This window comes from Ornithorhynchus anatinus, chromosome 15 (genome assembly GCF_004115215.2).
Source record: "Ornithorhynchus anatinus isolate Pmale09 chromosome 15, mOrnAna1.pri.v4, whole genome shotgun sequence".
Taxonomy (NCBI): Eukaryota; Metazoa; Chordata; class Mammalia; order Monotremata; family Ornithorhynchidae; genus Ornithorhynchus; species Ornithorhynchus anatinus.
In genome coordinates, this window is record NC_041742.1 from 4,011,902 (window position 1) to 5,097,972 (window position 1,086,071).

General features: G+C 43.9%; 7 protein-coding genes, 1 long non-coding RNA gene and 2 other non-coding genes across 25 annotated transcripts; 6 read left to right on the forward strand and 4 right to left on the reverse strand.

Moving 5' to 3' along the window:
* Positions 1–556: 556 nt before the first annotated feature.
* Positions 557–694, forward strand: LOC114817102. Its single transcript, XR_003764952.1, has one exon. It is a non-coding gene; the product is annotated as a small nucleolar RNA SNORA7 (small nucleolar RNA).
* A 5,601-nt stretch (positions 695–6,295) lies between these two features.
* HELZ (helicase with zinc finger) lies at positions 6,296–121,887 on the forward strand. Of its 3 annotated transcripts, none has more exons than XM_029079693.2 (33): positions 6,296–6,376; positions 7,847–7,906; positions 14,484–14,540; positions 36,316–36,543; positions 41,080–41,116; positions 45,196–45,320; positions 47,962–48,018; positions 49,682–49,733; positions 51,087–51,162; positions 54,736–54,934; positions 55,384–55,491; positions 58,136–58,433; positions 61,785–62,052; positions 64,520–64,853; positions 67,672–67,802; positions 74,690–74,869; positions 75,417–75,521; positions 84,126–84,304; positions 84,693–84,811; positions 86,446–86,591; positions 87,077–87,224; positions 87,480–87,663; positions 88,804–89,032; positions 96,934–97,138; positions 99,799–99,850; positions 100,891–101,138; positions 103,578–103,782; positions 106,214–106,290; positions 108,143–108,710; positions 109,121–109,355; positions 111,514–112,030; positions 118,335–118,587; positions 120,415–121,887. In XM_029079693.2, exons 4-33 carry the CDS (start codon positions 36,334–36,336, stop codon positions 120,747–120,749), a joined length of 5,880 nt encoding a protein of 1,959 aa, XP_028935526.1. In that variant the 5' UTR covers positions 6,296–6,376; positions 7,847–7,906; positions 14,484–14,540; positions 36,316–36,333; the 3' UTR covers positions 120,750–121,887. The 3 variants fall into 3 exon arrangements, with proteins under 3 accessions (XP_028935526.1, XP_028935527.1, XP_039770177.1); XM_029079694.2 differs by having other exon boundaries at positions 75,420–75,521; XM_039914243.1 differs by lacking the exon at positions 6,296–6,376 and adding an exon at positions 7,246–7,272.
* A 17,510-nt stretch (positions 121,888–139,397) lies between these two features.
* On the reverse strand, positions 139,398–149,842 carry CACNG1 (calcium voltage-gated channel auxiliary subunit gamma 1). The gene is made up of 4 exons (XM_007668073.1): positions 149,608–149,842; positions 141,807–141,881; positions 141,075–141,212; positions 139,398–139,624 (listed from the first exon to the last, which is right to left on the reverse strand). The coding sequence occupies exons 1-4, from the start codon at positions 149,840–149,842 to the stop codon at positions 139,398–139,400; spliced, it is 675 nt and encodes a 224-aa protein (XP_007666263.1).
* A 5,494-nt stretch (positions 149,843–155,336) lies between these two features.
* Positions 155,337–190,186, reverse strand: CACNG4 (calcium voltage-gated channel auxiliary subunit gamma 4). The gene is made up of 4 exons (XM_029079651.2): positions 189,834–190,186; positions 159,526–159,609; positions 157,666–157,806; positions 155,337–156,071 (listed from the first exon to the last, which is right to left on the reverse strand). Exons 1-4 carry the CDS (start codon positions 190,108–190,110, stop codon positions 155,533–155,535), a joined length of 1,041 nt encoding a protein of 346 aa, XP_028935484.1. The 5' UTR covers positions 190,111–190,186; the 3' UTR covers positions 155,337–155,532.
* Positions 190,187–250,587: 60,401 nt separating this feature from the next.
* PRKCA (protein kinase C alpha) lies at positions 250,588–550,169 on the reverse strand. 2 transcript variants are annotated; one of them, XM_029079757.2, is made up of 18 exons: positions 549,966–550,169; positions 544,654–544,685; positions 423,074–423,156; positions 345,535–345,646; positions 340,900–341,028; positions 311,828–311,984; positions 310,366–310,500; positions 309,639–309,735; positions 303,740–303,763; positions 287,072–287,215; positions 285,496–285,669; positions 282,861–282,952; positions 281,607–281,669; positions 279,513–279,651; positions 268,345–268,425; positions 264,695–264,802; positions 262,656–262,796; positions 250,588–252,150 (listed from the first exon to the last, which is right to left on the reverse strand). In XM_029079757.2, exons 1-18 carry the CDS (start codon positions 550,139–550,141, stop codon positions 251,986–251,988), a joined length of 2,052 nt encoding a protein of 683 aa, XP_028935590.1. In that variant the 5' UTR covers positions 550,142–550,169; the 3' UTR covers positions 250,588–251,985. The 2 variants fall into 2 exon arrangements, with proteins under 2 accessions (XP_028935590.1, XP_028935591.1); XM_029079758.2 differs by lacking the exon at positions 303,740–303,763.
* A 6,045-nt stretch (positions 550,170–556,214) lies between these two features.
* On the reverse strand, positions 556,215–591,115 carry LOC120638848. Of its 3 annotated transcripts, XR_005660848.1 has the most exons (6): positions 591,073–591,115; positions 589,456–589,549; positions 571,192–571,370; positions 565,755–566,020; positions 559,306–559,556; positions 556,215–556,462 (listed from the first exon to the last, which is right to left on the reverse strand). It is a non-coding gene; the product is annotated as an uncharacterized LOC120638848 (long non-coding RNA). The 3 variants fall into 3 exon arrangements; XR_005660849.1 differs by lacking the exons at positions 589,456–589,549; positions 591,073–591,115 and adding an exon at positions 580,667–580,749; XR_005660850.1 differs by lacking the exons at positions 589,456–589,549; positions 591,073–591,115 and adding an exon at positions 573,118–573,192.
* Positions 575,681–585,187, forward strand: APOH (apolipoprotein H). The gene is made up of 8 exons (XM_007668071.3): positions 575,681–575,790; positions 576,056–576,232; positions 578,149–578,245; positions 579,158–579,234; positions 581,407–581,595; positions 582,711–582,890; positions 583,215–583,412; positions 584,792–585,187. Exons 1-8 carry the CDS (start codon positions 575,703–575,705, stop codon positions 584,848–584,850), a joined length of 1,065 nt encoding a protein of 354 aa, XP_007666261.1. The 5' UTR covers positions 575,681–575,702; the 3' UTR covers positions 584,851–585,187.
* A 4,056-nt stretch (positions 591,116–595,171) lies between the features above and the next one.
* On the forward strand, positions 595,172–881,859 carry CEP112 (centrosomal protein 112). 9 transcript variants are annotated; one of them, XM_029080112.1, is made up of 30 exons: positions 595,172–595,228; positions 603,751–603,845; positions 604,831–604,929; positions 607,544–607,657; positions 608,755–608,945; positions 611,494–611,666; positions 623,517–623,610; positions 625,868–625,945; positions 636,927–636,974; positions 637,518–637,595; positions 656,493–656,579; positions 662,508–662,607; positions 663,530–663,648; positions 665,446–665,589; positions 665,863–665,958; positions 677,246–677,400; positions 677,962–678,091; positions 679,343–679,435; positions 680,855–680,914; positions 684,267–684,346; positions 721,103–721,238; positions 734,898–735,005; positions 747,654–747,836; positions 777,761–777,991; positions 804,320–804,382; positions 812,835–812,984; positions 851,719–851,808; positions 876,797–876,898; positions 880,570–880,634; positions 881,583–881,859. In XM_029080112.1, exons 4-30 carry the CDS (start codon positions 607,558–607,560, stop codon positions 881,584–881,586), a joined length of 2,958 nt encoding a protein of 985 aa, XP_028935945.1. In that variant the 5' UTR covers positions 595,172–595,228; positions 603,751–603,845; positions 604,831–604,929; positions 607,544–607,557; the 3' UTR covers positions 881,587–881,859. The 9 variants fall into 9 exon arrangements, with proteins under 9 accessions (XP_028935945.1, XP_028935949.1, XP_028935953.1 ...); XM_029080116.1 differs by having other exon boundaries at positions 607,548–607,657; XM_029080113.2 differs by lacking the exon at positions 595,172–595,228 and adding an exon at positions 596,784–596,840.
* A 1,787-nt stretch (positions 881,860–883,646) lies between these two features.
* On the forward strand, positions 883,647–883,783 carry LOC114817084. The gene has a single exon (XR_003764935.1). It is a non-coding gene; the product is annotated as a small nucleolar RNA SNORA7 (small nucleolar RNA).
* A 49,298-nt stretch (positions 883,784–933,081) lies between these two features.
* On the forward strand, positions 933,082–968,163 carry AXIN2 (axin 2). 3 transcript variants are annotated; one of them, XM_029080122.2, is made up of 11 exons: positions 933,082–933,396; positions 936,239–937,199; positions 945,685–945,825; positions 956,016–956,118; positions 958,312–958,452; positions 958,708–959,207; positions 959,481–959,678; positions 960,013–960,249; positions 960,977–961,072; positions 962,473–962,640; positions 966,381–968,163. In XM_029080122.2, the coding sequence occupies exons 2-11, from the start codon at positions 936,376–936,378 to the stop codon at positions 966,505–966,507; spliced, it is 2,535 nt and encodes an 844-aa protein (XP_028935955.1). In that variant the 5' UTR covers positions 933,082–933,396; positions 936,239–936,375; the 3' UTR covers positions 966,508–968,163. The 3 variants fall into 3 exon arrangements, with proteins under 3 accessions (XP_028935955.1, XP_039770132.1, XP_028935954.1); XM_039914198.1 differs by lacking the exon at positions 933,082–933,396 and adding an exon at positions 933,887–933,932; XM_029080121.2 differs by lacking the exon at positions 933,082–933,396 and adding an exon at positions 934,472–934,929.
* The last annotated feature ends 117,908 nt before the right edge of the window (positions 968,164–1,086,071 follow it).

The window sequence follows — 1,086,071 nt, forward strand, 5'->3', positions numbered from 1 at the left end:
TGTCTGCCCTGTGTGACCTTGGGCAAGTCACTTAACTTTTCTGTGCCTCGTTAACCTCATCTGTAAAATGGGGATCACGACTGTGAGTTCCATGTGCGACAGGGACTGTGTATAACCCGATTTGCTTAACAAATACCAGTCCAAAAAAAAAAAAATCCATCCCAGGGTTTAGGACAGTGGCTGGTACAGAGTCAGTGCTATACAAATACCGTAACTATTATTATTATTTTGCTGTACTACCCCAGACCCTTAATACAATATCTGCCAGAGTAGGCACTCAAAAAATCCACTGAGTGATTGAGGCCAGGGTCCTAGCACCTCTCCTGAGCATTTCTTTGCCATAAAAGCCCTGTAGCCTTGGAGCACTTATTTCCATATCTTTTATACTCATGACTTCTCTGTACCTGGAATGTAGTTTAGTGTCAGTCTCCCCTCTTAGAATCTCTGCTTCTTAAGAGCAGGGATCAAGTTTAGTGACTCTACTGCACTCTTCTAAGCACTTAGGGATAGTAATAATAATTATGGTACTTGCTAAGCTCCCCCAAGGGCCCATGTGCCCCTCTCAGGGTCACACCTGGAGAGTTTCCAGTACTCTACCAGTCTTGACTGTGGGAGGGAGAGTAAAGCAGAAGCATATCCTTTCCATTCCTAGGTTGGGCAGTGGCTAACGAGTGGAAGGCGATCTGCTACAAGTCAAAACTTTCCTGTCCTGGGCAGCAGAGGCACGGGAGAGATTCGAGGGCGGAGACACGCGTTTACTGTGCGGAAGGAGGCGATGGTAAACCGCTTCTGTATTTTTACCAAGAAAACGCTATGGATCCACTACCAGAACGATTGCCGACAGAGATGGGGCATTCTGGGAGAGATGGAGTCCGTGGCGTCGCTACGGGTCGGAGACGACTCAAAGGCCTAAGACAAGACTGGTTAAGTGCTTACTATGTGTCAAGCACCTTTCTAAGTGCTGGGGTGGATACAGGACAATCAGGTTGGTCATAGTCCCTCTCCCACATAGGAGGTGGAGGTAGGATTTAATCCCCCTTTTACAGATAAGGAAACTAAGGCACAGAGAAGTGAAGTGACTTGCCCAAGCTAACATGACAGGGTCGGGAGGAGAACCCAGGTCCTCTGACTCCCAGGTTCATGCCCCTTCCACTAGGTCACGTTGTTTCTCAAAGGACTTTTTCATCCAACCCCCTGCCTCTGAGGATGGTGCTCCTCTAGCAGCCTACAAGGAAGGGTAGCTCTCTTGTTCCTAGAGCTCTGTCCTTTGTGGCTCTGACACCTCCCCAGGTTCTCCTCTCTGGATATATTCAAACGGCAGTGATTTTAAGTGCCTAAACTTTGGGGGTTTTGCAAGTTAGTCAAAAGATTTGCGGCATCTGCACCCCTTTCAGCAGCTCAGAGGAGGTCAATCATGGTGGAGGCCTTGCATCCATTTCCAGAAAGTGACTCTCCTGGGTTCCTGGACCATCCTTCCTGTCAGTCAATATAGGGCACTTACTGAACGCTTCTTGTGTGCAGAGCACTGTTCTAAGCACTTGGGAGAGTCCAAGAGTTAGCAGATGTTTTCCGTGCCCAGAAGGAGCATACAGTCCAGAGGCGGAGGATCCAACTGATGGGAAAGCACCATTGGAACCACAGCAGTGGCGTAACCTCGACAGGGTCCTCATGACTCTGGATTCTATCTGTGGGATCAAACAAATTACTTGGACTATTAAAAGCACACTGCAGGCAACACATTTTGTTTTGCAACACGCAGAGAGTAAGGGCTTTGTGCCAAAGACTTGGTTATAAATCTGGAATCCATTTAGAACCAAACAAACACGGCACTTTGTTAATCTTTGGACTACATTAGCCCCCTTGCCTCCAACCGGCAACAAGAGAGTTATTTTGCTCGAAATATTGAAACTGGAAACTCTGCCCCTGAATGAGAACTTTGCGTAAGACTTGTAGGCTGGGTTTTGCACTGTGCAGTATTCCCAAGTTGAATGGGTCACTTCTGCAGAAAGCAAAAAAGTCTGATTTGCAACTTTGGAGAGTTTTTTCACTTAATTAAGCAACCTAGTAGAATTCTTGGTGTCTTACACAATTAAAGTTGACATTAAACAACTCTTACATTTCAGTTCTGCACAGGAGAAACCTAAGGATAATTTTTTCCTCATTGATAATGAAGCACGATTTGTGATTAAACCATCCTTTGTTTTCTAAGAAGGCCTCAGGGGTGTGCTATTTCCAGGGAATTCTTCTTCAGGCAAAAAACCTAATCACTTTCCATGAGGTTGTTTCTTGGAGAACTGAGTCTTCACCAACAGGCCTAACTGTACACAATGATCTCGATTCCTCTCATACATCTCGCTGGCCCAATCGAGAGAAAAAAAAATCTCAATATCATGAACTATCCACTGGCCAGGAAAACTGATAGCTAAGAGTGAAACGTTTGGTCTTGGAGGCTGTGGGACATGGACACTGTATCATGGGCCCAGTTCTACAAATCATCCAGAAAACTGAGACCTAAAAATGCATTTTGGTTTGACTCCTGGGTTTTTCGCCCCCTAATCACCTAGTAGTATGTACCAAGCACCTACTATGTGCCGAGCATTATATTGAGCGCTTGGGTGAGTACAATAGAAGTAAAACCCTAGGCTAAGTCCTCTAGACTGAAAGCTCGTTGTGGGCTGGGAACCACCAACTCTGTTGTATTGTCCTATACCAAGCGCTTACTACAGTGCTCTGACCAAAGTAAGCACTCAATAAATACAACTGATTGATTAAAACACCCAGTCCCTTACCCCTGAGGCCTTACAGTTTAATGTGGAAATGAGGCAGACTTAAACGATCTACAAATAGTAGGAGCAGGAGGAAGCACAATGATATACACGGATACTGCTGATGACCATGCTGATGGGGAAAATAGACAGATGAGCCTTGGGTCTTTGAGTTCAGGGCTGAGATCCCGGTGAAGGAATTGTGAGCCTGTGCTAGTGGTTTGCACAGTGCCACTCACCCTCTCTGTTCCCCGCCAGTCACCTTCCCTCCAGGGCCCAGGGTGCGACGAGCGAGGAGACGAGCCAAGGTGCAGCACATTGCAAACTGCCTGCGGAGTCTTCTCAGTGTTAGGAGCCATTTACAGCCCAAGTGAGGTGCAGCATAGTGCCGATACTCTGCTGGGGTGACATAATCTGGGGCGGTAGCCTGACTATGTCAGTATGAAGTAGCTGAAAAATTGCCTGATTGTATATTTAAATATATCTATAACGGTAAATAGATTTATTACAGTATACCCAATACATTACACGTGTAATTATAAAATATACAAATTACACACATATACATATGTATATGCATACATCTGTGTGTGGGGGGTGTGTGTATACAGACATACGGTATATAATAATGTTGGTATTTGTTAAGCGCTTACTATTGCCAAGCATCGTTCTAAGCGCTGGGGTAGATACAGGGTAATCAGGTTGTCCCACGTGAGGCTCACAGTTAATCCCCATTTTACAGATGAGGTAACTGAGGCACAGAGAAGAATATATTGTGGATATAGATATACAAAATACAGCTATATATTTGTTATATAAATAGGTATCTATCTACATGTATATTCTGTATATTCCCTCTCTATATTCTGTACTAAGCCCTGGGGTAGATACAAGCCAATCAAATTGGACACAGTCCCTGGCCTCTTAGGGTTCAGGGTATAGGAAGAAGGGAAAACGACAATGAGACAATGAGAAGTTACATGACTTACCCAAGGTCACACAACCGGCTGTGGTGGGATTAGAACCCAGCTCCTGATTGCCAGGCTCACGCTCCTTCCAGTAGGCCACAGGTTGGTGGGTGAGGTTGACAGTCATCACTCCGTCACTCTATTTTCTGCCTCCCCCATCCTTCTACTTTCCCATCTCCCCCTCGCTTAGAACAGTGCTTCGCACATAGTAAGCACTTAACAAATGCCATCATTATTCCTTGCCTTTCCCCTCTCCCTCATAATTTCTGCCCCCCCTTTTCCCTTCCTACCTCAACTCCATCTCCCTCCAATTATCTGCTCCCCCATTCCTTCCCTTGTTCTACCTTTTGGGCTCCCCAGGCCTTTCGGGCCCTAGACTTGCATCGGCAGACCCTAAGGGAGTCGCCTAGGGCTATTTACTGAGCGGCTACAGGGAGGAGAACAAAGTACTAAGTGCCCGAAAGCCTACATTGGAAAGCAGGCTGGCGTAGTGACTAGAGCACGGGCCTGGAGTCAGAAGGTCCTGGGTTCTGATCCCACACTGCCACTTGTCTGCTGTGTGACCTTACCAAGTCATTTCACTTCTCTGGGCCTCAGTGACCTTATCTGGAAAATATGGGGAACGAGGCTGTGAGCCCCACGTGGGACAGGGACTGTATCCAACCTGATTTGCTTGTATCCACCCCCAGCGCTTAGTACAGTCCCTGGCATATAGTAAGCGCTTAACAAATACGGTCATTATAATGACAATGGCGATGTCCTTCCCAGGCCCAGAGCGGCTGGCGGACCTCCCGACCCTTTCTCTGGCCCCTGGCCAAATACCATAATAATAATTATTATTATTATCGTCTCGGAAGGGGGTTGGCAAAGCCCTGCCAACGCAGCCACGAGCGCAGCACCATGTGCAACACGCAGAAAGTTGGCACACCAAGAAGCTGACCCCCGGGCGCTGGCCTCCCAGGCCGCCCGTCTGCTTAACGTTCATCCTTACTGTGTGCACAGCATTAATAATAATAATATTGGTATTTAAGCGCTTACTATGTGCCGAGCACTGTTCTAAGCGCTGGGGTAGACACAGGGGAATCAGGTTGTCCCACGTGGGGCTCACAGTCTTCATCCCCACTTTACAGATGAGGGAACTGAGGGACAGAGAAGTTAAGTGACTTGCCCACAGTCACACAGCTGACAAGTGGCAGAGTGGCAGAGCACTGTGCGCAGTGCTTCGACTACTCGCCCGCCCGGGGCGGCAAGGACCGGTCTGCTGCTGCGTGTGGTGGTATGTGTGACTAATATTATTATTATGATTATTGTACTTGTTAAGCGCTTACTAATATGATGATTATTATGGCATTTGTTAGGCGCTCTTCTAAGCACTGGGTAGACAATAATAATAATGGGATGTGTAAGCATCAAGCACTGTTCTAAGCACTGGGGTAGATAATAATACTGGGATTTGTTGAGCGCCAAACACTGTTCTAAGCCCTGGGGTAGATAGTAATGATGGGATTTGTTGAGCGCCAAACACTGTTCTAAGCCCTGAGGTAGATAATAATGATGGGATTTGTTAAGCGCTTACTATGTGCCAAGCACTGTTCTAAGCACCGGGGTGGATTCAGGGTGATCAGGTTGTCCTACGTGGGGCTCACGGTTTGAATCTGCATTTTCCAGAGGAGGGAACTGAGGCCCAGAGAAGTGAAATGACTTGTCCAAGGTCACAGAGCTGGCAAGCGGCAGAACCGGGATTAGAACCCACGTCCTCTGTCTCGCAAGCCCGGGCTCTTTCCACGCGGGCTTTTAGAGAGTCTTTTGGACCGTGAGCCCGTTGTTGGGCAGGGATGGTCTCTCTCAGTTGCCTCATCTGTAAAATGGGGATTAACGGTGAGCCTCACGATGGACAACCTGATTATCCTGAATCTCCCCCAGCGCTTAGAACAGTGCTCTGCACCTAGTAAGCGCTTAACAAATACCAACATTTTTATCTGTTGCCGAATTGTACATTCCAAGCGCTTGGCACAGTGCTCCGCGCACAGTAAGCGCTCAATAAATACGATTGTATGAAGGAATGACCGAAGCCACAATGCATCTCTAATCAGGTTGTCCCACGCGAGGGCTCACACTCTCCATCCCCATTTCCCAGACGAGGGAACCGAGGCCCAGAGAGCTGAAATGACCTGCCTAAGGTCACGCAGCAGACAAGCGGCAGGGTCGGGATTGGAACCCACGTCCTCCGACTCGCCAGCCCGGGCTCTTGCCACTAATCCACCTGGCCTCTGTGGTGTCTGTGTGTGGGGGGGGGTCGAGGGAGGTGAGGAGGGAGGTGTAGGTGCCTTCAAAAATGCAAAAGAAATGGAAGCGCGGAGATTTCCACCGACTAGAGGGAGGGAGCGGGCTGGAAAAAACAACAACCGGGGCGGGCCTGGGCATGGCTCGCTGGCAAGTTTGATGTCGGGGGAGGAGAAGGAGGAGAAGGAGGAGGAGGAGGAGGAAGAAGGAGGAGGAGGAAGAGAAGAAGAAGGAGGAGGAGAAGAAGGAGGAGGAGCGGAGGCGGGAGGGAGTGACTTTAAAGGCTCTTTCTCTGTTTCCCAGCATGCTTTGTGGGGACGTTGACAAGTGGATCCAAGATGGCGTAGAAAGTAATGACAGGTAAGTCCTGACTTCCCCCTCAGGAACCCCCGGCCCCGCTCGGGGAGCCGCCCGCCCGGTCCGGGGGAACCCCCCTTCGCCGGCCCGTCGGGGTCCCGGCCCCCCGGAGCCGCGGGAGGAGCCGGTCCCGGGGCCCCCGGCGGCGCGGCCTGGCCGGCGGGGCCCCGAGAGGCCAGGCCCGGCCCGGCCAACGGGGCCGTTGACGGCGTCGCCCCTCACCGTCGGCCGCACGCCTTCCTCCTCCTCCTCTTCCCGTCGGCCGGCTTGGGCCGAAGGAGCGGGAGCCGTCGGCCTCGGCCCGGGGATGCGAGGCCTAGCGGTCCCCGCCGCCTCCATTGGGGAGGGGGCGGCCGAGTAGGTCAACTTGGTCGGTCCTGTCGCTCTCCCCCACCCCCCTCCCGGCCGGCCTCGGGGACCCGCGCCCCTTAGCCCTTCTCGTCCCACAAAAGACCCATTTCTCGGACGCCTCCCACCCCCCGAGGGAGAGGCCTCGGCGCCCGCCTCCGTGGGCTCCCCCTCCAACCCCGCCCAGGCGGCCAACCCCACCCCCGGGACACCGGGCGCCAACACGGCCGGGGACCTGCGCTTCGGGCGGAGATTTCAACCTCGGCAGAGAAGCGGAGGGGCCTCCTTTGAAGAGCACGGGCTTGCGAGGCAGAGGACGTGGGTTCTAATTCCGACCCCCCTCCCCCCAGCCTTCCTCCTTCCCCGTTCGTCCCCGGCCAAACTCTCGTGGCCAAAGAAAAGGCGGAATCCAAAAGAGCTCGGCGCCAGAAAGGCAACGGGGAGTGGAGGAGAGGAACTTGCTCTCCTATTTAATGAGCTCCTGATTCCAAACGGAGTTAGTTTCAGCCTCTCCAAAACCGAGGGCAGCCGTGTAAGAGGTGACCCTCGAGGTGAGCCTTGTGTTTTATGGAAGATGACTGTGGGAGCTGACTCAGTTGAACCATTCCTTGGGTGGGGTGGTTTTGAAAATAAATGGCTCTCATCAGTTGGTGAAACTCCAGAATGGTTCCGTTTCATTCTTGTAAAAAATTTTGTAACTTCAAGGACGACATATGTGTCCCTGCAGGTAGACCGTAAGATGTCTTTGGAATTTGCCCGGGATAATGGTAATAATAATGATAACAGTGGTATTTAAGCAAATACTCTATCAAGCACCATATTAAATGCCGGAGTAGATATAGAAAAACCAGGTCAGACACAGCCACACTATCCCTCAGTGGGGCTCCCAAGTCTGAAGGAGAGAACGAACGGGAATTTATTCCCCATTTTACCGCTGAGGAAACTAATTCATAGAGAAGTGACTCGCTCAAGGTCACACAGCAAGCAAATGGTGGAACTGGGTTTAGAACCCAGGTCTCCTGACTCCGAGTCCTCTGTTCTTGCCAAGAGGCCGTGCTGCCTCACTTATTATGGCTTATTTGTGCAAATTGTTAATAAAGATTCGCTTTTTAAAATTCTTTTTAGGAATCGGATGAACGCTCTAACGGCTTACTGATGAACTGCACTCTTGGTGAGATGTGTAAGGTGAGACTTCAATTTAAAAGTGGATATTTACACCTTTGCCCCATTAATATGCCTCATGGTATTAATGCCACTGTAAACAAGAAATGGAGTCTATTATCATCTCTGTCATAGCATTCTTGCATGGGAAAAAAGAATGATGTAGGAAACGGCCTGAGAGTAGGCTTGGTTTAATTGGTTATCTTATTTTTGTATATTTCCCCAGGCTAGCATATGTTGAGTTTGTGGCGAATGAGTGGTGTGGTTCTTGTGGGTGTGTTTTTCAGGTATCTTGCGAAGTGCAATGCGTCTAATGGAAAAAGCACGGGCAAGGGAAAGGGGAGATCTGGATTCTAGTTCGAAGTTGATGATTCACTGACTGAGTGATTTTAAATTAATCTTTTTGGATCTTTTTCCCCCTGTGGAAATGAGAATTTCACCGCTATTGGTGGAGCAAGTATTACCTCCCCGAGGCGGATATTGGGCAGGTAAAATGGAAGAACTTTGGGGTATTCTTTTAGGCGGGGTTGAGGAGGTGATCAGTTCCAAGATGAAGTGTTATTACAATAATTGTGACCCTTTGAGATGAAGGGTACAAGTTTATTTCCCTTCATGCATCATAATAATGAATAATTATGGCATTTTAAGCCCTTTTGTGTTCCAAGCACGGAACTAAGGGCTGGGGTAGTTAGAAGATAATGAGGCTATACACAGTCCCTGTCCCATATGAAGCTTTCAGTCTTGAGGATTTAATCCCCATTTTACAGATGAGGAAACTGAGGCTCAGAGAGATTAAGTAACTTGTCCAAACTCACACAAAGCGAGTGGTGGAACCAGGATTAGAAGCCAGGTAGTAATAATAATAATAATAATAATAATCGTGGTGTTTGATAAGCCTTTACTATGTGCCAGGCGCTGTACTAGGCACTGGGGTGGATATAAACAAATTGGGTTGGACACAGTCCCTGTCCCACAGGAGGCTCCCAATTTTAATTCTCGTTATACAGATGAGGTAATTGAGGCCCAGAGAAGTGAAGTGGCTTGCCCAAGGTCGCACAGCAGACCAGCGGCAGAAGAACCCAAGTTCTTCTGACTCCCAGGCCTGTGCTCTATCCACTAGGCCAGGCTGCTCTCACTCTCAGAAGGCTCATACTCTTCTCATTGGTCCAGGTTCTTGAGAATTTTTTTTGTAAATGTGTGTGAGCACTTACCTCTATATCTCTTGGTACATAAATGGAAGCTGAATTGTTTTTGTTCTGCTTTTTTTTGCTTTTCTCCTAACATGTCCATCCAACCATTTGTCTGGATCGAGCCCCTTGCTTTTAGGCAGCATAAATATGACATGATGTTTTTCTGGAGTTAAACACAGGAAGGATACTGTCCTTTTTATATGTGGAAGAGAAAACAGAGTAAGATCATGGGATTCTAATGTAAAAGTGCCCATGTGACTTAATTAAGAATGAAAATCACTTGTGCTGGTGGTGTGTATTAGATGAATTTTATTTTCCAGCTAAGAAAGGTGAGGCTTTTGAACAAGTTGCTGTGAATATGTGTGCCATGTTAACATAACTCTCAATTTCAACCCCTAGATTTTTTTGGTGAAATCACAAGGGCGGGGGTGGCTGTTTCATTTTCTGGGCTTCATTTGTGTTGGAACAACTCATCTATAGGTGTACAAAGTATTTTTCATCTTGAAAAATAACTTTTCTGGCTCTCTGTGGAAATAAGTAAACTCTGTTTGGGGATCGTATTCTCCACTGTTGCAGCAGAGCTGCCCTTAAAGTGAGGTCCAGTAGTTGGAACTTGAAACCCAAGGCATTCTCCAGTATTGGAATAAAGTTCATGGTTAGAGTGAAAGAGTCTGCCTTCGAGTTTCATGAAGGCATGTAGTTTGCGTAATATGGAGGCGACAGGCTATTTGTAGGTAAAGTTGTACAACTCTGGAGATGGTCACTGTTCAGTCTAAATCTTCTGTTCTTTCTGACAGATCACACCTGGCAATTAATAGCAAGAAACCCTTTTTTGCACCTTCTGGAATAACATTAGCAGAGTTAGTTTTTCCTTTTATTTTTGAAGATGATTGAAAAATTAGTGTGGAGGCACTAATACTCTCCAGGGGCTCACTGTATTCCTCACGATGAAATCATAACTGAGAACTTCACAATAAACTGAGAACTTCGCAAAGCCACAATAAAGCATGAGATCCCACATCTCTCTGTCAGGTTGGACTTGGCATGTGTTTATGAGAAGGACGGCCAAGAAGTATCAGTTTCAGCAGGAACCTCCATTCATTGTGATTTCACTACTGTGAAGCAGCCTGGCCTAGTGGAAAGAGCATAGGCTTAGGATTCAGAGGACTTGGGTTCTAATTCCGCCTCTGCTGTTTGACTGCTGTGTGTCCTTGGGCAGGTCACTTAAGGTGTCTAAGTTTCCTCATCTGTAAAATGGGGATTCAGTATGTTCTCCCATTTTCTTAGACTCTGAGTCTCATATGGGACAGAGACTTGGACTGACCTGATTATCTTTTCTCTCCCCCAGCACCTAGCCCAGTGTTTAGCATATAGTCAGTGCTAAACAAATTATTAGTATTATTGCAAACAAGGTTCCCAAAGGACTTAAAACTCTTTTTTGTTTTGTTTTTTGTTTTCGAGTGAGGCAAAACCACATTGAAGGTTTTGCAGTGACACCTATAGACTCGACCTGGGCTTTCTGGAAAAATCCCCATTTGCTATTTTACCTTTCTTGCCAAAATCTTCAAGCTCTGATAAAACCAAACTGACATCCGTGCCAGTTCTAGTGAAGTACGGAAGGGTAGCAGGGAGGATTTGGGGCCCAAGTATAGACTTTTTAATCAGAAGAGGAAGTTAGGGTGTCTTATTGAGTGCAGTGAGTACAGAAAAACATGGGGCGTGACCTGTCTGCTCCTGGGAGAGCAGTGGCCCAAGGTCAAGGCAGTGTTGGGGGGCAGGGGAGGGTTTTGGAAGGAATCACTTGCAGCATCTGGGGGAAAGGAAGGCAGATTGGAATGGCTCATCGAGCGGGGAAGCCGACAGTTGTGGGAATGGGCAGGGAAAAAAAAAGGAAAGCCAAAATTTGCGAGTACTTCTACCCTAATGCTAAAAGCTTAAATGATAAAATGGGTGAATTGGAATGCTTGGCAGCTAGCAAGGCCCTTGACATAATTGGCTTCCCTGTGACTCTCAATGGTGGGAAGAAAAATCAATGGGAAACAAGGCTGCCAGGCTGTAAGTGAATAGGAAAGTTTATCAGTCCTTAGGTGGCGATGTGGTTCTCACCGAGGGACAACATAAACAGTTTTGTAATCATTAGCATATCGTGGCGACCGTCATCTGGGTGCAGACTGGACCGTTTGGTTTTCTATTGGTCTGTTCCCTGTCAATCATATTGCACACTAACTGTGTGCAGAGCATTGTACTGTCCAGTACTGATGGGGTACTGGATGCCTTTGGTATGTTTATTTTAAACTTGTAGCCACCCACCGGTTTGGCTCATGTCATTACGTCCCACAGATTGGAATAATAATAATAAGGATGGTAGTATCTGTTAAGCAAAGCACCTACTCTGTGTAAAGCACTGTTCTAAGTGCCGGGGTAGATATAGGCTCATCAGTTTGGACACAGTCCCTGTCCCACGTGAGGCTCACAGTCTTCATCCCCACTTAATAGATGAGGTAGCTGAGGCCCAGAGGAGTGAAGTGACTTGCCCGAGGTCACAGGAGAGGCAAGTGGTAGCACTGCGATTGGAACCCGGGTCCTTGGGACTCCAAGGTCCGTGCTCTTTCTACTAGGCAATGCTGCTTCTCTTAAGTTCCACGTGGAAGTGGCATCCATATCTACAGGGACCTGGGAGGGAAAGGCAAGAGTTCTGGAATAAATCAGAGAGGAAGAGTCAGGGATCCTTCCTTCTTCCTGAAAAATGCTCTTGGTTTGGGTGAGCTCCAAGTACTTCTGCAAAATGGCACATTTGACCTCACATTACTCTGCAGCCTGCATCTCAGCTTCCTCCATTCTTGATTGCAGCCAGTGGCCACCCTAATAATGACATAGAAGATCTTGTCAACAGGAGACATACTATGAAATGCTTTTGGGTAGACATCACCAATTTAAACACAGATATAGTAAGTACTATAGACCACCCTACTAGGGTGAGGACAATCACCAGGAAATACTCCATTTGATAGAGGGAGGCTTCAGGTATCCCCACCTAGCGCGATTGAACAACTCATCAGAAAAAGAAGCAGAGACAAAGTTTTTGGCTAAGAAAAATGACTTTTTTTGGAACAACAAGTCATAGAACCAGTGAGGAAAAATCCTTTTAGAGGGTCAATTCCTTGAGGGCAGGGAACACATCTTGCGCTGCTTTGGTACTTCTCAAGTGCTTAACACAAAGCATTGCACTTTGGTGCTCAATAACTTAAATAACACTAACACTACCAATGCAGAATGATTTTATTCTGATTCGAGGACAGGATCCGGTGCAGGGGAACCACTCTACAACTTTGACCGCAGTTTGATAAAAATTGAACATTCTTTGTGGGGAGAGGAGATAAGATTCCCATAATACCCATATAAGGATAATCCATTTTAGAAAGGAAAGAAAAAAATTAGAAACCTTAGGTAGGAGCTCAAAGGAGAGACACAAATAAATCTGGGGATTTAATGAAAGTGTGGAGGCCGTTTCGAAAACCACCAAAAAGAAACAAGAGTTTGAGACCTAGGTAAAATTTGTTGCACAGTCTAAAAAGCTAGGAGACCTTAAAGAAAACAAACCTGCATTCCTAGCCAGACGGGTGAAAGAGTTCATCAGAGGGGAAAAGTCAGACCTCAAAAAATGGAAAACCAACTCAAGTGAGAACAGGGAAGTTTGTAAAGAGTGGCATGCCTGGAAATTTTATTTAAAGAGTCCCTTGCAAGGGATGCCAAAGGTAATAACAAAGAGTCTTCTAGAGGATCACAAACAGGAAATTGGCTAGGGAATCAGGGGAACACTTGATGAGTGTAGGATGAAAAGCAGATAGCTGAGATGCGTAGTGAATTCTTTACTTTGGATATTAGTGAGATGCCCATTCCCTTTTCTCTACCCATTTTTGTATCGGACGAGTCAAAGGAAATTAATTAATTTTACTGACCACACAGTAACTTTAGACTAGATTGAACTATACGTAGACAAGTTTCCAGGACTGGGTACCTTTGACTCAAGAGGGTCGAAGGAATTTGGAGAGTGTCAGGGAACTGACAAGAGCGTGTAACCTGTCATTGCAAATTGCCAGTGTACTGGAGGACTAACAGATCACTAATATAATGTCCTTCTCTAAAAAGGGTTCCAAGGATGATACAGAGAGTTAGAGATTGATAAAACTCACTTCTTAATCAGGCAAAGTGGTAGAAGCGGTAATTAAGTTTAGGATCATTGACCACATAGGAAACACAACGTGTGTGTATGCACGCGTGCTTGCTTGGATATTTAACGGAGTATGACATCTGTACATGTATACGCATTTATATGGATGTTTTACTTTATTAATATTTTGGAATACTTTGAGGCGATCTTAGCATGTAGATAGAGGAGAGCAAATGGACATAATGTATCTTGAGTTTTCAAATTATCTTTGACAAGATCACTCTTTTTTTAAATAAAAGCATTTCATGTGCAGTCATGGGATTACAGGAAACATTCTGTCACGGAGATAATGCTATAAGAGAGGAACCCGAAGAGTAAGGGTACATGACAACTCAGAATGGAGACATGTAAATAATAGGCTCTCCTTAGGAATCAGTGATAGAACTGATTTTGTTTAACAACTTCGCAACTAATCTGAGGACGTTGTTTGCGGTGGAATCTTCAATTTTACGAATGATATGAAGCTTTTCCAGGTAATGAGATGCCAGACAGCTAGGGATAAAACTAAAGAAAGACCGCACAAAGCTAAGTGAGTGGGCCAAGACCAATGCAAATAGGTGCAGGATAATGTATCTAGGGGAAAATAATGCAAATTAGTTACGAGATGGTGAACTATGCCACCAGGCAGAGCTCGGGTAAGAGTTACTGGCGTCACTGGAAACCTGCTCCTTTAGGTCATCATTCCAATGAGTAGCGACCAGTAAGCAAGTGAACGGTGTTCTTGGGATCATCAGGAAGGGGTTATAATGTCCCTTTTGCCACGAACCAAGACAGAATCCTGGCCTCAGTGGGCCATTGGTCTGACCCAGTAGTGGCATTTCTTCAGTTCTTTTGTTATGACTGGCTCAACAAAATTGTTTCCCTTTGTCCTTTCTGAGGCCCCTCTCAGTGGTGGGATTTTAGCAACTTTAAGATAATAGGGTAGGACCCAGGTAGGATGTTGGGAGGCCTGTACTCGGTGTCTGACTTTTTTTCTCATTTTCTAAGTATGACAACTCTATGCTTCACTCTAAGGTAATGATTATGAACAGTGATGTTAGCATCAGGGTTGTAAATTCTTTTGGTAGTCTTTCAACTCAGGGATTATTCAGAGTGAAGAAAGTACTGGGAAATTTTAGTGTGTGAGAATCAAGTACTTCATAGTACATATACATGTAAAGCCTTTGCTTTTCTCTTTCAGGAATTATAAAGAGCTCTCATGGGCTGTTTGGGTGCTACCAAGTGCTGTGAACTGCAGGTGAGTAAATTTTTGAAGGTTCCATTTAGAAAAGAAGCTCTGTATATCATCTGATAATGAAGGGAAACCTGCTACCCAAAACAGTATTTTGATGTTGCAGTCCAAAGGATGAAACAGCAGTTGCCTGGAGAAAGTGAGAGTTGTGGCAGAACTAACTATTTCTTATGGCTAGTCTGCAAAGGGCTCATCTAATGGCAGGTTGTGAAAGTGTCATGGATTAGCCTGTCTTGGCAGAGTTACTGAGAACAAGTTGATTAGCTAACAAAAGGATTTGACTCTGATATATTTTTTATTATTATTATTTCAGATCAGCACAGGTTGCTGAAAAATGCTGTTGGAAGTTCTGTAGATCGGTGTATTATTTCAAAAAGACTTTGTCCTCCTATGTCCCTCCTTAGCATGGCCTAGCGGATAGACCTAGGGCCTGGGAGTCAGAAGGACCTGGGTTCTGAATCTCAGCTCTGCCACTTGTCTTGTGTGTGACCTTGGGCAAGTCACTTAACTTCTCTGTGCATCAGCTAGCTTATCTGTAAAATGGGAATTGGGACTGTGAGCCCCAAGTGGGACAGGGTCTGTGTCCAACCTGACTACTTTGTATGTACCCCAGCGCTTAGAACAGTGCTTGACAAATAGTAAGCGCTTAACAAGTGCCGTCATCATTATGTGGCTAATGGTCGCTGCACGGGAATGCTGGAAGCTTTGCATGCTCTTAGCGTTGGCTTCCTGCTGAGGGTCCAGGTACTGGGTGAAGACCCTCAGGGTGGAAGGACGGGCCTGAGGGGATTCGAAAGCCCCTGGCTGCATTCAGAATATCAGACAGCCTGGTATCAGGGTTCCTAGGTCAGGCCCTGGGGTATGAACAGTAATCTGCAGCTCCAACTTTAGGTGTAGCCTATACAAATTCGGGCCCAATAATCAACCTTTGACAGGAAAGGGATGTTTAAAATATGTCTACTTCACACAGACATAGCCAGTTTGTAGCCAGAGGAGAGCTAGAACTGGGAGAAGCTGATCGTGACTTTGAGAAACCTGTGTGTCTGACTTGACTAGCAATCTGTAATAATGTATTTGTTTAGCGCTTACTATGTGCAAAGCACTTTTCTAAGCTCTGGGAAGGATACAGGGTGATCAGGTTGTCCCACGTGGGGCTCCCAGTCTTAATTGCTATTTTACAGATGAGGTAATTGAGGCCCAGAGAATGTTGGTATTTGTTAAGCCCTTACTATGTGCAGAGCACTGTTCTAAGCGCTGGGGTATACAGGGTAATCAGGTTGTGCCACATGAGGCTTACAGTCTTAATCCCCATTTTACAGATGAGGTAACTGAGGCACAGAGAAGTTAAGTGACTTACCCACAGTCACACAACTGACAGGTGGCAGAGCTGGGATTGGAACCCATGACCTCTGACTCCCAAGCCCGGGCTCTTTCTACTGAGCCACGCTGCTTCTTGCCCAAAGTCACACAGCTGACAAGCGGCGGAGCTGGGATTTGAACCCATGATCTCTGACTCCGCAACCCATGCTCTTTCCACTGAGCCACATGGGCTTGAAGCTGAAATTTCAAGGTAGCATTATTTGGCATGTGATCTGCTTGGTTCCTTGTTAAGGCTGAGTGGCATTGCTCCCTACCCAGTGACACCTTGCCACATCAAGTAATGAGAGAGCTGAATGATACAGAACTTCTTATTCTGAATAAAAATATGAACTGTATTTTCAATCTCCCCTTGAAACAAATGGCTACCGAATGTGCTCTCAAGTCACGGTATTCTCTTCATTAGTCCAGTTATGGTTGTGGATTTCTTGGTTCATGGGACTTCTTGACTTTTAAAATGACATATTTATGGTTGTGCTCTGTACACGAAGGTGACTATTCTGTGACGGTTAATGGTGAACTGTATCCACACGTGTGGGTGGCTGAAAGGAATGATGGGCAAGTTATTTCCACAGGGTGCACAGAAAAAGGTTTTCTTGGCTGTTTGCAGTATACCATGGTATTTTCTGTTTTTCCTCTGAAAAGGAGGGTTCTGGTTTTAAATAACACTGCCTGTAATTTTTACCTCTGCATGGGCCGAGCCCAGTCGATCAAGCATTGGTATTTATTGAGCTTTGACTGTGTGCCAGAGCACTGAACTGAGCACTTGAGAGAGTACAGTACAATAGATTTGGTAGACACGTTTCTTGCCCTCAATGAGCTTACAGCCCAGGCAGCAGGTCATAAGCCTGGAGTGCCACGGAATAGAAACTGGACAGGTTTGACCTGTGTTTGGGTGACCCTTGGTTCCTCATTCCTATATCGGAGTCCAGGTGACAGTATGGTGTTGCCATCCCTTAACAAGAATGATGACGGAGTCCCGGTCTTGAGACTGAGAACACGGATGAAATAGCACTAGTAATATTCAGTGCTTACTGTGTGCGTAGCGGTGTACTAAATGCCGGGAAAGAGCACGCAGGTGGGATTTAGACATGATCACTGTGCCCTGGTGGAGCTCACAATCTAAGAATAGAAAGTGGGGAGAAGGTCGTGATGGGCGTATCAGGAGAGGTGAAAGGATAAAGTACTCCAAAAACTAAAATCCCAGATCAGCAGGGTGCTGTGGCTAGAGGAGAAAAATTTCTATTTCCTGCTCTCTGTGGCCTGGAGCCCAAGACTCACCCACAGAGAGCCACAGTGACCGTTCCAGCAGCCACAGGCCTTCCGGAGGTTTTGTGGAGGCCTTGTGCCGTGGCTGCTTTTTCTCTTTCTTGTTGGGGTGATGGAAGGCAGGACGGGCTGGCATCTCCTTAATGGCACCAAGGAGGGCCTGTTCTCGGGGAGAAAGGAGTCCACTCTAGTGCTGGGAATGTGCACAGAACCACTTGCCCTCTTTTTCTTGCCAGTGATGTTCCCTCTGGGATACAGAATGCTGTGAGCGAGTAGGCAAGCAGGGATTCAACACATTGCAAACTTTGTTTTGTTGGTTTTCTGGTGTTTGCTAAGCGCTTACTATAAGTCAAACACTTTTCTAAGTGCTGGAGTAGGTAGAAGTTGATCAGGTGCGACACAGTCCCTGTCCCACATGGGGTTCACATTCTAGGTAGGATGGAGTAGGACTTAATCCCCATTTTACGGTTGAGGAAACTGAGGCACAGAGAAGTGAAGTGGCCTGCCCAAGGTCAGACAGCAGATAAGTGGCAGAGCCTGGATTAGAACCCAGGTCCTCTGACTCCCAGGTCCACGGTGTTTCCAGTAGGCAATGCTACTGGCACACGATGAATTTGTTTTTCTGTGTAGGATCCATTTATGGCTTAAGCGACCACAGCACATTGCTTTCTGCCATGTCGTGGCACCGTGATCTAGCGGGTGGTTGCTTCGCAGATGCTTCAGGTGTCGCCATCCATGGTAGCCAGCTATTTTTCAGGATTCCTGTTAGGCCTGTCTACTTTGTGGAATATCTTATCTGGTTCTTCAGTTAAAGCCCCTTGCCACTGATGGTCTGGATCCAGCAGTCACTCCAGAGTCAGAGTTATTCACTCACTCATTCGTTCCTTCAGTCGTATTTATCGAGCGCTTACTGTGTGCAGAGCACTGTACTAAGCACTTGGGAGAGTACACTATAAGAATAAACAGACCCAGTCCCTACCCACAATGAGCCTGCAGTGTAGTGGAGACAGACATTAATTTAAACAAATAAATACATTACCGATATGTATATAAGCGAGGGACATAAGTACTGTGGGATAGAACCAGACTCCCAGAGCCACACTTCTTCTCGTCGGACCGTCATCAGGCCTGGAATTCAGTGTCGTAGCTGAAGAGGTACCAAACCAAACCGAGCGTAGTGCTTAACCTCTACTATCCAGGCCCTCACTTTTGGGGTGTGCCGTAGGGCTTTTTTAAATCAATCAGTGGTCTTCACTGAGTGCTCATTGTGTGCAGAGCACCAAACTAAGGGTTTGGGAGGGTACCCTATAATGGAGTTGGTTGACATGTTCCCCGTCCTCAGGGAGCTTATAGCCTATAACCTTTTGGGCCGCTGTCCCCATCAAAGTGAGGCCAGACCCACTTCCAGGCCAGCCTAGATTCATTTCCAGTCTGCCTGGGAGCTCATGGGATTCTGGAGTTGGGGTTAGGCTAGCTACAGGTTGGGACCTTGGTTTTTGGCAGAGGCTTTTAAACAGGATTTGAACTCCTCCCTGGAAGAGTGGCTAAGGTCGTGAGATAACGGCAGCTGCTGAATATGTGTTCCTTGTCGGACTGCCTTTTGTCAGACTCCTCGGAACTCCAGAAAGCCCAGCAGAAAGTGAAGCAGGAAAAGCATCAGAGAATAAAAACTACTTAGGCAGAGTGGCAAGAACAGGTCCAACTGATCTGGCTTCTCCTGTTCTGCTCTTTCAGCTTGGGGTCCCGATGAGTATTCATGAGTGTGTGTGTTCGCGCTTGATGGTGTCAGGAGGAAGTTGTATTGTGAGTGTGGAGGGAATTTCAGGTGAAACCTTGAAAGCGAAGGTACAATTCTTAAAATAAACAGGGAAACCATCCTCCACTCCCATCTTCTGGATGTTGGTTTTAATCTACCTTCCGAGAACTTTAACCCACAGTATTTCCATCATTTTCATTATTCCTTCAGTTCCCATACTGTTTGCCTGAGACAGGCCATTGCTATCATGATAAAAATAATATATATTACATATAATATATGTATATATATAGTTCATGTAGATAAGCTGAATATATTTAAGTCCTTATACCTTCAATTTAATGGTTTATAATAAATGATGGTACACTTGGCTAAGCAGTTTTTCAGCAATGGAAAATCATACGTTTTCAAGTCATTAATTTTATTTTTATGAAGGAATGTTATTTCTACTGCTGAAGGACAAGGACTCTTCTTCATTCTGCATTAGAACCAGTTTGGACTATCCCCGCTAGAAATATGATAGACAGGGATGAGAGAGTGCGAATGATAATGCCCAAACCATGAGCATTATACTCAGTTCCTCTGCACAGGTTCTCACTCTCGAAATCTCAAGACCGAGCCTCCATCCCACGTTCTCGGCGGGAGACTCCATCGTCATCCCAGTGTTTAGCATTTAATTGGCACTTCACATTTTTATCCTTCTTAAGCAAATGTATTTAATTGGGAAGGCAGCTGTCTGCTTCAGTTTCGATTTTGCCACACAACAACTGTTTCATAAAGGTTTATTCTTATCAAGAAATAAATGAGATAACTCTTGAGAAGCACATATAGTCTAATACCTAGTCATTTTAGTATCAAGAGCTGTAGATGCCCAATCCCTCAAAAGACACTCTGGGTTTTACAGATAAGGGGGCACCATCAAAATAGCTCAGTGGACAAGTCTCTGAACAAGGAATTTCCATGGCTGCCTATACCATATGCTGGATGCTTTAAGCAATTCATGTCATTGTGGCCTAAGAAGAAAAAGTGAGTAGGGTGAAGGCTGTCACTAGCTCAGATCATCAAGTCTTGAAAGGATCCATCTTTAGCTCATGTTATTACTGCTCTCGGGAAAGACCCGTTTTGAGCAGTGGTCTAGTTTTGATATTTTGCCTTCCCCTGTAATGAGCTTCCCTGTTCCATTATTGAGTTTAGAATGTGAAAATGCTAAAGGAAAATAAAAGGATTTGGACAATATTTGCCCTTAGGGGCACTTGATCCAAAATTATTTTTTGGAGTACAATAAATACTTATCCTTTACCACATGCTGAGTCAGGTAGAAACAGTATCTATTTTTACCAGAAAGTTCTTAATACTTTGCCTTTTGATTTAAGGATTCTGAGCACTGGTTAATATTTGTATGAAATATGAATGTTTAGCTTTGTCTGACTGGGGCCCATTCTTATTACTCATCCATTCCTCTCTCATTGGATGTCATCTTGGTGAATTTTACTTTATCCAGAGAAATGCTTCTTTGTATGTTGTTAATGATTGGGGGCTGAGGAGAGGGAGGGGTATATTTCTGATGAGTCCGGGATAAAGACTATTCTCTAAAAGTGGGAAGTCACCAGATCATGCCATAGGATGAGCTCTATTTTGGTTCTTTTGTGTGGTAGTCTCTCCTTTGGTAGGGGGGCATTTTCCCTGTGACTCATTTCACCTTCACAAGAGCTGTAGTGAAATCATTTTTAGTTGTGAAATGATACTCAGTATAATACTTAGAATGTGAGCCCCCCAAGGGACAGGGACCATGTCTAATTCCTACTCGTGTTTTCTCTCCCAGGGCTTAGTACAGTGCTCTGCACACAGTAAGCGCTAAATAAATACAATTACTACTACTAAAGTGTTTTGTAGAGCTTCTCCCCACCTCCCCATAGGTAGGCAGGGGACAAATGGCAGCCTCATTTTATAAATGAAGAAACCGACTCCCAGAGGCTAAGTGACTGGCCCCCGTTCGGACGGGGACGAGTTTGCGTGGCTCTATGTATCAGATCACGCTGAATTTGTCCATGGAGATTTTTTGGTCAGACTCCATGCTGAAACTATGTATCCTTTGCACTGAAGTTCAGTCTAAGTAGTCTGTCCTGGAGAGTTTGTTTTCAGTCTGACTGCCAAACTGATCATTGCAAAAATGGCTAAAAGGAAATGTTAATATCTTTCAATACCTGTCCTCCTTCCTACTTCGACTGTGAGCCCAGTGTGGGACAGGAACAGTGTCCAACCTGATTGTCTTGCATCCACTCCAGGGCTTAGTATAGTGCTTGGCCCAAGTGAGCACTTTCCAGATATCATCATCATCATCGTCGTCATCATCATCATCGCTCAGTTCCTTGCAGCCCATTTCAAGGCTGAGGTCTCTGAAAGAAGAAAATGATGAAGGGCAGAGTTGGCCCATTCCAAGGCATGGGACAAAGGAAAGGCAGCAACTAAAAGTGAATGGCCTTGACTGAAGCTGAAACTCGGGTCTCTGAATGGAAAGAATGTGGAAGGGCAAACACATTTATAGGCTCCCTTCATACAGCTGGCTGTATGTTTCTTCAAAATATGATTGTGTTGTGGGGGTATGTCTTCCCACAGACTTACATGTTCAAAATTAGGCTCTCTTGAAAAATAATTTGAAATTTCTTTACATGCTATAAACTATAATGGTAAACATCACTAAACTATTGTTTGATATTTAGTAGCGTAATTCAAAGCAGAACACTACAGTTTTAAGTAAATGAGGAGTTGTAATATGATTATGAATCTCTGCAGGAGGTTACAAAATTAGAAGCCGGGTCTGCTGACTGGGATTGGTTTTTGTACTTCAGTGAAAAATGTATCTAACTAAGATTGACTAGCAGCTGTCTTGTTTCCTTTCTGAAGCACCTATTAGCAGACATACCACCACTCCACCCCTTCTGACTCCTCTCTGGCTCTTCAGTCACTGTTAAAATATCATCCTCTTTCTTGAAAACTAATGTAAAATTTCTTAATCCCCATATATTAAATGGTACTGGAGAGATCAGAGTTTCCTCATCCGTTTCAGCTTCTTGCATAGCTGCATTGAATTGTTATAGTTTGAGGTCCACATCGAACTACTAGTCTTCCTGATGAAAGGCCATTAAGTCGTCCTCTACCTGTAATTTATTTTAATGTCTGTCTCCCCCTGGAGACTTGTAAGCTCCCTGTGGGCAGGGATCACATCTACCAACTTTGTTGTAATTGCCCAAGCACCTAATACATCGCTCTGCCCACATCATAATAAATGCCATTGACTGTTCCATATTTAAAATGAGTTCCCTCCCAAGTTCAACAACTTCTGATTACCTACTTAGAAGTCCCATCGGTGCCTTGAAAATTGGAAGTAGACTGTGGGCAGAGCTTCCTCCAAGATCCATTCCTCGGTTGCTTAATCTCCTCCCAGGTCCCAAGGGAGTGGGAAGGGAAGACATTTACTAAGTTGTAGTGGTTGGCCATTCTGTCTGGACCAGTAAGGGTAATGCATGGGGTAAGGCATCAAACAGTTCAGAAACATATCCTGAGAGTAAGAAGGACCTGGTTTCTAATCTCAGTTCTACCACTTATCTGTTATGTAGCCCTGGGCAAGTCACTTCACTTCTCTGAGCCCCAGTTACTTCATCTGTAAAATGGGGATTTAAGCTCTGAGCCCCATGTGGGTCGTGAACTGTGCCCAACCTTATTTGCTTGTGTCTACCCCAGCGCTTAGTAAGCGACTGGCACATAATAATTGCTTAATACCATTTAAAAAAAAATCAGCCTTTATCCCCCAAGTGGTGGTAACCTGGGTCTGGCCTGAGTTTTGATCAGTACACATGTCGTGATAGGGATTCTCATGGGTAAAACCTTCTGGGAATGGGGTGCTTTTGAAGACACATGACTAGAAGTATTTTTTTTTCTCATACTAGTGGGTAGCCATCTGACAGTGGGATAAGTGGCATCTTTGGCTGGGGCTCCATTGTCTTTCCGGATTGGCTTCTGTCTGGGGCCAACCTCACTTTCTCACGGTCAGCCTGAGAGGGATAAGGAAGGGACCTAACGTCCTAAATAGGTGGGAAGCGAGGACAAGGGAAAGATGAAATACGCATGTCCTATCAATTGGTGCAGTTTACCAAGCGCTTTTACATGTGCAGAGCATTTACAAAGGGTTTGGGAGAGGACAGTACAACAGAATTGGAAGATGCAATCCCTGCCCACAAGGAGCTTAGGTCTATAGGGAGGGGAACCGACATGAAAATAAAGTATGATGGGGAATCCAGATGGGCATAATACTTCTTGGGGCATATTTGCATTCTCCTCAATAGATTTTCAAATAACCGTTCAGGGTTGACAGTACCTGCTTTGAAAAATCCACCTACAACAATGTAATACATTTCACATGACCCTATCATATACTCACTGATCTGTGTAATTCATTCATTAACCTCAAGGTGAAACATCCCAGGAAGTTTCCACCTAAACTGTATTTAAATGTAACACAATAAAGATTAGATTATTTACACACTAAGTGCATGACACTTAGGGAAATAATTCGGTCATTGAAAGAGTGTGAAATATCATGGTTCATCTGTTCAACGTGCAAAAAGTTCAGTACTGTTCAGTAAACAAATTTGCGTATTGGTTCAGGGACCCAACTCTTGTTGCACATGGCTTCTGGTTTATTAACATTGAGGATAAATATTTCCTAGTCTGTGTGCTTATTACACTCTGATCCTTATACAACGGCGTAATCAAATCATCTCAACCTTTCTGTGGGTGCAAACGGTGTCAGCACCATACATTTCATTTGCACATCTTTCTTGTTCAGAGGCAGTATCCGTATTATGTGTGCTGAATTCTGTCAAATAAACACGATTTACATTTTTTTCTATTTGAATCATATACATTAATATAATTGCATTGGTATTTTAATAAATGTAGCCTAAATTGACACCACATGTGTCATTTGCACATCTCCTCAGTGTGGGCAAAATCCTGAAACCTATGTGTCTCAGTTCTTAAGGGTACACATCCAACATTTCTATAGCAAAGTGGCCTAGCAGAAAGTGCCTGGGCCTGGGAGTCAGAGGACTGATGAACTCGGGCAAGTCATTTAAATTATTTATGCCTTAGTTTCCTCACCTGTAAAATGGGGATTCAATACCTGTTCTCCTTCCTATTTAGACAGTGGCCCCATCGACAGGGACTGTGTCCAACCTAATTAACTTGTGTTTATTTCAGCATGTAGTGCGGTGTTTGGCACATAGTAAGTGCTTAAATACTATTATTATTTTTTCTTTCCAAAGCCTCTTAGCACAGCAACTTCTCAGCTGCCCTGTGGGATTACACCACTGCTTACCCAGAACTCTTCTTCTTGAGATGACAGTAGTCTCAAGGTGCCCATGAAGTACCTCTGGCTCCATGGTTTACTGTCAGTTGGTACAGGTTAACTTTCATGGTGGGAAGGCTAGACGTACTTGACCAGGACCAGACTAAATGTAGAGCGCACTCAATCAACCCTCTTCAGTGGGGCTCGTGACCGTGTGTACAAAAACACATACAAACACACACACTCCCCTACCCCATCCATGCTCCTCCACCACCCCCCCGCAGCCTCAGTCAGCTCACATTGATGGCCAGGGCTTACAGCACCTTCTGGGACTAATTGGTGAGGTCAGGAGAATAATCCCTAACCCATCTGCCTTGTCAGGAGACAATACGTTCAGCCCAGGCACTACCCAGGGAGTGCGTGTGTGCATGCCTCAAGGAGACCACCCACCCAGCGTAAAACTTTGTGCCTAGAGAGAGGCTTTTGAAAAAGTTACTCTCCCACCCACAGGATGGAGGACCACACATGGGAACGCTTAGAGATTAAGACCTCTAGCTCATTGAGACCTCTAGCTTTCATCCCCTAGCAAGTCGGATTGCAGCAGCTTTCTAAAGAGGATGTTGCTGCAGTGATTTTTTTCCACCCCCCCCCCCCCATCAGCCCTTCTAAAGGACACACACTTTGTCAGGGCTTAAGCAGGAAGGGAACACCCATACCAGTTGCCCACCTTAGTCTTTGGTAGCTGCAGATTTTTGTTGGGCATAGTCACAGAGGAGCCCATCCCATGGGTCTGTGTCATAGGGCCACTCAGACTGATATAATTTGCTCCCCAGATAGCCAATCTACCTCCCTTCTCTCTCCGGAACTACTACGAGAAGAGAGGCACATGACATGGTCCAGAGCTGGCCCGGTTTTGGTAATGGACTATGAGGTCTCCCCGAGTAAACAGACTCCCTGCAATGGAGAGGACCACGTTGGCTGATAAACCGGACACTCGAGATCCAGCGCGTATATGCTCCTTCACATCCTGAGGTCCTTCTTACCAAGGCAGCCAGGCCTCCAGCTGACTTCCATTTTGACACACCTGGCCACACCTCAAGCTTACTAAATTGAAGATATAGCTGGGGGCGGGGGGGCTACATTAGGTCATGTAGGTTCAGTGGTTGGAGGTTTAAAACCTGCATACTACCCTCAGCATGCACATAAAAGCCTCCCTTCGAAGACTGAGCAGTACTGTGAGGTTATGGGCCCAGTCGGAATCTGTGGCAATCGAGGGAATTTATAGAAGCTGTACTGAGTGCATTGCCCTGTACTCAGTGCTTGAGAAAATACAGTATACCAGAATTGGTAGACACCATCCCTGCCCATAAGAAACTTACTTTCTACAAGACTTCATGTTCCTTCTTAAAATGGTGTGGAGTTCATTGAAACCGGAACATTCATTCATTCATTCTTTCAGTTGTATTTATTGAGCACTTACTGTGTGCAGAGCACTTTCCAAGTGCATGGGACACTATGGTATAACAGTGAAAAGACATATGCCCTGCCCGCCGTGAGCTTACAGCCTAGAGGGGGAGATAGACATTAATATAAATAAATTACAGATATGTACATAAGTGCCGTGGGTCTGGGAGAAAGGATGAACAGTTTACTACCCCCTGTGTTTTCTCCCCTAACCACAGTTGGAACCGTGCATTCACACCACGTCCCTGGGATTTTAGAACAGGACTCCTTAATTGGAGAGGTCCGTGTTCTGAGCCATCCAGACCGACCTGGCTTCCTCACTGGCCTGGAGCTCCCCGGTCTGCCTATTCCTGAGGGATTCATTTCTAACTGGCTCTTGGGTTGTAGCTAATGTAACTACTGCCGGACAGGCCTATCTATCCCCAGGCAACAGCTTGGCGCACCCTGTCAGGGCCCACACCTCTGCTGCTATAACATGAAGGGATGGTGGCCCATTGCTAAACACTACAGGGAAGCAGCAGGGACTACTGGAAAGAGCAAGGACTTGGGTGTCAGAGGACTTGGGTTCTAATCCTGGCTCTTCCAGGTGCTTGCTGTGTGACCTTGAGCATATACCTTCACTTCTCTGCACCTCAGAATCCTCCGCTGTAAAATGGGGATAGTATACCTGTTCTCCCTTCCACTTAGCCGTTGAGCCTCCTGCGGGACGGGATCTGTGCCCAACCTGTTGAACTTGTATCTACTCCAGCATTTACCACAGTGACACATAGTAAGCGCTAAACAAATGCCATTAAAAAACAAACTACCGAGCTCAAAGCAGGAGTGGAGCACCATCTCGGGCGGGAGGACCGCAGTACGCCGACTGTCTCCTGGGTCCTGTATCAACCAGTGGTATCTATCGACAGCTTACTGTGGACGGAGCACTGTAATAAGCGTTTGGGAAAGTACAACTGAGTTGGTTGCAAGTTGCTTACAGCCTACTCGGGGGTAACCCTTGCTTCTCGTGGCTCGGTGGAAAGAGCACGGATTTAGGAGCCAGAGGTCATGGATTCTAATCCCAACTCCACCACCTGTCAGCTGTATGACTTTGGGCAAGTCACTTAACTTCTCTGTGCCTCAGTTCCCTCATCTGGAAAATGGGGATTAAGACTGCGAGCCTCACATGAGACAACCTGATGACCTCGTATCTACCCCCAGCGCTTAGAACAGTGCTCGGCACAGAGTAAGCGCTTAGCAAATACCAACATTGTTATGATTAGATTATTGAATTCCTCGCAGTCCGATCTCATGGCTCCCCACTTTTGGAAAAACACAGGTACTGGTAGTTCTGCCAAAACATCTAGCACAGCAGTCTTGGATTCCCACCCATCATCCTCTTTGCTAATAGGACACTGCCAATTCCACAGTACCACTCTGAGCTTAATGGTCTCAGAGCAACTGACTGCAGGAATCACAAAGTGGGGTCTGTTGCCAAAGCTCAGTTTAAACCTCTGGTAGGTGGGGGCGAATCTACCTCCCTGGATGGGCTATTTGATTCAGCCACCATAGGGCAACCGGCTTCATCAGAAACACCACCGGCTGTTATGGTCACTGCATCTTTCCTAATAAGAAGAACTAATGCTATACTGCAGTAAGATTCAGAGAAGGGCAATCTGAACCATCAAGAGGCGGGAGAGGTTTTCATACGAGGTTAGGTTGTGGACTATACATTGTCAGCTCCTCATGGGCAAGGATAGTGTCTGCCAACTCTGTTGTATTGTACTTTCCCAAACGCTCAGTACAATGCTCTGCATGCACATAGTAAAAATTGGATAAATACCATTGATAGATGAAAACCTTTGGATTCTTCAGCCTGGGGAGTTGACTGAAGCGAACAGTGTTGAGGGTGTGTAAACAGGGAAGCAAAGTTGTGCACCAAATACCAGAACACTTGGACTCAGGGACACTGTGTATTTTTTGAGGAATTTTTTTTTTCCTCTTGGCAGGCAGCTGGTTTTCTAACTGATCTCTTCAATTAAAACAAAGCCTTTCAGTTAACTCAGTTAGTTAACTTTACTCTTCAATTTATGTGATTGTGTATCATTCATAGGCTTTCAAAGTAAATATTTAGCAAGTAGGCTAATAATTTTATTTAACTTAGAGCTATCCAAGTAGTCAATTGGAGTTACTGAAGCTAACCTCCAGAGTAGTGAATAATCCTAAAAATTGTGTCAGTAAAGTGGGGCATATTCTATGGTTCTGACAAAGAGAAAAATCTTCCGTTGCTAATCATGGTTGGTATAGAAATGATCTACTTTTAATACAGTGTTATTTGCATTGAAAATTAATACTTGTTAGCTAATTTTGTAATGATTTGTTTTATAGTCATTCGGTCTTATTCACTGGATGTTTACTGTTTGCAGAATATTCTACTAAGTGCTTGGGAGAGTACAATACAGCTGGGTTAGTATATACATTCCCTGCCCACAGTGAGCGCACACTCTATATAAATGATTATTCATTGTTCAGCATAACTTTTAGAGGTTTCTTGGATCTTTTAGCCCTAGCTAAAGAGGGCTGCTTTACAGTTCATTTTTCTTGGTATTAATGTCAATTGTTTTTGAAGAGTATTGGTGTTTCAGGAATTCTTGTGTCTCAGGCTAAAATCTGTCATGTTCACAGTGTTGCATTTCCCATGTGACTTTTTTTCAACTTTATCTGATTTCGCATCAAGCATTAGGTATCAGAAGATCTTCTTACCCTGTTCCTCTCATATTTTCAGAAAATGAGCTTGGAAAATGAAAAAAAAAAAGCTTGGAGAAAAATATGAATTTGAAAAGTAAATGTAAAGTTTCAGACATTTCTGGAAAACCATTAACTGTTTAAATCAGCACCCAATGTACTTTTCTGTTTAGCAGTTTGTTCTGTAATGACATTTTCCGTACTCTGGTTACTAATAGATAGGCTTTTATAAGGTTCAAAAATGGCAATCGGCATCAGAGGAATTTAGTATGTACTTTGTAAAGGGCATTCTTCTAAGTATTGAAGTAAAAACGACTTGTTTAGTCTTCATTGTCAGGAAATAATTCCCTAAGAATAGTCTGTCAGTTTATATTTTAAACTCTCTAAATAGATTTCTTGCATTACCACATGTCTTACTCCATGTCTCCTGTTTAACTGTTGGCTCTGTTTCAAATGTCTACCCAACTCTGTACCCCCTATACCTCCAATGCAAGGCCAACCCAGGCTCTTGGAGCACAGGCACTTCTGTACTTAGCAGTTTATACACCCTAACTCCTCCACCTGGCCATCTTTCATTCTCTCTCCTGTCTGTAATTTATTTTGTGTCTCACCTCTGCTCGATTGTCAACTACTTGAAGACAGGGAATTAGTTTTCTAATTACTATACTCTCCAAAGTGCTTGGAACAGTGCTCCTCATACTTACATCTACGTATAAGCTAGTGTTTCCACTGTCTATAATTTATTTTACTGTCTGCCTCCCCTCCGTAGACTGTAAGCTCCTTGTGGGCAGGGATCCTGACTACCAACTCTGTTGTATCGTTCTTTTCTAAGCACTTAGTAGAGTACTTTGCACACAGTCAGTGCTGCGCTCAGTACAGTGCCAGACACATAGTACATGCCTAATAAGCACCATTATTATCATTATTACTATTGGAAAGGCAGAAATATTTAAAGACAAACGATCATTCACCCTTAATCGTCATTAAGGACGAGAAGCCTGGTTTTGTGCCAGGTATCACTCTGAGACTTTGACTCCTGAGTTGGGAAGTAAAAAAAGTAGTTTTCCTGGTGGGCTCTCAGAGGGGTCGTTTGGGAGAGTTGCGGTGTAATTTGTGATTAGGGAATCCCTATGAACCTGGCTGCTAAAGGCCGAGGGTCCTCCAATCTGAGACTGTTCTTCCTGGGATTATCGTCACCCTTATTGTTGCTGAGTGTCCACAGGGTGTCTGGCATTGTACTCTACAGAGAGTAAAAGGCAAATTTCCTGCTTTGAATTTGTTCCTTTACTCTCAGCTACTCCTTTAACTAGCTGGTTTAATTGGAGAGAGAGAGAGAGAGAGAGAGAGAGTGTGTGTGTGTGTGTGTGTGTGTGTGTGTGTAGAGGTAAGAGGCAAATAAAGTTCTGTGTTTGATGTGTTTTTCTTTTTATTTAATTACTTATAGTAATTAGAGATAGCTGACGATCTAAACGAGAACCATTTCAGCCTTTTGGGGTTTTCTGGCAAAGGAGAAATATAGTAATAATGTTTACTGTTATGTATATGAGAGTCTTCCAAGAGCTTTTTACATATGGACCACTTCTTCTCATAACGTAACCGTGAGTTTGTTAAGCCCTGGTGGTTGTGGAATGGGAGTGATGGGGGAGAGTTATTTTTACATATTTTTTTTGTGTGTAGAGGCAGGCAAAAAATCCATACAATCAACGGTATCCTGGATTTAAACCCGAAGGGATGTTAGTCCCTTATTTTTTCCCAAGTTACCTGATCCTATTTGTGATTGTTGTGTTATACTCTCCCAAGCACTTACTACAGTGTTCTACACACAGTAGGTGCTCAATAAATACCATTGATTGATTGATTTTTGCTCTGAAAAGAGTTTGGCTTTATAATGAACAAGCTCTTGAGAGTCTGCAAAGACACCTATTTTCACGAATTTATTGATTGGAGAGGTTGTATTCCGGTTATAGAAAATAGTTGCTCATGAAACTCCTTTCCTGTTATACACATATGAAAGATTCAAATCAGTGTAGTTGTCTTATTTTGGAGGGATCATGAGCTTCTTGTAAAGAAGTTAACCAAATTCAAAAGTAAACCTGCTTGCTCATTTGGCTAATTGCCGCTTTTCTGCCAGTGTTTCTTTATAAGGTAATCTTTTGGCTTCCTACAAAGGAAATGCATCTCCCGGATGGATTATTTCTTCCAAGGTAACATAAGCAAGAATTTTAAGTGGTAATATTCAAAATATGTTGAGGAAGGCCAGGAACAGATCTGAATTTGTAGCTGTGCAGTCACTGCATACCCTGGCCCTTAGACTTCAATGCAGAAGGCCAGCAAACCTTGCTTTGGGTGAGACTGACTTCAGGCATTCCTCCTTAGGGGAAAAAATTCAACCACCACTCAACTGCATATGAGTCAGGATATCACGTTTTATCGTATAGTATTTATTATGGGCTTACTGTGTGCAGAGCATTCAGCTAAGCACTGGGAAAGAATATATACCACATCTGATCGATGCCATATAGAAATTTATTGGACTGCCCATTCTCCCCAAACCTAAAGAGTTTATGTGGGGGCCACTGTGGGACTCTAGGGCCATTAATAATAATAATAATAATAATAATAATGATATTAGTTAAGCACTGACAGTGTGCCAGGCACTGTACTAAGTAAGTGCTGAGGTTGGTACAAGCAAATGGGGTTGGACGCAGTCCCTTATCCCACTTGGGGCTCACAGTCTACAACCCCATTTTATAGATGAGGTAATTGAGGCCCAGAGAAGTGAAGTGACTTGCCCAGGGTCACACAGCAGGCAAGAGGCAGAGCTGGGATTAGAACCCGTGACCTTCTGACTCCCAGGCCCAGGCTGCTTCTCCCCTCCCGGGTCCCTGTTGGGTCCCAGCCGGGTCCCAGGCTGGGCTGTCCATGCCGTCACCACATCACACTTTGTCTTCTGTCGCAGTCGCCTCACTCATGTGCCATCGGAAGTCGGCCCCGTCCTCAGCGGCGGGACCGTGGCAAAGTCAGAAAGGCAGGGTGCACAATCGTTCACCTCTCCCTTCTTCCCTCTTTTCCCCAGAAGAACATCATCGTATTCAAAATATCTACTGCTTTTGCTCACCCCCTCTCTAGGGTGCTACTGATTTCATCTCTCTCCTCCCGCACTTCTTTTTGGTGCTGGACCAACTAGCCGGCTACGAAGTAATTCTTCAAAAGCATCCTGAGAAACATGCCAAGAAGTGGTTGTTTATATCAGAGTAAATGAACTCAATGATTGTGTTGTTTGTGGCCTTTTGACTCCCTTCCCTCCCCCTGCATATCCAGGAAGGGGAACTGATTGCATCGCTTTCTACACGAAAACAGACAAACCTGTAGTCCCTCACCCACCTTTCTTCTAGTCAGGCATCAAGGCTGTCTCGTTTTTCAAAAAGTCTCCATGCATCAACAGTGGTATTTAAAGCGGCTGGACCTGTTGTAACGGAGTGGAGGGAGTGCGGCCTTTGGAAGATTTAACCCGGTTTGTTCCCTAGGAAAGAAACTGTTAATTAAGTGTTGCAGAAAGGAAAAACCATCTAACGTGCCATTTAGCCGGGGTGGATCGACGCCCAAGGTGGCAGCCTTGGGCCCCAGGAGTTGAGGGCCCCTGACGAGCACGTTAAGTAACATTTAAAAACTGCACAAATGCAACCTCCCCTTAAAACCTGATGTCATATAAAGGAGTTTCTCTTGGAGCTTAACTTGAGAGAGGACCCTCAACTGTCTTTCTCTTGCTCACCAAGGAATTGAAGCAGCACTTGGGTTTATGAAGTGGTTTCGCCATGGCAGTGAAGGAGCTCCAGTTTAGGGACGTTACCCTGGGTCCCCCTAATGGGCTCCGAGTTGGGTGGAGTCTCCAAATTATGTTAATCTCCCCCCCTTCCCCAAATTTACTGTCTACTCTTTACACTTAATATCTGACTCACATGCAGCGTTTGCCTAATTTAAGAAGTTGAAGTATTGGCTGGAGGCTGGGTTGTTGGAAGATTTTGTTACAGTTGCTCTTAATCTAGGAATAGTTTCTAAATACAGTTGTACTTTGAAAAACTAGAGCTGTGTCAGAATCAAGTCTTTAAACCACTCTAAAATTAAAATGTTTTGTGCCATTTCAAGTGATTTTTTTTTTGTATTTGATTCACTTTTGTGTGGATCTGAGCTTAAAATTTTCACTTATTCTTCAGTCAACTAATTTTGACAGCCTCCTGTGAAGCTTTTCCTTTCTTAAAGAACATTTGAAAAATTGTTTTGAATGTTCCTAAAGGGAGACAAGTGCTTTAGGTTAACAATTGCCAATCTAAGGTCCACTGAGGTTTGTTAAAATAAGAGTTTACTTTATAGGGACACACCAGTGAATTCACTTTCTCGCAGTTGGTTCCACTCTTCAATTTAGAGAGCCTGTACCAATGTTTTTAGAAGGGACACAAATGTCAGTCTTAATTTAAAAAATGTTATCATTTGAATGATTAGAACCCAGGTGGGTTAAAATATTGCCTCCCCTCTGGCTGGATCTGGCCCACCAATCGATTCACTCCAGCCTGAATCTGAGCCACAACCTGGCACACCAAGACCCCGGATTGTTTCCGCGACCCGCTGGAAGCCAGGAAGGAGCCACCAGGAGCGAAAGTGGCTGCACTTGGCCATTACCCCCTCTTTGCTGGGAGGGTGGGGCAGTCTCACCACCTCCGAAGTTCGAACTGGCCCTCTGCCGGAAACAGTTGTCCATTCCAGGATTAGAATGGGCCCCTTCAAGTCGGCAGAGTATATTTTCAGTGGCAGTGCCGGGGTGAAGCAACAGGCTATTCATTTCCTAGTCTAAGTCTCTTTTGCAGGTAAAGAATTTTATGTTGTATCTATTAAGTCACTGGCCATGTTCAGAGTCATTTGATCAAAGATCAGCCACATAAAATGAAGTTAATTCCAAGCACTCTAGACTGTATGCTCTACGTGGACAGGGAACATGTCTACCAACTGTTTTACTGTACTCTCCCAAGCTCTCAGTAGAGAGCTCTGCCCCCAGAAAGCACTCAGTAAATACCATTGATTAATTACCTAATATAGTTTCAGATTTTTCAACAAGACTGTCTTAAAAATCAGAGATACTCTCATTGAGAAATATTGGAATTTTTCCACTCTTTTCATTGATAAAAATTGAAATTTACCATTTCCTTTGTGTGATCAATAATATTAATTGCATTGATGGCCATTTTAAAAGGCACTGAAAATTCCATTGGATTCACAGTAGGTGAAGAGAAAAAGCAAGGAACTTAGATGATACACTGATTATAAAATCAACTTCTGAATAATGAAGAATATCCATAGATCACTTAAATGTACAGCAGAGTCTTGGAATATATTGTATTTAGAACTGGCCATTTTAGAACTTGCTACAACAAAGATAGAAACATTCTTTTAGTGAAATGGTATAAGTGTATTAATTGAATTTAAGACAATCTTATTCAAGTCAGGTTGGTGAAAGTAGCAAGATTAGAAGTAAAGGGAGTTTCTTAGGGTGGAACATTTAATATATTTTTAGAACACCGTAGGAATTATGAGTTTAACTTGGATTTTTGAAAAGGTAATATCACCTTGTGAGAGAAAATAAGGAATTGTTCAAGAACCAGGCTACTTTCAAGAAATGACTCATAGGAGGCAAGTCAGAGATGGCAGAGATGTTAATTTAAGATGAAATTCTCTCCTGTATTTGTAATGCTGTAATTAAAAACCCAGTGTAATAGTGGGCTGTATCAATTACAGGAGTGTGACGGACAGCAATCGGCCAGTATTTCTGCTGTATTTTGCATTGGCCAGACCCTTGTTGGAGTCTTGAGTTGGCTTTTGGTCACTGCCCCTTAAAAGGCTGTGGAGAAACTTGAGTGAGTCCAGAAAAGAGTGATTCAAAACAGTTAAATACCTGGAAAATACATCTTTGGAATGCAGTTTTTCAGGAAAACTTTGGACTATCAAGGGAGATGGTCAGGTCTCCAGCTATATAGATCTTTAAGGAAAGAAAAGAATATCTTACCATTTCTCAGGAGGTTGGGTAAGGTGACCACTTGAGACTCCTTCAGACTCTAGGATTCTTTGAAATTCTCTGTGCTATCAGGAGCTTTTGTGATGTTGTAAACATAAAGAAAAGGTCACAGTAAGGATTTCCTCTTTTGGGCATTTAGAATGAAGCCCAACTAAAACAGTGTTCCTGGCCTAAATGTGTCAAGGTAATTCCATCTTTGCAGAATGGAGAAAGAAGCTCAATTTTTGGTTTGCTTCCTTTTTTTTCTTTTTTTTAAGATTGCTTATGTGTTTGTGTGTGTGTGTGTGTGTGCATGCGTGCGCACACATGCTGGCAGTTAAATGTTTGGATAAAATTCTTATTAAGACCAGCATTTTTAATGTTAAGTCATTTTGCCAAAATTGGTTTTACTAATTTTTTCAATCTTTTTTTGTTAGTCCCAAATCCTCCTACAAATGTAATAATTAGGACACACTCGACATCATTTGTGGAGGCGGAGGTGAGAAGGATCTGTAAATGTGAAACCCCATTGAGGTTGTTTGAAGTAAAATGAATTTCAGTGCATCTTAAGTTGGCTAAAAGGGGATATGTAATTTTGTGGAGATGCCCTTTTGTCTTAAAGTAAAGAATGTCGGTGAAGTCATGGTTGTAGTTGATAGAGACACAAAGAACCAGCTTTTCATTTTGAGTGTGAACTGAACGGTGTGGAACTCTAGGGAATTCGAGGTTCCGGGGGGATTTTAGAGGGTTGTGGCTGGGTTTTGGGGAGGAGCACCTCCTTTTTCCTGAGTGGGTGGATCAAGAAGGCTCAGGTGTCTCTTCCAACCAGACCAACCACCTGCTCGACCTCGGAGCCCTGTATTGCCGTCTGAGCCCCATAGCAGCCTCGAGCTGGTCTCCAGAGTCCATACCTAGTTGGGCTGCCAGACAAGGGAAGTGCCAGAGAAATGAGAAGTTAAGTCTTGGCATTTACCCCTCAAGCTAGTTCCTATCTCATTCCCAGGCGGACTAATCGTGGCTGCCCATCTCGCAGTTCCTAGAAAGAATGGAGGGGTTGGCCCCAGTGGCTTCACGCCCATAGGGCCAAACACTGAGGACGCGGTCTCTCGTCTTAGTGGAGGTAGTACTGTGTAGCGATGGAAGAAATCTATCCCTAGTCTATCCCTAGTCCAATCTGTCCGTAGTCTATCCTTAGTCCAGTCTATCCCTAGTCCAGTCTATCCCTAGTCCAGTCTCTACCGCTGCATTCTGAATGCATACTGCATTCTGTTAGTGATTATTTATTTCTTCTGTGAGCAGTATAAGCCAAATGCCAGCACCATAGCAGTGGTTCTTTTAGAAATGCAAGCCACCAAATTAACAACCTAAATTTTCTACAGGTATTTTTCCACATTTTTCCTTTGATCTTGAAAGTCTGAAGCGAGGTGAGCAACAAAGGCCTTCCTAGGAATGTTGGGTTCAGAACAGTGTTATCTAACTTCTTGTAGAGAAGAGTTTTGACATACTGATATAGAGGAGCAAAGTGTGCAGGCTGGGTCATAGAAGGAAACCAGGGAGGTAAGGTAGGAGGGGACAAGGTGATTGAGTGCTTTAAAGCTGATGTGAAGGAGTTTCTTTTTGATGTAGAGATAGATGGACAATCACTGGAGGCTTTTCAAGAGTGGGAAAACATGGACTGAATGATTTTGCAGAAAAATTATATATATCTTTATCTGAATATAAATGGATATAGGTAAAGACACACACATTTTTTTCTCATCCTTCTCTTGTCTTTTCCTACTCCCCTTCCCCCACTTCTTTTTAGGATTTCTGTCCCTGAGTCATGGCAGACAGAAGACCTGAGAAGTCATGTGAACAAGCATGTGAATCACTTCAAAGGCAGGACTATGAAGTGGCAATAAGGCACTGCACAGAGGCGCTCCTTTCCCTTGGCCAGTACTCCTTGTCAAACTTCGCCGAGACGTGCCCGTTGGAGATCGAGCGCATCAAGATTGAGAGTCTTCTCTACAGGATTGCCTCATTTTTGCAACTTGTAAGTGAAAGCGGGTTAGTGATCAGTGTCATTTATGGTGGCTAGCACCATGCCTCAGGAAAGCAGGGCTTGAATTACTTGTTCGATGTCATTTTTGCCAGTATGTGGGTAGTCAAAAAGCAGAGCTGGTACTGCCATCTGCTGGCTTGGATTTGAGATTTCTAGGTTTCCTGCATTGTTGACTACTTTGTAGATGATTGCAGTTTCTAGGGCTTCCATTCACAGTCCTGGAATATAGGTATTTTGTGGAGAAATGAGCTCTTCGAGAACAGTGACTTGGTCTTTCGCAAGCCCTTTGAGAGCTAAGAGAAGCACTTGACACCGTGTTTCAAACAAGGGCAAACTGAAGTTTCTAGTACTGTATTTCTCCAACAATCACACATATTTATTGAGTGCCTACTGAGTGCCGACCACTGTACTAAGCACATCAATCAGTCGTATTTATTGAGGGCCGACTGTGTGCAGAGCGCTGTGCTAATCATTTGGGGGAGAGATTTAATTTAACTGTGGTATTTTGCTAAGCGCTTATTAGGTGCCAGGCACTGTTCTAAGCGCTGGGGTAGATACAAGCAATTTGGGTTGGACTCAGTCCCTGTCCCACGTGGGACTCCCAGTCTCAATCCCTCAGTCCCTGTACCATGTGGGGCTCACAGTCTCAATCCCCATTTTACAGATAGGTAATTGAGGCACAGAGAAATGAAGTGACTTGCCCAAGGTCACATAGCAGACAAGTGATGGATCCGAGATTAGAACCCATGACCTTCTGACTGCCAGGCCCGTGCTCCATCCACTACGCCATGCTGCTTCCTAGTACAGTACAGTACAGCTTACAGAGTACAGAACAGCTTACAGTTTAGAGAGGGAAGGAGACATTGATATAAATAAGTAAATTACAGACATGTACATAAATGTTGTGGGGCTGAAGGGGGGTAAATAAAGACTTTAAATCCAAGTGCAAGGGTGATGCAGAAGGGAGTGGGACAAGAGGAATCGAGGGCTTAGTCGGGTAAGGCCTTTTGCAGGAGATGTCCCTTTAATAAAGCTCTGAAGATGGGGAGAGTGAGGGTGTGTTGGATTTGAAAAGGAAGGGTGTTCCAGGCCAGAGGCAGGGATGTGTGTGAGAGAACGACGGCGAGATAGACGAGGTCGAGGTACAGTGAGTAGGTTGGCTTTAGAGGAGTGAAGTGTGCGGTTGTAGTAGGAAATCAGGGAAGTAAGTTTGGAGGGGACAAGGTGATTGAGTGCTTTAAAGCTGATGGGAAGGAGTTTCCGTTTGATGTGGTGGCTCGGTGGAAAAGAGCCTGGGCTTCGGAGTCAGAGGTCATGAGTTCGACTCCCGGCTCTGCCACTTGTCAGCTGTGTGACTGTGGGCAAGTCACTTCATTTCTCTGGGCCTCAGTTCCCTCATCTGTAAAATGGGGATTAACTATGAGCCTCACGTGGGACAACCTGGTTACCCTGTATCTCCCCCAGCGCTTAGAACAGTCCTCTGCACATTGTAAGCGCTTAACAAATACCAACATTATTATTATGTGGAAATGGATGGGCAACTACTGGAGGTTTTTCAGGACTGGGGAGACGTGGACTGAACAGTTTTGTAGAAAACTGATCCGGGCAGCAGAGTGAAGTATGGACTGGAGTGGGGAGAGACAGGAGGCAGGGTGGTCAGGAAGGAGGCTGAGGCTGATCAAACCAAGAGGAGGACCTCCTCCTTCTCTTGAAATTAGATGTTTGCTTTAAAATGGTAGTGTGAGCGTAAAGTACACTTTCAGTTATCTGCATTAACACAATCAGTCAATGGTATTTATTGAGCACTTACCATGTGCAGAGAACTGTACTAATTAATCACTTGGGAGAATACAGTAGAACAGACTTAGCAGACCCATTCCCTGCCCATCACGAGCTTACAGTCTAGAAATGGAGGCAGATATTAATATGAATACATAAGTAATTTATAATATATAATTTAAAGATATGTACATAAATGCTGTGGAGTTGGGGCAAATAGAAGAGTCCTATTGTGTGGGAAATGGAAACCCAGAGCCACTCACCTGTCTTTAAAAGGTAAACTGTTCTTCAAGGCCAGGACTGTGTCTTGTAGACTTTTAGAATGACTAGGCAAGTGCAAAAAGTAGCACGGATTATCCTCAGGAGCTGCACTGAATCCAATCACAAATGGATCCAGTTTAGCGTAAGGTAAGTGTCTGGGAGCTTAATTCATGAAAGGTAAGTTTGGGTGTGTGAATGTGTTTGGGCATCTTGTGTAGTTGTCTGATGATCTGGGTCGCTGTCCCTTCTCTGGCTCGCTCTCCCTTGTGCATCGTCTATGCACTTCAACCTGTGACCTTTGGACTCTTGATACCACTCCCACCCCCAACCCCACAGCACTTATGTACAGATCTTTGTATTATACATTGTTCGTATTAATATCTGTCTCCCCCTCTGGACTGTAAGCTCATTCTGGGCAGGAAGGGTGTCTGCTAATACAGTGCACTGCACATAGCAAACACTCAACAAATGGGATTGTTTGATTGACTGATTGACTGGTTGTGTGTCTGTGTAGGGGGGAAATTGTTTGTGGGAGTGCAAAGCACAATGATGGAGATGATGAAAGCTTTGTGTAGAGTACTGTAGATTTCAGTATTAATGATGAAACTACCTGAAAATGATGGATGAGGCAAAATGAGATAACACATTTAAATTTGTGTTAGCATCAGTAAAAATGATAATGCAGACAGAATGTCCTTTAATGATTACCATAGTGGTTAGCACATAATCATCACTAAATAGATACTACCACTATAAGCAGCACGAAGAGTATGAATGTATTTTTCCTATGTAAGGTGGATTTTTTTCCCTGGTGCTCCAAGATCAGATTTGGTGGGTGGAAGTTAAAATACAGGGTTGCCATTGTTTCAGAGCAATATGGTAAATATTAAAATCTTTATTCACGTTAACAGACACCATTTTAGAACTGAAACATTTCTGGCTTCCTTCCCTTTTGGAAAATACACCGCTCTGTTCTTTTTAGCATTAAAACAGTGTCTATTCACACCATAGGCTGGGAAGCTATATGGGGTCAGCTACCTTCCAGTGCCCTCCAGCAGCATAGCTAGGTGCTTTGGGATTCCCGTCCCCCAGGTCCTGGGGAAATGGGGGAGACTGTATGCTCCATGTAGGGGCAGGGGTGTTTGTAGACAGGTGGGAGAAAAGAAGTTGGTGTTGAGCAGAGGGGTGGCTAGAGAGGCTGAAAAATCACCATTTCCCCCTGGAGGTAACTCAGAAGTTGAAGGTCAGTGCTAGACTCCTCTCCTGGCTGAGGAATAGCCTCCTGAACTCCCCAGGTTGGGCCACCCCGACCTAAAGCACGGGTCCAGAAGTGTAGACTTTAAGACCCATGATAGTCTCCTGCTGTTGTGGAAAGAACCACCCCCATGCCCAAATCAAGAAGAAAAGTTCCATGGCCCAAATGGGAGCAGCAGCATTAAGAGAAGACAAAAAGGAAAACTCCAGTTAATGCTGCCACCGCAATGAACGGATTCCTGCAGTTCTTGGCACGGTCCCTGGTGGGAGCGAGAACTCTGGGAAACCAGCGGTGGCAGTTGTGGTGGCAAGAGCAGCTGTAGCTCCTCTTTTTATGGCCTGCTGCCGCGCACCTTCTGCTCGGTGGCGGGCCTTCCCTTCTCCACCCCTGCAGCCTGCAAGGTGGATGTAGGGCCAAAGCCTTGACGATGGCCTGGTGAGCTGAGGAACGCCTGTCCCCGGTTTACACATGTAGGGTGGGCGCCCTCGGTAGCTGGGCGTCTTCCACAAGGAAAGATCTCTCTCCCATTGTCAAGTCCGTTTTGATATATGTGCTTTGAGCACGGGGGTGGATCTAGCGGGATGGAACCTCATTCAAGATCTTAAGAACTCTAAGACTCTTTGTAATCAGAGTTAATAATTAGAGTGTGTATTAAGCGCTTACGAGGTGCCAGGCACTGTACTAAGCACTGGGGTGGATACAGGCAAATTGGGTTGGACACAGTCCCTGTCCCACATGGGACTCCCAGTCTCAATCCCTATTTTACACGTGGTGTAATTGAGGCACAGAGAAGTTAAGCGACTTACCCATGGTCACACAGCACACAGATGGCGGAGCCGGGATTAGAACTCATGACCTTGCGACTCTTAGACCCGTGCTCTATCCACTACGCCCTGTTGCTTCTTTATGTGGAGAGGAGGCTGTTTGCAATGAAACCTCACATGCCATTTCATTGAGCGAAGGCTCTAAATCGCTTTGAGGGCGGAGGGAGGCTGGTGAAAAATTGTGAGCAGTAAAAATGCTTCTGAGAAATGTTTTTGAAACACAGTTCCACATTGTATTAATGTGTATCATTTTAGATAATTAGTCGCATATTTTTACCATTCAGCAAGTGCAGTGTGAGTTAACCTTTTCCACATAAATCTTAGTTACTGAAATGTACCAGTGGATAAACTAACTGTTTATATTACATTAATTTAGTGTATTTCTAAAATTCTTCTTTCAATTTTCAGAAAAATTATGGGCAAGCTGATGAAGACTGTAGGCACGGTACGTTGACAAATTAACATTCTTTCTAGAATTGGAAAGCATCGGTTTGCTATAAACCTTGAATGTTTAGAGTGAGTTGATAGGTTTTGCTTTTATTTTTCTAATTTTAAAACTGACTTTCACCCATCTCAAATTACCTTGCTGTTCCGCGTACCTGTTTTGGAGAGAATAATTTCATTGCCATGCCAAGTATTAAATCAGTGGATGGTTAAAGACAGATATATGTCATCTTTTGGGGAAGTGGCAGGATTTTGATCAGCCTTTTCTAGAGAGTTTCAGACAACAAGGAGGCTTTGAATAAGCTAGAGAACTAACCCATGTCGAACCAAAGGTGAATGTTTCCCACCTAAAAGCGACCCTATTCTGTTTTAAAGATCGCCTGAAAAAGACTGATGGAACGGGCCACCGTCCCATCAGATTTATCCTGTGTTCCCTTGACCTGGCAGGAGGTGTGATTCTTAAAGAGCAGGAATTGTGTCAGTCTCAGGACAGGAATCCTTCCCTGCCAACTCCCAAGACTGGAGTAGGGAGTGAGAGTTGGTGGTGTAGGGCTGCACGAATGTGCATTCCTACCGCCTTGCTCGGTTTACCCAATGAGGGGCCTGAACAGTTAGAATAATTTTGTAGACCCTGAATATACTACAGCCACATTCATTTAGAGAGGACCTTTTTTCCAATTAATGTCCCCTCCTACCCCCCAGTTTCCTTTAGAAAGGAAAGAAACGTTTTTTTCATTTTTCTTAAGCCGAATAGAAAATGAACAAAATAAGGTAAGCCAAAAAATGGGAGAAGAGAACTTGCCATTTGTACTAAATTATTTGTGTACCGGCTGCTGTCAACGTACAAAGGTCGAAGGGTCGATGAGCTAGCTTGGATAATGAAGAGATCCCTTCTTTTTGCCTTTTCTCTCTCTCCCACAGCCGTTAGTGGAACATTTCAGGGCTCATTAGCCCCTCCACGCAGAAGGTTACCAGGGAAAAGGCAAGAAGGTCAAACTCAAATCAGATTTTTCTACTTCTCTGCAACTCCTATAAAACTTAGGGAGAGGGGTTAAATTAACACCTGCCCTTGATAATGGCATGGATTTCTTGAACCTAGGTTTTTGTGATCCCATAGTCCCACTGATAATAACATTTGACTGTAATGTACTAAGTCACATGTGGCACTGACATTCCAGATTGCATGTGCAATACATTTATGGTTAACTGGCATTTGAATAGTGGAGACAGTTCAGCCAGAACCATCTGGTTTCTATCTCTCATCCATTAGGACATCTTTTTCAATGAGAAATGTCTGTATTTCTCAACTTGAATGTAACTGCTCTGTGCAAGGAGCAAAAAATACTTCTTCCGATGATAAATTAGTGTCCCGAGTCTTTTCAAAACAAAGGTTTTTAGGTGGTTCCTAACTGTATAGGCTTACTATTTATAATGGTTTTAAGTTATTTTTTCATTCATTCATTTAATTGTATTTATTGAGCACTTACTGTGTGCAGAGCACTGTACTAAGCGCTTGGAATGTGCAATCCGGCAACAGATAGAGACAATCCCTGCCCAGCAACGGGCTCACAGTCTAAAAGGTCTGTATCTCACAGTCTACATCACTGCCAGGCAATTGCTTTTTATTTTCTTCCTATAATATTGAATAGAATTCTGTTGATCAGTTGAAGTGGAGGCGGAATGTATGTGAAGAGTTGATTTTTTTGTTAGAAGGGTGATGTCCAAACCCTTTTCCCCCATATCTAATACTTTTTGAGAACACTTTGGATAACAGTCTTCACCCTGATGGACATAGTGAAAACAACAATACCCCCTCCCCCCCAAAACCCAGCCCCCTAACAAATCGTAAGATGACCCACCCATAGTCCTTTTGATTTTTAACAACAGTGAATAAGTACTAATAGGACTTTTCTCTATAGTTTTTTCTTAAGAACAGTTACATTAACTCATGTTTAAAAAGAAGGGCCCGTGGTAACTGTGGGCCCTTAAAATTCTTTCTGATCGCAGGTTTAGATATTTATAGTAAAAATTAAAAGTTAAGATAAAGCATATTGGGAAATGGGGACTGGCGGTTTTCAGCAGACTAACACTACTTGACCCCGTGCAGTTAAAGATGAAAAAAATACATTATTCAAGATTCTACAGTTTGACAAACATTATGCAAACTGTAATGCATTTTTCTTAGTATGTTTAAGCAATTATCCTTTTCTCCATCTCTGGAAACGTTTCTAGGAGTTTCATTATGATTATATGAGTAAGCGTTCGCTTTAGGCATTTTGTGATCTGTGTTGGGCTTCAGCTGCAGATATGAGCAGCAGCAGCTTTGATGTTTTTCATGTGGTAATTCATGAGTAATGCATGGGAATAAAGTGTCTTTGTATTCACATAACTCGTGGAAGAGAGCAGCCCTGATGGATGATGTCTTAGATTTTATTGAGCCCTTAATAAATTGAATTGGATGCTGATGTTGTTAGAGTGTCAGTGAGAGGCAGTGGATACATACTCATGCAAATATTTAAACTAGAAGGTGGAGAATTATTTCTACAGTATTTAAAAAACAATTTTAATTTAATTCTCCAAATGATCAGCTCTTTTCCTCACTGGCAGAACACAGCCATCCCCATTTTCACAGTTATCTGCCTCCTGTACTGGTTATCGGAGCTTGCCGCCTCCACTATCCTCTCTTTTTGTTCCCTCGGGTTTCATTCGGGTAAAAATAATTAGAGTTGTGTACCGTATTTTGTAGGGTAATATCTTGTGATGGCACCTTTAAAATCAGATGTATTTTGGTTATACTTAAATTTCCATGCTGAACCTTTACATAAGTCAAATTAGTAAGTCCTTAAATCATCTTTGGTTCTTCCGTTCTCCTTAATTAACCTTGCTGAATTTTAAGAAGGGTAGCGTTGAGGATTGCACTTTCCATGATGAGACAGTCACGAAGGCCAGCACAACCTATAAGAAACTGTCAGAGTTTGTAGGTAGCTAGGTGTCAGGTTCCAGTCCCAACTGGAGATCTATAGAGATGTTCAACCATGAGACCTGGGCCTCACACGTACACCCTCCCCACTTCCTTCCCCCAATCCACTCCATTGAACATCTTCACCACTCATTTATGGGCTATACTCACCTCAAACAGCAAAATAGTGTCACAGACAGTGAAGTCAATCCCCTGGCACTGAAACTATGCTCATCTCAACACAGTTACTCATAGTGGGATGTAGGATGAGGATTCATTCATTCATTCAATCATATTTATTGAGCGCTTGCTGTGAGCAGAGCACTGTACTAAGTGCTTGGAATGTACAGTTCGGCAACAGATAGAGGCAATCCTTGCCCAACGACGGGCTCACGGTCTAAAAGGGGGAGACATATAGCAAAACCAAACAAGTAGTCAGGCAGGGTACACTTCACTGCAGCATATTATAAATATAATAATATGATAATAAATACAAATATACTGCAGTGAAGTGTATCCCTGAATGTGGGTGGAACTGAAAGAGCCAAAACAAGGCCATGTAAACATAAATATAAATAGTACATCATATATGTAGTACAGCATGTAGTATATAAACATCTATATGTATAGAGATGTATACGTGCACATTTAATAGTGCAATAGTGAAAGCTGGAAGTCTGAATATAGACACTTTTCCATGGGCTATATATGCAGGGGAAAATGGGGAGGGTTTATTCATACTTCCAGCTTGCACTTTTGCCACCTGTGGGAGGTAACGAAATCTCTTCCCGAGGCTCCGAAAAGTAGGATTGGTTCCTCTTGGTGACAGTAGTCTGGGATGAACCTTGCAAGTGATTCAAGTAACCTCTCAAGATTGTCTGAAGCATAAGATCCCTTTGGCCCGGGAGAATGAAGAGAAGTTTGCCACTTTCTTCCCAGTACAGGCCACTGCCCAAAAACACAAAATATATGATTTCCTCTTGAAAAGTAAGGATTCCAATATTGCTTAACTCTGGGGCTAGAATCAAGGTAACTTCAGGGTCAAGGGAAAGCATATTGAATTTGGTTAAGAATAACATGGTCATGTAGATGGCTAATGACTGGAATTGTTTTCATTGCAGTGTTGGGAGAAGGACTGGCCAAGGGAGATGGTTCTTTCCATGCAGTGCTTTGCTGCATGCACCTTAAAGGAAAGCTGCAAATTGTTTCTAATGTTCTCACCAAATCACTAATGGGGGAGTCTCTGGTAAGTTGCTGAGATCCAGTCCATGCGCTTGTAACAGAATACAGAATCAAGATCAGACCTAATGAACACAGGGGAAGAGTTGTTGGGGTTTTTTTTATCCCCCGTCAGCTGATTGATTATTTGCCTGTTGCAAAAAATGTTTTTTGATCAATCAACAATAATTCATTTGAATATTAAGTCTTAAGTTGTTGTTATCTATAAGCATGTGAGTTCTTTTTCAGAGAGCCTTATTATAACTAGTTGAGAATTGAAATCCAATCATTAAATTTGAAAATCCAGAGAGTAAACTATGAATATTTCTTTACAGAAGTTTAACAGAGCCCAGAGTGTACATTTACAGCTCTTTTAAAACCAATCACAGGCCTTTTTAGTGAATTGCCAGATAAGATACTATTTGTGGCTTATCTAAGAGCTATTTCATTTTAGAAAAATTACTCTTATTCTTAATGTACAGGTATTTATTTTCTGGAGTTTGGGGAGTGAGACCTTTCTGGTGAACACCAGATGTTGGAGGAAAAGGATTGTTGCTTTCCTTGCCAGTGCCTAACTTGAGTGAAATTTGCTATTATTTTTCAAAGAAAAGTTGGTCAAAAAAAATGGGAATATGAAAATGATATACCCAGCATGTGTTTCCCTTGCCTTGTGTATTTCACATCACTTTATTGAGATTTAATAGAAAAGTCTCATGTAAAATTTGTCATCATTGAACAACAATTGTTCAAGACCAAAAGGCAGATTGGCTGGGAAGATGTATGTACTAATGATGAATGGGAAGAGAACCTATCAGTGTAAAAAAAAAAATTGTAAAATGGGACCAGTAGATGTTGGAAACCTAACACTTTTTTCTGAGGGCTGAGAAATCTGAGTGCTTTTCATGTAGATTATTTAAGTTGACCAACATGTTTATGTTGCTGCCATGTGACTGATGGAATTAATTTTGAAAATAACTTAATTTTCAGTTATATCTCCCAAGAGCTTGCACTGCACTCTGTAAGTGCTCAATAAATACTATTATTTATTTTGTTAGGAGGAATGCACCTGACTCATAGCTTAAAATAGTTCCTCTAAGGTAGTTTCCAAAGTGGACTTGATTGTGTGAGCTTATGAAGTGCTAGGGTGCGGTGTGGCTGGCCTCTATCGCTGAAAATCGTAGCGGGAAACTTAGAGAAGAGTGCAACAATCACTTGCCATTATGGGCACCCTAATGGTTATAGATGTGTAATCTCAGATCTCTAACTTTCTGTCTCATAACCAATTTGTGACTCCCCCTCAGATAGTTTTCAGAATCCTTCTTGAACCTACTGATATTCAGCCTGTACAACATTTGGCAATGGATTCCACATGTTTATTCCCCACTGTTTGAAAAAATGTTTCCTTTTGTTTGCTCTGAGTCTCTATTAGGCCTTGCTGTGATCCAGATCAGTTCACGGGTCACCCAAGTCAATTGATTTTCCCTGAATAGGCAAATACATTTAATAGGCTTTGGGGAAGTTTTCCAAGGGAAAAGGACAATTCACGTTCAGTGGTTGTGTTTGGTAAATGATTAAATCCTCATCATCATCAAAGGTATTTATTGAGCGCATACTGTGGATGGAGCACTGTATTTAGTACTTGGGAGAGTGTAATACAACAGAGTTGACAGACACTTTTCCTGCAATCAGTGTCTAGTTTCTTTTGGTTGTGAAATCTAAAAGTTGCTGGGTATTATCTAACAGTACTTTTGTGAGGGGAGCCTAGCTCTGCATCCTTTTGTTGACAGTAGAAAATTCATTTAGCTTTTTCTTCTTCAGCACCATACTTGAAACCCATCTCTGGCATTGAGCCTCCTTCTAATAATAATAATAATAATAATGTTGGTATTTGTTAAGCGCTTACTATGTGCAGAGCACTGTTCTAAGCACTGGGGTAGACACAGGGGAATCAGGTTGTCCCACGTGGGGCTCACAGTCTTAATCCCCATTTTACAGATGAGGTAACTGAGGCCCAGAGAAGTTAAATGACTTGCCCACAGTCACACAGCTGACAAGTGGCAGAGCGGGGATTCGAACCCATGATCTCTGACTCCAAAGCCCGTGCTCTTTCCACTGAGCCACGCTGCTTCTTCTGACTTAACACGCTATATTATAGTTATTCTGTAAGTTACCTATAACTCAATAAATTTAATACCTAACGTAATATGCTTTCTAGGTTTGTGACTATCTCTTTCATATTTTATATCACTGCACATCTTCATTATTTTGTGGTGTTTGTTCTTTCTAGCCCATTAGATGGTGAACTTCTCAAGGACAGAGATCATACCTTATTCTTCTAATTGTAGTTCTGAAAAGTGCACCGTAGTATGATTTGCCCAGGGTATATGCTCAATAAGTACTATAGTTGATAAGTAATGAAACTTATTACAGGCTCCAGTGCTGGTTTGGGTTTGTAAGAGATGAAAGTATGCCAGTGTATTCCGTGCCCTTTCTGTTTGCTGAGTTGCATATATCTTTATGAGATGAATAACCTAATCATTTTAACTTCAAAGATTTCTCACATGAGATAAACCTGAGAACCAAGTGAATTGTTGAAGTCAAATGTTTTCTAAGAACTAATATAGTGATTTCCTTTTTGCAATTCCATTTCCTTTATCTTCCATTTCCAGAACGGGATGGTAACGAAGGATTTGACCAGACTAAAAACACTTCTTGCTGAAACAGAGGTAGACAAAACATTTTCAATAAGTCTTTTATTGGGACGATTGTGTTAGTCCTACTGGTAGGAATTTGGTGGCAAATCTTCGAAAAACAGCTCTTTCTGTGTGTCATTTGGGAAGCTGTAGACGTGTGCCCCTTGTTATGTCTCTTGACCATTCATCTGGCCCTCATCTAGTGGCCATTTTCCAGTAGTTGTTTTTTCCTGCATCCTTAGTCTCTCATGTGATCCCTTGTTTCTCATCAAGGTTCCCCCTAGAAAATTGGGCTGTAAATCAGGTGGATAAGGCGTAAAATAAAGCCAACACTGAGGCCACAAAATCAGGGAATGAGTAACTCTTGGTGAGAGGTGGGTATGGGAGTCCGAATGAGCAATACGATGAAGTGCTGTCATATTTTCTTTTCTGACTCAGTCTTCCGTGAGACATTCCGCACTGGGTCAGGACCGTGGTTCATTCAGCCTAATATTCTGCTTCTCGGCAGTTTCTCCAGAGAACTCACGGAGGAACAGTGGGATGGTTGCCTTTTTTGACATTCATCCTCATGATTAGGAATTTATCTTTTAATATTTGTAACTCTTCTGTCTAATAATGCCCTACAGAACTTTCTGCCATGAATTTATCCAAACCCTTGTTGCAGTTTCCTGGAATGAAGAATTCCCTATACATATGAGATAGTTTCCTTTGTCCAGCACATACCACCTTCAGGGCATACCCTGTAGTTCTGGTGAGGTGGGATTTGGTAAACAGCAATTCTGAGTAGCCCACAGTGATTTTATTCACTTGAGTCATGTCATTTTTCTATCACCTTTCCAGGCTGAAGAGTTCTAATATTTTTTATCTGATTTCATATAGAACCTGCCTCAAGTCACTTGTTTTAGTTGGCCTTTTTTGTATCTTTCTTATTTTTGTAATATCTTTACTAAAGAGCAGTAGCACACTATTTTAGGTGTTATATTTGGGTGTTTTTTTAATACCTTTCTTGATGACACCTGACATTTTGTTGGCCTTGTGAGTAAGATATGTGGCCTGAGAAATAAGGCAGAAGTTGACAGTGACTCTAAGATCTGTCTGAGTGCTGCCTGACAGTCCAGAGTCCATCATTATATAGTTGTAAGAATTGATCTTTTTCTTTAACTGTGTTTCTCTACATTTGCTCATGTTGAAATGTGTCTGTCATAATTTGGACTCTGGGCCTCTCGAAAGATGTCTCCTCAGGTAGAGTCTTTAGCAGCCTTAGATTCTGATTGCTCGTAGCAGGTTTTCTATAATAGAGATGTAACATGTTCAAGATTAAAATTATATTAGAGAAAAATTTCAGATAAAGCAATGTGGGGCAAGAGGAATGGGTGAAGAAATTATGTTTTTCTGCAGATTTTGTGGATTGTCAAATCCTGGGTCGTTTTGGATCAATAAAACATATTGTGAAGTGGGTTTACAATTGGGCATTTTACTAATGTACTAATGGCTGTCAAACCCTGGTGACAATTGGGCATTTTACCTCTTCTCTGTTGAGTGTAAGAACCTTAGGCAAGTGATTGTTTTGAGGTTCTGTTAAAATGAATTATGTTGAAATGACTATGGAGTCAAAAGATAATTTTGGTGACCAGACTTATCATTTTTGAATAAAAAATGTTCTCCCTTTTAAAACTATGTATTTTTAAAATTGCAGAGAGCAGCCAGTAAAATCACATCAGGATACCATTTAGAAGACTTGGAAGAGGGTAAGTGCACACTCTGTCAATGATCTCAAACTCAGGGAAGTAATTAAGCCGTTGTTATATGTTGCAACACTCCTTTTTCCCGCGCTGCACACATTCCTGATAACCATGGGGAAATTTGAGAAATTACTTTTTAGTGAATATTAATGAAAACTGTACCTGTGTAGCTAAAAGAACTAGTCAGTTTCTTAGAATAATAAACATGAAACTTTTATAGAGAGGCCATGTAAATGCTTCTCTACAGGGTTTTACCCACCCAAAGCATGTGTCTATCATTTTCTTAAGGACACTGAAGAAAAGGACATGACAAAACCTTCCTCTAATCAGTCCAATTCCTAGAATGACTAATTGTCAGAAACTCTTAAATAGCTAAACCAAGTAACTTTTGCTTCATTTGAAATCCATTTACTCTTGTTGAGTCTCAGTTCTCCTATCCGGAACTTCTGAGCATACAACATTCCCACAATGGAAGTGGAAGAAAAGGCAATCTCCTCCCCCCTTGAACCCACATCTAGTGCTTTAAACAGCAGAGATATTGCTGTTTCTCGAGATAAAGTTGCTTGTATTGTTGCCCGCCTCTTTCTCAAACAGCTCTGGGCTGTCCCGTAGGATACCTGGCATAGTTATGTTGAAGGACGATCTTGAAGGGTGAATGGGGGATGTATTTTCCTTCCATACTCCTTCTCTACCTAAGCCTGTGTAGACATCCCTAAGAGGATTTAAGGCAGCCTCATCTCTTACTCCACACAGGGGACAGAATTGGATGCAGTTTTTTTCAGGAAGGTATTATCCTTCATGTGCTTAACAAATAAGTACCCCTCATTGCTGTCCTCTTTCCTCATCGACTCTATTGTTAATGTTACGATTCTGCAGTCTCGTAAGGACTGGCAGCACCTTCTGATAGTTGGGTATTTCTGCTTCTGTGGCCACCTTTAACTGTCCGTAGTCTTGTGAAGGGAATTTTTCCATTCAGAGAAGGATTATTCTATAAAATGTTTTGGGTTAAATCCCAAATAATATTGATTTTTTTGAAGCCTGAAATTGCATTTTTTTCCTTTCCCAGGGTGTTTCAAGCATAGAAGCATTCAGTACTTTCCAGTAATTCAGTTGCTTTCCAACAATTCTGCCTTCTGTTCCCCAATTCCAGAGAAAGCGTACAGTGTTGGGAAGAAATAAGCCAGTTGAAAAGACAGAGCTAGTGTCACTAAAATGAATTAGCTGTTGTGTAGCATGTCCCCATATGACTCGGTAGATTCTGCAGGAGGGTTACTCCATGCCTGTGTTTTGTATGTTAACATTAGTTCAGAATCACTGGTAAGCTGAAAAACGAATGACAAATCTCTCTTTGCCCTTCAGGATCTCAGGAGGGTTGGCAATTCCGCCCACCTCCCCGGGGCGTCACGAGCAGTGAGGAATATACTTTATGTAAAAGGTAAGCCACTTTACCAGCGACACACCGCAATAGAAAGGTTATATAATTTCCCCTCATTTTTTTACAAGATAGTAATTCGGTTTTCAAGAGGATAATAGGGGAGGGAAGAGCTACACCAGTTGGGCCTAACAGGGCCACGGGATTGTTGCCAAAGGAAACAGAAGGCCCAATCGTCATTAATTAAGTATAAGATCCATTCCAAATGAATAATCTCTATTTTAATTACAAACACCCAGGGCCTAAAAGGGAACCATTGAGGCCATATGGCAGGGGTGGCCAGAACTCATGAACTGAAGAGCTGCGAACCAAAGACAGTATGGCCGAGAGCCGCAGATCATAAAAAGTCCTTTAGCTGAATGGCCAGCAGGCATCCCCAGGGGCAGTGGCAGGTGATGGGGCAAACGTTCCTCAAATGGGGAGACAGAGGGCGGCAGGGAACAAGAGCATCCCTTCCCAGGTTGGACCCCGGGGGACCCCAGTAGGGCTGAGGTTGGAGCCGGGGTTACTGCAGCCTATCCCTGCCGTGGGAAAATAATAAACTACATCTTACCTAGAGTCAAAATTGTGGTATTAAAGCGCTTATGTGGCAATTGCTGTGCTAAGCTCTGGGGCAGATCTGGAACAATCAAGTGGGATGTAGTCCCTGTCCCACATGGAGCCCAGTCGACTTGGCTTTCGTGGTAAGCCCACTGTGAGCCATACAGCAAATGAACATAGGATTTATGTGGCTCGCTATGGGCAGTCTGGCCTTTTTTTTTTTTTCAAATGGTATTTGTTAAGTTCCTACTCTGTGCCAGACACTGTTTTGAGCACTGGGGTAGATACAAAGTAATCGGGATGGACACAGTACGTGGCCCACATGGGGCTCACAGTCTATATCCATCCCCATTGTCCAGATGATGTAATTGAGGCACAGAGAAGTGAAGTGACTTCCTCACAGTCAAACAGCAAGCCACTGATGGAGGTAGGATTAGAAGCCAGGTCCCTCTGACTCCCAGACCCCTGCGCTCTCCTCTAGGCCAAGGTGCTTCTCTATGCCATATGGCATGTTTTTCAAGAAGTTTCATACCAATCATTTAGATGGCTCAAACACTCAGGACCGTTTAACCACCAGACTTCTTTATGAACGTTATGAATTTCACAAATTAAGCTAATTTCAACTCACTGACACTTCTGTCAATTCTCAGAGGAATAAACTGAAACAAATTCAAGCAGTGCAGGGAAGCAGTGTGGCCTAGGGGCAAGAGCACGGGCTTGGAAGTCAGCGGACCTGAGCTCTAAGCCCAGCTCTGCCAGTTGCCTGCTCTGTGACCTTGGGTCATTCAATAGTATTTCATTCATTCAGTAGTATTTATTGAGTGCTTACTATGTGCAGAGCACTGTACTAAGTACTTGGAATGTACAATCCGGCAACAGATAGAGACAATCCCTGCCCATTGATGGGCTTACAGTCTAATCGACTGTAAGATAAATGGGTCAGTTACTTAACTTGTCTAGGCCATAGTTTCCTCATCTGTAAGATGGGGATTAATTGCCTGCCCTCCCTCCTGCTTAGACAGTGAGCCCTGTCTGGCCCAGAGACTCCAGTGTGATTATCCCATATTTACCACCGCTCAGTACAGTAGTTGGCACGTAATCACTGTGGTATTTCTTAAGCATTTAGTAATATTATTAATAATAGTAACTGCTGCTTAAATATAAATCAGGGGTGTGCAGAGCACTGCACCCCTGGGCCAGTACACTCTAATAGAGGTGTAGACATGTTTCTTGCCCACGAAGAGTTTATAGTCTAGCGGGGGAGATAGACATTAAGATAAATAAATAAAGAAGTTACAGATATGTACATAGTGCTGTGAGGTTGAGAGTGGGATGAGTAGCTTTAATATACTATTTATAGCTGATCTATATTTGACTCTGCCTTTTTTCAGGTATGGGAAAGTGGGGTGACGTAGTGTAAATAACATGAAACTGGGAATGAAGAGTCCCACCTTTTATTAGTGGCTGGCCTTGTGACCTCGGGCAAGTCACTTAGCCTATTTCTGGCCTAGCCTCAATAAATCAATCCAGGTATTTGTGGAGTGCTTACTATATCGAGAGCACTGTACTTAGCTAATGGAAGAAGTCCTGTGGCCTAGCGGAAAGGAGTCGAAGGGCTGGATTCTAATCTCGGCTTTACCACTTGGCAATTGTGTGACGTTGGGCGAGTCACTTATCTGTGCCTCAGTCTCCTCTTCTGTAAAAATGGGAATTGAAAGCCTGTTCATCCTCTACTCTGACTGTGATCCCCACGTGGGATGGGGACTGTATCTGACCAGGGACTGTCTCGGATCCAATTGTCTTGTGCCGACTCCAGCACTTGACACAAAAGAGCACATATTAGGGATAGTAATAATAATAATAGTAATAGTAGAGAGAAGCAGCATGGCCTAGTGAGAAGCAGCTTGGCCTAGTGGAAAGAGTACGGGCCTGGGAGTCAGTAGGACCTGGGTTCTAATCTTGCCTCCATCACTTGTTTGCTCTGTGACCTTGGGCAAGTCACTTCACTTCTCTGTAACTGAGGCACCTCAGTTACCTCAGTTTTGACCGTGAGCCCCCTGTGGCACATGGACTCTACCCGACCCAGCAATTAATATTCAGTGCCTGGAACCTAGTAAGCATTTAACAAATACCAGAAAAAAATGAGTATTTTGTTATGCTATGAATCCCGCATTAAGGAAAACTTAGGTTGTAGAATATGTGCCGTGTCCGATTCTGCATACCATGACACATCCGTTTCCTCTAACGTCAATCAGTCAATGGCATTTATTGAGCGCTCACTCTATGCAAAACACTGTACGACAAATGGGAGTACAGTACAACAGGGTTGGTTAAACACATTCCCGTGGTTTTCTACCAGGCTTGTTGACAGAAAAGCACTGTCTAATTCCCTAACATCATTTTATCCAAAATGTGTAGGGAATACATACATTACTGAAGAACTGAGTATTATTTACTCTAATGTTTGACTAAAAAAATGTGAAAAATCAGATCTTGAGACCCCAAACCTATTTTCCATTCCCTCAAAAGGCATTTGTGTTTATATAAGTCTTTTGTTAAGAAAGCAACATCAGTATTTATTTTGGGGTTTCTTGAACAGGCCAATAATAATGTAGGCATAGCTCCTCCCTAAAGATTAGACATCGTTGAAGGTAGTTCAGAACACGATTTTTATGTCTTCAAAGGTATTTTCTTTAATGCTTGAGAAATCAAGTCTTCACGTGTGTTTGTAAATGAACCACTTGGTGTCAGTATTTCTGCAGAAAACGTCTATGGCCTGAGTATTTATCTTAGAGAGTCGTCGTATACCAATTTATCACCCATAAAGAAGGTTGTTTGCTTGTGATCTTTTTGGATAATTGATAAATCTGAATTAACATCTTTTTCCATTTGTATTTGATCAAGTATCCTCCACCTCCCAACCTGCTCCCTCCCATTATAGTTGGAGAGAGGTCTATGGAAATGGAATGTAATTTTTTTTTGTTGGTTTTTCTTTTTTTTACAAGTTTGACCATGTCTCTTTCCTATTCGATTTAGATATCTAGAGCAAGGAATCTGTCGGTATGGAGCCCAGTGTACTTCAGCACATTCCCAGGAAGAACTAGCAGAATGGCAGAAGAGATATGCTTCACGGTTGATAAAACTAAAACAACAGAAAGAAAACAAACAATTTTCAGGCAGTTATATGGAAACTTTGATAGAGAAATGGATGAATTCTTTGTCTCCTGAAAGAGTGGTAAGCACAATAGACCGCTTTCATAGTCTATCATTGACAGGGACCTGCTTGGGATCAGAATTTTTCATGTACACTGTTTTGGCCCATTTCCTTTGGGGACAACTAAGGTAATTTTCTAGAAATGGAGATATTGAATATTGGAAAACTGTTAGATCTAAAGTCATTTACCTCTGTTGATATAATTGACTTAATCAAACCATTCATTTGGGAGTGGGTTGGCATTTATTAAAAGTGGACCTGCCAGGTTTCTTCCCAAAAAGAGGTAAATTCAGTTACCATATGAGACTTAAGGTTTCTTATATTCATTTTACTGTTTTGTAAGTAATATCTTCAGAAGGAAGGTGAGGTAGTAGTAATAACATTTGTTGAGCACCCACTGAGTTTAGCAGTCTTTGTATTTACAGAGAATAATATGTACTCACTCTGTCAATCATTACTCTTAATTCCAGCTTAGTGAATGTATAGAAGGCGTGAGAGTAGAGCATAATCCGGACCTATCAGTTACCGTCACCACCAAAAAGTCTCATCAGACATGGACATTTGCTCTCACCTGTAAGGTATGGTTCTCAGTGTCTTTTTAATTGAAAAAAAAGCCACTTTGAAAGAAAGCATCTTATTTTTAAAAAGGTATTTGTTATTTTAAAAGACATCAAACTATTTAAAGAGTATTAGTGACTAATATAGAAAGATGAATTCCATTTAGATGTCAAAAAATCCAGCTAATGGCAGTATCTCTAGGGTTCTTTTTATTTGGCAAGTGAGGGGAAAGGGGCATTTATTTGTTGTTCTCTTGCCACTGAAATATGGCACAAGTGCTTGGTACATAGTAAGTGCTTAACAAATACCATCATTATTATTACCTAGGAAGCATTTGTGACCAACAGCAGTGGAAAAGACCAACCATTCCATCCAATGAACTGTTGAACGTGGCCCTGCTAAGGCAAGAGCGGAGAGATCCGTATATGAGCCACAGATCTGGGTCTTTTCTGGCCTTTGCCAACACTGGCCCAGCCTAGTTCCAGCTGATCTGGAACCAGCCAAAAACCCAGTCAGCGGTTGATGAGTAAAACTACAGCCCTCCTCCTCTAGGTTATCAATAATTCAGCCACTCCCTCAGTAGCCAGAAAACAAAGAGGTGGTTTAGCTGAGGCACCGATATTCAGAGAGAGGTGACCAAAGAGGATGAGGGTTGAAGGTGGAGAGTAGTAAAGGGACAGCAGGGTTGTTTGGAGGGCTGATGAGCATGTCGACCAGTCAGTCAATCAGCAGTATTTATCGAGTGCTTACTCTTTGCAGAGCACTCTTCCGAGTGCTTGGGGAACTAGAATACAATAGAATCGGTGGACACGATCCCTGCCATCCAGGAGCTGGCAGTCTATTGGGGGAGAAGTTTAAAGTAAACTACAGCTAGGGAAAATAGCAGAGTATAAGGATATCAATCAGTCAGTTGCTCAGTGGTATTTATTGAGCATCTACTGCATTCAGAGTACTGTACTAAGCTCTTGGGAGAGTATAATGCAGTAGAGTCAGATTATGTAGGATTGGGGTGATTTTCAAAGTGCATAGGGGATGCAGACCCAAACGCATATGCGGTGCAGAAGGGAAGGAGATTAGGGTGGAGAGAAGAGAAGTCAATCAAGTAAGCCTTCTAATTATCAGTATATTTACGTGCTTACTATATGTCAGGCACTGTTTTGAGACAGATAGATGTTAATAAGGTCAGACACGATCGCTGTCCCACATGGGACTCATAGTCCAAGTAGGAGGGAAAACAGGCAGTTGAATCCCTATTTTACAGATAAGGAAACTGAGGTACAGAGAAGCTGTGACTTAGCCCAAGTCATGCAGGATGCAAGTGGCGGAGCTGGGATTATACCCCAGGTCCTCTGACTCTCAGGCCCATGCTCATTTCACTAGGTCATCCTGCTTCTTTTTGAGGAGATATGAATCTAGAAGGACTCTAAAGATGGGTAGAGCGGGGATATAATGGACACAAAGGAGGAGGGAGTTCCAGACAGGAGCGATCGATGTGAGCACGTGGTCAACAGTGAAAGAGATGAGTTACTAGTAAGGAGTGGAGGCTAATGTTATGACAGTTCTTGAAGGAATGGCAGTTATAGCTATAATATTTTCTTCTCAGAGGTCTGTATTTAACATAGTTTCCAAACATTTAATTGAAACATAAAAGCCCTGCAAAAAAAAAAGTTTCATATAGATTCTCCATTAAATTACAGCTTTCCCTATCCAGCTATAGCTTTTTTTTAAAATCACAGTTCTGATTAAGTAAAATGAAGTGTGGCTGTGCAGTTTGGCTACCACAGTGTACAGTTTGGAGTAGCCACGGTGTCCCATGGCCATGCGACTATACCTGACACCTCAAACCGGCTGGCCTTTCATTTTGCTGCCTCCTGCACTCTGATTGAATTGTGTTTCTCTGGCATTGAACCAGTAGAACTGTTTACAATTCTCTGATACCTTCCATTTACTAGTAATAGTGAACTTTAACAGTTAAAATTAAGTTCCCTGTGTACTGCTAATGAACTAAAAGAGTAATAAAGCACGGTGCAATCAGAGCACCAGCAGTAGCAAGTGAGAATGTGGCCAACATGAAACAGAATTCAAGTGCTTTTTTTTTCCCTCCTCACAGATCTTTTTGAGTTTCACTCAGTGTGACTAGGACTCTTTTATCCTTAAGCTTTTGGTTTAACCAATTCCTGCACTTTTCAAGAACCTCACCTGCAGTTTTCAAGAGAAAAATAGTAATATTTGTTAAGCATTTATTATTTATTATTTTTTAATATTATTAAGCACTGCCCTAAGCACTGGGGTAGATACAAGATAATCAGGTTAGACACAGTTCCTGGCCCACATGAGGCTCACAGCCAAAGTAGGAGGGAGAGATGAAGAAACTGAGACACAGAGAAATCAAGTGACTTCCCCGAGGATCCCACGGCAGTCAAGTGACAGAGTTGAGATTAGATCCCAGCTCTCCTGACTCCCAGGCCTATACTCTTTCCACTTGGCCATGCTGCTTCCCATAAATTTATATAATCCACCTTCAGTGTGAGCATTGTGGAAAATGTCCACTCAGTGATGCTTTTCTGAAATCTTAAGGTAGAATCTAATTGTTTAATGGGATGAATATTAAACTCTATGCACATCCTCTTCTTTATACTCATAATTCTTTAAACTTTCTTGTAGCCTGCCAGAATGCTGTATCGAGTAGCACTGCTTTATGATGCTCATCGTCCTCACTTTAGCATTATGGCCATTTCTGCTGGAGATAGCACTACCCAGTTGTCACAAGAAGTCCCGGAAAACTGTCAAGAATGGATAGGAGGAAAGTTGGTCCAGAATGGATTAGATCATTATATATATAAAATCAGGATAGCCTTTAACACAGAGATTTTTGGAACCTTTCGTCAAACCATAGTCTTCGACTTTGGAGTGGAGCCAGTACTCATGCAAAGAGTAATGATTGATGCTGCTTCTACAGAAGGTAATTTGTAGGTGTTTTTTTTTCTTCTAGGAAAATGTAGTTTAAGCGTCATATTTTGATGCCAGATTGTAGATAGCGGTTAGGAAATGGTAAGGAAGGGAGATTTCAGATCATTCTGTGCTGACTAGGGGTCCCCAGTTTAATGCCCAGTGGTTTTTGTGTGTGTTTTCACCAATCAGAGCATGCCTTGAAGTCTGACTCAAAGTGTTAAAAGTGGAGGTGCACCTTACTGTATGCAAGAGAAAGTATTTGATGATGAGGCTGAGGGACAGCGTCGCAGGAAAAGTGAAGCATTGCACATGGACACATACAGACATGTGCAAGTCAATGTAGACATCTTCATTTCGAAGACTTTTATCTGTGGAGTTAGACAGGCCATAGTATTGGTTGATATCAATCGATCTGTGGTATTTATCGAATGTTCACTGTGTGTACAGCTCTGTTCCAAGCGCTTGGGAGAGTACAATGCAGAGTTGATAGACGCAATTCCTGCCCACAAGAGCTTACAGTCTATGGGGGGAGATGACCATTTAAATAGATGAGGGATGGGGTTTACATATCCAGAGAGTGCAGTTGGGTTGCCTGGGCAGGGTCGAGTGAAGAGCTAGTTCAGTGAGATGCATTTTCGAAGTGGTGACCCAATGAAATATTGGTGCCTGGAACCTTTCTGAGCAGGCAGATCTTGTTCTTCTGCCTCTGAGGTCACAGGAACAGGGGAAACAGTGTAGGATATGTGCAGCATCTTGAGACATAAGTATTACAAACCCGGGGACCAGCCCGATCATGGGCGTCTAAACGTTTAAATTAAGTGGGAGTACTGGGGAGTTTGGTGCAAGGAAGGCTGATTTGTTTCGCTGTAATTATCTCAATTCTGGGTCACTTGGATGTTTTATTAAAATTGTCTAGGACAGCCTACCAAGTGGGGGATTGCTACATCGGAAATAGAATTTTTAGTTGGTAAGGAAATTTGTTCATTCCTATGTCATCAATATTTGAAGCCTCTAAAATGTTGTGTTCCTGTTTTATTAAAGTGAACATTAGGGCCTTGGCTTCACTGTGGCTTTAGTTCAGTGGTTCTCAACTTTTGTTCCCCTGAAGAGTTATTGTCCTATAATTATGCTTGGGATTATCAAGTTTAAACTGCATTTCGTTGGTAAGTACAAAAAACCCCCACCTGAGCCATGGAACCTGGTAGGGTGGCTAAAGCCTCAGCTGACCTTGGAAATGGGCCAGGTCAGGCGAGGCCATGGCTTCAGGCAAGAGAGCCCAGCCTCCCAGGAAGCAGGAAGACTTCCCTATCCTCTCACGACAAACTCCAAGCCACTGCAGAGAGCAGGAGAGACCCTGGGTATTGGAAGAAGGGCAGCTATCATCTGCTCCCCAAGCCGATGCCTACTCGGATGCAAAGGCTAAGGGCCAGTTATTTTGTCCCCACCATCCCAGTTCTTTGGAGATGGGGGGGGGGGGGAGATTGCTTCACCAGCCCCTGCAGCTGAGTTTGGTCATTTACCCAGCAGCTCCAGAGGTGCGAGTCGTTGAATTGCAACCTCATAAAAAGGCAGGTTTCTCTTTTTCAAATAGAAGAAAGCCAGTAGACTAAGTGACTTCCACTCCTGTTGGTTTAAATGACATCATATTCAAAGAGAGCAAGTTTTTACTAGCTTTATCTCACCATGTCTTTGTAAGCTAAAAATCTGTGTCAGAGTTCCTATATGCCCCATTGAGAAAATAGAAACAGAAAGAGCATTAGCTCTGCAACCTCCTAACAATAACAAGGAGCGTGACCGCAACTGGAATACCGTGCTTAAGTCTATTGGTTGCCTCTTGTTGCCAGACCCATTGAATACCTCTGTCAGCCAGTGCAAGAAATATTTTATCCGAGGATGCTTTCCTAAAGGAATAATTTAAGTGTACTGGAAATATTGATTGAACTAGAAATGTCACAAGCATTTCATCTGAAGCAATATGCGTTTCCTCTGAAAAATTTGTGGTGTTTCTATTTTGATGGTACTAATTGTAGAAAGATCCCCTGTTTATTGACAGGCCAAGAAATCCAAATGATCTTTCCCCAGTCTGTTAGTCATTCTAAGATTGTAATTGGGGTTGACAGGACACCTTTGCTCTCTATACTCAGGTAGGTTTAAATTATTAACTAAATAGGCAGGCTAAATCTCAAAAGTATAAGATGGATTCCATTTTTACAAGCATTCAAGTTTCACTTGACAGGAAAATCTAGTTTCTTTTGAATAAATATTGAGCTGTAAATTCTAGTGAGTTCTCTGACAGTAGATTTAGCAAAGGTAGTGCTTGGAAGCGGAATTATATTTCTTCCAGAGATGTCAGAACTGGACCTTGATTTGTCATTCATTCTGAAACTGTCTCCTGTCCACATGTCACTTTCCCAAGGCCATACTGAATGGAAAGGATCTGCTTGAAATTGCATTTGAATGTTCTAGAGCTGTCTAATTTTTGAGGACCGAAGTTAAATATTATATAACTCAGCTCCTAAAACAGGGGTGGACGAAACCTGGCCCACAAAGTGATTCCCACTAACTGATCAATAGAAATGGTGCCCATAGAGACTCGGAACAGACTTTACTCAGCTGTGGATAGGGTCAGCAACACCCTCTTCTGCTGCTCTTGGGCATACCTGGCCTCAGGGTTGTGGTATGCCGGGAACGCAGGCTTGGGTCCAAGTAGAATCTGCCCTTGGTGACAGTGCTGCCATGGCCGTCTTTAAAGCGCGCCTCCTCCAGCCCCACTTTGAGGCCTGCAAGAAGGTGTTTACCAGGTGATGTGGCCAGCCAGCCAAAATAATTGCCCACCTCATTCTAAAAAGGGTCTTTTCCTAGCACCTTAGAGGGATTTTTGCAATATGCGTATCTTCGGTTTGCTGATATATGTTTCCTATCTCCGTTGCAAATCTGCTCAGCATGTCTTATTCACCATGTTGCTATCCCCTAAAATGGGTAGGTCCGAAAGGACTGTGGTGCTGGGCATTGGTTAGTACTTGGCCTCTTCAGTTAGCCACCAGTTCTTTACACTCTGATTTGTTGGTTCTGAGCAATTAATGTCTTTGTTTCATTCCTCGTTTCTCCATTTTTTAATTTTTGTCCCAGCCGTGATGAAATCCACGTGGGTTTTGCTTTTTCTTGGACTGTCATTGATACTGTGCTCCTTTTGATTTGTTTTTTTTCTGCTAAATATACCTATAAAGCCCTGTGAGTTACACTCAATTGAGTGAGTTGATAACAAGCAGAAAAACGCTTTGCATTATCCAAGTGTGAAAAATGTTTATCTCATCCAGGGGTGTGATGGTATTTTATAAGCTTGTTTTCTCATTTCATTTAGATCTTGAATACCTGATGCACGCAAGGCAACAGCTGCTAACTACAGCTAAGCGTTGGGATTCTACTTCTAAGACTATTGTAGATTTTGAGCCTAATGAAACTACTGACTTAGAGAAGAGCCTTCTTATCCGATACCAAATTCCTCTCTCCGCTGACCAGCTGTTTACCCAGTCTGTCCTGGACAAATCATTGACCAAGACCAACTATCAGTCACGGTTACATGACCTCCTTTATATCGAGGAAATAGCACAGTATAAAGAAGTCAGCAAGTAAGTTAGCCCTATTTAAAACATTTGTCAATATTGGATCGTTGACCTCTAAAGATGGTGGCCTTTTTTTCGGTAGTGTGATCTACTTGTATACCTTTTTTATTCAGTAGTTGTATTCCTCTTTAAATCAGGCTGGAACGTGAATCTTTAGAGCTAAAGGTTGAAATTGCTGACTTTTTGTTCAGAATGGCACTTCAAAATTTATCCCAATTAGGGCATTCCAGACCTTCTCCTCAACTGAGGAGCACCTTTCTTGAGGACTTCCTGGGATTCCAGTAAGGATCATTACCAGCAATAAACTAACACTTATTGAGAGCATAATGGGTATTAAGCGTGGTAGGAGCAAATGTTTCATTTGGGGCAGAATTCACCAGGGTTTTGTTCATTTTAATTTTTGCCATACCATATTGAAATGTATAACCCCATAAGTTGAGTCAACATAGTAGAGGTCATGGCGTACACCCAGGAAATGACACTTATTAGCTGTGGCCCATCCTGATTATGCAGTATGAAATGGATTGTCCATTTTGAATTACAACAAATAAATAGGTTCCCAGTTAGCTGTGGATTTGAATCATTTGAAGCAATATATTTTCTAAATGAGGAGATGCATGTGGAAGAGGATTGTGTCCCATATGATTATTTTATGTCTACCTCAGACTTTAGCACAATGCTTGCCACATGGTAAGCACTTAATAAAAACCACTGTTATAAAACTCATATCCAGCCTGAGGAAATAATGAAGTACACTCTTTGAGTTTAATTCTTGAGTGACAAAACAAATATAAAATTTTTGAGTTTTAGTGAATATATATTTTAGAGACAAAGCTGAGATTGCACTTTTTGGGTTTGATCATTTATTGTTTGAATTACACAAAAATGACATCCCACCTCGTCTAGTCTATAATCTGTGGTATGTATTAAGGGAAAGAAAGATTTATAAGTACAGTGTTTTTTTTTTCCTGGTACATATTGGTATTGGCAAAGAACTGCCATACTCAGGTGATGGACGTCTTAGACAACTTAACAGTTTTATGTGCTTTATTTGCTTTTTGTAGTTTTGTACTCATTTTTTTAAGTCTTCGACCATTTCATTAGTAAAGGATTTCAATTCATTTCTAATTCAAAAGATTAAAACAATATTTATGATCACATCTGGACATGAGTTTTTATTTAAATTTCATAATTATGGCTATGTATTTTAAAAGTTAACTGTATAATTGAGCAGGTTTCTTCTTAGTGTTCTGATTATTGTTGGATGAGTTTTTTCAAGAACAAGTTTCTAAAATGGCAAAGCAATACAATCATTTCCATTATAGAAGTTCATGATGTCTAAAAAATTTTTTCTTCTTTTTTCCCTAAGGCTTCATAAGACACTCTCTGCATCATGTATTCCAAAGAAGATCTGAAAGAAAATTTTCAGTTGCACTATAAAAAGAATGTTGTTTTTTTTTATGTAAGGGAACTACAATAACAATTGTATTTTTATCCCATTCAAATTTCAAAAATAATCCCAGAGGAAAAAAAATATTTTCACTCATTTCTCACCTGCAAATAGCTTGTTCTTAACTTTGAATTCTTTTCAGCAGTGATTTTTATCTCTCACTGCTCTTTTCTGAGAAGTAATTTAAGACTAATTATGCAGAATACTTGAGGCCAATATTAAGTGCCTGTTTTGCCCAATTCCCTTGATTTTGTAAAGATTCCCTCCTTCTCTTTTCGGCCTATATACACACTTATGACACTCTCTAACAGTGGTGGATTTTTGACTGAAATTTGAGGTGTTCCCTTTACTATTCTGGCCACAATTCCTCCATCATGTAAGTGTCAGTTCAGTTAAATCAGTTACAGCTAGTTGGTAAGTGAGGAATTTATTTGCTCACGGAATTTCATGGAGTTTTGGTTCCGTTGGCTTTTGAATGTTGTTCATAGGGTAAAATTTCCTAACAGCAGAATGTTACACTCACCCAGAGCACTTCTTGCTCTGGTGCATATTATTTTCTTTTTGCAAGCTATTCTTGCCTTGGTGGTATGTAAATGATAATGGGAAAGAGTTACTCTAAAATAAAGAAGTTGCCTTACCTTACTTTATTTTTCTGAATACATGGCGTAATAGTTCCTTTAAAATGCTCAAGAAATTTTAGAGTGCTTGTACACTTCACTAAAATAGAGTATGCATTGACGTTAACACTTATTTGGGAATTGCTCTCTTAAAAATGTGCACACACATATGTGTGTGTACACACACACACACACACACACACATATTTGATGGCGCCAGCCTGGAATGAAGGCAAAGAGATATTGAATAGTTTGTAGCTCACCGGAATGGAATTGATATAAAGTTTAATATTTGGTATGTTTATATTTGATTCACTTTGCATTCCTTGTTTCCTCTCCAGCTTTTCTTAAATTTTTAGGATATCTAATATTTGAACTAATCTTTTTTTATTATTTTCTGATTTAGGTTCAACATTAAAGTGCAATTGCAGATTGTAGCAAGCTTCATGCTCACTGGGGTTTCTGGAGGTGCAAAGTATGCTCAAAACGGACAACTCTTTGGTCGCTTTAAGCTCACTGAGACCCTTTCAGAGGACACTTTGGCTGGACGACTGGTGATGACCAAAGTCAATGCTGTTTATCTATTGCCAGTCACTAAAGAGAAGTCAGTTCAGACCCAGGGAACCAAAGAGAAGGTTTATGAAGCAGCTATTGAAGAAAAAACAAAAGAATATATCTTTTTAAGGGTATCCAGGGAATGCTGTGAAGAGCTTAATCTTCGAGCCGATTGTGAAATGCAGGTATGTGCTGAAGGGTTTCTACAATTTAGTCTTTCTTCCCTGTTATCCAGGGAGTGTCAAGAGGGAAGTATAGTTAGACATTCAGCTGGGTAGGAACCAAGGGAACCATTTTGGAAATAGCTACTGAAGAAAGCAGATAAGTAAAGTGGGTTGAGTTGGAGAAGAGTCATAAAGCCGGTCGGGAGGAAGTTTTGCTGCATGTGGGGAGACATGGGAATTTTTAGAACAATCGCCACAGAGAACTTAGTCTTCTATCATAGGCAAAGGACATAAAGGTGAACATATATCTCTAAGGAACACAACGAACCTTGGCTTAGTTCACTAGTGACCACAAAAATGCCTTGTCAGATGTTTTGGGCCTTTGTGCGCATCCGTGTGGGTGTGTTGGTGTTTGTGAGAGAGAGAACTGTCTTCGACTTATATAGTTGTATAATGTATTATTCCAGTACCCTCTGCCTCCCCTGCTATTATTATTATGGTCTTTGTTAAGTGCTTACTGTGTGCCAAGATAGAAAGTAATCAGATTGTCCCACACGGGGCTCACAGTCTTAATCCCCATTTTACAGATGAGGTAACTGAGGACAGAGAAATGAGGTGACTTACCCAAAGTCACACAGCAGACAAGTGGCAGAGCCGGGATTAGAACCAACGACCTCTGACTCCCAAGCCCGTGTTCTTTCCACTAAGCCACGCTGCCTCTCTGTCGTTTGCTAATTACAAATGGGATTACTTCTTCAGTAAGCTCGATTATTTTTTTCCCACTTTCACCATTGAGTAGAAGTGTCTGTTGAGCCCTGAACATCCCCCAAATTATATGGTTCACTATTTTTCTAAAATTACGCTGCAAAGTAGTTTCATCCTTATATCCTTTCTGAATGTAGGTTTAAACGGTCTTCAATAAACTATTTTCCCCAGGACAAAATTTCTAAATCATTTCATTAAATTATATCTAAAGAAGTGGTATCCTTAGCCACAGTTTTGAAAATGCAAATCAAGTGATGCCTGTGAAAGAAACAGAGGCCTGATTTACCTCTCTTTAATAATAATAATAATAATAATAACAACAACAACAAATACCAGGTGTATTTAAGTGCTTACAGTAAGCACTTAACAAATACCAGATTATTATTATTAATATTTTAATAATACTTTGAGATTTTGTAGTGGAGGCCAGCATTGTAGTGAATGATCTGTATAGTAGTTTTATAAAATGAGGTTCCAGCCATTTTAGACCATGCACTCTGATAATCTTTTATCTCCTAATTTTTAGCAAGGCATTCTGTACCTAGGAAGTGCCGAGTACATGCAGTTATTACAGCTAATAAGCTTTTTGAGTATAAGTTTTGCATTTGACTGAAAGATTACATTATTATTAATGGTAATTTTTTGAAATGAAGATCTCTTATTAAAATAGCTTTGAATTTTCTCCCGAATCTCCACCTAAAAATGCAAAGCTTTCTGTGAAACCAAAATTGAAGGCTGTGGTTATTGAAATGATGTGTGCTGGGAGTATTTAGTGTAAATGTTGCCTGATGAGTAAAAAAAAATGCCTTTTCTGAATTCTATACATGTTTTGATGTGGTCTGATTTTGATGAAATACAATTTTATCCTCCGAGAGGACTCGTGATAGACTTTAAATACTCAGGAAAATGAAAATGGTAATAAATTTGGGTTGAGATGAGAATTTTAAGTTGACCTTCAGAAAATGTAATCACCAATGATTTGAACAAAATAAGTATGTGTGTATGTCTGCATAGTTAGAGCGTGAGAGACAGAGGGGTTATGTCCTCCAAAAGAAAATATTGAGGCCCATTTAGCTTTTATCAATCCACATGTGGGCAGGGATCGTATCTCCCAAGTCTGTTGCATATTTTGCTCCTTAGCACTTAGTACAGTGCTTTGCCCCCCAGTGAGCGCTCAGTAAATGCCCCTGATTTATTAATCCCATCTTCAGTACTTGCTTGGTGATTTGTTTAATCACTATTTAGTAAAATGCTAATGAGAAGCAGTGTTGCCTAATAGAAAGAGCACGGGCCTGGGAGTCAGAGACCCTGGGTTCTAATCCCAACTCTGCCATTTACTACTTGTGTGCTTATTTTAGTAGAGGTTACTAAATGCAAAAGTAAACATCATAAATTACAATTTGGGTGAATCAGTGGAAGCTGCAGTTTTCAAAAATTGTGTTTATTTTTGTTACGTCAGCAGAGTATTTGTGTTAGCTAACTTGCCATTCAGTTTTTAATTCTGAGTTTAATCAAGGACCCTTTATGAAATTCCTGTTGCTTTTTTAAGGCTTAGTAGCATAATTTTATTCTCATTAATGCAAAAGCACAACATAATGGAGAAACACTTCATTTTAAGAGTAAGTCTCAGAAATGAATTTGATGAATTATTGCTAGGATCTCTTAGATATACTACAGAAAAAATTGTCAAGTCAAGCTTATATTGAATCAAAATTAAAAAAAAATTTTTTAGAATGCTTAGAGTTTTGACCTTTTTTTTTTAGCTTTCTATAATTTCATATTGTGATCTTACCCAGGATTGTAGTTCTGTAATTTGACTCTAGAACCAGGCATTTGATGGCCTTCTAAATGCCTTTCTGAAAAGATTCAGTTATTTGCCATTTGAATACCTATATCCTAATAACAAAATGTTAAATCCCCTGCACAGAGAGTCTCCAGAATAGTCTGTAGCTGAGGCAATTTTGTTGTTCAATTTTGCCCGTTTTTCCTAGACTTGTTACACTTGCTTCTCGAAAACCAATGAAATTTTCATTTTATTTATCTGTTGGATGTCTTTATTCATTTTGCATTACAGGTTGAACTTCAGTTTCAGTTAAATCGTTTACCCCTCTGTGAAATGCATTATGCTCTGGATAGGATCAAGGACAATGGTATTCTTTTTCCCGACATCAGCATGACTCCCACTATTCCATGGAGTCCCAACAGGTACAAAGTGCTCTCATTTAATACCTGAAAAGTGGTAGATAAATGTTGTATTGACTTACCATCTCAAAATGGACATGACCAGAAGTACGTTTGTGTCTTTAGTGATGACGAAGTCGTGCGGAGGAAATGCTGTCAATATGAAAACTAAACTGACTCATTTAAGAGTCATGATTCCATTTTCTCCAGATTTTCTTTTAAACAGTACATTTGGGCACATCTGTGTCAACAGACAATAGGATAAAACTGAAGCAAACGTGGCACTTTAGAATATCTCATTCGATCAGTAGAATTTATTGAGGACCTACTTTGTGGAGAGTCTGGAACTAAGCCTCGAGGAGAGTACAGTAGACTAAGAGACAGTAAATCTCTATCTTCAAAAGGTTTACAGTCTAGAGGACCACATGGGTGGTTCAGTATTAACCTTCACCTCTAGTGCAAACACCACTGAAGCACAGGTCCTGCTGGCAGTAGAAAAGGAGCATCCCTCACATAACCATTCATGATTGGGCACTGCCTACCTTGAATGGAAGAGGGCCTTAAAAGAGGCACTTCTGCATTTTCATGGCAGTGTGCCAGAGTTTCAAGACACTCATGTCTATAGAATCAGTCTCTGTTGGCAGTGCTGTCTTCAAACTAAAAGATATTAGTTAATAGTAGTGTTTATTGGGCACCTCCTTGGTGTGGGGCACTGTACTAAGTATTTGCGAAGTTCAAAAAAAAAAGTGACATTCCCTGTCCCTAAGGGACATGCTAATGAGAGAGACAAATAAAAAAATATTTACAGGAAGAGTCAATAATTACTGTAGAATTGAATAGACCTGTATACACCAGACCTGAGGGATGGTAGAAATGAGCTCATAAGCACTGTTGTTGGCTGATGGTTTCATATCAAATGGGGTGCTGAAAAATTAATTGAAGTAGCTGCTTTGGTGGGGGTTAGATTTTAGGTGAGCCTCGAATGTGCAGCAGCTTAATGGGGACTACTGATGGATAAAAGCCATTCCCAAAATTGACAGAGGAAGAGGAAAACATAAGGCTGCTCTGTTGAAAGAAGTATGGAGAGGTAATAGACAAATAGATATAATTGGATATACAATGAGACTCTGCATAAGTGCTAAGGAACCATGTAAATGCTAAGGGCATCGGCAGGATCAAAATAACGTAAAAAGGTAGAGATTAATTGGGAAAGACCTCCTGGAGAAGGTGGATTTTCAGGAGGGCTCTGCAGAATGGGAGAGCTGTGGGCTGGTGGGTCGAGGGAGAGAATTCCAGGCAAGAGGAAGGGCATAAGCAAGGCTATGGAAGCAAGAGCAGAACACAAAGCAAAGGTGAATTTTGAAGAAAGGAAGAGTGTTACCTGGGGTATAGTTCATTCATTCATTCAATTGTATTTATTGAGCGCTTGCTGTATGCAGAGCACTGTACTAAGCACTTGGAATGTACAAGTCAGCAACAGATAGTGGTAGGAGAAAGCTATCTAAAATCTCGGTCTTGAAGTTTCAGGTCCAAGGCTCGCATTCATTCTTTTGTGACCTTTGGGCTTTTGATATTTGCCCCTCCCTCAACCCCACAGCACTTACGAACATATCTTTAAAATGTACAGTATAAAGTATTTATATATACTCCTGTCTGTTATTCATTCATTCATTCATTCAGTTGTATTTATTGAGCATCTATTTTGTGCAAAGCACCATACTAAGCACTAGGGAGACTACAGATTAACAACAAATGGACACATTCCTGCCCACAACGAGCTCACAGTCTAGAGGGAGCTCACCCTCCCCCCCACCCCAGACTTTAAGCTCGTTGTGGGAGGGGAATGTGTCTGCCAACTCTGTCGTCTTGTTGTATTGTGCTCTCCTAAGCGCTTAGTGCAGTGCTGTGGACATAGTAAGCTATCAATAAATACCAGTGATTGATTGATTCCTAGCAGGTGACTCCAGGCCTTCCAGGGGAAAACTATCGCAGAGTGTGTTAGCATCTTAGTTTAAGATGTTCGGAGAGCAAATTTATGCATGCGTTTAGTGTTTGCAAGATACTTTCGAGGTTTAGTTAAATAAGCAAATGTAGTAATATTATTAGGAAGTTATATGAGACAACACTTAGCAACTTTCAAAGAGGCCCATTCACATTGGGTTTTATTTTGGTACTGAACTATGTTTGGCATAAGTTCACAGATGATTCATTTAGAAGGTGTGCTTCTTGAGTTTGGTTATAAAAATAGGCAGCAGTAATAGTAGTCTAATTAGCTGGCAAGAATTCCCAAGCCATAAGAACAATTCAGTGCTTGGAATTGATTCCCTTTCAATTAGTAAGGTTTAAGATGTTCATTTGATATGCCACTTCATGAGAAATTATGTTTTCTAACTTTTGAAGCTCCGTAAGTGTGGATGTAATTCCATGTGGAGAAATAGTTTCAATCTGTCAAGCAAGAAGGAGTTTGTGAAGCTTTAAGGGGAATGTTAAGAGAGTAACTGTAACCAGTGCTTTGCTGAGTTTCCATTTACAAAAAAAAAACTCCTGAAATTCAATACAGCAATACCTCAGATTTGCAACATGAGGTACTGGAAAGTACGAGAGGTTTAGATAAACTAGGTTGAGGTTATCCAGTCTTTTAAAAATTAAAACAAAACAAGGCATCAAGCTTGCTGGTGAATAGAAGCAGTTGCTATGAATTGTGTGATTTTTTAATTGACTACTATTTTAAATAAGCAAGTCTGATTTGATGAGGTTTTACTGAATATATGAAAACCAAAAAAAAAAAGCAAACAAAAAAAACCCCCATCCCATCACAAATCCCTGAGAATCATGGAACTTTAAGCATTATAAATCAGAATGAGAAGTTTCTTAGCATCAATTACAGAAATGGGTTCTGTAGGAGAATATGGACTAATAGCCTGAAATTCTGGAAACAGATTCTGTTAATGTCAGTGCAAGGCAAAATAATAAATCCTCCTGATTTTGAATTAAGGGGGTAAATTATGATATTATTATTATTATTATTATTATTGTTATTATATGTGGCTTGCCTCATTTTATAATTATGGTCTTTTTTTCATGCTATTTGTCAATACTGAGCACCAGAAATTAAGATTTAGACCTGGATTACTTGTATACTTTCCCGTTGTTCGCTTTAAAATTAAATGTACACAGAGTTTCGTTAGTATAGACTTAACGTCGGGATTCAGCCATGTTATGGTCTTCAAAAGTGTGGCTGTATTGTGAGGCTTTTTATTGTAGGGTAGGTTTTTCCATGGATTTACATGCAATTAGGCTGGGTCCGTTCTAGAGCAAACCCTTTGTGACAGTTGAGTCCCAATGGTAAGCAAAAATTCCTTAGTGTAAATGCTTCCTTCTTTCCTTCCCCTCATTCCTTTCTCCCTTCGCCTACCCTACTCCAAGGGACATTTCTACCCCCCCACCCCAAAATTGTCTCCCTTCTCTAGTCCACCACTCCCCTCCCTCTCCATTATTTTTTATTTATTTCTGTGACCTTCAATTCTGGGAACACCTGTTGGTGCCAGTGCAGTTCCTGCTAGTAGCACTTTTCCATCACTCCTCCCCTTAGAGCTCCACCTCCCTGCCTCAGCTGTTGGTAACAAACTACAGCACTGGCTGCTGTGCATGCACTGGCAGCTGTTGCCCACTTCCTGCCAGGAAAATTAAAAACAAAAACTACAATTTTAATGCCTTGATTAGAAAGCGCCAGTTGTATTACAGACAGTGTTGGGAATGAAGTCTGATAATGTCTGTTTATGGGCAGACCGGTACATCAATAAATCTTTCTGCTTTTAAAGTAATATGGGTGCATAGGGCATGACTTTTTAACACGATAGATTTTTTTCATGATATCAGGAAACGGGCTTAAAGTGGGAAGTGAAAGTGGTAGTAGTAATTAATGGTATTTATTAATGCTTACTGTGTGCAGAGCTAGTACTATACTGTAAATGATGTTGAGTAGTTGAAAATCCTTTTTTCCCCAAAAAGGATGCATTAGAATTCTCTTGTACAATTTGGGTTCTCCAGATGATTTTCCTGGGAACTATTTCATTAGCTGTTGATTTTCTTCATTAAGTTCAATAATTGAATTACAGATAGGTATGTATCTATAAATTATATATTAAAATGATTAATTTATGCTAGTGTATGTCTCCCCCTCTATTCTGTAAGTTTGTTGTGGGCAGGGACTGTATCTGCCAACTCTGTTATATTGTACTCTCCCAAGCACTTGTTACAGTGTTCTGGACACAGTAAGCTTTCAGTAAATATTATTGATGGTGAGGGGGTTTATGGTATTTGTTAAGCAATTATTATGTGTCAAACACTGTTTTAAACGCTGGGGTAGATACAAGTTAATTAAGTTGGACAAAGTCCCTATCTTGACTTCATAGTCTAATTAGGAAGGAGAGCAGGAGAATTGAATCACAGAGAAGTTAAGTGACTTGCCTCAGGTCACACAACAAGCAGTTGACAGAGCCAGGATTAGAATGCAGGTCCTCTGACACCCAGGCCCTTACTATTTCCACTTGGCTATGCCCCTTCTCATGATTAAGCTTGTTGTGGGCAGGGAACGTGTTTTCAAACTCTGTTATATTGTACTCTCCAAAGCACTTAGGACAGTGCTCTGCACGCAGTAAGCACTCAGTGAATATGATGGATTGATGATTGATGTTGCGCCTCTCCTCAAATTGACCAAACGACTTCCCCGCCTCATTTCTGGAGGCATTCCTTAATAGAGTTCCAGCTTCCCAATTGTGTCATCCCATTAGCTTCTATTAACATTCATGGATGTGTCGTTTATTCAGTTGTTACCAGTTGTATCAATGTTTTCTCCTTATGTTTCCATTGCATGGATTCTCTCTGTTTGCCCAACTCCCCCCTTATCTGGTAAGCTCCTAGAGGACAGTGACTATATCGTCTACTTTTATTGTATGCTCCCAAGCACTTAGTACAGTGCTGTGCACATAGTAGGTGCTCAATAATTTTTTATGGTATTTGTTAAGCACTTACTAGGTACCAGGCACTGTACTAAGTACTGGGTTAGATACAAGGAAATCAGGTTGGACACAGTCCATGGCCCAGATGGGGCTCATAGTTTTAATCCTCATTTTACAGTTGAGGAAACTGAGGCACAGAGAAAGAAAATAACTTGCACAAGGTCACCCAGCAGACAAGTGGCAGAGCCAGAATTGACCCAGGTCCTTCTGACCCCCAGGCCCGTGCTCTGTCCACCAGGTCATGCTGCTCCTCTCTGGATGATCATGGTAATATTGATCTGGTCAGAACTGATCTGAAACAGTGGAATTTTTTTCAACTACTCTCTGCTCTAAGTGCCTGTAAAATAAAACAATGAAAGCAATGTTTAATATTGATTTTCCATATATTGTCATTTGCACATGTATAAAGATTGATGTAGTGGAGGTTTTTTCCCTAGTTTAAAACAATATAAATAACTAGTGGTTTTTGTTGTATCTGGAAGTAGGTAGTGTAAAAGTCACACGGTTAGACATATTTCCATTACTATATGGAACAACCTGTCTGAAATTTCCATTAATGGGTACAGTAAAATTTCAGATATCTTTCAGTAGTCCTGCAGCTTTTAAACCCTGAAAACTTCCCAAATTGTACAAGTAAGGAAGGGAGGAATGCTATAAAGGGAGTCTTTTCTTTTTCTCTCTTATTTTGTTATTTATGTGGCAGGAGGGAAAACACATTATTTCAATCGCAGATGCAGTCCCAATTACAATGTATAGACTGTTGTTCTGAAGCATTTTTTTAAACCTTCTCTTACAGGGTTTGGAACCTTTTACCTTTTTTGTTGAATAATTTCCCCTAGTACATTTTCTGCCAATATCTGCTCGTATGATATGAGAACCGTAAATCTTCACACACAATATTATGTCATCAAAATTCTGAGCCCTCATATTTCAAGATTATTTTGATGGACAGTTGGACTGCATCTTTTCTAGGTTTCCCTCCTCCTACACGCCCTTCCTATTTTGGTTCATTCGCCTATCATCTTTCCCTTGGTTCTAATATTACTCGCCCATTTAGTGGTTCTTTATAGTAGAGGAATGTCATTAATTCTCCACTGGGTTTTACCCCTTATGGATCTTTGCTACTCAATACAAGCCTTCCAACTCCAGCCAAACCTAATACTAATAGCTAGGTGGATCATGTTCCAAATTGATGGCCATTTGTGCTCCTCGAACAGGTGTTTTCTGCTCTAAATACTTCCTTGCTTGCCCGTCAGTGAAAATATTAGAAAGCACATAACCTTCTCTAGTTTTTCAAAGCTTTATCCTTTACCCCATTCTCCAAAACAGCTTCTTGTATTAAAGTTTTGGGCTTTTCCTTTTCCATTTCCAGATAAGTCCTATGAGTTTGCACCTACAAGTTCTGCCTTTTTTCCCCCCTTCTTTCTAGTTCATTTGGCTTTCTAAAGAACTGAACCTGGACTCTGAGCTGTTATAAATATTCCCAGAATAGAATTACTGTTAAGAAAAATTCATAGAAGAGGGTTAAATAAGCATTTTGAAACTCTTCCTGTATTAATATGTAAATACAAGGAACTAATGACTGGATAGCCTACTTTTTTACCTTTTAAAAAGCCAGAATATGTACATTGTAATTACTAATATAAACTTGTCTCTCTATGAAATGGACCAAGATAAATTTTTAAGTGTACTTTAGGTTGATTAAAAGGTAACCACATCAAAGCACTCCTTTGTAAGATTGAAGTGCTGGTAGTAATTTTTATGTGTACACCTCAAACAGGGAATTTGAATGGTCAGTCAATAAATTTGCAGGGCACCTGAATGTGTCACAGAACTGTTGATAAATTGTTGTACATTGTGTTTAAAAGAGTGTTCATTTTTTTCGTGCAGACAATGGGATGAGCAGTTGGACCCTCGGCTAAATGCAAAGCAGAAGGAGGCTGTTCTGGCTATTACCACTCCACTTTCAATACAGCTGCCTCCTGTTCTTATCATCGGTCCCTATGGGACAGGCAAAACATTCACTCTAGCTCAGGCAGTCAAGCACATACTCCAACAACAGGATACTAGGTGAGATGGTGGTATACAGAGCCAGATATTTAACTAGCAGTGAGTTGCTTTTTTTTTCCTTCTTCTTCTTTAAATGCAAGTTGAAAGCTAGAGAGCAGAATGTCCATCGAACCTAAATAAACCATCTGATACTGTTTTGGGGTGCTAGAAATTAAATCATTTACAGTTATACTCTCCATTTAAAAAGACCCTTAACGTCGGCGACATGGAGAATGAGAGATATTTCAAATAGTAAGAAAGCCACCTTGTGTGTTGTATTTGAAAAATTGTGATGCATGCTAATCTTAGAAGGGTGACTTTTACCATTTTAATAATAATTGCAAATGACAGATTGTTATAAATTAATGTGGGAAAAGCCATATTCTTTTGAAAGAGCAAAAGTAACATAACTTCATGAAGGCATCATTGAATCATATCATGTAGATTAGTAAACAGCTGGGTTGAGAAAAATGTACAGGAAGATGGCCACTGTTTGCTTTTTTTTGTATTCTACTGCTTTAATTGTTTTGTGTTTTATCATTCTTTTTATTTGCACCATTTATTCCAGCAGGATTCTCATTTGCACCCATTCTAATAGTGCTGCTGATCTCTACATAAAGGATTATTTACATCCATATGTAGAAGCAGGCAATCCCCAGGCGAGACCTCTCAGGTATTTTTCAAGGCTTATTATGTATCTATAACATTATTATTCTTAAGAAAAGGTGTCTATAAGAAAGCTTAAATAACTTTGGAAATATTTAAATTGAATTGTGCATTGGTATTTTGAAGATGTTTGTCGCAGAAACAAATTAAAATGGGATTCGAATTGTGGCAAGTAAAACAGGTTGATTTGTTACCCGTGTTTAAGATAAAGACATCCTTTTTTAAGCTTTACCTACTCTTATTAAAATGTCTTTCCTCGCTGAGCAAAATTCGATGTGCTCCTCTAAAAGCTGCTATGATAAAATACAGAAAAGGTACTCATTTGTTCTTGACTAAGGAAATTTTGTTCCCCATTGAGCATGGCAATGCCATTCATGCAGTCACCTAGTTTTTATGGAAATGAGTCGGGGCTTGTGTGAAAACTTGCAGCAGATTGTCATAGAAGCAATACTTCAGAGAACCATGTGAAATTAGAATTCTCTTTTGAAAATTAGTGTGAAATGCCTCTTACTAAATATGCTGGACTTGGGTATTTGGAAAATGTGGTCAAGAGTATTGGACCGTATAAGGTAGAATTAATGGCCACATACCTAAATGCAGGAATCCTTGGGTAACATTTCCAGGTATCTAGTAGGAGTGGCGTAAATCAGTTTCTTTAGAAAACAGTATGGAATCATCAAGCTGTTGTTTACACCATTAGCTTTCATTGTACTCTGAATTAATGTTTCGTTCTGTCATTTCTATCAAATTATATGCAATGCCCTGTCCTATAAACTGACTTCTTAACCTACTTCTAAATATCAGGATTCAGGAGCTTTTTATATTGGGTTGGACATTGTGTTCAGAATTTGAGATGGTTAACATTAAAAAGCCAAGCTAGTATACCTTGGCAAGGTTGAGCGTAAAATTAGAGAGAAGAGAAATGGGCCAATTGTACTTATCTTGTTCTAAGATATGACTCGAATTCTGAAAGATTAACTGAATTGATAATAATTAACTTTAATTTAGCTCTAACAAGATTTCTTATTTCAAAATAAAACTAGCAAAGAGTTGAATCATTATTACTGATAGGGTATTTTTGCTTCTAGAAACTTGCATTTATAAATGTTGTAATGATTTATTTTAGATTTTAATTTATTCAACTCACAAGTGAGTATCTGGATAACCCTCACCTTCAGAATATCTGTATTAGTGCACTTAGTTTTTGAGAACCAATTTTCAGATGAAGTTCACGTGGTTTTGTTGTTGTTTTTTTAATGGATGTAGTTCAACATCTGTCATTATTTGGAGCTATTTGGATACTGACCGTGGTGTAAAATCCTTTCCAGGATTGAATTCAGTAATTAATTCCAGGTTAATTAGGAGTTCAGTTTTTAAAGCTCTTGAATTTTATTTTTAGTATTAACATTAGGCAGAAAATTGTTTTAAGACCTCATTAGTTAATAGCAGAAAAGAAGATGCTGTTCCTATAGCTTGCTGCTGCTGGGATTGTCTTTAAACAGGTCTTTTTTCATAAGTCTAAATTTAAAGTCTAAATATTTTCAGTTCAAACATCACTTAGGTCCTTGGTAGGCTTAGCCTCTAGACAGGAGACAGGCAAAAAATAGCTCCCCTCCCACCAGAGACCAGAGTCACAGAGCAAGGAATGTTTGCATTTAGTTTCCAACATGCACAGTTGGAAACAGCACCCGATCATCTCGTGGCCCAATCTAGCTTTAGTCATTGAGTCGGATGTAGAATAAATACATTTCCACTTTTTTCACATAGAGGCTAGAGCTATAGGAAAGGAGGGTAGGTTTCACAAGGGACCCCAGAGTTGAAAATGGGTCTCCCGGAACCTCCCCTGGACCCTTGACGCTTTGGTCTCCTGCCAGGAGGTAGGCTAAAAATACCACAGCTTCTGCCCGGAGAGAACCGGACCGTAGGCTATCCAGGGAACTCTTGGGCCCTGTTTCCTACCCGGGTTTGGAAGAGGAGGAGGGGGAACTGGGAAAGGGGCTGAGACAGCGGCCTGGTATTGGAGTGTAAAGGAACAGTCAGGTAAGCTCGTTGTCTGCAGGGACTGTGTCTACCAACTCTGTTGTATTGTACTTTCCCAGGCACTTAGTTCAGTGCTCTGCACACAGTAAGTGCTCAGTAAGTTCGATTGATTGATTGAGGACGATGGTAGGTTCAGAAAGTGGGGGATGTGTCAAAGTAATGGGCAAAATGAGAAGAGAGAAAGATCCGTTGGGAGAAAAAAAAAATAAAGGGATGGGGCTGTAGACTTCGATTGGAAGCCCTACCTGGGACAGGGACTGTGTCTGACCTGACAAACCTTTATCTATCCCAGGACTTAGAACAGTGTTTGACACATAGTAAGCATTTAACAGACATATAATAATAATAATAATAATAGCAACAAGGAGAGTGGAGGTGAAGTGTGTTGGAGAGAAAGAGAGATAAAGAGAGACAGAGGCGGAAGGGGATGTTTGGGAGAATAGAAAGGACCAGAAGGTAGAGAAAATGGGGAGAGGACAGGAAAAATTGAGATCTGTGGAAAATTAGGAGAGGGAAAGAAGAGCATGGAATGGCAAGGAGGAAACATGAAAAGAGAGGCAGTCAGAAATGGAGCAATGACAAGCAGCCTGGCCTAGTGGAAAGAGCAGGGACCTGCGATTGCTAATCCCAGCTCTGCCAGTGGTTACTGTATGACCTTGGGCAAGTCACTTATTTTCTCTGTGCATCAGTTTGCTCAACTGTAAAATGGGGATTAATAAGACTGTGAGCCCTATTTGGGACAGGGATTGTAGCCTGCCCAATTATCTTGTGTCTTCCCCAGTGCTAAGTACAGTGACTGGCACATAGTAAGGCGCTTAACAGATAGCATTAAAAAAAGTTAACATTTCATGAATCAAGGACATCGAGGGTATTGCCAGTCAGTAGAGCCTCTTCAGATACTGAAAGGCTAAATAAAAAGTTGTCGAATGCCCCGAAACTTGAGACTTTCTGTATTTTTGATTCATTTCAGTGCTATCTTTATTTTTAAAGGAACAGAGAGAAAAAATAGGAAGAGTTATTTTCCAAGTAAGTTGGACTCTGTTGGTCAGCGTTTTGTTGGGGCAGGTTTAGCCAAGTCTTGTCTTTTACAAAATATCCTGCTTTTGGCCCAGTGGGAAAGACAGTGACTCTGGAAATCAGGAAACTTGCCGGTTAGTCCTAGGCAAGGGGGGAATGCCCGGTGGGGCTATGCTAGCCATGGGGACGGAGGACAGGCTCATTAGGACTCCTGAAAAACAAGAGACTCCCGCAAGGCATCTAACTTCTTTGCTATTAGGTCTGAAGTTGGTCAATGCGTTTTAATCAGTGTTTCAGATCACATCTCATAGATTCTCTTGAATCTTTGGCCTGTTGTTGTATGAAACGATTTCTATTATTTTGAGTGGCAGCATCCTAAATAAGAGAGTTGCATATTGCTCATTTTTGCAAATGATGCTAAGTTACATCCTGAGCAGAAACGTTTCCAGTAACAAATGTACGTCATAGATCTTATGTTAGAAATTAATTGGAAATTTTTGTGGGTTGTATAGATTTTTCTTACAAAAATAAGAAAATCACTTCCAGTGTAGGTTATTGTTCTATGGTGAGAGTGCCCTAGGAGAATGTGAAGCACAATGGCTTTTAAATTAAAAACAGACTGAAAATGGTCATTTAAAAAAAAATAGAAATTTAGATGGTGATTATTGGCTTTTTTATGAGTAAAATTCAGGATTGAATTTTGTAGACAACTTCCAATTTTATTTTATTTTTAGATTCACATGCAAGAATATTTGTGTGGCAAGTACTCATTAGTAGTTCTCCCTTGTGGCCTTGTTAAATAACATAGAGTGGTTAGTTAGAGCTTGTCCCATATAGTGTTGTTAATTGACTTTATGTCTATAAATTAACAATACTCAAATCTTGGTTTTAAGATCAGGGTCTTGTATGGGGTGGAAGAATGGTGAAATTTGAGAAATGTGTGTTACTCAGGAAAACACTTTACACTTTACATGTTGGGGAGAAAGAAAGTTCCCCAGGAAAAGAAATAAATATTTGCTGCATTTCAAAATGCCTATCCCTTCCTGACCTCATGTGTCTGCAGATATACATATTCCGTTGTGGCAACAGATGCATCAGAAATTCATAGCACAAGTGCACTACATGACTTAATCATTTGGGTGTATTGAGCACTTACTGTGTGCAGAGCACTGTACTAAGTGTTTGGGAGAGTACAACACACAACAGTATACCAGATACATCCTCTGCCCATAATGAGCTTACAGGCAAGAGGACTATTTAGACTGTGTGACCTAATTTCTTACACAGTTGGGATTGATTCACTGCAATGGTGGCAGTGCAGACTCTTAAGAAAATAACAAAATTTTGAAATGCTTCAGTTCGTTGCCATTTTGTGGGTGTAAATTTTGGGTTAAGTCACGTATAGCTGTAAAAATCCATTCCCTACTTCTAAGCTTTAGCCTTGCAGCAGTTTGCTGGGTCTCATGCTATTAGTGGTTGGCCTTGAATCAGCAGAGGCATGGCCTCATTGTTGTAACTAGCAGCTTCTTCCCGGCCTTCCTTTCCACTGCTCCACCATGGCTTCGTGAGGCTTATCTCTCTCCTTGCTGCTGAAGCTGTTGGACCTATGCTGTTACTACCACCCATTTCAGGCTGGTGGGAGTCATAATAATCATCATCGTTATTATAACGTTCTGGTTTTTAAGTGCCAAAGTGTCGACTAAGTGCTGGAGTGATTCAAGACAATCAGGTCAGACGCAGTGTCTCTTATTAAGGGGGCTCACAGTCTAAGGGGGGGGAGGTTTTCGCTCCCCATTTTACAGATGAGAAAACTGAGGCACAGAGAAGAGAAGGAACTCGCCCAAGATCACAAAGCAGGCTTGTGGCCGAAGCCTGGATAAGAGTTCATGCTCTTTCCTTTAGGCTGTGCTGCTTCTAAAAGGGCTTTCTAAGAGTGAGTCTTGCCTGACAGAGAGAGGCTGTAGGAAAAAGAGCCAGGGGCCCCACCACTTAAGCACCCAAATGGGTGGGAAACTTTGCAGGCCAGGGGGAAACAATGGAGGGGAGGAAGAGGGGAAAGTGGTAGAGCAGAGGCGATGAGGAATCACATGGTGGTGGTAGTAGTAGACCAGTGTATTGTGGGCAGATGGCCACTGCTCATTGCTTCCTGGATGGTGGGACTCGACCCCTGGGCCAGTGAGGGACCGTAATGCAGGGCTCAGGGCTGTTGTCCCGCTTGGCCTTTCTTCCACCCTTTGAGTCTGCTCGTGACAGTAAAAACAGTGTTGTCGTTGGCTAAAGTCAAGAGTAAATCAAAGTCTGTAAAACAAAGTTTTTGAAGACATTGCTAAGTCACTTCTCATCCGTCAGTTGACACAGTGTGAAAGACACACAGTGAATTTACAGGTGAAGAATTGTTTAAACTTTAAAATCACTCTTCACTCGATTAACCACCTAAGGAATATAGTACCCCACTCCAAAAAATAGGTTGCATGCTCCAACTCTGCATGCTTATTATCCTTCACTGGGAACACTTGGTGAAGCTCCAAAGTAAATGTGAGAAATCATGTAGGTTCACTGAATTTATAATTAATTCTTGTTGAGAAACATTCCCTCTGTTGTAAGATGTTTAGAGTTTGACATTTATAAAAGTTTATCTTGCATATTTTAAGGCAATATTTTACATTTTCAAGAGAAGAGGGGCTGAGCTTGCCAGTTTTAGGTTGGTGGGGTTGCTCATTTCACTACTCCTCAGATCTGCTTTCCTAGTTCAGAATAGTCCAACCACAGACCTGATGGACACGGGAAGCCCCCCGTGCCACTTTTCCTAGCCTCTTTCCCTGAGGATGCATTTTGTCTGTCTTCCCCTCTGCCCTTTTGGCCATTTAGTTTGGGAGGGAAGGGGGCAGGTGTTGGGAGAAGCGAACATCACAGGGTAAGAAGCCCCTCCAGTCTTTGGGCCTTTCATTCACCATCTGCTTTCTAAGTTCTGTGCACCTGCCCTCAACATACGCTCAGTCTTTCTGTGATTTGTGCTTTTGCCACCTGATTTGGATAGAAGGCTCTTAGGGAATTCGGGGGCATTCATCCGATAGGCGGCCGTCGAGCCGGAAAGAATGCGATACAATATTGGAAAAAAGGGGGTTGTGGTCAGGGTGAGTCTATTGTAATACAGGTTTTCTTCAGCATGGGGCTCATCAAGAGCTTCGTCTCTGGGGTATAGGGGAGCTGAGTGTGCCTCCAGAGGTATTTGTATAATGGGGCTAATGCTGCATGCTCCCAAGACTTAAAGCAATGTTGAAATTAATGGGATTTATTGAGCACTTACTGTGTGCAGAGCACTGTACTAAGCACTTGGGAGAGTACAGTACAACCGAGTGGGTAGACACGGACCCTGCCCACAAGGAGCTTACAATCTAGAGAGGGAGCTAGACATTAAAACTCATTTCGAATATGGGCTTAAGTGCTTTGTGGCTGAGAGTGGGGTGAATATCAGGTCCTTAAAAGGTAGAGATCCAAGTGCAGAGGGAATGCAGAATGGAGAGCGGGGATAGGGGAAATGAGGACTTAGAGAAGGCCCGTAAACTTCAGCCATAACTGTGCTGTGACTGCCTGGAAAAAGTTCAGCACCCTTGAAAAAGGAGTCAGCTCTAAGTGTGGTGGCAGTCGGGGGGTGGGTATTTTCCCTGGAAGAGGCTGGGAACCTACAACCGCTTCTCCGCTGTCTGCTCCCCAATCCCCAGTCCTTGCATGGATTCGCCCATCCTGCTCTAGTTGGTAAAGCAGTGACTGTAGGCAAGTTGGGCTGGGATTCAGAGGACGTGGGTTCTAATCCCCGCTCCGCAACTTGTCTGCTGTGTCACCTTGGGCAAGCAACTTCATTTCCTTGTGCTTCAGTTACCTCATCCGTAAAATGGGGCTTTAAAGCTGTGAGCCCCACGTGGGACATCCTGGTTACCTTGCATCTACCCCAGTGCTTAAAACAGTGCTTGGCACATAGCGCTTAACAACTAGTGTTAGTATCATTATTATTAAAAAGGAAAACCAGCAACATATCCAATAAGGCCAACTCATGGACTCATTTCTAGACTGTAAACTCCTGGTGGACAGGGAGCACATCTACTGTGGACTCGCCCAAGCACTTGATTGAGCTTGCCCTTGCCACAGCAGGCCCTTTGTTTCTTAGGACTGTTTTAAGTTTTTTTTCTTTTCTGCTATGTTTCTTCCTTTGTTTTGAAAGTCTCTGCATTGTGTCTACCTGGCCCGGTGCTCAGTGTTTCAGAGAAATCAGCACTGCTTCAATGCTAGTTGTTAGTTAGTTAGTTGTTAGTTAGTTAGTTGTTGCTACTCCCAGAGTAATTGAGTACAATAAATCAGTGGGAGATCCTTTGCCTGCCCCTCTGGGCTCCAACCCCTTATCTCCTCATGTGTTCAGTGTTGGCACTTGGCCTTTAAGCCAAGGACTGACCAGCAATTTAACATTCCGTTCACCAGGAAACTTGCCCTTAATCATTGGACTTTGGGGCTGTATCTTAGCTCACAGAAAATTAAAGTCGGACAGCAAAGGGAGGAGAAAGATTCCAGATAAAATGATGGCTGCTAAGTAGTTTCATACTCGAGTTGGTAGTGCTCTTCATTAAAGGACTCAGGGTCAGTTTGCCTCTTGCTTAGGTAAACTGTCACTTAAATTTTGATAGTGTCCCCAAATTCATGGTTGCCGATCTTTCTAAATGAAAGTTCTGAAATATGTTTGAGAGTTGATGGCAAGATGTTAGCGTCACTAAAAATTCTGCAGAAAACTCCCTTTTTTTACCAAATGTGTAGTCTGTGTCCTTGTTATATACTTAAGTCTGCCCCGCACCTTTCCTGTGATTGCAGGGCAGTTATTTCTGATCTTTTCCATTCCACCTTTTGATTCTGTCTTGTGGCTTTAAAAATTCTCGATATTCATATCTTGATTTTCAAAATAAATACATCAGACTCATTAAACAAATTGATTTATTGAAAGAGTTCAACACCAGAAGACACTGAGTCTAATTGCAATTTTAACAAGCTAATAGATGGTTTGGGGTGAGCAAGTGATTAGTTGGAACCAGATGTAGTCCATGCTGCCCATGACTTTCCAAGATTTACCCAAAATTTCATATTTTGCTGGTTAAAGTTGGAGATTTTATTAGCTGTTTTTTTTAAGCAAGAGCTTTCATGTAGTAGGACAGCACAGGAAGCGTTGAAGAGGAGGTGAGGTTTTGTTTTAGTGGAAATTTAGTTATAGGTCTCATCAAAACAGCCCTTGCCTTAATTAGGAAATACTTTCATGGTGCTAGCAAGTTGAACTTTAAAAGGAAGAATTATTAAAATTTATTTTAATGCAACATGATCTTTCACTTGTTAGGTGAGTGAGAATGGGATTGGTTCAGTTGGAGTAGGCCAAAAGCAGAACTGTATTAATTGCCACTTTCCAGAAAAGTTTATCTTCAAAAGAAGTGGACTGTTTCATGGAAAATTAGACACATTGAAATAGAGACTCTTTTCACAGAAGGTGAATGGAAAATAAGTCCCTCTCTTGTTTTTCCAGGGTATATTTTAGAAATCGCTGGGTGAAGACCGTCCACCCAGTTGTCCATCAGTACTGTTTGATTTCAAGCACACATTCCACCTTTCAGATGCCTCAGAAAGAAGACATTCTTAAGCAACGAGTAGTAGTTGTTACTCTGAATACTTCACAGTACCTTTGTCAACTGGATCTTGAACCTGGTAAGACTGACCATCAAACAGCAACAGTATATAAACGGGTCATCTTCTGGCGCACATGGAATTGGCATCACCCAGTATTTTAACTGTCGCTTACATGTGCTTTCCATGTAAAGACTTGCATATGTACAGTTGACAATTTGATATTCTGTAGCAGTGTTTTATGAAGACCAAGTCAGTAGTAATGACCAGAGCTTTAGTATTATGACTTTAGTATGTCAGGTCAAAGAATAAATTTTAAAAATGAAATGATGCTGGTTAGTTTTATTTTAATTTTACCAAAATAAACTTGATACTACTCACCAGCAAAACCAAAAGACCAGTACACATTATTATCTCTGAGGTCTTCGTCTTCTTAATGAACTTCTCTTTACTCTTTTCTATTTTCTAGGCTTTTTTACACACATCCTATTAGATGAAGCTGCACAGGCCATGGAGTGTGAAACTATCATGCCTCTAGCATTAGCTAATAAAAACACAAGAATTGTCCTGGCTGGAGACCATATGCAAGTAAGTTTCTTCAGACTCAAAGCAGTGAATTAAATTTTTATTTCAATTCCTCATAAAATTTTCATCGAAGAAAGCTAAGAACAAAGTCCTTCTAAAATTTTTTTTCCTCTTTGCCATTTCGGGATCTATTTTGAGAAATAAAGGAAAATTGTAACTAATACTAAAACAATGAGGCTTAGATGATAAGTGCCCAAATGGAACACTGGACGAGAACTGAGTGCCAAATCCCCCACTTCATTCGTAGTGTCGTGCTGCTTCTCGTGATTTTCAGGATTTGTGGAACGTAAAGTATTCTTAGAGTGTTGCAGATATATTTGCACTCAATCAGTCAATCAGTGGCATTTATTGAGCAGAGTATCGCACTAAGCATTTGGCACTGTAACTCTTGGTTGCAACCTGCAGCACTGAGATTGCATTGAAGTTCTCTGTCATTAATGTCTAACTGTTCTTTAAACCGAATGATAGGTAAAGTTTTATGTCCAGCAATGGAAAACTGTGCTTACCGAAATGGTGAAGAGAAAATTGGGATCGAACCCTCTCGACCCTGCTTGGGGAAAAAACCCCAACAATTTCAATTGGTTTCTGCCTCATTCATTAGCGACAGTTATTAAAATTTTACTCTGAAGAGAATTCTAATTCCCAGAATATGTAGAAAGGGTGAAAATTGAAATATTCATGGGGGAAAATGCAATGTATTATGCTGAAAATCTAGAGATAATGAATTACCATAAGGAAAATAGAAGAAAATTTAACTTAAGTAATAGGTAAAAATGCTGTTGAGTTCAGTAGATAGCAAATAATGACTCTTTAAGGAAATTGGAGTGATGAGCCTAGGGAAGAGAGCCTAAGGCATGGTTTGACATCTTTAAATATGTGTAAAATTTTTAGAGGAAGATTGCTGGCCACTGCTTGCCCAGGCCCACAGACAAAAGGAAATAAATTTAAAATGATTTGGGTTGACTGTAAGGAAGAACTTTACGACTTTCGAGGCATGATTAAACAGTGACTAGACTAGGAAAGGACACTGTTGCACTTCTGTATCCAGAGATCTTTAAGAATAAATTAAACACTATCTGCTTCTTACCTGGACCATTCGACCAGTTGCCGGACCAGTAGCCGGTCCAGACCGGTTCTGTGATTCTTCAAGAGAACTTGCTTTTCATATTCATTAAAACTCTGCCAATTCAAAAGAGCTATTTTAACTAGTAGCAGCAGTGGCGATGATGATTGCGGGATAAAGCACTCACCGCATGCCAAACAGTACACTAAGCCTAGGAGTGGATGCAGTGTAAGCTGTTCAGACGCAGTTCAAGCCATGTTTCTTGAGTGGGCATCTCACGCTCCATTGGTGCTCGGTGCTCACTGTCCCAGATGCTTGGGAAGTACAGAATCAAGGAACGACACATCCCCCTACCCACAAGGGGTGTATTTACACTGTGATGGGGGAGACTAACATTCAAGTATGTTACTATCTACAAATAGAGTTTTTAAAAGTCTGTGAAAACATCCCAGACTCCACAGGCCTCATGTTCAGCACTTCCGGGCATTTGGAATTAAAGGATTTTGTGTAAGTAGTTTCAAAATCACTGGCCTATTTGTTGTTAAATTTTTCCTTCTGTGTGTGTCTGTTACAGCTCAGTCCTTTTGTCTACAGTGAATTTGCCAGGGAGAGAAACCTTCACGTTTCATTGCTTGATCGGCTATATGAGCACTACCCTTCAGAGTTTCCATGCAGAATTTTGCTGTGTGAGAACTATCGCTCCCATGAAGCTATCATCAAGTAGGTGTGAACTTTTTCCACTGTATCACACTTTTGTTTAATTGGTGTGAGTGAACCTGGCAAACCGAAATGGTGTAATTTCAGTGCGAATTCAATTCAAATTCCTCTTGAGGTTATAGGAAAGCTAAATCAAGAGCCCCAGTAAAATGATGGGGAAGGTGATGGCAGGGAGGGGAGGAGGAAGAGGCAAGGAGGTGATAAGGTAGTAGGAGAAGTACAGAAGGAATTGTGGTAGATCTGGTAACATATACGGTGGGTCCAGAAGGAGCAGAAACTGGAGAGGGCTGGCCCGGGAATCTTGGGAGAAGAGAGACAGGAGATTTGGACTACGGAGAACCGCCCTGCATGTTAACCTGTGGCAATAAAATTGCTCAAGGAACTAGAACAGTGGATTAGTGCTTTTCTGTTAATAGAATATTTTTCTTTGGCCTGAATGCTTTTTAGTAGTAGATTGCAATTTTATTATTTGTCTTGGCTTATTACAGTTACACATCTGAACTTTTCTATGAGGGCAAGCTAATGGCAAGTGGAAAACAGCCAGCACACAAAGATTTCTATCCTTTGACCTTCTTTACAGCACGAGGAGAAGATGTTCAGGAAAAAAACAGTACCGCTTTCTATAATAACGCAGAGGTATTTTTGCAGATTTCTTCGTTTTTGATCTTGTAGATTTCTGAAGTTATCCTCAATTTGATATCTTTTCAGTATTAAGCTTCCTAAATACATTTGGCCTTGATGATTACCGCCATAATCTATAAAACATCCTGCAGCCACTTCATCAAATTTTTCTTCTCTTTCTGTATATAATGGGACATGCTGGTTAGAGGTCCAATAAGCAGGAGAAAGGAATAAAATTGTTTGATCACGATCTCTGATTTGCTTTTCCAGGTATTTGAGGTGGTGGAGCGTGTGGAAGAGTTGAGGCGAAAATGGCCTGTAGCTTGGGGAAAGTTAGATGATGGGAGTATTGGTGTAGTTACACCATATGCTGATCAAGTATTCAGGATTCGGGCTGAGCTTCGAAAAAAGAGATTATCAGACGTCAGTGTGGAAAGAGTACTGAATGTTCAGGGTAAGGAACATTTATGTCTGTTTCTAAACATCGTTTCAGAAAGCTAAAGTTTTGAAATGGTTTTCATGGTCCTTTTTATCTTGCTGTAGTTGAGGATACATTTCTTAACAATGATTTTAATTCTGATACCTGGAACATATTTTTCAGTGAAAAGGTTAAACATATTTAAGCTTTGCCTCTTTTAAAGTCTATCTAAAATGATTGGTGTAGAGGAACTAGTAGCAATCATTTCAACAAAGGAAAGAAAATACAGTCTTTTTATGAACATGGTAGTAGAAATACTTAATATGACTAAAAATGACTCATTCTCATTTCTGTTATTCCAATGAAGATAATTTAGCCTTTCAAAAACATTCTGTCTTTTCATTCTCAGTACTATTTAATCCCTTCCGGCAACTAATGCAGCCCGATTATGGGCCCCAGAATGGAGGAAGTTGTATGGATTTCATGAGATTTGAATTTTGCAATTATGGACTTGAAAGTCTAAGATAATGTTTTCGTCCATCATTAACCTATGCATTTACTCCCAAAGGTCACAAAAGTTTGTAGGGAAAGGATTGTTCATTATCATTCTTGACTAACTGTAAAGAAGACCAAAAATCCTTTGGGGAAAAAATGCTACTAAATTGAGAAGCTACGTGATCTAGTGGAAAGAGCACTGGCCTGGGAGTCAGAGGACCTGCGTTCTAATCCCAGCTCTGCCCCTTGTCTGCTGTGTGACTTTGGCCAGTCATTTAACTTCTCTGTGCCTCCATTACCTCAAGTGAATAATGGGACTTAAGTCCCACTTCCTCCTACGTAGACTGAGCTCCATGAGGGACACGGGCTGTGTCCAGCCTGATTATCTGCTGTCTACCCCAGCATTATCTGCTCTCTATCTCAGCACTACCTACAATTCCTGGCACATAGTAAGCTCTTAACAAGTACCATTTTACTAATAGTGGTTTTGAAGTGCACCTTTACGTGGTGAACTTGTGTTTTGAAACTCCCAAGTGAACAGCAACTAGTTGCTTTTTAAAATCGCCTTCAGGCAGTATGACAAGCTGAGAAATCGGACTTTAGAAAATGTGATGCTCTCTCTTCAGTGCATGGTGAAAATGAAGAGAGTAACCTAAACTCTTCTTACCCTGATTTTTTTAGGAAAGCAGTTTAGGGTTTTATTTCTGAGCACAGTGCGAACCCGACACACTTGCAAACACAAACAAACTCCAATTAAAAGGAAGGAGCAGCTACTTGAAGACTCAACAGAGGATTTGGATTATGGTTTTCTGTCCAACTACAAACTCCTCAACACTGCCATCACAAGAGCCCAGTCCTTGGTGGCTGTGGTGGGTGATCCCATCGCTCTCTGCTCAATTGGAAGATGCAGGTATTTGGGGTGTGAGAAGGGTGAGGGAAGCAAGACCGAAGGGTGGGGGGGAAGGGGACAGTCATTGTCGTGTGTCCATATGTTAACGAATCGCTGAGAATGTAATTTGTGAGAAATGAAACAGTCGTGCTTAAGTTCAGCCTTTTGGTCAGTGGAAATGGGGTTATTCTTTCAATTGATCAATATTTCTGGGAAATATAATTTCCACTCAAAATTTATGAGACTTCCTGATTTGCTTGCTCTACTCAGTATATTCAGGACTATGTAAATTGTCACATATTGGTGGTAGAGAATAACCATTTCCTCAAATTTTTGTTCTAAGGGATATGTTCATCCTTTCAGCTGTTTTTGTTGAGCCACCACTGGGTGCCCTTGGGTGTTTCAAAGGAGAAAACACACAGATCCCACTTTTAAGGCATTTTAAGGGTGAAGGGAAATTCCAGATAAACAGACATTGCTTCCATAAAAATAGATCCAAGTCCCAAACAACATAAAAGATACATAAAAACAAGCATGGAAGCACATGGGCTACTTTGTAGCATCAAGCACATATTTGGGTGGAAGGTGGAATGGTTGGAATACTTAGTCTCGTGAGTTCATCGGGGAAGTCTTTAAATGAGCTGCTTTTTAGTAGAATTTTCAGTGAAGAAAGAGGGTAAATTTGATGGAGAGGTGGTGGATGAATATTCCAGGACCATCACTCTGGTGGAAAAGTGGGGTGTGTGAGGTGGTGAGCAAGGTATTCTGACTGGGATAGAAGCCACAGACATATGGAAATGGAGAGGGATGAGATTATATAGATGAGGGGGCAGTTGCGGATTCTTGGCACTTGTGATTAAGAGTTTGATGTGACCTCAGTGGGAACAGAGACCATTGTAACCTTATGAGCGGTTGACTCTTATGAGATGATTCTGGTAAGGTGGTCTGGAATATGGAGTAGGGAGAGGCTAGAGGCTACCAATTCAGCAAGGAAGCTAGAGCAGCAATCCAGATGAAGCTGAAGTCTGCTCTGGGTAAGTGACTGCCAGAATAGAGAGAAAAGGATTGCAGTGATTTATTTCCGAGAGAGAAAATTGTCAGCACCTCACAGAAGATCGATGTGGACATGAAAGAAAGATATGTCAGAAGTGACCCAAGGTTTTGGGTGTAAGCAACAGGGTAGATGGATGCTGTTAGCCGTGGTGTGGGGATTAAGAGGAGGATTTGGTAGGCTAGAAGACACAGACCTCGATTTCCAACATGTCGGGTTCCTGGTGGTGGGTGAACATCCAGAGGGTGATGCATCAGAAATAGGGAAAGATATGACATTGAAGAAGAGGTAAGAGGATAGGGCTGGAAGTGTACATCTGAGAGTCTTCCATGTAGAGGTGGTTCCTACAATCAGGCATGTGGATGTGCTCTCAAAGAGTCAGTATAAGGAGAGAAAAGCAGGAGGCCAGTATTCAACCCTGGCAACTGATCACTATTAAAGAGTCTGGTGAAGGTTGGCCTGGCCAAAGAAAGAGAAGGAGCGACCAGAGAGGTTTAAGGAGAATTGGGGATTTTGGAGTCCTTGAGACCAAGGAATGCTGCCGTGATAGATACCGAGCATAACAGATTTCCTTCCCAAGACTCCATTCTCTGCTTGAGTTCGTTGGAGCCTCCTTTTCTTTTCCCGGGAGTCTCTAATCATTCGAGATAAAAATCGTTAATATGATCATCTTCGGATTTCCATTAAAATAAACTCTCGCTTCATTTTTAAGACTTCAGTTAGGCTTAACTACTGTCCCCGATCCTGGTGGAATGTTTACATGCTCTTTGCCGGTGTTCCCAGCAGGCTGAGAGAAATAACACTTCATCAAATAAACTATTTTTGAACACCTATGTCGAGGTGATATGGGACCAGGCGCATTGCTTTCTTAGACCAAGATGGTATGGGTGTACAACAGTTCTATTTTTAACTTCAAACCCAAGACCAAAAGATGGCATGTTCAGAGCAAAACTCGAGTGCCCTCCTCCCTCAGGAAAGGCAGCCTGATTCTTCCATCTCCTCTTTACCGCAAGACCGCTGAGAACCTTGTCAGCAAGCTGATGCCAGACATCTCTGTGTGCTTTCCCCATCCTGGCAGGCTCAGTAGAAATTCTGACCACAATTATGCAATAGTAGCTTTTCATGTTGGGAGGATCCAAATTAGATGCTCTGCTGAGGCCAACAGTGATATATACCTAGATGATTTTTAAAGCTAGAAAGAAGATTCTCTTGCCGAGAGGGTATGTATTATCTTCCTCTCTAGAGAGCAGAGAGCACACAGTTTGTCTTCAGGAAGGCTCTATGTTGGTACTTTATCAACGTTTTCAGTGGCCATTTTTTCCCCAAATACGTCATTGCCTTGAGTCCCAAAGTTCCTGAACCTTTACCTTTGGAAAAGAGTACAAGAAATGTGGGACTCGTGCCTATTGAAAAAAATATATTGTTTACACATTCAACAACAGAGCTCTTGGATAAATGGAATAAATTTGAAAGATCACATTTTGATCTTATTTGTTAAGCACTTACTATGTGTTAGCCACTGTAATAATAATAATGTTGGTATTTGTTAAGCGCTTACTATGTGTAGAGCACTGTTCTAAGCGCTGGGGTAAGCACAGGGGAATCAGGATGTCCCACGTGGGGCTCACAGTCTTAATCCCCATTTTACAGATGAGGGAACTGAGGCACAGAGAAGTTAAGTGACTTGCCCACAGTCACACAGCTGACAAGTGGCAGAGCTGGGATTTGAACTCATGAGCCCTGACTCCAAAGCCCGTGCTCTTTCCACTGCGCCACGCTGCTTCTCTAGTAGTAAGTAGTACTCTAGTACTCTTCTGTAGTAAGTGCTGGGGTAGATACAGGCTAATCAGGTTGGAAGCAAGTCCATGTCCCAAACAAGGGGCTCACAGTCTTAATACTCATTTTGCAAATGAGGTAACTGAGGCTCAGAGAAGTTAAGTGACTTGCCCAAGGTCACACAGCAGACAGGTGGCAGAGCTGAAATTACAACCCAGGTCCTTCTGATGACCATTAAAATCACTTGGATTTTATAGCTATTCTAACCTCTTTCAAAGTGAGCAAACCAGAATCCCTAGGAATTTGGTAGAGATTTGCTTCCCCCCTACCCCCAAACCTTTTGCGTGTACCTGACTTGATGTCCTGATAGAACTGCTCAAGAAGACAGATGTATGGGACAAATCTGTGGAGGGTCCATGTATAATAGAAAGCTTGGACCCCTGTTAAATCTCTGTCACTACCTAGATGGAGCTGAAGATGGATGTCCTATTGCTACCCCACACTTAACGGCACACCTGCTGACGCCCACAGACAGAGATGATACTCTGCGTGAACATCTGAATAGACTTTTCCTCAACATGTGGGATTGCCGCAGGATTTAAAGAGTGCCATGGTTCAGGCCATCTTTAGAGGAAGGGTGAGAAAGTTGACTGGAAAGTAATATGGCCTTTCGTTGCTCTCTATCACAAGCAGCATAAGAGCCAAAGTCCTGTCTTGGTTACTGAAAAATAGCAATTTTGAATTTTCAGAGTCACAATGAGACATTAGATCCCACCACTGCAGTCAGGGTATTTGTTGAACATCAGATACAGGAGAAGTACAGGAAACATCCAGCTCACTTTACTAATTTGAGGACCTCTTCAGAAGTATTTGATGCTCTTAGTAGGTCCAGGCTTTGGCAGCTACTAAACAAACTTGGATTCTCTGAGAAGTTAATCAGTGTAACTCCAGAATGTCAGAGTTGAAGATGTGGTCCTTTCCATTATCATTTTTGGTGGGCAAACTAAGGTTTTATCCAGTCTTATTCATCCAGTCATATGTAGCCATTCGGAGAATGCCACCAGGAACCTGGAAGCTGAGGAGGAAATACATCCAGTTAGCCAGGAAATATTTCCATTTCCCTTGGCTCCAAGCATCATAGAAATCCTTGTAACATTCATTCAGGAGCTGTTATGTGTTCTGGAAAATCAGGCACAAATTATTCAACTGATTTTCGTACATTTACTTTCCTAAAGAACGAGAACTGACCCCTCTATTCAAGGACACTCCTTCTGTTGGTAATGTCCAATCTGTGTGTTCAGGTGTGGCTGAAAAGAATGTTGCACATCCAATTGTCCATTCCACATGGGTGCATATAAAGACTGTCCTTTGTGAATATCTTTTGTCAGTGTCTGTCATTGAATTTGTGCCTGTCTTTTGGTATTGCATGCATGTTAGGCTAGTCTTTTATGTTTGCACTTGTCTCCTGGAGGTTCATTTCTATATGGCATTGCTTAAGGCTACACTTACTATATCATTAAAACATTTGCTTCCCCCCCTTTATTTTGTATACCCGACTTGACGTCCTGCCTGTTAGGTGATGCTGATAGAACTGCTCAAGAAGACAAATGTATGGCACAAATCCTTGGGAGGACCATGTCTATTAGAAAGCTTGGACCCCCTATTAGATCTCTGTCGACCCCTAGTTTGAGCTGGAGATTGATGTCCTGTTGCTGCCCCACACTTCACGATTTCATTTTCAGCTTCCTTGCACTTCCTTGGACAGTAGTCTTCCTAAGTTGTATAATTCGATGACAGTGTTCAACACCATATGGCCAATAGAAATCTTTGGGTCTAAAATATCTTTGAGGCACATAACTTCAGTTTTAGGATTATTTAGTCCCAGGTGATGACTGAATACCACAGTGCAGTTCATAATAATCTTCGTATTGTCTCGTGTATGTATTTTTCTGAAGTGAGTCATGAGCAAATTGCAGCTCTTGTATGACTCCAGCAAAGAGATGCTCCACGGCCTGTCAAGTTGGAAGTTTCCTGGGAGACCAGAAACGTATTCTGATCCTAGCTTCCTGCTTTTTTGTCTCCTCAAATCTGGTGTCTTAGAACAGGTTGAACAGAGCTGAAACTCTCAAACGTGGGCTAGCTTCACTCTGAAGGGGAGGGGAAATGTGCCGGTCAGGATATCTTCAACTGATTTTAAGGACTGAACCCTTCCAGGGTAACTTTAACATCAAGGCAGATTTCTCAGAGTAGCCATTTGGCTTAATAGTTCAGGTATGCTGGTACATCAGTTTATTTTTTGTAGGATGTACAGTTTAGGTATCTTGGTGTTGCTCCATAAGCTTCCCCCATTTCTGTTGAGCTGCAGAGGTCATCGGTGCTGAGGTGAGTACTGGTCGCATTGCAGATGAGACACCGTGATGACGTTTCTCGGTAGCCAGTCTGGTTGGGTCTTGCTGGCAGTGTAGAGAAGTGAGGTAGCCTGGCGTGTCCCGCTGTTCTCTCGCTTATCTTTTTCATGAGAAATGTCATTTTGGAAGTGCTTTTGAAGCTCTGCTTTTCCTGAGCATTCCGTGTGTTCAGAAAAACCCATGCAGATGTGTAAGCCATCAGACCCCTCCTTGTTTTTGTCCATTTTGAGGAAAGGTGACTAGGGGACTTATTAGTCTTTGGACTCTTCACGGGATAGTTTTAGTTGAGCTGAAAGCCTTGTTTTCTCATTTTGACACATTCCTTCTGCTCCCTGGAGCCTCATTCTTATCCATAAAAGATAAATTCAGAAGACCTTAAAGTCTTGTTTCTATCCAAGCAGGATTCCCTTCTGTCCATTATGCTGATGGTCATTTGTACTTTAGGGAAACCATACTTGTGGTATTTATTGAACACTTACTTTGTGCCAAGGTACCGTGCCAAGCCCTGGGATATGTAGGATATAGTGTGGATACAGGTCTTGGTCTGCTTGGGACCACATGTTTTTTTCAGTTGAGAAAATGTCATTGGATTTTGAATCGATCAGCAAAGCCTTACTTTCAGCCTTGGAAATCAGCAAAGGACCAGATATTTACATTGATACTCGAGTGTGCTAGCACTGTAGTGTAGCTATTACTCCTGATTCCTTTTTTCTCTCAATGTGTGAAAATGACTTATGTTTTGTGTCCTGCAGTGGTATTCACTCATTGGTGTGACTACTGTTTTAGACTTTTTCTGCTGCCTCTCTGTAAAGTTTTAGTAGAAAATAAAGGGTTAAGGAACAAACAGGGGTATGGGCTAGTAGGTTAACTGAAGACTGGGTGTATGAACAGGGTTATCCCTAGAAATGTATAAGGTAGTTTCTTTTCTTGAAAGAAAAAGTAGAGTACCTGCTAATACCCTATAATACTTTGAATGTACTCAAAGTTGAGCAAGTCTCATTCCCCTCTTTTCTACCTCCACTTTTCCCTGTGCCCCATAGAACAAGGAGTGTTATTCAGTGAAACTGAAGCCTGGTAAATTTAGAACAAATGAAAGGAAATACTTCTGCATATAGCTTGTAGTGGAATTTATGGCCAGAAGAAGCCAGAGAGCCAAGTAGAGTGTCTATATTTAAATTGAATGGGCCCAATTATGTATTGATAGGATTTACATGCTAAACTTTAAAAAATTAAGAAGCCCCAAATGAATTAGAACCATCTAGTTTAGAGAGGGGTCGAATTAGTATTCTTATTAAAATGTAATTTTAGGGATTATAATTCAAATTTCTATGTTCTTCCCAAATCTTTTTTATTTGCCAGATTTTTTTTTAGTTCACCTGAACATTACTTTTTGTCATAGCCATTTCTGAAAGTAATGGAATTTGTACATCATTGACATAACCTTTATGGAGAATTTTCTGGACAATCACAATAAAATTTCCCCTCCCGAAAAAACCTTTTCCTAGTGGTCACTTGTCATTTACATTACTTGTTGCATTCAAACATATCAACTGTGGAAACAATCATTTAACCTTCCTTTGTTAGCTTTATAAAACATAATCTTTTGATTATGTCCTTTACAAAGATTTGCATACCTGTAGCAGTCAGATAAAGTCACTTTATATATGCTTCATTTATACACGTAAGTGTGGACATGTGCATAGAGATATAATTTTTTTTAATGGTGTTTTTAAGTGCTTACTGTGTGCCAGGTACTGCACAGCTAAGCCACTTCCCCAAGGTCACACAGCAGACAAGTGGCGAAGCCAGGATTAGAACCCAGGTCCTTCTGACACCCAGGCCCCTGCGCTATGCACTAAGTGTATCTGTGCTCATGCACACAAACACACATATGCACGTATTCTAAAGCATTAGTGCAGTTTTGAATCCTGTTTGACAATAAATGCTTGTTGACTGATGTGGTAAACAACATCTTTTATTGTTGAAAGTTTCAGCTCTTCAGTCAATCTACAGCATTTGTCTTTGGCACTGTGAATAGATAAGGTGGAAGAATAAATAATCTCGTCCTTGAAAAACTCTCCACATAATGAGAATACTGTATGATCAAAAATATATACATTTAAAAGGAAAGCCCTAACACAGGTGCAAAGTGAAGTTCACATAGATCATAAACACAAGCACATAAATGACAAATTACTACCACCACTAGGCCTTATTTCTTGTTGCAGTTTTCCTTTTCAGTACCCAAAGGATTTTTGCAGTTTCAGCCTGGAAGGATGTGTCATCGTCAAGAGCCGTTGTCTAAAATGGGACCTTCTGAACTACAGGCTAGTTTCTGGCTCCTGCCACATCTTGTGTATGACATAACTCATACGTGTGTACTACTTAGCTTTCCCAGTACCGAGCTAAGGCAGTTATTTGGCTGGTGTTTGAAGAAGCTGTTGTTAGTGGGAAATTTTTCAAGTAACAGAAAAACAAAACTAACTTCTTCTTGGCCTCCTAATTGTAGTTGCAGGAGTGAATTTGAGGAGTTCAGGTAGGACTGCTACCAAACCACATCAGACAGCTGGTGGTCATCTGTGTTTTTGAGAGTTTCCTGGGATTGAGAGTCCTTAACTTCATATTCATGTATATGATCCATTCGCTCTTATTGTGTTCTAATCTGATCTTTTAAATCTTTCCCATAGGAAATTTTGGGAGCGATTTATTGCCCTCTGTCATGACAATGAGAGCCTACATGGCATCACTTTTGAACAGATCAAGGCTCAGTTAGAGGCTTTAGAGCTAAAGAAAACCTATGTGTTAAATCCACTCGCTCCTGAATTTATACCCCGTGCTCTAAGACAGCAGCATTCAGGAAATGCCAACAAACAGCAGCAATCACCACCCAAGGTAAAGCGTATAATTTGTTCATAAAATGAAGAAATTGAAGCCATTACAGTATCTTAAAAAGCCGTGAAGGTTTTTTGTGCCGAGGGTCATTTTAAATAACTGATCTCAGGCAGCCGTCTTGTTTGCCACTACTGCGGACCTGTATTAATGAATCTCCAAGAAGTGAGAAGTTTCCTTTTTCCTCACTAGCATTGCCAGTCCCATGATGACTAAGAACTACCATAACTAGCCAAGGCCCATGTTAAATTCAAGTACTTTTTGTGTTTTTTCTCCCTTATCGTCTCTCTTATTTTTGCCTCTCTGTCCTTTGCTCCTCCTTCATTATGTGCTGTTTCCTCCCCTCATTTGCCTCCTTGTTGTTCCTTTCCCGTTCTCTTATTTCTCAACTGTGAGCACAGCTCTGTCCTGAGCACTTGGAAACCTAGAGTAGAAAAAGCTGTGGTCCCTGTCTTGAAGGAGCAACAGGCAATTCAGTAGGGAAAACAAAGGGTACATAATTTGCAAACCCACTCTAGGTGAAAGAGGATGCACTCAAATGATAAAACCCAAAGCAGGAAATTAAGCAAGAAGATATATATCTAGATATAGATATATATGTCTTCTTGTGTAATTTACATAAGGGGGACTCTTGAAGGGAGAGTTATGGTTCTCTGTCTTTGTCTCCATCCTGTTCCTTCCCTTCGTCTTGTCTTCAAGACTGTTCTGTCTTCACTTAAGTTGGTCCGACTTCCCATTTTCATCATCATCTTCATCATTATTAATCAACTGCGTTCAGTGTGCCAAGAAGTGTTTTAGGCATAGGGGAACGTACAGTAAAAGTAAATGCTGTGCTCCCAGCCCTCAAGAAGCTTACAATTCAGTGGTTGGCATACACTTTGGTAGACCTACTTCCATGCCCCCGGGGATACGTAATCCCTTTTCACAGACTCCAAGGTGGTACTGATAGACCCACCAGCTTCAGCAGCAATATGCCGGTAAAGATGGAAGGAAGGTAGAATGAAGCAGAAAAGGCAGTCAGAGCAGTTTTGCTCCTCAGCTCCCAATCCTGCAGTGGCGGCTACCTTTTCGATTCCAGCTGTCCTGAGTATCTACAGTAGAATGAAGAGTGGAGGGGCTGAAGTAGCAGGTCCTGATAGTACTTGGCTTCAGGAGCGGGAACTAACCTCCACCATCACTTCTAATGTAGCATTACCTCTCACTGGAGGTCAGTGAACCTCATTTCCTCCAACAGCTTAGAGCTCTCTGGACTCTCCCACTTTTTGTTGGATCATTTCAGCTCCTGTCCATTTAGAAGTGGCTGTTCAGAACAGCTGCACTTACAGCTTGTTATGGAGATGGTGGCAGCAGTGGCAGCTTTGTTGGGTTCCTCTTTCTGGCTTCCAGCAATTAGCTCAGAGGCCGTTAGGTTCACCGTCTCTCATTTCCCCGGATTCTAGGCCTACGTGCCTGTAACATATAACCTAGGAACTCTTTGGATAATTATGTGATGAAAGCATGTTAGTAGACATATATTCAGCAGTGTATTTGATCAGAAGGTTAACAGCCATTGCGTAGAACTTTGGGGCCACTTAGCTCAGCTGTTTAGTACTTAACCAATATCTCTGATTTGCACTGGGGGTGTGGGTGTGCCCTCGTGTGTTTGTGTGTGTGTGTGGTGGGGGGATTATGTTCAGTTATTTCTTCATTCACTTTTTTTTCTGAGTGATAATGGGAAAGAATTTCTTACTCTTTCACTCTTTTTAGGTTCCAAGAATCACTGTTGTAAGGCAAAAAAAACCCCACTTCAGTGTCACGCTTTCTAAAGTTTGCATCCTTCCTGAAGTCAAGACCTGAACTTTTCCGTAAAAAAAATTCTGCATTTGAAATTCCAGAGCAGAATTCACAAGAATTTTATGAGGAAACAAGCCTTTTTATTTTTGCGAACTGTCAACCGTAGCTATCACTATTGTAACTTTGCCAATGAAATATGGGAATGCGAGCATATCTCCCACCACACAATCGTGTGTCCCTGCAAAGCCTTTTATTCAGAAAATTATGTCACTTCTGCCATTGTTTCAGTGGAAAGATGATTAGAAAGCAACCTAGGCTTTTGTCACACCAGTGAAATGTAAGAAGGTTGTGGAAAACAAAGAACTTGCTTCAAGCAGTTTGCATCGTTTGATACTTTCTTAGAGACTTAACCAATTTGCTATTGCTCAGAGTTCCACTGTTACCAGTAAACAAGGTAGTGGACTTCGAACGGTTGTAGATTACTTCCCTGTCCTGTGCTAATAGACTAGGCACACAGTGTCGCTATGCTATCCAAATAGTCTGATTGAAGCAAGCTTTAATGAGCACTGCTGCACTGAGTCACATCATGTTACAGGTGTTTCACGATAGCAGTGTGCAGTTCCCCAATTATTCTGTTACATTCTGTCCTAATTGAGCTCTAAAACCCTACATATTGGCAGAAATGTTTATATGGAGGAAAGAAAGTAATCCCTTTTAAGCAGTCTGAAAAGAAGGTGTTTAATTGCAAGCTTGCACACATGACTATTGTGTCAGTAGTTAACCCCCACTCTATGCTTTTCATTTGTATGGTATTTGAAAAGTCTCCGCCCTCCTACCCCTACCCCCCCATTGTTAAATCTGATGTAAGACTTGTTTATTTTTCCATAAAGGGGAAAGTTCATCTTCACAACCAGAACGATCATTTCCATAGTGAAGGAATTGGTAAGTAACTCTTGTTTTACAGAAAAATTCTCCTCCCTTTGCTTACACAAATACCCATGAGGTAAATTTAACTTAAGACTGGGGACATTCATAAAGGATAGTAAGTGTTGTAGTAAGCCATAATATTGATGAGACTTAGATCTGTAGTACTTTTTGTAAAAAAAAGTTTATACTTTATGTAATATCCAAAAAATTAGGCTGAAATAAAAACATTTTCGACTATTCTTTATTTAGCATCCAAGATAGATGACATTTGGTATGAAATTTGGGGGTGAAACTGCTATCCATAGACCATGTGGTGCAGGCTCTAGGATGAGTTTCAAAGAAAACCCCGCCTACTTGCATTTGATCCCTGATTGTATTTATTTTATTTAGTTGTATTTACAGGATAAATCTCTCCTGGAAATTTTGAACCAGATTCTGTCCTTCTCTTCCCTCTCCCCTCTGTCCTCATTTATTCAGCATTCCACCCTGAAGAGATGTTGCAAAGGGCCTTCAAGGGGTGGGACTGTGAACAGTATTTATTTCATGTGATTCAGCCATCAGCATAGACCACTTCCACTAGGGAGCAAGTTTCTACTTGAAGCAGCATTAACCAGTCTCAAGGAGAGAACCAGGTAGAGAGTGTAGGGAGATACTTCCTCAGGGCGACCACTTCTCCTCTTGGGAGTCCTTGTAGCACCTCATTATCCCTGGACAAGAGAATAGAACTCACTTTTTTTTCCTTTGAAAGAATGTCTCTTGATAAAGCATCACTTTTCCAATTCTCAGAGTACTTTGTAACTTCTGTTGAGAAATACAGATATAAATTTATGTCTGTCTCAGGAACAGTTAAAGAACAGTTAATAAATGTGGGTGTAAAAAGCATTTTGAAGTTTCAAATACTGCATGCATGTACTTAACCCTTTGATTATGGACTTCAACAGGATTACCTGGAAAATGTTGCTTTAGAATAATTCTCTTTGGAAAAATTTCAGTTTTCTTACTGAGTTATAATGGCTGTTCAGTCTTTTATTTATTTCCTTCATTTTCTTTTCCAGTTCAACCCAATCCTTCAGTACTCATTGGCAACCCGATCAGAGCATATACTCCTCCTCCTCCTCCACCACCACCTCCACCTCCACCTCCACCACCGCCTCCTCCTCCTCCTCCTCCTCCTCTTGGGCCTCACCCCAATTTGGGAAAATCTCCAAGCCCTGTTCAAAGGATAGATCCTCACACTGGTACAAGCATTCTTTATGTACCTGCCGTTTACGGAGGAAATATGGTCATGTCAGTGCCTTTACCTGTAAGTATTGATTTTTAAATGTTGTATATGAAGGCTGTTTTATTCAGTCATCTGAACTTTGGGTTATCCTGGGCAGGTAGTTGCCCAGTTTAATTTTTAGGATAACTCGTTCTTGTTTTTGGTAAATTATTGAAGCTGACCTCATTTAATTAACCAGTACCTCTGGATAGCAGAGGTTTTCAATATAGCCTACCCAAAACCTACAAAATCAGTACCCACATCAGAAGTATAACTATAAAGACTTAGAATGAAGTACAGTCCTGTGCTGGTTAATATCAAAAAAGTGATTATCCTAAACAGCGTATAAAGTAGCCATACTGCAGGTACTAGTTTTTGCATTTGGAAATCTTTTTCATGCAATGGGAGGTATTAATACTATTTACAGCTTATCTTCTGGATAATGGAAACCTGGGAGAAAAATGATAATTTAAATTTGCTTATAAGAAAAAGACTTTATTTTTGACCAAGTCGGCAGAGCTAACTGATCTTTTGGAGGTTTAGTTCAATTCTGTAGCTTTACAGATGTAGTTGTACCTGCCTGTCCAACTAAAAGCTTTTGAAGGAATAAGAGGTCTGTGATGACATTGTGCCCAAAACAGAATTTTCAGTCCAGTGAATTCACAAACTTGCTTGATGGCAACATTGCTCTTAAACTGATTTTGTGGAAGTAGTGTTACACAGAGCGTTGAAGTATAGTTTCCCACTGGAGATAATGTAACATGGATTAATGCGTTTCCTAAGCCCCCCAAATTGGCCAAAACAATATAAATATTAGAGGGTGGTGATAAAAGGCAATAAATATTGTCGTATGCTTAAATAGCAATGCAAATATGTACCAATATTACAGTATTTAAATGAGATTTTGTGTACATATGCAGATACTTAATTTTCAAAGTGTTCTGTGAATATCTGTGTATTAGTAATAATGGTATTCATTACTAAGCTCAAGAATAATTTGAACTTGGCCAGAGTACCTCCCTCTCTGGAGCTCCCAACTGAAAGGGAGATAAACAGGCCCATAAAGCAGTAACTGGGGAAAACAAAAACAATAAATAACAAAACCAACAATCCAAGGCAACTATAAAATAGCTAGTTCTTGGAGGGAGTCCTTACACTACCCAGGATTCCAGGTTCAAACCTATGCTAGATGGGTCTGGCATTACCCATGCTAAATGAAAATGAGCTGTAATCAGTCTACAGAATTCAAGACAGTCAGAATGATCCAAAGGTTGAGGATGAGAGGAGAGGAAATGTCAGAGCTCAAGTAAACTTTGCAGCATTATCTTGAAGAGGCTGTGAGTAGTCAGCCATTCAGTCCATCAGCACCACCCAGAAGGAAATCTAAGAGAATGAATGGCCTTATTTAGAGGCGGAATGCAGGCCTTATCAAGCTTTACCCACCAGGGTTTTGACCTTCCAATAAAACAATATTAGGATAATGATGCAACAGGCCATTTTTGACACATTTAGAGTCATTTTTTATTTTTGTATTTTACTTTCCCAAGCACTTAATACAGTGCTTTGCACACAGTAAGATTCATTAAAATACGATCAAATGAATTTTTACTCACACGCTGCATCTGTGTTTCCAACTGAGTTGAGACCGGCACCAGGATTCCTATTATTGCAGCAGACACCCGTACTTTGGGATTCTTGGGATAGCTGGAGTTATTTGTTGCCGTACCTTGGACGAACTAGAACTCTTCCCAGCCCTGGGCGTGCCCAGCCTCTAGGCAGGTAGAGTTTCAGCCCAAGAAGCTCCTGAGAGTTACGGCTAAGAAGAAACAAGCCATGAGCCTTGCCCAAAGGCTTTATATTGTGGCTGGACTGTTTCTTCCTAGACAGCCTGGCAAGACCTCCCATCATCTGCCTTCGATAAGAAGTTCCTAAGAACTAATTGTTTCATCTCATTAGGTCAAAGAAGCCTGCTTGGTGCAAGGGCTCCAGGAATCTGCATTTACACGAACACTTGAACAAGGACAGCAGTCTACATTTTGTCATAATTATTCATTCTATATCAATAATCTATATCACATACAAGACAGATTGCTCTTTTTGTTTTTCGGGATAAGGTGTCTTGCAGTGTTTGTGTCCATGAGAAATGGACTCTAGCTCATTTGGCATAAAGATTAAAATACGCACGAGACTCTTGTCTTTTAGAAGAAGCTCCAAAAAGAGGATCTGAATTTTGCATTTTAAACTCTGGAAAATATAAACCTTCATCCAAAAATTAGTATTATATCTTTCAGGGTGAATGTTTGTAAAATTGAAAAGACTAGTTTCTGCTACAGTTTCAATTTTTGTACTTTCTTTGAGCTGAAGTGACACTTCTGTTTATTTCCTCCCATCTCAACAGCGTAGGAAACAGAGGTTGTGCTAGTCAGTTCTGTATTTCTTTCATAGAGTGATTTCCTAATTGGAATTCTTCTCGTTATCTAGGTTCCATGGACAGGCTACCAGGGTAGGTTTGCAGTTGATCCCCGGATCATTACTCATCAGGCAGCAATGGCCTATAACATGAACCTGCTGCAGGCCCATGGCCGGGGATCTCCTATTCCATATGGCCTTGGACACCATTCCCCAGTTAGTATAGGACAGCAAATCCCGCACCAGGACAAGGATCTGCATGAACAAAACCGAAACGGTGAGTTGCTTATGATTTTCTCGAGCTCCTGAACATATGGAATTTTATGCAAAACAATATGGGGCTGATATTCCCGATAGCGAGGAAAACATTCACCTACTAGACCATGAGGAGTCCAGACTCCAGAATCCAATTACTTAGGCTAGAGGGCAGTCATTCCATAGCAGAGTGTACACATTGTAAGGGCTTTAGTAGTCAGTTAAAATTGACATAGCAGAGCAGAAATCTTTTGTATGCCCCAGAATGCATCAGAATATTTCTGTAATGTATTTAATAATTTATACTCCTATGCATTAATGAGTCCAAGGTAGTTATTTTATTTTTACATCTAGAAGAACTCTAAGAAGGAGGAAGGATCCAGTCTTTTCTTTTTTTTAATGTAATTTTTCATATTCTTTCCTGGGCAAGCCTCTACTAGTTTCCAGATTCTTGGGAATCAAGACGATTTATATGAAGCTTTCACTTTTTTCCCTTCTCAGCAACTCTTGTCAGAATGGCCTTTGAAGATTAGGTCATGTAGTGTTACCACCCACTAGGGGCTGCTTTGCCTGGTTCTGTTGTTTCCATGGAGCCTTCCAAATTTCCCCGAATACTCAAGAAAACCAAGATTTTCCAAATGATAGTAATTGTGGTATTTGTTAAGCACTTACTGTGTGCCAGGCACTAAAAGCTGGAGTGGATACAAGCAAATCAGGTTGAACGCAGTCCCTGCCCCACATGGGGCTCACAGTCTCAATCCCCATTTTGCAGATAAGGGAACTAAGGCATAGAGAAATGAAGTGGCCTGCCCAAGGTCACACATCAGACAGTTGGTGGAGCCAGATTAAAACTCTGTTCCTTCTGTCTCCGAGGCCCAGCCTCTATCCACTATACCATGCTGTTTCTCTGAGTGGATTATCTCTCCATATCAAAAATGGATTGATTGCTTAATGCTCCAAGAGTTTCCTTGGTTTTTGAGAAAATAATTAGCCAGGGTTGTTCACAGTTCGTGTTTCATGACTAGCATATTTTCATAGTCTTGCTGTTAGCTGGTTTCAAAGCATATTATAGTACCTGAGTGAACTTTTTAGCAGAGGTTCCTGAAATTGTTAAGGTGGACTTTAAAGGAGGGCAGAAGGAATTTTTTTAAAACGCTGACATTAAGTGCCTGCAGCAAAATTAAGCATGGTCCCTGGAAGGTGTGTTTAAGCATTATCCATCCGAATTTCAGTTCAACTAAAATAAAAGCCCCCAGCCCAAGAATGCTACCAACTTCTTTTGGGGGGTTTTCTAATCATATCATTTTGGAAAAATTAATTCAGTCATCAGTCAGTGGTTTTTATTGAGCCTTAATTGTGTGCAGAGCGTAGTACTCAGCGCTTCGGAGAGTACAGTACAGTAGGGTTGGAAGACACGATTGCCATCCTCAAGGACCTTACAGATGGATGGTAAGTCAGAAGTAAAATAAATTACCAATAGGGGAAATGGCATAATATAAGGATAGATTGCCTAAGTGCTGTGGAGCTGGGATTGGGATGAATATCAAAGTGTTTAAGGGGTAGAGACTTAAATGCAGAAGAAGGGCAAGTAGGGAAAGTGAGGGCTTAATCAAAGAAAGCCTTTTGGAGGAGTTGTGGTTTTAATAGAGCTTGGAAGATAGAGAAGCAGTGTGGCTTTGTGGAACGAGCCCGGGCTTGGGAGTCAGAGGATGTGGGTTCTAATCCCGGCTCTGCCACTTGTGGCTGTGTGACCTTGGGCAAGCCATTTAACTTCTCTGGGCCTCAGTTACCTCATCTGTAAAATGGGGTTTAAAACCGTGAGCCCCATGTGGGACAGCCCGATTACCTTGTATACTAAGCACTTGGGAGTATACAAAACAATGGAGTTGGTAGACATGTAGGAACAGCAGAAAACCTTTTAGCACATCTCTGCACACACTATGCATAAACAGCCACAGAACCCAACAGCCTATAGCAGACTCAGAGAGTTAAAGTATCTTCCCAAGTTCCTAATCCATTCCCAAGGAGTAAACTTGGGCACGGAGAAAATTAGATTCCACGTCTGTAAGTTATCCAGGTACCCAGGCTTTATTCATTCAGAATGGCAACAGATTGTTTTGTACCATCAGGAAGTGTAAATGAGCGATAAGGGGTATGGCTGGGGAATTGTGCCTATCTCAATTTTGAAGGTTGTGTGTCTTAAGGATATTCTTCCTTAAATTATTTTCTTTGGTAATGGAAATTTACTTATTCCAGCTTTTACCAATTCTCAACAGTTCAGAAGAATTAGAAGCTCCCTAAGGAATAAAATCTAAAAGAACTGTAAAATGGCAATCAGGGGTGAAAATTCTTTCAAGCTTTCTTTCCTAATTTAAGGGTTGTTAATTTCTCTGGGCTCCACATACCTTGAAATATATTCAAGGAAATGGACAATGTTTTGACTTAATTTTTAGGTAAATGCGATGCCATTCCTGGACCTGAAATGAATAAAATTCGAACTCCAGAAAAAAAGCCTCCAGACTCCAAGCAGGTGCGTTACTTCCATGCAGTAAACGGGTTTTCCTTCTGGATACTGAGTAATACGTTTTCCATTAAAGATCTAAACATGGTTAACCTTTCTTCATCCTCCTCTTCATGAAGTGTTTCTAAAATGGACAGGTTTCCAGGCACCAACCGATTAGCGCTCATAACTGCTATTTAGTTGAGTGTGCTAGAGTGTCATTACCAAGAAACACATCCCTTTCTCTTCCCTCTGTTTTCAAGGGATTTGACGCTCAAGTTTAATAGGAGACCTTAAAGAAAGTTCCTGTCTCCCACAATCTGTGGAGATGCTAAATTTCCTTAGTCGAACAGTAATATATGAACATGGCCGATATTATGAAGTTAGGTGAATTTACTAAAAGATATACTTATCAACCCAATTTATTCACCCTTTGAAAGTGAGCGCTAGTGAACTGTTCTTTCCTCCCTCCTTACCACCCCTCTCTCCCCTTTCCCCCCCGGCCAGTGCTCTTTCATGTCTCAGAGAGTGTAATCGATGCTTCCAAAATACAAGCTGCTAAAAACTTATTTCCTTGAAGTTCTGGAACTCGCCCTTATTGTCTTTTAGTACCTAAGGCCGGGAATTGATATTATTCCATAAAGTCATACAAAATTTTGGTCCTGGCTACATGGGAGATTTATTGCTCCCTCTCCATCACATTATTAACGTCGGCTAAGATTTCATCCAGTTCCCAGGTACCCGTGCTTGTAGAGGACAGAAATGGCATGGTTGCTGAAATTCACATATAAACCAAAACCTCCTCTGGTCTTTCAGTTAGAGGGTTGCCCTGGCTGCTAACTTCTTTTGAAATAAGATAGTTCAGTCAATCACACTATCACTGATTAAGATGCTGCGTGTTAGGGAAATATTCCTGAACAGGTAAGACTTGTGTCTATTGCCCTGTCCATGTGACTCTGGGAAGCTGTATGCAGGGCTTTTCCTTGCAGGACGTTCATATTTGAACCTTCTCTCTCTGATAGGCATTAACGTATGATCCATAAGAAAAGTGTGCAAAGCCAATCATTTAGCAAGCTATTTCAACCGGAAAGGCAGACAGTCTCCTGCATTGTCTGCTAAATAGTCCTAACCTTTACAAATGAAGGCTACCTATGAATTAAAATGAAAGTAGAAAAATGTAAATTTGAAGAAGTATCCTTGCTGACCCTCCCTAAATCGCTGATGTCATTCCCATTTCTGAACGAATAAACATTAGTTTATTCCTCACTCTGTTGCATTTCTTGCTCTCCTTCTACATTTAGCTGCTATGGATTTAAAACTGTGGTGAAATCAGTTTTTATTCCTAAACACTGTGTTTTTGTATCTACTGATGACTAATAGCAGATTTTTAAATGATTTAAATTCCATGATGATGAGGGAAACCTTGACTTCAGATGATAGCCTCTCATTCTTAGAAGTAGAATGAAAGCCACAAAGTGGGTTATTCTGAAGTATAGTAAAAGAAGTGTACTACAAATCTGGTATAAGAAGGTAGTTTTATGCTTTTTGTATCCCTTTCCAGGCATAGCCCACAGTAGGTATTCAATAAATATTATGTACAATCAGAGCAATTAGAAATTAGGTGCAGACACAAGAAACAAGCAAATAAACCCTATTTGCCTTATTGGCTATTTGAGGGCTTTCTAATGAAACGGGACTGAAGAGCTTTAAAATATACAAAACCAGTAATAACATTATGACTGACTAATGTGTGGAAAGGAAGGTAAATAGAAAATTCTTTGTTACCTCTTGCAAATCCATGACTGAAGTTCATGTACCATGGTAGCTTCGAGGTGTCTTTTTATCAATCTTAATGAAAACCAAATCATCCCATTTCTTCCAGGTTGACTTGGAATCAAATCCACTGAACAGAAGTCCTGAAACCCGTCCTGGTGTGGTTTATCCTAATCCTAAATTTCACCGTAAAGATAATCTCAATCCAAGGCATCTGAACCTTCATCTGACTCCTCCTCATCACCAGTATGCAATCCCCAGTCGCCACTATCAGCATCTTCCCCAGATACCAAGACAGCCCTATCCGGCACAGCAGCAAAACTTGTTAAGTCAGCAGCAGAATCACCTGCCTGAACAAACCAACCAGATGCCACCTCAACCGAATCAAGTCGTCCAGCAGCATAATCACTTGAATCAGCCACCTCAGCCACCCCCCACTCAACTTCCTGCCGCATATCAGCCTGGCCCCAATCACTCTTTCTTCAATAACCCTGTTGCCCATCGACCACATTCTCCTGCCATTGATGCCGTGATTTCTGAACGGCACCCCTCTCCCATGCTTCAAGAAGTTAATAACCCTCTGAGATCTATTGCACAGCACAATCCCATGCTACCTTCCCACTTGAATAATTTCCTTGAAGAGAACCCTACAGGATTTTCCATAGGGGAGGCTATAGGTAAGTTAAGCTTTGGTTTTTCACAAACACCTGTGCTGATGCCCTTTGCTGGAGTTGAAAATTAAGAAATTATTTGCTCCAGGAAAACATATGGCTTTATGCTAGTTGGACCAGACTGAGATGCCGGGTTGATGTTCGGACTTGTAGTCTGAAAAAATGAAAGATAATATCCAGCAAGTGCAGGAGATAACAAATCTTTGGCAGGCAAACCTTCGAGTGTTATAAAGCAAGGGTTTTGCCTGCTGGCAGGTTTGGAAATTCCTTGCAGTTTCTCCTCTTGCTAAGTTTGGTTTTTTTTCCATTTATCTGCTTTCTGTGGGGAAAATCTAGCTAACTGGGGGTTTCTTTACAAAAGCCACCATTATCTAGAGACTAGGTAAAATCTTTTTTTTTTTATAAATGTCTTACAGATCGAATGCATGGAAATGTAGCTTTGGAAACACTAAGGCAACAGCAGGCGAGATTACAGCAGTGGAATGAACATAATGCCTATCTCAGTCAGGGCAGTATTCCATATCCACACCATCACCATCCTCATCTACAACATATTCCCCAGCAACCAATTGGATTACATCAACCGCCAATTAGGGCAAATTGGAAACTGGCGAATAGCGCAGAAGATGAAACAGAGGCAACATATTCCAGGTATTTAACTGTTTTCTCAAATTACATGCATCAGTAGGCACTGAATAAATGCTGTCTGTGACGGTGGAGATGAAAGCACAGCCTTCTACATTTAGACCACTACCAGTCTTTTGGAGGGTTATGCCTCCAAAAAGTTATAAAGTCTAAATAAGATAACCATTTGAGGTTATCAACATGGCTGAGTGGAAAGAGCTCAGGCCTGGGAATCAGAGAAACTGGGTTTCAACCCTTCCTCTGCCGCTTGTCTGCCGTGTTACCTTGGGCAACAGAACTTCTCTGTGCCTCAGGTAACTCATCTGTGAAGTGGGAATCAAATCCTCCTCCCTCCAACTTAGACTGTGAGTCCCAAGTGGCACAGGGACTGAGTTATATATGATGATCCTGGATCTACCCGAGCTCTTAGTACAGTACCTGGTACAAAGAAGCCGTGAGGTAGTACCATTTGAAAAAACAAAACTGTATTATTTTTGAAGATGACTTGGTGACCGCAAGAATGGGTGGAAAGGAGCTGGGCAGCATTTGGGTGTAAAGTAGTAGTATTGATGTCATTTAAATGGGGTTAAATGCCTCTAGTCCCAGAATGCTGTGGACCTAAACTGGAGGGTGATTATTATGTTTTTTGTTAAGTGCTTACTATGTGCCAAGCACTGCCCGAAGCGCCAGGGTAGATACAAGATGATCGAGTCAGAGACTCCCTGTCCCACATGGAGCTCACTGTCTAAATAGGAAGGAGAACAGTGTTTGAATCGCCATTTGCCAGTTGGGGCACGGAAAGGTTAAGTTACAGTTGCCAGACTATGAGCTTGTTATGGACAGGGAACCTGTCCACAAATTCTGTTGTATTATACTCTCTCAAATCTTTAGGACAGTGCTCTGCACATCGTAAGTGATCAGTAAATGCTCTTGATTGATTGATTGATTAAGCGACTTGCCCTAGGTCATATGGCAGGCAAATGGAGGAGCCAGGATTAGAACCAAGATCCTTTGACTCCCAGGCCCATGCTTTTTCCAGTAGGCCATGCTGAGGATGAAGTGATCATTCTCCAGCCTGAAAGTGGAAGTCCAAGCGTGGACCTAATCATATTAGCCAGAAAAGAAATTCATTTTTTTCATTAACTGTCCACGTCATCCAAACCAGAACTGTTTCGGGTAAATGAGAATGAACAATCAATACCAATCTAAGGAAGGATCCGCAGGGTTCACTTGATATGAAAGACCTATGAATTTCACTGCTTATTCAAACTACTGAGTCTCCATCACCGAGGCATAGATTATCCATGTTACACTTCCACTGTATCCTACCTACTTTGTCTTCAATAGTATTCTCTTCCTAAAAAAAGAGAAAAGAAATAATATGAATGGTACTCGTTAAGGGTTAACTACATACCAAGCACTGTTCCAAACGCTGGGGTAGATATAAGTCAATTAGGTCTTGTCAGTGGGAATAGAATTGACTCTCCATTTCACAGAAAGGTCACGGAGGCACAGAGAAGTTGTGACTTGCTCAGGGTCATTCAGCAGACAAGTGGTGGAGCCGGGTATTAGAACCTGGGTCCTTCTGACTCCCAGGCCCGTGCTCTACCCGCTAGGCCAGGCTGCTTCTCTGAAAAGAGACCAAGAGGAACTTAATCTTCAGTGATTTCACTACAGATGAGTCTTTGTCTTTGATGAGTCTTTGAAAGGTGAGAGCCAAAATTAAGTCTAATTTATTGAAGAAAAGAAGATCCCCTCCTCCTCACTTTCAATAGCAAGTGGTCAGCAATCTGACTCTGAATCCTACAAACTAGATTTCACAACAGAGTGTTTGGCACCCTTGTTCAATTCTTTCCAGTCCCGTCTAGAACCTCCTGATTCCCTGCCATTTGGCCAATGTGAAATATATCCAGGAAACAGTAGAAGTGCTTCTAGTTTGTACCCTTTCACAGATCTTTTCATCTGAGCTTGGGTGAAAGGTTCAGGTTCACTTTGAAAGTATCCATTCTAAAAATGTAAACCTTGTGATTGAGAATAAAATGTACCGGTTGGATTTAAAAATGAGAGGTGTATTGTGTGGAAATGTTAGATGCGGTGTATAAAACATCAGTTACAGGATTTAAGTTGATGCAGGGGGTAAGGTGCCGGTTTTCAGCTCTCACCTATTTTATCCATTGTGATGCAGGTTCCAGGATTTACTCCGAGAACTGTCTCATCGTGATCAGAGCGAAACTCGGGAGGTAGCTGAAATGCCTCCACCTCAGTCAAGGCTTCTGCAATATAGACAGGTCCAGCCCAGAAGTCCACCAGCAATCCCGTCCCCCTCATCCAACTCAAACCACAGTGGACACTTCCCCAGTTTCAGTGAAAACAGCAGAGACATTGAACTGGCCAACAACCCAGCATTTCAGCAGCACCTGCCACCCCAGTTATATAACCCATCTTTCTCAGTGCCCTCTGAACACCTGACCCCACCTCCCTTGAAGTACCTGCAGCCCGATGGCTCATGGACTTATGCTAACCTACAACAGAATCACCTGATGGGGCAGGGCTTTCACTATGGCATACCCCCGTTGCCTCACAGACCACAGCAGAACCCTTTTATACAAATACAGAACCATCAACATCCGGTTGGTCAAGAGCCATTTCACCCACTGTCATCTCGAGCAGTATCTGCTTCTTCGCTCCACAGCCTCGAAGAGGTATATTCGCATTCTCTAAATTTTCATTTCTCCAACAGCTCAATCTTCCTCTGGAGAGACACTCTAACAGGCAGGTCATAGTGCACTGATAGTGTCGGTTAATGTCAGTTTCGTTGTAAGCTTGGTTTTCAAGGAAAATTTCATTGGTATCATAAGGCCTCTTTGAAATCCTATGATCCTTTGGGTTTTTTTTAAGTTTGGCACCTCATCTTTAAAGCTGAATCTTGGAGCCGCAAGTCGGTGCTCTAGAAATAAGCAAAACACTTGTTTCTGGATAACATCAGGGAGTCGTCTTCCTTAGCATGCACTTTTACCATCTGATATGCAGTTGCATGAAGCAGGATTGCGGGGCTGGGTTGAGATCAACGATAGAGTCGATGAACTAACGAGGTAATTAACTTTTGGTGATTACTAAAAAGGATGGATTTAAAAAATCCATTGCCTCATTAAAGTGGAAAATTTTGTAGAATAAAACTTGACTTTCAGGCGATGAAAAGTTCCTCCTTCCCACTCAGTAGTGTATCAGGATGTATTTGTGAGTGTACAGCAATGCAGTCCACCTACGCCTTAGCCCTGTCTAATAGGTTCTGGTTACAAAGTCAGTTTTCACGAGAAAAACTCAAGGCTTCATTACCATAATGTTTTGCACATCTTTCATTCTGTATTGTATCAGTATTCATGTGACTGTTCCCCAAAGTAAAATAATTTCAAATATGCCATTATAGATTTTTAAAGGAAATTTAAAACCCAGCAAGGATTTGGTAGATTTTAAAAGAAAGATAGGTGGGAAAACTTGGAAGCTAAGTCACCAAGATTCGTGTCTCATTTGATAAATATTTATATCAGTTCACCAATTCCTATAGAATTGGAACAAGCTAGGAACAAGTTGGATTTAGCGTTCATCTTGAGCTTAAAATAATTGCCAGACCCCAGACTCTTTGGTCTTTTTTTGATCACGTCCCGCTGAAGTAGCCAACGTTGTTAATGACACCTTTCCGGAACAGACTGATCCTTGGGGCAGCTGCTCTGGAGCTGTGGACACTAGAGGAACCCGACAGCAGGGGCCTCACTCTCGGGTGTGCATGCATTTCCACCCTACTCGAACGGCCCCAAAGAAGATGGAAGGGAAGTAATCGGTTGTGGTGGTAGTTGTGGGCAATCGATGCCAGACAGCGGGAAGCTACAGCCACAACAGGATTAAGGCATAGCAGGGCACCATGCCATGGCAAGGCAGAACACTTTTCTCCTTCTCCTCCCTCCTCCTCCACTGACAACCTGTGGGATTTTAAACTTTCAAATTATGGTTTGCAAAAAGGTCAAGATCTTCCACGCTTCCCAATTTGCTTCTCATCTCATTAACAAAGCCCTGGGTATTGACTGTATAAGAATAACCATTTTTTATCTGCTATTCCATAGTACTGTTGATAATAATGATATTGTCTTTTGGAGACGGCGTGGGTAACCGTTGTTGTAACATGTGCCGAGTTGCACACACATAGCTTGCAAACCAAATGGATACTTTGAGGATGCGAAACTTTACCCATAGAACAAGTTTTAAGTTGCTAATGGAATGAGAGTTTTCAGTGACATACTACCACACAGTTTTTTGAACAGTCACACTGTAATGTAGGGTGTGGGTGTGTTAAATTAAGCCTAGCTGTAATTCCCTTCACCTTTTAAAATGAATTGCTTTGCATTAAAAAATACACAATAACATATCCTTCAAGTAAAAGTAAGTTCGTGATATTGCAGAAAGCCTTTGCAAGTTCACTTCTGTTTCCTTGGTTACTCCTTTGTGTTGGAAACTTGTATCTTGCTAGCAAGCATAGTATATATCTTGGAGAGGCTATTTTTTTAACTCTGTGGTTACTTTTGAATGTCACATGCCTTTGAATGAATTCACCTTTTTATGAATGAATGTCAAAATCTAGGGTCTGGATGCAAAATACTGGACATTTTTCTTTGTCTACAGATGGAAAATATGGTGACCTTTCCTTCGAATCCTCCAACTCTCCTTCAGCTTTGTTAATGAGTGTTTATGAGTACCTTGGTTGCCTTTTTCAGCAGTGTACAGCCCATAAAGCATTTTTCGTTACTGATGATCTGACTCCAGAACAAAGGCAGCCGGGTGTCAGTCTCTTGTCCACTCTGCAAATGTGTCTTTGGACCTCTTCGTTTTCCCGCTGGCATGAGGGCTTTGACTTCCAATCAGCAGCAGAGTTGTTTGGTGTTGTAGTCTTTAATTTTTTTCCTCTGGAGGAAATTATTATGACACCGAGGAAAACTGGGTCCAGGAGCATTTCTGCCTGTGACTTCAACAGATTCTATGTCTGTTGCAGCCAGTTGGGTAATATAGGTCTAGAAGCCGGTCATTCTGATAATTGCCCATAGAAGCAGCCTTTTCATTAGTTTCAGAATATCATAATGTGTGGTTGGTATCCAGAGTCACCGCTTGTAAAACCTTACAACATCTTTCAAGTGTAAGGCATAAATTTGATGATAAAGATGGGACATTTTGAAGACTTAAACCTATATTACCTTGGATGCGTCTTCCTCATCCATCGGAAAAATTTGCAGATACAGTTGATGCAGAAGTTAGGATGATTTGTGGCACTTTGAAAGTCCCAGAAGTTTATGCAAAGACAACAGTGGCTGAGTTTGATAACATATATTTTTGGAAAGAAATGAACAGTGGAAAATTTCCATTTTTGACCCAAATCTGCACAGGAGAAACCTAGCCTTTGTTACCAATCTATGGCAGGACCACAGCGACGTTTCTGTAGCTCTGTGCAAACAGTTCCATTTGGCTGCCTGATTGGGGAGTCCCTGAAGGCCGCCTGTCCACCAGACAGTTTGGAAGAAGGGAGAATTTGATCACAGGGCTGTTAGATAAATTGCAGGTCTCTGTTTGACCTGTATAAAAATAACCCAACACGAGCAACAAATAGGGAGTCCTTGCAGCATAACTGCTGTTCCGAGACATCTGGTGCCTGATCGAAGTGGTGTAATGATGGTAATTCCCGCTGCATGCCTTCCCAGTGTTAAATTGGGGGGATATCTGGGAGGAACATTGGTTGTCGTCAAGTGATATTTGCCACCGGATAACCGAGATTAACTGTTTCCTTTTCCCTACTCCAGTCTTTCATTGCATATGTTGTTTTTCTCCTTAAGTAAACAGAGTTTTCCCAAACTGAAAGATTAATTTCACTTTTGCAGGTGTTGGGAAGAGAAGGCGAAAGACTAGGGGAGCTGTTTTGTATTCAGGTAGCTTAATCATTAGAACTGGTGCTTTTGATTTTATAATTTCATTTTCAGAAATTTTGGGGTGGGTGGATAATGTAAATAATTGACCTTTTCAGATGTAGTTTGTTCACAGTGTGAGCTAAAAGGTCAGTGGATGAATTACTCTGAACAAAACACAAATGACCTCACTTCTTCAACATATAGATGCTGCACACTGGTTTTTCCAAACCATTCAGCTATATGAGCCTTCATATTTAAAAGCGCAGAGAGAGAGTGTGTGTGTGTGTGTGTGTGAGAGAGAGAGAGAGAGAGAGAAAGAAACAGCTTGGGAACAGGGAAAGAAAAGGGAAGGTGAAAGAACCATTACTGAGGAACAAACTAAACTAAATCAGAAATTTTATTAAGGGAAAAATCAACTTTATTTAAAACAGTGTCTTTTCTGGATGCATTTTCTTGCTAACCCAATTGAATTAGTAAATAGTTTGGCTTTTGCAGAAAGAAAAGAATCTCATCTTTTTGATGTCAGAGTTAAGCTTGTAAATATACAGTGTTTGTGCTTTGGCTTTATATAGAATGATTTAAAGACAAGATTAGTCCACCGCAAAGTGAAAGTAGTACAGTTTAAAAGTGCAGTACTTTCAATTGAGAAATCCCAACTTTTGCAATTTACTTGACTGTGAATGTATGGGTGTGTATACTTCTTATGTTCTTCAAAATGAAAAATTGGTAGGGAAAGCCCTGGCCTTAGTGCTTGGGAGGATACTCTCAAAGTCGAAGGCAGTCCCTTTCCATCCAAATTTTTCAGTCAAGCAGTGTGGCCTCGTAGAATGACATTGGGCCCAGGAGTCAGAAGACCTGTGTTCTAATATGGTCTCCGCTACTTGTCTGCCTTGTGATTTTTGGGCAAGTCACTAAACTTCTCTGTGCCTCAGTTTCCTCATCTGTAAAATGGGGATTAAATACTCCTCCCTCCGACTCAAACTGTAAGCTTTTTGTGGGACAGGGACTGTGTCCAAACTGATTATCTTATATCTATCCCGGCACCTAGCTCAGTGCCTGACACAATGGTAAGTACTTAGCAAATGCTATCTAAAATAAAATCAGTCAGTGGTATTTATTGAGCACTTATTGTGTGATGAGTACTATAGTAAATGCCTAAAGCGTCAGCTTATAGTCCATTGAGGGGAGCAGGTCGATAAAGATCATATGTATTGAATGGGAGCAGGAGGAAAAACAGAGATTGGTCTGGCAATATTAAAAAGAAACTGAAATCCACATAAGTGCTAAGGGAGACTGATAGGATATCACTAGGGAGTTGGAGAGTAGTTAAGGAATGCCTCCTGGAGAGGTGTGAATTTTCCCCCAAATTTGCGTTTGCTAAAAGACACATTAAAAAAAAAACCTCATAACTAGAAAGGGTGAATTGGTGGGAAAAGGTTGGAATCTTTGGGAAAGAATACAGACTTAAAAGTTAGAAGATGTGGATCCTGATACACCAATTATTCAGTCAATCAATCAATTAACCAATCAATTTAGGGCCCTGAAATGGCATTTGCCAGTTTTAGAAATACATTTTTCTCTCAACAAAATAGGGATAATACTTTCTAATCCCTCCCTACACCACAGGGTGTTGTGAGAATAAATGTGAAATGAATACCCTAAACTAATTAGAAGAAAGGTTCTTTGAAAATGCTTTTGAAATCTAAAAGATTGTTGCTGATCTGTCACTGGAATACTCAGATTACCTATTTTAAAATTGGCTTCAACGCAGTAAATCTCTTCTTCATTCTCACTCTTCAGCTTCTCAGTTTTACAGTGCTTTTCACTTGTTCTTTTTCCCTAAACCCCTACATGCCTTGCCAGCGGGGGAGGCTGCTTCCCTCTAAGGTTCCCACTCTTTCCATCCTGTTATTTTTCTTTTTTTACAGTTGTTCTTCCTTTTCTTCCAGTTGTTCTTCCTTTTCTTCCACCCCGTCCTTTCCAGTACTCTTTCATTTGTGAATTTTGACTTTCCTCTAGTCAGCCATCGACTTTTTTCCATTTCACTTGAAATTAGAATTTGAAACAGTGTGTAACATGGTTCGCAATAAAATGTATGCCTCTCCCCCTTAAGCACGCCCAATATGTTTACGTGTTTATCTCTGTCTGGAGAGATGTCTGAAATGAAATCTGTGTGCAGAGACTGTCACAGGGTCACACTCTCCCAAGCCTGGATTTCAAATCACTTGTTTATATTTTTGCTGTCTAAGTCAGAAGGCAGATGTTTCAGGTATTTTCAGTAGAGTGTTGTTGAGTAGTGTTAGCTGTTGCTTGGGTACAACCTTCCTTTTTGCTTTCCTTTTGAAGCTCTTAAGTGTTTTGACAGGTGGACTAAACTGGACATATGATCGTCCACTATTAAAAGTAGGATTTGCCAGTCAGCCCTTGTGACTAGATGTCATTACTTGACAAAGAAAGGAGTACTGTGATTCCAATGCTTAGAAATTTTTTGCATTGCATTTTGGCTTCAGGTTACCAGAAAATGTGTTGTCTTATAACTTTCTTTGAACATCATTTAGTCATTTGTTAGTAATAGAAGCAGTCATTGATCTCAGTGGTGAGATCTGGCAGTTTCTTCCATAAGTCCTATACTAGGCTGTGCACCTACAGGGCACTCAGTAAATAGTAGGAATGAAAGGCACTCAGTAAATAGTAGGAATGAAAGTAGAGATTCCGTGTTGATTTGTGGACCAAATAGTTTTATCTCAGAATTGTACATAATAAAGTAGATATGTTGTCCAAGTCTGTTTGCCTTTGGGATGGGATGGGCAGAGAAGAAGGTTGTTTGGGAGCATTGTTGAGTACCTTTAGAACCTTCTGTGTTTTCACTCTCATCTCTTAATTTTTGCTGTTTCTCGTTGGGTTTTGCAGAATTAATGTGGAAGGAAATGGCTTGATGCATGTTGGTTACCAAAGACCCAACCAGCAGTAGAAGAGGAGGAAGGGAAAAGAGAGATGGAAGAATAGATGTTTACAAATTTTTAACCTACTAAATAAAGAATCTTTTTTTTTTCCTATGCAGTATGAACCACGAGGACCAGGCAGGCCGTTGTACCAAAGAAGAATTTCATCTAGTTCAGCCCAGCCTTGTTCTGAAGATTTAAGCACTCCTCAAGACAGTCTTGCTCAGTGTAAAGAGCTTCAGGACCATAATAACCAATCTTCTTTCAGCTATTCATCACCTGAGTTGTGGGTCAATGCCTCCCCAGCTGCCCCCTATCAGAACATTCCATGCAATGGATCCAACAGAGTAGTTCCGCCCAGAGAATTGTTAGGTAAGACCAGCCATTTAATGTCGTATTTCTCCAAGATTCCCCATCCCTAGACTCGTTTGTTTGTTTGTTTTGTTACCCAAATCTGCTGCTATGGGCAGTTTAGATAGTCTCTCCTCCTTGGAATGGATAGCTCCCTAGACTAGAGACCTGTTCTGTAGAGCTACACATCGTACTCTTGGCATGTGAAGGGAAAATTGAACCGTTCATAGGATGGAAGTGGTGAGTGTTTTTTCTTCCTGCTTAAGGTATTTCTGACCGGCCTTTGCAGTAAACTGTGAAGTGCTATAAACAATTTCTAAGAAAGCAAGGCGCTTTTGAATCTAAGTTAAATACGCTGCACTGACACTGATCTAGCAGTTGGGACCCCGGAAATTTCTGGGCACTATGAGTAACAGTAGTAGAGTGTATTGAACCCCAACTTCGTGCAGTGCATTGTACTAAGCACTTGGGAAATATAGAATAAATAAATGGCATGTTCCCTATCCAAAAGGAGCTGACTCTGAGGGAGACTAAGGTAAAATTAGTTACAACTAGAATATCAGTCACTCAATCAGTGGTACTCATTGAGCATTTATTGTGTGCAGAACACTGTACTGAGCATTTGGGAAAGTTCAGTACAACAGATGTGGTAGATGTGATCCTTGCCCACAAGGAATTTAGTCTAAAGAACCAAGAAGAGAAACTACTTTTCTCCAGAACTATTTCCCAAGTTTTACAGGAAATCTGGGCTTTTTGGTTTGTTGTTTTTTTCAGTCAGGAAACACTAAATGCCATTTGCTCAGTTCTCCTCCTCAAACCTGGACCGTGGAGGGGAAATCAACCTCTCTGTACCCCCTTCTGTAGTTCCATTGGGAAACTAGTGCCTGGCCATGGCGACATCCTCAGTGCAGTCTCCAAGGGGAGATTAGAGGGAGGACAATGCTGTGCTTCCTAAACTCCCAGCACAGTTGCCAGGAATGCCCCAAATGGTCCCATATTCCTCCAAATGGGTGTGTGCACCTTAGGCGTGGTCACTGTCTGCGTGGATTGAATTCTTCTGATCCGATTCTGTCTCCTGTTTCCAGAGGTCGGGGCAGCCTCTGGGGATGAACATAGTCCTCGACTCCTGGAGAAAATGGAAATGAGCTCTAGGGAATTAAGAGAGGAAGGGAAAAAAAACCCCTGATTTTTTGGTTTAGATTTATTTTACTTAGCTATGTTTGAAAATAAAAGAAGGACAGTTTACATTCACTCAGAGGACCACAGTTGCAGCACATTCTGTATTCCAAATGTCAGTAGGCATTTGTTGTTGGTAAATAAACAAGTTTTATTATTTTTGATGATAGAAGAACAATTTCTTTATAATCTGGAAGCAGTTAATACAAAAATTGTATAATTTAGAGAAAAAGGGACTGTTTGTCAGGTATAAGAAATGAATAATCCATATTCCCTGGGGTTCTCGGCTACCTTGACATTTTCCTTGGTTTTTTCTTCCCCCTTTTTTTTTGAATGGCATGTTTTTCCAGTTCATATTTAGTTTCTTGGTTGTTGTGTGGTGCAAATACAGAACACTAGGTTTTCAGATTTCTTGCCTGAATAAAAAGGAAAGATTAGGTAACCAATAGAAAAGGCTTAAGGAAACAAAAACCTGAAGTTATGTGACGGGACATCTATATTAAATGCAAGGCCATGCTCAGAGTACTGTCACTTATCTGCATCCTTTTGTTTGTATGGTAACTGAGGTCCCGGGTTATGTGAAAACCAGTTACCGCCTCTTGGAGAAGAACCGATGGATTTGACCCGCAGAGCATGCTGCTTAAACGAGTTGTGTTTGTTCCCCGTTTTTAGCTCCACCGAAGGCCGTAAAACCCCCCGAGGATCACCTGAAACCCGAAAGCCTCCAGCTGCCCAATTCCTTCAACTATAATGTGCTGCAGCACCTCGGTCAGTTCCCACCCCTCATGCCCAACAAGCAGATGGTGGAACCCAACAACAACAGCAGCCAGCAGAGCGTCAGCGGGAACAAGCCTGCTATGTCCTACGCGAGTGCTCTGCGAGCCCCTCCAAAGCCCAAGCCCCCCCCTGAGCAGGCCAAAAAGAATAGCGACCCTTTGTCTTTGTTCCAGGAACTCAGTTTAGGTAGTTCATCAGGTAGCAATGGCTTTTACTCCTATTTTAAATAATCTGATTATATATATATATGTATATATACATATATATATATATTTTTTTTAAAAAAGAAAGTACTTGTTTTCCTTTCCATTTGTGTCAGTAGGTTTAAGAAATTCGGGCTTCACCTGTAGTCGCAACTCTTCCCTTTGTTTATATTAGTAAATATATCACTTAATTGCTTTGCTGCTAGTCTTGCAACTAAATTTCTAATTCCATTCTTTTGCTTTTTTGATGTGGGTCAGAGATTTGACCGCTTTTATGTAGAACAAAAAGATTTATAATTTGTGTAATGTTCCACATCTGTTGCATTAAGCTAGCAGCTGAGAGATTAATTGTGCAACTATAAAAAGGAGAAAAAAAAGTTTGTCTAAATTGTATTTAAAAAGAAAAAAATTGTAAGTAGCATTTACATTTATTCAGTAACATTAGCATACAATGCTGGGTTTCTGTACCAGAAATGGCCAGTTCATGTACAAATGTATGTTATTTTTGCTTAAATTCATTTAATTTTTTTTTAATAAAGGGGCAGCATCTTTAAATACTTTGAGTTTTATCAGCTTTTTTTTGGTGAAAGGATGCTGCAATCTAAGACTTTTAGAGTTTTAGACTCCGTTGATGTGGTATTGTTATCTCCATCCACTGTAGGATAGAGTTGAAGGCATTCTCTACAGACCCATTTAGTATGCCACTGTTTTTGCAAGATGCCAAAAAAACATTGGGATACTTAAATGCTCTACATTTTATTTTTAGACAAGCTACTAATTCAGGCTTGTTGGTAATGTTAATTTGATAGGTTTTTTTAAAGAATCATGAAGCTGAAAATTAAATTTTTAGGTATGTTGGTGCTTAGTAGATTTAATAACTATTTTAAAAAAAATGCGTGAATTTAGTAAGTACTTGGGGTTTTTTTTTCCACTATGCATGTGTAAATGTTTGTAATCTGGCTTTTTTCTCCCACCCTCCAACCCTTTTCCCCATCCCTCCAGTGGTATAAAGAATTGTGCCGCTTATTTTTTTTTTCTTCAGTAAAACTTTGGTACATTATTTGATGTTTACATTAAAATGTGAGATTATACAAGGAAATTCAAATATTTTGCTAACTGTTTGTTTGAGGAACATTATTAAAGAAGAGATATAATGTTTGTCAAAGCTGTATCCAAATTCGTCTAAATCTTCACTGGAGTAGAAATGACCCTTGTTTTTCCATGTGCATTATTTCTTTCAAAAACCCGCCACCGAACTGGTCCTTAAAAATGTTCAAACTGAAATAGATGTCTTGAGCATTCTGCGGCCGAAGAAATTTTCCCAATAATCTTTGGACAAAATCCGAAGGTGACAATTTTACCCTTAAAAACTGCGGTCTTGTACACTGTTAATTCTTTTGAAGTGAGGCATGTATTTATTTTAGTTTCTCCAGATGTAATAGTACTACTTTTTTACTCCAGAGAACTCTTTAAATCGTGAAATGTAATTATTTTCTAACAAGATGAGACTGGGCATTATAACAGAATCAACCCAGCCATAATGATTGTATAAAGGCGACCCATCAAAATGCAGTCTTGGTTGTTTTGGGACTGCTTTTTGGGCGGGTCAGCTTCTATTAAAAGTGTGTTTTTGAAGAAGAGTTGGGAAGGTACAGAGCTGAAATTTATCTCTTTAGACCATTGGGCTCATTGGTTTGGACTAAAGTTGGTTTGTTTATTTGAGCCAATCTCCCTCCAATCCTGAAAAATTTAAGTGAGGGAGAGTGCCTTTGGTTAAACTTCAGTCAAATACAGGATGAATGGGCATTGCCTGCTCTATGCAAACTGAGTACAATCAGTTGCATTTAGTTTCTCACTGCAAGCTGTGATTTTTTTTTTCCTGTCAGATGACTGATTTAGATGCTGTGCACTGCAGAGGCTTAAATGGTTAGAATAAATCACAGTTGGAAAACCTAACCAGTGGGGAACAACACATTTTCTTGACATAATCTAAATAAAACAGTGAGCTGTATAATTTATTTCTGAACCTAGGTAATCAAAAGCAATGGAAAGAAGAACCTTCTATCAAACATGTTGGGCATTTCAGCATCTAACAATAGTTTTAAAAATAGCTCCTTTGAGTCTAGGAGTCCACATTTGCATAGGTGAGTTTTCTAGACTGTAATAGGCTCCTGAGAAAGTGTGCACGATTACAACAGATGCATTTTGATAAATGTAAAAAAAGCACTCTAACATCAGGGGGTTCCAGACATCTATTTCTCTAGCACAGTTTTTTGATTGTGTTTACCCTACTGGAATAGGAAAAATTAAAAAAGCGGTTGTTAACCCCAGCTCCTTGTGGCTTAGGTATGGAGAGGGAGATGCATCGTACTATGATGACGATGGAAGTTAATGATACAGGAAATAACTATGTTGAATTGCTATATCCATTTTAAGTAGTATGTCTAAAAATTGGTTAATTGTAGCTGCTGAGTAATCCCATGAGATTGAAGTGTCGTTGTTTTCATGGGGCAGGTGTTTATTTGATTTTTTGATCATCTCTGGTCACCATCCAAATTTGAAAGTTACCATCTCTTTCAGGCTCTGAGTGGCATTCACATAGGTTGATTTAATTTCTGACCAGCTTGGGCCTTTTAACCCCACCAGCATTGCTACTCACCCTCCGTTCTCCACAGTAACTCTCCTCAAAACCTCCTTGTGTTGTTTGCACGAGTAGCTGGTGACAGGGAGGAAAACCTCGGAGTGGATTGTTTGAAGCCGACAGTACAGCATTTACTGAAAGAAGCAGTTGCAAGTTTAGCAGCAGTAATGTATTGGAAAGGGGTGGGATGGGCAATGCAGGTTTATGCCTGCCTGGACTCTTTGACCAGTACTTGCATGCACCAATTAGTAAAATAAAATGAAGACAATATCATAATTATTTATTATAGTAGTTTTAATCTTTTAGCCAGTCAGGCTTCAAAAATGTACTTTACCATCAGCATTCGGGTGTATCATTTAATTTCCTTTCTAGGGTGGAGTCCTGCCGAATGGTGTTCATTGCCCCAGTGATTTTGGTATTCTTCTCTACGCTCTTTACCAGACATGCCCTTTTCGTGGGGGCAGAGGATGGAGGGGGTGGCCGGTGGAGATAATGTTTGTTCATGAATTTTTTTCACTTTTATTTGCACTTCGGATTACATTTTTGGTCTAAGTCTTTTTTAGTTAAAATTGATTAAAAAAATAAAACTTGGGTGCTGAAATACTCTAAAGGTGAATTTTTGTAAAATTTGAGGGAAATCCACCTAGCCATTTTGGCAGGTGATATGATAATGCCTTTTACCTCTGTCTTTTGAGATTTTACATCTCATTTTCTTCTTGGAATATTGTTAATTGCTTAAATGGCATATCAGTAACCATTTGACTTGCCTCCTTACATTACTCTAGGCCATTTTGTAGGAAACAGTACACACTGCTTTATAAACCCCTTGCATATAGACGCCTAGGAAAAAGTTTTTTCTGAGATCTACGGGACTCTAATAAAGGTAAAATATATTTTCATAGAATCTTAATAAGAGAATCGAGTATCTCATCGTCATAAATAGTGTTTTAAATTTAATATACCCTTGCTTCCTCCCTTGGGAATGTATTGAAGTTGTTGAGAAGATTCATTCTTTATTTCCTGACTCTTGGGCTAATGGTTAATTAGTTACTCAGTAATCAATCAGTTGTGTTTTTTGATCACTTACTGTATGCAGAGCACTGTACTGAGCATTTGGGAGAGTACAACATCAGAGAGTAGGTAGATGTGTTTCCTACCCACAAGGAACTTTCATTGTAGAAGGGGAGACAGATGTTAAAAAAAAATTACAGATATGTATATAAGTGATGTGGGGCTAAAGGTGGGTCCCAGTGCAAGGGCAATGCAGAAGGAAGAGGGAGTAGGGGAAATGAGAGCATAACTGGGGAAAGCCTCTTGAAGGAAATGAGATTTTAGTAAGACTTTGAAGATGGGGAGAGTGGTGGTCTGTCAAATATGAAGGATTTCCAGACAAGAGGTACAGTGAGAAAAATTATGGTCTTCAGTGAATTTCACATTGGTTTAACTGGTGATGGCATGTGAGGGAGTAGAATGATAAATTTAGACTAAATCCTTGAGTTTATGTTAAGAAATCCACATTTACTGAAATGGCATTTAACTTCTAGACAAATGCTTTCCTTAGCAGCACTCTTTCAGTTTTTTTTCCCAAGTCTTCTTAGAAAAAAATCAGGTTAAAAAGGTCAGTGTACTTGGAATATCAGAAGAGGATATTTGTGAGATCATATTTCCGAGGTTTTTAAACCTCTTCCCCATTTTATGGTATGTACATTTGGTGCCCAGCATGTTTTCTTATTTTTATAATTTCTCCCTTCCAACCTCTGTCACTCTCATTTAGTACTTTAAAACAGACCCTCTTTCCTGCCATTCCTCGATAAGCATTGCCCAAAATGTATTTGTTTCCACTGCTTCCCTATATCTGGACATGTATTTTCTTTCTAACCCAAGCCCCAAGCATTTGGAAATCTTGATATTGCCCCTAATTGATTCGTAGAAAAAAAATGCCCTCAGACATCTGCTTGAAACTGAACTCAAAGTGCAGAACCTGGGAATGGCCCAGAGGCAAGTGTTCGCTTACTAGTTTAGTGCCTGGTGACGTTGATGCAACTGAAGTCATGATCCCTTTCCGAGGGGCATGGGTGACCGGGGGACTTGGAGCATATGTCGTCCTTGCCACTTGCCTTCATTTGCAGTTTGAGTGTGTCTTGGCATTTTTACTCATGTCCTCATTTGTGACTTAGGTATTCTGGTGTCTGAGAAATGTATGCTGTTGCTATTTACAGGTATTATAATTTTCTATTTAAGTGCATATTTAGGCTTGTTACTAGGCTACTATGCATTCTATTATGTATTATTATATGTTTCCTTTGCATTTGAATGTAGGCCTTTTAAATTTCAAATTGTTCCCCTTTGTATCTTATAGTAGTCATTTGGTGTTTGGAGTGGTTTTAGGTAGCTTTGAAATTATTTTGTTTTTCTAAACTGGCCTAAAACTGTTTTCATTTTTAAAAACCCATATTATAAAGTGAGAATCAGTATTTGGGAATGAAAGGTGACAAGTACATTAAATTTTTAAATATACATTCCACTGTATCACAGAAAGATCCTCACAAAAGAATATAGAATAGCATAACACAAAACACAGTGATGAATAGAAGAACCTTTGGAAAACACGATAACATGTGCAGATCAAAGTTGTATTTATTGAGTGCTTACTGTGTGCAGAGCACTGTTCTAAGTGTTTGGGCAAGTGCAGTATATCAGAGTGGCTAGATATATTGTCTGCCCACACAAGGAGATTAGAGTCTAGAGGGAGAGATAATAATGTTAATAAATAAATTAATGGATTATGTATATGAGTGCTGTGGGGCTGAGGATGGTGTTCAGATCTAAATGCAATGGTGAACTATAGCTATAAACTATAGCTCCCATTTCCAAGTGGTGCAACTTGCAAATCCCTCCAAAAGTCGAAATAAATGAACTCAGTTCTGCTATAATGGGTGTTGGCCCTACACATTTTGGCTTGGACACGCTTCGGAAATTAGGGAACATTTGTCCAACACAAACCAAGGTAGATATAGAGCAACCCGCTCTTCGAAGAAGTGGTTGAGCATTTGCATGGCATAGGGCAAGAGTGATATCATTTAAGTTTTCCCTATCACAGGATTTGGCATTTGAGGATAAATAAAATATACAAATTTTTAAAAGGGGCAAAATGCAAATGAAATGGGATTGGCAGGTTAACCTGTTGCCAGATATTCCGCCTTTAGGTGCATCAAGTTTTCCAAGAACAAAATTGTTAGGCTGAGGCCACCTTTTGGCTATTTATGGATCTACGTTTAAAGTTCTTGACAGACTTACTCCTGATCCACTGATTTCACCCAGAAACCTGCAGTCAGCTGGGAGCAGGGCAACGTTTGTTTGTATTCTCTTGATTTCAAAAAAATTACCTGAAGAAATACTGAAAAGAGCATTACAAATTGCCTTTTCAACTAGAGAATGGGTCCCATCTTTAAAAGTGCATTTATTTCATAGAATCCGTGCACTTTGTCATTTAACCGGGACTAAGTACACATTTGTTAAGTTCTCATTTCCTGTAGTAAACTTCCAAATATTGCCTTAATTTCTACTTAATTTGCAATTAAAAGACAATACTATAAAACAAACAAAGCAAACCGATATTAACATTCTTCCTTTGAGAAAACGGCACTAAATGAGAAGCCAGCATTAAATGGATTTTCCTTTTTAAAATTTTAAATATCCATCAATCAATCAATCAATCATATTTATCGAGCGCTTAACTTTGTGCGGAGCATGGACTAGGCATATGGAAACTACAGTCTAACAGAGTCTGTAAATGTGTTCCCTGCTATTTGTGCACAGAACTGATTCGGAGAAAAAAAAATCTAAATTTCAGATACATACCACTAGGGGTGGAATTTTCTAAGTAGTAAAATCCTTGGAACAGAAACTTAGTTTAACCCTATGGAAACAAATGCAGCTGGAGAAATTAGGTAGATGTATATTTGAGTGGTTATATTTGAGTGGTGATTCATGATTTTTTCAGATTGCTAGACAGACCTTTTAAAATATTTCCGTTTTTTCAACAGTGAGCCTTTGCATGCTTCCAAAATTAAAATTTAAATTCTGTGAGCCATCTTTAAATCTCAGAATATAAATTCGTAAGGCTTCACTGTGAAATTTTCATTAAAGAGCCAGACTTTTGTAATTGATTTTTTTCTAAGGTATTTGTTAAGCGTTTACTATATGCCAGACATTATTCTAAGCCCAGGGGTGGAAAGTCCCAAATGGGACTTAATCCCCATTTTACAGATGAGGCGCAGAGAAGTTAACTGACTTGCCCAACGTCACACAGCAGACAAGTGGCAGAGCTGGACTGGTCAACCCAGTGCTTAGTACAGTGCTTGGCACATAATAAGCTCTTAAATAGCATAATTATTATTATTATTATTATTATTCTGATTCCTCAGCCTGTGCTCTATCCACTAGGCCATGCTGTTTTCCACTAGGCCACATTACTTGCCATTGATTCTGCCCTTCCTCCCCAAGAGATCCAGTATTAGAGAGACAAAGTGGAGTAAAGCATTTGTAAAGACTCCAAAGGGTATTGTGCTTTCTTGCCTGGCTGGGTAGATGTTGAGAAGAATGCTAACTTTTTTCAACCAAGAACTCACCCTTTGTGTGTGGGAGATCCTGGTTAGTGGGGTGTGCCTCAGGGATTATTTTCACTTACATATTTTATAAATGCATTGTTTTGTATGAGAGAGAGACAGAGTGAGTGAGAGCGAGAGAGGGAGATCGATCTTAGACCAGGAACTAGATTTGGCATCCTTAGATGTGAGTGCAGTCTCTAAATTCTACATTCCAGGACCAAAGTGAAGCCATGGACAGCCTCGTTTGCCCACTTTCCAGTGAATAGTTTGTCGATTTGATGTATCAAAGTGAACGTGAACACTGCTTGACTTTCTTTTGAACTTTAAAACAAATATATTTCATTTGTTTTAAATCTCCAGCCATGTCTGCATGAGAAGCCTGGGCTGCTACTTGGGACCCTAATTTATGGGCAGAGCAGTTCTGCCTGGTTTCACCAGATGGTTGACCATATCGCTTTTCTCTGTGCAGACGTTCTCTTGGTTTTTTTCCACCTTTGATGACAAATGAGTTCTGATTTAGCATGCTTTTGCATTTCGAAGACACAGGTGATAGGTTTAAATTTAAATGCGGGGTTGAAAAACCTGCTGACTTTTTGGTAGGGTTCCCTTTGGCTTATAGGCATGAAGGAATAAGTTCCCCAAATGAAGACATTTTAGGTAAAATGGTTTGGGCATCTTTTTGGCATTGCTTTCGGGAAGAATATGGAGAATTCATAGCTTCTCTAAACTCCCTTGCTCCTTTATGATTGAGTTGTTTAAGGCTCTATCAAGTAGCAGGAGATGGGGAAGAAACTGTGGGGTGCGAGAACCAACTCAGGAGAGTTTGGGGAAGATGGGGTAGCAAGACCTGTGAGAGACCCAACCATGGTTTATATTTATCCCACAGCCAGCTTTCCAAGGTCTGGCTCTCCCTGGCCTCCAGGTACTTCTCAGAGCTTATCCTTCTACTGTACTCTAAGGAGGGAGAGATCTGATGGATGTTGACTGGTCAGAAACTCCTGATGCCTGCCTAGGGCTTGGTGATAATCAACTAACAATTCTTGTTGCTGTCTTATAGCACGTGGTTTGTATTTTTGCTGACTACAAAGCCCAGAATGGGAAATCCAGCTAAGATTAAGTGAGGGTAGAATTTTTTTCCTGGCCAAAGTGGGGAAGTTAAAAAGAAAAGTGTGAAGTGTAAAGGGAATGTTGAAGTTATGTTCAACGCCGCATCAACATAATCGATGCTCCCATAACTGACACTTGGGCACAACCTTCAGACAAAGTGACCTCTAAAATCCTCTGCCCTTTGAGCCAGTGCCCTTCACTGATAGACTCCATAGAGCTTCTCTTGGTACCTGCTTAAGTTTTTGGGTGGCTTGTTTTTTACAATTTGTTCATCCTTTTGGGATTAGAAGCATGTGAATCCGGTTTCTAAATTTACAAATACTCTAACCCTTTGCTACCTTCACCGCCAAGGGAGCCTGCTGTGCATGTATAAATGGATTCAATCAATGTCAATCCATCGATGCTTTTGTTCCCAAACCTAGAAGCAAATTACATAAGCAAGTAAAAGCGTGACTGTCCATCCCTGGCCTCTGCCATAATCAGCCTGTGGTTCCTTCTTTTTTAGGTTGTTTTGGCGTATATATCTACTTATATCACGAGGGTTGCATTCTTGCAAAACCTCACATTAAGGAAAACTTGCCCTGAAGTACTTACCTGTTCCAGCCCTGGAGATGCATGCACACAGGTAGCTTTTCACAACATTGTGGCACACTGCATCCAAACAGGCTTGCCTTGTTGGAAGAACATTCCCTAATTTCCAAGTGTTCTAACCAAAATGCAGAGTGGAAGCCTACATTATTGGGGAACCAATTTTATTACCTCTGCTCTAAGGTTTTGGTGCAGCAAGCACTAGTGCAGTTCAGCTCATTGGGTTTTTAGTTTCCATGGGTTTTGTTTTACTAAAGTTTTAAAGAGTGAAAGGGATTTGCTTTCAAGCAAGGTTGGAATTCACAGAAAGTCTGTGTGAGGGAGAGGGGAAAAGTAGTGAGCCTCCCAGACCATTCATGAGTGTGCTGCATTTACATTATATTTTAGTAAGACTTCATTTCATTAGACTGACTCCACAATCCTCACTGACAGATGCTTGCAGATATTAGCTTCCAGTTCCAAATCTCCAACTTCTGCTTTTTCTGAAGGTATTGTTCCCCAGTGGGTTTTGGTAGCATCAGAAGAAGGTAGGATGATTTGAAACACCTCCTTACTATGAACCTGTTTAAAGAGGGTGAGTGTTGCCTGAGTTTCACATGCTGCTTGATTTCTTCGATCCCAAAGCCAGGCTTTGTATGGGGTCTGTTATCCAATGACAGGTTAAAACAACAATATGGCAGACATCCAATTCTTATCCAAAGGCATACTTTGTTCACAGGATTGGAGGGATAATTGCTGCTTGGGAGTGATTAAAAAAAAAAACTGCAATGACTTTTAGGGAAAAAATCCTAGCTTTTCAGTCCTGTAATACAAAAGTTTGGGTAACATTTAAGATTTGGATTTTTTTATTTTGTGAGGTGTTTTTGGTTTTTTTTTTTTTGCAATTAATAACATCCCACCTAAGATGCTGCAATATTGATGGCCAAGAAGCTTTGTCTTTTAAAATAAAAGTGACTATGGTGTATCATAATGGTGATCATCAAGGCATTCGGTAGGATTAAATCAAATTGACCTGTCAACTATTTTGATTTTTCGTTACATGCTTTGAGATTTGGGGTCTACGGTACCTACAGTGTAATTCTCGTCTTGGTGCAGTCTCTTTGTTTTTAAAGATTAATGGTAACATAAAATGTATTTTACTGCTACATTTAAAATGTATTTATAATAAAAATGCCTTTTTAATAAATAATGTTGACATTTACCAGCGTATTATGTGGAGACTGCAAGTCACTCCCTCCTCCTAGGCAGCTCACCACCAAGCACTGGTCTGTCTAGGATCAGGCCGGGGGTTTTCTCTATAGTGGTAATGTTTGCGGGAGGGAGGCCTTTATCATGTAACTGAGAAAACAAAGATTTCACTTGTGAGATTCAGACTGGTAAATTTCCCCAAATGTGTGATTTTTCTTAAACCCTGTAAATACAGCAGCCATTCAGGAGTTGTGGTCCTGAAAGTTTGAGAATGGCCGCAGTGACAGATGACTTGGTAAGCCTATGTTTTGTTTTAGATATTTGGCATGTCTATTACCAAAAAAATCCCCAGATAAACTCTTTCTAATTGCCTTTGATCTTTAAAATAGATATGATGGATGGAAGAATGTCCCACACATGTAAAATTTGGAATTTTTGCATTTACGAAGCCTCGTTGTACTCCGGAATTCATGACTTTCAGTAGTTTGCCTGCAGAAAGTCATAAAATCTGAGGAGAAAATGGCCTGAGTCACAGTCTCCCTGATTTTTGTTTATGAAATTTTCTCAGGACCTGTTCTGATGGCAGTATGCAGAGCAATATAGCTATGTTTGAAATGCTTTTTGGGCTCTGGCTATTTTGTTTCTCACATCCTCTAGTATTGTAAATCAAGTTGAATACACTCAGCCCTTATCTCTAATTTATTTTCCTTATCAGTAATTTTAATGTCAGCGGCTCTCCCTGTAGACTGTAGGCTCCATGTGGACTGGGATCGCATCTACCAATTCTATTATATTGTACCCTCCCAAGTGCTTAATACAGTACTGTGCACACCGTGCTTGGTAAATGCCATTGATGGATCGTCTGGTACTGAGTTCTCGGGAGAGTACAGTACAGTAGAGTTGGTGGACAGGATACCTGCCCACCAGGAGCTTGCAGTCTAGATGGGGAGACACACTAAAATAAATTACAGGTAGAAGCAAAGGCAGAGTATAAGGTGACCTACATAAACGCTGTGGGACTGAAGGTGCGGTGAATGTCAGATACTTAAGGAGAACAGATCTAAGGGTGTAAGTGACACAGAGGGACTGGGAGGTAGGACTTAGGGAAAACCTCTTGGAAAGGGTGTGATTTTTTTTGATGGCTACAAGAAAGATCAATATAAATTATTCTTAAACTGGATTTCTTCCTCTCATCTTCTGGTCAAACTGACTTAAAATATCACAGATTTGTGATAATTTTTTATGGTATTTGTTAAGTGCTTTACTCTGTATCTTCTAAGAGTGCCTGTTGCCTTTATCTTGCCTATAATTTAGGTCTCTTTGCTAAGTATCTGTGGGACAAGGAACAGGTTTAAACTTTATTATTTTGCTTTCCTCCTAGCACTTGGTAGAGTGCTTGGCATAAAAATGACATTCAGTAAATACCGTAACTATTATTACTACTTGACTATTATGTAGCATTGGTGCCCAAAGAGGAATCTTTGTGAAGCAGGCGTTAGTGGAAATAGAAAGCCAAATGGCAAACATTCCCCTAATAATCAGAAACTGTGAGACACAGCTGTTCCAGTTTTGAATGATGAATGAGCATAAGGCTATCGAGTCCATGAGATTTATTGGAAAGAACATTGGTTTGAGGAGCAGACTGCACTAATATGGTAAAACAGCAATATTTTGGTAGTACAGTTTACCATACATGTGGGTTAGAGCTTGGCCCCAAATTGACCCAAGTGGTCAAATCTCCTCTAACATTGTTTAACTGGAAAAAACAAATAGCTTCACTCATTCATTCATTCAGTAGTATTTATTGAGCACTTACTATGTGCAGAGCACTGTACTAAGCACTTGGAATGTACAATTCAGCAACAGATAGAGACAATCCCAATCCCAATACCAGCTTCTGAATGGAGGGTGGAGAGAAAGCACCCATTTTGTAGGGTTTCAAGAAGCTTATGTTTTTATATATCTGACAACCATAACATTGGTAACATAACAATAACATAACATAACCCCCTGGTATGCTCCAGGAATGCCCTCTGCCCTAGCCAGAGCTGGCCAGAGAAAAAACAAACTGCCCTGATACTCTGCTCTTTTTTTGTAGGCCCTTTCAGTTGGTAAGGTGGAAATGAATGGACAGCTAATGGATGGTCAAAACTGAAGGTAATAATATTGGTATTTGTTAAGCACTTACTATGTGCAGAGCACTGTTCTAAGCGCTGGGGTAGATACAGGGTAATCAGGCTGTCCCATGTGAGGCTCACAATTAATCCCCATTTTACAGATGAGGTAACTGAGGCACAGAGAAGTTAAGTGACTTGCCCACAGTAATAGCAGTCCTGCAGTCTCTCTCGCTGTCAAGCTAGTTCCTTCCCCTGTGGGGACCAATAGGGAACGGAAAATTTAAATGCTCCTGTGAAATGAGCCGAGAATGTGCATTCCTGAGCATTTCATGTTGTATTGGCGATGTCAGTCTGACTCTTCGTTTGACAGCTTCACTTGGGTGAGGTCACAGAAGCTGCCACCTTTAGCACATCTCCGTTCTGTCACCCAACCCATCTTTCAGAGCACCAGGAAAGCGATTAAAAGAATTTTCCTTCATATGAAGCTGCACTTGATTTTCAAACCACAGAAGGAGGTAATTAAATTGAATAGAAGCTGCAGCATCCAAATTATCTGTGGTATTATCCTCCGCTTAGCAAGCTCATTAAAATTGATGCCCTGGAAATTGATTTAAACCATTGTTTCAGGAAGTGGTGTTACCAATCGCTGAGACGGAACGAGCAAAGCATGGCTAGACAGTAGCTTTCTCTTCCGAGACTGCCAGGTGGTTGTTAGCTCTCATGGGGGAAAGTAATAGCAAGTGGATAAGGAGGTCTCACAGAGTAAAAATGCCCAGCCAGCTGGCCTTGGCACCTCACTGGCATCCTCTCATTGGTGGAAGACACCACTTATTTTACCTTATTGGGAAATAAGGTTGTCGGTAGGACTCCCTGCTCCAGATTGGGCGAAATCTATTATACCTTCTAAATTTAGAGGACCACTGAGATCGCTATTGGCTGGGCGAGGTATTATATAGTAATATAGTAAGAATAACAAGTATTTGTTAAGCGCGTACTGTGATAATGGTGGTGACTGTTAAGCCCTTATTAAGCACTGGGAAAGATACAGTATCCAATTCAGTATCTATCCCACATGGGGCTCTCAGTCTAAGGAGGAGGAAACACAGGTATCTTATCCCCATTTTAACAGATGAGGAAACCGAGGCACAGAGCTGTTTAGTGACTTGCCCAGGGTACCCAGTAGTCATGTGGCAGAGGCAGGTTTAGAACCCAGTTCTCCCGACTCCCAGGCTTGTGTTCTTTCCACCCCCTTCCTAGAAGCTTAAATGGCGCTTACAGTCCCCCTCCTTTTTGACCAGGAGGCATCGATTCGGGTCTAAATTGAAATCTAAAATGAAGAGCCCAGTAACGATCCTGCTGTTGGATGTGGTGAAATTAATTTTGTCAAAGAACTTGACCAACTCTGATTTGGAACTAGAGCAGACAAAAGGTTTGGTTTGGGTTTATTTGAGTAAAGCTAGGCATCTCATCTGGCGTCCATGATAAGAAAGTGAACCATGCTAATTAATTGAGGCCTTTAAATCGATAGACGGGTTTATTTCTTCACAGTCATTTTGGAGCATTAAGAAGAATAACCCCACTAGGGACAGTGTGGAGGGTTTCGTCCGTATTGAATCCATAACGGTGGTGGAGAGCTAGCCTGTCGCAGAAGCAAAAATAGGTGTTCTCATTTCAAGGGAGAAGAGGCTCTGGGGGTTTGGGGGAAGATTGGACAGCAACTGTGTGAGTTGCCTAATTCTAAAAACCTGTAGACCCAGAGCTTTGCCTCAGGCCCTATCTGAACCCCCAACTCACTTACCGGTCAAAATATTCCCCTCCTCTCACCCTAACCCACCCCGGCTTGCTCGAAGCTCAAAGGACATCAACCATGCCCTCTCTGGGCCTTGGATTCCATCTGTAAAGTGAAGGTGTTTTCACTTCAAACCTTTGAGGGTGACCTGCAATACAAATTAGTCATTAATAACCATTAGATGCAACACCTCCTAATCCACAGCAGAAAGGCCCTGATGAAGGCTCCTTTTCTTGGATGAGGATCTCCCCTAAGTGTTGGGGCCAGTTTGGGTGCAGTCCAGGGCCTGCTGAACAATGGACTATTCTAGGGTAAAAATGGCAGAGGAGTTGAGATTCTGTGTATTGGCAGAGATGGACAGTCTCCCCAAGCTAGCAGGGAGGGCCGGCAGGCCACCAGGGAGCTGGTTATCATGGCATTTTCAAAAGTTTCCACCGATAGGGGCATGAACTCAGAGCAGAGAAGATACAGGCTACACCTGACAGTCCCTGTTTAAATGAACGGGAACTAACCCAAAGCCCCTTTTTGTCATCCTACCTATGGCCCCCAAATCTCCCAGAATCCCAGAAACCTCCCAGTCTCCCAGCCTCCTCCCATACTTTGCTGATGTGTCTCAGAGACTTGAACCTTTGGGCTCTGTTGAGCTTAATCTTGTGCCGTCTCCTTGTTTCAGAAATATTCATCACCTCTTCTTAATAAAACTGCAGACAATTCATCTTTTCTTTTCATCTCTGATTCATCCCTCAATAAGTCTGGCTATGACAGTGAATAGACCATATTTCTGCTCTGCTTCCTTTCATTTTTCTCATTTCTTCAGTATTAGAGGATTTTATTCTAATCTTTCAGCCAACTGTCTCACTGACCTTTCGAGATAAACTGGGACCCCTTTTCCTATAAAGGATATGGAAGTCGGGAGTTTTTCCTTGATCTCTGGATGGGAGCAGCCACTCCCCCAGGACCCTCTGGGTGTAGCTGTTGCTCGGTTTGCTTTGAGATTGGCAGTGATCTAGGTTTAGGAAAGGACTGTATGTGTAACCATGTTTCTTGAGAAGTGTAAGGTCTCCCCAGGCAAAACAAAGCATTGGAGCAAAATCTGGAGTTAAACTATGGTGATGTAGCCGGGAATGCTCCAGTTTATGCCCAGGGTCAGCTGGAAAGCAGTGTGGCCTAGTGGAAAGAGCATGGACCTGGGAGTCAAAGGACTTGGGTGCTGATCCCAGCTCCACCACTTGACACCTTGGGCAAATCACTTCACTGCTCTGTGCTGCAGTTACATCACCTGTAAAATGGAGATGAAGACTGAGCCCGTGTGGGACACAAACGATGTCTATCCTGATTAGCTTGTTTCTACCCCTGTGCTTAGTACAGTGCTTGGCACATAATAGGAGCTTAACAAGTACCATTAAAAAAGGGGGGTCAGAGCAGGCTCACTCCAAAATAATTCACAGCACAAAAGGGCCGGTTCTGGTCCGAGCTCTGTTGAATGCTCAGTTGGGAGAGTGGAAAGGATATTTTTGAAAGCGTTTTAATTTTTTTCCTCCGCACGCCAAGGCTCTTCCTGAAAATTATCTCAATTAGCTTTTCTCTAGAATGAATTAGCAATTCCCAGTGACAGGACAATTTTATGGTCTTTGTGTCTGGAACTACTGCTTAGGAATGAAGTCTTGCAATAGCAATAGGTGAGTTGAACACCGACACCTGTTAAGAGACAAGTTTCTCTGTCCTGGTACCTATTCTTATTTTGACAAGGGAAAACAAGTGACACGGGGGTGGATGAACATGATGAGAAAAATATTCCAACAGAAAATGATTCAAAAACATTGATGTAAAGCGGCTGCTGGGGAAAAAAGCCAGCACACAGAAAATCTACAGTGAGGTTGTAGGCTTTCAGGAAGGACTCTGTTACAGATTTTTCTGGTATTAAGTGCCACAAGCTTTTGTTTGCCAGGAGGGGCAAACCAGTTCACCGAGTGTGGGACCCGTGACTCCACAACTCAAGGCCACCTCCCTGATTCTTTCTCTGATTAAACTCACCAGTTCTAAAAATCTACTGGTTCAATCAATGAACTAATCCTCTCCCTGCCCCACCCCACCCCCAGTAATTACTACATCTGCTTTTTCACATGTAGGCTCTTTAGATGTGTGCACTTAATGAGCCATATTGAGTCTCCAACATTGTCATCTGCTTCTTGGTACCATGCAGGGCACCCATGTGGATCTCAGTAAGTACTCCTTGCCTGACAAACCTTTGCCCTCGTCACAGCTGTGGGTGCCTCAGTGGCAACTGCGAGAGGGCTGCCTGGGGGTCGGGGGGCGGTGGAGGTGTCGACTTAGAAGGGAGCATCAGAGAGTTGGGAATTAGAACTCAGATGTCAGGAGGTGCAGTTTCTTGTATTAATCATAGCCTTAAGATGAAGCCTGTCTATACCTGTATTTGCATATTCAGAGCATAAGAGGAAAACCTTTCAACTTTTTTGAGGGGAAGGCAGGTTGAGTTGTTGATTTCTGTGGCTGGGTCAGTCCCAGCCCCCTGGCTCCTAAGGGTCACTCAGAACAAGACTGATATTTCCAGTATTAGAAACTGAGGACCTGCTGGATCCCAAGAGTTTGGGGGAAAAGGGAACCAAATCCTGAGCCCCACCCCCTATCCCCCACCCCCACCCCAACTGCCTTTGGACTTTTTGGTCTCAATGTGCTCTTTAATTTAAATGGGAGTCTACTGTGCTATGTTCTGCATGACTGCACCTTGTGTGATGGTTATGTTGCATCAGAAAATATTGGTTTGAATTCTTGTTTTCAAAGTCTTCTGAGGGCAGTACCCCCAAGGATTAGACTCTACTTCATTTTAAGCCCACTCCCCTCTGATCCCTCAACTTGGCATTTCCCTGTGCTTGTAATTTGTTTTTCCAGGAATGCTGGCGTGTTACCATTGCAGCTTGTGCTGAAACCACAGCTAATGCTTAATCCTTTTTTTAGGGACAAAAACAAAAACCAAAAGCTCAACTCAACGATATTTAATTTTAGAAAAGCGTACCTTGAAAAAATGAGGACCTAAGGGAAGAGGTGACAGGAGAAGCTAAAAGAAAATAAGTGACCTAATAGGAGCCTGAAGGTGGTTATTTACTTATTTTTTTTTAATCTTAGAGGCCTAGGTTAAAAGTATACCACAAATCAAAAAAAATCCAGGCAGGTAGACTGAAATCCTATGTGGTTAACCGGCAGGAGCAGGGGGATTATGCTTTAATAAATGAAAAGTTCACCTGAAAAGGGTACCGACCGCACAGAATGATGAACTAGATGTCAATAAATCACCAGGACCCGATGACAACCAAGAAAGAGTTCTGAAGGAACTAAGTAATGGGACTCGTGGCCAGAGGATATGCTCTCTTGCTGCAAATCACATTTACCCCTGAGGACTAGAGGAAGGGTTCTAGAGGTGATCCTGGGAAGTAGTTACTCAATGCCTTGAAGATCAGTGAACACCTGGAAAAACAGCACCTTTAAGGGAAAGACAATATGGGAAATTGATTTCCTTCCAGAGTCCTGGAGTTCTTTGAATTCCATATTGGCATGTGGCCAGAGGAGGACCAGTGGCTGGAATACAAATTTTTCCACGTGCTGCACAAATACTGTTTGATGCACTTGGTTTTCATCTAACATGGGCATTGCATTCTTGTGGAACCAAATGTTAAGGGAAACAACAGTACCCCCACCTTGACCAACAGTGCAGGCATGTGCACAACCCAGAAGGCCGCCACTTTTCAGATCCAACCCACCCAGCTCATTTTTAACCCTCCTCCCTCCCCAGTTGCAGGTCCCCGCCTCTGAGTGGGCTCCAGAAATTGAAAGTGGTTTTAGGCGAGACTCATGGAAAAGATGACTTCTCCTCAGAGCTTTTATTTCACGCCACACTTGGTTTCACCCAGTGAGAAATGCTCCTTAGGAACTGTAGTGCACTGGGCCAGAGAGGGACTCTTTGCTTAGAAACAAATCACAAAGGCAGCGCGGCTTGTTTTGCTCAGCACCGGGGAGAAAGGGGCAAGGGTGAGGGCCTTTTACACAGTCCCATCTGTAATCATCTCCAGTCTGCTGTCCAACCACCCACTCACACCCCGAGGCACTGGTGTGGCATGGTCATGGGGTGGAAGCAAAACAGGGACAGGGACTTGTTCACAAATGACAACCTAAAGCAAATATGCCTGAAATCATTTCTGGGAAGGACGGTCTGAAACCCCAGGGGTGGCGTGAGACAGGCTGGTGGCATCTTAAACCCCAGTCCGAAAACTGTATCCTTGAGGGACGGAAAAACCATCCCTTGAGGATACTCGCCTTTGACCTTACTGGCTGATGCTGGATCACATCTCAGCAGTGCGCCATCCTTCCCTTCACCAAAGGAAGAAAGCCTCAGATAAAGGGTCATCTTAGAGAAGAAGGGAAGGCTGGGGCCGGGAAAGGAGGGAGAGGAGGTGGCGGCGGCACTGCCGGAGGCCCCACGGACAGGGATGGACGGCACCCGGCCACCACACAAATCTCCCACCCGGGCGGGCGTCTCTGGCCGGGTGGACGTCGCTGGTCGGTTTCCATGATAAAAGTCTGAGGGGCCCCAGAAGAGGCAGGCACAGAGCGGAGACCCCGTCAGTGCTCCGGGTCTGCATCCATACAGGTTTCCCAGGGGTTCCGGGGCAGGCGAGGCAGGGAGATGAGGAGGAGGGCGACGCCAAAGACGAAGAGCAGGACGAAGGCAGCGCAGGCGCAGGCGAAGGACCAGGAGTAATAGTACTCCATCCAGACCGTGTCCTCACTGTCGATCATCCGCTTGACAGACTGGCGCATCACCTCCACTGAAATGATGATGCAGAGGCCTGCAAGGAGAAAGCCATCAACCCCCATCCCAGGTGGGCCTCTCCCCCCACCCGCCATCAGACAGCAAGCAGAGGCAGCACGGCTTAGTGGAAAGAGCTCGGATCATGGGGTCAGGGGACTTGGGTTCTAATCTTGGCTCTGCTGACTGCTTGCTGTGTGACCTTGGGCAAGTCACTTCACTTCCCTGTGCCTCAGTTCCCTCCACCGTAAAACGGGGATGAAATACCTGCTCTCCTTCCTACTTAAAATGTGAGCCCCATGCGGGACAAGAACTGTGTCCAATCCACTTGTATCCTCTCCAGCGTTTAGAACGGTGCTTGACACAACGGTTACCACAATAATAATAATAGTAACAACAATAATTGGGTGTTTCCCCAGGAGCCCTAAGGCTTGACTTTGAATCCAAAGGATGGTAGGAACCTGGTGATCCTAACTGATTGAGACTGGACTTGTTTACGTGGTGCTGGGAGGAGAGGTTATCTGAAATGTGATACTGTTGTTGTGAGCCAACCAGAATTCATCAAGCCTGTCCATTCGGCTAAATCAGCATTGCTACAACAGGCTCCACGGGACACTGGTCCAAGTGGACCGGCACCTGACTGGGAAGGTTTTGGAAGGTGTGACCACAGAAACATGACCCAGGGAACCTTGGGGGAGGAGGTTCGGTGTGTAACATGGCCTGGTTGGGCTGACCGACTCCACCCGCAACAAGTAGTAATAATAGCATTTACTAAGCGCACACTGTGTGCCCAGGCAGGCACAGGAGTTTCTGCACCAGCCAACACCCTCGCTGGGTTAATACCGGGACTAGAAAAAGTGCAATCTCTGCCCTCGAGGAACTTCCCTTGGCTAAAGGTTGGTGTCCTGAGTCCACAGTGAAGTACTAGTAATAGTATTTATTAAGCACTTACTGGGTGCAGAGCCCTGTATAAAGTCCTGGGAAAGAGTACACAGGTGGGAATTAGACATGGACACTGTCCTTCAAGGGACTCACTATCCATGAAGCTGGAAAACCCTCCAGTGCTCCTCAGCTTGGTCCCTGATAGGAAACGACTCTCTTCCAGCCTTGGCCAGAAGTGCCTTTTGTTCTCAGGCGACAGAGTGCTTCTGTGGGCAACCTCAAGAGCACTGACCAATCAGATTACTCTTGCCAGCGTGAGTCCCCCCCAAAGTCGCTGACAGAATTATGATATTTGGTAAACGCTTACTACATGCCAGGCACTGTACTAAACGCTTCAAGGCACCCAGAGAAACCCAGGAAATGGAGTGGAAACTCTCCAACCTCAGGTGCCTTCCTAAAGTCTACGGAAGATGGTGTCGGGTGGAATCGCCAGAATCCATTCATCTAAACTCGCCGTATTCCAGCTCTTCCAACTGAGTCAGGGCCCTGCTAACTAATACAGTAAGCTGCCCTCCCTCTCCTCTGAGGACACAGAAGCTCCATCCTACCTGCAAAGGTATAGAACATGGCAGCTGGCTTCAGGAGGTAATCCTTCTTCTTCCAGAAGGACAGGAGTGTGATGACGGTTCCCATGATCATGAAGAAAATGCTGAAGATGGCAATGGCGGCTGCTGAGATGCTGTATTCTACCAAGGCAAGAGGGCGAGAGGAGTCAGCACACGCCTCACCCCAGCAGACACCCAATTCAGTCCTGCACAGCTCCACAGGACCTGGGAAGGTAGCATACGCACTTCCAACAGGCATTCCTTCTAGCCTGCAGGCCTAGGCTCCGGGCAGGGTGGAGAGGAGGAGGTGGAAGAGAAGGAAGAGGAAAAAGCCAAGACCAGGCAGAACCCAGTTGGTTCCCCAACTTGCAAGCAGACAACATCCAACCAGTCAAGTCAGGAAAAGAAGTGAGGTTTAGTTCCGCTAAATGCCTTGGGGATTTTTTTTCCACTTTGTTTTGGGGGCGTGGGGTGGTGGTGGTATGTGTGCATGTGTGTGTGTGTGTGTGTGTATCCGTGCACGCACATGTCTAGGGCTTATTGGCAACAGATAGCAGTGGATTTAACCCATCCGATTTCCCACGCCACGACGGGCAGCTTTGGTGTGATGAGAAGGGGCTGGCGAGAGAGATCCTGACATCACGGATTGGCCTGCTGATGGCCGGCAGCAGAGGTCAGGTAGGTGATGGTCGGCTCCCCCCTGCGTGGGTCCTGCTTCCAAGAGAACCCGCTCACCTTTCTGGGTGGTCACCTCGAAGATTTCCGAGCTCTCTCCCGGGTTGAAATGTCTAAAGTACGAACAGTTGTGCTCTGCAAGGAAGGAAAGAAAACATCAAGCGGGCAGGTCGACGGAAGGGAATTGGTGGCCCTGTGATGGGAAATGGGATTGGTATATCAGCTGTAAGTTAGGTCACTGGAGAGTTTTGTTATCATTATTATTACTATTGTTATTGTTATCCCGGTATTTGTTAAGCATTTGCTATATGCTAAGCACCGTACGAAGCACTGGGGTTGACATAAGTTGGACAGAGTCCCTGTCTCACATGGGGTTCACAGCCTAAGTATGAGAGGGGTATCGAATCCCCATTTTACAGAGAAGGAAACCAAAGCAACACGAAATTAAATGACTTGTCCAAGGTCACACAGCAGAGCCAAGATTACTTATGATGGCATTGATGAGGACACTGAGGGAGGGGCAGTTCCCCCCAACCCCCGCCCAGACATCTCCATTAGACTCTTTCCTCCATCCACAGTTTGAGGCCCTTAATGAAGGGCTTGGAACCTTTAGAAAGCCAGTGCCAGATGTTGTATTCCCTCCCTGCAGGCATGAAAAGTGATATTTTAGACCCATTTTGTACATGGAGCAATTGAGGTTCAAAGCAATCAAACACCTTGCCCCACAGGTGGTCAGTTCAGGAAACAGTAAAGCTGAGAATCCTTTCGGTCGGTCCAAATGGCAGCCGCCCATTAGTGATGAGAAGTGGCTGGTCTGGCAAGACCACTCCTGAGTCACAGTGTCAAATCCAGGAGCAGAGGCCTTTGGCTAGAAAATAAGGTCACTAGCCTCACCTAGTCTAGCCCCCTGCTTTCACACCATACTGCGGTTAAAATTAGCTAGCTGAATAACCTTTCCTTAAAAATGCACAATGAAGATACTGGATCCAAATGGTGCATAACCCTTACGGTCAGGACTTTTTTCCTAATATTCATCCTAATAATAATTATTATGATTATGGTATTAGTTAAGCACTTACTTACTACATGCCAAACTGTTTTAAACTCTGGGGTAGGTACACAGTCCCTGGGCCACATGGGGTTCTCAATCTTAATCCCCACTTTACAGATGAGGTAACTGAGGCACAGAGAACTTCAGTGACTTGCCTAAGGTCACACAGTGGACTAGCAGGGGAGCTGGGATTAGAAACCACGATCTCTTGATTCACAAGCCCATGCTCTTGCCACCAGGTCACGCTGCTTCGAGAAGTTAAGTGACTTGTCCAGGGTCACACCACAGTCAAGTGGCAGAGCCGGTATTAAAACCAAGGTCCTTTGGACTCCCAGGCCCGGGCCCTATACACTATCCCCCTCTCCCTTCCCATCCCCTCAGCACTGTACTTGTCTGCTCAACTGTATATATTTACATTACCCTATTTATTTTGTTAATGAAATGTACATCGCCTTGATTCTATTTAGTTGCCATTGTTTTTACGAGATGTTCTTCCCCTTGACTCTATTTATTGCCATTGTTCTCGTCTGTCTGTTTCCCCCGATTAGACCATAAACCCGTCAAACGGCAGGGACTGTCTCTATCTGTTGCCGACTTGTTCATTCCAAGCACTTAGTACAGTGCTCTGCACATAGTAAGCGCTCAATAAATACTATTGAATGAATGAATGAATGAATGAATGAATGAATGAATAGAAGACACTGCTTCTCTGGAGCTGAAGGGCCTCTGGGGTGCTCTGCCCCACCTCCAGGTGTTAGGAGGCAAAGCCGCAGAGTGAAAGATGAGAAGATCTTTCAAGAAACAGCGTGGCGTAGTGGAGTCAGAGGACCTGGGTTCTAATCCTGACTCCATCCCTCATTTGTGGTGTGACCTTGGGCAGGTCACTTAACTTCTCTGTGCCTCAGTTCCCTCCTCTGTAAAATGGGGATTAAGACTTTGAGCCCCATGAGGGGTATGGATTGTGTCCAATCTGATGATTCATTCATTCATTCATTCAATCATATTTATTGAGTGCTTCCTGTGTACACAGCACTGTACTAATCGCTTGGGAGAGTACAGTATCACAACAAACACATTCCTGCCCACAATGAGCTCACAGTCTAGATTAGCTTGTAACTACCCCAGCACTTACTATAGTAAGTATATAGTAAGTAGTATATAGTAATAGTAAGTATATAGTAAGTAAGTAAGCACTATTGTAAGTAGTAAGCTTACTATAGTAAGCATTGAACAGAACACCATTAAAAAAATAAAAGATGCATCATAGCAGCCAGGCAACCTGACCATGCTCACTCATGGTGTAAGATGGAAAAACATCCCTAGTTAAATTGGGATAATAAGTCACCAAATCAATGGTATTTATTGAGCAATTAGGGTGTGCAGACTACTGTTTTAAGTGTTTAGGGGGGTGATGAAACTGAGGCCCTACACGCATGTTGAAACTGCAAGAGTGGATGAAATGTCACCGCTCTCTCCTTTGCCATCATTCGCATGCCAGCCCCAAATGGGAACGTCTCCTATTTGCTGGTTCGTTAGGCACCATTTCCCTGGAGCCGCACATATGAAGTGACACTCAATTTGGTCATGCATTGCTCTCTATTACTGGATAAAGGAGCCAGCTTCTGCCCCTTTCGGTTGTCACCGAAGATCGCCTGAAAATAAATGGCAAAATCCGAATAGATTTCACGGTCAACCGGTTTCCTAACGGCCTAAGAGAGAACCTCTTTCTTAAAGCCCTCGGGGGCGCCTCTCCGCTGCATCACCCTCTGCCAGGCCGGCTTCATCTCCCATAATCTTCAGCTCCACGGTGCAGCCCAGTCAGGAGAAGATCTGTCAGTGGGGTAGTGGGTTTCTGATCGATCAGTCTCCCCATGAGCCCAGAGCCAGGGGAGGAACCAAATGACCCCTCCAGTTCCCTATTTGAATTCCCGCTCTATTTGGCCACGAACAAAGTGGAAGAGTGAAATCGAGCCTCCTGGGTCGGGTTGAAATTCCCTCTCTGGGAATCTGGAAAGGGAAGGCTCAGCCTGACAGGCCATGGCGATTGCTAGGAGTAGGTGCTTGATTTGCCGAGGGGGTAGGGTGGGCTGGCCAGGGCTTGTGAGGCGGAGAAAGCAGGGGAGGGACCTGTGTAAAGTGGAGAGGTGGGGCCAGCCCCACTTTCCAGTTAATCACTACCTCGACAGCTCACTCTGCAGCTGAGTCCAGTTAGGGCAGGTGTGGCCATGCTACCACCAGGCCTCCCCGCTCTAAAGGACCCACAGGCCGGCCCGTTGAGGTTGCAGTGGGGGAGCAGTGGCGTGAAGCTGAGTGCGAAGGGCAGAGCTGGGCTTTTGGGGCTCGTCCCTAGCACTGAACCTGGCCCCATGCTCTCTGGTTAGAGAAGGGAAGTACCACATCTTCTCATTCACTGGTCCCTCACTGAGTGTCTGCTCCATGAGCAGAGCGCTGTTCTGGGGGTTGGTGCTGTTCCAGAGTCCTTAAGCACACATCCATTCACGTATTCTTCTAAATAAGCACTTACTTATTTGCTTTTTCATCCTTCTCATCTATCCCTCGAGGGCAAGGGCCATGTCTTCTACCTCTATTCTACTCTTCCAAGCTTTAGTCCAGTGCTCTGTTACCGCCAATTAGTGGTATTTAATGAGAGCTTATTCTATGCTGAGCACTCCACTAAGTGCTCCGTCGATTAATATGCAGTTGAAGTTCCATAAAAGTAAGACGTAAGTAAGTAAGTAAGTAAGTAAGTAAGTAAGAAGTAAGTTCCAGAGAAGCAGCGTGACTCAAGAGAAGCAGCGTGGCTCAGTGGAAAGAGCAGGGGCTTTGGAGTCAGAGGTCATGAGTTCGAATCCCGGCTCTGCCACTTGTCAGCTGTGTGACTGCGGGCAAGTCACTTAACTTCTCTGGGCCTCAGTTCCCTCATCTGTAAAATGGGGATTAAGACTGTGAGCCCCATGTGGGACAACCTGATTCCCCTATGTCTACCCCAGCGCTTAGAACAGTGTTCTGCACATAGTAAGCGCTTAACAAATACCAACATTATTATTATTATTAAGAGCTGACATGAAAGCCAAAATACTCACAAGGGTGCAGAGAAGTTACCGATATTAAAGACATGACAGCTTCCCCCATCTTAATCTCCCCCAATTTATGCCTTCATTTGGAGCAGTGCCAAAGCTGAAGGCACAACAGTCATCTTGGAATAGGGTAATCAGATCTGGTCAGCCTCCAAGAAGGAGGTTTCACAGCCTCTTTTTCCCATCTGAGAAGGTACGGAGTGGCCCGTTAATCAGAAGAGTGATCCAGTGGTCTAGAGTCAGAGGGCCTGAGTTCCAGTCCCAGCTCTGGGAGTTTAGGCATGTCACTGCACCTCCCTGAGTCTGTCTCCTCATCTCTAAACTCGTTATGGGCAGGGAACCCACCCGCTATTTCTGTTGTCTCGTCCTCTCCCAAGCGCTTTGTACAGTGCTCTGCACATAGTAAGAGCTCAGAAATATCATTCACTGATTGATCTGTAAAATGGAAATAGTAACACCAGCCTCTCTCTACCATTCTGGACCAATCCGGGGAGTGGTGAAAGACTACTTCAGAAAAGTCAGCGCTTTATGGAACCTTACTTTAGGGAAAAGTGACCTGGTGTCTGACACTGCACTCATGCGCACAGCTGATTCTTCTGGCACTGCATTCTGCTGAATCCAGACAGACTCACTTTCTCTAATAATCTTCCCTTAAAGGCATTGAACTTCCAACCGATTTGAGCGTTTTCTCCCGTAGGAATGGTTCCTCCCTCGCTGCCCGACTCACTGAATGGGCAAGCGTGGAACTGGAGGGCGGAGGGGAGGGACGGTCTGGAGACCTCCCACCTACCGGTCTGCTGCATGACCTTGGATAATAATAATTGTGGTATTTGTTAAGCGCGGACTGTATGCCAAGCACTGTGCTTAGTGCTGACGTAGATCCAAGCAAAGGGGGTTGGATACAGTCGTTGCCCCACATGGGGCTCGCAGTCTCAATCCCCATTTTCCAGACGAGGTAACTGAGGCTCAGGGAAGTGAAGTGACTTGCCCAAGGCCAAGCACTCAAGTGCCAGAGCCGGAATTAGAACCCATGACCTTCTGACTCCCAGGCCCGTGCTCTTATCCACTAGCCAGGCTGCTTCCTCTAAGCCTTAACTTCTTTGGCTGTCTTAACTTCCCTGTGCCTCAGTTTCCTCAACTACCAAATGGAAACAAGATACCCATCTAGCTTCCTCTTAGACTCTAAGCCCCCTCGTGATAGAAGAACTGATTATTCTGTATTTACTCTAGTGCTCTGGCACCTAATTATTAACCCACATCAGGCTCCAGGCTTTTGGAGAGATCAGGAATGAAAACGCAGCAGAAAAGGGAAGGGTCCAGAGGGGCCGTGTTGCCTAAATAGAGCCTGTTTGGCACTTCCCCCTTCCTTCGGGCCGGAGGGCGTGGACTGCAGGGGAGGTGATTTGTCGACGGGGCACATTTTGTGGGCCGCCCGGAGGACGGGCATCTTCACTATGTGACACCCGCCCAGACGGGCACATGTTGACGTCCGTCAAGATCTCTAACATGGCCGGGCCTCTCTGGAACAGCTGCGTGTTTACGAGGGAAAACAGTTTCTTGAAGCAGTTGGGGAGGGCAGGGGGGCCGGGACAGAGGGGCCGGGGCAGGCTCCCACTCTCCCTTCTACAAATCAGGGGGAAAATGCAAACGTTGGGACAGGGAGTTGGGTTAATCCCGGCTCTGCCGCTTGTCTGACGTGTGACCTTGGTTAAGTCACTTCACCTCTCTGGACCTCAGGGACTTCATCTGTAAAATGGGGATTGAGACTGTGAGCCCCACGTGGGACAGGGACTGGGTCCAACCCGATTACCTTGCACCCTCCCCCTCCCCCCCCCCCCCGCGCTTAATACAGTTCCTGGCACAAGGTAAGCGTTTAACAGATACCATAACAATAATATTACTCATTAGCTCCAAAGGACCCCGGTATGTGGTCCTGAGCTCCGGGAGCTGGAGGGGTTTGGGAAGCTTGCACAGCGCCGGGAAAGCGAGAGGTGGGTTCGAAAATACAGATCTTCACCTCTGCCGGGGAGGCTCCATTTGGGGGACCGTGCACGGGGGATAAAGTAATAATAATGTTGGTATTTGTTAAGCGCTTACTATGTGCCGAGCACTGCTCTAAGCGCTAGGGTGGACACAAGGGAATCAGGTTGTCCCACGTGGGGCTCACAGTCTTAATCCCCATTTTACAGATGAGGTAACTGAGGCACCGAGAAGTTAAGTGACTTGCCCAAAGTCACACAGCTGACAAATGGCCGAGCCGGGATTTGAACTCATGACCTCTGACTCCAAAGCCCCTGCTCTTTCCACTGAGCCACGCTGCTTCTCACTGAGCCACGCTGGGGTCTGCAGGAAACGAGGAATCTCCGGTCCTACCACCTCAGTAAAGTTCCTCCCAGGTCCAACCCAAACTTGCCGCCGGCCCCGGCCCCAGCTGCATCAGGGAGACTTCGGGGCTGGAGAACGGCCGGCAGGTCCAGGTCCCGGCCTGGGGACAGTTTGGGAGGCTCCTTCCCCCCTTCCCCAAGCCCTAGGTGTGCGTTCTGCAGAGGGGCTGGCTGTCAGGGATCTGAACTTGAAGTGTGTTCTAAGTGCTGGAGTAGATAAAAGGGAGTCAGGTTGTCCCACGTGGGGACCCCCGGTCTACATCCCCATTTTCCAGATGAGGTCACTGAGCCCCAGAGAAGTGAATAATAATAACGGTGTTTGTTAAGCGCTCACTATGTGCCAAGCACTGGGGTAGATACAAGGTCAGCAGGTGGTCCCACGTGGGAGTCACATTTCTAATCCCCATTTTACAGATGAGGCCCAGAGAAGCGGAGAGACTTGCCCCAAGTCACAAAGCTGACAAGTGGCAGAGCCGGGATGAGACCCCACGACCTCTGACTCCCAAAACGGCGCTCTTTCCACTGAGTCAAGCTGCTTTTCAGGGTGAAGCGACTCGCCCAAGGTGACCCGGCAGAGCAGGGCTGGAGGGGACATTAGAACTGCCCAGGGCCCGTGCCCTCTCCACTTAGGCCACGCTGCACCTGCCCCAGCGCTTAGAACGGTGGCCGGCACACCCTAAGCACTTAACAAATACCCTTATTGTTAGGACGACAGTGCTCTGCACCCAATACATAAAAAGCCTTGGTGGATTGGGAAGCTGCGTGGTTTAGCGGGAAGGGCAAGGGCTTGGGAAGCAGAGGACGGCGGTTCTTAACCCGGCCCCACCACCCGTCTGCTCTGTGCCCTTGGGCGAGCCGCTTCCCTTCCCCGGGCCTCAGTTGCCTCCTCTGTAAAATAATAAGAAATGATGTTGGTGTTTGCTAAGCGCTTACTATGTGCCGGGCACTGTTCTAAGCGCTGGGGTAGATCCAGGGCAATGAGTTTGTCCCACGCGAGGCTCACAGTCTTCATCCCCATTTGACAGACGAGGGAACCGAGGCCCGGAGAAGTGAAGTGACTTGCCCGCTTCTGTCACAGAGTTGACGGGTGGCGGAGCGGGGGATTTCGAACCCACGACCCCCGACTCCCCAGCCCGGGCTCTTTGCACTGAGCCACGCCGCTTAAGGGGGGGTAAGCCCTTGGGCCCCACGTGGGACCACCCGCTCAGCCCCTATCCGCCCCAGCGCTCGGAACAGTGCTTGGCACCCAGGGAGCGCTCAATAGCCCTATTGGAGGGATTCCGCTGGCCACCCCCGCCCCCGCAGGGGTGCCCGGAGGAGGGGAGGGGGGTCCCCGCTCGGTACTTCACCCCCGGGCAGGTCGATGGGTCCGCAGCCCCGGTGGTCCGTGTCCACGACGAAGATCCGCTTGGTGCAGAGGCGCCAGAGGCCGAAGTGGGCGGCCTCGCAGGTGGCGTTGTACCGCTCCACCTTGGGGCTGAGCACGGCCCAGTGGTCGGTGACCACCGCGGCCAGCATCAGGGACACCCCCACCAGGATGGCGCAGAAGGTCAGACGGACTTTGAGGGCCTTGGCGTCGTCCATGGTGCGGGCCCGGCGGCGGGCGCGCCCTAAGCGCAGGGTCCAGGGCTCGGCAGGTCCCCAGCCCGGGGGGGCGGCTATAAATACCCCTCGCCCGCTCGCCCGGCCTAGCCTAGCCGTCGTCCGGAGGGGCTCCGAGGCGCGGCTTCTATTCCTGGGCACGGCCAGTCGGGCCAGGGCGGCGGCCGCCGCTCCTCCAGTTACAGCTTCGTGTCCACTTGGAAGGAGCTAGGGGTAAAGGGGGGCGGGTCCGGGCCCGGCGGACCCGAGGGCCTGGACGAGCAGCGGGACCCGGCGCCCTCTAGGAGAGGGGAGGGGGCTCCGAGGGGGGGTCTGACACCCCCCTGCCTCAGGAGACTGAGGGCCCGACAGTCCCGCCACCCTCTAAGGTCGAGGAGTTGGCTCCGACGGCCTGACACCCCTCTGACTGAGGAGGCTGAGGGGCGGACATTTCCGTCACCCTCTAAGGGCAGGGAGTGGGCTCCGACGGCCTGACACCCCTGTGACTGAGGAGGCTGAGGGGTGGCCATTCCCGTCACCCCCTAAGGGCAGGGAGTGGGCTCCGACAGCCTGACACCCCAGTGACTGAGGTGGGTGAGGGGCGGCCATTCCCATCACCCTCTAAGGGCAGGGAATGGGCTCCAACGGCCTGACACCCCTGTGACTGAGGAGACTGAGGGCCGGACATTCCCAGTGCCCTCTAAGAGCGAGGAGTTGGCTCTGATGGCCTGACACCCCCGTGACTGAGGAGGCTGAGGGTCAGCCATTCCCGTCGCCCTCTAAGGGCAGGGAGTTGGCCCCAACGGGGCCCCGTCACCCCCATGACTGAGAAGGCTGAGGGGCGGCCATTCCTGTCGCCCTCTAAGGGTGAGGAGTTGGCCCCGACGGGGCCCCCGACATCCCCGTGATTGAGGAGGCTGAGGGGTGGACATTCCCGTCACCCCCTAAGAGCGAGGAGTTGGCTCTGATGGCCTGACACCCCTGTGACTGAGGAGGCTGAGGGGCGGCAATTCCCATCACCTTCTAAGGGCAGGAAGTTGGCTCCGATGAGGCCCCCGCCACCCGGGTAACCCAGGAGCCCGAGGGACGGCCATTCCCGACGCCCTCGAGGGTCCCCCGCACGAGCCACTGAGGAACCGGAGGTACAGTCCGCCATTCCTGGCGTCCTCTCGGGGAGGGGAAGGAGCGGCCGGGAATTTCACATGTCCGGGGACAGCTGGGGACGACGCCGGAGCTCAGCTCGCCACTGCCACCGCTTTGGAGATGGGGCGGGAGGAGGCGAGGCCGGGCTGCCGTGGGTCAGGCCTGGGCCCGACAGAGGGTCAGCCCAAGGCCCCTGCCCCTGGCCGGTCTGTTTCCCTGGGTGTCGCCCCTTTAGCCTCGCCGGCGGGTCCCCGAGGCATCCTGGAGGCCTCCACGGAGTAGAGGGCGGCTAGGGGGGCCGGCCACGTGGCCGAGAGCCAGATCGCGGGCCTGCCTGGCCTGGGACCAGAATTGAGCAGAGAAAAACCATTTTGAGAAAGACCATTCCAGTTCAGGGTGAAAATCTAGCCAGCCACCACAGATGACTGTGGGGATGGGCCGGGGTCATCTCCAAGGGAAACGCCACTGTGACCCGCCACATAGGGCAACCTGAGGTCGACCCTCGGCCTCTGCCTGGAGTAGCTCGAGGTCCCAGGGAGCCGTGGACTGCAGGCCCGCCCTCTGCCTTGAGCCCACTCCTCCTCCTCCTCCCTGGGCTCCCCCAGAACCCAATCATGCTGAGACCTCCCCACCGCCACCCGGCCCGCTTCCCTCCCTGCTGCTTGCAGGACTGCTTTCAGCTCTGGAACAATAACAGAAGTAGGGGGCAGTTAGGAAGATTTCCCTGGGGACAACGTGTCCCTAGGTTGCTGTCGAGTACCTTAATGGGTGACTCTGCCCTGTAGCAACCTGACTTGTGAGGGAATACAAAGGGAGGACAGGGGATCGTCAACCAACTTGGGTGGCCCCTTCCTTGTCTAAGGAAGGCTCTGGGGCATCTGTCGGAGCAGGCGCCTGCCCTTCAGGAGCTTATGGCCCCTCTATGTCCCGGGCTGTCCCGCGCTGATTCCTACCACCTCCGAGGCAGGGTCCGGACCCCGACCAATGAGGTGGGAAGGGCAGGGGCAGCCTCCATCGTCTTTCCTCTCTTGCAGTGGGAAGTGTGTGGCCTGATGGCCGGCAGGGAGTACGGTCTGGCCCAGGATTGGGAAGCACAGAAAGCAGAGCCATCTTTGGAGCTGTCCTCTCATTAACTGGCAGCCTGTTGAGCCCAGGGGTGGCAAGATTGCACATGAGGTGAGTCTCTTTTTTAATTTTAACTTCTGGGCACTGAACCTTCACCGGCAGGGGCTCCTGCCTGCCTGTGTGGGCAGCTGCTTTCGTGGCCTGCAATGTCATTTATTGAGCGGTCCCCAGGGGGCAAAGCCCCGGCTGTGGGGGTTTTCAGAGGTAGAAGAAGGCACAGTCCCTCTATCCAGGAATCGGCTTTCACTCTCTCTCACGGTAAATGCAGTAACCCCCAGGGAGACTATATCCGTGTGTGCAAGAGTGGCCATTATGCCCGATGCAGCACTTATGGCCCCTTCCACGTCGAATGCACACAAACTCATCTTCCCCCGCTACTGCTACCCAAAGGGCCTGGTACCATTTTTCTTTCTCTCCCTCAGTGTCCTGATCTTCCTGGAGTCCCTGCTCTCTGACAGTCGCCCATTTTCTGAATGCTGCACCCCAAAAACTATTAGTAGTAGTCGTAGAAATGGTATTTATGGAGTGCTTATTGAATGCCAGCCCCTGTCCTAAACACATAGGAAGGCTCAGCAGGTTAATCAGGCTGTGAAAGGAGGTTTACCATCCATGTGGGTGATAGACCCTGGGAACACCACCGGGCAGTTGGCCTGACTTTGCTGTACTCAGGGTAATTCCCCTAGTGTAGACTCAGCACCCAGAACCACTTCATATGCCCACCTCTGCTCCACCCTCCCGCCACTCGCTTGGACAGTTGAGTAACTCTGCCTAACAACAAAAATTTCCACTGTACCATGCCAAGAAGAAAACATTTAAAAAATGGTTTTATTTAAAAAACAAACCAAAAAGCAATAGTAAGTACAGGCTTCACACGAGGGAGAGGCGGACGGAATGGGCAGAGCTCGCTCATTACAGTAGGGAACCATGAGGAGGAGCTGGCTTCCAAGGGGCTGGGGGACCCCCTCCCCGCCCCCGCCCTGATTCCTCCTCATACCTCAGGGCAGAGGGGTCTCTGAGACCATCGTGGACTTAGGAGTCTATACTGCCCCTTGCTGCTGGCTCCTTGCTGAGCTTGGACTAGATGCAACAGGAGAGGGGTTAATGGACTGCCAATCTCCCCTCCGAGGCAGCAGCAGAGAGGAGGAGGAGGAGGCATAGGGTGGGGAGAGGAACCATAGTTGCCAAAGGCCAGGTGGTTGAGGGCTTTTTACCTTATTTCTGAGCCCTTGACCAGAGACCTGCCAGTCAGCCTCAGTTGGGGGGTGATTTCTCTGCCACCCAAGAGGTTTTTCCCATCCCCCAAATACACTTGAACTCATCAGAACTCAGCAACTTGGCTTCCTCTGAAGAACTGCTTGCCGGGTGGTTCTGGGTCCCATTGACTCCATCACCAGGCAGCCCAGACAGCTGTGGAAGAGGCAAGATTGGAGGTCCGGGGTCTCAGAGAGACGCGGGGCTTGGACCTGGACATGGACCACATGAAGGTGGCTTGAGCCCCGTCGAAGGCTGACAGTGCCTGCCAACCCTCCTCCTCCAGAGCACATACACACACACATACACACGCACACTCACAAACACACAGAAAGGGGGAGAGAGAGAGAGAGGGACCATCAGAAAACACCACCTTCCGCTAGGAAGGTAAAAGTCACAAGCAAGCACAAACGAGGACTACTTTCTAACTCAGCTCACTAACACACAGGAAACATTCAGTTGGAGACTTGCGCCAAGGTTGACTTTTGCTCGACCAGGTCAGGTCAGGTCAGGTCAGGGATGATTGAATGGCTAAGACATCGCTCTCAGAAAAAGTGGACCGGACTCTGGGCTCAGTCTGCCCATCTAGAAAACTGGCAGTTGGGCGGTGAAGTCGCCCAGGGAGAATGAGGCAAAGACCTGCTGGTAAGAACATCACCTACTTCTATCACAGAGTGGCTGCTCCATTGGCATTAAGAACTTTCAAAAATTAGGAAACAGTTTCCCTTTAGAAAGCAGATAGCACTTTGTCTATAAAAGAGGAAAAAGAGGTCATTGTTCAATCATTTTATAAACCTATGCCCACCGCTCTGTCTTTCCATTCCCTCAAAGGGAACAGATCTTAGAAGGGCATTGCTTCTGCGGCTGGACTTTCAAAAGGAAGGAAAACGCTAAAACGTTGCCCCCGACCAGAAGCAGTACTCCCTCCAGTCCCAGGACTCTTGCCGCTCGGTTTGGTCGGCCGTAACGGGATAAATTACGTTAGCGTGAATTGGGGATGAAACTCTGTTTGTCCTCGTGAAACGATCGCCGGTCCGCATCTCCCCCAGCCCTCGTGCGCCGCACGACACGCGTTTAATAAATACCAAACTGATTCTGTTCTCTCATCTCCATATAGTCATTATTAATACACAAACTCTATGTCCACAATCTGCATCAGCTCTCACCATGCCAAGTGCTGGATCAGTAGAGTAGCACTCTCCTTGCCTCCATGTACAACGGGGTCACTTGTCCTGTGAATCGGGCTACACCTGGGGTGGAGGGCGAATGGAAGAAACGAAGGCAAGGCCATGAAGCAGGTCCCGTCGAACCGATCTCCCATTCCTCGGTGGCGTGGAGGCTTCTGGATAGTGTTTCCTTCTCTTTCCGTGGCCAACAGGGGTCTGAACCCGAGGAGGGTTATTCTCTCTGCCGTCCTGCTCGAAGGGCCCCAGCATCCTCGTGACCTCAAGACTCCCCCCGGGCCTGCGCCTGTCTCGTCACTCCCTCCTCCCCCCCGCCGTCCCATGAGCTTCCGACTCAGGTCTTCTGTACCTATAGCGTGCAGATTGGTGGAGCCAGGATTTCCACTTCTGGACTCGCTGTGCTGTGTCCACACCTAACAATTTGTCTGTGGATGACCCCCGGGGGTCCGATGGGGACAGCAGCACCGATTTCCTGAAGTTCTTGGACCCTTGGCCGGGCTTGGTCAGTGAAGAACCACTGCCCGAGAGAGCACCGGTGACCCATCCTCACCCTTCTCCAACGCAGAGGAGGCTGAATCACAGTTTTGAAGCGTAGTAACAAACTCCCCAGCAATCCTCCGCTGGGTAGGGTGGACGGGACTTCTCCTGGCCCCCAGAGCCACCCAAATCACATTCTTTTGGAACTTTGTGTTCAAGAAAGAATGGATCGTTTTCCCCCAGGTTGGGAAGCCTGAGGTCACACGGGGATTTTTGAGACCGCCCCGCCATTTCACCCCCCCCATCCCCACCCGCCACCTGAGCCACAGACTCCCTCTTCCCTGAAAATCAGTCACTGATTCATAAATCCGTTTGCTCTTCCAGTATCAGGTTTCTTTAAGGGGAGAATCCACGAGTGAGGGGCTTGCGTTTTCCTTAAAAACCAGTCACCTTTCCTTTGAGCAAAGTTCCATTCTGGGAGGAGGCGAACAGGTAACAAAAGGGGCTGTCCCCTCAAACTGGCGTCGTCCGCCGGTTGAGCATGCTGACGTGAAGCCCTTCTTTGAGTTCCTTCTGGAAGAAATTGTGGACCTGTAAGAAGCTGGCTTCCTGGTCCGGGCTGTAACTGGCCGCCGTGGTGACTTTCAAGGGTTCTCTGGACAGGGTGTACATGGAAAACTCTCCCATGGGCATGGAGCCTGCCATCGTCATGCCAACCGGAGACACGTCCCGGGAGGGAGAAGGCTCCGTGGACCGAGAACTTGATCTTGACCTCCTCCTCCTGTACCTGTAACTCGGCATTCTGGCATAAGGGGAAGAGGAAGAAGTTTTAAGGAACTCCCGTTTGGTCTTAAATCTCAACTCTTTATTTTTTTCTATGTATATGTTTACAGCCAAGACGCCTATGGTTTCGGCCACAATAAAAGACAATGCTCCAAAGTAGAAAGACCAGCCGTAGTGGTAATGGTTTTTCTTGTCTTCGTCCCTCTTGTCACTGGGATCGCCTGCGTTGCTGGAAATGTAGACGATGATTCCTATGATGTTGCTCAGGCCTAAGAAAGAGAGCAAGAAGACACAGCGGACTTCGGTTATCACAGTGGCCCCATAGTCCCAGTTGGGTTTGGAAATGGGTGACTGGTTGGGCAATCATTTTTGGGGGAGGTGGGCGGGGGTGGGGGTGGTCTGAGGGGTGTGTGTGTGTGTGTGTGTGTGTGAGCGTGCATGCATGCGTGTCTGTGGGTCCCACTCTCTTGTACAAAGGAGTCCTGTTTAAGCCTCTAGAGCATCAATTTCTGCTACAGTGACAGGAACCAGTGCCATGCTGAGAATGTGGCAATTACCGCAGGCATCCTTTACACACTGCTTATCCCAGGCTCCAGTAGAGTATAAGATCCTTGAGGGCAGGCTTGGGTCTCTGGCTTCTGGTAGTGTAGTGTTGTAGTTCTGTGGTAGTCGTGTCAGTATATTATAGCATTCTGCACACGGGTAGGCACCCAGTAAATACGAGTGATGGACAGACTGATAGGGTTGTATGTGTGGAGAGGGAGGAAGGGCGTGCAGATGAGTCCCACTGTCATCAGCACCCCTAACCTCCTTTTCCACAGCTACCTCTCTGAATATGGGTGGAGATGGAGAGAAGCTGTGTGTGCCCTAGTGGATGGAGCCCAGGCCTGGGAGTTAGAAGGTCCTGAGTTCTAATCCTGGCTCTGCCACCTGTCTGTGTGACCTCGGGCAAGTCACTTCACTTCTCTGTGTCTCTTTCACCTCATCTGTGAGCCCAAGTGGGACACGGACTTTGCCCAACCTGCTTATCATGTTCCTACCTCAGTGCTTAATACAGTGCCTGGCATATAGTAAGTGCTTCACAAAATACCATTAAAAGAATGGGGTTGCATGCCCTCCCCTGCTACTCTTCCAGTACCTGGGCAGCAGCAGTGAGAAGCAGCAACTGGGGCCACAGAGGGAGAGAGTGACACTTCAGGTCTGTCTATCGGATATACCTGGCCCTGGTGCAAATTAGTCCGTGCCTTCCCCTGAAATGGATTTAGCCCGGGGCTGATTTGCATTCTGGGAGAATGTGACACATGGTAGAATCCTTTTGGTGGAAGCCAGTAAGTGTTCTGGCAAGTGACTATTTTCCCTTATTATCTATTGCAGACTAGTCCACTCGAAGGTCTTCGGTGCTTGTTGGCCTAAGAGAGCTAGGGAACGAGGATCAGAACAGGTAGTTGTTCTCTTGGGCCTCGGTCTGCTAAAACAGCCACACTAATTGACCCAGGCCCGCAGATCTGAGACCTATAAGCAATTTAAAAGGCTCTGCTCCTACTTTCTGCTCATTTTCCCTGGGAATATGCTTCAGGAGTAGGGAGAGACTCTGAGCCTGTGTACCCAGCATGAAACAGAAGGGAAGTGAGTTGTAAATTGGATCCGTAGAGACAGCTCGACCGGATTAATCCTGATCCAAAATGGAATCTCTAGCTCTGGTCCCAGACTGACTCTGAGTCCACCGACCAAAGGAACCAGACCACTGCCAAATCTCCCTTTCTGGGGTAAGGGCCACGGGTTGCTGCCGGCGGTCTCTTAGCCAAGGGAGCTGGGACATGATGGGAAGGGAAGAAGAGGGGCCACCGAGTAATTTGCCTTTACCTGCGGCCACGAAGAGGATCCCGGCACTGAGAATGATGTTGTTCCTGCGGCTGTAGACCCTCCCTGCCCCGATGCACAGTCCCCCTAGCAGCAGCAGGATGGTGCTGAGAATGGGGAACACGCTCGAGGCGCGGACGATGCCTAGGGAGGGGGCAAGAGAGAAGCAAGAAGGGGAAGAGAAAATGGCAGCCACATCAGTCCCGCTCCCTCCCGGACCCAAGGAAGGAGACAGAATGGCACACCAGACTCGGGGCAGATCCTGGGGCAGATGACAGAGACCCAAGTGGGAGATTGGGAATTGAGAGGCCAGTGAATGGGACATGCCCTAGGCTTGCTGGACGCCACCCCCCACACATACACAAGAAGGGTCCACCTGGCTAGCCACCCAGCAGGCATTCCTGGAGCATTGGGCACCTCCCTGGAGAAGAGGACCTTGAGGGCTGCCAAGGAGAAAGCGACCCAGCTAGGAAGCATTGGGTGCAGATTTTCAGAGACGGAATTTCCTGGCCCTTCTTCCAGCCCAGCTGGGAGCAGCGTCTGACCGGCTTCAGCACTTTGGCGTGCCGATTGGATCCTTTCTCTCCCAGAGTCTCCGATGAGTAACTCAACCCAGTTTTTCTCAGCAGCCATGCTTAGGAGGAACATCTTCCTCTAAGCTGGCTTAGATCACTGCTACCCGGCCCCAGTTTTGGGACTGAAGAAGATCGCCGCCCCTGCCCGGTCCCACACTCCAGCACCCCAATCACCCCCTGTCAGAAAACCGCAGGAGATGGGGTCAGGGCAGCCGCTTCAGCTCCGCTTGGCTAGGCTATCGGCTCCCATTAGCCTTAAAGTTGATATGAGCTGACGTGAGCCAAGGCAGCAAGCCTGCAGCCATGGAAACGGAGAGGGAGCAAGAGACACTTTCCTTTCTCTCTCAAAAGCTTATAAAACAGGCCATCCCTCTGCTCTTGGGGACAGGTCTGACCTCTGACCCTCTTTGGGTCAATAAGCCAGGCTAACAGTCCTCTATCTTTCTGGGTGTATCATATGAAAAGGTGGGTCCCCAGAATTGAAGAGTAGAAGCTCCTTGAGGGCAGAAAACATGTCTTTAACTTGGATAGAACCCTCCCGAGGACTTGGCATTGTATTCTGTCCGCAGTAGGTGTTCAGTAATTTCGATTGACTGTTTGACCTAATGATTGGAGGGTTGGATGAGATCTAGAAGGCCTGCATCCTGGAGACCATTGTCATTCTGAGAACACTGCAGATCCTTGGTACATTTACAGTCTTCTCGAAACCTACTCTTTCTCCCTTTCTCCCCTCCCCATCTTCTCCCTTATCAGGTATCCAAGATTCACCAAATGGGGTACCTTTCCCTCAAGAGGCCTTCCCTGACTAAACCCTCACTTTCTCTTCTCCCACTCCCTTCCACGTCACCCTTGCACTTGGATTTGCCCCCTTTAATCACCCCTCCCTCAGCCCCACAGCACTTGTGCCCATATCCGTAATTTATTTATTTGTATTAACGTCTGTCTCACGCTCTAGACAGTAAGCTCACTGTGGGCAGGGAACATGTCTGCCAACTCTGTTATATTGTACTCTCCCAAGTGCTTAGTACACTGGTCTGCACACAGTACACGCTCAATAAATACGATCGATGGATTGATGGATTGGAGCAGGTATCAGGGTGCCAGGAGGCCCTTGGTCCTGCATCCTCATAGCAAGGAAATGTACTTGACCCACGTGGCCCCGTGACTGACTGTGTGGAGCAGTCCACGGGATCCTCCACAAACATCTCCCTCCCAACTCTGGTCACATCCCATGCCCTGGGGACCCAGATCCATTCACCCTCGAGGGCAATGTGTTTTCAATACTTACGCAGGAGGTACTCGGAGCTGTCGTGGTCGTAATCGTTGTCTTCTGGGAAGTGGTTGATCCGGAAGCAGTGCCCTTTATAGACCCCTAAGGGAAACAAAGGAAACAGAGGTGGTTATGCTCCCAGAAAGGAGGCTTTGTGAATGGACAGAGCGGTCATTTGTGCTTCTCTCTGACTAATAATGCAAAGACCCCTGCTCTCGCCCCTCCCCACCAACCGGCACACCTCCCCCCCGCCCCGCTCCCAATACTCCCGCATGGTCAGGACACCAATGACTGCATCAGTTGCTTCTTAAGCATATTCTTTAATTTTGCAGTCAGGTCTTTCATTAAGTCAACAGCCAGAAACAGTGTGGTCTAGTGAAAAGAACACCGGCCCAGGAGTCAGAGGACCTGGGTTGTAATGTCGACTCTGCCACTTGTAACTTCACTTTTCTGAGCCTCAGTTACCTCATTTGCAAAATGGGGATTAAGACTGGAGCCTCCTGTGGGACACACTGACAGTGTCCACCCTGATTATCTTGTATCTCCCCCAGCATTTAGTACAGTGCCGGTATATATTAGACACTTTACAAATACTATTTTAAAAAACCCCCAAAACAAAAAACAGGACAGCATCATTTCATCAAGTCAAATCTAACAAATGTGTCCCTGGCTTTTGCCTCCGTGACTTCCTTTCTTTCTTTACCTTCTCTTCTGTTGCCAAAGGAAAACAGACTTCTCGTCTAAAGTAAGAAGCTTTCGATCTACCCCGTGGTGAACCAAGCCTGTGTTACCAGTTGAGATCTAATGCAGAAGCAGCGGGGACTCAGCTGGGAAGAGACACAGAGAGAGCTTTCTGCCAACCCAGCTGACCTATGGACAGGTTAATGACAACAGTGAGAAGAAGAGGCAGACCAGCAGAAGCTCCAGGAAGGTAAGGCTAAACTCAACATTCACACTCAGACATACATCCAGGTGCACAAGGAAGCACATGTGCAAGGAATGAAATTCGCTTCCATTGAAAAGATGATACTCACTCAATGCACGTTATTGTTAATTCAGACTAGACTCCCCCCATCTGAATTTCTGAGGTTTAATTGTATTTATTGAGACATCACTTTCTGCAGAATCTTTTACCCAGCACCAGAGTCCTGTGCACTTGAATCTGTCCCCCTGAAGCACTTGCTATTCACCCCACCTTCCGACCTACGGCACTTATGTACGGATCCTTATTCTCTGCCATTTCCCTTCTCTCTGTTCTTTTAATGTCAGTCTCCCCTTCCAGACTGGAAGTTCCTTATGGGCAGTGATTGTATCTTCCAACTAATAATAATAATAACTGTGGTACTTGTTAAGCCCTTACTAGGTGCCAGGAACTGTACTAAGCTCTGGGGTGATACAAGTAAATCAGGTTGGACACAGTCCCGGTCCCATATGGGGCTCAGAGTATCAATCCCCATTTTGCAGACGAGAAAACCAAGGCATTGTGAAGTGAAATGAGTCGCACACAGCGGACAAGTGGCAGAGCCTGGATTAAAACCCAGTCTTTCTGACTCCCAAGGCCGTGATCTTTCCACTAAGCCACACTGCTTCCTGGCTTCCCTACCACTCTGTTGTATTGTACTCTCCCAGGTGCTTAGGTCAGTGCTCTGCATACAGTAAGCATGCCAAAAATGCCACTGATTGATTCAGTGGAGAAATTGGGGCCCAACTGCCTTCCTCAGGGTGATTAAATTTGAGCCAATACAGGCTAACCCCCTGAAGACACCCACCATTTTCATGGTCCACTCCCTATCCAGAGGCCTGAAGGAAGGACATTCCACTTGCCTGCAGACATTTGCTGTCTCTTGTCCTGAGCTATCTACAAGCCTGGGTCAAGGCACTTAAATTGCCTCTGCAGGGCAACAAATACTAACCTAAACAACTTAGCATTTATCCAGTCACTGCATTGACCTCATTGTGGGGAATGGTGAGATTCTGAACGCAACTCATGCAAAAGAAGTGAGGCTCTAACAGCCTGGTTCATCGGGGTCCCCTGAGCCTCATATATTGGGAGCTGCAGCTAATGAGAGTGTCTCTCCTCCTACACCGATGTACCACCGCGAAGGCTCGGATGGCTTTACAAGCTCTTTCCCCCTTCACTTTGGTTCCCTTTGAATGTGTTATGAAGGGGAGTCACTGTGGCCAGGGACTGGGTTGATTGTTACATGCTACTCTTCCAAGTGCTTAGTATAGTGTTTGGCACACAGCAAACACTCTATAAATACTACTGAATGATTGAGTCAAAGGGGAATGTGGTGTTCTGGGCACTAGGTCTGAAGAGGGCAGGGATGTCTGGAGTGAGAGTGGTCCACACCAAAACAGGGCCACTGGGCTAGTAAGTGTGTGCCTGTCTGGTGAGGTTGAGATAGGCGACTCGGCTTCCCAGGTAGCCCCACGTCTCAACCCTACCTCCTGGGTGGTCATTCGGGGCCTCATTCATCATTTAGCCTCTGCACAGGAGTGGAATGTGCGGGCCAATCTGCCTCAACCTTCGTCTCACAGGTCCCACGGGACTGGCAGTGAGATCAGTTTTATGAGTAGAGTGCTGCTCGTGTTGGGGGTGGGGGGGTGTTTTTGGGGGGTATCTTCCCTTATTCACTGTGTGCTCAGGAGTCACTTTAATAACCTATTTGAGGTATCACCAGTGAGTTCTAGAGAGAGAGAAAATATATGGCCTAGGAGCTAGCACGTGCTCTTTTCAAAACGAGATTTTCTAGAGAGAAAATATTGCCAGAGAAGTGTCCGGAGGACTCATCCCCAATTCATCACTGTAACCCAGCAATGTGGAGAAATACCAAAGTTTACCAGCCCACAAAACTTCTTTTCGCATCCCTCCCTATCTTTAAGGGGGACCCTGGAAATCAAGCAGATGAATTCAGCATTCTCTCCTTCTCACCCCACAAAAGCTATTACTTATGCTGGGTTGAAATCCACTCCGTAATAGCTGTCTCTCAGCTAATAGATGTTATCCATTGTGCAATCATTGGCGTTTCCTGGAAGTGAGTGATTTGACCATTGGCATCGGCGGTAAGTGGCCTGTTGTTTGCCGAGACACGCTTGTCTCTCAGTCCTCTGAGAGTTCAGTAAATCATGGGTGCTAATGCTCCTGTGACTGTGAGATGAGCCATTTAGTAAGCCCGGTAATGGGTCTGGAATTCTACCTTTTGGAAAAGCCAAGGCCAACCCAGTGAGGCAATGGCGAGAGATGATTTTTAAGCATGTTGAACTCTGATGTTGAAAAAGCTGACAAGAGTCATTTGGGCTTCTAATATGCCAGTCGGTAATTGGATTAACCCGCACTTATATAAGGAATGCCAGTTAACAAAACGATCCTAGCTTTATACAGTAGCTGTAGAGCAATTCATTCAATCGTATTTATTGAGCGCTTACTGTGTGCAGAGCACTGTACTAAGAGCAATGTGGTAAGGAGCTTACAACATCTTACTGAAAGAGATACATAATTTATTATGCCGCAGATGCCAACTCCTTGGGGGTGATGGGGTAACTGCTGTCTTTCCCCCACCAGTCTGGAGAAGTGGTTGTCTTGCGTGTTAGACCTACAGACCATCTCCATTTCCCCTAACCCCTGGCAGAGAGAGCCCTGGGAGAGCGTGTGTCCAAGGCAAATTGAAGGGTTTTAGACATGTCCCAGAGCTCCCTTCTCTGCTGGCTGACCACTTCCCTGTTACTCCTTGCAGCCCGCTCTCTGCATCGCTTTTCAGTAACTGCGTGGTAGCTGTCTCCCTGCCCCTCCCAGCCTTGATTCCACAATGATGGGGATATTCCAGGCTACCTGCTGTGCTCTGTAATTGAAAGAAGCCAGAGAGAATCCCCAGCCACTGGTTTTTCATTTTTCCTTCCTGCCATGGAATAGCTGCTTGCTCTGGTTGTTTTCTATCCTCTCTGCTTTCCGATTCTCTGTGGAATCATCTGATTTACTGCCTGAAACATCAAGGCATTTCGCCTCTACACTGCTAGATTCACTTTGCCCGTGTGCACAACACACACACTCACACATACACACACAGACTCTGATTATCTTGTATCTATCCTACCTCTTATTACATTGATTGGTACATAGTAAATGCTTAACAAATACCACAGTTAATAATATTGTCATTATTACTGTTAGATTAATCCACATACTCAAAAACACATACTCAGAGCACCCAGGAAGACACACAAACACATACACACACACACAAACACTCAGAGACCACCAGACATATCCACAATTGACTTGGATTGACTAAAATGACTTGTTTCATTATGAGGATCAAATACCCAAAGGCCTTGTAATGGTCACCTTTCTTGTGATTCTAGTTCTGGTCAGCGTTAGACTGTAAACCCCCTTAAGGGCAGGACCTAAAGCTTGCTCTTTTCCATCACTCCACACCACACTGTGTACATGGCTCTGCCCTGTGTAGGAGTTCAACACAGATTGTTGAAGATGATATTAGTAGGTGATGATGGTGTTAGAAATTCTAATGATTTTGGTGGGGATCTTGGGGGAGAGCCCAAAGGAGATATCCAGCAGGATTCAATCGGAGTGGATTTTTGTACCCTTAAGTTACAAGCCACGCAATGGGAAGGCTTCATGGGCTAAGATAGCAGGACCAGATTAAAGCCTTGAGTAGGTAAAGAGTAGCAGAATCCCAGTGAGAACCCCACGAAACATCTCCCTCAAACCTCTAGGTGCCCACACTACCAACTGAACATGGGTGGGGAGGGAGGGGTGCTGATCTGCTGATGGCTGGGGAGGGGGAGTCGGGGAGGCTTCTCCATTCCCCTTTCAATCGGCCCCTGAAGGGAGGACTGCAGAAGTGAAAATTATACGATTGGTTCAGGGATCACGGCAACATGAGGTAGACAGAGGGGATGGACCCACTAAAGGGGCCTTGGGTGTGCCATGTGGACAGTGTTTCCACACTCACCTCCAGGGCAGCCTTAGAGAGAGCCAGACCAGTGGGTGGCTGCTGGGGAACAACCAGAGAACTGTTTTTGGCAGGCCTAGGTCTTCCACGAGTTCAGACACCTGCCTTGCCAGGTTGGTGGTCTGGCCGGTTCTCTTTGATTCCACTGGGTTTAGCTTTTCAACTATCTAGAGTGGCCCTGTAAGTCAGACTTCTCACTCGAGAGCCAGAGGACTTGTTCTCACAGATTTTTCCCTCCAAAGTCTACAGACTGGATGGGTTGAGTGACTAGCATCCCCCTCCACTCCTTTACCCTTACCCCTATGTGGAATCTCCAAAATGCAGGGTTCCCTCTGCTTTCAAAATATCTAGGCTGAACAAGTTTCATCAGAAAGGTGGCCACTTGAAAACAAAATGGCCATAGGTGCTCTAACGCTCAGTTTCTATGGGAAGTGCTTTCTCTAGACAGTGAAGATGTGGTTTCTCAGAAGGCTTGGGATGGCGAGAGCTGGAGTTGGAAACAGCACCCATCAGCACAACCCAGGCCCTTAATTACACACACACAGTGAGGAATGGATGGGGTATCCAGGGACTCAAAAACCAAAACCCTGATACTCCCCAACAGTATTTGCGACCTGCCAGGAGGCAATGAAACCCTGGATGCCACAAATCCACCTTACCCTAGAATGTCGCTCCGGTGTTCCCTGACACAGAACTTGGCATTAGGGCCAAGGTGGCGGGAGGCCTGATCTTAACCGATATCAAGCCAGACAACTGGGAGCCTTAGGAGTGGACTCCTTATTATTGGCAGCCCTCTGGTCTTTCAGCCACCCTCGTGTTCAGGAACATTCTCTCCTCCTGAGTGGTGTCATCTTTGAACCCAAGGAGCAGCTATCTATAGGGACAGCTATCTATAGGCAGACGTGGCCTACCGTGGAAATGCATCCTTTGACTTGTCCCCAGACAGCCTGTTACTCTGCTTCTCATCCAGACTTAGCTCTGACTAAATGAGAGAGGAAAGTAGATCTCTCCTGCTGATGATCCTAGCGAAGCTAAGCTCTTTCAGCTGGCCAGATCTGGAGCCTGCAGCCATACCTTCCTTGCAGAAAGCCCTGTTTATTCATCGTCCGACAACAGTCGAGGCGAGCAGCTTTTCTCGACAGTGGGAAATGAAATTGTTGCAAAGCATGGTGTTGCCTTGACACTTTCAACTGAAATTGTTCTAAATTACCCTTTATCCTTTGGCTCATCTTCTTCTTTGTTCCAAAATATCCCTCTGCTTTCAATCTGCTCAATTCCCAGTGAGCAGATGATTTATGAGCTGAATTTTCTCCATGAAATCCAGAATCACAAAGGCAGACGCTTGCCTGCATTATTAAAAGCCAAGATTCCAGTCTGCTTTCACCAAGGCCTTTGCCGGTAGAAGGCTCTAAACCGGTGTGCTGATGCCTATTGCACTTAGAAGATGCACTAGACACTCTCTGGGGAACATAGCAGGAGCAGTCATTGTGAATTAAGCATGCCATTTATGGGAAGGATAAAAGTTAATGGGGGAGTCATATTATAACTCACAGCTCTTAAGCTACAGAAACGCTAGAGCAAGAAGGAAATTTTGCTTGAAAAGAAAGCCAGGTGTACAGATGGGTGTTTCTAAGCTGAAAATGTGTGGAACAGAAGCCCACTCGTCACTCGATCAGTTAGGATGTCTTCGATGTTTTGACATTGCTAATCTCATCCAGTTTCAGCCTCAGTCATTCAGTAGTATTCACTGAGTGATTACTCAGTGAACAGCACTATCCCAAGCACCTGGGAGAGTATAATCAAGGTACTACATCTGATCTCTGCCCTGAAGGAGCTTACACTCTAGAGGGGAGACAGACATTAAAGTAAATTACAGATAAGAGGAAGCAAGAGAGTATTAAGATATGCACAGAAGTAACATGGGGGATTATCACTATGTGTCAAGCACCGTTCTAAGCACCAGGGTAGATACAGATGAATCAGGTTGGACATATGAGTCCCCAAGCGCCTTGTGGTTTTTTTAAGATGTGTTATGGTTGATTGAGCACCCACTGGATGCAACGGACTGTACTAAGTGCTTAGGAAGTATAAAAAAGAGATGTGACATGCTCCCTGTACTTCCCATTATACTCCACTACTTCCCCTAGATGTAATTTATTTCCATGTCCGCCTCCCCTTGTTGACTGTAAGCTCCTGGTCTGGAGGTATAGGTCTACCAACTCCATTTTTTTAAAGGTATTTGTTAAGCGTTTACAATGTGTCCAGCACTGTTCTAAGCAGTGGGGTAATTAAAAATCAATCGGTTGAGACACAGTCCCTCTTCCCTCACAGCCCAAGTATTGTATTATACTTTCTCAAGTGCTTAGTACAGTGCTCTGCACACAGTAAGCGATCAATAAATACCATTGATTAACCTGCCCATGAGAAGCTTACCCTCCATCATCAAATGCTGTCTTGTTCATACGCCCAGTTAACATCTAAGTTAAAGGGAGTTTTAAGCCCAAGGCTATTCAGCTCAATCAAAGTGAACACAAAGACTTTCCCTGCCACAGAGTGCCAGCGTCTGGCCTTTTTGTACCCACATATTTCAAGGATGAACTGTTTCCTCGATTTTATGCCGAACTGCCAAGACGGACTCACGGGCCTGCCTCTGGAGATTGATGACAGGACACCTGAGATCCGAGAGCAAAGAGGCCTTTCAAGAGTTCGGCCGAAGGGCACCGGCCTGAAACTTGCAGAACACTGCCACGGGCCCAGGAGAGACCCTGCTGGAGAGCCGGCGGAGCAGAGCAGACATTCACGGAGAACAGCCTCCCTGCTGTCCTTTTGCTGCCGAACACACAGCAACCTATGGAACCGTGAAAATGCATAATGAAGGAATCCATTAAGGAGGCCGAATCCGGCGTGCAAGGGAGTACACCTCTCTAGCAAATCAGATTCCCCCTGGGACCACAAGAAAACCCAGAAAGGCAGCTGGCAAGAGCCAGTTGAGTCTTGAGCCCATAGGGTCACTGTGGTGGGGAGTACCGAAAATAACGCTAGGCCCTTTAATGTGAGACCGGATGCCGGTAGGAAGGGTTCTCTTACAGAGGGGCGGTAAAGACGATTGCGTCCCCCTAAAGAGAGGCTGGTGAGGCTAGCAGAGAGCGTGCTGGACTAGAACTTAGCTGAACTGTATTTGAAATCTTGCTCTCTGCCTTCCTGTGTAATTTTGGCTAAGTCATTTAAAGCTCCATGCCTCAGTGTCTCCAACCGTAAACTGGGGACAGGAGAGTCCTGCCAGGAGAGTTTTGTGAGAAAAATGTGAGGTAGCTCTGATCTCATTGATGAGAGTTATTTCGGAAACCCAAGGAACTGTCTGTATTAGTTTTTTTCAAGCCAAAGTTGGATTTACTTTTGCTTTTTCCAGGTAAATTGTCAATAAGAGTCCATAATATTAGAATTGGGTTTTGACTCATTTACATTAGTTACTTAAATTAGCCTGCACCTATCAACCTGGGGGTTGAAATATATAAACCAGGGAGGTCCCAAAGAGAAGTAGGCAGCTGGCTTCCCTGAGATCTTTAATAAGCATTATCCACCCCAAATTGACCAGCTGGCGAAAGCCTTCGCAGAAGGAAATTTTTTGGAACCAATCTGCTAGGTTTAATTTTACATTGTTTCATTGAAAACCAGCCCTTAAAAACTCATATGAATGGGTAACCAAGTGTGATCTGTTGGGGAGGATATGAGTGGGAGCCAGAGAGCGGAAGAGGAGACAGAAAAGGAGGGAGGGAGAATCGGAGAGGTGGAGAGAGAAAGAGAGAGAGAGGGAGGGAAATTTCTTTAAGGTTCTCATGAGGTTTTACAGAGCACTGAGCACATATGTTGAACTCGAACCAATATATTGAAACTCAGTGGTTAAAGTAGACAGATAACCCTGTCCCCTCCACAAAATTGGAATTTCTGGTGTCTGGCATTCCAGTAAGATGGCAGAAGTAAAGGACAATCACCTGGAATCGGGCTCTGAATACCCCAAATGAACTGAGAGGAGGAGACTAATCTTCAAATCAATATTCCATCTGGATTTTTCCACTTCCTAGTGCAAGTTCCTCTGAAAGCCAGAAATGAAAAAGACCCAGTGGAAAGCCAGTGGGTGCTCTTAAAGCTTTAATTATTCATTATAGGCATTTTCTTCTTGGTTGAAATTCAGATCAACAAACTTAAACAGAACATCCTTCAGATCACAGGGGGAACCTTTCAGGTCCACAGAATCTAATGAGCCAATTTTCCAAAGTTAAAGTAACACTGGGAAAATGAAATGGTTCATGATAACTTCATCTCCAATCATGATAATGTGAGTGAATCACCCAGAATTCAGAGTACTCCCACCCCAGCCCATGGATAATTCATGCTTAAGGCCCTGAATTACGATCCCTACACTTAGACCAGAATCTCTCCTAAAATTGGCTCTGAGGGAAATTGGACAAAGACAAATAAAGATGTTCCCGGATTCTGAGGCAAATTGACCTTGAACTATCAATCTCTGAGGCCTGGCTACAAAGCCACATTTCTTGGGATAATACAGTCCAGGAATCTGGCAACCGACCCACGGTGAGCCCCAAAGCATCAACCGTTCCTTGGCTTGCGTTTTCCTGGTTCCAGCCCTGCCACTGATCCAACTCTTTCCTGGACTCAGGGGGTGAGTGAGATCACAAATGAGAAGGTGTAAGAATAGGAGGTAGGGAGACAGTGTGGCAGGGAGACCCAGTGGATAAATCAGTATCTGTTCTTCCTTCCACTTGGGACTGAGAGCTCCATATAGGGCAGAGTCTGTGTCCATTCTGATTATCTTGTATCTACCTCAGCATGTAGTACAGTGCTTGGCACATAGTACGTGCCTAACAGTTATCATTATTATCAGGAGATGCAAGTTCTAGTCCCAGTTCTGTGCTTTGCTCTCAGAGACAGGGCCACGGAGTACCAGACAACCATATACAGTTATTTTGGAGCGGAGAGCCGTTCTTGGCTCTCCACTCCCTCTTTGCTTCCCTCCCTGCCATGAGGGGAAAGATAAGACCCCTCTATCTCTCTGGATTTTAAGAATCAGGAAGGAGTGGCCTCTGGAGTGATTTGAAAAAATCACCATTAATCAATCAGTGGTATTTATTGTGCACATATTGCGAACAGAGCACTATACTGAGCGTTTGGAGAGTATACGATCCCCGCCCTCAAGGACCTCACAGACCAGTGGAGCGAGGCTGTCATCTGGGGAGAAGGCCCTGGGCTGGGAGACAGGATCCCTGGGTCCACTCCCAGCTCCTTCACTTCACACAAACCAAAGGACAACACACCCACGTACACGCACACACGGGGCTCCGGAGGAAAGCTTTCAGCCGTCCTAGGTGATCACTGCTTTTTCCCCCTCAAACACCTCATTGTTCACTGAAAAGGAAAACTCTAAAAGCCACTGTACGCAGGCCCAACCCTAGTCTCCCCTCCCCCCGGCCACACCTCAGCAGAGGAAGCCACGGGCTCTGAATGACCCATCCATGGATAGGCAGACCCAAGGCCCACGGCTTGGCAGGGACTGGTGAGCTGCGAGGAGTAGCCATTGGCGACTCCTGTGGGAAAACTATCTGAGATGTGGTGACTCTGGGAGGGGTCCAGTGAGACAGCCACACAAGAGAGTGTGGGGGCCTCTAACCTTCTCCTGAGAGAGTGGATGAATAGGCCCCAACTCCCACTGCCATCTGCACCATCTTCCCTCTCCTTTTCCCACTGCTGTCGTGGCCGGGTTGGGGAAGGCAGCACCAACATGTGGAAAAATATCTCATTCCAGCCCAGCCACAAGCCTGACATCATGGTGAACTTGGGAGGTGTGTGAGGGGGCCACTCCCTATTTATGTAATAATAATCACTATGGTATTTGCTAAGCGCTGAACACTCTACTAAAAGCTGGGGTAGATATTAGAGAATCAGGTTCCACACAGGGCTCATGGTACAAGTAGGAGGGAGATCGGGGATTGAATCCCCATTTTGCAGATGAGGGAACTGAAGCAGAGGGAAGTTAATTTATTTGCCCAAGGTCTCACAGCAGGCAAGTGGTGGAGCTGGAAAAAGAACCCAGGTCCTCTGGCTCCCAGGCCCGTACTCTTTCCCTTAGGCCACGCTGCTCCTCTTAGCTGCAGGGAGGCGGCATAGCCTAGTAGACAGTGTGTAGAACAAAGTCCAGAAACCTCCAGTCCCACCTCCACAACCTCTCTGGATTCCAGTTTCCTTATCTGTAAAACAGGGATTAGCTAGATCGTGAGCCCCAGGTGTATGCCATGAATGCAGGAAGCCCGGCAGAGAAAGTCTCTTCACCTAAGCAGCCGCAGCGGAAAAACTAAGACGATGCACCACCTTTACTATGTGCCTTCTTCTATCTTACCTCGGTTTTGAATACCCCAGTCAGAGGTTCAGTAAATATAAGCCCAGTGTTCTGTCTTAAAGAAAAAAAGCTGTTTTAAAATACCCTTTCCCACAACTGCACTTCACTGTGTCCCAGGATACACAACAGCTAGGAAGAAAGTGGAGAAAAATAATCCACTCTACCCCCAGATCAAATATACAAAATCCTCTCTTCAAATAAAGCTGCTGGGCTGTCCCCCATCAGTACTCTTGGGGTTTTAAGATATCAAATATTTTTGATATTGAACGAAGCCTGGGAGTCAGAAGAGCCTGGGTTCTAATCCTGTCTCCCCCACTTGTATGCTCTGTGACCTTGGGCAAGTCCCTTAACTTCTCTGTGCCTCCATACCTGCATCAGAAAATGAGGATTAAGACTGTGAGCCCCTTGTGGGACAGGGACCGTGTCCAACCTGATTAGCTCGTATCTACCCCAGCACTTAGAACAGTGCCTGGCACATTTTAAGCACTTAACAAATATCATAAATTAAAAAAAAAACAAGACGTGAGCTTTCACCCTTTCCAGACCCTGCCTCTCTGTGACCCCCCCTTAGTGGTCTTAGCCAATTGTCTCGGGTGCTTGAAGCATGTGATAACTGTTTTGTCTCCTTCATTAGAGTGGAAGCTCCTTGTGGGCTTGGAATGTGAGTGTGCTTCTGTTGTAATTTTCCAAGTGCTTAGTACAGTGCCCGCCACTCAGTAGGTGCTCAGTAAATACCATTACTTCTACTACAGCACCAGGTGCTTAGTACAGCGCTTACATATTAAGTACCTATTAACTGCTTAGTTCAGTGCTCTGCACCCAGTAAGCGCTGGATAAATGCGATTGAATGAATGCTATATGGAGTTCCAGTGTAATGTGTGTGATGTCACCTGTTTCTCAGGGGGCATTTTTTTGAATGCAATCACCGACCACTCTTTTCAATCAATCAATCTATTGATTGATTTATTGAGCACTTATTGGGTGCAGAGCACTGTACTAAGCACCTGAGAGAATACAATATAACAGAGTCGGTAGACACATTCCCTATTTGCAAACCAGAGATAAATGCAATTCAAATACCTGTGTGGCCCCCTTGAAGTCTTTCTACACCTGTACATGGCCCCTCGGAAAGTCTAGTGAATACTGTGGTAATGATATGTGTCTGTGCTGAGGAGTTTCCCATGCTGTGATGTCTGAATGTCAACCAGTGCTGGCTCTGGGTGGAGACCGGAAAAGGGATGCCCAATTCAATCTCTTGTCTTGGCTAGCAGAAGCCACAAGCCTGTGGATATGCATGTCAGTCATGCCAGGGGGCTGGGAGTGGTTAATCCCTGATGATCTACAGTTGCTGTGCCCACTAATTTCTTAAATAGCATAATCATTCGTAGTGCAAAATTCCTCTAGGTTGCCCAGCATTTCACACTCGCTCTTTTCTTGACCTTGAGTAAGGGCATTGTTAAATGGGTTGTACATATAAGTTTAAAACTTTAAATTTTAAAAAGTTAAAACTGAGTAGGCTACACCCGAAGCCAAGCCAGTGGGAGGACTAGACAGGAACTGGAGTTGCAGCTCATTTGGGCTGTGTGTTTGCTGCTCTGCCTAGATACCCAATTTTTCTGTACAGCAGAAGATGGCAGATACTCCTTGGGGAGGAGGGCTAGGGAAATTGCCCAAGATCCTGGATCCTGGAACTCTAATCCCCACCCCTAGAGAAGGCAGGTACTTCACATACACTGCACCTCCTACATTCACCACCGCTGGGTGGTACAGCTTCCCCCCTCATGCTTTCTTAGAATGGTGCCTGGGGCGATGGGAGGTGCTTTGTTGAAGAGCAGTGTGGCCCAGTGGAAAGACTATGGGATTGGGAGTCAGGAGATCTGAGTTCTAATCCTGCCTCTGTCATCTGCCTACTTTGTGATCTTAGGCAAGTCATTTCATTTCTCCATGCCTCAATTTCCTTATGTAGAAAATGGGAACTGAATACCCATTCTACCTCCCTCTTAAACTGTAAGCCCCATGTGGGACAGGGACTGTGTCCCATTCAACTATCCCATCTCCCCCAGTGCTGAATGCAATGCTTGGCGCATAGTAAGCATTGAACAAATATGACTTTTATTAGTAAGAATAATAAAAACAAAGAGCAGTTTCTGGCTGAGAGGTACCGGTTCAGGCCTAGAGCACAGCTGGAGAACCTTCTTGAGAAAACTTTTCAGTTCAGAGTGTCGGGGCCTCCTTGATCTCTGTGGGACCCAATTCCTGCAGCTGGGGCTGGAACTAATGAATAAGTAGCTAGGGAGGTCTTACTGCCATGTAGAGCCCCCAAGACTGCCCAGGAGTAATTGCCGAGCCCAGACTCGTAGTGAAATACGAGTCAGTCGGACATTTGAGTAACCGGAAATCTAACCTGTATTTTCTAGGAAGTCAAAGCCTGGCACGTCACTACGAAAGCTTTCAGCCTCTGCCTGCATCTCATGTATCGACACAAATCGCTTCACCTGGTTTACGTCCCTTGGTGTCAACAACTGGACCAGATGAAATCATGCTCGGTCAGTGATACGGGAAATGCCCGGAATTTTTCAAACTAAGACTCCCTCGGGGTAACATTCGGAGAACAGAGAACCAGCCCGACAGTGGGAGTTCTGAATTTGCCAACAGGAGCTGCGACTTCAGAGATTTGAAAGGTCAGTCTGATTAGCATGTTTAAACAGCAGAAAGAGTAAGCAAACGAACTAAGGAAACACAGGGTCTCTGGCTTCTAGCTGGTTTCTAGTCAGGCACAAGGAATTGGCAGGGTGGTCAAAATGCCGCTCCATATGTGGCCTCCTTAAAGGGCTAGATTTTTTTGGCAAATTCTCATTGAGTGTTCCCTTCCTGGAAGCCCAATTTGGCTAATAGATGGTGGCGGGACAGTCCTGGAGTAAAGCACTAGGTTTTATTAGGCAGTTTGGGGGATTCCCGCCTCTGGTGAATTTGGACAGATGGGGGAGTGTGGGAGACTCCTCTGGGCCTGGGATCACACTCCCTGCAGGACGACCAGGAGTAAAATGAGGGTCTTGGCTGTCTGGCAGTCCACTGAAGTCCCAGGAGCCTCAGTTTACCTCCTGCTTGCTCTGCCCTCCCTTACCTGTTCTTCCCCAGAAAAGTAGCAGGGTGAGCTAATAGAAAGAGCGCGGGCCTGGGAGTCAGAAGACTTGGGTTCTAATGCTGGGTCCATCACTTGTCTCCTGTGTGACTTCAGGCAAGTCACTTAAATTCTCTATGCTTCATTGTCCTCATTTGTAAACTGGGAATCAAATCTTACTCCCTCCTACTTAGTCTCATGAGGGACAGGGACTGTGTCCAACCTGATTATCTTGTATCTACCCTATTGCATAGTAAAGTACATGATGCCTACAGCTTACCAATACTACAATTACTATTACTGGAAAAGGAGCCACATAAACGGATCTGTGTATCTTTTTGAGAGAGGATTCCCCAACCCTCTTTGAGAAAGTGGGTTCAGCCTAAACACCCCCCACTTCTCCCCTGAGGTGGGGACCCGCGACAGCAACTTTTCTTGCACTTTCCCAAGTTCTCGGTATCATGCTGTACACACAGTAGGTTTTCAGCAAATACCATTGATGGCCTGAGAGATCAACCCTTTCTGGATTCCTTCTCCCATATTCTCTGAACCAGTCTCAGACATGAGTTTTGCCCGTCATTCCTGACAGGAGACACCCTCCACCACTCTTCGCGAGGAAAAAGAAAAGATTCCACCTTGGGGTCTCAGGTCACCAGCTTCAATGGAACCAAGAGCAGGGTCCAGATCTCATCTCTTGATCCCTTGCTCAGGAAGCGGCGTCATGGTCTAGTGGATAGAGAACGGGCCTGGGAGTCAGAAGGAATTGGGTTCTAATCCCAGCTCTGCTGCTTGTCTGCTGTGTGACCTTGGGCAAGTCACTTAACTTCTCTGGGCCACAGTGACCTCATCTCTAAAATAGGGATTGAGACTGTGAGCCCCATGTGGGACAGGGACTACGTCCAGCCCCACTTGCTTATATCCAGTCCAGTGCTTAGTACAGTGCCTGGCATATAGTCAGCACTTAAAAAATACCACAATTATTATTATTGTTATTATCACTGCGCTCAGCACTAGATTAGTTTCCTCTCTCTTGCTGTCCTTCCCAGCACCCCTCTGGAGTTTAAACGAAAATGCCACAGGGGAGTAAGTCTCCATGGGTTTTATCACTCCCAATTTATTACCAAATAATGCATGACACCCAAATGCAGTCATTTATGTACCAGCTCTGAGCTCAGATAGAAGTGTGTATATGGGAACATTTTGAGGACCCTGGCCAAAGCAGAATGACCATGCCTCTACATTGTAAATGGAAGTTTAGAAAGGCTGGATATAAACATGTATATATCTACACACATACATATCCCCATGAATGTAGGAACACACCATTGGGGTTGGGCAAGAGAGTGAGGCCAGGGGGAGCCTGTTGGCTTTAGTCACTTGAACCTCTTCCGGGGCTTCCCATCCCTTCTCTTCAAAGGCAAAAGCATCAGAAGTCTTTGGAGTTTCAGTGAGAAAGGATGGCAAACATGTGTTGGCAGGAGGACGGCCCGATGGCATGCGGTACCCAAGCTGCTAAGCGGCATCTGCTACATTAAATGGAGTAATGACAGCACGTGAAGGGAGACATATGCCAAGGCCCATTTCATAGATGGGATCACAGATCTGCTTCTGACAGTGGGCATTGGAAACGGTTTCCCTGTTCCGCCTGAGGCTGTGTATCTCCCATTTTACCTGCTAGAGGGGCCAATCCTGCGGTAAGCTTCCCCTGGGAAGAGGTAGCACCAAGCTCCTAGTCAAGCTCCATGAAACTAGTTTCATGCCTGCCAGATCTGCCTTGCCAGTTCAGCCTTGCAAAGAGCTCAGCTTTTTACCAGATGACCCAGGATTATTACTGTTATATCAGCACAGCTGGAGGGTCGGCCAGTAAAAACACCCTGTGCAGCCTAGTGGAAGGAGCATGGGCTTGGCTGTCTGAAGTCCCAGGTTCTAATCCTCACTGCACCCTGACCTGCTGTGTGACATGGGGCCAGTCCCTTAAACCTTCTGTGCCTCCGTTTCTTCATCTGTAAAAAGGGGATGATACCTATTCTCCCTATCTCTTAGACTGTGAGACCACGTGGGACAGGGACCGCCTGAGCTGATGATCTTAAATTTGCCCCAGAGCTTGGCACTTTGCAAATGTGTAGTAGAGACCATCATTCTTATTATGACGAGCTTTATTAAGTGCCTTCCCTAAGTAGAATGAGATCCAATGCATAGATTTCCCCTCTTCTGCCCATCCTCCCTGGCTTCCTCTCTACTCATCTACAGATTGACATAAGGCCAGGACAACGGGTCCCTAGGCTTTTGGGGGCTGACGGATGGTTCTTTCTTCGCTCCCTTCCACGGCCGCCGAGGCGGTATTGGCCACAGAGACTTCCAAGGTGGGGAGAAGTGGAAGGATTATCCCCCAGATCCTTTCACCTGTCTTGAATATGTGCAGGTGGGCTCTAGTGAGGGAGTGAGTATGGAGAGGGAAGCAGCATAGCCAGCTACTCAGAATACATTTGTGGCCCAGCTCAGTGATGGCTAAATTAATGAGCGAGGCAATTAGTGCAAATCCATATCTAGGTTCTGCTGAGCCATCACCGTGAATAGCCAGGGCCAGTGGAGAATGCAAGGTGTCAGGCGTTCCAAATCCCCAGGGATCGAGATGGGATCTCAGAGGGAAAAGGAATCCTGAAGGCATCTGTCTTCCCCAGCTTCCTCTGTGTTCAGCAGTCTTTTTGGCACTATCTGTGAGGCTGGCAGTGCCAGACACGAGGTGCTCATGGAGCACTTTGAGTTTTTCAGTTGAACCCCAACACTGGTCTGCCCAGACCCAAAGCAGAAACTGTAACTGCCCTGGGTGGGGCAGGTGACTGGACACAATTAAGGGTCTCTCTTCCCTGGCAACGGGAGTGACAATCCAAGGGCTAGAGTTTCAAAATGACCCCGGGCTGCCTTTTGACATCTACATTTTGCTGGAAGACACCCCCCCACCCCCTGGCCTCGCCACCTCCACCCCCACAGTTTGGGTCTGGGTGGATTTGGCAGCTGAAACGACAGAGCAGCGATGGAACCAACTGCGATCGCTGTGTGCCAAAGGCAAGGCCAGGTAGGGTTAGTCTAGGAAGAGAGAGACCTCATCCAAGGATGCACAGTTGCACGTGCATGGACAGCCAAATGGTGACACTGGCACTGCCGCTGCTCCCTCTGAGGGGCCAGGACCCCAGGCTGGTGAATTCCAAGAGACAGGGCCTCGGGCAGAGAACAGGCCACGGCAGCAGGGAGGAAAGTGGGAAGAGGCAAGGGGGCTCACTGGTTCCAGGACAGGGTGGGGTGAGCATCCCCTCAGCCTTCCCCTCCAGGTATTCAAACTGGGTAAGGCCGGAGAGTACAGTGCCGGAGACGGGAAGAAGGCTTAAGCGGGGGAGTGACCCATAGAACGTTGTCGTAGGGAACCGGCAATTTTAGAAATGGGTGAGAGAGGGAAGGTTTCGGGACCCCTTGGGCATCTGCAGGAATTGGGTTATCGAGTCTTGCGACCCCAGAGAGATGAAGGTGACTTGATTGAGAAACAAATGTCTCTGCTGTTGTTCTGATGTGTACTCCAGCTTGACTAGGTAAGCCTGTCGCCACAAGGGAATTATTGTGAGCAGAGCACTGGGAGAGCACAATATAACAGAGTTGGTGGACATGTGTCCTTCTCACAACGAGCTTACAATCTATAAGGGAAGAGAGCTATTGATATAAATAAATAAATTATGGCTATAGGACATAAGGGCTGTGGGGCTGCGGGAGAGGTGAATAAAGGGAGCAAACCCAAGTGCAAAGGCAGTGCAGAAGGGAGTGGGAGAAGAGGAAATGAGGACTTAGTCAGGGAAGGCTTCTTGGAGGAGATGGGCCTTGAATAAGGCTTTGAAATTGGGGAGAGCAATTGTCTGTCAGGTAGGAAGAGGAAGGGTGTTCCAGGCCAGAGGCAGGATGTGGACGAGAGGTCAGCGGAGAGATAAGAGGAGATCTAGGTAGAGTGAGTAGGTTGGCATTAGAGGAGTGAAGTGTGTGGGCTGGGTTGTAGTAGGAGAGCAGCGAGGTAAGGAAGGAGGAGGACAAAGGGATTGAGTGCTTTAAAGAGGCCAAAAATTGCTTGTGGGGTGAGGGGAAGGTCTGAGTGACTTGGATTTGGTTGTGTATCCTGAGTGAATTATTTGGACAATTGTTCAGACAGCCCATAGCTCCCGGAAGGCTGGGGTTGGGGTGTGGGGTGGGGGTGGGGGGCGGAGTTGCCGCTCCAGTGACCTGGACGAACCAACCAATAAATAGATGCTGGACCAGGATAAGCGAGGGTGGAATAGACAGAGGAAAGAGGAGAAAGGAGATGCAGGAAACCCAGCAAAGGGATCCCTCTTCTCAGCCTCCCCCCGCCCCACACTGAACCTTCTCCTCCCCCAGATCAAGGGGTGGCTACTGGGGAGGAAGCAGCATGAGCCCTAGCCCCGAGACAGTTAAATGGGAAAAGAAACAGACCTCAGCTGGCTGGTGAGGTAGGAGAAGGATGGGGAAGGAGCAAGAGAGGACAGACTGGCCGTCCCAGAGGCTTGACCTGAAGAAACCTGTGAGCAACCACAAGAGACTGGCCAAAGACGAAGGAAAAAGAGAGCAGTGATCAGAATGGTTGAGCCGGTGCCAGCCACTCCGATGCATCGAGCATCTGGAGTTTGACGAACGCCCAGTAATCGGGGGGCTGAGAAGCCCCCAAAGCCATTTCTCACATGCGAGGTGGTGAACATCACTGGAAATCAGAGCGCCTTTGTGTGGTTTGCCAAACTGCAGATGCAAAAAAAGTCTTCAGTGAAGGACTCAGATGGGAGCCCGCTACAATGCACTGCTCCAGGGAGAACTCTGACCATAAATGCGAGCTTGTTATCACAGCCTTTCAGAGGCTAGGGGAAGCCGGAAGCAGGGTTGTGCTGGCTAATTGAAGCCCACGTGTATTCCCCCATTGCATTTTAATTATAAACTGATAATGCACAGGCCACCTAGTTCCCAGCACGGGAACAGAAGATTGCAAGCCAGAAAGCCATCTTTCGTGGCCAATTTACCACTAAAATCTTGTCCACTATCACATTTCTCTTTCCAATAGTCAGCCTACCAGTGGAGGGCTGGTTCCCCCAAGGCTAAAACAGTAAAGAATTCAATCCTTCGATCGTACTGAAAATACATTAGTAGTATTGAAGATAAATAAGAAGTATCGAAAGTGAATTAGACCTAAGGGAAGGTAATGGAGTATAAAAATATGAACCTACGTGATGTTGGGGGCGTGGGGGGAAAGAGGCGGTTGTGGGGAGATGGGAGACTAATCAGGGAAGACCTCTTGCAGGAGATGTGATTTCAGAAGGGCTCTGAAGAAGGGGAGAGCAGTGGTCTGCCAGATGTGAAGGGGGAGGGAGTTCCAGGCCAAAGGGAGAGTACAACAGGGTTAGTAAACACAATCCGGGCTCTCAAAGACCTTACAATCTAGTGAGGGAGGCAGACACAGAATAAATTACAGAAAGGCGGAAGAAAGAGAAGTGGATAGTCAGCGCTTAGATAGCAAGGACCGTTTAAGTCGCTATGTAGAGAACAGCTATGGAGGATTACAAGTTCACAAGTGTGGTTTGGGTGAAGAAGTGCTGAGGTGGTAGTTGGGGAATAGAACTTTGGGAAAGAGAAACTAATTGGAGAAAGCTTCCTAATTTGGAGGGCCTGTTCTCTCGGGAAGCTTGCTGAGTAGCACATGAATTCTCATTGCAAAACAATGGGGTGAAAGGCTGGTCCAGGCTAGCCTCAGGGAGAAGACAGGCCCATCTCACTGGGAGCTAATAATAATTGTGATATGCGTCTAGCACTGTACTAAGAGCTGGGGTGGACACTACATAATGAAATTGAACCCAGTCTAGAGAGTGGGGAGAGTACATACATATCTGTAATTTAATTCATTTATATTAATGTCTGTCACCCCTACTCTAGACTGTAAACTCGTTATGGGCAGGGAATGTGTCTGTTGGTTGTTGTATTGTACTTTCCCAAGCTCTTAGCACAGTGCTCTGCACACCGTGAGTGCTCAGTAAAAACAACTGAATGAATGAATGAACTGTGATATTCAGAGATTTTGTGGGGTGTAACAATAATCCCCGCTCCACCACTTGTCAGCTGTGTGACAGTCCGATTAGACTGTAAGCCCGTCAAACGGCAGGGACTGTCTCTATCTGTTGCCGACTTGTTCATCCCAAGCGCTTAGTACAGTGCTCTGCACATAGTAAGCGCTCAATAAATACTATTGAATGAATGAATGAATGACTTTGGGCAGGTCACCTAACTTCTCTGGGCCTCAGTCACCTCATCTATAAAATGGGGATGAAGACTGTGAGCCCCATGTGGGACAACCTGATCGCCTTGTATCTCCCCCAGTGCTTAGAACAGTGCTTTGCACATAGTAAGTGCTTAACAAATAACATCATCATCATTATAATTATTATTAATTGTTACATATTGAGCCAAAAAAATGGGTGTGTGAGAGCCCTCACTTTAGACTTCATTAGGGCACCACACCTTTGGGCTGTATCTGATTTTGAGCCCTATTTGGGAAGGTCACGGTTCCCATTCCTAGACTCTTCCCCTGGAAAGGGAAGAATTCAGCATAACCATCTTAAGAGGACCAAACATTATCGTGTAGGCAAGACAGGCAGACGGATGGACTGACGGACCTGCTTGGGATCAGCCAGGAGCTGCCGCTGCAGCCCAATTTATCAGAGTCCAGAGCGGTTCCTGGAAATGCCCTGGATGAGCCTCTTTAAGAGGAAGAAAGAAGTTGGTAAAACATATGGGGGACGGTGGGAGATTTGGGGTGGGGGGTGGTCCCTTGGCCAACAGCTACCTGTTCAGGCAGGAAATCTAATCTCTGATGCACTGCCTCAGTCGTCCCTCACTCCAGTCTCCCCTCCCTTGTTTATTTGCCGAGATTAGTCTGAAGCACAGCCTAAGTGAGAGGGAAGCACAGGCAGAACGGTGATTCAGAGAATCAGAAGCGGCCTCTGGCTGCTGTGCTGTTCCAGCTTTAGTTCGTCTCAGAGTCAGAGCGCTGACAGCCCTTAAATTATCCTCGGTAGAGCAGCATGTGGCCCAGCAGAGAAGGGAGGCAGCTTAGCCTAGTGGAAAGGGCACGGGACTGTGAGTAGGGAGGCCCAGAGTCTAGTCTCGGCTCTGCCACTGGCCTGCGTATCATCTTAGAGAAGTCACTTAACCTCTCTGAGCCTCAGTTTCCTCTTCTGTAAAATGGGGATGAGATTTCTGTAAAATCTTTCCCTTCCTCCTCGATTGTGAGCCTATTTGATCTGTCTGATCCTATTACCTCATATCTACCCAAGCATCTGGCATGGTGTTTGGCACAAAGTAAATATGCAATAAATACCATTATTTTTCAGGATCTCCAGGGAGAAGGCAGTCTAAGGAAAATGTTGGGGAGGAGAAAGAGGAGTTCCTAGAGTTCCTTTCCAGCGGGGCATCAGGTGGTCTTTCCTGGCCATCCTCTCTCTTTGACAGATTGGGAGAATTCATTCATTCAGTCTTATTTATTGAGGGCTTCCTGTGTGCAAAGCACTGTGCTAAGCGCGTGTGCGAGTACAATATAACAACAAAGTCCTTTAGCAAGGGATGCGGAGAGGGGTTTGAGTGACTATAGACTGTGAACTCGTTATGGGAAGGGATTGTCACTCTTTATGGTTGTATTGCCCTTTTCCAAGCGCTTAGTACAGTGCTCTGCACACAGGAAGCGCTTAATAAATGCAATAGAATGAATGAGTGAATGAATGAATAGTACCAGAAATGCTGGGGTGGAGGCAAAGCGGGCTTTGGCGGATTCTTCCCACTCTTTAGAACTCTCTGGTGACCGTGACTTGGCCCTGACCTCTCTGCTCCCAAGGACCCAAGCCTGCACACCTGCAGATGAAAACATTGACCACAGGCTTCGGGTCCAGCCCCAGGCAGGGCATGGGGGTCACTTTCCCGGGAGGCCAGGAAGTAGGTGAATCTCGTGGGAGTGGCAGGAGAAGGGATGCTGCTCTGTTCTTGGCATTCCCTCTCTCCTTGTTGCTCTTCCCCCTTCATTCCTCACAGTGCCGGTCCATCCCCAGAGCTTGATTGAGCCCTGCGCAGCCCAAGGAAGGCATGGAAAGGATGTATTTTAAAAACAGGCCAACTTCCCTACCCTCAGCTTTTTGAAAGGCTCTGCCGCAGTGTGGAAACTGGGCTTCCCAGAGGACGAGGTCATTTAGCATCATTAGAAAATGTGGCTTGTTAGCATTTCTCTAGGCCTTCCCCTGGGGTCCCAGCCAGGCTGGGTTCGGGCCTGTTTGGAGAGCATGATTAAGCCTTTTCAGGGTGTGAGGAGCCAGACTCAAACTGGTCGACTCTGTTATTCTGTTCTATTGTTCTCTCCCAAGCCTTCAGTACAGGGCTCTGCCCACACTAAGTGCTCAATAAATATGACGGGAGATCTAGGCTCTCCTTAACCTGCTGGGCAGGCCAAAACAGGAGCCAGAGCTGATGTGGTGTCAACGTTCCTGTTCATTCAATCGATCGGTGGCATGTACTCAGCACTTACTGTGGGCAGAGCCCTGTAGTAAGCACTCGGGAGTTTCCAAGAGAGTTAGTAGACACAAGCCTTGCCCTCAAGGAGCGAATGATTTAGTGGAGTGGGCGTCCTGCCGGGGCCGAGGAAGTTAATGAAGGAGGGCAGGCAGGCGGAAACAGCAGATCGGACAAACGTTCAGAACACTGAGCCTGTCTGTGGCCACCGGACTAGGGACTGGCCCATCGCTACGACGACGAGCCGGGAAACCGTCCCATATCCATAAACCGCATGAGCGCTTTTGGTTTTCACTGTTGCCCTTCATTTCCCATGTTATTGGCTGTTTTTATCATTCCAATTTTCCCTTGTGGGTCCATCAACGGCCCTTTTCTCTTCCCCACCCCGATCTTGGATTGGGAGCTCCCTTGGGGGCCGGGATTGTGTCTCTTTGATCCTCTGTTAGACTCTTCCGTAGCATCTCGTAATTTGTTTCAGCCATACTCAGCAACGGACCAATACCGTTGAATAAACAATTCAGTCAGTGAATGGAGGGGAGAAGAGGGATGAAGGGAAGGGCCAGGGAGTGTCCCTCTGATAGAGTGTGGGCTCAGACTTGGGTAAGGGTTGAAACTCCTCTTTTTCCTCACTAGCATCTTCCTCAGGCACCACTTTCTGTCAGTCCTAGCTGGAGAGGTGGGACTTTTGGCGGAGAACTGGGAACAGCTCCTCCCTCTAAGCTATAGGCTCCTTGTGAGCAGGGAATCTCTATCAAATGGTACTCCCCCAAGTGCTCATTACAGTGCTCTGCACAGTAAGGGCTCAGTATGTAACACTGATCGATTGAATGAAACAGTGAGCTCCTTGCCTCTGCCCCTGTCCTCCCTAAGGCAGAGGCAAAATCAGCAGTAGCAATCACATCTATTAACAGTATTAATAACAAATACTAATACTGAGTAATAAAGAAATACCTCTACTAATAATAGTAGTTAGTACAGAGAGCACCTGACTAAGCACTGGGAGAAAATACACAAGTGGGAATTAAAGAGACTCTCTCCCTCGTGGGACTCAAACTCGTAATTCTAGTGATCACAATGTAGTAATCAGTTTGGACCTGATAAAGGGTATTATTTCTTCCTGCAGCTGAGGCCACTTGCCAAATTCACTGTGACGGTGGGACAGGCAGTCTGATACTGATGGAGAAAGCTGTACTGGCTGGTTCCTTTTGTTCCTAGCAAAGGCATCTGGGTTTGAGCAGAGAGGTGTGCTCCGGGAGGGAAGGGCAGATAAGTGAGGTCACGACAGAAATTCTTTCCTTTTCGCCCTGCATTGTTGACTAGGCAGGTTTGAGGCTCTGTCATCCTCGCAAGTCAGTGGGTGGTGGTGGCTTGGGCTTTGCGGGATGCCCACCCAGTCCACTGCTAAATGACCCAAACTCGGTGTTTGTCCAAGAGAGAATGGCTTTCTCTTCTCCTTCAACGCATCCAGCCCAACTAGCCCCAAGCACCCATCTGAGAGTTGAATAGATGATGTTTCCTTTAGTCGATTTATCCAATGTAGACTTCCCCGCTTAGATTCTAGAAGGAGTGTCGCCAGTGCCTCCAGATGATCAGGTCTGGGAACACGTACCTGGCAGAAGCGCCGGTTTTCGGAATATCCTGGGTAGCCCTGGGAGAAGGCTGCACAGCAAAACAGCTTGGCATGATTGCCCTCGGTGATGTCTCACCTTCCAAATGGGCTAGTTCCCGTTTGCCAGCTAAATGGAGCAGGGTTGTCAGTTACCAGACACTGCCACCCCACCTCATTCCCCTCAGGGGCTGGGAAGAGAGAGAGCTGTGGGGGCCAAGCTGTTTCCTGGACATTCCTACCTCTTCCCCAGGTTTGCTGAGGCTACGGCCCTCCGGTCTCCTCTTCCACTGCCTCTTCCCTGATGGTACCGCCGCTACTTCAAAGAAGCTGCATGTCCTAGTGAAAAGGGCGTGGGACTTGGGAGTCAGAGGACCAGGGTTCTGATGACGGCTCTGCCCGCTCACCTGCTGGGTGACCTTGGGCAAGTCACTTTAACTTCTCTAGACCTCAGTTCCCTCATCTGCAGAATGGGGATTCAATACCCGTTCTCCCTCATCCTTAGACCGGAAGCCCCTTGTGGGACCTGATTTTCTTGCATCTACCCCAGCGCTCTGTACAGCTCTTGGCACCGGGTAAGCGCTTAACACATGCCATAGTTATCATTATTATTTCTGCATTGTCCCCCTTCTCCCAGTGTCTGCCCGTCTCTCCTAATCAATCAGTGGCATTTATTGAGTGATTATTTTGTGGAGAGCCCTGTCCAGCACTTAGAACAGTGCTTGGCAGAAAGCATTTAACAGATACCATCTTTATTATCACTAAACCCCGGGGAGAGTAAAATATAATGAAGCTCGTAGACACGTTCCCTGCCCACAAAGAACTTACAGTCTGGAGGGGAAGTTAAATGAATGAATCGCAGCTATGTACATAAGTGCCGTCCCGCTGAGAGAGGGGTGAATAAAGGGTGCAAATCCAAGAATGATATGGAAGGGAGTGGGAGAAGAGGAAATGAGGGCTTAGTCAGGGAAGGCCTATTGGAGGAGTCGTGCTTTTAATAAGGTTCTCCTGTGCCACTCCTGCCACTGCTGCTGGGGCCTCTCCTCCTCACCCGACCCGCTACGTCCATGCCCCGCCCCGACCCCCATCCCTGCCTCTGGGCCACCTCCTCCTTTCCACGTGGGGGGACGATCACTAGACCAATCTCATCTCAGTGTCCAAAAACGCCCATCACAGGCTGTGGACCTGGACCCAAGGGTGATGGGTTAGGGGGGAGGAAAGATGTTCCACTCTTTGGGAATCTGTGATCACTGCAGCAAGCGCTTCCCTCGCCTGGGAAAGTTCACAGCTTCACGATGTCCAGAAAGAGACATTTTTTTTCAGGCACATCATTATTCATCTAGTTCACTCAGAGCCTCTCAATTACCCAGCCCCCTTGGCTTCCCCTTCCCTCTCGCTATCCTCACTGAAGCCAATTCGACAGTGATAATAATCGTGGTATTTGTTAAGGGTTTTCTATGTGCCGGGCACTGTATTAAGCCCGGGAACAAAATCAGGTTGGAAGCAGTCCCTGTTCCACATGGGGCTCGCAGTCTTAATCCCATTTTACAGATGAGATAGCTGAGGCCCAGAGAAGAAATAATAACGATCTCAATAATTATGGTATTTGTTAAGTGCCTAACTGGGCGCCAGGCACTGTACTAAGCACTGGGGTGGATACAAGCAGATCGGGTTGGACACAGGTGGGTCTCACAGTCTCAATCCCCAGGTTACAGATGAGGTCACCGAGGCCCAGAGAAGTGAAGCCACTTGCCCAAGGTCACACAGCAGGCAAGCGGCAGAGCTGGGATTAGAACCCATGACCTTCTGACTCCCAGGCCCGCGCTCTCTTGGCTATGCCATGCTGCTTCTCATCAATGGCGAGGGGCAGAGGCGGCCATGAGGGAACCAGGCGCAGCCACGCTTTGCTCAGCGCCATTCAGCCTGTCAGTTGATGGGCATTTTGGAACCTGGAGCTGACACATACATCCCCCTTATCCACAGGTGGCCTGACAGGAGGAAGTGGGTTACACTGCCCTAACAGAGTTCTCTGATAGGAGGACACGATACCCCAGAAAAGGCTACAGAGGGAGGCCGTGGCATTGCTAGCTGTATCTCCTGGACTCACTTGCCCAGAGTCAGGGGGGCTGGACCAGATGATTATCTTGAGGGTCCCTCGAGCCCAAGGATGCTACAGTTCTATCGCCATTTCATGAGCAGCACCTAGAACTTGCCGGATGATGACAGTGGTCATTTCGCTGATGACTTAGGATGGGTTTTCACTTTGCTAATAATCCAGATCAAATTGGCCCCATCAAATCAATCAGTGGTAATTTATTGAGCGCTTATTGGGTGCAGAGCACCATACAAAGTGCTTGGTAGAGTACAGTACGAGAGAGTCGGTAGGCACGGTCCCTGCCCTCAAGGAGCGTACGGTGTAGTGAATGAAGAAAACACGGCTTCTTCATAGCCCCTCTTTCCTCCCCGGGCTTCCCTTTCACCACTTCAACTACTCTCCCCCTCCAGACTAGAGGGCATTTAGCTGGAGGGGAGACTAGTCCGGCAATTTCCGCTGGACCAAAGCTCTGCCATTTGGGTCAGGTGCCCTCCTCGGGAGCAGAACTCCTAGTCAGGAGAGTGGCAGAGGTGAGGGTGTCTGCAGCTCCATGACTGGTAGCTCTACCCTGAGCAACCCTGAGCCACGCCCATTTTCCAGACTCTGTAGGTTGATCTTTGACCCTCTGGAAGGGGCACAGATCCATCCACACCCACTCTTCCTCTGGCCTCCCCTAGTGCTTTCTCCCCATCTTACCACAAGATGACCACTAGAGTGCCGTGGGATACATGTGGCAGTCTAGAGCTTGGGGGAAAGGTGTTTTAACTGAATCTTTTTCTGCCTCCATGCCATAGATATTCTCCTCACTGTATCTCGGCATGAAAGCCCGGCTGACAGATTGCCTGGAAAATTTTAAATACACAGAGCACCAGGTTGTGCTCTGGGGTGGCGAGGTCTGTTCTTGATAAACACCCCGGGAAGATAGCCCACTGTATCTGAGTTGCCAGAAAACCTCTAAGTAGTGCTCCAGTGGAAACCCCAGGGTTTTACTGTTGCAAGGTTCGGTATTGACGGTGCAGAGATTTAGCCTTTTTGCAGCTTGTTCTTAAGGCTTTAAGCATTCAACACGTTTCTTCCTTTTGGATCCAGGTTAAAGCAAACCATTTTAAATGCCAAAAAAAAAAAGCTCAGGTGAATCAAAGTACTCTACGGTTTATGTTTTATTCATCAATTTTTTAGGCAGGCTGAGGAACTGGTAGCTGCAGCACGGCTGCTGCTTAGGTGTGTCTTTATGAGATAAGAAAGATACCTCTGCAAAGTTTTAAAATGGAATGGGAGGTCCCTGTAATGGTCCCTGTAAAAATGCCGAATTCCACAATACCATTTCAAAGCCGCCTTTCCACCATGAACATTGATTCCCCCCTCGTCCTCCCAAATGTTTTCAGCGGGTCTCCACCATCAAAGGTGCGAGCGTTGCGTTATGACCGAGAAACCACCCCGTTCACAAGGCTTGGGAACAGACTGGAGGTTCACCATCTGAATCCCCATTTCCTCTCTCTCTGCATCTGGTTTTCTCATCTTCCCAGTGGAGCTGGCGGGATGAGCATAGATGTGACAACGAATTACTGGTACAGTTGGCCATGAGGCAGGCCAGGAAAGTGCCATATTAATCACCTCTAATGACGATGATCAATTAGTAAATGAGAGAGGGATGGCGCTTCTTTCAGAACCAGGGGCTATTTCACTCTTTTGGGGAGTGGAGAGAGCAGAGAGGGGTTCAGAAGGCCCTGAATCCAAACGATGTTGTGCGGTGCCCAGTTCTAACTGTGCATTTCGGGTGGATTGCAAAGCGGGTTTTGAAGTTGAGTGGCTGTCGTCTGAAACACTAGAATTCCTTACGTGGCACCCAACACTCCATCTTGGGGGCTCACAGGGCTGAGTCGGGTGAGCATTTTCTAGTTGAAACGAATAGGTGTGAATATCTAACTAGTTGCATAAAAGAATGTGTGTGTGTGTGTTTGTGTTTAATGAAAAGGAAAGGCTGGGTCTATGTCCTACATGCTTTATTGGTTGATAATGTGTTCCTGGGGCTCCTGATTACATATCGAGAATTAAGCGAACAGACCATTTAGTCCAGCCATTATACTTGAAATCGCTGTGGCATGGGGGATGGGAAGGAGGGGTGGAGAAGAACAGGACGTTTAAGATCGGAGAAGGAAAAAAAGGAGAAATCACCGAGGAAAACGGGAGAGATCTGGTACTGGGACACACCTAGCCTGCCCAGAAAGAGGAAAACGGAGGCAACGGTGCACTTCACCGTCTATGTCTATCGCCTTCCCTGTTCCTCCGTAAAGACAGACTGCAACACCACGACCACAATGGCTGCTACGGCTGCAGCATGTGAGATTTGAGGCAGACCCAAGGAAGAACTTCCCAACCGCCAAGGGGATGAAAGAAACCCCCGGCGGGCGCCCGGAGGAGAACTGCCATGTCCACTAGGGATCTTTAGGACTAGAAGGGAGAAAGAAGACCGTCTCTGGGGGGGAGGTGGCAGGGGGTGGGGGGCCCGGGGGTGGGGCTTAGGCAGGTTGAGGCCTTACTGTCTCCCCCAGGTCCGGGATTGTGTCCTTTTACGACCCCGGCTCCGGTTTTGGCAAATTCCGGAGCTAAAGGTGGCCGGGGTTCCCAAAGAGGAGCAGGGGAGGGTCAGCCTGACCTTTGGCTTCATCCCTCCCAGGGAGGCGGGAGGGACCCAGCTGACTCCACCGCCCAACCCCCTCCGCCCAGCCCCCTCCCCACGACCGTCCCCTCCAGAGTACGGCCGGTTCCCATGGCAATCTCACAGACACCGGTTGCCAAGCAACCCTTCCTCCCCGCCTCCCTGCCTCCTCTTCCTCCCCATCCGCTCCCCTTCTTTTCTCTTTCTCTCGCCCTCCCTCCCACCCTCCCTCTCTCCGGTCCCATCTGTCAAGAAGGAAAGTGGGGGATGGGGTCGAGCTCGGGGGCTAAGGAGGAGGGGGCGGAGGGGAGGAAGGGGAGATCCCCGGGGTCTCGGTGACGGCCCGGGGGAGAGGCTGGGGGTGGAGGGTGGAGGGTAAAGGGTGGAGGATGGACAGTGGACGGTGCACACAGTAAGCGCTCAATAGATACGATTGAATGAATGGATGAATGAAGGGTGGAGAGTGGAGGATGGAGGGTGCACACAGTAAGCGCTCAATAAATACGATTGAATGAATGGATGAATGAAGGGTGGAGAGTGGAGGATGGAGGGAGTGGAGGATGGAGGGTAGAGAGTGGAGAGTGGAGGGTGGAGGATGGAGAGTGGAGGTGGAGGGTGAAGGGTGGGGATGAAGGGTGGAGGATGGAGAGTGGAGGGTGGAGGATGAAGGGTGGGGATGAAGGGTGGAGGATGGAGAGTGGAGGGTGGAAGGTGGAGGATGTCGGATGGGCGGGTGCCCAGGGGGCTGTCATGGAGTTGGCCCACTTGTGGGCCTTGGTCCCCGGCGTGACCCGGCCGGAGGTGGGATGAGGGGGGCCGGGGATGGGGATGGGGATGGAGATGGGGGGCCGGGCCGGGCCGGGCCGGGACCCACCTTCGATGCAGCAGAGGCGCCAGAGGCCCGAGTGTGTGAGGTCCCCGCGGGCGCGGCGGGTCTGGGCTCCCCCTCCGGGTCCTCCTCCTCCTCCGGACGGTCCTCCTCCTCCGGGGGGTCCTCCCCCGTCGTCGGCGGTGAGGTTGGTGCCGTTGCAGACGTGCGCGCTGGAGTAGAGCCAGTAGTCGGTGCCGATGGCGATGGCCATGAGGGCGAAGGCGGCGAAGGCTCCGGCCGTGGTCAGCACCATCTGCACCCCGCGCTCGCACCGCACCATGGTGGGCGCCTCATAGTCCGCCCCGCGACCCCACCGCCCCTCCACGCCCGGACCCGGACACGCGGGGACACGCTGGACACCCCCCGGACCCCGAGATCCGCAACCGCTCCGAGGGCCGATAAATCCCGCCCCCCTCTTCTAATCCCGCCCCCAACCCCGCCCCTCCTCCTCCTCCTCCTCCTCCTCCTCTCCTTGTCCCCCCCATCACCCTTCCTCTCCCCTCTCTTCCCCCTTGCCCGTGTGTACACATGCCCGGCTCCGTGTCCGAGTTGGGCGGGTGGGGGTCGGGGGTCGGGGGTGTCCGCGGATCCAAGAGGGGAGTGCAGCACAACAGAATTAGCCGACACGTCCCTTTGTCCCTAACAGGTTTACAATCCAGAGGGGATGACAGGCCTGAATACGAATAAATCATTTAGAATATTTGATGTCAAGATATGCGCCCATGTGCTGCGGGGGGGGGGGGCGAGGAGACTATCAATCAAGTGTCCGGAGGTCACAGGTTGAGGGGCACGGGGGACGGAGAAGGGAGAGCGAGAAGGGGAAATGAGGGTTTAATCGGGGAAGGCCTCTTGGAGGAGGTGTGACCCTCGTAATGCTTGGAAGGTGGCGGTCTGGCATATATGGCGCGGGAAGGATTTCCAGGCTGGCGAGAAGACGTGGGAAAGGGATCTTGGTGACGAGATCAGGGCCCGTGAGTCAACTGGTACTAGAGGAGCAGAGGGTGAGGCCTGGACTGGGGTAGATCAGTGCGGGGAGGTAGGAGGGGGGTAGGAGTGAGGGCTTTAAAACCAACGGTGAGGCCTTTCTGTTTGGTGCAGCGGTGGCTGGGCATCCAAACCAGCCGCCTCGCTCGGCGCATTAGCAAAGGCTTTGCAAGTTGAAAAAAAAAAAATGACTTCCATTAGAAACAGCGTCAATCAAGCTCAGGCCCGGGAGTCAGAAGGCCTGGGCTTCTAATTCCCCCTCAGCCCCTTCCCCGTTGGGTGGGTGACCTGGTGCTGGTCGCTTCACATCTCCGGGCCTCGACTGCAAAACGGGGATCAAGACTGCAAGTCCTATGTGGGACAACCTGATTAGCTCGGATCGACCCCAGCGCTTGGTACAGCACCTGGCACCGAGTAAGCGCCTAACAGATAACATTTAAAAAAATTGGACTTCAACTCTACCTGTTTGGTTGGCTGTCTCCCTCTTCTAGACTGTGAGCCTGTTGTTGGGTAGGGATTCTCTCCATCTGTTGCCAAATTGTACTTTCCAAGCGCTTAGTACAGTGCTCGGCACACGGTAAGCACTCAGTATGTACAATCGAAGGAAGAAAGCCACTGGAGGTTCTCGAGGTATGTAGAAACATGAACTGAATGTTTCTGTCGATAAAAAGGAGTGGCTCCTACCTCCTCCCCTTCAGAACAGCCCGGAATCAGCACGGCGGTACCCACCCCCGTAGCACCTTATTCAGAGGCAGCGTGGCTTAGTGGAAAGAGCATGGGCTTGGCAGTCAGAGGTCGTGGGTTCTAATCCCAACTCCACCACTTCTCTGCTGTGTGACCTTGGGCAAGTCACTTCACTTCCTCTGTGCCTGTTACCTCATCTGTAAAAATGGGGATTAAAAAAAGTGAGCCCCACGTGGGACAATCTGATTACCCTGTATCTACCCCAGCGTTTAGAACAGTGCTCTGCACATAGTAAGCACTTGTCTGTTCTTGTCTGTTTGTCTCCCCCGATTAGACTGTAAGCCCGTCAAACGGCAGGGACTGTCTCTATCTGTTGCCGACTTGTTCATTCCAAGCGCTTAGTACAGTGCTCTGCACATAGTAAGCACTCAATAAATACTATTGAATGAATGAATGAAAGCGCTTAACAAATACCATAATAATCAGTGGAAAGAGCCCGGCCTTTGGAGTCAGAGGTCATGGGTTCAAATCTCGGCTCTGCCACTTGTCAGCTGTGTGACTGTGGGCAAGTCACTTCACTTCTCTGTGCCTCAGTTCCCTCATCTGTAAAATGGGGATAATAATAATAATGATAATAATGTTGGTATTTGTTAAGCGCTTACTATATGCAGAGCACTGTTCTAAGCGCTGGGGGACTTACAGGGTAACCAGGTTGTCCCACGTGAGGCTCACAGTTAATCCCCTTTTACAGATGAGGTAACTGAGGCCCAGAGAAGTGAAGTGACTTGCCCACAGTCACACAGCTGACAAGTGGCAGAGTCGGGATTCGAACCCATGACCTCTGACTCCCAAGCCTGGGCTCTTTCCCTCACGTGGGACAACCCGATTACCTTGTATCTCCCCCAGCTCTTAGAACAGTGCTCTGCACATAGTAAACGCTTAACAAATAGCAACATCATCATCATTATTATTATCATTATCATTATTATTATTATTATTATTATTAGAGGCGGGGCAGTTTGTAGTTCGCCATAATCGCCGCCAGGCGGCAGCCAAGCCACCCCCGGCTGGTCCAGCTCGTCCTCCACCGCCCCCTGGCGACGGGCTGCTCTTCGACCACTTCACTCATTCATTCATTCCGTCGTATTTATTGAGCGCCTACTCTCTGCAGAGCACTGTACCGAGCGCCCGGCACAGTACAACACAACAAGGAACAGACACAATCCCTCCCACAGCGCGCGAGCCCGTTGTTGGGCGGGGATTGTCTCTCTCTTTGTGGCCGTATTGTACAGTCCAAGCGTTTAGTACAGTGTCCTGCACAAAGTAAGCACTCAAGAAATACGACTGAATGAACGAATTTGAGGAGGGAGGGCGTCCAGGCCAGAGGCAGGGCGTGAGCGAGAAGCGAGGCGAAGTAGGAGGGGCCAAAGGTGATGGAGACCTTAAAAGCCACTGGTGAGGGGTTTTTGTTTGATGGGAAGGTGGCTGGGCAATCCCCAGAGTTTTTTGAGAAGCGGAGTGACATAATAATAATTATTTTTATTATTGTTATTGTATTTGTTAAGCGCTTACTATGTGCCAGGAGCTGTACTAAGCGCTGGGACGGAGACAAGCAAATCGGGTTGGTCGCAGTCCCCGGCCCCACGTGGGGCTCACAATCTCAATCCCCATTTTACAGATGAGGCAACCGAGGCCCAGAGAATAATAATAATAATGTTGGTATTTGTTAAGCGCTTACTATATGCAGAGCACTGTTCTAAGCGCTGGGGTAGATACAGGGTAATCAGGTTGTCCCACATGAGGCTCACAGTTAATCCCCATTTTACAGATGAGGTAACCGAGGCCCAGAGAAGTGAAGTGACTTGCTCACAGTCACACAGCTGACAAGTGGCAGAGTCGGGAATCGAACCCATGACCTCCGACTCCGAAGCCCATGCTCTTTCCACTGAGCCATGCTGCTTACATTTAATCCCCATTTTACAGATGAGGCAACCGAGGCCCAGAGAAGTGAAGTGACTTGCCTTAGGTCACCCAGCAGACAAGTGGCGGAGTCGGGATTAGAACCCACGACCTTCCAACTCCCAGGCCCGGGTTCTGGCCCCGAGGCCCTGAACGTTTTTGGAGAGAAACGATCCGGGCAGCAGCGTGAAGCGCCTAGAACGGTGCTTTGCACACAGTAAGCGCTCAATAAATACGATGGAATGAAAGTCTGGACAGGCGAGGGGAGAGGCAGGAGGCTGGGAGGTCAGCAAGGAGGCTGAGCGTTTGGGTTAATAATGTTGGTATTTTGTTAAGCGCTTACTATGTGCAGAGCACTGTTCTAAGCGCTGGGGTAGACACAGGGCACAGGGGAATCAGGTTGTCCCACGTGGGGCTCACAGTCTTAATCCCCATTTTACAGATGAGGTAACTGAGGCACAGAAAAGTTAAGTGACTTGCCCACAGTCGCACAGCTGACAAGTGTCAGAGCGGGGATTCGAACCCATGCCCTCAGACTCCACAGCCCGTGCTCTTTCCACTGAGCCACGGGTTAACTTGGTAGCAATTTGGATGGAGAGGAAAGGGTGGATAGTTCGCGATGTAGAGAAGCAGCGAGGCTTAGTAGAAAGAGCCCGGGCTTGGGAGTCAAAGGACGTGGGTTCGAATCCCTCCCCTGCCACTTGTCTATTGGGTGACCTGGGGCAAGGCACTTCACTTCTCTGGGCCTCCGTTCCCTCATCCGGTAAATGGGGGCTTGAGACTGTGACCCCCACGTGGGACAACCTGATGACCTTGTCACTCCCCCATCGCTTAGAACAGTGCTGGGCACACATAGTAAGTAGCGTGGTTCAGTGGAAGAAGCCTGGGCTTGGTAGTTGGAGGTCATGGGTTCGAATTCCGGCTCTGCCACTTGTCACCTGTGTGAGTGCGGGCAAGTCACAACGTCTCTGTGCCCCAGTTACCTCATCTGTCAAATGGGGATTAACTGTGAGCCTCACGTGGGACCACCTGATTACCCTGTATCTCCCCCAGCGCTTAGAACAGTGCTCGGCACAGAGTAAGCGCTTAACAAATACCAACATTATTATTATTATTAAACATCATCATAATGATAAGGTGGGGTGCACAGGGTTTAGCGAAGGGTTGAACACCGCCCCCTGGGGGTGGGGTGGGCTGCCGTTCGGGGCCGGGCCCGGCCCCACCTGCAGCTGTGCCTCATTACGGTGCCCGGGCACGAGGATTTCCTTCCCCGCCCCCGTCCACCTTTCCGGGGCAGAGGAGTGGGCATCTTCCCCCACCTGCCAGCGCAGGAGAAAGAGGAGAAGATTGAGGCTGCCCGTGTCCCCACCAGGTAGGGTCCCTGAGCACATAAAATAAATAAAATTAAGCGACAGCATCTGTTAGGCTCTTACTATGTGCCAAGCACTGTTCTACCAGGTAATCAGGTGGTCCCGCCATGGGGACTCACAGTCTCCCCCCAACCCCCTTTTACAGATGAGGTAACTGAGGCACAGAGAATACCACGACTACTAATAATAGAAGTATCTGTTAAGCGTTTATTATGTGCCAGACACTGTAGTAAGCGGTGGGGTGGTTATAAGCAAATCGGGTTGGACACAGTCCCTGTCCCACGTGGGACTCACAGTCTCAATCGCCATTTTACAGCTGAGTTAAATGAGGCACAGAGACGTTAAGGGGTTTGCCCAAAGTCACACAGCTGACAAGTGGCAGAGCCGGGATGAGAACCCACGACTGCTGACTCCCAAGCCCGGGCTCTTTCCACCAAGCCACGCTGCTTCTTAAAGGCCAGGGGGAATGGGCTGTCCCGAACCCGACGGTGGTACTTATTGGGTGCTTACTGGGTGTCGAGCACTGTACTGAGCACTTGGGGGAGAGTACACTATAAAAGACACATTCCTTGCCCACATCCAGCTTACAGTCTAGGGGGGAGGTAGACACTTACATTAATAAATATATTTATTAAATAATTATTATCATTAGATTATTATTATTATTAGGTAGTATTGCTAGGTAGACACTAAAATTAATAAATACATTTCAGGTATAGACACAAGTGCTATGGGGCTGGGGGGGGGGACGAATAAAGGGGGCAAGTCAGGGTGATGCAGAAGGGAGTGGGAGAGGAGGAAAAGGAGGCTTAGCTGCTTATTAGTCGTTCTCAAGTGCTCAACACAGTGCTCTGCACACAGTAGACCTTCAGCTCCTTGAGGGCAACGATGGTGCCCACTGACTATTATCTCCCAAGTCCCTCTAGTCTGTGAGCTCAATGTGGGCTGGAAATGTGTCAGTTTATTGTTAAATTGCAGTCTCCCAAGTGCTGAATACAGTCGTCTTCACACAGTAAGCACGCAATAAATACGAGTGAATGAATGAGGAGATGTGACTTCAGTAAGGCTTTGAAGGGGGGAAAGAATAATTGTCGGATTTGAGGAGGGAGGGTGTTGCAGGTCAGAGACAGGACATGGGCGAGAGACAAAATTGAGGTATGCAGTGAGAAGGTCTGACTTATTCATTGTCAGTCATATTTATTGAGTGCTAATTGTGTGCCGAGCATTGTACTAAGCACTTGAGGAGCAAAGTGTGCAGCCTGGGTTGTAGTAGGAGAGTATGGAGGTGAGGTAGGGAGGGGCAAGGTGAGGGAGGGCTTTAAAGCCCGTGGTGAGGAGTTTGATGCGTAAGTGACTGGGCAACCACTGGAGGTTCTTTAGGAGTGGGGTGAAATGTCCTGAATGTTTTTGTAGAGATATGATCCGAGCAGCAGAGTGAAGTACGGATTGGAGTGGAGAGAGGCAGGAGGCAGGGAGGTCAGCAAGGAGGCTGATATATATACATGATATATATCAAGATGGGATAGGATGAGTGCTTGGATTAACACAGTAGCAGTTTGAACGGAGAGGAAAGGGCAGATTTTAGCGATGTTGTGAAGGTCGAACCGACAGGATTTAGTGATGGATTGAATATGTGGGTTGAATGAGAGAGAGGAGTCGACTACAATGCGAAGGTCATGGGCACGGGAGAGTTGAAGAAGGGGTGGGTAGGGGGAGACTGAGATGGGCAGGAGAGATTTTAGGGAGATCAAGCCTGACAGTGTCAATTTTCTCAATAAAGAAGGTTCAATGGGGCAAGGTATACGTGATGGTATTTATTGAGAGCTTACCGTGGGCAGAGCACTGTACTAAGGGTTTGGGAGAATACAATACAGCCGAGTTGATAGGCAAAGGTCCCTGCCCCCAGCGAGGTTGCAGTCTAGAAGGAGAGATAGACATGAATATAAATAAATAAATTACAGATATGGACATAGGTGTTTTGGGGCTGAGGAAAGGTTGAATAATCAAACACCTATCAGTGGTTTCTGGGAGAGCTCTCAGCTGATGTATTCATTCAGTCGTATTTATTGAGTGTTCACTGAGTGCAAAGCACTATACTGAGCCCTTGGAAGAGTACAGTAAAACAGTAAACAGACACATTCCCTGCCCACAGCGAGTACCAAGCAGGTTGCTCTCCTCTGTCAAGAACTTCAGGCAACCGGTGGCATTTACCAGTGGCGTCCACAATGTGTGTGCACAGGGCACTGTTCTAAACAGTTGGGAGTGTACCCCTGAAGCAAAAGACAGTTTTCCGGGCCTCAGTGGGTTTATAATTTCTTCGGGGTTTGCGACAACACCGTCCCCACCATCAGGGGCAACCGTTTTGAGTTTTAAATGCTTTGGGGAAGTCCAGGCTCTACGGAATGGGCTTCTGACATTGACTGACAGCCTTCTTATGAGGCGCCCATCACCCCTCCCTCCTCCCAGCCCCGTGGGGGCGGTCGGGCCAGCGAAGGGTTCGTTACGGTGAAGAAATGGTGAATGAACGTTCAGTGGAACTAGGCGAAGCCTGAAAAGGCTCCAAATTGGGTTTGGGTGCTGGATTCCTGAGGGGCTTATTATCAGGTGCTGGGGTAACCCAGGTCCCGCTTCGGTTCTTTCCCAAGCCAATTAGGCTGAGATTGGCCAGTCAATTTGCCAAGGAATCCAACACTGTATCAGATGGGATTTTCAAGCAACAATGCCAAAGAGATGGAGTTGTCGTTTCTGGCCCAACAGGTGGTGGGATGTGGCATGATCCCTTCCCTCCTACCAGTGAACTGGACCTGTTTTTTCTCATGTTATCTGTTGAGGTGTTTGACTCTAAGCTCCTAAGGTCACAAGGTCAGGGAACCCATATTTTCCTTCTGCTGTGTTGCTTTGTGTGATGGTTTGCATTCTGCAAGTGCTCCATAAATGTCACCAAGTGAGGACCGGTGTCCTTCCCAGAAATCAGAAGAGGAGACTGTTGTCTAGCCCCACGTCCATCCGTGCCTTGCCCCTGAGGTCCAGCACTTCCGGCGTAACCGTGGATATCCCAATGACTACAGGGCCTCTTCAATGTCAACTTACATTTATATTGTATTTATGTTGCTTTCATTGAGTTGCTGGGCTTTTCACTCACTAGAAGTGGTTGATTTGGCAGGTAGGATTAAGGCTGTGTCGATACAGAAGGAACGAAGTGGAGAGATGAGCTGGTACTCAGTAAATTTAATCATCGACATCACTCTGGATCCTTCAGGCTGTTTTTGTCTCCTTTTCTTCAACAACAAGTCTGTTGCATTGGATTATCTGGGTAATTTTCTTCGATTCTCCTTCCAAGAGGTCAGTTTTACAGGACGTAAAACTCTTAGAAAATCACTCTTCTAAGAGCCAGACCTCAAGGTGATATTTCAGTTGCTTTCAGAAGTGGAACCCAGTTCTTGTTTCTTCACACGTGTTTCAGCGGCAGCAGAGAATGTCGCGTTGCCCAACAGATTAATTAAAAAAAAAAAGTTGGGGCTGTGAAATCGTCAGGAACTGCAACGCTTTCACAGAGTTTATATGGGTTTGATTTTTCCCTTTGTCCTCAGAGAAAAAAGACTTTTGAGGCATTACTTTTTATAACAACTCATTTCCATACATAAACCAGATGGCTCTTGAGATTTCAGAAGACTTGGAAACTTCTGGTGAATAGACCCACAGAGTCAGTCCCATTTTTCTAGAAAATAATAATGCTTATACCTTGAATTTGTATAACTCTTTTATTTTCCTCAAAGTGCTTTCACATCATTTCCCTCATTTTATCCTCACGGTACCCCTGTGGAGGTAGGGAGAAGCAGATGTTATTATTTCCATTTTCAAGATGTGGAAACCAGGCCCAGGGATGTTAAATGACTTTCCTGAGGTCATATCGGAGACCAGTCCCGGGCGGAGACTAGATCCTTGGCCCTCTCAATCCCAGATCTATGCTATTTCCCCAGACCACCCTCCCTCCCTGAATATAGGTCCAAATGAATTTCAGAAGGTAGAAATATGCAGGCTAGCGAGGCTGCTTATCTGAGTGATTTCCCTCTCTGCCAGAACTGAAAACTCCAGTGTCCCAAATCAAAGGAGAATGCAGAGAATGTCTGGTATGGATATCTTTATGGTGACCAGATTAAAAATTCGCAGAGAACCGTTCACTATTGCTGTATGTTCTCACCCTTTATTTTGCTAACATCTGGCAATATTGAGTCATTGAAAAACAAGTTTCCCAAGCTTTAAATCATGGCTCTACACAGAGTAGGAGCTCGCAAATAGTATTGCTGCTGCTGCTGAGGCCAACGATTTTCTTGCTTTCAGAAACAGTAGCAGCAGTGATATTTATCGAGCACATACAGAGCACAGAGCATGGCACTCAGCACTTGGGAGATACAATCCAAAGCAAAAGACCCATTCTCTGACCACAAGGAGCTTATCTTTCAATATTGCAACCCCTAGTTAAGAGGAGAAAGATGATGGGAAAGATGACAAGTAACCACCTGCCTTGTGGGGAGGCTTGAAAGCCATTTGCTAGGTTTATCACTGGAAACATCTCCCTGGGCAGAGGTTATCTATCAGTCAGTCAGTCGCCCCGTTTGCTGAGTGCGCACTGTGTGCAGAACACTACACCAAGTGCTTGGGAGAGTATAACAGAGTTGGTAGACAGCGAGCTAACAGTCTAGGGGGGATGAAGATGTGAATATAAGTGAATCAACTAAGGATATGAACCTAAATTCTGTGGGGCTCAGGGAGGGGCAGATAAAGGGTGCTAATCCAAGGGTAAGGGTGCCGCAGAAGCAAGTAGGAGAAGAAATAAGGGCTTAGTCGGGGAAGACCACTTGGAGGTGATAGGCCTTCAGTAAGGCTTTGAAAGTGGGGAGAGTGAGCATCCAGAGGCAGGGTGGGAGTGAGAGATCAGCGGCGAGATAGATGAGATCGAGGTACGGTGAGTAGGTCGGCGTTAGAGGAGCTAAGTGTGCAGGCTGGGTTGCAGTAGGAAGTCAGGGAAATGAGGCCACTGAGTAGTTTAAAGGGCAGAGGTAGGTAATTTCTGTGTGGTGTGGAGTTGGGTGGGCAACCCTTGGAGGTTCCTGAGGAGTGGGGAGACACGGACAGAACGTTTTTGAAGAAAAATGATCCGGGCAGCAGAGTGAAGTATGGACTGGAGTGGGGAGAGACAGGAGGCGGGGAAGGCAGCAAGGAGGTTGCTGCAGTAATCGAGGTGCCGTCTATAGGTTGGGTTAGGTAGAAAGCCATTGTTCTGCCCTCTATTAATTCAGTTAAAGCTGATTCTGAGTAGAGGGGGAGGAAATCCTCCTTTCTTTATCTTGGGCTTGCAGGCTTTAAAACTCAGTCATATTATGGAGAATAACGTTAGCTTCGGCTCAGCCTGGTTTTCTTTTAAATGCTTTTATGGGAAGAGAAGGTGCCTGTGTCCAGAAAATGGCATCGTTTCTCCCTCTCGTTCGATTAATATCTTGATCTTAACACTGCTACTTTATCTCGAGCCCTCAGAATGGGACATTTTATAGTTCCTTTCTTAGACCAAGGGCTTTCCTTTCAAAGGGTCGATGTGGATAAGAGTGTAGGCATGGATGTCGCTTTGTCAGCAGCTAAGCTTCTGAACTAATGGGTCTCCTAGCAGTTTGCAAGGAATTCCAAGGAGGAAATTCTCAGCACAATGTTAGTATGGCAAAGAGTTTCACTGCATGGCAGTGTGTTCTTCAGCAGAAACATTCGTATTTCCACAAACATAACTGCCAGATTGCTGTCAGAAGGTATCTTTTTTAAAAAATTGGTATTCATTCAGCGTTTACTCTGTGCCAGGTACTGTACTAAGTGCTGGCGTAGGTACAACCTAATCGGGTTGGACACAGTCCATGTCCCGCATGGGGCTCCCAATCTTAATTCCCATTTTACAGATGAGGGACCTGAAGCCCAGAGATGTGAAGTGTTGGCCAAGGTCACAGAGTAGACAAGTGGTGGAGCCGGGATTAAAATTCAGGTCCTTCTAACTCCCAATCCCATGCTCTATCCACTAAGCCATACTGTCTCTCTACCTGCGTACCTTTCTTCATCTCCTCAGAGGGTAAAAGAAATGGACTGCAATTTTGTATTTTGGCCATTTGTTAAGTACTTAATATGTGCCAGACACTGTACTTTGTGTTGGGTTCAAGCCAAGCCATCAGGTGGAACACTGTCCCTGTCCCAAGTGGGGCTCACAGTCCTAATCCCCATTTTCCAGATGCGGTAATTGAGGCACAGAGAAGTGAACCGACTTGCCCCAGGTCCCAGAGCCGACAAGTGGCGGAGCTGGGATTAGAACCCAGGTCTTTTGACTCTCAGGGTCGTGGTGTGTCCATTAGGCCATGCTGTCTCAGTGACCATGAGAGAGTTCAGTTAGACAAGAGAAGCAGTGGGACCTGTGCAGGATAGTGCTTAGGTTAGTGCCCTGCACCCAGTAGACATTCTCTAATGACTACCGATTGATAAGACTTTCTGTGGCTCCGGAGGTGATAGTCAGTAGTACTTACTGAGCACTGAACTAGGCACTTGGGAGAGTACAGTCAGTCAAATCGGCAGACCTGAGCCCCACTTTCAAGGGGCTTAAAGTTGAGCAGCTAGACAGGTACAAAGAATATTTCACCTAGGAAGGATTAATAGAACCTATAAGATAAAACGTGGGGCAAGCCATCCAGGAAGCTTGTAGAGTTTCCATCAATCAACTGAATTTATTGAGTGCTGACTATGTGCCGAGCACTGTACTAAGGGCTCGGGAGAGTACAGCACAACAGAATTAGCAGACACGTTCCCTGCCCATAATAAACTTTCAGTCTAGAGGGAACTTTTAAATAGAAGGGGAAAGAAAGAGCCATCCATCCATCCTGGGTAAATTAATCCCTTGTCTGGAGGGAGGAGGCTGGATCAAATGACCTCTTGGGGTTATTCCAGCTTGATTTTCTGAATCTTGATGCCCTGGGTCTAGGAAATAGGAGAGTGGTCTGCTTTCAATTTGACAGCCAATAAAATGGTAAAACTTCACCAAGTGAAAGTTTCCTTAAAAAGTTCTGACCTGCAGAGTCTAAAATTCTCTTCTCCCTACCCCAGCATTTTTTCTTTCACAAAATTTTGCTGCTTGTTGCAAAACAAGACAGGCCTGTGGATTGAGTTTCAACTAGCAAGACTCCGCTGTAGCTTGGAGTGAGTGTTTTCTTGGCCAGCCATTTGAGCCTTGTCAGTATATGGAGATCATTTGTCTTCCGGATTATTTAACATACCGTCAAAGGTGTCTCCACGCCGTGCCTCCTCTGTGCTCTCATCTCTTAAAATTCCAGCAAATTCGGAGCAGCCAAAAGACATCATCATCCTTGACTCTGGACAGATGGTTTGTGAAGTTTCCAGAGGTTATAGGACATTCTCCATCGACCAGATGGATCATTTGCAGAAATACTGGCATATTGTCAGGGAGTCTCACAATGATCCATCAGTCGATCAAGTCATAATTTTTATGATTCCTTACTGTGTTCAGAGCACTAGAGTAAGTGCTCAAGAGAGTATAATAGAGTTAGGACTTGATTGCTGCCCTTAAGTGTCTTTCAATCTAGCAAGGAGGAGAGAGACAAAATAATTACAGACAGGAGGAAAAAAAGACTCCATACCATCATAAAGAGAAGATAAAGAGGAGCAGCGTCTTTAAATGTAACAGACTCACTGAAGCTTGGAAGAGAGGTGACCTTTAGAGATTTCCCCACCAGAAGTCAGCAGGCTCTCAGGAAACCTATAGGTTTCCGTGTTTGCGATGGCTTGTTTTGCGCCTAACAGAACCGAGACGCCAAAGGGAAGTGGAAATTTGAGGCAGTCATCTGGATTTAGGTCAGAGTCCTGCCGTTGGGCAAAAAGAGGAGGTTTTTATTTCAAGGATCGCATAGGGAGGTGTAGACTGTCAGTTTGCATCAAGTCATAGGACATCAGCTCAGCTCTCACGCATGTAGACCCAGTCTGCGTGGCGCCTTTGTGAAAGAGTAGAAGATGGGAGAAGCTTTTTTGCTATTGGTCAGGTGGAATCTCCACACCCCACTGGTTTGTCTATTGTCTTCAGTCCCAGAGTTGAGGAGTTTTCACCAGCAGTGAGAGGGGAAAAGGCATCTCCTGGTGAACAACATATATGTGTGACTGTAGCAGAAAAGACCAAGTTGCGACCAATCCCCCCTCCCAGCTGCGTCATGGGATCGGTCTTTATAATATCAATGGGTTTGCCTTCATACGCGGCCTACCTCTGTTTTTCATTCATTCAGTCATATTAATTGAGGGCTTACTCTGTGCAGAGTATTGTACTAAGAGCTTGGAATGTACAATTAGGCAACAGATAGAGACAATCCCTGCCCAACAGCGGGCTCACAGACTAAAAGGGGGAGGCAGCAAAACAAAACAAGTTTTTGAACCTGCCTCCTGGCATCCAGATCTTCACTGGGAGGAGAGCAACCCCTTCTCTGATTAGACTGTATGCTTCTCGAGGCCAGTCAATCAGGGTTCTTTATTGAGCCCTTAGTGTGTGAAGAGCATTGTACCACTGAACTCTTACAGAGTTGGAAGGCACATTTCCGTCCCACGAGGAGCTTAGGGTCTAGAGATCAGGCCTGCCAACTCTGTTGGGTTGCACTCTCCAAGGCATTTAGTTCAGCACTGTGCTCCCAATAAGCGCTTCTAAATCTTACTGACTGATTGTTGCCCCCCAGGCTGATCGTGCCTCAGTGGCCTCCGCTTCTACGTTGCATTGCTTGAGATTGTGGGCCACTGTGTCTTGAAATCACGAATTCTCCTCTCCCTGCTCACATGTGCCTCCTTTCGTGTTGCCACAGTTAATCTCGTGGGTATCCAGCACTCATCCATTCCTCTCACATGACCTACCCGGTGATGCTGTGAGAACTGCTTCAATGTTGATGAGTTGATTGCGGGACTTTGTTAACGGTGATCTTGTCTGGCCGAAAAATTGGAAGGGTCCACGTCTTTGGGTTCCTTTTTGTCTCTACACTCCGTTAATGTGCCAGATGTCATCCTGGCCTTTTTTATGGGGCCGTCCACCTCTTGGTCTATCTCTGTATCACTGGAGATCGTACTGCCTAACTAGCAAATTTCCCGCTCACCTTAAGTTCTTTTTGCCTGATGAAAACTGCTGGGAGTGGAAGCTGTCCCAGGGATAGGTCGGTATATAACCTTGGGTTTCTTCAGATTTCTTATCGGGCCACAGCGCCGTCCTGGATCTGCGGTTCAAAACCATTTGCGTGTCTTTCCGTTTATGTGTCGTCAGCTAGAGCCATCCCCGGTTGTCTGTCAGACGGCTTTCCAGCTAACTGCTCTATGAATTTGCCAGAAAGCCAGATGCTGCTATTGGGAAAATACCTTCTGGAGTTTGTTTTCTGAGTCGTCTCAGCTAACTCCCACAAAGGATAAATGAAAACCTTTTCCATAAACATTTGAAAAAAGCAAATTCATTCCCCCCGCCCCCCTCCATTTTTGTGATCGCCATTGACAGATGGGGTAAAATTCGGTGATTAGAAGTGATCAATTTATGCAGTATTAGAGTGTTGCCACCAAGCAGATGTCTTGTTTTTGGACCTTTATGCCTGTTGACCCTTCACTTTGGCATCCATGGGCAAAAACATCATTAATTCATGGGCATCTTTTGACTGAGGGGAGAACATAAGTTGCCCATTAAGTACTTATGGAACCCTTATATAAACTGCAGACTGAACTAATCTTGCACACATTTTCTAATTCAGAGGCTTTCCTTGCCCTCTGTCCATTCTGTACAATATGTACATGTATATCTATCTATATATAAATACAATATATATATATATTTTAGTGCTATTTGTTAGGTGCTCAGTATGTGCCAGGCACTATATGAAGTGCTGTGGTAGGTACAAGGTGGCAAGATAGTCAGGTTGGACATAGTCCCTGTCCCACAGAGGGGTCACAGTCTTAATCCCCTTTTTACAAATGAGGGAACTGAGGCAACCAAAGCACAAATTAAAACTGCTTCCAGGGAAACTCCCACAATGGCAGGTGTTAGGGGTGTGCGTGAAACCTGAAGGGTATCGGTTTAAAGCGAACAATAGGAAAGAGTTCTTCGCCCCAGCAAGTGCTGAGCAGATGGAATTTATTATCACAGGAAGCGGTGGAGGCAGAAAATATCGAGGTCCAGAAGGGGCTTGAATCTAATTTTTCTCCGCTTCTTCCCCGCTTTCTTCCTTGTTTTCTACTTTCTCCCACTGAACACAGGGAAAGCCTGGTCCTTCTATTTCTTTTTGATTTGTATCACCCTTTTCATCCAACCTTTTCTTTCCCCTCTCCATTCTAAATCCTTCAATCCAATGTTGAGGGCCCATCTAGGAACACCACCCCCACCCCCCAACCCCTGGCCCCCGGATCTTTCCCCCCAGACTAGAAGCTCTTGTTGTTAATAATCTTTACCCACAGTAGCTTTCCATCTGCACGAAGGCATAAAGAAGGATTTTCTGCTCTTTAACACCAGACATGGACTCATCAGTTTCAACAGTCAGATGACATCAAGATGGATGAGGGTCTTTTTAGTACGTTAGCAGTTTCAGGGTGGAGGTTTTCCATGAATTTTAATGTCGACAGCCTAGAGCTTGTTCTCCAAGAAGGAGGACATGAGGTCGCAGTGAACTGATATGTAAATTGACATACTTAAGAGTTATTCCGGACTCTGTTTTCTCTGAGTTTCAGAATGATGAAATACTGTACCTTTAAGAGAGGTTAGTTTGGTCTGCACTCCCTGCAGTAATCCAAAGAGAGCAGACACTTCTTTCCAGTGGGTACAAGTGTACAAAGTACAACACAGTGCCAGTGCATGCTGAAAATATCCATTTACACACTCTCTTCATCGTTTTCATATTCTTGCCATTGCCAGCTGCATTGATGATTTTCCTCCCACTTCCCCTATTTCTGTCTTGTCTCCCTCATTAGATGGTAATATCCTGAAGACCACGTCTTTGACTTCTACTGTACTTTCCTATCCAAATTAGTTGCCTAATAAACATCAGTGATTGAGGGGTTTGGATAAATTCATGTATGCAAGATTCACACTGAGTTACCAGAGGGAAATCAAGAGATGTAGAGGAAAAGTCGAGGTGGGCACTGAGCTGTCTTGATTATTTGGATGCCACTTTCAGTATATTGGTTGTATGCTTGGGTAATTTTGTGATTTAGACAGGGGCCGGATATATGCCAATAGAGGGACTAGAACAATCAATCAGTCAATCAGTGGCATGTATTGCATGCTTACTATGCATGCTCCGCTGCCCGGCTCATCTTCCTGCAGAAACGATCTGGGCATGTCACTCCCCTTCTTAAACAACTCCAGTGGTTGCCTATCGACCTCCGCTCCAAACAAAAACTCCTCACTCTAGGCTTCGAGGCTCTCCATCACCTTGCCCCTTCCTACCTCTCCTCCCTTCTCTCTTTCTACCGCCCACCCCGCACGCTCCGCTCCTCTGCCGCCCACCTCCTCACCGTCCCTCGGTCTCGCCTATCCCGCCGTCGACCCCTGGGTCGCGTCCTCCCGCGGTCCCGGAATGCCCTCCCTCCTCACCTCCGCCAAACTGATTCTCTTTCCCTCTTCAAAACCCTACTTAAAAATCACCTCCTCCAAGAGGCGTTCCCAGACTGAGCTCCTCTTCCCCCTCTACTCCCTCTGCCATCCCCCCTTTACCTCTCCGCAGCTAAAGCCTCATTTTCCCCTTTTCCCTCTGCTCCTCCACCTCTCCCTTCCCATCCCCACAGCACTGTACTCGTCCGCTCAACTGTATATATTTTCGTTACCCTATTTATTTTGTTAATGAATTGTACATCGCCTCGATTCTATTTAGTTGCCATTGTTTTTACGAGATGTTCTTCCCCTTGACGCTGTTTATTGCCATTGTTCTCGTCTGTCCGTCTCCCCCGATTAGACTGTAAGCCCGTCAAACGGCAGGGACCGTCTCTATCTGTTGCCGACTTGTTCATTCCAAGCGCTTAGTACAGTGCTCTGCACATAGTAAGCGCTCAATAAATACTATTGAATGAATGAATACTATGTGCAGAGCACTGTACTGAGCACTTGGGAGAGGTCAACAGAGTTGGCAGACACATTCCCTGCCTACCATGAGCTTACAGACTAGAGGGGGAGACAGACATTAATGTAAATAAAAATAGAACAATAATAATAAGAATGGTATTTAAGCATTTACTATGTGTCAAGCACTGTTCTAGGCACCGGGGTGGATACAAGTTAATCAGGTTGGACACAGTCCCCATCCCACACAAGGTTTGCACTTTTAATCCCCGTTTTACAGATGAGGTTACCGAGGCCCAGGGAATTTAAGTTGCTTTCCCAAAATCACACAGCAGACTGGTGGCGCAGCCGGGATTCGAACCTAGGTCTTTTGGATTCCCAGGTCTGCGCTCTAGGGGTACCTTATTCTTGTAACGTATTTTTATGTGGATGATGAGTGCAAGTAGCAGGGGTGATGCCAATATCCATTATGGGTGGCTGAAGTAGTTTTGTGGAACACAGACTTTTTAAATGTTCCTAAAGTAGCTTGGAGTTCTTAATTATATTTTTTAATATAACTGAATCCATGCGGGTTGGCGGAGTCAAGTCTCACGCGTCTTAAGGATGTTATGTTCTTGAGGAGTTGTGAAATGTGGAAAATAATAGAAGTGATTGCTGGCCATTCTGAGTCGGTCGAGTTAGAAATCAGGAGTTGAGCTTTCCGAAGGGAAAAGAGAGGAACTGAAGGCTGACCCTATGTTCTCACTGCCGCATTTTCTCCAGGCAGTCCTAGGGCCAGAGTGCAGGGAACGGTGGTGCCCATCCCTTTCAGCCTTTTTTCACATTCAATGGCTACAAGGAATGAACAAGTATAATACTTTATGACTTTAGAAGCAGCGTGGCTCAGTGGAAAGAGCATGGGCTTTGGACTCAGGACCGTGGCTCAGTGGAAAGAGCACGGGCTTTGGAGTCAGAGGTCATGAGTTCAAATCCCAGCTCTGCCACTTGTCAGCTATGTGACTGTGGGCAAGTCACTTAACTTCTCTGTGCCTCAGTTACCTCATCTGTAAAATGGGGATTAAGACTGTGAGCCCCACGTGGGACATCCTGATTCCCCTGTGTCTACCCCAGCGCTTAGAACAGTGCTCGGCACATAGGAAGTGCTTAACAAATACCGACATTATTATTATTATTATTAATCCCAGCTCTGCCACTTGTCGGCTGTGTGACTGTGGGCAAGTCACTTCACTTCTCTGTGCCTCAGTTCCCTCATCTGTAAAATGGGGATTAAGACTGTGAGCCCCACGTGGGACAACCTGATTCCCCTATGTCTACCCCAGCGCTTAGAACAGTGCTCGGCACATAGTAAGCGCTTAACAAATACCAACATTAAAATGGGGATTAACTGTGAGCCTCACATGGGACAACCTGATTACCCTGTATCTCCCCCAGCGCTTAGAACAGTGCTCTGCACATAGTAAGTGCTTAACAAATACCAACATTATTATTTAAGACTGTGGCATTGGTAAGGTACTTATTTTCCCTTCTCCGTTTGCCCCAAGAATTGTTTTTGCAATACTATTTTCTCCGTTGGCCAGGTTTTTGAATGAACCCTGCAGGGGTTAGAAATAGATTTAGTGACGAGTTGTGGTGATGGAAAGTTAAACAATTGAAGACTTGAATGCTGCCATCAGACTGAACACCTGATGAACGTCAAAATGCATTTGGAGCAAAAAAAAACCCCGTTACTGTAGCAACCATTCGTCAGTCATCCCTAGAATAGAAAAATAAACAGAAAACAATCCAAATCATTCAGATCTTTTGTTTGGAAGGGCCTGACATGAAGATTATGGAAAGATGCATAGGGAGCTTTGTGCTTTTGAGCATAAATGGTGGCATTTTACTTTGCCTAAACTCTGATGAAATCACTGAAGGCATCATAGCAGGAAGCAAAACCCCAGGGAAGCTATTAAGAATTTAGCATCCTTCGTTCTGGTGGGAATGCCTATTCCTCTTCCTGAAGAGGCGGTGTTCATTACGATTAAGCCTTATCACCGAAGAAACATGGACGTGTGGCATTATACTGATAGAAGCATGTTTAGTTTAAAATGCAGCAAGTTGCATTTGCATCTTACTGGGCATTTGCACATCTGGATTTCCCTGAATCCAGAAGGTTACCAGATGTTTCTGCTTTCCACTGTATTTCCCTGGGGTAGGGTGGGGAGCTTTGTATTGTCTCCTCACATCTCAAAAAACCTATCCTGGGTTGAGCTACTGCCCCAGCTAGAACCTGGCTGCCAGGGGAACTGGAGTGACATTCTGCACACCCATAGCATGACAGTCGATCAATCGGCCGTGTTCATTGAGCACTTACTGTGTGCAGAGCACTATACTAATTGCTTGGGAGAGTAGTCAGTCAGTCGTATTTATTGTGTGGTTATTGTATGCAGAGCACGGTATAAAATGCTTGGGAGAGTACGCTATAGCAATAGAGCAGGTTCATTCCCTGCCCACAGTGAGCTTACCACCATTTCTTTTCTGCAGAATCTTGGGCCTGAAGCCTTCATGACTGGACGGGGACTCGCCTACTGCTTTTGATGGGAGACTCCATCATCACGGGCTACAAACCAGAGTCACGGAGGACCTACAAGCGGACAGAGTCAGTGGAGTTACGGTAACTGGTCCAACCTTTGATCTTGACTCTTGGTTTCAGCCTTCTCGACTGTTTCTCAAAGCTAGCCTGGCAGGCATTTTAAGCTTCTTTAAAAGAGGCCACTGAAAAAAATCTATATAGGGAGGAGAGTTTAATAACAGAGGAAGAGCAGCCCATTTTAAACATTTAGGCAGAAGGACATGGGTGGTCCATGGAGACCGGGATGACTGGCAAGTGAGTAATTTAATCAGACCAAGCATGATTGATCTGGCTTCTGTTTAACTCGGGGGAGATCTGGCTGCTCTTGTGGGTTTTGGGGATCCGTGAAAGAGGGCCGGATTGGCATTGAAGTCCAGGGGATTTGCCTCCCGAGGGAGATTTGAGCAGTCTGGTGAGACTTGGATTCCGCTCTGGGGAATGTTTTCTCAATATAGTGCTCCTTTCTCTGAGCATTGAGATGAGCCTTCAAAGACAGCAACAGCCAGTACATTCATTCCTGTAAGGGAGGGTGATGGGCAAGGTAGTGATGGTGTTTATTAGGCACTTAGGGTAAGATAAACAAATCAGACCTGACCTCTTGATCCTCATTGGGCCAACAACCTCTATGGCTGTAGAACGAACCCACCACCAAGTTGGAAAGCATCATTTCTTGAGGTCTTGTTCCCAAAGAGGAGTAGAACCCAAAGGTCAGGGAAATTCAGGGGAATCAGGAGCTGGAGCTACAGCATGTCTCGGGCGGCTGTGGGATCTCCAGGGAGGTTGTGACTGTTGGATGAGGGATGGCTCGGCCTGTGCAGCTCTGGTTGTTTATAATTGTAATGATAATAATAGTAATTGTGGTTTTTGTGGAGTGCTCACTATGAACAAAGCACTGTACTAAACACTGGGGTAGATACAAGATCATCAGGTATCACTGGGGGCTCACTGTATAAATAGGAGGAAGATCAGGTATTAAATCCCCATTTTGCGGATGAGGAACTGAGGCACAGAGAAATGAAGTGACTTGCCTGAGGTCACACAGCAGACAAGTGGCAGAGCTGGGATTAGGACCCAGGTCCTCCGACTCCCAGGCCCGGGTTCTTTCCATTAGGTCTGGCTGCGGTATTTATCACGATGCTTCTTTCCCTGTTTCTGTCGGTGGCCTGGCTGCTCTCCCCCAGCCTTGGCCACCACTTTCTCCCCACTCCCTGCTCTCTGCCACCCCTCCAGCATCTCCGGGCCTGGCTGCCTCCCCAGCTCTTGGACGAGGGTACTTCTTGCCCCAGGACCTGGCTGCCTCCTGCTGCGTCTCACTTCGCAGGGACTCATCTGCCTCTTCCCGTCTCCCGCTGCTTCCCGGCCTTCCCCTGGCTCGGTGGCCTTCTGCTGCCTCCTGTCTCTCCCGGGCCCAGTCCCTATTCCGGAGGTGTCAGCCCTCCACTCTGGGCCTGATCCCTGGGCTTCAGCAGCTCATCTCCCTGGTCCCTAGATGTCCTGGCTGGTGCTGTCCTGCTCCGCTCCTGGGTGCCTGGCTCGGTGCTGCAGAGCCAAGGGCCTTTTTTTTTTTTTAAGGACCGAATGCTGCTACACATCCAGATGCCGGTTCGGCTAATAAGGTTTCACGTTTAAGTTCCAAAGGCGGGAGTAGTCGTGAGGCTGCACACAGGCAAAATTGATTTTTGTTCTGCGCTCCAGAGGCTCTTTTTGCTCCCAGAGTCCTTTGTCCCAGTGAATAGCATCTCCACAGACAGCGCACAGCTGAGCGAGTGGTGGTTTAGCTCGGAGGAGCACAAGGGTCCTTTCTCTTGGACCCATCTGTTTCTGGAGGTTGTCGGGGTAGTTTTCACCACCATGAATTACAATAATAACAATAATAGCGATAGTGGAATTGGTTAAGCATTTGCTGTGCGTCAGGCCCCATTCCAAGGGCTGGGGAAGATACTAAAAAATCAGGTCAGATGAAGTCCCCATCCCACCCAAGGCTCACAATATCAGCAGAAGGGAGAACAGCTATCGAATCTCCATTCTGCAGATGAGGTAAGTGACGCACAAAGAAGTGAAGTGACGTACACTGGTCCCGCTGTAGACGTATGGCCAAGCTGGGATTAGAATCCAGGTTTTCTGACTCCCAGGCCTGTGCTCTTTCCACTAGGCTACGGTACTCATCTTCATTAGCAATACTTGCCCGAGCACCTACTGGTTGCTAGGCACTGAAGAAAAACGTACAAGAGAAGTAAAAGACACAGAGGCAGCGTCGTTTAGGGGGTAGAGCATGGGCCTGGGAGTCAGAAGGACCGGGGTTCTAACTCCAGCTCTGCCACTTGCCTGCTGTGTGACCCTGGGCAAGTCACTTCACTTCTCTGGATTTCCGTATCCTCTACTGTAAAATGGGGATTCATACTGTGAGCCCCAGTGTAGGACTGGACTAGATCCAATCTGATTATCTTGAATCTATCCCAGCTGTTAGTATACTGCCTGGTACCTAGTAAGTGCTTAATAAACACCATTAAAACAAAACAAAACACAACCCCACCTTCAAGGAGTTTAGGGTCTAGCTAACTTCCGAGTGCTTTTCTGTAAATTCTGGGTGTCCCGTAGGAACGAAAACTGTGGTATTCATTAAGCACCTACCACTAAGTGCCAAGCACTCTACCAAGTGCTGGACTAGATACAAGGTAAGCAGGTTAGACAGAATCCCTGTGGCACTGGGGGTTCATAGTTAATGGGGAGAGGGAACAGGTATCACATCCACATTTTGTGGATGAGGAAACTGAGGCAGAGGGAAGTTAAGGGACTTCCCCAAGGTCACACAACAGGCAAGTGGGAGAGCTGGGATTAGAACCCTGGTCCTCTGACTCGCTGTAGCAGACTCCTGGACATGATCCCGCTCATCTCAACCCTTCTTTCTGGCCGGGTTTAGGAGGAAAAGAGCAGCTTCAAATTGGAGGCCAGATGTTCTTTTGCCCCCAATTCTTGATAACCGGTGTCCCACTGCGAAAACCTTCCCTGGGAGACTGGTTGTAGGCAGGGACCATTCCCCAGCAGAAACGTGGCCGTCTCATCTGGGAGGCCCCGGGGCGGCTCCCGTGTACAAGGACGGGGCTGTGAATGGAAGCATTCATTCATTGATTGAGGTTGTGTGAGCGGCCAGGCCGCACAGCGGACGTGGCCCGGCGCCGGGAGCCGCCGACAAACACTGAGGCATGACAGAGCGAGAAGAAAAGCCACCGGCATAGATCATGTCCAGAGCCCGGGCTCCGGCGGCTCGGATGTGCTCTCTCTGTCTGCAAGGATTATTCATCACAGCTTCGCCTTCCTCTCATAAAGGCCGCTTGGTTGGGGAATGAGATGACCTCATCTCGATTGCACAGTGGCAGAAGAGCCCAGCTAAGAAAGGCGGGAAGCCACGAGCCCCGCAGAGATCCCGCCTCCCCCAGGGTCTGGGCCCAAGCCGCCACATCCCCTTTGGGGTTCGGCATTATGGGGCTTGCTAAGTAGGCAAGAACCGCCCCCGCTCCTCCAATTTTAGCGTCTGTTCCAGACTCTTCAAGTCCCTCTTGGGAATGGCATTGCTTCTCGCGATCGGCCCTGGGTGTGTGGGCCCTTCTTTCTCAGGGTGCTGCAATCCCCACCTGCCTGGGTGGTGGCGGGGAGGAGGGGAGTCGGTCCACCCCCTTTTTTCCACATCGTGACTTGAGCTGCCCCTCCGCCTGGCCCGGCGGCATCCCTGCAGATCCCGTGGTGGGGGGGCGAGTCTCACGTGCATCGGCTCTGTATCCACACTGCGTGGCGAAAGGGGCACCAGTGGGGATCCCACCTGCCAGCCCAGTCCTGGCTGACTTTTCAGCCCAGCGAACCCTGCACTGGGACTCGGTAACGCTGACACAACCAGTTAGTTGTGCTCGAAGATCCCTTACTTGGGCTGGGGAGAGCGGGCAGCCAGTCTGAGCCAGCTTCCCCAAGCGGGTCTCCTGGTCGACTGGGGAATGGGCCCAGTTGGCGAGGGCGTTTCCCCTCAGCGATTTGCAGAAGGCATTTCTCTGCAACCACCCCTTCACCCATCACCCCGAGCAGCCAGGTTCTAAGACCATGCTTTTCCTGACCCGGTTACAGATCCCTTCCGTCCCTCCGCCCTCATTGAGGAGGGAAGAGCTGTGCTCATCTTTGAGGGCAGCTGGGTGGCTGCCATCTCTGAGAAGGGCGAGTCGGCCACCATCCTTGAATGGCTTCACCCTGCCGCCAGGGCTACCATGAGGGGAAGGTCTACCTCGTTGACCATCAGGAGCCGGCTCTGCCCTAAGCTTTGGCCGTCAATCAGGATAAGAGTCTGCCTCCTTCCCCTCTCCTTCCCTCTCCGGGCAGCGAGGCTTAGAGACAAATCCCGGGAGAGGCAGCCAGGCTCCTGCAAACATTTATTAGCAGGGAAAGGAAGTTCCATGCCCCTAGACAGGGAGGCAGGAAGCCACGAGGAGAGACACCCATGCCCGGCCTGGGTTTGGCTCTGCTGGGCCTCTGTCCCGCTGGGGAGGGAACAGCTCCCAGCAGCTGCGACGCCCGCCTGCATGTTGGCGGAACAGAGGAGAGACACAGTTGGCAAAACACATTAGCATCTTCCACTCCGCTAATTAGTTTTGTGAAAAAATGATTCCATCTCACAAGAGAACAGTCGAGGGCCTCAGAGAGGCGCTGAACATCCGCCTCAGTGCTTGTTATTGTTTTTAAATAAGAGAAGTCAACCTCCTTCTCCAGCCTCACACTGGGTTCACGCCGGCTGTCCGGGGGTAATTAGCAGGGCTCGGTGGAGGCAGACGGATGGTATTGTGGAATGAGGACAGATCGGCTCGTCATGAGCCTATTAAGGCTCCTCCACCCTGATAAATCCCCAGGCAGAGGAGCGAGAACATCGTCTAGCGGAAACGTTTTACACAGCACCGGGGGGCGGGGGTGGGAGCGGGGTGTGAGGGCTGGCAGGCAGTCAGGGCTGCGAGACGCTGGAGCGGGAAAGCAGGAGGGCAGTTGGGTAACTTTTCTTCATCAGGCTCACGTGAGGCTAGGCAGGTGTGGCCTGGCTTGTGGTCTGCCTTGCTGGGAGGCAGAGGGAGGGATGGAGTGACCCCTTGAGGCCTCCCCAGTTTGGCGTGGTGGTTGTGAGTAGCAGATGAAAACCAAGTTACCGGGGGAAAGCCAGTCAAGGAGAATGGAAAGGAGCAGTTGCCCTCAGGGCTAAAGAGATGGCAGGATGCCTTGACAATATCCCGGGAGTCTAGTCGAATTTGCTGGGAAAGGGTAGAGGGCTGGAAACGGTGCCCTGGTGAAAAAGGGCCTCTTCGGTGACTGTCACCCATGAGTGGAAGCGTTCATTAGCAGCAGGGACATAGAAGGCAAGGGTGTGCTCAGGTACATCAGGAGATGTGGTGAGGAGGCTCTTTTGGGCTGCTGCCAGTTTGGACCGTAATCTGGATGTGTCCCATCTGGGTAAAAACATACCTCTCCTGGAGGGAGTGATCAGCGAAAACTCAGGGTCAAGCTAGTCAGATCAAACAGTCTGTCTTCCAAGGGGTTCATAGTCTAAGAGCGCACGAAGAGCAGGGATCTTAACTCCATTTTATAGATTTCGCACCGAAATGACGCACCAAGAGGTTAAGTGAGTTGTCCGGGGTCACACAGCTGGCCAGTGGTAGAGCTGGGACTAGAACCAGGATCTCCTAACTTCCAGACCCAGTGAGCCATGCCCTGCCCCACCTCTGAGATTGTGGATTGGAGCAGTTTTCCTATAGTACCCTGCCTTTTCCTCTGGGGCTGCGATTTGTCGCTCAATAAGTCGTATTTATTGAGTGCTTACTATGTGCAGAGCACTGTACTGTGGGATTGCCCATAGGTAGATCATAATAATAATAATAATGTTGGTATTTGTTAAGCGCTTACTATGTGCAGAGCACTGTTCTAAGCGCTGGGGTAGACACAGGGGAATCAGGTTGTCCCACGTGGGGCTCACAGTCTTAATCCCCATTTTACAGATGAGGTACCTGAGCCACCGAGAAGTTAAGTGACTTGCCACTCCAACATTACCAAACTGAGACCTACTGGAGAAGCACCTTGTTGAAAGGCAGTGCTTCTTGTTTCTCGTTAGTAGTGCTGTGAAGGTGTTGAGAGGGGTGATCTGACATTTATGGAGGGGGAGGGCGTTGTAGGACAGGAGAGGATGTGGGAAAGGGGTCAGCGGTGAGGTAGATGAGATCGGGGCACAGTGAGAAAGCTGGTACTGGAGGAGAGGAGTGTGCAGGCTGGGCTTCGGTAGGAGGTCAGTGAGGTGAGATAGAAGGGGGAAAGCTGATTGAGTGCTTTAAAGCCAGTGGTAAGGAGTTCGTGTTTGATGTGGAGGTGGAAGGGAAGTCGTTGGAGGTTCTTGAAGAGCAGGGAGACATGAATTAAATGTTTTTGTTGATAAAAGATCCTTGCAGCAGAGTTAAGTATGGACTGGACTGGGGAAAGATGGGCGACAGGGAGTCAGCGAGGAGGCAGATGTAGTAGTCGAGGCAGGACGGGATAAGTGGTGGCAGTTCGGATGGAGAGGAAAGGGTGGATTTTAGCAATGTCGCGAAGGTAGAACTGACAGGATTTAGTGACAGATGGAATATGTGGATGGAATGAGAGATGAGTTGAGGACAACACCAAAGTTCTGGGCTTGTGAGATGGGGGATAGTGGTGTTGTCTACAGCAGTAGGAAAGAGGAAGAGAACAAGGTTTGGATGAGAAGATAAGGAGTTCAGTTTTGGACATGTTTAGTTTGAGGTGTCAGGAAGAACATCCAGGTAGGCATGTCCTGAGGGGAGGAGGAAATGTGAAATTGCAGGGAAGGAGCAAAGTCAGGGATGTCAGTTGTATTTATTGAGCGCTTAATGTGTGCAGAGCATTGTAATAAGCACTTGGGAGAGTACAGAATAGCAATAATCAGGCACATTCCCTGCTCACAGTGAACTTACAGAACTGGAGATAATAATAATTGTAATAATCATGACATTTATCAAGATGGTAGATACATTCCCTACCTGCAGCCAGAGTAGTCCCTTTCCCTCCCTGCACCTCAGTTCCTCCCTCTATAAAGTGGGAACGGTAATCCCTGTCTCTCCCTGCCCTGGGAGTCGAGTGACCTGAGAGGGTCTAGGAAGATAAAAAAAAAAGGATGATGGAAATTCGAAATTATATTTTGGGGGCACTGATTTCCTTTTAAAAGTGATGGGCTCCAGAATCACTGAGTCAAGCTCACAGTGGAAGTAAAGGGGGTCAACACAGTCCCAAAAAGAGATGTCTTCTCTCTGAGCTGGAGCATAGTTGTCAGAGAACCTGGTTTCTAATCCTGGCTCTTCCACTTGTCTGCTGTGTGATCCTGGGTGAGTCCCTTCATGTCTCTCTGCCTCAGTTCCCTCATCTGCAAAAAGGGGATTCATTCAGTATTTATTGAGCGCAAATTGTGTGTCAAGCACTGTATTAAGCTCTTGGGAGAGTACAATATAACAACATATAGACCCATTCCTTCCCACAACGAACTCACAGTCTAGGGGGATTGAATCCCTGTTCTCCTTCCTTCCTAGACTGTGAGTCCCATGTGGCACTTAGTGGAAAGAGCACAGGCCTGGGAGTCAGAAGTCACGGGTTCTAATTCTGCCTCTGCCACTTGTCAGATGTGTGACTTAGCGCAGGTCACTTCACTTCTCTGGGCCTCAGATACCTCATCTGTAAAATGGGAATGAAGCCTGTGAGCCTCATGTGGGGGACAGCCCGATTACCTTGTATCTACCCCAGCACTTAGAACAGTGCTTGGCACATAGTAAGCACTTAACAAATGCCATTATTATTATTATCAGTATCCTGCATAATAATGATGGTATTTGTTAAGTGCTTCCTCTCTGCCAAGCACTCTACTTCAGCTCTCACCCAGTGCTTGGCAACAGAATGAGCATTGAACAGATACCACAGAGATTATCTTTATTCTGGGTTTACAGTGCAGCAGCACAGCCGGTCGCAGATAGCACAGACTCGAACCCACAGGTACGTGCAGAAGCCCGCCTTGCCCAGTTCAGGTCACCCTCGGGCAAGAGGCTCTCTTGGGCCCCACTGGTCTCGTGACTGGCATAGAAGAGAGTGCAAGTGGCTCCACAGAAACCACCATCACGATAATCAGTTCCTCCGCGTAGCGTTTCCGACCTGCAGTCTCAAGGACAGAGGGTGCCTCGGGAGACCCCTTCCCCCTCCTAGGTGGGCAAGGAGAGACAAGGAAGGACAGCTAGAACTTTTGCCTCTGAACAGCAGTGAAGTGAGAAGCCTTCAGACCTCCTGGGGAATTTGGACCTAATCCTGAATTCCTAAGGGCTTCTTTCAGGTTAATCTTATTTGAGCAAAAAATCTATGCCTGAGTTATTAGCATCTTCATTATTTCTTTCTAAAACATTGCATAGAGCCAGGCACCAGCTACTATTCAAAGGCAAATCCGTCCAACAGAAGCAGAGTTTTCTTCAATAATAAGTGAACAATTCCCTGCCTCTCTTTGAGACTCAGTCTGATCCGGAACAGGAGAACAGCTCTGGGTCTCCATTTTATAGAAAGAAAGTTGCTTTCTCATTTAGGGAACCAGAGTCATCCTTGGGTTCCTCGTGCCAGATAAGCATATGAAAGGAATCCAGTTCTTTGATGTTCCTGCTGATTTGGAGCCTGGGCAGTTCTAAGGGAAAGTTTTTCCTCATTGAGCTTCAGCACCAAACAGGAATCTTCAATATGTCATGAGGTCTGTGAGGAGCGGCGAAGGGCCAGTAGATACTGGCTTGGTTACCCCAGCGTTTTTAAGTCTCTGGAGGCACCAAAGAGGAAACACAGCTGAGGTTTTCGCATCATAGCCCAATGGATAAGATCCCAGGCCTGGGAGTCAGGAGGATGTGGTTTCTAATCCCAGTTCTGCCACCAGACTGCTGTGTGACCTTGGGCAAGTCATTTCATTTCTCTGTGCCTCAGTTATCTCAGCTGTAAAATGGGGGTTAAGACCGTGAGCCTCCATATGGAACAGGGACCATGTCCAACTGATGAGCTTTTATCTACCCCAGTAGATCATCTGTTCTCCCAGTTGCTCATCTGCAGGGAGCGATCCGGGAGCCGAGTCCCTAGCAGTTTTTGGATTCTGGGGCGTCTTCCGTCGCTCCCAAGCCTTGCACTTCTCTGGAAGCCAGAGCTGGGGGAAAGGCCAATGTAGAAGTTGATCTTGGAAGCGGCCTCATTCAGAAATGAGGGCTGATGCCAGAGGCTGTAGATCCTGACTGCAGAAAGACATCTCTTTCTGTGAATATCCTCCTCTCAGCCCCGACAGGGAAGGCTCCACCCTTGCCCGACTGCCGTATGCCCCGATGGGATTGATGATCCCACAGGGTGGCTTTGGACTCCAGAGGGCCCGAGGACTTGGTATGAGGAAGCCCCCCCGAGACGATCATGGCCTGTGAGGTGGAAATCCAGGCCAGCTCAGCCCAGGGGACAGAAATGTGAATCGCCATCCAGGAGGGCAGACTAGACCAGCACGCAGAGCACCCTGGGAGAATCAAATGGGAATCTGGGAGGATACAGCCCTTTCCCCGGGGGGAATCTGAAATTCTCCCAACATCCAGAGGCAATCGGCATAGCCTCGTGGAACTAGCATGCAACTGGGAGTCAGAAGACCCAGGTTCTAATCCAGCTCTGTCACTGGCCTGTCGTGTGATCTTGGGCAAGTCGCTTCACTTCTCTGGGCCTCAGTTTCCTTATTGGTAAAATAGGGAGATGATAACTCACCCTCCCCACCTTTGGGATTGTGAGCCCAGTGTGGAATGGGAACTGTGTCTAATCCGATTTTCATCTACTTATTCCAGTATTTGGCACGTAGTAAGAGTTTATTAACCAGCCTAGCTAATAAATGCCATACCCAAGTCTCACAGTACTCTTAGGTTGTGTGGCAGTTGGGATGGAGAGTGATGAGATTTTCCCTCCTGAGAATCGAACATGTAGCTATCATTGTCTCCAATCAAAGCCCAGTGAATCTGTAGGTTTATCACCGGCGACGGGGTGAAGAGTGTCCTCGTGTGTTTTGAACCCGCTGCCCTCAAGCATCACTTGATGCTTCAGGGCTTCAGTTTGGTCCAGTCTGAGCTGGGGGAAGGGTCAGAGGGGTTCTCCATGCAGGTTGAGGGACTGAATCCAACTTGATTAACTCGCAGCTACCCCAGTGCTTAGTACAGTGCACATAATAAGCGTTTAACAAATACCGTGGGGTTTTTTTATGGTGGTGTTTTTTTTACAAAAAACAAACCCCATGTTTCCTCTTGTGGAGCCTCCAAGTGGCCCTGCGGAGAGCTCGCCTGCCATCTTCTGTTCCTGGAGAGTTTCGCATCCCGAGACAGACTAGGTTTGCTGGCTTTTCCTTTGCTGAAAAGAGCAGAAGTCCAGCCTCGGGGGTCCTGGGTTAGTTACAGAGGGGCCGGCCTGGGAGACAGGCAGCCGGCTTCTAGCTCCCAACACTCCCTCTCCCCTCACAGGCCAGACTATTGGTCACCAAGCCCCAGCCGCGCTCGGCCTTCAGTGTGGGAAGCCAGCCCAGACTTCCCTGTAGTGTGGTTCGTGGGGAGAGGCTTCAGAGATAAACACTCATGCGGAGAGGAAGCCCCAGGAGTGGGCCAGAACCTTTTCCAGGGGCCTGGACTTCCTCGGTGCCCCTTTGGCAATTGAGGAGTTAATTGGCACTCCCTGCCACAACCTGTTTCACCCTCTGGTTACCAGCGGCCTGCAAGCCTCACCTCTTTCAGGAAGTCCAAGGGCACTGCACCTCCAGCCGTGGAGGAGGAAGAGGAAGGAGGATGAGGAGGAGGAAGAGGGAGGAGGAGGAAGGTGAGTGTAAGCAGGTGGAATAGTCCCAGTTGCAGATCCACTGACTAGCTGCTTGTAACTTATACTCTCCCAAGCGCTTAGCACAGTGCTCTGCACAGAGTAACCACTCAATAAATATGATGGATGGATCCAGGCCAGGAAGGGAGCCTATAGGCTGGGCTGCTGCCTCCCTGCAAGTAATAATAATGTTGGTATTTGTAAAGCGCTTACTATGTGCAGAGCACTGTTCTAAGCGCTGGGGTAGATACAGGGTAATCAGGTTGTCCCATGTGGGGCTCACAGTCTTAATCCCCATTTTTAAGATGAGGTAACAGGCACAGAGAAGTTAAGTGACTTGCCCACAGTCACACAGCTGACAAGTGGTGGAGCCAGGATTCGAACCCATGACCTCTGATTCTCAAGCCCGGGCTCTTTCCCCTGAGCCACGCTGCTTCTCGAGGTCTGATAGGACTTTCAGGGACAGCTTTCAAGACCTTTGCCTTCCAAAGAGCCCCTCAGTACTAGAAAGTCAAGAGGTCCATTGGCCAGTGGGGCCATAGCCACTGAAATGGATTTCTCGGGGAAGTAGAGGGCTCGAATGAGTTTCCTGAGATGGTGCCGTTCCAAGGTTTCTGTGGCCTAAGGACCAACAGACCTGGGAGGTTGGGCAGCTTGTGATCTGTTAGCTCCCAACAACCTCCACCCTGCGCCTTGCATTTGCAGAATGCCATTGTTAGGGCTGGCATAGGGAGCAAGGTGAACACTCCATGGGTCCTCGACCCCGTTCCCGCCCCCACACACAGAGGGTCAATAGGTGGCCAGTGGCCACCTCAACTCGGCAAACAAGCCCTCCGTTGGAACTGAGCAGCCCTGAGCACTAGTTAAATTCATACTCAGTGATCTTGGATAAGCCTCCCTGAGATCTGATAAGCCCGAAAACCCTGTTAAGTCCCAATAAGCTACATGGAGATGCAGCATGGCCTAGTGGAGAGAACGGTATCTGGCCAATAATAAGCACTTCATAAATACCATTATTATTATTAATGAAATATCACCTCTCCATTCAATAGCAATCACCTGCCTGAGTTAGGAAACAGAAGATTGAGGATTGAGGCAGAGCCAGTGTGTGGGACTGTCCATACTCTTCTCAGCCTCAGAGCCCCCCTGAGGTGCCCTCATTCCTATGGGTGAGAATCCCCGATTCATTTTCTTCTTCTGTGGTTAGTATCTTCCCCCAACCTTCTCAGAGCTTGTGTACACGTAGATTTACATACTTTACCATTTAATCACTTAATTATATATTAGAAACAGCACGGTGTAGTGCTCCCCTCTCCCTTCTCCCCCCTCCTCTCTTCCATCTCCTCTCTTGCAATTTTTTAAGCCCTTAACAAACACCATTGATTGACATCAGGGAAGAAGGCAGCTTCTTTAAGCCGAGGCCAAGTCCAGAAAGACCCACGTAGAGCCTCTGAGACAACCATTTTAAGGAAAATAAATAATTCAGGCAAAAGTAAAAACCCGTTCCTTGTCTGAATTTCCTGGGTGATTTGCCAGTGGAGGCATGAACCGCGAATGCTGTTGATTCTCAAGTAGCTGGATGCAGCAAGCGTTGTGATTCCTAACCCTCCTCCACCCCCTGGTCCGGAGCCTGGCTCAGAGCTTTATTCAGTTGTATTGAGCACTTTCTGTGTGCAAAGCACTGAGCCAAGTGCTTGGGAGAGTACAGTGTAACAATGAGCAGACACAATCCTTGCCCACAGTGAGTTTACAGCCTAGAGGACAAGCTTACAGCTTTAGGAAACCCCTCCCTGCCTGGCTGTCTCCAGAAGCAGCTAGACGCCCTGGGATTCTGCTGGGTTCCAAGGGATCCGTCCCAGCATCGTCAGTTTTTAATCCCGAGCAGTCCGGAGCCTTAGCGGGACGTTGACCCCCTCATTTGCAACTGAGTAAACTGAGACAGAGAGATTGAGTGAGACTTTCCAGCTCACCCTCCAACTCAGTTTGCTAGCCAGAGGGACCCCCAAGTCTCCCCCTGCGGGGAAGATCCTCTTGGGTAACACTTTGAATAAGTAAGCAGGCAATGAATGTGGCATTGTTCAGCAAATATTGTTGATATGATGTTGACCCCCACCTCAATCAATCAGCAGCATTTATTGGGCACTTACTAGTTGTGGAACCCTGTACTAAGCACCTGAGAGAGCGCTTGGGAAGCAACATGGACTAGGGGAGAGAGCATGGGCCTGGGAGTCAGAGCATCCGGGTTCTAATCCCAGCTCCACCAGTTATCTGCTGTGTCACCTCGAGCAAGTTGTTTAACCTCTCTGGGCCTTGGAGTTTCCTTATCTGTAGAATGGGGATTAAATCATACTCCCTCCTACTTTTTAATTGTGTTAATATTTAATATTTTTAAGAGGAACTCGTTCAGCGTTTTCAACTCGCCTGGCGCTTTTAGTAAGCGCTGGGGTCAATACAAGATAATCAGATTGGACAGTCCTTGTCCCCCATGGGGCTCACAATCTTAATCCCCATTTTACAGATGAAGTAACGGAGAAGCTATGCCTTGCCAAAGGTCACAAAAGAGACAAGTGGCAGAGCCGAGATTAGGCTCTGGGTCTTCCTGACTCCCAGGCCGGTGCCCTTTCTGCTAGGCCACACCGTTTCTTCGGGCTACTTATACCGTGAATCCCGGGTGGGATGGGGACCATGTCCATCCTGAATATCTTGTTCCTCTCCCAGATTTAGTAGAGTGCTTGGGACATAGTTAGTGCTTATGCTTGTTAGTGATTATGCTTGTATCCAGCACAGTGCTCGACACACAATGAGAGCTTCATATACACCATTACCAACTGACTTGGGTTTTTTTTTTTCCGTTAATCCTTTATTCTCTGGCTTGCATCCAGGTTTCCAGATCCATATGGGTTTCTGGGAAGTAAACACAATTTGGGAAGTGCTCTTGGCCTGATTTTTACCCACTGCTGCTGCTGTTTTTCCTTAGAAGCAGATGGGGGAGCTGTGAAACCAGGAGTCAGAATCTGTTTCCCCCTGGACTGCTTTATATTCTCAGGAGCCCAGAGGTTTTCTCTGTGTGTTCCCATCACGATTTCTCGAAGCCTTAGCCCACAGGAGATCGTTCCACTCTGGGATCCACATCGAATCCCGGAGGAAGTACTGAATGCTGTTCAAACCTCTCCCCCGAAACCTTGGCTGTCTAGTTTACTGCTGGGCTTGTTCTGAGTCTCTGGAGTTTTCTGTTTGCCTGAGGAGGGGATGAACCACTGTTGGAAACTGATGTTCTTTCCAGCTCGTTCAGGAGCCTCTAATAGTAGTAGTTATTAGTATTTTGGCACTTTATTGCTTTACCATATGGCAAGCAGTGTACTAAGTGCCAGGGTAGATACAAGATATTCAGTTTGGACTCACAACCTGTCCCACATGGAACCCACATTTTAAGTAGAGAAGGTAGGATTTAATCCCCATTTTACAGATGGGGAAACTGAGAGAAAGAAAAACAAAGCCTAAGATCTCCCAACAGAGAAGTGGTGGTCGGGATCAGAGCCCAGTTCCTCTGACTCCTCGGCTCATACTTTCATCCACTCCCAAGCCCGTCCTCTTTCCACTAGCCCATGCCGCTTCCGTACTTCTCTATCTTGGATTGGGTGAGTTGCGTCTGAAGGCCCAAACCGGACCCCTATGTGTTGTGGATAGGGAATCTGTTCCACAACGCCGGTTGAGATGCGATTGGTAGGATATCCAAGCTCAGAAGAATATTCTTAATAGTCCATTGAGTTTGAATGGTCTAATGATTTTTCCGAAGAATTTTCTCTCATCTGTTTTTGTCCTCACAGCTCCCTTAGGAGGTAGGGAGAGGCAGGAGTTACTATCCCCATTTCACGGATGAGGAAATTGAGGTCCAGAGAGGTTAACGAAACTGCCTAAAGGCACCCAGCAGGCCAGTGGTAGAGCTGGGGCTAGCATTCCATGTGTTTTCTGCTTGCTCACACTCCCTGCTGAAGGATCCCACTTTGGACCATAGAGGCTGTGAGGCAGGGGTCTCCAAGTATGATGGGGCAGTTGAAAGTGATTTGCCTGTCAGCATTGCCCAGATTTGTTCAGAGTGCCACAGTAAAGTAGGTTTTTTCCCCTGATGTATTGGGCAAGTTAACTGGGTAGTTGCCCTACCCTGTACTGTGTGGAATCAGTTTAAATGCTGCAGTGGCTTCGGTGCTCCGATGCATCTTTTCTTTGACAGTAAGAGTTTTTGTTTTATATGTTGATAGGGGAAAACCCTAGTAACCTTGCCCCTGGAGAATTTTGACAGCCCAGGAGGCTGGTGAGGAAGAGACAGAAGGAGAAAGGGCTGAAAGAAAATCCACGTTTTCTGGGGGAAAAAGTAACATAGCGTATTAAAATCAAACCTCCTCCATGAGGCCTTCCAGGACGAAACCCAGCATGGCTCAGTGGAAAGAGCCCGGGTTGTGGGGTTGGTAGTCAGAGGTCATGGATTCAAATTCTGGCCCTGCCACTTAGCTGTGTGACTGTGGGCAAGTCCCTTCACTTCTCTGTGCCTCAGTTCCCTCATCTGTAAAATGGGGATTAACTGTGAGCCTCACGTGGGACAACCCGATGACCCTGTATCTACCCCAGTGCTTAGAACAGTGCTCTGCACATAGTAAGCGCTTAACAAATCCCAACATTATTCCCCTCTTCCCTCTCTCTTCTGCATCACCTCTGCACTTAGATCTGTGCCCTTTAAGAACTTGGGGAAGCAGCCTGATGAGTGGCAAGAGCACAGGCCTGGGAGTCAGCAAGTTGTGGGTTCTAATCCCAGCTCTACCACCTGTCTGATCTGTGACGGTGAGCAAGTCACTTCACTTCTCTGGGCCTCAGTTACCTCTTTGGAAAAATGGGGATTGAGACTGTGAGCCCCACGTGGGACAGGGAATGTGTCCAATCCCATTTGTTCGTATCCACCCCAACGCTTGGTCCAGTGCCTGGCACATAGTAAGCACTTAAGAAATACCATTATTATTGATATTAACCCCCATTTTCAGCCCCACAACACTTACGCAAACTTCTATATTTGAGTTTAATGTCTTTATTTGTAAGTTTTTTGTGACCAGGTACGTGTTTACCAATTCTGTTGTCTTATGCCAGCTTTTAATCAATTAGGTGTAGTTAGGGAGTTGCAACATAGCCCGGTGGAGAGAGCCCAGGGCTAGAATTGTTGAGACCTAGGTTCCGATTCCATTCCGGCCACTTGCTCCACTCATTGATTCATCGTCGTATTATTGAGCTCTTTCCTATGCAAAGCAGTGTACTGAGCGATTGATCTTGGGCAATTCACTGAATGGACTGGCTTTACCTCACTGGGCCTCTGTAAAACGGGGAAAAATTACAAGCTCCCCCTCCCTCTGTGAATCCCGTGTGGTGGGAAAGGGCTCTTTCCACTGAGACACACTGCTTCTCTACATTCCAAGCGCTTGGTACAGTGCTCTGCACATAGTAAGCTTTCAATACATACCATCGAGTGAATGAATGAAAGGGGCGGGGCGGAATTAGAACCCACGACCTCGGACTCCCAAGCCCTGCTTCTCTGGGAGAAGCAGCGTCGCCTAGTGGCAAGAGCCAGGGCTTGGGAGTCCGAGGTCGTGGGTTCTAATTCCGCCCCGCCATCTTGTCTGGCTTTGTGGGCCCACAGGGGGCAGAAGGAACAAGGCCCCCGCCCTCCCTTCCTCCCTCCTGCCCACCCCCTCTCCAGTCTTAAACCAGTCTTTCAAGGGCAGAGAGCCAGGGATTCATAGTCGTGCTAGCGTATTTATTGAGCGCTTACTGTGTGCAGAGCACCCAAGCGCTTGGAGACCACAGTTCAGCCCCCAAGAGAGGCGGTGCCTGCCCACACTGGGCTTACACTCCCAAAGACGACACAGAGGAAGGGGGAGCAGGGGAAAGGAGGCAGGCCTCTTGAGGGAGAGGCGATTCCAGAGCTTAGAACAGTGCTTGGCACATAGTAAGCGCCTCACGAATGCATCATTACAAAAATAAAATGAATAGTGGTATTTGTTAAGCGCTTACTATGTGCCAAGCACTGTTCTAAGCGCTGGGGGATACAAGGCGATCAGGTAGTCCCACGCGGGGCTCACAGTTTTAATCCCCCATTTTACAGATAAGGTAACTGAGGCACAGAGAAGTCAAGTGACTTGCCCAAAGTCACACAGCCGGCGAGCGGCGGAGCAGGGATTCGAACCCACGACCTCTGACTCCCAAGCCCGGGCTCTCTCCACTGAGCCAAGCTGCTTCTCTATCATCAGCATCCTCGTCATTTTGAGGGAGGGTGAGTTAGGTGACCTTCCCACAGACGCACATGGCCGGAAAGCGGCGGAGGCGGGATTAGAACCCAGGGCGTCAGACTCCCAGGTGGGGGCGCTTTCCCCTATGACAGATCTAGGTTTGCTGGATTCTGGTCGGAAGGTGGTGAGAGACAGGTGGGGTGAGAGACAGGAGAAGATGTTTTCCTCCCAAATGACTGATTGTGAAATTAATGGTTAACTTTTTGCCAGTGGCAGACACACACACACACACACGCACACACACACAGACACATACACACAGACACAGACACACACACACACACACACACGCCCGCCCCCGCCGGCCCCCAGGACCACCAAGGTGCGCACCCCATGGTGGCTTGCAGGACCTTCTAGAGTGCGCGCGTTCGCCCCCTGCTGGGTCGGAGGACCCCGTGGGAGCACACGTGCGCCCTTGTAGGTGCAAACCCGCACGTTTGGACTCATTCCAGCCCCTGGTAGGTCGGAGGACCTTCTAGGGCGCGTGCGCAGGCGCCCCCTGGTGGGTCGGAGGACCTTCTAGGCTGTGCATGCGCCCCCTGGTGGCTCGGAGGACCCCATGGGTGCACACACACGCCCTTCTAAGACCAAACGCGGACACGTGCGCGCCCGTGCGCGTTTGGACTCACCCCAGCCCCTGGTAGGTCGGAGGACCTTCTACGGCATGTATGCACCCCCTGGTAGCTGGGAGGACCTTCTAGGGCGCCCCCGTGCGCCCCCTGGTGGCTCGGAGGACCCCGTGGGCGCGCTCGTGTGCCCCTCTGGGTCCAAACACGCGCAGGTGCGCGCACACCCGAACGCGCACACCCGTGCGCGTTTGGACTCACCTCCCCCCCCCCGGTGGCTCGGAGGACCTTCTACGGTGTGGACGTGCGCCCCCGCAAGCCTCCCCCTCTGGGTCCAAACGCGCGCGTACGCGCCCGCGCGCGTTTGGACTCACCCCACCCCCTGGTGGGTCGGAGGCCCTTCTAGGGCACGCACGCGTGCCCACCCGCTGGTGGGTCGGAGGACCTTGTAGGGCGCGCCCGCACGCCCCCTAGTGGCTCGGAGGACCCCGGGGGCGCGCTCGCGCGACCCTCTGGGTCCAAGCGCGCGTTTGGAATCACCCCGCCCCCGCCCGGTGGGTCGGAGGCCCTTCTAGGGCGCGCCCGCGCGCCCCCTGGTGGCTCGGAGGACCCCGGAGGCGCGCTCGCGCGCCCCTCTGGGTCCAAACGCGCGCGGGCGCGCGCACCCCCGCGCGCGTTTGGACTCACCCCGCCCCCTGGTGGGTCGGAGGCCCCTCTAGGGCGCGCCCGCGCGCCCCCTGGTGGCTCGGAGGACCCCGGGGGCGCGCTCGCGCGCCCCTCTGGGTCCAAACGCGCGCGGGCGCGCGCACCCCCGCGCGCGTTTGGACTCACCCCGCCCCCTGGTGGGTCGGAGGCCCCTCTAGGGCGCGCCCGCGCGCCCCCTGGCGGCTCGGAGGACCCCGGGGGCGCGCTCGCGCGCCCCTCTGGGTCCAAACGCGCGCGGGCGCGCGCACACCTGCGTGCGTTTGGACTCAGCCCGCCCCCTGGTGGGTCGGAGGCCCCTCTAGGGCGCGCACGCGCGCCCCCTGGCGGCTCGGAGGACCCCGTGGGCGCGCTCGCGCGCCCCTCTGGGTCCAAACGCGCGCGGGCGCGCGCACCCCCGCGCGCGTTTGGACTCACCCCGCCCCCTGGTGGGTCGGAGGCCCCTCTAGGGCGCGCCCGCGCGCCCCCTGGTGGCTCGGAGGACCCCGGGGGCGCGCTCGCGCGCCCCTCTGGGTACAAACGCGCGCGGGCGCGCGCACCCCTGCGTGCGTTTGGACTCAGCCCGCCCCCTGGTGGGTCGGAGGCCCCTCTAGGGCGCGGACGCGCGCCCCCTGGTGGCTCGGAGGACCCCGGGGGCGCGCTCGCGCTCCTCTCTGGGTCCAAACGCGCGCGGGCGCGCGCACCCCCGCGCGCGTTTGGACTCTCCCCGCCCCCTGGGGGGTCGGAGGCCCCTGTAGGGCGCGCACGCGCGCCCCCTGGTGGCTCGGAGGATCCCGTGGGTGCGCTCGCGCGCCCCTCTGGGTCCAAACACGCGCGGGCGCGCGCACCCCCGCGTGCGTTTGGACTCAGCCCGCCCCCTGGTGGGTCGGAGGCCCCTCTAGGGCGCGCACGCGCGCCCCCTGGTGGCTCGGAGGACCCCGGGGGCGCGCTCGCGTGCCCCTCTGGGTCCAAACGCGTGCGGGCGCGCGCACAGCCGCGCGCGTTTGGACTCTGCCCGCCCCCTGGTGGGTCGGAGGCCCCTCTAGGGCGCGCACGCGCGCCCCCTGGCGGCTCGGAGGACCCCGGGGGCGCGCTCGCGCTCCTCTCTGGGTCCAAACGCGCGCGGGCGCGCGCACCCCCACGTGCATTTGGACTCAGCCCGCCCCCTGGTGGGTCGGAGGCCCCTCTAGGGTGCGGACGCGCGCCCCCTGGCGGCTCGGAGGACCCCGGGGGCGCGCTCGCGCTCCTCTCTGGGTCCAAACGCGCGCGGGCGCGCGCACCCCCGCGCGCGTTTGGACTCTCCCCGCCCCCTGGTGGGTCGGAGGCCCCTCTACGGCGCGCACGCGCGCCCCCTGGTGGCTCGGAGGATCCCGTGGCCGCGCTCGCGCGCCCCTCTGGGTCCAAACGCGCGCGGGCGCGCGCACAGCTGCGCGCGTTTGGACTCAGCCCGCCCCCTGGTGGGTCGGAGGCCCCTCTAGGGCGCGCACGCGCGCCCCCTGGCGGCTCGGAGGACCCCGTGGGCGCGCTCGCGCGCCCCTCTGGGTCCAAACGCGCGCGGGCGCGCGCACCCCCGCGCGCGTTTGGACTCTCCCCGCCCCCTGGGGGGTCGGAGGCCCCTGTAGGGCGCGCACGCGCGCCCCCTGGTGGCTCGGAGGATCCCGTGGGTGCGCTCACGCGCCCCTCTGGGTCCAAACACGCGCGGGCGCGCGCACCCCCGCGTGCGTTTGGACTCAGCCCGCCCCCTGGTGGGTCGGAGGCCCCTCTAGGGCGCGCACGCGCGCCCCCTGGTGGCTCGGAGGACCCCGGGGGCGCGCTCGCGTGCCCCTCTGGGTCCAAACGCGTGCGGGCGCGCGCACAGCCGCGCGCGTTTGGACTCAGCCCGCCCCCTGGTGGGTCGGAGGCCCCTCTAGGGCGCGCACGCGCGCCCCCTGGCGGCTCGGAGGACCCCGGGGGCGCGCTCGCGCTCCTCTCTGGGTCCAAACGCGTGCGGGCGCGCGCACACCCCGCGCGTTTGGACTCTCCCCGCCCCCTGGTGGGTCGGAGGCCCCTCTAGGGCGCGCACGCGCGCCCCCTGGCGGCTCGGAGGATCCCGTGGGCGCGCTCGCGCGCCCCTCTGGGTCCAAACGCGCGCGGGCGCACGCACACCCGCGCGCGTTTGGACTCAGCCCGCCCCCTGGTGGGTCGGAGGCCCCTCTAGGGCGCGCACGCGCGCCCCCTGGCGGCTCGGAGGACCCCGGGGGCGCGCTCGCGCTCCTCTCTGGGTCCAAACGCGCGCGGGCGCGCATACACCCGCGCGCGTTTGGACTCAGCCCGCCCCCTGGTGGGTCGGAGGCCCCTCTAGGGCGCGGACGCGCGCCCCCTGGCGGCTCGGAGGACCCCGGGGGCGCGCTCGCGCTCCTCTCTGGGTCCAAACGCGCGCGGGCGCGCGCACACCCGCGCGCGTTTGGAGTCTCCCCGCCCCCTGGTGGGTCGGAGGCCCCTCTAGGGCGCGCACGCGCGCCCCCTGGCGGCTCGGAGGATCCCGTGGGCGCGCTCGCGCGCCCCTCTGGGTCCAAACGCGCGCGGGCGCGCGCACACCCGCGCGCGTTTGGACTCAGCCCGCCCCCTGGTGGGTCGGAGGCCCCTCTAGGGCGCGCACGCGCGCCCCCTGGCGGCTCGGAGGACCCCGGGGGCGCGCTCGCGCTCCTCTCTTGGTCCAAACGCGTGCGGGCGCGCATACACCCGCGCGCGTTTGGACTCAGCCCGCCCCCTGGTGGGTCGGAGGCCCCTCTAGGGCGCGGACGCGCGCCCCCTGGCGGCTCGGAGGACCCCGGGGGCGCGCTCGCGCTCCTCTCTGGGTCCAAACGCGCGCGGGCGCGCGCACACCCGCGCGCGTTTGGACTCAGCCCGCCCCCCCGGTGGGTCGGAGGCCCCTCTAGGGCGCGCACGCGTGCCCCCTGGTGGCTCGGAGGACCCCGGGGGCGCGCTCGCGCGCCCCTCTGGGTCCAAACGCGCGCGGGCGCGCGCACACCCGCGCGGGCGCGCGCACACCCGCGCGCGTTTGGACTCACCTCCCCCCCCCCGATGGCTCGGAGGACCTTCTACGGCACGGACGCGCGCCCCCGCACGCCTGCCCCTCTGGGTCCAAACACGCGCGTATGCGCGCCCGCGCGTGTTTGGACTCACCCCACCGCCTGGTGGGTCGGAGGACCTTGTAGGGAGCGCCCGCGCACCCGCCCCCTGGTGGGTCTGGAGGACCTTGTAGGGTGCCACGCGCGCCCCCTGGTGGCTCGGAGGACCCCGTGGGCGCGCTCGCGCGCCCCTCTGGGTCCTAAACGCGCGCGGGCGCGCGCACACCTGCGCGCGTTTGGACTCACCTCCCCCCCCCCCCCCGGTGGCTCGGAGGACCTTCTACGGCGCGGACGCGCGCCCCCGCACGCCTGCCCCTCTGGGTCCAAACACGCGCGTATGCGCGCCCGCGCGCGTTTGGACTCACCCCACCCCCTGGTGGGTCGGAGGACCTTCTAGGGTGCGCCCGCGTGCCCGCCCCCTGGTGGGTCGGAGGACCTTGTAGGGCGTGCACACGCGCCCTCTGGTGGCTCGGAGGACCCCGTGGGCGCGCTCGCGCGCCCCTCTGGGTCCAAACGCGCGCGGGCGCGCGCACACACGCGCCTGTTTGGACTTACCCCACGCCCTGGTGGGTTGGAGGACCTTGTAGGGCGCGCACACGCGCGCCCCCTGGTGGCTCAGAGGACCCCGTGGGCGCGCACATGCACCCCTCTGGGTCCTATACGTGCGCATGTGTGTGCACGCGCACGTGCGCGTTTGGACTCACCCCGCCCCTCGGTGGGTCGGAGGACCTTCTAGGGCGCGCACGCGCGCCCCCTGGTGGCTCGGAGGACTTTCTACAGCGTGCACGCACGCCCCCACACGCCTGCCCCTCTGGGTCCAAAAGCGTGCGTACGCGCGCCCGCACACGTTTGGACTCACCCCACCCCCTGGTGGGTCGGTGGACCTTCTAGGGCACGCACGCGCACCCCTTGGTGGCTCGGAGGACCCCGTGGGCGCGCTTGCGCGCCCCTCTGGGTTCAAACGCGCACGGGTGCACGCTCCCGCACGTTTGGACTCACCCCAGCCCCTGGTGGCTTGGAGGCCCTTCTAGGGCGCGCACGCGCGCCCCCGCACGCCTGCCCCTCTGGGTCCAAACGCTTGCGGGTGCGTGTCCGCGCGCGTTTGGACTCACCCCGCCCCCTGGTGGGTCGGAGACCCTTCTAGGGCGCACGCACGCGTGCCCCCTGGTGGCTCGGAGGACCCCGTGGGCGCGCACATGTGCCCCTCTGGGTCCTATACGCCCTTGGTGGCTCGGAGGACCCCGTGGGCGCGCACGCCCGCCTCTCTGGGTCCCTAATGTCTTGTGTGGGCACACCCGTTTGGACTCACCCCACCCTCTGGTGGATCGGTGGACCTTGTAGGGCATGCGCACCCCCTGGTGGCTTGGAGGACGTTCTAGGGTGCCCTCATGCACCCCCTGGTGGCTCGGAGGACCCTGTAGGGCACAGCACGCGAGCCCCTCTGGGTCCAAACACATGCGTGTGTGCGCCCGCGCGTTTGGACTCACTCCACCTCCTGGTGAGTTGGAGGACCTTCTAGGGTGCACGCGCCCCCTGGTGGGTCGGAGGACCTTCTAGGACGCCCGCGCGCGCCCCCTGGTGGCTCGGAGGACCCCCGGGCACACACGCGCACCCCTCTTTATCCAGACGTGCACATGCCCTGGTGGGTCGAGAGGACCCTCAGGGTGCACACGTTCCCTGGTGGGTCGGAGGGGCGTCTGGGCGTGCTCGTGTGCCGCTTTAGGACCCTCTAGGGCACGCGCGCCCCTCTAGGTCCAAATGCGCAGGCGCCCCCTGGTGGGTCAGAGGACCTTCTGCATCGTACATTCTAGATTCCTAAGTCCAAACGTGCACCAGCCGGGACACTTACCTGAGTGGATGAAGATTTCTGAGACAAACACCAAGATGGTTCTGTGGTGACGGAGGTGTCCAGTGTTGCTCTGGATAATTCCGAGGACCATGAAGAATGGGCTCACCAGCGGGAAGGGTGTTACCTATTGAATCATTTCTAGATATTGATTTTTGAAATAAAACATTATTTTCAGCCATTTCCTTTTCTTGCTTTTCCTCTCTGTTGACCGTTGTCTTTTGATTTCTTCCATGCACGCCGTTCTTCTGTACCTCAGTTTAACAAGTCACCCGTTTCCCGATCCCTTTCCTTGAACAGAGCACTGTAGTGACCACTTGATCGAGTACGCGATAGCTGAGTTGGTCCCCTACAAGGGGCTACCTAAAGACTTAAAGATATGCTGTAAGTATGTGTACCTTAAGTTCAGTACGTCCCCGAGTCTGTCGGGGGTGAAGACGGAGGTTTTGGAGCCTGCAGGTAGAAATCCAAAAGCCGCCCAAAAGTGAGCATAAGCTCATTTTGGCCAGGGAAGCTGTCTGTTCCTGGTCCGACTGTCCTCTCCCCACTGCTCAGTACCAGGCGCCGCACACGGCCTGTGTCCTGCCCCTGCGTCCCTGTGATGAGTGGGAGTCAGGAGGCCCTACTTGGGAGAGTCCTCTCGGGAGGTGAGGACCCGAACACGGAGCGGCTAACGAAATGTCACTTACCTGGCACGTTGACCGTGGAATCGGAGGTCGCGGGCACGTTCGCGGGCATGACGTATTCGATGGCGAGGCAGAGCCCTCGTTGGTCACCCGAGGGGCCAGACGGCGATGGGATGACGCTTTCTGCGTAGGGCCATGGTCTGAGGTCGCCCCGGGTACCTCAAGGGCGGCATTCCGACGGCAGCTGGGCCCGGGGACCTCACGCTGTCCATTCCCGCTTTGTAGACGGGTTTCAAAAAGTCTCCGCAACCTTTGGAACTGTGTCGAGTCTGTTTCCGTGGACCTCCTGCCGCCTACTAAGCGCCGGGTGGAAACCCAAGGGAGAAAGGTCGGACGTGATTAATGCCACCCCCGGGGCTTGAGGTCCGAGACCCCGTTTTACGGACGAGTCGACCGGAGCACGGAAAGGTGCCCGGGCTGACCCTCCTTGGCACAGGGGTAGAAGCAGGTTAGCACGCGTCAGACACGGGCCATGTAGGAGGGAAAACGGGTATCAAATCCCATTAAACACATAAAATACTGGAGGGCCCCGAGCGGTTGAGGTGACCGAGCGGAAGCTCGAGCGGAAGCCCTGGGCTCTAAACTGCGTTCCGCCACTGGTCTGTCCTGTGACCTTGGACAAGTCACTTCACTCCTCTGGCCTTTGGTCAGCCCATTGGGAAAATGGGGGATTAAGACTGTCAACCCGGTGACCTCTAATCTACCCCGGAGCTCAGCACGCGGCCGGACACGTAGCAAGCTTGACGGACGCCGTCCCAAAATCGAGACTCTATAAAACCCGCCGACGAGCTGATTCTTTTCTCTCCCCGTCCCGCTCGCCCGTTCACGGTCTCCGTTAGGAAAGGGGAGGGTAGGTGAGTCGAGGGTAGATTCCCGGTGCCTCGGGTTTCACCAGAAAGGCCCCCTTAAACCCCGGCGGCCACGGGCTCTGCCTTCGATGAGTCGGCCCGTGTTTGCGCCGTCTCTCCCAGGGGCGAGAGCCTCTCTCTAAAGGAGCTGAAATGGCTCCCCAGCTCCACACGCTCCCGTTCCAAGGAGGAGGGAGCTACCTCCGGGTCGGGGGATGAGGGATGCCCGCAGCTACTCTGGTGCCCACTCCAACCCCTGACCCGAGCTTTCCTAACAGTCCCCAGAGGCACGCAGGAGCCTAAAGGCCCTAGGCCGAGAAGGCCGGGGGCCCGTGTCACCGCAGGGACGGCGAAAGAAAAGGCCGGTAGCCGAGAGGCTGACGAGGCTGAGCTGGGCTCTCTCTGGCAGCTTGGGCCCAGCGAGACCCGGAAACGTTACCTGGGTCTTCCCTCCCCTTAGGGACAGGAGGTTGAGGTGTCGAGGCGCTCGGGAGGACAGAGCGGGACCTCAAGCCTGAGTCTCGCCCACGGGGATTCCCTGGGACTCGCTGGGGGGCTAAGGATGCCTCGCGCCGACTCACGGCCCCCCGCTGCTGCCGGGCTCTCGCTCTCTCGGGCCGTGACCTCGGGGAGGCGGCAAGGCGGAAGAGCCGCGGACCTCGGAGCCGGAGGTCGCCAGTTCAAGTCCCCACTCTGACATCCGTTCCCTGCGTGGCCTTTCATTCATTCAATAGTATTTATTGAGCGCTTACTATGTGCAGAGCACTGTACTAAGCGCTTGGGATGAACAAGTCGGCAACAGATAGAGACAGTCCCTGCCGTTTGACGGGCTTACAGTCTAATCGGGGGAGACGGACAGACAAGAACAATGGTACTAAACAGCGTCAAGGGGAAGAACATCTCGTAAAAACAATGGCAACTAAATAGAATCAAGGCGATGTACAATTCATTAACAAAATAAATAGGGTAACGAAAATATATACAGTTGAGCGGACGGGTACAGTGCTGTGGGGATGGGAAGGGAGAGGTGGAGGAGCAGAGGGAAAAGGGGAAAATGAGGCTTTAGCTGCGGAGAGGTAAAGGGGGGATGGCAGAGGGAGTAGAGGGGGAAGAGGAGCTCAGTCTGGGAAGGCCTCTTGGAGGAGGTGATTTTTAAGTAAGGTTTTGAAGAGGGAAAGAGAATCAGTTTGGCGGAGGTGAGGAGGGAGGGCGTTCCAGGACCCGGCGGGAGGACGTGACCCAGGGGTCGACGGCGGGATAGGCGAGACCGAGGGACGGCGAGGAGGTGGGCGGCAGAGGAGCGGAGCGTGCGGGGTGGGCGGTAGAAAGAGAGAAGGGAGGAGAGGTAGGAAGGGGCAAGGTGGTGGAGAGCCTTGAAGCCTAGAGTGAGGAGTTTTTGTTTGGAGCGGAGGTCGATAGGCAACCACTGGAGTTGTTTAAGAAGGGGAGTGACATGCCCAGATCGTTTCTGCAGGAAGATGAGCCGGGCAGCGGAGTGAAGAATAGACCGGAGCGGGGCGAGAGAGGAGGAAGGGAGGTCAGAGAGAAGGCTGACACAGTAGTCTAGCCGGGATATAACGAGAGCCCGTAATAGTAAGGTAGCCGTTTGGGTGGAGAGGAAAGGGCGGATCTTGGCGATATTGTAGAGAAGGCGATATTGTGGCCTGGGGAGAGTCCCTTAACTCTCCCGTGCCTCAGTTTCCCTTGCTGAAAATTGGGGACAATCACGTCTGAACCCAACCTCGCGGGCACATAGTAAGCACTGGGGTAGATACAGGCGCTCGGGTTGTCCCATGTGGGGCTCGCAGTCTTAATCCCCATTTTGCAGATGAGGTTACTGAGGCCCAGAGAAGTGAAATGCCTTGCCCAAAGTCACAGAACTGACGAGTGGCGGAACCGGGATTGGAACCCGTGACCTCTGACTCCCAAGCCCGGGCTCTTTCTACTGAGCCACGCCGCTCCTCTAAGTAGGGGCTGGAGCCGGGCTGAACAACCTTCGTTCTCTTGCTCTCTCACTCTGTCTCCGAGAAATAGAAATAATAAAGTTGGTATCCTTAAGCGCTTACTATGTGCAGAGCACTGTTCTAAGCGCTGGGGTAGATAGAGGGTAATCAGGTTGTCCCAAGTGAGGCTCACAATCTTAATCCCCATTTTACAGATGAGCTAACCAAGAGGTGAAGTGACCTGCCCACAATCACACAGCTGACAAGTGGAAAAGTCAGGACTGGAAACCAAGACCTCTGACTCCCAAGCCCAGGCTCTTTCCACTGAGCCACGCTGCCAGGCTGGCGGACGGTCCTCCCGCCTCATCCACACCCCGCCCCTCTCCTAAGCCGTGCCTCAGACCCACCTGGGCACCGGCCGGGCCCCTGCCCTCCTCTCCCACCCACCGCCTCGCTCGCTCACGTTGGGCAGCATCTCCGGCCCCCGTCCAGGACGGAGAGCCGGCCCAGTCCCCAGGAGGCCGGATGGCCGCCCGCTGCCCACGAGGGTCGGTCACGGTCGGGGGGCCGGGGGGAGAGGGCGGTTGGGTGGCAGCGTTGGCCGGGCCTGGATTGCCTTTTACCCTGGGTCCACCTGTCACCAAAATGCTAACTTGGATGCAGAGGAGCACCTGACTTTACGTGGAAAACATCTTTAAGGGACGCGGTGGCCCCCGTACTTCCAGGTTAGGCTTTTTATTCTGCAAAGGAATGATCGGGACCTGGAGCTTGGCTATTTTAAAAGACTCATTTGGGGCTTCACGGGAAACAGCTCTCCTCCTTCCTCACTGATAATAATCATGATGGTATTTGTTAAGCGATTACTATGTGCCGAGCGCTGTTCTTAGCGCCGGGGTAGATACAAGGTAATCGAGTTGTCCCACAAGGGGCTCACGGTCTTTCTGCCTATTTTACAGATGAGGCGACTGAGGCACGGAGAAGCGCAGTGGCTTGCCCGAGGCCACGCAACAGACGAGCGTCGCCCCTTCCGTCGCTCGCACGTCCCCCCCACGGGATCACGGGAAGGCGAGCTCCCGCCGGTCCCTCTGGGTGTTGCTTCCCACCCTGCCTGAGTCGGCCGGTCCTTAGGCCGTACGGAGAGGCCGGGTTCCAAGGCCCGGGACCTAGACAGACGGGGCTGGTTCGGCTCCCGCGGTTGGCTCCTGCTCTCTACGACTCAAGAGTCGGTCGGCCGGCACGACTGGCCTGGCATCCGCTGTGGGCAGAGCGCTGCGCCATCCTGGAACTCGGGCCAGGGAAGCAGACGCCACAGTCGCTCTCCTCCCGGGCCTTTGCAGCTGACTCTCCGATTTATCGCCGGTCAGATGGGATGGCCAGAATCCTGGGGCTCTCTCCCGCTAACGGGGGTGGGAGGTCCACAGAGAAGCCAGGTGGCTCAGTGGAAAGAGCCCGGGTTTGGGAGTCTGAGGTCGTGGGTTCGAATCCCAGCTCTGCCACTTGTCAGCTATGTGACTGTGGGCAAGTCACTTCACTTCTCTGTGCCTCAGTTCCCTCATCTGTAAAATGGGGATTAAGACTGTGAGCCTCACGTGGGACAACCTGATTACCCTATATCTACCCCAGCACTTAGAACAGTGCTCTGCACATAGTAAGCGCTTAACAAATACCAACATTATTATTATTACTAGTGTGGAGACCTGAGCTGAAGCGATGACTCTGCCACTTGTCAGCTGTAGGATCTCGGGCAAGTCACTTGACTTCTCTGTGCCTCACTTTTCTCATTTGAAAATGGGGATGGATTTAACCCCCCACGCCCTTCACTTCTCTGTGCCTCAGTTCCCTCATCTGTAAAATGGGGATTAAGACTGTGAGCCTCACGTGGGACAACCTGATTACCCTATATCTACCCCAGCACTTAGAACAGTGCTCTGCACATAGTAAGCGCTTAACAAATACCAACATTATTATTATTACTACTGTGGAGACCTGAGCTGAAGCGACGACTCTGCCACTTGTCAGCTGTAGGATCTCGGGCAAGTCGCTTTACTTCTCTGTGCCTCACTTTTCTCATTTGAAAATGGGGATGGATTTAACCCCCCATGCCTTTTTTTTTTTTTTTTTGATTATTTGTTAGGCGCTTCCTATGTGCCGGGTGCTGGAGTACATAAGAGGTAATGAGGTTGGACTGAGTCCCCGTCCCCCATGGGGCTGACGGTCATAATGCCCATTTTACAAATGTGGTAACTGAGGCCCAGAGAATTTAGGTGACCGCACACCCTCCCCTTTGAATGTATTGAGCCTGCATCGTGCAACGCAGTCATCCTTGCACTGGGATTTGTACGCTTTATCACACCCGACGATACTCCTATACGTATCTGTCTTCCCTTCTAGACTCTACGCTCCTTATGGGCAGGGAACCTATCTACCAAATTGGTGATACTGCACTCTCCCAAGGGCTTGGTACATTGCTGTACTCACAGTGGGTTCCATAAATGCCACTGATGGATTTCCTTGCGCTTTTCAGGCCGGCAAAAACCCTCTCCTCTCTTCTCTCCCCCGGACTCCAGAAAGTCTGGACGACACCACAACCGTACTGAACTCTGATCCTGATCTGTTATTTCCTGGTCAGGGTCCAAGGGGTCGGGGTGACCCTTCTCCCAGGCGAGGGGATCGGGGAGGACATCGTCCCCGCTCCGCTCCTGGACGGAGAGAGAACTAGGGCCCCCGAGCGGCTGCCCATCTGGCCATTTTCTGGGCAGGGAGGCATCAGCTTCATGCAACCGTCAAGACCTCTGGCAAGAAGCAGCGGTGCCCGGGACCGTGGAAGGCCTGGGATGGGAGGAGCCAGAGGAGAGCGGGCAGCACGACCGCCAGCCGGGCGAGACTTATTAAGACTGAAAGCTCCAAGCTAAACATTGGCACATTCCCCTACACGCAGGCTACGGTGCGAGTCTGAAGGCTCAACGAAGAGACACTCACCCACCCCAACACACCTCTTCTGCTTCCATTTCCCTTCGCCAACGGGGCGAGCCCAGTCGTCACCGTGGGAAGGGGTTGCCCTGGCCTGCCCTGACCGGCCCTTCCGGCCAGGGTTAGGCGGGGTCCTCCTCTTCCCCGACTCCGGTCATCTGTGTGGGCCGCTTCTAGACCGGCCACCTGCCCACAACTCCACCCGCCCCGAGGTGGCCGACACCTCCCTGGCCTCGGAGTCAGGGTGGCGAGTTCCAGGCCGAGGGAGGAACGGGAGTGAAATAGCTCCGGCCTTTCCACCCTCTCTCATCACAGCGGGAGAGGCATCGAAAATAGCGCCGGCCATCGGGCCAGGCTTCAGCTGGCTTACCTTCTCTGACTTTTCCGAGTGGGGGTGGCGAACCCGAGGGCCTCCATCGACGAAGCCCCAACCGCAGACGAGTGGCCGGGAACGGCGGGCCGTGACGATCGCAGCCGCTGCTGTCATCGAGGCAGGGAGACGGCTCCCACGCTGGGCTCGGCGGCGGTCCATCGTGGCGGTCCCCAGCGTCGGGCCTGTGGGATCGATCGGCCCTCTCCATCGAACGGTCTGCCATGTGCGGGGCAACGTCCCGACCGGTTGGCAGGGGAACACCCCGACTTTAGAGACCCCTCCCCAAGGGGTAGCCCACCTCCTCCTGGGTTCAGGTGAGGGGGACACTGAGTCGGCGGGAGCGGGGGGCCGCCTCCGCCTCAACCTGAGGATGCCCGGCTGCCCATCTGCTTAGACACTGTGCCCCATGGTGGCGGGGGCAGTGGGGAGGGGGAGGAGGAGGAGGAGGAGAGGAGGAGGAGGAAAAGGAGGAGAAGGAGAAGAAGAAGAAGAAAAGGAGGAGGAGAAGTAGAAGAAAAAGAAAAGGAGGAAAAGAAGAAAAGGAGGAGGAGAAGGAGGAGGAGGAGGAGGAGAAAAGGAGGAGAGGAGGAGAAGGAGAAGAAGAAGAAAAGAAGAGGAGGAGGAGGAGAAGAAGAAAAGGACGAGGAGGAGGAGGAGAAAAGGAGAGGAGGAGAAGGAGAAAAAGAAGAAGAAGAAAAGGAGGAGGAGAAGAAGAAAAGGACGAGGAGGAGGAGGAGAAAAGGAGGAGAGGAGGAGAAGGAGAAGAAGAAGAAAAGAAGAGGAGGAGGAGGAGAAGAAGAAAAGGACGAGGAGGAGGAGGAGAAAAGGAGAGGAGGAGAAGGAGAAAAAGAAGAAGAAGAAAAGGAGGAGGAGGAGAAGAAGAAAAGGACGAGGAGGAGGAGGAGAAAAGGAGAAGAAGAAAAGCAGGAGGAGAAGAAGAAAAGGAGAAGAAGAAAAGGAGGAGGTGGAGGAGGAGAAGAAAAGGAGAAGGAGGAGGAGGATGAGGAGGAGGGGAAGGAGGAGGAGGAGGGGAAAGAGAAGGAGGAGGAGGAGGAGGAGAAAAGAAGGAGAGAAGAGGAGGAGAAGAATAAGAAGGAGAGGAGAAGGAGAAGAAGAAGAAAAGGAGGAGGAGAAGGAGAAAAAGAAGAAAAGAAGAGAAGGAGAAGAAGAGGAGGAGGAGGAGAAGAAAAAGAGGAGGAGGAGGAGAAGGAGAAAAGAAGGAGAGGAGAAGAAGAGGAGAAGGAGAAGAATAAGGAGAAGAGAAGGAGAAGGAGAAGAAAAGGAGGAGGAGAAGGAGAAAAAGAAGAAAAGAAGAAGAGAAGGAGAAGAAGAAGAGGAGGAGAAGGAGGAGAAGAAAAGAAGAGGAGGAGGAGAAGAAGGAAAAGAGGAGGAGGAGGAGAAAAGAAGGAGAGGAGAAGAGGAGGAGAAGGAGAAGAATAAGAAGGAGAGGAGAAGGAGAAGAAGAAGAAAAGGAGGAGAAGGAGAAAAAGAAGAAAAGAAGAAGAGAAGAAGAAGGAGGAGGAGGAGAAGAAAAGAGGAGGAGGAGAGAAGAAGAAAAAGAGGAGGAGGAGGAGGAGAAGAAGGAGAGGAGAAGAGGAGAAGGAGAAGAATAAGGAGAGGAAAAGGAGAAGGAGAAGAAGAAGAGGAGGAGGAGAAAAAGAAGAAAACAAGAAGAGAAGGAGAAGAAAAGAAGGAGGAGAAGAAAAGAAGAAGAGGAGGAGGAGGAGGTCGCGTGGCTCAGTGGAAAGCCCAGGCTTGGGAGTCAGAGGTCATGGGTTCTAATCCTGCCTCCGCCGCCTGTGAGCTGTGTGACTTTGGGCCTGTCACTTCCCTTCTCTGTGCCTCAGTTCCCTCATCTGTCAAATGGGGATGAAGCCCGGGAGCCCCACGTGGGACAACCCGCTGACCCTCTATGCCTCCCCCCACCCCCGCCGCCCTAGCGCTTAGAACAGTGCTCGGCACATAATAAGCGCTTAACAAATGCCATCATCATCATCAAATGCCACTGTCGCTCCCTTGCACGTTCCTTTTGAGGTCGGGCTGCCCAGTGCCCTGTCGGCACGTGCGGGCGGGAGGGGGCGAGGCCTCGGGGAGGGGGAGGGTTCCCAGGGCGGGGATTGGCCCGTGGCCCGCCCGCCCCACGCTCCCATTGGCGGTGGGGGGAAGCACGAGGCGGCCGAGGGGGCGGGGCCTCCCCCAGGCCACACCCCTCCGAGGGCCAGGCCAGGCACGTGCCTTTTTCCACGTGGAATCCCCCCCCCCACCCCCCCCCCCCCCCCCAGCACTCAGGACAGGGCAATAATAATAATTAATAATAATGTTGGTATTTGTTAAGCGCTTACTCTGTGCAGAGCACTGTTCTATGCGCTAGGGGAGATCCAGGGTCATCAGGTGGTCCCACCTGAGGCTCACAATCTCCATCCCCATTTTCCAGATGAGGGAACTGAGGCCCAGAGAAGTCAAGTGACTTGCCCAAAGTCCCACAGCTGACAAGTGGCACAGCCGGGACTGGAACCCCTGACCTCTGACTCCCAAGCCCAGGCTCTTTCCACTGAGCCACGCTGCTTCTCGGGAAGCAACCCGACCGGCCCTATCGCCCCCATCCAAAGATGATGACAATAATAATAATAATAATGTTGGTATTTGTTAAGCGCTTACTATGCGCAGAATGCTGTTCTAAGCGCTGGGGTAGATACAGGGTAATCAGGTTGTCCCACATGAGGCTCACAGTTAATCCTCATTTTACAGATGAGGTAACTGAGGCACAGAGAAGTGAAGTGACTTGCCCACAGTCACACAGCTGACAAGTGGCAGAGCTGGGATTCGAACCCATGACCTCTGACTCCAAAGTCTGGGCTCTTTCCACTGAGCCACGCTGCTTCTCAATAACGATGGCATTTGTTAAGCGCTTACTGTGTGCCAGGCGCTGGGGAGGAAACAGGGTCACCGGGTTGGCCCACGTGGGGCTCCTGAGCCTTCATCCCCATTTTACAGATGGGGCAACCGAGGCCCAGAGAAGTCAAGTCACTCGCCCCAAGTCACACAGCTGCCAAGTAGCTGAGCGGGGATTTGAACCCGTGACCTCCGCCTTCCAAGGCCGGGCTCTTTCCACTGAGCCACGCCGCTTCTCCTGCGGTCAGCTCGGCACACTCCAACCTACTCGGCGGGGACGGAGGGTCAGATTCCGGGAGGCCCCCATGCTGTGAGAAACGCCGACGGGCCTGGGTCAGGCCAACCCCCGATCCGCTCCTGCGGGGCACCGGGGACACCCACGGCCTCTGGACGTCCGTCTGCCCTCGATGCTGGACTCTCACCTCTCCTCAACTCTTCTGCTGGTCGGTCACTCCGTCAAGTGCGTTTAGTGAGGGCCGACCGGAGAGGACTGTACTAAGCACTTCGATGACTTCAATCCAACAGTAAACTCTTCTCTTCTTCCAAGCTGTCCTGCGAGCCCACCTCCTCCAGGAGGCCTTCCCAGACTGAGCCCCCTTTCCCTCCACCCCTCCTCCCTCCCTCTGCTCTACCCCTTCCCCGCCCCACAGCACTTGTGCCTATTTGTATATATTATTTATTACTCTCTTAATGACGTGTATATATCTGTGATTCTACTTATCTTGATGGTATTGACGCCTGACTGTTTCATTTTGTTGTCCGTCTCCCCGTTTTGGACCGGGAGCCCGTCGGTGGGCAGGGATGGTCTCCATCCGTTGCTGAACTGTACATTCCGAGCACTTAGTGCAGTGCTCTGCACACGGTGAGCGCTCAATAAATGTGATTGAATAAACAGACACATTCCCTGTCGACAGCGAGGTTACAGTCCAGAGGGGGAGACGGTCGTTGATATAAAGTTCCAGATGTGGACCCAAGTGCCATGGGCGCGGGGGGGGGGGGGGGGAGATGAATAAAGGGAGCCAAGCAGGTGGATGGTAGAAGGGCAGAGGGAGAAGAGGAGAGGATGGCTTAGTCGGGGAAGGCTTCTTGGAGGAGGAGATGTGCTTTCAATAAGGTTTTGAAGGGGGGAGAGTCACCATCTGTGGGAGGTGAGGAGGGAGGGGCGTTCCAGGCTGCAAGCGGGAGGTGGGCGAGAGGTCGGTGGCCAGATGGAGGAGATCGAGGTACAGCGAGAAGGCTAGCACCGGAGGAGTGAAACTGGACTGCTGCCTCCAGCTGCCCATTGGAGGCCCCCCACCCCCAAAACAGGCTCCTGACCCCAGCGGGAGGCTTTAGGATCACGGAATTCAATAACCCGGAAGCTGGGGCCCCACCCAACCAAACTGGAGACAGTAATCTCCCTGAGGAGGCCACCACCCTGGGAGGGGACAGCAGTGATAAAATGATCATTATAATAGTAACGGTACTGCTGAGTGTTGTTGAGCACTTACTAGGTGCCAAGCAGTGTTCTATGCATTAGAGATAATAATAAATAATGAAAAAGTAAAATGATAATCATAATGATGGTACTTAGGCGGTTACTAGGTGCCCAAGCCCCGTTCTAGATACAAGTTAATCGGATGGAATGCAGGCTCACACATCCCCGTTATTTTTATAGATGGGGTAACTGAGGCAAGAGAAGTGAAGGGACTTTCCGAAGGTCACAGGGCAGACACGTGGCGGTGCCGGGATTAGAACCCAGGCCCACACACTAGCCATTAAGCCGCGCTGTTTCTGGGGCAGATCGGGATTTGGACGATTCCACGGCTCAGGACCCAGTGGCCTACCCTTGTGCATTCTTGGGCTCAAATGGATAAGGATTCAGGACCAGGAACCTGTGAAGAAATAGACAGCGTTTTTTTATTTTTCCTTTGAAAAATAAAGCAGCTATTCCTCCTCCCACTAAATAGCTATTCAACATCACCTAGACCCCCAGGATCCCACTTGTGGGCAAGGCTGGGTTGGAAGGTGACACTGCTGGGTCTTTTTCGACCAAAAAAATCCATGCCGCCGGTGATGGGGCCGGCCAAAGGCTCCAAAACAGGTCATCCTGGTTGGGCCGGGAGCCTCTCAGATCATCTTTCTGCCCCCTCCCACCTCAGAAGCGCAGACCCTTTCACGTCCCACGACCAACTGCAGTCGCCGCTTGTGACATCCTCGCGTCCCGCCCCAAAACGATGAGCCCCCGGGAAGCATTTAAATCGATTTCTGAACAAGAGGCAATGCGCGGGGTCCAGCCACCTCCCCACTGACCCAGTGCCAGAGATTACACACAATGATGTTTTAAATGGCTGTTTCCAGCCTTTGAAACTATTCGATTGAAACTGTCCAGCCTTCGACTGATGCCGGTGAGGAGGGCTATTTTCCAAACAGTGAGCGAGGAGAATGCAGCACTCAGACCAGGGGACCTGTCCGAGGGGAGAAGAAAGCAGAGGGCATGTGAGGAGGAGAGTTAGGGAGATCAGCTTCTCCCAGGCTCTTGGGGACTTGGGATTCCTCAGGTTCCCGGCCTGGAGGGGTCAGGGATGGGGTGGGGACAGGGAGGGCTGTGACTTGGAGATCTTGGGGTTGGGTTGGGAGACAGAGTCCTTGCAGGTTTGTCTCTGTGGATGCTGACATCAACTGACCGTGGTCCACCCTCGACAGGGAGACCTGGGTCCCGGGATCTGGGGTGGATTTCAGAGGTGAAAAATGGACCTTGAGTTGGTAATGGTGAAGAACACCACAGTGGGAAGGATCTCAAAGAACCATTAAGCAGAGAGGGGCGGGTGGGGGGGATGCTCTGTCATCGGGTAGGACTTACCAGGGATGAGGACATTAAGAGTAGCAGGAAGTGAGGTTTCCTCCGGGGAGTCTTCGAGGCAAGATTTCCATTTCTGGATTTGCCATGTCGTCCAAACCCGTTGTGTTCAAAAGGAGTTCGAGACCCAGGCATGCCAGTCCATTTTCTATGTGTTTTGTTTTCTTCTTCTTCCAAGTTGTCATTCTTAAAAAAAAAAGAGTTAACCAAAATAGAGACTCCCTATATCCAAAATAGGTGACCCAAAAAAAGGAAGGGAAAGCGGTGTTTCTGTTGGAGCTTCCTGCAGGTACCGGCTCTCCTGGCAGTCCACCAGGGACCAGCGGGCCAGGACCACGTTAGGGAAAACAACTGACATCGGCGAGCGGAGAAACACCACCACGGAGACTGAAAAATGATCATTGTCTTTATTCGTACACACTTGCTTCCAAACTACAATTAAGATTTAACAAAGCGTATCATGCAGAGAGTCAAGATCCGAAGAATTAGGAAAACTAATGCAGTGATTTATACATCAATCCTGCCTCTTTTACTTCCGTACATTGGCGAGGTTGGGCAGTCACCATATTTCTCAGTAGTGGCTCATACAGAAGAAGAAAATAACCTCCTCCTCCTCCACTTTAGAAGGACAAATCTGGGGGTCTTAAAGGTTATTTTGTATGGGCAACAGCTTCAAAATGGCATATATTTCATAAAAAAGAGTGAACATAGCAAAAACAATGATCTGGAACGCCTATATGCGACATTATCTTGCTAAAAGATCATCATAAACGTCTTAGGAGCTGCATTTTCCACAAGATTATTTAGGCTTAAAAGAATAAGTGCATACACACATAGGTTTTGGAATAGTTCAGTTACCTCCAGGGGAAACTTTTTCTGGGGGGGGTGGGACACGGAATCTACCATTTACCTTAGCAGAAAAAAGCTCCATAAAGGCTTCAGAGCAAACGACCGACGGCTGCATGGTCGTTGCTTATCCAGAAAATGTAATGGCCTATTTTGTCTTGTAGGATCTTAGAAAACAGTTCCTATAAAGTTGAATCGATGAAGACAGAGTTTGGAAAAAAGAATCGGTTTTTCTCTCGAGTACTCGTGTAATAACTTTAAAAAGAAGCAGCAGTGGGCTAGTCTGCTGCTCAGCTGCATGGAAATTGAGGTGTCATTGAATTTCTCCATTTCAAAATGGTTGACGGACTTTGCTGGATTTTCAGCGACCGTGGGAGATGGGCAGTGGGAGTGGGGACTATCAAAGCTAAGAAATAGCCTTTTCCAGACACCACCAGGGCACAGATCCAGGGCCTGGCAGCTCCTGGGGCCCCGTGACCATTGGCTGACCACCCTACCTTACCGGACAGAGAGTGGACAGATGGAAGGTAAACGCCTCTGCCTCATTCCCAGACAACTATTTCTGCCATTGACTCCAATGTGTCTCCTCCGACTCTAGAGCCATTGAGCACGTCGAGTCGACTAGAAATTCCACCAGACCTTTCAGGGCACAAAAAACCCCACAGTCCGACTGTTATCCACTCCATCCACCATCGCAGCGTCAGCTCGCTCGAACGCTGGGTGGCAACAGCAAAGTCCTCCCCCAGGTCCCTTGTGCTTGTTTTAGGAAACATTTTCCACAATGGGTTTTTTGAAATGGTTTGAGTGGAATTTACTATTAAAATTTTTTATAAAAAAGTACAAAGAGCCCAGAATATTAAATCATCCCATGTGAATTCAATAAACCGATTTACTCCTCAAGATTTAAAAAAAAAAACCAAAAATTGACGGACCATTGGGCATTAGTGCACGGTTATCATAAGGCTCGTTCATCGCTGTGCTCCGCCGACACAACTCTGAACTGATAGGGAAATCGTATGCCACAGACAGGCCGGGATCAATGCTCACTTCCTCTTTTCAGTTTTCCGGGTGCGGGGGTTCTGCCTTTCCGGAATTTAAACCCAACGGGGATAAGCTTTATAGTATTGCCTTCCTGAACGCACAGTCTAGTAGTGAGAGAGTCTCTGATGTCTCAGCCCCACTGAACGAAGGCAAGGTCAGCGGGTGGGGTTTCTGTATTGCCAAGTCATTGAAAAGGAAAAGACACAAATGTGTACACCGTCTGTTGGGTGGAGACAGGGAACGCCATTGAGGATAAAAAAAAATCACGTTACACATTCCTAGAAACTCCTTGGTCTTTCAGTACCTCCGTATTTTAAGCTGACATTAATAAAGGCATATTTATTATTGTAACGGCGCTATTACTGTTTATCATTATTATTATTATTTATTACTAGTATTATTGTTATGGCTGTGTTGTGCTGTCCTGTTCCTCGGTAAGCAGCATCACCTCCCTCTGCCGGACCCGCGTTTTCCACTTCATTTTCTCGGTCTCGGCTAAGTGTGCCGGACCGGGGAAGAGAAGGCAGTTTATCAAACAATGAGAAAATGCCCCTTTTAGGGACACTGGGTCTAAGACTGAAGCCAGGAAATGGGAGAGAAGGGAAGCGTATTGATCACGGCATCTTCCTGGAGAAAACCCTGTGTGATTCTGTGTCATTCGTTGCTCTAGTTCAGAGGAAAGAAGCAACGACCACAATGTAAACATTTTCCTTCATTTCTAAGGAGGACTAAGCCTTGTGGGGTAAGTTCTGTTCTGGGGAGGAGAAATACCTCTCTCAGGGGTCTTTTTAGAGCTGCTGATTCTGAGTTGGCCCAAAATGTTTTTGAAGAAAGATCACCTCCCTCTTCCCAGGAGACCAAACTTACGTGACAAGGGACAATTCTGTAAGATCGCGCAAATCAACGTCTGGTACAATCAGCTCAGCACCGGAATCTCCAGGAAGATAGTGCTGTCAATCAAATAGTCTCCTCCTAGAACTTACTGTCTGCCTCCAAAGGAATCCCAGTGATGTTCCCTTGGAGATCTGGACCGTTTCCCCTCTAGACGAGAAGCTTGTTAATGGCAGGAAGGACACAGGACCGCGGGGATCAGGAGACCCGGGTTCTAGCTCCAGCTCTGCCCTCGGCCCGCCCTGAGAAACAGCGTGGTCTAGCAGAAAGAGCATGGGCCCGGGAGTCAGAGGACCTGGGTTCTAATCCCGTCTCCTACGTACTGTATGACCTTGGTCAGGTCGTTTAATTTCCCCCTGCTTCAGTTCCCTCATCCGCAAAATGGGGATTCAATGCCCGTCCTCCCTCTTCCTGGGAGCCCCGTGTGGGACCCGACTCTCGCATCTACCTGGCTGCATAGTAGGTTGCTTGACACATAGTAAGTCCATAAGAAAAACCACTCTCTGACCCTGAGCGAACCACTAAATCTCTCGATACCTCAGCTTTCAAATCTGTGCAATGGGGATAAGAGTCCTGCTCTCCCTTTTCTTATATTTTGAACCCCGAGTGGGGGGTCGTGGGATGGGGTCAGACCTGATTACCTTATATCCGCCCCACCTCTTAAGACAGTACTTGGCACATGGGAAATGCTTAGCAAACACTAGAATCATTATAAGGCTGGCCCCCTATCTCAGGGTGGTCACCTTACTAAGTGAAGAAAGTTCAATAAGGGGTAGGAAGGTGCCTGTTCCCCAACCCAGCGCTCCCATCAAGGATGTTCTCATCAAAGCCGTGGCCTTGACGATTTCTCACATCGGAGTCCGGGGCCAGGTTGAAAGGAAGCTCTCATTCCCCACAGGGGCTTAAGGAAAATGATCAAACCAGCTGGGATGTGCAACTCTCTCGGGTTAACAACGGTTTCCGATGGAATGATTTAGAAATCGGTCTCTGTGCTAACCGGCCCTCTTAAGGCCAAGTCTGGTGGGGGTGTTCTCGTGTCTTCAAATGCAAATGGAGAATCAGAGAATAGAAGAGATCTGCCTCAGCCTTGCTTCAGATTTCTTCCCCTAAGGAGATTTCCTCGGGAACAGACGTTCCCCTGCCAAACCCCTCTCCTGCCTCCACCCCTGGGCCTGCAGGCCTCTGCAGCGACATTTTCCTACCCAGTTGGGAGGATTTACTGAGCGCTTCTGGCAGGGGGGTGGGGGGGGGGGGGGCAGGGCACTGTACTGGCTGCTCAGCATTTGCCTTTTCCTTCTCAGAGCTCTTTCCTTCCCCCCACGAGAGATGGAATTTCCTGAATTCCCACACTGGCAGTTTGGCTCCTCACCGAACTCTTCTCGAGCTCCTTCTCTGCCCCTGCCTCCTGGGAAGACTGTCCCTATCGGCGGCAGTCGGCGGGCCCCTTTGGGAGCTCTCGCGCTGACACACACCCAGTTGAACGGCTCCCAAGATCCAGAGCCGAGTATGGAGGCATCTAGCGGGGAGCTGTCTCCCAAGGCGGGTGCTGGCCTCTGGGCAACTCTGATTTCAAAAGGAGCTGAAGGAAGGCCCCACCTCTGTGGGAGCCCTCGGCAGGCACAGCGTGGCACAGACCGCTCAGGACATCCCTGCTCCTTCCCCCCAGCTTTGCCCACCTCTGTCTCGGGGACCGGTGAGATGGGAAATGGGCTACGGTGATATCGTACCTCTCACACGAACGGGTTACGTGCACGGAAAGGGAGTGGGCTGGTTGTAGGCAGCAGTGCAGAGGGCATTGCTTCTGGCCTTCCACGCGGGCGGAGGAAGAGGGCGGCTCACCCCCCGTGGCCTCAGCGGCGCGAACGAGGCTGCGGGGTCAGAAACGAACAGCCAGCCCAACAAGCTGCAGCCAGACCGGAGTCTGGGAAACACACCTTTTAGCTCTTGGAATCAGTTAACGCTAAGGAGAAGTATTGCATCCGAACCACAGGAGGCTGCATAAAAGAAAAGTTTATCATTTCTAAAAGATTCCCCCCAAAAAACCTTTTCTGACAGGTAAAAGCAGGTATAATCAAAGCCAAATCGAAGCACGTGTAAAACCTGCAGGTAGCTATTCATTTGTAAAGGTCATCCTATGCTTAAAAAAACAAAAAACAAAAACACCCTAATACACTTGCTAGCACTGCCTAAATGCAAGATATGTATTAGGAAAAAAAGCTCAGCAGTCAGGCATTAGGCTAAATCTAAAGTAATCTAGCTGCTCAGAAACAAGAACCGCCACAAATATAGCACAGATCGTTTTATAAAATTATCGTAATACTATCTTTATACTTGATACAATTATGTCAATATTATAGATTTACTTGTTATTAAGGTTATTAGAAACATGCAAAATTCATTGCATGATGCATATGCAAAACATATTAAATCCTTTCTAGCAACAACTTTCTCCCCACTTCCCCCCTCCCCGCCCCCAACTGATTTTCATTCAGGCTCCCTGATTCTACAGCTCTAGGTGTGTCTTTACAGATCCAGAGGAAATGGGAAACCCGCTCTCCTCTTCTTTTCCCCTCTAGGTTGACTCGGAGGCATAGAGAGGTGGGAGAAGGCCGACGGGGCCGAAGCGATATTCCGTACTTTTGTTCTGTTACTGTACATAGTACTTTCATAAATTCTACTGCAGCCTACCAAATAAATAAGTACAAAATGGGAAGGGGAGTTACAGTTCATTTCTCACTAAGTTTAACAAAGTCGGTAGCAAAATCTGAGTATTTGCGAGGTTGGCTACGATGCTCTTGAGTAGTGGCGTGACTAACGATGGCACCCTGAATCTCAGAATAATCTCGTAGAGATTGAGATGAACATAAATACACAACTTGATCCATTCTCTGAAATGATTACGCATGCTCTCTTAGAATTGTCCCGAAAACATTTGGCCTCGTCATCAAAATGAGATTCGAAACTAGTCCCGAACCTGGCAGGATGTACTGCGACGGCATCCCGACCCCCAGGGCCGTAGCTCTCTCGGGCGTTTCGCTTTTCCCGATGGATACCTGGGTGGCCGTCAGCCCGGCCTGGGCGTTCTCTGGCTGCCGCGGTGAGAGGTGCAGCTCCCGCTCTCTCCCTCTCTCCGGTGGGCCGCCAGCCCGCCGGTCGCGACCGAGGCCATCGGCGGGGGTCCGTCGGTCCGAGGAGCCTCCGGCGCCTCTCTTCGGGCTGCCTGAGCTTCGCATCCGAAAGCCCGGGCTTTCTCACCTAGTGGATACTGGTGGTCTCATCCTAAATTCTAGGGTGGGGGAATTCCAATGAGGAAGGTGGATACGATGGGAGTCGCGGAATAGGGACAAAATGGGAGTTACGGAAAACAGACTGAAACGTGCCGAAAAGGAACAGGAGGATTCTGACTTCATCAGGGGTCGACAACCGGATCAGACTTCTGAGGACATAAACGGGGAGCCCGATGCCGCTTCATCTTCCATTAGGGCTTTCCTTTGATACGAAACCGAACCTCAACGGCCGATCGCATTTCGACTTCTAACCCTTGAATTTTCAGGCCCCCAACACACGGAGCAATCAACATGGCCAAGGCCTTTCAATTGTAGGGTTAAAGATTAATTTTCCACTGTGGGTGGGTAAGGGGGTGGCGGTTGGGGGGTGGGGGCAGAGAGGAGGTGGGGGTCCTGTTTATTTGGTTCATACAACACTCTGTAAAATGGGGTGCACAAACTGTGGGTTGACATAGGAGAACCCTTCAAAGTCGGCTTGGTCTATGTTAGAAATGACCAACTGATCAGGAGGTGTTAAGACTGGTTGTCCTCGAGTGAAAAACTTGTCGAAGTTTTCAGCTCCTTTACCGCACTGGGGAGAGAAAGAAAGAAACACAGGACAATGTCAGTGAAGAATCACGGAGGGGGAGGAGGAGGGAGGTTTTCAAAGAGACTCCCCGTTGGCCAGAGAGAAGACCGAGGGGGTAACCCAAAGGCTGCCTGTCTTCTGCAGTCCAGCTGAGCGGTAAGGGATCGACGGCACGGTCCAAATGAGCTCCGGATGGCCCCGGGCGGACATTACACGCCGGTGTGCAGGAGGAATAAAGCAGCGGCAGTTCAACAGCCATCTGGTCCCACCTTCACTTGACAAGGAGACCCAGAGTCCACTCCCTCTTGGAAGCGGAGGGGCCTGGCAGAAAGACCGCGGGCCACAGAGTCAGAAAAGCTGGCTTTCACCCCGGCTCCGCCACTTGCCCGCTGGTTGACCTTGGGCAAATCACTTTACTTCTCCGTGCCTCAGTTTCCACATCTGAAAAATCGGGATTAAATCTTACTCCCTCTTACCTAGGCTGTGAGCATCATGTAGGACAAGGGACTGTGCCCAACCTGACCACCATGTATCTATCCCAGCACTTAGAACGGTGCTTGGCACCTAATAAGCACTTCACAAATACCATCATATTTAATTCATTATTTGAGGGGGCTCTTCCGCCATAACGATTACAGTTGAGTTGAGCTCTTGCAGGCTGTATTGCAGGTCGGTGGCTCTTAGGCACCTGAGACCAAATTCCGCTGAGAGGGCCACCCTCCTCTAGACTGTCAGCTCACTGTGGACAGGGAACGTGTCTACCGACCCTGTCACACTGTAATCGTCCAAGTGCTCAGTATAGTGCTCTGCACACAGTAAACACTCAATAAAAACGACTGATTGATCATGCCGGATTTTCCTGACAATTTTCCCTGAGGAACTCAAAGTGCTTCAAGCAAAGATCAAGCGAAACAGACCCTTCATTAGTGACTTGCTCTGTGCAGAGACCATGCAGAATTATTCATCGAGAAGTAAAAATCACAGGCATTGCATTTTGTTCTCCCACAAACCAACTTAAGGATATGGTCTTAGAGACAGCTCTTTGTTAAGAAAACCTACCCTCTCTCTTCTCATGGCCTTAGACTACACTGTGTCATTTGAACATCACTCTGAAGTTTCATAGATTTGTTTGGGGCCTGGAGCTTTTCTTATTTGCCTTTATCAGCTTAGAGCTATAGCAATCTCATCAATACCAGGTGTTTGTACCACAGAGTCTCAATACCGTGAGTCCCAGTAGCTGCAGGGGCTATCAGTGAAAACGTGGCCTCTGTTCAATGGCCGATAGTCATAAAGAGATCTCTTTTAGCGGCCCATGGAGGCACAGCAGCAACCCCAAATGAATGCTCTGGTTGCTAGGCAACTGCATACCCACTGGAGTCTCCTTGGAGAAAATCTTTTTCAGGATCGTATTAACACCCATACATCTGCAGGAAGAGAAAGTGACCAACTTCTTCAGTGAGGAACCAAGATGGGCAACTGTTGACAGAGCACACGGGGGCTATTACTCACGCTATGGTGTGAGGAGAAGCCAAATCCATGCTCTGAGTCAGACTAAGACCCCATGGTCATTTGCTGATGTTCACTAAAGCCTCCTTAGGATGGGCGAGAAATGACTCTCACTTAAACAGAACACTGTCCACCCACCAAGAGAAAGAAACTGGGTGTAGGCTTCATTGACTTGGGCTGCTCCTGGCTTTCAAAATGGATTTAGTGAAAGGTGGGGGGTGAGGGGAGGCAGCTCTCATTTTTCCCCTTTATTTCATTCATAAAACAGTTCTTACTATCTGTTAGATTAGAAACGGATGGTCCATAATATCAAACTCCAAGTCTTAGTGGGGGATTGAATGATTTCTGAGATCTTAGGGCTCCTAAAGTAGACAAGTCTTAGAACATAAAGGGATAAAACCTGGTAAATAAAACCAATGGTGGAAGAACAGGGCTGATAAAAATGAGACATAAAGAAAACTGAGTGGTACCAACTAAATCACTGCTCCTGAAATTGCCCTGAATTCTACCACTCAATGAAGGGGCCACTGGTGAAATCCTGATTTTCCCACTCACTCCAAATTACCTTCAGGTCAGTTTTGACCTTGATAACATTTTTCGGTTCCCTGAGATTTAAGTCCCCCCAAGATCTTCTTTTACTAACTCCATACAACTCATTTCCCCTGCCTCTGCAGAGCAGAACTGACTCACTGAGGCACACCACCAGTTGCATAAGTATGTTTTTATAAGTCAGCAGCCATCCTAATATTTGTAAATTCTTTTAATGGAGCCTTTACTATTCTTTCAAAAATCAATTATAGAAATCATCAATCATAAATCTACATAAAGTTGATACTTAACTGAGCACCTATTTAAAAAAAAATTAAGGAGGAGTCAACGCTATTCTAATATAGCAATTTTTATTCTTGGAAACTGTGCCCTTTCTGACTCTTCGTCAAAGGGTTATGGGTGTCCTAGCTTCTTGGTTCTCGGAAGAAAAGGAAGATGATAATTGCAGAACAGATTGGCCCTGAGGGATGATGCTCCCTTTTGGAGTTCAGGAGCAGGAAGTACGAAGACTTGGTTGAAGTAGCCAACTATCAGCTATCTGGGGCAACTTGACCCCCAGGTTTTCTGTTTCAATAGCAGTTGAGGGAAAGCACTGATACGGTTTATCAAGTAAGGAACTCACTCTGGTCTCAAGCTGGTAGTTAATGAGGAGAGAACCATCAACTTAATCATCAGCCCTCAAAGAGTCAATGACTCTTTTGAATGAGAAAAAATAATTTGGGCCATTCAAACCCATGAGGCAATTGGAGGAGGGTTTTTTTTTTAATGTAGAAGGAAACCCTCAGTCTTTACGAGGAATAACTGAAAATAATTCTTTATCCCCAACATGTCAAGCTAAATGCTCTGGCTGCTTTTCCGGTGACCCCTGCCCCCCAGAAGGCAAAAGGCAGGAGAATCGATAGATTGATGATTTATTGAGTGCTTACTGGGTGCAGAACACTGTACTAAGCACTGGGGAGAGTATATTATAAGGCTTGATTATAAGACTTGATAGACATGCTCCCCACCGACAACAAGCTTACTGTCCAGGGAAAGCTCTGGCGGCACTAAACAGACCCTGAGCCTCACCCTGGGGGTCCTTGCTGAGAAGTTAAATGGGAGAATATTAACTCAGCCATGAACCAGGATATCCCACTACTAAGCCTTGAATTTAACCTGAGCCTCCAGAGTTTTGAGGACACTGAGTTTTGAGGGCACTGGTTAGGAATGGTGGGCCTGGGAAATCAATGGATAAAGGGTAGTTATTGAGCGCTTACTGTGTGCAGATCACCAAACTACACTAAACCAACAGAGATTCACAAGCATTTTCTACTGGTGCTGCAGTCCTTGGGTTACTGTTAGATTAAAAGATGCTCAACTCATGCTGAGATGGTTTAGCACTCTAAGGAGGAGGTGTCTGAGATAGGTATCTTCCTGGCTCCAGACTGTAAGCTCGTTGTGGACATGAAACGTATCTACCAGCTCTGTTATGCTGTCCTCCCCCAAGTGCTTAGTACACTACTTTGCACACAGTAATAAATAACACTGATTAATCAATATCCCTCCAAGTTCCTCTGCCACAGTGAGCAGCATGGCCTAGTCGAAGAACATGTGTCTGGGAGGCATGAGACCTGAGTTCTAATCCCAGCTCTGTCAGTCTACCTACTGTGTGACTTTAGGTACAAAAGCCCTTCAGTGCTCTGCCTCAGTTTGCTTATCTATTAAATGGGGATAACATACTTGCCCTCTCTCCTTCGAAGACCGTGACCCTTGCGAGACCGGGACCGTGTCCGGCCTGATTATACTTCATTTTTGCCATCGCTTAGCTCAGTACTTGGCACATAGTAAGGGGTTAATAAATACTATCATCATCATAATCAACAATATTATTATCATGAGCTCGTTCCTGTTTCCTTCAGAGGAAAGAAAGCATGCTGAAGAACAACCTGAGTTCTTACAGACAAGGAGGGCATTTGCTACTGTGACTTATCAAGTTAGCTTTTTGAAAAAAATTAATCAGAGATCTCCAAAAGTTGCCTTCTATCCCTCAAACATCTTCATGCTCAAGAGATCATGGGGTCTCCCATGGCCTTCTGAAAAGCATTAGCACTGAAAGCTATTTTCCTGAAGACAAAGAGACTCTTAATTATTAGGAATTGCCTGGTGATCCCCTTAAAGGGAATGAAGTAGTAGCCAGGTACTGCCAACAGCCATCGGCTTAGTGATTGCCCTCTGTGGGAGGTTTAGTTCGGGAGGGGGGAGTGTGTCTGTGAGGGGAATGGGAGCAGTGGAGGAGCTCTGCAGCCTTGGGCTCTCAGAAGGATGGGTTAGAGGAATACTGGCCTCTGTGTCCATCAGAGCCCTTTTCTTTTTCTTGCTTTTCTACCTCTGCACCCTGTTCTCTAAGGAGAGATATATACTTTCCTCTCAAAGCTGTCAGGGATTCTGGGTTGAAAGATTCCAAAGAGGATCAGAGACTACCGGGGTAAACATGAAATGCCGCAGGGCCCTGGGTGTTCTCCCGGTGCTCGGCAGGGAGTAATGGTGATATCGTAGAATGATCCCAGCTATTGTAAGCACCTTCTCTTGAGGAAGAAAAGGCTCCCTGTTCCCCGCTGAAGGTTCCCGAGGTAGCCAATCCAGATCTAGGTGACGTATCTGTGCCAACAATAAGGCCAGCGGTGCTGCTGTTCAAAATGAACGTTCCATACATACGGCGGCCCAAGTTCACCTCTGCCGGGATAGGTGCCCTCCAGCTGCTTCCCAAACCTGCAGCGTGAACCCCTCCCGCCCTGGCTCCCACATATCGGCAACAGCTCTGACTGAGCATTTTGCTCTGGGGCATAAAGCACATGTGGAGAAACGACTGTCAGTTTCAGTGAGTATGGGAAGGGAGACTTCAAGAAGATATGCCCTTGGACTGCTTCCTGCTGTGTCCATTTTTTAATGGTACTGTTAAACACCAGGCACCATTCTAAGCTTCGGGATAGGAAGATACAAGCTAATCAGGTTGGAAGCCACCCATGTCTCCCACAGGGCTTACAGTCTTAATCCCCATTTTATAGATGAGGTGACTGAGGCCCAGAGAAGTCAAGTCACATGCCCAAGGTCACAGAGCAGACAAGTGGCAGAACCTGAATTAGAATTCAGGTCCTCTGGCTCCTCAGCCTGTGCCCTCTCCACTAGGCCTCGCCGATCCCTCTGCTTGAGTCAGGAGATCGATCTTTGCTTTACCAACAGGAGCTAAGTGAGCTGGACCATTCTCTCTTGCCTGTCAGAGTCTTAGTTGCATGTGTGATATGATGAGGGACAGCTCTTGGCTTCTTAGCGGGACAAGATCTGGTGTCTCTCTCACCAGCTGCTCCTTGCCCCGAGTCCCTGGCTGGCTGTAAAATCTGATTTGGCTCACCACAAAACTCTCAGCTGATGAAATATTTCCCAGGGAGCACCAAATTAACCAAAGGTGTGACTGCTGCTGTGGTCATCATCAATCAATGGTATTTAATGAGCACTTATTGTGTGCAGAGCACTGTACTAAGTGCTTGGGAAAATAGAATACAAGAGAATTAGCAGACACCTTCCCCGCTCTTTAACCTGGGTGACATCTCATAGGATTTCAGATCTGGCACCTGATTTTTTTTCCCTACCCGGCATATTTCTAGTGACTTTCTTATTGAAAATGTCTCCTCTGTTTAGATGTGGTGACTCTGAAAGGAGCTAAGAGGTAGGCTGGGCTCCATTACGGCAGAGGGCCTATTCTGGGTCACTGCTCAGCACGCCGAATCAATCGCTCTCACGTTTACGAAGTGAATGATAAATAATCTGACTGGCTCCAGGTCTTGAGACCCAATCTCTCTGTCATCCTCAGTATCAGAGCCTAGAAGAACTTGAGAGGCTTAAAACGGCCACCATCATCACCACTCTCCCCAAACGGAAAACAGACTCAGAAAGAAAGCATCGTTGAGAGCAATTATGTAAATATTCTTGTTCTCTATTTGCCCCATTCATAATTTAATAATAATGTTGGTATTTGTTAAGCGCTTACTATGTGCAGAGCACTGTTCTAAGCACTGGGCGGGAGGGTACAGGGTAATCAGGTCATCCCATGTGAGGATCACAGTCTTAATCCCCATTTTACAGTTAAGGTACCTGAGGCACAGAGAAGTTAAGTGACTTGCCCACAGTCACCCAGCTGACACGTGGCAGAGCTGGAATTAGAACCCACGACCTCTAACTCCCAAGCCCAGGCTCTTTCCACTGAGCCACGCTGCTTCTCTGTTTTCAAGTCAGTTTCCCCCTGTAGACAGTAACCTACTTGTAGACAGGGATCGCATCTACCAACTTGGTCGCGCTGGGCTTTCCCAAGAACTTAGTACAGGGCTCAGCTCACGGAAAGCGCTTGATAAATACCACTGCTAGATTGACTGGGCGATTTTAAAATGTTGCCAAAAGTGCTAAAGGGGTTTTGGGAAAGCCCAGGGAAGAACTTTAAAAATCCATCTGTGCTGCTCTTTACTGAGTTGGAGGATGTTTTCTCTTACTACAGATCCTTTTCTTTTTCTGGTGGCTTCAACAGCTACTTCACCAGAATCGGCAAAGGCATTTAGAATCATGACTAAGATGACACCATGCAGGAAAAAAATTGGAAGGGAGAAGGGGGGTGCAGAGGACAGGCACCAAGATCTGAGTGTAAATCCAAACATCTTCCCACTCAGGGAGAGCAAGCTGGGAAAGGGTTGCTTTGGAGAACTGGGAAACACCCTCACCGATTTTGGTCTCCCGAAGACGGAGAGTCGGGCATGGAGGGAGTGTTCCCAGAAGGCTGTTCATGAAAACCGGCATGCTCATGAAAGTCTCCAGAGTCCACAAGGCTCTTTTTCAGTTGATTACCAAAACAAGCACAAACGCACTTCAACCGGTTAAAGAACAAAGTTAGTTGGGTCATCTACTCAACCGGGGTTCGGAAAACGTGCTCACCGAAGGCCTCGATGCCCACTGAAGCCAGTGAATTTTGGTACAGAATTTCTGGGGAACAAGAATGGATACAATCGAATGTCTGGAGAAGGGCCAACTTCCAGCCTCGAGATAAGGCTCCTGAATAGTTCCCTTCCGCTCCTGCTGTGAATGGAACTGTGCCTTGGTGCTCTGCTTGGGCTGGGAAAGGCAGAGCTGACACCCAAGGAGAAAAGTCCAGGCCTCCTTTTACTGCTATTACATGATGAGTTATTTCAGAGAGTAGTAAAACGCACCTTCTGCCAGGTTTTTCTAGGAATTAAGACCGAAGGCCACCCAATCTCTAGGGCCAATTCTCCCAAGGATTTGAAACCCTCATGTGAACCTGTAAAAGGCAGAGACCGCAGGCCCCACTTTTTACCTTACAATACGGAATAAGAGCCATGTTTGTTCTTTATTTCTGCGATTAATTTTACAGAATATCAGTTTTCCTCTTGTAGACAAGGCTGCAGCTATTACCTTATTTATCGTGGACAATGGGGACGTGGCAATTTTCTGAATGCAGCAGAAATCATGCTTGACTTCATACAGGCCTCTCAGAATTTGGAAAGATGACATAAAATGACCTTCTATTGCCCTAAAAAAGGCTCTTAATATTGATGCACAGTTTACTACAGTGTTCTGCACACAGTAGAATATCACTGCCTGATGGACTGTTTGAACTTACCATATACTGAGCTCATGTAAAAAGGTTACCAGTTATTCAGATTTGAAAGATCAGGTGTGCCAAACTTCAAGAAGCATTCTACGGAATATGTCAGACTTTAGAGATGTAATTAAACTGGCATCGTTCTAATCAATGTATACACATTCTGTTTTTTCATTACTGTTCATAGTGTGCATTTTTCCTCCAGGAATTACCAAACAGCAGGCCTGGGAGTCAGAGGACCTGTAATACCAGCTTTACCACTTGTCTGCTCTGTGAATTGGGCATGTCACTTAACTTCTCTGTGCCTCAGTTACCTCATCTGTAAAAATGGAGGTTGAATCCTACTACCTCTTACTTAGACTGTGAGACACGTGGGATGGGGACCATATTCAACCTGATAATCTTATATCTACCCAAGTGCTTAGCACATAGTAAACACTTAGCAAGTGTCATTAAAAACAAAATGACAAAAAAAAAAAAACCTGACACTTCTTCAGGCTAGATTGTAGATTTTACCTATTTTTTGCAACATTGCCCAGAATTAAAACTGATTTTGATGTTGCAATCCAAGTGATAACAATACAGAATTCTTCACCTGACATTCACTGCAGAAAAATACATACTACTGAAATGCTAAGGCCAGACAATAAGGTTTAGAAAAGGCAACAGATGGGGATTTCGGGGAATTATTTGCCTTGTAGGCATCTAAGGATTTGGCTAACCATGATAGCAACTGGAGACCAAACAGAGTACTGGACATGAAATGGGTAGACATTTTTCTCTTTTTTGGTAGAAAATGATTGGGTTCCTCACATAGATTGTTAAAATTTCCTAGTATTACTGGGAAGAGAGCTCCTTGTTTGCCTTAAAGTATAATAATGAAAGCTACTTACTCCTAGTGAACTAAACTAGCAAAGATTGCTCTCAATTGGATACTTGGTCTGTGGGTCCACACTGGAGGTGCTTGGGGTAGTACCTCAACAATCCTCCTCTCGGTTGGCCCCAGGAACTCAGGGCTGGCAGTTTCCACCAGGAAGCCAAAGGCAAACCACCTGTGGGGTCTGGTCTATCCCCACTTACTGGACCTGTTCTCTACACAAACTTGTTGGGCAACAACAGTCCCTACCCCACAACAACCCTACTTTCCTCCTTCTCTTCCTAAAAAGTTCTTTTGAAGAGTAAGTTCTGGACGGTTACTTCTACGGAGCTCATGATTGATGATGCTTTGTCAAATCCTCTTAAAATGCAAAAACATCGAAAAGAAATTTTGCTCCAGGACTGTTCCCGGAGAGACCTTCATAGAGCATTAAGTGAGTTGGGAGAACTAGTTCAGATCAAAGGTGGGTCACCCTAGCCGGATTCCTATAATTAACCTGGGTAGAACCAAAGCTTGCAAATCCCCTCGGGTTTGCCTGGAGGATTTCCCTGAGAGGCCAGAGGAGAGCTATCCTTATGGATTTGATGTCTATATCGGAATGTTTATTGGAGTCATCTTTTCTGGTTGAACTTCCGAGGACCCTGGATGCCTCCTGCTAGTTGACAGCACTGTTCACCTCCAGAAACTATTCATGGGGGATGGGCAAGCTAACATAAGAAAGGTGTGTGAGCTTGTCCTGAACATCCTGCTTGAAAGGGGTCCTGAGCCAGAGGTGTGGCCAAGTAGTAAGAGTTGGGAGTTGGGAGACCCAGGTTCAAGTTCTTCAGTTCCACTAACGTCCTCCCATTTGACCTCGGGGAAGTCATTTTAATTTCTCCGACCCATAGCTGACTAATCTGTAAAGCGGGGAGAGAGTCCCTGCTGGGTGAGTCTCTTGTGGGTCAGGGACTATATCTGATCTGATCACCTCTATCTTCCCCATGTATTTAAAAGCCCTTTTCTATGCAATTACATGTTGTTTCTTTAAAGGAATGATGGGTGGTTGTGGGCCTTTCAGTTTTTCACCTTCAGAGATTCCGATAAAAATGAGACGGTAGCAAAGAATTACAACATGAAATTCAGCCTGATTCACCAACAGCTTAATCTATCATGCACACCTACGTTTTCTTCTCGGGCCATACTTTTGGGTTTTGGAAAAAAAATCGGGGCTACAATCACAGGACAATTCCCTCCTCCCCTGTCTAAAACTGCCACCTCTGCAGCCTCAAAGAACAGAAGCGACGGTAGCTCTTTTTGGAATAATAGTTCATAGGAACAGCGACTGACCCGATGAGTATCAACTTCTCTTCACTTTGTGATAAAAACAGTCTATAAATAAAATAAGGTCTATTCACCAGTAGTGATTTGATTCCCAGAATGGATGGAACACAAGCACATTTTGATGATGATGCTACCAAAAAAATAAGAAAGGAATTGTGAAAACTTGTTGGCTAATTAACTGTGTGAAATTGGGAATGTGTTCTCTGTTTCCAGCCCACGTGAGTTGCCCTTTTGAAAGTTTTATTTTGAGACTGTATATCCTCAAGGCTGACCAATAGTTTTTCACACTGAAGAAAGCCCATGACAAACAAAATTATACTTGGGCAAAACGGTTCCTTATCACAGTAGAAAGATACAAACTTGGAACCTCACCTCTACGATGATGGGAAAGTATGGCCAGCGGGCTGGCATTTTTGGCTGAGGGGAGCCTAGACTGGAAATCGCGCTCGGAGTAAAGAGCACTTTTAACTGCCAGGGGCTAGAAAGCAACACTGCAAGTCAAAGCCTCCTTAGGAGCCGGGATGGGTCTCACGATCTCCTTTTGACTCCCGGGCCTCTATTTGACTCTAAGTAAACATTTCAACTTGGGGAAAGGAAAAGATCGTGTTTACTTACCACTTTCGGTTTGAATGGTGGCTGGATCTCCCTGTTCTCCAGTTTCTCCCAGTCGATTCTCCTGAAGAACGCATGCTCTCTGACATCCTGTTCTCCCTCAGGCCCACAGCCGAGCCGTTTGGCGGGGTGCTTGGTCATTAACTAGAAAGCAACAGGTAACCGAAAGATTACACGGTCTTCCAGAGGCTGGTGGCTGCCAGGTTTGTCCTGGTTTTGAAAATGCAGTTCAATGGAGGGAGCATTTCTGGTCCTTAGCTCCATTAAGGGTGGAGTCTGCAGGGGCCCGAGAACTGCCATAAATTCCTGAGCCTGAGAACTACCAGGTTGCTCAGGTCTTGCACTTTGTGAAACAATCTCTCAGAGCACTGCTTTTCCATCGGGGGCAAGCCAGGAGGAGTAGGACTGAGGGGTGAGGGAAGAGAAGGTAGTCAGTAATGACCGTGTTACAGTTTTCTACTCTGTCACCCTGGTGTGCACGATGGGAAACGCCAAGGCTTTGCCCTCTCAGAACCCAGAAATGGGCTTGCGATACACACTGCTAGGAAAGAAGAGAGCCAGTTCGGTTCTAAAATACCAACTGGGTAACACCAGCTGTTCCTGAATCAAGCTGTTCCCTTTAGATACAGGTCAACATAAAGCAGTACCGAGGGCATCTGGGATCAATTTATTTCAAACCAAGCTACTGAACCCAGCCTAAGAAAGATCAAACCAGCCAGGGGCTTGCCCTACATTGGTCACAGGATTCTGGATCCTTGGGTTGAGCGTCACACTTGTCAAGAGTTCAGGGCTAACCCTGCTCACGGCATCCCAACCGGGGAGCCAATCCACCCCATGCTCTGGAGACATCGTTAGGAAATTTGGAGGGCAAAGAGGGGAAAAAGGATCTTTTCTGGGAAGTGAGTGAACCCTTTCGATGGCTTGTCTTTCAAAACCATTTAAAAGCTGACCAGGGTGCCTCTGGGATGCAAAGTGAGAAATAAGCAATGATCCCAAAGCCCCGTTCTTGTCATCCCAGCAGAAGGTTTAGGGCACTCTCATTTGATTCACAGCTCTGTGACTACCTATGATTCACAGCTCTGTCATCTTACCAACACCTGCCACACCAATGAATCTGATTTTCACTTGCAGGAGCTAAGAAATTAAATTGGATGAGGAGGTTTTGCATAATGGTTTTCAATATGATGACAAAGAGCCGCAATACTGAGCAGTGAATTCCCTCAAGGTACAATTCCCAAATGGCTCTCTTTATAAAACGCACAATGCTAGGTAACGCTCAATAGTTGGAAAAATATGGCCAAGCATTAAAATTGAACTCTGAAAGACTTGTGTGAAAGGACTGTGTTCCCTCTGACAGCACCGTAACAAAACTTGTATGTCTGGTAAATGCCAAGATCTAATATTTCCAATTTCAAAATACGTACAAAGGTAAATAGCGGAGAGAGAAAGGGGTTTAAGAGAAGTGAACACTTCCAATGGGTTGTGATTCTGTGGGAGCACTGAAAATGTGGAGTCCTTCTGCACTGCCCATATACTTGGATCTGTACCCTTTCAGCACTTGATATTCATTCCACCCTCAAACCCACAGCACTGATGTATACAGCCGTAATTTATTTTAATGTCTGTCTCCCCCTCTAGACTGTAAACTGCTCATAGGCAGGGAATGTGTCTACCACCACTGCTGAACTCACCCAAGTGCTCAGAAGAGTGCTAGGCAGACAGTAAGCGCCTAATAAATAAACACCCTCGATTGATTCCCACCGAGATCGTGCTCAGTGTCAGTCAACACACCTGGGACTGCAAATCCATCTGGGACTATTTTGTAACCAGCACTTTTCCCCACTACAAATGAGCCAAGTCACAAAGGCAAATTTCATCCAGTTCTAGCTTTGACGCAAGATAGAGTAGAGACAGGGGCTTGAGGGCCACTTCTTCTGAACAGTGTTGCGTGGGGACTAAAGGGCAGTTTCTAACTGAAACTTCAGGTCCACGGTTCTGAAGGGAGGCAAAAAGAAGGCAGGACAAGGTAGAGATGGACTCACCCCTTTACAAATGGAAACTGCTTCTTTGGACAGCGATTTTGGATACGAAACATTATGTTCCATTATTGACTGGAAGAGCTCATCCTCATCTTCACCATCAAATGGAGGCTGGGGAACAAAAAGAGGTGAGATTGACAAATATGTAGTAATAATAATGATAATGATGGCATTTAAGTGCTTACTATGTGCAAAGCACTGTTCTCAGCGCTGGGGAGGATACAAGATGATCAGGTTGTCCCATGTGGGGCTCACAGTCTTTATCCCCATTTTACAGATGGGGTAACTGAGGCACAGAGAGGTTCAGTGACTTGCCCACAGTCACACAGCTGACAAGTGGCTGATCCGGGATTTGAACCCATGACCTATGATTCCCAAGCCCATGCTCTTTCCACTGAGCCACGCTGCTTCTCTAGAATGTAGAATGTACATTCTCTAGACTGTAGAATGGCACTGTTCGTTAGCATCTCTTCGGAATGGCCATTAGGACCTGAGGAACAGAGTCTGCTTCTGTTCATTCCACAGCTTCCAGAGTCAACTCTCGTTAGCTTGAGAGTTTGTTTGATTATCTTTAATTAGATCGCTGGTTGTGTGTTTGGTTGGGTTTTTTTTAATTGTCTTGCCCCAGGCAGCCAAAAGCAATCTTTGGGGGAAAACATTTTCGGTTAGTGCTTTTAATGATCTGAAAACAAAATAAAATCAATGTATCTTATGTGCTAACAATTGTAATTGGAATGTAATTATGTGTTAACAATTCAATTTTGATCAAATATCTTGAATTGGCGATACTGGTCTGGATTGTTCCAGTCTGAATGGGATCGTCATCCTTTTTGGGGTTCTGTCCAGCCTCGCAGCTATATCAATACATTGTTATATACATATATCCAGGTGTCATCAGCATTCTCCTGGACAATACATTTTTCCCCGCCCAATGGGTTATGAATTGGTCTATGATTTACAGGGTCAATCCCAAATCAGCAGGGTTTGCAGAAACTTGGACAGGCATTTCCAGTGCACTGAGGGTGATTCAATGTGTTCATTTCTCTCTTTTCCCCCCAACCCTTTCCTTCTAATATCATGAAGTTTTAAAAAGCTGCACTCCTCCTACCATATTACCCGTTCGTGTGGCAAGGTCCGCAGTTTAGACAGGAGTCTCTTGGCATTTTTTTTTCCCTTTCATTTTGCTATTTAGACTCGTGGATCTCTCTAAACCATTTCCCTGGTCCTCTTAGACCTTCCAAGACTTATTTGGGTAGTCAGCCCTTGCTCTGGGGACCCAGCCCCTAGCATTCAGATGATTTATCTAGCCCACAGAAGCTAGATTGATTGGCCAGTTCTTGGCTCAAAGCTTAAGGAACTTGCCTGAATGAGGATGCTACCTACATTAGAGCACCTGTTCTTCCCGTCCGGAAGCAGTGTGACCTAGTGGAAAGAGCACAGGCCTGCGAGTCAGAGGACCTGAGTACTAAACCTGGCTCCATCACTTGTCTGCTCTGTGACCTTCAGCAAGTCAGCAATCTTGTCTGTGCCTAAACTACCTCATCTGTAAAATCGAGATTTGGGGAAATTAGATCCTACGCCCTCCTACTTAAACTGTGCAGCCATCTTTTCCTGGAGGTTCAGAATTCTGAGCAAAGCCTCATTGTGAATAGACGACCCGGTCTGCTTCTAATGTTCAATGAAAAGCAATTGAAGAAATATAACTGGAAAGGAGTAAACTCAGTATTTCATTTTTGCTTGATCTTCAAATGTCTTCTTGATTATAGAGCAGAAATGAGGACTGTAATCCTCTCTCCACATCTGTGATCCATTTTTATTTTCAGTAGTGTGTATTAAATCCTTGCTTGAGGTTGCCCTGGATTCAGCAAAGCATAAGGGAATTTTCTTTGCCCTTTCCACAATGAATCCTGACCCCTGGAACTAGAATGTGTGCTGAAGAGTAGGTGAGTGAGGAGGAATATTCTGAATTGAATCATCAGGTGTCTGAAACCACTGGGAACTAGTAGTTGGAATTCCTTAAAACAAAAATGTCAGCTCTGAATAGCACTGCCTTTTCAGCAAGAAGTTCCGTATGCTCAAAGGGAAACATGAAAGCCTTTGAAGAAGTACGACGGAGATCGCTGAAAATGTATCAGGCTTTTTGAAATATTCCAACTCACACTTGTCTCCCCTCATCCTCTGTGGAAGCATCAGGGATGGGGGAGTGAAGTGGTGAGACAGAATTTGGTTCTTCAGGGCACCTGTCACCTGCTGGCCAAATCTGAAAGAACTTGAAAGCTAAGCTAGAGAGGTGCCCTAAATTGGTTACGGGAGCATAAGCACACACCCGTCTTCCTCTGTTTGCGCTTACACGGGACCAGTCTCTTAGAGACCAGCCAGCCAATCACTGCTGCGGTCTTTCACCTCCCGAGCAACCCTCCCTCATCTTAGACCTCCCTCTGAAGTCGACTGGAGGTTGGCTTGGGAAGCCAGTGATGATGAGACTTGAATCCAGTGTGGCAGAGCCTATCGGGAACATTTCTTTCACGACTGCCTACTGGGAAAATGGAGTCTCATTCCCCTGCCCTTGTGAAAACATCCAAATCATCTGGGATTTTCTGTTCAGCTCTGTATTCACAACTGGATTCCACATAGGCACAGCCAATAGAATGAAAATCCACCTTCCCAACATGCAGTCAGGAAGCAAAGGCTGCTTAGGAAGGTCAGACCTTAGAGAGAAGAGGATTGAAGTGAAAGAAGGGAAATAACTGATTTCGTTATGACTTCACTCTCTGAAAGGGTGTTCTGTTCAGGTCAAGAAACATTAAAGCCACCTAATCGGTTGAAAAGGACTGGCAATAACATTACAAGCGGGCTTTCATCCAGCCCGCTCCAATGACTAGCGTGCCGAAAGGGATATTATGCTTGTGTCCCAGGGGATGCTGCTTAATATTGGACTTGGACTGCAGGAGCAGGCTGGGCTTCATTCTTCTCCTTAAAGGAACGGTATCCAGAGTCCCACGCTGATTCATTTCACATGATTTAAAAAGAGGAACTTATTACCAATTTCCTACATTAAATAATGTCGCTGATGGTTGGCAAGGAGACCTCTAACATTTGTGGCTTAGGGATATGCAAGTTTACGCCCTCATCTGTAAACTGGGGATCAGATAGATAGTGAATCTCCTGTGGCCAAGGGACTGTGCATCTAGCCCAGTGCTGAGCAAATACTAAGCACTCAGACTTAGCACTTAATATATACATACTAATTATTTCCTCTTTTCTCATTTCTGAAACTTCCTCATGAGGGGGCACTCCTTGTCACAGGGGAATTGTATGCTGACTTCTGACTGTGGGAAAGTTAGAACATCTCACAGCTGGGGCAGCCACTGGTCACACAGCCTCACATCTCACAGCCTCAGCCAAAGGTCCCCAGGAATAACATCCTTCTGAATAAACCAGGGTTTTGCTGATGACTGGATCAAAAGCGGGTGAACTCTCACCTTGTACCCCTGCCCTGAAAGTTGGTTTGGAGTCTTGGCTGCAGTGGAAAGTGGGTAAAGGTGGCTGTCATTAGAGGGACTTTCAGGCATGATCAACCGTGTATATTCAATGGAACCAGGCATTTCTACCAAACTGCACAGAATTCCTGTCATAATACAGTGAGTTATTACCTGCCCAGCTAGCATTTCATACAACAGGACGCCGTAAGCCCACCAATCCACGGATTTTCCATACGGCTGATAAGCGATAATCTGTGGGAAGAAGGAATCAAAAATAAATTGCTCTATTTGGAGTACAGCAAAAATGTATTTGACTGTAACACTCATGAAGTCTAATTCTACAGCAGCCCAAGTAAGAGTAATGGTATTTATTGAGTTACTAATGAATGCAATACCCTCTACTGTATTAAGACATGGGAAGTATAAAACATAATACTCGCCCTCATGGAACTTATACCCTAAAGGAGGTGACAGACGTAAAAAGATTGACCATACTCTACATGTGCTGGCTGAGGACCGACCTGAGTTAATACAGATTCTATAAGCATGGTCCTGGTAGCATGCAAGTGCCTTCAGTTTCCACTCAACCAAACTGCTGTTTTCCATCATCAAGTGTGCTAAACCTTGAATTACTTTCAGACTAGACTTTTTAATCTTGCAGAACAACTGGCAGCTATCTTCTCAAAGTAAAGAGCTCAAAAAGCTGAAACAAATCTAACGACATGACTGGTCACGTAGTACATCTCTTAAGTGAAATCCTAATCTCTCTATAATGTGAAAGTCATTTACAATTTTTAAAAAAGTTTCTAGTCGCATAACTGGATTGATGAAAACAATGAGATCCATTTAAGACTTAAAATCAGGACACTTACAAAATCCTAACCCTCTATTCCCTGAGACATAACAAATGGGTGAGTGAACCAACACCTAAAATGCCCCCGCCCGCTTCTTAAATTGGAGCTGTGTCATTCGGACCCCATTTACTCTGGCTTAAACTCTCTGCTCAATAAAAATACCATCGATTGATGGACCGAGCCATCAATTTCCCTGTTTACTTAGGCACATGGAGCTTCTGTTTCAACAGGAAGACTATGCCCAACAGTAAGCCCTCCTGTTTATCTACAGCCTGTAGGACATTTGCAGGAAGTGTAAATGGAAAAAAAAAATCAACTCTATGAAAAAAGCAAGCTTAACCCAAAGGCCAGGAACGACAGCAAAACTCACACGTCTTTTCACGACCTTCATCTGAAGGATAAACTATAGCTTGGGGTCCCTCTATTTGGATGCCAGAGAGCACCACATGTATGCTTTATGGGTTTAATAAGCTAATACTGAAACATGGCACTTTTTCAACAATTTAGAACATCCTTATATCTCCTCAAACCCCACCAGCAAGTTTCACTATATATTTTCAACTGTAATTCTACATTAATTAAATGTGTGATGAGGGGGCTTAGAGATGATAAAGACATTCCACAGTTAAACGGTGTGTGTGGTGCACATGATCTGAAGAATTTAGGATGTCAGATTTGGGGTGCTGAACAGAGAGACTTTAAGTGTTATGATAATAATTATGGTATTTGTAAGTGCTTACTATGTGCAGAGCACTGTTCTAAGCACTGGGGTAGATACAGGGTAATCAGATTGTTTCATGTGGGGCTCACATTTTTTTAATCCCCATTTTTACAGATGAGGTAACTGAGGCCCAGAGAAGTTAAGTGACTTGCCCAAAGTCAAACAGTAGACAAGTGGCAGGGTCGGAATTAGAACCCATGACCTCTGACTCCCAAGCCCGAGCTCTTTCCAGTAAGCCATGCTGCATTTTCAGGCTTAAAAAATAATTTTTATTGATTTCCCTTATTGATGGCACTTTTCACAGGAAAAGACAATTACTTAAATGAAAAGAGCCTACACTCTAACCATCTTTTTATATCAGAGCTTCAGAAATCGATTTGCTGGTTCTCATCCATTTAGAGGGTCTGGGCAGGCATTTGCCTGTGATTCGTGGCCATGACATCCTCCTAAAATGGAAAGCCACCAAAAAATTTCCAACCAGATTCTGAAATCCTCCTTTCTCTCGATTTCTTGTTTCTCTGAACTTCATTTTGGTGAGCAGTGGGACGAAAGCTCAATTACACCAGGGAAGAAACTGCCCAAGGAGCTTGTGAGAAGGGAGATGGTGGCAGCTCCATGATTAGACCCCTGCTTACGACAAGGTTATTCTTGCCCAGTCTAACTTCTCCCTCACTCAGCCCTCATTTTCCCCTGACTCGGAGTTCATCACGCCCTCTCATTTGCCAAATCCTTGAAAAAACAAACTCGACTGATAAAGGCTCAATTTCCTCAGAGATGGCATTTGTCAGCTCAACAGAGCAGACTTGGTACCTCCAAATCAAGACTGCAGAGGCTATCTGAAAATTACAGTGCCTTCAGGAGTAATAGTAGGGTGTGATTTAGAATAACGGGAGTGCCTCTTTTCAGCAAAATTTAAAATCTGCGACCCTTTGGCTTGTTAATGGATGCTCTTAAGTTGTCAGTAGAAATGGACAGGGGCAAACATCTAAATCACAGTGCTTACGGTGGCACCTTGCCTCCGTGAACTCATCATTAGAGTAAAGCATATCGATACTCAGTGGGGAGCTTCTGCTATCATACACTTCTCATTAACCCATAGCCACAAGGAAGTAACTGTCGGTGTGCCCCTGTCAAAATGATGAAGTAAAACACAGGCAAGTGATTTTCAATGTAAATTTCACAGTGTTAATAACAACTGCACACACAGTGACATGCCCAAGTGAGACCCACCTCGGCTGCCTTTTAACATGCTCCTGATGCCCTCCTGGCCTTTTGGCAGAGGAGAGGTGCCCTTCTAGTGGACTGTGGCTCTAATGAGTTCATTTGTGCCCACCAAGGATTTGAAATGACCAATGGGGCAGGAAGAGAGAAAAGTGCCTGGGCACGCCCCTCCACCAGAGGCCTGCCGGCTTGTGAGGGAATGCTGGGAATATACATCTGCCGTCTCTGAGCAGGGCTGGAAATACCTGGCCACACTTGAAGGGAACTGGGAATGTGGGTCTCTCCTTCTCCCTGACTATTTCAGGTTAGTTGGGATTCTGGTTTTGGGTAGTTGTCTGCCGAGGAGACCAGTCACTCAGGGAGAGATCGAGTAGACACGGCTAAATGCTTTAGGCTCGGAGGAGAGAAAACACCAGAGATGGATGGATCCCTTATACATGAAAGATTGAGAAAACAACCAAGGCTTTGGTTTTACCTGGGGGGGGGGGTTCTAATTCCATGACCTCTTGGCACCCGAGCCTTGCCCTGTCTATGCGCCATGCTCGACAGTGGGCATTCGAGGATGCCGAACAGATTAATGCACATTCCTCTCCCCTTCATCAAGTGCACACTAGATAGCTATGATTTCTCCCCTTTATCACTGACTTCCTGGGGGCACAGATAAAATCGATGGTCCAGCTTCAAAGGACAAACCTTTCTAGGGTCTCACCATAAAACAGCACTGGCCTTTATATATAAAACATGTTCAAGTGAGTCATTGTCTCAGAAAAAGGGAAACAGTCACTATCCTGTATATGAAAGGTTTTTTGGTTTTTTTACCTGCAAAGTAAAGGTTATTTCTGTAAAGGTCACTAATGCCCAAGGACAATCAGTACCTTTCCCTGTAAGTAGCCTCATGCACTGACTTTTTTATTTTAAAGTCATCCGAAAAGAGAGAAATTGGACTTTTTCTCCAGAGGGCATTTTTCCTGGGTGCTCTACTATGATTGTCCTTACACTTGTCCAAATCATCGATGAAACAACAGATATAAGTAATAGCCAGATATGGCATACAGGCACATGACTTCCAGAAAGACCCTTTCCTGCCTCCTCTGTGACCTTGGGCAAGCCACTTACCTTTTCTGTGCCTCAGTTTCCTCATCTGCAAAATGGGGATTCAATACCTGTTTTCCCTCCTACTTAGACTGTGCACCTCATTTGGGACAGGGAGTACATCTGGCCTGATTAACTTGTACTTACTCCAGTTCTTAGAACAGTGTATGACCCACAGTAAGCCCTTAACAAATATCGTAAAAACAAGAAAAGAAAGACACTAAATTGAAATCAAGGATGTAAGAAGAATTTGCTTCATTACTCTGATTCTGGAAGTGACTCAAGATGGAAAACCAAACCACGCAGTAAGCCTCTGGTGTCCATCAGGAGATAAAATAGTGAATTTAAATGAGTCTGTGCTTAAAAACCTGATGTAAGAGTTGAGTAGCTGGTAGCCCATGAAGTCATTAAACCTTCAAACTTTACTACACTATTAGAATGAATTGAAAGCAATGGAGTTCTCTGAGCTGCTTGGACAAAAAATTGCTCTGTAAGAACAGTAACTTAAGTCAACAGGAGTTTAAGCTGAAATCTTTTCAGTTAAGAAGCAGCCTGGTCCAGTGGATAGACCATGGGCCAGGGAGTTCGAAGGACCTGGTATCTAATCCAGGTTCTGCCCCTTGTCTACTTTAAAAAAAAAAAAAAAGGCGATTAGGACTGTGAGCCCCACGTGGGACATGGTCTGTGTCCAACCTCATGAGTTTGTATCTACCCCAGTGTTTAGTACAGTGCTGTGCAGTACAGTACATAGTAAATGCTTAAAAACCCATCATAAAAAAATAAGAATTGTGAGTCGATTACTACTAGCTCTCTCATGAAATAGGGATTTATTTTCTAGTCAGAAATTTTTTTTAATTAAATCTGCTAAAACACTAAAGTCTTGGCAAAATAACCATCTTTGTCTTTTCAGAGGCTGCTAGTTTTAAACTCCAGAAAAGGTGAAGTCTGCTCACAACCTTTACAATTTAAGAAACGTGCTTGGCAAAGTTCAGGCTGGACGAATAGCCCAGATATGTTTTAGCTTCTTAAAAAAAGCTTAATATAGTAGTTTTTAGGAAATGGGGCTTAGACTCCCTAGTATCAAAATCCAAATCAGGAATTCGACTCCTAGATCCAAAGGATTCCAGACTCTGATTCTCCTTTTTGTAAAGGAAGGGGAATACACTATCTTTAGAGGTGCGTTCAAATAGTCTCTTGAAGGTGGCCCTGCCTCAGTACAGCCTCAGCAAGAGAGAAACTGTTAGAGGATACAGGTGAGGAGTTGTTTTTGTTTTTAACTAAACATGTACACAACGACTTTTGATTTAAATGTTGAGAAAGAGTAGGAAACGGCATCGGCCTCAGAAGACATCACTGATGCTAGTGTTCTCCACAAGGGACGACAGTCGGAGTCGGCAGAAACCACTATTTAGGCAACTGTGATGATTCATTTTCAATTTAATGTCCATCACTAAGCCAAATGACTTGAGGGAATCTTGCTGAATCAAGAAAGACAACACCCTGTGGCTATTCCTTTCCTCCACCATACAGTTCCTCAAGTATCCTGCCAACCCACACTGTGTCTCAGCAGGCAATAATGAATGGATTTCTCAACTAACCCGCTCAGCTTCCCCCTCTCCTTCTTGATAAGAAAGACGGTGATGATGATGATGAATATTTAAAAAAATTCTAAGGGTATGAATAATTCACTCGGCAAAAAATAACAACCTCGTAATGCTGGCCATGAGGCGTTCTCAAATGTCATCCCAGAATAAAGGCGACGCTCCACTGAACCCTCTCATTGAATTTTGAATTTGAGAATTTTTTTCCACTACTTTCCCTTATCTTTGTTGATTTTGGGCACCTTAATTTGACTCTGCTGTTAAGTCGTCAGAGACTTAAACTCCTTAATTGTTGACTCAAATCTCTTTACCGCTTTCAGGCTGCCACTAGCAGACTGAAGGAATACACCTATTAAAATGAAATAGGGAGTTTTTTTGCTTCAGTTGGGAGGTGAAAAATAAAGCAGAGCCGGGATTTTGCAGAATAGGGTGGATCCGGTGTTGATTCTATTTTTCTGGGGGTCTCGAGAGTTTAGTCCAAATGTGGCTTTGGGGGTGGGGTGCAATTAGGCGCCAGAGAGATGCTTGGCTGCCACCTTCATTGGCTAACCTGCTTATCACACGCCGCCTCGGGGGCCCCAGCTCGCATAACAAATGGGAGCCGTTCACAGTGTCAATTGCGAAACTGAACAGAATAAACGTCTGTAGCGAAGACAAACTAATTCTGGGGGCTGGACCTATTTTTCTACAGGAAGAGCCTTTTTGATGTGGAATAATTGAAATGATCAAAACCGAGATGATTCCTAGTCATTTTGGTCCTTTATTTTGTTACGAAGCGTTAGGCTTTAGTTTATAAAGCCAAACCTATTAGTTTGGAGATGGGCATATTCCCTTGCCCCTGGCTTATATTATAGAGTGGCCCCTGGAGATTTTTCAGAGGACACACGAAGTGGAATCTCTGGGCACGGCCAAAGTAACATGATTTAATATGTAACTTAAAAGGAGAGAACAAATAAGTCATTCCTGGGTTCTAAGGGAGCTATTATGGTGGTTATATGCCCATCAGGGGAATCTTGTCCTGAAAGGGCTTCTCTGAAAGTGTCCATCTTATTCTCCTGGAGTATTTTGTGAAATGGCCCGATGGCTGTGACATCCATCCTCTGAGCTCCCGATTGCTCTCTTGGCCTTCCAGGACCCTCCCAGCCCCATTCTAAGCCCCTTAGAAGGGAAGCTCTGGCCTGCTGTTCCAACTCTTTCTCCTTCTTCTCTTTTTCCTCCTCCTCCTCCTCCTCCTCGGATCCGGATGGCCCCCAGGAGGTTTCCAAGGAGAAGGATGGATTTGGGGGGTTGGAAGAGACCCAAAAGGAGAGTTCTGCCTTTACTTTCTTGAGGTTTCCTTTAAAGGAAGGTGCATGATCTTTTCTCGAGGATATTTTGAGTCAACAAACTGGGATTCTGAATGGCAGGCAATTGACCTTCGATGAAAAAGAATCTGGCTTTTGTTGGTAACTCTCTCTTTTATTGAGGAGTTTTTCTCTTGGCCAGATGCACATTCTCTCCTGTGAGCAGAGCTGCTGACTGGTGCTGAGTTGCACTTGGCACTGATTAGATTTCCTCTCTTGCTGGATCTCATTTTCTTCTTTTCTTCTTAGTTTGGAGGGAGTGACAATTTACTGCCTGGCTGCATTTATGTTCACTTGAACTTGGAAGATTTTCCTTCTCTCTGGCAGGGAAAAAGTTTGGAGGGTGCTGTTTGGGTTAGTCTATACACACAACATTTGGAGTTTTGAGGGTCCTTTGGACTGGAAGATGGGCTGTCCAATCTTTTCCTCGGGAAATGACTGGGGAAAAGGGTGGAGGTGGAGGGGGTAGCAACATGTTGAAAAGCAGAAGCTCTGCTACTTCTAATAATAAATAATACTGATGGATTTACTCATCACGTACTATGTTCCAGGCACCACTCTGAATGCAGAAGTTAGAAAATAATCAGATTGGACAGAGTTCCTACCCCAGCACTGCGCTCATAATCTAGGAGGGAGAAAGGGCATTTTATCTCTGTTTTACGGATAAAGCAGCAGAGATACAGAGAAGTTATGCTACTTGCCTAAGGACACACAGCAGGCCGGAAATGGAGCTGGATTTAGCACCCTAGACTCTTGACTTCCAGTACCAGCTCTTTTCACAAGATCATTGCAGCCCGGTTGTTTTGGTGGTGGTTGTTCTCAGGGTAGAACCTACATTCTTTTACTCCTAGGATCATGTTCTTTCCATTAGATCATGCTGCTTCTCTGGCTATTCCTCACTCTCTGATGCCAGTGCTTTGAATTATTTCCTGCTTACAGAAAGACTTTCCTTAGAACTCAAATTACTGTCTCCTTAAAGCTACTCTCTGACCTATAATGAAGGGCTCGGTGAGGGATACTGAGGAAAGAAAAGGGTTTCAATGAGGGATACTGATGAAAGGAAAGGGCCTGTCTTGGTAATATGCGAGATGCGTAGAAAGAAACAATGGGCTGTAACCAAAGAGAGAGGCAATATCTTTTCTTGTTCTCCTCCAGTGAGACAGATCATAATGATGATCATCATCATAATTGTATTTGTTAGGTGTTTACAATGTGCCAAGCACCGTACTACCATTGCTGGGGTAGAGATAAGATAGTTGGCTTATTCTTATGATGATTAATATAATTAATTATAATATAATAATAATGGTATTTGTTAAACGCTTTCTTTATGCCAGGCACTGTCTTAAGCGTTGGGGTGTAAACAAGCAAATCGAGTTGGACACAGTCCCTGTCCCAGGTGGGGCTCACAGTCTCAATCCCCATTTTACAGATGAGGGAACTGAGGCCTAGAGAAGCGAAGTCACTTGCCCAAGGTCACACAGCAGACAAGTGGAAGAACTGGGATTAGAACCCACAAACTTCAGTCTCCCAGGCCTGTGCTCAATCCACTACACCATGCTGCTTCTCAGTAGGAGAAGTAGGAGGGAGTAGAAGGGAGAAGAGGTACTGAATTCCCATTTTGCAGATGATGGAAGTAAAGCACAGAGAAGCTCAGTAATTGTCCAAGGTCAAACAGCAGGTACGTGACAGAGCCGGGATAGAAACCAGGTCCTCTGACTCCCGGACCCGTGCTCTTCACATTAAGCCATGCAGCTTCCCATCTAAGAAAAAAATGGGAAATGACAGAATTCCAAGATTTTTGGTCCTCTGGACAATCCTATTCACTTTCCCGTGAACCAAAGGGTATTTATTAAGCTCTTGCTGTGGGTAGACCACTGTACTAAGCACTCGGGAGACTACAAAATATTTGTCAGACATGATCTCTGACCTCAAGGATCTTGCTCACCAAGGTTTGCCCAAACTCTGAAAAGGATCTGTCATCTTGAAGCCTTTTCATTAATCCCTAGAATTTTTCTTGCAATGGCTGTATTTAATATCCGAGCAATGACTCTATTTAATTTCAGTTCTGGAATTACTTCCTGATTAGTGCCCCTTGCCTGCATGTCTCTTTCAAATCCAACGGCATATTTATTTGTGACATCCATCTGTCTCAGTCCCTCTTGACTGGCCAAGGTGACGCTGCAGAATGAATCGATTTCAAGGTTTTTAAACTAATAGCCATAAATATTTATGCCTCGACATAGGCGATTAATGAAAATTCCATATAAGATAATCATTTTGTTTCTGCCTGACAGAACACCTTACTCAGAGGATGAGATTATTTTAACCTCTGCACGAGTTCTAAAATCTTGAATGTGGACATTCTACCCTTCCACACCCTTCACTTGACTTAGCAGGTCTATGGTTTTACAGCTGAGAGGCAAAGGAAAGACCATGGGATCTTATTTTTCACCCCAAGAGGAAGTCTTTATCCATACATATTTCCACCTTCATTTTGGCCCCATGACCAAAATGAGCAAGCCACTTTTAGAGTCTGAGAATGGGTTCACATTTCTTTTACCCTATTGTTCATAGGAACGTCATTCCTCTTCTATGTTGGACATTATTTCATAGTACTAACCTTTGGAGGACAGACAGAAAGGGATGTGGAAGGGGAAAGTTTAAGGTGCTAAGGTACATCTCTAAGTCTTAATGAGACAAACCAATATTCATTTGGAAAAAAAAAATCAAAATGTCCATGCTTTAGAATGGTACAAACTAAGTATCCTTATTTTCAGCAATACAAATGAGGACTTGGAATGAAGTCTTCCTTGCCATCATTAACACGGATCTGCTGAAAGTCCTCTAGACTGTAAGCTCAATGGGGGCAGGGAATGTGCTAATTCTGTTGTATTGTACCCTCCCAATCGCTTAGTACAGTGCTCTGCCCATAGTAAGCACTCAATAAATACCACTGATGGATTGATTGTCAGAGGCACTACTGGCACCATTTTTCCCCTCTATGTGATTACATCCAATGGGGTTTTCTGCGTGGTTCAGGAGCCTTCCTGATTGATGGCTGCTGCTCAGAGAACAATTCAAAACCCATTTGATTTTTTCCTTCTACTTTCTGAACTGCACTGTGTTTAGGCTCTACAGCCAGGGGATAGTGCTGGGATCCCTAGTTCTGGTGAGACTACTACATTTTCAAAGAGGTCACGCCCTTTTTCAATTACAGATGTGAGTTAATATCTTATCTGCTGAGAATTTCAAACGATTTCTTTTTTGATCTTTTCCTCTCTAAAGCTACTCTCTTCCCTGTGATATTTCTTACTGTTACACCCTGAGGCTCCATCATCGACTTACCCCTGCTTCCAGCTTATCATTTCCCTCTTTTCCCTCTGGGAAAGCTGTTTCAGATTTGTAGAACACGCTTTTATTTTGCCAAAGCATTTTCACATCACTTAACTCATCATATCCTCACAACATAGGTTGCGAGAGGTAATCCCCACAATTTAGGTTGCGGGAGGTATCAGTATCCCCATTTTACAGATGCGGCACAGTGTAAGCTCTCTGTGGACAGTGAATGTGCCTGTTTGCCGTTATAATGTACTTTCCCAAGCACTTCGTGCAATGGTCTGCACACACTAAGTACTCAATAAATACAACTGAGTGGCTTGACCGAGGTCCTGAGCATGCTAGAACCCCCGCTTTCTATCAGACCCACGTTCTTTCCACTGGAGTCCACTCCACCCTTAGCAACAGTAGAGTCAAAAGAGAGAAAGAGGAAGAATTCTGGGGTTTAATGGGGTGTTGATTGAGATGGCAGCTTAAATGGTCAACTTACAAACTCTTGCAAGTCTGAAATTGAAGTCTCCCTTACCGTTTAGTTGGATTCCAATTGGGAAAATATCTTAGCTATTCGTTTTTCAATTGACTGGTTGAGAGCCTGGCAGAGGGTGGGGGAGGGGAGGCAGCTTACAACAGGAGTAAGAGTATTTATCAAGTGCTTACTGTATGTAGAGCACTGTACTAAGCGCTAGGAAAAATACACAGGTGGTAACTAGAACATGAACCTTGTTCTTGGGTGGGGTGGGGTCAAAATCAAAGAAATAATGTGCAAAGTTCAAATCTACCCCATCTACCTCCCTTTGATCAGCCTTTTATTGCTATCCATTAAATACAATAGGATCGCCTGACAATCTATATAAATGCAAAATAGGGTGTTTGCATTAGGCGATAACAGGAACACAAATCTTTATGTCATTGGATGTTGTAACCACACTACTGCTTTCTTGTAATGTGAAGCACTTTACCTTTAGAAAACAATCTCATGAATACTTTTTTTAATTTTTCATCAAGCTGGAAGGTGCATTATGCTGAGGATAGAAAGCCAGGAATCCCGGGATGAAGCCAACAGTGTGTCTGCAAAAGCTGCCACTCCACTTTTCAAATGTGGAAAAAGGCAACCAACTCCTGCTCTCTGGATCTACAAATTCTGCAAGCTGAAATTTCAGCAACTCACCTCAGGGGCAATGTAATCTGGAGTCCCACAAAATGTCCTGGTTGTGACTCCGTCCATCATGTGCTCCTTGCACATCCCAAAATCAGCGATCTTGATGTGTCCTTCTGAATCCAACATGACATTATCTAATTTCAGATCTCTGCAAGGAATCAGGTGAGCATCAGTTCTTGTTTCACAAGAAAGCTCCAATTTGATTTAGGCCAGCTCTATTAGAATCAAATTGGACTGCCAGCCAGCCAAATGATTCAGGATGAATGCCCAATGGGCCAAGCCCGTATGTCCCCCTCCGCTCCTCAGCCTCAGTTCCTCTCACAAAAAATCTGAATTCTAAGCAATGATCACAGCCTGAAATGTCCTCCCTCTTCACATGCCACGGACAATCACTCTCACCATCTTCAAAGCCTTATTAAAAGTACATGTCCTCTAAGAGCCCTTCCCTGACTGAGCCCCCATTTCCTCTTCTCCCACTCCCTGTGTGTCCCCCTTGCATTTGGATTTGCATCCTTTATTCTCCCCTCCCTCAGTTCCCCTCTCTGCACTTATATGCATATCCTCAATTTATTTCTTCATATAAATGTCCGTATCCTCCTCTAGACTGTAGCTTATTCTGGGCAGGGAGCATATCTACCAACTCTTTTATATTGCAGTTTCCCACATGCTTAGTACAATGCTCTGCACTACACAAAGGCAGGTCTGCTTGTATCAGACTTTTTTTTTTGGAAGAAATGTAGCTTGTAAGAACCCTAAAGCAACGAACAAAATGAGCAAGAGCTTCAATTTAGAGGCAGGCAGTTTTAATGACTTTCGATGGTTGTTCCCTTGGGTCTGTCGTTTGACTTTTGCTCCTATAATGTGCAAAGGTTTAGTGTTTCAATCCCTACTTAAAGAGCACCATAACCCCACATGCAATCTCTTTATCTTGAGCCACCATGTATATAGAGTAATATAAATGTAATTCACGCTGCTGATTTTAATGAAAGCCAATCAGGAGGCAGGACTCGCCAGAGAACATAACCATATTATGAAAGGAAATTTCAAGTGAAGGGCAGAATCTTGACTGCTGATAGATTTCAGCTGGAGCTGTGGAGAAAATGACTCTCGCAAGAAGAGGCTCCACTGACAGGGGGCTGAAGGGACGATGAAAGAACCAAGAGAAAATGGGAGTGTTGCTTTTCTCAAGTGTTGATTCAGGGAACACTTCCTGTGGCAAGATGGCAGCGAGCAGGACTGGTTAGCGAGATAGTGAGCGAGAGAGTTAGCTGACTTAAGGAAAACTGCTGAGGTGGTGGCTGTTGAAAATCTGAAAAGACCCAGCCTCCTTCTTCCTTGGCTTCTGGTGCCGAGTCCCACAGTTCAGAAGCGGCCTCTGGGTTAATAGGGACCTAATGGATAGCCAAAGGGAAAGAGGATCCCTCTGCCCCCTTCAAAAATAGGCTCAAGACTAGGTAAACCTGGGAAGATTTCAGTTTGACATTATTGCATTACGTGACAAAAGCAATGTGTCAGAGAATGTGTCTGTTATAGTGTTAGATTGTAATAATAATAATAATAATGTTGGTATTTGTTAAGGCGCTTACTATGTGCAGAGCACTGTTTTAAGCGCTGGGGAGATACAGGGTAATCAGGTTGTCCCACGTGAGGCTCACAGTTAATCCCCATTTTACAGATGAGAGAACTAAGGCCCAGAGAAGTGAAGTGACTTGCCCACAGTCACACAGCTGACAAGTGGCAGAGCTGGGATTCGAACCCGTGACCTCTGACTCCCAAGCCCATGCTCATTCCACTGAGCCACGCTGCTTCTCTTCGTATCCTTCCAAGCCCCAAGTACAGTGGTCTGCACACAGTAAGCGCTCAGTAAATACGACTGGCTGAATGACGACTGACTAGAGAGCGGCTGGCAATTTTTTTCCCCCACTTAAGAGCTGCCAACATCTGAAGCCGGCTCTGATGGCTTGCAACCGACATCCACCAAAGCAGCAGAGGGCTGACTGGGGCATTCTTCTTATACAGTTCAAGTAACAACAAAAAAAACTGGTCCACCCACTTGGGAAAATCACCCCATAGACAGGACTGGGGAACCACTTTAGCACTCACCTGTAAATTATTCCTCTTTTATGGAGAAAGAATAATCCGATGGAAATCTCTGCAGCATAAAACCTAGAACAGTAAAACCATTTCAGATTTATGGCTCTCTCTCACCCGTTTTTGTCTTTTTTTCTGACACTCCCAAATCAACACATTCCCAGAAAAAAAGGAACTGCCATGGCTGGTGCCTCCCAGAGTTCATTTTTGCATTATGAATGTTTGCCAGATTTGGATTGAACTAAATGCACAAAGAGGTTCCAAATACTGAGTTCAAAAAAGGGCCTTAAAAGCTCTCACTCTCCTGACAAGGGGTACAGGCGATGAAATACATGAAATCAGCATCATCTGCCCTTTTGTCACATGGCGAATGTGTTCTTGCAAAATCCTGCTCCGCTATAATCCTCAACTGTCACAGCACGGATTCACATGGTCGGGTGAACGTCCCTTCGCTTTCTCACATGCTTTTGCCAAAGCATGCGGTGAAAATTACTACCCGGAAATTGAGTTCAGAATGTGATGGGCAGCTTGGCTGCTCAAATCGCTTCTTTCTGAATGTCTGACTATAACTGATCGTGCACAATGGCTCACAACAGAATTTGCTCCATGCTTTTAAATCATGTGTAAAAATACTATGACTTTAAAAGTATTAAAAGGCTATTGATCTAGAGCTCTGGTAAAATGTTGAAAATTCTTGACACCTAGGTGTCTTTTAAAGTTTTGATAATTTACAGCATATCCGATGGGGAATAAGGGAAGAAATGCCTTACGGTAATTATATGTAAAATCCCTCTACACATTTCTTACAGATCACAAGCTCAAATTCTTGAGCGCTACAACATCTTCCACTGATTATCAATAGGAGGAATAATCCCCTGGGTAACGAAATTTGCCCTAGTGGTTATTTATGCCAAAAAGAATTCTAGGCACATTTCCCAGATGATCCATGTGAGGCATGGATGCCATTTTAAGGATGTCTACATTTTGGCTTTCCTGAAAGGAAATCCAGCAAGGGCCAGTTTTGGGGGGATGAATACATTCTAACACACATAAGAGGAGAATGGAATGGCCTGGATTCAGAGAAATGTATGGGACAACACAAACTCTTCTTCTTCTGAAGGTTCCACTGGCACTATACACTCGCTTCCCAAAGATTACAGAGCTTCAGTCAATTTGGGAACTGGGTTTCTCCATGACACCTTTCACACAAGCTGCCCTACTTAAGGGATTGCTTTTCTTAAAGCGGGAGAAGTGAAAATTACTCACACTGCTTGCGGTTCCTTAAATTTTCCTACTTGCTGAATGTGGTACATGAGATCACCGCCATTGACGTATTCCATGACAAAATACAGACGATCCTAGGATACAATATCCAACAGGTGAATGGGGCTAGTTCATCCTTAAATCCCATTTCAGAACTCAGGCAATCGAGTATCGATAAATACTAACACTGTATCTTGTCGAATCCTGATGGTAAATAACAGATGGGCTAGTGGAAGGAGCAAGGTTCTAATCCTGACTCCCCCATGTGCTAGCTGTGTGACCTTGGGCAAATCACTTTACGTCTCTGGGCCCTCAGTTTTCTCATCTGTAAAGTGGGAATTCAATTCCTAGTCTCCCTCCCACTTAAGAGACTGTGAGCCCCATATGGGACAGGAACTGTGTCCAATCTGATTATCTTCTTTCTACCTCTAGTGTTTGGCACAGCGCTTGGCATATGGTAAGCACTTATTAATAATGATAATAATGAGTAATGATAATTTTCATAATTAGGGACTTCGTTAAGTCCTTACTATGTTCCAGGCACTGTACTAAGCGCTGGGGTGGATACGAGCAAATTGGACATAGTCCCTGTCCCAAATGGGGCTCACAGTCTTAATCCCCATTAATAAATGCCAAGAGTATTACCAAATACCAATCAGGACCCAAGTTGAAAATCCATCTCTATCTCTAACCTCCTCTTTTACTCTAACCTTACCTTTCAAACCCAAGTCTCAGTTGTGCCCGGTTTTCTAGATCAGTTGCTGTCACATTTCTCCAGTTGTCAGTGTTTTGTTGGTCTGCCACCAACACCCAGCCAGTCAGTTCTCTCGTCTATGCCTCATCAATTTAGTGTAAAATGGCCCCATCAGAGAATGGGGGCCTTGTCTATGCTTTGGCTATCCTGAAGAATTTAATAAACCTGCCTACCTGCAATAGGAAAAGAGCATATGTAAACATGCTAAATGAACTCTACACAATAATTTGGATTCCCAGGAGATGGAAAAGGCTTCTCAGTACTATGACAACTGGCCTTACTCTTTTTCCCCTCCCTCTCAGTGTACACAGGTGGCCTCTGGCCACAACAGGATCTGACGGATCTATTTCTCCACCGTTGGCCAATTACTTATTTTTAACGAAGACACCTGGGGGATACTGACCTTTTAAGAGCTGCCACCATGCTTTACACTAAGAGGCAGACCCAGGCAAAACATTTTAAAAAATGCTTCTGAACACAAATGGCAATTCTTGTTTAGGTTTTGCAATAAACTATGTGGTATGAAATTTACTGCAAGGGAGAAGAGAGTATAAATTTTGAGAGGCTAATTACGTATTCTTTTGCACGCATTATATTTCTGAGCATTATTTTTGCTTTCCACATCCAGTGGTTTACTCAATGCCATCTCTCCCCTTGGCTGCCAGATTGATTGAACATTCCCTGGATCAACCATGGTGACCTGGCTACTTAGGGGGACGAAATGTTGACCAGGGGAAATGCAGTGGCTGACTACCAAAATCCCACTGCACAGAGGCTGAGGATGATTTTCTCTTTCGAAAAGAGATGGTTTCTCCTTTGTTCTTTCACATAAAGGTTGTACGTGGGGAGGAGGAAGGGAGAACGATAAATGAGCTAATGGCCAGCAACTAGCTCTTTGGTCATCAGCTTCAGGCTGTGATGAACTTATTCCTCTGTTGTTTTTACTTCTAAATCTTCCGGGCATGTAGTCATAGTAATGGGACCTGCGTGGGCCGAACAGGACTCTGGAGATCAGGGCCCCACGGGTCTCTATTCTCCCAGCACATATCACCTCTCCCACCCCCGGTGGCTCTTATAAGCCAGAGGGAGCAGAACAGATGGAGAGGGAAGAGAGGAGTCAGTTGTCAATATGTGCTTTGGAACAAGTCACTGTGAGACTCCCTGTGCAGCCAAGGTTAGACTGACACAAGGAACTTGATGCTAACTCAGAACATCTTTGTTACAAATCAAGACCCAGCTGAAGGCAGGCTATACTTCTTTCCTTTTATGCTTTCACGAAGAAAAGGAAGAGGTACAGGAAGGGCATCTACCAAAGGGCATTCAGGAATCCAGTCTGGCAGTCAGGGGCCCCTGGATGCTACTGCCTGTTTTGTCACTTGCCTGCTCTGTGATCTGGGGCAGGGCACTAAACTTCTCTGTGCCTCATTTTTTTCATCTGTAAAAATGGGGATGAGAGACTCACTCTCCCTCACCCTTACATTGTGAGCCCTAGGTGACAAAGGGATTCCTTAGATCTGACTGCATCTACTGTAGTACTCAGTAGAGTGCTGGGCACATAGTACATGCTTAATGAAAATCGATATTTTTAATTATTATTCTTATTATTTCCTCACAATGTTCACGATGATGAGAATCAGCACAACCTAATGTATAGAGCACTGCCTTTTGTCTGCTGTGTGACCTTGGGCAAGTCGTTTCACTTCTCTACGCTTCAGTTTCCTCAGCTGTAAAATGAGGACGAAGACCGTGAGCCCCATGTGGAATAAGGATCGTGTCCAACTTGATTAGCTTGAATCTACTCCAGTGCTTAGTTCAGTGCCTGGCACAAAGTAAGGACTTAAATAATGTAAAAAAAAAAAAAGGGGAGGGGATGAGGGAACTTACAATGGTCTGGAAGCAGGAATGCAGCTGTGTTAGGAAAGGTGGCTTGTCTAGTAGGGCTAGCACCCTCTTCTCCACCATTGTACACTCCACATCATCATCTTGGATCACCACGTCTTTTTTCAAAATCTTGATGGCATAGAGCTCTTCTGTTCCCTTTCTGTCTGCCAGCATCACCTGTGGAATGAGAAATGGGAAGCTGAGAGACTCTGCTCCAGAAAGCCTATGACTCATGCTCCTTAAGAAAAAGTGTGAACTGCAGTTGAGTTTGGATCCTCCTGACATTTTTATGAATCGATTTCAAGTAAAAAATAAAATTAGATTCTTGTCTACATTATTCAAAGCATCCACACCATCGGTCAGTTACCAAATTGGGATATTTCTGCTCCTGCATATCTATCTCATTTGGCAGTTGGGGGAGACTGGTTTATTCAACTGGACTCGAAATTCTCTTTCAAATTTCTAGATCTCTTCTACATAGTGTCAGTAACAAGTTATACAACTCCATTTTGGGAGCCTTTTCTGATCACTCAAGGGGTCCACTTTAGGGGCCAACCCAGGTGAAAACTGGAACAACTGCCAAAGCAGACAAATCATTCAGATGTGAAGTCTGCCATTCTGCAGGCGGGATCTACTTTCATCTGTTTGTTCCCCTCATTTCAGTGGCCAAGTTAAACATCTTTGAAAGTACACGGTGGTGTTGATTGTGCTGATTACTACTCCCATTTTGACTACTCCCATTAACAGCCCATGTCCAGAAATAGCCTCTGTATCTGAAATCCAAGCCGTGGGGGTGCTGGCCAACACTTCTCTGCTTTGACAGTTGAGTCCAGTCAGCTTGGGATCAATCAGGGTCCAAATCTATAGTTTGGAGAGCTCTAGACTGAAAGAATTTATGAAACTTTCCTTCTCCCCACAGCCATCAATTTACACTGCAGTATCTCTTGGCTGAAGGTGTTGTGTGCCGGAGATGGTTTCTGAAGACCTTCAGAGGTCTGAGCTCACTGTAAGCTGATTGTGTAATGTGTAATGAGTATAATATAGAAACAGGGAGTTAGGACTCTGAACTCATCTTGAACACCTTTGCCAGGTGGGATTAAGCTACAGGTAATTAAAACTCTTGAGGAGTCAGTCCCCAGGGGAAATCCAGAAACTAAGTCACGAGTTTTAGCTCAGTTCCCGTTGGATTTTAGTCAAAGAAACATGACATTCCAAACATGACCTTATCACAATCTCTCCATTTCTTCCAGTTATGATTACTCTTGCACCTCCAAGACCTTAGAAGGTCTGATCCAAGACATTTTAATCATCTCCAATACATATACCAAGGGCTTTTCATTTTTACTTTTGGCCACCGCTAGAAATGATGGCAAACACACTGAAACAATTCACAGATCTGGGAAAACCGCCTGACCATGAGTAGCACCAAAAACTGTGCCTGCAACGTTTCTGACAGCAGAGAGAGGTGGAAAAACTCGAAATTTGGAAATCTGATCTCCAACATGATCACCTTTATTCTAGAGCAATGGATGCAAAGTGAGTTCTTTTCCCATTTGGAGGGCAATCAGAAAACACTTACCTTTCCAAAACTTCCTTTTCCCAGCACCATAAGGAAGTTAAAATCTGTGAGCTTGACCCTGTCGAGGTTATTGGACGGCACACTGGATTTCCTGTCTTCAGATGGACCGATCACTTTGTTACCGGCAGGCCCAAGCTTGGCTTTCTAAACAAATCAATGCATTTGAAGAGAACAGTCAGTTGGGGTTTCCAATGAAAGGAGAATTTAGAGACCCTGTAGTCAAGGTCTGAACATCCAAGGTTTCAGAAATGGAAGAGGGTCTAAGAATGAAGAATTTGCAGGAGAAATAAGCAGAATACTCACCCAACAATGCTTTTCCTTCGAACAACTGACAAAGAGATTCTATTTCCCACCATATGAATCACAGAAACGTATCTGGTGAAATTAGAGTCAAAACAATGCCACAGAGAACCACACAATTAGCATGCTGGATAAGCCTATTTTGTTACTGTCAGAGGCGTGCAAAAGGGGTGCTGAAATGATTTGGGAAATTAAATAGGACAACTTTTTTTCCACTTTGAAAAATTTCCTAATTCAAGCTCAATTTCCTTGACCCATGCTCAGGGGCCACATAGAAAGGCAAATCCTGACAATTGGAAGATTCATTCATTCATTCATTCAATAGTATTTATTGAGCGCTTACTATGTGCAGAGCACTGTACTAAGCGCTTGGGATGAACAAGTCGGCAACAGATAGAGACAGTCCCTGCCGTTTGACGGGCTTACAGTCTAATCGGGGGAGACGGACAGACAAGAACAATGGCAATAAACAGCGTCAAGGGGAAGAACATCTCGTAAAAACAATGGCAACTAAATAGAATCAAGGCGATGTACAATTAATTAACAAAATAAATAGGGTAACGAAAATATATACAGTTGAGCGGACGAGTACAGTGCTGTGGGGATGGGAAGGGAGATGGGGAGGAGCAGAGGGAAAAGGGGAAAATGAGGCTTTAGCTGCGGAGAGGTAAAGGGGGGATGGCAGAGGGAGTAGAGGGGGAAGAGGAGCTCAGTCTGGGAACGCCTCTTGGAGGAGGTGATTTTTAAGTAGGGTTTTGAAGAGGGAAAGAGAATCAGTTTGGCGGAGGTGAGGAGGGAGGGCGTTCCAGGACCGCAGGAGGACGTGACCCAGGGGTCGACGGCGGGATGGGCGAGACCGAGGGACGGTGAGGAGGTGGGCGGCGGAGGAGCGGAGCGTGCGGGGTGGGCGGTAGAAAGAGAGAAGGGAGGAGAGGTAGGAAGGGGCAAGGTGATGGAGAGCCTTGAAGCCTAGAGTGAGGAGTTTTTGTTTGGAGCGGAGGTCGATAGGCAACCACTGGAGTTGTTTAAGAAGGGGAGTGACACGCCCAGATCGTTTCTGCAGGAAGATGAGCCGGGCAGCGGAGTGAAGAATAGACCGGAGCGGGGCGAGAGAGGAGGAAGGGAGGTCAGAGAGAAGGCTGACACAGTAGTCTAGCCGGGTATAACGAGAGCCCGTAATAGTAAGGTAGCCGTTTGGGTGGAGAGGAAAGGGCGGATCTTGGCGATATTGTAGAGGTGAAACCGGCAGGTCTTGGTAACGGATAGGATGTGTGGGGTGAACGAGAGGGACGAGTCAAGGATGACACCGAGATTGCGGGCCTGAGGGATGGGAAGGATGGTCGTGCCATCCACGGTGATAGAGAAGTCTGGGAGAGGACCGGGTTTGGGAGGGAAGATGAGGAGCTCAGTCTTACTCATGTTGAGTTTTAGGTGGCGGGCCGACATCCAGGTGGAGACGTCCCGGAGGCAGGAGGAGATGCGAGCCTGAAGGGAGGGGGAGAGGACAGGGGCGGAGATGTAGATCTGCGTGTCATCTGCGTAGAGATGGTAGTCAAAGCCGTGAGAGCGGATGAGTTCACCGAGGGAGTGAGTGTAAATGGAGAACAGAAGAGGGCCAAGAACTGACCCTTGAGGAACTCCAACAGTTAAAGGATGGGAGGGGGAGGAGGCTCCAGCAAAGCAGACCGAGAATGATCGGCCAGAGAGGTAAGAGGAGAACCAGGAGAGGACAGAGTCCGTGAAGCCAAGGTGAGATAAGGTATGGAGGAGGAGGGGATGGTCGACAGTGTCAAAGGCAGCAGAGAGGTCAAGGAGGATCAGAATGGAGTAGGAGCCATTGGATTTGGCAAGAAGGAGGTCATGGGTGACCTTAGACAGAGTAGTCTCGGTAGAGTGGAGGGGACGGAAGCCAGATTGGAGGGGGTCTAGGAGAGAATGGGAGTTAAGGAATTCTAGGCATCGATTGTAGATGACTCGTTCTAGGATTTTGGAAAGGAAGGGTAGTAGGGAGATAGGACGATAACTGGAGGGGGAAGTGGGGTCAAGAGCGGGTTTTTTTAGGATGGGGGAGACGTGGGCATGTTTGAAGGCAGAGGGGAAGGAGCCCTTGGAGATTGAGTGGTTAAAAATAGAAGTTAAGGAAGGGAGGAGGGCAGGGGCGATGGTTTTAAGAAGGTGAGAGGGAATGGGGTCCGAGGCGCAGGTGGAGGGGGTGGCACTTGCGAGGAGGGAGGAGATCTCCTCTGAGGATACTGCAGGGAAGGATGGGAAAGTAGGGGAGGGGGTTGGTGGGGGGGAGGGGAGAGGCGGAGGGGTGACTTTGGGGAGCTCAGACCTGATCGTGTTGATTTTTGTGAGGAAATAGGTGGCCTTGTTTTTGCCGCTTTCATATTCCCAATAGGAGGAAAGTATATTTTTAATTGAAAAATTGAGCTTCAAGCAGGAATGTCCATGTGAATTATTTTAGGGGTTTTGCAGGAAGTAAAAAGAATCCCATGAGGCTGAAAAATCCCCAGTTTCTTAAAAACAGGCAAATTAAAAGTGATTTAATAAGGGTGACTCAGGATGCAGAGAAACAGGAACCACCTTCCCTGTCAGTTTTGTCTCATCCAAACTAAACTGCTTTGCCAGCAGAACCCTCTTTCTGAAATAAAGGCAAGATGAGGTGCTAGACTGTCAGGTCCTTGAGGGCAAGGGTCATGTCTTTAGTACTCTCCCAAACCCAGAGGACAACGCCTTGCCTGCAGGAGATGCTTACTAAAAGCTATTGATTGATAAGCCCCAGTGCAGCTAATAAAGTACAAAAAGCCTTACTTGGATTTCAAATCTGGATATTGTGTCCGTGGAGAAGGAAGGCACTTTCTGAGAACCCTGAGAGAACTATGTGTAAAAGCAGCCAGAAGAAACAAGACTGCCCCGAAGCCCAGCTGGCAACAGAAGACCATACTGATGGACCCTGGGCAGCAGCACCAGCAGCAACTGCTGGCTGCAGTGATCTGGAAGGGGAAGGCTTGGCAAAGGGGCCACAATCAATCAGTCCATCGATCAAATGCATCCAGCATTTATTGTGTGCAGAGCACCGTACTAGGCGCTTATGAGAATACAATACGAAAAAATTAGCAGACACATTCTCAGCTCCTAATGAGCTTAGAATTGAGAGGACTGCCACAGGTGAGCCCAGGATGCACAAAGAGCAGCTAGGAGCCTAAAGAGAACCTACTTCCAGAGTACTGATTGGGAGCACAAATTAAGACAGGAAGAAAAAAAATGAAGTTTCACCATTAGTTTCATGAGTTTTACCATCAGCTCTCTCTAGACCGTAAGCTCCTTGTGGGACAGGGTCGTCTCTATCAACTCGGCAGGAGCAGAGTTGCCTAGTGGAGAGAACATGGGCTTGGGAGTCAGAAGGACCTGGGTCCCGATCTCAGCTCCTCCACTTGTCCTCTGGGTGACCTTGGGCCAATCACTTTACTTCTTTGTGTCTCAGTTACCTCATCGGTAAAATGGGGATTTCAACTGTGAGCCCCATGTGGGACATGGACTGTGTCCAACCTGATTAGGTTGCGTCTACCCAAGTCGCTGTCCCACATGGGGCCCTCTGTCTTATTGTACATTTTTGGAATAATCAAAATGTTAATAGCAAAGCAAGCAGCACCAGAGTTAAAATATAGAAACCTAGCAATGCAGGTGACTGTATGCTGATTAAAGCAGAAGTGACAGAGAGGGAGTGCATTTCCGGAGGAGGAGGAAGAGGAAGAGGGATTGAAGTCTACAGGCTGAGCTTGGGTCTCATTTTTTTGACCACTGTAGATAGTGGTGATCCCTTGCTACTGATCTGCTCTGCTGATCATGATCATTGAAAGTTCAAAATCAAATCCGGTTCTCTCTCCTCCATTTCCTTTGCTGTTTTAAATTAATTGCTAGGCCATTTTTCTCCTGCTTACCAGACATTCCATAGCTGCTAACAGAATGTGCCACCTCACACTGAGAAGCAGACTCTAGAGAACAGATTCCTATAAACTGCAATCTGTAACCCTTCCTCAGGGCCCCTCTAAACATCCATCACATTGTATTTTGAAGGGAGGAAGGAAGTTAGACTGGCCCAAGTCGAAATGGGCAGAGGCTTCAACAAGCAAGCATACTTCTGACTGGTGCTTCCTTCTCCCGCCCCCCTAGTGTTTGGAGGACATCTACCTCTTTCCTTCTCCGCTGCTCCTTCTCCTATCCCCAAACTGATAAGGGACTCGTGGGAAGGGATTCTGACCTTTTTCTAGAACCACAGTGGCGATAGGGGGCTAATTTAGCAACCAGGGAGGGGGTAGATTCTGAGGCCCAATGTTGCTCCCTGCATCTTAGGGTCAGGAACATGAAACTTGCTTCTTTGATGATGATGATGATGATGACGGCATTTGTTAAGCGCTTACTATATGCAAAGCACTATTCTAAGTGCTGGGAGGGATACAAGGTGATCAGGTTGTCCCATGTGGGGCTCGCAGTCTTAATCCCCATTTTATAGATGAGGTAACTGAGGCACAGAGAAGTGAAAGCCCAAAGTCACACAGCTGACAAGCGGCGGAGCTGGGACTAGAACCCATGACCTCTGACTCCCAAGCCCATGCTCTTTCCACTGAGCCACGCTGCCTCCCTGTCTTTCAATGTGTCTACCATATCTGAATCAATGAAGATTAGGATATATGGCACTGACTGATGGAGAGGAACACCTGTCTCCTGAATTCTCAATTGAAACAGAAAAAAGGGCACAGATTATTATCCACCAGACAAGCCTTATGTTTGGCCAGATCACCAATTACTCCTCTAGTTGAGATTTCTTTGCTATTTCTCTGAGGGCAAATTCCAACTTTCAGATGGACTCATTCACCATCAGGCGGTCTGCAAATCTTTGGAAAACACACGTATCAGATCCTTCTCTAATATGAAAATTAAATGTGATCCTATTCAACGTTCAGGGAGTGTTTGATTTAGATGATGAATAATCTGGGTGAGGCCATGTCCTGCCATGCATAGTATAGGAACTCTAAACTGAGATTTATGAGTCCTCAGAAGATTTTGTTTCTGGGAGAGTGCTACAGGCAGTTCAAGATGCATTTGGTGTCTTTGCTGTGATCCGTTCCTCAGTGGATCCTGACAGTGGATTCTTAGAGCTCCCAGCAGGAGTGGGCAGGGGGCGTGCCTACCGACTCTCTTGTGCTGTACTCTTGCTTTTTCTGGTATCGTTTAAACATTTAGTCTGTGCCAGGCACTGAACTAAGTGCCGGGGTAGGTACAAGGGTGCCCCATATGGGGCTCACAGTCTCCCTCCCCATTTTACAGATGAAGTAACTGAGGCACAGAGAGGTGAAGTGGCTTGCCCAAAGTCACACAGCAGACAAGTGGTGGAGCTGGGATTGGAATTTAGGCCCCTCTGACTCCCAGGCCTGTGCTCTACCCACTAGGCCATGCTGCTTTAACTCATCCAAGCACTTTGTAAGAGTAATAATAATAATAATGATGGCACTCGTTAAGCACTTACTATGTGCCAGGCACTATACTAAGTGCTGGGGAAAATATGAGCAAATCGGGATGGACACAATCCCTGTTCCAAGTGGGGCTTGCCTTCTCAATCCCCATTTTACAGATGAGGTGAGGCACAAACAAGTCAAGGGCTTGCTCGAGGTCACCCAGCAGACGGCGGGTGGGTGGGGGCGCGGAGCCAAGTCTCAAACCCAGGACCTCTTGACCTCCCTGGCCCATGTTCTATCCACCATGCCACAAGTGTGGTGCATGAAGCAAGCACTCAATCCATCCCACTGATGGACTGCTTTCACTCTTTAACCCCGCCCAGGGCCAGTACCTCTCTGGATCACTAGTCCTGACATTTCCACAGAAAACCAAGTCATTCGATTCCAGCAGCAGTTTCTACTACCTCGGTTCATTCATTCATTCATTCATTCATTCATTCATTCATTCATTCATCCATTCATTCATATTTATTGAGCACTTAGTGTGTGCAGAGCACTGTACTAAGTGCTTGGAAAGTACAATCGGCAACCGATAGACACCATCCCTACCTAACAACGGGCTTGCAGTCTAGAGACACCAATGATTCCAACTCGCAGGGGGGAGGGAGAGGGAGCAGGTTCCCACCGGGCTTCCTCAGTGACCTCTCATCTTTCATGTCCTCTGGGGACTCTCTGTTCTTCTAGGAGATGGGAAATGAAGTGCTCAGCATGGAGCAGCGGGGCCTAGTGGAGAGAGCATGGGCTTGGGTCTCATTCATTCACTGATTCTTATTTACCCAACGCTTACTGCATGCTGAGCGCTGTACTAAGCACTCGGGAGAATACAATAGACAGACACATTCCCTGCCCACAATGAGCTTACCATCTCGAGGACCTGGGTTCCATGCCAGCTCCATTCCTTGCAGCCTGTGTGACTGTGTGACTTTGGGCAAGATAATTGACTTCCCCGTGCCTCATTTCACTCATCTGCAAAATGGGTTTTCGGTGCCTGTTCTCCCTCCTATGTAGACTGTGAGCCCCATGTGTGGCAGGAACTATGTCCGACCTGTATCTACCTGAGGACTTAACAAATGCCAAAATAATAATGTGTGGGCTTGTTCTAGTGCTGGTCTTATGCACAAGAGAGATTCAAAAGAGTAGATTTTCTCACTATGAGCACTGCAACCTTTTTCCTGCTCCTCTGTCCGCAAGACTGGCAATCACTGAACCCCGGATCCACACGGCAAGTTGCACATGCAAACCAATGAACCCCAGACCCCTCAAATAAACACCAAAGTAACGCAGACTCTCAACATTTCTTTCTGAAATCAAAAGCTTGCCAACATAAATAAGATGCTTAATAAGTAGTAGCATCTTCACATATTGACATAATGTGTATTTATGGATACTTTCCTGCTATGTGGCCAGAGGATAATAGAGATGGGAAGGGCCCTCAAATCTCCTCCGGGCTTTTCCTATACCCTGATCTTTGTCAATGCATCTTTGACCTTTCTTGGGCATCAGTACACTGGGACCTGGGAGAAAGGGTGGCTCTGGGATTCATATTCCAGAAACTGCATCGATCGACGAGACCATCCGCAGAGGGAGAGGGAGAGTGGTTTTGGGATAGAAGAACACTGACACTGCTGGGGGATTTTTTTTTACCCCGATGGATAGAAAATGCAGCATCTCATCAACCAAACTCTCACCAAGCCAGTAACTAACCACGGAGAGGCTATCTTGAAACCTGCCTAAGGGGGTAAAAAAGACAGACTGAGGTCACCGGTCACTATGAAGCCAGTCCACACCAGAGGTAAGAGGAAATACAAAGCTTTCCAAAAGGAGAGAGGGAGCTTCAGGAATGTGCTAGTTCCACCCACTTTAAAACATTTTTTGCAATTCTAGGAGTTTGGATTTTTTTTTCCCCAGGCATCTGAATGACAGGAATTAATCCACTTGGAAAAGCGTTTTTGAAAATCATTGTATGGAAAAACTTGATGAACCCAGGATGTGTACTAGCCTCGTGTATACTGATTCCATCTGCTAATCTTCCTGGTCACTCTTAGCTCTCCTTATTGTGCTCCACCTCGATGAAACACCAGGTACAGGCAGCCTATCTAGTGTATGACAATCAGGACAGAGTTTGATCACCAGGGGCAAAGGTTGGGGGAATATTGGGATACTCAAAGACAGATGGAAATCGGCAGGTACTGAAAGCGGACAATTGTATCGGTTCAACAAGGGACTATATCCGAGTGTACACAGTGGGGAAAGCATTGTCCGTCCTGTACTGGTCTTGTCAGCTGGATTCCTGTCAGCTTCAGTGGCATCCACTTCAAACGGGAAAGACTGTTCGATAAAGGGACCAAGAGAACCCACGGTCTGCCTTAAAAAAAGCTCGGATCCAGCTTCCAATGAAAAGCGAACAAAAGAGGACAGGAAAGCAGATAACCTCGGTGTGGGCAGGGATTGTGCTTACCAACTCTGTTACACTGTCTTCTCCCAGGCACTTAATACAGCGTTCTGCATACGGTAAGCACTCGACAAATACCATCAATTGATTTATTGAAAGCAGATGCAGAGAACAATACTTTGCTCTTTAGATCTTCTTTCTGATTTCCACTAGATTCTTCCTAATTTCTTTTGTGTCTAGAACCTATCTGCATATTACCATGAGTGCATTAAATGTTAATTAAAAAAAATTTGTATCATTTTAATTTGGGAATACTAATGAGTCCCGTATTTTCAGACTTTACGTTAAAAAAGGCAATCCTCGGGGTTGCTCAAACTGGCCAGCGGCATCTTTAAGATCATTAATATGCAGAGCGTGCCAAACTGTTATTCCTTAAAGCACACAAATCATGCCAGCCACCTTATTCCCTTCTTTGTGGACGCACCTCATGTTCCCCGATTCTTTTATCCTGCAAACACAGGGAGATAGGACTTAGGATCTGTACCCCAGTTACTTCAGCTGCCCACTTGTCTTAACACCAACAAATGATATTCTGCTCCACAATGGAAAGAGGAGCCATTGTTACCAATTAGACTTCAATCAATCACTCTTATTTACTGAGTGCTTACTATATGCAGAGCACTATACCACTTAGCACTTGGGCGAGTACACTTCAACAGAATTAGCAGACGAGTTCCCTGCCCATAATGAGCTTAGAGTCTAGAGGGGGAGACAGACATTCATACGAATAAAGTATAAAAGTCATAAGAATTTGAAATAGAAAATTTAAAGGTAAGTGCATAAGTGCTGTGGGATTGGGAAGCATAACTACTGTCCTAAGGACTTTAAGCTCCTAGATGACAGGAAGTGTGTCTTTTGCATTTTCTATACTCACCCACGACTTCTTCCACTGTGAGTGCTCCCTAAGTAGTGTTGAAGGAATGCACAAATAGCCGCGAACCTTATCTATCATTCATTAGCCACAGCTTCCTGCCAGAGGCTATTACTGAATGAGACATCACTCACTAAAAGCCATTCCCTTAGGTTCAAGGACCTTTCCCTTGGGGCAAACCCTCCTCTCTCTTTCTTTAGTATTCATTCATTCAATTCAATAGTATTTATTGAGCGCTTACTATGTGCAGAGCACTGTACTAAGCACTTGGAATGAACAAGTCGGCAACAGATACAGTCCCTGCCGTTTGACGGGCTTACAGTCTAATCACGGGCTTAGTTGGCTGTAACTAAGAGGAACCGTTCCTGTGACCCTGCAAACCTTAATGGAACCAAAGCAGCCAAAAACTTTGATTACATTATAATACTGTTTGTTTTCCATTGTGATACTCAGCATCTATTCACAACGGAAAATCAGAAATTCTGTCCTCAGATAATCAGCAGCCACCTGCCCACTCGATAAAGTGTAATTTCAGAAGAATCAAGTCACTTTTCTAGGCACAAGTGTTTTCGAAGATCGAGTCACTTAGCCTGGTTCCAGTGCAATAACTGAGTCGGGGACCTCTGTTGTCATGACAACCAAGTCATTGCACATTGAAGTCACAGATTGTTTAAGGAGAGATGTGAAAAGACATCTTAATTTTCTATAAGTAAAAAAAAAACTTTCTTTTCTTTCAAAATATTATACCCTTTAGAACCCACTTTGTACCACTCTGTATCATTTGGAGTAGCTTTATTTAGAGCCAATCCACATGTGATTCATGACTGCTCAAACACTGCCAAAGTGACTAAACATTGGCTTTTGTCTGGAAAGTGAGATCTGGATAATGACCATGCTAAAGCTTCAGAATTGTGCTTCCGCAAGTCTGGAAAGATCAAGTTTGTTATTGTTCCTCTTCTGCCCCTGAACTCCCATGGGCTGACGGTCCTTTGATGGGACTCTTCCATTTAGGAAGAGTGGAGAGCTCCATACCCTCTCTCCAAACTCTAAGCTTACTGTGGGCAGGGAACATTTTTTTTTTCATGGTATTTGTTCAGCCCTTACTTTGTGCCAGACACTGAACTGAGTGCTTCAGTAGGTACAAGCTCAACAGGTTGGACACAGTCCATGGCCTACGTGTGTGTCCATGGCTAACAATCACAGTCTTAATCCCCGTTTTACAGATGAGGGAACTGAGGCACAGAGAAGTTAAGTGATCTGCCCGAGGTCACACAGCAGACCAGGCGCAGACCTGGGATAATTGGATTATCCCAGGACTACGGGAGTGACTAAGACACATGAACTGAATGAAAGAAGTTAGAATGTTAAAAACAAAAACCTCTGAACGCCACAATTTCCACTAGCAACGGGAGGATTGCTCTCTGCTGGTAGGAAAGCAGCAAATTTCAAATGGAACCCGCTTACAAAGGTAAATGAACTACCCGGTTCCGGAATAACCTGTGCTCCTCCGACCTCTTAGTCCAATGACACTTCCACAACAACTCTGAAGGGAGGATGCACTCAGTCCTTGCCCATTTTCATCAAAAAGGTAATGGGATTTCAGGCATTCGGGTCAGTAGGCATCCCCACCTGATCTCAACCTGGTCCACCCAGACAGATTTGCAGGGAACCTTGAATTCACGAGTCTCTACTGCCCTCCTGTGGCACGAATCTTCAGAAGAATTAAGCTTTCCATCGAAATCAGCTTCTGATTTCACTTTCTGCTTCAGTTGCCGCAGCCCCTCAACACGGTCAAAGCCAAAATGGTTTACGAGCAGGAGCCGAGATTAACTCCGGCGGCGGAGCATCTCATTCACCCCACCTAGTCGGTGTCACCAGAACCTGATGGTTCTAATTCCGCAGGAAAACCGAAATCCACCCTTTCCACATGTCCTTTACGTGCCATCTCCTTTTGCCCCTGGGATTTGACCTAGGTGACCTACAGATTCCTTAAAATCAGGTTGTCCAAAACTGAATTCCACATCTTCCCTCCTAAACCTGCTACTCATCCTAACTTCTGCATCGCTTTCAACAAAGCAGCAGCAGCAGCAGCAGCGTGGCTCAGTGGAAAGCGCATGAGCTTGGGAGTCAGAGGTCGTGGGTTCTAATCCCAACTCTGCCACTTAGCAGCTGTGTGACTTCGGGCTAGTCACTTAACCTCTCTGCGCCTGTTTACCTCGTCTGCAAAATGGGGATGAAAGCTGTGAGCCCCACGTGGGACAACCTGATTACCTTTTCTCTACCCCAGCGCTTAGATCACTGCTCTGCACATAGTTAAGCGCTTAACAACCGCCATCGTTAAGCGCTTAACAACCGCCATCATTATCATCAGTAGGATTATTATTAACGAAGGCACCATACTCCCAGTCCGAGGAACTCATTCCATGGGGTCAGCTCTGATTCCTCCCTAGACTTCCTCACCTCACTGGTCTCCCTGTTTCCCATCATCTAATCCCGGCTCCACCACTTGTCCAGTCAGCTGTGTGACCTTGGGCAGGTCACTTCACTTCTCCATGCCTCAGTTCCTTCATCTGTAAAATGAGGATTAAGACTGTGAACGTCATGTGGGTCGGGGACTGTGTCCAACCTGATTATGTCGCATCTACCCCAGTGCTTAGAACAGTACTTGGCACATAGTAAGCGCTTAACAAATATCATTATCACTATTACTGACTTCTAGATTTTGACATTCATATCTAACTCTATTTTATTTCCAGAAATTGGTGTCCATTTATCTTCCCTGATAGATTTTAAGCTACTTGAGGGCAGGAGCCCTGTTCTGTGCTTCTGTTTTATGCTCCCAAGTGCCTAGTACAGTGTTCTGCCCTTAGTAGGAATTCAATAAATGTCACTGATAATGATGATGAACAACCTATAAAAGCAATGAAAGATGTTCTGTTGAACAGCCTGTCCCATCCATAAGTCAATGCATACATTTTTCCTCTAAAGTTCAAGTTCCCTTTAATTTGGTGGCACTGGGGTGGAGGAGAAAAAGAAGGAACCATTTTGGGGGATGGAGAGGTTGACGGCCGCAGGAAAGACAGGAGCAGAAACATACTAAGGTTCCTGCCATTCAGTGGCAGGCGCACGCACACACACACACACACATCGGCACATATTGTCACACTGACATCCTCCCACAACTGCCACTCACACAGGTGGACAAAGATGCATAAAGGGGCAAGACGCCTACACATTCACCTCCACGGAGACAGCCATGCACACACCCTCAAGGCAGGCCTTTCCAAAGGCAGGCACACGAAGCAATTTATTGGCTAACGTGCACCTTTGGGGCAAGAATGTCCATTCTTAGTTTTGATACAAATGACTCAAGTAAAGTGGCCACAGGAAAGAGTTATATCTATGTATGCCACTAAAATGAAGAATAACAAGAGGTAACAGTACTAGATAGGCAAGACTGAAAAAAAAATAATATTGGACAAACTCAAATCAGGCCAAATAGACTTAAAATAATAGGTCCGGAGTCAATAGAGCGCCACAACATGTAAATGTGGTTTCTGGAGAGAATTTAAGAAATTGCAGAAACTTCTCAAAGTGCAGCTGTGCTAAGAAAAGTAAATAGGACGATGCAGCGGAAGAGGTTATCAACAAAAGACTATAGAAGCAACAACTCCCTCACTTAAAAGCAAAAAAATAAAAAAAGATTTGGATGAAATTGCTTAATTACCCAATTTTAAATTTATATAAAATTCCTTTAATTGACATTAGGGAGCAATTCAAAAGCTGGGCAGCCTGGAATTAAATTTAGCACCCAATCTCCATAATTGTTGCTTGAATCATATTTTCACTGTGAGACAATCCAAATGAGGAAAAAAAGCATTATTTTTCATGGCGAGTCTAATTATAGTTCAATGGGACACCTGCCTCCATTTCTGGTGGCCGCTTCCCAGCAATGGATTCTGATTTTCTGATAACTGGCATGGGAGGCGGTTGGGAGAGGGGGTGCAGAAGGTCTAACCGAGGTTGGGTGTGGCAGTTCCCAATCTAGGACCTTGAAAGGCAGCCCTCTCTCTCTAGCAGATGGGGGAAAAGCCTGGTTTATAATGGGGATGTTACCGTACAAAATGTCTCCATCGAGGCCAAATCCTGAAGTAAAGTATTTGCCCCCCAAAATGTTAACAGACTCCCCAGATGTGAGGAATCCCATTAATGGCACTAGTTGCCAGACTTTAAAGCAAGATGCTCAATGCTAAGCTGTGACTGAACCCCAAAGAGTAGCTAAAAGGGATTCTTTCTTGGTTACACCCTCAGAAATGTTCCACAGCAGTGTTTCCTTTTCCCTTTTGGCCTAATTGGCAGAATCCATCTTGGGGGCATCAGCATATTTTTATCATGCTGGGGTTAATTTGGGCTCCAAACACTTCTTTCTTTTTAGGGGGCAGATTTTGCAATGTCTTATGTCTATGTTGAAGTTCTTATTCACAAAGTAGGACATATCGAACTTCCAGTTCAGAACCACAGAGAACCTAAAACTAATAGGTATTCCTTTGATTCTATGATTATTGGACTGCATCCCTCCCGAGACAGTGATAGTTCTTCAGTGCAAGTTTACTTGACAGTTAGCTCTGGTGAGTGGCACAGGCAATCCAAGGAAATCACCTCTACAGTCTGGCTTCTGATATATTTTAACTTAATCCAACCCACTGACCTTGACCTTATGCACCTTCACAGTTGAGAAACCTACAGATCAATCATAGGAACATTCAAGATCATTAAAAAAAATCAGTCATGTGGTAGGATGATTTTCAATACTGCTTTCATCACCTATGGAAAAAGCACTGTTCATCTAGAACATAAGAATCTAATGGGATAGAGAAATTAACACCTCAGGCTCCCTAGAAAGAAGCAAGAAGCAGCACAGCCTAGTGGATACAGCATGGGTGTGGGCATGGGAAGGACCTGGGCTCCAGGCCAGCTCTGCCACTTGATTGCTGTGTGACCTTGGGCAAATCACTTCACTTCTCTGGGCCTCAGTCAACTCATCTGTAAAGCGGGGATTGAGACTGCGAGCTTCATGTGGGACAGGGACTGGGTCCAACCTGATTAGCTTGTACCTACCCTGGTGCTTAGAACGGTGCCTGCCACATCCTGAGTGCTTAACAGATACTAGAAAAAACTGAAACTTTAAAAAGGGTTTAGAGTATGCTTTTTTGTTATATGATCGGAACCTAAGAGGTGCCTTCCTGGACCACTTAGCTCCATAGTCTGACTCTGAAACTGACAGGAGGAGTGTGGAGGAGGAGTGTGATGACTGCCCTCGTCGTTATGGGTACATATCTAGCACGGCTACCTTTTTCCTGCTGTTACTTTTGGCCTCAACAACCCCCTTCAGTAAAGCAGCCATGAACTTGCCATTCACTGGGTAAATGTGCTTTTCACCTAACGTCTTCAAGCTTTAGAGAATGGCCCCAGGAATCAGGCGGCTAACTATTCTGTATTCACTACATCTTATCCCTTCATCAACTTCTATTTCAATCCTTCCCAGCGTTCCTCTTTCTGGACTGAAGATCAAATCTTTTCATTTTATTCTCCTACACAAAAGCTGCTCATCCTCCTGATAGTTTTGATTGTCCTCCTCTGAACCGTTTCCGGTTCTATTTCGTCCTTCCTAAAATGCGGCCACCAGAACCACCCACATCATTGCAGGAGCAGATGTACCACAGCTTTATATAGTGGTAAAACTCCTCTTTGGGCTTTTTTCTAGACTCTTCCTGATGAGTCAGAAAATCCCGTGGGTCTTTCTGATATCCCACACAGTGGACTGATAACCACATTCACAATCTTTCCAGAAGTAGACTTCATCGCCGGGTCTGTCAAACATCCAGAGAGAGACGAGCCCCTTCAATACGTAACTTGACAAGCTGACATTCAGTGTAAACTTTTTTCAATGGCAAAAAACCCCCCAACAACTTTCTTTTGATTTTGCTCCTAGATCCTGGGAAGATCATTGTCCCTGTCTGCTAAAAAGGCACCGGGAGGTATGCTGCTTTGGAAAACTTTGCTTTGGAACTGACATAGTAACACGACCTTTAATGCAAAATGTAGTGTTCCTGAAAGGGGCTGTGAATCCTCTGAGCAAGTCAGCTTGGGCTTCTCGTACTGACTGGCAGGAGGAAGCTTAGCTCAGGCCTAGTGGGAGACCGCTAAGGCAAACCTGGCTTGTCTTAGTTTCAACAAATCTGGGGCCAAGTCACCACTGGAAGAGTTAGCTTTCAAATAGTAAGGTTTCTAACTCCTGGAATGCACAAACTCCAGGGCAGGAAAATACTCAGGATGGCAGTGTTTGGAAAAGTGCATTTCTCTGCTGAAGATATTTCTCTGATGGAAAACCCCCAAACAGTGGACCAGGACTGAAAACAAACCACCAAAAAGGTCACCAGAAAACCGGGTATTTAACGAAACTGTTCATTCCACTCTCCGTACTGGGCTCTAGGGACTTGCACATCTCAAATGCTCTCCTTCCCTTCCTATTCCAGACCCATCTGTCACTAATCTCTAGCACTCATGAAGGAGCATACGGTCTTGACGGATAAGTCTCTGACTTATAATCCGTGCACAAGGCCAACACTGAAATGGTGGCCTAACGGAGAGTCTATCAGATCTGAATTCTCCTAGCTTTAGAGCTCAGAACTATTCCAGGTTTGGAACACGCTTGGACTCCAAATTTCACTTAATGCATGCTTCATATTAATAGCTTAGTTAATGCAAAGCACCAGAAGTTTAATATCCCCCAAATTAGAGAAAAGCTAAGAGGGCAAATCTAGTCTACATTTAAAAAAACAAAGCTATAAACAAACTAAAAAATCTTATCTATTTTGGAAAAAGGTTTCATTCCAAATAATAACTCTTCTAGGAGGTAATGATATATGTAAAGATGAGAAGAACATGAAAAAGGGAAAAGGCATCGAATGGGCAACTGTTAGATTTGCACAATTTCATGATTACATTTATGATATATTCTACTACATTGCACAGATACAATTATGCACATGGCATTACTATTCCATACATCTTGCATGCTAAATGTGTACTTGTGTGAGCGTAAAAAGTGAAACGAATCTTGTCTGTGAAGCCCATTGAAGTTTCCACAGAAAGACACTTGTATTCACTATCAACTTAAAGATGCACTTTGAAAGTTCATTCGTTGAATTCAGAGAACAGAGGCAGACTTGGCCATACACAGATATTTGCGAGGCTCAAACACTCATTTCTAAACTCTTTTTAGACTCACCCAATTAAGCTTGGAATGTCACCAATTATGAGAGACTCAAATAAATGTATGGTCTTCCTCCGTGGACCAAGGAAGTCTCATCGGGAGCATACATCAAAAGGCAAATTGAAAAATGAACCAATGAATTCAAGAATGTTCAGTGCATCCTTCAAAGGTGATAAGAATGACTGGATTCTGTACTTAGGGAACCACAAAAATTTAAAATATGCAAGAGGACATGAAGGAAAAGAACTACCTTTAAGAAGCGGACATGACATCCCTGCAAAGACAGGAGGAGAAAAACTGCTTAGTTAGTAGGGGGAATGCAAGGCAAAGTAGTAGCAATTAGTGTCCCGAGGTATAAAACGATTGAGATACAACACAGAAATGGCACCTACAAACAAAGCAGACACATCGCAGGAGGAAGAGAGTTATTCAGAGAACACACAGCAGTCAAGACAAAGGAAACAGAGAATCGACAGATGTGCACCGTCAGTGAGGGAATTAACAGGTTCTAGATGTGACTCTGCCTTTCTGCAGGGTGACAAGTTAAAAACATCCTGTTTGGACCATCATTTCTCAGTTGCCAGCTGCAAAATGAAACACAGATCCTTCCTGAATTGCAGTCTTTAAAGAAATGAATGCTAGATAAAAGATGATGGTACGCCCAAGTGGCCTTAACCTCCTCCACTTGGTTTTCTGAACCAAGAGAGAGAGAGAAAGAGAGGTGGGGGGAGAGGGAGAGACAGAGGAAGAGCAAGAGAAGGACTGTGTGGCCCCTTTAACTTGGATGGCCCTGAAGATTTAAGTTGGTATTGGAAAATAAAGTGTTAGTACTGAAATACATTAAAAATCTAAAAGGGCGCTGAAAGGATTCATTCAATAGTATTTATTGAGCGCTTACTATGTGCAGAGCACTGTACTAAGCGCTTGGGATGAACAAGTCGGCAACAGATAGAGACAGTCCCTGCCGTTTGACGGGCTTACAGTCTAATCGACGGGCTTACAGTCTAATCGACGGGCTTACAGTCTAATCGTCTAATCGTCACATAGAGACTTTCTCCCCGTGATAGGTACGTTCCTTGTGGATTAAGGAGTTTTTCGTTGCCTCTGGTTGGATTTTCCCTAGCCCTCGGAGATTACATTGCACTCAGCAAGCACTCAATAAACTGAATTGCTGCTACCACCACCACTACAAATCCAACCATCCTTCTGGAAGGTGGAGGGAGTTGTGCTCCACCTGCTTAACTCTAATATGGGTCTGCAGGTGTAAACAAGATCAGGATCCATCCGCTCTCCCAAGGCCCGAAAGACAAACTTCTCTCGGCACCACCTGGAAGGAGAAGTTTCCGAGGCCTCAGAATCCCTGGAAAAACCCACACTATTCTGCTGAGAATCGATCTGGTCCCTGGTGCGCAATTTGAGACGAATGGGTTTTCTAGAGATGAGAAAGAACAAACAGAAAGAAAGAACAGACTCGGGATGGATGCAATGTTTCCCTTTAAACAATGCAAGATGAGGTAATCCCAGCCACAGTGATCCATTCACAGACACGCAAAACCACTCTCCAAAGACGAAATACCAACTAGAGACTTTTTAAAAACTGTACAATACCAATGTGTCTCAGTGGCCCACAGATATCAATTAATCAAGAGTATTTGTTGATTGATACCCCAGTCTCTAGTTTGTATTTACTGACTCGCTATAAAACTACAAACTGATATACATGATGTTTTATTTCCACATTTTGTAAACTGGAAGATATTTACAGAAAGAGAAGAAAATCCTGGTCAAGGTATAAATTTCACATTTCTTTTCACCATGTAAAAATGATGCTTTTTTAAAAAAAAAACCAATCAGTGTTTCTACCTAGAGGTCTATTAAAAAATAACAACCAAGAAGCTAAATCACAGCTGTTCTCCCAGTAACTTACATATTTTACTGTGAAAAGCACTATTTAAAAATATCGCTTTCATGACTTGAGTAAAGTATATATCGTTTGGAAATTCTTCTTCTCCACCTCTACCACTCTTCGGTATTAATGACTATTTGCTGGACCCCACAGGTTATCCTGGTAATATCCTAGGCACATCCTCCCTCAAAAATCTTTATACATGAGGTACTCGTATTAGTTACAGAGCGACAGAAAAAAGCCACTGTCAGAGAGACCGCACAATCGGGAGGCTAACTTTGCTGGTTTTGCATGCTAGTTCTATCCGTCAGATTTAAACGGATCTGATGTGGAATCTAAGTCCATCTGTGATCCTTGAAACTCATGGGTAACTAAGAGATTCCTGCCTTCCAGAGTTCAAGGAAAGCCCTATGGATGATCTCTTGAGTCAATCACTTTTGCAGCTCATTAGGACACTCATTGCACAATTCGACCCTGAGAAACAGTGTCCGCATCTCCAGGTTGGGAAAGGTCCTGCTCTGTTGGGAGAAGGGGTGGCGGAAGGAAAACATCATTTCAATGTGCGAGCTGTTAACGATATCAGAGTGTTGGGCCAAATCAGTGTTGCTGTATACACACATTTAGCCACTTGCTTTCTAATTAAGCAATGAGACATGACAGGCAAGGGCATTTCTGGGCAATTACGCTTTATTACACCACCTGGCGAATGCCAGGAAACTGGAACTAGAGTAGCTCAACCCACTTGAGGAGGACGGTAATTGCCCTGAAGCATACTGCCTAGAGTGGCTCTCGTCAAATGGATTTCATGCCCAGAAGGATGAAAAGCAGCTCCTGGTTTCAGGCCCTGACATCTGCAGTTGCCAATCCTAATGCTAAGGGTTTCAAGTGCCAACAGTGACAAGTAAGTGACGCCAGCTGCAACCGCATCCAGGCCAAATACAGGCAACCCCTCATGGTCCGGCACGGCTGGTCACCCACCTCCCCCGGGACAGAGGGGATAGGTTCCCGGCATCGGTGGGCAATGGGTACGTGGGGAGGGCAGAAGTGCTATGAAATGAGTGTGCCCACCAAAGAGCTGCCCTGAAAGTGTCAGAAGACATTAAAATGAAGTGGTCAAAAACGCCTAAGTTGCTGCTCAAGAGAACGTACCTCATCTGGACACTGGTAGTATTTAGGTGCTCTGGAGGGAAGGGGCTCCCCTGCCCCAGGTAACACTTCCTATTTCTTTTGGGAATGGTCCTTTGATGAATGTTAGCAGCTAAATTTCCTTGGGGGTCTAACCACTGCACCATGGGCTCTCCTAAGGCCCACGGGATTTCCTCGGTTCTTTCTCTTTGAAATCACCTTTCCTCACCGCAGCTCTCTGCCAGACAGGGGCAATTACAGTGGCCAGCAAATGGAGGGTGATCCGAAAGTCATTCCTCATATGAGATTCAGTGCTTAGAACAGTGCTTGACACATAGTAAGCGCTTAACAGATACCATCATTATTATTATTTATTGCTGTTCCCGAGGAGCTTTCCCCCTCTCATTCTGAAGAATTAAGAATCCACAGGACATGTGCTTTCCCTTCTAGGGTAGTTTCCAGTAAACGCTGGCTCTCTAAGCTCATCTGTTCAGTTACTGTCAATGATAATGAAGTACTGCTAGCATCTTCTCAGAAGCCCCACTAAACAGGAATCTGAGAACACATGAAAAACTGCTGGTATTCAAAAATGTACTGACCCCATGCCCGGGAGCCTTCCAAAACGGCAAGATATACGAGTTTAGATTTGGACTGTGGAATGTACTAAGAATGTACTAATAGCAAACACGATGTACTGCACATTCTTCACATTTATCGGCAACACCGCTTTCCCAAAATACATGAAATGAAATGATGAGGCTGAAGCTCCATTATACTTTCTTTCATGTCCAGTCTTTTTAAAACCTTTCTGTGGCTTCATTCACAGGATTAGATTAAGTTTTCTTTACTAGACCTCCACTGTTTCTCTCTAGTGAAACAGATGTAAAGAAGTCACAGAAATGACTTCTATTCATCTAGTCCCATTTCAGTTCTTCAGATTTTTCTTCCAAGAACATCTCCATTCCAAGTGCTGCACACTGGAGAATTTTCCTTGACATTGCCCTGGTCAAGAACCAATTAAAGGTGTTCTCTGGGAACACAAGAAAAGTGGGACATATACTGCAGCAAACAGACTGCCTAGTTTGTGTCAGAAGGCTCACTTGGGAATATTGGAGTAGTCACAGTAACTTTTTAGGATACAATTAAGAGTTTTGACGCATTGGAAAATCTCTAGTATACTGTTTTGGACTACACAGAAATGAAAAATTTTAACTTGACCAGTCTTCAGAGACAAAGACGAATTTCAGGAAATACAACTTGCAACACCTGCTAAGTAAATGGAGAAAGAGGAATGTCTCTCAGTGAGCTTTAACTAGCAACACATTCTCATCCCTTTTTTATTTTTTTTTTGCTTACAATTACAAATTGGTGCTCAGAAGAAATTTAGGTAATTTAATCTCACATGCTCATTCACCAGAGAATAAAACATTCTCAAGATGTTTTCCCTGAAAACACAGAAATAGATGCACATTTTAATTTTACCAGATTCCTTCAGGTCGATGGTTAGCAGGCTCTGGATGAGTCATACATATAGCATAAACTCCAGAGAGGATTTAGGTCTAGTGCTTGTAGAAAGATATTGGTTCTTAATCATTACTATCAAACCAAATGCCACTTTGACTCCTTTTCAGTTTTAGCTTAACATGATCCAATGGTGAAAGTCTCAAAATGGGAAAAAGCTAGAAACTAAACCTTCTTCCAGTATTCTTCAAAATTAGATTACTAAATTCTTCAGATTTACAAAGTAAGAGGTTTTCCCACAATCAAATGAATATGAGAAAGCCATCATAGTCCGACGAGGGGTCGCTATTATGACCACTTCAGTGATATTCTGAGGAAAAAAATCAAAAACACCAAAACAGTGCAGTCAGCAAACTCAACGCAGTAAAGGATGCCCTACACATGCGTACCACATGGTAGCCACTGCCAGTTGTACACTGTTTTGTCCCTTGTCTTTCAGCGATCTCTACGTGTGTACATATATTCATATAGTGTTTTACTATCCTCCTCTTGGACTGTGAGTCCCCTATGAGACCAGGACCATGCCTAATTGTCTAATTTTTTTATGGTACTTGTTAGGCGTTTATTATGTGTTTATTAAGTGCTGGGGTAGACACAGGCTAATCACGTTGGAGGTAGGATGGACAAAGTCCCTCTCCCACAAAGTACTCATAGTTTTCTCTGCCATTTTACAGATGAGGTAACTGACGCACAGAGAGGGTAAGTGACTTGCTTAAGGTCACAAAGCCGACAGGTGGCAGAGCTGGGATTAGAATCCAGGTCTTTCGGACTCCTAGGCCTGTGCTTTATCCACTAGGCCATGCTGCTCTCAGTTTCCATTTTTGTATTCTTTCCTAGCACTTAGAGTGTTCAGCACACAGTAAGTGCTAAAAACATATTACTTCTACAGTTACTACTACTACTATACAAAATGGTCAAAGGAACAGGTTCCTACTGTTCCTGCCTTAAATAAGGCACCAGGATGTCTATTTCTAAATAAAGAGTAAAGATGGAAAATAATCTGCAGCCCGTTTACCATCAACTGATGCCAATATCCAGGTCGATAACACCAGAAGAAAAAGCTGTGGACTGACAGCAAAGGGAGTAGACGGTAGGGGAGAAAATCCATCAAAAGGAAGAAGAGAATTATTTGAAGGGAAGAGAGAATGATAGTCAGGTGGTGAGAGTGGCAAAACAGAGAAAACTTGCAGCTTTTGGAAGATGGGCTTTGGGGGTAAAAATCCTTTTTCGATCAAGGAAGACTGTTTAGAACCTTTTTGGGAATCCATCTCTGGATCCAAATCAAAGCTTCTTCCCCAAACAATTTTGTGACTGGCCATGACCTTTCCAAAAATATTTTTAATTTTTAATTTGTACATGACAAATTTCATTGTCCGGCCGGGGATTACAATGAAATTTTCAGAGAAATGCCCTATTAAACTAATAGATGAAGCAATCTTCCCACAAAACATATCTTATTAAAATGTTTATTACTTCCCCCTTGAGTTTCTGAAAGCAAAGATTAGGTTTTGGTTCCATGCCAGAACATGCCTGGGCCCAGAATGATTCTAGAGGAAGAGAGGTTCCAAATTCCAAGACACTTCACCCTTACGCTTACCTCAAATTTCTGCCTGAGCTCCACATTTCCTTCTTCATCTCCTTCTGGAATGGGCACATTGTAGTATTCCCCTTCTTCTTGGTTAAGCAACTTGTACCTGTATGAGATATCAAGGAAAGAATAGCCATTTAGTTATCACCATCAACAGAGGCCAAAGCACTGATTGAGTTTCTACCTTCATGCAGGGCACTGTTATGAGTGGTAGGGAAAACACAATAGGAGAGACCGGGCTCCCACCATGGTGGAGTTTATGGTCTAATGGGGGAGAATGGTAAACGTACACTAAATAGAAGAGCAGGATACAAAAGAAGGCAAATAAATAATGTATAGATATACTCAGAACGATAAATGTAATTCGTTTCAATCCCCCATTTAGACTGTGAGCCCGTTACTGGGCAAGGATTGTCTCTATCCGTTGCTGAACTGTACATTCCAAGTGCTCAGTACAGTGCTCTGCACATAGTAAGCGCTCAATAAATGCTATTGAATGAATGAATGAATTTTATACTAAAGTGACTGAATGGCTGAAACTTTACTCCTTCGGACCCGTTTCTAATGGTAGAATAGCAGCGACACTGAACTGAGAAGTGGAGAGCCAGGAGGATTTCTCTGCCATTCACGAGAGGACAACACTCACCTTTTCTTCCCTGGTTTTCACTCTGATTTTTGTACAATGCTAACCCAGCGCATCCTCTACTTCAACAACAGATAGGAATGTAATGCTTACCATCCACTTGCAGGCATTTTCATCAGCTCTGACACACCAAATGAGAGGGACCCCATGAAATCATTTCTAGTTGTCCGATCCCAGTCCCAGATCTCCACAGATAGCCGTCGATCTTTGTCTGTTGGTTTTAATTTGCTAGAAAGGGGGGGAAAAAAGGCAGCACGCAATCATGACTTTTTTTTTTTCCCGGGTGGCAATGGGCTCTCATAATCAAAACAGAAATTAAGAAGAGAATCAGAAACTCATCCCCAGCTTGATTAGTACTTAACTTCCCTCTGAAATGGTGTTCCCATCTATAAAAGGAGAATATCAAGTCACCATTCCCCTTGACATTGGGCCCTAACTACCCTTGCCATCGCAGGAGATAGAGGCCAACATGGCAGCCCAAGGCCTTCCTGCTCCTCTTATACTGGAACGCAAGAACTGCCCTTCAGCTGCCATTCCCCCAGACATCAGGTCCATTCTGCTCTTTCCACTGGGGCAGGACAAGGCAAAAAAGGCCGATCGAAGCTGTCTCTAATGTTTAGAGCATAAGGGGGTTATTGTCACTATTGAATTCTGAACAGTCGTGTCTGGGTGGCAAATAGCACGAAAGTAAAACTCCTATGGCATTGAGCCTTGCCTTTTTATGTTGTTTTCTGTTTTTGTTTTGCCTTCCTTATGTGTCTATACCAACCCTCTGCCACACCCTCAGCCCCACAGGACTTAGGCACATAGCCTTAGACTATGCCATTTCTCCTATCTATCATTTATTTTAGTGTCTCTCTCCCATTGTAGACCGTAAACTCCTGTGGGCAGAGATTGTGTCTACCAGCTCTACTGCACCATACTCTTCCGAGTGCTTAGGACAGTGCACTGCACATAGGAACCACTCAATAAATACCATTGGTTGATTTGAATGACTGAGTAAATTGTGAGCCCTCTGAGGGCCAGGGATCTTATAATACTAATAATAATGATGGTATTTGTTAAGCGCTTACTATGCGCTAAGCACTGTTCTAAGCCATAGAGTAGGTACAAGGTAATTAGGTTATTCCATGTAGGGCTCACAGTCTTAATATTCATTTTACAGATGAGGTAAATGAGGCACAGAGAAGCTAAGTGACTCGCCCACAGTCACACAGCTGACAAGTGGCGGAGCCGGGATTAGAACCCAGGACCCTCTGTCTCCCAAGCCTGTGCTCTTTCCACTAACCCACGCTGCTTCTCCAATCAACTTTGAATCTTTGTACTTCTTCCCAGGGCTTTGTACAATACTTTACATATTACTACTATAGCAGAGAAGGTGGAAAGTCACCTATCTTCTCTGAGACCTAGAATAAACAATCCTGTTGGTAAAAGCACTTTGGTAGAGAAAGAACAAAGTATTGTCATTTTTGTAATAAATCAGTGTTGTGAAGAGTCGTAGTAGAAGGCCCTCAGGTGGGGAATCGATCAAAGAGGAGAATCCATTTCCACTTACAATGTAAACGATTCATTCCATTGAGGGTTCAGTGTGGAACGGATGGTTTTGGTTTTCTGTTTACTTTCATTCTTTGGGTCAGGAATAAGTTTCAGCTTCACATAGGGATCTGAGAGGCCGTTTGGATCCATAGGGATTAAATTCTTCGCATCTCGTACTATGAAAAAAGAAAAGAAGACCTCATCAACCGTTGATAGAAAGAAGCTCTACTACTATTTAAAACTCATCAAGCTAAACAAGACAGGACATCAGCTAGGCTAAATGTCGATTAGGGGAATGGAAAGAACACGGCCACCTGAAACTTCGCAAAAGAACCAACCTCATTCAGTAGTGCTATCCAGGACTGGTTCCTCAGAGAGATTTTCCACTGTTACTGCTAGTATCCCACTCCTCCTGAATCACAGCAAGAGGTGGCTGGCTCCCCATGGAAGTTTCAGTTTAAAATAGGCACCTTGCAGTCCACTACAATCTTTTCTCCCAGAACGCCCATTTTCAATAGAGGTTTTGGTCACGATGCAATCAGGGAATTATGGTACGTTCTTCCAACAGCACAAACCTGCTTGGGCTTGGTGGGCCCCATTTTTAAAGAAAGAGTTGTGCGCATGTGCTGGCAGGGGGAACGGGTGAGTACAACAGCATGAATTCATGCAAAAATGCAATTCTCATCTGCTAGAAAGATTCAGCGAATCCAAACTCCACATCATATCTGAAAGGGGCCAACTCAGTGTGAGGTGACAGTCGCTTTTCTACTGTCTTGAACAAGAAACAGAGACATTTTCTCAAAAACATGTCCTTAAAAGACATTTTTTACCAAACACTAGGAAGAGGGACAATAAACCTTTACCATGCTTGGCTTTCAGAGAACGCGAAGACACAAACGCAAACTCAAGGGGCTCCAACTCTCATTTTGTAATTTAGCTTCAGGCTAAATCAACTGTATTTATTGAGGGCTTACTGTGTGGAGAACACTGTAACAGACATATTTCCTGCACACGTGAGCTTAAAGTCTACAGGGGGAGACAGACATTACTACAAATAAATAAGACAGACATTACTACAAATAAATAATATTATGGATACATACATAAGTGCTCTGGGGCTGGGAGGGGGATGAATAAATAATAACACTGAATAATTATGGTACTCATTAAGCGCTTACTACGTGCCAGGCACTGTTCTGAGGTAGATACAAGTCAATCCGTTGGGACGCAGTCCCTAACTCACGTGGGGCTCACACGCTTATTCCTCATGTTACAGATGAGGTAGTTGAGGCTCAGAGAAGTAAAGTCACTTGCCCAAGGTCACACGGCAGACATATGGCAGAGCTGGGATTAGAACTCAGGGTCTTCTGACTCCCAGGCCTCTGCTGTATCCACTAAGCAAGTCAGGAAGACACAGAAGGGAGTGGAAGAAAAGGAATAGAGGGTGCGTAAGGGAAGGCCTTTTGGATGAGGTGTTTCTTCAATAAGGCTTTGAGGTTGGGGAGAGTAACTGTCTGTTGGACAAGAAGAGGGAGGGCACTCCATGCTGGAAGCAGAATGAGATGGAGAGGTTGGTTTTAGAGGAGTGAAGTTGGCCGGCCAGGTTGTAAGTAGGAGTGTGGTGAGGTGAGGTAGGAGGGGGCAAGGTAGTTGAACGCTTTAAAACCGAGGGCAAGTAGTTTCTGTTTGATGTAGAGGTGGATGGGCAACCACTGAAGGTTCCTGAGGAATGGGGAGACACCAACTGAATGTTTTTATAGGACAATGTTCTGGGAAGTAGAATTAAGTATGGTCTGGAGTGGGGAGAGGAATGAGGCAAGGAGGTCAGCAAGGTGTAATCAAGAAAGGAGAGAATAAGCGATTTAGATTAAGAGAGTAGCAGTTTGGATGGGGAGGAAAGGGTGGATTTTTACCTACGTTGTGAGGCTGAACCAACAAAATTGACTCTCTTTGGGTTGAATGAGAGAGAGGAGTCAAGGATAATGCCATAAGCCATAAGTGAGACAGGAAGGATTGTGTCTCTCTCTACAGCGATGGGAAAGTCAAGGGAAGCAGCAGTGGCCTAGTGGATAGGTCATGGGCTTAGAGGTCAGAAGGACCTGGGTTCTAATCCCAGCTCCCCCACTTGTCCGCTATGTGACCTTGGGCAAGTCAATCAATTTCTCTGTGCCTCAATTCCCTCAACTGCAAAGTGGGGATTACGACTATAATAATAGTAATGGTGTTTGTGACGTGCTTACTACGTGCCAAGCACTGTTGTGAAGCGCTGGGGTAGATACAAGGTTCTCAGGTTGTCCCATGTGGGGCTCACAGTCCTAATCCCCATTTTACAGATGAGGTAACTGAGGCACAGAGAAGTGAAGTGACTTGCCCAAAGTCACACAGCTGACCAGTGGCGGAGGCAAGATTAGAACGCATGACCACTGGCTCCCAAGCGCATATTCTTTCCACTAAGCCACACACTGCTTCCCCAAGTACATTCAAGTACTATTAGCCCCATTAGGGTCGGGGACTACGTTCAACCGATTAATCTGTGTCTACCCCAGCGCTTATTACAGTGCTTGCTACATAGTAAGTGCTATATAAATACCACAATTATTATTATTACGAGAAGGGCAGGGTTTGGGTGGGAAGATACATAGTTAAGGGACTCTGTGTACCATTTATCACCTGGGTGTGTGTTCTGTTAAAGCTCATGCTGGCAAGCATCAAGCGGCTACTGTTATTCTGAAGAAGAAAACGGTTCTAACTGAATAAATTCCATGAAATTATTTCAGCTGATATGCCAACACGTTCTCCCTGAAAATTTCTACTCAGGAGGGACTGGACCTAATCGTGTTGATGAGAAACAAGGACATTGTTCATTTTACTCTCAAACTCTGCATTAAGAAGCCAGCTTGGAGTGAAGCAATCAGGAATGGAAGGGCTCTTTGAATAGAGATCTGGGGAGACGAGACCCTAGAGGGGCAACAATCAAGGCAACCCCAAGCACTAAGCAGTGACGATGACAAATGAGAAATAGCGAGGCTTTGTAAGCAGACTACAGGCCTGAGGGTAAGAAGGACCTGGGTTCTAATCCCAGCTCTGCCACTTGTCTGCTGTATGACTTTGGGCAAATCACTTAACTTCTGTGTGCCTCAGTTACCTCATCTGGAAAATGGGGATAAGACTGCGAGCCATGGACTGTGTACAACTTGATCAGTTTGTATCTCCTCCAGCACGTAGTACAGTGCCTGCAACGTACTGAGCACCTCACAAATCCCATTAAAAAAAAGCAAAGGACCAATGGAATATAATCAGTTTGAGTTATGGGCAGGGAATGCGTCTACCAAATCTGTTGTATTGTACTCAGCGATTGACTGATTGAGCTTTGCATTTGCCTGGTGCAAAGAAGATATCAGCTCTTCATAGGTTTGTTTTTTTTTTTCCACTCATGGATAGCATTCATTTTAGACAGCAATGTCTCCAAGATACCCTCACAGCCTAGGTGGATGACATCATCCAGTATTAGGGCAAAAATTTGATTCAGGCTTTGAGTAAGAAAAAAAAAAAGGACACTGCAATGCTCAGTCTTAGAATTATGACCCTGGAGGGACTTCTTTCAAGCAACTTTATTCAAGACTCTATGAATCAGGAGTCAAAGTACGTACTGAGTACTTACTGTGTGCAGAGAACTCTACTAAATACTTGGCGAATAAAATACAACAGGGTTGATAGACATGTTCCCAGTCCATAAGGAGCTTACAGGCGGATGGAGGAGATTGTCAAGCTGGTCCGGGAAAAAGAGGAGCCATTTTGATGGAAAGAACCCTGGAAAACCTTCCATCAATCTCTGAATGTGATGCTATAAATGACCAAATATGACACAAATAGTGTCTTGCAACTCAGAACCTCCGAAGACACGAGAAACTATTAAAGTGAGTAAATGGGACTAGTGGGGTTCTTTTAAAAGAGCTACTGGGGAGGGAATGAAATCCATAGGCCTCCCTGCCCTTTGGAATTAGGGAGGAAAGACTACCTGATTGAAAAAGAAGATAGGCAGAAATGCTTTTTGCTTTCTAATACTTCAGAGCACAAAGAAGGTCATACTATCAGTTGGCTAATGATGAAAACCATAAAAGCTGTTGAGTGTTTTTTGAGTTTCCTCCAGCTTGTCAGTGACTGATTGTGGATTCTGACTTTTTTCAACTTCATTCAACAGTCTTGACAGTCAACACACAAATAGGCATTCAGAGCGGATCTCTTCAGGAAAGATGATGAAATCTTGATGGGGTTTTCAAGGTTTAAGAAGGAGGGCTTCCAACTCAAGCACCATCATTTAAAATTGCATGGTGCTATCGCTGTCTAACTTCACTAGAGCAGAACAGGTTTTGGATTAACAATTTTTTCAGGATACCACCTACTGCTAAGCTGCTGACAGGCTTCGATGAATCAGAAACTGAAAATGGATGTCTTGCGTTCCCTTCCATAATGTTATCCCGTGAGGTCCGCACAGTGCTACACTTTAAAATTAACTGAAGGAGAGGAGGTGACAAGATAAAATTATAATGATTTTCTGAAATTCACCTGCAAAATTTTGGTTGAATTTATAAACCCGGAAAAAGCTTTTCCTGTGGCCACTGCACATAAAAAGCATTTCAGCAAAAGTACCGGAAAGGCCGTTGTGATTTAGCCGAATTTACACTTTCAAATACGTCCTTTATTCTTACCCTGACAACAGATCGCATTCTTAGTCTTTTTCAAATGTCTTTCACTGAAACTTTGGAAGCAATTCTGATCATTTGGAAAACTTGCTTTTTATCCAGGTACAGTGATCTACATACAATAAGCGCTCAATAAATATGATTGATTTTATCTTTGGCTTTGTGTAGAGTCTTCCTATTTGACCATCTTTGATAAGAGTCCTCAGAGTAGTACCTCGCTGGGTCAAGTATTGAGGGTTTTCTAACAAATACAAAGAACATATTCTCTCTGCCTTTTTGCTACATTTATGAATGCCAACAGCCATCAGGAGCCAAAAGATCAGGTAACTACAGTTTTATTCAATCAAAAGCTGAAAGAATGACTTTTAAGGAGTTTCAGAAAGCTAATGAGGCTCTCTTTCTCCTCTGAAACCATGTTTCCTTGTTTTCCATAAGGGGAAAACAATAGACTCGAACAAAACTGTCTCATCACCCTACTATGCAACCTAGAAAATTTCCAGTTTCCCTACAAAATGGGGTGGACCATATCTGATAAATTTCTGACCAAAAAGGGTTTCCTAAACCTTGAGGAGATTACAGAGTGCCCTGGGGAATCGGTTTGGCCCAGAAAGGCCTCAAGGGACCCACTCCGGGCTGCCAGCACCCCTGGGTTGGGCTAGCTGGGATCTCAGTTTAGGGACTTTTGTGGGGTGGTACTGCTAGGTCTGGTGGTTGTCCAGAGGTTTTCCAAATGGGCTGTCGTCCTTTGGACCACTCCTCTTGGCCTGCAGAATCCCTGAGGGAGTGAGGGAGGCCTGGAACATTTCAACCCTGAGTTTAACACCCTCAAGGGACCCTGGAAATTTCAAGTAGGGTCCTCGAGGCTGCCCCATGAAGACCAGATCCCCATTAAACTCCTCATTCGACTCTATGCTCTGTAGAAACAGGGAATGAGTCTTTTGCTCCTGATAATTAAAAATAATTATGGCTTTCATTAAGGGCTTCCTCTGTGCCAAGCACTGTTTTAAGTGGATACAAGGATTTCGGGTTGGACATAGTCCCTGTCCCTCATGGGGCTCACAGTCTTAATTACCAATTTACAGATGAAGTAACAGAGGCATAGATGAAATGACTTGCCCAAGATCACATGGCAGACAAGTGGCAGAACCAGGATCAGAACCCAGACCCTTCTGACTTCCATTCCTGTGCTCTATCCACTCAGGCTACTGATGTTCTCAGTAAGAATGCAGTAAATTTAATTACTACTACACCCTAACCGTTGGGAGTTGGAGAGGGCCCTTGCCTCTAACTACCCAGCAACTTCACTTATGTAATCAGATTATTCTGTTGCAGATGAACACACACAGACACATTTCTCTTTCGCCTGTGGAAGCCGAGGAAAAGTGAGAAACCTCAGAATATCTGCAACGACCTCACATCCAAAACCTGTTCAGAGCTTGCTAAAATGTTTGACTCATTAGAATTATGATAGAAAACAGAGGTGGTAACACCAGCCATAGGAAATTAATTAAATCTGAACACCAGATCTAAGTGCAAAAAAATGGCAAAGAAGCAGGGCAGACCATTAAAGGAACCTGACCACAAGCAATGACTAGGAATTGATTTCTCCAAACGGTCTCGTTGTTTTTATCACTGGGTTTGTTCCTCAAGTTACTCGGACGAGATAGTTTTGACCTCTCTCAAAGGAGATATTCCGTTTTTGATCTAGCCAAAAAAAAAAAAGACAAATTGTTTCACATCTCACTGTGCTTTCAAGAAAGTGGCTTTGGAAATCTTCTGTCCCTACACCAGCCGCTTTCAAGAACACACCCTGCTCAGAGCAAGATCAGCAACAGGAATCACTGAAGGAAGACCTGGATAACATCCTTTATTTTAGCCAATACTGTTAGGTAAATGACTGGAATTGCTTTGGGCTGACAGTACACCTCCTAGAGATCTCTAAGAACCAATTGGCTTCCATGAAAAATACAACTCTGGTTCATTTTCCCACGAGGAATGTTGGACTGTGCCCAACCTGATTAGCTTGTGTCCACCCCTGGACTTATTAAGTGATCTGGGACATATTAAGCACTTAACAAGCACCAATAAAAACCTCCCAAAAAACTCCAGTTGCATTCTTCAGAGGAGGGCAGTATTAAAACAATTCCTCTGCTTTATTCTCACCGTCATAAATTGAGAAACTGTTTTCTGGGTTTTCCCAAATAAGTATATTAGAGGACCAAGCAACAAGCACTAAGAACACCAAGCTCTTGGATTGTGAGCCCTAGGTAGGCCAGAGTATGTGTCCAATTTGATCATTTTCTTCTATCCCAGTGTTCAGCACTAGCATCTCAGCATCTGCTCTACTCTATTCAGCATCTAGTAAGCACCTTGTTCCATACTTAATCTTATTATTAAGGAAGACACTGGATAAAATAATAATACCTATGGTATTTGTTAGGTGCTTATTATGTGCCAAGCACTGTTCTAAGCACTGGGGTAGATACGAGGTAATCAGGTGGGACACGGTCCCTGTCCCACATGGGGCTCACAGTCTGAATCCCCATTTTACAAATGAGGGAACTGGAGGCCCAGAGAAGTGAAGTGAGTTGCCCAAGGTCACACAGTTGACAAGTGGCTGGGCCGGGATTAGAGCCCATGACCTCCTGAATCCCAGGCCCATGCCATAAAAGCAATTCAAGAGAGTGCTATGACTCCTGTTGGGTACTCGGACATAGCTCTGTACTTGAGAGAACTAATCAGGACCTTGGATTTGGACTGGGCCTTTTGGAAGAAACCTATCCCGACTAATTGAGCATGTTCTGCCTAGGGCAACTACTAGAAATGGACCCATTGACATTGGTTTGAAACATTTCAGCTAAAGATGGGTCCCTGAGGCTTTGAGTAATCCCCTTACTTGTACCAAACAAAGGAAATGAGCCCTCTCTATTTTCAATCTGTGGCACTTCGGCCTCTAGGCTAGAGTCATCCTAATGGCCGACAGTGACTCCATGCTTTAAAGGGACACCTTCCAGCAATTCTGGAAATCGATTCACTCTAGTCTGGGGACAGTGAGTTTTTTTAAAATCAGTGTGTATGTTCCTTTAGAAACATAAGGGCTACTGTTATGACTTTTCTCAGAGACAACACACTCTTCACAGTTCCTGGATGATAACAAATAACAAGGACCATGGCACAGGCACAAGATGGCTGCTCCAGAAAACCCGCCGTAAAGGGCAGGACCGCTAAGCACGTTCTGACACTTATTGCAGAAGACTGGCAGGCAGAATTGGATTCTATTCTACATCACCTTTGTGCCAGAAACGCTTCCTTCTGTTGTGGGAGGGAGAAATGCTTACTTTGCACAGTTATCATCAGAAAAGAAGGATACTGCACAAAAAGTGCAAAAGGGGGAGAAAAATGCTAGAGACTTAGAAAACAAGCGAGGGGATATTTTTATGTTGGGCAGATTTCCACTCAGCCAGGAAAAATAATTCTGTGCCTGAGCAAGAATCCAAAGAGACACACAGTGCCCAAAGTGGGACATGCAAGAAGAGAAAGCAGCATCGAGGACAATAACTGCAATGAGAACTACACTGTCATATACTGTATTTAGCTTTACATTAAGCCTGTTGTGGGCAGGGAATGTGTCTATCAACTCTGTTACAGTGTATTCACCCAAGCGCTTAGTACACTGCCCCGCACACCGTGTAAGTGCTCAATAAATACCACTGAATGATTGAATCTGATATAAATTCACTTTGCATTTCTAAGTAGCCGTTACAAGACTTGAGCAGTCTGTTCCTTTCATTTCAGAGAGTAACAATTCGGGAATGCTTGGGGGTTCGCAAGTGTTTGGCACATAGTAAGCCCTCAACAAATACCATAATTATTATTATTATCATTACTGTAGGAAGTACCTCTGTACCTTGGGGAAAGGAGAGTTTTTCAGCCTGGGACCTCCTCGACTGTCAGGTTCTCTGATGTGACTGAGGGGAAAGAGACCAGTTGGAATAATTTATGAGCCTGGTGTTCATTCAGTGATGGGTAGCCAACCAGTAAGACCTGACATTAGACTGGCTTGAGGTGCACTAAACCACTAACCTCTCCCCCAGTGGAAATGATGTTAAGGGTTCCTCGATTAAACAAGGGTGACTATTCTAGTCACTGAGTGAACAGCTTGCTTGAGTGGAGGAGCTTTAATATACGTGGACTCAATCAGAAATATGGGCAAAATGACAAATTACAATGGAAAAAGCAAAAGCAAAATCAGTGCAAAGTTAAATGGACTCCATTTGTTTCTACTCGTAATCTTGAAATGCAACAAAAAATGAAATGCAGCAATGGCATAGCACTCTAAAAGTGTCTGAAACCACTGTTGTATCTGGCTTCCTAAAAATGCTAGAAATATGCCAAGAAATATTTCATTAGTATAGACAGATAAAGGAGGCAATGTAAGTTGTCCTCACCCTACAGTAACCATAATGCCTTCAGGAGGAGAAAGGTCCTGGTATCCCGAAATACATGTCCTCCAGGATCATATGCGTTAATGGAAAGTGGCTTACATTTACTGAATAATTTGAAAGCAATTTACCTCTGGCTCTTATATGATCCCTGGGGACTGAATGATAAAATTTGGAGGAAGTGAAGATTAGAAGAGAAATTAACAAACTGAGCTTCAGATGTTGAGTTTAATGTGCTTTAACAGACAGAATCCTTGTGAAAGCTCTAAGAATTCTGTTCCTGTCTGGATTATATTTTATATTCCTAAAGAATGATTTTGCTCACATCTGGTCTGATGTAAACATCCGAGAACTGGGTGTCAGGAGACCTGGCTTTTAGTCCCAGCTCTGACACCAGCCTCCTGGGTGACTGGGCAAGTCACCTGATCGCTCTAGGTCTCGGTTCCCTCACCTACAAAATGGGAAAAACAATATCTGCTCTCTCCAACTTCCTGCCTCTCCGTATGTCACACCCCAGACATTTATTGAGAGGATAAAATGAGATATCTGATATAAGCGCTTTGGGTCCAGAGGGGTTGGCATAGAAGAAAATTCTCCCTTCTATCTGTTTTAAAGTCTCAATGTCTACTTTGTAGTCCAAATTGAAGAGTCCTTCGACTATGCCTTTGCTTAGGATAAGTTCGAAAGGACAGAGTTCCTCTTGGGATTGGGCCCTTCTCCTGTAATGTTCCCAAAGCCAAAAGCACCTAAACTTGTTATGCTTAAGTAGGCTGTGCTTTGGCATCTCCTCTAAAAGTTACAAAGACAATGACAGAACCTGCAGGCAGTAATCAACACCCTCTCGGAAAAGAACTGCCTTAATGTGCATCTAACTGTGTAATGAAGCATCTATCATATCCGAGATCTTTCAGCCACACCTGTTAGGGTGGAAATCACTCACAGTCGGCATCTTCCAAAACTTCATCTTCCAAAAGGGCAGTGCTCACACATCCTCTCTCTCTCCCTCCCTCCCTCTCTCTCTCTCCATATATACACAGAGATACAAATACATGTTTATATATGTATAACTCCATGTATGCAAATGTACAACAACGACAAACTACAGGTAATTATTTGAAAACTTCCAGTATATGAGAAGGTGATCTTCTCTTTATTAAATTTTAAATGCAATACACAAAATGTCCATCTGGAGGGACTCGAGGATTATAATGAATCCTTACAATACATTGAGAGAAAGCCACACTTTGGCCAGGTGTGAGAGAAGAAAAGAGGTATATGACAGCAGACTTTGGCAGAGGCAGATGAGTGCACAGAGGTCCGAGCTCCCTCACTTCCCCCGTCCTAACAGACTCTACTTCTTTCTGCACCATCCATTACTGGGGCAGACCAGGTACTCTCATTTTTCACTTGGAAAGGTTCTGGGAAGCAGCATAGCCTAGTGGGAAAAGCACGGGCCTGGGTGTCCGAAGACCTGGGTTCTCATCCTGGCTCTGCCGACTGCTCACTGGGTGACCTTGGGCAAGTCACGTCGCTTCTCTGGGCCTCAGTTTCCTCAACTGTAAAATGGGGATTCAATACCTGTTCTCCCTTCTACAGAGACTGTGAGCCGTAAGTGGGACATGGGCTATGTCCAGCCTTATTATCTTTTATCTACCCCAGCACTGAGAACAGTGCCTGGCACATAGTAAGCACTTAATTAAAGCACAATCATTATTATTATTATTATTATGACTGAACCTGTGACATTTGGGGAAATCACTGAAAGGGAAGCTGGGTAATATCATTTGGATCTACCAAGGCACTATTAGGGGATCATTCTCTAGAACCAACTTGGAACAACTTGGACTTGGACTTTTGAACAGAACAAAACAGATCTCAGGAACAGTCTCCACATTGGATCCCGATGCTTTGCATCATGCCAGGATAAATTGCAGGAGTGATTGGAGGAGTGGTGCCTCTGCCTTTACAGGTGGAGGTGTTGCAATATGAGCAGGTTTTAGCATAAATTCCCATAAAACATCCAACCAGTAAATCCACCAGGGTCCATCTTGATGATCTATGTGGACATATGGTAGAGTCAAGCAGGGGCTCTAACAGATTCTCTGACAACAAATTACTGTACTTGGGGACAAGCCTAGGAGAGCAGAATCACTCAGGAGACTGGTGGAGGGTGCTTCTTGACAGCATGACACCAACAGCCCGAGGCCCGGGAATGAAAAATAACTATTCTAGTCCTGCATTTCACTGCAAAACACACACACACACACACACATAAACACACACACACATACCCCCCTGCAGCCCCCCTCTTCACCTCCTACCACCCCTAAAAGATCTCTGGATCCCCAGGGCTTAGACACCACCCAAAGTCCCAAGCACAGGAAATATAGGGGAAACAAGAAAAAAATGCTCCAAGATGAGGTAGGAAAAAGAAAACAGAAAATGATAAATGCAGTTTGCTCAAGGGAGAAGAGAAAAATAAGGTGTCATTATTCAGCTCTCTCTTGGCACCAGAAATCTGCTCTATTTGTATTTCTTCCTGCATAATTAGTACTCCCTACCATTCCACCCCCCCAGTGATGTCACGATTCATTTAACAGAGAAACAGCATGATAGTACTGGAGTGGAATGAAATGGAGAAAAGTTCCACGGCTCGTTTCCTCGGGCCCACCTCTCACTTGACATTCTGTTGTTTAACAAGATGGGTCAAAACCCAGGGAGTGGGGATATGAGCCAGGTGGTTCCTTTAACTCCATCCTCTCCTGGACCTCACTGCAGGCTTCCGATGGCTTCCCCACTCTGGACTTAAAATAGAATCAGTGAGATGAAAACAACCAATGTGATCAAATGAAATCAGGTCCAGCTCAAAGCAGTGGCTAATACGCCCATAAATAGTTCTATTGGTCTGGAAATCAGACAGCCACAGTCCTCAGCCGATTAAAGACCTGGCTCCTACGTAGCCTCAAGGCAGTTTTAGTTTTATCTTTGGAAAAGAGTAAAAGCACATCACTTTCTATGGCATAATCCCTGCCACACATGACCTCTTCAATCTGAAAGCCTCAAAGAGCTATAGAAACAATGCAGGCTTCTTGTGGGCAGGGAATGTGTCTACCAACTTTGCTATATTGTACTCACCCAAGTGCTTAGTACAGTGCTCTGCATACAAGTGAGCCCTCGATAAATATGAGTGATTAATGAACCAGTGACACAGGGATTAGGAGGTTTTTATTTCTTGCCTTAGAGAAAGAAGGTGCATGGTCTAGGGGAAAGAGCCAGGGGACCTGGGTTCTAATTCCTGCTCCTCCACTTGTCTGCGGTGTAGCCTTGGGCAAATCTCTGCTCATCTGTAAAATGGGGATTGTACAGCTGCATTCCCACCTACATAGACTGTGAGCCCTATGTGGCTGATTATCTTGTATCTACCCCAGATAGCAGAGTGCTTGGCACAGAGTTAGCACTTAATGAATACTACTTTCATTATTATTATTGCAATTCAAAAATTCACAACACACAAGAAATCTTGCTCTGCAATCGCCTGCTGAACCTGGCTGTTAAAATCATCCTGGAGAAGCCAAACCCAATGGCAAAATCACAAGGCAAATATGTTAGTCAATGATATTTTCCAAATTAAATTCTGAAATGGAGCCCTAGGACTAAGGTGGTGGGCTTGTCTGTGGGAAAGTATTCAGGTGGAAAAACGATATTTATTTCACAAGCCAATCAATTACTATTAGCAGTACCAATTGAGCATCTGTGTTCAAAACACTGTATTAAGCACTTAGGTGAGTACAAGTGATGTATGAGACGATTTCTGCCTTGAAGGATCTACACTGCTCCTGTCTCTCCTCTTTACAGTGTCAGAACAATAATTTAGGGCAATTTAACAGTCTTCACTTACAAAGTAATAATCGTTAATATCTTGCCATAGTGCAGGTACATGGGAATCATAAAATTTCCCTTCTTACCTTAGGAGATGATGCACTTGATCTTGATAAACATGGGGGTGAACTGAAGACAGAGTGGCCTGGAGAATTATCATTCTCTGAGCAAAGATACAGCCTATAAATCAAACCTGGAAATGGTGGCACATGCATCGTTTACCTTGAAGTAGAGCTCACAGAAATAATTCATGACTAAAATTCACCTCATTTCTCTTCCTTCCTCCTAACCCTCTCAATACTGTGTTCATGCCTCAAAGTCTGGAAGGAAGCAAGATAAACCCAATAACTCTCTCTCTCTCTCTCTCTCTCTCTCTCAATCTGTCTCTCTTTTCTTTCGGTAAGAAACCTGTGTTACAACATGACCTACTGAAAAGCCAAGAGGAGATTAAAGGTGAAATCTTCCCCGCTTATAAAACTTTCACCATAGTTCCTGGATCGGAAGAACTTGGAACACTTTCTGATCCTTGTCCATAAAATGATCTGATTATCCCTGTGAGAGGGGGCTCAAGGACTATGCAGAGGCTCCTATGTGCCCTAGGCAGTGGATGCCTCAAGGCTCCTTTGCGCATAGTTCCCTCTCTGCTTGGGTGCCCTTCTCTGATAACCCTGGTGCTACTCTTCATTGTAACAGACCCTGCAGTGGAGGTAAGTAGAGACAGATATCTCTAGACTGTAAGCTCATTACAGGCAGGGAACGTGTCCACTAATTCTGTTATATCGTTCTCTCCCAAACACTTAGTTAAGCGCTCTACACATTGTAAGCCCTCAATGAAAACCACTGGTTGAACAAATGATTTTCAGGAAGTGTTGTCGGCTTTCACCTCTGGGATGTGGTGAGGTCGGAAGATTCGTTAAACCAGGCAAGAACCCAGCATGCCTAATGAATAAAGAGGTTCTCATGAAACAAGAAGTGCATAAAGCTGAAAATGTGGAAAGAGGGTACAAGTCCCTGACACTCAATTTAATATCGCGTTCACAAAATAAGCTTTAAGGCTGTAGGTATAAGTATGACCGAGAGTAAACCCTGGTTCACATGGAAATTCTCGGGTACTTCGGGGGTGGGTGGGTGGGTTTGGAGTAGGACTAGTGAAGAAAGACTCGGGATCAGCAGGAAGCATGGGAAGAGTCGAGTGCAGATCTTAAGTAGACTCTGAGGAGAGAGGGATCGAAATGAAAGGGGAATTGGAAAAAGTTTAAGGTGGGAGATCTAAACCAAAGGTAACTGTGAAGGTAAAGAAACACTAGCTATAAGACATGGATAGAGAAAGAAGTGCAGTAAAAGCACTGCAAGAAAATTTGAAAAATTTGTCAGTTATCAAGGGGGAAGATAAGAATTCTTCCTCTGGACCACTACCAGACATTTTAGACAAAATGCTTAATGTTCCCAGAGCCCATGGTTCTACACAGTAGGAACTTTCAAAGTAAATATGTGCTCAAATCTCCCAAACAAGAAAACACCTATCGGTTTTGGAAAGTTGATTTTGTGGGGGAGCGGAGGGGAGGTCATCTGAAAATACAGACCCCAGTCAGTGAATACCCAGAAAGCAGCCAAATGACTTCTGGATCCTTCCCCTTCTGAGCGAGAACACCTGAAAAGAAAAATAGCTTTGCCCGTGGTGCTAAGCTAGAAGAGCCAACGACACCTCGCCAGCTTCTGAATCCTGACCAAATTGTATTAAGGGAAGGCTACCCTACTAAGGGAAGGCCCCATCGGCACCTGTCCTTACTGACTGGTCATTAGCTGATTTTCCCCGGGGTTTTTGTTGTCCTTCCATTAAGCACTGAAATTCCTCAGAACTGGTATTTCATTTTTCACATGCCTTTTCTATGCTCGGGGCCACCACTGGACAGACTTTTCAATAATGCTTCCATTCCCTTTGGTGGCAGGTAGCCAGAAGCCCGGAGGAGAGGCAGATGGTCAGGTGGCCAAGCAATCACCCCGGGCCAATGCTCAGGAAACTGCTGAAATGGGAAATATTCTGGTCGGAGAAACAGAGGCGATGTTTATGGTTTGGATAGAGACTCTCCCTGAGGCTGTCTCTGTTCACTGAAAAAGACAGATCTTCAATTAGGGTTTCATCTGGGTATTCGCTGCAGAAAGCTGGAAAGCGTGAAGTGTTGGGTTCGCCCCAACAGCAAGAATCATTATTATGATAATGACTATTGTGATTAATGGGATTTATGTAGCATGCACTAGAGTACTCCCATCGATCCTAATTACTATGCCGGGCAGAACGCGGAAGATAATTTTGTGGCATTTTCTCCAATCGGTGATTTTAAAGGGTCTCCGATTTCAAAGCTAACAGTTGTTCACTGGAGCCTATCGTATGGTGTGAAGAGAGAAAGAGCTGGCCAACGGTTTGCTGTTGCACAAACAATAATCCCTGTTTTACAGATGAGGTAGCTGCGGAAGAGAAGCGAAGTGAATCGGCCAAGGTGACCCAGCAGACAAGTGGCAGAGCTGGGACTAGAACCCAGGTCCTTCTGACTTCTGGGCCTACGCTCTAACCCCTCCCAAGACCTGCACACAGTAAGTGCTCAATAAATATGACTGACTGCCTGACTAATAATGTTGGTATTTGTTAAGCGCTTACTATGTGCAGAGCACTGTTCTAAGTGCTGGGGTAGATACAGGGTCATCAGGATGTCCCACGTGAGGTTCACACTTAATCCCCATTTTACAGATGAGGTAACTGAGGCACAGAGAAGTTAAGTGACTTGCCCACAGTCACACAGCTGACAAGTGGCAGAGCCGGGAGTCGAACTCATGACCTCTGACTCCGAAGCCCAGGCTCTTTCCACTGAACCATGCTGCTTCCTGGGACTACAGGAGGGAAGGAGAACAACTCTGAGTAATTGGTGCCAAACTGCCAAATCATTGAAGAAGTGGGAGGTTCCTAAGCACAGAGAAAAGCCTGAGGGTAGAAGAGTGCTCACACTATTGCCAAGAGAGGGATGAAGTGAGAGACAAAGCCGAGCTTGTAAAAGGGATCTCTCCCAAACATTTAATGGAGATGTAGTCTGAGAGTTGTCTTGCTTCTGCGTCCTCGTCAGAACACTCCATATTCCTCCAAAGTTTTCCTTGATTCAGAGGGTCCTGGCCCAATTTGACCAGAAGACAGTTATGCCTCTTATCCATCGAGCCCTCAGATTTGGCTCTGGACGCCAGAGCCTATAGACAAAAGTGGGCCCTTTTCCTCACTTGGGCTATTCCTTGTAACTGTCAAGGGAGTTTAGGTTGGGGGTATCAAAATATACACTCAGCTGCTAATGATTTCTTACTATGCGTTACACACTGTACTAAATGCTGGGTAGATACACGGTTGGACTGAGCCCATGGGGCTCACGTTTTTCACGTCCATTCTATGGGTGAGGGAACCAAGGCACAGAGCAGTTAAATGACTTGCCCAAGGTCACACAGCACACAGGCGGCACAGCCGGAATTCAAACTCAGGTCCTCAACCTCCAGGCCTGTTACTCTTCCTGCTAGGCCACACTGCTTCCTGATTTGGGGTAGGTAAGGCAGCAAAGAGAGCAGATACGAAGGGTTTCCAGAAACAACTGGCTATTACAACCTGCCAAGATAACAAATGCAGCAGCACACTTGCACCGCTATTCCACTCCCCCTTTCCAATATTCAGGGGGGCCACAGGGAATGGCTTGCAGACTGCAGACATTTTCAAGGGACAGGGTTCCACTGCTTCCTTCCACAAAATTGCTTTCTTCGTGAAGGATCCTGGACGTAGTCCGGGAGGTTTCTGGGGATGGGGGTGTAACAGAAATGGTGGCAAATGTTAGATTCACTTGACTGGGGCCAGGACCTGATCTGTGATTCCAGGGGGTGTCAGCGAGAGAGTAGGAGCAGCAAGGATCTGCTGCGTCAGGACGGGAGAATAGCTCGATAAATGTCACCCAGACGACACGACGTTAAAAATAGGTCAGTTTTCCAGTCATCTAAAAATAAATCCTGTGGGAGTCACTGCCCTTTATCTTCCGTGGGATACCTAGGCTGACGCTTTAATACCCTGTTTTCTTATCATTGTCCTGCAGAAGCCACAGATTCAAAAAGCAATAAAGCAGTACTGCCCTCTTGGGGCATATTCAAATAAGGTTTACTAAGATCTCGAGTCACAGAGTATCAGTAAGAAAGCCGCGAACGAGGATGAACTCAACGGGTTGCGACGCGATACGAGAAGCGAATGGCCATCTGTTCCCCACTGGCTCCTCCCCTCACAGCTTCTTTGACTACTGGTTACGTAACTCGGTTCTTCAGGGAGGCACTCGATCCAGCTCCCCTAAATAAGGGCTACGAGAGCCAGGGAAGCAGGGCTGCTTTTTCTCTGATGGGCTGAGGACGGAGCCAATAGCCCACAAGAGAAGCAAGGTCTCTAGCGCCTGGGCGTTTGTTGTGGGTTACCTACCTCCAGCAACCATTTCCATGGACTGCACTTGCTTTCTGCCTGGGGAAATTCTGTTTTCTTTCATAGACGGTTTCCAAAGTTGGTCCACTACAAAACATTATAGGACAGCACCTTGAAGGTACTGGGGACCCCGGCTGACGCGATGGAGAGAGCTCTGATCCGTTTCCGACTTTTCCCTCCTCTCTCCCCACCCCTCCCCCATGCTGACAGGGTACGGAGCTACAGGCAAATGGACAGTAAATACTTCCCATGATTTTCCCCGGAAAGGGAGATTTCCTGCAGCTATTTCTCAAGGTAGCATTAACTGTTCCTCCATGAATCAAAGCTCGATCTTCACCGCTTTTCCCCATCCTGTTTAAATGGGTTATTTTAGATGCCCACGTGATTGAAAAGCGCACCCTTTTCCAAGCGAAAGGTCACTTCACTGGGACTGAGGAACCGTCCCAGCACAAAGATGCTCCTTGGCACTTTGATTAGGAAAACTAGGACAGCCCAAGCTTTCATTCTGTGCATTAAGAAAGGAAGATCTCAGCAGCCCTGCAGGCACCTGAGCCCATTTCTCCACCAGACCATCTCCAAATCATCCTGGGCTTTGAATCGCAGGAGCCTACATTACACTGTCAAGGTTCAAAACCCTCTTCTCGGAGCTCACTCGGCTCGGCCAACACTAGCCTTACTCGCTGTAACTCGATCTCATCTACCGTGCCACTGACCCCTCACCCACATCCTGCCTCCGGCCTGGAACTCCCTCCACCTTCATACATGACAGACCACCACCCTCCCCACCTGCAAAGCCTTATTAAAATTTACATCTCCTCCAAGAGGCTTTCCCCAACTAAACCCTCACTGCCCTACTCCCCCTCCCTTCTGGGTCAGCTTGGCACTTGGATTCGTGCCCTTTATGCACCCTTAGCCCCACTACATTTACGTGCATAAGTATAATTTATTGTAATATGTCGATGTCCTCCTCTACACTGTAAGCTCCTTGTGGGTAGGGAATATGTGTACCAACTCTGTTATATTGTATTTTCCCAAGTGTTTAGTACAGTGCTCTGCACATAGAGCGTATTACTGAGCACAGTAAGTGCTCAATACCTATGAATAATTGATTGACTAACATCTTCACTGACATCCAAGTCACTCGAAGAACTGATGAAGAACAGATGGTCTCGAGTCCCCCACTCTTAAGGGTTGGGTTGGGGGAGGAAGGATGGGGATGGCAGGGGTAGGGGGTGCCCTCGGGCTGTCACGGGACCCATCACAGCCATTCTGACAGCACTCCGGCACATCCCCACCCTCAATCTTAATCCTGCGGCTCCTACTTTTCAGGGACACATGTGGCCCCAGCCAGCTGGGGAGGGGAATGAGCTACATAGGCAGGGCTAGATCTGTTTGTATACATTCAGGAAAGGGAGAAAGAGGATGACCTTCGGTCAGAGACACAGAGAAGCAGTGGGACTAGTTTACAGAGCATGGGCCTGGAAGTCAGAAGGACCTGGGTTCCAATTCCTGTCTGACACAACTGCTGTGTGACCTGGGGCAAGTCGCTTCACTTCTCTGGGCCTCATTTATTACATCTGAAAAATGGGGACAAAGACTGTGAGCCCCATGTGGAACAGGAGTGTGTCCAAGCTGATAAGCTTATATCTATCCCAGTGCTTAGCACAGTGCCTGGCATGTAGCAGGCACTTAACAAATACTATAAAAAAAAAAAACCCAAAAAACACGCACGATTCACTGGACTAAGCCCGTCAGTGTCTTCATTTCGCCAGATCTGATGACATGCTTTCCAAACACTGGGCTAGGTTTGTCCTTTTGTCTCTAGACAGTAAGAACTAGAGACAAACTCCCCAAACTATGTTGTACTGTACTTTTCCAAGGGCTCAGTACAGTGCTTTGTTCAGTGTAAGTGCTCAGTAAATACCATTAGGGCTGTCTCCTTTAAATAGGGCCATGAACCTTATTGGTTGTTTTATCTCTTCCTCTTTTCCTGGAATTTTCACTCTTTATTCATATTTCGGAGTAGGACGTTGCAGAACATTTATCCTTCCCACAAACTTCGGAACAATCCTCAATGGCTACGGCTTCAACTTCACAACAGAAGAGCGAGTTTTTTTGTAGTAATTTCATAGCCATTAGTTTTACACCTAGATGATTATCCTATAATTAGAAGCAATTAAAATACTGCCCCCAAAATAACCTGCTCTGTTAGTGCTTATTTCTATCCACGCGAATGGAATCATCTGGGGAAAAAAAGACTTGGATAATAATTTTCTTCCCTTTGGGAAGACCCGATTCTTTCCAGGTTGGTCTCCGAGACCCCTCTCATGGCTGAGATTCCATAAGATGGAAGTTCGGGTAAGAATTTAGCTGCCCTGCAAGATCTGGGAGCTTGGGATACTTCTGGCAGGAAGGCCACGAGGCAGCGTCCAGGCATAACACCAAAATGCTTTTCCAGGCAGAGGTAGAGGCTTCTTTGAGAACAAGAAGCAGTGTGAGAGGAAGGAAAAGCCTGGCCCCCATTTCTCCCTGAAACAGGTGAGACTTCCAGATCCAAAGGACAGCATTCCAGTGCAAGTGCAGCAGAGGGTATTCAACATCAATAAACCTTCTGAGGGGGAGTGGGAGGGGTTGAGAGAGGGGCATTCTTTCCTAGGACTTACAACAGTGCTCTGCACACAGTAAGTGCTTCATAAATACTACTACTACCACTTCCAGTAGTCATACGACAGCAAAGTGAGCTGCAGTTGTCAGAGTTTAAATGATTGCAAATAATCAGGAAACCTCCTCTCCCTTCAGGGAGGAACCTCTTCCTTATAATTCCTTTCACTGTTTTAGACATCACTGTTTTATATTTTATACTTCTATTTTGCAGCCACCAGACTGAAATGTGCTCATTGAGATCCTTTAAGATACTCAAATGGACACAATACAGGTTTTTCATTCATAGGAATATTTTTAAAATGCATTTGTAAGTAGGTGTGCTTAATATAAAATAAGGCGGCTTTAGGATAACAGATTTTGAGGTAAATCAACACAAAAAGGACAGCTCCTAAGGGTTTGTGAAATGGGGGTTTCTATCACATTCCAACACCTTGTCAGCATTTTCAGTGATCATTTGATGAGGACCGAGTGGGTATCTTCATTCATTCAAGAGTATTTATTGAGCACTTACTATGTGCAGAGCACTGTACTAAGCGCTTGGAATGAACAAGTCGGCAAAAGATAGAGACAACCCCTGCCGTTTGACGGGCTTACAGTCTAATTGGGGGAGACGGACAGACAAGAACAACGGCAATAAAGAGAGTCAAGGGGAAGAACATCTCGTAAAAACAATGGCAACTAAATAGAATCGAGGCGATGTACATTTCATTAACAAAATAAATAGGGTAATGAAGATATATACAGTCGAGCGGACGAGTACAGTGCTGAGGGGATGGGAAGGTAGAGGGGGAGGAGCAGAGGGAAATGGGGGGAAAAGAGGGTTAAGCTGCGGAGAGGTGAAGGGGGGTGGTAGAGGGAGTAGAGGAGCTCAGTCTGGGAAGGCCTCTTGGAGGAGGTGAGTTTTAAGTAAGGTTTTGAAGAGGGGAAGAGAATTAGTTTGGCGGAGGTGAGGAGGGACAGTGGATTAGCTATGATGGGGATTAAGTAGAAGACATAGTGGAAAGGGTCCTGATTTCAAGTAGTTTACCATTTAGAGGGGAAATGTAATAGATCAGGAGGCATCATGGCCTAGTGGGAAGAGCATGGGACTGGAAGTCAGAAGATCAGGGCTCAAGCTACAGCTCTGTCCCTGGCCAGGTGGGTTGTCTGGGGGAAAAAAAAATCACACTATTTTTTTTAATACTGTATTTGTTAAGCATCTATCATGTGCCAGGCTCTATACTAAGCACTGGAGTAAATATAAACTAATCAGGTTGGACACAGTCCATGTCCCACATGGAGCTCACAGTCTTTTAACCCCAATTTACGGATGTGGTAACTGAGGCAAAGCAAAGTTAAAAGGATTCTCCCGGCTCACACAGAAGACAAGTGGAGGAGCTGGGATCAGAACCCAGGTCTTCTGACATCCAGGCCCGTGCTCTTTCCATTAGGCCGCCCTGCTTCCCTGGGACTGATTTTCTTCCTCGGTAAAAAGCGGATAAGTTAGATTATGAGCCCCACGAGGGATAAAACCTTCTATCTGCCCTAGTGTTTGGCACAGAGTAAGTGCTTAGTAAATATCAAGATTATTAATGGACTCTGAGGATATACTCATATCAGTGGGGCAGCAAGGATGTGTCTTTTGGTCCCACACAGTCCAATAAGCCACTCTCCATTGAGTTTGGGAGCTGAAATAGGTGCTCCTTGGTTGCTCCATATATTTGTGGGGAACGCCAAGAGTGTGGCTGTAAGTAGGAGTAACTGCCAAGTGAAGCACGGCGACTGTTTGGTGTTAGTTACCGACAGAGTTCTTCTAGGAACATACGCTCACATAAGGGTGTGAGGGAGTGTCAGGAGGATCCTCAAACAGCAGGGACAGGAAAGAAGGGGGCACGAAGGCCCCTGTGAATAATCAAAACACAACCTGACGTGATTTTTCTCTCTCTCCATTGCCCCATTCCTCTTCAAAAGATTCCATAGAGATGGCTTCCTGAAGTTTTTAAGTCATTATCTCAATTTGTGATTTCTACATTGATATTTTGCAATTCCTAGTTTCGTGTTGGATGCTGCTGAACTCTTTCACTACATCAGATGTTGGTGTGTAACCAGAGAACTGGGGGAGTGAAACTTGCAAATTAATAATCACGGGGAAAGAACGGCCCATACGGGATTCCCACAACCTCAGCATCTGACCCTCAGGATATAGGTCTCCCTACTTTCACTCTGTGTCTTTCGGGGGATTCTGAATCCACGAGTCACGGAAAATATCGGCTGCAAACTACTGGAGTAATCCCGGGGTGTATCCTAGCACGGAGTCCTAAGAGAGCCCCTACTGAAAATTATCTCAGGCCCTAAAGATTTGGGTTTTAGAAATGGGGTGGCTGACCTCAAAAATCTCAAGAAACTGCACTCTAGAGAGATCACGCCTGGCAGTGATGACAGAGTACAGTGCAAACCACGAGTACTAAAATCATTTCCTCTGCACGGGTTTTCTGTCTCTCCTTTCTGGAGGCTCCACCATCATCCTCACCCCTGGGATACAACAGCCACAGCAAAATACACCTGCTGTGCTGGGCTCTTAGCAGAGTCACCAGGCAGGCATGAGAGGAAAAGACAGACTTAAAACAGCGACAGGCCCGAGAGAACGGCAACCGTCAGAAACACAATGCCACCTTAACATGTGCACAGGTTGGGCTCATCTGTCCTTCCAGCCTCACCCACCCTTACGGATGTCAATGGTTTCAGCAGCTTCATCTTGGAATAGGGGGATGACTGATGTGCTGGTGTGTGTGTGCACATGTGTATATGCTTGGAAGGATTTGTAAGCCTTCCCTGAAAAGGAAAATCCATCATCAAAAGGGACTTACTCAGAGGATTACACTATCTACAAGTTTATCTCTGTCTACCTCTGTTCTGCTGCTTCTACCCAGCTCCTGCTTTGTGCTGCAGAACTTCCTGGATCCCACAAGAACGTCGCTCTCTTAAAAGGTATCCGTTGGGCGATTTTTTGGCATCGATGCTGGGAAATTCTCTTTCCCTGGGGCTACGGAAAATTGAACGTTCACCTGAGCTACCCTGTGCTGCTCATCACGTGAGCTGGTGCTAGATAACTATGGGCAAAATAAACACAGAGGCCCATTCATTCTCCTGAGGTCTAACTCGGAGGAAAAGGTCACCCTTCAGCTGTACCAACTAGAGCCGGGAATGGGACAGTTGCAGTTTTGAACCGGGCTTAACCACTGGTGCCGTGGCTGGGAGGCTTGGAGAAACATTCAAGTAGCAAAAGAAGACGTCGTCGCAATTTTGTTCACTGTCTGAGATGGGAGATTTTAAGTAGGCCTCAGAGGCTTCGGTGTAGGGAGCAGAGGGATATCTGCACTTTGAGAGAGCAGACGATCACAGAATACAATTGTCCTGGCTTTCTTGGTGATGCAATGTTCTGTGTGGATTTGCCTAATAATAATAATAACAATGATAGAAAGCAGTTAATCATAGTGATTATTATTATACCAACTATAATAGATAACAGTTAATTATCATTATTATTATAACAACAACAGTGGCATTTGTTAAGTTCTCTGTACTGAGCGCTGGGGTAGATACAAGATAATCACCTCCCACATGGGGTTCACAGTCTAAACAGGAGGGAGAACGGGTATCGAATCCCCATTTTGTGGATAATGGAACTGATGCACAGAGAAGTTGTGTGACGTACCCAAGGTCACGCAGCAGGAATGTGGAGGAAGTGGGATTTCAACCCAGGTCCTCTGACTCCCGGGCCCGTGCTCCTTCCACCTGGTCATGCTGCTTTTCTCTATGCCTCACTAACCAATCACTCTAAAGGTTGAGCAAGCATTCTACAGTAAGCATTCCTAGATCCAAGCATTCTAGAGTAAGCATTCCTGTTCAGTACAAATATGAGAACACCTCACATTTGGAAAAAGTTAGTCCCCCCAGACAAGCCACGCCCAAGCGCTTAGTACAGTGCTCTGCACACAGTAAGAGCTCAGTAAACACAATTGGATGAAGAATTTCTGAGGCCAAACGGGATTTGAGCAACCCCAACCCCAATACTGCAAAGATCAGTGGTGTATGAGTGGCTAGCTCTTCGGCATTAGATGACAACAGCCAACTGGGGGAACAAAGCAAGAAATGCAAAGGAGAGAACTGAAAGAAATAAAAGTACAGAAATTCAAGTTCCCCACTCCCTAACCTTATCTCTCCATTACAGAAATGCTCCAAAGAGCAACAAAAACCAAGGCTCTGAGAACATTCTGATTTAAACTGAGAACTTATCTCCGTTTTCCATCGGTGCTGCTCCACAGAACCTTGTCGGGGAATCGATGAACTCGGGCTTTCCTTAATAGATTGGTGAATACACCTCTCGGTAGCAGGTGCTTCCGAGAATTGGAAGGTTCCAGCACTGAATCTCAAGATCATAAACTTCTGGACCAATTCCCTCAGTCAATAAGCATACACTCTCTTCTGACAGACTATAATTGCCCTTTAAATAATTGCCGGCTAGAGGTGCACTAAAGGGACTGGAGATATCAAAGTTTCAATTGCAACATATGCCCGAGATCCAACCAAAGTTAATTCAGCATAATGAATCACTGGATTCTAGGGCTGGAATGCACTTTAAAGGGGCCTTTAGCATTACACCCTGCCTGCCTGAAAACAAGACTGCACTAAAAGCACCCCTATGAGAGGAGAGTCTATCCCATATTCAAAATAGTCTGCAGTACAGAAAATGACACAGCTTCCCCTGGAAATCTGTGTTTGTCCAATGCCTCGCTCTATTAGTAAATCTTCTTTCGAAGCTAATCTGAATCCTTCATGCTGCAGTTCGGGTTCCTTTCCAACTGGGGTGTTTCAGTGAGACTGAGGTAAAAGTGGTCACCGCCTGAGCCACAGTAATGATCCTTGGCCCCCAAACACTGTCGACTTTCCGTTGGCTTGTCTTCTACCCTGAACTCCACATCTTCTGCCACATTGCCCACAGCAGCCCCTCCCCTGACCTTTCATGGGTGTCCTTTACCCTAAAGGACACCTGTTGCCGACTTGTTCATCCCAAGCGCTTAGTACAGTGCTCTGCACATAGTAAGCGCTCAATAAATACTATTGAATGAATGAATGAATAAATCACCCTTACTCAACTTTGTGCTGCTTCTGATCACTGTTCCACTTTCTAGCCAGGTGAGTCTGAATTCTGATCTTAGCTAACCAAGTACTGGCCACCTCTCCCCTCTCAGGCTTTCTTGGGACAAAGTTTTTTTTTAAATCAAGCACCCGGACATGATCATTAATTGTATTTATTGAGTACCTACATGTGTGCAGCATACCGTGCTAAGAGCTTGGGAGAGTACAATACAACAGAGAGACCGGCCAGACTTGAAGTTTTACTACCACTGCTGAAAACTTGTTAGGACAAACTAAATCTCTTTAATATGCACTGCATTCGAGAGCAACAGACTCATTGGCAGCCTCTGACCTCGGCCAAATTGGATAGAGATAATTGGGTTCAGAAAATTTAACCTTACCCTTGAATTTAGCAGGCTAGACCAATTCTTCTCACTGGAAGCCTCAAACTGGATATTTCATTCTACAGATAGGGTGAACATCGTAAAATCCCTTGCACGGTAATAGAGAATCAATACGTTTCCTGTTGTGTCCCTCCTACATAGCGCTTTGGGAGAGAGAACCAGCAGACAGGGTGAGCTATTGAATGGCAACAAGAGCTCAGGCTAGAAGGCTGAATAGTCTTCACTTGCCCCAGCTGCAATTTTAAAGACTTTCCTTTGAAAACTGAATAGGCCTCCTAATTCTGAGGCTAAACTGAAACATCCTCCATGACTTGCAGCAACTGCATCCCTATTCCGTGGAATGTGCAGAAATAGACCTGATTGATTTATATGCCACCCAATCTCCTGGTACCACAGCTCTCCAATCAATGCTGTAGTTGAACATTCAAAAAAAAGAGGGACAAATAGCATCCTTCTTCCATTTAAAGTCCAAAGGTGGGGACAACAGGAATTCAAAATCATGTTCAATAGAGACACACCACCTCAGTGATATTAAACAAAACACAGTCCTCGATGACTGAGAAGACCCCAGTGACCCCTCTTCAACCACAGTGGATATTATTTAGGAGAGACCCATAAAATACAGGAGATTGTAGATCTCGGTGGAAACTTTTTTTTTTTTTTTAATTTCAGAGGACCTGATTTTAGCATTTCAATTTACATGTCAAGCCGGCTAAGAGACCAAGACCAAGATAAAACTGAAAATCCTAGCACAAATTCCTCTACCTAGCGCGAAAGCATTATGGGCTAGCAGAACTGTGCAGCCTCTCCGGGTGCGAAAATACAGTCTCAGGATCCCCTCTACGTTTCATTGGGGGCAGCAGCAGTTGCTGGAGCTGCTGTCTTTTCTTTCCTGTTCCTATGGGGTCTCTTCTTGCAGGGATCCCAGCAGAAAAACACCATTCTGGGGGAACCTGGTGCATGAGGTAGCAGTGGGTGCTTTTTCCTTTCCTATTCCTGCCTCTGTTATTCTGCTTCTTGCCAAACTTCCCAGAGTTCTTGCCTCTGACCAGAGCCCAGGAGAGAGTGGGGAAACAAACAAACAAAAAAAGAAACAGCAGCAGGAATGGGCAAGAAGAGATGCCAACCACGGAAAGAGTATGGACCTCAAAGTCAGAGGAGCTAGGCTCTCACCCCGGTTCTGTCGCTGGCCTGCTCTTTGACCTTGGGCAAGTCACTTAAATTTGCTGTGCCCCAGTTCCCTCATCTGTAAAATGAGGATTCTTACCAGTTTCTCCCACCTACTTAGACTGCAAGACCTGATTATCTTGTATCTACTTCAGCGTTTAGTTTAGGGCTTGACATACTGAGGGTGCCTAACAAATACTAGTTTCTAATCCCAGCTCCACCACTTGTCAGCTGGGTGATTTTGGGCAAGTCACTTAAGTTCTCTGTGCCTCATTTACCTCATCTGTAAAATGGGCGTGAAGACTGTGAGCCTCACATGGGCCAAACTGATAACCTTGTATCTACCCCAGCGCTTAGAACAGTGCTTGGCACATAGTAAGCGCTTAAATACCATCATTATTATTATTATTATGCATGCCCCGGTAGGTGTTTGGGTCTCAAAGTATAGAAGGAAGTGTGCTCTTCATCTGCCCCCGTGCAGATGGGAACCGGAGTGGACCTGGGAAATGACGACTGTTCAATTTTACATATAGGTGTAGGAAGCATTTAACTAAGGCGGAATTTGCAATTTCACGGTAGTGGCTACATCCCTATTAGTGGAAAAACACCTTAAAATGCTTCTCAAATGAATTCGCCCCAGTGATGATCTTTAAAACAATCCTGTCCTTCTGGAGCATTTGAGAAGTTGTCATACAACTTAACAAAAGAAAAACATGTTTCTCAAAGATGATTGCCAACATCATGAGTCAAATGCTACCCTTGGTAGTGTTAGTGCAATCAGCATGGAATTTGCCTCGTGGGCTCAAGTCTGAACTGCTTGAATATTATGCTCTGACCTGTTCCTGTATTTCTCGAACAATTTCTGAGCATCGCCTTCTCCCCTTTGTGCCAATTTACATGTGTCAGGTTGTCAGTGGCTACCTCAAAACACTACGCCTATCAGAATACATGAAATGGTCTCCATTCCTATGACAAGAGCAGACAAGTGGCAAACCCAGTGTGTTTCACCCTAAGCGGAATCCCAAACAAACCAAGACAAACCTAGGGAATACATTTTCCTATCACTAGTGCATAGTTGGTTGATGGCAAGGTATCGACACCAACCGTCTGCCTGGGACGAGAGAATCGTCCAGGCTAAGGGGAGGAAGTGGGAAAGGGTCCGGTAGTGAGATAGGCAAGATCCAGGCATGGTGAGAAAGTAGGTGTTAGAGGAGCAGAATGTGTGGGTTGGGCTGTGGTAGTAGCTTAGTGAGGTGAGGTAGGAGGGGACAAGGTGCTTGAGTGCATGAAATCCAAAGGGGAGGTGTTTCTGTTTGATGGCGGGGGTGAATGGACAATCGCTGGAGTTTTTTGAGGAGCGGGGAACGTGGACTGAACGTTATAGTTAATGAATGATCGGTGCAGCACAGAAAAATATGGATCGGAGTGGGGAGAGACAAGAGGCCGGGAAGTCAGCAAGGAGGAAGATGCAGTTCTCGAGGCAGGAGTCATTTTGAATCAATCCATCCATCGATGGTATTTACTCTGTGCATTTACTTCATGCAGAGCACTGTACTAGACATTTGGGAGGATGCAATATAGTTGGTAGACATGGTCCCTATCCTCAAGGAAGTTACAGTCTCTTCTAGCTCACGCCTTAACGTACTCCAGAATTCAAAGACACAGACTAGGCTCTAAGAGGCTTTCACTTCAATCAGATAGTACTGTTAGCCAGGGAGATCTCTCATTACTCACACATTTTGGTTACACAACAAAAATCACCTGTAAAAGTTGCACCTCACTGTCTCTCCCAATGATCCAAGGAAGAAAGGAATTCAAAGAACAAAAATACCGGTCAAGTTGAATAAGAGTGACTGTTTTACGATTCTGCAGCTACTGCTGCCTGGTAAAGCTGTTCTGGAAGGAACTTCTCACTAGGCCGTAAGATCAGTTTTGTTTGGATGTTCTGGGAACAAAGCCAGGCATCATTTGCTAGAGAACGTTATTTTTTTTTCCATCACCGTACACAAAGGAGGGGAGGTCACCAAGTTCGATATTAGCACGACAGTATGATGACAAAGTTTCCTCTAGAAAGCATTTTCTCTGGATCCACTCTGATATGAATGAAAATAAACCCAAATGAAGTTGTAGAAAAGACAACAGAATAGATATGAAAATCAATGCCCAGTCAAGGCTCAAAATATGACCTCTTTGGGAGCACCAAACACTTGCATGTTATCCCCACATTTTACCTGTGACCTGCAATTTTTCACCGGTAACTTCAGCTTTCAGATAAATTCGCCCTCTTTTCTCCGTATGGTCCATTCCACAGAGGCTTGGGACGTTTATTACACATTGTTTGTGAACATTCATGTCACAGGCTGTAAAACAAGAAAGCAAGGTTTAGAAAATTATAGGTATGACAAGTGTTTAGGTAGGATGGCTCAGTGGATAGAGCCTGGGCTTGGGAGTCAGAAGTTGTGGGTTCGAATCCCGCCTCTGCCGCTTATCAGCTGTGTGACTGTGGGCAAGTCACTTCACTTCTCTGTACCTCAGTTCCCTCATCTGTAAAATGGGGATGAAGACTGTGAGCCTCACATGGGACAACCTCATTCCCCTGTATCTTCCCCAGCGCTTAGAACAGTGCTCTGCACGTAGTAAGCGCTTAACAAATACCAACATCATTATTATTATTATTATTATTGTATCTACCTCAGTTCTCAGTAAGTTGTCTGGCATATAATAAGTGCTTAACAAATGCCACAATTATTATTATTATTGTTATTAGTAACGTGATCGGCTCAGATCTAGTGCGCAGTGGGTCAACCAATAAGCCCACTGCCTGAACTTTCTTGAAATTCCTGGAGTGGATCTCAATCAGTACGTGCTCTGGAAGGCCCTGAGGAAGATGTATGTTTAATACGCCTTTGAAGAGTTAGGGTCTCCGATTCATCCATGGCTACCCAGGTTATAGGAGGCAATCGATTTTCAAAAGCGTGCTTTGCTCAGGCACAACTGATAGATCAAACAACGGTATTTATTGAGTGTTCACTGTGTGAAGAGCACTGTATTCGAGTGCTTGGGAGAGTGCAGTACAACAGAGTTGGAAGATGCGATCTCTGTCCTCAGGGAGCTTACAGTTTAGCTGATATTGTTGATCCATTTTTTTTTATTTAAAATCACAAATCTAGCAACAAACCTCAAATTTAAGAGAGCAGCTAGAACCGGGAGATCGGTAAATGAACGTTCCATATGTCTGACTGGGTTTCAAAATAATAATAATAATAATAATTATGGTATTTAAGCGCTTACTATGTGCCAAGCACTGTTCTAATCAGTCTATGAGGATTACTTTACTTACTCAAAATCTATCTGAAACTTGCAAATCAGAAGGCAAATACAAAAGAAAATCAAGATCCAAAAGCTTTTTTACCTATCTGTGCCTTATGACGTTGATTTCATTTCCAAGAATTACTGCCTTTGTAGGATAGTCAAGCCATGTAGACTATATCAGAACAGGTATCCTTTCTTAAAATAATGCCATTAGGCCATTTCAGTGAATTTCAAAGTTTTATTAAAAAAAATGTACTTCAGCCAATGTACTGGGAAATGGAGGCAAAGTGGAGTTTGGTTCTGTGGGGAAAAGGAGACACCCTGGCAAGAATATTATATGAACAACAGTATGACTACAGATTAGCCAAACAAGCCAATTCTTGAGTACCCTCTAACTTAGCTGAAAAGTGCTTTTCCCATTGCTTGAAAGGGCCTGAATTCAAGCAAAACATACAGCAAGCAAACATACAGCTATAGAACCAGATTATGGTTTTGACTTGAGGACAACTAGGATGTGAATGGATTCCTAATATAACTTCTACATTTAGACATTGCCTGTTGTAGCAGGTACTTATAAATGAAATACTTTTGCTTGGCTAAATTTAGGCACAATGGTCCAAACTGCTAGGCCTCCTAAAGGAAACTATTTGGGCTTCGTCACACAAAACAAAATGGCATGCAGGGAAGGAAAGCCTTAAGTGCCAAGTCAGCGGGGATGTTGGTACTTTGCTATATTCAGGCAGAGTAAAACATCGGATCAGCAGGGAAACACTTTTTGTTGTTGCAACCCCTTTTATGCTTCAGGAAGGTTTCTCCAATTCCCTTTGTGTCTCCTCCAGAATCCTGCCCTCTTAGCAAGTGGCAAAGTGCACAGTGAAGGCACAGAGAGGGGGAATGCAAGGAGTTTCACAGAGAAGGAGGAGGAGACTGGCTAAGCTTTGCTCAGAGAGGACACGTTTCCACTGCCGCCACCTCTGTATCCCTCCGGCTCCAGTCTGAATGATCCTCTCAGAACTTTCCCTGAGACCTCACTGCTTGGAATCCCAGCTTGAGAGCTCACCCCTTAATACAACTCTGGATGATGGAAAACAACATCAAACACTAAGCGTAGAGCTGTAGGGAAGGAATACTCATTTGAGATCACCAAGAAGCAGCGTGGCCTAGTGGAAAGAGCACGAGTCTGGTCATCAGAGGACCTGGGTTCTAATTCGGGCTCCACCACTTGTCTGCTGTGTGATCTTGGCCAAGCACTTCACTTCTCTGTGCCTAGGTTACCTCATCTGTAAAATGGAGATTAAGACTCAGAGCTTCATGAGGGATGGGGACGGCGTCCAACCAGATTACTGTGCATCTCCCTCACTGCTGAGCGCAGTCCCTGGCACATGATAAGTATCTTAAATAAAACAATTATCGTTATTACCTAGAAAACCTGAATAGGCTTCATTGGATATTCAGGCAGGTGGGGAACTAGGGGTCTTCTATCTTCCCGCACACCAATAAGGACAGGGAAAGCAGTGGGTTAACAGAGCCTGGCATTTCAACTACCTCACAAATTATTCTTTTCAGAGTTTCTGTCTTCTGGGATTGAACTGATTAAAGATCTTTTTCATCCTCATCCAGTCTCTCACACAAAATGCCAACAAATAAAGAATTATCTCCCAAGTCATGCTTTTTTCTTTGAAATAATAATATTTAAATATCCAAGGGCACGTTCTACATATCACACCCAGATTGGATTAAAAACGCAACATACTTCGGTTTAAATTAAATTGCAGCATTAGTGGAGGGAAGAGAATTTTCTAAACTAAGAAACGGAAATTTTCTAAACTAAGGTTGATTAGCCTTTTCCAGGACATGAGCTGGAGCCCAGCTTGGGATCTGTAGCTAGCCGGGTTCCTAGGACACAACATCCAGGTCCGGCCAGGGCCAATGGGAGCAGGTGAAGTCCAATCCGTACTTGATTTATTGATATTATTATTACATTAATGTCTGTCTCCCCCTCTAGACAATAAACCCATTGTGGGCAGGGAATGGGGCTGTTTATTGTTAGATTGCACTCTCCCAAGTTTTAGTACAGTGCTCTGCACAGAATAAGCTCTCAATTAATATGACTGAATGAATGAATGAATGACATCCTGGCCCTTGCAGCGAAGAGTCCTCTCTGGCTTGCAAATTGCATATTTACGTGCATAAGGTTGTGCCCCAGGCTCAACATCCACTGAGTTGCAACACATCCCTGGACGGGACGATGGGGGACAGAGGACATCAAAAGGGTGGGGCTTGGCTCTGGCCAATCAGTCAATCGATGGCATTTACTGAGCACTTTCTGTGTGCAGAGCACTGTACCAGATTCCTGGGAGAGGGCAAGAGAGTTGGTAGACCCAATCTAGGCCTCCTCAAGCCTTCTCTTTGCTGACCCACATCTATGCAGATCTCTATTAAGAACACATGACTGAAATGAAGGATGGTTTGGAAGGAAATACCCACTTCCATCCTAGCCTATAATGGGAATGATCACTTGCATGAAACTCCTTAAATTATGAATTAGCATGTACTCTTTTTTTATGGTATTTATTGTTTACTATGTTCTGGTTAAGCGCTGGGGTAGGTAGCATGACAATTGGGTTGGACACAGTCCCTGTCCCTCAGAGGACTCACAGTCTTAACCCCCATTTTACAGATGAGGTAACTGAGGCCCAGAAAAGTCAAATGACTTGCCCAAGGTCACAACAACCGGAGCTAGGATTAGAACCCAGGTCCTCTGACTCCTGGGCCAGGCTCCTTTCTTCAGCACTTGAATCTTTAGTCTTTTATAGTCAACCCACCCTCAGTCTCACAGTACTCACCTACATAGCTGTAATTTATTTATATGAACATGTATCTCCCCCTCTAGTCCATAAGCACCTTGTGGGCAGGAAATGTGTCTACTTGACTGCTCTCCCAAGTTCTTAGAACAGTACTCTGCACTCAGCAAGTGCTCAATCAATTCCACTGATTGATTTCAAGCTTCTTTTACTCCTTGTGGGCAGGGAATATGCCTATCAACTCTGTCGTATTCTACTCTTCCAAGTGCTTTGTACAGTGCTCTGCACATGGTAAGCCCTCAAAACATACCACTGACTGATTGATTCATTGACTTTAGCCTACCCCATAAACAAAGAGATATTTACGAGAATGAAAGTATCCAGAGAATAAAATTCTGGGCCCAAGTAGCTGTGTGGCTAAAAAGAGGATTAAAAAAAAAACAAGTCCAAAACCTTCGGGTTTACCAAACACTTTCACGAAGATATTGTGTATCCATGATGTCTTAAGACATTCATCAGATGGCAAAAACAATGTTGCTTCAATTGCTCACAAAGTGCTTGCAGCCGAGCATGATCCTACTGTTATTAACATCTCATTTCAGGAGGCCGACTTTCAGACTTTGCTGGGCAAATTCCTGGAGCAACCAGCAATTCAAAAATATCTTCTTCAAAAGTTTCAGAGTTTGCTGTGCTTCAATTCCATTTGTTATTTAGTTGGCGATTTTAATCTCAAAGGAAAAACTTACTTACTGTCACATTTCATCCCCTGATGGATAAGTCCGTAGAGCAGTGACCCACAGTGATCACAGAACGTGGGGCTTCCATATGTGTGGATTTTAAATTTGTGCTTGCTTCTAGGGTCCTATTGAATAGAAAAAGATGGAAGGTTAGATTTAGATAATAAAATTCCTCCATTCGATTGCAAAATCTTGTGACCTTTTTGATTGTGTTCTCCAGGTCCTATGCAGGCTGGAGTAGGCAGTCGGTAAATTCTGTTAATATTAGAACTTAATAAAGTAACTGTATTTTTCTATCTTCATTCAATGCATCCACAAGTGTTACTTTCCATGTCCACGTTACAGAAACGCAGCTCAAGGGCATTTATTATTCAAATATCTCCATCTCTCCCATCTTTGAGCCAATGCATTGCTATTTTTGGTTTTTAAGGTAATCAACCGTTAAGCTCTATGTGCCAAGCACTGGGGTAGATAGAAGCTAATCAGGTTGGACACAGTTCATGTCCCTTCTAGGGCTCATAGTCTTAATCCCCATTTTTCAGCTGAGAACTGAGACATAGAGAAATTAAGTGACTTGCCCAAGGTCACACCACATACAAGTAGTGGAGCTGGGATTAGAATCTAGGTCCTCTGACTTCCGGGCCCATGCTTTACCCATTAGGTGACACTGCTCCATTAACTGGACTATTCTCCCTATACCAAGCTGTATTCTTCCTTCCAGAGAACTGCTAAAAATCTACCTTCTTCTGAAATCTTCTCAGGTTTTACCCCACCTGATTCTGGTCACGCTAAATGTAGGCATAGAAAATAAATACGACCAGTCTACAGAAAAGCAGAAAAAGAAACAGAGGTACCCAAGCATGTTACCACAGACATTATAAATGATAACAATAAAGATTATTATTATAATTCTCTTAGGTACTTTTTTTTTTAAAGATTGGTCAAAATATTTCCAAAATATATTTAAAAGTTAGAGAGGAGCAGTAGGGCCTAGAGGAAAGAGCCCAAGCTTAGGAGTCAGAGTATGTGGTGACCTGCCTGCTGTGTGTCCTTGGGCAAATTACTTAACTTTGCCTGAGCTTTAGTTTCCTCATCTGTAAATAGGGGATTCAAGACCTGTTCTCCCTCCTACTCAGACTGTGAGCCCAACATAGGGCAGGGATTGTCTCCCACCTGGCTACCTTATATCTACCCCAGTGCTTAGTACAGTGCTTGGCACATAATAACCACTTAAATTCCACAGTTATTATAAGCATTTACTACAGTACTCTACACACAGTGCTCAATAAATGCCACTGATTATCTGAAAATTTAATCTCCGTTACTCATTGACTCTATGACTCTGTCTTTGCACATTTTCAAGAACATTTCTTCAGTCCTTTATAAGAGTATACACATGAAATGCAATATATTTCAGATTATAGTTTTAATTTTCCTTTAGCTTTTGAGACTCGGTTACTTTTCCAGATACAGAAATAGTCAGAGAGTAGATTTGGATTCATCCTGTCTTTCTCCACTAGTTCCTTGAGGCAAAAATCGAGTCTTTTGAAAGTGTTCTTCCTTTCCACTTCCCCAAAGGAAGGACACGGACTTGCCAAATTTTTCTGCCTGGGTTTTAGCAGTCCAATTTGGATTAGGAAGCAATACTGGCAAGGACTGCCATGACTTCATAATGGATGGTTTCTGCTGTGCCTTCTTGATAATACTTGCTTTTTTTTTTTTTACCCCCCTTCTAGCAGCAAGCACTACTGGAAAAGGGCAACAAATGGTATAGTAACCTCCGAAAGAGCAATCACGTTTAACAGAGCGTACATAACAGGATCTGGAGATGGATGATTAAAACCATGCATAAATGTACAATGGGAGCAGTTTATCATGAGAAATAAGTCATACACATGAAGCTGGTGAACAGCATTTTCTACTGATTATTACCACTAACAATCGTTAAGTGCAGACAACATACAAAGCACTCTACTAAGCCCTGGAGTCGCTACACAGTACTCACTTTGGGCATAACTATTTTCTGGTTGCTGGTCTGCCCTCCCTGGACTCTTTCCCCTACCCATCTCCTACCCTGCCTCCTCGCCCATAGGTAAGTAACCCCTTTTTCCTTCCCATTTCCCCTCTATCCCTGTGTCCCTTTTTGTGATACTCCTCCTTAGGTAACCACCTCCTTTGCCCTTCACTTCCCCTCTTTTTCAACACTTTCCCTTCATTTCCTCCTGCTCTCTTGCCCCTGCTGCCTTTCTTCCCCTGAGCAAAGTGTTAACCAGTTCAAATGATATAATTCATTCCTTTGGGATGGAGAACATGCATTTTACAGGGTAGCTGATCAAAACAGACAGCTTCAGAAGATTCCAAATTTCCAACAAGTTGTTAATATTCCAAATGTTGATTTGGAGCAAAATTGTGCAGTATGTTTTGGTTAGAAAGATGCTAAATTGCCCGAGACTTAAATGGGGACATAAAAAAAAAAAGTGCTGGAGATCATTTGACCAGTGAGTGATCCTTAAGAATTTTAAGCCATTATGCAGTAGAAGGGCTTGATCTAGCAGCGCTAATGAGACCGCTTGAATGACTACTGCACCTAACACCCTCAAGGGAGAGAACGCAGGCAACATCACTACTAAATAGCTGATACCATTTTTCGGTACAATACAATCTATAAAACATTGTTTCCCCACTCCTAAACTGACAGCTCCCTATTAAGGAGCAGTTAAATACACCATCGAGAAAGTTTACGCCTGACATTGACGTTTAACCTTTTACAAGAGAAGGCAGAAACATGTAGCTGCGGCAGCCGGGGAAACGCTCGGGGCAAACAGGGCAGCTTTCTAGAGGACACAGATTGAGCAGCAGTGAATGAGTGTTGCAGCACCTTATTTTTCCTTCTGAAAAGAAATAAAAGAAGATGTCTAATTCAACTTTTTAACTCATCTGCAGGTGATTTTTCATGTCGTGCCTAGAGAATGTTCAAGTGTAAATGATCTCCCAGGAAAATATGCAGATTCCCTACATGTTCCTACAGTCCTACCAAGAGACACTATCTCTAAGAATTGGAGTACCCAGCATTTGATTCAATCATTTCAAAACCATCTGTTGTTCGTCTCGGTACATGATAAAAATCTTCAGGAAAGGAAAGTGAGCCTCAGCTCTTTAAATACTGCAGATTCTAAATTCTGAAGGGAGGTGGGACCAGGATCCATTTACAGGAGCCTCAAGAACAACGTTGGTACCAGAGAACACGGGCCAGAAGACTAACTTCTGCTCTGCTGCCTTCTATTACTAAGGACAGCTTGGGTTTCTCTGCTGTTTGGAGAAGAAATACAGCAGAATACACTAGCTGGAACGTCGTCAGATTCCTTTCGTGGGAGTAGACTTTCCAGGCATGCGATGTGTGGGTGCAGAGTACAAGGAGGTAGGAGGAGAAAAAGAAAAGAGCTAGCAAAATCAGTAAGACAAAACAAGACCTAAATTAATGCTTCCCAAATGGCAAAGGCCACCCAGCCTTCTAAGATACTGCTGTGACAGCAGTTGTCAAGGGCCCAAATATTCCTCAGCCTAATGACTGTTGGGGCTACATTAATTAGAGTGTGTCCTCCTAGAGTGGTGATGACCCAGTGGTGTGCGAAACTGTCCTGGTGCCTGGTTCCTGCATATAGGAAGCACCCAGCAGTGAGGACTGTTCCACCTTGATGAATAATCCTGAATATTTAAAATGTGCTGAGCACAGCTACAAAATGCCTGGTCTATTTAGTTGAGCTAAAGCATCCGGTGGCAAAATACCATCGGAAGCTGAGAACAGATCCAAGGCTACTAGCTCTTTGGTCCAGAGACATTTCCAAGATACGGCTGAAGTTCAGGGGTAGAGAATGCTTCGAGGAAGTGACCGGCGACTCTAAGACACTGCCGACTGGGGCCGTCCAGTGGAGGAAGATAAACGTGCGGCACCGTCCGATCAACAGAACCGCAGAGAGAAATTTTTCAGCAGTTGCGTGGGGCTACTCTTCCCCCTGAGACCAACACGTCTACTTGAAAAAGGCAGTTCGGAGTTCAGAAAATGAAGTGAAAGAAGAGGCACAACGTTAGTGCTTGTCTTTCCCCCTTTCTTTCAGATGGTACATGTGTACCACTGGTGTAATTGCAAAGTAGAATAGAACTGCCTTTGAGGGTAAAATGAATGATAAAAGGAGGTTCCTACTATTTAGAATTGCAGGCTCGTGGGTTCTTTCTTCCAAACGAATGCATTCTTTTCATTTTTGGACCCAGAGAGAAATGCCAAAATTGTTGGCATTTAAAAATGTCAATTCAGATGCATCCAGCTCATCTGTGCGGTTGTGTCAGTGTTCTTGGAAAGTATCGATGATTTTTAACTGACAGCACTGCACTAGCAAGGGAGGCCCCGGGATACATGGCTCCGATTTTCCATCAAATACTTCTAGTACACCCGACCGGCATACTCGCTGGAACTGTCCCTTCGGCATACCTCTGTTGGCTATTTCTGGCTTCCTAACTGAGTGACTGAGTCTGTCAACTGAGTAAGAGTCGGTCAGGCAACACTCTTATTGCCTCATTCTTACTCTCTCATTTCTTAGGGGTCCGTCTTGATCAAGAAGTCCAGACTTGTTAAATTTTCGTCAGTTTAAATGTGATCCCCAGGAGAAGAAAGGTAAAGTGAAATCCTGAGCTGTTACTGGATGTAATTCTGGGATTAGCCAATCCAACTGCAGACAAAAGACTTCACTGATATTTGCCATCTTTACTTTCTTGATCGAACGGTTTTTCTTTTTCTTTAAAACACCTACATCTCTTATTGCGGTAAATAAGGCAAGTCGGGGTTGAAAGCCTGAAATGACCTCTTATACCCTCTAGGGGGAAACAGAAGACCGTTTAGGGCTCTGCAGGAAACTAGAACTGATTTTCCTAATCCCTTAGAATGAATTCTGTCATCTACTGCCTACAATGACTTTTCTCTTTTTTTAGTTTGCAGGTCTAAGTCAGAGCTCAAGGAAGTGATGAAGATGTTCACTAGGATTTCTTCTTAGTAACGATATGTCTCAGGAACATTAACAGGGCGGAAAACTACTTTCCTGCCTTGGACACAGTTTATACTTCCTGTTGGGTGAATTTTCTTCTACACATCTGCCTCATGGCATTTGTCAGTCGAACCGAGACAGTCTTCCGTAGAAAGCTGCAGGGAGTAGTGGCTGGAGCCCGGGCCCGGGAGTGAGAAGGTCCTGGTTTCTAATCCCAGCTCTACCGCTTGTCTGCTGCATGGCCTTAGGCAAGTCATTTCACTTCTCGGGGGTCTCAGTTACCTCATCTACAAAACGGGGACTGACACTGTGAACCCCATGGGGGACAGGGACTGTGTCCAACCCGATTTGCTTTGTATCCACCCCAGCGCTTAGTACAGTACCTGGCAGATAGTAAGTGCTTAACAAAAACCATTATTACTATTATCATACTGCTACTAATAACAATTTATCCTTTGGTGGAAATGAGTATGTGGTTGGGCTGTAGAAGCAGCAGTGATAACAGGACGGATTGTATACAGTATATTTTAGGAGCAAAGGTGAAGAAGCCACTGAAAAATCAAAACCTGAATTATCTGTTCTTAAGAAAAAATCCTGTCTGGAATCTCTCATATTACAGGGATATTGCTAACTGAAGCCCGACCTCAGTTGATATTTCACCAAAGCTGACTTTGGAGTCTCAGAACAGCTTCATTATGTGGACATATTTAATTCCCTTCTTGTAGGAAAGAGTCTTTGATTTAGAGTAGGGGAAAACTGTACTGGTGAGAAGGTAAATGTGACCTTAAAGGTAAGAGAAATAAGAAAGCAAGAATGAAGCAATGGGAATCAATGTGAGAATCAGAGAAAAAAAAATGAACACCCCCCCCCCCCAAATTTTCTGAGGACATTTTGAAAATCACTATAATTCAGTATTTTATCTAGGCAGCTGTAATGCTTAAGTTGAATGCTCAGGTTTCTGGCAGTATTGAAAGAAGATCTTTATTGCTCTCATTAGGAAGACCCAGTTAGATGCTTGTCCACTTGCTGTACACTCTTCAAATGATTTCTTAATGACTTTCTTTTTCTGAACCTAAAGTTGTTTTTAAAATCATATGTCTAAAGAGGGCTTGGAGCCCAGATGCCTACTTTTAGTTAGTAACTGGAACTGCCTTTCATTAGTAAATAGTCAAAAGTGAAAGATGGTTCTTGAATTCAAGAAAGTCCCCGCATCCGTTTCTAGCTATTTTACCAATTCCCACCTACTCTCTAAGAGTCAAAACCAAGCCAAGCTGGGAAATCAGACTCTAACCATACAAGCGACAGGCTTGATTTTCTACTTCATCTGTGGTGCAAATTTTACTGTGGTGAAAGTAAAGCCACAATTGTGGGTGATCCCGGCTCAGCCGCGTGTCAGCTGTGTAACTTTGGGCAAGTCACTTAAAATATCTGTGCCTCAGTTTAAGACTGTGAGCCCCACAAGGGACTACCTTGATTCTATTTATTGCTATTGTTTTTGTCTGTCTCCCTCCAGTAGGCTGTAAGCCCGTCAATGGACAGGGATGGTCTCTTTCTGTTGCAGAATTGTACATTCCAAGCACTTAGTACAGTGCCCTGCATATAGTAAGCACTCAATAAATACTATTGAATGAATGAACCTGATCACCTTGTATCCTCCCCAGCGCTTAGAACAGTGCTTTGCACATAGTAAGCACTTAAATGCCATCATCATTATTATTATAAAAACTCCTTCCTTTAGACAACAGAGGATAACCTAGTCTTATCAAATCGAAGAAACTATTATTAGAAGTTTTTATCAACTCTGGTATTATACTTACCCAAGAGCTTAGTACAGTGCTCTGCACACAGAAAGCACTTAATAATCAATCAGTTGCATTTATTGAGGATTTACTGTGTGAAGAGCATGGTATTAAGCAGTTGGGAGAGTACAATCAACAGAGTTGACAGACACATTCCCTTCGACAACAAGCTTACACTCTACAGCAATGCCACTGATTGACTGAATGAGAGGCTACTTCATCAACCTTGTGCAGAGCGCTATACTAAGCTCTCAGGAAGCAGCGTGGCCTGCTGAAAACAGCTTGGGTCTTACCTGCTGTGTGACCTTGGGCAAGTTACTTAACGTCTCTGTGCCTCAGTTCTCTCACCTGCATAATGGGGATTTAATACCTGTTCTTCCTCCTACTTAGACTGGGAACCTCATGTGGGATCTGATTATTTTCTATCTACCCAAGCTCTTAGTACAGTGCTTGACACTCTTTAAGAGTTTAACCAATATCACAATCATTATCATGATTATTAGAGTACAAGTGAACTTACAGACAGATCCCTGCCCTCAAAGAGCAATTATGCAAGCCTCAACTTTCCTGCCTATAAAACTGAGAGAAGACTACAAAGAAGCCATATGTGTATTAATCAGAAGGTTAAATCTTTGAAGATGTGTGGGGTGAGTTACACTTTCTGAATATAAATTTTGGATGACAGTTTTCTTAGATCAAACATTTCTGAGAACAAACTCCTCAAGAAATCCAAAGATCACAAACCATTTTATTTATTAAATGAATACCCTTGTTTAGAGTTGAGGTCAATTTGCAGAACAAAAAGTATTCCTTATGCCTTTACCTGCCATCACCAGGGATTTTGGAAAGATTAACAAAGTCCCTGAGAGGAAGAAAGCCTACTATTTTGGTTCCAGAACTTTCAGTCATTATATTGATATATGATAGTTGATGCTAGAACGGCACATGACTAGAACTATTAAGAAAAGAGCAAAGCTAGAATTCCCCTGATGAATGGACAAAAATGTATTTCTGTGCCATCACCAGAGGCAGAGACTGATCATGGAACTTTCTATTGAGAAGAGCTATTTTGAGATTGTCCACTAGGATACGTTCACAGGCCTCAAGGCTATAACGTTAACGGACAGATGGATCTGTTTCCCCTCCAAAGCTTACACACAGTAATTAAAGACAACATGGAATTCAAAATACTTCTTTCTGATAAAGTGGATGTTTCACGTTAATCCTTATTCATTGCCGACAGTGAGTGAACCAGACCCGGTTCGGGCCAAGAAACTTCCTGTTCTCAGTGAGGGGATGGGAAGTCACCCAGGGACAAGGGGTGATCTGGCCCCTGTGTGAGCCCCCTTGAGCCAGGGCTGTCTTTGTGAGTCTCCTTATTTGCTCAGAGTTGGGATGAAGCAACCCATCTTGTTGTGGGCAGGGAACATGTCTGCCAACTCTGTTTCACTGTACTCTTCCAAACGCGGTGTTCTACATAGAGTAAATGCTCATTCATTCAATCATACTTATTGAGCGCTTACTGCAGGCAGAGCACTGTACTAAGTGCTTGAGAAGTACAATTCAGTTCAAATTCCGTTGTTGATGATGCTGATGTTGCTGATAAGAAAGCAGGAGCCACTTGGAGCTGGCTAGGTTAACTCCTGGATGGAAACAGGGGCATTTTCACACCTCAAGTTCCCTCCACTCCCAAGTGTTCATGCCAGAATTTGCACATAAAAATTTCTGAACAAGTCCAGTCCTGTTCTTAGGCACTGACCTCTAGGCTTCAAGAAAACTCAATAAACTAGAATATATTGGGAACACTCTTTCACTCCAATCTTAATGAAAATCACATTCCATTTAATGGAGCTCCAACTTCCTTCAAATACTTGGGACCACTGGAAACTGCTGGAACTTATTTGCTTGATTTTTTTCTTTTTTTTAACAATGACAACCTGCCAGAGACTTGCCTACTGTCTTCTCAGAGATGTTACTGCTACTAAAAACAATAAGAACAATGGGCTTAATTTTTCTCCCTTAGAACAGTGCTGGGAACATAGTAAGAGCTTAACAAATGCCATCATCATCATCCTGCATATAAAGAGGATGGGATGGGACGCAGTCACAGAGGGTACCCTTGGTAGGCTTTCTGGAAACAAGGGATGATGGAGATATCTGGTCCTTCCCTGCAAACTTGAATGCTGAGCATCTCTGTGCTGGACACATTTTCAACTATTACTGGCAGGGCTGAGAAGGGGAGAAATGGCATAAATACAACTGGGGGAAGATGGCCACAAGAGGCTAAAGGAAGAATTTCACTTTGTTTCGATCTACACAGCAAGAAAAGTGAAAAGTGCAGTATATATTTCATGACACTGAGGTTTCCTTTCACCCTTTTAAGAAATGATGCATTTCTGACATTTCTTGAAGAGAAAAATAAATTTTTGATGTTCTCAACAAGACAGACTACAACTATTAAAGGCAACATTTCCCGCACAGAGACATCAGCTTTGTAGTTTGATTCTGTTTCATCATGTTTTCACTGCGTTGGGAAGGTCTGTAATGGATGATTCCTCATTTCTCTGTTCTTCTAACATGGAGAAGCGGTTAAACAGCGAAAGGTTGTTATTTGAACACTGCAACATGGTTCTGTCGCTGTTTAGCTGACATAATTCCTGCTGCTAAGAGATGTTGTTTATGGATCTGGGTTATGTATGCGCCAGTTGAACCCATTTGAAGAAACACTTCACAAGGAGGCTAACTCGAAAGAAAACAAAAAATGTTACAAGCAAGCAATTTTTTTTTTTTTTAAGATGTGGCGGGGGGGCTCACCAATTCACAAAGAGAGAAGTATTTCCACTTTGGACTGTGCTGAAATAATAAGCAGGACATTTTTGGTATAATCATTGCCATGGAAAGAGATGATGTACCCAGCTACCTTTATGACTTCACTGTGGGCTTAGTGGGAGAAGAGACGAGTGAAAGGAGGACTTTTTGTTATCAAAAATGTTGAAAGGGAGCATGTGGCAATAACATCATGAAAAAAAGGAAAGCTCCATGTGTTGTTACCTTGAGCCTGAGTGGAAGAAATAGGAGATACTGGGTCTGACAGAGACAGAATTGCAGGATGGTTCACTCCAAATTGGCCACTGACTTGCTCTCTAGCCTTTAGAAATTCATCCTGGTCTTTAATATTTTCTAAAACTAATAGTAATATTTCTGGTATTTGTTAAGGGCTTACTATGGTCCAGGCACTGTTTTAAGCGCTGGGGTAGATACACAGTCCCTGTCCCACATGGAGCTCACAGTCTTAATCCCTATTTTACAGATGAGGAAACTGAGGCACAGAGAAGTGAAGTGACTTGCCCAAGGTCACACAGCCGAGAAGTGGCAGAGCCGGGATTAGAACCCATGACCTTCTGACTCCCAGCTCCTGCTCTATCCACTAGACCATACTGTTTCTCATTCTTCTTCTAATTCTGGGATACCAATAATTGCTTCCGAGGCCCATCGCGTTCACCCAAATACAATGGTAGTTAGCAAAGTTCAACCAAAACTTCATGAAGAATTCCATGTGCTTTGGTGCCTACAAGAATGACCCAAGTACACATGAAACTGTCACACAGTCAAAATCCTATCCCAGAGCCTGATGGTGATTCCCCCTCCAAAAATTCCCTGGAAGTTCAGCTTCCTTGGAATAAGAAGCAGTCTTTGCAATGACTACTATCCATTCCTGATTCTGACTGCTTTTCTTTGTCCCTTAAAAGGCCCCTCCAGATCCTTGGAGAGATCCATGCGTGAGTTAGAAATATTGCAGCCCCTACTTAATCGTGGGGACAGGAGGAGAAGCTGGCAATGTGGAGTTGGGGCTGGGAGGGGGAAGCACCACTGCCTGGTCCCTTCCCAGGTCTTTGGCTACCAATTTACCTGACCACCATCGCTCTTCCAGTTCCAAGGACCAATATAACACCTCTGACTGCAAGCCCGTCATTGGGCAGGGACTGTATCTGTTGCCAAATTGTACATTCCAAGCGCTTAGTCCAGTGCTCTGCACATAGTAAGTGCTCCATAAATACTACCGAATGAACCCCACAACCCACTGTAGCAAGCAGGCTGGGTGTTCTCTATGGGTGGGGAACACGTCTTCTAATTCTACTGGACTGTTCTCTCTTAAGTGCACGAAACAGTGCTCGGGATACAGTAAGTTCTCAATAAATACACTGATGGATTGGCTGACTGTCTGGCTCCTGGTGGGTTGGCCCTCATTGTCTTGGAATGCTGAGGCTCTCATTTCACTCACCTGTTTTACCCTGGCCAATTTTCTAGAGAAGAGAATGTGAGTTGCAACTGGAGAGGGGAAAGGAAAATAAAAGCACTAAGGGGGGAATGTACCTACGACCCTTCAATTTTTGTTTTTGTGGTGGAAAAAAAAGTGTCTGGCTTCTAAACCAACCTGGTAAATTCAAGACATAAATGTGCTAATCTGTGGCATTCCCTAGAACACGAAATTCCCTGAGTCACAAATGCTTTACTGTAAAACACAAATCAATTCTATGATTGTTTTCACCCGTTTGGGCCTAATTTTAGGTCCATAGAGCTGAAAGCTGCCAGGACCCCATCCTTTGTTAAGATCACGTTCCCCTAGAAAATCTCCAGTGCCTTTACTTTTTGAAGGATAACCACTAGTGTTCAGGACTTTGCCTGGCCTAGGTAGCTCACCACACTCAATTTCACTCTTAGACCGATGATGAACAAGCCTTGTGGCCAGCCTTCTGGGAGATCAAGACATCCTTTCCTGGTTCCTCACTATATTTGGGTATTTCTGTTGAGTTCATGGGAAAAATAATAACATCTTTATCCAACCAAGATTTTGTATACCCTGTTCAATGTGGGTCAAATGCCACCTTTAATGACTATCTCATTAAAATCCAAGGGATTCACAGATAAGAACCTTTTGGAGGATAGAGTAGAGCCGATTTTTCCTTGGTCTGATGTTCCTGGTCTGTGATTAAATCTGTTCCCCTCTTTTGAGCCAGTAATGTCTATGAGTCCACTTTTGGAGATCACTAAGGTGACTTTTTCCCGGTAGCTGGTTGGGACATTTGCTGACACACTCGTAGAGAGCCAAGCTGAATTTTTAAATAGGGTTAAGAGACCGTATGCTCCTCTAGATTGGAAGCTTACTGTGGGCAGGTAATACGTCTACCAATTCTGCGGTATTGTACTCTCCCAGGTGTTAGTCCAGTGCTGGGCACATAATAAGTGCTCAGTAAATTCCATTGAAGGAAACATTAGAAAACCTGCAAACACTCGCAGACTTCCATCAAGAAGACAAAATAATAAGAAAAAGAATAACTGCAGTGTTTGTTAAGCGCTTACTATGTGCCAGGCACTGTACCAAGTGCTTGGGTAGATACAGGGTAATTGGGTTGGACACAGTCTCTGTCCCACAGAGGGCTCACTGTCTTAATTCCCATTTTACAGGTGAGCCAACTGAGGCCTAGAAGAGTGAAGTAACTTGCCCTAGGTCACACAGCAGATAAGTTGTATGTCCAGGATTAGAACCCAGGTCGTCATGACTCCCAGGCCCATGCTCTATCCACCAGGCCATGCTGCTTGAATCCCAAGAAATGAAGCTAACCAGAGGCAATATAAAGTCATCATTCAGTGTCATCTATTACACCCCTAGTATGAAAGCTGCTTACCAGCCATTTTTTTGTGCTTGGGAAAAATCACATTTTTCATTAGGGAGAGACTGAGCATAACATGTTTAATATATTTCATGTCACTTGACCTTGAGGCTGGGTTTTTTGGTTTTTCTTTTTTTTTTTAACTAATATCCTGTTCTTTTCAGAACTAAATGGAAGAACTTTGATCACTACTGTGCAAAACCATAATTTGAAACCTGAGGGAATATTAATAATTCAGGTTTAAAGTTTAATTATTTCCATTTTCAGCACTGTGTTCATTCCATTTCTACAAGGCACTCGCATAAGTAATTGCTTACAGTCTCTATAAGACTGCAAATAATTTGGCGTTACGGTATTTGGTTTTCAGGAAAGATAAGTGCTGAAAACATAAACGTTTATTTATACCCCATTAAATGAGAAAAATAGCTTTACTCTGTATTTAATCACATCCCTAAAAAGGATGATAAGGGTTCTTTCTTCAGGGTCACCTCGTATACTTTAAGTACATTTTAAGATCCTTTGGGGCAGAGACCATGTCCATTAATTCTACTGTATTTTTCCAAGATCTTAATACAGTGTTCTTAGTTAGTACTTGGTATTTGTTAAGCGCTTACTATGTGCTGAGCACTGTTCTAAGCGCTGGGGTAGACACAGGGGAATCAGGTTGTCCCATGTGGGGCTCACAGTCTTAATCCCCATTTTACAGATGAGGTAACTGAGGCACCGAGAAGTTAAGTGACTTGCCCAAAGTCACACAGCTGACATGTGGCCGAGCAGGGATTCAAACCCATGACCTCTGACTCCAAAGGCCGTGCTCTTTCCACTGAGCCACGCTGCTTCTCATACTTGCTCAGTAAGTCCTATCAATCGATTGATTTCATTGCTCAGAAAGACTGAAGGAGCTGGTTGTCTTTATATCAAGTCAAAGGACCTAGGTTCTAATTCTGGCTCTGTCAATTGTCTAGTATGTGACCTTGGGAAAGTAACTTCACTTCTCTGTGCCCCAGATTCCTCGACTGTATTCTCCCTCCTAAACTGTGAACATTATGTTGGACAGGGACCATGTCCAACCTGATTAACTTGTACCTATTCCAGCACTTAGAACACTGCTTGATACATAGTAAGCATGTAATAAATATCATAATAAATCAATATCATTCATGGGCCCCTGAATATAGAAGACCTGATTTTAAGAGACCGGATATAAAGAAATGCTTGATTTTCAAGCATCCCTGGCTGTCAATTCTAGGAAAGATAAACTAAAGCCGTGGAGAATGAAGAGAAATCCACATGGTACTGATTTAGGTTTCAGTTTGAAATTGTCTTGGAGGAAGTAATATTAATTTGGTTTTGAAATAAAATGTGGATACTACTAATTGCTCTGGGACAAACTTCACATTGGGCCGAAATGACTGTGGCCTGAAAAAAGAGAACTACCAGAACAACAAATCACTCCTATGATTAATAACAAAAATTAAAACAGTCACAGCTTTAAAATATACGGGCATTCAGTGACACAGAATTTTCCCCCAATTTCCCCCAGTCTCATTTTCAATGAACTCCTCAGGATCTGAATTATAATGCGGGTAAGGTTTATATTGGTTAGATAACTGTAAGGTAATTCAGCAAGGTCCTAGAGGAACCTACGGTTAAATTCAGTGATATTACATGGAAGACTGGGAGAAAGGGTTTGCACCAAAAATTCTGGTCCCTGTTACTACACTATCAGCTTCTCTTCCCAATCAATTACCTTACAATAATACCTTTAGTTCTATTTCCAAAAACTAGATGGGAAATTTCATGTCAGCTCAGTATAGTCCTGTTTCTTTACTAAATCCTGCCTTTCCTCTTCTCCCACTCCCTTCTGTGTTGCCCTGACTTGCTCCCTTTATTCATCCCTCCTCCCACCCCACTGCACTTATGTACATACCTGAGATTCATTTATTTATATACTGTCTGTTTCTCCCTCTAGACTGTAAGCTTGTTGTAGGCAGGGAGGTGCCTGTTATTTTTTTTTATGGAGTTCTATTAAGGTTTACTATGTGCCAGGCACTGTACTCAGTGCTGGGGTAGAAACAAGGTAATCGGATTGGACACAGTCCATGTCCCACAGAGGGCTCACAATCTTGATCTCCATTTTACAGATGAGGTAACTGAGGCACAGAGAACTGAAGTGATGACTTGCCCAAGGTCACACAGGCAATAAGGGGCGGAGCCAGGATTAGAACCCAAGTCCTTCCAACTCCCAGGCTCAAGCTCTATCCACTGGGCCCGCTGCTTCTATTGTATATTGACCACTCCCAAGCGCTTCGTACAGTAGTCTGCATACAATAAGTCTTCAATAAATAAGAATGACTGGCTGACTAAAGGGTGAAATGCTCCTAAGAGAATTTACTTCAGAAGATCTTTCCAAGTCTCTTATCCATGTGAAATATCACCACATCTCCTCTGCACCTTGTCAAGAAATTCCCTTGAAGGCTGCTTTCTCAAAACAAATGCTGGGCTGCTTTAACTTGGCTTATTGGTGAATAAGGAATAAAGTTAGAGAGTTTGGTCTGAAAGCGCTAAATGAACTGCACAAACTGAGTTCTGTCACTTGTTGATGAATGAATTACTGAGGTGCTCACACTAGCTGCTCTCAGTCACCTATGCTGACCCTAAGAGATGATTCAATTTTGGGCTAAGTACGATGATTTTATTACTCTAAAATCCCTCTTTTGTATATTAGTGTATTCATAACTTCAAGATGCTAATTTCAGAGGAAGAAAACATTTTTAAGTACAGTATGTATATTTACAGAAGAACTGTATGAATAAACATGGCTTTTTATGCACCACAGTTTTAAAATGCCTGTGACAGAGAAACAGGCATTATGATAATTTAAATCTAAAATGGATAATTTCTTCCAACTGCCTACTTAGAAACGAATAAGCAATTTTCATTAAGTCACAATAATACAAATTGAGGCACTTATCCCTCAAGTTTCCCAACCACTTTTGCTAAGGACAAAAAACAAAGTAATCTCAATTTAAACCAGGAATTTTATAACGTTCCTGATACTCACTGAGAACACCGTTCAACATATAAAAAAAATTCAGAGTTGACTGCCTGTAAAGAAACTAAATTCTCTAAATAGAATGTCTTTCCATTTGTCAGTATACAGCTTATGCAATTTCTAACAAATCACCAAATATATAAATGTTCATGTTTCTGTTTTTTTCCACTCATTCCAAATCACCCATTACAACTGAAATACAATTGTGCTAGGAGTATATCTCATGCAAGCTTGCTTTGGCGAGGTCTAAGAAATTTGTTCTGTTTCTGAATTAATGGAAAGTCAGCGAACTCTTTAGACTGAAGAAAGCATCCTTTATTTCAATTCCAGAATAGAATCACCTCAATACTCAAGAACCATTCAGGTTTCTTTCCGGGTTAATTACTGTCTCTTATTCCAGGCACCTCTCCTAAACCACGGAAGTGCGTTCCTGAAAAGTGCCGTGTTATCTTAAAATTGTGTCGCGATAGCAACTGGTTCAATGGAAAATGAGCTGGGGGAAGATGGTTCCAAAACAGTAGCAAAAGACCACTCAGTTCTCTTATAATGGCGGGGTTACGTTCCCAAGAAAAACTTGAGGAAAAATTATATCAGAGTGGGGTCACGGCCGGCACCGAGAGCGTGGGCTTACACGTTCCTTTCGACATTGTTCTATCAAGAACATTCTCTAATCTCTTAAATTGGTAATTATAACTCTTGGAAATGCAATCAGAAGTATTTATGGAGTGTCTGTGTGCACAGCACTGTAGCAAGCACTTGGAAAAATATCAAATCGGCATGATGCTCTGCCCTCAAGGAGCTCCGCTCTGGCGGGAAGATGGACACTAAATGAAAGAGAGAGGAGGAAGCGATAGAATACGAAGATATACACATAAATGTCACCAGGGTAGGGGTGGTGGATCAAGTGATTAGGTGGCTCAGAATGTCTGATGTGGCACTGGGAGGGAATATAAAGGGGTGAATAGAAATCAATCGGGAAAGACTTCTAGGAGGAGTTGTGATTTCAGAAGAGTTTTGAAGGTAGAGAGAGCTGTGTTCAATTGGGAAATGAAAGGGAGATCCAGGCAGGGAGGTGGGTGGGAGCAAGAGTCGAGTTCCCTTTGAAATGCTAATGAGGTACTAATAATTCATCTTATCATTTGCCCAAATAGGAGCAGTTTTCTGGAAGAGCCCACATTCTATAGCTAGCCTTTGTACTGAGTGTGTGTGTGTGTGCACACACACACAAGGACTAAGGGACCCACTTTATACACAGCCACAGCTGTGTTAAAGGTACCTGTCTTCTCTTTTTCCGTCAGGCTCTATCCAAAGTGCATAATGAACACAGGCATTACAGTAGAAACAACTGCACTTCAACCGTCCAAGATGGCTCATCTCTAACACTGACAATTGTAGATAGACGGCTACTTTCTTAGACACATTTTGAAACCGAGTTTGGAATGTGAAAAGTACAAGTACCTCAAGTCAGTTGCCAAAGGTTGACGAAGAGCCTTGGTTTCCACAACCAGAGAATTATATCATTAAATCAGAGCATCACTGTGATTCTCTGTTTCAAACACAGAGGGATGGATTTGTTATTTTGCTTTCCCGAGGCAATAAGCTTCTTGCTGCCTCTAGTAATTACACAATTGTTATTTATTGGGGAAGCACACATTCAAACTTGATTATGAACTCATTTTGCTGAAGGAGGGGAAGGTTTGTGCCTTCTACATTTCAAAAGAATCGATGGCGTAGACAGAGAATGTTGATGATAAAAATTCCGACGCAACACACTTTTCTCTTAAACTCCCTTTTACATTGAGAGGCAGTGAACCGTTTTCTCCTGTCAACCAGTTCTAAAATAAATGCAAACTGAAAAGTCCTCTGATTTGTGTCTACAAAAGGCTCACTCTGTGTCACCATGGTCATATAAGGACTATTGATGTGGTGTTTTAATGTATTCCTATATATGTATTGGTATTTGTTAACGGCTTACTAGCTGTCAAGCACTGTTCAAAGTGCTGGGGTAGATACAAAGTAATCGGGTCGGACACATTCCCTGTCCGTTCACAGTCTACACAGAGGGAGAACACTTATGGAATCCTCATTTTGCAGTTGAGGAAAGTGAGGTACAGGAAGTTAAGTGACTTGTCCAAGGTCACACAGCAGGCAAACGGTGGAGTTGGATTTAGAAACCCAGGTCCTCTGGCTCAAGATCATGCTCTTTGCACTAGGCCATACTTGTATATATTCATATACACTTCCCCTTAACCTGCATGGGTGCTTGTATCCACCTCAGCGCTTAGTATAGTGGTTGGCACCATAGTAAGCACTTAAATACCACAATTATTATTATTATTATTATTATTAAGATGACAACCTGCCACCTTAGGGATATGGAGGTAGAGAGTCACAATAGTTTGTGAAGTGCAATAGAAAAATGTTATCCACAGGTTATGAATACATCTTAAGTTTTTTTAAAAAAAACACGTAAATCTCTAATCCACTCCTCAAATTTACTAATCTAGTTTGAGGCTTTAGGGAAATTGGCCACTCTCAAACCGATGATTCTTAGTTTTATCCCATGTTGTCACAGTTCTGTCCGCTAATCTATATGCTTACTAAAGGCCCCAAAACTCTGGCTAATTAGAAGATAAAATCCCTTTATATGGGGTCGATAGCTAACGGAGACATGCCAACTATGTGTAGAAGAGTTAATGATTTTAATACCATCATCCGCATCTTCCCCTCTCAGGATCACCCCTGGAAAGTTTCCAGCACACTACCGGTCTCGGCTGCAGGAGGGAGAGTTGACCAGAGGCCTATCCATTCCATTCCTAAATTGGGCAGTGGCTAGCGAGTGGAAGGCGATCCGCTACAAGTCAAAATTCACCCATATTGGGCAGAGGCTGCATGGGCGAGAGTCAAGGGCGGAGACTCAAGTTCACTGCACGGAAGAAAGCGATGGTAAACCGCTTCCCTGTTTTTACCGAGAAAACTCTACTGATATTCTACCGGCACATTTACAGGTGGAGGTGGGTTTAACGACAGAAGATTGGAAAATTCATCAAGACATAATGATAACTGTATTATTTGTGGGAACACTTACTATGTACCAAGCACTCGACTCAGCACTGGGGAAATGATGAGATACCCTACCACAGGTTTCTGTCCCACACAAAGCTCACAGTCTAAGGGTAAGGGAGAAGAGGTATCGGATTCCCATCTCCACAGATGAGAAAACTGAGGTATGGAAGAGTTAAGGGATTGCCCAAGCTCACACAGCTGGCAAATGACAAAGTTGCAATTAGGATCCAGGTTCGAGTCAATAAAATATCTGACACGCTCGTAGCAATGAATGAGTCCTCGTTCTCCTGCAGGCTTCTTATTTTTCCTGGAAAATTTGGCATGCAAAAAGTGCTAGCTGTTAATTATTCATGTTATGATATCAGTTGCAGGAGTATCAGTGCAAAGCAACTGCTATACACACATCTGCAACATCCGATTTGCCCGCTGGCAAATGAAAACCATCAGTCCACATGTCTTAACCCTAATGGCATCCTCTAACGCTCAGTGTATTGGTACGTTTTAATAAACGCCTGTCACTCCCAATAACTACACAACCAATTAAGCCATTGTCTCCTGAACAGTGTCATCACCAGGGCTCCATTCAACTTAGCCCAAGGCCCCGGGACACCTGCCCCTCTCTCCTCGCGGGCCTTGTCTTTTTCGTTTCTGGTGCCGGATCGATTTCCTCCCTGTGCTGCGCTCAAAAGGATGAAACACAGGTCTGGGAACCAGAGGACCTGCGTTCCAATCCCCGGTTTCTCAATTTGCCTGCTGTGTGACCTTGGGCAAGTCACAACTTCTCTGGGCCTCGGGCTCCTCGGCTGCAAAGTAGGGATGAAATATCCCTTCTCCCTCCTACTTAGATTGTGAGCCCCATGGGGGGCAAGGACTGTAGCCGGCCTGATGAGTTTGTATGTATCTACCCCAGCACTTTCAACGGTGCTTGACACATAGTAAGCGCTTAATAAATCCCAGTTAAAAAAACAACAGTTGAGGCGGAGTGTGGGTTTGAAGAAGAGAAGCTCCTCTACTTCCAGATCAAGTGCTGTAGGCTATGCAGGTAGATCAAAGTCCCCTGACTGCCACAAAACTACGCTCAGTTTCCTCTGTCCTGCATGGGTGCAACACGGTACCCAGCCAATTTAGATGTAATGAGGCTCCAACATAAATCTCGTGGATTTGCCTACATAGGTGGTGATGCTAGGCCTCAGTCAAGTTCATGTGAATTATTTGCTTTGGCTTGAGTTTGAAATACATTCTTCCCCCGGCCTCATTGTTTTTTTAAACTCGTTTCAAGGTTTAATAGCTCGTTAGCATTTCGACCTTCCCAAAGATTATTTTGAACATCTGTGAGGAAACGAAAACCCTCGGAGCAAAGTTTTTCCTTCTGTCAGGCGTCCGTGTGCCTAGGTCGATCCCGATCACACGGAGCGCGGAAAAGTGTAGGAGCTCGTTAATGCCACAGGGCATTATGCGGAGCAGAGCCTGTGTCTATAAACAATCTGGGGAAGGCAGTAAGGCACGGGGAAAATATGTCCAATTGTACTGTCTGTGACTACATTACAGTCCTGGCTTGTTGGCACCGCTCCTTTTTTTAAAACTTGTTCTTATGTAGCTCAGTGGAACAAGAGGAATACTGCATGGATTCAGAGTGGAGAATTCACTATCAAGTGGTAAAGCAGGACACATAAGACTGATGGCCTGCCCCTCCAACTAGTGGTCCAGCAACCCACAGGCTTGCTAAGTTATCTGCCCAGAGCCGGGAGAGAGCCATCGATCCTTCGAAGATATTTATTGAGCACCTACTGTATGCAGAGCACTGGACAAAGTGCTTGAGAAAGGACAATGCAGTAGGAAATACACAATTCCTGCCCTCAAGAGGTTTTTGGCCTAGTAGGGGAGGCAGACATTAAAATAAAACTCAGGAAGGGAGAGGTCAGAGGTAATGTGGCTTGGCCTGTGGCTTGGCTCCTCTTCTGGGCTGGAGGAGTCGTCGCTGCTGCTGCTAGGGGCTTTTAGCTGGAATTGCGGATGGGGTGAAGTGGTCGGCAGGGTGGAAGGAAGGGAGGGGATGAGGACCATCACACCCAAATTCTCCGCTGCTCGTCTCTACTGTTGCTGAATTTGAATGTGCATATACATCGGGTGTGTGTGAGTGCGTTTGCGCGCGCTCAAAATACGCCTGCGTGGGTAAGGTATGTGTGGGTGGTTTTCTCCCCTTCTGCTTTTGTCTCCATCGCTCCCCTCCACTGACTTTCTTTCCTCCCTATCTTGGAACCCGTCTCTAGCACTGACGTACCTAAACCCATCTTCAGCTCTCATGTCTATATCTTTACTCAACTGTTCTTTGAATCCACTTGTAACTAATTTTATGCCTTCAATCCTTCGATCGTATTTGAGCGCTTACTGTGCGCAGGGCACTATAGTAAGCACTCCGAAGAGTACAATTCAACAACGTCTGTCTCTCCTATTAGATTGTAAACTCCTCGTGGGCTGGGACTTGGCCACTTCTTTGTGTTTACTTCCAACCAATCACTTTACATCTAGCGGGCACTTACCACTTTTGTTGACCAATTTTATTTCTTTCAGGTCTGTTCAATAACAATTCACTAGGTTGATAAATTTTCCCACAAAATAGGGGACACAGGGGAAATGCTCAAGGCTGAAATTCAACCAAACTTCAACACTGCAGTCACCAGCTGGAACGCCCTCCCTCCTCACCTCCGCCAAACTGATTCTCTTCCCCTCTTCAAAACCCTACTTAACACTCACCTCCTCCAAGAGGCGTTCCCAGACTGAGCTCCTCTTCTCCCTCTACTCCCTCTACCACCCCCCCTTCACCTCTCCGTAGCTAAACCCTCTTTTCCCCCTTTCCCTCTGCTCCTCCCCCTTTCCATTCCCATCCCCTCAGCACTGTACTCGTCCGCTCAACTGTATATATTTCCATCACCCTATTTATTTTGTTAATGAAATGTACATTGCCTTGATTCTATTTAGTTGCCATTGTTTTTACGAGATGATCTTCCCCTTGACTCTATTTATTGCCATTGTTCTTGTCTGTCCGTCTCCCCCGATTAAACTATAAGCCCGTCAAACGGCAGGGACCGTCTCTATCTGCTGCCGACTTGTTCATTCCAAGCGCTTAGTACAGTGCTCTGCACATAGTAAGCGCTCAATAAATACTATTGAATGAATGAACCAGCTCACTACCGCTGGAGAAAGATGGTCCTCATGCTTCTGACCGTACCAGGATGGGCCCTCTCTGGTCAAACAGCCAACATACCAGTTGCCGGGGAAGTCAGGAGGACTCCGAGGAAGAAGACTGAGGTTCTTGTTAGATCTCGCGTGTTGATAGTGTTTGTGTCTGGGGAATTTGTTTTCGCCAATAAAAGTGAGTGGAAGCCTGCTGAGAACTAAGTTCTGGAATTCCCCATTAGCAAGACCTTTCGGAATAACGAGCGCTGCTGGGTTTGCCCTTCACCTAAGATGCTCAAGAAGAGAGATTAAGTAAAGAAAAGGGTCCTAAAATGACACAGCCTAAAAATAACAATAATCCAGGAGAGTGGCTGGTTGCTTCATCCTTTGGTGTCATGTTAAAGAAACAATGGCCATCGTAAGCACTAGCACACCTAGGGCAGTTTTATTAGGATACTCTACTAAAGTTCACCGGGCTCCTTCTCATTGCTGAAACGGAGGAAGAAAATTAACTTTTTTTCTTTCTGGGCTATAAGGTCTATTGTAAATCATCATCACGGAGATTTTCCACTATAATGTGGCCATCTGGAGTGAGGTTGGGAGAGGAAGGGGAGAGAGCAGAAGGCTTGCACCAGCTATCACTGCAAAGCTGTCGGGTAGAGAACAGCTGCTTGTCTGCTGTGTGACCTTGGATATGTCACTTAATCTCTCTGAGCCCTGACATCTCTAAAATGGGAATTAAGACTGAACCCCATGTGGGGCATGGACTATGTCCAACCTGACTATCTCACATCTACTCCAGTGCTTAGTATGGTGCCCGGCACATAGTAGGTGCATAACAAATACATAACACTTGTGGCAAAACAAATGCCACAGTTGGTTGGCATCAGGGGAGATGATAAGGCACAAAAGAGATTTTTATCTTTGTGACAGAAAATAAAGTTCACGTGTAGAGGAGGATATTGCCTTGTAGATATGAGGCAGTTTACAAATCAGCCTTTCCAACAGAACTCAAATGCATTAATAAAAAAGACCAAAATAAGCCCAAATCATTTACAACCAGAGGCAGTTTGCCACTTGGTTGCATTGAGAGAATGTTTTTATATTTCACAGTTATGTGACGCCAAAGCAATTTGTACTGCAATGTCAATAGGAGACAATGTTCATCAACAGCAAGCGCTCTCCCAGCTCCTAGATCTGCTCAATTTTACATTTTCCATTCACTGCCAAAACTTCTATTCTCTTGTTGCTGACGCAAGGATTCCTGCCAACCAAAGAATTCAAGTTTCTTGACGGCGAAAGGCACCACTCACATGCTTTCAAAGTATCTTTGAGACAAACTGCAGATAAGGCTGAGCTCGTCAAGAGGCTGCTGCCTGAACTGCCATGGATGTTCATGCCCTGCCTGCGGAGGTGTGAGAAACCAAAGACAAATTTTATTCCCATCCTCGGCACTTTGGTACTTCCGTGGGCAACTATTTTATCACGGCTTAGTTCTAATGCTATCTGCTGTAATTAACCAATGATTAATAATGAACAATTATTAATGATGAATAATTCATCAATTGATCAATTCATACCACTCTCTGCTATATTTCATCAATTTAATCTGTGTAATCTGTCGGAAACCTGGTCCGAGATACTTTTTTTTAATCGTATTTCCCAAGTGCCTTTTATGTGCCAGACGCTCTGCTAAGCACTGGAATAGACACAAATAATTGGATTGGACACAGTCCATGTCCCACGTGTGACGCACAGTTATAACCTCCATTATACGGATGAGGTGATGGAAGCACAGAGACATTAAATGAGTTTCCCGGTAACAAAGTAGATAAGTGGCGGAACTAGGATTAGAACTCGAGACCTCTCCCTCCCAGGCCCATGGTCTTCCCACTAGGTCACACTCATGCTTGTGTATTGCGGATATATTTCAAGCAAACACCCCTAATTACAGACGATACGCTTACGCCTACAAATCCTCCTTTATTTCCATCCATGATAAAGAGTCTCCTTATGAATGGGCAAATGCAAAGCATAACAGGTGATTTCAAACACTAGTTTCACCTTGCTTACCTCCCACTATTCTAGGCTGGGTTCCAGCTCCCACAGAAAAATGGAAAAATGGAAAAAAAGTGGCACAGCATAATGGCAAGAGCACGGGCCTGGCAATCAGAGGACCTGGCTTCTAAACCCGGCTCCTCGACTTTTCTGCCATGTGACCTTGGGCAGGCCACTTCACTTCTGTGACTCAATTACCTGATCTGTAAAATGGGAATTAAAACTGTGAGCTCCATGTGGGGGACAGACTGTGTCTAACCTGATGATCTTGTACCTATTCCAGCGCTTAGTGATATGCCTGGCACGTAGTGAGCGCTCAACAAATACTATACAAATATTCCTGTTTCTCTGTTTAGAGAGTACTACTATTAGAAGCACAGAGACCAGTGACACGAAGGTCTGCCAGAGAAGCTAGAGGTAAAATTTGTAGTCAAGTCATTCCATTCAGAATGAAGATTGAGGTCACAGTAGCACCATACTCCACCTGCAAGTCTTCCAGGAGAATATCCTCTTCTTTCTGAGAAGATCTTCTACTTCTTTAACTCTCCATATGTTACCGGGCAATAAAATGCCTAGACGCTGGAAGCCAGTGAGCATCTCTGGTTTCGTTTGGGCGGTTTATCTGGTGCTAACTGGTACAGATCCCCAGTCTTGCTCGCTGTAGGCGAGGAACGTGTCGATCAATACTGTTCTGTTGTTATATCATACTGCCCTGTGAGCTTAATATAGTGCTCTGCACATGGTAAGCGCTCAAATACGATTGATCATTGGTAGCCAAAGGACTCCAGTGACTCTACTGTGGTTCATGGTGACTTGAATCAATCCACCACTTGCGTTTCTCGTCTTCCTTCTTAAAAAGTCCATCTTCACAACGTAGCCATCGGCATCCAATCGAGCTCAGTTGACTACCTTTAGGTTGTAGGATCTTGCTCACTGGAAGGGTAGTAGACTATGCCAGTAGATTCCAAGTGTATTTTAATACAGACATCTAGATCCCTTGTCCCACCTTCAAGCGTGATAGCGGAGAACTGGTTAAACAGGGCAGAGGCTATTACACAACTGCCACTTGACTCCGTTGGCCACCTGGAAAGGGTCAGATAATGTATCCCAATCCTGCTCTAACTGGCCATGCCAATGTGGAGTAGCTGAAGGAACTCGGTGAACTTCTCAGAGCTCTCAGGCTTACTCAGTCGTTGCCACGGCCCAAGTTTGCCAATGGTGTAATTGAGTTTTGTCAGGTTGATCAAGACTGTATAGAGAGGTCTTTGGTGTTGCTCCCTGATCATCTCCTGCTAATTGTTTCTCCTATGCTGTGCCGCAGTCTGAAAGGACAATTAGGATTCTGCGAGAGCGTGGTGAACAATGTTCTTTATAAGCCAGTCCAGGGAACTCTGGCTATGATCTCGCTGGCACGGAAGAGCATGATTGATGCCAGTGTGATTTATGTACAAATGGTTCCCACTAAAAATCTATATTTCAGAGGCCTCTGACCACAGGCTCTCTGCTTAAAGAAAATGCATTATTTCCTTAAATTCCTCAAGAGACCAATTACTGGTGAGGGCATTTTTTCTAATTGAGGGTTTGGGAATTACAGATCCACTGAAATATTTTTGTGCCTGCCAATCAACCAGCTAAGATGATTCTACTCTGCTAAATATCCCTTAGATTAGTTATTTTTATACTTCCAATCATGTCAAATCAGGTAGCACTCTTTGCTTCCCACTTTAGCCTGAATTTAAGATAGATTCTTAGTTCCTATCCAATCATCTTCAGTTTATACCTGAAGTTAAATGAAGCCCAACGGGAGAAGACAATGCCATCACTGCGTCACTCAAATCCCAGAACACCTGTCCCTAGGACACCTTCCTCCATCTTGGACTTAAGACATGTGATCCTTAACCTTGTGTCATGAGAAGCAGTGTATCCTAGTGGATAGAGCATGAGCATGGGAGTCAGAGAGACCTGGGTTCTAATCCATTTGTCTGCTGTGACCTTGGACAAGTCACTTCACTTCTCTGTGCCTCAGTTACCTGATATGGAAAATGGGGACTAAAACCGGGAGCCCCATGTGAGATGGGGACTGTGTTCAACCCGATTAGCTTCTATTTACCTCACCGTTTAGTACAGTGCCTGACACTTAGAAAGCGGTCAACAAATACCATAAAAAAGCTTTATTTGAGAAATGCATGCTTTCACAAAGCAGACTTAAAGAAAACAGGCTATTCCTTTCAACACTGTTCTAGTCATTGTATTTTAAAGTAAGTAGGTTTCATTTTATAGGCACCTATTTGTTTGGGAATTTTGTCCTTCACTTATGAGACACTAACCCTATAAAACCAACCAAAAAATTTGATGCTTCTCTCCTTTTAGAACACTGATTTTTCTCCAAATAACACTTCGACCCTGAATGCAACTTCAGTCAGGTTTCTCCTGCCAACTAAAACCCATTGGAATTGTTGCAATTGTTAAGTCAGAATTTATCAATTATATTTAGTGAGTGCTTTCTCTCTATTTAAGTGCTTACAATGGGAGAGCACTGCACTAAGCACTTGGGAGAGTACAACAGAACAGATTTGATAGACGTTCTTGTCAATAAAGAGCTTAAAGACTAAGGAAGGAGATAGACATGAAGATAAATAAATTACAGATATGTGATTGTCAGCTACGAAGGGTGAGGGAGTTCCAGACCAGAGGTAGGATGTGGGTGAAAGGTCAGCAGTGAGATGGAGAAGACAGGCACAGCGAGTATAGGCTGATAGAGGAGTGAAGCGAGTGTGCTGGGTTGTCGTAGGAAATCAGCAAGGTAAAATAGGAAGGAGAGAGGTAATTGAGTGCTCTTAAAGCCAATGGTAAGGACCATCTAAACATCTAATCCTTGGAGTCAAAGACGACTTACTATAGGAAATAGGTCAATTTCAGTCTAAAATCCTTGTATGACTTTATTGTAAAGCATTCTGTTGAAGATTAATTAAAGGAAGTGGACTTGAAACTATCAGGTCACTAGTCAATACTAAGTGCTTGGTTTCGGCACTGTCATTTCCTACTGAATAAGAAAATCATTTTCAAGCAACAGGCACAAAGTCATCTCTGGAGCTGAGGTGCCAGACTCTATCAGTCACCTCGTGAGCCTGTCAGCAGACCCACCTTATTTCCAGGTAGCGACTTCAGAAAGATGAATCCATGGCTAGGGAAAAAGCCAGAACTAGTAAATCCATTCTTTTCCAAAACGTATTTTCTTCGATACAGCGGCCTAGGTGCATACTAAAACTTGCATTCTTCATTGGCCAAGCATATCTCAAAAGGGCAATTTAAAGGTTTTGACTAGTTGACTGATCAGCTCTCAACAAGTACTTTGAACAAGACAAAAAATATAGAATGTAGAGAAGATTCAGATTTCTCATCTATCACCACTTGAGATATTACGGAAGGATGGGTTTTTTTATGGTATTTGTTAAGTGCTTACTATGTATCGACACTGTTCTGAGTGCTGGCGTAGCTACAAGCTAATCAGGTTGGGCACAGTCCCTGTCCCACATGGGGCTCACAGTCTTAAAACCCATTTTACAGAAGAGGGAACTGAGGCCCAGAGAAGTGAAGTCACTTGCCCAAGGTCACACAGCAGACAAACAGCAGAGTCAGGATGAGAAGCCAGGTCCTTCTGACTCCCAGGCCCGGGATCTATCCACTAGGCTATGCTGCTTCCTGGCTTTCAAAAAACACTCTCTTTAGCTATGGCTATTTACTCCTGGATCCCAAGCCAGGCCGGAGGAATTGTGTCTTACTGGTGACTAGTTGCTGCCAAGCTGAAAGCAGACTTCAAGTTAACCTTTTCCCCTCCCCACCCCACCATGAGGAGGAAGGGATGCTTTTCTTGCAGTCTCTTCAGTTACATTTCTCAAATTTGAAGTGTGGCTGCTGACACTGCTCAGGAAGTGACATCTGCCTCTCTACCCCATGGGGGATACCAACTCTTGCCAACAGCTAGGGAGGACTATGAGGCCATACAAACACAATCCTCTCAAGCTGGGCAGTGCGCAGGCCAGATGAGAGCTAATGCTTACTTGGCCCGGGGTATCTTGATAATGGTCACTGGTTCAGTCCAATTCCTGATTTTTATCCTCACCGGATCCAACCTGACTTCAACTGCAGCCTCTTCTCCAGGTGGTGTGAGAGGTCACGAGAAGGAAGATGAAAGGGTATTACAGTACTTTTTTAATGGAACTACACTGAAGGAGGCAGAACATAAATATCTTTGAATGACAATTTCCAATGTACCAGGCACTGTACTAAGCATTGGGGTAGATAAGTTAATCAGGTTGGACACGGTCCCTGCCCCACACTGTGCTCACAGACTTAAAGCACCTTATACAGATGAGGTAACTGAGGCACAGACAAAATGACTCACTCAAAGTCACAAAGCAGACAAGTGGTGGAGTCGGAATTAGAACCCAGATCCTTCTGACTCCCAGGTTCATGTTCTATCCACTAAGGCCACGTTGTTTCCTGGTATTGGCCTTCATTTCCCAATTAGCAAAGTGTCAATCCATGCCTCAGCTCAGCCAAAATCAAGGACTCTCACTGAGATGGGGATCAAGTGAGTAAACACCCTGAAGGTAATAATAATAATAATGTTGGTATTTGTTAAGCGCTTACTATGTGCAGAGCACTGTTCTAAGCGCTGGGGTAGACATAGGGGAATCAAGTTGTCCCACTTGGGGCTCATAGTCTTAATCCCCATTTTACAGATGAGGTAACTGAGGCGCAGAGAAGTTAAGTGACTTGCCCACAGTCACACAGCTGACAAGTGGCAGAGCTGGGATTCGAACTCATGACCTCTGACTCCAAATCCCGTGCTTTTTCCACTGAGCCACACTGCTTCTCTAAGGTCAAGAGTGGAATATCAGGATTTCCCAGTGGTAGAGCCAGGGAGGGAGTGTGAAAGAAACTGATAGCAGTATATGATATGAAACACACCTTCATCCATTAGAAGATTGCCAGAATAGTGAGTCTGAAAACAGAGCCGAACCGTCGCCTACGTCCAGCATTACAGGGCCAAGTATTAAATGTTCTATGTCTAAATGATCAAATCAAATGAAATTTCAAGCCCAATCAAGTTTTGTGAGGGTACCAAATCTCTGTGTGAAAAAAGAACCAAACACCCTTCTGAATCAATAGAAAACAAATTACATGTTGAAAGAAAAGCACCAAAGGGTTTTAACTTGCCAGAGAACAGTTATATCATTGACAGCTATTTCAGCAACTTCAAATTACAGGTGGCGTGGTCAAGCTTGCAGTTTAGAATTTCATTCTGCAGCACCTGGGAGGGTGGTATTTTGCCTGTTCCCCTTTTAAATTTTAAGTTCTCTGAGGACAAAGTCTGGATCCTCTATACTCTCTGCAAGCCCACTACATAAATCACAGGAACACAAAACAGATACACATTTACTTGTCCTTGAGTTTCTTGGGTTTTTTTTTTTTTAATGGTATTTGTTAAGCACACGGCGGTCTTAGTCTTAACCCCATTTTACACATCACGTAACTAAGGGAAAAAAATATAAATGCATTCATTCTGCAAAATTTGCATCAAAACACAAAGCCCTCATTAGCTATGATCAATGGATCTGAGTTCAACTGGGGCCATTTTTATAAATTTTTGTTTTCTTAGGATACAGTTACATTCACATGGGTAGTTGATTTTTCTTCCTAAAAACACTGTGGACTTTCATATCAGAGTGAATCACACTGAAGGAGACAAGAGCAGAAATATCTTTGAATGACAATTTCCAACATATCCAGGGGAAAAGACAACCCAGAAGTGGTTGTTTCTTTCCTTTCTAATGCACTAATAATAATAATAATGTTGGTATTTGTTAAGCGCTTACTATGTGCCGAGCACTGTTCTAAGCGCTGGGGTAAACAGAGGGGAATCAGGTTGTCCCTCGTGGGGCTCACAATCTTAATCCCCATTTTACAGATGAGGGAACTGAGGCACAGAGAAGTTAAGTGACTTGCCCACAGTCACACAGCTGACAAGTGGCAGAGCTGGGATTCGAACTCATGAGCCCTGACTCCAAAGCCCGTGCTCTTTCCACTGCGCCACGCTGCAACTCTAGTTTCCAAGGATAAACTAGTAGTTTTGCAGGTTTGGCCATTAAAAGGTTGATCTGATATCTGAAATCAAGTGTCTTCTCAGCTTCCTTTTTTCATCAGTAGAATACTGAGTTTTGATCTGGCTCTTGCAGAGGGCAAAAATAATTTTTAAGGATTTTTTTTTAAATGGTACTTGTTAAGCTCTATCTGCCAGGCACTGTAGTAAACACTGGGGTAGATACAGGCTAATTAGGTTGGACAAAGTCCCTGTCCCATACAGAGCTCCCAGTCTTAAATCTCATTATACAGATGAGGTTTCTGATGCTGGAGAAGTTAAGTGACTCACCCAAGGTCACACAGCAGACAAGTTGCAGAGTTAAGATTAGAGCCAGGTCCTCTCACCCCCAGGTCTGTTGCTCTGTCTACTAGGTCACACTGCTTTTCTTAGGTTGTTGTAAACCTAAATCTTTCCTTACCTTCTCACTGGGCTTCATTCCCCACTATCCTCCCTGGGATTCCTTGCTCTCACCCTTGCCCCTCCCTAACACTCATTTCCCCTTCAAATGTTCCAAAGCAAGGCTATCTCCATCTTCAAACCCCTCCTAAACTCCTATTTCCCCTGGGAGGCCTTCCGCAATGAATTTCTGATCTACCCGGCTCATATCTACTCACCTACCATCTGGGCATTTAAGTACTCGCAGCCATCTACGACACTTTCATACTTATCGATTCAGGTATACCATTAAGCACTTACCTAGCCACAATATATCTATTTTTCCAGTCTCTGTTCCTCTTCTCTGAAAATTAGTTTCTACTTTTTGTCTATCTATGCATGGTCAACTAGTGTACTACTTAGATAGCAGGATGCATGGCTGGCATTAAGCTTTGTGCTGTTAATGAAAATCTCTGGTTGTACAGGGGGTTTCTTGGGTGTAGTAGTGTACAAGCAGGAGGGGAGAACAGGTTTTTAATCCCCATTAAACAGCTGAGGAAACTGAGGCACGAAATGTTAAATGATTTGACCACTGACACACAGCAACTCATCAGCAGAGTTGGGATCAGAATCCAGGTCCTCTGACTTCCAGTCCTGTGCTCTATCAACTAGGCCATGCTGCTTCTATATTAAAATCTTTGGTGGTATGTAGGGTTTTTCAGGTATAGTCTGGCAAATAACAGCCTTTCTTTAGAACTTGTCAGTCCACAGCCCTGTTATGAATTTGCAAAGTGATCACTGTCATTTGCACGTCTTTCATTCATTCTTTCATTCGACGGTATTTATTGAGTGCTTACTATATGCAGAGCACTGTATTAAGCATTGAGGAGAGGTCAGTACAACAGAGTTGACAGGCATGTCCTCTGCCAACAAGCTTACAGTCCAGAGGGGATACACAGGTGGGAATTACACACCCTCATGCTCAATGTCCTTTTGTCAATGTGCCCTCAAGGGCTTAGTCATCAGCATAGAGCAGTTCTGGAAGGACTTTTTCAAAAAACTTTTCATGATGCTCACCACCTGTTGAGCCGGTAGTTTCCCGGTGGATTTGAAGTCCATTATGACTTGAGTTTTCAGATCCCTCATTACACCCCAAAGTGTGGTGGCAGAGAATATAGATCAAAGCGTGCTCAAACTACCACACGGCCCCATGGTGAAAGCATCAGAGAGGGCACCTTCACCACGGACCAACCCCTACCACACTGCCCATGGTCAGAAGGACATGAGCTTGAACTACTTTCCAGTGATGATCTGCATTGAGCCATCCATCCATTTTTAACTCGATCCCTGGGACCAAGAAGCCTGTATGAGATGAAGGAGGCGGTCATGGCCGATTAGAGGAATGCCTCTGTTTTTTCTGAGAGCAGGCGCTGCTTTGTCCACAACCACTTTTTATCCTGATGTTGAGTGAAAATTATAGGGGTGTGCTTTTTGGGGTTTTTTTTTTTTTTTAACAGTGAAACTATGAATAAGGTGTTCAGAAAATCTCACATTCAAAGTGGGACATTTCACCTGTTCCAGGCATAAGTCAGGTCTTCCAAGGGAAGGAGATCTGTGACCCAAAAGTGGGGGGGGAGAAGGGAAGTGTGACAGTGAGAGCAAGAGGATGAGTGAGAGGTAAAGGGAGAGGGAGAGTGAAGAGTGAGACAGAAAGGGAGAGGCAGAGGGAGAGTGAAGAGTGAGATGGAAAGGGAGAGGGAGAGTGAAGAGTGAGAAGGAAAGGGAAAGAAAGAGCTTCCCTTCCAGGCCTCTGTTAGATAAAAGGTGCCCCAGGCATGATTTTGTGAATGGGGTTAGGGGCACCACGGGGGATGAAGAAGAGAGGTAGAGGATATGTTTGAGGAGCAGATGTTCCTCTATTTTAGTTCAGGGCTCTCTTAACTGGCTTTAAACAGGTCTTTGCTTTTCCTGAGCAAATAGACACTGCTCAAATTGGCCCAGGTCACCTAACAGACATGATCCTTCTTTTCTAAGAAGTCAAAATTAATTTCAAACAAAGTATGATTGAGGTTTATTCAATTTTAATCCTTCATATTGAGCAAAAATTTTGCCAGAAATTTCAAGCTTCAACGGGTTCACAGGAGATTTGTTTTCACTGACACTGTTCGATGTAACTAGGCAGTCCGGAAAGGCTACCACTGTCATTAGTATTCCCTGCTCATCTACACCAGTTAATAAATCTCCCACTGATTGAGCTAAATTTTAAATTGTTTAAAAATCTGGATTTGTGGGTTTGTTTTTTTTTTAAGAAAAACAGTAAAACTCATTCCCATCAGGCAAAAAGCCTCAGGCAATGGTCTCATTAGCTCTCCACACCTCTGCAGGGCTGGACTGAGTCAGTGTTCGAATGGGAAAACTTCCAGGGACAAGTTGTGTGAAACAGGAAGTGATGATCTAATATCCCAGCAGAGTGAGAGAGTGGGGTGGGGTCAGCCCTGCCTTAGGAAGAGATTGTGCATCCTGCTCTTAGAACTGATGTGGGGGATTACTAAACCCTTGCAATAGTTTTTCTATCGGGCGGTCAATCATATTTATTCAGCGCTTACTGTGTGCAGAGCACTTGAGAGAGAGTACAATATAACAGAGTCGGTATACACATGTCCTGCCCACAATGAGTTTGTAGTCTGTAGGATAAGTTTATAGTTTAGAGCCACATGACTTGGGTATGAGGGGGAAAAGGGATGGGTGTAAGTGCTGCAAATAAAATAATCCAGACTTCTTGCTCTACTGGTAGTGACGATTCAGTTTAGATTAAAGATGAACCCCTAATGAAGGTTTAACGTTATGCTTGAGTAGCTTCGCAAGTGGCAAAACTAATTATCACTTCACAGGCATAGGACACTTCTCTTCTGAGTCTCTCAGTCAAAAGCACATCATTGACCCCTTTCAAGACTGCATCAGACACTAAATTGAAAAGCCTGATCTATGAAGAAATGAACAGCCTCTCAAAAATGGTCCTGAAACATTATTAAGAGGTTTGATGTAAATTCTACATATTTCAAATGCCACCTAATATATGCTTGTGAGTCCACACAGGTGAGGGCAAAGCTTTAATCATCTCTGCTGCAGCAGAGCCCCCAAACCTCCCCAATCTTTTTACAAGTTCCACCAAAGCAAATCTGACAGGCCCAGAAACCCTTTCCACTTCAAGTCCTGCCCAACATCACCTGAAAAACAGATGCCAGCACACTGTATTACCACCCGCCTCCTATCTCTTTGCAAGCAGCCTGACTCAATAAGGAGGTTACCGCGTGAATGTTTTAGCATTTTATAAAAATGAGGAGCTGGAACTGAACTTTACATGATTAATGAATTACAACCACTTTGGGGAAATGGCAAGAACAGGTGACTGCAGCTTCGGGATACAATGCAGACTTGACTCTCCAATTGCACAGTTTGAGAGGATGAATTTTAGCTTTGCTTCGGACTTCAGTACAGTGCTCTTCATAGAGTGAGCTCCCAATAAATACGATTGATTAACCGATCGATTCATTCATTCATGGAAATTCCTAGTCAAATGCCACCTGGGGGCAGGAGGTTCCCGCTGGGTTAAACCCTCCAGATTGCCTGGAATATTTAAAATCTTGGCTGGCTGAGATTTTCCATAGACGAATATGCTCCATCACCCTGGAGCATCAGATGTGGGGAACATTCTAATTTGAAGATTTGCTGTCTTACATCAGGGTTATTAGGAGCCACTGAACACAAGCAATCAGCAGTTTCTCCTGAGGTTGCTGACCTATATCGAACTCTCACAAGGGCATGATACGGTGCTCCACACATCATAAGCGCTCAGTAAATACCATGGGTTGATCGATTCAACTTAGGAAGCTCATATTACCGTATTCAATTGCACTTTCAGTACGTCCTTTTACTACCACATCCTGATGGATCTGTGTTCCCATCTGCTGTATCCTACTTCTTCCTGCTCCCACTCTTTCTAAATCATTTAAGTCTGCTGGCCTCTCTTCCTCATTAGCTTTCAAGACTTTAGAGAGCAGGAACTGCAGCTCTGGTTGGTTGTACTTTCCCAAACACGTAGTACAGTGCTCTGCCCCAAGTGCCTCTCGCTAATACGCACCCCTCTTACGATGAATGCTTTCACCCCCGCCCACTTTGCAAGAGCTGAAACAGCATTGACTACAACAGCCAATGGATAATGATCACTGGCTGGGTGCAAAACAGGAAACACCAATTTGAAGGCCTACAGATGATTTAATAGCATAGAATAGGCCTCCTTTACTGGGATGCTTATTTCAAGAGCTGCTCCTATTCTAATTTAAGGCAAGCAACTCAGGGAAAACATTTTTTCACCGGAAAAATGAAAGTTGAAGTAGAAAGTTCGGATAGCGTGGTGTCAGCAGAACAGACTTCAACTCTGCAGACGCCGCTACATAGAATCCCGAAGCACTAATGAGCTTTACCCTTTGCTGAAAGGGTATTTCAGAATCAAGCTTTTTTGTCTCACGCAAACTCGTGCCATTTTGGACAGATGCTTTAGAGACTGTAATTATCGCTAAAGGTTAAGCTGAATAAACTGACTGGGGATCTCTTGTTGGTAATCTTCCCAACACTTTTCCCTCGACCTATCATTTTCTGTCCGACAATGCTGTACGTGCTATCATGGCACCAGGTTGATTATGCCCAGTAAAGAGTGGTAAGGAATTAAGAGTGATTTGGCAAGTGCCTGAAACGTAGAGAAGGAATCTCATCTTGCGTGTGAGCAAAACATAAAACTTGGGAGTGTGGGAGGTCAGTAGTTGAATCCTCATCTTTGTGTAACTTATTTTACAAAGGGCAGTCTGTTCCTCCTTAGTTCCCCGTAATCCTGCAACCCTAGCAGGAGAGTAGGGTGGAAGCAGACGGGGGACCCAGTCCCTTGGATTTACACAAAAGTCTCTTGTAATTATCAAGAGGAGTTCTACCAGTGCTCCCAGAGTTCTCAGGCCCAGGCTTTGAATTCCAGGCTAGTCGGACTCCCTCTCCAGAGCCAGGGAGCCTGCCTCATTGCAAGAGCTCCTGTCCTCTGGAATCTCTGCCTGACCTCTCACCCTGCCCGGCTCTTCCACTCCCACCGCTGAGGCAATTGGCTGTGGAGCAAAGAGCCGGGCCAGCCAGGGGGCAAACCTGTAGGCAGGTGCAAATAACGGCAGACCAAATGATCGACTCTGTTTGCTTTCTAGGGTTGAGGTGTAACATTTGGGAGGGATATAGAAGGTGAGCAACTTCTTCATAAGAGTCCAGGGCTTGAAGATGAGATAGGGGAATTTGATTTAAAAAAAAACACCCAAAAACTTACACTTTGGTCAAGTGCCAAAGGCTGGTGAAAGAGGCTTGAAATAGTATGAAGATGGTGAGAGGAAGGGATGAAGCTAAGCTTCCAAGCAAGAAATTCCTGAACACCCTGTGGGGATAGAGATTTTGTGTGATCAGCTTACCTTGTATCTACCCCAGTACTTAATAATGCCGATAACTGTGGTATTTCTTAACTGTTTACTGTGTGCCAAGCACTGTACTGAGTCTTAGGGTAGATATAAGATAATCAGGTCACACGTGGGGCTGGTAGTCTAAGTTGGACAGAGGACAGGCAACGAATCCCCGTTTTGCAGTGAGGGAACTGAGGCACAGAGAAATTGAATGATTTGCCCAAGGTCACTCAGCAGACAGGTGGCAGAGCCTCTGACTACCAGGGCCCGTGCATCTTCCACTAGGTCATGCTGCTTCTCAGTACTAAGTAATCCAGTACTAAGTAATGTACTAGTACTTGTACAGTACCAGTAATGTGTAATAAGAATGTACTGAGTACCGTGATTATTCTGAAGGAGAAATATTCTGTGGCACAGATACAGAGCTCCAAAGACAGAGCTTTTATCTCAGAATCCATGATTTCTATCTTGTTGGATTGAAGCCAGAACCCAGTATTCTGAATTAAGTGAAGTTACAATAACTTTGATACTTGTACTAACAGGTAGCTGTGATCTTGAGTATTTGCTTACTCATTTTCCAAATAAACCAGTGGTCTTTATTGAGCATTTACTGCATGTAGCATACGTAGTAAATGCTTGGGCGAGTATGGGCCCACAGATTTGGAAGGCACATTCCTTCCCTTCAAGGAACTTACATTCTAGTGCTGGATGCTAGAAAAGAGTGCTTGTACTGAAAGAATGACTGCCACGCAGATATTGTTTTACTATAGTAACTGTGTTATTCATTAGGAATTCACTATGTTCCAGGCACTGTTCTAAGCATCAGAGAAGTATAATATAATCAGGTTGGACACAGTCCCTGCCCGACATGGAGCTGTTTAAATGGGAGGGAGAAGGTATACTGAATCCCCATTTTACAGATGAGAAATCTGCGGCTTGGAGAAATGAAGTTCCTGCCCCAAGGTCTCACAGCAGGCCCATGGCAGAGCTGGGATCAGAAGCCAGAAGCTCCGACTTCCAGGTACGGGTTTTCGCCACTATGCCGGGGAATTGCTTGAAAGGCAGCGTGGCCTAGTGAAGATAGCTTGGGCCTGGGAGTCTGGGGACCTGAGTTCTAATCCAGGCTCTACCACCAGTCTGTTGTGTAACTTTGGGCAAATCACTTCATTTCTCCATTCCTCACTTACATCATCTGAAAAACAGGGATTAAATCCTCCTCTTTTGCACTTAGACTGTGAACCCCATGTGGGATAGGGACTGTGTCCAACATGAATAACTTGTACCTATCCCAGTGCTCAGAACAGTGCTTGCCCCGCAATAAATATTTAACAAACACTATAAAAATGAACACTAAAATAACCATTTTTTTAAAAAAATAGACAAAATCCATCCTCTCCAGTGCCAATTGAAAATGATTTAGCAGTAGGTGGGGTCTCTTACCATGGCCAGAGGACCCACAGTGATTTGGGGCTGGAGTGCAGTACAGCTGTTGCTACCGGGCCCGGGCCTTTGATTCCATGAGGCAGCCTCGTTTCTGTCCCTAAATCCGGGAGGAATACGAGTAACGTTGTGCTTCATATTTGCCTTTCCAAGGCATGGATCTGCACCCTCCACACAGAACGGAACTCAAGAGATATTTTGCAGCCTAAGTCAACTCCTCCCAAATGGCAGGATTTCTACGTGACAAAACTTGGAATGGAGATGAGATTAATTTGTTCATACAGACTTAGTGAATAGCAGCAAGTGAGGCCTATTGTGGGACCACCAAGGTTAAAAGGTTTTTTTTTTTTTTTTTTTTTTTTTAAAAAAAAGCTCATTTGGAATGAAGCACTTGACTCAGTATCTTGGGGCTAATACTCCACAGATTTGACTTGAACCATAAAAGAAAACTGCTTTCTGTGCAATAGCTACAAGAGGCAATTTTAGAACCTGATCAGATTCATGTTAACTTTCCAGAGACCCAGAAATCAGATTTGTATTGATGGCTCTGAAGTGTCAGGACAAAAGTGATTTCAGAATTGTATTAAAGTTTGCTATAGGAGGTGAAGATAAATTATAAAGCAGAAAAGGTTCCTTAGAGCCCCTTAGAGTATGGGACAATGAAATGCTTAGGGTGCATGAAAGGGGTAAATCTTTTTTAATGAGTTGTATGGAAATAGATATTCCTGGGATGTGGCTGAGATTAATCAAGCAATGAATAGAGGGCTTTTTACCAACGGAAATTTCTGCCAGAAAATCAGATGCTTTATTGATTTATAGCTAGTTGTTTCTATGCCACATAACACAAACATATCAATTCATTCACTCAATCGTATTTGAGCACTTACTGTGTGCAGAGCACTGTACTAAGCACTTGGGAAAATACAGTACAGTAATGAAGAGAGACAACCCCTGCCCACAGTGAGCTGGGGTGGGGGGCGGTGGGGAACGATACCAATGAAACACTACCTTTCTAAAAATGCAAAGGAAAAGTTGATTTAAAAAATGCATGTGACCAAAACAAATATCAGTAAGTATGCCTTGTTTTGGTACATGAACTGGATCAATACCTGCCAAAGAAGCATGGAGTTTGGGCTGTAGAAAGGAGCTTACAGTTCTGACGTCTTCATTTCCACACCTACTCTGGGGGAGATGAGCAAAGGGACAAAACTAAAGTACAGCATGTGAGTGGAGTCCGATGTTTTCATGAGCACCAGTTTACTGTTTGAAAAGTCAAATCAGAAATTACTCCTTAAACTTAAAATGCTGTAAGATTCTATTTCCATACAACTAATTAAAACTGAGTGTGAGGTAACTCGAGCTCACTGAAAAATTAAGTTTAGTCTAACCTCCCTCTAGACTGCTAGCTCATCGTGGGCAGGGAGAGTATCAGTTATATTGTTGCGACTACTCTCCCCAACACTCAGTATAGAGTTCTGCACACAATAATGCAATAAATACCACTGATTTACAGTCCTTTTTTTCATGCAAACAAGAGTCTCACCCCTTAACAAAAAGGGTGGCCTACTGGAAAGAACACAGGACTGGTAGTCAGAAGATCTGGGTTCTAATCCCAGCTCCATTACTCTGCTGTGTGATCTTGGGCAGGTCCCTTCACTTCTCTGGACCTCATTTCTCTCATCTGCAAAATGGGGATTTTGCAGTAGAAGGACCTGTTCTTCCTTCTACTTAGACTGTGTGCCCCATCTGGGACCTGATTATCTTGCATCTATTCCAGCACTTTAAAGAGTGCTTGGCGTATAGTCAGCGTTTAAGAAATACCACGACTATTTTTTATTTGTCAGTAGTGAGGATTTAGAACCGGTTGTGCGCAAAGCACCTTACTGAGCATTGAGGAGATACCTGCCATTCCTGTCTCTGGTCCTTGAGCTCCAGCTCCGGCAAGCAGGCGGGGCAGAAAAGCAGGAAGGGGGTTAGGCAGGTGTTTGGACAGAGTACGTGGAAAGGGTGGGAAAGGACGAGGGAGGGAAAGGCTGATTTGGGGGAGTGGGGCATTCAGGAGGATAGTTGCAGGGGGCAGGAGGAGGTGGGGGAAGGGTGGAAGAGCCATGGGAGGAGGAGTAAAGGGAGGGAACTGACTCACAGCGATCAGACACTAACTCTGCAATTCAGCAAACCGTGCAAGTTTCAGGGCAGGAGGAGGAGGCAGGGCAGGAGGAGGTGGCAGGGCAAAGGGAGGTGCGGGTAGGAGGGATTTTTACAGTGCCGTCCTCGGCTGGCATGTAGGGACAGGTCACCTTATTAAACCAGGGGAACGTGTGCCCTGTAACACAGACATTTACGATAGTCATATTTTTCAAAGAGGGTAACCGGGTTGTATCCTCGGGTAGTTTTGCAAGTATAAATGAATGGAAGTTAATAAGTACGTACATGCTAAGGATGGGATGCATTAAATATAAAGCCTAAGCATGAATGCTGGATGAGCTTGAATCGTGAGGCTGGAGATTAATAAGAAAATACTGATTATGTATTAAGCTCTAAGTGTGGAGCACCATGCTAAGCACTGGGATAGATACAAGATAATGAAAACAGACACAGTCTCTTTCCCACATGCAGCTCACAGTCTGAGAGGGAGGGAGGACGGGTATTTTTACCTGAACTTTATACGTGAGGAAATGGAGGGAACCTAGACTAAAATCTGGGTCTCCGGAAACTGTCCTGCACTCTTTCTACTAGGCTTCTCTGCTTCCTGAAGGAGATGGGTTTTCAGGAGGGCTTTGAGGATGGTGAGATCCATGGTCTGGTGGATTTGAAAATTTGGCAAAAAGTTGAGATGATGGGGTTTTTTAAGTGTACTTTTAATGATGACAGACTGAATCCTCAATTTCCCAAGATACATTTTTACAAAATCGGACTTGGACTTCATTAGTTGCCATTAAATTGAACAGGGATCTAGCCAATCATGAACTTTAAATGAGCAAGTGACAGTTTATAAGGCTTGGTGTACTAAATCAGGCATACTTCATCATATACTTTATTGGTTATTATGAAGAGAACTATGGAAGCATGTCACTTTTAAAATATTCTAAATATAACAGTGCCATTCATTTTTAATAATAAACTTTGAAGTGAAATGGTCCCCTACACTCACTTTTAAGGCATTTTATGATAATTACATTTTCCTCCTCATTTACTTGAAAACTCTCATAGACTTAATTCTTTTGTCTTCTATTCTCTCATCAAACTTTGAGAAACATGAGAGAATAAGGTGACCTTAACTCTGAAAAAATGAACTTTTATTTCAGAAAGGCAACAAAACCTGAATTGAGGCTTTTAAAATTTAAATGAGAACCTGACCTTCTGCACAATATATTTACGCAATATTTAGTACTAAATAATATGTGCATATATAAATATAATTCATGCCTGTTCATAGGAATTCTAATCATACAGAACATCTCTTCTCATTTCTTCCTCTACTGCACCACACTCTCTAACTGTAGGCAATGTGTGTGTGTTTGTGTGTGTGTATGAGATTTGGGGGTTGAGGGGTAGAGAGTATTTATTGCTTATAATGTTCCAGGCACTATACTAAGTGCTGGGGTAGATACAAGCTAATCAGGTTGGATGTTGTTCTGGATCCCAAGTTCTACCTTTGGTGATGAGACAGAAAAAATAAAACCCCAAATTCAATTTCCTTTCATTCCTCCAATAGCATTTCCTTAGTTTAGTTTCTTCCAACAACTTATTATTAAGGCTAGAAACCCGATGTGTTTGGTTTACTGGACGATGCAGAAATAATTCCCAAGTATGTCCCTAAGAAAACACTAGGTATTCAACAAACGCCACTATGATGATGATGATGAAATCCTGAGCCAGGTTTTGGTGGAAATTCATAATAGACCCACAGGCATTTGAAAAATATCACTATATATTCTAGTTCCTCACATATGCTTTCCCTCCCCTAAAAACAAAAATATTTATGCAGCTTAAAAGAAAGACTTATTTTGGGCAAGTTGCAGTCTCCCTTTCTGCGTAGCAACTGCAAACAAACAGACACACATACACCCACACCCTCAAGTCCACCTTCAGGATGCTCATTATAATCCCCTTTGTTTGATGTCAGCTCCTTTAACAGAGCTGCAGCTACAATTTGCTACTTTTACATCTGCTTCTAGGGATGTTTCTATGCCTGGCCCGGGCATGCAGAATAAACAAGTCTGGCTTCCAATCAAAGACACCGATCCAGGTAATGCTGGATAACTAACCCATCTGTCAGAATTCTGTAGGCATCGAGGCAGAACTTCACTTTCGGTCCTTGCAAGTTGGCACATTAATTACTGGAGGTACTTAGAGGGCAATGGGGGGAGAGGAGGGAAGATGGGTGGGAAAAGGATCAAGGGGCTCCAAGTCCTAAAGGTCAAAACCAGGGAAAATTCTGGGCATTTTGGTATAACATGACTAACTTTCAAATTATCTCTGAATTTGAATCCACGAGCAACTTGTAGTTATCTGTATTACTGGAGAACCGCAATAGATTAACCTATCAAAATCCAAGGACCCTCAAGAGAAACATATTTTAGTTTCTCCTACCTTTCTCCACCCACCAACTCTCATTAAAGCAACTCTGCTGCAGTCTGGGAATGGATCCCCCCTTCCCTTGCTCTGTCCACTGTCAGCTGGGATGCCAGGGAGCTGCGAGATGGCCCAAAGGCAGGCAGCCAGCCAGAGGGAAGCCAAGCCCAGGAGACCTAGCCAACTTTGCAAATGAATGACCCATCCCTGCCCAATTCTAAGCGGACTATTCCTGCTAGGCCCTCAGCTCAGGCACTTCTTGATTTGGGGCACAACAGTGCTCCCACACATAGGAAACGCAGTGTAGCCTGGTGGAAAGAGCATGGGTTTGGGAGTCAGAGGACCTGGTTCTAATCTCAGTTGTGCCACTTGCCTGCTTGGTGATCTTGGGCAGGTCACTTGGCTTCCCTGGGCCTCAGTTTCCTCATCTGTAAAATGAGGATTAAATTTTACTCTTTCCTACTTAGTCAAAAGCTCCCAAATGGGACGGGGACCGATGGCCACCCTGATTATCTTGCACCTTCCAAGCTCACTGTGGGCAAGGATTGTCTCTCTTTATTGCCGGATTGTACTTTCCAAGCGCTTAGTACAGTGCTCTGCCCACAGAAAGGGCTCAATAAATACGACTAAAGGAATGAAGGGTACGGTGCTTGGCACATCATAAGCACTCAAATACTTTTTTTTTTTTTGAATGGAAAGTTCCCAGCAGAAGTCAATTGGGAAGTCATGGTCTCTAGTCACAGCTATCTGCTTTGTGGTTTTCAGAGACGCTTCTTTGATCAGACCCTCAGTCCCAGTCTCCACCCCCACACCTGCATATGTTGCATTTGCTAGGTCAATGGCTCCTCAGGTTTGGTATTAAACTGGTTTCCTCTCCACCCCCTCACCGAATGTGCAGGACTTCCCAGTTCAGTGACTCAGGCTCAATCCCGTACTGAATGCTGCCCTTTGTTTCAGCAGCTATGTGTTGGCTCTGATGATTGGAAAACCTTAACAACAACGATGAATCAGAGTATTTATTTTTGAGGTTTTCTTCAAGCTGCCTCCTCATCAGAGCCTAAATAGCAGCATTCAGGCTTTCGGACTGGCACTGAAACTTCCAGAATTTTGCTTCCATGAGGTTCCCGACAGGGAAGACCTGACTCTTTGTTTTTGTCCCATCTTCATGACAACATGTCCACAGCTTCAAAAATTCATTACCAATGAAATACAGAGCCTGGATTTCAGGACTGTCAAAAAGTACTGATTCGTTTTTGTGGTATCAAGTATCATCGTTTAGTCTGTGAAAGGAATGATTCTTGCTTATATCTTGGTGGTAATCCTTCCCATTTTTTCTTCCTTCAAATCATCTTGATTTATTACACTACCAGTCCTTTATTTTTGAGGTAGCATCGAGAAATTTGTACTGTAATCAACCAGTCGACAGTATTTATCGAGAGCTGACTCTGGGCAAAGAACTATTCTAAACCCTCAGGAGAGTCGGGACACAACCCTGCCCACCCGGAGCTTCTGAGCCAGAGACACCATAGGCATATATTAAAAAATAATTACGGGAGGAAAGTCATCTGAATCTAAGAAATCACAGTACCTGGTTCACTTTTTAAACTTTCTAAATAGTACTTTCTGGGGGAAAAAAGGCAGCTGAGGATTTTTTCAAATTGTACAAAGAGCTACTGCTGAAATGAACCGAGTAGCTTGATTTTGAATGGCAAGTGTCAGGAGATAATTAGGCAGATCATCAAGGGTTCCATTAGGTGAGGCACTTAAAGGAAATGAGAGGGCTATTTCAGTGTACCTTTATGGAGTTGTACTAGAAGAAAAGGCAGAGACTGTGTGATGAGATCAAAGAGCTCTCTCTGCGGAGTGAAAGAGGCATCAATAGTGCCTGGCACACCATCACAGCCCTAAAGGGATGCTGCTCACTGAATCCCTCCAGGTGGAATGTAGGACAAGCTGAGAAGCCTGCATGACAAATGGAGGGATATGCCAAAGGAGATGGGACACACTGTGATGTGGACAGAAACCAAAGCGGGAACTTTTAAGTGTCCCTGAATGTGGATTCACATCCTTGGCCGGAACAGAGATGGCTCCACCATCCTCATCACAGACCAGAAAAAAGGACTCAGAGAGAAGGCAACATCACTTCAGTAATCTCTGTAACACACCTTTCGCCACTGAGGAGGAAACTCTACAAAGAAAAGCTTGCCACATGAGGTGAAGTGGCTGTCATTCCAACACGCGATGCGCTCATTTTTGTTCTTTTGATGATATCCATTTTAACGCCAGACCCTGTACTGAGAGTTGGGATCGAGAGAAGATAATCAGGTTCACCACAGTCCCTGTCCCAGCTAGGTTTCTGAGTTTTAATTCCCATTTTATAGATGAGGTGACTGAGGCGTGGAGATATTAAGTGATTTGTCCAAGGCCACCTGGCAGACAAGTGGCAGATTTGAGATTTGAACCCAGATCTTCTGACTCCCGATCTGTGTTCAAACGATTAGGCCACGCTACTTCTCAGAGTGGTGAGGAATCTGATGGTGCACCTGCCAAGATACAGAAGCTGGGGAATACCTGCACCGTCTCTTCCTCCAAATACAGAACACTGAGGAAATGCCACAGAGTTGCCAACATGTCTTGTTTATCACTGTCTTCAAGAACACGTCGGGGAGAGAGCCGAGAGCCAAAATCACCGTGGGATTAGACTGCTGGCAGGCATCTGACCAGAGGGCTCATGAAACAACTACATCATCAACCAGGCCTCCCAAGATGGCCCTGCACCAACAGCGGGGGCACGAGCAGCAGCCACAGGAAGAGGCTGTGGAGGTGACCTTTGTTGGCCACAGATCTCAGGAGAAATCCGGGGGACAGCCTCTACGTGCTGCTCTAAACTTTACAAGAGTATGTGGTGACATCGGTTGACCTTGCCTATGGCAAGTGCTAAAAAGTCCAAGCAACAGACAAGCAGTCATGTGTGGAACCAAATATCTATCGTATTTATTAAGCCCTTACTGTGTGTAGGACATTCTCCTGAGTGTTTGGGAGAGGACAACACAACAATTTAACAGATCCGTTCCCTGCCCGCAACGAGCTTCCGATCTAGAGGGAACACATATTCAAAAATTAAGATCTGATATAAAACAGCATATAGATCAACTGTCATCTCCATCCTTCTTTACGGCTCCAAGACCTGGACTTACCCCAGACCCCAAATCTAACTCTTGAGTGCTTATTTACCATCTAGTGGCAACAAAGGTTCATATACCGTGAGGTCTCAGAACGGAGGCTGTGACAACACGCATCAAAGCAATGCCTCCCCACAAACTTCATTGAAAAGGACCTGGGAGGAAAATCAATTGGAGCAAAATTGTCACGCACCTGCACTACGATGGGCCGAAATGGAGGAACCGAAAACAAGGCGGATAGAAGAAATGTCTTAAAGATCCGCTATGACCTAATGGCGCATAGGCGGGAGATACTCAAGGCCGACAGAAGTGGACTGATGGGCATGGGGCGGAGGGTTTGGCACGCTTGGGACTCCAAGAGGAAGAAATGAAAACAGTCCCCGGCACTGTGGGTAACAAAGGTGAACACGCAGAAAGGGGAAATGCTGCCACGGCCACAGAGCGGAAGTGACTATCGCTCACATGCCGGTTTTCTCGACCGCACTCACACACGCTGATGGAAATCTCACCATTGGTAGGATCGTCCTCCGATCCATGAAACGGTTACACCACAGAATATGTCCTTCATCCGCAAGGTCCGGCTCTCTCGAACCTTCATCTAACTAGCCGTGAGCATACGGCAATGTCTCGGCTGACCTGAGGTTATGTAGAATTTGCACTCTGCATGGGACGAGCATGGATCATGGTGATTTCAACTTTCTGTACAAAACGGGGAGGGCCTGGAGTCACAGATCATAGGTTCGGGTCTAAGAGTCAAGGGCAGAGAAGGGATACCGAGTCATAAAACGAAAGGTATGAAAGCAAGTATTTGGGTCAAGGCAGAGGATCTCGGGAGAGAATGTGTAATCTCTTCTGGGAAGCTTCTACCTGCCATTGAAATACAAACCACATCTGTAATGAGTTAAGCTTCTACTTCTTCATAAAAAAGGACAAGCGGCTCCTCCGAAGCTCTTTGAAGGCCCAGGTTGTGTCAACACACTCTACTGTTGTACTCACCAGTTAAGATGGCTTGCATGGTGAAGCAAAAGTATGGCTAGCATCCTATTACAAATAAACAAAAAAAGTTCAAAAGTTCTGGCCAGCTAATAGAGGAGCTTTAAAGGAGGGGAGCCTGACCCTTTCAAAGGTTTAGGACTGTCTTCTTCCTGAAAACCTGGAATCAGGAGAGATGTAATGACATGGTCTGTCGGTGACTCTGTGTTTCCGGGTAATTGGCACAAGCTTTAGGGGTAGTCCGGGCTCAAAGACTGGGTAGAAGTGAGTGTCATTAGGCAAGCTGGCAGAATGGTTTCTTCCCCTCCTCCCCGCAAATTATTTGAGGTCACAGGAAATTACAGTGGTATTTATTTTAAAATGTCAAGCAATGACGACTCATCAGAGCAGTTCTGCCCATTTTGTACTTTTGGAAACAAAACTCAAGCATCGCTGAGGGACCTATTCCTCTTTCAACAAATACTTCGCCCTTGATGGTGATGATGCAGAATTTTTCACAATACCAGATGGCACTATGTAATGGTTAGAGCTATAATAACGATAGCGATAATAAACTCAGAAGAATTTAAGCACTTATTAATATGTGATGAAAAATAAATTGTATCTAACCCAGCATTCACTACAGGGCTTGGTGCAGAGTAAATGCTTAACAAGTACCACTGATTTTATTAGGTGTCCAGAGTACCCTAGGCACTGAGGTAGATTCAAGGTAATCAGATTGGGCAAAGTTCCTGCCCTACATGGACCTCACAGTTTAAATGGAAGGGAGAAGACATTTTATCCCCAAGAAGTTAAATGTCTTATCCAAAGGCCCAGTGGGTAAACAATGGGGTCAGCACTAGAATCTGAGTCGTCTGACTTCCAATCTTCTGCTCTTGTCACTTGGCCAGCATTCTATTCCTCCCCTCCCTGTACACAGATAATTCACTATCAGAAAATGAAGGAGGTTAGTGAAGCGAGCAAGAAGGGGTCCTCAAACTGCTCGTCTGCTGGATGAACTTGGGCAAGTCATGTAATTTCTCCATGCCTCAGTTCCCTCATCTGTAAAATGGGGATTATAATTGTGAGTCCCACGTGGGACATGGACTGTGTCCGACCTAATTATCTTGTATCTTCCCCAGTGCTTAGCAAACTGCCTGGCACACTGTAAGCGTTTAACTATTGTACTTAAAATTTGAGGCTAGCTGCAATCCTTTTTTTTTTTTTTTTAAACTTGGAGCTACTCAGCCTGAGATCTTTAGATCGGTAAGAATAAAAGTTCATCTCTTATTTGGATTCTGCCTCACCACAGAATAAGATAGGAAAACCCTATATCGTCCTTCATTATTCCTCAAAGGATTCCTACTTAAAATTCCTTCGGAACTGCAGGACGAAATTAATCATAAGCAATACCCACCCTCCATAAACCACGCCCAAAGTGATGTCAGATGGTTGATATTTGGATTGAATAAGAATTTCACAGAAATGAAGAAATGTCATCTTTCGTGCAAGAACAAAACTCATGGGATTGAGAAAATTTAAAGGCAAACAAACTGCAAGTGCCATCCAGTGTTTATTCAACAACTTAGTTACGGCTCGTCGTACTGTCGTTTCTAATCCCTTCACAGAGTAACACTTGAGTTTATATTTACATTTAGCTTGAACAGTTAAAAATAAATAAAAAAGAGAGCTGCTACCAGTGAATTTCTCTGAGAGATTACAACATCTACATTCACAAATTCTTTATAAAAATAAAAATGATCATTCGTTTACTTTTAGTCAAGAGACCCTTTGGGCATCCAGATGTAAAAATAAAATGTCCTCAAAAGCTTTCTAAGTTTGCCAGGCTTTACGTGATTTCAGCAAGGAATGGATGTTAAAAACATCTGGGTACACAATCGACTACTGTGAATAACAGAGGCTCAGCTCCACAGAGAGTTCTGCTGAGAGCAAACCCTCAAAGGACTATTTAAAAAAGAGAGAGACATAAAGGGGGGGGGGGAGGGAGCGGTTAGGGAATGAGTTACATAAACCTCCCAAGTAGAGATTTTGAGTAATTGGTTATGCTGAAGAGCAGAGAGAAAACACGCAAGTATCTATGCTTGGAACCCAGGCCTGAATATGATGTCAGGATTCCCGGAGGTGGGACTGTAGTAAGGGAAGAGGCAGGGCCGAGCTGACCAGTGCCCACATGAGTCCTAATGGCTCACGGAAACTCCTTTACTTCTGTCTGCTGGGCTGTTCTTCTATCCGACACCGAGACTCTCCTTGCTAGGACAGTGGCGTGACAACGTGCAAGTCAAGGAGCTTCTGCCCTTCAAAAGCCCCCTCTCCCACTCCCTCTTTCTCTCTCTCTTCCTGTTCCCAATTCTTACCAGGTTTTCTGGGAAGAATTTCAGAGACAGTCAGGTCCGGGGGTCAGGATCTGACATCTAGTTTTGGTGTTTACATTTATTATGGGCATGCTCTAGCACTCCAGACAAAAGATGTAAACTCTCGGGGCCTCGCTTTCACATCTGCAAAAGGATTATGCAGCTAGTGTAAATTATTCAGGGAAATCTCATCCAGCTTTTGGATCATCTAGGCCCTTGGCTTCTTCTCTTTTTCCCAGCTACTAGACCTCTGGACATATCATTGCTCACCGGCACCTTTGGTCCTGACCGTCTGGTCATGGCTTTTTCCCTGCCCAGAACCCATACTCTCTTCTCCAGCTCCCTAGGCTGCACCAAACCACATCCCTCCTCCTCCAAAGCCTTCCCCCAAATTCACCTCTTTCAGAACGGTTTTCCCTATGGAACTCCACAGCTGTCCATTTGGCACTTAATCATTTATCTGTTAATCTATGGTATTGAGTTCATTCACCTGTCAATATTTTACATCTATTCACTCAATTACAGTCTATTCGACAATTATATCTTTTTTATCCCCATTTTATGGTGAGCTCCTTGAGGACAGGAGTCACATCTGTTATTCCTTTTATATGTTCCTCAAAGGCCTAAAAAAGTGCTATGTATACAAGAGATGCTCGATAAATACTGTTGATCATAATACTGACACCAGACGGAGGTTAGAAGAAAAGGAGAGGAAATCATTTCATTATTTTCTACTTATTAGAAGCTCTGATAAGAGGGTGTGAATGGAGTAAGTTGAAGTTAATGGCTAAAATACGATTTTATAGTTCCATTATCATACTGCCAGAATCAGCCTAATGCTTGCTGTAATAATTCCTCCAGAACTTCTCTGCAGGCTCAAAATGTGGGGATGGGAGTAATTGAATACCTCTCGAACAGCAATGGGGAGGCTTTGCATGCCTTATCCTTACCACAGAAGAATCAAACAAAAGATGGCTTTACCATGTGTCCTTAAGTTCACAGAATCATCTAGCTGGAAAGGGAACTCAGAAGGACCATCAGTCGAGCCCACCTTGTCGAATCAGAACTGCACCTAGATCTTCGAAGACAGGTGACGGTCCAGGCTAGCTAGGCACCACATTTGTGGTGGCGACCGTCTCCCCCATCAGCCCCGTGGCAGACTGCCAGTTGGACCCAAGGCCTCTCCCATAGCAGCGCTGGAGTGGGTGGCCTGCTTCTCTCTCAACAACCCAGGGGCTGGGCTGTCTTGTCCAAGTTGGAGTCCGTGCAGGGCAGGCCAGGGAGAGGGCCTGCAACCCTGGACCACCAGCTTGCCACCTCAGAGACAGAGAGGACAGCAGGGGTTGGACACGCCTGAGGCGGTAAGGGGAAGTTCCTTCACTGTGCTCTGACCTGGCCTGTCTGGCCTCTCGGTAGCACTTCCCTGCAGAGCTCCAAGGAGTTGACCCGAAGAGAGGCCAACTCTGGGCCATATTCCACCGAGGAGTTGCTGCTTCATCTCTACTTTGGCCCTGGTGCTCTGGCTTCTTTCTTGCTTTCTTCCTCCTACCAGAGGAGACTCACATCCTGCACCTTCTAAATCCCTGTTCGGCCACCGGTTTACCATGTGATTGTGAGCATGGAACTTAACTCCCTCTGCCCCAGTTTCCTTATGTAAAATGAGGACAGTGGAACAGCAGAGCTGCCAGTGTGCCAAGATAGGAGGGTGATAGAAACTCTATAAATATATAGGTTGATAAAGACAAACACCTCTCCATATGGGAGCTGAAACCGCATCTTTCATCTGATGACCAGCCAAAGGACAGAGGGTAACAAAACACCACTCGACAATAAAATACAGTTCCTTGGCAGATTACGGCAACACTGAGCTCATCGGAGCTCCCAGCCTTAAAAAAACTCTTCTGGGTTGACAAAATGTGGCTTCTTTTCTCGAGGACCCAAAATGAAAAGAGCTACAGGAGTCCTGTAAATACAAAATAAGTGGCCTAGAGAGCACCTTGAGTGATCACATAATTCACTCCTGCACTTTCAGGCTGAACTTCACAATCAGTCAATACTATTTATTGAGCACTTACTGTGTGCCAACCCTTGTATTAAGCGCTCGGGAGCCGCTGATCTTATGGAGGGGACAGACAGTCAAGTAAATCAGAGATACTGGAAGCAACAGAGGACAAGGATAATGTACCTAAGTGCTCTGGGCCTGGGGATGGGGTGAGAATCCAAGTGCCTACGGGGTACCAGACCCAAGGGCATAGGCAGTGCAGAAAGGAGGACGAACAGGGTGGGATAATGCCAGATATTGTTATCCTAGCTTTTTTTTCTCCGGGACAGGAGATTCAACGGCTTCTTCTGAAATCCTTTCCAGGGTTTTGTAACCCTTGGTGCCAGGAATGCCTTCCTTATATCTTACTGAAATTAGTCCTCCTGCATTTCAACCCAAATCCTCTTTTTTCTGGACACACTCTAGATGAACTGCAGCCGGCCCCATCCTCCATATGCATCAGTAAGTTCTCCCTTGGCCTTTTCTCCGCCAGGGAATTAGTTGTGGTGTTTACTAAGCATGTAGTATGTGCCATGCTCTGTCCTACATCTACTGGGGCGAAGGTGTGATAATCGGATCGCCTACAGCCCCACCTGGGGCTCACAATCTAAATAGGGGGAAGACATAAAAAGAATGATAAGGATAAACTACTAGCAGTGATAAAATACAAATTTCACCATCCAAGGTAACAGCATTACTGGAAGGGCTGAAACTGGCCCTCTGGGATCAGTGCACAGGCTCCTCACCGCTCCAGGCAATAGACTCAAAGCCCATTAAACCTCTTCTGCGGTCTGGTAAAAACGGGAGGCGGGGCCTGGCCCACCTCCTGAGGACCCTGGAATTCCAGTGGCATGGACGCTCAAGGCTGCATGGCTTAAGGTAATGCCCACCCTCTGTTCCCCTCACAAGGTGGGGCTGATCATCATCATCATCATCACTACTAAGCACTTACTATGTACCAAGAGTTATCTCACCTGCACAAAAGCGACTAAGACTGTGAGCCCCATGTGGGACAACCTGATTACCTTGTATCTACACCAGTGCTTAGAGCAGTGCTCGGCACATAGTAAGCGCTTAACAAATACCTTAATTATTATTATTACAACAAAACAATCAACAGACACATTCCCTGCCCACAATGGGATACGAGGTTCAAAATCTTAGGGGGAGAGAGAGAGCAGGCATTTTAGATCCATTTCCACAGCTGGAGAAAATGAGACAGAGAGAGGTTATTGGCCTGTCCAAGATAAGCCAGCAGATCAACGGCAGCGATGGGATTAGAACCCAAGCCTCTTGACTCTCAGGCCGGGTCCCTTTGCTTGAGTCCACTCTGCTTCTGGCTCATGATGGTTGGCAGAAACCTAGATAATCCCTGTCTTACTTGCAACTCTTCAATTATTTTTGTGACTCTCTCATTAAGTCCTTCATATTCCCCTAAATTGCAGCGTGCAGAAATGGACCTGATATGCTGCTAACCACTGTTAAGTTATCTCATCATTCCTACATTACAAAAAACCCTCAACTGCTATATCAATGCTCATAATCAGCTTTTCATCCAGCAAGCAGTTTTCATGCCTATTTCATGCATCGTCAATCCCTCATGCCCACAGGACACCAGAAAGTCTACCCATTTCTTCCACAATGTGTCTTTCCACTATGTGTTTTGGAAAGAACCCCATTTAGGGAATTAGGGAATGTTTATTTTCCTCACAATGCAGATCTGGTTGGACAGAATGCCATGTACTGTCAAAAGAAATGGTTGTGCCCTGCACATGGTACTAGTCTAAATGTATAAACTATAACTCTATAATGTAGGGTTCATCAAGAAGCTAAACACCACATGATAGATTGAGTGTACTTTGTAGGTCCTAATCTCAGTAGGTTAACTGAGGTGAAGCTCTCATCTACTCTGAGTCGCAGTTTCCTCAACTGCAAACAAAGAGCAGGAGTTTGGGAATCAGCAGATATGAGTTCTAATCTCCGCTCCGCCACTTCTCTGTGGTGTGACCTCAGGCAAGCTGCTTAACTTCTCTGTGCCTCTGTAACCTCGTCCGTAAAATGGGGAATAAAACTGTGAGCCCCACCTGGGACAACCTGATTATCTTTCATCTACCCCAGCACTGAGAACAGTGCTCAGCCCATGGTAAGTGCTCAACAGATACCATAACAATAATTATTATTGTTATTATTCAGAAGTGTTTTGGGAATAACGGTAGCAACTGTTTGGAAATCTATTGCTAGTGAACTGAATGTGTTTTGGATCTTTGTTTTTGGTCTTCTTGTCTTGGTCCTTGATGTCGAGTGTGGTTCTTGACCGATGCAACTGCTCCAGGAGTTGGACGTGTCTTCTGTGGCAGCCGCAAGCCTCCCGTCATAGAAAAAGATGGACTTTCTGATTACTGGGTGCAGAGCGCTGTACTACACACTTGGGAAAGTACAATACAACAGTAAAGAGTGACAATCCCTGCCCACATCTTGGCACAGTGCTTGATATGCATAGCTGTCCCGCTCTCGCTTGCCATCTTGTGAAGTCCTTGCAAGCCTTCAAGGAGCCCCCTTGAAGAAGAAATGACCACTTGTCCCTAATAGCAAAGGTTTGTAAAACCAGTAAACAATACGGAAACAATAAGCATGCCATTACGACAACTTAAAGTAGGTCGCTGCCCGTTTTTTTTTTTTGGATGCTTTTTAGAGTATTAAATAGCATTTACCTGCCAAGTCCATAAAGATAAGTCAATGAATGGGTGAATTTCAAAATGCAAGCTAGAGCTCAAGAGGATCTTAAAAATTTGGGGACAGATGTCTACCATTGACTCCATGCAGCCAGCGGCAGATTTCAGCCCTTCAGAAGATAACAGCATCTGAGATGCTCTTGGCCTATCGTGTACTTGGATGGTGGGTGTCTGGGGAGAATGACAGCCTGGAACACAGACGCTGACCCAGAAAGATCAGTTGCTGGGAACTGTGCCAGAATTCCTGGGATTTGAAGAAAGGAAAAATGTAAGGTCAAAACACATAAGGAAATCAGACAGGTCAGCTTCAGAGAGTGGGGATGTGAAAAAGTCCTAAAGTTTCAGATGGTATCGGCATTTCAGGAAACAGAGATACCAAGTTGAAAGAGATTTTTGTCTTCCCAAAGAGGAAGCAACTGCAATAAATCAAGGCCAAAAGAGAATTGTGAGTGTTCTGTTTCTGATACTTCATGAAGAGCCTGACTTCAGTCTCAGGGAAAACACATCTGATAGCATCATATTGGCTAAAAGGAGGCCAAAGGCCACACTACATTTTAATGAGAAAGACCAGAGACACCAAGTGAGAGAAAGAAGTATGGGGGCTCTGGCTCAGAAGGAGAACCTCAACCCCAAGACAGAGACAGGACAAACACGACTGGGGAAAGGCAGTCAGGGGTAAAATGGAATGATGGTCATCATGCTTAGGGACAGTTAACAAGCCCATAAACTGCATCCTAACTGAACCTGGGCTATGTGGAAAATCTTGCCATTTTCTTCTTCTTTTTTTTTAATGCCCTGATGGGCCTGGGACCCGGGATCTGCATTTGCAAACGAAAGGGCTTCCTCTTCAAAGGAGGAGCTATGATGCAGGATGCTTTGGAAGTGGAGCTGGAAGAAGGATTAAGGAAATGTTCAAACTATAGCCCTTTCTCTGGCTACTCATGGTACCGTTTGTCAGTAATTTGCTGTCCCTTAGAACATCCTTGATCTGACTGGCTCAAGCCCTGGGGTTTCTGAGAAGTGGCATGGCATAATGAACAGAGCACGGGCCTGGGAGCCAGAAGGTCATGGGTTCTAATCCCAGCTCCACCACTTGTCTGCTGTGTGACCTTAGGCATGTCATTTCACTTCTCTGTGCCTCAGTTCCCTCATCTGTAAAAAGGGGATTGAGAATGTGAGCCCCACGTGGGACAACCTGATTACCTAGTATCTACCCCAGTGCTTAGAACAGTGCTTGGCACATAGTAAGCGCTCAACAAACCATTATTATTATTATTATTATGCTCCAGCTTCCCAGTGTGGTTCTACCTCCAGGACCCTCTCAAACTGCCTAAAGAGCCTGGGAGCAAATGAGTTCTGCAGGTAGCACAGATTCTTAGCATTTTACTCTCTAAATAATTTCATAAATTAGGGTTAACTCCCACCCCCCCAAAAAAATTAATTTTAATTCTACAAATTAATTCTATTTCCCTTCTCAAAAGAGACCTGAGTCTCTTTAAAATCAATCCATTATCTGTATTGAGTGTGCTCACTATGTTCAGAGCACTGTACTAAGTGCTTGGGAGAGTTCAACTGAATCAGCAAACATGTTCTCCGCCCAAAAGGGGCTTATGGTCTGGAGGGGGAGACAAACATTAATGTGAAATCCATCTGTTCTATTTAATTTTAGTTAAATCAGCACCTTTACATGATCATCAAGATTCCCCTCGTTACCCCATTCCAAAATACACTAAGATATCAAGGGCCTTTGGGAGGTTTGATCGGTTTTAAATGTGTTAAATGTTTTACTTGGGAATTTCCTTTCTCCCCACTTGGCTGAGTCTGGGGTGTCTTGGGGTAATGAACACTTGAAATCAGTTCCTGTCCATCTCTTGGATGAGTATATTTTCTTTCTTTTTAAAGAGAATCTGGATATTGTTCATTTCTGAAATCCAAAATTAGCCTGCTACTCCAGAGTCAGCAAAATTGCCTTACTAGGATTGTTTATGCCAACAGGGGATTGAGAAGGCAATGGTCTGTCAAGTCCTTGGTGTCACTAGCAAATGGCCAAAAGAAGCAATCTGACTGAAGAAATATGTGCTAGCGAGAGCTTTTTGGTTCTTTCGGTGAACCTTACAACTACAATACCCAAATATGTGTAATTTCAAGCTAAATTTTCTCCTAAAGAAAACAAATAAAGTTCAGTAATTACCCTGACCCCAAGTGCATTTTTAATGCCCTAAAAAGAATGATAGAGGTACGGAACTTTATTAGGTGAGTGACAGGAAGAGACAGAGAGAGAGAGAGACACTCTGCTCAGTGCATAAGGGAATGGATGTGAACAGAAGGAGTCCATAAGGCTTTCCAGAGTAGAAACGGTTTGAAAAACCTGTTTTTCTGTCTGGGCTGGCTATTTCAGCAGGCTGCAGTGGGATGAATTTCCTGCTCGGGGCCAAAAATAAACCTGTGGAAGGGAAAGGGGTTCTCTCTACTGGCAACAGCCTGCCTTTCTACAGGGGACCTGGAAACCCAAAATTACAGCCGCTGCCGCAATGAACCAAGGACGAGGGAACTTCCAGACTTCCTCCCTCCACGTGGGGTTCGGACAAGTGCCAGGCATACCTCAGACTGACGGGCCTGCTGGGAGTAGAGCCCTGACACATTCCTTAGGGGATCCACCTTCCTAGGTTAACCAAGGTCTAGGTTATCCAGCTTCACACAGCTACTGGATCTCAGGAGGCTCCCACTCCCAACGAGCAGGTGGAACCAATGGGAAGGATCAGGGCATGGGAGCTGGAGGAGCCCAAGTATGGGAGCCAAGGTTGGGCCGGTTTGCTTTTCTCCAAGTAATGCCGAGGCATAAAACAAAAGCTCACATATTCCCGCCAGGGAGAACAGGATGAAAGAAGAAACTACAACACCCCTGTAATTTTAAAAGAGATTCATCCACTCTATTTGAACTTCAGGTAATGAAAAAGGCAACATTTAGGACAGGAGACCTGACATTTTTCCCCCTCTTCCAAACCAAAACCACTTCCATTAGTGAGAATAAGAAGCTAATCAGATGGATAGAAGAGAAAAAAGCCCAATATTTTTATCACGATTCTTTTTAATAGCCACTAAGGATTTACATTCTCTCCCGAAGTAACATCCTTAAAACAACTTTCATAAATGATAGAAGATTCGTTTTTGCCGTTACGAGCCATTAAGACTTCCCTAATCAGATGCATGAAAGAGAGGCGAAAAATGACTGGTTAGGTTAGTTCTTGCCCCCTGTGGTGTGCTTCAACAGATATAAAATTACAGATATGGGTAATAGCAGACTGTAAGAATACATATTTAAGTGCTATGGGGCAAGAGTGGAGTGAATATCAAGTGTCTAGTGGGGTACATACCCCAGTGCACAGGTGAAGCAGAAGGGAGGGTGAGTAGGGGAAATGAGCAATTAGTCGGGGGGCGGGGGGGGCGGAGCTTTTGGAGGAGATGTGATGTTAGGAGGATTCTTAAAAGAAGGAGTGATAGAAAGGGTTTGATCCTTTCAAAGACCAGCTCCGAATTCACTACAAGGCAGTGCTGGGAGGCCCTCAAGTCAGTCAGTCATTCGTATTTTTTAAGCAATTACTGTGTGGAATACTGTACTAAGTGCTTGGGAGAGTACAATATAACAATATAGCAGCCACATTCCCATCCCAAAATGAGCTTACAATCTAGAGGAGGAGACAGACATTAAAATAAATAAATTACAGATATGTACATGAGTGCTGTGGGGTTGGGAGGTGGGAGAGAGGGGTGAATAAAGGCAGCAAGTCACCGTGACTTAAAAGGGAATGGGAGAAGAAGAAAGGAAGGCTTAGACAGGGAAGGCCTCTTGGAGGAGATGTGCCTTCAATAAGGCTTTGAAGACAGGGCGAGTAATTGTCTGTCTCAAGGAAAGGTAGCTTGGGGCCAGACCAATACTAGCAAAAAAACCACAGCAAAAACCCATAGCTATGTATCCTCAAACTTATTCTAAAGCAAGAATACACAGAAATTAACCAAGGCATGCCAGAGCTCAACACTGTGCAGAAAAGGGAACTAAATAATTTAAGAAAAATTCCACCCTAAGGGGCAAGCAGAATTTTCCCTGAATGCCCCTGACAGCCGCTGTTGCTTAGCAATTAAACTCCCCAGAAAATAGCTTGGCTCCAGGGAAATCACACAGGCACAATCAGAAGGCCAAATCCCTACTGCAATAGCTGAGGTGGGGAGATAAAAAAAAAAAAAATTAAGGCTAGTTGGAGAAGAAAAATCGAACTCTCTCAAAATTGTCACTGCAAAACTGGAAAACGTCACATTAAAAAATGCACCGATTGTTGTATTCATTCCTCTAGAGGAATTTCCAAACCGAGCGAGGCTGGCAGCCAGGACAGAAGTGCTACCTGTAATTCGGCATGCTCCTCTGTCCTAGAAAGAAGGGCTGGTGGTCTTGCAGAACCCCGCATTAAGGACAACTCACAGAGGAGACCTCACCCCATATGTAATGCCGCAGACCCGAGCACAACTGTCTCATCGATCAGACGAAGTTAGAACACTCCCATATCTGCCACCTTTAACACATTCCGATGGAACCGCGTGTGCCGTTGTGTGCCTCGGCCCTAAGGTGACTGGAATTTGGCTCTCACCAATGCCTCTGTTTCGTTTCTATTCTCCCTGTGAAGATGGCCCATCTGGGAACCCAACGTGGGTACGGCTACTGAGGTTCTGCTGAGACGCAGGGGGTCAGAGATCAGCTTACTCTCGAGATCCTCCTGCTCTATAATTCTGTGATTCCACAGTATTGACCCCTTGCAATAAGTCTCAAATGAAGCTGCCGCAAATTGACCATCTCCCCCATTACAAATTCATCAGTGGGCTGGATCAACCAACCGGTGGTATTTACGGAATGCTTACTGGGTACAGCACTCTGTACTAAGTATTTGGGAGAGCACAATACAATAGAACAGGTTCACATGTTCCCTACCTACTAGGAGCTTAGAGTCTGGTAGGGGAGACAGACAATAAAATTACAGGTGGGTATGAATGTTTAGTGCTGCTGGGCTGGGGGAAGGTGAACAGCAAAGTGGTTAAGAGGTGCATAGATGATGCCGAGGGAAGATGAATAGGAGAGGTGAGGTCTCAGTCAGGGAAGGCCTCTTAGAGGAGATATGGTTTTTAGTACGTGCTTGAAGATGGCGAGAGCAGTGGTCTGTGAGATATGCGGGAGGGAATTCCAGGCAGGAGGACGTGGGATGTCAGGAGTGTGATAGACAAGGTGCACTGAGTTGCTTGGGATTCGAGGAGTGAAGTGTGTAGCAGATCTGTGAGATATGAGAGAAAGGGGGAGTGATAAGGAAGCAGAGTGTTCTTTCATGGGCTCTGGGACCGATTAATAGCAGGTGGCCAACTTCAGCTTTTAACCCTCAGTTCCAGTGCTGGCTAATAAGAGGGATGCCTGGATAACCAGGGATAACCCACAAATAATGGTATGAGAGACAAATGATGCTAATTACCAACTGAAATCTGGGTAATCAATTTAAGGCTAATGTTAGGAGGGTTGCTCCTCAGAGAGACAGCTTGGTGGCTTTTCCAGGCTCCCACAGGTAGTATGTGAGGCAAATATTGAGACCGTTTCCAACTAATATAAGCTGCTCTTCTGTGGCAGTGCAGTTTAGGAGGGCTGGTAGTACGTTTTCTCTGTGGAGGAGTAACATCCTTTCAACCTTGCACCTGAACTAGTCCAGAAGTTGAGGCTGGGAAAAAAATGCAGTCTTCCTCACTTCTCCAGATCATTTCCTGGCACACACTAAGCGCTTAACAAATACCATAATAATAGACACCACAACGGAATAAGCCAATACTGTTGATGATATTACGTGCCAGGAATTGGGGGGGTGGTCGATGGGCGATAACCAGGTTGGACACAGTCTTCAAGAACTATGATGACTGATGATAGAAGTTATCCATTTCTTGGCCAAGAGGAGCTGGCTAAAATAATCCTTCCCTGTCCCAGGGCTTCCTTTCTGACACTTTCATCCCAGTAGAAGGAAAAAGGGGCATTGGAGGAAGTACCAAAGACCATCAATCAATTAATCAGCAGTATCTACTGAGTGCCTCATGTGGATTTAGCATTATCTTTTAATGTTTTAAAGAATACAGCCCGAGAAAGACGCGGACTTTGCCGATAGGCTCTTCCAATCGAAGAAGATAGCTTGACAAGTGGGTTACTTTCCCAGTTAACCCACTGAAATGCCTACCGGAATTTCACAGAAGCACTATGGGAGAGGAGGTGACAGCAACCCATGGGCTGTGTCAGCTTGGGGCAAAGATCGTTCCGATTCTTGCATGTCAGAGCAGTGTGGCCTAATGGAAAGAGCATAGACATGCGAGCCGGAAGACCCGGGTTCTACCCCTGGATCTGCCACGTATCTACTGTGTAATCTTGGGCAAGTCACTTAATTTTTCTGTGTCTCAGTTCACTCATCTGCAAAATGGGCATTTAATACCTGTTCTCCTCCTACTTAGACTGAGCCCCATGTGGGACTGGATTAACTTGCATCTACTACAGTGGTTTGTTAGTACAGTGCTTGGCACACAGTAAACACTCAACAAATACCACAATGATTAATTATAATTATCTGCAAGGGCTCTCAGCACACCAAACTGACACTGTCAAGGAAAACGTATCAGACAGATAATTGCTCTCCCCCACTTCACAGCCTTACTGAAGGCACGTTTCCCCCAGGAAGCCTTCCCTGACTGAGCCCTCCCCTCCTCTTCTCCCACTCCCTTCTATGTCCCTCATACTTGCTCCTTCATTCATCCTCTCTCCCTTCCACACAGCACATATGCATATATCTGTTTATATCTGTAATTTATCTATTTACTTATAATAATGTCCGTCTCCGTCTCTAAACTGTGAGCTCACTGTGGGCAGGGAATGTGTTTGATGTTATATTGCTCTCTCCCAAGCACTCAGTACAATGCTTTACATACAGTCAGTGCTCAATAAATACAGTTATTGGTATTCATAATAATAATTAAAAAACATCAGGCCCTCGGGGGTAATGTTGTCAGAGTCCCGTACTGATGGACATGCCCCAAAACAATCAAGCAGTGGTATTTATAGAGCGCTTGCCCTGTGCAAGTCACTGTACTGAGCACTTGGGAGAGCACACTACAACAGAATTAGCAGACAAGTTCCCCGCCCACTATGAGCTTACAGTCTGTCGGACGAGTTTACAGTTTGGCAACAGCCAGGGTCGAAGCCAGTCGACCCTGGGGTTCAGGGCATTGGTAAGTGTTACTATTGGGTAGGTGACATTTACAGTAACCCACCAAGCAACTGCCACCCTGGGAACTTGGCGACAGTGTCCAGGCTGAGGCCGGCCAACAGACAGCGGGATGAAGAAAGTAGACCAAAGTCCCCGGTATTTCCAGGCAGCAGCTATCACCTAAACTCACATGCATGCACAAGGCCAGCACACTCTCCAATAAGTGGCCTGTAGTCTAATCAGAAAACAAATCCCCCGTCATCAGACTGAAAATAAAAGGCCGCTTTTATTTGCCCTATTCAGACCCATATGTATTTATGCAAATTATTTTATTTCAAAATGAATGCTGCTTTTGCCCAGCCAGAATAAGATTTGGAACAGACCATAAAGCAAGTCTGAAAGAATCAGATCCTCACTTCACAAAGTGGATCAAATTTGCCAAATTGGCTCTTTTCTGCTAGCAATCAAGTCACCTCTCTCTCCTTTTTAACATTCTCATTTTTCTGCCAAGAAGAATCAGTATGTATATCGGTCCTATTAATTGAAAGGAAAATGACTTCCTCATTATTTCCTTGTCAGTCTCATTCTCCCTCATAGCTGGCTACTCTTCCCAAGGGGAACAACTTTTCATTAATTCTTATTTCAGCCAATTATTGAAGGCATCTTATAAAAGTACATTTTTCTTTAAAGAACCTCCAAGTCGGTAACACAAAACTTGGGAGTGCAGCTTTAAATCAATTTCCTAAAAAGACTGGTTCTTTCGTTCTATATGCAAGGCATCAGGAAGACACGGGCAATTAGAAACAACAGGAATCGGCACAACATACACTGGAACAGTGATCATTTTGCTTCTTTATAAATACCAATCCACATTTCTTCCCTGGCAAGGTAGTCACTGATATCAGCAGTCAATCTCTTGAAAAATGTCATTTCTACCATGTTATTTCTAGGGCCTAGTTCTGGGTTTTATAACTATTATTATAATAATATTTATTAAGTGCTATGATCCAGGTACTGTAATAACTGGGTTGGATGTAGTCTTCATCCCATGTGGGGCTCACAGCCTTAATCCCCATTTTACAGATGAGGGAACTGAGGCACAGAGAAATTAGGTGACTTGCCCAAGGTCACAGCAGACAAGTGGCAGAGCTGGGATTAGAACTCATGTCCTCACTCCCAGGCCTGTGCTCTATCCACCAGGCCATGCTCTTCTCCCTTCACCATCTTGAAGGTTTTGATTTTGAATCATTAAGTGTAGGTGATTAGGGTAACCCCACCCCTAAATAAACTTATTCTCCTGAACTAGAGGCTTGTTGTGAGCAGGGGACCTGTCTACCAACTGTGTTATATTGTACCCTCCCAAGCACTCAGTACAATGTTCCGCTCACACAGTGAGTGCTCAATCAATACAATGAATTGATGGATTGAGTACACCCCAATCACTTGGGTTGGTGGCCTGCGTGGAGTAGGTGCTCAACAAATGCTACTGACAATGATTGATTTCCAAAGACATATTTCATCTAACAGAAGCAACGCTGGGCAGAATGATTCTTCGGTTAGTGCATGTTAAATGCACCCCGGAGTTTCCAGTATAAATTAAGTTCTTCAGAGTTCAATTCCAAAGAAACACTAATGCTACTGAACTCACTCAATATTTCAACACATAAAACTAAAGGTTCCTATATACTAGAAACAAAAGCTCTTGCTTCTTGAAATTGTGGCCGCTTAGCCGCCTAAGGCCAAACTATGGCCAAAATTTGCTATTTCGGAATTAGGGCTATCCAAGAAAAACATGGGATTAAGAAACTCTGGCCAGGACCTAGTTGAGAGTTCTATTAAATCCCTAGAGACTATGGTTGAAACTGAATCCCAAACCAGATAATGCACAAGGTTTAGATTTGATCACTAACACCAAGTGGAAAGGAGGACAATGAGAAATGCCAAAGTTGAGATTTAAAAGCCACCGTGCCTCAACATTTGCAAGGAATCAGACCCCGAGTGTTTCCCGATGAGGCTTGCTGAAGCCTTTCCTCGAACAAATGGCTGTGATAAGGGCTTAGCCCAAGAAAACCACACCTTAAGTGATTTTAGTTTATCTTTTGCTCTAAGTCCAGACTAAGTGGAGAAAACTTTTCCACATGGAAATCTTCCTGCAGTGTGGTCTCAACCAAGAACTCATCTCCAAGCACCCAACACGGCAAGCTCCCACCACCTGATTTCCTTTCCATTTCCCTTTAAGGAGAACCTGGCCCAATCCGCAAGGGTGTGAGGTTTTCCCGTTATTAGCCAAGGAGACTGTCTCCTCCCAGAATGTCCCCATAGCTTCTGGGATATGTGGGCAAAAACAGTCCCTCTGCACCATGGGGTTTGTAGCCTGAACTCTCTTCTTCCCCCAACAATGCTTTTGCAAACCCTGTTGGAGAGGATTTTAAAGCACCCTACTCCGGCTGCGGCTTCGTTCTTTCACGCTGACTTAAAATCCAAAGTACGACCACTTACAGCTTGTGTTTCAATTGACCAGGCGGCAGTTTTTTGCTTTGACATCTCAACAGGAGTCCTGACCCCTCATCACAATGGGACAGGGAAAGAGAGCTTACCACTGAAGGATGAAAAATTAATTCCTTCTCCACCTCACAAGATTTTTCTCTTATGAAACTGTAAAAATAGCGAGGTCAATGTTAAGGGGAAACAGGCAGGCTACTGTATCCATAAAAAGTAAAAAATGTACATTGATTAATTATGAAGCCAATTGCTCCTCTGAGCATTGTTCTAAACCTGAACTGGAAAATACTCAGAAAGCTAAGCCTTCTATCCTGTGCTTGTCTCTAAGCTACCATCAATGGATCTGACTTAACTCTATGGCCGCCTCAGCTAAAAATACCAGTGGAGGCTCGGGAAGGGGTTAGTCAAAACTTGGAAGGAACAGAGTTTTGCAAGGATCGGGATACTGCAACTGAGAGGCAGGCTTACAGATTTAAGTGAAGAGACAACCCGGAACGAAGAGAGAACAGGTTGGGGAGATGAGAGGTTAGTGAGGGAATGCTTTCTGGAGGAGTGGTAGTCTTTTGGATATGAAGGGGGAGTTCCGGCCTCACCATCAATGGTATTTACTAAGTTCTTACTGTGTGCACAGCACCGTAATAAGCTTTTGGGGAGAATATAACAGAGTTGGTAGATATGTTCCCTGCCCCAATCACACTTACTGTCTTCCGGACAGGAGGGAGGGTGTGAGCAAGGGGTCTCTGGTGAGAGATCAACATCCTCCTAGGCAAAATTACTGACTCTCTTTGCCAGCTGCTTCACCCAACTGTTAGCTCTGAGCTTCTCCTCAAGCCACACCTTTTGTCTCCCACTGCTCTTCTGGTTCGCCCAGTTCTATTAATTTTTTTAATGATATCTGAAAAGCACTTATTTGCCAGTTACTGTACTAAGGGTCGGGGTAGATAAAAGATAATCAGGCTGGACTCGGTCTATGTCCCACATGGGGTCCACGATCTTAATCCCCATTTAACAGATGAGGTAACCGAGGCACAGAGGAGCGCACCGACCAAGGTCACATAGCAGACAAGCGGCAGAACCGCATTAGAACTCAGGTCTACTGACTCCCATGCCTGAGCTTTTTCCCCACTATGCCAAGCTGCTTCTTCTTCCAGCCTCAGAGCTCCTGAAACCCTACTTCTTCCAATAGGCTTTCCCAAATAACTGGAAACCAAGTGGTGAATTCCTTCCATTTCATTCTTCATTGTACTTGCAACTCCCCTAAACACTTTCCTCTCCCCCGTCATACTGTCACGGTGCTCGAATAAACAGCAAATATTTCTGTAATAATAATAATATTGGTTTTTGTTAAGAGCTTACTATGTGCTGAGCACTGTTCTATGCACTGGGGTAGATACGGGGTAATTAGGTTGTTCCACGTAAGGCTCACAGTCTTAATCCCCATTTTACAGATGAGGGAACTGAGGCACAGAAAAGTTTAGTTACTTGCCCAAAGTCACATAGCAGACAAGGGGAGGAGCCAGGGTTAGAACCCATGACCTCTGACTCCCAAGCCCATGCTTTTTCCACCAAGCCACACTGCTTCTTTGTATTTTATGTATTTACTGATGCTCTCTTGTCTTTCACATTTGGCCCTGTGAAGAATACTGGTCTTTGCTGGAAGCTCCTTGAGGGCAGGGGAAGTAGCTATTTAATTGTTCGTGAACAAGGGTCAGAATACTGCTACTCTTAATAACTGCATTTTGACGAGGAGGGTGACCTGCACTACTAAACACAAAGAATCTCTCTCTCCATTTTCAGAGAGAGGCTTGTACTATGTAACAATGCAACGCAAAGACCTGTTTCCATGTCAACAGCAGCATCATACAGGCAGAGCATGAAAAGAATTAGAAAAGGCTATTTTGAAATTTAGTTACCCAAATGTGCATCCAGTTTAGGCTTCTTAAAACGCTTATTTCTGGGCATTGATATTTTAAACATTTCCCACTCTGTGAATATTTTCCCCAGCTAGGAATCTATTTTAGGGAACATTGATATTATGGTACAGATGAACAATACTATCAATTCCATCTGCTTTCTAAATTTGCATAGCTTAAAATAGGATATTGGATTGGATGCATTAATTTTTCTTAAGAATATTCTGGTCAATACTCAATCAGACCATGAATTACCAGATCCTCAAATCCTTGAATACATAAAGCACACATTTAAAGAGGAAAACAACACCTCTTTTATGCTGATTTCCCACTTTCAACTGAAATGAAATGGAAAATCATTACTGCCTTCTTTGAAGGCTCTTTTCAGACTGTTAAAGTCACTAGCATGAGATTTTACACATCACACATAAGAACAAAATAAAATATTCCTATAAATGTTTGGGGAGCGACATTTTTTGTTCTTTCTTTGGTCACTCTTGCTTTTATTCTCTAAATCTAATACAGTCACTTGAGGCGAGAAACAGGCAATTGTGTAAATGTGCATAATTTTTTCTTTACTCTTAAATTTATCTTTTTCTCTTGGAAAGTGTTCCCTTCACCTGCTACTTCATCATATTGGACTTCACAACTAATCTAGTTCTATTGTCAGTTCAGCTACATAGAAAGGATTTCACTGACAAGGTTTCAAGGTATATTTGAAACCAACCCTGTTATTCTTGGGAAAAGTTGTTCTAGTTTAACACCGTGAAAAGCATCACTGCAGATCTTACTCTTGGGGCTGGAAACAGGCATTCTATCGGTTTAATTCTCCTGATCGTGACTAATGGGAGAGACATTTTAGAAGTGGGTCACCATACTCAAAAGTATGTCTCACAAACAGTGTGCTGCGGTCACTTCTATTATTTAGGCAGTTAAATCAAAGACACCTACCCAGAGACTTTTCTGTTTATTTATTGCATGAAAGTGCTATACTTTCATTGAGAAGCAGCATGGTTTATTTCAAAGTCATCCTGTTTATAATATCTTAGAGGTCAGTAAAACAAAAATAGGAGCCTGGGTTAACTCCCAGACTTTTATGAAAGAGGCTCTCTCCTGGTCTATTTATTTTATATTACTAGCCATATGTCATTTGTGTAAATGAAGCATTATCTCCATACTATAAGTGGCCTCTTATTCAAGTTTTTGTCAACTGGATGTTCTCTAAAACATGCATCCCAGGCTATGTCACTAGGTGCAAATCTGAATCAAAAGTTTACATGATATACTCGATTTCATTTGTTTTGACATCCATGCAGAAATTTTCTAGTAGCTATGAGTCAAGCAGATTAGCCCAAGGCTCCCTGACCTGTGAGCTATGTAGGACAGAGGGACTGACTTCTCTCTACCCCTCCACTCAGAACAATGCTCAGACACCTAGTAAGTGCTTAACAAATGCCATAGTAAAGGGTAACATGAAACTATGTTAACTTGAAATATTGCTGGCTAAAAGGAAAGAATATTCTTCTCCCAAAAGCACCACCACGATGGCTTTTCAGAGATGCAAACTAGTAATCCAATATTATTAAATTACATCAACTTCAGTATTGCCAACAAATACTTATCGAGTACCATTATGACAGACTGAAAACTAATCAATACTAATACTGCCTTTGGCACTTGTGAGCCCTCAATCAGTAATTTTTTTTTTTTGACATCGGGAGATAGAAATATGTTCTTATTGAAAGGAGAACCTGAGAACACGAAGACTGCTTCCCAGAACTCACAATGTATGAACGGCAGTTGCAAAATGGAACAAACCAAAAAACTGCAGATCACTGACACTGAAAATCACACTCAATCACTTTGTTACAAGGGGCTATAGGACACTAAGTCCTCCCTGTTTCTGTCTCCCTTCCCAGCTATTAACAGCCTGAAAAAAAAAACTGTGATGAGGCATTTGAACCTCTTGCTCTGTCAAAGTGTCACAGAAACCTACGATTCATAAAATCGCAGAAGCCCTGCTGACGTCTGACAAATGGAATTGGAGCAGCAGTTGTGCAGAACGACTATTAAAAGGGAAATCCACATCAAGCAGAGATCAGAGTCCTGTCTAGGTTTACTTTTACCTCTCAGCAGCCTTAATGTAGCAGTGTCTCCTTTTGAGAGGAAAACTGCATGCACTTTCTTCTGTTATTGGAAAATAACATTAGGCCTTGGCTCTCTTCAGTAAGGAGCTCTCTTGTGGCCCAGAGGGAAGAGCACAGGCTTAGGGGTCTACTGTGAGACACTGGGAAAGTCCCTTAACTTCTCTGTGCCTCAGTTTCCTCATCTGTAAAATGGAGATTTAATACCTGTCCTCCCTCCTACTTAGACTGTCAGCTCCACATGGGACCTGCTTATCTTGTATTTCATTCATTCATTCAAACGAATTTATTGAGCGTTTACTGTACGCACAGCACTCTAAGTGCATGGGAAAGTGCAATACAACAATAAACAGTGACATTCCCTGCCCACAACGATCTCACAGTTTAGCTTGGGTGAGACAGACATCAATACAAATAGATAAAATTACAGATATCTACATAAGTGTTTTGGGGCTGGATGGTGGGGGGGAAGAGAGCAAAGGGATAAATAAAATGACTGATCTGTACCTAAGTTTTTTGGGGCTGGGGGCGGGGAGGGGGGAAGGGCAAAGAGAGGAAGTCAAGGCAACGCAGAAGTGAGTAGGAGGTGAGAAAAAGTGGGGCTATGTTTGGGAAGACCTCTTGGAGGAGATGTGCCTTCAATAAGGCACTACCTTGTACTGATCCCGGCGTGCTCAACAATGAACACAATTACCATTATATCTCAATGGAACTTGGAAGTGAGGTTTGGGAGAGACAAATGCTTCAACAATCTATTCTTAGCAAAGGGATGTAACTTCCCTGGGGGCAAAGGTTCTGTTATTCGCTTCTGTTGTACCAGATGTTGGTGTTCAAAGGGTCTCTCCACCCCCAGAGTATGCTCAAGCAATACCACCACTTTCAGATTAACCCATGTAACCCACTTTAACAAAGTCAGGTGGTTACCTGAATATACCATTTTGATATTCCAAACTGATTATGCCTTGAAATGCTGTCAAAGTATCTGTCCCCCAAAGGAATTTAAAAGATTCCTTATATATATATATATATGTGTGTGTATGTGTGTGTGTATATACATATATACACACACACAGAATTTTTCCTTCTTGACATGTCATTTATTTAGTTCTCTAATAATGCCAACTTGAAATTACTCTAAATTACCTCTTGATAAAATAGATTAAAATGAATATCCTTTGAAAAGATGACCCAAAAAATCACAGCAAATGGAGCTCCCAGCCGCCTTGCTTTCCTAATCTGCTCTGTGAAATCCTCTCCCAGTTAAAAGCGGTCACAGTCTTTTGTGATTTATTTTAGTAAACTGGAGAAAGACCTAAGAACAAATGAGTCATGCTACATCTAATACCTAGAAAACTAAATCAGCCTCCTCCACGGGGAATATCATTTTCGAGTATGAAATTCTCGCTCTTTTTATATTTACCCCACAGGAACACTTTAAAAAGCCTCCTGCATCAAAATAAAAAAAAAAAAGAAGAAAGAAAAGTTTTGGGAACTTGGATTTGCATATCTCTTACTGAAACGATATGTAGGTTGCCTCATGAAAGAGGGGCATTTCAATTAAATGCTGTAATGCAGATATGCATTCTACCTTTTAAATATGTGGCAACCCATTGGGAAAAAAAAGGGCTCCCAATTATTCAGCTTGAACTGAGGATATCTAAGGGCTTGAATTCACACAAAGAATATTGCAGTCAGGAGGCTGTGTCATTTCCCTGAGGAAGGGGAAAAGACAAAATCAAGGAAATAGGTTTTTTTAAGTCACATGTACATGAGCGAAGGTAAACAGATGAAAAACACCATAGAATCTTTGATTTCATCCCATTTCATCCTGTTCTTTTCCTCTATTTTATCATGAAGATCGAACACAATTGTTCTCATATCCTCTGCACTGTAAAAGCCCTGCATTTTACTAGCTATCTACCTGCTCCTACAGGCTGTTAAGTTCCCTGTGGGCAGGGATCATATCTACCAACTCTGTTGTACTGTACTTGCCCAAGCACTTAGCATAATGTTCTGCACATCATAAAGGCTTAATAAATACCACTGATCGACTGACTGCAACCTTCTTATAGCAGGGGATCACAACTATTAACCCTACTGCACACTCCCCACTGTCTTGCATAGATAATCTTGATTATACTCTTGATTTTATGAACTTCCCAGGTAGTCTTCCAAGAGAGCATTAGCCTGTCTTGGGAGTGACCCCAGGATCTATGGATGCAAATCTTAAAGAAGAGCTGCAGGCAATATAATCCCTCACCCAGAATGTGTTTTTAGATCCAAGAACACTGTAAGCTGGCTGAGTGGAATTAATGACATGCAAACCATTCCCGCTAAAATTCACTTGTGAAGATCACTCAGCAACCTTACGGTCTACCGGTCTCTGTGGCTTGATATCAGCTCATTTATTGAATCATTGAGGGGAAAAAACCCAAAATACTCAGTGTGGGCCAAAAATTAGGATCTAAATTACCCACTGAAGACATACTCTAGCCTCTGATCTTTCAGGTTCATCTTAAAATCTAAAGTTCTTCATCAAATTAAGAAACTGGTACAACAGATGGCAGGCTGAGTTAAAAGTTAAATGCCACTGACGACGATCATTCCCTTGCAGTCTCTGACATCAGGGCTTTAGTCATTAGCCATAGTTTTCCATCTTGGAGGCTATGGTGGGTTACTCCAAGTCACCTGAAACAGCCAATGACTTACATAAGGTTTTTATATCCATACATTTTTTTTAAAACAAAAGTCCCTGAATTCAACCTCATTAGGAATGATCGAGGCCTGTCTGTTCCGTATGGTGCTTTCAATCCTCAAACTGTAAGATGTAACTAAAACATATTTTTGGCTAATACTGGGCTAAGGCTTTTTCAACCTTTTGAAATGGAACTGACATTTGGCCTCTTCTCTCAGAGAAACGTAGGATTGGAAGTGCCCTCCAGAGACTTTCTAGTTCATCCTTCTAACTCCAGGCAAGATTGCACAGATGGCTATCTTCAAATGTATTTATTACATTGATTAGTAACTCAATCTTTTTATTTGAAACAACTGGCACCAGCTCAGATCACTTATTTGTAACATAAGGTATTGAAAACTTTCAATCAATCTTCTAAAAGCCTTCACATTCCAGGTTGAAAATTTCTTCTCGCATGTGCATAGAAAACACAAGAACACACAACCCAAATTCTTACTGACCCCCTTGGAAAGCTTTTATGCAAATCTTAAAAAATGAAAACAACCATTGCTTTGCACTTGGCTGGCTTGGTAATCACTTCCAATTGGGGAGCAGGGTGGCCTATTGGAAAGAGCACAGGCCTGGGAGTCAGAGAAGCTGGGTTCTAACCCAGTTCTGCCTGTTTCCTGCTTTTGACCTTGGGCAAGTCACCTAACTTCTCTGTGCCTCAATTTACACAACTGAAAAATGGAGATTCAATACCTGTTCTCCCTTAGAAGTGAGTCAGGCAGACATAGTCCATGTCCCACATGGGACTCACGGTCTATCTACCCCAGTGCTGCTTAGCGCAGTGCTCGACACAGAGTAAGCTCCTAACAAAGACCATTAAAAAAATCTGCAAAATTGCAAGATCAAAGTTTTTTCAACTCCACTAATTACACTGAACAAGTTATATCCAACCGAGGCCCAGGATACTCTTTGTCTGAATTGATGTGCGCTAACCTTTAGGCAGAGAAGCCGTAGCCTTGGAGGCTGGAAAAAGTGCACCTGGTTTCCCACAGTTCGCAATTTACAGCTAGCCCTTAAAAGGACCGAGCTCATTTCCTAGGGAGCTTCAGGGAACCATCTTCATTTTGGAATGAAGAATTTGAAGAACTCTTCCTCTATCATTGATCACTCTGTCCGTCAGTGGTATCTGCTGAATGCTTACTACTATTAATAATAATTTGGGTATTTGTTAAGCACTTACTCTGTGCTGAGCACTGTTGTAAGTGCTGGGGTAGATACAGAGTAATCAGGTTGTCCCACGTGGGGCTCACAGACTTAATCCCCATTTTACAGATGAGGTAACTGAGGCCCAGAGAAGTTAAGTGACTTGCCCAAGGTCCCACAGCTGACAAGTGGTGGAGCCTGGATTAGAACCCATGACCTCCAACTACTAAGCCCGTGCTCTTTCCACTAAGCCACTCTACTTCAGCAGAGCACTGTGTTGGTTAGAGTAGAGTACAAAAGAACTGGAAGATTGGGTTACAGGAGACAGGAAAGGGAGACCTAGCCATACTCCATGGAGAAATTGCCTGAGGCACAGAGACACAGTCAAGACCCAGAAGTCCATACATTTACACCATATAGGTCTTCTCAAATCATTCATATATACAAAAATGTGATAATCATCTTTTTAGGTTTTCCTCACTCTATTTGGTGAGCGAGGACTGGAGTCCGAGTCAATGTTGAGTGGCACATACCCACACTGAGCACAGCCTCCTCACCTTAACTCCTGATGCTGGGTTATATTATAACATTGCTAATATTCATAATGATAACAGTTTAAATAACTGTGACTTCTGTTAAGCTCTTACTGTGTCAAGCATTGTACTAAGTGCTGAGGTAGACACAAGATAATCAGGTGTCACACAGGACTCACAGTCTAGGTAGGAAGGGGAACAGGTATTCAGTTCCATTTTACAGGTGAGGAAACTGAGGCCCAGAGTAGTGGAATGACTTGCCCAATGTCCCAGCAGACAAGTCCATTCATTCATTCATTCGTATTTGTTGAGCATTTCCTATATGTAAAGCACTGTACTAAACATTTGGAAAGTACAATTCGGCAACAGATAAAGACACTCTCTACCCAACAACGGGCTCACAGTTTAGAAGGGGGAGACAGACCACAAAACAAGTAGACCCTGGGCAAGTCACTTCACTCCTCTGGGCCTCAGTGACCTCATTTGGAAAATGGGGATTAAAAGTGTGAGCCCCACGTGGGACAACCTGATTACCCTGTATCTACTCTGTTACCGAATTGTACATTCCAAGTGCTTAGTACAGTGCTCTGTACATAGTAAGTGCTCAATAAATACTATTAAATGAATGAATTAATGACAGGCATCGATACCATCAAAATAGATAAGAGGCAGAGCCAGAATCAGAACCTGGATCCTATGACTTGCAGGCCTGTGCTCTCTCCACTAGACCACTCAGGGTTTTCTCCCAGCTGCAACTGGCATTGCCAAAAGTGGGGACCACCCACACCTACCGCTGAGGTACAGCTACCTTCTCGCCATCGTAATCCATCTCTCCCCTTGTCTGGGGCATCTCCCAACTGTTTCCCTTGGCTGTGCTTCCCAACTGCACATCTGGGGTGGAGCTTCCTGCTGAAACCTCGGCTTCGACTCCTTGCTTTCTCCCCCTGCTGCTGTGTTAGGCGAAGCAGTGAAGAGATGGACGTGAATAGTGCACCCAGAGATTGAAGCCAGGGAAGATGCCTTTCTACATGCCCTCCCAGAAGCTCTCAGTGTGCTTTAACTGGCTTCCCTCAGTGGCTAAAATGGCAAACCGCCCTATCGGCTCCAAGGTAAATGAAGCTCAGCACTAGCAGAAAAAAAAAGGCTACCGGATGACATTTGGAAAGAGGCTGCGTAAAGCCCGTGGCTTTGGGCTGCTCATTTCGGATCTCCCACTAGCCCTATTAATGAGAACGAGCTGAGCCCAGGCCTAGCTAATCCTTGGGTTCAGCCGACGCTCGGTGTTTCTTCAAACAGTAACTCCATACTGGCACATAAATTTTCTGCAGGCCTGCCTGAGTAATAATAACAATAATAGCTGTGGCATTTGTTAAGCACTTTCTCTGTAACAGGCACTGTACTAAGCGTTGGGATAGAGCAAACGTGATTGGTTTGGACACAGTCCCTGCCTCACGTGGGGCTCAAAGTCTTAATCCCTATTTTACAGATGAGTTAACCGAGGCCCAGAGAGGTTAAGTGACTTGCCCAAGGTCACACAGCAGGCAAGCAGCAGAGCCAGTATTAGAACCCACATCTTTCTGATCCCCAGGCCCGTGATGTATCCACTGGGCCACAGTTTGGTTCCAAGTACATCACTTGCCTGTGGATTTTCAGGCAAGGAAGGTTCATTTCCAGATCTGAGCTCTATCTGCACAAACCTGGCTTTGAACAGAAATCATATGCCCTCTTTCCCTTGTTGAGCTTTTTTTGCAGCATAAATTTGCAGAAGACTTTTTTTTCCTTTCTGAAATTAACACAAGGATATTTCCTAATGCGCTAATTTGTAATCCTATTTCATTGCCTCCTTTTTAATAATCTATTTGTTCTCTCTGCCCTTTGTTTCATTCCATAATTATTCTCCTATCAACTCTTACTCCACTCTCTAATTTAGAACCATCAGTACCTTTGACATAAAAACCAAAGAAACAATCAATCCAATTTGTCCAAAAACATATGAAAGCCTAACGGAGCTGTGACCAGTTCAACAGGCATAGGAAGAATAATAATTATTATTTTTATTGGCCCAAGAGAGACAAAGTTTCAAATATTTGCAGAGGAACCAAGATGAAATATATTTCCACAACACTTCCAGAAAATAACCCAAATGAAAGTAAACAATATAAAATATCTAAATTTTAGACCTGTCAAAAGTGAATTAGAAATTTACTGCAACAGATCTGAAAGCTACACAGGCCCAGATATAATTTTTGAATTAAAATTACCCCATATACCATGGTAGAACCGAATTATTTATTATCCCAGGTTCAAATAAGTTGAATAGTAATATGATAATACAAGAAAAAATGGTTAGACTAGGATAGAGAAACTTCACTGAATACTTCAAGAAATTATCATTTTACCCAGTATACTGAAACACCATATAATTTTTCACATATTTACTTTCATTTCTTCAAAAGCACATTATTCAACAGCTCTAAATAATAACTGGTAAGAATTTGGTTTTTATAACTGAAACAGCGCTGTTTAAAAATTCATAGTTCTCACAACTGAAAGTATGAGGTAGTGATACTGTTTTTCAACTGAAACTGTGCTCTTCTAAACACTTTTTAAAATGTACTAACATCAACTACTCTTCATAGTACCTTTGTCACGAATCTAATATTAAACGAATCTTCTGCAACTAATCAATCTTTAATAAAATCACTATTATTGAAATTTTCATGATGCAACAAAATAAAGCTGGAGGGATTTCATGACATTGCCTCAATCTAAAGCCTTCTTATATTTATCATCCAATAATTAAAGATTGGCTTCAGCACCTATTTCAAAACACGACTGTTTCTTAACCTTTGGGTAAATGCACAGGGAACGTTCACTGGGGAGAATAATGCTAAAGCAACCTTTTTTTCCAATTTTTTTTGTTAGAAATGTCTGAAATGCAATTTCAAATTCCAGCGCTATGGTCTTTTATAATTATTTGTTATTTTTTATTTATTGGCTAATCCTACACTAACAAAACATTCTGTAAAGTGAATTCACAAAGTCTCAAAAGGAAAGAGAAGAAATGAGCCATTGAGTTACCTAAGAGGCCATTTGGGGAAATCTAGAGCCCAATTAGCTAGAAAAACCTAGGTTTAAAAAAAAATCACAACTTCTATGTGATTCAGTTCTTACGTACGAATGGACTCGAAATATTAAATTCATCCAATAGCAAAGTCATCTAGAGTTGTTAATGACAAAAAATTACATCCTCAAGCTTTACACTCATTTGACAGAAATGGCTTAAACTAAAGATGATACTCATGTGTTTTTTTTCTTAATCGGGTATTTCGTCATTACCTCTGTAAAAAATCATACTTACCTGATTTTGACTTCACACCAGGGAAAACGCTCACAAGGCATCAGCACATATCATCGGCTCACACCCATATACCCTGATAAAATTTCACTTCAAACCTAAACGGCGGCATGGCATGCGTGTGCTCCCTCTCACAATACATGACACACAAGCATAGGGAGGTAAACCAATGTCAGAGACAGTTCAACCTCAAAAGGAAATGCATTAATATGGTATTGTTCTTTTTGAAAACCCTGTTTATACCAAGGAATCCTACATCCCTTATCAATCGATCAATGGCATTTACGTAGCAGTTAGTGACTATGGAGCCCTGTACTACATACTTGAGAGCACAGCACAATCCCAGCCTACAAGGACCTTACAAACCAGGAGGGTAAACAGTAACATACATTTCATATTGGGGAAGCAACAAAGTATAAGGATATATAGGTAAGTAATCCGGGGGTGGGGTAATATCGACATGCTGTGGCAGGGGCAGGGATTCAAGTACACAGGCAATGCACAAGGGAGAACTGGATGGGGAGTTGAGAGTTTAGTCAGGAAAGCCTTTCTGGAGATGATGCGATTTTTTTAGGACCTGAAAGATGCTGAGAGTGGTGGTCTGTCAGATATAAAGGGAGAGGACGCTCCAGGTAGGAGGGATAACATGAGCAAAAGGGCTGAAGGAGAGAGAAACAGACATAGACGGAGGCAGAAAGCACAGGCAAGAGAATACGGAACGGAATAAGCCTTTCGGTACTTTAGAGTTATTTTGAGGGAAGACTAACCTATAATGAAATGTATTATTGCACCCTCCACAGAATCAAAGCTGAACCAGATTTATTCTGGAATCCAATTCTTCCATGGCTTTTCTGGAAGCTATAATTGGGCATATGATTTTTAAAAGCAGCACATTTTGGAACCTAAGGACAAAATCCCATAGATAACGTGTTCAAATTTGACAGTTAATTCCCCGGAAACGTGTTCTATCCTTTCTGTCTTTTTTATTCCATCTTATGTACCCTTCCATAACTGATACTGCTGGCCCGGGTCAAAAGTGCACCAGAGAGAGGAGGGGAAAATTACTCAGCCAGGTATAAGGAGATACAGGCCCCTGGAAACCTTTGACTCTCCAGATTGTAAACTTGTTGTGGCCAGGGAATGTGTCCAATATATGTACTTTTTCAAGTGCTTGGTACCATGCTCTGCATTAAGCAAGCACTCAATAAATACGACTGATTAACTGACTGATAGATTTCATTTATGGGTTCCCGAGTTATGGCACAAATAATAGTATTCTAGAGACTTCTACAGGTCCTACTTAGCCAAAACTTAGCTTTTATGAACATTCTGGGTAACTCAATGTGCTGAACATTCTTCCCTTCAGTTTTCAAGTCTGTTAGATGCAAATGAAAGCAGAACAAAGGGAATGGATGTTTGAGGCAACCCAGACTCTTGAAATTCTCCTTTTTTGGAAGAGGCCATAAATATCCATAACTGGAGAAAATTGTTTGATAAATCAGCATAAGGGCACTTCAATGTAACCAAGTGTTACAGACAACCAGAAGTCTCCTTCAAGGATATCAACAGCCCAACTATGAGGATGGGTGCCTGTTGGCAGCTGGAAGGATTATGGAATCTTGGGCTTTTCTGAAGAGAGAAATTCTTTACTGTAGAAATCCCTTGACCTATTGGGAACGTGTCATTTTACAGATTTAACATCCAAGTTTGGTAGAATTTAAGGTTCATCATGTATGGCAATTATGTCCAACTATTATTTATTGGTGCCATTTTCAGCACGAGAGATCCTGCAGAATTTCAACCAAGCGAGTGAGGACATAAAGAAACTCAATTATCCGTTCAGACAAAAGAAATCTTTAGAGAGTACTGTTCGACTAAGCAGATGTTAAATTATTTCACTCAACAATGGAATTTATAATGAAACAGCACCATGAATCCCATGAAGCAAATAAGCAACATCAGTTTATTACATCGGTGGAGTGCAATAAAGGATTTGTGGTTTTTATAAGTCATTTGTTAGGAAAAGGAAGGAAGGTTTAAGTTATATAATTTACAATTTGCCAAATTGTTTTGATACAAAATGGCCTGTGGGTAAAGTAATAAAACAACATGTAACAATAAAGTCAGAGAGATGTTCAGTCGACGTTTCAGACTATTATTAAAACTATTTTTATAGTTAGTAAAGGGACATTCCTAAACTTCCTATTAAAGAATCAGTAATTATCTCACTGCGGGCAGAGAACCTGTCTAACTCTGTTGTATTGTGCTCTCCCAAGAGTTTAGCAGAGTGCTCTGCACAAAGTAAATGCTCAATTAATAGGATTGATTGAGATAATGGAGCTGCTAAAACTTAGCTAGTATATAATAACATGCTGTTTACAAATCATCATGTACAATGGATCATCTAGTCATGAACACCATTTTTCCAGGGAAATGGAAGTTCTCATGACCCTGCTTTGATCTCGCGCTATATTTTTTGGCCTTTTGGTCCATAGTCTTTTCCCCAGTGTCCACCTATAAAAGGGATTTCGCATCTTGATAGACTCGCTGAAGGTCCATTTTAATATACACGATCCAAACATAACTTTCGGCACCTTGTTTGGTATAGTTCACTGAAACAGTGGCAACTTTGACTAATGGCCCTTGGAAAGACTGCCAAATGACCGTCTGAGATACACCCGTGACTGAGAACATTAGGGTGCAGAAAGAATTAAACGTGACATACAGAATAAGATATCAAGAAATGATCTCAATATACTTACATCAGTGTCAGGACCTTTATCCGCTCCGGGACAGGAGAAAGTAACAAATTCATGGCACCTTTTGTGAACCACAAAACAGCAGACTGGTGGAAAGAAAAAACGAAAATTAGAGCAATCCAGATTTACTGACATGCTCTGGTTTCAAATTGTGTATGAGTAAAAACCAATTTAGGGGAATTAAACAGCAAATAATAAGCATTTCATTGAACAGCAACCCAGCCAAATCAAGCAAACCTGACACAGAAGTAGCATCACTTCTCAATGTTTGAAAAGAAAAATCCAAAGAGCATATTTAAGGGATTGAAATGATTTGGAGTCAGAAACAAATAAAACGAGATCTAAGAAATTAAATACTACTACGATATTGATGTACATTTTCAGAGAAATCAATCCAGCGAGTCATTTCAGCTAACATAATGGGATGGTTTATATTGGAGGCTGAAGGGATGGACAGGATGACTTCCTGAGATCTTTTTAGTCTTGGGTTTCCATTTAAGGGTGTGAGAAGTCACTGTGGGCAACTGCCGCAATCCAGGAGTGGTATTTATTAAGTACTTACTGTATGCACAGCAATTTATTAAGTGCCTGGGAGAGTATGATATAACAGAGTAAGTTGATATGTTCCCTGCCCACAAGGAGGTTACTATTTAAAAGGAATTATTTTCTCCTCACAAAGCAAGTCTGACAAGTCTCCCAGAGGGCAGTGGGAGAAAATAACAGGCTCCTATTCCCGCTTTTGGCCACTCAGCTCCTCACTCCAGCTGGCTGTGGAGTAACGTGGCTTAGTGGAAAGAGCAGGGGCTTGGGAGTCAGAGGACGTGGGTTCTAAGACCAGCTCCGCCACTTGTGGCTCGCCAAGTGCTCCGCCACTTGCCTGCTGCGTGACCTCGGGCGAGCCGCTTAACTTCTCTGTGCCTCAGTTACCTCATCTGTCAAATGGGGATTAAGAGTGTGAGCCGCACATGGGGCAACCCGATGACCTTGTATCTATCCCATTGCTTAGGACAGTGCTTGGTACATCGTGAGGACTTAAAAAATATTATCATTATTATTATTCTCCAGAGTTTTCAGGGTATCCCAGGACTATGTTTCTGGCCCAGCACGTAGCACAGTGCGTGTCATGTAGTAAGTGCTTAATAAATCTCATCATTATGCAATCCCCACACTGGAAACCCAAGAGAGCAGCACCAGAGCCATCTACCTCTTCAGCCTAAAGCTAGGGCTGCATGACGGGTGTGGGGCAGAGCACTCTCTCCCCCAACTTTTCTCTTCCTGCCTAACTTCAAGTGCATGGGAGAGTCCAGTGGAAGTGGAAGATCTATTCCCTTCCCTCAGTGAGCTTACAACCTAAAAGAATGTATGCTTGTACCTACCCCAGCACTTAGTACAGTGCCTAGCACTTAGAAAGTGCTTAAAAAATACCATTAAAAAAAGGCCTAGGCCCATCTCCCTGCACATTGGCTTCCCCATGATCCTTTCTCATTGGTGTCCGTCTCGGGATCTGCAACTGATTCACTCCCCTTACTCCTTTGTTTTCTGTCTATCCCGGAACTTCTGAGTCCCCTCTTCCCCCTTCCTCTCCCTATTAAAATTTTACCAGAAATTACGAGGCTTCATTTTCATTGGTTCCAAATGGAAATAATAACGGGTAACATTTAAAAAATAAATTAATGGTGGTATTTGTTAAGCGCTTACTATGTGCAAAGCACTGTTCTAAGTGCTGGGGGATACAAGGTGATCAGGTTGTCCCACGTGGGGCTCACAGTTTTAATCCTCATTTTACAGATGAGGTAACTGAGGCACAGAGAAGTTAAGTGACTTGCCCAAAGTCACACAGCTGGCAAGTGGCAGAGCCGGGATTCGAACCCATGAACTCTGACTCCCAAGCCCGGGCTCTTTCCACTGTGCCACGCTGTTTCTAAGGTTACAAGAGTTTACTTATAGTTTGTGGCTTTCAAAAAAGTGCAGCCCCTTTATGAATATGAAACTACACATAAGTCCTATTCACAAGAATGGGTTAGAAATGTATGCCATAAAGGACGTAATGCTGTGGGCTGGTAACTTCGATACCAAAATAACAATCATTTCAAAGTCCACAGAGTGAAACTATCTAGAGAATAATTAACAATAGCAGCTTGAGGTTGACCACCCCATGAATCTGGAGAGCTATCTTTTCACTTGACAATGATTCCAAATTACCCTAAGGTTCGAAGTTTCCCATTATTTTTCTACTCTTTCCACCAACAACATTAAGGGACTATTAGGCCAAGGGGACCCATTCAAGTTGCATCAGTGATCTTTTCCTCTCGGGTTCTCAGCGGCCCAGGAAATGTGAGGCAGTAGAAATGCTTGCAAATCTTATTTTCTTCCTTTGTTTCACTATTCAAGTTAAATACAGTAAATCTATTTAGCACAGACAATGACAAAACTGTATATTTATCTCACCATTGGTTTATTGAATCCACTACCAGTTTTTGTTCCTGCAGTATCGTTCTTCGTACCTGTCTACCTCCACTTTAGACTGTGAACCTGGTTTAGGACAAGTACTATTTCTGATCTAATTATGCTACCCCACACGTAGTCTAGATTGAGTGCTGAATAAGAATCATAACCAACCAACCTTGAGCACTAATTAGGGAAGCGCAGTACTCATTTAATTACAAGTTTCATTTGAATGATTTACAAATTCGAAATGCTTATTAATGGCTACACACAATCACAACTTCTAAAGTAAAACCAACAAGATCATTTTAGGCAGAGAGCAGAATCACTTAATCATGATGGCAGGATTTACAAATAATAACTAATGAGTACAGAGAAGCGTTGCCTATTGGAAAGAGCAAGGACCTGGGAATCCAATGACCTGGGTTCTAATCCCAGCTCCACCACCTGTCTGCTGTGTGATCTTGGGTACGTCACTTAACCTGCCTGTGCCTCAGTTACTGACTCCGTCTGGAAAATGGGGTTTAAGACTGTGATCCCAATGTGGGTCGGGGACCGTGTCCAACTCCATCATCTCTTATCTACCCCAGCGCTTAGTACGGTGCCCGGCCTGTACGTAGCTCTTAAATACCATAAAGAAATTGACATTCAATGCTCCTGTCATTTCAAATTATAAATGTCAGTATCTATTGAGGGCTTTCCCCACAAAGTCTGATCCACATCTCTCCCTGTTTGGGAAGGGTTGAGTTGGCCAGAAGTAACGGATGGCTGCTGGGGCTTGGCCAACAGTGACTGGAAAACCGCGTAGGGCATCCTGCAGGGTGGAGGAGCTCCGCATTCATTCATTCCATCGTATTTACTGAGAGCTTACTGTATGCAGGGCACTGTATTCAGCACTTGGGAGAGTACAATACAACAATAAACAGGCACATTCCCTGCCCAAAATCCAGAGGAGCTTGCAATCCAGAGGAACCCTGATGAAAGCCTTGCCTTGCACATTTTAGGAGGTACTCAATCAAGTTGAAGAAGGTAAGGAGAACAGCAACCTGGATGATGAACAGAGCACTTCCTTGTAATGACCGACTGAAAGGGTTAGCATTCATAAACACTGAAAGAGGTGATCCGATTGAAGCCTACAAAATCAGGAAGGCTGTGGGCAGACTGACACAAAACTGTTGTTCACCAAATTCCACAGTACCAAAACACCCTTTCAAACTTGGGAAAGTTGGGAGGTTGCAAAAATCCAAGAGGAAGCAGTTCTTCACATAGCGGGTGACAAGCAGAACTTCCACTGGAAATTACGTCAGCAGATAAATTAGTTGGTTCAAGACCGGTTTGGAAAAGTTAATGGATGAGTGGTCGGTAAAGGATCTCGAGAGGGAAAATCACAATTATAGAAGGGAAAGTTGAGCAGTAAGGCGGTTTGTACTAAACGCAGCATGACTCAGTGGAAAGAGCACGGGCTTGAGAGTCAGGGGTCATGGGTTCGAAACCCGACTCCGCCGCTTCTCAGATGTGTGACTGTGGGCAATTCATTTAACTTCTCTGGGCCTCAGTTACCTCATCTGTAAAATTGGGATGAAGATTGTGAGCCTCATGTGGGACAACCTGATTAGCCTGTATCTACCCCAGTGCTTAGAACAGTGCTCTGCACATAGCAAGCACTTAAATACCAACTTTTTTAAAAAAAATATGAAGTTCGATATCTAGGAGGGGCATGGAAGCACCTTGTTGCCAGTGTGTGAGACCAAATATTGGACCAAATGTTTTGACCCAGAATTGGGGCCCTTAGGCTTCTATTTTCAATCTGAATTTGACTAGTGTTGTCAAAGAATCTTCCCTAATTCCACACTTGGATTCTAGCCACTCTCAAGACAGGGGAAGTGTTAGACAGGGATGGTTTGTGTGTGTGTGCATGCACGCGCACACATGTACGAGTATAATCCACTTGGATATATCCAACAGATTTGGATACCAATGGCTTTAAGGATGGCTAGTGGGACTCACAGTAGGGATTGGCTTAAATTCTTGAGATAAGTTCTTACTAGCCATTCTCGTTATCCAGCCAACAAGGAAAATTAGGCTTCAAAGCATTCTTTCCTATTCCACACTAGTAGTGGTGATATTTAACAGGTGCTCACTGTGTCCAGATCACTGTACTAAGTGCTCGAAGGGAATACACAGGTGGGAGTTTAGCACAGTTCCCGCTCCTCGGGGGGCTCGTTACTATTGTACATCTATTTTCTTCAACTCAATAAGATACTCTGGTAGACCATTTGATTTCTTTACTACTTTTCCCCAAAGAATTTCTAACCTACAATATGTTACATTCTTCAGGATCAGGTGAACATGGAGAGGAGGAAATTACTGTTCTTCAAATCCCTCTGCAAGCTTATTTAGTCCTTTTTGTATTTGTGCTTCACAGCCCACTAATTATTTTAGGCCTACGGTGTCTTCAAGTTCCTAACCCCTTAATTTAGTCATCAATGCGCCCAACAGGAAAGAGATACCGTTCCTCCTGCTAGAACAATTGTACTTTGCACAGGTTTATGGCACATTCCAAAATCCTATAGAATCTATATGGTTCTTTTTAATGGTGACGGGCTGTAGGTCTGGAATTGGATTCAAGTATTTGGAATAAACTGTACTAGAATATAACTGCAAAATAAAGTATAATTGGGAGGTATGTTTGTGGTCAGAGAATACTTTTCATACTGCATTGAGCTGAAGCCTCTAAAAGCACAGTAACGAAATAAAAAGAGACTGGAAGATAAGGCTTTGCTTCAAACTTCTTGACAACACAAGCTTTACCCTAGTTATTAATTACTGCTGCTTTCCATTGTCCTCCAGAATTCTAAAGCTACTCATTCCATTATTATTTTACCAACTGTATAATAGGAGGTGATTTTAAGGAAAATGCTGGAAAATTTGAACACTCCAAATTGCATTCCAATTGGTCATGCATTTGAACCAACACAATCCAACAAAAAAAGCCCAGCTGTATCATATGTGATATGTCTTGCACGAGAGAATTAAGATAAATTATTGTGAGTTTTATAAGAGCTATTTCAAGAATGATCAGGATAGAGCCATCCTTTAGGACTCAAAGAAAACAGTACCGACTGCTGTATTACCAACTGCTTGAGGGCAAGGACCTTGTTTTGTACTTCTATTGTAGGCTCCCAAGCACCTCGATATCAACTTTCAACAGGAACTCCTGATGTTCTGGGCACTTAACATATGCAGAGCACTGTATTGAGTGCTTAGGAGAGCACAGTACAACAGAGTTGGTGGAAACAATCCCTGCCCACTGAAAACACAAAACATTTCCTGAAGACTGACTCCTATACAGCAAAATCTTAGAGAAATACAGGATTCTCCACAAAGGTGCTCAATAAAGCCTGAAAAAAAGGCTATTGAAGTTCTGCAATCTTCAAATGTGACTGATAAGACTTATGTGATTGACACTCCCACATCATGTTGTTCTGTACTCTCCCAAGAGCTTAGAACAAGTGCTCTGCACAAAGGAAACACTCAGTAAATACCACTGACTGACCGACTGATTAACATGCATAGACAGACTGTCTAGCAGAAGATTCCATTTGCCACTCTGCTCAGCACCATTTTTGCTTCTTGTTTTTGACGTCACATTTGTCTCAAAACCTCTCTTTATAAAAATCTATCCATTACAAACTGCTGTCCAACAGGTTGAGCTGTTTCCTGGCTGTTCATAGTCAGACAACATTATCTGAGAATTTACTTCATTTTGTCTTTCGTCCTTGTTTACGATTTCCCTTCAATTCAAAATTTGTCTACTGTTTGGGTATGTGATCCATTCTCCTCCTGTCCTTCTGAACAACGGTGTTGGTTTGAGATTGATGCACTGATTGCTATCTAGAACCTCACTGTTTGTAATCCTCCTTATTAATTATGACTATAAAAATAATTGCGGTATTCATTGTTTACTATGTGCCATGTCCTGTACTTACTACGGGGTAATTGCACTACAAGTTCACTGAGGAGGAAAGATGAAGCAAATGAATGATTCCTAAGCAGCTACAGTCTGCTGACCTCAAATTAAGTTAACAAAAGGAGGAAATGGCAGAATATACCTTTTAAAGACCGAGTATTGAAGAATCTCAAACAATAGAGAGAAGCAGCATGGCTCGCTCTCTCTATATATATGGATATGTATAAATAAATTACTATATATATATATATATATATATATATATATATAATTGCTTAACTGCAGCTGTTAAGGGACAACTATCGGAGGCTGATCAGCCTGGGAGAGATTTTGGGCAGCTAGGAATACCAAGATGGAGCCTTAAAAACAGCAATAGGGGCTGGGATTTATGGCAAAGGACGCTTGCTACATGCACATAAAGTGCAATGGAATGCAGGGCTCAACACAGACTTTCTGGGCGCATCTGCACCCACAAATGAAATCTCACTTTCGATAATGTCAACTTCTAATTTAAGGGCAGTTGTCTACCGTTTGGCTATGTGATCCATTGTCCTTCTGACCAATGGTGTTATTTTGAGGTTGATGCACTGATTGCTATCCAGAACCTCACTGTTTGTGATCCTCTTTACTAATAATGATTATAAAAATAATTGTGGTATTTGTTGTTTACTATGTGCCAACAGTAATATATATAATACTATTATGCTAATATATATATATATATTAACAGAGTGCCCTGCAACCAATTACCACTCAATAAATACCATTGATATATACACACACATATACACACATACACACACACACACATATATATATATATACACATGCCTATATCAACACTTTCAAGTATAAGTATGCACTTCTACTGGAGTAAACTCTCATTACTCCAGTCAAGATTTACCAAGTTGCAACAGTTTACTTGGATTTTTATCCACAAAATTCAATACAGAAATGATAATTTTGTTTTAACTACCTTGTAACCGCCTTGAGGGCAGAGATCTTACGCAGAGGGCTCAATAAATGTTATTTGTTTCCAAAAGGCTAGCTTGCTTTCCATTGGTGTTGCAAAACAAAATGCATGTTTATTTTCAGCCCTATAAATGACATCCAACCTTAACTCAGACTCCTCTTAGGAAAGAAGTTAAAGGTAATTCTTCAAAGCTGGGGAGCTCACAACTATGATAGAATTGCTACTATTCAACAAAGATGGCATTCTAAAGAAGAGCTTATTAAATTTAATATAAACACTTTTCTTAGAGGTCAGGACCTGAGCTTAGATCTGTTTCTCTTCTTTTTATGCATCAGGGGTTGCCATCGTGTGAGATGGTTTTAATTAATTTTTGCTTAGCTGGAAGGGATTAATGAGAGGCAACCTGAGAGAAAGTAAAAAAAGAAAAAGAATGAATCTGTAGTCTCTAAGGCAAGTGAGGCACTTTTAGCTGCCATTGAAAAGTCATAAAAATCTCGCTCATATCTGCATGTAGAAGAAAATTATTGGTTTCAGATTTATAACAATGAAAACGGTCTTCTACTGGGATACATGTTACAGCTGTATGAAAACAAATCAAACCCAAGTGTTTTATCACACGCTAAGTAATGCCACTCTTCACAGCATTACTTCAGCCTCTCAGCATTTCTACAATGCTCGCCGCAACCCTCCCCTGTTGCTTTGCGGTCAGAGCTGGTGTCCTCTGCAGACTGTACACGGACTAACCGTGGGCAATGTGGAAGCGGAAGGCCGCGGGGCTGACATGACTGGCCTAAAAGGTGCTGGACTTAAAAGAGCAACAGGATGCAGTGCCTCCGGTTCCACCATTGAAAGATGATGCCCAACTGTGAGGATGTGAATACTAGAAATCGTGGACACCCATATACAGACAACGGCACTGCTCCAAAAAAAAAAATTTGCATCATATTTGATGGTTTAGAGTGTGCAGAGCACTGTACTAAGCACTTGGAAGATTATAATATAGCAGAGTTGGCAAATATATTCCCCTCCTCTAGACTCTAAGCTCACTGTGAGCCGGGAATTTGCCTGTTTACTTTTATACTATCTCCCACATGCTTAGTACAGTGCTCTGCACACACTAAGCGCTCAATAAATACGACTGACCGACTGACATCTACTACGCACTTACTACAAGAAAACAGTGGGGTCCAGGCGAGATAATCAGAGACACAGTCTCTGTTCTTATTTTACTCCACTATCTTATTCCCAGTTAGCACATGAGTAAACTGAGGCACTGGGAGGTTAACTGGCTTCCCAGGGTCCTACGGTAGGCCAACGGCAGTGCTGGTAGTAGAACCCAAGTGTCAGCACTCACAGATCCAGTCCCAAAACTGAGCCATGTGACTTGTCCATATATAAACAAGCACATACATGGGATTTCCCCAGGTACCTAGGTTCTAAAAGAAATTTAGGTTAGCCTAATGAAGTGAGACGATGAGTCTAAACAAACAAGTGAAAAACTCTAACCCTAATTCATCTCTCCCTTGCTTTTTTCTATGGCATTTGTTAAGAATTTACTATGCGTCAGACGCTGTCAAGCACTGGGGTAGGTAACAAGTCAATTAACATGGCTACAGTCCCCGTCCCACATGAGACACAGTCTAAGTAGGAGGAAGAACAGTTTTACAGTTGAAGAAACTGAGGCCCAGAGAAGTTAAGTAATTTGCCCACGGTCACAAGGCAAGCAATTAGCAGAGCCGAGATTAGAATCAGGTCCTTCTTTATCCCAGGCCTGTGCTCTCTCTACTAGGGCACACTGCTGTTAGGTTTTCAAGGGTGTCTGTCTGTGGGGAAGTACTTCGTCAAAGGGCTGAAGTTAGCTGCCCGACTCGTCCCCTGGTGACGCTTTGAGCTTGTTGTGATGGAAAGAAGTGATGGGAACGGAAAGGAGGGAAGCCGTGGAATGTCCGGGATCCCAGTTACCTTTACAGACCGAATCACACTTTTGCAGTCTGATAAATACTGAAAAGAGATTGACAACGGTGAAAATAATCTGAACCATTTATTTGGCGCTGCAACCACTATCTTGTCCTAGGGAGCTATGGAGGGAGGGTGGAAATGATCAATGTTCAAAAATACAAAGCACTCTTCCCAAGTGGGAATACCTAATCCCTTCACCAACTCAAAAAACATCTATAGCTAAGAAAATGGAATGATGAAGAAAATTCCCCCTTTATGGAGGAACCCCACAGATATCTACCATCTCTACCACCCTGATACGGTGAAACACAGGGAGAGCTGAGCGAAGCTGCTGCAGAGGTATGACAAGGAGTAACCGGGAGGCCGTTGCCCGCTCGCAACCTTTGTAACTGTACCTGGGGATTACAGTCACAGGTGTTATCTATCTGTCACATAACACACACTGAAAAATGCAGTGGCCTAGTGGCAGCAAGAATGACATGCCAAGCCCAATTCAACTACAGGTGTTTTAAGTGGAAACTGTTCTTCGCAAAGCTTCTAAAGATGTGTGGGAATGAGGGTTTCTGCGTGATTAATTGAACATATGTGTGGGTATAAACAGAGAAGAGGAATCAAAAAGCTTGATGGTCCCGGGTGGAATGAGCTAGAAACGGCGGGGTATGGACGGCACACTTGAATTACCCGTCCTGGCCCCCAAACCCTAGTGTAACCTCTTCTCTTCTATCACTGACGACTTCTCTGGAGGAACAGGCCTGTGGCTATGCTCCAGAAGGGGCCCGCAGGAATAAATTCTATTATAAAACCATGCAGGGAGGTAACCCAACACAAATGGACATCTCTGAAGTTGTAAATTCGCTCCTGGATCAGTCTCTGCCTCAGTTTTCTTTCGTTTCAGAGTCACACGATGACGTATATTTCTTCAAGTGACACGACGCTATGAAACAAAGTGCCATCTGATATGTGGATTAAATTCATTTTCCATTATAACAGATGAATCGTGAGCATTTCCAACTCTAGATGACGTTTTCAAGTCTTTAGAGCAAAATGGGATTTAGCAAAGATTTCCTGCATTTCAATCCTTTGAAATAATCGTAAAACTCCCTTTTTAAATCTGTAATTAGAACAGATTAATTTTACGGTATATATGCAACCAGTTTTTGGCATCAAAGCAAAATCTCTTTTTTGGGGGGGGCAAGAATCCATATTTTGGTAGCACATCACATTCACACTCCAATTGGCAAGAAAGAGAATATGGTACAAAAAAGAACTGATTTAAAGTAACTCCTGCAATGGGACTTGAACAGCAGGAAAAGACAGACCAAGATGACAAATGAACACTCTAAAAATACCAAAAACCATTGCTAAGGAAAATCGTGCTCACAGAAGAAGAGCCATCAGTTTCTTATTGATTTATTTTGCTTAATGTGCTTCTGAATTCAGATAATAATGTTCCATAGTAAAATGGCAACTGCCAGACTCCATTACAGAAACCTTCCATCAAGGCTGGTATGCCACTCCTGGAAAGAGCCTTTTAGTGGATGGGAAGAAAATTATTCCTTAGGGCACAGCCATACTAGATTTTTAGTGAATTGTTTTTTGTTACTGAAATCACTTTGACTGGCTTAGATTAATAGGGAGATGGTCAGTCAATCAGGAACCTTGCCCAGGTTGTAGTGGAAGATTTCTAAATCCTGCAGTATATTTGACTGGAGTAGGCATAGCACTCAAGAAACTCAGTCAATGGAGCCAATTCTTTGTGGCAACGTTTAGACAGTTGCACCTACCAATGTGGTAACGAGGGGAAAATGGGACAGAAAATGCAAAATACAGCTGAGGTGACTTAAGCCCCAGCTCAGTGCCCGGAAGGGAGAATTCCAGGATCAATACAGCATTGAAAGGTATTTATTGAGTGTGCTATACTATATTATAGTATAGCACAGCACTATACTAAGCCCTTAGGAGAGTGCAACCAGGGTTGATAGACATGATAATAATAATAATAATAATAATAATAATAATAATAATAATAATAATGTTGGTATTTGTTAAGCGCTTACTATGTGCAGAGCACGGTTCTAAGCGCCGGGGTAGACACAGGGGAATCAGGTTGTCCCACGTGGGGCTCACAGTCTTAATCCCCATTTTCCAGATGAGGGAACTGAGGCACAGAGAAGTTATGTGACTTGCCCACAGTCACACAGCTGACAAGTGGCAGAGCTGGGATTCGAACCTATGACCTCTGACTCCAAAGCCCGTGCTCTTTCCACTGAGCCACACTGGGAGCCGGCTTTCTCCATGGGGAGACGGACATTAAAATGAATTACAGATAGGAGCAATAGGAGACTATAAGAATATTTATATAAATCTTGTTGGGCTGAGGTGAGCAAAATAAAGACGATGGCATTTGTTAAGCATTTACTCTGTGCCAAGCACTGTTCTAAGCACTAGATGCAAGTGATTAAGGGGTACACAGCCCTTAAGGGTATAGTCAACAAAGAAGAAAGCATCAGTTGGGGACATGAGGGCTTCCTGGCATAGCGGATCAAGCACGGGCCCGGGAGTCAGAAGGTCATGGGTTCTAACGGGTTTGGGAGTCAGAGGTCGTGGGTTCTAATCCCAGCTCCGCCACTTGTCAGCTGTGTGACTTTGGGCAAGTCACTTCACTTCTCGGTGCCTCAGTTACCTCATCTGTAAAATGGGGATTAAGACTGTGAGCTCCACGTGGGACAATCTGATGACCTATCTACCCCAGCAGTTAGAAGAGTGCCCGGCACATAGTAAGCACTTAACCAATACCAGCATTATTATTATTCTAATCCCAGTTCCACCACTTGTCAGCTGTGTGACTTTGGGCAAGTCACTTAACTTCTCTGTGCCTCAGTTACCTCATCTGTAAAATGGGGACTGAGACTGTGAGCCCCACATGGGCCAGGGGCTTTGTCCAACTCCATTTGCTCATATCCATCCCAGTGCTTAGGACAGTGCCTGGTACATAGTAAGTGCTTAACAAATACCTTCTTATTATTACTGGTTCTGGAACATCTGGGTTTTGTAGAAGTGGATCTATCTATCTTCTGCTTAAGGTCTCGCTCACCCTTCCAACAAGTCTCTTGTTGTCTGTGAAGAGGGGCAGGGGGAGGCATGGGCAGATCATTGGGTTCCCCCTGTGGGGAGCCCGGGTCCCACCTCATCCCCTGCTCTCCTCAACCCCATCGCAGCCTCGGGGGAGAGCAGGCCAGACGCGACTGCTGCCACGTTGAAAACCCACGAAATTAATCAACTGCCTGCAGATCACTGAGGGTCGGCTGTGTCTGCTCCAGCATCTGTGACTCGAGTGACTGGATTTGCTCGGCGATTCCTCTCTCATCATTCTGCCTCAGGAAGTCTCCTTCATTTACTTCTAAAAACCACATAAAAATGTCTCCTCGTATCTTTCGATTATTTCCAGCCCATTAAACCGGTAGCTAAGAGGAAGTGAGGCTGTAAGGCTCTGGACGGAAAGTTCAAGATAGAACTTTCATCCAAGCCAACCCCCCTCCATGAGAGAAATACTTAGCCAAGTTGTTTAATTTAATTAGGTCTTTTCTTTCCACATCACCTCTAGGCAACCTCCTGGTATAATGAAATGGAAGTAACGAACTCATCCATAAAAAGCTTCACTTTCAAAAGCAAAATAATTTTACCACAAAAAATTTTTAAACTTAAGACAAAATGTAGAACCAACTTTCATTCCCTGTCCATCATTTCTGAAACTTAGTTGGGAGTTTTCCAAAAAATTGATTTCAGCTACAGAACTAGCACTGTGGCATATCCATGCTGCTTTCTCAGGGAAGAGAGAATAAACAGCACCCGATTAAAATTTCCTTCCAGCCCAGCTATTGTTCTGCCTGTTCTTGGAAGCACCGATGAAGACAAAGAGCCCACCGCACCCTTACCCTTCAGAGTTCTTAAATCAACCAAGAGAAGCAGTGTGGCCTGATGGAGAGAGCACGGGCCTGGGAGTCAGAAGGACCTGGGTTCTAATCCCAACTCGGCCACTTGTTTGCTGTGTGACCTTGGACAGGTGACTTCCCTTCTCTATGCCTTAATTACCGCATCTGGATAATGGGGATTAAGAATGTGAGCCCCGTGTAAAACCAGGAACGAGCCCAACCTGATCGGCTCCTATCTACCCCAACGCTCAGTATGATGCATAGCACTTAGGAAGCGCTTAATACCATAAGAAAATCAATCGTATTGAGTGCTGTATGCAGAGCACTGTACTAAGCAATAGGGTGAATACAATGCAATACAGATACATGGCCTGCCCACAGTGAGGTGCAGGCTAAATCCGCCATGCCCCCTTTCTCTAGAGTGGGAAGCAGCGTGGCATAATGGCAAGAGCACGGGCCTGGGAGTCAGAGGTCGTGGGTTCTAATCCCAGCTCCGCCACTTGTCAGCTATGTGACTTTGAAGCCCAGAGAAGTTGACTTGACCAGTTACCTCATCTATAAAAGGGGGCTTTAGACTGCGAGCCCCACATGGGACAACCTGACCACCTTGTACCTACCCCGGTGCTTACAACGGTGCTTGGCATATAATAAGCGCTTAACAAATACTGTCATCATCGTCATCAGATGGATCTTGAGGTCTCCATTCTTAACACATCTTGGGAAGGAGGCTCAGCTCCACCCAAGGAGGAGGACACCAAGAGTTGCTACCCCAGTAGTGGAGTGGAGAGTAGGCCTGGTCCTGACAGCCACTTGTCAGCTGTGTGACTTTGGGCAAGTCACTTAACTTCTCGGTGCCTCAGTTACCTCATCTGTAAAATGGGGATGAAGACTGTGAGCCCCACGTGGGACAACCCGATTCCCCTGTGTCTACCCCAGCGCTTAGAACAGTGCTCGGCACATAGTAAGCACTTAACAAATACCAACATTATTATTATGTCAGAGAACATTCCCACCCCCATCAGGGATCAGAGCAGATCATCATCGAGTCACCCTGATGGCAGTGATGAGAAGTAGAACAGGGCAGGGCTGGGGGAGAGGAGGCTGAGGTCCCTTCACCTGGGCCCCTCACTCGAGCCCTAACCTCACTACTGCAACCCACATTTCTCAGTTGCTGCATTTACAGAATACCTATTTGAGCTAAAGATGTTAGAGGAGACGAGGTAGGCATTAATGATCTGAACCTTAAAAATAGAAAAATCGAGTCTAATTTGAATGGTTTAATAAACTTGGTTATTATGCAGGTCTGCAGAGTTACTAATTGTAATTGGAGATGATGACATTTATGGAGAATTTCTCTAGGGCTGGGAATGGGGTTGAAAAGGCCAATAGAGGACAGTCTCTCACCAGACACACACATACACACACAGCACCTTGTTGTGCCGTTGTTGTGGTTACAGTCTGCACTGACTGGTGCTGTGGCTGCCGTAGTTTCTGATTCAGTCTCACTATCCTTTCGAAGCTACAACTAAATACGCTGAGTTAGATCTTTAGCACAAAATCTGAGTCACATTACAGAGGGCTAGAAAAGAGGATCACCCAAATGAGAATACAATGGCATCAGCTGGGTGAAGATTCTGACAATTCATAAATTAATCTTCTTTCAGGTGATTATCCGAGAAAGGCAGATCAATACTATGAGGATCCAGGGGCTATTTATTAATAAATGACCTACTGGAAAGAACATGGGCCTGGAAGGCAGGACCTGAGGTCTAATCCCCATCTGCCACTAGCCTGCTGGGTGACCTTTGGCAAGTCACTTAACTTCTCTGTGCCTCCGTTTCCTCATCTGTAAAATACCAGATAGGTTTTGGTATTCATCAGGTATTGCTGCTTGGTTGGGCAAATACACTATGTATTAGAGGTGTCTGGGAGATGGGAACAACATAAGGAAAAAGAAGGAAACCTGGGTGCTGAAGAAGGGGTGAAAATGCTCCTGGGAACCATAAATTATGGGGGCTGCTCGAGACAAAGTAACATCTCTGCTTAAAAAAATTAGGTACCAGAAAGACAGAGGAAAGTTCTGATTCATTCGGAAGAGTCAAACTATTCGGTAAAATAGTACAAGCACATTGAACAGCATTTTAGTTTATAGTTAGAACTTCCTATAAAAAGCAGCGCTTCTACCACCATGTCCCTTCCATGAAAGTGGTTGACCATTTTCCAATCTGGAGATTTTCAGGCAGGTTAAAAATAAATGCAACCGTTTAAGCTGTGACTCTTCTTCTCACCAAGTAAAAGAGCCACTGCAGTCAGGGATTACCTGACCCTACTGTAATACAGTGCTCTGCACAAAGTCATCGCTCAATGAATACCACCGACTGCCTGATTGACCAGTGACCTATCCAGTCCACTATTCTATCTCTGTTAGAAGCAAAAGAAAACGTTTGGAACCATGGTGTGATGCTTACCCTTCCTTGATGTCTACCCTCTAGATTATGGGTGGATCTTGTCATCCAAACTCCCTACTTTAGGCTCCAAATTAGGGACTTTTCATCCATGAATTAATCTACACTCCTCCTGGGGTTAACGATATCTGGTGACCGCACAAGTTACTAGGGTAAATTTCATATGCTTTTCTTTTCCCTTTCTTTTTTTTAAAAAAATTTCATACTTCAGGCTTCGGTGGGTGTGTGGGGCTGGTGAACCATTATTCCTTTTTCCCTTGGCCCATGCTTCAGTATTTTGTCAACTTCCATCAGAATTCCCTTTCAGCTTTCATCAATTTAATCTGAACAGTCACAATCTTTTGTTTCCCATCCTCTTAGGTGAGCTAACCCAACCCTTTGTTCAAGCTCTTAAGGCAGACAATGGGCATTTTTGCACTTACTGCATGTAGAGCCCTTCAAATTTGGGGAGACAAACTACTCAGGCTTACTTGAAATCTCCTCTGTCTACTTTAATATCCTTAGGGAGAAAATCTTTTAGCATCTCAGATGGAGTTGAGATAAAGAAGCAGCATGGCCTAGAGGAAAGAGCCCGGGCCTGGGAGTCAGGTGGACTTGCGTTCTAATCCTGGCTCTGCCACTTGTCTATGTGACCTTGAGCAAGTCATTTAACTTCTCTGTGTTTCAGTTACCTCATCTGTAAAATGGGGATTAAGACTTGTGAGCCTCATGTGGGACAGGGGCTGCCTGGCACATGGTAAGCGATTGACAAATACCATATATTAAAAGAATGGAGGTAAGACTGAAAAAAATCTGAAAAACGTCTTCAGAGGAAAATCTTCTTTGGCACTAATCTACTTTGTTCTAAGTTCATCGAAGCTCATTTTTTAGAGCTATTTGAGCTTCTTAATCTTCTCATTTCTGACATAAATCCCATCCACTTTGTTTCGCTGGTGCTTCTTGCACTCATTCCTTTGACAAACTGCTGACAGAGGTAATGTGTTTATTCATTACTTGCCCAATTATTAATTCCATTCAAATGCATTACAAAATGGACACACCAAAAATCAGTTGTCATTTTCAACCACAGTGTAGTACCATCCTGAGGTACGGGGATTTGAAATTTAATACAATAGACCCAGTTCTTTCTACATGAAATACACACTAATGGTTGAGTGCTGAAAATATTAATTAAATATTGCTTCGGCATAGCATTTTATGAGACCAGAGATGAGCAATATAAAATATTATATCAATAAATCCAAAGTCAATCTGTAGTTTCAAAAAAGAGATGATACATCAGGGAAAGCCCATTTATCCCAATAAAATATATTCACATGCCCTAAGATTTTACAAGTAGCTGTTGTAGCAGTTAATCATCAGTGGTACTAATTGAGCGCTTAGTATGTGCAGAGCACTGTACTACATGCTTGGGAGACATAAATGAGTGCACAAGACATTCTAAACACTTACATTCTGTAATTAAAATTGTACAAAACAATCTAGGGACACTTTGAAAGTATTTGTTTCATATGACAGAATTCTTCATTAGGTATGAACCTAAACTAAGGGGGACAGTATCACCTAACAATGCACTCGAGTTGCTGCACTCTCTAATCAGTTAATAACTCTTATGTTCACATCCAGATCAGAGCAACTAGCTACTCCAAGCACCTTCAGGCATCTGTGAAAGCGGTGTGTGTAAGGCCGTGGGGACAAGGGAAGGGGGAGACATAAAAGAGGAGAGAGATAAAGGAGGGGGAGAGAGACAGGGAGAGCACTTGTAAATCTGAGCAGCTTTCCCTTTGCAGCAAAAGCGATAGTAGAGCTATTGGATGTCTCCAACCCTTTCCTATCATAGGAGAGGAGCAGAACTACCATGACCTTCAGTAGAGATTGGAGAAGGTGGAATAAGAGAAGGACAGAAGGAAAAAGGGAGGGAAGAAACACCTACAGACACCATAGATGTTTTCCATTTGCAAACTGCTTCTATTTCAAAGAAGGGTTTTCTTAAGCTACTCCCATACCCATTTCTGAATTGGAAATTTTCTAGCTTTGTTTAGGATGGGTAGGGGAGTTCCATACAGGTGGATAGCAGAACAGATCACCCAAGCCATTTGCCTGATTTTACAGTACGTAGGTGAGACACTGAATCAGGCCCTAATATCCGGGAATAGCTAGCTCAATCTGGGGGAAAGATCAACCAATTTGCAATGTTTTCAGTAAAACCTCCAATCGAATGATCACGAAGTCAATCAATAGAATTCAAATTCTTGAGGCTCAACTGCGCTACAAAAACCAGCAGCACATTTTGTTTAAAATTATAAAATCTAATCGTGAATCATTTTTCCATTCATCAATGGCATTTATTGAGGTCTTCGGGGGGGGGGTGGTAACAACACTATACTAAGCACCTGTAAGACTACGATAGCAGCCAAAGGAAATATCCCTATTTACCTGTCCTCAAGGCGACTACAATTTCATGTGGAAAGTGGACAGATCAATTACAAAATAGAAATACTTCTTTAGACCCAATCCCATCAATGGCTGGCCATTTAATTAATTCAGTTTAGATGATTCCTGTCATTTCTTTGTGTGTGCTACGTGAAATTTGTGTCAATGCAGATTTGTCAGTCAAATGTGGACAGCATGGGGCTAGGACCCTGGACCGAGGTGGCCGTTGGTCCATTTTTACACAGGCTATTCTGTAGGTTAATTTTATGCTGAGAGCATTAAGTACATGGCAAGTTGGGCAGAAAAAGAAGTTGCCGTTTATTTGGAACAAGGACCGAGAGCTCTAAAGACGGACAATCTCACTTTTTCTTGAGATGACTGTACAGCTAATGAGGAAATGAGCTGCATTCAACAGCATTTACAACGTACTTTGCGGACATTCTCCTATCCAGTATTTTTATGTGACGTACCCAGCTGCCCTCCATCTCGGCTTTAAGCAAAATGGCACCCAATCAGAACCTCAGTCAATTGTAGATCCTACTCAAATGTAAAAAAAAAATAAAATTATTGGTATTTGTTAAGCGCTTACTAGGTACAAAGCACTGCTCTAAGTACTGTGGGGGGGATACAAGGTGATCGGGTTTTCCCACATGGGGCTCACAGTTTTAATCATTTTACAGATGAGGTAACAGGCACAGAGTAGTCAAGTGACTTGCCTAAAGTCACACAGCTGGCAAGCGGCAAAGCCGGGATTAGAACCCACGATCTCTGACACCCAAGCCAGGGCTCTTTCCACTGAGCCACGAGACTGTAAGCTCCCTGTTCTGTAAGCTCCCTGTTCGCAGGGAATGTGTCTGTTTTATTGTTATACACTCTCCCAAGCCCTTAAAACAGTGCTCTGCACACAGTAAGCGCTCCATAAATACAATTGATTTGTATGTACTCTACCTTCTCTAATTCTAAAATCTCTTCTTTCCACAAAGGATTAATCATCCTCTAGTGTCAAATACCAGTCTCGCATTTAAACCAGGGACATGCGCAATTTGTCTTTTTTTTTTTTTTTAAACGAAACAAAAAGGCCACATTTCACATTCTCACACTGATATTCCTTCCCCAACACCACTTTAATGATATTGAATAGAAGACATCCATTCCTATTCCTTTCACTTCATAAGTAAACTCAGCTCTAAATCAAGCCTTTCACAACCCCAGACCCTTCCTCGTAGAAAGGAGAATCTCATTTTTTGGTAAATACCAGATTTCTCTTAAAGTTGAAATCGCTGAGGTTTTTTTGCCCTCGATTTCCAATTCAACAAGCGGAAAGTTATTTCTGGATTTGACTTTATACAAATGATGCCTGAAAATCAACAGTTTTAATTGTTTTGAAAACTCTCACCTGACAACCAATGTTATAAAGGGAGGTCTGTCCACTTCTCTCTCTCTCTCTCTCAAAAACACTCGCTTGCTTCAGTACAGACGGTTTTGAGAGTGAACACTCTCCCTAAGGTTTCCATTCTAAATTACCACCTCCTGACAGAGGGGAAAAATAAACCTCTGGTTAAAGGAAATAGATACCAGGCCGAACACTGTCTGGCTGTAGGAACTTTACCTAATTATTTTTATCCCTGGGCTCTTTCCCACAGAATGTGAACACTAATACCAACTCACTGAAAAGGACTAATGTGAGATTTCCTTCATGTTTATACGTTTCTCACCCTAACTTCTTCAAAGGACGGCCTGTCCTACTGTGCTTTAGAAACTCCACTATTAATGAAAACCTTTGTTTATCTGGATTATTTCCATCAACATAACCTAGAGTTCTCTGCGTTTTGACTGCCCCCCAGTAAACCACAAAAAAACCTCAAATGTAGGCAGACATATATCCCAGAAGTACATTATAAATGTAGAAGTCAACTAGCTTCCTCATTAACTGGAAAATAATCCCCAGGAAATGTCGGCAGTCACTAAAGCTGGCTGACTGTTGCTAACGATAAGCTGCTTCTTTTTCTGGAATAGTTTTCCATCTTATGAGCTCATGTGACTATCCCCCTAACTCCCTCGTGGGAAATACCCTTGAAGAGAGCTCAGAGCAAGGTAGAAAGGGGTCTTCAAGCAGAGAGATGAGTGTCAGGGGCACAAGCCTGCAGGGGATTTGTATTTGTATTTGTTAAGCGCTTACTATATGCAGAGCACTGTTCTAAGCGCTGGGGTAGACACAGGGGAATCAGGTTGTCCCACGTGAGGCTCACAGTTAATCCCCATTTTACAGATGAGGTAACTGAGGCGCAGAGAAGTGAAGTGACTTGCCCACAGCCACACAGCTGACAAGTGGCAGAGCCAGGATTCGAACCCATGACCGCTGACTCCAAAGCCCGTGCTCTTTCCACTGAGCCATGCTGCTTCTGAGGTTGTGCTCTGGCTGACATCGCTTCTGATGCCGTTGCCCAGGTCCTGCAATTAGACCAGTGCTTGGCACACAGTAGTGCTTTACAAATACCAGAATTATTATTATTACTACCAGTATCCGGCACCTGTTGGCTCCCACTGCATGGCTCCCATCATGCTATTCCAAGGCCTGAGGTTGGGCTACTCCACTGGAAAGGCCAAGGGAAGAGGAATCGCACACACCAGGAGGGAGGCCCAGATCACGGGTTAAAACTGGGGCTACTACTATTGCTAACTGTATCTGTTAAGTACTTGCTATGTGTCAAGCACTGTTCTAAACATTGGGGTAAATTCAAGATAATGACACGGGACTCCCAGTCTTAATCCCTATTTTGCAGATGACGTAACTGAGGCCCAGAGAAGTCAAGAGACTTGCCTAAGGTCACAGAGCAGACAAGTAGCGGAGCTGGGATTAGAGCTCAGATCTTTCCGACAGCCAGGCCCATGCTCTATCCACTAAGCCGCGCTGATCAGCAAGAGGAAGAAGTGGCTCCGGATTACCCAGGAAGAAATCCTCAAGGTAACACCTGAAATCCTGTTCCCTTTCACCAAAATATATTTCTGCTTACAATGCTGCCCCTTAGCTCGGTATAATGGATGGGAACCGAGTACAAACAGAGACTGAACTCTTTCTTGCTCTGCAAACATTATGTCAGCTGGGCCGCTCACCAGTTTCCTCATTTTTTTTTTTCCAGTGAGGCAGCTGAAAGTATGTTTCAGGCTCCAAAGACAAATCGTCAACATCACATTACAAAAACACACAAACATACTCATGTAAAGATACAGGGATAGGAATTTAACAATGTAAACCACTGTCTCTGATCAGTTATTTAAAGACTCCTTCTCCCCCCAACCACATACACACACAAAATAATATGTATCAAAATCCCCGAGAATGCTCAACTAGCTCAACTGTCCATTCCCACCCTCCATTTCCCCAGATACCTGTCGATACTGCAAATGATGAATCGTATCTACTGAGCACTTAGAAGAATACTGAGCTCTCGAGGAGAATACAGCAGAACTGACTCGGTAGACACGTTCCCCGCCCTTGGTGAGTTTACAGTAGAGAGGGGGAGACAGACATTCAACTAAATAAAATATGGATATATACTTAAGTGCCAGGGGGCTGAAGAGAGTGGAGTGCATAAAGGGAGCAAATCGGAATGACACAGAAGGCAGTGTGAGAAAAGGAAATGAAGACTCAGTCACAGAAAGCTTCTTGGAGAAGGTGTAACCTCAATTAGGCTTTGAAGGTGGGAAAAATAACTGTCTTTTGCATACGACTAGGGAGGGCATTCCAGGCCAGAGGCAGGACTTGAGGGAAGAATCGGTGGTCAAGATAGACTAGACAGATGAGATGGAGGTACAGAGAGTAGACTGGCACCAGAGGAGCCAAGAGAGTGGGCTGGGTTATAGTAGGAGAGCAGCAAGGTGAGGTAGGAGGGTGAAGATCAAGTGCTTTCAAGCTGATGGTAAAGAGTGTCTATTAGAAACGTTTTGTCATTGACTGTACATCTGTTTGATGCAGAGGTGGATGGGCAACCACTGGAGGTTCTTGAGGAGTGGGGAAACATGAACTGAACCGCTCACCCGAGGTTTTATGAGGCCTCATGCTGCAGGTGCTGTTCTCTTTCCCGCCAGGATGACGGAAATTCAAATGGGATGGGATCTCCTTGGTGATGCAGAGGGGAGAGGTAGTCCGTTTATGGGAAGGTAGCATGGATGGCACACAGAGCCTACCAGGGACAGGGGCCCCGGATGTCACAGAGGGAAGCCACTTTGCTCGGCCACGGCGGAGAGGGCCGGAGACCATGCAGGGAGGCGATTCTGCAGCTACCAGACGTTTCATTCGCTGCAATCCGTTTACTCACTCTTTTTTTCTTTCCCCGGTTGCTTCCCCATTCCCTCTCCTCTCCGGCCACAGATTCTCTTTCCGCATCGTCCAGCTAACTAAGCAAGTTTGGCAATCTCAGGAACGAGAATTGCGGGTCGGACAGAAATGTCAGTTTGTAAATAAGTCACAGGTTACTTTCTTCCATCTGCACAAATCTTTCAAATACTGGCTGTGGATAACTGCTTGAATAGTGACAAAACTGCCTTTGCAGAGAACACATCTACTGACTCTGTTACACGGTACTCTCTGAAGTGCTTTGTACAGTGCTCTACAAAAGGGTAAATGCTTAGTAAATATTATTGATCGATGAAGGCTTTGTTTTCTTTTGTTCAGGCCATATCTTAACTAGAGAAGAGAAGAACTAGCCCTCCGATCCACTGTCCTGATCACCTTAAAAGACTCTTTGTTAGTGCTATCTGAGCATTTTCCAAGCCAGCTGCCGCACAAATCACAAACTCCCTTTGCTCTCGCAGACACTTCTGCAACATTGACGCTGCACACCTTTAGGCTTCGTATCTACAGCAAATTCCCCACTTGCCACACCTACTACTCCGGCTCAGTATCTCCTTTTCATGGAGCCTTTGAAATCTCTAGAACTGCAAAATCATTTCTTTTAGAATACAATCCCAGCCTTATCAATCAATGGTCCTTTTGGAGCACAGCATGTGCAGAGGATTGTACTCAACACTTGGGAGAGTACGACAGAGTTAGAAGACCTGTTCCCTGTCTACAAGGAGCTTGCAGCCTAGAGAGACTATAAGCTGCTTGTGCTTTACTCAGCACAAGAAGAGAAACTAAACAACAACGAAAAAACCAAATGGCTCTTTCTCCCTGTGGCTCCAACAAGCAGCCATCGATTTTAAACACCTCCATTAGACTATAAGCCCCTTGAGGACAGGTATCGCATCTACCGACTTGTCAGTACTCCAAGGTCAGTGCTATGCACAGAGCACAGGTGCTCAAAAAGAACTGATTGACTGACATTCACGTAGAACAAAGGGCCTATACATCACCCCTGAAATTCTTCCCTTTTGAAAATGACTCTCTCAAGGAATTTCCGGGAGGCAGAAAGGGTAAAGCAAAGTCGACCACAGCCACAAGAAGACACAAATAAACAGATGCATACACGGAAGGTGAATGTCTGCACGACAGGAACAGTGTACACAGAAGCGGTCAGAGACGAGAGTTACGCTTTGTTACATGAGATTGTATTCCCATGCTGAAGCATATCATGCTAGACATTTGGCCTGACAGCCTACTCTCTAGATTTGAGACAACCCAATATATAAGATTATTATCTAGTTACATGATGAAACCAGGGATGCCAGTGAGATAGACTTTCGCTTGTACCTTAAAAATACCATTAAGGGATCCGATAAGCGGTACCTCGAACCGTGCCAGGAACATATCTGGATATCAGTTAATATCCTTGTATTCATTGATAATGATATAAAGATTCAATCCGACAAAAAATGCCTCATCTAAGGAGATAAGCTCCCAGATTGTTTCGTTTCACCAGTATCTGAGTTACAGCTCATTCTTTCATAGAATACAGTATGGTTACTGTCATTCCTTTTTGAAGAAATGCTGTTCAAAGTGATCACTCTTTGTGTGCTAGTGGCACACAATGGACTGATGAGTGACCGTCAGATGCTCCAACTCAGAGCAAAGTAATTTAAAAAATAATAATACCTTGGGCAATAATCCTTCGGCCCTAGCTAGTGGGTGCTTCCGCCTGGGAAGGGCTCAAACAGCAGTGGTAAGAGAACATCTCACCTTACAGACCAAAAGTATGGCCCTGTGGTAGGTTTGGCTTGGTGACTTTACACCTCAGCAACGAGGGTGTGGTGTCTGTTCCTCTAGCCACAATGTCCTACTGCTCTTACTGCACTGCTTTTGTCTCTTGTATTCTGTATTTTCCTCTCCCTTTATGCCTGTGTCACTAACCTCTCCCTTCCATATCTCCCCTCTTCTTCCCCCTGAGAAATCATCACCACCGTGCTATTAGATTGGGGCACAGGACTCCCGTCTCCATCTCATCTATGGACTTTTCCCCCAGTGCTTATTACAGGGCTAGGCACTCAGAAGGTGATTACTAAATATTCATTCAGTCCTATTTACTGAGCACTTGGTGTGTGCACAGCACTGTACTAAGCATTTGTGAGAGGACCGTACAACGGACACATTCCCCATGACCATTCCGGAAACCGCAACATCCCAGAAGCCTGGTTGCATCAACATGCCAACTGCTCAAGGCACTAAGACAGGGTTCATCGTGTTTAGCATGTAGCACGTGATTATATTATATGAGAATGATTTATCCCTTGGCTTCTATTTACTTTCCATAAGTGCTCAATGAGTTAATCTATTTTGTGGCATTTTGGTTCCATTTCTTCACCCGCCAGGCACTGGAGACCGATCAGATGAAGAGCTAACCGGGGGCCAGTTCCCCAGTTGTTAACAGCCATGAAAGCCCAAGAAAGATTCAGACCATTACTCCTTCAACCTGGTTTATCCAAAGCCCGAAAGTTACTGCTGCTACAAGTGACTACGTTCCACCATTAAAGGTTGATCTACATGCTCACTCCCGAACTGTTTACACAGATGGGTTGATTGATTAAACCACATAATGCTAAATGAGGGAGCTTTTGATAGGTTTGCAATATACATTAAAAATGCTTGTGCACACATGCTTATGCACCCGCATGTGTGCATCGGTAGAGGAGAGGGTGGTTTTCTCCTTTAGGGTATATTAGTTGGATGACCACACATCCAGGGTTAACCATGACAGTTTCAAATAACTGTGGACTGTCTCAATCAGTTTAAGAAAAATTCACAAATGTTCAGAATTTTGACCCTACTGGCTAAAAATCACTGCCTTTCCTTAAGCCAACTTTCAACTGCTTTTACTTGGACTTGCACATTTGGGCTCAAAGCCTACTTGGTTTATGTTTCCCAGAATTCTGGAATCGTAGGCAGATGTCCCGGGGACCGGAGACTTTAGGCATCCTCTCCTGACCCCGACTCTCATGGCTGCTGAGGAAGAAGAGAATGACATCATGTCTGGATGACTGTATTATTTTTGTTGAAAACGTGGACAACCTCAACGTGTGTTCTGATTCTTTAAACAGAAGAACAGATAAAGAGGTTGGCTACCACTCTTTTATGTGCCAGCAAGACCCATCAGCTGATTCATCTTAACAATATAACAATCCTAACAACCACCCTGGAACATGCAATACAAGAAGGGGAAATACATTATTGTGTATACGGATAATGAGACAAAGGCCAGGAGTTAGTGATTTGCCCCAGCTCTGTGGGCCAACCAGGAACTCAACCAACGACATTCAATCGACTAGGAGACATTTGCTTCTCAAAAGCTCTATAGCTACACCTAACAGGAAAATTATCCATACCTTGTGACAAAAAGACAACAAAAGCATCAACAGCTAGATTCAGTGCCTTCACTGCATTCTGATTTTTTATTTCACTCCCTTTTGCTAAAGTTGTTGGGAGAAAAGCCAAGTGGGGAAACTCTAAATGGCTACAGCCTACCATGCATAGAATTTTCATCCTTATTCACCCCTTCCCTCAGTCCCACAGCACTTCTCCATAATTTATTTCTATTAATGTCTCCATTCCCCTTCCAGACCATAAGCTCACTGTGGGCAGGAATCGTGTCGGCTATGTTGCACTGTACTCTGCCAAGCACTCGGTCCAGCGTTCTGCACATATTAGGTGCTCAATAAAAAGCTGAGAAGCATAATAGCCTAGTGGATACAGAATGGGTCTGGGAGTCAGAAGGACATGGGTTCTGATTCTGGCTTTGCCACTCTTCCGTTGTGTGACCTTAGTCAAGTAACTTTACTTCTCTGGGCCTCAGATATCTCATCTGTAAATTGGGAATTAAGACCGTGAGCCCTGTGTGAAACTTGTACCTACCCCAGCACTTAGACTGTGCCTGGCACCTATCAAGTGCTTAACAAATACCATAAAAAAAACATACCATTGATTGAAGGTATGCAAGCAAAATGAAGGACAGCTCATTGGTTTGGGTCCATACTGATTGTGAAATACTACAACAACACAAACCCTGAGTGACTGTTAGCCTTAACGTGGACCTTAATTACAAACTTTTGAGCATTTACTGCACTTGAGGAGAGTTCTTCAACAGCTTCAAAGCTATTTCTCCAGCAGCTCTGCCCATTTCTGATCTAGAGTATCTGTAAATGGTTCATGGTGCAAACTTTAATAAATACGTAAATGTCTTAAGGAACATGACAATGGAAATGAGCGAAATGGGAACCAATAATCCCGAAAACTATTGCCTTAAAGGCTTATAATAGATTTCACAGAATATGACATAATTGTGTGGCCTCCCCAATGAGTTTTTTTAAAAAAAACACAATCAACAAATTGTTTTCTGTTTTATCTTTAGTAGTAATAAAAAGCTGAATTTCAATCACACAAGCACTTACAGCAATAGGGGAAAAAGGTTTCTGACATTCTTTAGGGTAAAATAAAACCTAAGATCATTATCTGCTTCATAGCATCCCACTCTTAAGAACCACACACACACACACTGAGAGAGAGAGAGAGAGAAAGAGAGAGAGAGAAGAAAAATAAAAAGGTTGCAAGATCATGATTTCCTCTCACCTCTGAATGTCAAGTGGGAAGAAGTAAGTAAAACACTATTTTTACTGTCAAAATGACTTTTAGAAGTCAAAATAAAAGACAAATGAATTCAACTTCTAGATGAACGGAGAATAGCTTCAGTGCACAAGTATGTCTTTTACTGTCTAAATAATATCAGTTTGATGAGGATGAAACTAAACTGACTCAAGTGATCAGAAATCTGGTCACCCCAGGTGAGACAGAGGCAAGACCATAAAGGGGTAGAGAGGAAGAAGAGGGAGGAGAAAGCAGGAGATAAGGAAAAGGAGAGGCAATGGAGAAAAAGATGGAAAGGGGATAACAAGGAGAGGGAAAGTGGGGAGAAGGGATAAAGTGAGAAATGGCAAAGGGGGAGGGGAAGGTTAAAAGACTAAAAGAAAAATAGGAAAGAAGGAGTACTGGGAAAAGGGAGAGAGAGAGAGAGGATCAGGGCCAAAAAGAGGAAACCAAAAGGAGCAGCTCCCATCCTCCTATACCAACATTTCCTCTACCACTTCTACACAACTGCCCCACAGAGGCAGGTCCTGAATCCTGGATCAGTTTTCCGGGTGCTGTTACTGATGCTTCTACCCAAGCTTTGGTGGCCATGGTATCATTTTATTTCCAGAGGAACCACCCTTGCTAACTTCCTTTCCGCATACCCCTTCTGCCACCCACAGAGGGAGATACATACTGAGCAAAAATCTATCTTCCTTCCTAGCCCCTTTTATCAGTCCAGAAATAAATGCGTCCTCAAGAACCTATGACGGTTGCCCAGTTGACCCTGAAATTTGGGTGCCCCTATGAAATTGGGCTATCTGGCCACCTTGTGACATAACTTAAGCAACACCGTGCCTGATTTCTGGAATTCTCAATTATGATTCTCAAAATTTTGCCTCAGCATTGTCACAGCAAAGAGGAAAATGGTGTTATCCTGCCAAAACACAAGAAAGGAAGATAGAGGTGGCTGAGAAAAGTGATGCGCAGGATGCTTGGATATTAAAAATAGCTGACTGAGGGGAATTGGATTGACTGATTGAATACAGAAGGCTATGTTTCGATATATCCTTAAGGGATTCCTAACAGCTTAGCTTCCAAATTTTCCTGGCCTGTTTCTTTATTTTCTTACTAATCTAAGTTTACAGGAACCTTTGGACTTCTTTATCTGAGAAACGTTTCTCCTTTCATCCTCTATAAAAGGTGGGCAGAAGTTCATTCATTCATTCGTATTTACTGAGCACTTATTGTGTGCAGAGCACTGTACTTAACTCTTGGAGAGTACAATTTGGCAACAGAGACAATCCCTACCCAACAACAGGCTCACAGTCTAGAAGGGGGAGACAGACAACAAAGCAAATAGGCATCATTACCATCAGAATAGAGAAATAGAATTATAGATATATACACATCATTAATAAAATATACATACACAAATGATGTGGCGAGGGGAAGGGGTTAGAGCAGAGGGAGGGAGTAGGGGCGATGGGGATAGGAGGAGGAGCAGAGGAACAGGGGGGCTCAGTCTGGGAAGGCCTCCTGGAAGAGGTGAGCTCTCAGTAGGGCTTTGAAGGGGAGAAGAGAGCTAGTTCGGCAGATGTGAGGATGCAGAGAACTCCAGGCCAGAGGTAGGACATGGGCCAGGGGCCGGCAGCGGGACAGGCCAGAACGAGGCACCGGGAGGAGGTCAGTGGCAGAGGAGCGGAGTGTGCAGGCTGGGCTGGAGAAGAAGAGAAGGGAGGTGAGGTAGGAGGGGGCCAGGGGATGGAGAACTGTTGTTTCAAGAGCTGTCCCTGCAGAGAGAGGGGCAGATTCAGCAAGGAGGTACAACTATCTCCAACTCTCCCATGTGGAGACAACTCTCAGGACTGTGTTTTGAGATGAGAATCGGGGCCATGGCACTCATTGACCCTGCTCCAGTGGAGGGCCTAGTGTAGAAAAGTATGATGGGAATGTTCTTTGAAGCATTCATTCACATTTAATAATCTTAATCAAAGTCTTAATGAAATACTCTGTGTGCTTTTTGGGTTGTGGCCTAAGCCCTTTTAACCCCATTTATTCTTGCTGTTCTTTTCTCCTTCTTCTTCAGCCCTGGGCAAAATGGTTTCTCTCCCAGTCACTGCCAAGAAGCCTTGTACTGACCTGATAGAAAAGCCCCACGGTATCCGAAATGTGGGGACACTCCCAAATACAGTTAAGCTACTGGAACAATTCCTTTCTGGCCAGCTGCTAATAGCACTGGTTTTTGTTCAGCAAACGTACTTTATAAGGCTTTGCTTCACCGGTTTGTGGGTGATGGTATAGGCCAGAAGCCATTCTTTACCCCCCCAACACGAAAAAATTTTGGAACATGGAGCCTGATTTCAATACCAAAATAGTTGAAACTTTGTATTTGCCTTTATATTCTTAAAGTCCCCCTGGATGGGTTTGATCACAAAAATTGTGATGCCACAACAGCTGCACATCATCTGATAGAAAAACAAAAGCATTGGCACTCATTGAAATAACATGTACGGGAAAAACGAATGAAGCCTAATTACGAAAACATGAATAAAGACAAAAAAGAGAATGAGTCAAACAGAAAAGCATCCTTATTTGAGCAGATCTGAGAGGCTTCGCACCATCCTTCAAAAGGTTCACATCTAAAGAGTACTCTTTGATAGCAACTTCTCGCTATTTTATTAGAGCATAATGACTACAGCACCTAATTCCCCATTATTAAATTTACCTGAGCTCCTCTGCCATGCAAATTGAGGTCATAAGACTGTTCATATGAAGTTTTCCTGGGTGAAAACCATTGTGCTGTTTTGATACCCGGCTTGATTACTTGGATTTCAACATCAAGGAAATCGGGCTGGAAGCCAGCAATCACAGACACTTTGGAGTTGTCTTCCTGAGCAGCTCAAAACACACGAGTTCTTTTTTGATCTCTTGGCATCCAAGTCGAGTTTCTCAGAGCCAAAACCCATGAGGAACTCCATATATCATTCTCTTGCTTTCAAAGAGCCGATCATCAGTTACTTGCCCTGGGCATGTCATATCCACAATCTGCAGGGCTATCTGAGGCCTGCCGAACAGGAAGTGGGGAGGAGAAAGATAGAGACAGGTCCTCCTCGGGGTGATGGGATCTCTCTTCCCCTTTCTCTCACAACCCTGTGGAACGATTCATTTACCCAATTTCATAATTTAGCCTCATCAAAGTTCCTTCCTGTTGCAAAACTAAGAAATGAAATACAGCATCAGCATCACCCAGACATAGGGAAATAATTAGAAAAGAACTGAACCCAGTGACTTGGTTAATTCTCAAGCTAACTGCCAAGCAAACCTGTTTTCAACCCACCATTTTCTGGCTCCAGCACCATTCTCCCACTCTAGATTTCACACCTTCTTCCATGTGGACTGACATGGACTCTAAATACCATGTCCATCAAGCTCCTTCATTACTCTCTCTTCAACTTCCACCTCGTGAAGGGAGATTGCTTTAAGGATCTACACAAGGGGAACAAGGCCTTTAACGTCCCACAGTTCTCGCTGGCAATTCCCCTTCCCCATCCATCCACTTCAGCTCGTCTCAAATTTACCCAAAATCAAACCAAATAAAATCCAAATCCATCTAAAACAAAGATCACTAGCCATTTGTTACAAAGTACTTTTCTTCTACCAATTATTATTGAGAAAATCATGCTGTAGTAAACACTGGTTCAATGGGAATTAACACATTATGTAGTAGACAATAATTATTAAGGTCTTCAAGAACTTACTATGTGCCAGGCACTGTACTAAGGTGGATGTACACCTTACGAGATGTTCTTCCCCTTGACTCTATTTATTGCCATTGTTCTTGTCTGTCCGTCTCCCCCAATTAGACTGTAAGCCCGTCAAACGGCAGGGACTGTCTCTATCTGTTGCCGACTTGTTCATTCCCAGCGCTTAGTACAGTGCTCTGCACATAGTAAGCGCTCAATAAATACTATTGAATGAATGAATGAATGATGTAAGCAAATTGGGCTGAACACAGTCCCTGTCCCATGTAGGGCTTTCAGTCTCAATCCCCATTTTACAGATGAGCTGAGGCACACAGAAGTCAAGTGACTTGACCAAGGTCACACAGCAGAAAAGCATATGGTTTGTTCCCCCTTGTACTTAGGCTCCCCTTGGGACAGGGACTGTGTCCAATCTGATTATCTACCCAGAGTTTAGAAAAGTGCTTGACAAGTACCCAAATCCATATTGTTAGCAATAATGTTATTAGTAATATATTTCCAGGAGTGAGATTTTCTAATACAAATTCCTACATTAATTTGTCCACCGGAGTGTTTTAGCCTGCTTTTACTGTATTAAGTATTGTAAAGTTCAGAAGCACAGACAATTGTATGGGATGGTAGAATAAGGCTGGGATGGAAGTTGGGAAATTTTGCAGCATCAAGCCTTGATCAACAGCTTGCATGGGTGCTTAGCTGTTCCTTTGGTTATCAAAACTATATCAAATTACAGACAAAGGAGCTATGTCAGGAGAAAAATGGCCCCTAATACTGCTATTGTGTTTCAATCAAATTATAATGAGAATATGCTTCATAGCCAAACTCCCTAATTTTGTGCAATGACAAGAGATATTTGTGTGTGAGTGTGGGAATATGTGAGGGATATGCCACACTTTAAGGCTTATATTCTGTGGGGGCAAGGATTATATCTTGGTTATGTCCTATTAAATGTTGAACACATTTTCTGCATTCAAAAACTAAACAGAATTCCAGAAATTTTCATATGCCTTAGAAAACAAAAGCCTACAGGAAGACAGACAAACATACACAAATCAAAACCAATATAATCAAGAGTAAACCAGAACCACATCCTTTATTCTTCCACAGTGATGAAAGCATGCTAACTTGGTAAAGGATTCTGAATCACCGCAAAAGAGTGGTCACCCAGTAATTCATGCATTTGTCTTAAGATAGCCTGACTGAAGTATTTCTAGAAGAGAAGCCCCCAACCTTTGCGTCATTAAATTCTCATGGGTTTCATTCTAATGATATAAATGCTTAACTTCTCTATCCCACCTACATCAACAAGTCCTGGAACTGTTCTCTTTTAGTTCTGAGGGACCCTGAGAGACTTTTAGAGGTAGGCAGGTGGGCATAATTCTCAAAAATGCTAGTCCCAAATACTCAAAGTAAGAGGGGTCTTTAAAAGGGGGCAAGTCACTTAACTTCTCTGTGCCTCAGTTCCCTCATCTGTAAAATGGGGATTAAGACTGTGAGCCCCACGTGGGACAACCTGATTCCCTTATGTCTACCCCAGCGCTTAGAACAGTGCTCGGCACATAGTAAGCGCTTAACAAATACCAACATTATTATTATTAAAAGGAAAAAGGAAATAATTAAAATGTTTCTCCCATTTATGCTGACCTGGCCTAGATGTTTACCCATTTTTGCTGTGGCCTGATGATACTTAGTCACTTACTGTTTTTCACCTACTGCATTTGGGTGCATTCCTTCAGGGTGAAAAAATACTGGATATAAATACATGTAATATATAAATATTGTCATATTCATATCCCACTTAAAACTTAAGTTGGTTTAAAAACTTTGAAGCCTGTGCTATGTACAGCATAATACACAGAAAACAGAGGAATGGACAGTTATAAATTTAACATCTTGCAAAGCAGCCTTTCCAAGCACTTGGTTTTATCCTTGTGTTTCTTCAGAGAGAAGGGTTTTCTTACTCAGAAATCTCAGCTCCGGCCTGATGAAACAACAGTTTCTTCTGACTTGTTGAATGAAGGTAGACAGTATTGCCCCTGCTGCGCGTTCTCCAGACTTAACTGTAAAATCTGCTAGGAAAAGCCACTATTCCCAGATTTTTCCCTGTTCACAACAGCCATCAGTTTGATAGCACTTAACCTATAAAGACCTTGAAATAACATCTCGATTGACTAAGGAAAGTTTCTTCTCACTGGCATATTTATTCCCCAAATAGCTTCTTCCAGCTTTTACTAGCTCCCAGAGTACATAAATACACAAAGGGGTCCTTTCACTTGGGGTTATAGATTTGAATTTTGCAAATGCTCTTTTAAAATTTACATGTGGAAAGTCTACCTACACTAAAATAATAATAATAATAATGGTGGGATTTAAGTGCTTACTGTGTGCCCCAGGCACTGCTCTAAGTGCTGAGGTGGATACCAACAAATTGGGTTCCACACAGTCCCTGTTCCACATGGGGTTCACAGTCCCAATTCCCATTTTACAGATGAGGTAACTGAGGCACAGAGAATTGAAGTGATTTGCTCAAGGTCACCAAGCAGGCAAGTGGCGGAGCAGGGATTAGAAGCTTCAACCCAGGCCCATGCTCTCTCCATTACACCATGCTGCTTGTAGTATAACAAAAACTGTTTAATTCTCACCTGTGTATTCTCTCCCAACACTTAGCAAATATCTATATACTCCATTCTTTCCCCTATCTGTAATTTGTTTTGATGTCTGTCTCCTGCTGTAGACTTTTAGCTCCTTGTAGGCAGGGCTCATATCTATCGACACGGTTGTATTTTACTCTCCCAAGCACTTGGTACAAGTGCTCTGCACACAATAAGTGTTCAGTGAATGCCACTGATTGACTCATTACTTATGTTTCACCATGGCTTCATTTTGATACATTCAAACAGTTCTTGGATAACACTCTCTACTCCAGTTTAAGTGCCCAAATCTACCTCTACTGGATTCTGCTAATAGGCAGCTTTTAAAAGTGTCCCGAATGAAAGGGTGCTCCATTGTTCGATCAAGTTAGCAGTCTTGGAACTACTAGTGCTCTGAGGTCCTACAGCCTGGACTTCTCTGCTTCCTAAGACCTCCTGCAATGTGAACGACATTATCAATGGCATTTGAGTGGTTCCCGGTGCAGAGAACTGGACTAAGCACTTGGGAGAGTATGATGGTATTACTAGATGTTCCCTCCCCACAGCTAGCTTACATCAACTGTAAAATGTGGCAATTTGTTCACAGAGATGAAAGCCATCTGGGACTTGCTACATATAGCTCTGCTGTGCCTAGTGACACGATGACACTACCACGGACTGGACCGAATTAAGAATCCAAGTCTCTCTCCTCACTCAGGGCAATGAATGGAGATTTCAATACTACTCCAACTCCAACCCTACCTTCAATAGATTCTGACTTGCTTGTTCCATGCAAATGAAAATGACCAGCTGTGTACCCTGTATGACACAGCTTTCCAACTGAGCAAACTCTCTAAGTGCTAGCTCTGCTTTCCATCTATGTAATGGACCCATTCCCGGGACTTAAAAAAAAAAAAGTTAATAAATAAATCCCAAACTCAAACGCAAAGCAATTCTTCTAAGATGGAAGGACCTAGCCCTGTGAACAGGGTGAATATTTCCTGCTGCCAGTAGGGTTTTAGACATGCCCTCAGCACTGACTTTACAGAGAGTAATGTGTTAGAGAGCCAAGCAAATTTAAACACTTAGCCTGAAGGGTCAGGGTAGAAAACAATGAGTGTTTTCTTCCAACTGACTGACTCCTCTCTTGCTTCTACTGAGCAAGCCAAGATTTTTTTTTCCTCAGGTTTTGCCTTCATTCATATAAGGAGATGGTTAGTTTAGCTTAGCCCAGGTTCTGCAGCCTGGCTCCCTTCAGCTAATAATAATAATAGTATTTGTTAAGTGCTTACCATGTACCAGGCACTGTAGTAAGTGCTGGGGTGGATAGAGCAAATTGGGTTGGACACAGTCCCTGTTCCACGTGGGGCTCACAACCTTAAACCCCATTTTACAAATGAAGTAACTGAGGCCCAGTGAAGTGAAGCGACTTGTCCAAGGGCACACAGCAGACCAGTGGCAGAGCTGGAGTTAGAACTCTGAGCTCTCCCGGTTCACTCTGTCAGCTGTTTCAAGATAATCCATATGGCACAACCCTGGAACATTTAATCAGTGATTGATGTATAACTCTGGAATATAAGAAGCCCTTGGATTTTGACTTTTGCTCACATTCATTCACATCCAAGAAGTAAAGAGTCACTGAAATCCATAAAATGAATTCATGTTCAAAAGAGGCAAAGCTCCTTAATACCTTACCAGCACAGACTTGGCATTTCACCACTTTGAAAAATAAAAACTGCTTGAAAAAGGAACCCTTGCCTTCATTAGACTAGTACCCAATGCATTGCATTTCAACGCCATCCTTCCTCATTGGATGGCCAAGTACTTCACAGGAAATGCCTGACTGTGGAAATGTTGGAGAGCGACAGAGCCAAAATGCTATACAGTTTCTTGGGGGGCATTTCAACAATCGTGACAGGCTGGGTTTAAACATGCAAGCACTTCATTCATTTAGAAGAGGATCAATGAAAAACAGAAGGAATGAATCGGATTGGTATCAACAAAGACTGCTCAATATTCCTAAATTGCTTAAGTATTGCCTCCACTCCCATTGCAGGGTGTCAAGCAACGACAGTGAGAGTTCTTCTGATGGTTGCTCTTATTTAAAGGTTCAGTGGCTGAATGATCAACTCCAGTGGATAACTGTAGGCAGACCACAATTTGCTCAACGATCTGAACGCAAAAGGATTTTGGCGAGAGACATTTGCAAATTCATGACTCAGCCAGGACAGGGCTGATTCTTCAGTACGGTACCCCGTCGCAAGGAGAGGGGACTGTAGATCACAGTTTATCCCTTTAATCTTTGGCCCTAGGACCACTTACAAAGGAGAGGTCCCTTAATGGTCAACCCTTAGACACAAACATTCCAACTCTTCAGAGAAATTATGGAGAAACCTGCTGAGCAATTCAAAGCAGATCCCCACAGCTCCAAGGGAGACCTGCAGTCTGAGGATTTGAAGAACCAATGACTCCTCTCTCAACAATGCCCGACAGAGCTTGGTTTTTGTCGTCAATCTGTCTCAGTGCTTTGTTACTTCTCTCCCTACGTAGCCGTCACCAGCCTGCCCCGCCCTTTTCATTTTTACACTGAGACCCCCACCTTCATATTCCTTCCCAGTGCTTAGTACAGTGGTCTGCGCCCAGTAAACACAGGACTTTCACTGGCGTCCGTGTTTTCAGCATCATATGGCCAGGTGATCCGGGACTGCTCAAACTGCAGAGGGTGATAGTAATGATATCTGTTATGCTCTCTGTGCAAAGCACCGTACTGTGCCGTACTGCTGGGGTGGATATGAGCAAATCGAGTTGGACACAGTCCCTTTCCCACGTGGGGCTACAGTCTCCTTAGGGACAACGGGAAGGTCTCCCCCAGCAACACTGAGACCTCCAGTGTCAGATAAGATCCCAAGGCCCAACGGCAGCTTCTCATCCATCAAAGGTATTTGTCAAGCACTTACTCTTATGTAGACCCCTCTGCTGCCACCAAAGACGGTGACAGTTTACCAGCTCCCCTAGAGTAGGGGCTGGAGAGAGTGGAGGTGTAAGGTGTAAGGTGTCCCCTAGAGTAGGGGCTGGAGAGAGTGGAGGTGTAAGGTCTCTCCCCCGGACACCGGTGCTGGTGGTAATAACAGCGGTAGTGCCTACTAATGGCAATGCACTCTACTAAGAGGTTGGGAAGTACTGCGCAGAGAGAGCACTCGAGTTAGAGTGTCAGAAGCAAGTTAGTAGCCATCTTCCTGACTTCCCAAAAGCCACTTTAAGTGTTATCAGAAGCTTATTTTGCGGCAAGTCAAAAATCCTAGATTTTTCGCCCCCTCTCCGGCCAGCCCACGTAGTTTCCATTAGGCTCCATTTATTACACTTCAATCGTATTTGAGCGCTTCATGTGGGCAGAGCACTGTACTAAGTGCTTGGAAAGTACAATTCACTTTTCCCTCTGTCCCTTACCAGCCTTTAGCCTTCAAATAAGATCAATTCTTCTTCAAAGTTAATTCTTCCGAATGGTCTCCAAACTCAGAAAACCTATTCGAGGCCCATGTTCAGCGGCTCCGATCCTCTGGTTCTGACCCACCCTGAGGTTTCCGTTTTCTCCCCAGATTTAATACGAGCCATGCCAGCTTCCATTTTTATTTTCTGCTGCCAATCTGGAGCTCCGGGCATTCCAAAGATCAAAGTGGAGTCATGATGCAAGTCGATTTTTGTGTTATGCCTTTGAGCTGGAACTACAGACACCTTGATTCACACAGTTCTTTCGGTGGTTTCACCGTGTGACACCATGACTTCTTGGCACCAGTGCCGGGTCCCCGATTCTCTCTCGGCAAAATCAGGCCCAGGCGCTTGTTTCTACATGTCCCCGTGACTGGATCCCGAGGAATCAAAAAGAATACGCTCACCTCAGTGCCATCTGCGCCTCACAGAACGAGGTCTGTCTCTTCAAATATGAAGGGCGGCAACGGAAAGGAATCGCAATATACTCCTGACAGTAGCGTAAAAAAACTTTATTTCTTCAAATAGGTGAAACGAGGAGAGATTATCTCTACCCAAAGATCAAAAGCCCAAGTCCTAAAAATAAATTCCTGAAGGCAGTCAGGAAGGACTAAAAGTCTCTAAATTTATCAGAAACAATCTTTTCCAGATAAATCAACTCAACTGTTTCCCTGGAGATAAGTCTAAGGTTTATGATACTCTAAACAACGTACTCGTGTAACTACCAGCCTAATAAGATTATGAAAATCGAAAGGAAAGCAGGGTCAGCTGATGAAGGCCACACAACAGTAGGTGTTTTGAGGCCTCTGTCCGTCGGCCGATGATTAAGTGAATACCACGGGAGTAAGGCAAGTAGGTCAGTCATTCCACTGTATTTATTGACTACTTTCCATGCACGGAGCACCCTACTAAGTGCTTGGGAGAGTACAATACAACAATAGACACATTCCCTGCCCACAACGAGCTTACAGTCAGGTACATGGGAGGTCCCAGGTAAGATGGGATGTGGCAGCTGGGCCAAGAGGGGGGTTGTGGGAAGAGTGGGGACAGATTCTCTGCCCCTGACCCTGGGCAGGGTATCCTCCCCTCCCTCACAACTACCATGGACTTAAAAGCAGGCTCAGGGACTGTGGTTCAAGATCCAGGGCCTGGCCTACCAGCCTACAGATCAAGGCATTCAGGGTGGGCCCAACCCTGGATCCTGAATCAGCCCTTGACCCTGCTTTTAAGCAGACCTGACATCCTAGAACACAGATTGCAAGGCAGCTATAAACGACGGCCCTTGTCTGAAGACTACCTTTCCCTTTCCCTCCCTTTGGGCCCCACTCTCTTCCCACCCTTCTTCCCTACCCCTCTCCAGACATTCGATCATACCTTCTTCCTAATTGGTGACTGGGGAGCAGGAAGAGAAGCCAGGAAAGAGAGCTACTAGCTGAGATGGACACATCTCTTTCAGGTTTTACTCCACTCATCAGACATCTCAGTTAGCTTTTGGGGGGGGGGGGTCAGGGGGTGGCAAGGGGCGGTGGGGGTGACTATCTCCAGTGAACTTTACCTTACTGGGATATGGAAGAATCCCCCCAAAACTCAAACTGGCAGAAGGGCTGACATTGAACCTAATAAGTGCCCTGCCAATACTGGGATATCTGGTCTCTATCTGCTACCAAACTGGACTTCCCAAGCGCTTAATAAAGTGCTCTGCACACAGTAAGTGCTCAATAAATACGACTGATTGAATGAATGGTCACCTTTCTCAAATGAGTCACTTAGCTTTTCGCATGAAAGAAATTTAGCTACAGAAAAACCTATCTTTATACAGGACTTTGAAATCCTCAGGATAGACTTTGTTCCTGTCCTACTGTTGCTTTACTAACTTGCCTCTGCTTTCCACAGGCTCTCTCTCCACTCGGGTCCCATCCTGGTAAAACACTATCTTCATTGCCTTGGACTTGTGCTCCACGCTAAGTTCAATTCCCAGACCTTTCAACAACCCTGAGGGATGAGCCACATACCTTGCCTCTCTGTTTATCTGGCTATCTAAACAGACAATATTAGTTGTACCCCTCCACCCTGTAACATCCTCAGCAGCCGGGGCACTACTATAACCAATTGAGATGATCATGTATCGTGTGCCGAGTTGGCTAAGAGCTTTTGGATGGGCCCAGTGAGGTTAGGCCAGGGAAACCTGGATACCGTACAGCCTTGGCAGAGGGGTGAGTCCAGACCCCGACTCAGAAGCGCTCGTCCTCAAAACTTCTTCGGGCCCAGCCGGGTTTCCGGCTACGAAGCTGCCCAGCGGGACAGACAAGCTGAGGCGTAGACCCCAATCTCTTAATCGACAGTATTTATTGAACGCTTACTGAAGTCAGATCACTGTATTAAAAGCTTGGGAAAGAACAATACAACAGAGTTGAGAGATGCGATCCCTGCCCACAAGAGCTTACAATCTATAGAGGGAGACATACATTGAAATAGATTAGGGAGAGGGTAAATAGTAGAGTATAAGAATATTTTTTCTCAAGGTGGAGCCAGGGTAAGTATCTAAGTACTTCAGGGGTACAGAGCCAAGTGTAGGCAGGACCATCTTTGGGTTCAGCGTGCACTACTGCCTACTCCGGCAGGCCAGGGGACTGGTGGGCAAGAGGACCCGGCACCCAGGGCAGGTTTCCCATCCCGTCCCCGGGCCCAAACCCAGAGTCACAAGGATCTGGGTTCTACTCCCGGCTCTGCCGCTTGTCTGCTGTGTGACTTTGGGCAAGTCATTTCATTTCTCTGTGCCTCCGTTAACTAATCTGTAAAATAGGGATTAAGACTGTGAGCCTCCTGTCGGTCAGGGACTGTCATCATCCTGATTGGCTTATGTCTACCCCAGCAGTTAGAATAGTGCCTGGCACGTAGTAAATACCATAAAAAGGAAAAAATAAAACACAAAAAACCTCAGGGCAAGGTTTCTGGCTCATCTTCCCAGGTCCTCCAGCCTCAGCACACCTACACTTTCTGTTGGAGACCAAGGCCAGGATGCTTTTGCATGAAAGCCTATGTGGGACAACGAAGGTGTCCCATCTGATTATCCTGAATCTACCCTGGATCCATTTTAGAATATGAGTCCGTTGTTGAGCAGGGATTGTCTCTGTTGCCGAATTGTACATTCTAAGCACTTAGTACGGTGCTCTGCACATAGTAAGCACTCAATAAATACGACTGAATGAATGAATCTACCCGAGTGCTTAGTAGTATTCGGCACATAGTAAGTGCCTCACAAATGCCACTGTCTTTATTGTTATTATTAAGCTAGCATCAGACTGGAGCTCTAGAAGCAGGGAAGCTACCAGTTGTCCCAGTTCCTCTCGAGTCAAAGGGGGCCACCTTGCTGAGTCACTGGGAGCAGTTGGCAGATGAATACCCTCCTTCCCACTACTGGGAACTCTGACTGCCCAGCTGAAGAGGATCTAGGAATGCCCACTACTACTTCTGCCTACCTGAAGCAACTATCTACCCACTGGATTTCACTTTACAAATATGACATTTATGAGGCACTTGCTGGGCACTAAGTGCTGGGGTAGATAAAAGATTATTAGTTCAGATCCATCCTTATGCTTCACGGGCTCGCCATCTACCTCATTCCTACTTCACGGAGGAGGAAGTTGAGGGTCAGAGAGGTTACAGAGGTTGGCCAAGGTCACATAGCAGGCCAAGGGCAGAGATGGAACAAGGACCTGGAACACCTGATCTCCATTCCTGTGCCTCTTCCACCAAGTCACGCTACTCCTTGACCATCCTGGGTAAATTCATTCGTTAATATTTATTCAGTGGTTACTGTGTACGAAGCCCTGCACTGAGTGCTTGGGAGAGTACAATACGACAATAAACAGACATTCCCTGCCCACGATGAGCTTATAGCTAACCCATGGCCTAGGATAGAAGACTAAAAATCTTTCTGTTGGGCCGACGGTCCTGAGGTAATCTGCAATACCCTGACGGTCTGGTACTCTCAAAGAATCGGCTCCCTCGCGAGAGTCTTTGGGTCATCTTCCGAAACGTCAGCAGGGTGTAGAACACTCAGAGGCTTCCACGCTCTTCCCTGTCCTCATTTTTCCTACATCCTTAAAATGGACCACAGAAGGGCAAGGGAAGGTCCAGTCTGCCACTGAGCATTTAGTCATGCATTATTGACCAGCTCCCTCACTGCAGGGAGTCACAGCGGGTGTTCATTTGGTTTTAAATATGCTCCCGAGGGGAATGCGAGCACAACTCAACAACTCTGAACCACTGAGTCACAAACCACTGAAGAAAGGTCTGCAGCCAGTTTAACGGGCAATTTACTGAGTGAAATTCCTTCTTTCAGAAACCCAGGGGAATTTCCACGGGCAGAACCAATGAGCCAGAAGGGCTCAGGTAGCACTCACAGTGATGCTCCTGCTAGACCTCTCCATTTCCTAGGTTCCTGTCTCAGAACTCGGTTCTTTCTGGGAGCTGTCGAGGCCCCCCGCAACTTCCCACCTTCTTGCAGTTCTCCCAGTATGCGTTACCAAGGGTGTCTGTGCCACTTCTGGCTTAAGGCATCGGTAGCTCCCCACTTCCATGGGTAAATACAAAGCACCTACACTAATGAGTAAACAAGAGTTTAGTCAATTTGGCTTTGGCTAAGGATCACTCTCTGGACTGTAAGTTCCTTGTAAGCAGGGAACATCTCTACCAACTCTTTATTATCCTACTCTTGGGAACACTCAGTAGTTCTCTGCACCAAGGTCAATAAATGATTGATCAATTCTCATCTGCTGTCTACCATCTCAAAGTGTGTGATAAATGGAGGAACCCTCCGCAGACTAGGCATACCATCGCTTTATAAGCTCAAGTAGCAGCAGCAGCATTTACTAAGCCCGGAGCACTTTATCGGCTCAATACTAAATGCTGGACGACTATACTGAGGGGGGAATTAGGCACCATCCCTTGGCCCTCAAAGGGCTCATAATCTAAGAAAAGTGTCATTGGGTTACATTAGATCTGGATGAAATTAACTCTAAAAGACTGAAGATCAAATCACTCCTGACCTGGTCAGGAGGTTACCTTAGACTCACCTCTGATTCTGCTAAGAATCTATTGGTGTTTTAACCCCAATCTGTTTTTTTTTTGTTAAGCGCTGTGTGCTAGGCACTATACTAAACAATGGGGTAAATACAAGCTAATCAGGTTGGACACAATCCATGTTCCACATGGGGTTAGGAGTCTTAATCCCCGTTTTACAGATGAGGTAACTGAGGCTCAGAGAAGAGAAGCGACTTGCCCAAGGTCACGCAGCAGACAAATGGTGTGCACACTCAGGATTTGAACCCAGGTCCTTCTGGCTCCCAAACCTGTGCTCTATCCACTAGGCCACGCTGCTTCTCTATATGCAAATATGGGATTAATCATCACTTGCATTCAATCAATTCTGAACGCAGAGACTGAAAAACAAGAAAGAATACAAAAACTCTAGTTTGGATTTTGGGAGATGAAGCTTAAAGACAAGAAAACATCAAGCTTCATACCAAATAGAAAGTTTATAAAGCTACATAGAGTCTTGGGCCTACTGCAAAAGACTCTTCCAGTTTCTTGACCTGCTTAGTCCAAGTCACCTATAAAGCACACTCAATATCAAAATCCAAATAAGCTCCGAAAAGAATGTGCTCACCAGCATAGAGGCAATGTTCACAGCTGCAAGGTTTTACTCCGTGGGATGTGGGAGGAGAGTGGACACAGGATAATCAAGAATCTAACAAGATGCTTGCCAGGATAGGACCAGAACTTTACCATGGTTTGGCATCTTTATGCCCCCACATGATTTCTCTTAAATGAGCTACAAAATACTTAAAGAGAGCACTACGAATGAGTAGGCTTCAGCTTAGAGCTCAGGGTTCTGGTTTCCATGCTTACCAGGATGCACTCTGTAAAAACAATCATAACTAGGTCATGCCCCCTCACCATGCAATTTTTCAGCTGAATAAAAATAATCTGCAATTACAAACAGTTCAAAAAAAAAAAGACACTAAAACTATTGCAATCCCTTGACAACTTGCATTTCTGTCTACTGAAACTAGGGACTCTCAATAATGTGAAATTTCAAAAGCTTCAGTAATCACGCTAGCAGAATAACCTGTTGTCAAAACATTGATCCGATACAGTATTCTTTGTAACATCCAAACCACTAGCATTGCTTCTTGAAGTTTCATGTATTTCACAACCAATAAGGCCTATAAGAAAAACTGTTAATGAAAAAGTAAACTTAAAATAAGGTAGCAGTATGTGCTCTACTCCCTCCTTTAATAAAATGCCCCAGGCTTCAAAAAAGGGGCCATATGGGAAAAACCAAAGAAGATATAATCTAGCCAGGTTTGCTCGGAAATTATGCCCCTACAAAAGGTGTGTCTGTCACTTTCTACAGTCCTCTCGCATTCTCTGCCCCCTCACTCCCTCCACACACACACCCCCTCCCTCTTTCATTAACCTCTAAGGGCAACGCATAAAGCCGCAAAACCTAGATTTAACAGCAACACCCAGAAGATGCTTCTTAAACCCACAAGCAGAGAGAAGAATTACAGGAAGCTTTTTAAAAAAGTAACAAAAACACCACCTTTTCAAGGGTTTTCAGATGCAGTGGTGAACAGATGGTGCCCCGGTTGTTGACTTTTTACGTGCAGAAACAGACTTTGGCTAGAAAAGGGAAGTAGGTTCTACAGAGAATGGGGTTTATAAAAGGTCTTTGCTCCAAAACTCCCAAACTGAGCTAGTTGATTCTGGCCTCAACAAGCAGTAAGTTTTGCATTTGAGAAAAGGCCTACTAAGAGCCAAATGTGGTGTCTTTTCAGCATTTTCCTTTGTGCTTGAGGATCACGCAGGTAACGATGCTGCCCAGTGAATCGCTCCGATCCATACTTTACTCTGCTGCCCAGATCATTTTTCTACAAAAACATTCAGGCCATGTTTCCCTTCTCCTCAAGACCCTCCAGTGGTTGCTCATCCACTTCCACATCTAAACAGAAACTCCTCACCACTAGCTTTGAAGCACTCAATCCCCATGTCCCCTCCCACCTCATCTCGCTCCTTTACGCAACCCAGTCCATACACTTCGCTCCTCTAATGCCAACTATCTCACCGTCGACCTCTCGCCCATGTCCTGCCTCTGGCCCACGATGCCCTCCTTTCTCATATCAGACAATTACTCTCCCCCAACCTTCAAAGCCTTACTGAAGGCACACCTCCTCCAAGAGCCTTCCCTGACTAAGCTCTCGTTTCCTCTTCTCCCACTCCCTACTGTGTTGCCTTGACTTGCATCACCTTTATTCATCACCTTTATTCATCACCTCTAGGTGAGAGCGGATAAATTCTTTCATCAGTCTAGTACCAGTGTGGATGTCGCAAAGGTAAAACTGACAGGACTGATGGCAGAATGAATATGAGGACCAAATAAGAGACAAGTCAAGGATAATCTCTACTAGGCAAATCAAAAGCCTTACTTTTCCCCTATCCCTAATCTCATAACTATCGCTGCTAAGCTATTTTAATGACCATCTCCCCTTAGAGGGTGTAAATTCCACATAAGCAGGGATCATGTCTACCAACTTTATATTGGACCATCTCAAGAGCTCAGCACAGTGTTCTGCACAGAGTAATCCCTCAAAAAATACCAATGATTGACTGATTGGTTCGGGCAGGGTTTCCCCTTGTAGTCATTTAATTGATTTTATAGCTTGTAATATTTTAGACAATACCCACTAGGCTGTCGCAAACAGGGAGCATTGCAGAAGCAGCATTCCATTCTCTGTTTAAATGTTTCCAGCTCTCGCCGGAGAATTTGTTTTTTAAACATAAATTTTGGGGAGTGGAATATGTCCGTTCTTCAACCAGTAACTTGATTTATTTATTCACAGTGTCCAAATCTGAGCAGAACCTGTTAAGGATATTTATAGATGAGTCAGTTCCTAGAAAGAAATGGCAGATGGGAAAAATAAGCAAGGAAAGCTAAATTCGTGAATGTAGAGTTGACTCCTCCATCTGCAGCTACTTTTTAAATTCAGGCAGGTTCTTGGCCAATGGCTGGCCATCTAATTTGACCCCAAACATTGCAACGACAAACAAGTGAACCCAGGGCTCAACAATCTAGAATGAGATGCCTCTTTGCTATCAAACACCTGCCCCAAATACGCTTTATGAAAATGGAAATTGTGATGGAGTGACATATTTCCACATGCCAAAAGCACTATTTTCCTCAAAGAACAACGTGCAAATATTTCCAGGGTAATTCACTGGGCCAATGGGGGGGTACCAGTACTGCTGCCAGCTGTGCAGGGAAATCAGTAGAGCAGCAGTATGGCCTAATGAAAAGGGCACAGGACTGGGAGTCAGAGGATCTGGGTTCTAATTCCAGCCGCACCACTTAGAGAAGCAACGTGGCTCAGTGGAAAGAGCCCCGGCTTGGGTGTCAGAGGTCATGGGTTCTCATCCGAGCTCCGCCGCTTGCCAGCTGTGTGACTTGGGGCAAGTCACAACTTCTCTGTGCCTCACCTCATCTGTAAAATGGGGATTCAAACTGTGAGCCCCTCGTGGGACAACCTGATCACTTTGTATCTCCCCAGGGTGTAGAATAGTGCTTTGCACATAGAAAGCGCTTGATAAATACCACCATTATTATTACTTATCTGTCTCCTTGGGCAAGTCACTTAACTTTATGCCTCAGCTACCCCATCTGTAAAATGGATTAAGACTGTGACATTCCCCCTCCCCCCCCCCATGGGGGACAGACACTGTGTCCCACCTGATTATCTTCTCTCTACCTCAGCTCCAGTACAGTGCCTGGCACACAGTAAGCACTCTAATACCATTTTTTAAAAGTAGTAATACTGGTGGTTATTTGTCAGAGTATTAGCTGGTAAACAAATCCATCTATTGTAAATAAGGATGTAAAATGTAAGCCAAGTGAAGCAGCATGATAAGTGTGTCAAATGGGAAGGGCACTGAGAGAAGCCCAAGCTGAATATTGCTTCTACCACAGAGAAGAGTGACACCTACGAGCAAGAAGCAAGCATGAGCCACCCAGAGGCCATGCTGCTTTAGCAGCTACGAACCAACTAGCCAAAATTTCATCCTGCGGCTCTTCTGTCTTACAAGCAAGAGATGAAGGGAAACAGGCTAATCATTCTTATTCATTGAGTGCTTATCGTGTGCAGGACCCTGTATTAAGTGCTTGATAGAGTACAATATACTAGAGTTGGAAGACATGCCTCCAGCCTTCAAGGAACTTACAATCTTATGGGAAGACAGACAGAAAAATAAATTATAGATAGGGGAAACAGCAGAGAATAAAGCCATCTAAGTAATGATAATAATAATACTCGTGCTATTTATCAAGTGCTTACTATGTGCCAGGCACTGTAGTAAGCCAAGGGGTAGATATGAGATAATCAGATTGGTCTAGTCCCTGTCCCACATGGGGTTCACAGTCATAATCCCCATTTTATAGATGAAAGAACTTCCCATTTGCATTTGAAACCCAAAAATATTGGTTAAAAAATACATATTTTCCATTGATGACAATTAATGAGCCCATGACTTAAGTTCTAGCAATCAAAACGATTAAGGTTCATTTTATGCTAAAGTGCCCCAGAAGAGTCCTTCAGAGTTAGATTTAGAACTACTTGAGAACCTTGACTTTCTTGATGTAAACTCAAGAAACAATCTGATTCTCAATCAAGATTGATTAGCCTCTGATACTTCCCTCTGAATCAATAAAACAAGTTGTCTCCTGAGAGGTGAAGAAAAATGAAATTTGATCTTAACGGACTTATGCCTGCTATATCTGGTAAATAATGCTACTCTGCTCAATCAAGATGAAAACAGAAAAAGTAATTCAATTATCTATTACTCCTGTCCCACACAACTATATCTTTGCATGGCTCAAAGATGTCATCAGCAGCTCTAAATAGCAATCGTCATTTTTGAATCCTTACTGTATGCAGAGCACTGTACTAAGTGCTTGGGAGAGTACCATCTAACAGTTGGTAGACACAATCCCTGCCTGTAAGGAGCTCCCGATATAGAAAGGGAGACAGAAGTAAAGTAAATAACAGATATATACATAAAGTGCTGTGGGGTAGGGGGTGGAGTTACCAAATCCAAGTGAAAAGGCGACCCAGAAGGAAGAGGGAGTAGGGGAAATGAGTGCTTATGAAACATTAGACAAACAGTGTGTGAAAGAACATTGCTAAGAATATAGAGCTGTGGACACCCAACGAGTGTGAATTTCAAGAACCAGTGATAAAAAGTGATCCGGATTTCATTCAGGCTTGGGGTCTAAACCTAGCTTTACCAGTTGGAAGAGGGAAGAGGTTGGAATTTCATTTCTCCAGTGATGCTCTTTCAACAGCCAACAAATAGGATTGGTATCTCTTACTGCAAGGTAATAACACCTCACCAAATCTAGGGGATTTAATATTAATTGGATCCTGCCATTTGGATGACTAGCTTAGACAATTTTCATAACTTAGTCAAAGCTTATTCTTGGCCCTAAGGAAGATCCTCCATCTTTCTGGCCTCACTTCCATCTTTGTGCTGGAAGGGAATTTGGAAGAGCAGATACTCATCAATCCTCCACTGTTTATTAAAGCTCGTCACAGTAAGGAAAGGAAAAAAGTACATACTGTTAATAAAAAATAGATAAATGAGGCCTGGAATGTAAAATAAAGCAAAAGCCTAAAAAGGACAGAGCTGGCTGTTGGTTACATTACACACCCTTCCTCTGACAATCAATAATTAAAACATTAACTTGCAAAAGATGTTACAAGTTAACCTCCTAGATAGAGGTATGGATTACCAATTTTTGTTCTGGTATTCATCTTGGCAAAGAATGAATTTTGAAACTTGCTTGTTAAAATGGGTCCAGAGTAACGGTCCTCAACATCATTTCCCAGTATTTCTCCTACTTCCTCCTTCACCCTCCAATGAGACTGACCATCAAAATTATTATAGAAAATTGCTCTAATGGCTATTTAACACCTGGAAAGCTTTTTAGGTATTCAATATTGTCACAGAATCTACATCATTCATCTTCCTCTTGGGAAGATATAAAACCCATCAGAAATATCAATATATTTTTTAAAAGTGAAAATACTAAGGCAGTAACCCTCTGAGGTTATCATGGCCTAGTGGAAAATGCATGGGCCTGGGAGTCAGAGGACCTGCGTTCGAATGCTTACTCACAACACTTGCCTGCTGTGTGACCCTGGGCAGGTCACCTCACTGTGTCTCTGTCATTTCATCTGTAAAATGGGAATTCAATACCAATTTTCCCTCAGACTCATGGATCTGTGACCTTGATCATTTATAATTTCCAACACTGGTGCTCCTTCTACATCAAATCAAAATCATGGGCAGAGAAAATTAACTACAGATGAATGAACACAATCTCGGAGACAGCCAGGAAACAAGGACTCTGAGCTTCCTGTGCTTTTTCAATCTGTAAAGAGCAATTACATTCCCTAGATTTAACATTTAACCTCCTAAAACACAACCTAAGCTTTGTTTCTTGCGATTCCTACTAAGAGATGGGACCATGCTGTGGGTGAACACAAGTACATTCACCCTTAAACTGGTTGAAGCCAGAAATTGTACTAAAAAGGAAAACTACAAGTCATGAAGGGTCCCTAAAATAAAAGGGGAAAAGAAAGGAGTGGGAGAACAATAATAGTAATAATAATGATAATAACTATTTGTTAAACACTTACTATGGGCCAAGCACTAAGTGCTGGGGAGGATACAAGCAAATCCGTGTTCCATGTGGGGTTCACAGTCTCCATCCCCATTTTACAGATGAGGTCACTGAGGCACAGAGAAGTGAAGTGACTTGCCCATGGTCACACAGCAGACATGTGGTGGAGCCAAAATTAGAACCCATGACCTTCTGACTCCCAGGTCTGTGCTATACCCACTACGCCATGTGAAGGAAAAGAAAACCAGACTTTCCATCAATCTTCAAAGCACCTAAATCAACAACGACTTAGTCATGTAGTCAAGAGTTGGCAAAGCAAACTATTGTCACCCCCTGCTCACTTAATCTACATGACTGATCCAACTATCTCAGCTCTCTTTCAGTGGTCAGACAAACCCTAAGTAAGAAAACACGCCAATTGGGAAATAGTTCTTTTTATCCTAACAGAAATACAAGATGGTTTTGCTTCAAGAAGGCTGCTGAAATCTGATGTTCAGTTACAGAAGACGGGTTTGGAAACAAAGCATTTTTAAATCTGGTCCAATTGGTAAATTGCAGTTTCTATACATCCTTCATTCAGCTATATCACTGGAAGACTATGACGCTGCTGTATAAAGCATAGATAGGAATCATCCTCCCCATCACTGAAATGCAGCAGTTTATGGATTCAAATTGGGCAATTTACTAGAGGTTTGAAAAGCAGTCAGAAATTGGTTTGAAGAAAGCATCCTCCACCCAGCTGAACCCACCAAGCAGATTTTAAGGAGGCACGAGGCAACTCCTGTGGGAGAATTTGACAAAATGTGTTTCATGTTGCTGAAAAGTGCCTTGGGATCTCTAATGACTTCATTCCCACGCTAGCACCAGCAGGCATGCAGCACTGGGAAATGGAGATGCAATCCGCCTCTCCCAAAATCCTCCTGGAACAACACACTTCTTGTTTGTGGATCTTGGATAATCATGGAAGATTCTGTGGATGCATTTGCCATCCAGGTCCCAGAGCTAATGTTTCAAGGCTGCAGAGATGCTTTTTGCAAAAGCACCAAGAATTAGTCTGCAACAGGAGGAGTTTTTCTTCTCACAGGCCCCAGATGCAGCAGCTTCAGGGATCTTGCCTCACCACGTAGCTCAGCAAGAAACAGCTCAGCAGCTAGAGATCAATCATATTTACTTTTTACTGTGTGCAGAGCACTGTACTCTGCGTTTGGGAGCACACAACAATATAACAGACACATTCTCTGCCCTCAGTGAGCTTACAGTCTAGATGGGAAGACAGACATGAATATAAATTACGGATATGTACATAAGTGCTATGGGCCTGAGGGGGTTGGGGGTGAATAAAGGAATCAGTCAGGCTGATGCAAAAGGGAGCGAGTGAAATGAAAATGAGGGTTAAGTCAGAGGCGGCCTCTTGGAGGAGATAGACCTTCAATCAAGTTTTCAATGTGGGGAGAGTGATTGTCTTTTGGATATGAAGAGGTAGGTTGATACAGGTCAGAGGCAGGATGTGGGTGAGGGGTTATCGGCGAAACAGATGAATTGAGGTACAATGAGTAGGTTGGCATTAGAGGAGCTAAGTGTGCGGACTGCTCTCCTACTACAACCCAGCCCCAGCAGTTAGTACAATGCCTGGCACAATGCAAATGCTTAACAAATACCTTTTGTGTTTTTTCTGTGTTTTTTTTTAAAAAAAGCTTTAAGCATAGTGTACATAGCTCATTCCCCTCACATTTCCTTGTTCACTGGTTTCCTTGCTTCCAGCCTGCCTCTGATGCCAGATGGATAGTGTCCCTCTCCAAGAAAAGATACCTTCTTGAGCAAGTAAAAAATCATATCGCTTGGACTGGAAGCTCATTGTGAGCAGTCAATCAATCCATCAATCACACTACAACCCGGCTCATACATTTCACTCCTCTAATGCCAACCTACTCACTGTACCTCAGTATAATCTTTCTCACCACTCACCTCTCTCCCATGTCCTGCCTCTGGCCTGGAAGACCCTCCTTCTACATCTCCAACAGATAATTACTCTACCCATCTTCAAAGCCTTATTGAAGGCACATCTCCTCCAAGGTCTTCCCAGATTAAACCCTCATTTCCTCTTCTCCCACTCCTTTCTGAGTTGCCCTGACTTGCTCCCTTTAATTACTGCCCCACCATAGCATTTATGTACATCACAGTAATTTATGCACCTCCCCTTCTAAACTGTAAGCTTTTGGGGGGCAAGCAATATGTCCATTATTTTTGTTTGTACCAGGAGCTTAGTAAAATGCCCTGAACACAGTACGCACTCAGTAAATATGATTGACTGACTGATAGGAGAGTAGCAAGTTGAGGGACAAGGGGACAAGGAGGCTGAGTGATTAAAGCCAATGGTAAGGAGTTTCCGTTTTGATGGGGAGGTGGATGGAAACCACTGGATGTTCTTGAGGAGTGGGGAAAACACGGACTGAACGTTTTTGTAGAAAATTGATCCAAGCAGCAGAGTGAAGTATGGACTGGAGTGGTGAGAGACAGGAGGCATGGAGCTCAGTATGGAGCTGATAGAGTAATCGAGGCCCGATAGGGTATGTGCTTGATTTAACATAACAGTAGTCTGGATCCAAGGGAGAGGGCTGCTACTATCATAAATGGCCAAACCTCTTGGGTTACTTTCAAGTCTCTAAATACTGAAAACCGCTTTTCTAAAAGAAGTACTTAAGGTCTGTATGCGGCCTAGCCTATTGTTAGTGCTCCAACACCTGTCCACAATTTCTGATCTGTGTTGAGTGTCCAATCAAAGATGTTAACTGCATACAGGAGGTTTGGTTCCTCAAATAGAACAGGGAGAGGCAAAAGGCACTGAAGTACAACACCACACAATCAAAGATATTGGTCAAGGTTAGCACATGGGTAATTTTGCATGAGCCAAGCCAATATTCGTTAAACCCAGCCAATACATGCAAGTACAGGTAAGCAAGGATAAAATATATCAAACTGGCATTTAAAACGCTATTAGCGCAATGAAAATAAAATACTCTCAGAAAAATCCTCTCTGGAGAGCAAGTTATCAGAGTAGTGACTGTGCAAGTGGAGCTTGCACACTCATTATCCTACTAATTTTCATCACACATATCATTACAGAAGCAGCATTGCCTAATGGATAGTGCATGGGCCTGAGCATCAGAAGGACCTGGGTTCTAATTCTAGCTCTGCCACTTGTCAGCTGTGTGACCTAGGTCAAGTCACTTCACTTTTCTGGGCCTCAGTTACCTCACCTGTAAAATGGGGATTAAGACTGTGAGGCCCAGGTGGGATATGGGCTGCGTCCAACCTGACTAGCTTCTATCTACCCTAGCGCTTCATACTGTGCCTGGCACATGGTAAGTGCTTAACAGATGACATGAAAAAAATGCTGAGGGAAAAGCTATATGTTTGGGGTGAGAGACACTTGAAAACAGTGAATACACAGGACAGTCAGGGGAACGAAATGTTGGAAGTGGTTTAATTCTTCTCAAACAGAACGTTTTTTCCCTCGTGCTTGCTTTCAGGCAATCTTCAGTCTTTCAGGTGGGGATGCAAAGACTAGACTACTAAACTCCTTGTGGATCATGTCCATTGTGTTTTCTCCTAAACTTTTAGTACAGTACTCTGTGCACATTAAGGGCTCAATAAATACCACTAACTGATAAAAGCCTGTTGTGTTGGTTTAATTCCACCTGGCCTTTTTCAGCCAAACGGTACAGGACAGGACTGTCAAGGCATGGCCACCTACCTTTGAGCCTAGAGTTAATGATTTACATGAGCAAATGTCTGTCAACTACCCATTTTCAGAGCCCTTTATACCTTTTATGGATCACTGGGTTAATTTTCAAGGGCCATCCCTTCACAGGATTAAGTTTATTGGCCAACTCAATAACTATAAATTCAGTGCAAATTGCTCCTTGAAGAAAGAAATCCCATGAACATTGGCAGTTTTCAAATAAGGACTGCCTGAACTTCAGGTTACATTTTCAAATCAGTGAATGGAATGCTTTAGTTAGAAAAAGTGTAGTTAGGCATTTGCTTGGGGAAGTACCGATTATCCAATTTATATGAGCCGTACTGAGAAATGTATAATTAAGCGGGGGTCCGATTGTTTTGCAGATCCCTATAAACTATATTTTTCCTCTTTCCTTTCCACATATGGCTACATCACTGATCATTCATGATAGACTTTTCCTAGGTTACTAGAGCCACCTACTTCGATTATTTCAATTCTAATAGAGGTGCTCATTTTTTATTGGTCATAAAGTGAAATAGTCAAGTCCCAGCTAACTAATCAATCATACTAATTGAGCTTTTACTGTGTGCAGTGCAAATTACTAAGCACTTGGGAGAGTACAATAGGAGGGTCGGTAGACATGTTCCCTGCCCACAAGGAGCTTATAGCCTAGAGGGAGAGACAGACATTAACATAAATAAATTAGGCACACGTAGCTCAGTTCTTTGGAGTTGAGGCAGGGGTGCATAAAGGGTGAAAATCCAAGTACAAAGGTGATACAGCAGGGAATGGGAGAAGAGGAAGTGAGGATTTAGTCAGGTAAGGACTCTTGCAGGAAATGTGCCATCAATAAGGCTTTGAAAGTGGGGAGAATGATTGACTGTCCATACGAAGAGGCAGGGTGATCCAGGTCAGAGGCAGTATGCGGCTGAGGGGTCAGCTGCAGGACAGACGAGACTGAGGTTCGGTGAGCAGGTTGGTATTAGAGGAGCCAAGTGTGCAGACTGGCAAATAGTAGGAAATCAGAGAAGGAAGGCAGGAGGGGGCAAGGTTATTGAGTGTTTTAAAGCCTACGGTATGGAATTTCTGTTTGGGTGACACTGTAGGAACTGCTAGGAAAGTTGGATATTCTTTTTGTGGCTAGATTGGAGTTCACAGCCATATGGATCATCAGCCAGCCCCTCAACTTTGTAGACTTTCAGTCTGGTATGAAGCTTTATGTCCTATTGCTGCTATTCTGTCCCTGTCATTCTCCCTGAGGAGACACTACCACTAATACTACTACTAACAGTAATAATACCACCACCACCTTAAATGCTTACTACTTGCCAGGCACTTTAAGAACTGGAATACATACAAGATAATGAGGTTGGACACAGTCCTTGGTCCCACATTGGGCTAACAGTTTAAGTAGGAGGGAGTAGGATTTAATCCCCATTTTACAGATGCGGTAAATGAGGCCCATAGTCACAGAGCAGACTCGAGGCAGGGCCAGACTTAGAACCCAGGACCTCTAACTCCCAAGCCTGTGCTTTTTTCACTAGACCATGCTGTTTCTCTACTTTGATTTTTCACTTCTCTGCCTATCTACAGATTGTCTGGGAATATTCTACCAGAATAGCAGAAGTACATCCAGTGGAATTTTATTGTGTATGAGTGCAATGCTCTGCACAGATGCTTGGGGAAAATACAACGGAAGCATAAGACACACTCCCACCTATAAGGATCTTAGGGTGAAAATTCACTTTTGTGGCTGATGAAAATCTCTGTGGATTAGTGCTGACATTCATAACCTCAGCCTCTCTCAAAATGAATGATCAGTTCTGTTGTACTGTACTCTCCCCTAACTGCTCAGTACAGTACTCAGCACATAGTATGTGCTCCATAAATACCACTGATTGATTGTGGATGGTAAATATCCTTCCCAGAATCATATCTCAATTCAAGGACAGTACTTTGGTATCATGAGGTCTTTGGCTGGTGTGTGTTCGGTCCACTAAAGGGTTTAGACTTTTAAAAACCCAAAAAGGCACAAAAAGAGTTAAGGAAAAAAAACCAAACCCAAAAAGGGTGGAACAGTTGTCAACAGCATCTATTTGAGATCAGAAGATCCTTCAAATTGTCAAATTGTGTTTGGAAGAGACCAGAGTCAATGATTTTATTTTCTAAGCATTTGGCTGCACTCAAGCACCAACCAAGCCAGGCTCAAACAGTATTACTAAACAAGGAGACTTTCACTCAGACTTTCCCTTTTCACCCTCATTGACAAGGCCTGAAAGAAAAAAAAACATGTGGAAGCAGCCTAGTTGTTTAGAAAGTCAGTGGTACAGTAAAAGTGTTTAGCTACTACTGAACTTCATTGAATTGAAAAGGACTTCACTACAATGCTGCTACAAGGGAGAGTCATTACAGATTAGTAATCCTGATAAGCAGTTTCTTTGTATTAATTTATTAAATTGCTATTGCTCCAGAGGAAAAGGTTGAACTTCACCAAAACAACTCTCAGAAGTTTTCAACTTTTCACTATGAGCCAAACTGCCTAAACAATTAGCAACATATGGAAACAGCTCTGGATAAAGATCCTGAACATTTAGTAAATTAAGCAAAGCAACATTAGTTCTGAATGTTCTGAGACCACGTGATTGAAAGCGTGTATTCACATGGGCCAAAGAGGGAATCTGAATTTGATAGACAAGACATGTATGAATAGTACAGGAGAATCAAGAGTGGCTAAAACTGTAGGTTTCCTTCAATGAGAAAAGTATAGAATGGGTGACATTTTAAAATTACAATTTATTTAAGAAAATGGAGTTTACACAGGACTATAAAATACACAGCTACTCTTCTCAGGTTTAATGGTGAAGGAGAGCGAGTGATGTGAGCTGATTAACTCTGCCATAAGGAGGGTTTAAAAGTTTTTTTTAAATAAATGCCTGCTTATTTTAAAAAGTGGAATCGGGGAAGAAAGGCTGTGTGAAATAATAGCACTTTCCAGTTACTTTCCAACTTCTCTCACCTCTCTGACAAGGTTGAGGAGCAGTGTCACCTACTGGAAAAAGCCTGGGCCTAGGAGTCAGAGGACCTGGGTTCTAATCCCAGTTCTGTGCCTTGTCTGCTGTGTGACTTTGTGCAAATTAAACTTCTCTGTGCCTCAGCTGCCTCATTTGCAAATTGAGGATTCAATACCTGTGCTCCCAGTTTCTTAGACTGTCAGCCCCACGTGGGACCTGATTATTTTCTCTCTCCCCCAGGACTTAGTACTTAGTAATGCTTAATAAGTACCACAACAATTACTATTAGCTAGGATTTGCTTCTGAGATTCCTGGACCTCAAATCCTTAGTAAATCCTGAAAGAAATCACTTATATTAAAGAATCATTGTTCATTTTGCATTTTTCAAATGACAATCCTCAAATGAATATAAATTCCTAAAATGTACAAGTAGAATTGATAATACTTTTATAAAGGCACTAATTAAGTCAATACAATAGACTTCTCCCAATCTTGCAGCTTCAAGAGATTTTAAACATTCAAAGATGAGACTGAAACTGATTTATTTAGAACTTTTTTCTCCAATAGAAATATTTCTAGGCTATAATTCAGCTTTATTTTGTTCGTTCTGCCTCAGCCTAAAGGAAGCTTTGACATTCTGTTTTGATTAAGACATCGCTTCCATCTCTTGAATTATGCTCTATTCAGTCTTTGACCTAGGAGCAGAAAACATTTTAGATTAGTGTCTATTTCTATAATATGCAACTGAGCAGATCCTCCTTTGGAGGCACATTCCTATCTGAAATCTAATGACATCAATAAATAAGTCCATTCTGGATCCTATGATTTTCAGCTTTTCAAATGATAGCCCATTTCAACTGCCCAAAAAATGTACCTAACCGAAAGCATGGGGAAACTATACCTATCTCTCATTAAAATAACAGGTGCTTGTCAGTTTTAGAACGGATATTGTGATAGCTGAAAAGCAAAGGACATTTGGTACCTGAAAAATCATCTTAACCTCCTCAAAATGCACTCGATACCCATGCTGGGGTTCTGCCACAGGTTTTGTACAATGAACTTCTTTTAATGTCGGACTCCCCGGCTGAACTGTTAGCTTCTTGTGGACAGTGATCACATTTACCAACCACTGTATTTTCCCAAGCCCATAGCAAAGCGTACTTCACAAAATACTACTAAACACTACTGCTTGATCCTATCCTTAAACCTCCAAACTAAGAACCTGAGACTACAGTCATGCAGAGTCAAATCAGGGACTGATGACATTCATTTTCCACACGGTGACATGCCTTCTAAAACAGGGTAAAGTCCGAGTTAACACCTAATGAATCCAGATTCGATGACTAAATCGCCCACAGATTTTCCTTTAACATGAATGACAAAAGCAAATCTGACCACAATGTAGACTTTTACAGGGAAACCCTGACTGCCCCCAGCAAGCGTGGTATTCCAATATGGACTGATACACCTTGGTGGGCAGAAGGCCACGTGATTCCAAATTTACAAGTAAATCTGTCCGGGACTGCTGATCTGAAAGCTACGTAGACTTTAGAACCAGATTCAAGATCCCCACCTAGTTCCCTGTCATCCAACCAATTGTATTTATTAAGCACTTACTGTGGACAGAGCGCTGTACGAAGTGCTTGGGAAGCGACAGTAGAACAGAGTTGGTAGACATGTTCCCTGCCCAAACATCAAAAGGACCAAGAAGGACAAATAATGGAGGGGAGGAGCCTCCTTCAGTCAGAGGCTCCAGTCCACTCTCTGTTTGACAAAGAAGGAGAAGCACAAAAGTTGGTACAGGAGCTTGGGGTCGGGAGGGAGGATTTGGGAGAGTCAGACAAAGACCATTCTAGACACTGCCTTGATTTGAGCCCAAAATGCTTACTACAGGCATGAATCTCTAATAATGGGGGACATGGAACTCTGTTTTTCCAACAACTTTTAAGGCATATGCCTTTTCCATTAATTGAGGGAATCCTGAATTTGCCTTTGCTAAAGGTAACTGTCCGTAAAGTGTTAATGCGGTCCTAAAAATCAACCAGTCTTCACATCGTTCACCAAGGGGGTGGGGGGAGAAGTTATCTACCAACTTTGTTGCATTGTATGCTCCCAAACACTTAGTACAGTGCTTCGCACACTGTAAGCATTTAATAAATACCACTGATTGACTGATACTTTCAGCTTGATTTCCAAAAGTTTCATCAACTGTGTGACCTAATTGCCTAGAAGTTTGACATTTGCTTGTCTGTTTATATTTTCATTTGTCAGTACCAAAACTTGGCCCCTGGAAAGTGACAGGTGTGGCCAGGATCTAATGCAGTTGAGGGGGAGGAGCTAAAGCTCCCTGGGAAATTCATGCAAAAACTACAAGAGTTTTTTTTTTCTTAACTCTTAATAACTTCCTTTCTGTATATTATTTTCTACCTTATTTCCTTTACAATACAGTTTAGCATAGGCCTTGACAAAGATTTGATTTTTCACTTCTTCCAGTTCGCTCTGGTTCTACTTTGTTAACCCGAGTTTTTCTCGTGACTCATCAGGGCAATTGCATTTGTACAGACTTCACTCATGGCCACCATCACACCAGCCAGGCTCAAATATTTAGTGAAGTCTGGCAAAAAATAAAAGTGAAAAAGCCTTCCAGCTAACCTTAATGACTAGCTTTGGAGAGCCAAAAGGAATAACAGAGAAAACATACAATCTCATGTAAACTGATAAACTGAAAACCACAGTCCCAAAACCAAACACCGACGTAGGCAGTTCAGATCCAATTTTACAAGTTGAAAGATCAATTCTTACTATTAAAAAAAATGCTGTACAAACCCTAACATGGGTGCACAAAAAACCAGGGGATTGGCTTAAAAGTAGCGATGGAAACAAAAATCTGACAATTTTCAGGTGAACGCTGACATTGCAGTAAACAGTGTTGTGAGCCCCGAACTCCAAACTACTCCCTATACATTTGGAATATCCACAAAAACCCAGATGCGGCCACACTGACATCTACAGTGTGCATCTTTTGCCACACAAGAGTCCTGGGCGGAGAGATCAGATATTTTCTAGGTTTCCCAGAAAATGTTACTCGAGTGCTCTCGGGAACTATGTGTTGTGCTTCCAACTCCACCCTTGATATGAACTGCCACGACGACCGATCGATAGCATTTTTTGAAAGCCTACTGGACGCAGAGCTCCGTAATGGGCTCTCGGTAGGATACAACAGAATTGGTATACCTTAGTACAGGATTAGTATGCATTATCCCTGCCCTCAAATAACCTACAATCCAGAGGCAGACAGGAGGAAATAATAGAGCACATACGTACATGAGTACTAAGGGGATTGGGAATACTCAAGTGCTTACATGGTGCCAGAGGGCTGAAGTGGCAGTTAGGGAAAATGGATTGCAAGAGTTTGGGGATTAAATCTGACAAGAGCTCCTATACGACCACTCTTCTCAATTCCATTAACTGTAAAATGGGGAAACTTCCTGGAAGCAATTTGGAATTTTATGATGGAAGTCACAAATATGTTAGTGCAAGAAGTTGTTAAAATTGTTGAAACTGTAAAGCATTTGAGTCTGACATAATCCTGCTCATCGTGGGGCCAGCAGGAGCTGGTGAGGGATGGAGGCGAGGGAGGGAGGCTAGAACCAGAAAGAATTAAATCACTGAAATGGACCTAGAAATAAAACTCCTTTAATTCTTCAATTCCTCAGGTGTTGGGGGAAGGTTTGGGGTGGGTTTGTGGGTTTTTTTTATTTTTTATTTTTTGCCAACTGGTAGTAATTGCAAATGGGATGCTGCCAATATTCACTCAGCCCATCATCGCTACACGTGACAAAAACAAAAAACCCAAAACAAAAAACTGGGGCAGGTATTCAAACCTGACAGATGGCCAGGGAGTAGAGGAAACCAAATTTTACAAAAAGAGGTGACAGAAACTGCCCATCTCTTTCCTCCACTGCACCAAAATTAATAAATGCCCAAACAGAGAACTCTACTCCCTTCTGACTGGGGCCCAATCTTGTTCAATCTATACTGTTCTATCTTAATTTTAACCCAGGGAAACAAATGTTATTGCACGCAAATTCCCCCAACCCAACATACTTCACTTTTACAGGGAAAATGGATCATACAGAACCAATGAAAAAATCTGCCAGGTTTCACAGTCCTCTTATTTTGACATTAGAACCTAAGGGAAGGATTAATGTTCTTCCCAAAAGCATGATGAATTGTGATTTATAAACCTACGGAAAACTTGCTACACCTACAGCAGCTTCTATATTTAAATTTTTCACCTGCCTCGACTTTTAAAATACCTTTTCATTATAACTTTAAAAATAAGAGGATATCTTTTAATAAGGAGGGGATGCCCCAAAAGACATTAATCCCCACAGCTCCGAGATCTAAAGTGGGTCAGAAATAAGCTAGAAATGTTCAGTCTGTGGTGTCAGATGAACAGCACAGATCGAGTCTCTGGACCTTTACTCTACAATACCTCACAACCAAATTGTATTTTAGAAGAGTCTTTCTAGCTTTGTGCAACTCAAAACATCAAGGAGATGTTTACATACAGGAAAGAGAGACTGGGAAACCTAAGAGGGATATTATATGACACCTTATTATATGACATCTTACAAAGGGATGTTCATCATTTAGAGAAATCTGAACTATCACTCATTCCCCTACTTAGACTGTGAGCCACATATGAAATAAGCACACAACACAGATAATAAATGGTAACGATAATGGTAGTTTGCAAAGAACTCTCCTGCTAATGATACCATGTTTTGCCACCGTTCTCCTAAAGAATACTACATATTTCACTCTTAAAGCTATCATTTAATTTCCTTCATGAGTTGTAGATGAGGCACTGTCAATTTTTTTTGCGTGTTTGTGTTGGGGGTGTGTGTGTGTTTAAAATGCTTAAATAGTGTGGAAAATAAGTCACCCCTACCCTAAGCACTAGGGTAGATATAAGGCAATCAGATTGGGCACAGTCCCTGACCCATATGGGACTTAGTTTAAGTAGGAGGAGAACAGGTATTTAATTCCCATTTTAGAGATGAGGAAACTGATGCACAGAGAGGTTAAGAGACTTGCTCGTGGACATTCAGCAGATAAGTGGCAGGGCTCACATTAGAACTCAGGTCTTCGAACTCACAAACCTGTTCTCTTTTCACTGGGCCATGCTGCCTCTCTAATATAATTAATGCAGTAGCTGAGAATCAAACCCGCGTCAACTGTTTGGAAAGTTATGCTACCCATTAGGCCACCAATCATTTTTAAAGATACTTTATATCAAAGACAAGTCAAGCAATTAATATAAGTTACACGATAATGTCCATGTCAGTAATGAGACTGCTCCATTCCATTTTAGAATCGAATTATGCAGTATTTTGTTTCTGGTAACATTTATCTTTACTTTCCGATGCTGGCTCTGCCACTTGCCTACTATGTAGTTTTGCACAAGTCACAACTTCTGTGTGCCTCAGTTCCCTCATCTGTAAAATGGGGGTTAGATGCCTGTTATACCCCTTAGACTGAATCCCATGAGAGACAGGGATTGTGTCCTACTTAATTACCTTGAACCAACACCAATACTTTGTAGAGTGCTTGGTACTTAACAAGCACTTAAATACCATAATCACCACTTTTATTATTATTATTACTTCTTGATGCCATTAAAGCAGGTTCTCACGCTAATCACCTCTTCTCCACATCAAATTAGATATTTTTCCATCTAGATTGTTTTCAAGCAGAAATCCATATGCAGAAAGCACAATCAGTCATCACAGAACTTGGGCATTACCATTAAATAATACAGACAAATCTGGAAGGAACACACATTTAATTTTAAAAACAAACAATCCTGTACTTGCCAGATTACTAAAACCTATCGGTACTATTTATAGCAGTAGAATTCAAACTTTATAAATCTTGTTTCAAATTAGCTAAGCTATGAGCTTTATTTAGAAATGGAACATATGACAAGAAAAACTTCACCTACCTACATAATTTCCCATCTGCCACTTCATATTTATTAGCTGCATATTTTGTATTTTGGAGGATCAACCATGTACTGCATCAATTTAGCCAGCTCCCAAATTCCTCATCCACATAATCAAGGGTTTTACCCTTATGAAAACTAATCCTGGATTAATCATAGTCTACTCCAAGAAGAAGTGGGTTAGTGGAGAAAAAAAAATTCAACTTGTAATCAAACTATAACATTAATTCAAGACCTATTATGTGCAGAGAACTGTATTAGACACTTGCAAGAATACAACAGAGGAAAAAGACATAATCAGGACCTCAAGGGTTTACTGTCACATTTATCTGCTGTGTGACCTTGGGTAAATCACTTCTCCCAGCTTCAGTTTCCTCGGCCGAAAAACTGGGGATAAGGTACCTGTTCTCATCCATACAGTGCCTGGCACATACTAAGCACTTAAATACCAAAGCAGCATGGCTTAGTGGAAAGAGCACGGGCTTGGGAGTCACAGGTCATGGGTTCTAACTCCAACTCTGTTACTTGTCAGCTGTGTGACTTTGGGCAAGTCACTTCCCTGAGCCTCCATTACCTCATCTTTAAAATGCGGATTAAGATTGTGAGCCCCACATGGGACAACCTGATTACCCCTGTATCTACCACAGTGCTTAGAACAGTGTGTGGCACAGAGTAAGTGCTTAAATACCATCATTATTATTATTATTATTATTCCCCCTTAGATTGTGAGCACCCTATGGGTGACTAGGACTGTGCCCCATCTGCTTATCTCTCATCTACTCCAGCATTTAGTAAAAAGGCTTGGCAAATAGTATGCATTTAAATACGAAATTATTATTTTTAGGGAGACAAACCCAGAATAATTTACCAATTATTATTACAGTTAGGAAGAAAGAGAGAATGGCAAGATGGAGAAGTATATAAGTGCTTAAATAGGATGTTATATAAACCGATATTCCAATAAGCACTATGGGTGGCTCTGAATACAGAAATGCTGAGCTGGTAGTTAGGGAAATAGAGCCTGGGGTGAAGGCAATCAAATCTGGAAAAGATTTTTGAAAGAAGTGGGATTTCTCAAGGGCTTGGAGTAGGGAGATCCAGCTTTTATCTTATGGCTTTCTTCCTGTTTCGCAAATAACACTGCCATAGGTTCGAGAAAACCTGAGACACTTTCACTCTGCCCACTCCACTCCTTAGCCTTTCCTTTCCCGCAAGCCAACGATACTAATCTCCTCTTCATCTCACTCATACTACATCTAGGAGGGCAGATGTAGGTCAGGCCATCTCCCAGCCTTCCACCCTCAAAAAATCAATTCCCTCTTGTCCAGCAGCTCCCAAATGCCTCCCTCAGCTACTACCATGAAAGAAGCTAGTTCTGTAAAGACGAAGCTAAATGTGGTATAACTCTGAATCAGGAAGCAAATAAAGAAAAGTTGCAAGTCCCCTGAGTCACCTTGAAATGTTTTAAGGCGGGACCCCGCTGTACTGGAAGGTGACAGGAGTGATTGCAAAGTCTGATAGGTTTTTACAGCCGACAACAGATCACTCCATCGATACTGAGTGATTACTATGTGCCGAGTACTAAGTGCTTAGGAGAGTATATTAGAATAGGGATGGTAATCAGGCTTGCTTGGTCTTGGGCCCAAGTCCACTCTATGAGTAGTAAACTCATCTGTTTTGGGGTCAGACTTTGCTCTGAGGTGAATTTTATCTCCCTAGTTATGGGCCTGGCTTGTTCTGAAAGCTCACTGTAGGCAGGGAATGTCAGTGTTTACTGTTGTGTTGTACTTTTCCAAGTGCTTAGTACACTGCTCTGCATACAATAAGCGCTCAATACATGCGACTGAATGAATGAATCATGGTACCTGCCCACAAGGAGCTTTATATTCTAAAGGGGGAATAGATGCAGAGGTTCCATACTTTTAGTTGCCCCATTTATGGGTTATTCTCTTGGGCTTAAGGCTTTCTTTCATATTTTGATGGCCCAAAAGAGGCTTCCCAGGCAGAATGACTCTACCACCTCTTATGTTTAGGTATGTTGCACTCTTCATGAAGGTGTTTAGCCTAGCTAGGACAAAACAAAAAAATTAACCAAAACCCCTCAAAGAATATCTTGAGCAAGGCCTGCACCAAAAATACAGAATCTCCACATTAATTCCCAGTGAAAGCTACTCCACAGGCTTCTTTGTCAAGTAAATAAACAACGGGTTGAGAGACAGACTCAAATCCACCTTTCAACCAGTGTTCAACTAGAAACGGTGAATAGGTCAGAAGATTACTGGTTCTTTAATTTGGCAGTTTATTCGGTTATCCTATACATGTTTTCCACTTCTCTGCTAAGCAGCGTTTTAAACTATCACTAAACTAGAGCGCTCATAATGCCATTAAGTGGATAATCTCATTAAAGCATTTCCAAGTAGCAGTCTTGCATTGAGAGCCACAAGTAAAGAGAGAATGTCTAGTTTTGACCTAAAGAAAAAAACAGGTCAGATAACATTTTAGGAGTAGTAGGCAAGAAGGGAGTATCTGTTCCATTAAATTCAGCAGTAGCAGAATTTTTGAACCTTCCCTTTTCCTATGCGTTTATTTCTGTTCATGACATTAAGACTGTGGAGTATTCTGGCTGTTTAGGATCCTCAGAGTATCTGGAACATACCTTCGTTATATTATGTGCCCTTTCTCCATTGTGCCAAGTCAATTTTCAGTCACTTCAATTTTAAAGAGATATTAATTAAATGAATTATTTTCCTTTCCAGAGAAATCTCTGCATTTGATATGTACTCCTTACCTGTCGATCATATTTATTGAGCACTTACTGTGTGCAGAGCACCGCACTAAGCACTTGGGAGAGTACAGTCGTTAAACATACACATTCCCTGGCCACAATGAGCTTACAGTCTGGCAAAGTACAGCTTGATGCTATAGTAGAACCAACTCCAAGGGTTCCCCCAACATTTGGGATTTCTGTTTCGATTCCAAGTGAAAATATTTAAGTGGGCAAAACTGGTCACCTCATTTTATTACTCAGTCGCCATTAGGTTCTTTAGAACTGCACTGACTATCATTCAGCTTTTGAGAAGGTTTGGATTTCAAAGTGATCCCTAAACTGTAGCTCTAAGATAAAGCAGCCCTAACAGTACTGGAAATACTACAGATTTAGATAAACATGTACTACTAGAAGCACCACCTAGTTTTGCCTGGGAAATATTTGCTTATAAATAAGGCAGATTTATATGGAGTGAGGAGTACAGCATGTGATGGGGGTGACTCAGGCTTGGTCCTTGAGTATAATGAGGACAGGAACTTCTCTCCTGGAACCCATATGCCGCAGGGGCAGATCTGCAGAATGGTTTTTCTTTCGTAGGGTTTTTTTGGGAGGGTTTTTAGTGGTATTTGTTAAACTCTTACTGTGTCAAACACCGTTCTAAACTCTGGGGTGGGTACAAGTTTATTAGGCCAGAGACTGCCCCTGCCCCACATGGGGCTCGACAGGAGCAAGTAGGAGCAAGACCAGGTATTTAATCCCCATTGAAAAACTGAGGAAATTGAAGCAGAGAAGAATTACGTGGCTTTCCCTAGGTCACACAGCAAGCAGTTGGCAGAGCCAGGATTAGAACCGAGGTCCTAGCTCTTTCCACATGGCCACGCTGATTCAGAACCTGCCAAGAGTTTGAAAAACAACAGCTCATAAGGACAGAACTCAGCCCTGGGAAGCTCTTTCTCTACAAATCCATTGGATGAATAATCTGTGTTTTTCTGCTTGAATAGCCAGTCTTCCCCACTAGACTGCAAGCACAAAGGTGACTGGTGACTCCCCATGTCCTTTATCAGATAATCTGAAATAAATTTGAAGTTTTTAGATTATTAGTGCCAAATCCACAGAGGATCAAGATTGTGACGAAGTTTCTTTTACTTTGAGCAGAACTTTCAATGCCTTAAAAGTAGAGTTTTTGAGATCTTCCTCATAAACACAGCACAATTTTAAGATTTAACTAATGATTCATATTAGGGCTGCTTCCTTCAAGATCAGTGTCCTTGCAATGGTCAGGGGAATTAGCTGAAGAATCTGGTTTGTACTTTCAACTCTCTCCTGGTAGGGTTTCCCTTAGAGGAGAACATTTGATCCGGTCCCATAACGGGAAGTCATTTTTTATGTCAAGCTCAGATTTCCATGGTGGTCATGAGAAGTATCTGTTTTCAGTCTAACCCTCTGAGGTTCATTAGCAATGCCATCCTAGGTCATATGAATGTTACCATCCAGTCCAGGAATCTGTCTCAAACAGGGACAATAGGATGCTTGTTGTGGGCAGGGAATGTCTCTGCTGGACTGTTCTGTAGTACTCTCCCAAGTGCTTAGTAGAGTGCTCCGCACACAGTACACACTCAAATACAATTCATTGATAGATGGGATGAAGACTGCAGGAAGCTAACTTTGAATGGCAAGAGCCTTCTTATCAAGTTGAAATGATTACAGCATTAAACCACCCTCAATAGTTCTTTAAAAGAAAGGATCCGTTATCTTGAAGGATGGTTGGAGGGAAAGATTCCAGTTCACTGAGAGGTTTTAGTAGGTAGTGGCAGCACTCCCTGGAACGAAATTTTCAGTTTTTCTCCATTCCTTCCTGCAGATTGTGAAAGTTACATCCGCAGTCCTTCTTTAATTCATTGCAACACAACTAGGGAATATACAATGTATTATTCCAGTTTATACTCTTCTGGAGGATAAACCTATCAACTGTGGTAATTTAAGCACTTCCTCCGTACCAAGCATTGTACTAAACACTGAGATAGAGCAAGATCATCAGGTCAGACACGGTCCCTGTCCCATAGTCTAAGGGGATTTTCTCACTGATTTGGGTTATGCAACCACAACACAAACCCCTGTTGATGGGTAATTACAATGCATCAGTAGATTCAGGGACTGTCCAGTTCCAAATCTGGAGATACTCATTGAAATGTTATTGCTTCATGATTATCATTTGGGAGAGGGGACTTATTGGGGCAATATAAGAGAATCAGTATTTTATTTTTCTAATGATATGTTATGTGCCTATGTGTCAAGCACTTGACACTCAGTCTAAATAATGAATCCCCATTTTACAGTGGAGAAAACTGAGGCACAGAAAAGTTAAGTGACTTACCCAAAGTCACAGAGCAAGCAAGTGGCAGAGACAGGATTAAAACTCAGGTCTTCTGACTGCTAGGTGCTCTTTCCACTAGGTCACCATGCTTCTATTTATTATTCTATTTATTGAGCCCTTACTGTATCCCGAGCACTGTAACAAGCACTTGAGGCAATATAACAGAACTGTAGGCATGTTCCCTAGCCCCAAGGAGTTTACAGTCTCAAGGGGGAGACAGACATTAAAATGAAAATAAATTATGGATACATGCATAAGTGCTTTGGGGCTCAGGATGGGGTGAATATCAAGTTGGTATTTATCCTCGTGAATAAAAATGTGCTCAAACAGCAATTCTGACTGATGAAGAGTGATTACAATTTCAGTGATATCTACTTGCTTTTAAACCCACAAATTCAAATGCCAAGGTCCGGAAAATAGAGGAAAACCACAGCAAAAGGAAGTGGGGAAAAGAATAGAGTACACCACTCCTATTTATCACTCAACTTCCTTGTCTGCAATTTATGGACACCGCTACGTGCCATCACCTTTAGACAAATTCCATCAGTGCAGACCGTCTCTTGTCCTTGTCCGTTAACGCCATACCTGGACAAATATCAAAATTCAGGTGGGAATCAGTTTACAGGAGATTTCCATTTTCACGTTGATGCTAATCAAGTCAATAGGCCTTGGCATTGTTTGTCCAGCAGGCTCTAGTTCTCCATAAATTCAAATGTCAGCCACTTTTAATATTAGGTAAGTAACATTTATGCCCTTATTCAAACATGCTGGACTGAACAGTGGACTAAAATGTTTCATTTTCAAGTCTAAAGATCATTAAAAGGCTCCAAATACTTAACTCCTCCATGGGAAATCTACCTACCTGACTTCACCTGCCTTTTCTAAGAACAGCCATTAAGTGAAAGGTGCAAAAGGCTAAGAATCCTAAGAAATTCAAGAAGTCTACTCCTACTTCCAAACCTTTAAAAGATTATAGTGATTATAGATCAGCATGTTAAATGGGATACTATATAAGGAAAACATTGCTCCAGGGATTGACTTAAGTGTATATTTCAATGAAGCATAAAGCAGGGGAACAGTTTTAATAAATAGAAAAGCAGTCACATGTCTTCCTTCCCTTTGAAATTTTTAGGAATGTATTTGGCAATTTCCTTAGCTGGGTCAGATGCCAGCTGTCATACGAACATAAGCCTAATATACTGGAGCAGACCACTGATCACCCAGCCCAGTATTGTCTTCATCTCAAAACGCACCCAAAAAACCCATCTCTGGACTGTAAGCTCCATGTCAGCAGGGATCGCATCTCCCAACATTGTTGAATGGTACTTTGCCAAGTGCTTAGTATAGTGCTTTGCACACAGTATTAACATAAATGCCAAAGATTGATCAGAGAAACAGCTTACTAATTTCTCTGTGTCACCCATTTTCAGGCTTATAACTGCACTTTAAAACATCCTTTACTCTTCTCTTACACTTTTCCTCCTTACATTTAATAAGGGAAATTCAAACAGGTCATTGAAAGCCCCCTCTAGCTCTAAGCCCGGTATGGGCAGGGATTATCTCTTCATCGCTGAACTGTACTTTCTTAGCCCCTAGTACAGTGCTCTACACACAGAAAGCGCTCAGTAAAGAGGATTGAATGAATGAATCAGGATCATTCCAATTAGGTGCTAATACAAATTTCCCCTCTAAACTACCTGGGCTTTTAAGATCACAGAACAAAATAATTTGTTTAAATAAATAGAGAGCAAGAATGGAAAGAACAGTGAAGAGAGTTGGTATTAGAACTTTTAAGTGACTGGCAACGCTTTATCCATATCTTGGTGAAAGCTTCTATTTGCTGCATCAAACCTGGGGTTAAATCAGATTTGGGGCAGAATTGTAAGTGAGTAAAACAGAAGGATTTTGGTTGCACACTGGCACACACACACATGTAAATTTGAATCTACCCCAGCGTTTATAGTGTTTGATATATAGTAAGTGCTTAAAAAATACTTAATATATATGTATATACACACACATATATACACCCAAACATCTACATATATACACACATACATATATATATACACATACACACACATATAGAGAAGCAGCATGGCTTAGTGGAAAGAGCACGGGCTTGGGAGTCAGACAGCATGGGTTTTAATCCCTACTCTGCCACTTGTCTGCTTTGTGACTTTGGGCAAGCCACTTAACTTCTCTGTGCCTCAGTTACCTCATCTCTAAAATGGGATTAAGACTGTGAGCCCCACATGGAACAACTTGATTACCTTGTATCTACTGAAGTGTTTAGAACAAGGTGTGGTACATAGTAGGCGCTTAACAAAATCATCAGTATTGTTATTATACATTATTAGGGTAGATAAGTTAATTCCATCTGACCCAATCCCTGTCCGACATGGGGCTCACAGTTTAAGTAGGAGGGCAAACAGGCATGTGATTGCCTCAGTTTCCTCAACTGTAAAATGGCATAGAGAAAACAAGCGACTTCCCTAAAGTCACAGAGCAAGCAATTGGCAGAGCTGGGATTAGAACCCAATAAATAGCATTGATTGATTGAGCAACCCAATCAGGGATGAACAGGGATGAAGGCAGGGCACATCTGTCACTGCTACCACTGATTTCCCCAGAGCTCTCATCATGGTGCCTAGCACTCCGCATGCCCCAAAATGCCACTGGCTGATGGACTGATTCATTTGGGAAACTTTATTCAGCTACAACTGGGAGGCTATTTCAAGTGTGGGGAGACATGAGTACTGAAATAACTTTTTGAGTGAGAGAAAACCCTTAAGCTCCTCAAGGAAAAATAAAATCTGAGCAAACTACAATAGAGATTCATGGCTGATTCCCTCATTCTGAATCATAAAAATGGTATTTGTTAAGCGCTTACTATGTGACGAACACTGTTCTACGCACTGGGATAGACACAAGGTTATCAGTGTTTGCCCCACATCGTACTCACGGTCTTAATCCCCAGATGAGTAATTGAAGCACAGAGAAGTGAAGTGACTTGCCCAAAGTCACACAGCATCCACCCCAGCACTTAGTACAGTGCCTGGTACAAAGCAAGTGCTCTAGAAAAAAATACCATAACTATTAATCGACATTCTCTAAGAAAGAGTAACCTATGTCACTTTGCAGTTTTGGAACTGCATCGCTAGGTACAAATTTTTTTCTCGGTGATATTTTCCAAGTGCTTACTATGGGTCAGACTCCGAACTAAGAGCTAAAGTAAATATGAGATCATCTGGTTGGACAAAGTCCCTGTACCACATGGAACTCACAATCCTTAATCCCCATTTTACAATTGAGGTAATCGAAGCACCCAGAAGTTAAGTGACTTGCCCAAGGTTACACAGCAAACGGTGAAGGCAGCATTACAACCCAGATCCTCTGATACCCATGCACGTGATCTTTCCACTAGACCATGCTGCTTCTCAACAAATCATATTATGGGTCCATGTTATTTGATTCCAAGTTAATGCAATTACTTTTCAGCATTGCTAGGCTATTTTAGACATGCATATTGTGATGGTGGCCTCGCTCTAAAATTACATCTTCCGGTGTAAAACAATTTTAAGATTTGCTGATTTTTTTTTAGGTTTTTTTTCCCCAATTTATAAGTGGTTGTCTTTGAATATGCAATGATACCCATTAAGCTTTATCTAAGAAATTTTGAGAAGGAACCAATTAAGAAGGGAACATTCGGTGCCTCGAGTGGGTTAATGAGTCATGTTCAAGAGAAACAATGATCAGTTTTTGCTGTGGCACATAAATAATTGTGGGTTTTTTCCCCCATGCTATCAGAATTTTATATTCATGAAACCCTCAGAACCTGGATATGTGGTGCCTTTGGACTTTCCACACTGGAGACAATACTCTGTAGAGAACAAAGACCAAATCTTGAATTCAGAGTCTTTGCAAGAGACATATGCAATATTTTGGTTTTTGCTCCAAAATGAGGGCACTGGGGGGGAAAGGAAAAGGGAAATGTTGGCTTTTCATTAAAATTACCAAGTGGTTATCAATACCATTACAGATAGTAAGTTTCTATTGCTCAGGGGGAAAAAAGTAAGGATTTGTACTGTTTTGAAATCTTTTAAGAAATAAGGTGTCACACAAAGATAAATTGCTTTATAGGAAACAACAGACTATGACCATTCTATGTTTTCTCCCTTGTGGGGGAAAAAAAATCAAATAGTCCAACGTTTTAAGTGACTTTAGTAGAGAGCAAGATATAATTTGAAGAGGCCTTGCTCTATTTCATTACTTGAAATGAAAATTTAAGTAGTCATCTCTAAGGGAGTGAAGATATGATGAGGTTTTTGTTCTTCTCTCTCATTATAGAACTCTAACTCATCTTCTAAGCTTAGACTTTAAAGGGGAAAAAGTAACAGCAAAACCAAAGAATTAGCAGAAAATCCACTAGGCAAATCAAGTCACCTCAAAACAGGCTGGCTGTCATTTTTATAACTCCCACGCATTTCTCTCAGGTTTGATATTGTAACCCGGCTAGAAACAAAAGGAGTTAACTGTTCTAGTGTTAACAACTGTAATGCCTCAGTTGCTTCAACTGTAGGTTGGGTATTCAATACCCGTTACCCCTCCTACTTCGACTGTGAGTCCCATGTGGGACACGGACTGTGTCCACCCAGATAAACTTGTACCTTCCCCAGCACTTAGAACAGTGGCTCATACTAAGCACCTAAATACCAAAATCCTAATAATAGTAATAAAAAATGTGACCCAGAGGTTCATTCGGTCACATTTGTCAAGCGCTTACTGTGTGCACAGCACTGTACTAAGAGCTTGGAAAGTACAGTTCGCTAAGAGATAGAGACCATCTCTACCCAAAAATGGGCTCACAATCTAAAAGTGCATGCTTACTATGTGCCAAACACTGTAGTAAGTGTGGGGGCAGATACAAGATAATCAAGTTGGACAAAGTCCCTGTCTCACATGAGGCACATGGTCAGAGGGAGAACAGGAAGAGCATTTCCATTTTAAAGAAAGGAAACTGAGGCACAAGGGAGTTAATAATGTTGGTATTTGTTAAGCGCTTACTATGTGCACAGCACTGTTCTAAGCGCTGGGGTAGATACAGGGGAATCAGGTCGTCCCACTTGAGGCTCACAGTTAATCCCCATTTTACAGATGAGGTAACTGAGGCACAAAGAAGTGACTTGCCCACAGTCACACAGCTGACAAGTGGCAGAGCCGGGAGTCGAACTCATGACCTCTGACTCCGAAGCCCAGGCTCTTTCCACTGCGCCATGCTGCTTCTCTACCAGTCGTCCTGGGGAAGGGACTGATAGAGAGAAGATTAGAATCCAGGTCCACTGACTACCCAGCCAGTACTCTTTCCCCTCGAACAGGCTGCTTTATGAATCAAGAGACATGCTTTTGTTGGTGAATAGCCACGTTCAACAGCCTAGCCTACGTACTTCACTCCTCTGGCACCGGTTTGCTCACTGTGCCTCGATCTCAATCTCCCCGCCAACTCCTTTCCCCTGTCCTCCCTCTGGTCGGGAGCTCCCTCCCGGCTTCCTACATGACAGACCACTACTCTGCCCAGCCTAAAAGCCTTATTAAGGTAACATCTTCTCCAAGAGGCCTTCCCCAATTATGCCCTCTTTTCCCCACACCCTCTCCCTTCTGTATTGCCTGTGCACTTAATGCACATGCTATTTATCCCACAGCACTTCTATACATATCTGTAATTTGTTCATATTAATGTCTGTCTCAAGCTTCCTTGTGCCTACGGGAAAGGTGACCACCAACTCTGTTATAACTGTACTTTCTCCAGCACTTAAGTCAATGCTCTGCACACAGTAAGCACTCAATAAATATCATCGATTGAATGATGTTTTCAAAGCTCAAGCATGATAAATTAGGGCCATTTATTGTCATATAGTGCAATGGTACAGTAAAGTAAATAAAAGGTCCATTCAAGAAATGAAAATGGAGTTAGGGACAGCAATTTATTGACAAATTTATTTTTTAGAACAGGATTATTACAGCTAAGTTAGGTCATAAATTTTCATTCTTGCTTTGTGCGCCTGAACTACATCACACAAAATCTTCAATTATAATAGGTATGATAAATCTTGAAATTATCACTCCAAAAGCATTTAGATAAAGAATTATGATTCCAATATGGTTCGCAAGGGTGAGCATCCTTTTATGTGGCCAGCCCAAAGCCAATTCACTCTTTACGTAAGGAATTAGTTTGAAGGGAAATCCTTTATTTTCTACAGCTTCAAAGGAGAACAAAAGATGGCTTCAACAGTTCCATTACACTTTGCAAATTAAGAGTTCTTTAGCACAAACAACTCAAATAGTTATGTATTTTTCCAAATATTGAAGCCATATAATTTCATGAATTAAGATCACAATCTTTGCTGTCTTTTTCACTGTTTGAACACCTCCATTTTAACCCACATGCCTAAGGTGATTTATGGAAAATGAGACGCATGCAGACAATTCACAGTTCTCCTTCAATAAATGTCTCCTGGCTGCTTTAATCCAAAAGGCCTCAGAGAGAATCCAGTGAAAAAGCTCCATATCCATACCAATGTTAAAAAGACATTCAGAGAAGGTCATTGTGGGACAACCTGATTCCCCTGTATCTCCCCCAGCGCTTAGAACAGTGCTCTGCACATAGTAAGCACTTAACAAATACCAACATTATTATTTAAAACAGTGCTCAAAGGTTTATGGCCAAACAAGACACTGCTTCATGACTGCAACAGAAACAAGAATGAAACACAAACTAAACACCCCAAACAGGACTCAGGTGGCACTCTGAAAGTCATTCCAATAAATGTATTTCCTGGACAATACAGAAATAGCCTGAGATCCAGCCATGGGGAAAATATCTTCTCAAGCTACATCAGGATCTGACTTGAAAAATTCCATACCGCCTAAAAAAAAATCAGTCGCCTAAGGAAAATATTCTCTTATAGCAATAATGGAGAAGAGGTACCTTAGAAATCCCAATTCTCTGATACTCAAACTCGGGTAGAATTTCAACCTACTTCCTAGGGAAGGACCTCCTTCCCGGGACTGAACCTGGAGAAAACAATGGCCATCATCCCCATGGCCCCTCCTGATTGGACCGATGGTTTGGTATGGGCTCTAGCACCACTCAAACCATTCCCTGCCTGCCTCTGAAGGATCCCAATAATCCAACCTCATAGGAGGTCTAGTTTTGCAAGATCACAGATGGAAAGCCAGGAACCTGAGAAAACTGAGACATTGCATTCCTCTGAGCTGGGAAACCTTGGTCAAGATGCTTGCAACTCCACACTTTAGTTTACTTTTGCCAGTTTAGTGACCTGTAAAATAAGGAGACTACTAGCTTAGGGAAGTAAGCCCAAAGAATCCCTAGGACATCAGAGGGGCAGCTTCGCCCTGCCAATACCCGTTTGGCTTTAGGGGCACACAAGCCCTACAGGCTTTTCGTGATTCATGTCCAACTGGAACTGATTGATGTAAAAATGGCATCAGGTCCAGAGCTTTATTCTATAGGGGTCCAGGGCAAAGGTGGAAAGCACAGGCAGGAAAAGAAGCAGAAAGCACTCACATTAAAAACATCAGATTTCTAAACACATTCAGTCATTGTCAACAGAACACTGCTTCCACTAATACCTTCTGGCTTCTTAACCCTCATTACACACCTGCCTTCTAAGCTGCCAGGAGCTCTTTTTCATTCCCTAGTGTCCCTAGTATTTTTCTCAGCTGAGGTTCAGGCACTTGGCATTGTTGGCCAGGAGCCCAGAACCTCTGGCTCAAAGTCCCTTAGGACTAGGCAGTTCTCTTCCCCCTCCCCCTTCTTAATTTGTGCTTCCTGAAAGATGGATGAGGCCCTTTTATAGTTTCTTTAGAGGAAATCAGATTGTGTGTCCAGGGCTGGCCTAGCCAAGATTCAGTATAAATGTCAACCAGACTCCTCGGTGCCTCGCAAGCAAAAGGGCAAAGGAGGTGGAGGCTAAATGCCCCACTAGGACTCACAATCCAGAGTGCTCACAAGGGTAGCATCGTGTGTTTCCACCTCCTGCCTCTCCATTTTCTGCCACTTGCAGCACTCTTTTGACACATCCCTTGAGGCTGGTTCACAGAAGTGGCACTTGTAAGCACTAGTATTAAATAGTGTTCTTTGAACACTGAGAAGGGGAAGAACAAACCCTTACTTGAATTCAAAGTTATCACCTCATGGCTAGTTCTAAAAAGTCAACATAAATGCTCTCCATTTTAGAATATTTTTGATGAGATTTATCTCTAAGTTTTGCTCAAGAAAAAGATCCTCAAAGTGTCTTGAGCCAGGTTGAGGTTTTCCCCACCAAGGCTTTTTGTGCCACATAGGAAGGCCTTTTTAATTGTGTCTCCAGAAGAGATTTGAAAGGGGTGCTGAAGTGCAGCCACTCAGCCCCAATTTGCAGAGAATTCTGCCTACCTAAGATGCCAGCTCATTTCAGTCACAAGTTCAGCACTTCCCTAGTCTGTAGGTCACCAGGTCATTCTGCTCCTTTCATCTTTTACTTCTGCCACTTCACACCTCAAGCTCATGACTGGTATTTCAATTTAAAAAAAAATCCCCTCAGATGAAGAACACTTTAGAATTATTTAATGGTACAGTAGGCTTCCACTGCGATTTTGTCCTGCTGCTATTCCCGTGGAAAGGAGGACAACTGCTAAAGCAGTTTCTTTAGGGTTTACCACCTCTGGTCCATAGGATGGCACAATGGTGGTTGATTTTTAGAGATCAGCGAGGCACATACTGGTGCTAAACATCTCAAAAGCTCACGTTGGACAGTGGATATAGGACTAAAATATGTGCCGAGTGCAGTACTCTGCACACAGTAAGTACTTAGGAAATACCACTGATGGAGAATATTCTCCAGCGAGGAACTTCATCCTGTTCAGTCTGTACTGGTTGGCGTTTCAAAGTTCATGAAGCTCTCTTGACATAATAGGATTCTTTGCCATTGTTTTATTAGGGAATATTAGCTTCATCAGGAAGCGTATTTAGCATCCTCCTTCAGAGACTGAAGATTGAGAAAATCAAAGGGAGAAATCTCCCAGTTTAGATACAAACTAAGTAAAAACTTTAGGTTTCAATGAAGAGAGATCTGGTTGATAAAGCTATGGGAAGGGTTATCAAAGCCTCTAACCACCCAAGGTCTGGTCACGCGGATTTCACTGCTGTTGGCACTGAAAGATCCGTTCAGGGAAGACAGACCGCTAATCAGATTAGCCAAATGACTCACTGGAGGCTCCCTGGGGAGAGTTTATGCAGGAGGCTCCAGGGAAATTTATCAGCTTCACTTTCGATCAGCCCACTCTGCCACTAGGAAAACACAAACAAGTTCTGCAAAACTCCTCCTCTGCAGGGAGTCCCCACAATGGATCAATCCACCAAAATTCCCCAACTAGTTTCTGAAATTTCACAGAAAGAAAAGAAGGGCAGATGGAAAGGGCTGCAGGCCCGAGGATGGCAGTACAGGAGCGCTCTCGGTGCAGTAAAAGAACACTGTTTAGGTGTTCCTCTCCTCCCCTACCCTACTAGTTCTGTTACTCTAATGGTCGAGGCTGTGGAGAGCTACACTCTTCTGGGACCTCTTCTACCTGTGACCATAAGAAACCTGAGGAAACTCTGACCATAGAGGTGAAAAACTGCTGGGGACGCAGGCAGTTTGAGGACTTAGTTTTGAAGGTCATCCCCTAGGGCACCTCTTGAAAAGGAACAAGGGCTTCCCACCAGCATTTCTGAGGAGGCAAGGAGCAGGTTTGGGTGGCCTTTTCAGCTTGTCTTTTCAACTTGACTCCAGGCACCTAACAATAATAACAATGGTCATAGTAACATTAACTGTGGTATTTGTTCACTTATTCTGCACCAAGCACTGTACTAAGTGCTGGGGTAAATTCAAGTTATAAGGTTGGTCACAGTTGCCTTACCCCACTTGGGGCTCACAATTTAAGTACAAGGGAGGACAGGTTTTTATCTCTGGTTTAACAAATAGAAAACTGAAGTACAGAGAAGACAAGTAACTTTCCCAACATCCCAAGCGCAGAGCTGGAATTAGAATTCAGGTCCTCTGGCACTAGGCCACTCTGTGGGTAGATACCCATTTGTGATAAGACATGGCTTTTCCTTTGGTTTGGCCAACACACACTTGAGTTCTAGGTGACAAAAGTCTTACATTCCTGGCAACTTGGAAAAGATCATGAGCTAATTTATTTTATTGTGGCATAAATCCCTCAGTATGTGTGAACAAATACTATTCTTAAATGAAGCTGCATTATCGCCGTCTCAATATTCCACGTGTTAGTCATTTCTCCCAATTATCCAAGTGCAGTAATATCAGACTTCGATATTTACTTGACCAAACATGGAAAGAAATCGCCAGAGAATCGAATGAGGTGACCCTACCTCTCACCAGACTGGCTGTACCATTCCGGGCAGACAGAAGCCTTTCTGTCATTTAGCAATTTTTTCAGACCAAAAGAGCAAGCAATTATTTTAGTTTCTACTAGGAACCTTGATCAAATGATAATTTTGAAATACAAATGAGTTGTTCTTTTTGCTAAATATGAGATGCACATGATACATATACATTGGTTCAAACTGGTCTTGGGAGAGAACTGATTTAAACTGCAGCGCTGAAACATCAAGCAGAAACCTCTGGTTTTCATATATTTGTCGCAATTGGAACACTTGGTATTTTTACACTCTGAAATAGTTCACATGTAGGAAGATATCATTTGAGAGGGTTCTGTCAGCCACCCACTCTGTAGTAAATCATAGCACGCCAAACCTGAAATTAGGAATACTGAAATGTATGGGGTACTGAATTATTCTTGTCTATCTGAGACTGGGGAAGGAACTACTTAGGCTGCAGAGCAACCCTGCAAACTAAATTCTTTTGAGAGTGAGATTATGCTGCCTCTAGACTGTAAGCTTATTGTGGTCAGGGGATGTGTCTACTGATGTCTGTCCTCTCCCCTCTAGACCGTGAGCCCTTTGTGGGCAGGGACTGCCTCTCTTGATTGCTATACTGTGCTTTCCAAGTGCATAGTACAGTGCTCTGCACACAGTAAGCGCTCAACAGGAGGGAATGAATTGTTGCAGTGTGCTCTTCCAAGCACTTAGTACAGCACTTTGCAGACAGTAAGTGTTCAAAAAATATGACTGAAAGTGAAGGACAGTGGATGCATGAGGGCTGTGGGAGTATAAAACCAGGTGTTTGGAGGGGTAGGGGGCCAGCAAGCAGAATTATCAGGCTCTCTGAGGCAGCCATCTAACAATACAAGCCAGGAAGATGGTGGACATGGAGAGGGAAAAAAAAAAATCCACGTGATTAAAGTGAAGCTTACAAATCCCAAAGTGATGAAAAAAAGTGTAAGAGTTACATGTTGTGGTCTGATTAGATAAAAGGGAAGAAAGAATGGTCAAATTAAATCAAGAGAGCCAGGTGACCAAGAAGAAAATGTCATTTTAACTGCAGGTCAAAGGGGGTTCACCTTTTTTATCCATAACTATACCTTGGAAATTTTTCACTTTGAGAAAATACTTCAAATGCAGGCAAGTTAACAGGTACTGAGCCTCATCATTCCAACAGGAAAGGAATGAGGCTCACGTCTTAGATGTGCTTTACCTTCCGGATTAGAGTACCATTACTGTACCGAAACTGGGGAATCAATGTACTTCCATGGAAGTGAGTGAGTTACTCCCTATGCATCCCTCAATTATCAGAATGTGGTAGGGACAGGCTTAACGGAGTTGCTCAGTTCAAAAGCTGAAATGCCTAGACTGGGAACCTGGGACTCGTTAGGGAAGGGATGTGAATGATCTTGTTCTTATTCCAGTGCTTAAAACACGGTGAACATTCAAAAGATACTGTAAGAAAGAGAGATGTTAAAATACAAAGCGAAAGGGACTTAACTTTTAAGGCCACACCATCCTAATTCCTACAGCAGAATCCGTACCTGATTTGCACACGGTTTATGGATCAAGCCACAATTGGTTCTAGGTCTCCTGCGGAAATGAGCTGTGTTCTACTTGGAGTCTACAGAACCACTTGACCTATCCTTCATTACTGCTTAAATCTCTTGTTGATATGAGAAAAGAAAGGCACAGTACTGAGGCTACACTCCTCCATTTGTTAATATTTTTAAGCTGAATATTACACAGTCAACTATTAATCTGCAAGAAAAGTTGAAGCTATATTTAATTATAATCTGCCATATTTCTAAACCACCTAATATTTGACAAGTCAGGAAACAAACGGTGTACTTTCTTATTTGAAAGCACCTACCTGAAAGCACAAAATCTAAAAACAGATCTGTGTTAACAGAAGAACTAGCAAGTATCTCAAAAATTTCAACAAAAGAATTATCCAAAGCAACAAAAAAGGGGAAACTAGCAAATTTCAAATGCTCTGAACATAAAACTCTGAAAAGAACAGCAAAAGGGGTCTGTGATATATGTTGTTCAGAATTAGAAGCTTTCAAATCCATAAAGACTACACTTGAGTTACATAATGGATTAACAAGGAGAAAGAGTTCAGCCTTAACAAGAACACTTCCTTAATCGAAGACTATTAAGCTTTTTCTTGGGGCTCAATGGAAATAAGAGGACTCAGCAGGCCAAATGCTAATGGATACATTTGACAAAACTTTTAAGATACATTTTATGAACATCCTGCAGTGAGATCACTCAATTTGAAACCTCAGTTGGTTTGGTAGGCCTTGTGAGTTATCTGCAATTCTCAAGGCCCATCCCCTCCAGAATATGGGCTACCTCAACTAATTGCCACCACCCCTGGTTGAGGTAGCTCCCTGGTCACAATTAGGATTTATGCATGTCAATTTATATACCTCATTGACAACTATTTATTTTCCATATTCTACTGGTGGGTTTTGGGTTTTTTTTGTTTTGTTTTTGTTTTTTTTAAAAGAACAGCATCTGTTAGGCTTTCCCCATGTTCCAGGCATTGTACTAACCACTCAAGTAGATACAAGCTAATAACTTTAGCCACATTCCACGTCTCACATGGGGTTCACAGTCTTAGTCCCCATTTTACAGATGAGTTAACTGAGGCAAAGAAGTAGTGACTTGCCCAAGGTCAAGCAGTAGACAAGAGATGCAGCTGGAATTAGAAGCCATGTCCTTCAGACTCCCAGGGCCGTGCTCTATCCACTAAGTCATGCTGCTCTTTCCAGTTCTAACTAAAATTTATATCCTACTTCCTCTGAGTACAAAATAGACCGGTCTGCCCATTGGATTTGCAAACCTGAAATAGAAAATAAATCTTATATTTACCTTATAGTGTCCCAAGTGCCCAGCTCAATGTTCTGGCCAGTAGGCATCCAGTGAAAATAGCACCAAATACACAAAATGATGTCTCCCTCTTTCATTCATTCTAATTTAGCTGGCCTAAGAACCCAAGAACATAAAACAAAGGAGATTCCTTTAATGAAATTTCTCCCAAACTATTATCCACATCCCACTAACATGCTTTCCCCTTCCTCGAGTTTCCTTTCTCTCCTGTCTGGACTACATCTCAGTCAATTTAATTGCTTTTAGGTACTGGGAGAGCACAAATCACATTATCCAGATTAGATTAACAGTTTGAAAATCTGAGTAAAGAGATGTATGGTGAAGTTATTACAAATATAATACAATCATCAAGTCACTAATTTAAGCACTTCTTCAGTCATATTTTGCTTGCACATTGCTCACGTGGCTCACAAGGTCTTATAAGGGTCCCATCACTGCATTTTCTTGCTAGCAAACCTTACTTTGTTGCTGCTGAGATCCAACATTTTTCCAACATTCACAAACTTCTCCCACTGGCCTGACAGTCCCTGTCACCTGCTTTTGTCACCCGAAGGAAAAATAACTACTCAAATACCCCGGAAGAAATCATTTCCAATCAATCAACCACTAAGTAATACAAAATGCAAGGGAGACTTTGGAACTGGAAGAGCTGTGCAGAGGTCCTTAGGGGTTGGGTTTAATCAATCAAGCGTATTTATTGAGCACTTACTACGTTCAGAGCACTATACTAACTGCTTGGGAGAGTACGATAACACAGAACAACAGAGTGGGAAGATACATTTAGTCCGAGGATTCCCATGAACCTAAGCTCCTGACACTGGACCAAACACGCAAGTCCAACTCATATATCCCAGTGGCTCCTAGCTGGTTTCCATTTGGGTCAAATTATTCACGCAAGGCAGCATCCCCCAAAACCAGTTATTCAGATGACTAGGGCATCTGGCCTGGCTCACTTCCAATTCGGCAAGAGTCGGTAACAGACCAGGCTGTCAAAGACTCTACTGGACAGAATGAATACCCAGCCCTTGCCAGACTCCAAAGCGGGTACAATTTTAGACATCTGCAGATGGAACTGGCGGTTTTAGGTTTTGCAAATCCACAAGGTGATTTATTAAATTTACTCAATTTTTAGTGGCATAGGCCACTAAATCCCACATTTTTGTCAATGCTGGGAATCTAAAAAAATTCAGGTTTGACAGATGACTGCATGACTGCCCTATTTTCCAACCAGGACATGTACTTGAACCTTGTAGAACAAACACTGAAAAACAAATATGATAAAATATGCTTCCATAATTGTGACTGGATATGCAAGCCCTGCATCACCCCAGGAAACTTGCATTTATGAAAAAAGATGGGTATCCAATCGCCACAGTTTCATGGAAACTCAGAAGACAGAACTTCAGTTTCAAATTCGTATTATGACTCATCGCCACACTTAGAAAGACAACACATACCAGTAAAGCAGGCTAGGCCACTGGCCTAAACATTTGTAGAGAAAGAACCAGGTGAGAATAGAAAATATAATCGAAGAAAAGGATGCTCTATTTCTATGAAATGGAAATAGCACAGGCAAGTTTAAACAGTCCAAATTTTTAGGCAATTTATGACAAGATGCGGCTTTATCAACAATTACAAAGTTGGTTAAAATGCTTGAGGTTTATGTGCAACAGTTTTTATATTCTGTAAATATTTCAAGTACGCCTCTGTTTCAGCTACTTCCATTAAGCCAGAAAGTTGGTTTGAAATATTTTTGGGTTTTGGCCCAAAATAAAGTACTTTGATTGTTCAGAGGAATGCTTACACTCACTCCACTTAGTAAAATCTGAATACTATTATTTTAGTAATATATCTGTGCTAGAGTATGGTATAATCATGTGTATCGGCTGAGAAAAAAGTTAAATAAGGAATGCTCAATAACAAAATTTGCAGCAGCATTTCAAACATAACTTTTTTTTATTGCGACTGAGATTGGTCATAATGTACCAACCGATTTTTATGTAACTAAGATATATCCTGGAAGAATCCCAAGGATGTTGTTAGTTGTACATCTCACTGACAGCACAAATACATAGTCTTGGCTCTCAATTTTTAAAGGAAATTTTTAATTGTAAAAGTTATTATTTATAATTGATCTGTTGAACTCTCTTGGTCAAACCACTTGAAGAAGAGCAATAAAATACTCATCTATACGGTAAACAAATTCCTTCTTTTTACAAGAAGATTATTGAAAGGTTAACTGCATTACATAGAAGGGTCTAAGAGGCCAACCTGCAGGATGTTTCATGAATGCCTTGAAAAATTTATATGCTGGAGGCAGATATTCTATTTTTATATTCTCCATATCTACACTTTTACATGTGTAATTGATAAAAAAATATCCTTGGGGAAATCCAGATGGATGCTGGTTTTTCCTCAAGTGCAATAGTGAGGAGTAGCAAGGCCTAGCAGAAAAATCCCAGGCCTGGGAGTCAGAGAACCTGGGATCTAATCCCGGCTCTGCCGCTTGCCTGCTACATGACCTTGGGCAAGTCACTTAACTTTTCTGGGCCTCTGTTTCCTCCTATGCAAAAAGGAGATTCAATACTTTTTCTACCCACTTCTTAGAACATGAGCCCATATGGGACCTAGTTGGCACCTAGTGACCACATAAATATTACAATTATTATCACTATGAAGGGTAGAAAGACTGGAAAGGCAAAATGTTTCCCCAGCATCACTGACAGACTCTCCGCCCCCAGTCCTATCAATATATTCTGATAAATTTCCCATGACAACCCACAGACACTGAGGAGGAAATCCAGCCCAAGAAAAGTACTTGGTGGAGTGTTGGGGAGGAAACAACACCTGGGACTCTTCTGAACCAACAGCTTGGAAAAAGAAGTTCCTGGAAATACTGGACCCAAGCAGGAGACTGGAAGGGGCTGCTGACTTTGTCGGTCCGTTCAATGTCCCAGCGTGTCTTGCAACTGAATATTAGTATGGCTTTCTACTTTTCCAAGAACAAATTAGCTTTATTTTCACTTTATATTCAGACATCACAAAAAACAATTTACAAACTGACATCCTATGGCACCAGGAGACCCTGCTATATCAGTAAGGTGTGGTTTAGATCCTGTTTCCCTTAATTACTGGAACCAGTGAGAGTAAGTCATGAACTTATAAGGGCATTCTGTATATGGTGTACACAGGATTTTGAGTGAATTTCCTTGTCCCCAAATCTTCTCATTGTGTTTTTAAGTGAGCGTACTAATTCAAAGGGTAAACGACTGAATGTGAGAAACACAATTTAAAGTACATATCACAATTTATTCATTCAATTGTATTTATTGAGCACTTACTGTGTGCTAAGCCCTGTGCTAAGCACTTGGGAAAGTACAATACAACAGAGACATTCTGTTGAAAATCTCATACAGGACCACTCTTTCCCCCAGATTCCTAATGGAAAAAAATGTCTTGGTCCAATCTATACTTCGGACCCTGCCCCGAGAAAGAAAAGGCACAAATGAATACATTTCTGCTATATCATTCTTTTGCTAAGAGGAAAGCTATGCTTATGTGCATAGCAGTATCTTCATTTTTTTTTATAGCTATGGGACACATTACTGTTATCGTGCTGTTTCTCGGCTGGAGAAATGGGATTAATGGCTTAAGGAGGAAGAGTTTAAACCGATTAGTCAAGTAAGCAGTATATACCACATGAACTGGAAAGAGAAGCATGCTCAGTCTTAACTGTGTAAAACCATATCTTCTAAGGAAAATGGAAATCTAATCTAAGTAAAAGCAGCCTGGGCTGAACCAGAGGTAATAATTAGATTTAAGTTTATATGAGGATGAGGACTCCCCTCATCCCTTTCATTTTCAAAATAAACCTGTAATGGTAAAGAGGGGATGATTAGAAGAGCTCCGGTTTGGTGTTAGGATAGTGCAAAACCAGTCTATCTCCCACAAAGCAGCTTTAGAACCTCTACCTGGCAACAAGCCTGTAGTTATTCTGAATTATAAACACTTTATCTCAACTAAAGTTGGGGGACGGGGGAGAAGCTTCTCTACAGAAAACCCAGCAGCGCAACACAGAGTCAAATAGATACCAAAAGCAATTATACAAATGAAAAAACCGACTTATCACAAAGTGAGCCATCAAAAACTATTAAGCTTCATCAAAATGTTCCAATTTGTTTGCCTCGTTCCTAATGGAGGGATTTTCAATTTTAAATCTGGGACATACCTCTTTTACTAAAGAGTTTGATTAGTTTAATGCAGTGATAGATACCCAGCTGTTTAATACAGCCTTTGAAAACACCCTATAAAAATGAAACTGGCTGCCTGTGACCAATTATTTTGCCCGGGATGTAAAATGTTCTATGTCAAACTAAGCTGTTTAGCAAGGGATTAGAAGTAGATTATTGAAATTCACCATATAAAATGTTTGACACAGACAAGAAACCTACAAAATCGGATGCTTTTATATAGCTGACACTAGACACCAATGGCTCTGGTCTTTCCTGAGACTGCTCCCCTTTTTGAGTGTAAAAACTGCATTTCGCCCAGGGTTGTCCCTGTAACAGTCCCATTCAGTGAAACAGTTTTTCCCCTCAAAGATGAGTATCAGTTGAGTTCATAATCATTCTCTGACAAAGTCAGATTTCATTTAGCTGACCCTCCAAATGAAAAAATTGCACCAAAACTCTTGCACATCTATCTCCTCTCAAAAGATGGCAAAGCAAATGGCCCAAATTAGCATCAATTGGCCTGTTCCATGGGATGGAGTGACCCTGCTGCAGAAGGATTACACTCCTGGGAGAGTCTTCGCAGAACAATGAAAAATATAGGTCAGGGTTTCGAAGGTCTTAAATTCTGGGTCTTTGTTAAGTTAAACACTTCTGTACCAGGAAAGATAAGAACATTCTCCTTTTGCGACCCGAAACCCAAAAAGAACAAGCGGGAATTGGTTCAATATAGGAAAACATTCCACATTATTGTAATCTTCTGCTTTGAACAGAGATAATAGTTTCCGAAGGTCAAATTATCATACCCTGACCGACTCCTCACAGACTCTACAAATGTCTCAAGGCAACACCGCTGAGAGTGCACCTATATTTCTCTAAATAGGCCTTAGCTCTTTTGAGAGCTCTTCTGAAAGCTCTTCTAAAGAATTCCGTCAAATCTTGAGAGCCATTATTGGCAAGCTCAATTCAATAAACTAAGGTGATCAAATTCATTAAATTATATATTACACTTTGATGCTATCTGTTCTTAATACAAAGGGGGGGTTTTCCCCAATTTTCAAGAATAAAGCTATCAATCAGGATTTATCAAGTAGAAAGCACTTCTCTTGCCACCATATTTCAAGTTCAATATGTGTACAACCATGGATTCTGTTCTGCCCTACCTACTGAGAATAATAAGAATAATTTTGGTATTTGTTAAGCGCTTACTATGTGCAGAGCACTGTTCTAAGCACTGGGGGAGATACAGGGTAATCAGGTTGTTCCATGTGAGGCTCAGAGTTAATTGCCATTTTACAGATGAGGGAACTGAGGCACAGAGAAGTTAAGTGACTTGCCCACAGTCACACAGCTGACAAGTGGCAGAGCCAGGATTCGAACCCATGACATCTGACTCCCAAGCCTGGGTTCTTTCTACTGAGCCACGCTGCTTCTCCTGAAGTAGCATGGCCTAATGGATAGAGCATAAGCCCGTGAGTCCGAAGGATCTCGGTTCTAATCGTGCCCGGCCACTTATCTGCTGTTACCTCGGGTTAGATATTTAACTATTCCGTGCCTCAGTTACCTCCTCTGTAAAATGGGGATAAAGATTGTGAGCCCTCTGTGGGATGTGGACTGTGTCCAATCTGATCAGCTTGGATCTACCCCAGCATTTAGTACAGTGCTTGGCACATAATAAGCACTTAAATGCCAATTTAAAAAAACACAAAACTGCACTGCTCTACCCTACTGCCATGGTCGTATTCCCTTTGAAGTAGGTCCAAAGGATAGCAGATACGTTCCCCAATAATTCAATCAGTAGTGTTTACTGAGGGCTTGCTGTGTGCAGAACGCTATACTAAGAGCTTGTAATTACACATGTAATTAAGGGACCATGCATTTTCACACATTAAATTCCTAGTATGTGTAGAATTTTATAATTTATTTTTTAAATGAAAGGGTTTTATTTTTCCTATGTATTCCTGGACTATTCTTTCCCCTAACTCCTCCTTATACTCCCACTGCCCCACAAAAAAAAACAACAAAACACAAAACAAAAAAAACAAAAACCGCAATAATAATAATAATTATTAATCACACCATTTGTTAAGTGCTTACTATGTGCCAAGCAATATTCTAAGTGCTGGGAGAGATACAAGGTAACTAGGTTGTCCGGGGTCACTTAGTTCCCATTTTACAGGTGAGATGGTAGGCTCAGGGAAGTTAAGCGGCTTGGCCAATGTCACACAGCAGATAAGTGGAGGAGCCGGGATTAGAACCCATGCCCTCTGAATCTCAAGCCCATGCACTTGCCATTAAGCCACACTGCTTCTCACTATTACACTGATTCTCGCTATTACATCTAACATCAGGCTATTAGCAAAACTTCAATCTTCCAGCTGCATGTGATCACAGTGAAATTGTTCAAACTGTCAGAGAATGCTTCTTCTCGGAAAAGGCTGTAGGAATGTCCCACCAAGGATTTGGGGGGGGGGGGGGGGCGAGGGGGGAGCCAATGACCAGCAAGTTCAGCTGAGGCTAAGCAAGAAACACCTCTTGGGCATGAACTGAATTTGGTGTTTTGGTGCCTCATTGCACTTTCCCAATCTGGTTTTCACCCAGAAAGACAACAGAGTTGAAAATCTGAACCCTGTGAAAGAAAAACTAGTGCAAGACCAAAACCCTAATAATTTCCTTCCTGTCCTGTAAATCTGACTGTAGATACTGTACCAGTCATCTATCACTTAAAAATAGTTCCTGGGAGAGAAGAGTGTCATCACAAAAATTCATCCACTTGAGGGTGAGTCACCACAGCATTTACCTCCTTAAAAAAAAGACATTCTAGAAAATTGAAGGAAAAAAAACAACCACCATTCCCATCAGCTCTTCTTTGGATCTAAGTTATAAATTATTTTTTCATATTAATATCTCTCCCTCTAGACAGTAAGCTCATTGAGAGCAGGGTATATGTCTTAATTCTTTTGTACTGTACTCTCCCAAGCACTTGGCACAGTGCTCTGCATCTAGCAAGCACTCAAAGATTGACTGCTACTGCATGCCCACTTTCAAATGGAAGGGCCACTGGTCCATGACAATGTTGAAACTATAGGATTCTCAGAGCAGCACAAACCACAGAATCTTGTATTTACTGTAATTTTCTCTGCTGTGGGAAGGTTTGTAGCTTCATGAGGTTACTTTCTACCCAAAATTTGATTTTGTTTAAAATCAGTTCACATTTAGAAAACTGAATCACCACCAAACTGCCTTCATTAGGTGTGAAGTGGTTGACTGTAAGCAGCCACCCAACACCTTTAGAAGCACAGCTTTAAATACATCCTTTAGGTGTTTTAGTTTATAAGATCCTTTTCCATTATTCTCAGGCTCCCTCTTTTACCCCAGCTTCATAAATCACATCCACCTCTCCGCTTTTGCTGGGGATTATTTTTCCACAAAAGCCAAAGAAAATAAGTATGTTAGACTATATTGGTTTCCTGGGACTGTTTGGCTTTGATTACCATGTTTCCCATCCTGAAGACTTGGAGACACCGATAAAAAGATTCACTTCAAGCCATCAGGAGTCGTCCAACAGGGCTGAACAATTAAAGCTGATTTTCATGGCATTTAAGAGGAAACACCAGTGCTTTCATTTTTGTGTAATCAATTTAGCATTACTGCATTCTCAGCTCTAATAGAGCTATGGATAGACTGTTTTCCTAATGGAATATCCTCGGCTAAACTGCCTTTTTCTGGCAGTCTTAAACCAAGGACACAAGTTTTGCAGATTTTCTGCACACTTCAGATTGCAATGACAGGGAGCAGGTTTTCCCATGCTATTACAAACTGGAAAATGAGACGATGGGAGAAGGGGGTGGAGGGAACAAGGTAAGATACAACTTGTTTTCAAAATCACCCTATGGAAGAAGATTTATGGGGATTTAATTTTCAACATAAACTATTTTCTGAACCTTCCCTTGAAGTTTGCATACTCTGCCAAAAGCTTTTGGTGCTTACAAGTCTCCTGAGAGAAGGGGATAAGTCTAGCACTGGGGACACAAACTTAAACCATTTAAATGGAAGGGTTTCCAGGGGAAAGCTACTTTATTACAGAACTTTGAGGCTGAAAACAGATTATCTGTTTCTTCCAACACTATCCATGGAATGATTACTCCATACAATTCCAGAGTCCGTTACCTCACCTCACTAAAAGGAAAAGGACTTGGAAACTATCTTTGAAAGCTAAGAGTTAGTTATACATAAGTGGAAGCTATCCAACCCAGAAAAGATGATGTCTCTTCTCTTGGAAAAAGTGCTTGACCTCCTGAGCACATTAAATAAGAGGAAGTATTTAATTACATTAGAGTGGAATCCTAGCCTGGCAAGCTTGAAATAAACCTCTGCTTAAGCTCCAGATATTTAAGCTGAATACCACATTCTAAACATCACATTTGAGGTCAGACATTTGTCCATGCTGCCTTTTTTTAAAAAAAATATTGAAAACCAGTCACAAGCTAGAAGTAGTTTTTTTAAATAAAATAGTTAATTTCCAGAGTCCTTCATTTCACGTGAATACTTTTGAAATATGAGTATGTTTGGCAACCATGGTTGTTTTTAACTGTCACCCCAGTTTGCTAAACCCACACCAGAAAAGTCAGGCTGTTCTAGGACCTTATAAATATACATGTGTGTATATATATAATATAAATCCAGGTGTTAATAAAGCTTACGATTCACTTGAACCAAAGAACACAGTATGGCTGAGAACAACAGATAAAATCATTTCTATAGCCAGAACTGAGAGCAGGTGGTCCTAGGGGCTAAAGGGAATGGACAAGGGAGGGTGACCGAAGGCAACAATAGGGAGCAAGAGACTGCTAACACTAAGGAAGGGGGATGTGCATCACACCTCTCCCTGGCCTGAACCCAAGGAGGCTAGGGAAGCATCACTGCCCCAAGGGCTCAAGAAGTGGCAAATGCAGGCCACAGATGCTAAGGTAAAACAAATTGCCAGCCTCAAAGTGTGCGACAGAGTTAGTTTGCATGTAGCCTGTGAGCACCAGTTTGACCACCCCTGCACTATATGGGCACAGTCTTACACATCACACCAGGTTTAGTACTTAGTTTGGGAAGATACCAACCCATTGACTTTTTTCCCTCAGAGCTCTCCATTCAAAACGTGTCCTAACGATAATGGTTCGGACTGCAGCCGTGATGATGCTACAGGTCATATTTTCAATTCTTATAAAAATATTCCTTCTACCCTTCTGGCAGAATGGCCAGAGATAAACATTTTCTTATAAAAGCTCATTAGACAAGTGATTCTTTATATGCCCATTACCAAGAAAGTCATTAAAACAACATTCCAGAACACAGAGCTAACTGTCTGTGAGTTACAGATTGAATATATAAATGCCTACTTAAAGAAATTTTAAACTGTAAACTTTTAACCCACAAGTCACATTGCACACATACCCCCACCCCCCCCAGAAAAAACCAAAAACCTTTCAGATACCCAGTATATACAATTGTTGAAAGAGCTGAGCACATACAAGTGAAGCAATTTGCAGTTGGGCCATAATTACCATGGTACACTGCTGTTGCTGCTTCAGGGAATGAGAGTTCCTATGAGAAGCCAGCTGTGAAATGTACAGGAAGCAGCTGACTTAGAAGTCAACCCAGAAGTCATAGAAGCAAGCACTGCTTAGTAGAAAGAGCCTGGGCTTGGGAGTCAGGGGATGTGGGATCTAATCTCCCTTCCGTAACTTGCCTGCTGTGTGACCTCAGGCAAGCCACTTCATTTCTCTGTTCCTCAATTCCCTCATCTGTAAAAGGGGGATTAAGACTGTGAGCCCTACACGGGACAAACTGATAACCATGTATCTACCCCACTGCTTAGAGCAGTGCTTGGCTCATAGTAAGCGCTTAATACTATAATTATTATTATTATTCCAGGCATATCTAAGAGCATGGCAGGAAACCTCCAATATGCTCTGAGCTGGGTAGGGTAACATCTCCAGGGTGTTCTGACCTTACTGTTCTTCCTCCCCTGACATGCACACTTGCAAAGAAACCTCTGTGGCCTGAGTCTCTAACCATCAGCATTCTGACCTAGGCAAATACCATCATTCAATGGTATTTACTGCAAGCTTAACAGTGTGCAAAGCACTGTAACAAGCATTTAGAAGAATACAATACCACAGAGTTGGTAGACAAATTCTTTACCAGAAGGAGCTTAAACTTGCCAAAATAAAACTTCTATTCGCTCCCCCCAAAAAATTATGGGTGGAGGCATTTATGTGTGATTGAGAAAGACTTCTTGAAGGAGAAGGAACTTTAAAGAGGGCTGTGAAGATGGGGTAAAGTGTATCCAGGCAGCTGTGAAGCAAGAGGGAGTTAGCAACAGAAGAAGTGGTATGGGTAAAGGGTAAGAGACAGGAGTGTCAAAAGCAAGGTAAAGTGTGAAGGTGAACTTCAAGAGAAAGCTGGTTTGATGAGAGCCGATATGGAAGATGTTGAGCTGGTGGAGAGGCTTGAAACCTCAATGATAAAGAATTTATCCTTGAAGCAGAGAAGAAACGATTACTACTGAAGGCTTTTGGGGAGGAGATGCGGATGTCAAGTAACATTTTAAGAAAAACGATCCCGGCAACAGAATGTAATTTATAAAGGGGACAACCTGGAAGCAGGAAGATCAGTGGGATTTTATGTAATAGCTTTATTAATGATGCTGCTTTATTAATGATAACAATGGTAACTGTTAAGCAGTTATTATGTGCCAAGCACTGTATTGGCACTGGGGTAGATACAAGATAACCAGGCTGGACACAGTTCCTGCTCACAAGGGGCTCACAGATAAAGAGGGAGTGAGAACAGGCCTATAATCCCCATGTCACCCAGAGCAGTTACATAACTTGCCCAAGGTCACACTGCAAACAAATGGGGGACCTAAGTTTATAAACCAGGTTCCCCGACTCCCAGGCCTAAGCTCTTTCCACTTGACCAGGCTGCTGAGAGGATGGAGAAGAAGGGAAGGGTCAGAGAAAGGCTGAACTTCATAATAGGTCCACAAATCCAACTGACAGGAAGAAAAGTTGCTCATTAAGTAACAGCTTAATTGGGTAGAATTTATTGAGATGACTTTAAGAGTTGAAACTGTTACAGAAGACAGGACAATTCCAACAGATGAATATACACCAAATTCTCTCTGATCTGACTCAAAATACATTTTATACTTCAAAATGCCACAGACATTCTACTGAGGAGCAATTCCACAGATTCAAAGAAAAAAAAAAGGTAAAGATTTCTAAGCACAGCCTACACAGGTAGATGCATGAGGAAATCCAGTGTGGAAAAAGCAACACTTTTTAAAGTAGGAGAGTATGGATCTCTAGATAATAAGCAATACTACTTTTTTCTAAATGAAACACTCTCATTCCAGGCTATGGTGGGTAGATGGCAACTTTTAAAAGAAATTGACAAGAACTTTCTCAGTTTGAGAATCAATCTGTAAGAGAATTGTGATATTTTACCTTTGAAATGTGCACCCATGCAGACCTGACTACCTGTCTTACTCTGGACAGTGTGCTTGTATTGGTTTATATTTGTGTTTGTTCTCCCCCCTCAACTCCCCCCACCCCTCACAGCTCCTCAGCCTCCCATGGAAGGATCCCACTCTTTTCCTGTCTTCTACCAACCCCTAACCTATTTATTCAACCAATTTCTTCCCCAATATTCTTCCACTGGTTTCCTTAGCTTCAAACCATCTCCCTCCTTACAGGAACAGATCAGCTCCCCATCTCGTCCCACCCATAAAGGCTGACGACTGGATCTGAAATTCTCTCTAAATACCCACCAGACTCCCCTAAACCAAGTGACTGCAAAATAGGAACAACTGACATAAGGAATCAAACATGTACTGTTTGTGGCCCTGCCCTGTTATGCAAAGCAGAGTTACTAAATTATAGTGTTCAAAGGGAGAATGAAAATACCTCCTTCCTGGGTTCTCCGAACAGAATCAAAGTGTTTCCTGCCTAGAATGTGAAATCAAAGTACCAGAAATACAGTAACATAGTTGTGCCTACACTTTGCCTACTTAAAATACAGAAAATAAAAATTTTGGCTTCCCAGGATGCATCCTCTCTAAGGAATTTATGTTCATCTGTATTGATGGGACCCCAATTCCAATATATAGATGCCCTGAATCAATCAACAGCTTCACAGTAGAAGTACTACATGAGTACACCCAACATCAAGCACCCCTGACCATTCAGAGCAGGTTAGCATGTGTGCCAAGTTTTGACACACTCCAGTTGACAGTTTTGATACAAGGCCTGCCCAAAACTACGATACAGCACCAACACCTCCACTACCATCTAACTCCCTGAGGCCTAGGATTTTTTTTCCATAACAGACTACACAAACCTCAGAGGCCGAAGCTTTGAATGCGGATTGCACAAACCTCAGAGGCCGAAAATTAGACCACTCGGGAGTGGAGGCTAAAATATTCATCATATAGTGGTTCTAGAGGGTCAAGCCATCAGGAAACAATGAACTGGTGGCCTCCTGATCCCCTCAAATGAAAACAAAACTCGATTGTTTCCTTCATCTTTGCATATCAGTACCATTCATCTCTGCCGTGAGATAAAGGGTTGAGTTGAAGCTTCACTTCACATTATACAGGATATCATAAAGACTTCATGTACAATCAATGGCATTAACTGACCACTTACTGTGTGCAGAGCACTGTTCCAAGTGCTTGGGGGAAACAACCAAATTGTTAAACACGTTGCTTCCCCACAAGGAGCTTATAGCATGTATAAAACTCCAAATATGCCCTATCAGCCTCCAAACGTAGGAAAATCTCACTAGGGTTTTGTTTACTTCATCAGTAAGCTCATAAATGGGACTTTTTACACTTGGAAGGTTTTATATCTTTTGCAGATTTTTCAGTTTCGGTGCAAAGCAACTATCAAAGCTCTAAATTTTTCTTCCAATTTTTTCATTCCTGATTCTGGTTCATGTTGCACCATGTTTTTTTAAATTACTGGAAGCCTCATTTTGAGAAACTACAATTACAGATCTTTCTGGATGTTGGGGCTAAACAAAAGGAAACAACCCATTTTTAATGGTCTTTGACAAAATGAGAGTGCTCAAAGAAAAAAAAAATCAATTAATGCTGACACGCAGCATTTCTGCAGATGTACTTCAGGATAATTTCAACGGCTCTATATATAGCTATTAGGTTTCTATTCTTATGTCCTAATGGAATGATAATGACAAAATAAAAAATTAAATGGCAGGGACAATGAAGAGAACTTCAATTAAAGTTTCCTGGTTTAGCCATTAGTTTCAACTAGGCCATCTAGTGTGAGAGTTCAGAAGTTGTCTTCTGAGCAATATGCATAGTCCCTTAAATGGAAAATGCTAACTCTGAAATTGATTAAGGAAGAAAAAAAATTCTTCCCCCTTTCCAGCAAAAATAATAATTTCTACAAAGTATTCTTTTAGTTCCTGATTTTTGAAATAAGGGGTCTTTATATTTGGCCCTTGTGAAATTTAATAAGCTTGGAACACCGCAAGGAGTTCAATGGATTCAAATATTCTATCTGAGGAATCAGTGAGAAAGCCTCCTTTTCAAAGTCCTCGTTTAAAGCCAAGTTGTGCAAAAAAGAACACAATGCCTTTGGATGGCTTTAGAAAACATACTAAAGCATGAGTGTGCTTTGGCCTTTTCCCAAGTTCTGACCCTCCCCAGCAGGACTGTGGGCTCATTCTCCTTTTAAACAGAGGGCTCAACTTCACTAGGCCCTTCCCGGAACACCAATAAAACAAGGCTCTGGCTTTTTAAAGATGATGTCAAGGCAAGATTGAGCTTCAAACTTCAATCAAAATTGCCAATCAATGGTATTCGCTGAGTGCTTACTATGTGTAGAGCACTGCACTATGTGCTTGGAAAAGTATAATTCAACAGAATGAGCAGACACGTTCCCTGCCCACAAGCTTACAGTCTAGTGGGGAAAACAGACCTTAATGTCAATAAGCAATTTATAATACATGACTTATAGGTTTGTAACTGACCAATGGAATAATATAGAACCCAAATTCCATCCTGACATACTCTTTGGTCTTGACTGTTTCCTTCCATTTTAAGAGATGCATACAGCTAGCTCTATATCCGATCAATCCATCAGTGGTATTTATTCATTGCTTACTGTGTTCTGACCACTGAATTAAGTACCTGCGAGAGTATAATACGAGAGATGGTAGAAATATTCCCTGACCACAAGGGACTTACAGCCTTACAAGGGGTGACAGGCATTAGAATAAATTAAGGATATGTTCCTAAGTGCTCTGGGGCTGAAGGTGGGGTACAAATCTAAGTGCAAGAGATATACAGAAAGGAGAGGAAATAGGGCTTAGAGAAGGCCTCCTGGAGGAGAGGTGACTTTAATAAGACTTTGGAGGTGGGAAGAGTGACGGTCTATCACATATGATGGGGTACGGAGTTTCAGGCCAGAAGGAGCATGTGGGCAAAGAGTCAAGGGGGAGCTAGAGGAGACTGAGGTACAGTGAGTAGGTTGGCATTAGAGGAGCAAAGTGTGCAACCTGGATTGTAGTAGGAAATCAGTGAGCTAAGATAGGAGGAGGCAAGGCAATTGAACACTTTAAAGCTGACAAGGGCTTTCCGACTGACATGGAGGTGGATGGGCAACCTCTGGGGAGACATGGACCGAAAGGTTTTTTGTTTTTTTTTTTTAAGAAAAAGTGACCCAGGCAACCGTGTGAAATATCAACTGGAGAGGGGAGAGATAGGAGGCAGGGAGATCAGCAAAGGGGCTAATGCAGTAGTCAAGGTGGGATACTGATACGTGTTTGTAACAACATAGTAGCAGTTTGCATGGAAGGGAAAGGGCAGATTTTAGCAAAGCTGTGAAGATACCACTGACAGGATTTGGAGAAAGACTGAATATGTGGGTTGAATGAAAGAGGTGAGTTGAAGTAATGAGAAGGTTACAAGCTCGAGATATTGGTGGAGTGGGGATTGTGGCACTTTCTACAGTGATGGGGGAGGACAGGGTTTGAGTAGGAAAATGAGGAGTTCTATTTTGGACACGTTAAGTTTGAGGTGTTAACAGGACACCCAAGTAGTGATGTCTTGAAGGCAGAAGGAAATGTGAGATGCAGAGAGGGAGAAAGATGAGGGCTGGAGATGAAGATTTGGGAATCAGCTGCATAGAGAAGGTAGTTGAAGCCATGGGAGTGAGTTCTCCAAGGGAGTGGTGTAGATGGGGGAACAGAAAGGCACCCAGAACTGAAGCTGGAGGGACTCCCAAAATTAGAAGGTGGGAGACAGAGAAAGAGCCCTACAAATGAGAGTGGCCAGACAGGAGGTAAACCAGGCGAGGGCAGTGTCAGTGAAGCCAAGGTTAGATAATGTTCAGTAGAGAAGGAAGTGTTCCACAGTGTCAAAGGCAGCTGAGACGTGTATGAAGATTAGGATGGAGTAGAAGCCATTGGATTTGTAAAAACAGGAAGACATGAGTGTTCTAAGGGAGAGCAGTTTCTATGGAAAGAAGAGAGTGGAAGCCAAAATTGGAGTGGGTCAAGGACACAATTGGAGGAGAGGAAGTCAAGTCAACTCATTCAAGGAGTTAGGAAAGGAATGGTAGGATGGAGATAAGACTATAACTGGAGAGAACCATGTGGTCAAGAGAGGTTTTTTGTTTGTTTTTGGTTGTTGTTTTTCTTTTAATAGGGGATACATGAACATGTTTGAAAGCATGTGTGAAGGGATGGGACCAGAGGTGCAGGTTGAGGGGGTTGATTTTGAGAGATGGCAAGAGATCCCCTTTTGAGATACTAGTGAGAAAGATGGGACAGTTGAAGAAGGAGCAGCATATGCAGGGAAGATTTTTAGGAAGATCACACATGACTCAATTTTCTCAAGCAAATACATAGACTATGGATGAGTTATGGAGCGGGAGGAACAGGGGCTTTGTGGAGGGAGCTAATTGCCTGAAATAGCTCGGGGATTGTGTAACTATAACAATAGATTGTGTGCCCTAATAAAGCAAATATAAGTATTTTGTCAAAAATAGATACTTCCTTTCCCAATGCTTCAACTATTGTCTATTCTTGAGTATCAAACTTTAAATGTCTCAAACCCATGGCTTTCAATCAAAACAACAGCTTGTAAAATAGCCACCTCTATCATAGACCACAGATACCTATTTTCCCCTCCCAGACACTTGCTCCCAAAGCACTGGGAATCAGGGGATTTTGTCCCAGTAATGATATGATAACCTGTTGAATTCTGCCTCCATCTGTAGAAATTACTTACCATAAATAGTTCGGACAGCATTTCTGAGAAACAGCTGTGAAGCTTCCAACGGGAATGTCAAACTCTGATTTTCGAGTTTCTCAGATACACTCTGCTCTCAAGCACAAGCCTTCACTCCACTCGCCTCCTCTGTTTTCCCAAGTTCCTACCCTCCCCTCTTGGTTTTCTTGTCCCGCCTCCTTGTACTTCCAGATATTTCTAAAAATGGAAGGAAGAATCTTTTTGTTCAGGTCGATCCAAATGTGTCTACTAACCCTAATATACTATACTCTCCCAAGCACTTAGCAAAGTGCTCTGCACACAGTAAGTGCTCAATAAATACTATTGACAGTCTTCTTTAGTAAGTTGTCCCTCGGTGTCCAACACTAGAGTAAATGCTGATGTAGATATAAGTTAAATCAGGTCACATACAATCCTGCTCCACACAGGGCTCACAGTCTAAATAGCAGGGAGAACAGGAATTTAATACCCATTTTATGCTTGAGGAAACAAGCACAAAGCTATGATCAGAACCCAGATCTTGTGACTCTCATGCCTCTGCTCTTTCCACTAAGCTATACTACCACAATTCAGTTACCTGACAAAGTATGCTTCTAGAGGAAATAAGCTGCTGTAAAAATCTACTTGAGATTTTCCCCACAAGACAGGGGAAAGGAGGAAATCCTTTGGAAATACGAGCTGCCTTATGAGTTTAGCATCCACTTCGATCCCCCCTGCCCAATGCAACGTCAGGATGAACTGTTGGAATTTAGATATTAGCAGAGTTATGAAAATAGTCTCAACCTCCACTGGGATAAGCAGGTGAAGTGCCTACCTCTGCTGGCACTATTTCGTTGCTGTTCTGGTTCACGCTAGGCAGGACACAATGCATTGATATCCATTCAGTATTGTCAGGAGCTACTTTTCTGCACAATGCTCTGAGAATTTAGAGTTCCAAACCAGCTTGACAAAAGTACTTGGCTTTTCTGAAAGAGTTAAATTAATCTAAGTCTCTGGAGGGACAAAGTACACAGATCCAAAATTTAAAGCTATAAATAGAAAAAGAGAGTCAAGTAGAGCTGCCAAGCTGCACTTCTAGAGCGTATTTTAGTTCAAATGACAAAAAATGTTCCTGCATTTTACAGAAATCAAAATAGTTGAGATCATAAGTAATTACGCATAGCATAAATGTGTTGATAAATATAATTAGGCCATGATGCTCTGGTGCTTTTTCTTTTCACGATTACTTCTCTGCATTAATTTGACTGACGTTTATTGAGCAACCACAGGGGATGCAGTATTCTCTTAGGTGGAAACACAAAGCAATAAGAGATGTGGTCACTGCCCTCAGGGAACTTATACTCTCGTTGAAAGAGCAAGATAAATGTATGCACAGGCAACTGCATCCTTCGATCTACAAACAGAAAGGTGGCCAGCTGTACTGCCCTAGGCGGAACCAGCCCATATGGCCCCCCTGGTCAGACACCGATCAGAAAGCTGTCAGAGCAGCCAAAGGCTGACTTCCAGAAACTTGGCAGCCTCAAGAAGCCAAGCACAGAAGGCAGAGGGGTGGGCTTCCCTCAGCAGATTTTAACAGCAGCTGCGGCAGCTGATTCCCAATTCCCACTAGTATGTCTCACCTTCATTGGTCTCAAAGAGGTGCTACCCACCAGGGCAGGAGCCGTGGAAACCCCATGAGGTTTAGAAATGGCAGTCGGTTCCTTCCTCCTTACCTTCCGTGATTATACGTACATCTATTACACGTGTGATATTTGTTAAGCCCTTAGTATTCAACGGTATTTACTGAGCGCTTACTGTGCGCAAAGCATTGTACTAAGTGCTTGGGAGAGTACAATAAAACACTAGACACATTCCTGCTCACAACAAGGTCACAGTCTAGAGGGGAAATATGTTTTAAGCGCTGGGGTAGATCCAAGGTAACCAGGTCCCACTTGGGGCTCACAGTCTAAGTAGGAGGGACAATACGTACTGAATCACCATTCTGAAGATGAGGGAACTGAACCAATGAAAAGTTAAGTGACTTGCCCAGGGTCACACAGCAGGTACATGGTGGAGCCAGGGTTAGAACCCAGGTCCTTTAACTCCCAGGCCCATGCTCTTTCCATTACACCACACTGCTTTTCAATCCTCCTGACTCTTCTACTTGGTTGTGAACAAAGAGAGAGAGGGAGAAACAGAAAGGGGGGAGGAGGGTGTCCCTACTAAAGTGTGATCATCAAACCCACTTCGATGTCTTCTATTGCTCTCGGCCTCATTCCATGTTATCCTCTATCGGCCTTTTTCTGGATCTCCCTTTTCTAACACTTTCTTCTCCATCATGCTAAGGGGACTTGACAAATTGACACCAAAGACCTAATGTCAGGAGGAAAGTATTTCTCTGGTTTGCTCTGGGTGAGAGTCCATAACCTCCTTTCAGTCTAGTTAAAAAAAAAAAAAGGCTTCTGTAAACTTCAAAGAAACAGTGTGTTGACCTTATATATCCAGGAAAACTCTCCCCCAAACTCCTCAAAGATCAAGAAAATTGGGATAATGTTTCAGCTGCCTTGGTATTTTCCATCTGTGGCCACAGTTTGAAAGACAGTGAATAGAGAACCCTCAGCCTTTGCTCACAATTTCCCCAACCTAAATTAACTCCATTTACTAAACTTCTCATCAAAAGACATCAAAATTGAAGGTACTAACTGCCAAGGAATAAAGAGTTTCTTCAAGTACAACTTTCTGGATCTCATGCCCTGGGGAAGAGGCATTTAGTTATAATCTGTTTTGTAGCAAGAGCAAAAGTCAGAAGATATTTTTCATTGTTCCACTACACTGCCCAGCAAATTGACATCATGTATGCTCTTGGTAAATACTGACCAACAGATCTTCCTGGAGTCATGGGATAAAATGGTAAATATAAATTCAGTACACAGTCACTTCATATTTTCATGATGATGGTATTACCTAAATTCCGGTTGTTCATGCTGACCTTGCATTGGGCATGGAGGATCAAGGTGGACTCTAAATCCATAAGGCACTGCATCCTTCAAAAGTGTTTCCTCTTGTTCCTGTCTTCTGGGCAGGAATCACTCTGTACATGGCCACACTGTTACTGTGTTTTCTAATAAACTTTTCTATTACTGTGATTTACCAAACTATTCATGAGCCTCTAGACCGCAAGCTCATTGTGGCCTTCAAATTAGATATCATAAGTTATTTATTCATATTACTTTCTGTCTCCCCCTCAACTGTAAACTCATTACTGGTGGAACATGTCCACTAATTCTTTTGTATTCTACTCTCCCAAGTGCTTAGTATAGTGCTCATATTAAGTGCTCAATCGATTCTACTGATGATGAGCCAATCCTCCCCAGCATTTGTTAATTTTTGGCATTAAGAAATTAGTCATTCAGGTTTTAAGCCAGTCATTTAGAGACAGGTTTTTTTCCTGGGGGACTACTGAAACTTGGTTTTCAGTTGTACCAAAGAACTTCGCAATAGGGGAGCCACAGATGGCAAGGGAGGAAGTTGGTTAATCTAAGAAAGGAAGAAGTCAGCCCACCCACAACAGATGGAGCTCTCACCAGAATCAGAACAGTCCAAAAGGCATGGAGATACTAGTTGACTGAGCCCCAGTATAGTGTACACTAGAAAAATCTCATAAAACTAAAAGGGGTAATCTGGGTTGTTACCGCTGTACAATCCTACCCAGGTCTTCTAACCTTCTAGCACTAAAAACTTCTAGAGGCAAATTGAGTCTGTCATTATTCTTGTGGTATTTGTTCAGCACTTACTACGGGTCCAGGGCTGGGCCAGATAAAAGTTAATCAGGTTGGACACGGTCCTTGACCCCCATGGGCTCACAGACTAAACAGCAGGGAGAACAGGTACTCAATCCCCATTTTACAGTTGAGGAAACTGTGCCCCAGAGAAGTTAAGTGACTTGCCCAAGGTCACACAGCTAGCAATTGGCAGAACCAGGATTAGAACCCTGATCCTCTGACTCCCAGGCCCGTACTCTCTTCAGCTAGGACATGCTGCTTCCCTGCCAGTGAACCCTGCTAGGGTGACTGATATGAGGTAAACCTAATTGGACCCACGTGTTGGGTGGGTGGACACACTCATCTCTGCCCTTCCATTTCCCTTCCCTTGGAAATGAAGGAAGAGAAGGTATTGGAAAGCAGAAATGACTAATGCCAATGAGCCTCATGAGAATTTTTGAGGCGTCTTCAGATTGAAGACGTATCCCTTGTGCACATCACTCTTGGTGGGTCTGCAGGTGTGAGTTCCTGAGAAGCCATCAGCCACAGTCAGGAAGCACATCCAAAAATGTAGATCTTGCTATGTGGAAAAACCTGTCCCTCAAGATTCTCAGTTAAAATTTTCACCTACCATAAACGGTCTCACTTTAACCCCTAAACAAAGAAATTTGTTCCAAATTAACACTCTCTCAAAAAATATATAGCAGACTAGCCCTGATCAGAAGCGACTTGGGAAACCAACGACCTTGAGCATTTGATGGGAATACTGACCTTGTGACACGGATTGCTCAAACTGAGATTTCAAATACTGGGGGAGGGCACAAGGAGAAACTAGAGGAAGTGCCAAGGGAAATTCCAAAATACAAAGAATGTTCAGTGGCTGAATGCCATTCCTCTCCGTGTTGAGGGAACACCTCTAAACTATGCAGAGTTGACAGGTTGGGAACTCAAGTGCCAACATCAGCACGTGTGGAAACAAGTTACCCAGACAAATAAGATATCACAAAATGTAGTGGAATGACACCTCTGGGGACATTTCACAAAAGTCTGCCCAAACCTCAAGGATTTCTCCAGGTGACCTCTGACTGGCTCCTTAGTATTTCACTTCCAGGCCCACTTCTAAGCTATGGAACTTGGTAGAAGGAGACAAAGCAGGAGAGCTGGGATTTTAAAATTAAAATCCCAGACATAAAGGTTTTGGGTGCCAAATTCATACCGGAAGGGGACCGGCCAGCTGAAAACAGAACAAATGGCTACTCTATTGGGAACGCTCCATGACTGCTGGCAGAAATGTCAATGTGGTGCATTGACACTAAGACACTGACCAGGAAAGGCTGTGAACATCAGGCTCCTGGCGATGACCCACTCAGATTCAACAAATGTGATTGATTTAAGCAGCTCAAAAAGGTTGAACTAAGCAAGTGTAGCTCATATCTGTCAGTCATCAGCTCAGGACTCTGATGCAAAAGGGGAAAAAAAAAAACTGCAGTCCCTAAAATTGTGAATTTAAACAGTCTTTTGTAAAATAAAGTTCACAACATATTATTTGAAATATTCTGAGTTTATCATCTGTGGGGCTAGACTGCACTTGTTTCATTACATCATGAAGTAGACCACCATGCTATATCCCCAGGATATTATAGAATGTATTTTTCACATTGTATTAAGAGTGATTTAGAAGAACAATAATTTCTGGTTCCTAGATGCTGAAAATTCTTGGGTTCCAATTTGACTTTTGAAAGTGTAATATGAATCCAAGAATCATTTCATTTGACAAAATTTTCAGGAACATATTTTACAGAGGGTGATAATGGGAACACCATAGAAATCCAATTACAATAAGAGTGGAATGAATTGAATCAATCACTTTCCTGGCGAGTAATCTACATTCTTTGTGTGTTTGCAAGATAGGAGTGTTTTTTTGGCCTTTTGAGCTGTCGCCAGATCTGTAGTTACAGTCCTGATTTTTCCTTAATAAACAACTATGAAACTCAAAAGACTGCTAATTAAATAATATGGAATATGGGTACATCCTGGGCAAAAAAAAAGTTTTTCTCAAAATAAATAAACCCCTCTTCAAACCAAAACAGTTAAAAATGTTGTGGGGAGGGAGGGTGCAGGAATGGAAAGAATTTTAAAAGGTCAAATTTGTACAAATGGGATTTCAGCCAAGCTGGAGCATACAGCACTCGAAACCAAAAGTGTAGGGTAATCTTTCTAGCTCATGGGATTATTAAAAAAAAATTCCATTAAAACAAAGGTTTCAACACACAGATATCATGGCAACCTGTTCATCTATACTTATCCCCCTCAATAGCACTGTCCAACTAAATGTCTGAGCCATTTGTTAAATGGTCCCCTATTTCCCTCACTGTTCTTTTCCCCCCAAGATGTGTGCTATATTATGTGCACAACTTCCATTACTAGTCTTAATGATGAGGCCCATTATTTACATTTTACAATGCATCTTTTTCTTTCATCTTAAATAACTCAGTGAAATATTTTATAGCCCCCACGTCAAACTAAAAAGATACCATCTTACTTGAATCATACTGGTTAAGAGGTCACAGTGCAAATTTGTTGATCCAAAATAATGGGTTTCACCCTCACTGTGGGCATAGACAACAACCTGGGATTTAGGCAAGTTGCTCAGACCATTTTGCACACTGCTTATAAAATAACATTTACAGATTCATTTAGATATCCATTCTTCATTGTAAACCAAATTCGCTTCTTTGGCCTAATGCTATAAAACAGGACTATTGTGAATACTTGTGGGAACAGCTCAAGGTATAAGAAAAAATTCAGCAAAGAAAAGCAAAACACACTTGTGCTATATTCTGTTGTTTCTCCAGGGAAGTGGCATTGATTCATTGTCTGTTTTCATTTAAAACTGGGCTAGAAAACCTATCTGGGGAAGTACCACTGGGAAAACACACAATGTGACAGAGGTCGATTCCCCCTCTAGACTGTTAGGTCGTTGTGGGCAGGAATGTGTCTGTTATACCGTATTCTCCCAAGCACTTAGTACAGTGCTTTGCACAGAGTAATTGCTCAATAAGTATGATTTAAAAAAAAACCAAAAACCCAGCAATGCTTTATTTTTCATAGAAAACTCCCAGTACATAAATGTCCCTGGGACATTATTTCAGGGGAAGTTTTTCATAACCACATGCCTTTGCAAAACCCTCCCTTCCCGTTAGGCTTATGTTTAAACTTACATCAGAGAGTACAAGAGTGGAACTAGAAAGAGTATGTTGCAATGGATAATTAAGCTAAAGGAGAAAATAGGAGAGAAAAATGTGGGTGCGATGCACACCTTCTGTCTTGGCACACGGCATCATTGGGTACGGGCAAGACAGACTAAGTAAAACTGAGCCATTGAAATGTCTAAAAAAAAGTCCTTCTGTGTAATAGAATGTCTTTTCTCTCCTTGAAGAAAAACTGCCTCTTCAAAGTCCAACACCCACAAACACAAAATAGATGTTCTGGTGCATGAGAATAACTTAAGACCACAATTTTGTTCTTTGTCTCACAGACAAAGGATGCTTGCAGTGTTGGGAATTCAGAGACTAGAGCTAAAGAAACTATGTGTACTATCATGTGGGTGCACTTAAGACAAGCAAATGGTTGTGTGCGGAGATCTAACCGGCGTGTAGAAACAACACCTTCTTGTCCACAGAAGTACTTGGCAAAAGCTGAGATTTGCGTAAGGCCTTATTTAACATGATATATTTGCTAAGGTTTCTAGCTGTTGTTTTTTGAGAGGAAGCATGAATCCAGTAGAACTATCTTTGCCGGGAATAGCAAAATTCAACATTGACAAATTAAATGGGAGATTTCCTTTAAATTTTCCATTTAAAATTAAAGAGATGCCATCTGCATCTCTAAAAACAGTCTTACCTTTTTAACAGCAAAATTACCTCTCAATTCCCTTAACTCCAAAGCAGAAGCAAAGAGAGGGATGGGGAAGCACCTGTTAGCTTTTTGGTTAAGTCTCCTCCAGGAGGCCTTCACTGATTAAGACTGTCCCCTTGTTTCGGGCAGGGGTTATCACTGTTCATTGCTGTAGTGTTCTTTCCCAAGCACTTAGTACAGTGCTCTGCACCTAGTAAGTGCTTAATAAAAATGATTGAATGAATGAAAGAATGAATTCATCTCCCCACCCTATAACCCCACCAACTGCCACTTCAGAGCTTACCCACTTGGACATTCAGAGCTCCCGCCCCACAAGCACTTGGGCTTTCTATTCTACTTCCTCTTACCTGAAATGAATTTAGTGCCTGCCTACCCCTGTAAACCGGAAGCTCTTCGAGGGTGAGGATCTTGTGCACCAATTTTGCTGTCATCTCCCAAACACTTCATGCGGTTCTCTGCAACCAGGAGGTGCTCAATAAACACTACCGACTGAGCCAAATCAGGATACATAGAAGCTGAGATGGCACAGGTGAAAGAAGCCCAGGTTAACATCCTGCTGGCTCCTCCTTTTACCCCTGTGCTCCTTTCTATGCTGTACCTTCTGTCCCTGAGTCCTTTCTATATGGTAAGACCCACCAGGGGGCTTCACCAAGTTCTCCTCTCGTCCCCAAATCTCTCTGTACCAAGTAGTAGCAACATTCCTCTTCAATTCCCCTACCCATGTTTGTCTACAAAGAGAAGTACCACTCAAAACATCAGTGACTGGCATGTAAGCATTAAATAATGGCAAACAAATGGTTAATGATGACAACAACAACAACCGAAAAAAACACAAAACAAGTACAAGCCTTGAACACTGACAATGGAGCAGACGTGAAATCATTGGCAACACTGGAAAAACCCTAAGCCATTTTGCTCTGGGCTGTTTTGGTGTCACCTATAAAATGGGAATTAAGATTGAATGTGGACTCCATACAACCTGATTATCCTGTAGTTACCCCAGCTCATAGAACAGTGCCTGGCACATAAGTGATTAACAAATACTATAAAAGAAAAAGAAAAGTGAGGTTTAAAGTAATAAACTGGTAACCTCCAACTCAGAAAAGTTCCTTTTCGCCCTTTAGGTGTGGAATAGATATATCAGTTTAATTGAATAAAAGGTCTGTGTCATATAACTAGTCCTGGAAGTAATGGAAATATCCAACATGCATGAGGTTTAAAAACTGAAGAACAGAAGTTACTTCAATAACGCATATAATAATAGTGATGGAATAGACGTATCTTTCTCTAATTCTCAAGTCACTTACCAAGGAACAAACTTTTCAAGTAGCTATTGAGATGCGATGGCCTTGAGCAAGCTGTGTTTAGGAAAGGGTTAGAAGCTTTTTTGAAAAAAGGAGTGCTCTTTTTTAAGAGCTTACTAAATAATAATAATAATAATAATAATGGTATTTGTTAAGCGCTTACTATATGCCAAGCACTGCTCTAAGCACTAGGGTAGATATAAGGTAATTAGCTTGTGCCATGTGGCACTCACAATCTTAATCCCCATTTTTACAGAGGAGGTAACTGAGGCACAGAGAAGTTACATGGCTTGCCCAAGGTCATACAGCAGGTAAGTGGTGGAGTCAGGATTAGAACCCACATCCCCTTACTCCCAAGCCCATATTCTTTCCACTAAGCCATGCTGCTTCTCCACACTACCATACGCCAGGCACTGTACTAAATGCTGGGGTAGATAGAAGATAGGCAGGTTGGACACAGTCCATGTCCATTGGTTGGGGGGGAGGTCTCACAGTCAAATCCCATTAAAAACAGAAATAACTCTTGAATGAATCAGATTTCCTCCATTGTATTTATCTGGAAAGAAATTAAAAGATGTGTTTTTTCTTCCTTTTTTTCTTTTACTAAATCTTCTCTCATTCTGAACAGCATTCTAAAACCCCTGCAAGGAGGTAACCTGAACAAAACACCTGCCTGGGAATCAGAAAGACCTGGATTCTCATTCCAGCTCTCCCACTTGCCTGCTGTGTGACCTTGGGCAAATCACTTCACTTCTCTGTGCCTCAGTTACCTCATCTGTAAAAATGGGATTAGCACTGTGAGCCCATGTGGACATGGACTGTTTCCAACCTGATAATCTTCTGTCTATCCCAGCACTTAGAATAGTGCCTGGCCTATAGTAAGCATTTAAGTATCACAAAAAGTGTTGTACTTCAAAAACTCAAAGAAAAAAATAGCCATTTTCAGAATTTTTGCCCAGCCTGCTTGCTAAGGAAAACTAAACAGGATTTATTTCTACAAGAATGAAGGTTAACTGTATATAGTAGCATAGAGAGAGAAGATTTTCCCAGATTCATCATGATAAGGGGGAAAGGGCCAATAGTTTAGAGACTTTTGCTGGAAAAGATGGACATTCCCAAGATAAATGCTCTTTCATTAAGAGGTCTTCCCCAGTTAAACCCTCTTTTTCCACACACACACACACACAGCTCCACCCCCCAGCCCCCCAATCTTTCTCTCCATCATCCATGCACAGGATCTGGACCCTTTAAGCACTTGATATTCACCCCGCCCTCTGCATATGTCTGTATTTTGTTAATTTATACTAACATCTGTCTTCCCCTCTAGACTGAAAGCTCCTTGTAGGTAGAGAATATATCCACCAACTCCATTTTATTTTTCTCTCCCAAGCACTTAGATTAGTGTTTTTGCATATAATAAGGATTCAAATACCACTGATTGATTCATTCATTTCTAGTGGAGTGATGAGCAGAGAAACTGTGATCATTTACATTATGGAATGAATCAAAAGACAAATATTTGCAACAGAACAATCTAGTTCACTGTCTCCTTGTACTTCACACATCTTTTTCCTGGAAAGTTAAATCCAAACAAAAATAAATACCTTGTTGTGGGGAGGGAACGTGTCTGTTACAGTGTAGCGTTATGCTCTCACAATTGCTGAGTATAGTGCTCTCACCACAGTAAATGCTCAATAAATATGGTTGATTGAAACACAAAGAAGGAATCGGGAAGAGGCTGGCTTTTCAGAAAACCCAAAAAGAGATTTATGGGCCCAGCGCAACATGGTCCCGATAATGAACTTCCTAATAATAATAATAATGTCGGTATTTGTTAAGCGCTTACTATGTGCCGAGCACTGTTCTAAGCGCTGGGGTAGACACAGGGGAATCAGGTTGTCCCATTTGGGGCTCACAGTCTCAATCCCCATTTTACAGATGAGGTAACTGAGGCACCGAGAAGTTAAGTGACTTGCCCAAAGTCACACAGCTGACAAGTGGATGAGCCGGGATTCAAACCCATGACCCCTGACTCCAAAGCCTGTGCTCTTTCCACTGAGCTACGCTGCTTCCTCAATCTGTTCCTCGCTGAAAGCAAAGTCTTAAATAATGGGACACTATGTACAAAATCTTTGTTCTCAAGAAGATGATTCTGTAATCCAAGCCCTAGTGAAAAGCATCCCTACTTAAAAGATATATTTGAAATGATTCCACAGTATCGATCAGATAATCATAAACTGGAAGGCATCCCAGGAGGCCATTTGATCTAGGATACTGATTTCAAGGATGCCACTGCCTATCTCTTTAAAGGACTTTGGGAATGGAGCCTCACAAACATCCTTTGGGAGTTTGCTGCAGTACTTCACAACTGAGAGTCAATCCTTATTTCCTTAAATTCAAATGAAATATCTCCTGCTTTAATTTAAGCTCATTTCCTCTTGCCTATCCTCTGGGGTCATAGAGAAGAATTCGTCCACAACACACTTCTGAAAAATTTTCAGAGTTCAAGATAGTTATTAATTCACCTCTTAACCTTTCCTTCTGTCATCTAAATAACCCCAATTCCTTTAAATTTCTCCCATTGAGATTAATCACTTTTGGGGTTCTTCTTTGAACCTACCTTGGCCTCCATGTATTTTTGTTAAGGCCGGGGGTAAATAATCATTATGGCATTTGTTCAGTGCTTACTGTGTGCCAGACACTGTAATAAGTGCAGTAAAAACATGTACACCATTTAGGGTCCTTCTAGTGAAGGGTTGAAAGGAATTCATTCATTCAATTGCATTTACTGAGTGCAAAGCACTGTACTAAGCCCTTGGGAGAATACAATATAACACATTCCTGCCCACAAAGAGCTCAGGCTACAGGGAGAGACAGACGTTAATATAAATAAATGACAGATATACAGGTGTGTATATATATATATATATATATATGCATATAATAATTTTGGCATTTGTTAAGCGCTTAACTATGTGCCAGGCACTGTACTAGCACTGGGGTGGATACAAGCAGTTTGGGTTGCACCCAGTCCCTGTCCCTCGTGGGACTCAGTCTCAATCCCCATTTTACAGACGAGGTAACTAAGGCCCAGAGAAGTGAAGTGACTTACCCACAGTCACCCAGCTGACAAGTGGACGAGTCAGGATTAGGACCCATGACCTCTGACTCCCAAGCCCGGGCTCTTTCCACTGAGCCACGCTGCTTTTCCTATATGTGCTATGGGGATGGGAAGGAGGATGAATAAAGAAGGAAGTGGGAGCAGCACAGAAGGGAGTGGGAGAAGAGAAAAGGAGGGCTTAGTCAGGGAAGGCTTCTTGGAGGAGATGTGCCTCCAATAAGGCTATGAAGAAGGTGAAAGCAATTATCTGACTGATATGAGGAAGGAGGGGGTTAGGGTAATTAATTATCCTAATACTCTGCAAGATAAACCCGGCTTTACTCCTGATATAATGGATTCTGACAGAGCAGTGGGAGAAACAACCAGAAAAGTGGCCAGAGAGGTAGCCAAGAAGGGTTTGGAGACCAAAAAGAAGGAAAACCAGTAAGAGATGCAATGGAACAGAAGCCCCAGGTCTGGCAACCTCCATAATGAGTGTTCTTGCCAATTTTTCCCCAGAGTCAATCATATTTAATCAAGTGCTGTGAGCAAAACACTATAGAGAGGCAGTGTGGCTTAGTGTATAGAGCATGAGCTTAGGAGTAAGAAGGACCAGGGTTCTAATCCTAGCTCCGCCACTTGTCTGCCATGTGTCCTTGGGCAAGTCACTTAACTTCTCTGTGCCTCAGTTACCTCATCTGTAAAACAGGGATTCAGACTGTGAGCTCAAGTGGGGCATGGACTGTGTCCAACCTGAATAGCTTGTACTTACCCCAGTGCTTGGTTTAATGCCTGGCATATAGTAAGCCCTTAATGAATACCATAAAAACGAACAAAAAAAACTAAGCACAAAGGAGAGCTCGATATCGCAGAGGTGGTGGACACGTTCCCTGCCCCACAAGGAACTTAGAGACTACAGGTGGAGGCAGACATGAAAATGAATTACAAATAAATGTAGTGGGGCTTAGGAATGGAGTGAATTAAGGGTGCAAATCCAAGTGCAAGGGTGACATTAAAGCAAGAGGGAATTACTAGCCCCCCGGCCAGCATTCTCCTTGATCCTTCTGTCCTCTTTAGGAGAAATCGGAAAGGATTTTGTCTGGACAGAAAGTCTTGATGTCAGGAGTTCTGATTCCCAACCAACAGCGGCACCATGGAGGAAAAAGGACACAACAAAACCAACCCACCCCCCCAAATGAAAATAACCACTTGAAAAAGTTTTTTACCCCAACATGTACAACGCTGGAAATGTGTGATTAAAAGGAGTTGATAAAATTTGTGCTTCAGATACCTTTAGTGAACTCTGACTCTTGAACTCTTATGTTCCAAGCCTATTTTCCATGTCAGGTTTCAGTCTAACACAGTTTTACAGAGTAGCTGAAAACAAGTTCTGAAATTAAAAGTTTCTCATGGAAATTCTGAAAAAAGCCCAGTTCTAGGAATCCGTCCATCGTCCTGTCTCCCCCTCCCCCGTTACATTATTCAGAAAGTGTCAAAGTAAAATTTCCTTCAACAGCATCATTCTTTCCTTTCCTAACAAATTGAATCATACTTTAAATGGGCAAAGAAGTTTTGGTTTTGTTATTTAAATGTAGATCTTTTCAAAGCTTGTAAACTGCACTTGAGCTCTCAGTTCTCCCACAGTGGAGAGCTGATTACTATACTAGTTTATTCATCCCCACTATTTCTACAAAAAAATGAACATTTTCAAAATATAACCGTCAAAAAGACTGAAAAGAAAAGCAAGATAACACTTTCTGGTATGTTTTCAGCAATTGGTGACATTTAATGTAGGAAAATAGGAAAATTTGGTAAGACAAAGCATTAAATCAACTTGAGCTACCAGTCTTCCAATTTTTAGACTGCTGTACATCTTCAAGGTGTGAGTTTCTCCAAAGAGTTGTTCTTATTGCTGTCACCTTTATTTTATTTCAAATTTTTCATATTTCCATTAGCATTTACTTGTTATGTAAGCAATCAATTGTATTTACTAAGTCTTTACTCTGTGCAGAGGACTATTCTAAAAACTTGGCAGAATATAATAGCTAATAGAAATGATCCTTGACCTGAAGGAACTTGAAGTCTAAACCGGGAAACCGATAATAAAATAAACTAAAAGGAGGGGGAAGCAATAGAGCATAAAGTATATATACAAAGGCAATGAGGGGGTGGGGAGGGATGCGGGGGAAGCTTTCTATTTCACAAAGAAGAGTAACAGTTCAAGAGGCAGGCCAACGACTGCTACCACCCAAACTCCATTTCCTTCCAGAGAAGTTATTTCCTCAACTCCATTAAAATAAAACGCTCTTCCTCATTTCTAGGTTAGCTCCCTTATGAGTCTGTTGAACCTTATTCACGTTTGTCTTCACCTCAGTGAAAATGGTGAACATCCTCCCACCACCACTTGTACAATAGTTTCTCAAATACTTGAAGACACCAAATCCTTCCCTCAGCCTTCTTGTGCTAAAAACACCCATATTTTAAGGGCTTAAATCACATTGGTTTATTACACTATGCTTAAAACGGTTCTTGAGCAAGCAATACTGGAAGCTCCTGAGCCTCAGTTCCTGAGCTTTAAGCGAGGTTCCTTTACTCCACATTTCTGCTTTCGGCAGCTTTCTCCAAACAATACTCACTTCAGTTAGGATGGGCCCAATACCAACACTGAGATCTAACATTCATTCATTCATTCATTCAATAGTATTTATTGAGCGCTTACTATGTGCAGAGCACTGTACTAAGCGCTTGGGATGAACAAGTCGGCAACAGATAGAGACAGTCCCTGCCGTTTGACGGGCTTACAGTCTAATCGGGGGAGATGGACAGACAAGAACAATGGCACTAAACAGCGTCAAGGGGAAGAACATCTCGTAAAAACAATGGCAACTAAATAGAATCAAGGCGATGTACAATTCATTAACAAAATAAATAGGGTAACGAAAATATATACAGTTGAGCGGACGGGTACAGTGCTGTGGGGATGGGAAGGGAGAGGTGGAGGAGCAGAGGGAAAAGGGGAAAATGAGGCTTTAGCTGCGGAGAGGTAAAGGGGGGATGGCAGAGGGAGTAGAGGGGGAAGAGGAGCTCAGTCTGGGAAGGCCTCTTGGAGGAGGTGATTTTTAAGTAAGGTTTTGAAGAGGGAAAGAGAATCAGTTTGGCGGAGGTGAGGAGGGAGGGCGTTCCAGGACCGCGGGAGGACGTGACCCAGGGGTCGACGGCGGGATAGGCGAGACCGAGGGACGGCGAGGAGGTGGGCGGCAGAGGAGCGGAGCGTGCGGGGTGGGCGGTAGAAAGAGAGAAGGGAGGAGAGGTAGGAAGGGGCAAGGTGATGGAGAGCCTTGAAGCCTAGAGTGAGGAGTTTTTGTTTGGAGCGGAGGTCGATAGGCAACCACTGGAGTTGTTTAAGAAGGGGAGTGACATGCCCAGATCGTTTCTGCAGGAAGATGAGCCGGGCAGCGGAGTGAAGAATAGACCGGAGCGGGGCGAGAGAGGAGGAAGGGAGGTCAGAGAGAAGGCTGACACAGTAGTCTAGCCGGGATATAACGAGAGCCCGTAATAGTAAGGTAGCCGTTTGGGTGGAGAGGAAAGGGCGGATCTTGGCGATATTGTAGAGGTGAAACCGGCAGGTCTTGGTAACGGATAGGATGTGTGGGGTGAACGAGAGGGACGAGTCAAGGATGACACCGAGATCGCGGGCCTGCGGGACGGGAAGGATGGTTGTGCCATCCACGGTGATGGAGAAGTCTGGGAGCGGACCGGGCTTGGGAGGGAAGATGAGGAGCTCAGTCTTGCTCATGTTGAGTTTTAGGTGGCGGGCAGACATCCAGGTGGAGACGTCCCGGAGGCAGGAGGAGATGCGAGCCTGAAGGGAGGGGGAGAGGACAGGGGCGGAGATGTAGATCTGCGTGTCATCTGCGTAGAGATGGTAGTCAAAGCCGTGAGAGCGAATGAGTTCACCACGAATGCGAGTGGCCGCCGAGGGTCCCCTCATCCATCTCCCCCCATACCAGAGGGGATTAGGTCTTGGAGGGGGCGAGGATGTAAGCAAAGACAACACCGGTCACACCATCCAGAGTCTTGGGGTGCAGGAAAAATGGAAGTAGGGAGGAAGCTGCTGGGAGCCAAAGTCAGCAGGGACTGGGAGGAGGTCCAGGCAGGGCAGCCCTTTCTTGGTCACACCCAGCTACGTGAGGGTGACACTCCACATCGCCAATGCTCATCCGCAACCCTCTCTGCCTATCTAGGACCTTTTCTTAAACCGGAGCCGAGTCCAGCTGGTGCTAGCATACTTCCGGAACTGGCTGTTGTGGCCATTATCTGGACCAAAGACATTCCCCCTACTGTTGCCCGGCAATCTCCTGGCATAACCAGACTTTCATTTAAAAAAAAAAAAAGCCAAATCCAAAATCTCTTCCCTCCCTCCACCGGGGTCCCCGAGGTAGCCAACACTGTTTCCCCTCCTCACTAGATGCTCATTTGTGCTGCTTCAGCAGGTAATAACCTTGGTGGCTGCTTCAGTGCCCTATGAAGCGAACCCTGTAACTGGTAGAAGCAAGGAAGGTGGAATTCATTCACTCATCATTCAATCGCATTGATTGAGCCCTTACTGTATGCAGAGCAGTGTACTAAGCACTTGGAAAAGTACAACATTAAAGAGTGACATTCCCTGCCCACAGTGACGTTACAGAATAAGCCAGGCCCACAACTAGGGAGACAAAATTTCCCTTACTGAGAGCCAAGTTTGACCCCAAAACAGGTGAGTTGATTACAGGGAGAGTGGACTTGGACCCAAACCCAAGCAGGCCTGCACTTCAGCTAAAATGTAGCTTAACTCAGGAGAAGAAAGGAAAACTGAACTGTGCTATTTCTGAACCATAACAACCCGATTCAAACCAGCACTGAAAATATCTGTAGTATTTTTTAAGAAGAAATTGAAGATTCATAGGTAGCAATGGACAACAAATCAATGTGACTTCTATTCAGCAGGGGTTGATCACTCCAACATATTTGGAAACAGAAACATGGTTAATAGGCTGCTTGAACATTCAGATAGCTAAAGAAAGGAGTTGTGATACACGTGTCAAGGTTTTGGCAGTTAGTGGTCATTTAAAAGGGGCGGGAGGGGGTAACCCTCTAGAAATCAATAGTATTTAGGGTGTGCTTTGTGTGAGGTATTGTACTAAGCTCTTGGGAGAGTTCAATAGAATCAATAGGCATAATCCCTGCCCACAAGGAATTTACAGTCTACTGGAGGCAAATTACAAAGCAACCGGTGGACAGGTTGACAAATTGGCTTAAACTCAAAGAGAGGCAGAACCCCCTCCACCTGCTCAAAAATGACCCAGAATCAGTCCTCCCAACAGCTCCCGGTTTGGATAGCAAGGGCAATGTGACCTGGCTATCCCTTAATAGGGACAATTGTGTCACCTCGGGCAACTCAATGAACTTCTCTGGGCCTCTATTACCCCATCTGTAAAATGGAGATTAATACTGTGAGCCCCATGTGGGACAGGGACTGTGTCCAGCCTGATGAACTTGTATCTTCCACAGTGTTTGGCACATAGTAAGCACTTAACCAGTATTATTATTACAGTACTGCCAAGCACCGCACTTATGGTTGGGGTGGATGAAAAAACCATCAGATTAGACAGTCTCTGCCACACACGGGACATATAGTGTCAGAGGGGAGGGAGGGAGAGAGAACATTTTATGGAGGAAACTAAAACCCCCCAAAAGTATAGAACTCCCCAAACGTTTCACACCCGGCCAGTGGCAAAGTTGGGACTAGAACCCAGTCTTCCTCAACTTTCAATCTCGTGCTCTTTTCACTAGGTCACACCTTCCTATGGGAGAGCTGGCATTCGCATCAGTTGCTCTGCAAGTAGGAAAGCTGGCTAACGGATCCCCCTCCAGGTAGTCGTTCGGGGCTGATAGTCTCCCTCCTTCCCTCAGGTTGGCCACTTCCAACTCCTCCTCCTCAAACCCTCCCAATGTTGCCTTGCTCCCCAGGTGCCATCTATTAAAAGAAAGTCTGCTCAATACCAGAGGTGCCCACCTGCAAGCTGGGTCACTCTTCCAGCCACAAATGCAGAGCTGATGCCAACAAATGTAGATGCTATAACTAATTATGTCCCAGACCTGCCCTTCTGGTGGTCAGACAACTGGGAGGGCTTATTTCTAGCAAGAGTAATTAGGAGCTATTCACTCTTGCTAAACCCAGTGACAAAAATCATGGATTTTGGTTATTTCCTATTCCCATGAAGAAATAAAGTAGACGATGTTTGACCTGCACTGCTCCTAGAGGAAGGGAGCAACTAAACAATGCTCCTGAGCACTTTAACAGGTCTGACCCATAAGCTATCATCAGACCAAGGCAGGATTTCTGTATGCTCACCCTGACTTCATCAGTGAGTACCACAGATCTTTGAGCAATTCCCTCTCCACTTCACAGTTCCCAGTGAAATGAGCATACAGCCTGCCTCTGAGGAATAATGAGGATGACCCAGATTTAAAGAAGTGGCAGCTCCTCTAAGCACTCTGCAGATATCACATCAACATAATTTAAGGTGAGAAAGGGACAATTTTAGGTACTCTCCAAGAGTGCAAATAGTTTTATGCACGTCCTTCAAAGATTCCAAGAAAAAGATTTCCAAAGGCCTAAATCTCAAACCCAGGTCTCTTCTTGCCCTGACCATCTCCTTTCCTTGCATTTGTTTTCCCTTGTTAACAAGCAAGCTACAGGATCCTGTGTCATCAGTTTAATCAGAAATTCTTTAACATAGGCTTTAAAGCACTCAATCAGCTCACCCTCTCCTACCTTACCTTGCCAATCTACTACAGTCCAGCCTGTACATTTTGCTCCTCTAGGGCCAGTTTGCTTACAGTACCACAAAACTTTTCTACTTTCTCACTTACCCCGCTCCTACGCCCTCCCACTGGCTTGGGGCTCCCTACACCTCCATATCACAGAGTACCCCTTTCCCAATCTCCAAATCTGTATTTAAAAAAGAAAAAAAATATATCACCATGCCTCCAAGAAGCCTTCCTTAATTAAACCCTTTCCACCACCCCAATCCCTCTCCCTTTTTGGTTACTCTCCCTTTTTGGTTACCTCTGCACTTGGATATGTTCCCTTTAACCACTTGATATCCTCCAGTTCCTCAGCTCCATAGCACTTATGCACACATATCCATAATTTATTTATATTAATGTCCTTCTTCCCCTTTAGATTGCAAGCTTCTTGAGGGCAAGGGACAGGTCTACCAACTCTTTTGTAGTGGACTCTCCCAAGTACTTACCTCAGTGCTCTGCATCAAGTAAATGGTCAAAAACACTGATTGATTTTGCTTATTCCATATACATTACTGTAAAAGATATTATACAAATATGTAACAGTATCCAAGGACATAAGAGCTTTAACTATTTAAGAAAACAATTCCTAGAGTTCCTCGAAAGACTAAATTTAAGCAAGCAAAAGAAAATACCACCTGGAACTGCCTGGGAATTGAAGGATTCACCCCATCCAACTTCTCACTATACTTCCTCCTGTGCAGCCCCATGTCTCTCACTCTTGAATATAGCTATAATTGGAAACTGATTAGTAAGAATTTAGTCATTTTAAATAAGATCCTACATGTGAGATGATCTTTTAGTACTAACAATAATGATAGTTGTTAAGCGCTTATGTTCCAAAGCATTGTTCTAAGCTCTGGGCTAGATACAAGTTAATCAGGTTGGCAGTCCCTGCCGCACATTGGGCTCACAGTATTAATCCCCATTTTACAGATGAGGTAACTGAAGCCCCGGGAAGGTTAAGTGACTTGCCCACCGTGACACAGCAGACTTGTGGCACAGTCAGGATTAGAACCCAAGCCCTTCTGACTCCCAAGCCTGTGCTCTATCCACTAAATGACACTGCTTCTTTAATAAAAACAATGGTGCAGAGGAGAGTGGTATTCATCCGAAGTAAATACTGGTAGTTTCAGCTGGCTGAAATCTATAAAAGATAAAGTCAATTTTCATTAAAAAAAGAAACAAAACCATCAGAATGCCCATTGTCTTCAATGGTAAAAAATGAAGCCTCACCGTTGACCCAATAATAGCAGCAATACGCTTTGCAACCAATAGTTTTCAGTTGTAACTTATAATATCACTCAATTTTTATCTTTTTAAGAAGGCCTTTACTGATAGTCTAGGAAATGAGTTGCTTGGTCATGAAAGAAGCAGAAGTACCTTTAGTGGCAACCTGGGTGTCTGATCACTCTCATTTAGGAACACAGTGCTCAACATCAAATTGGATAGGGACCTTGGAAAAAATGCCACCTGTAAACCATCTTCACTTGAGAACTATGGCTGATGGGATTGAAAACAAAAACAAAAAAATGCCATCACATCCTGCAATCTCTGGATGTGACATGAGAATAGCAGATGCGCTTAGCCGGAGAGTGAATAAGTATCGCAACCCAAGGAGTGCAACAAGACTTCCTCATGAATGACAGCCAGAGATGCAAGGCAGACCTTCTGAGGAGTCTTGACCTCTCTGAGCAAACGCTCTCAGGCAAAGTTGGAAAACAAAACAGTCACTTCTTTCAAGACAACCATAGTTTTCCAGTACACTGATACCACATGACACCATGCCTGACTCTAGAAGAGCAATTTTTTTCCAAAATGGTCCATGCATAAGCCCCTAACCTGATGGATAGCAGAGAAAAGAAAAATCAGATAAGTATTTGGGAGATTTCAATACACATATAGGCAATGCGGCTGAAATGCGGAGAAGGAAAATATTGAGCCATAAAGCACTGGAACTTTAATGGCAAATTTCTAAGCCTGTTCTGTAGGTGTGCCGATGGCAGATCTCAGTAACTAAACAGTGGCCTGCTATCAATTGTAATAATAATAATAATGTTGCTATTTGTTAAGCGCTTACTATGTGCAGAGCACTGTTCTAAGCGTTGGGGGAGATACAGGGTCATCGGGTTGTCCCACGTGGGGCTCACAGTCTTCATCCCCATATTACAGATGGGGTAACTGAGGCATGGAGAAGTGAAGTGACTTGCCCACAGTCACACAACTGACAAGTGGCAGAGCCAGGATTCAAACCCATGACCTCTGACTCCCAAGCCCAGGCTCTTTCCACTGAGCCACGCCGCTTCTCTATATACCACAGTCCACTAGTACATGCTAGAGATAGTTGATGGATTGCTATGACTTAGGCTTCTGGAAACAAACCGGAGGCGGCCCGTTGTGGGAGGCAAGATTTTAGTCGGAATTTCAATGTGGGGAGAGCTGTGGTCTCAGATTTGGGGAGGGAGAGTTTCAAGCCATGAAAACAGCGTGAGGGAGGGGAGAGAGACAAAGGAGTTGAAGACAAGGTCATAGCCCTAACATCAAAGCAACGATCACTGAGTCACCCTGCTAGGCAGAGCTGGAGTTGGCTGGGAGAAAACTACAGCAGGCTGGCCTGGAGCTATTGGAAGCAGGTAACAGAAGCTTCGAGAAGATCATGACAGTAGGAAGCAATGAAAATGATACCAGGCACTCCAAGATAAATTCAACGGCAGAGCAAGGAATAATATTGGAAAAATGTTCTGAAGGGATGGGGGGTGTGGAGGGGGTAAGGGGTCAATGACAGAGGAATGTTTTAAATCACACTAATAGATACCTCCTTGAACCCTAAGTACAGTTTATCTCAAATAAGAACCACCTGCATGTGTGTGGGTGCACGGCTGGATGTATATGTATACATGTCATTTTCCTAGAATGCTTTTGAAGAAATATTTCCTTCATCTGTAAAATAAGTGACCTATAAAGATTAAGTTATCACTACACATGAAATTTGAATCTTGCGGATTGGAATGCAAAATGGTGACTTGGCTAGAAAAAACATTTTTAAATCTGTTCCCCATGCAGTCTTTCGAAAGCATGTTTTAATCCATTCTCCCCCCTTTGTTAAATTACCAAATTTAGTGACGTGTTCATCCAGCAGATGTGTCATGCTCTTCACACAGTAAGCATGTATGATACTAGTTTCATCTATGCTGTGTTTTCCTTGGCTATGAGAAGCGTTTGGCAGAGCACCAAGCCAGATCAGCAATTTCAGAATCTGCTCACCTCCTCCTGTACCTGCTGGCAACTATCTCACGAGACCCATGAGAACCTACGATCTACTCTACCAAGTCTAGTCACACATGCCGAGTGACATGGAGATATGACATCTTTTACCACGGCCCAAAGAGTGTTCTCTGCCACTCGATTTAACCCCTAGATGCTCAAATTCAGTTAGATTTAACAATTAAATAACAATTATTTTCAAAATAAATGGACAATAACTTCAGTCAGTACAAAAGAAATCACATCTTAGGATAGAAAGTGTGGGAATCTGGCAGGTAATCAGAATGCTCTAAGAAAATACTAATGCCAAGTCTATGGCTTCAAAGTGAATATGAAACCGAAACCCTAATAAGTCTTTGGCAGATGTAGCCAATTGCATCACAGTTGTAGAAAAAAGCAAATTTCAGAAATTCCACACACCTCAACCTTAAAGGTAACTGATCATTTACGTCATATAGGTAAGCAAGAAGGTAATGCTCACACACCCCACTATTGGGATGGAACACAATCAATATTCGTTCTCGGTACTCGAATGGAAAAATGTAGTCTATAACTTTAAATAATAATGTTGGTATTTGTTAAGCGCTTACTATGTGCCGAGCACTGTTCTAAGCACTGGGGTAGACACAGGGGAATCAGGTTGTCCCACGTGGGGCTCACAGTCTTAATCCTCATTTTACTGATGAGGTAACTGAGGCACCGAGAAGTTAAGTGACTTGCCCAAAGTCACACAGCTGACAAGTGGCCGAGCCAGGATTCGAACCCATGATCTCTGACTCCAAAGCCCGTGCTCTTTCCACTGAGCCACGCTGCTAACCGTACAAGTGTTAATGAAAGAAATCATCTTACTGTATTAAATACTGTCAAGTTGCAAAGTTACAGAGAAACACAAAATACCACATGATACAGTATAGAGAAGCCAAGGCAGATGCTAGGAAGCCTAACAGCATTCCACTAGGGCTGATATTACGGACATCCACACAACTGCTTATTTCATTCAATCTACTTTCCTCAATCCGCCCTTTCCTCTCCACCCAAACGGCTACCTTACTGCTACGGGCTCTCGTTATATCCCGGCTAGACTACTGTGTCAGCCTTCTCTCTGACCTCCCTTCCTCCTCTCTCGCCCCGCTCCGGTCTATTCTTCACTCCGCTGCCCGGCTCATCTTCCTGCAGAAACGATCTGGGCATGTCACTCCCCTTCTTAAACAACTCCAGTGGTTGCCTATCAACCTCCGCTCCAAACAAAAACTCCTCACTCTAGGCTTCGAGGCTCTCCATCACCTTGCCCCTTCCTACCTCTCCTCCCTTCTCTCTTTCTACCACCCACCCACCCCACACGCTCCGCTCCTCTACCGCCCACCTGCTCATCGTCCCTCGGTCTCGCCTTTCCCACCGTCGACCTCTGGGCCACGTCCTCCCGCGGTCCCGGAACGCCCTCCCTCCTCACCTCCGCCAAACTGATTCTCTTCCCCTCTTCGAAACCCTACTTAAAACTCACCTCCTCCAAGAGGCCTTCCCAGACTGAGCTCCTCTTCTCCCTCTACTCCCTCTGCCATCCCCCCTTTACCTCTCCGCAGCTTAACCCTCTTTCCCCTTTTCCCTCTGCTCCTACACCTCTCCCTTCCCATCCCCACAGCACCGTACTCGTCCACTCAACTGTATATATTTTCGTTACCCTATTTATTTTGTTAATGAATTGTACATCGCCTTGATTCTATTTAGTTGCCATTGTTTTTACGAGATGTTCTTCCCCTTGACTCTATTTATTGCCATTGTTCTTGTCTGTCCGTCTCTCCCGATTAGACCGTAAGCCCGTCAAACGGCAGGGACTGTCTCTATCTGTTGCTGACTTGTTCATCCCAAGCGCTTAGTACAGTGCTCTACACATAGTAAGCGCTCAATAAATACTATTGAATGAATGAATGAATACTTGTGACAAATTGTGGCTCACGTTATACCCACAACACACTCCTGTTGTGGGAAGACCATTTCAATCATGAAATGCCCACACTGTCTAACCAAAACCCATGTTACAGGAAAAGTGAATTGCATGAGACGCCAATACAGAGTAAAATACAGAGTAAAAAGAAGTCTTGTTTGAACATGATGAGGGAAATGTATACGAGGGTCAATAACACCACAAATGAAGGCAAATACCAGCCTTTTGGTTTCATATCACAATTGCCAACTGCTCTCAAATCAGCAACAATTTTACAGTATGGAACCTCTGTTTTGGAAGTGAATCAGACACCAAATCAGTAATCCCCAAAACAACCTCTTTTTGGTTGTTTGTGGGGAGGAAGTAACCGTTTGGGTGATTTTAATTGGATCGGTATCCATGAAACGGAAAAGATCCGAATTAATGCATAGGTAAAATGGACAGAGATTAAAAACTAAAAATGTAATAAAAGGAAACAAAAGCCATTTGAATATAAAGTGATTCCATTTTCCTGCACACCCACACACAGGCAGCAGCATCTGACAAGGAGAATGTTCCCTGAAAAAATAAAATTACAAGTATTTGAGACAGCAGAGCCTGACACAGAAATGCCCCTTGTATGCAAAATGTGAGGAAAAACAAAAAACAAAACAAAGCAAAACACACATTGCTGTAATTTTTTGAGGGAAAAAAAGTCACAGCCCCTCCTTCATATTTCATGAAATGTAACTAAACCATCCAATGCTTTCTACATCATACAAAGCAGTAACTTAGTACACTTCTGTTGGTTGACTTGCTTCTCACGATGGGCTTCTTGTGATTTCCACTTCGTTTAGAATAAAAGGCTACATGATAAACCAAATCAAGAACATCTGACATAGCTTACCTTGGCACTGGAAGCCTTGTTTCCCAAACCCCCTGCAAAACAGTAATCAGAACAAAATATTTTAACACTCTGTGTACTAGATACTTCCTTTTACCCTATTCAAATACCATAAGGTGAGCTGTAACTAATATTTCAAATCACCCATTTAAAGGTGGCATTATTAATAATAATGGTACTTGTTAAGCACTTACTATGTGCAAAGCAGTGTTCTAAGCACGGGGGGTGGGGTGGGGAGGAGAAGAGATACAAAGTGATCAGGTTGCCCCAGTGGGGCTCACAATCTTAGTCCCCATTTTACAGATGAGGTAACAGGCACAGAGAAGTAAAGTGACTTGCCCAAAGTCACACAGCTGACAAGTGGTGGAGCCAGGATTAGAACCCATGACCTCTAACTCCCAAGCCCGGGCTATTTCCACTGAGCCACGCTGCTACCTGGACCTCCATTTTAGAATCTGGTTTTATAATTTACTTTTTTAAATGATACATTAACCCAGATTTAGAGTAACATAATAATAGAAATAATAATATTACTTAAGTGCTTACTATATGACACAGTACTGAGATCGATGCAATCTACCACATGGGACTCACAGTCAAAGAGGGAAAGAGAATAGGCATTTTATCTCCATTTTACAGATGAAAAAACAGGCGAAGAAGTTACCGTTAATGTCAAATAAATCTCTGTAAATTCTTGTATTTTCTGTTACCCAATTAATTTTCAAAGTTTCAGTGCCCACCAGCACTTGGTACAGGGCTGGGCACATAATAAGCACTTGAATATTAATCTCACTATAATTTTAGTAAGAGCTGATTTAAATAGTCCATGGGACTCAGAGCACAAGACTATCCTGTTCTTAACCTTTCGATTTGAGATTTACCGCCAGCTTTTACCAACAAAATTTACCGTGACACATATAACTATTGTTTACATATAAGTTTATTATTGTCAGAGGGGATTGGGCACCAATTAACAAGTCAGGCACCGAGCAGAGACTCTTTTGTTCTTTCTGATGACCTGAAAATGTTTGGCCTCAGAACAAAGCAAATAACTTCAGGAAAGAACATCGGAAGGGTATTTTTCTTTACAACCCTAACTAGAATCCAGAAAGCTAAAACTACCTGACTGGAGTGCTCATTATTTAAGAACTCTCCCAATAACAAATACCCAGACATCAATTACACCTTGAAGCACTGTAATTTAGTTTTCAAATTACAATGCTTTAAGATACAATAATCTTCTGCCAACAGCTTCGTTCATATGAAAATGACATTCAAACCAGGTCTAACCTGGCAAAATTAAATGGACCAAAGCAATTATTCAGATAATTCACTTCCCAAAATATTTGGTTTGACAGAGAAAGGATTTTTTTTTCCTTTTTCTTTTTTTTTGGGGGGGGGGGGTGGATCCTGAATTGTATTGATAATAATCTAAATTCTCCATTTCAGTTTGCAAATCGGACCAGGCTGAATGTGTTAATGGAAGACGGGTTCATCACATTATCTCCTGAGACAAAGATACTATTTGCCCACATGTGTCGTTAATCAGCTTCTCAATCACTTGATCAATGGTATTTATTGCCAGTTGCTTACTGTGTTCAAAGCAATCAGTATTTACTGAGCACTTCCTACTGACAGAGCACTGTACTAAACACTTCAGAGAGTACCATATGAGGTTGGAAAAACCGTTCAACTTCTAGAACTAAGCAGTCATCAGTGAGCAATGACACAACTACTTCCCTTAATTGTGTTAAGGAAGTAAAGTTTGTTCAATGAGGGTGAAGGACACCTTCCCCCAACCTTGCTCCAAAAGACCATGCAAGTCACAGGTCTGCCCCTGTGCCATCTAACCAACTTTAAGTGTTCTTACCTAGTACTTCCCTATTACTGTGTGGAGAGTTACTTTACATACAACTCTAAATGCGTATCGGCGAAGACTATTTGGGCTGTCTGTGGTTTTCTGAAAAAGTGCCTAAATGAACTGATTTAGGCAAGTTGCTGCATGCTGTCTTTGAGGAACATTTAAGAGCTTCTTAGGCTACAGGAGGGAATGAGGAAAGAGGAGGACAAGGAGGGAGAGGAAAAAGAGGAGGAGAAAGTGTGTGTTGAAGGGAACGGACTTCTCTTTCCACCTGTCAACCATACATTCATTAACCCAAACCATTCCTTTGATTTTAAGACCATTAGCTCATTGCTCCAGTTCGTTGGGGGGAGGGCTTCATTTGTTTTTTTTACAGGAAACTGCTCTGATCATCACAGCTAGAAAATGAATCCCGTGTTGACAGGGTCTATTTTAAAGCCACTCTTTCTGCCCTTCTACAGTTTGCCTGCTCTGTTTCAACTCCTCCCCTCCCCCAAATCACGCTTTCAACAGTTTGCTGCATGTCCTTTCTCTCTCACCCTCCGCTTCGCCGGGGAAGTAATGGTCATCTCGTGGCCAGCAGATGCAAGGTACGGCAGGCTAGAACACACGCTGCGTTGGAGTTTTAGGAGGGAGGGAAAAAAAATTAAAAACCAGAACACACACATTCCCATTACTCGCTCCCTGGCAGAGTGGAAGCTGGAATGAGTGACAGGACAATTGCTACCACTTCTGAGCTCCTGTCTGTCTGGGTTTCTCCTGGCAACCCTGGAAAAACTCTTCTCCCTTCGTCCCGTTGCCGTTTCTGGTTGCCTGGGTCAATAACGCCACAAGAACCCGGGCTTGGGAGTCAGAGGTCGTGGGTTCGAATCCCCCGTCTGCCACGTGTCTGCTGGGTGACCTCGGACAAGTCACTTCTCGGGGCCTCAGTTCCCTCGGCTGCAAAATGGGGGTTAAAAGTGTGAGCCCCAAGTGGGACAAGCTGATTTCCTTGGATCTACCCCTGCGCTTAGCACAGTGCTTGGCACATAGTAAGTGCTTAACAAATACCATCAATATTATTATCTGCCGCTCTCCAGCAGGTGCAGGAATGGGTTAAATGGGAGGGTAATAAAGTGGCTGCATATGAATGGGGGGAAATGTGTCTGTTTATTGTTGCAAGCGTTGCCAAACTGTACATTCCAAGCACTGAGTACAGTGCTGTGCACATTGTAAGCGTTCAATAAATATGACTGAAGTAAATGAAGGAAGTGCTCAATATATAGGATGAAACGAATGCATGTGTGCCTGGATTTGCGTGGGTGTGGGTGCACGCCACATGCAGCTTGTTTGTAGGAGGGTTCGTGCCCTAGCGAATGCAAGAGTCACCAACTGTAACCTTCGTTGTGTGGGGCGGTTGTGTGTTGTGTGTCCATGTGACCGTAAAATGGTCAGCGAGTGGAAGGCCAGGTGTCGTGAGTTATGTGGAATCATCAGCCAATTAATCAAATTAATTGAATGCTTGGTGAGAAGCAGCGTGGCTTAATGGAAAAACCCCTGGCTTGAGAGTCAGAAGGTCATGGGTTCTAATCACCCTCCCGCCGCTTGTCAGCTGTGTGGCCTTGGGCAAGTCGCTTCTCTGGGCCTCTGTTCCCTCATTAGGAAAATGGGGATGAAGACTGTGAGCCCCGCGTGGGATAACCTGATTATTTTCTATCTCCCCCAGCGCTTCGAACAGTGTTCGGCACAGAGTAAGCGCTTAATCAATACGAACATTATTACTATTATTCTCTGTGCCTCCGTTACCTCATCCGTAAAAAGGGGGATTAAAAAATGTGAGCCCCACGGGCGACAACCTGACTGCCCTGTATCCACCCCAGGGCTTAGAACAGTGCTCAGCACATAGTAAGCACTTAACAAATACCATCATCATTATTATTCACAGAGTATTCATCCCACTGTAATCATTGGGTGCCTCCCGTGTGCAAAGCACTGCACTGAGCGCTTAGGAATCTACGAGAAGCAGCGTGGCTCCGTGTAAAGAGCCCGGGCTTGGGAGCTAGAGGTCGTGGGTTTGAATCCCCTCTCTGCCACTCGTCAGCTGTGTGACTGTGGGCAAGTCACTTCACTTCTCTGTGCCTCAGTGACCTCACCTGTAAAATGGGGATTAACTGTGAGCCTCACGTGGGACAACCTGATTTCCCTGTGTCTCCCCCAGCGCTTAGAACAGTGCTCTGCACATAGTAAGCGCTTAACAAATGCCAACATGATCATTATTACTTGTTTTGCTGTCCGTCTCCCCCTTTTAGACTATGACCCCAGTGTTGGCCAGGGACGGTCGCTCTCCCCTGCCCAACTGTACACCCGGAGCACTAGCACAGTGCTCTGCACACAGTCAGCGCTCAATAAATATGACTAAATGAATGAATGCCGGGGGTGGGGGGGGTCGTTTGGTCCCTCCATTCATTCATTCATTCCCTCGTATTTCTTGAGCCCTTACTTTCAAGAAGCAGCATGGCTCGGTGGAAAAAAGAGCCCGGGCTTGGGAGTCCAAGGTCGTGGGTTCGAATCCCAACTCTGCCACTTGTCAGCTGTGTGACCTTGGGCAAGTCACTGCTCTGGGCCTCAGTGACCTCATCTGTCTCATGGGGATAATAATGTTGGTCTTTGTTGAGCGCTTACTATGTGCAGAGCACTGTTCTAAGCGCTGGGGTAGATACAGGGTCATCAGGTTGTCTCAGGTGAGGCTCACAGTTCATCCCCATTTTACAGATGAGGGAACTGAGGCCCAGAGAAGTGAAGTGACTTGCCCACAGTCACACAGCTGACAAGTGTGAGCCTCATGTGGGACCACCCGATAACCCTGGATCTCCCCCAGCGCTTAGACCAGTGCTCTGCACAGAGTAAGCGCTTAACAAAGACCAACATTATTATTACTTCACTTCTCTGTGCCTCAGTGACCTCATCTGTCAAATGGGGATGGAGATTGTGAGCCTCACCCAATGACCCTGGATCTCCCCTTAGCGCTTAGACCAGTGCTCTGCACAAAGTAAGCGCTTCACCAAGACCAACATTATTATTATTCTCTGTGCCTCAGTCCCCTCATCTGTCAAATGGGGATGAAGACTGGGAGCCTCACCCGATGACCCTGGGTCTCCCCCAGCGCTTCGAACAGCGCTCTGCCCAGAGTACGCGCTTCACCAAGACCAACGTTATCATTACTTCACTTCTCTGTGGCTCGGTGACCCCATCTGTCAAATGGGGATGAAGACCGGGAGCCCCACGTGGGACCACCCGATGACCCTGGCTCTCCCCCAGCGCTTCACCAAGACCACCACTATTGGTATTTCTTGGACGCCTAGTGCGTGCAGAGCCCTGTAGTGAGCGCTCAGGGCAAGCCGGGTGGGTCCCGGCAGAGCGCTCAGCGGCCGGTTGAGCGCCGGGGAGCGGGGGACGGGGGCGGGGCAGAGCTCACCAGATGAAGTCGGTGCAGTGGCTGCAGAAGGTGGGCTGCTTGAAGAAGCGGGCGATGAATTTGTGGTCCTTCACCTCGTGCACGTTCTTCTGGCGGAGCGCCCCTTTGCGGGCGAAGCGGTTGGCCACGTCCTGGGGCGCCGCGCTCGAATCGCCCGCGGGGAAGACGTCCGCCATGGTGGGGAGGAGGAGGAGGAGGAGGAGGAGGAGGAGGAGGAGGAGGAGGAGGAGGAGGAGGAGGGGGAGCGCGGCCCGACGCGGACTCCTCGGCCGGCCGGCCGCCCGCCCGACTGACCGACTGACGGCCCGCCGCCGCCGCCGCCCGCCCCCCGCCGCCCGCGAGCCCCCGCCCACTGGGCATGCCCAGAACCCGCGCGACGCCCAACGCCAATCACCGAGCCGGACGGGGAGGGGCGCGCGCACGGGGGCGGGGTCTGACCCAGGGGGGGGGCGGGGCGGGGGCGGGGAGGGCCCCGATGAGGGCGGGTGGGCGGGGCCTGCGGGCGGAGAGGTGGCCAATGGGAGGGGAGGTGGGCGGGGCGTGACGGAGGGGCGGGGCCTGCGGGCGGAGAGGCGGCCAATGGGAGGCGAGGTGGGCGGGGCCTGTTGGAGGGGCGGGCCTGTGGGCGGAGAGGTGGGCAATGGGAGGGGCGGTGGGCGGGGCCTGATGGAGGGGCGGGGCCTGCGGCGGAGAGGTGGCCAATGGGAGGGGAGGTGGGCGGGGCGTGACGGAGGGGCGGGGCCTGCGGGCGGAGAGGCGGCCAATGGGAGGCGAGGTGGGCGGGGCCTGTTGGAGGGGCGGGGCCTGCGGGCGGAGAGGTGGCCAATGGGAGGGGAGGTGGGCGGGGCGTGACGGAGGGGCGGGGCCTGCGGGCGGAGAGGCGGCCAATGGGAGGCGAGGTGGGCGGGGCCTGTTGGAGGGGCGGGCCTGTGGGCGGAGAGGTGGGCAATGGGAGGGGCGGTGGGCGGGGCCTGATGGAGGGGCGGGGCCTGCGGCGGAGAGGTGGCCAATGGGAGGGGAGGTGGGCGGGGCGTGACGGAGGGGCGGGGCCTGCGGGCGGAGAGGCGGCCAATGGGAGGCGAGGTGGGCGGGGCCTGTTGGAGGGGCGGGGCCTGCGGGCGGAGAGGTGGCCAATGGGAGGGGAGGTGGGCGGGGCGTGATGGAGGGGCGGGGCCTGCGGGCGGAGAGGTGGCCAATGGGAGGAGAGGTGGGCGGGGCCTGTTGGAGGGGCGGGGCCTGCGGGCGGAGAGGTGGCCAATGGGAGGGGAGGTGGGCGGGGCGTGACGGAGGGGCGGGGCCTGCGGGCGGAGAGGTGACCAATGGGAGGAGAGGTGGGCGGGGCCTGTTGGAGGGGCGGGGCCTGCGGGCGGAGAGGTGGCCAATGGGAGGGGGAGGTGGGCGGGGCCTGGTGGAGGGGCGGGGCATGCGGGCGGAGAGGTGGGCAATGGGAGGGGGCGGTGGGCGGGGCGTGATGGAGGGGCGGGGCCTGCGGGCGGAGAGGTGGCCAATGGGAGGGGAGGGGGGCGGGGCCTGTTGGAGGGGCGGGGCCTGCGGACGGAGAGGTGGCCAATGCGAGGAGAGGTGGGCGGGGCCTGATGGAGGGCTGGTGGGTGGGCGGGGGCTGCTGGAGGGGCGGTGGCCTGCGGGCGGAGAGGTGACCAATGAGAGGGGAGGTGGGCGGGGATTGTTGAAGGGGCGGGGCCTGCGGTCGGAGATGCGGCCAATGAGAGGGGAGGTGGGCGGGGATTGATGGAGGGCTGGTGGGTGGGCGGGGCCTGCCGGAGGAGAGGGTCTGCGGGCGGAGAGGTGGCCAATGAGAGGGGAGGTGGGCGGGGCCCGCAGGAGGGGGCGGGGCCTGCCCCGGCCTAGGTACCGGGTAATCAGGTTGGCCCACGTGGCACCCACATTTTCTAACCCCCGTTTTTAATAATAATAATGTTGGTATTTGTTAAGCGCTTACTACGTGTCGATCACTGTTCATTTTTTCATTCAATAGTATTTATTGAGCGCTTCCTACGTGCAGAGCACTGGACTAAGCGCTTGGAATGGACAAATCGGGACAAATCTAAGCGCTGAGGTAGATAGAAGGTCATCAGGCGACCCCACGGGAGGCTCACAGTCTTCATCCCCATTTTACAGATGAGGTCACTGAGGCACAGAGCAGTGAAGTGACTTGCCCACGGTCGCCCAGCTGACAGGTGGCTGAGCCGGGATTAGAACCCATGACCTCCGACTCCTAAACCCGGGCTCTTTCCACTGAGCCGCGCCGCTTCTCTGTTTGACAGATGAGGTAACTGTGACCCAGAGAATAATAATAATGTTGGTGTTTGTTAAGCGCTTACTCTGTGCCAAGCACTGTTCTAAGCGCTGGGGGAGATACGAGGTCATCAGGTTCTCCCACATGGGGCTCACAGTCTTCATCCCCCTTTGTACAGATGCTGTAAATGAGGCCCAGAGAAGTAAAGTGACTTGCCCAAGGTCACACAGCTGCCAAGCGGCAGTGCGGGGATTAGAACCCACGACCTCTGACTCCCAAACCGGGGCTCTTTCTACTGAGCCACGCTGCTGCTTAATGTGGGCAGAGCACTGTAATAATAATAATAATAATAATAATGTTGGTGTTTGTTAAGAGCTTACTATTTCCAAGCACTGTCCTAAGCGCTGGGGTAGATAAAAGGTCATCAGGTTGTCCCGCATGGGGCTCACAGTCTTAATCCCCATTTTACAGATGAAGTGACTGAGGCCCAGAGAAGTTAGGTGACTTGCCCAAAGTCACACAGCCGACAAGTATCGGAGCCAGAATTAGAACCCGCGACCTGTGACTCCCAAGCCCGGGCTAATTCCACTGAGACACGCTGCTTTTCCTCCTAAGCGCTTTTGTGAGTAGAGAAGCAGCGTGGCTCAGTGGAAAGAGCCCGGGCTTTGGAGTCAGAGGTCATGAGTTCGAATCCCGCCTCCGCCACTTGTCAGCTGTGTGACTGTGGGCAAGTCACTTCTTCTCTGTGCCTCAGTTACCTCATCTGTAAAATGGGGATTAAGACTGGGAGCCCCACGTGGAACAACCTGATTCCCCTGTGTCTACCCCAGCGTTTAGAACAGTGCTCGGCACATAGTAAGCGCTTAACAAATACCAACATTACGATACAACAATCAAAAGAAACAGCCCCTTCTCCGTGGAGAAATGATAGGATGATGGAGGCGGTACAGGGTCTTTTGTGCCCCACGTTGGCTTGGGTTGTATTGTATTTTGTCTCAGCCGTTTCCAGCAGGGAAAAGTAAAGAAAGACCGTCGGATATTTTTCACTAATATTTTATTGGTAAATAGGAACGTTGTAACTAAGTTTCACTAATATTTCCGTTTGGCAAACTGCACGTTACCATAGTACCCGCTACCAGAGTAAATATAATAAATAAAATGAAGCGGCACACGGTGTAAAGCAAACCAAATGGGGAGATGATATGGACGCGTATATATTAGAAGTACATCTGACAAAAAAGGTTCATTCTTTTAAAGAAAAAATGAGTATCGATCAGTTTTGTCATTAAAAGGAAAATGTCAATTTTTCCTCCGAGAGACCTTCCCGGATTAAACCCTCCTTTCATTCAATAGTATTTATTGAGCGCTGACTATGTGCAGAGCACTGTACTAAGCGCTTGGAATGAACAAGTCGGCACCCTTGACACCCTCTCCCTTCGGCATCATCTGTGCACTTGGATCTGTGACCTTTGGACATTTGATAGTTCCTCCGCCCCCTCAACTCCACAGTACTTATGTACCTATCTTCAAATTATATATTATAAATGACTTACTCATATTAACGCCTCCCTACCCCTCTGGACTCTAAACTCGTTACGGGCAGGGAGCGTGTCTGCTGATTCTGTTGTTTTGTCCTCTCCCGACTGCTGAGTACAGTGCTCTGCACATAGTAAGCGTTCAATAAATATGACCGACTGATGGACGCTGTATTTGGATCTGTACCCAAAGAGAAGCAGCGTGGCTCAGTGGAAAGAGCACGGGCTTTGGAATTAGAGGTCATGAGTGCGAATCCAGGCTCTGCCACTTAGCTGTGTGACTGTGGGCAAGTTGCTTCACATCCCTGTGCCTCAGTTACCTCATCTGTAAAATGGAGATTAAGACTGTGAGCCCCACGTGGGACATCCTGATTGCCCTGTGTCAGTGACCCCTTGGGAGTCAGAGGACCTGAAAGCTCGTTGTGGGCAGGGAATGTGTCCGTTTATTGTCATTTTGTACTCTCCCAAGCACTTAGTACAGTGCTCTGCCCAGAGTCAGAGCGCAATAAATACGACTGAATGAATGAATCAATGAACGAATGAGTGAACTGAGTTCTAATCCCAGCTTCGACCCTCATCTACTATTGGAGAAGCAGCGTGGCTCAGTGGAAAGAGCACGGGCTTTAGAGTCAGGGCTCATGAGTTCGAATCCCAGCTCTGCCACTTGTCGGCTATGTGACTGTGGGCGAGTCACTTAACTTCTCTGTGCCTCAGTTCCCTCATCTGTAAAATGGGGATTAAGACGGTGAGCCCCACGTGGGACAACCTGATTCCCCTATGTCTACCCCAGCGCTTAGAACAGTGCTCGGCACATAGTAAGCGCTTAACAAATACCAACATTATTATTATTATGTGATTTGGGGGCAGTCACTTACCTTCTCGGGACCTCTCAATTCCCTCATCTGCAAAATGGGGATTCAATACCTGTTCTCCTTCTAGCTTAGACGGTGAGCCCCAAGAGGGACCTGATCATCTCGTATCTACACCGGTGCTTAAGACAGTGCTTGGCACATAATAAGTGCTTAGTAAATACCACCAATAGCTATTATGGAAACACACGTATGCTTAGAGGAACGCTACCCCCAGGGCATTTCAGGTAACAGAGGCTATCTATAGAGCACAGTAAAAAGACTTGCATTAGTCATCCACTACTCTATGCATAGGTAAATACAGGTCCAGTATTGATTAGTTAAGTTTCTTTTGTTTCAGGAGACTCCATGATTCTTCATTTAGGAACAGTTTCCTGTTCTGATAGTAATTACCAAAAAGCCTTCAGGTGCAACACGACTGATTCATAAATGGCTAAATCAAATTACATGTATAAAAAGAGCTGACAGTGATATACAATCCATACTCAAGGGACTAGAGCAAGTCATTGCCTGTTTAATATTTTACACGCTAATTTCTATCCAAGAACATTGAAATACATAAGAGAAATGCCTATAAATATCATATCCTTATTTTACCCACTGAGGGAAGTACACAATATCCATGATAGTCAGGGACAGAACTTTTCCCACCATAAAAGACAGAAAAAAAATGAACCATTTCACATAAAACCAGCCTGGGTAGTGAGTTCAGGGCTCAGATGAGGACAGGCGTCAACTCTTTCAGCCCATTATGGCTCCATTAAATGCAATTCAGGGTAACTCTCATTGATTCAGACTGCCAAATTCAAAAATCTTTAGGTGTTTCTCCCGGCCTGCTCTATTCCTGTATTTCCTTTCTTAAAAAGCAGAATGGGTCTAATAAGCAGCAGCAGTAGCTCTGTTCATTATTTATTAAGTGTCCATAAAATGTCAGACAGCATAGGATATTGGCAAGTCACAATTCTGATCTTGGCTCTCACATTCTAGATAGAGAAAATGAGCCAAACATATCTTTCTCTTTTATTATTATTTTTTTTGGTATTGTTGCTGTTGTTTCTATTTTGATTTTATTTGTTGTGGGTAATAGCTCATTCAACTGTTGCAGAGCTGTTGTGATCAACAGGTGAAACAAAGTAAGGGCCAGGAATGAGATTAGCTGGTGGCAACCACATGTTGGTTGTTGGATGTAGTATTGATGGTGGCAAGGATTTCAGTATTTAATTACAATGGGCTTCTTGGAAGAGTTGTAATTTGAAGGCAGTAAATTGCCAGAGATCTCTTCCGCTCCTTCTCTCCCTTAGGATAGGCATCCTGAAGGAGGAGGAAATTTTCAGGGTGGGCATATGATAGATTAGGTGGCTAAGAGAATTACATGCCACCTTGAATTTTAAATTTATTTTAAAAAAGGTAAAAATGAAACTGAAAAGTACATATTTACCTGAAAAGGCAAATAACTAGTTTTAAACTGCAGGGAGGGCCAGTGGCTCTAGCTTTTATAGCATTCCCCCAGAAGCCGGCACCATGCTCCACAGACAAAAAACAATTATTTTTGAATGACTGAATGAGCTAATAAAAAAACACGGACAAATCTAGAACATACCTCACAAAACATTTTTATTAATTCACTGGTCAAATTTGTATTTTATCATTTCTCACATTAATTATACTAAGGCAGACATGTGCTAATCCTTTGAGCCTAGCCTGGGGGAGGCGATTCCTTTTCCTTTGGGGTGTTTTATAAGGAGAATGTAGACAAGAAAGGGCTGCACGACTACCTGATATCATAGAATGAGGCTCTGAGTGCTCTTCAGCATGTGAACAACTGACGACCTCTGACTGTAATTAGAGAAAGACAACCATTAGAACTTTCTTATGGGTTAGCAAACAGCACATAATAGCAGCCTACATTTGGGTGGACCTATTTGATTAAATGTAATGCAGCAATAGCTGTGCCTAGTTCTCCTGAGTCTATGGCTATAGTGTTTAGTGTTCTACAGAACAGAGATGACAGCTGAAATATGTGTTTTATAAATTAAGTGTCATTCTGTCACATTCTTCTATCTATGAAGAGGTTTCTTTTTTTTTTTTATTTTGCCTGAAAAATACACTCCAGGCAAAATACTCATTCTAAGAGAAAACATGAGTTCCCAGGGGCTGATGAGAAACCTAAGCACTACTGTGATGATCACACGACTTCAAGAGTTAATCAATTATACTAGGCATGTGGCAGAAGTGGGGGAAGGAGTGGTCAGAAACTCTCGGGGGTTCTTTGGCCACTGACTTCATGCCCCCAGCTCCTGGGCTTAACCAAAATCTCTCTGTCCTTCTCGGTTTCTGGCCCGAATTCTACGAAGGAGAACTCATTCAACTGTTGCGGAGCTGTTGTGATCAACAGGTGAAACAAAGTAAGGGCCAGGAATGAGATTAGGTGGAGAGGCCTCAGCTGTACACCCCACTGAGCCGCAATATGTTGGCATACTTCCTGCTGACCCTTTTCTTCTCTACAGTTGAGGGTTAAAAACAGACTGGAGGAGTAAGAAGAGGGAAGAAAAGAAGAAGAGGTTAAAAGAAGGGGTCTGAGAGGGCAATGAATGAAATGTAGCCGACATGGGCTGCAAGATTGGCACAGACAGAATCGGGGCTTTATAGGGAATTTGATACATTTTCACTTATAGTGGGTGCACCATAAAAAGTGCTAAGAGTTGTCAGAGGTGTGAAGCCAACTACCACCTGTCTGGACTCTGGCTACAGCACAGGAAGCCCTACTTCAGTGGTCACTTTAAAATGAAAATGGTGTCAAGACTCACACAGGCAGTAGCACAGCCCTCCAAACGAAGGGGTGAACTCACTATGAGCAGGGAAGGTGTCGGCCAACTCTGTTGTACTTTATTCTCCCAAGCAATTAGTACAGTGCTCTGTACACTGTAAACACTCCATAAGTACCACTGATGATGATCAAATGTCCACCTGGGTCTATGAACCAGTGCCTGGAGGTGCCAGGACTGAGCTCCAGTAAAAGCCCTGGCTCAAACTAAGCACTGCCCATTCCTGCAGAAGCAGGAAGGTAGATCGAAGCACCACTGGGGAGGCTAAGTCCACAATCGAGGAGCCGATAGGGAAAACAGGGAGTGGCCGGGGAATGCCAATAACAGCAGAGAAGACAGGGAAAGGGAAAGTGAGAGGGAGATTATGTGAGAATAAGAAAGAGTGAAAGAAGTGAAGAAAGTTTGAGGGGGAGGGAGATAACACAAGAGATAAAGGGGAGGAGAGAAATAAAGGAGGGAAGAGAGGAAGAAGAATAAAAGGGAAGGGAAAGGGAAGAAGAGAGTTGAGTAGGTGAAAAAGGAAAAGAACCAATGCAGAAAGACAACACAAGGAGCAATAAGAAGAGGCAGAGGGGGAGAGAGTCTTAGAGTAGGTAGAGGTTGCAAGGTTGAGCAGGAGGCAAGAGGGACTTGGAGAGAGAGGTAAAATTATAGCTACAAGCAGAGATGGAAACACTGAGTGGCAGAGAAGATGAAAGAGACGGGAAGGGAGAGGAAGCACCCAGTAGGATAAAGAGCTTTGAGAGTTAGGAGTACATAGAGAGAGAGACACATGAATAGAGGCAAGAGAAAATGGAAGAGGAAACAGAAAGATGGACCTGGAGAAATGTCCAAGGGCATACAGGCCGTATAATCACAATAATAAATAAAAATAAATAAATGTTGGTATTTGTTAAGCGCTTACTATGTGCCAAGCACTGTTCTAAGCGCTGGGGTAGACATAGGGGAATCAGGTTGTCCCACGTGGGGCTCACAGTCTTAATCCCCATTTTACAGATGAGGGAACTGAGGCACAGAGAAGTTAAGTGACTTGCCCACAGTCACACAGCCGACAAGTGGCAGAGCTGGGATTCGAACTCATGAGCCCTGACTCCAAAGCCCGTGCTCTTTCCACTGAGCCACGCTGCTTCTCCAATTATTATCCAATTATTATTATATTATCCAATATAATGATAATATTGGTCGTGTTACTAGGTGTCAAGCACTGTACTAAGCACTAGGGGGAGATAGAAGATAATCAGGACAAATTTAGTCCCTGATCCACATGGGGCTCACAGTCTAAAGAGGGAGGGAGAACGGGTAAGGAAACTGAGGCACAGAGAAGTAATAATGGTAATACTATCAACGGTGGTGCTTTCAAGCACTTACTATGTACTTATCTGTTGCCGATTTGTACATTCCAAGCACTTACTACAGTGTTCTGCACATAGTAAGCGCTCAATAAATACTAAATACTATTGAATACTTAGCACTTTATTAAGTGCTGGGGCATATACAACATAGTCATGTTGGGCACGGTCTCTGTCCTGCCTGGGGCTCACGGTTTAATAGGAAAGGGAGAGCAGGTATTGAATCCCCATTTTCAGGTGAGGTAGGCACAGAGAAGTGACTTGACTAAGGTTGCATAGCAGGCAAGTGGCAGAGGTAGAATTAGAACCTAGGTCCCCTTACTCACAAACTCATGCTCTTTCCACTAGGCCCTGTTTTCAAAGTGAAGAGTCGACCCAGGGGGAGGAGGCACTGAGAGTGGTTTACAGGGAGAGTAAAGAAATAGGAACAAAGGGCACAGAACATTATGCAACTCTGTGTGTGTGTGTGTGTGTGTGTGTTTGCCCCCGTGTGCCCATGCCTCACCTTCTTCAGATTTTCCATGTGGTTTGCTCCCAGGTGTAATTCACCTCAGTTTTCTTCAGCGCAGTCTTTTATTCAATGGCTGCCCCTTTCCTGGAGCAATTTCTGCTGGTTCCCTGACTGAAACTTTCCTGATACATAGGTTATTCCAAAGACTTCCCACAGCCAATTCTTCTTCCTTTTGCTGGAGAGAAATATCCCACTGCCAAGATTCTCTTGGGTTCCTGATGCCTCAGAGGTTCCTCTTTGTTTTTCTGTAGGGCAGAGTAGAGTGAAATTACTCCACCAGTCGCTGTGGGTAGGTTTGGAAAGTTTGGGGGCAGGAGGAGAAATTTTAAAGGCCCAATTATAGTCTTTTTCATCACTGTTCCTCAGTGGTAAGGAGATCCTCTTCAAAGCCTTATTGAAGGCATCTCCTCCAAGCAGCCTTCCCTAACTAAGCCCTCCTTTCCTCTCCTCCCTCTCCCATGTGCTTTGCCCTGACTTGCTCCCCTTCATTCATCCCCACCTCTCAGCCCCATAGCTCTTTTGTGCATATCTGTAATTTATTTATTTATATTAATGTCTCTCTTCCCCTCTAGATTATAAGCTCATTGCAGGCAGGGTATGTGTTTGTTTACTGATTAATTGTAGTCTCCCAAGTGCTTAATACAATGGTCTGCAAACAGTAAGCTTTCCATAAATACAATTGATTGAATGAATGGATGGGAGTGGATGGTCTGTGTATCCAGGGCTCAGCTTCCCAATATTCTGGAAGGATAACTGCTGTTGCCTCCAAGGGAGCCCAGGGGGAATAATAGAAGTACTCTCCCAAGCGCTTAGTACAGTGCTCTGCACATAGTTGGCACTCAGTAAGGATTAATAATAATAATAATAATGTTGGTATTTGTTAAGCGCTTACTATGTGCCGAGCACTGTTCTAAGTGCTGGGGTAGACATAGGGGAATCAGGTTGTCCCACGTGGGGCTCACAGTCTTAATCCCCATTTTACAGATGAGGGAACTGAGGCACAGAGAAGTTAAGTGACTTGCCCACAGTCACACAGCCGACAAGTGGCAGAGCTGGGATTCGAACTCATGAGCCCTGACTCCAAAGCCCGTGCTCTTTCCACTGAGCCACGTGATCGATTGATTGATCGGACTCCTGAGCTATGCTTTAGCCACCTAAACCATTTGCTCCATCTTTTCTTACAGTGGGCAAGGGAACTTGAGACTGGCTCACGGAATTCTTTTCACCTGGGAAAATAACATTAGAGGAATGTACATGCTTTTGTAATTGTTTACTCATACTCTACTGGCAAATTGTATATTTTTCATTACACATCCCCAAATAATAAACACAAAGAAGGTATTTGGGGTATGACAATGCTAAAGAAAGGCCAAACTGCTAAAATCTGTTCTGATTAAAGAAGGCACTGTGGCCTAGTTGTAAAGAGCCCAGGAATGGGAATCAGGAGACATAGAGGATGATGGTGATGATTGTGATATTCATTAGGCATTTACTAAGAGCCTGGCACTGGACTAAGCTCTGAGGTGGATAGAAGCAAATTGGGTTGGACACAGTCCCTGTCCCGCATGGGTCACAGAGTGTCACTCCCCATTTTACAAATGAGATAACTGGGGCACAGAGAGATGAAGTGACTTGCCCAAGGTCACACAGCGGGTGAGTGGTGGAGCCGGGATTAGAATCCAGGTGCCTCTGACTCCCAGGCCTGTACTCTATCCATTAAGGGATGTAATTCTGCCACTGGCTACTATGTGACCTTGGGTAAATCATTTACTCTGTAGCATTGAATTTCCTCATCTGTAAAATGGAATTAAGATACCCGCTCTTCCTACCTCTTGTGAGAGACATGTGGGACAGGCACTTTGTCAGTTCTAACCCAGTTCCTGTCAGTAGTGAGCACTTAATGCATATCATTATTAAAAAGCGAATCACTGTCAAACTGTATTATTTACTGTGTTCTTTAAAACATAGATCAGCCATTTTCTGGCTACCTGGGGAAAAAAGACTTCCCAAAGATGTGAAGCAAGCCTCTCTAATAATAAAGACTATAAAGTTCACTATATGAATCAGGAAAATGGGACTGAGGTGACGACGACACCTCCAAGCTGAATCTAGCCACACTGTTGGCAATAATTGCAACTGCATCTTCCTACTTCAGGGGCTTGAAAGATCTTCAGCTCCAGGTTACTTGACTGCTGCATTAACAGCAATGGTACAAGAAGTTTTGCCTGAATTAACTGGCATGCAAATATGTGACTTCTTCCAAGGGTACAGTTTAAGCTCACATATGCAGATAGATATTTTTGAGCATTAATTAAAGCTCTGGCAATCTCAGTTTCTCCTTGGAAGAATAATTTGGGAGTTCTCAAGCCTATCGGGTGAAAAATGTATGATTTTAAAGGGTGAGTTGTGGTAGATGAATGAATGGCAACTGGGGTAGACAATAGGATATTTCTTCTCCCTAATATAATTCTCATGCCTAAATGTACATGATAATAACTGAGAAAAACCTAAAATTCTAGTTGTGGCCACCTGACTGTGCAAATGAAAGCAAGTGCTTTAATAACAGAAAAAAAATATTTCTTAAAGGTCAGAAAGATGGTATCTCTGTTTTACAGAAAGGCAAATTGAGACCAGAGATGGACTAGCAAAGACATAGACAGGTAATTGAAACTGTTTCATCAGACATAGTAAGGTAATTGAAACACTGGTAGGTTTGCCCCAATTATCTGGAAAAATGACCCTTGCCTGTCACTTCATTTACTAGTGTGGACCTGACATTTGACACTGACAGTTAAAACCTACCCTCGGTGCTTACATAACTGACCTAGAAACTCAATTTCTAAACCCCAAAATCAATTATCTGCCCTCCCCGAAAAGAAGAGGACAATTAATGGTTGGGTAAAAATCTCTTGTACCTCTTCATTTAAGGAACAACAAATAGCCCTTCCAGAAGGTTTTCACAAGTTCAAGGAAGGTAAAATGCTTCAGATGATATCATAGAATATCGTCATTATCATCATCATCATCATCATTATCATCGTCAGTACTACACCACACCTGTCTTAAAGGGAATATTTCCAGTATGATTTGCCAGACTTTGGCAATAAACAGGCTCATTTCAAATATAAAACAGGCCAAATCTCTCTGATCACATTCCTTCTTCAGCCTGAGATTCAGCCTGAAGGAATTGTCTACTTCACCAGAATTTAATTGCCATTTACCAGGAAAAAAAAACACCATGCACTGAGATCAACTACAGACTCCCTTCCCACATAAAATATGGACTAAATATTTTTTCTTGACAACAAATGCCTCATTTAAAATTCACAAATTTAACCTCTTCTGCTAATCAAGCATAAAAGAAGCAGCGTGGGCTAATGGACAGAACACAGGTCTGGCAGTCAGAAAGACCTGGGTTCTAATTCCTGCTCTGCCATTTGTCTCCTGTGTGACCTTGGGTGAGTCACTTAACATCTGAGGGCCTCATATCTTTCAACTGTAAAACGGGGAGTAATACTGTGAGCCCCTAGGAGGGAAAGGGCCTGTGTCCAACCTGATTAGCTGGTACTATCCCGCACTTAGAGCAGGACCTGGCACATAGTAAGTGCTTAACAAACACCATAAAAAATGGTGGGGGACGTTAAAGAAAGAAGAGGGAAGAAAGAGAAGATTTGTTTGCTCAACTAAAAGAATGATTTTTTAAAATTACGGTAACTGGAAGGGGATCAGGAGGAAAACGCAGTGTATGTAAACCTCCTCTCAGTATTAAGTTGTTTTGAAAGTTGCTTCTTTTTCATATCATAGTTTATCAAAAAGACTTTCAAGTGGAGCCGAGCAGCAGTTGGACCCAAAATCTGACAAGAACAATTCCTTCCTCCAAACTTTTACTAACAGATTGTGTGCTTCTAAAGAGGGTTGCGTGAAGAATCTCAGGGCCTGCTGTCCTACGTTATCCCACAAAACACATGCAGACTGGCAGCAGCAGAATCATCAAAGGCTTTGCCAAGACTGGGAAGCAGAAGAGGCATTCTTGAAAACAGAGAGGGGCCCTTTTGGGGCAAACAGCTCCATAATGAAGCAGAATGGCCTACTGGAAAGAGCATATGCCTGAGAATCAGAGGACCTGGGTTCTAATCCTGGTTGTCACTTGTCTGTTTTGAGACTTTGGGTAAATTCTCTGTCCTCGGTTACTCTTGAGGATTAATGAGGATTAAATACTACTCTCTCCAATTTAAACTGTGAGCCCCATGAGTGACAAGGACTGTGTCCAACCTGATTATATGTGTATTATGTATACATATATATATAGATAATATGTGTGTGTGTTTACATATATATATATATATAAAATGATATATATATATCATTTGATATTGAGACTGGCTGTGAGATTATTTTCATCTGGGAAAATTCCACATTAGAAGGATTTACATGATTTTGTAATTGTGAACTCGTACTCTACTGCATCTACTTATCTGCCCCAGCACTTAGTACAGTGCTTGGAACATAGAAAGCACTTAGGAAGTACCATAATACAGTAACAAACAAAAAACAGGTCAATGCAAGATCGATCTTTAAAAGCATCCAGTGGGTGAGAGAGTGTCGGTTGAGAGTATCGATTCCCTTCAGCTTCACACACACTCATATCTGGGACTCCACTGTCAGTAATGTAATCTTCAAAAAAGACAGCTACAGGAATCACGTATATGCACATACTCAGCGGTCATGCAAATATATCCATACACATATATACATTCTTATACATATATGTGTGTATAATATAGGCACATATAGACATCACACGTGTGTGTGAGAGAGAGAAAGAGAGAAAACTCGTTATGGGAAGGGAACATGTCTGCTAACTCTATTATATTGAGCTCTCCTGAATGCTGTGCTCCACACATAGTAAGCACTCAATAAACACCATCGAATGATATCACCATTATGAAGACACCGGATGAAAGTTAGGACAAGTGTTACAAAGCAACAAAACAAGAAGCACCATCACAATAAAATACACATCAAAAATGGGCCACCTATACATAAGAATTTCGGGAGCATATATGTGTATCCTGGCAACCTCCACTAGTATGAAGCATTAAAGTGTTGATTCTCCGCTGAGGTCATTTTGGTCATAAATGGGATTTGTGCATTTTGAGTACATTTTGAATGATGCTGCACCCTGGCCCAATAACTAATTTTTTTATGGTAGTTTTTAAGCATTTAACATGTGCCAGGCATGGTTCTAAACACTGGGATAGATACAGGGAAATCAAGTTGGACACAGTCCGTGTTGACATTCTTCATCCCTATTTTCCAGATGAGGTAACTGAGGCACAGAATAGTGAAGTGACCTGCCCAAGGTCACACAGCAGGCAAATGGGGGAGCCAGGATTAGAACCCAGGTCCTTCTGACTCCCAAGCCCATGCTCTATCCACTAGGCTCACACTGTTTTTTGTTGCACCGACTGCCCCACTGCACACACTGCTGACAGTGATGAGAGAGGGAGAATAACACTGTGCAAACCAACATCACTGTATGGAATTCCTTTGCAAAATCTTCATGATTGGACCAAGACTTGCTTGATGTTTTGTGGATTAAGTCCATCAAACTAATCTCTTCTAGCTCCACTCAGCTTTAAGACAGCCAGGTGTTAAAAGCCCCTCACTTCTAAGTGCCGTATATATAAAAGAGCTCTTCTTTACAGAGGGTTTGCCTGCCTTCTTGGATGGCCTATGAAAAATTAAATGAGAGGGAGTCTAGTGAACAGTAATTTACATCAACGGGGGAATGGAGGACAGATGCAGTGGAGACAGTCAATCCCCACATTTGCAGGGGGCAAACCCGTATTCATTCCCCCCAAATCGATCAATCGTATTTATTGAGGATTTACAGTGTGCAGAGCACTGTATTAAGTACATGGCATACAGAATTGGTAGATATGTTCCCTGCCCAAAATGAGCAAATCCCTAGCCCGGATCCCTTTTAACTCAAACCAAAAGGGAAGGGCCAACCATCAGATTTGGTGGAACAGATTTGGGGAAGCAGTGTGGCTCAGTGGAAAGAGCCTGGACTTCGGAGTCAGAGGTCATGAGTTCGACTCCCGGCTCTGCCACTAGTCAGCTGTGTGACTGTGGGCAAGTCACTTAACTTCTCTGTGTCTCAGTTACCTCATCTGTAAAATGGGGATTAACTGTGAGCCTCACGTGGGACAACCTGATGACCCTGTATCTACCCCAGCGCTTAGAACAGTGCTCTGCACATAGTAAGCGCTTAACAAATACCAACATTATTATTAACTATATGGGGACTAAGATTGTTTTGTCCTGAAGACTGAGGACCCAGGTTCATCCACTGCTACGAGAATTTGTTGCCATCATGATTCCCTCTTCCTTCATCCTCCACTACCTCACAGTCAACCCAGAATCAACAGTATAAATACCTGTATTTTGGAGGAAAGACTTGATTGATTGTGGGTCGTTGTCAGGCTGATTCACTTATATCTCCTGAAGTTAAACTTTATTTTGAAGGGGTTTTCGAGGCAACTCCCAGAAGTCAACAGAGATCATTGAAGTGAAGGAGGAAGTGCTCCTTAGTGGACTAAGCACAGCCCTTATGTGAGGGTTTGCACTGCTCTGCTGTTGGACAGCTTCATGTCTCCATTTTCATTAGTCACAGGATCCGTTAGTATGGCAAACTCTGCGTTGACTGAACAGAAAACATTTCCCAACTGCTTAAAAAAGTCTTACAGACTGTTGAGACGATTCAGGCATTTCTCTCAGAAGGGCATATATTTAGTACATGAATCAGACGTGCCCCCGGACATGGTTATCGATTGTTTGACTTCTCTTTCCCAACCTGTAGAAAAACTTGCTTTACAACCAAGGCAAGTGGCCAGAGTAATCCATAGCACAGTGAATGGTAACATGGTTTGGGCAACAAGCCAAGTCAGGGAAAAACTCTGTTTTAGGATAGAACCAGTGTCCATGGATGAAAAACAACAATCTGGATTGAAAACCTGTCATCAAGAGGCCTGCTAAAAAGGGAGTGCAGATGACTGAGGAGAAAGAGAAGGGAGATGTTCACGGTTTGAGGAAAGCTCTGGGTCTAGGAAAGAGCAAGCAGCATCCAGTCCATTTTAACCACACAGAAAGAGGTCAAGATTCATTCATTCAATCGTATTTATTGAGCACTTACTGTGTGCAGAGCACTCTACTAAGCACTTTGAAAGTACAATTGGGCATCAGATAGAGACTATCCCCACCCAACAATGGGCTCACAATCTAGAAGATGGGCTCACAGCCTAGAACTGATGGTATTTGTTAAGCACTTACTGTGTGCCAAGCACAGTTCTAAGCACTGGGGTAGATACAAGATAATCGGGTTCAACACAGTCCCTGTCCCAGGTGAGGCTCAGAATCTTAATCCTCATTTTACAGATAAGGTAACTGAGGCACAGAGAAGTGAGGACACACAGCAGACAAGTGGCAGAACCGGGATTCAAACTCATGACCTTCTAACTCCTAAGCCCGGTCTCTAACCACTAAGCCATGCTTCTGAACTTCTCATTTCAATTATAGGATTATTACGCCTAGATTTCTTTCCTTATTTACATAAGATCTTCCAGAGTGCTAGAACCTGCTAGTAAGAGCACTCGAGTGTCCTATTAGGGTCTGATGGGGGCTCAGAATGGATCCTAGGTCAGGATCAGCCGAGCCCATAAAAAAGGCAGGAAGGGCTCAGACTGGGGGCTTTTGGAGACAACCTTGCTTTAGGAAATGCAACACCCCCAATTAGATCGACCAATCCCACCCTCCAGGCCTAAGGCCTGCTGTTGGACTGGGCTTGTCTCGGCTCCACTTCCTCGGCTCAGCTCAGGTTATTGCTGTTTCAGGATCAAGGATGGGTGGGTCTATGTTCAGAGAGGTGAAACCTTGGCTTTACATTTTGTACCTTAGACATTTTAATCTTAAAACCACAATCTGGTTTCTATATGAGCTCATAGGGAAGACTGACTTAGACAAATGGGCATGGACAGTGTTTTCTTACAGCAGCTCTTGGGTTCTCTCCTTTGCCCAAACTCATAACAGCAGAGAGGCAAGATAACCTGGCCGGCTACCTGGCCAGGTCCATCAGTCACGCTCTTCCAAACGGTGCTCACCAGCTTCTGGAAAATTCCTCAAGGCAGTGAATCTCTGGGGGACAATCCAAGGTCTAAGCCAGCCAACCCTTTCCCACCTCCCAAAGTCTCACCCTGGCAACATTCCCTCTGAAAAACAGAGGCGCTGATTAACGTAAACTCCTTGTGGACAGGAATCATGCCTCTTTTGTATTCTCCCAAATGCATCCAACCATCAATCAATGGCATTTATTGATAATACGGTCCAGTGGTCGATTCGTAATAAATACTGTCCATTGGTTGATTCCAGGATTGGAAGTGAGCCTCACTTCCCCCACGTCGCGTAACTATGAACTGCCTGGGTTTCTCCACCCCACCAAGCCAAACTCGGAGGAGGGTGTCCGATGGGGACAGCTAGCCTGAAGAAGAATTTGCCAGTAAACATTTTGCTTGCCTTGCCTCTTAATCAATTTTTATTATCCTTAAGATTTAAGCCTGTTTACTCAGGACAAATAAGCCTTATTCTGAATGATATGACAGTTTTGTTTCTTCATTTTTTTAAAATATGCAGCTAATCTAAGTCAAAAATAATTGGAGGAAGAGGGAAGCTCTGACAATAGATATTGGGTAGATCCCTGGTCTTCTGACAAAGACCCAGTCCAGTGATGCGGGATGGGACTTGGCAAGCATTTAATGTCTTAGATGAGAGACTAGCATATAATCTTTTAACTAGTGACCGAAAAATGAAGAGCCAAGAGGATTCTCCGGGGATTCAAACCTGTGGTTTCAGGAAGCCTTAGTGACTAATTTCAGGAGTGAAGAACACCTTGTGCGTAATCACTCTGCCATTAGAGCAAGAAATAATTCATTCCAGGCAAGTCCAGTAATAGAAAATCATTTAGTTTGTTTAACTCTCTGTCGATTTCCTGATGGAGTGGGATATGGCAAGCTGTGGGTTGAAAATGTTTTGTCTTTAATTACATGACTGGCCTAAATGCTTCCGGTAGTACTGAGGGCTAGGTGAAAAGCACTGGTGAATCACACCTGAGTGTATACACTTGCATGCACAGTGACACGCAGATATGCTCAGAATAACTAGATTTATGACTTCAAGGAACCCAGTCATCAGAAAGAAATAAAATTTTTCTTCGGTATAATTGATTTTTGGCAGTTTTTGCCAGGTGGAAAACCACTTGAGAAGCAGCGTGGCTTAGTGGAAAGAGCCCGGGCTTGAGAGACAGAGATCGTGAGTTCTAATTCCGCCTCCACAACTTATCAGCTGTGTGACTTTGGGCAAGTCACTTAACTTCTCTGTGCCTCAGTTATCTTATCTGTAAATTATAATAATGGTGGTATTTGTTAAGCGCGTACTCTGTGCAAAGCAGTGTACTAAGCGCTGGGGGGATACAAGGTGATCAGGTTGTCCCACATGGGGCTCACAGTTTTTAACCCCCATTTTACAGATGAGGTAACTGAGGCACAGAGAAGTTAAGTGACTTGCCCACAGTCACACAGCAGGCAAGCGTCAGAGCTGGGATTAGAACCCATGACCTCTAACTCCCAAGCCCGGGCTCTTTCCACTGAGCCACGAAGGGATTATGACTGTGAGCCCCAAGTGGGACACCCTGATTACCCTGTATCCACCCCAGCGCTTCGAACAGTGCTTGGCACATAGTAAGGGCTTAACCAATATTACCATTATATCATAGTAAACGCATCACTTTTAATTATTCATAGCTATTTCCTGGAAGAAAAATTTATGTGACACGCATATGTTCGTACATTTCCTTGTTGCTGCGAAGTAAACTAAATAAGCCATTTCTCTTGCATCAGTGTGGCTAACGAGATATTAATGGTAGCTCGTGTAGTACGTAACACTCGCATTTTCATTTGAGTTTGGAAAGATAAGTGTGGAGAGAGGGCAGCGAGGATCGAATCCCTCTTTTGAGTCCAAGAGAAGTAGCACATGTGACCATCTGTTAGTATGGATGGCCTGAAGTATCTACGATTGCAGAAACCAGGGGAACTTCTTCAGCCAACTTTCTCGGGTGAATCTTAACAATGACAAAAAGCTTGTGAATCTTAGGATCGGGCAGGACACAAAATGCAGGGCCTTGTCTGCCATCTGGTGATGATTATGGGGAACGACTTCAGCAATTCAGGAGGCCAAACGGGAGATTTGCTCACTCCAGTTTTCTGCTACACTTTCTGCGTGAAATCCCAGCGCATTCGGGCAGTTGAAAACTGAGAAGAAGAGGCAGCTGAACTAGCATTGGGTCTGTTCAAGACCAGAACCAGCCCGGCTTAGTGGATGGAGCACGGGCCTAGAAGTCAGAAGGACCTGGGTTCCAGTCCCCGCTCGGCCACGTATCTGCTGGGTGACCTTGGACAAGTCACTTAAACTTCTCTAGGCCTCAGTTCCCTCATTTGTAAGGATGGGGATTAAAAGTGTGAGCCCCATGTGGGATAGGGGCTGCGTCCAAGCTGAATGGCCTGTATCCACTCCAGCGCTTAGAACAGTGCTTGGTGCATAGTAAGCACTTAATACCATAATTATTATTATTAGAATTGTGAAGAAGGGAAACATAGCCCCAGGCTGGAAAGGGAGCACTTTTTCCCAGCTCTGGGCTGCCTCCTGCAGCGTGACTGATAAACCAAAGATTCCAGGAAGCAAACAGCAAAATGACCTTCCCAACCACCCTTATTTTAGAGATTTTCAACGATCATCCAAAATCCAAAAGAAGATAAAAAAGCACTCTCCATCTCTCCCCATCCCCTAGTCTGTGGGGGTTCCTCAACCCAGGAAAAAAAGTCACGATACTTATTCCCCTTGTTTTTATCAGGATCACTGCTTCCATCTTAAATAAAGGGGGAAGGGGGAAATGCTTTATAAAGGAGGGGGGCATGTGAAAGAGAGAGAGAGAATGAGAGATGGACAGGTGGACAGAGACATGAAAGGGAAGGGAGAGGGCAATTCTGGGTAGTGGGGAATCTCAGTCCACAGATTCAGTTAGGCAGGGTGAGGGGTTGGGGAGGTGAGGGTTGTTAGTGCAGGTCACTGTAGTAAGCACTGGGAAAGAATACACAGGTGGGAATTAGAATGTTGGTATTTGTTAAGCGCTTACTATGTGCAGAGCACTGTTCTAAGCGCTGGGGTAGACACAGGGGAATCAGGTTGTCCCCCGTGAGGCTCCCAGTCTTAATCCCCATTTTATAGATGAGGTAACTGAGGCACAGAGAAGTTAAGTGACTTGCCCACAGTCACACAGCTGACAAGTGCCATGGACCTTGTCTCTTGAGGGGCTCACAATCTATGGTGGGAGGGAGATGGGAGAAATAAAGAGGAGAGGGCTGTTTCTAGTAGATTTATAAGGTTTGTGGGGGAGAGGGAAGATAGGGGGTTCAGGGAACCCCCTCTCACGTGACTCCTAGCCAGTGACTGGTGCCAATCTCCAGGATCCTCATTCAGAACCAGGAGCCCAAGCCCTAGTGCCCTTAGGTCCTAGCACTCCCCTCTGCCATATCCCTTTTGAACATTTGACTGTTTGGTACTAACAAACCAGGAAAATTGCCACAGGTGCTGGGGGACAGGTTCTGGATGGAAACCAGGTCAGGGAGTAAGAGAAAGGGCCCCATTGCTGGGGACTTATGGGGAGTAAAACAGGAACAGTATTTGTGGGGGGGGGGAAATGGGGGCTGTGGATGAAAAATGAGGTGAGAAGGTGAGCAGATGACATTTTCCTGAACAGTGCACACTTACCTGTCCCTCAGTGGAGAGCAAGAAACGTTCTACGCTCTGCCTCTCAATCCCCAACCTAAATCGACTTGACTTTGACATGTTAAATAGGGATTTCTGTCATTGCAACACATTCAGCCGGTTTCATCCATCTCGGAAAATGGCCTTTGGTCTCTCTGCAAACGTCCAGGGTTCAAACAGTTCTGCAATCACAAAAGCAAAGGCAATTTCGATCTGCAGTCTATAAGTTGATTTGTATTGGCAGAGGTCCTAATGGATCTTAGAGACAACTTTATAAACATTGTTGAATGTTTAATTTTATGGTCAAAGTCTGCACCTGCAAAATAAACAAAGAAAAACTCGTGGTGCAATTGGGTTCCGGGAACGGAAGGTATGAGACCCAGAGGCAGCCAGAGATGGGAGACCCAATCTCAGCACCAGGGAACATAACCGTTCTAAGCAAATTATGTGTTCATTTGAAATCAATGACAAGAATCTGAGCTGAAAACGCCTGTTTTCAATTCATGGACAGTTGGATTCATTACTAGCTGTTCCTTGCCCCTCCCCATGGCCTGGACTCCAGGGACAGTGTGAGGCCACCAAGATGGCAGTGGGAGGGGGCGAGGGATTGCATGGAGAGATGGACACGTCCAGTGCTCCAAGAAACAAAGACCAACTTTTGTGTCTCTCTCAGTCTCGATTGTTGGCACTAGTCTAGAGCCAAAAATACACATGCAAATTCGTAAGTGCACAGTTAGTATTGCCATAACATGGGATTTTCACTAGATGTTTTCGCTAGAATTTTGGTCGGGAAATAGGGAATGTTCATCTGAAAAGGAGAGCCGCTACTGATACGCTAAGTACCCTCATCGACACTGTCGACCACCCCCTTCTGGAAGCATTACCCAACCTTGGCTTCATTGACATTGTCCCCTTCTGGTTCTCCTCCTATCTCTCTGGCTGCTCATTCTCAGCCTTTTTCGTGGGCTCCTCCTCTGCCTCTCAGCCCCTAACTGTGGTGGGCCCTCAACGTTCACTTCTGGATCCCTTGCTATTCTCCATCTACATCCGCTCCCTTGGAGAACTCATTCGCTCCCAAGGCTTCAAATGCCACCTCTGTGCAGATGACACCCAAATCTACATCTCAAGCCCTGATCTCTCTTCCTTTTTGCAGCCTCACATTTCCTCCTGCCTTCAAGACATCTTTACTTGGATGTCCTCCCATCGCCTCAAAGTTAATATGTCTAAAACAGAACTTCTTATCTTCCTACCCAACCCCTGTGCACCCCCTGACTTTCCCATCACTGAAGAGGCACCACCATCCTTCCTGTCATGCAAGCCCATAACTTTGAGTTATCCTTGACTCCTTTCTCTCTTTCAACTAACATATTCAATCCATCACTAAATCCTGTTGGTTCCACCTTCACTTCATCACTAAAATCCATCCTTTTCTCTTCATCCAAACCACTAGCATGTTAATCCAATCAGCAAAGAATAGTGGATAGAGCATGGGCTTGGGGGTCAGAAGGTCATGGGTTTTAATCCTGACTCCACTTGTCTGCTGTGTGACCTTGGGCAAGTCACGTCACTTCTTTGGGTCTCGGTTACCTCATCTGTAAAATGGGGATCGAGACTGTGAGCCCCATGTGGGACAGGCACTGTGTCCAACCAAATTTGCTTGTAATCACCCCAGTGCTTAGTAAAGTGCCTGGCACATAGTGAGCATTTAACAGATACCATTATTGTTACTATTATTATCCTATTCCACCTTGACTACTGCAGCAGCCTCTCTGCTTGCCTCTCAGCCTCCTGTCTCTCTGCCCTCCAGTACATACTTCACTCTGTTGCCCAGATCATTTTTCTACAAAAACGTTCAGGCCACATTTCCCCCCACGTTAAGAAACCCCAGGGGTTGCCCATGCAACTCCGCATCAAACAGAAACTCCTTACCATTGGCTTTAGAGCAGTCAATCACCTTGCCTCCTCCTACTTCACCTCACTAGTCTCCTACTACAACCCAGCTGGCACACTTCTTTCCTTTAATGCTAACCTTTTCACTGTACCTTGATCTCATCTATCTCGCTGCTGACCTCTCGCCCACGTCCTGCCTCTGCACTGGAAAGCCCCCCCTCATATCCGACAGGCAATTACTCTCCCCTCTTTCAAAGTCTTCTTGAAGGCAGGTCCCCTCCAAGAGGTCTTCCCTGTCCTTTCCTCTTCCACTCCCTCTGTGTCACCCTGACTTGCTCCCTTATTCATCCCCCCCACCCCAAAGCACTTATATACATATCTGTAATTTCTTTATTTCTATTAATATGTCCCCCCTCTAGACTGTAAGCTTGTTGAGGGCGGAAAGTGTGTCTGTTTATTGCTGTACTGTATTCTCTCAAGCGCATAGTACAGTGCTCTCGGACAGTAAATGCTCAGTGAATATGACTGACTGAGGGATGGACAAGTCTACTGCTCCAAGAGGCAAGGAGTGACTTTGGTGTCTCTCTCAGTCTAGATGTTGGCACTAGTCTAGAGCCAAAAAAACACAAGCACATTCATAAGTACATAGTTTTGCCATAACATGGTGTCTTCACTATATGTCTTTGCTAGAACTTTGGTAGAGAATTAGGGAATATTTGTCTAACACAAGAGCCTCTCAGATACGGTAAGTACCCTCATCAAAGGAAATGGTTTGTGCCTATGCATGAGGCTTCAGATCTGATGAGTGTTCTGGCCCAAGTTTACCTTCACGTGGGGTTTTGCAAGAATGCAAAGTCCGTATTTTAGTAGAATGGGGTAAATATGCAAACAGTGCTGGAGGTTGTGACAAGAGACCGAAAGTCTAGTTTTAAAAGACGCTTCCCAACCTTTGGGAGGTTCTTCCAAATCAACAGGTTACGAGTTCACTGAAAGTCCTTGATACCATAATTCAAGGTCGTTATGTGTATATTTCTGCACCCTAGAGGCATCCTACAAGAAGACATGAAAATGATTTTGAACTAGAGTACAGTCACCCAGCCACACAGTCCAATGATGCAAAAATGGATGAGGAAATCAAATCAAAACAGAAACGGAGTGTGGTGGCAGCCTGGTAACAGGGTTCAATCCAACCTCTATGGTCAGTCGTGAGAACCAGATCAGTCAATTGATCAGTGGTATTCACTGAGCACTTGCAAGGTGCAGAGCACTGTACTAAGCACTTGGGAGAGTACATTGCAACCTAGATGACCCTACAACACCACAGCTGGGCTCTCGATCTGTCCCTTCAGTGTCACTTAGGACTATTTCAAAGGTAATATGGGGATTAAGACTGTGAGCCTCATGTGGGATACGGATTATCTCCAATCTGATTAGCTTGTATCTACCCCAGAGTTTAGTACAATACCTGGTATAGTAAGCGCTGAACCAATCAATACAATGAGAAAAAAAAAGGGCTACACAACATCAAGTGGCAAGTCAGGATAAACAAACAAACACGATGTCCTTAAAGTCAGTCTTGTAGCACTGAAGCCCTGCTTGGCTCTACAGAGCTTCTCTGGGATGGGACATGTGAGGAGAATGGACACCTAGCAGCTGTTGAATGACAAGGAGGGCAGGAGGGGAAGCAGGAGGGGAAGCAGGAGGGGAAGGTGCAACCAAAAATGAAGGGGACAGAAGAAAATTTGTCAGACCCAATAAAATAAAGTGTCAGGTAATGTGGAATTGAAAATTGGGCAACCACTGTGGCAGCTAGACCAAAATACTGTGCTGAGATTAAAAAAGCAGGGAACCTTTTGCAGCTGAAGCTCTGGGAGGATTGTAAAACTGAGACAAAGAGAGAAGACAGTTCCAAGCACAGCAGAGAGCAGAATTTATGTGCGCATGGAGGGGTTGGAACTGTGGGCCCCAGATTACCTTTATCAGCCACGTGTGCACTCACAGGTAAACCACATTATCAGTGCCATCATCTTTGAATATAATTATTATTACTGTTGTATTTATCAAGTAGGGTGATGAAAAGAATAGAAGGAAACCACAATGGAAAATGAGATGCTCCAACACTAGGAACCTGGAATGTCTGAGAAGGGTTCTGGGAAATTGTTGTAGAGTTTTCCAAGGCTGGAATAGAGTAATGAAGTGACTTGGGAAAGAACAAAAGCATTTTTTCAGTGATTCTGCTAAGGGACCCATCACCACCACTACTCAGATGCCCGACTTAAAGTCTGACCTGGAAAGAGATGGAGGGAGGTGGGGAAAATCAATCAATCAATCAATCGTAATTACTGATCACTTACTGTGTGCAGTGCACTGTTCTAAGCACTTGGGAGGGTTTGATATAACAGAGTTGGCAGACACATTCCCTGCCCACAGATGCTTCAAGGTCACTCTCCAGAGATTTTGCAATGAAATACACTGCAAATGGTTAGGGGTACTATGTATCTGAGTTCCTTTCAAGCCGTGAAGTTTTATCTTATATTTGCAGGGAGCAGAGTAAACCCTAATAGTTAATGTTTAAGCATGCTTCTGCCTGAGCCTTCCTTTTAAACCCAGGAGAATCACTTTCCATGCTCAACTGCAAGCCATCCACCATGGTTCCTAAGGTGCTATTCCTTTTTGGGAGTTTTCTCTGCCATTTGGCTTTTGCAGGACGGAGTAAGTACCTTTTGCCTTTCTAATAATAAATTACATCCACAACTAATCCCAGGTACAGGTTGTGACCACTGAGTAAAGTGGAAAATCGAGACAACTATCTGGATTATTCAGACTCAAAAATTTGCTCTAAATATCCAAGTTAAATTGAGTCAAAGGTTATTGTTTTAAAAATGATCTCAATTCACCACCTTATTGGCCTAGAAGACCTGGGCACTTTGTGTTTGTTAAAGGAAGTGTGTTAGATAATTCTCTCTCTCCATTTCAGTTTGTCCTAAACCACAGGAGGTACCTTTTGCCACAGTGGAGCCATTGAAAGCTTTCTATGAGCCAGGCGATGTAATTGTGTACACCTGTAAGGCTGGCTATTCGATGCTTGGGCAAGTAAGGAAGTACACCTGTCCTCTCACTGGGTTGTGGCCAGTCAATACCGTCAAATGTCTACGTAAGTCAACTCATCCTCTCATACGGATTTTAAGCAAAGTCTCAGGCTCTTCTGGGAATGCTCAGAGCTAGTAGTTTCTGATAGGCGGGAGGGGTGGAAGGAGTAAGAATTTGGGGAAGGATGATCAGTCAATTAGTAATATTTACTGAACATCTACTGAGTGCAAAGCATTGTACAAACTGCTGTGTGAGTAATTGCTGATGCAAGATATGTATTCCTGTCTTGAGGAGTCAGTCTAATAATATTAATAATAATAATGGTATTTGTTAAGCACTTATTATGTGCCAGACACTGTTCTAAGTGCTGGGGTGGATACAAGATAATCGTGTTGGACATAGTTTCTGTATCACATAGAGCTCACAGTCTTAATCCCATTTTACAGATGAGAGAAATGAGGCCCAGAGAAGTTAAGTGACTTGCCCCAGGTCACACAGCAGACAAGTGGTGGAGCTGGGATTAGAACCCATGACCTTCTGACTCCCCGGCCCGTGCTCTATCTGCTAGGCCATGCTACTTCTTATGGGGGAGCAAGGACATGGGAAGAGGGAGCAAGGACAAGTAGTAGTTGCGAAAGGAGAGGCAAGGGCAGGGATTTGGAGCTTGTGTGATTGGTAAAGAAACCTTGGCTACGGGACACCAAGGGAAGTGAAAACAGGATAAAACATGATAAGACTCTCTGAAATTTAGCCCATTTCTAAATGGTTCTTGTCAGATTAAGGGTTGAGGGCCATTGTGCTAGCATTTTGAAACTGTGCTTAATAGATTCGAAGAAAATCAATTACCTAAGATACTTGGAACTGAGGGAGGTAGTTCAAATAATTGAAACTTCTGATAACCAGAGATGAATTTGGCTCTCTCAGGTAGATATGCCCAAATTAATTGATTAATCCAAGTTTTTTTTGGATGACCTTCCCAAGCCTCGGCTCACATAACCATCCAGTTTGGCTAGCCAAGGTTCTGACAATTGGCCTTTTCTCTAGACTGTAAACTCCTTGCAAGCAGAGATTATATTTTGGTGCTATTGATGCCTGTCTAGTTGTTTTGTTTTGTTGTCTGTCTCCCCCTTCTAGACTTTGAGCCTGTTGTTGGGTAGAGATTGTCTCTATCTGTTGCTGAATTGTACTTTCCAAGTGCTTAGTAAAGTGCTCTGCACACAGTAAGCGCTCAGTAAATATGACTGACTGAATGAATGAATGATGTCTACCAAAAATCTATTGCACTGTACACTCCCAAGCACTTAGTACACACTATGCACACTATGCACACAGTAAGTATTTAATAAATATCACTGATTGATTGAAATGTGACAGCTTTCCTCCATCTTGGTTGCATCTCTAAAATTAAAGGTGGATTCCACCATTCTTCTCAAGTTTATTAAAGAGTAATTCTGTCCATAACAGTTACAATTGACTAATATTTTCAATGGATCTCTCTCTTTATGTTGGGGAGAGCACAGACAATATGCACAAAAACTTTGCCTCCTCCCAAATTCTCTCCTTAGACTGACACACACTTAAGTCAAGGACCATTGTCCTCTGTGCTTGCCTGAAATACATAAGGGGCAGGGAAGCGGTTCATGGGAAGCACCTACTGAGGGTCCATTCCATTGCAGAATATCATGGTCAGGTCCCTGACTGGGGCTACTCCATCAGTCAATCAATCAGTCATATTTATTTCACTTTTACAAAGGGCAGAAATTCCTCAGTGTGGATAAACTTGGGCCAGAGTAGCATAACAGCATCAAAATCCTGCCAAGCGTAGGTTTACACAGTTTAAATCTTCATCTCCGTGTAGCCCCGACTGGGCCCCCGGGTTCATTTATATTCATTGTTTATTAGCCAGAGGCTGAAATGGACTTATCTATTACCGGATTGCCATAGAAAATGCCATAAATAAATATTCTCTTTAAATCACAGCCAAAGTATGTCCCTTCATTGGACGCTTGGAAAACGGATCTGTTCGTTACACAACATTTGAATACCCGAATACTCTGACCTTTGCCTGTAACCCAGGGTAAGAAATGTCTGTGGAATGAGGCAGGTCACCAGAATACCACCTTAATGCAGGGTTCTCCTAGTGCAGGAAAAGCCATTAGGCTCCTCGCACTAATAGTGGCAGTGGGAGTGGGTGGACCAGCCTTAAAAGAATCAGTCACTTAGCTAACTATACTGATATCAGGATCCTAGGTGGGGGACTGGGGTGAGAAGGAAATGAAGCATTTTAATTCTAATATTTCCCTATCTGAGTGGTCTTCTTCCTCATGTTGAGGATTGGCACTAAGGAAGATTTTCCTCTAGAAAAATCTTCTCATAAAAATACATTTTGCCTCACGCCGTCAGGCCTTTAAGCGTCTAATGTGGGCAGCAGTGGGGTAGAACCTGTAGGCTAAATTAGCGTTGGTGGGCTCAGGTTCTCTGTGGCTTTATTTACTGCAAGAGGGCATTAAGAGGGTATTCCTGGGAGCCTTGCTTCATTTCCACCATAGGGAAGTTGTGGGAAGTGGCATCCAGGGTGTTCAGGATTACCGACACCCATATATCTTCAGTAAACTAAAGTTAAAGTGAGAGAAATAAAGGCATTCACCAGTAAGTGTGTTATTCAAATGATTGTGTCAGGGTAGTCACGGTTCTGGGTTCTTTGCTCTGTCCAGCAGTCTACTATTCCTGCTCTTCAGTGGATCCGTTCATAATGGGGGATTGTGCTTATTCTATTCTGAGTGGTTAAGAGAATCCTTGTGTGCCTCCTTAGGCATGGGAACAATCTTTGGCTGAAAAGTGCTCTAAAAGAACACGAAGTGGGATATAGCTAATGCAAAAGAATGATTGGGGAGGGCAACCATGCTTTCAGTGGACCTGGAAGCCATTTCAGGGTTCTGTCATGGACAAATGATCTCAGCATTGAAAGGAACAATTCCCATTATTTCAGATATGTTCTTAATGGAACTAACTCCGTCCAGTGCCTGGAGGATGGGAAATGGAGTAAGAAACTGCCGGTTTGTGATCGTAAGTGTGCATTTACCTCTAACTGGGAAAATGATTGCAGTCAGTAGCCTTTATCATTTAGGTCCAGCTTCACTAGGAAAGCCAAGCGAAGAATTGAGGCAATTATTCATGGCATTAAGATAGAGCAGGTCTTACATGACCAGTTTTATAATCGACTAATAATTCACTCGAAACTCTCTGAATTCCTTTCGGACCCTGCTTTCATATCTGTTCAAAAGTAATATTCATCAGTGTGTTAAACTAGAGCTGCAATTCAAAGCATCCTCTCTTTGTGGAAAGATGCCAACAAACTGGGATTTCAGCTACCCGGTATTCAGATAACTGGGACCACGGTGGCATTTTCCCAAGGTGCATCAGCCTATCAGAGAGAGAAGCATTGTGGCTTAGTGGATAGAGTCTGGGCCTGGGAGTCAAAAGGACCTATGTTCTAATCCCGGCTCCACCACATGTCTGCTGTATGACCTTGGACAAGCCACTTAACTTCTCTGTGCCTCAATTACCTCAACTGTAAAATGGGGATTAAAAGTGTGAGCCCAATGTGGGACAGGGACCGTGTCCAGCATGATTAATTTGTGTCTACCCCATTGCTTAATACAGTCCTTGGCACATAGTAAGCACTTAACAAGTACCCTAGTATTATTATTATTATCAGTCTAGCATCACTTCATCAGGTGGCCAGGAGGGGGGCCCCATGCTTGGAACACTGAAACACTGTTACCACAGAGAAGCAGAGTGCCCTGAATTTCTCCTAGTTGCATCCTCTAGAGGGTTCACTGCTGCGATGCGTTACAGCATTTTATGACCTTATGGCACTATGATATTTTGACTCAAAAATCTGCCCCTGAAGTTCTCAGGATCTCCATTTTTTCTTTTTTATGGTTTTCATTAAGCCCTTACAATGCACCAGGCACCGTACTTAGCGTGTACTTAGTAGATACAAGATAATCAGGTTGCACACAGTCCCCATCCCATGTGAGGCTCACGGTCTTAATCCGCATATTTCAGATGAGGAAACTGAGGCCCCGAGAAGTGAAGCGACTTGCCCAGGGTCACAGAGCAGATAGGTGGCAGAGCCGGGATTAGATCCCAAGTCCTTCTGACTCACAGGCCCGGGTTCTATCCACGACACCATGCCACTTCTGGTTCTTCCTTGGCTTTGCACTATTAACCCCATCTGGGGAAGCTACTTCTTTCAGGAAGCTGGGCCTGACTACAGACTTGATTAATAGGGTTTTGATTCCCTCAGCAGCTCAGGGTTCAGACCACCCCATGAGCGGCACCCACAGGAAGCACACCCCTAAAAACACCCCTTAAACAAGTCTCGTGCATATTGGTGGCACAGGATACTGGTCATTCTTTTGCTGGTGTGGCAACAGCAATGCTCGATGACCAAAGATGTGTGAGAAGCCCTCTCTTGGAAGGCCCTGCTCACCCAAAATAGGGGAGAGGCTGGAGAAGTTGCCTTAATCAATACCGGCTTCACCACAGTCAAATCTGGCTCCGTCTGGTGAAGTTTTACCCTGTGGTGAAATAACAAAGGGAAAATCAGTGACTATCCCAAAGTGCAGATATGATTTCAGGGAATGCGGGTTCCATGTTGGTCTTACTAGGTACAGCGACACACACACGTTGACACACTGTCAGTAATGTCATCTTTGAAAACAACAGATAGCTATATGTCAGGGCAGGACAGAACTAAGGGAGTCAAGGAAGAAGTTTGGGGTGGGGGTCATGGAGTGAGGAAACAGGAAAGTCTGAGACAGAGAGTAAGGAGAAGTGGTAGTCCAATGAGCCGAACTTTCTCGGCACAGCATTCATTTTAAGCACTAGGCTTAATTACTCTACAGTGTCCTTTTCAAAACAATGTGAGAAGATGGAGATCTTGGAAGCTTGGTCCTTATTTTCAATGACTCAATTTAATTAGAAAAAGCAATTTAAAACTTTTTCAGAGACACAACGGAGCAGTGTTTTATAGGTTTTTTTGCAATTGATATGATCACTATTGACTGTTGAGGTTTTATTTAGATGATCCAAATAACCTATTAAAATAATGCTCCCTCATTCTCAACTCCTAATAGCCAATACCCAAGTATCCAAAATGTGGAGTGAAAACAAACATTCCAGAAGAACTAACTGTATTCATGTAAAATGATGATGCTCTTTTTTTTACAGCAATAACTTGTCCTCCACCCACCACACCCAATTTTGCAAAAGTTAGCTATTACAAACCATCAGCTACAAACGACTCCATCTATAAAGATGAGGTAGTCTTTGAATGCTTGCCACCTTATGCAATGTTTGGAAATGCTACAATCAGATGCACGGAACATGGAAATTGGACGGAACTACCTGAATGCAGAGGTAAGTGCAGTGATTAGCCATGACTATTACTTTGGGAGACCCAGAGGTTTCCTTAAAGTTAATATTGAAAATCCATCTGAATAGAATATTTTAATTTGTTGTTGGCATTCATTTCATTTAGAAACTAATGTTTCTACAGTTTTATATAGTTCTATAGTTTTATAGTTCTATAGTTATGGAAACTATAAACTATTGTTTCATTTAGAAACTATAAAAAGTTAAATATTTTCAAAGACACTAAATAGCTTGTCTCTAATTCCGGCTTTCATTTAGACTATTTCTGTGCCTGCTGAGTAAACAAGTAGATAAATGTTAGCACTTGTTCTATTGATCATTCTTCAGACAGATGGGAATCGTATTGAGAGGCTTTTAATAGAACTCTATTGTGTCATACTTTCACAAGTGCTTAAACAGTGCTCTGCACACTGTAAGCACTCAACAAGTACCATAGATTGATAGGTTGAAATACAGTGCTAGATTTCCTAGGGTCTCTTCTCTGCTGACTCTCCCTGCCAAAGAGAGCTTCTGCTGACTTGAGCACAGAGGTGGCTTTTAGGATAACTAACCTGGGCTTCAAGGATCCACATGTAGAAGCTCCATGTTCTGGACTCCACTTCCAATTTTTAGCTTTGGCCAAATAGGAATCTAATCAACTGCATTGGCATCCTCACTAGTCCTCCTGTCATCAGTCTCTCCCCTCTCCAAGCTACACTTTCCTCTGTGGTTCTAAAACCACTATTTTGTACACATCTCCCCTCTTCTCACAACCACCGTTTTGCACACATCTCCCCTCCTCTCACAAAGTCTTCATTGCTTACACCTTCCTCTCTGCATTAAGTTGAAACTGCTAATCATTGTCTTTAAGGCATTCAATCAACTCTCTTCCTCCTACTCATCCATTCTCTTATTCCAATATAGCCCATTCCATCCTCTTCATTCCTCTCAAGCAAACCTACTCGCCTAGTCACTCATCGTAGTTTTGGTCTCTCGTTCGTTACCTTTCCTGGCCTGGAACTCCCTCCACTCATCCAATCCGCCAGACAACAACTTTCCCCATCTTCAAAACCCTGTAGCATACTTTTCTTAATACATGTTACTCACTCAAAACCCAACAGACGTGAAGTGTCCATTTCCAACAAGACCGGACAATGGGTATGTGAACTATCCTAAAAAAGTAGCACTTGGTTACAAGGACAAAGCCACATATGGCTGCCACAGTACCTACACCTTGGATGGACCAGAAACAGTAGAATGTGGAAAGACAGGAACTTGGTCTGCTCAACCAACTTGTAAAGGTATGAAAACATAGTTTGTATCTTGGGAATTCTCTGTATTTTCCTGAAGGAAGGTTTGCATTTCTTTGTACTGTGAGTGCTTTTCACAGACGCCTTTTCCAAGGCATTTCATTGGAACAACCTATCTGAAATTTCCTTCAAATTTCAAAATGCATAAAGGCAGCTATATGCTGTGGGCACTGATTCTAGGGGTTGGACTGTATGGATTGAAAGCTGGACTAGTCCAGTTATTCTGGACAATGGAGAATCCCTGGCCCTCAATGTTACTGTGTCAGCTGAAATGAATTTCTTAATACATTTAAACATCAATCTTTTGCTTTTCAGCATCTTGTAAAGTCTCTGTTAAAAAAGCAACAGTGCTGTACAAGGGAAATAGGGTGAAGATCCAGGAACAATTTAAGAACGGCATGTCCCATGGTGAACATGTGGCTTTCTTCTGTAAAAATAAGGAGAAGAAATGTAGCTACACAGTGGAAGCTCAGTGCGTAGATGGAATTTTTAAAGTTCCCGATTGTTTTAAAGGTAGGTTCAAAACTTTATCTTTACAGGCTTAAAAATTGAATGTTGAGAGTACTGATTTCAAATTGCCCAAAATATAATGAATTAAGATTACTATCAAGATTTCTAAATTAAGAAATTCACTGATAGATCATTAGAGAAGAGTGTGGCTGAGTGGAACGAGCACGGGCCTGGGAGTCAGAAAAACCTGGGGTTTCTAATCCCAGCTCCACCACTTGTCTGCTGTGGGACCTTGGTTGAGTCACTTCACCTCTCTGCACCTCTGGTACCTCATCTGTAAATTGGGGATTAAGAATGTGAGTCCCATATGGAACTGATTTTCTTATATCTACCCCAGTGTTTAGTACAGTGCCTGGCACATAATGAATACCATTAGAAAAAAAACTAGGATATAGGATCTTACAGTGTTGGTGTTCCCTAAGATACGTTGTTCTAAAAGCTCAGTAATCTGCCCTCAAACAGTGCAGTTAAAATCCCACTGAATTAAATGGTGCTGTTCAGTTATGTCCAATATGTGATGAAAGCTCAGGCCTGCTTAAACTGACAGTCACAACTACTTGAAAAAAACCAGGCAATAAAGTAAGAATTGGAATAAAAATTTCAAGGTTGTCAAAGCCTTCATACTACATTTACATTGGTTACCTATCTTCACTGACATCAGACAGGAGCATCATGCTTATTGAGAAAATGAAAATTTGGTGGACTTGTCTAAAATTTTGCAATGATTTCAAAATTTTGCACTGCCCTTGCACTTGGATTTGCACCCTTTATTCACCACTTACTCAGTCTCAGCCTCATAGCATTTACGTACACTGTCATCATTTCTGCTCGATTTCTTTTAATGGTATTTCCATGTGCCAATTACTGTACTAAGCACTGGGGTGAATCAGTTTGGATACAGCCCATGTCTCACATGTGGTCCACAGTTTTAATCCCCATTTTATAGACGTCAGTCAGGCAGTCAACCATATTTATTGAATGCTTACTGTGTGCACAGCACTGTACTAAGCTCTTGGGAGAGTACAATATAACAGTATAACAGACACATTCCCTGCCCACCCGTGAAGTGACTTGCCCAAGGTCACACAGCAGACAAGTAGTGGAACAGGGATAAGAACCCCAGGTCCTTCTGACTCCCATGGCAATGCTCGATCCCCTGGGTCATGCTGCTTCTCTGTTTCTAGGCCAGAAGCCTCAAATCTCCTATTTTACAAGCTTTGGGGTTCACTAGGTATTTCTCATCTTTTCATGCTATAGCAGCTTTTATTCACTTCATTTGTCTATTCAAATTCAGGGAAACTGAACCTCACATGCACTGAATTCCATTTATTAGAGTTGAATGTCTCAATAAAGCACCTATTTTTTTTCTCCTCTTTAAACAGAACACAGTTCTTTAGCTTTCTGGAAGACGGACGCATGGGATGTACCACTTTGCAGCTAATACTCCTTCTGAACTCAAAACGAAGGATGTTGATACTTGCATCTGTGGGTGATGTCTATCGCTAAATTAATGCAGAGATGGGAAATAGATAAACAGTATGACCCATTGCAGATTGTTCTTCACAGTAGTTGCTTTCCTTCGTTAAGTGATTCAAGCACAGTATTTGAGTTACCAACATTTTCCTGATGGACAAATCTGAGGTCCATTTTAGGCAACCAAAGGTTAAATGGAACATTTTAGTTCTTTCTCGTCCGTATTATTAGCCTGCCTACCAAGTGCCATATTTTTATCATAATTCCACATCTTTCTGCATAATAAAACCTTTCTTAATTGGGTATTTTCTTGTGATTTCTTTAGTATAATTTAAAAAAATGTAAGTAGTCTTTGAAATGCTCATTTTTCCAGACAACGGAACATGCAGGCCACAACTTTGAGAAGGAAGGGCTTTCAACCGCATTGAATTTTTCAGCTGATGCAGTGATTTTAGGTAAAGAATCTACTTACCAAAATGGGAACTCATGCTGTCAACTTCCACATCTCTTAGGATTGGCTTCCCTTTAAGCCTTCCCACGAGGCCCAGAATTTTATATTCTACCCATCACTGAATGGGATTTTACTGAGCACTTAGAATTAAGTGCTTGGGAGAGCACAACACAACAGAGTTGATAGCCACATTCTCTTTATAACGGCATTCAGGCACCCCATAGCCTCTTGTTACACACCCAGGTCTGGTTGTTTGTATCTAGGAACTCTGTCTCATATTCCCAGAGGTGGATGAGAACCAAGCATGTTTCCCCCCTCCTCAAGAAACTCCAATGGTTGCCCATCCACCTCCACATCAAACACTCTTCACCATTGGCTTTAAAGCAGTCAATCACCTTGCCCCCTCCTATCTCACCTTGCTGCTCTCCTACTACCACACTTCGCTCCTCTAATGCTAACCTTCTCACTTTACCTCGAGCTTGTCTATCTCCCCGCCGACCCCTCACCCACGGGCTGCCTCTAGCCGGGAACACCCTCTCTCTTCATAGCCCTCAGACAGTTACTATCCCCACCTTCAAAGCCTTAGGGAAGGCCCATCTCCTCCCAGAGGCCTTCCCCCATTAAGCCCTCATTTCCTCTTCTCCCACTCCCTTCTGCATTGCCCTTGCACTTGGATTTGCACCCTTTATTCACCACTTACTCAGTCTCAGCCTCATAGCATTTACGTATACTGTCATCATTTCTTTATTTACATTAATAAACGAGAAGCAGTATGGCTTAGTGGCAAGAGCACGGGCTTGGGAGTCAGAGGACATGGGTTCTAATCCCGCCTCCTTCACTTGACTGCTGTGTGACCTTGGGCAAGTCACTTCACTTCTCTGGGCCTCAGTTACCTCATCTGGAAAATACGGATTAAAACTGTGAGTTCCACGTGGGACAACCTGATTACACTGTATCTACCCCAGCGCTTAGAACAGTGTTTGGCACATAGTAAATGCTTAACAAATACCATAATCATTATTATTATTATTAATAATATCTGTCTTCCCCTCTAGACTGTTAGCTCACTGTGGGCTGGGTACGTAACAACCAACTCTGCTATATTTTACTCTTCCAAGTATAGAATATTTTACCAATATGAGGGGGAATTTAAAAGAGAGGTAAAACCCTTGATCTCTGCCCTCCTGGAATTTGTAACTGAATGGTGAAGATAAATTGAGGAAGAAGAAATAAGAAGTAGTTTAGAGTGTAAGACTGAATAATAACAAAAGTGAGTAAATAGTGATGGACAGTTTACTTCAGGTAGATAGTCTGAATTATTACAGATTGTCTATACAATCTGTGCTAGAATGGAAACACATCATCTTTACATCTACAGTGCCTGCCATTTTGTTGAGGCCACTTGTTTATATTTAGGAGAAAAACCAGAAATACAATGTAACAACAAGTTGCCTTATTTGTGAGAGTGGTTGTTTTGTGATTTAATAAATAAATTATAATCCATGATTTATGAAGTTGTGGACTGTAGCTTGGAAACTGCATAATTTCCCCACTCCTTGTGAATGATTTTAATAAGAGGATTACTCTGATTTTTCTTTCTAATGTGTTTACATAATAATAATAATACTTAGTATTTATAAATCGCCTTCCATCTGACAAGCTCAAGGCCAGGAGGGTATTTTGCTATAATGATACAAAGTATCTTCATAACCCAGCATGATGAAGCAATTTGAATGCAGGTCGATTATCTTGTTTGTCGGATTATGTGTTAACAAGTATCATGCCAGACCCATCACTGGTTTGGAAACAATATATTGAAGAAAAAATCTGAGTTGAAAATATGGAGACCCCTGCAGGACACAGACCATGTATAATTCCCAGCAGTGTATTCTTTCCCAGAATTTAATGCAAGTGCTTTGCATGAGTGCTTAATGCTATTACTTCTACTACTACTACTAAATATCTCCTAAATTAAGAAAGGTTCATATTTCTTTTATATCTGTCAGAGATTTCTAGATAAATAAAATATTCAAAAATGCAATGGGAAATAAAGTCATGTCATGATTTCCCGGTGATATAGGCAGGAAATGTGACTGTTTATTGTTGTATTGTACTCTCCCAAGCATTTAGTATGGTCTAAGTACTAAATTTAGCACACTGCAAGTGCTCAATAAATATGACTGACGGAATGAGTGAATATAACTAAGACAAGAGTCTGTCAGAAAGAAAGCCCTCCCTATTTTTAAGTTTTTTAAATTATCCATCAGTATATAGTGAAAAAGTCATTCGGAAGCACATGAATTTCCTACCTCTATTCTCGAAATGAGACCCTTTAAATAGGGCTTCCTAGCCTCATTTACAAAGGAAGACTGTTGAATGGGATCGATACACAGAATAGAATGTGGTTATTTCCTTTCTGCAGAAAGCTATGGATTCTTGGATCTACCATGTATAATCACAACTGTCAAGCATCTTTAGAGTGACTGAGAAAATGGATAGGTATGGGAGATTCAAGTGTAACAACAGAAATGTGTTCATTGGCTATTAGTGAAAGACGAAGGAGATAAAAATTTAAAGACATTTTGGGTACTTCTACATTTTAGGAAACATTTGTGGCATGAATTAGAATAAATGAAATGAAAAACAAAGAAAACAAATATTGTTATTTTAGTGCCTCCTTTCCTTCAAAGTCATCCAAATCAAAGGAATAAAAGATTTAATTTCCACTCATTTTCAGGTAATCTAACAAATAGGAGAATGAGTTAAAAATGGAGAAGCAATGTGGCCTAGAGGAAGGAGCTTGGGGCTAGCAATCAGAGAAACTGAATTCTAATCCTGATTCTGCTACCTGCTGTGTGACTTTGGGCAAGTGACTTCACTATTCTGTGCCTCAATTTCCTCATTTGTTCTTCCTATTCTCCTTCCTATTTAAACAGTGAGCGCAAGGGGAAACAGGGACTACGTCTCACCTGATTCTCTTGTACTTAACCCAGCACCTCCTCCAGAACTGGGGATGTAGTAAGCACTTAACAAATAACACCAATAATATTATTATTGCTACTACTACTAATGATAATAACGATAATGAGATGCTATATCTGTCACTCAGTAAAGACACATTTTCACATTTTTGAAAAACTATACTCAGGAGTAGTCTAAGAGTCATCTAAGGAAAGTTCTCAATAAGTGGAATTCTCACCAGATTCTACATTTTCCCGATAAAGTAAATGACATACATTTTACCCTATCCATAAGTATTTCCTCTATTATTTTATTTGGAGGTCAAAAGAATAAAGTAGGATCCAGAAATGGTGTAGATTAGTTTGCAATTCTTGCTGTAGACCTCGAGTAAGTGATCAGCATCTGCCCTGCCTCTTCTTCCCACAAAGTGGCAACCAAATTCACCTGGTGCAATTCACAGCAGTGTTGCAGCACTGCCACAACAGAGGGCTGAGAAGTAAATTGGCCAGCCAGAAGAGCCTCTCCCAGGCTAAGGGATCTCCTGGGTCTTCATTCTTCTCTCAGCCCTTGCCTTAACTACTGCTTCCTCTGGTCTGGCTTTGATTTCTGCACTTACTACCAAAACTATGGCCTTCCCACTGCTGCTGTCATTTGATGTGGTCTTTGAGTATAAAATAGAAGGGCTCTCTTGAGAAACATGATCTCCTTAGAAGGTTTACATTTAAATGGAGCTCTGTATTCGTAGTTGTCCTTCACTTGGGAAGAAAATACTCTTGGAAGTGACACTTATCTTGGCTTATAGATCTAGCTGTAAAGGCCTCATCTTCACCTATGAACACAGTCACAGACACAAAGGTTGTCACTGGTGTGGGATGGTTTCCTTCTTGCATCTCCTGCTCCTGTGTCATTGTTGCATGGGAGTAAATTGTGCTATATTGCAGATTATTAAAAAAAAGGGCTAGTCAATGCTTTTGTCAAAAATTAATTTAACACAAAAAATTTTTCACTATTTAGACCATGAGCCCCAAGAGAGACAGTGATTGAGAGAAACTTGACCCCACTGCTCAGAACAGTGCCTGACATAGCACTTAAATACAACAACAACAATTTGTCCAATATTTTTCAGAAAAAAGTCTGAAAAAACACATTGCACAGACTTACTTTTTTTTTTTAGTTGCCAAGCAGCTTACACAGGAGGCTCTATCTGCTAGATAGCTTGTGATTTGGTCCGGAACAGTAACAGGATCAGAAGCTTCTGATAATGAAATCCACAGAGTATTTAAAGCACTTAAACTGATAAAATTCTTGATTACATGAAATGCGAGCCAGGATTCATTTTAGCTCTTTTCCCCAGCAGACGGATCTAAGCGAAATAGTCACTTTTCCATATAATAAAATCTCATTCTGCTCTGAGCTGGGGCTTTCATATTACTTCTGAAAATGAACCTCAGGTTTTTTTGTTTGCTTGTTTATGGATTTTCTTGTGATGAACTGATGCACAGCTGAACCGATCTTTGAGGCAGATCAGATAGAGGAGAAACATAGAGAACAATATCAACATCATTACATGGTGTTCAATAAGCTCTCAAAAGGATTTGACACCATCAGTAAGCCTAGGTGTTTCCCCAAACTAAAAGAGTTGGGGTGCCCTGAAAAACTGATCATGATGCTAAGATTACTCCATGAAGATATGGCTAGTGATCTCCAATTTGGAGGGATCTTTTCTGATCCCTTCCTCATTTGGCAGCCCTCTCACTTGTTCCCTTTATTTATTCCTCTCCCAGCCCCACAGCACTTATTTACATAGCTGTAATTTACTTTACTAATGTCTGTCTCGCCCTCTAGATCATAAGATCGCTGTGAGCAGGGAATGTGCCTGTTTATTGTTATATTGTTCTTTCCTAATTGTTTAGTACAATGCTCTGCACACGGTAAATGATTTATAGATAGTATTGACTGACTTGAATTCTAATCCCAGCTCCACCACTTGTCTGCTATGTCACTTTGAGTAAGTCACATAACTTTCCTGTGCATCGGTTTTCTCATCTGTAAAATGGAGATTAATACTGTGAGTCCCATGCATGTGACAATGGACTGCTTCCAACCCCATTATCTTGTATCTGCCCCAGTGTTTACAGTGCCTGGAGCATAGTAGATCCTTAATAAACACCATTAAAAAATGTGTTATAAGGATTTCTGATGATTCTCCAAATCTTTTGAGTTGAAGGAACAAATGAGAAGGTGTGCATTTTATTCTGACACCAGCTTCCAGATGCTACATTATTCTCTCAAGCATAGCTGTATAGAATTGGTTGAATGAGAATGGGCCTAACTTGGTGCAGACACACTTCCCATCTCTTAGACCCGTGTTCTATCCACTTCACCACACTGCTGCTCATGTTCCTATATGCTGTTGACTGTGTCCTGGAAACACCCATCCAAGGAGACATGTAGATGTTATGGGCAACTTATCCAAATCAATAACTTATCCAAATCCAAATCAGTGAAGTGCAACTGTTCGACAATTCACTTGAAGAAGGCAGAGGTTTTTACTAGTCTGCCCCTGTCAATCTATGTAGTCACAGCTTTCCCTGAGAGTAACACATTGTTCAGTACCACTAGTGAATTCTTTACACTGGATAAGGGGAACGTGGAGAGTTCCCAGTACTCTCCCAGTGTCTACTGTGGGAGAGAGAGTCAGGCAGAGGCCTACCCCCCATTCCTAGCTTGGGCAGTGGCTAGGGAGTGGAAGGCAACCTGCTACAAGTCAAAACTCACCTGTGCTGGGCAGCAGCAGCATGGGAGAGAGTTGAGGGCAGAGTCTCAAGTTTACTGCGTGGAAGGAGGCAATGGTAAACAACTTCCATATTTTTATCAAGAAAACAACAACAGAATTTTGTGCAACTCATCAGTAATAGCACTGGGGAGCTGCTGCTGCCAGGTACTTGTAACCTGCTTTCAACTCTTTTTTTGGGGGGGGGGGGTATTTGTTAAGCGCTTGCTATGTGCCGAGCACGATGTGCCGAGCGCTGGGGGAGACACAAGGGAAACAGGTTGTCCCACGTGGCGCTCACAGTTTTAATTCCCATTTTACAGATGAGGTAACTGAGGCACCGAGAAGTTAAGTGACTTGCCCAGAGTCACACAGCTGACAGGTGGCAGAGCCGGGATGTAGTTATTTACAGCTGGAGGAAGCCAGGCCTAACTTTAAGTAAAATAGTTTATAATACTCAGGTAAGCAATAGAACTAAGAGTTATATTTTATACTTAAGCTTTGCAGTGCTTAATTTTTTTCAATTTAGTGACTTAGGTTCCACCCTATTTACCAACATAGCAACAAGCTGTAGTTTAATAATAGCTTGATCTGATAGTGTACTGATAATTAATTGTACCTGCATGAAGATCTGCATCATACATTATCCAACAAAAAAACAGAGGAAGGAAACCCTCAGTGTTTCTAACGACCTGTCAAGAGAAAGGGTGCTTTCAGGATACTCTTGACAAAACATTGAGTCTGTGGGAGCCATTAACAGCCTAACCAGGACCAGTTCTCACTGAGATTAACTCCAAAATCAAAGAGCTCTTTGCTCAGCAACCTGCAACATTCATGTCCAACTGAGGTTTATGTTTGGGCATGGAGATAACCACATTTGTTACAAGAGATAAGATACCAAAGCTGAGGAGACTTGAGGCTACTTATACCAAAAGCAAGAACTTGCCTGCATCGTGAAAGTCTAGATGGTAACTTTCACATGTCCACAGAACCTCTTAAAACCTCTTAAAAACCTCTTAAAAGGGTCACCTGATCTTCTCTTACTAGAAAGGGCAACAATTCATCAATAATCTCAATGAGATCCACAAGGGTGGAGAGGGAGAGAGAGGGAAGGAGTGGGAGAGAGTTGAAGGAAAAAGGGTAAAATTCATGTGTTGCTCCCGCCTCTGCAATCATCCGTTTTGCAGCCGGTGCAAAAGCAGACGTGACCCCGATGGCATGGCCCACATTGGATTAATGATGCCAGATTTGTTCCCATCACCACAAGTGGGAGGGAATGACACTGATTATGGGTTTCCTGCCACTTCTGAAACCTCTTATTCTAATACTGCTCTAGATTGATTCACTACAGCTTCAGCAGCCATGGTGATTGTCCCAGAGACAGGTGATGTAACCTATGGAAAGGAAGAAGTGAGAGACCAGTTTTCTCTTTCTGCCACTGTCACCATGTATCCTACTGCTACCTATTCCATATCAGATTCAGCCTTTTGCGAGGAAAACACAAAGCAAATTGAAAATTTAAATTGCTTGTATATTCTCTGGAGGTTCAGATAATACTTAAAGATTGTAGTCACTCTAATGAAACTCTATAGGTTTAGCAGGCATACCGCTGTAATTTCTGTTTCCCTCCCCTAGTTTTCTCCTTCCAACTCCTGTGCATTTAGAATTTCCTGTTGAGGAAATCCTGTACACTTCTCTGACAATGCAGGCTTACAATCTGAATCTCTTGGCTGTATTTTTTCCTAAAGGTCAAATTCCAGCAAAAAAAGTATACTTTGCTTTCTTATTGCCCACTTGGAATTGTCTGGATTTCTGCTCAAATCACTTCTAATCTAGAAACAATAAAATACCCCAATAAATTCAGGGTTTTGTTAACTAAATATTTATAACTTTATTTTTCTGCTTCTTTTCTAACTGTGAATACATAACATCTTTAAGGCAACTAAATATGTTTTGTTAGATATAATCTGGTACAGCATGTTGGAAAGGCATTCTGAAAAAAAAATCCTGCTTGTTGAAGAAGCCTGAAAGCAGTTCATCACAAATAAATGAACTTACTATTTTCTTTATGGCCAACTGAAAAAAAGCTTCCAGCTGTGCCTATGTTAAGTTTGGCACCACACTGAGTTTGGTGAGCAAGGAATCCTGTTGTGATATGAGATGAAAAACGGAGGTAAACTGCAGTTAGGTGAGCATTTTTACATTTTAAATTTTGTTTGTGCTTTGAATCCACTTGAGGGGATTTTTATATGGCTCGGAGCTTTTCCAGAAACTTAATGAAAGAACCTCAACAGTTACCACTAGACAAACAGAGATGGAGGCTGCCCACGGGAGGCTAATTCTGGTTGGCTCTTGCCTTGCTTCTGGGGCTTGAAAAGCAACATTATTCATCTGATATTGTTTCAGAGTGAGACATTTTGTCCTGTGAGTATTAAAGGAGAACAATCTTTGCGGGCTACGCTTCAGGGTCTCTGGTTGTTTTTGGCCTTGTCCGTGACTCTAGTGTGGCAGCAGCTCCAGATTGTTTTAATTAAGGACACAATTCAATTGTATTTATTGAGCAACTACTGTGAGCAGAGCACTGTACTAAGGGCTTGGAAATCTCCTTGGGTTGCTTATGGGGAAGCAGCATGGCTTAGTGGAAAGAGCATGGGTGTGAAAGTCAGAGGTCATGGGTTCTAATCCCCCCTAAGCCACTTAGCTGCATGACTTTGGGCAAATCACTTCACTTCTCTGTGCCTCAGTTCCTTCATCTGTAAAATGGGGATGAAAACAGTGAGCCCCACATGGGACAACCTGATTACCTTGTATCTACCCCACTGCTTAGAATAGTGCTTGGCACATAGTAAGCACTTAAATACCATCATCATTATTATTATGGAGTTGGGGAGGGGTGTTTAGGATCTTCTTGGGTTGTTTATGGAGTTGCGGTGTGTCACTGTGGGGTTAGAGAAGCAGCATGGCTCAGTGGAAAGACCATGGACTTGGGAGTCAGAGACCATGGATTCTAATCCTGGCTCCGCCACTTGTCAGCTGTGTGACCTTGGGCAAGTGACTTACCTTCTCTGTGCCTCAGTGGCTTCATCTGAAAAATGGAGATGAAAACTGTGAGCCCTGTGTGGGACAACCTGATGACCTCGTATCTACCCCAGTGCTTAGAACAGTGCTTGGCACATAGTAAGCACTTAACAAATACCATCATTATTATGACAATGATGGAATTGGGGAGGGGTGTTTAGGTAGGGCGGCTCTGTGGATAGAGCCCGGGCTTGGGAGTCAGAAGTTGTGGGTTCGAATCCTGACTCTGCTGCTTATCAGCTTGTGTGACTCTGGGCAAGTCACTTCATTTCTCGGTGCCTCAGCTAGCTCATCTGTAAAATGGGGATGAAGACTGGGAGCCTCGCGGGGGACAACCTGATGACCCTGTATCTCCCCCACCACTTTGAACAGTGCTCTACACAAAGTAAGTGCTTAACAAATACCAACATTATTATTATTCTCTGTGCCTCAGTTCCCTCATGTGTAAAATGGCGATGAAGACTGTGAGCCTCACCTGATGACCCTGGATCTCCCCCAGCGCTTAGAACAGTGCTCTGCCCAGAGTAAGCGCTTAACAAATACCAACATTATTATTATTAATATTAGTGTGGAGACCTGAGCTGAAGCCACGACTCTGCCTCTTGTCAGCTGTAGGATCTTGGGCAAGTCGCTTTACTTCTCTGTGCCTCAGTTCCCTCATTTGTAAAATGGGGATGAAGACCGGGAGCCTCACCTGATGACCCTGGATCTCCCCCAGCGCTTAGAACAGTGCTCTGCACATAGTAAGCGCTTAACAAACACCAACATTATTATTATCTTCTGGGGTGTTTCATGGGGTTACTGTGGGGCCTTACCCCCATTAGAGGAAGAAGGCCTCTGGCCGCGCCCACCACTCACCAGGACGGCCAGAGAGCGGCGCCCCTGAGCCCCGAGCGGGGGCCGCGGCGCGGCGCATGCGCGCGGGCGCTCCCCGCCGCCGGCTCTGCCACCCGGAGGGGCGGGGCGGGGCGGTATCCATGGCAACCGCGCCTCCAGGCCCCCGCGCCTGCGCACCCGCCCGCCGGCCCGGCCCGGCCCGTCGGCGGGGAAGCCGAGGCCGGAAGTCCAGTCCTGATCCCGGCGGTAAGTGCACATTTGAAACGGTTTTCCCGGGGCGCCGAGCGTCTTTTCCTTTCTTTATCCCTCTGGACATCATCCTCAAACTGCTGCAGACCCGGGTGCTTAAGGCCGGGCAGGATAGAGAGGCTTCGCCTTAGCCATTGCCCTTGCAAAGGGAGCCCATCAGGGGCCAGGGATTTGCCTCCTTTGCTGGCCCAACTCTACTTTCCCCAACGCTTAGTGCAATGCTCTGCACACACTGTGCACTCACCAAATACGATGGAGTGAAGGACCGAAAGGGAAAGTGGAAGCATCACCAGCTGGGCGGGGAGGGTTACTTAGCAGCTATAGCAACGGTGTTTGGAGGAGCAGCGTGGCTCAGGGGGAAGAGCACGGGCTGGAGAGGCAGAGGGCATGGGTTCAAATTCCGGTGTTTGTCAGCTGCGTGACTTTGGGCAAGTCGCTTAGCTTCTCTGGGCCTCAGTTACATCATCTGTAAAGTGGGCATAAGGGCTGTGAGCCCCCGTGGGACAGCCTGATCACCTTGTATCCTCCCCAACGCTTAGAACAGTGCTTTGCACATAGTAAGCGCTCAGCAAATGCCATCATAATTATTACTCTGACTTCTATTATTATTTTTGGAAGCGATGATATGGTGCCGTGCACTGGACATCGCCCTCCCCGGAGAGGGTCAATGCGAGATTTTTCAGCCAGATGCAACAAGTCCCTAAACTAGAGGGTAGATTGGACCCCATCCTAACACTTAATAAGGCGACTCAAACTTGATGCACGAAATAATACGAAAACGTTTTAAAAGTTCTCACTCCTGGCCTGAGTATCTCTCCCCTTTTATTTGGTGGAGCATTGTTCTTGTTGAAGATGCTCGTTGTGCAAGCACCCTCCCACGCAGGCACCTGTGTTCTTGTCTTTAAAACTGATACTTCCCCCTACCTGTAACTTATTTTACTATCTGTCTTTCCCTCCAGATTGTATAGTCCTTGAACGTAGGGATCTGGCCTCCTAACTCTATGCATTCTCCCAAACACTTAGAGAATTGCTTAGATTTTGTGTTTAAGTATTTTTTTTAATTTGAGCTGAGTAATATTACTGTGTTTGCACATCATAATGATGATGATAATGGTATTTAAGTGCTTACTATTATTATGTGCCAAGCACTGCTCTAAGCGCAGGGGGGAGATACCAGGTAATGAGTTTGTCCCACGTGGGGCTCACAGTCTTAATCCCCATTTTACAGCTGAGGTAAATGAGGCCCTGAGAAGTTGTGACTTGCCCACAGTCACACAGCTGATAAGTGGTGGAGCTGCGATTAGAACCCCGACCTCTGTCTCCCCAGCCCGTGTTCTTTCCACTGAACCACGCTGCTTCTCACACTGACTTATCCTGGGGCATTGGTTATTCTCCAAATGGTTAGTGAATTTTCTGGCATTTTGGTAAATATTTCATCGTACTAGAAAGAACTACATCCTCCCCTACCTTCAAAAAAATCACTTAGGGTAGTTTTGTAAGCATAGCTTATCCTTTAAACACTTGTTCTTTGCTGTGTGTTCTTCTCAGGTGATAAGGCAGTTAGCACGGCATTGTTGCCCACCAGTAAAAAGTATTTCAGGAGCTGTTGGTGAGTTTTTATCTTTCCTGTAGTGGCAGGTGTGGAAATATTTCTGCCTTGGTCAGTGCAAATCCCTCTCATCTATTGTTGCCTTTTAAGTTATAAGACTTGGGTTTTGCTATTTGTAAGCCTAATTGTGACTGAAAACTGATCCTTTGTTCGTTGAGAGTGTTTGGTTTACCCTTGTAGTTTCTATTTGTGGCTTCTGTCACTGTTTGCAGCTTTCTTTGTCGGTTTGCTTGATAGGCTCCTTGGCACCTTAGCACAAAGTCATTTCATTAGTGATTTGCAAATTACATTGGTCTGTTGCTTCTGCCATTGCTCAGTAGTTCACAGTACTTATGTACATAGCTGTAATTTCAATTAATGTCTGTTTCCCTTTCTAGACCTGAAGCTCGCTGTGAGCAGAAAATGAGTCTGTTGTACTCACCCAAGCGCTTAGTACAGTGTTCTGCACACAGTAAGCACTCGATAAATGCCATTGAATGAATAGTTCTGCCTCATTGCTTTAAGTTAAAGTGCGCCTTGTCTTTAATGTGTTTTTCCAATCACTCTAGCTCGAGTTGCCCTTTTTCGTTCCCCTGTAAATTCTCTCATACTGCATTCTTGCAGAACCTCACCTAGAGGAAATCCCATGTTGTAGTATTCACTTTCTCTACCACTACACACAGACCCACAGTTATTTCTTCTGACAGTCTGTGCTCTGTGTCCAGACAGAGGTGCATTTGTGGAAGAATAATCCCTGATCCTGCCATCGCCCTCAAAAGTGTGTAGTGAAAAGACATATTCTGGCAGGGCTGAGTGAAGTAGTTGACTTGTATTTGTCCAGTCTTGACTCAACTAACTACCATTGTGGAGGAACCGAAAAATTTTAGGGGCAAGCAGCTTGGCCTAGTGGATAGAGCACAGGCCTGGGACTCAGAAGGACCTGGTTCTAATCCCGGCTGCCACTTGTTTGTTGTGTGACTTGGGAAAGTCATTTAACTCTAGTGCTTAGAACATTGCTTGGCACATAGTAAGCGCTTAATACATGCCATCGCTATTATCATTTTCTGTGCCTCAATTAGCTCATCTATAAAATGAGGATGAAGACTGTGAGCCCCATATGGGATATGGACGGTGTCCAATGTGATCTACCCCAGCGCTTAGAACAGTGCCTAGCACAAGTGCTTAATGAATATTCTTTTTTTAAAAAAAAACAAAACAGGTAACTTCTCAGAGTAGCCAGATTGGCTTACTGTTTATCTGAATCATGTCCTCAAATGAGGTTGAAAGCCTGTGGCCAATAAGAACATGAGAGGTATTGCTGCTGCTCTCACTCTTCCCCTGTTGTACTGTAAAGATCCTGTCTGCTGGGCTGCATTTTAATTGGAAATCACCTTATGATTCAGGTAGTAATTAGACTATTAGAATGGTCAAATAGTCTATTTAATAGAACCCTAATTAGATTATTTCTGACATTGAAAAGCTATGTGAAAATTCAGTGTTCCAATGGACAGCTGTCCTACCCTTCTTAAATATAACTAGCCCAGCAGTTGGAACCTTGCATGATTGTATCGATGAAGCAGTTAGTAGTATTTGTTGAGGAATTATTCTGTGCAGAGCACTGTACTAAGTGCTTAGGAGAGTACATTAAAATATAGTAGGTAGGCATGATTCCTGCCCATGAGGGGAAGAGAGACATAAAAAATAAATTACAGGTGGATATGTACAAAAGTGCTAGGGGTGAGGGGTTCATATAAAAGTTCTTCAGCGGTACAAATCCCAAGTGCCTAAGTGAGATGAAAGGGGGGGGTGGTGGAAGAAGGGAGGTGAGAGTTTAAGGAATATCTCTTGGAGGAGATATGACAGTAGTAAAGCTTTGAAGGAGGGGAGAGTGTTGATCAGTCACATGATAGGAGAGGGAGTTCCAGGCGGCCAGAGGCGGGGAACGAGGGCAAGGGTTTGGCGGTGAGATAGACAATGTGGAGGTACAGTGAATAGGTTGGTGTTAGAGGAGTGAAATGGCAAGGTGGGTGGTGGTAGATGTGAGAGGTAAGATGATGGAGAGAGTGGATTGAGTATCTTAATATCAGTGGTGAGGAGTTTCTGTTTCATGCGGAGATGGATGGGTAACCATTGCAGGTTTTGGAGTAGTGGGGAGATGTGAACTGAGAGTTTTTTGTGGTTTAAAAAAATGCTCTGGGCAACAGAGAGAATTATGGACTGGAGAGGGAAGAGACAAGGAGATCAGCGAGGAGTCTGCAGTAGTCAAGCTGGGTTAAAAATGCTGAGGTGATTATGGTGGGAGTTTGGATGGAGGGGAAAGGGCAGTTTCTAGAGGTTTTGTGAAGATAGAACTGATAGGATTTGGAGACTGAATATATGGGTGGAATGGGAGAGATGAGCCGAGCTTAATACAAGATTATGGGCATGTGAGATGGGGTGATGGTGTTTTTCCACAGTGATGGGGAAGTCTAGGCGGGGACAGGGTTTGGGTGGGAAGATGAGGGGTTCTGCATTAGACATGTTAAATTTGAGGTGTTGGTGAGATAGCTAAGTAGAGCTGTCCCGAAGGCAGGAGGAAATATGAGACTGCAGAGAAAGAGAGAGGTTGGGATTGGAAAGCTTGATTTGGGAATCATTCATGTAGTTGAAACCTTGGGAGCAAATGAATTCTCCACGGGTGTGGATATAGTTGGAGACCCAGAACTGAGCCTTGAGGGACTCCTCCTGGTTGTGGATAGGAGGCAGAGCAGGAGCTGGTGAAAGAAATGAGACAAAGGTGCCAGAGAGCTAGGAAGAGAACCCAGGTTCTAATCCCTGCTCTGCCACTTGGCTGTGTGACCTTGGGTGGATCACTTCACTTCTCTGAGTCTCAGTTACATCTCTGTAAAATGGGGATTAAGAATGTGAACTTTTGTGGGACAGGGACTGTGTCCAACCTAATAAATTTAGATCTACCTCAGCTCTCAGTACAGGGCCTGGCTTATAGGAAGTGCTTAATAAATATTATTATTATTCCCTGGGTCTGTTACCGCTTCTGTAAAATGGGGATTAAGACTGTGAGCCCATTGTGAGAGAGGGACTGTGTCTACCCTAATAAATTTGCATCTAACCCAGTGTTTAGTACAGTGCCTGGCACATAGAAAACGCTTAACATATACCATAAAAAAATTCTAAAAACACAAAGCAGAGAGGACACTATCCTTCAAACCAAGCCCCTCTCTAAGTGATGACTTTATCAGGCTTTGAGTGCTTCCAGGTTGCTGTTTTTTATTTGTTAGGGAGGAAAAAGTTAGTGCTGGTAATTGTAATGAGGTATCGGTATTCTCACTGAGCAGAAATAGATCAAGTAGAGCTAAGGCATCCAGTTTGCCCTTTTTAGATGGTATCCAGTTTGCCCTTTTCCATGAGGGTAGGGATCATGTCTACTAGCTCTTTCATACTCTCTCAAACACTTAGGACAGTGCTGTGCAGAGAGTAAACACTCGATGAATACTGTTGTCACCATACTTAATTTCTAGATCAGTTCAGTGATGCCCGTTAACGACAATGCTTTTTCTTTCTACAGTGAATCTACTTGTGCTGAAGTAGATGGTGGTGTAACTATACCATACTAATGTGGGAAGATTATTCCCTTTTTCTTCCCAAATGTTTTATCCTACTTGTGTAGTGAAAACACAAGGTTTAGCAGAACAAACTGTACCTTGTTGCATTATAACACAAGTGCTTTGCTCCTGTGAAACTCTGTGTTAAGGAAAACTTGCATAGTAGTACTCAGCTGCTTTCATGTGGGCCCACACACACACACATTTCTTCTGATACCATGGAGTCCTGTATTAGTCAATCAGGCTTACATTTTTGGACAACTATTCCCAGTTCCCGGTGTCCCCACCCAATTCTTTCAAGAGGAGGTCTTTGCAGCCCGCTTTCCAAACCCACTCCCCTTTACCTGTGCCTCTCATCTTCTCCACCATTCTCTCTTCCTACCTCTCCTTTCACCTCTTAAAGTTTCTTCCTCCTTCCTCTCTTCTCCCCCATCTTGCTACTAGAGAAGCAGCGTGGCTCAGTGGAACGAGCCCGGGCTGGGGTGGCAGAGGTGATAGGTTCAAATCCCGACTCCGCCACCTGTCAGCTGTGTGACTTTGGGCAAGTCACTTCACTTCTCTGTGCCTCAGCTACCTCATCTGTAAAATGGGGATTAAAACTGTGAGCCCCACATGGTACAAGCTGATCACCTTGTATCCCCCCCAGCGCTTAGAACAGTGCTTTGCACGTAGTAAGCGCTTAACAAATACCACCATTATTATTATTATGTCCAACCTCTCATTCTCTGGCACCATTCCCCTTTACTGTCATGTTCGAATCTTCCCAGTACTAAAAAAACCACAAATGGACAAAAAAACCCTCCCTCGAACCCAAGGGCCCATCCTGCAAACACCCCATATTCATGTGACCTACTAAACCCATTCTTCCTTCTAACCTACCTTGGTGGATAACATCACCATCCCCCCATCCCAGAAGCCCATGACCTCGGTGTTATCCTGGACACCTCACTGCCTTTCAGTTCTCACATTCAATCTACCGCCAAATCTTGCTGGTTCTTTCTATATAATCTCTCCCGGTTACACCGTTCCTTTCCATCCAAATAGCTACCACGCCGAGCCAGGGGATAATCGTATCCTGCCCAGATGTAGATGTAGAGCAGACATAGCTTCCTCACTGGTTTCCCTGCCTCCAGTCTGTAGTGGACACTGCTGCAAATGTATCTTCTTGATGTGTCGCTTGCCACACATCTTAAAGCTCAAAGCTGTCCTCTGGCTTCTTGGCTCCCTCTGCCTGAAAACAAAACCTCTTCACACTCAGCTTGAATTAATTAATGTTGGTATTAAGCGCTTCTATGTGCTGAGCACTGTTCTAAGCGCTGTGGTAGATACAGGGTAATCAGGTTGTTCCACATGGGGCTCACAGTCTTAATCCCCATTTTACAGATGAGGTAACTGAGGCATCGAGAAGTTAAGTGACTTGCCCAAAGTCACACAGTTGACAAATGGTGGAGCCAGGATTAGAACCCACCACCTCTGACTCCCAAGCCCATGCTGTTTCCACTAAGCCATGCTGCTGCTTAAAAATTGTGGTATTTATTAAGCATTTACTATATGCAAAGCACTGTTCTAAGCGCTGGGGGATACAAGGTGATCAGGTTGTCCCACGTGGGGCTCACAGTTTTAATCCCCATTTTACAGAGGAGGTACCTGAGGCACAGAGAAGTGAAGTGACTAGCCTAAAGTCACACAGCTGGCAAGTGGCCGAGGTTGGATTAGAACCCATGACCTCTGATTCCCAAGCCTGGGCTCTTTCCACTGAGCCACGCTGAAGGATTTCAACCAATCTGCCCCATCTTACATTATCTGCTGTCTTGACCTACTTCAGTCCAGTTTACACTCCTCGGTCCAGTCATGCTGAAATTCTAACTGTACCTCACACTCGCTGTTTTCTCCTCATCCATGGTGTTCCCCGGCCTGAAAGCCTTTCTTCCCCTGCCAGATCTGCGGAACCACAGTGCTGGATGCAGTCCAGTCCAAGTAAAACCCCGCCTCCTCCAACTAGCCTTCCCTCGTTTAGATCCCGGAACCCCAAAGCGTACAAACCTACCAATGCTCTCCAGTCCTTAAGCACTTGTTTATGCATATCCCAAAGACTTTAGTATATAATTCAACTCTACATTCAGTTACATCCTTTGTTAACTCTCTTTGTAAATGTATAGTTATTGATGTGTAAATATGATTTTAGGAAGATTACTTGAAATCAGTGCACAGATTTTTGAAGTTACACATTTTTTATTTAAATTATAATTTGGTTCCTTGATTTACTTCATTAGTATCTCCTCTTTGTCTGGAGGGGGGCTGAAGGAAGGATAAGCAGGTATCTACTAAATATATAATTCTTAAATATATTGCTACTGATGAAGTATTTCAGTATTAGGGTAATGCTTATGAGAAGGATGTGTTTTCAGTTAGGGCCTGTCAAAATGCTTCAAAGTCACTGTCTCGGGTGCTCTATGGTCAAGGGGTAGTTTAATGAATCCCAGAGTTAGGATGTTTAGAATTCTAATCCCAGCTTTTTCTCTACTTTTAGTGGTTTTAGTTGAAGGCTTGTAGCTTGGTTTTCTCTTCCATAATATGGCAAATGTCTTCTCTGATGTGTCCAGGCTTAATAAATAGTGGCTTAGCAACTTGTCAGGAACTTGGCAACTTTAAGTCTGTGAGCAGTGTCTGCAAACGTTTACAAATACCCTTGAGAGCAGGTAAAGCCTGTCGAATGGATTTAGGATTGTAAAAAACAAAACACTACCCTGACATAACTACTTACAGCAGAACTCAGTTAGGACAACCTCATTTAGAACTTCACTCGGGGTATATAACCATCCTGAGCCTTGTCCCTGAAGGCTTTTTTTCAGGCCTACCTTATTCTCCTCATGTGGCAACCACACTGGAAATGTCCCACCAGCCAAGCCAACCTACTAAATAAGGCATTTTTCTTTTGGGTCTCACTTCCCCATTATCATCATCATCACCACCACCATGGCTATCATGTATCACAGGAGGAGGAAGCTAGAGTTAAAGCAGCATCAGGAAAAATAAGTAGCTAGGTGGGATGCCCATCAAGAGGTTTATTTTCTGCCATGTTGAGAAGTAATTTAACATTTCAATCTAGCAAAAGAAAACCAGAGGAGTTTGTTTTGGCTTGTCAAAGTCTTGAATGAGAAACTGAACTGGAGGAATAGGTTAAGGAGGGAGAGGAGAAGGCAAGATCTCCAGACAAATCTAGGGACAGATTATCACCATGGCGAGCTGAACATTGTTTAGTGCAGGCCATCGAGAAGTTTCAGCTAAATTCTAATCAAGTCTGTTTTCTTAATCCTGTTTCTGGGCAGGTGGAAGTGGAAAAAGGAACAAATACTGAAGTCTTGAAGCAGAGTTGAGGAGGCAGTCGTGCAAAGAGAAGATAAGGAGCAGCCTTTAGAAGAAGGTGGGACACTCTGGCCATTTTGGAAGTTCATTAATGTTTCACTCACCAGGAGCTGGTAACTATGTAGATTTGTAATGCCCTGCTTAGTTCAAAGGCATTAATCGAGAAGTAACTAATACGTTATAAAATCTTACAAAAATCTCAAGTGCTGTAAGCATGTTGAAGGAATAAATTCATTCCTTCCTGAACAATAAAATATCTTGGTGGAATCAAGCTTTTTGATTTACTCCTGTGGACTGTAAGCTCGTGATAAGCAGGGAATGTGTCTATATTGTATTGTAGTCTCCCAAGCACTGTGCATGTAGTGAGCTCTCAATACACGATGAGGTGGATAGAGCACAGGCCTGGGAGTCAGAAGGCCATATGTTCTAATCCCATCTCCATCACTTGTCTGCTGTGAGACCTTGGGCAAGTCACATCACTGCTATGGGCTTCATTTACGTCATCTGTAAAATGGGGATTGAGATTGTTTCATGTGGTACAGGGGCTGTGTCTAAACTGATTTGCTTATATCCACTACGGTGCTTAGTACAGTGTGTGTCATATAGTAAGCACTTAAATATCACTTATTATTATTATTACTACTACTAATAAATGTGAAATATAAATGATAGTCTATATCCCCTCCGACTTCAAGGTCATTGTTATTTAATTGGGGAAGCAATATGGTGTGTGACTTGGGCAAGTCACTTAACTTCACTTCTGTGCCTCAGTTCCCTCATCTGTTAAAAGGGGATTGAAACTGTGAGCCCCAAGTGGGACAGGGACTTTGTCCATCCTAATTTCATTGTATCCACCCAGCTCTTAGTATAGTGTCTGGCACGTAGTAAATGCTTAACAAATACCATAATCATCATAATATTCGTGAGTAGGAGGTGCACAAATCTAGCTACTTTCACCTCCCCCCACCCTTTCCAACCCCTTTTACTGTCCAATTTGAGGATTAAGGTGGGTGCTGACATTGCACAATTGGGTATTTCCCCAGGTGTATTGGTGCTGAGGTCCTTTCATGCTGCCTGGCCAGTTTATACAATGATATAGGAACCTTGTATTAATCAGCAATTGTGGAGGCTGCCAGCTTCAGGTGAGTTTTTATTCTCCTCATGTCCCCAGCTTGTGCCATCTGCCCAGTGGGAACCTCTCCCGTCTGGTAGGTGTTCTTTCAGGTGGGGGTTTAGGGAACTGAGATGGCATGCAGGAGGAAACTCAGGTCTATAACTCCAGAGTGCATTTCTGATCCCAAAAGCTGAGCTTCATGGGTTGACAACTTGCTTATCTTTCTTGTCGGTCAGTTGTATTTATTGAGTGCTTTTACTCTGGGCAGAACACTATACTAAGTGCTTGGTAGAGTACAACATAACAATATAACTGATATACTCCTTCACCACAATAAGCTTACAATCTACAGGACTTTCTTGTGGTAACTCTTAGTCATGTGAAGAGGGTTTTCATGTGTGTGTGTCTGAGTGTGTTACTGTGTGACTGCCGACCATACCTCTGAGTTTTCTTTTGTGCTAATTATTTAGCACTTGCTATGTCAGGCACTGTTGTAAATTAATCAGATCAGACACAATATCTGTCCCACTTAGACTCAGAGTCATGTAGGAAGGAGATGTATTGAATCCCCATTTTCCAGTTGAGGAAACTGAGGCACAGAGAAGTTAATTAACTTGCCTAACATCACACAGCAGGCAGGTAGCAAGCAGGTAGAATCTATGTTCTCCGACTCGCATGCCTGTGCTCTTTTCCCTAGATTATGCAGCTTTCTATTTGTATTCAGCTACTGTAATTTAAAATATAAGAAGCCCAACATGTAGGTAATGTTTGTTTGTTTTTTGTCTGTGTGAAGAAGGTAGCATTTTTGGTGCTGCAGCATTCTGAAAAGAATGGTACTGAAAAGATAACGTGACAGGATTTCAAATTGGGGAGAGAAAGGAGACGTTTCCATTCTTCACCAGGTTTTGTAAGGGATCCGAGGCGGAATACCCTAAACAAATTAACATAATCGTGTAAAAAGTGAATGCTTGGTCACTTTGGCCTGGAAATGTCTTGTTTAAAGATGTGATTTTTTAGCCCTGCTTATGTATGTTAGATCCCTTTCCTGACCTTACAAACCTAAGATAACAAAATATACAAGCAGGAACACTTACGACTTGCTTATTTTCCAGAAAAGAAAAAAAGTTCCAGTTTTCCCTTTTCAGTTTAGCTATTTGCATCCCTACATCTCAAATTTTTGATGCTGCCCAGGAGGAAGTTTGAGCCCCAATGCTGCAGGAAGTGGAGATTTACTCATTTAAATTCCTAACCCATGATAGTCATAATAACAAAAATAGTGATACTTAAGCACTTACTATTTGCCAATCACTTTACTAAGCACTGGGGTAGATAGAGAATGATCAGGTCCTACCTGGGGCTCACAGTCCAGGTAGGGAGAACAGGTACTGATTACCCATTTGGAAAATTAGGGAATTAAGACACAAAAAATTTGTGACTTACCCAAGGTCTCAAAGGAGACAGGTGGTGGAGCTGGGATTAGAACGCAGGTCTTCGGATTCCCAGGCCCCTGTTCATTCCACCAGTCAACAGTGCTTCAGCCTAGCTGCTCTCTTCTCTTACTTCCCAGTTTGTGCTCAATGCTCCTCCCAAAGAAACCTTCAAATTGTTCCTCACTCCAGACCTTTCCACCGCTGATCTATGGGGCATGCCTCCTAACTATTGACATGAAAGCACTTAATCATCTTACCCCCTCCTACCTTCCCTCACTACTCCAGTGGTTGCCCATCCACCTCCACAACAAACAAAAGCCCCTTACCATCGGCTTTAAAGCATTCAGTCCCCTTGCCCCCTCCTACCTCATCTCCCTACTCTCCTACTACAACCCAGCCTGCACACTTCTTTCCTCTAATGCTAGCCTTCTCACTCTACCTCCATCTTGTCTGTCTCGCCGCTGACCTCTCGCCCACAGCTTACTTCTGGCCTGGAATGCCCTCCCTCCTATTGGAAAGGTAATTGCTCTCCCCCACTTCAAAGCCTTATTGAAGGTACATCTTCTCCAAGAAGCCTTCCCTAACTAAGCCCTCTATTTTCTCTCACTCCCTTCTGTGCTGCTCTTTCTCGCTCCTTCGTTGATCCTCCCTCCCATCCCCACAGCACCTATGTATATATCTGTAATATATTTATCTATTTATATTAATGTCTGTCTCCCCTTCTAGACCGTGAACTCATTGTGGGCAGGAATATGTCTGTCATTTTATTGTACTCTCCCAAGCACCTAGTACAGTTCCTTTGCACACAGTAAGCGTGCAATAAATATGATTGAATGAATTAATGTTTTATATGTCTTCTCTTCTTGGCATTCAACTAAAAATCCACCGAATAAGTCACCACCTATATTCTGTACTCCCTAATTAACCTCTCTTCCCCCCTCCTGCCTGATCATGCTGTTCAATCGGTTACTTCAGTGTTCAGGTATTTATCTTTTTACTTGGTATTGATTCACTTATTCACGTGTCTCTCTTTTACATAGCTGTTCTCTCACTTAATTATTGTTTATTCGCCAATATGTGCTTACTCTCGCCAAAATAGAAAGTAAGCTGCCCTAAAGCAGTCATGTTTTCCACTTCCTCTGAGACGGGTCCTAGAGGGATGTGATCCAATTACAAAATGAATATGGTCTTTTAACTTGTGTTCTTTCACAGACAGGTTTATTGAAATGGGTAGCGAAGAAGAGAAATGGGAGAAATTGGATGCAGAGTTTGATCACTTTGTAGTAGACATGAAGCCTTATGTTCTGAAATTGGTTCATAGGTCAGGTAAGACTGGTAGATTTGGTTCAACCTTTTCAATGATACCTTATTAGTTGAAAACATTATAGACCAGATTTTTAGACTATTACAGTTTGGCTCATTTAAAATGGGTTCAGCATATCATGTGACATACCTGTAATGTTTTGGAAATGGGGAAACGCTATTGCTATTCTTTCTTATAAGAATGATGTCACGCAATGCCCTGATCCCTTTGGATATCATCACAGCTTTGTTTTGTGTTATTTCCGAGCTATGATTTAATAAGTACAAGGGTGAGGCATCTATGCAATCTTTCTAATTTTTTAAATTTGAGCTCTTAAAGTTCTTTTTTATTCTAAGTAGATTCAACATATGAATTTAAAAAAAAAATTACTTTACATTGAAATTTAAATGGGGGTTTGGGAAATAAAAATTTCTGATCTAGAAATTTGAGAGGTTGTTTATTGATTCGGCCATTATACTGATACTTATATGGTGGTAAATCTTGGACTGGAGCTTCTTAGATGTTACTTTCAAGAAATTTATATGACCTTCTTGTAGTAAAGAAATTAAGGTAGGATTATGATTTGATGAAACATTGATTTAAGTGTTATTCTATGTTGAACTATCACAATAAATATACTCATTTTGTATGTCTTAAATTATGTTTTTTAAACTTCTAAAGGGATAACTTTTATGGACTTGAATGTAAATGTTTTCTATGTATAAACTTTTAGTTCAGTTGAAAATTTAGGCACATAAACCCTGGAAATTATTCCTCTGAATGAATAAAAAGTCTTGAGATCTATTTTCAAAATGAATTGGCAACAGTAGTATTTTTATATTTTATGACTGTAGTTTTGTCATATAATAAATTACAAAAGGATTTCTTCAGTAAAATGGTTAAAATGAGGAAACCTCTCTAACTCAGTATCTCCTCTCAGATCTGTCTGATTCATTTAGAAAGTTATTTTGTTAAGCAAGACTTATAAATGGCTGCTTCATACAAAATGTATACTTTCATTCAAAAAAAAGTTGAATTGTTGAAAATAGGCTTCAGGAAGGAATTTGGTAAATTGGTGCTTATTTTCTGATCTGCTAGAGTATATATTTTATATTTCTAGAACGTCAGAGGTGTGCGCTTTGGATTAAAAAACTCTGTGAGCCCTCAGGAGTAGGTACAGGAATAATGGGTAGGAAGAATCGGAATCTGTACGCAAAGCTGTTGCTGCATATGCTAAAGCGAGGAGTAGTAGAAGGGCCATTTACACATCGACCCGAACCAGGATCACTGAAGAATTTACCTTCGTATATGGTGGGTGTCATTTTTGGTTGGCTTCTCTTTGGATTTATGCTCTATTTTGAAATAATTGATTAATGTAGCGTTCCTTTAAGGTAAGACTATGCTGTCTGGCTTTTGGATAAAATAAAGATGAAATGCTTAAATGGTTGTATCAAAAGGATGTCAGGAATCATAGGGTTCATTTCTGTTTTGCTGATTCCCTGCTATTAGGTAAACAGTTTCTTCATGTCTGGATAGATGGTTCTCTTGAGGTGTTATTGTGGCATCCGTGCCACCTGGTGCAAATCGGAATCCCAGGTTTTAGAAGGCTCCATGGCTAGTGTAGAATCACTTCCACCCCACTGTGATGGAGCAGGTTGGGGCCCAGAAGGGCAGCTCTGACCACAATATCTGCACGCAAGACTCGCTATTGCCACGACAGTCAGGGATGTTCACCCCAAACAGCCTAATTTCAAAGGAACTTCAAAGCTTCTAGCTTTTGCTTCTCAATCTGGAATGGCTGCAAGTAGTGAACCTCAATATTGTACAGGAAAACTACTGCCAATATTTGATATACTTAGCCTAAGAACCCCCACCCCCCACCCCATTAAGAAAAACAAAAACAAGCAAAAACAGCAAAAAACCCCACCCCTGGTTAGTCTTTTGAAATCCCGGGAGGGAATGTGTCTGTTTTACTGTTATGTTATACTCTCCCAAGCACTTAGTGCTCTGCAGTGAACAAGCACTCAGTGAGTACCACTGATTGATCCTACTAGCCAGTTGAATACCTATATGAAGTTTCCACAAAATAGCAATTGTTATAAGCCACCCCGGGCTCAGGGTAAACAAACTCCTAGGCCCTCACTTTGTGTTTGAAAAGGGTAAAGAGAAAAGTACCAACAGCATTAGCGTTGTAAGTTATAAAATAGCAACAGTGAGTTGAGAAGCAGCATGGCCATGTGGACAGAGCATGAGCCTGGGAGTCGGAACGGAGGGTCTCATCCCAGCTCTGCCACTCATCTGCTCTGTGACCTTGGACGAGTTCACTTCACCTCTCTGTACCTCAGTTACCTCATCTGCAAAATGGGGATGAATACTATGAACCCCATATGTGACAAGGATTGAGTCTGACCTGATGTGCATGTATCTACCCCACTGCTTAGTATAGTGCCTGGCACATAGTAAGTACTTAACAAATCTCCTTGCCCAAAAACATGATCAGACAAAATACAAAGCAAATCTTGGAATAAAGTGCATACTTGCAGTGGGCTTGCACTGTTTATCTTAATTTAGCTTTTTCCAAATACTGCTAAAATCCAGGAAACTGACTCACATTTTTTTTAGGCTGGGCAGACCATCACAACCCTCATCTCCTCAGTCACAGGGCTGTTGTCCAAGTTATGGGCCCTTCTTTTTTAATATAGTTTTGAGAATTAAAAACCTCGTTCCTTTGTACTTTTCTCTTTTGTCTACTTTGAAGAACTTAAGAATCCTGACTTAGAGAATGTATTTGAAAAAATTCACAAAAGAAGGAAAACCTTTGTGTTGGAGCCGTTCTTTTCCACTGACAACTTGTTATGGTATTTCCTATGTAGTCCTTATCTAGCTAACACATTTGTCATGTTGAGAATGCACTAATACTTTGCTCAGTTGAAACGTTCTCTTTGAGTAAAATAGGTGATGATGATTTCAGAATTATAATTGCTTTTGCTGTTCTTTTGAAGACTGAAATAAGTATTGCCAAAAAGTTTTTTAAGGTAGCCAGACAGAAATAAAGTATTGCAGTAGATTCATGAAGTTCATGAACTTGGACTGTGAGGTTATAGCGTCTGCAATGAGTTTCCTGAATTGCCGTAAACAAAGGAATGAACCCATCTTTTCACGCTAGGGGTTTCTCATGACCCACTGACACCTAGGGTCCATCGCAGAAGGAGTGATGCATTCACATTGTTTTCCCAAATGCAAATGTTGTAAATATAGGTTACCACCTTTGATTCTCCTTCTCTAGACTGTAAGCTTGTTGAGAGCAGGGAACATATCTACCAATTCTATTGACTTGTTCTCTTTCTAGAGCTTAGTACAGTGCTCTGCACAATAAGTCCTTTCCATAATGACTATGGACTTTGCAGTATTTTTTTTTCAGTGCTAGAACCATGTTGTATATGTCAAAGCTGTGATGACTTGAGTGCCAAAAAATGAGTCACACTGCCATTCCATATCAAGTTTTAGAATGTTGGAATTTTGAACTGAAGTCTTTGTTCTTCCGTTGGGTCCTGTGCCATAATCAAACAGAAGGCGACAGAGCGCAGTTTCAGTTCTCACAGTCTGAAGTGGCTGTGTGGCCCCTTGAACTCTTTCTGTGAAGAAATAGTCATAGGGTATATTAAGTGCTTAATGTATACAGAGCAGTGTACTGAGCACTAGGGAAGAATACACAGGTAGAAATTAGACGTGGTTCCTGTTCTTCAGGGAGTTCTTCATATAAGATGAATCATTTGATACCAATGATAATTGTTTCATGAAGCAAATTTTATATATTACAGAAAGTAATTAATGTTGGTGTTTTGTTTTTTTTAATTAGTCCATCTATTTTGATGAACCAAATACAGCAAGAGCAAAAAGTTCAAGTCCCGAAGTATTACCAGGCTGGGTAGTGGATGAACTGGGGCCAAGTGAACCAAAATTAGATGAATCCTGGAAATATTCCTCTGGAGAAGAGAGTACAAAGGCAGTATCACCAAATGTTGCACAGAGGTATGCCATGTAATGGAATTTTTAAATATAAGGGGTCTTTTGTATTTTGTTTAATTTCTCTATAGCATGATATTCATTACCTTAGTTTAAAGAATGTTAATTTATCTTTAAAACAGAATAAACACCATTGTTCTTAAATTAATGTAAATTCATTTTATCTATTATAGTTATGGAAGCGGCATGACCAAGGGGTAAAAACCCAGGCCTGGAGTCAGAGGGCCTGGGTTCTAATCCTGATTTTGCCACTTGCCAGCTGTGACCATAGGCGAGTCACTTCACTTCTCAGTGCTTCAGTTTCCTCTCTGTAAAAAGGGGATTTAATACCTGTTCTCTCTTTCCTCCTTAACCGTGAGCTTCATGTGGGATGAGGACTTGTCTGGTCTGATTATCTTTTATGAAGCTATGCATTCATAGCTTTTTAAGCAACGAAGGCCATGGTGTGTGTCTGTATGTGTGTATAAGGATCAAATCAGTTCTGATTTAAGGGGAAAAAAAAATAGAGCCCATTCTTCACCATTAATAAATGTTCTTTGCATATTGTCCTTGGAATTGTGCTTGCACATGAATTTCCTGACTCATTTTTTGTCTTAGTGCAATATTGATCAATTTGATCAATCATTTTCCCCTATCTGCATTTTATCTGTTTGCCCCTTTAGACCATAAGCTCTCTGTGGTCAGGGATAGTGTCTACCAACTCAATTGTACTCTCCCAAGTGCTTAGTCCAGTGCTGTGCAGCCAGTAAGTGTTTAATAAATACCATTGGTGGATCAGTGTACACTTATCCCTAAATAAGTCACTTGTTAAGCATTAAATTAAGGACGGTAGTATTTTTAGGGCATTAATCAGGCACTCACTAAATATTGGTTGTGATAATTTGTAGTACAGAAATGTCATTTATAATAAATGAGAATTTTAAAATTATTTTTTGACCTTTAGGATGATTTTCTGTCTTGACTTTTTCCAAGTTATTTTTATCTTATCTGGCATTAAGCTTTGAATCTTTCAAACTTCGTGTGGGTGTAAATTAATGAGAGATCTTTCCATTTCTTGAACTAAAAAATGAAGGGGAACTCTTGTAAAAGATGAAGTAAGACTAGATTGGTGGGTTAATTACCTTCTCTTTGCTCTTTGTCACTGAGGAATTGGTTAGTATTCCTACTTTTCATAAACTATTTTTCCAGTTGATTCTGCTGTCAGATAATAGCGATGCTATGAACATTTCAAGTTCTGTCATCTTCATTGGTGTTGTCTGGTTGTATGTTCATAAGGCATCAGATATGGTGGAAAATAGTTGAGCACAATGCAAGAAAACTTGTCCATATTTGATCCCAAAGAGAAGCAGAATGACAGGTACAATAAAGGCTTACCTGAGTGTCAGATGGCAGAGATGGCTATTTTTAGTATTGTGGCCTGTGAAGATTAACTGAAAGAGCCTTCTGACACATGAGATTTTTCAACTTCTTAGTTGATGATTGCCTGATGGTGGCCCCCGATTGACAGTCAAAAGAGTGAACTCATGACAGTGAGAACATACTTTTGAGAAGTCCTTACTTCAAGCTTCACAGTTTTCTAAGAATTTCATGTGGATAAATTTTTCTAAATATTCTTGTGTGTGCTCTTCCATGTCAGAGGGCTTGAGGTTCATCATGCTTAGATCTCTGACTGTTTGAGGTTCCTTGTGATGTGTGGGACTGCTGGCTTTCTAATACCCACAGTGTGTTGTGATCCTGTGATCCACCTTCATCAGTCCGACATATTCCTGTTGCTACTGCTGTTGCTTAGGGTGACTAGTTTGAAACTTGTTGGCAGCTCACTTTCTGCGCTTTGCCAAATGTTGCTAACGTTCACAGAATGGCCTTTAACAAACTGTGACGTGAACTACTGGAAGAAGATTCCTACTGCAAGAAATTCCAAATCATTTCTCCCATGTACTGCCACGTTGTGAGGCTGACTTATTTGGGTGAGTTATGTGATACTGCCTCTTGACCAATTGTACCATTCAGTGTCAGTTAGATGGGTGGTAAACTTTTCATTGACCTACTTGACTGTGTGCCCCTTATGGGCAGGGAACATGTCTACCAGCTCTTTTATTGTACTGCCCCAAGTGCTTAGAAAAGTACTGTGCACACAGTAAGTGCTCAATAAATAATCGGTGGCCTGTGTTGAGTGCTTACTGTTTGCAGAGCTCTGATCTTCCGGTTCTTTTTTTTACGGTATTTAAGCATTTACTTTGTGTCAAACACTGCTCTATGCACTGGGAAAGATACAAGGTGATTAGGTTGGACAACATCGCTGTGACTTGCTCCCTTTGCTCTCGCCCCCCCCTCGTCCAGCCCCACTACACTATGTACATATGTCATTTTATTTAATTGTACCAATGTCCATCTGTCTCCTCGCTAAACTGTAAGCTCAATGTGGGCAGGGAATGTGACCATCATTGTACTGTACTCTCCCAGGTGTTTAGTACAGTCCTCTGCTCACAGTGAGGGCTCAATAAATATTCTTGAAAGAATGAAATGGAGATCACAGTCTAAGGAGAGAGAAGAGAAGAACTGAGGAACGGATAAATTGAGTGACGTGCCTAAGGTCCCACGGCAAGCAATAGACAGAACTAAAATTAGAACCCAGGTCCTCTGACTCACAGGCTAAGTGCCCTTTCTACTGAGCCATGCTGCTTTTCTTAAATCTCTGACTCTTTCTCCTTTGCTGGCTCTTCCTCCATATCTCATCCTGTATTCATGGGGGTTGCACAAGGCTGTGCTTGGTGTCTGTTCCCTCTTCTTTGCTCACTTTCTTACAGTATAATCTGCGAATCTGATTGTATTCACACAGCAGGTAAATGGCAAGAGTTAGGATTAGAACCCAGGTCCTCAGACTCCCAGGCCCTGCTCTTTCCACTAGGCCACACCACTTCTTTGGCCATGCTGCTTGTCTAGCACAGGCTTGGGAATCAGAAGACCTGGGTTCTAATGCCAGTGCTCTGCCAATTTCTTGCTGTGTGGCCTTGGACTTAAGTCTCTGTGCCTCAGTTTGCTCAACTGTAATAAAAAAAAAAGGATTCAGTACCTGTTTTCTCTCCTTCTTACACTGTGAATCTCATGTGGAACAGATATTGTGTTTAACCTGATGAACTTTTATCTACGCCGGAGCTTAGAACAGTGCTTGACATATAGTGAGGGCTTAACAGATACCACGGTAACAGTAACTGGCGGTGATATGCACCTTTTGGAGAAACCGTGGGGTAGTGGTGTAGGGAAACATTCTATTAATATGCATTTACCTGCAACGTGATGCACAGTTGAAAGAAACAGTGCCTGCTCAACTCACACCTGGTATGAGGCTCGTAGTACACTTTTCCTTAATTCAAGGTATCTCAAGAACATAACCTCCTGCCTCAAGTCAGTCTAATCTTTTTGGAGGCATTTTTGGTGGGGTTTTTTGGTGGAAGCTCAGTGGTCCAGCAAAATCCAACACTGCTCATTTTTTAACTTTACTGAGTACAGATCTCCAGATAGTTTAATCTTCATCCTGTTTTTAATTTTGGTTGAATATTTTCCTTTAGAAAATGAGCAACTTGAAACATTCCAAACTATAATTTTGTTTCCCCATGTTGACCGAAGACCACCAATCAGCTCTGCAAGAAATTGTTTTAAAAAGTTTAAGAAGCTTATAATATTTGACACATGTATGTTTTTATAGTGAATAATTTATTGCTACTTAGAACTGACGTTTAATGCTGCCTCATAAATTTTACAGCCACTTCAACTTGTCCTTTGAAAAACCTCTTTAATCTTAAAAGATTTTTCCCCTTAGTGTTTCTTTTTTGATCACTTTATAAAACCCCACTTTACTTAGACCTTTTTGTATGTGAAGTATTTCTAATGGCATTTTAGATTATGCTGTTTGTGTCCTTGCCTTTTTTTATTATTAAAGATGCAAAGTTCTTTTGAAGTCTTCTTAAGGCTCTCTATCTGAAGAGGTGGTAGGCGCCTCTTACCTGCATTCATCTTTTGGAAGAATGTAGAACCTTGTTCCAGGCTCTGCTCTCAGAAGTATTTGAAGGCTACTCTGTCTGAATGACTTCATTCTTATGCTTCATTCCACCACACATACACCAAAGTTTTGTTTTAAAGGTAGTCGGGAAGCAAACACTCCTCAACCTCAAAAACCTTCCCTTCATCCTTCCAAGATATGGGTGTGTATCTCTCTCTCTCTCTCATTTTTTTTCATTTAAATTGTGTTAGGGTCTCCAGTTCACTGTGTACATCTTTTAAACCGTCTCTGATAGTATGATTTTGGGACTAATATTTGAAATTGAGCTGCTCTTTTCCAAAAAATTGCCTTTTTAGTTGATTTTTCTTACTCCCGTATTATGTTCAGATTTCTTTTCAAGCTTATTGACAAATTTTATCTAGCCAAAATATTAAAATGCATGATTTCTGAGAAGTGAGTATATGATAGGTGTTTCTAATTTATTTTAACGTCAAATCTCTGTGGTCCATTGTTGATCTATTTGTAGGACTATTAGCATTTTATAAAGGATAATAAGAGACTTATTACATTGTTGTCTCCCAAGCACCTAGTAAAGAGTTTTGCACACAACAAGCGCTCAAGCAATAGTATTGATTGATTACATGATTTCTAGTAAAAAGATTTTAAAAATACAGTCCCTGGTGCAGAGCTTTACTAGTGTGATTTAACAAAATGGCCAGCAGGTGGCGATCAGATTCTGTAAAAACGTCAAGAAATTTTATCTTTGCACTTGTTTATTAGACAAATAGTTGTTTATGTTTTTGAGTGATAAATGCCCATTCTTTTCTCATTAGGTACTTCATTTTTCAGGCCCGATAAAACTCTACTTTTTTGTGTATGTAAAATCACAAAACCAATTCTTTTTTCTTTGGAATTACAGATATCCAGGGTATCCTTAATGTACTTTCTAGAATTGTTTTTTGTATCCTTGGGTATGATTCACAATACATGTGACTAAACAAACATAGCTTTAGTCATTTTGGAAATATAGATAATATGATTCAATTTTTATCATTTGGTCCTGATCTTGACTAAAGCCATGTAAAAATGAAGAAATTCAAGTAAAATATATTTTAAACATATGCTTATAGAAAAATATGATACTTTGTAGACAATTGTGGGGGTAACTGGATAATTTTATTTACAACTTCTGTACCTCCTCGCACATCTTGTTTCCAATTTTTACACTTGATCGATACTCAGTAGTGCCAAAAAATTTATTCTTAATCTGTTGCATATTGATTTTCTCAGTGGCTCAGAAGCCAAAGGGTTTGTTTGTTTTGGTTTTTAATCGTCACTGTTAGGTGTTTGTTGTTCAGTCGTTTTGGAGCGCTTACAGAGTGCAAAGCACTGTACTGAGTGCTTGGGAGAGTATAGTATAACAATAAACAGAACCATTCCATGACCACAACAAGCTGTGTACCGGGTACTGTACTAAGCGCTGGGGTAGATGCATTCTAATCAAGTTGGACACAATCCCTGTCCCACATAGTGCTCACAATCTTAATCCCCATTTTACAGATGAAGTAACTGAGGCACAGAGAAGTTAAATGGCTTGCCCAAAGCCACAGAGCAGACAAGTGGAAGAGCTGGAATCAGAACCCAGATCCTTCTGTGTATTATGAAAAGTCAGTTAACTTTTCTTTAAGCAAAGTTATTTGAGTTTTTGATCCTGTAGCAGTCTCAATTCTGTACCTTCAGCAAGTCTACGCTTTCAGTCCTCATCACAGCACTCAATTTATTTCAAAGTCTCTTCGCCAAAATCAAAACATTATTTTCCTTTTGGGATGGAAAAAATGTAAAATTTATCCTAGAGCTTTGCCACTTCACACGAATTTTCATAGGCGGATGCCCTCACTGAGGGTGAGCTAATGCACTGTTCATGTATCATGTGAACTCATGGCTTTTGTCCCTCCACTCTCTTCATTACACATAGCAAAGTAATATCTGTTTCTTCAGGCCAATAATCTTAGCCTAAAGTGAGTTAGCACTTTTGGGCAGGGAAGCATGTTTGCTAATCCTGTTGTCTTTGTACTTTCCAAGCGCTTAGTACCATGCTCCTCACATAGTAAGTGCTCAAAATATTAGTTATTTTCCAGGAATTTCCACTTAACCCATGGGTCCGGGGAATCACTGGGGATTCACACCATTCATTCATTCAGTTGTATTTATTGAGCACTTACTGTGTACAGAGCACAGTACTAAGTGCTTGGAAAGTACAATTCGATAATAGAGACAATACCTACCCAACAACAGGCTCACAGTCTAGAAGGGAAAGACAGACAACAAAATGAAACAAGTAGAAAGAGATCTATAGTGTCAAAATAGATAAATAGAATTATATATGTACACATCATTAATAAAATAAATAGAATAATAAATATGTACAAATAGACACAAGTGCTGTGAGGCAGGGAAGGGGGTAGAGCAGAGGGAGGGAGTCGGGGCTATGGGGAGGGGAGGAGGAGCAGAGGAAAAGGGGGGCTCAGTCTGGGGAGGCCTCCTGGAGGAGGTGAGCTCTCAGTAGGGCTTTGAAGGGGGAAAGAGAGGTAGTTTGATGGATGTGAGGAGGGTAGGCATTCCAGGCCAGTGGTAGGATGCGGGTCAGGGGTCCATGGTGGGACAGGCGAGAAGGAGGCACAGTGAGGAGTTTAGTGGCGGCAGAGAAGTGGAGTGTGCGGGCTGGGCTGTAGAAGGAGAAAGGGAAGCTGAGGCAGGAGGGGGGCCAGGTGATGAAGAGCTTTGAAGTCAAGAGTGAGGAGTTTTTGCTTTATGCGAAGGTTGATAGGCAACCACTGGAGGTTTTGGAGGAGGGGGGTGACATGCCCATAGCATTTCTGAAGAAAGATAATCTGGGCAGCAAAGTGAAGTATAGACAAGTGGTGGGAGACAGGAGGATGGGAGATCAGAGAGGATGCTGATGCAGTAATCCAGTCAGGGTATGATGAGACTTCTGGGTCAACATCTCAACAGCGTGCTGTAGTGGATAGAGCACGGGCCTGGGGGTCAGAATGATGCCTGTTTACTTGTTTTGATGTTTGTCTCTTCTCCCACCCCCGACCCCGGACTATAAACCCGGTGTGGGCAGGTTGTGTCTTTATTGCTGAATTGTACTTTCCAAGCGCTTAGTACAGTGCTATGTGCACAGTATGTGCTCAATAAATACAGTTGAATGAATGAATGAATCCTGACTCTGCCACTTGTCTGCTGGGTGACTCTGGGCGAGTCATGTCACTCCTCTGTGCCTCAGCTACCTTATTTGTAAAATGGATTTTGAGACTGTGGGCCCCAAGTGGGAGAGGGACTTTGTCCAATCTGATTTGCTTGTATCCACCCGTTCGCTTATACAGTGCCTGGCACATAGTAAGCACTTAAGTACCATCATTATTGTTTTTATTACATCCTTGGTCAGTTTGAACTTCCCCACCTGGGCCTTTGCTCATGTGGTAAAGGCAATAATATTCTGGGACAGGCAGGTGGTAGAATAATGCAAGCAAGTGGTAGAAGAGCAGTGTAAACCAGAAGCTAGTGAGGAGCAGTGTGGCCAGTGGAAAGAGCACGGTACTGGGAGTCAGAAGGACCTGTTTTCTAATCCTGGCTCTGCCACTTGTCTGCTGAGTGAACTTGGGCAAGTCACTTATTTGCTATGTGCCTCAGCTACCTCATCTGTAAAATGGGGATTAAGACTGAGCCCCATGTGGTACATGGATTGTGTCCAACCTGAATAACTTCTGACTACCCCAGCGCTTAGTACAGTGCCTGTTACTTAATAAGTCCTTAACAAATACTATCAGAAAAAATGCTGGTAAGAGGTAGCTGTACACTAGCAGAAACAAGGGAGCAAGACAAAATCCAAACCAAGAATTGTCTTAAAGATAAGCATTTATTGTCACGGTACTTAACTCTTTGAACCCAAGTTCCTTGTCTTGAAATTCATTTGGTTTTGGAAAAAGCCACTAATTTCAATAGTATGGTATTGTCTTTGGGTTGTGGAAAGGTCAAGATAAAAAGCTCCCTAAAGTAATTCTGTTACTCCTTATTTCTGATCATAGACTTTCATGGCGTGTTTTTTGGGAGAAGCATCTCCCCTGAAAGAATGTGACAGTCCTGTTTGGGCTTGGATTTTTTTCAGGCTTTTGTGGGTACCCCTCATTCTGTCAAACGGTTCAGTTTGTGATTGGGTCCCTGCTTGGTTGGTTAAAGGTGTGGATTCTGATTTTTCTAAAGCACCCTGTCTGTGCTCTCCACCTAATGAATGGTGGCTAAACCATTGACACGATGTTGTCTATTGACTCTTCTTGTTAGCTTTTCATTTTACAGAATGCTCTGAATTGAGTTTTCTTTCTTTTCTCAACACTGGCCCAATGAATCTGGTCAGAATTCTTTTCTCAACACTGGCCCAGTGAATCTGGTCAGAATTGTTATTTCTATTTTTGTGATAAAGGAGTTAGAGGCTAAGGATAAACCTTGCCCATTGCCACAAAATAAGCCTCGGGAATGAAAACCTTAGTGAAGACATTGCCTCTCAAATCCAGGGTTCCTCAGGTTCTCCATCTCTAATTTGCTGCTAATACCGACTCTCAGTATTGCTATTTTGCATGAATGTTATTGTTTAAAGGTGTTAAAGATTGTTATCTTGTATGCTAAAAATACATTGAGAAGCAGCATGGCCTAATGGATAGAGCACGAGCTGGGGAGTCAGAAGGACCTGGGTTTTAATCCTGGCTCTGCCATGTGCCAACTCCATGACCTTGGGCAAGACACAGCGCTTAGAACAGTACTTGGCACATAGTAAGTGCTTAACAAATATTATTATGAAACAGCATTCCTTAGTGGAAAAAGCACGGACTTGGGAGTCAGAGGATGCGGCTTCTAATCCCGTCTCCGCAACCTGTGTGTTGTGTGACCGTAGGCAAGTCAGTTAACTTCTCTGTGCCTCAGTTACCTCATCTGTAAAATGGGGATTAAGACTGTGAGCCCCATGTGGGCCAACCTGATTACCTTGTATCTACTTCAGTGCTTAGAACAGTGCTTGGCTCATAGTAAGTGCTTAACAAATACCATAAAAAAAGTCACTTACCTTCTCTGTTAAGACTGTGAACCTCATGTGAGGCAGAGACTGTTTCCAACCTGATAAGCTTGTATCTACCTTGTGCCTAGTACAGTTCCTGGCACATAGTAAGCGCTTAACAAATGCCATAAAAGAGTTTGGGCAATAATGTGACTAGTGGTTGTTTCTGACTTGAAGGTAGTACTGGCTAAGCATGTAGAAAATATTGTTCTTAACTCTGATTTGCCTCAATCAGAAACATGTACAAGAGAATGGAGAAAGATAAAATTATTGCTTTGATCTTAAGATCCTAGATGATCAAGATGTTGTGTGAACTCCTTACATGGTGTTGCAGTATTTGTTTTGCTTTTGTCCATTTTGGGAGTAATAGTGTTGAAAATGTTTCAGAGAGTGAAATCAGGGTGTTGTAAATTTTCTTTTTTTTTTTTTTAATTGCTTGTCAATTACATTTTAAAACCAAGTGACTTCCGGGATTTGGAGATGGTGTGCTGCCTGTCTAGGTTTCAAAGACAGTACAGAGTCACTGGAGCGACTTGTTCGCCATCTTGGAGAGGAGGTCTAGATGGTGAAGGAGTAGCAGTCCCATGTTAGTGTAAGCCTTCTTTAAGTACTAGAAGATCTACTGTTGAATATTTTAACATGGTTTAATTTTTAAACATGCTCCTTTTTATGATCATTTAATCCATTATTAACAGAGGCTGGAACATTGCTGAATATCTAGTATGTTGGCCCCCATACAGCCAGTGTCATAAATACTCTCTCTTGTAGTGAATTAGGCCTTACTAGTCCTAGACTTAATGATTCCATATCTAGAAAACCAGTTTGAGTGTTTTTTACAGCTGTAATTTTTACTTTATGGGCTTCTGGGTGATTAGGCTGAGAGAAATGGGAAATGTTTTTTCTTCAGCTGAAGAATTCTTAGTCATGAAAAGAAAACCTAGTCTGACTTTTGTATTTTTAATAACCAATGCAAACACTGAGTTATTTTTATTATAAATAACCAGAGTTCCAGCAAAAAGACATCTACTTATCAGTCAATCAGTCAGTGGCCTTCATTGAGCACTTGGAAAGGTTCAACAGAATTAGCAGACATATTTCCTGCTCACAACAATGCTACAATCAAGAGGAATGCCATTCCAGCAGACTGCTGGGAAGGATCTCCTTGCTATATCTGGGTTTTATAATAAGGTATCCTTGATACATTATGTTCTGTGGGAAGTATTCACTGGTTAAAAGCTTCAGGAGAATGCAAGAATTTATTGAAATCTGAGATTCTTAGGAAGCTTTTTTTATTTGTTCCAAGGCTCAGAAGTTGGTGGCCCTTGTTTTACATTAATAATCAATACTTTGGAACAATCTGCTCTTTTTGAGCATTTACTCTATGCAGACCAATGTACTAAGCCCTTGGGAGAGTACGATTCACTAGAGTTGGTAGATATGGTCCCAGCCCAGAAGAAGCTTACAGTCTAGAGGGGAAGACAGATATTAAAATAAATACTGTTAGGGAAAATGACAGATTATAACGACACATACATAAATGCTGCGGGTGGGGTACATATCAGGTGCTAAAGCCGAGGGGACATCCAAGTGGATGAGTGATGCGTGCTAAATGAAGGGTAAATAGAGGAGATGAGGGCTTAGGGAAGGCTTCTTAGAGGAGGTATGATATAAGTAGGGCTTTGAATGTGCGGGTAGTGGGGATGATCTGACAGCTATGAAGAAGAAGGGAGTTCCAGGCCAGAGAGCAGGTGAGGACAATGAGGGTAGTGAGACTGATCTAAAGGATTTAAGTTTCCTTTAGCTGGGCGGCTGTTAAACTCAGTACATTTTCATGAAATTTGGAACACCAATCACAAATGACTTTGAGCCAAAATGAGAGAGACAGGCTCCTGACTTGAATGGAAGCACTGTAGAAAGGCAGCTCTTCTACGTATTTTATATTAAAAGATGAACAGTTGGAGGTCAAAGCTGAAGTACTAAGCTTAGTTCCCAGTGACTGCTAGAATACCCAAGTTTTAGTTGAATTTGACGCAAATCACTTTTATTGGAAGATTTTTATTACAGAAAATATTCCTGAAATGTCTGACTGAAGGGATAGATCAAAGAAAACCCTCACCTAGATGTCAGAGCTTATCAATAAGGGATCTTGATGGTCGTGTTTTTTATTAGGTCTTTCACAAGTGCTAAAATCTAATCTAGGAGGTGGCTTGTTGAGTTTTTCTTCATTTAGGTTATCTACTGCATTTCATAATCACGAATTCTTTAAAATATTAGTTGTGTGTCTAGAGAAGTGTTATTCATTGAATTGTCACCTGTGCATAGCCAAGTGCAAAGAGGACTGTAAGCTTGACCTCTAGGTTGTAAACATCCTCCAGACTGAAAGCTTGTTGTGGGGAGAGTATGTCAGTTTATTACTGTACTCTCTCAAGTGCTTAGTACAGTGCTCCACCCACAGTAAGCGCTCAGTAAATATTATTGAATGAATAAATGAAAGCCAGCATATTAATGTAACATCTTAGGTGCATTAAGTCAATCAGTCAGATTTGTGTTGTGGATCTTCTTTAAGGAAAATCATTCTTGTCATTTCCCCAAAATGCATCGAGCCCTATTTTCTTACTTTTTCTGTTGATCCATTGTTTCAGGTCTATCTGCTGGGCAAAAGAATGAATAGTCGACCTTTCACCCTATGTGCTCTAAGCCACTTTGATTAAATCCCTAAACTTGTTTCTTTTTTGTGATCGGGCAGTAAGCGACGATGTGCTGGCCAGCTACGAATGAGGTCACATTCTATGAGCCCAACCCACAGAACAGAGGAAGAAAACGTGGCCATACAGATGTCTGTAAGATGAACTTTCATTATTGATTTTCTTTTCTCCACTTCTTCCTTATAATTTAAATGGCTTTCCTCAGAGTTAATGATAATAACAGTAATAATAATAATAATAACTGTGGTACTTGTTAAGTGCTTACTGTGTGCCAGGCACTGTACTAAGCGTTGGGTGGATACAAGGAAATCCGGTTGGACATAATCCCTGTCCCACATGGGGCTCACAGTCTTAATACCCATTTTACAGGTGAGGTAACTGAGGTACAAGACAAGTAGTGGAACTGGGATTAGAACCCATGACCTTCTGACTCCCAGGTCTGTGCTTTAATGAATAAGGTTAGGTAGTTAGGGGTTTGTGTAGCTTTTGCGGTATAAGGAAGAGGGGTATATCTCATAGACATGGTCCCATCCAGTCCCCCTCTAGACTGAAAATTTGTTATGGATAGGGAATGTGTCTGATAATTCTGTTGTACTCTCCTAAGCACTTAATACAGTGCTGCCTGCATAGTAAGCGCTCAGAAAATACCACTGATAGATCAGTTGTTGTCTTTCTCTGAAGGAATTTATGATGGATGGCTTTTTGTGTAGTCCTGCCACACCATCTGTTTGTGTGCTGTATGACCTTGGACAAGTCACTTGTCTCTGTGCCTCAGTTACCTCATCTGTAAAATGGGGATCACGAGTGTGGGCCCTATTTGGGACAGGGACTGTGTTCAATCTGATTACCTTGTATCTACCCCAGTGCTTAGTACAGGGCCTTGCACATAGTAGGCATTTAACAAATACTATTATTATTATTTTTTAATTGTGCCACAAATAAAATTGAGCAGAATTGTGTGTTTTAAAACCAAGATGAAACCAGATTGATAAATACTTTGAAATTGACTAAAAGTTATATCAATGCTAAATATCTCACGTTTTTAGGAATATACTGTGGATATAGTCCCATTTTTGTGCCATTTAGCTACTGTGGTATGTACAGGCCCTGAGAATCCATTGTAGTCATTAGGGTCAAGTTGTAACAAAGATAGATTGTCGCTCTTCTCTGACTTAGGAAAAGGAAACCCATTGCCCCTGGAAAGAATAGAGCAGTCAGGATTTGAAATATGAATTGTAGACCTACCATTTGACTCATATTTGACCACCAGGGGGAGGAAGAATAAATAGCATTTCAAACCAGTGTGTTGATAATGGGATTCTGCTTTGGACTTGAGTGAGCAGAAAAAATTTTGAATTGCCATGGGTAATATAAGCAGTAATACTCCTAGATTACTTTTCTCCTTTAAAATGCTTTTGGATAATCCAAATGATTCATGATAAAAGGTCTCCTTTTGTCTAATATACTTTATAGGCATGCTACTTTATTCCCCAAAAGTAGATTTTTGGTCAAATAGTTGAGGTTCAAGATAACTACAGTTTTTATTATAAATTATTTTTTTACTTGACCCACCAGTCAAATGATAAGCACAATGCATGTTTCATTGCTGAATACCCATCTGTAGTTCGGGTATAGTTGTTTGCATGTCTATCTGATTAAACATGCAGTTAGTTTAGGATACATTTTTCTCAGGTTACAGTGTGTTTTCGGGTACAGTTCTTTGCATGTCTATCTGATTAAACATGCAATTAGTTCAGGATACATTTTTCTCGGGTTACAGTGTGTTTGACATAATTTATAATCCAAGGAGAAAAACTGGGGAAATTTTACTTGTAAAAATGGTAAAGTTGCTACTACAATGGTGTTTTCATTCTATGAACTCAAGGCTTGCTTCTCTTTATGTTCATGGTGTATGAATGAGAACAAATTTTGGAACAAAGAGATACTTGCAATCCAACACAAAACCTCCTTGTTAAGAAAACCTAATGAGACAAAATAATTCATGCTTCCATGCATTGTTTTTTTTTTTTAACAAGTGTTGCGCACTACAATTAAACTTTTTGTAAGAGAACTTAAAGAGGAAAGTCTGGATTAATTTTTAAAATATCCTTTTGATGTTTCTTTAAATCATTAGCTACTGTGTTATACCACAGTGAACTGTATTGTGAAAGCTTCTCCTAGCCCAAAGCAACAGTAATCACCAGTCATTACTCTGTATCAGTAATGTCTTTTCTTTTAGTGAGTTCTTCTTACCATAATCTTTCCTCTGAGGATAAGAGTTTCATCAAAAAAAAGGAGGAAAAACTCAAACCTCTTAAATAGTCCTACTTGTTTTTCTTCTATATTGTCTGCATTTTGTCCTAATATTTCCTTTGGAATTTTCGTATTTCAGGGAAATCATCCCCAAAACTCTCCTGTTTCTTTGGATAAGAGTGACATTGAAGCTCGCCTTAGTAATTGGAACCTTGGGGTAAAATGCATTGTTTCTTTTGTATTTTTGTGTCACTTTCGCTCAATAATTTTGCTAAATACTAACTTCATTTATACAAACAATTGAACTACATTGAAAGTGATTGTGCTGATTTTCCTTATTTTGAAGAGCATGTAAATTCAGTTCTTTGAGATTGCTAAATGCAAAGCCATTATGAATACACTCAAAGCACAACTAGTTTATGGCACTATTACTGCCCAGCACAAATACATGTTGAAATCTTCACACCATTCAAAACTGGGGGGTTCAAAGAGAATTGCTTTATAAGGGATAAACTCCCTTTTATTCAAGGAATAGGCCCTCCTCCAAGGGCCGTACATTCTTGTGAAATTGGCAGTGATTCTAATTCTCCATTCATCTGAAGGCTAAGGATTCCCTGGAGATGGGGCTTTTTTCATTACAACCCAACCAGTCTGTCCTGCTTAGCAATAAAAGAACAAATCAATCAGTAAGTCGTATTTATTGAGCGCTTACTGTATGTAGAGCACTGTACTTGGGTGAGTACAGTATAACAAAATAGATAAATTCCCTGCCCACCACAGCTTTACAGTCCAGAGAAATAGGTCTACAGGTGGGAATTGTTTTGTCCAGTATTATTTTGGTATTTTCGTTTGACATCTGTCAAGTGCTTTCTTTGTGCAAGCATTTCCCTTAGTGCTGGGGAAAAATACCAGGATATTCTAACTCACAGGTTGCTCATAGTCTACAGGGGGTTGGGAATCTGGAAGGACCTGGATTCTAATCCTGGATCTGCCTTTTGTCTGCTGGGTGACCTTGGGCAGGTCACTTAACTTCTCTGTGCCTCAATTACCTCAACTGTAAAATTGGGATTAGTACTGTGATCCCCATATGGGACACAGACTTTGTCCAGCCTGGTTAGCTTGTAGCTTCCCCAGTGACCTTAGTACAGTTTCTGGTACCTAGTAAGCACTTACCACATACCATAAAAAAAAAAATTAAATCTGAGAACAGATACTCAGGGCCAGAAATAATGGGACATTTACAGCTGAACCAACAATTGAACAACAACAAAGCAGCAGAACAGTAGTCCTAGTGGCAGGAGTCCTTTGGCTCCTCACCTCTCCTGTTAAGGCAGAGTTCTTCCCTCAACAAGTAGCACTTTGGGGAGACTCACTGACTTCCATTCACTCTCCAGTCTAAGTAGAAGAAATGCGTGTTTTGGTTTTTTTGGCATCTTTGTTCTCTTTCTCCTCTGTGTCTGGGCTTTGCTGGAGTTTAGAAAACACATTTGCTAACTTAGTTGTCTTGTTCCCAGAAGATGATTGTGCCTTTTCTGGTGGGCCTATTTATCTCCAAAATCAGAAATTGGTGGGGTGAAGGGAGAATCTGTCTTGGATGAAGCTCTGTCTTTGTAGGGTATATCAGAAGTAAATGGAAAAAGTTCTTTGTCATGATTTTTCAGGAGAGCTTTCCTCGTCCACCTGGATTGTATTGAATTCTTTGGAAGTTCATGGTTGGTTTTTTTTCTAGCCACTGTTGATGTTCTACTTTGGAGGATGTGTGTGGGGAATATTAGGGGCATCTGCTTTTGAGACTCCCGGATTTGTATACTTTTGCCTGAGGATATTTTACGGGAGGCATCATTGCTCTTTGATGTTAACTGGGGATTAAATATGGCTTCATGTCTTTCACCCCTCCTTAGCTTTTAAGCCAGTTAGGAAGAAAATATTATCTTAGTCACCGTCTCAACTCAACAACCAAAATGAGAGGAAGCGGTTTTATCATCATCTTATTGTAGTGGGGTAGACACCATAGGTTCCTTTGGCTACAGATAATTTCATAAATAATCTTTAATCTTCATAAAACTCTTATCAAACAAGCAAGTTTTAAATCTCATTTAAGAACTCCCATTAAGAAACCTATGACCTGTGGTCAGGGAATGTGCTTGTTTATTGTTGTATGGTATTCTACCAAGTGCTTAGTATAGTGCTGTACACACAGTGAGAGCTCAGTAAATGCAGTTGACTCACTGATGGAATGAAGCGGAAAAATGGAATGATTTGCCAACCACCATTGAAAGCATCCTTCAGTGCCAAAGGTAACATTAAAGGTCAAATTGGTCCAGCTTTAATTGCCTGCAGTGAAAATTGTTGTGAATCATACAGACACCTCATAGAAAGAGGTATATGTATGTATAGAGAGGTGTCTCTGTGTCTATATGCACACATATATAGGTGTGTGTGTGTCTTGTTTGTATTCAAAGATGCTTGCAGCTCACAGTGTGCGTTTATGTAGGAAACAATGGATAATTCATCTTTGTATAGCCAAATTCAATGTTCAGGACATGTCACCCTCCCCTCCTCAGAAATCTTCATTCGTTGCCCATCCACCTCCGTATCAAACAAAAACCATTGAGTTTAAAGCCCTCTATCAGCTTGCTCCATCCTAACCTCACTTCTCTCCACCTATAACCCATCCTGCATACTTTCTCCTCTGGTGCTAACCTTCTCAATGTGCCTCCATCTCACCTGTCTCGCCGCTGACCCCTGGCCCATGTCCTGCCTCTGGTGTCTAGACACCCTCTCTCCTCAAATCCACCAGACAATTACTCTCCCCCACCTTCAAAGCCTTATTGAAGACACATCTCCTCCAAAAGGTCTTCCCAGACTAAGCCCTCATCTCCCACTCCCTACTGCATCACCCTGACTTGCTTTCTTTGCTCTCCCCTCCCACCCTCACCAACCTTACAGCACTTAGATATATATATATTTGTAATTTTATTAATTTGTATTGTGTCTGTCTCCTGACCACCCCCCGCCCCCCACCATCCCCAGTCTGTGAGCTCACTGTGGGCAGGGATTGTCACTGTTTGTATCGTTCTCTCCCAAGTGTTTAGTACAGTGCTCTGCACATAGTAAGTACTTAATAAATACGATTGAATGAATGAAAGGGGTTTGAAGAGCACCTACCCCAGAATTATCTTAAAGAAAAATGTGAAATTGAATAATTCAGGCAATTTTTTTCAGAAAATATCTCTGCTTTGTTTTCTTGGAGCAAAAATATATTTTATCTGTATGTCCCTTTACTAACGAGATAATGATCTTAATCTTGATGTTTTCGTCATTATTCATTACATGCCCAATGAGGTGGAATCAAAAGAAGCCATATTTGGGTTTCATTACAAAAGAGAATTCTAGGGTACTGATATTGTAATGTCATTCTTGCAAAACTGTATTTTGATTTCAATTTGCAGTAGAACAGTTTTTGTTCAGTTAGTTGGCTTATCCCTCTCAAGACATAAAGTATATTTCTGTAATAAAGAGTAGTCTTAGTGAGAAATGTGGTGACAGGGTAATGTTATGGCTGACATTTCCAAACAAGGGATTCTATTTTTCCCTCCCATTCTACTAACTTACCTTATTTTGGGGGTGGGAGTGGGGCGTTTAGTTAGAGGTGTAGTTAAAAGACTTATCAATGCCAAAGTTTTAATTTCAAAATAATTTTCTTAGAAATGACATATGGGGTTTTTTTGTCCTTGTGTGAGAAATCGGAAGTCAATTATAGAATTTAAAAGAGAAAATGTTAAACTGTGCCATGCGTCAGCAGTAAGGAAGAAGATAATGCATACTGGAATTTATTCGCTCCATCTTTTTCAGGGAGGAAGAAATCATTGGGTAGCAGAGCTGCAAGTGTATTTTTGGCTTGTGAATGTAATTTCATGAGAAATGAGAAAAAGCTGGAAGGATTCCAGAACAACTAGCAATTTTTGTTTCTAAATATAGTATATTTCCTGCCCCAAATCCTCATTCACCTTGAATTAGTTTGCTTGAAAAGAACTAGTGTGCCTTAGAAAGAGACACTCAAGGGTTTTATACTTTATTGCTGAAAGCATTTACATTTGAATCTTATTTCAAGAATTTCGAACAAGAAATCCCAATCTTAGTAGCTGGAGGCAGTTTAGGGTTAATGTGAAATTTTGGTCTCTGTCTTAATCTTAGTTCCTTGGCCTCATATTATGCATTATTTCAGTCTTTAAAAAAACATCACACTGTAGTTTTGAAGTCTAATCTGGCTAAAAGCAGGGTTTTCATGGAAAAAAATAGTATTTACTGTAGACTTTAAAAATGATTTCCTGGTATAGGACTCCCTGCAAAGGGAACAGAGAGAGAAGTGGTTTGGGAGCCACATATCCCCAAATATGTGTGATGGAGAAGCAAAATGGCTGGTGAATCCTGAAAACCCTGAATAATTGGGAACTTTCTGAATCCTGCTTCTGAGCCCCTGAGTTTGTTCCTCTTAACCAAAGTTTTCCAAACTAATTCAGTTCATTACTAATCTTAGGTGTATTTCCTAAGGTCTCCTGACTAATTCTGACATAGTGTTCTTTATGATGTCATGACGTTCTGAAAATTAATTGTTGTATAGATCAACTTTTAACTAGATAAGCCAAAGATACCTGACATTTGCAGATAAATTAAGGGTGGGCTTATTTTTATGTTAATGGAAATAAGATACTTTTGGTTAATATGGTTTTTGGAAATGGATTCTGCTTGATCATTTTTCCTGGAAATGACTTATTATTTTTACCCAGGGAAGAGCGATGATATAAGGATGCTGCTTATAGTATACCATGTGTGCTTAACTCTGTCCTTCAATGACCAGTATTAGAAAACCAATAGGCACAGAATTCTGAATTATTCAACCCAATTTTCTTATTTTTGAAAGTTTGGCCAGAAAGCGATAATTCCTTTTTTCTTGCCCTTCTCTTGTAGGTGCTTACGTTGACATCTTGTACTATCCATTTTCTCAGTTTACTGTTGGTGTTTTTTTTGTTTTTTATTTTCTTAATGGTACTTGCTAAACACTATGTGCCAGGGCACGGTACTAAGTGCTGTGGTAGATGCAAGATAATCAGGTTGGACACAGTTTCTGTCCCACATGGAGCTCACATGTGAGGAGTTCTGTGTATGTTGTTGAATTCCTCTATAGCATGATATTCATTATCTTAGTTTAAAAAATGTTAGTGTACCTTTAAAATAGAATCAACACCATTCATCTTAAATGAATGTATGTTTATTTTTACCAGTTATATAGATGCGGAAGCCGCCGGGGCTGATGGATAGAACCCAGGCCTGGGAGTCAGAGGGCCTGGGTTCTAAGCCTGGCTCTACCACTTACCTGTTGTGTGACCTTGGGCTAGTTACTCCATTTCTCTGTGCCTCAGTTTCCTCATCTATAAAATGGGGATTAAATGCCTGTTTCCTTTCTCTCCATCTAGATTGTTAGTCTCATGGGACAAGGACTTGAATCTGATCTGACTGTTATACCTACCCCAGCGCTTAATAGAGTGCTTGGCACATAAGTGCTTCATAAATGCCACAATTGTTGTGTACAATGCAGCCTTATATTTAAAACCTTTGACAGGCATATGCTACTTAGACTGTGAGCCCTGTATGGGACAGACAGGGACTATGTCCAACCTGATGAACTTGTATCCACCCCGGTACTTAGAATGGCACTTGACACATCTTAAGCGCTTAACCAGTACCATAATAATAATGGGGCTCATTGTCTTGAGCTTAAAGATTCAGAATTAAGCTGAGATCCACAGCATGATTACATGGGCTTGGTGTTTCTACTTCAAAGGAGTATTATTCCAGCCCCATTCTGCTTCCAATTAGTTTAGACTGTGAGCCCATCAATGGGCAGAGATTGTCTCTGTTGCCGAACTGTACATTCCAAGCGCTTAGTATAATGCTCTGCACATAGTAAGCGCCCAATAAATACTATTGAATGAGTATTGCTGATGGAACTTATGAATAAGCAACAGCCATTTGCACTTGGATTTGCACCCTTTATTCACCCCTCCCTCAGGCCCACAGCACTTATGTCTAGATCCTTTATTTGCTTATACTGTCTGTCTACCCCTCTACACTATCAACTTGTTGTGGACAGGGAATGTATCTACCAACTCTGTTATATTCTACTGTCCTGAGCCCTTAGTACAGTGCTCTGCACACAGTGAATGCTCAATAAATACAATTGATTGATTAAGGATAAAATAGCCTAGCGGTAATATAGGAAGAGCTGCATTGTGTCCAGAAGCGTAAACTTCACTGATCCAATACTCTGGGATGATTTATCTGAGATTTTTTTCTCTTGAATTTTATGGTCTCATATTTTTATTTTGGAGCATTCCAGAGGCCCACCTGGGTTCATGGATTCTTGCTAGAACTGGCATTTCCATAAATAACACACTTAGAAAATTAATTTATAAGACAAGCCCCAGAAAGGTATTGAAAAAAAATCTCATCTTTCCCAGTGACAGAGAGTAACCCTGATTAAATCCATACATCTTTTCTAGTACTTAGTGAATTTTGAGACACAGCATGGCCTAGTGGATAGAGCTTAGGCCTGGCAGTCAGAAGGACCTGGGTTCTAATCCCGGTGCTGCTCCTTGTCTGCTGTGTGATCCTGTGCAAGTCACTAAACTTCTCTGTGCCTGTTATCTATAAAATGGGGATTAAGGCTGTGAGCTCCATATGGGATGTGGACTGTCCAATGTGATTACAGTGCCTGGCCGATAGTAAGTGCTTTCCAAATGCCATTAAAAAAAAAAGTTTGCCATACGGGGAGCTTCAACATTTTCTGAGGAATTAGAAGAATTCTCTTCTTTCTCTCGCATTCCACTATACCGTCTGAAAGGAGTTGGGGATTTGGTATTCTCAGGGACGGTACACATGCAGTACATTGTTTGTTACATAGCTTACTCCACTTGATAGAAGAGCATTATCTTCTACAGAAGCCATTCTAGTTTTTGCCTGATATTAAGATAACTCAGAATGAAACATAAATGGTTTAAAACTTTTAAAAGTATCCTGTGTCCTTGGTGGCTTCAAATAGAGAGGGGCTTCTAGGAACTAATTAATGAAAGCGAATGTAAAACACAGCAGATATGTGATGCTTTGTAAATGCTAAGTAACAGTGATTGTGTCCTCTGCTCTCCTCATTCCAATATAACTCATTTTCCTCTCTTGTACTGTAAAAGCATGCATCAGTGGTGCTGGATGGCAGTATAATTTTCAATTTTTTCTCTAGGACATCCAATTTCTGGTGTTTACAGAACAACTTTAAGTTTACTGAGATGGTAGTGATAAACTGTAAATGACCATAATGTCCTTGTTAAACTGGGCTTTCAAAACAATTGTGCTGCTTGATAAGAGTGTTTCCCTTCATTTTATTGTGGGAAGGGGTGGGGGGAATTCACAGCACTCTCCCTTCTTTAGTGAAGAAGTGACTTGAATGGATCTGTTATATTGACTAAGAGCTTAGGGCAGGGTTCCTTTTGATTGTTTACCCTTTCCAAGTCATCAGTGGTCTGCATTTAGTCATTTTCTTTTTAATCCTTGATTTCAAAACAAACATGACTTTTCTTTGAAGGATTTTACAGAGTAATATGCAAAAATTCCCAACCAGTTCAAATAATGTTTTTCTAACACAAACAAGATGTTCTTTAAATTTTCAGAATAAAATTGACAGTCTGTATTTGAATCCTTCCAGTAGTTGTTAAAGTGGATATAGTTGACAATGGCATTTCTTCTACCCCGATTTAACATTTGTTAATAATTCCAGTCCTACAATCTAGAAAATAGTGGTCTTCCAAAAAGGAAAAGAAAGACCAGAGTACACAAGTCTTTGCTTTTAGTTGTTAATGTGAAAAACGGTAAGCGTGACAATGGACAAAATTTTTACTCTCCTGGCATATACCAACAAATACCAAATAACAAATACCATCATTATTATTGTGGCATGTAATTGTATGTATTACAGGCTTAATGTCAGTCAATCGAATTTATTGAGAACTTACTAAGCACTGTACTGAGCATTTGGGAGAGTGCGTTACAACAGACGCATTGCCTGCCCACAGTGAGCTTATGGGAAAATGGAAAACAAGCATCATTTGAATCCAGAAGTCTAGAATAAGGTCATCCTCTATGCTGTAAACTCGTCCTTTAGACTGTAAGCTTGTGGTGGACAGGCAATGTGTCTATTATATTGTAGTGTGGTACTCTCCCAAGCACAGTAAGCGCACAGTAAATCCGATTGATCGATTGGACTGTGAGCAGTGTAAATACATTTTAGATTCCTCATCTCTGATCTTTCACAGGCTTTACAACTGATGATGCAATTCTGCCTCCCAATATTAATTAAAAAAAGACCTGGGGTGGTATTCTATATTTTTGCCAAATCATACAATTTAAATATGTTAGAGTTTTTACAGATTGTTGTGACACGTAACTAAGTATCACTCCCTGAGAAAAGATACCATGGGACCAATAAGTAGCTCAAATCATTCGCCATGTCTTCGTGCATCAGCGAAGGGAAGCATCCATCTGCCTTGCCAAACCTCTAGTGACTACTTCAGCTTCTTTTTGCACATTATCCACTGCATGTTTTAAAAGCCCGTCGTTCTCCGTAACACTGGAAGAGAATGTTTCTCTTTTTCAATACAGAAATGGACCACCTTGCCCTTTGACAGCATTTCTTACTTAAATTAAGAGCCTGTTATACTGACAGCAAGGAAGACATGGAGTATTTGAAGCAAATATGCTCCTTTTCCAGTTTTTTTCCTCTTGAAGGCCCTGGCTAATGAGAAATTTAGAAATCAATGCCTAGAACTGGATGGGATACAACAGACCACCCGACACCAGCTTCTTTGCCATCACCTGATTTTGCCAGAGGGCCGATTTCCTAACTGCTTGGCTAAATTTTATAAAAGGCACCTCCCAACATTTTTTCCTTGAGTTTTAAGTGATAATTTAATTAAGTGTTTTGAAGGAGACCGCCCTTAGACTCCCTACTCCCACACAGCCCTGACTCATGCCGGAGAAATCGCTCTAGGTCACCAGAAATCCTCACAGATGAAACATGGCTCCACTGCATATGTCCAAGTTTGACCGATTCACAGCTAGTCGGGGAAGGGGTGGCGAGGAAACTCCCCAAGTCCTCAAATGCAACAAATGGAGTCAGTTTTTATTAAGGGAAGAGCCCATATAAAAGTTCAACTGTAGTTCAAATAAAGATGTATTTTATTAGTGTGATTTTTGCTTCCTTCCCCCTAACCTTTGTCATGTGATTGGCTCGTGGTTTCCTTTCTTTTTATATTGTTAGATTTGCATGCTTCTCACACAAACCCTTTTTTTCCCCCTCTTCGTTTTTGGACACTCTTTATTGTGGTATTTCTTCTTTCTTGTGGTATTATTAAGAGAACAAGAAGTTTTGCAGAAGACAAGCATGAAAGAAGTGAATGTTAAGACATTAAATGTTTACAGATCGGTTAAAGTAGATGTTACTTGTTGTGGATTACAAAGTGGGAACATTTAACTTCAAAGCACATCTGGCTGCTGTTAGAAAATCAGAAAATACATTACTTAGCCTTAAAAAATTAGAACACACTATTTTCCACTTTTAAATAGATGCACTGTATTTATAGAATACACGTTCAAAGTAATTCCAAAATAGTGCTGTAAATGGATAAACATTACATATCTTTTCTTAGTATCTGGCATATACTGTGCTCAAAGCTATTATCTACAGTGGTCTGGGATCATTTGGGTAGTTTGTTTTTGGCAATTGGAGAGAAACAAATTCCTAAATAATATCATAAAGATCCTATTATCTTTTTAGTCTCTTTTCCCATGATGGGTGGAGCACATAGAATGGCAATTATTCCATGCTTTGCTGAGGCCCAGATACTTTGTTGAATCAAGCTGATTAAAATTAGTGGTATGAGCACCATGTTAGTGTGCTTATAGATGTAGAGCTGTGCAGGGAAAATGAGACAAAACAGTTAACTCAGTTACAGATGGCTTTCTTCGCTTTTGGGATTCAATTCAAGACTAATTCACTGTCGTGGAACAGTTAATGGCAATCAGTTCCTGAACCATTTTTTTGTATTTTGAAGTTTTCTTCTGTTTTACGGTGAATGAATCCCAAAGAAAAATGTTCATTCCTGTTTTAATAAGTGAATATTTTATGCCTTTAAAAATGTTGAAAAGTTGAAAAGTACTGGGAACTCTCCAGATGTGATCCTGAGAGGGGGGAAGGATGGATCCATGCTTCAATACTAATAGGTAGTTTTTGGAATGGTGTTGGGTGATAAGTTGAGAAATACTTCCGGGAGGATATGAGCTTAGTAGGAAGTCCTTTAGGAGAGGTGTGAAGTTGGGGAGGGAGAGACTGTAATAGATTTGAAAGGGTAGGGAATAGAGATAGAAACAGGATGGGGGAGAGGCATGCAGGGCCAGAAACCTTTCAAAAGACATATCAACATCAGTGGGAATGTATATAGTGCCCCTGTAGATCTTAAAGTTCTCAGTTGGTCAATAATATTTGAGTGCTTACTGTGTGCAATGCACTGTACTAAGCCCTTCGGAAAGTTCCCTGCCCACAGTGAGTTTACGGTCTAGTGTTGGAGAGGACATTAACATAAGTAAAAAAAAAAAATTACAATTTCTATGCAAGTGCTGCAGAGCTGAGGGTGATCTGAATGCCAAATGCCCAAAGGGTACGGGTCCGTGGCTCAGTTGTACTCTCCTCAGCGCTTAGTTCAGTGCGCTGCACATAGTAAGCATTCAGTAAATATAATTCCAAGTGCAGAGACGATACACCTAAGATAACACACCGAACCACCCCAGTTCATGAACGTGCAGGGTAATCCAAACGGATAGATACCAAGATTCCAAGGGCTTGTCAGACACTCTGGTGGGGCAAACTGATTGGAAGTTCTTGCCCTAGACTCAATTGCTTCAATTCCTTTATACCCTGGGAAATTATTTACAAATTCAGCAAAGGATGATGTTTCAAGAAGTGGTTGGGCCAGGGTTGAGGGGAGAGCAATGGGAAGTGATATGTCAATATGGGATTTTCATTTTGAATTTTAGAAATCAAGATAACCTTCAAAATGGTCAGTGCTCTAATTTTGTGGTTTTTCTTTTAGCTAGAAAATCCGCGGTATTTGCGAGAAAAGCCTATCCCGATATCACTGGTAAGTGTTGAATGACTTTGATTTTTCTTTGGTAGCAGGGGCCTCCCATAATTTCAATATTCATTTTCTTCCTGAAAGGATTTCATTAGTGCCAGAAGCATTGTGTGAAAATAACAATGGTGAGAGCACTTGAAAATGGAGTAAAATCCCTTCCTCTTCTTACTAGTGTTTTTTGAGTGTTTTCAGACTGAATAGTTAAAACCTGATTTTAGCAGAATGGGGGAAATAAGGGACTCCAGTGAACAAACAGAGTTTGTGGTTAGAGCACAGGCCTGGGAGTCAGAAGGACTGATTTCTAAACATGTTTCTGCCACTAGTCCGGTGTGTGACTTTGGGCAAATCATTTCACTATACTGTGCCTCAGTTCCCTCATCTGTAAAATGGGGATTAAGTATGTGAGCCCCATATGGGACAGGGACTGTGACCAAACTGATTAAGTTGTATCTACCCCAGTGCCTGGAACAGTCCTTGGCACATAGTGCTCAACAAGTACCATTATTATTATTGAAAACCTTAAAACAATGAATTTTGCTTATTTAATAGATGACTCCGAAACTGGGCCTGCGGAAAAGCAGCGGTTTCTGTGATGACCAGTTGTCGTTTCGAATGTACGAAAAAGAGGTAAGATCCTGATCCTGCCATATCAAAAATATCCAATACTTTTGGACCTGTCCCCGAGATTCTCTGGTTAAAGAGTCCGGGGAAGCCAGTTACCTTGCTGCATGCCTTCAGTAGCATCTGTGTGCCCATTTGAAGTTGTTTCTGTGTGCAGGTGTTATTGAATGGTGAAGTCATCATACAAGTCTTCTGCATTAGGAGATGTTCTGGGGTATTGTAAAAATTGTTTAACATTCATACTATATTTCATTAGCATAAATGTGACCTTATCAGTTCTTGATATAGCACATTTAGACAGACTGTAACCACTATTTGCACAGGAGGTGGAGGCTGCTTAGAGAGAAGGTTGAGGGCAGGGATTATATCAATTTGTATTTATTAATCATTAACTGTGTGCAGAGCCCTATACTAAGTGCCCTAGAAAGTACAGTAGAGAGTTGGTAGACACGATACCTGCCCACGGTGAGTTTATAGTGTAGAGGGATTACATCTAAATGACATCTGTTCCACTCATGAGTAGTTGAGGACTTCGTTCTTGGCAGGTACTTAGCGAATGCTATTAATGAAAGGACACCAAACTATGTGCCACAAAAAGACTTGACTTGGGGAGTCTTGACCTTTGACTTGTGGGTCTTTTATACTTCCCAGTATGAGCAAACATGAAACAGTGTGAAGAGGATGCTAAAGCTAATATCCACATGTTATTTTGAGTGTTAAATAAAAAGATTGGTTCTCCGATGGAGGCCAGTGTTGTGTTAGGGGGTATCTTCTTTCTTGCTGTTCTTCTTCGCCTTCTTATTATGATACTCGTATTAAGCTCTTACTATGTGCCACGCACTGTACTAAGCACTGGGATAGATACAAGATAATGAGGGTGGATGTAGTTCCTGTTGTATATGGAGCTTGCAGTCTAAGTATGGAGGGAGTAGGATTTAATCCCCATTTTACAGATGAGGAAAGAGGAACAGGAAGATTAAGGGACTGGTCTAAAGTCACGCAGCAGAGAAGTGGCCACGCCAGGTTTAAAACCCAGGTCTTTTGTTTTTCCTTGTTTGTTCTTCCTCCTCCTCCCTCTATTTGTAAAAAAACAAAAAACAAAACAAAACAAAACTTTCTCTCTTCCACTAAAAGCTCTTTGAGATCCGGGCCCACGTCTTTTACTTCTCTTGGATTCATTGAGCCATTAGCTTAGTAGATGATTGATGTATGGGGTGTATTTGATTTACTATTATCATTTAGTGCCGTCGACAGGTTTCTGATTCATAGCGACTCCGTGGATGTAGTTTTTTCAGAACATCCTGTCCTCTGCCACAGTCCGCAATGCTTCTAATGGTTCTTCCATGATCGATATCCTGTTTTTTCACTGTCCAGCTTTTGGACCCATACATTGTCACTGGAAACACCATAGAGTTGACAATTTGTATTTTTTGGGAAATTTTGGCCCATTTCATGACTTTTTCCAGGCTCTTCATAGCACATCTTCCTAACATTAATCTTTGGCAAATTTCTTGGCTACTAGGTCCTTTATTATTGATTATCGTTCCCAGGAGAGAAAAATTGTGAACTCTTTCAATCCTCTCTCCGTCCACTACAGATATATTAAAAGGTGTATTTGATACATACTAATTGATAACTTTGCTATTTACAGATGAAAGCCAGTTGTTTACAAAGAACATTATATTTTTGGCTGGAGATGATTAAAAAGTACCATAAAAAAGTTTTTTTGTTGTGGTTTGAGGTGTGGGTGTATTTTCAATCTTTCAGGGTGTAATTGGTTTTCTTCTTTTGTTATACAAGTTGTTATGCAACTTCTCATCAGTAATTTGAGAATAGTCAAGGTTTTCTCTTTAGTGTCATCTTTGTATTGAAAATACTCTTGGGATACTAGTTATGTTCACATCCACTTTTTTATATTCCAGTTTTGAATTTGGAGTATATTTGTCTGTTGATGTCTACTGTCTTGGGTCATTCACGTCATATTTCCTTTTTCTATTGTGCTAGTTTTGTATTGTGAAGACTACATCGGTTAGGCTATTTAGAAGGAAACTGTGGCTTTTGATTTTTTTTTATCTCTACATAATGAGATCTATACTCTTTTATGATAGTATGCTTTTGATGGCATAAGCATCTTTATTCTGCCCACATTTTTGAGTTGAAAGAAGAAACTCAAACTGCTCATATATAAACTTAGACTTAGTTTTCAATTTGTGTGTCTTTGTTTTTCCTTGGGTATTTTGGAGTATGTTGTAATTTATTATAATGGCACCTCACATTCAATGTTCAAAAATGGCCTGTTGACATTGTGGCTAAAACTATTATACTCTGCCAAGTGTTTAGGACAGTGCTCTACCCCCAACAAGCTCAATCAACACCATTGATTTCGTGCTGGAAGGTCGAATTAAATTTTGCAGTTCTCCTCTGATCAATCCAACAATGGTATTTTTAAATGTATTTTTGCATTTATTTATTTTAGTGGTATTTCAATGATCGCAATGTGCCAAGCGCTGTACTAAGCAATGGGGAAGATAAAAGCTAATGAGGTCAGACATAGTCCATGTCCTACATGGGGCTGAAAGTCTGTAATCCCTATTTTACAGATGAGGTAACTGAAGCACAGAGAAGTTGTGACCTGCCCACGGGGTCACACAGCAGATGAGTGACAGATCCAGGATAAGAATTCAGGTCCTCTGATCCTTTGAGAGCTACTGTGGGCAGAACACTGTACAAAGCGCTTAGGAGTGTTCAACAGAGTTGTTATTGATGATCTTGGAGCTTTTAGTCTTTAAGGGGAGACAAACATTGAAATAAATTACAAAGAAGGGCAGAGGGTAAGAATATATGCATAAGTGCTTTGCGACCGAGGGTGGGGTCAATATCAGGTGCTTAAGGGGTACAGAACCAAATGCATAGGTGATGGAGAAGGGAGACTGTGAAGGGGAAATGAGGACTTAATCAGGGTTGACCTCTTGGAGGAGGTGTGGCGAGTTGGGGCTCCAGCTTTTGGTTCTGCGCAACGATGCGCAATCGGTGACTTGTATTTTACCTGTAGAAAACAACCCACAAAATTCTTGAGTTTGGAATTTGATCTATGATGTTCAATTCCAGGTTTAGTTAGCAGCAGAAGTCAGCTAAAAAAGTGATTTGATTGTGGTGTTTTCCTCCCCATTTCTTTCTGGTAGAATGGTAGAATGACTAACTTCTTTACTTTTAACTATGGTATTCACACACTGGTGTAGCTCTTGTTTTGACTCTGTAATGTTTAACACATGAGGATAGCCTCATCACGGCCCTGTCTGAATGTCGGCATCATGGGGCAGTCGGGTATTTTTTAAATGTTTGTGACATGGATTAAACCACTTGGAAAATTATCACTGAAAAAGTTTCAAGCCAAACAAGGGCAGGTCAGTTTGCAGCAGTAGAAAGCAACCGAGAACAGATGGAAGAAACGGTTTGTTTTTGAGAAATAGGAAAATTTTTTTGAACTGCCCCTCCACCCATCCTGAATGTCACCCACCCATTGCCTGAAAAAGGCAATGAAGTTCTTGCATATGTTTGTCAGAAACAATAACTAACGAAGTGGTTAAATTTGTTTTGGAATATCTGATAGTCTAGTTACATAACATTGGCATTATATTCAAGATTGAGACTAGTGCCCAGTTAAATTACTTGCTATAAAATACTTCAATGTAAAGATGGCCTTGAATTTCCTTAAGCCATTTTTATTTTTTGCATTTCTGCTTTAAAATTATTTGGATGTATCGTTTCTACAGTTTTAAATTATACAGATTTGCTAAACAGTAGTAATAGTATTAGAGAATCCCCTGGGTGGATTGCACTGTACTAGGCATTTGGGAAAGTGCAACATCAGGAAGAAACATATTTCTTGTCCTCAAAGAGATTACATTTGAATGGGAGAGATGGAAATCAAAATATGATGATGATGGTATTTAAATGCTTACTATGTGCCAGTCACTGTACTAAGCACTGAGGTGGATATAAACAAATCTAGCTGGACATAGTTCTTGTCCCATGTGGGGCTCACAGTCTCAATCCCCATTTTACAGATGAGGTAACTGAAGCCCAGTGAGGTGACTTGCTCAAGGTCACACAGCAGCCAAGCGGTGGAGCCAGAATTAGAACCCATTACCTTCTGACCTCCAGGCCTGTCGCTCTATCTACTACACCATGCTGCTGTACAGCTAATGTGATAGTAAAACTTGGCATAATTGAATAGTTGGAGAGTTGCACAGTGATAGGAAAAGGCAGGGAAAGGCCTGTATTGACAGTGCAATGCCATATTTGTGTAGTGCCAGGACCTAAAACATTCCGCTTAGTACAGAGCTCTGAGTACAGTAAGTGCTCAGTAAGTAAAAATGATGGATTGATTCCCAGCAGCCTTTCCGTTGTCCTTCCAGTTTTTTCCCAAAGCAATCCAACTAAAGTGATTCCTATTTTTGAAAGGCTGGAGAATCAAGGTGTAAGGTAAAAGACGCTTGCTTAGGTTTTGCTGGTTTAAGCCTTACCCTTTTTTAAAATGTTAAGCATTTGCTATGTGCCAGATACTGTACTAAGCCTTGAGTAGGTTCAAGATAATCAGGTTGGACAGAATCTACATGATAGTAATAATAATTATAACATTTGTTAAGCGCTTACTATGTGCCAGGCTCTGTACTAAGTGCTGGGATGGACACAAGCCAATTGGGGATGGACATAGTCCCTGTTCCGCATAGGGCTCACAGTCTTAATCGGCCTCATCCCACATGAGGCTCCTGGTTTTGATCCCCATTTTGCAGATGAGGTAACTGAGGCCCAGAAAAGTGAAATGACTTGTCTGTGGCCTCGCAGCAGGCAAGTGGCATAGCTGCAATTAGAACCCTGGTCTTCTGACTCCCAGGGCTCTGGGTCTCAAACAGAAACTCCTCAACGTTGACTTTAAAGCACTCAATAGCCTCGCCCCCTCCCACTCACCTCGCTATTCTCCTACTACCTCCCAAACCTGCACAATGTGCTCCCCTAGTGCCAGTCTTGTCGCTGTACCTCAGTCTCATCTGTCTCACTACTGATCTCTCACCCATGTCCTGCCTCTAGCCTGGAATGCCCTCACTCCTCATATCCAGCAGAAAGTGATTCTTCCCCACTTTCAAAAGGCCTTCCCTGACAAAGCCCTCTTTTCCTCTTCTTCTATTCCCTTCTGCTTTGCCCTTACTTGACCCCTCTATTCATCCTCCTCCCAGCCCCACAGCACTTATGTACATATCTGTCATTTTTATTTATGTTACTCTCTGTCTCCCCATCTAGACTGTAAGCTCGCTGCGTGCAGGTAATGTGTCTATTTTGTCATATTTCATTCTCCCACAGTAAGCGCTCAGTAAATATGACTGACTGACAAAGCCATGCAGCTGCTTCTTCAGAAGTTCTCTTTCTCCATCCACTTACCGACCAAGAATATTGGAATGAGGGAAAAGAATCTCTAGGTTCATTTGCTCTGTCCAATTTTGGATAGTAACGTTTTTAGCTTACACACGCGGTCCCTATGTTTCACGTGGGAGGTGGCACATTCTGGTGGAAAGACCATTGGTCTGGCAGCCGGGGGACTTGGGTTCCAGGTATGGCTCCACCACTTGAATGCTCTGTGATCTTGGACAAGTCATTTCACTTCTATGCCTCCATTTCCATATCACAAAAATGGGGATAAAATACTTGTTCTTCCCCCTTAGCTTGGGAGCCCCCCTGGGTCCCTGAGTTTGTCCAATCTGATGATCTTGTATCTGCCCCAGCCCTAAATATAATGCTTCGCATATAGTAAGCTCTCAGGAAATCATTCGACCATATAATCTGTGCTTGGGGCGAGTACAGTATGACAGAGTTGATAGACACGCTACCTGCCCACTGCTTCGTACAGTGCTCTACACATAGTAAGCGTTCCATATGTACAATGGATTGTTCCATCGTTACCATTGTTAATGAACACTTTGAGTGTTTTATTTTAGCCATTGGATTCCTTACCTGTATCACCTGCCAGCTTTGATGTAATCCTGTTTTCCAAAATTTATGTTTTGTGTTCTGAAAAACGCTTCCAGACTGCAGTGCAGTCTTGCCCCTTTTTGCATTTTGTTCATCCCCAGCAGTTAGTACAGTGCCTGGCACATAGTAAGCGCTTAACAAATGCCATAGTTATTATTATCTTATTCTAGATCACAAAACCGGCTGTAGATTTAGCCACGTGCCGAGAAGCTGCACAGCGTATTAGAAACAGCACTGGCCTAGGATTCAGAGGACCTGGGATTTAATCCTGTCTCTGCCAATTGGTTGTTGTGTGACCTGGGGCAAGTCACTGAACTTCCTTGAACCTCAGTTTCCTCAATTTTAAAATGGGCATTCAGTACATGTTCTCCTTCCTATTTGGACTGCGAGTTCCTTGTGGGACAGGGACTGTGTCCAGTCTGATTAAGTTTTATCTTCCCCAACATTTAAAGCAGTGCTTGATAGAGTGCCTAACAAATACCATAATAATAATAATACATATTTAGCTTTTTAGAAAATATTCTCTTTATCATCTTCCTGCAGAAACGATCTGGGCATGTCACTCCCCTTCTTAAACAACTCCAGTGGTTGCCTATCGACCTCCGCTCCAAACAAAAACTCCTCACTCTAGGCTTCAAGGCTCTCCATCACCTTGCCCCTTCCTACCTCTCCTCCCTTCTCTCTTTCTACCGCCCACCCCGCACGCTCCGCTCCTCTGCCGCCCACCTCCTCGCCGTCCCTCGGTCTCACCTATCCCGCCGTCGACCCCTGGGTCACGTCCTCCCGCGGTCCTGGAACGCCCTCCCTCCTCACCTCCGCCAAACTGATTCTCTTTCCCTCTTCAAAACCTTACTTAAAAATCACCTCCTCCAAGAGGCCTTCCCAGACTGAGCTCCTCTTCCCCCTCTACTCCCTCTGCCATCCCCCCTTTACCTCTCCGCAGCTAAAGCCTCATTTTCCCCTTTTCCCTCTGCTCCTCCACCTCTCCCTTCCCATCCCCACAGCACTGTACCCGTCCGCTCAACTGTATATATTTTCGTTACCCTATTTATTTTGTTAATGAATTGTACATCGCCTCGATTCTATTTAGTTGCCATTGTTTTTACGAGATGTTCTTCCCCTTGACGCTGTTTAGTGCCATTGTTCTTGTCTGTCCGTCTCCCCCGATTAGACTGTAAGCCCGTTAAACGGCAGGGACTGTCTCTATCTGTTGCCGACTTGTTCATCCCAAGCGCTTAGTACAGTGCTCTGCACATAGTAAGCGCTCAATAAATACTATTGAATGAATAGTATTTTAATGGTTATCGACTTGTCTCTTACTGTACATGCAGGTGTGCTTTCTAGACATATGCTACTGCCTACTGGCTTTTTTTTTATGGCTGTAACTGTATAAAGAGTGGTTTCTCCACAGACTACTTAGTAAACAGCCATAAATCTGAATGTATTATTATTTAACTGCTGCGAGGGAGGAAAAACACTGCCCCATTAGTTAATGATAAGCATTTAATTCTTCATCTTAATGACTCTGGATTTTTGGGCAGTAAATTAAAAATTATATATTTCAGTGTAGACCAGATTAAAGTAATAAACATAAGGAAGAGACAGTATTCAAAAAGAACCAATATTACAATTTTCTTTGATTTCTGAACAGAGTAGAGGTGATAACGAGTACTTCAGACCACAATATGGTTTCAAAATGCAGCCCATCTTTTTACCCAAAATGGAAAGTTTTGTCATTCTGAGAGGCATAAGCCCCATATTTTGTCTGTATATGCACATAATGGAAAGTGTGTGTGTGTCTGCATGTGGGGGTCGTGTGTCTTTCTTTTTATATTATGTAAGACTTTGATTAGTGGAAGTAGTCTTTTTAAAGAAGAAAACCAAATTATTTTGGTTACCAATTGCAAATATTCAGTTTTAACAGGCAGTGATCTATTTTGTCATCTTTTTGCTTGTAGAAACACGTTTCTGGTTAACACGTTAGGGGTGTATAACAGGTGGCAACGCTTGAATTCTAGCTTTGGTAGAGTCACAACAATTATGTTGATTTGCATATTTTGAATGAGAATGTTAAAATAGGAAAGGACATGGATTTGAGTGTACTTTTTAAAAAAGCCAAATATCAGAAATAAAGAACAAGTCATATCTAATTCACCCCAGATGGAGCATCCCTAATTTGTTATATAACCTCCGTCTTAAGATGAACTCGATCGACCTCGGTTGGCAGGTTACCAGGACCTCAGAGACGTATGCCAACCTAATGCTCAGAGAGCTCGGGTCTGTTTTCAGGCACCCCCCCCCCCCCCAGGCAGCTGATTCATCTGTTCAAGAGAGAAGTTTATACCCCTCAACCCAAGTTAAATTAAGAAGTTTAGATTCACCCCCTCATCTGCCCTTCCCAGGACCCCCCCAAAACATTTAATGGTCTAAAAATCCTATCAATTAGGGGTAGAATGATCAGACATCCCTATTTTAGCCAGACAGCAGTGAAATTGGAGGGTCTGTCCTACTACAGGCTTTAGATTTATGTGTCTTCCCCACCCCCCCACCAAACCATAGTCAATCAGTGGAATTTGTTGAGCCATTAATTGCATGCAGAGCTATACATTATGCACTTGACAGAATTCAGTAAAGTAACTAGACATGATCCCTGCCTTTGAGGAGCGTTGAGTAGGGGTGATAATACTTTTGTAACAGGTTGAAAATATATTTTGATTTTTGAGATGCTTTATTTCAACTTCTATTCCAGTTAGTTTAAGCATATTTCATCCTTTTGATGAATGAAAATACTGGAAACCACAGAATAGTGGATAGAGTGACTTAAACTATGATCTATTTAACACAGGGGAGATACAGGTTAATTAGGATGGGCACAGTTCCTGTCCCACTTGGAGTTCACAATCTAAGAAATCGCTAATAAAATGTAAGTCAATTTGAAAGTGAACTCTAGTTATGTGATAATGGAGAACATTAGGTGAACAATAAATCATCTCTTCCTAGACTTCTTTTCAGTTAGCTTCTCTGTACTGGTTCTAGGGTTTGTAACCGATAATGGGTGGATGGTTGCAGAAGGAGTTGGAAGAGTTGTTTGGATAGCAGAAGATCTGATTTTGTTTGCAAAAAATCTTCATAGCCAGTAGCAGATGCCAGCATATAGCAGTAGTTTAGAGGTTTCTCTGCACTGTCCATTAACTTTTGCAAGTAAAACTTTTGTCCCAAAGGCAGTTTGAAGTACTCTTCAGAAAACCCTATTCCTCAAGTTGTTGGATGGAACTCAGGTCCAGTTGGAACGGGGTCACTAAATCAAAACTAGCTTTAAAGTTGTGTTCCTCCAGGCCTGTCAAGAAATTTTAATAAGTAACATCTGAGGTCACCGGTTGAACAAAATGAACATTCATCAGATGCTCTTTCCCCCTCCCTGAATTGTGTTTATCTGGTTGTCTTGTCCTATGCTGCCATAATGACGCCATGGACACAGCTCTCCCAGAATGCCCCACCTCCACTTGCAAGCATCCTGGTAGTGTATCCATAGAGGTTTCTTGGTAAAAATACAGAAGTGGTTTACCATTGCCTCCTTCTGCGCAATAAACTTGTCTCTCCACTGCCAAGCATAGGTGAGTTCTGCCTGATGTTTAATATCTTCTCTGAATACATCTCTATTCTATTTGGCTGTTTTTGCTCATTCAGGGAAAGAGGCCAGCTTATTATTATTATTATTAATCATATATATTGAGTGTTTACTACATGGAAAGCACTAAACTAAGCACTTGGGAGAATACAGTATAACATCACATTCCCTGCCCTCAGTGAGCTCACAGACTAGAGGGGGAAACAGATATTAATATAAATAAGTAGATAAATTGCAGGTGTATACATATGTGCCTTGGAGAAGGGAGAGAGGATGAATGAAGGAGTATGAGTGGCGCAGAAGGGAGTGGGAGAAGAGGAGAGGAGGGCTCAGTCAGGGAAGGCTTCTGGGAGGAGATGTGCCTTCACTAAGGCTTTGAAGCTTGCTTGCTGAGCCTGATTTTTTGCTGATTTCTGCTGAATAATAGTAACAACAGTGGTGTGTGTTAAGCTCTTACTATGCGCCAAGCATGACTCTAAGTGCTGAGCACTGTTCTAAGTGCTGAATAGATGATTATATTTGTAAAATTCCTCCTAAGAAGCAAGATCAATGAAAGAGAACTGAAAAACAGGTGGGTTGTTTTTGTTTTTTGTTTTTTTGGATTCCCTCTTTTTAACAATTACCGTTTACTGAGCTTTTTCCTAACACCGCCTCCATTATTCTGGGCCCCTTAGAACTTTTCCCCTTTAGTTTTTGGGCCTTTTATCCCTCCATACTATCTCTGACATGGAAGCAACCTATGAGAGAGACAACTTATCTTCAGTAGTCCTTGTTTCCCATTTTGGGGAACAATGACAATGTTGATAATGGTATTTGTTAAGCGCTTACTATGTACCAGACACTGTTCTAAGCGCTGGGGTAGATACAAACTAATCAGGTTGAACGAAGTCCCTGTCCCAAATGGGGCTCGCAAGTCTTATTCTCCGTTTTGCAGGTGAGGAAACTGAGGGCCAGTGAAGTGACTTGTCCAGGTCACACAGCAGACAAGTGGTAGAGCCAGTAATGGAACCCAGGTCCTTCTGACTCCAGGTCCGTGCTCTTTCCACGAGGCTCTGACCAGATATGCTTTATGAGCAATTGATCTATAATGTAGTGCCAGTAAAGGCAGTTTTATGGATCAACTTTGCAGTGAAAAGAAAGTTTATAATGAACCTTATTACTAGTATGGACTTGGCCATTTCTAGGGGACTGCTTTATTTGGAACATGACTGGCTTATGACTTTAATTATCGTGCATATGCTTTAGAGATGTTAAGAAGGATCAAAGAGATGAGTGAGCAATTCAGTCCAGTAACCTAACCAGTAGAATGTCCAGATGTTTGTCAGGCAGCGGGCATTTGATCCACAGCTGCATTATACTGTAGGATGACATTTTGTAGTTATTTAAGTTTATCCCAAAGTTATTTTGCACATACCAACAATTTGAAGCCATGACACTGGGTGGTACACATGGAATTGTACATTAGGGGGCAGAAATTTTCCAGCTATTTAGACAAGTGAAATTTTATACAGGCTGGGAGATGATCATACTGTTGTGTCCAAGGTACGTGTGTGTGTGTGTTTGTTCTGAAGAAAGCTTCCTGATTTTGCCCTGCTATTAATAATGTTGGTATTTGTTAAGCGCTTACTATGTGCCGAGCACTGTTCTAAGCACTGGGGTAGACACAGGGGAATCAGGTTGTCCCATTATTCTTAAACATCTTGGGTGGTATGGTATTGATGATTGGTTGGTAAACTTATACTAAATTATTTGTTATAAGAGAAGTTTTTATGCCAATGAATCGGTTTTATTTCTTTAATAGGCATTTGCTCAAGTGAGTTGAATTTGGTGTTAAAAGACAAACTTTAATTGAGAACAGAATTTAGTGGCAGGCCAGATTCTTTCATTTTAATAAAGCTGGTGTATGAAAACATGAAAAACTCAATCTCGGGATCCCAGTTGAACTCCTGGGAAGTGCCAAGTGTGTACTCACAGGCCCCTGCTCTCTTTCCACTCCAGCTTGGGAGGGTGGAACGAGGGCGGCTTTTCCATTACTCATTCTTTCATTTGGTTGTATTTATTGAGCACTTACTGTGTGTAGAGCACTGTACTAAGCACTTGAAAAGTACAGTTGAGCAATAAAGAGAAACAATCCCTGTCCACACCTGGCTTACAGTCTTGAAGGAGGGAGACAGACATCAAAACAAACAGGCATCAGTATAAATAAATCAAATTAGAATTAAGATGGTGGCAATGTGTGAAGAGGCTGCCCTAGCCCCTGGGTAGATTATAGCAGCCTCTTCACATCCTGCTGCTTGTTGGCATTCTGGAGCCCTGATGTTAAGTGCTTAGTCAGTGCTCTGCACACAGTAAGCGCTCAATAAATACGATTGAATGGTGTTATAGGGGCTTCAGGCCTGGTGCTCACAGCCTTCTGTCCCCCCTCCGGTGGAGGGAGATGTCTCCATTTTAGAGATGTTGGTTCCTCCGAACCCTGAAAGGAACCTGGGGCTTTGTGGGGGATGCCCTTTCTCCTGACATCTGGATCCTGTAAAGCACTTAGAATAGTAGGAAAATTCTGGCACCTTTTCTCTCAGAAACACTTGCCTGGAGCAGTGAGCTGCCTAAAAAGGGTACAGTAGCTATAGTGATAATAGTATTAAGTACTCACTATGAGATAAGCACCATCTAGGTCCTGGGGTAGATATAGGTTACATCAGATGCGGTCCATCCCTGCCCCACGAGGGACTTACAGTCCAAATAGCTCATTATGGGCAGGGAACGTATCTGTTAATTCTGTTTTATCATACTCTCCCAAGTGCTTAATATAGTGCTCTGCACATAGTAAGTGTCAAATACATATAATTGATCGGTAGAAGGGAAAATGAGTAAAATACTACTCCATTTTTGCCGTTATCATTGATGATAATAATGATAATGATTGTGGTATTTAAGCATTTACTATGTGCCAAACACTGAACTAAGTGTTGGGGTGGATAGAAGATAATAAGGTTGTCCATAGTCCCTCTCCTTTGTGAGGCTCATAGTTCAAGGAGGAGGGAGAACCGAACCCACATTTGAAAGATTAGGAAGCTGAAGCTCAGCCAAGTTTTGACATTGGAAGAGTTTCACAGAAGTCAAGTGGAAGAGCTGGGATTAGAATCCAGATCCTCTAACTCCAAAGCCCATGGAGGACTGGTGATGGACAGGCAAGGGAAGATTGAAACAATGAAAGTGGAAAAACACGTTTACAAAGCATGGACAACATTCAAAACGGTAGGAGTTAGAGTACACCACAAACAAAAGAGCAACCTTCAGGCCAGTCAGGAGAGAGTTCAACTCTCCCAGTCTTCTGAACATTCCAAACATTTGAAAAATGTGACAATTACATTTTCTCTTTTGCCCATTCCAGGGAAGTCAGACTGGATGGCTAGGATGATGTGGGGGGCAAGTGGCATCTCTCCTACCGGCCCTGGTTTTCCAATGGAGGAGGAACCAACTTGGCTGAAGAGCAGTTGCTCTGATTTCCTCCAATCAATCAGTTACTGGTATTTATTGAGTGTTTACTATGTGTGCAGACACTGTACTAAGTACTTGGGAGGGTACAATACAACAGAATCAGCAGACACTTTCGCTGCCCATAATGACACCAGTGGGACCTATAATTGATGTCATCATCGAAGTCTGTTGCATTTCTATTTCATGAATAACAGTACTTTTGTGCCGAAAATTGGGGCCTATATCTGTGTTTGTTCTGCTGAATGTCGTCTCATGGCTTTTGATTTTTCAGAGCGGATATATCCTGTTTTTTGAAAATAGCCAAGCTTTGTTATCAGTAGTAAACTCCAAAATTGGAATAATGTTCAAAGAATACAGTCCTATTTCTCTGAAAATGAAATGAGTAATGTAGCATGCAGTCTATATTTGTACTAGGAATTAAGCTTATAACTAAAGATATAAAGAAGGTACTTTGCTAGTAAAATACAAGAATATAGAGTGACATTTTAAAATATGAATTAGTAACTTCTTTTACATCAATATCATTTTGCCACTGAAAATTTAATGTCCTTTGTTGCTGAAAAATAATGTTTTATTCAAATTGCCTTTGAAATCCACTGTATTTCCTACAGAAAAAAAATTTCTGCACCTTGTAGAATTTTAGAAAGTAACCAAATCCTTAAAATACCACCTCTGGCTTAAAGATCAGTTCTGGAAAGCCTGACAATCAGCAGTTGTCAAAGATTCTTAGGGTTCAGACACAGGAGAGCAGGAGAAGCAGCATTCCCTATTGGTCAGAGCATGAGCCTGGGAGTTAGATCTGAGTTCTAATTCTGGCTCTACCATGTGTGTGCTGTGTGACCTTGAGCAAATTACATAACTTCTCTGGGACTCAGTCAATTCCTCTTAAAATGGGGATTAAGACTGTGCACCCTATGTGGGACAGAGACTACTTTGTCCAACCTAACTTCTGTCTACCCCAGGGCTAAGTACAGTGCCTAGCATATGGTAAGTACATAAATACCATTGTTTTTAAAGGGGGGTGGTGGTATCTTTGACTTGTGATTTGTGTGACAGGAAATTAAACAGGTTAAATGAATTCAAATTATTTTGCAAAATTTTGTTTGGGGAAAAAAAGAGGAAGGACACATTTTTAGATACGATTCTGTGAGGGTGGGAAAACATCGTAATTACTTGTTTTCCCTAAGAAGAATAGTCAGCCAGAATTTAGATGAGGCACAGAATTCCAAGAAGGATTAAAATCCAAATTCAGCATTTGATTAACTACCCTTCTTTATACAAACAGTATCTTTTATTGTAGTTTGTGGTTGAAGGGATTGGAAATGGAGAGGAAAAGGAACTGTGACTTGGTATTTCAATCTTTTATGTTAGTGTTGCCCTCTTTAGCTTGAAATAACAGGGAGAGCACAGATGTTTGGCATCAGTATTGTTTATATGGCCTTAGGGTTTATTTGTTTCAAAGTCTCAGTGAGGAGAGTAAATAATGACAGAAACCCAAAGGAATTATATTGTAGATGTATGACAAATAGCTTAACTTCATAGTTTTGGGAAGAGTTTTCATTTTAGAAAATTACAGCACCAAAACTTGGGGGAATCATGACCTTTTTTTTTTCTTGTTTATGCTGCAGTCCAGAATGTAGAAGTGAATCAAAATATAGGTTCTTATAAAATTATTATTGAGTCCCTATATTTTTCCTTATTACCTCGGAGCATCATCACTTGAAGCAGTAGTGCTGGTTGTCATTCTGAAATGGAGCTTTTTGAAAAACCTTGTATAAATTGTTTCTCCCACAAGCCATTGACAGGTTACCACATTTCAGTTTTGTGTTTTGTAGCCTACACATGAGAAGAAAAACACCATTTCTTGTGCAGGGTACTGGCAGATATAAGTAGCTTGCCCCTGTTGGTGTTCGCTTTGCAGAGTGATTACTACACAGGGATGCTAGATAATACAGCTGAACTGGGAGGGAATGGAAGGGAAAGGTCAGCTATTTTATCCCTCCACACTCAGGTATGATTAGTTTCTTCAGCGGTGCATTACACGGAGGGTGGAGGAGGCAGAATTGGTTTTGAAAAGGATGACTCCTGGAATGGTTTGGAGAGGATTAGTGAGGTAGGGGAGATTCCTTGCTGTCTCCATTTCATTGGGTGTGTGTGAGAACTTGAACTGTTTCTGGGCAATAGGTTGGAGAATTCCAAGGAAAACTTTTCCAGAGTTGCTCATGCCTTTTCTTCTCTCCTAATTTGCCAATATCCTCAGTTCACCACAATCGTATCTGAAGCCATGACATTTCCATTGTGGATTATTAGGGTATCTGTTGACACCCAAGTGGCTTTATGGTAGAACTGATGATCACACTCAGCAGTAGTTTATGAAACTGATGAGGATCTAGCATTATCACTGAACATAGGGGCTGGATGAGAGATTGTGAGTCGCTTAGTACAAAACTACATCAATTTGTGTGTGTGTTGCGGGGTGGAGGGGAAGGGGTGGACTGAAAAAAACAAAACCCCTACACAGTGGACAGGCCAAGATATCAGATATCTTCAGTTGCTGAAGAATCAGCTTTGCTCAGTAGCAGTAATCTTGAAACAATTTTAAAAATTACTGAACCACACAGGGTTGGAGAGCAAAATACCAGTTAAGTCCTGCTCCTAATATAACCCGGCCTGCAAATTTAGCTACTCTAATAATAATAATAATGGTATTTGTTAAGCGCTTACTATGTGCCAAGCAAAGGTCTAAGCACTGAGGTAGATATAAGGTGTCCCACGTGGGGCTCACTCTCTCAATCCCCATTTTACAGATGTTAACTGAGGCACAGAGAAGTTAAGTGGCTTGCCTAAGATCACAAAGCAGACAAGTGGTGGAGCTGGGATTAGAACCCACGTCCTCTGACTCCCAAGACCGTGCTCTTGCCACTAAGCCACGCTTAGGGCCAACCTACTCACTGTGTCTAAATATTGTCTCTTTCACCACCAACCCATTGCTCACATAATTCCTCCAGCCTGGAAGTCCCTCCCACTTCATATCCAACAGATCACCACTGTTCCCATCTTTGAAGCCCTACTGAAATCATGTCTCTCAATCTATGGTATTTGAGTGCTTACTTTCCTCAGAGCACATTACTGAGTGTTTGGGAAAAGATAATACAAACAGTTGGTAGACACGTTTCCTTGTCTAGAGAGGGAAGCAGACATTGAAATAAATTAGGAGTATTTACGTAAGTGCTATTTGGGGCTGACTATCGAGTGCTTTTAGGGTACAGACATCTCCTCCAAGAAACCTTCTCTGACTGACCTTTCTTTTCCCCAACGTATTTGCCCTCCCTCTTAGGTCGCCTCTGCACTTGGATTTGTTCCCCTTAAGCCCATTGATACTCATTCCTCTCAAAGCACTTTTGTACTTATCCTTCTACTCTGCTCCTTCCTTATCTGTAAATTTATTTCATTGTCTGTCTTCCCCTTTAGCTTAAAAGCTCCTTGTGGGAAGTGTTCATGTCTACTAAGTGAATTGTATTGTATCTCCCGAGCACTTAACACAGAGTAAGCCCTCTCTATATACCATTGATTAATCCTGCTTGGTGAATCTTGTAAACCTCAGTTTTATGAGCGCCAACACAATATTCTATGTACCGAATAAGAGAAAGACGACAGGGATGGCCCCAAGATCTAAGCAGTGGCGCCTCATTGTTGTCCTCCCAGCGAGTCTTAAAGGATATTCACATTACCATGGCTTTGTATGTGGTTTTTTTATAGTATTTGTTAAGCGCTGAATATGTTCCAGGCAATACTAAGCACTGGGATAAACTAAGCCGATTGGAGACATTCCCGAGCCCACTCGGGTTCACTCTTTTAATCCCCATTTTACGGAACAGCTGACTGAGGAATGGAGAAGTGAAGTGACTTGCCCAAGGTCATACAGCAGACAAGTGGTGGAGCCGGAATTAAGAACCCAGGTCCTCATGATTCCCAGGCCTGTGCTCCATTCCCTGGGCCACGCTCTGTCTTTCACTTGTGTTCATTCAATACTGATACTGGATCTGAGGATGGTAGCGTTGAACAGAGGACTGTCCTTGAGGTGTTCAGTGAAACATATGAATTGACAAATATTGCAGCCCAATAACAAACATGTGTTTATATATAAACAACTCCTCTTAGCATTTATGTATAATTTGATCCATGAACACAGCCTTCTGCGTCCCCTTGATTTGCTGTCTTGATTCACCTCTCCCTCAGCCTCAAAACATTTATGCACATACTTATAATTTATATGCCGAAACTATGTTTTCATACATACACAACTATATACCCCAACACATGCATTTAAGCAATTTCATAAAGGCATGTACAAGTGACTATCTCAACATATGGAGAGGAAGACAGTGTGGAGTTAGTAGTAATAGCTGTTGGGCAGGGATTGTCTCTGTTGCCGAATTGTACATTCCAAGCGCTTAGAACAGTGTTGTGCACATAGTAAGCGCTCAATAAATACGATTGAATGAATAAAAGATTGGGAAATCTAATTTTGATACTGAAGTGGTTACTGTGTGATAAGTGCTAAGGAAATACAAGATAATCCTACCGGACCCAGACCCTGTCCCATTCGGGCTCACCATCTTAAAGATAGGGAGTGCCAGGCCTTATCCCCATTTTACAGATGAGGAAATTGAGCAACAGAGAAGTTAAGTATTTTACCATAAAACACATCAGTCACACAGTTGGGGTTAGATCCCTGGTTTCCTGATTACCAGCCCTGGGCTCTTTCTACTAGGCTAGACTGCAATTTAGATTAAAGAACCAGATTTTTCATTCATTTATTCAGTAGTATTTATTGAGCGCTTACTATGTGCAGAGCACTGTACTAAGCACTTGGAATGTACAATTCGGCAACAAATAGAGACAATCCCTGCCCAAAGATGGGCTCACAGTCTAAATGGGGGAGACAGCAAAGCAAAACAGAACAAAACAAAAACAAGACAGATAGACAAGACAAGAATAAGTAGAATCAAGGAGATATACACCTTATTAACAAAATAAATAGGGTAATATATACAAATGAGCACAGTACTGAGGGGAGGGGAAGGGGGAAGAGCAGAGGGTGGGGTGGAGGGTAGGGGGAGCAGAGGGAAAGGAGGGACTCAGTCTGGGAAGGCCTCCTGGAGGAGGTGAGCTCTCAGTAGGGCTTTGAAGAGGGGAAGAGAGTTAGTTTGGCGGATGTGAGGAGGGAGGGCATTCCAGGACACGGGCCAGGGGTCGACGGCAGGATAGGCATGAATGGGGGACAGTGAGGAGGTGAGCGGCAGAAGAGCGGAGTGTATTGGGTGGGCAGTAGAAAGAGAGAAGGGAGGTGAGGGAGGAGGGGGCAAGATGATGGAGACCTTTGAAGCCAAGAGTGAGGAGTTTTTGTTTTGTGGGAAGGTTGATAGGCAACCACTGGAGGGTTTTGAGGAGGTTTTTTAAAAGTAATGCCATTAGGTTAACTTTCTATAGCCTTGCAGTTTTAACAGATGATATGATCCTGAAACAGCTACACCGAATTGACATTTATTACTTTGGTATTTTCTCTGCTGGGGTTCATTTTTGCAATTAAAGTCAAAATAATACTAAAACCTTTATTCAATGTTATTGCCAATGTACTCATGGAAGTTGAGCAAAATAAAAATAAAATTTATTTTGATAAATCATCTTTAATAAGAGCTTAAGTTGATTTAAGAAAAATGATATAGTGATTCTCTTTTCCCTTAAAGTTGGAGATGAAAACAAAGATAATGGAAGCGAAATTTCATGAAGAGAAGCTTCAACTGCAGCAGAAGCATGACACTGATATTCAGAAGGTAGGACAAAGTTGACAGATGGTTGTAAAGTTGTTCTGAAATGCCAAATTGAGATAAATAGCTTTATTGACTTTATTAAATTTGAAAGGTGTAATGAGGTAAAACTTTTTAAAAAGTCTTTTTGGTTGAAAAATTCCAAATTACACCTAACCAAATGGTATCCAGATTTATAGTGGAATTTGTGTGTTAGCTGTGCTGTTTGGTAAGCACTTACTATGTGCAAGCCCTGTTCTTAGCTCTTTAGAAGAAACAAGAAAATCAGATTGGACACCGACTCTGCCCCACATGGGGGTCTGAGGGGAAGGGAGAAGAGGTTTTGAGTCCCCATTTTACAGATGAGGAAACTGAAGCCCAAACACACAGGGCCAGCACCATTGTCTGGTCTTATGTCTCCATCTGTAAAGGCATAGGACATAGGAGCTGATTGTCTATTTAGGTTTTCCTTGTTTTCTTAAATGTAGCCTGAAGGGTGTTCTGTCATAGCCCTGACCATGACAACTATTTTTCAAATGTGAGAGAACCGTGCACTAGTTTTATTCATTTCTTTCCTCCTGGTTATTTCCCTATCTTTTATTTAGAAATTTTGTTGTTTAGCATAGACAAACATACTAGAAGGTAATTGTGACAGTTGCCACCCTTACCTCGTTTTAGAACTGCAGCTGAAATTTAGGTTGCTTTCCTAAGAAAATTTTTAAATTTGAACTTTGCAGTTTTTCAACATAGCTATCTTCAATCTCATCTATTTCACCTCCAAACTTTTGCCCACATCCTGCTTCTGGCCTCGAATGTGCTCCCTCTTTATATTTGAAGGATAATTAGTTTCCACCCCTTCAAAGCCTTATTAAAGGCACATGTCCTCCCAGAGGCCTTCCCTGAGTAAGCCCACCTTTCCTCTTTTCCCACTCCCTTCTGCATCGACTTGACATGGTCCCTTTATTCACCACACTCCCCTTCCCCAGACCCACAGCAATCATGTACATATCTGTGATTCATTTTTGATATTAATGTCTGTCCCCCTTCTAGACTACCAGCTCGTTATGGGCAGGGGATGTCTGGTATATTGCTGTGCTCTTGCAGAACTAGCAGGGCATAATGAATTGAGCACTGGGAGTCAGAAGGTCGTAAATTCTAATCCTAGCTCCACCACTTGTCTGTTGTGTGACCTTTGGCAAGTCACTTCACTTCTCTGTGCCTGTTAAAGCCTCATCTGTAAAATGAGTTTTGGGACTCAGCCCCGTGTGGGACAGGGACTGTGTCCACCCCGATTTGCTTGTATCCAACCCAGTGCTTTGTACAGTGCCTGGCACTTAGTGAGCACTTACTAAATACCATTATTATTATTACAATGCTTTGCTTACAGTATCATTGGTCAGCAATCTGGGGCCAAGTTTGGCTAAGAGTTTATCCTTGGCTTGCCCATCAGGAACTGGCTGCAGTTATTCCCGGCCTGGGCCCCACTACTGTCCAGTGCTCAGGATTCAATTGAACCAGAGTGTTCACTGTCTGCAACTTGGTTTTGGCGGTTCTACTTCTTGGTCAAGGGTCCAGCAGGCCACTACCAGGGCAACTGTTATTGATGGTGTTGGTTTGTGGGCAGGGATCGTCACTCTTTATTGTTGTGCTTTCCCAAGTACTTGGTACAGTGCTCTGCACACAGTAAGCGCTTAATAAATATGATTGAATAAATGAATGGAACAAAGGATTGGTTCGGCACAGGCCCAGGTAAGTTGCAGATAAAGCACCCTTTTTCCCCCCAGCAGATGGAAAACAAAATAAGATAGCCACTAGGCACATATCAAGGCAGACGGCAGGTGAAACAGAATAGTCAATAGCAACAGTTGGACTGTCTTTTGGAAAACAGGAATTACTGGAGGGCCTAAGCTCAGGAGAAAACTCAAATCATATTGACCTGAGAGTGCTTTCAAGGGCTCAAATGAAGTTTTTTCTTTATTTGGGCATTTAAAAAGAACACCTGATTAGTGTTATTTTTATTAACTGATTTTCAATTTGTATCTTTTAAAAACACAGACATACCATTTCCTCTTACTCCAGATGGCATTTTTGCCATTCTCCATTCCCCCAAGGTTACCTTGTGATCTCCCCCATAAAATTCCTGCATTTTCTACTTTGCCATAAAATATTAATCCCAAATATCTTTTTTTCCCCCCTGCAGCTCATGGTTTCTGGATTTAAAAGCATCTTACAGTTATTTTTTTGTTTGAAATCCCATCTTCTAGTCTCCTAACTCTTTTGCCTTTATTGTTCAAAGAATTGTGGCAACTTGCCATCCAGATATTAAGTGTTCCTGGGTTTCCTTCTCCTCAGACCCTTTTCAGGGTGATCTCTAACTCATATTCTTTCTTGTACTTGGCTTCCCCATGCATCACAAATCATTCAACATCTTTGAGTTTCCGTCCCAGATTCATTATGGTTACATTAGTAAGAATTTATTTTCCTCTTCTATACAACCTTCCCGGTGGTCCCAGCATCATAATTTCTTTAACATTTCTCTGAATACCAGCTTCTATACTTTTAGATCAAGTTCAGTCTTTGCTGTTTCCTTCTGAATTATTATCTGGACAACTTGCCTGCCCCAGCTGCCTAGACTCAGTTAATCAATCCTGCGTGTTGAGTGCTTACCTGGTGCAGAGCACTGTACTAAGTATTTGGCAGAGTACAATAAAACGGAGTGGGTAGTCACATTCCCTGCCCACTTTGAGCTTACAGTCTAGAGGGGGAGACACACATTGATATAAATAAATTACGGATGTGAACATAAGTGCTTTGGGGCTGAGGGAGGAGTGAATAAAGGATGCAAGTGCAACAGTGATGCAGAGGCAAATAGTAGAGTTAATGAAGGCCTAATTGGGGAAGGCCTCTGGGAGGAGATGTCTTCAATAAACCTTTAAAGTAATCTTCTGAAGGGGCTCCATCTTTTTTATCAGTGAAGAATTTTTGCCCTACTTTGCCAGCCATGAGGGATGAGCCTTGATGAGCCTTTCAACCCAGTGATTTCTCTGCTGCTTCCCACAAGTTAAAATATGTATCATCAGTGGTATTTATTGAGCGCTTACTGTGTCCAGAGCACTGTACTAAGCATCTGATATACATCAAACTACAAAAAAGGACCAGAATAATCACTCCCATTCCCACATCTTCTCCCGCACCCCACATCTTCGCATCTAAGAAATTAGCTCTTTTTTCCACTTCAGTTCTTTGTCCCCATCAGGAACAATTCTGCTTCGCACCATTTCCATCGTCAGTTTCCTCTCATATCTCTCCATTCACCTTGTGGATGTTTAGTCCATAGACATTAATCTTGTATTTGTTCTGATGTACGATGGTCATCCAACACTGTAATTTGGTGGCCAAAGCTTACTTTTTCATAAGCCTTTTCCTGGCCTAGTCTTCCGAGAGAGACCCACTCTATCCTCCTTCCTTTTCAAGGGCAGGTCTCTCCAGGTTTCCATGAAAAACTCCAAAGCCTTGTACAGTGTACCAATATATTCTATATTCTCTATAAAACTTTGCAGTAAGTCTGGTCTAAAGGCCTACCTATTCTCAGTTCTCCTTCCAGAATTTCCCCTTCCAATTACTTCTTCTGTCAGTTTTGTCTTCGGTATGAGCCTTTTTCACTCCAACATCCAATCTTTCTCCCTCCTTTCTAAAAAAACAAAAAAACCCAAAACACCTCTCCATAAAATTCCTTTTTTTCTTCGTTCTGCCCGCCTTCTCCTCGAATTGCCAAGGTGACCTACTCTTCCTTCCTCCTCTATGCGTCGACTGAAGTATTTAGGAACAAAACTTCCACTTAACCTGTCTTACCCTTTCTCCTTATACTTCTCACCTCCTAAATAAAACTTTTGGCCTTTTACTTCATTATTGTTTGCTTCTCTGGCTTCCGTGCCATAGAATGTGAGGTTCCATGTGTATTTTCTACCTGGGTCTTCTTTCTCTGTGCTTAGCCCAGTGCTCAGCTCACAGAGCTTAATAAATAATATTACTGCTACTCTCTTTGCATAGAATCCATGTTCATCCTCCGAATCTTTCTCCCAACCGTGACATATCCCCAGAGTTCAAAGCTCTCAGGTTAGAGAATCATATCTTTCTCTTTTCCTGTCTTGTGACCTCCATCTTGTTCTGCACAGTTTTTAATGGTCTTTTAGCATTCACTAAGTGCCAGGCACTGTACTAAGCGCGAGGGTGGATACAAATTTATCAGATTGGACACAATCCATATCCCACATGGGGCAAACAGTCTTAATTCCTATTTCACACGAGGTAACTGAGGCATAGAGAAGTGAAGTAACTTCTCAAGCTCATGCACCAGACAAGTGATGGAGCCGGGAATAGAACTCAGGTCCTCCTGACTCTGAGGCCTGTGCTCTGTCCACTAGGCCATGCTGCTTCTCCATTTTATATTTTATCAGTCCTGTTTATCTCTTTGCTTTCCTCATACGTGTGACTTTTGTCCTCCCCAACAATTAATTGGAAAATGTCCTATATTCCAGTGGTCTTCCCTCCAGTCTGATTCCCTGCTTCTTCCCTTCATTTTCTTTGGGTGCCTCGCTTTTATTTCCCATCCTCTGAACCTGTTACATTGTCTCTGAGTGCGTCTTCCTCTTCTTCCTTCCGTTCTCTAGTGTTTTTCTTTCCTGGATTAATGGGGCTTCCTTACTTCCTGCTTTCCCCCCACCTTTCTCTTCTCCTCCTCTGTTCCTTACCCCACACTCTTCTGCTGCCCCTTTAAACTCTGCTTAGCATGAACCTCAATGTCCGGCTTGTGGGCGTTCCACATAAGCATGATCCAGTTCCCCCCACAAAGATTGCACCATCTGGCTGCTGCTATGTGAGGCTTTCTGTCTTCAAACCGGAGCAGGTCATGATGTTAGATTCATAATGACTATTTCGCTGGTATCCACACTTAAAAATATTTCTCGTCCTTGGTATTTCCCCAAATCTTTTTCTATTCCAAGCACCACATTCCTGAGCAGCTGGGAGGTGTTTAATCCCAGTTTCTCTGCAACTCAAATCTACCTCTTATTGACATTTCTTAATCCATAGCCCACATTTGTTCAGGACTTTTCTGGACTGGGCTAAGACATCGCAAAAGCCTCATTTCCAGGAGGTCCAATTTGGCAAAGTAAATGGAGCATGGAAGAATTATTACAAATGGTTATAGGTGCCAAATTAAAATTTATAAATGTATGATTTTAGGAATGGAAAAGTTTGCCAGGATATAATTGTATCTGTGGGCTTTTGTATCTACCAACTCTGTTGTGTTCTCCCAAGCACTTAGTACAGTGCTCTGCATACTGTAAGTGCTCAAATAGCATTGATGGTTGATATCTCTGTTCAGTAGGATCATGTTTTCTTCTTTGCTTTCTATCCTCCCTTGTTAATCCTGCCCGTGAGAACCAGGGTTGCAATAAAGGAGGAATAAGTAGGTTTGGAGGCAGAATGATGAGGATGAAGGTTGATGGGTGTTTCAAAATATGCAGGAAGTTTCATCACGCTTATCAATTTTTTTCCCTCAACTGTCCTTTAACTGTAGGGCAAAATCCCTCCAGCCCCTGAAATATCTGCCATAAGGTTAGCTAGTGCCTCTGTCAAGGCTTCCCTTGTTCTTTCAGCCCTTTGATGAATTAGATGCTTTAATATCACTCCTTCCCCCCCTCCCCACCCGTGCCCCTTAGATATCCTTCTGTTACCATTTTAGAGAATATGCAGAAACTAGAGATAAAGGGCATGCTTATAAAAATATGATAATTACCCTAAAAGTGATTTGAAGACCAAAAATCCTTAGGAGAAATAATGCACTAAAAAGAGTGATTTCTTATTTGTTTGTGGCAAACCAATTGTTTGCATTTTTTATATGTTGTTTGCTTTTTAAAAAGGTCTTTTCAAGTGTTTTCAATTTGCTTGCAGATCTTAGGTAGAAAGAATAACGAGACAGAGGAATTGAAAGCCTTTTATAAAACGAAACAGAACGAAGCTGAGGATGCGATTAGGAAACTCGAAAAGAAAGGTGACGCAAGACTATTGTTTACATTCGTTGCATATTTGATTTATCGTACGGTTTGTCTTACTGCCGATTGAGAAGGTACAGATGTTTAATGTAAGATAGTTAATGCGTGCTCTACACACGGTAAGTATTGAAAGAGTACGATCGATGGATTAATGTATGAGTGTCTTGGAATCATTGGGAATAGTGCAATAGTGGGATCTGGGGCCTGGAGACTTGTTTGAAGGGTGAGGTGGTGGTGTATGTTGGAGAGACAACCTGTGATCTAGTAATCCAGTCTAGACAGTGAGTCTCCACAGACCAGTAGTAGTCTAATAAAGGACATCAGCACCCCAGGTATCTTTATTATAGGACTCCCTTCGGATAAGGGGTGCAGGATCTCTCTGTACTGGTATATAAAGCACCTGCTTTCGTGCTCTTTCTATTTCTCTCTTTCTGTCTCTTTCTGAGACTTGGAGAGACAATCTTGTAGAGGCGTGTTCTGTGAACATGGTGATGGTTCTCAAGGGCTTTAAATTTGGGGAAAGAAATCATTCAGTGATATTTCAGTGCTTACTGTGTGCAGAGCACTGTACTAAATACAGATGAGAGTACAGTACAGCAGAGTTGATGGACCCAGCCCCTCCCAACAAGGAGCTTAGAGTCTAGGGGGAACTTAAAATTTAGAAGTATAAAATAAAGAAAAATCCTCATTTTCCCCTCCACATAGGATCTGGGTGTGCAAGTGCCAGCCCTTTTTAAATGCTGTCTCTTTATTTTTTTTTTTAAGTACATGGGACAGAAAGTACTTATTGCTACATCTTATCCTTCAAGCTCTTGGTTTGAAACATGAATAAAATAACAAGACATTAAGTCTCAAACAGGGCTACAATAAGGGGTATCTTGGAGTGGTTTGACTGTTCCCTAATTTTCTTTTTTTTGACAGTTCAGACCCTTGTCCGTGACTCACAAATGGTTAGAGAAGCTAAAGAAATCCAGATTGTAGAATTAAAAAAGTTATGTGAGCGGAGCACAGAATCTTTGAATAATGATTGGGAAAAAAAGGTAAGAATCACAATACAGTTCTTTTGCATTGAATAAGACCTAGAGTAAACAGTTAAAACATTAAAGGCATGCTAGTTTTAATTCTGTTGTTGTGCATAATTTCTTATTTTGGAGAACGTTTCATTTAGAAACTTCATTTTGAAATTTAATTATTTGAATAATGGTACAAATTTAATGGATGACCAATACAAAATACCAAGTGAAACACAGTAGCTGAAGAAACATATGTAGTAATAAAAATAATAATAAATAATGGAAAAAAGTATGAGAAACAGCATGGCCTAGTGGAAGGAGCATGGTTCTGGGAGTCATAGGACTTGTGTTCTAATCTTGACTCTGCCTGTGTCCTACTTTGTGACCTTGAACAAGACATTTACTTTGTGCCTCAATTTCTCCATCTGTAAATGGGGATTCATTACCTCTTCTTCCTCCTACTTAGACTGGGATCCCCATTTGGGACAGGGAGTGTGCTCAACCTGAATATTTTGTAACTACCTGGCTCCTTAGTGGAGTGCTTGGCACAAAGTAACTGCTTAACAAATATACCAATGATTATTATGAAGTAACCTTTGACTTCAATGGAGATGGTGGCTTTTAGGTATTTTAAAAATACTTTTAAGCATTTATTATATGTCAGGGACTGTACTAAGTGCTGGGTTCATACGAAATCATCAGATTGGACACAGTCCATGTCCCACATGGGACTCTGTCTTAATCCTTTATTACAGATGACATAACTGAAGCAAGTTAGGTGACTTTCCTAAGGTCACACAGCAGACAAGTAGCAGACCTGGAATTAGAACCCAGGTCCTCTGACTTCCCAGCTCGTGCTCTTGCTCTTTTCAGTAGGTCGCGCTGTTTCGCGTGTCATGTTGGTGACATCATTTCCACTGGATACTTTTTCAGTGACACATTACCAGTTAACTGTGTGATATGGGACTGTGGGCCAAATAACCTTAGTTTTCCTTCCCTAATATTTATGGGCAGGGAACATACCTTCCAACTCTGTTGTACTCTCCCAAGCACCTAGTACAGTGCTTTGCACACAGTAAGTGCTCAATAAATCTGATTCTGATCCTCTAACAATTCTAGGGTGGGAAGACAATGCAGAAAGCAGTAAAGCAGTAGGGGAAAACCTTTCAATCCACGGCAAACCTGTCTGCACTCATTTTCTGACTTTAGAACCATTTGAGAATTGTTTAGTGAGAGCTTAATGATGAGCTAATGCAACTCCACGACCTTTTCTTGAATTTCTTTCTAAGCAGCCACTGAATTTTGAACTTTTAAAGTGGGTGAGAAGATTCTTAACCATGTGATATAATGTTTAGAATCTGAATGAGAAGCAGCATGGCCTAATGGACCCAGGAGTCAGAAGAATGTGGGTTCTAGTTTCGGCTTTGCCACTTGTCAGCTATGTGACCTTGGGCAAGTCACTTCTCTGTGCCAGTTACCTCATCTGTAAAATGGAGATTGACTGCCAGCCCCATGTGGGGCAGGGACTGTGTCTAACCTTGATAACCTCTTACCTATCCCAGTGCTTAGTACAGTGGCTGACACAGAGTAAAATGCTTAACAAGTAACATAAAAAAATGAAAATCACCTTAAGGAAGTCCCTAGCCAATTGTGCCTTTGTGTATAATTGCTTTGATTAGAATAACATTGATCTTGCATGCTTTTCAATTATGTCTCCAAACCTTTTATATTGAGCAATCTGAGGAAAATTTGTGGTTCTAAATGTAACTACTGAGCAGTCTGTAGATACTAAATAACTAATAGCTTTTTTTTTTTGGCATGCAGCTTCACAATGTGGTGGCAGAAATGGAAAAGGACAAGATTGAACTTCAAAAGAGACACACTGAAAATATCCAAGACTTGCTTGAAGATACAAATTTGCGCCTCAGTAAAATGGAAGCTGAGTACTTGGCACAGACAACTGCAACGGTACATCTTGCTCTACAAAACACCGTACCAATAGAAAGCCTTTTGTGTTCATTCAATAGTATTTATTGAGCACTTACTATGTTCAGAGCACTGTACTAAGTGCTTGGAATGTACAAATCGGTAACAGATACAGTCCCTGCCCTTTGATGGGCTTACAGTCTAATTGGGGAGACAGACAAGAACAATGGCAATAAATTTTGTGTTGCATCTTGAGTCATGAGGAGGAGGCCATCCATCTAATAATCCATTTCATTTTCTATTTTTCTGTTGTAGTTATCAGAATGGAGGCGGGTGTTTAAATGGGGTGTGTTTAAAAGGCCATCGAGCACTGTAGAGAATGGTGTTGACGGACTGGAGCCTCCTGTGAAAGTAAGGGAGAGTTGCCGGAGGAGTAAGAGGAAATATATTTTTGGGATAGGTGGAGAGTGGGGGAAATGAGGGGGCCTTAGGAGTGTGAAAGTCTATTTGGGGACAGAGGCTAGTATTGGAGGGAAAGGAGTGTAGGTGAGCTGACACAATAGGAGTTTGAGGCCTGACAGTGGGAGTTTGGAGTTAGAGGGAATTTGAAATATCAGAGAACAAGCTGCCTTTTAAAATGATGATGCCTAAGATGTGTCCCTGCTGGCAAGTGCTCCATGTGCAAGTCGGTAACATGTCTGAAGTAACGTCAGTAGCACTCGTGTTTAGTTTGTGGTTCATACAAGGCCCCCTGGTCCGTATCTGGCACATTGTCAGTCATTCCCCATCTTTGATTTGTGAAGTTTTCTTCTCCAGGCCCATCTTGATCTTGCCTCTACAGTGCAACAGGCTTTCTGGTAACTTACTCAACTTGCCTAGATCTTTGAGTTGGAGTTTTGCTTAGTGGAGTATTTGGAGGAATGAAGTGGGATGAGCCTTCGTTCTGGGATAAAGATGTCTGCTAGCTTTTTTGGTTCACCTTTAGATTCCCTATGGTCACCTCATTTAGCAGTAAGAAAAGTCCAGTGAGAAAGCAGCTGGACCATGTTGCCAATGTATAAATTTGACATTTTCTTTTCTAGAAGCTTTTAAAATCTTTCTTTCCGCTGCTTTATTCCCTGATGTTTGGGACCCAGCTGCATCCTTTTTTTTTTCCATGGTATTTGTTAAGTTTTTCTCATGAGCCAGGCACTGTACTCAGCGCTGGAGTAAATACAAGCTAATCAGGTTGAACACAGTCCATGTCCCACATGGGGCTCAGTATTAATGCGTGTTTTACAGATGAGGAAACTGAGGCCCAGAGAAGTGAAGTGACCAAGGTCACACAGCAGACGAGGGGCAGAGCCAGGATTTGCACCCAGGTCCTGCTACCAGCTAATCCAAGCACTTATCCTATCCTGCCTTGACTATTATACTTGCCTTCTCTCTGGCCTCCTGCCCCTCCCTGCTCCAGTCCATGCTTCACTCTGCAGCACTGGTCATTTATTTACAAAAATGTTTAGTCCATGTCTTTCCACTCTTCAAGTGCCTCCAATAGCTGCCCATCCAGCTCCACATCAAACAGAAACTTCTTACCTTTGGCTTTAAAGCACTCAATTAGCTCACCCCATCCTACTTCACCTCAATGATCCCCTTACCCCTGCCCAGCCACCACACTGCACTCCTCTAGTGCTAGCTTACTCGCTGGGCCCGTATCTCGTCTGTCTCACTCCTGACCCCTTTCCCATGTCCTCCCCCTTAACTGGAACTCCCTCTCCCTCCATATATGCCAGACCACCACTCTTCCCATCACCATAGCATTATTAAGGTCACATCTCCTCCAAGAAGCCTTCCCAGATTAAGTCCTCTTTTCCCCGGCTCCCTCTCAGTTCTGCTTTGTCTGTGCATTTGGATCTATGACTTTTTGATATTCACCCCACCTTAACCCCACTGCATTTATGTACGTATCTTTAATATATTATGAATTATATATATTATATAATATGAATTATTCATATTAATGGCTGTCTCCCCGCTAGCCTAAAGCTGATTATGGACAGGGAATGAGTCTGCTGATTCTGTTGTATTGCACTCTCCCAAGCGCTTAGTGCAGTGCTCTGCACATAGAAAGCACTCAATAAACACCACCGATGGATTGATTCTGACTTTCGGTCTTGTGCTCTATCCACTAGGCCACGCCGCTTCTCTTTTTTTAACTGGAATTTGATGGATTCTTTGGAACCAATTAATACGTCCTCTTACAAAATGAGGAGCTCAGTTTGGGGAGAAAGGCAGGAAAACAGAAGCCGTCTTCAGAGGCAGAACTTATAATCATCGTAGTTCCTTTTGTGAGGGGAATAAGAAATTGGGACTTGGAAACAACTGGTGTCTCCTGAGAAATGTTGACATGAGAGGCCTGGCAAGAATCAGTTTCAAATGCTAATTTTTCCTGCAGATCTGATGTGCCAGCGATTTGGTTGACAGTAGTTAAATTTGGACTCTCTTCTTAGAAATTCTGAGTTCTTAGACTTTCACATAAAATTACTTGACCCATTTATTACTTCCTTTGTAGCCATTTTGATCTAGTCCTGTGGATGGGCTTCTTTGAAATATTGTCAGGAGGTGATTTTTCATTTTGGGGGCAGGGTAAAACTGCAGGTAAAAATTACTTGAATTAGGATCAATTAATATCAAATGAGTTGGGACAGTGCATTTTCACATGAGATTTAGGAATCACATCTGTGAACTGAAAATCCACTTTGGAATGTTTTTCTGAAATTGGCAGGAGAAATAAAGTGTTCCATGTCTTGGTGATTCTTGTTGGGAGAATAAAAGGAACCTGATACCGTTCTCCATTCTGCCAGCTATTATGTTGTGGCTGGATGACCAGGTCTCTCTGGGCTAATATTCTCCAGATTTTCCATGTGGTAATACCTCCTGAATAGGTGAACTGGAAATGGGAAGACTGTACCTGTAAGCTCCTTAACAAACCCCTGGCACCAGCCTGTTCAAAGACAGTAGGTATCCTGATGGGGGGAAGGATGTCTGTCTGTTCTTTGCCCTAAAAAGGATGCGAAACGGGTCAATGGGAAAGATACTCAGGGACATTATTATAGCTGAACCAGACCATTCCAGGAATCAGGTCTGAGGCCCGGCAGAGGTGAGGATATACAAGATCCAAGTACACAAAGAGTAGGGCTTTTGCCACAAGGAACCTTTCGACCATGACAGCGAACTGCTAAATGCTAGAAAAGCAGCATGGCCTAGTGCATGGAGCATGGACCTGGGGTCAGGAGCACCTGGCTTCTAATCCTGGCTCCACCACTCGTCTGCTGTGTGATTTTAGGCAAGTCACTTCTCTGTGTCTGTTACCTCATCTGTAAAATAGGGATTAAAGCTGTGAACCCCATGTGGGACCCGGACTGTATCGACCATAATTAGTTTGTATCTACCCCAGCACTTAGTATAGCACTGGACACATAGTAAGTGCTTAACAAATACCATTTTTTAAGAAAGGATGGCTAATTAGGAGGAGTTGAGGTGAAAACAAGTGCTGAGAGGAATACATGGTTGAAGAGAGAAAGACCCTGCTAAAGCCTGTAGGTTTTAGGTTTTCAGATTGAATTTTGCAGACTGAGTAGAATATTTGAGGAGTTGAACATTAATCAAGAAGACTATTCCCGAAGAAAGATGGATGGAGGAAAGGGGATCATCTCAAATAGCACATGAAAACCAGAGGCATAAACATTTTTTAAAAATAATATTTGTTAAGCACTTACCATGTGCCAGACACTGTACTAAATGTTGGGGCAGTTAGAAGATCATCAAATTGGACACAATCTATGTCCCACATGGGATTTATAGTCTTAATCCCTATTTTACAAGTGAGGTGACTGAGGCTTAGGGTAGTTAAGTGACTTGCCCAAGGTCCCACAGCAGACAAGTGGTAGAGCTGGAATTAGAATCCAGCTTCTTCTGACTCTCAGGCCCATCCACTAGGCCACACTGCTTCAACTTTTCAGACTTTCAGAGGGAAGTTGCAGTTAAGTTCATTCGCATTTGTAAAATCCAGAGTACAACATAAAGCAATAGATAGAAAATGTCACTGTTGATTGTATACTGTGTTCACCGCACTCACTGTGTTGTGTAAAGTACTTAAGGGTTAGAAATCAACAAGTCAGTTTACAAGAACTTGTATTATCCATCATTATGAGCTATAGAGGGAGTGCATTTTAATGACCTAAAGGGCACTGCCAAAGAAACTTTATTCCATCATTAATGAATGTTGAATTGAAAAATTAGCATTCAGAGCTTGTCATAGGTAACAGTAAATATAGAGAAAAATGGACACAGCCTGTCAGCAGGATTGAATTTAAAAACCATCAAAACCAGACAGATCTTGCTGAGCGGCTCCTGATTTAATAATTAAACAAGGTAGAGTTCAAGGCATGGCTTAAGATGAAAGGCTAGACTGTCGTTGAAAATTAGTTTCTCCTTTTTTGCTCTTATCTCAGACATTTCTTTCTTCCTTGAGTCTTGCTTGGTCGGGAGTGTCGTTTATCATGAGCAAGAAAATGATTTGACTTTGGTGCTTTCTTATAGACCAGGATTTCCCCCTTTTTAAACAGCCGGTTTGGGGAATAGCCATGTATTTAAAGTTTATATGACTATGGTATAACAGTATTCATAAGTCATTGAAAGTGATTATCCTACCCAGATTATTTGCAACCAAAGTGTTTCTAGTAAATCTTTGGGTTTTGTTTTTACCATGTTTGTGCAGTTGTGTGCTATAGATTTTTAACTTGCCATCAACTTAAGTAATTTCCCTCGCCAGGTATTAACTGTAGGCGTTGGATTTATTAACAAAAGACATAGTTTGTGTTCATATATGTGCTTGCTGTGAGCTCTTCGATGTCATGATGTGTTCCTAAGATATGAATGCCTTCTGTCCTTCTCCCATCTAAGGAGGTATTTTCTTAGTCTGTTCCTTTGAGTCACATAGAAATCAGTAACAAGAAAGTCCAGTGTGAGGTTAGAGAGCAGAGGTATAGGGCAACATATGGTGGTGGTGCCATTCTATCATTAATAAATAAAGATGGTGTTAAGTTGATGGCGTTTAGGCCGATATGAGTTTAGCTAAATGTAAGACAAAATGACTTTTCATTGTGAACATTTGTTATTGTGATTATGTTATCGGCAATACTGAAATGATCAGGGAGCCACATATGGCTACCATGCCCACACTTGGGAATCCCTGATCTAAGACTAACAAATGTTGCATTAATTCCACACAATCAAAACCTGACATTGAAACTTTTGCTTTTGTGTCTACTCTGTGTATCTTAGCTACCAAGTTGACTAAACATTTCAGAGATCAAGCTAATTATATTGTCTGGGTAGATAAAATGTGAATAAGCAAAACTTTGATAAAACATTAATTACTGGCAAGACAGGGAAGTGGTTAAAATTGTATGAGTCTTCCTCTTGAGCTCAGTGTTGGTGCTTATTTGAGATTTTCCTTTCATTATTCCTTGTTTAGCATCCCAGAGTTTCTTGTACGAACAGTTTTCTGGGATTATTGGCATAATAGAGCATATTTATATTTTAAAATTGAAAAAGTGACAGTACCTGTGGTTAACTTCCTTATATTTCATCAGTGCCATTAACTCAGGACTAATCATAGAAACAAAGGGCTGAAAAGAACCTCTAGAGGTCATGCAGTCAATTCTCTCCTGCTGGGTTTTCAACAATGAAGCAACATCTGTTGCCGCTTTGCCTAAGAAGTTGCAATTTTAAATTCTGATTTTGTTCCTGGCCGCCTTCAAATTATATTCCTGACAAATTTAGGTGATAGGTCCAACCATAAATTTCTTCTTCTTTAGACAAGTTTGCAATGCTAAATGAATAGAAAGGTAGATTTCTGTATGTCTTCTCTCTCAAACCACACAAAAGTGTGACCTTTGAATTCAAAATGATCAGGGCATGAAAACCATCACTAACATTTCCTGAGGGCCCACAGTCCACTTAGCACTGGAGCTTGGAAATCCCGTGTCCATAGCAAGCTGAATAAAGGAGAGTTCCTGCCCACAAGGACTGGGCAATCTATGGGAGGTGGAGGGGGAATAGCAAAACAGCCACAGAAACAATTGAATATTAGACATGGAAAATATTCAGACTCTCACTGCTTGGCACAAGTGCTCAAAGCATCGTGATGATCCTCCTTTTCACTTTTTCTAGCCAGTCTCATCATTTTGGTCCAGCTGGGCTTAGCAAAGGAATGATTTTTCTGGTGTTTACTCTGTAAGGTTTTCAGTGATAAAAAGCAGTTGTGGCTTGGAGGCTGCATCGTTTGTGTTTTGCTTTTATTTCAATGCTTGGATGCTTTCATTCGATCCACGGTGTATCTACTGAGCACGGTGATATGTACTGTATGTGGAGCACTGTACTAAGCGCCTGGGAGACTAATAATAATTGTGCCATTAGTTAAGCGCTTACTATGTTCCAGGCACTGAACTAAGCACTGGGTTGGACAAGCAAAGAGGGTTGGACACAGTCCTTGTCCCATGTGGGGCTCGCAGTCTCAACCCCCATTTTACAGATGAGGAAACTGAAGCGCAGGAAAGTGGAGTGAGTCACCCAGGGTCACACAGCACCAGGTGGCAGAGCTGGAATTAGAACCCATGACCTTCTGACTCCAAGGCCCGTGCTCTGTCCATTGCCCATGCTGCTACGATACAAGAAAGTTGGTAGACCTAATCCCTGCCTGCACAGACCTTGGATTCATAGAGGTTGCCTTGTTGAGAGAACCTGAACCTGGATGTCTGAGAAATGAGTCACATGGGGGGAAAAAAACTTGCAAAAAGCCTGAATTAAAGGTGGTTGGTGCCTTTTGTAGAATTAGTTGGGACTCGATTAGAGAGTGATTGTGGCAATGTGGAAGTAAGGCAGGACATTCTGGAATGGGGCACTGGTAAAAAAGTAAGTCCCAGTTCACTGGTTCTGGTTGGAATGGTTTCAGAGCTGATGTTTAATTTTTATGTTTTTTTTAATGCCAAGTCAAGCCGCCTAGACTGGTAGTTCCATAGGGGCGCAGAAGCTAGGCTGCTCCTCCCTGGCATATTTGCCAAGGTGCAGGCTTGGCCCTGACCCACGGCCAGGCAGCAGTTTGCCGGGTGTCCAATAGGCCACCAGCAGCACCGCCGGCTCATGTGGCAAGTCAGCCAGGCTCCAAGTGGGATAGGGAGGCTACTTTGAGGAGGGGACAGGGAGAAAGCTGGTCCAAAACCTCTGCTTTTCCAGCATTCTGAGCCAGCAGGGTGCCGGCTTGTAGTGGCCCAAAAGGCCTGTGGACTTGCCCTCCACTGCACCAGTATTAGCCTTGCTTCTCATCGCCCTCCTCTGCTCCACCTGCACAATGCCCAGTTTTTTCAGAATGGTCCTTGCCCTCTTTCTGGGGAGGGTCAAATTCTAATTTCACTCCTGATGTTAGGCCACTTGTTAACACTAGGTACATCAAAATGACAGGTGCTAGAACACCATATCCTGCTTTAAACTATATCTGCTTGTTTGACATTTGTTACAGAGAAAAATACAATTGATGCAATACACACACGCACATATATATATATGTATATACATATATATATATGTGCATCTATCTATATATATGTATGTGCTAGTATATGTGTATTTTCCACTCTGTTCCAATATAGAAAAGAAGGAAATTAATCACGAATTATGCATTTCCTAATCTCCCCATTTTCCCCAAGTGTTTTTTTTCAAGGCTTAAAGAACAGTGAGTTGGTTGTGATTGAGCAGTCTGAAGCTTTTAGATGCAAAGGATTTGACTTGTGTTTACTGATAAAAACAACTCGCCAGTTAGAGTACAAAAGACAAATCTTTGTAAAAAAATAAAATGGGCTGAACAGTAAAGTAATAAAAGATCTGAAGCCGCATTCAGGAATGACCCATTTGATGGGTTTTAAAGGCTAGTAGCCAATCACTGGAGATGATGTCTTCCTTTAGCAGCCAGTTTTAGTGATGCCACAGCAGTTAAAACCATAATGGGCTCTCATTACTTTTAAGTTGTTTCAGTAGTTGTTTTTCTGGCCAAATTCACCACAGCTGGCAAAGTGGGATATCCGTCCTATCTTATCGTCCAGCTCAATCAACTGGGTACAGGATGCCTGAAAACTGCTGTTTATCAAAAACAGGATAGAAATCTCCACTGGATACACAACAAATCCTCCAGCTTAAAAGTAAACTGTGCTTGCCATTTGTGCGAAGAAGAATGTCACACTGCTCTTGGTTTTCTATTGTAGTCACTTGAAAGTAGAAAGCATGTGTGGTTTGGTGTAACTTGTTTTAGAAAATATCTAAGTATTTCAGGCTGCTTTTCCAAAGTCCAAACCATAACACTTTTTTTTTTTTTGGTTCCTTAAATTTATCACTTTAAGGTATTTGAAGAGAATGAACATTACAAAACAGAAAAAAACCAAATTATTTAATAACGGGTTTCTTCCACTCAATCTTTAAGCTTTGATATAATGTTGATTTGCCCCCTCTGAGGTTTCAAAAATGGAAGAATTACTGACCACTCCCTCTTCTGTGCTGATCTCTGCTCATTCCTCCTTTTAAACCTTCTACCATTTGTCCTTTGAGTTAGCCCGTCAGATTGGAGACCACAAGAGCCCTAGTGTGTTTAGCATTCTGGGTCTTAAGTGACATAGCAGAAGGAAAGCCCACTCATCAGATCTTGTTGTAGCAATCAATCAATCATAATTATTGAGTACTTACTATGCTCAGAACACTGTACTGAACACTTGGGAAAGTACAATGCAACAGATTTAGCAGACAAGGTCCCTGCTTATAATGAGCTTATAGTCTGGTCTCCTCTAGGACCTGCCCAAAAGCATTTCTACTTTTTCCTAAGGGAAAGAGTCCCCCAGTAGTTTTCTTCCCTTTGATGGATGACATTTTTTCATTTATAGCTTGGGGGTGAACTTGGGGGTGGGGCTCTTTTGGTGTAGTAATTAAGTGCTCACTATGTGCCAGGGACTGTAGTATGCACTGGGGTAGATACAAACTAGGGGGAACGCAGACCCTTTCCCATACAGGGCTCACAGTCTTAATATTCATTTTACAGATGAGGTAACTGAGGCACAGAGAAGTTAAGTGAGTTGCCTAAGGTCACACAGCAGACAGTTGTCAGCACCGGGCTAGAACCTGGGTCCTTCTGACTCCAAGACCCGTGATCCAATAATAATTATGGTATTTGTTATGTGCTTTACTATGTGCCAGGTACTGTAATAAGCACTGTCCGCTAGGCCCAGCTGCATTGAAGAAGAACTGAAAGGAGGGAGGAAGAGAGCAGGGGACAGGAGAAGGAAACATGATATACAGAAGGGAAATGGGGAGAGAGGGGTGGAAGAGGAAGCAGTAGGTAGGTACCAAAAGAGAAGCACTGCCTCCTCCACTGGCCCCGCTCTGCTCCTCTCCAGAGCTGGGCATAAGTGGAGAACCAGACAACAGTGACTCCCCACCCCTGAAACCTTACAGAGAGGAGTTATTTGCCCACTTGCTTGTTTCCCCCTAGTCGGTGGCGGGAAGAGAGCAGGGCAGGATTGGATCCTGCAGGCTCTGTGGCAGCACGCACCCCAATGGACCTCAAGTGCTGCCACCCCACATCAGAATCTGCCAGCCGGCAGTTGCCACTCGCGTGGCTGCTGCCGCTACACAAACACACCGGTGTCTCTGATGCAGTTGCAGATCTTCAGCTAACCGTGGAGAGTGCCTCTCTGGTCCTGTGCAGAATGTGTCCCTCTCGATCCCCACCTTCCCTGCAGCGAAACTGCAATTCTAACGTGTGACCCATTTCTGGGGAACTGTGCAGGAATAGGGGGAGAGGTGGGTGGCCCCCCCCTTTGGGGTCCCCGGCCTAGCCCCCACTCCCACCCAACACCTGCCCCCTGCTCACACCTAGCCCACAGTGGCCCAGGAAGATCAGAAATGTGGCAGCTTCATAGGCATCACCTTCCTCTATTTGCAAGCAGGGTGCAAAGAGAAGAGCCATTATTGAACGCCCGGACCAAAAAAGCTGTGATGAAGCTATTAGCTCTGCCCCATTAATGCCATTACCATAGGAGCAATCTCCCTGTTCTCACCATGGAGGTCGCATGTATGCTCACAGTCCAATTGGTATCCAGGTTTTTGGGGAAAAAAAGAGCTTGGGAGTGAGACAAGATGTGAAGTCAGCATACAGAGGTTTACATCACTAGTGGAGCTGATCTGTTAAAGAATAAAATTTTCTTAAATAATGAGGAGAATAACAATTGAGTTTTCTGTAGACGTATTTTAAGGTATGAATTACCTTATTCATCGTTTATAACTAGGATAAGGGTTTTTTAGATTTTAAAAATAATATGTAATTTTGGGGGAAATTGTTGGGTTTTAAAAATTTGAGTTAAAGGCCTTGAATTTCGAGGCGTCAATGCCTTTTATTTTTTGTAATTCATTTAATCAGCGCTATTTATTGAGGGCCTGCAGATTGTGGATCCCTGTACTTAGCCTTTGGGAGACTTTTAATAAGAGCAAGTTGCATGTTCTCTGCCCTCAAGCAGTTTACCATCTAAAGGGAGAGGACGTTCAGCTACAACGTCCCTATGGCAGGTGTCTTTGTTAGCATTTGCTCCTTAGCGGTATTTGACACAAATGATTAAATGAACCCTTGATGCCTCAGTTACTTGTTAGCAAATTGCAATGATGAGACAAACTCACTACTCTGAGGGTATTGGATCCCAGCGGCAATCCAAAATTCAGATTTTTGCTTTGGAATGAGGAGGATGGCACTCACACAAGTGATGCAAAAACTGACCAGAGGTGTCGGTTCTCCAAGGAAACACTAGACTCTTTACAAAGCAGGGGACAGAAAATTCATTCAGGGGGAAAAATAATCAATTCCCAGATAATACGGTTCTAAATATCAATATTGACGACTCATTGAACTAATGCACTAAGTCAGCCAAAGTCGACTGTGGCAGAATTGGAATAGATTCAAGATGGGTATTGAAAATGTGAAAGAAATCTTTCTTTTAATGCAAGTTTTTGTGGGATTTACCTCATTTAAAAAATTATTGGAAGAAAACCAAAAATCCAGGCTTAATCTATTCTGTATATTGAGTTAATTTTTCCTGTCTGAGCTCCTGAGAGCGGTCCAGCCACCCTCTTTATTCTCGACTGAGTGGGCGCACAGTGAAGCGGGGTGACTGGTGGGAAGACAAAATTCTCCTGCCCTCTCTCTTTAATCCTTAGAAAAATCTCCTAGCCCTGCTAAAGGTTTTTTTTCCCCTAATCTGCAGAGTGAAAGAGCAAACTATGTCATTGACCTCTCGAGTCTATCTCTAATGAATAAGCAATCACTCAAGAAGAGTTATCTTTTTTATAAGTGTTTTGGACTACACTTGCTTTATTCCTTTTGCAGCAGTATTTGATCGTTGTTACCGTTTTGAGGAATGGGTCATTCATTCCTAAATCTCTTCAAAAAATGCTTATTTTGAAGGTTGAGTGTAATTTACTATCATGATTGATGACAAGTTTCCTTTCAGAACTTCTGTGTCTGGGGCCACCTAAGAACCCCAGTTGCTTTAGGCTGTTGAATAATAACAAGGGAGGTTTGTTCATTTTATTTTGGGGCTTTCTCAACCATGACCTGTTCTTTTAGAACCAGGTGGTCAAAGATCTAGAGGCTCGGGTCCAGCAACTGACGGGAGAGGCAGAAAACAGTAATTCGCAGAGGCAGAAATTGTGCCTGGAAAAGACAGAGCTGGAGAAGAGCTACCAGGTGACATGCAGTGAACTGCAAGAAGTAAAGGCGAGGTAATGAATGGACTATTGTAGGCCCCACACCCAAACACTTGGCCGTGCCATCAGGCTACTGTTTCTTCTTATCCACATAAAGTGATCACTAAATATGAGATGTAAAAATAATCGATCCAAATTTTCAAAGGTACCGGCACATGTTATTTGCTGTATGAGGCAGTGTGTGAAAGAGGAAGCAGTGCAGTCTTGCAGAAGGGGCACAAGACTGGAAGTCAGGAGACCCAGGATCTAATCCCAGCCCTGCCACTGGCCTGCTATGTGACCTTGGGCAAGTCACTTAACCTCCATTTCCTTATCTGTGAAATGGGGGAAAAAAATTTTAAAAAAAGATAATTCCTTTCTGTCCCTCTTAGACTGTGAGTCCTTTCTGGGACAGCGACTATGTTTGATCGGATTATCTTGTATTTACTGCAGTGCTTAATGCCATGCTTGACACAGAATCAACTATGAATAGTTAAAAAGGACAAAACCAGTAATGTTAGGATTTGGGTCATTTGCCAAAGACCAGGCAACTTTTAAGAAGCATTCCATCATTCCCTTCCATCGTTGCATCTGCAGGTGCAACTCTCTTCATAAGGAGCGGGATCACATCATACAAGATTACGAGAAGAATATTAAGCTACTCCAAAGCAGATACGATGCAGATATGCAGCTTCTGAGGCAGGATCAGGTGCTGAGTGCTGCAAAGGTATGAGGGGCTTGTGGGCCTGAAATTGTTCAGTGTAAAAAATGGATGCGCTTCATTGGTTAAAACACTTAGGCATATAAAAAGCAAGACTAGTCATTCAAGATGAAGGTCATATTGCTTACTTTAATTTTTGAATTGTCTGACTTTATTATTCAGGTACTCAATGAAGAAACACTTTGGTTATACTACTTTATATTTATTCATCATCAGTATGAATGAATATTGGTATGGCTGGATTCTTTTCTTACTAGGAGTTCGGGGGTGTTTTTCCCTAATATTGATGATTATCATGACCATTATGATGATGGTGTGAGGCATTAGACAGAAGAAATACCCTTTCTCCTTGAGTATGCATTATAAAATGTTCCTCTTAAGCCCAGAAATCCCTGGTGCAGTTCAGACTTGTGTGATACTCCTTGTTGAGGCAGTCCCTGTAGCTAAGGGAAGTAGGTGAAGCGGCCTGTCTCGGGTTGCCGAGGGGAAACCACTGCCCGTCCAGGACACGGTGGCACCTCTAGTCTGCGATAGCAGTTTGCATATGGAGTAGCCACGAGCCAAATTCATCCTGCCAATATTTTCCCTCCACCAATTCATTGCTCTCCTCATTCTTGCCCAGGGGATATCCCTCAGCAGGGATATTGAAGGAATCCTGGGCTAGTAGGTCTGATCTGTGGAACTCCAAATGGGGGGGCCACTGACCTGAAAGTGGCAGAGGAGACTGCCCCCATGTTCGCACCCTCTTCCGGTAGTCTAGTTGGTGCCTTGCCCATTTCTAGTGGGCTTCCTACAGTTGGGCCTGACAGCCAGTTTTGTTCATTGGTATCTGTTCTGTTATCAGAGTAAGCTACGTATGTATTGCATATCGAGAGCCTAGAGTTGAAAAATGTTTTGCATTAACATCTTCAGTGTTGCACATGTGATATTTCATTAGTGACAACTTTCTAGTGGCTACTCCCTCATTTCTTTTGAAAAATTTTTTGAAGTCTACTGGAAATTTGCAGCTATTTTTCCACTGTGGTTTTAATCTATGCCAAAGCAGTAATATGCATAGTTCAATTTGATTTTCAGGGATACACGGTTGGATGTGCCTTCAAAAATTGTATGACTGTCCTAAAAATGTGTTTTTCTTCAAAATGAAGCATAATTTCATTTTTGGATTCAACTTTGGAAAAGAAAGGTTAACTTATTTCTGCCAGAACTTTATAATGGAGACTACAAGACCAACCTTCTGTTTTCTATTAACTCCCCCAGGCAACTGATTTGATTGATGAATTAGAACAGAGTGTGTCTCAATTAAAACAACAGTTACAAGATTCCGAACATCAAAGAAAGCAGCAGCTGAGGGTGAGCTCTGAATTTTTACACAGAGGAAAGATGTTAAGTGTATTTTCTTTTTAATGTCACCTTCGAAAATTTTAGTTTTCTTTAAAGTTCTTGGAAGTATGAGTAGCCGGTTGCTCAATTGCAAAATTGGATAGTCTGATTACTTGGTTCAGACTGTTAGAAAAACAAAAACAAAAAACCCCCAAAACCAATCTCTATATTGCTTACCCTTTTTAGATCACCAAATTGAACTTGTATAGCATTATGAATTAATTAATTAGGGCAGGATGAAATTGAATTTTAAATTAAGCTCTTGTGCTTTTCAAACTATTAATTAATTTTAGAAATTAATTATTTTATCTTTGTTTTAGGGTATTGTTTTTCTCCTCTTATGTGTTAGGAAGATCCCTGCCCCCCTCTCAGAAATATGCTCCCTTTGTTCAGAATATTTTAGTTGTTCCTTCTCCTTGCCAGTCATCTTTCAGATAGGAAGGATTGAGTTAGGACCCCTGAGATGCCAGTGTAGTCTATGGCGAATGCATCGATCACTGAGAAACACTGAATTATTTGTTATCATTGAATAATTTATTCCTTTTAATTGGAAATCTAGGTCTGAAAGATTTAATATATTTTCTAAGTGTGTTGGGACTAGGTAGAGAGCCTTGGGTGTGGATTCTAGTCCATTCTTTTTCCCAAATAGGATTTTGCACAAGCCATTGAGGTTTTTCTGTGTCTCCATTTCCCCAATTATACAGTGAGAAGGGATAATGATATTATTTTTAGCCTACAAAAAAGACATAAATGAAAAAACTGAGTGGTCAAAAAAGGAAGGTACTGCATAAATACAGCATTGCATAAGAGCTTTGCATAAGATAAAGCCCTTTCTTGCTCCTCATTTGAACCCACAGTTCTAGGAACTGCACTGCTCCAGGATCACTATTATAATTATTCATTAGGTGCTTTAAATGTTCAAAGCTCTGAAGGTAACACTGGAGTGATTATAGTCAAGCTCAATGGAGAGAAACTCTAACAGTAAGAATACAATCTTAAATTAGAGTGTAAACCAATCACCAAGAAAAACAAGCTAAAATGTGTTAGTTCAAACTGTCAACAGTAAAAGAAGTTAAATGAGAGTGGGTGCTGTGGCTTGTCCCATCCCAACATACACACGCACACCCCACACCTACTCTCCCAAACCCCATTTAGAACAGACAGAGCCCTGGAAGGAATCACCCAATCATCCCAGCCTCCCACTCCTGGGACACTTCAACAAATCTCGGAAGCTCTAGGGTATAACCTATCCCTAAATAGTGAACAGTCTCAACTGGTGCATGCTCTCACTGCTGAGTTTTGTGTTTTTGTTCATTGGCATGAACTATAACTTTAGCAGTTGTAAACTTAATTGCAAAAATAATTTTTAAACAAACTTTTAATTCCTAGGATCAAGAAAACAAATTCCAACAGGAAAAACTCCATTTAGATCATGCTTATGAAGAAAAGGTAATATATTTTATGGGAATAATTATTAAAGTTATTTTCATGTACTGTATGAGTGAAGAACAAATTTATAGTAGTTGTAATAGCATTCATTAATTGGGAGGTGGATGATTTTCAAACTGTCTTTGGAGGACAAGAAAAAACTTTCTAATTATTTCTAATGGTAGGTGCTGAAATATCAGTCACGCCTTTTCTTTGTATTAAAAAAATTCTCCATTTAATTCATTTACTAATGTAAGCCATCTATGGAAGTACTCGGTGACCTACTTGAAGCAAACCCATCAAACTAAAAGTCTAAGTAACATGTTAAAAATGAGAAGTAACCTGTAAGCTATGTGGAGTTGGACTTCAAACTTTTTTTTTCTCTACTTTTTTATGGAATTGGTTAAGCGTTTACTATGTGCCAGTCACTGTTGTAAGCACTGGGGTAGGTACAAGGTAATCAGGTTGGACACAGTCCTTGTCCCACAAGGGGCTCACAGTTTTAATTCCCATTTTACAGATTAGGTAACTGAGACACAGAGAAGCTAAGTGACTAGCTCCAGCTCACACGGCAGAAGACAAGTGGCAGAGTGGGAATTAGAACCCAGGTCCTTCGTATTCCCAAGCTCATGCTCTATCCACTAAGCCATGCTGCTTCTATGCATAATACTTAGTAATACTTAATATTTAATTAAAATCTGGCCTATTGAAAGACAGTTCTTCGGTCTATTACAATGTTTCCAGCTAATTTTGTGGTCAGATATATGAAATGGCAGCTTCATTTGGTTCACTAAGATCTGGTGTGAGCTCAGGCAATAGAGATTTACCTTCTCCCACCCCTCAGAGGATGTTTTTTCATGAGTGCAGAAAGAGATTTTAAAAAACTGCTCAATTTTGCCATGAATTCTCAAATGCCAAGATATTTAGGCATTCTCGTGCAGGATTCTTGGAATAAACTGTGCTGGGAAAATCTTTTAAAGAGGAGAAAAGCCACCATCTGAATAACATTATTGCTGTATGCCCATAAAGCCCAGTCTTGATTGGGCTGTAAAATGTTAAAAACCTATCGCTTGTTTCAGGTATTGGAGGCGGACAAGCATCAGGTGCAGTCTGTTCCTTTAAGCACACTCAAATGATCTAATAGCTTTTATTGATCAACAGTGGCTGTTCCCTGCCATTGAGATCCTTGAACATCAAACAAATAATAGGTAGTAAACCTAAATGTCAGTATTTGATGAAGTGCACTAATCTATTAAATCAGAAATTGCTTAGGCTAAATGATTTTAGTAGCAAGGAAACACCTGCTTCTTACAAATAACCTCCTGCTTGTATTCCAAACAGATGCCTAAGAGTAAAAGTGGTACAATTTATAGCTGTTCCTGAGACAGCTGTAAAGCATATATAAGCTAAAAATGTGTCAGGATGGGAATGCTCATTTTTAAGTCATCTTGATGGAGAAAGTCCTATTTTAGAATGCTACAAACTAATCTTCTTTCAAAGGGCTAGTTCTTAAACTGCAAATAAGATTATTTTTTAAAAATCCATATGAACCTCTCATGTTCTGTGTTTGGAAGAATTGCTTCTACGAGTTAGCTCAAGGTTTGGAGAGGCCATTTTCTTAATAAATTTGAAAACCAAATTGTATTTTAACTTGTTTAGACAGTTTTATCTGGAATTGTACATAGCTTTACTTAAAATGAACCAGTATTAGAGATTTTGAGAATTTCATGAGAACCTCAGAGCCTGAAGTGTGGATCTCCATGATCTTTTCAAGTCACAGTCCTTTCTAGTTGTTGGAACTGCATTCTGTAACTTAAATATTCTTCTCTGAAAACATCACCGCTTACAAGTGAAATCCCCAGGTGCCTAGCACTTGGGGCTTTAGTTGGCTAACAGGACAGAAACAGGATCAGGTCTAGGTATTTTAGCCCTTGTGGTATGACTCCTGTCACTGATTGATTCAATTTTATTTGCTGAGCGCTGACTGTGTGCAAAGCACTTTACTCAGTGCTTGGGAGAGTACACTATTACAATAAACAGACACATTCCCTGCCCACAAAGAGCTTACAGTCTCCACACTCATTTTTTAAAAATGTCATCATGGTGCACTCCCCCATGTGGAGTGTTATTTGTATGTCGATATTAGTGGTTTCTTGCTCCCATTCCTTCCTGCTTGCCCATCTCCTTTTGCCCCGTGTCCTTCCCTCCTAATGGCTTTTTCTAGTACAGAGTGAGTGCTGCTGATAGCAGCAAGGACCTGGGCCCCACTGTCTGGGTATGCCCCCTCTCCCCCTTCAAGAAATGGGAAGAGGTACTTTTTTATTCTTCACTGATAACCCTTGACACCCCCTTGTTGCAACTCTGCCGGCTACTGGGTCTATAAATGAGATACTTAAGTAAATAATAACAGCTGCTTACACATGGGTATATATACCTCAGCTAATCTGAGTTTCATCTGTCTTCCACTTTTTCCTTATTCTTGGTCTCTCTTGTTTTTTGTTGTTTTTTAAAAAGTGTATCCTCACCAGCCAGTCCGCTGGTTCATTCTCTAATGCTGTTTAGTCTCATACCCAAGAATCATTTGACTTGTGCAATTCAGGATTTCAGACTGTTATATGTACTTTGGGATAGTATCCCAGTGTATGCGTATAATTGTTTTTTAAAGCACTTTGAAAAGATGTGCAGATTGATTTCACCCAGTTTTATCAGGCTCATACCATAGTCCTAGCAGTAAAAGAAAATCTGGGTAAATGAGTAAAACCCATCTTGGGTTTTAAAATAATGAGGTATTTGAGGAGTTGTGAGGAGTTGGTCAGTAAGCTTATTTTCCTGGTGGAAAATTATCTTGGCTATCCCTGGGACTTAGAGAATGTGTGAAGGGTGGCCAATGAAATTTTATCCCCTTTAAAACAGATTCCTCAAGAAAGTTGCTCTTCTCCCTTCTTATGGAAGGCTGAAAGAAACTTCAAAGGGGTGCTTGTTGTTTGACTACTGGTGCGCTTTCTGGGAATATAGCAATTTATATTTTTAAATTTATTTTGAATCTCCTGGGACCAACCATTCCTCAAGTGATGTATATTGAATAACACTTTCAAATGTGAGCGTGGTTATTGTTAAAACTCTATGGTTAATTTCTCTCAAAGCATAAAGAATAGCTGTCATGCATGGATAGAGTTTGCTACACATCAGCAGTTTCAACCTACTGGTAATTTATACCCAAGTTTGTTTTTGAACTATGGAAATCTTCCTCTGGTGATTGCTGTTCACCATTTTTATACTGTAAAATTAAAGCTAATTTGAAGATATTGGAAATCAGAGTACCCTTTTCTGTATTCATTATTGGAAAAACTAACATCTTTTATTTTAACAACAGGTTCAGAACTTCCTGAGTGACCGTGATAAAGAGAAAGGGGATGCTCAAAAGAAAATCCATAAACTGGAGGAGGCTGTTAAGTGAGTAAAAAAAAAAAAAAATTACAAGTGAATTACTTTAATCAATCAAATAATCCAAGTAATTCTTTGAGTGCTTACCATGTGTGGAGGCCTGTACTGAATGTTTAGGAGAATGCCATGGAATGTGTAGACATGATCCTTGCCCTCAGGTAAGTATGCCATCTAGTAGCCACAAAAATAAATTATAGCTAGAATACATAAAAGTCAGTGAGCTATGGTGGAGTGTGAGTACCCAAGACTTAGAAGGTGTAAAAGTGCTTAAGTGGCAGTTGGGGGCATTTAAGGTGGAGATATTTGTGATTAATCTGGGAAGGCTGCCTGTAGGAAATGCCTTTTCAGAAGGACATTGAAAAATGGGAAGGACAATAATCTTTGAGAATGGAAAGGAGAGGAAATACCAGGCAAGGAGGAGTTTGTGAACAAAAGGTCTCCAGGAAGTGAGACAAGAATGGGGCAGAATGAGTAGGCTAGCTGGAGGAGAAAGAAACCTACAAGGAGGAGTGTAGTGTCTGTGTCAGAGAGGATACATAGGAAGGAGAAAGCTGAGAGTCCTTTAAAGCCAATGGTCAGGAATTTCTGCTTGATGCTTGAGAGGCATGGACAATCATTGGAGGTTTTTGAACAATGGAAGATATGTGCAGTATGATGTTTTAGAAAGATGATACAATTAGCAAAGTTAAGTGTGGAGGAGAGAGACTGGAAACAGAGAGCTCAGTAAGAAGGCTGTAGTAGACAAGCAGAAATGCTTCTAAGTTAAGTTTTTAGTCAAATTAAGTAACTAGCACATATGCTTGAGATTTTACAAGAACATTGCTATGGTTTAGTTTGAGCCAGTTTTCCATTATAAACTCCTATTTTCAGGGTTTAATTACTTGCCTGTAAAAATTTTTAAAAAAAAGAAATCTGTTCAGCTGTTTTCAAGTGATAGGAATGTAAGAAAATAGAAGTTAGTGGTTTCAGATGCTCCTTTTCTTTTAAATGAAAACACATTTTTAAAAAACAGATTTTTAAAAAAGTCTTTAGAACCTTTATTCTTTCGGAGGGTAATTTGATGCTCAAGTTATTGTATTTTAAAAATTGGCTACTGTGTTACATGTAACTGTTTTACCAAGAATTTTCTTAAGTGTTTTCAGCACCTAAATCTTGGATCAGATTTGATAGTCAGCCTCAGTGCATCCATCACTAAAGCATTTTTCTTGCCCATTTATGCTCAAAATTTCTTTCTCAGATGATAAATGGGCTTGAAAAAGAGTATTCTCAATCAGTTGCATGCCATCATGAAGGCTGAGGTGTGTTTTACATAGCCAGGTTCAGGAGCACCAGTCACAGGAGATGTTCCTTGTCCCCTGTACAGCAGTGTCTAGAAGCGTCCTCCTCACCTTAACACCAATATGTCAGTTTAAGGGCTAGAAAAGGGAGGGGTTGCAGTGCTGAACAGAGTGGTGTTATTGCAATTCACTTACAGATTATGGAACTCCTCAGTTTTCAAAAGCGTACACCAGTATATGATCGGGCAAAATGACCAGTCCTTAGCTGAGTTTAGAAAGACTGATCTCATCCCTGAGCAGAAACTGAAATAAAAACTGAACCTCAAACTAGGCAAATAAATATGTCTGGCATTGTATTATTAGTTAGCCTGTGACTTGGTTCGAAGAGAAAGCCTAGAGACTCTGGAAAATTCATCTTGGCCATCAAAAATAATGGCATCCCAGCCAATTTTAACCCACCATTTGAAATTACAACAAATAAGCGTTACTACAACCCCAGTTCCCATCGAGGACTAGTCCTCAAGATTGCCACCAACTTGCTGAGTTGGACTTTTAGGAGAAAGGGAAGCAGTCGCTCCTGACACTTGAATGGAAGTCATTGGGTGATGTCATTCCATAACTAGGTGAACATCTTCATTTTGGTTTTTAAGAATCTGGGAAGCCTACACCAAAATGCCAAAGGCAACATGAATATTATAGCCTGGAAATTTCACAGACATGGAAGACTTGTGGGAGGTCCATATTTCAAAGGAAAGGTGGTAGCATCGCCAGTTGTAAGTGGAGCCAAATATATAATGGGACACTACTCCTGCCTCTGAATATAAGAATAGGATTGTTTGGTTGGACTTTTGCCTGAATGACAAACTGATCACTGGCACATACTGCTCTACCATGCAGTCATTATCTCAGTCACTCAATAGCATTCTTCGAGTACCTTAGTAAAGAGCCCTGATCTGAGCATTTTTTTTAAATTGGCATTTGTTAAGTATTTAATATGTGCCAGGCACTGTTCTAAGCACTGCTGTGGATGCAAGGTAATCATGGTGGTCACAGTCCATGTCCCACATGGGGATCACGATATTAATCCTCTTTTTACAGATGAGATAATTGAGGCCCAGAGAAGTGAAGTGACTTGCCAGAGGTCACACAGCAATTACTCTCTCCCTTCCCCCGCTAAAGCTTTATTGAAGGCACATCTCCACCAAAAGGAGATGTGCACTTGACTGCTTTGTGACTTTAGGCAAGTCACTTCACTTCTCTGGACCTCAGTTACCTCATCTGTAAAATGGGGATTGAGACTGTGAGTCCTAAATGGGACAGGGACTGGGTCCAACCTGATTTGCTTGTATGCACCCCAAATCTTAGTACAGTGCCTGGCACGTAGTAAGTGCTTAGCAAATACCATCATTATTATTATTATTATTTTCACTATTATAAAGAGGCTTTCCCAGATTAAGCCCAATTTTTCCTAATCTCCCATACCCTTCTGAGTCACCGTGACCCGCTCCCTTGATTCTTCCCCCCAGTCTCACAGAACTTTGTATATATTTCTAATTTTATTTATTTGTATTGATGTCTGTCTCTTCCCCCCTCTAGACTGTGAGCTTGTTGTGGGCAGGGAATGTCACTGTTTATTATTGTATTGTACTTTGCCAAGCACTTAGTACAGTGCTCTGCACACATAAATATGAATGAATAAATGAAAAGCAGAAAAGTGGCAGATAGAGGATTAGAACTCAGGTCCTTTTGTTTCCCTGGCCCAGTGCTGTATCCACTAGGCCATGCTGCATCTCACTTTCTCACCTGGGAGAGATCAGTAGAAATGCTCACATATATAGCCAATCACCATATAAGCAATCAACTCTCTTATGCAGAATCTTGTCTTGATCAGGAACTAAGAAGGAAATTTAATCACCAAAGTTTGATGTGATCAAAGATATTATCTAGGTATTATTCTAGGTATATCTCTATATACTATTCAGTTACCACTCAGAATATCTCTGTCTTCCAGATTGTGGTTTGTTTTTGGGGTTTTTTTGTATTTGTTAAGCACCTACTATGGGCACTGTAGTAAGCACTGGGTTAGATACAAGCTAGTCAGGTTGGTCACAGTCTGTATCACACACGGGGCTCATAGTCTTAATCCCCAATTTACAGATGAGGTAACTGAGGCCCCGAGAAATTAAGTGACTTGCCCAAGGTTACACAGCAGACAAGTGGTGGAGTCTGGATTAGGTACCAAGTCCTTCAGACTCCCAGGCCTCCACTAGGCCACGCTGCATCTGTGACTGGTTTATATTGGATCTACCCAGTGCTTAGTGTAGTGCGTGGCACATAGTAAGCACTTAACAAATACCACAATTACTATCATTTCTCTTTGGTATTCAGTATGTGCTGAATTGGAGTAGACTATCATGTTAGTGAATAATTTTCAAACCTATAATAGATTCTCTTTTATCATTAGGTAGCTCCAAAATGTCTCTCCATCTTTCCAGATACTTGGAATGAATCACTGGAAGTCCAAGATGCTTACTTTTTCCAAAAGGGGAATTTGACTCTCAGGGAAAATATTCTGTTTACTGACAGTGTATTATTTTTTCCCCATAAGGCGGTTTTGTTAACCTTGTCTTCCCCTTTCTCCTCTCTGTTTATTTTAGGTAGAAAATTGACAAAATGAGAGAAAATTCAGAATTTCTCCTATTTTATTTAGGCGCCACCTGCATGATTCATTGTAAAATGCCCATTATAGCTTCCTTTTAAAATGATGTAGAAAATACATGAGAATCGATCAGTGGTATTTATTGCAGTTACTCTGTGCAGATAACTGTATGAAGTACTCGAGAGAATACAAGAAAAGACAGTTGGTAGACACATGTTCACACGAGGAGCTTAGAGTCTAGAGGATTCTACATCATTTATCCTTTTCCATTTGATTGTATAAATGTTGTTCTGACTGCTTGGTTACCGGGACACTCTTTTTTCCTATTGCTCTAAATTTTGGTAAAAAGCATCAAAATTAGTAGGATTTAAAAAATCAGAGCTTTGGCAGGCACCACCATATGCCATGGAGGGATGTGGAGGGGAACTTGCATTAACTGTGCCTCAGTCCTCTAGAATGTAAGCCTGTTATGGGCAGGGAATGTGTCTGTTTGTTGTTGTATTGTGCTTGCCCAAGCTCTTAGTGTAGTGCTCTGCTCACAGTAAGCACTCAATAAACAATAATAATGAGAGTATTTGTTAAGCGCTTACTATGTGCCAAGCACTGTTTTAAGCGCTGGGTTAGGTGCAAGGTTAATAAGTTGACCCACGTGGGCCTCACAGTTTAATCCCCATTTTACAGATGAGGTAACTGAGGCCCAGAGAAGTTAAGTGACTTAACCAAAGTCACACAGCTGACAAGTGGCGGAGCCAGGATTAGAACCCAATACCTCTGACCCCAAGCCCATGCTCTTTCAACTAAGCCACACTGCTTCTCACATTCAAATGTGATTGAATGGATGAATCAGTGTGGCCCAGCCCGCTCTTCTTCACCAGAAGCAAAACTATGTTTCATTCCTTGGAGAGCAGCAGTATTCGGTGCTGCTGCCGCTCCATATGCTTTTTTTCAGATGCATAGAAGGGATAGCAAAAAGGGGAGAGGACCAGGTTGGCTCAGTATTGGCAGAAGTGGCAAGTGCGCTCACTGGCTGTCTTCCCTCCGGACCACCTCTAGGCATGCCTCGAAATGGTGCTCTGGACTACCTGCAGATTGTCAAGGCAGGGATGGCACTGAGCACCCCTGGTGGCCTGGCATCCCTGCATGGGCTCAAAAGAGCGCATTCTCCCTCCTCTCAGGAAACAGAGTTTGACTCATTGTCTTTGCTATTTGGAATCAGTGCGCCACATGGAAACTTTCTAATTATTTCAATATCCCAAAGCAGCTGAACGCTGTCTAAAATAGTGACTGTAAATAGACAGTGGGCGTGCAGAATTATTTTTTCCTTTTCAAAGATAAGTACATGTGTTGAGAACCCACTACTCTTTGGGAAGTGGGAGACTGACTTAGAGAATTAAATAACTTGGGGCAACTCTTTTCAAAGGGCCCGTGTATTATACAGTTGACTGAGATGCAATAAATTATAATTTGGGGGGGTAATGGGAGACTGTACAGACAGCAGATGGAAGAGGACAAGTTTAATTCTTTTTGTTTTTGATTATGTAGAACATATTTCCGTATGTTTAGCCAATTTAATTTTGGAGAATCTTTTGTCCAAGTTTGGAAATAATTTACGGAGAAAAGCAAAGGTTATTTTCAAAGAAAGCAGAAGTTATTTATTAGAAGTATTCAGTAAAATGCTTCTGGAAAACTTATCTAAGATGATTAAGGTAATTTATCTGGGAGATTTTTGAAGCTCCTTCTCTGCAATTGAAAAAATTTGAGATCAGAAAAATCTTTGAAAATTGTTCTGATGATCCACTTTTAGGTGCGCTGTATTCCAAAACGATTTAAAAATTCCTAATAGATGCAGACTGTCTATATTTTGCTGTAAACATGAGAGCATTTAATATGAATCTCTCCTTATCGTGCAGAATTATTTTGGTATTTAGGACATCTGATAGTAACTGAATCTACTGATGTGAATTCCTTAGATAAGTCAAACTCCATACCTCTATTAATATCCAGAAATTGTTACAAAGAAGGTAAGAGTTGGGCCAATAATTGGAATCTTAACAGGGAATTGGAGTCCCCAGATTCTCTTCCTGACTCTTTTCTATTTAGCTCAAATTAACTCATGTTCATTCCAAAAACCATGTTGCAACTTGTACGAGTGCAGCATTAGCCTTAATTCGTCACTATATATAGTTGTCCTTTCTCTCTCTTTTTCCTTTCTTCTCATTCTCTGCCTCTCCTCTCTCCATTTTCTCTATCCTCTCTTGCACATGTGTATTGACAAATACTCCTTGTGAGTGATGATGTTTGATGGAGTCTCCTGTCAGGAACGACAGATGAGTCTTGACCCCGAGCCTTCACGACTGAGAATCTTTGCAGAAGTATTGATTCTAGCACTGATAGCTTGTGCAGCACCCCTGGCACTCACTTGCTTCCGCCAGCTTATTCTTGGTCAGGCGGTGGAGAATACAGTTTAGATACCTTTATTTGAGGTTCCCCTTTGGGGAATCCATTAGGCTAGTGATTTAGCTGGATGGCTGTGGGCAAGCAATCTTATCTGAACCTCGAGGTCTTTCCCTTGAAAATGAGGTTCAGGGAATAGATTACTGGTCAGAATTCTTAAGTAAATAGTGATAGGTAATTTTTTTTCCGCTCAACTTTCACTTTGCAAGCTGCCATCTGTTACCTCAGCACGCCCCGTTAGTAAGCAGTACCTGCACAGCCCTTCGTTGTCAGTATTAACAGAAAGCCCACAGATTGCAAGGTGGTCCTCTTCATTATCTGCTGGGCAAAATGCATACTGTATGCTTGTACCAACACTGTCCTATTTTGGGGGACGGCAAGATTTCCGTACTTAATAAAAGGGAAGGTTACTGAAAATAGCACATACAAAATATTTTCAAGAAAATAAACTTCTCCCATGAAGGAGGGGAAAAACACAAAGCCATAAAGAGTTAAATGGAAATATCTTCTCCCAAGTAAGTGGTAAGTTTTTCCATACCACCTATAGGTCTGAAAAGAAGAGCAATCTGCCAAATATAAAGAACACAGGACTGGGAGTCAGGAGACCTGGGTTCTAAACCCACCTCTGCCAATGATCTGCTGTGTGACCTAGGGCAAGTCTCACACATTCTCTGTGCTTCAGTTTCCTCATTTGTAAAATGGGGATAAAATACCTGTTCTTCCTTTCTCTTATAATGTGAGCCCCCTGTGGTCTAGGGGCTGTGTCTGATCTGCTTGCATTGTAGCTACCCAGGTGCTTAGCAGAGTACTCAGTGGTATTTAAGCGCTTAGCGCTGGAGTGGATACCAGCAAATCAGGTTGGACACAATCCCTGCCCCACGTCAATCCCAATTTACGATGAGGTAATTGAGGCACAGAGAAGTGAAGTGACTTGCCCACGTTCACACAGCAGACTGGTGGCAGAGTGGGATTAGAATCCATTACCTTCTGACTCTCAGGCCCATGCTCTATCCACAAAGCCATGCTGCTTCAGTAGTTGGTACTGGTACATGGTACAAAGTAAGTGTGTAACAGATACCACTGCCACAGCTATTATTTGTGTTATCAATTATCACTACTAGCAATTGATTTTCTGCCAATTAAGATTTGATGCAGGTGGTCAAAGTCTATCCCTTGCTGTATATCAAGTAATTATGGTAAAAATTATGGTACTTCTATTTTGAGTCTAATCATTCTAAAAATAATATAAATCTTTCAATTGAATTTTTGACCCGCCTTCTGCCTTCCCTCCCCAAAGCTTGCTTGTGTAGTTCCCTCCCACTGTCAGGTGACTGAATGTTCAGCTTTTCTCCGGAGCATTTGAACCTACTCTTTTGGCTAATGAAAAACATACTCTTAAAACTGTATGGATTTTCGAAAGTCAACATCTTTTTGGAATTTGGGGCAAGAAAATTGTTTTAAGGAATAACAGTAATAATGATAATTGTGGTTTAATTAAGAGTTTATTATGTTATGCCAGCCACTGTACAAAGCGCTGGGGTAGATACAAGCTAATTGGGTTGGACACAGTTTAGGTCCCCATTGTTTAGATGAGGGGGCTGAGGCACAGAGGAAGTGAAGTGACTTGCCCAAGGTCACACAGCAGACTAGTGGCGGAGCTGGGATTAGAACCCAGATCCTTCTGACTCCCAAGCCCGTACTCTATCCACTAGGCCATGCAGTAAAAAATTATGTTGTTTGTCCTCAAGATGGCACCCTCCAGCACTTGACTCACAATGAAGAATGTATTTGAAAGGCCAAGAAATCTCCACTGTGCTTGAGAGATAATTTGGCCAATTGTGAAATATATTGGGTGAAAAAAAGATCATTGAGTGAATGTGTTTATCTTTTGCCATCAAATCCTTTGGCTGGTTTTAAAAAGTAAAAATCTAAATAATATTTTAAACTTCATATGTATCTGATCATTTTTCTTCAAAAATGCACCTATCACTTTATCCACTTAAAACATCCATTCTGGGAAGGATGGACTTGAATAGGGAGGGTGAGCCCAAATGGCATCAGGTTGCTGCTGTTAAAAACAAAAGGTTTTAGAGAAGCTTATAAAGGAAGAGTCATTAAGATGGTGGGAAAGCCCGGAACCTAGAGTTAACTGTACAAGCCCAGGAAAGATGGCAGGGCTGCTGGCCGGGATAGGAGATCAGTCTTGGAGGGACTCCACTGAGTTCTTTGAATTTCAAAATGAGCCAAATTGCAGTGCCCATCAAATAGAAGAAGGACAGATGTAGAAATATGCTAAACATTGAAGGTAAAATAACAATTGTTTCTACACTTAATGGCTAGGAGCTTTAAAAATGAAAATGACAAATTGCAGTGCTTGATATCTAGTGAGGATCTTTATAGAGTTGCCATCTCCAACACTTGCAATAATGGAGAAAGCCAATAAAAATTAGGGCTGCCAGGCTAATTAACTCTATATAGCATAGGCAGCATGGGCAAGCAGCTGAATGGAGGTTCTGTGTATGGGGGACTCTATTTAACCAGCAAAAGCTCTTATGGTAGGACAGTATTACACACAACTGAAAGATCAGTATTTACTCCTGAAACGAAGAGGATTGAGTGGGAGAATTCCTGTTGGTGGCTAACACGTGGGATGAGAAAAGTGAAGGAAACTATTAGCTAGAATTAGAGAAACTGAAACACTAGTGGTGTTAGTAATAATGGGAGATTTCAATTGGCCAAAAAACTCATTAGGAGGAAGATTTTTAGAGAGGAAAATTGACAGTTCACTGTGCAGTAATCACAGACCAATTCTCTTTAATATTCTCTATGGGGATGGAAGCCTCAATAACACAGTTCAGGGTTATTAAGCATCAGAAAAGAGACAAAAACAAAAAGGAGTAGCTAAAAAAAATCTAAAAACTAAGATGTTGTTTAAAAACATATGTGAAGCTTAGGTAAAATGTGTGCCACCAAACTGAACAAACAAGAGGACTCAACAGAAATTATGCAGGGAAAGCCAGCAAATAGGTCATCAAGAGAAAAAATAAATGATTATTAAAATAACTGAAAGCTACTCCAGTGAAGTAATAGAAAACTGGGGAAGACTGGTACATCCAGGAAGTTAGATGGGCAAAAAAAAAGTTTGAGGAACACCTTATAAGGAGTGCCAGAGCAAATGCTAAATTATTCTTCAAATGAGTAACAACCAGAAAGGCAGGCATGCCGCTTTCACTGTCTTGTGTAAAAGGAGCGCACTCGGGGATGAAAAGGAGATTGCCGAGAGATTAGTGAATTCTTTAGATTCATCTTTACTGAGAAAGATTAGACCCATTCCCACACCCACATTATCTTTTGTTATCCGAGAGGTTAAAGGAGCTGTATCAAATTGTGGTGCCCGGATGTTTAAGATTGCGTTGATAGCTAGATGTAAATAAATCACTAGAACCAGATGGCAACCACCTGAGTGTTTAAAGGATCTTGGACTGCAAGTTGTGTAACCTGGCAAGAGTATGAATCTGGTATCACTCTCAACCACCACATTGGAGGGCTGGTGAGTTGCCGACAGAACTCCCACCTATAAGAACTTATTCAGTTGCATTGACTGAGCGCTAACCATATGCAGAGCACTATACTGAGCACTTGGGAAAGCACAGTATAACAATAAACAGGCATAACGAGCTTACCGCCTCGGGCGGAGACAGACCTTATAAATGACAGATATGGCCAAAAGTGATGTTGGGCTCGGAGGGGGATGAATAAAGGAAGTGAGTCAGGGTGACGTAGAAGGGGTTGGAAGAAGAAGAGGGGCTTAATCGGGGAAGGCCTCTTGGAGATGTGCCTTCAATAAGGCTTTGAAGCAGAGGAGAGTAAATTGTCAGATGTGAGGAGGAATGGCACTCTGAACCAAAGGGAGGATTTGGGCGAGGGGTTGAGGTAGAGTAAAAAGGTTAGTGTTAGAGAGCAAAGTGTGCCGGCTGGTTTGTAGTAGGACAGTAGTGAGGTGAGGTAGGAGAGGGCAGGGTGATTGTTTGAAAGCCAATCATGAGGGGGTTTTGTTCATTGTGGAGGTAGATGGGCAATCACTGGAGTTTTTTTGAGGAGGGGGGAAACAAGTCCTAAACGTTTTAGTAGAAAAATGATCCAGGTAACAGAGTGAAGTGTGGATGGGAGCAGGGAGAGACAGGAGGCTGGGAGGTCAGCACGGAGGCTGATGCAGTAATAAAGGCATGAGAGATTAAATAATTGTATTAAGGTGGTAGCAGTTTGGATGGAGAGTCAAGGGCAGATTTTAGCAATATAGTGAAGGTGGAACTGACAGGATTTAGTGATGGATTGACTATGTGAGTCGAGTGAGAGAGAGAGGAGGTGAGGATAACGCCTAGGTTACGGGCTTGCAAGACGTGAAGGATGGTGGTGTCTTCTGCAGCGATGGAAAAGACAGGGAGGACAGGGTTTGGGAGGAACGATAAAGAGTTCTGAATATAACAGAGTTGGTAAACACGTTCCTTGCCCAGAAGAAGCTTATATATACTCAGGCTTGTTTGGGATAGTTAGGAAAATGAGTTTTCCTTTCATCCTGAAGAATTGTTCTAATCAATAACTAAGATAGAATCGATGAACACTTTGGGGGAAAGACAGCGTGATTTCTCTAGGAGAAAAACATTTCTCAGGAATAACCAGGGTTTACTGGCATTCCTGTAGAAATCTTGTAAACAAGGAAAAGGCCTAAAACCTAGGTATTGGAATGAATTTTTCCTTAAGGTATAGAACCCTTAAGAAATATCACAGGATCTCAGTGCACCAGCATATTTACTATTTTCAAGAAGAAAAGCTATTTCCAGTTACATCTTTATTCTAACTCTTAGTCCCATATTTGTAAATAATTTTTGTCAACTCCCGCTTTAAATTGTAAACTGCTGGAGTTCAGGAATTAAGTGTATCAGTTCTCTTGTACTCTGTTTTAAGAATGGTGCTTTGCACTCAGTAGGTGCTCAATAAATTCCAGTGGTTGATGGATTGAAATGCTGATATGAAGTTATCACACACTTTTTCATTAATGTCCTATTTTTACCAGAATCTCTCTAGACAAACTGCTTTCTAGAAGTACCCATGTACTACTTCACTCGCTTGCTACAGAGCAAAAAACAGCATAGCAGATTCACTTTTGGGGCCAAGATAAGTGCAGTGTAGATTTGCGCCCTTATTCACCCCTCCCTCAACATGAAGAAGCATGGCATAGTGGAGGGAGCACGGGCCTAGGAGTCTGAAGGTCATGGCTTCAAATCCCAGCTCTACCACTTGTTTGCCATGTGACCTTGGGCAAGTCATTTCACCTCTCTGGGTCTCAGTTACCTCAGTTACCTCATCTGTAAAATGGAGTTTGAGACTGTGAGCCCCACTTGGGACAGTGACTGTGTCCAACCTGATTTGCTTGTCAACCCCAGCACTTAGTACAGTGCCTTGCAAGTAGTAAATACTTAACACATACTATGATGATGATGATGATTATGTAAATATCTGTAATTTATTGATATTAATGTCTGTCTCAATCCCTCAGAGTTCAGTTCTCAGTCCCCTTCGATTCTCCATCTGCACTCATTCCCTTGGAGAACTCATTCTCTCTCTCATCTTCAACCATCATCTTTATGCAGATGATACCACATCTAAACCTCTCTCCGGACTCGCATCTCCTCCTGCCTTCACGATGTCTCTTCTTGGATGTCCTCCCATCACCTCAAAGTTAACATGTCCAAAACAGAGCTCCTTGTTTTCCCACCCAAACTCTGTCCTCTCTCAGACTTTCCCGTTACTGTAAATGGCACCACCATCCTTCCCATCTCACAAGCCCGGAACCTTTACTCCTCTCTTTCATTCAACCCACATATTTAATCCATCACCAAATCCTGCCAGTCCCCCCTTTCGCAGCATGGCTAAAATCTGTCCTTTCCTCTCCATCCAAACTGCTACCATGTTAATATAATCACTCATCCTATCCCACCTAGATTACTGCGTCAGCCTCTTTGCTGACCTCCCTACCTCCTGCCTCTCCCCACTCCAGTCCATACTTCACTCCGCTGCCCGGATCATCTTTATTCACCATCCCCACCCCCATAGCCTCACAACAGTTTTGTAAATATACATAGTTTACATTAATATCTAGCTCATTTTGGTCAGGGAATGAGTCTGTTATACTGTTTTGTAGTACTCTTTCTAGTGCTTAGTACACAGTGCTCAATAAATATGATTGATTGATTGATACCAGCTTGAGTATGGGGTCCAACAAACCTGGGGATTGATTTGAGCTGGGCTGAGTGAGCTGGCTCTGAAATTTGTCTTGGAAAAGAGTCTCATCTTAGGTAGGCTCAATGGAGGTGATAAATGGGGAAACAAACAGCTTTAAGCCAGAATAACTGAAAAGCGGGGAATGGAACATGGGAGGCAGAAGAGAGCTAAAGCTGTTATTTTTCAAGGTTTTTTTTCCTTTCAGCCAAATATTTTAGTACCTTTTCCAGGAAATGTGATAGGTTTTCTGGATTGGGTTTGGATTCACTGGTAAACTGAGTTGCTCCACAAAAGTGCTATATAATGTCTTTCTGCTTCAAAGCCCCTTAAAATTACTGACTGCTAGTTTGGAGTACTCATTTTGAAATAGGCAATTTTTCTAAAGCAGGGCTGGGCAAATCCAGCTCATCAATCAGCCAGTATTATTTATTGAGTAGTTACCATGTGAGCAGAGCACTGTGCTTGGAAGAGTACAGTATAACAGAATTGGTAGACATGTTCCTTGTCCACAAGGAGCTTACAGTCTAGAGGGGGAGACAGATATTAAAATAAATTACTGATATGAACAAAAGTGCGACGGGGCTGAGGGGTGACTATCATGTGCTTAAAGGGTAAATATCAAAGTGTGTAGGTGATGCAAGAGAGAAGAGGAAGTATCAGTCAGCCTAATGATGAGATCTGGCTTGCAGGCTGGATCCAACCACAAAACAATTTAGTCAGTCCACCCAGACAAGGTCTGGCCTGATCCCTCACTGGATCTTGGGCTGACGTGATTCCCCATCCCGACCTACGAGCTGCAGTTTCTTCTTGGCTTTCCCACAGCGCATTGGAACTTAGGGACTGGTTGTTAGATTTGGGTCCAGTTAACTGTGACATAAAAGGAAAAATACACTTTTTTCTGGAGAGTGAATTTACGGTTTTATTCAAAGTTTTAAACATTGAGACTGACATTAGAGCAAGATTTATAGCTAGCGACATGCCAAGGTCTTCTCAGTAAAACTACTTTTGTCCATTGCCAGTCATTCACTTTTTGCCAGTACAAATGTACATATTTCCAGGATTGGCATCGGTCCACCCTGGCACACAAAATAGTCTTTTAAAAATTGTTTCTCGGCATGAGAGATGAAAGTGAAATTGAATCTATGAAGCGTCAAGTGGTAGAAGCAAAATAAGAGTAGACATTACTGCTCTTATGAAGATACCATATACCACAGAAATGTTACATGGAGAAACTGATGTCATCTGTCTTCTGAAAAAACATCAAAAGAAAGGGGTTGAAAAGCACCACCAGCAGGCTAGTGTTCTCCAGTCCTTGAGAGCTTCACAAAGACATTGACACCGAAGTTTCTTCGCTGTCATGACCGAGCTGCTGCCATAACTGAAGAGTTCAAATGAGAGAAGAGTGCCTGGAAACTTGGTGATTTCCGCTGTCCTGTGCTTTATCCACATCCCTGCTCTACGTCTTAATCTCAACCCTACTCTTCCTTCTGGGTAGCTGACAGTTTGCCACCTGAGAAGGTGTGGCTGGCAGTGTGCCTTCTTTGGGTAGGGACAAAATCAGGGGGATGAGTTGTCTTGGCTTCTAGAAAACTTAAATTAAGATGGATTCTTTGGGCTATTTCCTGCAGAACTACCACTCCAGGGAAAATCACAAGAGACGGTCCCTGAGGAGAAATTTTCAGTTGACCAAAGCATTCCCGGGAAGCTATGCCTTTGCACCTTCCCCTGGGTTTGCTGCTATTTGGGACAGCAAAATACAGTTGGTGGTGTTGCTCCATCTCACATCCGGGGTATTTAAAGACCAGTGATGTAAGGCAGCCATGATATGGCTTGAATGTGGATGGCTTTGGTCATTTTGGTATCAATGACTGGTCTGGATGAATCAAACCCCTGATACAAGCCCTTATCCTATCTCACCCCTATAACTGTATCAGCCTCCGTGCTGGCCTCCCTGCCTCCTGTCTCTCCCCACTCCAGGCCATACTTCACTCTGATGCTTGGATATTTTTCTACAGAATTGTTCAGGCCTTTTTTCCACACTTCTCAAGCACCACCAGTGGTTATCCACCCACCTATGCATCAAACAGAAATTCCTTACCATAGCCTTTAAAGCACTCGTTCACCTTGGCCATTCCTTCCTTATCTCCTTGATTTCCTACTGCGACCCAGCCTGCATTAAACTTTTCCAATGCAAACCTATTCACTGTATACTTGGGACTTTTCTTTATATGTGTCTGTCTCCCCCTCTAGACTGCAAGCTCATTGGAAGCAGGGATGTGGGTTGTTACATTGTACTCTCTGAAGCACTTAGTACAGTGCTCTGCACACAATACGATCCAACGAATGAGTGAATGAAGTGTCTGTCTCACTGCCAGCGTCTCACCCATGTCCTCCCTGTGCCCTGGAACGCCCTTCCTCGTCACATCCAACAGATGACCACTTTGCCGACTTTCACAGTCTTATTAAAAGCACATCTCCTCCAAGAAGTCTTCCCTAAGACCTACCTCATTTACTCTGTTCCCACTCCCTTCTGCATCGCCTTTGCACTTGCATTTCTTCCTTTTATTAACCCCTCCCTCAGCCTGCAGCACCCATGTACATATCTGTAATTGATTTATGTTGGTATCTTTATCCCTTTCTAGACTGTAAAATCATGGACAGGGACTACCTCTACCAATAGTGTTGCACTGTATTCTCTCAGGGGCTTAGTACAGTGCTCTGCCCGCTGTAAGTGTTCAGTAAATACCATTGATCCATTGTGAAATTTCTTATTCTTTTGACACTTAGTCTCCTAAACCATGTTTTTCCTGCTTTGAAATCCTATACTTAAACTTCCTTCTCTTTTAAACTTTAGTATAACTCTATGAGACGAAAGAGTAGATACTTGGCTACTCTTCCCAATACCACCATGCTGTAACTCCCATTCATTCCTGTAAGGAAGATATCTCCCGTTTTGCTTTTAATCCTCAATGTCAGATTGCTCTTGGTACTTACACAACTTGGTTTCTGCCTATCTGCACCTGGCTCCACCCAGCCCCTCCCCTCTTCACTCTTACTTCATTCTGCTTCCCAGATCATTTTTCTAAAATGCTTTGCTACCCATCTCCCCTCTCTTCAGGAAACTTCACTGGTTACACGTGCCACTTAGCAAGCAGAAACTCTTGACCATTGGCTCACTAAATTAATATATCAGCTCTCTTCTCCCACCACCCTCCAGCTCACAACCTTCATTTCTCCCTAACTAACCTTCTCTCTGTGACTCATTTATGACTTTCCTACTTTAAACCTCTAGCTCACACCCTTCCTCCTGCCCCAGACTTTCTCTCCCCTGTCAAATCTGTCAGACCACAACTCTCCCTCTTTTCACAAACCCTCATATAAGTTCACCTTTGGGAAGTCTTTTCTCATTAAGCTCCATCTTCTCAGGTCACACCAGTCCAACAGTTTGTCTTAGCAGTTAGGTTTATTCACCTGTCTATAGCACTTTAGCTACCTGTTACTTCGTTAGCTTACACTTTTTTTTAATCCATTTAGCCTTCCGTAATATTAGTATCAATAGCTGTAGCTCTGTCCAACTATTTGAGAGGGGCTTTTATCTGTCAGTCTCCCCTATTAGATTGAAAGCTCTCCGAGGGTGGGAACGTGTCTCAGTTGTACTTCTCGGAGCACTTAGTCCAATCAATCAAGGATATATATTGAGCGCTTACTGTGTGTAGGCAGAGCACTGTACTATAAGTGCTTGGGAAAGCCAAACAGAGTTGGTGAGACACAATCCCTGTCCAGGAAGAGCACAGAACCTTGTTGTACAGAGTCCTACACAAAGTAGAAGTTCAATAGCTTGTTGCTGCTGAGTAAATATAATGGAACTAGAATGATATTGGTGAATGTTCCTTGGGAGTGTTTTGCATTTCTTTTTCACTTTCCCCTCTGATAATTTCCTCTAACTTCCAAAGAGAACTCCTTTTCCCAGAGTGTTTGCTTAGACAGATAGAAAAATACCTTTCAGTACCTATAAATTCTATAGAAGTAATAGGAGTGTTTTACATTATTAACAATAATAAAAATGTTCACTGTTTAAGACATCATGTTCACTGTTTAAGACATTGTTTGAGAAGCAGCGTGGCGCAGTGGAAAGAGCACGGGCTTTGGAGTCAGGGCTCATGAGTTTGAATCCCAGCTCTGCCACTTGTCAGCTGTGTGACTGTGGGCAAGTCACTTACCTTCGCTTTGCCTCAGTTCCCTCATCTGTAAAATGGGGATTAAGACTGTGAGTCCCACGTGGGACAAACTGATTCCCCTGTGTTTACCCCAGCGCTTAGAACAGTGCTCGGCACATAGTAAGCGCTTAACAAATACCAACATTAACATCAGGATTTCAAAGCACTTTATGCAAATGAAGTAATTCTCACAAAGGCCTGGTGAAGTTGTTTGATATTGCCGTTCTCTACTCTGAACAGTGGAGAATTCTCAAGTAGGTAGAGATTAAGTAACCTGTCAGGACTCACTGATATCCCTGCCTGCTGGTAGTATTCATCCTGGTATACAGTGTGATATTTGCCCTGTAATTCATATATGTTTATAAGTATTTCTCATTGTATTTGCTTTATTAGGCTTTTGACGATAAGTAATTAATGTAAGATTTGCTCTAAAGGATATCTCTCCTTTTTAGTATACACAATCTCTCATTTTTAGTATATGAAAATTAGAATAGGAATATCTTCGTTTAAGAGTTGTGATTTTTAAGTTGGTGCACTTGAGTCATGTTTTTCTTTCCGGAGAATCATTTTTCTCTGCTGCTGTTGACAGTAGTGCCTTTTTTGACCAATGACTTGTATGGTGGGTTTTTTTCCCCTTATAGTGGTTTGCTTATTTTCTTGAGGTCTTATCTGTCTGTCTTCCTATCTACCCGCACAAAAAGGAAAAAAAATATGAAGGAAACACCTTCAAATTAGGGAAAAATCACACTGAGAGAGGTTGAGTGAAGTGAAACCATCTTAAGATCACCATATTGATAATAACATTTTCCCACCCTATAAATTTGCACTGCCATGGAAGGATATTGAGAATTGTACATTTTTCACCAAGAAGGTTTTACTCCTCAAATTTCCCTTATAAGTTTTAAAACACTAGGCCCAGGGAAAAAAAATGTTAGAAGAGGGTCTTAGTAAATTAGGGTATACACTTGCTTTGACAAGTGGAATCTTCGCATCAGCATATCGAGCTGCTAAATGTCACGGAGAGCGAAGTGCTTGGGAACATCTTGGAATCTCTCCTTTTTTAACCCATCCTGTGAGCCAACGCCTGACAGTGTGCGAGCGCCAGTGACATGCAGCAAACGTTCCGGCAGCCGGCACATTGAAATCTACTCTAGAAAGTAGCTTGTTTACACAAAACGTTACCAACACTTCTTTTTTCCCATTGCCCGTCTGCTTGCCTTGATCTTGTTTGTCAGTAAGAACTTTATAGAAGATTAGGGTTGTGGGGTCGTTCTTGCCATAAAGTGACAGTCATCACAGCTTAGAGGCAGGATATTCTTAGCTATGTCATTTAATATGCTGGGTTTGGACTGACCTATTTTTGAACTTTTATAGTGTAGAAAAATGTGTTTTTTTCTCCTAAGTTAGTTTCTGTAAATGGAAAGGTGTTTCCAAAGGGGGCTCCCTTAATCTCTAGTAAAACTTCACCAAATCAAGCTAATTGTGGGAAATGTGGTTTAAATTCCTAAAAAGCATGAATTGTAAAAGTTCCCTTCCCCAACCCTCAGGTGCATTTCCATTCCAGTGCTATGGGTTTGGGCCTTTTCAGCCAGTGTACAAACATGTAAACCTTAGGTTTTGGATCCTGGTATTCATATTTGTCTGATCATGTTAGTAGGTAGACCTAGGGGACCTAGAGATGTAGGGTTTCTCCAACCTCATCTCTTCCATTCCTGGCTCTGCTTAATTTCTGCTCTTCCGATGTTTCTCCTGCTATTTTCATCCTCAATGAGTTTTTGCTAAAAGCGGTATAAATCAAGCACTTCTCTGGAATCCTCTTTTCAGTCTCTTAGCTCTGCTTCCAAAAGAGATTTGAATATTCATTTACAAAACAACACAGATCATTGCATGATTCTGCAAGGGTTTCAGAAGAAAAACAGTTGTTTTTTCCCCTCGGATGTTCCCCTTTGAAGTTTGCCCCACCCTCAAACCCACGGCACTTAGGTAACATATCTTTATATATTATAAAATACTGCCACGTTAATCCAAGCACCTATAATAAGCAGCATGGCCTAGTAGATAGAGCGGAGGCCTGGGAATCAGAAGGACCCGAGTTCTGGTGATGGCTCCACCACTTGTCTGCTGTGAGATGTTGGGCAAGTCACTTAACTTCTCTGTGCCTCAGTTGCCTCAACTGGAAAATGGGGATTAACACTGTGAGCCCTGGGTGGGAAAGGGACTTTGTCCGGCCCAATGACCTTGTATCGACTCCAGTGCCTGACACATAGTAAGCTCTTAACAAATACCACAATTATTGTAATTATTATAATTAATTACATTTAGATTAATGTCTGTCTTCCCCCTAGGCTGTAAACTTGCTGGGGGCAGCGCATGTTTCTGCTACCTCTGATATGTTGTCTTCGCCCATACACTTATTACAGTGCTCTGCACATATTAAGAACTCAATAAATACTATTGATTGATTTATTGAATTAACATGTAACTTTTGTTAGGGAGATATAAGGGGGCCAAGAGGGAATTTTGAAAGTAGGCTTCAGAGTAGGTGTTGCCCAGGAAAGATTTGATCATTTGAAAAAGATCGTATTTGTGGAGTACATGGGTCCAGGATTTTCAAACTTTTTTATTCATAATTAAAAATGGGAAGAAAAAAATACTAGAAGCTGAGAGGAATAATCCAGATCTTGAACCGTTAAGTATTTAGAGACCTCCTTGTGTTTGATTTCTGATTCTTTGATTTTTGTAGGCTTTTTTAAAGGTAATATGTAATATATGTTTTGGGAGTTATAATCAGAGCATTTAAAATCTGTATAAGGGAAGATTGGCGATTCTTTAACTTGTTCTATTTTATCAGACCCCCTTACTGTTCAGGGTATATAATATGTAAATACTATAGTCAGAAGTATAGTTCCCTATGTGCTGTGATGTATAGGTTTGTGGTTTCTCTGTAGCATATATGCATTTCCTTGCTTGATGTCACCTAGATATCTATGCTATCATGAGGGCTTATTTCTTTTCACTAGTCTTTAAACATTTCTTGGACCGTATTAGATTGTTTTCCTGAAACTAGAACTCTTTTCCTTGGTTAAAAAAAAATAAATCACGTGTTTTGGGAATAATTCCCGTAGTTATGGAAAGAACTATTACTATTTTTAAAACAGGAAATAATTACAGGCATATGAGAGGCCATTGTCTTTAATTTCAAACATTTCTCTAAAGAGCACTGTCGAGAATTCACATTCTTGTTCATCACCCGTTTTGTAAGGCAATTTTAAAAAAAACACACTCGATGTTGCACTAGTATAAACATTTGCATTATGTTGAGAAAAGTAATCCCTGTGATTTAAAAACCATGGTTAGTTTAAGTGGTCGAAAATTTTGAATGTAATTTTGTCCTTAAAGATAGCTTTTCTAAGTATCAATGGAAAAACAACCAGCTGTTCTCTTCTCTGCTCTACTTGAGCATCTGAAACCATTTAGAGTCAGAGTAGTCAAAGTTTCCAGTATATTGTAAACATTCCTTTAGCTCTGGTGAACATGCTGACATAACCCTCACTCTAGGGGGCACAATGTAAAGCATAGACAGGAGGCAGAAAATATGTGGTAACCTTATTTAACAACTTCAGTTAAAAGAGACAATTTCTGTCCTCTATTAACTGTTTGCACCCTAACACTTTGCCACACATTCCTGTTGGTTGCAGTGAATCTAACTTTTAAAGGAATCCTTCACTGTGGTTTTTTTTTAATTTAGTCACATAAGTATGGCCAAATAACTGAGCAAAGTTTGTGACGCTCTTTCGGCCAATAACAAGTTTCATTCACTGTACAACTTTTCTAGGACACTTGGTCCTGTCTTGGTTCCTCAAGCATTTTTGGATTTCATCTGGTACCATTTAAATTTAGAGAAGCAGCCAGAGGACCTGGGTTCTAATTTCAGCTCCCCCACTTTGTTGTGTGACTTTGGTCAAGTCACTTCACTTCTCTATGTCTCACTTCCCTCACCAGTAAAATGGAGATTGAGGCTGTGAGCCCCATGTGGGACAAGGAATATGTCCAACCTGATTACTTATATCTACACCAGTACTTAGTACGATTCCTGGCAAAGAGAAAGCGCTTAACAAATACCATTTAGAAAAAATAATCAGAGGATTCTTCTTGTTTGGTTTTGCTGGCCCCTTCAACTTCCATAAACTAAAAATGGGAGTTAGGATTGTGACCCCCATGTGGGGAACCTGATTACCTTGAAAAATCAGTTCCCCCATCTAGAAAATGAGGATTAGGATTGTAAATCCCATGTGGGACAGAGGCCATGTCCAACCTATCTCGTATCTACCCCATCACTTAGAACAGTGCCTGGCACATAGTAAGTGATTAACAAATACCACAATTATTGCATTAGGGTGTGCTCAGGAGAAAGAGCAGATGAATAAAAGATGGAGATTGTTGTACCCTATAGTCAAGGGATTTGTTTGTTTTATGGGAAAAGCACTGGGGAGTCTTTTTTTAAAAAATGGTATTAGTTAAGCACTTACTATGTGTCAAACACTGTTCTAAGTGCTGGGATATATATAAGGGAATTTAGGTTGGACACAGTCCCTCTCCCATATGGAGCTCACAGTCTAAGTAGGAGGGAGAACAGGAGAAGTGAGACACAGAGCAGTTAAGTGACTTGCCCAAGGTCACAACAGCAAGTATTAGGCAGAGATGAAATTGGAACACAGGTTCTCTGACTCCCAGACCCATGCTCTTTCCACTAGTCCATGCTGTTTCTCATTGTCATTGCCATAGTTTGCCAAGTAGGAATTAAAGAAGAGGGCAATTTAAATTTTTAATTCAATTTTGAATAGAGATGGATAACATGTTCTAATGAAAGAACAACCGCAGCAAGGAATTGAGTCTAAAAATATAATTTTTCTAAATCCAAGTCATGAAACTGGACCAATCCAAGCCTGCAAAGCAACTTATCACATACTGGGCATGAAATGATTTATTTATCATGAAGTGATTAAGTATGTTTTTTAGAAAATAGGTTTTATTTTGCACATGATAGACAAATAGACATATGACAGAAATGGGAAAAAACAAAGAATCATGATATGTCATGTGGTAAATTGTCAGATAAGAGTGTGGTGCAGTAAGACCTTAACTTTCATAGCAAATCTAAAGTATTTCAAACAACAGTAGTGTCCAATATTCTGTGCGGCTGTGAGATCTAGCCCTGCCACATAAAGCATAGCCCACTTTTTGAGCAGTTTGATCAGTGCCATATAGGAGCCAAGCTTATGATCATCAGCAACGGGGCTCTGGAAAGTAGTCTGCCTTCAACTATTCAAATGGTGTTCGTTATCAGATTTGATTTGGTGCAATATGTGAAGTGACTGTACAGGAGCAGGAAACTGGTGCAGCTGCTCTGTGTAAACTAAAATGAGGGTTATGCAAACAGATGAGGTAAAACAAATATTTGAAAGACTCCTGGGTCTGCAGAGCACTGTAAGAGACACCCAGGTATCATGCAAAGAAGCAAAAACGCGTGATCCCTATCCTCAAAGGGCTTACGATCAAATCGGGGAAACAGCACCAAAAGATTGACGTAGACCATCAAGAGCTTGGGGGACTCTTACAGAGTTAGGTGTTAATTGGTAGTATTTATTGAGCACTTACGACTACAGATATAGTGCTGGAATATAAGCTCCTGAGGTCGGAAGGCACTCAGCGAGCTACTGGGAATGAGCAGCTGACAAGGGAAGCAGCGTGGCTCAGTGGAAAGAGCCTGGGCTTCGGAGTCAGAGGTCATGAGTTCGACTCCCGGCTCTGCCACTTGTCAGCTGTGTGACTGTGGGCAAGTCACTTCACTTCTCTTTGCCTCAGTTCCCTCATCTGTAAAATGGGGATTAAAAGTGTGTGAGCCCCATGTGGGACAATCTGATTCCCCTGTATCTCCTCCAGCGCTTAGAACAGTGCTCGGCACCTAGTAAGCGTTTAACAAATACCAACATTATTATTATTATTATTATGTCTCAGGGTATCTCGGGTGTTTACGATGTGGCTGGATTAAGGCTTTCCGGCCCTCTGGTTGCTGTTGTTGCCATGTGAGAAATGAATATCCGAAGCTGTAAAGATAAACCCTAACGAAGATAACGAAAGGCAAGTTTATGGATTATGGCAGAAGATAGAATGTTCTGAGGAAGATATATCCATAGAGTCTGTATGAATTGGAAATAACTTGATGGCATTTGGTGATAATACTGTGTGCAGAGCACTGTACTAGATACTTGGTTTATGGGGCAGTATACAAAATTGACAGATGTACAACTTGGACTAACATCAGGGCAATGAGGGACTCTACAGAGGTGGGATGGTGGAATTAATTGTTGATCAGAACACCGACATGCATAAAATAGATTTTCTCTTTATACAATACTGGGTTTGATTATGGTGGGTAAATATATAGGCATATGTAGGGAGAAGGAGTGAAAAAGTTCTCTTCAATTGTTGACTAAAACAGGAAAAAAAGAATCTCCTTTTATGATGATACCAAGCAGATATCTGGGGATAGTTCGCTTGAGCACAGAGACATTTTGCTTCTGTTCTTTTCATAAAGGACTCATTTTTTATAGTATTAATGGTAATGATATTTGTTAAGCACTTACTATGTGCCAGTCACTGTACTAAGCGCTGGGGTGCATGCAGGCAAATCAGATCGGACACAATCCCTGTTCCACATGGAGCTCACCATCTCAATCACTACTTTACAGATGAGGGAACTGAGGCATGGAGAAGTGAAGTATCTCTCTCAGGGTCCCACAGCAGACAAGTGGCAGAGCTGGGATTAGAACCCAGGTCCTTCTGACTCCCAGGCCCATGCTCTATCCATTATGCCACACTATGAAATATTGGCTTCAGATATTTAGTTTTAGTTTATTAGTAACAATAGTAGTTAGTATATGTGCTTTGCATGCAGCTATTCAAAATTATAGTTATGTTGAAAATGTCAATAGTATTTCCATTAATTTCCTTGAAGAAATCCCTTGTTGGTTATATGCTCCGTATTATTCACAAATTGCCTATGAGGCAGTAAAGGTTTTCTGAAACACACCCAACATTTACATTCATGTGTGAAAAAGGTTGTATTGTCTATTTAAATTCTGATTTATTTGTGTGCAGTGATTAATGCAAGTGAGAATATTTTCTAACTACTCTGAAATACTGAACTGCCCAGGGACAGGACAGGGATGATGTTTTGAAGGCAATAAATATTTCAGCTTCACATTTCAGCCTTTCTTCTTCCTTCCTTTGATCTGGCTTTGGTTTAGTTATCATTCCACTTGAATGACTTCACACTGTCTTTCTTCCTTTCCACACTAACAAGAAGTAGTTCTGCCCATATCCCAAATGTTTATACTTTATATTTAAAGATGGCTATCGTTTTTCCTCTCACTGTTTTCTTGTTATTGCCCATTAAAATCTTTAATCAGCTCGATGATTCATTTTTTTATGTTTAATAAATAATTTATATAAAAAGCTTTACTTCACACATCAGAATTCATTAAATAAGGGAAATTAGGACAAGATACAGAGCTTTACCTCTCTTTGATTTCAAGAACCTCCAGTAAAATTTAAAATTTTAAAAAATGTCACTATCTCTGTGCATTTGATTCATTAACTCGACGCAACCAATTTCTATAATAATGATTGTGGTATTGGTTAAGAGTATACCATGTACCAAGCATGGTACTAAGTGCTGGGGTAGAAAGAAAATAATCAGATCGGACACAGTCCCTGTCCCACATGGGGCATACAGTCTAAGTAGCACTGAGTAGGATTGAATCCCCATTTTACTGATGAAGAAATTGAATTCTTTGCCAAAGGTAACACAGCAGGCAAGTGACAGAACTGGGATTAGAATCCAGATCCTCTGACTCCCAGGCCTGTGCTCTATCCACTAGGTCATGCTGTTTCCCCTTAGGTTCTTTCTTTTGGCAGGAAAATATTAACTACTAAAGGGTTCTTTACTTAAAATCAAAATAATTTTCTGTACACAGCATACAAAATGATTTCACAAAACTTTGAATGGATAACGGACATGCTTAAAACATTTTTCGCTGGCAAAGGCTTTCAATGCACACAATCCTGGTTTCTCTCTTTGAGTGACTTTTTAAGTTGTCTGTTTGAGATATGTTGGCAATTTGGCTGTAGGATCTTGGTAAAAAAAAAACAAACAAAATCTAAGGGTAGATTTAAGGTGTTCTTGTTATCTATTAAGATTAATGTTCATTGCACCTGAGCCTAGGTTCCCCAGTACTTTCAGGAGGCAAGGGATCATTCAGTGCAGAGGTAGGCAAAATGCCAACTATGGATTTGGCCAGGCATTTGACTGAAGCCATGGCCCCCACTATGACTAGCAGAATTGGCAGACTGTGATGTGTAGAGATAGTAGCATGTTGAGGGCTGCTAAACGGCCCTGTGGCAGGTTCAGATCTTAGAAAAGTCACAGCGGATGAAGGTACAGACATTTCTGCCTCATAACCCCCTCCCTTCCCATTTCTCACCCTGCACTCAAATGTCGCAGCTGGGAGGTGTTAGTAGGAGACTCGTACTGGTGAGTAAAAGGCATTTAGCTGTCCTCTAACCCAAATGATTTCCAATTCTTCACTTAGTTTGTTATTGAACATATTTGCATATACACTAGCAAAGCACCAAAAAGTCACAAAGTGCTGTGCACATCACCAAGGAGTAATTTTAGGCATTGGGATACTTGAGTCCCATTGAATAGCAATAGTAATAATTATTATGGTATTTGTTAAGTGCTTACTATGTGCCAGGCACTTTGCTAAGCACTGGGGTGGATACAAGCAAATCAGGTTGGACACAGTCTCTGTCCCACATGGGGCTCACAGTCTCAACCCCTGTTTTACAGATGAGGTAACAGAGGCACAGAGAAGTGAGGTGACTTGCCCAAGGTCACACACCAGACAAGTGGCAGACCTGGGATTAGAACCCATGACATTCTGAGTCCCAGGCCCATGCTCTGTCCACTATGCCATGTTGCTTCACTGCACCATGCTGCTTCCCTTGAAGCAGCTTGAACTGCAAGTCACAACTACATGCTTGAACTCCAAGACACAATCTGTGTCAACCATAGCTACCAAGTTCCACAGTAATTACAGGTTGTAGTTGTTACCCCTGTTTTGAGGGAGGCCTGAATTGAAAAGTAAATAAGACAGGATGAAATGAAGCCTCAAACCTCATTCACCCACTCACCAGTCTTTTGGACATCATAGTTCCCTGTCCCACCTCACTGACAAAGACAACTGTAAGTAGCTGAGAAGCTTTCAAAACACTGCAACATTGAGAAAAAAATTGCTAGAATACAAGAGAAATTCCAAACATTAATGGAACAATAAGGGTCTAAATTGTATTTTTCTGGCCACTCATTTACTTTCCATAAATTCCTCAGCTGCTTTTTAATAGAATGGTATTTTTCCCTTTGGCTAACTCATCAATATAAAGGGCTGTGTCAGTGTTATTTCTTATTGGCTTTTCATGTCAAATGTGGTGCTCCACGTATGAATGTTCAGTAAATAGTTTAATTGAAATATTCGTGCTTCTTAATGCCTTTGTTTCATCCAAAGTCCAGTCCTAAACTGTGAGCCCGTTGTTGAGTAGGGATTGTTTCTATTTGTTGCCGAATTTTACTTTCCAAGCGTTTAGTACAGTTCTCCACACACAGTAAGTGCTCAATAAATATGATTGAATGAATGAATACAGATAGCTGCATAGAATTAAGTACAAAATAGTTTGCTTAGTCAATTGAGATCTAAACAGTAACTGTGGTCTTACTAATCCAACTCTTTCAGTCAATCAATGGTGTTTATTGAGTGCTCACTGTACCAAGCACTTGGGACAGTACAGTATGATAGAGTTGGCAGACATGATTCCCTGACCACAAGTAACTCAGAGACTACCTGGAAAGGCAGACATTAGTTAAAATAAATTACAGATAAGGGAAATAATAGAATGAAATACTTACAGAGTAAAAGGAAAGTGTTGTGGGATTAGGGTAGGTATCAAAGTACTTAAGGGGTAATAATAATAGTTGTGGTGAGCTCTACAAGATAATCAGGTCCCACATGGGGCTGTCAGTGTAAATTGTAGGGATAACGGGTATTGAATCCCCATTTGTAGTTGAGAAAACTGAGGCCAAGTGAAGTGACTTGCTCAACGTCACACAGCAGACAAGTGGCAGAACTGGAATTAGAACCTCAGGTTCTCTGGCTTCCAGGCCCTTGCTTAATCCACCAGGCTACACTGCTTCTCTATACAGCCAAGTGCTCAGTCAACACAAGATGAGGGGACGAAGGGGTAGGATTGAGGCCATAATCAGGGGAAGCTTCTTGGAAAGGATGTGATTTTTGGAGGGTATTGAAGGTGGGCAGAGTATTTGACTGTCAGATGTGCAAGGGAAGGGAGTTCCAGGTCTGAGGGAGAAAGTGGTCAAGGGACCATAGGTGGAATAGATGAGATCGAGGTACAGAGAGAAAGCACTTGGTAGAATACAATGCAGCAGACTTGGTGGATATGTTCCCTGTCCACAGTGAGCTCAAGGCTAAGGTGGGAGACTGTCATCATTATAAATAATTTATGGATATGTATAAAAGTGCTCTAGGGCTGAGGGTGGAGTAAATGCCAAGCATCTAAAGGGTACTGATACAAGTGCATAGATGACACAACAGGGAGAGAGAGTTGGGGGAAAAGGGGCTTAATTGGGGAAGATCTCCTGGAAGAGATGTGACCATAATAAGGCTTTGAAGGTGCGGAGAGTGGTGATCTGGTGTATAAACAAGAGAGGGAGTTTCAAGCCAGAGGGAGGATGTGTGAAAGGGGGTGGCAGTGAAATAGACAAGGTAGGGGCACCGTGGCACTAGAGGACTCAAGTGTGCGGGCCGGGCTGTAGAACCAAATCAATGAGGAAAGATCGGAGGGGATTGGGGGGCCGGGCCGATTAAGTGCTTTAAAGCCAAAGGTATGGGGTTTCTGTGTGATGTGGAGGTGGATGAAGAACAACAAGAGGTTCCTGAGGGGTGTGGAGATGTAGACTGAATGGTTTTTCAGAAAACAATTTGGGCAGTAGAGGGAAGTATGGATTGGAGAGGAGAGAAGCAGAACACAAGGAGGCCAGTGAGACAGCATATACAGTAGACAAGGATGAATAGGATAAGGACTCCTATCAGCATCATGGCAGTTCAGATGGAGAGATTCTAGATGTGCCATGAAAGCAGATCAGGCACTATTTAGTGACAGCTTGAATATGTAGGTTGGATGAGAGATGAGTTGAGAATAATGTCAAGGCTATGGGCTTGTGAGACAGAGAGGATGTTTGTGTTATCTACAGTGATGAGAAAGTCAAGGGAAGGGAAGGATTTGGGTACTTGCTTGCACACTAGCCCTTCTCCTCTCTCCCAGCTTTCTCCCTAGGGAACTGAAGCAATGGTGGTAAGGGTGATGATGGCCTCATCTCCCACAAAGACATTCCTGTTTCAGTGGAAGCTGTGACCCAGCTCCTCCCCAGCTCTTTCCTCCAGTAGCTGCTTAGGAGCCATCTTCAAGCCATTCACTGCAACAATCTATAGCCTATTAAGACATATTGGATTAGGACTTTTAGAGTATCCAAAATGGACACCTCTGTTTCTGTAACCCAGTTACACGTCAAAATACTATACCTGGGAAAAAGTGGATCAATTCTTGCACAGGAGCCTTTTTAGAAATGAATAATACATCTCTACAGGCAGGTTTGCTAGTCTGAATTAAAAAAAAAAAGTTGGGCCAAGTTAATTCCCCTATGTAATCAGATAAAAGAGAATGTGGCATATCCATCTTTTTGTGAGGAGACAAGGAAAATTCTGCAGTTATCCAAAGGCTGATTGCTTCATGGCCCAGGGAATCAATTTAAAACCTATGTAGTGAGATGGAGCAATCTGCTGGCAGACGAAATTCATCTAGAACTGGAGACCAGAAAATCTCTCTTCTGATCCATTGTTTTGAATGAAAACAAAGAGGTCACTGAAAGTTACTGGAGAATCTGAATAAAACGTAGTCTGGTAACAACTGAAATGAATGTAGGAGCAGTAAATCCAAAATTGGGAGATGGAGGCAGACCCTTAAAGGATAGCTGCTGGTAGAATCGAACTCACCAATACTTTAAACTACACTGTCTTCCATGTGGGGCGTGGAATAGAGTAGGGGTGTCTTATCAGCAACACTTGTCTGTAGGAGTGGATCTTAGAGGCAGTTAAAATATCTTTGAGTACAAAGGTCAAAGAGATATGTAAGCACTCAGAAGCACACACCCATTAAACTCAACCGATTGGGTCTACCTCAGTATCACCTATTGATTTAGAAAGCAAATATTTACTGATTTAAACTAAGGGGAGTGTGAGAAATTGAGATGAAAGGGTGTAGATTACATTTGAGGATTGCATCAAAATGTGTTTGTGGTCCAAGAAGTGACAAAATCATTAGTGTTAAGGGATTCCCATCCAAGATTACAGTATTCTAGAGCTTTGATTTAAAACTTGAAGAACAAATTTAAGTTCTATTAAAAGATCAATTTTGATATAACTTTGCAAAGTCTATGGCAAAGTGAAAAAAGATTTCAAATGATTTTGTCAGTGTTTCATTTCAGTGGTAGGATTAGGTGATATTTAATGCTACATGTCTGATAGAATATTTCCTGGTTGTTGAATAACATGTTTTGTTGTTGTTACCAAATTGTTTATAATTCCATACACATCTTGAACATCTGTTTTTACTAACAGAGGAAAACAGGCGTCATTAAATTGAAGTTCTCCGTAGGCTAGTATACACTATGAATTGCTAACCTTGTATCATTTAAGATCCAATGCATCATATTGGAAGTACTTCTCGAAGCTTTAAAGAACTTGGGAACTCTCCTCTTGAGATAGTTATTCTTTGGAAATCAGGAGACTTAACTTCCTCAGGCACTGAATAACTTCTTAGAAAAAAAGATTGAGCTTGAAAAAAATGGATGGAATGCATATTGAAATGAACTGCGCTCCATCCCCATGGCATCACCTCTCATTTCAGAATCACAGGAGTTAAACTTCATGCCAGGCTTCGGGATACCTTATTTGGGTAATCTGAGCTACCTTCTAAATTTGGGCATTATGAAATCTGAGGTTGAAGGGATGTTGGCCAATTTAAAGTTTGTATTGTTTTGGTTTTGATTGTTTTCATTTCTCCTCACCACTCTCATCTGTAGTCTTCTTTTTCTCTTATCTTTACTTGTTCCATTTTAGCTGCTTCTGCATCCGTTTCTTTTTTCCTTCGCTTGATGTAATAAGGAATTTACCTTGAAAGTGCAGTTCTTGGTTCATAATGGTGGGCCAAGTGAAAAAGTCACAGAATGAGAATACTAGTAGCAAATACAATTATTTTCAAGGGCTATATATATAGCAGCTATATAATGAGCTGCTAATAATAATAATGATCGTGGTATTTGTTAAGCGCTTACTACGTGCCAAGTTCAGTTCATTCAATCAATTGTATTTATTGAGCATTTACTGTGTGTAGAGCACTGTACTAAGCGCTTGGAAAGTACAGTTCAACAATAGAGACAATCCCTGTCCAATACCTGGCTTACTCTAAATGCTGGGGTAGAAAGAAATTAATGAGGTCCCACCTGGTTGTAGTAGGAAATCATGGAGGTGAGGTAGGAGGTTCCCTCCCATTATACAGTTTGAGCCCCATGGGAGACAGGGTCTGTCAGACTTGGTTGTCCTGACTATACCCCAGTGCTTAGCACAGCACTTGGCAAATAGTGTTATTTGTATCAGCTGCACTAAAGCCTGGACCAGCTTTCTGTATACCAGAGAAAATGGGGATTTGACAGACCCTGGTAGGGAAAAGTAACATTATTTGTCTGTGTTTGGGGAACAGGAGGGAATGGGAACTGCCTCCTTTTACCTGGCCATTGACTAGATGTTGCTAGTCCAACTGTAAAGTGGAATTGGTAAGATCTTTGTAGAGTGGTGAGTCACATTCGCTGCTATAGTTATAAGAAATACTATTGTGATGATCTAGAAAAATGCTATATGGAAAATCTTATATGAAAGAGACTCCTGTGTGACCTTAGGCAAGCCACTTCACTTCTCTGTATCTTAGTTACCATATCTGTAAAATGGGGATTGAAACGATGACCCCTTTGTGGGACAGAGACTGTATCTAACCCAGTTACCTTGTATCTACCTAGTGCTTAGCACAGTGTGAGGTATTTAGTAAGTGCTTAACAAAGACCATTAAAAATCCATGAAATTTGCCTACCAATTTGGATTTTGAATTTCCCAGTGTACCAAAACCCTTCAATTTGGTTACAAACTTGGATTTAAAATTTTCCAAAGTGGTTTCCAAGTATTTCGGCAATGGATTCTTCTTAGCTTTCAGATTGCTTAGAGTACCTAAGAGATTTAAATTAATTCAGTTGGAAGCATTTACTTTCATAGGTCTCCTGGTATTTTTTGCTAAGCGCTTACTTGGTACCAGGCACTGTACTAAGATCTTAGTTAGATACAAGCTAATGAGGTTGGACACAGTCCCCTGTCCACATGGGGCTCATAGTCTTAATCCCCATTTCACAGATGAGGTAACTGAGGCGCAGAGAGGTTAAGTGACTTACCTTAGGTCACCCAGCAGGACAAGTGGTAGAGCTGGGATTAGAACCCAGGTCCTTCTGACTCCCAGGCCCATACTCTTGTCCACTAGGCCACGTTGCTTCTCATATTTTAATACTGTAATTATTACAATTCAAATTAATTTAAGTAATAACTTGAAGAATACAGAAACACTGTATTCCTATTGAACTTCTACATTCCACAAGCAATCCAAAACAATTAAATCTTGCCTCCTTTACCCGAGATGGCTGTGGAGATATACAACTCTGTTTTATTCTAATCATAAACCAGGAGAGTTTGCTGAATTTAAAAAAAAAATAAACAAGTGGCTAAGAATAAATCCTTCCCCCCACCTCGCTCCTCCATACACCTTTTATCTCCCTGGGGGCCTAGCTTCAGAGGATTTAAGTTTATTCAAATAATACTGGGCCCCACGACTTGTTCAGCAGAAAAAATAAATCTTCTAAGTGCATATTTTTTGTGTTCTCTTTGCAAGAGACACCGCTCAATGTCCTGGACAGATAGAGGTCTCTTCTCGTATTAGTGAACTAATTCATTCCTCCTCAAAAAATAACGATGGGATTTAAAATTCAGTTGTAGTATTACAATTTTCGAAGAACAGAAGGTATATGAAATTAGATCCCCAAACCTAATACCAGACCATTGGATTTATAGCGTGCTATTTTATTTGGGCAGGAAATAAGTAGAAAAAACTAAATTGGAAGTTCACACATTTTCTATAAACTTATATCTTTTGGATTCTTCATGTCTAGTGAAATGTGGCTTATGGATAGGAGAAGAAATATTTTATCAGATTCTTCCTCCACTTTTCATATTAAATAGATATTAGTTATTGAAATACCTGAAAGGAATCTGTATTTCATTTTGTCTGCCTTCCCTTATGATTATAAGCTCCTCAAAGGAAGTGTAGAGTATTTTACATTTGTGGTACTCTCCCAAGCACTTACACAGTGCCCTGCACATAGTAGGAACACAGTTGCTATTGACTGGATATTGCAGGAGGAAGTTTTCACTAATAAAGAATTTGCCTTGAACCAGATTTTATTCTGGGGATTTTCATTTGGGCTCAAAATGTAGTGTGATTGTACCTCGCATTCTGGGTATTTGTATCGGCCTTGATGCCAATTTTTAATTTTCATAAAGTTTAAGACTTTCCTTGGCTAAAGATGCATGTATAATCAGTCTTACCATAACACATGTTTTCAATTCTTGAAGAATTAGGGAATGTTCTTCCCACAACACACATCTGTGTGGATAGTGTGCGATCCAGTGATGGAAGAAATGATTGTACATCTGTGCATGGTGTTAGTTAAGCTCTGAGTTCTAGAATACAATTTGTCCTCAATACAAGGTTCTTTAAGACTATAACCCCAGTTGTTGTGAGATAACTGACTGTACAGACATCCCTCATATTAACACTTTAAGCAATAATAGCACTGGTAAATTTGAATGCCACTATTACTCACAGCACTCTTTCACCATGAGATGTTGCTGAAAAGCTTACTTTGGCATAGACAATTCCCTTTCCCTCCTCATTCTTGAAGTTTTCTGGTGGACTTTAGTGGCCCATTTCATTTTAGCACCAGAGAATGACAGATCTCTGTATGTTAGCAAAGGCTGTCTTTTTGTTGAATTAATGTATCTTCTGTGATTTCCTATTGGAAACTATCCTTCTTTAGTACTGTTACTTGACATTCTGTTTTCTTGGGGCTAAATAAAGATGGTAGCCCTGGCTATAAAAACAAGCAACCATTCTTGGTTAGCGTCACAAACTGGGGACAGTTGAAAGGATGAGAATAATGAGTGTAGAGCAAGTCTTCCCAGAGTTTTTCAACGTATTATTTCATAGAGACTCCCAACACACTGTAATATTGTTCCTCCACAAAATAAAAATGCCATTTTGTCTCCCTCTTGACATCAAAGCAGAAGTCTAAAGACAGGGAAGGAGAGAGTGCAAGAGTAATCAGCAGGTCCAGAATGGGGGTAGAGGCCAGCTCATCCCATTCTTAGTCCAGCATTACAGGTTATCTGAGTCTCTGACTGTCAGTTAGGTCTTCTGTAGGCTGATCACTGTGGTCATCGCAAGCCAGTTTTAGCAGCTCCAGACGCATGAGATATATGAATGATGGTAATAGGATGCCCAAACAGCTCATCTAAGGCAGATTTCCTAATATTCCCTATATAACCCATTCAAGAACAGCAACCTTTTTCTGATGGGTGTGGAAAGGAAGAAAAAAAACCCAAAACACTTTTCCATCAAAACTTACAAGGTATTTGTGAAATTTTTTCTATTGCAGTTAGAACCTAAAAATTTTGCAACACATCCATCACCTGAGAACTTTGTAAAAAAAAAAAAAAAAGATGGTTTGGAGGGCAAAATGCCAGCAGAATTCCTTGTATCACCATGGTGATCCAATCAGTTAGTCATATCAATTGAGTGCTTACTCTATACAGAGCACTGTACTAACCGCTTGGGAGACTACAGTATAACAGAGTTGGTAGACATTTTTTCTTCCCAGAAAGAGCTAAAAGTCTAGAAGGGGAGATAGTAATATAAATATGTAAATTATGGATAGGTACGTAAGTGTCATGGGGTGAATAAAGGTTGCAAATCCAAGTTAAAGGATGATGTAGAAGGGAGTGGGAGAAGAAGAAACGAAGGCTCAGTCGGGGAAAACCTCTTGGAGGAGATGTGCTTTTAATACGACTTTGAAAGGAGAGTGATCGCCTGTCAGATATGAAGAGGGACGGCATTGATAGGCCAGAGGCAGGACATGGGCAAAAGTTGGGTGACAAGATAGGCAAGATCGAGGTTCAGTGAGTAGGTTGGCATTAGAGAAGTGAAGTACGCGGGCTGGGTTGTAGAGGAAATCAGGTAAGGTAGGAGGGGGGAAGGCAATGGAGTGCTATAAAGCCTATGGTGAGGAGTTTCTGTTTGATGGGGAGATATATGGACAGCCATTGGAAGTTCTTGAGGATTGGGGAAGCAAGAACTGAATGGTTTTGTACACAAGTGGTCTGGGCAGCAAAGTGAAGTACGGACTAAAATAGGAAGAGACAGGAGGCTGGGAGGGCAGCAAGGCGACTGATGCGGTAATTGCAGCAGGATAGGATAAGTGCTTGAATTAATGTGATAGTTTAGATGGAGAGGAAAGGGTGGATTTTAGTGATGTGGTGAAGGTAGACCAGAAGTTGGTGACAGAGTATGTGGGTTGAGAAGTGAGCTTGCCCCCGTAGTGGTGCTGCTGAGAGAACATTTAATTTTTTTCAACTACAGAATAGCGGTAAGCTTATTGGAAACAAGGAGGCAAAACAGAGTACAGCTCCAGGTGCTGAAAACATTAATTGTGGCAGCACAATAAGGGATGATAATACTAATAGTGGTATTTTTAAAGTGATTACTATGTGCCAGGCACTGTACTAAGCGCTGGAGTGGGAACAGGCAAATCGGGTTGGACACAGTCCCTGTCCCACATGGGCCTCACCATCTCAATCTCCATTTTACAGATGAAGGAACTGAGGCACAGAGAAGTGCGGTGACTTCCCCAAGGTCACATATCAGTCAAGTGGCGAAGTCAGAATTAGAACCCCTGACCTTCTGACCCCCAGCCCAGTACTCCATCCACTATGCCGTACTTTGGATGCGGAGTGTGGCCGGGACTGTGGATCCCGCATTGCCCTTTGCAACCACTCACACATTCACAAGCCAACTCGACCATCAGTGGGGTCTTCTTTAAATATGAAGAACAGCTATTTAGGGAAACAATGTGGTCTAATGGGAAGAGGATGGACTTGGGAGTCAGATGATCTGGGCTCTCATCCCAGCTCTGCCAATTTCTTGCTGTGTGACCTTGGGCAAGTCAAATAACTTCTCTGTGCCTCAGTATCCTCAACTGTAAAATGGGGATTAAATCTTACTCCCTCCTACTTAGAGTGTGATCCCCATGTGGGACAGGGACTGCATCCAACCTGATAATCTTGTATCTACCTCAGTGCTTAGAGCAGTACTTGGGAAGCAGTGTGATATAATGACTACAGCACAGGCCTGGGAGTCAGAAGTTCATGGGTTCTAAGCTTGATTCTGCCACCTGCCTGCTGTGTGACCTTAGGCAAGTCGCTTCACTTCTGTGGGCCTCAGTTACCTCATCTGTGAAATAATAATAATGTTGGTATTTGTTAAGCGCTTACTATGTGCAGAGCACTGTTCTAAGTGCTGGGGTAGATACCTTGTCCCTCGTAAGGCTCACAGTCTTCATCCCCATTTTACAGATGAGGTAACTGAGGCACTGAAAAGTTAAGTGACTTGCCCACAGTCACACAGCTGACAAGTGGCAGAGCTGGGATTTGAACCCATGACCTCTGATTCCCGAGCCCATGCTCTTTCCACAGAGTCACGCTGCTTCTGGCATGAAATGGAGATTGATTCTGTGAACCCCACATGAGACAGTGACTGTGTCCAATCCAATTTGCTTGTATCCACCCCAGCACTTAATACAGTGTGTGGCACATAGTAAATGCTTAACAAATGCCACAATTATTATTATTATTATTGTTAGCCAATACTATTTAAAAAGACTATATATTCTTTAATTTTAAATCACTTTGGTCCAAAGTTATACCTTCATTTAAACCACATTTAACATTTAGGGTTTTGGGGAGGTTTTCTTTTTTTATGGTATGTGTTAAGCATTTATTATGTGCTAGGCACTGAACTATGCTCAAGGGTAGATATAAGATAATCAGGGTATACATTCCTATCCCACATGAGACTCACAGTCTAAATAAAAGGGAGGAGGATTTAATCCCTGTTTTACAAATGAGGTAATCGAGGTACAGATGTTGTTCTTACCTCCCCAAGGTCACACAACAGAGAAGTGGCGAAGCAGGGATTAAAACCCAGGTCCTCTGACTACTAGGGCCTTATGGTCTTTCCACTTGGCCACATTGCTTCTCTAAATTCTAAATTTTCTAAATTCAGTAAAGACCTTGTAATTTCCACTTAAGTTGCCATTGTTATCCTGGCCTTTTGAAGGAAAGTTTTGTATGAGCTAGGGAAGAGAATTGAAACCTGAATACCATTTTATAGAGGGGTTAACAGCCCTACTTCTACACAACTACCCTTGTTCTTTCATTTGATTCTTGAACTCTGAAGATTTTCTGTAATTTTCTAGGGAGAAGGAGGAGCAGTTGACTCGGGTGACAGAGATCCAGAAGCTGCAGGCTCAGCAGGCTGATTCTGCCCTGGAGGAGTTTAAGCGGCATGTGGAGTTGAACTCAGAAAAAGTCTATGCTGAAATGAAACAGCAGGTGAGCAGGTCACTGAGCCATCCTTTCTGAAACTCTCTCACTCGCTTTCTCTCTCTTTCTCTCTCCCTCTGTCTCTCTCTCTCTGTATGTGTCTCTTTCTCTCTCTGTCGGGTGGCACATTCTGATCTTACAATACCAGAAACATGTGCCATTTGACAGAGTGCTACATCAAAATCCTTCACAACATCCGCTTTGGCAGAAAGAGGTTTTAGCAACCTATTCATCCTAATAACAAAGCGAGGGTGATCACTGTTAAAGTCACATCCAGAGAGGTTTGTAGGGTAAGAGTTTTTCCAGGCATGAATCAGAATTACTAGTCTAAAATATTATTTCTAAGGAATTGCATTGTTCATGTTTCTCATGCAGTTAAAACCAAAGAAGATTGCTAAACTGTATATGGTGGACAAAGGTCACAAAGGCCACTCACCAAAATATCAGGGAAGCGAGTCAGTTCAGGATGACAGGGCCAGATGAGGAACAATGCCAGTCCACATACTGGTAGTGATAATAAATGGGGTATTTGTTAAATGCTAGCTATGTACTGAGCACTGTACTAAGGACTGGGTAGTTATAGGACAGTCTGGTCAGACACAGTTCCTGTCCCATATGGTGCTCACTTTTCAAAGGTGAGAAAACTGGGGTGCTGTAAAGTGACTTGCCCAAGATTGCCCAGCAATTAAGTTGTGGAGTCAGGATAAGAACCCAGCTCCTCTGACTCCCAGGCCTGTGCTCTTTTCACTAGGCCACCCATACCTATTGACGTAAGTTTAGCCTCAATTTTGTGTGGCTTGGAAATCTTGGTGGAGCATACTGTGGGGAAACAGTAGAATGATCAGAAGTTTGGTAGAGGTTCCCCTATCTTCAGGTTGGCTTAGGTAGGGCTCTGCAATCCTTGCTCACCCCTTCCCAAAATGAGTGTCTTGATAGTTGGGTGTCTGCTCTGGAATCATTTTCTTTCTGGTATGATTTTCAGCAGGGGTTGAAGCCCCAGTTTCCCTAATGTGTGATCAGTTAGGATGAGAAGTTGGATCAAGAACATGGGAGAAAGGAGGAGGGTTCTCCACTTGATTTGTTTCCTCTGTCTTCTTCCTTTTCCTATACTCAAGGGGTCTTCAGGATAGAAAAAGAGCAGCGTGAAGGCAGGCCAAGTGTCTTGGAATCATGTTAGCATGTGTGTGTCTTTACCTGGGAAATGGGGAAGGCATTAGTTCCTGGACTTCAGAAGAAACTCTGCACCCCACAGGACCTGCTTTTCCTTGGACCTCTTCATTCACTGGGCTTTCCATTGCTCCTTATTGCAAGGCAGCTCATCCATCAGTTTAACAGGCTAGAAAGGTAGTGGCATGTCAAGGCAGAAAGAGAGGTTATATAAGCCCCCTGTTGGTGGAGATTACCTGAGCCTTTTTGTGAATTAAAATTCTCAGCACATTTGGAAGGGGCACAGAGAGAGAGTGTGTATTTTTTCTATTGCTTGAAATATTTCAATAATGGAATTTTCTTCCGTGGCTTTTCCTGTCCTGGCCACTCTTACTCCTAGTCTTCCTTGTCATCCTCCACAAAATTTCTTGAACCCACAACATACGTTTCTCGAAATTTTAGGAACAGAAATCCAAAACCATTGAAGGCAATGCCAGGATTAGTAAGTAAATGAATTGAGCACTAACTGTGTGTGGAGTACCACGAGAGACTACAGTACAATCGTGTTGATAGATATGATCCCTTCCCACAAGGAGTTTACAGTCTAGAGAGGAGTCAGACATTAAAATAAATCACAGATAGAGGAAATGGCAGAGTATAAGAATACATGCATAAATGCTATGGGCATGGAGAGAATATCAAAGTATCAAAGCAGTGGACTGAATGTTGCTTTAGAAAAATGACCTAGGCAGAAAAGTGAAGTATGGATTGGAGTAGGAAGAGACAGGAGGCAGAAGATCAGTGAGGAGGCTGATAACAGAATCAAGGTGATATGAGTTGCAATGTGGCCTAGTGGAAAAAGCGCAGGCCTGGAAGTCAGAGGATATGGGGTTCTAATCCTGGCTTTGCCATTGTCTGCTGGGTGAATTTGGGCAAATCACTTATTTTTTCTGTGCTTCAGTTCTTCTGTTCTTCCTACTTAGGTTGTGAACCCCATATAAGTACTTAGCAAAGACCATAATTAGTGAATTAAGAGGGTATATAGTTATGGTATTTAAGTGCTTACTATGTGCCAGGTACTGTATTAATAAGTGCTGAGGTGGGTACGAGCAAATCGGTTTGGACACAGTGGCTTGGATCAGTGTGGTGACAATTTGGATGTAGAGGAAGGGGTGGATTCTAGAAATGTTGTGAAGGTTCTGGAAAACTTATATTCAGGAAAACTTGCTCTGGAGAGCTCACCTCTTTTGACAGTGCACACGTGGTTGCGTGGCCATATATGCAAGAAGGTTCTTCTCATAGGAAGTCCCACCAATTCCAGACTCATCAGAACACTCCCTATTTCTCTAACTGTGTTTCAACCAAAACTTGGAGTGAGAAACCACCCTATAGCAGATCTGAATGAATGTGTGGAAATACCCCAAATCAGCCAGCCTAGTAAGCCTAATGTTGAAAGGAAAAAATCAAATACTCAATAGTACCCAAACAACTCTCTGAAGTTCTGCTGATGTGTGCAGTTGGAAACAAAGTCACACCAGAAATGCAGTGTGGCCTAATGGTCAAAGCACAGGCCTGGAAGACACTTGGAACCGGGTTCTAATGCTGGCTCCACCATTTGTCTTTTGTGTGACTTCGGGCAAATCACTTCACTGTGCCTCAGTTCCCTCATCTGTAAAATGGGGATTAAGACTGTGAGCCCCATGTCGGACAGGGACTGTGTCCAACCTAATTATCTTGTATGTACCCCAGTACTTAGTACAGTGCCTGGCACAGAGTAAGCGATTAACAAATACCACAGACAGAAAAAAGAAGAAAAATTCTTATCCCATGAACATGGTCAAGCCTTTGATTTCAGCCTGCCATTTTTTCTTTAAAATTAGTTGGGGTTTCTTAAATGCTGTTTTGGATCACTAGTTCCCTTTAAAAATCTTTTTCTATAACAGAAGATAAACTGGGGGGGGGTCTATTTTAAAAAGTCCTATTCATATAATTTGTTTTTCATTCAAAATTCCATTGTCTCTTATGAATTCTTTGAAAGGAAATTTCTGTTTTTGAAAACTAGGCCCATGGGAGTCAGTAAAATGAAACAAAGAATTCATACCCTGTTTTTGAATTTTCTTCCATTGGAAAATGCATTTTGTTCACCTTGGATTATCCAAAAAGTAATAATACCACAGTCTTATTTTTCCGTTGAGCAAGGGATCCTTTGTAGGTATCGTTCAAGGAATGCAACAGCTAGCAGTTAGCTTTTGAAAGTGTGAATGCCTCGACTGTGAAAATGCACAATCTACTCCTGGACTTTTACAGAGCGTTTTCCTGCTTTTAAAGAAACAGGGTAGCATTCATCTAAACTTTATTATTTAAAAGCAAATGATAAACAAATGACTCAGGTTTGGGTCCTTTTTTTCAGTGTTTCCAGGCCTTCTCTTTAAGAGCAGAGTCCTCTGAGTTTTTTGGCCTGAATATGTGAATGAAAATATTTTTATGTTCTCCAGCAAGTTGCTTAAATTTTCTGGTTTATTTCTCCCAGTCTATAGAAAGGATCCCAATCACAGAGGCACATCCTCTTTCTTTTTTATGTTATTTGGTCAGGCATTGTACTAAACGCTGGGATAGATATAAGCTAATCAGTTGGATCCAGTCCATGCCCCACATGGGGCTCGCAGTCTTAATTACCATTTTATAGCTGAGATAACAGGCACAGAGAAGTGAAGTGACTTCCCCAGATCGCACAGCAGATAAGTGGCAGAGCTGGGATTAGAACCCAGGTCCTTCTGACTCTCAGGCACATGCCCTCTCTGCTAGGCCTCTTGGTTTACTATGCCCTTCCTTTTCCTTTCCCATAGCCAACCCTTTAATTTCAGTCTATCTATGGAAATCTCAGGATTCTGGCCCACAGCCGCTGCACTTTTCACTCTTTTAATAACGCTGGTGTTGACTAGTTATGTTCTCAGGTACAGAGTAAAGGTTATAAGGTTAGTCATAATCCAATTACGGCTGTGGTGTTGATAATACCTTGTTTCCTTTTTCCCCAGAAGTTACCTAGAGATCGTCTTGCTCAAAATTCTAAGACGACACTGTCATGTTGCTATGTTAGTGACCCATCTGGACAGGAAGATCACTTAAAAAAATTTTTCACAGAGCCATTGTAATAGTTCACTTTTGATTAACTTTTTCTGTTTAGGGTATGAAATTGTGAATTCAGTTTTCCTTAAGTAAAAGCTAGTGTGAGGAAATTTGCTCTCTGTGTACCTTTTAACATTAGTGATTTTGTCCAAAAATGGCTTGAAATGAAGCAAAGGGATGAAATAGGGAAAAATATATTGAACTGGTTCAAAAGTTCCTGTGGTCTTAAAGCATCATTAAGGATTAGAGCATTTTTTAAAAAATCTGTTTTACAACAACTAATGCTTGATGTCCTAGTGTGTTTTTTTGGCAACACCTTTAAATTGAACCATAGTATAGAAGCACTCTTCTTTCTAACATCACAGACTCAGAGACAGGGAAAATACTGTAGTGAACTGGTACGGAGTTGTGCAGTTGGAGGCTTGAGATCCCAACTTTATCCATTCACTCTCTTAGAGACTGCGGACCAGATATTTAACCTCTTTAGGCCAAGGACACAGGAAATGCTCAATAAATAACATTGATTGACTGAAGTGGACCTCTAGTCACTTGGTTTGTTTCTCCCATTAGACTGAAAGCTCCCTCTTTGTAGTTGTTTAGTGCCAGCAGTGCGCTCTCTCACCAGGGAACACCTGATGATGATGGAATCTCCCATCAGCATTGAGCGGGGAGCCTTGGTCCTGAAGGATTATAGGGCTAATAGTTTGCGTGGCACCTATCACACTCTTTCTTGTCAGTCAGTTGCATTCATTGAGGGGCTTACCGTGTGCAGAGCATGGTACTAAGTGCTTAGGAGAGTACAGGATAACTAAGTTGGTAGGCACATTCCCTGCCCACAACGAGTTTAAACTCCAGAGGGGAAAATAGACAATATAAATAAATTATGGATATGTACATAACAGCTGTGGGGCATGCCACAGGGTGCCAAGTAAATAGGCAGGCAGGGGTGCTGCACATTGTGGGGCACATTGTAGAGTCTGTATGCCATCTTCATCCATGTTAGCAAAAGCCAGGTCACTCAAATATTGTTGAATGAATGATTGAAGAAATCTGAAAATTGGGGATAATGTCCTATCTTCTTCACTCTTCTTTTTTCAGAATGAATGAGAGAAGGTTATTGAAATAATTATGGTTCTTAGTGATGTAGTCACCCCCACTGTCACCTCTTGGGAAGAAACATGCTAAATAATGACTGTCACAAGAAGGAGGAAATATTACAAATGCTAGCAGCAAGAAGTATATCTATTTAATGTTTAACGAGTGTGCTTTGCAAGAAGAAACCTCTCTTGGTTTTGAAAATAGTCAGTTGTACATGTTTCTTTGGCACCCATCACGCTGTTTACGCATACTTCTGGTGAAAAACACTGTACCATTTTGCCCTCTAAATGCATTTCAAGAGTAATTCCGTGCAATTCAGCTATAATATGACATATATGAAGATTTCCAGTTGCCCTGGTAAAGATCAGAAGAGGAATTTGTTGTGGTGCTAAATTGTAGTAGTCAATCCTCAGACTCAGTTCCCACAGGAAATAACAGCCAGTATCCGGCCTTGCCTCTTTCCCTGCCCATACCTCTCTTGTGTGTACACCCACCCACACATACACACATCTTTTTTTTTCTTCCTTTTTTTGATTCCTCTGTTTTGGCATCCAAGTTTTGTTCTTCTGTTCTTTGAAGTCAGGATGACACAATATTGGAGGAAATGCCTTTCTTTCCTTCAGATGGATGGAACATGGAATGATCTACTGACATCACAAAGTAAAATTTGTCGTAGCTATGGCAACACAGAATACTTTACTGTCAACACTGACAATTTTAGAAATTGTGTTTTCCGAGAAGTGTTTAATTAGGAAATAAGAGATGGAATGAAGGAGAGTAAGCTTTTCAGTTAGTATAATCACCACCTGAATTTACATATTTTATTTCTTTGTAATAGTTGCTACCCTCTGCCTTTTATCTTCACTTATAGCTATAGTTATCGTAAAATCATCTGATATGTAGTAATATAGTTTTAATATGGGTGACTACCCTACCCCAAAGACTATTTTCAATATAAAACTATTTCCTTATTTTTTAATTTTAAAACCAGTGGGTTTTGTGTTGTTTTTTTGCAATTGTAATAGTAAAGTAAAAAGAGAACAAACAACAGATGCTTGTGTGAATATCTGTTTTTAAAAAGACAGAATGAGTCAGGTTTTCCTAGTGTAGAAGCTGCTCTTTGAGAATTAGGCACCTGAGGGAGCTCCATCAACCCTTTCAGCCCATTTTGCCTCTTTGCATTCAGTGGCTGGAGAAGTTTGTATTGGTATATGTGCATGCCTTAACCTTGGGTGAAGGATTTTATGGAGCACGTTTTAGTTATTATGATGAAATTGAGCTTGTTTTTTGCTTTCTGTTGAACAGTTGGCTCTTCTCCCTCCTGCTGCCCAATAGCTGATGCGTGTTATTTCATATTAGTATCAAACCCATTATCTAAAGCCCTGATTGTTTTTTCAATGGAAACCAGGTTGGTTGTAGCTTTCATCACCTCCCCACCCCCCACCCCCGGCACATATTCCAACCCATTGTGTGGGTTCCTATTCAGCTAGCAGGTGTGAACCTGAGCTCCACACCCTGAAGTTCATTTCTTTGTGACATTTTGCGTACTTAAGATTTTGAGTTGCATCTGGAGGACTGTGATGCAAATGTTAAACTTTGTAAGATTCTCCTGAACAACCGTCTAGGAAATATCCTTCCCCAGATGTTGACATCTCTCTAAGAGAACTTTAGAAAGGGAGGTTTTGTGAGCTCCTCAATGAAATGGTCCTCTCAGGGTAGGCTTGAAGGAGGAGTTGGGGAAACTTCGGGGCAAGTCCACCGGGACTCCTGGGTTTATCCAGGTCAGGTTGGACCCCCCCCCCAGCCTCCGTTCCTCCCTCCTTCCCCCTTCCCCTCCTCTCCAACCCTTGGAGTGTCTGTCCGGTCAGCCGGCTGCCGGTCAGCCCCTTCCTTTCCAATTTCCTTCTACCCTGAGAGGAAGCAGCTGCAACCCTAGTTGTTCCTTTATAAACCTTCAGGGAAGAGGCCCGAGGTAAATTAGATTTCTTGGGCTCAAGGCCAAGAAGTAGGCATAATTCCCCCACTTCCTTCTCCCCATCCGTTCCTTTCTGGTAGCCAGTCTGTGAGGCTAACAGCCTTCCCCCTCCTGCTTCCACTTTTGCTGAGACAGGAGGTTAGGAAAGGGAAGCTTCCAGTCTGCAGAACTTTTCTCACTTCTCCCAGGCCTCTCCTTAACATAATAATGATAATAGTGGTAATAATAATGCTGACTCAGGGGTAAGCACTCTTGTCTAAGCAATCTAGTAGATAGAAGATAATCAAGTCAGACAGAGCCCCTGTCCCACTCAGGGCTCAGTCTAAAAGGGAGGGAGAAATCGGTATTTCATCCTCATTTTACAGATGAGAAAACTGAGGCCTGGAAATGAAATGAAGTGACTTGCTAGAGGTCCCACAGCAGACAAATGGCTGAGCTGGGACTAGAACCCAGGTCTCCTAGCTTCTAGGCCCATGCTATTTCCCTTACAGAGTGCTCCACTATTAGGGCCTGTGCTATGGCACCCTTCCACCTGTGACTTTCTCCCCTGTGGGAAAACACTTTTCTGCCAGGGTTCCCCAGCCCAGGTCTATTTTGACTCTCTTCCAAGTGGAATGATTGATGGGCAGCTGGAGAGGAAGAGTGCCTGTTAGCGCCTCCTTCTTCCCTCACCCCGAGAGAGGCTGTACCCTGGCCACACATCTTTCCCATGCCCCTTCTGCTGCTAGGGGAAAGATGCCACCCTCAGTAGGATCTTTTTTTGAGCATCCCTCGATGGCAGGTGTCTTCCACTTGAAGCCCACATTGTGGACAGACCCCCTGGAGACGAGTCAGGAGGCCAGGCCTAACTGGCCAACCTCCCCCAGGCAACACAGTTCAGTGCCGAAGACACGGCCTTGGACAAGGAGCACCTCTTAATTCCCAGCACGTCAGACCATCCCGCAGAAAGACCTGAGCCAGAAAGTCTGTTTAAAACTCCCTGAGGAGCCCTTGCATCAGCTGCACTAGGCGGAGAAACAGAGCCTGCCATCAGTCATTGCCCTGACTTGCTCCCTTGATTCATCCCTCCTCCCAGCCCCACAGCACTTCCGTACATATGAGTAATTTTACCTATTTATATTAATGTTTGTTTCCCCCTCTAGGCTGTAAGCTCATTGTGGGCAGGGAATGTGTCCATTTATTGTTAGATTGTACTCTCGCAAGCACTTAGTACAATGCTTTGGGCACAGCGCTCAATAAATACGACTGAATGAATGAATCAGTGAATCAGTGGTATTTATTGAACTCTTACTGTGTGGAACACTGCACTAAGTGCTTAAGAGAGGACAGTCCAACAACACTGGAAGGCATTTCCTGCCTTCAAGGAACTTACAGTCTACAGTCTCCAGCTTGACCCACTCCCTTGGGGGGCTTATGCCCTTCTGTGGCTTCAACTACCACCTCTATGCACTTGACACCCAAATCTACATTTCCCTCTCCAGTCTCACATTTCCTCTTGCCTTCAAGACATCTCTACTTGGATGTGGAAATGGTAATGACTTTCACTTCTTCCTGGTTCCCCCAAAGTCAGATGAAATAAGAAAGAATTGCAGAAAATTGAAGCACGAAACATATTTAACATAACATTGTTATTATCCACTCCCATGTCCTCATCTATCACCTCTTTGGGGTTGATAGTGAATTTCAGTAGCCCTGATCCTAGGTGCTTCAAATTTCAATATGTCTAAAAATTGGACTCATCTTCCCTGCTTGATACCTCTTTCTTTGAATGCCCAAATTCATTCTGCAGCTTAAATGCTGCAAGTTCTTCCTCCAAAACATTTCCTGCATCCACCAATTCCTCACTCTCCAAATGGCAACCAATCTGATGCAAGGGCTTGTCATATCCTGGCTTTTTTTTTCTCAGCATGGACTCCCTGCTTCTAGTCCCACCCCTTTCCAGTCCCTACGTTCCTGTGCTAAACAGAGAGTTTCTCTTAAATGGCAGTTTGCACATAAAAACCTCCAGTGGATATTAATTCCTCTCTGCATCAAGAAGAAAGTCCTGATTGATGACTCCATCAGCTCTCCCTTTCTCTCCGTTAGATTGAATGCTCCTTATCGACTGGGAATGTGCTTTATGCTTCTGTTGTCCCTTCCCACTTACCTGGAATAGCACCTGGAATGAAATAGGAATTCACTAATTGCCATTAATACTATTATTTATCAGCTCTCTTTTCCTATTCTTTCCTGTCTCACACTCATCGTTCTGGCCAAGCTCACCTTATCACTATGTCTCACTCTCGACTCTCCATCCTCCAGTCCCTGGCTGTCACCCCTACTCCTGCCTGGAGCTCCATCCCACATACAAATCTGCCAGGCTGGAACAGTCCCCATCTTCAAAGTCCTCCTGAAAATCCACCTCCTCCAGGAAGCATTCTCTGATTAAGCCTCCCCATCCTAGCTATATACCATTGAACATTCTGATTTTAGTAGCTTTATGTGTAAAGCCAAATTGCTAGATAATTGGAATCTGGTGGGGCAACTTTTATGACATCATTTTCACCATTAAATCACATCGTTTACCTCAGTGGCTTGCATACTGAGATTAGGAGCCATACATATCAACTCCAGAAATTCTACCTTCTCATGGCCCAGATTACTTGTTGGAGTGCTTCACTAGCCCATTTAATTCTTTCAGGTCATTAGCATAGATAAACATAAGTGAGATGATGGGCATAATACAACCTGCTCAGCAAAGATGACAGAACTCTTAAGACAGAAGAGAATAAAACTTGATGATTATGTATTGCATTCCTAAAATTCAAAGCCCTTTTGAAATTTTTTTAATTTTTAAAATGATCCCCCTTTTTCAAATTTAAAAGGAAAACTCTGAAGAAAGTGGATTTCACGGTCCCTTACACCTAGCCTTTTCATGAACCTCAAAATGTCTGGCTATGGAAGAGAAGGAGGGAATCGAATTCAGGATGGGCCAAAGTTATAGTTCAAGAACAGATAGAAGCCGAATGTCGAGTCATGCCAAAATAGGCACTGATAGCTGGAAAGTGGCAGCAGCAATCAATCAGTTGTACTTATTGAGCACTTACTGCATGCAGAGCACTGTACTGAGTGCTTAAGAGAGTATAGTGTAACAATATAGGCATATTCCCTGCCCACAACGAATTTACAGCCTAGAGGGAGAAAAGATGGACTTTGTTGCCATACAGCCACGAGACAAAGAATGGTTCAGGTTAACCAAGATAGCCCCTCTCCTCTCGAGCCAGAGGACTCCTTATTTGTGTCCTAGGTTTGGAGGAAACATAGTACATGTCCTGGCTTTCTCTTTCATTTGTAAGAGCATTTGAAGATTTAAAGAATGCATTTTAGCTCCCCATATGTAGGTAGAGCTGCAGCCAATTCCATTTTAATTAGGCTGTGCTCAAGAGAGATTGGAAAGAATAGAGTTCCAAGAATGCTTATGTTTAGTTGAGTTTTGTGTACATGCCTGAGTGCTCAATTCATTGTACCTAGGGAGAATACCTGATCTTTCAGACTTCGGATTTCATGGGTTTATGTGAAAGTCATCTGGAAATGTATCCGTTATGTGTTTCTCAAATGGCTACCAGACCTTTGACTAATTCAGACATACTGTAGGAATTGGCTGCTTTTTTATGTACATCATGTCAACTCTCAATAGCAAATGCTTGTTGAAATCTCTAAATCTTAGGTAGTATCCTAATGAATCCATCAATCACTGGCCTTTATTGAGCACCTACTGAGTTCTAAACACTGCACGAGGCACTTGGGAGAGTGCAACAGTAGCAAGACACGCATTCCCTGCCCTCAAGCTTATAGTCTAAAAGTGGAGAAGGGCAAAACATTTTTTACAGACAGTGAAAGGTGGTGGAAGAATAAGTATAAGCAAGGCTGTGGGCTGACAGAATGAAACCTCTGGAAAAAAAATACAGAAAAGTTAAAATATCCATTTTTATTTTAATCTGTAGACACCTTTCCCTTTCACTGTAGCATTTGTTCAGGGGCAGCAGATGTTTATATGCGTGCTGCCTTGAGCCTGCTTTGCAAGATGATCTGTCACTCACTCCCCTGTGGGAAGAGCTTCTTGTCAGATCCAGGGACCAAATTATAGTAATTGTTAAGGGCTTTCTCTGTCCCGGGCACTGTTTTAAGAGCTGGGGTAAATACAAGATAATCATGTTGGACACAGTCTCTGTCTCATATGGGGCTCACACTCTTAATCCCCATTTTCCAGATGAGGTAACTAAGACACAGAGACCAAGTGAAATGACTTGTCCAAGGCCACCCTGCAGACAAGGGGTAGAGCGGGGATTAGCACCCAGGCCCGTGCTCTATCAACAAAGCCATACTGGATCTCTAACTTGTTCTACACTGTAAACTTCTCTAAAGCTCTAACCTCCTGTGGGCAGAGAGTGCTAACTTTGTTCTATTGTACTCTCCTAAACTCTGAACTCTGTTCTGCACACAATAAGTGCTCAATAAATACCATTGATGGATGGATTGATTCATTTAAGCATTTGATTTCAAGTGCTGAGGGTAGGATTAACATACTTAAGTGCCAGAGATGGGTGCTGATCTGATAAGCTCCTCAAAGGCAGGAATTATACTGACCCACTCTATTATATTGTACTTTCCTGAGTGTTTAGTACAGTGCTTTGACATAGTAAGCATTTAATAAATACCATTGATTGACTAAGTTGGCGTGTTGTGATTTTAAGCCTACTACAGGAAGGCTTAAATTCACATTTCCTCCATGAGGCCTTCCCCTTCTAAGTCCTCATTTTCTTTACTCCCTCTCTCTTCTGCATCACTCTTGCACTTGAATTTGTACCCTGCATTCACTCCATCCTAAACTCCACAGCACTTATGTACATATCTGTAGTTTATTTTAAATCCTCTCTCCCCCTTTAGACTGTAAGCTCCTTGTGGGCATGAAATTTGTCTACCAACCCTGTTAATAATAATTATGGTAGTTGTTTAGCACTTACTATGTGCCAGTCACTGTTCTAAGTAAGGTTGGTATTTGTTAAGGTTGGTATTTGTTAAGCGCTTACTATGTGCCGAGCACTGTTCTAAGCGCTGGGGTAGACATAGGGGAATCTGGTTGTCCCACGTGGGGCTCACAGTCTTAATTCCCATTTTACAGATGAGGGAACTGAGGCACAGAGAAGTTAAGTGACTTGCCCACAGTCACACAGCCAACAAGTGGCAGAGCTGGGATTCGAACTCATGAGCCCTGACTCCAAAGCCCGTGCTCTTTCCACTGAGCCACGCTGCTTCTCGTACTGGGGTAGATGCAAGAAAATCAGGTTGGACGCAGTCCCTGTCCCACGTGGGGCTCGCACTGCTAATCCCCATTTTACACATAAGGGAACTGAGGCCCAGAGAAGTGAAGCGACCTGCTCAAGGTCACACTGGAGACATGTGGTGGAGCTGGGATTAGAACCCAGGTCCTTGTGACTCCCAGGGCCATGCTCTATCCACTAGGTCAAGCTGATTTTCTGTAGTCATGCTTCTTCTGTATTGTACTGAACTTTCCCAAATGCCGAGTACAGTGTTCTGCACAAACTGCCCAATAATTACAAATGATTGATGTACATAGAACTTAGGTCTGGCCGATTTTTTTTGATGTTGCTTTTTTGGGAGGTGGGGCGGGGGGCTCATTCCAGGATGGGAGCAGCCTATTCTTATATTGTACGTTTTAAGAACTCAAATCTTGAGTTCTTAGGCATTTTATTAGTCATTGAGGTATATTACATAAACAGTGATTTTGATTTTGAATTTAAGATCCCTATTTTCATCCAATTTCTTATATGATTCATCACATCCCCATGCGTATTAGATCCTTGAAGGCAGGAATCATGCCTACCAACTCTACTGTATTGTGCTTTCCTAAATTCATAATTCAGCGCTCTGCACACAGTAAGTGCTCAATAAATATCACTGACTGATGGACTATTGAATTTATGTGGTTTGTCTTTTTAATTCTGTAGCTTTGATGCCTGCCAGGGATTTCTAGATTTTGAAAGGCAGAAATCCTGTCAGCATTGGTTGTGGGGCTTTCCACCTGACTTGTTAAAGCCTACAATTGTTCACCTTCATGGCAGAGATAGTCCTGTCAGAGGGAGGAGGATTTTTGTGTAATTTTGCACATCTGTCCAAGATCTTAAAGTGGTCATTTGCCAATTAATAATTGTGGGCTTCCCTCCCAAGTTGTTTAGGTGGGCATGAAAGAGCCTAACAATTTTCAGATTCATTTTTCCATATATTCGTGTTTTAATATTAAACCTTCTCTTCTTCCTTTCTAGATGCAAAAAGTGGAGACAGATCTAAGTCGATCTAAATCTCTTCGGGAGAAACAGTCTAAGGAGTTTCTGTGGCAACTAGAAGAAGTTAGGCAGAGATATGAGCAGCAGGTTAGTCTTCTATTTTGGGAAGCTACTTAATTTCCTAATCTGATCCATATCAGTATCTTTTTTTTAGGTCTTGCAATTTTTTTTTTACACTTAGGGCACTGCTTCAACTGACCCTCCTGTTTATTAATTAGATTGTAAGCTTTTCAAGGGCAAGGACTCTATTTTTTCATTCTTTTGATGTTCCCAAGTGCCTAAAACAGTAGTGACACATAGTGGGTGCCCAGAAAATGCTGTGGATGATAATAAATCAAAGGATTTTTAACTTCTCCCCGTCAACAGTAGTATTTATTGAAAGCATACTGTGTGCCGAGTACTGTGCTAAGCCTTTGGGAAAGTTGAATAGAAGTCACAGTTCCTGCTCACAAAGAGTTTACAATCTGGTGAATTTACTTGACTCTCTCGATATACTTAACTGCTCCTTGAACACTGAAAGAAATGAAAGCAATGCATCCAGCCAGACAGCAGCAGAACCTTCCTATAAGGATGTAATCAATGAAGTTGTTAGAATATTTAAATTTTGGAGATTTAGTGATTCTGATTATCTACATTGCCTTCCTTTAGGCCTGACTGCCATAGGAATCAGACACAATCCTTTTTCTTTCATATTAGTTAATGGTAAGAACAGGCACTGTAACTATTCTTCCCTCCCCTGCCGCCCGGACTGTGAGATCATTGTGGGCGGGGACTGTGTCTCCCAACTCTGTTGTATTATACTCTTCCAAGCGCTTAAGTAAAGTACTTTGCACACAATAAGCACTCAACAAATACGATTGATTGATTTTTTGGTACAGTGGTAAAAGAGCACATTGTGAAACAAAGGTTATCAAATTCTGTCCTCAGTGTCTCCTGCCGATTTTAATATGTTCATTCATTCATTCAATAGTATTTATTGAGCGCTTACTATGTGCAGAGCACTGTACTAAGCGCTTGGGATGAACAAGTCAGCAACAGATAGAGACAGTCCCTGCCGTTTGACGGGCTTACAGTCTAATCGGGGGAGACGGACAGACAAGAACAAAGACAATAAATAGAGTCAAGGGGAAGAACATCTCGTAAAAACAATGGCAACTAAATAGAATCGAGGCGATGTACAATTCATTAACAAAATAAATAGGGTAATGGAAATATATACAGTTGAGCGGACGAGTACGGTGCTGTGGGGATGGGAAGGGAGAGGTGGAGGAGCAGAGGGAAAAGGGGAAAAAGAGGGTTTAGCTGCGGAGAGGTAAAGGGGGGGTGGCAGAGGGAGTAGAGGGAGAAGAGGAGCTCAGTCTGGGAAGGCCTCTTGGAGGAGGTGAGTTTTAAGTAGGGTTTTGAAGAGGGGAAGAGAATCAGTTTGGCGGAGGTGAGGAGGGAGGGCGTTCCGGGACCGCGGGAGGACGTGGCCCCGGGGGTCGACGGCGGGATAGGCGAGACCGAGGGACAGTGAGGAGGTGGGCGGCAGAGGAGCGGAGCCAAGGGGTGGGTGGTAGAAAGAGAGAAGGAAGGAGAGGTAGGAAGGGGCAAGGTGATGTAGAACCTTGAAGCCTAGAGTGAGGAGTTTTTGTTTGGAGCGGAGGTTGATAGGCAACCACTGGAGTTGTTTAAGAAGGGGAGTGACATGCCCAGATCATTTCTGCAGGAAGATGAGCCGGGCAGCGGAGTGAAGAATAGACTGGAGCGGAGCGAGAGAGGAGGAAGGGAGGTCAGAGAGAAGGCTGACACAGTAGTCTAGCCGGGATATAACGAGAGCCTGTAGCAGTAAGGTAGCCATTTGGGTGGAGAGGAAAGGGCGGATCTTGGCGATATTGTAGAGGTGAAACCGGCAGGTCTCAGTAACGGATAGGATGTGTGGGGTGAACGAGAGAGACGAGTCAAGGATGACACCGAGGTTGCGGGCCTGAGAGACGGGAAGGATGGTTGTGCCATCCATGGTGATAGAGAAGTCTGGGAGAGGACCGGGTTTGGGAGGGAAGATGAGGAGCTCAGTCTTGCTCATGTTGAGTTTTAGGTGACGGGCCGACATCCAGGTGGAGACGTCCTGGAGGCAGGAGGAGATGCGAGCCTGAAGGGAGGGGGAGAGGACGGGGCGGAGATGTAGATCTGCGTGTCATCTGCGTAGAGATGGTAGTCAAAGCCGTGAGAGCGAATGAGTTCACCGAGGGGGTGAGTGTAAATGGAGAACAGAAGAGGGCCGAGAACTGACCCTTGAGGAACTCCAACAGTTAAAGGATGGGAGGGGGAGGAGGCGCCAGCGAAGGAGACCGAGAATGACCGGCCAGAAAAGTAAGAGAACCAGGAGAGGACGGAGTCCGTGAAGCCAAGGTGAGATAAGGTATGGAGGAGGAGGGGATGGTCGACAGTGACAAAGGCAGCAGAGAGGTCAAGGAGGATTAGAATGGAGTAGGAGCCATTGGATTTGGCAAGAAGGAGGTCATGGGTGACCTTAGAGAGAGCAGTCTCGGTAGAGTGGAGGGGACGGAAGCCAGATTGGAGGGGGTCTAGGAGAGAATGGGAGTTAAGGAATTCTAAGCATCGATTGTAGACGACTCGTTCTAGGATTTTGGAAAGGAAGGGTAGTAGGGAGATAGGGCGATAACTGGAGGGGGGAAGTGGGGTCAAGAGCGGGTTTTTTTAGGATGGGGGAGACGTGGGCATGTTTGAAGGCAGCGGGGAAAGAGCCATTGGAGATTGAGTGGTTAAAAATAGAAGTTAAGGAAGGGAGGAGGGCAGGGGCAATGGTTTTAATAAGGTGAGAGGGAATGGGGTCCAAGGCGCAGGTGGAGGGGGTGGCACTTGCGAGGAGGGAGGAGAGTGTATTGGGGTATACCATGCCTCATCAGGAGCAGAGACAGCAGAGACAAGGGGGTGCTGGGCAAATCACTAGTCCTAGAATCAATTCCTTTGTGCAGGGTCTAGATCCTGAAGTCTTCCTGACTCTACTAAAGTTCACTATCTCTGCTTGAACTCTTGACTCCATCATCGTCAAGATCATCATTTTCCAAATTCAGAAGAAAATCTGTGCAAAAGTCTCCTCTGCTCTGACCAGTTAGTTGGTTATCAGAAACTCCTGGGCATGCATCGGGAATTTTGGACCCATCAATTTCCAGCAGCAAAAGGGCTGGGGAGAGATCAAAGAGGCCAAAGGAAGCCTGACTTCCTGCTTCTCTTACTTCTGGGCATTCCTCTCCTTGATCCCTTTGTCTCCCTTCCCCTTATACTGCTATCTTCATTTCTGGGAGCTCTTTGACTAGTAAATAACTGCGTTCTATGAGTCCTCATTCTCCTTTTTTGAACTTGCATCTGTAGTACTATGTGTTGTCTTTACTTTGCCAAAAGTCAGGCAAAAGCTACCACATTCCTGTAACTTGATAGCAGCGGTCAGTTTTTCCTCTTGATGTACATAGTTGGACATGCCAAGGGATAAATATGCTACGCTGCCAAGTTTTGGCCTGTTTCAGTTGTTTTTCAAAGAGAAAACTAGAACTCTTAGCCATCTCTTGCTTCAGAATCCAATTAGCAGTTTTCTCTTTCCAGTATTCTGAACTTCTTTCAAGAAGCTTTAGACAGCACGTCTCAGTATTTTAACAAAGAAAAGTAAAAGTAACCCAGATGTATTGCTGCTTTTGGAGCTGGTTTTTGATATTTGTTTAAAAAGCTTCCCGACAATGGCGGTATTGTGGTAAACATTAAGATTGTGTCTTTCATTAAGAGCAGACCTTAGCTCGTGGGTTTCATTGTTTGGTACAGAAACTTTTTTCTTTACACAGTAAAGCTGGTATCATCGTAGACTTCCAGTCCACCAGGAAACTCTTCCAACTAATCAGGCAACAAGCGTCATCAGAAGTCTCTAAGGATCTTCCAGAGATGCCAGTTTGTTGATGACTATACTCTTGGAGCTCACGCTCATAACGTGACATTATGAATTGCTTCCCAGAGTCAGAATAGCACTAGGTACTGGCCTCTGACATCCACCCAGATAGCTGATCACACTACCAAAAGTTTTCACCTGAATCTGGTGAGTTGCTCCTTCATTTAATGTCATCAGCAGACCTCAATCTAGACCCCTCTGTAGACTATAAACTCTTTTTGTGGGCGGGGGTTGTATAATAATTATAACTATGGTACTTTTTAAGTGCATACTACATGTCAAACACTGATTCTAGGTAATCAGGTTGGACACAATCCCTGTCCCACATGGAGCTCACAGTCTAATCCTCATTTTACAGATGTGGTAACTGAGGCACAGAGAGGTTAAATGACTTGCCCTAGGTTACACAGAAGGCATGTGATGGAGCTGGGTTTAGAACCCAGGTCTTTCTGACTCCTAGGCCCATGCTCTAGCTGCTAAACCACACTGCTTCCCCATATCTTCCAACTCTGTTTCATTGTAGTCTCCCAAGAGGTTAATACAGTGCTCTGCGCTCAGTAAGTTTTCAAATACCACTGATTGATTGACTGAGCACTTTACGAAGCTCTTGGAAGAGTCCAACATAATGAATGGAGTTGATAGATGTGACCCCTACCCTCTGGGTTCTTAAAGTCTGGGTTCTGAACCACTCTCCTGCCTTGGGAAGTTCTCCAAGATCCTAAGGTTTCTGCACAATGGGATTGCTGGTCCAATCAGCATCGGAGGGGCGTGTCTGATCCTTTCCTCATCCCAATCAGGACTACGGTGTAGATCCGGCTCTGTTCACCATCTTCTAGGCTCCCAGGATAGAGGATGTGGCAAGGGGCCTGGGAGTCAGGGAAATAGAAATTGATATGACTATAGGTCACTACTAAATATCACTGTTTAGTAGATTTAAAGTGGCAAGAGTTTACAAATTCCAGAAATCTGAGTAAATCAATAAAATAGAAGAGGAAAGTTTGTTGTGTTTCTCCTCATCCTGTGATCTTTTTAGTTTCTCCTTTGGTCCTTGATCTGGAGAAGGAAATGGGTTAAGAAATTTCATTTTCACTGTATGTGTTATCCTGTGTCAGACTTGATGGGATTTCTTTTCTGTTTGAATCCCCTCCTCTTACCAATGCAGGATGATATTTTAATAATGTTTCCATGTCGGTGGTTGGCAGTTAAGCACTGTGAATAATAAAATTGTAAACACCTTGACAACAGGGTTTGCAATCTACTAATTCTGTTGTACTCTCCCAAGCTTTTAGTACAGTGCTCTGCACAAAGTCAGTACCCAGGAAATACTCTTGAGCCTGATTTCACTGTCATATAGGTTAACTAAAAATACCATCCAGTGCTACCCCATATGGTAGTAGATTACGCAGATGAGAACCTCGAACTGACAGAAAAATTTTCATAGGCCCTTTGCAGTTTACCCATTTTATAGTGATTGAGGCAGTTGATGACAGAAAAAAAATAGTCAAACAGTTGCAGGGATCATTATTTAGATGTTACTGAAATTATGAACCTTTTTCGTTCAGGGTAAAACTAATTTTTTTCAACCCTAGACTTTGGTCCTAAAGGGAGTTGATAAACTCAGGCATGAATTCTTTTTAGAGGTGACAATATCAATTTACTCATCTAAGACAAATTTGCCTTTAATGGGCATTGAAATCATTACAATGAGAAGAGATGGAGTTTGAAGAATGATATCATTTGATTGCCAAAAAATCACCCCATAGTCCAGGAAATCCTTGCATGCCTGTTTGCTGTTTGTTTCCAGCTTGAGAAGGACTTGTGAAAGGACAATTGGAATTGTCTCTTTGTTTCATTAGGTTAGGCAGCAAAGTAACAGGAAATCTTGATGAAAGCCTAAATGCTACAGGATATATGCCTGTGTGAGTATAGAGTTGTTCCACTTTTTTGATTTTCTGTTTCCACATCTGCCCATTTCATGAATACTTGTTTTATCCGTTGAAATTATAATATTGTTTTTCAGACACGACAGAAGATCACAATGTAAATTTGGTCAAAATGATGTATAACTCTTTAAGGTAGACTCATGGGGTATTGGCAGGCTATTTTAGACATTTCAGCTCTTAATAGTTTCTATTTGGAGGGCTTTTTCTTCCTGAAGCTTAATAATGGTAGATTGCAAAATTGGCTTGCTAAATAGTGAAGATTATTCTTCTTTCATTGTTCTTCTGTTATAGAATCAAGTGTGGCAGAAAAGTCTCTGAGTTCTTGATCTCTTGCATTTCAGGGTGTACAAACCAGAAACTTAAACTGGAACTTTGAGGGAAATTATTGTAATAAGTGTAATAAAGTACACTTTTTGTATTAATAAGATGCAGTGTGACCTAGTGGAATGAGCATGGGCCTGGGAGTCAGAGAACCTGGGTTCTAATCCCAGATCCACCTCTTGTCTGCTTTGTGAACTTGGGCAAGTAATTTCACTCCTCTGTGCCTCAGTTACCTCATCTGGAAAACGGATTAAGACTGTGAACCCCATGTGGGACCTGGCCTGTGTCCAACCTGATTATCGTTCTCTCTACCTCAGTGCTTAGTACAATGTCTTGCACATAGTAAGTGTTTAACACCATTAAAAAAATAGCGTATATGAATCCTATGAATGTGGTTCTTAGAAATTTCAGTGTTGATTGGGGGTAGGGATGTTTAGACAGAATACTCGCTTATCCAGTAATTGGATGAGTTCCAACTACAAACTCTTAAATTAGAGGGCTAATCAGAACATAATCCGCAAGTCTTGAACAGCCTCGAACTTTGTTGTTCAGGACCAGAAGTTATGGTCAGAAAGATCAGTTGTGACCTTCATCCTTACTCAGGAAAGGCATAGCTCTGAACCCACAGTGCAGTAAATTCAGGGTGGAACAGTGAACTGATCCACATTGAAGACATGGAGAATGCCTCCTAATCAGCTTCACTGGGAAATAATGTTGAAGGGTTTGATATTCTGTCCCTCTCTGGACTTGAAATTACATTGGGTTCCCACCAGAGGAAGCACAACCACAAAAACTCATAAAGATTGTGTCTCCCATAAAAAACTGGGCTATGGTAGAGTGCCCTACTGCAGAGAGTCAAAAATCTACTGACTTTAGAAATCTAGAAGTAATTTGACCCTGCCAGTAATTTTGGGTGCTGGTTGACCTATGTCGAAGTGGCTAAGGAGCAATAAGATATCTCCTGCACAGTCAAACATTCAGTCATATTTATCGAGCACTGACTGTGCAGAACATTATACTAAGCGTTGGGGAGAGTACAATAAAACAGAGTTGGTAGATATATTATCTGCCTGCAACAAGCTTACAGTCAAGAGGGGAGACAGACATGTATATATCTGTAATTCAATTACTTATATTAATAAGTGGGGTGAATATAGGGCGCAAATCCAAGTGCAAGGGCGATGCAGCAGGGACTGTGAGAAGAGGATATAAGGGCTTAATCAGAGAAGGCTTCTTGGAGGAGATGTACTTTCAATAAGGCTTCGAAGGTGGGGAGAGTGATCATCTGTCAGTTATGAAGAGGGAGGGTGTTCCGGGCCAGAGGTAGGTTGAGGATGCAGTGAGCTCAGAGACTTGCCCAGAACATTACCCAGCTTTCTCCATGTGACCCAGAGGATCCCAAAATCCATAAACATCTGAAATGGTCAGCTGCAGGAACCCTGCCCAGCCCCTCATTCTTCCCCCAGCGTCTTCGCTTCTTCCTCTTTCTCCTGGATTCTGGAACTGGATCCACATCCATGGGTTTTCTGTTACCAGCACATACCATTAGGATCTTTATGCTTTCAGCTAGCTTTTTCTTATGAGAGCAGCGTTGAAAAGAGTAAGGAGTTTTACAGAGAATGTGGGTAGGCTTCAAACATTTAGCAGCCATGAAAATCCTGTATTTTGCATCTTTGGCTCTGCTTGGAAACTCTGTGATGGGTCAGAGACCTGGGATACGGTGAGTTAATCAGGTGTTCAGGACCACAGGGCTCTTTTCTTAGGTGTAGAAGTTTTGGATCTCTTCAGCTTTGGCGTAGCCACCATAAGTACGTGTCCTTGAATAATATTCTTTAATCAAAATGTAGATTTCCAACAGCTCTCTGTTGTCTGCTCATGAATGCTGCAAGACGTGGTTGATACAATTCATGTCTGATTACAACTGATCCATTAATCTCAGGCATTTATTATCAATGGTAAGCCTTACCATATGCAGAGCATTGTACTAAGGGTTTGGGAGACTACCATACTCAGACCTTTTAGTGGTATTTTTAATGAAAATAATAATTGTATACTTGTTAAGCACTTAACTTTGTGCCAAGCATTGTTCTAAATGCTGGAGTAGATATGTTAATCAGGTTGGACACAGTTCCTGTCCCACATGGGGCTCACAATCTTAATCACCATTTTACAGGTGAGGAACAGAGAAATGATGTGACTTGTCCAAGGTTCACCCAATAGACAAGTAGTGGATTGGGATTAAAACCCAGTTCCTTCCGGCTTCCAGGCCCTTGGTCTATACCCAAGGCCATGCTGCTTCAGTACCATGAGGTAATCAATCAATTAGTCAATTCTTAGCAAACCGTTCTTGGTAGCATTGATTCCATGGCCTGTGTCTGTTTGCCTGGTTGGCAACATCTGAAATAAACATCCATTCACTGCTTCAAGGGTAGTCGATAGGCAGGGTTTGGAGTTCCAATTCTGCTTAATGTTGCTCCAAGCAAGTGTCTTCACTTTCCAGGAGCCAACATTGTTGGAGGAAGCCACCTTGGGATTTGGAGGCCACTTTACAATGCACCAAACTCTTAGTGTCAGATGATTGCCGATTCCATCTCCTTAATATTGGGGGCCGTCAACCATAAATCCTTTAGGACGGTCCCAGTGCTGCGTTGGAGTATAACTGGTAAGATGACATTTTTTCAGTTGTGAGGCACCCAGGTTGTCTTTTTTATTTGGTAGGTGGAGGATAGTATTAATGATCAGAGAAGGTTTATGGCACATCCACCGAGTAAGAGGAGACCATTGCTGTTTACTTTAACAAACTCATATGACCTAATGACCTTTTCCCATGTTTGGATGTTGAAATTTCTCATGGTGATCAGGTCGTTTGACTCCTTGGGGAGCAGTTGGGGTCAGAGGGACATCCCACCTCTCCAGAAACAATCCTTTTTTGAACAAGATCAAAAGAGAAACCAATCAATCAGTTGTATTTATTGAGTGCTTCCTATGTGCAGAGCTCTGTACCAAGTGCTTGGGTGAGTACAGTACAACAGAGTTAGCAGGCAGGGTCCCTGCCCATAGCGATCTTACCTCTTGGCCTAACTTTGTCTGGTCTCGGCCCAAGTTAGGTTGTTCCCAGGTCCTCAAAATCCAGTGCCTTAAATACAAGGAAATTAAGGCGAATGGAATTGAAATGATTGTCTAGTGATCAGTGAGGTAACAGCTGAGAATCCTAGTGGGAGTTAAAGACAGTATTTTGACGAGGAATAGCTTCTCTGCATTTCTCTCTACCTCATTCGGGAGCTCTCTGTGCCATATCCCTTGAGATTCCCTCCAAATACAAATGACTATAACTCTGCACTTTCCCATTAAGCCATATGCGTTACCAGGTTAAGTGTCTTCAGGTCCTTTTGTCATTCTCCTACTGAGATTTGTCACTGATGACGTCTCCATCAGCTCTGCTTTCGAGTCTTTAGTCCGGCCTGCATGTTTTAGGGGACTGTTTCTGTGCCTATCCATCTACATCGCATTGCCAGCATTCCAGAGCTTCCTTTTTCAAATTGCCAATGTATTTACAAGAACTAAATGTGCCTTTGTGAAACTGTCTGATGAAAGTTAGACATGCTTTTGGCTTGACATTTTCCTGGCAATAAACGGAGGGGACAAATAGAAACCAAGATTTGCTTCCCCCATGAGAAATTAAATGGTATTAGGAGGACCATGTTTCCTAAGGTTTAATATAGTTTTCAAGTAATTTATCTTGAAAGGGAAAGTGGGTTTAGTACTGGGAAACCTGGCATTTTAGTGACAACCGAGTCTCTGAGATTTCCTCCCATCTTAATGAAGGTACATTCGGATAATGCTAAAAATGATTTTGCATCAGAAAATGTAACCGTCGTGAGCATTGTATCATTGGAGGAAGATCGGAGCACAGTAAGGGTGCCATCATCAGTCTAGGTTCTACGTTATAAATATGATTTTATGTATTAAAAAATGAGTCCCACATTTGTCCAGCGTCTTATGGTCAACCCAGGGCTACACATCCCCCTACATCCATTCCTGGACTACTTGAGAGTGGCACTTTTCAGGATGCAGCTGCACAAACTGCAGGGAAGACGACGCGTGACCCAGGAGCAAAAAGCCCTTTCTATCCACGGCCTTTCTCCACTCCCGGTGCACTCCTGACTGAACTTGGAAGTATGAGAAGATGACTTTCCAATGCTCAGAGACAAGAATAAAGTGCTAGGTCAGAAGGTGAAATAAAGTCAGGAAGAAGATGAGCCACGTAATAGCCAATGTATGCAGGGTGATGCTAAGCCTCCCAGATCCCAAGGAAGTCATTTGACAGGGTGTGAAATTGAATTGAGGAAATTTTGATTTAGGCAGCCTCTCTTCCAGAGTGTGTCACCACTGTACAACTCAGGGAATGGCCCAAGTTCGAATTTTGGTTTTGTCTCAGACTCTGTGAGCATTTTTGGACTTTTTTTGCAGTCCAGTGGAGCTCAATTTTCCCGTTTATAAAATTCCAGACAGTAATAATTGGCTACTACCTTCTTGACAAGAATAATGTGGAGAATCATTTTAGTCTGCATTAGTATTTGACATTCGTTCAATCGTATTTATTGAGCGCCGCCATTGAAATGTGAGGTGGTTTTATTGATAACTAATCACCATTCAGCTTATTTGAGCAACATGAACTTTTTGGAAACAGGTTAGATATACAATATTTTAAACATTTCTAGATAGGGGCATTTGCTTCTTTATTGTATGGAACTGTATTGCAATGGCTATGTGTAAAATTAATTTCCACTGTTTTCATTGAAAACCTTTAAAGAATACTTGGAATTTCTGTGTGACCCTGCTCATATATCATCATGTCTTCCTTACGTAAATCAACACAAGTTTCAGACAACTAAATTGACTCATCTATACCCCCGAAAGACTGAGCAGAAGTGAGAATGTGTCAAAGAAAGGTATCTCCTCTACTTTGAAGCCACTTGTATCGAAGTCTGAAAATAAACACCTAATAAGAAATGTAAGCTATATTGGCCTGCAAATCCATAAAAGCAAAAAAATTAGTAGTTTTGTTATTTCAATTTTTCATTCAATGGCTCACACCGTGTGCAAACAGAAACCCACTTGTACCCATTACTTTATGCTCAGATGAAGACACTGGTGATTTCCGCTCCCCTTCAACGTACATCTTAACAGTACATTTTATGTTTGCCACATTCACGGATTAATGCATTTATTCTTAAGAAGATTGCAGGCAATTTGAGAGGCACCAAATATTTCTTCTTCTGCCTCATCATCACTGTTGAAAATTCAGTGAAAAAAATCACCCAGAGACCTCTAGTTTCAAGTCTTATTTAGGTTAAAGTTTTAAAATCCCCAATTTGCAATTTGTGCTGAGAGTTTCAAAATGGGAAAGTGAACGAAACAGCTGCGCTTAATACAGGCAACCCGCCTCAAGAAATGAATGCTATAGCTTTAAGATAAGGTGGTCTGGACGCGTTCATTGCACAAAACAAGATCGATTTGGAGCGGGCTCCTACTGTTAGCTTTTTTTTCCTCGAAGGAGGATTCTCACGCTGCAAATAACTCCACATATTCTTGATACCAGCGGTTCTTTTCCCGAAATCCACCAAAACTGAAGAAAAATCCAAGTGACTGTTCCTAGCAGCTGTGTGGCCTGGAGTTCACTGGGGAAGCTGGCTTCCTGCAGTCCCCTATTCATCACCTGCTTCAAAGGCAGCCTGGCTGGCTATAGTTTGCAGGCCAGGTAGGGTGCCATTGTTCACAGTCTGGGAGGATTAGTATCAAAGCTGCGGCAACCAGGCCCTTGGTCTCCGGCTGCCATTCAGTCTTGCGGGGAGAGGCTCAGGCTGGTCAAGGTCACAGTATCCAGTGTGGAGTGGACTGGGAACGGATCCTGAGAAGAGAATGCTTTTTATGAAATCATGGCGCAAGCTCACAGCACAGCAGGTGCTCTTCTGGAACACATACATCTGTTTATGTTGGTGTACTGTTGCTGACAACGAGATAATCGAGCTTTGTTTTTTATCACTTGATTTTTTAAAAAAGGCAACAGTACATGGAGTAACCCAGATGAGTATTTCACTAAGATCTCTTATTGGAAGAATCAAAGAAATCTTTGACAGATTCAATTGCTGCTTTTTGGCTGTATGTACTTAAGGAAAGAGAACAGCCTACTGGCTATTAACCGTTTATAATCCTCACCACTGCTGATTAGCAACAGCAGGATTCTTGGAGGATAATACCTGGCAGGCGACATGATGAATTTTTCTGACGTTGAGATATTTATATCAACAATTTGCCAAAAGACCTGCTGGATTCACTCAGCTGCCTCAAATATTATGATTGCTGGGATAAAAATCCCTCAAGTTCATGAATCTTCCGAAGGTGAGGTAATCATGACGTAAAAATAAAATTTCCAACTTGGTCAAATTAAGGGAAAAAAATTAAGCTGTAGACAAGTTGTCATGACGACAAGGATGTTCTATTGATGAACTGTACTCCTCATTGTCCAATCAGATAGTAGAGCTGAAGCTGGAGCATGAACAGGAGAAGACGCACCTATTCCAGCAGCATAACACAGAGAAGGATTGCCTAGTCCAAGATCATGAACGGGAAATTGAAAACCTGGAAAAACAGCTTCGCGCTGCCATGATGGATCACGAAAATAAAATTCAAGAGTTCAGGAAACGAGACGCACAGGTAATTATCAATAATATTTGACGAAACGGGTGTCTATTAAAAAAACCAACAGCGTTTTAATGTCTCTTCAGTATACTTGAGGTTGCACGCTGTTTGATCATTTGCGAAACTGACATATAAACGTGATTTTTTTGTTTTGTTTTCTTTCCCCTCCCCCATATTCTGGCTGAATAAGGCTTTAACTGCAAAAACCACAGGTAGCCAGATTAAAAATCCCATGGTGCGCTATAACTCGGCCTCTTATTTATAATCTTGTCTCATTTTCTTTCATGATGGGGTGTTTTTTTTTTAAAGGTATCTACCCCTACCGCCCCTCCCCTCACCCTTGGTAAATCCCTATGAAATATATCTGGATCATTCAAATGCTTGTTGTTTAAATCACTGCAGGTAGCCAGAAATCATTTATTCTAATACCTGATTTTATTCTCCCCAACGTCATTTTTTCTCATTGTCTTATGTGCTCGATTAGGACCGTCAGATTTCGAGTGATAAAAAAATGATTTCATTTAGGGGTTATTTCCCATCAGTTTTGTTGTTTCTCCTCCACGCACACATATACCCCTCCCAGCCTCCATCTCTGTGGTCACTGTTGGAAGCCATTTGGCAGAATAACCCCCAGCTGTGGTAGCATTTGACTCTTCAAACCTATGGATGAAATGTGCACTGTCAGCATGGAAAATGATCTTTATAAGTTTTCAAGAGAGAAAACATCTTATTGGGGGAGGTGGGTGTTGGTAACGTAATACTTCTTCAGAGTATAGCTAATAAAAAGGCCTTACTCAAATCCATTTATAAACAACTTGTAGAGTTTTAATATAAAAAGATTTGTGATGACTTATATCCCTCCAAAATAGTTGTTTTTCACGAATGAGTAATGAGTTCATTTCACAGGTTTGGTGTAAACAGTCATTTCTCCCAAAATGTAACCATAGGACCCTCTCCGCGCATACTTTTTTTTGTTTTTCCTCAGATGAGTTCACTCCTCGATAATAAAATTTCACTTCTTTGTGTACAACAAGTTAAAATAGTTCATATGTATTTTTAAACATAATAATTCAACTTAATAAAATAATGTTTCCAAGGAGGGCGGGAGGACGGGAAGCAGAGATAGGTGGTTTCGGGAAGGAACAGAGCTTGAAGGAATCATTTGTTTTTCATTTTATCTTAATCCCAGAAAAGCTTTTACTTCATGATAGAAACAGCTAGAAAAACAAAAAATATGATGTAAATGAAAATTATTTATATCCTCCCCATGTCCGTATGGCTTCCCACATTAAAAAGGTAATGTTGCAGTGAGCAGGCATGGCAACAAAATCTCAGGTGGTGGCTGCAGAAATTAAAAAAACCATGTCTTTTTTGCACTGGTCATTAATGTACGCCATAATAAAGAAGCTGAGATTTTGAAATTTATACTTTGCAAATATTATTTCCTATTCCCCCTCAATTGCAATGTCAAGCTATATATAGTAGTCTTCCATTCCAAGGGAGTTTGGCATTGAATTAAGTATAGGGAACTTTTGTTGTATAAAATAGACTGAATTGTGGAGTATTAATGATTTTTAAATTAATTGGGGCTTATTGTGAGAAGGTCTTACAAGAGAAAAATCCCAGGAAGCAAGTTGAATGCCCATTCATGGTATCGAACCTACATTATCTGCCTGATAGGGTGTGGTCCATCCATGGCAAATATAAGCAGTCTTTGGAGTTATATGAAACTGAGATGCCTTATATTTAAGTAGGAAATCAATGAAATAATGTTCATTTTCCAGGGAAATAGAAAAAAAACCCTCAAAAATTTCATGTCCACCTTATCCCCATATTTGGGAAATATGTTTTCTTTTGGTTTTCTCTGTGTTAGGAAGGGAGAGTATATATTAATTTGTTTACAGAGGCCTTTTCTAGTCAAAATGTCAATTACGCAGCTGTGTGTAGATTTGGCGTTTTACTAGAAGATTCATCTATTTTAGAAAGAACAAGCAAATGTCAAATCATTTTTTAAAAATCATGTTTATGGGACTCTTTAAATCTTCAAATTTCTTAGGTACTAATAATTTCTACGAGTATTAGATTTTTCAGTTGTAGCTCATCTACAATTTGTACCACTGGGAAATTTCGGAAATAGTAAGTATTGCATTCTGAATGGAAAGCAGTCCATACTTTTCGTGTCTTTGATTCTCTTCACTAATTCTGACATACCGAGATTTGTCAAATTAACCTGTTTAAATCTGGTTTTTGAAAACATAGAAGGACCTGCTGAAATAGCATAAAGAAAAAGACATATGTTGAGTTGGTCTTTTTCATTTCTTAGCCTAGTTTTATTTTTTGAACTGTTGAGCTCTTTCAAGTGAGCAAAGTCATTCTGGAAAATAAAGTTTTGTTTATTTTTCAGACTCAGAAAGAATGTTCACCAACAAAGAACTGATTGGAAGATATATTCTATGACAATTGTGTTATTTTCCTCTGTTAAATATTTGGATAATGACACCATCAAAGGTGTTTTATCCATTATTTCAGCTTCTTTCCATTTTAAGTACTAGGTTGATATGAAGAAAAGTGTATTTTTATAAAGGCTCTACCATTTTCCTACAAATAGCATATACTCACTGTCAGGGCTCTTTTCGATAAAACAATTATCAGTGAAGTGATCTTGGTCAAATGGAGAAGTGAGTGTTGCCGTATTTCAGTGCTAAACAGTCAGTTGATGATATATATAAATATATATGTGTGTGTGTGTATGTGTGTTTGTATATACATGTATATCATATATATGCTATATATTTAATTTAAAGCACATTCAACTCCCTGTTCTTTTAGGGAGACCATTTTATTGGTCATGCTATTTTCATTTTGCAAATTTAGATCTTTTGTGTCATAATCTTTTATTTTTCTTTTAAAATACCCTCCCAAGTCCTTGCATTTTGAGTAGATTATTATTCCTTGCATCTCTAAGATGATGATGTTTTAGGCAGAGCAGCCAATTTGGAATGTGGGACAATGAAGTTTTACAATGTTGAAGTTCTTAATTCCTTCTCCAGTAACTCTCCTAGTCATGTCGATAAACTCCTCATTTCTCCAATCATATTTTGACTTGAAATTGTTTTAAGCTCACTTAATGTTTTAAATAAAACCACAGTTATAGGCACTGGGTTTCAGATTCTATAGAGTTGTGTTTAAAGACAGCATCCAATTTAGCTCTTTGAATGCTGTAAGCCACATGTTCAACATCTTTCTTTAGATTGTTTTTAGTCTTTGAAAGACAAATTTTTTCATAAATATTCCACAAAATGTGTCCTTACATACTCGAAGTTTGTTGCCAAAGAACTTTGTCTTGCATTGATAAAGTTTTAATTTTCAGTATATTTGCCAGAATTTTGAAGTGAGAATCGTAAAAACATGGGGTTTATTTGTAGTATATCATAATCATATATTACAGAAAAGAGATACTTAATAAACAAAATGGTATTATCAGATTTAGCATTAAGGCTACCCTGTTTAGAAGGACACAGGCCAGCAGAAATGCTGTTTTCAGGTCTGGGATGTTGAGGGTGGAATGTAATTCCAGCTGTATGTCTGCTCCTCTGGTCCAATACTAGAAAATGAGATGAAAGGGAGACAGGGTCAAAAGGTGTCTGGAAATGGGCTAAGGATGCCTTAGAAACTTATGTCCTCTTTTGGACCTGGAGAATTCTTGTGTTCCCCTCCACCCTTCTCCCCTACTCCTGTTTTCTTCTCTTGATCTCAGTTTCATTTTAAACCAATAGTAGACCCGATAAAGTAGAGAAGGTTAAAGGAAGCAAGTTTTGCTTCCCTAGAGGCAACTTTACCCGAGAGCAAGAGGAGTTAGTAATGCAACCTGATCTCCCACCCCCTTAAACTGGGAGCCCCATGTGGGACCAAGACTACAGCGGACCTGATTATCTTGTAACTGTACTCCAGCGTTTTGTACAGTGCTTGGCACCTGGTTAGCACTTAACCAGTACCATGATTATTATTTTTAGGCAATAGTATTTGGAGCTACTGCATGCCTTCCACTGGTAAACTGGAGATGGGCACTGGGGGATTGAATCGCAGGGGAAGGGATTGGGGAGGTGTGGGGAGAATGAGACTTCCTCACTGGGTATAGAAGATAAAATACATCTAGGTAAAAATGGAATATATTCTTTCTGAAATCCTAAAGTAATTTCTTTACCTTCAGCAACCACAAATAATGTTTATTAAAAAGTCATTCGCAGGGTTGTGGTTTAGGAACTATTTCATTCTTTCTGTGGTTACACCCATCAGCTTGTTGCATAAAGAAAACAAGCTGTTTCATTGCCCTTGGGCTGCATCAGAGGACATTGCAATCTATGGTATACATTTTAAATATAGCATTGTAAATAGTGAAAAAAAGAAGTGTAATAGGTTATTTCCCCCATAGAATATCCTTTACATAATTACACACTGTTGCTCAATTAAGGCACATAAAAAAGCTTTAAATGGCTGACCCAGTATATCTTCTAATATCAGGGGAACCACATTTCATTAATGCATTGAAGTGGAATTTCTGATACTGCCTAAGGATATTTAGAATGAAAATGCTGTGATCATGTTTCTATGCATTTAACAAGGCAAAATGTGTAGACCACCATCTAAGGGCAGTATATTGCTTTGCACATCTCCAGCACACTCTCTCCATTGTAAAAATGATTTCCATTTTAAAAAGATCCCAGAAGGATGAAACATATAAGTGCTTAGAAATCTTGGGCCATTGTTTGTTAATGTTGGAAAAATGTGTACGTGAGTAAAAATAAAAGTACCAAGGATCGAAACTGACTTCCTTAAAAAATGATTACTTCCATCCATAGCAATAATATTGTTGAAGGTATCTTCATTACCGAATGAGTAATTTTTGTAATTTCCATAGAAATGGCATATATTCCCTGTTTTTTAGATACAAGAAGACTTTTTGATGAACCTTTCCACTATTGTTGGAAAACTTGCTCTAAAATGAAAGTGAGGTTCCTTCTCCACCCCACATTTTTAGTTCTAGAAGTCCAACAAATCCAGATCTAAATCACCATGGCATACTTGGAATTAACTATATCAATGAGCGAAATCCTTTCTTGGAGGGGGGGAAAAAAAGCTGTCATTTAAACCCTAGATTGTAATCTAGGTTGATTTTAGAATCATTTGGAATTGCTTAATTACGATACTTGGTACTTAATCTCTTGGAAACAGGATTGATCTCTCCTGGGGAATTCCTTAAATTGGGATTCCAGGAAATCACCCGAATGGTTCCAGTGTGACTGTTGGGAAAATCCAGGTTGCTTCTTGTCCAAAAGATTATCTTCCCCTTTATTCAGCAAAATTAATGGGTGGGCGGAGGGAGGGGTCTCTGTGTGTGTGTGTGTATGTGTGTGAGAGAGAGAGAGAGAGAGAAAGAGAGAGAGAATATCTCTTCTCTGGTGAGGGAGTACACCTAAAGGAGAATGAGGGTTAGTGGTGAAGATCATGAACACTGTGGTGCAAGTGTTGAAGGCTTCATTGAAGTGACTAAGTTGGCTATGCTTGGTATCGACTAGGAAAATTTAAGTATTTGCATTTTAAGAATAATGGTAACATTGTCATTGATATGTATCTTTTCCATCACTGTAGACTGCATCACTATCCTCCCTATCTCACAAACCTGTAACCTTGGCATTATCTTTGACTCACCTCTCATATTCAACTCACATATCACTCAGTTACCAAATCCTGTCAGTTCTGCCAGAACATCTCTAAAATCCACCCTTCCCCTCCATCCTGACAGCCACTATGCTGATTCAAGCACTTATCATATTCCACCTTGACTACTACTGCATCAGCTGACCTTCCTGCCTCCTATCTCTCCCCACTCCAGTCCATAATTCACTTTGCTGACCAGATCATTTTTCTCAAAAAAGTTCAGCCCACATCTCCCCTCTCCTCTCCACTCCTCATGAACCTCGAGTAGTTGCCCATCCAGCTCCTCATCAAACAGAATCTCCTTACCTTTGGCTTTAAAATGTTGTCAGCGTCCCACCTATTTTTTTGTTGATTTCCTACTACAACTCAGTCTGCACATTTTGCTCTTATAACACCAACTTATCTACTGTACCTCGATTTTGTGTATCTCACTGCCTACCCCTGCTGCACATCCTCCCTCTGACCTGGAACTCCTTCCCCCCATAATGTATGACAGACCGCCACTCTCTCCACCTTCAAAGCCTTATTAAAATAGTATCTCCTCCAAGAAGCCCTCCCATAGTAAACCCTCTTAGCACCTACTCCCTCTCCTTTTTTTTCTCTCTTCTTTTTGGAGTTTTTAAAACACTTTGTATCAAGCTCTGTTCTAAGCACTGGGGTAGATACAGGTTAATCAGATTGGACACAGTTTAAGCATGTGATATTCACCCCGCACTCAGCCCGACAGTAAACTCCGTGTGAGCAGGGAACTTATCTAGAAACCCTTTTGCATTATACTCTCCCAAGAGTTTAGTGCAGAACTCTGCACACAATAAGTGCTCAATAAATATTGATTGATGAAAACTGAACATTTAAAAACTAACCTTGAACAAATTCATTCTCATCCCTACTTCTTCAACTCCAACAATTGGCAGCCCAGTTCCTTAAAGAAATCAAGATCATCAGGTGCCAGCTTCCCTAATCATCCTCTTGTCTTATGGCTAGTCTTCCCCTCATCCTTCCCCTCCGTCTTTGCTATCTCTCACAAGGATAGCACTTCCATCCTGTACCTCAGATATCATTCCTTGTTCCCTCATGAAAAATCTTTACCTTCACCCTTTACCCTTTGAAATTATCAGCTTTTCCCTTCTGGTTCCTTCCTCTCTCCCTTCAAATGTGCACATATGCTCCATTTTGAAAAAAAAAAAGGCAAATAAAACCTCTTGTAATCACTGCCCTCTCTGCCGTTTCCCCTTCTCTTTCTCTTCTTTAAACTCCTAGGATATGTTGCTACCCCTGCAGCCTCCATTTTGTGTCTGTCAACTTTCTTTGCAACCCCTAATAATCTGGATTTCACGCTCTTCAATCCACCATGATTCTTCATACTTAGGTTTCCAACAATATCCCTTTTGGCCAAATCCATTGACCTCTTACATATGTTAATTGTTGTTTCCCAATCTGCTACCTCTGACACTCTCAAGCACCCTTTCCTCTTCAAAATCCTTTCTGACTTTGGTTTGAAAAAACCAGTTCTAACCTGGATTTTTCTCCTACCTATCTAAGCTAGACTGTGAGCTCATTGTGGGCAGGAATGTTTCTGTTTGTTGTGATACTGTACTCTCCCAAGCGCTTATTACAGTGCTTTGCACGTAGTAAACAGTCAGTAAACACGATTGAATGAATGAATGAATAACCTCTCCTTCAATTCCTTTGTCTCCTCTTCTCCCTACATTTTAACTTTGGATGACCTACTCACACAAAGTCTGTAATATGCCTCCCAAATGAATACAGTGAGACTTGCTCTTTCACCTCCTCTCCAATTTGGATTTTTCTCTTACCTCTGCCTATCTAAACTGATTTGTTCCAGTCCATCTCTGATCCATGGCTCACATCTTTCTGTGCAATCTAGAATACTCTATCCTTGAATTTGGCTACACCCTGTCCCTTCCCTCCCTTAAACCTCTTCTAGGAAGCATTCCCTGACTAATCCTGGTCATACAATCCCATCAACCAAGTCAATAAATATTTATCTATATTCAGTCAGTCACAGCTCTTTATTGCAGAGCACTGTCCTAAGCGCTTAGGAGAGTACAGCGTAACAGATTTGGTAGACATGTTCCTTGCACACAAAGGAATTTACAGGCTCCCTTTCCCATCACTGTTATTACTTACCTCCCCTCATCCACAGTTTGTGACTCCTCTTTAACTCCTGTGTCTCATTTGCTCCTTAACAACTAATCTGTCACCAAATCCTGTTGCTTCTTCTCAGTGATATTTTATAGACCCAACTCTTTCTCTCCAATCTGTCCCCACCACTATAGAGCTAAGAAACCATTACCACCTCACAACTGAATTCCTGTAATAGGCTTCTTGCTGATCTTCCTGTTCCCAGCCACTCCTCATTCCAATCTGTCCTACATAGAAGGGCTCGAATCATTTTTTTAAATCCCAGGCTAATCTCATCATTTACCTCCTCAAGAGCTGTCAGGGACAAGTATTTTTAAAAAAGCAATTTTTTTGTAGAAAAACTCACTCCAAAATGAGCACTAGAATGAGCATAATAATCAATATCACTATTGATTATTTTTAAAGATACAGAATGACAGCATAAGGCAAAACAAGAGAGAAGGACTTAAGAAAGTTTTGTCAATCCATCAATTGTGTTTATTGAGTGCTTACTGAATGCAGGGCACTGTACTAAGCGTTTGGGAGAGTACAACACAACAATATGACAGGCACATTCCATTCCCACAGTGAGTTAACACAGATATTTTTGTCCTGTGATCTGAAAAGGAATTTGGGGAGTTGTCCCCCCACAGTGGAAAAAAACGAGAGTAATCTCATTTGGGTCCCTTCCCGAACAACCATCACCAGAAGATCTTTCCTGTAGTTCTTAAGAACATACTCCTTTGAAGAGAATCCAAACTGATCCATGGTAAGGCAGCTGCCCTGCACCAGCAGTGATCATGCCACGAACGAGTCCACTCCTCAAAAACTTCCATTGAGTACTCATTCATCGTGCATGAAACAGAAACTCTTGGCCTTTAGCTGTAAAGTATCCCACTAGCTCTCCCTCCTACCAGCCCACTCTCTTCTACTACTTAGGTGGCACTCTCCATTCCTCCCAAACTCACCAATGCTGCCTCTGGATTCCTCTCTCTCCAGTCGCTACCTCACACACTTCCTCCTGGGCAGAGCTCCCTCCTCTCTCAAGAAGGATTAGCTGACTGGCTTGCTGCAGGTATTATGAGATACCTTCCCCACATCTATTTAAGCACTTAATACAGTGCTAAGCACTTACTACAGTGCTCTGCATACAGTAAGCCCTCAGTAAATACGATTGAATAATTACCAACTATGTCAGCAACAAGTTCACTTTGCAGGAATATTGACAACATCTTTGTTTTTTCATGATGTCTTGGAGAGTCCCCATTTAAATCTTTAAACTTTGCCAATTGCGGGACTGACAACTTTAGTCTTCTGAGTTGTAGATTTGAAAGACTTTTTGTAATGGGAAAGGTGATGCAAAGTGGAAGCCAAAGTGCATGAAATGATTGGCAAACTGATGATATCATTGAATGTTCAAAGAGTTTGCAAATTGAAGCTCATTAAGCTCACATTTTGTCTTCTATTCAGCACTAATTGGAATCATGCGTGGTTGCATGATGTGGAAGATATTTAATACCTGAGCATTTATCATGACAAAATGAAAGAAATTAATGTTGAGGAGACCTTAAATTCCTTTTTAAGAGAATGAACAGAATACTTCAAAATCATCCACTTTGGAAAGGACTAAATTTTGAAGTATACAGACTATACAGAAATGTTGCCACTGTGTAAGAACTTTAAGGTTCTAAAATTGTCCTGATTGCAACCATTAAATTTTAAACTTTAAAAACGTTTCTACTAAGTTTATAAAAACAGCTGTGATTTTAGTTGAAAACTTGACATGCCAATTTGAGTTGAAACAGATTTGAAAATTCTGGGAAAATTGAACACCACTCTTTTATACTAATGTTACAGTTCTTTTCCTTGACAGCTTGGTTTCTTTTTTAACTTTGGTCTTTCAGTAATGGAATCAGCAAAGTGACTATAGAAAGCACTCAAGGAATGTTTGGAAGGACAAACTGCGCAAGCCTTCCAGGATATTTGAATACTGGAAAATATTAATCAGTAGTAGCATTTAATTGAACACCTACTGAGGGAAGAGCCCTGTATTGACTGTGTACAATTGAAATTAGATTACATGGTACATTGGTGCTTACTGTGTGCAGATCACCGTACTAGGCTCTTGGGAGAGTATAATATAACGGAAGTGGTAAACACTTTCCCTGCCCACAAAGAGCAGCAGCCTTCTGCCTGTGTGTTAAGCTGGGGTCTGAAAACATTGGGAATAGATGAATGTAGTTGTCAGATATATTCAGAGAATGAAGTCTGTGATCCCACATGGTAGCTTGGACCACAAAGATAGACCCATTTCTTTTCTTGTTCAATAAGGAAATAGGGATTTCTGAGATAAGTCCAAGTCTCAGTATTGTTGGTTTTTATTCCAGTAGAGATTTTTCCAATTCTAACAAGTTTATAATAATGTTGGTTTTGTTAAGCACTTACAAAGTGCAGAGCACTGTTCTAAACGCTGGGGGAGATACAGGGTCATCAGATTGTCCCACGTGAGGCTCACAGTTAATCCCCATTTTACAGATGAGGAAATTGAGGCACAGAGAAATAAAATGACTTGCCCATAGTCACACAGCTGACAAGTGGCAGAGCTGGGATTCAAACCCATGACCTCTGACTCCCAAGCCAGGGCTCTTTCCACTGAGTCACGCTTACCGGCACTAATAGAAATTCACCTTCCGTGCTGCCATGCATTATTTCACTGAAACAGAATAATGCGTTTGTAGAACTATAAATAAAAGAAATTGAAAGGCATAAGGACCCTAGTAGGTTTTACCCAAGTTAAATACTCCTGTCCCCTATTTTTATCTATTACCTTGTTGGAGGTGAACTAGTAATAACCTTTTCAAACCATCTGTTGTGGTGTACTTTGTAATTCTTTCCAATTTTTTTTTCAATAAAATAGGATCTATTTCTTGGGAATTTTTAATATTTATCTAAGCCTTCTCCAAAGAAGCTGCACAACAAGTTGAAACTTTCGTAGATTAGATTTCTGGCACTAACAGTAGATGACTTATTAGCTAGTGAGTGATAGGGGGATTTCATGCTAGTGCATTTTGGCTCCATTTGACCTGGGAGAGCTAAAAAAAAAACCAAAAAACAAAAAAAAAAAACCTGAGCTGAGCTGGTGCAGATGAGTAATTTGGCTGGGAGATGGTACGCTCAATCATCCCCACGAGTTGACATGGGAGTGTGTCCATTTGATGGCTACTGTGTCTATGATGGCGGCTCTCTCGGCTCCCTTCACCACTCTGCCAGCATGCCTAGACTCTACAGTTGCTCCAAGGCTACCCTATGTTCATTCCTTCAGTCAATCATATTTATTGAGTGCTTTATGTGTGCAGAGCACTGTATTAAGTGCTTGGGAGAGTGCGATATAACAATAAACAGACACATTCCATACCCACAGCGAGTTTACAAACTAGAAGAATCATGGGTTGGGAAGGCAGAGCAGGAAGATGATAAAATCCTTGGGGCAGTAATGTTCGTTTCTACTAACTTTATCGTACTTTCCCAGGGGCTTAGTACAACACGCTGAACAAGGTAGGTGCTCAATAAATATCATTGATTGAAAAGTGTGAGACCTTCATATATCCTGTCAATCAGGCAGACCAGCTAGCAGCAGGGTTCTTGGTTGCGGGCTTCAAGAAAGCACCAGTGCTATGACCCCAAAAAGTCTGCCCTTGCCATTTCTTTGAGCTATATTTTCCTAGGCACACAGCACAGTGCGTTATTATAAATGCTATCACTGCCCCTGGTACTCAACCTAAGTAGTTTGGAATTGTAACTTTAGGAATTATCTGAGCAGAATCGAAACAAAAACAGGATTTTCTACAGAAAATTATTTTCAAACAATGATAGGCCCTGGCAGATGCAATCATCATTACAGCATATTAAATTAATCACTGGTATCTACTGAGCACTTACTGAATGCATAGCATTAAACTAAGTGCTTGGGAGAATGCAATACAAAAGAGGGGGTAGATACCTTCCCTGCCCACAAGGAGGTTACAGACTAGGTACTGTGTTTATGTGTATTTATATTTATTTTTCATTCACTTTGTGAAGTGAAAAGGATTGTATTTAGAGCCTGGAAAGGTACAATAAACATAAAAAGTATGGTCCTTGTCTTTGAGGAACTTACAGTCTAATGGAGGAGACAAGCAGATGAAGATTGTATGTACATGTTTGTGTGTGTGTGTATACACATAAAAATATGTATTTTTTTAAGCATTTACTATGTGACAGGCACTGTGCTAAACACTGGGACATATAGAAGCCAATTAGTTTGGACACGGTCCTTGTCCGACATGGGGCTCACAGTCTTAATCACCATTTTCCAAGTGAGGTAACTGAGGCACAGAGAAGTGAAATGACTTGAGCGAGCTCACATAGAAGGCAATTGGCAGATTGGCATTCGAACCCAGGACCTTCTGATTCCCAGTTTCTTGCTTTTTCCACTTGGCCATGCTCCTTCTCTATTAATGTGGCGTTAGTGAAGTAACATCAAAAGTAGGGAAAAATGAATAATCAAGTAGAAAAATGCATAAAGAAATGGATTAGATAAATCAGTTTATGCCTATGGGCTAAGAGTGACTGATGACACCTGGGGTGATGGTAATGATTGGAGAATGCCTCTTGGAAGAGGTAGGTTTTCAGAGAGGTTTTGAAGGGACAAGGCTTTTTAGAATTGAAAGGTGGGGAAGCTCTAAGCAGGGACCTCTTTGACATTATTTTGGAGTGGGCTATGACAAAATCCCCAAACGTAACACAGCAAACATTTCTCTGCTGGTAGATTCAATCAGTTACTTACATAGCCCAGCAGCATGGTGTAGTGGATAGAGCATGGGCTTGGAAGTCAGAAGGTCATGAGTTCTAATCCCAGCTCCAACACTTGTCTGCTGTGTGATCTTAGCCAAGTCACTTCACTTCTCTAGGCCTCAGTTCCCTCATCTGGAAAATGGGGATTAAGGCTGTGAGCCCCATGTGGGACAGGAACTGTGTCCAACCCAGTTATTGTGTATCTACCCCAGCGCTTAGAGCAGTGCCTGGCAGGTGGTAAGTGCTTAACAAATACCATCATCATTATTATTACTGCTTTTATTCTGTTTTTCAAAATTAGTTTCTTCATATAAATTACCATCTGGCTTCGTTGGTTTGAATCTTGTCCCTTCCCCAGGACTAGTGGTAGAGAAGCAGCATGGCTCAGTGGAAAGAGGCCGGGCTTGGGAGTCAGAGATCATGGATTCGAATCCCGGCTCTGCCACTTCTCAGCTGTGTGACTGTGGGAAGTCACTTCACTTCTCTGTGCCTCGGTTACCTCATTTGTAAAGTGGGGATTAATTGTGAGCCTCACGTGGGACAACCTGATTACCCTGTATCTACCCCAGTGCTTAGAACAGTGCTCTGCACATAGTAAGTGCTTAACAAATACCAACATTATTAGTGGTAAGTCTGAAAGCAAAGTTTTTGTGTTCATTCTGGGACTTTTCCTAGCTAGAGACTATCTCCAATTTGATCACATTTCATGCTTCCGTGGTGTCCTGTAACATCATCTACCTTGCTTCTATAGGTGAAAAAACCAATTTGCATATTTTATCCTTTTTTTCTGGATCCCTGAAATCTAGAGGCGAATTCTTGCTAACTATAGGATAGTCATGGGATTATATTTTCTTCTGTGTTTCAGTTTTGATATAAAACAAGAAGTAGATATTTTTAAATTATTATAGGGCTCTTGGCTCGCCTATGTCTGAGAGAAAAAGTTTCCAGTCATTTCTCACTTACGTGCTGTGTTTAGCAGTCTTAAAGATTGTGAGGGCAATTCTACAAAGCAAATAAACTTAGCATGTCAGAATTTTGCTTAGAGGCAAATCTCAGATTATTCTCTGCAAATACCACTCCTGCATATGAGGCATCATTTTTCTGCAATATTAAACACTGGCTATTCGGTTTTTTGAAAGAAGCCATATCTGTTTTGCTGTAGTCACTAGTTGTCATTGGCAATTCAGTTTCTTGAGCCCTCTGACACCTCATGGCTACTTAAGTTAAGGAATATTTTAGGATATTAATTTCTTCTGAAATGAGTTGGTTCCCAAGTGAGTTATTCAAGCCCAAATCGTTCACTGTACCAGAAAGGCGTAAAATGTTAATGAATCATCTCCCCAACTACCATATGTGAATTGTGATGTTGCTAGTAATCGGAATATTCCAAAACACAAGCTGGAAGCATACCGTACCTCTATATTTGGCCATTCCCACCAAATTACCATGAATACTTGAGGCAATCGGAATAGTTTTGTCTTTCCCAGCTAAGCATCCACGTCCTTATCTAGCTATAAAGGAATGTGAAATAAAAAATTCATTTAACCAAGGATAAAAATATGTGTGCTATGGAGTTATAATCATGTGTCATTAATCAGAAAACACTGCAGAAACTCTGACAAATTAAAAACACAAGGATGTGTCTGCAAGGGGTTTTTCAGTCATTAAAAAGCTGCTTCACCTCTCAGGCAAACTCTTTAATGGCAACTTCTCGCTCAGTATACTGACATCTTCAAAGGCTCTGACATCTGTCGGCCTTTGAACTACCATTAAAAAATATTATCCCATTTCCATTCTTTTATGCCCATTTTTTTAATTATAGCCCTTCTTTCAAGTTGGGAACTTGGTTGGTTTAAATGATGCTGTCCTTTCGTTTTCAGCCACCCAGCTGCGGTTTGAATAAATTGATGTAGAATCAAAGGCGGGACTTTAAAGGGAAAAAGGTTTGATGGACTTGGACTCCGAACCAGATGAGGTTTTATGATGAAAAGGGTTTAATCCCAGCACAGGCATTGCTTCTATCAGTAGAGCAGTACAAAGCAATTCCTAGATATAGGTTCATGAGGAATGATCTATTTTTTTAAAAAAAAAAAAACAGCGCAGATCTCTTCAGGACTTGCAAATGTGGCATTAGCTAATATTCAGAGAGCTGATTTCCTTTCATCCACCAGAAGCTTATGATTATAGTACAGTTCTCGAATTGGAAATGAGAGCTGCAACACAGATTTAAAGCTGTGCTGTCTGATTTGTATTCAATCTACATGTCACTGCGGGACAAACTAGTCTAGGCCAAGATGGTTCAATAAAAAGAAAAAAAACATTTCCATCATCTAAGATTTGGAGGAAAAAGAATATTGCCAACTAATTAGCACAAGAGTTACAGATTATTGGGTTCAAGAATTTAGTAGCTTGAGGTCTTCTGAAGTTTGGTAAGTTGCCTTAAAAATGTGTTGTTTCTCTACTGTTAAATAATATTCCACATGCCAACCTGCTCTAGCCAACATGTTTGAGTGGCATATAGTACAGGAATAATAAAGGGAGGCTAGCTTTTTATGGAAGGTGCTGTGGGGGGCGGGGGGGCGGGGGTTTCCACATACATCTATTTAAAGAGAATTACTGTTAGTTAAAAATAGTTGTCTTTCATTATCTTGATGTTGATATTTATGAAAATATCTGTAATTTTTTCTGAAAGTAGTATGTACGTTCCCTCATTCTTTTGGATAAATGTATTTCATTCAAATTGAGGTATTTCAATAATTATGCTAATTCCTGAAGGATAATCTGAAGCTCTAAACTTCAAAAGACTGACCAATGATGTTAATAAAAACTCAGCCTTGGGTTTTTATTTTATCTTAAATAAAATCGACAGTGAGCTTATTCAATAGGAAAAGCCATGTGCTTCCATATTGGATGATGGCTTGTACTTTGTAGAGAGGTTAGAAGATTGAGAAGAGGAAGCAGCATGACCTAATGGAAAGGGAACCGGCCTGGAGTCAACAGACCTGGGTTCTAATCCCAGCTCCTCCACTTACCTGCTGTGTTACTTTGGACAAATCACTTGATTTATCTGTGCCTCCGTTTCTTCATCTGTAAAATGTAGAGTAAATCGTACCCCTTCCTATGTGGACTGTGTGCCCCAAGTGGGACAAGAACGGCGACTAACCTGATTAGCTTGTCTCTACCATAGCGTTGAGTTCAGTGCTTGGACCATAGAAAGCACTTAAGTAACAACCGTAATTATTACAAAAATATTTTAGAAAGGGAGACTTGAACTTCCAGCTGATTTGGTATACTGAAATGTTTCTCTGGAGCTGTATTCTTTTTCTACCCCTTTAAAAAAAAAGAAGGAAGCTCAGTTCTTTGCTTTTAGGTCCAGGGATGGATTTGGGGGGAAGGGAGGCCCTTCTGTGAAAGATGTTCCTGGGGGCTAGGACTCAGAGGGAGGAGAAACCCAGCAGCTTCTCAGTGACCTTGCCCAAAACGAAGCCATAGCTCTCACCATGTCTCCTGCAGGCCTTGAGTTTTCCCTCCCTTTTCCTCTGCTCCTGCCAAGGGAACCTGATTGTTGTCAGCACGCAGATTCTCAGAATCATTCCCATTTGTGGCTTGAACTCCCCAACGCACTTTTCCTCTTCAAGTTCGGTCTGGAACACACGCCACTCTGCAGCGGTTAGTGCTTATCGTTACTTAGAAATAATGATCCAGTTTAGTGAGAGGATTATTTTACTTAAGTTCGGCCACTGTTTGTACATTCCAAGCTCCTAGAGGGGAAGGACTTGTGTCTTCTAATTAGTTGTAGACCCCCAAGGATCTAGTATAGTGCTCTGGTCCGAGGAGGTGCTCAAGAAATATGGATGATGATTACCCTATTCTTTTGATTTTAGTAGCAATATCAACTAGTGTCGAGCTAGAAAAGGAGCATGGTGTAGTGGATAGAGCATCGGTCTGGGAGACAGAAGGTCACGGGTTCTAATTCTGGCCCCGCCACTTGTCTGCTGTGCAACTTTGGGCAAGTCACTTCACTTCTCTGTGCCTCAGTTCTCTCATCTTTAAAATGGGGATTGAGACTGTGAGCCTCATATGGGACAGGGACTAGGTCCAACCCAATTTGCTTGTATCCACCCCGGGGCTTAGTACAGTGCCTGACACATAGTAAGCGCTTAACAAATACCATAATCATTAATATTATTGTTGTTGTTGTTGTCATTGTGCAAGCTCTTGCAGAGCAGGAAGGTCATTTTCTCATATCTGTTTTCTTTTCTCTCCATGTTTCTAACCCTTCTCATGTTCTGGCTACTTCTGCCCATTAGTCCAACATATCCAGATTGTTTGAGATCCTAAATTTTTCATCCTAGAGTGTAGCCATTCCTTCCTGTCTCTTCTTTTTTGCACAATAAATGATCGTGCTCTCCAATTCTCTTGTCTAAATTTTTCCTGAAAATCTGAATTGAGAGTAGGCAAAGCTGGTCCCTGCAGCCAGTTCTTTGAGGGGCTTTCTGGAGAGGACACTGAAGCATTAATAACGATGCTGAATGGGACTAGTCAGTCAATGTGCATCCACCTACCTGATAAAAACTGCCTAATGCTCAGACAACTGAAAAGTCTGGCCTTTTCACGGTCTCTGGCTCTTCTGACTCACTGACCCATTCCAAGGTGAAGTTGAGGAGGAGGTGACTTATAGGGGGCTGAGGCTAGCCCAGAATGAAGAACCCCATGGCTTCCCTTCATCTCAAGGGAAATCTCTGGATGGTTCAAGGCCAAGCCCATTTCCCTCAAATCCGACCCCAAGATCCTCGGGCCCCAACCTTAGCTTCCTTCCCAGCTTACTGAGCAATTGAAAACTGTGCACAGAAAATTCCCTTTCCCTGTCCACACCTGGACTCCGCAAAAGCCTGGCCTGGGACAAAAATGCAATCACATCGATTTCTCCAACAGCTGAACTCCAGCCTTCCCCTCCCGCCCCCGCTCTGGTTTGGCGGTTCAGGAATCCAGACAACTTTTGCAACTCCAGTTGTTGTCTGATGGCAAGTGAGGGCAGAGGAGGAATGGGGAGCTGCCAATGCCATTTTTGAAATAGTTGAAGTTCTGAAAGCCAGGCTTGGGCTGCAGAGCCAGGACTAACTTAAATATGGCTGATATGATCATTGCTGCTGCCGCGATTGAAGAAACTAAATGGAGAGTGAAGGGAGGCAAAATCAACACCTGTCTTGGGTGTGAAATTCATCTGGTCTTCTCCTGAATTAACTTCATTCACTCAGTAATATTTATTGAGCAGTTAATATGTGTGTGGAACTGTTCTAAGACACAGGAGAAAGCACAGCAGAAATATCCGTACTTGTCCATGTCCTCAAGGACCTTACAGTCTGGTGGGTGACACATACCCATTTCCACTGGGTGTGTTCAGCTATCCTACCCAAGTATTATTGGGTTGCCACCTGGGTATTTTTGCACTGTGTATGTGTTTGTAATGAATTTGCTAATTCTTGATCATTCAGGCAACTTCTAATCTTAATTTATCAAAGGAGCAAAACTCAATCAAATATCTGTTCTGTAGTACATATATTAGTGGTGAGGAACGGTCCCTTGGCACTTGAAAATCCACCGAGGGAATCGAAATCTCAAGATGCAAAAAGTCATAAAATTCTGGCAATATTTTTTTTTTATAATACTCCCTCTTAGAACATTAAACTGCCTTCAGGGTGGTATGATAACATAATGCAGGTGTTTCTTGGACATATGGGCTGACTAGTCATGGCTCTTGGCTCGTCCATTAAATTATAAGCCCTTTGAGGGACAGGAATATGTCTCTTGCTACCATCGTATGCTCCCAAGTACTTAATCCAGTGCTCTGCACTCAGTTTGTGCACAATCTATGCCATTGATTTATCTTGGTTTAGCAATCCTCTAGGATTTGGGGTAATTTTGGGGGGCTCAGAAGTTTCCTGGAGGAACCCAAACTGAACTAGTCCACACAGAGTCTTTCTCCCATTGAAATGGAAACTCTAGAACCCTTGGTCAGACTTCTGTGGCTTGAAGGGTGCTCCTGAAGAGGTCACATATTGCTGGTAGACCTCAGGATCCAGGGCCTCTCTGTTGACAGCAAGACTAGTGCCTTTTGCAGGCCTTTTTTCCTGACTGTGCGGGGTTTGGAAAATAGCCAGGTTCCTGTCTGCAGGGTTGTGGTTGTGTGTTCCAGTCCTGATGTGTATTTATGTGGTCCTCCTTATGTGTATTTCACTCCTGAAAAACTGGCTTTTCCCCTCTCACTCACATACTAACTCACCTTTGTCTCTGTCAGACTGAACCCTTTGCAGCTCAGCTTTCCAGTTGCGTGGCCAAGAAAAACTACCAGGAGCGTGTTGGACATGGTTGTGGGGAGGGTCTCTTGTGGGGAGGGTCTCCTGGGGGAAACCGGACAACTTCTTCTAACAAATAGTGGTAGCAGCCTCTGCCACTGAAAAGAATTCCCTGGGGAATATTTAGAATTGAGAGGGAAAGACGTGCTTGGACGTGGAGGCCCCAGAAAAACTTCCTGTTGACTGTGGGAAGGGGAAACTATTTTCTGATGAAGGGCAGTGATAAAACTTCTTGAAGTAGCAGAACCTGGAGAGGGAGACTCAGGTGTATTTTAACCTTCTCATTATAATGACATTGTTATTGATTCAGCTCTCTCTGGAACCACACATTTCCCTGAATACAGAATGAAGTTTTCACTGTAAGTCCTACTTACTCTATTGAGGTTTCCCCCTGAAATGCCGTATTACAAGTTATTTGATCTCAAACCAGTGCTACGTGTCCCCTCTTGTGAAGTGAAGATTTCTAATGTGATTATTAAAAAAGGAATGCATCCTTCTCTCCCTTTTCAGCATCTCCTTCCAGGGTTCACTAAATAAAGTTTGAGATCTCAAAAGTATGGACCCAGTTCAGACTATTGTGTTTCCATTTAGGATTGTGATTTTAAATTCCTGACCACGTGAGCAAAAGGCAAACATAGATTGTAAGCTCTTCACTAAATTGAAAGCTCCTCGAGGGCAAGGATTATCCCCACCAACTGTATTGTACTCTCCCTGGTACTTTGTATAGTGCTCTGCATACAGTAAATATTCAATCAATACCATAGATTAACTGCCTAAAACATATCAGCCTATCGTCCCGTGGCACTAACAGTACCTGACTCACTCAGGAAGCTGAAGTTCCGGCAATTGGATGCCAGTGCTTTTTGTAGCAGATTGATATTGCAGAACTAGAAAATGTCCTTAACTGATGCCCTGTGGGTATTTTTTATTATAACACCTTCGTGATTGGCTTAAGACTAGGACTGGTTTTACCAAGACCAACTCAGGGTGCTGATGTCATTCATCATTCATTCATTCAGCTGTATTTAGCGCTCACTATGTGCAGAGCACTGTATGAAGCGTTATGTCCTGACGCAAATCACAGAGACTGCAAGTGGGGAGACCAGGACTGTAGGGAGATGTCCCGTCAGTCCCAAGAACATTCTGACATCAAGATGCATGGGTGGCTTGAAGCCCTGCTGTATGGTTGTAAAAAGCCACAATCCTGTCTGTACAGCTCGGCACTCATTGGCACTTCGTGTTAGATTTGCCCTGTGCCCTGGGCACAGATCTGGGCCCAAACCAGAGCTTACTGCATGAATCGTCTCTTTAAAAAAAGACCCCTGTAAGCATTTAGGATTAAAAGGAATGAGGTAACACTGAATCTGGTGGCAGGTCATTCATAGTGAAAAGCTTGGAGCAACACATTTGATTTGGCTGGCCAGCTTTTTTGTTGATGTGTATATATGTATATGTACACATCAGCGTGGGTCAGTGGAAAGAGCACGGGCTTGGGAGTCAGAGGTCATGGGTTCGAATCCCCGCTCTGCCACTTGTCAACTGTGTGACTGTGGGCAAGTCACTTAACTTCTCTGTGCCTCAGTTACCTCACTTGTAAAATGGTGATCAACTGTGAGCCCCACAGGGGACAACCTGATTACCCTGTATCTACCCCCAGCACTTAGAACAGTGCTCTGCACATAGTAAGCGCTTAACAAAGACCAACATTATTATATACATTTCTTCATACATATCCATTCTTCATCTGAATGATTTGGGTTAAATACCCACTTTTATGTGCTGTCTTTGAGGCACACTGATTTATGCTCATAGGGTAGCTTTTTAACTAAAGAACCCCAAGAGGTTTCTTAAAATTGTTAGCTAAATTTAGTGTAAAGAAAATGACTCCCTAACCATTGAAATATTACTGCTTCTATGCCAAACATAGCGGCTGTGTCATGGTACAGAGCATGTTCTTTTTATCCATGGCCAATAAGTATGATGTTATAATTAAGGGTAGATATTTGGCAAAAGGAGCTTATTCTGAGATCATCTTCAAGAGCTTCTTTAGCCCTTTTCCAAGCAATAAATTCATTTTTAAGGGGTAGAATATTAAGATGGTTGTTTGAAGCTAAGTCTGCTGGCCAAGGGAAAGACACACATAGTCTCTCTCACTGATGTGCCTGTGAAGTTGGCCAAACTGTTCTTTCAAAAATGGCCCCCCAAAATTATTTTGGCGAGAATAAAGGAATTCCCTGTGCATTTTGCCCAAAAAGATTATTTAATACCTCCTGCATCCTATTTACTCGACTTTCTCTGCTCCATTTCCATTGTGTGTCTTGTCTTTCTGGGGAAGAAGAGAATCAAGTTCTCTTGGGAGGCAAGACTTTTTCGTTGCTTAATTGGTTGATGGAAACAAAGTTGAGCACTCAAAAGAGCCTCCTAACACTGGGGCACAGAAGGGAACCCATGTTATTAACCATCAAGTTCCCCTTTCACATTATACTTTATCATTTGGATTTCTCGGGTGTGTGCTAATTAATACCTCGACCCAGAAACAGGGCAACATGGAGCTTCCTTATTCAAGCATTGTAGAAGAGCATTTACAGAGTAGGTGTGCCTACCGCAAGGCCCCCAAAGCTGGAAAGAATCTACAGCTGCTAAAGATCAGCAGGCAGTGGCTCCAGTTGTTGTTGACTTAGCCACTTCTTTTTTGACTTGGTCCTCGATATGGGATTGATGACATTCAAGCTTGTGCTAATAATGTATCCCAACCCAAAGTGCCACCCATACCATCCAGATGTCAAAATCCCAAGGTAACCTTGGATTAGATCCCAGGATCTATGACTCGCAGGCCCTTGTTCTTTCCACTAGGCCATGCTGCTTATCACCCTCTGGTTAATTGTGGTATTTGTTAAGCATTTACTCTGTGCCAGGCACTGTACTAAGCACTGGAGTGGATATAAGAAAATCAGTTTGGACACAGTCCCTGACCAACATGGGGCTCACAGTCTCAATCTCCATTTTACAGATGAAGTAATTGAGGCACAGAGAAGTGAAGTGACTTACCTAAGGTCACACAAAAGACAAGGAGTGGAGCTGGGATAAGACCACATGGTTCTACATACAATGGAGATATTTATGTTGAGGCAAAAAGTATTATTCCCAAGATATAGCAGCAGCCAAATCTCAGTTAAGAAAGGATAGTCTGAGGAAAAGGAGGGAAAGTGAAAAGGAATTGAGAGAAAATGAATTGGTAAATACCAATTTAAAATCATTTCTGCATTATGATTATAGTTAGATGGTTTCATTTTTCTCAGTGTCCTCCATATTTATCTCTAAGTAGACCTAAATGACTCTCATGAAATATGGCTTCATGGTCTGATAATAAAAAAAAAATGAAGGTAGAAGCAAGATTGTAACAATGAGATACAACTTGTTCAGGTAGGCAAGTCTACGTTGAATGCAAAGCGCGAGGGAAAAATGGACATACCATCATCTATGTTGCTCTGAAAACTCTATAGTCTTTCCCTTTCTATTCAGAGTTTCTTGATCAGAACCATACTGTCATTGAGGACTATCTATTGATCTCTCATTTTCTATTCAGAGTTTCCTGATCGGAACCATATTTTGAGTCTGGACTACCTATTGATTTATCTGCCCATTCTTTCTTTTCTCTCAATTAATATTTAATAGAAATAATGATTCTTTTCACTTACTATTGAAGAAACCAAGTTGACAGCTTGTAGTTCAGGTGCATTATTGTACATTTTTCTTTCTAATTGCATTTTACTTCATCCTTTTTTCCATTTAAACTGAAGGCATTTTTTGTATTTTGAGTATAATTTCCTTTGCAAAACTCTTGTGAACTACCAGTTATCTAAAGAGATACAATCTACAAAGTTTGTGCCTTTTGTGAATGTGTTTGCATGGCTACTGTCATCTCACGTGCTGTCAGGCAGCCGGTGGATAAGAGTGTTTTTCTGTATTGAGTAGGCGAATAATAATACTTAAACTCTTCCAGATAAATTGCTTTTAGCAGTCAGCTTCTAGTCAAAAACAATAGAGTGCATGTAGATTCTGTTAGAAAAATAGTGTATAGTCTCTGGCTTTTCTTGGTAATTTAATGGAGTGTTGTTGGAGTTCTGTTTTTCTATTGGTTGTCTTTTGGGTCTAGCAGTTTTAGGAAAATTAAAGAGCCTATTATAAATACAATTTCATAGCCAATGAAAGGTGCCTTCCAGATTTTAACTTCTCAACTCGTGTGCAATCTATTTTGATGTATTTTCAATTTTTAAAATAGAATAGCTATTGGGTTGCTGCTTCCTTTGTGATACTTGACCCAGTTGAAGACCTGAAGATCTGCCTGGGGCCCAAACTCATCATTTTGATGTTTGTAAATAGGGAATTCCTTCCCCATGGTCTTTAATAATAATAATAATGATATTTGCTAAGCGCTTACTATGTGCCAAGCACTATTCTTAGCACTGGGGTGGATACAAGGTAATCAGGTTGTCCCACGTGGGGCTCACAGTCTTAATCCCCATTTTACAGATGAGGTAACTGAGGCGCAGAGAAGTTGTGACTTACCCAAAGTCACACTGCTGACGAGTGGCAGAGCCAGGATTAAAACCTATGACCTCTGATTCCCAAGCCCATGCTCTTTCCACTAAGCCACGCTGCTTCTCTGTTTCACTGCCAAGTGAAGAAGCATGGATCCCTGAAAGTTGGTTGCCCAGGGAGAGGTGATCTGTTCCTGGTTTATTTCTGAGTACCAATGAACTGTAGGGGATAGGTAGAGTGGCGGTGAGGAGAAAGGACTGACTGTCAGGCATTTTTAATAAAATGCAAGTTGTTTCGGTGCTGCCTCAGGGAAAATCTCCCAGAATTAACTTTGGCTTTACCCAAAAACCCCCCAAAAAACAGATGTGGAAAGCCACACGTTTGCTGTTGACATATGGGTCATAGCTCTCCCTGTGACAAACTGCCTCAGCTACATAAAGGTGGCATGTCGAGAAATGGCTCAAATGCATTGAATTGCCATGTAAAAATGACAAAATGCTTTTTAGTTCACCATGTAGTAGAGACCGCAAAGCCACACAGATAGTGGGATCAAGAATGGGCAGAGATGCCTATGGGAGTGAGCTTTGAACCAAAACAGAGCAATTGTGGAGACCTACACAAAATACAGACTTTCTCACTTTGAAAAACCAACTTGGATGCCAATCGGAACTGCTTGTAATACTTTGTTTTCATTTTATCTTCTAGACCATAAGCTCGTTGTGGGCAGGGATCATGTCTACCAACTATGTAGCACTTAGTACAGTTTTCTGCACACAGGAAGCGCTCAGTAAATACTACTGATTGATTTTATCTGAAACTGATTTGCCAGGACTTTGGTCTTCCTGAAACACTTAATGATCCACCGGGTTATTAACTGTCCTGTAGCTCCTCACTCCTGGCACCTGGTCACTGGTTTCCAGAACATTCACGCTATCCTGTAGTTTGAATCTTTGCTTACTGATTAATTTAAAATCAAAAGAAGAAGAATGCCATTTTGGAGGCAAGTGTTTGAAGCTGCTGTGTTAAAAAATAGGGTTCGATTTTATTCATGGGAATCTGATTCTATCAGTTGTCAGGGAAAGATTAAAAAAATGACATCCATCATTTGTATTTATAAAGAACTCTTTCAAAGAGTATAATAAGAAAAATAGGACATAATTCAAGAAGGAAATGCTAAAAATCTTCAGACTATGAAGTTAGTGATTAAACAAATCTTTTAGAATTATCTATATTCAGAATTTTGACTTGTGGATAACTTATGCATTTTTACTCAGATAGTAAAGTAAGGAGCTCTGTTTTGGACATGTTAAGTTTGAGGTGTCGGCAGGACATCCAAGTAGAGATGTCTGGCAGGCAGGAGGAAATGCGAGACTGCCGAGAGAGAGAGAGAGAGAGAGATCAGGTGGCACCTTGGGAATTGATTCTGAAAAATCCAGGTTCCATCCCACCCTAGTCTACTGTCATTTCTTCTAACACATGAGTCTCTCCCTGACCCTCCAAACAAAGTAAGTAATCATAGGGGAAGAATGTGTCTTGCCTCTCTTTCTCTTTTCCCAACCGTGGCCTGACCAAAACACTGGAAGCTTTCACAGTCTAGGTCCACTCTGCCATTTAGGTATGGATTGAATCCACAGTGACTCATCCAGGGGTGAGAGGCTCCCTTTTCCATTTCATTCCTTTCCCTCCTGGGTAGAAGATGAATCCTATCTGCGTCATAGATTCCTACACTTAATTGACATCTCTGATGTTGGGGCGGCAATGTAGAGCTCTGTGTTTGTGTCTAAGATGAAACTTGTGCCCTTTGAGCATTTAATTAGTGCTTTCTAAACAATGCTAGTGGACATGGGTGCAGATACTGATCTGAGCATATCCAGATTATTTGGACAGAGCAATGAAGAACTTGCAATAGCTGCTTTGGCAGTAATCCTGAGTTAAACCTCTGTTATTTTTGAGCTGAGAGGGGAAAGGAATGTGAAAATATGTTTTTGGATTATTCATTTGAATATTGTCTGTTGCAAAAGAATTATAGTAAAAAAGAAAGTTCACTTGTGTTTTATTCTCCTTCCAAGGCCAAATAGGTCACTTGTCATTCCTTGGAAAACTCTGCCAAGAATACAGCTTTATGTGTTTCTAGATCCTGTAATAACATCTTCTGATCTTGTAGTTCTTCAGCTTATTGGCAATGCCAATGGAGGGGGATGAATTAAGGATGGTGCTGTGTGCTGAGTTTTATAATTAACTTTTGGATTTGTGTCATTCTTTATTTTATTTGAAGATAGTTTCTTTTGTGGTTTGGAAACATCACCTATGAGACGGAGAAATATTTCTGCTCAAGTAATTCTCCTCAGTGTCTAGTAAATGGATTACCTTCATTTTTCATATTCTGACAGCGCTTTCTAAAGATCACATATGATGCCTTTCTTTGGAGGGTGAAATTCACTTACTGATTTTTAAAATAGGTCAGAGTGGAATAAACTGAAGTTTTTTTTTCCAATCTAATTTCATCATTATAGGAGATTACTGTGGGTTTTGACCCACTCCTCCTTACACCATTATTATAACAGAGCTATTTCGGGTGGTTCTTTTAAAACAGAAATAAAGATTTCAACATCAGATACAAATTTTTTCAACGGTATCACTGTCACTCACCCAAAACAGCTCCAGTCAAAATCTTTGGCCAGTGCATGGAAGTCACTGTTTATATTCATTTTCTCCTACCCTTTGTAGCTGTTTCTTCATGTGATGTACTGTTGAATTCACATTCTTTTCCCTCTCATTTTCTGTTCCAGATCTTTCACCCTGTTCTCTTTCTATTTCCTTTTGCCTGAAGAATGCTCTTTTCTTTCTTATCTAGTATGGTATTTTCTTTGCTGGCAAGAGTCTGTGATATGTTCCAGTTGAATATCAACTGTCCTTCGAAACTTCTTGGCCTAAAAAAGCAATTCTTTTATTTCTTGCTTTTTCCTACATGCTGAGGTCATCTTTTTCGACATATAGCACAAGAGCGCTACTGTAGCCACCAGTACTATTTGACAAGGTTAAATGGCTTACATGTTGTCCTTCTAAAATGAGGTTTGCTGTGTCATTGTGGAGACCTAAGATTGTTTTACCTTACTGCCCAATTCATAGAATGGTTTTAACTCCTGGAGGGCATAAGATGTTCTCTTATGTAATGTGAATTAAGGATATTTAGTTCATTCAAAAGGTTTTTTCACTAGAAATTAGACCATTATTCATCCTACTCCAAGTGGACAAAGATGTCCAGATAGCTTCTGGGCAATTAATCTTTTCCACTCATTCTGCCACATTTTTCATAGTCCCATAATGCCATTTTTCACCCCTAGATTGAAACGCATGTGCTCCGAGTGAGCAAAAGTCTACTTTTGAATAGCAACAGTAGGGAAGCAACATGATCTAATGCAAAAGAGTGCAGGACTAGGTGTCGTGGGACTTGGGTTCTAATCCCAGCTCTGCCATTTGTCTGCAGAGTGACCTTGGGCAAGTCACTTAACTTCTCTTTGCCTCAGTTTCCTCCTTTGTAAAATAGAGATCTGAATATCTATTATCACTCCTACTTATACTGTGAGCTCCCTGTAGGACAGATCTTGGGATAGTACAATACAACACCAAATGGACACATTGCCTGCCCAAAACAAGCTCTCGGTCTAGAGGGGGACACAGACATTAATATGCACATATAAACAAATAAGTAAATAAATTACAGATCTACACATCTGTGATATGGAGCTGAGAGGAAGAACAAATGAAGAGACGTGTTGAATACCGTTGATTGACTGACCTTCAATCCAGAGTTTGTTCTCTTGCTCATCATGAGGTACTTTCCATAAAACTTAAATGTTCAGTTCTGACCAGAAATCTTGCATTCATCAAAATGATGTGGTCATTTCTTGGAAAATGACTTTTCTTTCAGACCAAATGGGAATTTACAGTGTTCACTCATATCTGACCAGAGAGAGAGACCTTTTGCTGACCAGTTTGAAGATTAGAAAAGTTAAAAAGGAAAGAAATATAGAACACTGGCCTAGAGTGATCCAATCAGTAAATGTCAATTGACCTGGGTTCTAATCCCCAGCTCTGCCACTTTTCTGCTGTGTGTCTTTGGGCAAAACACTTAACTCCTGGGCCTCAGTTACTTCATCTGTAAAGTGGGGAGTAAGACCGTGAGCTCTATTTTGGACGTGGACTATATCCAACCTAATTAGCTTTTACCTTCCCTAGTACTTATTATAGTGCCTAGTACATAGCAAGTGCTCAACAAATACCATAAAAAAACTAAAAGATAATGCTTGTACTATCACAGAGGGAGACCAAGCTGTTGTCATTCAGGGAAGCTTAACCTATTATGGAAAAAATCATGAATAATTAGAAAATATGTAATGTGAGCTTTAATTGAAACCTGCATCTTATGATGAATCCACCAACAAATAAAATCAAATGGCCAAAGAAAAGTGTATTTGTCCTGAAATGTCTGTTTTAAGCAGCGCTGTCATATGCCTCACCGCTTCTGTTCTGTAGAGGTCATTCATTGTTATTTTCTAGAAAAAAAACAAAATGAAACACAGTCTAAAAAGATAAAACTAAGTTAAACCAGATACCAATTGCTTCTGATAATAGTAAAATATTTTCTTCTTGTTGTTTTTGATGGTATCTGCTAAATGCTTACTCTTTGTTAGGCACTGTACTGAGCGTGGGGGCAGATGCAAGCTAATTAGGTTGGACATAGTCCATGTCCCACATGGGGCTAACAGTCAATCCCCATTTGACAGTTGAGGTAACTGAGGCACAGAGAAGTGGATTGCCCACGGTCAAACAGCAGACAAGTGGCAGAGCTGGGATTAGAACCCAGGTCCTTCTGACTCCCAGGCCTATACTATTCATTCACTAGGCCACTTCATATAAATCAATCAATCATATTTATTGAGGGATTACTGTGTGCAGTGCTTGGGAGAGTACAGTAAAATAGATTGATAGACATTGCCTGTCCACAATAAGTTTGCAGTCTAGAGGATGAGCTTTACAGTCTAGAGAAATAAATAAGACATCTCTTCATTATAAACTTGCCCACCGTATTAGCAGGCTTGTTAATAGGACCGTCTCACTAGGCTTATTACACTGTGATGATTCAGTTTTGAAGAACGTACTATTCAAAATGATCAGCAAGAACTGTTAACTTTATTTTTTACTTTTTCCCAAAATGCTTGGTGATTTCACTCATGTACATACATCAGTCACTTGTATTGATTTAACGCTGTGTGGAGAGCACTCTAGTGAGCACTGGAGAGAGTACAATACAACAGTAAACAGACACATTCCCTGCCCACAGTGAGCACATCCAGTGTGTCTTTGAGAAGATTCTCCCGGCTAAATGCAGCTCTTGTAATAATCTGTTTTCTTTTTTCATTAACACAACGAATGAATATAGCAAGACTTTGGATTTATAATTCTCTTCTCACTCTCTCGGTGTATATATAATACAGGCAGTCACATATATGTTACATATATGGAAAACTTGATTAATTAAATGAGTCTTAAATTTCTTACAGGATTTTTTTTCAACCTCAATTCATAAGGCAAAATAGGCAAATATTTTTGTTTCATCTTTGAGTCATTTCTGTTTTTTGGTGCCAGAGCCAGTTTTCATGTAACAGTAGGGCGATTGTTTTATATTTTGAGGCCCACAGGTCATATTTCAGTGCACATTTCAATGAGCATGGCCTAGTGGATAGAGCACAGGCCTAGAAGTCACGAGATCATGGGTTCCAATCCCAGCTCTGCCACTTGCCTGCTGTTTGACTTTGGGCAAGTCACTTCACTTCTCTGGGCCTCAGTTACCTCATCTGTAAAATGGGGATCGAGACTGAGCCCCACGCGGGGCAGGGACCGTGTCCAACCTGATTTGCTTATATCCACCCGAGCGCTTAGTACAGTGCCAGTTGGATAGTAAGAGCTTAATAAATACCATAATTATTATTATGTCAAAGTTATTCAAAGGGAAATGAGATAAAGTGAGGATAATTCAGAACTAAACCGTTTAACCTCCCATTACAAATATTAAAGGTAGGAAGAACACCTTCAGGCATCTGAGATGTGATTTCTTAACACCAATGATTTTGTTACAGTTTCTAGTTATGAAGCATTAATCTGGTTGTAGTCATGAGAAGTCCTCCGTATGGCAAAAGAGAGACATTATGGGCAGAGAACATGCCTACCAACTCTATTAAATCATACTCTCCCAGTCACTTAGTACAGCACTCTGCACACCATAAGCACCCAGTAAATAGGATTGATTGATCAAATAAATATTTTTGCCCTTTTCCAATTAAGATCATCTGCGATATGGAAACCCAAAATCAGAAGCTGAGAGAGGAACTGGTTCAGTTGAATTCTCAGCGGAAGCAGCAGCTGGTCGAGCTTGGCCTTCTGCGGGAAGAGGAAAAGCAGCGGGCTGCTCGGGACCATGAATCGGCAATCAGCAGGCTCAAGGCTGAATCGGAGAAGAAGAAGTTAGAATTGAAGAGGGCACATGCAGCCGAAACCGAGGTGGCCCTGGAAAAGGTAAGCTCCGAGAAATTCTCCTGTACGTTGATTTTATGTGAGCATTTGAGACAGTAGCCTCACCACCCTCCCCTCTACGAATAGGGCTTCTATTGAAATGAGAATCGGCTCTTCGGCACGGAACTCACAGTCCTATGATTCAGAAATCTTGTTGGATTGAACAGAATTCAGATGACTTCCCAATTCTGCCTATTTTGAAACCAAACCACTTGAATGACTTGACCCATATTGTGTGCACTACATTGAACTATCAATCAGTGTTTTTTTCAATTATTATTGAATGGTATTTATTGAACACTTACTATGTGCCAGGCACTGTCCTAGTGGTTGAGTAGGTACAAGTAGGTACAAGCTAATCAGGTTGATGAGGCACATCACTGTGCCACGCTGCTTCTCTTAAAACCATATGTGTTTTAGACTACTAGTTTTGGAATGTATTCACAGCCTTTGGCATTGTAGAGAAGCAGCATGGCCTAGTGGATAGACTATAGGCCTGGCAGTCAAAAGAACCTGAGTTCTCATCCTGCCTCCAGCACTTGTCTGCTGTGTGACCTTGGGCAAGTCGTTTGACTCTCTGTGCCTCAGTTACTTCATCTGTAAAATGGGGATTAAGAATAAGAGTCTCAAATGGAAGAGGGACTGTGTCCAACCTGAATAGTTTGTATCTATCCCAGCACTTAGAACGGTGGCTGACACATAGTAAGCACTTAGCAAATACCATCATCATTATTATTTCAGTAGGGGAGCTAAACTATTTTATCCTGAGCTCTTGATTAACTTGCAATCTGCTTCATTACCAGTGCTGAGAGTTGGCATGTCCTCTTAGAGTCCATTCTGCCATTTGACCATTTGGTCCTTTGAGAACAATCACCTTGCTTCAGCAAAGGAGGAATATACTAGGTGTACTAGAGAAGCAGCATCGCTTAGTGGACATGGCACGACTTGGGAGTCAGAGGCTGTGGGTTTGAATTCCATCTCTGCCACTTGTCATCTGTCTGACTTTGGGCAAGTCACTTGACTTCTCTAGGCCTCAGTTACTTCATCTGTAAAATGGGGATTAAGACTGTGAGCCCCACGTGGGATAGCGTGATAAACTTGTATCTACCCCAGTGCTTAGAACATTGCTTGACACACAGTAAGCGCTTAGCAAATACCCTCATAATTACTATTACTGTTTACTAAGGTGACTTCAGGAGCTACAGAACAACCAGTTCTGATCTTAGCTAGCCAAGGCTGCGCTTGGACATATACTCTGTGCCTAAACTTCCACATTCACTTCAGGCTGCAACTAAAGTTGGTATTTGTTAAGCGCTTACTATGTGCAGAGCACTGTTCTAAGCGCTGGGGTAGACATAGGGGAATCAGGTTGTCCCACGTGGGGCTCACAGTTAATCCCCATTTTACAGATGAGGTAACTGAGGCACAGAGAAGTGAAGTGACTTGCCCACAGTCACCCAGCTGACAAGTGGCAGAGCCGGAAGTCGAACTCATGACCTCTGACTCCGAAGCCCAGGCTCTTTTCCACTGAGCCACGCTGAGCACTTAAAGTTTCAGGCCCAAGGCTCATTCATCATTTCTGACAGGAGACTCCCATCACTACATCATGTCAAATTGCCATTTCTTTTTTTCTTTCTTTCTTTTACTGCATCATACCCTGATTTCTCACACTGACACTTTGGTAGAAAAACAGGAGGTTCTTAACTTAGTTTAAATCTAATGGCCGAAATTGGGCAGAAGCATTTTTTATTCACTTTTTCATAGTGCTTGAAATTCTGTGGTTTCCCCTCAAATATTCTTCAACTGTATAATTGCAAAAATCACAAGTAGTCTTCCTCTTCCACATGCATTACAACTTGTTCTTTTCTTTAAGGTCCCGCAAAGGTAAAATATTTCTGAGTTTATTGGGTACTGTCAAATTGAGGGAACGGATTCCTGCATCTGGGTTTATCACTTCTACCACCATTGTTGTAATCATCACCATCTTTAGATAGATCAGCATAGGTCATTTGGGATTCCTAAGTTCAGGTCCAACTTAAGGAGGGTACAAGGTCTTGTAAGAGTTTGCAGTTCTAGTGAAAGGGAATTTTCCAATGCCTTCTCCATCCTCGTCCCCTACCTCTCTCCTTGGCTCCATTTATTTCCATTATGCCTTATGGGAAATGAAAAAGACCAGGCTTTTGTAATAAGGTTATGTGTCTCATCCAGAAATCAAACATATCTGTTTGGAGTGTATTACGTTTACAGCAAAGAACATAATTTAACCCCTTCTTTTCCCCATTTCCACACTGATATTGTCCAACTTTGGTTCATTTTCACAGCACCATATTGGGTTATTGTACCAGATGTTGAATCTCTTCCATTCCTATATCTTGTAGATTTCATGAAATTGAAGTTCTTATCTTCCATGGTGAGCTTCAGCAAATTCAGAAGATCAGAATAGCAATCGGCTAACATTCTTCAAAACTAAATCCTTTATTGATGCTTTTACCTGGGATCTCAGCCCAGTCATTTGGAGCTGATCAAAGTGGAAAAACTAGAAAGGGTGTCATAAAATATTTAATCCATAGAACTGACAGGCAGAATGGTTTTAAGCTACATACTTATGTGCAAGTGGACAGTAAAATGGGTTATTTTAAATGAAGCATTTGTGTTCTGTAAACCCATCAATTTTAAATGTTTTAACTATTGGGTGTGCAAGTTCCACATTATGATTTGAAATGCAAAACTTCAAACCTTTTTGACAAAGTGAATATAACACGTGGCAAGCCTTTTGATACTGACATGACATTTTACCTGCATCAGGTTCTTGTCCTATAATTTTAAATAGCATCTGAAGGATTATGCTGGAATTCTGCCAGCCTGAAGTCATTAAATGGCTGTGATCAACAATTCAAAATCTTTTTTAAATTTAAGGAAAGCTCCACATGGCATGATTATTCAAAGCCAAGGTCAGAGAAACTACTTAGACCTTTGGAATTTGTGATTATGGGATTAATATTAGCTCACGTAGAAATTGTCATTTTGGCTTTAAAATGGAACTTGACTCTCAATTCTATTATTTTTTACTTTGATCTTTGTCCCTACTTTTTCTTTAGCTAGCTAAAATTCTTTATAAATGGTAATTATGTTTACAAATAGCCCTTGAACACTTCATGAAAAAATAATTTGGGGTGTAGTCCTTTTCCAAGGACTGCTTCACGAACCCAGGAAGCAGCATGATTTATGGGATAGAGCACAGGTCTGGGAGTCAGAAGACCTGAGTTCTAATTGCAGCTCCGCTCCTTGCCTCTTTGGCCTTGGACAAAGTCATTTATCTTCTCTATGGCTGTACCCTGAGCTGTCAGTTGGGAAGTAGATAGTCTAGTGCTCCAGCAATTAGTACACTCCTGGGTACATAGTAAGGACTTAACAAATACCGATATTATTATTATTATCAATCACTCAATGGTATTTAGCGCTTACTGTGGACAGAGCATTGTTCTAAGCACTTGGAAGAATACATTGCCACAGAGTTGGTAGACGTGTAATTATTATTACCTGTTTCCTTACATAATATGTGAGCTCCAGGTCGGGTAGGGACTGTATCCAACCTGATTATGTTGTCTCTTCCTCACCTCTTAGTACTGTGCTTGACACAGAATAATTGCTTAACACATACTAATAAAGATTATTATTATCATCATCCTCATCATTATTATTATTATTATTACCATCATCGTCAGAATCAATTTGGAGCTTGTCATGTAGTGGATTGACCAGTATGTGTGCTTTTCCTTGTTCTTAAACCTGTCAAAAATAGAAGCCAATATATGGAGAGTAAAACCTTGGTTGGGAGCACAGTAAATGATAAAAAATATTCAGTTCTTGAGACCCAGAGACAGAGAGATTTGGAATTTTGGCCTCACTGGTAGATTCGTATAAATATATGCCTTGACCTCATTAGAATGAAGACAGAGTGCTTGGTATAGCATTCAGTCAATCCGTTCAGTTGATTAGGTGCTTACTTTCATTCAATAGTATTTATTGAGCGCTTACTATGTGCAGAGCACTGTACTAAGCGCTTGGGATGAACAAGTCGGCAACAGAGACAGTCCATGCCGTTTGACGGGCTTACAGTCTAATCGGGGGAGACGGACAGACAAGAACAATGGCAGAGCACTATCCTAAGCCTTTGGTAAAATGCAAAACAGAGTCGATAGACACATCCCTTGCCCAAAAGGGGCTTCAGTCTAGAGAAGGAGCTATTCAGTGCAGATTCTAAAAGCAGCGTATATACTTTTAACACAATTCTCTGTTGAGTGCCCAAGAGAAAAGCAAATTATATATGTATCACCCCTTTGGGGTACACTCTAGAAGCAAGAAGGATCTGGATTACAGGGGCAGGTATCTACGAGATGAGCTGAGGTGGATTTTCACCCTACTCTCAGAGACTTGGTAAATCGATAAATTATTGGGTCTTGAGGGAGATGAACAGGGACCAGTGCCTAGCCCAAAGTGACATGAGAGCAAGGAATGTGTCTACCAACTCTGCTGTAGTGACCTCTTTTCCTACCACAGTGCTCGACTCAGAGAAAGCGCTCAATAAATACCGTAGATCGATCGATTGAGAGTGAAGCAAATATCATCATTCCCTTCGGTCCAGGTCTTGTAATAGTGTACAATGAGCAGTGCTTCCCTTTTGGAAACATGTTCTGTACATTTCTTTCGTTTAGTTGACTGTATCATCGTAAGCTATTTTGAACTTTATACGTGGTCCTGACCTGCCCAACCAGGATAAATAACATATAATATGGAGGAGAAACAAATGCATTACCCATCCATACTGCTGTAGCTCAATCTGGCCCAGTGACTAATTTCAACAATAGGATGTCAGATGTTGTAGGTTTTATCACCAGAACTTTTACCAGAAACGCTTTTCACCCAGGTATAGCATATTGTTTAAAGTGAACATATGTTTCAAAATTTGCCAGAAATTGCTAAGAGCAAGGGAAGAGCTGCACTTCTAAGTGTATGCAGATGTGAATTTTGGCTAACGAAGCTGTTTGTAACATTCATCTGTGGTATTTTCTTGGCAGAGAAAATGGACATTCAGAATGCATGACTCCAACAGATCAGTAGACATGCTAACAGTACTCTAAGGAAGCAACCCTGGAACATTGAAAATATTTCATGAAAAAGCATCTTTGAAATGTATTTGTGTTTGGATGTGCATCCATACCTACCCAGATGGTACTGCTATTGAATGAGAGGGTTTTTTTTTTGGTAGGTTCAGTGGTTCTACATGAGCTTACAGTGCTTTTTATTCTAGGAATATGTTGCTCTGAGTGTTGCATTATCTTTCCTTCACCATCTAATAATAATAATAGTAATAATAGTGGTATTTGTGAAGAACTTGCTATGTGCCAGGAACTGTACTAAGTGCTGGGGTAGATACAAGATAATTGGGTTGGACTGAGTCCCTGTTCCACATGGGACTCACAATTTTCATCACCTTGTTACACATGAGGAAATTGAGGCACAGAGAATTGGAGTGACTTGCCCAAGGTCTCAGAGTAGACAAGAGGCAGAGCCGGGATTGACTGTCTGATGATTCCATGCAAGGCAGGTCCATTTGGGCTAAAACTTACCATCAAAACATTTTTTGAGAAGCAGGAAGCTTGGCCAGCATTTTGGAGCATTGAAAGAATTTAAATGCTAAACATCGGACTTGAATAAAGAGGTGTTTGTTTTCTTTAAACACACTTTTGGCCTCAGTTTCTTAGATGTGAAGATCAGATTAAAGTATTATTATTAAAGGTTTTACTATCCCTTACCTTTGCTTGATGAAACTAAAAGAATTGGTGGGAAACTGGGTCAAGTTAGTTTGGGATTTTTTTAAAAAGACAGAAAATAAAGCAATTCACTTTTAAGAGATGGAGAGAGGTTAGTGGCCCAGTAAAATTGGTATTTTGGATTCTAGTTGTTAAGCTGATTGGAATTATTTTTACTCCTTTAAATCAAGTATTTTTCTTCCAATAGGTTAATAATGTATAGCCATTAAATAGAGAACTGGAAAGAGAAGTTACAGGAAAGAGAAGGTGCATGCATATTTCTTTGGTTATCTCATGTGAATTTTCTTTCTAAAGGGAACTAAAAATAAATCTTAAGACTGACATTCTTGGAATATGAGACTTTTGATGTTTTGCAATGGAAGCTTGCTATTTTTAACACAGTTTTCCCCAACTTTCACTGGGTTTAGAGCCACTTAACTAAAAACACTGAAGTATAGAAATTAATGTTAGTGTCTATTTCTTGCTAATTAAAAAGGAAAAAAATCAATGGATCACTTTGATTTTGAAATATATTTGTACTTGACGGCTATTTTACAATTGTGAAGTAATTTAGAATCAGTCAATTGAACCAGAGCATTGATTGAGTGCCTATTGAGTACTAAGCATTGTACTAAGCTTTTGGCTACACAGTTTATAGTTCGCTCTTGAGAGACATCACATGGTGAATAGTAACAATAAATACTATTATTTTGGTACTTGTGAAGAAGATCATCAGATTGAAGTTCCATTAGGGCTCACAAAATAAGAGAAGGGGACAGGTGGCTGTCTTACCCCCATTTTTCAGATGACGAAACTGCAGCTTAAGTTAAGTGACTTCCCCAAGGTCATCCTGGGTGGACACCATGTTGACTCCATGGTCTTTCCGCTAGGTCACTCTGCCCACTAAAATTCACTTACGTATGCACGTGTGACTGAAAAGCCCAATGCAAGCCCCACATCCTGACTGCACTAGGCACAAACAAAGACTTGTTGTGCTTGGCATGTTGGTCATTTTCAGTGCCTGGAGCTGTTTTCACTTATGGCTTATTGTTTCCGATCCTTACAAAGCCTTTACTCAAGAAGAGCCTCTCCTTTCTTCTTTGCTGTGTGCCACACAGGCGTATTTGCGTCATTTGACACCCAGTTTTCAGCTGAGATGCGGCATTGTTTGAGGCTTTGTTATGTTATAGTCTTAAGCATTTGCTATTACGTCTTTGCTTTCAGTTTCCCAAATTCAGCTCGCCATATGAAAGCTGCTTGAATTTCCTAGTGCTGCCCATTACTCCTCACAAATCCCACGGGGCACAACTGTATTGATAAATTCATTTTAGGACTCGGGTGTTTGTGATCCCTTCTTCCCATTTGATAATGAGTCCAGCCTGTGACGATGCCGACGGAGCTGCTCAATAAGTCAGATTGGGGTCTGTCGGGAGGTCAGATCTCACAGCCATAGATTGGGTTGTGCAGCACTATAGCTCTTTAGATCTTTATTTTGGTCTGGAGGCTAATACCATGCTATTGCCACTCTCTGACAGTCTCCTTAAAATTGAGGTGGCCTTTCTAATTTGTTATTCTACTTTGGTGTGTGCCAGTGAATCATCAGACAACGATTCGTTCAATCATTCGACAGGCGGCCCAAGAAACAGAATTCTGCTTCTGTGTTTCTCTCTGTCTTGCCAGTATAGATTTTGGTTGTGTATAGATTTTGGCTTTCTGGTATCAGGTGATAAATCATCTCGGGTTATTTAGACTTATCATCAGACCATAATGCCTGACTAATTCGGGGAAGGTTTATGGTCATTTGCATGGTTTTTTACATGTGTGCCTCTAGGGTTCAGTCGTCTGCATACAATCATTCTTCAATGAATCACTCAATCAGTCAATCATTCTGTGGTATTTACTGAGCACTTACTGTGTCCAGAGCACTGTACACAGCTCTTGGAGAGTACAATAGAATAGGGTTGATAAATACAATCCCTTCCCCTCAGGAGAATACATTCTAGAGAGGGATGATTGTCTCAAGGACTGTGGATGTTTGAAGCCAGTTGAGTTGAAACCCTCTCCCTGGTGAGGAGCATGGCTGCACAGCATACATTAAACAGGCTTGGGCTTCCTGTTACCCCCCTGGCAATGGGAAATGAAGTAGGGCACCCACATGGGAGAGTGCAACAAAAAGATGTGCTCCTCAGGGAACTTACAATCTAATGGGGGAGAAATGCTGACATAAATTATTTACAAATAGTGGAAGCAAGAGGGAAGACAGATCCTAACTGGTCTCTAGAGTGTAAGCTGGTTGTGGTCAGGGAATGTGTCTGTTTATTGTTATATTGTATTCTCCCAAGCACTTAGTACATTTCTCTGCACTCAGTGAGTGCTCAATAAATACGATTGAATGAATGAGTGAATGAATGGAACAAGAAAGTGGAAAGGTGGAAATGAATAAATAAGTAAATATACAAGTGAATATTTAAGTTCAGATCATGGGTGTAGGCATATCGTCGCTTTGGGTGACTTGTTGGATTGACATTTTGGAGAAGCCATTTGGGGAAGGTTCCTTGGAGGAAGCAGGATTTTAGGAGATCTTTGAAGACTGGAAGAATTGAGTTCCAGGGAGTGGGAGCCGCACAAGCCAGGGCTCAGAAAGAGGAGAGTCAGATGGGAGGTGCAGTTAGAATGTGAGGAGCAAAGAGTAGGAGGTGGAGACTAGTAAGGGAAGAGGGCCACTATGCAAGATGGGAAAAGCTGGTGAAAGTGAAAATTTTCAAGTAATGTTTAATAATCTTCCCAGATTCCATTCTCCTGCTTTTGTTGCATCTCAACCTCAGTTGTCTTGACTCACATTCAAAATCACGAAGGGAGCGATACAGTGGCTCAGATGAACAATGTGTAGACCGGACAGAGTGGAGATGCAGCTGCAGAAGACAAAAATGTGATTGCACCCAAGTTCAAGAAGCAATTATTACCAAACAGGAGGATTTCTCAGTAATTAAGCACAGCATGTCGATATATACGGAGGGCCTCAAAATGACTTCTGCATTAGAAGCCTGGCCAAGTTGAAACTCCAAGTATCTGGCCCAGTCCCTACCACTACCCATTGGTAGGGCATTGGTTTCTACAGCAGTCAGGGAACTGGAACTGAACCATCTCAGTCTGGCAGTGAAGGCAAACCATCTGACCATAGGCCCTGCAGTGGAAGTAAGGTCACCCCCGTAGGCTGCTGCCTTCCCCTTATATTTTCATCCTGGCAAGGTTGATAGTTCCGCCACAGCCCTCCCCAGGAAACGTGAGGGGCGGGGAAGATCCCAAGCTCAGCCTAAGCCTATTTGGGTTAACCCAACCCACCCTCAGAGGCTCAGGTCCCTTAGGACTTTCCCAAGCCCACTTGAACTCTTCCTCCCATCTGTTTCACAGACTAGATTGTGCTATGGGCCTCACTGGTTTTTTTGTTTGGTCTCTTTTATGGTATTTGTTAAACCCATATTATGTGGTAGTCACTGTAATAATAATAATAATTATGGTATTTTTTAAGCACTTACTAGGCACTGTTCTAAGCGCTGGGGTAGATACCAGGTAATTGGGTTGGGCACAGTCCCTCTCCTACACAGGGGTCACAGTCTTAATCCCCATTTTGCAGATCAGGGAACTGAGTCACATAGCTGACTGGTGGCAGAGCTGGGATTAAAATCCACGGCCTCTGACTCTGAAGACCATGCTCTTTCCACTAAGCCTCGCAGCTTCTGGTGTGTACATTGGAGTTGGTAGACATGTTCCTTGCCCACATAGGACTTACAGTGTGGATGGGGAGACAGACATTAATATAAATAAATGACCAATATGAACATGAGTACTGTGGGGCTGAAGGTGGGGTGACCATCAAATCTTAAAGGGGACAGATCCAAGTGCAAGGGTGACAAAGAAGGGAGAGGGAGTAGGGAAAGTGAGGGCTTAATTGGCTGGGGAAGGCCTCTTGGAGGAGACGTGATTTTAATAAGGCATTGAGAGGTGATCTGTCAGTTTGGGGGTTGACGGGAGAGCTCAAGTTCAGAGGGAGGATGAGGGCAAGGGGTTGGTGGCAAAATAGACAAGATCGAAACACAGCTGACACTGAAGGAGCTAGAGATCTATATATTTTGCTATTTGGATGAGAAGAGAAGCAGCGTGGCTCAGTGGAAAGAGCACGGGCTTTGGATTCAGAGGTCATGAGTTCGAATGCCAGCTCTGCCACTTTGCATCTGTTTGACTGTGGGCAAGTCACTTAACTTCTCTGTGCCTCAGTTACCTCATCTGTAAAATGGGGATTAAGACTGTGAGCCCCACGTGGGACAACCTGATTCCCCTGTGTCTACCCCAGCGCTTAGAACAGTGCTTGGCACATAGTAAGCGCTTAACAAATACTAACGTTATTAAGTCAAAAATTTGGTCAGTTAGCTTTGGTGTAGTTCTGGCCATGTTATTGTCGTGAAACGATTGAGGTAGTATTCTGAGAGGGAAAGGGATTGATGACATTGTTTCCCATTAATCCAGTTAACCTAAACAAAGGGAAATAATTAAGGAAAGGAAATTTTCGGTGAATTTGGGGGAAATTCCCTTATGGTGCCATCCATGAAATTGCAATTGGCTTCTAAAAGAAATTGCAGCTAATGTACTTTATGATTCATCATAGAATTGGATTGGGCAGATAACTGAAACATTAAATATGTGGCAAGCTTATTTGTTTTTATGAGGCCAGATTATATAATATACTGGGCTTTCCCCTTAACTTTTATGATTCTCTGAAACTTGGTATCCATTTGTGGAAAATTATGCCTTATTGTAGAATTGATCGGTTGGGAAGGTGACTGCCCTAACATATCTTCTTCATTTGATATGGCAGTCAAAAATATTCCTTGAGATGGCTAAAGCCATCCCAGCTCTGCCACTTGTCAGCTGTGTGGCTGTGGGCAAGTCACTTAACTTCTCGGTGCCTCAGTTACCTCATCTGTAAAATGAGGATTAAAACTGTGAGCCCCACATGGGACGACCTGATCACCTTATATCCCCCAGCGCTTAGAACAGTGCTTTGCACATAGTAAGCACTTAACAAATACCACCATTTATTTTAAAGGTAGGAAATTTAGTCTTGATGATTCTGCTCTTGGATGTGTGATACTTTCATCGGTTGTAAGCTAGCTTCTGTTCCCAAATGTTACCATCTTGAACTACCAACAGTAGTTAGCTTGACATTATTCATACATTAAGCATCCGCAGTATTGCTACAACTGCCAGTGTGTCTGCATTAATGAGGTGATCAAGCAGGAGGGGCAGAACTGACACTTTAAGAACACGATGAAACAGTCTCAAAGGTGATCAAGCCGTGGACAGTTGGGAGACCCCAGCAGCAGACAGACCATTCTGCTGGGAAGCAATCGAGGAGAGGAGTTTCATTCCTTTAGAGACTTTCTGAAAAACAGGACACTAAGAAGCAATTCCAGAAACAGAGACATGCTCCCCTTTTAAAAAAATAAAATGGTATTTGGTAAGCACTTACTTTGTGCCAGGTGCTGTACTACAGTACATACAAAGCTCATCAGGTTGGTTGCAGTCTGTTTCCCAAGTAGGACTCACAGTGTTAATCTCCATTTTACAGATAAGGTAACTGAGGCACAGAGAAGTTAAGTGACTTGCCCAAGGTCAAACAGACATGTTGGCAAAGCTAGGATTAGAACCCAAATCCTCTGACTCCCAGGCACATGTTCTTTTCACTAGGCTATGCTGCTAGGTCAGATGCATCAGGATCACAGGGAACTCTGTTATATTTAAGCAGTATCAAATAGACTCTCCATCTCTCATCCTTCTTTTCAATGTACTCACACAGAGGCAGTGATATCATCTTTGAAAACACAAACATTCATTCATTCAATCATATTTATTGAGCACTTACTATGTGCAGAGCACTGTACTAAGCACTTGGAATGTACAGTTCGGCAGCAGATAGAGACAATCTCTGCCAAATAACGGGCTCACAGTCTAAACAGGGGAGACAGACAGCAAAGCAAAACAGGACAAAGCAAGTATTCTGGCGTAGATATCATCAAGATAAATAGAATCATAGATATATACACATCATTAACAAAATGAATAGAGTAATAAAGAATATATACAGATATGCACAAATATGCACAGTGCTGTGGGGAGGGGAAGGGGGAAGAGCAGAGGGCGGGAGAAGGAATGGGGAGGGGAGGAGGAGCAGAGGGAAAGGGGGGCTCAGTCTGGGAAGGCCTCCTGGAGGAGGTGAGCACATCTTTGCAGACACAACTGAGTCCAACACAGCATTGTGCCAAGCCTCTCATCGCCCCCTTATACAACAATCCCTGGCATGCAGTTTGGGAATCATTGATTGATTGCATTGCATGAGTGAACTCTGCTAAACTTAATTTACTTCGACAATTGTCTCACACCTTCAGAGAAGTGGCGTTCACATCCAAATTCAACTTGATCTTGCAACTGTTTTAGCAGAAATGAAAAGGTTTTGTTTTAATGTTTTATTAAACCTTTTCAGTGATGTAGTGATTTATTTTTTCTGCATAAGGTTCATTTCAGTAGTCATGATGAAAGTATTGGAAGAAAGTCGTTGAGTGCATTTTTAAGTAAAACATTTGGTTTTTCAAGAGTTTTGGCCAGGCTGTTTTTATAGACTCTGCTTGGACAGTAAATTCAGTTCTTTCTTCTTTTGTTTATTTCAATAAAATGTTCCAGTGGCTTGAGGTCATAAGCGGAGATTAAGAGATCATTGATTTGCACCGGGGAACAAATTCAACTTGGTGATACATTTAAATGTAATGTTTTCATTTGACCTTTACTTATTGAAAACCACAAACAATTTTATACTTCATTAGAAGAGTACTTGAAATAATTTACTGTACTCATTTTTATTTAGTACACCTTTTAAAGTCAAAGAATAGGTTTGGATTCTCTTGTAACCTTTTCCAATTTCTACGATTGAGAGTTTAGAGGTAATACCATGGTGGGGGGTTTTAAAAATGAACGTTAAATTTTGCCCAAGAGGCAGTCACTTTAGAGCAGCAGTTTTTCAAAAAGATTATCCCTACAGCTGTCCTTCTGGTTTGAAGATGAAACTGCTGGTGGTGAAATTGTATCAGTGAATTGTGAGTGGGACCGATGCAGTGGCCACATCCCTGATGAGCCTTTCTACATCCTGGGCATGTAAATAGTTTTCCCTTGCCATGTTGTTGCATTTTCTATCGACAGTCCAGCCCTGCTTTTGTCATTTGGTCTAGTGGATGGAGCATGGGCCTGGGAGTCCGAAGGACCTGAGTTCTAGTACCGGCTCTGTCACTTGTCTACTGTGTGACTTTGGGCAAGTCAGTTCCCTCATCTGCAAAATGGGGATTAATACCATGAGCCTCATGTGTGTGAGAGGGACTGTGTCCAAGTTGATTAGCTTGTATCTACCTCAGTACTTAGAACAGTGCTTGGCACACACTAAGTGCTTAACAAATACCATTATTATTATTTCCTCGTGTCCCCATTTGTTTGAAACTTCAGTTTTTATGGTACTCCATTTCTTATTGTATGGCAGGCTGGTCTTGCTTCTTCTGTCACACTGTTTGAGGTTTTGCTTCATTTTGTTGTTACTTATAATGATTAATGGGTCAAAATATGCATTGGCCATCAAACAAAGAACATCTTAACAAATGGAGGGGTGTTTTTCAGTTATATGAAAAAAGTGATTCCTCAGTGAAACAGTGGTGAGGAATCAAAGAGTATATCTTAAGAACCATAGAGGGTGGAGAATTTTCCAAACTTTAGATCACATTTCCAGAAATGGTAGTCTTGGAATGAGGAAGTTGGCATATATGTGTTTAAGATTCAAAAAGCAACAAATCATTAGATCCTGATAGGGTGACCACCTGTTGCCCTGAGGCTTAAAAAAAAAAAGCATTTAGGCTGAAGAACAGCTTTGTGATAAGTGTTTTGGGAGAGTGGTCTTAATATAAAGTGAAAGGAGATTCACAATAGCTCACGGTATAATAAACAAATAGAAAAACTGTGTTTAAATCTGGTTTGCCTATTGTGGTTTTAGAACACAAAAGCGAGTTGGCAAGTCAGTAACTCTAATTCCAGGCATCATATAAACCCATCCAAAAGTACTAAAAAGCAGAACGAATGTGACTGGAAAAGATTTAGTAACATTTTCACAGATGGAGTTATTTCCTGTGCTCTCGAAAGCCTGGACAATAAGTGACTTCATTGTCTTATTCACAAATAGCAAATGAAGATCAGAGGATTGAAAATTCACATTCTAACTTCTATTTGAAAAAAGCCTTGTCTTGCGATCAGAATGTAGCCAGTTTCTTATACATAATACAGAGTCCTAAGCAAGTCTTCACCCCTGGGCATAGGCAGTCCTGGGGTGGGTAGTTCAGCTGCAAGAAGAGTATGTGCCAGAGGAGGCGAGGGACCTACACTCTTTCAAATATAAGGGAAAGCTAGTGGCCCCATCCCAAGGAGATTTACTGAATCAGCAATTTTAGAAGCAATAAAACAGTGATTCTCTTTCCAAAAAAACTGCTGTGGAAACAGGAAATGCAGTTAAGACTTTGAGTATCAACTCATTTTTAAATTGTCATTTGTCGTTATATTTTCTAGTCATAGTAAGTGACTGGAACACATTTTCATGTATTTGATGTCACTCAATCCATCGTATTTATTGAGCACTTACTGTGTGCAGAGCACTGTACTGAGTGCTTGGGAGTGTACAGTATGACAGAGTTAGTAGACACGTTCCCTGCCCACAATGAGCTTACAGTCTAGATGATTGTAATGGTATCCTGTTTGTTCAGTTTCCTCCTGTTTCTAAATGTGATATTTAATGTATTATTTTCTGAGAGAAAGAGATAAAGGCCAAGAAGAGCGAAAGAGACAAACGGGGGGGGAGAGGGTGGGAGGAGAGATTTGGGGAGTTAGGAAGTGGATAAAGCAGTGTAAACTAGTCCTGGATCCTGTCTGATGTGAAACAAAACAAAAGTGTTCCTAAATGGTTCACTTGCTGCTGAAGATCATGTCAGGAAATAAAAATCACTTTCTTTCAGTGGGGAGGAAGGAATTAGAATTGTTTTGAGGTTCTTATGATCAGTACACAAATGCTTCATTGAAATATACTAAAATGCCTAAATTATGATTTGTATATTTTGGCGCCAGAAGGTTTTTTGCATTTGCCAAATTATTAAATTTTGTCAGCTGCTGGGCTGTCATACAGAGATACAGTAAATCATGTTATATTTGGTCATGGATTACACAGAGTAATAAATTTGGGAAAAGAGATCAAAGTAGTTACTCAATCACATCTGAGTGTAGGAGGGTGTTTAACTTGTAGAAAATCTGATTTAACTGAAACTGTTGTAGTTCTCTTGGGAATTTGGATATTTGCTTGAAAATGAATTCAATACAAATTCCAAAGAGTTTCCTTTTTTATATTTAGTCCAGAGGAGTTAATTCTTCCCTTCAGCTGCATAACTTGAGTACAGATAAATAATTAAACATTTCAGCTCTGCTAGAATTTTATTTATGTATTTCATTTGCTTTCATGATGGGTAGTGTGTTCCATTCTAGTTTTATTTGGGGTTTTGCCGGACTTTTATATGGTTAGACACTAATGTGGTAATGCTAGCTAGATTCCAAAAACATTTGCGTCATTCTTTTTTCTGAAATATTTGTTGCTTTTAAAACTATTAAAAATAATCCAGTGTAATCTCACTAAACAACACTGATTGTTTCAGATTTTGGTTGTCAATGGTCTTGCCTGGTGGATCTGAGCAGGTCTTAATCTAGATTATAAACTCCTTTAGGGCAGGAATCCAACCTTCTGCTGCTATTGTACTCTCTCAAGCGCGCATTAAAGGGCTCTGTTCATAGTAGTTGCTCAATAATAATAATAATGTTGGTATTTGTTAAGTGCTTACTATGTGCAGAGCACTGTTCTGAGCACTGGGGTAGGCAGGGGAATCAGGTTGTCCCACGTGGGGCTCACAGTCTTAATCCCCATTTTACAGATGAGGTAACTGAGGCACAGAGAAGTTAAGTTACTTGCCCACAGTCACACAGCTGACAAGTAGCAGAGCCAGGATTCGAACCCATTTACTCTGACTCCAAAGCCCGTGCTGTTTCCACTGAGCCATGCTGCTTCTCAATAGATACTACTGATTGAATTGGTCCATCAGTAGTATTTATTGAGTACTGTATTGTGTGCAAAGCATTGTACTAAGCACTTTTTTATAGTATTTAAGTGCTTGCTGTATCTAAGCACTTAGCACTAAAGTGAAGCAGTGTGGCTTAATGGAAAGAGCATTGATTTGGGAATTAGATGACATGGGTTCTAATCCCGTGTCAGTGAATCCAAGGTTGGATAAAGGTTCAAGAAGAAGGGACTGGTTGGTCTACAATGTCAAAAGCAGCTGAGGGGCGTAGGAGGATTGGGATACAGTTGAGGCTATCAAATTTGGCAAGAAGAAAGTCATTGGTTACCTTGGAGAGGGCTGTTTCTGTGGAGTGAAGGGAGTGGAAGGCAGATTGGAGGGTATGTAGAAGAGAATTGGGGGAGAGGAAGTGGAGAGAACGGGTGTAAACCACTGTCTCAAGAATTTTGTCAAGGAACGGTACGAGGGAGATGGGACGATAACTGGAGGGAGCTGTGGGGTCAAGGGAGGGTTTTTTTTAAAGGATAGGGAGATGTTTGAAATCAGTAGGGAAGAAGCCTTTGGAAAGTGAATAGTTGAAGATCGCAGTCAAGAAGGGAAGAAGGGAGGGGACGAGTGTCTAAAAAAGGTATGAAGGGAAGTCGGTGTTGGGGGAGTGCTTTTCAGTGCTTGGAGATTAGAAAGTCTTGAGCTCTGCTGCAGGCCCTTTCTACATCCTTTAGTGATTTGTCAGTGCCTTAAGGGAAGTACAAGAAGAGCTAGTTACAATAATAATAATTTATATATTCATTTTGGACCTTTCTTTTGTACACTTCAAAGCCCTTCAAATGCTTTATCTCTTTTATTCTTAGTATCCCTGAGAGGTTGTTATCCATATTTTACAGGGGCAGAAGTGTGTGACTTGCCCAAGGTCACAAAGTTTATTCAGTGGCAAAGCAGGCATTTAAACCCAGACCTCACTGGCGCCTTCCTACCTACTTCTGCTGCTCTAGTTTCTACTTCTCTCTTCCTATTTATAATCCCATTTCCGGGAGCTTCTGTGTGTAGCTTAGTGTCAAATGTTCAGCTTTAAATCGATGGCTTTTCATTGCCTGGACACTAGTGATTAATTCCTCAAATTGCCTGGCTATTTTTGAAAATCATTTTTGAGTTCTCATGCAGTAGTACTCAGTAGTGAATTAATTTAGATACAGGCAGGAATTAATTTGGATTCAGGCACCCTGTATATTGCAGAGCTGTTATTAAGCAGTACTTATTTAAATAGTATTTATTAAATACTTAGACTTTGAGCCTTATATGGACAGGGACTATGTCCAAGCTGATTATCTTGTATTTCCCCAGCTCTTAGTACAGTGTTTGGCACATAATAAACATTTAGTCAATACTCGTATTATTATTATGAATGATAATAGTAAGAATAGTAAATGTCATAGAAAATGCTGCTTCACATGGGTGACATTAGGAATTGATTATAGGCTTTGACACCTTTAATTTATGATAGCCAGTAGTTAATACGTATCATTAGATTATTATGGTTACCTTTTCCTTCCTAAATTTATACTCACCAGAAATGTAGCCTTTTTATAAGTTTTCCATGAGAGGAAGTAGTTACAGTACTGGGTACAATATTTATTTAGTGCTTACTGTGAGCATAACTTTGAACAAGGCTTGTAGAAATGGTCCAGAAGGCGGAGGCCCTTTAAAAAAAGGTTAAATGGCCCAATTTACATCTTCTCTTTGATGTTAAATTCTTTGTTGCACATAAGAGAATAAAAAGTGGATTGCCTAAAGTTTCTTTCCCTTCCATTTTTAAAGCTAACATATTTTGCTCAACTAAATGAATGAGAGTCAGCTTACTTGGCCATTGCTTCAGGAAATTGTTATACGTGAGAGCTTTAGCAATAAGATTAGTTCCTCAATTTGAAGTCACCCCTTTGCACTGATTAAACGCATCTTTTCTTCCTCTATTGAGTGATTGTGTAGGACAGGCTGTACATGTCAGTCTGACGTCAGAGTTCTTGGAAATTACTCTGAAATATACGCAGTGGAGGAGAGAAAAAACGGCTCCTTGTATTTCATGGTTTAGTAGAAAGACATTTTGACTTTTCTGTTGTTATTTCTCAATGAGACCCTGTGATTAAATCTGTATTTTCAAAGTCTAGAAGGAGACAACTACATGCTGCATCCACATTTTAAATTGCCAAGAAAAAAATAGCAATTTAATTGAATACATTCAGAAATGCTCTGAATCCGTTGTAACTTGGGGACTTTTCTCTGGTCTTGCAGCCCATTTTCTCATTTCATAGACTGGTCAAACCATTCTTCAGCTTTGAAAAAAGAGCTAACTACCACTTCAGAACCTTTTCCAAAATGTAGAAAGTTACAAAGACCGAAGCACTTATGGTTTCCTTGGTACCAGACTACTTGGTTCTAAGAAAATAATTACCATTGCCTCCTTCAAAAACACAAAACGTTCTCCAAAGTAGAGTAATTCTGTTTCCTAAAATCAGTTTAAAATGAGTAAATTCAAAATTGCATGCACCATTCCAACAGTGGCACCCCTTGAACATTTTCACCCAGAAAAATCATCATTTAGATCTTAAAGTATAGTGCCTTGGGAGGGGATGGGGGTGCAGAGAAGGTGCTTCATTCTTTAGGAGCTCAGTCAATCAATCAGTGGTATTTATTGAGCGCTTACTCTGTGCCTGAAGACTGAAGTAAGAGCTTGGGAGAGTACAATACAATAAAGTTGAAAGACACAACCCATCCCCTCAAGGAGCCACCTCCAAAACAGAAAAAGATAAATTCTGGTACAACTGGCACTTATGCCGCCTCCTTCGTTAGCCAGCTGATCCACTCAAAGAATGTTGGTGTGAGAAATAAAGTAAATCTGGATCATTTTATGCCTATAATGTGGTAAAGCTTAAAACTCTTATTTGGCAGCATTGTTGAAGATAGAGCAAATGAAGACTTTTCAATTACTAATGTTTTATCCACTCAAAAGACAAATGCAAATAGCAAAATATGAAGACGGCTCCTTAAAGCACCGGTATTCTGTTTGGACAGGCATGAGCTATTGTTGGTTGAATAATAAGCTATAAGCATAATTATATAATAATCCCCAACATAGCTCTTTATGTTTTCAAACAGTTACTAATACTTTATTATGTCAAAGAATACTGAAATTCTGAAAACCAGCTCAAGATAAGCAGTATTAGTAACTAAAACAAGTACTGTTTTCTGGATAATTGATTGCAAGTAAATTAGAATGTATTCTATTTTTTTATAGAGTGCTTAAACACTTTTTTCTAAATTAAAGTATGGCTTTTCATCTTGACCAAATTCTACACATGATCATGTTTTCCTTTACGAATAAGTCTCCTAACCAATACCCAATTTTTTAAAAAGTAACTTTTTCTTCACGCTCTATTTGGTCAAAAGAATTGAAGTTAATTTAGGAAGCCATCTCAATTCTACCACAGTGAAGGTGTTTTTCTGAGGGATTTCCCTTCTCTTCCCTTGTAAATAATCTGGAGTTTCATTGTCTAACTTGTTACATGGGTGCACCCAAGATCCCTAGTCCTACAATTGCAGTTTTGTTTTGGGTCACAAAACGATAAGGTAGTTGCGATACTTGGCTCATGGCCCTTGAGAGAGTGGATACGAGCAGTCTCTACAATATATTAATTGATTCATTCTCATCTCGTAGCATTGACCTCTTGCTCACACCTTCCCCTTCTTTCTGGTATAACAACAATAATAATAATTTTAAGCACTTACTATGTGCCAAGCACTGTATTAAGTGCTAAGGTAGGTAACAAGATAATAAGGTCCCACGTGGGACTCATAATTTAAGTAGGACAGAGAACAGATATTAAGTTCCCATTTTGCAGGTGAGGAAACTGAGGCACCGAGATATTAAGCGACTTGCCCAAGATTATTCAGCAGGTAGGTGGTGGGGCTGGGATTAGAACTCAGGTCCTCTTACTTCCAGGCCCTTGCTGTTTCCATTAGGCCACACTGCTTCTCTAACTGGAACTCTTTCCCCATTAACATCTGACAGACCATTGCTCTCCCTACTTGAAGGCTGTTCTTAAATCACACCTCCACCAGGAGGCCTTCCCTGATCTCTCAACTCCCCACTCAATATCCCTATTGCTGCCACTTAATAATACTAATAATGTTGGTATTTGTTAAGCGCTATGTGCAGAGCACTGTTTTAAGCGCTGGGGTAGATACAGGCTAATCAGGTTGTCCCATGTGAGGCTCACAGTTTTAATCCTCATTTTACAGATGAGGCAACTGAGGCACCGAGAAGTTAAGTGACTTGCCCAAAGTCACACAGCTGACTGGTGGTGGAGCCGGGAATTAGAACCCATGACCTCTGACTCCTAAACCTATGCTCTTTCGACTGAGCCATGATTTCCACATCATGCACTCACCCCTTCAAAGGCCCCTGATAGCAAGTATGAAATATATTTAAACCGTCTTGCTTCTTCCTATCTGTAATTTATTTTAGTGTCTGTCTACCCTACTAGACTGTAAGCTCCTTGAGGGCAGGAATTATGTCTACTAATGCTATCGTGCTCTCCCAAGCATTTAGAATAATGTTCTACACAGAGTACACGCTCAGTAAGCAGAGAAGCAACATGGCTTAGTGGAAGGAGCATGGGCTTGGGAGTCAGAGGTCATGGGTTCTAATCCTGGCACTGCCACTGATCTGCTGTGTGACTTTGAGCAAGTCACTTGACTTCTCTGTGCCTCATTTACCTCATCTGTAAAGTGGGGATTAAGACTGTGACCCCCAAGTGGGACAACCTGATTACCCTTGTATCTACCCCAGTGCTTAGCTCAGTGCTCGGCACATAGTAAGCACTTAAATGCCATCATTATTGTTATTATAAATATTATCGACTGACTGGGTAATTTTTTTTTACATCAACCACTCCTTATGCACCATATTTTGATTAATTTAATGGTCTCCCCTTGTAAAGTATAAAATTCATATGTATCTCAGTAATATATTTACTATACGGAGAAGCATAATACGGAGAAGCAGCGTGGCTCAGTGGAAAGAGCACGGGCTTTGGAGTCAGGGCTCATGAGTTCGAATCCCAGCTCTGCCACTTGTCGGCTGTGTGACTGTGGGCAAGTCACTTAACTTCTCTGTGCCTCAGTTCCCTCATCTGTAAAATGGGGATTAAGACTGTGAGCCCCACGTGGGACAACCTGATTCCCCTATGTCTACCCCAGCGCTTAGAACAGTGCTCGGCACATAGTAAGCGCTTAATAAATACCAACATTATTATTATTATTATTATTATTATTATTATATTTTGGAAAGTATTTTTGAATATCATAAAGGAGGTAATACCCGAAGGAGAAAAGGACAATATTTTCAAAACCCAGGCCAAAGTTAAATTTTAGCCTCCTAAGGTTAATAACATAAATGATGTCCTTGAAAGTTTCACTGTTGAATGCATCTATCATTCTCTGGATTTAATAGATTCCATTTCTAATCTGGACTGTTATTAATTGAGTCTAAGTATAGTTCTTCCCTCTTTGCCATCTTCAACTGTTCACTTTCTACTGTCATTTTCCCCACTCCTTGCAAAGATGGTTACATATCCTTTATCCTAAAAAAACTCTCCCTTGACCTCCAGCTCCTCCCAGCTTTCACCCCATCTCCCTTCTACCATTCCTCTTCAAACCTCTTGAGACAGTTGTTTACACCCACTGTCTCCACAATCTCTTCCAAGACTCTCCATGATCCCCTTCAATCTGGTTTCCTCCCTTATCTCTGTGACGCTCCTTCTCCATCTGTTTTTCAGGCTCCTCCTCCCCACCCCCTCGGGTCACCTTCAGTTCTCCATCTATACCCACTCCCTTGGAGTACTCATTTGCTCTCATGGCTTCAGCTACCACCTCTAAGTAGAGGAATTCCAAATCTACAACTCCAGCCCTGACCTCTCTTCTCTGCAAACTCGCATTTCCCCCTGCCATCAGGTTATTTCTACCTGGTTTTCTTGTTGACACCTCAAACTAAGCATATCCAAAGCAGAGCTCATTATCGTCCCACCCAAACCCTGTCCTCCCCGTGACTTTCCCATCACTGTAAACAATACACTATCCCCCCCATCTCACAAGCCAGTAACCTTGGTATTGTCCTCGATTCATCTTTCATTTAGCCCACATATTCTTTGTCACCAAATCCTGTTGCTTCTACCTTCACAACATGGCTAAAAACTGCTCTTTCCTCCTCACCCAATCTGGTACTATGCTGATTCAAGGATTTATCTTATTCCGCATTGACTACCACATCTTCCTCCTTCCTGACGTCCCTGACTCCTGTCTCTATCCACTCTAGTACATACTCTGCTGCATGAATCATTTTTCTAAAAAAGTTCAGTCCATGTCTTCCCATCCCTCACAAATCTCCAGTGATTGTCCATCCACCTCCACATCAAACAGATGCTCCTTACTGTTGGCTTTAAAGCACTCAGTCATCTCACCCCCTCCTACCTTAGTTCACTGATCTCCTACTTCAGCTCAGCCCATACACTTTGCTCCTCTAGCACCAGATTTCTCCCTGTTTCCCCATCTCATTTTTCTAGCCACTGACCCCTTTCCAATGTCTTCTCTGTAGCCTGGAACTCTCTTTCCCTCTATATATATTCCAGACCACTACTCTTCCCACCTTCAAAGCCTTATTAAGGTCACTTCTCCAACAAGAAAACTTTTCCTATTAATCCCTGTGTTTCCCAGCTCTTTCTCCCTTTTGCATCATCTATGCACTGTCTGTGACTCTGGGCATCTGATATTCACCCTGCAGCACTTAGGTACATATCTTATGCATTATATATTTTAAGTTGTTCATCTTAATGTCTGTTCCCCCTTCTCGACTGTAAGCTTATTATGTCAGGGAAGGTGTCTAGCAACTCTATTGAACTGTACTCTCTCAAGAACGTAGTACAGTACTGTGCACACTTTAAACACTCAGTAACTACCAATGATGATTAGTTACTATCATGATATGACAATAACCTGCCATTTATTTCATTTGCTTTATTGACTTGTCAACTGATAAAGTGAAAATTAATCCTTAACAGAATGGCTCCTTTTTTTCTATTCCCTAATGTGGGTACTCAAGCAAGAACTCACCCTTTTCTAAAGTTAATGCTGTCAACTTAAAAGCATACCCCAAGATACAACCAGGAATATGTGCTTGATGCCTGAATAGTTGTATGACGAGTTTGGTTTTCTCATAGACCTTCTTGTTATAAGTTAGGATCTTTTCCAGAACCTCGAGAACAGTAATTGACATTCCTTTCATGCTATTTATTGTTAGTGAAAGGTGATGTCACTAAACTACTGTTCAATCTTTATTAATATAATCTAAGATCTGTCATCATTACATTCAATAAATATCTGGCCTGGAACACCCTCCTTCATATCTGACAGACAATTACTCTCTCCATCTTCAAAGCCTTAATTGAAGGCACATCTCCTCCAAGAGGCCTTCCCTGACCAAGCCCTCATTTCATTTTCTCCCACTAACTTCTGAGTCACCCTGATTTGCTTCCTTTATTTACCCCTTCCTCAGCCCCAGAGCACTTATGTACATATCTGTAATGTATTTATTTACATTAATGTCTGTCTTCCCCTCTAGACTGTAAGCTCGTTTGAGGCAGGGAATGTGTCTGCCAACTCAGTTATATTGTTATATTGTACTCTCACAGTATTTAATGCAGTACTCCACACACAGTAAGCACTCAACAAATATGACTGATTGATGCAGTCAAGTTGCAGATGTAGAGACTTGTTCTGGTGACTGTTGCAGTGGTTTTTTTTCAACTTTAGTGAATAATTTCTCCAAATTAGGTTGAACATTAATTTTCTTCATTTCTCCTTAAAACACTTTGTAGCAGGGTAACTCCTTCTGAACACCTTTGCACATCTTTGAACTATCCCATTAGGGTCTTCTTCAGTTATATTTGAAGTACTAGAAGGAATATTCCTCTGGTCACCCATATGTTACACTTCCTAAGAACTTGCTTGAGAGATGAAAGGATGTTAGAAATTGGTTTTAATGGGTCCATTTTGCAGCCCATGGGCTTTGGTATACCATGTTCTGTTTATTGAGTATAATGTAGTTGTAGTGAACAGATTCAGTAGCAAAAAAAAAGTTGTGACATTGAAATAGGTACACTTTGCTCCAAGACTGTTAGTGGACAATTTTGCAAGTTAGTGTTGAGAATGTTTTCCAAAGATGCTCCCAATGTCTCTTTGAGTTTAAGTTTTCAGATGGGCTTATTGTAATCCTAATCATTTACTAGTTAAAGCAGGGGCTGTTTTCATTTATCTCCCATAAAATTTCTCAAAGTTGAGTTCAGCTCGGATTTTCTAAGGCATTAGGTAAGGAATTTTGAACCAAACTAAATCTGTGCTATTGAGGCTGGTTTAATGTTCCAAACCAACCTGTGAAAATTGCACCATTTTAAATTTCATTTTGAAAATGGACCATCCCCATTGTGATTTTTATAACAAAATCATGAATATGGTCTGTTTATCTGAGCTGAGAGAGACAGTAAAGCCCTGTATTTAAAAATCACCTTTTCACTTCTTCCTAACTGTTGATTCAGCTCTATTTGGTAATGACTAGCAAGTTTTAACATGCTAAGGAACTTTAAGGGACGTGTTGGGTCATTTATTTGTTTTTGTGAGAGATGATTTGAGTTCACGAGGTTAAGAGGTTGATTCTATATGAGCTTGAGGTGCTTTAGTCCTAGGCTGATGAAGAGAGAATGTGACTGTGATACAAGTTTTCTTGCACAAACTATCATCTTTTTCTTTCTAATTCTTTCAGGGAAAACATAACTTAATCTTTAATGCTACAGTAGTTAATTTTTAAGCCTTCTATAAAGATAAACCACTACCAGTTATATTCATTCCAAAAAAGTATAATGGCAACAGAAAATAAAGCATGTATGATTTAAAAGAAGGTGGGTGGACTATGGGCCTAGAGAGGCACAATTAGTCACATAATAATAATAACAATAATAATGGTGGCATTTGTTAAGCACTTACTATGTACAAAGCACTGTTCTAAGTGCTGGGGTAGAAACAAGGTAATCAGGGTATCCCACCTAACTTCATCCCCATTTTACTGATGATGGAACTGAGGCCAATTGAAGTTAAGTGACTTGCCCAAAGTCACACAGCTGACAAGTGGCAGTAGCCTGATTAGAACTCATGACCTCTGACTCCCAAGCCTGGGCTCTTTCCACTAAGCCACACTGCTTCTCACCTAAGTGGATTCCAATAGCCCACTAAACTTCCACTTTTCTGAGGCCTGCCTCTTGCATAACTCAAAAATGATCTGTATGCTCTGTGGTATTATTTGTAGACCAAGTGATTGGTAAAGGAGCTATTTTTGAATCCAGTTCATAGAAAAATCAATCACGGTGGGAAAATTTCGGAAGTGTGGATTGTGCTGGTGAGACAGAAAGTGCCTTTAAAATCTTATTGTTGATGCTAATTACCTATATGCTTCATTTCCCACCAGTGAATATGATATCAAAATCACACTGAGGCTATGCTTCTAGATTTTTTTTCTTCCTGTATTTATGATATGCCAAGAGAATCATTATGGTCAGGAGGCCCCAATTTATTCCAGTACAAATTGAATTAGATGTAGGAATCTTTCCAAAAAATTAATCAAATTTGCATTAGTTGGCACATGAAGTCAGATAATTTTACCTGAGGTATTACGCTTTGCTCTCTTTTTGATCATGTTTCTCTTTTTTTTTGCTACATGGAGGTAAAAACCCAGTAAAATCTTCACTCAATTTTTTATCCTCCTTTTCTCAACCTCTTTTTTCTTTTCTTCCCTCCATCTCCCCTTAAATGTTTACTTCCAAATAACTTTCTCTTTTCCTGCACTCCCTTACCTCTCTTTTTCTGTCACTCCTCTTCTTTCTCACCCTATCTTGTTCCCTGACTCTTCTTATGTCTCTATCTTTCTCTCTTTCTCACTCTTTCCCTTTTTAATCCACAGAGGTCTTTATGTTTTTCTAATAATTGGCAGCAGAAGTACAATTTTTTTTGGCCTTTTAAGTGATGAATAGTTGGCCCTAGATCAAAGACATGCCCTGTGGTTTTCTGGCTGCCACAAAAGGGCGTTGGAGTTGGCAGAGATCCCAGCTGCCTAGTGATAGGCATGTGGAAGGGAAGCCAAGCATAAGGGTCAGTGGCAGAGTGTCTGAACATGTTCTTCATCTGAGCTAATCTGGTTTCCGTGTGTGTGTGTTTGTGTTTTTCAGGCTAACAGCAGGTTGAAGCAGATTGAGAAGGACTACAATCAGAAGCTCACCAAATCATCCCAGGTAAGCCACAAGAAAAAAGTAATCCCCCTGCCCCCACCCAATAATAACTTTTCTTGGAAAAGTTAAAATGAATTAAAATGGCTCTCCTCCCAACCCCCGCCCACCCTCTTTGGTATTTCACAGGACAAAGAAATTTTTATTCCCAAGACAAGCCAAGTAAATAAGTAAACTAATGAAATAAAAAAAGAGTTTGCTTTTTTATGAAGTCCTGGGAAATTAAAGATAGCAAGGCTACTCCCAGGTTAATCCCTCTCAAATGTCCAAACTCATATCCTCATTGATCTTGTTAAACCAGCCGGTGCACCTGAGGCGTGCCAAGTCCCAACATGTTTCTTTGGGTGCTACAAACCTACCACTGGGGTAGGAGGTTATATCCTGAAAGGGCCACTTAGACACCGTCTCTGAAGCTCGTCTGAGGACTCATACCCTAGCCCAAAGTTGACCGTTCATCAGGAATGCAAAAGTTGCAAAAGAACACCAGAGGGTAGCTGAAGTAACTCTTTTTTGGAGACGGGAATTAAGGTCACATATCAATTAAGATTTCTCCGAAAACCATAGCCTCAGTTGACTCACCCTTCCATAATTTTCAGGATAAGAAGGTCAATTACGAAAAGAAATAAACTTGAAATACAGCTCTCAAAGGGCTATTTTTGGTTCAAGCAGTTCTGTTTCAGTCGTGTTAGTGGGTTTTGCAAAGACTCTTGGTACCTTTACAAGCATTCAGGAACTGGATCCACAGGACTAGGGTTGTAGAGATTGTCACCAATTTCCAGATGGATCAACTGCTCTGTTTTGTTTTTTCTCCACTACTTGCTCCCTCTCCTGTTTTGAGCTGCTCTCTCCCCAAAGCCAACTCATGCCCTCCTTGCTGCTTTCTTGACTGCTTCTAGCTTTTCCTATAATGATAATAATCATAGTGGTATTTGTTGTGTGCTTGCTGTGTGTCAAGAACTGTTCTAAATGCTAGGGTCGATATGGGCTAATCAGGTTGGACTCAGGCCATGTCCCACATGGGGCTCACAGTATGAATCCCCATTTTACATATGAGGGAACTGAGGCACGAGAGGTTAAGTGACTAGCCCAGCGTTGCACAGCAGTCAAGTGGTAGAACTAGGATTAGCACCCAGGTTCTTCCGACTCCCAGATCTGTGCTTTATCCACTAGGCCATGCTTCTTTCCTCCACCTTTCCTAGCTTTAGCAACCACTCTGAACCCCCTTTTGTGCCCACTCTGAGCCTCTTCTCTCAACTCAGCTCTGAATTCTCACATCAGAACTGGCTTCCTCCAGCCAACATCCTTCCAATATCTCCCCTTCTCCTCTGTTCCCTCGACCTCCCCGCACCAATGCTCAGTGCATAAGTTATTGTGGGAAAAACTACTAGAGGGAACTTTTCTCACATGTAGGGTGATTTGGTGCCGGAAATGCTGAAGGGAACTCAGTCTGATGTTCGAGGCATCTATTCCTCTACCGAAACCCCATCCCCTCGCACTTATCGCAAATTCCCCATCTCTGAGTTTACGGTGTCTCTGGAAAAGTGACTCTCCTCAACTCAGCTTCCCATAGCTGACACTGAAGTAAATGGGTATAATGAACTTGGGTTGCCTGCCCCACAGTAATGCTGTGACAATTGGGAGAATAAATGTCAGTCCCAATTATAAGGTCAAAAATGCTAGTGAATTTTCTTTCCCTATCAGTGGTCGTGTCCGTTTGACTTTATGGGCTTGTTCCTACAGTGCAGTCCAGCAGTCGGATCAGTCAGTCAGTGATTGGTATTTATGAAGTGCTCGCTGTGGGCAGGGAACTCTACAAAGGGCTTGGCAGAGTACAATTCAATAAGGATGCATTTTGGGAGGCCTAGAGAAAATAACTGCAGCTTCGGGAGAGTGTCTTAAATGACACACAGAGTTGAGTTTGCTCATGGTAGGATCCAAGCCAACGGACCTCTTCTTATCTCTTCTATGATAAGTACTGCAGGGAAAGACTTCTCAGCACCTCACACTGTGCTGCAATACTGAATACCGTGGGGGGTGAATTGAGTTTGGAATTTAACCTTTACTATGAATTTCATGACTTTTGAGGGTTTGAATTAGATCTTTAACATATGAACAAAGTTTGTAGACGATCTAGATTTACATGGAAGTTGTGCTGCTTGATGAATTACCCTTAACATTTTGTGACCTCTCCAGGTATTCCATTTTAGCCTCCACACATTGATTTCTCTGAAGCATAAACAAAGTTAAAAATTTCTTTTTAATTATTGCCCAAAGCCATTTTTTTGCCTGACCTAGTGTGAGCAGAATATTTTTTCCTCAATACCTTTTTGAAGGCTCTAAAGAACTCAGGCTCCTATTGCTTTAAAGTTCAGAAGGAGCTCCACATCATCATCCATCATCTTCTTCTGCTTTTTCTTGTCTCAGGAGTAGGGTATGGAATTGAATCTAAGGTCTTTACCTCCCCGTCTTAATAGGTGACTTGGTAGTTCTGTGATCAGTGGACTAAACTCAGCATCTTCAGGAAAGGAACAGAGAAATGCAAAATTCAGAGTTTTGCCGTGATATAAAACCCTGGCACATCCAACCCTGCCTGGAAATCGCTAACAGTTCACATTTTAGAAAGAACTTAGGGAAGCTAAGTGGTACAATGGGAAGAGCAGACTTGAGAGTTCCATATCAGTTCTGGCACCGGCCCTGCTGGGTAACCTTAGGCAAGTCAGCGTGGCTCACTGGAAAGAGCACGGGCTTTGGAGTCAGAGGTCATGGGTTCGAACCCCGGCTCTACCACTTGTCAGCTGTGTGACTTTGGGCAAGTCACTTAACTTCTCGGTGCCTCAGTTACCTCATCTGTAAAATGGGGATTAAGACTGTGAGCCCCACGTGGGACAACCTGATTCCCCTGTGTCTACCCCAGCGCTTAGAACAGTGCTCGGCACATAGTAAGCGCTTAACAAATACCAACATTATTATTATTATTATTAAGTCAGTTAGCCTCTCTGAGCCTCGATTTCTTCATCTATAAAATGGGGATAATAATACTTGCCTCACAGGGATGTTGAGAAGACACAGATGAGGTAAGTATTGTGAAAAGGCTTTGAAAAAATCAGAGCGCTATATAAATTTACAAGGGTTGTTATTTGAGTTGAAGAAAGTATAAAGGGCAACTAATTCAGGGATGGAAAAGTTTGTGTCTGAGATTAGAATGAAAAGATTAGTGCTTTCCAATCTGAAAAGATAAGGTCTGAGAGGGGCATGAAGGGAGCCGAGAGGGTGAATGGGGAATTGTTCAACAAAATCTGCACCGGTTTTAGAGGGGCACCCATTGATGCTTGAAAAAGCTCCTCATTCAATTCACTCCTTCCTACCTTACCTTGCTGATTTCCTGTTACAACCTAGTTTGTACACTTTGTTATTCTAATGCCATCTTATTTCCTGTATTTCCGTCTCCTCTATCTCGCCACCAACCCCTTGCCCGCATCCTCCCTCTGGCCTGGAGGTCCCTCCCCAGTCGTATAGGACAGATGATCACTCTCCCCACCTTCAAAACATTTACTAAAATCACATCTCCTCCAACAGGCCTTCCCTGACTAAGCCTTCATCTTCCCTACTCCTCCCTCCCATTTCTGTATTGCCTGTGCAGTTGGATCTACATGCTTTAAGCACTGGATAGTCACCCCACCCTCAGCCCCACAGAACTTATGTACACATCAATAATTTATTTCAATGTCTCTCTCCTCCTTTAGACTGTGAGCTTGCTCTTGTGAGCAGGGAGCATGTCTGCCAACTATATTATATGGTACTCTCCCAATGCAGTGTTCTGCACAAAGAAAGGGATGAAGAAATATCATTGATTGATTGGAGGAAGTGGGCCCTAAACAAAACAAGGAAACAGTTCTTCCCTGAGCAGATGATAGCTCTCTGGATCCACTCCTTACACTGGTTTAGGTCTAAAATGCCCACAGATTTCAGAGAGTTTAGGTAGATCCATAGACAAGAGGCCAGTGGGAGGCAGGGGGATGTTAGGAATATAGAGGGCAAGGTTAAGGATTCTAGATGGAATATTCTAAATATGAAGATATGCCTTGTGGGCAAGGATCACATCTACCAACTCTCAGCTGTTTAGTATAGTTCTCTGCACACAGTAAGTGCTCAATAAATGCCTTTAATTGTTTGGTGGATTAAGATGGATGTTAAGGACCCATCCTGCTGCTTCTCTCAGAGATAGAAGACTAAGCTGGGTGACCCACTGCCCCCTGAAGGACAGGGACCGTGTCTAGTTCCTACCTATGTATTGTCTCTCAGAATTTAGTACAGTGCTGTATTCACAGAGGACACTTAATAAATACTATCACTATTCATTCAGTCATGTTTATTGAGCACTTACTATGTGCAGAGCACTCTACTAAGTGCTTGCAAAGTACAATACAGAAATAAAGAGAGACAATCCCTGCCCACAATGGGTAGGATTTCTTATGTTCCCCTCTCTTTTTTCCAGTCGCTTTGAATCAGACGAGTATATTTTTCCCCACATCTGTATATGGATTCCTTTTTTTTAATTACGAGAGCACATGACACATTTCTTGGGCAAGCCGGTTCCACTTAGAATATATATAAGAATTGGTGTTTCCCTTCCAGTGTGGTAGCAGCTTTCTCCTTCCCACTCTGTGCCTTGCCTAATACTTTCATGAGTTTTGTAAACTTTTCAAAGATAATCTCATTGCCCTCGGGGGGCTCATTATTCCAAAAGGAATGTACAGTTTTGATTTTCCACATGAAAAGAAACTCTGTCTTACTCAGAACTTACTCAGAACGGCGTTAAGGTATTTCAAGTGAAATGATTTCCTTAGCACTCAGGTAATTCAGTAAAATCCCAAAACAAGACATATGATAGCTCAGTTGGATACTTCATCAATTTTTGCTGGGGTTATTTTCCTTTGTTTGCAATTCACTCATCACAGACAATGATCATGTAGAGGCAATTAGTGGTTTGGTCCCTGTGAGTTTATAAAATATCACGATCTAGTGAATCACTAGATTAAGAATCAGGGGATATGATGAGTATTCCTGGATTTGCATGATGTGGGCAGATGACCTAGCCTTTACATCAGTAAAATGAAGCTAAAAGGGATTTCCCATCTCCGAATCAATTGAATGCTGTGAGAAATCACTGGAGTATTATCAAATTAAAAGACGATTGTGGCAAAATTTGAAAAGTGGGTGAAAGCACTTCCATCCATAACCTCCTTGAAGATTTGTCGTCCCACAGCCGTTAAAAAAGTGTATATATTTAGGCCTAAGTTATTGACCAGGTCCTTTCAATTCATTCATTCAATAGTATTTATTGAGCGCTTACTATGTGCAGAGCACTGTACTAAGCGCTTGGAATGTACAAATCGGTAACAGAGACAGTCCCTGCCCTTTGACGGGCTTACAGTCTAATGGGTCTAATAAGTCAATGTATGGCTATTTTTTGTTTGCATGATTGGCTGACAACTTTTCATTTAAGAATGTGCCATCCTATTCTGTGTGGGTCTGTCTTCCTCTGTCTGTTTACCTGCTCTCTATTTACTTCTTGTGTCTTCCGTTCCTCACAGTTCTGGTCTCACCGCCCCCCCCTTCCTCTTCTGTACTTCTCCTCATTTCACCTTTCATAAGAACATATGAAATTCCCCTTAACTGGGTCAGACAAATGATCTCATCCTTCCTGGGATTCTGTCTGTTTCCCTTATTGCTGGCAGACTTGTCTTCTTTCATTCTCTCCTCCCCACAGCCTTCCTTCCCCAACCAACTTCCCCCCACCCCCCAAGGCCATCATCCCTCACCCTAAGGCTCTGAAAGTTTGCAAGCTGCCTCTCTTCCTGTGCCCTGCCACCACCACCTCAGGCCTCCCTTCTCCCTGAGGACCATCCCTTCAGCCTCCCTTCCCCCTCCAGGCGCCTCACGCCATTTTTCTCCCCAGTGGTTCTCAGGCAGCTCCTCTTCTCAGAGACTCCCAGGCCACCTTCCTTCCCCAAACCCTCAGGCTCCTCAGAATTCTCGTACCCCACCCCAGGCTGTGGCCATTTGGACACAGAGTGAGGCAAAGCAGATTAAACCCAACAGATGCACACTATGATGAAAGAAACTGGAATGTCAGTTTCATGTGATAGAAATACTCATGTGTGTGTGTGTGTGTGATTATTATTATTATGGTTCTTGTTAATTGCTTATTGTGTGCCAAGATCTGTTCTAATCACTGAGGTCGATAGAAGTTAATCTGGTTGGACACAGTCCCTTGTCTCACAAAGGGCTAACATTCTCAATCCCCATTTTACAGGTGAGTTAACTCAGGCACAGAGAAGTGAAGTGACTGGCTGAAGGTCACACAGCAGGCATGTGGCAGAGCCAGGATTAGAACCCAGATCCTTCTGACTCCCAGACCCGTGCTCTAGCCACTAAGCCATGCTCATCCCCCTTCACCAACCAGCTTGGTGAAGAGTAAAATGCGCCTGTCCAATTCATTGTTTTTCTATGATAGAGTGACCAGCCATGCACACAAGGATCAAGTAATCGATGTAAATGTATCTCATTTCTGTTAAGTCCTTTGTCAATGTGGGTGGGAGCCCACAATGATAGGTTAGGAAAGTATAGCGGACACACCACTGGCTCAAGGATGCTCATTGTGGACAGGGAATGTGTATGTCTCCCATGCACTTAGTACAGTGCTCTGCACACAGCAAGCATTCAATAAATATGATTGAATGAATGAAATCAATACACCTGAGGGCTGTATTGAGTGCTATTGCACAGATGCCTCCCTTACCCCACCCCACCTCCGGTGGCCTATTTCAGTCAGTAGGTTTATCAGTTTCCTGGAGGATGAAATGTCAAATGGCATAGAAAATTGGTTGGTGTGACTATCCTTTGGGAAGCAGGAGCTAACTTCAGAATGACTTTGGTTCATTGGAAATAACGGTTCTGCAAAAACAGGGAAAAAATCAGTGGTAACAAGTGCAAGGTAGAAACCAAAACAGCAAAAACCCAAATTAAGGATGGAGCAATTTTCCAGCCAGAGAAAGTTCTTGGTGGTCATATTTCTTAGTATTAATAATGGAATGTCATTGTATAAAAATTCAGCATGTAACAGGGATATTGTAGATTGTAAAGTCCTTGCAAGAAGGGATTGTGTTTGCCTACCCTATTATAATAATTTCCCAAGGGCTTAGTACAGTGCTCTGCAAGCTCAATAAATGCCATTAATTGATTAATGTACTAATGAGAGGTGCTAGAAAGTAAACCTCCCACCCTAAAATGCATATGACAGACCTTTATATCAGAGTTGAGAATCGACTGGATTATCTCACTTCAAACTTGATAGAATGCAAAGAAGAACAGCAAAAAGGTCTTAAGGAGTGGAAACTAGATCATTAGAGTAAAAGTAAAAGGCTCTGAAGGTTGTTTACTCTGAAATAAAGGATCAGGTGGCGTGAATGAATGTGATTTATTGATGGATTCATAAGAATTTTCAACTATATGGAGATTTCCTTTTCAGGAGAAAATGACAAGTGGAAATTTTTTGAAATTAAATTAGGAAAGCTTTCACTTGATCACAAAGAAGATCCAGCACTGGACTAGGCTCCCATGAGAAGTGGCCAATCCTGGAAATTAATTAGTAATGTTTATTTGGCACTTACTGTACGCAAAACCCTGTACTAAGTGCTTGGAAGAGTGCTACTGAGGTATGAGACACAATCCCTACCCACCAGAAGCTTACATTTGAATGGAAGACGTTGGAGGAAAAAAACAGACAATGAATGGCCCTGCATGGTATGGCTATTCACATCCTCCAGACAGGGGAATGGACTAAATGACTTCTTAAGCACCCTTCCAGTTCTATGATTCTAGGAATACTGTTTGTCCAGACAAAAGTTTCTCTGAAGTGGTTCCACCTAAAAAAAAAAAATTAAGGACATTATATAATTAGGGAATGAAAAATCCAATTAAAAATTTCTCAGACTAGAATTTCTTTTAAGAATGAATGCCCATCAGAGTTTAAAGAATCTTATGATATGTTTATTGCCATTTTCTACAGTTGTTACAGTTCAAGAAGTTTTGACGTGAAGAGCGGCTTTGCTCATTCCAATAACTGAGTACATTTTTCAATAAAATGTCAGATCTAAAGCATCTCGTATTTTTTGGAGAGCACAGATGTGCTTTGTTCTGATGAATAAATATTGTGGAATGTTATAGTGGAAAAGGCTTCCAAATGTATTGCACTCTGCAGTTTTATGCCATTCATATTTTTATTAGAGTTTTGTTATTTGTGGAATTTCATGCATTCTAGTGGGTGATATGTTAATTGAAAATATTTAGTTGGTCCCACAGTGTGGCCAAATCTATTCACCTGTCAAGCTCAAATTCATGTAAATTCACCCCTCCCTGAGGCATTAGGAGTTACGACATGCTGTTTTCATTTTAGATCATAACTGAACTTCAGACAAGCCTTGCCTCCCTGAGAGAGGAGAGCAGCCGACAGCAGCTTGCTTCAGAAAGGCGACTCCAGGATGTTGTTCAAAAATTGGATGATGAGAAGAAGCAGCTGATTAAAGATAATGACAGAGCAATCAAGGTAATCTGGAGTTTTCAGTTACCAGTGCTACAAACTGTTTCAGTGTCATTAGGAGGACTGAAATCAGGCCGCTGGCAGAATGAGCAAGGATATTTGGGAGTTTTTTATAGTATTTTTTAGCACTTACTATGCGTCCAGCACTGAACTAGATGCTGGGGTAGTTATGAGCTAATCAGGTTGGACACAATCCCTGTCTCACATAGGGCTCACAGTCTTCATCCCCATTTTATCGTTGAGGTAACTGAGGCACAAGAAGTGAAGTGACTTGCCCAAGGTCACACGCAGACATGTGGTGGAGCTGGGATTAGACTCCTAGGCCCAGGCTCTATCCACACTGCTTCTTATTTACACCGTGGTCAGTAATTCCAGTGACTGGACATGAGCTTTCATATAGCTGGAGACTCACTCTGACTGACCCAATCACTCACCTCTATAAAAATTCATATTTTTTTTTTTGGCAAGCCTAAGCCATACACTTAGATCAAATATTTGAAAACATTTAGCTCCATCTCTTGAGATGGTGAGAATGGTCAGAGTATTCACAGATGTTTCTCAGCAACAAAGCCTATCTGTTTACAAATATAAGAGATCAGCATCCAGCGTAATCTGTCCTTGGCTGGCAGGGTTTCTCAGTGTATTTGCATAGAAGATGCCGCTTCTGGAGTTGTAAAACTGTCCCCGGGTCCAGCAGAAATGCGCTCGTACTGTGCACCTTCCCCTCAGATCCTGGCAGGCCTTTCCAGTGACTTGTCTCATTATTCAGAGCAGCAGAAGTGTTTGGGGAGTTGGACTGTCCAGGTGGGAGCCAATTCTCCAAGTAGTTTCTTGTTCCCCCTCCGAGCAAAGGAAATGAATGTAAAATTTGACATTGCACAGGTTTTAATCTGTGAGAATTGGCATCTGGTAACCTTTTATAAAAACTGTTTGAAAGGAGAACAAAAACCTTTTCTAGTTTCCCACAAAAAGGCTTAGTAACTTCTCTTTGTTATAACAGTTTTTGAACTTTTTTCCTCCCTTAATAAAAAAAAAAACCCAAGTTTTCAGGGGGCTTTTCCCACCCTGTTTTTCTCCAGTAGGTGCTTGGAGATGTTGGTATTGTAGAAGCATCTTGCTAATTGGGTTGGATTTTCTGTGTGACAAAATTATTAATCTGCATTGTAGTTTTTACCCAGGTGACTGGTAACTATGCCTTCAAACACAACCCTTCTTTTTCAGATGGAACTTTGGGTTATTTATTTTCCTCAAAGGTGTTCTCATCTTTAAGTGTGAGTGTTTGAGGATGATTAGATGCTTCTTTTTACCTCTTAATTGTAATTCTTATCAGATAAAGGCTTCTGAGTGAAAAGTTACATTACAAATGCTCATAATTCCATTGGATAGGATAATATCTGTCAGGGACTGACTTTCATGGTACGTATTTATATGTTTTAATTTTTATTAAAATCTCAGTTTATAAAAATACCCCAAGTCCTGTCAGTTGAGTAAAGTCAAACCTTGAAAGCTGAATTTTTATAATAGTAAATAATAGATATGAAGGAAAAATCAATTACCAAGTCCTGAAATGTCTTGAAATTGTGTGGGGGGATTTAAAAAAATAGGCTCCTCCATGGAAAAAAAAATCTTTCTTCCAATTTTCCCAAATGGATTTTGTTAACTATGAATCAAAGATCAATTATGTTAAGCCTAATAACTGTTTCAGAGGGCAGGTTATCAAGACAAAGCATGTGGGATGGATATAGGTATAGATAATTCACATCTATATGGATATCTGATATGGATAATGTTACTCCAGGTGTCTCTTCCACACAGCAAGCAGAGAGGGAGAACATACAAACATGTTCCTGCCATCTCCCACCAGAGAAGACCACATTGCAATGGCTGTCAACACATCCTCTAAACTGTAAGCTCATTGTGGGCAGGCAACATGACTACCAACTCTATTGTATTGCACTCTCCCAAGCACTTAGTAAAGTCTTCTGCACACAGAAATTGCTTCCTAAATACCATAGATTGATTCAGGCAGAAGAGCTACTCAGACTTTCTCCAAACACAAGTAGTGGTCCTTACCTAAGCGAAAGAAAGGGCTGCTGATCCCATCAGAGGAAAGCTAGACCTTGGGTTGGGCTAGACCCCAAGAAAAAGGGTCACAAACAGCATGGCATAGTGGATAGAGCACAGCCCTGGGAGTCAGGAGGTCATGGTTTCTAATCCCGACTCCGCTACTTGTCTGTCATGTGGCCTTGGCTCTTAACTTCTCTGTACCTCAGTTACCTCCTCGATAAAATGGGGACTGAGACTGTGAGCCCCATGTGGGACAGAGACTATGTCCAACTGTTTGCTTGTATTCACCCCAGTGCTTGGTACAGTGCCTGACATATAGTAAACACTTAACAAATACCATAATTGTTATTATTATTGTTATTCTCAGGGCTCCAAGAATTGAACAGGGGGAGCAAGTGATGAGGCCAGTCCCTCCCTCGAATCCACAGTCCTGGCCTCATTCCACACAAGACGGGGAGAACAGGAAGCCCCTGAAGTCTTGGTCTTATTAATCTTTTTTTTTTTTACCATCAGGACCCCTAGGACTCGATGGGGAAGACAATTACTTGAATTCCCTTTCCCCCAAACACAGCTCTAGTGGACTGTGAAGCCCAGATCAGGCACGAGGGCTCAGAGCCGGGGGTTCATACGTTCCCAACTGGTTTGTTGGGTGGTCCCGAGAATTCCAGGGAGAGGAGAATACTGGGAAAATGGCATGGGGTACGACTGGGTGATGTAAGGCCACAGCACCTCCCCAGGACCCTACCGCATGCATGGAGCTCAGGGAATCAGAAAGAGCTCAGAGCAGCTAAAAAGGAAAGATCAGGAAGAGAGAGTCTAGGGATAGAGGGGAAAAGACTGCAAGGATATAAAGGACCAGTAGGAAAAGGGGCTCTCACAGGGACAGTGGACTACAGGAATAAAGAAAGGGAGAGAGGCCACCACATGGTAGCAGTGAAGGAGAATGAGAAGGGAAAGGAGGGGAATCAGAGTCAGAAACAGGAGTAGAAATCAGTAAGCAGAAAGGAGTGACAATAATAATAATAATTATTGTGGTATTTAAGTGCTTACTATGTGTCAAGCACTGTTCTAAACATCAGGATAGGTAAAAGACAATCAGGTCGGGCCCAGACCCTGTCCCACTGGGGCTCCAAGTAGGAGGGAAAGCAGGTATTGAAACCCCATTTTCAGATGAGGAAAGTGAGGCCCAGAAAAGTTGTGTTTTGCCCAAGGTCATACAATAGGCAAGTAATGGTGTCGGAATTAGAACCCAGGTCATCTGACTCCCAAGCCCGCTGTCTTTTCACTAAGCCATGCTACTTCTCGAGTATCTGGAAGACTGACAGAAGACAGAAGGACACAAGTATAGGGAAGATACGTTGCAAGAGGAGACGTATTTGAGAAAGAATGTCAAGAAAGAAAAGAGACCGGGAGAGAGGAGGGAAAGTATAGGGTTTGTCTGAACCCAAGACCAGGTTTTATGCTCTTCTGTGCTGTCTATTCAATGGAATTTATAAGCTGAAGGAAGTCTTCCAGAAAACCTACCGATATTTTTATGAATCGCTGATTTATCATTGGTATTTACCCAGCACTTACTGTGTACAGAGCACTGTACTAAGTACTTGGGAGAGGACAATACAATAAGGATCGGTAGCATTATCCCTTCCCTCAAGGAAATGTCTTAAACAGAGGTGTTGAAGCTTGCAGAACTACTTCAACATCCTGGAGTACTAACACTGTGGCAGCACACCCTCCTGCTTGAAGATAATGTTAATCTGGAGCTAGAGAGGTCAGTGTATTATACCCAGTGGGTCCTTCGTGATACTATTACTATTCCCCAGGCCTCCCCATCCATCAGTTCAAACATATTTATTGAACACATAGTGTGTGCAGAGCCCTTGGTTATGACTCTGACATTTCTACCTCATTCCCGGTGGGAACACTGGCCCAGGCTGGAGCAGGCTTCAAGGGAGTGTCTGGTTGGGTGCGGTGGCAGCATCGCTTCGGGCTTGGGAAAGACCCTGTGCTACCTTGGTTCCCCAGTTAGGGTAGGATCCTATTTAGTGACGGGCCCAGCGTCCTTTTTTCCATCCTCCATCCCCTGTCTAAAGAAACAGCCACTAGAGAGACCGGCTAGAGAGTGTGGTCTTTGGCCACGGGGTCTAGGCAAGCATTTCACCCTTGGACTTGCTTTAATCAGGTGAGATGTTTCTGTCCAGGCGTGGCATTCTGGGTTTCCATCTGTGTATTCTTTCCTGGTGCTTAGTTCAGTGCTCGCCACACGGTAAGCACTTAAGAAATAAATTATATTGCTACTATTACTCCTGTAATAAAGATACTAATAATTATGGTACGTGTTAAGTGCTTACCATGCGCCAAGCACTGCTCTAAGTTCCGGGATCGATACACATTCGTCAGGTTGGACACAGTCCCTGTCCCACCTGGAGCTCACACTCTTAACCCCATTTTACAGATGAAGTAACTGAGGCAGAGAGAAGTTAAGTGACTACTTTCCCAAGGTCACAGAGCAGATGTGACAGAGCCAGGACTAGTAGATCCAGGTGCGACCCCACCTCAAAATGATACATCTGCAATTTGGTGTAGAGCCCAATTAAGATTCTTCCCGGCCCCTTATGGATTATTTGAATTGTTAATTAAGAAACAATGTGGCCTAGTGGATAGAGCACAGACATGGGAGTCAGAAGGACCTGGGTTCTAAGTGCAGTTCACTTCAAGTTAGAAGTGCAGCATGGCATAGTGGATAGAGCACGGGTCTGGGAATCAGAAGATCCTGGATTCTAATCCCAGCTCTGCCACTTCTCTGCTGTGTGACTTTGGGCAAGTCATTTCACTTCTCTGTGCCTCAGTTACCCCATCTGTAAAATGGGGATTGAGACTGTGAGCCCCATGTGGGACAGGGACTGTGTCCAACCTGATTGCTTGTATCCCCCACAACACTTAGTACAGTGCCTGGCACATGGTAAGCGCTAAACAAATACTGCAATTATTATGACTTAAATTTTCTGTGACTCAGTTACCTCATCTGGAACATGGGGTTTGGGACTGTGAATTCTATGTGGGACAGGGACTGTACCCACCCTGACTAGCTTGCATCTACCCCACCGCTTAGTACAGTGCCTGGCACATAGTGAGTGCTTAAGAAAAGACATTTTGAAAAAGAAACCCTAGAGGAAGAGTGAGGATAGTCCTGTCAGTGGAGCTTAGTCGGGACTCACGCTTTAATTCCTTGTGAGAAGTGTTACAAAGCACTTTTCCAAATGACTCCAGAACTGTCTGTTACCCCCATGCCGCTAGTGCTAACTCCTTTCTTTGAAGCCAGCATATTGAAAGACACTCACTGTGAAGCCAGATGTCTGAGCACAGAATGCTTATCAAGGAGAAATGTTACCAAATTTTTGCCGCGAGGCATGGGGAAGGAATTTTAAAGCATTGCTGCATCTTTCTCTCTCTGTCTCTCTCACTCTCTCGCCTCTGTCTTGAGTTCAGAGGGAAAGGTCGTTAGTTAGTAGGGCATCAGAAATCTGGTCTATGTTACCAGAAGGTCTGGAGAGCAATGAAAGAATGTTTCCAGAGATTGGGCAATTCTTATTGTGCTTAAAGCTTAGAGAATTCCACCCTCCAAAAAATAATAATTACAAAGCTCATTGAAAGTTGTTGGTCTGAGTTAGCATTGAGAAACAGAAACCTTCCCTGTCTGGCACAAAATGACTTGGAGACCTGAACATTATTATTTGCTTTAGAAGAGCACAGACTGTTGCTCTAGGCCGATTAAGGAATTCTCAGCACAGATTTTTGAGTGGGCAGAGAGGCTTAAGGTCAATAACCTGAAACTTGTTGTCATGCTCATCTCCTTGTGAGCCGTCAGTAAGAGAGCAAGAAAGTCCAGCAATATTCATTCATTCATTCATTCATTCAATCATTTTTATTGAGCTCTTACTGGGTGCAAAGCACTGTACTAAGCACCTGGGAGAGCATAATATAATAACAACACACTCATTCCCTGCCTATAACAAGCTCACAGTCTAGAGGGGGAGACAGACATTAATATAAATAAATAAATAACAGATATATACAGATATATTCATAAGTGCCGTGGGGATGGGAGGGAGGATGAATGAAAGGAGCAAGTTAGGGCAACGCAGAAGAGCTTGGAAGAAGAGGAGAGGAGGGCTTAGTCAGGGAAGACTTCTTGGAGGAGATGTGCCTTCAAATAAGGCTTTGAAGTGGGGGAGAGCAATTATCTGTCTGATAGGAGGAGGGAGAGCCTTCCAGGACAGAGGTAGGATGTGGGTGAGAGGTAGACAGCAAGATAGAGGAGGCTGAGGTGAAGTGAGAAGGTTAGCATTAGAGGAATAAAGTGTGTGGGCTGGGTTGTTGTAGGAGAATAGCTAGGTGAGGTAGGAAGGGGCAAGGTGATTAAGTGCTTTTAAAGCCAGTGATGAGGAGTTTTTGTTTGATGTGGAGGTGGATGGGTAATCACTGGAGTTTCTTAAGGAGGGGGAGACATGATCTGAACTTTTTTGAAGGAAAATGATCTGGGCAGCAGAAAGGAGTATGGTCTGGAGTGGGGAGAGACAGGAGGCTGGGCAGTCAGCAAAGAGGCTGATACGATAATCGAGAAGACTAAGGTAAGTGCTTGCATTAATGTGATAGTTTGGATGGAGAGGAAGGGGCAGATTTTAATGACAGGATTTAGTGAGGGCTTGAATATGTGGATTAAACGAGAGAGAGGAGTAAAGGATAATGCCAGCCTTACGGGCTTGTGATACAGAACGGATGGTGGTGCCATCTACAGTGATGGGAAAGTGAATGGGAGGATGGGGTTTGATTGGGAAGATACGAAGTTCAGTTTTAGCCATATTAAGTTTGAATAGAGAGAGGACACCCTTCAGATGAGCGTAGCTTAGCGGAAAGAAGACAAAACTGGTAGAGAAGATCTAGGTTCTGATTCTGGCTCCACCACTTGCTTGTTGTGTGATCTTAGGAAAGTCACTTGACTTCTATCAATCAATGGTGTATGTTGCACACTTACTGTGTGTGGAACACTTTATTTAACATTTGGGTAAGTACTCCTACTTATTGTGAGTCCCATGTGGAACAGGGACTAAGTCCGATTCAGTTATCTTGTTTCTACCCCAGCACATGACGCAGTTCTTGGCACAAAGCAAACTCTGGATAAATGCCCCAATTATTATTGCTTTCATCTAAAATGAACACATTTTCTGGAGTTCTCAATGGATGGGGTAGTTTTGGGGTGTGGGACTTCCATGGGGTGGGGAAAATGTCCAAGCATAGCGGAGGAGAAAAAGGCAAGGGGGCTAAGGGGGCAAGAGGTGGCCAAACAGAGCAAGAAAGAGAGAGCAACTGAGCTATAAGAACATAAACAGTGTCTCTATTAGGACACACCAGTCCTCCATGTTATTGTCGTATTTATTAAAAGCTTACTACATGCCAAGCACTGTACTAAGTGCTGGGGTAGATATAAGATTCATTCATTCAGTCAGTCATATTTATTGTGTGTTTACTTTGTGCAAAGCACTGTACTAAGCATTTGGGAGAGTATAACAATAAACAGACACATTCCCTGCCCACAATGATCAGGTCCCACATGGAGCTCATCGTCTAGGTAGGAAGGAGAACAGATATTGAACCCCCATTTTGCAGGTGAGGGGACTGAGGAACAGAGAAGTTAAGTGACTTGCTCAAGGTCAAGCAGCAGGTGAGTGGCAGAGCCAGGACTTCAACCCAGGGTCACTGTCTCCCAGCCCGGACTCTTTCCATCTAGCCCAGACCACCATCTCTGATAGTGGCCACTGAATGACTAGAAGCAGAAAGGAAGAATGAAAGTCACAGAGAGACTGACAGAAGTAGAAAGGTGGGAGAGAGAAGAGTGGGCAAACCCACAACTCCTACCATGGCCAAACATGGGATGTTGGGTGGGGGGGTCATCGTCATCAGCAGTATTTATTGAGTGCTTTTTGTGTGCAGAGCACTCTACTAAGCCCTTGGGAGAGGATCTAGAGACAACAGAGCTGGAAGGCATGTTCCCTTCCCACAATGAATCCCCATTAGCTATTGTTTGGATGATGAGACCAGACTACAGGATCCTGCCTGTGGCTGTCCATCTCCTGTCTCTCAAATTCTGGCCCTGACTTGAAGAATGGACAGGTAGGTGGTGCTAAGTACAGTGCTCTGCACATAGTAAGCGCTCAATAAATACTATTGAATGAATAGCTTTGGAGGCCTTTGGACTCCACTCGATCTCCCCTTCTAGACTGTAAACTCGTTGAGGGCAGGGAATGTGTCTGATAAATGGTTATATTATACCCTCCCAAGTGCTTATTACAGTGCTCTGCACACAGTAAGCATAGAATAAGTACAATTGACTGACATAAATTTTGTGAGGTGAGGGAAGAATGCCCACACATTTAATTTGAATTATTTTGGACATTACAAAAGGAATGTAAAATAAACTTGGTATCTGAATTATCTGATTATCTTGTATCAAGTCACACTTAGGATAGTCCTCTAGTCTGTAAGTTCCTTGTGGGCAGGAACCGTGTCTACCGACTCTGTTTTATTTGTACTCTCCCAAGTAATCACTTCGCACCCAGTAATCACTCAATAAATACCATTGATTGATTGGTATTAGCCATTTAACAAATGACACAAGTATCATTATTACGAAACTTGGCTCTCAGACATTGCCTTCATAGGAGACCCAAAGGGAATACTGAAAAAGCTGGTCACAGCCGAAAATAAGGGGCAGCTGGGGAAAAGTTGGCCTAGAATAATTCATAGGTGGGTTTCTAGTGTGAATTACCAGAGAAGTCAATAAAAAAGACTGAGAAACCATTATTGCTTGTAAACGAGAAGCAGGAACCTCTTGTATTCCAGTTTCTATCGTTTTCTCCAAGATACTTCTCCATGCCCTCTTTCCACCTGCATAAACATAAGAATGTTCAAAACCTCATTAGTGAGATGAAATATTTCAAGGCAAAGCATGACTTGCATCTCACCCCTACTTAATTCCTAATTTTGAGCGATTAATAAATTAGGCTCAGGAGCTTTTTAAGAGGTAACACACCTCATATGGCGAAACAGGGGTGTTGTCCTTTGCTCTCCCCAAACTTGATTTTAAAATATGCAGAAGCCCGCCTGAATGGTGTTTAAGCCAAGACAAATAGACATGCTCATAAAAGAAAGCAGCCTGTCTAAAAGCAAACATTACTTCTCCTTTTTCTCATTGCTTTTTCTCATTTTTTTATATACTTGCCCATCTAAGTAGCAGATTTATTCCAGGAATGAGGGACTCCCTCACTTTCATTTCCCACCCCAAGCATTAGCCCCGTAAACTGTTCATTCCATCCGGCCACTGTTCTGTCAGCCTGCCTAGCTGCCAACTCGTCGATTAGTTTTCAGTAATCAAACCTGGGGGCTGCTAATCATCAGATTAGACAGAATCAACAGATTCTCCGTCACACCGTGGGAACGTGAAAGCATGCGACGATTTCTACAGTGTGCTTCAGGGAGGTCATTTAACCACTTATTAATGATTAAAGCTGTTGTTTTTGTATCTTGTTGAAGAGCAGTAAATCCCCATTTTCTTAAAAGCCGTGGAATTTGGCCTCATTTTGGCCTTAGCTCTGTTCGTAAATAAACTCATTAGAAATCGTTCTTGATGTGGGCACAGTAGAAGCACGATCGACTCCACTTGGGGTAAAGTCAAAACGGTGCTGTCATCAACTGCAGTAGCACCAGCATTTATTAAATACCCGCTGGGTGAAGGGTGCAGTTCTAGAGGCACGAAAACATTCCAAAAATAAGGCAGAACCACAGCCCTCAAGTAGTTTACAATCCAGTAACGAGGACAACCTGACCTAATTTAAAAGAACAGTGGTTATAAAGCATTATTCCGTATATCCCCTCAGCATGTTCTTTAGAACATTCTAGCATTAGGTACGATGATTTGCTCTTTGTAATCAAAGGCACTGGCTCTCCATCTTGGTCTCCAGTGGATGAGCCTAGCTGAAACGACTGATGTTCCATGGTCTCTGCAAATGTTAATGTCCCTCCAGATAGCTGCTATGACCATCCTTCACAAAACTCTGGCTGTTTTTGACACTTGCTTTTCTCTGTTGACCAAAAATAATTTTATATGCCAATCAGCTTTGGCTGTGATTGAAATCTATTTCAGATTTCACTGGGTCTTCGAGACTCTTCTTCCATATACTGTACTAATAGTTTCTTAGCATACAAAGGTTGCTTGGAGAGTGGTCACACATCCTAGATTCGATGAGGTGGACCCAAGCCTTCCCTCACTCCCATCTTGTCACGCAAAGGATGACTGGAAGGAGTCACAAAAGGTCCACTTTGGACCAAAACAGCAGCAGTGATTGGAGTAGGGACCCCATCAGAGAGCAAATAGAAGGGGCTCAAGCAAGTAAGAGAAGAGTTAATGGTAACTGTCACAGCTCCCACCACCATGGCTGCTGCCTCCACTGGTACCAGAAGGGAGAAGGAGCAAGCCAAGGAACAGAGGGGTTAATTGGAGAAGGCCCCTTGGAGGAAATGTGACCTTATTGGCTCTGTGCCAGGCGCTGTACTAAGCAGTGAGGTGGACTCGTGCTGGGCAGGGAATGTATCTATTGTTCTGTTGTACTCTCCCAAGTGCTTAGTACAGTGCTCTGCACCCAGTAAGTGTTCAATAAATGCGATTGAATGAATGAATACAAGCTAATCAGGTTGTACATAGTCCATGTTCCAAGTAGGGCTCACAGTCGTATTCCGCATTTTAAAGATGAACTAACTCAGGCTCAGAGAAGGTAAGTGTCTTGTCCAAGGTCATACAGCTGGTGAGTTGTACTGTAGTTACCGTGAGCAAATCACTAGATGCTAAATGCATCGATTTTTAATGAACTGGTGTTTTACAGTGTCTGTGATAGTCTTCAGTAGGGTTGGACCTAGGCATTCTGGCCCGGGGGAAAGAATCCAACCAGTCCCCTAGCAGGCATGGAAGCAGCATGGTGAAGTGGGTAGAGTACAGGCCTGGGAGTCAGAAGGTCATGGGCTCTAATCCTGGCTCTGCCACTTGTCTGCTGTGGGAACTTGGGCAATTCTCTGTGCCTCAATTACCTCATCTGTAAAATGTGGATTGAGACAGTGAGCCCCACATGGGTCAACCCAACTTGCTCATATCTACTCCAGCACTTAGTATGCTTCCCGGCACATAGTAAGGGCTTAACAAATACCACAATTATTATTATTATTACAAATAAAAAATTGGTATACCCCAGACCACATCCTGGAAGTGATGCTTTGGAAGAGGGACATGCACAGAGAGCACTGGTGCATGCATTCCTCCAAATAGATACATTAAAGGGCCATCCTGCTGTAAAACCCTCGCACCAGCCATAATTTATTTTCAAAAGTTTTGGAATGAGATCTGGGTGGGCCTGGGCTTCCCATTGTAATAATAATAATTGTAGTATTGCACGCTTACTATGTGCCAAGCAGTGTATTAAGCACTGGGAGAGATACAAGATAATCAGGTCGGACATAGTCCCTGTCCCACATGGGCTCACAGTCTAAGTACGAGAGAGAACAGGTTTTGAATCCTCATTTTACAGTTGAGGAAAATGAGACCCAGAGAGGTTAAGTGACTTGCCCTAACTTATACAGCAGGGCAGTGGTGGAGCTGGAATTAGTACCCAGGTCCTCTGACTCTCAGATCTGGGCTCTTTCCACTCAGCCACGCTCCTTCTCGCTGGGTTCTGGATTGGGCTCAGGCTGAAGTAATAATAATAATAATAATTGTGGTACTAATGGTATTTGTTAAGCACTTACTATGTCCCAGTCACTGTACTGAGTGCTGGGGTGAATACAAGCAAATTGGGTTGGAAACATTCCCTGTCTCACATGGGGCTCAAAGTCTTAATCCCCATGATAATAATAATAATAATAATTATGGTATTTGTTAAGCGCTTACTATGTGCCAAGCACTGTTGTAAGCACTGGGGTAGATACAGGGTAATCAGATTGCCCCACGTGGGGCTCACATTTTTTAATCCCTATTTTTACAGTTGAGGTAACTGAGGCATAGAGAAGTGAAGTGACTTGCCCAAGGTCACACAGCAGACAAGTGGCAGAGCTGGGATTAGAACCCATGTCCTCTGACTCCCAAACCTGCGCTCTTTCCACTAAGCCACGCTGCTTGGGTTAACTGAGGCACAGAGAAGTGAAGGGACTTGCCAAGGTCACACAGCAGACAAGTGGCAGAGGCAGGTTTAAAATCTAGGATCATCTGACTCCCAGGCTGGTGCTCTATTCACTAGGCCATCTGTGTTGTAATGCCCGATTGGAGAGTCACATCATTTAAATGCAGATAAAAAGAGAAATATTTCAGCAGAAAGCATTTAAAATGACAAAATAGCAAGCCAAACATTTCATTTCTGAAGACGCTTTTTTCGTAGTCGGCCATTCCAGGGACAACATAGCTCAAGCCAGAGCCCCTCTTTGAAGGTTTTTGAGAGTGACTTGTGTAAGCCAAAAGCCATTCCCCTTTATATTATCTGCAAAATGTGGCTTTCAGTAGTTGGCTCTGTGGCTTGCACTGATCATCTTTCTTTCTACTATCACCAACTGTCCCCGAAAGCAAGATGTTCAAAGCGTGATTTTAAAAGGAGACCAGAGTCTCTAAAAGGAGCTCTCCAAACCACTTGGCTTAATTTAAAGAGAATGCTGAAGGAAGGCAATATTGTCCGAGAATAATGATCTCCTGCTGCTAGTTAAATGCAGAGGTGCAGCGGAAACACTTATTGAAAAATGATTGCATTGAGGAGAGGGTGAAAATTTTTTTTTTTGAAGGGACACCATTTGTACTGGCAGCCTGCTCTTTTCCAGTGATATTATTTCTGGACTTGCTGATGATCAATGAATGCTCATGTCCATAAATGGGGGGGCAGATGACTCCAGTTTCCCACTTTTCCAAAGGACACAATCATAATAGAATGAGAAGGTGGACTATGTATCCTTCAACTTCAATAGGAAAGTTTTCCAAATTTCAGCCAAACCACAGATGAAGGATTTCACGGAACTAGGCTTAGAAAACCTTTCCGGGCTTTCATTTTAATAACCTGACGGTAGCTTTCTGAAAAGTACAGCTTCAGTGAATGTAGGGAATGTGTCTGTGTTCATTTCCAAATGAATTTGGGCCATCTAACTCTCCCCTCTTTATAGACATGGAACTCATCACATTGGGTCCTGAGCACTGGAACAAACTTTAATGGGGTGAAAGAAGCAATAAAAATAAAAAGGTAGCAAAAAGAAGATATTCAAGTGACCTGATGCTAAATTTTCTTGTTGTCATTAAATGTGGTGGCCAGGGATGAGTCTGTAAGGGAAAAGCTGCTTCTCAGGTTTGCAGTTACTAACTTGGTTGTCAGTCTTAGGATATCTGGGTCATCATGGGAAAGCTTCCCCAAGAGGCTTTCCCCAATTAAGCCTTGTGTTCCATGACATTCCTCTCCGTTCTGTGCTGTCTTTTCACTTGGATCCATACTCTTTGAGCATTTGGTATTCATCCCACCATCAGCCCCAAGGCACTTATGTACATAAATTATTCATTTATATTAAAGTCTGCCTCTCCCTCTAGACTGTATGCTCATTGTGGGCAGAGAACATGACTTCCAACTTGGTTGTATTATGCTCTCCAAGCACTTAGAACAGTGTTCTGCACACAGTGAGCCCTCATCAAATGCCATTGATTGATTGAAGCTAATATGAGTGATATTTGAATTGTTATCCATTAAATCCTACTCTTGCTATTCAACATTTCTTCACTACACGATTCAAGTTTAGAGAAGCAGCGTGGCCTAGTGTACAGAACACAGACCTGGCAGTCAGAAGGACTTGGGTTGTAAATCCCGGCTCTGCCCCTTGTCTGTTGTTTGACCTTGGGCAACTCACTTCATTTCTCTGTGCCTCAGTTACCTCATCTGAAAAAGCGGGGGTTATGACTGTGAGCCCCTTGTGGGATAGGGACTGTATTCAAGCTGATTAGCTTGTATTCATTCATTCATTCTATCGTATTTATTGAGTGCTTACTGTGTGCAGAGCACTGTACTAAGTGCTTGGAAAGTGCAATTCAGCAGCAAGGGCTTAGTATAGTGCCTGGTACATAGTAAGTGCTCAACAATTACCATAAAAAGTGCCTTCTTCCCACCTTCTATAGACACAAACTCCCAGAGGTATAGCACAACACTGTGGCTTCCTTGCAAGAGCTAACTTGTGCTGTTAGCCTCTTCAGAATAATAATAATAATTTTGACATCTGTTAAATGCTTACTATCCACCAAGTTCCAGGAGTAGATACAATCCAATCAGATCAGACTGTGGTGCTGACAGTCTAAGTGGAAATTGGAGAAGCATCCAACACTGGTATTAACTGACACTGGTATCTTAGAATGTGAATGTCAGAACTCCAAGCATAGTATGAAAGCTCATGAAATGCAAGATGATCACAAGGCCCCTGTTTACCTATGACAAACAGTAAATATTGGAATAAGTATTCGAAATGACCCTGAGGTGTTCAACAGTATACTGCCCAGGTCATTAATAGTACTGTGTCCGGTCATTCCTATTGCAGTTTGATAGCTGTTTGTTGAAAACGTGTTATCAAAAAAATTGCAAGGTTAACCATTGTTTCAATAGAAAATAAGACCTTAGATTTCAGAGATTGTGCCTACTTACTCTGTTGTACACTCCCAAACACTTAGTACAGTGTTCTGCATGGAGTAAAGCTCTCAATAAATAATCATTGGAGTATTTGTTAAATGCTTAATCTATGCCAAGCCCCCTTCTAAACACTGGTGTAGATACAAGCGAATCGGTGTCACATGGGTTTCACAGTTTAAATAGGAGGGAGAATAAGTATCGAATCCCCATTTTGCAGATGAGGTAACGGAGACACGAGGAAGTTGTGACTTGCCTAAAGTCTCACAGCAGACATGTGGGGGAGGCAGGATTAGAACCTGGGTCCTCTGACTCCCAGGCCCACTCTCTTTCTTAGAGGCCATCCTGCTTCTCTGATTAAATACACTGATTGATGAAGGATCGAAGTTCTATGTATACAGAACCTAATTCCTCATTTCTGAGACTCAGTTCTTAGTCCAGGGGAAGCAAAGTCAAAACCCAAGGTGGCTGGTGGGAGCTGCATTAACCCAGTGATTGCTGGGGTCTCTTCTTGTTTCAGCCTTGTTATATCCTCTGGGGATCAACCCCATTGCCCTGTTTCTCCAGCTCCCTTTCTGCTGCCAATTTAGCAGCAGCCTAGCAGTTACCCTAGTTAGTCCTGGCTGGTGGTAGAGGGTTTTAACAAAAATCATAGGCATGGAGACCCAGGTAATGAAAGAATTGCAAGTGGTCCTCAAAGGAGTTGGAGAGTATGCCAAGGAGAAATGTGGCCTAGTGGATAGAGCATGGGCCTGGGAGTCAGAAGGACCTGGGTCCTTTTCCCGGCCCTGCCATTTGTCTGCTATCTGACCTTGTGCAAGTCACTTCATTTCTCTGTGCCTCTGTTACCTCATCTGTAAAATGGAGATGAAAACTGTGGGCCCAAGTGAGACATGGACTATGTCCAACCTGATTAGCTTGTATTTACCCCAGCGCTTAGTACAATGCCCAGCACATAGTTAACACTTAGCAAATACGATAATATAACCTTAACCTTAAGTCCAACCTTAAGCCTACACTGCGAAGACTTGGGTCACAAATGTGGATTGTTGGTTATGGATAGAGGACCTGCCAGGTTTCATTTCAGTCTTGTGTGTTACTTATCAGTCTGCATCTCTTTGGTGCAACATAGTAATCTTGAAGGCAAACAAGAGCAAATTCCTCCAGTGTTGTCCTTGAACAATATCTCAACTCTTCCCTAGGCTACCTGAGGCCATTTTAGGGCAAGGCCTTCTGCCTGTTGGATTTTTCTTGTCTGGGACCCAATGCCGCCCTCTCGAATTAATCACCTCTCTTTCTCTCAGCCCATTTGATTTTATCTGCCCCTGTTCTTGATTACCTTCCATCCCACTGTATCCTAGTCAGTTATCCCAATTTATGAGCTGGTATATCACAGAGGGTCTATAGAAGACAAAGCCAACTCTATATAATTCCATGTCTCACGCACTGTCAAAAAGCATCTTTAATAACAAAACACAGCACAAACCTAGATGAGAGAGCCAATTCGTTACACAATGGATACTGAACAGCTGGTCTGTGGTAATAATGTTCAATCACAACTGACCTGGGTCAATCTTGCACTGTGACCTATTGAGATGAAAGCCTCCATATGCTGTTACCAATGCTATAAACCTTTCACTCTCACTTCTGGCCACTGATCTCACTGGCTGAAGTGGATTTCATTGGCTAGAGTTAGGGTGATTTAAAGAGCTTTTCTGCCTGTTTGGTTTGAGCTTGCCTTCTCATTGCTGTTTTCCGAATCTCGGGGAATTGTATTTTAATTGAGATTGTTGACAGTATGGCTAACATTTATTTATCATTTTTTAAAAACACTCTCCCTCAGAAACAAGATAATTTGTAGCAATATAAATCTACATTAAAACAATTAAGAAGTCAGGGCCTTAGATTGGATGAACTACACAATAGTTTTTGGCTCCAGGTCTAACAGCAAAACAGGTAATTATTTAGCCAACAGCAACTCTGATTATTCCAGTATCCATCATATGGCCAAGTTTGTCTGCTTTATTATTAACTCTGGCTTCTCCAATCAGGTTGTGAATAACATCCTGAAAGGTCTCACTTGTATTAATTCATTTTACTTAAAAATGCCTGTTTCATTCAGTTGTATTTATTGAGCGCTTACTGTGTGCAGAGCACTATACTAAGCGCTTGGAAAGTACAATTCGGCAACAGATAGAGACAATCCCTTCCCAACAATGGGCTCACAGTCAAGAAGACCAATTTAATCAATCACTGGTATTTATTCTGTGCTTCATCTGTACATAGTGTTTAGTAGTTTGTAGAATTATGAATGGTTAAGAAATGATTGCTTCTGATGTAGTTAGGCAGTATTTCCATCCATCCAACAGATCCAGGATGGACAGTAATTTCTCTAGTTGAAATAAGGTATTCTGTCATCTCCCACATGACACCATTCTGTATGAGGTCCTAGGGAGCATTCTATAAAAGTAAAATTCATCATTCCTGCCCTGAAGGACTTACAGTCTTGTGAAGAAAGAAAAAAAAATCTTAATTGCCAATTATGCAATAGTTAAGAAAGTAAAAGTACAGATAGAAATAATTTAGAGGCAGGGTCACTTGGAAGAAAGAGGAAACGCTTAGTAGAGTGCTCTACACACAGAAAGGGCTTCAGTACTGTTGATTGATTGACTCAGAGAGGGGACAGGTAACTCCATGGGAGGAAGGGGAGCACAGAGTCCATGGTGTACCCATGTTCATATCGCCTTCCCATGCTAATTCACACCAATCCACACATGTGTTCACACACATCACATTCATCCGCACTCTTCAGTCCAAGCCTGGGTGCCTGTGGGATATTGGGGAGAAGCTGGGGATTGGACTTGAAGAGGTTCATTCCCTCATTAGAAGAGAGGTCCTCGCTTTATCCCACTTTCTGGAGGAATGAAGTAGAGGGATGGAGTTATGCCCTCCATAAGCAGGAGGCTCAGATGCTTCCACTGGGACACACACAGACCCCCCGACCCTGCCTCCTTTCTGTCCTGGAGTGTATCAACTAGAATAAAACTGAGTACTGGGCAGACTCTTCGTCGAATTCTGCATCCAGTCTTGGTCACCACATCTTAAAAAGGATGTGAAGCAACTGGATACGGCCCAGAAAAGAGCTACAAAAATGATTAAAGGAATGGAAAATGAGTCCTATGAGGACAGATGAAAGGAATTGGCATTGTTGAGCCTCTAGAAGAAAAGGCTAAGGAGGAGACTTAATTGCTGTCTTTAAGCATATGAAAGGTTTTTTATGGGGAGAAAGCTGACCAGTTGTTCTCCTGTCCAATGAGTCCTGAACAAGAGGAAATGAGCTTAAATGAAAGCGGGAGAAAGGGTTCAGATGGACGTAAGGAAGATCATCTTGACCCTTGGGGTTATGAAACCTTGGAACAGGCTACTGAGGGAGAATGTCATAAGTCTCTGCCCCTGAATTTCTTTAAGACAAGAATAGACAACCATCTGTCCCGGGTTGTTTAGCCCTTTACTTATCCAGAGGCAGGGGCCTGGATCAAATGACTTCCTGAGGCCCCTGCCTACTCTCTGATTCAGGATTAGAAAAAAGTGCAAGGAATGATCACCGCTATTTTTTTTCCATCATTAAAGTGTCTGTCCCTTCAAGAAAATGGCATTTTTATGAGATTTGGGTTCTGCTGTCAGGAGGCCAAAAATGTGTAGTACTGAATGTTGCCTCATTTTCCCAGGTATGTTTAAGGATAGGATAGGATAGGAGCATGGGTGGCCAACAGTCCCTGCTTTGTGGAGCTAAATAATGCCCTGGGCATTTAGGAGAGACAGTCCTGACTTGCTGAGCTTTGACATTTTGCCTCTCCCTCTCCCAAAATGTTTTTTGACCCAGTTGCAACTAAGTCCCCTCAGCTTAATTGGTGGACTTTGATTTTCTTCAACAGACCATTGTTCTACCCTCTTCAAAGCCCTTTTGAAATCCCAGTTCCAGGAGGTCTTCCCTGATTTATCTCCCAACCTATTACTCCCCCACATACAACTGCCACAATGATTTCCATGTACCCTAAGTGATTGGGTACTCACCCCTCATCTCCATCTGCCTTAACATTTATGTACATATATTTATACTTTATTGTCAGTCTCCCCCCACTAGACTGTAAGGTTTTTGAGAGAAGGAATCGTATACCAACTCTCATGTACTCTCCCATGTGCCTAGCACTGTGAACTGCACAAAGTAGGAGCTCAGTAAATACTATTGATTAATATTTTTCTTATGGCAAGCTTTGCAGTACTGCATTTCCCTCCATTTTTCATTTATTGATAAATTGAAAAATCTTCCTTGGCTAATTTATCTGTTATATTGTGTTATAGTCAGCATGGCATAGTGGATAGAGTATGGCCCTGGGAGTCAGAAGATGACAGGTTCTAATCCTGGCTCTGCCACTTGTCCGCTGTGTGGCCTTGGGCAAATCATATCATTTCTCTTTACAGATGTTTACCTCATCTGTAAAATGGGGATTAAGACTGTAAGCCCTATGCGGGACAAGGACTGGGTCCAACCCGATTATCTGGTTTCCACCCCAGCGCTTAGTAAAGTGCTTAACAAATGCCATAATTATTATTATTACTACTCTCCTAAGCCCTTAGTTCAGTTCTCTGCACACAGTAAGTGCTCAATAAATACAGCTGATTGATTGATAAAGAGCAAAGTCATATAGGTTTTAACAAAGATAGGAACTGATCATGGTGTGTTCTTTGAAGTGGCATTCAGTCATATCTAGCTAACAATTCTGAAATTCAATTTTCATTTGTTTCTGCATTGTTGCCTTTGTCAAAAGGATGTTTTCTTTGTTTTTTTCTCTCCTGGCCAACCCACATGGCTGAGACATTGAAATTCTCTTCCTTCTCCGAATTAAAGAACAAATTAATTAATTAATATTGGTATTTGTTAAGCGCTTACTATGTGCCGAGCACTGTTCTAAGCGCTGGGGTAGACACAGGGGAATCAGGTTGTCCCACGTGGGGCTCACAGTCTTAATCCCCATTTTACAGATGAGGGAACTGAGGCACAGAGAAGTTAAGTGACCTGCCCACAGTCACACAGCTGACAAGTGGCAGAGCTGGGATTCGAACTCATGAGTCCTGACTCCAAAGCCCGTGCACTTTCCACTGAGCCACGCTGCTTCTCTAATGTAGCATTTCATTTTCCATTTACCAATCTAAAGTAAATGAACTTATCTAGGTAATGTTGAATCTAGGCTTAAAAAAAGGATACTAAATGCTTCATTAAAATAAATACAGAGGATTAAGAATCAGATTTAAAAAGCTTCATCTGCACAAAATAAATACCACTGTATTTACAAACTGGAAATGGATACACCAGCGCTTTTCATCAATTAAAAAACAAGTAAAATGATAAACTAGTCAATCAATCATATTTATTGAGCACTTACTATGTGCAGGGTACTGTACTAAGTGCTTGGGAGAGTATAACACAATATAACAGACACATTCCCTGCCCACATTTAGCTATAGCCAAATGCAATTTAAGTATTTCAAATAAAGAGGCAGAAGAGTATTGTGAATGAATCAAAGCTAAAGGGTGTCTCTTTTCTCGACTTTTCACCTACAAAATGTCCATTAAATGAAATAATACAAGTCCCATTTGCCAAGGTGGTGGGAATTTTTCATCAGAAGTAATGACCTCAGAACTCACACATAGAAACCCTGCTCTTGGATGAGGAGCTTCTCTCAGAGTAGATACTTGGGGACAATTCTGACACAAAGGAAGAAACAAAAACAGTGCCAAGTGCTGGGCCAGCAAATAAATAATGTAATTTGGGGCAATCCTCTGTCCACACAGTGTGAAAGGAATTCTGAGCCTTGCATTGATCTAATCAGCCACACCCACGCAAGTTGATAAAACTCGCCAACCTCAGGATCCTCTATACCTCTGAGAACCTTCATTTGGTGTAAAGGTTGATGCCTCATTGTTGCCCAGCCCTGTCATTCAGTCAGTCAGTGGTATTTACTGAGCACCTACAGTGTGCACAACACTATACATAGCTCTTGGAAATAGAGTTAGAAGACGTGTTTCCTGATCCCACACAGCTCACAGTTTTAGCAGAGGAGGGAGGCAAAAAAATAATTAGCAGTTAGCAAGAAGCAGCAGCGTGGCTCAGTGGAAAGAGCACGGGCTTGGGAGTCAGCGGTCATGAGTTTGAATCTCGGCTCTGCCACTTAGCTGTGTGACTGTGGGCAAGTCACTTCACTTCTCTGTGCCTCAGTTACCTCATCTGTAAAATGGGGATTAATTGTGAGCCTCTCGTGGGACAACCTGATTACCCTGTATCTACCCCAGCGCTTAGAACAGTGCTCGGCACATAGTAAGCACTTAACAAATACCAACATTATTATTATTATTATTATTATTAATAAGAAGCAGAGAATGAGGCATGATAGCTCTGAATGGATAAGTGCTGAAGCAACAAGGCCTAGTGGACAGAGCATGGGATTGGGAGTCAAGAGGACCTAGGTTCTAATATCGCCCCCGCCCCCATCTGCTGGGTGACCATGGGGAAGTCACCTCACTTCTCTGTGCCTCAGCTACCTCATCTGTAAGTGAGGATTGAGACTGTGAGCTCCTCATGGGATAGGGACTGTGTCCAACTCCATTTGCATGTATCCACCCTAACGCTTAGTACAATGCCTGGCACATAGTAAATGCTTAAATGCCATAATGACGGCTGGGGAAGTTGGGTGGGGGAGAGGCAGAAGAGAGTAGTTAGGATGATATGACCAGGGATAAAGAAAAATTAATCTTAGGTTGTATGTACAGCTTCTCAGGTATCGGCTGTTTTTATAAGTGTTTTATTTGGTAACTCTGAGCTGACAAAAACAGTTGATAACTCTATATCTGTCTTGGATATGTGCCTCTGGATCACAGTCTGTTAAGAGAAGCAGTGTGGCCTAGTGGATAGAGCACAAGCCTGGGAATCACAAGGACCTGGGTTCTAAACCTGGCTCCGCCACTTGTCTGCTCTGTGACTCTGGGCAAGTCACTAATCTATGCCTCAATTACCTCATCTGGCAAATGGAGATTAAAACCATGAGCCCCATGTGAGACATGGACTGTGTCCAACCTCAAGAGCTAGTATCTACCCCGGCGCTTAATACAGTGCCTGGCACATAGTAAGTGCTTAACAAATACAATAAAAAAGAAGTCCTTGGCCGATGGGTCTTGGAAAGCTTTCCCAAGGTCTGTCAGTGATACCCACAGTCAACTGAGTTGGAAGGTTTTCTGTATCCAACTTTTAGATCTCTTGGTTCGTCCCCAAACATGGCAGCACAGAATTGATTGATCTGCTCTGTGTATACTGGGGAAGGAGTGATGCAGGAGGACCCCTTCAACTCTGACTCAATCCACCATCCTGTCATAGAGTAGCCTAAGGATCTTGGTGAATTTTTCAGGGCAGCCAAGTTTGCTTAGCAGCTGCCAAGAGCCCGGTTCTGTTGTGTCAAGTGCTATGAAAACAAGCCTATGAAAAGAGCAGAGCAGTCTTGATGACGCTCTCTTCTCTTTTCCTATAGCTGTCATGCTTCAGAGATCATATCTACTGTGCTTTGGTCTGAAGCCACATGGCACTTCAGTAGACTGATAGAGAATTCACTCTGACAAACTAACAGCAATCCATTTTTTTGTCGTCTTAGCCCAAGAAGCAAAAGTAGCAACCAAGGGCAACATCAAAATATACGAACATGATACATCGTACCAATCTCAGTGGCCTGATTTTGATTTCCTAATTAACTCACCTTGAACAAATCACATGTTTTTGGCATATGACTCCCTCCCAGTTTCATGTTCCAAGTAGCAGCTGCTTCTTAGATCCTTGAGAAAGGAAAACAAATTCTGGAATGTTTGAACACAGTCCTAAAATGCTCCATCCCATTAACACGATTTCCTATCAGGAATAGCCAGAGCACGTTTTGCTTGGAGTATTTTAGCTGAATGAAATAGTTTCTAGATCCTATTTCCAAAACACTCCAGTGTGAGTGAATATAGAATGAGGGGAAGTGAATGGAAGATTATTTTCAAATCAATGATATTTATTCATTCAGTCATTCATTCAGTTGCATTTATTGAGTGCTTACTGTGCAGAGTATTGTACTAAGCACTTGGGAGAGTATAATAGAACCATAAGCAGACACATTCCCTGCCCACAACAAGCTTACAGTCTGTAGAATAGCAGAGAAATCAATTCTCTAGTGAGCGGCAATAGAAATTGTAATAATTTCAATACTTGAGAGTTCTGAAGCCCTTTTTTCCAAATCATTCTTTCCTATTATCTTTTTATTTATATGCATATATTCATTCATTCAATAGTATTTATTGAGCGCTTACTATGTGCAGAGCACTGTACTAAGCACTTGGAATGTACAAATCGGTAACAGAAAGAGACTGTCCCTGCCCTTTGGGCTTACAGTCTACTCGGGGGAGACGGACAGACAAGAACAATAGCAATAAAATATATATATGAATACCTAATATATACTATATGCAGTTTTTATTAAGTGCTTACTATTTGCCAGGCAGTGTTCTAAGCGCTGGAGTAGATACAAGCTAATGGACTGTGTTCAGTGTCCCATATTGGCTCAATCTTAATCCCCATTTTACAGATGAGGTAACTGAGGCACCAAGAAGTTAAGTGACTTGTCCAAGGTCCACAGCAGACAAGCGGTGGAACCCAGATGAGAACCCAGGTCCTCCGACTTCACTCGGCCACACTGCTTCTCACTTTATCTCCCTTCCTTCTCACAGTGCCCCAGTAAAGTGGGAAGGGTTGGTTATTCTATCATCGCCATTCTACACCTAGGGAGACTAAGGCTCAGACGGAATTAGTGTAGTGTCTTGCCTAACATCATTTGGTGGCTTGCCTGACTTCTAGGTGGCCCTAGACCAGGACCTCTGAAAGATTGTTCACCACCATCTGCATGTGTTGTTTACGAGATGGTGAGCAGCTAACAGAACCGCTTGATTTTGCTACTTAAAAAATAGTTCTGAGCTGTTTTGAAGATAGTATAAGTTTTTCCTTATATAGCTATATTTAGATTCCTTATGTTTTTGTTTCTACAGTTAATGTAATTCATATCCTTTGCAGTTTTGGACTTGCAGTACACCAGACTAAAAACAGCAATTCAGAAGGATATGTAATAATTTGAATTGTATCAGCAGGTTCTAATTGTCTGCATACTTAGTTACACCCTTGACCACTTCTATCTGCCTAGAAGCTGTTCTCAACTAACTTCTTATAATATGCATTTCCGTCGAGTCACCAGAATACTCCCTTTGCCACATATCATCTGCCCTACTCACTATAAAGTTCAAAACCCAGGAAAATGCCTAGGAAAAATGAGGGATGATTGATGTTTGGAGATTATAGTGTGGTTTGGGTTGTGAGCTTTAATGTACTCTACTCTTGTGTGAATGCTGTTTTCCATTTATTTTGTGCCCTTCCTCTCCTTTTCATTTTTTCTTCTGCTGAGTTTTCACCTCCTTTGAGACTCCATATTAACTAATATCCATTGGCAGAGGATGTTTGATGCAAGCATAAACTTCATCATAGTTCCAAACTGCCAGTGGTTTAACTTCAGTACCCAACCTACCTCAGCATCAGGTAGTTTTACTTTCCCCCAGATCTACCCATGGAATCCACCTCCAAGGAAGACAAACCCCCAAACCTATTCCAATCAAAAGCAAAATTTAATCAGGGCCCCAGACAGTTGTGATATTGCTAGAATTCTAAATCAGACTATCCTTCTCTATTTTCTTGATGATGTACATTTTACATTTGATTATGGGAAAGCAGATGTTTTTTTCATTGCTTGAAACTATTTTGAAGCTCTGAAGTGGAAGTTCGTTGCTACTGTGATAGAGATCTAATGAGAAGTGACTGAAATGGAGCAACACAAATGTGAAACTGGTGATGTTTGAGAACTTGATCTGTTTTCTATTATTTGCAATGTTATTATTTTTAAAGTGTCATCTATATCTCAAAATATTTGGAGCGAGTTGGGTAAAAGTTGTAAAAAAAATAAATAAAAGGAATCTATCTCACTTTGCTAAGAACAAGACAGGTTTGGCAGTTATAAACTTGGCATTGATCAAGTATTGTTGAGTTTTACTTCCCCCAGTATACTGTCTACTTACACCATAAATATCTCAACCCACAGTTTGCTAAAACTAGAAGGAAACGGATTGGAGCTTTATTTTAAGTGCCCACAATAATAGTAACGATGCTAGTATTTGTTAAGGGCTTACTATATGTGTCAAATACTGTTCTCAGTGCTCGGGAAGATACAAGATAATCAGATCAGACACAGTCCCTGTCCCACACAGCACTTACAGTCTAATTATAGTGAATCCCTATTTTACAAATGAGGTAACTGAGACACAGAGAAGTTAAGTGATTTGCCCTAGGTCACACAGCAGGCACCTGGCAGAGCTGGGATTAAAACCCAGATCCTCTGCCTCCCAGGCCTAGGCTCTATCCACTGGCCACACTGTCTATCGTGCCAAATGTAAAATATTCAGATCAGGAAGAATATCAGTATTAACAAATAGGATCCAATTCCACCCCAGTCACATCAACCCAGAAACACCCTTCCCACTTATGTATTTCCACTCACCCATAGCACTTATGTGCATGTGTATCTTCACTTAACTTATTCACCTATTTTACCTTTCTGACCTTTTGCACCCCCTATTCATAAATAACATCTGCCTGCCTGCTTCTAAAGCAGCATGGCTGAGAAGAAGGAGCATGGGCTTGGAAGTCAGAGGTCATGGATTCTAATCCCAGCCCCACTACTTGTCAGCTGTGTGACTTTGGGCAAGTCACTTAACTTCTCTGTACCTCACTTACCTCATCTGTAAAAAAAGGGGCTAAGACTGTGTGCCCCATGTGGGACAATCTGATTACCTTTTATGTACCCCAGCACTTAGAACAGTGCTTGGCACATAGTAAACATAGTAAACTAATCATTATTAGTAGTAGTGGTGTCTTCTGCACTCTCTTGAGTGCTTCCAGTGCATTCTCCCAGTGAACCTCACAGAATAGGTCCTTAGTGAAATGCCAATTGATCGATTAATTGATTGACTATTTTCCAACAAACCTCTAGGTTATAGCTAGAATCACTCACTCATCTTATATTCCTCTGAGAGGGCTGTCTGGACTCCCAACAGGGGTCTTTGTAAAATGAGAAGGAAAATAGCAAATTGTCCTTCCTTAAGGCAAGTATGATCCTACCAGAGAGATCAGTACCTCAGCAAATGTTGAACATACCTGATGGCTGACCCTTTTTTAATGGTATTGGTTAAATGCTTACTATGTGCCAAGCACTGTACTGAGAGCTGGGGTAGTTACACCATAAGCCAGCAGGCAGTTGCCTAGGTAGCCACTACAGTGCTCACTATCCACGTTAACCAAATGGTTTTTCATAATCCCTACTAAGTCTGTCTACCTTGTAGAGAGCCTCTGATCCCTATTGTTTGGAAACATTCATTCCCAATGTCAGAGTCCCCTCGGAGAGTCACGTACTTGCACAGCGTGTGTAGGATTCACCAGTTTCCTGATTCCCAAAGCCAAGCTCTTCATTCATTCATTCAATCATATTTATTAAGCACTTACTGTGTGTAGAACACTGTACTAAGCGCTTGGAATGTACAATTTGGCTCTTCCCACTAGACCAACAGAATAATTTTACATCCATTAACACATAACTAATGCTCCAACAGAAAACTTCTTGGCGCTTACCATAGAGACTCCCAGTGGGAAAAATGCTGCAAGATATCCAAACATAATAATGAAAAGGAGAAGTTTGTTTGGAAAGGGCAGTTAACACAAGTGGTTTATGATGAATATACAGTGATAAAGTTGTAGCCATAAAGCCATTTAGACACTTGGTCTTGGGAACCTCGGGTTGAATAATAGTGTGGGAAATTTAGGATCCCAGAATTGGTGGTGGTTAAATCTGGTGAAGGTAAAGAACTGACAGACTATGAAATTTAGGACTACAGAATGATTGGCTGTCTACAATTAGCTTGTGATGGAGAGTCGGATTAATGGTTTTCTTTTACATTAATTTCGTTGGCATTTAAAGACATGTCATTCCAATGCCTAGTGGAGCAGCATGGCCTAATGGAAAGAGCACAGGCCTGGGGATCAGGTCATGGGTTCTAATGCTGCCTCTGCCACATGGCTGCTGTGTGACCTTGGGCAAGTCACTTAACTTTTCAGTGCCTCAGTTACCTCATCCATAAAATGGGGGTCAAGATTGTGAGCCCCTTGAGGGACATGAACTGTGTCCAACATGATTACCTTGTATGTACCCCAGCCCTTAGAACAGTGCTTGACGTATAGTAAATGCTTAACAAATATCATTATTATTACTGTTATTAGTAAGTGACTACCAAATACCATTATTATATATTTAGTGGAACTGAAGAGAATGTTTAAAAGCAATCTGACTTCCTTTACCATGTAGCACTAATAGATTTTCTGCCTGTAAGGTTATTGAACACCAGAGCACATTAACCAGGCCCTCTGTGAAATCCACTATCCTTGATATCTTTAAGAATAAGATAAATTTCCATCTGTCTGGGATGAGTTAGATGGAATCTCCTGGAAACAAGAGGATGAATTAGATGATTTTCAGAAGTCCTAGGTGTAATTAGTACAGAAAATTAATGTTTTTATTAGATATATTAGATATAAATTATAGTTATGAGCTTTGCTCCTCACCCATTGCATTCTCAGCCCCAGAAATATTCTTAAAAGAGGCTTAATCTCAGAGTGAGATAGAGTTAAAGTCAAAGGAAGATTCAGTTCTTTAGGAAGCTTGAGTATATCTAATGAATTGGTCCTTTAGTGACACCCTCTTTCCACCTTCCCAGATAGACAACACTCATTGAGTAACAACCTTTTGTTAGTATCTGTTTACCCTAGAATTTCTTTCTGTGAGGTACTTGCAGTTAAAGTAAGGTGTCACACTTATGTAAGTTAAAGATGATAATAGGTTTTGGTAGAAGTATCATTAACCTTTCAGGGACAACTGTGTAATTGAATGCTATCCCCACAATATGGTTAGCTAACTCATTTTAAAACCAGGTTTGTGTTACTTTAAAAAAATAACCTAAAAACTTTCATGTGTTTTGTTTGTGCCAGTATATTTTCAAGCAGCAATTGCAATATTAAGTTTTTGGTTGGAAGTATAATTGACCTGAATCTCACTAAAGAGGGGAAGCGTTTGATGGGGCGTTTGAGTCGAACTAATGTATATACTGTTTTGCCAAGATGTAGTCCTATTTTGGCTTAAAGATATAATTTTAGATGATATTGCACTGTTACCATAGACATTCCAAAACACATTTTGAATGTGCAGGCTCTCTTGATTCATGCCAGATCTTGTTCAGTTCAAAAAGTCGTGGTTGCCTTGCAAGTTAATGTAGTTGATTAAGGTAACTTTGAAAGGTGTAAAGACATTATTAAAGCCTTTGCTTGGTAATAGCCTTAGCTTTTTTTTTTCCCCCATCATGGGCCACTCCTACTGCTAAGGGGGAAAATACATTCCTGACAGCAATAATTAAGAAGGAAAAAAAAAGCCCTCCTTCATGCTACACTAACTTACAAGGGAAACCACAGTTTGTGAAGAAGCATTCCAGTCCATCAGAAACACTTGGACCTTTAATCTAAAAAGTAGAAAATAAATCATTAAATATTGAAATGCCACCTATTTTTAGTCCTGGAGCGAGAGAGGAAGAGAAAGAGAGTGTGTTTGTGTGTGTATGTGTGTGTGTGTGTGCGCGCGCAAGCTTGTGTGCGCGCATACATAGCCACACAAGTCTAGGGTCCTGGTAATTGGGGCAGGGAAAACAGGGGGGCTGCAAGGGGGCAGGTAGCACAGAGAGCTAATGCTTGGAAGTTTGGTGAATGATATGAGGCTATGGAAATCCAGTTTTGCCTGCCTTCTCCCAACGTGCTCCTCCCCAAGTGCCCCCAGTCGAGCTTTCTTTCCCTGGCCCAACTCCCACCCTTCCCACTCTCCCGCTTCTCTGGAGGGAAGACAGACGCTAATTGATCAGAAACTGTAGTATTTATTGAACACTTACTGTGGGCAGAGCACTGTACTAAGTGCTGGGGAGAGTTTATAATGTAATGTAAATCACAGGAGTATGTGTGAATTGTTCATTTTTTAAGGAAAGATCTCACAAGCATCGTTCAAGAAAATATTAAAACATTTTCTCTCAATCAGGTATAATAATAATAATGGTATTTGTTAAACACTTACTAAGTGCCAAGCACTGTTCTGAATGCTGGGGTAGATACAAGGTAATCAGGTTGTCCCATGTGGGGCACACAGTCTTCATCCCCATTTTACAAATGAGGTAACTGAGGCACAGAGAAGTTAAGGTATCATTTAATTGCATTAGAACCTGTGCCAAATGTATTGTCAGTCAATCCTTGAACCAGTGGTGCTTATTAAGCGCTTACCGTGAGTAAAGTACTGAACTAAGTACTTGGGAGAGTATAATACAGTAGAGTTGGTAGGCATGTTTCCTGCCCATACTGAGCTTACAGTGTAGAGGGGGAGGCAGACATGAATATAAATAAATAATTCATAGATATGTGCCTACGTGCTATGGGGCTGAGGTAAACACTAATTTCCCAAAAGGCACCGATCCAAGTGCAATATCATTCCTGTTTTACTTTCTAACCTGAAATTTATAAGCTGTTGTTTTCACCCTTAGTGTGTCCAAACCTATTTATTTTAGGGCTCTATCCCGGGAATACGTTTTATGTCCAGTACCCTTATTTTAATGGAAAACTCTGCTTTGGCCCTGATGCCAAATAGGGTTAAGTCTGTTGCTCAGAGCGTCCCAACTCTCGTCTCCCCCAAGCACTTAGTACAGTGCTCTGCACAAAGTCAGTGCTCAATAAACACCATTGACTGACGGATGGATTGAACTCCCCGGGGGTGGGTGATATAGACAGAAAAACTGTCTGAGAGACGAGCCCTACCAATTTTGTCTCCAAGCCTGGTGACAGTCTATCACTTTGATTCAGAGAGAGCATCTCAGTCACTGATAGCCTCCCTGCTCTCCTCTAGACTGTAAACTAATTGTGGGCAGGGAATGTGTCCATTTATTGTTGTATTGTACTCTCCCAATCAGTTCGGTGCTTTCCACACATTAAGCACTCAGTAAGTATGATTGACTGACCGACTGACCGTCTCTGCCAACATCTTACAGATGGCCAAAAAGGCCTCAGAGCTTGCAAGGTAGGGTCCAGATGGCCCGAGATGAGCTTGGGAAGTTGGGAGGAGGAGAGAAGGCTCCCAGAACCTCCAGGCATCTGCTGTCAATCTTGCCTTTGCCAGACAAATCAGCTAGCAAGCCCAAAAGAGCTGTACCAATGACCTTACAGTAGAAAGCCAAACCTACATGCCTCAAGGTGAACCAAACTCATTGGGAAGCTACTGGGTTGCCAGTATTTGGTCCCTGTGTCAGTGGATTGAAAGTCAGGCCGGGATTGCTGCCGCTATTAAGCAGTGACAGAATCCCCTCAGACCTGTGTTTCCCACCCACCGAATTGAACCACCAAGTTCTCCTGCTAAGTACATGTTTTCGGTTTGATGTCATCTGACAGCTACCTAAAGCATTCTTGTGTTTCACAAGTTAATGAGAACGTTTTACGAAATTGCAAGGTTTCCTGTAGTCAGTCAGGCCGTCAATCCTATTTATTGAGTGCTTACTGTGTGCAGAGCATGGAGAGTACAGTATAACAATATAACAGACAAATATCCTGCCTCAAGGAGCTTACGGTCTAGAGGGGACAACAGTATAGTGTTCTGCACACAGTAAGTGCTCAATCAATTCCACTGATTATTTGATTACTCTGCCTAATGGCTCTAAAACAACAGCTGGAATGCCTGTTCAACATGAAAGTGTCAGCGCAGAATATATTCCCAATCCAGAGATATTCATCTGGAGAAGTAGTCCTGAAATCAAACTGAGCCTTACCATAGAAGTCCCTTACGCATGTAAGTTTTGAGGTCGAGAGCTAACTGCAGTTTGTGCTTTAATAATTGGAGGGGAGTTAGGAAACTTCAAACGGTAGCATGATGAATGTTTTTGACAATGCGTCAACTGAACATTAGACAGAATCTCTGTAAATCCTTTCATTCTAAGTGGTTTATATTGGAAGTTTTAAACTGTTCACTCCATAAGTATACTCTAAGGTTGTCATGGCATTTTGGCATTTTCAAGATCCTCTTTATTTGGAGTGCATAATTTTTCTTATGTGGATGAGAAAGTGTGGTCTCACCCATAGTGACTTCTCATTTTTAACCCGCAATGAATTTGCTTTTTCATGCACCAGTAATTTGCTATTTTAAACTGGGTACTGTCTTTATAAACTCCTGACAATGTTATACCTGTATGGATAATTCAGGAACAACAGTCTGTGAGGTGACACTCTTTCAAACTGTGTACTGATGACAACCCCATTGAATTTAGTAATCAGCGAAATCACATCTACTGGATCCGGTTAATGCACTTTGTTATTTTCTATGGTTCATCGAAAAGACAGATTCATTCACCCTGTTGCCTTATATTCCTTCCTTTCTGGTGTGTATCTTCTACCCCTCATTCTAGTGACATATATAATTGTTGAGATTGAATGTAATGAGTGATTAGGCCCAATTACAATTTAGCATAGATAATGGCAGATTTATTTAGCTGGAGCCGCTAGGACTCCCTCCTTGGAAGAACTGTTACCTAGCTACTTTGTTTTATATTGTTACCCTGGATTATTGATTTTGTAATTTGTTGTTGTTTTGTATTCCACAGTTATTGTTCTTACTCCCCTGTTAGATTGTGTCTAATCTGTTTACTTTGTAATTACCTCACCATTTAGCATGGTGCTTTGCACCTAGTGAGCATTTAATGAAAGCCATTATTGCTTTATAGATTATAACAGCTCCCTAGTATGTTACCAGGAGTTGCCTTTTGCTAAATAGCAGGTGAAAGGCAATACTTTGAAAGTTAATCATGTACAAAGGTATGTATAAATAAATGCAATTAATGAATTTCATCATTAGTACATATGTGCATTACTATATGTTATGCATTTTATCAGAGTTTTTAAATATATTAATAGTGTTTCAAACCATTTGGGGGGATCTTGGGAATACAATAATGTACTTTATATTATTTCCTGTGGGAAACTTTGCTTCAGTTGGAATTCTTTGGCTTAACACTTATTTTCATGGATTCAATTATGAGTGCTAACTGAGGTAGAGCAGTACATTCTGTTCCTGAGGCAATGAGTGAAGTTTGTATGAGCAATATGTTTAGTTATCCTGAAGTCTAGTGAATAAAGTCTTGTTGGTCATTGCAAAGACCTAGCTGCTGCTCTTCTTAGTCTTGACCCCTGAGTGAAATTAACTGGGACCTGTTCACACCCTCTCTAGATTGTAAACTTGTGGTGGGCAGGGAATGTCTCTATTATTGTCTTATAGTCTCCCAATTGCTTAGTACAGGACTGTGCACATAGTAAGCGCTCAATACAAACAACTGAATGATGAATGAATGAATTCACAAGAGCTGCTGTATAGTTGGATGGGGAAGGGGTTGTTACAGAGAAGGGAAGGACTTTGAATACTTGACTGTAAGCTCCTTGTGGGCAGGAAATGTGTCTACCAACTCTTAGTGTACTCTCCCAGTGCTTTGCACACAGTAAGCACTCAATAAATGCCACTGATTTGACTGATTGATTGCTACATGCAGGAAATCTACTAGTAGTAAAAGAATAAGCTCGGATAATCAGAAGAGAGTTCTATGTTTGGTTGAGGGTGCTTTCCCTCATATAGATAAATTAAGAGGTAGTATGTTTAAACTTGTATAAGCACAGGTGGCTCTGGGGCTGTTTTTAATGGGTGGTTATTTTTGTCATCTTCTGTGAAGGAAGTCCAGACAGTATGATTTGAGAAAAAGCACATGTCAGTGGGAGGTAGGAAACCTGGTTTCTGGCCTCAGCTCTGCCATTGCTTACTGTTAACCTCTCTGGGATGCAGTGTGCTCTTCTGTAAAACGGGCCCCATATTACCTGCCTGTCCATATTTCACAGGTAAGTTTTGAAGATAAAATGAGGATATTGATGTGACAGAGCTTTGAGACTTAAAAAGTTCTAAAAAACCAAGCTCCCCCCCCCCCCCAAAAAAAACAAACCCAAAGCTTTTACAGCTTTTGGGCCCCAAGTAAAGACACCTTGGTGTAATAGAGGCATTGGAAACTTTGAGCTTGCCTAGCATTTTAGAGAGACTAGGAAATATCTGTTTGCTTCTACCTGGAATTTCTGTTTAATCAAGAGAAACCCAAACTTTTATGTTGCCGAGGTCAGAGTGTTGGCTATAGATTACAAAAGGAAAAATCATCTTTCTTCTTTGGAAAAAACAATCCTATTGTTTTGACATAAACCACAGAACTTTTGCCTTTTGTATTGAATCAGTAGCCTAATGAGTACTGTAGCAATAGCTCACATCAAAGCATAATTTCTGGGATGTATGGTGTGTGGCAATAACAACTAGAAAGTTCCCACCACGCAGAAATTTTGCCATATGTGAACAACTAACATATGTATCGGGTTAAGCTGAAAAAGTTTTCCTTTTCTTTACCCCAAAAGCAAAAGCAGCAGCCTGGTGGCTGAGGTTTTAAAAAACATTTATTACTCAAAATGCGAAAGGAAAAAAGATCAAATGTAGCTTCTCCTTGCAACCCCCACAAAATAAAGCACAGCTATGGGATTGTGATATACTGAGCACATTAGTGGTTTTCTGTAGTGACAATTCTAGGTTTCTTGAAGTATGTAATAGGAACTCATTCTTCTTTGCCATAGAATTACGAAGGAAACTTCATAGCTCATGTTCTTAGCAAATCTGGGGAAGTTTAAAGGAAGAAGCCCTTCAAATGAATGACTGATTGGAACTGAATTTTCAGAGTATTTGCAAAACTTGGGACACTAGGTTTAGGCCCACTTTTTCTTTAGACTGGGAGCTCCAACAACTTTGAGAAAGTCATTGGTATTACTGAGCGCTTACAGTGTGCAGAGCACTGTACTAAGTGCTTGAGAAAATATAATAGATTTGGGAAATAAGACCCTGCCCTTAAGGAATTTTCAATGTAGTGGTAGTTTACTAGCTAGGAGGACCCTTTTTTATGGCATTTGTTAAGTGCTTACTATGTGTCAGTGCTGTTCTAAGCGCTGGAGTAGATACAAGGTAATTAAGTCGATCAGGTTGGACAAATTCACAGTCCCAAACAGGGATCACAGTTGGAGGGAATATAGTTGCGGATACCAAGGTAACAGAGAAGTTAAGCGACTCACCCAGGGTCACACAGGAAGCAATTTGCAGAGCCTGGATTAGGACCCGGCTACTCTGTCTCCCAGGCCCATACTTTTTCCACTAGCCCATTCTGCTTTCAGCTCTTGTTTGGTGGTCTGATAGTCAGTTTCACACCTCCACATCTAGATGGCATCTTGTTTCCGCCACAACAGTTTAGGTGGTGATTTAGAGCTAATAATCCTGTTCCGAAAAGCCATACCCATGTTGGTATGGAATAATACATGCGCATGGCTACCGTTTTGAACAATTCACTGCAAAGAAGAAAAGCATTCAAGGTCTCCGTGTAAAAGCCTGGAGATCCCAGGCGGCCTGCCCAACAGAATTCCTGTTGCCTCAGGTTGAGGCTGGGTCACTGTAATGCTATTTAAACTTTGGTAGACATTAATAAAAAGTTAATTAAATTTTCCAATTAGAGTGGCCACCATTTCTTCATTCTACCCCTGTAATTAATACTGCTTCACTTTGGTTGTACAGTTTTAACGGGCCTCATTTCCGAGTGATCTGTGGGCCTACAAGTCAGAAGAAATTAGATGTGCTCCATGATGTTATAATATATATGCTCTTATTTTCCAAAGCAATGTTTTTTCACCATGACGTGTATTTCAGGATATGAAGATGCTATAAATATTTAGGAATATTTCCACCCTTATCTTTTTCCTAACTCACTCCACTCCCTTTCTCCCTTCTCTTTGTTCCCTGAATATAACTTCTGAGCCCTGTTTATTCCCATGCCTGGATTTGTAGTGAAATCTATTAATCAGTGGGATTTATTGAATTCTTAGTGCGTGCACTTTGTACTAGACTGTCCTGCCCTAAATGGTACATTTAAATTTAACCTGTTGTCATTATGAAAACAGTCACCTCATTTTTTCCAACATCTTTATAGCTTCAACAACTCTAGTAAAGCCTGATCAGCTGACTACTTTTTAAAGTGTTTTGAATCCTTTAACTACAGAGCACTCTTGCTTTGTAACTTGTGTGGAAAGGAAAAAAAATCTATTCATTGCTGCTCCTGTTTCTGTTTTTTCTCCTTTTCTTCTTCATCCATCATCATCATCTTCAACATAAAAATCAATGTTTTATCATCCCATAGGGAAGCATTTCATGACTCAGTTTTTATGGAATATTGTCTTTTTTTTGTCTGATGTAAGTAGTTTCTCATTTAGTTACTGTCATCCCTGCCATCAGTATATCCAGGTAATTTTCTCAGGGGGATGTTCTAAACGTTCTTATTGTTAACTAGGCTAGATTTAAATACTGGTTACAGGAAGTAGTAAGTTAAGGAATATTTTAGGTTGAAGTCCAACTATCAAATGTCATGATAGTATCATTTTATACTATGGAATTTTTTCAAGTCTACCCAAGAGCAAATTATTATATTCACAGGTGTCAGACATCAGCATATTGGCAACTGAAGCAAAGAGTGGTATATTGTGAAAAATTCATTAAAATTAAGTGGGTTTACAGTTCAACTTGCATTAATTACTTCCATTATTTTTCACAAATCAACCTATTTTTGCCAGAGTTGCACCTCTCTATCCCCTCCTCCTTGTTCCAGTAAGGCTTATTATCTCATTCACATTTTAAGGGCTTTATAAAGTGTAGGATATCAGGCTCAGGAAAGCAAAACATTTTATTTCTTTGTTCTGAGGCCAGCACAAAGCATTCCCAAGGTTAGGTATGGTGTAGACTTTCAACAGTAAATTTGTTTACATGGCATTTGGAACCCTCTTTAAACTCGAAAAAAGACCATCTTTTAAGCCTAGATGCAACTGAACTTGTCAAAAAAAGGGGGGGTGAGCATCTTGTGTTATACCTGAAAATTTTTACCTCACACTGGGTCATGTTTTCCATTTATGTTCCAAAATGTCAGCCATCATTCCTACATCACTGGGTGATTTTCTTACCAATAAACAAAAGGATTGCGATTCTTTGGGGAAAATGTTAAATGTGGAAGTTTGAGCTTGGGTTTCCAGAACCCACAACTGCAAAAGGATATGCCTGATTGTGTCACTGACTGTAATTGTGGTAGGGATCTCCACATAGCCTTCGGCTGAATCATGAGGCTAGAACCCATGTACTATAGTGAATTTTCAGAATTTAAGACCGACACAACTCTCGCGGTAAGTCATCATCTGCCATAGAATTGTCGAGAGTGTTGTAGCACAATTCTTCTCTTTTCAAAGATGGGGGAGAGTCCCAGTTGGCTTTCTAAACTCCTCCTTCTCTGTTTAACCATAGGAAAACCTCATTTTTTCACATCCTGGTGCCCCCTCAGGCTAGCAAAACTATGCCTTACTTCATCATTCAATTATATTTATTGAGCGTTTAGTGTTTGCAAAGCACTTGGAAAAAGATCTGCAGCTGGCTTAGGATACCTAACAGAGATATGGTGAAAACCCCATTATGTGTGAATTACCTCAGGCTGTATGAATTAACATTTGATGTTTAAGCAGGATCACACCAGTTATTTTAGCACTGATTTTTTTTTTTTTTTTTTTGCATGAAAAAGGTCAACATCACCCTCCATTTTTGAATTGTGGAGATCAGAATTGAGTATTGGAGGACATCAGAACAACATAAAAAATGCTATGGGTTTGAAACGGTTCCCATTAAGTAGCACTGACAGTCTTGACTGTTAATATAATTTTGCTGAGTGGCACTTGATTCCCTTTCAGTTCACTAGCTACTCCCCCTCTAGACGGTAAACTCCTTGTAGGCAGGGGAACATGTCTACCAACTCTCTTGTTCCGTATTCTCTTAAGCACTTAATACAGTGCCCCTCATGTAGTAAATGTTCAATACATGTCATTGACTGAGTGATTGATTCCCCTTTTTGACAGCAGGCAAAGTAATAAAGAATCATTTATTCTTAGTGTGTAAATGATAATAGGATCCTGTTAGATAAATAAGAGGGAACTTTATTTTGGAAACAGAGCACTTGCCAATATTTCCCCAAGCTCACCTAAATCAGAGATTATAAGGCTATAAAAGGAAAAGGCATTAGGGAAATTTCAAGTTCATTTCAAACCTGGTGAACTTTTTGGCACAACCCCACATTAAAATGTAATAAGAAAAAGGCAGCGACGCTACAGGCTATTTCTTGGCAGCATTTTCAAACGTCGTACAAAGTCACCTCATCAGTATAGCAATTTTATCCTGCAAATGATCTGAGCTGTGGAAAAGAACAGGCTTTGTCCTGAAAGAATTTTTGATGGTTGCTGATTCACTTCAGGGTATTTTACAATGAGATTCAGGTGAAGTTCAGTTACTTTCACACCCTGTATTCTGCACAATGTATTATGGAACCTCATCGACTCTGGCCTTTCCAACTATTGCAGGATATCTGAAGACATCCACTTTACTTGGGATTGTTGGGGGTCTTTTTGGCTCAGCTTTTAATGTCAAATGTAAACAGTACAATGATGATGAGCACAGTTCCCCCCTAAATCTCAGCCCCAACTCTGTCGTGCCTTTGTGGATTGATACAGTTAATCTTTGCCCACTTCTTAAAGGCTTCTGTCCCCCTATAGATCCATGTTGCCAAAGTATTGTACCCACTGTTTTGCATCCTCGCCCCACCCCCAATCCCACAGCACTTTTTTACATATCTTTAAATTATATATTATAAATGATTTATTTATTCATATTAGTGTCTGTCTTCCCCTCTAGACTGTAAACTCATTCTGGGCAGGAAACATGTCTGCTAAGTCTTTTGTGTCATACTCTCTATGTGCTTAGTACGGTGCTCTGCACATAGTAAGTGCTCAATAAATGCAATTGATTGACCTTCTTTGACTAAGTCTAATGTCGGAGTTGTGTGCAGTGTGTTTATTCAAGAACAGAGGTGCCAAAGTGTGTGTGTGTGTGTGTGTGTGTGTGTGTTAATGGATTCCGTTTGTGGTGTTTGCTCAAACCTTTTATAATTGAAAATATCTCCTCCATGTTTCCTGTGGTGCATCCCTCAGTTTAGCAGTGGTCAGGTAGGAGGGGAAGCAGAAAGATAGTCAAATTCTCAAGTGTAGTGGAGCTATACATCAGTCAATCCTATTTATTGATCACTTACCTTGTGCAGAGCATTGTATTAAATGCTTGGGAGAGTACAATGTAACAGTGTTGGTAGACCGGTTCCTTGCCCACAATGAGCTTACAGTCTAGAGGTGGAATCAGACATTACTATAACCACATGAATTATGGATATGTGGGGCTGAGGTTGGAGTAAATAAAGACTGCAAATCCAAGTGCAACAGGAGAGAGAGTAGGGGAGAAGAGGGATTAGTTGGGGAAGACCTCTCGTAGATGTAATTTTAATAAGATTCTGAAGGTGGGGAAGGTGGTGGTCGGTCGGCTATGACGCATTCCAGACCCTAGGCAGGACTTGGGAGAGGGGTCAGCGGCAAGACGGATGGGATCTTCCCATTGGCTCATTTAGCAGAACTTGATTATTCCTAAGCCTAACTCATTTCATGTATCCTTTCCTATGATTTCAGGCTTTACAAGACAAGCTGGAAAACTATAGCAGTCAGGTGCGGATGACTGAGAAAAAGCTTCACCACAAGGAGCTGGAATCACAGGAACAGGTGCACATTCTTTTCGATTCAATTTTCCTTGGGGGCAAAGAGGCCAAATGTGCTTTTAAATATGGAACATTTCTATCTTGGAGATGCAACCCGTGATTGGCACTGAATTTTCTGCCATTCTGCTATTAAAAGAGAATTAACGGTGTGAATCCTTTGGTATCTTAGGGTTCATTGCTTCTATTTATTTTCATGTGACAATATTACTGTCACTTCAATCATTTATATAGCATTACTCACTGATTTTGTTGATTTGTACAAAATAATCTCTAACTTGACATCAGTGAAGCTTGGCTCTTTATGACTCATTTTATGCATGCGTTATCTTTCCATAGGTTTTGCCAGTGATTTCTTAACACCACCTGATTTCTTCTAAGTGCTATCGGTTTTGAAATCATAAAGACATAACTTTTAGTTTACTCCATTTGTTTCGTTGTGAAACTGACTACATTCGTAGGGCAAGTAGAAATGTAATCAAGGCAGATGATATGAAGCTAATGATGTAAATATTAAAGTAAACATTTTCAGTCCATTGAATCATAACATCTTAATCCACTGCCATACTGTAAACAGTCAGTTGGGCTGTGATACATGTTTTCACTACTCATTCTGAAAGTTTTCCTTAGCACAAAGGTCTGCAAGAGCAATATCTCTGTTTTATAGAGGAACCGATTCTACTGACATTAGGAGAAAGTCAAGATTGTCCCTAGGTGACTTCCATGTTTTTGTTTCTCCATTGATTATTTGTCTATAGGGAAGGCAAGTGATAATGATCAAGCCTTCAAAGACAGTTTAGCTGAGTCTTAGGACACTGTTTACATTTGTCTAGTAGTGAAAATGTAGCATGGAACATTGCCTGGGTTTTAAAATACCTGTGCTATCTCTCATGTTGTCTACCTAGGCCTCTTCATTTCTCTCAGCCTCTGCGTATATTCTTTTGCCTCTTAACTCTCTACCTTTGCCTCTTAGTCTCTGTCTCTGTGGTTCCTTTTGGCCTCATGGGAACTGACCGGTAGCCATTCTTGAAAAAAAAAGACCTGTGATATGGCAAATGGAGAACCAGCATGGCCAAGTGGATAGAGCACAGGCTTGGGAGTCAGAGATCGTGGGTTCTAATCCCGGCTCTGCCACCTATCAATTGTGTGACTTTGGGCAAGACACTTAACTTCTCTGTGCCTCAGTTCCCTTATCAGTAAAATGGGGGTTTAGACTGTGAGCCCCACGTGGGACAACCTGATTACCTGTATCTACCCCATCGCTTAGAACAAATACCATCATCATTATTATTATTATTACTACTTAGTGCTTACTATGTGCAGAGCACTCTACCAAACATTTGGGAAGCTACAGTACAACAGAGTTAGCCCGGATATACCATGTTTACTTGTGTAATTGCCTCCTCCGCATAATTCTCCTCTGTCTGATTTGTAAGGAAGAAATAAAAAGATTATTTTTATACACTGTGGTAGTGATAGTGGCCCATACCCAGGGTAGAAAGAGGAGAAAGGTCTTAACAAACTGATATCACTGATATACAGACTCCAATGGTGAGGGAGCTTTTTCTTTGAAACTTGGAGTAAAAAATGGAAAAGGGATACAAAGTTAAATAATTGAGTGCCTATTGTATGAAGCACATGATAAAAGTAAGAGAGTCTGTCTTGTGTGCCCTCTTATCTTTCTCTTTCTTCTCCCTTTCTGTCCTCATTTTTCTTCTTTTCTTAGTCAATCAATCAGTGGTATTTATTGAGCACTTACTATGTGCAGAGCACTGTACCAAGTGCTTGGGAGAGTACAATACAACAAAATTAGCAGATACGTTCCCAGCCCAAAATGAGCTTACACTCTAGAGCGAGTTTACAGTTTGGAGGGGGAGATTCACATGAGTATAAATAAATAGATTAAATTATGACTATGTCCATAAGTGCTATGAGGCTAAAGGAGTGAATAAGGAGTGCAAATCCTACTGCAAGGGTGATGCAAAGGGAGTGGGAGAAGAGGAAATGAGGGCTTAGTCAGGGAAGGCCTCTTGGAGAAGATGTGTTTTTAATAAGGCTTTGAAGGTGGAGATAGTACTCATCTCTCAGATAGAAAGAGAGAGAGTTCCAGGCCAGAGGTAGGACTTGAGCGAGGGTGGGTGGCAAGATAGACAAGATTGAGATACAGTGAGTAGGTTGGCATTAGAGGAGCAATGCATTTTTCTTGAAGGCATCCAATTGTCTTTAAGCTCAGAGGTGCCTGTCAGAGTTTCCTCAGTTTTTCAGTTTGTGCTAAGACTTGGTAAAATTTTATCCTGTCCCTATGCTTGGAATTAATGATACAACTTTGAAAGCAAAAAACCTGAATATTTTGAAGGAAGGGACTAAAGAGGATATTTGAGAGTTGGGGATAAAGGGGAACACTCTCTGAGAATGGGTTGAGAATTAAAAAAAAAAATTAAAATCAGTGTTTAACCCCACTTTTGTCTAATGAGGGAGTAGGGCAGCCCAGGGTGCAGTGACCTAATTTCCCTCACATCAGTGACCTCTGGGAACCTGGAGGGCATTAGCTTTCTCTGTTTGTTTTGTGAAGTGAAAGTTGCTTCTCAAGGATTTTTCCCAAGGATTTTCATCGGGAAAGAGTTTCCAAGGAGGAAAATCCTGGAGTAAAACTTTGATTTTGCCAGACAAGCAGGGAAATCAGTGGTATTTATTAAGCACTTACTATGTGCAGAGCACTTGGGAGAGTACAGTATTTCAGAGTTGGTAGACATGTTCCCTGCCCACAAGGAGCGTACAGTCTAGGGGATAGTGCCCATCACTGAAGTTTCCATTTTACCTTGGTCATGTCTGGGAGGGTAATGTGGGCCCATGTCTGCTATTTGACCCTGGGCAAGTCACTTCACTTCTCTGTGCCTCAGTTACCTCATCTGTAAAATGGAGATTAAGACTGTGAGCCCCATGTGAGACATGGACTGTGTCTAACCTGATTCGCTAGAATCTACCCCTATGCTTAGAACAATGCTTGACACATACTAAGTGCTTAACAGATGCCATCATCATCGTCATCATCATCAGTGGGCCTCACACCTGTTTCAACTGGGCTCTCACTCTGCCCCATTTTTGTAGCCCTGAAAATCAGTGGGGGTTCAGGGTTTTTTGTGTGCATATGTTTGTGTTTTAAATCCTCAAAGCAGTTTGGAAAGTCATTTTTAACTTCAGGGACCCTCTATACATGAGTTTATCCCATCTCTCAAAAGCAATAGGGTGGAGTGAATGGTGGGGCACTTCCCTCTGCTGCTTCTTGGCTGGACAAACAGAAACTCATTCAGCAAAAGCAGGGGCAGTAACAGTAGCTAGCTGCACATCAGCCAGTCAAGTAATTGAGATTGGTGCAAAAGAGCAAATTGGAACTCTCCTCCTTGCTTTACCAAATATTATTGTCTTGATTCTGTGTGTATAAAGAATCAAAATTAGGGTTGGCATGTTACAAAGGGCAGTTTCCTAGGCTTTCCTTTAGTGCTTCAAAAAAGCTGAAGCTGCTTCTGTTTCTCATTATGGGGGGGACGGGGACGGGAATCCTTGTGTTTTGATTCTATAACAACAGAAAAAATGAATGAGGATAAAAAAAGTTTTGTTTCTAATTAAAAACAAAAGGCTGGTTCTCATCAGGACTTGTTGGGTGGTATCCTTAAAGCTCTTTGTTTGTCTTGTCTTCAGTGGTCCCTCATCTAACCTCGGGTCTCCAAGAGTGAGTGAGTAGAGCTAGGAAAACCCAGGGTAGTGCCGACTGCCGCTCGCAAAGAGTTAACTCGTAGTTAATGAAATTCCATCACAGTCAATAATAACGAAGTCCATTTTAAAGGGAGAAGGGATAAGAGTGCCTTGCCAAAACATTCCCGGTATTTACCAACTCACAGCGTCGTTTTATTAACTCACCCTTCCCCAGAGGTAGTAAAACAAAATCGGCATTCCTTTCTACTTATCTGGCACAAATCATTGTTAATCCGAGCAAAATAAGGTGGGTGCACATACTTGACGGGAGACTCTCGCCCCCGCCCAAGTTTCCGGGTGTTCTAGGGGTGCCGCGGGGTAGAAATACCGAGGGGGATGGGATGCATCCGTCCCCTTCTCAGCCCTGGGGTGGGTGTCCGAATGTGAGGGAGCCCCTTCGAGTCCCTCCTTCAATCAATCAGTGTTATTTACTGAGCACTAACTGTGTGCAGAGCATTGTACTACGGGCTTTGGACAGCTTGGACTTGGTAGTCATATTCCCCGCCCACAAGGAGCTTACAGCCTATAGACCTCGTGTCCAGGGCCTGGAGTTTTAAAGAGCAGGTGGGATCAGGCACCCGACCCTCCTTCCCTGTAGCCAAGTTCTCGAAGCCGGAAGCATTTCCCAGGCCGAGCCCTCCCAGGTTCCCTCGTCGTTGGTGGCCCACACCATTGTAGGTGGTCAGATCTGCCAGGCTTTCTGGAGCTTTCTAAGCCACCTAGGCATCCAGTTTCAGAAGACTTTTTTCCAAGGGCCAGACAGAGGGCAGCTCTCCCCATGGCAAACAGGAAGGCTTTTATTTACACTTAGTACAGTATATTGCACCCAGGGAGGAGTGGGCTGGGGGCTCTCAGTAAATGTTGTTACTATTAGCATTGCTACAGCACTTAGAACAGTGCTTTGCACATAGTAAGCGCTTAACAAATACCATCATCATTATTATTATTATATTTGCTCCCTGACCGGTTGAAGTGGGAACGATTGAGCCGTTGGTATCCAAGGCACTTAGAGAGGGGCATTAACTCTTTCAGGCCTAGGTATGTACTCCCTCACGCCAACTCTTGTATCCTTGCCCTTTTTTTTCATTCCTGAAAGAGTTAATGCCTCCCCTCAGCTGATTTGCTCTCCAGGGGTGACTTAGGTTCTGGAAGACTGAGGTTCAATATATCTAAAGCTGTGTTTGTATTCCCCTGCTCCTCTTTAAAAAAACATCAGTCATCATCAAGGGGAGGCAAAGAATCTATCGAGTCACACACGGAGCCTTAAAGGAAAGAGATGCCAAGGAGACAAAAAGTCGATTATGTACTATTCATTACTATTATTAATGGGAAAGATGGGTCTAATATAGATTTCCAGGCCTTTAATTTCCGTTTTCAGTAATGGATGTAAAAGCAGGATGTGATTGAACACTACTAGCTTATTTGTAGTGAAATCCATCAAGCGGTACTAATTTCTCTGTTTTATCCCAGAGCACATAATGAAAACAGCACTAGTAATTGCAACAGAAATGTAATTCAAAGGCATTTATTGAGTTTTCATGTTTTAACTTTATTATTATGGCTTGTTTAGGGTAATTTTTTATAACCACTGTATATTTACAAAATTCAGCCTCATTCTTCAGTTCCCATGCCAACTAAGTACATTTGTTCCCAGACAGCTGGTATGATACATCATTCTCAAACATGAGTTGTTACACATTTAATGTTGACCACACCTTGTTCTCAGTGAAAGCTTAAATTCTCATTTCTTTTCTCAGCGGAGTATAGAGGCTGTGCACTAAAATCCATAGCCCATCGTTGTCTAGCTCATAATTCAATTCGACCAGAAGATCTTCGCGGCAAACAAAACAAGTCAGAATGCTGACTTGGATCCCAAAAAGATCAAAGTGAAGTTTTCCCCCTTAGGTTTAGATTCCCTTAGGGCTTTTGCCAGATACTAAAGCGACCATTTTCATGGGAATATGCTCAAAGTTGCCTGGGTTCTTCTTGCAGGAAAAAACAACAACTTTGTGGTATTTGTTAAGCTCTTACTATGTGCCAGGCACTGTACTCAGCCCTAGAGTGGATACTAGCAAATTGGGTTAGACACAGACCCTGTCCCACGTGGGGCTCAGTCTCAATCCCAATTTTACAGATGAGGTACAGAGAAGTAAAATGACTTGCCCAAGGTCACGCAGCAGACAAGTGGCAGAGCAGGTATTAGAACCCAGCATGGCTCAGTGGAAAGAGCACGGGCTTGGGAGTCAGAGTTCATGGGTTCAAATCCCGGCTCTGCCACTTGTCAGCTGTGTGACTGTGGGCAAGTCACTTCACTTCTGTGTGCCTCAGTTCCCTCATCTGGAAAATGGGGATTCAGACTGTGAGCCTCACGTGGGACAACCTAATTACCCTGTATCTACCCCAGTGCTTAGAACAGTGCTCTGCACGTAGTAAGCACTTAAATACCAACATCATCATCAACCCATGACCTGACTCCCGGGCCTGTACTCTGTCCACCATGCTGTGCTTCTCCTCATCCTCATAGCGATCCCTATTTTCTTGAGGATCACTGTGCTGATAACTTCAAGGGCTCACTGTACTGTCGGGGGGAGGGGGAAGCGGGGAGGGGGAGCCACTGGGCTCCCTGCCTATGTATTCCATGCAATTTGGTCATATTTATTTAATGCTTACTGTGTGCAGAAGACTGCACTAGGCGCTTGGGGGAGTACATTATGACAGTAAACGGGCACATTCCCTGCGCACAACAAGCTTACAGTCTGGGGGGTAGACAGACAATAAAAAGTAAAAAATTATAGATCTGGACATAAGTGCTGTTCATTAGTGTGCTGGTGTCTTCAACCCCAGTGTCAACCAAGAGCCACCTTCCTACAGCTGTCTTTCCCTAAAACACATCCTGTAGTGTTGAAGTAGCAATTCCTCCTCTTAGTGGAAGCTTGCGGAGGAAGGGGAGAAGGAGGGGAGTGGGTGCAGAACTGCAGTGATCTGTTGACAAGGTAGGTGTCTGGGTGACCAGCGAGCCCCTCTAGGCTCACTCCAGGGGAGACCTTCTCACCCACCGTGTCTGATTGGCAGTCGCAAAAAACAAATGGTAGAGTCAGGCAGCGGATCTTTTTCCCTCCTTAACTTCAATCTTTAACTGAAGAAAGGGGGACTTGGCCGCCACAGCACTTAAAGCAGTTGTCAAGTAAACCGAACTGGCTGAGGTTTGATCTCTCCTACCAATCTTAACTCAGAATAATAAGAATAATCAAGCATTAACCTGGGTAATCAAATTCAGTCTCCCAGGAAGATAAAAAGGTGTGTGTATCCCCAGGCAGTATCCTATCAAGGCTTGCTTTTCTGGCAGCGGCTGTGGCTCTGAGTTCATGGAATGGAGTGAACAGCTGGAAAGAGGAAGTAAAGAGGAGATAAACACAGAGATGGTAAAAGAGGGTGGGGTGAGTCAGCATGGTTAAAAGGGACAGAGATGTTTGAAGACTATTTCTTGTGCTGATCACGTACCCAAAAAGTATAAAATATTCTGCGAGGCCATTTATTTGGCGTTCTCTTTCTGCTGCAAGGCCAGTCAAAAGGGAAGAAATCTTTTGAGGTGCAGAGAAAGCTATTTTGGCGTGGTTATTGAGATTGTTTGTTGCTGGACAAATGAGAGACCGGAGTTATTTCAGAGAAACTAGACTCACTGCGTCAAGTGTTTAAACCAGATCTGGAAAGAGAGGGGTTATTCGCAAACAAAGAAAGATAAAAGCCACTGAGTCCTTTCCAGTATAAACATTTTTAATGCAGATAACATTTGGGATTTATAAACACTAATTTTGAAGGGTATATCTCCAAAACAAAAGATTATTACTACATGTCCATGAACAAATGAATAATTTAGTGAACCAAGTAGGAAAATAAAAAGCATATGAACTAGTGAGAAGTCTGATATAAAAAAGGCAGATAGTAGAAAGCTGTCAGAGGAATCCCTTAATTGATGGACATAGTATTTATTGAACTGCCCCAATGTGCTAGGCAAAGAATGGAAATGAAAAAAAAAAACAATTCTGCTCTCTAATGAAATGAAGCAAATAAGCAAATAAACTGTAAGCTCCACTCTAGACTGTAAGCTCTTTGTGGGCCTGTATCGCATCTACCAACTCTGTTGTATCAAACGCTTAGTACAGTGCTCTGTATGCAGTAAGCCCAAAATAAATACCACTGATTAATTGAAATAACATCCTGGCTTCCTGCATCCCATTTTTCTTGTTTCCTAGTGGGGTTGTCCTCCGGGGACAACTTAGTGCATATCTTTAAATTCTGTTGCTTCCCCCCACCTGCAATTTATTTTAGTGTCTCCCTCCCTTTGTCACTAAATTGTACACTCCTTGAGGGCAGGGATCTTGTTTACTAATTCCGTCTACTCTTCCAAGTGCTTCTCACTTAACTCTTGATTGAATGTTTTGGGGTTTTTTTCCTTGAAACCAGTGGACAGGAGTCTGTGTAAGTCATCCATTCCTCTAGATTCTAAGCTCGTCGGTGGCCGGGAATGTGTCTGCTAACTCTGTTGTTTTGTACACTCCCAAGTGCTTAGTATAATGGTGTGCACATAATAAATACTCGATTAACGCCATTGATTGATTAATTGATGCTGTGGCAGGTGGGTACCAATCAAACGAGCAGGTAAAGGTGACAGTGGAGAGTTGGAGGTGCTGTCATTTATTTCATTCATTCATCCAATCGTATTTATTGAGCACTTATTGTGGTGCAGACCACTGTACTTAGCATTTGGGAGAGTACTGTATAATAATAGATAGACACATTCCCTGCCCACAAAGAGTTTACAGTCTAGGGGACTCAGCCCTAAATGAGAAGACAGGGCTGAACTTGCCAGGGGAACAGTCTCTTTCTCAGCCATAATACCAACAACAATAATAATAATAGTATTTTTAGGTGCTTACTATTAGCCTCATTCACCTTTATCCAAGGTCAAGCATCTGAAAGCTCTCTGAGGGGACAACTTGCATTGAGCGGCCCTCTGCGAAGCGGGGCTAGTCTGTGCTGTGACCGCATTTATATATGGGGAAATAATGGGTGTTTGGAAGATGGCAGGAAGATGGGTGCATCGCTGTTGGTGACTTAGGAAAATCATGTTGGAAAATATGCCGGAACAGTAGGAGAGAATCTCCCCTTAAAAGGCTCTGATAATGGATAGAAGATGGAAAGTTTCACTCTCCTCCTACAACTCTGTTTTAATCCTATCGAGAAAACCGTATGCGTCATAGACTCCCTTGTCTGAAATCCACAGTAGTTAGTAGTGACCATCCCTGACCTGCGAGGGTTTACCATCTATTGGGGGACAGGCACCAAATAACCATCCCTGAGAAGCAGCGTGGCTCAGTGGAAAGAGCACGGGCTTTGGAGTCAGGGCTCATGAGTTCGAATCCTAGCTCTGCCACTTGTCGGCTGTGTGACTGTGGGCAAGTCACTTAACTTCTCTGTGCCTCAGTTCCCTCATCTGTAAAATGGGGATTAAGACTGTGAGCCTCACGTGGGACAACCTGATTCCCCTATGTCTACCCCAGCGCTTAGAACAGTGCTTGGCACATAGTAAGCGCTTAACAAATACCAACATTATTATTATTATTATGAGAATGGTTTTTCTGTAGTGGTGAGAATAACTACTTCCTCCAGAGTTATTTAATTTATATGTTTTTCTTTATATGGGATAATAAATATCCTTTAAATATTAACTTATATTTATGATACTTTATATTATATAATTTGTAGGTTGACATGTTTTTATACTCAGTATATTTAGAAGTTAAGTTTTCATTTGCTTCTATTTTTGATCAGAATATATACTCATTGATCTGTGGGATTGCCCTCCTCAGCGCAGATTTTGAGCTTCTTATGGGCCAGAAATAGCATCTTAATTAATTTTTTTGTAATTACCCCAGCCCTTGGTAAACCCCACAAGCACTTAGGAATAGTAGTAATAGCAATACTTTAGTCTTATTGAGTAAATGACTTGATCTCTCTGGGGCTTGCTCAGTTTTTTCATCTGTAACCTGGAAATCACACAACGCAATTCAGTTAGTTTGCAGATTTGCCCATTGCTCTAGAGTTCATATAGAAGCTTTTTGGGTGTAGTAATAGTATATATTAAGTGCTTATTGAGCTCAGAGCATTGTATTAAGTGTTGGGAAAGAATACACAGCTCAATCAATCAATCAGGGGTATTTATTGAGCACTTACTATGTGCAGAGCACTGTACTAAGCGCTTGGGAGAGTACAGTACAATATAAAATTAGCAGACACATCTCCTGTCTATAATGAGCTTATTAGACACAGTCCCTGACCTTCCCCCTTCCCCTCCCCACTGCACTGTGCATATTTGTATATATTATTTATTACTCTATTTATTTTGTTAATGATGTGCATATATCTATGATTCTGTTTATCTTGATGATATTTGCTCCAGACTACTTGCTTTGTTTTGTTCTGTTTTGTTGTCTGTCTCCCCCGTTTAGACTGTGAGCCCGTTGTTGGGCAGGGATTGTCTCTGTTGCCACATTGTACATTCCAAGCGCTTAGTACAGGGCTCTGCACATAGTAAGCGCTCAATAAATACGATTGAATGAATGAAGGAAGGAGGGTGGGAACTCATTTGGGCCGGCCTCCATGTGCCAGGAGGTGGGCCTTATCCCCTGAATATCAGAGTAGCGATGGAGCCAGCTCCCAAGTGCTCCCTCCACCTGGAATCCAGAGCTGCCGAAGAGGGAGTTATAGGCCACGGTTGGAGCGCCAACATTAGCACAGATAGAAGATTTAGTACTTGCTGAGCAGTGCCAGGCCTTGAGACTTTGGATTTAATCAACATGGTGACCCAGATGTAATTAGAAATACAGGGCAAGCCCCAGTCTGTTTCGTTGGAAAAGAGAGAATAATAATGTTGGTATTTGTTAAGCGCTTACTATGTGCAGAGCACTGTTCTAAGCGCTGGGGGAGATACAGGGTCATCAGGTTGTCCCACGTGAGGCTCACAGTTAATCCCCATTTTACAGATGAGGTAACTGAGGCACAGAGAAGTTAAGTGACTTGCCCACGGTCACACAGCTGACAAGTGGCAGAGTCGGGATTCGAACTCATGACCTCTGACTCCCAAGCCCAGGCTCTTTCCACTGAGCCACGCTGCAGAAGCAGCTTGGCCTAGTGGAAAGAGCACAGGCCTGGGAGTCAGAGGGCCTGAGTTCTAATCCTGCTTCTTCCAGTTACTTGCAGAGTAACCTTGGCAAGTCTCATCTCTGTGCTTCTATTTCCTCAACTGTACAATGGGGGTTAAATACTTGATTCCTTCCTATTTAGCCTGTGAGCTCCAAGTGGAACAGGGACTGTGTCTGGCCTGATTAACTTGTATCTACCCCAGCCCTTAAAACAGTGATTGATAGATGGTAAGTGCTTAACAGATACAATAATAATAATAGCATTATTACTATTATACTAATAAAAGAGAGCACCCCACCAGTGATAGGCTACCCACAATAGTCTCCCCTCTCAGTATTGGCCAAATTCTGAAATGTCTGACAGATTCCATTGAGTAAGGGATGCCAAGGGGAGGAAATAGGATATCATCAGAAATCTCTGGCAGAAATTCAGAGAACCCACCATGGTAGAAAATAGTCTGACTTTTCTGAAAACGCCTGCTCGCTTGTGTTGTTGTGCAGGAAGCTTTTCATTCCTCTCCAGCTCATGTAATCCTAAAACTGCTGTTCCCCAAAAGTCATATGCAACACATTGTTTTTCGAGTTTTGCCTGTCTTCCCTACCTTTGTGGTTATGAATTATATGGACCCTTGGTACTTAACTACAAACAGAGGATTTTCCAGGTGGGGGATCTGGGTTGAGAAAAGAAAAATCTTGAAGTACGAGTCACTAAAGCAATCTGGTCTCTTGGATGTGGGTTGAAAGCAGCTGATTTAGAGCAGAAAGCTTAGCTTGTGCATTGAACAGCTCAGCGTAACTAGAGGACCGTGGAGATTAGTCAAACTGCAAGGAAGGCAAAAGATGCTTTGGACTAGATATTGGCTTACTGGCTCCAAACAAAGAAATTAATCACTGGTATTTTTTGAGTGCTTCCTATATCCAGAGCACCATACTTAGCACTTAGGAGAGTACAGTTCAACAGAGATGCTAGGCACATTCCCTGCCCAAGGACCTTACAGTCTAGAGGGGGACACAGGTATTAATGTAAATAAATAAATTACAGGTGAATACATAAGTGCTATGGAGTTGAGGGTGGGGTGAATATGAAGTGTTTGAAGGACTTTTGAAGTCCATAGGCAACACATAAGGGAGAGGGAGTAGTGGAAAAGAGGGCTTAATTAGTGAAGTTGTCTTGGAGTAGTTGTGATTTTAATTAGACTTTGAAGGTGGGGAGAGTGGTGTATGGATGGGGAGGGAGTTCCAGGCCGGAGGAAGGATACAGACAAGGGGTTGGCAGCAAGGTAGACGAGATCGAGTTATGGTGAGCAAGTCGGCCTTACAGGGGCCAAGTGTGCGTATTGGGTTGTAGTAAGAGATCTCAGAGGTAAGGAAGGAAGGAGCAGGTGAGCAGAATGAATGCTTTATTGTCAATAGTAAGGAGTTTCTGCTTGGTGTAGAGTTGGATGGGCAACCACTGGGAGTAACTGGGGAGACGTGGACTGAATAGTTTTCCAAAAATAGATTTGCCACCAACTTTTGCAGTAATGAACTCGGGGAGTAGGTTAGCACTTCCAGATCTTTCAGGAACTTATAAATGGGGTCAAACTTATAAATGGGATCAGCTGTACTCCCAGCTATCATTTCATTGAGCCAAATCTGAGTTCTTTTTTTTTCTGAAATATTATGCCAATGCTTTGTTCCAGTCTCCGAGGCATATTTTTCCATTTATGTTTCTCATCCAAATTAGTAATGCCTGAAATTTCAGATCCCCAGTATAAAGTGAAAGGAGAGGGAGACAGCATCCCTGCGTTTCCCCTGGATGACTGGGCTGGATCCCCGTCATTTTCAAGTCAACTTCCCAGCAAACATTACCTCAGAAATGACCACCATGTGGGACCCTGCATCCCCATTAACAGTGGAGAGATGTTAGTTCCAGGGTCCTAGGCTAAGGACTTCTGTCTCGAAGATCTGTCCCGACAGATTAAATGAATATCTTCTAGCTTGGCATTGCTGCCATTCCCTTCTCCCCGGAGATCATAGGAAAGGTCAGGTACTGCCAAGGTGTACAGAGGTGGCGTCAGTCCCGCATTTTGGAAAGGGCGTGCTGAGACCTGCGGAGGTTAACGATGAAGCACTGTATTGTACCGTATGGCCCTCACCAAGTAGAGCAAGAACATGCAGTCCTGAACAGTCCTTCACATTTTCCCTGTTCGGCATGTGTGTACTTTCAGAGATGGGCAACACAAAAACAGATGTAAACTATTTTTCAGAAATTCTTCATAGACAGCATTAAGTTTCCCTGAGACCAGATGCCTTTGTTTAAATAATATGCAGAAGAATCCAAAAAAGAAAAAGAATTACTCACTGTGTCTTATTCATATGCAATCTGGACTAGGAAAAAAGTACAAAAACAGATATTTCACCTTAATATGCCTCACGAGGTTGAAAAGATCGTTGGCTCACCTACAAGATGTGAAGATGGAAGGGCGATTGTTCTTTAATCATCTGTCGGAAACTGAACCAAGAGAACTACCCATGCCTAAGAACTGTGAACTTAAGCTACTTATCCTTGCCCCTTAGCACTTACGTACATATCCTCTATTAATTTATTTTCATTTCTGTCTTCCCCCTAGACTGTACGCTCCTAATGGTCAGTGTACATGTCTATCAGCTCTATTATATCGTACTCTCCCGAGTGCTTAGCACAGTGCTCTGCACACACAGTAAGCACTCGATAAATGTAATTAATTGATTAGCCCCTGCATATCGACATTACATTCTAGCAAATGGAAGATCAAACTCTTTCATTCCTCAAGGAAGGAGGTTAGCTTATAATTTTTGGGAGAAGGAACTTCCAGGGTCTCCAGGAGGCAGTATGGCCTAGTGGAAAGAGCATGGGTCAGAGAGTCAGGCCACATAGATTCTTATCCCAGCTCTACCACTGGGCTGCTGGGTGACCTTGGACAAGTCACTTAAGCTCTCTGGGTCTCAGTTCCCTCATCTGTAAAATGGGGATAAGGTGTTTTCCCTCTCTTAGACTGTGAAGTCCAGGTGGGACAGGGACTGTGCCTGATCCAATTATCTCAAATCGGCCCAAGCGTTTAGCACAGTGCCTGGCACATGGTAAGGACTTAATAAATACCACTGGAAGAACTGGTTCAAAACTCATGTTTTCCTAACCTGTTTCAATCATGCGCACTGAAGGTTTTCAGGTAGAATCTCATGAAACCCATATCTAAAGTGAACCCAAGTGAGATTGTGTCAGTGTCATAGGAGTAATGAGTTCTGGATGAGGCAAAGAGAAGCAGCATAGCCTAGTGGATAGAACACAGCCCTGGGAATCAGAAGGACCTGGGTCCTAATCCTGTCTCAGACACTTGTCGGCTGTGTGTGACCTTGGGCAAGTCACTTTACTTCTCTGTGCCTCACTTAACTCATCTATAAAATGGGGATTAAGACTGTGAGCCCTGTGTGGGAACATGGATTCTGTCCAACCTCATTTTCTTGTATCTACCCCAATGTTTAATTCAGTGCCTGGCACTTAAGCATGTAACAAATACCATTGGAAAAAAAAAAAAGACCTGTTATTCATTTAGCGGGAAAACTGAAACTCCGGGAGTGATGTCAGGGATAGAGGTCAAGGGTAGCTATGCCCGACTATATAGTTATTAGTGTGTGTTTATGTTCCATACCCACTGGTGAGACAGTTAAGGCTAAGGAAACAAATAATTTTGGCTGAAGTGGTAACCAAACAGAGTCTTCACCCACCCTCTGACTAGACCTTTCTGGCTAAGGGAAAGGAATCCTGAAAGTTGGGATTGATTGATTTGAAAAATTTCCATTAAAAAAATCTGCTAGCAGGAGGATTCACTAGCTCCCAGCTTACTGGAGTGGAACAGAGCAGTGGAATTCAGAGGGTGAAAGCTGGCCCAGGCTGGGAGGGGCAAAATTTAAATCTTCCTTCTGGAGACCCCATAAATGACCCCAAGCATAAGATTAGGGCTTTTCTGACTCCTGGTATTTGAAAGGGAGATGTCCCAGAACAAGGAAGTAATTTCCTTCCCCACCAGGGCTTCTAGTTGCCAAATGAGAAAAGACCCACAGTGGTTTAGACCACTTGAATAGTTCATGATCGTCATTGGATGTGACTAGAAGACACATTTGGGGTTGGAATTCAAATTCCCAAATTCCCTAATTCACACTGCATCGTTTGATTTTGTCCGGGATCTTTTATCTAGACATGTAGTAGGATGACTCTTTCCAATTCTGTTTAATTTGCCTGTTAATTGCTTCCAAGTACAGGGTAGGTGAATGATGGTCAAATTTCAAAACCAAGATGCGGTGCACCAATTTGAGTAAACAAAAGCAGTATGGTAGCTCAATACTTTAAACCTTCAAAACTCTTCTTGGAGGTGGCTGGATTCAATCATCTCAGCCAAACGAATGGGAAAAAAAGATGTTTGCAGGGCTGAGAAGAAGCTAGCCCCGCTGAAATTGAAACAGAGCTTCATTTTGCAGCAGAACAAAAGCCCCCTGAGGGCTGAAGAATTGCAATTTAAGCAGTGTGGCCAACTGGCAAGAGGATGGTCCTGGGAGTCAGAGGACCTGGGTTTTAATCCCAGCCCCACCACTGGTCTGCTCTGTGACCTTGGGCAAATCATTTAACTTCTCTGCACCTCTGTTTTCCTCATCTGTAAAATGGATATTAAATCCTACTCCCTCCTACTTAGGCTGGGAGTCCCATGTGAGACAGGGACTGTGTCCATCCTGATTATCTTTGAACAGTACTTGGCACATACAAAGTACCTAACAAGTATTATGATTATTATTATCAAAATTATTATTATCATTATTAATCTTCTGCAAGGAGGAGAGGAGATGGCATTGTTTTGGGTTCTGAGTTCCAAACCCAAGGTGGTCAAGCAACACCAAAGGACCTCAAACACACTTTGATGATAGCTTCTTGTGGTTGACACTAAAACAAAAATTTGAACCTCTTCAAAATAGTGCTTCCCAACAAAAGATCCCCATTAGAATTTGTTTTTCAGATGTGATGGATAATTTAGACTTTCGCCAGGATCTATTTTAATCTCCTGGGTCAATAAACCTGGAGAGCAACTTTAGCCAACAATACCAGCGTGTTATTTATCATAATGTGACAGGAAGCAGCTGGGATCCGATTTTCATTCCGCTGTTGTTCAACTATTAGCAGATGCACTTGAAAGTGATGGATTTCTGTATGGTTGTTTTTGCAAGACTGTGTGCTCCTTGAGCACAAGGGCCTGAATAATGAATATCTTCTGGACAGCATCTAATGGGTACTGTGGGCACCCAGTAATTACAGTACTTAGCAGTATCTCTTAATGATAAAATTAAGCAGGGTTACAGAGGGTTGTTTTCCATTTTTAAAAGTGACCCATTGACCACGTCATTAACAGGAGCTAGTAATTAAACAGTCTGGCTTCCATTTTTCCTCCAAGTCATGATTTGAGACAGCAGAGAGATAAGAACATTTCTTTATCGGTAGTTTTTATTGAGCAGCTAATTTGTGAAAAGCCCTACACTAAGTGCTTGGTAGAGTAGAAGAGAATTAGTAGACATAATTCCTACCCTCAAGGAGTTTACAGTTGAGTTGGGGAGATAGACATTAAAAGTACATTATAGAGAAGAGGAAGTAAAAGGGTACATAAGATGTGTGCATAAGTGCTGCAGGGATTTCAATGTATTTTTCCATGTATTTTTTTGTATTAGAGAATTGCCTTCCAGTGAAAGAAAAAAATCTTCCCAAATCCTGTTCTGACCTTTTTGATTTGAAGTGCTAAAAGCATGTTGGTAAAGGTATTTATTAAGAATGTCCTTAGACTCTCCCAGAAGATCAGATTCATAAAGTAACATAGTGAAAAGAGCACTGGCTTTGGAGTCAGAGGACGTGAATTCCAGTTCCTCCACTTGCATGCTGTGCAACCTCGGACAAGTTACTTAACGTCTCCATGCTTCGGTTTCCTCATCTGTAAAAATGAGGATTCAATACCTGTTATCCTTCCTACTTAGGCTGTGAGCCTTGTGTGGAACAGGGACTGTGTTCCACCTGATTTATCTTGTATCAACCCTGGCATTCAGTGCGGTGTCCAACGCATTGTAAGGGCTGAACAGATATGCCAATTATAATGATCAATTATTACTGATGTTTCTATTATTCAATTTAACAAGCCCTCTCTTCTTGCCCATGGGTCCTCAGGAATCGTAGAAAACCAACATACCTTCCTGCTCCCGCCCCCTGCCCCACCCCTAATCTTTTTTTTTAAATGGTATTTGTTAATCTCTTACTATGTGCCAGGCACTGTACTAAACACTGAGGTAAGTACAAGATAATCAGGTTGGACACAGTCCCTTTCCTACATAGGGCTCACAGTCTTAATCCCCATTTTATAGATGAGGGAACCGGGGTATAGAGAAGGGAAGTGGCTTGCCTATGGTCACACAGCAGATGTGGTGGAGCCGTGTTTAGAAGCCAGGTTCTTCTGACTCCCAGCCCCTTGCCGTAGCCACTAGGCCAAGCTGATCTCTGCTAGAAGCAGCACGGTCTTGCTGCCACCCAGCCAGCTCCTGGAGGCTGCCCTTGCTGTGTGGCTCCTGCTCACCCCCAAGGCGTCAAGGCGTCAGAATGAGGGAGGACTCAGGTGCCTGTGCCTGATTCCACATCGCTGGGTTCTCTTCACTGCTCCCAGAGCACAGTAGGTTCAGGGTGAGGAAAAGATGGATTCCTCCCCCAGCCCCAATTTCAAGTCAACGTATACCAACAATCTCCGCCTATTCTCCCCACTCCTCTGGGCCGAGAATCGAGCTAGTTAAAAAGGAAGATTTTGGGAGGTGGACTATTGCCGAGTTAGACTGGGGCAAAGCTTCCCCAAAACGTTTCCTTATGAAAGGTTTTCACGGCCCTGGTCTAGCATGCTATCCTTATCTCTTTGAAAATGCACTAAAACTGTACTGGGGGCGTGCTTCTTGCCCCAACTGCTTTCTTGTATAATTAAGTTGGTGAAGGCAAACCGGTAGATACTGCTGCCGACTTATCTGATTGGTCAAATATACTTGCCTGTTTTTCCTAAGAGACCAAAAGGAAAACATTCAGCTCTTTTAGAAGTGTCTGTTCCTTCTATCTCACCTAAGAGAGGTTTGACACATGGAAGAGAACAAGCATTTGTTATGTTCATATGCTGCTTCATGAGGACTCTGACCTATGTGAGTCATTAGCACAGCGGATATTTTTCTTGGCAAATCAAATTCCTATTTGAAGGGCCTGATAGAAAAAAAAATAGCTCTATGACTTTGGAAATCCAGGTCTTGACTATTGCGCCTCAGATTTAGTTATATAACTTAAAGTTCTCCCTTTAAAAAAAAAATGAAAGATGAATCTTCCATTTATTCATCTATAGGAACAACTCTTAGATGGTGCTGGTAATTTTTTCCAAAGGTGTTTTTAAATTTCTTGAATGTGGATTTAGGGTCTGTTTTCCAATTGATGGTTAGCGGGTATTTGCAAAATTCCCATTAGCGTTAATTGGAGCTGTCTATTTAAGTCTTGTATCAGTGGGACAATCACTGCCCTTCTATTTCTATTTTTTGCATATTGTGTAGGATACCGTATCTGGCAAGACATGCTTTTTCAAGCAAAAGAAGATAATTGGTACTTTAAGTGAGAGCTTTAATTTATTTGTAATTGTCAAGAGTTTAAGCATCTGAAGAGCGCTAGTCGTCCTAACTTGTCTTCTATGAAAAATACCCCCCAAAATGTTATCCAAATGCCCTGACTAAATCGGTTATTTGAGAGAGATCAGAGTGAAGGGTCGTAATGTGCATTTGTACCTGGGAAATTCCTCTTTAAACAATTAACGAGCTACATACCTACAAGCTTGTCCCATCCTGAATCCAGATACTTGATTTGTTGCTGGGCACCACAAAAGTTTTCTATTTTGAAAGATGCAGTGATCCCTGCATCTTGGGGTGGGTGTTTAGAATAAGTCAAATAAAGATGGATTCCTGTAAAAATAATACTAATTGTGGTATTTAGAGGCTTACTATGTGCTGAGCTAGGGGGTAATCATATTAGACACAGTATCCGGCCCACAAGGAGCTCACATTGTATGGGACAGGGCAGCAGGAGTTGTATCCTTCCTGTCTCACAAGCCCTTAACCTTGGCGTTATCTTTGACTCCTCTCTCTCTCTCTCTCTCATTTAACCCAAAGATTCAATCCATCACTAAATCCTGTCCGTCCATCCTCCACGACATCACTGAAATCTGACCTTTCCTCTCTATCCAAACTACTACCACGTTAATGCAGTCACTCTCCTATCCCCTGACAACCTGATTCCCCTATGTCTACCCCAGCGCTTAGAACAGTGCTCGGCACATAGTAAGCGCTTAACAAATACCAACATTATTATTATTATTATTATCCCACCTGGATTACTGCATCAGCCTCCTTGCTGACCTCCCAGCCTCCTGTCTCTCCCCACTCCAATCCAATACTTCACTCTGTTGCCCAGATCATTTATTGGCAAAAATGTTCAGGACATGTCACCCCACTCCTCAAAAAACTCCAGTGGTTACCTCCGCATCAAATAAAAACTCCTCACCCCTGGCTTTAAAGCACTAGGGTGATGACCTAGCCCCCTCCTACCTCACCTTGTTACTCTCCTTGTACAACGCAGCCTGCACACTTCGCTCCTCTAATGCTAACCTTATCACTGTGCCTCAATCTTGCCTATTTCACTGCTGACCCCTTGCCCAAGTCCTATCTCTGGCCTGGAACGCCCTCCCTCCTCAAATATGACAGACTCTCCCCCGCTTCAAAGCTTTATTGAAGGCATATCTCCTCCAAGAGGCCTTTCTTGACTAAGCCTCCCCTTTCCTCTTCTCTCACTCCCTTCTGCATCACCCTGACTTGCTCCTTTGGTTCTTCCCCTACCCAGCCCCACGGCACTTCATTCATTCATTCATTCATTCAGTCTTATTTATTGAGCACTTGCTATGTGCAAAGCACTGTACTAAGTGCTTGGAAGAGTACAGTACAACAATAAACAGACACGTTACCTGCCCACAACGATCTTACAGTCTAGTCGGGGGAGACAGATGCAATACAAATAAATTACAGATATCAACATAAGTGCTGAATTTCATTTTTTATATTAATGTCTGTCTCCCCCCCGCCACCCCCACCAGACTGTAAGCTTGTCCTGTAAGGCAGGGCATGGGAGGAAGAACTTGAAACATTAACTGACCACAAGGAGCTTACCCTCAAACCTCTAGTGAGATAGACAGGATTGAGGTACAAGGAGTAGTTTTGCATTAGAGGAGTGAAGTGTGCACCCTGTGTTGTGGTAGGAGGGGGCAAGGTGATTGACTGCCTTAAAGATGATAATAAGGCGTTTCTGTTTGATGCGGAGGTAGATGGGCAACCACTGGACGTTCCTGAGGAATGGGGAAAAATGGATTGAACATTTTTATAGAAAAATCATCCAGGCAGCGAGGTGAAGTATAGGCGTGAGTGGGAAGAGACAGGAGTCTGGGAGGTCAGCAAGGAGGCCAATAAGAAGCAGTGAGGCTCAGTGGAAAAAGCCCGGATTTGGGAGTCAGAGGTGATGGGACCTCTTTAGGCAAGTCACTTAACTTCTCTGTGTCTCAGTTACCTCATCTATAAAATGGGTATTAAGGATGTGAGCCCCACGTGGGGTAACCTGATTACTTTGTATCCCCCCACCGCTTAGAACAGTGCTTGGCACATAGTATGTGCTTAACAAATGCCATCTTTTTTTTTTTATACAATAGACAAGGCAAGATAGGGATAAGTGCTTTGATTAATGTGGTAGCAGTTTGATTTGAGAAGAAGGGGCAGATCTTAGTGATGTTGTGAAGATTCAACCAACAGACTTTAGTGATAGATTGAATATGTGGGCTAAATGAGACAAATGAGTCAAGGGTAGTACCAAGGTTACGGGCCTGTGAGACACGAAGGATGGTTGTGCTGTCTGCAGTGATGGAAAAATCATGAGGAGGACAGGGTTTGGGTGGAAAGATAAGGAGTTCTGTTTTGGGCATGTTCAATATGAGGTGTAGGCAGGACATCCAAGTGGAGATGCCTTGAAGGCAGGAGAAAATGTGAGACTGCAAAGAGGGAGAGAGATCAAGGCTGCAGATGTGGATTTGGGAATCATCCACATGGAGGTGGTAGTTAAAGCCATGGGAGCAAATGAGTTTTCCAAGGGAGTGGGTGTAGATGGAGCACAGAAGGGGACCCAGAACTGAACCTTGAGGGGACCCCCACAGTTAGGGGATGGGAGGCAGAAGAGGAGCCCACAAAAGAGACTGAGAGTGAGCAGCCTGAGAGATAGGAGAACCAGACGAGGACAGTGTCAGTGAAGCTGAGGTTGGATGATGTTTCCAGGAGAAACAGGTGGTTGACAGTGTCAGAGGCAGCTGAGAGGTTGAGGAGGATCAGGGACTGGAGAGGAGCAAGGGAGATTTTAGAGCAATCACGTCCAGTGGTTTCAATTTCGTTTAAAACAAAGTACGTGGCCAGGTCATTAAGGGTAAGAGTTGGCAGGGGCGTAGAAGATTTGAGGAGGGTGTTCAATGTCTGGAATAGCTGGTGAGGGCAATGAGTATGGGAGTCCAAAGTGAACTGGGGTCTTTTGCTAGGTAGTAATAATAATAATAATAACAGTATTTTTTTAAGCAGTTACTATGGCCCAGGCATTGTACTAAGCCCTGGGGTAGATACAAGATTCAAATACATTTTGCAGCAGAAAGCAATAGGTTTGGCATTAATGCTTTGGGGATGAAGGAAAGATGAATATTAAAAATTGTTGGCAAAATGTAATGGTGTATTTTAATTTACCTTTTTCCCTTTGTGTTTGAGTATCACAATACCCAGGCATCCTGCAATGACTCTTGAATTGAATTTTTCGTAGCAGTTGCTGTGGCAACATGCACTGCTGTAACACAAAATGAAATGAAAAGAAATAAATGCCTTAAAAGAATTAGTGCATCTGTTTGCACCTCTGCATTTGTTGCATTTCCATGCTTGCCTTTTTTTGTGGACTTTTTGTGTGCTAATTCCCATCTCAGCATCATTAGTATTTAGCAGCATGGAGATTTTTCCAAATGCTTTATTGTTATTAGTGGTTTTAGCTCCCCTTTGTAAACAATCAATATTATCACTCCTCTTTCACAGTTGGGGGAACATAGAATTGTGACAATGCTTTCCCTCCCACTTTAGATTGAAAGCCTCTTCTGGGACAGAGATTGGGTCTGACCTGATCACCTTTATGTACCCCAGTGCTTGGTACAGTGCTTAGCATGTACAGTGCTTAGCAACTATCATTATCGTCATCATCATTCATTCAGTTGTATTTACTGAGCACTTACTGTATGCAGAGCACTGTATCATCAGCAGTTCATCATCATCATCATGGGGGTAGAGTGAGACACTAATTTGTCCAGAATCCTATAACAAGTCAGTGGCAGAGTAAAATGAGAATCAGAGGTTTATTTGGCCTGTAAGCATTGTCATCTTACCATCATCACTATTATCATTATATTTGCTGAGGACATTCACTTTGCAAAGGGGCCCAGCCAGTGGTCCACTGGGGAGGTCACAATCTCAGAGTGAATGTGTGTGTTTTCTTGTGTTTGTGTGTATGTAATGCAAGATACTTCAGGGGCCCAGCCCCTCTAAGCTGGTTTTGGGCAGGGACCATGTCAACCAACTTTATGTTGTACTCTCCCAAGTGCTTAGTACAGGGCTCTGCACATAGTAAGCGCTCCATAAATACGAGTGATTGATGGTTATGGGAGTGCATTACTGCTTGAGAGAAGAGTTCCCAGACTCCACTTTCTGCTCTCTCGAGCCCATCTTTGGTCCAGTATTCAGTCACGCTCTCCTCAATGTCTTAGCAGTGGCGAAGGTATGTTTCGGTCTGCCCCATTAGTGGCAGGTGGGACTACTCGTCGGGACAGGTGGGGATGGAGGAGGAGCCTCTGGCCAAACAACAACCACTTCCCCTCCTTCCCCCCAACTCCCAAGGTCCCCTAGCTCAGCAAGGCACAGTTCCCCTGGAGCAGGTTAGGACTCAACATTTCGGTAATTATTAACAGAAGGTAGTGAAAGAAATTCACGAAGTCCATTAAACCTGCACTATTGTTTTTTGGTCTATACAGCTTTATTAGCAAACAAAATGTAGTAGTGTAGTGTACTTCTAGTGGTCTGTCCCTTCCTGATAGAGCTTGTCACTCCCAGGTTAGGAGATTTCAAATTGACTGGAAGGCCATTCCAAGTTTATTTACAGGAGGGGAAGTCACAGAAGGTTTCTATTCTTGGCCCGTTCTTGAAATATGTGTGTGTGTGTGTGTTTTCATGCCTGTGTGTGTTTTGAGTAGGTAATATTAGAAGTAATGGTATTTATTTTTTCCCCTGAAAGCAAGGCACTCGAGTAAGCACTTGGGAAAGAGCAGCAAAAACACAAAAGTGTGAATCTTCAATTGGAAGTAAGGGGTAGAACAAGGCAGGCTTTTTGTATTTTCTTAAGTTCATGCCTGCACAGTTGTGGGAATTAATGATCGTGTCATTTTGTGTTTTAAATAGAAGCCAGTAATAATAGTAGTAATATTTATTAAGCAATTACTGTGTGGAGAGCGTTATACTAAGTGCTGGGAAAGAATTCATAGGTGCGAATTAATCCATCAGTCTTAGACACACTATCTGTCCTTTGCCGGGGCCTCTCAATCTAAAAACTGAAAAGGAGAGAGAGGACTGGTGTCAGATACCTAAGGAGAGATGAAACAAAACACTAAGAGAGCATGGAAACAGAAACAAAGCTCAGAAGGGTGCTGTGGCTAGAGGAGCAGAATTTCAGGCTACTCATAATTCTGAGTCCACAGTCACAACCACAGCCACCACAGCCTTCCCATGGTTTTGTGGAGGTGGCACCATACTGCCTGTCTATCCCACAAGGGTGGGGCACAGCAGGTCAGGAGAGAGGTTCCTCAGTGATGTGGAGGAGAACGAGAACGAGAACCAGTCAATCAGTCATTGGTATTAATAGAGCACTTACTGTGTTCTGTTCAACTTACTGTTCAAATCATTTGGGTGAGTACACTACAAGAGAATTAGCAGGCACACTCTCTCCCCTCCAGTCCCCAGGGAGCAGGAATTTGTAAAGAAGCAGTGTGGTCTAGTGAACAGAGCCTGGACTTAAGAGTCAGAAAGACCTGGGTTCTAATCCTGATCTTCCACATGTCTGCTGTGTGACTTTGGTCATCACTTCACTTCTCTGTGCCTCAGTTGCTTCATCTGCAAAATGGGGAATAAGACTGTGAGCCCCATATGGGACATGGAATGTATCCAACCTGACTGTCTTGTATTTACCCCAGGCATATAGTAAGCACTTAACAGATACCATAAAAGGAAAAAAAGGTTAGCAGACCTGTGCTACAGTGCAGTCTGAATCAGAGAGACCTCATCTGCTGCAAACCCTATTGTGCCCTTGCCAGTTTCGTAAGCCTTTACGAATTGGGACATGTGCTTTAACGGTGTAAAAGAATGAAGACTTCAATTCTTACTACTAGTGGTATTCATTAAGTATGTGTTTTTCTTCAGAGAACTGTACTATGCATTGGGAAATCCTTAATTAGACAATTAGAAAATTAAAATGTTCACTAATAGCAACATGGGAAGGGCAAAATGAGAGTTCTTTTGGGGTACAGAAGGGAGGTGATAGGGGCTGAATTACTCACCCCAACATCCCCATCCATTGGTCATGTCCCACTATAAGTAGCTTATAGAGATTTCAGAATAAACAAACAAGTATTATCCTAGATGAGGTTGGGATAGGTTGTATTTTCCATCTCTGATGTTTGGGTTTCTTTGAAATAATCCCCATTGCCTGCCTTAGAATTACTGGTTGAAATAAATATACCAAACCACTCCTTCATGGACTCCAGTGACGATACTTAAATATTTTTGCTTTAACAAATAATTTTACTATTTTACGTTTTCCAGATGATCTGCATACGACAAGAATATGAATCAAAACTCAAAGGTCTGATTCCAGCATCTGTGAGACAAGAACTGGAAGACACCATTTCCTCTTTAAAATCTCAGGTAACCATGCAAAATATTTGTTCTTGCCAAGGATTGTCCTTAGGATTTAGATAAAGGCTGGACTGATTGAACTGAAACCTTGTAAGCTGACTTAGCATGGCAGTTGACAAGGTATTGGAAGGATGTCGAAAATAGACAAGGTCAGAAAACTCAGCTTGGCACACCACCTTAATTCAACTTTTTCCCTTTTTCAGCACTATACAAGCTTAATAATTTAAACTTTTGATAGGGCTGTTTATATAGTAGTATTTAAGCACTTTGTGCCAACACTGTACTGACAGCTGGATAATCTGGTTGGGTATAGTCTCTGCCCCGCATTAGGCACCCAGTCGAAGTAGGAGGGTGAATAGGTATTGAGTCCTCAAGAGGAAACTGGTGCTCAGGAAAATGAAGTGACTTGATGACGATCCCACAGCAGGCAAATGGTGGAGGCAGGATTAAAACCCAGTCTTTTGACTCCCAGGCCTGTGCTCTTTCCACAAGCCCATGCTATAGATCTTTAAATGGGCCCAGAAAATTTAAAAAAATGTGCTCTTCAATCATACTGCCATCATTATCCTTCCTGAGGAAGTGATCTAATAAAGTACTGCCCTCCCATTACAACATTTTTCTTTTTAGGGCTCTTTAAGATAGCAGCTACTGAATTATAACTTTCACTTAGCCTTCTAGATAAGGCCATAGTTTATCCTGACTCTCTTAATCCCTTCCCTTCCCTCCCTTTGAAGTGTTTTGACTGATTTGAATAGAGTGATGAAACCCCTTTTCAATTTAGCAGAAGACATTGGCATTAATTTAGCATAGATAATGACATCTGTTAGTGCAGAGTGTCTTTTTGCTATACAGGATGTAAAAGATTACACTTTGAAGGTTAAATTCTGAATATACATGTTATGAAGCACAAAAATAATCTAATTCAACATATTTCAGGATTGGTGCATCTCTGCCTTGCTCTTTGATCATACTCTGTTTTTATCACTGTTTTCCATTTATATTATTCTGGTCAGTGCTCGTTGTGGGCAGAAAACTTGTCTTTCAACTCTGTTACATTGTACTGTCCCAAGCACTTAGTAGAGTGTTCTGCACACAATAAACGCTCAGTAAATATGATTGTTTGATTGTTTTGCATCTAGGGGATTCAATAATGGAACCGGTTAAGACAACACTCTTAATTGGTTCCAAGAAAACTGAGTGCTAGGCAAAAGAGCACAGAATGAGGTAGTTTCTCATAGGCAGTGATCATTTACTATCGGAAGTATTAGCCACATGAGCCATGATCATACATTTTCTGAATGTTCTGCGTATAGCTCAGTCTATTGTGTTTATTGAGCGCTTACTATGTGCAGAGCAGTGTGCTAAGTGCTTGGAAGAGTACAACATATCAGAGTTGGTAGACACATTCCCTGCCCACAAGGAGCTTACAGTCTAGAGGGGAAGACAGACATAGACATTAATATAAATAAAATAAAATAAATGTCCCCTGGTTCTAAATAAGCCACCCAGAAATTGATTTTCTAGATCTCATATTCTCTTAAGGTAACTTTTGTTCCATTTGCCGCCCACATTCCAACACAGCTTCACCCTGTATTCTTGGTTCCTGGCCCAGAATTCCTTCATTCATCATGGTGTTGATTCCAGTCCGAAAGCAAGGATAAGAATAAACAGGGACAGTAGTTAAGAGCAGCAGCATTTTGACTCTAGTGTACCACAAGAATGCTAAATAGCAGATGATTCTCCTCTGAAATGTCACCTACAGGATTCCCTCCCCATGAGCAATGAATCATTATGTTTTAAAAAAAGAAAAAAAAACTGCATAGGCACCAAAATATCAAATGCATGCTGGGTTGGGATTTACTGACTTGAGATAAAACCTTCTTAAAGACTCACAGAGAAGCCATTTATATTTAGCATGAGGTTATTTGGGATGTCATGATGCATTTTAAGTTCACGAAATGTCACTGAATAAAGAGAGAAATAGGTGCCCAAACTGTTAGGCAGGTTGATTGCTTTGTGTAAGGAGCTTTTCTAGGGATTTTTTCAAACACTTCATTTAATACAATAGAATTTGAAAGAAGGTGGTTATTTAAAATTTATAGAATGGTCTGGTTGTTTTCTAACATAAAAAAAATGGAATCCTCACAAGGAGCACCCCCAAGAATGTGGTTTATTTCTTTTCCCCTGGAAAAAGGGGATAGTGTAAAATTCTGTTAATAACTTGGAGCCTGTTTTAGGCATATCTTAGCTAATTCCCTTTAAAGTATTTCTCTTTAATATAAAAATGACATTTCCATTAGAGTAAATCTTATATTCCTCTCTGTCCTAGGTAATGCAAGTTAATCTATAATCATTTTTGACCAGCTCAGTCTGCACAGCCCAAGTGAAATGGAATATTGGGTGATTATCCGGTTGATTTGCTGTAGGCGGATAGCCTACCGGATAAATCAGAACATAGAGCAGATGGTTTTACATGAATTTTTCTGTCAAACTATCTGCTTGGAGCAAATCAAGCAGATAATTGCTCAGATCTCCACTTCATTTGCGGTGTGCAGACTCAGAATGGGCCATGTCTCCCTGGGGCAAGTTTTTGGCCTCCTCTTCCTCCCCCTTCCCCCCACGACATGTGCTCGGATTTCTCTATTTTTGCCCCAATCCTCAAGGGACAAAACCGGCTCCCAACCCCAGGGAAACATTTATAGGAATGGCCCACACAGACAAAGGGAATGATTTTAGAAGCATGGATCACTAGCACAGTCACCCTAGAAATCCTGCCATCAGCACATCCTTCCCACTGCCGGCCTTTTACACTCACCCACCCTCCCCCACCCCACCCACTGACCCCCACCCTTGCCTACTCGCCCTCTTGGGACAATCCAGCTGTCCTCAGGGCCTAACAGGCTGCCAGAAAAATGAAGGCCAACAGTTCTTAGTCACGCCAGTTCCTGGACCAATATGGAAGCTCACAGTGAAGTCCATCTCTGGCCCAGAGGACTCTGGGATCAGGCGAAACAAGATACATACCAACCATTTCATAAACCCTGTACTGATTTGAGAGGGTGGGAGGCTCTGAATGACCACTGTCAGGAAGCACAATTCGGGAGGATTTTTTTTCTTCACTGCATGTGTTTTCTCCCATCAACCTGGGTGACTGTCTTCTGGACATAGAGAGGAGTTTCTGGGGATGATCACATTTGCTTTTTACTGGCGTATGGACCTGGGGGTCAGGTCCAGAGTTCTAATCCTGCCTCTGCCACTTGTCTGCATAGTGCTCTGCACACAGTAAGTGCTCAATAAATATGATTGATTATATGGAGAGCACTCAATATCCACCCCACCCTTAGCCCGGCAGAATTTATGGGCATATCTGTAACTGATTTTAGTGTCTGTCTCCCCCTCTAGACCTTTGGTAGTGACTGTTCCTTTCACCTCAGTTGTAATGTTCTCTCCCAAGTGCTTAGTACAGTGTTCTGCACACAGTAAACACTCAGCAAATCCAGCGGTTTGATTGAATGCAGTTAGCAAACAGAAGTGGAAAGGCCTAGCCTGGAAACCTAATAATTTGTCAATGGTTGACAGAGGCTAGAGGTGATGAGATAAGCTGTGGCTTTAATTGCACTGCTGCTGAATCCACAACGAGGATGACTTTCATCCTTTCTCACCCAAGTCGTATTTTCCAGGTTAACTTTCTGCAGAAGAGAGCGTCCGTCCTACAAGAAGAACTGAATGCCTACCGGAGCCGGAGGTGAGCACCACACCCCATGAATGCCCTCTGATCGATTTATACTATTTGGCACTTGAGGCTCTTTGGCATTGAAGTCTAAAACCTTCATTAAAACACTTGAAACACAGTGGCAGTTTTGAAAGGAGCTGAATTGCCAGTAAACAGGCCGGCTTTGAGAAGTCACCCAGCTTGGTGCTTCTTTAACCACGGTGCTTAGTCAGTACTATTACAGCAAGATTAGAGAACCAGCAGGTGCGCTGCAAGTCTGGGCCTTACCTCGGTGTTCCCGATGAGACATTGGCTCGATGCACAGTTGCATGTTTGAGGGCCCTGCCGCCTTCTTTTAAGATAGCACGGTGATGCAACTCTTAATGTTGCAGATCCCATCTTCAAAGCACCGGATCCTTGGGAGCGCTCATTCTGTTTCAAACATTCACACAGTCCAAAATTAAATGAAAGACCCTGGGCAGTCACGGCCCTGGCAAAAACCCTGTGGCCCTCAGAAAAAAAAGCATCACCCAGATCCAGGGGAGAAAGTAGCAAAGTGGCCTAGTGGAAAGAGCCTGGACCTGGGAGTCAGAAGACATGTGTTCTAATCTCAGCCCTGCCACAGGTCTGCTGTGTGACCTTGGGCAAGTCACTTTACTTCTCTGTGCCTCAGTTACCTCATCTGTAAAATGAGGATCCAGACTGTGAGCCCCATGTGGGACAGGGACTGTGTCCAACCTAATTACCTTGTATCGACCCCAATGGTTGGCACATAGTAAGTGCTGAACAAACCACAATTATTACAGTTATCACTGTTTCCAAGCTGGCTAGCAGCTCGGCGCTGTGCAGGTTCCCATCTCCGCCCCCCCTTACCCTCCCCACCCGTTACCCCTGCCTTGGCACAAGAGAGGAGAAAGGTCTAATCACTCACCCCTTCAACCTTGAGAAAGTGGTCGATGACCAGAACGTTCTTCTCTTCAGGTAACCGCTGGGGGAAAACAACGTCATCCCAACCACCCGGGAGTTTCAGCAGGTTTGAAGATTTGGATCTTGTAAATTAAACTGTGAGATCGATGCCCCTTTTCATTAGCTAAAATAGAGAGGTAATTAAGACCGTAAAAGAGCATCCATAGTTCCTGCCAGTATTTTTTTCTCTTCCATCTAGCTTCAGTTATTTTTTATCATCCCCTTATTTCTGAGGTGCCTGTTTGATGTGTTTTGAATGTGTGCAGAATACACTTATTGGGAAATGAAATTATTTCTATTGATAGTCGCCCTGTTATTGCTTCCTAATATCATTTTACCTGCACTGTTACATATTACCCCAATCACGTTGATATTATTATGTTCTCTAAAGGCTTTTTTTTTGGTTTTTTTTTACATTTTCATGTTCATGTTCACATAATATTAAAATATTCTTTTTGTACCTTTTGGTTTGAACATCATTTCTAGTTCCTGCCCATGTCTTTGGCTAACATAAGTATGATGGTCACATAATTTTCCTATTGAAAGCATGAACAATCACATCCTTATTGTGGAAAACTACTAGGCGGGGGAAGAAATCCAGAGCTGTTGCCTGGAGTCAGATGAGGACTCCGAGGAGCGGAGGGAAAAAAATATTCCGGGCAGGGCCCACTGTTAGAACGTTTATCTTGCACTTGTCCACGGGAGACAAGGCAAGACGGGTCTTGGTCTTCGGCGCGCTGGACCTAGAAACACCCTCCCCCCCTCCGCCAGCAAGGACAGTCTTGCTATTCCCATGTTTGTCATTTAATTGCTGCTTTCTTATTTTTTTGAAGTATTTTGATGATGATGTCACCGTCCTCCGAGGCCTATTCAAGAAAAATCAAAACATCATAGGACTATGCTTTTCCTTCCCACTCATTTCTGGACAAGTGCAGAAGGCAGGTTCCTGGATCCAGCTTTCACGACTACACCTCATTCAGTCATTCATTCAATTGTATTTATTGAGCACTTAGCACTGTAGAGCACTGTACTAAACACTTGGGAGAGTACAATTCAACAGTAAATAGACACATTCACTGCCCACAATGAGCTTACAGTCTAGAGTCGCCCCTCCTACTGAGCAGGGACGACTCTACTCCCAGAAAGAGCAGGGAACCCCCAGTCCAGATTTTTCCCTCCCCACAAATTCTGGCCTCCCCCTTTGCAGTCCACTACCAGCTGCTTCCACTCTGAAGGGTCGGTTGGGATTGAAGGGAACAGACTCAGCGGGTGAGAAGAACAGACTCTCCAATCTCCTTTAAATACCCTGTAGTGCCTGGAATTAGAGGGGTCTTTTTGAGAAACCCAGTTGGGAAATCTGGTCATGGGGTAACTGGAACCACAGTTGACAGAAAGGACGGGGCGGAAAGTTCATTTCAACTTTGCACAATGTCCTTTCCCTTTCCCAAGCCCGCCCTCGTTTTGAGAGCTGGCTGGGAATTCATTACCCTTTTTGTTCCTGCATTGGAGACCTAGAGGTGTTAGGAAAATAGCTGGTTTTACCAGCACAGTCAATTGCCATGGGTCTCCTGACTCTAAACGTGTCTACCAACTCTGTTACAGTATTATATTGAACTCTCCCAAGCGGTTAGTACAGTGTCTACATCCACTAAGCACTCAATAAATATGATTGATTGATAGATTGATTGCCAGGGTTTGACATTAGAATGCATGATGCTCAAAGCCCTCCATTCCTCCCCACCAGCTGTGTCCTGTTGTTCACCTTGTCACTTGTCCTCAGGAGCCAAGTGGAAGAGAAGCAGCTTGGCCTAGTGGATAAAGCATGGGCCTGAGAGTCAGAAGGACCTGGTTCTAATCCTGGCTCTGCCACTTGTCTGCAGTGTGACCTTGGGCAAGTCTCAGTTCCCTCATCTGTAAAATGGGGATGAAGACTCTGAGCCCCATGCGGGACATGGACTGTGTCCAACCTGATTACCTTGTTTGTATCTGCCCCAGAGCTTAGAAAGGTGCCTGGGACATAGTAAGCGCTTAACTAATTCCATTTAAAAAAAGGTAATTCTGGTATCCTGACTTTACTCATCCCTCTCAGGGTCACACCTGGAGAGTTTCCAGTACTCTACCAGTTTCAGCTATGGGAGGGAGAGTCAAGCAGGGCATACCTATTCCATTCCTAGCTTAAGCAGTGGCTAGCGAGTGGAAGGCAATCTGCTACAAGTCAAACCTCACCTGTGCTGGGCAACAGTGGCACGGGAGAGAGTCAAGGGTGGAGACTTGAGTTTACTGTGCGGAAGGAGACAAGGGTAAACCACTTCCATATTTTTACCAAGAAAACTCTTAGGATCCACTACCAGAACAATTGCAGAAGGAGGCGAGGTGTTCTGGGAGAGATGTGTCCATGGTGTCGAGATGGGTCAGAGGCGACTCAACGGCATGACAAGACAAGACATTACTCGATCATATTCATTGAGTGCTTATTATACTAAGCTCTTGGAAGAGTACAATATAACAGAGTTGGTTGAAACGTCCCCTATCTCTGTCCTTAGATGGCATTTCTGGCATGGACCAGAGAAACTACAAGTAACCCTACACAAACCACTAGCGCTAGAATCAAGTCCTTTGTAACAAGTTCTCTGTTGTCTTTCGAGGCTCAGTTATCATTCTCAGTTGGAGAGTCTACCATCATCATCATCATCATCCCCATGGAAGCCATTAGCCTACTTCTCTCCTGAGAAAAATGTCTAGTTTTCTTCATGTCCGAGAGAAGCGATGACCACGGTTCTGATGAAGAAAAGCATAATTGCCAGTGGGTGTCAAAATAACTGTGGAGAAAAACCATACAATTGCTCCCAGAAAATTTCATTATTGTATTGACAGAGATAGAAAAGATGGTCTTCTGGCAGTTGGGCACGCGTTGGCAAATCCGGCCAAACACCACTGTTCCAAGCCATCATCCCTAGGCCGAGACCTTTGGTGATTGTTGACGTGAGTTTGTTTTTTGGAACTGGCAGATGTTGGATGAGAAATGTAATTGCCGTTGGTAGAGAACAGCCTGTTTTCCACAAGAAGATTCATATGGCTCTTTTCTGGAAGCCTGCATGCTGTTCATTTTTCTCACCTTTTCATAGGGTCAAAGCATCTAAACATTGGTGAATATTCTGACCTCGATCCCCGCATTTGATTGGGGGGCTCACCATCAAACAAACGTAACAAAGCAGTAGCCCAGGATGACTGTGGATCGTTGGAATGGGCCACCAACTTCAATGTGCGACGGTGGAAAGTTTTAACAAAGAGGAGAAAAATGATCCTTGGGCGCACTCCCTCATGTGGAATGGGCCCTGGGAAAAAGTCTTAAGGGAACAGATGAAGCAACTTGCCATTCCAGGGATTCTTATTTTTAAAAGCGGATCATCTGAGGTTTTGTCCTTCCTTGTAGCTGGTGGAAGATTAGGTGTTAATCACAGAGAACTAATCTATTTGACATCTGAAGCTATTATTGTTGGCCAGCGTGCCCAACCCATCCACCCGCGCTTTTACTTGTCGACAAATAATTATCATTCACAGAGGGTGGCTCATTTTCCTCAATCCCATGGAGTTGGTGAAGCAAGCTACATAGTGGTGAGGCTCTAGGATTGTTGTGTTAATGGTGGGGTTAGTATCGCTGGGGATTATAACATGTAGCTGTCTACCTATCATTTAGATGTGTTCGTCTACACACCATATTCCTGCATTGCTGAGCAGAGAGCCCTTGAAGGGAAGACTTACCTTAGATGTGGCAATCATCCCATTTAACAATGAGGTGTTCAGAGGACAGCTACCAAGGAGTGAAAGAGAGAAGAGGACAGGGGTAGACAGAGTAGAGGAGTGGAGTGGACTTGCTTTCTGGTCTATATTAAAAGAATCAGAGAAGCAGTGTGGCTTAATAGATAGAGCATGGGTTTGGGAGTCAGAAAGACCTGGATTCTAATCCCAGTTCTGCCACTTGTCTACCGTGTGACCTTGGGCAAGTCATGTCACTTCTCTGAGCCTCAGTTACCTCAACGTTAAATGGAGATTAAGGCTGTGAGCCCCTTGTGGGATGTGGACTGAGTCCAAACTGATTAGCTTATATCTACTGATTAGCTTATATCTACCCCAGTGCTTAGTACAGTGCATGGCACGTAGGAAGCATGTAGCAAATCCCATCCAAAAAAATTGGCTGTTACTCAAGAAAAACATCTTTGTGTTCTGAAGCACCATCCTCTAGTGTGAAATGTTAGAGTGTTTTGGGTTTTTTTCTGCAAAACATACAACCTTACCTTGATGAGCCACCTCATTGCAGGAATTTGTTCAGAAAAGGGCAGGAAGTAACTGTGAATTTGAATGAACAATTAACAGCTCCCTTATTGAAGTGCATCACAATTCATGAAAGGTGGTGGTTTCCTCGCTTCCTTTCTGAAACCAAAAAGAAAGGTAAAACATCAAATATTGTATGAAAAAGTTTCAGAACACAAGGTCATTTTAATTCATAGTTTCTTTTAAAGAACTGTCTTTTCTCGGCTTTTATATTTTGCCCAGAAAGGTCGTTTCCTTTGAGCTTTTTCATTAAAGAAGGTTTGCTCTTTAAAGTATATTATCAAAGAGTGCAGAAATTGCAAGTTACTGAAACTAAAATGCATGATCAATTTTAAGTCATCTAACTAAAGCCCACTTAAAATTGGCTGTGCTTTGGTACCGAGAACTCCTTTGATAAAACTCGTAAAAGATAGACAGTCGGTCGATGCAAACTAAGGAAAGAAGATAATTAGGTAAAATTTTCCTTCGACGGTCGAGATGGTTCTTAGGAAGTGTACGAATTAAGGACCCGATCATGAAGGTTGTAATGAAGTTTGAAAGGGACAGAATTTGAAGAGTCCAAACTAACTCTTCACATTCCCTCTAGGTTTCAGAATTCTCCATTGACAAGCAGGAGGAACAATCTTAAGTCATTGAATCCTGGCCCAGTTTTCTCAGCAACTATAGGGTGGATATATACCTGCTCAATGATCAAAATAAGAAGGCAAGTAAAATTTGGGGTAAGGTTTTTTTTGTGGACAATTGGTGTGGAAATCTGAACCCCACAAAAATATCCAGTTTGGTCAACTCTCTTCCCAGTTTGTGAGCTACCATTACAACCTCTGATTTAAATGAAGATCTGAAAATTTTTTTGGAAAAAATGTGGCAAAGCGAAGATCAATCAATCAGTGGTAATCATTGAGCTCTGACTAGGTAGAGCACTGTGCTAAATGGTTGGAAGAGTGAATACAAAAGAGAAATCAGATGTTCCACATTTGCATTTAGCTTTTACTCTGGAAGGTGGTGTCCAGAACTCCTTGATGATGAGTCGGTTGTAATTTATGCAGTTTTCTTCAAAATTTTCCTTGGCTGGAGGGGGAAATGATTTCATTAACCGGGTTACAATCATGGGGGGAAATTAGAGGTTAAGAAATGATTCTTGGGAAACCAAGGGTTTGGGATTGGGCAACTGGGCTCTGTTCCTGTGTGATTCTTCAGAAGTGGAAGCACATCTTTCAACTTGATGTGTATTCTTTATCACTTCTCATTAAGAATGATGACAATCATTAATCGCTTACCATATATACTGAGTGCTGCAATAGATATAAAATAATCAGATTGGACACAGTCTCTGCCTCTCAAGGGGCCTCACAGCCAGAAAGAGAGGAAGAAGAATGCTTAAGTTTATCCCCATCTTGCAGCTGAGGAAGCCGAGACATGGAGAAACTAAGTGGCATGCCCAAGGTCATAAAGCAGGCAAGTTGCAAATTGGACATGGAACCTGGGTGTCCTAACCCTTAATCCCATGCTCTTTCCACTAAATTCTGCTGCCTCCCACCTATCTTGATTGCTATCCAGACTGGATGGAAACATTCCCTCTGCTCTATAGCCTGGTCTGACAACCTTTTTGGGAGTTTGAGGCAGAAGCAAGATCTGGACGGGGTGACATGGTAGTTTCAACCCCACCTTGCTATTTCGAGGAGAAATTTGGCAGCAGAAGAGCATTACCCAACTACAGCGATAAGCACAGGAGAAATGTTTAGATAAATAAATGAATCACACTCCTTAATCACCCCGTTAGCCATCCCATTGCTGAAGCTTTATTATCTCTATATCGTGGACCGTGCTGCTTCTCATTTATCATCATTTATATTCTAAATCTGCTTCCCCAGGCTGACTAGGAGAACTATACACATAAGAACCTCTCTGAAATTTTAGGAGTGAGGATGTGAAATCAAGGGTAGTGTTTTCCCATTATGATTCATTAAGAAGAGTCCTAGTCAGGCTAGAGCTTTGGTTCTTAAAATCCTAGATTTAAATCAATGCAGAAGTATTCTGACATCACCCGAGATTTCTTTGAAAAGTAGTTTCTGTCCTACTCTTCTGGCTACATAGGTGTTGACTGATGTTATTTTCCTAACATCAATTCTGATGTTGATCCCCAGGTATGTGGAAACTCAGGTTCTGGTGGTGTCTCCTTTGAACACTTAGGTGGTTTCCAACTGTTAGGATGTCACAACGCAGTAGTGTCAGAATCCTTTTCAGAACTAGTTATTTAGCCCATTGTGTATTACTGTGTTTGTAATAAAAAGTACACTCACAAAGGAACTGCTCAGAGAGATTACAGCAGGGTACTGCAAAAGTTTGGAGCCTCATCATGCCTCTACCTGTTCTGCCTCTGGTTTAGTAACCTGGTCATTGTTCTGTACCTAGAGTGTTATTCCATAGGACACTGGAAAAATGTATCTTGCTAAGTCGCTCTTGGGTTTTGGTTGGTTTCATTTTCCCTATATATTCATTGGTAACTATTGGGTCCATTTGGGTTCATGGAATGTTGAGAAAGAAGCAAGCAAAGTATGGAAAAGGCATTTTCTTCAGCAGCATAGGCTAGTGGAAAGGGCATGGACTTGAGAATCTGAGACCCTGGGTTGTCATCTCAGCTCTACCACTCATCTGCTCTCTGACCTTGGGTAAGTCATTTGACTTCTCTGGGACTCAATTACCCCATCTGTAAAATGGGGATTTGATACTTGTCTCTTAAACTGGGAGTTCCATATGAAAAAGAGATTGTGTCCCACCTGATGATCTTGTATCTACCCCAGTGCTTAGTACAGTGCTTGGCACCAAGTAAACACTGAACAAATGCCACATTTATCACTCATCCAAGATCTTTTTGGAATTGTGTTCTTAGAGCAAGAAAGACTTGTTTAATCAAGACAACCAACGCTTCCTCTGTCTTTGTAGTGACCAGGAAATTGGGGATCATTAACATTCGGCGGTTTAATTGCCTGCCAATTCTGTTATATTGTACCCTCCCAAGGGTTCAATAAATACCATTGATTGATGGATTGTTTGATTTAATATGTCGAGGGGTGGAGAGGTAGACTATTGCTGATCCTACATGGAGAGATGAGCAATATCTGGTCAGTAGAGAAGCATCATGGCCTGGCTGATAGAGCACAGGCCTAGGGATCAGAAGGACCTGGATTCTATGTTCAACTGTATTTATGATCAATCATATTTATTGAGTGCTTACTGGGTGCAGAGCACTGTACTAAGTGCTTGGGGGAGTACGTTATAACAATAGATACGTTCCCTGTCCACAACAAGCTTACAGTCTAGAGGGGGAAATACATTAATATAAATAAATTAATTACAGATAGTGCTTAGAACAGTGCTTGGCACATAGTAAGCACTTAACAAATGCCATCATCATTATTATTAGTAGTAGTAATAGCATTAAGTGATGTGGGGCTGGATGAATAAAGGAAGTAAGTCAGGGTGATGTCTAAGGAAGAGGGAGAAGAGGAAAAGAGGGTTTAGGGAAGGCCTCTTGAAGGAATTGTGCCTTCATTAAGGCTTTGAAGGGGGAGAGAGGCATTGTCTGTCAGATTTGAGGAGGGAGGGAGTTCTGGGCTAGAGGTAGGATGTGGGCAGGAGGTCAGCAACAAGATAGACAAGATGAGGTACAGTGAAAAGGTTGGCATTAGAGAAGTAAAGTGTGCGGGTTGGATTCTAGTATTAGAGTAGTGAGGTGAGGTAGGAGGGAACAAGGTAACGGACTGCTTTAAAGCCAATGGTGAGGAGTTTTTGTTTGATGCGGAGGTGGATGGGCAACCATTGGAGTTTCTTTAAGAGTGGGGAAATAAGGCCTGAACATTCTAAACCTGGATCTGCCACTTGTCTGCTGTGTGACCTTGGGCAAGTCACTTCACTTTTCTGGGCCTCAGTTACCTCATTTGTAAAATGAGAATCGAGATTGTGAGGCCCATGTGGGAAAGGAACTTTGTCCAACCCGATTTGCTCGTATCCAACCCGGCGCATAGTACAACGCCTGGTACATAATAAGCACTTAACAAATACCATAATTATTATTATTATTATCAATTGACCCATCTCAAATTCAAGGGCAAAAACGGGCTGTGGTTCTGAGCAGGGAATGGGCAGGTTCCTCTGGTGGTGGAGGTGGTGGTGGAGGTGATGGGTGGTGATGGTAGAAAGGCCCAGGAGCCGCAGGTTTTAACCCAGCTGAAGGACTGATATTTTAGAATGCCCTTAGCAAGTCACTTTGCTCCTCTGCCTCTCACTTTCTTGGAATAAGAACACTCAGCGTATATAGCCTGGTGGTTGTGCAGAGATGAAATGCATGACTTCAGGCAGGTAGATTTGATTGATTGATTGAAACCCTCAGGTTGGAATTGAGTCTCTGTTTATGCAGTTTCCTAGCCAGGCCCTTGCTGCAGAGGATTCCGAATGGGGGTGGTCCACCATCCCAGAGCTAGGAAATTTCCACTGGGGCCTGAGACAACTGTGGCCACGGTCTCTGGTCATTAAAGTAATGAAATCCATTTGCTTTTTTTCAGAAGTTTAAGTTGTGTTGGACTCTGAGGTTAGGTAGCAGAAAATATGGTCGAAATGAAGTAGCCTGGGTCTGGGAGTCAGGGGACCTGGGTTCTAGTACCAGTTCTGTCACTTGCCTGTAGTGTGACCTAGGGCAAATCACCTAACTTCTCTGAGTCTCAATTTCTTCATCTATAAGGTGGGGATTCAGTGCCTGTTCTCCCTCCTACTGCAGTACATATGAGATAGGTTGGATATAGTTGCTGTCCACATGAGCCTCACATTCTTAGTCCCCATTTTACAGATGAGGTAACAGAGGCATAGAGAGTTAGGTGACTTGCCCAAGGTCACACAGCAGACAAGAGGCAGAGCCAGGATTAGAACCCAGGGCCTCTGACTTCCAGATCTGTGCTCTTTTTGCTAGGCCACATTGCTTCGCCCAAAGCTCAGCATAAAATAAGCAAGCTCTCAGTAAGTACCATCAATGATCGATGATGAAAAAGTGTATAGTGGGCAGAACTCTACTTAAAAAATGATGGAAATCAAAGTTTGTGTCGTTCTGGCGCTTCTCACCCTCCACAAACTGCCAGGCAGGCAATCAGTCAGTGGTATATGTTGAGCACTTACTGGGTGCAGAGTACTGTACTAAGGTCTTGGGAAAGTGCAATACCATGGAGTTGGAAGACGGGATCCCTGCCCTCAAGGATCTTCCACAGGAACCAGGGGAGTCCAATACACCTCCTGCAAGCATGGAATTCTTTCATTTATTGGTACCCACAGCCACAACTCCAAATAAAGAGGAAATCGTAAGGCCATTCAACTCCACTAGCTTCAGGCACGACTTTCCTGTAAAATGCATTTTGATCCCCTCAATATGCTTGATGGGTTTTCCAGGCTCTCACCTCAATACCGGCCGTCTGCTTGGCAGACAGACTTGTCTGTGAGCTCAAAATGTCCTCTTTTCCTGAGGTATGTGGGGTTTGGGCACAGGAAGTTCTAGCATGCCAAAATTTGAAATTTATAAATAAGGATTTGGGGGAGGAATATGAGGTGAGACTGTATGATTCCATTAAAACCACTTGGAGTTGAAGAACCTCTTACCAAGCGGGGGTAAAAACCTTTAAATATTTTTCTAAAAAGTGAGAACTAGAGAGGGAGATGAAGTGCCCCCATATTTTCCCTCAGTGTCATCAAATCAATCAATATATCAGTGATATTTATTGGCTGCTTGCTTTGTGCAGGACACTATACTAAGCGCTTGGGAGAGTGCAGTATAACAGAGTTCGTGGTTGGTAGACAAGTGCCCGGCCCACAATGATCTTACAGTCTAGACAGGGAGACAGACATTACAGATATGTAGGTAAGAGCTGTGGGTCTGAGGGTGGGGTAAATAAAGGTACAAATTCAAGTGCAAGGGCAATGCAGAAAAGAGAGGGAGTAGGGGAAGTGAGAACTTAGAAGGGGAAAGCCTCTTGTTGGAGATGTGATTTTAATAAGGCTTTGAAAGTGGGGAGAGTGATTGCCTGTCGGATATGAAGTAGGGAGGGAGTTGAAGACCAGAGACGGGAGGAGGGTGACGGGAGAGTGGTGAGATAGATGAGATCGAGATTAGGTGAGTAGGTTGCCATTAGAGGAGCAAACTGAATGGGCTGGGTTGTAGTAATCCCAGCTCTGCCACTTGTCTGCTGTGTGATCTTGGACAAGTCACTTAACTTCTCTGTGCTTCAGTTACCTCATCTATAAAATAGGGATTAAGACTATGAGTCCCTTGTGGGACATGGACCGTGTCCAACCTGATTAGCTTGTATCTACTCCAGTGCTTAGAACAGTGCTTGACACAAACTAACTGCTTAACAAATACCATAGGTATTATTTGTAGTAGTAGGAAATCAGAGACGTAAAATAGGAGGGGTCAAGGTGATTGAGTGCTTTAAAGTCAATGGTGAGGAGTTTTTGTTCGTTTTGGAGGTAGAAGGGCAGCTATTGGAGGTTCTGGAGGAATGGGGAGACAGACTGAACAGGCTTTTTAGAAAATTATCTGGGCAGCAGAGTGAATTCTGGACTGAAGTGGGAGAGACTGGAGGCAGGGAGACCAGCAAAGAGGCTGATGCAGTAGTCAAGATGGGATAGAAGTACTCGGATCATGGTAGAAGTTTAAATGGAGAGGAAAAGGGTGAATTTTTAGCATTATCGAGAAAGTACAGTGCCAGGATTTGACACTGTCAGATGGACTATGTGGGTTGTATGAGAAAAATAAGTCAAGTTTAATGCCAAGGGTATGGGCTTGGGAGACAGGGAAGATGGTAGTGCTGTCTACAGTGATGGGAAAGTCAGTGGGAAGACAGGGTTTAGTTGGGAAAATGAGGAGTTCTGTTTTGGACCTAAGTTTGAGGTGTCCGAGGTACATCCAAGTAGAGTTGTTCTGAAGGCCAGAAGATATACAAGAGATCAGGCCTAGAGATATAGATTTGGGGAGTCCAGTGATGACATTCAGTCCACTGAGGCAATGAGAGCAAAGCGCTGTACTGAACCCTTGGGAAGGCACAAAAGAAGCAAAACATTCCCTGCCCTTGAAGAGCTTCCATTCTAAAGGAGGAGATAGAGAAAATGATTTACAATAGTGGGAACAAGAGGGAAAACAAGCATAAAATCGGTACTCAAGCAAATTTTCCAGGATGAAAGGGAATTAAGAATAATACTAGTAGCTATTATTATTATTATTATTATTATAAAGGTGTTTGTAAAGCATTTACTGTATGCCAAAAACTGTGGTCTGGGATAGACTGAACAAAATCAGAAAAGAAATAAATCAGAATAACTACACTTCTAAGCACTTGGAACTGTGCTCTGCACAGAGGAAGTGCTCACACAAATACTACTGATTGACTAATTAAATGATTGGACAATTTACAGTGCTTAAGGGGGCTTCTGGGTTGATTAGGTGTGTTGGGAATTAATCAGAATTCCTGGAGGAGGTGAGATTTTAGAGGAGCTTTGAAGATGAGGAGGGATGTGGCCAGGTAGATTTAGGGTTATGCGAGGCCAGAGCCTTGGGGAGAGAAGGTGTCCAAACTGCGGAAACAGCTACTCTGCCAAGTTGGACCTGAGACAACTCCCCAAAGCGATGCCAAACTCAGCCAATCATTGCCCAGCCTATGACTTGGAGAAAAGAGCCCATCGCCTGGCAAGCTGGCACAGTGCCATCTTAACAGATGGTCCCAAGCTGCCCTCACCCTGAGTGGGTGTCCTGGGTGTGTGTCCAGGGTAGGATTCCCAGCTGGGAATGTCTGTCTTGTGCAGACATGCCAAAAGTTGAGGGACTGTGCTGATGCTAATCTATCCCTGGGCCAGATTCATTTTCAGAAAGAGAAAATAGCCGCTGCAGCTGTGGAGGAAGAGTGTGGGGCCCGGTTGAGTCATCGTAACATGTAAACAGTGAACTTGTCCCAGTCGTTGCCGAAACGAGTAGGTCAGAGGTGAAAGGAGACATTTTTGCCTTTAGACTTCGGGCCCTTGGATACCTGGTATCCCAGCTGGTGCCGCCCCCTACCAGCTCCAGAGAGGGAAAGACACTGGCCTCGACACAACGTGATTGCTAAGTGGGCACCGGGGGCCCTGGTGGTTCTCACTGTGAGTTCCGGCTGCCCAGTCTGGAGAGAATCCAATCAGAAACGTGGTAGCGTTCACAGAGGGCCACCTGTTCCCCCTTTGTCAGAACAAGCAGGTCAAGAAGGGACATGTCTCTGACCTTGAAAGCAAATTTGGCCCTAAAGAAATGGAATCAATTAATCAAATTTACTGAGTACTTACGGTATGCAGAGCATTGTAATAATTGCTTGGGAGAGTACACGGTAACAGAGTTAGAGACATGTTCCCTGCCACAATGAGCTTACAGTCTATCAGGGGAGACAGCTGTTAATATGAATAAATAAATTATGGATTTGTACAAAAGTGGTGTGGGGCTGGAGGGTGGGATCAGTGAATAGAGGGAGCAAATCAGGGTGAAGCAGAAGGAAGTGGGAGAAGAGGAAATGAGGGCTTAATCAGGGAAGGCCTCTTGCAGGAGATGTGCCTTCATTAAGCCTTTATAGGTGGGGTGAGTCATTGTAGGATATGAAGAGGGAGGGCATTCCAGGCCAGAGGTAGGGCATGGGCAAGAGATTGATGTGACATAGACATGCTCGAGGTCCAGTGAGTAGGTTGGCATTAGAGGAGTAAAGTGTGTGGACTGAGTTTAGTAGGAGAGCAGCGAGGTGAGGTAGGAGGGGGCAAGGTGATTGAGTGCTTTAAAGCCGATGATAAGGAGTTTCTCTTTGATGAAGCAGCATGAGTTAGTGGAAAGGGCACGGGCTTGGGAGTCAGAGGGCGTGGGTTCTAATTCCAGCTCTGCCAAGTGCCTGCTGTGTGACCTTGGGCAAGCCACTTAACTTCTCTGGGCCTCAGTTATCTGTAAAACGGAGGTTAAGACCTTGAGCTCTTCATGGGACAACTTGATTACCTTGTATCTACCCCAGCGTTTAGAACAGTGTTGGCACATAGTAAGCATTTAAATACTATAATTATTATTATTATTATTGTTGTTGTTGTTGTTGTTATGCAGAGCTGGGTGGGCAACCAGTGGAGGTTCTGATTGGAAAAATGACTTTTATTTGATCTTTACTGTTGAGACCATCGTATTTATTGAGTGTTTACTGTGTGCAGAGCTCTGCTCTAAGCAGTTGGGAGAATGAGCCAGATTAAGGGAAACTTGCAGGAAATGCCATTTCCAGAGCCACTGTGCGGCATCCCCTTTACAAACACCCAGAACTCCAAGCTCATTATGGCCCATGTGTTGTGTATTGCATGCCACACATGTGCTGTGTGCCACAAATAATAATAGAGAAGCAGCGTGGCTCAGTGGAAAGAGCACGGGCTTTGGAGTCAGAGGTCATGAGTTCGAATCCCGGCTCGGCCACTTGTCAGCTGTGTGACTGTGGGCAAGTCACTTAACTTCTCTGGGCCTCAGTTACCTCATCTGTAAAATGGGGATTAAGACTGTGAGCCCCATGTGGGACAACCTGATTCCCCTATGTCTACCCCAGTGCTTAGAACAGTGCTCGGCACATAGTAAGCGCTTAACAAATACCAACATTATTATTATTATTAATTAAAATAATAGAATGTATTAAGTTTCTACTATGTGCCAAACATTGTACTAAATTCTGGGGCTGCACAGTCTGGGAAGGCCGGATCGCTCCCTAGCTCCCTTTGAGGGGGAGGGGGCGGTCCGTGCTCACAGCAATGGGAATGCAGGTCTCTGCTCTCTGCCATAACATCACCTAAAAATAGCATTTGATTGGTCCATGCCTCGGGCTCACAAGTGCCCTGCCTCACTTAGGATCTCCCACCTGCTTTCTCTGTGACTGTTTATTTCTCCCTGAAGGGGCCCAATAAAGAAAGCTGCATTTATAGGGGAATTCAAACTTCGAACCCAGCTCCAATTACTAAACCAAGAGGGGAATTCAGCGTGGGTGAAGAGAGGAGAGAGAGTGTTAAGCCTCTTGCAGCAAGACACTTTCCCACCATGCAGTTTGTTTCAGCGTCTTCCAACAAGCCTCTCCCGGCTCTGTAAAATAAGGGGGACAAGAACAGTTCTGGAAAGGGGTGATCTCCTCTAGGAGGCCTTCCCCGATTGACCCTCTATCTCCCCCACCTTGTGTTCCCCAAATGCCACTTCAGACCTTCCATTCCGCCTAAACTCTTAAATTTCCCACAACTCCCATGCCATTTATGTGCATATCTAATCTTCCCTATAACTCCCCGCTTCCCCATTGGAAATGTATTTAAGTGCTTATTTAAGCACTGGGCTAGTGCTAGGATAGAGCTACAACATTTCAGATCAGACACAGTGCCTGTCCCTCATGGAGTTCACAGGTCTGTCTCTCCAGCTAGATTGTAAGCTCTTTGGGGGTAGGGACCGAGTCTTCTCACTTGACTGCGCTTACTAGAGCGTCTATCACAGTGCTGCGGACACTGGCAGCCTTCAATAAGACTACTGATGACTGATGAGCTGGTGGAGTTGGAGAACTGGTTGAGCTGCCTAGCGTGGCCCAGGTCGGATGAGGTGAAGGGAACCAACCTTAGCTGCTGAAGTTCTGTTTGACAAAACTCGCTGTCTTCAGCCCTTGACCGCTCTGCAAAGGATCCTAACAGGTATTTAATGATGAAACAAAGGTTTCAGCTCCTTTTCACCCTGCACGAGTCCAGGTCTTATTTCCAGTCTCTCTGCCTTGCAGCTGGTGATCTGGGCTTGGGGAGCACTGGCTCGGCCAAGAGCTGCAGAGGGCATCCTGAAGAACATGGGACAAGTTTGCCTCCAGTTGGCTCTGACTGCCGTCTTCCCCGGGACACCTAGACACCTTTCTGAGGAGTGATTTTTAATCAATGGAAGGCTGAAACCCACCCAGCTGGAGAGGTGGGACTCTCTCTCTCTCTCTCGATTCCCCCCCTCTCTGTGGGCTGCTCAGCAGAACTTCAAGGTGCCACCCTCATTCCCTTGTCCCTTTTGCCTCTGCATCTCTCGGGAGAGCATGAGTTCGGCCTTCGGTTTAAAGGCGACTCTGCTGTCGGGAGTGTTTCTCCCCATAATCCCTGTTGGGAAGACCCCCTAGATGTGGGGAGGAACCTATACCATCAAGGCCCAGGCAGAGTCTGGAGGAATTGTAGGTTGGTTCTGCAGCTCTGTGTCAGGTGACATCCCGTCTCCATTTTTGTGTGCTTTATCAATCAGAGGTATTTATTGAACACTTTGTGCAGAGTCACTGTTTATTCTTGTATTGTACTTTCCCAAGCACTTAGTACAGGGCTCTGCACACAGTAAGTGCTCAAGAAATATGATGGAATGAAAAATACCTTTCTAAGCACTTGGGAAAATACACTACATCAGAGTTGGTAGATGTGGTCACCGCCCACAAGGAGTTTCTAGTCTGTTTGGGGATTAATCATAACAGCAACGATGGTGATGTTTGTTAAGGACTTACTATGTGCCAAGCACTGTGATGGATGGGAAATAATTAGGTTGAGTACAGTTCCCATTCCACATGGGGCTCACAGCCTAAGGGGGAAGGAGAACAGATTTTGTGGCCCCATTTTATAGGGGAGGAAACTGAGGCATAGAGAGGTTACATGACTTGTCCAAAGTTGCCAGCACACAAGTGGCAGAGCTGGGATTAGCACCCCATACCTCTGACTGCAAGGTCCCTTGTTTTTCCTCACTAGTTGGGCCCAGTCCACTGAGCCCCTCCATAAGGAAGACAATAGCTGATCAGAGCCATATAGAAAAGCAATTTTATTATTTAGGTCCCACCCCTCTATCAGAGATGAGGCAGGCTTTTGGCCTGAATTATCTGGATAATTGCAGTGGGGGGGTAGGGTAGGCAGGTCATAGCCGGCTTCAAAGGACTGACTGGTAAAACCCTTTCGAGTGATTTCTGTTTACCCTCTTCACTGCAGCTGTAGTGCAGATTCAATCAAGAAGGCTTTTCCTCTGGGGATTTGGAGATAACAGCATTTCGAGCTGAGTTCTGCCAAGCCTGGCTCAAGAGTCCTTGAAATCCCTTCCCATTGTGAGGGAAACCACACTGATCCTTCCCTTCAGCCCTTTCCATTGTATAGGCTGTGGGAGGTTGTGGCCTTTGACCTTGCACCCGTTTTTGCCCTTCTGACTTCTTTCTAGAACAGGGGTGGGGGAAACTGTTTATCATTCAGCCCACCCCTACGGGGTTTGGATTTGAAGCTCTGTTTGCTAAACAACTCCAGGGTTTGATGTTTGCTTGTCCTTTTTTTCTCTCCGGCTCAAGACCCTCCAGGTCTCTCTGTGAGTCCATGGAAAATGAGGAACCCTCCCAATTAAATGTACACCTTACCGGAGATAACACCTTTGATAAGTAGCCTCGGCCATTCCACCCTGTTGATGTCAGTGGATGCTTTTGGGTTGTCTGGGGACGGGGGAAGTGAGAAGCAGCCTGGCCCCGTGGAAACAACACGGGCCTGGGAGTCGGGAGTCCTGGGATTTAATCCTGGCTCCGCCACTTGCCTGCTGTTTGATCTCGGGCAAGTCACTTAATTTCTCTGGGCCACAGTGTGACCTAGTGGATGGAGGTCGGACCTGGGAGTGAGAAGAACCTGGGTTCTAATTCCGCTCCACCACTTGTCTGCTGCGTGAACTTAGGCAAGTCCCCTCCCTTCCTCTGTGCTTCAGTTATTTAATCTGTAAAATGAGGATTTAGGCTGTAGCTCCATGTGGGACAGGGACTATGTCCAACCTGATTTACTTGTATCCACTCCAGCACTTTGTACAGTGCCTGGTACAAAGTAAGTGCTTAACAAATGCCACAATTATTCTTATTCTAGTTTCCTCATCTGCAAAATGGGGATTTAGATCCCGTTTCCCCCGCCCCCTTAGACTGTGAGCACCATGTGAGACGGGGACTGTATCTGACCTGGTTATCTTGTATCAGCTCCAGGGCTTAGCACAGGGCTTGGCACATTGGAAGCATTTAGCAAATACCATAATTTCAATTAATGAATCTTGAGGAAGGGCAGAGAAAGCGGGCAGAAGTGTTCATTTGACATCAGTGATGGTTTTCCTGCAGAAGAGTTTGATGATGGTTGTTATGGAAATCCTGAAAATGATGGGGAAAGAAAGTCCAGGGAAGATGACATCATAATAAGTATTATAATAATCATGGCATTTGTTGAGGACTTACTCTGTTCCAAGCACTGTACTAAGGGCTGGGGTCTGATACTGAATAATCAGATTAGACATGATCCTGTCTCTACAGGGAGCTCAAAATCTAAGAGGAAAGGAGAGAGGATATCAAAGAGAAGCAGCATGGCCTAGTGGATAGAGCAAGCACAGGCCTGGGAGTCAGAAGGTCACAGGTTCTAATTCCGGCTCTGCCACTTGTCTGCTGTGTGACCTTGGTCAAATTCCCCTGTTTAGACTGTGAGCCCATCGTTGGGCGAGGATTGTTCCTATCTGTTGCCGAACTGTACATTCCAAGCACTTAGTACAGTGCTCTGCACATAGTAAGTGCTCAATAAATACTATTGAATGAACTTCACTTTTCTGGGCCTCAGTTCCCTCATCTGTAAAATGGGGATTAAGACTGTGAGCCCTATATAGGACAGAGACTGTGTCCAACCCAGTTATCTTGTATGTAACCCAGCACTCAGAACAGTGCCTGGCACATAGTAAGCACTTGACAGATACCATTATTATTATTATTATAACCCCATTTTCAAATGGGGAAATTGAGACCCAAATGACTTGCCCAAAGTCTCCCAGCAAATCAGTGGCAGAGCTGTGACTAGAACTCAGGTCTCCTGACTCCTACTCCCATGATCTCTCCACCAAGTCACACTGTCCCAAGTGTACTGCACTTCTCCAGTCTGGATTCCAGGGACTGGAATAATAATAATAATGATAGTGGTATTTGTTAAGCATTTACTCTGTGCCAAAGCATTCTACTAACAATGGGGTAGATACAAGATAATTAAGTCCACTTAAGGCTCACAGTCTAAGTAGGAGGGAGAACAGGCATTGAACCCCATTTTACAGGTGAGGGAACTGAAATTCTGAGAAATTAAGTGACTTGTCCAAGGTCACACAGTAGACCAATGGCGGATCTGAGAACAGAACCTAGCACCTCTGGCTCCCAGGCCCATGCTCTTTCCATCAGGCCACACTGCTTCTCTAGTATAATTCCATTAGTTGCAAGAAGGGTGTTTGTTGAGCACCTACCAAGTGCAAGGCACTGCACTTAAGGACTTGGGAAAGCACAGCAGAAGCACAAAATTTGTTCCCTGCCACAAGGAGCTTCCATTTTAAATTTTCCCAGTGTGCCTCATTCTTCCGCCCTCCAGCAGGATTTCTAGGCAGGAACCAAGGATACCCAAAAAGAAAGGGATTACTCAAGAGCAGGCAAAAACAGCCATTCAGTGGGGAAGCCAGGAAGCCCTATCTCTTATTCCCCAGTGCATTTCTCCATGTCTTCTTGCCCAAGAGCAAACTCTTGCACACACAACTTGTTGGGATGGAGCCAGGTTTTGTTGCCTATAAAATGCCTTATCAGATTGAGTTTGGGGAATTGAGCTTTGTTGTCATACAGCAAAATTTCCCAACTCCCTGGATTCCCAGGGTCTCCAGGGACAGGCCATTTAGTCATCTGGTGAAAAGAAACATAAATTTTCTAGGAAACGATTAAACATATTGTCGGCTCAGGCTAGAACATGGGCAAGGAGGGCTGAGCCTGGCCCAGCCACAAGCGTGGCCCGAGAGAACCTCAGGACCGCAGGACAATGGCGTGGTGATTTAGTAAATCCTCTTTTTTCGTATTAAACAGTCGCAGAGGACCCGAAGACTTTGGGGACCAGCAGGCTCAGCAGTAACCCAGGGCAAAGGAGGCCTCCTGGTGGGGGGCGGTGGGTAGGGGAACCTCTCCTATAAGGCTAGAGATGCCCCTTCGAAGTTGAATAGGCCAGAAGAGAGTCTTCCATCTCAGACAGCTGTGATTCTGGCATCAGCCCGTGGATAGCAGAAAGACCCCAAGCTTGGGAGTCAGAAGACCTGAGTTCCAATTCCGACTCTGCCACTCGTCTGCTGTATAACCTTGGGCAAGTCACTGAACCTCTCTGTATCTCAGATTCCTCACCTACTAAATGGGGATTAAATACCTGTTCTCTCTCCCCCTTAGGCTGCGAGTCCCCTGTGGGACAGGGATTTTGTTCAAACTGCCTGTAGCGCAACTACCACAACACATAGTACAGTGCTTGTGGTACATAGTAAGCACTTAACAACTACCATTATTATCATTATTATAATTCTCCAGATGGTCTAACCCTATCTGGGTCAGAGCTAGGCTGAGCTGTACATGTACTGACCAGGAAATGAGTCTGAGACCCTGTCCGGGCCTCACAAGAGCAGGGAGAGGAGTCCCATGGGTTACTGGGACTTGTAATCCCAAGTGCTTCCAGCAGCTGCAGCAGCAATGAGTTAGCACCAGCTGCTGCAGAATTGATTGACTGACAGAGCCCCCAACCATAGCCAAAGTCAGTACCTCCATCCCATGCTGCGACCATACCAGGCCCTTCCAAGGGAGAACAAAGGAAAGAAAAGAAAACACGGGAGTCCCAGGGCCAGAAAAACAGTTGGAGAAATCAAAAAAGAAATCCTGAAACTTTGGCTTTTTCCAGATAGACTGTCTTGCCACCGAATATAATTCTAAAATGCAAGTCTCCGTTTTAGAACTATAAAGTACACCCCACTGGGGTGAAGGACTAAGCGTATCCCTTGGAGGCTTGCCTTAGTCTCTGCTTTTGTAGCATTTATTATTTGGAAGAAAATATTCTCCTTCCCCTACAGCTTTGTCGTCTGTTCCTTTGGGTGTAAGAAATCAGCGGAAGCCAGAGGGGATTCAAAGTCCAGATTCTACCCTTGGAGAATGCCCTGAGGCGGTGCCACTGTTCCAAATACCATTGAATGATTGATTAGTTGATTGATTCCTTCCGATGCTTTGATGGTTCTCATTACCCCCATTATTGGATAATAATAATTGTTGTTAGGCAACAGTAATTCAGTCAGTCGTATTTATTGAGTGCTTACTATGTGCAGATCACTGTACTAATCTCTTGGGAGAGTACAATACAACAATAAACTGACACACTTCCTGTCCACACACAGTAAGCTTATGATTTAGATGGGGGAGACAGACATTACATAAATAAATTACAGATATGCACATAAGTGCTGTGGGGCCAGGTCTGGGAAAGAACAGAGGGAGCAAGTCAGGGTGACATAGAAGGGAGTGGAAGAAGAGGAAAGAAGGGCTTAGTCAGGGAAGGCCTCTTGGAGGAGATGTGTTTTCAATAAGGCTTTGAAGGAAGGGAGGGTGTTCCAGCCCAGAAGCAGGACATGGACGAGGGATCGTTGGTGAGCTAGACAAGATCAAGGCACAGCAAGAAGGTTAGCATTTGATGAGCAAAGTATGGCTGGGTTGTAGTAGGAGAGTAGTGATGTGAGGTAGGAGCGGGCAAGGTATTTGAGTGCTTTAAAGCCAATGGTGAGCAGTTTTCATTTGATGAAGAGGTGGCTGGGCAGCGACTGGAGTTTTTTGAGGAGTGGAGAAGCATACCGTGAACATTTTTATAGAACAATGATCTGAGTAGCAGAGTGAAGAATGGATAGAAGTGGGGAGAGCCAAGAGGCTGGGACGTCAGCAAGGGGCTGGTGCAGTAATCCAGGAGGAATAGGATGAGTGATTGTATTGAAGTGGTAGCAGTTTGGATGGAGAGGAAAGGGTGGATTTTAACGATGATGTGAAGATGGGACCAACAAGATTTAGTGTTGATTGAATATTGAATATTACTATTGAAATAATTATTGTGCAGTAGTAATTATTATCTGTAAGCTCCTTGAGAACAAGTATGGTGTCTATGGACCGCACTGTGCTCTCCCAAACAGTTAGTACAGTGTTCTGCACAAAGTGCCCAATGAATATCATTAATTGATTAATTGTGATGTTTAAGTGCTGAGTTCATACCAAGCACTGTAGTAAGCTCTGGGGTAGATGTAACCAGATCGGACACAGCCCCTCTCGCACTCAAGGCTCACCATCTAAGGACAGGTATTTCATCCCCATTTGACAAATGAGGAAACTGAGACCCAGAGAAGTTAAGTGACTTGCCTAAGATCATACAGCAGGGAGGGACCCTCTCCCCAAATATCACAGCTGACTCCAAGATTCCCTGCTATCCAGTGCACACAAGAGGAGGTAGTGTGGCCCACCAGAAGTTGGGAAAGGACAGCATGGGCTTGCTTTATTTGGGGATTGCAGGACATTTCCCCGTAGGAATGTTTGAAGGATAAATCCTAAATTGTTCCTAGAGTCCCATTAACCCTCTGTATTCCTGCCGTAACTTGTCGGCGGCCACTAAGGATGAACTGGATGAATTGTGTTTGAAAGAGAATTGGTTTGTCACTCATTTTGAAGGATCTCCCATTGAAAGAGATAATGGATGCTGGGTCTACTATAAAGCCCATGTAGTCAGTGTGGAAATGAAACCATCATTTATCATACACCACCTAAACAGTAGAGTGGCAACCCACAAAACACTTCAAAGACTCAGTGTCTAAATTCACAAAGAGGAAGGTGCGGAGGTTATTGTGTAGATGAAAGATCTGAGGGCCCCAGAACGCTAGAATAGTCTTGTCTCAGCCACTGGGATTCAGCATAACCTTGAACCCATCTCTGAACTTCTATGAGGCCTAGTCTCTGGGTGGACTATATCTGCACAGGAGGAATTTCACATTTTCCCCACTGAAGTGGCTGTTGGAATGCCCTATTTTGGTCCTGGAGAAAATCTGGACCTAGAGTTGGTGGTTGTGGAGCGAGCATGGGATGAGGAGGAGGGAGGGAGAATTCCTTAGCTCATGTGTGAGGCCTGGTTCTACCAAGACCTTAAGTGGCACAGGAGTGCCTGGGAGGTGTCGGGGAGGGAACTGCAATTTACCCTTTTTTTGGACAAGCCTTTGGAGCTGAAACAACACCTAATGGGAGTCCCTGCCTGTTCTCTGAATAGAGAGGAAAGAGAAGCAGCCTAGCCTAATGGATAGAGCATGGGCTTGGGAGTCAGAAGGATCTGGGTTCTCATTCTGCTCTACCACTTGTCTGCTGGGTGACCTTGGGCAAGTCACTTCACTTTTCTGTGTCTCAGTTATCTCATCTGTAAAATGGGGATTAAGACTGTCTCCATGTGGGACAGGTAATGTGTCCAACCTGATTACTCTTGTCTACCCAGATCTGCCACTTGTCAGCTGTGTGACTTTGGGCAAGTTATTTAACTTCTCTGTGCCTCAGTTCCCTCATCTGTAAAATGGGGATTAGGACTGTGAGCCCCATGTGGGACAACCTGATTACCTTGTGTCCCCCCCAGCACTTAGAACAGTGCTTGGCATATAGTAAGTGCTTAACAAAATACCGTTATTAATATTACTCCAGCAATTAGAACAGTGGTTGACACATAGTAAGCACTTAACAAATAGCATCATCATCATTATCATCATATTATTATTATTATTATGTTATAGAGGAAAGACAATCTAGAGCAGTGTAGCTAGTGCAGGGAGCCCAGGCCTGGGAGTCAAAGGATCAAGTTCTAATCCTGGCTCCACCACTTGCTTGCTGTTTGATTTTGGGCAAATCTCTTGACTTCTCTGTGTCTCAGTTACCTCGTTTATAATTAGGATTCAATATCAGTTCTCCCTCCTTCTTAGATTGTGAACCCCATGTGGGTTAGAGACTGTGTTCAATCTATTTATATTTTATGTACCCCAGCACTTAGTACAGTTTGGCACATAGTAAACACTTAACAAATATTATTATTATTCGATCCACCGATGGTGGTGGGCCCTCCGTTTGATCTGCTGGCCTGCACCCTTCCAGAACAGTGCACTTGCTTCACCCTCAAAGTGAAACAGCCCCTCTCCCCCAAAAGCCCCCCTGCCAGACCCCAATGGATTCCCAACCCTGGGTAGCCACATGCTTGCCGGCCATTCCCTGGCCAGGTTGTGGGGCCGGTCCGTGTTTTCACGAGGCCCAGAAAAGCCCAGCAGCCCCACAGGTCAAAGCCAGGATTCACCAGACAGGATTACAGAAGGGGCTTTTCTTCAGTAGTGCAGGATCAGGAAGTCCGTGTGCAGTTCTGTCTCGATGCAGCCTCTCCAAGGGGGTTTCTGCTTTCTTGGGAGGATGCTACCCACTGAGCTATTCACAGTGGTTCAATGAGAAGAGGGGCTAATAAATACCTGCTGGAAAAGAGAAAATAAGATTAGGAGGCTGATGTTGGGGCTGGGAGGCCTTCTCTGGGCTCTGGGAAAAAGAAAAGGAGAACAAGATGATTATTTTTTCCCTGGGCCCATAGGACATCATGCCCGAGACATTGCCACTAATCCAATTTTCTTATTCTAACGAGTATTTTATCAACACCTTTTCTTCCAGTGAGGATACTGACATGCCCCCAGTGGTAGTCGTAGGGTGCATTTTTAACTTCAGAAGCCTGCCCGACTCTGAGAGAGCAGAGGGCGTGGGGCTGCACAGTCATTTGATGGCAGGAGTGTCTCCACCATAATTAACAATTTTTGATTTCCTTCAACTAAGGCCCTGAACTCCAGTAAGTTCCTGGGCGAAAGGACGTGCCAGGACTCGACTAAGATTCCAACAACGTAGCCGCGGTAAGGAGCGAGCTCCCTTTGAACACGTTGCGTGTTTCCCAGCCCGAAGCCTGCCGGCTATGTTCTGGGGATGAGCCGACAACTGACTGTCCCAGTTTTCCTCTGCGCCGAAGGAGAGAAAAGCATATCAGTCAGGTGAATTTTCCAAAAGTCTCAGATGAAAAGATCATTTTTTGAGCAATTACAAGAATTTTTCCTAAACTTATTTTGGAAGATGACGGGATAAAGAGAGCTTGTAAGTTCTTTGAGGGCAGGGATTCATTCATTTAATTGTATTTATTGAGCACTTACTGGGTGCAGACCACTGTTCTAAGCGCTTAGAAAGTACAGGGATCTTGTCTACTAATTCTACTGTACTCTCCCAAGCAGTTTGTGCACAGTTTGGCCTAGTGGAAAGAGCACAGATCTGGGAGTTTAGAGGAACTGTGTTCTAATCCCGGCTCTGCCACTTACCTGCTGTGTGAACTGGGGCAAGTCATTTAACCTTTCTGGACCTCATCAATCAGTGATATTTATAAAACATTTACTGTGTACAGAGCATCATACTAAGCACTTGAAAGAGTACAGTATAACTGAGTTGGTAGGCATGTTCCCTGCCCACAACAAGTTTAGAGGGGGAGACAGACATTAAAATAAATTCTCTAAAAGTACATAAGTGTTGTGGAACTGAGCGTGCGGTGAATATCATGTGCTTAGAGGTATGGATCCAAGTGCACAGGTGACGCAGAAGGGAGAAGGAGTAGGGGAAAAGAGAGTTTAATCAAGGAAGGCTTCTTGAAGGAGATGTGATTTTAATAATCAATCTATGGTATTTATTGAGCACTTATGTGCAAGGTACTGTAAGCTCACTGTGGGCAGAGAATGTAGTTTTTATTGTTATATTGTACTCTCCCAAGTGCTTAATGTAGTGCTCTGAACACAGTAAGTGCTCAATAAATACAGTTGATTGATGGTACTAAGCACTTCAGAGAATACAATAAAACAGAATTTAGCAGGCACGTTCCCTGCCCATAATGAGCTTACAGTCTAGACAAAAGCTTCAAAGGTGGGGAGAGTGATGATTTGTCAGATATGAAGGGGAGGGCGTTCCAGGCCAGAGGCAGAGGTGGGCGAGAGGTATGCCGTGAGGATGAGTTGGAGGTACAGCGAGTTGATTGGTGCAAAAGGAGTGGAGTGTGCGGGCTGGACTGTAGTAGGAGATCGTAGAGGTGTGATAGACGGGGGTAAACTGATTGAGTGCTTTAAAATCAATGGCAAAGAATTTCTGTTTGATGCGGCAGCCATTAGAAAATGAAGTGTCAGTACTTGTTCTCTTCCCCCCCCAGACAGTGAACCCAGTGTGAGTTGTCCAATGTCTGATCTGATTATCAGAAAACTACCATAAACTCTTAGTACAATGACTCACAAACACCTCTAGTACCAAATACTTAGTACATTCCCAGCACGCAGTAGGTACTCCATCAATACTATGGAGTGATTGCATAAGATTTAATTCCCAACAACTTGGTAGTGAGGTTCCAAACTCAGCACATTGTTTGAGGTGTTCATAAAAACAAGCAAAGCATTTTGCCTCAAAAACGGCCTACCCCAAAGAAGCTTCCATACATTATTTGTATGGGAGTTGACGCCTATTCAGTTGAACACATGACTCTGCTGTTATTTCAAAGTCATTTTGAACTGCATCAAGCTGGGTTTTTTTAAGCACCGTAAATTGCTGACTGACTCTTCCATTCCCACTGAAATGGGTGGGGGGATGGCACCTTTCCCTTCAAAGGACAAATAATAATAATAGTCATTTAAAACTCCAGCCGACTGAATGGACCATCATCCCATAAAATGTTGAATTATGCTCTTCTTTTATTCAATAGAAGAAGTTCAAGTTGATATTGGAGGAATTCCAGTTTGTTAGAGAAATGCTTGCGGAAGCAAGGAACGGCTGAATTAGGGCTGACACTGATGCAGCAGTATGGCTTTTGTTGATATTTTATTGCTTCCCCCTCCCTATAATTTATTTTAGTGTCTGTCTCAGGGGTTAGATTGTCAGCTGCTTAAGGGCAGGGATCTTGTCTACTAATTCTACCTCTTAGCGACCTCGTGACTTGCACTGAGCACTGACCAACTTATTATAGCGTTCTGCCCACATGTTATTATATTAAGTGCCTACTATATGTCAAGGACTGTTCTCAGCACTGAGTTAGAAACAAGTTAATAAGATAGGGCACAGGTTCTGTCCCTCTCCAGGTTCACAGTCTAAGTAGAAGAGAGAACAGGTATTGAATCCCTGCTTTACAGATGAGGAAACTGAGGCACAGAGAAGTGAAGTGACTTGCCCAAGGTCACACAGCAGGCAAGTCGCAGAGCCAGAATTAGATACCAGGTCTTCTGACTCTCAGGTCCTGGGCTCTTTCCGCCAAACCTCACTATTCCTGGGTGCAGACAGAGCACCCCTCCAGGGGAATTGCCAAGTTCTGAGAACCAAAACTTAGTCCAGTCAGCCCTCTGCTCTCAGGAGCTACTGGGTATTTTTAGCCATCGTTCCAACCATTTTTAAACAGCCCAAGCGGCATCAAGTGGTTTCAAAACTCTCCATGTCTCCCATTTTATTTTTCGCTCTAAACATTCCTGAGCCTTCTGCTTTGAAACCGGCAGATATTAGGAAATCATTTTAAAATGGAAAATCCTGATGTATAAAGGGCAGATTACGATTATTTCCTAATGTCCCATGGTTTTGACTTAGAGTGCTTTTTTCAGACCTTTATTTGTTCATGGTAAGAAGCACTTCAGCTGTCTTATTGCCAGTGAAATGCAAATGAGAGAACCCTACCATTCAAGTAGAATTTCCTCCAGGGTCCTTATAAATCATATTATAAAGCAGCTTTTATATATCTAGAATAATTACGCTTGATTTGAAGAAGTTTGTTTTTTGTTCAGATCACTTTAAATTTAACTGTAATAGAAAGCAGATGTATTGAAGCATCATGTATGGTCTAACTGCCTTATACTGACATATACATGTAAGCGTTTATGAACATGTATATTATAAAATATATGATACAAAGGCATAGGCAGGTATTTACAATTGCTTAGAATTTGCCTGGTTTCCTATGCTCATCAATGGCTGAGAAGTCTCTAAAATTCTTCAGTTTTAGGGTTATTTGGGATCTCACTGGGCGTGCTCGGATCCGGGCCCAATCAAAAAGTAAATTGGCTTCCGTCATCTGTGAATCTCGGGTGTGAGGACTTCCCACTTTTGATTTAAATTCACTTTGTTTTAAATTGGACTAAAGGTCTTGTCTTATGCCGTCAAATTGTTTCAGACCCAAAGCGGCATCACGGACTAAAGGTAGGGGACCTAAAAAATTCTGTTTTCTTGATCAGTCAATCAGTAGTATTCATTGAGCATTTACTCTGAGCAAAGCACTGTACTAAGTGCTTGGGAGAGTAGACTGAGTTGGTAGGTACAATCCTTGATCGCAAGGAGCTGACAGACTAGGGGAGAGGTCAATCTTTTTCAAAGAGTACCATCTCAAAGAAAACCTTTGCTTCCCCAGGGGATGAGACCTCTGCCTTTGAGAACAGATCTAAAATATTCTACCTTAACATAATAATAATGACATCAGTTAAGGTCTAGTAATAGTGGTATTTGTTAAGCACTGACTATGTGCCAAGCACTGCACAAATTGCTGGGGTAGATACAAGATAATCAGATTGGACGCAGTTCTTGTTCCCCATGAAGCTCATTGTCTAAGGGGTAGAAAGTACCAATATTGAATCCCTATTTTACAGATGAGAAAACTGAGGCACAGAAAAATTAAGTGACCTGCCCAAGGTCACAAAGCCGGCAAGTGGTCAAATTATGTCCCTAACTTCTGGGGATGTGCTCTTCCCACTAGGCTAGCCTCTAGCTTCCCTCTCCCTTCTGCATCATCTATGCATTTGGATCTATGACCTTCGGGCACTTGGTATTTGCCCCACCCTCAGCCCCTCACCATTTACGTACATTTCTATAAATTACATAATAGAAATTATTTATGTATGTTAATGTCTGCCTCCCTGTCTAGACTCTAGGCTCACTGTGAGCAGGGAATCTGTCGACCAACTCTATTGTACACTCCCAAGTGCTTAGTACAACTGTGCACACAGCAATCAATAGATCAGTCATATTCATTGAGCTCTTACTGTGTACAGAGCATTATTCTAAGGGCTTGGGAGAGTACAATGTAACAGTTATTGTATGCTCCCAAGTGCTTAGTACAGTGCTCTATGCATAGTAAGCGCTCAATAAGTACACTTGAATAGTTGGTAGACACATTACCTACAACAAGCTTACAATCTAGAGGGGGAAACAGACATTAATATAAATAATTTACAGATATAATAAAGATGGATAATAATAAGAGCTCAATAAATATGATTGATTGATTGGGGCCATCTTCAGACACTTAACCTCCACAAGACAGGGAAGAATGTGCCGCCCCTCCTATTCTGTGTGATGTCACCGTGTAACACTGCATGAGATCACGATAAGACATTATGACACCATGCAGAATCCTGTCAGAATCCCCAAAATCAGAGCACTTCTCCGAGGGGTCCCCGACCCGGCCCCCCCAGAGCCCTTATTTCCCTTCCCATGTCCTTGCTAACACAAGTGCCACTTATGACTTGGGCCGGGTGCTTGGCAATATTTACCCTGCCTCTCTGATGTTGCGATAGACTGTTGCCTACTCTGTGTCAGGCTGCCCCTCCCGCCCCTATACACACACAGACACACACACAACCATACACACAACCCCCCCCCCCAACACATACACACACACAGTGTCCTGAGGCAGCTGCTCAGCTCACATGCCAGCTCAGGCCAACTCTGGCGAGGTCTGGGGGAGGGAGGGAGAGGCCGAGGGAGGGCGGAGGCACCCAAGTCTAAACATATTACAGTAAGCAAGGAATGAGAGAAGGGAAGTCTATATAGACCCGGTGACTGTACACATTCCAGATGAAATCAGTATTTCCACTTAGTTCCAACTGGTTCCTTTGTTTTTCCCATTTCATTGGGTTCCACGTATCCCTCCCTTGGAGAGTCGACTGGAGGGCCAGTTAACATGCTCCCGGGACTGCTTCCTACCTCCGGAACATAGTCGGAGCCTCAGATGGCCCTGCTTTTTAGCTCAAGATGGGGAGGGCATCCTGAGCCGCAGAAGGCCACTGGAGGAATATACCTGTCGCTACAGTAACGGGAGGAGCGGAGGAGCGGGCTTCGAGCTGAGGCTCAGAAGACTTCAGAGTGGGAACATGTGACTGATTCTGATTCCGGCTTCCTCAGAAGGGGGTCCATCCAAACCCCCCTTCAGTTATGTGACACGTTGTTGAGGTGGGGAGGAGTGTTAGCTTTGTGATTGATAGAGTATAGGCCTGGGAGTCAGAAGGTTCTGGGTTCAAATCCTGATCTACCACTTCATTTGGTCATATTTATTGAGCACCTACTGTGTGTAGAACACTATACTAAGCTCTTGGTAGAGTGTAATATAACAGACACATTCCCTTGCCTATGATGAGCTTACAGTCTAGAGGCTGGACTGCATTCAACCTGATAGCTTGTGCCTACCCCAGGGTTTAATACAGTGCCTGACACATAGTTGGCACTTAACAAATACCATTTAAAAAAATGTTGTCAAGGCAGAGGGAGTGGGGGAAGGGAGAGGAGGAGGGAGAGAGGAAGGCCAGATGTTCCTACAGATTCATGAAAGGATGAATTAGGAATGCAGGGACAGGGCAATCTACTGAGTCCTATGTAAGAATGAGAGGGTGACAGGGAGGGGGATAACGGCAGGGTGGAGGCAGTGGGAGGGAAGGTGGTCAGATTAGCGCCTGGTTGTAGCTGCAGACAGAGACCTGAAAAGTTCCATTTAAAGCAAACCCCTGGCTCCCTGAGACTGTTTCTTACATTCCAAGCCCATTGGCTCTCAGATCCGCTTTATTGGGAAGCTACAAGGACTCTGGATATTCCCCTTGGTGTTTTGATCTTGTCTGTGGAGACTGGCATTCAAAATGGGATTAAAAGAGTCAGGGAAATGAAACATACCTCTGAAATGTTAGTTGGCTGCTTTCCCCCCTTGAAGAAAGAACCACGCAGGGTAATGAGACTGGAAAGGGTCTAGATGTGGGGAGAGGAGGGAAGCAGCGTGGCCTAGTGGATAGAGCTCACCTCTAGACTGTAGGCTCATTGTGGGCAGAGAATGTCTGTTTATTGTTGTACTCTCACAAGTGCTTAGTAGTGAGCTCTGCGCCCTGTAAATGTTCAATAAATATGATTGAATGTGTAAAGCATGGGCCTGGGAGCCAGAGGACCTAGGTTCAAAGTGCAGTTCAGCCACTTGCCTGCTCTATGACCTACGGCAAGTTACACATTTTCTCTGGAACTCAGTTTCTTGAACTGTAAAATGAAGACTCAGTGACTATTATCCCTCTTACTTGACTTTGAGCCCCAAGTGGGACAGAAGCTATGTCCCACCTAATTAACTCTTATCTACCCCAGGGCTTAGAACAGTGCTTGATTCATAGTAAGCGCTTAACAAATACCATAAAAGACTATTTCCCCTCTCTGTAATTTATTTTAATGCCCGTCTTTTCCTGTACATTGTAAGCTCCTTATGGGAAGGGTTCGCTCCTTCCAACCCTATTATAGGGTATTTTCCTAAGTGCTTAGTGCAGGGTTCTGCACACGGTAAGACCTCGATAAATACCAAAGATTAATTGATAGGAAAGGGGGTGGCAGAGGAGGACAGGAAGAGAGGAGAGAAAGAAAGGGCAAGTTGGGGAGAGCGGAAGAGGTAGAAAGTGGAGGAGAAAGAGAAGGGGTGGGAGGGAAGGGCATGAGAGAGAGAGTTGTGCTTTTTCCCCTGATGAACATGATCTGTGTGATTGACTTTCCTGTCTGGATGACCAGGCCAAGATGAAAGTTTGCTTCTCTCTCTCTCCCCAACTGACTCTTTGGGGTCAGATCTCTTTAACAAGCCATTTCCTGGTGCCTGAATAGTCGGTCTTTTTCCCCCCTTTAACAGCATTATGTACCATGTCGGACATCAAAGCCCTGATTAAACCCATACTTTAATTGTGTCTTTTTGCTTCATTACTTTCTCTTTGCCTTTGAAGAGGCTGCACCTCTCAGTTCCCCCACACACATCCCAAAATTGTCGCTTTCTCTTTATTTTTAGTGAGGATCTGAAAATTTACTGGGTGTTTTCTTGCAGGTTCTGAACAATGTCCATTCAGAGCGTCTCCTTTCCTCCCTCCTCCCAAACCAGCCAGCAGTTAATGGGGCACACCTTTAGCTCCCACCCCCTCTCTCGGACTCCTATTCTTATGAAGTTTCCATTGATTATTGTCTTGAAATTCCTTGGTCCAGTCATAGATAAAAGGATAATCACTTCAAAGGGAAGAGTTAAGAGTTTAACCCCCAAGCTAAAGGAGTGGACAGCAAGGTAATTGAGGTAATAACGGATCACAGACCTGCTTTCAAAGGATCCTCAGACCTCGTTCTCAGGTGGCTTTAATTTTATTAACATTTCTAGCAGCTCCACTCGGAGACGGTTTGGGACCTTTCAAGGCTTCAAAGCTAAAGGTAACAAGAGAACCTAACACCAGTCTTGCCTCTCCCTCTCACATCGTCCTGATGGGATCAATTGTCCTGAACCCCGAAGCTTCTCCTCCAGACCCCAGCTAAAAAAGATCCGAGGTTTCCACCTTAACTTCCTTTCCACCCGCCAAGATTGGAAAACTGAAGTATAAATAAAATGGAGACTCGGGAAGAGCAAGGACCAATCAATCAATCCTATTTATTGAGCCCTTCTTCTCTGCAGATCACTGTACTGAGCGCTTGGGTGAGTACAATATAACAAACACAGTCCCTGCCCACAAAGCTTTCAATCTCGAGGGAGAGGTAGATATTAAAATAATTAAGCTCGTCGAGGCAGGGAATGTCACTGCTTTATTGTTGTATGGTATTTTCCCAAGCGCTTAGTACAGTGCTCTGCACATAGTGAGTGCTCAGCAAATAGAACTGAATGAATGACGGATTTGTGTGCAAGCGTTGTGGAGCTGGGAGGGGCGGTGGTTGAATAAAGGGAGCCAATCGGGGCTGCTGCAGAAGGAAGGGGGAGAAAAGGAAATGAAGGTGTAGTCAGGGAAGGCCTCCTGAAGGAGATATGCCTTCAGTAAGGCTGTGAGGGTGACTAGAGTGGTTGTCCGTCTCTTACGAAGAGGGAGGGCATTCCAGGCCAGAGGCGGGCCGTGGGTAAGAGGTCAGCAGTGAGAGAGATGAGATGGAGGCCCAGTGAGTAGGTTGGCATTAGGGGGAGCGAAGAGCGCAGGCTGGGTTGTAGAAGGAGGTGAAGTGAAGTAGCAGAGCTTATTTGGGTGCTTTGAAACTGATGACAAGGCATTGCTGTTTGATGCGGAGGTGGAATGGGCAACCACTGGATGTTAAATTCCCCTTTTGCTTTGGGAGTTAGCTCTAATTCTAAATTTTATTGTATTGTACTGTCCCAAGTGCTAAGTACAGACCCTGCACACAGTAAGCACTCAGAAAATACCACTGACTGAGCCGGGGAGATAGAGCCTCTGTTATGTGGGGAGCTAGCTCTTACTTTTATCTTGTACTTTTCCAAGTGCTTAGTACAGTGCTCTGCACAGAGTAAGAGCTCAATAAATACCAATAATTAATTAATTGAGCGGGGAGTTATCTCGATCAATCAAGTGTGTTTATTGAGGACTTACTTTGTGCACAGCTTTGTACTACAGGCTTGGGAGAGTATATTCCAGCAGAGTTGGTAGTCATGTGCCCTGCCCACAAGGAGTTTACAGCCTAAAGAGGGAGAAACTTCTAACTCTATTAGCTGTATTGTATTTTCCCAAGTGCTTACTACACTGCTCTGCATAAAGTAAGTGCTCCATAAATTCCACTGGTTGATTAATTGATTGGGGACTCCTCTGGGAGGACTACCCCTGAGCCAGGTGGCCCAGAATGAGAGGGGGCATAGGTGACTAGGATCTCCATTGCACTGTGGTCTTCCTTCTCTGTCTTCTAGGCAGGATTAGATGCCTAGACAGGTTCAATAGTGTCTGAAACAGAGAAAAGGTACAAGAGAACAAACTCTAGCCCAGCTGGCCTGGATTAGGGAATGAGTTGGGAACTGACAGGAGGAAATTACATCTCTTCCAGGAGGCCCTCCCTGATTAATCTCCCATCTCCTCAACTAAATAATAATAGTGGTATTTAAGCACTTACTGTGTGACAAGCATTGTAGTAAGCTGTGGGGTAGATGGTACAAGATAGGACACAGCCTCTGTCCCTCACCAGGTTCATAGTTTAAATATGATCAAATGAATGAATAGGAGAGAGAGCAAATACTGACTCCCCATTTTACAGGTGAAGATCCTGAGGTTCAAAGGAATTGAGTGACTTGCCCAAGGTCATCCAGCAGGCAAATGGCAGAAGGGGGATTAGAACCCAAGTCTTCTGGCTCCCAGGCCCATGCTTTTTCCACTACTTCAGCACTTCCATGTCAACTAAGCACAGGGGTCCTTAGACCCACCATATAAGTATCTTCATTCTCTATTACTTCCTCCTACCTGTAATTTAGTTTAGTGACTGCGCCCCCTGCTAGACTGTAATCTCCTTAAAGTCAGGGATTATGTAGGACTAATTCTATTGTATTCTCTTGAGAGCCCAGTAGGAACTCAATAAAACCGATTGATTGACTGTGAATTTAAACTCTGATGAAGTATCCTCTCAGATCTGGCTCTCAGAATCTGGCCAGCCAATGTTTCCTGAAATTTCATTCATTCAATAGTATTTATTGAACGCTTACTACGTGCAGAGCACTGTAATAAGCGCTTGGAGTGTACAGTTCGGCAACAGATAGAGACAATCCCGGCCCAATAACGGGCTTTCCTCCAAACCCTATTTTTCTTCTGCTTTTTCTGCTGAACTTCCTACTCTGTCCTTGTTCTTGTCTTCCCCCGTTAATCAATCAATCATATTTATTGAGCCCTTATGGTGTACTGAGCACTTAGAAGAGTACAGTATTACAGAGTTTGTAGACACATGCCCTGCCCAAATGAGCTTGCAGTCTAGAGGGGGAGATGGGCATTAATATAAATATGTAAATTATGGATAACTACGTAAGTGCTGTGGGACTGAGGGAGGGGTGAATAAAAGATGCAAATCCAAGTGCAAGGGTGATGTAGAAGGGAGTGGGAGAAGAGGAAATGAGGAGTGAGTTGGGAAAGGCCTCTTGGAGATGGGATTTTAATAAGGGTGGGGAGAGGGATCATTTATCTGACATGAAGATGAAGGGAGTTCCAGGCCAGAGGTAGGATGAGGGCGAGGGGGGCAAGGTAGATGAAATTGAGGTAGGTTGGCATTAGAGGAACTGTAGTTAGAAATCAGGGAGGTAAGGTAGGAGGAGACAAGGTGACTGAGTGCTTTAAAGTCTATGGTAAGGAGTTTCTGTTTGATGTGAAAATGGATGGGCAACCAGGTTTTTGAGGAGGGAGGAGACATGGACTGAATGTTTTTGTAGAAAAATGATCTGGGCAGTAGAGTGAAGTATGGACTGGAGTGAGCAAGAGATAGGAGGCAGGGACGTCAGCCAGGAGGCTGATGCAGTTAATAAGGCAGGATACAACCCACTGAACAGTCAGCTCCTGAAGGGCAGGGAATATGGTCTTGCTTCTTTTATACTCTCCCAACCTTTCAGCACAGTGCTTTGCACTCAGTTGACAGCCATTAAATAGCATTGACTGACTGATTGATTACTTAAGAGATTTGGAAATGTTGACTTCTGGAACTGGCTAGGAGTTTGTGGGGGAAGGGAGAGAGGAATAGGGCTACTCTGTTGTTTAACTGGTTGGTTGATGGGGAACCAGTAAAGAGAAGGCATGGAGGCATAGGTGCTCTCTTTTTACGATATTGAACGGCCGCTAGGAGCCAGCATTAGAACCCAGGTCCTTATGACTCCCAGATTCGTGCTCTAGCCACTAAGCCATGCTGCTTCTCCCTTGAAATTCCCTTCCAGATCTGATGAAAGCTTGAGGTCAAAACTTGAAGTCAAACCTTAAAGCTTGAAGCCTAAACCACCCAAAGGAGCATGACAGCCAGAGACACAATTACTGAGGCAGTTTCCAGACTCACTGAGTCAGAGAGGACATCTGAGAAGGGCAGGAGGCCAGGCCCCAGACTACTCGTGTTCACGATTCTGCCCAGGGGATGGCACAGACCTGTTTTATTTGACAGTGTCTTCTGACCGAAGCTGACTGTGATCATGTGTGTTCTTCAGATCCCAGCTGACTTATCGGCCTCACCTTGTTCAGTGCCTGGAAATTTCCAGGCCTGAGGCTCTGGGTAAAGGCTGGGCGTTTATTATCGCTAATAAAGTGGTGCAGAGGTGGAGATGAGATGCATGAATTCGGGGCCCAACTCTACTATTTAGAAATCGAATTCATCGCAATCTGGAAACCTCGCAGAAATGAAAGGTTTGAGAGGGTCTTGGGCTTGGCTTGCAGACAGAGGCTTTGGTTCAGTGTAAGGGAAAACTTAAGAAAAGGGAAACAGCATGGTCTAGTGGAAAGAGCACTGGGCCTAGGAAGCAAACAATCAATGGTACTTTTTGAGCACTTACTATGTGCAGAACACGGGGAAGTCAGAGGACTTGAGTTCTAATTCCAGCTCTGCCACTTACCTGCTGTGTGACCTTGGATGAGTCACTTACCTCTCTGTGTCTCACTTATTTCATCTGCAAAATGGGAATTAAATCCTATTTCTTACTACTTAAATTGCGAGCCCCATGTGGCGCAGGAGCTGTTTCCAACCTGATTATTTTGTATCTACCCCATCGTGCACAATACTTGCATAGTAAGTGTTTACAAAATACCTTTTTTTTTTTTTTAAAGAACTTGCTGAAGACTGGGGTGATTAAACCCCAAAGCTGCTTTCTAAAGTAGAATATGAAATATTCAACCCTGGAGGTGGAAAAAAAAGGAGACTCCTCTTTCTCCTGGATGGTTTATGCATCTGCTGTTTAGAGATTATAATTTCCCCACTAAACTATAAACTCCTTGAAGGCAAGAATTATATCTTCTTAGACTAGTGTACTCTCCCGAGCACTTAATATAGCACTCTGGCCACAGTAAATACTATTAATTGATTACAGGCAGAGGCCAGAAGACTCAATCAACAGATGGAATTTATTAATTGCCTATGCAGAGCACTGTACTAAGTTCTTGGGAGAGTACAGTAAAGTCAGTAGACATGATCTCTGCCCTGGAGGAGCTTACAGTCTAATGGGGGAAATAGATGCAAAAATAAGTTGCAGGTAGAGGGAAGCAATAAAGTTTAAAAGATGTCTACATAGTGTAAGGGATTTGGTGGTGGGAGGTTGCTACTGATTGATTAATTGACACTGCTGCTGTAGTTACTCTCCATGCATGCTAGTGCAGTTGGACAAATCAATATGAGGCTGGTGATCCTAGCTACCCTGCCTACTCTTGAAGGCTGGCCAATAGGTAGCCCTTTCCACTTCTCATGGAGGGAAAGGAGATCAGTGCAAACTGTTGCTTCAGAGCCTGGTGCTGATTCCACACAATGCCCCCTCCCCTCATGCTGCCGGTGTCGAAGCGGGTCATTCTGGGGCAGCCCAGATCGTGGCTTCTCGAGGGCCCAGTGTTCCTTTTGGCTGCACAAATAGAACGCGAGCTGCCCGAGGCGGTGCCCGAGTTCAGCTTCTCCTAATGACCTCCTTTCCGATTCGGCAATCCATCTGGCTCATTTTCTCCTTTAGTGAACGGCATCCTTTTGGACAACTGCCCTCCCAGGGGATGATGGGAGATTCAGGCTGGTATCGGATGTACCAGATTATGTCCCTGCTCAGGGAGGGGGGACCAGGACTCTGTGACCAGACATTGTGGGGAGAGTTATGGCAAGAGGTCGTTTCAGGCCTGGGTCCTTGTGCTCTCGGCCAACTAGGTCTTCTGGGAGCCCACCAACCCAATTCAGTTTTCGAGGCTTTCTCCACACTGCAGAATCTCCCCTCCCTGGCAAATGCATAGTTGGGTGCATATTGATTTTTCAGGACCTGACCTCGAAGGAAAAGTTCCCTTAGAGATAATGATCTCTGTGGGATATTAATAGCTGGGAAAGGGTACAGTTCCCAGACTAAGCCCCCAGTTCCTAAGGAGTCCGCCTCAAGGCTCTTTCTCACCAACCCCGACCCTAAAGTCCGAGAAGAGTTAAGTTCTGGGCTGAAGCAGCAGCGTTCAATTTCTTTATTTCCTGTTGATGACATTATTGCCTTCATTCAACCATTGACACATGTTGCTTTCATCTGTTTCATTTCAGGACATGAGTACACTAGCTGGAAACTATGCTTAATAGCTAAACTCAAAACATTTGGATTTCCTTTCCTTCTGTGACTCTCAGCTCATTCCCTTCATATTCCATGGAGTTTTGGAAGCCATCTTTTTTGCCCCAGCAAAGAACAGTCAGTGGAAGACGACAGGGATCCTTTGTTGTATCCAGTCACTCTACCTTGACATGGGGACACCTGATGGGTTTCTCTACCCTGTAATTATTTTTATAGTATTCGTTAAGCACTTACTATGTTCCAGGCACCGTAGGTGGGGTAGGTACAAGCTAATCAAGTTGGACACAGTCTATGTTCCACGTGGGGCTCACAGTCTTAATCCTCATTTACCAGATGAGGTAACTGATTCACAGAGAAGTTAAGTGACTTGCTCATAGTCACACAGCACACAAGTTGCAGAGTAGGGATTAGAACTGAGGTCCTTCTGACTCCCAGACCTGTGCTTTCTCCAATAGGCCATGCTGAATTAAGTGGGTATCTCATTATCCCTTTTTTGTGTTGATTGAGAAACCTGATCCCCCCCCACACACACACAAAGCTCAGGAGTCAGCTGGGACAGGGTTCTGCTGGCTGTTTGGTGCATTCAGAAAGATCTGTGTAGAAGCAGTGAGGCCTAGTGGAAAGAGCTTGGATCTGGGAGTTTGGATTCCTGAGTTGTAATCCTAGGTCTTCCACTTGCCCGCTATGTGACCTTAGGCAAGTCACTTGACTTCTCCACACCTCAGTTTCTTCACCTGTAAAAGGGTTCTCTCTCCAACTTAGATTGTGAGCCCCATGTGGATCAGGGATTGTGTCCAAGCTAATGACCCTGTATCTAGACCAGTGCTTAGTATAGTGCTTGTCACGTAGTATAGACCAGAGACCCTACTAAGCAGTGATCCTCTCTCCCTCCACCCAACTCTCCCTCCCCAGCCCTACCCCATCCCCTTCACTACCCTGCATCCTGCCCGACCCTCCAGCCTAGGTAGGTCAAGGAACCTGAGGTGTTTCATGCTGGGTAGCAGGCCAACCTGGCCCAGAAAACCAAGACGAACATGGGCAGGATCACGACTGGCAGTAGCCATGTTGGAAAGGGCTGTCTGAATCTGGTCTGGATGGAATTGGGCTTGACAAATGTTTCCAAACACAGCCGTAGCCGCAAGCTTCTCCTCTCCGAAGCCAGGACTGAGCTGAGAAGGCCAAGCTCCCTCCTGCAGTGTTTCACAATCCTAGAAACAGCAGCTGGGTTCCTCACAAAGGAGAAAAGCCCCATCTATGCCCTGCTATCCCTGTGTTTTCTGCTCAAAGAGAAGTCCTGGGCACAGTGTCTGTCCGCAGGAGTTGGTGACCGGGGTTTAAGGTGATAAGAAGGTTCCTGCCACTCTCTCCTTCCCCGTCTGCTTCCAGGCGGGTAAAAGAGACTGTGCACAAATGTTAGAGGACGGGTAAGTGCTTATGTCTATTTTATCAGTCAGCATAGAACATTTCAAGCTGATATTCTGCTCCTTTTAAGTCTGAGAATCTGGCCAAGACTCTGCAGATAGCAGGAAGTGTGATGAACAAAACATCAAGGAAAGAACCGTGTAGGGGGGATGGAAATGTTAAAAGGATTAGAGGAATGGAGAATTTATCATTCTTATCTGTTTAGACGCAGGAACAAAAGTGTTCTGGTTTATGAAATGAACTTCAAATCCCACAAAACTAATTGTGGATTTTCTACTTTCATCTCTGATGTTTGGCCTATTGGTACTGGTGTGAGGACAGTAGGTAGCAGGTGACTTTGGTCAGGGAAAAGTTAGAGCCTCACTCAATCAGTGGTGTTTATCATGGGCTTACTATGTGTAGACCACTGTACTAAGCGCTTGGGAGAGAACAATACAATTATCAGGTCAGACAACGGTCTCTGTTCCCCCAAGGGGCTCACAGTCTTAAAGGGAGGAAGAACAGGAATTTCAACCCCACTTGAACAGATGAGGAAAAAGAGGTCCAGAGAAGCTAAGTGACTTGCCCAAGGTCACACAGCTGATAAGTGGAGGAGCCAACGTGAGAACCCACGTCCTCTGACTCCCAGGCCTGTGCTCTTTCCACTAGGCCACACCACTTCTCCCATCAAGGCTGGGAGGTGTGGCAAAGGAGGATCAACCTGCTTGTGTGATCGGGACTCAACCAAGCTGTGAGATTCTTGCGAAAGGGAGAGCAGTCCTGCTATGTATGTATGTGTGGTGTGTGCCGGGGTTGTGGGGGAGACATCAGACCCCATTTGAGCATTCTCATTCCACTGGATTACAAGATCCCTGAGGGCAGGCATTATGGTTTGTTTTTGGGTTTTTTTGGCTTCTGATCTTTAAATTATATCTTATAAATTCCTTACTCATATTAATGTCTCCCCCTCTGGACTGTAAGCTTGTTATGGGCAGAGAACATATCTGCTAATTCAGCTGTGTTGTACTCTCCCTGGCACTTAGTACAGTGCTTTGCACATAGAAAATGTTCAACAAATGCCACTAATTTATTTATTTTTTTATGGTCTTTAAGTGCTTACTATGTGTCATCCACTGTTCTAAGCATTGGTGGGGGTACAAGTTTATGGGGTTGGACACAGTCCCTGTCGCACATGGGAGTTACAGTCTAGCAGGGAGTAGGATTTAATCCCCATTTTACAGTTGATGAAACGGAGGCCCAGAGAAGTTAAGTGACTTGCCCAAGGTCACACAGCAAGCAAGTGGCAGAGCCAGGATTAGAACCCAGGTCTTCTGACTCCCAGGCCCATATTCTTTCCCTTAGGCCACGCTGATTCTCCCAAATACTTAGTAAGGGGTCCTGCACAGAGTCAGGGCTCAGCAACACCGATGACTGAGTGCTAGGCCATGCAGCCCTGGGAGTGGTTTGTGCTGGTAAACCCTAGTGAAACTGGTGTGGCCTAATAATAATAATAATGTTGTTATTTGTTAAGCATTTACTGTGTGCAGAGCACTTTCTAAGCACTGGGGAAGATACAGGGTAATCAGGTTGTCCCACGTGAGGCTCATAGTTAATTCCCACGTTACAGATGAGGTAACTGAGGCACAGAGAAGTGAAGTGACTTGCCCACAGTCACACAGCTGACAAGTGGCAGAGTGGGGATTCGAGCCCATGACCTCTGACTCCCAAGCCGGGGCTCTTTCCACTGAGCCACACTGCTTCTCCAATGGAAAGCATGTGGAACTGGGAGTCAGGAGACCAGGGTTCTAATTCAATCAATCAGTCAATGGTATTTATTGAGCATTTACTATGTGCAAACCACTGTGCTTAGTGCTTGGGAGAGGAAAATACAACACAGTTGGTAGAAACATTTCCTGCCCATAGAGAGCAGGGGACCGTGTCACCTTGGGCAAGTCACTTAACTTCTTTGGGCCTCAGATTCCTCATCTATAAATTAGAGATTAACCCCAAGTCATACAGGAATGTGTGTATTGTATCTACCTCAGTGCTTAGAGAAGCAGCATGGCTCAGTGGAAAGAGCACAGGCTTAGGAGTCAGAGGTCATGGCTTCAAATCCTGACTGAGCCGCTTGTCATCTGTGTGACTTTGGGCAAGTCACTTAACTTCTCTGTGCCTCAGTTATCTGTAAAAGGCGGATTAAGACTGTGAGCCCCATGTGCCTGATCACCTTGTATCGTCTCCAGCGCTTAGAACAGTGCTTTGCACATAATAAGCGCTTAACAAATGCCATCATTTTTTTTTTTTTTTACTTTTGGTGTATAGTAAAGGCTTTAAGCGTAACCACAACTGTGATGATTATTCATGCTCCAGAAAGCTTGGGGCATAGCCCCCCAGACTTCCTGGCAATGTGACTTGTCCCCAAGCCAAGCAATAGGAGCTCTATCCCCTTCATGGTGTTTCCCTAAGACTGCTGAGTGTGGAGCAGTAGAATGGTTTGTGGTTAGGGATACTGATGAACTCGCAGAGGTGCCCCAACCCCCTCAGATGTTGCCAGGAACCCCCTAAAGGGGGTGTGGGGTGGACTCGATCCAACTGCTCACTTTTTCCCATTGGTTTACAGCCATCTCCATGGGTTTAGGTATTCATTCATACATTCATTCAGTTGCATTTATTAAGCTCTTAATGTGTGCAGAGCACTGTACTAACTATTTGGGAGAGTACAATCTAGCAAAAACTTGACACATTCCCTGCCCGCAATGAGTTTACAGTCTAGAGGGGGAGGCAGACATGAATATACATAAATAAATGACAGATATGTTCGTAAGTGCTATGTGTCTGGGAGGGGGGAATGCATAAAGGGAGCAAGTCTGGGTGATGCAGTGCAGTGTGGCTTAGTGGATAGAGGACAGGCTTGGGAGTCAGAAGAACCTGGGTTCTAATCTACTCTGCCCCTTGTCTCTCTGTGTGACCTTGGGCAAGTGACTGTACTTCTCTGAGCCTCAGTTACCTCATCTGGAAAATGGGGATTAAGAATGTGAGCCTCATGTGGGACAGGGACTGCGTCCAACCTGATTAATTCGTATCTATCCCAGCACTTAGAAGAGTGCTTAGCACATAGTAAGTGCTTAACAAGTACCATAATTAATTACTATGTTCATATGTGTAGAGGTTTTGGTATTTATTATGTTTGAAGCACTGTGTTAAGCACTGGGTAAATACAGGGTAAACAGATCAGACATGATGTTTGTCCCACTGGTACTAACAATCTAAATAGTAATAATAATTGTTCAGCATTTACTGTATGTCAAGTACTGTACTAAGCACTGGAGTAGAGAGAAGATAATCGGGTCCCACATGGGGCTCACAGCCTAAATGGGAGGGAGAAATTGAGGCCCAGAAAAATCAAGTGACTTGCCCAAGATCACACAGCAGGAATGTGGCAGAGCCAGGTTTAGAAGCCAGGTTCTCTGACTCCCAGACCTGACCTCTTTTAACTAGCCCACACTGTTTCTCATCTTCCACTTAAAAGAATAATAATGAAATACAAGGCCACGATAAATTACAAAATTAACGATGCAAAGAAACAATGTGCACTCCGATGTGTAAAACAATATAAAACTGCTAAACACGGTTCCTGAAAGGAGCAGTTACCCCATCCCTCTTGACCCCAAGCCCATTGTCAGTCAGTCATATTTATTGAGTGCTTACTGTGTGCTGAGCACTGTACTAGAGAAGCAGCGTGGCTCAGTGGAAAGAGCCAGGGCTTGGGAGTCAGAGGTCATGGGTTCGGAAGGATCTCATCAAATGGCAGTAGTTAATATGGCAGATAGAATAGCTCACTGTGGTCAGGGAATGTGTCTATTGTTATTTTGTACTCTCTCAAGCGCCTAGTATAATGTTCTACACACAGTAAGCACTCAATAAACAGGATTGAATGAAAGAATGAATAGGTGATCTCTCAAGCCCTCTTCTCAGCCTGAGTCTCTGTGGTTCTCTGCCGATTCCTCTAATAGGCACCTCAGGCCTCGGCCCATTCCTGAAGGCACATTGGAGAAACCGGTTCTCTTGAGAAGTCAGCAGCAAGGATCTGGTGCTCAGGGAGAATTGAAAGCTTTGTAGAGAAGCCAGCCTCAACCTGCTGAGCCCTGCCCAAGTTCATGATGTCTTCCTCTGCTTTTGGATTTGACTTCTGAACTTGCTGTGGATCTTGCCTGTTAGTCCACTTGGAAGGCCCAGGTGGAGTCTTAACAACAACGGCCAGCGGTATCTGCTGATGGCGATGTCTTGGAGATATTCTGTTCTGTGACAGCAGGCTACACCCTTCTTCTGTCTACTATTTGTATCCCAATGCACAAGGGGCTTGGGTAAGAGGGTGTGGATGGTTCAGCACAGTTCATCACCACTATTCCTCCTGGAATGACTGAAGCTCATCTGCTGGCGATAGGATATAGCTTTACCTTCTTATCCATTGGCAGCTGACCAATCCTCACCCAAAGGACAATGGGCCAGAGACTCTGGGTGTAAGAGTGCAAGACCCTGTCTCTCAACGACACTCATACTTGAAGAGGCCGTTTTGCTGCTAGCAGTGTCATCTTTGAACCCAAGTACAACATGACGTACCTCATACCAGGACACAGTGCTTCTCTGCATTCAGGCCAGAACACATACCTACTGACCCTTCTCCGTCTCTGCCATGTAAGCCAGACATCTGACCAGTTCCTTTCTTCCGAGATGTCAAGTACACTCAGATGGGAGGACTACAGCTGGTCTCACCTCGGGCATCACAGTCGAGTGTTTATGTGGAGATGCACAGGGCACTGGGTCCTGTATCAGAGTGTATCAGAATTGCTGGCTGGGGGATGAATTGTTTCGATGACTTGAGCCCAAGAATGAGGGGAAAGCACAATGGAGAACTGTGAATGTTTGGTGGGCACGAGTTGCTTGAAATCATGTGTGCTCATCAGAAAGAACATTTCAAGTTCAGAGCCCATTTTGAGAAATGGAAAAACATGGGTTTCTCCAGGCTGAATATCAAGGCAGGAAATATTTCTGACCCTCTTCCTATAGTCAAAGTCTTCTTAAAACCCCTCCACCTCCAACAAACCTTCCCCAATTAATTTCCACACCCTGAGTCCTGTCAGCCTTGAAACCACCTCAAGCACTTACGAATTTATCCTTGGCAATAGGGAATATGAGCATAGTCAATTGTGCATTCAGTTATTTATTTTTATTACTCTCTATTTGTAAATATTTTTGTGGCTGTCTCCCCCCTTAGAGATTAAGCTCTCTGTGTCCCTCAATCAGTCAGTCAGTGGTACTTATTGAGCACTTTGTATGCAGCACTGTACTAAGGGCTTTGTTGTTCTTTCCCAAGTCCTTAGTACAGGGCATTCTCCACCTGGTGGGTGCTCAACAAAGACCATTTCTATTACTCCACTGGCCACGAGAGCCAAATTCTCGGCAAGGGATGCAGTAAGCCAAGCCAAGTGTCTTCGGAGATTGGCTCCAATTGGCATTTGACCCTGGCATACAGTGATAGGTTAGCTGCCAGCCCCTTGGAGGGGTGACCGATTCTACATTCCCCTAAGGCAGTGACGGTTGGAGGAAAAGGCAGCACAGAATTTAGGTGCCAAGATATTCAGCGTGGTCAAGATTAGCCAAGGATCAGGAAATCTCTGAGCTTTGCACTCCCAGACAAACGGAGTTAATGGTTACCCACCATCCTCTCTGCTGGCGTCCTGAGTCTGGCCCAGTCGGAACTCCTTTGCTCCTAAAGCTTCTTGCAACATAATCAACTTATTCTTCTGATTCATTTCCGCTTTGTTTTTTCCCCTTCCCCGCGCCAGCCTCCCGTCTCACCGAGCCTTCCCGCCAGGATGTGGAATCCTGAATGGAGGGAGCTGGGCTGGGGAAGCAAAAGATCGTGTCATAAAGGAAGCTATTAGTGTTGGCCTGTTTATGGTGCCGCTGTTCCCTTTATGGCATTTTTACAGCTCCAGGACCCATGTGCATGGACACAGACCTTCTCAGTTATCTGAAGATGGGCCTGGTGGTCGGGCTATTGTCGGTGATGGATGTGGACATGATCGTAACTGAACACTGCCTCCCCCCCACCATCCGTTCTTCCCAGCTGCCGGTGTCTGACCTTGGGATAACCCCTGCGAGAGGTCTCTTGCTATTTGCTGCTTTTTCTCCCCTCATTCAGTTGGGTAATTTAGTTCAGCTCATCTCTTTTGGGTTCAGAGACGACCGGTCACGCTGTCTCCAGGTTCGAACCAAAAGACAACGCTACTTCCACTATTTTCCCCGATGACGTGATTTATTTTGACTACTCCTGCAAATTTAGCCTTGTTATGCCCATTAGAATGTAAACTCTTTGTGGGCAGGGAATGTTGCACTTCTTTATTCTGTACTTTTCACACATCTAGCATTGCACCAAGCAAGCACTCGATACATATTACTACTACTGCTGATAGAATAATTTTATATGGATGATGGCCATTGGAATCAATCAATCAGTAGTATTTATTGAGTACCCAAGTTATGCAGAACACTAAACTAAGCACTTGGGAGAGTAAAATAGGGTTAGAAGACACAATCCTTCCCCTCAAAGAGCTCCTGGTCTAATTGAAAAGAGTGATAGAGGATTTATAATCCCTTCTTCGTTAGTTATAACTTGCTGTAACATTGCATTTTCATTGATTCATCCAATCGTATTTATTGAATTTTGACTGTGGGCAGAAACTGTCCTAAGCGCTTGGGTGGGTACAATATAACAAACAGGCACATTCTCTGCCCATAATGAGCTTACAGTCTAGAGGAATAATAATTGTGCTATCTTTTAAGCGCTTACTTTGTGTAAGGTACTGTCTAAGCCCTAGGGTTTTATCTCTAGTACTTGAAGCTGTTTTCTGTTCTGTTTCTTGCTGCCTCCATCTCCTTGAAGTTTCCGCTTTCTGCTGACTGTGGCAGCCTGCAGATGTGCCTGCTGAATTGTCTCCCAGGCATTCTTACCTTCCGCAAGTCACCTGAAGATGTCCCTCATTCTATCTTTAAAATTTTTCCTCTGCTTTCAATCAGTGAGGCATATTTTGATGACTTATCCCACCAAATCAGAAGGCAAGACCAAATATTTGATCTTGATGAGGTTGAGTTTTGGCTCCTCCTCCTCTTTCCCAAAAGCCCTTACCAAAAGATAAAGGTTTCAGATGAGTTAGGAACAGCAAAATCAATCAATCAATAAATCATATTTATTAAGAGCTTACTGTGTGCCGAGCACTATACCAAGCACTTGGGAGAGTACAATGTTAACAGAATTTGTAGACACATTCCCTGTTCACAAAGAGCTTATAGTCTAGAATTCTAAAATTCATCTAGACTAATTTTTTTGTTTCCAGGAAGATGCCCCCACAATAGTACTTACTGAGTACCCATAGTGTGTAGAACACTTGGGAGTATGGACTGGAGTAAGAGACACGATCCCTGCCCTTAAGAAGTTTATAATCTAGGGTGTGCAGAGCACTGTACTATGCTCTTGGAAGAGTACAATAGAATAAGGGATCCCTGCCCTTAGAAGTTTGCGATCGAATGGGGAGGCGGGCAGTCAGAAATGATTTACAAACTGGAGGAAAAAATGGGTAAAGCTGGTCAGAAACAGCCCCAACTATGCTCTGCCCAACTTACTTGGGCTGAATAGTTGAGCTTGGGCCTCCTGTGGCTAGGGGTTGCTACAAATTAAGCTTCAGTGATTAAAAAAATGAAATGTTGCACTTCCACCTGCTGAAAAACATATCACTAATCAGCCCTGTTCTCATCCATAAAGGAAAATCTAACGGATCTAAAAATAAGGAATTGGATTTGTGATATCCTCCCGCCGTTCAAATACATCTGCCCAAGGAGCTGGGGGGTGGGGGAGGTCTATCTGAGCTCCTCCCTGGTGGCAGGGGGATGAACCAAATGACCTCTCAACACGCCTCCCAAGATGTGGATTCTATGGCTCTGTGATTTTGGATCTGTTTCTTTGTTTTGTTGAACTCCTCTCTGGTCGGGTGGATTGTACTGTTCATTTGCTATGGGTTTTTGCAAAGAAAACATTGAGCATGTGCAGTAATGTATCACCTTGCTTTCCAGTTTCCAGGCAACAATACAGGATTATAACTGGTCATGTGATGTTGCCACTGCTAAGGAGAAAGGGGAAAATGAAAAACTGAACTAACTGAAAGGAAGAGGCTAAACACAGGCCCCTCTTCTGGCAGCAATAACCATAAGTGGTCAAGCCAAGGGGCGTCCATAGGATGGCCATGGTAGGCCTGAGGTGGTACTAGCCTTCCATGTTTATCCTTTAGTAAAGAAATAACAATAATCATGGGATTTGTTAAGCACTTACTAAGTGCCAGCCACTATACTAAGCACGGGGGGAGATAAAAAAAAATCGAGCTGGACACAGTCCCAGTCCCTGTGGGGCTCACAGTCTCAATCCCCATTTTACAGATGAAGTACTGAGGCACAGAGAAGGGAAGGGAAGTGACTTGCTCATAGTCATATAGCAGACAAGTGTCAGAGCCAGGATTAGAACCCATGACCTTCTGGCTTCCAGGCCCATGCTCTATCACTACACCACGCTGCTTCTCCGTGGAAGAGCCATGAGCTTGGCCCAGCTGGCCATAAACACACTCTTATGACTAGAAAGTAAGGCACATCAGTCATTTCGGAGAGGTCACATAATCGGTTCAAACCGGGGCCAGGCTCCTCTCTCCCACCTTTCCTGGCCTGCTCTGTCATCATGTCGATGGTATGTTTGAGAGTGGGGAGGGTAGCCCCGCGATTTGATCTGAGTCCTATCCAGATGGGACACCCTGTCGGCCCTTATGGCTGGAGAAGCAGATGTGCTCTGGCCCAGTGGGTTGGTGGGCAGAAGGGGCTGCTGTGGAAAGAGAGCAGAAAAGCCACACATGAAGGGAAACTTTCCACTTCCTGTTCCAAGCGGTCCTCTCTGAATCCTGCTTATTTTGATTTTAGATGTTTGATATATATTTTTTTTCTGCTGCTGCTGCTGTTTGTTGTTTAAAAAATTCTATGGCAATTCATTACCCTCTGTATACACTTCTGTTCCCTTAATGACACCCTCGGTGATCTAAACATCAGCTTGGAAATAGCCAGACTCTCTGGAACCACAGGTTCTTACCCAAGTGACATTTTGCTCCTCACCCACTGAGTAAGACAAAAGTGTGAGAGAGAGAGAGAGAGAGAGAGAGAGAGAGTGTGTGTGTGTGTGTGTGTGTGAGCGTGCGTGCATGCATGCATGAGTGGGTGTGGGTGTGTGCATGAGGGTGTGTGCAAATGTCAGTGTGAATGTGTGTTCTTTCAAGGAGAGAGGGCTGTCTGGAGGGATGAGAAATAAATTTCCATTCTTTTTCCACCTACAGCCCAGTAATGGTTCTCACATCACGGACTTCAAGGGGAAGACAATTTGGGAAGTTGTTATAATAACAACAACAACAGTAATCATAATATTTGTAAGCACTTACTATGAGTCAAGCACTGTTCTAAAAGCTGGGGTAGATACAGGTCAGACACAGTCCCCCTCTCACATGGGGCTCACAATCTAAGTAGGAGGTAGAACAGGTATTGAATCTTACAGCTGAGGAAACCGAATCACAGAGAAGCAAAGTGACTTGCCCAAGGTCACACAGCATGTAATTAGAACCAGAATTAGAACCCAGATCCTCTGACTCCTAGGCCCATGGCCTTTCCACAAGACCACGCTGCTGCTTCTCACTTGCTCCCCTCCTCGTCTCTGCCTCAGAGAGCCTGAGATGCCCCCCGCTACTTCCCAACCTTAGCCCTTCCAATTCTAAACCAGGGCTTTCCCTTCAGTCCCCCGCCCCCCAATTCCTCATTTCCTACTTCTCAGATAATCTTATAAAAAGCTGTGACCAGGACTAGGGAGAGAAATGTCACCATTGTTGGTTGGAGAAGCTGCCCTGCAGGTTGGGAAGGGCATGTAGGTGGGGGTGGGTTGGACAGGCAGTCCCTCTGTCCCCTTTGACAGCCTGCTCTCAGGCTAAGAGCTTGCTAATGGCCAACACTCATATTTTACCTCTTAGTTGAGCTCAGTGTGTTTTTTAGAGTCACTAAAGCAGCATGAGAAGCACCATGGCCTAATGGATAGAGCACAGGCCTGGGAGTCAGAAGGACCTGGGTTCTAACTCCTCTCCACCACGTGTTTGCTGTGTGACCTTGGGCAAGTCACTTCACTTCTTTGTGTCTCAGTTACCTCATCTTTAAAGTGGGGATTAAGACTGTGAGCCCCATGTGGGACATGTACTGTGTCCAATCTGATTAATCTGTATCTACCCCAGCATTTAGAATAGCACTTGACACATAGCACTTGACACTTAACAAATACCATTATTATAATGAATTTCCATTCTTATTCTTTCTATGGCCCAGTAATGGCTCTCACCTCACACACTTCAAGGGGAAGACAATTTGGGAAGTTGATATAACAATAACAACAACAATAGTCATAATAATATATTTATTATTTTTGTTAAGCATTTACTATATGTCAAGCACTGTTTTAAGCTCTGGGGTAGGTACAGGTCAGAAACAGTCCCTGTCCCACATGGGGCTCACAGTCTAAATAGGAGATATTATCTATAGTAATAATAAAGAGCAGCTCCAAGTCCAGGCTTGGAGCCTGACAGCCAACAGCTAGGGGTCAAATTAATCGATGAATCAATGGTATTTATTGAGCACTTACCATGTGCAAAGCACTGCACTAAGCACTTAGAAGAGTTCAGTCGAGTGCTAGACATCATCTGATCCCCGCCTGCTAGGAGCTTGACAATCTAGTGTTGGGGTTGGCGATCCTGTGCTGTCATCTTGGAGTTTTAGCCTTACTGAGCTGGAAGTGGCAGGTGGATTTTTTTTTCTCTTTTCTGGGGAAAACCTAGGTTGAATAGAGACCCACAGTTCTTTAAGTCTTTCTCCGTCCCGCCCTCACTAAAGTTCTCTTTAGCCTTAAAGGCATGTTGTATGTTTTGCATTGTAAAGGGATGGTCATCCGTTAAGTTTAAAGGGTACACTTGGATTTGCACCCTCTATTCATGCTTTCCTTAGTCCCACAGCACTTATGTACATATCTGGCATTTATTTATTTATAGTAATGTCTCCATCCCCCTCTAGACTGTAAACTTGTTGTGGGCAGGGAATATGATTACTAAATCCATTATAATGTACCTTCGAGCGCTTAGTACCATGCTCTGTACACAGTAAATGCTCAATAAATATGATTACTTCAATAAGAAAGTAAGAAACAAGAAAAGAAACAAAGGTAGCTCCAGTTGAGGATTTCCAAGTGTGGAACCCTGGGCCACTTGGGGTATTCCCTGGATAATGGGGAGCCCTGCCAGGATCATGTTCAGGGGACCCATGATTTTTAAAAATTAGTTATTAAGTAGGTCATCCCATTACATATGGGCCTTCCTCACCAGTAAGAAGACCAGTTCCACTCTTTCAGGCCTCCACCCTTGTCCATTTCTTAGTTTGTTTTATTTTCTTAAATGGGAGAAGGATATGTTCTATGAACATTCTTGGGAAAGAGGGGATGGGGAACAAGGGGGAAGAGTTTTCAATACATTAAAACCTTGTGTCTTGAAAAAAAAGACATTCCATGTCTGTTTAATATTTAACATATGGGAGGCTATGAGAGTTTAGAATAGAGTGGTGGAGGGGCCAGTTGTTACAGGGAGATATTGTTATGGGGGTGTGTGTGTGTAATGAAGAGATGAATGGATGGAAAAAGTAACACGTGAAGAAATTGGGATTTAAACCTTAAAGTGAGTTGTGAAATGTTTCCTTATTAGGGATCAGATTGCTTTGCCCTTATTCCCCTTTTAACCCACACCTACACACACCCTCCCACACCTGAACACTTTTCCACAAACACATACACACAAAACCTGCTGACACAGACTCAGGCACCTCTTCCCACCCACCTCACCACCTACATCCACTTATCCTTCCCAGGCACAAGTGTGTATTTGTATTTTTATTTTTTTGCGGGGGTCGGGGGGGGGCAGGCAAGGGGTTTGTTTCTGTTTTTGTTTTTTTAATATTCGAAACTTTTCCACCGGCCCCTCGTGTTTTTGGAACCCAGCAGTCCACAGGCCCCTATGCGAAAACTTCAAATAAAAGGGGGAAAGGGGGGAGGATAGTGTTAGATGCTAGAAAACAAAACTCTTCTTGCCTTGCAGTTTTCGGGCCGGCCAGATGCTACAATAAACTGCTGCATTCCAAGCCTGGCGGGGGGAATTGGGGTGGGGGAAGAGAAGATGAAAAGGAGACACAGAAAGAGACAAGATGGGGAGGAAAGAGAGGGAGAATTAACGGGGCCTGCAGAGAGGGGGTGGGAGTTGGGAGCTCGGGAGAGAAAAGGTTAAAGCGTGCAGTCGTGGGGAGGGGGGGTCTGCAGGGGGATGGGGAGAGGTGGCCTGTCCCTTTAAGGCTCGGGATTGCAGGGCTAATACGATTGGGGCGGCGGGATCACTTACTTCTGACGCTCCGAAGCCTGGGGGAGTTGGGCTGGAGATTGCTTCTCTTTGATAAGGTCCTGGCAACTTAGTAGCAGCGAGGGAGAGGCCCGAAAGAAAAAAATAACAATATCATTATTATTAATGCAAGAAATCCAAACGCCTGTACCGACCCGGACCCCGACCTCCAAACTTCGTGGCAAAAATAAGAATTAAAAAAATGTCAACCTCTCTGGGGACGGGAAAAGCATCGTTTTCAACGCCGAAAACACCCGCCCGGAGGAACTAAAGGAACGCCGAGGCCCCTACCCCGGGCCCAGGACGAGCGGAAGGTGCCAACCTAGGGGAAGGGGCCTGCAAGGCTGGAGGGTGGGGGTGGGTGGGTGGGAAGGAAGGAAGGGTGCCACAAACCAGGAAAAAAATTAAAAGAAGGCAAGGAAAAGGCTCTTATCTCCCTGTCAGGACCGTGCTCTCGGTCCCTCGCTTTGATGTGCATAGTTAAACCCACAGCTCAGTTTGTTGGAACGGCCTGGAGGACATTTGGTGCATGGAATGAGGGCTTGAAACAAGACCGGTGTTGAAAGCAGGGGAGGGGGAGGAGGAGGAGGAGGAATCGGATCTTTTGCATAAAGGGGGTGGTGGAACGATCCTCCTCGACTCCCCCTCGCTGCTGCTTTTAAGACAATTATTATCATTATAATTCTTTAATCTTCCACCACCCCCCCCCCGCCCGCTCCCTCCCCGCGGTCTCCGATGCTGTTGGAAAGGAGGAGAGGCCTTGGGGGGGGAAAGGGGTGGGGGGTGGTCCTGGGTGGGGGGAAAGGGGAGGCTCGGAGGGATCGCTGCGGTGCAATCGAGTGGATCAATGGTAAGTTGCAAAGAATGCTGTGATCCCGGCGCCGGCCGGCCCCCTTTGATGTGCTCTTGGCTGGGCCTTTGAAGTTTTTCAGGAAAGCTATTTCGGTGCTCGCTCACAGGCAGGCGAGAAGCGGAGCGGCAAAGCCGGGGAGAGGAGGATAGGGGGTGGGAGGGGAGTGCAGTGGATTCTCCTTGGCATTTTTTCCCCCTTTTCCCCCCCAAACCCCACCATTTGATGATTTTCTTTTGCCGCGGGCCCGGTGGATCGAAGGTAAAACGCTGCTGGGCCCCCGGGGTGGAGGGGGTGGGAGCCGCAGAGCAAGGGGGGGAAATCTTGTGGCCCTGATGATTATCAGTATTTTGATTTTTGAGTGTGGGGTGTGTGCAGGGGAGTGGTGGAGGGGGGATGAAAGGATGCCAGTTTTCCCGTATACCCTTCCATCCGCCCCCCCACCCTTTCTCCACCCACTTCTCCTCCTCCTTTGCTCCCTCCTCCTCCTCCTCCTCCTCCCCCTCCTACAAGTACCCCTGTGAACTCCAAAGAGGCCCAGAGAGCTTAGTGAGGGGTCATTTGTTGCATAGGACGCCGAGAAAGCAAGTGGCATAGGAGTTTAGTGGGGTTTTTTTCCCCCTTCTTCTTCTTCTCCCCTCTTTTCCCCTGCCTGTTCCCGAGATCTCCGACCTCTAATGCAGAGAGAGACTCTCCCTCAACTCGTCGCCATTTCTGGAGTTTCCTTTTTTTTTTTGGATTTTTTTTTAGGGGGGTGAAGGATTATTCTTTTGAAGGTGCTTCTTAGGGATTTGGGGCCTCTTTCTCCCCCCCCTCCCCTCGGTTTTCTTTTTCCTTGGCGTCCAGTGGATTGTAAAGCTGCTGCTCGTATTGCTGGTTCAAAGGGAGGGGACGTTTGCAAGGGAAAGGAAGGGGTCTAAAAAAGGGGGGTGGTCTCCCTGTCCGGACGGGCTTGGAGGAGATGCGAGCCCGGCCACGGGATGCCTGCAGCATTCAGGTACACCAGCTAAGAGGACATTCTTCTCTTTTTATTGATTTTTTTTTTAACTCCTTCCCCTCCCCAGCCTCTTCCACCTTGTTCTCCTTCCTTCCCCCTGGAACTCCTGGAAAGGGGGGCGGGGGGGAGGCAGAAGAGCCCAGGATCAGGGGAAAAGACCTCCTCCCCCTTTGCTCTCAATCCCCCTTTCCTCCTCCCCATCTCCCCTCCCAAGCAGACACCCCAAAATCGGGACATCCCTCTGTCGCAGGGGTCTGGAGGGGAGGGCGAATTGTTTATTGGCCAAAGGGTGACTTATGCAGGCCATTGGGATGGTCAAAAGGTTTTGGTTCCTCTATTGGGGCAGGGGGACTTGGGCTTCCTTCTGGATTTGGGTTTGGCTCGTTTGATCTCCTGTCCCAGATCCAAAAGGAGAGAAGGTATGGGGTTGGGAGAATTCACTGAGCCTTCTGGTCTCCCCTGGATGAAAACCCAGATGATTAAAAAAAATCAGGAAACAGTTTGGTCGTCCTTTGGCATTGGTGGGTGGGGGAGAATGAAAGTTATTGAGGTTTACCCTTTTGCTTCCCCGGGAGGGGAAAAAGGGGTGGGTAAAGCAGTTGGCTTGGAAATGAAAGGTTGGAAGAGGCCTGGGGGTTGCAGGGGACAGGCCCCGCTTCAACGTGTAGTTTCAGAACAGCATCCAGCATTGTGCTAGGAGGGTTAGTTTCTGTGATCATAATCTGAATTTTTAAGGAGTGAGAGGAGGGAAGGGGTGGGGGGAGTGGAAATGGAATCCAGATGCCGAGGAAAGGCACGTTTCGAACTTGCCTTGAGTTATCTGAAGGAAAAGTAAAGTTGGGAAATTTTGCGAAATTGGTTTCACCTGCAAACAGCCTAGCGGATCCAAGTTTGTGTCTCTCGGAGGCGATATTATCAGGAGGAGGGGAGGGAAGGTGGCTGGTCGGAGGAGGAGGAGCAGGAGGAGAAGCACCCCCCCACCAAAAAAAAGCCCCCCCCCCCCCAGGACTGGCTTGGTGGCTTTGGATTTTGTGGCTGAAGCGAGTTTACGGAAGGTTATTTCAACGCCCCCCTTCCTCCGCCCTGGAAAAGTATGTTGAGAGTTCAGATTCACCTTTTGAAAAAAGTATATCTGATACTTTTGATCAGTACTGGAGATAGCTGCGTGGCCTTATATGAATGGGAAGAGTTGAAAAGCCTGTTTACTTTCTCGCTTTGATGTTGGGTAGATCTGGTTTTGATTAGATCAATATTCTTTTTTTTTTTCCTCCCCTCTCTCTCCCCCTCCCCTCTCCCCTTTTCTTTCCAGAGAGAAAGCTCAGAGGATCCCCTGCTGACTTGAGAAAGAGACCACGCTGATTGCAGTGAGGAACCGGGGGTGGGGGGGTGGGGGAAAAAAAAAGGAAAAAAAAAGAAAACCCCTTGTGTGAGCAGAAGTCCGTAGCCATGAGTAGTGCGGTGATGGTGACTCACCTCTCAGACTCCAGCAGCAGCTTCAGAGAGGACGCCCCCCGCCCCCCTGTTCCAGGGGAAGAAGGAGAGACATCATGCCAGCAGCCCACCCACCCCTACGTGGGCAAGAGCCAGACAATCCAGGCGATGTCCATCTCCTCCAACCCCAGGAGAAATGAGGATGGCCTGGGAGAGCCAGAAGGCAGCGCCTCTCCAGACTCTCCCCTGGCACGATGGAGCAAGTCCTTACATTCCTTGCTGGGAGATCAAGATGGTGCTTATCTCTTTCGGACTTTCCTGGAAAGGGAAAAATGTGTGGATACTTTAGACTTCTGGTTTGCCTGCAACGGGTTCAGGCAGATGAATCTTAAGGATACCAAAACTCTAAGAGTAGCCAAAGCTATTTACAAAAGGTACATAGAAAACAACAGCATTGTCTCGAAGCAGCTCAAGCCAGCCACCAAGACCTTCATCAGAGATAGTATTAAGAAGCAACTCATAGATTCGGTCATGTTTGATCAAGCTCAGACGGAGATTCAGACTGTGATGGAGGAAAATGCCTACCAGATGTTTTTGACGTCTGATATATACCTCGAATACGTAAGGAGTGGGGGGGAGAATCCTGCTTACATGAGCAACAATGGACTTGGGAGCTTAAAGGTGGTCTGTGGTTATCTCCCCACCTTGAATGAAGAAGAGGAGTGGAGCTGTGCAGATTTCAAATGCAAGATCTTGCCTTCTGTGGTTGGACTGTCCAGCAAAACACTAAGGGCTACAGCAAACGTGAGAGCTACAGAAACCGTTGAAAATGGATACAGGTAAGACTTTTGGGAAGGATGTCTGTCTTTTTTTTTCAAGGGGAGGGAAGAACAGCTTTGGTACAATGAGTTCCTCCTTTCCCAGGTGCTGCTCGCACATGCAGGAATTCAAATGCCCTACTGTGACATCTGCCAGTCACAGACAGCTCAGGTCTTCTGTGTTTCCTTGCTTTCAAGGTGGTGACTTGAAGTCTTGTAGTTCCTCCCTTTCCCCTTTCCCCTGTGGTTCCACGACTTCAAACACGAACCATTAACATGGGTTAGTTATTACCCTGTTCTCGGTTTGGGAAAGGCTTGAGTGAGAGGAAAGTAGCCTTTGATGTTATGAATCACCAAATCCGCTACACCACCATTTTTGGAGGCGGTCAGTTCACCACCAATCACTATGGAGTGTGTTAAGGGAAGCAGCCGTGTATTGGTAGCTGAGCAGGAAATAGCATGTACTTACATTGCTCAGTTGAAGCTATATAATTTGTACCTTGGAGTCAAGGTAAAAGCCCAGGATAGTAGATAACTGAGATTGGGGACTCCAGTATTGCCCTCTAAGAAAGACATCTAAGTGCTTAGGGGAAAAGTCGGTTGGCTTAACAGGAAGGAATTAAGAGCTTTTGCATGGACTCAGTCTTCAAATGTATTTTCAAAGCCAATTTTTATTCACTTCTGCTTGGCTCTCCGGTAAGGGAGATATTTTAGAATTGGTCCCTGATCTTCCGGAGCCAAGTGCCATTTCTTAAAGTCCAGAGACAAGTGGTCCCTGACAAAGTGCCATTCCAAGAAATACGTCTGACCAATCGACTGTACTCCAAGTGTTTAGTACAGTGCTGTGCACATAGTAAGCGCTCTATAAATACCACTGTTGACTCAGTCTATCTGCAACTCAAGCTTTTAGAAGGACAACTTGGCAATTTCATCTGTTCGACCCTCCCCAAATTGCAGCGAGACTTCTTTCTCCTTCAGGGGAGACAGCTAAAGTCATTCTGCTCACCAAGGTCTATTCCATCATCTGGAACTATCTGAAAAAAATGGCTGGAGAGTGTGGGGGTGAGATGCGATTTCCTGGGGCATTAGGCTGTTTTTTGTGAGTTTGCTTTTCTAGGGGCCTGCCATACTGGGGAGGATTCCTGGGTGTTGACATGGGTCTTTTCATGGAGGTTCTGATCCAGGCTTGGCCCGCGAAGCTTGCAGAGAAGAGATGGGTGATTGTCAAAGTGAATGTTAGAGGGCTGTGTCTTCTCCTGTTGCCATCTCCCAAAGGCCTGCAGGGACTTTCAGGCCTTGGAAGTGTGGTTTCTTTCTTCCAAAAACACAAGAGCTGCTATCCAGATGTTCGTTGGGGTTGATGAATATTTTTCACTGCAACTGGTGGGAAGGAGGAGTGGCTGGTGGTGACTCCCACTTGTGGTATAGGATGCGGTCAATCAATCACATTTTATTGAGTGCTTACTGTGTGCAGAACACTGTACTAAGAGCTTGGGGGAGTACAGTATAACAGAGTTGGTAGGTTCCCTGCCCACAGTGAGCTTACAGTCCAGAGGACTGTAAACGATGGGCTTAGGCCTCTGCTTTTACGGTCAAGATCCAGGTTGTGTGTATCTCTGCTTCCCAACCATCCCCACTCCTCATCATTAGGATCTCATAGCACGCTGAGTGTTGCTACTTTGAGGTGCCTCCAAACTGTAGCTGTTCTGGGTTTTGCAAAACTCATCCAGGGCCTTTGTGTTCTGATCCCTTGGGCGTTAGGGGAACCTTTAGATGTGTACTTGGAACTTGTTGAGGAAACTCAAACCTTATATGATATTTTAAGGACTGGGATTTCACTGCACCCTTGTACTTCTTGTACAGATCCATTATGGGTGTTCAGGAGAGATGGAGATTCATTTTCCAACACCCTGGGACACCAACATAGAGGAAACAGCTGACTCACTGATGTGTTAAGGCACTGAGGTCCTGAGACAACGGTTTCAGGATTCATGTACTGTTTCTAATGTGGCTGCCATCTTGGGGAAGGCCAAAGTTCATTTTTGTGGGCCTTTCAGATTTCCATGGTTCAGGCCTCATCTGGCATCATCCTTTTGAGACGGACAGTTGAAGTGTGAGGCTGTCTGATCCGTTCTGTTGGTATGTATCACATTGTTGGGCCAATCGTAAGGGGCCTTGAAAATACCATAACAGACCCAAGCTCCAGATCTCTTTCCATGGAATAGTCTTCATCTCATGGTCTTGAAGGGGAAGGTGAAACAGAGGAGAGAAGTGAAGGCAAACTTAATAATTTTGGTATTTTAAGGGCTTACTATTTGTTGAGCACTGTTCTAAGCACTGGGGTAGGTACAAGATTATCTGGTTGGACCCAATCCCTGTCCGATATAGGGCTCACAGTCTTAATCCCCATTTTCCAGATGAGGGAACTGAGGCACAGAGAAGTGAAGTGAGTTACCCAGGATCACACAGCAGAAAAGTGGCAGAGCTAGGATTAGAACGCAGATCCTCTGTGTTGTACTCTCCCAAGCACTTAGTGCAGTGCTCTGCACCTAATGGGCGCCCAATAAATACAATTGATTGACTCCCTGGCCCATGTTCTTTCTAACTAGGCCACACTGCTTCACAACTCAGCCACTCTCAAAACAAATTCATGTCCCTTTAATCTTCACATAGGATAGCAATAACATTTATTTCTACTGGTGTGGTCAGAGAAAAATCTCACCATTTTAGGTAGCCTTGGGCTCTTCTAGGGTTCAGGTTTTTTTCCTTGGTACAATCTGGAAGATGCACAATCTATACTAAGGTCTGAATGAATGGCTGGTGATATTTCAGGTCATATGTTATGTACAGAGTTGATTGACCAGTGCTTTTCTCTCCTCTCTCGCCCCCCCAAGTTGTTTACCTGTGCTGAACAAGTAATTTTTAACAGTTTCTGTTTGGCATGTATGCATTTGTTTAGTTTAAATAGGAGAGAAAACAGGAAAACAGAGCTTAAAATAGTTGAATGTTGTCTGTGGTCTTTTTGATGTTCCCTGTAAATACAAGAAGTTACTCTGACTTGGGAGGGCAGATCTTAAAAAACAAGCATATACACTTGCAGAGAGTGTCTAGATCTGTTAATGCAGCTCAGGATATAAAAGCCTGCTTAGGAAAATGAATGTATTTTGGGAGAGACCTCGTGGTAGGATTTGGCCACTTCACCTTTTCTACACAGGTTTTCCGTAGTTGGGCTCATTGAACTGTGCTCTGCCTTTATAGTGTGGCTTTTGTAATGTGTGTTTATTCCTGTTGAAGGTGGACTCCTCTGCTTGCCATTCAGTCTTCTGTTCTAGCATCAGTGGGCCTGGCCTCGCTTTAAAATACGTTGGGTCTAGCAGATGGCCCTCTGCTGGCTCAAAGTGCTTCCTGTCCTTTGAAAGAACTCGCTGATGAGGCTCATTTTGTGTGAAGCTCTTGGAAACCAGTTTGGCTTCAATTATCAAAGAAAGTGATGCCATTGTAAAGCTATGCTGGGAGCAGTGTCCAACAATTAGGGTATGGAAGCCGGGATTAATGTCATTTTGCTGAAATATACTTCTTTCCTTTTTTCTCCCTTTTTTTAGTACCCCTCGAGTGTCTCGGAACAATATTTTAATGGGATTCAAAACTGCTTTAGAACCTTTGAGGAGATTGTGTGTGTGTGTGTGTGTGTGTATGTTTGTGCTTGCAAGATCGTGGTGGTTAAATGATCCCAGTGGGTGTTTTGTTAGACCTAAATTGACAATAAAATACTTACAAATACTTTAAATGCCAGAGTAAAGATAGGGGATCAAGGAAAGAGCCCCCAAAGTCCAATTCTATTGTATTGTCTTTGTGTGAACGCCATTTCCATACATAGTGTAAGGAGAGCAACATGCAATGTGTCATCACATCAAGATAAGAGATAAGAATAGTCTGAAAATACATTAGACATTCTCCTTGAAGCTGCAGAACAACTGCTATCTGACAGCTGAAAACACTTTGCATATTGAGATTGAAGAGTGTGTGTGTGTGTGTGTGTGTGTGAGAGAGAGAGAGAGAGAGAGAGAGAAATTTGCATTTTGGGTTTCTTTCACCAGCCAATTTCAATCCATGCAGCACCTTGATGCAAAAAACAGTGTTGGGGAAATCAACTGGGTACAAATTACTGTAACATGGTCAAGTATTTTTAAAAAGTAAATTCTCAGAAAACAGTCCTCATCTGCTTTGCTAAAGTGGGAGGGCTCCATGCAGTCCCATGTTCTTAAAAATGGAGCAAACTTTTTAAACTTTTAATAAGCTAATTATAGGAAAAGCAAAATACTTTAGTAAGCTGGATTTTAAGAAGTACAATCCATTTTAATTACTGCTCACCCAGTAGCTTAGTATTTTGGGAGAGGAAGGAGGAATGAGTTATATTGAGAAACATGTGTAACAAACTTAGAGTGGTTTCAAAGCTGTATGAGAGAACTTGCTATTTTAGGTAGGTGTCTTCTTTGTTTAGTGTCGGGGGAGAGCAGGCGGGGTTATTTTTAGTGAGTCACTTTCAACCTGTGAAAGTTTGAAATAGTCACTGCATTTTTGTTGACATGTGACCAAAAAGAGAAATTTTTGATGTAGGAAGCTATTAAAGATAATGTTGCCCATGTCATGTGGACATCCACTTAAAGAAGGAAGCTTGGCTCTGAACAGGTGATGAACATCTTAAAACAGAAGACTTTATAACTGTACATGGACTCTGGCAGCAGAAAAGATTTCACCTGATGTGACGTTAATGGGATAGATCACCGCTTGTCTGCTTTCTGGCCTTGAGCAAGTCACTTCACTACTCAGTGCCTCAGTTACCTCATTTGAAAAATGGGGATTAAAACTGTGAGCCCCACGTGAGAGATGGACTATGTCCAACTGGATTACCTGGTATCTAACCCAGTGCTTAGAACAGTGCCCGGCACATAGTAAGCGCTTAACAAATATCAATACAAAAAAACTTACCTCTCGTTGCCCACAGACAAGTCCTGAAGAGCCCAAACTTTTGCTCTTGTAGGCATAGATGTGTGTGTTTGTGTGTGTATGGGTGTGTGTGTGTTAGTTTTTGTTGTTCCATCTCTTAAGTCCTTGTGGTCAGGCCTCCCTCCTTCCCCTTTTATCCATGAGATCCCAGAGATCACATCTAACTTTCACCTGTGAACTCTTTTGCAGCACTTAGTACAGCACAAGTAAGGACTTTAATAAATCCAATCACTATTGCTAAAGACAGTCACTTGTAAGTGCATAATAAATACCATTACTACTATTCATTGGTTTTAATTTAGGTAAACACGTGTGAAGAGATCATCATAATCGAGCTATAAACCAGAAGAAATCTGGCTGAGTCCCCATTGTCTGAAGTTTAGACCATTTCAGAACCATGAAAATCTCTTATTTTTAAAGGCCTTTAGAGAAGTTTCCCAAGATTTCTCAACCCTTCTGTCCTGTACTCTCCTCTCACTTCCCTGGGGCTAACCCCTCCCTGACAGGAAATTCTTTCTTCAATGTCTTACCTAAATCCCTCATGCTGCAGTTTTAGCCCCTTTCCTTTCCTCTTTACTAGAACAGGCCAGATCATCATAGTTCTTGGGCAAGTTCTTGAGAAGCAGCATAGCCTAATGGATAGAACATGGACCTGGAAGTCAGAAGGACCTTAGTTCTAATCTCAGCTCTGCCACTTATCTGCTGTGTGACCGCAGGTAAATCACCTCACTTCTCTGTGCCTCAGTTACATCATCTGTAAAATGGGAATTGATGCCAAGAGCCCCACATGCCACATGGACTGTGTCCCAACCTGATTATCTTTTATTACCTTAGTGCTTAGTACAGTGCCTGGCACATAGTAATCACTTAACAAATACCATAAAAAAAATGAGCCTGTTAGGAATTTGAACAAACAATTGGTCCTTAGCCTTTTCTTCTCCAGGCTGAATGGTCTGAAGTCATCCAGGGTACATACCACTGCAGCAACTTCCATTGAACCTTATACTTTCCATCCTTTTTCTCCTCTCTGGTGGTATCCTCTAACCCCTCTCCACATTCCCTTAACACCGTAGAGATCAGAACAGAACCCAGCCCGCTAGAAGGGTTCTAGGCAGTCTTGTCTTGCGTAAATTGACTCCTGTTGCCATTTGTCACTCAGGAATGTAATCTGGGTAACTTTCTTGCCTTATTTTGTACACCCATATCAGAATTGTATGGCATGGGCCAGAGCTTCCGGATGTATTTCCCCTCAGTTATCTTATGTGTGTGTGGTCAGAGATGGCACCTTACCAAGTGGAAGCCACTCCCTTTGTTCCTGACCCTGCCATTTCTCTGCCCGAGCTTGGGGGAAATGGCAGAGTTGGCACACCCCTCCTTCTTGGCCAGAAAAGTCCGTGTTGCCACTTGACTGGTGAGTAGGCTGGGCAGGACAAAATCGACAACCTTGCTTTAGCCAAGTAGTGTGCAGTGACTGCTTCATGAACATTCTTGGCCTGTCACCCTGTAATCGGAGGTCATTAGATAAGCCTCAGAGGACATAGTAGTAATGGTATTTATTGAACACTACAGAATGCAATGTACTTTACTAAGTATTTGGCAAGTGCAACAAAAGCACAGGTTGCCGTCCGTACCTCAAATGCCTGCCGGTTGATTTGGATTCTTTCCCTGTGCCTTTTTTTAATGTCTTTGTTATTACCATCATCGTTATTATTTAAGTGCTTACTCTCTGATGAGCAGCATTCTAAGCACTGAGATAAAAACAAATTACTCAGGTTGGTTACAGTCCCTGTCCACCTTGGGCTCACAAACTAAGTGTGTGTAAAATGTCTTGATTTCTCTTCCCCTCTCCCCACTCCCACAGGAATGGCCTACATTCCTACAGAAAGTCTGCTAATCCTAGCCAGGCTTAAATACCTGCTCCCCTGCAACAAGGCGTACTGCAGTGCCCCAGTCTGAGCTAAGGCCTAAAAACCTGTGGCTCCTACTTTTGTTAGAGGAAGAGAAACCTGTCTTCCCCTTGTATATCTTTCTTTAAGCCTTTGTACCCTTGGATCCTACTCCCTCCCTCGCCAGCCACCCAGTTCATAGTCGCAGAAGAGGAATGCAGCCCAATGGGGAAGTGGAGGTGACATGCTGTTTGGGAGCTTGTTGTGGACAGGGAATGTCTGCTTTTTGTTATACTGAACTCTCCCAAGCGCTTAGTGCTGTGTTCTGCACACAGTAAGTGCTCAACAAATACGATTGACTGAGGGGACTGAGGCAGGGTCACCTGAGATGTCGAAAGTAGAGGCCAAGGGACAAGTGAGGCAGAAGGATGAGAGGTAAGGGGGAGCAGGGTGGATGAGAGAACTTCCTTTTTTTTTAATGGTATTTGTTAAGTGCTTACTGTGTGTCAAGCAGTATTCTAAATACTGGGGGAGATACAAGTCAATTAGGTTGGAAACCGTCTCTGTCCCACATGGGGCTCACAGTCTAGACAGGAGGGAGAATAGGAGAACTGAGGTACAGAAAATAATAACATTAGTGGTATTTGTTAAGTGCTTACAATGCACCAGGCACTGTACTAAGCCCTGGGGTGGATACAAGCAAATTGGGTTGGACATAGTCCCTGTCCCACAGGGAGTTCGCAATCTTAATCCCCATTTTACAGATGAGGGAACTAAGGCACAGAGAAGTGAAGTGAATTGCCCTTGGTCACACAACAGACAAGTGGGATCAGAACCCAGGCCCTTCTGACTCCCAGACCGGTGCTCTATCCAGTAGGTCATGCTGCTTCTCAGTTAAGTGACTTGCCGAAGGTCACACGGTAAGGAATTGACAGAGCTGAGATTAGAACCCAGGTCCTCTGAACTCGCAGTTCTGTGTTTTTTCCAAGTAGGCCATGCTGTTTGCAATGAAACAGTTGTGCTGCCTAATGGGACCCAGCTTGCCTTAACCAAACCTGAGAGGGAGGAGATCTTAAAACCATTAGCAATCTGGACACTGGAGAATGTTCGACTTTATGACGGGAAATTGGGAAGCCCAAGGTTTCTTCCAGCTTGAACTGCTGCTGTGAGATGGGAGGTTGGGGGGCAGGAAGTCACTCTGTGTTCCCCATTTAAAAGGAGAGTGGGGCAGAATTGTGGTTCATCTCTAGGGAAAGATCCTGCTTCTGTAGGCATATTTGACTGGAGCTTTGAAGTTCCCTCACTTTGGGGTTCTATCACTGATGTCCCCATTTTAAGCAACTTGGAGATCTGGTGGAAGGGTCAGGACCTCCAGCAAAAATTAGCCCTGGGAACCATGTCTCTGACTGACCAATTGCGGGATGCCTGGTTGTCTGGTTTCATGGTGGATTGCTTCTTGCCCAGACCAGCTAGCGGATGAGTTTGAGAATGTGGAGCCATTGGAGGAGAGTGTGATGAGTAGCTCAGTTGAGCAGAGCCATGCCTGAAACTTACTCTTCTTGGTCCATGGTGCGAGTCAACTCCCCAGACTTATCAGTTTTGCTTCTCCTTAGGTCCTACAAAAGGAACGATCCAGTTAACCCATATCATGTGAGCTCTGGTTACCTCTTTGCCCCAGCAACTAGCGCCAATGACAGCGAAATCTCAAGCGATGCCCTGACTGATGACTCCATGTCCATGACCGACAGTAGCGTGTAAGTATTCCGTGGTCCAAAATGCCACGTTTTGGAAGAGTGATACCTTCCCTTGTCGCTTGTCCAGCCAATATCTTTCTTTATTCTTAGGAAACTTTATCAGTGAGTTATGCTGCCCTTAAAGACCTCAGGCCTGTAAAATGGTAGTCTTCAAGGCAACTAATTTGGAGAAGATAAAGCCATGTTGAATGGAATGCTTGGACTGGAAATGATCCCTAGAAGTTATCTAGTTGAATTTCGCCCCCTCTTCCAAGCAGGTGAAGCATGTGGTGGAAGAGATGGGATTGGGAATCAAGCGACTTGGATTCTAGTCCCAGCTTTGCCACTGGCCTGCTGTATGACCTTGGGCAAGTCATTGAACCTCATTGGACCTTAGTTTCCTCATCTGTAAAATGGGAATAGGATAGACCCAAAGTTCCGAGTGGGACAGGGACTGTGTCTGACCTGACTTTTTCTTTTTAGTAAGCGCTTCCTATGTGCCAAGCAGAGGGGAAGATAAAGACTGCCCAGGTTGGACACAGTCCCTTCCCACTGGGGCTTTCAGTCTAAGTAGGAGGAAGTAGGATTTAACCCCCATTTTACAGATGAGGAAACTGAGGCACAGAGAAGCTAACCGAGTTGTCCATGGTCACACAGCAGAGTCAGGATTAGAACCTAGATCCTGATTACCTTGTGATTATCCCAGCCAGCACTTGGCATATAGTTAAAGCTCAGTAAATACAATCATCACTACTATTGTCTGGGAAAGAGATTGTGATCCTTGTGTGGGACAGAGACTGGGTCAGATCTGGTTGTCTTGTATCCACTTCAGTGTGTAGCACTGTGTCTGGCACATAGTAAAAGTTTAATAAAAGTCAGCATCATTGTCGTTATTTGGAAGAGAGATGAGGGCTGTCCTGTCAGCCCTTCAATACAACTTCCTACTGGCTAGAGCCAGACCATCTGTTTAGAGGCAGGGTTGGTTGTGTGGTATTCAATAGTATTTATTGAGCGCTTACTATGTGCAGAGCACTGTACTAAGCGCTTGGAATGAACAAGTCGGCAACAGATAGAGACAGTCCCTGCCGTTTGATGGGCTTACAGTCTAATCGGGGGAGACGGACAGACAAGAGCAATGGCAATAAATAGAGTCAAGGGAAAGAACATCTCGTAAAAACAATGGCAACTAAATAGAATCAAGGCGATGTACATTTCATTAACAAAATAAATAGGGTAATGAAAATATATACAGTTGAGCGGACGAGTACAGTGTCGAGGGGATGGGAAGGGAGAGGGGGAGGAGCAGAGGGAAATGGGGGGAAAAGAGGGTTAAGCTGCGGAGAGGTGAAGGGGGGGTGGAAGAGGGAGTAGAGGGAGAAGAGGCGATCAGTCTGGGAAGGCCTCTTGGAGGAGGTGAGTTTTAAGTAGGGTTTTGAAGAGGGGAAGAGAATCAGTTTGGCGGAGGTGAGGAGGGAGGGCGTTCCGGGACCGCGGGAGGACGTGGCCCGGGGGTCGACGGCGGGTGTGGTAGAAAGTGGGGCTCATACCTGGAGTTGCCATTACTTCTGAGGGATTGCTGGGCTATCTCACAAAAAGCCCAGAGACTCTCTTGAATTATTGGCCATTAAGACTTTGTGTGATCAATCATATTTATTGAGTGCTTACTATGTGCAGAGTAGTGTACTAAGTGCTTGGAAGAGTGGCATATAATAGAGTTGATAGAAACATTCCTTGCCCCAAATGAGCTTTCAGTCTAGAGGGGTAGAAAGACAATATAAATGAGTACGTAAGTGTTGTCTGACTGAGGGTGGGGTGAGTAAAGGGTGCAAATCCAAGTGCAAGGGTGATGCAGAAGGAAGTGGGAGAAGAGGAAATGAGAGCTTAGTTGGGGACAGCCTCTTGGAAAAGATGTGCTTATAATAAGGTTTTGTAGATGGGGAAAGTAATCCTCTGTTTGATATGAAGAGGGAGGGCATTCCAGGACAGAGGCAAGGATGTGGGAGAGAGTTTGAGGGAGTTGCTCACACTTTAATGATAATAATAGTATTTAAGAGTTTACTATTTGCCAAGCACTGTACTGAGTGTTGGAGTACCCCCAGGATAATCAGGTCAGACACAGTCCCTGTCCCACATGGGGCTCACAGGCTAAAGAAGCTTAGTGGGTTTCCACATCTTTGTCCAGTTTCCCACCCCTCTCCCTCCCTTGACAACCAGGTTGGACTTCCACCAGGTAGGATAGAACAAGGCAACTTCCCGGCCTGTTCAGATAATGATCCCAACTGGATCATTTAGGCCCCAGAGAGGTTTTGGGTTGTTTCCACGGAGAGAAATCAGCCAGATAATTGCTCAGTCTTCCCCTTCAAGCTTGGGTTGTGCATACACAGCTGCAGTGAATTTAGTGGCAGTTCCGATGCTACGTGGACTGACAAGGGGGATTGAAAAGGAGCACATCTCCTCTGGCGGTACCTCTCCAGGGCTCTCGAGAACAACTCAAGGCAAATTCCGGTTGGTTCTGTGTTGCTACAATTTAGAAAACTTCCCTTCGGGAAGATCCCATCTGTGAATGTCGGTCCGTCTCTCTCTGAATTACGTAGGAATGTCAGGGTTTGTGCCGAAATTATATCGATTTCCTACCCTCCCATTCTTCCCCCTAATTTATTAAGTCTGTTTGCCTCATGGAGCATGCTTGTCCAGTGACGAACAAAAGCAATTTTCTGAGTGAAAAGCTAAAGGTCTAATGTTCATTTTTTTTTTTCCCCTTTCTTGAAGTGTGCGTTAAAGCGATGATACTTGGAGGGGCAGAGCAGTCCCGTGACCCCATTAGATTCTTGGCATTAAATGAAAGAACTGGATCATATGAAGGCTGTTTTCTCTCTGTTGCTGGTTCGATGTGATCATGCGTCAACAGAGCATTGAGGGAGTTAGTCATTTCTGCACCAGCGTAGGGTCACCGGGATTCAAGGGCTGGGATTATACCCTCTCCTCACAGCCATGCCAATTGTGAGCTTTCTACAGAGGAGCGCCCCGAGTGAGAAATAAAGTGTGTGGTGGATGAAAAGCTTAACTGAATCAGCCTTTCAGCCTATTGTTAGTCTAGGGGAGCTTAGAGGGGATAAGAGGGTAGCAGGCCGCTTTGAAATTTACTTGAACAAGTGAATAGGCGCTCCCCATAAAGCAGGGCATGAAAGGAACCCTGGCTGTTTTTTCCTGCCAAAACAATGGTCAGTGCGGGCTGTGAGGAGCTTGGGGAAGCTTGGCTGATTGAACTGTGGGAGCTTCAACTTCGGGGAGGGGGAAGAGGGGGATTGGAGGAGGTCGTGGGTGGGGCTTTTTTTAAAAATCAGGAGTTTTGGGATCAGTGAGAGACAAACGCAGGAAACAATCTTATCGGCTGGAAAGGATCCAACCCTTGGCCTGTGAGCCTGCTAGTTGGGGAAGGGACCTGGTTAGGCGATGTGGGGAGGGTCTTTTTTACACACTGGACCCCCTCGAGTATTAGTGAGTATTAGTTTAGCCAGCCTCTGAACATCAAAGGAGGAGGTGCTGGAGTTCATATGCTGGGGGCAATTAAAAGTAGACAAACCCCCACCCCCACAGCCCCCTTCCCCCAAACTTTTTAGCTCTGATTTTTCATCCAACCCACCATGCTGCAGTGGCAGAGAACTTTGATTCCTACAAAGTGGAGTGGGAGAACAGATTGTGTAACTCTTGGATACCTTGAAAGTCTTAGTAAAGGACCCAGCAGCGTCTTTAAGCTACTCTTTCAACCTTAGGACGTTTTAGACCTTAGGACGTTTGTGTCGCTTACAGAGGACCCAACATTGAATTTAGCTGAGATTCAGTGTGAGGTCTAAAGACAACAGCAGATTCTTTCCTTTTTGAGTTTGGCATCGAATGTTAAAAGTTGCCAAATATCCTGAAAGCCAAGTGGGAAATGTTTGGGTTGTTTGTGTGTTATGTGAGCAGGGGAAAGAGAGGAAGTCGTTGAGCTTTCTTTTGCACTGTTTAATTTTGGTAGTCAGAGTCCTACAAACTGATCACTTGCATTTCCTGATAAAGGAGAGAGAAGAGATTTTTTTTTGTATTTGCTTATATCTTATTTATGGATTTACTTTGGACACAGGGGAATGCAGCTGAGCGAACTTCAAATATTACCTTATCTTACAAACCAGGCTTTTGATGTTGGCAAGATCAGAGGCTGGCTTCAGAGTTGTTGCCAAATGAAGTTGGGAGTGAATGCATATGCGCATAAAGTCTGATATTTCAAAGCAGCAGTAAAACTGCATACAGGTTAGGTCGGGCACTTCTGAGTCAAAGGACTAAGCTAATTAAATGGCAGCTAACTGGAATACAGACTTCAAAACCAGTGTTCCCCAGAAGAAGGCTGGCTAAGCACCAGGCTAGTTAGCTAAAATGTTTATAGTTAAGCTATAATATTTAGTGTCTAAAACTCCGTAGCTCTTCAACCTTACGGTTTTTACTGGCCAAAAACTGATGGCCAACATTTTGAGCTGGAAAAAGGGAGAAAGTGAATTAGTATTAGAGAAGTACCACAGTAATGTGAGGGCTTGGGGAGGAAAATTGACTCTACAAGTATCTATGTAGGTTCCTTGAAGGCTCCTGAAGTCTGAGTATTGAGGGTTGTTGCTTAGACTGGGGAGGCTGATTTTCCTTTTGCATTGCTTCTTTTGCTTGTGACCCATAATCAGGGGAGGGGGGGAAAGGAGTTTTGTTTGAGTCTGGTGGTCTCAAACATTTACTGAGCACTTACAGTGTGTAGATGTGCAGAGCACTGTGCTAAGTGCTTCGGCCTTAAGAGCGACGGGGGTTTGAGGGAGAAAGACGTGTGAAGTCTCTGAACCCTCAACCTCTGCAGAACGGGGTCTTTTGAGGACTTTGAGGCTCCTAGAGGTCTTGGGAAAGGCGGGAAGAGTAGCTCTGTTGGGATCCAGTGGAAAGGAGGGCACTCATTTGCGGGAGTCAGATTTCCTTTGGCTGCACCGAAACAAACCTCAGACTGGCCCCTCAGCTCCTTTCCTTGCTCCACCACAGAGGGACGGCTTGGGGCTTTAGACAATGAAAGAAACACCCTTGGGTCTGGCGTCTTGGAAGAGGCTCCCGTGGGTCTTCCTCAAGTTGGAAAACACCTTTCCAAGATGGTGTCATGACAGACCCGAGGGGCGGGGTGCATACTCAACCTGAGGTTAGAAAGGGTGATCAGGAAAGCAAAGGCAGGCGCTCCACAGCTATCCCTGCGTTCTCTGAGGTCTGGCTCCATGGGCCTCTTGGGCTGGGGGGGATGAGTGGTTGGCTAAATGAAGCATGAAGTGTTGGGAAGGGAAAGGAAATGCTTCTGGGATACTAATTAGAAGTAGTAAGGCTTCAGCATGGTCCTTGGAGTCAGAAGGACCTGGATTCTAATCCCGGCTCTGCCATTTGTCTGCTGTGTGACTTGAGCAAGAGACTTGTCTGTGCCTGTTACCTCATCTATAAAATGGGGATTAAGACTGTGAGCCCCATTAATCTCACTAACCACTCCTTAGTGTTTCTATGCCCTTCCCTAGGCTGGGCTGCCATTCAGAAACCCTAAATGGACTTCTGTTTCTTAAGAATGAAGCCATTGGCCTTGACCAGCGTCCTCTTGATTGTAAGCTCCTTGAGAGAGTTTTTATATTGCTTCTGCTGTACTCTCCCAAGTGCTTAGCACAGGTCTCAGTGTACTCTCAAAGTTTAATTAATGTTATTGATTGACTAATAATAATCATCATATACGTTAACCACTTCCTATGAGTCAAGCACTGGGGTAGAAAGAAGATAATCAGGTCAGACGTAGTCCCTGTCCCATATGAGGCTCGCAGTAGGAGGGAGAACAGGAATTGAAGCTCCATTTTACAGATGTGGAAGCTGAGGCAGGAGAAGTGAAGTGACTTGCCCAAGATCAACCAGCAGGCAATTGGAGTATTAGTACCGAGGTCCTCTGACTCCCAGGCCCCTCATGGTCCTTCCACTAGGCCATGTGGCTTCTCCACTCTACTCAAGACGATTGGAGGGGTGTGAAAAAATCACCAAATCAATCAATGTTATTTGAGTGCCTACTGTGTACAGCACTGTACCTAAGTACTTGGGAGAGTACAAAAGAGTTGGTAGACATGATCCCTGCCCTCCAGCAGTTTACCATTCATTGCCTAGAACACTGGGTCTAGTACAGTACCTTACATAAAGGTCAGGTGCTAACTGCCAGACATCCAGAGCCAGCCAAGTAACCACCAGTAGTAGAACTCATCTTGCTCAATTTTTTTATACCATTCCTTCCCCTACTTAGTTATTGTGGTATTCATTAAACAGTATGTGCCAAGAACTCCACTCTGCCCTGGGGATGATAGTGTATTCAGATTGGACCCGTCATTCTGTGCATAGTCTAAGAGGGAAGGAATAAAATAATTTTTCTCCCCATTTTACAGATGAGGAAACTGAGGCACAGACAAGTTAAATAACTAGGCCAAGATCACAAAACAGACTAAGTGACAGAACTGGGACTAGAACCCAGGTCCTCAGACTCCCAGGCCCCTTTTCTTTCCACTAGGCCCTACTGCCTCTTTTTCTCTTTCCCCCAACCCCCTCCAGGCGAGGAAGCAAAGGTCTGCCTGCAGCCAACAAACCATACCTTCTCCCACCCACTCCCACCCACTTCTACCCACTCTCAAGAGTTCTATGAAAACCCAGCATGAAGGAAATAGTTCTGAAGAGGCAGCAATCAGGCCATGTCCTGCAGCTCCCTGCCTCGGCTTCTAGCTTCTCAGAGATGTCAAGATATCACACATTTATGAGGCTGCCCAAGACACTCTTTTCGTTTCCCCAGCCCTTCCCAACCAGCCAGCACCCACACTGTGCTCCCCAGATTGGATGAGCTCAGGTGAGGCATGTCCTGGGTTTATAAATCACCTTGAGTCAAGGGATAATGCGGTCTCCGCAAAGGAGCAGGATAGAGATGGATATTTTATTCCTTCTGAAAACACATCAGTAGATCAGTATTATTTATTGGGTGCCTGCTGGTAGCAGAGGACGGTACTAAGCGCTTGGGAGAGTGGAGTTAGAAGACACAGAGCAGCGATCTGGGATTGAGAGGACCTGAGCTCTACCACTTGCTTGTTGCCTGTTGTGCAACCTTGGGCAAGTCATTTAGCTTTTCTGTTCCTCAGTTTTCTCATCTGTAAAATGGGAATTCAATAACTGTCCTCCTTCCCCTTTAGACTGTGAGCTCTGTGTGGGACAGGGACTGTATCCAACCTGAGTATCCTGCATTCAGTACAGTGCTTGATATACAGTACATGTTTTTAATTATTATTCTTATTTAATATTATTATTATTGCTGTTGTTGTTATTGTAAATCCCTGCACCCAAATAGCTTATAGTCAACATCCCTATGAGGAACGTTTTGGGAGGAAGGTAAGGGAACAGGACAGAAGTAACATCATCTTTATACGTTTGTACAGCTGTTCATTTATATTTGTGCTCGTAGGTTTGTCTGGAAAATCATATGGAGTTCTCACCTTTCCCTGTCCCTTCCACACCTGAAGATTGTCTCCAGTTAAACATGCCCCAAGGGCAAAGCAGGAAAACTCTGCCCTATCCATTACATAGCTTTTATAAATCATTATTCACCCAACTCCCTAGATTATAAAATCCATGAAGACAGGGATTATATCTACTGTAGAGCCTAGTGGCGAGAGCATGGCCTAGTGGGTAAAGCATGGGCCTAGGAGTCAGAAGGACCTCGGTTCTAGTCCTCGCTGTGCCACTTGTCTGTCTGACCTTGGGCAAGTCATTGTACTTCTCTGTGCTCAATTACATCATCTTTAAAATGGAGATTAAGACTGTGAGCCCCATGTGGGACAGGGACGGTGTCCAACCCGTTTAGCTTGTAACTACCCCAGTGTTTAGTATAGTGCCTGGCACATAAGTGCTTATCAAATACCAATAGTACCACTAAATCTGTGGTACTCTCCCAAGCACTTAGTTCAGTGTTCTGCACAATGGTCCTCATTGTATACTGTTGATCGATTCCTCTTTCTGTTTTCTTCTTCCTAATGATATTTCATTTTGTGCCAATCTTCCCCATTAAGAGTGTAAGCTCCTCAAGAGCAGGCATTGTTGTAACTGGTAAGCATCTTGTACAACGCAAGCAGTGGGTGGTCAAGGAATGCTATTGATTGATTGATTGATTTGATGAGAACGCAAGACTTGAGAGGCCCAGACTAGTGCACCTATCCCAGGAGGCAGGACTGGAGGTGCTTTTTAATCTTGGATTTTTGTTTGTCCACTCTGGTTTGACTGTCAGTGATGTTAATGAGATTTATTGAACACTTACTATGGGCAAACAACTGTATTTAAAGTGGTTGGGAGTGAACGGTGCAACAAAATTAGTAGACATGTTTCCTTCCCTTAATGAACTTAGTCTAGAGACTCGAGTCCCCCTACTTGCCTTTTTTTTTTTTTGGTATATATAAAGCACTTACTATGTGACGAGCACTGTTCTAAACCGTAGGATAGTTACAAGGTCACATAAAGCACAGTCCTAGGAGCCAGACATCCTAATCCCAGCTCCTTCACTTGTCTGCTGTGGGACCTTGGGCAAGTCACTTCGCTTCTCTGTGCTTCGGTTTTTTCATCAGCAAAATGGAGATTTAGTACCTGTGCTCCCTTCTACTTAGCGTGTGAGCCCCATGCATGGGACCTGTCAGTGCTAAACAAATATCACAGTCATCATCATCAATCATCCTAGCCCACACTGATTCCCAAAGTCCTAATTTACCCATCCAACTTTTTCCCTGATGCTGCCGAGCACCTTGGTTAATAAATGTTGCCATCCGATTGGGCAGTGGAAGAGGTGATAGAGATGGGTTATATGGGGAATCTCCTGCTGGAGGCTATGAAAATTGGGATGGGCTCCCTTTTGCAGACTGGTTTAGGTGTGGCAGGGGACCACATCTAGAATACTGTTCCAGAATTTCTGCCCATCACCTAGTTCTGAACCCACTGCCTGATTTCAAAAAAGACACTTCAGTCTCCTTGAAAACGGAGGTTGGGTTCTTGCAGAAAACTTTGTACCTACCTCACTTCCTACCCCTCATCTCCCCCCCGCCCCTGGCCAGTCCTACCATGGTCCGAATCCTCCAGCACCCACATGCTCACAGCCATTTCTTCCAGTGCCTCGTCCAGACAGATGTATGTGTCCCAGAGAATATTCCCTAATTCTGCCACCACATTATCACCAGAGCACTTCATGAAATTCATGTTCCCAGAGAAATGAGCATCTCAGAAACCGAGTGACAGACCAGCTGATCTCCCAAAGTCCCTTTCGGTGGACTTTTCTAACTCAGGGGAATTTTCCTTGGGAAAAAGGAATCATCTAGGTGTGCAGGGCCACATATGGGAAATGTGCCAGAGGCAGCGAGGTGAAGTGGAAAGAGTGTAGATCTTGAAATCTGAGGACCTGGGGTCTATTCCCAGGTCCACCTCTTTTTCCTTACTCTGTGCCAGGCAGCGTTTTAAGTCCTGGGGTAGATACAAGCTAATAAAGGTTGGATATAGTCCATGTCGCTCGTGGGGCTCACAATCTTAATCCCCATTTTACAGATGAGATAATTGAGGTGCAGAGAAGTTAAGTGACTTGCTCAAGATCATCCAGCAGACATCTAGTGGAACTGAGATAAAAAACCCACGTCATTCAGCTCCCAGGCCCTTGCTCTTTCCTCTAGACCACACTACTTGCCTGCTTTGCCATGTTGGATGAGTGAACTTCCTCTGTCTGGGCCTTAGTTTCCTGATCTGTAAAATGGGGATAAAAGCACCTGCCTTTCCCTACCTCACAGGACAAGTGAGGAAGCAGCATGGCCTCGTGGAAAGAGCACGGGCCTGGGAGTCAGGACCTGTGCTTCAGTTACCTCATGTATGAAATGGGGATCAAGACTGTCAACCCCATAAGGGACAGGGATTTGGTCCAACCTGACAACTTTGTATCTACCCCAGCCGCTTAATGAAGTGCCTGACACATACTAAGTGCTTAACAAATATTTTTTTAAAAAGTGAGATGATAAATGTGAGAGCACGTCTGGAATAAAAACATTGTGTAAAATGAAGGTGTCATCCTCCTAGTGTCCATAATTTGGCTGTTTGGGGTAACCCCATGACTGTGTCCCCCTAACTTGCAGGGATGGCGTCCCCCCTTACAGAGTCGGGAGCAAGAAGCAGCTTCAGAGGGAAATGCATCGGAGCGTGAAGGCCAATGGGCAGGTTTCTCTACCTCATTTTCCGGTGAGTAACTTGGAGAAAGAGGAAATGTGACGGGGGGGGGGGGGGGGACACGACATCCAAACTGAAGAGATTATCTCATGCTTTAAAGGAAGCCTGTTCTCCGAATCACCATCACCTACCTGCCCTCCGCCCCTACTTCTACCACCCCCGAGAGCTCTCTCAGTCGAGTGGGCACTGTGAGATCTGGTGTACCAGCTTCTCCCTCTAGAAGTTTGAGGGGGTGGGGCTTCACAGTAGGTGCGACTTGGGTAGGAGGGTGGAGCTTTAGTGGGGACTGAGATGGTGCCACCGTGGTCTCTTGTGTGAACACAGCTGGAGCCCTTTTCTGTACCAAAAAGGAGGGAAAATGTGGCGATTGCCACAGAGGAGACTGAGGAGCCTGGTTGTCCTTTTGCTGGTCCTACAGGGGAGAAATTAGCATCCAGCTCCTTTAACAAGTCCCAACCATGGGATCGAGAATGCCAGGGGGTGGGATTCTTGGAAACTCAGAGGACTCGGGTGACTGGATCTGACCCAAACCAGTTGTGAAGGGAAACCTGCCCTATCTTGTTTCTTTATGCCTTTGGCTTGGAATTGCGAGCCAAACCAGCTTTTCCTTTCTTCCGCTCGACCCCCTCTCCTGTCCGTTCCAATTCTGCCCTTCAGAGACCCTTTTGCCTCAAGACTCTCAGGCCAGCGACTATTGGCCACGGAAACATGTTTCTCAGGCAGGAAGGAGGGCTCCTTTACAGCACGAACTTTCGGGTGGCTACAGGGAATCCAGTTGGGCTTGTTCTGTTGCTTTTCGAAAATTAACACATTGAATTGCTAATTCCAATGCTGCCCTGACCGTAGGGATTGTGGCTGGAATGAGCCGCTCTCTGAAAAGTGTTTACCGAGACAAGTACAAACTTATCTGGTCTTTAAAATGAACATACTAAGATTCCTTTCCTGACGGTCCCAAGCAGCAAGACTCTTCCTTCCGGGGGTGCGTGTGTTTATATAGAGCAAAGTTCTGTAGTTCTGGCTTGTAAATTAGATTATTTTGTCCTGGGGTGTGCAAATCGACTTGTTCCATAAGGCAGTGCTTTGATCAGGGACTGAATAGAGCCAGTTTGTGTAAGGATGACAATTTCCAACAGAGTAGCCTCTTTCTTCCCTCACATCATTTCTGGAGCTAAGCGGTTGCTGTAGCGAGGCCTGCCTCAGCTGCTAGGACCGATCCTGGCCGTGTCAGTTTGGTTGTCTGCTTCAAAAAGAGAGAGAGAGTGGGAGAGACCAAGGGAGAAGGGCTGAGGGGGCAGGGGGCAGGTGGGAGGGTGAGAGGGTGGGGGGAAGATGACAGGAAGAGAGCTTGCTCGCTCTGTGGTGGGTGGACTCCATGTTTGCTGCTTTTGGCAGGAGTAGGCTGTGCCTTTTTTTTATATGCTCTTCTTGATTTGGAGAGATGTTCCCTTTTCCCTTGATAGATCAGCTTCAGGCAGCCAAACTCAGCAGTGTTCTGCTACTCGCCTGCAGCAGCTTTCTTCATTTTCTGTACAAAGAGCTTTGGAGGGTGGTGGCGGGGAGGGGGGGAGAGCTCTCTAGGACACTGTTGAGACAACACTACCTCAAAGATGCCCAGTGTGCAGCCTGGAAATAAATTACCACTTCTTCTCTGATCTGGAGCCGTTTGACTTCTTTTTTTTTTTTTTTTCTTCCTTCTCTTTCTCCCTCATCGCCCCCCCCCGACCCCCCACTTCCCTCCAAGTCTTATTTTTGTAATTTCCAACTCCTTTCTGTTTATTCTCCACTTCTTATTCCTGGAGTTGGTCTCTTCCCCTCCCACCTCACAGGGGCTGCTGCCTCTTTCCCTCTCTTTCTCTCTCTCCCTTTCTCTCTCTCTCTTTTTTGATGTTTGACAACAGTCTTTGAAGATTTTCTACTTCAGAGTAGCTACTGATGGGCTGGTTGTACTACAGAGAGAGCAAGCAGGGCTCCTCAGAGTGAGACCAACTGCTTCTGCCAAAGGCAAACGCCAGTGGAGAGAATGCCACTCTGTGAGCCCCCAGCACCCGCTCATAAAAGTCCCGAGCAGCTCGGGCATCTTGGCGATAGTCTCTACATCCAAACATGGAGACGCCACGAGCGGAGCAAGGCTGGGGACGGCCCGCTGCCACCGCGCGCTCAGCCCGCTGACCGTGGCTTGTCCGCTCTCTCCCCCGCACCCTTCAGAGAACCCACCGTCTTCCTAAGGAGATGATCCCCGTGGAACCGGCTATCTTTGCTGCCAAGCTGATCTCCCGCCTGGAGAAGCTGAAGCTGGAGCAGGAGAGCATGAACAGCCTGGAAGCCAGGTTGCAGCAGATCAAGGAGGTAGGGTGATTGCTTACCCCAATCCTGGCCAGCCCTGCAAATGCAGAGGGCGGTGGGGCTCCCCCATGCCCCATTTCGGGGGGCACGTTGGGCCGAGGGGTTGTGCTCCCCTGGGCGGGGGTGGGTCTGGACTGTCTTGTGCCACTGTTAATTCTGTCTACCCTCCTCTACCCTTTCCTCCTTCCCCTTGCTCCCCTTCCCCCACCCCCTCCCCCCCATCCCCACCCTATTGCCATCTGGCGATGCACCTTCCAGGATGAAGAGAAGGAGGGCTCAGAGTTGCCCAGTGGCACTCAGCTCAGCCGGGACCTGGGAGCCGCCTCCCATTCCCAGCACCCACTCTCCCTCCTCCCCGCCGGCCGCTATGAAGAGGACCCCCAGGCAATCTTGGACGACCACCTGTCACGCGTGCTGAAGACCCCTGGCTGTCAGTCCCCCGGGGTGGGCCGTTACAGCCCCCGCTCCCGCTCCCCCGATCCCCACCACCTCCCGGGGCGGGGTAAGCCGCCGTCAGTCTCGTCCGCCAGCTGCGCGCTCGGGGGCAAGGGGTTCGTGACCAAGCAGACCACCAAGCACGTCCACCACCACTACATCCACCACCACACCGTCCCCAAGACGAAGGAGCAGATCGAGGCTGAGGCGGCTCAGCGTGTCCAGGGCTACCGGGCAGGTGGTGCTGATTATTACTGCTATGCCAAGTGCAAGAGCCCCGCCAAGGGAACGGAGCTGCCGCTGGTTCCTGGAGAGCAGTTAGGGTAAGTGACCAGGGGGGTCCCCCTCCCCACTCCACCCCCGACCCTAATACCCCTAATCCCCCTAATACGAGAACTTACGGAACTGAAGAACTGGGGAAGAGTAGTCTGAGCCACCAGAGAAACTCTCCAGCTTCCGTTGGAAGCTTTGGTGTTTTCGGGTGGGGACGGGTCCTTGGAGGGCAGGATGGGGAGGGGGCCCCCTCTCCCCGTCCCTGACAGCGAAAGCTAACTGGATCTCTGGGTCCTGGGGGCTGCTGTCCATCCTCCTCACAGAGTCAGCAGAGGCAACACCATGAACAAGCGGCCCGGCAAGACATCCGAACCAGGCCCGGCCCCGGCAGCTGGGGATGGAGGGGGCCTGCCCCTTGCCCCGGGAATGCCCCCGCTTCCGGCGGATGAAGCCGACAGGTCCCAGAATGTCTGGCAGTGGATGCTGGAGAGCGAGAAGCAGAACAAGCACAAGCCCCACAGGTACACTGAGCTGGTGGGGGTGTTGGTGGGTCTGTTTTTGCCAAAGGCTCAGGACAAATGAGACTTCTTTCCCCTGCCCCTCAGTTGTTCAAAACCCAGGCTGTTCCAGCCGCAAAAATACTTGCTTTGGAGATCTCTTTGATTGAGGGGCGGGCTTGGTTTGTTTCTCCACTGGGGAGAATAAGTTCGCTCACTGAGTTTCTTTCTCCCTGTGAATATCTGCGCACTCTCTTTGTGTCTCTCTCTCCCTGCCTCTTTCTGTCTCTCTCTTTGTCTCTGTCTGTTTCCTCTCTCTTTGTCTGTCTTTCTCTCTCTCTGTCTGTCTCTGTCCCAGTGCCCAAAGCACAAAGAAAGCACACCTGGCAGAGACTGCCCGCAGCACTGCCAGTGACCGGGCTGCTCGCCACCACCTGTGGGGAGGCAGCGGGACACACCCCCGTATGGCCCAGCCAGCCCACCCCTTCGTCCAGGATCCCGCCATGCCACCGCTGACGCCACCCAACACCCTGGCCCAGCTGGAGGAGGCGTGTCGCAGGCTGGCTGAAGTGTCCAAGCCCCAGAAGCCCCAACGGTAAGTGGAGAGGGAGGATTGAGCGGGTCCCAGTTGTCATCCCTGCTTGGCTGCCTTCAGCCAGAGAGGAGTCTGGGGATATGGCAGCAGACTGTAGAGTCATCGGGAAGCAGGGACCCTGAGCCTCAGCTATTTCTTACTAGCCAAGTCAAGTCCAGCAGGCCCCAGCTGGGGCACTGTGTGATTCCCCTTCCCTGGAGAACGCCCAACACCAGGGTAGGTTGGGCGAGACCCCAATGGGAGACAGCGGGGAGGAGGGAAGTTCTTCCCCCCCCATGCAGCGCCCCCCCACCCCCCCCCACCCAATGATCCTTCTTGTCAAAGAATGAGAGCATCCATATTTGTGCATCCTGGGCTGCCTGCTTCAGTCAATCATATTTATTAAGTGCTTACTGGGTACTAAATGCTTGGGAGAGTACAGTATAACATACATTCCCTGCCCACACTGAGCACACCCCTGGGACCCTTCTGGCTTCTTTCCTTTGGTTCTAAACTGTTGGAGACCCTTTATACACCCCTACCTTTTATTGGTGGTGATGCTCCATCCCTTGTGTCACCTTAGCTGGGCCCCTCAGGAAGGACGGTTGCTGACCCAGTGTTCCAGGGTGGGAGAGTTGTCTGCTCTTACCAACTTGTTCCAGGGCACAGACTGGCAGACTGCTTGTTGAGGAAACGGTGCCTAATGGACTCTATGCATGCGTGTGTGTGTGTGTGTGTCTCCTCCCAGGTGCTGCTCATCGAATCAGCAGAGGGATCGAAGCCACTGCCTCGGGGCTGATGGGGGAGTCCTGCCCTTTTACAGCACTGGCCTTGTCCCAGAAGAGTGAGTGTATATATTCCTCCAGCATTACTCTCCCTCTTCTCAATGAGGGTTTTGTCTTGTAATTCATTGGCATGGGCTGTCGGTGTTGCTTTAACAATCTGGGTTATTAACGGGGGTGCTGCAGTGTAAACAGCGTCCAAGGCACTCCCCCTACCCGCCCAAATACACACAAATTCTTCTCTCGAACTTACATTCCCGTCAAGTGGACAAAGACGATTAGTCTCATTCCCGGATGGTTCTTTTTTTTACAAGAAATCTGCCAACAGAGGTCTAAACTGGCCTAAATAATTAAAGTTTTCTTTCTCCACTCACTCTTCAAGATGAAGAGGCTATGTTTGAAGTCTTGACTAAACCACCTGACTGGAGCCTTTCATTTTTAATTGGTTGACCTTAAGTCCGCCAGCTGTCTAAGCCGGCAGCTTTGTTTCTGAAACCCCTCCACAAAGACTTAGAGCAAATTAGGAGGATGAAATTACTGTGGACAAACACTTGGTGGCCTCCTGACATGCTGAGGAGCCACGGTCTCAGAAGAGGTTTTGGATTGCGCTCAGAGCCGTTTGCTACTCTCTTGTTTTTCTGTTTCCTCGAGGATCCCATACCACCCCTATCCCACCCCCTTATCCTTGTCAGGTCGTTTTATTGGCCACTTGCGCTGGTCCACCCCAGTAATCATCATAATCACTGTGCTATTTGTTTAGCGCTCACTGTCACTTCCCTAATCCCTGAGATTGATGATACAATCTGTCCGACAGAGTCGCTCTCCCCCACAGGGCTCACAGTCTAAGAGTGAGGGAGAGCGAGTATTGAATTCCCATTGTACAGTTGAGGAAACAAAGGCCCAGAGAAGTGACTTGCTCCAGATCATGCTGCAAAGAGATGGTGGAGCTAGGATTAGAGGTCAGGTCTCCTGACTCCCAGTACTGTGCTCTTTCCCCTGGGCCACATTGCTTCTCGATGCCCGATTCTGACTGATTTTTCACTTGGGAAAGATTTGGTTCTCTAGCAGGGCTATTTGGAGCTTGGCTCAAGCTTTCCTCCCTCCCATCTTTTCTCCCTCCCTCTCTGCCCCTGCACCACTGACTCTCTCTCTCTCCCCACCCCCCTTCCACTCATATCCCCCCACCCCCACTGCCCTTCCACCATCTCCACATAAATCGGAGGGAATGTTTAATTCTGTGCAATTCACACTTCCCCAGATGTGGGGAAGTCCTGTGAGGGTGCAGGTGGGAAGAGCGTCCGTAGGAAGCAGACCCAATCTGGTCCTCGTCCCAGTAATGGTGACCTGAAATGTTTGGGGAGGAGGATGACACCCTGGCAGCCTAACTAGTTGTTTATGGCCTTGGTTTGAAACACCCATTGACTGTGCCACTCTGAACCTGTTGCCTTTCATCTTATTTCAGTCACAAAGAGCCAAAGAAACTGGCAGGTGTCCACACCCCTCATCCCAGCGAGCTGGTGGTCACTTATTTTTTCTGTGGAGAAGAAATTCCATACAGGAGGATGCTGAAGGCTCAGAGTCTGACACTTGGCCACTTTAAAGAGCAGCTGAGCAAAAAGGGAAATTATAGGTAAGCACCGTGTGGCTTCTTTCTTCTCTGGGTTTGTTTGCTTAGGACCAAGGGCCAAAATCTTGAGAGGCAAGTGGGTGGGGAGGGAAAAACCTCAAAAGTACCTTTTGAGAGTGTCTGAACTGGCTTTATTTGCCATTTTGGGGTACTTGGGCTTCCTTCCCTTCCGACAGAAGCAACGCAGCCATGACGGAGGTGTTAAAAGGCATGTGGAGAACGTGGGCATTTTGGCTGGATCCTCTGACCATCTCCCCTTTGAGCTTTGAAGAAACAGCAGTTCTGGCCCATGGGACACTCCTCAGCTCCACCCTGTTTTGGGGAGGGTTTCAGCTGTTGTGTTTCAGCTATTGAAATATGGTGATGTGCTGAGAAAGGGGAAGGACATTTTCCAGCTAATTCAGGGTACCCTGTCCTCTTCCTTTCTGTCTCCTGGATTATCCAGGGAACCGCCACGTTCTGATCGGTGGGTTAGGTGGTTCAGAGCATCTTTTAAAGAAGATAGAGGAGGATACTGCTAGGTCCACTAAGGTTTGGGCAGCATCTCGGCACTCCCTGAATTTCAGGGGCTTTGTTGTGCACTTTCTTCCTTTGACTCCCAGCACTCATTCAATCTAGGGGTGGTGGAGAAGAGGGCAACTTGCATGAACTCTGGCACTTCTCCTGGGAGAATCAGGGGTATATGAGAGGATCCTATATCCACTCCCCGCTGGACTTGGCTCTCTTTCCCAAGAAAGATCCTATCCAGCATTCAGAGCAGACTCATAATGAGCCCACCTGAAAATCGCAGGACGGTCTCCTGGGATGGGAGAAGCCAGTGTGTGATTGCGGAATGCCAGCAGCCTCCTTCAGGCTCCAAGGGCATCTTAATATAAGAAGCAGCATGGCTTAGTGGAACGAGCACGGGCTTGGGAGTCAGAAGTGGTGGGTTCTAATCCTGGCTCTGCCACTTGTCAGCTGTGTTACTTTGGGCAAGTCAATTAACTTCTCTGGGCCTCAGTTACCTCATCTGTAAAATGGGAATTAAGACTGTGAGCCCCACGTGAGACAACCTGATGACCTTGTATCTACCCAGCGCTTAGAACAGTGCTTGGCACATAGTAAGTGCTTAACAAATACCAACATTATTATTGTTATCATTAATCGGCAGGTTTTCACCGCTCTCCTCCTCTGGTCCGGGACGGGACAGAGATGGGACCCTTGGGAATCTGGTTGTGTCAGGCTCCTGTCACTGGGGGCCACTGCAGGTCGGGACATGCATTCTACTTTCCCTCCCTCTCCTGGAGCGAGGGAAGATCAGCTTCATAAGCAGGAGCCTCCCAAATCCTTCAGAAATCCTCTTCGAGTGGATTTATGCCTCATCAGAGAGTAATTACTCTGAGAAAATGTTCCCTGTGATTGACATGCAGGGATAGCTGTCTCCCCATTCCTCTCCCTTTTTACACCTGGGCAGAGAGACACACCAAAATTGGAGAATAACTTGGGGCCCTGCCCAGCACCTTTATTCCATTTTTTTTTTATCTTGAACAGACACAAGGTGAAACTAATTACACCAATGTGTATACCTCCGGGGATTCATTTTGATCTAAGCCCTGACTCTTGGCTGGGCTTGGAGTGAAACTGCAGGTGACCTTCAGGGGAAGGGGCTGGAGGGAAGACGCTAACCCAGGCTCTCTGGACATCTGGCATTGATTTCTCTTTAAGGCACACTTAATAAGCATGTCTTTGAAGCCTTTGCCTTTCATTTAAAGCACAAAGACGTGCACAAATGGTTCACTCTCAAATTCTTTATTGATTGGATCAGGCTGAAGCTTGGGCACCTCCAAAGGCCCTTATCATTGCCTTCACGGACCAAGTGGTGTGTCCAGCTACACATGGAGAGATGAAGGTTGTAGGATTCCTGAGCCCCCCCGCTTTAAAAAAAAAAATGTATCCAGCCATAGCCCCACTACATCGGGATTTATCTGGGTCTCAGACAACAACCAAATTAAAAATAAAGTAATGGAGAAGTAGGGATGGGAAAGAGAAACGTAGTTGGGGTTGGGTAATCTGAGCATGGCAAAAGTTCAAAAGAGGAAAAAAAAGGGCAATGCCAGACTTGCCAGAGAATATCTGTGCCAGATGTCCGAGAAAGCAAAGTTTGCCACGTAAAACATATTTCACTGGAAAAGCCCGTTTCTGCAAGAGAAGGAGGGTAACACAGCTTGTTTGAAGACCTTGTGGGGGAGGATGCAGTTTCCCTTCTCCTCCGAAATAAGGTTGCAATTATGGAAAAGGTCAGAGCGTGTTTGCGCAAATAAAGCTGCAGTGTTCCAACAGCGTTTGAGCCCCATTGCAGTTCTGAAGGGTGTGAGATGGGGTGGGGGCCGCAGATGGCGATGGTCAAGAAAAGGACTCTGCAGCTGGCTCTAGTACCAACCAAGGAATGAAGCAAGCAAACATCCTTCCAAATGCACTGTTCTCATCACTACCCAGTTTAAAGTCAGAGTGTGTGTTATGGGATTGGGGGGGCCTGGGGTAGGAGTGCAGATCTCTGGGGCTTCTACGCAGCTGGGAATACTAAAAACATGGTACCTTGGCTAAACACAGCTGTTTCTCTTTATATAGCCTTATCTCCCTTCAAAGTATTTACCTCTCCTTTTATTAAAAGAAGGGAGAGAAATCCAATTGTAACTTGGATTTTTTTTCAACTCTAAGCGTGCAAACCCCCTAAAACACAAAAAGGGCAGCTGTACCCCACTCTTTCTCTTTCCCTTCCCCTTGGGTTACTTGGTCTTTAACCTGTCATTGGCTATCATTGACTAAAAGTTATGGAGCAATGGAGTCGCCGCCTTGAATCTGTGTGAGGGTCCTTCGCTGGCCATGAGACAGATGAGGCAAAGCCAGAAAACTTCTTACAGCAGCTATCGGGCAGAGGCTCACAGCCCTTGGAAACCCCCCACCCCACCCCCGGAAGCCTGATAAGGGGAGAACGGGGACCCTTCACTAAAATTACCTTCCTCAAAGTAGCCATCTTTTCTGTGTGTGCTAGATGAGGGCACTTCTCGGAAGCAGCATAGCCTAGTGGAAAGAGCATGGGGCTGGGTTCATGTCGGTGGACTTGGGTTCTAATTCTGGCTCTGCCAATTGCTTTGCATTGCTGGCTGTGTGACCAAGTCACTTAACATCTCTGTGCCCCAGATTCCTCAACTACAAAATGGGGATTCAATACCTGTTCTCCCTCCCACTTAAGACTGAGAGCCCCTTGCGGGGCAGGGATTGCATCTGACCTGACTTGTACCTTCCCCAGCGCCTAGAACAGTGACTGACACATAGCACTTAACGACTACCACAAAACAGACAAATCAACCAAATGGAAAAAAGAAATCCTCTAGATAAATGCTTGTGGTGATGATCCCTCTCATCAGAGTCTCTAAGGTGTTGTTAGTCTGCAGAAATTCTTTCCAAGGTGTCCAAACAGTAACATTCCTTGTTTCTGAGTTGCTCCTGTTCAAGCACTTTCCGTTTTGGGTTGTGGGAGGAGTCTCAGCTGCTGTCCAGATGGGTCAATCAATCAGTGGTATTTGAGTGTACAGTATAATAGAGCTGGTAGAAGTGATCTTTGACCACAGGAACTTCCGGACTACAGGCCTTCACTCACCCTGGCAGATTTTTTCAGACATTTTAGGTTTTGATGTTGTCATACTGTATAAAGAATGTATGGAGAACATCATTTCACCTAATTTCAATTTTCCTTTTTTAAGGTATTATTTCAAAAAAGCCAGCGACGAGTTTGATTGCGGAGCTGTTTTTGAAGAGATTTGGGAAGATGACACAATACTGCCAATGTACGAAGGAAGGATTCTGGGGAAAGTAGAAAGAATCGATTGAAGTTTTTGTTGTATTTTTTAAATTTTTTTTTTGTCTGAAAAAACTGGAAACTAAGTGAAAACTATGTTCTGGATGCAACACTTTGAAGGAAAATTGAACCAATGAAGAAGAAAAAGTCTTGGAAGACTTACCAAATCAGCCTTAGAAGAGGGGAAAAAATGGCATTCATTATTCATGAGCTGGGTTCTGTGAAGACCCCTGAACTATTTATTAAAAACATAACCACTGTTGGCTATTGAAGGTGCAGACCCTGTTTGAGAGAGAGACTTTACATAATATATGACTTCCCACAGATCGAAAAATCCATGGACTAAGAGAAACTGTGTATAGCTTACCTTCACAGTAATCCTTACTGATATTTATTGAACTGACCATTTCCCTTAAGTCCAATTTTTTGGATATGCTGCTTTAACAATGGAGAGGGGAGAGAGAATGTTTTTGATTAAATTTTGTTCTCTCCAGACTTGGGGTAAAGGTACAAGTGCATGAGTAATTTTGTTTCTGAACAAGAAATTCTGTTGTGCCTCATATTTCTCCAAGTTTGAGAAACTTTAAAAATGGTACCCTTCAATTCACTCATCTAGAAATTGGTGCATTTTTAACCTATGCTGCTGTCAGTGGTAATAAAAAGGTCTTAAAGGGTTAGCTGTTGCAATGTAGTCGTGACATGGAAACAGCGTATACTTTGTTCTAGGATTTCTGGGTGTGTGTGTATGTGTGTGTGTGTGCGTGTATGCGTGCATGCTTATAAGGAAGGGGTTTTATGGTTACAACCAGGGGCTGCCTCTTCTATATGTTATCTGCTCTTTCCTCACCCATGAGAGAAATAGAGGAGAAATCTGGCAAGTCATATCACACCTGACAAAGCCAACTGAATCATCTATCACATGTGTGTTGACCTAAATCATGGTATGTGTGTGTATCTAGTAATTTAGAAGTATGTGTGTGTGTGTGAGAGAGAGAGAGAGAGAGAGAGAGAGATGACTTAGAACATCCTGTACAGAAACACCAGGTGAAGCCCGGGGGTTTAAACTTCCGGGCTCATTGTAGAAGTTCTAGTCATACCTCTTGCTAGCACATCCTCTGCCCAAGCTTCCCCGCCCCCCCATCCCACCTCTCTCCCTAACAAGATTCCCCCAAGAAATACTTCACGACGCTTAGAAAATTGACCCACCCCATTCCCAAAGGTGTATGAAGTTGATACTTGGCAGCACTCTCACCCCCCCCAAAATGACCTAACGTTGATGTTTGGGTTTTGTTGTGTTAAATTAATCTGTGCATCCCGTTTGCCATTGCTACCTTGTATAATATGTCTGTATATATTGATTGTATGGTGAAAGATTATTAATACACTATCTCTAGTGTTTTAAATTGACTCGGTACAGTACCTGTGCCTGCATGGTCCTTGCACCATGGATTTGCCCTATATTGAGGGCTCAAGCTCTCCCTTGTTTTTTTAAAGGGGTTTAATGTATAAATATATTTTATGCCTTTTTATTATGTCTTGTACTCATGACTTTTGCCATGGCATTTTGTTCTACTTATACTGTAAATTATGCATTATAAAGAGTTTCATTTAAGGAAAATTACTTGGTACAATAATTATTGTAATTAAGAGATGTAGCCTTTATTAAAATTTTATATTTTTCAAATTAACTTTGTGTCTGAATCCTTTCGCCAGGGAGCAAATAGGTCTCATTTAAAAAAAAAAAAAACAACAAAAAACAGGTTAGAATGCTAGGCTTTTTACATAGGGCTTGGCAGTGTTTTTGTAAGGCCCAGATCCCGGGGAGGTGGGTGGAGATTTAAGTAGTCCAGGGGAGGTGGGTGAGGCCAGGCAGGGCCATGAGTGGTCCAGGGGAGGGGGCCAGGGCTGTGCTGGTGACCAGAGGAGGTGGGTGGAGCCATGTCCTCACCTCCCCGTTTATCCTCATCTCCCACTCCCTTCTGCGCCACCCTGACTTGCTCCCTTTGCTCTTCCCCCAACTCCTCCCAGCCTCACAGCACTTATGTATATATCTGTAATTTTATTTATTTGTATTGATGTCTGTCTCCACCCCCCTCTAGACCGTGAGTTCCTTGTGGGCAGGGAATGTCACCATTTATTGTACTGTTCTTTCCTTAGCACTTAGTACAGTGCTCTGCATACAGTAAGAGCTTAATTTATGATCGAATGAATGAATGAAAAGGAGGTGGGTGGGGTCGTGAATGGTCCAGAAGAGGGGGGCTGGGCACTGATAGTGTCCAAGGGAGGTGTCTTGGGCCATGAGTGATCCAGGAGAGGTGGCTGTGGCAGGTATATTGGGGTGGGGTGGGGGTTGTGCATTCAGGGACTCAAAGGTGTCCAGAGGAGGCTGGTGGGACAATGTGGGAAGATGCAGTCGCCACTTAAGTAACACACTTGTGATTCTGCCTCTGCTTGGGAATTAATCAGTCAATCCCATTTATTGAGTTCTTACTATATGCAGAGCACTAACTAAGCTTTTGGGAGAGTAAAATGTAAGAGAGTTGGTAGACATATTCCCCATCTACAAGAAGCTTACAGTTTAGAGGGGGAGACAGATTAATATAAATTTGGATATATACATAAGTGCTGAGGGGCTGAGGAAGGGGTACAAATCCAAGTGTGAGAAGAGGAAATGACGGTTTAGTTGTGGAAGGCTTCTTGAAGGAAATATTATTTTAAAAAGACTTTCAAAGTGGGGAGAGTGATAGTCGATCTGATGAAGAGGGATGGAGTTCCAGGACAGAGGCAGGATGTGGGCAAGGGGTCAGTGGCTTTTGAAAGCTCCTTGGATCCTCTAGGTGGCACAAGGAGGATAACAATAATAATAATAATTTTAGTATTTGTTAACTGCCTACTATATGCCAGGCACTGTACTAAACACTGGGTGGATACAAGCAAATTGGGTCGGACACAGTCCCTGTCCCATATGGTGCTGAAGGTCTAAATCTGTATTTTACAGATGAGGTAACTGAGGCCCAGAGAAGTGAAGTGATTGGCCCAAAGTCACACAGCAGAGAAGTGGTGGAGCCAGGATTAGAACCCCTGACTTTCTGACTCCCAGACCCATGCTGTATTCACTAAACTATGGACTTGCTCCTTTCAGAGTGTGTTTCTTCAGGGCAGGGAATCTGCCTTCCTTCCATTGTACTCCCCTAAACTAACTTCCAGTTAGCACTCAAATACCACTTAACAAATACCACAATTACAATTATCAAGTCTCAAATCTGCAGGATCTTTAGCAGGATTATAACTCTCTCCTTGGCCCCCATAATAGATCAGTTAATCAATCATGTTTATTGAGCATTTCCTGTGTGCAGAGCACTTTATTAAGCACTTGGAAGAGCACAATATAAACAAGTTGGTAGACATGTTACCTGCCCATAATAAGCTCATAATGGAATCTATTAGGGCTTGACTGTAATAAGCACGGAGGGTGGTAAAAATAATTAAGTCAGACACTGTCCTTGTCCCACATGGTACTCACAATCTAAAAGGGAGAGAGAAGAGGAATCTTATCCCTATTTTACAGATGAAGGAATTGAGGCCCAGAGAGGGTCAGTGGTTTACCTGAGGTTGCCCAGCAGGCCTGTGACAAAACCTGGGGCTAGAACTCTGGTTTCTTGACTCTGCCCGTGCTCTTTCTTCATCTGATAGTCTTGTATTTATTCCACTGCTTAGCACAGAGCTTTTCACACCGTAATGCTTAATAAACACTATTCTCTAATCAGGAAAGGGAGTAATTCCTTAGAATGAATAAATAGCACCTGGAGAGAGAGAGCAGGTGTGGATTATCAGTGGCATGTGGTTTGCTGCAATTTCAAGTTGCTTGCTATGAGGCACTGTTAAATCCACGGACTGGTTTGCCCTAGGGAATATTCAATCAATCAGTCAATCAGTGGTATTTATTGAGCACTTACTCTGTCCATAGCATTGTATTTAGTGCTTGGGAGAGCACAGCAGAATTAGCAGACGTATTCTTTGCCCATAATGAGTTTATTCTCTCCTTGGTGCAGAGATGCTGGGCTGCTGATTTAGATGCTAACTCCGTTGAGGTTAGGACGAAGATTTGAATGAAGATTAAAGGGATCAGCTGGGAAGCAAAGGTTAGTAGTCTTCAAGCAGGAGGAACACCTCGGAGGCTGAAATATGAATCCTTGAAAGTAATAATGATAACTGCATTTGTTAAGAGCTCCTGCATGCTGAGCACTGTCCTAAGCACTGGGGTAGATTCAAGTTAATCTGGTCAGACAAGGTCCCTGTCCCAACATCGGGCTCACAAGGCTAAGTGGGAGAGGGAACAGACATTCAATACCCATTTTGCAGGTGAGGGAACTGAGGCACAGAGATTTTCATTAATTTACCTCAGATTACACTGCAAATAAGTGACAGAGTTAAGATTAAAACCCAAGTCCTCTGAATCTCAGGCCATTGCTCCTTCCATTAGGCCTCACTGCTCCCTAGTGAATGAAATCAATGATTCCATTACTGTCAGCTCTTCATGTGCAGGGATCAGGTCTATCAACTCTATCTTACTCTCCCAAGTGCTTAATACAGTGCTCTGCCTGCTGTAAATGCTCAATAAATACCACTGGTTAACTGATCAAGTCCATTTATTTCCGCTCTAATGCAGGGGTCATAGTTTCAAATAACTTTGTATTATGGGAAAATTGTGTTATAACAACCATTGACTCAGTGGGAATTTATAACAAAGTGGGTGGATGATTCAAAAAATCCTCATTACTGGCATTTTTTTTTTGCCAATTCCTCTGTCACTGTTCGGCCCATCACTAATGCAATGTTTTATATCCTGGCCACTCATCATTGTTCTACCGTATTAAATATGACCAAAATTGCAAAATCCCAAAGAAACACAAAATCCTGTATAATATAGGAAGGTGGAGGCAGAGACCGTTTTTGTGGTTTTGACCAATATCAACCACGTCCTCCAAATCCACTTATGCCAGAACAGACGTGTGATTTGGGAAGGGTGTTCACCGATTCTCCCATTGCCACTTCTAGTCTCTAGACCATGTAAAGAAAACCTGTGTTAGAGCAAAACTGTGACTGTTTAGTCAAACTAATAGGAGAAAGATGTGTAGGGAACCTTTTTTTATGGTACTCGTTAAGCACTTACTATGTGCCGACCACTGTAAAGATACTATATAGCTTGGAGTCAATCTAGGACTTAATCCCCATTTTAGAGATGAGGTAACTGAGGCTCAGAGAAGTGAAGTGATCTGCCTAAAGTCACACAGCAGACACATAGAAGATCTGGGATTAGAACCCAGGTCTTCTGACTCCCAGGCCCATATTCTTCCCAGTAGGCCACTAGGGAAGTTCAAAGGAGTGGCCGCTGACCAGTTGACGTCTGTCCAGGACCAAATGTCCCATGCACAAGATGCGCCCTCTGGGCTGGATGTGAGCCTGTGGTAGGAACCCACATCCCCAATGAAGGGAGGTGACAGTGAGTATGAGAGGCGGCACCTTTGCTGTCCCAGCATTCCATGGCTTATTAAACGTGGCAGCCCTGTCTATCTGGGAGGGTAACAGGCCCAGACCGAACAGGGACAGGGCAGAAACCAGGAGGGAGGCACCTCACAAGCAGGCCAAACCCCCTCCCCAGCCCCTTCACCCCAGGACCCCTTACCTGTCAGTCTGGGCCCCTCCCAGCCAGTAGAGTGAAATAATATTCAGATCTCTGTGGACAGCTACACTCAAGCCTCTGAGCTCACGGTTTCAGAACTGGGCTGTGTCTGCTGTGTTTGTGTCTGAGTTGGTTTGGCCTCCCCTGGCCCCTCTTCCCTGCTCTGTGTGGGGTGGGGGGGCAGCTTTGTCCCTATTGGAGAAGCAGCGTGGCTCAGTGGAAAGAGCATGGGCTTTGGAGTCAGGGCTCATGAGTTCGAATCCCAGCTCTGCCACTTGTTGGCTGTGTGACTGTGGGCAAGTCACTTAACTTCTCTGTGCCTCAGTTCCCTCATCTGTAAAATGGGGATTAAGACTGTGAGCCCCACGTGGGACAACCTGATTCCCCTATGTCTACCCCAGCGCTTAGAACAGTGCTCGGCACATAGTAAGCGCTTAACAAATACCAACATTATTATTATTATTATTACTGCCTTCCCTTGGGTTTGTTTGGGGGGGCAGAGAAGGAATCACAAGCTGAGTGTATCTCCAACTCAGCCAGGGACAAGATGTGGGTGTAATTGGGGGAGAAATTTCAGTCCTTAAACATTTTAAGTTTTAAGAAAACAAACATGTGAATCAGATTGATAATTGCTTCTCTGTGTATCCGTCCCACCAAGGGACGAAGTATTAGCCAGAGTTGAAACGCCTGGAGTTCACAAAGAGAAAGCTTGGGAACCACATTGGCCCATCTTTGGTAGGTTCCCTTGAGGGAGAAGGGGGACCCCATCCTTGGGGGCTCCTTCCTTAGGGATTCCTGTAGAAATAGGCACAGGCATTGCATTTATTTTTATGGTATTTATTAAGTGCTGACTATGTGCCAGACACTGTTCTAAGAGCTGGAGTAGATACAAGGTAATGAGGATTGACTAATAATTATGGTATTTGGTTGTTTAAGGACTAGGTCTCTGTCCCACAGAGGGCACAGAGTCTTCATTCCCATTTTACAAATGAGGCAACTGAGGCACAGAGAAGTGAAGTGACTTGTTTAAGGTCACACAGCAGACTAGTGGTGGAGCTGGGATTAGAACCAGGTCCTTCTGACTCCCAGGCCTGTGCTCTATCCATTAGGCTACCCTGCTTCTATTACTTTCAAACCATCATTTGGTGGGGGCCTGAATGGTAGGAAGGAAACTTTTGGGCCCCGTTTGACTTGGCTCTGAGAAGGAACGTGGGAGCAATATCCTCTGATCCACTCACTTCCTATTAACATCAAGATAATGGGAAGATACCAAAGCAGCACCAAACCTCTTTAGCAGGAGAAGTCTAGGTTTGTTTTCCCAGATCATCTTCCACTTTTAAATGGAACAAGACTCCCCTACGCCTCCACTCCACGGAGCTGGCAGCCAGGCTGATGAAACAGTAAACTCGGTCCCATTTCTTATTTGGCTCTTCTACTCCCCATGTCATCGGCAGACTCCCAGCCAAACCAGAGTGCCCTCTGGCTTCAGGGCCTTTCCAAACTGGGCGGACTGACTGGAACAGGGTAGAGGGAGTCTTGCTTCTCCCGGCTAGACTGTAAGCTCACTCTGGACAGGGAATGTGTCTGTTTATTGTTGAACTGTACTCTCCCAAGTGCTTAGTACAGTGCTCAGCACAACGTAAGCGCTCAATAAATATGATTGAATAAATGAATGAATAGCCCTGGGGAGGACCTTTGAGTCAGTCAAGCGTGTTTATTGAGTGCTTACTGTATGCAGGGCACTGTATTAAGTACTTGGGCAAGAACAATATGACAATATAACAGCAACATTCCCTGCTCACAAAGAGCCTACAGTCTACAGGGGGAGACAGACATTAATATAAATACACAAATTACCATATGTATGTAAGTGATGTGTGGCTGGGAGGGGGAATGAATAGGGGGGCTAGTCAGAGCAACACAGAAAGGAGTTGAAAAAAGGAAAAGAGGACTTGGAAGGCCTCTTGGAGGAGATGTGTAAGCCTTCGAAAAGGGGGAGAGTAATTGCCTATCGGATTGTCGGATTGCTGTCGGATATGAGGAAGGAGGGCATTCCAAATCAAGGCAGGATGTGGGTGAGAATTTGGTGGCAAGATGGAAGAGAGATACAGTGAGAAAGCTGGCATTAGAGGAGTGAAGTATGTGGGCTGGGTTATAGTAGGAGAGGTGGTAAATTGAAGAATATTTGCTCTAAAGATCACCTTCACCTGGCACACCTCAAATAGTGTGTATCAGACCTAATAGGGTGCCAGCTGCTGTCAGGGTGGAGAGACAGGGCGGAGAGACATGGTGGTGTTTATTCGGTGGTTCTGACAGGTCACCAGTCTCTAAGCAGAGCTGGCGAGGCCAGGCCGGGAAACTTTGCCTAATGCCATATGCCTAAAGGCAAATTTCTCAGCAGATTTGCTATTTGATAAACTCAATGACAACGTCAATAATGGAACAGGGCTGGGATTATGGGGCCAAGACAAGGGTTAGGGTTCTAGTTCTGGCTCTGCCACTAGCCAACTCTGTGACCCTGGGCAAGTTACTTCACTTCTTTGGGCCTCAGTTACCTCATCTGTAAAATGGGGATTAAGAGTGTGAGCCCCATGTGGGACAGGGACTGTGTCCAACCTGATTAACTTGGATCTACCCCGGTGTCTAGAACAGTGCTTGGCAAGCGCTTAACAAGTACCATAATTATTATTACTTTTACTTGATTTCTCTCTGCCTCAGTTTCCTCATTGGAAAAATGGGTTTAATTCTACATCCCCCTACTTAGACTGTGAGCCTTATATGAGCCAGGGACTGTGTCCAACCTGATTAACTTGTATCTACCCCAATGCTCAGGACAGTGCTAGGTACATAGAAGTTCCTTAATAAATATCATAATGCCATAATTGTTAAACACTTAATAAATACCATTGATTGATGTAATCCCCAGTTTACAGATCAGGAAACTGAAGCATGGAGGAGGTCCCACAACAGACAAGTGGCAGAGCCACAGAAAGTTACTTCTATTTTTTCTCATGCCAATGATAATGATGATGAAGTAAAGTGAAGTTACTTACCCAAGGCCACCAGGCAGACAAGTGGTGGAACTGTGATTAGAACCCAGGTCCTTGGACTCCCAGGCCTAAGTTCTTTCCACTTGATCACACTGCTTTCCTAGATACAGGCACAGTCCCTGCTCCAGCTGGGGCTTGCAGTCTAAGGGAGAGGGAGAACAGGTATTTAGTCCCTATTTAATGGAAGAGGAAACTGAGGCATAGAGAAGCGGCATGGCCTAGTGGAAATTGTATGGGCCTGGGAGTCAGAGGACTTGTGTTCTAATGCCGACTCTATCACTTGTCTTTTGTGTAGCCTTGGGTAAGTCACCCTGCTTTTTGTGCTACAGTTTTCTCATCTGTTAAATGGGGACAAAATACCTGTTCTCTCTACTTAGACTATGAGGCCCAAGATGAACAGGCAATATGTCCAATGTGATTAATTAATATATAAATCAAATGAGGATTATCTAAAATGGGGATTGAGAATATGAGTCCCCCATGGAACAGGGACTGTGTCCAACCTGATTTGCTTGTATCCAACCCAGTGCTTAATACGGTGCCTGGCACATAGTAAGCAGTTAACAAATATCGCAATTATTATTATTATTATTGTCTACTTCAGCGCTTAGTAAAATAGTTGGTACATAGTAAGTGGTTAACAAATAAGACCATATGTACATTATGGGCAGGAAACGTGTTTGCTAATTCTGTTGCATTGTAGTCGCCCAAGCACTTTGTAAGGTGATATGCACATAATTAGCACTCAGTAAATACCACTGCTCGATAATAAGGTAAGGTAAGTGACTTAATCAAGGTTTCAGCAGGCAAGTGGCAGAGGCTGGGAATAGAACCCAGATCTCCTGACTCTCAGAGATGATCTCTCAGGGGCCTTTCCTGGTTTTAAATGGCAAATATGATCCTGCACCCCATCAGCAACCTCTGAGAAGGATATCAATGAGCAGAGACAAATCTGACCTGGAAAGACCATCAAAAGGAGGCAAAAAGGGAGAATTTTTGCATTTTGCCTCTCCCCATTGACTTCCCCGGTGGCTGAGAGGAAGATCTTTGGTACTTGAATTCACTATAGAGTAAACTACTGTTGAAACCCCTCACCACTGTCCAACGCAGAGTGTTTAATTACCTGGTAAAGGAATGTTATTTTTGTGGAGAATCCATTTAATTATTTGATTGCACAGTAACCAAAGAGTGTAAGAGAGCTGTAGCCAGAAGGTACTTCAAAGCACTACCTTGTTGTCTCTGAGTGAGCATTAATGGGTTCTGAAAGCAGGAGATTGCTTAAAAAAAGAAGTATTAAAACCACCTCATGATCCTGCCAGCAATCTCAAAAAAATGCATAAACACTGGTGTCCTTTGCCAGAGAGAGGGAAAAAAAAGTTCAAAGGGATCTGAGAGTTTTCATGCAAAGTTTAGAGTTTAAGGCGTGACTGCTAGACATGGAGGTCTACTGTCTGAACTCTTGTTTATTAAAAACAGTTTCCAGTCATTCAGGGGCCTCAGAAAGAGTACCGGCTTTTGCACTGCCAGAGGTTTAAAGGTTTCATTGATTTCTACCTGTTTTTTTCATCTTTTGTTTTGTTTTTCTTATCAGATTCACAAAGCCCAGTATCAGAGGGGAGGGAAAACTACATTTGAGCAGAGCTGGGATGTAAGACTTTCTCCCACTAAGCTTTCCCTTTTGATTAACCGCTTTCATCGTGCACTGTCTCCAATGCTTCTCTGTTTGACATCTCACGTGTAAGTCCAAGAAAAAGCGGGAGCCTTCTTATTGCACCCTTTCCTCCATCCTTGGTGTCCACAGAGACACCCGGATCAATTGGTTCACAGTGTTTGAACTGGATCTTTCTCCCTCCAACCCCCTCCCACTCCCCCCACGCCCAACCCTAACTAAGATGACCCTGACTGGCTGCTGACTGTGCCAAGCACTGGTGTAGATCCAAGAGAATAGACGTGACACAGGTCCTGTCCACATGTTGTGCACATTAGAGCGAAGAGAACAGTTAGCTTATCCCCAGTTAATGGCTCAGTGGAAAGAGCACGGGCTTTGGAGTCAGGGCTCATGAGTTCGAATCCCAGCTCTGCCACTTGTCGGCTGTGTGACTGTGGGCAAGTTACTTCACTTCTCGGCGCCTCAGTTCCCTCATCTGTAAAATGAGGATTAAGACTGTGAGCCCCACGTGGGACAACCTGATACCCCTATGTCTACCCCAGCGCTTAGAACAGTGCTCGGCACATAGTAAGCGCTTAACAAATACCAACATTAGTATTATTAGATGAGGAAACCAAGGCACAGGCACCCTCCTACTTTGTAAACCTGATGAAGGACAGGCCACTGTCCAACCTGATAGGACATTGTGGGATTTGTTAAGTGCCTATTATGTGCCAAACACAGTACTGAATACTGGGGTGGATACAAGCAAATTGGGTTGGTTCAGTCCCTGTCCCATTTGGGGGTCACAGTCTAAATGTTCGTTTTACAGATGAGATAACTAAGGCACAGAGAAGTGAAGTGACTTGTCCAAGGACACACAGCAGACAAGTGGCAGAGGCCAGAACAGAACCCAGGTCCTTCTGACTCCCAGGCCCAGGCTCTATCTACTGCACCATGTTGGTTTTTATTACCTTGTAATAATAATAATAATGATGATGGTATTCCTTAAGTGCTTACTATGTGCAAAGCACTGTTCTACACGCTGGAGGAGATACAAGGTGATCAGGTTGTCCCACGTGGGGCTCACAGTCTTAATTCCCATTTTATAGATGAGGTAACTGAGGCACAGAGAAGTTAAGATACTTGTCCAAAGTCACACAGCTGAAAAGCAGCAGAGCCGGAATCAGAAACCATGACCCCTTACTCCCAAGCCCGTGCTCTTTACACTGAGACATGCTGCTTCTCCTATCTCTCCTGTATCTACCTCAGAGCTTGGTACATAGGTAGCTCTGGATAAATATTAATATTATTATTATTGTCATTATTATTACAGGAAGGGTAAACCTAGAACCTGGATCTCCTTACTCCCAGTTTCGTGGTCTAATCCACTAGGCAAAACTGCTTCAAAGGTTCCCAATAGAGCCAGTGATGAGCACTGGGCCCATCTACCCATCTCCTCGAAGACTTTGCCTCAGACACCAGGTATGGGGGAACCAAAAGGAAGAAGCCAGGAGTCCGGTTCTGGGACTTACCCAGCCCAGGAAACTTACCCTTTGGACAAGGGAGGGCGAACACACTGAGCTGAGCCCGCTGGAACTTGACAATTGCCCCTCTGTGCTCTGTGTCTCCTGGTGATCCTGGGTGACCTCAATGTTGCTCCACCTCTCTAGGACTCAGTTTCTCCATCTGTAAATAGGGACAATAATCCTTGATACCTCATAAGAGCATTTAAAACCCCAAATGCTCCCAGAAAGACAGGAGTGCTTTAAATCCTGGGCCCCATTATTATTATTATTACCTGGCAAAAGCAATTATCTGGTTGTATGTGGCTGTGGGCCAGTCTGGACTTGCAGCTATTCTGGAGAGTTGAGTTGTCTCATTTTCACCGAAATGAGATTGTGTTGAGGGTGCAGCATCCCATTGATTGACTCCCCTGCAAACTTGAAATTGGGAAGCAACCTCAAGGGGGAGGTGAAAACTCCAGGTAAAGAGTTTGGGGATCTCCACCCACTGGGCTGTTTTGGCACTGGTGGCTACTTCAATTATTCAATCAATCAATCAGTCAGTTAATGGCATTTAATGAATGCTTGCCATGTGCCAAGCACTATACTAAGTGCTTGGTAGAGTTCAGTGGGACAGGGTTTGTAGACACAGTCCTTGTGTACAAGGAGTTTACCAGTCTAGAGGAGGTGAGAATATACAAATCAGTCAATTGTACTTATTGAACCCTTTACTGTGTGCAGAGCACTGTACTAAGCACTTGGGAGAGTATAATATAACAGAGCCATTTTCCCTGCCCACAGTGAGAAGCCCGGAGGCCTAGTGGATAAAGTACAGGCCAAGGACTCAGAAGGACCTGGGTTCTAATCCTAGCTCCGCCACTTATCTGTTGTGTGATTTTGGACAAGTCATTTCACCTCTCTGTCCTCAATTACCTCATCTGTAAAATGAGGATTATGACTATGAGCCCCATGCAGGACATGGATTTTGACCAATCTGACAGCTTTTATCTACCCCAGCTCTTGGTAGTGATTGGCACATAGTAAGTGCTTCACAAATGCTATTAAAAAAAAAAAGAGCTTAAGAGTCCAGAGAACACGCTTGCATGAACTGATGTACTACAGTACCATATGGACCAAGAAAGTGCTGGGATACTGGTGTACAAATGTACATCCACCTCTGCCACTTGCCTGCTGGTAGACCTTGGGTAAGACACTTCATTTCTCTGGGCCTCAGTTTCCTCATTTGTTAAATGGGGATGAAATTCCTCAGGTAGGCTGTGAGCCCCATATGGAACATGTGTCTGTCCTGATTATCTTTTATCTACCCCAGTGCTAAATAAAGTGCTTGGCTCATAGTAAGGGCTTAACAAATACTGTTATTAATATTATTATTATTATTACTGAGCTCCAGGAGAGAGAGAGCAGAACAATGGCCCTGTAGAAGTAGCATGGCCTAGTGGAAGGAGGATGGGCCTGGGAGTCAGAGGATCTGGGTTATAGTTCTGGTTCTGCCACTTTTCTGCTGTGACTTAAAACAAGCCATTTAACTTCTCTGTACCTCAGTTACCTTATCTGTAAAATGGGGATTGAGACTGTGAGCCCCAAGTGTGACAATCTGATTATGATTGTGATTATCCTCTATCTGACCTAGTGCTTAGGGCAGTGTGCATAGTAAGCACTTTACAAATATCTTTAAGATAATAATAGGAATGATAACATTTTTTTAAAAAACAGTGGTACATCCTGCCTTATCATTTCTTTGACTCCCCCATGTTTGAGTTACTTTTCTAGGCTTGTTGTGTTTGCATTTGCAGGTGGACTGAACTACAGTTCATAAGAGCCCAGATGGTGCAGAAAATCTGGTGCATTCCAGAAAGGCCCAGAACATGGCCTTTTTTGGGTAAACAGAGTCCAGGAACATCACCCTTCTTCCTCCTCCCCTCTTCCTTTCTCTTCTCCATCTTTCCCCTTCCCTCTCCTGCTGAACCCCAGAACACAACCTGAAGGATGAAGTCCAGGCTATTTTCTGTGACCCAAAATAGTGTTCCCAGCTCTGTAGCCTCAGGAATCCCCAGTCCAAAATAGATTCCAGGAAATCCCTACAAATTCAGTAGTCCCTGGGGCCTCTCCCGGCCTTCACCCACCTGGGAGGCTCCTTTTTTTTAATGGCATTTGTTTATGCCAAGCACTGTACTAAGTGCTAAGGTAGACTTGAACTAATTAGGTTGGAAACAGTTGGTGTCCCACATGGGGCTCATTGTCTTAATCTCCATTTTACAGATGAGGTAACTGAGGCACAAAGAAGCAAAGTCATGGTCAAGGTCACACAGCAGACAAGAGGCGGACCTGGGATTAGGATTTAGGTCCTTCTGACTCCCACGCCCGTGCTCTATCAGCTAGGCCAAGCTGCTTCCCATTTCCTATGTGCTGCTTTGAGTTTCCCTGACACTGAGACCATTGTCAGCCAAGAGTATTCGCGTCAGAGACCAGGACCTCAGTCAAAGTCCCATATTTTGACCCGAGGCAAGTCGACAGAATATTCATTTCTTTTTTTTTCTGGAAATTCCCTACGCAGGCTGAATGGGCTCAGGGCGAGAGCCAATGAGATGACATTTCCTGCCATCAGCAGCTCCCGTCAGTGTGGGGACAACACGGGGAAGGGGGAGGGAAGGCTGGGTTGAGAGGGGATTAACAACAGCCCACACCCCTGCTCCAGATGTGCTGCCACTCCAACCTCAGATGACATCATATATGGCTCCCAGGATCGGGACTTTTGGCTAGTGAAAGAGGGAGTGATGGGTGAACTCAAACATCAATCACCTGAGGGCAGAGGGGTGGTGACAGGGAAGCAGCATGTTGGATTTCAGGCAGGAGCAGAGTCAGGCATGGAGCTGGAATTGGGGTGCATTTTGGAGTGCAGATGGAGTGTGTGTGTTGGGGGAGTTGTCAATCAATCCACCAGTAGTATTTATTAAGCCTCCACTGTTAGAGAGCACTGTACTAAGTAATAACAATAATAGCTGTGGTATTTGTTAAGTGCTTACGGTGTGCCAGACGCCCTACTAAGCTCTGGAGTGGAAACCAGCAAATCAGGTTGGACACAGTCCCTGTCCCACATGGGGCTCACAGTCTTAATCCCCATTTTACGAATGAGGTAACTGAGGCCCAGAGAAGTGAAGCGACTTGCCTGAGTTCACCCAGCAGACAAGCGGCAGAGCCAGGATTAGAACCCAGTTCTTACTGATTCCCAGGCCCATTCTCTATCCACTAGGCCCCACTGCTTCTCTGACCTTCTCCTGTGACTATACAGTGCACTGCATGTTCCCTGGCCTCTAAATCCAAGGACCTGGATTCTGTTCTGGTGTTCAATAAAAGCTCCCACTGCTACCACAGTGGCCCGGGAAGGGGCTGCCGGTGGTTAGATGGGGCCATGGAGGCAGAAGGAGGAGGCAAAGCTGCTGAATGGGATTAGCCCTTTCTAACCACAAAGGGTGGTAGCTTGTGACCTCAGCCACCTTGGCATCCCCCCCTCTCCTCTCATCAATCACCTCAGAAGCAGTGAAATTGGGCTTTCAGAAACACCAGGAGCAGGAGACAAAGTCAACAAACAAGAGGCACCTGCTCAGGATTCCCTGGGCCTGCTCTCCCTCCTGCAGGAAGCCACTGGACAGCTGTCATATTGGGCAAGAGGAGTGGACCTTGAGGGAGAAAGGCACAGAACTCCCCTCCCTCCCTTGCACCCCTCCCAGAGCCAGTGTAGTCTGGTGGAGAGAGTGCAGTGCTGGCAGTCAGGAGATCTTAGGTTCTGATCCCGGCTCGGCCACCCGCTGCCCCTATGATCTTGGGCAAATCACTGAGCTGTTCTGTGCCTTGGTTTCCCCATCTGTAAAATGGGAATTCAATACCTGTTCTCCCTCCTACTTTTTTGGTCTTTTAAATGGTATTTTCTTTATCATTTTTATGGTCTTAAGTGCTTACTATGTGCCAGGCACTGTTCTAAATGCTGCAGTAGATACAAGGTAATCAGGTTGGACACAGTCCCTGTCCTACTTGGATCTCACAGTCTTAATCCCCATTTGCCAGATGAGGTAACTGAGGCCCAGAGAAGTGAAGTGACCTGCCCAAGGTCACACAGTAGACCAGGGGCAGAGCCAGGATGAGAACCCAGGTCCTTCTGACTCCTTGCTTAGCTGCTACCTAGATTGTGAGCCCAGTGCAGGACTGTGCCCAACCCGATTATCCTTTATCTACCCTGGTTCTGAATACAGGGCTTGGCACGTAATAAGCGTTTGACAAATACCACAGTTATGATTCTTATTACTCCTCCAGGAGCAAATGATCCGAAGCCATCCCCAGGCAGGGCAGGGCAGGGCAGGGCAGGGCAGGGCAGGGCAGGGCAGGGCAGGGCAGGGAGTTTCGGGGAACCAGGAAGGAAAAGGTTGGAGCCAGCGTCCTGGCTTTACTTTGATCTAGATGCTCCGTTTAAAGAAAAGATTTAAAACAAACTCCATCGTCCCCTTCGGAAAGAATGTGAGCTATTTCCCTGCTGTCCTCCACACAGTGGTGGCTCTGTGCTGGCCAGTCCAGGAGTGCCAATGACAATTGGCATCTTTCTTCTCAGATGGAGGAAGATATTTGTGACCCTTATGGGTGGGGTGGGGGGAGCGGGGAATGGATGTCCTACCCTTCACTGGGGTCATGTGTCCATTTGTGGCAGATCATATCACACCCACCCTCTTCCCAAGCTTAAAAGCAAAGGAAAAATAGAGACAAGGGGCCGGGGTGGTGGTTCCTGGGTAAAGAATTATTAAGGGCAGTTTCAGGGCAGATTTCTTCACCTGCTAACTTCTGATTTTCTGCAGATAACCGCTCCCTGGTCCTCCCTGTCACCTCTTTTCTACATCTTGCCCTCAATGAGGAGAGTACCTGGAGGTTCCCATCTCCCAGGCTGGAGGGAGAGTGGGGGGTCCCTTGGATGCAGGGGTGGGGAAGGTTAGAAGAAGCACACTGCAGGCCAAACTTCATCCATAGGGAGGAAAGGGTTAAGGGATGAGCTCGAGAAGGAGGAGTTGGGGGGGTGTGGGGCAGAGAGGAATGCAGCTGGTGCCAATTTTCATTCAAGGGCCAGTATAAAGGGCCAGCAGGGGGCGGCCAGCCGGCCTAGCCGCGCTGGGAAGGCTGCAGGTCAGGGCAGCTGTGAAGGCTGCAGGTCAGGGCAGCTGTGAAGGCTGGTAGCCTCTAAGTAGGGAGGGTTTTGTTTGGAACTTGAGACATAAAAGCACAAGCTGGATTCTCTGCTGATGTAACCTAGGTGCACAGCTCTGTGGGTGGTCCCTGAGCCAGGTAAGAGGGTTACAAAATAGGCCTATGCGGGGAGGGGAGTTCTCTCTTAGTGGTCTGTTCCCATGGGGTAATCCTCTGGTGTAAGAATGTAGCTATTTTTTGGTGTGTATCCTTGGCTTGGCTTTGCAACAGGGGTGGGTGGGGTGGGGGGAGTGTGGATTGTGCCTGGCTGAATCACTAGCTCACTTTTTTGTGTTCCTGCTCAGGGCTGGGACTCAGGACTGACTCAGTGACAAGAAAAATGTTAATCTGAATTTGGGGGATTAGGCCTTGGATCAACCTAAATTTGAGAGGCCCTGCCCCAGGTGCAGTAGGGTATCAGCCAGGAACCCGCTTCCCTGGATACCACAGCCCTTCCTAACTTCCTGCCAGGAGATGGATGTGGTCACTTGTTTTCTAGGTGAAGTGGAGGAGGAGAAGAAACCAGGTTCAGTTGGGTCTTCCAGATGGAACTTTTGCAACTGAGGAAACTGGCGCACAGAGAAGTGACCAACCTAAGGTCTCACAGCAACCAATTGGCAGAGCTCGGATTAGAATCCAGGTCCTTGGATTTAAAGGCTAGTGCTCTTTCCAGTGGGTAATGCTGTGGGTGGGGAACATATCTACCAATTCTGACACATTGTACTCTCAAACACTTTGTACAGTGCCCTGCACACAGTAAACACTCAATAAATGGTTGATTGTCTGGAAAGGATTTCAGGACTGTTTTGAAACTCCTTACTTTATGGTATTTCAAGCAATTACTATGTGCCAAACACTGTTTTAAGCAGTGGGGTAGCTATAAGATAAGTAGGTAGGACACAATCCATGTCCCACATGGAGCTCACCATGCTAATCCCCATTTTGTAGATGAGATAATTGAGGCACCCAGAAGTGAAGTGATTTGCCCAAGGTCACATAGCAGATTAAGGGTTGAGCCAGGATTAGAACCTAAGTCTTTGTCTATAGACTGTATTTTGAACTCTAGCATGGACCAAGTTATAAGTCAGCTTCCCTCCACATCAGAGCCCTGATTTCCCCCACTCCCCCAACTGTTTCTATTAAAGACATCAACCCATTAGATTGGGACAAATAAACCTTCAACTGGCTGCTACCTCCATCTTGGGTCCTGTCCTGGGGGACTGTATAGATTAGATCTTTTCCCTAGCCCTTAGATCAGGAACAAATTTCTCAATCTCAGTCCTCATCCAGTCCAGTGACCTATTTTTAAGAGAAAGCCATGCTAATGCCTTTCCTGACCAGCTCTGGGTCTTCCTTATTTCAAGGGACAATGAGAAGTTAATGATACAGCTGTGGAATTTTAAATTGCTGCTTCATGACTAATGACATGTGTTCTAGATCAGGGGAGAGAGCTAGTATTTACATATTTCCCATGATAAGTCAACATATGGTTTTTGTTTATACTGTCCTGGTGACTTTTCCCCCCCACCTCCCAATATAATCATCATTATAATGATTATTATTTGTTATTTTACAATTGTGGTGGAAGACACTTTTCTCATCACCACATTTTGAGTAAACAGGACAAATGAGATGAAGGGAAACAAGAAATTAGTAGGATTTCTGTTCTGGATTCTTGCTGAGACAGGGAAGTAGGGAACAGTTTTAGAGGGGAAGTAGGTGGGACTCAGAAGCAATAGCAGATGAAAAATGAAAGCAGAGATAATTCCACTGATAGCCAAAAATAAGGTAATGATGGCATCTAAGACACTTAATGGTTCCTCTTCCTTAGGTAACTTTCCTTCCATAATTGAGTTTCATCAAATATGTCTTGCATCAAAGCAACAGTGCTGTGTTCTGGATACTGAAACTTAAAGTATTTAGGCTGATGTTGAGTGTCCCTCTAGACTGTAAACTCTTTGTGGGCAGGGAAAGTACCTACCAACTCTGTTATATCGTATTCTCCCAAGTACTTAGCACAATGCTCTGCAAACAGTAAGTGTTAAATTAAGTTTTGACTGATTGTTCATCAAATCAGAGCTGGCCAAGTATTGGGAGGTTAAAGAACTACTCTCCTCCCTCCCTCCTTCCTCTCCGGCAAATGCAGGCTGCTCTCTGCAGTTTTAAAGCATTGTTGAAGCAATTGGTGGTGTTCACCTAGGAGTGCATTTGTGGATGAAAAGGCCTAAGAGAAGGTCACAATCCCTGCCACACTGAGTGTGCAAAAAGAATGTCTCTTCATTCAATCATATTTGAGTGCTTACTGTGTGTAGAGCACTGTACTAAGCACTTGGAAAGTACAATTTGGTAACAAGTCTCGTGTGATATGCTGGTTAATGTTTGCAGCCCCCAGTGCTGTTTTTGCTTTTGCCTGATTTTGTCTAGTTATAAAGGTTTTGCTGGGAGAGAGGCACCCCTTTCTCCATAGCAGTGGCCTATACTTAGCCATTGATCCCTAATTTTCAGCTGGGATGCAGCCTGGTTTTTTTTTATGTATTTAAGTGCTTAATATGTTGCAGGGACTATACTAAGGGCCAGGGTAAATATAAGCTAATCAGGATAGACACCACTGATGTGCCACATGAGGCTCACAGTCAACCCCATTTTGCAGATGAGGTAACTGAGGCACAGAGAGGTAAAGTGATATGCCCAAGGTCACACAGCAGACAAGTGGCAGAGCTGTGATTAGAACCCAGGTCCTCCGGAGTCCTAGGTCTCTGCTCTGTCCCCTAGGCTGTGCTGATTACCATGTCTCTAAAACACCCTTTCTGCTTGTGTTTTTCTGATTTCAGCTCTCCATCGAGCAGTTGCCTGGGTCTCCTGTGATTCATTTTCCCCATGTCCCACCCAGCATGGCTCCCTTGAGGTTAGTTGAGCATTAATGCTAAGGAACTGACTAGGTTCCAGAACTTCATTGTTAATGATCTTGCCATTTGATATTGAGTCTGACCCACAAGTGAAGCTGGTGGAACTGCCCAAAGATCTCTGCAGTCAACCCTTGGAGCTCTTCCTGTGCTCTCTTGATTTTGATGGTAGCTATCCTGCATCTCCCATTGGCCAACCAAAGCATATTAGGATTGTGACCTCTTTGGAGGCCTCTGGGAGGCTGACAAAGTGTGATCTATAGCCTGTTGCCACATTGGTGCCCAAAGGAGTCCCCAGAGAGGAATTGTGGTGTTCTACCTTCTGTGGCCATGAGGCCTGATCTTAGTGGTCCTCTCTTCTGGCGCTATGACTCCCTCCTTTTGGAGCTGACTCCAAGGTCCTGGAAGACTCGCAGTCTACTGGCATCAGAGTAATGCTCGATCCTCCAGAGTTCTGGGAGGCATGTCTGCAAAATGAGGCATGGTGCCCAGTGGAAAGAGCAGGGGATCTGGAAATCAATCCTGGATCCACCACTTGCCTTCTGTAATATTTGGGCAAGTCATTTATCACTTCTGTGCCTCAGTGGCTTCATCAGTTAAATGGGGTTTAAATATCTGTTTTCTCTCCTCAGACTCTGAGCCTCTTATGGGACAGGGACTCTGTCCATTGTGATCTATCCAGTGCTTAATGCAGTGCTTGGGATTGTAGTAACTGCCAATCAAACTGTACTAATTATTATAGCTGGGATGGTCAGTTTGGTGTCATAAAGAAATGATCTGATCTGATTAGAGAAGGAGCATGGCTTAGTGGAAAGATCACAGTCTTCAGAGTCAGAGTCTAATCCCGGCTCTGCTACTTGTCTGCTGTGTGACCTTGGGCAAGTCACTTCACTTCTCTGTGCCTGTTACCTCATCTGTAAAATGGGGATGAAGGCTCTGAGCCCTACGTGGGACAACCTGATTACCTTCTTTCTACCCCTATGCTTAGAACAGTGCTTGGCACATAGTAAGTGCTTAAATACCAACATTATTATTACTATTATTTGGAATTTACCACAGTGTTCTCCCAGTGGTTGGTATCTAGTAAGCAATTAATAAATACTAAAAAAAAACCCCAAAACCCATTACAGTTCCCATAAAAACCTGGGGTAAGCAAAATGGGACCCAGAAAAGAAGTTAGTGTGGTTTATCTGTTGCGTGTCTTCAAAACTTGAGTTCAAGCTGAACGCAATGTCCCCATATTTAACTGAGTCAGAAGGACCTGCGTTCTAATCCTGACTCCTCCACTTGTCTGCTGGGTGACCTTAGGCAAGTCACTCACTTCTCTGTGCTTCAGTTCCCTCATCTGTAAAATGTAGATTGACTATGAGCCCCATGTGGGACAGGGTCTGTGTCCAATCCGATTTGCCTGTATCTATCCAGTGCTTAGTACAATGTCAGGCCCATAGTAAGCACTTAAATAAAACTGTTGTTATTTTTATATAAGATAAATTCTTCCCAGTCCTTATGACTGTTGTAAGAGTTGCTCACAGTGTATGTTCCAAAACAATCTGCCTCTTGCTCCCTGCCTCCTGATTTGGTTTTCCCTTTCTCTGGTCCAGGGGTGGAGGAGGCAGTGATCTACTTCCAGACTTGAAATGGATTGAGCAGTGCCCATTGGACAGTTCTAGGAGTCACCTGTGGGAGGGACCTCAAATTGATCTAGTCCATCTCTGGGATCAAACCTCTCTGGTCCTCTGGCAATTGTCCCTCAAATATCCTTCTCCCAGGGAGTCAGTGACCCCAGAGGGAGATGGGGCTTGAGGGTCTGCTGGCCCAAGATGTGCAAGAGAGATTGGGTCAGGGTGGAAAGGAGCATGGGCATGTGGGAGAGCAAGAAGGTTGCTTAACATGGGAAGCCAATGTACTGATTATGCCTCTTACAGTGGATCAGCGGGACTCTTGCTGCCTTGTGGAGGAGGTGTGATGCTATCTGAGTTTATGGTCTCTCTGCCTTTTTTTTCTCCCAGTGACAGATCATATTGAAGTCCCTCCATTTAGACTTAGCCCCTCTCTGTCTCTCTCCTTCTCCCCCACACCAAGCTGTTAGGCTTTCTGTTTTGAAACTGCCTTTGCTGCAGTGTTTCTCTCAAGGACACTAAAACTTGTTACAAACAGTGTCTGATAATAAATACCTTTGAGGGATCAAAAGATCTCCCAAGCCACCTTCAAAAAGTCCAGAGTGCTTTGGTTTCATTGTTTGGGCTCAGATTTTTCAGATTTTTTTTTAAATGAAAATTTTTTTTTCAAAAAACCATCTGTGCTGTAACAGTGGGTGGGGAGAGTGGTTTTTGGAGGGTGGGGATGTGTGCAAAGTGGTGTGGAAGCAGTGGTAATGTTCGTTGAGTCTGCCAGGTTTCAGTCTCCAATTCTCTCCTCTAACATTTGCTATTTTCTGACTGATAGTCCAAGGGTCCAGGTAGTTCTGAACTTCCTCTTGTACTCTGCACACAGTAAGTGCTCAATCAATGATTGATTACTCTCTCACCTTGTTGAGCTCCTGGTCTCTAGCTACAAGTTGCCTTCATAGTGCTAAAGAGGGTGAAGGTAGAGCAAGGAAGCACATGGAGCTGTTGCTGATTCTTGGTGGTTGTTTTTTTGTTTTTTAAATGGGATTTACATGCCATTATCCTAAAGTGCTGGGTTAGGTAAAAGTTAATCAGGTTTTACATAGTCCATGTCGCACATGGGGCTCACAGTCTTAATCCCTACTATACAGAGGAGGTAACTGAGGCACAGTTATATGACTTCCCCAAGGACACATGGCAGACAAGTGGCAGAGCCAGAATTAGAACCAGGTCCTCTGAGTTCCAGGACCGTATTCTACCCACTAGGTCGTGGTGCTGCTCAAGGTGGACTTGATCCAGTTGCCGAGGTGTCTGAGGGCCACCAACCGAACTGATGGCCTGAGGCCACAGAAATACTCCCTACAGGGCCTTGCTCACTCACTGGGCGAAGGCCCTTTGAAGTAGAGAATTGGCTAGCCGGCCCAACACCCACACTTCTGGCACCTCCAGAGAAACGACGAGAGGAGTAGAATAGCCTTATGGAAAGAGCACGGGCCTGGGATTCAGAGGACCTGACCTCTATCCTAGCTCCGCCACTTGTCTGCCAAATGACCTTGGGCAAGTTGCTTCACTTCTCTGTGCCTCAGTTACCTCACCAGTAAAAGGGGATTAAGACTGCGAGCCCCCTGTGGGACAGGGACTTGTGTCCAGCCTGATTTGGTTAGTAAGCACTCAACAAATACCATTCGTTAATGAATTAAGGATAAATAAGTCTCCACCAGATGGGTCTGTCTTTCTTCATACTTTGCTGTGAGAAATAACAATTTAGGAGTTTTGTGATGGTCTGACTGATTCCTAGACCCCTGTATTGGAAGTCTGAAGTATTTATGCTTAATCTAAATAAGAAAAATGCTAGAAAAGATCTTAAAGGCTTCTTGACCAGTGAAAGGTATAAAGTTAGGTACCCAGACACTGGGTGAGTGTATGGAGAGGGGATGTCCTGTTAAATATTAGGGGGCTTATTTTTGGTCCAATCAATATTAGACCTGGACCTGAGCTTGATCAAACTTAGTTTTTAAATGGAGGTTACCCAGAGTGAATCCAGTTTTCTGATGGACCCGTTGTTCTGATTGATCCATCCATTAGGTAGACTAATGTGAATCTGAAAGCTAAGTTTCCATTCCTGTCCCCCCCCTTTTTTTGAGGGCAATAATAAGGTGCAACTTAAAATAGACATTTTCATGAAGAATTCTTCCCAAACAAAAATGTCATGAAGCATGAAATGGGCTGCAATCAGAATTTCACTTGAAGTACTTTACAGTAATTATTTTGAAAAATCCCCACAAAAGATTCTTTTCAATTATAGGCTAGCAAGCAAAATCCATAGTGTTCAGGGTGAGGTAATTTCTTCATTGGGGAGAAAAAACCAACTTCAATTCTTGGGTTTTGCTCTAAGGCATGTTTGAATAGACATAAGCATTAAATAGCTTTAAAAAAAGCTATGAAGATGATCCATTGCAGAATAATGCCAGAGAAAGCAGACACTCAAGTGGGATGCAAATTACCTTTAGAAAAGACCTAATGAGCCATCATTAACTACTGATCCATTGTTAACTACTGATCATCCATTGTTAGCCACTAAGTGAAGCAGCAGGGCCTAATGGAAAGAGCTCAGAGTTGGGAATCAGGAGGCCTGGGTTTTAGTCCCAGCTGCCACTTGCCTACTGTTTGGCTTTGGATGTCACTCAAATTCTTTGTGCCTCAGTTTCCTCCTCTGTAAAATGATCTAAATACCTGTTGTGTCTGGGAGTCCCTTGTGGTATAAGGACTGTTAGATTTGATTATATTGTATCTACCCCAGGCTTAGCACAGTGATTGGGACATAATAAGCATTTTACAGATACGTCGATTGCTTAATATGTGGACCTAATTTTTAAATCTACCTTGGCTTCTTCCACATAAATCTGAGCAACTGTCTTCCTAGATGGAATTTCCTGCTTGAGTGGATTAATTTACATTCTGGAAATAATTGCTTATTTGAGCACAAAATATCAGTTCTCCCTCTTATATTGAGCCCCATATCAGCCAAGGATGATGTAATGTATAGGCATCTGGTATCAGCCCAGTGCTCAGGACAATGCTTGGCACATAGTGTGTGCCTAATACATACCATCATTACTGATGTACAAGTGCCTTTGAAAAATGAAAGCACTTTTGTCAAAGGCACTTGTCAATCAATGACCTTATTTTTATCCTCACAACAACCCTCTGAAGTAGGTAGAAGTAGATATTATTCTCTCACTTTACAGAGGTGACTTGTCAAAGGTCACCCAGTTAACCAGTGATAGAGCTAGGACTAGCTACAAGCTGGGTTCTCCTGATTCCAGCCCCGGGCTCTTTCCATGTCATCATGCTGTCAACTGGACCACTGGGCTGTGTAGACTCCTGAAAAAACCAGTAAGAATGTGTTGATGTTTATCTCCTCCAACTCCCTTGCTGTCTTCAACAATCTCAACCAGGGTATGAAGCATCCAAAATAAAAAAAGTTCAAAAAAATCAAATAAACATACTTGATAAGTGTCATTACCTTGGGTGTCACATTGTGCTCATCTCTCAAAATTCTATGCTCTCCCAGATGCTTAACACAGTGCTCTGTACAGAGTAACCATTCCATAAATACCATTGATTAACTGATTAAACTCTTAGTGGACAAGAAATGAACAGTTTCAGCTTAAACTCTGTATAATGCCTTGTGCAATTTTAAATTCAGAAATCTTCCACCAAACATGCTGAATGGTTATTTTGGGAATGTCTGGAGATGTCAGGTACCTGAAAAACCCTAAGTACCTGGGTAAATATTGCCGACAAGCCTCTGGTACTTGTTTATGATATTTAAGTGACTACTATGTGCTAGGAATCATACTGACCCCTGTGGCTCAGTGGAAAGAGCACGGGCTTTGGAGTCAGAGGTCATGGGTTCGAATCCCGGATCGGCCACAGGTCAGCTGTGTGACTTTGGGCAAGTCACTTAATTTCTTGGTGCCTCAGTTACCTCATCTGTAAAATGGGCATTAAGACTGTGAGCCCACGTGGGACAACCTGATTCCCCTCTGTCTACCCCAGCGCTTAGAACAGTGCTTGGCACATAGTAAGTGCTTAACAAATACCAACATTATTATTATTAAGTTGGACATAGTCCATATCCCACACAGGGCTCACAGTCTTAATCCCCATTTTACCGATGAGGTGACCCAAGTGCAGAGAAGTAAAGTGATTCGCCCAAGATCACACAGCAGAAAAGTGGCAGAGCTGGGATTAGAACCTAAGTCCTTCTAGCTCCCAGGCCTGTGCTCTATCCACTAAGTAATGCTGCTTCTCTAGGAAAGAGCCATCTGATGTATAAATCTAGGTGGCTTGCTGTTTGCTCTTTCTAGATTTTTGTAACGAGATCTCTTGAATCTGCCCTTCATTCAGGGCGACAGACTTTGGAGCAAAAAAAAAAAAAAAAAAGCCAATTACCTCAGTGGGGCTTTGTTTTCAGATGGGATTCTTTCTTCCAGAACACTTCCTTGCCGTGCTTTCTGAACCTTACTTTCTTCTTCTCAGAGCTTCCCCTGACCTTAGGCCTTGGTTCCTTAAGATAGGAGTCTTGTTCCATCTCTTCTCTGTAGGGTAGCGGAAGGCTGAGGTTTTCAAGAATCTTCAATGACAGCAATTTGTTTGGTTGCTAGTAGTCTGTCTCTCTCTCTCCTTCCAATGGGTCAGAAAATCAAGCTTTTATTCTCAGTTCCTTTGCTGAAATCAGTGCAGCTGAGAGGGATGAAGTGAGGGATAGATTTTACTCTGAGATATATCTGGCACACGCGTGTGTGTGTGGGTGCCTAGAACCTCAGGTAAGATTCCCTACCACCCCTTGGGAATACAGACAGGCAGTGTCCAACTGAGTTATAGTCTCCCTATTGCAAATAACAGCCGAGCCGTAAGGATGTTAGATGAATATATGCACCCAGGAATTAATTTTAGGGTCCTACTCCCACTCTCTGCCCTCTGCCAGTCAAGTTCCTGCTGGAGCCCAGAGAGCAACAAGTGTAGAGACCAGCAGGGGTGCCACATGTGGCAAAGGGCATGTGCCACTTTTACTCATGCTAGCCCGATGCAGACTCCTAATAATTGTGACTTTGTTAGGTGCTTACTATATGCCAAGCACTGTTTTAAGTGCTGGGGTAGATGTGTTATTCAGGTTGGAATCAGTCCCTGTTCCACATGGGGGTCACAGTTTTAATCCCCATTTTACAGATGAGGGAACTGAGACACAGAGAAGTCAAGTGATTTGCCCAAGGTCCCACACCAGACAAGTGGTGGAGCTGGGATTAGAACCCATGACCTTCTGACTCTCAACCCTGTGCTCTATCCACTAAACAGTGACCAGAATCCCAGAATCCTGATTACCAGAGCAGTGTGCTTTCCTCAAGTCTGATGATAGTAAGTCGCAGCGTGGCTCAGTGGAAAGAGCACGGGCTTTGGAGTCAGGGCTCATGAGTTCGAATCCCAGCTCTGCCACGTGTCGGCTGTGTGACTGTGGGCAAGTCACTTAACTTCTATGTGCCTCAGTTCCCTCATCTGTAAAATGGGGATGAAGACTGTGAGCCCCATGTGGGACAACCTGATTTCCCCATGTCTACCCCAGCGCTTAGAACAGTGCTCGGCACATAGTAAGCGCTTAACAAATACCAACATTATTATTATTATTATTACTGCTTGCGAGACTATTGTCTTAGAGAATGAGAAATCCATGGTCAGTATTCAGTTTTATAGAGCAGATTTCTTTTCCATCCTGTGTTTCCCACTTCTAATAGGGGTCAAGTGGGCTGGGGAGGTAGGTAGATTGGGTTTTGTAACTTTTCAGCTTCCCCTCCCTTTGCTCTCCGAATGACCTGGGAAGTTAGTTGAGCAGTTGATCGAGTTTCTCCTCCAGTTGGTGCTGACCTAGGGGACATTGTGGCCTAGTGGAGAGAGCACTGGTCAGGAGACCCAGGTTCTAGTCACAGCTCTGTCCCTGGCCTGCTGAGTGAGCTTGGGCAAATCACAACCTCTCTGTGCTTCAGTTTCTCCATCTGTAAAATGGGGATCAAGTAGGCTGTGAGGTTCATGTGGCAGAGGGGCTGTCTCCAGTCTTATAACCTGTATCTTTCCCATCAGCGTTTAACTTATAGGAATCATTTAATAAATGCCATCATTATATGATGGAGAAACTCTTGGTGAGATAGGTAGCACAGAGGATCACCTCTGTCCTGTCGCTAGGCCAAACCTCTGTCATCTTAATCCCTCATGCAGAAATGCTATGAAATGTAATCTAGATATGGTTCAGCTGGAAACCTACCTTAAACACTGGCTCCTCTTTGGTGTCAAATCTTAATTTTCTTCTTTCATCTCTCTCTCCTTTTCCTTCTGTTTCTCATTTTTCTGATTTCTTTCTCCAGGCTTTTGATCTGTTTTCTATTGTTATCATTCAGGCATTTCATGCTTCAACTTTCCTAATCCAACCATAACAACATGTGGTATCTGCTATAATGTATTAATTTTAGATCTTCCTAATACTTCATGTCTGAGGAGGTTGGTTTACCAAATGATTTCCTGCACGTGCTTTCTTGTGTGTGGGCCTTCAGAGCTTGAAAAAACACACTTTTACACAAAAGGGGAGAGGAGATTGGGTATTGAACTCTCCCAGTGAGTGACTTGACTCCTCCTGCCTTTGCTAGCCTAGCTGTCATTTGGGCTATACACACCTCTTCCTCATGGGGGCTGGGTTCAGAATGATGTGACTTGATAGAGAAATATCCCAGCATTTGGTTTCATTTGTTAGGGACCTTGCGTTTCAACTAATGCTTGAAAACCCGGGGTCTTTTCCTTAAGGTTGCTGGGAATACAGCAATTTTAAAAGAATTGATAGACATATTCCTTGCCCACAACAAGCTTACAGTCTACCAGTTTGGGAAGTAAGTTGTGTGACCTTGGGCAAGTCACTTAACTTTTACATTCCTCAGTTACCCCATCTGTGAAATGGGGATCAAGACTCTGAGTCCCATGTGCAACATGGACTGTGTCCAACCCTCCTAGCTTGTATTACCCCAGTGCTTAGTACAGTGCCTGGCACATAGTAAACACTTAAATATATTAAAGGAAATTTGCCTAGAGTTCCAACTTAGAGGTAGCAGTCAATTCCACCTCCTTCTGTTTATTTGATGTTCTCTGCTTGTGTTCTAAGCAATCTACATTAGTACCAGAGTTGTTGAGGGAAGCAGGTTGCTATGACAACAGGTCCCTGGACCAGTTCCCTGCATTCAAACCCCATGAAGAGGGTGAGGAAGAACTGCTAAGGTGGATCCTCTTCCCATATCTTTAAATGATATTCTATAAATTATTGATATTAATGTTGACCCCTCGCCCACATCTTGCCTCTGGCCTGGAATACCCTTCCTCCTCAAATCCTCAAAAACAGGCAATTACTTTCCCTGGCTACAAGACCTTATTGAAGGCACATCTCCTCCACGAGGCTTTCCCAAAATAAGCCTCTCCTTTCCTTTTCTCCCATTCACTTCTGTGTAGCCCTGTCTTGCTCCCTTTGTTCTTATCCCCTCCCAGCCCCACAGCAGTTAGGTACATATTTATAATTTCTTTATTTGTATTGCTATAGGTCTCCACTCCTCTAGACTGTAAGCTTGTTGTGGGCAGGAATGTGTCTATAGCTGTATTCTACTCTCCCAAGCGCTTAGTATAGTGTTCTTTGCACAGTAAGTGTTCAATAAAAATGATTGAATGATTGTCTCCTGTATAGTGTAAGCTCGTGGTGACAGGGAAGATGTCTGCCAATTCTGTTGTATTGTACTCTCCCAAGCACTTAGTACAGTGCTCTGCACAATGTAAGTAGTTGATAAATATTGATGATGATGATGATGACTGATGTGTGAATTGTTTTGAATGAGACTGTAGATCAGTAGCTGGTTGAGATGGAGAGAGTGGTGTTTCTTCACAGATCCTGCTGGGCTGGAGATGACTGAGTTGTTGGAGGTGGGTTTGGAACTGTTCCAGGGCAAGGGAGCTGGGACCCCAGGGGGCTACTCCATTCTGTTAATGATTTAAGCAAGTTGTTATGGGGACAATGCTCGAATTTGGCTGGAATGTGTTTGAAGACAAGCAGGCAGGAGTAGGTGACAAGGTTGGTGAGGTATAGAAGATGGTGTCCAATTCTCACCTGTGTATTATTTCCCAGAGCTTAGTACAGGACTCTGCACACAGTAAGTGTTTAATAAATAGTAATACTATCAATCAAATGTATTGAGCAGTTACTGTGTGGTGCACTGTACCAAGTGCTTTGGAGACTACAATCCAATAGAGTGTCTTAAATCATATTTATCAGTCATCTTGATTGAACACTTAATGTGTGCAGAACACTGTATTAAGAGCTTGGGAGAATACAATATAGCACAGTTGTCAGACAGATTGCCTGCCCACAATGACCTTCTGGTTTATAGGCAGATACGTTTCACCTCTAAAAGTGTTGGATTAGGCTTTTTTTTTTTTTTTTGGTTTTTTTGTCCCCTCCATTTGCAAAGGAGGTATTTGGAGGGAAGCCAAGAGGCACCCGAATAATTATACTATTTAATAATAATGAATAATGAAATAGTATTAAATGGCTGCTGTGTGCAGAGCACTTATTACTACTACTACTACCACCATTACTGGAATTTAAGTGCTTACTATATGCCAAGTGCTGGGAGAGATACCAGATTATTGGATCAGATTTACACCCTGTCCCAGATGGAGCTCATAGTATAAGAAGGGTGGAGAAGGGGTATTTACCCCCATTTTGCACATGAGGAAAGTGAGACATGGAGAATTAATGTTGGTATTTGTTAAGCGCTTACTATGTGCCAAGCACTGTTCTAAGTGCTGGGGTAGATACAGGGCAATCAGGTTGTCCCACGTGAGGCTCACAGTCTTAATCCCCATTTTACAGATGAGAGAACTGAGGCACAGTGAAGTGATTTGCCCATAGTCACACAGCTATTAGAATTAAAGTGGCATGTCCAAGATCACCCTGCAGGTGAGGCTTGGGGGAATATAATCAAATAAATAGACATGATCTCTGCCCTCCAGGAACTTGCAAATCTAGCGAGGGAGGCAGGCACCCCCACACTTGACTCTGGTTAAAGTGCTTACATTGATCACTGTCTCCCCCTCCCACAAAATCCCCTGCCGTTTTCCTTAATTGCATGGGGTGGTCAAGCCTCCCCAACTGCCGAGAGCAGAATTGCATTCAGGGTTAAGAGTTTGTGTTTTCTGAAGGCCCGTCTTCTCTTTCCTCCCAACGCCGGCACCAGGCGATCAAACTTACCTCTCAGGACCTCTGCCGAAGGAGCCATTGGCAAGGGAGAAAACAATGAGGAACAGAATCCTGAGCTCCTTGGAGATGAGTGCCAATGCCCAGTACATGGTGGAAAGAGAGCTTCCAGAAGCAAACATTAACAGCTTCCGGAGAAGTTCAAGATGGTGGAGGGGGCGATGGGCAACTCTCACTCCCCGCTCCCCCCTGCCCTCATCCCTCTTTTTGTTGAACCTAGGGAACGAGATGAAGATTTCTGGGCAGAAAAGGCTGTTCATGATTGGACCCTGTTTACTCACAGGATAGTGTGTGGGGAGCCTCTTTTCTCGGCAAGTGCCTCTGGGCAGAATGGCTACTCCAGGATGGAAAGAACCATTTGGCTAAACAGGAGGATTATGGGACAGGGAGACAGAGGTGACTTCTTTGGCTACTGATAAATGTTCCAGGACCCAGAGGAGGGGATCTAACAGCCATGTGGACCATCATAAGTGGGCACTATGAGTAAATAGAAGGTCAATAGATTAGAGCAGTCCTTGTCCCACCTGGAGCTAAGAGAAAGGACACATCTTTTATCCCCAATTTATAGGTAAAGAAACTGAGACCCCAAGAGGTTAAGAGACTAAGAGAATTGCCCCAGATTATCCAGCAGGCAATTGGCAGAGCTGGGTCTAGAACTCAGGTGTCTTGACTCCCAATCCTGTGTTTGCTTCACTAGGACACACTCTGAGTGGGGCCATCAGGCACTCCAAGAGACATCATGGCTTAGGATCCCCTGGTTCAAGAGGCCTTCCTTGACTAGGCCGTCCTTTCCTCTCCTTCCATCCCCTTCTGCATCACCCTGACTTGCCTTGATTCATTCCCCTCCCCCATCCAGCCCCAGAGCACTTGTGTCCTTATCTGTAATTTTATTCCTTTACATTAATGTCTGTCTCCTATAGACTGTAAGCTAGTTGTGGGCAGGGAATGTATCTGCTTATTGCCGTATTGTACTCTTCCAAGTGCTTAGTACAGTGCTCTGAACACAGTAAGATTTCAATAAGTACGATTGACTGACTTAGTGAGAGGGGCCAAACAGGCAGAGCAAGGGACTCTTTGCAGTCTTTAAGAAACCAAGCTGTTTTGTTGTCTGTCTCCCCTGTTTAGACTGTGAGCCTATTGTTGGGCAGCGATTGTCTCTATCTGCTGCTGAATTGTAAATTCCAAGCATTTAGTACAATGCTCTGCACATAGTAAATGCTCAATATGATGGAATGAATGAGTAAAAATACAGTTAAGGGCTTCTCAGCCATGCCAAAGTTCCCAGACCAGAGTGGATCAAGAGCTGGTTATTTGGCCACCAATGATGTGGCTGGTGGGGAAAGAGCTGCTGACACACCCCGGTGCAGGGTAGTGAGGGCCAACGGGGAGTCAGAAGCGTGACAGGACTGCCTTCATGATCCTTAAACAGTCTAATCTTTTGTTCCCGAGTCCCCACGCTTGGAAGGCTGTGGGCTCTTCTCAGCTGCCCCCTGGCTTCCGGGAGGGAGGCTGGGTGCACCTGGGAGGGACTGTTTGAAGAGGATTTGGATTTGGCCTGGATGGGAGGCATCAGCCCATTCCCCAGGCTGCTGAATCATCCATGGGAAACAGGCCCGGGAAGCAGGCTGGGCTATCGACTTCCCCTGCTGCTGGAAGATGGCCTATCCACCCACGATGACCTATTCCCCTTCCTTGAGTACAGCATGAAAGGATCAAAAAGACCCAAGAGGCAGAGTAAGAGGAAATGGTTGACACTTCAGCAGGAAAATCTCCAGCTAGAATAGGAGAGGACTTTTGACTGCCAGAGGGATTTGATGTTCAAATCAGGACAGTGAAAGGGCTCAGGGTGCTTCGTTCATTCGTTCATTCAATTGTCTTTATTGAGTGCTTACTGTGTGCAGAGCACTGTACTTAATGCTTCGGGGAGTACAACAATAGACATATTCCCTGCCCACAGTGAGCTTACAATCTAGAGGTGAGAGAAGTGAATCATTTTTCATTTGGGTATGTGCTCATTCAGTGATCTATGTTGGTTACTTTGTAAATACTTTCACTTGTGGGGCCCCTCCCTCAATATAGTGTAGGTGCCTTGTGAATGGGGAAGGTATCACTACAGTGTTTGGGACTTCCTATGTTCTTAGTACTGTGAACCTAGCTGGATGCTGAAATACTCTTAATCTTTTTTTAATGGTATTCAATTTTTTTTTAAATATCCATGGTGTTGAAGTGGGTCGGAGATGACTCGAAAGCATAAAACAAGACAAATTTAAGCACTTACTATGTACCAGGCACTGTACTAAGTGCTGGGATAGTTACAAGGTGATCAGATTGGACACAGTCCTTGTACCAGGTGGGGTTTACAGTCTTAATCCCCATTTTACAGATGAGGTAACTGAATCACATAAAAGTGAAATGACTCACCTAAGGTCACACAGCAGACAAGTGGCAGAGTTAGGATTAGGACCCGGGTTCTCTGACTCACAGGCATGGGCTCTTTCCACCAGGACATGCTGCTTCCCATCCAAACAAGTCTTTCAGGCACACCAGAAAGCAGGGGGCTGGACCGCTGAGAGAAGCAGCATGGCGTACTGGATAGAGCATAGGCCTGGGAGTCAGGTCATAGGTTCTAATCCTAACTCCACCACTTATCTGCTGTGTCACCTTGGATAAGTCACTTTTACTTCTCTGTGCTAGTTACCTCATCTGTAAAATGGGGATTAAGACTGTGAGCCATATGCAGAACAGGAACTGTCCCACCCAATTAACTTTTATCCACACCAATGTTTAGTACAGTGCTTGGCACATGGTAAGTGCTTCACAAATTCTATAATTATAATTACTGATTATTATTTGACTAATCAAAGTCCCTTTTTGCTCTAGGATTCCATGACTGCAGTGTCACAGCTTCTTGCTCTGCAAATTTTTATATCCAATAAGAAAGAGTACTGGTCATCCTTGTCTTTTAACTGAACAGATGAGTTTCTGCTAGACAGTATTCTGGGAAAGTCCTTTCTATCCTTTTCTATGTAACTATTATAATGTTATTAGCTACATTGTTAATTGATCCATAAGAATCACAGGCATTTCTCATTCTGCTCTCAGCAAAGAAGGTACTTTAACAATTATTTGCCTCCCAGTTCCTAAATAAGACCATGGGCCTCCACCAGAGCTGGGATAATTTTATTATAATGAAAACCATTCTCTTTGATCTTCACTAGTTCTTCAGTCCTGCACTTGTGTATTCAAACATCAATGGAAATGGAGTTTCGAGCTTCCTCTTTCATTATCTTTCTTAAAGATTAAAAAAAAAAAGCAAAACGGGTAGGGGGAGTTAGGAGCTTTGGAGATGAGGCAATATTTTTACAGTAATTTCTTTATCTGATTTCATCCTATTTACAGAAGATGCTGTTGGTAATATTTTTCCACTATTTTTAAGATGGGTGTGCATACATAAACCCCCCTGACACACACATGCGATCTCCTTCAATAAACAGGCCACTTCCTCTTTGACTAATTTGCAAGAAATCAATCAGTTGGTAGTATTTATTAAGCATCAACTATGTGTAGGGACTGTACTGAGCTCTTGGGAGTATTAGATGGTTGGGAACTTGTCGTCTGTCCTCAAAGAGCTTGCAATCTAGCAGGGCTGAGACTGAATGTTCTAGTGCATTGATCTGTACAAGAGCGACACAGATTAAAGGAGATTTGATGGTTTAACTCAATGATTTTATCTTTAGTAAGAGAAGGAACTTCATATTTTTTATGGTATTTAAGTGGTTACTATGTCAGGTGTTGTCTCAGTACTTAGTACAGTGCCTGGCACATAGTAAGTGCTGAACACATGCCATACTAATTATTATTAGATGCACGATAATCAGGTTGGATACAGTCCATGTCCCATATGAGACTGTCTTACTCCCCATTTTACAGAGGAGGAAATTGAAGCACAGAGAAGGTGACTTGCCCAATGTCACACAGCAGACAAGCGATGGATCTGGGATTAGAACCCAGGCCCGTATTCTATCCACTTAGCAACATTGCTTCCCATTCCTTTATTCTTGGCTGATAGAATTCTAGTTCAGTCTTCTAATATCTATCACCCTACCTGATTGCATGGACTCTATTGCTTTATCTCTTCCCTGAAGTGCTCCATGGTGTGTGAAAATTCAGCCCTCCATTATTTGGGTGGGGGAGGGGGTGTAACTATATGTAACTGAATGAGGCTGGAAGACTGGAGAGTGTGTTACAGTGGTGGTTCAGTCAGTTATATTTATTGAGTGCTTACTGTGTGTAGAGTACTGAACTAAGTGCTTGGGAGAGTAAAATACAGCAATAAATAGATATAGTCCCTGCCCACAAGGAGCTTACAGTCTTGAGGGGGACACAAACATTAATATAAATTACAGACATGTACATAAGTGCTGTAGGCTGGTAGAGGAGATAATGTTGATATTTGTTAAGCGCTTACTATGTGCAGAGCACTGTTCTAAGCACTGGGGTAGACAGGAGAATCAGGTTGTCCCACGTGGGGCTCACAGTCTTCATCCCCATTTTACAGATGAGGGAACTGAGGCGCAGAGAAGTTAAGTGACTTTCCCACAGTCACACAGCTGACAAGTGGCCTAGCTGGGATTCAAACCCATGATCTCTGACTCCAAAACCCTTGCTCTTTCCACTGAGCCACGCAAAGGGAGCAATTTCAGGGTGATGCAGAAGGGAGTGAGAGAAGAGCAAAGGAGGACTTAGTCAAGGAAGGCCTCTTAAAGCAGATGTGCCTTCAATAAGACTTTGAATGAGGGGAGAGTGATTCTCCGGCAGATATGAGGGCGGAGGGCATTACAAGCCAGAGGCAGGACGTGGGCGAGAAGGGGTTGTGTCTGCTGGTAGGAGGAGGGAAAGACCGGAGGAGAGCTAGAGAAACTGCTCTCTCCTGCATGGTTTGGACACCCTAATCATCATCCTCATCATCACTGTGGTATCGAGGTGCTTATTATGTGCACTGTGCTAAGTGCTGGGGAAGATGGCATTCAAACAGATCAGATAGAGTCCCTGTCCCACATTGAGCTCACGGGATAAGGTGGATGGACAATAGGTATTGAACCTCCATTTTACAGATGGAGGAATCTGAGGCCCAGAAGTGAAGTTCCTTGCCAAGGTCATGCCCCAGGCAAGAGGCAGAGCTGGGATCAGAACCCTGGTATTTGTCAAGTACTTACTATGTGCCAAGCATTGTCCTAAACACTGGGGTGCATACAAGGTAATCAGGTTGTCCCACGTGGGGGTCACAGTGTTAATCCCCATTTTATAGATGAGGTAACTGAGGCCTGGAGAAGTGAAGCAACTTGACCATCGTCATGCAGCTAGACAAGTGGAGGAGCTGGAATTAGAACCCCTAACTCTGACTCCCAAGCCTAAAAATGCTCTTTCCACTAAGCCATGCTGCTTCTCTTTTTCTTTCTCTTTTAAAAGAGGAGCTGGAGGATGTTGAATGGCAGGTAGTGGGGGCTGCCTGGAGCCCGAGACCTTCTTGGTCCCTTATTTTTCTCTCCTTGCGTAGCACGATGGTGGCCAGAGCTGTCAGGTCAGGGTGATGAGAGGCCTAGTGGGGCATCTCCAATAGGACTGGGTATTTATGCTGATGGAGGTGGTGGGGCTGGGAGCCAAGGTAGAGGAATGTACTTGTTGGAATCCTACCAATGTTAATTAAGGGAGTGTGTTTGTGGGGGTGGGGATGGGGAAGGAATGCTGCAGGCTTCATTGACCAAGTTCTAGCCCTGCCTTGGGTTGGCCCTCTCAGGGAGGGAGGGACTCCTTGCTGGGATCCCGCCAGGCTCCTGGATGAACTCTGAGCTCACCTTCGGGGCCAAGCCGGAGGGAGGTGTTTGGTGTGAGGGGTTTCACCTTGCAGATGCCCCTGTTTCTTCTCTCTACCCTCCTGCCCTACTGAAAACTAAGATATAAAAATTTAGAAGCAGTGTGGCCTAGTGGAAAGAGCACAGGCTTGGGATTTAGAGGACCTGGGAGAATGGCCTAGTGGATAGAGCTTGGGCCTGGGAGTCGGAAAGACCTGGGTTCTAATTCCTACTCCACCACTTGTTGAATATGTGACCTTGGGCAAGTCACTTCACTTTTCTGTGTCCCAGTTACCTCATCTGTAAAATAAGGATTAAGTCTGTGAGCCCCATATGGGGCAGGGACAGTGTCCAACCTAATTAACTTGTATCTACCCCAGTGCTTAGAACAGTGCCTGATGCAGAGTAAGCGCTTAACCAGTACCATTTTTCAAAAATCTAACCCTAATTCTGCCACATGCCTCAGTTTCCTCATTTTTTAACATGAGGATTAGTTACCTGTTTTCCTCACCCTCAGACTGAGAGTCTCGTGTGGAACAGGAACTGTCTAACCTGGTTTCACTGTCTACCCTAGTGCTTAGTGCGGTGTTTGGCACATAGTAAGCACTTAATAAATACCACAACTGATGTTAAAACCAGGGGACAGGTTTCTGTCTCCTAGACTTCTGTTTTTTGGAGAGTCCCTACTGGAGCTGCACTGTATTGTCATTCAAAGAAATGGGGCAAGAGGAGTTTGCTGAATGGCTTAGGGGGAAAATGGTTGCTTTTGGAACAGCAGAGATCAAGTTGACCTATAGGAGGAGATGGGCATGACCCAGAAACGGGGTTCGGTAAATGCGCAGAGCGATAAAATAATTACAGATTCAGGTCTCACTGAAGTACAGTGCTCTGCATTCAGTAAGTGCTAAATAAATATGATTGATGGAATACTGAAGGGTGAGTGAAGGTTAAAGTTCAGAAATCATCTTCATTCCATTAATTCAGGGGGTTTTTTTCCTCCCTATTAATGCTATTTACTGAGCACATATTGTGTGCAGTGCACTGTACTTGAGACTAAAAGTTTGTTGCCCTCGAACCCTAAATCAGCTTCTCTGAAACGGACCTAGGGGTGACTGAGCCTTGCTTTTTGAAATGATTTGAGGTTAATAATAATAATCAATCAATCGCATATATTGAGCACTTATTGTGTGCAGAGAACTGTACCTGCTTCGACCACTTGTCTCCTATGTGATCTTGGGCAAGTCACTTCACTTCTTTGTGCCTCAGTGACCTCATCTTTAAAATGGGGATTGAAAATGTGAGCACCAAATGGGACAGGGACTGTCTGACTTTATTTGCTCATATCCACCCCATTGCTTAGTACAGTGCCTGGCACATAGCATTCAACAAATACCAAAATTATTGTTACTACGTTTTTGGGAGAGTACAGGTTCTTAACTACTTACTATATGCCAAGCATTGTACTAAGCCCTTGGATATATCCAAGGTAATCAGGTTGGACATAATCCATGTCCCACACAGGGCTCACCTTCTGTATGGATAAAAGCCTTCTGTGCGTTCGTGGACCTCTCCTATAAAGGTCTCCACAAAACCCTGAGAAGGTTGGCGGCTGTGGAGGTGTCCTCAAGTCTGAACTCCAAGGAGCCTGAAATTCTGCTCCTCTAGCCAGAGCTCCCTACTAAAATTGTCTTGGAGCAGAGGCTGTAGGGAACTTAAGATGCCAAGAGCTGCAGACAAAAACAGGTCTAGGCATCTTGAGTAACAAATGCAACTGGGTAGCAAAGGGCCCCCTTTACCTGAACATGATGTAAAAGGAATGAACAGACATTGATCTCATCCACTGCACACACTGCAAATCTCCCCATCCATAATGTTGTCTTCAAACCACAGCACAGTTACACCCATACTAGACTGTGGGCCAGGATTATGGTTAAAGGCTGAGTGTGATGATTGTTTTGGTTGACTTTTTGGAGAGTCAGTGACTTTATTGTCTTAACATGTGGGCGCGTCTTCATTAATTACATTTTCCCAGGAGAGTGCTCCTTAACATTACCTGGAAGACTACCCCTTTTCTGGTATCATCAATCCCTTCCCTTCATCCTTAATCCTGTTGCTTCCTCCCTTGTTCCATTTATTTATTTTTTGAGGTATTTGTTAAGCACTTATGTGCAGATTCTGTACTAAGCACTGGGGTAGATAGAAATCAAGTTGGACACAGTCCATGTCCCACATGGGGTTCATGGTCTTAATCTGCATTTTAAAGATGAGGTAACTGAGTCACAGAGAATGACTTGCCCAAGGTCACACAGCAGAGAAGTGGTGGAGCTGGGATTAGAATCCAGGGCTTTCTCGCTCCCAGGCCTGGGTTCTTTCCACTAGGCCACACTGATTCTCAGCTCTTCTGTGACCAGGGGCAGGAAGTATTGGCTCTAGAAGCTTCCTCCCAGCCTGGCATTGTGAGGAGAAACCCAGCCTGCTAAATGGAGAGAAGGCCTATGGTGGTCTCCGATGCAGAGATCTTCTCTAGGTGATTAGAAATGAAAGGTGCTTCCTGAATGAACAAATTGCTTGAGATGAAAGAGCTGCCTGAGCCCCATGTATTAGCATTATTGCTGTGACAGGTGGTTTTCTGATGAATAAGCTGGGAGCTGGGCATTACCCCCTCTCCGTCGCACCCCCAGGAGTTGGATCTTCTCAAGGAAGTTGGAGGAAGTTGTCTATTTGTATTAATGTCTTTGCCCCCCAACTCTTTAGAGTAAAAGCTCACTGTGGGCAGGGGATGTATCTACCAACTCTGTGTCTTGTTCTCTCTGAAGAGCTTAATACAATGCTCTGCATTCATTTCATTCCATCATATGTATTGAGTGCTTGCTGCACGCAAATCACTTGGGAGAGTACAATTTAATAAACTTGCCACACAGCAAGTGCTCAAATGCCATTGATGATGAAATTGGAGACCTCATCCAAGATAAGCTCTTTGTGACAGGGAATGTGTATACCAACGCTGATGCCTGGTAGTCTCCCATGTGCTTAGTACAGTACTTGGTACAGACCAAGTGCTCAAATACCATTGACTGATGGATCTTTGGGCTTCTAAGTCCTCCCCTTGAAGAGGGGCAGTTAGCTGTCTGAGGTTAGAAAAATCCCATGCTAGCTGCAAAGCATCTTGGGAAGGGGGGAAGGTGGTCTTTTCTCTTGTGAATAGTTTAAATTCCAAGCTGTCCCTTGGAAGACTTAATGTTTCCTGTCCAGATTATGGAGGAATGTCTTGACTGATGAAAGATTTTAGCCTGCTTTTTGTTCATGCTGAGCATGAGGTGGGTGGCGTGGGGGGGGGAGGAAGGGGTTGTGTGTGTGTGTGTGTGTGTGTGTGTGTGTGTGTGTGTGTGTGTGTTCCTACCTACCTCTCCTGGAAATGCCCTCTTTTTCGTGTTGATCTCCTCTCTGAAACTTGGACCATGAGGCAGCTGCTGGATGTGCAAACATTGGCAGCCAAAATGCTTACTGCAACAGGTTTTCCCAATCACTCAATCTTTTAGATTTTGGGGGGTGCTTACTATGTGCTGAACACTGTACTAAACACTTGGCATCAATAAATATGTTTCCTTGCCCACCAGGAGCTTAGAGTCTCGGAGTAGACAGACATTAAAATCCTCTGCAGATATGTACGTGAGTGCTGTGGGGTAAATAGTGAATATAAATCAATGGTATTGTGTTCTTACTGTGTGCAGAGCACTGAACTAAACACTTGGGAGAGTACCGTACAACAGAATTGAGCTGCATGCTTCCTGCCCACATTTTCTTTTTCTGGTATATGTTAAGGACTTAACGTGTGCCAGGCACTCACCGAAGTGTTGGGGTAGATCCAAGTTAATCAGGTTGGACACAGTCTCTGTCCCACATGGGGTTCACCGTCTTAATCCCCACTTGACAGATGAGGGAACAGAGGCACAGAGAATTGAATTGACTTGCCCAAAGTCACACAGCAGATGAGTGGCGGAGTCAGGATTAGAACTCAGGTCTTTCTGAATCCGAGGCTCATGCACTATGCGTTAGGCCACGCTGCTTCCTCAAATTGACTAATCATTGTGCAAGGGTGAGGTGATCTCTGCCACTGCAGCTTGATCAGGGCTTGTCGTTCCACAAAGCACAATGAAGATCCCTTTAATTCCAGCTCATCAGTTTTTTTAAGTGCTGGAGCAGTTTTTCTTGCCTATTTCGATGGCCTCTTCCCTGCCCCCCAGAGAGGTGTTTGAGGATGGGGAAGTCTGAGCCAAGTTTCTCAGAGAGCGCCCTTGAAGTGTTCAGGGGTGGGGTTGCACAGCAGGGGTGAGGAAAGATAGAGCATAAGTCTGGACAGAACAGTTCCAACTCTCTCTCTCTCTCTCTCTCTCTCTCTCTGATTTACCGTTTGACCTGGGGCAAGTCACTGGCCTTCCCCATGCCTGTCTCCCCATCTATGGCATGAGGCTAATAATGCTTACTTCAGAGATGTGTTGTGAGAATTAATTAATGTTGGTTAAGTGCTTTGAGATCCACGGATGAAAGGCACTCTCTGTGCAGGGCATTATTATTATTATTATTATTATATCATCTTAAGAAGTGTCATGATGATAATACCCAAAGAAGACTTTTCATCTTCAAAGTGCCATACGGATGTTTGCCAGTGAAACTTCCCAACATCCTCTTGGCCAGGGTATCATTCTGCGGTTGGAGAAACTGGAGCAGAGCGGGTCACTCCTCCCCCCCCCCCCCCCCACCCAAGGCCCTCAAGTCATTGTCAAGGTTGCAGTTGACCCCCCTCCCCCCAAGCCGCTTCTCCTCTGGACAGGAAAACAGTGTGGCCTGATGGAAAGAGCATGGGACTGGAAGCATTGAGAGATTTGGGTTCTAGTTTCAGCTCTGTTACTAGCCCACTGCATGACCCTGGGCAAGTCACATAACCTATGTGAACCTCAGTTTCCTCATCTGTAAAATGGGGTTGTTACCTGCTCTACCTATCCCTTAGGTTGGGGGGCAGGGACTTAGATTGAACTCCCCCAAGTGCTTGGTACAGTATTCTGCACACAAGTGCTCAGAAAATACCATTGATTTGATTGGGAATTGGGTCAGATTTGGTGATTTAGCAGTGTTTGGCATATAAGCCTTTGATAGTATGATTGGTTCCAGGAGTAGCAAGGCCAGTGGACTGCCAGAGTGGAACCTGGGAGCATTGGCTTTGGAATTAGGAAATTCTTGGTCCTCCACTCATAGAGCAGAGATTGTTTGCCATGAACACAGCTCTGCTTGAGACCCTTTCCACAAGGCCCCCATGCTGTTTTCTTAAGCCCTTCTGTTCCTCTCCTTTCTCCTTGGAGAGCCCCTGATCGAGTCCTGAGATTAAAGGTGCCTCCTTGTTCTAGGTGGTCTGTTATGCATTGACTGGGCCCTGTCTCTTCAGAAAGGCGATGATTCAGCTGCTGTTCAATTGAGGGCCTGCTAGCTTCAAGGCACTGTTGCCTGGAATATCAAAGGTGTGTGAACTCTGGATAGTTTTCTTTGATCTGATTGGCTTTGCCGAGCATGCTATTGCGTGTGTGGATTGATGTTGCCAACTCTACCAGCAAAGCAGTGTGGCTTAGTGGAAAGAACACCATCCTGGGAGTCAGATGATCTGGGTTCTAATCCCAGTTCCATCACTGTCACATAACCTTGAGCAAGTCTCTTCTCTGTGCCTCAGTTCCCTCATGAGCAAAATGGGGATTAAATAACCTGTTCTCCCTCCTACTTAAACTGTGAGCCCCATAAGGGGTCTGGTTATCTTAGTTCTACCCCATCACTTATAGCAGTACTTGACACACAGTAAATGTCTAACAAATATCACAATCGTGATCATTACTTCGGGCCTTAGACTGGAAGTTCCTTATAGGCAGGGATAGAGTCTACCAATTGTAGTTGCTCAAGTGCTTAGCACAGTGCTCTTCCAACCACTGATTAATTCCCAAGTGCTTAGTACAGAGTTCTGCACAGGGTAAGTGCTCAATAGATCCGATTTGACTATAACACAGTCCAGTACATGCAGACAAGTGCTGCTTGCTTTCACTGTGAGATGGGCTTTTACTCTGAGAAGAGGATTCACCCTGGCACAACCCTGCTATGCGATGACTTTATCCAACTGGTCAAATGGTTTCAGTCATTCATATTTATTGAGCGCTTACTATGTGCAGGGTACTGAACTAAACACTTGGAAAGTGCAATTTGGCAACAGAGACAATCCCTACCCAACAATGGGCTCACAGTCTAGAAGGGGGAGACAGACAACAAAACAAACAAGTAGACAGATATCAATACCATCAAAATAGATAAATAGGACCATAGATAAATGCACATTGTTAATAAAATAGATCAATAAATATGTACAAGTGCTGTGGGGAGGGGAAGGGGATAGAGCAGAGGGAGGGAGTAGGGGTGATGTGGGGAGGAGGAGCAGAGGCAAAGGGGGGCTCAGTCTGGGAAGGCCTCCTGGAGGAGGTGAGCTCTCACTAGGGCTTGGAAGAGGAGAAGAGTTTGGGTGGATGTGAGGAGGGAGAGCATTCTAGGTCAGAGGTAGGACCTGGGCCCGGGGTTGATGGTGGGAACGAAGCACAAAGGTTAGCGGCAGAGGAGTGGAGTGTGCGGGGTGGGCTGTAGGAGAGAAGGGAGGTTGAGGTAGGGTGCCAGGTGATGGAGAGCTTTGAAGCCAAAGCTTCAGGATCATTCACTCTCTAGACTGTAAGCTTGTTGTGGGCAGGGAATGTGAATTGAGTGCTCCCAAGCTCAATTTAGTTAACTGCTCTGCACGCAGTGAGTGCTCAATAAATAAGACTGTCTGACTGATTGCCAAGTGGCCATTTTTGTATTGTGGGCAGGGAATGTGTCTCCCAATTCTGTTAGTGTACTGTATGTGCCTGTTACCTCATATATAAAATGGGGATTAAAACTATGAGCCCCATGTGGGACAAGGACCATGTCCAACCTAATTTGCTTGTATCCACCACAATGCTTAGTACAGTGCCTGGCACATGGTAAGCACTTAACAAATACCACTATTACTCTCTCAAGCATTTAGTACAGTGCTTTGCACAAAGAAGATGCTTGGTAAATACCAGTGATTATTGATCCATTTACAAAAGCAAAATTGAGCCTGTCCAGTCAAGGTGGAGAAGCAGTGTAACCTATTAAAAAGATCCCAGGCTTGGGAGTCAGAGGACCTGGGTTCTTATCCTGACTCCATCACTTGTCTGCCATATAACTTGGAGTAAGTCACTTAACTTATCTGGGCCTCAGTTACCTCATCTATAAATTATGGACACCTAGTGGAAATGGCCTCCAGAAGTTATGGGATCTGGGTTCTAATTTTGACTCTCCCATTTGCTTGCTGTCTGACCTTGGGAAAATCACTTCTCTGTATTGTTTGCTCATCTGTAAAATGGAGATGAAATACCCGTTCTCCCTCACCTCTAGACTGTGAGCCCCTTGTGGGGCAGGGAATGTGTCCAATCTTGCCATCTTGTGTCTGCACCAGGACCTACTACAGTGATTGGAACATAGCAAGTGCTTACAAAATACCACTGTTACTAGGTAAATGAAGCCCAGCTATTCAGTTTGTCTTCTGAATGGCAATTCATCTTGTCTTGTCTTATGCTGTTGAGACGTTTCTGACCCATAGCAACTCCATGAACTCCTCCCTCCCAGAACGCTCCACCTCCATTTGCAATCATTCTGGTAGTGGGTCCATAGAGTTTTCTTGGTTTAAAAAAAAAATACAGAAGTAGCTTATCACTGCCTTCTGTGCAGTAAACTTGAGTCTCTGACCTCGATTCTCTCCCATGCCACTGCTGTCCAGTGCAGGTGAGTTTTGACTTGTAGAAGATGACCTTCCACTCACTAGCTACTGCCCAAGCTAGGAATGGAATGGGTATGCCTCTGTTTGACTCTTCCTCCTGTAGCTGATACTGGTAGAGTACTGGAAACTCTGCAGGTGCCAAACTGAGAGTGACCAAACCCTTTACCTTTCCCTCTACCCCAGAATGGATTTTTAAAAAAATGGTATTTAAGTCCGTACTAAGGACTTACTAAGTCCTCCAGGCATTGTACCAAGCACTGGGATAGATACAACCCTGGACAACTGGGACTTAGTCTTAATTCCCATTTTACAGATGAGTTAACTGAGGCCCAGAGAAGTCAAGTGATTTGTCCAAGGTCACAGAGCAGACAAGTGGCAGAGCCAGAATTAGAACCCTGGTCCTTCTGACTCCCGTGCAGGATTCTCCAGGCCACACTGCTTCTCGACAGACTTTCAGGATCCTTTTCCGAAGCTTGCGCCCAACCAGCTCATTTGAACCTTTAGCTATCTTTATACTTGTGCAATTTATTATTTAACGCCAAGTACTGAGGTAGACACACAATATCATAATCAGACAGTCCATCTCCTGCTACAAGGCTCCTAAAATAAGAGATGAGGAGAATGGATATTTTATCCCCACTTAGAGATGAGGAAACTGAGGCACATACCGTACATGACTTGCCTAAGGTCACACAGTGACCCAGTGGCAGAGGTTTGGATTAGAAGCCAGGTCTCCTGACTCTCTTCCAGCTATGTCTTATTGCCTTCCTGGGCTTAGCCAGGTGTGCAGGAATGTGGTAAAGATTATATTTTATTTCCCATTCCCACAGCAATTCCCCATTGTCGAAGGTGGGGGAGGGAGAGAAGAGAAAGTTCTCAGAGATCATAAGGGGTTTATGTAAAGTTTACCCTGAGATCATTGGATGAAGGGAGCTATACTAAATACAAATTATATTTGCCCTCTCTATTCTATTTGTGTGTATACATTTGTAACAGGCATTATGATGACTGAGGGATACAGATCTCTGAGGATTTCAATATTGCTGTTTATCATTGTTGGTTTCTTTCATCTGTAGGCACCCATGCCGTGTGGTGGGGGTGAGGTGTTTAGTGTGTTCCTGGTTTTATTTATGTTTTGGTGGATTCCTTCTCCCTGGGTGTGTTGGGAAAGAGATTATCAGGAAGGATTGGGATTGCTCTTTGAGCTTCCCCCTTTCTAATTAGGATGTCCAAAGGCTTGGCGGAGCGGGTGGGGTTGAGGGGGCGGGGGAGGGGTCCCGGCTGCTCTGGCCAAGAGGCCGCAGGGAGGCCCAATCTGCATGATCCTCACGTTGTCGTCGTGGTTGGGGCCCACAGCCGTGAGCCGGGCCCTGGATCAGCAGCCGGCCCTTCATGGGGGGCGGTGAGGGCGGGACGGAGATGAAAAAGGCAGACTCTGCCACAACAATGAGCCAAATCGGGCTCTCCCGGTCAGGGAGAGAGGTGACAATATACTGGAGTTGGCAGGGAGGAGAGGGCCTCACTGCTCGTCTGTCGCCTAGAGACCCAGGGTAGCGGGCCGCCAGCATATGGCCGTGCCCTGGCCCTGCCCTTCAGCCCCAGAGGGAGCACTCTGGGGTTAGTCTGCAGAGGATTGGCTAGAAATCTTCCAGTCATTGGCCTTTATCAATTGCCGTTGGTTGTGCTCTGTCCTTGGGAATGGGAGCTGGGAGATCTGGGTTTTAATCCCAGTTCTGGCCCTGGCCTGTGTTAGCTTGGGCAAGTAACTTAAATTCTCTCATCCACTGTTGCCTCATTGGTAAAATGGGGACGGAATATCAGTTCACCCTCTCCCTTAGACTCAAAGCTCCCTGTGGGATAGGATCTGATTGTGTTTTAATGGTGATATTTGTTAAGCGATTACTATGTGCAAAGCACTGTTCTAAGTGCTGGGGGGATACAGTGTGATCAGGTTGTCCCATGTGGGGCTCACAGTTTTAATTCCCGTTTTGCAGATGAGGAAACTGAGACACCGAGAAGTGAAGTGACTTGTCCAAAGTCACACAGCTCATAAGTGGCAGAGTGGGGATTAGAACCCACGACGTCTGACTCCCAAGACCGGGCTCTTTTCACTAAGCCATGCTGCTTCTCTAACCATTTTATCCATCCCAGAGCCTAACACAGTGCTTGGCACATAGAAAGTGCTTAATAAATACCACCATCATTATTATTATTGGGAGAGTACACTAGAAAGACCAATTAATCAATGGTATTTGAGCACTTGCTATGTGCAGAGCACTGCACTAAGTGCTTGGGAGAGTAAAATACAACAGAACTAGCAGAAACCAAAGATGCATGTTCCCTATCTTCCAGAACATTACAATGAAATGTGGAAGAATGAAACAAAACAAAAAATCCTTCCTCCCCTTCAGTTGCTACTCTGCCTCAGCAAAGCATTTTCTCAAGTCTCTAGACCTTGGGCTGATTAATAATTGAATAATAGTACCCCAAGTACTGTATTAAGTGCTGGAGTAAATACAAAATAACCAAGTTGGACATAATCCCTTTCCCACATGGGGCTCACAATCTAAGAAGTAGGCAGAGCAGGTTTTTAATCCCTATTTTACAGATGGCCCAGAGAAGTTATGTCTGAGGTCACACAGCAGGCAAGTGGCAGAGAATGAATTAGAACCAAGGTCCTCTGACTCTCAATTCTGGCATCTTGCTACTGGGCCATGCTGCTTTTCCCTCACCGGAGCTCTGAGGGGAAAACTATGTTGACCTTATAGTCCTAAATCAATCAATCAGTGGTATTTTATTGGGCCCTTAATATGTGCAGAGCATGATAGCACTTGGGAGAGTACTATAAAAACATAATTGGTAGGCATATACCCTGCCCATAATAATTATTATAGTGGTATCTGTTAAGTGCTTACTATGTGCAAACACTGAACTAAGTGATGGGGTAAATACAAGCAAATTGGATTGGACACAGTCCCTGTCCCACAAGGAGATGGGTCTCAATCCCCATTTTACAAATGAGGTAACTGAGGCAAGATAAGTGGCGTGACCCAAGTCATACAGCAGACAAGTAGGGGGGAGGGGTGGCATTAGAACTTGAATTAGAACTATGAATTAGAATTAGAACTATGCTCTATCCATTGAGCCAAGCTGCTTTTCAAGGTACTCAGAATCTAGAGGGGAAGACTGACATGGAAATAAATTCTGGATTTGCACATAAATGCTACGGGACTCAGGTTGGAATAAGTGTGTGAAGGGTACAGATCCAAGTGCATAGGCAACAGAGAAGGAAGAGTGGGTAAGGGAAATGAGGGCTCTCTTAGGAAAGGTCTCTCGGTGATTTAAATAGGCTTTGAAGGTGGGGAGATGGGTGGTCCGTCATACATGAAGGGGAGGGAGTTGCAGGCCAGAGGGAGGATGTGGGCAAGGTTATTATTATGGTATTATTATGGCACTTATGGGCCAGGCACTTGTTCTTGGTGTCGGCAGGGAGATTAGAGCAAGACTGGCATTAGCGGAGTGAAGTGTGTGGGCTGGGTTGCAGTAGGAAATCAGCGAGGTAAGAAGCTGCTGTTTGCAGAGGTGGAAGGGCAATCACTGGAGGTTCTTGAGGAGTAAGACATAGACCGAAGCCTTTTTAGAAAAGTGATTCAGATAGCAGAGTGAAGTTTCAGCTGGAGTGGGGAGAGACAGGAGGTTGGGTGGTCAGCAAGGAAGCTGCTGAAGTAGTCAAGGAAGAATATCTAAACTGTAAGCTCTTCTGTAAACTCTTTGGAGGCAAGGAACACATCTACCAACTTGGTTATTTTCGACTCTTTCAAGGGCTTAATTCAATGCTCTTCTCACAGAATGCTCAATAAATGATTGATTAAAAGTGCTTGGATTAGCGTAGTAGCACTGGCCCATCTTTAAAAGGGCTTTGCTGCATTGACGATTCATTGATTCGGTCAATCGTATTGAGAGCTTTCTGTGTGCAGAATTCCCCAGGGATTACGTGAGCGGTGCACACATGAGGGAAGATTCTTAATGATCTCATTGGTTCAGTGCCTTTTAGGGGCAAAGGGCATTGGAAGACCATAAGCTCCTTGGAGGCAGGGGCTGTCTCTCTTGTTGCTGATGTTCTTTCAAGCGGTTAATGCACTGCTCCACCTTGAGTAGGCAGTCAGTAAACACCACTGACTGACCTCTGCTTTTCTTCCTGTGGGAGGATGTGTTTTCTGCTTTTGATAATGCTGACGGTTTAAAAAAAATATCAAGGTCCGCACCAAAGGAGGATGTTTTTCGATAACCTAACCGTTGGCAAATTAGGACCCCAAAGTAATCACGCACCCCATAAACTAAGGTACCTTGAGAAAATATTGTCAGGATCTCTTTGATCGGAGCCTTGAATGGGAATTATCAAATAGCCTTTTAAAACATACACCCTTGTGTTTGATTAGCCTGCTGTAGATAACCTTTATTAAACCTGATCTGAAATTATAGCCATGGACTGGTGCTTCTTTGATGCCTTGGCTGTTTCATTTCCTGTTTATACTATGATACACGTTGCAGTAGGAGATAAAGCACTTCTGAGGGCTATTAAGACATAAAAGTCCCTTGGCTATTTGCTGGTACTATTTTGATGTTTTCTTGCTCTGGAGAAATTAGCATATCCTTTTCAAAGGCCGCCTCTGATGAGAGTAATCCTTTGCCATGATGAATTTGCTAAAAGTCATCAATGAGGAGTATACTGTGTAAAGAAATGACACATAAAAGGCATGATGCTAGATTATTGATAATGAGGCAACTTGTGCAATGCTACTTTTGGCTTTTATAAAACACATTTTTGACATCATAAATACACCGAGCCGATATTAATGAACATTTAATACTTTGGAGATTTTAAGAAAGTTGTCTCTAACAACTTTTCCGAAAGGGAGGTTTAGGCAAGTAGGGGCAGGGTGGTGAGGGTTGAGACATTTTTACTCAATTTGCTCAGGTTCTTTCAAAGCATTTTTACCGCTCTGGCAACAACAGAAAGTTTACCTTTCTCTTAATGAATGAGTACCATGCAGCCTCTGTGAGAGCAGACCCTTCTGCCTGCAAATGGTAGACTTAGTTATTCAATTGTGTGTGTGTGTGTGTGCGTGTGTGTGTACATTCTGCAAGGCTAGGAGACTGCAGAACCTCAATCAGTGGTGCTTACTCTGTACAGACCATGACACAAAGCAATTGGAAGACTGCATAACAGGAATAGTCAACTCCACCCATTTCAATGAGGACCTTTTACGTGAATTGTAACTGAGCCATTATGACACCATCTCTTGCCCTCGTGGATCCTAGATTGGAGAGGGATGGTAAGATTCTACCATCTCCCAAAGTCCAGGTGAGACAAGCCAAGCTGACCTTTAGAATACTTGATTAGGATAGAAAGTCCCTGAATTTTGATCTCCTGCGAAACTTTATATCATTATTGCCCGGGATGGGCCTCAATCCATGAACAATAATTACAGTGGTATAAAGAGTTTACTAGGTGGCAAGCACTGTGCTAAGCACTGGTGTAGGTATAATGCAGTCAGAACAGAGACAGTTCCTGCCCAACATGGGACAGTTTAAGTAGGAGGAAGATCAAGTATTTAATCTCCATTAGACAGATGAGGAAATTGAGGCCCAGATAAACTGTTATTTGCCCAAGGTCACTCAGAAGGTAAATGAAGGAGTGGGATTAGAACTCATGTCCTCCGTCGCCCTGCCCTGCCTCCATTCCACTAGACTCTACTGAAAGCTCAAGAAAATAATTCCATCTGCAGGCACCCAAGGTGGGGAATGGAATGAAAATGAAAGAGGTGATTGGGTTTTTGGGTTCAAAGGGGGTTTCACAAGGGGTTCATTGAATCGATCGAGACTACTTATTGAGTGCCCACTGTGCAAAGCACGGTACTAAGCACTTGGGAGAGTAGCATACAATTCGGCATGTATCTGCTTTCTAGGAGTTTAGTATTTAGTCGGGGAGATGCATAAAATAATTTGCAGATAAAGGAAAAATAGGTTGATGAGTCAGTGTTCAAGTGTACCAGAGTACTCATAGGGGACCTTGTGATCAACTCACTGAGACTGTGTGGTATGCCAACTGGATTAAAAACAGGCTGATTCTTCCTATGGAAGAACTGCACTTTTCTTCCTCCCTTTAATCTCCTTTTAAACATGCATGCCTTTTTATGGTATTTGTTAAGCACCCACTATGGGCTGAGCACTGTACTAAGCATTAGGACAGATTAAAAACTAATCAGGTTAGACATAGTCCAGTCCCATTTGGAGCTCACAGTCTTAATCTCCATTTTGCAGATGAGGTAACTGAGGCCCAGAAAAGTAAAATGATTAGCCAGGGTCACGGAGCAGACGAGTATAAGACTATAGACGACAAGCTCATTGTGGGCAGGGAATGTGTCTGTTGTACTCTCCCAAGTGCTTAGTACAGTGCTCTGCACACAGTAAGCGCTCAACAAATGTGATTGAATGAAGTGGCAGAGGTGGGATTACAACCCCAGTCCTCTGACTCCCAGGCCTCTGTTCTACCCACTAGTCTATGCTGCTTCTCATCTTTGTCTTTGGCCCCTGGGATACTGATAGGAGAGACTGGATACTTGCTTTGATCTCAGGCAGTTAGGGTCCAGCAACTTCCAACACCCCTCCCCTGCTTCTGAATGGGAGGTGAATGTAGTTTTGGTCTGGAAAGGTCACTTCCTATGACCTGAGCTATCATCTTAGCCTGTTGCTCCACCTTTTCTCTGCCCTTTTAACCCCACTCTTTTCCCTCCCACTCCTCTTCTTCTCAGGATGCTGATACCCCTATTTCCCCAGGGCTTTGGGAGGTATATAATAAATTCATGGTCCAGAAACACTTTGAGATTTTTGGATGTGAGTACAAAGTACATTTGCCTCCCTCCCAGACTTGTTGCCTATTAATGACTAGGGTTTACTTTGAAAATAGAGAGCGCTGGGTAATTACGATGGGCAAGTTTCTTCATGTTGGAGTTTTCTCACCTGTGAAATGGGGATAATAACACTTATCTGGGAGGGATGTCAGGAAGATGAATTGCATAATGCGAACCGCTCAATGGAATTAACAAGAGATTTCATTTTCGGGATGGGCTCTGGCTGTGTTTCTTTTAGAATTCTGCACATGTGCAGACCCCTCCCCAGGCTGTTTGATTCTGAGAGATGCCTTCTATGTCAGTGTATCTGGGAGAGTATGAAAACACTGAAGAAGCAGTGTGTCCTACTGGAAAGAGCACAGCCTTAGGAGTCAGAAAGACCCATGTTCTAATCCTAGCTCTGCCACTTGTCTGCTGTGTGACACTGGGAAAAGTCACTTCTTCTCTGTGCCTGTTACTTCATCTGTAAAATGGGGATGAAGACTGTGAGTCCCATGTGGGACATGGATTGAGTCCAACCTGATTAACCTCTTGAGTGTAATCTCACTGTGGGCAGGGAACAGGTCTGCTATGTTGTTATATTGTACTGCCCCAAGTGCTTAATACAGTGCTCTGAAGACAGTAAGTGCTCAATAAATATGATTGATTGCCTGTATCGACTCCAGCATTTATTCCAGTGCCTGGCACATAGGAAGTGCTTTGCAAATACTAACAAAGAAAGCAAAGTAATAGTAATTGTGGTATTAAATGCTTACTATGTGCCAGTCAGTGTACTGAGTACTGGGGTAGACACAAGATTAATTAGGTTGGACAGTCTCTGTCCCATTTGGAGTTCACAGTCTAGGAGAAGGAACAAGTATTGGACCCTCTTTTTACAGATGAGGAAATGGACTTGTACAAGGTCACCCTACAGGCTTAGGACTCAGGTTCATGTTCTTTCTTCAGTCAATCAGTGGTATTTATTGATTTACTGACATTAGGCTAAGATGCTTTTATCTTCCTTTATCACTTATAAATTACAATATCGGTACTCACTGGGCCCTTACTCTGTGCAAAGGGAACATGTCTACCAACTTGGTTACATTGGACTCTCCCACGTGTGTAATACAGGACTGAACAGTCAGCGCTCAATAGATATGATTGATATAGGGCTGCTTGCTCTCTTTGAGGAGGAAAGAGGGCAGGGCTCACTCTTCTCACTCTTGGAGATGTTTCTTAAGATCTGGATTTGGTGCCATGGGGAACTGTTCGCTCTTTCAGTCTCTCTCTTGTCTTCAGAATTCAAGTGGCATCTCTGATCCCTTGGCTGGTGAGAGGAACTCCAGCTTTTTTTTGTAGTTGGTAAGATTGCACCTCCATAGAAGCAGCTTGGCTTAGTAGATAGAGTTCAGACCTGGATTCTAATCCTGGCTCCACTACTTATCTGCTGTGTGATCTTGGGCAAGTCAGTTAATTTCTCTGTGCCTTAATTCCCTCATCTTCCAAAGGGGGATCAATAGCTGTTCTACCTCCTTGTTAGACTGTGAGTCCCATAAGTGATTTGATTATTTTGTCTACTCTAGCACTTAATGCAGTGTGTGACATATAGTAAACATTTAACTACCGTCAAAATGAGTATTATTAAATTCAGTTGTCTAGTGAGTGGCCTCATATCCGAGTCCCTGGACAGTGGAGATACTCCCAAGGGACAAGTTCCAGCCCTTGTGCCTAAGCTTGACAACAGAAGCAGTGGTGGATAGAGCACAGGACTGGCAATCAGAAGGACTTGGGCTCTAATCCCTGCTCTGCCACTTGTCTGCTATGTGACCTTGGGCAAGTCACTTCTCTGTGCTTGTTCTGTCATCAATACTAAATTCGCTCTGAGCAATTTACTAAGCACTTGGGAGAGCATGGTATAAATGATAAGATCTCACTTCCCCAAGGGACCCAGGGGTTCCTGGATATCCTCTACTTATCTCCCCTCCCACTATTTCTGTTGACTTGAGCTGTTGAAAGGGAGCAAGATTGTAGTAATGCTGTGGTTGCCAAATGAGAACGTTTGAGAGATTTCTGATATTTTTATGTCTGCTTTCCCCCATTAGAGTGGAAGTGCCACGTGGACAGGGATTGTTACTCGTGTTGTACTTTGCGAAGCATTTAGTGCAGTGTTTGTATTAACTAAATATTGCTTGTAGTAATCAAGTGGAAACTCTGTGCCATCAGCTTAAAGGCAATCAAAATCAACTCTTTCTCTCCCACCCCTATTTAACTTTGCTCCTCTCACACTGTGCCCCAGCTCACATGTTCCGTTCTGCTGATGCCAACCTACTCACTGTTTCCCCCTTGTCGTCTCTCACAATTTGACCCCTGGATCCCACTCTCCCCCCTGCTTGGAGTTCCCTCCCCCCTTCACATTGAGCAGATGACTTCCCTTCCCATTTTCAAGGCCTTTCTGAAATAACAGCTCCTCCAGGAAGCCTTCCCTTAATTTCCTTCCCCCCACTGCCACATCAGCACTTCTATGACACATAAGCCCTTGGCTAATCAAGTGTTGCCACAGTCCTTATGTACTTATTTTTTGCTCTATTACTTTCTACTACCTGTCATCTATTTTAGTTTCTTTCTCTCCTCCCCTTCCTCCCTGCCCCCCCAACACTAAACTAGACCTTGGGAGAGTACACTAGAGTTAGACATGATCCCTGATCTCAAGTGCTTAGTACAGTGCTCTTCATACAGTAAGCATGCAATAAATACTATTCATTGAGGGTACCAGGAGTAGAAAAAAATTAGCAAGAAGATGGATGTGAGCCCCATGTGGAATAGCCACTGTGTCCAACCTGATTAACATATCTAACCCAAGGGCTTTTTACAGTCCTTGATGCATAGTAAGCACAGAACAAACAACAATGAGGACTAGTATGGTTTAGCAGAAAGAGCACAGGCCTGGGAGTCAGACAACCAGGGCTCTGCCAGTTGCCAGCTGTGTGACCTTGGGCAAGTCATTTAACTTATCTGTACCTCCGTTTTCTTACCTATAAAATGGGGATTCAGTGCCTGTTCTCTCTCCCTTTTTAGTCTGCAAGCCTCATAGTGGATAAGGATTGTATTGGTTCTGATTAACTTATATCTAGCTCAGTGTTTAGAACAGTGCTTGACAGAAGTAAGCATTTTCAAATACCATAATAATCACCACAATTATTCGTATTATTCTCTCTTGGCTTAGCTTTAAGTGCACCAGCCCCACACTGCCATACCCATTCCCTGGGGCAACCACCTGTTACCGCTCTGTTTTTAATTATTATTAATCACCAGCTCTACTTCTTGTGCTATATTAAAAAATAATGGTAATGACAGCTCCATCAGTGCAACATTGACACTCAACACAACTCTTCCTGCTGATCTGCTCCTGGCCAGAACCTGCTGATGACACCAGATGGAGAGACACATTTCCTGGCAGCTGTTCTGGTTTCCAGGAATGGGGGCTGTGTCCTGGGAATGGCCTACAACTCAGTGGGAATCTCTTGCTTCACTAAGAGAGCCTATTCAGTCAGTCGATCTATTTCCTGAACACCTCCTGAGAGCAAAGCACTGTACGAAGCACTGGGGAGAGTGTAACAGAACTAAGGAGTACAGTTCCTGAACTTAGGGAGGTTATAACCTATTTTGGTTCATGGCAGCAGAGATGAGATGATAGGAACCATGGATTAGTGGCAGCAAAAAGAATTATAAAGGGGCTCTGGCATTTAGATGCAGTACTTCTAGCCATGTGAAGAGGGGACTGAGGGGAAAGAATTTGACCAAGCTCTTAGTACAGTGCTTTGCATACAGTAAGCATTCAATAATACAATTGAATGAACTGATGAATGACCAGGAAACAAAAGCCTGCAAATCATACTGATCTAAAATCTCTCAACTTCAGGGGCCTGTGAGGCTTATTAGGATACAATCAGTAGTATTTACTCCTGAGTGAAGTACACTGTACTTACTGCTTTGGTGAGTACAATAGTGTTAGCAGACATGATCACTGCCCTCAAGAAACCTCCAATCTAGAGAGGCAGATGGACACTTAAATAATTTACGGATGGGAAGGAGAGAGTGTTTAAGGCTTATGATAGGTGACTGTTACTACAGAATTGCACAGAAGTTCTGGTAGTAGAAGTGATAATGTTGGGGAAGAGGAGAAATTTCATCAGGGAAGGCCTCTTAGAGAAGGTAAGATAGCAGAAGGGTTGTGTATTGGATGTAAAGTGGGGAGGAGTTCCAATCAATCATATTTTGAGTGCTTACTATGTGTGGAGAACTGTACTAAGCGTTTGGTAGAAAGCAGAATTAACAGATGTGTTCCCTGCTTATAATGAGCTTCCAGTCTAGAGGGGAAAGGGTGTGAGCATGAAAGTAGGAGGCACAAGAGCAAGGCCCAGTGAGTAGGTTAGCTAGAGAGGAAAGAAGAGTACAAGCTGGGGTTTGGAGAAGGGCCTTAAGGACAAAGGTCAGGAGCTTCTGCTTGATTCAGAGAGAAAGGGGAATACTTCTGAACTAAGGCTCTGAGCATGTTCTGCAGTGTTTGTTCCTGGCAGTCACAAGAACGCGATCTGAGACCACCTCTTTTAAAGGTGCTGCATATCTGTGGAATCACCCCTCCCCCAAATATCTCTCCTGCACAATCCCAACTTGAGAACAGCCTTCAACTCTAAGCCCCCAGAGGGGCAGAGACCATGTTTAACCCTCACCAGTATATTTGTTCCTAGCACTTGGTATAGTGTTCTGCACACAATAAGCACTTAAGAAATATTATTTGCTACTATTAAACCAACCACCATCTCCTTCAGATCCTACACACACTTGTGGCAGACATGTTGGGAGTGAAAATATTGAAGAGTAAAAAAGACCCTCCTTCTGAAAGAGAGTGAAGATTGAAGTTGGAAATTTGATAGGCCAGATTGAAAAGGCAAATAAAAGGAAAGGCATCTGGTTCCCCTTTTCCTGTGAAATTATCTCACCCAGACCAAGGAGGACCTTCTCTGAAAACTGTGAATGCAGGAAACCCACACATGGTTGTTATCAAAACGTATTGTGCAAAATTAAATGGGCTACTTCTATGGTGAAATGGAAAAGAAAATGCTGGTCTTTCTAACACATGTGTGTCAGATCTGAAAGCTATGGCTTTGAGGTGGCTACTTCATGCTCAAAGTGTCAAGCCCACTTTTTATGGCATTTTATGGTGCTTACTAGGCACCAGGTACTGTTGGAGTGACTACAAAGATCATGGAGTTGGATACAGTCCCTGTCTCAGATAGGGCTCGCAGTCTTAATCTCTGTTTTCCAGGTAAGGTAACTGAGGCCCAGAGAAGTTAAGTGACTTGCCTAAGATCACATACAACAGACAAGTAGCAGAGGTGGATTTAGAACCCAGAGCCTCTGACTCTCAAGCCTGTAATCTTTCCATGAGGCCACACTCCTTCTCTGTAGATGCTCAGGAGGTTGTAACTTCTTAGAAGACTGGTTCGCCATTTTGACCTTTTTAGTATGGTTTGGGGATACCTCCAGTCTCAAGTGATTTGACACTGATGCAGAATAGTAGGCTTGGGATGAAAGGAAGAATTGGATTTAAAGCATAAGCCTTTCAACACCATATAGGGTGGCCTTTAACCCATTGCATTTACTGAGTGCTTACTGTGGGCAAAGCACTGTACTAAGCACTTGGGAAGATATGAGGGGATTAGTAAACCAATCCTACCCTGAAGTAGTTGAGAACTGGTCCATCGCCTGATCCCTTTATATCTGGTGTCTTTTTTCAGTGGCCAGCCTCTTTCCGCTTCGGTTTCTACCACCAAATTTTATGGTTCAGAAGCAGCTTGTGTCTGCAGAGGGATCAGGGAAAGCAAATGCCGTGGGGCAGGTGGGAGAATCTGGAGAGCCTCCTGGGAAAGTGCTCCAGGTTTGGGTGCCCCAAAGTAGTGCAAATGAAATCACTCCCACAATGCATGTCACTCTGTGTGTGCATCTGTGTCCACGCTATGGCTGGACCATCAGTGGACACTTTAATATGGAGTTACCAATCAATTGTATTAAACCCCTCCACACACTTCTCAGATAAGTTTCAAACTGCCACAAAGCTTACCAATGACAGGCAAGCCTCAGGTCTAGGTTGCTGCCGATCAATTGTATTTATTCAGCGCTTACTGTATGCAGAGCCTTGCACTCAGCACTTGGGAGAGTACAATGTAACTGAGTTGGTAGATGCGTTCCTTGCCCACAATGAGCTCACAGACTAGAGGGGGAGACAGAATGAATATAAATTGGGGATACATACATAAGTCTTGTGGGGCTGAGGGAGGGGTGAATAAAGGGGGCAAATCCACGTGCCAGGCTGATGCAGAAAGGAGTAGGAGAAGAAGAAATGAAGTATTAGTCGGGAAAGGCCTTTTGGAGGAGATATGCCTTCAATAAGGCTTTGGTGGTGGGGAGAGTAATTGTTTGTACACTTGTGGATGCATAATTACCACTTGTGCTTCTGGGAAAATTAAGACTAGAAACACTGCCTCATTTCAAGACTCCAAACACTTAAGGAATTAAAAGACTCTTCTTCCCTTACTCTAAATTTTGCTCCTTTGGGTGTCCAATGTCCAAGGCAGGCAGCTCCAGCACAGGTTTGGACAATGAATAGTTTTTTAGGTCAGTCCCCAAGCTCAGGCCTTTCCATCAGTATCTCTTCTATGCCTCCTGTGGTTCAGAGTAGAGTGGTCATTGATGGGCTTCATGACTGGACAAGGAAACAGAGAGAGGCTATAAGCTCATTATGATTAGGGAAAGTGTCTGCTAATTGTGTTGTACTCTCCAAAGAACTTAGTACAGAACTCTGCAAATAGCAAGTGCTCACTAAATACCATTGATTGATTTTGTATACGTTGCACACAGGCGACAGCATGGGATAATGGAAAGAGCATGGGAATGATAATCAGCAGAGCTGAGTTCTAGTCATGCTTCTACCATTTGCCTGTTATGTGACTGGGCGAGTCACTTCACTTCTCTGTGACCCAACTTTCTCATCCTTAAAATGTGGATAGAATGCCTCTTCTCCTTCCCTCTTTCACTATGACCCCTTGTTGGATAGGGTCTGTGTCTTATCTGATTATCTTGTTTCTACTCAAGTGCTCAGATCATCATAAGTGATTAAACACCCATTGTCATTATTATTACCCTCTGCTCCCAGTATTGTGTGATGACATTACAAGAGTTATTTTAAGGTACTAAGCCAGAGCTTGGTCCATTCTAGAATTCCTGACTCCCTCCCTCAATCCATTGCATCTCCTAACCAGAACTCTGTGACCTCTAATGCTGTGTTGGAGTTATGGAACTTAGCAGTAAAAAGTCATGGTGGAGGGAGGGTGGGTGTAGAATTTAAAAATCTGAACACACATCTGATGTCATGTTGGTACCAGATAGAGAGCCGGCCGGTCAAGAACCAGACTGTCAGGCATGAGACCAGTTAAACGTCCCCTCCCCACTAGTCAAAGACAGGAGGATTTGAGGATTCCCCCCTGTAGACTGTAAGCTCGTTGTGGGCAGGGAGAATGTCTACCAACTCTCCCAAGTTTTTAGTATGGTGTTCTGCACACAGCTCTCAATAAATATGATTGAGGATCAGTCAATCAGAAGGGAGTGGGAGAGGAGGAAAGGAAGGCTTACTTAGGGAAGGCTTCTTGGAGGAGATATGCCTTTATTAAGGCTTTGAAAGCAGGAGAGTAATTGTCTTTAGTTGTACAAGTTACCACTTGTGCATAAACAGTCACCCCAAGTGTTTCTGGGAAAATTAGCACTAGAAACATTACCTCACTTCAAGACTCCAAACACTCCAGGAATTGAAGCCTCCCGGCACTGACTGGGAAATCATTCCTATTTTACTGAGCACTTACTGCGTGCAGAACACTGTGATATATATTAAGTGCTTACTATGTGTCAGGCACTGTACTAAGCACTGGGACAGATACAAGCAAATCAAGTTGGACACAGTGTCACACGTGGAGCTCAGTTTCGATCCCCATTTTACAGATGAGGTAACTGAGTCCCAGAGAAGTGAAGTGACTTGCCCAATGTCACCCAGGGTTAGAGGAGGGATTAGAACCCATGACCTTCTGACTCCCAAGCCTGTATTCTATCCACTACACCATGTCAAATGACTTACTACCCATTCAGCCTAAAATCTGGTTTCTTTTGCTGTCTTCCAGACCACTGGATGGTCTTTTACATCTCAGCCGGCTCTCTCTATCTCTGAGTGAGCTGGTGTGCTGTGTTTCCTACCCAACATAGTGTGGCCACTGGATGTGAGTAGCCATTAACAGCAGTCAATGTGTATATCATTTCTGTAAGCCTTGTTTCACTTTGTTCTTCGTTGTGCTGGGAATGATGGAGTATTTGAGGTGGATGGTTTGGCCAGCCTCAGTAGCTATCCTGACTGAAGGAGGATAGGGGGAGGATAATGTCCATGAATCAGGTTTTGATTTTGGCTTTTATGGGCAAATGACTTGGGTATCTGAAGAAAGCAGTTGATGGATTCTCCCATTAGGAACAATGGATAAGCTGCAAGTCTGAGAACCTGTACTGAGAAATTGATTACTTCTATGTAAATGGGCAAGGTTTGAGGTGAGTTATCCTCTTCGCTGAAGAGATGCTTGCATTTGGAAGGAAGTAATGCTCTAAAATGGACAGGCTGGTTTTCTGTGACTTTGGTCTATTTCCCACAACTCTCACACCAGTGTCATTATGTTCTAGAAAAGTGGTTTTTTTCCCCTCCTCCATGAGCCCTTAAGCTCCTTGAGGGCAGGGAGAGCAACTTCTCAGTTAACAACACTTATTGAGCTCTTCCTGGGTGCTGAGCACTGCAATAAGCACTTGGGAGAGTGTAATAAAGTTGATAGACATGATCCCTACCCTCCAGGAGCTTGGTCTTGGTTATGTTGCTATCCCAAGTGTTTAGTTACTAGGTTTCATACTCAAATGCTATTGGTTGAAGTGTCCAGGTGAGCAGTGTAGAAATGACACCTGTTACATGAAATTGGGTCTGAGGGTCTCTTGGCCCATCTCGGAAGCTGGAGAACATTTAGAGTTTCTGAAGATTATTTTACAGGATCAAATGGTCTGATTCCAGGGGTCGGCAATAGATGTAGTGATGAAATTGTGGCCTTAATTTCTTTAACTGAAGGGATGTGAGGGTTATAACAGGTGTGAATTTGTATTTCACTTTGTAACAGTCACAACCCAAAATTAAGTGGGACTCCTCCAAGGGAGAAATAGAAAATTTGGAGGGAAAACACTTTCATCCAACTATCATCCACCACCTTAGGTAATGCTGTGACATTTTTTGTATATATTGATTTAGATCCTCTATTGACCTATTCATTTCATTTTCCCATCTCCTACATAGCAGTGCACTGCAGTGGAACCTAGTGGAATGATCGTGGGGCTGGGAGTCAGGTTACCTGCAAACCTGCACTGTAGTCTGGACATATCACTTGTCTTCTGTTTGACCTTGTGGGCAAATCATGGGTTCGAACCCCGGCTCTACCACTTGTCAGCTGTGTGACTTTGGGCAAGTCACTTAACTTCTCGGTGCCTCAGTTACCTCATCTGTAAAATGGGGATTAAGACTGTGAGCCCCACGTGGGACAACCTGATTCCCCTGTGTCTACCCCAGCGCTTAGAACAGTGCTCGGCACATAGTAAGCGCTTAACAAATACCAACTTCTCTGAGTCTCACTTTCCTCTGAAAATGGGGATAAGATGCCTTTTCTCCCTTAGTATGTGAATTTCGTGTGGGACAGTGTTGGTGTTTGATCTGATGAACTTGTATCACTTCAGGGCTTGACATATAGTAATCACGTAATAAGTGTCATCATTACTCTGCCTATACTTTTCCTCTTTCTCCCACAGAGTGTACAGTTTGGTCTGCTTCCCCTGTTAGATTATAAGCTCCTTGAGGTGAGGACCCATACTCTATTGTACTCAACCAAGTGCTTAATAAAGAGTTCTGTACACAATTAGCATTCAGTAAATACCACTGATTGTCCACAATCTAAGAAATGGGAAGAAGTATCTTACCTCCATATTACAAATAGGAAAACAGATGCCCAGAGAGGTTGTGAGTTGCCTGAGATCCCTAGCAGAGCTGGGAGGAGGACACTTTTTTATGGCATTTACTAAGCAATTACTGTGTGCCAAGAACCATACTAGGCTCTTGGGTAAATACAAGATAATCTGCTTGGGCACAAAGGGCTCACATTTTAATCCCCATTTGTCAGATGAAGTAACTGTGGCACAGAAAAATTAAGTGTCTTGTCCAAGGTCACACAACAGACAAGTTGGCAGAGCTGGGATCAGAACCCAGGTCCTCTGACTCCCAGTCCCATGGTCTTTACACAAGGCCAAACTAGATTTGTAGCATGCATTTCCATTTCCTCTAGTATATTAGGAGCATGATGACAGATTCATCACAGCAGCAGTCCTTGCTCTTTCTTAACACTGTTATGGTTTCCGTATGAGAAAGGATAGTGGAAAAAGCACTGGCCAGGAAGTCTGAGGACCTGGGTTCTAATTCTGGCTCTGTCACATCTGCTGCATGACCTTGGGCAAGTTTCTTAACTTCTCTGGATCTCAGTTTACTCATCTGCAAAATGGGGATGTAATACCTGTACTCCCCTCTAGACTAATCTTGTTGTGGGCAGGGAATATGTCTATTGTTATACTCTTCCAAGTGCTTAGAACAACGCTCTGTACACAGAAAGTGCTCGATAATTACCACTGACTGACTTAGACTGTGAGCCCTGTGTGAGACTTGAGTATCTTGTATCTATCCCAGTGCTTGACACATAGTGAGCACTTAACAAATACCCCAATTCTTCTTGTTATTATTGGCTAATTCATCAGGATGACATTTCCCAGGCTGTAGTTTTTCTGCCTAAAGCGATGGTGGCATATATTATTTTGGCTCCAAACAACAGAGGGAGATTAAGTCTCTTCGAGTTGCCTTGGGAAGCTAAAGCTGACCAGAATACCTTGGAAATCAGACTGGGAAACCCCCTAAAAACCCTCCACATGGCCACCCAAGATTCCCTTTCACTTTTTTGGCACCGAGGAATGTATTCCAGCTTAGGCAGCTAAGACTAACTTTATTTTCCTTAAACATTTGCCATTCTGTTTTATGTAGGTAGTCAGAGGAAGAGCAAGGAAATGTAAAATGTAAATCCTGAAATGAACCTGCATTTCGGGGAAACTTCAGGGATGGCTCGTGGGATTTTCAAGCTCTGCTCAAGGTGGAGTTTGCTACTGGAGACAGGTGCATGTGCAGGCCTGCTCTGACAGGAGTAATGGATGTGTTAATCATTTATTGAGCTCTGTAGATAGGGATTGGATCACTTGTTTGATTTGGTACTTCCCAAGTGCTAAATACAGAGCTCAAAAAACCATTCAGTCCCTGTTTCTCCAGCCCTCAAGATCCTCCAGTGGTTGCCCATCTACCTCCCCATCAAACAGAAACTCCTTACCGTTGACTTTTAAACCACCTGATCACCTTGCCCCCCTCCACCCCCCTCCACTTAACTTGCTGATTCCCTGTTGCAACCCAGTCCATTCTCTTCTCTCCTCTACCTCACCCTCATCTATCTCAACGTTGCCCACATCCTGCCTCTGGCCTGGAACTTCCTCCCCTTTTACATCTGACAGATGATCACTCTCCCCATCTTCAAAGCTTTATTAACAGTCCCCTCCAGGAACATTTCCCTGGCTAAGTCCTCACTTCCCCTGCTCCTTTTCCCTTGTATGTCACCCTTGCACTTGGATTAGTACGTTTTAAGCACTTGATAGTCACCCCAGCACTGAAGTGTATATCCATAATTTATTTTAATGTCAGTTTCCCCGTCTAGAATTTAAGCTCCTTATGGGCAAGGAACATGTTAACCAATTCAGTATTATCCTCTCCCAAGCACTTAGTTCTGTGCATTGTACACAGTAAGTATTGAATTATGAACACTGATTAAGGATTCAATGACTATCAGTACCAGTGGCCTGGTAACAGAACAAAGGATTTCAGTGTCTTTTCCTAGCCTCTTTTCATGAGCCATTTCCTGACCCAGGAAAGTTGACTTGTGGTGTTTTTCAAGACTCTTACCCTCAGTGTGCTCTGCGGAGGTCTGCTTTGGAGAGTAGTTAACTCAAGTTGGGGGGCAGTGTCCATTTCCTTGGGCAGCTGGAGGCCCCAAATGGGAGATAAGTGAGATTTTCCTTCTCCTAATCAATCAATCATTTATTGAACACTTAATATGTGCAGATGACTGTACTAAGCTCTTGGAAGAGTACAGTACAGCAAAGTTAAGACACATCTCTGCTCATAACAAGTTTACAGTCAGAAGGGGAGACATTGATATGAATCAGTAATTTACAATATATAATTTAAAGATATGTACATAAGTGCTATGGAGTTGGGAGTGTGGTGAGTATCAAGTGTCCAAAGGTCACTGATTGAAGTGCATAGCCAATGCAGAAGGGAAAGCAAGCCTGAGAAAAGAGGGCTTAATCAAAGAAGACCTCTTGGAGGTGGGACCTTAGTAATGCTTTGAAGATGGAGAGGGTGGTCGTCTGGGGTATATGGAGCAGGTGGGAGTACCAGACTAGGGGGAGGATGTGGCAAAGGGAGCGAGGTAGACGAGATCGGGTCCCATTGAGTAAGCTGGCGCTAGAGAAGCAGAGTGTGCAGGCTGGGCTTTAGTAGGAGATTAGTGAGGTGAGGTAGAGTGGGGCTGCTGATAGAGTGCTTTAAAGTCAATGGTAAGGACTTTCTGTTTGATACAGAGGTGGATGGGCAGCCATTGAAAGTTCTTGAGGAGCTGGGAGACATGAACTGAATGTTTCTGTTGATAAATAATGTGCAGCAAAGTGAACTATGAATTGGAATGGGGGGATAGAGAGAAGTCTGGGGGTCAGGGAAGAGGCAGATGCAATAGTCAAGGTGGGATTCGTTAAGTGCTTGGATCAGCATGATAGCAGTTTGGAGAGGAAATAGTGGATTTTTAGCAATGTTGTAAAGGTAGAACCAACAGGATTTGGTGACGGATTGAATTTGTCACTCTGAGTTTCCTTTTGAATCAATCAATTAGTGCTATTTATTGAATGCTTACTATGTGCAGAGCACTGTACTAAGGGCTTGGAAGTGTACAATGCAACAGTTGTACAATGCAACAGAATTAGAGGACATGTTCCCTACCTTTAATGAGCTTAGTCTAGAGAGAAGTAGCATGGCCTAGTGAATAGAGCATGGGTATGGGAGTCAAAAGGACCTGGGTTCTAATCTTGCTCAGCCACTTGCCTGCTGTGTGAACTGGACAAGTCACTGAACTCCCCTTTGCTTCAGCTGCTTCATCTATAAAATGGAGATTAATGGAGTAAGCCCCATGTGAGACATAGACTGTGCCCTAACTGATTGATTAGCTTGTGTCTACTCCAGTACTTAGTACAGTGCCTGGCACATAGTAAGCACTTAAATATTAAAGCACCCATTGAAAACAGGTCTTACCTGATCTGTTGGAGAAAGTTCCTCCCAGCTAGGCAAACCCATCAGTGGCTCTTTCCTGTTCTTCCATCCCTGCTCTAATTTGACCAGTCTCTTCTCTGTCACTGGCACAGGAGAGGAATGGTTTTATACTCTCCCAAACGCTTAGTACAGTGTTCTGCACAAAGTAAGAGCTCAATAAATATGACTGATGGGTTATAAAGTAGTGGACCGCACATGAAAGGTTTCTCCCAGCAAATGTCGTCCTCCTAGTTCTTCCCAGAGTTCCCGGATCAAGAGGCCTCTCCTTGAAATTGGCTCCGTTCAAGTTGATTCAGCAGCGCTAGCTCTGACAGGCTGCATTTTGGGGTTGGGGATTGAAACTGGACATTATAGAACAAACCTTCCTTGCTGCCACTGCTTAAGTCTCTCCTGTGATCTTGCACAGCACTGCTAAAAAGTGGATTAAGACAGTAATAAGCCTTCCACACACACATGCACAAGCTGCTTTGCTCATTATTTTATATATTAAAGGGATTGCTGGTCTTTTTGATTTTTTTTTTTTTTTACCCCTCACATTGAGGAGGAATGAATAGAACACATTCTGACTTGAAATGAAATCCAGGGCTTTGAAAAGACAGAAAATCAGCAACATATGGGCTGAAGGGATCCAGAGTCTCAAGAAGTAGGGAAGAGTCTGAAAGACTTTTCAGATGTTGTCATGATGTCAAAGCTGAGTGGTTGAGTATCTTTGGCTCCTATTGTCTGGGGGAGATTAGTAAGGATTGATTGTGGTATTTGTTAAATGCTTACTATGTGCCAAGCGTTGTGCTCAGCACTGGGGTAGATACACTACATTCAACTCAGGCAATCAGCTCAGGCACAGTTCCTGTCTCATGAAAGGCTGAGGAAGGGAGAACAGGTACTGAATCCCCATTTTACAGATGAGGAAACTGAGGCCCAGAGAAATGAAGTAATTTACCCAAAGTCATATAGCTAGCAAAAGGGGGAGCCTGGATTAAACCCCAGGTTTCCAGATTCCCTGTCCTGTCATCCCTCAGTTAAGATGCCACCGTTTCCCAATTTCTACCTTCTGACCCTCCTTCCAGGTAACACAGCTTGAAATAACAGTTGTTATATGTCAAATGGAGAAGGAGCATGGACTCGTGGATAGAGCACGGGCTTGGGAGTCAGAAGGTTCTGGGTTCTAATTCCCGCTCTGCCACTTGTCTGCTGTGTGACCTTGGGCAAGTCACTTCACTTCCCTGTACCTGTTACCTCATCTGTAAAGTGGGGATTAAAACTGTGAGCCCCAACTGGGACATGGATTGTGCTTGATTTAATTACCTTATATCCACCCCAGGGCTTTATTCAGTGCCTGGCACATAGTAAGTGCTTAACAAACACCATAAGGAAGAAAAAAATATTCAGTTACTCTCCTAGGGCTACCAAAAAGGTCCCAGGTAGTGCTTATTAAAACACTCTCTCTACCTCTCTAATCCATATGGTGTGTGATGTATCTGAATCATCAGGCAACTAACTTGAGGTGTGTGTGTGTGCGTGCACATGCGTGCGCATGTGTCTGATGTCACATCACTTCTCCAGAGAAGAAAGGAGCTATTTTATTAATCCCACGTGTGGAACGTTGGGACAACCCTAACACATCAGGGAAGGCTCAAAAAACAAATCTGGCCACCACTTTTGGATGTGCGAAGCCTTGGGAATAACAAGAGTAAATCACGGCTCATGATTCCATCAGGAGACTGTTCCAAACCCAGGAAGTTGGAGAACGGAGTGAAAGAAAATCAGATGGAACATTTGGAGTTAATGCTGAACTAGTAGTCTCTCACTCCACAAATGAATTCTGGATTGAGAGGTGGGGGTTTTAAATTAGCTTCCCTATGAGCAGAACAACTTTAGTGACATACAATTAAAATGATTTATCCTGTGGAGCTATTTACCAATCTCTTAAAAAAAAAAAAATAGATGCTTGGGTGTAGAATAAATTTGGTGTGGAAATGGAGAGTTTTACCGTATTGATTGATAATCTGCATTTTTCTATTTTTCTCACCTTCCCCACCCCAACAATACGAGCTCCCAGGGGGCAGGGTTGAAGTGTAGTCTGTACTCCATACAGGACTTGGAATAAAGGTAATAATAATAATTATGGTATTTAAGCGCTTACTATGTGCCAAGCACTGTTCTAAGCGCTGAGGTAAATACAAGGTAGGTTGTCCCACGTGGGGCTCACAGTCTAAATCCCCATTTTTACAGATAAGGTAATTAAGGCCCAGAAGTGAAGTGACTTCCCCAGGGTCACACAGCAGATAAGTAGCTAAGCGTTTATGACCTCCTGACTCCCAGGCCCATGCTCTATCAACTACATCATGCTGCTTCTCTAAAAGTGATGAAACCTTAGATGGCTTGCTATCTTTTGCTTGTTATGGGTAGAGAATGTCTGATACTGTTAAATTATACTCTGCCAAGTGTTTAGTATAGTGCTGTGCACACAGTAAGTGACCGATAAATATGACCGACTGATTCTAGAAACCACTTGCCTGCTGTGCAACCTCAAGTATGTTACTTAATTGCTCTGAACCTCCAAAATGCAGATTACATATGTTTCTCTCCCCTTCGAATTGTGAGCCCCCTGTAAGACAGGGACAATGTCTAATCTGATTTTAAAGGACTTACCCCAGTGCTCAGCACAAAGTAAGTGCTTAAAATACATTATCATTAATATTGGAGTCTGGGGCTATTCTCAGTGGAGGAGGGTGAGCAGCCTGTAAACACAACCAAAAGTTGTGGGTGTCCTGGGATCCACATGACCAGATTCAGAATGGCATCAACGTGTTCCAGACCCCAGACACCTTGGCAAGTCACTGAATTGAGGACTAATACAATCTTTTCAGCTTTTCTTTGTCAGGGAATTTCCTGGCTCATAGGTCACATTCCTTAAATTCAGTGAGGCACTGGTTTCCAGAAGCAGCGGTCAAGTGGCTTAGAAAATACAGGAGATGGACACAGGATCTGGGCAGTACAGAGAAAACTCGTGAACCTGAAATCGTAACATGCTTTTCTTCTCTGAGTCACTGTGGCTGTTTCTGGAGCTGCCAGATTGCTGGTTTATGTAGAAAGTGAGTCTGGAAGCAGAGGGGTGACCTTTTGAAGTCCCCATTTGGTTCCCTGATTCTCCCGCGTCTAGTGCAAGTAGACTGTGTGATTGTCCTTAACTCTCAAAGAGGAGGGATCCAGTTCAACTTGAGTTTAAGGTGCAAAGAAAATTTTGTATGGAAATGATGAAAAGACATTCCGGCACCCATGGTAACCATTTGGATTCCTGTATTCCATATAGGAATCACAGTCTTAATCCCCACTTTATTGATGAGGTAACTGAGGCACAGAGAAGTCCAGTGTCTTGTCAGATAGACAAATGGTGGAGCTGGGATTAGAACCTAAATCTTCTGACTCCCAGGCCCTTGCTCTTTCCACCAGGCTGTGCTGCCTCTAATGTGTCTGCCCCATCGCTCAGTACAGTCAAGATTGAAATGTTGTATGGCAGAAACAGGGGGCAAATAGAGAAGCATTGTTAGTTCTTTTGGTTGAAACTCAAAATATCTCATGTCAACTGCCTGAAAATACTATTGCGTGATTGTGTTGTCACTTCATTCTCACCCTTTTCCATTATGTTTTAACATGCATGTTGTCAGCAGTTAGTAAGGTTTAGTAAAAATGCTCTCAGCAGATGGCAGAGCACAGTTCTAGGCACACACTGGGCATTCATATCAGAGTGAACTGATCATAAATAATCAGTCCTGCTTTTCCACATGATAGTAATAAAATTCATTATATTTATTGTGTGAGCACTGTATTAAGTGCTGGTAAAGAGTACAAAGTTTCTAAGTGGTTCATGAATTTATATCTTCAGTGTAGAATCTCCTGCCCCAAACGGCAAAACCTGGCCATTTTGTGTGTGTTAATAGGACCGCAAAGAAACCTTCCCTGATTCCATCTTCTTTCTGATTTCAAGGTAAACAACCTCTGTAGAGATTGATCTTTAGGGATATGTGTTCAAGGAATATAGGGTGATTAGAGTGAAATATTTTATGATCCTAATTGCCAGGCAACATGATCTATGTTAAACAATAGCTCACAAAAAGGCACCCAAACATCAATGGGCCTACAAAGATTGGTCATTTGTCTTTTCACACTGTGCATTTCCCTTGTTATAGAAGTCCCTTTACTCTAACCTAAAATCAAGTTTGCAGACAGTGTTCAGCACTAGCTTCCTGAATGTTTTAAACATAAAATGCAAAATCTGAAATGAATGGAACTCAGAATTGCTCCTGCCTCCTGGGCATTATATTTTTTTAATCTACCAATAAGTTGGGGGTGTTTTTTTTTTTTTTCCCCTGACTTCCATAAAGTAATTCCAAACTGTAAGCCACTGCTGACCTAACTACTTATTAAAAATGCTAATATGCTTTTGTCCTTTGATGTCTGGTGAACAATAAAGGGAGAGAGTTAGTCAGGGACACTGTAATCCTTTATTTGTCACTAAGTTATGACACCCAGCAGAGCTCTGTGACACTGCAAATCAATCATCCCCTATGCACTGCAGGCCTTCCCCAACTCCTGCAGAGAGACTGCAGTTTAATTAGCTTTTTTCACACTAGCATAATGTACATCTGCAGCTTCAGCAGGAAAAAGAAATGGAGGAGAGTTCACTGAGAAGTGAGGCCTTTAAAAAAAAAAAAAAAAAAAGTTCATATCAAAAAAAAGTCTGAAAGAAGCAACATCAGAGACCTTTGTAGTTTACTTCAGAGGACTTATGGGGGGAATGTACAGAACTGGGGTACTCTATATTGTTAAATGTGGATTTTTTTTTAACTTGATAAAGCCTTTTTCAGCTAGGATGTCAGATGGTGTTTAAAGGGTCTTTTTTCTTGTCTGGTCTATGTCTTTTATGTCTTTTCCCGTTGATCATACAGAAGCTCATTATCTCCGCTGCACCCCTACCCCAAGACCACCTCCATTTAAAGAACAAAACAAAAACACCTTGATTCTTGCAAGTTTTTGTGAAACAACATAGTTTTGGATTGGTTTTTTTTTTTTTTCGATGGGGCTAAATAACCCTCCACAAAATAGAGGAGTCATTCCAGAAAAGGCGTTAAGATGGCTGGTAATTTAAGAGGCTGGGAGGAGTGGAGATGAGGGAATCCTACCTCACTCCCAATGACAGGCTCAGTAGCACTTTTTTTTTTTTTTTGTCTTGGCTCAGGAATGTCTCAGACAAATGAGATCATAACCTCCCCTACCCCGGAAAGTGCCCCTGGTGTCTGAAGGGACTTTGAGGAAGCCTCTTCCCTTTGAAAGAACTTGTGAAAAAGAGTGGGGATTCTGGGAAATTTCTGCTCCGAGGTCTTCAGAGCCTCCCATAGACAGCAGTGCTTCTGACCCAAGCAAGGTTGGGTTTGGAGCTGATCTTCCCTCTCTTTCATCCAATTCCTTCCCCCACTCAGAGAGGCTAAGCTCTTTCTAGAAAGAAACTCTGAATGTGTCCTGTGATTAAGGCCAAGGGATCAATATGTTGTCACCTTTACTCAGTTGATTGAATACCTCTTGCTCTTGTCTAATGGGAAGGCACAGGGTGCTTAGATGGCAAGTCCCCTGTAGGACAGGGACTGTGTCCAACCTGATTACCTTCTATCTACCCCCAGTTCTTAGAGTACTTGACACATAATAATAATTATGGTATTTAAGTGCTTACTATGTGCCAGGCAGTGAACTAAGGGCTGGAGTGGAGACAAGCAAATCGGATCGGACAGTCCCTGTTCCAAATGGCACTCATAGTCCTAATCCCCATTTTAGAGAGGAAAGAACTGAGGCCCAGAGAAGCAAAGTCACTTGCCCAAGGTCACACAGCAGGCAAGCAGCAGAGCTGGGATTAGGACCCATGACCTCTGACTCCCTGGCCCATGCTCTCTCCACTACACGCAACCATTATTATTATTCCAAAGATCCCGGCTAAACCAGGGCAGCTGTTTGTTTGCTTTTTCCCCATGTGTCTCCTCTCAGGTTTGGCTATGGAACTGGGTGCTTTCATGTCAGTGCTTAGAACAGACCTGTCACATAGTAATCTCTAAACCAATACCATAATAATTATTATATCTAGTAACTTTCTCTGCTACAATCCCTATCACTGGGTTATGTGGCTTGAAAGCAACAGAGACCTGAGGGAGGGGTGGGATGATTTTGGGGAGAGGGATGTCAGGGATCCCTCAAACACTGTAGGTCTGGGAAAATTTGGCATACACGCCGGCTAGATGGAATGCTCCTTGTGGGCAGTGCTTGTGCTTGCTAACTCTATTGAACTCTGGCAAGTGGTTTGGATGAGAGCAATCCATCAATTGGTTGAAAATGGCATTTGGGTAGTGGGTCCAATGCTAATTATGAGATGTCCCAGTTAGTCACATCTGGTATTTTGGAAGCACTGTCAGAGACCACCTGATATTAAACCCTCTTCAGGATCTCAAACTCTAACATATCAGATTCTAGACTGTGAGCTTGTTGTGGTCAGGGAATGTCTGTTTATTGTTATATTGTACTCTCCCAAGAGCTCAGTACAGTACTCTGCCCAAGGTAAGCACTCACTAAATATGATTGAATGAATGTCCAATGTCCCTATCATTTAATTGTCCCTATCTCTTGAGAGATTGAAGCTGTGACTTCAGTAATGGCTGTCTCCAGTGGTTTTGTACATAGCACATCTGTACATATACCATACCTTTACTGAGATGCTAACTCATAAATGTTTGCCCTCTTCCTCCTTCCTTAGGTTGGTTATTTTAGTGTCTGTCTCCCCCACTAGACTGTCAACTCTTGCAGGCAGGGATCAGGCCTACTAATTCTATGACACTCTTTCAAGTGCTTAGTACAGTGCCCTTCACACAGTAGTTTCTAAACTGCTTCAGGGTGCTTAGTACAATATTCTACAGAGTAAGCACTCAATAATACCATGAATACCAAATACCATACACAAAATAGCATAGTATTGATTGACTGAAAGGAGTGGCTGTTTTGACTTCATATGGCCTGGCCAGGCTCATTTTATATTATTTGTTAAGCACTAATATGTGCCAGGGACTGTGCTAAGGGCTGGGGTAGATTAAAGATCATCAGATTGAACACAGTCCCTATCCCACATGGGGTCACAACTTTAACCCCCATTTTACAGATGAGGTAACTGAGGCACAAAGAAGTGAAGTAACTTGCCCAAGATCACACAGCAGACAAGTGGCAGAGCTGAGATGAGAACAAAGTCCTCTCACTCCCAGGCCTATGCTCTTTCCACTAGGTCATGCTTCTTCTGGTTGCTATTGAATTGTGGATTTTAATGAATTTATGTATTTTCCTCTACCATCCTGCTCCCTCTCTCCTTCCGCATTCCTCCTAACTTTAGGCAGGTAGCCCCAAAGAGCCAGTCAGTCAATCGTACTTATTGAGCACTAATGTGCAGCGCAATGTACTAAGTTGTTGGGAGAGTTCAGTATATCAATAAACAGACATATTCCCTGAACATAATGAGCTTACAGTCTAAAGACACGCTTACAGTCCAGAAAAAGCCAAGTCTGAGAGCTGAATCAATATTCTTGCCTCTGTTCTCAATGCTTAGTACAGTGTTTGGCACTACAGAAGCACCTCCTGTCATAAGTGAAGAGGCGTTGTTGTGGGGGTATCCTTCAGATTTTGTCAGAGCATGTGCATTGTGCCATTCAGATGCACGGACAGGTGCATCCAACATGATGGTCCACAAAGATCTGTGGCAAAACAGGGTGGTTGCTATGGTAACCTGCACCGCTCAAGCATGTACGATGAAAGACTCCAGCCTGTGACGTGGCCTCTGTTTAGTCAGCTGGAGCTGAAACAAGTAGGCCTCTGTTAAAGACTTCTGCACCTGGATCTGATCCCACCTTTGGATTCTCTCAGGAATCTTGGGATTCCTCATGATGGAAAGGGCCTTCCCAATAGTATTGACAGAGCACCAAGTTGGTGCAGTGCACAATACTACTCACTGGGAAAGCACAGAATAAAATGAAATGCTTCCTGCCCTCATGGAGTTTATCCTCTAAAGGAAGAGACCAACATAATCATGTTTGTTATGAGATTTAAGTGTGTACTATTTGCCAGGCACTGTACTGAGCACTGGAGTAGATACAAACGAATCAGGATGGACACAGTTGCTGTCCAACATGGGATTCACAGTCTTAATACCCACATGAGGTCAGGGAATGTGTCTGTTTATTGTTATATTGTTCTCTCCCAAGTGCTTAGTCAGTGCTTTACACATAGTGAGCACTCAACAAATAAAATTGAATAAATGAAGTAAGTGAGGCCCAGAGAAGGGAAGTAACTGGCCCAGAGTCACACAGTAGACAAGTGGCAGAGCTGGGATTAGAGTCCAGGTCTTCTGACTCCCAGTTCTATGCTCTATCCACTACGCTTCACTGCTTCTCTGCTATTTACAGCTGGAGTAATCAAAATAAATGATTCAAGGTACAGTTGAATAAACAAAAGTGCTGAGGATGAATGTAAGAGCTAGAGATAGTGGGTGGATGGCATTGAAGACTGGCTTCCTTCCATCTCACTGTCATTATGTGACATGAAGGGAAGGAAGCAGTATGGCCTAGTGGATAAAGCATGGACTTTGGAGCCAGAGGACTTGGGTTCTAATTTCAGCTCTACCATTTGCCTGCTGTGTGACCTTGGACAAATCTCTTCACTTCTCTGGGCCTCAGGTTCCTCACCTGCAAATGGGGATTCAATACCTGTTCTCCAGCCTACTTAGACTGTGAGCCCTGTGTGGGACAGGGACTGTGGCTGGCCAAATAAACTTGTCTATCCCAGTGCTTAGAACACTGCTTGACACACAGCATTTAAAAAAATGCCATAATAAGAGACTTTACCCCCCCAGGGATTGCTGGAGCATTTCATTATTCCAACCTCCTTAATGAGAAGGAGCAAAGCCTTGTGGATAGAGCATGGACCTGGGAGACACAAGTATCTGGGTTCTAATCCAGACTCCTCCACTTGTCTGCTGTGTGACCTTAAGCAAGTCACCTACCTTCTCTGTGCTTCAGTTACCTGACAGGTAAAGTGTGGAACAAGGACTGTGCCCCTCTGATTATCTTATATTTACTCCAGCGCCTAGTATAGTGCCTGGCATATAGTAAGCACTTAAATAATGGGAAGACACCCTGGCCACCTCAATCTTTCAGCACTTATGTATTATGTATAGTTTTCCACAGCACTTAAGTATATAATAATAATAATTATGGTATTTAAATGCTTACTATTTGTATCCAACCCAATTTGCTTGTATCCACCCCAGTGCTGCCTGGCAGTCTCTGTTCCAGATGTGGTTCACAGTCTTAAGTCCCCATTTTACAGATGAGGTAACAGAGGCCCAGAGAAGTGAATTCACCTGCCCAAGGTCACACAGCAGACAAGACAGAACTGGGATTAGAACCCAGATCCTTCTGATTCCCAGGCCCGCGCTCAATCCACTAGACCATGCTTCTTGGAATTTTACCTAACTCATTTTTTTGAATTTCCCTCTTTGTAAATATTTTTATGTCTGCCTCTCCTGTTGTACTTTCCCAAGTGCTCAGTACAGTGTGTTGCACCTGGGAGGTGCTCAGTAAATACTGTTTGGTACCTCTGTAGGCTCCAGCTTTAGGAAGGATAGGTGGTGAGTGTATCTGGAAGCCCAGGAACATCATTAGGTGCCAGGCAGGCAGTGAGGAGGCTGGTCTGCAAATTGGGGCTTAGACTTTGGTGCCAGGTGGTGGTCTATGAAGTGGAGGGTGAGCAAGGCCTGGCGGGCAGTGTCAGTGAGAAAATCTGAAGCGCGAGACTCCCCGCCGGGTACTGTTCCGCTTGTGAATCTCAGAGCGGGGGTCCCGACTGCTCCTCATTTTTCCAAACCCTGTTTCTGAGGATCGGAGGGAGAAGCATTCGGCTATGGCAGAGTCTGTCTCGCTGACACTTCAAAGCTGTCCCTGCCGAGGGGGCAGGGTCTCCTGGTGGCCCCCTCATCGCTGGGGGGTCCAGCTTCAAAGATCTCATTTGACTGGGGGCTGGCACCCCTTCTGTGAGTCCTTATCACTTGGGGTGATTCCGTCTTGAAAGGCCTTCACATCACAGAGGGGAAGCCCCTTTGAAGATTTTTTTTTTTCTGACCAGAGATGGGCAAATCCTCCTCCTGTTGGCATTTCATTTTAGTGAGAAGGGAGAAGGACTCGTGCTGGGGAGAGAGCAGGTTTGGCACAAGTCAGTAGTTGGGCACAAGGCTGAATGGGACGGCTTCCTGTGGGTTCGTTTGTCTCTGCCAAGGGCTTCCGGGAGGTAGGTAGTGGAGAGGCCTTTGGGGAGAGGTGTCCCAAAACAGGTCCATCCCACCTTCTGGTCACCTCGCTTCCCTCCCCCCCAGCCACACCAGCACATTCATTCAATCACAATTATTGAGCACTTACTGTGTGCAGAGCACTGTACTAAGTGCTTGGTAGAGTACAACATGAAGTAGCACATCTTTTTGTTGGAGCCTCAAAACATCATTGGCCACAGTGGAGAGGGAGGTCTTCCACACAAGCACGTAGTAACCACTTAAATACCATAATTATTATTACTATGTGCCAAGTACTGTACTAAGCGCTGGAGCAGATACAGGATAATCAGGTTGGACACAGTCCCTGTCCCATGTGGGACTCAGTCATAATCCCCATTTTACAGATGAGGAAAATGAGGTGAAGTGATTTGCCTAAGGTCACATAGCAGACAAGTGGCAGATCCAGGATTAGAACCCAGGTCCTTCTGACTCCCAGGCTGTGCTCTGTCCACTAGGCCACACAATGGGTAAGGAGGGCTCTCTTTGGATGGAACCTGACCCTCAATTTAGAGAGAACATTATCTTGCTAATCTTATCTGGTGCATAGTAAGTGCTTAACACCACTAAAAATATTAAGTAGCACACATTTCTTCGCATCTATCTGTGTATTCCATATCCACCAGGGGCATTGTGACCAGTCTAAGCAAGAGGCCTTACATGGTGGGAGAGATGAGTCTCCCTGGGCTCCCTCTCTTGCTTGAATGTCCCGAGGGAGAGACCGGGCTTAAGGTGGTTTTGGGCTGTTGAAACTGCTCTCGCCCAGGTAACCTAGCTCGTCCAGCTATCTGTCCTTTCTTGGCTTCGATGGTGGGCTCTCCCCCAGGAAATGGTGCCTGGCCTCAACTCTGACACTTCAGGACTGAGTCTGAGGAAGGACTTGTCTGCGGTGCTGGTGGCTTGTGCTCTCTCTCATCCCTGCCTGTTGGTAGGGGTGGAGTGAGAGAGGATGGTCTGGGACCGGGGGTCAACTTGTTGGAAGAATGAAATCTGTGGCATTCTCCCTCACCCGGGGAAAGCCATAAATAAGTATCCCTCAAAGTCAGCAGCAAAGTGAGGAAGGTGTAGGATAATCTCCTCAAACAGCTCCTTGGAGAGCAAGGACTTGTCTTTTCCCAACCACATACCTCTGCTTTCTGGCATACAACAGAGATTTAGATGCATTTCCCTACACCATTGTCTTTGTGCTTACTGAGGGGAAGCCCTTCATGCGGGGAGGCTGTGAGGCCTGCTCACTTGGAAGAAGTCAGGGAATGCTGATTACAGACCAAAGCCTACTGATAGGAAACTCTTGACAATATTTCTGAACAGCTGTTGTGGGTGGGCATATGTTCTGATACTTATATTTACGTGAATTGTCCCATCGTCCCCTCTCGACTATAAACTCCATGAAGGCGGGGACTATATCTTGTTGATCATTGAGCTACAATAATGATAGTATTTATTGAGCATTTAGAGGTGTATAAAAATCTATTCCTAAATGTTCTGGGGGTTAGGGGTGTGTCTCCAAGAGCCTAGGTGATATGATGAAATGGCATTTGGAGAGGGAGGAGGGGAATAAGGTGGAAAGAGGAGACGTTAATTGGAGAAGCAGCATAGTATAATGGATAGAGCAGAGTCTGACAGTCTTGGATTCTAATCCTGATTCACCACTTGTCTGCTGTGCAAACTTGGCCAAGTCACTTCACTTCTCTGCCTGTTACTCCAACTGTAAAATGGGGACTGAAACGGTGAGCCCCACTTGGGACAGGGACTGTAACCAACTTGATTTGAACACTTATTAGCTCCCATGTCTTTAACTATCACCTCTATGCACATGTTACCCAAATATACATCTCCAGCCCTGATATTTCTTCCTCTCTCCAGTCTCACATCTCCTTCTGCCTTCGAGACATCTCTACTTGGATGTCTTCCCATTAGCACAAACTTAACATGTCCAAAACAGAGCTCCTTATCTTCCCAGCCAAACCCTGTCCTCCCCCTGACTTTCCATCACTGTAGACGGCCCTGCCATCCTTCTTGGCTCACAAGCTTGTAACTTTGGCATTATACTTGACTCCTCTCCATCATTCATCCCACATATTCAATCTGTCATCAAATCCTGTCAGTCCCACCTCCACAACATTGCTAAATTCTGTCCTTTCCTCTCCATCTAAACTACTACCCCATTAATATGATTACTCATCTTATCCCATGTGAATTACTGCATCAGCCCTTTTGATGGACCACTCTGACTCCTGTCTCTCCCCACACCAATCCATACTTCACTCTGCCGCCCAGATCATTTTTCTACAAAAAGGTTCAGGACATGTCACTCCCCTCCTCAAAAAACTCTGGTGGTTGCCCACCCACCTCCCTATCAAACAAAAACTCTTCACTCTTGGCTTTAAAGCGCTCCATCACTTTGCCTCTTCCTATCTCACCTTGCTTTTCTCCTTTTACTACCTAGCCTTCACACTTCACTCCTCTAGTGCTAACCTTCTCACTGTGTCTTGATCTTGCCTGTTTCGTCCTGCTGGCCTGAAACACCCTCCCCCCTCAAATCCGATATTCAATTACTCTCCCCCTGTTAAAAGCCTGTTGAAGGCACAACTCCAAGAGACTTTCCCAGATTAAGTCCCACTTTTCCTCATTTCCCACTCCCATCTGCATTCCCCTGACTTGCTCCCTTTACTTGTCCCCCCACGCGCTCAGTCCCACAGCACTTATGTATGGATCTGTAACTTAATTTGTATTGATATGTCTCCTTCCGTCTAGACTGTAAACTTCTTGTGGACAGGGAATGTCACTGTTGATTGTTGTATTATACTTTCCCAGAGCTTAGTACAGTGTTCTGCATACAGTAAGTGCTCAATAAATATGATTGAATGAATGAGTGAATGACTTGCTTGTATCCACCCCAGAACTTAGTACAGTGCCTGGCACATAGTAAGCACTTAACAAATACCACGATTATTATTATTATAGGGAAAACCTCCTGGAGAAAATGAGATTTCTACTCTTTAGGATCAAATGGTTTAGAAGGGGAAGCAACAGGAAGAAACAGTCAACATTCATTCATTCAATTGTATTTATTGAGCACTTACTGTGTGCGGAGCACTGTGCTTGGAAAGTACAATTTGGCAACAGATAGAGACAATCCCTACCCAACAATGGGCTCACAGTCTAGAAGGGTGAAACAGACAAACTAAAACAAGTAGACAGGCATCAATAGCACATTTATCCATTCTGTGATTACAAGGAAGAGGCGAATGCCTCTTTTCTGAATGGATGAGTTGAAGGAAGACATCTTGAGGTTGGGGATTTTTTAAAAACCACCAAGTTAAACCTTAGCTATCAAAAACCATCACCCAGCTCTTCCCTCCTGACTGCCCCTTCTCTCTCCCCCACCCAGTGTTTCCTTTTAAACACTGGACATTCCCAATTTTGGGCCCAGCCCCCTTTTCAGGGACTTGTGGCAGCCCAGAGCGAGCATTAATGAGGCCCTTCGGTTACCACTGCCCTCATTTCGGATTCCTGGAGAGCAGATCCACAGACGAAGGGCAGATTGATCAGAAACGTGCCCTTGAGTAGACATCACAGCTCACCTCAAAGGGAGAGCAAAGTAGAACAAAGAGCAGAAACATTTACAGAAGTTACAGCATAAGGTGGGTGGGGAAGGACGAGCAACTGGAACAAGGTCAGCTCAGAACAAAAAAAAAAATGGAAAAAAGGATTTGCTGGGTAAAATCAGAAACCTCAAAAAGTGCTGAGAACTGAGATCGTAACTTGCCAGTTGGCTGCTGGTGCAGTTTCCTTGATATTTTCCCATGAAGAGCTCTTTCTACAAGACTTCAACGTCGGAAAAGTTTGTGCAACAGGCCCTCAGGAGGGGGGCTATAAATTGTGAGTCACCGTTGCCGGATCAGAGTGTTTGCTGTAAATCTGAGCTTCCTGAGGGAGTCTATCCATGTTCTCTGGTCCAAGCCAGGGAGGCTGACGTCTTCGACTCAATCCATTGAGTAATAGTATCTACTGAGTGCCTAATGGCTCAGAATACTGTAATAAGTACTTGGGAGGGCATGAAAGAGAATTTCATCCCACCCACAGCACTTATATACATATCTATAATTTATTTTAATGTCTGTTTCCCCTCTACACTGTAAGCTCATTATAGGCAGGGAAGGTATCTTTTTTAACTCCTTGATATGGTGCACTTCCAAGCTTAGTACAGTGCTCCACACACAGTTCTCAAATACCCTGATTGATTGATTGATTGATTGAAGTAGACATGATCCCTGACCTCGAGGAGCTTCCAGTCTGGTAGGGAAGGCAGATAATGCTGTTTCCCTCATTTGAGTGAAAGTCTTCGCGGGCAGGGAACATGTCAGTTCTCTAATCTGTACTTCCCTAGTATGGTGCACGTATTCCACTATTTTGTCTTCCAACAGAGCCCACTGTCTTAATAGATCCTGTAGACAGAATTTTTTGTTGGTTACAGTAGTCTTAGCAAATGGAGTTCCCCACTCAGAGAAAGTAGGCTTGATATTGTCGTGTAACTCTCCCACTGGCCTTTTTGTTTCTTGGGAATTTTTTGTTTTAACCTTCTAGGCGGTTGGAAGCTATTTGGCAATATAGTCATTTTCTCCTTAGGTCATGTGTGGAATATAACAAGCATATAAGCTCATTTTGGGCAGGGAATGTGTCTGTTGTACTTTCCCAAGCACTTAGTACAGTGCTCTGCACAGAGAGCTCAAGAAATACAATTAAATGAATGTCAGTCAGTGGCCTTTACTGAGCACTTCCTGAGTGTGGAGCATAGTATTAAGCACTTGGGAGAGTACAATAAAATAGAGTTGATAGGCATGATCTCTGCCCTCAAGGAGAAGCAGGTTGGACTAGTGGATAGAGCATGGGCCTGGATGTCAGAAGGACCTGGACTCTAATCCTAGCTCTACCACTTGTCTTCTCTGTGAATTTGAGTAAGTCACTTCTCTGTGCCTCAGTTCATTCATTCGTATATATTGAATGCTAAACTGTGCGGAGAACTGTACTAAGCTCTTGGGAGAGGGCAATGCAAAAATAAATTCCCTGCCCACAACAAGCTCACAATCTAGAGGAGGGGAGGAAAACATATAAATTAAAAAATTACAGATATGGACATAAGTGCTATGGGGCTAGGAGAGGGGATGAACAAAGGGAGCAAGACAGGGTGATGTGGAAGGGAGTGGGAGAAGAGGAAAGAAGGACTTTGTTTGGGAAGGCCTCTTGGAGGAGAGATGCCCTCAATAAGCCTTTGAAGGTGGGGAGAGTAATTGTTGGATTTGAGGAGGGAGGATGTTCTGGGCCAGAGGCAGGTAATGGGTGAGGGGTTGGCGGAGAGATAGACAAGATCGAGGCACAGCGAGAAGGTTGGCATTAGAAGAGCTAAGTGTATAAGCTGGGTTGTAGTGAGGTGAGGTAGGAGGGAGCAATGGAACTGATTGCTTTAAAGCCAATGATGAGGAGTTTTTGTTTGCAGAGGGGGATGGGCAACCACTAGAGTTCCTTGAGTGGAAAAAATGTCCTGAGCATTTTTGTAGAAAAACGATCCGGGCAGCAGAGTGTGGATTGGAGTGGGGAGAATCAGGAGGCCGGTGGTCAGCAAGGAGGCTGATGCAGTAATCCAGACAGGGTAGGATGAGTGATTGTATTAGCATGTTAGCAGTTTGGATGGAGCGGAAAAGGCAGGTTTTGGCGATGTTATGAAGGTGGGACTGACAGGATTTAGTGATGGATTGAATATATGGGTTGAATGAGAGATTTTGAGGATAACACCAAGATTATGGGTTTGGGACAGGAAGGATGGTGGTGCTACCTACAGCAATGGGAAAGTTGGAGGAAGACAGGGTTTGGGTGGGAAAATAAGGAGGCCTGTTTTGGGCATGTTAAGGTAGAAATGATGGGAGGCCATCCAAGTAGAGTTGCTTGAAGGCAAGAGGAAATGTGAGACTGCAGAGAGGGAGAGAGATCCAGAAAAACAAAAAAGGAATTTACAGACTAGAGTCAGGTGCCCCACATAGCAGCAATGACTCGACAATCCTTCAGGTTTCCCTGCCAGGCAACAGGATCCAGTAAGATTTCACCACTTGGGCCTTGAGGGTCTCCAGACCTCTTTTTTATAAAGTGGAATATGATGCTGCTTATTCTAAATGGATACTTAGTACATTTGCTGAGCAAAAATTAAGTCCACCGTTACCTAGTTTTCCTTCTTTTTGATACCATCCATCTATGTAAAAGATTGTCTACAGGAATCAACAAATGTACCTGCCTGTTAAGCAGTGAGAGGAAAAATAAATAAATAAATAATCAAGGTTAACCTAGAAGCCGCAGCCTTAAACTTGTTGGTAATCAGCCATCGCAGCAGGGAGGTAAGGGTATTGACAGAAGACATCAAATGCACAGATAGGCAGGGAGTATCTGAGGATGGTAATTTGGTTTGATTGACAATCTCAGCCAACACTTACTCAGCCCTGAATATACTAAGTTTGAAGGTGATGCTAATTGCTAATTGATGGGTGATGTTAGTCCACTGAATGTTTGTGTGTGTGTGAGACGGAAAAGAGAGATGTGTTATGTCATAATGGTATAACCTTGGCATTATCCTCGACTCATCTCTCTTATTCAGCTAAATGTTTAATCTCTCATCAAATTTTGTCAGTTGAGCCTTCCCAATATGCTAAAATCTGCCCTTTCCCCTCCTTCCAAACTGCTACCACACTAATCGAAGCATGTATAATGCTCCTTGACTACTCCATCAACATCCTCTCTGCCCTCCCTGCCTCCTGCCTCTCCCCACTTCAGCCCATACTTCACTCTGCTGCCTGTATCATTTTTGTATAAAACCTTTCAGTCCATATTTCCTCCCTCTCAAGAACCTCCAGTGATTGCCCACTCACCTCTGCACCAAACAAACTCATCACCATCAGCTTTAAGGCACTCAATCATCTCTCCCCATCCTATTTTTTTTTTTAAGAGATACTTGTTAAACTCTTGAATGTTGGGCATTAAGGGCTTATTATTAAATGTTAAGGAACAGAACAAAAAGATGGGCCTACATTTGAATGTCAAGAAAACAAAGATCATGATTACTGGAAGTTTTAACACATTTGTCATGGATGAAGGGAATACTGAAATCATTGACACTTTTTCTCTCCTGGGATTGATAATCAATAATAAACTAGTAGTCAAGAAATACACTGAAGATTAGTGTTAGGAAGACTCGCTATGAAGACCCTGGAAAAGTCATGAAATGTGCTCATGTAACTGTTGACACAAAAATACAAATTGTCAATTCTATGGTGTTTCCATTGACAATGTATGGATCTGAAAGCTGGACAGTGAAAAAACAGGATAGAAAGACCATTGATTGTTTTGAAATGGGGTGTTGGAGAAGGCTTTTGTGAATTCCATGGACTGCCCCAAAAACAAATGGATTTTAAGAGCAAATTAAGCCAAAGTGGTCTTTGGAAGGCCAAATGACTCAACTTAGATTAACCTATTTTGGACACATAATCAGGAGGACTAATTCTCTGGAGAAGACACTAATACTATGAAAAGTACAGGGAAAATGAGGAAGAAGCAGACCTGCAGCCAGGTGGATAGAGACCATAACGTTACAGAAGAAACATTGGAAAGGTTGCAGATTATGGCAGAGGACAGGATGTTCTGGAGAAAGTATATCCATGGAGTCACTATACATTGGAAATGACTCGATGACACTTAATAATGATTGTATTAAATGTTAGGGTAGCGGAAAATCAGGTTGGATACAGTCCCTATCCTGCGTGGGCTCACAGTCTGTTGGATCTAGGAGGATTTTAATCCCCATTTTACAGAAGAGGGAACTGAGGCCCAGATAAATTGTGTCTTGCCCAAAATCGCACACCAGGCAAATAGGAGAAGCTGGGATTAGAAATTTGGTCCTCTGACTGCCAGATGTGTGTTCCTTCCCCTAAACCAAGCCACTTCTTACCTTGCTGACTTCCTACTACAACCCAACTCTGCTCACTTTGCCCACTCTGCTCACCTTGCCCATGCAGTATATAATTTGGCAATCTCTGCATAATTATAGTATTTGTTAAACACATTAATGTGCCAAGCGCTGAACTAAGTGCTGGGGTAGATTCAATATAATCAGGTCAGACACAGCAACTGTTCCACATGGGACCTACAATCTAAAGGGGAGAGAGCACAGGATTTTAATCTCTATTAGATTAGGAAATTGAAGCACAGAGAGAACAAGTGCTAAGGTCATCCAGCAGGCAAATGGTAAATCTGGGATTAGAACCCAGTTCCTCTAATTCCCTCTGATTTGTGGAAGAGATCGTGCATGATCTGATTGCATCTGCAGCTCTTGCAGCATGTAGTACAGTGTTTGGCACATACTAAAAGCCTAACAAAGCCCACAGTTATTTATAAGAAATCCCTCCCTTTACTCCCTTGCTGCCTATGTTGATGTGTTATCCAGCCTCCTGCCTGGTCAACTCTCCATGTGTCTCTGGTACTTTGGCTAGTTGGTAGGAGTGAGTGAGTGTGTGTGTGTTTGTGTTTAATGGGGAAAGGAGGGAGTTTCCTGTCCATTTTCGGTTTCAGTACTTTGATGTCCTGGCTGAAGGGCCTTATAAATCACTGAATAAATAAATCGGCCAAACATTCCCAGGTTTCCCCTGTCACTGTTCCTCCCGGCGCCTGGCTCTGTTGACAAACGGGGCCGGGCCAGGTCATGTGGTCGTCTGCCACTTCCTCCTGTCTTGTTTCGGGGTTCAGAGAGCTGTTCCTGGCGGGAAGGGAAAGTCTACTTGGCATTTCAGGCTGAATTGCCAGTGGGGCCGGAACTGGGCCAAGAACCTCCTGGGGCACTGTTGAGGGTCAGTCAAGCTTCCCTGATATCCAGCCCTGACCCACTCTATCTCTGTTGTGACCTTGGGCAAGTCCCTTCACTCTTCTGACTCAACTTCCTCATTTGTAAAATGAGAATCAAATACCTGTTCTTCCTCTTACTTAGATGTGAGCTCCAACTGGGACAGGGACTGCATCCAAACCTATCTTGTACCTTCTCCAGCACTTAGTATAGTGTTTGGTATGTAGTAAGTGCTTAACAAATCCTATTATTATTATTGCGCTGAGTCTTTACTAAGTCCCTAATCTGTCTCATCTCTTCCATGGTGTTAGTCCCTCTAGACTGTAAACTACTTGTGAACAGGGAACGTTTCTACCAACATCATTATATGGTACTCTCTAAATTAGTTCAGTGCAATGCACACAGTAAGCACGCAAATAAATACGGTTGACTCATTGATAGTCACCCTGCCCTAAAGGACAGGGGATCAAATTGATCAGATAGTCCAAAGAGAGAGATTTAGATGACGAGAAAATTCTTCTGAAGCAGGGAATATTTCATTGTACCTACCAAGTTAGGGGCATTGAAGCCAAAAGCAAGATAATCTGGAAGTAGCGTGGCCTGGTTGAAAGAGCGCAATACTTGGAGTCTGGAGGATTCTAATCCTGACCCTGCCATTTGACCACTGTATGACCTTAAGCAAATCATTTAACTTCTCTGGGACTGTTTCCTCCTCTGTAAAATGGGAATTAAATAGCTGTTCTCCATACTAGTTAGACTGTGGGACTTTCTGACCTGATTATCTAGTGTCTATCCTGCACTTGGCTCGTAGTACTTACCAAATACCATCACCATCATAATAATTAGACCAAGTGCCCAATAAATACTATTGATTTAATAATACCTTGACTTTTCTATCATGCTTTTATTCCCAAACCACTTTCATACTCAAAGAGCTTTTGCAATGCTGAGGTCATTTTTGTCCTCATTGTGAAACAAGGCAGAGGTGGTTCTCCCCATTTTGCAGATGGGGAATCTGAGGCCCAGAGAATGCAAGTGCATCATTCAAGGTCACTCAACGGACAACTGGCAGCTCCAGTATAGAATCCAAGCCTCCTAACTCAGTCCTGCACTTTTCCCACTCTCCCACACTGTCCTTCAGTCATTCATAGCCCTTTTAATGATGACCAAGGAGCAGACTGAGCTTCTGGGTTACAAGTTCCACTTAAACAATGGTATTTATTGAATGCTTACTATGTGGAGAGTACTGTACTAATCATTTGGGAGAGTACAATACGACACAATTCGGTAAGTTCCCTGTCCATAACAAGCTTCCAGTCTAGAGGGATTCCTCCATTATCTATGTGTGCCTGATTAAATTCTTGCTAGTTTGAAACGTTCTTCCAGGCAGGCAAACCCCCCTGGAGGCAGAGCTGACTTCAGATGGTAAACCAGAGAAGTAGCTGTTTCAAGGTGTACTGTCAGAGGGGGTGGAGTTGCAGGGTATGTGGAACTGGAAATTTGAAAGCACCTAGCTTCCATCCTCACCAGTTAGGACTCCTGGCCCCTCCTTATAAGGTCCTTATGTGCCAGAAGTATTTCCCTTCTTTCACTCTCTCTCTCTCTCTCTCTATATATATATGTTTCTCGTACTTACCAAGCTCTAAATTCTGTGTATCTCACCTACGTAAAGTGCTCGGTAATGACTATGATTATAAGTATTAATAGTAATGATAATAATTGTGGTATTTGTTAAACAGTATTTGCCAGGCATCATAATAAGCACTAGGGTAGATACAAGATAATCGGGTTAGAAACAGATGCTGTCCCACACTGGGCTCACAGTCTTAACCCACATTTTACAGATGTGGTAACTGAGTCATAGAGAAGGTAAGTGACTTGCCCAAGGTCACCTAGCAGACATGACAGAATTGGGATTAGAACCCAGGTCCTTCTGACTCCCAGGCGTATGATCTACCGATTGGCCACGAGGCTGTTTCTACTACTACAGAAAGGGGAAAGGATCAGGGAAGCCTTACTGACTTGAGTTTATCATAAAAGAAAGATGAATGATCAAGGATGTGGTTTTTTGTGAGGAAGACTGACTGGATCTTTCTTGAGTCTCTGGCCAACCCAGTTCAGGGGATAGATCAATGTTAAATATTAATCTACGAGGAGACAGTTGGTACTTTGATCTATAATTACATAACAGTTCTGAACCTTTGACTTCTCTTGAGAAATTCTTTGGGGAGCTCAATAAATAAAGTCTTGGTGGAGGAGTGGCAGAGTATTATTGGTGCCACAGTGAGAGGCAGCTTGGCCTGGGAGTCAGGACCTGGTTCTAATCTGAGTTCTGCCACTTATCTATCCTATGACCCTTGGACAAGTGACTGAACTTCTCTGTTCCTTCCTTCATGTGGTTCTACAATGCAGTGGTTTAACAGCTGGAGAGAATGCTCTCTCACTCACTCACTCACTCACTCACACACACACACACACACACACACACACACACACACACCTGCCCTCCCCCCACCCCCACCCCCAAACCCTCACCACCCCACCAGTTAAACTAGCTTCACTGCAAATGAAAGCAGCATGGCCTAGCAGAGTACAGGATTGGGATTCAGGGACACTGGGTTCTGATTCCGACTCCACACTATTCACGTGTTGGTTGATCTTAGGCAAGTCACTTTACTTTTCTGAGCCTCAGTTTCCTCATCTTGCAAAATGAAGATCCAGCACTTGTTCTCCCTCCCCTTTAGATTGTGATCTTAGGGACTGTCTCAGATCTGATTACCTTATTAGAGCACTTAACATACAGTAAAGCGCTTCACAAACACCACCATTATTATCAGGTGAGGTGATGAAGAAACTGAAGGCTGGTGACCACAGTGTCAACTGCAGAGGAAATATCAGAGAATACCTGGTGGACTTAGTGGTTTCTGAGAATGGAAGACTATCCCTTTTGAAAAAAGAGAAGATGGAACTGTGGTTTCTGGTGGGAAAAAGCCAAACTGAGTTGGCTGAGGCAATAAGCAGTTTTCACCCTTCAGACTCCAAGTGTTCAACCCTCTGGATTTCTTACCATAGTATCTCAACCCGCCATATTTCTGAGGGAAAAGAGACTAGTGAAGAAACCACAGGAAGGCTCACTCCTCAGAAAGGGGAAAACCTTGTTTCCTCTTGTCTTACCCGGCGATTATTCGCGAAAAACAGCGCTTGACATTTCTGTTTGGAAAATCAAGCTTTTTTGAAAGCCACAGAGTAACATCATGACCATTTAACTCCGGTGAATGATTAAAAATTTAGCTGGCTGCCTTTGAAACAATAAAAAAGCCATAGAGGCTGCTTAATGAGCCGCTATCAGAAATCGGGCATTTAAAACTTCAGAAAATGCCTCTGTGGAAATCCAACCGTCTTTGATGCTGTAAAATAACTGTAGGGTTGATTCATTTCAAGTTCTTTTCAACATAGTGGTTGTTCAGAAATAGTGAGAGATACCTTCTTAGCAATATGGGTGGAAAACAATATCTCAGACCCTTTCATTTATCCGCAATTTGACGGGAGTGTGGTTTATTAACTTGAAAAGAGACAGATACATTATCTGAAACACAGAGCATCGGGTGGGTATTGCTTCCTTTTTATGCCAGTGGGAGTCTATGGCATTTTGAACTTGCTCACCATTAAATGCTTTCCTGAGTTGTTGAAGACCCTTTAGAAAGAGAACCCGGGCATTTATGATGTAAATTCGTTATTTTGACAGTCTTTGAAATCTGTCACATTCTCATCCAATTTAATGTGCTGCCAAAATTCTTTTCTTTTCAAATAGTTCTCTTTTAAGATTTCAAAGCCGTTCTCATGCAGAAAACTATTGTTGTACCTAATATGTCCTGAAAGTGTTTTAGTGAGGAAACTTATATGGATTCTGTTTCAAGTCATGTTGAGTTTTAAAACATGTCATTTTTCAAATAAGCTCTGACCACACTCCCTTTTTCTGATTAGATAAAAGCATCCTTGATTTCCTTGCATATAATTAACTGGTTCACATGGGTTTCTCAGTTTCAACATTCACCCATCTTGGAGAACTTGGCTTTGTGCTCTGAGGGTTTCACATGCACTGTGTGCAAATACCCTACCCTGGCTTCTGTCTAAACCGCATGTTTATCCCTTCATATCATGAATCTTTCTGGGAGAGAGTGGGTCTTAATAGAAAGAGCACTGACCTGGGAGTCAGAGGCCCTGCATTCTAATCCCAGCTCTGCCTACTGTCTGCTTTGTGACTTTGGGCAGGTCCTTTGACTTCTCTGTGCCTCAGTTTCCTCATTTGTAAAATGGGGATTGAACTACCAATTTTTCCCTCCCTTTTTGACTGGGAGCCCCATGTAGGACAGGAACTGTGTCTAGTCAAATTTCTGTCTCTGCCCCAGCACTTAGCACCGTGCTTGATACATAGTAGCCGCTTAATAAATGTCATCATTATTTCAGAATGCACATGAAATGACTTATCTTCAGGCTCTGTTCTGGGTAACCACTTTTTTGCTAAGCTACAAGACTACTGATCTGTTTCTGATATGGGGAGATTTTTTTTTTCAGAATTTTCCAAGGTGGGTGCTGAGTATTTGAAGTTTGGGGGGGAAAAAAAATGAAATCCAAGGTCCAGGTCCATTTTGATTGACTCTGAACCTCATATTTTTCAACTCAGGCTTCGATCCAAACAAATCCTCCGGGACTTCACTAATCCTCCTTCCACAGTGGATTTCAGCTGTATCCGCACTTCTTTATCAGTTTGCAAGATATTTTCAGCTGGTTCTGCCCTTCTTCCTGCAGGTCTACTTCAAAGTAGCCAACCTAAAAAGCTCTGTAAAGTATTTCAGAGAGTGTTTATAGATGCCTTATCACTTTGGAGAGACGGAAGTAGGTAGGGAAGGGAGGGGGGCAAGGCAGATGAACAAATTTCTCCAAAGCACTGCACAGTGGGAAGCAGCTTGACCTGATGGAAGGAGCAATGGCCTGGCAGTCAGAGAACTTTGGGTCTAATTCCGGTTCACCACTTACCTGCTCTGGGACCTTGGACAAGTTACTTCTCAGTGCCTCCATCTTTTATGAATCAGAAGGTCTTGGGTTCTAATGCCAGCTCTGACACTTATCTGCTATATGACCTTGGGCAAGTCACTTAACTTCTCTGTGCTTCAGTTACCAGTCATCTATAAAATGGGGATTGAGACTGTGAGCCCCATGAGGGGCAGGGAATGTGTCTTGTACCTACCCTAGCACTTAGTATAGTGCCTGGCACATAGTACGCATTTATCAAAACCATGATTTTTTAATCTGCAAAATAGGGATTCAGTACCTGTTCTCCTTCCTCCTTAGACTGGGAGCCCCATGTGGAACCAGATGACCCCAGTGCTTAGTACAGTGCTTGGCACATATTAAGTGCTTAACAATTGCCCTTGTTTTTACTGATCCTATTCTAATGACAGGATCAAAGAGAAGTTTAAAAGATCTTGTCTACAGAGAGGCAAATTAAGTTTCCTTGGTGGTTAGATCACTGACATCTTGGCTAGTATTTTTCTACTACATGGAAATGTCTTTCCTTCCCTCCAAATCTTGGGACTCTGAAAACAGATGTGTGTAAGCACATAGATAATTTCACATATTTATATGTGGGTGGGTGTATAATTATGGGTCGCAAGTTTTCACTGAGTGAGCAAGAGAGAGAATGGTTGCTTTGGAAACCATGCTCTCTTTATTTCTAGGTGAAAGTTTTGGGGATCCTTGGCTTTTGTAATGGTACATTTGCATTCCCCTTCTTTGCTGATGTGTCCCCATTTTTTCATTTGGCATGATCTCCCTGGGACTTGTAAGTCTGTCATACAGGAAATCAACATATGCTCCCGCCGCCTCTGTCGTAAGCTCCTTGAAGGCAGGCATCATGTCTACCAACCATTTCAGTCTCCCAAGTGCTTAGTAGCATAGGTGCTCAATAAATAGATATATGCTTATTGTGGGCAGTGAATGTGTCTACCGGCTCTGTTGCATTGTACTCTCCCAAGCTCTTAGTACAGTGCTCTGCCCACAGTAAGTGCTCATTACATACCATTGATGCTCAATGACCACAAACTGAGATGGTGGAGAGAGGGGTTCTGTCAGCTCCTCCTCTAGAGTGTAAGCTGATTGTGGGCAGGGAATGTGTGTGTTTACTGTTGTATTCTCCCAAGTGCTTAGTAAGGTGCTCTGCATACAGTAAGTGCTCTAAAAATACAACTGACTGACTTAGTCTCCCAGGATACTTGGGAAACCTCTTGATCAGAACTCCTCTCTGGAAGATCACACCACTTGGACTTTAGGCCACCACTGGGGAATCCAGGCAGAGCGTGTTCTTGTGATCAGGTTTCCAAGTTTTGGATTACAGGCTGGCATGAGGGAGCCCTGGGTTGCCTGAGAAAAGAGCTTGAAACGGTGCCTGAAAGACTTGGGCCCTGTTCAGAATGTAGTATGCCACACAAACCACCAGACCATCAATCGGAGGGGGAGAGGGTGCCCCCACGTTTGGCTACACTCCAGGGTATTTCCTTTGCTGAAGACGTTTTAATCATGCTTAAGTATAGGTTGGTCGGCGCGGGCGGGAGCGGCCCGATCCAGAGATCGATTTTCCCACAGGAGAACTCGGCTCAGCCCCTGCTGCCGTTGGCGGAATGGCTGCCTGACTCCGCGATGGACCTGCCTCTGCCAGGCTGACTGGAGAGTTCCTTGTTCCCACGTATCGGGAATGCTTCCACAACCCACAACCTCTGCTGTCTGCCTCCCTCTTTCCTGAGGGTTAGGTTTTCCAGGTTCAGGGATCACTGCCATTCCTTCTCATTTGGGGGAGGGGTTGGGTGTCGATCAAGCCAGCAGTGCATGCCTGCTGTGTGACCCTGGGCAAATGGCTTAACCTCTCTATGCCTCAGTTTCCTTATCTGTAAAATGGGGATTCAATACTTGTTCTCCCCTTATCTTGAGAGGGGCAGGGACTGTGTCTGACCTGATGATGTTATAGCTGCCTTAGCACTGACTACATTGCGTGGCATATAGTAAGTGCCTAACATACCACTCTCCCAAGCACTTAGTAGAATGCTTTGCACACAGTAAGTGCTCAATCAATATGAATGAATACCGTGTTAGGAAGAGGTAGTCGACAGCAAGCTCTGTCTGGGTGGAACTCAAAAGAGGGCCCTCCTTTTACTAGATTGTCAAAAAGACTCTCCTCCTGAGACCTAGACTGGTGTTGGCTGTTGGATGGGACCGGGATCAGTTGCCTCACACCCCATGGCCCTGGGACATTCTTGTCCAGGCCTTCTCTGCCTCTCTGTTGTCCTGAGCTCACTCCCCCGCCGCTTTGGCTCCAGGGTGCATAAAGCTGCCTCCACCTCTGCCCCAGGTTACCTCCATGCCTCAGTTTCCACATCTGCAGAAGAATCGTTCTCACCTCCTCCCTGCGTTGCATGGTGGAGGATGAAAACGCTGTAGTAGGAAGTGTGCTTTGAACCTTTTGGATTAAAGGCGTTCTCTGAGAGGGACGAAAGATGCTTTTGAGGATGAAACGCATGCAAGAGAACAAAGGAACTCTTGCTGTGTGTCCCTGGGCAAGTCTCTTAACTTTTCTGGGTGCCATCCTCCACCTGCAAAATGGGCATAATGATCCTGGGTCCTCCCTACCTCGCTGAGATGTCTGGATGAATGAGGTCAGTGACTTGGAGAGAGGTGCCGACCATTGAGCACAAAGGATTTTTGTTCATTTACTGAGCACTTAATACCGTGTTCTGCATACAGTAAGCACTCAATAAGAATCACTGATTGTAATTTGGGGCAATTGGCTCCTGTCAATCTTTTTGGGGTTTGGAAAGAAATGAGTGGATGCAAAAGGCAAAGCTCTACCCGCTTCTATGACGGCGATGGATTATCTAGGATCTCCATGCAGGGTTGTGGATATGTCCTCTTCTTCTCCCTGCAACCTCCCCAAATAGGTTAAGGGAAACTGCCATAAACTGAAACCTAGGTCTTGGGTCATGAGTTTGAGGAGCTTCTGCCTCTCTTGTAGGCCTGTCTCCTCCCTGGACTGTAAGCTCATTGTGGGCAGGGAATGTGTCTGTTAGATTGTTATATTGCACTCTCCCAAGTGCTTAGTACATTGCTGTGAACACAGTAAGCACTCAATTTAGATGATTGCCTAACTCCCTGATATCTCCTGGAGCCAGGGAGTGCCTTGATTTATACCCGGGAGGAAGATTGAGTGAGAGAGTAAAGGGTTACCCTGCTTCTCTAGCTGGAACACACAAAAGCCATCAGGAGAGAAAAATAAAAAAAACTGCTAAAAACTTTGTTGATGCTCCAGATGACATGTATATTTTCATTGGTTCCAGTCAGATGAAAGGGCTTTTCCGGCCACTTCTGGCTAGGCTAAAGGGATCTTGCCAGCTACTTGCTGCTTGGCCAACAGGCCCTTCCCGGCCATGCCAGCAGGCTTTTCCTGGCCACTTCTGGCTAGGCCAACAGGCTCTTCTCAGCTACGCCAATGGCCTCTCTCTGTCCAGTTCCAGCTAGGCCAACAGGCTCTTCCTGGCCATGTCAATGGTCTCTTTCCAGTCACTTCTGGCTAGGCCAATGGGCTCTTGCCAGCCACTTTGTGCTAAGCCGACAGGCTCTTCCCGACACTTCAGGCTAGGTCAACGGGCTCTTCTGGGCCACATCTGGAAGGCCCCAGAGGAGCCAGAAAGCCTAGAGTCCAGTTGAGCCAATTTTCCTTTCCAATCCATTGGGCAAGACCCAGCGGGAGGCCATGAGGGCCTCAAGGAGAGGCTGCTCTCCAGGAAAGACCTCCCCACAGCCAACCCTTCCCTGTTGCAGTGCTTACTTGGAACAGCTGACTTGACCCTCACTGCCTCCCTCTCTGTCTCTCCCTTCCTTCCCTTCCACTGATTGCCTTCCTCCCCATTCCCTCCAACCCCATGTGCAGTATTTGGTCCTTTGCTCCGCTCAGACACGCAGGATCAAGCCACATCTTTCATTAATATCGATTCTGAAACTTTTTCTTTGCTATTTACCATCTGGGTTTTTTTTCTCTTTGCTGAAATAAATTGCAGATGAGAAAAACCTCCTGCTCCGATGCCTCACATATTCTCAGAAGGAACAATAAAACAGATAATGACTAAGATTTTTTTCTTCCTTTTTCCGAGACAAACAAGCTAGAGTCAACTCTGAGGGCTGGGCGAGCGAGGCCGAATAGATCGATCAGCTCGATCCTCTGCAGCAAAGGGGCACATCTGTGTTTATGCGATCGGCTGCAGTTCGAGGTTCGGAATGGCCTCTCCAGGGGGTCTTTCATTTCTATTAGCCAAGTTAACTCATTTTCCTTGAGCCCAATAACATCTGGCTCATTTGATCTCTCACTAAAGCTTGCACCATCTGTAAATATAAATAGCCCTGCCTTGATCCCATCGCGCTCCCATGAATGGAACAAAAATATTCCCAACTTCTCTTTGAGACCACAGACCCAGGGGAAAATTTTGACTTGAAGGAAGTGGCTCACAAGGGAGCCCCCTAAAGGGACAAATGACATGGCAGCAATGGCCCCGTCCAACCAGTGCTCCCCAAAATAGGGCCCACCTGGGGGTGGGTGGAAGCTACCTATTTTCAAATAAGCCATACCTCTAAATCTACCTCTTATTCTAGATTCTGTCTTCCCCACTAGACTATAAACTCCTGGAGGGCAAGGGATCCTGCCTTGTGTCTCTATTGTTCTCTCCCAAGTGCTTAGTACAGAGTGCTACACAAAATAGATGGTAAGCTCCCTGAGGGCAGGGCTTATGTCATTTAACTCTTGTGCTCTCTCCAGCACTTGTGGCATAGTAGATAGAGAAGAGATAAGCGCTCAGTATGCACATGGTAAATGCTTAATAAATATGATTGAATGAATGAATGAGTCAAGATCGTAGGTTCTAATCGCAGCTCTGCCACTCGTCTGCTGTGTGACCTTGGTCAAGCCACTTCACTGGGCCTCAGTTCCCTCATCTGTAAAGTGGGGCTTGAGCCTGGGAACCCCACATGAGTCAGGGAGTGTGTCCAACTCAATTGGCTTGTATCCACCCTAGTGCTTAGTACAGTGTCTGGCACATAGTAAGCACCTAACAAATACCACAGTTGTTATTGTTATTAAAGTGTTCTGGGTAAATTGCAAGTTGTTTGAAGGCAAGGGATCATGTCTCCTAACTCTCTTGTATTCCCCCAGACATTTAGTACAGTGCTCTGCACACAGTAGGTGCTCAAGTAATGCCACTGAGTGGGAGGAGAATGAACATACTGGAGTGTTATGGAATCTTTGACAGAAATCTGTGGAACTTACTATGGGTTCATGGAAAGGAGGAAACCATAACCCTCAGGGGCATTACGTTCCCTTCCCAGATCACCCTGAACATGAGTACCACTTCTGAGCCATGGTACTTGGCAGCAGCAGTTCTTCCCAGGCAGGGGAAGAGAAGCAACATGGCCTAGTGGCTAGAGTACAAGACTGGGAGTCAGAAGGACCTGGTTTCTAATACGGTCTCTGCCACTTAGTAGCTGTGACACCTTGGGCAAGAGACGTTCACTTCTCTGTAACTCATTTACCTCATCTGTAAAATAGAGATTGAGACTGTGAACCCCATGTGGGACATGGACCATGTCCAACCTGATTAGCTTGTATCTTTCCCAGGGCTTAGTACAGTGCCTAGCATATAGTAAGTGTGTAACAAATTTTTTTTAATAATAAAAAAAGGGCTGAGTGAGAAAAATAAAAATTCCACCAGGCATAAAAGCATTCAGGGCAGGGTTTGGGATAGCTGAAAACTGGACCTTCCAGTCTGCCGTTGAAGTGGCCACCCAAACTTGAGAGCGGGAGTCAGGGAGGTGTGGTCTAACTCTGAGGCAGGTTGGACCACTGAATGTCACCACACTGGGCCGGAGCTGAGGTGGGAGGGGACCACCTTTACTCTTGTTTGAAAGCAGGTGGTGGGTAGGAAGTCACTGAGCTGAGTTGAAAGTGGGCTTCTCTACTTCTTAGTGTCAGCTCAATTTTATGAGTCGCTTTTAGGGGTTGGGGAGGGGAGGGTGTTGGTCCAAAGGGGCTGCCTTTCCTCAGAGTCTGGAAGAGAACACTTCGTTAACTTCCTTTCCTCCCACCTCCTGGGCTTGTGAGGCTGAGGTGGCATGTGGGGGGGAGGGAGAACTAGAAGGTCGTGGTGGGGGGAGCGGTTAGGGGATTCATAAAGCTTCCTTTGATTTCCTATTCTCTTTTATATTCATAGCAGCAATGGTAAGTTTTCCTGGCCTGGTGCCAGACATTAAAAAAAAAAATCTCTTTTCGGCAAATTGCTCCGTTCCAGTCCTATTCCTAAATCTAAACCAAACCACCCGACGGGAAAGAGGAAGCTAAGAGCTGTAGCTGTTGCCATGTGGGTTGGGGCAGGGGGTGGCTTCTCATTTCCTTCAGGAGTGGGGGAGACATTTTGGCAGGTGGGTTCTCTCTGCTGGATATGGGATGCTTTGGATATTTATTTTTGTTTTGGTCTCAGCTGGCCGGCCACCCAATTTCACAAAGAGGACAATCTGATTTTCAGCCAGTCAGTCCAAAAATAATAATACTGGCATTAAGCACTTACTATGTGCCAAGACCTGAAGTAGTCTTTAAGCACTACCTGTACCCTTTGAACACCTGGTATTCACCCCTCCCTCAGCCTCACAGCACTTATGTATATATCCACAATTTATTTCAATGCCTGTTCCCCCTCTAGACTGTTAGCTCATTGTGAGCAGGGAATGTGATTACCTCCTCCCTTGTACTGTACCTCCCAAGTACTTAGTACTGTGCTCTGCACATGGTAAGCACTAAATAAATACCACTGATGGATAGATATGACACAGTCCCTGTCCCATAAGGGACAGTCTCACAGTTTAAGGGAGGACAGGTATTTAAACACCCTTTCCTGGCACATAGTAAGTTCTTAAATACCATAATACCATATACCAAATAGCAAATACCATATTTTTTTTTTTAAAGTAGCATCGCACTGTACTAAGTGTTTGGGAAAGAACAATATACAAGGCACATTTCCTGCCTACAGTGAGCTCACAGGCCTTTTCTCAGAGGAAAGAAAGGTCTACTTTACTTCTTACTACTTTACTACTTTAAAAACTGGTTTTTACTTAGGGGATAGGGGGGACTGGGCATGGATTGTCTTCGCCAGGTCCTGAGCTTAAACACTAGGGAGAGTGAAAACAGAAGCGCACCACAATATATTCCCCATGGAGATTTAAAATCCAGTAATCAAACAAAAAAATCTGTCTACATAGATATAAAGGAAGGGAAAGACCACAGATGAAGCAGATGATCACTTCTCCGATTCTTTGTATAGTAGTATCAATTGTTTCCATTCTTGTTTCGTATCTTCACCAGTATTTCTTGAGCACCTGCTCTCTGAAGAGCTCTGTACTGGACACCTGTTGTGTGCAGAGGAAGGCTTCAGGCATATGGGAACATGTCTGGAAGAAGATATGATTCCTGACTTTGTTTACAATGCTTATGCTACAGTAGGGGATACGAGCAGACATAGCAGTGTTGCCTAGTAGAGCACAGGCCTGGGAGTCAGAAAATCATGGGTTCTAATCCCAGCTCCTCCACACATCTGTTGTGTGACCTTGGGTAAGTCACTTCCCTGGGCCTCAGTTCCTTCATCTGGAAAAGGGGATGAAGATTGTGAGCCCCATTTGGGGCGGGGACCGAGTCCCACCTGACTATCTTGTATCTATCACACTGTTTAGTACAGTGCCTGGCACACAAGTGCTTAACAAATACCATAAAAAAAATTACAACCAGAAGTGGTGCAGGTATTTCTATGGCAATGAGGAAATACAAATACATAGGGAACAAGTTGGGCAATGAGAAGACAGTTCTGTGATTTACTTAATTATATTAATGTCAGTTTCCCCTCTAGGTTGTACGTGCTTGGGCAGGGAATGTGCCTACCAACTCTGCTATATTGTACTCCCCCAAGTACTTAGTACAGTGCTCTGCATACAGTAGAGCTCAATAAATTCCACTGATTGATTGAGATGTTTATTCTCCATCTACACCCACTCCCTTGTAGAACTCATTTGCCCCTGTGGCTGCGTCTACCACCTCTATTGCATTGATTCCCAAATCTACATTTCCAGGCCTGATCTCTCTCTTTTGCAGTTACGCATTTCCTCCTGCCTTCAAGGTATCTCTATTTGGATGTCCTGCCATGACCCTAAACTTAACATGTCTAAAACAGAACTCATCTTCCCACCAAAACCCTGTCCTCCCCTGGCTTTCCCATTACTGTAGGCAGCACCATCATCCCTCTTGTATCATAAGAGAAGCAGCGTGGCTAGAGAAACAGCGTGGCTTAGTGGAAAGAGCACGGGCTTGAGAGTCAGAGGTCGTGGGTTCTAATCCTGGCTCTGCCATTTGTCTGCTGTGACCTTGGGCAAGTCACTTAACTTCTCTGTGCTTCAGTTATCTCATCTGTAAAAATGGGGATTAAAAAATGTGAGCCTCACGAGGGACAATCTGATTACCCTGCATCTACCCCAGCGCTTAGAACAGTGCTCTGCACATAGTAAGTGCTTAACAAATACCATAATTATTATAAACCTGGAACTGGATAACCTTGATTCCTCTCTCTCATTCAACCCACATATTCAATCTGTAACAAAATCCTCTCAGATCAACCTTCACAACATCGCCAAAGTCCACCCTTCTCCATCCAAACTGCTACCACATTAATCCAAGCACCTTGCTGACCTCCCTGCCTGTTGTCTCTCCCCACTGCAGTCCTTACTTCATCCTGCTGCCCAGTTCATATTTCTACAAAAATGTTCAGTCCATATTTCCCCACTCTTCAAGAACCTTTAGTGGTAGCCCATCCACCTCCACATCAAACAGAGATTCCTTACCTTCTATTTTAAAGCACTCAATCACCTTGCCCACTCCTACTTCACCTCCCCTCACTCCTACTACAACCCAGCTCTCACACTTTGCTCCTCTAATGCTATTCTTCTCAATGTGCCTCAATCTTGTCTATCTGGCCTCAGACCTCTCATTGACATCTTACCGCTGGCCTGGAACTCCCTCCCTTCTCTTATCTGACAAACAATTACCATCCCACCTTCAGAGCCTTAATGAAGGCTCATCTCTCTCAAGAGACTTTTCCTAACTAAGCCCTCATTTCCTCTTTTCCCACTCCCTTCTGCACTGCCCTGATTTTCTCCCTTTACTCACCACCACCTCCCAGCCCCACAGCACTTCAGTATATATACACATAATTTATTCATTTTATTGTCTGTCTCCCCCTCTAGACTATAAACTCATTGTGGGGAGGAAATGTGTCTGTTATATTGTTGTTTGTACTCTCCCAAGTGCTTTGTACAGTGCCCTGCACATAGTAAGAACTTCCTAAATCCCACTATATTGACTATGCAAGTCACTTAACTTCTCTGTGCCTCAGTTCCCTCATCTGTAAAAATAGGGATTAAGACTGTGTGCCCTAAGTGGGACATGGACTGTGTCCAACTTGACTAGCTTTTACCCCAGCATTTAGTACAATGCTTGGCTTATAGTAAGCACCTAACAAATACAGTTTTTTTTAAAACAAACACAATTTTCTGTAGGGAAGAGCTCAGTGTAGCAGGCAGATGCTCTGTGAGATTCAGCCAAGATGGACAGGGACAGAAAATTCCTGCTGACTGAGTCCAGTGCTGATCCAGATTCCCTTTCCCAAGCTTTGAGTAGCTGATCTCCATCCCCATGGGATTCTGGGTCAGGAGGGCAACTAAGGTGAAGCAGGAAGGAAACAGGCCCAAGGTGGGGCCCCTGGAGTGGTCTCCGCAAATAGTTCAGAAGAAAGTCTAGAGGCTCTGCCCTGCAGGGAGCTTCAATACAACCCTTGAAAGACATAGATTCCCTGTCAATTCTCCCCCCGTGTCCCAAGCCCGCAGCGGTGTTCTTGTCTTGAAACAGGAAGGAAATGGAAGGTTGGAGCCAAAGTCTCCAGGGCTCAGTCCCATCTGCTCACCAGATTCCAAATATCCACTCTGTCCCCCAGCCAGTTCTGGGACTTGTTGTCGTCTCAGGGAAAGTATCTTGGGGTCATCCACAGAGGAGATGGCTCTTTTGAGGTCCCCGCACCCTCCTCACTCAGGTGGGTCTCAGGTGGGGAGGAAGTAGGGATGAGCCTGTTGGGCAAGTGGCCCTGGGAGTTGGTTGGCCTTGAGTGAAAGGAGAGGGAAGAAGAGAGAGATCTTCTCACCCTTCACCCCTCTGCCTGTCCCAAACAGCAGCAAGATATCCTGACACTCTGGTCTGTCCTGCTGCCTTAATCTGTCAGTCAATCATGTACCACTAATAATAATTATTATGTTTATTTATATTGAGCACCTGTGTGCAGAGTACAGTACTAAGCTCTTGGGAGAGTAATAATAATGATAATTATGGTATTAAGTGCTTACTGTGTGCCAGGTACGGTACTAAGTGACAGGGGGGATACTAGCAAATCAAGTTGAACACAGTCCCTGTCCCATGTGGGGCTCACAGCTCAGTCCTCTTTTTACAGATAAGGTAACAGGCACAGAGGAAGTGAAGTGACTTGCCCAAGTTCACACAGTAGGTAAGAGGCAGAGGCAGAATTAGAACCTATGATTCTAACAGGTATTTATTTAGCACTTTCTCCATGCAGAGCACTGACATAAGTGTTTGGGAGATTATAGTAGACTGTAATAGAGACTGTAAACTTTAGAGTACCCCTCTAGAGTGTAAGCTTTTGAGAAGCAGCATGGCCTAGTGGATAAAGCACTGGCCTGGGAGTCAGAAAGACCTGGGTTCTAATCCCAGCTCTGTCATTTATCTGCTGTGTGACCTTGGGTGAGTCACTTCACTTATCTGTTGCCTCTCCTAACCTCATCTATAAAATGGGGATTCAGACTGAGAGCCCCATGTGGGGCATGGACTGGGTCCAACCTGATTAGTACACTGCCTGGCACATTGTAAGTGCTTGTTGTATTGTACTCTCCCAAGTGCTTGTTACAATGCTATGCACATAGTAGGCACTCAATAAATGTCGATGATTGATAAAGTACTTAACAAATGCCTTTTTTTAAAATAAAAAAAGCTCATTGTTGGCAGGGAACTTGTTTACCTAATCTGTTATATTGTACTCTTCCAAGTGCATAGTACCTTGAAATGCACACAATAAATACCACAATAAATACCAAAATCAGTAAATACCACTGACTGATTACAGTAGAGTTAGAAGACAAAATCCCTGCCCTCAAGGAGTTTACCTCTGAGTTCAGAGCAGGGAACTAAGGACATGAGAGAGTATAGTATAGTTCAAAGATCCAATCCCTGCCATCAGAGAGTTTACTTTCTAGCAGGGGTGACTGACCTAATAATAAATTGCAGGTAGGGGAAGCAGTTAAGAATAAGGATTTGAACGTAAGGCCTGTGGGACTGGCGATGAGATGAATAAGTGAGGATTTAAAGTCATTGAAGATGCAGGAAGGAATATAGGTTGGGGTGGAGATCCATTATTCAGGAAAGGCTTCTGAGGATTTGTGATTTTAATAATAATGATGGTATTTGTTAAGCACTTACTATGTGTCAAACACAGTTTTAAATGCTGGGGTAGATATAAGCTAATCAGGTTGGGTGCAGTGCCTGCCGACATGGGGGTCACAGTCTCAATTCCATTTTACAGATGAGGTAACTAAGACCCAGAGAAGTGAAATGGTTTTCCTGAGGTCACACAACAACCAAGTGGCAGAGCTGGGATTAGAAACCAGATCCTCCTGAATCCCAGGCCTGTGCTCTACCCACTAAGCAATATCACTTCTCTAGGGCTTTGAAGGTGGAAAGAGTAACATATTGCTATGAGTGACAGGGGAGGGAGATCAGCAGTCAGTCAGTGACATATATTGAGTGCTTACTCTATACAGAACATACTAAGCACTTGGGGGAATACAATACAATAGAGTTGGTAAGCACATTCTGATCCCACAGTCTAGATGAGGAGACAGACATTAATGTAAATAATTTATGATTTGTAATTCATAGGTAGGTACATATGTGCTGTGAGGTTGAGAGTGAGGCAAATACCAAATGCCCAAAGGTCAGAGTTCCAAACACATAGATGACATAGAAGGGAGAAGGAGCCAGAGGAAAGAGTGCTTAATCGGGGAAGGCCTCTTGGAGGAGATGTAACCTTAGTACAGATCTGAAGGTGGCGAGTTCAAGGCAGGTAGGAGGGTGTGAGCAAGGGAGCCATGTGAAGATTGGCAAGACTAAGGTCCATGTTGAGGCATCAGCTTGCCTTGAGGCAGGGGACTGGAGTAGTTGACCTCTCGAGGTTTCTTCTGGCTCTCTAGGATTCTGGGACTCTAGAATAGCCAGTCTTTACTTGTCTCTAGAACAGGTTCCCAGGGTGACCTGGCCTCATGACTTGTCACTTGTCAGCTCAGGGAAACTTGCTCCCTTTTAAGTGCTCAATTTTTCCTTCATGCCATCATCCACTTTGTCCTGGGGCCGTGGGATTGAATTCTATTTTTCTGTTCATTTGGTGGTAATCACTTCTCCAAGAATTATGCGGAGATCTAATTATGGAAACATAATTCTTCATTCTTCCCAGCACTGCTCTTTGGTTTACTCTCCTTTGATCTGGGGGCATTTTGGTCGAGTTCAAAGTTGGGCTGGGTTTGTTTTTTCTCTGTTTGATCCTTTTTTTAAAAAAAAAAAAGTCCCTTGTGTAGTTTAAGCCTTTAAGAGTAACTTGTTTGACCCAAACCGTCTGCTTCTTTGGTTCATTCTGAGCTGGAATGGGCCTGGTTTTCACAGAATCTGATTCTGCATTAAGAAATACTTGTCTCTTGCCAGCAATAAGAAAAGATACCCTCCCCTATAACGCTGTGAAATTAGAAACATTACCAGTTATCAATTGTACTGGGGTGGATTTACCTGGGTTTTGGATAATCTAGGTCCCTGGCTTCTCTTCCTTTGAATAATATTAATATTATTACATGACTTCCAATGTGTCAAGCACTATGGAAAGTGGTGAGACAGATAAAAGATAAGCAGATTGAACACAATCGCTATCCAACGTGGAGCTCACATTCTATGAAGGAGGGGAGAACAGGTATCTAACTTGTTTTTATAGATGGAGAAACTAGGGCTTAGTACAATATTCAGTACTCTGCACATGGTAAACAATTAATAAATACTATTACAATTATTACAGGGCGCAGGAAACTTAAGCAACTTGTCAAAGGTCACATAGGCAAGTGATGGAGCCAGAATTATCAATCAAGGCATTTATTGAATGCTTACTGGGGAGGACCTATGTCTCCTCTTTTCTCCCCCTCTAGACTGTAACTTTGTCTTGGGGAGGAAATGCAGGTGTTAACTGTTATGTTGTACTCTCCCATGTGCTTAGTACAGTCCTCTGCAAACAGTAAGCACTAAATAAATACAAGTGAATGAAATACAGCCAAATGAATAAGGTTACTTTGCTTGCCCCTTCTCCCTCTCCCTGGCTATTTCTTGGCTCCTCATCAGGAAGGAGAGTCCATTTTGCAGTAGTAGAAGGTGTGGTGTGCGGGGAGTGGGCGTGTTGGTTATAGTATTTATTGTCAAACACTGTTCTAAGCACTGGAGTAGTTACAAGTCCCTCCTCACTATTGGCTTGCAAGCTCTCCATCACCCTGCCCCTTCTTACCTCACCTCCCTTCTCGCCTTTTACAGCCCAGCCCGCACACTCTGCTCCTCTGCTGCTAACCTCCTCACGGTCCCTCCTTCTCACCTGTCCTGCCGTCGACCCCTGGCCTACATACACCCTACCTCTGGTTTGAAATGCCCTCCCTCCTCACATCCACCAAACTACTTCTCTTCCCCACTTCAAAGCCCTACTGAGAGCTCCCCTCTTCCAGAAGGACTTCCCAGACAGAGCCCCCTTTTCCTCTGCTCCTCCTCCCCTCCCCATCGCCCTTACTCCCTCCCTCTGCTCTCTTTCCCGCCCCACAACACTTGGGTATATTTGTACATACTTCTTATTCTATTTTTTTATGATGTGTATAAATCTATAATTTTATTTATATATTTTGATGCTACTGACTGCTGTCTGTTTTGTTTTGTTGTCAGTCTCCCCCTTCTAGACTGTGAGCCTATTTTTGGGTAGGGATTGTCTCTATCTGCCAAAAACTTTCCAAATGCTTAGTGATCTGCACACAGTAAACATTCAATAAATATGATTGATTGAATGAATGAAGGAAGGAATAAAAAGTCCCTGCTCCATGGCATTTGCAGTCTAAGTAAGAGGGAGAACAGGAGAACTGAGGTCCAGAGAAGTTAGGTGGCTTGTCCAAGGTCACATAGCAAGTATTTGGCAGAGCTGTGATTATAACCCAGGTCCTCTGAGTCCCAGACCTGTGCTCGTTCCACTAGGCCACGCTGTTTCCCAGGTTGAAACAATTGGCTTGAAGTTATACTCCTTAAGGAAAATACCCAAACAGTTGCTCAGTAGTGATCCAGCGCTTAGAACAGTGCCCAGCGCTTAGAACAGTGCTCAGCACATAGTAAGCACTTTACAAATACCAACATTATTATTATTATCTGGAAAGGGGAGCTTAAAAGCCAGGGGAACGGAGGTTATGATTTATGGGTGCATTAGAGCACTAACTCGGTCAATTCACTGAGGAGCAGCATGGCCTAGAGCACAGTCCTGGTAGGCAGAAGGACCAGGATTCTAATCCCGGCTCCATCACCTGTCTGCTGTATTACCTAGGGCAAGTCACTTCGCTTATTGGTGACTCTGTATCTCATCTGTAAAGTGAGGATTAAGACTGTGAGCCCCATATGGGATTTAGTACAGTGCTCTGTGCACAGTAAGTGCTCGATAAATGCGATTGAATGAATATGAGGCATGGATTGTGCCCAACCTGCTTATCATGTATCTACCTCAGTGCTTTGTACAGCACCTGGCACACAAGTGCTTAACAAATACCAAAAAAAAAAAATTGACATAATAGCTGAAAGCAAGGACCAACCGGGAGCTTACATATCAGCCTGGAGCACCATGGACAAGAAAGGAGATGTTCTTTTTGAGCAGGTGTTCTGAGTGGATCATGAGATAAAATCCCAGCTCTGCCATTCGCCTGTGTGGCATGACCTTGGGCATTCCACTTATCTTCTCTCTGTCTGTTTCCCCATCTGTAAAATGGGGAGTCAATACCTGTTTTCCCTCCTACTGAGACTGAGCCCCATGAAAGAGTGGGACAGTGTCTGGCCTGATTATCTTATATCAACCCCAGAGCATAGTAAGACTATAAACTTGCTGTGGGCAGGGAACATTTCTACCTACTCTGCTTTATTAATTTTCTCCTGCTGGCCCCACACAAACAACCATTCAGGTGTAAAGGAAAGAGGAAAGGTGAAAACAGAAGATAAAGCCCCATCACCCCCTAACCCCTACACCTCCCCCCACCCCTCATATTGAGATCCAGGCAAACCTTTTTTTTATGGAATTCATTAAGTACTTATTAGATGCCAGGCACTGTATTAAGCTGCTGAGATAGATGCTAGCTAATTCAATTGTATTTATTGAGCGCTTACTGTGTGCAGAGCACTGTACTAGGACAAAGTCCATGTCCCATATGGGGCTCACAGTCTTCATCCCCCTTCTACAGAGGAGGTAACTGAGGCACAAAGGTGAAGTGACTTGCCCAAAGTCACAAAGCAGATACATCGTGGATCAGGGATTAGAACCCAGGCCCTCCTGCCTCGCAGGCCCAGGTTCTATCTAGTAGGCCAATCTGCTTCTCTGCAAGGAACGCCCTTGTGCCTCGGCCCTGGTTCCTTGGCGTGTGGGTTGGTTTGTCCAAATCCAGATTTTCTGCCTCTCATCCTGGATGAGTTTGTGCAGGATAGCAAAAGCAAACCAATCCCCCACAAAAACCCTGTTGTAAAACTTGTCTAATCAGACCACCCAAGCAGGCTGGGGAAGTAGCAGGAGGGGGGGCGGGGAAGGAGGAATGAAGGGGGGTTAAACTGATGCCTTGAAAGCCATTTTCCTTTTTGAGGGGAAGGCAGGGGAAGAAAGAGGAACTTGATGCTATTGTGTCCTCCTGAGCCTGCTCTTTGGGAGAGGGTCAGGCAGCAGACACATCATTTTCTAATTACAGCGCTGCAGATAATAGGGAGGTTTCCAGGCATGGGAGATGCAGTTGCAAACAATATACTGCTAACTCCATTATCCTGCCCCCTGAAATAAAGCAAAGAGTATCACTAGAAAGGATTAAATATACTTAGGAGCCTTTTAAGGCGCTCATTTGCCAAATGTTTATTGCTGAGGGAGTTTGAGCTTCAGTGGGACCTTTGACTAATAACTATAAAACGTTATCAGGAAAAGCCCATTGTTTGACAAAGCTACCGGGGAACTGGATTGAGAACAGTAGTTTCTACCCCATTGCAGGTTTCTTGAAAAAGGTTTCCAAGTTGTCAAACACTTGGTTTTCACCTCCATTTCCTGAGGGGGTTTTAGACACATTGCTTCTATCTCAGGCAGTCTATTCTAAATCTCTAGCTTCAGTGGTGGGCTTTCCACAGCAACCTGCCAAGTAAATCTGCCTTCCCAGGAAACAATGGAGATCCAATCCCTGATCTTGAGGAGCTTAACATCAAATGAGCAATTGATAGATCGGGGTATTAAGAGCTTACTCTGTGCAGAGCAATGTACTGAGTACCTGGGAGTGTACAATACAACAAAGTTGGTAGACGTATTCCCTGCCCACAGCAAGTTTACAGTCTAGAGCAAGAGAGGATGGGCACAAAAATACAGTTTTACAATTAGAAGTAGCAGGTGGAATTCCACTATTAGTATTCTGATTCCTCTATTTGGGTTATGTCAGTTCAGAGCAAAAGTTCCTTGTGGGCAGTAAATATGACTAGTGCTCCCTTTATAATAATGATAATGATGGTATTTGTTAAGCTCTTATGATGTGCCACACACAATTCTAAGCTCTGGGGTAGATACAAGGTAATCAGGTTGTCCCACGTGGGGCTCACAGTCTTAATTGCCATTTCATAGATGAGGTAACTGAGGCACAGAAAAGTTAAGTGACTTGGCCCAAGTCACACAGCTGTTAAGTGGTGGAGTTGGGATTAGAACCCATGACCTCTAACTCCCAAGCCCGGGTGTTTTCCACTGAGCCACGCCGCTTCTCTTTATACTTTCCCTAGGGTATAGTACAGTGCATTACACCCAGAGGGTGTGTAATAAATGGGTTCGAATCCCGATTCTGCCACTTGGCAGCTGTGTGACTGTGTGCAAGTCACTTCACTTCTCTGTGCTTCAGTTACTTCATCTGTAAAATGGGGATTAAGACTGTAAGCCTTATGTGGGACAACCTAATTACCCTGTATATCCCAGCGCTTAGAACAGTGCTGTGCACATAGAAAGCACTTAATAAATACCAACATTGTTGTTGTTAATAAATACTATTATTACTACTACTGTTCTTACTGCTGCTGCTACAATGACTACTTTTTATGCTAGTACTACTACTGACGTTATTATCAATCAATCAGTCTTATTTATTGAGCTCTTACTATGTGCGGAGGACTGCGGTAAGTGCTTGGGAGAGTACTACGTAACAGAGTCGATAGATGCCTTACCTGCCCTCATCAAGTTTACAGTCTAAAAGGGGGTACGAACATAAATGTAAATGAATAAATTATGGATGTAGACATAGGTATTTTGGGGCTGAGGGGTGAATAAAGGGTGCAGGGGTGATGCAAAAAGGGAGTGGAAGCAGAGGAAATGAGGGCCTAGTTAGGGAAGGCCTCTTGGGGAAGATATGCTTTAAATAAGGTTTTGAAGGTGGGGAAGAGTTAGGGTGTATCGGCTGTGAGGAAGGAGGGCATTCCAGGCCAGAAGCAGGATGCGGGTGAGAGGTTGGTAGTGAGGTAGACCAGATTGAGGTACAATGAGTAGGTTGGCGAGTGAGGAGCGAAGTGTGTGGACTGGGTTGTCGTAGGAAAGCAGCGAGGTAAGGTAGGAGGGGGCAAGGTGACCTGAGTGTTTCAAAAGTGATAGTAAGGAGTTTCTGTTTAATGCGGAGGTGAATGGGCAACCAATGGAGGTTCTGGAGAAGTGGGGAAACATGGACTGAACATTTCTGTAGAAAAATGATCTGGGCAGCTGAGTGAAGTATTGACTGGCATTCAGAGAGACAGAAGGCAGGGAGATCAGGAAGGCATTTGGGGTTTTGAGATCAGCAAGGAGTCTGATACAGTAATCAAGGCAGGATAGGATAAGTGCCTAATCTTAGCCCTCACATTCAGGACCGCTTTCCTGCTGTTAATAATAATTATATTATTGGTACAGCACTTTCGGTGTGCTAAGCACTGAGACAGGTACAAGATAATCAGGTGAGACACAGTCCCTGCCCCACATGGGGCTCACAGTCTAAAAGGGGAAGAAGAGGTATTTTATCTCCATTTTATAGATGAGGAAGTAGAGGCACAGTGAAGTTACGGTCACCCAGCAGGCAAGGTCTCCCTGATTCCCAAGTCTGTGCCCTTTCTGCTAGGCCTTGTTGCTTCCTTCTGACTAACTTAGATGAGTCTTGTTTCAGTTTAAGCCTAGTGAAAGTGAAGAGCAACCTGACACCCCCTGGTGCCATTGTTTGCCCAGAACAGTCTTGCAAATAGATTCCAGTTTCCACCTGTTTGTGAAATAGCTGCCAGAGACAAACTTTCCTTGTGTCTTCACACTCAACAGGGCCACAGCAATAATCCCCAGGTCTGGGTTCTTTGGAAAGAATCCCCCTCAAAAAGGAATGGTGGCTCTCTCTAGGTACTCTTTAGCAAGTAATATGTAACTTCCCCATTCCCCCAAAAAATGCCGGCTCCCATGTCTCTCTTCAGATCATATTTCGAACTGATCTTCCCATGGACATAGACCTCCTCCTTTCCCCTTCCCTCTCCTTTCTCCATCCTTCACCTTATCTTTCTCTTCCTCTCATTTTCTTCCTCCTCTTTCCTACTTTTCCTCCTCCTGCTTTTCCTCCTCCTTTTCCCCTCCCTATTTTCTTCCTTTTCCTTCTCCCCTTTTCACATCTCCTCTTCCTCTTCTTTCCTTCCTCTTCTTCCTCCATCCTGCTTCCACTTTCTTCCCCTTCCTCCTCCCACTATCTCCCTTTCCTCTTTCCCCTGCATTCCTCTTCCTCCTCCCTCTACTCTCTTGCTCCTCTCCTTGCACCCCCATTCGTCCTCCTCCTTGCTTTCCTTTCTTTTTTTCTTACTCCTCCTCCTCTATCTCTTCTTCCTCGTCCCTGCTTCTCCTCCTCCCTTCTCCCTCTTCTTCTTCCATCTCTTCTTTTCCTCCCTTTCATCTTCCCACTTTACTCTTCTTCCTCTTCCCTCTCCCCCTTTCACTTGCCCCCCTTCTTGCAGTCTTCCTCACCCCTCCACCTGGTTACACTGAACCCAGGTGTCCTGGTCCCAGCAATGATGCCCAGGGCGACTGTGTGGCAGAGTCACTCCCTGGCTAAGTGAAGTAGAGCAGACAGGGAATGGCTCGGCCAGAGTTTGAAGGGGCAGGACCCCTTGGATGGGAAAGCTGGGCCTAGTCTGTTATCCCACTGGCCACAGGGCACCTCCCCTGGCTTCCTGGAAACAAAGAGGGCAGGAAAAGCCACTCCACCTTAATGGAAAACAGGGAATGATCCAAGGATGATCCAAGTAGAAGGCTAACAGCATCCAGGAAACTAAGATGCAGATTCTTTTGGAACCTAAACAATAAAAGCCGATTTTGCTCCAGTGCAAATCGCCAAATAACGAGCGGCCCCAAGGGCATTTGAGGTGTAATGCCTGATGGAGAAAAGTCACATCCTGGTGGCTAGTGAAAGGATTTTGTTTCCAGCTCATTCCATGCCCCTCATCCTCCCTCTCCGACCCTTCACCCCCAAACCCCTCATCTCCATCCCCTACACTTCACCCCTTACCCCCATTCCCTAAATTTCATCCTTCACCCCTAACCCCTCACCACATGGCTTCCCTTTGAATCAGTACCTGCAAACTTCAAACTGAAGCTAGGATCCACCGCACCCAGCTATTTGCTGATAAAGGAAACCAGCCATTTAGGTTAATTGCCCTACTTTAGCTATTCAAATATTGATCTAGGGGAGGAAGAAAAGGGGGGAGATCCCCCACTCTAGTAATCTCCCCACAGAAGCTGCTGGGGCATGTGGGGTCATGGGGGTAGGGGAGAGGGAAATGATCGCTGCTCCAGATTGAACCATTCCCTCTTGGAAAAAGGATCCCGAGGATCTTGACTCTGAGGGCTAAGGGTCCTCCTGGAGGGGCTGGTCATGAAGGATGACATACTGTTACAAGTCGAGCAGGACTCCATTAGAGGTGTCCTTTCCTCTCCATCTAAACTGCTATTATGCTGATCTATGCACTTAATCAGTAGTAGTTATTATTGTTGTTGTTAATAATAATTGTATGTGTGAAGTGATTACTTTGTGCCAGGCACTGTACTGAGCATTGGGGTGCATACAAGCAAATCAGGTTGGACAGAGACCATTTATTGTTGTTGTTAATAATAACTGTCTCTGCTAAGGAAGGGACTATTTTATCTAATGTATACCATAGTCAAGCACAGCACAGCAGCCATGACTGGCCCTATCTCTTTTCTTGGCCTTCCATGGCCCTGCTTCACGGATTGTGAGGTGGTTGCAGAGACTGAAATGACAAGGAGCCCAAGCCACATTTGAGCCTGCAGAGGCAGGTAGTCTCCTAGCGGGAGACAGTATCTCAGAGAGTTCAAGTCACATATAAGCCTGCAGTGGCATTGTATTTTCCCAAGTGCTTAGTACAGTACTCTGCATGCAGCAAGTGCTTAATAAATACGATTGAATGAATGAATGAGCCAGTGTCCCAGAGACGCAGACACAGCTGAACCTTCGGAAGCAGGTAGCATTCTTGAGGGGGAGTCTGTGTGGCAAAGAGTCAAAGCCAGATCTGAGCACAAAAAGGGTGGTAGCATCCCCTAGGGTGAGACAGTATTCCAGATGAAAGCTCAGAGGGTTATGTGTGCATGGACCTGGTGTCGCCCTGGATTGGCCAGTGGGAACTTAGACTCCCCCCCCGAGGTAACCCTAAATTCATGAGGTCAAGCCACGCAAGAAAGCCACCACACGGCTCCTCCCGGGTGAGGAGCCACAACAAGGAATGTCAAATATGAACGGGTTTTGCTTGTGCAATAAGAAATGTGGGTTGTTAGAACCCAGCAGGAGATTTTAGATTAAAAAGAGTTCCCAAAGATGCTCCTCAGCCAGAAAAGAAGGGAAGAAACAAGCGCACCAGACGCCTCCGGCCAAGAATTCCTAAGGCCGAGACCCTTTCCTGGGAGCCTTTCCCAGAAAGCTTTTCCCATGGATCACAGTGGAGTGCATGGCTCATACCGTGACCAGCCTGTCCAGCTGCCAACGTGAGCGACTCTCCCAGGGGCCCACCCTGTTGGCCCAACTTTGTCCCTGCACGTGCTTCGGGGAATTTGGCAAAGAGAAGCTTTGACCTTCCTTTACCCCCTGGCCTCTAGTCCTGCTATGATTGTGGCATTTGTTAAGCGCTAATAAGCACTGCAATAAACACTAAGGGCTAGATTCAAGATAATCAGGCTGGATGCCTGCCCTGTCGCACATGGGGCTCACAGTCTAAGTAGGAGGGAGAACAGACATTAAATCCTCATTTCCCAGATGAGGAAACTGAGGCACAAGTGAAGTGATTTGCCCAAAGTCACAGAGCAGACACGTGGTGAAACTGGGATTAGAACCCATATTTTCTGACTTTCAGGCTTGAGCTCTTTCCACCAGGCCATGCTGCTATCATAATGATGGTATTTACAAAGTGCTTATCACGAACGATAGCAGTAATTATGGCATTTACAAAGCACTTACTGTGTGCCAACCACTGCTCCTCCATTTTACAGATGAGGAAACCAAGGCCCTGAGAAGTGAAGTGACTTGCCTGAGGTCACTCAGGCTAGTGGCAGAGCTGAGATTAGAACTCAGGTCCCCTGACTTTCACACTCAGGCTCTTTTCACTAGGCCAAGCCGTTCCTATATAACATGACTGGAGCCCTAGTTAACACTCTTCCCCCAGCAAAATTATGTTCTGTCAAAACATGATCCCCAGGTTAGTGCAGGTAGACTTGGAGTGCAGGCGTGTGGGTGTGTGTGTATCTGTGTGGTGGGTGAAGTGACACCATGCTGTACTTCCCAGCTTCTGGCTCAGTCTGACTTTGTGTTTTTGCAACTTTACAGTGTTTAATATGATAAAGTAGCCAGGAGGTAAAGCATTCTGCTAAAGGTGGATATAGCAATAATATCAGAATATGTATTTAAAAAAGTGTCATGGTGACATCTTCAAACCATCCATTCCCCCCACATCCTCCTCCATGGAGTTGGTCGTTATTCTGTCTGGTGTCTGGGCAAAGGGCCAGAGGAAACCCTTGAGGCGGGGCAAGGGGGGGCTTGTTGAACTGAGCATAATACAGTGCTCTGCACACAATAAGTGCTCAATAAATGCCATCAATTAGTTCTGATGGTGGACTTTCACGTGATGATCCCAGTCAGGGGCAGGGAGAAAAAGGAGAAGGAGGACGTGGAGGCAGGAGGAAGGAGCCCAAGCCGGAGAAAAGGCAACTGGGAATTAGGAAACAAGATCTGTGTGGGATAGGCTGTCTGTGGCTGAGAGTGGCTTCATCTCATTTCCAGCCTTTCAGCACCACATGTGTGTGAGCTGTTTGTGTGTGTGTGTGTGTGTGTGTGTGTGTGAGCTGTCTGAGTCTCCACATCTATAGAATGGGGATTCAATCCTACTCCCTCCTAGTTGACTGTGAGCCTCAAGTGGGATAGGGACTCAGCGTGGCTCAGTGGAAAGAGCAGGGGCTTTGGAGTTAGAGGTCATGGGTTCAAATCCCGGCTCGGCCATTTGTCAGCTGTGTGACTGTGGGCAAGTCACTTAACTTCTCGGTGCCTCAGTTCCCTCATCTGTGAAATGGGGATGAAGACTGTGAGCCCCACGTGGGACAACCTAATTCCCTTGTGTCTACCCCAGCGCTTAGAACAGTGCTCGGCACATAGTAAGGGCTTAACAAATACCAACATTATTATTACCTGATTATCTTGTGTCTACTTGAGTGCTTACTAATAATTATGGTATTTAAGTGCTTACTATGTGCCAGGCACTGTTCTAAGTGCTGGGATAGATACAAGCAAATCGAGTTGGACACAGTGTAACTGTTATAACTAGGCCAGGAGGGGTTAAGTGAAGGAAGCCTGTGGTGGAACGGACATTCGAACCCAGGTCTTTGCCGTCCAGGCCCATGCTCTTTCCACTAGCCTGGCCACTGCACCCCATTTGTGTTAGATTGGCACTGGACCTCCTCCACCCCCAACCTCTCCCATGTCTCTACCTATCACCTCCTTTCAAAAGAGGTGATAAATGAGGAAAGTGGGATTTTGTGGCCCTAATAAGAAACGCCTCCAGGAACTAATCCAATCAGTGGGATTTTGGTTAGGCCTATGCTTTGCAGGGTAGGGATAGAGAAGAAACCCTAGCCTGAGTCATCTCCTTTTTTCTAGGATGGTAAGGTCTTTGCCATGGCCTGCCTCAGTGGAGTAGCTTCTATTGTTCTGGAATTGTCTCCCTCTAATAGAAGCAAATCCTAAAATTGGAAAAGGAAATGCCAGCCTCTCACCAGAGGCTTTTCAAAATAAAAGATCTAGAAAGGTAGACCTAATGAATCAATCATATTTATTGATCACTTACTGTATACAGACCACAGTACTAAGTGCTTGGGTGAGTATGATATAACAGAGTTGGTGACATGTTCCATGCCCATAGCAAGCTTACTGTCTAGAGGAAGAGACAGAAATTAATATAAATGAATAAATCACAGATCTGGACATAAATGCTGTGGGGCTGAGGGAGAGGTAAATAAAGGATGCAAATCCAAGTGCAAGGGTGACACAGAAGAAAGTAGAGAGAATGAGGGCTTAGTTGGGGAATGCCTCTTGGAGGAGGCATGCCTTCAATCAGGCTTTGAAGGTGGGGAGAGTGATTATAAGCTATAAAGAGGGAGGGCATTCCAGGCCAGATATGGGATGTGGATGAGAGGTCGGCGGTGAGATCGAGGTGCAGGGAGTAGGTTGGTATTAGAGGAGTGAAGCATATGGGCTGGGTTGAAGTGGGAGACCAGCGAAGTAAGGTAAGAGGGGTCAAGGTGATGAGTGCTTTAATGTCTAGAGGTCCCATTTCCTTATTATTGACTCGCCATTCAGGAAGTACTTATCTGAAAGCATATTCATTCATTCAATCATATTTATTGAGCGCCTACTGTGTGCAGACCACTGTACTTAGCGCTTGGACAGTACAATTCAGCAACAAATAGAGACAATCCCTGCCCACAGCAGGCTAACAGTCTAGAAGGCAGGAACTGCAGTTGAATTATCCAATGACACTTTGTGGAGAATTTTGAAACTTGGGAGATCACACAGAACCCAGCTCAAAAGAGAGAAACCTCATCTCAACAACAGTGCATATGTGGAGTTTTAAATGCAAATTATTTTAGGTGGTTTCATCTTCCCAGTGCACAAGTAGCAGGCAGACCTCTTAAAGGGAGTTTTGCTTTAACTTTTGATGTTACTAATAGCACTTATTCCTGTTTGGATAGGACTGAAGAACAGGCAGCTTTTTTAAAAAATCTCACCTTCCCTCTGTGTGAACCATCTTGTGGGGATCCCTGGTTTGAGAGAGATATGTAAGGGTTTTCCAGGCTGGAGGCCTGGGTTGTAAATTCTCACTACAGTGATGACCATGACCCCCTGTCCCCCAGTTCTGCTTCAAATTCTAGGCTATACTCTGCTCTAAACTTTCTCACAGTTCATTTATTCCAGAAAATTCACACTTTTCAATAGCATTGTTATTATTTCTAATAATTATAATGATAACAATAATGGTATTAAGCATTTGCTATGTGCCAAGCATTTTACTAACCCCTAAGTAGGATAAAAAAATCATCAGGTTGGATGCAGTCTGTCCCTTGTAGAGCTCTCGGTCTAAGGGAGAGGGAGAACAGGTACTTAATTTCCATTTTGCAGATGAGGAAACTGGGGTACAGAGATTTTAAGGACTTGACCAAGTGGGCACAACTAGGATTAGAACCCAGATTGCCTAAGTCCCGGCCCTGTACTCTTTCCACTAGGTCAGCTGCTCCCCTATTTGAGAAGTAGTATGGCTTAGTGGATCGAGCACAGGCCTAGGAGTCAGAAGATCTGTATTCTAATCCAGGCTCCGTCATATGTCTGCTGTGGGACCTTGGGCAAGTCACTTCACTTCTCTGTGCCTCAGTTCCCTCATCTGTAAAATGGGGATTAGGACTGTGAGCCCCATGTGGGACAGGGACTGGGTCCCACCTGATTAGCTTGTTTCTACCTCAGCACTTTGAACAGTGTTGAAAACAAAATAAGCGCTTAACAAATGCCATCATTATTTGAGAATGATGTCTGTCTTCCCTAATAATGATGGTATGTAATGAGCGCTAACGGTGTGCTTATGCAATGGATGGCATCCGGTGGGAGTTTAATACACCATCTCCTCCTCTGCCTCCTTCTCCCTCACCAACACCACCACTGCTTTTACGTTACATTTGCATGGGTGTTTGTAATATCCACATGCCCAAGGGCTGGCTCTTTTGGCATAAGGAGAAGCTGAGACGCCCTTGGAAAATCTCTTGGCTGGACTCCAATCTGGTGCCCCTTGATTCAACCGCAAGCCAGAGTGAGGTGATAATAACTGTGGTATTTGTTAAGTGCTTTCTTTGCACCAGGCATTTTACTAAGTGCTGAGGTGGATACGCGTTAATCGGGTTGGACTCAGCCCCTGTCCCACATGGGGCTCACAATCTCAATTCTCATTTTGCAGAAGAGGTAACTGAGGTGCGGAGAAGTGAAGTGATTTGCCCGAGGTCACACAGCAGATGTGGCGGAGCCAGAATTAGAATCCATGACCTTCTGACTCCCAGGGCTGTGCTCTAGCCACTGCACCAGCCTGCTCCTCCTTACCCAGGAGGGCAGGCAACCTTCCTTGGAGAAGGGCACACAACAGATCTGATTCAGGTGAGGTAATGTGCCCTGCCCCCATTGGGGAAGCGCCTCAGTAGTGATATGAAATGGAAATGCTGGATTATTTTTATACGTAAAAAGACTTTTGGACAAATGATATGGGATTAAGTTGCACTTCAATCAAACTCAATTGAATCCAGTCGGGGGCACAGTCCCCACGGACAGTACTTATGGAGTTCCCTCTGCTTCCTGATTTGAATAGCTTTGTTCTGGTTCCAGGAAGAGGGGAGGGGGAGGGGGAAGAATTGGCCTAAAATGAAACATTTCCCTTTCAAGTCAGAATTTCGAGCATGGCTCAGAAAAGAGAGTTTAGGCTTTGTAATGCCTGGTACTGAGCAACGCAATTACATGCTTGCAATTTTCTCTTGGCCAAGGAGAAGTCAGGAAGTGAGTTTTTGGTCCAAATGTAAATCTCTGCTCAAGCTTTGAAGAGGAAAGTGTTGGATGGATCGATCAATCAATTGTATTTATTGAACACTTAGTGTGTTCAGAGCACTGTACTAAATGCTTGGGAGAGTACACTATAACAACATAAGACACATTCCCTGCCCATAGTGAGCTTAGAGTCTAGAGGATGAGCTTACCTCAGTTTCCTCAACTCAGTATGGGATTCCATACCTGTTCTCCCTCCCGCTTGGACTTTGAGTCTATTATTGGATGCTCACTGTGTGCAGAATATGGTATTAAGCTCTCGGGTGAGAACAGAGTTGGTAGACACGCTCCCTGCCCACAGAGAGCTTACAAAAAGGAAGAGACAGACATTAATATAAATGAATAAATTACAGACAGGGACATAAGTGCTGTGGGGCTGCTGGTGGAGTGAGAAACAAGTGTACAGATCCAAGTACAGAGATGATGCAAAAAGGAGAGGGAATTGGAGAGAAGAGGGCTTAATTGGAGAAGGTATGACCTTGGTAAGACTTTGAAGGTGTGGCGAATAGTTGTCAGGAGCATGTGGAGGAGGAGGGAATTCCAAGGCAGAAGGAGAATGTGAGAAAGGCAAACTTAGGGCACAGTGAGCGAGCTGGCACTAGAGGAGCAAAGTGTGCAGACTGGGCTCTGGTAGATAGAGGAGGTAAGGTAGGAGCAGGAAAGGTGATGGGGAGTTTTAAAGCCGATGGTATAGAGTTTTCTGTTTGATGAGGAGGTGGATGGCCAACCTCTGGTGGTTCTTGAGGAGTGGGGAAACATGGACTGAATGTTTTTGTAGAAAAATGTTCTAGGCAGTAGAGTGAAATATGGACTGGAGTCAGGGAGACACTGGAGACAGGGAGGTCAGCAAGGAGGCTGACACAGTAGTCAGGGTGGGATAAGAGAAATGCTTGGATTGATTTAGTAGTTTGGAGAGAAAAGGGAAGATTTTAGCGATGTTATGTAAGTTGAATCGACAGAATTTGGGGAAAGATTTTAGATGTAGGTTGAATGGAGAGATGAGGAGAGGATAATGCTAAGGCTCCAGGCTTGTGAGATGAGGATAGTGATTTTGTCTACACATAGTAAGTGCTTAACAAATACCATAAAAGAAGAGTTTGACATCTGACAGTCTGTCTTTCCTGTATCCCATCTGGCTTGAGAATTCTCCATTGACACTTTCTATTGGGGTAAGGGAAGGAAAAGTGGGGTGGAAGTCATATACACCGACCAGCAAATGACACCATCTTCACTGGTGGGCCTTTCTTGTTCAAGTTTTATGTTTTTCTTTTTTTTAGTGGCATCTTAAGTTCTTACTATGTGTCAGGCGCTGTTCTTAGCAGTGGAGTAAATAAGTCAATTAGGTCAGATACAGTCCTTCTCCCTCATCAGGCTCAGAGTCTAAGTAGAAGAGAGAACGTGGATTGAATCCCCATTTTTCAGTCATGGAAACTAAGGCATGGAGAAGTAAAATGACTTGCCGAAGCTCACACAGCAGGAAAGTGGTGAAGCTGGGATTAGAACCCAGGTCCTCTGGCTCTCAGCCCCAGGTTTTATCTACTAGGCCATGCTGCTTCCTTCCTAAAGTATTCCTAAAGTTTTCCTTCATAAAGTAATTGAAAGAATAATTGGAACAAGAAGTTAAAGAAACTCACTTGTTACCCAGAGCAAATGACCAATCTGTTCTTCTCCCATCTGTGCTTTCTGACATAGGAAATCAATAAGAACTTCTACAGAAGTAAGGGGCTATGGATCCGAATTGGTTCTCCCTTGGTGGAAAAAGAAGACTTTGAAAGCTGTATATATTTAAGTGGTTTTGAATAAAGATGGCATTTCAAAAGGCAATAAGCCATTACTTTCTGCTTTTTACATCCCCATCTCTAATGGGGACCATGAGATGAACAAGCTAGGAATAAGGAGAACTTATGACACCAGGGAAAAGTGAAGTCTTGTGGATTTATTTATGCCTATCCTCAGCACTTCTTTATAGAGGCATAATAATAAAAAATAATTCTGATATCTGTTAGGTGCTTACTGTGTGCCAGGCACTGTACTAAGCACTGGGATGGATACAAGCAAATCTCGCTGGGCACAGTACCTGTCCCACATGGGACTCAGTCTTAGTCCCCATTTTACAGAGGAGGAAACTGAGGCACAGAAAAGTCAAGTGACTTGCCCAAGGTCACACAGCAGGTAAGTGGTAGATCCAAAATTAGAACTCACAACCTCTGACTCCCAGGCCCATGCTCTATCCAATACGCCATGCTGCTTCCCAACCAATTGCATAGTCATCTACTCATGTTGATGACTTATAAATATTGGTTTGTCTCGCTGGTCACTAAGGTGGAAACTCCTTGCGGGCAGGGAGCTTGTCTCATGCATTTGTCGTACCTTCCCAAGGGCTTAGTACAGTGCATTGTACTTAATGGATGCCCCTCACCTCCGTGCCCACCCAATAAGGTATGGAAGGGGCGGAGATTGAACAGGATGGAAGTTAGGACCACTCAAACCCCAGGTAATAAATACTTGTTGCCTCTGGTGCTCTGCTCTCTTGGAGGATCACAGCGGTAGCAACAGCCACCTATGTGTCTTTCCCTGCCCAGAGCGCCAGACGCCCATTCTGCCACTAGGACAAACACACAGAGACAGGAGTCGTGGGACGGGTGAGTGTAACGCATAACTGGGTTTAATGCATAAGTGGGTAACATATAAGTAAGTGTAATGCATATGTGAGTTTAGTGCATAAGTGGATAATGTATAAGTGAGTATAATGCACATGTGAGTTTAGTGCATAAGTGGGTAGCGTATAAGCGAGTGTAACGCACAAGTGAGTTTAACGCATATGTGAGTGAAATGCATAAGTAAGTTTAAGGCATAAGTGGGTTCAAAGTAGATTGATGCGCATAAGTAGATTGAAGGTTTAAGTGGATTCCTCCCAAGTAGATGCATACATGGTGAGAGCTAGCCACCTCACTGCAAGTAGCGCATACGTGAATTTAACACATAAGTGGGTTTTAATGTACAAGTGGGTCTAACGCATAAGTGGGTTTTAACGTGCAAGTGGGTTTAATGCCTAAGTGGGTTCCTCCTGAGTGGGTGCGCACATGGTGGGAACTAGCCGCCTCACCACGTTGAGAGTAAACCATAAGCGAGCTCTGCCTGGGCGGACCCTGGTGCCAGCCCACACGCGAGTAACCTACCAGTGTACTTCTCCTGTTAGGGAAGCTCTAACACCATATTCCTCCAAAAGGGGAAGCTTTAACACCATATTTCTCCCAAAAGGGAAGGCCAATTGTCACGTCTAAATAATTAATTCAATTAGCCCTGCGGAATAAATTCTATACAAAACTCATCTTTTCCATCCCCGGCCTCTCTCTCTCTAGCTGCACCAATTCCGAAAGAACCTGAAACAGGTGACGGGTGACAGCAGGTAACCTGGGTTCTAATTCTGACTCTGTCACTTGTCTGTTATGT

What these genes read in the sequence shown, in the direction of transcription:
- AXIN2 (XM_029080122.2), top strand. Translation starts at nt 936,376, where the DNA reads ATGAGTAGTGCGGTGATGGTGACTCACCTCTCAGACTCCAGCAGCAGC. An exon ending in ACCGTTGAAAATGGATACAG is followed by an intron (nt 937,200 to 945,684) that starts GTAAGACTTTTG and finishes GCTTCTCCTTAG; the next exon opens with GTCCTACAAAAGGAACGATC. An exon ending in GTTCCTGGAGAGCAGTTAGG is followed by an intron (nt 959,208 to 959,480) that starts GTAAGTGACCAG and finishes TCCTCCTCACAG; the next exon opens with AGTCAGCAGAGGCAACACCA.
- HELZ (XM_029079693.2), top strand. Translation starts at nt 36,334, where the DNA reads ATGGCAGACAGAAGACCTGAGAAGTCATGTGAACAAGCATGTGAATCA. An exon ending in TTTAGAAGACTTGGAAGAGG is followed by an intron (nt 49,734 to 51,086) that starts GTAAGTGCACAC and finishes TTTGCCCTTCAG; the next exon opens with GATCTCAGGAGGGTTGGCAA. An exon ending in TCCGCCCAGAGAATTGTTAG is followed by an intron (nt 118,588 to 120,414) that starts GTAAGACCAGCC and finishes CCCCGTTTTTAG; the next exon opens with CTCCACCGAAGGCCGTAAAA.
- CACNG4 (XM_029079651.2), bottom strand. Translation starts at nt 190,110, where the DNA reads ATGGTGCGGTGCGAGCGCGGGGTGCAGATGGTGCTGACCACGGCCGGA. An exon ending in GCGCCTCTGCTGCATCGAAG is followed by an intron (nt 159,610 to 189,833) that starts GTGGGTCCCGGC and finishes TGTTTCCCTTAG; the next exon opens with GGGTCTATAAAGGGCACTGC. An exon ending in GATCCTCTTCGTGGCCGCAG is followed by an intron (nt 156,072 to 157,665) that starts GTAAAGGCAAAT and finishes TCTCTTTCTTAG; the next exon opens with GCCTGAGCAACATCATAGGA.
- CACNG1 (XM_007668073.1), bottom strand. Translation starts at nt 149,842, where the DNA reads ATGGACGACGCCAAGGCCCTCAAAGTCCGTCTGACCTTCTGCGCCATC. An exon ending in CGAGGTGACCACCCAGAAAG is followed by an intron (nt 141,213 to 141,806) that starts GTGAGCGGGTTC and finishes TTGCCTTGGTAG; the next exon opens with AATACAGCATCTCAGCAGCC. An exon ending in CATGTTCTATACCTTTGCAG is followed by an intron (nt 139,625 to 141,074) that starts GTAGGATGGAGC and finishes TTCTCCTTGCAG; the next exon opens with GCCTCTGCATCATCATTTCA.
- PRKCA (XM_029079757.2), bottom strand. Translation starts at nt 550,141, where the DNA reads ATGGCGGACGTCTTCCCCGCGGGCGATTCGAGCGCGGCGCCCCAGGAC. An exon ending in GTCATGTCCGCTTCTTAAAG is followed by an intron (nt 287,216 to 303,739) that starts GTAGTTCTTTTC and finishes TGATTTGTTTAG; the next exon opens with AAAGCCAAGCTTGGGCCTGC. An exon ending in CACCATTCAAACCGAAAGTG is followed by an intron (nt 252,151 to 262,655) that starts GTAAGTAAACAC and finishes TTCTCTCCCCAG; the next exon opens with TGCGGTAAAGGAGCTGAAAA.
- APOH (XM_007668071.3), top strand. Translation starts at nt 575,703, where the DNA reads ATGCTCAACTGCAAGCCATCCACCATGGTTCCTAAGGTGCTATTCCTT. An exon ending in GGAACTACCTGAATGCAGAG is followed by an intron (nt 581,596 to 582,710) that starts GTAAGTGCAGTG and finishes AAAACCCAACAG; the next exon opens with ACGTGAAGTGTCCATTTCCA. An exon ending in TGCTCAACCAACTTGTAAAG is followed by an intron (nt 582,891 to 583,214) that starts GTATGAAAACAT and finishes TTTGCTTTTCAG; the next exon opens with CATCTTGTAAAGTCTCTGTT.
- CEP112 (XM_029080112.1), top strand. Translation starts at nt 607,558, where the DNA reads ATGGGTAGCGAAGAAGAGAAATGGGAGAAATTGGATGCAGAGTTTGAT. An exon ending in CTGCAAGAAGTAAAGGCGAG is followed by an intron (nt 677,401 to 677,961) that starts GTAATGAATGGA and finishes TTGCATCTGCAG; the next exon opens with GTGCAACTCTCTTCATAAGG. An exon ending in GGCAGAGATATGAGCAGCAG is followed by an intron (nt 735,006 to 747,653) that starts GTTAGTCTTCTA and finishes TTGTCCAATCAG; the next exon opens with ATAGTAGAGCTGAAGCTGGA.